Source organism: Struthio camelus, chromosome 6 (genome assembly GCF_040807025.1).
Source record: "Struthio camelus isolate bStrCam1 chromosome 6, bStrCam1.hap1, whole genome shotgun sequence".
Lineage (NCBI taxonomy): Eukaryota > Metazoa > Chordata > Aves > Struthioniformes > Struthionidae > Struthio > Struthio camelus.
Genome location: NC_090947.1, coordinates 21,749,459 through 22,737,305, shown reverse-complemented (window position 1 = coordinate 22,737,305; position 987,847 = coordinate 21,749,459). Strand labels below are relative to the sequence as shown.

The 987,847-nt window shown below is 39.9% G+C and overlaps 8 protein-coding genes and 9 long non-coding RNA genes across 44 annotated transcripts; 5 read left to right on the top strand and 12 right to left on the bottom strand.

The window, feature by feature from the left end:
- Positions 1-65,160: 65,160 nt before the first annotated feature.
- Positions 65,161-131,156, top strand: ITGA6 (integrin subunit alpha 6). 7 transcript variants are annotated; one of them, XM_068948575.1, is made up of 26 exons: positions 84,654-84,904; positions 106,821-106,948; positions 107,361-107,440; positions 109,425-109,680; positions 111,208-111,339; positions 113,854-114,064; positions 114,600-114,793; positions 114,932-115,020; positions 115,820-115,947; positions 117,681-117,776; positions 118,317-118,378; positions 119,748-119,905; positions 120,773-120,928; positions 121,684-121,799; positions 121,928-122,117; positions 122,212-122,295; positions 122,499-122,578; positions 122,770-122,847; positions 122,979-123,081; positions 124,255-124,428; positions 125,415-125,513; positions 125,899-126,009; positions 126,093-126,191; positions 126,617-126,742; positions 127,232-127,361; positions 129,053-131,156. In XM_068948575.1, the coding sequence occupies exons 1-25, from the start codon at positions 84,744-84,746 to the stop codon at positions 127,337-127,339; spliced, it is 3,219 nt and encodes a 1,072-aa protein (XP_068804676.1). In that variant the 5' UTR covers positions 84,654-84,743; the 3' UTR covers positions 127,340-127,361; positions 129,053-131,156. The 7 variants fall into 7 exon arrangements, with proteins under 7 accessions (XP_068804680.1, XP_068804677.1, XP_068804676.1 ...); XM_068948578.1 differs by lacking the exon at positions 84,654-84,904 and adding an exon at positions 93,062-93,340; XM_068948579.1 differs by lacking the exons at positions 84,654-84,904; positions 127,232-127,361 and adding an exon at positions 65,161-65,235.
- LOC104148523 (uncharacterized) lies at positions 114,907-120,143 on the bottom strand. The gene is made up of 3 exons (XR_695135.2): positions 120,038-120,143; positions 119,212-119,346; positions 114,907-117,164 (listed from the first exon to the last, which is right to left on the bottom strand). It is a non-coding gene; the product is annotated as an uncharacterized lncRNA (long non-coding RNA).
- On the bottom strand, positions 126,303-136,853 carry LOC104148522 (uncharacterized). Of its 3 annotated transcripts, XR_011141910.1 has the most exons (5): positions 136,788-136,853; positions 136,314-136,411; positions 135,688-135,735; positions 128,958-129,104; positions 126,647-126,781 (listed from the first exon to the last, which is right to left on the bottom strand). It is a non-coding gene; the product is annotated as an uncharacterized lncRNA (long non-coding RNA). The 3 variants fall into 3 exon arrangements; XR_011141909.1 differs by lacking the exons at positions 136,314-136,411; positions 136,788-136,853 and adding an exon at positions 136,466-136,777; XR_011141908.1 differs by lacking the exons at positions 135,688-135,735; positions 136,314-136,411 and having other exon boundaries at positions 126,303-126,781; positions 136,466-136,796.
- A 463-nt stretch (positions 136,854-137,316) lies between these two features.
- On the top strand, positions 137,317-152,359 carry PDK1 (pyruvate dehydrogenase kinase 1). Of its 2 annotated transcripts, XM_068948586.1 has the most exons (12): positions 137,333-137,542; positions 138,458-138,540; positions 141,097-141,238; positions 142,714-142,785; positions 143,347-143,531; positions 143,830-143,919; positions 144,222-144,299; positions 146,150-146,226; positions 146,930-147,028; positions 147,961-148,071; positions 149,320-149,433; positions 149,554-152,359. In XM_068948586.1, exons 3-12 carry the CDS (start codon positions 141,129-141,131, stop codon positions 149,692-149,694), a joined length of 1,077 nt encoding a protein of 358 aa, XP_068804687.1. In that variant the 5' UTR covers positions 137,333-137,542; positions 138,458-138,540; positions 141,097-141,128; the 3' UTR covers positions 149,695-152,359. The 2 variants fall into 2 exon arrangements, with proteins under 2 accessions (XP_068804686.1, XP_068804687.1); XM_068948585.1 differs by lacking the exon at positions 138,458-138,540 and having other exon boundaries at positions 137,317-137,542.
- Positions 152,360-154,160: 1,801 nt separating this feature from the next.
- On the bottom strand, positions 154,161-289,372 carry LOC104148527 (neurabin-2). Of its 14 annotated transcripts, none has more exons than XM_009681743.2 (20): positions 289,300-289,372; positions 231,036-231,109; positions 200,376-202,260; positions 187,084-187,216; positions 186,468-186,588; positions 185,842-185,946; positions 185,546-185,666; positions 183,928-184,095; positions 182,047-182,100; positions 179,008-179,237; positions 177,000-177,096; positions 176,736-176,919; positions 175,871-176,022; positions 173,632-173,965; positions 169,009-169,096; positions 167,872-167,943; positions 167,178-167,376; positions 161,631-161,747; positions 155,973-156,161; positions 154,161-154,544 (listed from the first exon to the last, which is right to left on the bottom strand). In XM_009681743.2, the coding sequence occupies exons 3-20, from the start codon at positions 201,987-201,989 to the stop codon at positions 154,377-154,379; spliced, it is 4,146 nt and encodes a 1,381-aa protein (XP_009680038.2). In that variant the 5' UTR covers positions 201,990-202,260; positions 231,036-231,109; positions 289,300-289,372; the 3' UTR covers positions 154,161-154,376. The 14 variants fall into 14 exon arrangements, with proteins under 14 accessions (XP_009680038.2, XP_009680039.2, XP_068804664.1 ...); XM_009681744.2 differs by having other exon boundaries at positions 183,928-184,068; XM_068948563.1 differs by lacking the exons at positions 231,036-231,109; positions 289,300-289,372 and adding an exon at positions 203,180-203,280.
- Positions 289,373-289,811: 439 nt separating this feature from the next.
- Positions 289,812-454,413, top strand: RAPGEF4 (Rap guanine nucleotide exchange factor 4). 3 transcript variants are annotated; one of them, XM_068948580.1, is made up of 31 exons: positions 289,832-289,998; positions 304,521-304,663; positions 305,776-305,864; positions 316,245-316,391; positions 373,462-373,534; positions 374,616-374,677; positions 394,057-394,110; positions 394,413-394,519; positions 396,353-396,474; positions 397,944-398,127; positions 405,129-405,213; positions 408,264-408,324; positions 409,065-409,141; positions 410,651-410,797; positions 412,055-412,170; positions 415,485-415,573; positions 418,009-418,087; positions 424,070-424,220; positions 426,748-426,836; positions 427,315-427,345; positions 427,569-427,647; positions 429,520-429,666; positions 430,902-430,999; positions 434,049-434,174; positions 434,637-434,815; positions 439,526-439,616; positions 441,876-441,926; positions 442,559-442,646; positions 442,980-443,044; positions 451,513-451,567; positions 453,152-454,413. In XM_068948580.1, exons 1-31 carry the CDS (start codon positions 289,934-289,936, stop codon positions 453,277-453,279), a joined length of 3,078 nt encoding a protein of 1,025 aa, XP_068804681.1. In that variant the 5' UTR covers positions 289,832-289,933; the 3' UTR covers positions 453,280-454,413. The 3 variants fall into 3 exon arrangements, with proteins under 3 accessions (XP_068804683.1, XP_068804681.1, XP_009680045.2); XM_068948582.1 differs by lacking the exon at positions 394,057-394,110 and having other exon boundaries at positions 289,812-289,998; XM_009681750.2 differs by lacking the exons at positions 289,832-289,998; positions 304,521-304,663; positions 305,776-305,864; positions 316,245-316,391 and adding an exon at positions 340,052-340,142.
- A 4,324-nt stretch (positions 454,414-458,737) lies between these two features.
- Positions 458,738-465,264, bottom strand: LOC138067643 (uncharacterized). Its single transcript, XR_011141911.1, has 3 exons — positions 465,069-465,264; positions 460,817-461,033; positions 458,738-460,158 (listed from the first exon to the last, which is right to left on the bottom strand). It is a non-coding gene; the product is annotated as an uncharacterized lncRNA (long non-coding RNA).
- On the top strand, positions 464,570-558,868 carry MAP3K20 (mitogen-activated protein kinase kinase kinase 20). 3 transcript variants are annotated; one of them, XM_068948583.1, is made up of 20 exons: positions 464,570-464,749; positions 471,502-471,691; positions 497,291-497,378; positions 501,547-501,648; positions 502,349-502,414; positions 503,417-503,445; positions 503,561-503,698; positions 509,736-509,822; positions 513,244-513,318; positions 518,401-518,507; positions 524,328-524,463; positions 535,963-536,007; positions 536,863-536,893; positions 537,015-537,154; positions 538,333-538,395; positions 539,428-539,520; positions 550,740-550,856; positions 552,443-552,517; positions 553,579-553,729; positions 557,817-558,868. In XM_068948583.1, the coding sequence occupies exons 2-20, from the start codon at positions 471,533-471,535 to the stop codon at positions 558,497-558,499; spliced, it is 2,385 nt and encodes a 794-aa protein (XP_068804684.1). In that variant the 5' UTR covers positions 464,570-464,749; positions 471,502-471,532; the 3' UTR covers positions 558,500-558,868. The 3 variants fall into 3 exon arrangements, with proteins under 3 accessions (XP_068804684.1, XP_009680046.2, XP_068804685.1); XM_009681751.2 differs by lacking the exon at positions 464,570-464,749 and adding an exon at positions 465,169-465,306; XM_068948584.1 differs by lacking the exon at positions 464,570-464,749 and adding an exon at positions 471,077-471,227.
- Positions 558,869-565,772: 6,904 nt separating this feature from the next.
- CDCA7 (cell division cycle associated 7) lies at positions 565,773-576,118 on the top strand. Its single transcript, XM_068948560.1, has 10 exons — positions 565,773-565,946; positions 567,666-567,791; positions 568,170-568,280; positions 569,975-570,226; positions 570,657-570,734; positions 571,499-571,687; positions 572,112-572,252; positions 572,750-572,899; positions 573,465-573,601; positions 573,907-576,118. Exons 1-10 carry the CDS (start codon positions 565,926-565,928, stop codon positions 573,935-573,937), a joined length of 1,236 nt encoding a protein of 411 aa, XP_068804661.1. The 5' UTR covers positions 565,773-565,925; the 3' UTR covers positions 573,938-576,118.
- Positions 576,119-600,997: 24,879 nt separating this feature from the next.
- LOC138067715 (uncharacterized) lies at positions 600,998-606,335 on the bottom strand. Its single transcript, XR_011142095.1, has 4 exons — positions 606,227-606,335; positions 606,037-606,118; positions 604,185-604,351; positions 600,998-601,752 (listed from the first exon to the last, which is right to left on the bottom strand). It is a non-coding gene; the product is annotated as an uncharacterized lncRNA (long non-coding RNA).
- A 10,799-nt stretch (positions 606,336-617,134) lies between these two features.
- LOC138067714 (uncharacterized) lies at positions 617,135-621,911 on the bottom strand. Its single transcript, XR_011142094.1, has 4 exons — positions 621,859-621,911; positions 621,557-621,720; positions 620,506-620,639; positions 617,135-618,694 (listed from the first exon to the last, which is right to left on the bottom strand). It is a non-coding gene; the product is annotated as an uncharacterized lncRNA (long non-coding RNA).
- Positions 621,912-667,872: 45,961 nt separating this feature from the next.
- Positions 667,873-670,324, bottom strand: LOC138067713 (uncharacterized). The gene is made up of 2 exons (XR_011142093.1): positions 670,214-670,324; positions 667,873-667,930 (listed from the first exon to the last, which is right to left on the bottom strand). It is a non-coding gene; the product is annotated as an uncharacterized lncRNA (long non-coding RNA).
- A 34,978-nt stretch (positions 670,325-705,302) lies between these two features.
- On the bottom strand, positions 705,303-710,268 carry LOC138067711 (uncharacterized). The gene is made up of 5 exons (XR_011142091.1): positions 709,973-710,268; positions 708,521-708,568; positions 708,199-708,335; positions 706,955-707,133; positions 705,303-705,558 (listed from the first exon to the last, which is right to left on the bottom strand). It is a non-coding gene; the product is annotated as an uncharacterized lncRNA (long non-coding RNA).
- Positions 710,269-728,146: 17,878 nt separating this feature from the next.
- Positions 728,147-741,609, bottom strand: LOC138067712 (uncharacterized). The gene is made up of 5 exons (XR_011142092.1): positions 740,922-741,609; positions 739,100-739,218; positions 737,697-737,827; positions 731,432-731,485; positions 728,147-728,429 (listed from the first exon to the last, which is right to left on the bottom strand). It is a non-coding gene; the product is annotated as an uncharacterized lncRNA (long non-coding RNA).
- An 11,155-nt stretch (positions 741,610-752,764) lies between these two features.
- LOC104148533 (uncharacterized) lies at positions 752,765-770,857 on the bottom strand. Its single transcript, XR_011141907.1, has 6 exons — positions 769,780-770,857; positions 766,581-767,376; positions 765,698-765,804; positions 759,620-759,817; positions 756,502-756,626; positions 752,765-754,708 (listed from the first exon to the last, which is right to left on the bottom strand). It is a non-coding gene; the product is annotated as an uncharacterized lncRNA (long non-coding RNA).
- A 30,762-nt stretch (positions 770,858-801,619) lies between these two features.
- On the bottom strand, positions 801,620-839,868 carry SP3 (Sp3 transcription factor). 2 transcript variants are annotated; one of them, XM_068948558.1, is made up of 8 exons: positions 839,535-839,828; positions 839,084-839,208; positions 838,757-838,873; positions 827,792-827,882; positions 826,520-827,686; positions 812,697-812,889; positions 805,646-805,842; positions 801,620-803,376 (listed from the first exon to the last, which is right to left on the bottom strand). In XM_068948558.1, exons 1-8 carry the CDS (start codon positions 839,539-839,541, stop codon positions 803,060-803,062), a joined length of 2,214 nt encoding a protein of 737 aa, XP_068804659.1. In that variant the 5' UTR covers positions 839,542-839,828; the 3' UTR covers positions 801,620-803,059. The 2 variants fall into 2 exon arrangements, with proteins under 2 accessions (XP_068804659.1, XP_068804658.1); XM_068948557.1 differs by having other exon boundaries at positions 826,520-827,882; positions 839,535-839,868.
- A 38,490-nt stretch (positions 839,869-878,358) lies between these two features.
- OLA1 (Obg like ATPase 1) lies at positions 878,359-987,175 on the bottom strand. The gene is made up of 11 exons (XM_068948555.1): positions 986,969-987,175; positions 986,640-986,740; positions 984,515-984,658; positions 972,710-972,837; positions 930,858-931,033; positions 917,906-917,986; positions 917,539-917,636; positions 885,913-886,053; positions 885,149-885,245; positions 882,949-883,071; positions 878,359-878,885 (listed from the first exon to the last, which is right to left on the bottom strand). Exons 2-11 carry the CDS (start codon positions 986,738-986,740, stop codon positions 878,784-878,786), a joined length of 1,191 nt encoding a protein of 396 aa, XP_068804656.1. The 5' UTR covers positions 986,969-987,175; the 3' UTR covers positions 878,359-878,783.
- Between the last annotated feature and the right edge of the window lie 672 nt (positions 987,176-987,847).

Sequence of the window (987,847 nt, the reverse complement as noted above, 5' to 3'; positions counted from 1 at the left end):
TGAATATTTAGATGGCAAAAGTCTTTAGTGAGAGCAGGCAGGGAAAACACACTCTCTGGATGAATTATTACCTAATTTTTAATATCGCTGTAGATGACAAGCATGAGAGAAGATGAGAGGCATGTTTTGTGAGAGCAGATTTGGGCTGAATTGATCATTTGTGTCACTTGGAGCTCTCATTTGGCGCAGGTAGATTTTGTTGCCTCCACTGTAACATCAGCACAGCATTTAGCTGTGCAGTTTCAGCACACTAAGCAAACTATTCAACACGGAGAATAATCTAAACTGCCTTGATTTAATAATCGATTTAGGCTTGATTATTTTGAAGGTTCAGTTTACTGGACAGTGGTATTTGGAGCTGACAAACGCTGTGTCACCTCCGTCTGTTTGGATGAGCTCTGTTTTTTAGAGCCAGTTCACCACGGGAGGTGTGGAGCGCCGTTTCTCCTGCAGTCCACTGCTTGAACTGATGCCTCTTCTGACTGGCAAATGGCAAGGTCTCGTCCTGCTGGAAAACATGGACATCTTGCATGGAAGGGTGGAGTGTTTGCTTGTCTTTAAGGAAGATACACTCAGGAGCAATCTCCTGAGTGGGTCAGACAGCTGCAACACGCTCCGGACATGTTCTAGATGGCTGCATTTCCATCTGGAATGACACACTAAATTGACCCAAATTCTGGGCTGTGCAGACTGTAGAGCTTCTTCACAGGAGCACTTGGGCAGGTGCTCTGGGATGGGCACAGGCCGTGCTTTGTCTCCATAGGCAGTTTAAGTAGAGCTGCTGAATTGCGTGAAGATCTAAATAAAAAAAAAAACCTTTCTCTTTTCCTGTACTGAGAAAATACACACATGCAAACGATGAAGTAAGTTCATTTGCTTTTTGTTTTTTAAAGGTGGTCAAGTCAACATGATCAGAAGCGAGTAAGTCAAGGTGATCTTGACTTGTGGAGCCACAGCTGTCCCATGAACTGCCTGGGAAACCCTTTCCTTGAGCTGTACAGCTGACATCCGACCTGTAAGTATGAAAATAGAGGGAGTTTCTGCAGTGAATCCTCCACGAGGAGCACTCGGCCTCATAGCCTGCACACTGTCCTGAAATCACTCTTCTTTTAGAGGGAAAGGGATGAAGGAACTTTGTTCAGCTTCACAAGTGTTACTGGCTTTTCATTTCCATGTGATTGCTAAGCTTACAAGATTGTAGGTGCTTTACACATGCATTTCACCCGATAGTATTTTTCCTGTTGGTGGAATGCCTAGATTTGAGAATTACATGCCTTTTATTCACACTGCTATAAATCTAAATAAGTGAACCTAGCATGTCTCTTTTGACTTGTATGCCTGGCTGTCATGGTTAGTGTTGCAATCTAGACCAGGCCAACCTCGGAAAAATGTTCTTTTTTTCCCACTTGGAAACTACATAACTGAGAATAAGAGAGGTAATAGAAAGCGTTGTATGCTGAGGTGGAGAAAAGTAACTGCTAATAAAGATTACCTGAAGTGGTAGATGGGAGCAGGTCGATTGCCTTCAGGCTTTCTTACGTTATTAAGTGCCTTTCTATTTAATTTGCAAAAGGTTTGAACAAATGGATTAAAATAATGGAATATTCGAGTGTAAATAATCCCAGTGGCCACAGGATGTCCCTACTGTTCCGTGGTAATGCACCTGATGGGCCATTTATCCTGTAGCACAAAGCTCAGCGCTTAAGTAGCTGTGGTACCTTTTCCGTTTCAGCGTTAAGGTTCACTTTCATATCCCCAGTGCCTGATAATTGGCCGAGTGACCAAACAACATCTGGTCTGACAGAGGGAGGAAGGAAAAAGGGGAATACTTTTGTTGAGTAGCTTGTTTTATGTGTGAATTCTCTTTTAACTTCCAAAGTTAGGGAACAGACAAGACTTGTTTTTTTGAGGCAACAGTTACTTGTTCCGTGTGAATATGATTTGGTCACTCAGAGTGGAATGAGAATTTATTCAGACAGGTAAATTTCTATTGACTTTTATAAAGGCTGTTACAGTTTGTTCACAAAAAGCGAAGAAAGCGAAGGGACTTGTCTGGACAAGGTAGGTAGCGTGGCATAAACTAAGGTGTGACAGTAAAAGTAATGGGTTTTGGGCTGTTAGAGTAGCCTAGCGTGGAAGTGGTTTAATTTAAACAGAGAGAAGGCGTTCTGCAAAGTAAGCATGTCCGTGCGGGCAGCTGGTGCGTAGAACAGCTACCACGATAAAACATACGCCCTGGCTGCCGAGTAAAAGAAGTGTCCCGAAACTCTGCATAAACCACATGTGGGGGACCAGACTGCGGCTGACCCTGCACAAGGATATGCGCCTGAAAGAGTATAGAGCGTAAGAGTATAAAGCGTAAGAGGGCAGAGCATAAGAGCGTAGAGTGCTCTGTCTGGGCTGGGACTGCGTGTGGAGAGGACTCCCGAGAGCCCAGGACCGGAGGCTCTTCTCAAGAGGAAGCTCTTCTCCCCTGAATGGCTCCTTGCTCTGATTGTCCTTTCTGCAGTACAGGAGCTCTGAATTATATTTTTGTATCCCTGGCACACTTGCCTTTTCGTACTGAATTGAAATCTCCTCTCTGTAGCAGCACGGTCCCTGCAGTAGTCTGCCGTCTTGTTTATCTGGCAGCTTCTATAGGTAGATTTTCTGTCCTATTTTAAATCGCTCTGTAGTCCAGACTTGTCTAAATAGCTACAATAATTATGCTTCAAACAACAGACAACTGGCATTTCACCTAGGGGTGATTTCTTGGGAGTGGATGAATGTGAATTTGCTTTCTTAGCAGGCCGTACTCTAGAAATAAGCTCGCTGTGTAGCACTGAGTGAGCATATAGATTGCATCTATTCTTGTCCTGGAGGACAGACTGCCTGAATCTGTATGATTGTATATGGTTTATTGAAAGGGCTCACAGGGAGATGAATGCGTCCTCTTTTCCAACAAGTTATGTCTTCTGAGTATTTTGTGTGGGAACACGCTCTCTCTTTTCTGTCTGTGGTTTTCATGACCAGTGTGAAAGGGTTTTTACAAACAGGGCATTTGCTATCATCCGCTTCAGTATACACAAGATTCCCATGGGATCAGATTCATACCGTTATCGCTGCTTGCTCAGTCAGTTGGCCCATCAACATCAGAAGTAGCTTTGCATGCAACATTAAACTGCAATGGAGTTGGTAGCAGGGCTAGCAAAATTCAAAACAATGGGGCTCTTGTGTATGTAAAGACAGCAAATCTTGCCTCAGACCGAGTTTCTCAACTCTTACATTATCTAAGTGAAGTAATTTAATGATGAAAGCTGTTTGCTAAGTAGATAAACCTTTTACAGTGCTTTTGGAATGGAAAGGCTGGAGTTCTCGTACAGTGTGCACAAGTTACCTGCTAACTGGGAAGGTGCTGCATGGGGGACTGGACGGTCGAATTCAGAGCGGTCGGGTTTTGTAAGGAACCTGCAGTGCTATTATGCAAGAATTTTGCTGCATGGATTAGTGCTGGAAGAGTAATTGCATAGCTAAGTGCACTGCAGCAAAGGAAAAGGCCAGCTTGCAAGCAGGGGATTTTTGTGCTCTAATTGAAGAACTGTGAGCGGTTGCTCTTGAGCAACATGAGGCAGCACGTATTTTGAGGAATAAGTGCTCTTCTGACATGGGCTATGCGATATATGGCTTGCATGCTTGCTTCATATTACTTTTATGTTTCTGTGGCTGCTGCCTTCCTTTTTTTCTTTCTATGCACTCACACCCTTCTGGAACAGGGAATAACGAGTGCATTTTTCAGCAAGGGAACCAGCTGCCCAGAGCATAGAAATTCCCTCCTTTCCTTGATTCCTTTGCGGGAATGAGTAGTTCAGGAGATGGCGTTCCTGCCGGGGTCACTTACCGTGCCCGGTTCCTTACATATGACCAGGTAACTGGTTAGGAGAAGGCAGAAGACAACTCAGTACCAAGAAGAAACGTGGCACAGGGCCGCCTCTCTGCAGCACGTTGTTGCTGGCGTGGGGTGTTTGGCTCTTGTGCGCGTTCGCGTGTTGCAGAGGGAGCCGGGGGTGCGCTGGCTGGAGCGCAGCAACTCCCAGCTTGCTGCCGGAGCGGGGAGTCAGAGGGTGCCGTCTGTCTTTACGATGAAGTCGTGTTCTCGTTGATAGCTGGCTTGCATGGCCTAGGTAAGAGCTCTGCAGAGACTTAATAGTAACCTTGTATTGTAATTAGCAGTTCTTTAAAGAAATAGTTAGCTTCAACAAATGTGTTACCATTGCTGATTTCCTTAATGAACAGATAGCAGAAGGTAAGTCAATAAGCTGCTGTGCCAGCTTCTGCTCTGCTTGTCTGACATGCTGCACAGCACTCACTTAAGCGTATTATAGGGGTCAAGCAAATTGGACCTTCCTGTCCCAGTTGACATGTCTGACAACAAATGGTTTTCTTGTTGCCTCTCAGGCATTTCCCTGCTCTTTTTGAGAGCAGGCTCATCTGACAGATCTCAGGTGCTGTCCTCAACACAAGTCCAGTGTTTGTTAGCTATTAACGAGGAAGTCAGTGATGAAGCATCTCTTAAAATTCTGTTAATTATAAGTTCACTTTGCTGTATCCGTTCTTTGTTATACTGTTATTTTTTTTTACTGGAAGGGTGAGACACACATTTAGAGTTAAGAGGTTTCGTTCAGACCTAGGTCTTGAACTGGCTTCAACACAATTTTGGGAAAGTTTCTTGTCCACTGACTTTAATGAGTGATCACACTTCTGCCTGGTCAGCTGCAGACCCCAGATGCTTCCGAAACAAGCGGTATCTCCCTGTGTCTGCAGACGGTTACTTTGTGTCTCACAGCTTTTGTGGGAGACGTTCCTTGTGTTATGTGAATTGGCAAAGAGAAGGTGATTTAGGAGTGGAAGATCTTCAGAGGCAGAGTTATAACTTTTCATGGTTGGAGAACCTCCTACTTTCCTTGCACATCATAGGAGTTGTTAAGGAAGCACATAAATGCTGAAAATGGGTGCTTGAAACTGGAGTCAGTGTAAACCACAAGAGTCTTCATGAGAGAACTGAAAAAGAGTGAAACTCTTTTCCCAAAGAAGAAAGAGTAAAATAATTTTCCCAAGCAGCTTTAATCGGTATGAGCTCTGGAAAGTTCAGGCGCTCCTCTGCTGAAGCTGCGGAGGGAACAGAGTGAGCCATTCGCCACCGTAGCTGCTTCGGGAGGGAGTCTGAAATTAGCGTTCGGACTTAATCTGCGCATTGTATTTGTGAGTGTTCGCTGCAGAGAAACATCCCTGTCTAGTTCGCTGTTTGTGTTAAAGCCCTTGTCTTACAAGGAGAGGAGCAATGCCAGATGTTTCTCTCGGATGAAACTGAAACTGCAAGAAGGTGTTGTTAACAAATGTCTGGTGTGTTCTCGTTTTCTGTCTGTCACTGGAGTGTGACAGCTTGTCTTGCACAAGCGCCACTAACATGACAGGCTGATTAGCGGGTAAGTGCTTTCTGAGGGCGTCCACTTGGCTGCACTGTAGATTTATAAATGTTACTTTAACAAAAACATCATCCTCTCCTGGCTCTTGTTTCTTAGATTAGTACTTAACCTAAGTCTGAAAAACTTTCTTTGTGACGTTTCCAAAGTTGTGGCTTTTTTTTTTTTTGTGAGAACAACACTCTGGAAAATCATCCTGAACATAGCGTAAACACCTGCAGGCTACATGCTTGGCCAGATTTCCATATCAGCTCTTCTTATACAACATGTTCAATATAGGAATTCAGAAATTAAACGATTTTGTTAATGTGTGTGTCATGTTCAGCACACTTTGGGGGCAAAAGCGCTCTTCAAAGCCAGCGCTGGAAGAGAGTAGGTGGTGTGGGGCTGGGTGGGCAGCCAGGCCTGGCGCGCTCCCCTCGGGGCTGGCCCCTCTGGCGGTGTCCTGTGAGATGTGGCCAGCCTCACCTGCCCTCGTAACGCTACCTCTTCCGAGGTGCGGCAAATTCGAAACGAGCGATGCGCCATCACTGACGTCTAACAGCGATGCACCATTAGTGACGTCTAGTGTGATCTCTGCTGACGGCTTCCCGGGCAGAGATCGCGGAGCCAACCTGATCTGAAAATGGTCTTGGTTTGATAGGTGCTATCAGTTCTACCTGTTTTTGTGTCTCTAGCCTTGACTATTGTCAATTGGGAGCTATATTTTAGTCAAATCCCTTCTCAGGCTACCACAGGATAGGAGTCACTTTATACATTACTTCATTTAAATATTATATATCATTATTACATTTTGCTCCATCAAGAACAGTATTAGCTTTAAAGATCAAGCATAGAGGAACAGTGTTTAGTAATGCGTGGCATTAACGAGCAGCATTACTTGGCAGCCTGACTGCCCAGCTTATAAAAAAGGCCTTGGCTTTCACATCAGTGAGATCTTTGTGTTGCTGCCAGCATGCTTTCCACAACACTGCTTCGTGGTTGTGTAAAACTTCTGAGAGGGGAAGACTTACAGAAATAACAGGCTCCACCATTGTGCAACAAGATTATAGGCTGCTTATCATAGATGAAGTGCTAAGTGCTGGCTGAGTCATCAAAGAGATTGAGATGGATGTGTGTGAGTGGATGGCTGCGTGTTTAACGTCTTCCTTGTGTTCCTTGGTGTAACGTTGTTTTAGCTGTTGAGCCTTAGTACTTTCACCAATACTTGCTGTATTTAGCTACTGCCAATTTTGAATAAGCAGCAGTGGCAACAAGGACCAGAAACTTTCTAAGCCTTTCTTCCCTAGCTATCTGGGCTACATCTGCCAAATACCTTTAAAGAAGCCATAGCTTTCTCACCTGATGATATATATTTCCTAGCTCTATACCTACCAAATGTGCTTGATCATGATTTGAGAGTGACAGTTTTTGCAAATGTTTTAATTGAAAAATGTTCCTTTTACAACATTAAATGGCTTCTCTGTTACACAAGGTTTAACAAGTTGCTTTGGTCTGTCGTCCCCCCCCCACCTTTTCTTGTGAATATCAATTACATTTACTTCAAATACACCTTGGTTGTTGCGGTAGAATCTGAGACCGTACAGCACATGTCCGTATTTCTCTGCAAAACAGTGAGTGGCTTGACTTAAAGCCAACATAAAAATAGCTAATGACTTCAGCTAAAAAACTCAGACACTGCTTTCTCCAAAACACTTCTTATGTCTGGAAAACCAGAGTTAGGAGTATATTTTACAAAAACAACCTGGAGCATTCAGGAAACTTACAGGTGAAATCCTTCAAACACTTCAGTGCTACACTGAGAACAACCAGAAGCTATGGCACCTTTATCTTCCGTCCCACAGTTCTCATTATCAATGAACATTAATGCCTTTTATACTGGGCAGAGAACATTACGCCTTATATGACAGACAAGCTATGCAGTAGAAAATAAAACAATAAGTTGGTATTTCCTGTACAGCTTAAAAATAGATGGCAGTAGCATGTATATTTAGTTATGTGCTGTAAGAACACGACAGTCGTCTTTGTGTGGGTTTTTTTTTTTTTTGGCTTAGCAGTTCAGACTTTGCTAGCCCTTTGTTGCTGATGTGCAGTGTTCAGGCTGGCAAACAGTGCTCAGCAGCTGATAAGCTTGGACGGTATTGAGGTGCTGGTAGCGTGAGGCAACCACTGTTGCTATTGTCTGAAATGCCACAGTTTCACAATGCTTTTCAAAAGGTTACTGCACACCTCAGACTAAGGTCACTGTGGGACTGCAAAAGAGCAGAGTGGGAAGCAATAAAATTCCAGAGTCTTAATTTTTGCACTTTAAAGAAATAAGGGGAATCTGGAGATCTGCTGCAAGAATGTGGAAGGAGAGCTGAGAAGAAACAAAGATACAGTGGTAATCTTAAAACAGCAGCAAGCATACTAAGAGCTCTCCTCTAAGGGCAGGGGGTTTGCTGACTTTTAGACCTCTCCCTATTAGGTCATCAGTGCCTGGCTCCAACCTTTGCTCTTTCTGCAGTTCTGGAAACTGTCTTCAGTTTTTTCCAACACAAGGGCAAAGTTGTGTGGTGAGAATGAGGCCATTGTACTAAACCTCCCACATGTGGATGCAGCACAGAAGACTCAGAGAAGTGGCTGATGTTGCAAGAATGCAACAGTCTGCATTGTTCAATGTACATTCATCAAAACAGCCTTTATTGAGTGAATAAGGCCTGTTTGTTGTTTGTTTAAACAGCTTTTTTTGCAGGACATACATCTCAAAACAAGATTTGGGATAGATAATCTAAGCTCCGCTGCGACACATTAGACAGCGATGAGGGAGCTGTTGTCAAGTCGGAGCTGTTATCGAGTCGGAGCTGTCAGAGAGCAAAGCTCGTGGGAGAGGTGGAGGAGCAGGAACATGAGACTATGAAAACTCAGGGCCAGCAGAGCTGAGTTGCTTTCCAAGTGTGATGAATCCTGGACATCTTTTTGGTAGCCCCCAATAATACCAGTGTTGAGGTGGTCTGCATGCAGGAATAATGGGAGATTTGACTAACTCTGAAATTACTCATATCTCAGGAGAAGTGTGTCTGGATCAGGTCAGGGGGTGCCGGATGTATTAAGAAGAGTTCCCCTGTTTCATTGTTAGGAAACGCTTTCTTGTTTCCTTGGTGCTTGGGTGAGTTATGCAGTAGCATCTTTAGTGGTTTCTTGCAATTGCCATGCATGAGTAACTTCTCTGTTGATACTTAGGGGTACAGATTCTTAAATATTCAGGAGTATAATGTGCAGAACGTGAATAACGTGTTCTACCCACTGTCTTGGGGGTTGTCCTGGGGCCAGCTGAGCGCTTCAGCCTCTTTCTCTAGCTGTGGAAGAAAAGGACTTGGTAACACCTCTATCCTCTGGTTACCCAAGGTTACTCTCTTATGCATTTGCTAACATGTCCTTCCTACTTCTATGTAAATGCTTGATTTTTCTTAGCTTTGCTTCTGTTGCACCCCACCACTGAGGGATCCAGACTATGGGTCTAGTAAGCCAGCGGTTCCCAGAAGGACGGCTTTCAAGCTACTTAGGGTAGTTTCTTTCCTCTTTGTTACAGCAGATGTTTTAGCTGCTAGCTAGCTGTGTTTGCTCCTACTGACAAACACCAGCATCCTGTTGGTGTTGCTGCAGTACCAGCTCTGTGTCCCTGGTAAGAACTGTTAACTTTGTTAGATGAAGCTTGTGCCCATTATTGTGTTAGATGCAGCTTGCACCCTCGCTCCCTGGGCTGTGTCGTGCTCTGAAAAGAGAGTCGCTGACCATCCTCCTCCTCCTCCTCCTCCTCTTCTTCCTGGCCTAGTGTAGGGGGGACCCCGCATATTGCCCAGAGAGCACTCCAGGGAAGAGTGGTTGAAGCACTGTGTCATGGAAATACCGGCTGCGTGTGTTGTGCTGCCAGGGTGTGAGAGCACGTTGTGGCTGATGCTGGTGCAGGTTCGCTCAGGCATATTCTTGCCTTTCGGGCTCAAACACTGGCAGGCTCCGTCTTGTCCCACATACCAGAGCCTGGACGCTCCTGGGGCTGCTGGGGAGAGTCCCAGGAAACCTGACTGTAAAATGGAGATGTAACTGCACAGCCAAATACTGAAATCCTTTGAAGGTCGCATAATAGGCTGGAAGGGCCCTGTCCTGACATCTGTTTCAGCCAGGTCAGTTCAGTAACTGTGTATCATCTTTTCCCCATTTTTTAAGATAAAAAACTGAAGGGGACCATTAGATCATCTGTCCTGATCACTACCTGACGCTTAGTCCAGTTAACAACTTACTGAACGGACAAAGCTGACAAAATATGTAATAAACTATAATTGGAAGGAATCTTATAGTTGGTGTAGGTGTTAACAGCCAGAGGAAAGCTGAGGAGTCGCGCTCTAATCAGGGCACACTGTCTAAAATGCTACCGGTTAACAGAGTAACAAAAAAGCAGAAAAGCGCTCTTGTTTTCTTTCAGATCACTGCCAAAGTTTTCTCTGCACGGAAATGGTGTTCTTTTTCATTATTGAAAAAGGAGTATGACAGCATGGCTAGGCTTCCTGCTAAGATTTGGTATCTTCCTACATAGCAGCCAGTGGGCAGAAAGCATTCACCAGGAAATAGCTGAAAATCGTCCTGGAATATTGCTGCTAGCCTGCCCCGAGCTGGCTGCCTTTGACAGCCCCAATAGAGATAACCTCTAAGAGAGTCTAGTAATTGGGTGTTTATCTGAATCAGTGGCCGCTCTCCTTTTGACTTCAAAGAGCTGGATCAGTAACTTGTTGCTGTCAGTCGCAGCACTTAATTTTATATCCTGCCTCTTGCCATGTTCCGTCCGAAGCGATTTGTTGCCCGATTTGTAGCTGCTGTTCAGACGCTGTCACTTAAGCCGCGCGGCGTTAGGAGGTGAAGGTGCTCTCCGAAGGAACCCGCAGCCCGGTGGATTCGGCTGGGCCAGCCTCGGTGTCCCTGCGCAGCGCGGCGTGCTCACCCGCGGCTGCGCCAGGTTTGGACCGTGTGGGTGTGCAGAGCCGAGTCGCCAGCCCGGAGGAATCAGACTGCTTTTAGCAACTGGCTGCTGTGTTGTAGTGATTGCTAATTTTGTTCAGGGATACTGGAGGCCGGCGAAGCTGAGTACAGGAAAGATTTAGTTTGTTCACAGGTTGGGAATGGCTTTGCGTGCGCAGGTTGTTAAGCTGGTTGTACCGCGCGCAGCTCAGTATGTAAAAACCACATGTGAAATGCCTCGTCTGCACCATCCGCAGCAGGTGAGGCTAGACGGGGCGCTGGAAACCGAGAGCAGGCAAAGCGTTCCCGCTGCAGGAAGAGGCATGTCCATCGCTCCGAAAACTCAGTAACTTGTGTTCCTGAGCCCAGCTCGTCTGCTGTGTGGGAGGGCAGCTGGAGGGATGTAGGCACTGCAGACAGTGTTTCTCTTCCTTTTTAATTTTCCACTGCTCAGTGATACAAAGGCGCTTCCCCATTTTCTGAAACTGGCCGGGATCCTGCAGAAGTCACAGTGCTGCGCTCCGCGTTACAAAGGGCAAACCTGACTTAACAGCCATAAAGTTGTCTCAGTTGTTTGAATCAGCAATGAAACAACGTTCAGGCATTCCTGCATGGGGTGGGGTGGCGCGGGGAAAGGCAGGTAGACCCAGCCATGACCTGGGTGCTCCAGCCCAGGCTCTCTGCAGTGACTGGAGTTTGTGATGAATAACCCCCCCAGCAACATTGCTGCTCATCCTGTCACTGGGGAGAGACAGCTTCGATTAGCACATCTGCTCCTCTGGTCTTGTACAGCCTGTTGAGAGAGTTTTAATAATTCCCTAAAGGAAGTCAGGTGATGTGAGATTAGATAAAACAGCTATTTTCTGTTCCTCTCCTGCTCAGTTTATCCTCGCGTGCTAACACCCCAGTGTAGCTTGGCACCGTGGCTGACAGGAGTGGTCCTGCCAGCCCCAGTTGCTCCTCTTGCTGCTCTGCTGAGCCCTTCGCGTGCTGCCATAAGTTTGTGATGAACTGTACATACAGCATTGTGGCTTAAAGTGAGAGCGAAGTGACAGCCTAGGTGCCCTTAAGCGCTGTATTTTCACATACTGTTGGCAGACACGGCATCGCGTTGCATAAGCCTTAAGGTGTGTCCAATACGCAGGGTGAAGCAATTGTGTGGCCTGCGGCGAATGACTTAAGGTGTGAGAAATGTGTTGCAACATTTTTGAGGAGGAGGAGGAGGCAGGGAAAAAGTGGAATTGGCCTTTTTCCCCCCTGCTTTTCCCTGTGACTTGGGAAGACAAATTGCTGCAGATTTCAGCTGTAAGGGTTTTCTGCAAGATCTGGATGCTAGGCTAAGTTCCCATCTTCATGCACGTTGCACTAGTGGTTCTGGAGTGACAGAGCGGAGCATGGATTTGTCTTTCGATACGGAGCGTGCACACTCTTTCTAAAGAGGGAAGACATTTTAACATCCAGAAACAAAGCAGAATATTAGGATTTTTCTTAAGCTGCTGTAGCTCTTGTGTCTGATACTTCTCCTCTCCCCAGGGTTTCTTTCAGTGGCATGCAGGAGAGAAGTATTTAATAGCGAGGAGACTGTAGTGGACTCAGGAAGACCTGGAAACCTATGACCAGCTATGTAAAACTTTAAGTGATCTCTTTCTCTTCCCTGTTTTTTTGTTCTTTTTACAGGATGATGGCAGACGTTGGCTTGCTGGACTTCGGTTCCAGATGCATGTGGTATAGTCAGTCCCCAGTAGCAGAAGACACAGAAGCCATTATACTGAAGGTGTAAATTAGCTTGTGCTCAGGACCGCTGCCAGATCAGAGGGTTATGTGTGAAGCATACCAAATAATAGAGCTGGGCAAGCAGCAGCGATAATCAGTCGGGAAAGAGGCTGCCTGCCACCTTATTGCTCCAACAGCCTAGGAATTGGCAAGGAGAGGAATCTCCCATCCCGGAGCTATTCACGAAGAGGAGAAGAAAGGGCATTAAATTAGCATTTAGTGTCCCCAGCTGCCAAAATGTCTCAGTTGGGCTATGTGTGTGACTGCAGAGCCATATACTCCCGACAGCATGTTTCTGGAGTCTGAAGAGGCTGGGGGAGAGCAAGGAAGCACTAGCCAAGCCGTCAGTGTGCTCTCAGACCACCAGAGCATGTGAAGAGAGGAGGTGGCTGCCGAGTGATAACCTCCAGTGAACTGATAAAGTGGCCGACCCGTCTGCTGAGAGCTGCATGGGATGTGTTTGGAGTTAAAACAAGTGACAGAATTGTTTTAAATGTTTAAACATTTAAATGTTTCCAGCCCAGTACTAAGATTAAAGGAAAGATGAGATGTGCAGGTTGGACATGCAGAACTGTAGGAAGAAAAATAGCTCTTGGGATGAGCAATGTGTCCATCGTATCTCAGAACAGCCTGCAAGCCATTGGCACAGACATATACCACCTCCAGACATGCAGGACCAGAAGGCAGTTGAGCAAAGCAAATTGCCTTGCGTAGCGTTTAGAGTTTTTATCCACGCTCCATCATTGCACTGAAACAGAAAATGAGAAACATGAGCAGTATAATGGTTTGAAACACCACGATATGGGAGTTGCAACTAAAACAAGGCTCATGTAACTACTGTTTTGCCCATGGCAGATAAAATTTAAATGTTTCCAGGAAGGTGCTATTTTGTATGTTTTGAAGACATAATAAATAAAATCTATGACAAGAAATGTCTACCTCCCTTTTAAAGTGTTTGTTAAAAAACAACTCTATTGTCTCCTAACACCTAGGAATCAAATATGGACGATGACCCCATTGTGCTTGGTGCTGGACAGCCACAATGAAGGAGCTATAGGCCATCAGTAAATAGCTGTTGATGAACATAGTTGCTTTAATAGATTTGTGATTTCTTCTGTTGAAAGAGTTTATCAGATGTTTCATATTACATAGCCACTATATATATTTTGTTTTCCAAGGCTGCTTGGTGCATCTTGTTTGACGTTGTCTGGTCTCATTTAGAATCTATGTCCATGAATGTGTGTAGCATTAAGATGCCCTTGAGATCCTGCAGTGTATATTACCAGATTATTATCCTTAGAGTTGTTATGTGGATTTTTAGGTATGCTTTAATCTCTTGCTGCCTCCTCCCTGGAAGACTGATTTTTAAGTAGCAAAGCTGATTAAGGCTTTTTTTTTTGTGATTTGAAGGAAAGGACTGTATGCACTTTTATCCCTTAACCGGTGTTCACCTAAGCTGTGAGTAACTGTTTGCTGTCATGATTTAAAATAAGACCTTTGTGATAGTGACTCGTTCTACGACTTTCAACTGTGACTGTTGCTAATTATCCAGTTAATCATTAAGAGAATGGTATTGCTGACCAGTAACAAAGCAAAGTTTGAGACCAAAAGGAAATCACTGCACAGGCTTAAGGTGGAAACTGATGTAAGAATGATAGCAATAGACTAGTGGCTAGGAAGGATTTTGCCCTTCATGTTTCTTCTTCTTTTTTTTCTAAGGGGCAGGATATTGTAACTACTGGGTGGATGCAGAGGGAGAGAGTAGTCTGGAAAGAGGAGAAGAAATACTTCCTTAATCTCTATGACATGAAAACTATTTATTTTGATATCTACCAATTCATTATTACTTACCTGCGCTTACTTAAAAATGAAAGTATTTCTAACCTAAGCACATTGTCCTGACCTTCAGTGTTACGGTAATTGTATTTCTTGGGATGAACATTCTGAATCGCAACTGAAAGACCTTTGATTTATAAGAGGTGAGTTTAGACACCTCTCTTTTTCTGTTTTTGGGCTTTTTGTTTGTTTATCTGTTTGTTTTAGAGCTATAAAGTGCATGCACTGTAGCTACATTTGGTAGTGATAGCACAGAACCAGGGTGAATACTGGAAAAAACTTCCATCATACAAGAAGGCTGATTTTGTGGCTCAGGCCATGCTGTGATATGGGGAGATGAACCATGATTGTCCATTTTGCAGCCTAGCTGGACAATTATCTAGTAGGATCTCAACCAAGCCACTTCCTGCCTTTTCCTCAAATCTCCAGTAGCTAAATGTGGTGAATGCTTCCTTTCTCTTGTGCTTGATTGTTTTGTGTGTTTAGACTGGAAGTGCTCCAGTGCGATACCAGCTGGGTATCGCAGTGTGCTGTAGTGCAACTGATAGCGTTTGCCGTAATGGGCAGCTCAGTGACCGTTTCAGTATGGGCGCTGACGCCTTTCAGAAGCAGCCTACACGATGCAGCAGACCGACTTTCTGCAACCACCTGCACCTGATTCCATCTAGAAGATGGAAAACCTCTGAGCTGCATCTAGAAATAGAGACATTAACAGCTGTAAGTTTCTGTGGATGCTGAAACGAAAAAGTACTGAAAGGAAGACTGAACATTAATATAGAAATGTCCATGAGATGAAAAGACTAATGTGTGCCCTTTCTCCAACCGTGGCCAGTGGTAGATCTCAGGGAAGGGGTGTGAAAACAACCCACAGACACTACAGAGTGTCCCTCCTATGTCCTTCTCCTGCCTGCAGCAAGCAGCAGCTGAAAGGGATCCCTGGGCTGGATGGTGCACGTGGACTGATATGTTTTAATAGCCATTGATGGACTTACTCTCCAAAAACATATCTAATCTCTTTTTGAAACCATTTATACTGTTGACACAGGATACCATGGAGGCTCAGAAGATCATTTAAATGAAAAGGTATTTTTGTTTGGCTAAAGCCTGTCACCCAATCAGAGTTAGGAATAGGGGGTGAAACTGAGTTATGTGAGAGACCAAACAGGCATTTTCTACACACCTTCTCTTTTATAGACTGCTATCATGTCCCTTGGTCATCTTTGGAAAGAGAGAAACAAATCTTACCCCTGGCAGTACAGGCAGTGATGGCTGGGACTGAGGAAACACAGCCCTTGGCTCTTGTGACATCAAAAATTAGCTTTCTGTGCACAATATAGCAGCAGTAGGCAACTGCTGGAGCACACAAATGATCTGACTTCACTCCAGAGTGGCCTCTGGCTGCAAGGGATGCGGGGTCAAGGGAGAGCTGATACCAGGCAGTCAGAGAGCAGCTATTAATTGGTGAGCATGCACGTTATTAGAGATAATGCAGTATCCTATGTGTAGGATATAGCCTATGTTAGTGATACCTTGTATTTTCACAGCAAAAAGAATGCAGTAATTACCTCCGTAAGAGCTCGTTCATTAATAAAACTTATGGAAACAGAATATTCCGTCAGGTAGCCGCTCTTGTGAGAAGAGGGGTATTTACCCATCCTTTGGACTATGTTTACAAAAATGTTCCGGGTACAGAGATCTGCTTTTGCTCCTGAGGAAAGGAACGGCAGACTTAGCTTTGATGCAGTGAGCTCCTAATAACGGTTCCAGAAGAACGCTCTTACTGAATAGGAGATTTATTTTCATTTGAGGGTAAGTAAAACTTGCCTTTGGACTTCTTTTGCACTCCAAAGAAGGACGTGGTGGTAGTCGTATTCTGAGAGGGAGTCTTCAAGTACAGGTTGTCTTAGTGCCCTCTAGTTGGGTTCAAAAGGGAAGGACCTGCTTCTGAAGAAATGGGAGCTGGAGTTTATAGAAAGTTTGTAGAAGAAGATCTTAGTAATTGCCTCAGTGCTTTCCCAGTGATGCATGAATGTCACAAACGGCTCTGTGCTGAGTGAAATATGCCCTTGTACTCTTACCAGAAGAAGAGCTGAGAAGCGAAGTCCTGCACGCGTTTACCTTCCGGAGGCCGCTTCGAATGAGGCAGAGCAGCTTGCCTCCCTGGGTTATGCGGTGTGTGGGAGGGAAGCGGCAGGCTGTTCGCTGAGCAGCTTGTCGTCCCGCGCCTCAGCCCCGCGAGCCCTGCCGGGGAGCCGGTGCCGCTCTGCGCCTGCCACCCTTGCAAGCTGTGCCTCGCGCCTCGGCACTCGCCCTGAAGGAGCCTGTCCTTAGTTCGTCCTGGAGGCTGTTAGCAACTGCCAGCTTCCTCTTCAGCTTTGGGGAGCGGAAAATCTTGTGGCTAGCTCTGCCGAGGGGAGAGAGCGCTGCCGCTGGCTCCTGGCCTGCTGACTCCAGGTGGGGATGGCCTGAAGGAGGAGAGGGCACACCGTGCGGACATCAGGTGCCCTTAGCATAACGCAGTCTGGCGTTGATGTGTAGCTTTAAAAATAATTCTCGGGGAAGGAAAACAATGTTATCACATTCAAAATAGCTGTTGCAGCATGTCTGCCCCACTTAGCTTTTCAGCACCAACATTAAGAAATCCTTTCCTTCATCTGCTTTGTTTCTGATTTACGCTTTGGCCACACTTGAACTTCTCTTTAGTTTTTATTTAGTTTCTGAGTCAGACTTCTTCCTTTCCTTTTTAAACAGCAGCCTTCCTAGCCTTGTGCGAGTAGCTGCGCTGCTGCCCTCGCCCGGGCTCTGCCGCGTGAACCCTCGTTGCCCTGCGTTGCGTAGCGCCGCTGCCCGACAGCGCGGTGGCCGGCCGCAGGCTCTGCTGCAGCGGGCGCAGCCTGCGAAGCCGTCGCCCTCGTCGCACCTGTCCAAACGCTGCTGATTGCCAGCTGCTGTGATAACACCTGCAAATCCTGCATGGCCTCGGCGGCACTTGCTGGGGACGCCGCCTGGGATACACGCCCAAGATCAACTTCCTTGTCTTACGGGGGAAAATAGTCTAGGAGGGTTGTTGGATCCTTTGTGGGTGTGAGCTGCTGCTGTGCAGCCCTGTGAATAAGATCTGTGCTTTTCCTTTACGTTTCTGGCTGTGGCACGTTCAGGACGTCTACAACCACAGACTCTGTAGCTCTTAACTTCGGTCTTTGCGTCAGGACTGCATTTAGACCGCTAGTTCTCCAGGCTGAGAGGAGAGTGAAAGAGGAGGAGCTGCAATGCTGGGTGCATGTGGTAGAAATTTAGGATACTTTGAGTATGCCCTGAAATGCAATGAGGGCTTGTTTTTTACTGGAGGTAATATTGTTCTGTTTTCTGCATTTGTGTCAACTGAAATCTGGAAAACAGACAGAAGGTCTTGAGAGCTTTGCTCTTCCCTACTGGTTAGCTTAGCCAATATAGCTTAATATTTTATATGACTACTTCATATCACAGCCACATGATAATACGGGCCTTAGGACAGGGAATCATATATGAAAATGCTGAGTCCTCACTTTGGGTGCGAAGATTCTCAAATTTGGGAGTGTTTGATGCAGGGGTTTAAGTTTACACTTTAATGGTATAGAATATTGATAATATTTTAAAATCTATTTCCTTTACCTCCATGTAGCCAGGAAATAGTGCTGTCATATTTGAATGACTTCTATAGAAACGGTTTCTCCAGAAAATGTTATCAGTATGCCTTTTGGAGGCTAATGAAAAAGCGTCCATAGCACAGCTTGGCTGGGGCTGTGACCTCTTGAGAAAAGACGGGTTGCTGAGCCAGCACGGTTATGTTTCTTGACTAACCAGCCAGTTTGCAGAGAAACTGCTTGTCTATAATGAGGAATGTCACAATATAGCACTACATTAGACCAGGAGGAGTTAGAACTGCTGAGCTTGTTTGAAACTTTCCTTTTGTTCTCTTTTTTTATTTTTGGCCTTTTTAAAAATAAAAACGTAATACTGACTGCATGTTGAAAACGCTTACTTTACTCATGGCATAAGAACTCTTTTCCTGTGCTATGTGTGTGCTTTGAATATGATCCAGAGTCCAGGAGTGATTCATAATCCCTTTGTAATCAGCACCTGACTCATGCCGATCGTCGTGAATCAGCGGCCGGGCGGATACCGCTCTGCAGAAGAAATGTTCTTTGGGCATGGTACACCTTGCAAGCACACGTTCCTCCTCTCCTTCTCATTGTGTCGCTCCCAGCAATTACTAATACTGCAGCACCACGTCTAAATTGCCCCACCGTTAATGCAAATTAGCATTTCAGAAAATCCCTGTCTTGCCGCTGGTTCCATTTACTGTACAAATAGGAGGTGTTGGGTTGCTGTCATGGAGTCTTAGGGTGTTTTATTCTTTCCCTTGTGACAATTTGCCGCTAGCCACCTCAGTGACACCTTTGTCCCTTGGCTCTGCAAAGAGATTTGCAAGCTGCGGAGTCCTGCAGTCTAAATACAACTCTCCAAAGCTTTACATTCAGCTTGAATATAGTAAGATGCAGTGGGAATGATGAAACAGGAAAGTTTAATTTAGGAAAAGCTACTTATATTTGGGAATGTTTCTTAAGGTTAAGCTGACTTGACTCTTAACGTATTTTAAGTAACACTTAATTAGATTCAGTAATTTGGAAGATCTGTGCTGTCTCTTGAGAATGATTTCTCCTCTCTTCCCTTTGGCCCAAGGAGAATTTGTGTTTATTTGTCTAGAGCCTGGCACACGCTAGGCATCACCTTAATGTCATTATTATAGGAATGAAATATATGACAAAAGCTTCTAATGAAAAGTGGCCATGGGCAGATGACCTTTTGTGAAACGCAGACTAAGCACAATTTTCTGTCTGCAGATGCATTTCTTGAAATGGATGGTGATTATCATAGAACATGATTTCTTATCAATGTATTATCTTAAATAACAAGTTAAAATGGCATGATTTTTTGATAGTATAAGAAGGCAAACCTACTTTTTTGGTGCAGAACAAGTACATTTTAGGTGTCAGAAGAATTTTGTAGGTGATTTGTTCTTAACAGTGAATATGATATAGGCAGCTATTCAGCAGTGTTCACTAATTTTATGTGCTTTGATTTTGGGTGTCTGCTACTAGTCACTTTTTTTTTTTTTTTGAAAAAGTGAAGCATGAGAACTGCAGGACCAGTCTTCAATCTGTGCAAAGTACAGAAGTACCGTATGCAATGTATATACTTAAATAGTAATTATAGACAGAGCTGGTTATATTGTTTGAAATTGAAGTTGTCTGACACTTCTCTGTAAAAGATCAATTTTTCAGTTGCTTATAACTTTGCCAAACTTTAATTCTTTGCAGTGGTATTTTCCATGTGTCTTTCCATGCATGAGGATGAAAACATCTGTCCAGAATTTTAGGAAAATTGGTTTACTGAGGAGGGTTCATATTGGTTCCATGTAATGGAATTTAGGATTTGGTTTTGATCTTTTTGTTCTTTAAAAGTATTAGGAAATTACACTTGAAGAAGTTACGTTAAAATGACATATGTTAAGCGCAGAATGAAGCATAAAGCGTAGGAAATATTAGAATTAAATTTTCCTGTGCATCTGGGGTTCAGTAGTTTGGTAGGAGTGAGTGAAAGAGGTCTCAGTCACGTAATTACTGTAGAGGATAAAAATAAATGCTGAATACTCATATACTAAATGAAGGAGGAGTGCCATGGAGAAAATAACGTTCCACTAGTGTATTTAGAGACTTATAACCTAATGAGAATGCCAAAAGAGGCATGTGAGGTTGCACATGTGACTTTTCTTTGGATGTTTCCTAACTGCAGTCTAATCGTCTGTTTAAATGAATCATTTTATTAGACATAGTAAACCTAAATGAACATAGTTTAGTATTCTCTGATTCAGCTATTGGAGTTCTGCAGAAAACAGCCACGTTTACATTTTACCACCAGCAACCTCCGGGAACGCAGCAGGGAAATCGGCATGAGGTGTTTTACCTTGTTCAAAGGTACTGCCCTGCTTGAAACCGCAGGGAGAGGATTCACACATCCTGCAAACGCCATCCGTCCGCAGGGCGCACACGCCTCTCTGTTCAGACCTTACAGTGAATTCAGTAACGCTTCCATTGTTGGCAAGCGGTGGAGGCAGCACAGCGCTGCAAACGTCCGGGACATCTGTGCCAGCCCTGAACTCCAACCATCCCCAGGCAGGCGGCTGACCGGTCTCTGACAGGGTGGGCTGCTGATGGTCGCGGGGCTGCCGAACTGATGGCTGCTAGCATGCAGGAGAAGCTCCTTGCACAGCCCCCTGAACACGTTGCTCCACAGTTCTCCATGACCCTTGGGCCCACTGCGTGTCACTGTGTGTCCCTCTGCATGCAGCATGGTCTGGAGCAGTAATTAGTGTAGCAATCAACTGCCATTAAAAACAGCAGTGACTTATTTCTGCATTCCCCTTCAGGTGCTCTGGTCACAAGCTATATCTCTGTCCTCTCTGGTCTCAAACAAGCATTCGAGGCCCTCGTCACCCTTACATGGTAGTTCCTTGTGCAGAAGCAAGGAAAAGAAATACTGTTTACATTAAAAAAAAAAAAAAAAGGCAGCAGTGCTTGGTTTTGGTGATTAGGCTGGGCAGGATTGATTTTCCTAACACATTACAGCTGATGCCATGCAGCTGTAGCCTGTTGCCAGGAAATGGATTTTGCAGGCTGGGACCATTTCCTCCTACGCTTGCAAGACTGAGCGGACAAGCTGTCCTGTAGCAGCCTGTGAGTGTGCTGGGGAGGTGGGGTGGGGTGGGGTGTGTGCTGTGAAAGGGGGATGTGGACATAGCAGCCTGTGGGGTTTGCAAAGGCCAGTGCCTGTGGTGCAGCTCTGCAGGACAAGGTGATACAGGCAAGGAGACAGGGCATGGCATGCAAGGACTTATCTTATTGGCACTGTTAGAAATGTTTGTTGTTGGTTTATGATATCTTCAAAATAAGACAAAAAACATCCTTTCTTCTTCTCTCCAGTCAGTGTGAACTTGGACTCTATCTGTAGTGGACTCCAAAATCAGATATCCTACTGTATTGTGTTTCTCTATAGGCAAATAACTTCCTTATTGGTCTTGATGATAGTTGAACAGCCTCCTGTATTTAAAAGGCAATGTTTATAAATGGCTTCTAATTTCAAAGCTAAAATTTCATTTCATAAGAGAACTATCATGCTACATCAACTGAAATTATTATTGTAAGACACAGCAGTAATGTGCTCCCACCCAAGCATGAAATGTTTCTGTGTAAAAATTTTACTTTATATTCCAAAGATGTCAGCTGCATAGCGGACATTGTAACTTGGAGGAGGCCTTTGAGTGTAACAGCTGATGCATTTTTGAGAGTCAGATACATCCTTTAAAGTTGATAAAATTCCCATTCTAATGGCTTAATGCAATAATAGCTCCTTTTTTTTTTTTTTTTTCTTGGCCTGGTTGTTGTGCAGACATCGCAGCTGCCGCAGGAGCGGACGTGCCACAGATGGCAGCACACAAAGCTGCGGCTCCTCCTTGGCGAGTGCTTGCTGCACCTGGTTCTCCTGGCCTTTCCCAAACCCATCTCCCTAGGTCATCAAGGCTTAGGTCATTTCAGTTCATGAGTTTATAATGCAGATTTGTTGGCCCATGTGTTTTCTGGGTCTGCCTGCTGTGTCTGGTAATATTTTCGTATCACAGATGTGAGGAGTGCATATATTGAATGTATACAGAACAGCTGTGTGCCAGGTTTAGCGTACTGATGAACTTTCTCAACGTTCAATGTGATGGCCTTATGGTTTGGCCCCCAATAAACTGTCTCTGTAAATCTGTCTTAGAAAACAAACAACCTACAGCTGAAAAGAAGAAATGGCTGCGTGCTATTTCTGCAACAGGTCACTGAGGAAGGGTCGTATGAAGTTTCTTGTGTAGATTGATAAATTTGGGTTGTATCCTAAAGAATCATCTTGCTAATCCACTCCAGCCTGGTTTTGTGCATAGCTGATTAATAATGCTGGATTGTGGCTGAAAGACTCTATGATGGCTTTTGGCTAGAAGTTGGTGGGGCAGAAGGCTCTACTGGTGGAGCTGTGGACAGTATGTGTGTTTCACTTTCAGCTGTTTTATTTGGTGACAATAAATAAATTATAAATAAATAATAAATTTCCATAACAAATGGAAATGTTATTGTACCTCTTGATTTTCATTTATTTATTTATTTAAAAAAATGTGCTTTCAGAATAGCCGGCTGTCAGGGCTGCTTATCTGCTGTATTTTACCCTTTCCAAGAGCATAAGAGAGCTGCTTTGACCTTCCTGCAATAACCAAGTGGAGAGTCTGGCCTGATAGGTTAACGGATGATGCCCGTCCAAGTCCTCTTTGGTTTTGAGAATGTGAAGTCATTTCATTATGAATTTCAGAAAACTGAAATGGTGGAAGGGCTGTCTATCTGTGTTTCTCTTCCTTTAAGCGTTCAATTCACTAACATTAATAGTAGCCTTGTGTGTCATCAAACTCCCATAACAAGTTTTTCAGGATCGGATAGCCCATTTTAGCTGGCAGCACGCTGGCTCAACGTGGTCCTGGGGAACGTTATTACAGACCTGCATAAGTTAACCCAGATACAGTAAGTGGCTGGTTTGGTGGGTTTTTCTGGTCTATGGCCTCAGCTCTTCCCTGGCACTAGAGAACAATGCTAGGATAGGCCTTGGTAACTCTGTTTTAGGGCAATTTTTTCTATTCCTGGCAATTGCTAACAACTTAAGTGACAGGGCTGGATCTGAGGTAGAAAACATCAGTTTACTCCTGTGCTGCAAGCCACCTTATGTAGAGGGGCCTAGAAAGGCCATAACAGCTGTGAGCCCGTGGAGACCCTGTGGCTGTAACTCGCAGAGAAAGTGAAACACAAATGCTACTCCCTTTCCCCTCACCAGCCCCCCCTCCAGCTGCTTTCAGCTCTGGAGTTTCCTGGACTTGTTGTGCTTTGTCCCCTCAGTAGCACCTGCAGGCTCCCTTCCACCTAAGCGACTGCTACCCAGAGCTTACCTAAACTTCTCCATGGCACGATTTGGTTCAGATCTCCGCGTTCTGGTCCGTTTCACGAGGAACTACCTTATACGTTTGTTCTGAACCGTCTCCTGGTAGCTTCATTTGATGGACCCTAGCTTCAGTAACAGAGGAGGCTGTGAGCAGCAGATCCTTCTCTGCCTGCTCACCGTTTTTCTGCCAAGTGCTCCCAAAGCTGTCTCTTCCCCAGGCTGAAGGATCATAACCTGCCCAGCTGGTCCGTGCCTCTGGTCTGCCTTGCTCTCTTCTCTGAACCTTTCCCTTGTTAAGATGGGGAGACCAGACTGCATGCAGTGCTCAAGGTCTGGACAAATTATGAGCTTATTCAGTAGCATAATGTTTAGTTTTGTTCTCTGTTCTGGTCTTAATAATTTGACTGGCCAAGCGCTGAGCTAATATTTTCATGAAAACATCATAGCACTAGACCGTGCTTTTGAAATGGAATGGGTTGGAGTTCATTTTTTCCTTAGTCATATCTATTTTGAGGAGAGTTTGGATCTAGTAATTTAAAAACAACCATCTGGATTTTCTGCAGTCTTTTTAAAGTGGCTTGCTTACAGTATTCTTATAAACACTACCACGCAAATCTGCCTTTCACTATGAACACTTCAGATATGTCTTTGTACTGATCTGTTTATAAAGCTGCACTTTTCTCTTTATTGCAATTGTCCAGATTGTTACAGACAATCTAGCAATTGCATTCAGTTATGCTACACATCTGAATAACAAAAGAAGCTACCGGTACATATCTCGGGGGATGCTCCAGGGGCCCTATTGTTCATTGCTTGCTATCCACTCTAGAGAACAATCCTTATTCTTACAATCCAGGGAATTCATGCTTGACTGCACTTGCTAGAAACATTAAAAAAAAAAAAAAGAAGGTATTTTATGTTGTAGAAACACCTACTGTATGGTAGGCATGAAACTGTGACAGTGTTTTCTGTAGGCTTATATGAAAGGTTTAAACTCTAGGATGATTATTTCTAGCAATATATATAAACTGAGCTGTTGATGCATAGGGGCTAGAAACTTCCCGTATTGGCAAACTGTGCTCAGGCTGTCCTGCATCATGTTGCGGAGTGTTTGGAGCAGAAACACTGATGCTTTCCCCGAAACACTCGGCAACAGGCAGCGTGGCGCTTCCTCTGTCACTGCTGTTCGGTGCAGGTATTACTGTAGTGCCTGAGAGCTGTAGCTGTGTGGGTACTAAATGTGGCAGCATAACAGGTATGCAATTAGAGGGAGAATTTCTGGATTGCGCAGTGTCATGATTAATCCCTCCCTCTTCCTAATAGCAGCGCATACCCAAATTCGTTGAAGGGTATTATTATACTTTTATTAATTTTGTTTTCAGTGTGCGTTTCCTTGATCTAGTTGCTACTTGCCTGTCAAGCCTGGTTGAACTGGAAACAGAAATAGCTTCTAATCTGGGGAACAGTGGTTTCAAGCTGGGGGGAAAAGCGACATGGCAGGATTTGATAAGTGCTGGTGGCGTTTCTGAGAGAGTAATAAGGACAAAAAGTATACAAGTGGGAAAACTGAAAAGTAGGTGGAGGTACACGGTGAACCCTCGTGGCATATATGCAACTTAGTTTACAACGTGGAAGAAATGTGCCCTTGTTCTGGATGGCTGTCGATTCTTTCTCTTGCAACTCTTGAACTCCTCAACTGCAAAGTTTAACAGAGAATGAGATGTCTCAAATACGTTTAAGTTCCTACAAGTTTCACGGCCATCAGTAGCTAGGTAGAGAGAACAACCCAATTAGTGCTCCCCACGGGGAAAAGCTGCCTGCGTCTTGGCTTGCAGTCCCTTCCACCAGGCATCGGCCAGCTGGCCGGTCAGCACACGTGCATCGTGTGGGCTGGTGGTTCAGCGTGTATGTGGTTATAAAAACATCATGGCCCGTGTGCCGCTTTCCTGGCTAAACAGAACACCAGGAGCGCTACGGGGCTAGACGGTTCTAGGGCATGTCTATAGGAAACCGGGCATCGTACTTCTAGCGGCTCATGAGCAACATGTCGTTTTAGCAGTAACCAAAATGTGCTGTTACACCTACCTGTGAACAAACGTGCACTAACAAAGCTTCTGAAAATGTAGTTTTGAGAACCTTGCAGTCAAGTCTGGTGTGGTGGCATGGGAGAGGCTGCAGGAAGTGCTGATGGGGCTCCTGTCCTAGCTCCGAGGAGAAGGAGCAGTGGCTGTGTCTTAACTGCAGTGACATTAGGCAATTTATGCATGTGCATTTTTATCAAAGAAAAGGATATGTTTATCCAGACACAAAGTTGTATAAAAGATGCCCAAAATGTCTCCATCTCTTTGTGGAGACACTGTCAAGGGAAAGATGGAGAAATGGGGAAAATGCAGCTAATGTTACTGCTAGCTTGTTTTTGCTTTTCATTGAGAACATATTTTCTTCAAAAGTCTTTAGTGGATTCTTCTCTGAAGATGTTATTTTTTGTAACTCTTATTGGTATGCTAATTCATTTTTATTTCAATGGGAATATCACATTTGGAAAAAAAGAGACCTTTATAGTGGAAAATTTAATATCTAAGTTACTTTCTCAATCCTACTCTCTCCATTTATTTTAGGTGTCAGGTTGCTTAAGCAAACATTCATGTTTCTTTTTAGTCCTGAATTAGTGTTTTGTGAAATAGATACTAATGTGAATTATAAAGAGAGAAAAGATATGGCTGTGGGTTAGAAAATGACACCCATGCTGTCTCATTTAGGTGAGGCCTGAATGGGAGCCAGTATTAAAAACCTCTAGAATCTGAGATGCTGTCTGTCCTGTGGGTAAATACAAACTTGTTGGATATCTTATCTTGTTACTCTGGAACCTCAAAGTTGGGAGGATTTAATTGGCGTGTTTTTGATACTTATTTTATGCCACTTCTGGAAATTGATTTTTCCTCTCTGTTCAGTTTTTGCCTCCCTTTTAACCACTTCACAGCTCTCTAGCTGTATAACACACAGATTCCTCATGGCAGAAAACTTGGCCAAACATATTAAATATATGCTCTGTCCCCTCCTTCCTCTCAGGGACCAGTAAAACAAAAAAAAAACCCTTAGTGTAGTGTTGCGTGCTGGCTTTCAGAATACTGCAGCTTATTTAAGATGTGGTGAATTAAAATAGTCAAATTCATTTCTTCAATAGTAAAATGCATTTCTTCAACATAAATCAGAGGCTCACAAATCTGCAGATTGGATAGTGAATAAAACCCCAAAACTGTAGGAGGAGTTTAAAAACAGCAATCTGTTATTAAAATGAACATCAGAATAGCCCAAGTCGCTGACTGTCTCAGAGCTGCTGTCTGCTGCTGATACCAGCGGAGCGAGACGTTTGGCCAGCGGAGCCGGTAAGAGGACGGATGTTCCATTTTTGGGTGTGTGGATGCAGCTTTTCTGCTGGGGCATCAAGGGCCTTGTTCTTCTCTCACTTTACCCGGGTAGACTCACCTTAGTAAAACAGTATATTGATGATAAGGTAAGATGATTTTAAAGAAGGCGGCAGAGGATACAAACAAATAACCCAAAACCTCATGTGCTTTGTGGAACAGGGAGGGGAGCAGAATATTTGAGGTTTAAAGCGCTGGCTCCTCTGTCGCTGCCCCACCGTTGTCACTTGGGTTCAGCTGTGCAGCGACCGCTCTAATGCAACGTGCGTCCTCCCGGCGTAGTGCTCCTGCGCACGTGCTATAACGCCAGTTTCTAAAGTTAGGGTAGTACGTGTCCCAGTTCCTATTGCATGGGTTGAACTGGGAACTGCAGTCCCACAGTGGATGAGGTTGTGCCGGAGAGCGAGTGTGAATCTGGCTGTCGCGGCGGTGGCAGCCGTGGGATGCTCGCCCTGGCCCCGCCGTGGGGACGTGGCCGTCTCATGGGGCTGTGCTGTGGCTGCACTGGAGACGGCGGTCCTGACCGCAGCGACTGACCACGGCGCTGGGGATGCGAGCGGTGAAGTGGTGGAAGTGGTGTCAGCCTTCTTGTTAGCAGAGTTAGGAGATCGTTACTGAGCCCTTGGGGAATATCTGTGCAAATACACGTGAAATCTTTGTAACCACACTAGTTTTAAAGATATTGGAGAGAAACTAGAGACTACTGGTGGTTCCATTTGAATACACACAAGATTATCACAAAATCAATTAATTTAATATTAACTATTACCCATAATTTGACTTATTTTGGAAGTTGGAAGGCAAATAAGATCTTTAATTGCCTATGTATATATATGTGAAGAGGTCTAAACATACTGATGATTAACATGTCTGACCTGGGTGAAAAGTAGCTCACTCTCAGGCATGTGCTGCGCAGCTATGTATTTCAAACTATAAAGGATTAAAATAGAAAATACCAATTATTGGAGAAGGTTGGAGCCAGTAGGATATACTGGCTAATGATGGGGGTCCAAATAGTTTCCTGTGGAAACACTTTTCTTTGATACTTATAGCACTGCTTCGTTATCTATAAATGTGGCTGTATCTTTCTTGGTCAGAGGTTGGATAGTGTCTGAAAAATGCCATATAATGGAAAACAGAAGTCTGATTTACAAGTGTTGTAGTTGGACAAGCTTCCCCATTATTTTATTGGAAAAACCAGCATGTAACAAAGCAAAGAATTGTTTAGCAGAATCTTTACAAGGCAATTTTCAGATTCATTTAGCAAAGAGAGGAAATCAATGAAAATTGGTGGACTATAAGAGTAAACAGAAAATGTTATCCCATTATTCAGTGCTGAACTACTCTATACTTATATCCCCCATGAGGGAATGTCTTTACTTTCCCTAAGACCAATGAACAAAAGGCAGAGGTATGTCTAGGGTGCGATCATCTGCATACTGCAGGAAGTTGTTTTAGAGATTCGCTTGGTGGTAGTTTCTGGTGTTAGTACTAAATCAAGGTGCTGAGGCATTGAAGATGATTTGGGTGTGCGGGGAGGGTTAAGACTTAACCACAAGAAACCATAAGCTATGTTGTCTTAAGCTTGAGGTGTTCCTGCCCCCCCGCCCCCAACAGTAGAGAAGATGACTTCATGTTCCTAATCATGCTCACATTTGGTGAACTCTTATGTTGCATACTGGAATACCCTTAGTCTTGTTTAATAACATAGTTCTCTTGTATTTGCTGTTTTAGTCTTTTTTTTTTTTTTGAGGCTTTATAGTGTTGTTTTTGATCACCATCATAAATATCACTGATAGATTTCTGATTTGCTAAGTCATGATCTTCCCCCCACCCCCTGCCCCAACAAGCTATATGATCTTATGCTACTTACTAGGTGTAAAATTCTTAGACTGTAGGGTTATAGTAATGAGTAGAGGTAAAAGAGTGTAAATAAAGGCATTCTGGACAGCAACAGCATCTCAGCAAGAGGCATTACTCGCAAAGGATGTGAAAGGATTATTATTTATTTATTTATTCCATTTCCTTGGCCAGCAGGGACAATGAAAGCAACAGAAAATCCAGGTAAGGCTGGCAAATGTGCCTGTTATTAGTGCTGAGATGTTAGACAGGGCTGTGCTCTGGGATACTGTTCCCTTTGGTCTGTCCTCTGTCTTGACTTACAAGTCTGTCTTTTATAAAACAGTATATTTCTTAGGCCGTAACGGGGAATAAAGTAGAAATGTAAAGGTATTAAAGGCTCTGACAGCCAAGCAGAGCCTAATGAGATAACCTGGATTATTTTTGTAGAATTATGTAATTAAATAGTAAAGACCAAATACTCTGTGTGAAAATCATAACTGGTTCTTAAATCACTGTCAGATGACCTCATTAGAAGAATTATGGGCCTAACATTGATTTTGTGTTAGAAACAGCTGGATGACATGCTTTATCAACCTCCACTAGTTCACTGTTGTGAAACTAGTAGGGAAGAAGAGCGCAGGTCCAGATTTTCTATGCTTTCCTGTGTGGGGAGGTAGAGCTCAGTAGGCTGGTGCTCTGTGAACTGATGTCCTGGGTTGCTCTTCAGTAAATTTCTTTTGTAGGTAAGTTCTTCAATTTTGTCTCTGTTGCAAATTTGAGAATTAGTATTTTTTTTAAAACATATTGTTAATGTATTTAACAACACTGATGACAAGATAGAGGGATGTTATATGGGCTGAGATGCTATTTTCCCTGTGCACTGGAAAGATCAATACTTCCAAACCTTGGAGAGACTCAGCTGAGCACAGAGCAACAGTGGAAGAGCTTGCTATACAGAAGAGAAATAAGCAGCAGGAAACCTTTAAAAACAAACAAAAAGCCTCTAACAACCCCGCTCCTTAAAAGACAAAACAACCACCCCAACAATAATAACATACCTTAAACCTCCATTTAAAAGGTATTTTGCAAGTTGAGTTCCCCCCCCCCCCCCCAACCTTTCTTGACCTGGAAGGAATAAATCTTAGTTAGATATTGTAATTTAAAGAGATAGTACCAATATTGTAAATTATATTAGCAATATTTTATCTTCCAAGAGAATGTAATTTTAGATGATCCTCAGGAATGAAACTCAAGCACTTAATTGGCATTGTGTGCGAGGGAGAATGCATATGCTAAGGTTACCTTGAGGTCTGCAACTATAATTACCATTGACCAAAACAGGCTTTTTATTTAATCAGCCCCCTGAGAAATGATGTTCTGAGGTTAAAGGATTACCATTTTTCAAGAAAGATGTCAATAAGGAATGAAGAATGCTTGCAGTTTTACCGTCTGTCCTGTCTCTGCCATGTTTACAATCCAGTAGGGCTGGATCCTTTGGGTATGAAGAAGAAAGTGTATTCAATACTCATTCCTGTCCTTTTTTTTTTTTTTTTTAAAAAAAAAAGGATGAATTTAAAAGTTGGGAATATCTTCAATATCTTTAAGACTTGATCACATTCTAGTGACTTTTGTTGTTGATGTAAACATCTAAAGTACGACCTGGAGTAAAGTAAATGCTGGTGTTGCAGGAATACCTTTAGATGCAGAATATGATCCAGTGGCAGCTGAGGTAATTTGAGGTGCTGAATTCACAGCTGTATAAATTTAGGGAGAGACCAAGCCACGACAGCTGATGCCCTTAACAAAGGCTTCTTAGGTTTAAAACTTGCTTCTCTCATTTCATGGGTGTTCAAATGCCATTACTATCAGAAAACTCTGAGACGCCGTTCACTAGACCTCTTCTAGCAGTGAGTGGAGGGGGTGGAGGGTTGATTGGTTGACTTGAGGCCAGGGTATTTAGGCCTGAGAAATATATACTGTGGCAAGTGTGTCCTCCAGTGCAACCTGAGTATAGAAATAGTTAGACTAACGTCAGTCATTTCTTGCACTAGATACAGGGCAATGGGAGGAAAAGTGTTTTAGACTGGCTGTGTAAACAACAATAAAACCTCTTGGTGCTCTTTCCACCTGTGCGTGGCTGTATCCACAGACCCTGTGCAGGTGGGATCTCTGACTAGATTTGCTGATGGCCTGAAAACCTTTTAAGTGGCTACTAGATCGTTTTGTGGCATGGCTTGGTTTGCATGAAGTGGGCAAATCTAAAAATCATCTCTCTGGTGTGTTGTTGGGTGTGTGGGTGGATTTTTTTTTTTTATTCTTCTTCTTTGGAATAATGAGTATGATAGCTATCTGAAAGTGAAAAGCACAGTGAAGAGAAGGCATGTTAACAATGTGCGCTGAAAAAGCTTTCTGCTCTTCCTGGGGAAGCAGCCTTGGAGTAGGAGGGTTGCAAAGTAGCTATTAACCCCGCTGTGCCCCCGCAGCGTGCTCCCCAGCAGCAGGACCGCACCTGTGCCACCCTGGCTTCTGCACGAGGCTGCTGACAGGGTGAAAAGCACGGGGCTGTTGTGTGGGTGCTGAGCCCTCTTCTCTCGCTGCCCGTCAGGAAGGCGCTGCATACGCTCTCGTTGTTGTCGCCCTTCCTTTCACCTCCCCTCCCTCCATCTGCGGACTCTGTGCGGTTTTCTCCATGTACCATAGCAGGATCAGCTGCCAGCTAGACAGTAAGAGCTGGGGGGCAGCAATTGGCTCTACGGTGAGCTTGAACAGCTGTCTTGGTCAAGCGCAGGCACTCTGCTGTGGGCCTCCAGAACCAGAAGCACAACGTCGGTGCCGAGCTCAGGAGTTAAGAGCGGTAGCTGTCAGGCGCAGATCCCCCGTCACGGGGATGTGCGGCGGGGGCTGAACGGCGGGCTGCGTTCCTGCCGCCGAGCCCATAACAATAGCGGTGGCACCTAAGGGGCTGCTCAAAGGGGCCCGGTCAGGAAAGCACCAGTGCTGCAAACTTATTTATCCACGGTGTGGGAAAAATGTGGTTCCTTGCACTTTCACCCCTGAGCGTTTATATATAGGCCAGGCTCGACCTGCCTCTTTATCTAATTTGGATAGTGTGTCAGTGATTCTCAAGTTACTTTCCTTTACCCCATCTGATTTTTAAATCAACTGCAAGATTCAGGATGTGATAGGGAAAGATCTTAAATGTTCACAATGAGCTCAGCTTTCCAGCTTTCGGCAAGCTAGAAATATGCATTTAAGACAAAACATGGAAATCCTACAAATTGTCAGTGAATGCCCATGTTCTATTTTTCAGGAAATACACTTTGGCTTACACATCCCTCTCGGTACAGAGTTCCCCAGCAGTCTTGCTGGACGGTTTGGAAGTGATTACCTTGGTAACGCCGCTTCAGGCGGCCTGTCTTACTGTCGCCTTTGTACTCGGTGCTCTTACAATTACAGTGCAAGTCCCTAATTATCCCGCTGCACAACAACTTTCCTTCTCTCCTGCTGGAGCTTTTGAAAGGGTGAAGTGAACAGAATAAAACAAGGATTTACATTTCTGAAACTTGTTCAAAATCAAGTCCTGATGACGAACTAAAATGCAATACAAAAGAAAAATGTTTTGATTATCAGTTTCCTGCTGTTACATCCTCCTGTTTGTCACTTGTGTACACACACACACTCTTTCACTCTTTTCCTTTAAATCTCAGGTGGGAATATGGCTATGATGCCAATTAAGAGCATTATGCTGAAACTACTAAAACCAAAAAGGATGTAGCTAAGTGGGAGCAAGACAAAAAAGTGGTCTGGTTTAGTTTTTTAGTTCCTCTGGTAGCCTGGTTCTCAGAGGTGCTGAGCATCCAAAGCTGTAAACTTGGTTTTTCTGAAACACAGGTATTAATTATTCTGAGTTCTCAGACTTAAAATACTGCTGTCCTAGCTACGTTGTGGGGACACCAGTCATTGTGAGTGTCTTGCAGGGAAGCTGACAAATACCAATTTGTTCCAGGATGATAAAGCCAAGGTTTCATAAGGAAAGCTGTAAAGGTGCTGTACAGATCTATCAGCCCTTTGCTACGAGGCGGTAGCGGGGTGCAGGATTCTTCTCTCAGTGCTGCCTTGCCCTAGTCTAATTGACATCAGACACTCTCTTAGCTTAGGTTAGAGACTGTTCTAATTGCGTTGTGGTTGACTTCAAGGACTTGCCATATCATTAAAAATGAACAAAAACACATTAAAGCAGCTCTTGCAACTTGGGAAAATGCTATTGTGCGTTGTAGACCTGGATGTTCCCCACACTTAGGTGACTGAAAGACTGTAGGAGAGCACGGATTTGTATTTCTGGATCTTTTGGAGATACTCCTTGTTCAGGAAAAATGGGAACCTTTGTTAGCATAGGATTGTGCTGTTTACACAGGTAACATTTATTATGATGGAAAAAAGTTAGTATTTGTTAGAGAAAATACTGCTTGTCTTTACATTATTGGGAAGGCATACATCCCTGTTAGGGAAGCAAAGTGACTATTAACGTTTCTTTTGTTGATCACAGAAAGTCCATGTTCGGTTGTGATGTGTCAAATACGAATGTAAAAGATCTGCTATTTCACAATAGCTGTCTACAACATATCCCAATGACAGTGAAGACAAATTAATCTGCTGCACGTCAGTCAATATTTGCAATTGTTTAGAGTTTCCTTGATGGACACTTATATAAATAGAGGTTCATTGTCCCTTAAGTGGATGTCGCCTCCTGAGAGATGTAATCTCCCAAAGGGGAAAAACAACCATAGCAAACCTGTCATCAGTCCATATACTGAGGGACATTCATTTTACTTTTGTTTCACTGCAAATACCTATTTCATGTGCCTGGCACAGCAGATTTTGGGATGGTCACGTTTCATGCATCAAATCCTTCACAGAAAGCAGACACAAACATGTATGGAATACTTCGCCAATACCTAATAGCTAAAGGAAACTAGCAGTTTTCTCTCCCTTTGCCCCTTCCCCCCCTCTCCCCCGGTGAAATACAAAGTGAGAACCAAATTTTAAAATCAAGACTATATGTTAAAATACTAGACACTGTAGTGAAAATACTTGGGGAAGTTCAAGGACGTGCATGGACTCCAATTTAAAAATATAGTTCACAATTCATAGGCAGCATGAAAGGGCCACTAGTATTTTCAGCCCATCCTTAGCAGCTTCCCTGACTTCTCGTGTCTTTTGCCAAACCCTCCTGCAGCACTGACAGGAGCCATCTGGGCTCCTTCTCTTCTGTACTCCAGGCATCTGTAAATCACCCAGGCCGTTCATTCGGTACTGAAATTTGCTTACATAGCACAGTAATAGGTGATGTACTTTGTATGTGAGCCTTCATTTAGGAAAGAGCAGTGTTTGGTTAACAAAGTCTCACTGTGCACTTTAGCAAATTTATCTTGCCTCTGCTTCATTAGATTGCTGATAAGTTTAGCCTTATGCTTGTCACCTACTGTGTTTCTTATAAAATAAGCAATGGCTTCACTGGAAGAAGCCTTGAAAACCTTTCCAAATAAATGTCTTGGCTCCTCAAATGCTTTTGCAAGACATAAGTTTTAATTCTGGCTCTTGTCATCTTCATTTTAAAATAGTTGTGTTAGGAAAGCTCTCAAAGGACCTTCTATCTCTACAAGTTAGTTTTACTTGTAGAGTGGAGTTGGTCCTCCTGTAGGAAGGATGTATTTCTACTCTAAGAAATGAAGAAATAAGCAAATTTAAAGGAAAAGGTTCATGTTGTCTGTGCGTACTAACTAAAGGAGAAACAAAAAGCAAAAGATGGGCAGGGTAAGGAAGACCAGAGATTGATTTGAGTTTGGCTTTAGTTTGTAACTGGTTTTTGGCTCATTACTAGGCAATCCTCTTCCCTAGAGTCCAGGCAGAATGGGAGGGAAAATGTTGGGTCACAGATGTTTACAGAAACAGTATTAACTCCAACCAGCAGAAAGCCCGTTACCTACAATGCCCAAGAAAAGGGCTGACCTCCTGGTAGCAGGAAAACCAGAGGGAAGAAATGGTATAGCAAGGGAGTGTTTTAATAAGAATATCTTACAGCCATCCTTTTCTTTCATTTCACAACTGGCTCAAGCTTTGGGAGAGTCAGTTGTGCCCTGAGGAGCTTGTCTGTCTGTCTGCCTGCGACTCCGGTAAAAGCCAGCGCTAATGGGGGTTGCGTGCTGCACGTATTGCGTCCCACGCTTGGCTCCCGATTTCCCCTCCTGCCTTGTCGGCTCCGAGGAGCCGCGTTCAGGCCAGGTTCCTGTGCTTCCTCTGTAAGGGGAACTTGATTTTTATCTGCCTGTGCCTGACCTGCTGTGTAGCACGTTATAAATTTGTGGGTCACTTCTTTCATGCTAACTTGCCCTTCCCGCTCTCCGTCCAGACTATCCAAATGCACCCAGGAATTTCACAATGTCTAATAAACACTCCTTCACAAAAAAATTTAAATTATACCATTAATAACTAGTTTCATTGTGTGTACGTGCCTGTGTATGTGTGAGATTATTGTTGTTTAAAGCTACTCAGGAAATAATTATTAAACACAACTTAAAACAAAGCAAAACATGTTTGTAGCTTGATTATATACAGAAGCCTCTGGAGCACAGTAGAAGGTGGCAGAATAAATAGACAAAAGTGAGACTGGATTGCTAAATAATTATCATGCTATTTGCAGGAAAGGTAGTTTGCAGGTAAGTACTGTGGTGTGTCCACTTAGCCATGTGGTGCTGCTGGTGCAGTAGGTGCACCTCAGGGATGCTCACCCCAAAACTCAGGGATGTGTCATCCCCCACAGGCAGCTGAGGGCAAAGAGGCTGAGACTTGTTTGAGGTCGCCTGGGAAGGCCACTAGGTCAGTCCCAGCGCTTCTGCTGCAAGAATTCACGTCCTATTGCAGTGCTGACTCCTGGAGAACTGATATATGGCAGTGAAGGTTTAAGTGTGTATTCGTTGTTGATGCAAAGCTCTCGCTTTGAGCAATACTAAGCAAATTTTGGGAGGTGACATGGCATACTTGGAATGACCTCTGCAGAGGATTTTGTTTCAGTCCACGGTAACAGGGGGGGCTCGAGGACGAACTGCTCCACAGCAACAGGATGCTCTGGATTTGGGTTAAAAGCATTAGTCCCTGAATGCCCGTTTCCTGAATCTGATCCCAGCTCATCGGCAAGAAATCTTGCCACCCCCTAAGGCCTCGAGGATTGGCCTGTTTGATGCTGCAGTGTCAACGTCCTTTAGGGGCTCTGTGGGCCTCATTTCAGAAACCCCTCTTGTACAGTGGGTTAAGCTTTACCATGTTTAGTCTCAATTGAACAAGATTAATCTGATTTATAAACATAATAGTAACTTATTTTTTCTATTGTTATTACTGTTCCGTTGAATTCCATGTTAAGTGAGATGTTCCCATTGCAACATGTTGGTGCATGACTTATCCTAGGTTATGCTTGTTGGGCCCTAGATGATGCAGAGAGAGATCTCTTATTAATAAAAGTCATTTTTTTTTTAAAATAAGGGAACTCTAAGGCAATAGTCCTGCACTTCAGCAATGCTATTTTATTTTTCTGCAGTTTAGCCTCCCCCTGTAATGTAAAAGGATGTACCAATGACGGAAATAATTTTGGGCCATACTCTGTTTCTTGTGCTGCTTGGAAGTCGCTAGTATTTCTCTGCAATGCAGCCTCTGGGGTTGTCGCGTGCCCTTGCCCCCACCCAGCTGCTTGCAAGGAGTGCATTGGATAATGACGATCTGCAGTGCGCTGTGCATGGAGAGCTAATGAGCTGCTTTGTTCTTTACCATCCATATGCATCCATATACACCTTTCATGTACAGAAGTGAAGACTTTGCATTGACATTATATTAATCTAAAAGGAAGTGAATTTCTGATGCAAGTATAGGCTCTAATATGCTAACCATAACGATTTCATTATGTCCTCCAAACTCAGCATCAGACTGCCCTTCAGGGAACGGACCCTTTGAACGTAGTAAAGGAAATTACCCACAAGAATTGAGATGCCCTCCATCATAAAGATGCTGTGACTTGTTAGAAGGAATAAGGGTGCGATGCATGCTCAGATAACGGCTTTATGAGCCTTTCCCTGGCAGTGAGCATCCTTCTGAATGCTGAGGATGCAGTTCTACAAGATGAATGTAACGGTATTAAAAACATCCTGGCAGTATAATTTTAATCATATTTTTTTTCTTGTTTCTGTGCATCAAAATAATAAAAAGTTTCACTGTGCTACTTAAAAGGCTAGTATTTTAGACTCAGAATGAATGGAGAAAATGTTAGGATATAATGTTAAGAGTCAAAATACATATTATATCAGTGGCAGGTCTGCTGTTTAAAAAAAGTTGACCATTGCTCTGTGTGTAAAAGTGTCCTATAAAATCTACCAACTTGCTGAAGTTGTTTTCTCTGTTGTTCGGACTCTTACTGTATGTTCATCACTGATCAGCCTGTAGTAGTAAATTAAGTGATATGGCTAATATCTGCCATGAGCTGTTTTACTATTCTCTTGTTGGGAGAGAAGTGTGTATTGTGAAATGTTTTATTTGAGATTTTTTTTTAAACTGTGTGTATGTAGTGGCATGCATATGTTGCTATGTACTTGTACTGGAGTGGGTAAGGTCGAAGAAACGGTGTGGTTTGTGACATTTCATGATCTGTAACTGGTAACTGCAGATCACTGTCGCTGTCCGGCTCAGCCTATTGCGTACTGTTTCTTCTGCCAGAAGAGCAAAACTCTCTGGGCAGTTCTTGAGCTCTGTAGCAATGCTGAGTAATAGCAGTGGCATAGTTTGAGGTTATTTTGACAAATTTCTGAGCTTTATCTATTTTTCTACAACCTCAAAAAAAAGTCTAAGTGGTGTAAAACTTCCTAATTCTTCTTTCTTTATGTCTGTGAGGCTCACTACAGCTCTGCTTCCCTCCAGATTTATACAAATTGTGTGGATTTACTCATTTGCGGTAGTTTACATCCTAATTGCTCCAGCCCTCCACAGAGAGTGGCGTGGTGGAAATGAAGGGTGCGCTCCCGGGAGTACAGGTGCAGGGAGAGAAGAGGGGCTGGTAGTGCGTCTGCTGCAACTGCCAGGAGAAGTTTTAGTGTCTCCTCTCACCCCCTGCGCTGTCCATCTCCTCCTGCTCTGCGGTTGCCCCGACGCAGACAGCTTCCTTACGCCAGAGAGTAACTAAAGTGCGATGTTAGCAATGTGAGTAGTAGCAGTGCTAGGACGTGACGGTGGGAGAGGGGGTAAGGGAAAAGAGACTAAAGTGCTTTATGCGTCCTGGTAAATCTGTCCACTGAAACTGAGCTTCCAAATATGCACTGTACGTATAAGCCCTGTCATTTGTAGTCTCTAGGAGAACGTCTCCTGAGTCTGTCTGCCTGCCTGTATTATCAAGATCTTCTTCTGAAAATCAGTGCTAGTGCTTTAAGAGCAATATTTTAAGATGATCTAGAATCCATGTGCAGGGCAGGATTTTATTTCAGCCACATTGCAGCAACGTTAGTGCAGATTAAATAGAAGAAGATAAAAGGCAAGTTGATACGGTCATATTTGCAGAACAGTAGAAGTGAGAGGGATCAAAGGAAAGCAAACCGCTGGGCCGCTTTGCTGGAGGACTCCTGACACACAGCGCGCTCTACTTGAGCTGGTCGTAGCAGTTTTTCCAGGCTCTTCAGAGCAGGAGCTGGAAGTATGCCCAAAAAAGTGCTTCGTGATTGTGTGTTAATTTTTATGCACTGCTTTACAGCTCAGAATCAAAGAGTAGAGCCAGTTCTTTGTTACGTTGCTGACACATTACAAACCTCTTTAAAGTCCTGTCGTTGGCCGGCATTATGCTTCAGCCAGGTCCTGAGGTCCGAGATATTGAATGCCTCTTTGGCACGAGACTGATCTCTGAAGCTTTTGAAGCCATTAAAAACACAAACACCATCAGACTTACAAGTTGTTTGTAGTGTGTGTCACGGTCCATCAGAGAACATACGAAAGTTAGGAACAACAGTAAAATCTCCACGATCTGCAGTTGCTGCAGCATAACACCATTTGTTCAAGAAGGTGCGCCTCAGTTTTCCCCACTGCGAAGAGGAGGATAATTACCCACATCTCTGGAATACTTTGTAGTAGACTGTTTTTGGCAATTCGAGGTGGGGGATTGCTTAATCGTGTTTTACTATTACTCCTGCTAGCTGTTTTGTATGGTGTTTGGAGATGTTCGTTAACTGTGGCAGTGCGGTCATTTCGGATGGGCTTGGTGAGGTGCCCAGCAGGTTACCGCCTTGCTGAGGTCGGAGGGTGAATCCGCAGTAGTAATCTGTGAGCTGTCTGCCCCTTGTTACAACCGCGCAATCACACCAGACTGGCGTATGGTGCCTGAGAGGAATAAATACCTTTATATTCCCCTGTCTCACAAATCCGCTAAGTGGGTCAACCTGATTTCTCTCTTCTTGGCTTTCGTCCTTCCAACCTTCACTCTGCCATGCCTTCGCAATACATAACAAGAGATTGAATCATAATATTGGTATTGGAGAAGTCATTTTACTTCTCTTTTGCTTCTGCAAGTTCATGAAATAAGTAGGGTAAGAAACAGAAACTGAGCTCCTTCATTCCTAGCCTGTTCAGTAGGTCCAGCACAATCCCCGCTCTGACAGCTCCTCTCTCTGCCTCTTTCCATTTCCTTCCCATACACATTTGAAGCAGGTTTCAGGATGGGCCTACCTCCTTTGGCAGGCCATGATCTCACTGTTTTCCTACAGGAGCTGAAGTGATATTGAGATTCTCAGATGCCTTGTAGCTAACTGGCCTTTTTCCTTGTTTAGCTGCAATTTAAGTATGAGGTAAACTGAGTCAGAACTGTCACTTACCATGACTACAGCTGACTAACCTCAGAGTCTTTCTTGCATAGACTAATGGATGGAGGTACTTGAGAACAAAGTCTAGTGATGCAATTTCCTTTCTCAGTGGGTTTTGTTCCCACTCTTAATGTGTTTATCTCCTCAATAGTAGTATCTGAGAAGCTACAATTCCGGTTTAAGATTAAAGACGCTTTAGATCTCTTTAGATTGCTTCAATAACATTTTGAGATAATGGAAGGACTTTTATGGTACAGGTTACTGTACATGTATTTAGCCAATGTACAATGTTCCCAGGTTTTCTTTGTAAGGCTCTTTGAAACTCAGCGTGGGCAGAAGTGACAGGAAAGACATGGGAACAAGGCCTGAGCTTAGTTGTCCTGGTGGGCTGTGGATGGCTTCCAGACCACAAGCTGGTCACCTATGTTGTGGAAAGGTTATTTGAAGGTGACCAATGGTACTGTTTTTTTCCCCCTAATATCTGAGAAATTCTGCCAAGATAGGTGTTGTCTAGACTCGTCAAATTCAGAGCTTAAATCTGCATGCATGCTTGTTCCACAGGTACAGGTGCTTTGCATGTGAGGTGCTCAGCACATCTCTATGCTGAATGAAATGCCAAAGCGTAGAAATGGGGACCTGCAGCAGTTAGGAAGACTAGTGGGCTGCAGCGCAGCTATTCTAACCTAGAGCACATCGCTCCGAGCAGGCAATATGTACCTAAAGGTATGAAGTGCTTGGGTCAGCCCTGAGTCTGTGCTGATGCACAAGTCAGTCTCCAAATGTTGCAGCGCAGCATTTTCCCACCACTCTTTGGCAATTTCTAGTCTGCTGTAATTGTTTGTGAAGTTTTACTCTTGGATATTGGCTACACAATGGTGTAACATGCTGATTTTTTTGGGCTCTATTTAATGTTCTTGTCTGTTTAAGAGAGTATTTGTCTGAATTTCTGTACCTTAACACACCAAAATGGCCTTACAGTTAAATGGCTTCCTCCCATGCCTGTCTAACACTTTGCTTGTCCTCCTTAGCTGTTCTTGTTGTGAGGGCAGGAAGAGCAATTAAATAAAATCTGTTTTGTGTCCAGTTAGTCAACCAAAACCACTTTTGCTGTTGTCTTATAGCATTGCATTTTCCATCAGCAAGGCTCATCAATGCATCTTTGAGAGATGATTTCCAAGAACTGCTTTACAGGCAGCTTTTGCATGTCAATCTTAACTGACATTCATAATCTGGAAAACAAAATTGTTTAACTAAAGAGCTCTCTTTCCGTTCTACAATATAAATATGGTCAGGTTTAAGGAAAATGGCGCTCTCATCTCTTTCTCATGCATGTTCTTGTTCGCGCTCTCTCTCTCTCTCTTTTTCTCTCTTTTAAAGCATCCAGTGCTGAAGTTTAGTAGAAGCAGTATAAACAAGGTTTCGCAGTAATGTATTTAAGCTCAGTGTTTATTGCAGTGATTAAGATATAGTGCTCTATCATGTCTGACTGTATCACTTACTCATTTACTTTCATTCCCAGATGAGAATTCTTATCGTACCCTTTGCCTCTTCTACCCACTGCAATTAGCTCAGCTAAAGTAAAGATAAAATTTCCAGAATCAACCATATTCTGTTTCATGATTGTTCAAAAGAAAAATCAGGGTCTCTTTCATTGCGTGTTTGGGGTAACTCAAATAAATAGCAGGTCAAATTACTAATCTATTAGCTCTTTGTCTGCCATGGTATGTGCAGTTAGTCATGAAATATTCATGCGATTCAGAAAAAAGCTAGGGGAAAAAAAGGCAGCTTCTGAAATGAAACCACAGTATCGTAAGGTCAATCAGCTTGCTGCTCCTAGATCCAAGTGCAGGTCAAGCCTTTCATCCTAGAAACTTTGCACAAGAATTATTTACTTTGAGCTGTCAGGTTTGTTAAATGATTACCGAAGTCAATAGTGTGCGTTTTCTTTATTCCCTGGAAGATTTCTATAAATCACTTTTTTTTTCCCCCAGAAGGATTACATTTTTACAGTACGTGGTTCTCTATATGTAAGCCTTTCACAGAAGTCCTAATCCGGCTTCAAATTAAATCAATTGGCTACTCTTGTTGACTTCAGTAAGAACAGCACAGAGCCTGTCTTCCTGCATTTAAAATAAGTCCATTCAGCAATGGAAAGCACGTTCAATGGCACATGGTTATAAAGATTACTGGGATTAAAAGAATACAAAATCGCATATGTGCATAAATACAAAATTAGATGTATTCTTTAATTCCTACTCCATTTTCTCCTCCAGCTCTGGAGAATGAATAAATTCATGACAAAAGAGGAGATTATCTAGATTTTAAATATAAAGAAAAAAAAGAAAATAACATATGCTAAATCAAATATAGTGTGTTGCTACAATAATTGTGGAACGTCTTCTGGGTACTGGTGACATACACCTTTTCTGTTCTTGTGCTTCCTCATCAGTGTGAGAACTGTGTAAAGGAAGGTTTCATTTTGGGAGGGTTTTCTTCCCCTTTAACTGCACATGCATATTAGGAAGGTCAGAGGAATCCACCTTGTAATCTGGAGCAGAAGGTGACTAGTTTGTCTCTTATTTCCAAAGGAAATTCATTTTGCAGACTGATGCTTGTAAGATATGTCTTCTTCCATTATGTTGGATGAATAAAGTGTTATCTATCATCCTCCTTTCAATGCCTCGTTTGGTCTTGGTTAGTCTGGTTCAAGGACTCGGAAACTTTGCAGGTACTACGCAGGCAGGGTCTCAGGTATTTTGTGGGCCAGGGTGCTGTACTCTGAGGATATGCTCTGCAGTATTTTGCAGCAGTTGCAGGCTTCTAAACGTCTCTGGATTTTGGAGACAGTCCAAGACAGGAACGACTTTCTGATTTAGTCTGGACAGTGAGACTAATCAGAAGCGCTGACTGAGGATACATGAAACTGTGGAGTCGTAGGGATGCTGCCTGGAAACGACTTCTGGTCCAACCTCCCACCTGAAGCAGGACGACTGCCATTGGGTTGGCTCTAGTTCTGTCTGGCTGCATCCTGAAAACCTCCGGGGATGGAGATCGCAGCCTCCCTGGGTAACCCGTTTCAGCGTTAACCTGTTCCAGGTTCCCCAGGGTAACCTCCTGCTGAAGATTTTTTTTTCCTGACTATCCCATCTGAATCTCCCAAGCCTCAGCCTGCAGCTGTTGCCCCATGTTACACCCTTTGCTCTGAAGGGAAGAGTTTGACTCCACCATCTACGTGACTCCCTTGAGACAGATGCAGGCTACTGTTGAATCCACCCGCGGCCTCTAGCTAAGCCCAGGCTAAATGCGTTAGAAATGACAAAATATTTCATAAACAAATTTTGATGTAGCAGAAAAAATATATATCCTGTGGCACATGCCACAGGAAGAGGCAATGACAACAGGCATGTATTTGAGCTCTTATAAATGGGCATTACTTTCTGGATGAAAGGACATACTTTTTTTTTTTTTTTTTTTTCCATTCACATACATCTCACCATGGCTGTTGAAGCTGATGAATCATGGTAGAATAGCAGCCCAGTCCACAAAACATGAAATTTCCACTGGCTGCAGGCCAGTGTTTTTCTTGAACAATTTAATGCTCCACCCTGTAGCAGGATACCCTGCCCAGCACCAGGGTCAGGAAGTGATACATGGATTTGTTTTCTGAATAAGAGCCTTCACTGGCATGAAAAAAAAAAGTATCTAAATCCAACACCTTTGTGCATCTTCCAGCGGATCTGACACATTCCTGTAAGCTGTTCCTTTCTTGTTAATCGTTATTTGCAGTCCTTTGGTCTAACACGCTACCAGTAGAGAGAGAGAGAGAGGAGTCGTGGGGAAATGTAGTTGGGGCTGGATCCAGCCGCAGGATGTTAGTTCTAAAGCATCGTGCAGAGTTGGACACCTTCACCTTACCGATCTGCAGGTAGCACCTGCAGTGTTGTTACTGTGATGTCTATGGCAAAGTATAAATTAGATCAGTAATGTTACCAAGACTTCTGATATAAGTTATGTAGCAAATCTTTTGTTAGCCAGTCACCAGACCTGTGGGAATTTCTTGTCCTACCGTAATTCCTAAATATGAAGAGATTAAGGTATTCTGAAGTGTTACACTTCTCTCACATTACTGTATCGCATTAAAATGCCAAAGAAAATTAAAACCCAGCTGCAACACATGGTATTCCTAGGAAACTGCCACTGTTTGAATAATTTTTTTCTAGGGTATTTAAATATACTTTTTTTTTTTTTTTTCACAGGCAGGGCATTGTCCGTTTCTCCTGCCACCCAGCCGTTACGCCTTGCAGTGAGGCCTTTGTGATTCTGTGATACGGCAGCTAGGATTTGTAATGGGAAATGCCCTTGTTATTGCCAGGATGTGGAAAAAATACACAGTGCCCATTGCAAAGATGATTTTGTATGCAGTTAGTTGCACAACAAGGATTTCCTTCAAGAAAAGGCAGATTTAGGAGGCTGTAGAAGATCCCGGTTTACATCCGCGTTGGATGAATGTGAAGGTGCTGCCTGTGTTGTCTTCTCCTGCTCGGCAGCACGCGGGGCTGTGTCCCTGCGCGGTGCCGCCGCCCGGGGTCTGCGGCCTCGCTCCCGAAGCGTTGTGTCGGATGTTGTCCAGCAAGCAGGTCCTACAAAGCCAGAGTGAGGTGCGGCCTTCGTTCCTCTGTTGGCTTTTGCTCCGCTTAGGCGGGAGGGCCTCTCCTTGCTGTGTTTTCGGTTCTGTTTAAATCGTTTGGGGGTGTTCTGCTCGAGGCCCTGGGCTCCTGACTCCTGTGGGAGGTACTGGGAGGGTTGCTGGGGTACCTGCACGGAAAGTTTCTACCTTTCTTACCGTAAAGACGTAGAAGACCCCATGTACTGCCAGGGATTTGTGTGCTAATTCTCACATTTCTAAACCGAATCTGGCCCGTGGCGAAATATCTATAAGGAATCATGAAACCTCCAGGCGAGGAGAGGAGCTTAGTTAGTTGGTCAGTGCTGTTTTGTCACGATTCTGCTCGTCTGTGGTTGGAATCTGCACGTGTGGCCGTGTGGCCAGCCAAAACATGTCGCTTCTGTTTGGGAAGCGCACTAATTTACACCCTGATATAGAAAATTTGATACTTTCTATATTTTCCCTTCCTTGTCTTAGATATTTTTTTCTCTGCGTGTCTGACTTCTAAGGGACAAGCATGATACTATCTTAAGCTGAGGAATATAATGGTCTTTTTTAAATTTTCTTTTTCAGAATTCTGTGCTTGACTTTATTACAGGTTATTCAGAAGTTGATCTTCAATCTGTTCTGTGTTATCCCAAAAGTCAGGTATAAAATCGGAGACCTAAACTCTTTTCCCAGCTTTTCTACTGATCTGCAGATTTCTGACGTTGCGGAGATCTTTTTAATTTCTCCAATTCTGAAGTAAGAATAATGATACGGATTTCCTTGGCATGGTGATCTGAGGCTAACGAATGGAAAGAGCTATTGATAGCTGAGTCTTTATTTTCACATCCCGATGATTTTTATTTGCCACTGAACTAACATCATCTATTTGTAAATTATAGAATTTTTCTTTCTCCTCTGGGAGAATCGTTTTCACTGGCAGTTTTCAAAAAGCTTTTTATTTCAGTCACAGATTGTGAAGAGTATTTTAAAACGTGTGCCCCTGGTGGAGCCTAGTCGGGGCACGGTTTTCTGTACTCTGTGCTCGTTTCAGGAGTAGCACTGGGGAGAGCAGGTGCGGCGACTGATTCTGGTGAGTGACTGAAGAGTCAAGCGCTGATGTCTACGGGAGGAGTTGAGCCCACTTTTGTGGAATTGAAAATGAAAGAAACTTATAAGGATACAGAGTCTTGTTTAGTGGTTGAGACCACCAAACAATGATAGGTTAGAGGTAATAGTGGCTGAGACCGTAGCGTTAGCTATGTATTGTTAGGAAATGAATTTTCTGCATAGTAGCAATTAGATTTCTTGAGTTATATTCTCATTCTCTTCAGTTTAATGTTATAGTTATCGTTTCTATAATGAGCTTTCTGTGCGCAGTTCTGAAACGCTGAGCCTTCCTACTTCACACTGGGAAGATGAAGGAAATAAGTACCTGTGTTTGGCTTTCTCTGCGTGTCCAATAGTCTGCGCAGTGAGTTTTCAGGCCCAAGTGATGGGACTGGCACAGTCTCTAAAGGGCAAAAGATGTCTTTTCTGCTAAATACCAGTGAGCAGCACCAGTCCTGAGGAGGCGCGTTCTCATTTTTGTTACTGCTTAGAAATTCCCGCGTCCACACTGATTCACGCTGGGAAATCTCGGTGAGTTAATAATTTTATTTCCTCAGATATGTGCTTGCTTTAGCGTTTTATTTTGTGTACAATAGAGATTGAAGAAAAAAAAAAAGCGCTATTTCTCTAGCCTGAGGAGGTAGTCAAAATAGGAAAAGTCGGCCATGGGACAGGGTATAACAAGGTAAATGATAGGGCAGGTTTAGCAAGTGTCTAGTTGGTGCTATGCCACCTGTGCTTTCTCTTAAAACAAACAAACAAACAACCACAAATTTCACTTCCTTTCTTTTAGGAGAGGCCTAAGACTTCTCGTACTCGGGAGTTTTGTAGGCTCTGAGACCACGTCGTGCCCGCTGTAGGGAACCAGGTCAGCGCCCATGTAGCTGCTGGGAACGGGCGCTGGCGCAGGCAGATCTCGGCTCGAAGCAGGACGGAGCCGCGTGCTGTGGCACACGGGTTCCCAGCGCAGCGGGGGGCAGGGGGCTGAAACCCCATTTGCAGGAATGGAAATGTCTTGGAAAAATGGAAATATCTTTTAGACTGTACCTAATGCAAATGAAGAATGCCAATACCACTTGGAAAATTATGAAAAGCCAGTCAGTTTAATTTTACCTATAGATCGGACCAACCTAAGTTCAGTACCTTTAATACATTGCAGCTGGGTAGACAAAAGTGAGAGTAAAATGATCCCCAGTTCCATTCTCCAGACTTTTATATTTGTGAGGGAAAATTTTACAGCAACTCCTGGTCATTTTTCAGTGTAGTTGCTTGACAGAAGGCCACAAGAGAAGTTAAAATGAGGTTAAGGATGTGCCCTGTGCAACTTCAGTTACACCACGGTCAGCAAGGTTTGCGCATCCCAAGAGAATAAAATGTCGCCATTTAACACAGATGCATCTGGAGATGTGCGTGTGCTTATGAGTATTTGTAAATGAACCCATCCTTAACTTGACGCGTTAGTATTTCTGTTCACCTGCAGTGCAGTGATGGTGCCCGGTGGGATGTGCACAGCTTTAGGATGTTTTTGAGCTGTTTTCCTTGAAATAAGCAAACTGTTCCCTGTGTTTGTATTTTTGCCAACGTGGCACGGTCGCGCGAGGCAGCCGGGAACGTCAGAGGGTCCGAGGCTCCGAGCTCTGACAATAGCTCACTTCCCAGCCAGCTCCAATTTAGGCAGGACGCTGGTGTGTTTCCTGTTATGGCAGTGCCTGCATATTTCCTTTTTGTGCTTATTAGGTCTTGTATGCTTAATGAAGTTATGCTCGTTTGGTTCCAAAACGCAGAGCAGTCTGTCTGCTAGTGTTGTGGGTGATCGGCGGAGCTTCTCCGCTGCTTGTACCTGCGTCCAATTGCGCTGGCTTCTGCACGGGCGCAGCTGCGCGGGGCTCTGCGGCGCGCGGAGAAGTGACAGCCTCCGCAGGGGAGGGCGACGGCTGTATCCAGCCGCAGCACCAGGGATTTCAGGAAAATCGGGTGCTGAGCTGGGCATGAAAAATAACAGCGCTGGCACGTGAGGAAATGCACTAGCTGGCTTCACAGGCAGCTGCTTACTCACGTTATCTGCAAAACGTTTTGTGCGTTTGTGTGAAGAGCGCATGACTGCCCGGAGAGGGGGGAGATTGGGATAGGTTTAATAGAGAGAGGGGTAGCTTGTGAATAAAAGGAATAACAGAAAAGTCCAAGGCTTCCCTGGCAAGTCAAATCATACTTGTTGGCCGTTGCCTAGCATTATCAGTAGACATGCCGTGGATGGAGGGGCTCCGTCCTCATGGAAGTGAGGACCAGCGACCAGCGATGAAAGCAAGAGCCAGATGTCCCTCCAGGAGCGTGGCGCGGAAACCGTTCTAGAGAGAAAGAGCCGTTCTGTTAAACCAGCTTGTCTGGTCTTCAAGTTCTACAGTAACTCCTTGTCTAGCAGCAAATGCTTTTTATGGTGAAATCATTGCTTCATTCATGACTCCTAGGCTTATATGAATAAACTGTTTCCATTTCACCTACTTGCCTTGCAGCAAAATCACTTCATTTTAGGCTTTTTAAGTAAATGTATGTTGGAATGAGAGTTTAATTAAATAATAAGGACTTCTGTTGCTCAACTCTTAAATAAAGATCAAGCTCCGTTTGGCTGCAAAACGCTTTTCAGACACTGCTTAGCAAAACATACCTTATTTTTACAAAGGCATCTAGTATTTCTGGACACAGCATTTCCTGCTAACTCTAACTGCCTGTTTTTACAGTGGTGTTTTTATTGTCTTTTAAGGCTTCTGAGGTGCCTTCTTGCTGTGATTTATGTCAGTAATGAAAACCAGCGGACTGGGATGAGATATAATCAATCAGTTTTTCAAGCATCCCGAGACTAGTGGTTGTCTGTCTTAACTTATTCCCATCATATATTTCTGAGGGAGTAAGTCTCCCCAAGGGACTCTTTCTGAGCAGGTGTTGCCCTTTCAATTTTATCCGTGTTAACTATTAATCCTTTTTCACAGTTCTTTCTATGGATAACAATAGGGTACGTGTTCCTCTGCCACAAGTTTTGTTATATGTATGTTCAAGGGAGAAAAAAAGGACACTTCTGAATTTTTGAAATATGTGTATGTTCTGTTTTGGCTCATTATAAACAAACAGTAATCTCTGAAATTCTGCTCCTTACACACAAGGAGCAATGAAAAAAAGATTAAAATTGCTTATTCTGCTTAGTGATGGATCCTTGCAAGCAGAAGCATATTCCCTTCAATAGTAAGACTTCAATAGTAAGTCTCTTGATCTTTTTAAAAAAACTTAAGAAAGCAATGATGAATCAGTGGTATATAAATTAAATTATGTGCTGGTAAGTAACATTAAGCAAACTTTATTTCAAATTTTTTTCTGTGTGCTTGTGAAAATTAGACTCTAGCTCAAAGTGTATCCTGATTTGTTTTAGATGTGTCTATCATTTAGATTAGGAATGTACAGAAGCCTTGCAAGACTTACGCGTTTCTTTAGTTGCATCCAGAGTACATGGATAAGGCTTTTATATCATGAGTTTGGCTTAAAAATCTGTGGATTTTAAATGTGTGGGTTGTTTTGTTTTGTTTTTTGGTCACAGTGCTCATAAAGCACCTCTAGAGAGGTGCTAGCACCTCGGCTTACTGTAGTTGGGTCCATCTCAGGGTCCGAGACTTCCCAAGGCTGCTCTTTTTCCTGTTTAAGGAGCAGCCTTTCAGGGGAGGTTCCCGAGTACTGCTCTCCCTCTGTCCTTGCTCGCAGGTGAGCGTCTTTGTGGCCTGGCCGCAGTACGCAAGGCCTTGACACCTCACCTCCGCTCAGCGTTGCCTCGCGCCTTTCCCCTCCACCTCGGCGCCCAGCTGCCGGTGGCCCGGGGTGGCAGCGCAGCCCTCCGGGGACATGGCTTCACCGCAGCGCTTAGCCCGCAGTTCGAAACGCTCGCAGAGTCTGTTTTCTCCAGTCATGACAAGAAACCATGCTAGACAAAAGCACTCCTGTGCAATTCTTTGCTCAGTTTCCTCACTGCTCTTGAGTTTTCTTGGGGCTAAGGTCAAAGTCTGCTTCTATGACTTGGATGCTTTCTCTTTTTTTGTATGGGTGTAATCTGAGTCAGGAAGCAAGCCTATGAACCTTGCCTACTGTCTTAAGTGTCGTTTACATTAGCCTGTAAGATACCCATCATGAGATAGCCCCGTGCCCAGCACGCTTATTAGATGGCTGAGTTGTTTCATCAGGACGTTGACTGCTTAACTGTCTCTTGGCTTGAACTCGCGCAGTGAAAGCTGCCTGGCCTGGAGGTCAGGGGGATCGCTAACTAATGGATGATCCATTTCAGCCGACTGGCAAAGCTTGGGCTACTCTTGTGTAGACAGCTTCTGCAGGGCTCCAGCCTGAGGACCCTAGGTTGTAGGACCCTAACATATCATGAATTCATACACGCAGGCTGCTCTTGCATGCTGTAAAGTTAGACATTAAGGTGCAGGTAAGGAAATAAGTCAATTTAAACAGCTGCTAAACGTATGTTAATCTGAGCTCCTTTTTCTGACTCCTCACAGAAGCACTTGTGCAGAGAGTGGCCGTGGAGAAGGGGTTTGGGAGGCTGATGCTGAGGGGCCCTAGCTGAGACCAGGGAGGCTGGGGCACGTGTGTTCGGTGTGCACGGTTTAGCAGATTAACAGGCACATCCCAAATAGTTGGGATCAGAGAGCTGAATTGCCCAACAGTAATGCTATATCTTAATGTCATATGCTGTGCTGTCCTATACTAACCAGAGAAAGTTCTTCTGTTGTTAACGCTATGTGGTACAGCACTGTATTGCACATAAACCCACAGTTAAAGATGCAGTAAAAATAAAACCACAGGAAAAATGAAAAGGATTAAGAACACTTTTACTAGCCTTCACATACCCTTTTCTTACTTCTGAGTAATTCCACTGTCACCCTTGAAACTTGCTGAAAGGTTTTGTTCTTGGGTTTCTTTTTTTTTTTCTCTGAAGAGCTGAAAAATGCCTGCAAAATCTTCTCTTGTTTACTGAATTTTTTTTTTCAGGAGTATTTACAAACTCAGGATCAGCTAAGTGCCAGGATTTTCATCAAGGACAAAAACTCACACCCAGTCATCCTTTTCTGATAAAGAGCTTTATCTATGCTCTGGTTTCCTCTTTTCCTGCTTTGGATGACTCACTGCTCAGCTGATTCCTCTTCCAGCACAGCCGATCACCAAGCTTCGTCCTGCATTGGACTCTGCCCCATCATCTCTTCATCAGCCGCTTGTTGGCTTAGCTGGCCTGGGGCTGGCTTTAGGTGCAGACCTTCAGTTTCTCTCTCTACGATTTATACAATAAGCATGTTTTCTCACTCGAGATCTCATTCAGAGTTAGAGGTATGTTTTAACGTTCACATGAACATGAAAGAGCTGGCATTTGTTCGTCACTGAAGCTGGAAATCAAGCCATGTGGGGAAACTAGCAACATATTTTCTTGTCCTTTCCTATTTTCTTCTCCCTAATTGCAGGAGAAAAGATGGGGTAGGGAGAGACAAACAAAGCCTGAAGAGGATTGTCTGATCCTCTAGGGGAATGTAGCTGCTTTGTCATCAGCTTTATCGAAATGTAGTGTTGTTAATTGATATTGTAGAGAAAAGAGTCGGATTTCATAAAGTGGTGGACTGTGGCGATCTTCTTTGCACTGCTCCAAGCACTGCTGTTAGAAAATACTCAACACCACACAGTTATCTGCTTTGCTTTCCTTCTATGTGCGACCTTGCACAGCTCATTCACTGATCTCAGTGCTTTAGAGAAAGAGGTGTTGTACTAAAAAAAAAGTTGGTAACTTTAAAACAAATCCAGCAAAAATGTTATGAAAGAAAATATAAATATACAGCAGCAGTGCTGCCATGGTATTGATGTATGTAGTACACCCAGATCGGGCTTCTCAGCCAATCTATCTAATGTGTATTTACCAGCTATGTTTTTTGTTTGTTTTCTGCAGTGAACGTTTCAGTAGCCTGCTGATAATCCAGGGCTAGCAGTTACCCTTGAGACAACCTGCTGGTGATCTGTGAGGAAGGAAAACCGTAGCTGGCTGAGGAGGAGGCAGTCTTTAACATACAAAGAAATGCAAGTTGACTCTGAAAGCTGCATAGCTGCATTCTCCTAATGCAGGAGGCAGTAGATTGTAGTTTAATCAAAAAGTATATGTCTGGTAAAAACACATTCTGTCGGGCCTGGCTCTTCTGCCTGCTGGGCCTTTTTCAGGACTGGGGCAGTGTAGATGAGCCGTAAGTGTGTACAGTGCATGCTGCTAGAGTGGTGTGAAACAGTTCTTCATATAATAAGGATCAGATGTGTAATTACTGCTTTTTACTTTACACAAAAGATGCTGCTAATTACAAAAAAACAGCATCCCAATTCCTTGAAGTCGGTGGTAAAATGTTGCTTGACTTTTAAAGGGATTAAGATGTTGCCTCTTGTTTGTGAATATTGCCAAGGAAAGACCAGAGCTGGATTATACCTCTTTCTCTCTTCTCAGATTAAGATCTGGCACGTGTGCGATGGAAAATCGACACATAACTGAACATCTTCCCTTATTTCTCGCAACGTATCTTCCTTGCAAGAAAGCTCTGGTCTTGGTTTGACATCACCGCAAAAACCAGTCTGTGTAGCTGTGAATTTTTGCTTATGATACATGCCAGCGTATAGAACAGGATAGAAAAAAAACAGCATAATACCCTAACAGGATGGATGTTCTGTGGTTTCAATACTCCGTAAAGACCCGTAAAGACAGGTGGCTTAAAAAAAATGTGCAACACCCTCAATTTCAACTAGTTCAATAGAAACGTGTGCGTTCTCTTCTCCTGCCTCCCCAGAAATCCATCCACTTTTTTCCTGCTTTAACCAGACCTAAATAGTTTTGCCCTCTATTTGGAAACAGCCTTGTCTGGCCTTTTGCTGTTTGTGCTTTGGCTGTTTCAGTATTTTTGAAGTATTCACTTACTTCACTCTGTCACTCTAGTTCCGGTAGAGTGACACTTCCAGGTTTCAGCTGTAGTTTTAACTTGGCGTTGTAGGCACAGTGGTGAGCTGGATGTGATTTACTGTGACTTTAATCTGCTTTGAAACAGTGTGGTGACTTTCTTTGCTGTTGATACGATTAATGGCACCACAGTTACAACACAGTGCCACGTTTTATCTAAGGCAGTTTTAGTAATTCTTGTGTAGTTTCAGAGGGCAGAAAACTTGTTCTTGAACTCTCCTGTGGGCTGTTTTGTTTTGAGGTTTGTTTTTCTTCTACTTGCAGTACAACCTCCTACTGAAAGAGCACTGAACCTAGATCATTTTGTAAAACAAACTTTCCTCTTTTGAGAAAGAGGCACACAGAGGTCTTTCAGTTTGAAGTAAAGATGGTTTAATTATTCATCAATGCGTTGTCACACTCAAGATCCTGTGATTCTTGGCATCCAGGATAAACATACGGAGCCCATTAAGGGATATATCTCTTTATTTTTTTTCTCAGCTGTAGGTGTGTAATAATAAACTAGATCCTGGAAAGCCGAGGAGAAAGGCAGTCCTTGCTCAGGAAGGGCTGTTGCTGGCTTGGGGTCGCAGACACCTCCGCGCGCAGCCTCGTGGCGGGTGGGCGAGCGCCGGCTGACGTCTCGCCCGACCGCTGGCAGCGCCGCGGCGGGACTGTCGCACGTTAACTGCTCCTCGCGCCGGTGGCCGCTGCGCGGTTGGGCGCCCTGGACTCGCTCCCGCTTCAAGCTGTGCCCAGTGCGTGGTGCACCGCAGGCTGGAGGGCTGCGAGTGCTCCCGGCCGGCCCCGGGGGGGATTTTCTGGGGCACCCGGCAGGGTGCCGGCACCTGAACGTGGCCCGTGGGACCGCTCCTCAACACCTACTCTTGCTCTTTGTGGAGCTGCCCTGCCCTTGAAACACGGCAGCAAAGGCCTCCAGGAAAGAACGGGCAACGCTGCCGTACTGCTAAGCTAAGCCCCAAAACCCAAGCGCACAAACGGCTCCTAACGAAATAGGTTGGAGTGTCTGCAGAGTCCCGAAGCCTCGTCGGGCAATAGCTCCTTGTTTAGTGCGTGGATTTTTGATGTGATAAATCCTGACAGCTCTTGCAGGGCCATTGTCGCCTCATACAAAAACAAATGCTTTTATTACAAAGACTCATGGCACCAGAGGGTTTGTGGTGGCTTTCTATTAAATGCGGTTTTGGCACATGCAGTTCAAAAATGTGACATTTCATTTGAAAATGCTCTAGTCCATATATACAAGCTGCTATCCTAAATGCGATTACTCAGTCAAGGTTTTGTTTCCTTAGCAGTCCAGTCTGTATTTTATTAAAATAACTGTTGGTCCTTAGGTGAAGTATTTTCAAAGTATCTTTCAAATTTGAAACTTTGAAAGTATTCTGAGACACTTTAGCTTGCATTATTCCTATTTTGCCATTAAGAAAGCTGAGATACAAACTGAATGATTTATCTAAAAATCACAGAGTACGTCAGCTGTAAATCTAGGGAAAGAATAAGGGCTTTAGCTTCATTCATAGCTCACTTAACGCACTTCCGCTGTGCTGCTGTGTCTACAGGTTAAAGTGCAAAAATTGCAGGTTCAGTTCAGGGGTGCAGAAATACGGAACTGGGGTCTAACGCTAACTTCTGTTTTCACTGTTCTGATTTAGACAAATGTTAAGCCAAACTGATTGATTACTTTTTTTTTTTGGGGGGGGGGGAAGGGTAGGGAGCTAAGCTCTTGAGTCAAATGTTGTTGAGGTCAGTCAACAGAGAAGAGATGGAGGCTGTTTGGAAACAGGAAAATAGAGAAGTTGAAACAACTAATCCTTTTACGTGGCATGGCAAACAGAGCCCTCCTGAGCGGAGGAAGGATCGTGGGGGAGGGAGGCGAGAGATGTTTCTCAAAGCCACCGGCAGCACAGCGTTTCGGCCACGAAGACTTCTGGGAGTAGCTGCCTGATAAAGTGCTGTTTCACCAGCACCGCGAGCGCAAAAACAAAGCACCTGCGAGCTAGGCATCCCCAGCTGTGTTGTCCCTGCTCCGTTTGCAGATCACCCCTATGGTCTGCACTGTGTACCAGCTGCTTTCAGGGCAGCAGTTGGCAGGGCATAGATTCATTAGAAAGAAAAAAATTTCCTACAGTAATCAACATAGTTCAATTTTCCCCTTCATGTTAGAGATCTTTATTCTTAAACGTAGGTCACCGGTTCTGACAAACTTGGGCAATTTTGTGTAACTTAAAAAGCGTGCACAGCTTGCTCACCGAGGAGGCTCTGCTGAGTTCAGTCGTGGGCAGGAAGGAGTCGGAGAGTCCCGCAGACCTAAGTGGGGGCGAGAGCCCCGTGATGGGGAAGGGGGACGTGTGGATGGTGTTAGAGCAGACGTGTTGCCGTTGGAGCCAGTTTACATCAGCTGGAATTCTGTTCTGTGCTTTTTTGCTTGTGTAAAGAAATTGAGATGTAGCTGTTGCATTTCACATACTTGACGTACGTTTGTACTTGATGGTTTGTGCGTTGGGCACCAAGTGCCTCTGTGTTAGTGCTACGTTCAGATACACAAGTTGGTAGAGGTTTGCAGCAATAAATCTCCTTGGGCACGTACAGTCCTTGATGGTGAATTTATGCCTGTGAGATAAGTGCTAAGGATGGGATGGGAGATGTCACTCTCTGAACTTCCTGGTCTTTGTGCAATTAAATTATTGGCCAAGATATTGTATTAACTGTGGCAGGCAGGCAGGCAGAGCCTTGAATGCAGATTGTCTGTGGGCTGGTCGTTGTGGGCTGCAGAGCTGGGGTCTCCAGGCCACCTGCGCTATCAGGATGTAGGAATTGCTGGAGGTGTTGGGGGGAAACGGGCTCAGTAGGTTGGGACCATGCTGCTAAGCTGGTGCTGCAAAGGCCACTTATTTTCCCGTCTTGTCTAGATTATTTCCCATCTTTTGCATCAGACATTTAGCAAAAGAATAAGGTGGACTTTTTATTTAAGAAGGGTGGTTTCATGCTCGCACCCCAAAAACGGTACACAAGCGGGGGCGGGCGGAGGTGCGCGGTCAGCACGTGCTCTCCTGATGGGCCTTCCGGGAGCCCCACTGCTCCCCCACTGCTCCGGTGGGCAGGCCGGGCTGGCCTGCGACCCCAGGGCTGTGTCACAGAGTTTGTCTCGTTCTCATAAAACTCCACAAGTCCTATATTGGGGACCTACACTGGCAAACAGATTTTTACCAGAAACCGTGCTAAACAGTAGCTTTGTCTGAGGAAAACTCCTTCCGAAAGGTTTCTTGAAAGCTCCTCCAGAGCAGGAGGAAAGCTCCTCCTCTGTGTTGCAGAGGAGTTTTATTACCTGCTCCAAGGCTGTCAAACCCCGTTGAGCTCCCGGAGAGAGTTTCTGTTCTTTAACTCCTTGTTTAGGTATAACGTTCTTTCACGATCCCACGTGAAGAGTGGGTTTTACAGAGCACGTGTGATGTGTTGGGGCGTAGCCACAGTATGGGTAGCCTTTGGCTATTAGAAAACAAAAGCTACTTAGAACGTTGTTTGGCTTTGCTTGTATGTTATATGCTGCAATAGCTTTTTCAGTGCCTGTAACCTGAAGGGGCTTTCCTACATCAGGGCAGCTACTGTTTTGATTTGGAAGGAACAGAAACATCAGCATGCCTTCTAATTTCCTCTGCTCTGTTTTTTTTTAATATAATTAGCTTACTAAGCAGTACAAGACAGTCAAGGTCATTAGCAGCAGCTCCGTTCTTTGTCTTGACATGTTAGCTACCCACTTCTCCTTCAAACTTCTCCTTAAAAATCCAATTCTTTTTTTTTTTTTTTTAAGTTGAGCAGCTATAAAGACACATTCAAATTTGTGTTTTTCTTTCCAGTGTCGGCACTGCACTTCTCTGGAGCGTGTAGAGGTGCAGGTGGCAATGCAGGAGATGTTGCGCTCTCCTAGAGCCGGCCTACCTGTGATACTGTTCCTTGTGCTGAGAGGCAGGTTTTTAAAAGCTCAGAGGAACGGAGGTGACTGCCTCTAACTCTCCTAGAGCCTCATCGAAGGAGGTGAGTGAATAATTAGGTAATGACAGTATATGAGAAACACCTGTGCGATTTGACCTCCCTCTCCTGTCAAACAGAATCTGTCAAACAAGGACTGAGATTGGTTCGTGATTCACAGGAAAGCGAGCGCCACTGCGCCCAGGGCTCAGCTACACGTTGATTGGATCGTAGGAGTAAATAGGATTTTTCCACGTACTTTCTCTCCTCCACCCCTGCAACTGCATCCTACTTTTGGGGGGAAGGCTTTGTTCCTAAGCAATTTTCTCTTTCTGCATATAGCTTTTTATTGCTTTTTTTCCTTTCACAGGTAAAAAGTACTGAAAGATTAGAGGAAAAAGTACCAGTTAGGGCCTGTCAAATACCTCTTCCATTCTGTCAGATGTTTTATGAACTGAGCTGTCTATGTAACTGAAGTAATTTTCATTATAAACATAACAGTTGTGTTTATCAGGGAAATACTGTGGTTAAAAATGACTCATGTATACTTTACAGAACTAGTCCACAATAAACATTTACTTTGCATAAAAGATAAATCCTAAAGGCTAGGTTTTTCAGCTTCGCTTAGGTGCCTGGCTCGAGTTTCAGACAGAATGTCTATTTCCAAACCAAAACACAACCATCTGAGGCTGCCGCATTTTTAGAATACTTCTGTCTTGATAGCAACAACCTTGTAATCAAGTGTCTGGACTCTTTGGCATGGTCTGTTCTATGTAAGGTAGAAATTAACACCTCAACGTCAGTTTACTTTTTTTTCTCTTTCAAACCAAATAATAGTAGAAACAATTGCATCTTAGAATTCTATTATAAACATTTTCTGAAAAATTCCATTTTTATGAAATTAAGTTGAGGATTTTCTTGGCATTGCTACCATGGGACAGAAGGATATATTATATACCTTTCCTTATTTTTTTAAAGAGTATTCCCACTGTACAGCGTTGCCTGAATGCTGCAAATGGAAGGCTGCCGACCAAGTTCTGCGAAAGAAACTAGATGCGAGCACACTGTGTAAGTCATCAGAAAAATAAATCAGTCTAAATTGAAAGACTTTTTTTTTTCTGACTGATGCATAACAGTGTTATGGTTGTCATAAGTAAGGTCTGAGCCTGAATATCTTGCCTCAATAGTCACCTCTGAAAGAGAGGTTTAGAGTGCCTATCAGTGTGTTTGTTTATACATGAATGCATTTTTTAGGGTGTTAGGTCTTATTCTGTGTTATGAAAGCATATACTGTCTTCCACTGAAAACTACTGTGATTGCTGTTAATTTGTTGCTCTTACCCATGCATAACATTGATTTACAAGTAATGGCCATTTTGTATACATAAGAACAAAAGCTGGATTCTTAATAACGACTGGCTTGCCTTCCCTCTCGCTCCCCTCCCCACCATGACAAATATAGTGCAAATTGGCTGCACTCTTTTACTGATTGACAAAAGCAAATGTTTTCCTAGGAATTATAGCGTTTCCTGTCCTTATAAAGCTGCTGCCCTGCTCTTTAATTTCTTTTGGCAAATTAAGGTAACACTTGAGGTTCGTTAGACAAGTTATTTAATCTGCAAAGCACGAGAGTCAGAACCACGTGAGACCGTGCTGAACGTTGGTGGCACCTTTCACCTTGAACAAGGTCAAGGCTAGCCTTTCTGCTGGATGCAAGAGCTCCAACATGATGTTTAAGACTTTTTCAAGAGCAGTGATGGGAACCTCCCTAGAAATTGCAATGCAGGTGAGGAAGAGGCAAACTGGAAAAAACAGAAGTAGGTGTCCACACATATGTGCAGTCAGCTACCGGTTAAACAAAGATAATTGAGTTGTATGAAGAGCTTGTGAAGAGGTAATCTGCTGTTGACGTTTCAGGCATGAATGCAGAAATAGTGATGCTGTAATAGAAACCCGACGGTCCTTTCACTGTGTTTCCTCTGGTCTTTTAGTTTCTTCCCATCTAGCAAAAGCCAGGAGGAAGAGTCCTGCAGCGCAAGAGCAGCCGCCGAAGCCGAGGGAAGGCGCTGCGTTGTGCGGGGAGAAGGCCGTTGCCTGCTTGTGGCGCAGGCCGTGCTGAACGGTGATCCCTGCGGAGCTGCCTTGGCCCTTCCTTCTGCAGGTCTAGTCAAGGTGCCAGCAAACGTCCTGCGGGAAAACAAGTAGGAGTGGTTGATTATTCACCTCTTCCCAACGTATGCTGTGTGCTGCAGTTGCTTGTGTGAGCTTCTAGTCCACAAAGTGGACACTGTTTGGATGGTCCTTGCTGTTGCAGTTAGTTTTTCCCCGTGAATCATATAGGAAGATGTAGCTGAGTGTTTTTCCTTTCAATTTTTTACAAGAACAGTTTTCATTTTTAGCATTTTCCATCAGAAAATAAATACTTTAGTGGGGTCACGTGGATAAAAATATTGTCCAGACTCCCCAGACATTCTCCTCCAACAGACGCAAGAGGAATTATTCTCCTTTTTCTTCTTCCCAGGTTTGCTGAATGCAAATATCAGGCAGATATAGGATGATGAATTTCAGTAGCCTGACTCCCAACATTGCTGATAGTTTGGTACAATTAAGTCAGGCCTAATCTTAAAATAGGCCTAAATCCTGAATAAATACAGCATTAGGGTTGCAATCAGTAATGCCTGCTTTTCAAAAGCAGTAATTGAATGCACAAATATTAAAGGCAAACCACATGAGGGCCCAGTACATCGGATTTCTAATCTACTTAACAGGATCATTTTATATGGATATACTCAATTAAAAAGATAAATACATTTAGTTTTCTCAGTGGAGGAGCTGTACATACTTTGTATTCACTCTAACCCATAGGATGTAATTTTAAGCATTTACTGTGGCAGTGATTTGAATTTCTTTTTAACCCTTCCCAAAATTAATTTATTGCATTAATAAAGCCTCTGAAAGATCTGGCAAATTTTGCTGTGCCAGTTTGACATTTCTCTCTCTAGGTGTCTGCCCTCCTTTTTCTTTCTGTTCCCTGGCAGGGCAGACGGGAAAGCGCGCTCCTGCCTCGCTTCTCCGCTCCGCAGGCGGCCGCGAGGGCGTTAGCTGCCCGCGAAGGGCTGGAGAGATGAGGCCGGTAATGCCTTAAAGTGGAGCTGCCACAAGTTTCTCCTGAGCTCATCTGTCCAAAATCTCTTGGGGAGTATTTGCTTGTATTGCACCTGTCTCTCAGAACCGGCACTTTGGTGAGATTTGAGCAAAAGGGATAAGAAGGTCCCAAACACATTTTGATTCTCTTACATGAAATTAGGGTAGACGGTCGGCTATTTGTCTGATCTCTGCTCTGGCTCTGCCCTAAACCCGAAGCTGGGTTGCGGTTTCCATGTGATTACCCATTTGGCTATAATATAACAGATGAAGTGAGGCCGTGCTTTGAAGTCATCCAAGACTGAAAATACAGAGGAACTATTTAACACGATGGTATTACTAGACCGTAGCTCTTTCTGGACTGTTTATTAGGAGTAGATCAAATAGTATTATATTGCTAGAGCCAGAAGCTGTATTGCTTAGTGATATTTTATAATAAGGTCATAACTTATTCAAGAAAATAACCTGTGTACTCTGTTTTTTTTTTCTTTATGTTGATTTCTGTCACCATTAGAAAATACTGACTATGGACTGTGGTGGACTAAGACAAAGGATTTGAGATCAAAAAAATTACATAGTTCGGTTTCATGCCTTTGGTACCATGTGAACTTTATATTTTGGTAACTTGGATCCAGAGAAGCTTGCTGTAAATCTCAGCTTAAATTTTGTACATAACTTATAAAGGTCATTGTGCCAAGGGTCCTTATTTTCCACTTAATCAGCTACTGCTTCCATGGCCCAGTTGCATTTCAGCAAACATCCCTTCAGTGTAATGTGACACACCCAGTGAATTTGCACAAAGTGCATTTGAAGGAAGCCCTGATCTTTTTACATCTAAGGACAATGATTCAAGTGTTTAAAATTATCTGAATGTTCTGCATATCAATTCAGCATTGTTGTAATGCCTGGGTCTTTCTAAAAGTGAAATTAGTAGATTTAGGACCCAGAGCTCCCCTGGAGCGTCCCCATAGATAGATTGTAGGTCACAATAACATGAGACAACCTAATTTCCATAGCCATTGAAGGCAGTGAATGCACAGTAGGCACTGGATTATGAATGCTCGATTCCAAGGAATCCATTCCCTAAATGCTTACTTGCCGAGTCCTTCACCAGCATGTACAGTTTTTATCTGTTTAGTCACAGATTTGTTTTACAGCCATTGTGACAATATTATTATTAACAGGATCTACAAAGCTGTGAAAGATATGTTAGCAAATGTAAAACTTATTTATGCAGATGGCCAATTCTTTTTTTTTTTTCTCTTTTTTAATTTGAAGCTCGCAAAAAAGAAAAACCTGGTGATTGTGGATTGTCATGCATATGACTCCTATGTTCCTCTTACTTCCCCCCCCCCCCCCCCCCCCCCCGCCCCATATGGGATGGCGGATGTGGGGCACGGTCACAGTCAGACTTGAGCTCAGATTTTAACTGTGTGGAAGGTTTTTTTTTTTTTGAAAAGGGTAGTAGCTACAACTCTGTCTCCATCCCTGAGAAAACTGAGATCCAGCTTTAAGCTGGGGGGTGGGCCTCTTTCTACCTTCAGAAAGGGTACCCAGGTTCAGTATCAGGACTGGATTTCAATACGTCTGCTCTCTATACTTGTTGCTGGGTTCTGTATTTATGGTCTATCTTACTCATTTGTATAACTGGATGTAGCAACTGTCTTGCTTTCTGACTGTAAGTGATGTAGCAGTGCTTGTTTTTGCCTGTGCTTTAAATTGAGGAAGTTTAGACCCTCCTGGGAAAGTTCTGCCTGGGGGGTCCGAGCCAGCTTGTCCGCTTCCTGCGGCAGCAGGGTCCCGGCAGTGCGAGCTCGCGTGTGAACGCTCGTATCTGTGCGAGAAGGATCAATTGAGCTTGTGTCATCTGGTTCACGAAAGAGCGCGGGGTCCGAGCTGCAGAGCGTGGCTCCAGCTGTCTCCGCTCAGCGATGCGCCAGGGTGGCTTCCCCAGTACCCTGAGGGCAGCTGGCTTGGAAAAGCCAATGGAAACGGCTTCCGTATGAGCTCACTTGGTATTTAGTCTGCGTTTTAGGACCATGATTATGCCCAGAAGCTAAATGAATTGGGCATTTTACCAGCTCCAGCCTCGACTACTTTTTATGGTAAAGCCTAGAGAATTTTCAAAGATGGCTTCTACCAATTCTAAAGGAATTGATCTAAGAAAAACATCTTTTTGTTTTAAGTACGTTTTTAATTTTAGAAAACTGCATCCTAGTAATTTAATCTGCTTTTCAAATAGTGAAAGATACTTTTCAGTGCTGATTTTTAGAATGATAATCTGATTTATTAGTAAGGTTTGAACTTCTAGCATTAATCTTCGTTTTGGTGAGGACAGATCTTTGTTCTCCTTGATTTTGGTGCAGTATGAAGTTTGGGCTTTCTTTAAGAATGTATTCCACGGGTGTAGTAACATTGTAGAGGGGGTATATCCTCAATATATATAGATACTCAAAGATGCAGATGGGTACATAGGAGGTTTTACAAAACGCCCAAGTGTTTGGGCATTTAGCTGATTTTAGGTTTAGATTGCTATCAAGGATAATTGTTTAAGTGCCGAAGAAAAGCTCCAAATAACTTATCTGTCTGTTTAGACACATAAGGATCTTTGAGAATACCATTTGTCCCAAGAAGCCATCTTTACAAGGAAACTGAGCTGTGCCTGATGGTATGTTTAACAATGAGTCTCTCTGAAGTGATTTTAAATATAGCTTCACAGGTACTAGAAGTACAGGAAATAGTACTAGAAATAGCTTTGCTGCATTACAGAAAGTTTCTCACCACAGCTTCCTAAATTTTCATATCTGTCCGATAAAAGCGTCAGACCTTCAATCTAGGTCTTACTTTTAAATAATCAAGGAAAAAAAAAATCAGGACATCAAAGAGGATTTCCTTATACTTTATTCCGAGACCCCTAAGCTATATTCACTGTGCCTGGACCTTAAGGCTGGGAGGATTTCAAAGGCCGGCAGTATGAATACGCCGCTCTTGAAGCGGGCAGCGGAGGTGGGCCTGGGACAGGGGGGTGGTGGTGGTGGGAGCGGGGCCGTGCAGGGAGCGGGGCTGGGGCCGCTGCCGGGTGAGGCGGGTGCCCCCGGCGCGGCCGCTGCCCCCGGGACAAAGCCACCGTTATCTGATGGCTGTTGAATGGCGCGTTATGAAATGAAAGATGTGGAGGTCTGCTCGGCTATAGCCTTTGCTGTCACTGCATGTTAACCACAGGGTGAGTAATTGAATGCTTATCCATGTGTAATTGGTTATGCTGCCGCTGCCACAAGCTCGTTATCAGCATTAGCGTGCTGGTGTCACCCTCGCCTCTGTAACGACGCTGTACATGGCCGCTGCAAGAAGTGCTGTCTGTGTTCTTGTCCCAAAATGCTAGCCGGCAGCTCCTGATGTCTGTTGGAAAGTCTCAATTTATAGAATTTACGGTTACTTTTTGTGTGAGCGAAGCGTGAGCTAGAATCCAGGCTCTGCCAAAACTTTTGCCTGCCCGCACGGCCCAGCGACTGCCTGCTGGTCAGAGGCCATGGCTCTACCTATTTATTTTTAGTATGAGGGATGGGTGCAGCTGGATGAACATGTAGCCCAGTGAGAGCCTGCAGAGGAGGAGGAGAGGAGTGCAAAGCAGCATACTTCAGGTGAGAGCTCAGGCCCGTGGCGAAGCTGTGGCGGGGGGCTCCGTGGTGTATCGTGACCTGTTGCTGCTCTGTTTTTCCACTCCGTTTCTATTGCATGTTCCTCAGGGTTTTCCCAGGAGCTCCGAGGGCCGAGTCTGCTTTGCCTACCAGAGGTGCGTAAACGGGTGAACGTGTCGTGAAAAGCAGCGGTGGGCACAAAGTGAGGGTAGGGCAGGGGCCTGGCAGCCTCCCCGTCCGTTCTGCAGGGGGGCCGGTTCGGCAGAAGGCCCTCTTGGGAGAGGAGGAAAACTTTTCCTGATGTTTTCTGCCGTGTTCTTGATCTCTACGAAGACAGCCGTATCTGCTAACGCATCGTTTTGGGGATCAGTGATTTTATGGGACGAGACCAACTCACCTGCTTCTCCCAGAACGTTTTTTTGAATGTCCCGTTATGTCCCCTCTCGATACCGTTGGTATTTCCATGATACAGCTCCTGCAAAGTGAGTTTCCTGCCAGTGACGTTTCTGTCTTTGCTTGAAGAAGCTATTGCAGCTCCTCGTGGAAGGACCTGTGCAAACATCCCGCTAAACGCAGGGTGGGCAGGAGGGAGGGACTTCACAGCTAAAATGTGAATTTGGAAATTCAAGGCAGGTCTTCTAGGGCAGCACTGGCTGCCAAAGGGGATTCGTCAGCATCAGTGGTGGATGAGGGGATGGAGAAATCAGACTTTTTTTTTTTTTTTTTTTTACATCTTTGCATCTTTATTTGGGAAGGAGTGGGAAACAAATGTTAACATAGTTCAGACAACTTTTTGAGTAAATGACAAAGCATTTTGGTATGCAGGAAACAACTGCTTCCCCTCTATACTTTTTGGGCACTTGAAAGGAAACTAAGCAACCCCAAACCTTCTGTAAACATCAGTGAAACAATTATAAAGACTGGCTGTTGTCCTCTTAAAAGTTTTAAAGTATTTATCTTGCATCAAGTGCGATAATGGTTCTTCTGCATCCCACTGACGTGGTGGTGTCTGGCTGGAAACAGTTTACCTCACATGGCAGTGTGCTGTAGTGAAGTTTTGGGAAATTCATCTCTGCTAACAAGACACTGATTATATGTGTAATCTTCCATGCAATTCTGTCACAAAAATATCTAAGGAGATTTCAAAATAATGAAGACTACTTACTGCAGAGTTTCCTCGGAGGCCTGAAACGCTGCCTGCGCTGCAGAGAGCGGGGAAGCATCCTCAGTTTCAGAATGCTGTTTTTCTGTTTTACAAACCGTAGGGCCTTTCCCCCTGAATTACTCTGCGGGGTTCAGGTTTTTGTGTGTCAGTTTTCGAGGAGGCCATGGCCCATGAATTAGCTGCATGTTTAGCACGTGTCTAACGTGGAGTTTGTGGTTACGGGCTGAATCTTGCAGCTGGACTGCCGTGTCCCTGCAAACCCTTGCCGATTTTGCAGGTGGTCTGCGTAAACTCAGTGAGGAGATCTGTTGTCTTTGTAAATCAACAGATCAAGGACTCGGCCCGTAATGCAGAAAGGGGATCAGCAAATATTGGGTATGGCATGGTATTTATTTGTTAGGACTGGATGGCGGACGGAAGTCAATGCTTTTGGCTTATTCCTGGAGGGACTGGGAGCGAGACAGACGTAACATGGTGCAAGAAAGGCAAGGGGTGCATTAGTGGGTGTGGTGCTGCTGCGCTAGTGCAGCTTGCCACCTGTGTTACAAGGTGGCTTGAACAGCAACAAAACACGCTTTGCTAGATCCTCAGACCGTACCCTGTTCTGCTGTGGTTGTAACGCAGAGGCTGCTAAGTCGGCAGGAATTGTGCGCTCGAATGGGGGAGTTCGGGACCAGGGTTTGGATGGATGGAGCCTGGCCTCTTAAAAACAGTCGAAGCGGAAGAGTTCAGTTTCAGTCCTCTATTTATTAACGGTAGCGGCGGGCCGGCGCTCGGCGGGCCGGTTGCGGAGGCGCAGGTGCCGGCCGGCGGGAGCCGCGCGTCGCCTCCGCCACCTGTTGGGGCGGCAGCTGCCGGAGGCCCAGCCGGAGCCCCGCGCTCCCCCTGGGTTTCCCCGCGGCCCCTTCCCGCCCGGCGGAGCTGGTGGGGGGCAGGGTGGCGGCAGCCGCTTCGCTGAGCGCGGACCGCCGGGGTGTCTCGCCCGCAAGCGGGGCTCCCAGCTCCTCAGCACCTGGAGGAGGGAGATCCAAGGGCGGAAAGCCCCTCTCGCCCCTGTTCCCTCCTTTGGGACAGGAACTGGGTAGTGGGGGGCGGATGAGGAACAGCAGCTCTTATTTGGCTTTCGTTTTGTACGCGTGAGAGCTGCTCGGAGTCCTGTCTGCAGGGCTGTCCTTTCCCCTTCCTCCCCTCCTCTTCCTCCTCCCCCCCATAACTTTGTAGCCCACGAAGTCGCTTGGTCGGGCTCCTCTCAGCCTCCCCTCCTCCTGCCTCTCTGCGGTCTCGGGGTAAGCAGAGAATAACCGCGGTGCTGGCTGCCCCAGAGATGCCCCCCCGCCGTGTCCTGTGCTGGCGCTAGCGCGGGAAGCCGGCTGTTGGGTTTTCCATGGGCATTTCTCATGTTTGGCGCGTATGGGGCAGAAACGCCCCGACCCAACGGCGTGCTGTGGGGAAGGCCAGCCAAGTGCTGTAGGTAAATGCTGATGGTGCAGGAGCGAACGCTGAGCGGAGAGATTTGGTGCTGCCGGAAGAGCAGTTAGCTGGGCGCCTTCTGTGTTTGCAGCGAGGAGGAGCGCGGCCCCGCTCAGCCTCCCAGATGAGGCCGGCCCCGGGGCCGTCGAGCAGTGGCTGCAAGCCTGTCGCTGCCACCCGGACAGATGCACCAGGGCACAGATAAGTAGGAAGCCTTCAATCCCAAAGTGAAAGAAGGGAAAACCCAACAATTATAAAAGTGAAGGAGCTGAAGCTCCCCTTTGGGAAGGGGGTACTGGTACTGGCGTGGGAGGATGCGGAGCTGCAGAAGGGAGGAGGTCTCTAGTTCCCGCGGTGCAGGCAGGAAGCTGGGCTCGGGCTGCCAGCTCTGCTTTTCCAGAGAACAGGTGGGACAAGAGATGGCTCATGGATCTGTTGAGACCATACATAGGAAGGGTGAAAACACCCGAGAACCCTATCTTCTCACTTTGCTGTGAGAAAGGGCAGTGTGGGAACTTCCTGCTGTCTGAGATGAGGCGGTGATGGCGGTGAATGGAGGCTGACTGGGAAGACCGGAGAGGAGAGGAGCTGGCTGTACCTTATCTCCCCTCTTGCTTCTCCACTGAGTGACAGCTTGTGTCATAACTTTACTTTTTGTCCATCCTGCTTAATTTATTTCATGGGCTTTCTTAGCCAAGCCTGGAGAGTGTTCCTTTCTCAAGCAGGCTTACGAAGAGAAGGTCTGAGACAGTCTATGCTTGTTTTTCATAGACTCATGGCATGTTGGTGTCTTTTGTTTAACTTATAGTTGTGATTTTCAGAATCTTAAATAGAGTCTAAGAACAAACAGAATGAAGATTAACTCCAGGGTATTAAAATTAACTTTCAGAGGAGATAAGATGTATAATTTAAACAATTCCTTGACTGAGCCACATCTAAGTTTTCCCAAGAAATCCCTCTGCCATGATCAGGGATCTGGACTTGCCGCTTCTGATATATTTAAGATTAAAATGAAGAATACAATAAAACCAATTATCCTAGGCTTTCTCTATGTCCCAAGGAGAATTTTAAAAAGCCTTTTCACGCTACTACTTGAGCCGTTTGGTAGCAAAGTCCCCGTATGTCGTCTTCAGAGTGGCACAGTCCCATTTTCAGTCCCCCTGCTCTCAGCCAATTTTTTGGTGGATTCCATACCCATTGTGCAGGTCAGATAAAATATCGTGCTATTCAACCTCAGGATGTTGTCTGCTTCACTCTTGGGTATTGCAGTAAATAAATGACAAAGCTAAAAAAAAAAAAAAAAAAAAAACCTGAAAAGAAATGTTCTGCTGAAGACCATAAAAAGGGGTTTGGGGCTGGGATCATGGGTATCTCCTTGTATGTATTACTGAGATCTGAGGGCATTGATATACTCCAATAAATAATTCCAGTTTACTCTTCCTTACTTTTCTAGCACAGAATAGATATGTTGTCAAACAATACTGTAGCATAGCAACTTCTCATTCAAACTGAAAATTACAGGGAAAGTGGCTACGAAATTGTACCATAATGGATTTCTTTTCAGAGTAAACTGTAGAGCTCTCCTCTTCAAATTGTACTTCAGTGAAATTTCCTTTGGGTTTGCTGTTCCCTAGGTTTCATTTAGTGACTTTCTTTGTAAATTAGATCACTGAAATGCCATATCCGTCAGGGTACTGCACATTCTCTGCATATTTTCATTCAAAACCTGCCACTATTCTATAAAGCAGACAGGGTGATCTCATAATATTAATGAAACAAATCTTTCTGTTAATTCTTTTCATGGTTTAAATAATGTGGCTTAGAAACGAGATACATCATGGCAGTTAATTTGCTCCTGTTCTGCATGAGGAATTCAAAGTTTATGAAAATGCCTGAAAGCTAAGTTAACAGGACCAAAATATTGTAGAACTAGAGCTATATATATATCACCCTGAAATTAAGTCTTTGGTTTCATCCTTCTGTGTAAAATTATCCAAGGTTAAGTACAAGCTGAAAGCAATACTAGGCTGTAAGTGAAGATGGTCTAACTTGCCAGGTATCTGCAACTATCACCCCAAAAAATGAATTGTCAGAACAGTGAGGAGGAAAGGAGGACAAGATGCGAAAGGAAAGATATCTTCTCGGAAAGAACAAGACTGTGGATAGAAAATTGTCTGCATTTCTAATATTCCCAAAAGGAAAGCTCTGGTATGCCAAATACAATGGAAACAAGAGTCTGTTGCTGCTTTCTAAAAAACAAAGTGGCGTTTGTTCCTCTTGTGAGTAAGTTGTATTTCTATGGTTCATTATAGGGCACACTATTTCAGGGAAGGAAAATCTTTCTCTGGGTATTGCAGTCTCCTCTGCTAGAAGAAGGCTCAAGTGCAGGGGGATGGTTTGTGCTGTGCCCCCAATGTCACTAAGCAGGTGAACCAGAAGCTTCTGCCTGCTGCTCCTCTTGGCTGAAATGTCCCTGGGCTTAATGCATGTTTTGGTGCAATGCTGCAGAGAACCTGAATTTGCACCAGAGGAGCTAGGCTAGACGCTAGGTACAATCCTTTTAGTTCCCTTTTGTCTCTGGCTCATCAGCGCTGCTGAGGGAGGGTGCTGGAGTACTGAGGCTAGTGAGAGGGCTGCACTAACACATGCACTGCTTTGGCTCCTTGATCTCACTTAGCTGTCCTGGCGCAATCCTGCGCTAGGCTGCAAAGACATACTTGTGTAGATAAATGTCCACCACATATGTATGTTTCAGGTGAGGGTTGACCCAAATTGACTAAAATTATCATAGCTTAGCACTAGACTAAATGTTATTGTTGTCAAATAATGGTGGCCGTATACAGATCTGAGCCCTACAAGCTCAAATCAGTTTGTTTAATGTTTTGATTATTTCAGTATGTTTGCGTTTAAAGAAGTTGTTAGGGTTTAAGCAAAGGGTATGACCAACCGACTTTTCATCTTGGATTCAAAGACAGATTCCAGTGGAGAAATGATGCCTTTCCTGAAAAGTTAACTCAAAGGAATGGAAAACTTCAGACGAAGGTTTAGTTTTCGATTTCCTAACTTGTGAGGAAAAACTTTAAAATAAGTTTTATCATTTTGTTTCAGAAAAAAACTTGTAAAATACTCTAGGGAGATTTGCATTTGGACAATTATAACCTAAAAAGCAAAAATAGAAATGAACGCAAGCTTAACAAAATGCAGAAGTTGCTCTTGTGCAGGCTGATTACAGGAGTGACTTTCAAGATAAGGCTTTAGGGCATATTAGAAAAAGACAATGTATCACTTCAAAAACCATCTAGAAGTAACTGTGCAGTACAACCGAATGCTTCTCAAGTTGAAACAAAGGACTTCATTTATTATTTCTGTTATTTATACAAATGCTGAAATCATATTTAATCCTAATTCATAGCAAGCAAGACACTGTGCCACTTTATACTTTGCAGTTCAGTTTTATGACACTTGAAAGCTTTGTTCTTTCTTCCTTGCAAATTATAAAAGGGTTTTGTTTTAGTCTTCATTCCTAGCTGCAGGTGAAATAATGCCACTTATATTTTATTCTTGCTCTTAGTCTAATTTTTGAGAAGGTTCTTATTTTACCAGAGAATTCAAGGTGTTCACAATCTTTCTGTGTGCTCAGGGTAGAAAAATTCAACAACAAGCCAAGATCATTTACTTTTCACAGTATAAGTTTATCGTGTAATGTATGGCTTTGGCTCCCAAGTGAAAGACAGATAACTTTTAAAAGCTCTTCAAATGCCTTGATGTGACTTTCAAAAGGAATTGTGGAATGCCGAAGGAGGACAGTCATTCAGACACTATTATACAGACATCAGCTGCAGAATAAAAGTGCAGAAATATCACACTTCTTCTGTAAATCTACAATTCATTAGAAGACAAAAGTCAGGCCAAATTAAGGAGATGGAATGATGAATTGGGTTTTGATCAAGGGAGTTATTCTGTAATGGAGAAGTATAGGCAACTGTGAGTGAATCCTAAAATAATATGCCATTACTACCAGGTTAATATTTGAGGAGTTTCCTTTTAATGCCTCTGTGGAATCATAGTCATTATGATACCATTTTATACTACATTTTCAGAGGCATAAGTATCTATAGGTGCAATAGGACTGTGGAGGACCAGGGTCTCTTCCATCTCTAGGTTATGAGTGTATACGGTTCATGCTTCTGTTTTGGGAAGAAGTCAGCATAGTGCAAATGTCAAAGGCCCCAGTGCCCTGTTTTGTTCACAGGAGGTCGTTCTGAGTCTCTTGTGTGTAAGGAGTAACTATGGATATTAAGAAAGTAAAGATAAACATGCAAAGGTGGGTGGGCAAAAGAAAGGTAGCAGGCATAAACTAAAGTCCTGGCTGAAAAGTCATTAAAGCCTTAACTTCTGGTTTTGGGCTAGTCAGCCTGTGCACAGGCTGGCTTGTTAAGATTTCAGAGCGGTAGTTACACCACAAGAATCACAGAAGGTGGTAACAGAGTGCCAGCGCTGGGCTGGGTGGGTGCCCACACCTGGTGCCTTTGCACGGTTTTGCACTAGATGGTTGTGTTTTGGGGAAGGGCGGGGGGGAGGGAAGGGAGTTGCAACCATATGTTTTCTGTGTTAGTGTATGTACCACTTAAAAGATGGGATGGAAGCTGGGCAGGAGTCGAGATTGTGTCTGTATCACTCAGCATGTCGGACTGTTTCCCTGAAAAGGGTGTTTGAGGATATGCTGTCCAAAAGTCAGTTGTCAGGCATCCACAGGCCTTATTTCAGAGCTCCGCAGACCTCATTTTGAACATATTTTTTCTAAATAAGAAGGTGAGTAAATTCCTATATTTAGCAGCTGAGTAGGACCTCTGTTTTCCATGTATCTATTCATATGCTTAATTATATTCCAATGATTACTTCCTTTAAAACTGTTGGAAGTACTCACATTAACAACGTTAGCATATGTGCATCTGCAGAAGTAAGACTTAAATATCTCTAAATTATTCATTTCTCTTCCCAAATGTTTTCTCAGTATTCAAGCTAAATAATATGGGTGAGTAGAACAAAAAAATGATAGTTGGAAAATTAAGTTTTATAACAGGAGTCACACCAGTTGCTGCTTTATAGAGGAAGGGACAGAGGAGGAGGGAAGTTTAGCTGTTGAGCCAAAAACCTATTGCCGCAGTGGTTGTTGCTGGATCTGTTCTTTCCAAACGTGCTTTTACTCTTCTTGACAGATACATACCTTGTAGCTGATTTTAGAAGAACAGCCTCATTGGAGCTTCCAGTTACAGAAAAGAGATTTTCATTTTTTAGAAGTTCAAGAGCTGCAGTTTTCGTGAAAAGGAATTGTATTTGCAGCAACTAGAGCAAAAAACAATGGTTTTTAAAGTACTCTATATTCACTCTGTCATAGCTCATCTTTCTTATTATTCCTTAGAAACAATATAAGTATTCTCTCTGTTTAGGTCTGAAAAAGAAATACTACTTTGTGGAAATATCTTCAGTTTTTCTACATCTGTAGCTCAGAAATATAGTTTTTAAGATTTTAAAATGAAGTTATTCTTATATCTTTAAGCAAGGAACTTCCATTCTGCCTAATGCATCTGTGAGTGCTGCAAAGCTTAAAAGGGTCGTATGTGCAGTGTGCGGAAAAGCACTAAGATGCAAGAAAGTGGATCTGTGCTTCTTAACCACCAGAATGAATCTGTACTTTACAACTTCTGAATGTTATGGATTATCAGGAAATGCTATATTGGATATTACTCTTTGGAATGTATATTGAGACTTTAACAGTTAGATAGCATTTTTTTGATCTGAGGGAAATATTTGCCTGGTCTTAGAGAAGAGAAAAAGCATAGAGCCCTAACTGTTTATTAGACGTTAGCAAACCTGTACCAAGAACTGCCTCCTATTGTAGTGACAGTGGTTGATTCATTGGAGGGTTATTGCTCAATGTGGAGCCTGTAGTCATCCGCACAGTTCATAAGCATGATAATACAGAACTGCTAGGAATCTTATAGCTATGAATGTGCATTCATATAAATAACACCTGAGGTTATTTATGCCTCTCTAATGAAGGCATGTGGAGACAAGGCATACAAATATTTAGGTGTTGGCTTACTGTAGTCATGCAGCTTTTTTAACACAAAAGAGACATGTCTTTTCATAAAGTATTTTAATGGTGATTTTCTTCTGATGTACTTTGAATAAGAAAAAAATAAAGTAAATGCACAGGAGTAGTTCAAGTGCTGATCATGAAACAGGAGATGAGGAGACAGTAGAGCTGAGCTATAAAAAAAAAAAACCTTTGGAGAATTTTGAGAATTGGAGTTGCTTGAAAAATGAGTCCCTCTTAGTGATGTCACGGCTGGAAGATGATCGGGGGCCCAAATAAATTAAGGGGATTTTCCTGGGATAAGGATTCTTGCTTTCTAAGAGGATTTCATGCTGCCAGTTGAAGTCTAACAATGAGGCAGCAACCTGCTTTCAAAAGGAAGATGCACTTTGGCATTATCTGTACTAGGGAGACATACAGCCTGGCTGATAATTTCGCGACGGGGGGAGTAAGAAGATATTTATAACCTTCTGAAGGGTAGAGATGGCTTCTGGGGTCATGATACTACTTCAGTTTCTGAGGTCACATCGTGATAAGATTGGGAAGGAGGCATAGATAACACCTTGCAGTTCTTAGGCTCCGGTTTGGCAACTGCACATGTTCCAACAGCTCATACGTGCATAATTATGAGTATGGAAGTAAAGATTTTGTGTATGTTTGTTCATCCAATTTGCTCAGGGCATTGTCAGTTGACTAAATATTTTCTTAACAGTGAGTTTTACATGGATTTACTGTTCTTGAGATTTGAAGGAACACATGTATGATATTGCTGAACTTCTAAAAATGGAGTTTTAACTGTCACTTACATCATTATGGTACCAGAGGACTAGAGAGTTGCAAATTTGAGGAGAATTTGTAATATGGCGATTGGAAGAATTACAGAAACTAAGTTTGCTTCTAAGCCAAAAAGATAAGAGCTGTAATAAGAACAGTATTAGCGGCTACATGGAAAATAAGGAGTTTGCAAAGGGAAATCATGCCTATTGGAATTCTTTCAAGCAGACAGCAAGATGTAGATGAAGATGAGTCAGTTGTCACAATTCCCTTGGATTTTCACATTGCTCTAAGCCTTTAGGCCTTTAAAACTGGCATGCAATAAAAGGCATATTTCTTTTGTAGATTAGGAACTAGCTGAAAAAAAGGACACAAATGGAGAGAGATCTTTCACACAGAGAGATCCCAAAGGGATCAGTCCTGGGATGTATGCTCTTCCCCATGTTTTTAAAAACCTAAGAGGGATGTGGGTGTTAAGGAGACAGTGTTTGCTGATTCTGTAAAATTATTTGAGGGTCAAAACTAAAGCTGACTCTAAAGAAAGATCTTGTAATATAAATGACTGGGAAATAAAACAGCAGGACTTAAGATCCGTACAGTACAAAGTAATATGCATGACAAATTATATAAATACGCAAAATAGGCTCTGAATAAATTATCATCCATTCAGCATATTGGTCTTACTGTTGTTGTTTCTGTCATCTCAATGTTTAGTAGCAGACAAAAAGGAAGAGTTAGGAATTAGAAATGGATTAGCATACTAAAGAGAACACAATTAAACTACTGCTATAAATCCACATCTTTGCTACATCTTGAATATTGTATGGTGTTCTGATAATTTTGTCTCAAAAAAGATATAGTGAAATGATAAAAGTCAGAATGTCACAAGTGATGAGAAACAATGATTTCTGTTTAAGATATTAATTAGACAAGGATTTTTCTATGTGAAAGGAGGTGACTGAAGCAGGGTATGACAGAAGATTATAAAGTCATGAATAGTACTGAGAAGATAACTAAGGAATGTTCATTCATTATGTTCATATAACACAGTGGGCACAGTGAAGTAATTGGGGAGGAGAATTTGAAGCAGAAAGTCCCTTTTGAAACAGTGCGTAATTTAATTGCATAACTCATTTCCACAGATGCTGTGGAGGCCAATAATATAAATTAGAAATAGAAATTAAATAATATAAATTAGAATCTCTCAATAAATACAGCTGTCTGTTTGCATTCATGGATATATGAAGTTCCTAATCTACAGGTTATCAGCAGCAAACAGTAAGAGAAGGAGCACTCTGTTACACTCTTTCAAGTATCTACTACTGATAAACATTAGACAGGACATTGGGCTAGCTGAATGTTTGTACGAGTCAGTGTGTCTGTTCTTACATAAGACTAAAATTATAATGTCTTCAGAATTAGACAGGCTAAGTAGAATATAAATATGTACCATGGAAACATTTGTGCAAAAATGTATCCTTCATACAAATTTGGACAGCTGCTTAGGTTTTAAAATATTCTAAAACAGAGATTAACACTGGAAATGGCAGTCAACAATTTCAGAGAACAACCAAGCTAAAAAAAAAAAAAATCACATACTCAACTAAATACAACTGCACAAAAACCTGGAAGTAACTGATAAGGCAATCACTTTCCAAAGGAAAAGGCTGGAGAAAGAGAGGGGTTGCAGTGGTGGGTGAAACTCTGCCAGGGTCCTATTGAGACCTTCCTCAATATTGCACTATTAAGAAAGGTGAATGTTTGCCCCATCCATTGAATGAATTATAGCTCTAACTTCAAACTTTAGAGACTTCAAGATTTGGAGAAGGCCAGGAGTTCACTAGTGGGTCTCTAAAACATCTCAGTGCCTCCTTTCACTGCTACCAATGAAGCTGTGTTGCTGTTAATGAGACCTTCCCAGCTGTGCTACCTCTTGAATGGCTGGGTGCTGGGGAAAATCCCTGCAGAGGGTGATTTGTGGTAAAGGTAATGCAGCCTCTGTCTTTTCAGAGTTGATCAAAAAAACCCTTCTGTTAGTCTCCTCCTAGGCCACGCCACCTCCTTCGCAATGGATCTTGATTTTTGGGATAAAAATAAGAGAATGACACAACAGAGATTGTTAACATCCTTCCTCTCTCTTGTGAATTGACTGTGGAGGATGTGTGTGGGCATATGTTCTGGTCTTGATTTGCTAATCAGAGGAAAAATCATGCTGCAGCGTTGCTGAAACTTGTCTTGCAAGATACTCAAAGTGTGCTGTTGACTTACTAGTAATAATGAAAAAAGAAAGTTCTAGATAGGTATTAATTTCAAGCTAAGCAGAGTAAAATACTCCTTGTAGTGAGAACTGAGTGGCTTGTGTTTCATGATGCCAGAATAATGAAGAGGCTTGGCACTTGGATATTTTTTTTCCTGACTCAGGGTGCCTGTAAAGTGAATATTTACCAATGCTGTTATCTATTTGTTAGAATCCCCCCCACCCCCAGTAAAGTGCCATCATAAAAATTTCTTTCTCCTATTGCTATTAGAAATGATTAGGAACAACTGAAATGCCTTTTCAAAGGAGTCTTGGGCCTGATCAGCAATGAAAAGTCTTACTAGGGACACTTACTTCTCTTGAATGTACTCACGTTCAGTTTTGTATCCTGCTGATAAAACTCTTAGCTTATGTTGGTCTGACAAAAGAATGTTTCCAGTTTTCAGGTGTTTCTGCCCCATCACTGCAATGTTACTATATCCCTATGTTGTTATTGCAAATAGTTCTCCAGCAGCAATCCCCTAATGTCACTGATGTGGCCCACTCCAGTTACATTTTGGAGCTTTGGTGCTGTGAGTCACTATGTTTGAGCTTTTGCTTTGCAGCGTTTGAAAATACTTCCCTTGCAAGCACCCTGTAATGAGCATTACAGCGTGGGTCCATGCAAGGCCAAGGTGTACAAATTCTGCAAGAATCAATATTAGTCAGCTGGTCCAGAAGAGATGAAGTGCTGGATAACATAAAATGTCAGAAAAGGGGGCAAGAACTGTTGGCAGCTTTTTCAGAGCCTGCTTTTCTCTGCAGAGCTCAGCCCCATACTGTATGGGGCCCACCAACAACCTGTAGCCAACAGTGTGTTCCCATGCTGTTCAGAAAAAGCTTTGACCAACAGAGCAAGGAAGAGCTTCTAAAGGATGCAAAGGGCAGGTCTGTGGCAGAGAGGAGATATTTAACATACCTTAATGACCTAGCTTGAAGTACTGGAATGCAGGCTCACCCGGGCAGCTCTAAAGCTATGTGTATTGCCATGGTCAGACTGTTTTAAGGTACCCAAGTTATTACGTGGTGTTAGCCACAGAAGGCGAAAGAACTCGGGTACTTTACAAATCAAGTGCGTGTTAAATAACTCTCCCAATGGACTGCCACCTTTTTTTCTCCTTTGTATCTCAAAGCAACAGACTTTACGCAGACAGGGAACAGGACACTGTAGTTTAAAGTCACAAATCACTTTAAGAGTAAGTCCATGCCATAATAATCACAAAATAACAGAATGGCTACGCTGAAACTATGCAGCATTCCCTATCCTTAGCAAAAGCTACAATTCAAATTGAAGAAGCAAATCACATATGTCTTTTATTACAATGAAAACAAAATTGGAACAAAGATATGCACCCATGAGTACTAAACATGTAAAAAAAAAAAAATTGTGGAGAAAAGACAGATCTGCTGTTAAGCAATCTGACAATATTAAGATTGTATAATGCTGTAGGACTGTCATTTCAAATGTACTTCAACATTTATTGTCTATAGTAATATTTTTTGTGTACATAATATTATGTTCCTCCTTCAAACCACAATATATTGGCTTCTAGATATGCTCAGTCTATTACCTACACATCTAGGGAAGTTGCTTTAATTGGCTTCATTAATTTCCGTGCTTTGTTCATACTTGTGATTCTGCATGCAGGCTATGGTTAATGGTTATACAGATCTGCAAAGTGACTGCCTCCTGTAATGGCTTCCTTTCTGACAACAAACAGATTGCTGAGTGATGCAAACTTTCCCCATAAGACTGATACCCTGATTCTTCTTTCTTAAAGCAGCTGTCATTTTGGCATCCTGATGCTGAAATAAATTTGGCGCAGAGCCTCAGGAACACAGGATCCCAAAAGGCTTGCAGTCGCTGCTGACAGGCACAGGCTTGTACCATTACCTGATCCCATTGCTTGGCAATTGCTCTGCCATGCAGCTGGTCAGCAAGGGCTTGTAACATCTGTTAATTGTTGTTTGTTGTCTGCAGAACATGCATGTGCTCAGATTTCTTTTCTAGCTGCTGCACACCTGGTGGATCTGGTAGTTGTAGATCCATGTTACAGACAAATCAGTTCCTTCTCTCAACAATGGTGAAGTCAGCTCTGTGTGACAGTAAAGAGCGTGAAAACTGACACATCAGAGGTTGACATGGAACAGAAAGAACTGCTGGATTCTTTAAATATTGTGTGAAAAATGAAGTGATGAAATGGAACAGAAGGAATTTGACACGAAACTCTTATTCTCTGATAAGTACAATTGTAACCCACAACATACTGCAAAAATGTCCGTAGACAGGGAGTCGGAGAACGTCATGATGGATGTTACAATGGTTACCTACAGCAAAGCATAATTTCTGCTAAGAGAGCTTGTTACTCAAAGGGTGGGAGCTGTCGGCCAAATGTGCATGTGTTCAGGTGTCACAGCTCAGCAGCTGATGGCCGTGCAAAAGTGAACTTGTACATTTTCAGATTTAGACAAGGCCTTTATAACAAGGCAGAAGAGCATTCAGAAACCAGACCTGACACTGGGTTCTGCAGCAACTTTCCTCTGTGATACTGAGGCACTCTCCTGTCCTTAGGTAGACCATCAATTTTTTCCACTGTGAAATGGAGATTAGAATACTTCCACACTTCACAGGGGAAGAATGAAAATGCTTTTTGTTCTGCATGGAAGTTCATCATTACTCTAGAATACATGCATTTTTATTTGGTTAATGTGAAGAACAGACCCACAGTAAAAAGGGTCAGTATATGTTTGTTCGTACTCAAGCAGCGAATAAGAATCATGCCTTTATCTAACTGCCAATTAGGTTGCTAAACTGCTCAAAATTGCTTGATCCTTGGAGATGCTGATTGACTTTAGGAGGAGTTGGACAATAGCAACTGGTGCATGTATTTCACAGAAAGTTTTCAGAAAGTCACAGAAGTGGACCTGCTTGTATGTTGGAAAACAGATACTATTTGTAAGGTATATACTAAAAAAAAAAAAAACAAAAAACAAACAAAAAACCCCCAAAAGTAAAGAAAGCAATCTATTTGTGTCATGTGAGACTACTACTCTTAAGTCATACTGTAGAAAATGACAGGAAAGGTACAGCCATAGTGAAAACATAGAGAACCTATCCCTGACTGTATCATCTTACCTGGCTAAGCTTTGAACTTTTCATGTTCCCAGATGTATGGAATGAATTCTGATGGTTTTGGGCGTTCTCCTTGAGACTGCTGATGTTAGATAAAATAAGCAAGGCACAGAACTCCCACTGTACTCACACAGAGACTGTTAATTACAAATGAGGAAAACATATGTAGTTGTTATAATGCATATATTAGGAAAGTTCCTCTTATCCTATTATAAAATATGACTGAGTTTGTTTAAATGTGAATACCATAGGAAAATTTAGAAATGGTTTTTAAAACTCTCAAAAAGAAAATTTTTCCTGAACTAATTCACAGGGAATGACCAAGATCTTCTGAAAATAAGCTGTGTATAGAGATTTGGAAATATGCTTGTGTTGGTAAATCTTTTACCAATGTATGATGTTATTGGAGTAATTGTTTACAACTCCCTAAATCGGGATTGCCTAGAAGTTACTAGGCATTTTGCCCATTCCTAGGAAGGTCATTGGAAGTGTGGAAATATAGAAAGATGGAGATTAAAAAATAGAGAGAAAACTGAATATGTAATGTTCTGTACAAAAACTTGCATTAGAAACCTTTTCAGTATAATATAAACATTTCAACTTTCATAATTAATAACCTTTCCTTCCTGGCCCCTGATTTTAGTAGTTTGAGACAAGTGAACAAAAGAGCAAATCACTTGAAGTCAGTGAAGCTAACACAGCAGTTTCCATAAAACCTTTTGCCAAACTGATTGGATTTGCAATTCAGTCATTGAGCCTGGTCATGGTAGAATCATGCAATGAATCTTTTCATAGAATAAAACTGGAATTACAGAGGAACTCTTTTTTTTTTTTTTTCTGTGAATACTTCCTTAGTGCTTGTTTAAACATGGAATTGTTCCTGATTAACTCCATGTGTGAGTAGACTTATTCTGGAATAAAAGCATCTTCTTCCTGTTAAGCTTAAGATAGTAGCTTAATAATTAAACAGAAGCAGTTATTTGGAAAATACTGAATGTGCAAACATCCTCAGTCTTTTTCCTCTGGTGGATGTAAATGTTTAGTGATTGGGTAAAGAGCAGATATTTTTAAAAACTTATCTTTGGATAACATATTCTTAATTTGTTAAACCAAATGAGAAAGTAACTGATAGTTTTAGCGTATAAAATAGTAGTATGTGTAGATTGGAATGCAGGTAAAAGAATGCTTTGTTGCTGTGTAATAACTTATGAAGCCCCAGAAACTAAAGGCTGCGTTGCTCAGTAGAGGGTTTATGAGAACTACAGTGTGTCCTAGCCCTTCACGTAATTGCCATTCACACATAGGCAAAGCAGAGCTAGCAACCTGTTTTTTTTTTTTTTCCTCCACACAGACAGTAGCCCAAGTCCTGACAGGACGGGGCTTTCACAGGCTTCATTTACGGTCTTTTTACAGCCTTTGCATGGTTAAAATTGCCATCACTGTGAATGATAACATTAGCAAAAACCATGAGACTGAATATAACAAAAGACTGGATTTGTTCATCATGTATTAATTTTAAAAACTAAGATTAATAAAGCTAGATGCTATTCAGAAAAGAAGTATTTTTAAATGATCATCCAAAGGAAGTAAAAAGGATGACTGATACTCCATGCTAGTTTGTCCTGTCTGTTCTCCAGAAATCAGGATGTCAATCTAAAAACAAAAGTGAATACATATTTTAAGTTTATGTTTACTTTAAAAAAAAAAACCAAAAAAAACCCCTATGACCTCTGTTAGCAGAGAGAAAGCAAAGAAAGCATCTTTCTGAGGCTGCTAGATCTAGACCTTAACCAGACAAGCAGCCTTTACTGGCTTTGCCTCCAGTGATCTGAAAGCAATGTTTGAATATGTCTTGAGTGCAGCTCCTGCTCAGTTAGTGGCAGACATGATGGTTTGCTTGGCGAATGAAGTGGCTATAGTACTAATGTTGTAAAATTGTTATAGACAGTGAATATTAAAAAACCTAAATCTATTTAAAAAAAAAATCTATTTCTGATTAATATTCCAAACTAATCAGATGTAGCAGTCCCTCTCCCCTCCCGCCATGGTTCTTGTCAATCTCTGGCAACTTCTGTGCAAACTCCTTCTCCTTGACTGGGCTTTACCACCTCTGTGGCAGCCAAACAGCCAGCTGGTCGCCCTCGCAGCTGGGTGTGATCCACAGCCTCATGGGGAGCAGGTGCAATGAGTGTACTAGTGACCAAGCAGCAAGGCGAGTTGGGGGTACCAGCTGTGCTGTGCTACTACAGTAAGCTAGATGATGACCTACAGTCCAGATCCCTCAGTTGTCTGTACTCCTTGGTCTTGGGCTTTGCAGATCCTGTCCTAAGGCTAGGTCCTGTGTGTGCAGCACGTGGTGCAGTTCCTAGAGATAAGTTGTGTCAAGATTGTATTGAGATGTGCTTTAGGTGATAGCCAAAGTCTCTTTAGCCAGAGTCTGTGTGAGCTAGGAGAGCAAAAGTATTTTGTCCTGAAAAATGATTATATTTGACTCCTGATGCAGTTAAAACATGTCCCTTGAAGACTCGTCTTGCTTCCTGATTTCCTGGAGAAGAGTTTCCAGAGAGAGATCCCATGACTATCTTGCTTGCGAGCCTTCTCTTTTCCTCCCCAGCTTCCTCCCAGTTACCTACCCAAGAAAGATTTTACTTATTTAATCTCCTCTGCTAGCCTATGCCGTGTTACCCAATACAGGTAACCTCTGTTGACTCTAGATCTATAGGTTTCCTTTACAGAGAGGGTATAGTCCTGTAGCCTTGGCAGTAAGAAGACTGACACCAAGCATCAAGAAGGCATTTTGACTGCGAGGGCAGGGCCAGTTGGAGCAACGGCTGGCTGCTTTGGGCCAGATAGGCTGCAAGGCCTGCACGTAGATAGACGTTGAGGGAGAGCTGAGTAGATTCATTGCCCGAAAGTGTGCATCTGGTGTTGGGTTATGCCTCTCTCTTTTTGCAAGGAGGCCCTAGTGAATAATGGCAAAAGCAAGCTGAAGCAAGGTTTTGTGTGTAGCACAGTGTTGTAGATCAAGGGGCATGCATGGTATAGACAGGTAGTGGGCACAGTGCTAAAAGTCTCTCCAGCGACGATGCAAGAGATTGTGGGATACGTGCCTTGCTGAGAGAGACCCAAAACGGGCTCTCTCACCAAAGGTGCCTTTGATGTGTGTAAGGTTGTTTAAGCTTAGGCTGCCCTTATGGAGGGGGATCTTATGCAGCTGTGTATGTGGCCAGTGCGTTAGAATATGTAGGCATATGCTCAAAATGACTGCAGTTTTAGGCCTCAGTACTTCTTGAAGGAACATCCTTAATTCTTTCTACAGCAATCCAAAGTATTGTTTAGTTTCCATTTGCTACCAGCATTTCTCTCATCTCTGCGTAGCTACACTCAGAAAAAGTGCCTGCTCCAAGCGTGTTTGCAAGGATGTTTACTCTCCAAACAGTTTGCGCTAGCTATTCTAAAACTACTTAAGGAATGTGACTGACAACTTCAGTGGAAAAATATTCTCTGGTTGTAGAAGACTTAAAGAAACTGGTACTCTGGAAAATTGGGAGCTGATGTAGAACAATTTGGAGTCTGGACAGAAATTCTTCTTTCATCTCAGATTTTTGTGTGTATAATATTTTACATATTGTATATAAACATGTTAAAATCATGACACAAATTGTTAGAAGTCCAGACATGCAGTCCTTAAGGATTTCAAATCAGAAATATCACGTCAAATTCTAAATAATCTATCTATAGAGGCAAAATGTTTTTACTTTGTAAACCCGTAAAGAATGACAGAACGATGTCTATAGTTCTGTACATTCAAAAGAAAAATAAGTTATAAAAACAGCAATATCTTAATTTGGAACTGAAAGTCATCTGATTAAAACAATAAAGCAACAGGTAGAAAAAGTTGCATTTTAGGAATCTTTTTGAAAATATAGTAAAGAAAGAGAGATGAGACACTCCTTATTTATTTACAAATGATATAAATATGACCAGAGTCAGTTCTGCATAATTCAGAACACCAACGGTGCAAATACAGCTATTTAAACACTCTGGCTTCTAAACTGTTCAGAGCAAAACACTTTGCGCATTTGTTATTGAGCACATTACCTCTCCTACTGCTGTTTGCTAGTCCTAACATCACTGTTAAAACAGAACTGAGAACAGCAGTAAAGGAAGTTCTAGCAAAAATAGCCCAATGGCCCCGGATGCAAGAAAGACTAATAGCTTGACTGTTTATTGTAGCTCATGAGATGTAGCCATTCAGAAAAAGTAAATAATTTGGAGAACAAGCAGTTCTAAACATGGTATGTGTGTTGCATTCAGAAGGTGATCCAGGTTAATAACACTTAAAAGTAGTTTATGGTTCTGAACTGAAACTCTTTATGGCTTTAGAACTTGCACAGTGAAGCAAACCTTTCTGGCCTATTTCAATTTTTCATCTGGAATTTTATCAATTTTAAGGTCAATTTTTTTAAATTAAATGTGAGGGAGATGTTTACATACTTTTGCTTTTCAGAACCATTTGATGTGCTGCATTAAAGCTGCACAGCTGAGTATCCACAAGTTGTGTATTTCTTTGCATAAGGTATTTTCTTCATATAAATGAGAAAAGTTCAGAAATGTAAAGCATTGTTCCTTCTCTGGCACGGCATTTTAGGCTTTCCTTAAAGCTCTAGCTTTTCCATCCCGCCTCTTCTATTTTCCAGAACTTATTTTTTTGCTTGGTAATTAACTACACAGCTGTCTAGAGGAGGAAAGTATTACTGGCACTAAAGCTTGCTCAATACGCAGACACAGCAGGCAAACACCTTGTAGCCCTTTGGCAGAATACCAACATACCATTAATAAGCAAACAGCTTGAAAACTCCGCTATTACAAAGCATTTGTTATAGAAAAAAAGACTCAGCTTTGATCTGGCTAATACTTTTCATAGAATCACCACAGTATTATGTATAGTACAGTGGTCAAATTTAATTGGTCATCATACCTAATCTTTGTCCCCTTTTATACCGGGATGGTACAAAAGAGGAACTGCTGAAGTGTGTTAGTTATAGATAACCCACAGTGGGTTGTTTGTTTGTTTTTTTTTTTTTTGGAAGAGCAAAGGAAGGAAATTGGGATTTTTCAAACTTTCCTCCTCCTTATCTAGAGCAAATTAAAATAGTACAAAACAGTGAGAGACCATCCAAGGTAACTAAGCTGTTTGTGTGCGATTCTGCTCCACCCTGCGTACTGTCTATTTTTGTTGTTCCTGCTGTGGTCACTTGAGACAGGTTTTAATATATCTATGTTTTGGAATGCTTGTTTCTGCATCTGGAGATGAGAAAACTCTCTCACGCCTCAGCAACGTCTACGGATAACAACAAACTAGTAAAACAAGTCCAGGCAATGCTGGTTGGAGAGACGGAGGGGGAGAAGTCAGATGAACCTAACGTGCCAGTATCACTCAAATGGCTCTGGATACAGCGCGGTATTTCTGTGACTCCTTACAAAAGTTATTGGGTGCAAGTACTAGTGTAACTATAGTTACTGTAAGAGTATTATAAGCGTGCAAGTTTAAATGGTCCTGAAGGGCAAACTGCTAAGACTTTGATACAGCCATCAACGCTATTTTAAAAGACTTGTTTTCAAATCTTTGCTAGTTACGGCACAGTACACAGACAGTAGTGAGCCTACTCTCTTGAAATTAGCCCAGGACCCTTCCCTCTTAAGAGTCCTTTAATGAAATCACAGGGCAGTGTTTATGCCAGTGCAGTTTTCTGCCATGGCAGCAGACTGCCATGACTGTAATGTGATTGAAGGCTGGATTAAAACTTTTAATGAGCTGGGCACAAAGAGCAAGCAGGGAAGGCTACTATTAGAAATGAATGTCTAGGAGCCTAATTTAACAAAATGTTTTGTTTCTGCATTAGATGCACATTTTTGGTGCATTTTCTCCGTTCTTGTGATCAAGGGTGTTTTGGTCTTGTGCCAAAGACTTGCCTATACAGGGAGCTATCCTAGAATAATTACTCTGGAAAAAGTAATCTGGATTAGCTCCGTGAAATAGTAATATTATTCCAGAATAAATTATTGGGAATATTAACAGATGCGAGTGCTCTGCCTCAGCTGCTCATCTCTCTTTTGCTGGACTCTTGTATGTGAAGAGAGGCTTCTTTTTCCGCAATTTAGATATTCGTGGAAAAGAAAAATGTATTGTCACGCTGCTTAACGTCTGTAAGGTTTTAAAAACCTTGCCTTCAGTTTCCTAATCCAGAGTGCTAAAATAGTTACAAATGGGTATAAATCTCTCTCAGATGGATAAAACTGTTAAGGCGTGCTTGCAAATATCCTTACAGGGGTGAGCGGGGAGCACGAGATAAGATGATATGGGATGTAAAACCACATACTACTTTCAAACAAAGCGAAGGGGTAAAAGAACTCTGATATCTCCAAAGAGTGGAAGTGCTTGAAGGAACGAAGTTTAAAGAAGGCTGCCATGCAGGCTGAGCCTCTGCTTCCACGTTCTCTGAAGCCCTCAGAACAGGTATATACGCACTGATTCCTCTCGTGTACGTGGCCTTCGGGGAAGACAGGCTCCAGACACTAGATACACCTGTACGTGCGCTGCCCGGAGCCCAGCTTCCTCCTGCTGCGGGACGGCGTCGCGCCGCCGGCCGTTGTAACGGCTGCGGCCGGCGGGCCCCTGCCGCGGCCGTTGTAACGGCTGCGGGCGCGCGCGGCCTGCGCCGCCCCTAGCGAGGCGGTATGCGCAGAGCCGCCCCCGCGCCGCGGGGGTGAGGCAAGCGCTGTGCCCCTGCGGGGACCCGGGAGACATTTTGTGCCCTGCCCGCCGCCGCTGAGGGGCGCGGGGCTCCGCGGTGGGAGAGCCGCGGCAGCCGGCGAGGCCGGAGGAGGGGCCGCGGTGGGGCCGCCCCCCCTCCCCCGGGGCGGAGCCGAGCGGGGCCGGGCCGCCGGCGCACAACGGGCGGCCGCAGCGCGGGGAGCGGCGGCGGCGCGCGGCAGGTCCCGTCCGCGGCCGGAGCAGATGGCGGCCGCGCTCCTCTTCTGCCTGCCCCTGCTGCCGTGCCTCGCCGGCGCCTTCAACCTGGACGCCGATAACGTGATCAGCCGGCACGGCGAGGCGGGCAGCCTCTTCGGCTTCTCCCTGGCCATGCACCGGCAGCTGCAGCCGCAGGAGAGGAGGCTGTAAGTGCCCCCCGGCCGCGCCACTGGGCAGCGACCCTCCCTCCCTTCCCTCCCGTCTGGAAACTTCGCGGGCGGGCCGGTCCCGTCCCCCCGCGGCGGGCCGGGGCTGCCGGCCGCCGCCCGCCCTGGCGGGGCGCTCGGGGAGGGGGAGCCGCCGCTCGGAGGGGCGGGGCGGGCACCTGCCGGCCGCCGAAACCGGGCAGGACCTGGCGGAGGAAAAGGAGCAAATAAGGCAAAATCCTCCTCCTCTTCCCCCCGCTGCGGGCCGGGCGGCACGGTGCGGCCCGGCCCGGCCCGGCCCAGCGGGAGGTCTGCGCGGGTTTGAGGCCGGCCTCGGGCCCCGGGGGCAGCGCCGAGCCGCCCGCCAGCATGCAGGTGCCCTCGGGGCCGCGGGGTGCCCGTGCGGGCTGCTGGTTTTGTTTTCGCCTTTGGTGATGGCTCTGGTTGGACTGGGCAGCTTTTAGGAAAAAAAAAAAAAACAACAAACTTTGTTTGTTGTTTGTGTCGTCGTCGTCGTCGGCCCTCAACCCCCCCCCCCCAAAAAAAAATAGTGAAATTGCATTTCTCGACCACTTTCACGACGTGAACGCATACCAATATCTTGGCTTTATGTAATGCAAGCGCTAGTGTTCAAGACCGAACCTGCCTGGGAGTGAAAGCGGGAGATAATATAAGGAAGACAGGAAAAATAAATCAATTAGAAGCATGGGGGTGAAAGTCAGGAACTCCCTCTGGAAAATCCAAAGGCAAAATAAGGCTTCTTTGTACATCTTTGGGAGAGCAGAGAAGTCCTTGCCTGTTCATGACTATTTGAGCAGGATGTCTGACCCCACCCTGCACAACAGTGCTGATGGAGTGTGTCCTTTATTAGGTATTGTCATGAAACGAACGTCTCTCCGCTAATGTTTTGTTTTAATTTAAGGGAAGGTGAGCCTATAATCTAAATAGAACATATGGAAGAAGAAAGTGAGAAAGAAATTGTATTCTTAGTAAAGTTAGTCAGTAAACTTAGTTAAAAGTTCTGTGGACTCGTTTTGACTGAACTTGCATCCTATGTGATTTCATAGAAATCATAATATGTAAAAGAGTATAAATCACAAATAGCCAAATCCCATCTTTATTGTAGTACACAGAATGTCCTGAAGGGTATCCTAAAGGGCAACATACACACACATCTGTGATTCCTTTTCAGAATTCTGCATCATAATTCTTGGTAGGATTAAATGTATGTTGGCCTTCACTTTGTTAAGAAAATGATATCTGAACTCGTTAGCATTCCATGGTACTGTCAAATGCTGGTAAAATGAGTGTATCCCAATATGTAGAGAAGGAAAGCCGTTTACTCAGAAGATTGTAGAAAAGTGGTCATAGTGCTCAAGCAAGTCTGTAACATTTGGCTGAAATGCTTCAATGGTTATTAGCATGAAGGTTCTGTGTTGTATGTATAGTAAGTGCATTTTCAGTACCCAAAGGCAATCCAGATCCAGGGGCACAGATGCTCTCCCTGTTACTGATACGGCTTTATGAATCTAGGCTTTCATGAGAAACAAGGGTCTCTAACAGAGACAAGTCTAGACTAACAAACTATATGCTGTGCTGATACATACTTTTGAACATGAGATATCTTGACTTTTTTTTTGGCTTATTTGTGTGTTTTAGCACAAAGAAAGGTTGCCTAATAATTTGAGTGCTGCTGCGGGTCTTGGAAAACCTGCATTCAGTTCTTTTACATAGCACAACTACGTTACAATGAGTTTGAGGTTTTTTTGTTTGTTTATTTTTTTTGTCTATAAAAGTAGTAGTGCGTGCCTGTGAGAGAACAGGACATTAAACATGCTGAACTGTTTTGTGTGACACCTTCCTGGTAGAAACTGTGTAAGTATCTTTCATTGGGACAGGAGTATGTTAAGCTCCCTTCATGTAAATTATGTCTTATGAAACAGATGGGAGTTCTAATGGAGAAACTTGAAATGAGGGCTCCCGTGTTAGGCTGTGTGTTTGTGAACAACCAGATAAAAATGAGCAACGCTAAATTAATACTGAGCAACTTATTTGGCAGGTTCACCAGATAAGAATTTGGATTTCTAAATAGATTGACTGCTTATAGGTAGAACGAAGTGTCTACTATCTAGGCTTTCAGTGAAGGTGAGAATGGAGGTTCACTGAGAAACAAGTATATCTAATCCCTACATGTTGCATATTATCTGTAAAAACAGGAATTTTACTGATTTCTTTTCAGTGATGGAATACCTGTGCGTTCCCAGCTGCGTTCCTCTGGTCTGTGTTCCAGCTCTGTTGCAAAGGTGACTTTATGTCTGCCTATCTCTTGAGTCAACTAGAATGATACAATAGCAACAGCAGAAATAATTATTTCACCCTTCTTCTTGAGAGGATGCTAACTGCAAAGCTCAGTTACAGCTGTTTGAGTGTGAACACCGTTAAACAGTTGCCAAAATACTCAAAACTCATTTCATTGTTGAAACTTAATTAAAAGTGACGTTTCAGTACTCATCTGGCAGGGGCTGTCATTCCAAACCAAACCAAAAAAAACCTAAAGCACTTTATAAAATCAGAAATGAGTTGCAACTGACATGTGCAAGATCACAGCATCCTTGGGTAAATAAGCAAATGAGAAAAGTAGCAGTACCTGAACTGTGTTCAAGGGCTGCTTTAGTCTGACTCTGAACAAGGGTTCGTTAAAAAATGGTAAATGCTCCTTAATTTTTTTTCTGAAATCGCTTAAGTGAGTCTTAAGCAAAAAGGTTCTCTTTGCCTCACGCTGAATGGTTCAGTGTTAAGCATTATGAAAATTCTTTGTAAAGATGAGGGTGGCAGAGGTCTAGGAAGCATGACAAATAAAAATACAAGAGAAATAGCTTTTAATTAAACATACTATTTGGTTTTGGTCTTAATGGCAGGATACCTTGGGATTACCTATTAGCTTTAAATGGCTAAATTAGCTTTTTATTTGTTAGCATTAATTACTAATGCTGTGTTTGCTAATGAGGAATTGCTTAACTCCCAGAACATAGGTAGATGACTATTTAAGAACTGCCTTGAATTTAGTGGTAAGTGGTACCATGTTAAAGGTTATGGACTAATAACACGATTTGTGTGTGTATATCTGTATGAGAGGATAGTTTCAGCTTCTCTCACCTGAAAAGTTCCTCAGCCGGAGAGGAGAAAAACTTTACTAATCCACGGTAATGGAAAGTGGGCTGCTAATGGCATGTGGGCATGGAAGACACCAGAATGCAGTCTTAATATGCATTAAGAGAGCATTAATGTTGTTCAAGGTACGAAGGGCAGCCTGCCTGGATTTCTGTGTACAGTTCTGGTGGTTCATTGTCAAGCGCAATAAAGCAGGTAGCAGAAAAGGCTAATGGAGCTCTAAGACAGCTGGACTTGTTGCCTTGTATAAGATTGTTCTGTTTTTAGTCTGTCAGTATGATGAAAATAAAGTAGTTCTGGTTCTAAGAGGTGGTGGGCAGCACAGTTGCAGTGCGCTTAATCTGAAAACTAGAGGAAGATTTGTAACTTTGAGGGGCCTAAGACTCTGGGACAGCGTAAATATAGCAGTAACTTGGTTAAAGTTTAAGTAGTTCTATGATGGAGAACGTGAGCGTATGTAGCATTTGTTAAAGGGGGCTGTATTCACTAGATATACACAGACATGCACACCGTGTAAGATGTCTAACAGGTCCTTTCCAGTCCTTTTTGTTTATAGCTCACAATGATTTAAGCACATTTCGTGAATTAGAACACAAGCCGTGTGGATACTTGCATTTGTCTATAACTTTACTTGCAAGTAATACTGATATTATTTTGAATAAAAGTAAGGAGCTAGATTGATGTAGCTTTTTTTTTTTTTTTTTTTTGTTCAAGGCTGCTGTAGTCAGCAATCGAGATGTCCTGATCAGAAGAAAAGCTGTATTGTTAAAAGCTGTGGATAGGCACCTTATGTCAAGTCTGCATTGACCATTAGCAGCTATGAAACCTTAAAATTTATAATATTTTACCGGAATTCTTGCTTGTGACAGGTTTTGCTGATATTGCATATCCCTACTGTGAGCTATTGTACCAATAAATCATAAAGCTGCTTGTGGTCAGCATGGCTGCTAAGGTTACTGTGCTGCTGCAGTGCATCCTCAGTGGCATTTAGCCAGTGCTTCTGTGTTGACTGAGAGCTTGTGCTCATAGAATTTTTGCTCCTGTAATAAAAAGCCTAGGTTGTGCCACTCTGCAGTGGAAAGCAGCAATTCTACTTTCAGAGGTGTTGTAGTTTAATTCAGGCTTTATATGTGACTGGAGTTAATAACGCTGTATATTTGCATCCTTAAATGCCTTAATAATGCTGTGCATCTATCAATTAAAAAAAAAACTGATTTATTATTAATTTTCCATGTTTTTTTCCTAGATGGTCTCCCTACTGTTCCATTACGCTCAGTAACTTTTCTTGAGTGTTTCTCTGTTTTTGTCTATGCAAACTGTTCCTGGATAACCTCCTTAGGATGCTTGATTGATTCATTCATTTGTGATAGTAGAGCAGTTTGCTATCTGTGTTCTAGATAGATGGAAGTTCTGGGGCAAAGGTCAGGATTAAGGGAAGCTGGGAAAGAGGAAAGAGTTGCCATCCTAGCAATCTTATTCCACAACAGAGGTCTTCATTTTGGAGGTGGTTAGGGGAAAGATTTAAAAAAAAAAAAAAAAAACCCATCATACTAACGTGGTTAGAAGAGGAAATGACTTGGTTGTTTACATTAGGTGAGGGAGAAGAATTGCTATGATTGCTATGGCTGGAGTCAAACTGCAGAAAGAAGGTAAGAGACCTTTCGGTTTGTTTTTTGTTGTTCCCCATCCCGCACCATGTTAAATTTGAGTTATCCTGTTATCTGTTGCAGAGACACAGCTGAATGTACAAAACTGTAAGTTGCAGAGTTGCAGCAAAGATTGGCGAAGAGCCTCTGCATTTTGTGAACTGTCTAGTCATCGAGTGTGAAAGGGCAGGTTTACAAAAGCTTGAAAACTCCATCAGATGATAATTTCCACTATTTGACTCCTAATCTTGCTAGTGGAAAAGAATAGATTGACGTCTTCATTTTTTATTTATTTATTTTTTTCCTCAGAGGAACAGGCAAGAATTGCAGTTAGTCCTGCAGAACACTAATAAGCGAAGGAGGATGAAATGAAATATTGCACTGATGCACACTAGAAAGTTGTACTAGTCTAATCCCTTGCATCAGTGTTTTAAAAAAAAAAAAAAAGGGCAGACCTTTGGGTAAATGGGCTTGCTTACGTTTTGCCTTAAACCGAATTTATTTTAGTTTGACTTAAAATCAATATTAGTTTGTTTTTCTTAATAACAAAAATAAGAATTAATATGGCCCTCTGCACTAATATAATTGAGTTGATTGAATATTACACTTGATTTGTGAAGTTAAAATTTAATTCAGTAACTATTACAGTCTTGTGCAGAGGAAACGTGAAGCTGAGTGAATTCAGGGCAAGGGGACTGGCACACTGTCAAAACTGAAGAGCGGGAGAACACAACAGTGTATTCCTGCTGACTTGCATGCTTACTATCAACTGTTTAAATTAACCATTTCATAAGGTGTTTTATCTGTGACTTTGAAAAGGTAACCTTGGAATCAGTAATGAAGTGCAGGCAGTAAAGCTGGTTATGAGGGATCAGCTGTTGCAGTTCTTGGCAGGTTTGGCCTTCCCATGGCAGGGCACAGCTTTAAGGTGCTGCAGTACTGGTGTGAGGTACAGGCGAGGAGTGCCTGGCTGTGCCCCACAGCTGTTTGAGGAAGGCAGCATTCACTCTAGCCAGGGAAGTTCTCATACTTGTGCAGCAAAATTCTTTTCCTCAACAACAGAAGTGAGGTTGATACAAGTTGCATCTGCATGAACTTTTTGCCAGTGTAGTTATGTCATTTAGACGAAGTGTTCTTGTGTTCCCCCTCTCCTTGTGTTCCACATTGGCGTAAGGCTTTGCCAGCACCGCTGTGTTATAGCCTGGGCCCGTGCTGGGAAGCTTTTGCCCATGTGGCTGTGCTGATAGCCACATGTGTGGTCGTGCTTGCAAGGCAGTAGTGAAGTCACAAGTCACACAGTGAAAACGTGCTTCTGCCAGGACAGTTTAGTCCAGGCTGGTTCCAAAAAAGCTGTGCCAGGAAAGATGTGTTACACTACAGTCCTTTTCTTTTAGCTTTGCAAGTCAGCAGGTTCGTTTCCACTGCAGTGTTGACGGGCGTGCCAGAAATTCAGTGTAGAACAAACCTTCGAATGTGGTAAATGGCAAACCTCTTATCCCAGTACTCCCAGTACAGGGGTCATATACTTTTTAGACATTTCTCTCTCTCTCTCTCTCTCTCTCTGCAGGTGTTTAAGATTCTTGATCAAAGCTGTGGTAGATGTATGACTTCTATTACATTGCTATTATTAAGAATGAACAAAAGAGTAATTAGTTGCTGTGTTAGTAGGAACTTTCCATGAGTAAGGACCATAGGATGTACCTTTTGTCTGCAGTGCTAGTAAATAGCCTTATGTTCAGACTACAGGTTTCAAAAACAGCCTAGGCTCTCAGCTTCAATTAAAGCTCATAAAACTGTTATGCTCTTACTGGAAGAGGCACGCACCTGATAGAAGTGCTTTGTTTCATAGCTTTTTGTCTTTACCTTTGCTGAGCCTTACTGATGAATATGTTTCTAATGTAAGAGGTACCATCTCTTTGGTTTGGTGCTGTTGCTGGAGCGTAAAATTTGCAGGATAGAGATGGTGACAAGTTTAGAAACGTAATGGCTTACGCTTTCCTATTTTTAAATGTCTCAGTAAATGTGAATGGAAATCTGTGGATGCACAAACTCATCTCTCTTCAGGCTGTGTGATTGGAAAGAGGTGATGTTCTGTAAGCTGCTACTCTGTATGTATAATGTGGACCTGCCGAGCCCTTGCAAGAGCATATAACTAACGGCTCAATTAACCAAAATTACTTTAACTTCCTCTGCTTTGTGTTGTACTCATCCCTAAAAAGATTGAATTTGTACCAGGTAGTTCTTATGAAATAATATTATAGCATGCGTCAACCCTAACGAGCACAGCATATGCTAGCCCAGACAGCTATCGTGGCCAAAGTATTAGACACATCTCAGAAATTGAAGAGCATTAGGATTAAAATGTTAATCTTGCATAGTCCTGAAAATGGTAAGGTTAGAATAATGTAACTAGAACAAAATAGCACAGTACCAACAAGGACAGACCTTGATCTCAGGAAGGGGAAGAAAGGCAGTACTCTTTAAACTAAATGAAAATCAGCGAACTATGCAATCTGTAAGTTAAGGGCAGAGGCGAAGAGTTCTTCTTGACAAGTTGCTGTGTTCTTGAGCGAGGGTAGTAAGCCCTAAAGAACACAGTGCTTAATTACGTCCAAGAACTGGGCAGAGAAGTGTTGGGGGAAGGGTTAAAGAATTAGAAAAAACAGCAACTATTCTCTTTCATTTCGAACTGAGCTAGTATAGACAAACATAGACGGACAGAGTAGGCATGGTTGTGTGTGTCTGACTGCTAAAGCCTTCAATGAAAGTATCCGTAATGTATTCCATTATGAAAAGGTCATAATGCTTAACGTTGTTTACTTTAAATAAGGATGGAGGGCTCGTCCTATATCCCTCTTATCTGACATAGACCCAGTTTCAGAACTGTGGCTGTGAGCTGGATGGGCTAACGTGTATTTGAAGAGCAGAAACGTTTATCATCTAAAACCTGAGGGGGGAGTGAACTGGAGAAGTGCGTTTCTCTGTAAGTCCCTGTATTCAGCTGAAGCCTGAAATGAGAGGTGGGGTGCCGAGTGTGATATGCTTGCTGTGTGCTTGCTTTGCAATGCTTCTGGGCTGTGCCGACTGAAGCTGCACAAAGAATTGAGGCTCTGTGTAGTGCTGGAATCCTGAAAGATTCAGCTGGCAAACAACTGGTAGTGGAGCTAATTGCTGTCTCCATCTCACTGACTGACTAGCACAAGAAGATTTATGTTGCTATTTACACTTAAGGCATGACCCCATCAGCTACAGAAGGCAAGGGAGACAGAGAGAATATTGATCCAGATGCAGGAGTGTGGGGAGAATGCCATTCAAATATCTGAAGTATGCAGCATGCACAACACAAGGCTCGCATTTCTGCATGCTGTCCTGTTTCAAAGCAACAGGATTTGGGACAGACTTGCTAGGAGTCCTTCTGCAGCAGGGGCATTGAAAGGAGCTCTGTGTAGTTAAATAATCTGCAAGTTGGAATCTTAAAATTTTGCCATGGTTTCTCTTCTTGTTTTCCAATTTTTCTGAGGTCTAGCAGGCAGTAAAGAGGTGTCAAGCAGGTGTCCACAAAGAGCTGGGATGTAGGGGTAGTTTTGGATGCAAACTGTGTCAGAATTATTATGAGAAGGTAAGATGAAATTCTCGTATCAGTTTTACTGTTTGCAAGTCTTACTATTTTCTTTCTGATCGGATAGTTAACTTCTAACGAATATTGCTGTTGTGCGACTACCTTGCTTTGTGAATAAGACTCCTTAAACTGGCATATACTTTAAGGTAAAAAAAGGACGCAAGTATTGATCTGTCTTCATCCTCATGTAGGGTTGTAGGTATTACGTTAAGTCTACTGTTAAAAATAACATTCATGTGTGTACAGAGTCCTAATTCATCCCCCTTTTGTTACGATGTAGCAGAAAAACATCTTGTACCTTACCTGAAGGAGATCAATAATAGTCTGTGTTGTAACTACTTCAGAAACACTGGCTAACCCCATCAGACTGTACCTGGACTATTTGATAGATCAGGTCTGTAATTGTGCAAGACAAATGTATATCTTTGATTTGACTACTAAATGTTTTTTATGTAATGAAACAACTTTTATTATGTGAACTTCTTAGAAGCACGATTGACTGTTCTTTAATAAATATTATGCAATTGTGTAGCCTCTTTCATCCAAAGATTCCAGTGTGATTTATAGTGATGTTTATTATTTCTTTTTCTTTAACTGTGAAATAGAAGGGGGAAAAAAAAGGAGCACAAAATTGCTGCTATGGTGCTAGCGAAGAGGAGTGTAATTTTCTGTACACAGAAAATGTTTGCATTAATAATGCTGCTAATGTTAATTTGTAAATAACAAAGATAAACTTATGCAGAAGCAGGACAGGTAGATTGGTTTCCCATAAATGTTTTTTCTTGGAGGATAACAAGCAGAGAAGAATGGTTTTACCAATCTAATTTGTTGTTGTCTGGATTCTCCACAAAGTAAAACAGAGCATTTCTCAAATTAGTATATTGAGTTGCTGGCGTATTACAGCAGTAAATTGTTCACCAGTCAGCATGTGCCAGTCTTGTTCTGCTCTGCTGAACTCTACCCAAAGCCCTTTCCATATGTGCCACAGCAACTATTGCTTTGGCAAGGAATGTAATCGGGTAAATTTTTCATAGAAGACACATAATCCATCTCAGAAGAACTGCCGTTTAACATCAACTGTTGTTTCTTCTTGTTTAAATGTTTTAGAATCAACCTGGAACTGGGTGAAGGATTCTAATCACAACTGTAAAAATGCCATGCTTTGGGAAGATATTCTGCAGAAAGGACTGGGATTAGGCTATCGGGCAAACAGCCATTTAAAAATAAGCAAGCAAAAATCTGCATTATTGAATGAGTGGATGGTGTTGTGTACTATGAGGTGTTAGCTAGAAAATTTACACCTCACAGTCCTTTTTAGGAAGGGTAGGGTACAGTAACGCCCAGGAATATTTGAGGAAAGGAATATAAAAATGATCTGGAAAACATTGAATTATCCATTGATTGACATTTGATATTGAAGAATTTGGTATTGAAGAGATAAGCAAGCTGCTGCTTTGAAAGTGGTGACAGAATGTAGCCTAGAAAAATCAAACATGAATTTAAAGAAATGTCCCACTCCCGTTTTTAAGTGAATAATACAGTACATTAGAAATAAGTGAACTGAACTGTAGGTTAATAAACTACCTTTGCAATTTAGCATCAAATGCATCATATTATTGGTAGATGAACTTCCCTTGCTCTTAAAATATTGAGAATATTATCTATTCTAAGACTATTTGGGAATTGTTTACCTGTTGCTTTACAAAAGAGAATTATAGTTACGTTGGTTTAGTTCAAAGAGCAAGCCAGATGTATTCCACTATCAGATACCCGGGATTAGATTTTATATGGCTTGGAGATCGTAGTAAAGAGCAGAAGGTGCAGGTTCTCAAATTAAGTTTCTCAAAGCATTTCGTAGTGTGAACTGACTGGCTTTGGCTCTGTTGGAGTGTTGGTAGTTTTTCTCATTTCCCGTTACAGAACTGCATCTAAAAATATGTCATTTCCTAAGATTGATTTCCTTTGAGCAGTTGTTATAATGTGAATGAGGATGTTATGACTGTTTAGAAGGGAGAGGGTGCTCAGGATCAAGAATGGAAGGGAGAGGTGTTCATGGGCTGTGCCATGTCCAGTTGCAGTCCACAGCATAAAACTGTGCCTATGTCCCTCTACGGTAACAAGGTATGGGCCCTGCAATGGATTTCACTGGCAGTGAGTGAGCTTCTAGGTTACTTTTCAGCTGTGTTCTTTGCATTTGTCTTCAGCTTTCAAGGAACTGGGGGGTCTTTGAAATGTCACTCCAAGGAACAGCAAATAAGGTCTATCAGCGTTGTTGTTAATGAAAATCTGCTGAAATATGCTGATAGTATCTGCATGAATGACTGGATTTCTGATAAGAGACTTAGGATCATCTTTCTAATGAAGATGAAGGAGGCCTTTTTTCCAGTGGAGTTAAGCATATTTATCTTTTCCTGCTTCAGATAGCCTTGGTACTCACACTCTTCCAAAGTAGGTTTATAAAATATAAATTTAAAAAACAAAGCAGAGTAAGATTGAAAATATGATTGGAAGAACTGATCCCTGTAATGCCCGAGGTTGTTTGCTCAGCACATGCACAGGTCAAAGTTCTGAGGGAAACGCGTGTTTGTTCTGGACACGCTCTAACGTGGCAACCACCTGCTGCTGAGAGCAAGCTCAACAGCGTCAGCTGTGGTTGAATTTTCTGAGTTCGTCTTTTTTCATATCGCTTTTCTCAATAATTTTGTAAAGGGAATTGTAAAGATCGATTGGCCTTGGATTTTGTCATTGTCGCTGTTAAAACTGTATAGTGGTTAAGTCTGCTGGCTGCCTGGCCTTCTGCCTTGTCCAGCGAAGTGTATGAAAATTGCTCATGCCTCTTATTTAAGCATCTGTGTTTGTTTAGTATGAAACAAGTGATAAGTGAAAATGACATAATTTTCTTGGCCACAGGTACCAGAAATAATCTGGTATATTTTTCATATACGTTTTTTCATATATAACCAACTGTTGTATCTGTTACTAAGAACGTGGCATAATTGTGTAAGCCACTGTGAAGTTTTCATCCACTTAGCTTACACTTCTGCTAGAGAAGTGATGGTAGTCTGGCCCCAGAATGTTGCTTCAGAGTTAGGTTTCTTCTCTCTTCTCAGCCCTACTGTATTTCTACATACAGTGAAAGAATACTTTGTTGTTGCCAGCTGAGATCCAGTCCTAGTAATAGGTGAATTACTGTTTGCACAACTCTCAGCCTACAAGAAAATATGGTGTTAAAAATATCTGAAAGCAAATCATAGAAAATATGATATTAAAAATACTTGAAAGCAAATCATTATTTCCAGGTTTTGCTCGAGTGAGAATGTGGAAGTGGGGGAAAGACGGAAAAAATGTATGTGCAAGAGGGAGCATGTAAGAAATAACTATGTGTTCGTGTGGAGGGGGAGCAGTATATAGCTGGGGAGAATGCAGTGAATTTCTTGGTGCAGTCTCAAATCTAAATTATTTTGCACACAGAAAAAGCTTATTTTCAGATCTTGCAAGCCTATTGAAATTCTCACAGTTTGTACATTTCTACTGACAGTAAAATACAATGTTACTTCTTCACAACTCTCTATATGGAGAAGTGTGTTGTGAACTTAGGATTTAATTCTGTTTATCTGTTTGAGCTATTTCTTAATACCTGCGTGGAATATAGAGGCTCATTAAGGGTCTGGACTGAATGGGCACCTTCTTGATGTATGACTTGGTTTCACTACAAAAATATCTTATTGGAGTGACACTCTTCAAAGTGATGTGTTTTCAGTTAATTTGGTAAATATGTGTCAGTAAATGTATCCAGTAACACATCCTTTTTCTAATTAAGTTCATGATTTGAAGAAAAGCCTCACTCAAAACTTTTGATCCTGTTTTATACATTTAAGCCAGGGCTATGATGCTTTTAAAGTTGGAGGCATAATTTGAAAACTGTGCTTTAGTGTGTAAGTAGTGACTTTCAGCTGTCTAAATGTTTGTTTGCTGACTGCTTCTGTACTTATTCTTTGAAATATGTATTGGGAAAGTACCTGTCTTATTTACGCCTATACATGTGCATTGTGGGTAGAACTCTTTATCCCACTTCCCAGGATATGTCTTTCTGATTTCTTGGGCTTGTTTTTGAGAACATGGAAGGCAGTACCTCTTCTATTGGTTTTGGTTGGGTGACTTTCCCCACTAAGGCTTTGGTCAGTATGCTTTACTTGAATGTGGTGAAGAACTTGCAGATTCACAAGCTGATAAAACAATAGTTGCATGTTACTGTTTCTGTGGTTGTACATCTAATGCGAGAGTTTTATGCCTTTCTTATGTTTTCCCCTCCAATTAAGAGGGAGAGTCGGGGAGAAAGTGGTAAGTTTGGAAGAGAAAGAACAGCAGGAGTCTCTTAAATTGGATCCGCTGATGAGCGAATAGCAGTGTGGAACCACAGCCTCAGTTAGCTTGAGGAATAGTCCACTCTTCAAATAATGGAAGGCCACGGTCGTAGCTGTAACATGTTACATTGTCCATGATTTTAGTGTGAAATTTCTGTGCCTCTTACTGAGGTCTTAAATGAAACTGATGTAGTTCATTCAATGAAACAAAAATAGGGAATGAAATTTCAACCTAAATATTTGTTCTGCGCTTGTGTTCAAACTCCTCCAATTTTTTTTTAATGTCTTTTGTCATACTAATGAACAGTACGTGCCTGTTATGGTTGTTACCTCTCTGACAAATAGTGCCTTCAAATAATCACTGGGAGCACTACTCTTTCAAATTGCCTTTTTGGAAAAAAGAAATCAAGTGTTTCTGTATTCTGATTACTTCCATGTTCGTTTTCTAAAACGTACATACTAAATTAACTGATACTGCTTTCATTTTTCACAAAGTTCAAAGCAAGATGATAGTTCAAAAGCAGTACTGTAGGGGGCACAAAGACAAGCCCTGCAGAAAAAGATGAAGTTTGAATCTGAATTCTGAGGTTGTATGTGGCATGAATGGTCGATGACTCGTTTCCAGAAGATAGTAATTCCCACTTCTATTGTGTACTTGCTTGCTTGAGCCAGTAGAGTGAGCATGTCCACAAAACACTTGATTGCAGCACATCTGGTGTCTCTCGTTTGCCTCCGTACGTACTAGCGGCAGCAGCCTGTTCTTTTCCAGCCTGTTTGCTGCAGGAGCTTGGGCAGTGCTGAACGAGGAGATGGGGCAGGGCCCTGGTTTATGGGGTGGTGAGAGAGATGCATGAGACAGATTCCTGTGTGGCAGTGGCATATTATATAGGAGCTGGCAGCAGGGCTGGAGAATGGACTCTACAAATGCATGGGGCTGGGGAGCACTGGGTCACTGCTGTAGGCAGTCTTGCTGACATGCAGAGCCGCTGCTCAGAACCTGTACCTTAACGCACTGTAGCTGCCTGCCCTCAAGGGCAACTGGACTGTGCCCTACCAACTAGAATGGGATTTCCACAGATTGCAGATGAGCTGCATGTGGACAAGATGGCTGGGCTGGCTGTGGAGTATGAAGACCCTTCACCCTGAAGCTTTTTTCCTTAAACAGCACACATGTCACTTCTGGAGTTAAACCCTTTGTTATTATAAGAGGATTTCATGTGGTGACAGGCACTGCCATGTTAGAAAATCTGAGTGGAAATCTCATTAGCCTTATTTGTTTATTAGTTCATCTAACATCAATTATAAAACTGTTTAGTACATACTTCACAGTATCACTTAATGCTCAGGTCTGTCCTGTGCATGGAGGGTTGTTCTTACTTTAAATCTGAAAAGATGTATAGCGTGTAAGGGAGAGATTAAAAAAAGCTGTGGGTGTTATGCAGGCCCTTTACTATTTGACAGTGTGAAAAGCGTGGTGTATCTTCTAGTCTGTAACCAGAGAATAGTGCCTGAAATGGAACACTGTATTTTGAAATAGGGCTTTGGAACCAAATGGACCACTTTTTGTGGTTCGCCTGGGGAAAAATGCTTTCTACCAAGATGAACAGTTAGGTCCTTGCTCTGACCATTAAATCACTAATACTTGTGTTAGTGGATGAAAATCTGATCCACAAAACCTATTTCAAATCCATACAGACTGAGCTCTTGGGGGGAAGTGTTTATTTTTCCAGGTGACTTTGAGAAAGCCAATAATTAGTGGTCTTTACTGAACGGGTAGCTCTATAGTTCCAGTTTTGCTTTTTAATAGACTGCCCTGGTCATTCTGTTGCTTTTTGCTTCTTTTCCCAGCTCCTACTACAATCTATTTTCTAAAAAAGGCTGGTCTAATAAAATGAAAACGGCAATCCTTTAAATGCCAGGCCTCCAAGGAGACATAGATTAATGGTGTGCTTGGCCATAACTTTACATTGGTGGTTAGAAAACATAACTGTGGAGTAGCGTATTAGGAGAATTGTCAGTCACTTAAAATAGCTGTTAATAACAGCATGGGAATGATGAGTATCTCTGTAGCAAATGTCACAAGCGTGTTCCCCACTGTCATAATTACTTGCTGGATTTGCCAGGAGAGAGGAGGTTCTTTGGAGAAGCCTGGTCTGTTGATCCGGCTTCAGTTCTCGTGGTCAGTGTGTTAGCGAGTGGAGGGAAGATCTCTTTGCGCTCAGCTTGCGGTGCTTCTGTTCTGTGCCTTGTTCATAGTGATAGAGGCAGAAGCCAGTCGGAAAGTGGAGGTGGTGCCTCTGGTTTTCAAATGCAGCCTCTGTGCCTTTGACCAACTTCAGTTGTGCTGAGAAATACTGCGTGTGTTAAGAGAATTCCCTCCTCCCCTTTCCTAAAGCTTAAAAACTGTTGAGATGCTTCTTGCCTGAGGGAAGATCTTATGTGACAGCAGTTTGGCCCGGAAGGGCAGGAGCAGCGTCTTCATGGACAGTGGCCCAATCCTTTTCCCAATATGATGGGGACTTGGCATCTGTTTATGTGAATGAGAGCAGAACTAAGAAGTGTGTAGGCTGTTTCCCAGCTCTGTGTTACCTGTGATCTGTTCATTCTCCTGAGTTGTTGCTATTATAATAATTCACAAGAGAAAAGGGCTTTAACGTATTCCTTCTTTTAGAACACAGTTGTAAATAATAACTCTTAAGTATTGACTGGGACTGATGGAAGTTTGATCTTGGAGCCGTAAGGGCTAAAAGGAGTTGGCTTTGAATTGGGTGGATGTATAACGTAGATGGACAAAGCAATACAAGAGACCTGAAAAATCTTCTTCCGTAGAAGGCTGTCTAGATGTCCACACTGAGATCAGTGGTCTCTGCCTGGAGATTTTAAGCATCTGATACGAAACAGGGGAGTGTAACTGGTGATGGGGTAGTACAAATTTAACCTAAATGAGAGTTAGTGGTAATTATTCAAGTTCTTCATTTTGCTCAATAGAATTAAACTCTATGAGGGCTAAGTATTGTGAGTGTGGGAAGAAAAGGATGCAGGTGTATATGCGCCTAGTCAGGAGTGGAAGAAGTTTCATAGCATTTAGCTTCATCATTTCCCAAATTTGCCCTCCCTGTTTATATGGAGTCTTTCTCAAAACACAATGAAGTGCAAAGTCTACAGTGGCAGCATTGTTATCTGAGAATAGCAACCTTAAATTGGATGTTTGTGCTCAATGAAGGCTGAAAAATTGGAAATTGCTACACCACTGACTACTTTATTCCGCCTATTTGTGGAAATGGCTAATGGTTTGTTACCCAGGAAACACTTCCAGTGATTTCTGCTCCAGTCTGTTAAAGCTCAGAGCTGGCACTGTTGATGTGTTGCTGTTACTTTTAAAGAACGGATGGCAAAGATGTGGTGTCTTGTTCAGGGTAGAAGATACCATGGAAAAGGAAAGAATTTGAAGAATGAAGAAAGGTTTGGAAGATAGCAGAGTATCTGAACTGAATACAGACTGTGGTATTTCTTGTGTTTGTTTAAACCCGAACGTGACTTAACTCAGAGGCAGCTGTTTACTTTCCTGAGCAAGATTTTTCTTCCAAAAATATTAATGACGTTTCTCCCTCCTTTTGACTTGCTTTCTTCTCAGTTAGCATCTAATCCAGAGATATGTAATGAATCACTGGCAATTTTTCTTTGAAGTATGATTTGAAAATTTTGTGTTGTCCTTCAAAAGTGCCAGGCTGTAAGGTGGGGAAAAGAAAATCACTGTGGGAATGAGGGAAATACTTCCTAGGAGCTTGGGGGTTTTTTGTATTTCCTTTGATAGTTTTTTCTCATCTTAATTGCAGCTTTCTTTTTGGAAGTGATCAGGATAATTTTGTGCGCGATGCTGGTGGGGATTCAGAGAGCTTTAAGCAGAAACTATTTCCAATTCGCACTGTTACTGTTGTTTTCATTAGCTGAGAAGGGTTTTGTAGCCATGCAGTAGAACTCTGTCACAGTTCCCTATTAAATGTTTCAAGTATTATCAATGAAAGCAGAGAGGGTTTTAAATCAGCATTTTTCTATTTGTTAAAATAGAAAGGTATTTGTGGTGTATTTTTGTGCTGGGTTTTAAGAACGGTGGAGGGCTACTACTGATTTAAAGTTACAGCCTGCCTTTTTGTTGTTCATCTGATTGCTGTTGAGTTTTGATGCCTCTTTGGAGGCTTTGAATAGTGTTGACATGATTCATGGAGTTAAGTGTTTCTTGCCTTAGCTGTTTCCTTTGGGGGTAATGAATATGACAGTGAACTAAAGCAGTTATAGCCATGCTCTGGATCTGAAGGGGGTATAATATTTTACCAGGTCCTGCTCACGAGAGGGGATGGCTGGGGTGAGCACGACCGGGACGTGTCGGGAGAGCTGGGCCAGCAGGATCTGGGCACTGCAGACACCATCTGCCTCCACCGCACTTGCATCTCAATGGTGTTGGTTAGTGAAACTGGTGTCAGCACAGACCTGGAGCTCAACGTGTGTCCTTACAGGATTTTCTGAAATTTGGCCATGAATCTGGGGTTGTAATGGAGTAAATCTGTCCCTAGAAGCCTGCAGATGCTCCATAATTGTCAGTAGCACCTCAGTCATTATCCCTCAGCTCCAGAAAGTAGTTAAGAGAAAGCATTAACTAGTCTAATTCTAGCCAGTAGAACAGCAGGACTGATGTATTTGGCTTGAAATTGAAATTTTAATTTGAAGTCGGAAAGCACATACTTTGGTTCCATTTATACCCTATAATTAAAGAGCATTGTAGCTTTGTGCTAGAGTGTGGGACGATTCTGATTTTTTTTTAAATGTTGTCACTTAATAGACATTTCTTTGGATCTATAGAAATGGCATTTTTATCGAGGTAACATAGTGAACTACTAATAGAAGTTCATTAAACACCTGTGCAGTCTGATCGGCTCAGGGTAAATGTAATCAGTTTATAGTGTGTATTTAAGCAAGATGAATGTGATGGAAAATCAGGATTAAGGTAATATGAAGCAGTTTACATGAGGAATAGTCTTTCTATGTGCTGGACTTTTAGCTCATTTGATAAATACTAGATGCTAAGTCATCCTATCTTAACTTCTACAATTTTAGTTTCCATCAGCAAATAGTGCTCAAATATATGTATGTTGGGTATATTGTATGATTTAACTTCTGCCATCTGCATGGTAATGCAACATGAAATGGAAAAATCAGTAAAATATGCACATTTTGGAGTCTGAGGTATTCACCTCCAACTGTGACTCTGCAATCTGGACAACTGGGCATAGTTTTGGTATAATGCAGATTCTGGAGCCTGGCTTTGGGCATTCAGACCTAAACAGGAAGTTCAAGCTGTAGCCCTCGCACACCTTAAGGGAGCAGTCACAATAAATTAATGAATCATACCATGATCAGGAGGAAAAAATGAAGAACTTATTTTTGTCAGTCTTCATTTGCAGAGGAAGTTCTTTCATTTTTAGTCTCTGTGTTTCATCCACTAATATAAGTAGATAACGATATCTAGAAAAGCACTTCCCCGTGTAATCTCTTTCCTTTTGCAGAAAGAGATTTGGCTTGCTATTGAAAATGCTAAACTGCAGTGTGCATAGCTGCAAGAGGAATTAGCCTATTTTTTTGGCATAATGAGCTCAAACTCGATTAAAATTCCTTTATTAAAGCTCAGCAGAATAAGTAGCTGTACGATAATGACTGGAATGTGTCCTCAGTCTGCAAGACTCCTGAGCATGCAGCACAGCTTTTTCAGGCAGCATACAATCTGATTAATTTGGACTGCTTCAGTCATGCTGAAATATACGCTGGTGCGTGACCCCATGTCATACTTCCTTAGCTTTGGGCACACTTTCTCGTTGCCATTTTAAAATAAATAATTTGGTTTCTGTGATAGAACTGTGATTTTTTTCAAACGTACCTCTGTGAACAGTTAGGCAAGGTGAATAGTAGCACTGCTCATACATAAGTCACAGTGTGCTTGATGGGGACTTTTGTTTTACGTGATTTATTCAATTGAAGATTAGAAGCACATGACTTTCTTCTTAACGTTTCCTAATAATGTTGGTAATCCTCATCTCCTTTAGTAATCTGTCTAGCAGAACCTGGAAGGGTGTGTTTAATTTACTCTGCTGTGGTCTTTCCAGCAGATATGTGGTAAGGCAGTGTAGATGGGCTCTTCCTTGTTTTAACATCTCTCTGGCTACCACTTGAAAATACACTTCAGTATTTACCATTGTATCTAGCTGAACGGATCTAATCCTTTACAAGGGCCTATTCATAATGTGCGCTACTGTTTAATCGTCTTGGGAATATAGTAAGACTTGCAGCGTTATTTAGCAGCAACGTACCTAACAGGAGTCAAAATTTTCTTGTTTCATGAGTCTTGAGGATGAATGACAGGATTTCTAACAAAACTTCTTTGAAGACTGGAGGGTTTTAAGTAAGTTTGCTATGCAAAACTTTTTTGCAGTGGAAACAGACTTAGCAAAAATTGAGATTTAGGGATATAAGCATTGGGAAATATCTAAAGTAACATATTTCCTCAGAGATTGTGTTGGCCCTAACTGAAAGTTTTTTTTTTTTTTTTTTTTGGTAGGCAGAACCATTGCATTTTTCATTTATTTGTCCTTAAAAAGTGTCTGTTTAAGGTGTCATAGCGTGTTGCAGGAATTTTAGGTCAAGTGGCACATCTTCTCATTTATCTGCTGTTGGCTAAGCCGCTTATTCATTGATGTCTCAGTGCGTCTTCCGTCTGGCTGAATCATGACCAAGATTATGGGCACATCATTGATGGTATGTCATAAAATATATAGTTTAGCTAGGGAGAGGACATAATCTAGCTATCCCATAGAAGAGAACAGGGTCATAATTTTCTTGATCTAGCCACTGCAGCCAGTACAATGCAGACAGATGGTGAACTTGAGTTACTGAATTTCACTACCAAAGTCTTTTGGAAATCTGTTGTTTCAACATTCTGATCACAACTAAAAGCTTCAATCTTCTAGATTGAAATATTTCTTTAAGTTCATTTTTTCCCCCCCAAGCTTTGGATAAAAAAGTTGAATAGAAACCTGCGTGAGTTAGGAAATCAGTTCCTCTGCTTTTTTAAATTTCTGATTGCTAATATTACAAAAATTAGATTTCATTGTATTTGTCTTTCTCTGGAGCATAACAGAACTGAGGAGAAAATATATCTATTCCCACATTAGGAATAGCTCAGAAATGAATTCCTTTGCAAAAGAATCCCTCCTCAAAGATTGGAGTTAAATGCCCTGCTGCCAGAATTAGAAAGTGAAGTTATTAATGGCCTTTCTAAAAGCGTGGTTGTTTAGATCACAAACTCTTGTGATGACTGCTACATTTCTGAAGAAATCTTTGAATAACGTGCCAGACATATGTAGAGGGGAAAGAAGAAAAACTATTTAGAACAAAACACACCTGATCTGGTGTGTGTATCAATCAAAAGCAATTGTTTTGCCAAAGGCTATACTACTCAGCAGGTCAAATTATGGATTTTTGAAGAATTTATTTATATAAAGTCAGTGAAAACTTGGTTGTTTCACAAAACACATTTTTCTGTTTCAAAAATGTTTTTTTCATAATATGTCATTTTCTTTTTTTCATATAAAAATTACATTGAGTAAACATTTTCTTAATAGCAAAAATTATTTATTAATGGTGTATCAAGCTGGTGTACGTTAGAGATGAGTAAAAGTGAGCTTTGTTCCTAGTAAGTCTGTAAGTGCGTTTTGGGAGGTTAGAAGAAGAGTGTTTGGAGGTGAGGACCGCAGTTTGCTTTGCACTGCGTCCGTTCCAGAGCATGCGGGCGGCCAAGCTTTCCTTTCCCAAGGAGAACTCTATAGCTGAAGCCTTAAAGATAGTCGGAGTTCTTCTTTGTGGCTCTGTGGATCTAGCTATATTCCCAGCACTGCCTTCCTTGATATATGGCAGTGTCAGAGATCTCCTCTTAATGTTTTTTACCAGGGTCAGAAAGCACACAGAGTCTGGTTCAACTTCCATATATATATCGTACCCACAGGATTGTGCCTATCAATAAGTTGTTCTCTCTTCCTCATTTTTTCAGGTGACCATGATGTTTTTTGTTTCTTTATCCTCTGCAAACTGGTGCTGTTGTTGCATACTGGTTGTCATTAATTTCAGTTAGCGGACTTCAGAGGTATCTGTGCTTTGCATGTGTGTGACGGTTGGGAAAAAAGCACCCAAGGTTTTTGTTTTGCTGAAAGCGCTTATTTAACGAGTAAATACGTCTACTGGTGATCTTGTGGTAAGACTCGGAGGGGAGAGTTGATATGGGGAAAAAAAACTTGATTATTCAGTTTTGAAATATGAACCTTCACAGTTACCAAAACAGCATCTGGAGAGCTGATGAGAGTGCCCATTTGGGAAAACAAAGCTCTGTGTGGGAATGGCCTGTGTTTGTTGAGAGTTTTGTTGGAGAGAAAACTTTCCAGCTTCAGGATGGGATATTTGGACAAAGAAGTGGGGGGAGTTTGAGTTTGCACAAGTCCTGGAATAGTTCAGGAATCTGAACCCTTGGCTTGGGCCAGGAGCAATCCTACTTTGCCTCACTGGTAGGAGATACCGAAGGCATCTGTAAATCCAGCCAGATAGTGGCTGAAGGACTGATGTAAAACTAGGAGAGTCTGAAAGCAGGTGAATTCACTGTTTTGGGAGTTTTTGGTCATTTTAGCAAAAAAAAACCTTTCTCCTTCGCTTACCAGCAGTGCCTAGTAAGGCAAATCCCCTTCCCTTTCCCCCATCTCCCTCCCCTCCCCCCCCAACACTTGACTCTGTGATAGAGCGATGGTTTTTGCAAAACTGCCCGGTAGCTACTTTTGCAGGTATGTGTGCTTTTAGTGCTGTTTTAGTGAAGACATGTTCTGGAGGAGAAAGTTCATTTATTTATTTAATATTTTTTGAAAAAGAAGAAATAGTGCCATGATGTAGCTTTCTATCCTTCTCCAAATATTTGCATATCAAACCTTTAGCGACATGATCAAAATGTTTCCTAATTCTGTTGTTGCCTTCCTCTGTTTTCACTTCACCTTTGCAAGTCTCTTCAAATTATTTTCCTTTTTCTACAGATTGCTGGTTGGAGCCCCTCGAGAAAAAGCCCTTCCATCCCAACAAGCTAACAGAACAGGAGGGTTGTACAGCTGTGATATTACATCTTCAAGTACCCGTTGCACACGTGTCATATTTGATGAAGACAGTAAGTTTTTCAGCACTTTTGCATTGAAACAACTGTCTGATTTTTTTTCTCATCCACTGTGATCCTTTCCACAGTTAATGTATCAGACAGTTACTTTTATGGATTCATATATAACTTTTTTTGCATTGGAACAAATTGTTAATTGCTAAGGTAACATTAGATGCTTAAATCTTGATAGATTTTGATACTCTTACATTCTTTAGTAAGCTGATGATGTGAGATAAAATAACATGCTAGAAATGTTTCATGTGAAAGAGATGTTGGCAGAGATAAAATGTGTAGACACTGCCACCTACAGACTATCTCATGTACTGTATGAAGCTGCTGTCCTGACAGAGACTTTAACAAAAAAAAAAAAAAAGTAAAAAAAGTTAACTGTTGACATTTGAAGCTGAATTGTGATATTCTGCAGCTGATCCAAAGATGGAGAGTAAAGAAGACCAATGGATGGGTGTAACTGTCCAAAGTCAGGGGCCAGGAGGAAATGTGGTGGTAAGTCTGTAGGACTAAAAAAAAATATTTTGGGCTTGCAGTAAATGTTCTGAGTGGTCTGTGTTTCTATGCAACTTTCTGAAAGCTAGCTTCTTTAGTTTTAATTCTGGATTGCAGTTTCTTTTAATTAAGGACTTAAATGTCTCCCTAGCAAAATGAGACCCTTGAGATTATAAGTTTTAAAATATTTTTCTAACTCTTGAGTTAGCCTGTCTTTATAATCTTGATACCAGTCTAGGATGTGCAGTTATTTTCATGGTGTGCCCATTTTATTTTTGTGGTGTAGGCATTGTTTTTTTTAAATATCATTTGCTACAAAAATAGGGAAAAATACTGTGATAAAGTTTTTAAAAGTAGCAGACTATCATAGCGTGTTGTCTGAGTTGATTCACCTCACTTTGACCTTCACCATGGACTTTGGTTGAGTTGCTCCTATGTATTAACGTAGTGCTGGCTGTTGTGCCGGGACTTAGGAGGAAGAGCATGCTGCAGTAAGACCTTATAGTAATGATGATACAAGTTACTATTTTATATGATAGAGAGAGAAGAAGTTTTCAGGAGTTACCAGAGAATGTTAGCATCTTTCCTTTTGGGTTAAGAGCTCTTTTTCAATGCAATTTACCTCCCATGGTACCATAGGATGGCAGCTTCATCATAAAATGGGTGTGCAGTGGAGCTTCCCCATGTAATTGTATTCTTGCAGGTTATCCCTTTGAATCTCACTGCTTCCAAAATTGGATGCAAGTTACTTCAGGGTAACTCGGGAGTTACTTAAAGATAATAGAGGCAGTAATGACTTGTTCCAGTCCCGCAGAACCCACAGAGGGTAAGCGCAGACAGAAAAAATCCTGTTCGTTTAATCGTCCATCATCAATTAATGCATCTTGTCTGTGTTGCAACTTCTCTGAGGAGGAACTTTTCTTTGTAAGTGATAAATGGAGGTGTAGCAGATGAGCTGTGGACAGCCTGAAGGTCATGGTACAGTAGGGTACTGCACAACACTTGTCAGCATGCCTGAGGAGTACTGCAGTGCCTGTAGTGTGGAGCAGCCGAATGTCTGCCTCCTACTTCAGCCGTGGTAGGAACCATAGAAAAGAATTTTTCTGATTTTATCTGGCTGGTTTGTTGTGTTCAAGCCACACCTAACACATCTCGTTTTGCAAAAAGCAACTGGCAAAGGGGTTATTTGATTGTACCACCTCTTTTTGACAATGGTTTGGTGGTTACAAAACTCCTAGTGGCTATTCATCTTTTGTGTTAAGTATTTGATCCAAATTCTTTGTAAACTGTTCTTGGAGCAGGGGCTGGAGCCAAGGTCACTGTTCCCAGGTCAACAGCCTAACCACTAGGCTAAGGTCATGCTCATTGCTTTTCTCTTTCTCTGTCCCAGCAACTGATTATCCCATATAAAGTGGAACACACTACATAAGAAGTAGGAACAATTCCTTTTTCCTTCCCTTCTCTTCCCCTTACTGGAAAAGCTTTCAGCCTCCTATCTATGGCGCTTTTCTGGGAGAGGTAGGTTTTGAACAGTCTCAGGCGGAAGGTAGTTGAACCAGCTTTCCATGTCTTGTGTAAGTATGTAGGTGATGTAGCTTGTTACAGCTATGGAGAAGCGCAGCCACCTCTTTCTTTTTGAGGATAAGGTGAGAACGCTCCAGTCTCTTTTTGAAAGAGGAGGATTAGGTATCAGGAGAAGGTTTAGGGCTAAAAACCATAAATCCCACAGAGAAGAGGGGTTTAACCACATCATCTTCCATGAGCAGAAAGTTGATTGCTGTGACTTGTATCCATAGATACCTAACTATTTCCATACGCTCCCCATAGGGAATACAAGTTTCTGTATTGCACAGCTATGTCCACAGGGAGGCTTGCTTATAGTATTGTTAGCACGAAGTATTGCATAAGGAGACCAGCCTTCTGCTTTGGCGACTTGCATGAAAACATCCAGAAAGTGTTGCTTATTATCTCTTCTATCTTGCAGACGTGTGCACATCGCTATGAGAAAAGGCAGTATGTAAACACAGTGCAGGAAACCCGGGATATCATTGGAAGGTGCTATGTGCTGAGCCAGGATCTCACCATTAAGGATGATATGGATAATGGAGTATGGAGTTTTTGTGATGGTCGTTTAAGAGGCCATGAGAAGTTTGGTTCCTGTCAGCAAGGTGTTGCTGCTACTTTTACTAGAGACTATCATTATATTGTATTTGGTGCCCCAGGCACTTACAATTGGAAAGGTATGACCCGTCTTCCGTCCTGCCCAACCCTTGATTTCCCTCCCTCAACTCCTCTTAGATTTTTCCCAAAAGTTGTATCCAAGTTTCTAAAAATGTTTTTTGGGAGTAAACCTAGTGGGGATCTAATGGGGGATATTTTACTCTGTTTTCACAACAGGCTGTGCTCTTATATCACAAATATTTACTGAAATTCCTTTAAATATTTTTAGGGGACTAGTTATGAATTGTTAACAGGACTTTGCACATACCTATGGGAAATTTTTTTCGTATTCCTCTTAATTTCATGGTAGGATTGACTGTTTGTTTTGAGATTTCATACTAGAACGAATTATTAAACTATTTTATTCTCGTTTGAGCAAATGTTAGATACCTGCACTGAGATCTTTGTTTATCCTTTAATGTTCTCTTCTTTGGGAAATACTGCTTTCCACACGTTTCTCAAATTCAATACTGGAGGATTGTAAGAAGATAACTGAGCAGAGCAAAACTTCATATATTGATATATAAATCCTTAAATTTTTTACTCAAAATTCCATGGATAGTCTGTCTGAGTAAAAGGCACAAGGACTCTTGTATCATCTAGGAGATAACTCCAAAACTTAGGGAAAAAAACAGATGAATTTTTCTCCGCTGGTTTATACTGACAAGCATCTAAATGGCCAGCCCTGTCTGTCTTTTTTTAAAGTGATTTTTTTCATTTGCACTTCATTACACCAACAACTGTAAATACTTTTCTTGCCCCCTTTAGCACATCTGATCCTTGAACCGTTAACATTTTTTTCCTTCATACACCTGAGTGCCATATGAACCATGCAAAATATTTGAGTTAAGCTCTGGCACAAGATATACTTTTGTGAAAACTTAATCTTCCATATATCTGTTTCTGTCAACAAAATGTGACCAAGCTGAAACAGCATATTGAGTTCAGTTATTGCTTTACCTTGATTGCAGAGAACTGCTATGAAGGTGTGTCAGTCATAAGAGTACTCTTTCATATTTCGGAAAGACATGTTTGTGCTGACCAAATTGTTAAATATGCCTGTCAGTAAAAGGGAATCACCCACTATATTGAGCTATCGCTCCTTTGCCCTTAGATAATATTTTCTAAATACATCACAAGTGTTTGTCCTAATCAAACAGTTATTTTATGATTTCTTTTTTTTTTGTAATCCTATGCATTTATCTCCCTTTTAAGAAAGGCTTTATGGGATTAAGGTATGTGGGAGGAGAGTGATTCATGACCAAGCTAATTCCATGCTTTTGTTGAAAATGTTATGAGTATCCCATGTTTTCCAGTCATTGCATGGCATCTGTATAAAATAGCGTAAGATTCTGGCACACCGCTGGAAGTTAAAAATTCATTGCCTTTTGCAAATTATTTCTTCCTGTGTGCTATTCTGCATTTTTCTCCATTTAAGTAGCTATTGCTATCTCATTAATGGTAATTAATATTAGTCAGGAACCATTTATCTCTTATTTTTTCCCTTGCCATTCATTTGCTTTTATTTTATCATTTCATTTCTTCAGGGGTGGTTCGTGCAGAGCAAAAGAATCAGACATTTTATGATCTGGGCATCTTTGATGATGGGCCCTATGAAGTTGGTGATGAGAGCCGCCAAGATAAGAATCTAGTTCCTGTTCCAGCTAACAGTTATTTAGGTAGGCTTAAGCACATACAGTAAATCTCTGTAGGCTTCTTAAACGTCTGTGGTCTCAATGTAGTGCAATAATATGAAATGGGAGCAAAAAGCTATTCGTCTATGGACCCTCTAAAATGTTGCCTGTTTTGGGTAATTCACATCTACCTTCACGTTTATGGGCCAGTTTAAAGTGTAAGATGGTACTCTACTGAGGTACCTACAAAAGCTGCTAATGTTAATGAGACATTCAAGAGCTATGATGGGACCCACAAATTCTCAGGGAGTGATTATAATCGTGCTGTGTAATGGTAAGTACTGTCTGTAGATCTATAGTCCTTAGTCACAAGGTCTCTGCCATGTGGTATCACAACGTTTATGACAATCTTGAGTTTCTGGATGCAACGATTAAGAGCGCAGTTTCTCTTTCCTGGTAGGTGAGTGCAATTTTTTTTTAATCCTCTGAAGTTTTTAAAACTTCAGTTGCCTTTTTGCCGGCCGTCTTAAATAAATCAAATGCAATGTGATGATTTAGATGCCTTTTAAAATATTGCAACGTGAGTAGTGTTTATATTTCAAGTTTGTGTGTGTGTATGTTGAGGGAGGAGAGTGTCTCTTGTACTTTGTGCAAAGATGAAGGCAAGATTATGTCCTTAGGCTAATGGATGTTACTGTAAATCGAGAAAAGCTGATGCAGAGAAAAAGCTGTGCTGCGTTTTGGAAAAGACCCTAAGTGTAAAGAGATCATACCTCTCTGTTCTGGTGCAGATTTCTGTGTTATATTGATCCACTGCTTTTGGCATATGCAACAAATAGTTTTTTGGTAATTTCAAACTGGAATTTAGATGTTAGTGGTGGAAAGTTGAACAGATGGGAAGCGCATTGCTAATATTAAAAAAAAAAAAAAAAAAAAAAACAAGCTGAGAAGAGAGCCAGCTTAGAGCTAGATAGCTGTTAGAAGAAACAGAGCATAAACTGCAGTTAAATATGGATAGTAATTACTGGTAGCAAAAAAATCATAAAAAGGTATGTTTACAAAGACAAGCTTATAGCCTTTTCTAGTGAAAGAAGAAATGGTAGGGAGAGGTAGGGAGAAGAATGCTGTGGAAGGAGTCGTCTTTCGCTGTGAACAGAGTAAGTCTATATTTTTACACTGCAGTCTTGTAATAAATGTAATGTTTATTTCATAATAAATGTAGTCTCCTAAACAACATGAAGGCCGCCTTTGGATTTGTTACAATCAAAACTACTTCTGTGCAAGTAGAGTGTTCGCAGCCATTGCTGTTCCCTATGTTTAGACAGTAAAGATATGCATAGCTACAGTTACTTTGCTTAACTAGTGTTTTGCTTTTTTTTTCTCTTTAATCTTTCACTCATATGTTTGCAGGTCTTCTATTTCTGACAGCTGTGTCTGATACTCACCCAGATCAGTTTGTATACAAAACATTGCCTCCCCACATACAGGTGGACAAAGCAGTGGATGTAATGATGAATAGCTACTTAGGTTTGTGACCACTCAATTTGGCAGCATCTGGTCAGCATAAATGCCAGACCTTTGACATGACATCCACCCCTCTCCCCTTTCCTTTCAAATACATTGCAAGTAAAAGCATGTCACAACAGGGATTCAGATGAAGTGTAACTTGCAGCATAAGATGGCTTCAGAGAAACAGTGATTCGTGATGCATCTCTCCAACCCTCTCCTCCTTCCCACCAAATTGGAGTTGTTTTACTGAATTTTTCTGAAACTCTGTTTCATTATGAATTGCTGTAATTGAGAATTTGAATGGTAGTGGTGAAATGTTTCAGAAAGGAGATTACTATCCTGTCTGGTATTTCTCTTCCTTGCAGTATATATATATGTATATATTTTTCTTCTTTTTCTTTTTTTTTTCTTTTTTTTTTTTTACTTTGGGCTTTACTGGATATGTTGGTATCCTCAAAATTTGCTTTTAATTCAGTTTTTCATGTATTTTGAATCTATTAACTTTCATAAAGAATACTTAATAAATTCATTTGAACACTTCCTTTAAAGGTTCATTAAATAAAAACTGTCAATTTCACCATTACTATACAAGGTGATTCTCAAATACTGTATACATCTTTAACATAAAATGCTATGCTTGTACAGTGTGTCTTGCATGTTTGTAATAGAATGACATTGAATGAAGTTTTACAATTTGTCAGGTGAAGTACTTGAGCTATATTAAAGTGGTAAGGTTTAGTCATTTCTAAGGTGGTATGTTTTAAAAAAAAAATCAATCTGGTATTTGGTGTCTACAAAAAATAGAGCTGAGTGAGCAAGGAAACTCTTATCAATATATTTTGTGTGGAAAATATTTAAAGGTAGCAGTTCAGGCTTGTAAACACACACCCACCAGTTTAAATAAAAATGCAGGATTCCCAGTATATCATATATTCTGTTTTAGACAAAGCTTCTATCCAATATACCACTTCAATATAGTAGGGGAATTTATTTTTCCTATTAACAATGCAAGCCTTTATTTACATGTCTTTATTTCTTTCTCTGTTAAAGGTTTCTCTTTAGACTCTGGTAAAGGAATTGTCTCCCCAAATGAGATGACTTTTGTGTCTGGTGCACCAAGAGCCAACCACAGTGGAGCAGTTGTTTTACTGAAAAAAGAGAAAAATCAGAGAGCGCTTTCACTCGAGCACATGTTTGAAGGAGAAGGGCTGGCCTCTTCTTTTGGTTATGATGTTGCTGTGGTGGACCTCAACAATGACGGGTATGGCCATTGCTCGTGGTGCCTGTATAAAGAATGGCAAAGATTGCAAACCTGGTTTATTTCTGATTTGGTTTTCACATTAGAAATGCAAGGAGTACCAACTCACATCTTCCGTGTTTTGCTGGAGGTGAACATCTTGGAGAATGAGGCAGGACACACTGTCTATTTTAGTCACAGGATTATTGATTTACTTTAGAGGTCTTGGACACAAAATGTCTATGAACAATTAACAGAAGACAATTTTATTTAAACTTAAAAAGTTGGTGAAAACAAAGAAACAAGAAACAAATTTTATACCCAGAGAAGGTGCAAGAAGATCCTTACGTGTCCCAAAGGGAGAACAATCAGCTTGTAACGTCAGTGGAGCCACTGTTAGCTCCTGTTGCTGAGCCAGTTTTATGTACTTTTTAACGATCTTTGTTTAGCAGCTAGCTTTAGTTTGGCTAGCTGACCTTGAGACCATAGTCCTTATCAAGTATTTTTAGTTATTTTTCACAGTTCTGTAAAAATAGTGTTTCTTTTCTTTCAATTTAAGGTGGCAAGACATTGTTGTTGGAGCACCGCAGTATTTTGACAGAAGTGGAGATATTGGTGGTGCTGTGTATATCTACATTAACCAGCAAGGCAAATGGAAAGGGGTAAAACCTGTTCGCTTAAATGGAACCACTGACTCAATGTTTGGACTTGCAGTTGAAAACATCGGAGACATTAATCAGGATGGATTTCCAGGTGAGTGAAAGATGATTAAAATAAGAATGTACATGACTTTTTTGCTAATGCCAAACTTGGAACATCTTGCTTTATCATGATTGAAAGCTGCAAAAAAGACTGAGAATTATTTTAGATACCATAATTTATTTTCAACAGATATCGCAGTAGGTGCTCCATATGATGGTTTTGGCAAAGTATACATTTATCATGGATCCAAGAGTGGAATAAATACAAAACCAGCGCAGGTAATTAACCAACCTTTACTGTGTATAGTTAGTCTTGATAAAACTGTAGGTGTGAGAGGACTATCCCTTTTTGTTCTGTTACTGTTAAGTGGGGTAGTGGGTATGCAGAAAAGTTACAGGACCCGTCAGAAACTGCTGAGACTGTACTGCTCACCTCAGAGATGAGGAATTCTTGATGTTAATGTGCAGCCTTCTTTCTGAGGCAGTCCTTTGGTACCATTAATATGTTGAGAAGGAAAAAGGCATGTAGATGTGCAAGTTCTGTTTTTTTTGGAAAAAAAAAATTCTAGGATTTCTGAATTATTAGAATTGTAATTCTTTGCTCTTGATTCAGGTAGTATGGTCACATTAGTAGAGAATTTCTTCTTTGGAAATGCCTATACATAATATTTTATCTGCTTTTGAAGATAATCAATATCTTCACTTTCCTTTTTGCTGCTACTTCACTTTTTTTTTTTTTTTAATACAAATTGTTGAAGGTGTGTGTTTTTTTTTTTTTTTTTTTCCCTAGCGGACCACTCAATTTGCAAGGCAAGAAGGGAACTTAATTACACTTTCTAGAAGTTACACTTTCTATAATTGATTTTTTAAAATTACACTTTCTTTGCTATTGCATGGAAGAAAAGCAATTCATCTTGGCTCTTCAGTGTCATATGCCTGAACATAGAGATCCTACTTCCTCTGTGTGTGTGTCCTTTTTGGAGGGAGGCGGGGGGATAAAACAATCATGTTCACTTGTAAATATTTCATTTTTATAGCTTTTGAATGTCCTAATCCCATCGATCTGTTTGTTCCTTAGATTCTTGATGGTGAAAAAACAGGCACCAATTTCTTTGGTTATTCTATTGCTGGAAACATGGACCTGGATAAAAATTCCTACCCTGATATTGCTGTTGGTTCTCTTTCAGATTCTGTATCTGTGTTCAGGTATTATGTATAGGACTGTAACTAATTACACCAAGATGTTATTTTCATAGCTTTTTAAAAACAAACTGCTTGAAAATAACAAAAGAGCTGTTAGGCCTGGAAGAATATTTTTCTTTCCAGAGGTTAACAACTCTGGGAGAAAAACGCCTATAAATTGTTCTGATACCTAATCCTTTTCCTCTCACTGAGAAGCTACCTTACAATTAATATAGGGTAAGAGGGTGAAGGTGGACAGTTACTATGGAGTGCTGATGTGTGTAGTAAATCTGTACCCTAGTTTTGCCATGTGGTAACTTATTGGATGCCCACGTCCTTTGATGGAATTAAGGGTGATATTTAATTCTTTTCCCTTAAGAAAAGAGAAGTTAACTGATACATTTTCTAGAGCTTTTGTTTGTTGCTGTTACATAAATCTAATTGTGCTTTGTTGAAGATTAAGCGAGGCTGCTATTTCTAGCTGAGGATTCAACGGGGTCCATAAAAACAGCCATGAGAGAGCCCTGCAGACTCCTTGTGCATTTCTGTAGCACATGCCTTCACTAGGGATGAACCAAGATGAAGTCGTGGTCTTTTACCAATCTCTCTCTCCCCCCCCCCCCTTTTTTTCCCTGCTTAATGTACCATTAAGCTGAATCACTAGTAAAGAGCAGGAAAGAGAGGACTATTTCCTCATCAGCTGTGAATTCTGTACCAAGTTCAAGGCTTTGGTGGGTTGTTGCCAAGGCCAAAAGGAGCAGGAGGCAGAGGCTTCCCAAACAGGTTATTTGAGCTTCTGGGAATGCACACAGCTCCACCTTTCAGGCACAGTGAGCTTTCCTACTACTTTTTGATGATCCCTTCTCTAATATAAGTATCTGTGTATATAACTGGAATACCCTTAAATACACTGAAACAGCACCCAACAGAAGCAACTCATGTCGCTTGTGGAAGTGAGAACAAACTAGGTGGAATGGAAGTTGATTAGATTATTTAATGCTCTACTCAAAAGGAGCATTAGTTGCTTGCTGACAAGGACAAAAACCTCTGCAAAGAAGATGAGAATAAAAAGCTTTATGCTCCTGAACCGTAAAAGGGTGGTCCAGTAAAAGAAATCTGCTTAAAAAAAAAAAGGATGAGATGTCTTATTGGCCTGTTAGAACTCACTTTAAACAACCCTTAGATGCCTCCATGAGAGTAGGATCAGCTGCTTCTTTCATTCATATCAGCTGTTCTTGTTCCTGCCAAAAAGGAAAGGAAAAGAAAAGTTGTAACGCTAGATTATGGTTGAAGCTTACATGTAGAGGAGTCAGGAAAAGAAAACATTGTCTTCCATGGCCATCCAGACTTCTGACCTGAATGACTTGAGTATCTATAGTCTCCTCCTAGGGGCTGAATTACAATTGGCGTGGGTTTGAATTTCTTGGGTTCTATGTTTGTATAAAATGACAACCATAACATTATGTTAATATACCTGCTCCCCCATCGGGTATTTAATATGCACAATTATATAGTCATTTTTGTGACTTGCTTAGCTTTAAATTGCTCTGTTCTGCTTCTAACTGTTCTCAGAGCCAATCTCTGCATGTCTTTCTCTGCAACAACTGCAACTCTGAACATGCACCTGCCATGTCTTCGTGGCGAATTGCTTCCTTTGAAAAGAACAAAGGAATCGCGTGAATTATTTCATTAATTTTAACTGAAACTTTTCCTTCCTTTTTACCCCTTCTTTGCATTCTCCACCACCCCCCCCCAAGATCTCGGCCTGTTATAAGCATTATGAAAAGCATTACAGTACATCCTGACAGAATTGATCTAAAGAGAAAGAACTCTGAGGAACCTAGTGAAATACAGTAAGGTTTTTTTTTTTTTATTATCATTGTGTCAGAAGGCTTGCTGGTATTGAGCTGTGTTGTCAAAATTTGTTCAATAAATTCAATAAGTGCTGATGTTGTTATGAGGGGACATGAGTCATGCAGGTTAAACAAATATATCTGTGTTATCATTTTGACCTTTTAAATTTGCTGTGACTTCTGTGCTGAAGACATATCGTGGAGTATACTCTGTTCACAGTGTCCAATTTGAAAATGAACGTCACTGCCGCTTATGTGAACTTACTCTTTGGCCTGTTAAAATTTAACATTTAAAGTATCTTGACTTGAACAGCTTTCTCATGGGTAGAAAAGTAAAAGCAAATAAAATATTTTTTCTAATTGTAGATTAAATGTTGTTCCCTGCTTTGTAATTCAGTTTAGTAATCAGCAAATGACTGTTATAGCATGAATATCACAGTGTTAAGACTGATAACGTCATTCAGTGGACTATTAAAACTTTTCAGTCTGTTGGGCCATACCTTACTAAAGTTAACTTTAAGTTCTTGACGCTTTTTACAGGATGGATGTGAAAGCATGTTTTCAATACACTGCAAACCCTCGTGATTTAAATCCAAGAATAAGTAAGTTTTGAAGATAAATATTATTTTTATCTGCTTGTCAAATGCTTTTTTTTCTTTAGAGATTTTGGAAGAACAGCACTCAATTTAAATTACAGTGACTTCTCCAAAACTGTGATTGTCAAATTTAAAATGTGATTTAGTACTAAGGACAGTCAGCGCCCTCAGTATCATAGTATCTGTTTTTATAGAAAGGTATAGAATCATGTAAACAAAATTAGCGTGTTACTAATTTCTGTGGGTAAAAGACTGAAGAGAAGCTTTCTAGGTAACATAATTACCCATGAACAAATGGTTGCCAAAGAGACGGAGAACCATTATGCACTCTTCCAGGTCAGTGCTGCTTTAGAAAATAGTTTTAAATGCCCATTTCATATCTCATTAATAAGCATTATTTCCTTATGGGAGACTTACCCTATAAACTAGTGTTCTGTATTGATGGAAATAGCTTTATGGAAATTTGTGACTGAAATAAGAAATCTTTCTATTAATAGGAGCCTAGAAGGCTGTGCCATAAATGTATTTAAAAATGTACAGTATTAGTTTTTAATGTCAATGTTTTTTCTCTTAAGTTGTCAGGGTGCTGCTATTACTGCAGCTCAGAAAGCTTTGCAGGATTTTGAGAGATGAGAAGGGTTTTAAGCCGAAACCTGTCTCCTGGGTAGTTTGAATTTCTCAGTTACTTGCAAAACCCACAGGACGTACCTGAATAAGGACCTGGTCCTTCAACTGCTGTAGTACTTACAGCTTTCAGAAGTGGCTGAGGCGTGCTAGTCTGCACACTGTTGAGATGTAGTGTGTTTGGTACTGTTCCAGGCATTGTAACGTTTAATCACTTTGGTATTCAAAGATGCGCAGAGCTCAGCTCTATCGAAAGGTACCTCAGCAGACATAGCTGAAGAGCGCTGAACACGCTTTTGTTTTCAGTGTTAAAATCAGCAGTGTACTTGATGTCAAAATCCTGCTAGCTGCTTTAAGAAGGAATTGGGACAAAACAGAAATTTAAGGATATCTAGGTCAGAGTGTTTAAAAAGTTTTGCATCTTACCCCTCTACTGGCCCCTCAATAGCAATTACCTCCTCCAGCCAGCACTGAATACTGGCAAAGTAACACAATACTTTTGGAATAAAAGGAGGATTTCTTTTAGAAGCTCCCTCTGGATGCATGCATGAGGAATGTGGCCCTCAACTGGAGAGGGACAAAACTGACAGATGGAGAAGGTTTTGTAAATAACTGGAAATAGTTTGTAAAACTGAGCATTGGATGAAACAGTCTTCTGGAATAATGTTGTAAGATCGTACCTCCAGAATTTATTTATTGATATGGCAAAGGTTCCTCTATATAGTGACCTACTTTTTTTTTCTTCGTTTAGAGATCAGCTATACATTTGAAGCAGAAAATGAGAGGAGGCAATTAGGCCTGCCATCTAGAGTACGATTTAAAGACCATCTGTCTGACCAGTTTACTGCAAGTACAACCCTGAGGGAACAGAATTCAAAAGAGTGTGTATCAACGAAGCTTGTACTACAGGTAAGGCAGAGTGTTTTAACTTCATTTAGACACATTCGAATGCATGCTTTGCTTTCAACCTCACGGTACCTTTTTATATGTAACTGAAAAGTCACGTGCAATATAAAACAACCATAGTTAAATAAGTGGTACCTTGCTATTCCCTGCACGCGTGTTGCTTCCTCCTCTTGCCTTTCTTCTAAAGCATGAATAAAAGCTTCAGCTACTGCAGTGTGCCCTGAAGGTCAACAGAGCTGACCTAATTTAGAAGAACAGAGAGGGAATAAGCGCCAAAAATGGAGAGCTGTTGGAAGACAAGTAGTTGTTGTAGCATGACTGGCTAGTAGGGAAAGAGTTTTAACCCACAGGTTTTGGAGGGGATGAATGGGCAGGAAAAGAAAGCTTTGTACGTGCTTTCTGTCTTGGTTGCTATACGGTCCCTTAAAGGTGACGTTGCTCCAAAAGCCGATCAAATTCTCTATCAACGGCTCAGGGGTAATTACCCTCCAATGTTCCGCATGGCTGCAGGAAATTAAAAAGCTTGACCCTGAGGAATAGTGAGAAAGTGTGTCATTTTACTGTTGTAGTGCAAGTTTCACCTGCTTGAGTTACCATCTGTTGTTCTTAGTAGTTCTTACCTGTGAGAGAAATTAAACCAGGAAGCCAGGAGAAAAAAAAAAAAAAAAAAAAAGTAGTTCTGAGATCCTTGTGTTCTTGCATGTTTTTAGAAAATGCTGGATTTCTCTATAGTGAATAGTTTTAACATTGCAAAATGTATCAAGAGATCACTGCTTTTTACAAAGTGTGTATCAAAAGCTAGTCTTTGTTCGTTTTTCTTCTTCTTCTCTGCACTCTACACTAATTGTGCTATTTAAAATATTTTAACAGGAAAAAATTAAAGACAAGCTGCGCCCCATTCCTGTATCGGTTAGTGTGAAAATTGCTGGCTTGGAGTCTAGCTCACCATCCATAAAAAAAGAAAGAGCGCTTCCGGATCTTTTACCAATTCTAAACTCAGATGAATCTGAAACAGAGACCACAAAAGTAAGCTTTTCTTAGAGCATGTTTTCCGAGAAATAAGCACTTTACAAAGTTACTAAATTTTAGAGGGCATAGACAAGTAAATTATGACCAAAGGAAATAACTGGGGTGGCATTGGACTTATGACTACTGGTTTATATTTTGCTTTACAAAACGTTAGGAACTTGGTCCTGTATTTCTCTTGTAACAAAAGTGAGGATGGTTCTCCCCAGAGAGAACTGTTAGGGTTCTCCCCCAGACCCCAGTAAATTTAGGAGGAAACATGCTTTGGATTTAAATGAGAATCCATCATCTCCTGCTGTGATCACTTGTCCCACATTCCAGACTATTGCTCAGTCTAACTTTCATGTGATTGGGATGCTCTAACAGAGTGAGAGCTCTGCATCGGTGATGTAAAAGAGCGAGCACTGTGGGTAAAAGATCCCATTTCTTCAATCCACACTGAAGAATAAGACTTAAGGATGTTTTGCCTCATTTGAGGTGTACCTCTCCTTTCAGAAGGGCAAACCACCAAGTTTTATCTAACTTTGCCTTTTAGTCCCAGTCATGGTTTTCATTTACCAGCGACAAGGTCTATGCCTCACAAAGAAAAACTCTCTTGACTTCCCTAAGGCAAGAAGCAGAGTCAGGTTAAGATATTGTTTTACCAAAAAAGTCTCTCTGAGCTCCCTGTGGCTGCTTTATGCAGTGCACACCAGCAATCTTCTTTTACGTTAGTATCATATGGTATGTAATAAAAGTGCTTTGGTTTTATTTAGGTGGAGTTCTTAAAAGAAGGATGTGGAGAAGACAATGAATGTCACAGCAATCTAAAACTGCAGTACCGATTTTGTACTAGAGAAGGAAATGAAGACAGGTTTACCTATTTACCAATGTAAGTTTTGATTTGATGCCTTGCTAAAATTCAAGTTATTAAGTGCTGAAGAGGGCTTTCAGGAGAGCAAACTTTCTTATGCATTTGTATTCCTAATGCACAAAACCATGTATATTCTCTTTCTGCAGTGAAAATGACATGCCAGTGCTTGTTCTGAAAGATCAGAAAGATATTGCTCTGGAAATAACAGTGACAAATAATCCATCTGATGCAAAAAATCCACAAAAAGATGGTGAAGATGCATACGAAGCTAAACTAATTGCAACTTTTCCAGATAGTCTGACTTACTCTGCTTTCAGGGAGATGAGGGGTTATCCTGTAAGTATTTTTTCTTTTTTTTAAGAGAAAAGATATTCAAATTTTAAAATATTTCTAGCATGTTTTCACTTTTAAATATATTCCATTAATTCAGGAAAAACAGCTAACCTGTGGCGCTAACCAAAATGGTTCTCAAGCAGAGTGTGAACTTGGAAATCCTTTCAAGAGAAATTCCAATGTAAGTTGTGCCTATTTTACTCAAGTTACAAAATCTGATTCCCAGCTGCAGTCTTCCAAAGTTCCTGTGTGTCCTATCTGGAAATTTGATTTGGATCTGTCTTTGTTAACTTTTGAACATGGTGGTACATTTCTATAATATTGTGTGGAGTACTATGTTCTATACAATATTTACATACTGCATGGATGTTCCTTTTTGTTTAGGTCACCTTTTATCTGATCTTGAGTACCACTAAAGTTAACGTTGATACAACAGACTTGGACATTAATCTGAAGTTGGAAACGTAAGAATTTTTTTGGGGGGTGGGGTGGGGGGGGTGTACGTGCATGGGTGTACGTGTGCATGCCTGCAGAGTTTTCATAAATACTTCTAAATATCTTGAATTAATTTGTTTGGTTCATAAAGGCCATTTAACAGTCATGGGAAAACTGCTGATTTTGTAAAATAAACAGCATTGTTTCCTTTTCGTTGTAGAACAAGCACTCAAGTTAATTCGACTCCAATCATTGCTAGTGCTAAAGTGGTTATTGAACTGCTTTTATCACTCACTGGGTAAGTGCTGATAGCATACCAAATAAGTGTGTTGGGGGGGGGGGGGGGAGAGGCAGGGGGAAAAGCACCTTTACTGCAGCCTTTATTAAAATCTGATTATTCTCCTTCTCCCCCACCCTGCAACTGAACAGAGTTGCTAAGCCTTCTCAGGTATACTTTGGAGGTAACATCGTCGGTGAGAGTGCTATAAAATCTGAAGATAATATTGGAAGCCTCATAGAGTATGAATTCAGAGTGAGTAATTTAGATGAATGCCAAGAGCTGCTTTTAATCAAATGAATGATTTCTCTCTTTTATGTATATGGATACTTGGAAAAGTTGTTGGATTTACAGTCAGCTTTTCTTGTCCCAGAATCCTGTTTTTCTGTTCAGAACGTGCACTCTGCTTGCAGACTAGAGCTTCCTCAGGCCTTGAAATTTTTTGATCGTATTCTGAGAAGTGGCCTGTGGCTGGCTGTGCACGCTCTTTTTAGAACAGTTCATGCACAGTACAGCATATAAAACTCCATGCCGGTAGAGGGCAGAACTTAAACCCAAAATTCTAAGTGTGGCATGCCCAGATACTAGCTCATGCACACAGATGGCGAGTATGGATGCTTACGCGTGCAGGATTCACCATGCACGAGAGGATACTACACAGGAGCCGTTTGGAACGTGTGGGTCCAGTTCATCCATTTGGCCTTTAGCCTAATTAATAAATCAAGGACTGTGGAGAAGGCTAAGGGAAGTGATTCTGGTTCTGTGAAAACTATGTTTAGCAGTAAAAGACTTATTTTCCCACATCACTAATACAAGCACCACTGTATTTGTGCTTAGTAGTTTGTCAGGATTATTCTGTTAAAATCTGTCTCTCTCAAATCCTTTACTTCCTTCTGTACCTCCTTATTTACCGAGTGTAGTAATGTGGAAACAGTTAGAATATCTGTTTTAGAACTTGCTCTCATAAACAGTAATGCTAAGAAAGCAAAACCAGGTTGGGAAACAATTCCCAAACTACTGGAGTACTTGAGAAAGTATACTTTCTATGTCAGAGTTTCTATTAAGGTTGAAATTCTCATCAGTTACGCAATGGAATCAATGGAATGATTTGTTAACTCGGAAGAGTTGCTCTTGTTGTTTCCTATGAAGATAGGATTCTAAAAATCAATGGCTTATCATACTTGTTATGGAATGTTAATCTTTACATGTTTAAGTGCTGTATCTTAATTGCTATCCAGCTGTGCTAGTTTTAGCGTATGGTTTGTCTTCATGCTGTATCTAGACAGTCTTTCAGCAGCTTTTAAATTTCCTGTTAGCCAAATGCTTAAAACTTGCTGAAGTCAAGAACCTTTTTTTTTTTTTTTTTTTTTTTTAAAGAAAATCCCTTTAAATCAGATTTCACAGTTTAAAGAATGTTTGTTTCAACAGGTAACTAACTTGGGCAGGCCACTTAAAACATTTGGCACAGCTTCTCTGGACATCCAGTGGCCAAAAGAAATTAGTAATGGCAAATGGCTGCTTTATTTGATGAAAATAGATTCCAAAGGCTTGGAAAAAGTCTCCTGTCAACCCCAGAATGAAATTAATTATTTGCGTGTTACGGTATGTTACCCGGTCTTCTCCTGTTGATGAATTGGTACAACGTTAAAGCATCACAGCATGCAATACTAGGGCTTAAGTGCTTCTCTCCAGAATGAATTTTTTGTCTTAAGCAGCTCACAGGCACAACACATAAACAATGTGTCAAGGTTTAAGCTTACTAGGAGACTGCATAATGGCTAACAATGTAAGCTATAGGATAGTATCTATCTCATGTTGATTTTACCTGCGATGGGCAGGTGAACGCTGTTGTCACATGCTGCACAGGATGAGATTGCTGCTTGCTTTAATGCATTCCAGCAACGTTATTGAAATCTGTTTGTTCTTACATAAAAAAGGGGAAGCAACAGTAAACGCTTCCCAGTTCTAGGGGAATTCCGTAGACTTTTTTGATGGAAATAGGGCTTGTACTTAAATGTATTCATTTACAACAAATATGATAAAAAAGTTTCTTAAACGAGACTTTCATAGCTCTTCATTGTGTCTACTTGGCAAAATTTTTTTCTAAACCCTGAGCCCTCGTTTTCATACTTGCAATCCAGTTACTTTCAACAGACATAATACACATAATTGACGTAACTAAAAGCATTTCTTGTGGAAAAGGAATTAACAAGTTTTATTCCAAAGTGTTTACATAAAATGTCAACGTGATCTGGGAAAACTTGTAATTTTAATAAACAATGAAAATTGCATGCACAAGAACTAAAAATCCCTCCACCTGTTAAAAAGACAAGAGAATAGTCAGAGGATCTGTTCTTTAGTTAATCTCAAATTCTAGTGATTGTCCTGACTCTGCTACTAGCAATAAAGGTAGATAAGTAGGGATATACAGTGATGTCACTCGTGTGCCAATTTTGGAGCAAGAAAGCAGACTAACTGAACTCTTCTTTCGTTTCTCTGCTTCTGTGGGGGGGGGGGGGCCAGAATTAAGAAATACTTGTGCTATACCACTAAAAAAAGTTTTTACTTTTTTTTTGTTTGTTTTAAAGGAATCCCATAACTCAAGGAAGAAACGTGAGGTTGCAGAGAAGCAGATTATAGACAGCAAAACATTTTCTTTATTCTCAGAAAGAAAATACAAGACTTTGGTAAGCATATCACACCAACTACAGTTCTTTCAAGTATTTCTCCCTTCACTCCTAATAGGAGTTTTCTGAGCTTTGGAGGGTGAAAGAAGATATCTTTCTTTGCTTTGTTTCCATCTTAATTTTCAAATATTGGTGTTTTTAGGACTTGGTTCATTTATATTATCTTCTGATGAGAGAAGAATAGAAAAGAATTTCTGTATAGTTACCTACATTAAACCAAAGTATCATCATCATATTTTCCCATTGCTTTCAGTCCAAGCAAATTTGCTTCTTGTACATAAAGATGCATGTCATCCAATGCCTTAAGCAACCTTAAATCCTAGGGTTTTTGTAGTCAAGTTGTAAGGATGTGATTTTATTTACATGTAGAAATCTGTAATTGCAGGACTGCAATACGAATGCACGCTGCGTGGACATAAGATGCCCCCTGAATGGTTTGGACAGCAAGGCATCTGTTGTGCTGCGTTCCAGACTGTGGAACAGTACTTTCTTAGAAGTAAGCTTGCTTACCTACCATTTTTGAGAGATCGTAGTTCTTTCCTGTTCTGTGTCTAATGCCCATACTTTATTTTGAAACAGGAATACTCCAAAATGAACTATCTAGACATTCTTGTTAGGGCTTCAATCAGCGTTCCTGCTGCAGCTAAGAATGTTAAACTCACAAATGAAGTTGCTCAGGTAGGCTCAACATTTAACACGAACCATGTGTGATTATGGTGATTATGTTTCCAACTTACCTGAAAAGACTGGAGAAAATAAAACACTTGAAATCAAAAGGAGCTATAGGTTAAATTTTTAACTGAATTTTAATTATTGATCCTTTACACGTTTAATCAGGTTGGAAGAATTAACTGTCCTACTGAAATGATTAGTCTTTCCTGGAGCAGGTCCCCTATGCCTAGAAAGCCAGATATAAGAATAGCATTTGAGATCAGTAGGAAACCTTTTTTTTTTTTTTTTCAAAAGCATTTTTGTAGATGAGAGAGAGAAGACATCTTGTCAGAAAAGAGATGTGACCATGTAAGTTGCAGTTTTGGATCAGATAGACATAGATGCTTTTGAAATGCTCTTTGCATCATCTTCACATGTTTTCTTTTCTTTAGGTGCGTGTTACTGTCTTTCCTGCAAAAACGGTAGCACTTTATACAGGGGTGCCTTGGTGGATCATCTTAGTAGCAATTCTTGCTGGAATACTAATGCTTGCACTGTTGGTATTCTTATTGTGGAAGGTAAGCTTTTATTCATCTGGTCATTTCACATGTCTTGGTCTACAAATGACAAGATAAACTAATTAACCAAACGATCAAGCATTTGCACTTGAGACCTGAAACAAGAAGCAAAATTGTGCAAACTGTATCTTATCTTTTTCAATTTTGCAACATTTGGGATGAAAATGGTCACATGGAAACACCTGTTACCCTTTGTATCATGAAATTTCTCTGTTTCCACATTTTCAACAGGAAAGGTTTTGAGTTCTAGGCAAAACTTAGAGACAAGTTTTCAGAAACTGTAGTTACTTTGATAGAGATACAGCTACTTGGGGCTTCTGTGGCTTCTGCAGTTAGATGTAAAGCTGTTTTTTGTGTTCTGAACTATCTATGGATGATTATCTTTTGAAGTTAGTTTGTCATCACATAAAAAACACCATAAAGTTAGTTTTAACAGGTTTGACTTTTTCCAGTCCACAAAAATTGACTAAATACCTTGCTTCCTTGTAGTGTGGTTTCTTCAAGAGAAATAAGAAAGATCATTATGATGCCACATATCACAAGGCTGAGATCCATGCTCAGCCATCTGATAAAGAGAGGCTTACTTCTGATGCGTAGTATTGATCTACTTCTGTAATTGGTAATCGGTCAATATTTTTTAATTTTTAGCTGTGGCACATGCTGTGGTTGCGGTGGCTAACTATGAGCTTTTGCTGCATATATTAACTGCTGGATTTCAAACTATCAGCACTTGCTTACTCATTCTGTTGACAGATTTTCAGCTTTTGGTGCACGTGAACACACACAGATGTTTACCTTGGTCTAAAAAGCTTTTCGCTTATTTCTTTAAAAAAACATCTTGATCTATTGCAATGGTTTTTACTTTTCTTTTTTCCTCCACATTGATGTTTTAACAGTACAAGTTACTTGTTAAACTGATCAACCCTGCGTAGAGTTAAGATAAAGTTAAGACTACACGGAAGATGGATAAACTTGCTTTATTAACCTTTAGTGCACGCTAAAAAGTACACGTTACTCATAAATTTTCATTATGAAAACTGTTTTTAATTAATGGCTGTGGAAACATCTTTTTTCCTTCAGTTCTAAGGTATACTTTTCTGGACACATACCTTTTTCTGCTGAAGCTACTAGATGCATGATGATTTATGCTTCTAGCAATCTTTACACAAAATTAAAGACAATAAGTGCATGTATACTAATTAGTGATGCTTGGGATGAGGGGGTGGGGTGAAATTCAGAACAAAAATCTGTCAATATAGTGCATAATGAAATGGTGGAGATAGCTAAAGACTTGGTCTTTGCCTCTACTTTTCTTTTTTTTTAAATTCAGTTCTATGCAAGTGTTAATAGATTTGTGTAAAAACAACCCCTCTCCCCACTGAAAATCACCATTCTAAATATATGAACAAAACCTTGACAGTTTTAATTTTGTATGCTAGCAATATCTAAGGACAGGTGTCTGTCCTGCACTTAATCTTGACTTCAGAGACCGTAATCATGCAAAGTTGAGTGTCTGCTTTGGCCACAATGCTGCAAAGATGATGACTGGTTGCATCAGAACTCCATTTTATTTTGAAAAATAATTTCAGTCCATTCTTAAATAAGTAAAATCAGTTTTTAGGTTGGCTTTGAATAATTAAAAAAAAAAACTGCAGGGCACAAATAAGCTGAACTAGACTTCATCTAGGGAGACTTGTGTCATCATGGTACATTACAAAACTTCACAGTTATGCCTGTTTTTCATTGCACAGCAAACTAAGCAAGACTTATGTTCTAAAACGGCTCATGCATAGTTAAGCAGAGATGACTATAGTTGCAACGGTGCTTTGGAAAGCATGGCCCTCACGTAACTTTTCTTGAAGGCAATCTTTCCATAGGTTTTAAAAGAGAAATCATGTCACCCTACAGGAGGATACTGAAGTACACACCTACCTTTAATTCAGGAGAGAACACTTCAGGAAAGCGTGCATCTTCTCTGTGCAGCATTAAATTATCTCACTATAGATGAACAAATATCTTTTTAAGACGACTTACAAAGACTTGTAAAACAAATTTAGAAAGTTACTGGAAGGAATTTGTTTAAGATCTCAGACTACTGAAGTGTTGGACTATGCTATTTGTCTGCAGCTGCTTGCTGTTTTAGACACTGTCACATATTTCATAGCTAAGCACGTTACGTTTTTGGCCAAGATTGTTTTCTTTTCAATTCTCTTACCTGTATATCTGTGCAAAGGAAAAATGTACTGCCTCTGTAAGTAATACTTTGGCAGCAACTTAAACCTAAACTGTTCTTTTTCTACTCTGCCCCAGTGTGGGTTCTTCCAGCGTTCTAGGTACGATGACAGTGTCCCCCGATATCATGCTGTAAGAATTCGAAAAGAAGAGCGACAGATCAAAGATGGGAAATGCAAAGATCTTGAGACAAAACAGTGGATCACGAAATGGAATGAGAATGAAAGTTATTCTTAAGGAAAAGTCGTCCCCCCCCCCCGTCCCCCCCCAAAGTTCAGCTAAAGGTTCATGTTTTCCTTAATGGAATACTGGTGGAGTTGGACCTGTGTACACTATGGACATTCACTGTTTGATTGTAGATACTACTACTTACATTGAGGCTTTTGTTTGCACAGCTAAAATTGCTTCAACAGACTTTATTTGCATTATTTAATTTCCAGACTGCCTCTTTTTCCCTTCAAATCTAACTCACACTTTAGACGATGCTGTATTGATTTGGGTCTTTTCTGCAATGTGTACATCTGCCATGGCAGACTTTTTCCTATGATCTTTACATTCCTGGTGTGTAAGGAATGCGTAGTTAAGGTCACAATAGGTTCTCCATCCTTCCTTCAGTGCACACAGTGGCCTTGACACACTTTGTTCAGGTGAAATCTGAAGACCTGCAAATCTACTTTAGTCATAAGCTTTGCCTGCTACAGTAGTTAGGGCTTAACAACAAGCATCATCTTAAATTACATGTGCAATAGGTGATGTTGCTCAGTTTCTAAGATCAGATTGTGTGAATCTTGCTCACACCAAATATACACAGGTTTTTTTTAAAGAGAGGCTTAAATATTAGATGTACTTTTTGTATATATATATTTTAGTCATTTTTGTATTTATTTTTGTTATAAATCATTGTCTTTGACTAACCATTAGGCCAAAGACTTAACTGAACCTTCAAACCCACTGTGTTTATGAACTTCGGATTACAAGACCTGAAGCTTTCACAGCATTTTAATAAATCACTACAGGTGCCAATGCTTTCTAAAAATGTAAGTATTTATTCCAGTGATGTATGTGGGGGCTTTTTTCCTGATACATATTTTATGTAATAGGAATCACCAGGTCTTGTAATGTGATTTGTATATTACTTCAGAATATGTAACGATTTGGACAGCAAGCAGAAGTATGGTTTTAAATACAGTTTTATACTTGTTGCAAGAGAAGTGACAGGTTCTCTGGAAACAACTTTCCAGCTTCATGAGAATTTCCTGTTTAGAGAAAAGTGTTGACTACTGCATCTGTTAGATAGCACTTGAAGGAGGCTATAAAGGCCTAACTTACCTTAATTATGGGGATCTGAGCCGATCCACTTTGAGACTACTGAATTGTCTTGAATACCTGAATGTTGATAAGAGTAGAGCCACAACGTTGTGCTTTTCAGTAATCTAGTTATTGTAACATAAGTGATTTAAATGCATAACTATTTAAAGAGTTTACCTTTTTTTACCCATGTTCTAAAGTGTTGGTACTATTTAAGAATTAAAATTTAGCTCACAATTGTTTATTTCATGTAAAACAAAATTCTACTCAAAGATGCATGTTAATTGCTAGTAATCTGTACTATGCAAAAACCTCTTTATACTTTTTCCCCTCCTAGGGGAAAAACCTGCTAAAAGGGCAGTTGTCAGGCGTCTCATTTGTATTACTAACTCTATAAACATACCTTTTTAGAAGTTGTGGTCCACCTTAAACGTTATTATAGAAAGTACGTTCATTTAATAGACTCCTCTTCCTCCTGCTAAATAATCTCAGTATGTTGTGACCCTGATTTTATGAACCCTTACACACATATATAGCTGTTATCCAGTTTCTGACCTTTTAAAAATTCTAGCTTACTTGCTGAAAGGCTCATCTGTGTAAGAAGCCAGGCTAATATGGTGCTAAGAAGCTTGACAAACTACTGCAGGCTTTGATTTAAAAGCAATGTCTTTCCCCATCCTGCCCCCCTCAATTGTGGCACTGCTGTAAGAACATGAATGTTGAACTGAAAGTTTTTGAAAATAAGTCATGTCACTGGTATACTTTTGTCTCAAACAGTTTTTATACTAGCTAGCAATGCAACATCATTCCAATATTAGAAATTACCTGTGGATATTTGTATAGAAGTGTGAAATAAAAATTTTTTTAATTAAAACTGTTTTTGGTAATGGTGATTTCTTCTTAATTTCATGACTTACTCTCAGCTCAGCTCACTAGTTTATTAGAAGAGCAAGCTGCAAGCTTTAAGGAAGGGAAACTATTAAGGTGTTAGCTTTTAAAAAAAAAAAAAAAAAAAAGTCTCAATCTAAATATGGCCGTAACTCTGACCTCACCTATGCAAGGAGGTGGCCACAAGAGCTGCAGCTGATACTGCACAATCTCTCCCATGTGCAGGCTGGCTCCTGCCTGCTGTGCTTTCCAGCATTGACAGCAGCCTGGTGGCCAGGCAGCCCTTCCAACAGCACAGTTCTATGCTTGAGTTCCTCATGGGAGAGCTGCCCTCTGTTCTCACTTCGCTTTTGTGCTGCCCAGGTGTAAAGGCACTTGAGACGGGCTACCACACTGCAACTTCAGTGCGCGCAGTCTTCTGTAAGCTACCTTGCCATATGGGTGGTGTTGGTAAGTGGGTGAGGCACAAGAGTGTTTCCCAAAAATCAGTCAAGGACTTTACCCACCTTTCTGTACCTATCAGTGGAAGCACGATACTGACTGTTACTTACGAAGACATAGAATACAGATTCAACTCAAAAAGAAAAAAAAAAGAAAAAAGAAAGGGAAAAGATGCAGCAAACAAGGATTAGTGGGTATTTTTTTTTCCTAAATCTCTCTTTTTAAGATGTTAATCCTTACAGGATTTCACTTTCCTCTGCTGAAAGGAAAGATGCAGCAAGTACTGAAGATAAGGGTTAAGAGGATACATGCTAGGCAAAGGGAGTGACAGATAAGGAGGCCAGTGTTTATTACAGCTGAGAAATTACCAGGAGTATAACCAGCAGCTGCTGCTAGGTCTCCTGGAGCACGTAAAAGGTGTGGAAAGCAACCTTCTTCTATTAATTAAATTCTTTAATTAGTCTCATTGACATGGTTATAACGGACACAAGCATTTATCCACAGAAAGACAAAAATAGGGACTGAGCGAGCAGGGAAGTACCCTCCCATGAAACACAGGATCATGGCTGTCAAAACAGGCCTTGACAGCACTGTATCACTAGAATCTAGTGTAGGGCCTGGCTTCTGTTCAACAGCACAGATAAGTTACCTATAAGGTATAAACAAGTTTTTTTCCTATGACACTACACAGCCTCAGTTACCACTCTGTGTATAGTTTAAGGCACGCTAATAGATTACTAGTAAAATGGAGTATGTGTTTGACTGTCACAGGTGCCAGATCTTATGAGAAAAGCTTCCAATATAAGGGTCCATGATGGTGTAATTTCAAGAACCACCTGCGGGAAGGGAGGCAGAGAAGGAACAGGGTGTGCTGAAGCAAACAGCAGGGAACATAGCACATAAGTAGCACAGAAAAGATTTTTTTTGATGAAGGCACTAAAACTCAAATCTATTTGCAGCACGCTGAGCTGCAATGCTGGCTGCCACTGCAGCACATTATCCTAACTAAAAATCAGACTACACAGAGGACAAGAAACCTGCTTACATGCAGCAGGGGAGGCTTGCGGGGGTGGGGGGGGGAAGGCACAAGAAAGTATTAGCAATCAGTTTGCAAAAAACGCATGAGAACAAATTGCAATTAAAAAAGAAACTGAAGTAGCATGTCGAGGCAGCTCACCAGCACGGACATGCTTCTGCTGGTTTTCCAGACAAGCCCACCTGTGTGTGGAAACAAGAATCCAAGCAGTGTATTTCCCTCCTGTGGCTTTGTAAGCAGTTACATCAGTCCCATCCCCATCCTTGGGACTTGAGTATTTGGCCCCTCAAGCTCTGGATTCATAATTAAAATTATGTCTTTTATGACTTCATAAACCTTACTGCTTTGCTAGGCATGGACTACAAGAGAGGACTGATGGCTCAGTGCAGTCCTTGCAGCCTTCTTTCCCAAGCAACGTCCTTGGGGGCTTTCCAGCAAGCCTTCTTTTTCCAGTCTTGGGGGGGGGGGGAGAAGGGGGGGCTGTAGTAGCGCTCTATAGCAGCTCTGTTTGTACTAGGGCACTTCATCGGGACATCAGACTCACAGAACCGAGATCCCTTGGAGCTCATCCGTCCTCCCCACTGAGACCAAGATGACTAGCACTCTATATCAATGGTAAGGGGTGTATGTGTTGTGTTCTGTTACAGCTTTTAAAGGGTTTGACTTTTTTTTTTTTTTTCCCCCCAAAGGTTTCGGGTATCTTTCCTGTCTCTGGGTAAGCAGCTGCGAAAGTCAAATATTCCTGCCAAGAATGTGTGAAATACTGCTACTGCTGAGCTGACTAAAAGAAATGTTTGTGGGATATTGTAAAGCAGTATAAGAGTCCTTGGTTTCTTGAAGCAGAGGGAACCAACAAGTATGTTTGTTACAGAGCTGAGCAATCTATGATTGCCAGCAGCTTGCAAGATATTCTGCGACTGATTCCCGTTAATCAAGGAGAAACAACATAAAAATAACCCTCCTGGAACAGACTACAGATCCGGCTAAACCAGCACCTCACCTTTGACAACGGCTAACAGTGAAGTGGCATGATATAGCATGATACTTTGCTCTTCCTGTTTCCACAGAAAAGTTTAATTCTCTGAGCACTAATTATGTGCTGTATTTTTTTCTCATGAAAGAAAAAGCTATCCATAACAATCAATCATAATTTATCCAACTTGTGATCTTGTCTCATATGAATTTGTAGAGGGCAAAAATTCACAAACTCCATAGTTTAATTACACGCTGGATTAAAATAAATAAGCACATCTATATGTTCTAGCTTCTAGTCCTTGAACATAATTTAATCACAACTCATACAGAAGCCGTTTCATGGTTTTGATCAACTCTGCTGCCATTTTATATCTTATTTCTACTCTGAGAGAGAGAGAGATTAAACCCACATCAAACCAATGCCACCCTAGGAAAAATCTGTAAGAGAGCAAAAGCAGCTAAACTAATCAATAAAAATGTAGGAACCATGACAAGCCCTAGCGTGGAGTAAGTATACAAGTTCAAATGAAACAAGGTTGGACAGACCAGTTTAGGGTGCAAGCACATAAACTGTTGGAAGAAAAAGAGAAGACAGAGATATTCTATGGATATCTGTGCAAGGAGACTTAAATTTTGTCTCTATGATAGAGCTATTCGGAAAAGAAGAAAATAAACAAAACTAAACAAAAAAAAACAAAGCAAGCATCAGTACATGCAGCAACCAAGAATGGAGACTTCCATTAACAGGATATTTATGGTATGATCTTAATAAACCAAGAATGCTTTCTATGGAACACCCTGCAAGAATGCTATGCTTTCAATTATCTTATTAAACTTTAATTGCCACTCTAAATTTTAAAATGAAATGAAATGAAGAAAAAAAAAAGCTTAGGTTAAAATTAAAAGTTATATTTTCTATTATCTTAAAGCCTGATTTGTTCTACCCCATTTGAATGGCAGATCTAGATGTATTATAATTTCAGGAACACCAACAGGCAAGAAGAGTGTCACAAGTTACCCGTGACATAATGCTAGTCAATAGACAAATGACAAGTGACAAAAATAATAAATTTACCCTTTTTGTGTTGCGTAAGAGTTTACAGAAATTGACACACCACAACTCTAGTTAGTGCCATACCACAGGACTTGGATCAGATCAAACTCCCAGAAAATCATGAATGAGAAACAGTTTAAAAGAGAGCAAATTCAATACGGGCCTCCTCCAATATTTTAAAAGTATATGTTTTATGGGGATCAGTATCTGGATCAGTAGTTTAAACATGACTCAGAAAAAACCTTTAGGTAAACAGAGATGGTTTGTTCTGCTCTGAACACAGCTTTTAAAGAACTATTCTTTATCCACAGGTCATTATCCACAATTACTTCTGTCACTGCTGATTCTACACGATTTTCGCTGACAAAAGTGCTCACTGTTTACACTATCAAGAATGGTTTCTAGTCCACAGCATTAAATGATTCATTTAGCTTCTGACAGTTTGCCTCATCTTTTCAACAGAGACTGATGACCAACGATACGTACAAGCAATAGCCCAGCTTTTAAGGCATGCCTGTCCAAATTGAAAGAAACATCAGGCATCAAGACAGTAGTAACATGAAAGCATAAAAGATGGAAAACAACCCAGAACCATCATAAATTGGCAGCACTACCCAACTTACCGCCTGGAGGCGCTGCTTTGAACTACCACTGGCTCACCATTGAGAATATATGTACTTATAAGCATAAAATGGTTATAAAACAAACCAGGTCTTATAAAATGGTTCTAAAGCAAAGCAGATCGTAAGCAAAGTAGGAGGTCCAAACAGCTACAAACTCAAGGAGAAGTGTGAGCTGCCATTTGGTGCTTCTAAGGGTGGCCTACAAGCAACATTAGGGCAAAAGAAGTCAGTAACCCATTTATTTGGGGAGACAGAAAAGTAGTTGTTAGTTCAGGCCAGCAGCCCCTGGCCAGAAAACAACAAGCCATTCATTTTTCTGCACAAGATGGAGGCACGTTACAAAGCCTTCTGCGTTTCAACGCAAAACAGAAAAAATTTAATTCATTACGATATTTTCACATCTCTGACAGGAAGCCCCAAGCAATCCAGCAAAGCACTGAAAAAAATAAACAGAAATAGTAAAATGATTCTTACTCTAGTGCAGGCCGTCAGATATTCATCCCTACTCTCAGGTCAGGGACAAGTCACAGGTACAAAACCCGTTTAACAGAGAACAAACAATACTTAAGAGTTTATGTCATTTGATAAATTTATGGGGCAAATATAAATACCCATAATAAAAGAAGTTAAATGATAAAGGACCTGATTCACTGCTGTACTGTATACACTGTACTGTACTGTATACTGTACTGTATACAGTACAGCAGTCAATTTAACAGGAATCACTTTTAACAGCATTTTGTGTTATTGTTCTGGATATTTTTACTTGACCATAATAAAGTAAATACCACTCATATATTGCATTAGTTTTGTAATAGCCACATTTGGCATACTGTTTTAGTGTTACAGCATATGACCAATTTTTTTAAAGCAATAATAACATGTATTCCAGTCATTACTGTCTGTTCAGGATCGTATCTGTAAATACGACCCTCCCCCCCATTTTTCTCCACACTTTTTGGTTCTGTTTTGCCTGGCAACTAAAATAAACGTGACCCCCCGCGCTATTCTCACCTGCGCATGAGAACGACACGTAACGCCGGAACGGCTGCGAGAGGCCAGAGTGACCGCAGAGCCAACGTGACACAGCGGCTAAGCACGCGCCAGTTGTGCTATTAAGAAAACGTTAAGAAAAAGGGTGTGAAAGGACAGTTTAAACTCCTTACGTGGTACTTCGGCTTCCCCTCAGGCTGGCAGGAATTCTGTCAGCGGCACGAAGTAAGGCAGGGTGTTTGTGTGCTGCTGTTAACTCCTCTTTTACTTCCACAAGCAATTAACGTCCTGAACAGAGAGGCTCCGTCAGGGCCTGAGGCGTTCCCGCTGCCCCCTCACCAAGGCGCCGGGGCCGCCCCGCGGCACAGCAGGACGGCTCCGCCTAACGCCCCGGCGCACGGCAGCTCGCCGGCCCCCCCCAAGGCCGAGCACCTCCGCGCGGGCAGCAGGCGCCTTCCCGCCTCACCACGAAGCGGCCACCCCCCCGCCGCCTACCCCCTGCGCGCTCCCCGCCCCCCGCAACGGCCGCCGCCCCGCGCGCCGCCTCCCCCTGCGCGCTCCCCGCCCCCCGCAACGGCCGCCGCCCCGCGCGCCGCCTCCCCCTGCGCGCTCCCCGCCCCCCGCAACGGCCGCCGCCCCGCGCGCCGCCTCCCCCTGCGCGCTCCCCGCCCCGCGCAACGGCCGCCGCCCCGCGCGCCGCCTGAGCCGGGCAGCGCGCACGCGGCAGCCGCGGCCGGTGGCGCCCGGGCTGCCCTGGCTGGCTGTCCCGCCGCGGCGGCCTCCGGGCGGGGGGCGCGAGTCGCCGCCCACAGCTAACCAACCGCCGCCCTTGGCTGAGGCAGGGCCTCGGCGGGCGGGCGGGCAGCCAGCCAGCGCCGCCTGCTCCCGGCGGAGAGCCGGCGGGCTCGGTGCCCCCCTTCCCTCAGCGCCGGAGCCGCCCTCTCCTCCGCCCCGCCGCTGCTGCGTGGGGCCGGGCCGGGCTGGGCCGGGCGGAGACGCCCCCGCCTTCGGGCACCTCCTCCCGGGGCCGCGCGGCGGAGGAGGCCGCGGCCTGGGAAGGGGCCGCGGGAGCTGGCGCGGCGGGAAATGGCGGCGGGGCCGGGCTGAGGGAGCGCGGAGCCCCGCCATGAGGCTGCTGCGCGCCCTGCTGCGCGGCGGCGGCGCCGCCCCGGGCAGCATCCCGCAGCAGGTGGATTTCTACTCGCGCTTCTCGCCCTCGCCGCTCTCCATGAAGCAGTTCCTGGACTTCGGTGAGCGCCGCGGGGCTGGCGGGGCAGCCGCTTCCCTCTCCGCGGGCGGGAGGCGACGCGTCGCTCCTGCGCGCCAGCGCCGGGCCGGCCGCGGCGCTTTTCCCTTTGGGTAGTTTAAAAAAAACAAAAAACCAAAAAACCCACCCAACCGCCCAAACAAAGGCGGCGGCGCGGGGTGCCCGCGTCCCTGCTCCGCCCGCTCGTCGCTCGTGCTGGGCTGCAGCTTGTGGGGCGTCTCGCAGGAGTGACCCCGCCGGGGCCGGGGCCGGGGCCGCTGCGGGGAGGAGCGGGGCCTCGCCGCCGGCCTGCGCGGGGACCGGCCGTGCCCAGGGAGCGCTGGTGGCGGAGGGAGAACGGGGCTCCAGAGCATGAGTGCCCCCCTGCTGTTGTCTGTTATTTTTGATATGCCCTTTTTTGACATAAACAGCTTCTGCTCCTTCCCCAGAGACAGGAACTGAGGCAGGGTTGAAACTGAGCTGGAAACGCGAGTTTTTGGTATCAAGAAAGTCTGATCTGCTGCAAAAACTGCAGCGTTGGGCAAAGGGTGGGGACAAGGGGAATTACAAGAACTGGCACTGTTAATACAGTGACTCAGAAAAGTAGGATTTGTTAAGACTTTTGAAAGCTAGCAGTATGCAAGCTTTTTAATGTATGCCAAGTACAAGAAATGTTTAACCTCAGTTGGAGCTGGAGTTGAAGCAATAATGACTTCTCAAGCACAATCACTTGGTTTTGCCCTACAAAAACCCTTTACCCGGGTGTTGCTTGTCTGAGAAGTTGTGTGAGAGAAGGAGAAGAAAGCAAATACCAAGAACCATCCTGAATGACTGGGAATCTGCCCTTGAAAATAAGTAAATTGGCAACAAAACACTCTTGTTTTATGCTCCTAACTAAAACCACTCATAATGCTCCCAGGTTTGACTGACTACTTGAAATCAAAAGAGATCACAGGAACTGTCCTGTTCTGCTTCAAAGCAAATACCACACATAAAGGTCTTGTAAGTAAAACTGAGAAACCTTAAAGTCTGGGTTATATATAGTATGGAGCCGTACTATAATGGATTCTGTTTCTGTAAGCAAGGCACTTTCATAAGTTATATATCAACATATAACTAGTTAATAGTTAAATAACTAGTTAACTAGTTAGTACTCTTCTTAGACTAGGTTTGAAGTAAAAACATAACAGAGAACTAGTCCTAGAGTCCCAGACTTTGTAAATAAGGTAAGTAGGGAGATTTATGAAGAAAAGTTTCTGTATCCATCCATTCAGTGTTTCATACATTGCAACAAAACATACCACTGTTGTGGTGGGACTCTTGTAGAACTCTAGTGGTTTAAATAACTTTGTTGCTACTGTTTTCAACAAAGAATCAGGCAATTCAAAGTTAAAATAGTTGCCACCTGTATTGTTTTACTGCTAAAATACCAATAAAACAATGCTTACTTTATAATCAATATTTATTTTCAAGGCACAATATTTCCTCTTGAAGTTAGGCTACTGTTTTGCTATTAGTACCTGAACACAATGTAAAGGTAATCTTGAAAGCTAATTTTGATTTTTTTTTTTGTTTTTGCTTAAGCATTTAACCAAAAAGGGGAAGAGAATTAATAACAAAGATTAAAAAAAAAGTAGAGTACACCATTGAGACAGTAATGATCTATAAGAAATTCTGTAGCCGTTATCATCTGATGGTTGTCTGCATTTGGGATTTTCTTGGTTCTGTTTGCTAAAGCAAGAGCAGTCAGAGAAAATCATAAAAACCACTTTAAGGCCAACTTAAAAATATCTGCTTCTAGTTCCCCCACTTGTCAATATGGTAAATAAAGTATTCTCTAGGCAAATTTAGGTCTCGAGCTAACGTGTCAGTCATATCTGGGGATATACGCTCACAGTATTTTCTGTAGGAACCTTATCCTTTCTTTGCATAGGTAGATCATAATCGTGCAGGGAAACAAATTCATTTTCTCATTCACTGAACTCTTCTCCCCAAGCTGCCTTCCGTATTTGGCATAACAATTGCGAAGCCTCCAAATACAGAACTAATGTGTGGGATGTCATTTGCTGAGTGTTCTCTTTACATTTTAGTCTCTTCAATTGGACTTGTTAAGAAATTTCATCTGAGAATAGGGAAAGGCTGGTAATAGTCACATGCCTAACTGCAAGCTGGCTAGGGAAAAGAATGAGGTATTTTGGGGCAGAGGTCATATTTAGAAAATGTATTACACTGGCAGGAGAAATGGGGGAGGAATTCCTCATAAGCTGTTAACTTTCTTATTAAATTAACTAACGTTCTGAGTGTAGCTTACGATGTAGCTGAGTCTGGATGCGTTAAGTTAAACTATTCCATTTCAATTTGATGAAGGTTGTTGCGACTGAAAACACTCCCAGCTTCCTCTTTCTTTCCCTGTCCCTTCCTTTCATCCTCTTCCCCACTGCTCCCCTTGTCAAATGGAGAGAACTGAGCAGAGACGCCAAAGAATAATTTCTGGAAGCTAACTGTTGTGAATCACTGAAACTGAGATGTGTACTTTACTGTAGCAGATGAACAGTTTAGGAAGGTCAGATGGTGTTTACATGACACTTCTGAAGTTTAGAAATCAGTCTGGCTGAGAAGAAAGTACACCATTTCTTACCCGCTTTTGTCCCCTACCCCTGTTTCTGGCCTAGTGAAACAAGCAATGTAGTAGTAAATTTAGGCCATATATAATCGACACCCACACAGATAGCACCTGTCCTTATTAAAGGGTAGGTCAGTTTAAAGGTGCAATAATTTAGCTTTTAAAAGTTGCTTATTTTAAAAGAAATGAATAAACTTCTGAAAAGCAAATATGTGGGAGAGCTGCTATGATAATGACTAAGCACAGTCATTATCCTTTCATTCCTCTCTCAGCATTCATTTGAATTCATTCATTTGTCTTCTGTTCCTGTAAGAAAATGAGTTTTTACTACAACAAAGCTATCTGGAAATGAGATAAATCTTACAGAATTTGATAAGAAATGTGATTTATTTTCTGAAAGTGTAAAGTATTCCAATATGAGTTGTGGCAATTTAGTAAGATCAGTGATCAAGTGGGGTATATGGGATAATGATACTTTAAACCGTGCTTACTGCAAATTCACTTCCCTGTGGTGGTCCCATTTGCTTCTCTTTAACATGCTCGGTACCACATACTGTTTGATCAGTGGTAGTTAGAATCGATATTTGTTGCAAATAACATGAACGCTTTACATGGATAGAAACCATATTTAAAATTGAATGATATGGGTCTGCGTTATTGCACTAGTTATTTTTCATATATAGTGAGGAGCATATAAACTCTTCATATAGGGAGGATTCTCTTTATCATTACAGGGCTGGTAGAATTCAGTATGATTTTACATTTTGAAATACAAGAGGGCTGCTGCCACGAAAAAAAATTTTGGCCGACCAAGCTGGCCCAGTCAGCTTCAAAACTAAACCACAAGCTCCTTGCACAAGAAAGTAAAAGTTTGCATAGTTCTATCCCACAAATGTTGACTTTATTCTGATGTTTTCAATCTATTTTGGTTTTAGGATCTGAAAATGCTTGTGAAAAGACTTCATTTATGTTTCTGCGACAAGAGTTGCCTGTAAGACTGGCAAACATAATGAAGGAAATAAGTCTTCTTCCAGACAACCTTCTAAGAACACCTTCAGTTCAACTGGTACAGAGCTGGTAAGAACATCATCATTTCATACCTTTTAAAGGTTGGAGGAAAAACACACTCCTATAGAAAGAACGTTTCATGTGCTCGTTACATGAACATTACTATTTAGACTAAGTAAATATCCCAATGTGACATAAATAAGAAACTGAACTTGCAGATACTGGAAAAACTTCTTGGAGCGATTAGAGAACCCACAAGGGAATCAAATATCAATAATCAACTAAGCATTGCAGATTGTCACGCATGAGAATTCGTTAACAACAAAAATTCGGCACAGCAATGTTTAATAGGGGCTTATCTAAAATGAAGGAGGTGTCTAAAGAAACCAACAGAAGCAGCTAAATGTACAAAATGTTTTGCAAAGCAGAATAGAAACCACTTAAAAGACAGGTTGTTGCAGATTCAGACTAAAGGTATAGAATATATGAAGAAAGAGTAATAGGACCCCCCCCCCCAAAAGCCAGATCTTTAAAACAGCAGAAGCTCTTTATTGCAACAGGAGGCTATTAGAATTAAGAATAAAAATAAAATTTACTTTCAAATAAGGAATTTAGAAGTAGGCATAAACTTTTCTAGGATAAATGCAAAATAAAGAGATTGCTTGGCAATTGCTGAAAGTATATAGATATTTGGAAGGGCTTTTAAAGTAAGAGAACAAAGTCTACCAGTGAAAAATTGGGACTGATTAGATGAATATAAAAAGAGATCTCAGTGAAGATGAAGGTTCTCAATGAACCATGAAAGCTAAAATTCTCATGATACTAAATGACGGTGATAAAATGGGAAATGAGTTCCACTTGGACAAATGCAAAGTAAAGCATAGAGAGGAATCTCCCACCCACCCAGTATGATTACTTGCTTACAATCAGAAAAGAAATTTTGGTGCTACTGTGGATATTTTTCTGAGTACGTCAGTTGATGGGCAAGAAGGCAAATAGATTGTCAAGAACTACATAGGAAAAGCGGGGGCGGGGAGAATATAACGGTACCACTGTGTTAGTCCATTATTCCTCTGAATTGAATGCAGATTTAGTCACCCCATCTTGAACAGAAAGGAGCAAGAGGGATAATCAGAGGGTTGGAACAATTTCTACATGAGAGGAAATCAGAATTCTTCAGCTCTGAAAACACGTAGCTAAGGAAAGAGGTGGTAGAAATACTTAAATCATGAACAAGCTGAGGAAATTTTTTAATATGTAAATAAAACAACTACTTGGGCGATTGTCCACTAGATTTAAAGCACAAGTAATATCTTTTATATGTTCTAATTAAATTCTGGAATTAATCGCTCTGGAAATTTTGGAAGACAACAGTATGAATGGATTCAAAAGGATCTGGCAAAATTCATAAGGAATACGTCTATTAGATATATCGAATACAACGCTCTAGATGCAACTAGCCTTAGAAGACTATTAATTGCTAATTGAAGGGAGTTGGGGGGCATATTAGAATTGGACTTTCTTATGCTTCTTTTAAATTAAAGGTATGTTCAAAGTCTTCAGGAGATCCTTGACTTCAAGGACAAAAGTTCAGAAGATTCAGGAGCTGTTCATAGGTAAGGATTTGCTGTCATGTTTATTGTTGTTATTAATGTTATATAAAAGGACTGGCAGGAAAAGAAGTGGCTCAAGAAAAATTTCAATTGTCTTAAATCTCTACAGTCAAAGTAACATCACCCCCTGCCTCTGTAAGGAAAGTGCATTAGAATGTGAAACGTAGCACTTCCTTTTATGCCAAATTGTTCTGGTCTCAGGGCTTTTTTTTTTTTTTTTCCCCAACACTGAAAATGCTGAAAGTACATTAAGCTTGACCGCATTTTTACCAACTCCTTACTTCTAATGTTGCAACTGATGTATGGAACTTTACCACTGTAGAGTATGCTGGGGCATCATTGGCTGATATTAGCTGCCATTTGACAGGCATGGCATGATTTGTATGAAAATGATTGGCACAATTTCTCTTTTTTCTTGTGGAACCATTATTGATTGTTCAATGTAAGTGGCTTGAAATGATTTATATGCTATCAAGACTGACCTGCCTTCTTACAGCGGTAGGCAGATCTGTGATGTTTCTGTACTCACTTTAAGGTGAAAACCTAACAGTGCATTAATTTTAGTTTTACAGATACTGTGATAAAAATCCGGAATCGACACAACGACGTAATTCCTACTATGGCTCAAGGAGTAATAGAGTACAAGGAAAGCTTCGGCATTGATCCAGTGACCTCTCAGAATGTGCAGTACTTTTTAGACCGTTTTTACATGAGTCGCATTTCAATTCGAATGCTCCTTAATCAACACTGTAAGTGCTGTTGTTGAAAGGAGAGGAAATAATACGTGTACCGTGTCAGTATATTTGCCTTCATTTTTAAGTGCTTAATATGAGCTGCAGAGGTTCATATGAATACGCTTCATTTGCCTTGCTATTTATAAACTTCTGTAATACAATTCTTAAAATATTTATTAATAGTTGCTATTTTAAATATGCTAAAGATTGTAGTCATAGAATGTTAATAAATTTCTATTCAGCAATACCAAAGACTCAAACTAAAAATTATAAAATTTTATTAGGTGTTAAACATTATTTTCTTTGTTGGCAGCTCTGCTATTTGGTGGGAAAATTAATCCAGCTCATCCAAAACACATTGGAAGCATCGATCCTAACTGCAATGTTGTTGAAGTTATCAGAGGTAAATTCAGCAGATAAGAACAATAACTCTGTAAAGTTGTATGGATGTCTATATTGAGAGCTAGTACATTCATATAGTGTTTAGTTCTTTCTTACCTGGAGCAGAAGTTTCATTTCAAATGTAAAACAGTTTTGTCAGTTTTCCCATTAAGCCCAGGTTTTGTAAGAAAATACAAAAACTCCCTGACAACGTAGAGCGTTTTCAATTTGTAATTTTATTTTCGGCAAACTGTAAAAAAAAAAAAAAAAAAAAAAAAAGAAAGGGAGGAGTGAGGAATTAAACTTTCTGTGTTTTTATCATAGATGGCTATGAAAGTGCTAAGAGACTTTGTGATTTATATTACATGAGCTCTCCAGAGTTCATCCTTGAAGAGTTGAACGGTAAGTGAACATGGGATGGGGCGCTCTCTTGAATGTAAAAACTTCTTCTGCAGTACCTGATACTAAAATATTCTCCTTCCATTTCTCATATATTTAAGGTGTTCTCTATGTTTACTGTCCTAAATATGAATAGGACATTTTTTTTGATCTGGCAGAAGGCTTCCCCTATTTCTCCTTTTCTTTTTCAAAATTGGGATGTTCGAACGAGTAGCGAAGTTTTTGATTGTACAGGTATTGATATAACAGATTTTAACCGTTTCCTCCCTTCCCCACCCTACACTCTTCATTGTAACCATGACTCTTACATCTCACACTCTCTGTGTTCTCCTGTGACACTTTGAAATTTATACTAAACATTCTATTCCAATTTCTCTTTCTTATTTAGCTATCAAGTACTTGTAGTTGCAATTAGATATAGTACACTCAAGTCTCTGTAAAAAATTATTTGCACCCATTGGCTGCGATTTTTGAAAAAACTGTTTACAGCTGTGCTGCCATGAACTCAGATCAGCTATCATCCTGCTGAATGCTAAAGAGCCTCTCTAACACTGCTTACTGGAGTGCTTTTCAAGTTATTAAAAGCCAAGTCCAGACAGTGCTATAAAAACAAGCAATCAAAATTGACTCTACAGGTAATTGCAAGAGTCGAAACACACCCACAGTAACTTAGCCTGCAAAGCTAAAGGCAATGAAACTGTGGCCTTACCTACACGTGCCAGTTTTTTTACTTCGTACTTTACAAAATATATCATTCTTTTTCTAGGTTAAAGATTTTTTTTCTCTCTCCATCTTTGAGCATGATTACTAAAATCATTTGTAGGGAACTATCAGTCATGCTAGCTAATTCTCTGTACCAAAGAGTCATTTAATGTTGCATGCACTCCAGAGCCAGAACACATAGGTTAGTTTATAAAAAGGGAGTGGCCTTTTGCTCAGTGAATTGTGAAGGTGAGTTAAACCTGAGTCAGGCCAAGTGCACGCTCCTTGTTGCAGTTGTGAACGGAGGCCCTTAAATTAAACGCTAGGCATGTGGTTGGGGATCTGATAAAAAGATTAATAATTTGTTGAACTGAAAGGACTTTCATGGCCAGTAGAACGTTCAGAGCCGCTTTTCCTTGATTTTGGTGTAAGGAATGTGTTCCCATGATATTGTTTCTAGAAATTACTCTAAAAAAGAAGATTTGAAAATTGTATCAGTTTATAGACAGAATTGTCTATATAATCATTAAGGTGTCTTGTTATATCGACTAATTTCTAAAGTAATCCAAGAGTAGTCTGTGCTGTTGTTACTGTTCGGTGCATTAGAGTATCATAGGATAATTCAGGTTGGAAGGGACTTCTGGAGGTTTCTAGCCTGACCAGGTTGCTCAGGACTTTATCCGGTTTAATTTTAAAAAGCCTCCAAGGGCAGAGACTGCATAATGTCTCTGGGCAACCTGCTCCAATGCTCAACTGTCCTCATGGTGAAAAAGTTTTTCTTTATATCCAGTCTGAACATCTCTTATTTCATCTTACACTCATTGTCTCCTGTCCTTCCACCATCTGAAGAGCCTGGCTCCACAGCCTGGCTTAACAACCTCCCTGTAGGTATTGGAAGGCTGCTGTTATATGCTCCAATCAATGTTATCACAGTTGGTTTAAAGATTAATTGCTGAAGAAGCAAGCACACTTAAAAATCTTGAGTATGAATTTTGATTAATACACAACATTTTAAAAGATTTCTGTTCAAATTTTCCTTCTTTTTGTAAATTCTTTCAACAACTAATACAAATGTATATTTTGAATTACTGCTGGAATGAATAAAGGGTATCTAGTTTGCCATTTAATTATTTAGGCCTTCTTTTCTCCAGCTAAATCACCAGGACAGCCCATGCAAGTGGTATATGTACCATCACATCTCTATCACATGGTTTTTGAGCTTTTCAAGGTCTGTGCAATTACCGTTACACAATTTTATAAACATATTTGTTTAGTGAGATAGTATTTGTTTGACTTTTTGAAACAATTCTAGATAGTAACATGCTTTTTGCAAGTGCAAGCCTCTAGCTATCTGACTGCAGGAAGATAACTAAATATCGCATAGAAAATGAATAGCTTTGAAAGATGCGTCTTTTACTTACTGAATACATCTGACAACTTCAGCAGTAGGCAGCTTTGTCAAAATCTTCAAATATATAAAGGCACTAGTTAATAAAGCAAGGGAGAATAAGATAGACAATTTTTGGCCACCTTTAAATCTGATATAACATGAGAGAGGGGTGGTATACAGCAATTTCCTCAAGCAATTTCTTCAGTCCTCCCACTTTTCTTCGTCTTTGTGTCATACTGCATATACAATGCATTATAAAGAATTATCCAAATAAAACTCTAGTAAAATATTTAGCTGTTTATTCTAAAATATTTATATAGTTCAAGTCATTGTATTTACCTTCTAATAAATAACACAAATACGGATACTGAACAAACTGGAAATATGAAGCCGACTATTCTAAAACTAGAGGCTTTTGTCCTGATTCTGAAATAAGCTGATAGAAATAATTAATTTATTTTTCTAAATTGATGTCTTAAGATAATTAACAGCATGGCAACAATAGGATTTAAATTCTTGTACTTCAATTTGAAAAATCCAGAATGCAATGAGAGCTACCATGGAACACAATGCTGACCGATGCATTTATCCTCCAATTCACGTACATGTCACGTTGGGAAATGAGGATTTAACTGTGAAGGTACTGCTTTTTTGATTACTTAGAAAGTTACTTTGAGTAGGGTTTTTTTTTTTTTTTCCTTGCCACAGGCAGCATATTATTAACTGTAATTAGTGATTCTAATTCCGACCGTAGCGTGCATCTGATTGTGTAGCATGTAAGGATCAGTAGGAAATGCATGAAACGATTTCATAGTCATAGTGAAGGGACCATAATGGAATTCTGTGCTTTTGTCATTGTCATTTTGTGCCTAGCTTTTAGGTTACTATGACTGAAAATGAAGTAGCAGCTTTCTGCAATTGTAATGCCAACATTTTGCAAGTAAAAAATGACACATATGCGTTGTGAAACAAAATTATTAAAAAAAAAAATGAGCGTTGCATATTCCATATAGATCATATCTGCCTGAAAGATGGTTTCCAGAGAAATTTCTTTCTTTTGTATGACATCCATGTTGAATTTCAAAGACCAGCTGCAAGTAAATGTCTCGCTCATAGGTCTAACTAAAGTCTAGTAAAACAACTCTTAGCAATGGGTTTTATCACATTGTATTTAACTGGCACTATTCCTGAGGAATGAAGTTGAAAATATGCAGAACTTTGCGTTTGCTGAAATCAGTAGGTTTAGATGCAGGCTTCAAACAAAATTAGTTACAAATAAAGTAAACGTAATGCAAAATTTAAGAATTGTCTTTCTTCCAAGGGATTATGAATGCTTCATATGGTAGTATTTTATTTAAATGATTTGGGTGAGGGATGGAAGGGGAGGATTTATCACCCTCTGGTCATTGCTGTAGCTGAGAGATCAGAATTTAAGAAAGCCCATGATTTTAATAAGGACAACTTTATATTATGTTTTATTTGAACTTTCTCTGGATCGTTTTTTGAGAGCAGCTTTTTTTTTTTAAAAACATATTCAGGGACATAAATGGTACATGTTCCTTCTTGTTCAAGATGAGTGATCGTGGCGGAGGTGTTCCTATGAGGAAAATCGACAGACTGTTCAACTATATGTATTCAACAGCACCACGTCCCCGTGTTGAGACATCACGAGCTACACCATTGGTATGTAAATCTTTTGTACTTTATCATATTGGATATGATTAGTAGTCACAAAAGAAAAGCATATAGCCAAAGCTCCTGCACTCATAATTTTACAGGTACAATGAGTATGACCATTTGGATGTTACAGCTTAATTCAAATACTGTTCTGAAAATAACTGCAAAATTGCATAAAACCCTAAAATGCTGCTGCTGATTTAAAATTTAATTCGATGTTCTTGTCTTTCTGTCAAATGTAAAGATCAGCTATGTCAAGCATGTATTGCAGTAAGCATAGGACTCTAAACTCCTGCTGTGGCCCCTGAAAGAAATGAAAAATAAATATAGCTATAGTTCTGGATCAAGTCTGTATTTTATTTATTTCAGTGTATGGTACAGTCAATTGTACCATTCTCAAAAAGAACAAAGGTGCACAGATGTGATGGGGCACATGAAGAATCTACTTCTGTCTCACGTGAACTTAGGGAACTTAGTTAACTAAGTGAACTTAGTTAGACCTTACTAAATTTTATAGAGGCACAAGAAATATAGTCTTAGTCTCTCAGTTAGAACCTCTTAACAGGTCGTCTTGAATTTGTGATTACATAGTATCGTTCACATCAGGATTTTTTTTTTTAATGCTGTTTTCTCTATCTATTTGACTATGCAACTCACTAAACACTAGATCTTTAAATGAAAGTATAGTGTATGGTCTGCCAGAGATACTACTCAAATTTAGTAGATGATAAAAGAAATTATGCTTAACAATTAAAGGCTATGTCTGGCTGCTGCAGACAAGGCCTGCTGGAATTTCAGTATAAACTGCAAATTCATAAAAGTTGCTTCCTGAACCTTTTCATAAGGATTGATGACAAAATGCATCTAAATCTTCTATGTTCTTAAGATTAGCAGCTCCATTCAGCATAAGGCAGTTGTTGGTATACCTTTCTCTGCAAGTGTCAGCTCTTCTTGGAAAAGCCACCATAATACAAGAAATGTTATCTAGTAGCCCCTTTAACAAGGGAGTTGATCAATTTTCTCCTTGTAATCATAATCATCCATATTTTCTTCCATTTCTGGGTAAACATAAGGGGACATTATGCCTAACATTTGAACTCCTTGCATTACCATCAAGCATCATGTATATAGTTCGTCTCGTTACCTTTTAAGTAAGTCAAAAAAGAAAAAAAAAACCACTGTTTCAGATTGGTGCAATTAATTAATAGAAATACACTTTCTTTTTTCTTGCTCGCTCTCCTTCTCCTGGATCAGGCTGGATTTGGTTATGGCTTGCCCATATCACGTCTGTATGCACAGTACTTCCAAGGAGATCTGAAACTGTATTCCTTAGAAGGGTATGGTACAGATGCAGTTATTTACATAAAGGTATGACTTAATATTTTACCATTTTAAAATCATAGTAAACTCTAACTGCTAATGAATATCTGTTCTATTAGTACAGCTTTGATTAAAAAATTAGTCAGCTAATGTCTTCTCCTTTTACAGGCCTTATCAACAGAATCAGTTGAAAGACTTCCTGTGTATAACAAAGCAGCTTGGAAACATTATAAGGCAAACCACGAAGCAGATGATTGGTGCGTGCCAAGCAGCGAACCCAAGGACATGACCACTTTTCGCAGTATATAATTTTTTTCCTTAGGAGTTCGTAAGTAGTAGACATATGTCTGTAAAGGGAATTTTTAAAAAAAACCTGGGTTAGACCAAGCAACTAACCCATATTTGATGTGTGAAAATCATTTTAAGTGGAGTAATAGGAAGCTTAGTTCAAATTACTGTTTTCTGCCAGTACGCAGAGGACAGTGCATACTTTCAATTTTTCAGTAAAGAAGGCACGCTTAATTTATTTGTTCCACCTTCTATTTACAACTACTTTCAGTAGGTAAATCTAGGGAGCAGTAATTTCAGGTTTTATAGGGACCAATGCAACCTACTTTGTATCTGGTGAAAAGAAGGTAATTCATACCATTACAAAATTCTTTTAATAGAAGAATTATTGAAAGTTTACCAGAGGAAATTTGTCATTATAAGCGCCTACCAGATTAATGAAAACCCTATGTAAGAAATATTAAGCTCAGTGCTGTATCATTTGCAGCTGTATGGCACTTTTTAATTCCTTGATTCTTAAGCATACTGACATCTAATTTTCTGAAGTTAGAAATTTTACCTAACACTTTATACTTCAGAGATTTTTTGCAGCTGTAGAAATAACCAATTTTGGGTCTGTAGAGGTTTAAAAAAAAAGAAAAAAAAAAGATAAAAAGCAGTTTTAGCTGCTGCCACTGGTATAATTTATCTCAGGTATGTGGTATTAGTCATAGTTCTTTATAGTACTTGGTTGTAATGTGAATATTTAATACATGTGAAAAACTTATCTTGCCATGATCATTGTGAACTAGCACACAGTGTTGGCTTGTGTACAGTAAATAAATAATGTCTTACAGTGTTTGCTTATATTTCTGCAGGTAATACCAAAACACAGTATCAATGTACTAGCACCAGCAAGATTTCAGATGCTGGGGAATGTCAGGTTACAGCTGTCAATGAAAGCTGTTTTTAATAAACAGATTTTTTTTTTTTTTTAAATTTGCCCTTACTAGGGCATCTCTGTTACTTTGACAGTAGACACTAGCTTCTCAGGAGTATTTAAAAAAAAATGTGGAATTAACAATTTTTTAAAATACTTTTGTATTTGTGATGTGCTTCTGACCTTGTTTATGTAATAATTTGAAGTTAGATTATAACATAAACAAGATAAGCGGGCTGTGTCTATCAGTCAGAGGTATAGTGTCAAAACAACAAATTGGGGAGGAGACTGAGTATTACATTTCAGATACACCATCCTTCTCTGATGAAGGATGCAACTTCCCTTGATGCCTACTGTGCCAATTTTGTTCAAATCATACACATCTGTGTTGCACCCTTGATTCCTATCATTCCTGAACATTTTCCTATCATTCCTGAACATTTTGGCAATGATGCAGTTAAAGATGTTTAAACGCTCAGCCTTTTCCCAAGATAATACATCACAACAACTTCTGTGATTCAGTATTAGCAGACATGCATGATGCCTCTCAAAGACTAAACCTAAAGTTTGCTAGCTTACAAGAGCAGCTTAGAGAAGATAGTGACAGAGCTACTACCACAAGTGAAGGGAATAGCTGGTACGTTACACCTTAAATCATGCTATTCTAGTTGTAGCTGAGCCAGATTAAAGGTTGTGAACAACTCATGCCTACTGCCTTCCTAACCCAGTTCTGCAAAACAATAAAATAGTTTTATACCCTGTTCAAGCTAGCCTGGATCACTTTAATAGGAATGAATTGCAGAATGACTACATTTGCAGGTACACTGACACTCTGAGGGAGGATTAATCCAGCTTAATGGTAACCTGAACAACACATTTCACTGTGTCACTCAAGCTTGTGTGCACTTAGCAAGGTCCCTCATTTACTTACTTTACAAAGATGTTAGGTGGTGGCTGTATGATATACCTACCTTTCAATCTGCATGGCTACAAGGGCGAGGACTCTATAGCTGTTGTCTTCTTCAAATTGCATTTGCTGTAAAATGTGGCATTTGCGAAAGCTGGAGGAAACATTTGCAGCTATTCCTTTGCAAAACAAGAGCTGAACGTTATAGCAAGGTTTTTTTTTTTTTTTTTTTTTTTTTTAAACCCTCAATTCTGAAGGTGAACTTTATTCCCACTCTTCTGCTAGGTTTTAAATGTTAAACTATTCAAATAACTTCTTAACTGATTTTAGGAATATCTGAGAAGTATAAGAAATGTTTCTGAAGAAAAGCTACAAAAACGTTTCCTAGAAAGTCTGTTGAAATATTTTATTGAAAAAAAAAACCTTTTCATGCTGTCTCAGCTAGCTACAGATTGAATTCTGATTATCAGAGTAACTGGCCATGTACTCATACTTCATTTTTCCCCCCTCCTCCAATGATTGTGGGGAAAACAGCGTAGTAAATTTTGGTTTACAATGTTTAATCCTACTCCTAGGTTTAATCTATTTCTTTTGATTTACATAGATTACAGCCTTTGGTTCAGAAGGGTTTTTTTTTTTTTTTTTTTTTTTTTTTACATTTTCCTTACTGCAGTGAAGTCATTGTTTAAAGTGAATTATTGTAGAGAAGTAGTGTAATACCCAGCTAGCAAAATGCTGAGATTCATAGTTTTGAATGAAAATGACCTCAGTCTTGCACTGTGAAATGAATCTTGATTTATGTTAACTTAATTTTTTTTTGAAACTCACTACATTTATTCAATAAAATTAATTTTTAAAATAAGACTTTCAGTTGAGTGATTCTTTGTGGCTTGATGCTAAGCTTGTTCTGTGGAGTCAGCTTTCTAATTTAACATCTGACAGATGTTAAATGCTGTGGTCTGTGGTAGTCAGTGCTCTTATGCCCATGTACCAAGTGGGCTTATCATCGCTGCTACAGCCCCATTCAACTGCAAGAGCCCTGCACACAAGCAAGCCTTTGAAGGCATTATTTCTACTAGCTTGTTTCCTGAAAAACAAACTCTCCACAAGGTGCAACATCAAGCTCAGCTGGCTTAAAAGAGTAAGGTAACACATGTTGTACCAATATTCCCAGTTCTAGCTGAAAGCACTTCACTGAAAAATAAACTCTTGGCTGAATTAGCAATGGTGCAATTTTAGGCAAACGACTAAAGATCTGGCCAGTCCATATTTTTCCTAATTCTCTTCTGTCAATAGGACAGCTATTCCCCTCTGGCTCATAGTCTGTAAGCTTTGGGTACAAACTCAAAGCTACTGGAAACAAAGTAAATAACAGTTAAATCTTGACAAAATAACTGTTTCTTAATGCACAGAACTGAAAATGACTTTTAACCACAAGTTCTTTTACCATCAAGATTTTTAACCTTTATTTTGGAAATGCATGGTGTTCAGGAGCATTTCCACACAGTCCTTTTCCTGAAATTCAGAAAAGATAGTATTTATACAAAAAAATTTGTGAAACACCAGTTGGGAAGTTCATTCATTTAATTAAAATGAAAAACAGTCCATAGATTTAAAGGAGAACTTGGTCCACATAAATTAATTATTTAAGCTTCTAGTGTTCTAGTCTACTCTATGATGGAATTTATACTTAATGTTTCTGAAATAATCTAATTAAAGAAGTGCTGTTGCAGTATCTCTAGAAGACAGTATGTAAAAATACAAACACCAATTCATGTTCTAAACCATTCTGGGACTCAAATCCTCCTTTAAAGAGAAATAATCTGTAGTCTACAGTCAAACACTTAAATACAATGCAGATACCCAGTGCTTCAGTGATATTTTTTCCTACAATTTTTCCCCTCAGTATTTTAAGTTTGAAAAACAGCATAGTTTAAAATTAGCAAATATATAAATTTGGTCCGCAAACATCTTGTAGCGAGTAGAAAAGAGAAATACATGTATTGCAAATTGATCTTATTCGTAGCATAAATCTATGTATTAAACTATAAAACTATGTATTATTTAGGAAAAATAGGTTAAAAAAGATCTTATTTATATGTCTGAGCCTTGTCCCAACACCAAACAGGGAAGTGTACAGAAAATTTCATGTTATGATTAGTGCAAGTAGTTTGTAAAAACTACTTAATATTTCTGGTTATTTTCCCAGTAAATTGCAACACATGGAATTCAAAAACAATGCGTTACTACAGTGGATTTAGAATAAAAAAAATGGACCATCACTGAGAAATACAAGAGTTTAAAGAAAATACTTCATAAATTTGAAATACATGCTTTCTTTTTAAATTAATTTGACATTACTGTTTTCTTAAACTTAATTTTTACTATACAACTTTAGTGGCAACAGATAAACAGACTGTCACAGGCTGAATTTGTTGGCAGGATTTTTCTATTGTCCCTCTATCAGATTCAACTCTATATCAAGTGCTAGTTGACTAATATTGGAATGACTTTTAATACAATAGTCTACTCTCCACAAACATTTATCACGTTCAATGAAAAGGGCATATGGGGTTTTTTAATCAGTCTTAGAAGCTCAAATAGTACTTAAGGCAGAAAGTTAAATTATTGTCTATTAGTACAGGTAGAGTCAACTAGGAATAAAAATACTGAAAACATTTATTTCATTTTAATGGGTTGTAATGGGGAGGGACTATTATTAAAAAGTGAAAAAAAACCCAAAAAACAAAAAAATACCCCAAAACCCTACCATGTTAGACTGTTGCACTTTCCCTCCTCCCTCAATTGTACAGTTATATACAAATCTGCTGAACTTCAAGATGAAGCAAGCCTGTGCTAAGATAAAATGGCATCATTTTAGCAGCTTGATTCAAGAGTTGCTACCACTCTGCCACTCTTGCGAACTTCTCGCTCCTTCTTTTGAACTTTTTCCTTTTGTTTTTCCAGTTTTTCTTGTGTTTTTTTAATATCCTTAATTTTTTTCTTTATTGTTGATCGGTCATTTTGACTGGAAACTCCTAAAGCCTTTAGGGGAAAAAAGAAAGGGATCTTGTTACTAATTTTTTTTTAAACAGCAAAGCATATTGCTTAAGCATCAGCAGTTTCTTTTTTACAGCAGCAATTTATATTCACTTGACTACTGTTTAACTTCTGTTAACTATATTTTTTTGTAAGCTAGGAATGCTACTGAAACTCTGATCTATCAGGTGTGGCTTTTAACTGCTTAAGAAAAATCCAATCCATGAAAGCCGATTCCAGAAAACTCATATTTCTTTTCAAGTTGCATAGCAAATAAAAGCTAAAGTAACCGTGAATGGAAAAATCTCCAATAACCACCCATAAAAGCTTAATATTGTTAAAACAAACAAAAACCTCAACCAAATATTTACTTAGAAGAAAAAAAACGACTGGTCATTTTTTTTCTGCTTTCTGCTACACTTGAGAAAATGACACCACTTCAAAAAAAACAAAAACACAACAAACCACACAACAGTAGTTCAAAATCTTCTCTGCCACGTAACTCATTAATGTATGTTAACAGAGAGTCAATGAAGCTTCTCGATAACAAGAACTAAGTACTGTAAATAACCAGATTTCAGAGATATTTCTTGCTTTGATGATTTCTTGCTTTTGCACTATTAAAATAGTGACTATTAATATTTACTTTCTTTTACAAGATGAATCTTTTTTTTTTTTTTTTTTTTTTTTTTTTTAAATCAACACTTGGTATGCTACTCCTTAGCCCGGCACTGCTAATCTTTAGCCCATCTCCCATGCAAGGGCTCCTGTTTCTTTTGTCTACTTTTTTGCATAGTGTACTGTCTGTCTGTATTTTGGGCCAACTGGACCTATGTTTATTTTAAAAAAAATCAAGTATTCAATGAGTAGTCAGTGCACTTTGACTTTTGATCAGCAGATGGCAGTATCTGATTTCACATTACAGACAGAGCTACAATACAGAACTCCTAGTGGCATTAGCTGTAAATTAAGTTTTAAGCATCAAGATCCCAACTTTCTCAAATATAGACAATCATTGGACAAACTTCTGTCAAGTATGTTCTCTGTGTCCAAGGACACATTTATTTATCAACATACAGGAAATTTAGCGTACATATCTACTGTACACTATTGTACTGGATCTTGTTTTCACGATCTTATGCTGAGATGGACTGTAAATGCATCAAGCCCCTTGTGGAAATTATGTTTTTTTGACTTCCTCAGGCTGCCAAAGATAAAATATTTTATATTTTCCTATTGAAAAAGTGTCTTGTCTTTAATTTTCTATCAATTATTAAATTCGCATCGATCTGTATATTTCAAGTGTTTCAAAATCAGAATTCTATTCCTAAGAATTCATGAAGACAAGAAACTAGAATGACTTTATAGTTAAAAAAGTGGAAGCAAGCAGTGAAATTTTTACAGTTACAAATGTATACTGGGATAGCCACATACCTTTAACTTATCACTGTCAAGCTGCATCAACTGCTGTCCATCTACGTTCATAGCTGTGAACTCTGTAATATACTGCTCCATGTTCATTCCCATTAACCAGTGGCATACTTGCTGGGTTGTCCATTCCGAAATAGGTCTACTGTGCCATTGATTTTGTTTTCCTGTTGTTGCAAATTCATCATCTAATGCCTATCAATTGAGAAGAGTCACCGTAAGCAATAAAAAATGATAACCGTTTTACTTGACTATATGTTGAATTTAGGTTGCCAGTTGAGTCCGGGTAAATGCATTTTTAAACATGTTCTAGCATTTCTATAGTGCAAAGCTCCAAAATTGCTTATGTTTGAGATCACATCTTATAGTGAGTTTGCCTAGGGGTTTGTTATAAACAAGTGGACACCACAACATTCAACACAAATTAAGGTAGAGACACAGAACATGCTTTTCTCTAAAAAAGTCGATCTTCATGAAACCCACTCTCACAAAACAGCAGACGTTTGGCTTAAAACTGGCTTACCGTACCCCAAAAAATGAACACGTTTCCTCAGTCAGTCAGTCAAGGTAGCTCAATTCTAATATTAGATGCTATCTCACACAGCACCAAGAAGAATCAAGTAGCACTTCAGCTGTATTGCATGATATTTTTAAGTGAAGGAAAATTGGAATTAAAAACAGTTCAGGACTCAGTAAATCTGATAAAAGTTCAACTATATCTTTGCTAGATTTGCTATCTTTCTAAAAGGAGAGGACTTAATTCTTTCAAATAATCCCATCACATCAGCGTTTTAAAGGGTCTACTCAGTAGAAGTCCATTTGAAAAGCATCAGAGCTAGTAGCCTTCCACTAAAAATACATTTCCCAGTTCACAGAGCTTTTGAAGCTCCTTGCTTCAATTTCAGTTGGCCTCCAAGGGGAAAAAGGTACTGCTGTTAGTCCTGAAGCACTTTATTACTTTGTCAAAAAAGAAAAACTACAAAAAACACAGCTCAACGTCTGTAAAGAGGAAGTTCTAATATGAGAGCTGAATCAGAGCAACATCAGAGTTACTTGAACCTTTATTAACCATCTAAAATGATCCCTCACTAGCTCATGGTGTAGTACAGGCTGCATTAGACTTATATTCCCAAAAGCTCTCTAGGCAGCTTCCACTATAGATATTTGCAAAACAGAAACCAAAAGTAAACTACTAAAACTAAAACCAAAGTATACTACTAAACCAAAAGTATACTACTACTTCCAGTGAGCTTAACACTTTCATGTTTCCTCTTTACGAACAGTATGTGTCAATGTACTGATGGATTTGAGAAGTAACCTTGCAAGTTTCAAGTGAACAACTAAAGCTCCAAAATCTGAGGATCTCACAAAATCCAAGTCCCTTGCCAGAAAATGTGCAAGAATTGATTGAGCACACCTCAGTAATTCCAGTAATTACAAGTGAAAGATTTTGAGACTTAGGCTGGTTAAATATGATGTGATTATACAATAAACTGGATCCGAGAGCGCAAAATGGAACAGCAAAGCTTCATAATGTTTGAGTTGAAATGAATATTAATCTTAAATTTCAAACATGTCAGAAGACTCCACAATTAGAATCCCTTTCGCATTTCCTAGTTCATGAAACACAGGACAATGGTTATGTTATGAGTTTGTGTAGATAAATACAACAGATTTGTATAGCAGACAGTTTGTGCTGAGGTCTTGAAATTCATACTATATGCATTTTCAAAGAATTTTACTTCAGAATAGCTCTAGTCTGGTCCCACAGATTCAATGCCCATTAGCAGCTTAAACATATCAGGTACATTTTCAAGAGTGCGCCTTCTGGTTTGATTTCCAGGATAAACCAACGTAAGGTTAAAGTAGGGACAATTAGGAGATTCTGCTTCTGGAGTGAATCCCTAATCCAGTTAAAATGCCAACATAGACATAACAAGTGTGAACATACCCACCTTCCTGATGTACAAAAGAATAGCAATTTTCACAAAGTCACATCAAAGGGGTTTCACAGAATCATACTGAATCACAGAACGGTTGAGGCTGGAAGGGACCTCTGGAGAACATCTAGTCCAAGTCCCCTGCTCAAGCAGGGTCACCTAGAACAGCCTGCCCAGGACCCTGTCCAGATGGCTTTTGTACATCCCCAAGGAAGGAGACTCCACACCCTCTCTGGACAACCTGTTCCAGTGCTCAGTCACCGTCACAGTAAGAAAGTTTTTCCTCACGTTCAGACAGGACTGCCTGCGCTTCGGTTTGTGCCCGTTGCCTCTCGTCCTGTCACTGGGCACCACTGAAAAGAGTCTGGCTCCATCTTCCTGACATCCTCCCTTTAGATACTTAGATGCATTGGTAAGATCCCTGCCTCAGTCTCCTCCAGGCTGAACACTCCCAGCTCTCTCAGCCTTTCCTCATAGGAGAGATGTCCCAGTCCCCAAATCATCTCAGTGGCCCTTCACTGGACTTGCCCCAGTAGCTCCATCTCTCTCTTGTACTGGGAGAGCCCAGCACTGCACACAGCGCTCCAGACGTGGCCTCACCAGGGCTGAGTAAAGGGGAAGGAGTACTTCCCTCCACCTCTGGCAGGCCCTCTAAACCTACCGGTTCAGGCTTTGCCTGAAGTGATCTCTATAGCATTTGTATCAAGACAAGTGAGGCACAGCAAGTTTCCTATCCAAGCAGAGATGCTTGGCACAGAGAAAGAAGATTCATTGTATAAATTACTAATAAATGTTGAAAACACCTGTTGGCTTTAAAAAACAGCACTGTTCTTGTCTGCTTGAGTCTTGTACTCCTTGACCTGTTGCTGTAACACCAAAGTACGTATCAGCAGGACAAAAGCTCAATTTACGGCAAAAAAAAAAAAAAAAAGTCATTCAAAACTATTATAACTGATGTTCATCAGGATTAAAACTAGTTGCAGAAACATTCTGAATCTAGAAGAATCTTAAAATAAATCTATGAACTGTTATAATCACAGTCATCTTTACAGATAATTGCAAAAAAGTATGGACATGGTTGAGGCCATCAACTACTGTAATTCAAATGCTCATTAATCAGTTTTGCCACTGATCTACGCTGAATACCATCAACACTAAGCCAACAGTGCGTTGTATATGACCCACTAAGTATTATGCATTGCACAGTTTTTCCAGCCTATAGGAAACTGGTAGCTTTGCTTTGTCTCATACTCGCAATTGCTCACGAGTAATACACAAGAATTGGGAAACTTCTAATGGTTCAAGTTTGACGTGAATCTCAGAATCGTGTATGTCTGTTAGCGACATGAAAGTACCAAAACATTTATTACCAGAACCATAAAGGATAACAATCAGATATACTGAGAAATGTGTAAAATGTTATATTCCACAGCTGGAACTCACTCACTAGTTTTAAGTTTTATTTAAACTGTGCTAGCCATGCAACAACTTCACTTCTATGATTTTAGAACATCAATGTTTAAACACAATATATTCATGTTAAACAGACCCGGATTTATTCATTTTAGCAGGAGAACGTGGTCGCCCTTATAGAATCGCAAGAGGCTCTCTGCATCACTTCCTCCCTGCAACATTAGAGCAGCTCATCACAGACTGTACCACGAAGGAACCCTCCAGACCGTGCTACTAATTTCACTTGGATCTTTGGCACAGCAGTCACCAACAAACTCCTTATATTTCAAATTAGTAAAGCCCTAGGCTGTATTGACTTCCAACTGACAAGTTTCTAAAGCATTCAAGGATTCTCAGCTAATGAGACTCAGCTGATTTCCAGCCTCCAAAGTTTAACAAGAGGCCCAGAATCTATTTTATTTTCCAGTAGAGCTTTAATACTAGAAAAGGCTTGTTACCATTACATCCATTGATTGTTGGCATTTCTTCTAAATAAACAATAGTATTTTAGATGACAACCTAACCCATTCATTCTTTAAAACTAGCGCCAGAAAAAGGAGTACCAAAAACTGAATCTGCATTAAAAGATTTGGACACCATCTCCTCACAAAGGTGAAGAAAAAGATTTAATCCTCCATGATTTGAATTTTTCACTACTGCATAAAGAAAAACATAGTTAAAACTATTTTTAAGAATAAGCCATTTTTCTAATCTAATAAAGAAGAGGATAATGTGAGGAATGTCATTAAGAGAATATGAACAGGATTCACAGTCTATGCCTCCCCACACTTCTGTGTGGATTTAGCATAATACCAAACTCAAGGAACTTAATGTAGTTCTAACACCATTCCCATTTCGACTTAAAATTGCTATGAGAAATTCTGAAACAGATGTTTAACAGTTCTCCCTTGTATTCTACTAAATTTGGTTGCTCTAAGTTGGAAAAAGATGCAGTTTCAGGAGAATATCATTATCTATTCAAACACTATTTCAAGATAGCTACATTTTTATTAGAAGATTCACACATAACTGCACCAATCAGTGCCAACCTTATCTCCACTATGGAGAAAAGAGCTTATATGGTAGACAGACATTTACTTTATGAAAAACGCAGAAGAGTGAGATGAAGAACACTAATTTTTAAGCGATGCTTATTTATCATTAAGTAACACCTATACATCATTTTTTCAATTGTCTACCTTCCAGAGGCAAAGGGCTGTCCCAGATGTTTGTATATCAGAGGAGTAGTCGCCAAAACAGCCACCACATACACACGCACTCAAAATCAACTGTGAATTCAGAAAGCAGAACTAAAATCACTTCGGAAGAATGGAAACGTGACAGAATGATGTGCTCCTGCATAAAAATGCTGGCAGTTCAGAAATCAAGTAAGGAAAGAAATACTGAAGGCTCTAAATACACAATCTAAAAGCAAACAAAAAAGCTCAAAAAACCAAAAAACAATACTATACTGTTTTGAAGTTTTAGCAACACAAATACCGTTCAAAGCTTGATTTAAGATAGCTAATAACAAACCTCTCTTGTTCCACGAACCACTGTTTAATGTTTTTCTTCAAACATTATCACTACCAGTTTGACCAGCCCTTTACTAACTCATTTCTGGAAAATGATGGTGCTCAGCCCCCCCCCCCCCCCCCCAGTCTATAAAGGATTTCATTGATAAAGATGCCTACTAGTCAGACTTTGAATGAGATGATTATCTTAGAATAGAATGATTATCTTGGAGTGTTACAAAAATATAGATGTCAGGTTTCAGCTGTGGGCAAAGCAGATGGTTCTGCTAGGAGAATGAACACTGATTTTCGACTATCTACTTTCCAGCTCTATGTCAGAATAACTTTATCCTAAAGTTCCTTTTTTAAAAAAAAAAAAAAAAGACAAATTTAGGTTAACACAAACCTGCACTGGTGAGAGGGCAAGGTGAAAAACACTGCAATTTTCATTCACACAATAAGTTACTTCAGGGTAGCGTAGCAGGTAACATCTTATACTTAAGAACTGCAATTTGGTCACATTGAATTTATTCTAATTTTTAAGATATAACTAAGAGCAGAACACAAAGGCTCACATAACATTTTTCAGTCTACGTCCTTAGTTCACAGTAACAGCTTAGGATTTTTTACCATGTTCTTCAATGCAAAAATATGGAAATGCTCATCTAGTTTCACATTAAACAAAACTTGCTCTACTAAACAGACTGTAGTGTGAACAACGACATCAACAAGACACATATACACACTTTGAAACTCACCTCATTTGAAGAGAAGGTTAAAGTGTGTGAACGACTTGACAGATTTGGTTCTGTCACTAACCCTGAAAGTTCACAACTTGGCTTGCTATGGTATGTATCATCTATGACAACTCTACTCTGCAAACAAGTGGAAATAATGTTTTATTAACTCGCCCCCTTGCAAAAGCAGATCATCAGGTGACATTCCAGTAATCTTGATTTTTGGTAAAAAATAATACTATTGACTTTGTTTTAGATCATATATGAAACATATTCTCTACAAGGCGTTTGACTTGTTTTTGTTAATTTTCTGAATTTACAAATATGACAGTATATTTAAAGTAATATCCCCAATAACAGCACCTTATGTGGACAATCAGTCTTAACCTGAAGTTGTGTAAAAGTACATAAATGAATACACTGGGTTACTCTTTCAGCAGGTATTTCAACAGGCTTACCACACTCAAGGTGAAGCAACTTAAGATTCAGCGGGTGGAATTACTCATATCGGAGTTTGTATTCAACTGAAACCACTGCACAAGCACTACGAAATGTGCTTCAGAAGGTGGTGGTCTTCCGTCAACGCAACAAAAATCCTGACCAAACGTCCTGATTTTTTATGGTCATTAACAGTCTCATGACATGGATACGACCCTTGGGAAATTTCTAAAATTCAGAACTAGGTTTAAACTTCACATTTGTCCACACATCAAGTGACTGTAATGGACAGTGCAGTGAATAGGCTGTCTTTATCTGAGCGGTACTGAGAAGTGGCAGAGCAAGGAGCTTTCAGCAGTTTGCAGATCAGGGTTTAAATCAACTAGTTCATGTGCAGAACATGCAGTTTGCCTGCTCACAGAAATTGTGAGCTTCCTTTGAAATTTAAATTCTGACTTAAGATACTGTACTGTATCGCTGTGCAACTTCAATTCTGAGGTGACTACATGCAAGGCATAGAGTCATGCTATCTGAAAACGAAGCTGATATGAGAACTACCATGTAGATGTAAAATAGATGTATTTTTTTTTAAATAAATGAACTCTACCAAGGTATGTAAAAATCTTCTTTATAACTGAAGCTCTAAATATTGTAAAAACACTACAAAAGCTGAACATTTTACTTTTTAAAAGTCATTTAGATGCCTTTACAAAAATGGTTTAAGGCTGTTACATCTACAGTAATTACAGTTTGACAGCTGGATTAAATTACTTACAAGACAGAAAATTCTGCTCTGAAATGAGAATTCTGGAGAATATAATCTTTTTAATAAATGAATAAAATGCTATTAAAATAATTTTAAAAGTACATGTAACAAAGTAAATTTCTGGTCAGAAATACAACTAATATAAATACTATCATACTGGAAGAACATTAAAATCTTCCTAGCATTTACTGGGTGCACACTTAGCCAGCTGCCACTAACTGTATGACCTCAAGCAAGTCATCACACCAGCCTGTGACTCATTACTCTTGGCTGTAAAAGCTGAAGACCCTGCTGGGGCAGGGGGGCAACAGAAGCTGGCCCTGAAAACTTCACAGCAAGTCTGATAAGAAAACAGTACACCACCTACACCGCCTGAGAAACACAGCACACCAAACAAACAGCAGGTCAAGTGGCTTTAAAGCCAGCCAAATTTCTATCCTCAAATTTCTCCTCTTCTCTCACCATCTAAAACGCAGGAATTCACTGCAGCATACAATCAAATGCAATGAATGTACTTTGCATGTTTTGATTTAAAGTAGCAGCATACCACTAATTTACGTTGTTAAGAGAAAATGCTTTAAATGAATGCTAACATATGTGTATTTGACAGAATATTTTCTAATCTATCTCCGCTTCCAACTCGGATCCTAGCCTCCACGTTATTTTTCTTCAATCAATGAAAAATAATTATGCCGGAAGCATGCCTCGTACTTTGCTTTAACATGGTGCTATTTTTTGCCACGTAACACTACTTTGTTGCTTATCACAAGAAATAAGTAATTATTTTTTCTAATCAGCTAACTACACCATATGAATAACTTTATTACGTTAGATTTTCAGGAACGGCTTCAGACTTATGTATGTAAAAGTCATCAGAAATGAGACAGTACTTTTTCCATCAACTTGTTCTCAGTTAGTTTCAACTCACAGAGAAGAAACTGTTTAGCAGTTTTCCTTTCAGTCACCCTCAGGTAGCTCTTCCTACCCTTCAGAGCAATCAGGAACAATAACGAAGCAAAATCATACAGGACATTTGAATGGAACTATTTAACGAGACCTGAGAAAAATTATAAAGAACATCCAAGCAAAATAAAGCTGCTCAAACACTAGTTGCAGCTGCTTCTTCCCCATGTCTTTTTTGTTTAAAAGAAGTAATTTCCTTTTCAGGATTCAGAGCTAGCTGCAAAATATTTTTGATTCTTATTAAGGAGCACAGAGTTTTGGTGGAAGAGGTTTATGCAGGTACACTTCTCGAGATTTAAGATAGAAGGACAACGCATTGTGTACACAATACATAGCATGTACTGTATACCTAATATATTGACAATGTATTGTACCACAGTATTTTTCATTGGAACACAATGCGGCCAGAAATAGGTGTGAAATCTACGTTTGCTGGAGCAAAAGTTGAAGAGCTTCATTCAAACAGTGAATACAAACTTAGAAAAGATAAATAAAGCTCTGGAAAAATAATGAATGAAAACAGTATATACACATTTGTACTGCATCAGAGAAAGGGGCAGATTAAGAGACTAAAGGATTGTGTAATTTATCAATCCCAGAAGACTAAACAGTGGCAAATACTCAGATCACAGGTTCTTTCTTGTGTTTCCGTTTTCCTCAAGCAACAAGAAGCTGACTCATTACTTCAAAAATTCATTGTAAATTGGTGAACACTAATTTCAGTAGCATTTTAACAAAACAAAATCTTCCTGGACATAGTCTTTTTAAAGAGGTACAGAAAACAGTCAAAATATTACAGTCCTCACACCATCAATATTAAAACACAGCTCAGAAATTATACACAATGCCTCAGCGCAAAAATAGGGATTCTTACATGAAAAAAATTCTTATTTCAGGGTTTCTACTTTTACCCACTCTTGAAAAAGTGCTTTCACCTGATCGTATGAGATACTGCAGGCACAAGAGCAGTAAGTATTATTGAACTAACAACAAGAAATACGCTTCCCTTAAATTCTGGAAGTATGAGTTTGTCCGTTCTGGTATGCTGTTTTAGTAACAACACCCACTGCTGGCTAGTCAGCCACACTTCTTTCCCAGTTTTAATGTCTTATCATAGTGAGATTTACCTGCCAAAGCCTTGTTACCGTAATGCAAACTTTGTGATCAACTGCAGGTTAAGTAGTACAGAGATTAGCCATTGCATGAAGCAGCAGCTGCTGTTGCATTACCATCTATAACAAAAGCCCCCAGATGCTGCAAAGTAAAAACAGTCTGACCTTGGAGAGGTGGAGAGAGGCAGAGTGTGAGTTTGGGATCAATTAATGTATGAGAATCTGTTAAAGATTCAGGGTCAGCTTTCTACCACTTTGCAGACAGATAGCTGAAGACTACTATATCCTTCCAGCTGCTGGTTTGCAACTGGCACTAAAGCAAAGAAAAGAACAGCAAGCAGCAATTACATACAGAAGCATGAGAGGGAAGCAAAAAATAAAACAGTGGGCAAGAAACCAGCTGGAGGGTTAAAGTGATAATCAGCTTGGATAAAACATACAAAGAGGACAGAGAAAAGAGTATTATTTCAGGATAACATGGAAAGGAAGAGAGAGAACCCAATCCTGTAAGATTTATGCATTTATAGATGCAGAGACAAAAGCATCTACATAAACACAAAAGGAGTGCTTAAGCACATTACGGGTGTTTATAGTAACCACGCAGCAGTGGGACTTCCACTATCCTCTGAACAATTATTTTAATCAGACAGAAAGAAGGAATGAAGAAGGGAAGAATGGATTCTCCTGAACCAGCAGCTCTTTGAAAGCTGAGCCACTGAATGTTTATCTACATGACAAGCATCTTTCAATAGCTTTGCTACAGCCTATGAAGTGATCAGCTATGCAGTATTTAACTAAAAATATGTTCCAAAATGTAGGTATATTCCCTTCAACATGGATCATGCAATCCCCAAATCGCGGGCCCGTTTAAGGAAGCATCCTTTGGCCACTACATGCTTTGACACGAAACTGTAAATACACAAAAGTCACACACACACTTAAGAGTATGCTGTAAAGTATGGTTCTACTTAAAGGATTAAAAATTTTCTACGTTTCTGAAGTTCTTATAATAAGGTATTTGTGGTTAAAAAAAATACAGAAATTGGTTTTAGAAACTCAAACACTATGTATGCAGGCACCTCAATTCTGTGAGGGCCACTGTAAATTCACATTAAGAAAACAGAAAGTAATTTTTAAATAGCACTTTAGTGCAATCAGCATCTGGAAACATGGAAAGCCAGCTCACTGTTATCTACTGTCTTTGTAAATTATCAGACACTTCACTGAACACTGCCTGGCAAATCTCTCTTCTAGGTATGCTTCATACCTCTCTCTAATAACACAGACCAAGAAGAAAAAAAAAAAAGGGTATTAGATAAAGAGAAGAAAAAGTGTGAAAATTAAGAATAAACTTAGTTTGTGAAGTTCCTAATATGTATACAATTTTGAATCTAACAAAATCCAAAGGAAACAAGAATGAAGGTAACTTAAGACTGTTAATAGCAGTCTTAAATGGAAATAGGTTTTAACAAAATATTTAGCCAGCGCAAGCATTGTTTGAGGGCACTTCTTTCACTTAAGCTTTAATCCTAAAACTGTTAAAAGATAAAGAAAGCTACAAAATGGGACGTTACAGATGATTTCATTAAACTTGCTACTTCTCACAACCACTTCTTCCAAATAGTTTGAACAGTAAAGAGGGTAACTTTATGATTATACATTGAATTTTTTAGTACTGCTTTTAAAAACTGGTTAAAAGGCTTTCCACTTATTAAAACATTATCAGATACTCAGGAGCAACTTTCTAGGAAAGTTCTAAACATGTTCCTCTCAGTTTTCAATACCAGTTCCTCTAATGAAAAACAGGATGCTCTCTTCATGCACCTCCCTAGTATTCCACCTCTGGGTACCCATTATGGTTAAGAGCTGGTTGGCCAACTGTCTGGGGAGCTGACCTCTACCCATGTATACTTAGTCCAAGTTATTAGACTGCGTTCTAATATTCACAAGATTTGGCTTTTAAAATGATAACGTCCTAAAGCTAGCACTGCTTTTAGCGTTGCAGAGTCACTAAAAACAAAAAAAAAAAACCCAAAAATAACCCCACAGCGTGATTGTTCCAGAGATGCTACTTCAGCCAGAACAGCCTCCGCTGATGCCTAAACTGAGTGGGATGGAACGGAGTACTCTCTTGACCTCTACTCCTGAGACCTCTACTTCCACCAAAAGGGCAGTTAAAGTTCTGCAGCCATGTTTGTAAGAGGTGATGTGATCAAGGACCAAGTCATCAATTCCAAGTACAAGATGCAACACATTTAAATATTCAAAACACAAGTTTTTCACTGTTACCTTGCTTTTGTTCTTCTCTTGACCCTGTTCAAATAAACTGTCCTGCCCACTCTGAGTAAAGTGCAGGCTGCTACTAGAAACCTGAGGCTCTTTGTGACTGTCTCCAAACCAAGAGAAAGGCATGCAGGTAGGTACAGGGGAATCCGAATCTGATGCAGATAGATTGTTGCCAGAGTCATCCAACAGTTCTCTGGAACCTCTGAAATAAGCAGATTAAATTGTGTTAAAAAATTCCTCATTGTACATGTTTCAGGGCACAGTTGGTGAAAAATCGATACTTGCCTTCAAAGACACAAACAAAATAACGTGGGTTACTGAAAAACAGAAATTGAAGAGCTTTTGCAATATTTCTCAAAACAATTTACCAGTTTCAAATATTTGCAACTTGAATTTACTCAACATTAGCTTTCCTAAGCAAAATATATATTTTTTTTAAATTCAAGACTGGGTAAAACTTACTACTCTTATGATATGTGCCACTGTTTCCCTCTACATCATTCTTCTTATTTTATGTTATTTCATGAGACTAGAAGCTCATCTCCACGTTAACATGTTAATGTTTCAGAACTTTGCTGCTGTTACACTTGGAGGTACTTTAAGGTCCATGTAGCAATGACAATTGCAAAGAAATTTCTGAGTTTAAAATTTTAAGAATGCAGTATGCATTTTTTTAAAAAAATAAAAACAACAGTACCTGCTATCCAGAGAACCTCTCAGATTTTCTTTTTCCTGTTTCTTGCCCTTGCCCCCGGATTTCCGTAATCCTCTAAAGTGGAAAAATACCATTTTTATATAGTGTTTACATTTACACAGTGTGACTTTTTTTTTTGTTTTGTTTTTTAAATCAGTGAGCTAAACATATCTTTTTTTACATCAGTTTCAACAGTTACAAAATGCCACATTCCTGTTGTTTCACAGAGGAATTACAGATTATGCAGACTATGCATGTAATTAAAGGTGTACCGTTACTCATATTTCATTTAAGAACTATGGAAGAATTCTGAAAATACCCTTCAAAGAGCACATATAATCAAAGCTTAATATCCAGTGGATATATTCAACAGGAAGAATACAATTTTACCGCTATATAAATGTGCGTATAGAGAGTGACTTGAACTAATAACAATTTCTCTGTATGTCAAATAATTCGATTATCCTCTTCACACTATATGATTTATTTGTTATAGTATTAGTCTAAAGTCTTTTTTGATGTTAGCTGACTTCAATGAGCTTTATACCTGGTAGAGAAGAGGCAGCAAGGCTTCTTGCAAAATTTACCAAGAATTTAACTGCACTCCCTAGAGTTCAGTTACCACATACTATACTTCCAGAAAATACGCAGCTCATAGTTTTGTTTCTCCCTGTTCCCATTCTAATCTTCTAAATGAACGCATCTACTTTAGACTGGAACTTCAGCAGGACGTAGCACGTGGAGTCTAGGCTCCAAAAATACGTTTGCACAAAACTACATATGAATGTGAAAGTTTTAAGACTAAAAACCCATTAATTCCTAGACAAATACTGTGTTCAGATAAAAGCTTTATTGAAAATCTTTGCTTCAGTTTGTTTTATCCTGAATTACCCCAATTATAAACCCAAGGAAATCTTTGGAGGTGGGGGGGGGGACACCCAAAACCAAGCAAACACCACAAAATGGTAGAAATATTAATGTGACTTTAGGAACCCAAGAAAAAAAGAACTCTGTCCTGTGGTTTTGCTATGAAGTAGCATAGCAGGACTTCCTCAATAGTTTTCATTCAGAGAACACGGTATTCTCTGCAAGCAACACTGAAAGACATTTATTTTCAAATGAACATGAATAAAATCTTACCCAAAATCTGGAAATCTCCTTTTAGACTTCCCTGATGATGTTCCTTCATTTGTTTCTACTATCTTGTCCTCATTTTTCTTATCTTCCGCTTTTTGTAGACGGGTGAAAAATAAAACTGTTAGTCTAGAGTAATTGCAAGTTTCATATGCTTTGGATGAAGTACAGATTCTTCTAAGTAAATAAGATACTAACGCTTGGCTTTAAGTTCACATTCACACTGACAGGTATTGGCTGAAAATACTACAGCTACACGGACCTAAGTTATTCTCTGCGACATCTTCCTATCTTTCTGGTTCTTTCATATTGTTGACAAATGGCAGCGTAACAGTTGCTGATGACCAATTAAAAGCATTGCTTTTGATAAACAGTAATTCTATACTGCCCACAAAAATTCAAACAAAAAAACCACCTTACTAAAGCCGTCCTAAAACCACCATCAACATTTCACTTCAATGGCTTACAACAAAACATAGCTTAAGGTAGTTTTAGAAATAAGTATCTACCTTTTGCAAAACGCAGGCTTCAAAAACACTAAATAACTAGCATGAGAGGCATGAAAGAAACTCAATTTTAAAGCAGCATTCAAGAAAATACAGCATTTAATTGTCCTTTATTACGTTTCAAGTATTAGAGGTATATAAAGGTGTTCCCTTTCGCATTTCCCCTCAGTCTGGTCCAATAGCTAGCCAGCTGTAACGTGCCTTATTCACGCATACTGCTAGTCACCGCACGTGCGCCTTACCAACACGACAGGCAGTGCCTGGACAGCAGAGAGCAAATGTAACAAGCTCAGTTTCTTCGGAAATAGTACACAAACTTTGAGTATTCCAAAGGAATAAAAATCCACATGCCAGGTCCTATAACTTTTAGTCTTAAGCAGATAGAAACATTCATTCCAAGAGGCTGGAAATTTCCAGCAAGTCTGAAGTTTCTCCAAGACTGTGGTATTTACAAAACTGGAAAACAACCTGCTAGCATCCAAATACTCACCAGGGGGAGCATGTTCAATTCCAACTGTCCAATTATTATTAAGCGAAATTAAGTGGCAAACAAGTATCACTATCTTTTCCCATGGGACTCTGATAGACTACTCCAAGTCCTGAACAAGTGTACTTCCTTTTAAACTCTCAGATCACTGGATTTTTTTCAACAATTAAAAGATTGGAATCAGGTGTTCCAGATAACTACGACATCTACCAAAGAGCTGCAGTGTGCGTTTCCTGAGACAAAGCAGGATTTAGGTTCTGTCTTCAAGAAAAAAGACGACTCCTGACATGAAGGAAGTTGCATGCATATATGCCTTCAGGGATCTTAAGAACTGAAAAACAGGGTCTACTACACAAGACTGAGGGCCACTCCTCTCCACCCTACCTGCCATGGGGCTTTTTGAAGCATATAATGACTATCTCAAAGATGAACACATACTGAATTACATGCTGAATATTCAGCATTTTTTCCTCACCTTTTGTTTTCTGGTTTGTCCCTTCAAGTTTCTGACTAACAATAAAACTTTACCCAATTACTTCATTTTGTAAAATACCTAACATCTAATAAATTATATCTACCAGTCAAATGAGCTATTTTCCCTGTCAGCTTACATACAGAACAGAAGAACGAATTTGTAACAGGTTTTAATGCTGACATTTGCTTCTCCCTCTCTCTCCAGAGGTAATCTTTTAAAAAAAGAGGTAATTTCTAAAACATAGTATATTACAATAGGCTAAATATAGAGCGATACACGAATGGATGGGAAGGCAATAGAAAGGATTATTTCAATAAAATAGTAAGTACACATTTAAATTCTGTAAGACAGCAACAATCTAACAGAAAGCAGCATTTAGTGCCATTTTGCACACAAAGAGGGAACTTTTGATACTAGCATTTGTCTCTGACCTACTGCATTAATTTCCTCTTCCAGCGACTCTGCCCAATTTAAGAAAACGTTTGCAATGCTTCAGTCACCAGGAAAAGTTGTATGCCCTGTGACTATACATAAGTATAATTAAGTAGAAAAGGAAAAAAACCCACATTTTGAAAAGAATTTTTTACACAGGATAGCATACAGACCACTTCTGAGTGAGACTTCACAGAGACATATCAATCACTAGATTATAGATCATTTTGTTCAGGGTACTAAAAGAAAGGTTTTATGCCAGCTGCATAAAAAAGATTGCAATTATAATCTACCTTGATAAAACATGCCACGCTGCTGAAGTAAATAACATGTAACATTAACAATAACGAATAATTTAAAGAGACTCAGATTACAAAGAAAAAAGGCAAGTATTTTTATCAAATGCCTAGTAGTGACTGCAACAATTATAATCCTTTTAAGTCTATTCCCTGTGAGAAATATCTTAACAATGCAGTAATTCCCAGAATACTCCAAATCCATGATCTTGTTTAAACACCTGGATCATATCTGGAAACACGAAGCCAACGCTGAACTTTTCTGGGAGTCAGGAAACCAGTCAAACTTATTGTCTGATACACTGCCACAGAATCACATAAATATGTCAATGCTTTTACTGGTTATCCACAGACAGTAATTTAACAGAACAGAACAGAATGGCTGAGGTTGGAAGGGACCTCTGGAGATCATCTAGTCCAACCTCCCTGCTCAAGCAGGGTCCTCTAGAGCATATTGCCCAGGATCGTGTCCAGACAGGTTTTGAATATCGCCGGTGAAGGAGACTCCACTACCTCTCTGGGCAACCTGTTCCGGTGCTCCGTCACCCTCACAGGAAAGAAGTTTTTTCTCAGGTTTAGATGGAACTTCCTGTGGTTCAGTTTCTGCCCATTACCAAACTGATTTAGACCTGTTCCTTTCTGTAGCTAACCAAAACGTCATTTAGTCCATGGGAGCCTTTTAGACGAGACCTTAAAAATGTGAGGTTGTCTGCTTTCTGGGGATATCAAAATATACTTTAAAAGAAGCTTCTAGTTACACAGTCTTTGTGAAATACTTTGTTTTCCTTAAATCATCTAATAAAAAAAAAATCATACTGTATCTATTATGCAATGCAACTGCTCACCCTGGAAGAAAATCTGACCTATTTCTACGGCAGTATATGTGAAATAGGTGTTTGCGGATTGTTTCTTCAAATTTGTGCTATACTTAAAATTTTCAACTAGCGATAAACTGAAGACAATGCAAATATTAGTGAAGATGCTTGCATATCTTGAAGAAATAAGGCTTAACTCAACCAAGCACAAGACCATAATAAAAACTTTCAGTAGCCACGGCAATCAAGTATTCCCACGAAAAACTCAGATGTACCATTTATTTAAACTATCAGACAGTTCTGTTAATATCTGGGTAATATTTTCCAAAGACATAAACATTCAACAAATTCTTGCCTTCCAACTAGACAAAGAACACTACAATGATACCGCCTGGTAAATACGTACGTGACTACAAATCAAATAAGATATTCTAATCTATAGTAGAAAGGCATGAAAATTCTTATTGCCATCAATATAAATCTGGAAATTTCTTACTAAGTATGATGGGAACGGGTCCTAAACCAGATCCAGAAATTTGAAGGGCCCTGCCCCCAGCACTTGTCATAGATATATATTGGACTCTGTTAGAGCCATTGATTATAATCTCAAGTGCATCTTCACACAGATGACATTATTTCATTAGCGCCTGGCAAAAAAGATCAGGAGCACGGCTCCATTTCCAAAGCTACAGTTTGTCATCAACAGATATTCTTAACTCAAGGAAGAAGCGCTGACTAGTTGGACAGCACATGCAAAGCACTTTAAACAGATCCACACATCAGGTAGAGTTGACACCAGAAAGCTGTCAACTTCATGTCCTGATTGGAGGGCTCATACCTGAGATTACTTGGAAGTGAGTCCAGTTTTAACATACTTCAGTGCTGAAAAACTTACAAATTATGGTCTCAAGGCCTTACTAATTACAGTCATTATCATTTTATCTTCTGAACTATTTTAAACACTGTGCTCCTTTTACTACATCTAATGCAAATTCACCTAGTGACAAAATGTTGAATTAATCTCCATGGCAGCAACCAAAAATAAATACTACTTTTTTTTTTTTAATTAAAACTTTTTGACGCTTGGATGACGGTTGTATTTTACTGTATACATGCATGAAGCCACACAGAAGCTGTGACGCTGGACTCACTCTAGAGTGAATTAAGCATTGCAAAGTCCTTTTAGGCGTCTGACTACTAGTGCCAATGCTGGAAAACGCACACTCGATTCTATTCCTTTTTACGACACACTGCCAACATGTGCACGTGCCTTTTTGTGAAGTGCCAAGTTCTAGACAGCATCGCTACTTTCCTCAGAGAAGCTGCCTATATCTGGTCATTTGTATTGAACTTCTTTTCTAAAATACAACCCACAACACCAGTTTCTATTTTGTAAAAATTTTCTAAGCATTTTGTATCATACTAGAAACAAACAAATTCTATTTTCCTGAAGAGTTTACAAATGGTCTTACAACAGGTAATTTTGTAACTAATTCATTTTCCTGCTTTCTAACTAGTTTATTGTTCAGTAATCATTTATATCTAAACTAAGCAATACTTGGACTCCAAAGGATTAAAAAAAAAAAAGAATAAAAAAACCAACCCTTAGAAGTCTTACCCTTGGCCTCTTTTCCTTTCCCCTTTGCTTCTCTTTGCTTAACGTTCTTGGGATACCCTTGAGGAGAGTTTGGAACCATCTCTTCTGAAGGAGGTGAATGTGTGGTACTCGTGCTGTTTTCACCGTTTGGCTTGTGTACGGGGGAAGACTGTGTGGAAGCAGAAGGGCTTGACTCTAAAGGACTTTCTGCGCTTTCTGCTGGTTCAGGCTTTTCACTCTTTTGATCCATGTCATCCAACTGGGAGAGAGTTAACTTTTCAGTTATTTCTAAGGTCTTGGTTAAGCACACAGCGGAAAGTTCTCTGTTGTGAATAGTATCTTCTGAATCCTCATCCTTCAAAAAATTAAAAAAGTTTTTATGCAAACACAACATGTAATCATTTACTAACTTTACTATTCGATCTTTTACCAGGATCTAAGGGTATGCTGCGCTACATAAAAACTTCCTCAATTCAGAAAACAGCAAATAGACCAAAGTTTAATCACATACAGTTATCATCTAAATCACACCTTGGCCATCCCAGTTCAAGGCAGTCACTTTTAAAATCTTCTCAGTTTAACTAAAGTAGTTCAGTCTTCTCCCTCTGTGACAATCTCTCTCATATACCGCTTACATACCTCAATTCAACTGTTTTTCCCTTTCTGCACCAAAAAAAATCACATTTCTTGTCCTCACCTTAAAAACTCTGCAAGATTGCATATGTCCATTAAACTATTTTCATTTTTTTATCATCTCTTACTTGCTCCACTAAAGAAGTCTAATATCTGAAGTCCAGAACCTGCTTCAATTAGAATTTCACGGGCTATAACACCTACAGTGTGGATAAGGATTTCATCAGGATGGTAATACACTGCTGACAAGGCAATAAACTTGTCATGGAAGATTGCCACCTTAAGAGAGAATACAGACATGAACCTTACCATCTTACGCCAGTGAAAATTAAAATAGGAGCAGCCACAAGCTAACTTTACTAGCTGACTACACTTCTAGAAAAACGAGCAGAAAAAAAACAAATATATAGCTATGAGATCTTCAGAGCTATCCCGATTACTCCGGTACATCAGAATACAAAAACTCATATTTTTGAAGGACTTATATGATTTCTAACTCCTAGCTTTTTCAAATAGGGGGAGACTGCTGCTACACATTTCCACAAAAGTACAAAGGCAATATCAAAAACTCGTAGGTTTAAATAATAAATTTAAACATTTAAATAATGTTGCCCATTTTAATTTAACAAAGGAGTCAAAAAAGGCAAGGACTTGAAAGCTAAGTTATGAATAAAATTTAAGGTAAATTAATTTTCAGGGAATTCTACCTCTAGAGCAGTATAAGAAGTTGGACTGGAATACATGGAGAGGAACACAGCCCCAGGGAAAAAGAAAACAGTGGTTGGTACCGAGTCTCTACTCAGATGCCTTTTGCCTCATACTGCTAAGAAAGTGTCTGAGCACTTTAAACTCGCGTAAATTCCAAAGAAAGGCTAACTACGACTCAGCAGCCTCCTCTCTGAAGTAATTTTTAGAGTGTTTTTTTTTTTTTTTTTTAAAACTCTGCTACTACCTGCACATAGTTGATCCAAGTTACAGTTTTTTCATTTTGTAAAGCAGAGAGACAAAAAGGGTGCCACCACCAATGGAAACTTCTTAGTGAAATTCTATGCCCATGCAATTATCATGAATGAAAAACCATGCCGAGAATAGCCAACCATCACACAATTAAGTATGGAAACAGAAAAGTTAATCATTGTTACACTGTATCAATGGCAATGCAAGCCTAAAAACAAGGACAAAAGCTATACAGTCCCATAAATCTGCTAGATGATTTTTACTGGTATATTTTTTGTGAACTGAAGTGACTATTTATGGAGCAACGAAGCATCTTAGAAAGGTACAGTTTTTAAAGAAATTTGGTAACTGTTTCAGGTGAAAGAATTAACAGATAAATATATTACAAAAATATACTACTACTACTACAGGAAAGTCTTTCAATCAGTAAAAAGAATACGGCAAACTCGCATACTTTTTCTTTTTTTTTTTGCTCACTTGAAGTTAACTGTTTCTTCAGAGATCACATGTGGTATGCACCTGAATAGCTTTTTTTCCACTTGACACAGCATAAAAATCTGATACTTCCACACAGTCTGAATGAAGCACGGGCAACACTTAAAATGGTGAACATAAATAAAATTGAATATACTTTCAGGCTCCTGAATGAATAATTATCTGTTATCTGTACCTGTTGATTTGCAGTCTGTTGTCCAGCCCCAAGAGATTCTTTCAGCTTTGATCGAGAAGGTGGCTGGCGTTTTACTTTCAAAGCAAGCTGAGCTTTTGCTTTGTGGGCACTGGTATCTAATCTGGGAGTATCCCCAACAAAAGCATCAAAATCTGCAAAAAATATGTACTCCTTTAAAAAAAAAATTGATAAACAAGCACTCCAACCCACTGTCCAGAAACATCTTCAAAAGTTAGAGCAGAATTATTTCAGCTGTTTATTATGAAAACACTATTTTCATATAATAACTACAACATTTTAATATATTAAGTGAATTTGTGCCCAAAATATGCTTTCCTATCCTTATTCTTTAAGCCAGGGACCCTTAAAAAAAAGTACATAAGCATCTTTTTAGAATAAGCTTCTCACTTGAATCAACACCTGAGAACATTCTGGGCATAACATTACCATAATACTTAAATAGAAATCACTGTAAGTTTTGGGATAAACCAAGTTTTGAAACAATACTTTTTTTTTTTTTTTTTAAATCTGATGTACCTCAGTGTTTTACTCTCAATAACACTATCCATTTCACCAACAGAGAATCTGAGAAACAGTAAAGGTGATTATTCTCCCCTTCTAACTCCTCTTTCCCACAAGATTTTAAAAACACATTACTACAATACAGAAAATGCTGCGGGACCTAAGCAAAAACATCCACAGTGGCTCAGGCCAAATACTTATCTAGCTAGCAGGAAACAGCAGCCCCTACTTTTTTTTCCTTTTCCTTTTTTCTTCTTCATCTTTTAAAACCACACATACACGTCTACTAATTTTTGTTTTTGATACATGTAAATCAAGAATCCTACACCTACTGCTAACTTACCAGAAATTAACATATCTGTAGAATCTAACCTTTCCTCTACTGTCTCTGTTTCCTTTTTTTCTCTCATCTTTGAGGGCTCATTCAATTGGCCTGGATTTTGACAGACATCTTCCAATAAACTGCTGCTTCCAAACATATACGGCATTTGCTCATATATTTGTAGTTTGTTTTCAAGCTCTGAAATCTGCAAGAGTTAAAGTTTAAAAGTCAGACACCACTTCCCTAGAATGCAAAAGTTGGTTTCAAAACATAATACTGCCTTACTTTTTCCTGATATATTTTCAGCTGTTCTGCATATTTCTGGTCTCTCTCTTCAAGTACCCTTGAATGATCCTCTTCTTTTTTCATAAATTCTATTTCTCTGGTAAGAGAAACACATGCAGTTGCATTTCAATACTAAAATGCTTTATACTAGTAAGCACGGTGAAAAATCAGTCTGTAAGCTATAACAACGGTGATTTATTAATCTTATAACATCACCAAATGATCTATGTATTTCTAGGCTTTCACTGTCTTAAGAAAAAAATAAAATTACGACACTATAATTTACTCTGGGCTGAAACACGATGTGTTACAACACTTTTCTACAGAATTACATCCATTTCTCTACCTTTAAGAGGTGGCTAGAAAGTTATATTTACACATTTAAAATATCAGGCGTATGCAGAAAGCTAATCGTTAGATCTTACTCACTTCCACAAAGGAACACAGACACTGTGCTACTGCAAAAGCAGGGTTTAATTCCAAAAGCTATGGTCAAATTCTTTAGTAGGAAACTAATGCCATTTTATGTTTCTACTTGGCTCATCCCACAGAAGCTGCAATGGCTGGGTTTTACAGAAACAAAAAAGGAAAAACAATTACAAGAAGGAAACAAAAATAAAAGGTGCTTTTTCCTGCAAATCAGATCGAATAACATGCAGAAACACAAAGCTGAACATCTAAAACAATATACAAAAATTTCAGGTACAGTCAAAGAAATAACAGGAATTCGCTAAACAGTGAAGAAACGGAAGCTCACATGTTAGCAGTCACCTTCAACACACATTTGATATTCAGTTGTCAAGGGGAGAGGGGAAAGGAGGAGACAGTTCACCCAAGAGCACAAAAAGCGCAGACTGGAAAGTAACATTTCTAGATGTGGACTACAGAGCAAAACGGTCATGCAAACTACCTTTAGAAATAAGTAGCAAACGCAGAAATCGGGACAAGAGAATTATGTCCTTACAGTAACTACCAAAAGCAACAGTTGTGTTCTGTATTATTGAAACACTTCTGTAAGTATTTTACAATTAACTCTTGTTCAGCTAAGAAGAAGGTAAAACAAGCAGCCACAATTGCATGACAACACAGTATTCAAATCTTATGCAGCTGTACCTAACAAGACGTATTACCAATACCTGAAAAAAAACCCCAAACCTGTTAATGGATTAAAAACACTGCTTTTATGCTGCTATTTTTCATGAATTACGTATATAACAAAAACTCTGTTAATTTTTTCTCAGAGTTCTTTTTACCCCTCACTACAAAACGTAACTTTTAAATCAGATGACTGAATCGCAGGTATCTGGCCCTTATCCAGATACCCTTATGAGCTTCAGAATGGAAATGACTCTTCGGACAAGATGATTTAGACACACGGGATCTACTAGATTTTTTCTCAAAAGGAAGCTACCAGATTCTTCACTAAGTAATGAAGAGGTCTGTGGTAAGGAGTACTAACCATAAACCAGCACAAACGCTAATTCGACAATGTTAACAGCTTGCCAGGGAGGTGATGCAATCTCTACTGAGGAAATGCCCAGTATTTATTTATTTTGCAAAAGCACTAGGGATTTTCAAACCAGGATCTTGGCACTTCTATTATAAATACTGTGAAGCAAATAGTTCCTACCGAGGAACATCAAAATCAGAAAGAAATTACAGGAAAAATTGAAAGGCTAAACGCTAGACTATTTAGTTCTGTCACTTTTGCATGACACAGCATGGAGAGGATATTAAGAACACTGAAACTCTCTTATTTCTTCCTAGTTTTTCTGAAAATGGCAGAACGTGACACTGCAGAACGGTTTGCCTTATTAAATGAAGAACTGAGGTAAAGCTATTAGAGCCAAATCTTGACAAGACCATCTGATAATTCCAGTTTCCAATTTGAGGTAGTTAGAGAAGGATTTTCAATCTCTACCAGAACTCTAGTATTGCTGTCAGTTCTTCCCATAACATACAAAACACACAAGCAAGAAACGGAGACTTAGTATTTTGAGGCACTTACTTTTGCTGGTAATCTTTGAGCAATTTCTTGGCCTTGTTGTATTTCTTTTCAAGGGCATCACATTGTTCCTGGGTTTCTTTAAGATGCTCGTTTACTGTTTTGCATAAACTCTGTGCCTCTATCCAGTAGGTTTCCAACTTCTTAATTTTCTCTTTGTTTTCTTCTATGTTTTGCTGAAGTTGGGCTCGACTTGATTCCCATTCAGTTTTTTCTGTTTCAACAATTTTTAACTGAAAAGAAAACATTAGTACTTAAGGAATTAATCTAAACTAAAAACTGAAATCAAAATAGTTATTTATACCTGTTTAAGTAGAGAACAGCTAATAACAATTACTTTTTATCAGTAATATTAAAATAACATACTGAAATTTTATCTATTCAGACAGATGCCACCAATCACGTAGCGAAAGTATCCAAGAATCATTGTGCTTAATTTTTTTCCCCCGCTAAGGAAATAGGCAGAATTAGACTGTTGCTTAAGAACATGTCCTCTTCCTCCTCTTTACTATTTGCTATTATCAGATGTCCTATCACAAAGGCTCAGAGACTCTGTAATAGCTTTCTCAATGCCCAGTAACACAAAACCAAGCAAAACTATTCCAGGTGTATGTTTATTTTAATTAATTTCAGCAGGCATGCCAGACGAACATTCTGCTGTTTATTAAAATATCATGAGCAGTTTTGTCTTTGATTTAACAAAAAAAAAAAAAAAAAAACCAAAACAACCCAAAACCACACACATACACTCTTCTCAGTTTTCCTACAGTCATGCTGAAATTTTAAAATTCAAAAAACCAGAAGCATCTCCCACTCTGAAAACCATGTGCTTACAAGACTAGCTAGTCTGACTGCCAGGTAAGGCTCTTTACCTTGTAGCAGTGTCATCTGCACACAAGACTGACACTCATTTCCCACCAATGGGTGGATTTTTCTGCAGAAAAGAGCAAATGGCCAAAACTCTCCAAACTCTCCAACACAGTTCTTTCCACGTACACATATTACATTTCCTCAGGATGCGGTTTCTGTAAGTATCTCCCGAGTACCTACTTCTTCTAACACACATGTACTCCATGTGTGTGTGTTTGTGTGCGTGCATAGGGGTGTGTGTATACACACACACATATATGTATAAAAATAAGTAGAACATGTTCTCTGTTATGGAGGATGTAAAGTGGTCAGGGGAGGCACATAACTGCCCTCAATTCTCTTTTCCAAACATCTGTGTCAACAAGCAGGGAAAGGCAGCAAGTACCCGTGGACAATTAGCGTAAATAACAATACTTTTAAAATACCTATTTTGGAAGTAATATAGGCATTGAATTTACAGTGAAGAAGGTGTGCTGAAAGGCTGCTGATGGGAGTAATCCAGTTGTCTCACTCCAATGAATGAAATTCCTGACAACTCCCATATGAAGAATGTATCTTACCTAACAGACTCCTTGACTAACTGTTCAGTTAGCCAAATCATTTTATTAGCCCTTTTAGTTCTGTCTCTCACCGATTTACAACATGATGTGGTGATCAATACGGCGATCCCAATGACAGGATTTGGGGATTTCCAAAAACTGCTTTTTGGAAACAAGCATGCTCTTCTATATATTGGAAATAGTATTTCTCACATTACATCGGACACAATATGACTGAACATCTCAGCTTGCAGGCAATAAGTTCCAGTTGCCTTTGAAAGTGGAGATATGGAGACTTAACATGTACCAGATGAGCTCCTCGTCCTACTATTCTGTTACCAACAGCTTGCTGAGTAAACAAATGAGAAGAGTAGGTCTTTCTCAGTAATCTAATAAAAGGACTTCCTAAAAAATTAGGACACAGCTTGGTTTGCCTTCCTGGTGCTAATGAATGAAAAGTAAGCATTCTCTCAAAGCAGGAAAGAGACGGTCCCGTTTGGTTTAACGGTGGTTGCGTCATTAAACAGAATATTAATATATGTACAGTTCTCCTGATCTCAGAGGAGCGTGCAGACAGGACACTGCTTAGTTCATCCATGCCTCCTTCTTTGGGGACATTATTTACAATGAGGAAATCACTGTTTCTTAAGCCAGATAAGATAACTTGGGGACGGGGCAAATGTCTTGAGAGGTTCAATAATTTCTTGAATTAAAAAGGGAGCAATAAGTTGTACTGAAGACAAGATTTTTAACAGCTTCTTACCAATCCAGTAGGTCAAATTTCAAGAACACTGCAAGGAGGAGTACTATCAGAAAGCAAGATCAGAACTATCATAGGAATGCAAAGAGATTGTGGCTGCCTTGCCTCTCTACACCTGGAGCTATGAAGCATCAAGTCTGCAGAGCGTAGGAACAACCCCAACAGATACTGTTACTCCAAACGATTGCAATCTGAAGGACTCGGGCACACCCACCCACCCAGGAAAATCTGCTGCAACTTGTCCTAGGGTACAGATGGCTCAGTAAGGCAATACAGAAGGGCAACTGAATAAAAGAAGCTGTTCACCTACAGCAAATATTTCCAGAAAAAGGCTGCGCACAGATCTCCATCAGTGAAAATAGCGGCAAAAAGAACAATAAACCTTCCTCAGAGAAAACAGAAGTGCTGAGCCAACCATCACTCAAAACAAGCTGAAAATATTCTCTCCTCCCCAAAGCAGGTGAAAAATTTCAGGGAGGAAGAGGGGAAAACAAGGTACTCTAATAACAGAAAATTATCTTAGGCACAAACCACTGCTTGTAAGTGACAAATCTCTATTTGAGAAAGACAAGTTCTATCCACTGAAAACGTTTCCATGCCTGTTTAGGAGTTTGTTTCATACAATATTCAGCTCAGTTCAGTTCTACTATAAGGAGTAATATAGAAGCATTCATTTTATAATGGCTCAGCATTGTTGTTGGTTTCTTTTTTTCATTTGACTGCAGCTCTTCAGCTTATGAAGGCCTAGGTAGCACAACACAGTACATAGGGTCTGAGGCCTAAAGCAGTTTGCTGTCTTCTGGTTTCAACCTATTTGTAGCAAAATTCAGTTAGAAATGAAAAATTTAGTAATAAGACTGTTTGAAAACTTACTTTCTCCTTCAGCTGATTAACTTCCGCCATTGTTACTGCATGCTTTAATTGTAGCTGAAACAAAAACATATTTCTGTAAGAGCACACACAAAATGACACTTGAATTGTTAGTTCTAAGTATTTTGGATGTGATTCTCTTCTTCCTCAAGCTGTTTTTACAGTAGCGTAAAATCAACTTAATTATTTGTTGATTACAGAATTGATTAAGAGCCTTTATTAAAAGACTTAAACACCAATTAAGATCGATCGACGGTATTTTATTTGATACAAAAAAACAATATATGATCACCCAGCGTGAAAAATCCTGCACTGTTTTCTATACATTAAGTGAGGGGTTAAAACGTGCACGAGAGTTAAAAGGTAGTGATGCACTTATGACGACACATTGTATATGAAATCAAGCAAAAATTTAGAAATACTGAACATTTTTACTTATCAACATTTATGAATAAATATACTGTTGTTTTGTACAGTATTGTACACCACTAGTCTTCCTAGAATCACTAGAGCTGGATAAAGGCTACATCCAAGCCAAAGGTAAAGATAATTGTTAACAAGTCTTAAGAAAACAGCATGCATAGAGGTGTAAAAGCACACTTTTGGACAACTCTCAGTTACTTCTTATGTCTCACTTTGCATCTGTAACTCTGGGAAAAAAAAAAAAAAAACTGCGAGGCATAGTGCACCAAACATACATTAAAACAAATGAGTCCATGAGTTAGAATGCTTCATTTAGATTATGCTAATAACAGTGTGGTAATGATTCTAGGTAGGAATTTAATTGTATCCCAAGCAAATATGGTATTTATGAAAAGATGCCCTACTTTGCTGCTATGCTTCCTAATCCTAGAAAAACTCTAAGTGTTCTCTAGTGATCACTACTCTAAAATTGCAACTTCAACAGTATTATCAAGACAGCAAACTCAATGCCTGCCAACTACTGATCCTTTATAAAAATAAGTACGTACAAAATAGCATCTTAAAATGCCAAGCTGAGACAAAACAATTTTTATTTGCCATATATTTTTCTTCTCCAGATTGAAAGTGACAGGGACTTAAATCTACCAAAGAAACACAGGCTCCCAAATGTCAAACACTATACCACTTAAATCCCAGATTAAACTCCACAGGTCTGAGTAAGGCAAATAAGATCTTTTGTAACATACTGGTAAACTAAAATCCAATTTCCCAGTGGTATCAAGATGGGAGTCACAATTTGGAATCCCTACTGGGTTTACAAATTCATTACTGCCAAAAAACCTGAAAGAGTCACCTAAAGAACCCCTCTAAATCAAAAATATGCATTCTACAGAATATGGTGCTTTTCTGTACACAGACAGTTACCAGAAGACCTCAGTGACGGTAACCTCTGGATGTTGGAGGTCTAGGTGCCTTGTGACTTTTGGCCTGACAAAATTTACACGTGTATTTTTGTCTCCCTGAAGAACGCAAAACTGCGGGGCTAGAAACTGTTCAGAATGGGGATACTCATCTTTCCCCACCCCCTGCACCTAGAGCTTTCGCACTTTGCAGCAAAAAAGCGCAAGGTCCAACAAGCCAAAGAAATAAGAGAAACACCATGAACTACGTAACGTGATGTTCACAGACCACGACAAGGAGGAAGGTGGTCTTGAGTTCTAATGCCTGCTCCAAGCTTCTTTTTAATTAAAATCAAATGACTGCTTTACATAAATTTACACAGGGAAGCAGGGAACAAAGTTACAGAACATTTCAAAAGACACGAGATTGTTATTGGTGATGACGGGGAAAGAAACCCAAAAACCACAAGAAGAGGGACATGAAGGAGATTATAACAAACCTTTTCAGATTCAGATGTTTCCCAATGCACCACAAAGAACATGTAAGAAACTGGTACTGTACCTCTTTAAACTTAAGAAGAAACTGTGCTGAATCCATATCCAGTGGTAAACCGATATCTTCATTTTCAGGAAGATCAAAAACTTCTACAGATTTCCCATGCAAACGTGACTCAAATGTATCTTCATCATCATAGTCATCATCCTGGCAAGATGTAAAAACCATGACATCCTGTAACACACATGCTTCTCATTATGGTAGCAGCAATGAGGTTCACACACAATTAAGGAATCCAAACAGTTGCAAAGTTTTTCTTGACTTGTTACTATTCCTTTTTAGTTTCTTTTATCTAGAATATTCTTTAAAGTTGACGTGCAAACATTTTTCATAAAAATTCCACAAAAGAGACCTAAGTAAGCAATCAACAAAACAAGCCATGGCTGACGCTCAGAAATAACTTCAATTATTGAGAAGTTGGAAGCATAGCAAGTAGTGATAATCACGTGCCTTGATAATGGTAACTTACGAAATTATTTTTTTTCCGTTTTAATCAAGTTGTCTGTCTTATTCCTTTTTCAGAGAATCACAGAACGGTTGAGGCTGGAAGGGACCTCTGGAGAACATCTAGTCCAAGTCCCCTGCTCAAGCAGGGTCACCTAGAACAGCCTGCCCAGGACCCTGTCCAGATGGCTTTTGTACATCCCCAAGGAAGGAGACTCCACACCCTCTCTGGACAACCTGTTCCAGTGCTCAGTCACCGTCACAGTAAGAAAGTTTTTCCTCACGTTCAGACAGGACTGCCTGCGCTTCGGTTTGTGCCCGTTGCCTCTCGTCCTGTCACTGGGCACCACTGAAAAGAGTCTGGCTCCATCTTCCTGACGTCCTCCCTTTAGATACTTAGATGCATTGGTAAGATCCCTGCCTCAGTCTCCTCCAGGCTGAACACTCCCAGCTCTCTCAGCCTTTCCTCATAGGAGAGATGTCCCAGTCCCCAAATCATCTCAGTGGCCCTTCACTGGACTTGCCCCAGTAGCTCCATCTCTCTCTTGTACTGGGAGAGCCCAGCACTGCACACAGCGCTCCAGACGTGGCCTCACCAGGGCTGAGTAGAGGGGGAGGATCAAAGATCACCTCCCTAGACCTCCTGGTAATGCTCTTCCTCATACAGCCCAGGATACCATTGGCCTTCTTGGCCATAAATGCACATTGCTGAATCATGGTCCACCAGGACTCCCAGGTCTTTCTCTGCAGAGCTGCTTTCCAGCAGGTCAGTCCCCAGCCTGTACTGGTGCATGGGGTTACTCCTCTCTAGAGGCAGGACTCTGCACTTGCCTTTATTGAACTTCATGAGGTTTCTCTCTGCCCATTTCTCCAGCCTGTCATGGTCCCTCTGAATGGCAGCACAGCCCTCTGGTATATCAGCCACTCTTCCCAGTTTTGCATCATCAGTAACCTCGCTGATGGTTCAGTCTGTCCCTTCATGCAGGCCATTGATAAACAAGTTAAACAGGATTGGAGCTAGTATCGACCCTGGGTTACACCGCTAGTTACTGGCCTCCAATTAGACTTTGCATCTTTTTGCTTCAGTTTGATTCAAAAAAACATTTATCCCATTTACAGAAGCTACTGCATGCATACATCATCTACTTTATAAAATATATAAGTATTTATGGTGTTTTACCTGCTCTGTATCATCATGAGCATAGTGTTGCTCATATAAACATCTCTCTTGCTCTAAAGTCTCACTAATGAGACGGGCTACTTCACTCTGAGTCCCTGGTTTCTCTCTTCCAATCAGAAACCTACAAAAGAAAACATCGTGCAGCAGAAAGCTTAAGATATGCTTAAGAGATTTTTATCTTGCAGTACTGCTGCTTCCAATGACATCTTTGTAAAACTTTCAAATTATGTATTCTCCATTAATGAAAAATTACAATTCAAAAAAAAAGGGTAGTATTTGATAGAAGACATACATACCTCACTGTGCCTTTAGTGTTCTTGAGCACAGTGGCTGCAAAGAACTGAGTAACTCCCACTAGACTTATACCATCAACTTCAACAATCTGATCATTGACTTGAATTCTGCAAAATAAATAAATGCTTAGCTATCAGTTCAACAAAAAGATTTCAGCTTGACAAATTATTCACATGACCACCTGAAACTCCCTAGTATTTATAATAAGAAAGCTTGTTTTTAAGGAATGAATTTCTTAGGACTTAGTCTGCTGATTCTCAGTTAAAACTGCAGATAACCTATTAGAATTTATATAGTCTTCGCCGTGGTATTTTTATACCATATACACATTGATTGGTGTCCTCCGTTGTCAGCATGATTTTGTGGCAGCATTACACATGGGCACACTCTGAGCTTCATTCCCTGTATGTAGTATACCTACGTACCCAGTAGCTCTATGTTTATTTTACAAAATGCCCTATGTTAAATCAAGTAACTTTTAAAAAACTTTACATAAAGCAGCAAAGTAACTTATTCAGTTGTGTGCAGCTTTTGCCCCTTTATTCACAGTATTCAACATATCCAATTAAAACAATTGGGATTAGTTAAGAGTTAGCAAAAAGCATAATCAATTCAATAGAAAACTCACCGTCCATCTTTCTGAGCAGCTCCACCATCTGTTATTGTTTTTACAAAAATACCTAGTTTTTCTAGTCCCTGGTCTGCACCAACTCCCATTCCAATAATACTGATGCCCAGACCACTGTCACCTAAGGGAGTCAAAAAATTAACATCAACCACACAGCATAAGATGTAACACTGTTCCAAGTCCATCCATACGAAAGATATGAAAATTCACATATTAAAAAAATGTAATGAATACCAAAGAACATATTTTCTGTCTAGATTCAACTTACTAAAGCTCTTTGGTATTGTAGCTATGACTACATAGCCTGTTAGATGAAAAGTTTCATGGTATCTGCAAGAGAATTCTACCTCAAAGATTTATGAGCTCTGTGTATGCTAGCCCCAATCTGCCACTCATTAATGTAGCCTTCCTAACTTCAATTAAGTATGACAATTTGCACTTAACAGAGGCCATTCCTGTAAAAATTCAGTATATTCAAGAGAACTATTCCCAGATGAAAGCTTGAACACATTCAAAATTTCAAAACCTAAATTCAGTGAAAATGCAGTTTAAAATTTCTTTATCTTTCACGTGCATAGTATCTCTTTCAAGCAAGTACTCGAGGTTTAATTTGCACCTTTTTCTATTTCTACAGGAAACACTTCCATTTTTTCCACCCTTTTCTCAAGTTCATACTCAGCTGAGGCTGCCACAGGATCAACTTCTTCGTTACGTCTATCATAGTCTTCATTTGAGTAAGTACTGAAAACCTAGGAAAGGTAACAGAAATTCTCATTTCAGTATTTTTTCTCCCCTTCCAAACATGATACAATTGAAAGAAAATCAAAAAAGGAAATTAAAGCTGTATTTTTTAAAGATCTTATTTTCTAAATAACCATCAATTTATTTGTAGCAGCACTAAATACTGCTGTCATAAGATGTTTCTAACTTATACAGAAATAACACTTTAGAAGTTTCAAAACAATTAAATGCTTTTTTTTTTGGTAAATGCAATAAATCTTTAAAATAAATCAGTTCAAGAAATCAGTTGCCGCCTCTTTGATAAATAGTGTCTCTTTCTTTGGATTACATTCTCCCAAATCCCTCTTCCTCTCTTCTCCCCTCCCTCCACACCATCTGCCAATTACAGTGCTTCGAACAGATGTAGTTTTCTGATTTTGCAGGGGAATCACGCAGTTTCCCAGGAAAAGGAAATGCCTTGTTACATACATTACTATTTTTAGTAATCACTCCAGCTGAATTTCTGAATTGTTAAAAATAAAGGATAAGCAAACAACACAAATGAGTAACCAGTATTAAGATAAAAATCTAGAAAGGAAGAAAGAATGAGTAATATAGCAAGGTTAATTTTACTATTCAGCATGTTCATGAGTTATGTTTAAATACATATAAGTTAGGGGGAAAACAAAAACAAAAAAACCCACAAGAGTCATAGTCCCTGCCCCCCAAGCCCCCTCAAAGATGAAAAACAACATTTACCTCAAAAACAAGGTTTACATGCTTAATTCTTTTGTGGGTACTGTGCGTTTTCCTCAATAGCCCCACGAGACAAAAAACACTCAATTATGGATGGCAGTAGTCTCCCTAATCAATGATGTCCAGTGCTGACAGAAAGTTACTTTACATTGCCTACTGAGTTTTTGCAACTTTTGCATTTTTGCACAAAGACTACCTAGACACGTAACTAATCATGTAAATAGCACAGAATTATATGGTGCTAGTTCTCTCTGGCAGTAAACTCAGATTCAGGAAAAAAAAAATTATTAAAACAGATTTCCAAAAAGTAACTAAGATAACTGTTTTAGGAAACTTTTAGAAACTCTGCCAAATGCTACATTAGCCTGTAAAGCCTGGGCCACTCCACAAACATGACATGGCCATATCTTTAATGAAGCAGTCCAACAAATAAGCAAGATTAGATCCACTGGGTTGAAGAAGAAAGAAAGAAATCTATGCTTTTGGAAGCTTCTCCCCCTGCCCCCTACTCCCCCAAAAAAGAGCCTTACTACAAGGAGTGCTGAAAAGGATTTGAATTCTTCTCAAGTCTTGCATAAAGGCAAACAAACTAACAAACTCCTTTGGACGGTCACCCAGACACCAGTGGGCAAAAATTGGCAACAGAGGGATGACAAGGGATGCACTTGTGGTATCTGTCTTCCATAACCTTTAAAGAAAAATCTGCAAACTAGCATATGAAAATCATCCAAATGGCCTCAAGAATCCTTACTCTACCAATATAAAAAAAAAGGTGGCAACATTCTTTAAACCAATACAAAAAATTGTAAATATGATATGGAGTAGAAGCATTTTGAGTTCATGAAGCACGGTGCTCCCTTTGGGAGGAGACCTGGCTAGCTTGGTTCCTTGCCATCCCACAAAAGGGCCAACCTCCCTACCCAAGGAGACAGTCAAGTTACACTAATAGGATGGAATTTAAACTAACAACAAGAAGAAAGTTCAAGAGCGGACAAAAAAGTACTTTTTAGCGTGAATACTGTGTTCTTAAGAACAAAATGAAATACTAGGTGCATGAAAAATAACAAGAAATAAATCAAGGCTGCTCATTTATAAGTGCACATGTGACTTAGCGTTAATAACTTAGATATGAATAAAATGTTAAAAAACACTAATTATCAAACCCCTTAGTGAGTGAAACGTGGAGGATGTAGTCTATGCTGCGGTCTATTTTAGAGATACGGACAATTTTATCTTATCTTGATTCTTTATGACTCAGCGTTCTAACACACAGAGCAGAAGATGATGTTTAATAGTTAGTACTGACTGAAAAATTACATTAACAAAGACGACAACCAGCTCCTTATATAACCATTTATAAGGCAATGGAGAGAGGGGGGAACCAAAGTCACATCAATTTAAAAGACTGAATTAAATATGCTGCAAGTTTCAGGCTGGCAGCACCAAAATATCTCTGCAACTTCTAAAATTACTGAATATTTTCCCAACTCAAAAGCAATAGCATTACACTTGGGAGTCTCATGGAATTCACCCATTTTGATAGAAAACTGATCATAGTAATTGATCATCTCAGATACAGAAATGTATCATAGAATTTAAAATTTGTAGTGGTTTCAGTTCAAGTGATCTTATCTTTATATTTATTATAAATAAAACAGTAATAGCACAAATAACATATGCACATTAATACTGCTGATATTTATGCACCTTAACTCTTTGAGAAAAACCTTTTCATGTATCTGAAATCAGTTATTATTAACTCAGTAATAGAAGGAATTCATACTTTTCCTTAAAACGGCAGATGGCATGGTATAAGAATATTTAGGTAATATTCTAAAAGACAAATTCCCACAACTAAGAGAAGATACATTTGTTTAAAAATAACGGAAAAAAGTAGCCTGACTTCAGGATGACAATTTTGAGGAAAAAAAATACACGTTTCCATAGAACAGAGGAAAAGCAAAACTGATGATATAAGATCAGAAGTCAAACCTACAATACGAAAGAGAAAAGCAAGAGCACTCTTAGAACTATGGCAAAAGAGTCAAAGGCAAAAAGTAGAATTTTTTATTGTGTAGAATCAAAACATGGTATTCATCTTTTTCCAGGCAGATATTGATACTAATGTAGAAAAGACAATTATTAAGCAAGTATTTTTTAATGGCAGCTAGTATTAAACACAGTTAAAATGTAGATAATAACTAAGATAAATTATAAGTTACACAGTCTAGAAGACAGACGAGAAAGCTAAAGTTCTCCTCTGCCCTATGTCTGGCCAGGTTTAGGCGCTGATTTGAATGCATTAGAATAAAAGGAGTTCTAATCTTACTATTTACAAGCTCCTGCTTGCTGGGGTTATTAAAATTATTAGTAAGGGGAAAAAAAAAAAAGTATTTCTTTTAGGAAGCGAGATGATCGTAACAGTCATACATACACCCTAGACCATTAATTACAGTTAACTATGTTAACAACTCTACTGAAAACAAGTACTTCTTTTAAATAAGTGAGCATAGACAGCTCGCCTTTACTGTTCTTAGTACTGATGGACAACATAAACACCTTTATGTTAATTTTCAGCAAACCTTTGAATAGTATAAAAATACCAGATAACTCAAAAATAAGTTACTTTTCCATAATAAGCGGCATTGAGGACTGACATTCATTCAGTTAACTGACTAAGCTGTTAAACATTATTACTAAAGAATAAAAACATGGAAACATATGTAAAATCCAATAAACATTTTAACAAAAGTTAGTGAAACAATTCTGTTTTACCCATTATGACAATACAAATTAAACCAGTAAAGATAGCTTCACAGATTAATACGCTCCTTTTCCATAACACTCAGTACCTCAGAACGTTCAGATGATTTAACCCAATTTTGACTTAGCAGCATCACCAACACCTACTGTTAGCTACCTACAGGTACAAGCAAGCACAGAATTTCCATTTTGTGAGGACTCAACCGATATTTTTAAAAGACATCCTTTAGCAAACGCAGGTTATTGTCTCAACATAGTGAAAGCTAAGTAAATTTTACAAGTCTTTTAGCATAGACTGTTATATATCCAGAAGGTTAATCTAACAGTTCTTTCCTAGCTTCAATAACTTATCTGGAAAAAGACGCTCTAAAAGCAAGCAAATAAAACCCCCCTACTGCTTTCATAAATACACCCAATACCTCTTTTCTTCAGAAAGACCCCCCACCCCCCAAAAAAATAATTTGAATCCAAGAAAGCTCTGATAAGAGCACTGAATTTTTAAGGATTGTTTTAGCTAGATTGTTAAAAGACATACTTGTAAATTTGCAAAGTTCTTAGAGAATAAATATATTGATTTGGAGGTAGAACAAATTGTATTCATCCCACCAGTAGAACGGATCACTTTTTGAATACAGAACTCAGTTTATCCCTTTCTATGAAGATGCTGACATCAACAAGATCAGGACTCAAAAACACCAAAGCAGTCTACTGTCTCAAAGATAACTATCATTCAGTTAGCGCTATCATACAGAACTAAATATCCATTATATCACCTTAGTGTCATCACAGAAAATCATCATAGAAGAACAGCAATATGCTTGCTTATCTCAAAATCTCAGCAGCACATAGAAGCTCTACTGAAAAACTTTGTTAGCTTTAGCAGAACAGTAATTTCGTTAGAAGGAAAGTCCACTCTTCAGAAAAGAGACAATATTTTACCTGTCAAATCATAACACAATTACATTCCAAAGAGCCCCACCTCCTATAATCACTCCTAAAAGACAGATTTGCTTGCACATGATCAAAAGCGTAATTTTACAAACATTACTAAATAGCAAGTTTAAGAAACCAACAACCTCACGCAAAGATTCCCAAGTAATCAGAGCTGAATAAATTTCAATATCACTTTTAAACACTAATGTAATACTCACTGAAAAGCATAATACCTACATCAGCAGTTAAAGTAACAGTAACAGTTGAAAGGCATCTCCGGGAGAGAAACGGTCTCCCACCTAGAGACCACACCTAGCAAGGATTCCACTAGTTGGTCCGTACTTCTTCTGAAATACAACTCTTATTTTGAATAGAAAAATTTAATGACACTGAATAAAATTATGGCTCAGGGAAATTGCCCAATAATTTCTAAATCCTTCAATAAATTATCTAATAATAAGCAGTTTCAGCTTTTCAAATTGATCACCTTGTCTACATCTGGCAAAATATTAAGTACCCAAGCAGATATGAATAATCATTTGAAACAGTGCACTAAAGCAGGACTGAAGTACTGTGTACACTTGACTGTTGATTCTTATAATCTCCCTCTTCAGTTAAAACAGACGTTGGATTACCACTACCCATTATTCCATCCACTTCTGAAAGCTACATAGTTAAGTGTTATTATCATTGCTTGTTATATTTCAAGCAAAAATGACTATACCTGATTTAAATCAATTCATGCAATCAAGTGACTTAACCTCAGTAATCAAATACCTTGATTTAAAAGAAGGACTTTTCTTTTCTCTTCAAAACTGATCCAGAATGCTTAGTAACTGTTAAACAGGTTGACAAATATGAACCATTTCATTCAATACAGTATTTTTCTGTTATGAAACAAGTGGATAAACAGCCTGTACACACTTCTGTACTTTATTCCTTAGCATAACATAATTGAAAACCCAACCAAGTCAGTGCACGTAAAGGCAAAGTGCAGGCTTGCTTCAGACCCACAGCACAGACAACTTCATTGCCAGCACACTCAGACTGAATAACCCAACAGGGTTAACACTTGCGTCCACCTGTATCATTCACTGAGCCCTGCGGAGTACAGAAACTGGCACTGGCTGCGCGATACCAACTTCAGCCTAGTTTTCTTGAGCCTACGTGGCCCGTGGTTTTGTTAGAAAACAGTAAATGATTCCTTTCAACCAACTCATGAATAAATGAAGTAAAACAAAACCATGCATTCAACATACAACCAGTTTATCAAATTTAAATCAACTAGCCCTTGAATTGATTTTTTTTTCCTAACACAAGGAGTACTTCCCCAACCTAATTTCTGAGAATTAAATCCAGAAACTCTCAAGTTAAAAAATAATAAGTATTGCAGTTGCAGAGTAATAAAAATTTCCCGCCCTATCTTTCCAATAATGCCCAGGCTGTTTTTGAGGGGGAAGGATAATCAGCGGCTAAATATGAAATAATTCTTATCCATCCAGTGTTGACTAAAAAGTAGATAAATCAACCCGTATCAAACAAATCAGAAGTACTCCCACTCAAACAACAAAAGCTAGCACTGACTCAAAGCCCAATTTCCCAGCTATCTCAATTCACAAATGCCTTTTGCTAGGAATTTAGTAGATTCACAGGACAGGGACTCTAGTCTAGATATGAATCTTTACACCACAGAGGAAAACTCTGAATCGATTTCTTTCCGAGACAACCAAACCCATCGTAACATAAACTTGACACTTTTTTAGCCAAAAGAATTCTAATGATAAGTGAAATGTCAATTATTTTAAGAGTTAACCAATCAGTATTTGGAAATAAATATGAAGCCTGCTATTTATTTTAATACAATAGTTTCCAGTTGTTGAATGAGCACATGATTTAACAACTGAAACTTTCAATGTTTGTGAAGAGCTCTAACATCTGTTAACACCTGTGACAAACTATTAAACAAAATATTATTCAACATTAGTAGTACCATAAGTCCACGGACACACATTTGCCAAACTACTCAGTAACTTTTGTTTCACTGCCCTAGGTATTTCTTTTCCTGTCTTCCAAGTATTTCTCTTTTCCTGATACTCATCTTGGCATACCTTTTACACATTGTCTTTACTTTCTTTCTCCACCCCACAGTTCACTATTTCCTGTCCCTGTATGGAGCAATTTATGTTTTCCCCCACACTCAATCCCATCATGTTCTCCTATTTGCTGTTCTCGACTCTTTCCCTCTTCTTTTCTTTCTAATCGCACCTATGCTCATTTCTTCTGCACAGAGTCTGAAATTTCACACATAAGGTTTGCATAAATCCAAAAGGCCTACTAGCTGCAAATCACCACCAACACTAATTGGGGAGAATTCTGCTTTAACTTCCCTAACATTTTTCTTTTGAACACATTCTCACAACAGAACTCAGGAAGGAGAAAAACAATAGGAATACCTACTAAACGGCACTACTTCCAAAACCTCTCTTCTGACTTACCTCTTCTTGTTGGAAGCCTTTATGAATCCAACATAAAGAAAATAGCATGTTTCTTGCCACTCACACTATTCTCTACTTAATTCTCAATAAAAACAATACAATTTATTCTCTATTTATGTATTTCATTACAGTAACAAAGGCACTTTAAATACTTACAGAGCAGGACAGAGCAAGACATGCTATCCGTTTCTGTCAGATTAAACTACCTACTCCAGAAGAAGAAAGCCTTTCATTTTCAGACCTTTCAGTTTTAAACTTTAATAAACAAAATACTGAAGACAGAGAAAGTATCCGTTCAGATTTTGTGCAACGATTCTATTCCATTTCAAACATTCAGAATGGAATTTGAGAGAACATCCATGTCTCCCTCTACAGAAGCAGAGCTCTTCCAAGACTTAGTTGTTGTGTTTCACTACCACTGGTTGATGAGGCCTTGCTCTCTGACTGAAAGACTGCTGAAGAGACTGAAAAACTCCAAATAGGGCGTGATCAGAAGAGGCAAAAAACACAATACCACTAGCGTGGAAGAAAAAACCCACCCCCAAACCAAACTCACTCCCTGGCTCCTGAAAGACTCTATACGTATCGAAGACAGTTCAGTTACTAACGTACATAGGCTTCACAGATGCCTTAGTACCGTTTGCTTCAGCCTGGCAATCCAGAAGAACTAGAAATAGAGTTGTATTCTTATTTAGTACTTCCTAAACCAAAATTCTTGACTTGATTGAATCTAAACTACCTAAATAGTGAGCAAATTGGTAAGAAGAACTTTGAAAAAGTAACACTGAACACAAAATAGTCGAGTTAAATTAATTTTAGCTGGTTGTTCACCTTGCTGCTTTGTGATCACAGGAGAGGAAAAACAACAACAACAAGGCCATACCAGATCAACTCAAATAATCTGCAGTAATACTGTCACTAACAATGATGACCAACATCTCAGATTAGGATAGTCTCACTTCCAGTCACTTCAGAGGGTGATGGAGAAAGTGTTTGAGAAATACATCTAAAGGCTTTACACACCTTTTGGAATAGAATACTTCACTACTCAAGAAAAACATAAGAGCCCTGTACCAAACCCCACCCACCCACCCACCAACAAAAAAAACCCCACTGCTACACTGCATCTTCATGATCTCAAAGTACATAGTCAAATTGGATTTAATAGAGGCATGTTTCTTTTTACTGGTATCCTTTTGAGCAGACTTATCCCTTTTCATATCATTCTAATGTGTAACTTATGTTATTCCATCTCTCAAGAGGTAAACTACAAACAAGTTTCAGCTACTCCAGATATTTTTCAGGATCTAGGTTAAATATCCTCAGGTGCTAATAGCAGCAATCATCATCATCAAAAAGAAGCTGCATCTTTCAGCTCCTTAACTGAACTGTTGAGCTAATGAACTTTCCTCCTATAAATCCCTCTGCCTGCATTCTCATCTCCATAATAACCTCACCTCCTCTGTTTCTCCTCCTCAATGTTTCTGAGTACATCTCTGATGAAACCTTTAGGTGCCTCCCGTTTATCCCCTTTCCTCCCTCCTTTCCCCCACAGCTCTCCTCCATAGGAGAGGCAGCACGTGCTGCTGATGGTTCTACTATATCCCTATTGATCGGCTAACATTGGGTCAAAAAGAACAAGCAACAAATCAACCTACATCTATGTCAAGTACTTTTCTCTTAACACTACAGAAGTATCTCACTGAACTGCTTGACCTGTGGTTGACATGCAGTTGACCATTTATGCAGTCATCAATTCTCTAACCGTTGAAGAAACTCCAGGATTTGGGAGTCTTCCAGCATTTAGTGTATTTTGCATCTGTTTCTATGTATGAAATTTGGACATCGAGAAATTACAATTCTAAAATCAGAGGATGTATGAAACCGAAACACTACTCTGCAACATTCTGTTAAAAAGCATTCAACAAGAATACACACTGGCCCAGGAAAACCGTGCATTTCCTAAGAGCGGTAAGCTTTTAGAGATACACCATTGGACAAAAAAAAAAACAACTAGTTGAAGTGCATCTTCATTTACTGCTTCATTAGCTTTCAGAGTAAGCAGTTCTGTCCTACAGACTGACGAGTATGCCAACCTGAACAAAATTACAACTATAAAAAGAATATTTATATTTTGATGAGTCTCAGACAAATGGCAATATTATGAAGGATTTGTATACTCTCATAGAGGTGGGTGATACCTGGCTAGAGTCAGAACAACACACAAACTAGGAAAATGCTTTCAGTTCCTTTATTCAGAAGAATTAAGAAGTTTGTCACAGCTGAGTAGAAGTTTAAATATCAAAGCAAAGCCTGTACAAAGGTTTCCTCCCCCTCCCCTTTGCGTTCTTGACTTTCCAGTCTTGAAAGAAAGTATTATTCACAAAAAGCTGGGGACAGACGCTCCCATGCAACATAAACTGAACAACACTGTAAACTAAGCAGATCTATGAATGCAAATAATAGCAGCACTATCTTTTAAGCTTACCTGACAATAAATTTTGTAGACATCACAAATCATTACAGAACTTAGTCACTGTGCTCTTAAAGGTTTTGAGGGAAGTTTGACGCAATTAGAGGGAAAAAACATCCCAAGTAATCAATTTGGAAATAGGCATTTGTTTTACCAAAGGAAAGTGTCAGAACTACAAGTGTCAAACAGCACTCAGGCATTACATTCATGTTAATTAAGGACTGTCAAGGTAACCACATAACTGAAAGTCAGTTTAATCTCTACAAAAGCATACTAAAATATAAAGGGATGACAGCATAGTTACCTGACATTATTTGCACTGTCTGCAGTGCTGACCTTTTTTTTTTTTTCTTCCAGTTTATTTAGAAAACTTCAGGACAAATTCAGCTCCCTTGTAAATACCTTGGACAGCTGAGTGTGCTTTTCATTTCTTATTGACTTCATCTGTGGCAACAAGAGACTAAAAATAACCCTTGTTCCATAACACAAACCCAGTCTGCTAGTGAAGGTCTGCTAATAAGCATACACTATTGCTCTCTTCACTACCGTAGGAAAAAGAAGCAACTGCAACATAATGCTCCTCATGGTCTGCAGAGATCAAACAGCAGCAAGACTTAAAGAGTCAAGTCAACCAAGGCAAGTAAGAAATCTTCCCAAGGCATATGGTTATCAGCTTCTACAGAACCAAAACATTTATTTTAAAAAGTCTCATTTATATTTTCACAGGCACAGGGCTACTTAAAATAATATAGTATTCAAATCATTATGTTCCATCTTCCTAGAAATTCTCAGATCAAATTATGATCTCAAGCCATGCTACAGATGTCAATATTTACAGATCCCTAGCATGGTTCAGATTTAGCTTTAACTATGACTTCATCCTATGTTCCCTGGGAGCTCCCAGGTCCATCATCCCTCTACATCCCCATCTTTTTTTTTTTTTTTTTCCCCCCCAAACTTAAAAGCCTTGCCAATTTTACAACTGACTAGAAACTTCTCATTAGAGATATTAATCAAGTTCTCTCTGCTGTTGCGGCATAAACATTGTTTTTCCAGTACTTCTGTATAAGCTATATCCATTACCACACAAACAGACCCAACTTCTATTTTAAGTAAATCAAGTACGATGGTCAGAGCTCCACTGCAGAAACCTGAAGACCTGAAAGTATGCTTTTTCTTCCCCAAACACTTCTGAATGTTTTGAATTCTATAGCTCTGTCAGACATCTGCTAAACAGCAACTGCAAAATACAGAAAAGGTTGCTTCATAACCACTACAAAGTTAAACTGGGCAGAGTGGCAGGATTCATCATACCACTGTGCAGGAAGAAAACAAAAAAACCAGCAGTCCTGCCTGGCCTCATTCAGGAGGTTCTAAGACAAGGAGAAAACTAGAACTTCTCCTTCAGTGGCCACAGTGGCCTCCATGTCTGGAACGGCACTCGTATTTCAGTCAAATTAAATCTAAGTCTAACTCAAACTGGAAAAAAAAGGAATGTTTGTAGGATATATTTCTCAGTATGGCCTTCCTCTTAGCTACGGGTGTGGGGTAGAAATAATCTTTTTTTTACACTCAGAATTTTTTTCCTCTTCCAATATAAAATGCACTAAAATCCACACACAAAGTCAAATCAGAGAGATTTCTTCCTCCGAGGTAAAAGTTGGATTTTCTAAAAAGTTAATGAGCTATTTAAAGGTACATTACTAAAAAAAGATTTTAGAGAAGTGCAAGAAAAGATGGAAAATTATTCTTTATGTTCTAGAGCAAAAACACCCAAAACTATATGTCAGGACCCATCTCCACTAGCCATCATACAAAATACAAAACAAGAATGCAGACAAGGAAAGAAAACATTGCCTATGCAAAAGAAATAGGGGAGAAAAAGCCATTGAAAATGGCATGCAAAAGAGATTTGACTATATCTTTCCTATAACAGGTGTATAAGTTTCATTGAAAAGGGATAAAGGAAGACAAGTATCACAAGCTTCAATTTTAAGGCCTTAAAAAGGAAGTTCACTGACCAGATTACTACTAAACACACAAATGCTTATTAAGTACACAACTGTTTATTCTGCCAATCCAAGAGTTAGGTATTATGGCAATAACTATGCAATTTTAATGGAAAACCCATAACAGTTGCTATTAAGAGCTCATCTTTTGGTTGTGTAATCGAGAAGCTGGTACAGGGTGGCTCCAGCTGCTTTTAGAGAAGCAGGTAGGTTGAACAGTGCTAGTTACAAGAAACTACCTGAGTTTTGTCTACAGGAGAGCTTTCCTCACAGTTGGAACACAGATTTCTATTTATGCTTTGAACTAAATCTAGCACAGACATAACAAAGAATGCAGGAAAAGTCCATTACAAACATCACTACTTCAGTGGGATCTCATCAACGACCAGTTGTCGTTCCTGCCTACAGCAGGAAATCAGTGATCTGTAAACTAACACACATTTACAGACTATATATACTGCACTTTCCTCAGAGACTCAAGTGCACAAATGCAAGGGAGCTTTCTTCACTTTGAAAATGGACTGATGCCCCTCTGGCTCTCTCATGCAGATGTGCCTTCAGCCAGAGTCATTGTGCAACTCCAGTACTGGCGCTCTCCTTCAGTGCTCCAGGTCACCACTAAAACAACATTAACTACAAGAAAGCCATATAAAGTCATCCTGTCTATGGAGAGCCTATAAGAAAAACCACAATTAACAAAACCAGTATTTTGCCACACCCAAAACATTTTCTGGGCTACAGCACTGATGTATGTTTATCAAGCTGGGAAATGACAATCCTCTGCTGCAGGAAGTACAGTAGTCAGAATTTTTACATCCCTCTGATCAGTAAGGGGGAAAGCGAGTCCTGACTCAGTATGAACAAAGTGTAAAAACTGTTTGTTAAAGATTAAATTTTTCCTTTCTGCAATAGCCTAAGAAGAAGAGTACGCTTGAGAAAGACCAGAGAGTTTCCTGCTCCATGCCATCCCCCAACTCCCCATTCTCCTCTCAAACTCTAAGCGGAACTAGAATAACTGAAATCTGCAAGACGACTACTGGTAAACAGGGCTTGAGCTGTGGAACGATTTTGTTCATTTTGGACTATTTTTGGTGAATAAGGATCAGACTCCTAAATCTTTTTAATTTGTTAGTGCTGCAGTATTCATTACTCCTTGTTACTTCACCTGCCCCATAACTCCTGCTTCCATAACTTCATAACTCTGTAAGGTTCATGTTAACACTGCTACAGAATATTGACCAAGCCAGTATAAAAAAAAAAAAAATCATGGGGATTATTAGAGAGAATCCTATAATCGTAAATAATAGGAATCAGTCTTTTGATATTTTCTCATAGGTAATTCTGAGAACAAATCTAAAGTTTAATATGTTTTTTTAAAAACATTTGTACACCAAGTACAATAGAATGAGTCCCTCCCAACGCAATATCACAGTTCTGAACAAATGAATGCAAGTATTAAAGGTCACTTGTTAATTCATAAAAGTCTAATGTTCATAGAAATACCCAATAAGGCAAGTAAAAGTTCATGCGTTTCACTATGTATAATAAGATTGTCTTTTGAAGTCGCTGTGATTCCTAAATCACCTCTTACTCACCTTGAGCTTTTTCCTTGTTTAGAAAACCAAGCAGTTTTGAATAAAAGTCATCCATTTACACTTTTAAAGAGTTTTTAGAGGCATGGAAGAACCACCACAAAAATATAATTCCTGGGTATTTTTGATTGCAAAAGAATAAAACCAGAAAAATCAGATTTACTTACCTTGATAGGAGCTGTCGAGAACTTGACTTTTCGGTCTGGCTCAGGATCTTCCTCTTCAGAAAGTCCAGGGAACTCCTCATATTCACTATCATACATATACTCCTCCTCTCCCTCCAAAATTTCTTTACTGTCAGGCCCTTGGTTTTCTGGCTCTGTATCCCTATCATCATCAAAAGCTTCATTCTCTATTCCAAAAGCACTGAAGTTCTCTCTCTGCTTTTCTGCCACTTGCTCCTCCTCTTCTTCTTCAGTGTCCCCTTCCTGCTCTTGAACATCCTGAATATGTGTAACTGCACCCTCTTTCACAGACATCCCATCTCTTATTTCTTCCTGATTGGTCTCACCGCATTCTGTAAGCTCTTCTTCTGCCTCCAAGTCACTCCTCTTCCCTTCCTGTGCTTGATGTTTGAGCGGCTGATCGCCTTGATCAACATGATTGTTCTCCAAACCCTGTTTTTCATGCCCTGAGGTTTCATCTTGCACAACCAGCTCTGTGCAAGTCCCCTCCACGGGGGAAACCTGGTAGAGAATACTGTCTGATCTCCACTTAGCCTCCTGACCAGGTACACTGCTCATATCCTGCACATTTCTCTCAAGTAGTGGTTGCTCTCTTTTGTCTTTTTCAAGTGCCTTGCTCAGTTCATCTCTGGTGATCCCAGGCACTTTGGTGGATGCAGTCTTCTCTGAAGATCTTTCAGCAGCAGCAGATGAATCTGAACTGCACTGGCCTCTCACACGGTCTTGATTTGAAGTACTATCATTTTTGGACATTTCTTTGGATTCTTCAGTATCACTGTCACCCAGAAAACTTTCCAGCCTCCTAGAAATGGGTCCTGCATTCAGGAAGGAGGATTTGGGACAACTGTTGGGATGTTGCTGCTTCAGCTCCTCATTATCCTGAGTTTCAACTCTCTCCAGGGCAACCGGAAGACTCACTTCTGTATTAAAACTGAAATGGTCCACCACATTGCTGCAATCAGGAGAAGCTGAACCACGTCTCCTCTTATCCTCACTTCTTTCACATTTGCTAGGAGAATATCTGTCCCCTGAACTTCGTTGTTTTATATTTCTCTCAAATAGTTTCCTGGTCTCAGAAAATTTTTCTGCCAGAGCAACTTTGTCCAGGTCTGCCTCATCACTGCTACGGATGATCTTGTCAGCAGTAGAAGGCGCAGACAACGAATCCACAGGACTGCTGCAGGGGCTGGTACTTGTATTAAGAAGATTATTTTTTTGGACAATGAGGAAAGACGGGCTACCTGGAGAAGGTCCGTAATCTGCTGGAGGGGCCCGGCTGACTAACTTAGTCTCAGCAGGGGGACTACTTTCACAAGAGGGCGTGGAAGAGGAGCCTCCCATCTGCAGAAACATATTTTTGATCTTGTGCACTCTATTGCCATAAGTGGCAGCTCTGCCTCGACTGTGTGGTTCATTTCCCCCTGCATTGGAAGAGGTGCTTAGCTTCTGCTGAAGGCCTGTTTTGTTGCAAGTGTTTTCGGGATTGTTTACTCCATCAAAAGAGCATTTGATAGCATGGAAATCAGATTTATATGCATTTCTGTGTGGAGAAGCACTTCTTAAAGTCCTTTCCCCTTTGCCTTCCGTCTTCATCATTGTCAGAGAGAAAGCTCCCTCGACTCCGGGGCGAGAACAGGAAGGAAAACTCACAGGTGCAAAGCTTCCCGCCTCCAACACCACGCAGACCAGATCCTGCAGAAGTCTGGAAAGGAGCGAGACTTGAAAAGCAGCCTTTAACTCAGACAGCCTCCGTGCTCACGTTGAAATGGAGTGCACCAGAGTATACGCAGAGAGAAAGAAATCACAGCCTGTGAATGGCCCCATCGGATATTATCTCCACTGTGGATCACAGCATCCAGAAAGCCATCTGCAGAGAGACAGAGAGTTTTAATTAACTTGGGACCTCGCTGGTGTGTGACACGAATCTAAAACTTGCCGCTCCTCCGGGTGGGAAACGCCATTCGAGACCTCCCCGCGGCTGCCAACGGAATAAAGCCCATTGTGTCGGCCGGGGGAAGCGCAGCCCCAGCTGCTCCCACCCGCCTGCCCGGGACCGGCGCGGGGGCCCGCCGCCGCCGCCGCCCCCACCCCGCCCGGGCAACGGCCGTCCCGCGCCGGGGGTGGGGGGGGGGGGCGCCGCCCGCGCCCTTCCTGTCCGCCCAGAGGAGAGCGGGGGCCGGGCCCGACGCCGCCTCACGCACCGCGGCGGGGCCCGGGCGCCTCCACGCTGCCCGGAAGGGAGGAAGCGGCCAAGTTTCGGCCCCAAGTTGGGGCTTCCTCGCGCGAGCGCGTCTGCGCCGCGGGGCGGCCGCCGCCGCCGGGGCGCACAATGGAGCCGCCCGGCACCTCGCCGCCAACTTTCCGAGCCGACCTACCTGGGGGGGGGGGGGGGGGGGCGGTCCCGCCGGCTCCTGCCCTCAGCCCTCCCGGCCGCCCAGCGGCCGCGCGCACCACGCCATCATCACCCGCCGCCAGCCTCTCCCCCGCGCTGTCCCGGCCCGCCCCGCCGCCGCCGCCGCTGCCCCCGCCGCCGCCCCGCGCGCCTCACTCCACCTTTCCCCCCGCCCCCGCAGCGGCGGCGGCAGCGGCGCTCCCAACCGCCGCCGGCGCCCTCCGCCGCGCCGCGCCTCGGGCCCGCCCGCCCGCGCGCGCGCGCGCGCGCGCTCGCCCGCACACAAAGAGAGGGAGCGGCGGCGCGCGGCGGCCCCTCTCACAGCCCGCGAAGGGGAGGACGGGGGCGGGGGGCGCCTGGGCCGGGGGGAAGCGCCTCGCGCGCCGGCACGTACCACGGCGGCGCGGGGCGCGGGCTGTGGGTGATACCATGTTGGGGAGCCGAGCCGGCCGCCGCCCGCTTTGCCTCGCGGCGGCCGTTAGCGCGGGGCGGGGCGGGGCGGGGCGGGGGCGCCGCCTGCGCCGGGCCCTCCGCGGAGGGAGGCGGGGCGGGTCCGCGGAGGGTCGGCGGAGCCGGGCGGGCTGCGGCCCCGGCGCGGCAGCCGCGCTGGGCAGGCGGGAGCCGGCGGCGGCGAGGCGGCCTGCCGGCCTCGTCAGAAAAGGGGGTAAAATCAAACAAGCGCTCCCGCCAGTGCCGTGGCAGAGCCGTTCCCAGCCCTCTTAGAAAACATAAGCGTGGAGCTGACGCCTTTTGAGAAACACGCCTTATTTGTAAAGCCTCAGCTCCCCGAGCCCCGTACGGGGGCTGCGGCTGTTGCAGTTTTCACTTCGAAGTAAGGCAGCTCCCCGGCTGCAGGACAGACCGTGGTGAGCGGGACCGTAAAGGCTTGGAAAGCCAAAGTAAAAGGAGTGCCAGATACTCTTCCCCACCCCCCCCTTCTTCCTGTGTAAAATCCTATTATTCTTAACCCTTCCCAAACAGGTAGATATCAACAAGAAGTGCTACGCGTCGTGTCGCGCTCCCCGGGCGCCGCGAGGCCCCGTCGGCCGAGGGCCCAGGGCCGGCCGCTCCGCGCTTGGGATCGCTTCGGGCCGCGCGTGGCTGGCACGCGTTCTCCTGTCGCTGGTTTCCTCGGCGTGGCATAGGTAACGAACCGTTTCCTGCGCCCTCCCAGCAGGTTCACGGCGAGTTCTGCCTGCCTGCACGGGGCGACGAGGCACGCCGCCTGCGCTCCTCTGCAGGCTCCCTCCTCCCTAAGTCACAGCAGCTTCCCAAGTCTGGGAAACGATGCCCGTCATCCACAGCCTTAACTGCGGTTTTGCAAATGATTTTGTATATATACCTGACTCTCCTGCTACTTAACCCAAATAAAAGCACCAACTTTTCAACCCTATTTGTCCAGATGCAGTTAAAGACAGAGTTTAGATGACTGTCCAGTTCCTTGTGTGCCTACTTCCACATAGCGCGTAGGAAAATCACACAAAATAATCAAGACAGCCCTAAAGGAAGTAAATGGAATCCTTGGAATCAATAACTGAAACAAAAAGTTATTGCAAGAAGAATAAAGTCGTATGGATTCTGGATTCTTGTCCTGTGGGCAAGTCAAAAATTTGAATATTATTCATTCCAAATGCAAATAATTTCAATTTCCCATGGATCAGAAATTTTAGCTTTGTATTTTAGAAGAGTCAAAGTGATCTGGTAACTACCAATTATTCTATATAACAGTTATTTAAAAGTTTAAATACTTATTTCTTGGGAAATAATTCTTTCACTAATTTTTTTTATTCAAAGCAATGATGAAATGTATACACTCTCAATGAATTCCTACCTGACTTCTGTTTGGCATTATTGAGAATTACAGTGCCCAAAAGAGTGCGGAGTTTGATTCTAAATACATTAAATTGTTTTAAATTAGCCTTAATCATAATTTTGGAATAAGAAGAAAATCTTAGTATTGAGACATTTTCCTGATGCTTCATTTTTCTAATACAAAGCAGGAAAAAAATTGTGAGACTTTCTTCTATTGTTCTGAAACGTTACCAGGGTCAGCGGTACAACATTTCACCCAACCTCTGCCTCTAGCAGCCTTGGAAATACTTGGAAACACTATTCTGAATAAAGTTTTAATACAAACAGTTTCACTGTAAGAACAACAAATGATTCTTAGCCTGAGGATACTTAGGTCTCATCTGGAGCAAAGTAGTGGTGATCTTTCTACCAGATCTTCCCAAGACAGTTTTTCATGCCGTAGTTGTAGGTTGGGTTGAAATTGCACGGCTGAACCACCATCTGTCAATAACTAGGGCTGTTAGAGACAATGAAGCAAATACTTCATACACAAAACAAATGTAAATACAAGGTTGCTCTGCAATTTGAGCACCCTGGGCAAAGCGCCCTCTGTGTGCTGTTCAGGGAGTCTGGCAGTAGGTAGGTGAGACAGTTCAAAGAGAAAGGCAGAGCTCAGAAACGACATAATAGCAAAGCTCAAAGCAGGTTTACGTGCTCAGGAAAAAAAGCTCAGGCTTTTTTTTTTTTTTTTGAGTGTTGGCTGGAGAGGCTGGAGCAAGAGGATACTTTGTGTTTTGTACTCTCCTATGCTTGAGAAACAGGAATTACAATCACAAACCTTTGAAACAAATTTAGTTGCACGAAAGAAGCCTTTTTTCTTTACAATTTCCCTTCCTAACCAGGATAACGTACAGGTTGTTTTGGCTAGCCGTGCTGGTCAGAAGCGGCAATATCCTTATCAGGGTCGGTTGGTTTCTAGCGAGGAAAGAGCGTGAATTGTAGTCTAGGTGAACTGCTATGAAGGAAATAATAAGAGTTGTTTACAGAAACAATGATTCAAGTGATCAGAAAAACTCAAAATACAGACCTCTGGAATTTGAGCAAGAAGCCCATGAAGGTGAAGTAATGTGGGATTTCATCATGGCTAACTGCAATAAAATGCAGAAAAAATATCTTATAGATACAATTTGTGAAAGTCTCCTTGAAAGATGTTGCCAAGGCGAAACAATGAGGAGTAAGCAACTAGTTTGCACTGAACAAGAAGAGCTACATTTTCTCAGGTAAGCCTAGTAAAAAACCTGGAGTTTAGGGGGATCTTAGCAACTCAAAATCTTCTTGGTGAAAAAGTGAATCCGAGTTGCAATCTCTGAACTCGTGAATCGAATGAGGACAGACAAAGAGGATAATGTTTCCAAGCAAAAGGAAAATTGAGGACACTTCTGCAAATGCAGCTCTTCAAACTGCCACTGAAGTACAGTTTATTTCATCATTAACTCTGATTACAGAGGCATGTATGTGTGAAAGGAATCCATTTCAGTGGTCTGAGCGTGGTTAAACATCTTCTGAATCGTACGATGTTCTTGTGACTGCTCCTGTCCTGGCTTAACTATTTCAAAATCCCTCTCCTATGGGACACAGATGCTTGTGCTTACGGTTTGGGGGCAATGTCACCAGAGAAAAAAATAGACATTCCTCATGGGTACATGGAAAGAAGGTCTAAAAGAGAGCTGAGTAGGGAAAGAAAGACTCTTAGGTTTGGATGAGAGTGATAGTGTGTTGCCATTTGAAATTATCCTGTAAGAAAGATCCTGTAAATGTGTAAGTAGTTCAGTTTAGATCAACTGTCTTAAATGTTTTATATTCTTTTGGCGTGCAAGGACTGTCGTCATTTTAGACCTCAGCAGAATGATGAACGTAGCCAAAATCGGTCCTGCGTTTACAATCTGGGTTAATATATATTCATACTGGTGGATTCAATTGTTGGTGTTTGTTCAAGATGAGTGTACAAAACCATTAAGTACATATTCTAACCCAAACAAGGACAAAAAAGACTACTCAGCAGCTTTGAACTGTATCTTGTTTGGGGTGTGCCTTGCATGCTCTATGACATTAGAAAAAACATTCAAGTGGAGAAGCAGAGTTAGAACTCAGAAAAAAGATTTTAAGAAAGCTAAAATAAGCATTAGTTCAGGGCCCTGTGAGGCCCTTTGATCAGCTTTTGACCAGAGCCCTTGGAGAAAGAAAACTGGAGTTGTGAACTGGATTCTCTTCCAGAGACTTAATTTCTCTGTGTCTAAAAAAAAGGGTGGGGGTGGGGCAGAGGAGGACCAGGAGTCTGCACTTTGTTGAAAATACAAAAGCATTGTTAAGATATTGTATTGCCTCATCAATTTCTTTCCTAATTGAAATAACCTATGAGATCCCACGCTTTGGCTAGCTGCTTTGAGTAAAAAGGAAGTAACGACGTGTTCACACTGAAGAGGTCAATATTCAGTACTGAAGTTCAGTACTGAAGACACCTGTGCCCGTACTGAGGCTTTCTGCAGCTCTTAGCAGCGATGCTGAAAGGGTGGACCTTGTTCTTGCCTGCTAATCAATCAGCAGCTCTTAGTTTCAAAATTCAGTCTCTCCCATACCCTTCACATAGTTCAGCTTACTTTGTCACATATCTACAAGTCACTGCTATTTCACATGCCGCAGTATTAAAATATAGCTCCAGTAGCCATGAAAGCATACTTTGTAGAAGACAACAAAGTCAAATTCTTTTAGAGAAACTGTTTCAATGCCTTCTCTTCATTTGTATTTCTACCAGCTTTTTCTGCAATCAGTGTTTTGGCGTTATCATTTCTCTTCAGATTCAGGTTGTTCTCTGGAGCCCTTTTGATAAGACAAGGTTTCTATTCAAAAGAGTTGAAATTATTTGTACTATCATTTTTAATAATTAAACTGTTTTTCTTAAGAACAGAATATATCCTAGATTATGAGATCATTTCAAATTTTCTCTCCGACCCCTATTGCATTAACAAATTCAGAAGATGCGTTGATAAGACTCGAGACAAAGGCAAGAAATAGGAGGAGGAAAGTTCACTGATTTTAGAAAAGATGGGCACTTGAAGATTGACACTGGTATCACCAACTCTTTAAAATACTTGAACCAGCTCAGGAAAAATTTGGTTTTAAAAAATCTTGAGCAAGCAATTCTTTGGCTAGAGGCAGGATTTTGAAGCTCCCTCTCCTCTCCATTACTACTTTGCAGCTCCCTATAATTGACTGGGCAGAATGCGGTGGCGATGGAATAAGTGCCTCACGGAAAAAGGAAAGATCAACAGCGAGTATAACAGTGCATTGTTAAAGCCAGCAGTCAGCTGAGCTGAAGAAGCCTGCATGAAACAAAACCATATCTCCAGCATTTATCGTAAAGCTTAATTCTCTGAACTTTTACTCTTTAAAAGTTATCTGCTTTATCCACATTTTAGTTTTATCACGTGATTGGAAATAGAGCCTCACCAAAGTTATATTTAATCTTCTATTTAATGCTAAAGTTGCATCGCTGGTTTAAGCAGAGTGAGTCAGTGTTTATTTTATACTTTTGCAAAAAGTCAGGAATAGAAGGCTCAATTAAGCATTCAGAGTTTCGTAAGTACGTTTGTAGATTTTTAAAGCTGTTTTTAAATAAAATATTTTTCTATCATTAAAAAGTAATCTGAATATTTTGGAAGTATTTCAGTAATACTCACAGTATAATTCAAGTAGCAATTTTTAATTTGAAAGAGACCACCACTATTTCTATAAGTTTGATGGGCAATTTTGAGCTGGCTATCAAAAGAAGTAAGAAAGCAACCCTGTAAGTATGTTAAATCCAAAACTAAAATAATAAATTAATTTATTAAATTCATTATTTTGCACCACTTCACAAAAATAATACATAACTAAAGTCCAAAGTGATATTTGATGGTCAAGAGCAGCTGTATCAACGACAGGAGAAGCAAGAAGTTTCACAGCAGATGAGGAGATAAGCCATTCGGTGAAGGCAGTGAGGCAATGACTGTGGGCAGATACGGAATGAAAATTTGAAAGGAAAAAGCTTAGAGTCTAAAAATGGTCAAACAGAACTTTTGTCTGTCCCATCCTTCTTTCTCACAGGTATACGGCAATATATGGCGGTTTAAATAAACTAGGTCTGTTTTAAGGGGAGTGAGGCACTGCAAACGGATTTCCGACAACAAATACATTCAATGTTTCAGCCATTTAATCATGACAAAACCATGAAGGATGGAGTCTTCCAAGGTTAAAGGGATGGACCAGCCAGGCTGCCATACAATACCACACAAAATAAGGATGTAAAGATGTCTTAGAAGAAAGCGGAGAACAAACAGGACAACCATTAGTGCAGGAGTTATCAGTATATAATGGTAAGATTTTGGAATGGGATTCACCCAGCAGCTTGCATTTTGTGTAGGACACTACAGTTGCACAGCAGGACCCGAAAGACTACAGGTACTCTGGATGAAGAAGTGCTCAAAAGACAGAACCTAACTGAGTTCGACTAAGCTCCTTTCCAACTGTTCCAGATAACCCGTCTGCTTACTCTCCGGCATGCCTGCAGCACTGCAGAGGAAGCCTGAAACATCACTGCAATAGTCTTTAGTATTATATATATTATGATATGTATGTCCAGCAGCTATTTTGATTTCTAAAACTAGAGCCACGCTATTTTGGGTAAGTTAGTGCCTGCTCCACATTTTGTTGCTGCTTCCTCAAACTGTTCCCCTGCATGTTCCAGAAGCAGTTGGTAAAAAATACACTAATTCAGGTTGCAATGGCTAGCAGAGATGCCATAATCCTGCTGATTCATTTTTTATTTCTTCTCCACTGTCATTTCTGAACCTTCCCCATTCTTCCCGTCCATGTATTCAGTTATCAGCTGAGCTCTTAGACTAGAACTGTTTTATAGGCCCAATATAAAATATGTATCCTATAACTTGCATTTTAATCAAGAAAAAAAACCCTAACCATTAGTTCAAACATTATCAAGATTTTTTGGCTTTAAAGTAAGTAAATAACTGTAGCTTTGCAAGCAAACCTCAATTAGAAAACCATTATACTGAGCAGTGCTATTAACAAAACATGAGTACTGCTAGTCCTCCACTTGCCTGGTGCTCATTGCAGAACGATATCTATGCCACAGAAAGCTGTTGGCATGGGATAGCAAGTAGAAGTTTAGAAACAGAAAAAGCTCCTGCCAGGTTCTGCCACCACAAAGCAGGGCTGCCCTCTCTAGTTCCCAAACATCTCTCATGCACGGCTCCAGGAAGGGCCAGTCTGTTGAATCAAACATCAGTGTGTATCTGGCTGGGTTAACTTTCATAAATCAGTACTTGCCTTGCTGCTTGTTTACTCGGATAAGAGATAGGTCCTCCAAGGACAGGGCTATCTGCAGAAGAGTGAATTCATTTAATAAGCAGTGCCATCACTTCTCCTATAGCCCACCCAGGATGCTGTTCCCCAGAAATGCTGCAAATTAATATGCTGACCACATATTCTGGCCACAGGACCACAGCATTAAATGAAGGTCAACGTAACATCAGTGAAACACGCATTGACCACAGCCAGTTTGTCAGCACATGTTACTACCGACCTCTGCGAGCTTGGGAGGGTTCCTCACATTACACCTCCAAAACACATTGGAGAAAAATTTGGAGGAATCTCTTCAGGCTTGAGTATCCAGAATCTCCTAAGCCTCAAGGGAAAATATTGGCCATTGAATTTGAAAGCTGCTGTAAAAAAAAAAAAAAAGGAAAAGAAAAAAGTCTTTGCTGCCAAGGAGGCTGAACAGAAAATGCTTGTGACTTTTCTCACGTTAGAAGCCCCAGTCCTGAGGCGTCCAAACCCTCAAAGCCAATTGCCATATTGGCAAATTCATGGAAGAAAAAGAACAGGGGAGGAAAGCAAGGATGAAATCGTAGAATTTTTTTGAAGCAGCGGTGCAAATATACACTAAGTTTTTTAGCACAATAAGCAGATGTTAGCGTGACAAGGAGGCAGGGGGCTCAGGAACAGCCATCCTACTGAAAGCTGCTGGAACTGGAAAGTCTCTCATTGCATTTTTCAGCCTGACAGCTGGAGCACTGCTGACATACTTTTACAGAACTTAGGAATTTCGGGAATAAGGTTTGTTGCTATTGTTGATTTTACTGATTTCCAACGCAAGAAAGCTTATGCTACCATAGCTGTCTGCCTCCTAGTCTGCAAGAAGTGCAAAAAGTTTTGAAAACTCGCCAACCAGTTCAACCAGATTTGACTCCGGCTGAGAGTCTTCCACAACAATTATGCTCCTACAAGTTCTGCAAAAATAGGCAACTGCAGAAATGAGAAAGAAAGACTCGTAAGAGCAATAAAGGAAAAGGTTGCAATAAGAGATCACCCCTTGTAAGTCACTAGAGAATCTGCACAAGACTGAACCCTTATGAATCAGTCACAAGAAAAGCCTCATTTTGAACTTGCATCTTTTTAAAAGACAAAGTCAGTCAACCAAGAGATACAAACTGGAAGGATAACTGGAATCTTTAATTCTGGAGTTCACAGTAGTATTTCTTACTCAGCTGTGTTAGTTTCTGTCCTACCAAGCAGTTTTTACACAAAACCCAAAGTGTTTCGGTACAATAAAAGTGCAATCCCTACTCTTACAAAAACTATGATCAGGAGAGCTCTGAAAAGCCTGTGAAACAAATCCTGTGCATGCTCAGCTGTGTGCAATTTTTACATTTTAAATAACATTATACATTTATGTTGTTTCATAGTATTATATAAAACTCCCTCTGTTAATTATATATATATTTATGTACACACACAAACACACTCATGAATGTATTTTTCAGTTACAAGATAAGGTTAAATCTTTTTAAGGTAACTTAATTTTGAAATTCAGATTCCCTAACAATTAAAAAAATCTGTAGCTACATATAGGTAGAGAGACAAGCATACAAAGACTAGAACTTAGGTTATAGTATAAAGCTAAACTAATGCAGTTTGAAAGCAAACTACAACCATTCTCACTGCTTATTTTTTATACAGAAGCAGTAGTAATGTTAGAAAAAGAAAAAGAAAAAGAAAAAGAAAAAGGGGGAAGCACAATCATATAGGTGAATTGCTTTCTTCACTTACCTATAATTTCAAATTAAAAAGACAGTATTTTGAAACTCTATCAGTCCAAGAATTGCTTGACATCATGTAAGTTTAGAATATAAAATCAATGTTGCAAAAATAGAAGAAAATACGGACTATCTTCAGGTGTTAAGATTAAATTTGTTTCTTAAATATGTAAGTCTGAATTCTGTTCTGAATGATAATTGTGTCAAGAACCTTCCCCCTACCCCCGACCCCCTGGAAATTAAAAACAGAAAGTACAACTTAGGTATATAGTATAAAGCACACAGCAAAGAAAAAATAATTTTAGTCTGATGCCTATCAGGACAATTTTCATGATGATTCCTTGCAGCATATTAGAAAATGTCCTTTCGGACATATTGCTCTGTCCTTTTGGAAATGACCCCCACGTTTGCTCAGTTTCTCTCCATTCACTCTTGGTTATGAGCTATTTGTAGTACAAATACACTTAGAGAGCGCTATCAGAATCAGGCTGCTTGTATCAGTACGTATGAAGACAAAGCATCCGGCTTGGACAGTTTATAGCTGACTGCCCTAGGGCAGCAAGTAACGCCACAAGGGAGCAGTGACTAAAAAGAGCTCCCCTGGGGACCGGATGGCCCCAGACAAGCACAGCAGGGCTATAACTCCACCTGCTTGCCAGCTGCAAAAAGGGCCTGTATGGTATATATTTCCTGCACTGTAGTTTAGTGTCCGAAAGCATTTTGCAAACCTTGTCAGACAGAAAGCAGGGAGCAGTTCCCCACTACTAGATGTATCTGCAGTTATGTTGGAAACGTGAGGAAAAGGCATTACAAAAAGACATGAATGCAAACATTAAATTTACACAAACATTTTCCCAGGAATAATAATCTTCCAAACCTGTGAATCTACAAAACAGCTCTAAGGGTAAAAATAAGTAATGTAGATCTTATTTTGACATTCCAAAAAATGTTTCTTTTCATTTGAAAATAAAGTTTTCAGTTAAAAATATTTTAACGGGTAAAATAACCATAAAAATGAAACATTCAGGTTAAAGAAAATATTTTGTGTTAACGCAAATTGAATTTTTTTAGAAAAAAAGAAAAACTTGTGTTTCATTGAACTGAACTGACTGCTTTTTTCTCCCCATTTTTAATTTAGCTTTCAAAGCCAATAATACATTGCCCAATGCACCAATGAATAACAGCTTACAGCTGAACTCTTTCCTAACATAACTCCTTAACCAAGTAGAAAAAATAAGTGCAAATTCCCAAATCCAAGCAAACAAGCTACCTGTCCGAAACAGTCACCGAGCTTTGCTCTATTCATACAAAGTATGAAGACTGAAAGACTGAGTTGCAGCAGAATAATTTGCTCTTTCATGTCTGGTGGATAGAAAGCATTAGCTTTTTCTAGATTGGAAGAAGGCATGCCAGACACCTGTTCAAAACATAATCTAACTCAAAACTTTCCATCACACCTTTGCATTCAAGTATCCCTTTGAAACCGTTCAAAGAACGTCATTAGCTACTGGCAGATTATTGCTGTTTCAACAGCTACTACTAAGGGATTCGTCTGGGCAGAATCTTGATGCTATTACCCACATTTAAGGTGCACATCAGTACTCTGGGAACATAACAAAGAGTCCGTCCCTTTTCCCAGTAGGTTGCAGTTTCTAAGACCTGAAATGAGACTGGTTAATTTTCTCGACTTTGTAGCTGGAGCTATTTTAGAACTTCATTCCTAGGTTTTCTGACTGCCAAGCTGCTAATTTATTATGCATTTTTTGTTTTTGGAACGGGATCGTGAGTGGCTATTCACAGGGACTTTTTAGGTTAGGACACCACCATTGAGAGGTAACGAGTAAACGAAAGGATCCTCAACTGAATGCGCTCTAGAAATAAAGTGTCAAAGAGATTTTTCCTTTAATATCCTTAATGTTATTTTTTAAATACACAGGTCACATTCTTACAGTGAAAGTCAATGGGAATGTACTCATGTTACTGATGAAAGGTATGTTCCCGTACCTTTATTTAAGTTATAATGCAGTACGACTAGTGGCCATAAAACAAGTCACTACCTTCAAAAGATTTTGCTCAAGCATTTAGGACCTCCTTACATCACCATCCTTAATATTTGTCATTGACACTTTCCCCAGAAAAGTGTCTTAGGAAATAATTTGAAGTACACTGAAATCACAGGAAAAACACCATCCCACTTGTCGGGGCTTCATGACAAGTGATAAGGTGCACGAGTAGACTCTCTAACAACCACTCTGCCTACTCACTTGATGCTTCTTTGCCTCAAAGCCAGCACTTGGCAGGGGCTTACCATTGCTGTGGTATAATCTAGGCTGATTAGCTGACGAGTTACCAACACTCCACTTACACGCAGAAGGCAGGTCTCAAAGGTAACAGCACCGAAACAAAACTGGGGTGATTATCAAACATAGCCACACTGAATCACAGTGTGGAAAGGACAGAGAGCTTCCCTCTCTTTACAGAAATTCTCCACACGGTAGTTTAAGCCTCTAATAATAGAGTGCAGCACGGCTGAGCCTGAAAAGTCTTACTTTGACATGATCATGACAACTGCAGTTTAGGTTACAGAGAAGCTGATTATAGCAACTTGTTTTAAACATGAAATAAAACCACAGAGCTGCTCACATGAACGTCTTACGGAATGAGTAGATGAGTACAGCAAAACATCACAAGACATAACAGGAAGGACAGCAGAATCAACAGAATATCTGCCTGGAGGCACAGTCTAGCTTGGATATATTTATTATACCTATAGCTCTAGGTATGTATTCTCATACCGAACACCAGAGAGCTGGAGAGCATATCCTCGTGGCAAAGCACACAAGCACAGTAAATTATGCTGTCTTATAATCATATCTTTGCAAAGGCTGCTTTCCTAATGAGACTTTGGAAGCACCTCTGAACACTTAGACGTACCAACGAAAAGCAAGTCCTTATATGCTGCTAATCTGTCCCATTTCCAGGGTGCAAAACAAGCTAGTATGCCTTTGGAAGGCCTGCGATAACCGTATGGATGTGCACCGGACAGTTCTGGCTGTGAACCTTTCCACCAAGTCATTTCCCCCGTTCTTGAGCTGACATTCCAAACCACTGAGTGTATTTAAGCAGCTGCCCATTTCTTAATATCAGAAATAGCCATAAAAATATTTCTTCCTCACAAACCCATAAGTTTCTTCCCCACATTACTTCTGTCTAAGATGTAGACTAGGCAAAATGCAGATATGCACTAATAAAAGCTCTGTAACTTCTCTACTGGTTCTTTAATTCTTTGAGAAATAAGAGAATTTTTTTCTTACTGTTAGTTTCCAGCAATTATTTTCTGACCTGTATGGCTCGACAGAACAAGCTAAAGTTAGAATTTTAGATGAAGAAACTTAGCAGGGCAATTTCTGGAGCATTTTACTTTCATGGTTTGATTTTTTGTCTCTTTTGCAAGAGTTTTGCACACTGGGGTCTAACTACCAGGTTTTTGGGAAAGATACAAGAATCAGTTCCATAAACATAGGAAAACTCTTAAAAATGATTCCAAAAATAGTATCTTTGAAGCGTGTATGATATATACAAAAAGCATGTGATGTGAGAAAGAAGTTGCATTGAAATAAATGGCACTGTGCCATGCTCTGCTAACAAACTAAGTCACTTCTACTTAGTATTCAACTCACATTAGACTTTGCAGATGTTCAAAATATGAGCAAGCTAAGTCTGCTAGAATTAGACTCCTCAGATTTGGCCTTTCCGAGTCGTAGAGCTCCTCCGCATACCACAGAGACTTTGCTGAGATTCTGCAGAACGAGGCAGAAGCTTTGGGCTGGTTATGCTTGGCTGAAGCAGTTTCCTTCGCACCCATCTCAGGTGATGCGAATGCACATAGCTCTGCTGACGCTGGAACCACACCTATTTGGCGTTAGGTGGAAATCGGACTCTTCTTCTTCTTAGTATAGAGAAACTTAGAAAAGCACAGGTTGGGAGTGGAAGAATGGTACGTATTCTTCATAAGCCTGTTCAGTCACTATAGCAGCGGGATATAAAGGCTTTATCAGATGTCACTTAGACAGAGCTACGTAACTCATCTATTGTTTTCCTTAGGTCATTCCTATTATTCCTAGGTAATAAAAACTTATACTAATAAAATGCTGACGTTACTCTGCATCAGAAAGTTCCTTTTATACTTTAATGCAGACTTACATAATCTGCCCATATATATACCAAATAATACGAGGAATTTTTTAAGTCGCCTGCTCTTTAGAACAATGTTCTCTGACTCAAAGCACCTTCAAATCTGTGCAAAAGTACTTGGTCACCCATCTATGGTGATAAAGTCTATGTGAAAAATTGTAATCAGACACAGCAGTGACCTTTGCACCTTTACATCTTCTGCACCTCGTAGTCTGCTCACTAACCTCACCTCCCTGTGTTGCTTCTAATGCTTCAAGCTCTGACCCAGGCACCACGACAAAAATAAACAGAAAATTCTTTTCTTCTTACTTCATAGTTGAATTAGAGATACAAAATAAGAACTTTGCAGTTCAGAACCAGCTGAATTTTTCAATAATTAACTGTTAAGAACAACTTTAATCACTGAAAGAGAAAAATTACTGGCTTCCTATAGCACTTATGGCTAGCCCCAATATCCCTACCTGAGAAAAACAATTTGCAAAGTATCCCTGTGAAGGAAAGCACTTAGGCATAGACTTGATTTAAAGTCAATAGATGTATCCATCTTGTCTTTGCTGAGTTTATGGAGCTCCCCCTAAAGAACAGATTCACTGTTTGCATAGAGAGTGAGCTTGAAAATCTACTCCAACTCCAGGTTTTATCCAGCAGGTGCTGATATCCAAGCGGTCTCATCCCATCTCAAAAGATAAATAACAATGAAAACTTCCATTCTACAGAACAGACATTCTACAGAACAGATTTACTGTTTCAATTGATTATATATCCCATAACTTCACTGTTTATCTTCACCAAAACCTGTATTATATCCTATCTTGGAGGCGCCTTTCTGTTATGCAGTCATTTCGTGAGCCTGTCTAGACCACAGTGTGAGGTCATCATCATACCATCTGCTTAACTTGTTTGCTTTAGTGTGTCTGCAACTCAGTTCAGCTCAAATTTTAAAAGAACATCCTCAAAAATGAGGATGAGACATACAAAGGCATACTTTCCAAGCATACTATACAAAATAGATCTATTATTACTGGTAATATATCTCGTATTTTACCATGGATTTATTATAGAAATACTTAGAAGCCATTTCAAGCTATTCTTATAATATTTTCTTCCTCTCAGTAATATTTTGCATGCTTTTCTTCCCTGAATAAATCAACATACTATAGATGAAATGAAAAAAGATCTTCCTGTCTCTCTGCTATTTCTGTCATAAATGTTGAAAATGTTCATGCTTTTAACATAAGGCATAACATACTGCATAGCCAAAGCAAACAAACTGATATGTAGTCACCTCTCTCCGATCCTGTTAGTACCAAGATAATCTCACCCTAGGCACATTAGAAATAAGATTTCATAGAGAGAAATACAAAAAACCTGGCATTCTACCGCTTGATCTTTGGAGTTAAGTTGCACCAAAAGATGCAATCAGATTTTGGAGTGCTCTGCAACGAGAAGACCAATGTTTTCTGTTTATAACTTCATCCTGGTTCTCTACTCTGCAAGTATGTTTTAGATATTCCTGCACCCATACAGCAGATAAATGAGCAATAGAGGTACAAGCTTCCTCAGCACTTGTTACTTGCTTTGGCTATGTCCTGGACTGATAGGTCACTGAATGAGTTCAGTTCTGGTTCTGGTTTGGGATTTTTTCCCTTTCTTTTAAATACGCCATCTAACATCATGCATGAGAACAGATGGGTTTTGAGCACTGCTACGAAATATACTCTTTAGCCTCTTGAAAATACTTTAGTGGTTGTACTGAGACCACTAAAATGTTTCCAAGGCTTTGATTTCAAGAATCAAATAGTGATGATTTCAGTAATTACTATCCAGAAGAATTTCCTGGACCTGGAGCTGAGAAGATATTATTATGCTTGGAGACGTATTTAGCACTGCTCTTTACAGAGGATGAAAAAGACACCACTATTTTTCTTTTCTCTGTAATATTTATAATTGCCACCAATGACATGAGAGCATGGATGATAACCTATGGCATATTTATTCCTCTTGCATTTGCACCCAAAGTTGCAGAAGTGGTCTTTGCAGTGATGTATCTATTGTCATATGCCTGCCTCCCTCGTACACTCTTCCCCAGGCACCTGCTGTTGGCTATCATCAGAAATAGGATCCTGGGCATCTGCCTTTGGCTATTGTGGGAGTTGGGATACTGGATATCTTTTGGAGCTATTCTGGTGTGCCTCCATTCCACAGGATTTCAAAAGGGTGTTCTTCAAATATGAAATGCATGCCAGGTTAGCAAAACAAGCTGAGGTCAGAATGAATGAGCTGAGGTAAAACTCAGCCCCATGTAGAATTTGAGCGAATGCAGTACAGTCAGAGTTGTTGAGATGTACAACCAGACGCGCATGCAGGTGCAGGCAAAGAGCCAGAGCCAGTGCAAAGGAGTCAAAGAGCTTTTAGGTGGATAGCCTTAGTCTCTATGACTCCCTAGATATATGCTCTAAAGGGAATGAATCTGCAACCTGTTCAGACGGAGATTAAGACGAGAAAAAGGCGTGATTTCACATAAAACCCAGCACATTTGAGTGACAGAATTATTATTTAATTTATAGTACTGGTAGAAATAGGAAAAAAATGCCTATAATCTGAGGATAGAAGTCAGAAAAAAAGCTAGGTTTCGATATTCTTACTGACATTGGATCAGACCTTGGGTCATAAACCACTCCACTGGTTTCAATCAAATGATGGGAGAGGGCAGGCACTGCTTAACGTGCATTGGTGTGGCCCTCCGCCTGCAATTCCAGTGTTTCAGGGCATACAGAATCATCAAAAGCAAAACTTGCAAACTTGTTTAGTTTCTAATGTTAACAGAAGCAAAACAAATATTGATAGAGGAACTCTATTTTGGGTTACCCTCCACGGAACTGGAGTGCCATGCCAGTAATGACTGTTCACATATAGACGGTGGAAGCTTCAAGGTGGATTATAAGATGAAGGTGAAAAAATACACCAGGTGGGGGCTTCTTTACCACACCTTGGATTCTGACAAGCTGATTAGCAGCACCTTCTGCAATGAACAACATCTGAAGTAAAATGTCATTCTGAAAATGCTCTGCTAATTTATTTAAATTACTCTCATTTAGGAAGAACAGAGCGATATCTGTGAACATTACTCTCATTAGCTAACATTAGTTAGGAACAGATTAAAACATATTACAAATAAATGGACAACAAAATCCTGGACAATTTTTAAAACAAAAAGAGCAGTAACTTTTTTTGCGTTGCCCACTGCATTACTTCTAAAAAATTAGAAGTAATTTTAAAAAAATGCTACATGAGAAAATACAATTAATGAGTAGCATCAGATATAGTAGGTGTTAAAATTTGTTTGAGGGATCAGCAGTCATTGCTGTTAGCTGTATCATCTACCTGGATCCAAGAAAACCTAGGCTCTTCTTTCTTCCATATTTTTGTTGTACAACTGCATTTAATCTGACATCCCTCAAATAAACCAAATTCTCATTGCAAAAACCCCTTAAGTATGTTTTTTCCCTGAATGTTGACTAGGCAGCCTCCAAGCTTAGCTGAGGTAAGGTAAATCCATTTTGGAAAGAAAACTGAAATATTCCTAGACGTTTGCACAGGTACAACTTAGTTCCTCAGGTTTTCCAATTTATATTTGCAGAAATATAGAAACATGACATCTGCGAAACTCCAGTCTGTTAGGCAACTTCTGCTAATGCAAAAGGGTTCTCAAGCAGCTGTACTTCGTTCAATTCACATCTGCCTTTTTAGAGGTCTAGCCCAAGTAAGCAACCCCTTCACGCTTGCTCCAAAGCACAGCACTCTCGCAGGAGCTGGAGCGGGGGGTAGGAACTGCCGCAGCGACGCGGCCTGTCGTGGCAAGAGAGCGCTGGAGCTACCCGGGAATTCTTCGTCTTGGCAGAGATGAATTGCCAGTGCCAGAGCAGGCACCTTGGCATGGCTCTGTATGTGTCTGCAGCGCTCAGGCCACCGCAGCGCAAAACCTCTTTGCCTCAGTGCCCCAGCGGAGGGAGAGCAACTGTGCTTGGAGCTGGCCGGGAACTGGCGTGTCTCTCCTCGTTGCACTGCGCCTGTTTAATAAGAAAACTCACGCTACTCACTGCTGAACTTGACCTGCAAGGGTGTGAACGGACATATGATTTGGCCAGCTCCATTTCTTTGTTATTTTCCCTGCTCTCTGCCTCACCAAATTCAGAAATAATGTCTATGCCTTTTAGAATAGCTGGTGCAAAGAGAAAGTTGCCATTTCTGCCAGAATTTGTAGGGCCAGAATATCTTCATATTTTTTCTCAGGGGTAGAAGTAGACAACAACCTCTCCACCAAGTCCCCAAAATATCCTCTCATTAGTGTAAGTATCGCTTTTGAATTGTATGTGGAGTTGTGTATCAGCAGACGTAGCCTTATTCAAATAGCAGAAAATTCCCAGTTTCTGCACAGAGATATTACTAAGTAATCTGTTCATTCCTTTTCTAACAAATCCTATTAGTTCACTTCAAAATACCTTCATCCTCTTAAACTACAGTAATGCCACTCTATTCTGAGGGCCAGTATGAACTGATAGGATTTTTGGGAGGCTGTGGCTTTCAACTGGCAGGAAATGAATGAAGTAGAAAAAATGCTGTGGTTTCACGCCAGTGCTTGGGGTATCAGTTCTGCCAATTGACTGTCATCCTCTGCTAGCAGATGTGCTATAAAAGGAGACGAAATTCATTGTTAGCATGCTGCTTGATCGCCAAAGCCAATTACAGAGTGGAGAACTGAGCCTTTTTAATAAAAGAATTTGCATATGGAAATTACATGTCTTTCCATATAGTTGTAAGTATTTTCAAATTGCTTAAGAGAAGGCTTGACTAAACTCATTTTATATTGGTATGCATTAGCAGGACTCCTTATTTCATACATAGTACAGAATTTTGTCAATATTATATTTCAGTCCCATATATTATTTCTCACTAGTCATATGTCTTACTCTTCATAAATGTTTTCCAAGACAGAATACATTCTGATTCCTCATATTAAAATGATATAGTGATTATCGGGAAGAGAAAATCTAAAACTTTCTTAACTGTGTAAAAAAAAGTATCAATCCCTATTTAGAGAAGTACGTAACATTTTGTTTGGAAAACTCAGAGGCCTAGAAAGCATGAGCTAAATAAACAAACTGTTAAGTCTGGAGAAGAGGAGACTGAGGAGAGACTTAATAACTGTTTTCAAGTATACAATAGATTGCTACAAAGAGGAAAGCAATACACTCTTTACCATATCCGCTAAGAGAAGGACAAGAAATAGATGCTTAAAACAGCAGTGGAGGCTTAGGTTACACACTATGGAAAGTTTTCCAGCATAACAGACAGTGGAGCACTGGGATAGGTTGTCTTCGGAGATTGTGGCACCTTCATTGCTGAAAGTTTTTTTAAGAACTTGTAATATAAACCTCTCAAGAGTGGTTTAGGGTAAAACAATCCTGTTTGTGACAGGGGTGAACTATGTGACTTTTCTAGGTCTTCCCAGTCTTATTTTCTATGAACCCTTTAGGTCGTCCCAATAGTTTCCCATAAATTCATACTGTAAACTTGGCATACAGTTGCAGCTACATTACAAGTAGTGATGGATGTTATACTGACCTTACGGTAGTACTATCTTTCTAAATACATAGGATACTGATATTACTAGGTGCTGATATTTGCATATCTGCAATGCCAGTCTTATGTGCTGCTTTGTCCCTGGTCCGCTTGACCCTTGTAGGTCTCTGCCCCATTCCCTTCACTACAGGCATGACAGAGATATACTCATCTAACTTTTTAGAGTAGCAAAGAAAATCTTGCCTCTGTCCACAGCTCCCTGATGTCTTCTGACCTCTTGTCCGAAAGGCTGAGCAGTAAGTCCCTTAGCAGTATCAGTGTTCAGCACTTCTACTGCTGTCATTGACACTAAAGATTCAAGTGGTACTGCCCACAGCACACAGTAGGGCAAATATTTCTTTCAGCATTCAGCCTTTCACTTCTTCATCGCACGCATCTTGTCATCCCCATGAGGGTTTTTTAGTAGATAGGAGAAAACTACTGCAGTGCATCATGATTGCAGTCAGGGGAGTTAGGGAAACTAAACATTAGATTTTAAAATTTCTATTGTGGTTTCATAATTGGAGAGTAGTTTGATGGGGAATTTGAGACAGGGCTTGGTTTAGTTACATTGCATATAACCTTTTACATCTAAAAATTCATTCAATAGTGCCTTAAAATATTTTATTTTAAATCTTAAGATAAATATTTCAAAGATAATGTAAGGTTTGAGCAACAGTCTTCTTAAGGCACGCTTTGTTATTAAAGGGCTAAGAATAGTATCACAAAACATTTTACAGCCTGAAGTCTTTAAAGTTTGAGATACTGAGTGGTCTCCAGCTTTAAGAACCCTGGAGTTTAAATTTTGATAGCACTGCAAAAACTCAGGAAATTAGGCTCTCCTAATTCATCCATTCCCATGCAGTAATACATACATACATACATACATACATACATACATACATACATACATACAAAAAACAAATTTATATAGTATGTATAAACATATACATATATGCATGTGCCCAGACACATCTTTCATTGTAAATGAGCCATATTGATGGCAACATTCAAAAGCATTCGATGCAGGTTTATTAAGCGCAGCAGCTAGCAGAGCATTTTTTCCTAAATTAAACTTTTAAAATATTCATGTAGATGGATTATCTAGAAAAACCTTTGCTAGCTGTAAATCAAATATATGTAATATATATTTCTATACAAACATAAATAAATTATTTCATATGTAGAAATATAAATAGATATATATATACACACAGATAATTCTTTTGTATTGTTTCCCTCTCAGATTAGTTTGTATTACTTGAAGCACTATATGATTGGAATGAATAGCATGACAGAAGCATTTACATCATTTATACAATGTAACATGGGCTAAACCTTGAAGTTTTTGCACCTGGAAAGTGTCATGGACATCCACAGGAAACCTGCCTATTAAAAACCCCCCTCAAAACTCTTCAGATTTTGTATGGTACTGAAATAACATTGCATACATATATTAAAAACATATTTTGTATGATACTGAGGTAACATTAGGCATATGTACTAAAAGCAACCCAAATATTACACACACTCCCCCCCACCAACTCAGGTCAATCTCTCTTTAAAGTCCAGCTCTGTTTTTTTATAAAATGCCTAGTAAACCTTTCCTTTATGAAATACATAAGATTAAGCTGAAGCATATTGCAGACAAATTAGGTCAGAATAAAAGGTATGCTTTGGCTGTTTTGTAGCATTCTTGTCATGCAAGAATGTCATTCATATGTCTAATTTAATCAGGCAGGTGAGCCAAAGTCAGTGTTGCTGCAGAATTTTGTTTTCCTAACAGGATACTCTAAATTCAAGCCCATCACTAAAATTCATTTTTCAGGCTCTGGTCATCTCACATTTCAGTTACTACCAAATCTTCTTCTGCAGCTCCAACAAATGCAGTTTTGCCCCATTCTGAACATTCAGAAAGGTGCTGCAAAGGATGTGCTCCCCGCCTGCTGCTTTGGCCAGGGCCCTCCTCCGCTGGTTCTCCGTGATTTCAGATATAAGCTACCCATTCTCCTGTAATGTCTTAGTCCATTAAAAGTGCAGTCTTTCATTGAGAAGATTGATTCCTGTCTCCATCACATAGTTGATTAACTTTCAAGGAAGCACGTTTTTACACCTTCTTATGCTTCTCCACAGACTTTGTAAGACCTCCCTGTAAGCATCCACAAAAAAAAAAAAAAACACGTGTTTTCTGAAATGGCTCCTTTGAACTTACTTGTAACTGTAGTGCTTATGGAAACTTGATAGTAGACAGTCTGTTGTTGCTGGTTCGTTTTGCCTTCTTTCCTTGTATATCCCCAGCTGCTTTTATGCATTTGTCTACCGGCTCTTATTTTATGCCCAGGGTATAACTGTATAGTCTCCCATGGACAGCTGTGCGTCCAGTTGACTTGCTGCAGGTAGGTAGGTAGGTGCACTCACTCCGGGCTGCAGCTGCCCTAGCACGCATTGCCTTGCAGCAGCACTTTCTAACTTGACCCAACAAGACATGAACTGCCGCTATGCAGCTCCTCATCCGGGGCTGGCTCAGATCTCAAAGTGCAGAGTGTGGAAGAGCCTGTTCACGTCAGCTTGCAGAGTACTGTGGAGGCCACAAACCCCAAGCAGAGACTACATTTTTTGTGTTTGCTTGTCACACTGGGGCTCTGAGGTGCTATGATAATACAAATAATACATAAAAACAGAGCAGAATAATAACGGATGCTACTGCATGGTTTTTCTTGCAGGGAATGGATATCCACATAGATAAAGATGTAAAACTCCTAAACCATTTTCATGTAACAGCTGCTACTACCCTCAATAACTGAGAACTTCACTGCAAATTGATAAAACAATAAAAAATAAGAAGGAAATATTTATTAGATCGTCCCTGCCTTCAGGCAGCTACTTATGATGCATTTTCAGCCAGAACTAATTTCTAACAAAGGTTTCTATTTGTTAATAACTCTAAGACTGGCTGTGGAGTGGTAATAGAGGCGAGGATTAGACATGAACAAAAAAGGCTTTTATTTTCACAGAGCAAATTTTGGATTGTTTTCAATTTTCACTTGAAACCTTCTATGTCTGTGAGAGAGTCTTTTTAATAATGAAAACTGAGAGTTTTCCAAAGATGAGAGAAACATTCTGGAAAAAAATTTACTTACAGGAGAGAAGTCTGCCACTGAAGAACATTTTGGTAGCGAATATTTGACCAGCTTGAACAAGGACTCTGCTTTGCAGGATTATCTGTGAGGAAATGATTTTCATTTTCAGCACATATTGCTGCAAAGTATATTGCATATACTTTGCAACCTGGCACAGATCAGAATCACAGAATTCCACTTGTGCCTGGGAGCCCGGCTGTAGCTTTCCCCAAGGTGCTGAGCCCCTCTTGCTTTTTGAGCAGTTTGAACATTGCAGTGTTTCACTGAAATGGCAGGTGTTTAGTTTTTCATTTCTGAGAAAGGAGGATTGTGATTATGGCCCCTTACCTACGTATTGCACAAGTAAAATAACATGCTCCACAAGAGACTGCAAGAAGAGATATGCCACTAAATAAAAACACTGTGAGATTATTTCCTCTAGGATAAAATCATTCTTTGAAGGTTTGGGAGACCTATGTTTATCTCTTGAAGAGTATTACTCATCTCTTTCTCCTGATATCTCTGCAAAGTACCCCCCCATGCAGAAAAATATTATTTTACAACTGCTCACTGATTTAGCTGAGCATATTGTGTTCAAACTGAATTGCAGGCTGAATATAGCAGCCTATTCTAGTTGCTTCATGCTATTTTGCATGAAAAGTACCAGGAAGATTAGCTGGCACATTGTGAAGCCTGAATGCAGTAGGTAGACTTGTATGCGTGTTCATGTTACAAATTTGGTAAGAACCGGAAGCAAACGAAAAATAAGGAAAATGGGTGGATAGAGTAGTCACTTAAATTGATTAGTCACTTAAAATGATTAGAGATAATAGCTTATTTTCTACTTCCTACTTCATTCATGTTGATTTTTAGGGTGTAAACGAGAGTAATATTTGGTCCAATTTGGGAGGGCTGGGTTTAGTTTGTTTTCAGGCTTCTTCTCTGTGTGGAAATGAACAAGAAGGGGAATTGCTGCAGAAAAAAAAAGTAGTGAATAATTCTTGGAAGCCAGGGAAGGAGGGGGAGAATTCCATTAATCAGATTGCCTTTAATAGCTTATTTTGTAAGAAGCCTAGATTAAAGAACAAGGCGGAAACGTCAGAAATGAGCTAATTCTATTCTGATTCTACCTTTGTCACTAACTTATTGGGGGAAATGAACCCTGTTCAGAAATCTTTTAAAAAGTCTATTTACTTATGAAATAGCAAACAAGAGGTGAGTCGGACTTAATTAATAGGAAGGAGTGGCGGATGCCTTGGGAAGGACAGATTTTAAAGAACTCCAAAATGCCTGGAAGCCAGAATTGTTGACTTAAATGCTGAAAATGTTCCTCACAGTGACTTATACCCTTTGTTCCCTAAGTAAAATTATAAACTCTTTGGGAGAAAGTAATACTTAAGTTACTAAACAAGCAGTGAGCTGTATGCTAAATGCGCTGATACAAAATAATATTTTCTAGCAGTAGCTGGAAAAGCAATCATTTGCGGATTTTTTTTACTGGTAAGTCCTGCATAATATAAAATAAAGAGAGAGCAAATAAAAGGATTTTTTCTCCAAAACCAGAGTAACTTGTTAGAGTATACTTCTTAGAGGGCAATGGATTCTAGCATCAATTACTTGTGTTAATAATTAAAAGAATTTAAGATGGCTAATATTTAACATAGGTTTTTCTGGCTAACTGTGTGGGTATTCAAAGTATATAGAATGAAAATACATATGCCCAGGTATATGAGAGCTAACTTTATACTGAGTAGTTTTCAAATATAAAACACAATGGTTATCAAACGATACATTTTCGCTAATTTCTCACTATATCACAAGGTTTCATAATGAAAAGCAAGTAAGAGAAAAAAGCACAAAATATGAGAATGAGTCAGAATCTGATTCGTGCTGGCAAATATCTAGAGTGTTATAACTGATTTTAGTAACTCTCCCAAGTAGCCCAATAAACTGGCACAGGAACTGAGAAATGTAATTCCAGCTCATTGCATTATGGCCATGTGATAACACTGCTGAGCTGTGCAAAAGGCTTGGTAAGCACTATGGATGCAATGCACACCCATACAAAAAGAAATCTTTGGTACAGATGATGTTTTACAAAGGTGACTGAATTTAATTAAATATCTCTGCATCTGAGTAGGAGGCAACAGGCGCAATCTTTCTCCCAGAGAGCTCCAGGATGCTGAATAATGCTGATGGGATGCACGGATGCTGAGAACATGACAGATTTTTACATTCTTTTTATGGAACATGATGGGTAACCTCGTCAGTCATTTTATTTTGTATTATCTTAACTCAGTGGGTTAATTTATTCTGCGACACCTGTTGGCACTGAAAAATACACTGTGGTTGCCTGAGTTGGGTGGTAGGAGTAAGGCTGATTAACATTTAGATAGAATTATCTGAGCAGTTAAATGGATATGCCAAATAGATGGCTGCACCAGTGAAACTGGTCCTGCCCTGTGGACCAAAAAGGCAAAGGATCACCTGATGAAGGCGATGAAAGAGTCAGCCGGGGAGCTTCAGGGCCAGGCTGAAACTAGAAATAAAGGGAAGGAAACATGTCCAATGAAGAGAGATGAGACAGTTATTCCAGTGGATATGGAAAACTGCCAAGCTCTGTTCTGCCACAACAGACACTGGAAGTCTGCAAGTGAAAAGGCCTGGGAAGCAGTGCAATTACTACGCCTTGGTTCATCTCACATGCTGCACATTTTAGAAAGCTAAATGCCCATCACATGTTTCTTGAACAGCATCCCTGGCCAGATTGTCAGAACGGTTTCTAACAAGGAAGCTCAGAAATACTTACAGGCTCAGATGGTTAGTAAATCATCAGTTCTGTATGATTAACCCCCTCCCCCCATTAACCCCTCTCTGATATTCATAATATCAGAGGCATTTATTTTTAATTCATGAAAGATACTGCATAAGCTCTTCATAATCTGCAAATAAAAACCCTGGAAGTAAGCCTAATTTCAGTTTTCTAAAGATCAATATTTTAACACTCATGTTTTCGAGTATCCTTGGGCAGCTTAATACTATTAATGTTTTCCCCTAGTCATTTTTAGATTTATTTTTAAATCATGCTATAGGTACAGTATTTAAAAATTTAATGCTTGAAGATTCAGCCATTGATGTTAGTAGTGTAAGGGTACTTAGCAAAAAATAACTCTACAAATTATGATTTATAAGGTAGAATCTAACAGTCTGCTGGAACATCCTATCTGGAGAGCTTCCTAAGAACTCTTTTCTTATTAACAGTTGCCCAGAAAATTGCTCAGAAAATAGAATAGCAATTTTATTTTCCTTTTTGACTTCTCAGCACACAAAAGTTGATTATAATTTATGTTTAGACACTGAGACTAGGAAAGCTACTAGTCTTCCAAAATAGTCTTTATCCTTTGGAAGACTTGTTTTGTCAACAGAAGACTATCTGAATGCTTCTGTAAGAAATGAGAAGGATTGACATAGTTTCATAGTTTGTAATGTGCAAAATTCTGATATCACAATTTAAATGTTTGCCTTCTTGAACAGTGAATATATTAAGCTATTATCTAATCTAGTGATGAATAACAGAAGACTACACATGTATTTCTCCCCAAGCAGTCAGCAAGATGAAACAGTTTAAGAGGAGAGTGTGATAAGGTCGCTGGACTGTCATATGAGATCTATTTTTTTCCTAGAAATCACATCCAAAGGGAGGGCTAGCTGTGAGTACGTTTTCACAACAGGTCATAATCATTCTGCAGATGGCCAGTATTCCAGACAATCACTTGCTAAATAAGCAACCCAGTCTCAGAATGGAATTACTTGTGTATATATAAACATCTTATTGTGCTGTATCATATGCTCACTGACACTTAGGGGATGTTTTCCCCTTGACTTCACTGGCTGTGAGATTTTGCCCACAAAACTGGTGCTCAACTTCTTGTTTTATTGCACCTCTGCATATTGTAGAGGAAAAAGCTACATTGCTTTAAGCAGTGACATTGTTAAGTTTGCTATTTCCCCTGAAGATTTTTAAGGAAAAAAAAAAAGATAGAGCTAGTTTCAAGATGTTGCTGACCATCTGTGCCATTGGAGTGACTGTGTTAAATCCTGGTAGGTGATGCCATGGCATTTAGAAGTACAGTAGTGGCTGTTTCTATAATCATAGTTCACACTTCTTTTCGCGTGCCTGCTGCTCTGACTGTCCCATGTAAAAAGAATTACACAAGCTTAGAAGTGGCTCAAAGGTCCTGCTAAACCGTTTAAATCCATTTTGCTACCTTTTATACATGTTCCTAAGACTACCAGTATTTTCACAGAGGATCTGTGAATCTGATCTGTTTAGTACAGCATTCTATATTCAACAGTGAATAGCATCAGATATTTCAGAGAAAGGAGAAAATAAGTCCCTAAGTAAATAGATGTATAGTAATCTGCTCCCCTCTACAAAATTTTGTCCTGTGCCCTAGAGAGTACCATAACCACTGACCTATATAATCCAGAATCTTAAGTACCAGTCACCTACCAGGAATAAATCTTTCTGATACTCTTCATTGTGTTCCTGGATTTGGCTATCCTAAATAATGGTGATTTTCTTCATATTTCTCTTTTCTGGATCATAAATAAATGAAAAAATATCGGTCTTGTCACATATAGTAATCTGGAGCATCAACATATATTTGCTCAGCTTATTATATCATTAAACCATTTAGAATTCTTATATAATCACCGATGAGCTGATGTCTAGATAACCTTTACTTTTATAGGCAGATGGGAAAAAAGAATAACGGACTGGATTTTTGGTAGGACGAAAGCTAACTAGTCATTCATTTTGTTACAGTTAAAGATGTCAGACACTGTGGTTCTTCTAGGTTATTTTCAGCTTGAAGGCTGTAGTGATTGATTTGAAGTACTGCTATACTTATAACTAGAAGCTATCTGACTGTCATCTGCCTCAAAGAAAAATGCCATTCCTCAGCTTTCCATTTAGAGAAAGAGCTAATTATACTTGTCAGGTTCAATTTTTTTTTTTTTTAAGCACAGAATATTTCCAGCTTTGTTTCTAGATTCTTGGCGATGTTGCAACTGTTGACAGTTCCACTGTTGTGTACCCGTAAGCCAATATCTGGCTATGGAAAAACTATTTGTTTGACTAGAATTTGGTACTGGTGGAGGGCTGACCTTCTAACTGCCTTGGCCTTGCTTTTACTCCACAGCTCTCCAGTGGTTCTGAGATATGGAGATATAGCTATCCTGCTCACTACAGGATCCCATACCATCTTGCATAGCTGCATATGAGAAGGCTTTATGGAAACTGCTAAGAAACCTCCCAGGATCCCTTCTGGATCAGCACTGTCATCCAGGAGCGTAGCTGGGCGTAGGCACCGAATTTGAGATCCCTCAAGTGCTTGGCTGAAATATTGTCTGCTGATCTCAGCGCCCTTCCAAAACAGTGGGAAAGATACACTTTGGCTGTATCTGCTGCATACAGCTACCTCTTTGAAAGAAGCATAGGCATGCTGTTTTAAACAAAGAAAACAACATTGCCCTGGGATCAGTAGTCCTCAGGTCCAGCTATACAGAATCACCTAGGAAATCACAAGAACAGCCAACAGTTTTTTCCCCTCTTTGTATTACTCATTGTTTACTTTGTGACACAGCTGACGCATGGAAATAAAACCTGATTATTTAAACTCACTGATAACCTTCTTTCCCCCTTGTAGCATGACATAAAATATAGGTGGATGTGTTGAGCTGCCTGCAGGAATCAGAAGAAATTTTACTGCATCTGGAAGAAGTGGAAAATAGTCCTAACTGTTATTTACAATTCATGAAGCATACACGGCACCAGTGCTTGTATGGCTTGCTTCATGACCTATCCAAGCATTGTATTATGAAATGCTGGTTTTAAAGGTCAGTAAGATTCTGAAAGCAACCTAGGTTAATCCCCGAGAATAAGCTAAACTTTCTTCATTTTTGTGGTTTGCAGTTCTAGAAACTAAACCAGAAATGCTTTCTGTTCTAACTGGTTGAGCAGACTAAGGATTGATGTGGTTTTGTGGTTTCCTTAGTTGCAGCAGGAACTAACCAAAATACCCGCTGGTCTTCTTGCTGTGTCATTCTCTTCAGTATTTTTCTTTAGAGTCACTACTGTACATTACAATATGAAAGAGGAATCTCTTAGACTCCAAATTTTCATTTTTAACTTCATTATATTTAACTTCTCTTCTACAGTGGACTTCAAGCTTCCACTCTATGGGTAGTTCCAATGTCATCAATGAGTCATAATCCAACATGCATCATAGAATTATAAGATGTTAAAGATTAATCTGAGTGCAGAGTTTGACAAGATAAAAGTATTATTTCTTAAACTTTCATCTCTTACCTTTATGTTATCTTGATTTGTGTTTAATGGTGTTTGTGTCTCCTTATGGCATCCACCCCATGCCAGTAGAATACCTGAAACAGAAGAAAGGGAACTATACTGAGTTTTGCCACCAAAACTCATATTAGTAGAACATGTATTTCCAGTAGCATGAATCAAAATTAACCAGTGAATTATAAGTAAACTGGAAATTATTGAAGATTCAAAATAAGGCTGGTTGATAGGAGAGTAGTCCGGGAAAGCAACACTAAACTCTTGCCCTGTTTTATTCTTCCCCAGGCTTTTGCTGCTAGCCACAGTCAGAGACAGGCTAACACAGACTTTTGAGCTGAACTAATATGGATTCTAAAGAGCAAAAGAAAACTTTAACGCTAAGCTGAAAGAAACAAAAGACTTGTGAAAGGGAATCTAAATAAACGCAACTCAAACACAACTCCTTACTTTCATAACAAACACTCAGATGCTCCAGGAATAAATAAAAATCCACAAACCAATTCAATACCAAAAGAACTTGAGAAAGAGATTGTAAAGATCATATCTACGATGAGCTCACAGCTACACACAAACACCACGCGGATAACATTTACGGCTAGAAAGGTTCTGTAGAAGGGACCTCCTCCTTAATAACTACGAGCATGAGTTAGCCCTGTATATGTCCAGTTAGAAATGTTAAATATATTATGCAAAACCTAAGATGTCCTGCTCTTGTAATATATATAGCACTACCATGGCAGATTACGTTTTCAAAAGTAAACTTGTCAATAAATGCAGGAAGAAGAACACAAAGGAACCAGTGAAACTTTACAAGATTCCTAATTGCTCTCGATTAAAGGCTGATACAGCTGGTTTAAATTAGACAGAAAACCCCGTGATACTCTGTTTCACCAGCGTACAACTTACATATATGAGTAGCTGCACTACCTGCTGAGCATTAATAGTACATTGGAAATCAATATATTGTTACTATAGGGTTAACACGATTTAGCATGTACTGACAATTCACAAGTGGATCATTCTTGCACTTTGATATTAGTTCAAGCCCGCCATTTCAGTGTCAATTATGAGCAGTTAATGGAAGAATGAGTACCAATGGCAAATAATTCATCTGGGCTCTGAGATTAAATGAAATAATTTGCATGTAATATTGAATAGAACAGTGAAATACACACCATAAACCTTTATTAGTATCACCTATTCAGAAGTTTTGTGGGATGAAAGACAAAAACCTTAATGGAAAAATTTAAAAAGCTCTCTGAAGAAAAGAAAATTATCTCTGACTTAGTTTTTGGTAAAGCAACTAAAGAAATGCTACAAGAACAAATCTGCTTATTTGCAGGTGCTCAGTTGCAGGTTGGCAGTGAAGCTGTCTGAAGATGCCCCTATCTTTGAGCAAGGGCCCAGGGCTGCTACAGTGTTGGGCTGGAGGCTGTACTTACTATTGTCCAACTTAAGTGCCTGGGCTGCCTAAATGAGAAGGGGAAGGCAGCCTGACCTGCGCACAAGGGTCGTCTTTAGGGATGGAACGGGAATAGAAACCAGAGCAGGGTCAGAGCAGAGGGAGCAGGAGGGGCTAAAGGGGGCAGGCTGTGGGCAGGAGACACCTTACAGGATGCCAGCAAAGCAACAGTAAGGCAAGAAACGCAACCACGAGAGAAACCCCACTTCCCAAACTCTGCAATAGCACCCAGCAGATCAGTGCTGGGGTTTACAGACAAATAGAGCAAATAGCTATGAAATCCACTGGCAAAGTAGGTAGTCCAAACCTGAAAAAAAAACTTTCTGGCTTTCTGTTGCTCTGTGAACTTGACAAGCAAAGCTTTTAAAAAGTAGATCTAAGGGTCTGGTATTATTGATGACCTTGCAAGCACGTAAATCATAACCATACTTCCATATGGTCAATATCTATTTTTATTCAGCAGATTTTATTTTTGTAAATGCAGGAAGTGTCACGTAAATACTATGCTTCATATAAATGTTATATTTAAATAAAATTGACTGTAAAGTCAAGCATTTAAAAGTTAGAAATAGTCAGAATTAGAGTTGTCTACGCAGCATAACTGTGTTCCCTTTTAATATTACCGTGATCATCATTTAATTTATAATTGCAGGATCATGTATTTTTCCCCTTAATTTAATTTACTCAGGATGGATCAAGGCATGAATAAAGGTTGTTTGTGAACCCTACCATCAACCACATATGTTCTAAAACCATGAGTCAGCTGTCTTTTAAAAAGAGCCTGGATTGGACATAATAAACACTTCCAAGGATATGAATTTAGCTTAGGGGGAGATTGCCTGTTTCCCTATTGTACACAAAAGTTTAAGGGTCAGAATCTAGTCTTAAAGATATGTACAAAATTTCTTGTTATGACTAGTTACTGTAGAGTAAGGAGCTACCAGTCAAACCCCTTGCTATGCCCTCCACATGGATTTGTTAGGGCTCAAATAGCATCTCCTGCTAGTATGAAAGATTTTGTTTTTAAAGTCCTTGTTTTGCTCCTTCCACTTTCTAATGTTATTGCTACAGGTCTTCCTTTCCAGGTATGATACAATTTTGGTTCAATTTTGATTTTATAAAAGAAATAGTACCCTTCTACTCCTAATACTATCTCCTAAACCATCATCTACTCCATTAGTTCTAGATCTTTCTCCTTGTCCTTGCCTACCTGCAAAGTGATTTGACTGTATTACATTCTGAGCAAGTAGTATGTCCCTCAGTCCTCCCTACCACCAAGAGAAATAGTTTTGTTCTTGAACAAGGGCTGTCACCAGACACACGCCTGGACAGCCAGTGCATGGCTGGGAGAAGCAAGGTGGCCACAGCCCGTCGGCACTGCTGCCACCACAGAGGAGCAGCTGCAGGCTCTGGAGAGGCCTCTGCACATAGCTGCAACCCACTGTGGCCTCGCTAAGGCAGAAATCTCTTTGAAGGATGAGACTTTGGTGAGCTGGAAATTACACACCATTTTCAGGAAAACAATTAACGGCTCCCCCCCACCCCCCAGTCTTCTAGTTGGTGAGTAATAGCTTGGGCACAGCACTAGGGGAATGCTGCTGCCCACTTCCCAAGAGCATTTGCACCTTGCTAGGCCAGACCCAAGGCTGAACAAAATGGGTCTGTCTGCACCTACTGCTCCACACAGACCTCCCGGGGCTTTCACCAGCAATGCTGAACACTGCCTTTTTCTGTACATGTGCCTGTCACCAGCCATGGTGAGCTCTCCTGGCTTTCTCGAGACTATACAACGCAAACTATGGTTTGAAGTTTTGCTTGAGAAGAGGATTCTTGTCTCTCTTTTTCTCTTGAACTTTACTGGACTCACCCACAGAAGGAAACAACCACTACCTTTTCTGCAGCTCTAATTTTCTTCCAGCAGAGTATGGAAAGTATTTTTCTTCCTTATGCTGAATACCTGGTATTGAAACATCAACTCCCTCTAACCTGAGTTAATTTGTATTTAAAGTTTTTGTTTTGCCTTTCAGCCCTTTAAAACTATCATTAAAAGGTTTTTCTAGTTCTCCTAATTATGTTAGTAAAACAAGATAGTTTATTTGTATTTGTTTGCATAAGAATTTGATGTAGCTTTAGTAAATGAAAAACAAAACAGATTTGCTTCATAAATTAAAAACCTCTCTCATGAAGTTAGTATGAGTTCTTACCCTCTCTCTGTCCAATAGCAACATTTGACTCAAATGGTATACATTCTCCACTTGCCATTTTTACACATATGTACCCTTTTCTTATTATTCAGAACCAGCTCCTTCACAACTTAATCAGGTTAATAAACTTTTATTTCTAAAATTAAGTGACTACAATATCAATTTTTAACCCTTTAGGGTGGCTTTCTCCACCCTAAAAATCTACAGAACTTTGCTTTTCTCATATGTTTGCTCTTTCATCCACTTAAACAATTTTTTAGGTGGAAAGTTGGGTTTTTTTTTCCAAAGTTGTTTCAGCTCCACCTCTGCTTTCACCTCCTTTCACTACTGCCTTTGGTTCTTACAATCGCCTGCTTCCATTGCAGGTGCACCTCCATGTGCTGAGCCTGGCTCAAGCATGTGCAGGTAACTGGCCATGCAGGTGTACTCACGGGGAGCTATTGTTCCTAGTCAGCAATCCTCGTGTAAAGGTCAAAAAATCAGTTAAAAGGGAAAATACATTTTAGAGGCATCCATTATTGAAATGCATTTGGATTGTAAAACTGAATATTCAAGTAGTACAAAATGGTAAACTTAAAGCTGTTCAGCACTTTATGTTTAAGGATTATGATGTTATCTTTAGGTTACACGATCATATGTTATAATTTCCACTATATCCCTAACTCAGTTAGGGCTTACGATAGATAAGGGGAGCAATCTGATTTATTTTTGTCCTTCATATTTTATAATCATTTAACGTGTGCCAGTTAAGTTTTCCAGCAAATACCAAGAGATCCATTTCTTATGAGTTTGTATGGAACTGTTGTCCCTGGGTGTCTCAAAAATGGGAATTCATTTACTCTGCAACACTCGTGTGAAGTTGGGTGGGTTCTACTCTAACTCCACCTTACAGAGGTGGAATGGAGTCATGGAGAAATTCATGCTACTGTTTTCCAAACCGCCCCAACTTTTGAGTGACCAGTTGAAGACTCTGTGATCTGACCTTTCTTCTTTCAAGTAATTAAACATTCTATTGCACTATGAACAAACTTGAACAAATTTAATTTTATTCCAGTTGTGAATGTTTCTGTCAGTTGGGTTGCAGATGTTTCAGATTGGTCAGCCTGAAATACAATAAACTAACTAAAATTTAGTAACTAAAATTTTCACATCAATATGACCAGAAACGTGCAAAAGAAAGCTACTGTCTGCTCTGGATGATTAGGCCATGTGAGAACTGGGTACTGTTCTTTCAATCTTATTTGCCCAGTCCTTTGCTCTATACTTCATAACTTAATTCTTAAAGATAAAAGAATTCTTTTGTTTCAAGCTAAACAAAACTGGGAAGTTATATACATACAGATCCAGTTCCCTGTTGTTTTCTGTGGTCACGTTTTGTCCATCGTGAAACAAATAGAAAAGGAGCAGAAGCACTATTGAGTCAGGGTGGCAGCATAACCGGGTCAAAAGAGTAATTGACTGCCTTGCTTTGCATGGGTCTGTATGCCCTGTCTACATGCAGTGAGACAAAGAAGGTTTCTATTGTTTCAAGTCAGGGTTAGACATGCCAATACATGTTAAGATATAGTTGTATGGTGCATGCTGCATAAGGGTAAAGAGCAAACAAAAAAGCGGGTAAACTCGCTTGCTTGGTATGTGTGAGAATAGCATAAACGCCACATTGCTCACATTAGACATGCTTTAACTCTGCTTATTTGCCTTTATCTTCAACTAGATCACTTTGTAGAGATATGGCTGAAAACTCTAGAGTAAATAAAGTCTAAACAATATTATTCCAATACCCTCCATATACACAAATACCTGAGAAGCTATTTATCAAACAATACCTTGCCATTTCCTAGAATTTTTCTTGTAACCCTATTTATTTGTAGGAGTTCAAAGACTAGTAAAAAGCTAAAATACTGGAATTACAGAATCATCCTTCCACTTCTCCCCCTTTCTGGATCATAAAGCTCTGGCTCTGGTTTGAACAAATGTGTAGAAATGACTGCCAATAACAAGAACATGTGAAAGAGATTGGTTTTGCCCTTGTGCTGAATGAAACCAAACACAAAAACTTCAAAAGTAGTCTTGAAACGGAATTGTCACTCTTCAGTCAGCTCTGCTCTGAGCAAGGCCTGTTTATTCACTCCAGCTGCCATTGAACGGGTCATTGTGGTTTGCTTGGGAAAGTGCCTTTGAACATATATAAGTAGTCTAAACTGGTTTATATTTAAGGATGATGATGGGCTTAAGTAAATTGTAAAGCATGTGTTCTAGCTTTAATATTATGCACTTGTATAGCATTCTTTATATAACCAAAAATCTTTATTCAGTGTGGTCATTGCCCATTAATATTTGCTGTCTTGATGCTCTTTTCTCTTAAATATCCTTAAGACTCTGCTCACACTGGGCACCAACTGCCATTGCAATATATTCTACACAGGAGAGAAGATGTGCCTTTCACTAGGCTTTCCTCTTTGTTACTAGGATCCTCCCTCGTTTAGTCTTGTTTTGAATAAATATGATGTAATTAAAACAAAAATCCCCAGACCTGAGCTCTGCTCACAACACAATATTGATGCAAAACTGAGGTTATAGTCAATGGTATCCTAATGATTTAGAATTCTCTTAACAGAAGTCTTGATTCCAAACTGATTGAAATTAATAGGAATAAGTTGTTTCAGCTGGCTTTGGAACAAATTACAAAGTTACACATTTACAGGTACACAAATCTGGCAGGACTTGGAATAAGATAGTCACAAGTTCCCCACATATGCTGAGGCCTGTTGGTACTCATTCCATGTCAATGGGGTGACTTTTGTTGAAGAAGGCAGGATAACCATGAGGGGTATTTTTCCCCCCTCATAACTAGAAGGAACAAAGCAAGTACTGGATTGTAAACCATCTCCCTTTGATCTTTCTCACCAACTATGTCTCCAAATTTGGTGGTTGTTATACTGCTGTACTGCGATAATTAAAGAATGATACACACTCATGGGTGAATGATGCACTTGGCCCAGCCACCTCACAGTAATTCCGTTAATGTTCTAAGTTTTAACCAGTACTTGTTTCTTGTTTCTGTGTATATTGTACAGGTCTGTGTGATGAAATATGTTTTGATAACATTCAAAATATTTTTTTATATATGTTTTGTTAAACAGAGTTGCTTGAAAATGGAATCCTGCCTTTTATTTTTCTTCAGCAGAGTTTCTCAGAAACAACAGAATAGCTCAGTTTCAGATAATATATATCTTCAGAGTGGGTAATAAACACTGTCATAATGTTTCTGGCTAACTCAAATTGCTGGTACCTGATAGTACAGAAAGGCCACACAACCACAAAATATCTTCAGTTTGGCAAATGGGACATGCAGTGGGTTTCCTTCACTCTGAGGCTCTGCTGCCACAGAAATGTTCTGCCAGAGTTGCTCTGCCGCCAGTGGGAGAAGGCCTTCATCTGGAGGCCTCAGCTGAACAGTACTGGGATTGATCTCGAGTTTCCTCTCGGCTTCCTGATCCTGTGGTCCTATGTGATAAATGTGTGAATCAGGGACTACAGAACTGTTGGGTTTTGGACAATTTTTTCCCTTTTTTCATGTTCTAAGCTGCTAAATACACTGCTGAGCTAATGTTTATTGACAGAAAAAGCAAGGCATCACATGAGCCATGACTGTCATTTGCAAGAATCTTGTAATGGGGGAAATAATTGTTTTTGAAAGCTAAGCTCATAAATGGAGACCAAGTATTGCAGAATAATGATCGGTAACATTGGTATCTTACTTACAACCAACTGCACACTCTTTAAATTAGTGAATTCAAATCAAAAAAGACCCTAGAGAGTTGCTGGAGATGCAGACAAGAAGTAAAGGAATAATTAAGGGGCCGGAAAATAGTAGTGAAAATTTTTATGAAGTTTAATCTGTTTAGCTCTTAAAGGATGAGGTAAAGAGCTGGCTTGGTCACAATCTACAAAAAAAGAAAAGAAAAAAGAAAGCAAGGTACAGCAGTTTCAAAATAAGGATCTTCAGCACACAGCTGAAATATACAACAGGAACTGGAAACTGTAACTAGACCAGAAATTAAATGTACATTTTTAGCCCCTGCAGTGATTAATAAGCTGGTAACTAAAGGCAGTGGTTACCAGTGATTCTAGTGATTCTCCATCACTGGAAATTTCAGAATCAAGAGTGGATGTTTTAGGAAAGGTGAACTCCGGTGCAAGCACAGCTGCTGAAATTGAAGCTGGAGCTAAACTTTGCCAGACTCTTGCTCTGCAGACGCTGAGACTAGATGAGTGCGATTGTCCCTATAGCCTTAATGATGCCCAACTTTTCAGTAGCCACAGAGCTTCCTAGCGAGGCATTTGAGGATCACATGGCATGGCTTCTCACCATGTGAGGAGACAGATGTATCTGGATTTTGATGAAAATTCAGACATTCTCTGCCATGGGGTGGGCCTGGGCCCGGTAACAGTGCAGGACGTGCAAGCCGTCTGGCTGAGTGACCCAGCAGACTTATGAACTCCCCTAACATAACAGACATGCCCTTGATATTGGGCTGAGGGACCTGTTTTAATCATGTGGTTGATACATACCATACTACATGACACGGAGGGTTGTGGCTTCCTCAGGAAACTGGGGTAGAGGAGGAAATAAGCAATATGCTCTGAGTCATTACCTGCCTGTCTCTGCGAAGGCCAAGCAGGGCACAGGGTGCAAACCGCACTGATTTTGCTGGTAGTGTACATGGGGAACTCCTGCCTGTATTTCCGAGGCTAAGGAATCAGGACACTGTTCCTAACTCTGTTGCTGATTTATTGCAGAGAGATAATAAGACATGCTTTGAAGAGGAATTCCAAGGTTAATCCTATAAATAGTTAATATTCAAAAAATTTCTGATATATTAATTGTATATCAGAAGTATTTATGATTAATATATTTGTTAGTGAGATAAAGTGATCCTTTTTGGCAAAGTTACTGCTGGATAATGGCTGATGCAATTTCTTGGAAGCTAAAGAGCAGTGGCATCTCATGGACAACATCCTGAACAAGGAGTTGGATTAAGATTTTGTAGGTGAAGGATACTTGGTCTAGGAAGATGCTGAAGCAAAGTCTTGTTAGACTTCACCACACACATTTTTCAGTTAAGGCTTGCTGTTAGGAGACTTGAAGCACTCAAAGAGAAGTTAGCATTTTACAAAATGATTAAAAGCAAACTATACTTGTCAACAGCCAGTTTGCAATGTCCCTGTGATTCACTGTCCTTATTCATCTTATATATTAGCTTAATCTACTTACTGGGTTTTCTGACTCAGGGCTTTTTTTTCAGTCCTCCTGTTCCCAGGTTAACTCCCATGTTTCTGCTGCACTTCCTTGTGGCAGGCTCCAGGGAGACAAAAGTCAAATGTGAAAGCAAAAGCACAAAACCTAAAAAGTTCAGTTGCCCAAAATATGTAAGGTATGACGATGGTTTCCCAAAGAAAAAATTTCGGAGAAAGGCACAGCTCTTTGTTAATGACCAAAGTATTGTAGGACAAGAATAAAAGATTAGGTACGGTGGTGGTGTGCGATATCTTTGTTGTATGTTATGTTTATCTTGTATATTACTCAGAGGAGATAATAGAAATGTAGCAGGAAGGCAGATTTTTGTAGCACAAGCAGATAAATAGTGCAGACTTGTAAGGGATGCATACATAATGATGATCACTAGAGGCAGTTAAGTGGTCAAAGACCATTTCCTGGCATGGGATTAGACACAATGAGGCCAGATCGTCCTGAATGGAAAATAAAGAGATTTGTTGTCCAAAATGCATCCTTGAGACCATGTAATTCTAATGGCTTTTTATATGTATATATGTATATAAACTTTTATGGTATCCGATCTCTGATTAATAGGCAGATGCAGCAGTTAAATAATATGTAATTAATGTAGAGAAACATGCTATTCTTTGTGAAAAGAGCTTTTTAGGGAATTTAGGGAATATATGTTTTGATTCATTTGTGTTTGAGAGGGTTTGAAATACTCTTGTTCCTGGAAACAATGAGATACAAACCTGTTTGCATAGTCGATCTCTGGCCAAAAAGAATTCCTGGCAAGTAAAATATTAACCCAAAGGAATGCAGTTTTCTTAGGGCAATGAGCTCTTGGCTTCAAACAAAACTTTAATGCAGAGCTAAAGTGACTATTTAAGAAACATTTTATGCCTCCAGAAGATTGGATGGCTGCCGGATTAGAACAGGATTATCCTATCTTTCAGTTCTAGCTTACTTGTTTGTATCTGGCCCAGTTCTGTAGTGCTGAAAAGTAATTTGTAGCTGTATAGTGGCCCAATGTCTGTTGTTTTGGTCGTATCATTGCAGCAGGCGGGTGTTTATATTATGCAAACGATCATAGCAGCTGGTAACTCCATCAGTAATCTTATTGTTTCAGGATGGAGAGAGCCTGAGGAGTATTTTCTTAGTTTCTCTTCTCCTGGGCAGCAGAATCCCTGCTAGAAGTGCTGTTCTTCCTAAACAGGGTCAAATTTACACTGGATCCATGACGGAAGAGGCAGCATGGAAAGCTGTGAGCCTGCCCGGGGGGATAGGTATATGGTCCTGGGCCCCACCTCTTGGTAGCATGATATGCTAGATCTGCTCTCGAGTGCTGAGTTCAAGCTGCACCCATTGAACGCATCAGGCAGTTGTTGCTACAGGAAATTTTTTTTTAGGCCCCAGGAGGCATTTGTGCTAAAATGCCAAAATACCAGCAGAACAACTCCTCATTCCTCCTGCCGAGTGAGGAAGGGATAAGCCTCTAAAGCACAGTCCAGCCCTTAATGTTCATGCTAGACTGAGTGTTTGCTTCATTTTGTTCACACACAGATTCATAAGCAAAGTGTAACTTTTTGTCCTTGGGCTGTCCTGAGACAGACTCTGATACCCTTTGCAGGTGTACCTATCTGTGCTGGAAGTCACACCTGTTGAATTACTAGAAAAAAAAATCTTTTTTTAAATTTCTCTGCAGGGTAGGTTTTTTCCTCTGGAAAACCCTTTTCCTCCCAGTGGCTTGGCGGCAAAGCCTAAGCACAGCTGTACAATACAGTTCAAAGGTTCCCTTTCTTGGGCAGTCATATCTGTTCTCAGATCTGTTTTAGCACTTAAAACCAAACAAACAGTCTTGAAATAAAGTCCATCAAACAAACAAATGAGCCCCTTTCCAGGGAGTCTTGCTGTGGTTCCAGACCCTCTTCAGAAGAAAAGGAAATAAAATCAGACTAGCAAGTGAAGATATCTCTCGTCTCTGGCAAAAACCACTGGCAGACCCAACTTCCTGCAGCAGATGTTTTTGGCTTGAGGAAAGGCAATGAGATTTATATCCTTCTCCCTTTTCTGCTGTGCCTTTTTTAGAGGCAAAGGTGCGGGCTAAAATCTAACAGCACTGGGGCTCCTTTTCAGAGTATTCCTTTCCATTGAGCTCTGAGCACACAGACTTCAAGCTCAGATCCGAGCCCAGTGTTTCTTACTCTGGACTCTTCCACAACAATCCTCTATCCTCGTCCTGTGATCCCCCTCCCTGTCTCCAACAATCCAAAACAAAATACTTTCCCCCACCTCATTTTGTTTCATGACCACATGTGTGATTTTTTAAAAGAAGAAAGAGATGGAGAGCCTTTATTTTCCACCCTTTCGGGCCAGGACCCCATTAGTACAAGTTGATAAGCAGAAGTATTATTATATTATTCCTTGCTATGAGAAAATTGCCAGTGTTGTTCTTGAAATAAAGCAGTTTCCAGAAACCTTATCATATGGTACTTAATCCTTCATTTTGGAGTAAAAATTCCACTTACAGATTCTAGTCTCTGTTCTTATTTGAATGTATTAAATACAAGGGACAGAGCTGGCAGAGGGGAGTAGGGAGAACGTGGTGCAACATTTCCAAGCCCTTTACACAGGTAAGTTTTCACCTTGGGAACTGTTAAAGAGTCACTGTCGCTGCCTCATATAGTCAAACCATGCTTCTGTTGTTAAGAGCATGCAAAAGGCAAAATGTAAAGTTTTAGTATCACTACAATTTTGCCCACAAGAAGAGGGAGAAAATGTATTAAAGCAGCCATTCTGCTTTCCCTACCGCCTTCTCTACTATGGTAAGTACCATATCTTTTGTCACTGACCTCACGGAGGGATATCAGTCCTCAGCAAATGACTTGGCCAGTGGCTCATAAGTAGAACTGGTTGAAAACACTGACTGTGGTGTATTTGTGGGCCCACAGTTTGTGTTGCCTTTAACAGTCAGGAACCAGGGACTTCTAAGGGACTAATTCTTTGAAACACTAAGCATTTCTGGCAAGGTCCTTTGTTTCAATAGAAAACGGGGATCTGATCATCTTGCAGAGCAAAACTGAATGGATGGATGTTCCTTTAAAAAAGAAAAAAAAAGAGAGAAAATAAAGAGGCTTAAAAGGGGGATTTGTAAATGCCTTCCCTATGGGAAGAACCACTGAACTCTTTTGACAGTGTGTCGAATTTGTATAAAGTTATTTATCTTTTGGTGATAAAGAGAAAATACAGGGTCTGAAAGTGCTCCTTCTGCAGTTAGTGAGAAAATTGCCATCAATTTCATGGATCGATCCTTGGATCCAGAGGCGACAAGAATCATTGTTACTATTTTTAATCTATATTTCGGTAGCTTCAGAATAATAAACAGGTTGTTTCTTTCCTCTCATGCCTATCCCAGGAATCTCTGTTGTACACTCTTGTGACTGGGAACCATTAACTCCTGCATGTTTGTACAATGCATAGTGCAGCTGGGATGCGGCCCAGGCCAAGCCTTCTTGCTATGTGCTTCTGGGAATACAAGAGCGCAGCATTTAGTGATCTGCAATATAAAAGTGCCTGGTGGTTAAAGCTATTGCAACATAACTACTAAAAACAGAATAAACTGTCTGAGGCAGTGACTATACATTCGCATGGACAATATTCTTCCTTTTTAAAAAAGAAAAACATATTCCCAACAGATGTAAATACATACTGATTCCATTTCCCATTTAGCTAGTTCTGCTTTGATGCATTAAAAAAAAAGAGTTACACAACGGAGGTGATAGATAAATTAACTAACTGGATTTCAACTTTCTCAGGAGTGTGATAATCCAAACCTTGTAACCGGGAGCCCTAAATATATGTGCAATAAACAAACAAGAAAATCTAAATTTCAAAGAGGATCTGTCACCCCCAAATTTATGGAAATGGCATCCTGTTTTTTTGTCTTCATAATGATCTGTTTATCTTCTATCATATTATTTGTGATCCAAATAGAAACACATTCTGGCATCTGTTCTATGCCAATAGTTACTCTTGCTATGAATATGCTTACATTTTATTGCACTGGGCTAGTTGCCCCTTTATGTAAGCTACACCAGCTGTTCTTGCTCTTACACTACAGATTACTGTACACAGCACTCTGGTTTCCCCTAAAGCACATAACGCTTTGTCAAATCCGGATAACTAAGTCTGTAGGAAGTGATTTTGAGTTATATTAAAACTGTGACAACTGAGAACAGAAATAGCCTGGAAGAACCGTGCTGAAAGGCTGCTACTCTAAGAGAAGATTGTGGTTGTAGATAGCTGGTTCTCACGGTGGCTAATGTATGTTCTTACATTCTTTTACCTGGTATGTTTTTCCTGGTACTTTCTGCTTTCCTTAAAATCTGGTCTAGCAAGTTTCTAGTTTGTTTTTTACGGCAATCAAATACACTGAAATAAGTTTTAATCTCCTTGAAAATAAAGCTTCTGATTCTTTTTTGTTGCATTTCCGTGGCAGGTTTTATGCTCTGTTTTCTTGGCAACCTTCTGCATAGGAAAGCAGCCTTATGCAAATAAAAACTCAAGTGGCTGCCATAATGGGAAATTATAACACGATTTTACCTGACATGTTGAGCCAGACAATGTTATCACTGAACTAAAACATTTTCTTTTTCTCAGATGTAAACTCTGTCTCCATTACATTTTTAGATCGGTTTTCCTAAGGTTTGGATGCACCATAGCTGCAAAATCATACTAATTTAAAATGTAGGCACTGCAACGCTTAAACAGTGGTTGATCTTTGCTGTTTTTGACTAGGTGTTGGTGATTAAAGTGAGTGTGTGGTTGTGCAGGCACTGCTGCTGCAGCAGGAATAAGTCAGAGTATAATTGGTCTGAGGGTGTGGAGCAAAGCAGCAGGGAATGCTGGTAGGGATAGTAAAGGCTCAACAGGGTTACAGAAACCTGCCAAATCTCCATCCTCACTGCAGGGAGCTCCTGCTGTTGCCAGGGAGTAAGGAAAACAGATGGCTGCTCCTTTTGAAGCCACTGACACATTCATTTCTCTGGCTGTTGTGTATTTTTCTCCTTCCCCTCAAGTTCCTAACTCCCGCAGTAGCTCCTGGAGCAACCAGGCACGGGCAGAAATGCTGGAAGGCAACCATGCAGGCAGGAGAGTTTCACCTGAAGATGATGCTTGCTTTGTTTTGTTACTCCTTCTCCCCAGGCTGCCTCCACAATTTGGCAAAAGGATCTCAGAATTAGACCTCATGGGATGAGAGGATATGCTGTTAGAGGGAAAGGTGCAGAGCTATCAGGGACTGGGAAATGGGGAGGTAGAACAGCCCCGCAGGAGTCTCGGCATGGGGCTGTGGATGCAACTGGCATGGGAGCCCAAACAGACCCTGACACAGACACTTCAGAGATATGCGGGGAATCGGCCTCCGTATTTGTGTGTGTTTTTTCCATGGGGTACAGCTGATACCTGTAGCTGGGGCCTTGGCTTTTCCACAGAGACAGCAGCAATGTGGAACCTGGTGAGTACAGATCACGCAGCAGCTAAAGCAGTTTCACAGAGTGCTCCAACCCAAATATCCATATCTAAAATAGAAGAGCATGAGATGGAAAAGAAATTAATTTTTGTTTTAGGTTGATGTTTCCACTGAATTTCAGAGTCACAGAATGGCTGAGGTTGGAAGGGACCTCTGGAGATCATCTAGTCCAACCCCCCTGCTCAAGCAGGGTCTCCTAGAGCACATTGCACAGGATCGTGTCCAGCTGGGTTTTGAATATCTCTGGCGAAGGAGATTCCACAGCCTCTCTGGGCAACCTGTAAATTTCAGCTACTCTTAAGGACTGTTAGACTTTCTTCCTTAACTGTCTGGCCCTTCTAATGTATTTGCAGGCTGTTATGAAGACTAACAAAACACCTGGTTTGAAGAAAGACAGAAATGTGTAGGCTACTTAATTTTAATTTTAGAATATCACCATGGTAGCTCAAAATAAGATTCAGGCTTCGGCTGAGTTAGCAATTCAATGAAATACATATATTTGTCAACATACAGAGTAATAATAGCATATGACTGACATGTTACCTATTTGGGGGAAAAAAATCTGCCTTTGTGCTGGTTTCTGACTGTTGATCTCAACCAATGAGTGATTCACGCTTTTAACAGATGTTTTTGATTTAGGCCAATGAAAGCTTATAGGAGCTTTTTCTAGTCTCTGAGGGAAGCACGCCAGCCCAGTCCAACAAGCAAATTTTGAGTTTGGCATCAGAATCAACTAGCAAAGCTGGATAATTTCCTCTTGCAGAAGCTGTGTGCCATCGTTATTCTGTGACAACCTAAAAATTTGATAATAAGTACTGACATATTATTTCTGTCATCTCCTGCATTTAATCATTTAGCCACTATTCCCATCTACTAAGAAAGACACTAAAGCCACTTATTCAAAAGGCCTGTTTGGCTTGCCTAAAATAGTACGCAATCTCCAAATCAGCAAAATATGATGCCCCAACTACATGAGTAGCAAATATTTCTAGATATACAGCCACAAAACAAACTCAAGATGGCTCTGTGTTAGCTTATATTTTCCTTTTTAAAATTATCGTTACTGTCATTAACATCATAAAAACAAAGTAACGGCACTATTTATACTGCCCAAAAACAGCTAAAAGGATAGAAGAATGGGATCTAAGTCAGTAACATTTTGTAGCAACAAAAACAAATCCATGGGGTCTATCATCAAAAACTTTAGCTTAATTTTTGTCAGCTACATAATAACTGCAGATTTTCATCAGCTTTCACATGCATGATCCACAAGTCCAATATTTCTAGGATTTTTTGTGTGGCAAAGCACAATGTCCAATTTGTTTTACACCTACCGTCTGAAACAGCCTGAAAATCAAGAAGGCGTTTCTGGAAGATGCAAAGTTTGGTAATTTCAATAAATATATTCAGTGAGTCCACTGACCTTCTTCATTAGACTCTTCAAAAGTGATTTCACAGCAAATTTTGGGCATAGGATTAGTGGGAGTCCAAAGGGACTCTGGTGCCTGTCCCCCCTCCCCATATCCCAGGCTCGCCAGTTTGTGGGATGGGAAAGCAGCTTGCTTCATTTGCTTCCTCCACGCTGCACCTGCATCTAGCCCTGAGTCTGTCACTTAAAGCTTTCAGAGATCACTTCTTAAAAAATTGTGTCAAATGCTGAAACCACTTCATGAATTTCACCAGTCTCAGACACCATACCCATAATAATGCTGTGTGTGTCTATGAATATTTGGAAATTAAGTTGAACCTAAGTATAAAGTCTTTAAGGCGGATAAACAAATTAATGCAGAGGGATAATGAGGGGATTTTGGAGAACAGTTTTTGCTATGGCCACAGATCTCCAACAGGAGCATCCAAATCTTCGACAGAGATGTGTGTCTAATTTATATTCTTTTTCATTTATCTGTGATGACATGGTTTATCATCATCCTTTGTCTGCTATCTGGTTTATGAGCCTCATGTGGGAAAGCTAAATTTAGCATAAAATAGCCATAGTGCATTAAGTTGGAAAAAGAAAAAAAATCACATTAATAAACCCTATTGAAATAGGATTTATGACTCAATGCTTAGGTGTTTTAGAGCTATTTATCAATATTTTTATTAGTGCTGTAGATCATGCTCCATCAAACTATCAGTTGATTAATACCAGCAGGCACTTAAAACAATTTCAGACATTGATAAAGTCTATTTAGAATTGAAATTATCATTCTGTAAAATATGTACCATTTCTCAAGAAAGACTGTAATTGTGTGTTGTTATTTAATTTACGGCTTCCACTTAGAGATGGCCCACGATTAAAGCACTACATTATTTCTTCACTTGCAGCCCTGAATAACCCCGTCTCCCTTGCAGTCGTTGAACTTGCAAGTCAGGACTTGGAAGTTCTAGTGCAGAGCGCAAAATGTGAATGACCATTTGAAAATGACTGGCAAGGGTTTTCTTGGCTCATTAATATTGACATCATTGCCTTGTGGAATTAGAAATAAGAAAGAGAGGCGTTGCTTTGTTACCGTCCCTTCTCAACAGTCTCAGAATTCTATTTTTTAAGTGCTGTAGATACTGGCTTTATTCTCTTGCACAGAGAATTGACATTTTCTCCAAGCCCTTGCCTTACAATATTGCATAGTGGTAGATGCAAGAGGAGATACCGGACTCCTGAAGTGTATTTAGGTCTCTGCTGAGATGCTCCTGCTTGTCTGACCTCTTAGAGTTACTATTTTGGAGATAAATTCATGAGTTCAGTTCCCCTTTTGTACAAGCCTGCTTGTATAAATGTGCTCTCTCGTTTTTTCGTGGAGTGGGATGGTTGAGTATGTTCATTACCATCACGTGGTTGTAATATTTGGTGCTGTTTCTGTGCAAGAACGTAATCTGTTGTCTGTGGGACTGTTCCTTTAACTGTCTTATACGTCTAAGTGAAATTTGTAAATGAATTAATGCTTCAGAGCGAGTGAAAACCCGTCAAAAAGTGTGCAAAGCATTATTAGCTGGGTGGACAGGCTAAGAAATTTGGGGGCTCTGAAACAGAGTGAAAAGTCTTAGTCCTTTCCTTGCTGTGGCCTTCTGCTAGTGCCTACAGAGTGGGAAAAGGCCAAGTCATATATCATTTATCCAGTAGTTTATGAGGATACAAAACCTGGTGGTGGTGGCGTTTGGGAGGGAGTGAGGGGAGGTCATTTTAGCACTCTGAAAATTTGGAGTAAATTATGTGATTCTATTCTGAAAAAGGAGGGATTTTGCATGCTTTCTCACTAACTGGGATGACAGATTTTTTTCACAGCTGGGGGATTTAGTAATCTCCTGGCTGCAGCCTTTGAAGTGAAAATACACTGTCCAGTCAGAGCTGGGTTCCTCAGGCCCTAACGTGGGATTATGGAGATAACTGCATGGTTTAATAAAATGTGATAGCTGGGATTTGAGTGGGAGTTGCTCAGAGCATGCCAGCATAAGCTCTGGCCACACCAGTGAATATGCAACTCTCAGTACTGCTTTAGAGCAAGCTAACTTGCAAAGGCAACAGGCCAGCAAACAGCACAAAGCTTCATCAGCTGCTGAGGTTTTAAAACTCGGAGATGCTTAAAACTAGAGGTTTTAAAACTCGGAGATGCTTAAAACTAGAGGTTTTAAAACTCGGAGATGCTTAAAACTAGATTTTTATGAAAGCTGACATTGTAAAGGATTGTGGGCTCTTTTTACAGGTTGCATTGCATATTGCAGGAGGGCACTTTGCGTAGACACTGAAACCTCTTTCAGTACCTAAGGGGGGGAAATAGAAATCAAATGCTTAACAGAGCCAGTGTTCAAATTCGCAACGTGTGAAAGAAGAAATCCTGTTTGAAAACACTTCTAGAAGCACTGACTCAAATCCTGCAATAATCTCTTCAGGCAAAGAGGAACCCTGACTCATGCAGTAAGTCTTCCATGTTTTTTTTTTCCCTTCATTTCCCATTCAGAGCTAGAAATGCAGGAAATAAATGCATCTCATGGTTTTCCCCGGTCTGTCACTCATTTTGTGGCTTACAAGCATAACCTCTTCTCAGAAAGTCCTAAAAGCTTTTGTTTGTTTTGATCACAAAGAAAACCCTCAAATTGTTACGTCTTCAGGGAGAAATGTGTACTGCCCAGTACATACAATGCAATAAACTGCTTTCATTGTCTGAACCTCCTTCCTGAACTACAGCCAGCTTCTCATTTTGATTTACTGTTACACGGGAAGTCCCTGCACGCTTATCTATCCATGGTTTTAAACTAAAACATTTTCAAGATGATATGCTAAAATTCAAGAATGTACCAAAAGTTGCCCACTGACCAAAGCCCCCCAGACTCATTTCAAAGATTACTTGGAAGTGCTTCTTGTTAAATGTTGGAGACCTCTTGTGACTATAATGGGAAGCTGATCATGCCTTGCAAACACACCCCTCTTGAGTTTTAGTGTATGTTTATTATTAAAAACAAGCTACTGGGGTTCAGAGGCACCCTAAGAAATCTCCTTCCCATGCCACCCTGAAAAGCTTGTTTGTGTAGTATAATCAAACCAGCAGGAATCGGTTCTTCCTGAGGTCTATGTAGAAAAAAGACTAAAGTCACTGTGTGTACCCAGGACTCTACAACCCCACCATAGTCACTCTATGTAACAACACATATTGAGTAATAGATAGAGCATAGGCAACATGAGAATATAAATCGTCACTCTGAAATGAATTTTCCTGTAGCATTCATCAAATAGTAACCCCTTCTGGTTTCCCACATTCCCTGTATCTTCTCTTTAGAGAGGATCTGGGACAGTGATGGTGTAGGTTGCTTTTTGTGAGTCTCCTAAGAATATCAAGAATATTAACATATAATCAGTAAACCCATGAAATGCTCTTCCTTTTGGTCAAGTATGTCTTCTTCATGCGCACAATCTCTTCTCCTGTATGCAGTCCTTATATGAGCTGAATGGTCTCTTTTTTCTGCCCAGGCGTCCATCATTTAGGTTACTGTAATCATGCCTTACCGATCTTCTAACTCCACTAAAATAGCTATAGTCTATCCACAAATATAACCATGTGTGGGTTTTTTACTGCAGTTATTAGAAAAATATATTCTTAGACAGCAGTCAAGTTTCCAAAGCAGGCCCTATTCTGATTACAAGGTTTTAGTATCTGGCTCACCTCCTTAGATCTTTTGGGATTGTGGTCACTTCGTTCTCAGACTAGCTGCCTACTTCTGCAACTGGCAGCTCAGCTGCTGCTGAGCCCTGCAGCGGAATCTGGAAAAATGACACAACAAAGATGGTGCTCTGTGAGCATTTTGTTCGTTAAGAAAAGCTAGATGTGTGCCACTTAAAAGAACATACTTTATATTGAAATCATCTATCTTGTTGCCTAATTCTTAAGAATTGTTTCAATTGGGGTGACAAGGGAGTCTGGCAATTGCATGTGGCCTATGTCAAATTCCTGGTCAGTCAGAACAAGGGTGACCTTTAGCTTTATCATAGCTCTTCAAACGTACATAACGATACGAGTAAATCTTTAAGGTACAGATGTACAAATGCCTAAATACTTTGTTTAAAACCTTAGTCACGTAGTTCAATATTTGTTTTCAATTAGCTAACTAACCAGCTGTCCAGATATTTCTATGAACTTTCAATGGGACAAAACTGGGGTGACAGTCTCAGCTGATGATTCTTTCCTGTGTATCATGTTGGAAAGTATACACACTAATAGCCAGAAATACTACAAAGAAATGAAGTAGGCTTATACAGCAGTAAGTTAGCACTTCTGGTTCTGGCTGGCTTTCAAGTTTGGATCTGCAAATTCTTGGAAATCAAAGGATGAGACTTCTGTATTTCTTCTTAATCTAATATTTGCATCCCATTCTTCAATTAGCACAGGTATTCAAATTTTTGATAGATATCAGGGCATCTTCATTCAGCCCATTCAGGAGCATTCAGGGCACCTTGCAAAGAGATGATCACATTTGCTTTCTGGAGTGTGTTCTTTGTTCTAACAGTATAAAATTCACATTTAAGCCTCATACTAAAATGAACTGGCAATTTTTGTTAGAATAAGATAGATGTTATAACATTTGTTTTGGCATTAACAACAGCCTTTTATTTAAAATGTTTTTATATCATCTCCTTTTTTTGCAATGTGACTGGGCAATAATACCTTGTAGAGTTTGTCATCATTTCCACAAATACCCTGAAGCAGTGTTTACAGAGATTATGCGTTGTATCCCCTGAAGTTATGTGAAGTATTAGCTCTAATATGTTGGTGAGGGTTTGGCAGCTGAAAAGTAAGTTATCTATTAAGTGATATACATCACTCCAGTGGTGATGCCCTGAATCAGCCTCACAGGCTTTGTTGTTGACAGGCCTGGCGAGTTGGTGAGAAGCGAAGAAAGAGGAGGAGGAGCGTATGTACAAGGCTGGCTACTTTGTCTAGTAGCCAAACTGTCTATGATCTCAAAAGAAAGATATCTAATTTTGTCTGAGGGAGCTCGCTGAATTTGCACCTAGGCTTGCTGTAGAAATAAGAATGTCTTGAGTCCAAAGTGCTAAAAAATTTACTTGAGTTCTTAGTTCTTCTATCTTCTATACATTTTTTGTGGACTCTACCTTTCCAGAAAGCATTGTGCCAGGTGTAGGATTCTTGGAAATGACAGAACGGCTGCTAGAAGTGAGGTTCCAAGTGAGATGTCTACTTTATTCCAGCAGGGTACAGAGTTTCAAGAAAATTAAGCAACTGATAAATGGGTCAGATCCATAGCTGATTGGCCTTAGCGCCAGCTGCCACTCTGCATACATGAATGCACATGAGTCATCTCAATGCCTAGGGGAGGAGGTAGCTCCATGAGTTAACGCTAACTAACAGCTTGCTGGAAATCAGAGCAGAGAGAGGGGTCCTGCAGAAGTTTATAAGCAGAACAGGTGGCAGAAAGTAAGGAGTAATCACATATTTTAAATGTAAAAGAGTCTCTGGGGCCTACATGGCCCCAAAATCTGCTGCTGCTAGGTGCAAGAAGGCTCCTATGAGATACAAGATATCAGCCACTTTGCACAGAAGCCACATTTTGGCCGGCTGCCTATGTATCCAGAAATCTTACTCACTTCGTTTACCATAGGGCACTTATATGCTTCACTGAATGACCACCTGCTGCATGTGTATGTCATCAATCAGCTCCTGAAGAGCCATTGTGGGCGCAGCGCGGTTTTGGTGTTTTCTTAGCTCAGGAATAGATTTTTGGGATATATGCTGACGTTGCTTGGCTGTATATGAGATTTAATGAGAAACATATGATAAATGAGTTGGATAGTCTTGCTTGTTCTAATAAGATGGGGTTTACAGATGCAGACCCTCAGTTGCACAAAGCTCTATTCTGAGATCTTTTTTCAATGTTCACTGTTAAACTTTTATTACTGGAAGGCCTAACTGGCCTTGAGAAACAGCTCAGAGCCTTGTCAACACAGCAGTGATCATGAGCAGCCTTGAGAAGTCTAGGAAGCCATCATACTTCTATTTCTTATAGGCTAATTATTTGTATAGGGAAAAGAATGGAAATATGTGAACGGGAAAACCTCATTTTCCAGTATTTTAAGAGTCTCTCAGGTCTCATCTATAGAATCTCAGTTGGATAAGACTCCATTATTTCAGGGAAGATTTTACTCTTTGATGCAATGTATTTAGCTGCTAAATGAGAAGGCAAACAAAGGAAATCTGTCAAAAGCCTTGATTTCACTTATAGTACTTCCTCCTCTTACCTGGCTTCCAGTTTGCCATTGCTTCAGCTCTGGAAAACAGTGGTCTTTCTATTTGCCTGATCTGAACAGTTGTAAGAATTTTTCTCTGTACATTTCTATTTGTCTTCATTTTTTCCCTTTCATTTCTTTTGTCCTGCCTGCTTGCTGTTCATAGTGACTGACCATTCAGCTTTTGAAAAATTGCTGTCATTCTCATTCTCCTATTCACTCCCTACTTGTGAGCATGCAGACTCTGAAAGTCGAAAAGCCAAGCCTCATGTGACAGGTGGGCAAGTGCTTCTTGTGCAAATACATTCATTTGCATGTGAATGTGCCCATTTGCACACAAATACTTTCATTCACAGGAATAAAAGGATTCTCTCTATGTGTACCATTTGTGCAAACAAAAACTGGATTCATGAAACTACTCAGAAAAGTTGGGGAGAGGTCAGATCTGCTATTTGGAATTTGGTAGTGTGTTCATGATCTTCCACCTCTGCTAACCAGAATCCTGTCTTCCAATACTGGTGATTTTACAACATTTCTTTCCATGGTGTGCATACTGTGCAATGTGGTGTAGATCCAAAGTGGTCCCAATCCAAACCAAGACCACTAGGAACTACCATAGCATAAATGAAACAATATTTACAGATATGCAGAAGGTCAAACACAATTTCTCCTGAAGATCTTAGATATAAAGCAGAGACTCTGAAAGCTTTCAGCCATGTTCAGCAAGGTAGGTTAAGGAAGCCTATGCACCAGTTAGATCCTCTGACAAAAATGTCTCATATTTGGCTGGATAAATTTGTACTTAACGCTATGGTTTTGTAATGTCCTTTACTCAATATCATCAATACCACATGCAGTGTTATGCTTCCTTACCTGATGAACAATTCTGTATGTACGTCACTTTTCTATCAGGAATTACCAGTCAAATGCAATATACGGCAGGAAACCCAAATAATATTATATATCTAAATAATTCAGATGCTGCCATCAGCAAAGAAGCAGTCAACACAGGAGGTGAGGTCAACCACTAATTGATAACAGACTACTGGCAACTCTTTTTTTAGGATGGTTTCTATTTTTGAATTGGATTTTTGGAGGAAGGGGAAGACCTGTTGGATGAGAGCACTTCTTTAAATTTTGGAACTTTCCTCTATGTGATAGAAACTGTGCTGTCCAAAGAAGTCTTCCACGAAATTCTGATATGACTGCTGCTGATCTTTGGCATGAGAAATTCCAAGCGTGGAACCTGTCACTGGAGAACTGAAATGTTTACTCTCGGATTCTGCTGCTCATGGCTCTGCTCAGATCAACCTGATCTGAAGAGATTTGGAGGCAGGAAGAGGCAATTTTAAAAGTACTTAAGACATTTTGGACCAAGACCTTGAGTTTGTTCCAGTGCTGGTTTAGGAGACAGAACAGGTTATGAAGGGGACATATAATTCTATACTACCAGTTTGTCTCAGTCATGTAGCACTTCAAGGCATTCAACTACATTCCTAGTTCAGGAGCCAAAGATCAGTACTGAAGATGCAGATACTGAATTCAAATATTTGTTAACTGGCTACCTGTATTTTCCAGTGTATTTATGTGCAACAATTCACGCTGCAAACCTCTACTGGTCTAGTACTGGGGGTGCTCTTGGAATAGTAGTTACAGTACAGTAGGAATGAATATCGCTGTGTTACACTTTCTTCTTTTACCTACCAGACTGTAATGGAATTCAGTAAAAACCCTGTATCTGAAACTCCAGAGCTCTTATTAGGGAAGATTATTACCCAGAAGTTGCCCATCAAGACAGTGGCAATGGGGAGGCACTTGGAAGAATTGATCTTGGTCAGCGTTCTACTGCTACTGCTGGTGAAGGAGCTAACAGCCCATCAGGCAAAGAGCGATGTGGTGAGATTCCCCTAAATTACTTAGGGGAAGTTTTGTTAACTTACAAAATTTTCAAAAGTTCAGTATTTGCAGTGGTCTAAAGTGGGAGCAGGCATGGGAAAAAGATTCCATCTGATGCCTTGCACCTTCTCACAGGCACCTAGCAGCAGCATAGAGGAGCTCTAACACTTTTAGAAATTTGGCACGTTAACTAGATAATTTAAAATCATTACAATCAATATGTGTTTCAAAAACCCAAGAAAAGAATAGGATGGGGTTATTCCCGGCCAGTGTTTGGAAAGATGAAAAAGAAATAACAGGAAGATGTTTCACAGCTTTTTCAGAGCCACAACTCAAAGGAATCATTATAAAGTGAAGAAGTAAAGGCCAGTGTCACCGCCTTGCACAGAAGGATCTAAAAAGTTTTTGTATTTTCTATCTCTCATTTCATTACTCCTAATAACTCGTTTCCTGATGGAAGGTAAAGAGGCACCTGAAATATAGATTTGAGTCCTTTTAGTTAAACCTTTATCCCTTTGTCATAGTGGGTTTTTTCTTCTGTAGTTCCATTCATCTGCTCTACTGGAACTTTCAGTCGCACAGTGTTAAAATATGGCTGTTCTAAGCTAATATGCATTAACTTTTTATAACCTGTTTTATACATAACCTATTGTATTAATATAAAACGTTAAGGCCATTTCTTCGTTTCCTGGGAATGGCCCATTACATTGTGAGCAATCTTCTCTTGCTTTTTTAGAAAAAGACTTTGAACTCAATACAAAAGGAAAATATAATCATGTACAACTATAAAGACCGCTTTTTTCCCTTTTGTGCAGTGTAACAGAGGTGGATGAGTAGCATGGTAATGAAGAGATGGACCGTCTTTATTAGCACAGTCGGTGAAAGGGTTCTTTTCAGAACTTCAACTTTTCTTATCTTCCTAGTTTTCATGACGTCTATTCGCACTCTTTCCTTTTCTTGCCTTTCTTTTAAATATGTCTAACAGACTGGCAAAGCCAAGCCAGTTCATCCTTCTTTCCAGAGAAGGCTAGATGCAAAGTCGAGCGGTTTAGATGCTTCCATAAAAGCTTTTCATATATTTAGATAAGTAATGCTACTTGCATCGCTTAGGAGCTAGTCACATGTATATCTCATAGTCATTCTTTAATTTCTCTAAAAATAAACCCAACAAAACCCTTGCTATGGTGTTTTTACAGTGTAGTTAAAGGGGGCTAATGATATAGGAAGTTTCTCTGAGTGCCAAAATAGAACTAGGAATAACACTTAACCCTCTGCCCTAGAAATTGTTTAATATAGTAGATTTGTAGAGGACTACTTGATGATCCTTCGCCCTCTTCTACAATGTGCTCCACAACCCTTTTTGATACTTCTGTGCTCCTCCTCCACGCTCCCTATTTTTCTGGTATTCCTCCCACCCCTTCTGCTTCAGTACTCTTTGTTATATAGATAGTTGATTTTTAATCTTGCTCAAGTTAAGGAATTCCACTATGCTAAAAGGAAATGGCCCTGTGATTGTGAAAATCCACTCTAGGCAGTAGAACAAATGAAAATACCATCCCTACTGGCATACTGGCGCCAGGGGGAAGTATCCCACCATCACTATGTTGAGCTCTGAGGAAGGAACCTCAAAAATAACAACCAAGAAGCAGGAAGCACTGCTTATTATTTGCGACTGGAAAAACTGGAATATTAGTTTGTTTACTGGTACTTACTTATTATATTATGATAAGGACTATCATATATATAGATACAGTATAGTTATATTATAGTCCTCTATTAGCATTGGATCACTATTGTCGCTTTACTCAGAGTGCAATATTCAGTTCAGAACTGTTGTTATTTAGCACATGCATCTTCAGCACTCTAAGCTATTAATAGAGCTTCTTGGTCTTGAAACAATATGGCTTTTCTGCAAAGACTAAAGAGCAAAATTAAATTATGAGTAAGAAAGTATGAATGATGTATACTGAAGAAGTTGAAAGATACAAATAATGTCATAGCAAAGTTGACTGCAATTTGATCTTATGCCATTGTCATCTCAGAATAATGAATATGATCAACTTGGTTCAAAAAATAATGTATTCCAAAAAAACCAACCACCTGCTTTGTACAAGTTTTCCAAGGCACTTATCACCACTGCACAGAAATATCATGAAAAGGTGATTTACAGCCTGTGTTGTAACAGGTGAAAAAATGGACATTGTTCTGTAGAAGTGTGAATCAGCAAGAGGTATTTTGATATGAGTCATCTAGAACCTACTTTGAGCAGGGAGCTTGAACTAGATGTTCTCCAAAGGTCCCTTCCATCCTCAATGATTCTGTGATTCTGTGAACCATAATTCAGTTCTGCATATAATCTGCACGTAGTCTTTGTATTTGATCATTTACAGGCATTTACCTAGAACAAACAACTTCAGAGTGTGTGTGTGTATGTGTGTATATTTCAGCAGTAACATTACCACCCCAGGGAATTATAACCCCAAAACTGACATTAATTGTACACTTATCAAATTAATAAATACAAAATGATTTACACAGGTAGGTAAGGATTTCTTTCTACGCTTATGGAAACCCCTTGTTATGACTGGCAATAAGTCCATTTTAGCTTTTCATCAGAAGATTATTTAAGAGCCAGTTGTTACAATTTAAACTAAATCACTAGTAGATTACATTAGTGTTGTATTGAATCTTATTAATACGCAAGAAATGAAACTAGATAAATGAAAGATAATTAAAACAATTTTAGTTTTAATTCAGTATTTTGGTTTTGACTCAGAACACTTACTATAGCCTACTCTTTAGAATATGGATTTGCTTGTTTTCAGGATGAACAATTATTTCTCCAAAAAGAAAATCATTAATGATGAAGTAGACATTCTTGTATTACACATTTTTTTTTAGGTGAACTTCATTGTTTAAAATTTTCTTTTGATATAAGCACTATGTGTAGTTTAAAAAGCACTCATATTTTTTGGAAACATACTGTGTGTTGATTTTTGGACATTTGAATTCAGGACACACAAGTAGAAGTAGTTTCTCTGTCCTTCGGTGTCTTCAGCTATATCCGACTAGTCAGAGATTTAAAAACTATTCTATACTTAGTGATGGTTGAGAAATAACAAGAGGTAACTTGGGCACAAGTGGAATATATGTTCACAATAGCCTAACAAGTTCTCACATGCAGTAACTTCAGCATGCTTTCAAGATGTATAAAACCGTCTTGCCTTGCCTGCCATTTCCCGCTCAAATAAATTTTTGTTCCTGTTTCTTAATAAGCACGTTACTATGTTGAAGAGATTTACTTTTTGATACAAGTGCTTGTCTGGTATAAGGCTTTTCAGGTTATTATGAAAACCTCTGAGGTAATTTGATTATATTGATAAGATCATTTTCATGGCATTTAAAAAGGAATATATATTTTTAGATTTTTTTGAAGTTCTGGTTTATCAGTCTCTCATTGAGATGTAGATGCGTTGATGAAGACTTTTTCCGGAAGGTAAAGCAAACTCTTGCACATTTGCTGTGAAGAATCCCTGTCATCCTCAAAGAATTTTGATTCATTGGCTGCAGCCCGTGCCAAGCAGGTATTGATCTTTTTCCTTAATATCTCATTTGGTAGGAGAAAAGCTTAAAGGCAACTTGCATCACCTCTCCAAATGCTGCAAATCTTTTTTAAGGGTTCAGTTACATTAAAAATTTCTCAGCTTTACTGTATTTATTAATCCTTTCTGGGCCAAGCAGTAGGAATTCCTCTGTACAGAAATGAATTTGAAACTTGGAGTTGAGCCAGAAGTGTTGCAACCATCAGAATATTTATATACTATAAAGTCTATTAAAACAGTCTTGGTTTGGTTATCCTGCTGAATTAGGCCTAAACTATCTAAAATTATAATACATATCAATACATTTTGCATTATACCTGTTCACTTCCATTTAAAAGCATTAAGTCTGTCGGTTCAAATGAAGTTCGGTAAGAGCTGTTCAGGCCTAGGCAGCCCATCGGGTCAGCATGGTTAAGGCGTACTGATTTCTGTGGCAGGCAGCCAGCATCACATCCATCTGCCTTTTGCTCCTTAGAGTAGGCTTTTCTAACATAATAAAAATGCCCCCACATATTTCATACCAGTCTAAACAAGACCTATGATGGGTGCGCTGAACATTCAGAAGGTAAGCTGCCTGGAAAGAAAGCATATGGGCACATTCCTTTGGCTCAGACAAATACTTACGCTTCTGGGAACATGCAATTCACACACTACAAAAGGTTTAGCCACGCCACACCCATTGTAACACTGCGACACCCATTCTAGCAACAGTAGACATAAAACAGGATACGATCTTTTACAGCATTTAGTCATCGTGTAATTTCTGTAGTGTGTATCTCTGTAATCTTATGCATATCCAGTTACTTACTGGAGCAAATTTATCTCCCTAATTAAACACCGCATGTGCAGTTTTTCTATGCTTTAACTTGGGTAGAAAATAAAACGCAAAGCTTTCCTGTGTCTTTAATGCAATAAAAGCATCCAGTTGGGGTTCATGCACTGCGGCACAGCTGAGCGCAGTAATCAGTTAAGCAGTTCCTAGTTCTTGCCTACAGCTGACCACACTGGTCCTTTCCAGCTGGCCTAAGAGAGGACAGCATTACCTCAGCCAACCCTTACACAGGAACAGCAATTTAGATTATGGCTAACCAGACCCAGTGAAGCTGCAGCAATATACTGCGCTTTAGCTGTGCAGATTATCCACCGCCCTCCCCACTGCAGCACCACATCAAGGCTTCTCGAGGGCATCGGCTCCCGATGCTGGGCTCCAGGATCAGCCGGTGAAAGGACGCTGCTGACCATGGTCAGCGTGTCCGCAGCGGGGCTGGACGTACCCTCCGCGCTGCTCCTCAGGCTTGCACAGCAAATCTGCTCAGCTGATCTGCCTCTGAGCACGCCGAGACTTCTAAGTCACTTTTGAATTTTACCTTCCGCTGAAACACTACATTTAAGTTTTGAACACCTTTTCTCAGAAAGACAGGAAAAATGAGAAAAGGGATCAAACGTGGAGTAAAGCACGTGTAGATTTCCAAAAGACAAGGGCTGGAAAGTCTGCAACTGCATAGCTTTAAGAAGATCAGCAAACAGGTAATGTAGGGATATAAAAAATAAGAAGGTAGATCTGCTGCTTTCAATTACTACAATCCAAGATCAGAGCAGGGGTGAAACAGAGAAGCATCACACATTTAAAACCTAAGTTTAAAGCTGATGGAAAGAAATATATTTTAGATGCATTGTGGAAATAAATTTAATCATTCACTAGCACAACATATCTACAAGCCCAGTAGATTAGCAGGACTGAATAAAAGAATAATTGATCTATAAAGGATAACTAGAACAGTCACAAATATTTAGGGCAAGATAAAAAAATAAACAGCAATGTAAATCTTAACTGATAGGGCCAGAAAGAAAAAACACTTAGAAAAGGTACTTTGTTATAGGGTTTCCTTGCATTTTCTGTGACAGACAGTATTTGCCACTGTCAGAAGCTGAGCGATGGGCTCGACAAAGCAATGGTTTGAAGAAGAGTAACAAATTCAATGTTTCTGTTCCAGAATGATTGTTAAGTAGGCTAACTCCTGCATGCTCTTTTAGCTTTCTCCCCTGTGACTATTGACAAAGGTTATTCCTTCCGGCACGTTTCTGTTTACTTGTTGTTTAGCTTTCCAGAAAGCTAAAACTTCCAGGGAAATTGATTGGCTCCGCGTATTTCTCTTCGGTGCCCAATGGGCCCTCTCACAAAACTACAAACGTAAGCGGTTAACACCCGGACTGGTTTGGCCTCGGTGACCCGCCGATCTGTTACACACCATTCCAACAATTCCTGCGGAAAATGGCCCATTTGAGAGGGGTTGTTCAATTCACACGGAGGGCAGGGACAGGGGAAGAGATGAATCAGACCAAATTGCACAGATAGTTGAGCTGCCAAAGTCATGCATGGTACCTCATGGCCTTTTGTAGTCGAGAAAAACATAGCAAGACTTTTCTGACAGTGATTTGTTTAATTTTCTTCACCTTAGTTACAGTGTTAAGTATCCAAATATGGAAATAAGGTCAAATTTGGCTCGGCCTCTGAAAATCTGAGTTTGAATTTATGCTTTAAAGTGCAGTTGCCATATGGCTGTCCAATGTGCTGCTGTAACTGTACATCCCCAGTAAAGGGAAAAAGCATTTTAGAATCTGGTGAAGGATGAAGCTGCTGGCGGAGGGGTAACAGGCTGCTATCGCAGCACTTTAGTGCTAAGTACTTCCTGTAAAGTAGTCTGGTCATAGCCTTTTAAATAAATTCAGAAGTGTTTCTTTTGAAATGTAGGCTTAGGTAGGCCTTGGATTTGATTATTATAATGATGCGATTTTGCAACTAATTTGGATATTCAATTTTAGCTGAATATAATACTATTTTATGAACATATAATTTACAAGGATTCCCACAGACACTTGTAATAAATTCATTTTGACTACCTACTTCCACATAGAAAGCTATTGTTTTTATGGGGGATCTATACAAACTTTGTCTAATATTCAGCAATGGTAAGAGATTAAAAAAAACAACAGAAAAAGTAAATACGATCTATTACTATTGTTCCCTTTCTTAAACCTTTTTCAAGGAGTTAAGTTATGCTCGTCAACACAGGGTAATTATAAAGCCTGGATTAATGTTCTAGATTTACTATATTTTTTAGTATGAAGTCTATTGTGGATGGTATTATATTATACATATAATAGCACTTCTTTTTATAGCCATGATGCTTGTGCAGTGTTTTGTCCCATTTTAATTGCTGGACCATGAATCAGTGCGAGTTTGTGTGACCTGTGAATGAGCTGAACGAACGGGAATATTAGCTCAGCTTGAAATTTTAGGTCCTCACAGTTCTAGAGGGCCAGAAGTCCTGTTCTCATTGCTGATGAGAAACATACTGCATAACATGTGTAAACCAAATCAGATATAAACATTACTGGAAGTTAGAAGTACCATTTTTACTTAGTGGTATGTTGACCTGATGTGAGTTCCTGGTTTAAATGAAGAAACTGGGAACTAATTTGTATTAAGAGTAGAAATATTTTTCTTTTTCTGCTTCTTCTTGTAAAGAACAAGAGAAAATGTCTGACTTTCAAAACAGTGCAGTACAGTGTGCTAACTGTGTGGGGTATTTTATTGCTGTCATGCTCGGTCAGGAATTCTCCTGCCTTCTTTCTTCTCTTTCCTGTAGTTGTGTATGTATCATCTGAGCTGGATTATCAAACATACCAAACACATTTTAGAATGTGATTAGAAATTATGATAAGAAATTATAGAAATTGCCCTTCCTTTGGGAAAATAGCTTTGTTGAGCATAAGTGTAATGAAAGGTTATGTGAAAAATAGCCATTAGTCAGGGCGTATTTGGTTGAGGGTTCTTCACCCTCCGTGTCTTACGAGAACAGTAATTATCCATCGGGAGGCCTATCCATGATAATATTTTGTGTATAGAAAAGCACTTCATGCTTTGGAATTGTACTTTTAAAGCACTTTAAGTACATATTTTGTTCATAATTGTCTTAGCTTCAGTATTATTACATGGGTAATGAAGATTTGAACAGTATTAGTATTCTGATATCTTCTATCTGTTTGTATGGAAGTGGTGTTTTGTGACTGGGAAGAGAAGTTAAAGCTGGCTACTTAGTATTAGGAGTTTCTGCTTTGTTTTATACACCCACATAACTGGAAATATTCCATAACTTTAAAAGTAAATCTGAGTTCACGAAAAAGCCACTTTTAGCGTTGTTATGTTCTGCTTCCAACAGTTCTCTATTTCATTGTTTGCTTTAAATTTGTACTTTCGTAGAGGGGGAGTACTGTTTTTGAATTTTTTTCATTGTTCACTTTGTGGATCAAGCCTATTAAGTTTGGAGGTGAGGGAAAAGCCTAATGAAAAGATAACAAAAAATGAATAGGGAAAGAAAAAGGAAATAGCTATGGGCCATGCTGATAGCATGAAACTACTAGTGGTCCTTAATTTGAGCAAATATTGTAGGTAAGTAAGTGAAGTAGTAGCACAAGCAGTAGAAATACGTCTATATAAGGCAATTGTAATTAAGACGTTAACCCATAAACACAATCAAGCACTAAGACATTTATTTCACAACAAAATATTTTTTGTTCGCTTGCTATAATCTGAGATGCAGATTTCAGTAGAGTGTGACTTCTTGCCTCTCCAAATGCAAAAGATCCATTTTGTGCGTGGGTGATTAACCAGAAAGAGGGCTTGATTATCAGGGCTTGATGCCTTAACTGTGTATAAATTTCTGCTGAAAGGAAATTAATATGAACTGAATGGGAACAGAACCAGAAGCTGTCCATTCAGGCACTGTTTGCCTAGGAAACTTCAGAACTTACCAGGAAGACTTAGGGCTCAGCACACTATGACTCCTCCAATGAATCATGGAACTATAGATCTGGAAGAAACCTCCAGAAGTCCCTTAGCCTATCCTCCTTCCCTATATTGGGATTGGTTATATTTCTATCATTCCTGACAGAGTTTTATCCTATTTCTTCTGACTTTGAAGAAACTGAACTTTGATTACAGGCAATGCACAGTCTCGCCAGGCAAACTATTCCAGGCTTTCGCCATCTGTACTCTTAGATTTTTTTTTCTAATCTCTAATTTCAAACTTTTTTCCAGTTTATTACTTCTTGTTCTGTTCTGTGCAAAGTAAACAGGGAAAACATATTATTATTCTCCTCTTTGCAATGGTCTTTTCTATCTTTGAAGACGGTTACCATGTTGCCCCTAGTCCTTTCACATTGAACCTTTCTGAAGTAACCATGTTGCCCCTAGTCCTTTCACATTGAACCTTTCAGAAGTACAAGGCCCAGGTTCGGACATGGTACTTTAGCTATGGCCAGAGCAATGTAGAATAGAGCCAGAGGATTATTTCTTGTGCCCTGCAGGTTATTCTCCTGTTTATACATCCCAAGATGATGTTGCCTTTTTGCTTTTTCTTTTTGCTTGTTGATAGCTTTCCCTTCCTGTTTTACTACAGTGTGCTCAGATGTAGAAAGATTTTTTCTGATGCATGCTAGATATTGTACATTCCCAGGACAAATGTCACGCTATTTTTAAAATCTACCAAAACCAAATTCTGACTCTAATTTTAACCTGCTAGATACTGATTGTGAGCAGCCCTACCCATGGCTTGCCAAAGATTCCAGCTGCCTTTTTTTTGTCATTTTCCAGGCAACACAGCCACACAAAATGAGAACGTTTGGCTGCCAGAGCCTGAATGCTAATGTGTAGAACAAAGTGCAGTGTATGTATGTATTTACTGTAAAGAATAACTGTGTGCAGGTACATACTTACATATATTCACGTAGGCCGTGTGCACGTGCGCACATGCACACACACACGCGCACACACATTATGCTGCATTCCTTCCTACCGGAAAGGAGAACGTTGTAGATTCCAGAAGCAGAGTAGATACAGACGTGCTGGAGCTTGGTTGCTCTGTTTTATGCTATCCTGCTTAGGCTCCGTTTTCCATTCATTTTTGTGGAATCCGCTTAGTGCCCTTTACTTTAAGCAACAGGAAGTTGACACTAGATATTTTGTTCAGCTAGAAATAAATCTGAATTTTAAAGTCTTTGAACTCTGACCCTTTAGTTGGATGGCTCTAAAAAATTCTTGACTTAGTGCCATTTGCTTATGGGTTTACTCTTTTTTCCTGGTATAATCAGAGCTGAGTTTTTTAGAATGTTTGTATACCGTGTTTCCTTTAAAGTTTCACTTGACCTATGGCTCAGAAGAAGAAAGTATTGCCTCATTAAAAAATATTATAGACTGTTATTAATTTTAAAATTATAAAGTGGCGATTAGAGCTTAAACTGTTAAATTCTGTGACCATTCTCCATAGACTTAAATGTATCATGTTAGTTAGAATATAAAGTGGGTAGATGTCGCTTAAAAGTTGGTCCAGTCTAAAAGAAGAAGTGCATCACTGGCAGCTGAATCCTCCCCAGTTCTTCCTCAAGCTCATGGAAGAACTTCTCTGTGTTCACATGGAGACTTAAAAATTTCCATCCCACATACATAGACATTAATATCTGTGCGGACCTTCTGAAATCCACAGGACTCCAGAAAGATACAGACCACGCTTGCCTGCAACAGACTGGAGGAGCTGGGATATATCCATATAGAACATTAAAAAAGGCAAACTTTCACTAGGTTCTATAAAGGTGGATGCTAGTTACCTTCAAGCATTTCCTAAAAATCTCTGTATGCAAATTTGCTGACCGGAACTCACTTGTGATTAGTGGTGGAAGCTAACCATGTGGTACTTGCCATGTGGCAGTCACACATTTTTAACATCTGACACATTCCCAACTATTTCTGGAAGCACGGAGTGGAATATTAGTGTGTTTTGGCACTTAGTAAGGACCTAGAGCTATATGACGGGAATGCATTACTTTAAAAGAAACCCTGATAACTGCTTATGAAAATGTTCTTCCAGAAAGGAAAGGAAAGAAGACTTCAAGAGGGCTTAGAAATCTATTAGGTTTGTCTGCTGGGAGACTTGGCAGCTCATCAACCTCTCTTTTATACTTCTGGTTCTGAGTAAAGCGTTCTCTTCTAGTCATGTAAAATCAACTCCCTTTGTACGTTTCCATGAGATCAGTACGGATGCGTTTTTATAGTTCAGTGAAGTTTGTTTGACAGTCTCTTGAAAATGTACTTGCTGACTCACCACTGCCTGTTCATTATGAGTAAATCCCTCTTACCTTTTGAACAACGTGACTCATTTTACAAGGATAGAAAATGTATTTATTATTGTTATTGCTTTTTGGCTTAAGTAGTTATCCAGAGTTCAAGATCCTACAGACTGTTTCTGTTGGAAAAGAAGCTAATGATAAGAGCAGGGGTTTTCTGTAGAGAGCTACATCGAAGAACGTATGAAGATTTGATTTTCTGCATATAGGACTTAAACAATAACAAGTAAATTCTTCTGCCTGTAGCATTACCAGGTTTCAACACAAAATGTTTGGACGTTTTTCCAACAACCATTCTCCCATGGCTATTTCGGGCTGTATTTCATGCTTTCTTATTCTTTTCCTGGTTCTCATTGTGTTTCTTTTGCTTCTTCCTTCCCAGTAAGTTTAAAGTCATTATCACCCTCATATATCTTTGTTTGGAGTGATCACACAGGCCTGCATTGTGATTTGAGGTATCACTTGTTTGTTGAATTTATCTACAAAATATTTGTTTTTTCTAGCCTAATTTAACTTAACCCATACAATTATTATTATTCTGTAGCAACTTGGAAGAAAAGAGCCTCTAAATGTCTTCTGGGTCACCAGCTCAAATTTAGCATTATGAAACCTCAATCTCTTCTCCTTGTGTTTTAGAAGTTCTGCCCTCTCCCTCTGCCCAGACCATCAACCCTGTTATCCTATTAGATCCTCTTTTTGTCCTGTGTCGAGGTTATAGATTTGTCTGACACGTTATGAATTTTCCCTTTTCTCTGCACTGAATACCTTGTCTGTATAATGCCTTAGAAAATGTGTTTCTGACAGCATGTTAGTTCTGGACTCCAAAAGAAAGTAACAGTGTGGAAAGGAGGAAAATTATGCTGCCATGAAACTACTTCTTCAGACAAGCCGGTGTATGCAACTATGCAACGCTTCAAATGAGTTACGGATCTTTTTATTTCACATCGCTTAAGTTATATGACTGGGGAGTTCATGTCAAGCCAAAAATCAGATTTTAATCCCTGAAAGACTGAGGATATTGTGCAGATCTGACTGGTTAGGCTCTCCTCTTTATGTCTACTGTCACTATGCCTGGCAGAATCAACCTGATGACCTGTGTGTTAACCTGGGTGTTTCACTGTCCTCCAGCTTGCTGATGAGTATATGCAAGAAGTGGTAAAATGTGAGTTTTGTGTCATACCCTTAGATAAGGAACCACTTTCTTTGTCCTGGGCGGGCCATTTGAGTGAATATCTGAAAGTCTTGAGAGACAACCTCCAGACAGCTTTTCTCCACTGGCAGCCAACTCTGACCACCCACATCCTGCAGTCCCTCTCACAGTTTTTTCGTTCCAGTTCTCTGCTTAGACCACAACAAACCTCTCTTTTCCTTTTCCTTCTCTCTTCCCCTTGCTTAGATCTCAGCTGAGTGGGAACCAAATGTCTCAAGTAACTCTGTCAGTGGTCTGGCCTATTTCCTCACCAAGCCCCCTTGTAAGCTTTAATTACTGTCACAATATCTAGCTCTATCATTGAATAATAATCTATAAAGCATTCCTCTACCAAGTCATCTCTTGTGCTTTTCCTCTCACCCTATAGCACTCAACTCTCACTAGCATACGTGCGCTTCAATCCTCTGCCTCATTTTCTGTGTGTGAGCCTTCACTTCACTTACCAGGAGGCAGGAAGGTGCTCTAAAGAGGGCCAAGTTTGAATTGTTCTTAGCTATTGCTCCCAGGTGGGCTGGGAGGCAAGGACTTGCTTGTGGGAACCACCAGGTCAGGTAGGCAGAGGAATACCCAGTATTCATACTGCAAGAGGAGACAGTTTGGCCAGACAGTGGCAGTTTGCTCTCTTGTTTCAGGCCATGGCTCAGTCTGAGCTAGAACTGCAGAATGTGTGATGGAAATTGCAAAGTGGATGGCTAGAGGCCAGTTAAGTCTATAAGTTCGTTGGCGAGAATGCCCCCACCTGCCTCAGGTAGATGATATATTCTTTGCAATAACTTTCTGTGTTTCGCATGATAACGAGAATCAGTCAGAACCAGGAAAAATAAAATATACGCCTTTCTAAATGCCTTTCTAAATGGCCCTAAACTATAACTTCCTGGCATAGTTGGAGTCTTTCTGGATGGTGGCAGTTAGTACTTTTCAGATGGCAACAAAACTAATACTTTTGAGCAAACGGATGTTGAAAACATTTAAAATGTCGTCAATTTCTCTGTTTTCTTCCTTATATCCCCAGTCCAGCAGCCTGTAATTCTAGCACAGGTATATCCCATTGTCAATGGGATTTTCGCCTGAGGAAGGATTTAGTAATAGTGGCACATTTGTAGCAAACAAGTGCCAACCATTCCTCCTGCCTAGTGCAGGGTAATTGTGTCACAGTGAAAGGCTTTTAACGACGAATCTGACTGAATTGCTCAACCCCCTTAGGAGACATTCCTGAAACATGAACTTCAGTCTGGCATGCTGAACGCACTGTTCCCACAGCTGCTGCTATTGCTGACCAGATCCTCTGTAGGAGGAGGAGAGCACTTTAAGACAGTGGTGGCAAGGCAAGCTAGAGAGGGTGAGGGAAGGAACGGTGGTGCTGCTTGGGAGGATCAATGGCATTGATTAAAGGCTTTGGCATAGATTTTAAAAGTGCTATGAGAAGTAGCATTTTTATACACAAAACACCCATCTATGTAATAAGAGTTACAGACAGCCATTCTACTGACCACAGCCTTCCAACTGCATCACTGTGCTGGGTAATCAGAACAACAGAATAAAAAGGGACACACATTTTGACCAAAAAAAAAAAAAAGTTAAATTCCATGATGTACTATACAGCAATGATAAATTGTGTAACAAAAATTGCCTTTTTTCAACAGTGTCTGGTTCATACATTTATTCAAAGAACATGATAAGGTGGATAGATGCTTATTAGTGGTTGTCAAAATTTTGAAATATTCTTATAGAAGCAGGATGTTGGCACAAAGCTCCTGGAATCTTTTGCTTTTCATTTTGACCCCCTGCCCAAAAGGATGAAAGGGGATCAAGAATGAAGGGGCCTTGTTGCAGTTCTAATTTTCTTCTGGAAAATAACGCAGAAACACACTTTAAATTATACTAAAAGGCTGAATGCATGAGGAAAGGATACAAGACTTAAGAGACTCTCAGAGGATACTGACTCTTACCAGCTCCTGGTCTGATGTCAATTACTAAGTTTCCATTGTGCTTTCCCAAACTGAGTGAACTCTTTAAAAAAGTTCAAATTAGCATTTTGAATGCTACCGATACAATTTATGAAGAAATGTGCAGTTCAGAGCCATCCTCTCCCCGTCGGGTCTGACTGCTTTCGGCACAAGGGCGAGTCTCTCCAGGAACCACCCCTAGCACACAGCTCCTTAGGTAGCAAAACATGGCAAACTCACACTGCAAGTAGTGAAGCATGGCAAACTGAACAGTGTTTTACTTTCTCATTGCATTGTCTGTGTACCAGCATGTTTGTGTGATTAATCTTTTCTTCTGCTCGGGAAGACACTGGTGCAAACCTAAACAAAGCAATGGGAGAGAGGTGACTCATCTCTTTTTGGTCAGGAGACTGAGACGAAAAGCAAAATGTTTCTGAAACTTTATGACACAGATGCAATATCCTGCTTCTCTAAGGGTACTTCAAAGAACAGTAATGCAACGGCAAATCCCTAAAACTGTTTGACAGCATCCTGCACACAATCAGCTATGAGTGCACTCAGGGCTGAATATTGTTCCAACAACCAATATATTCGAATGCACAGGATCTTAGAGTCATGCTGGAAGAGATATGGAATGGGCAGAGGCCATTTCGGGACACTCAGCTATTATCACAAGGTCACAAAGTCCTAGAGACCCCCTAGAGGGTCTATCAGTTCAGCCACGCTCATAGGAACATAGGTGCCCCAACTGCCTGAATGAGAGAAAAGGGGCAAAAGGGCAGTTTCACGCTCGAGCCTGCGACACTAGTTGAAATATTGGATGATAAGGGATCAGGCTATGGTGCCAGGGGGCATGGGAAATACTCTGAAAGAAGGAGACTCTATATGAGACAAACATGACTAGAATGGGATCAAGGGAGTTCTCTATATGTTTGGGGGGGGCATTAAAGATGTAGCTGGCTTTGCTCTGGTGCTGTAAGTCAAGGAGGACTCCCATCTGTCATACTTGCAAGGAAGCATGAACGGGTTTAAACACGGATGTACACTCTTAGGGCATCTTTTTAACGAATTCGGCAGAGAATAAAATCATGCTTTATTTGCTAAGGAACTCTTGTTTATTTTTAAAAGATCCTCCATGAACACAGGATAGCTCCTACGACAAGCTCCTATTTTGTGAACAGACAAAGGCCATTCAGATTTGGACCCAGTCAGATCTGTACGGTAATAAGCATGTGTCACTACGGTGGCACCGGATGTAATCTCAAGGCGTGCACTGTAGCTGCATCCGCATTTCAAGGTGATGGTGAGACCTAAGCAGTGACTTTTCTCCAGAATGTTCTAACTTTCATGAGCAGAAAGTCCTTCACATGTGGGCCAGAAAGCAGCGTTAAGCGCTCCTACCAGCTCTCAAATCAGGACGATGGGGATTCAGGCCATGGGGAGTGTTGCTGTATATAGCTGCCACGGGCTGCAAAGGTGCTTTCAGAGACCACTTAGCGGCTGGAAGCGCATCTCAACATGATAAGATAAGAGCTCCAGAATGGAAAACAACTCTCTTTAGGGATTAACACCTATAAGACATTTGGCTTTAAAAGTTAGATTTTGAAAAGAAATGGTAACTTCTGAAACTTGTTATTACTTGGTCTGATAGACAAGAGAAGCTGAAAAATGTCTTGTTATATTTCCCTTACTCTCTTTTAAATGGGCTCACAGGATATCAAGTATCTAAGTAAGTTCTGGATTGTATCAGCAAAGCTGCCAGCTCTCACATGTTGTTTTTCTCAAGCCTATCGCATGGCACAGGTACAGGTTGCAGGGACCGAGAGAATATTCTAGCTGATGGGATTATTTCTACCTAAACGTGGCTCCTGGTTGAGGTAGCACGAAGAGAACTTTTATTGGCCTGAAAACAAGTCTCTGAAAAGCAGCTGGACGGCAGCCAGCGGGGAGAATGACGGCGTGAGGAGAACCCTAGGCTTTTATTTGCACCGTTTACAATTCTGAAAGCTCCTTGTCTTGTTGGCAGCCCCCTCTCCAAGCTCAGCCAAGAAGCAGCCTATTTACTGTTTGCTTTTGTTGAAGCTCTCTTTGCCTAGAAAAACATTTAGGGGGATGTTAACTCATAAGGGTAGATTTGAACCCTTTAGTAACACTCAGGTTATGTACTTGTCATATGGAGTTACAATAACAGGGATAAAAAGAATAGAAAGGGAGTGCCCTCTTCCAAATGGAAAAAAATCTGTAATTGGAAAATCTTACAGTGATATCAGGTACATATGCCTCTTATGAATATGGTTAATAAATAACAAGGGGAGGGCCTAAGTAAGGTTAAATTCGTAGCTGAGGACATATTTTCTTTTTGTTTTGTTTTGTTTTGAAACCTTTACAGAATAGGTAAAGATTAAAATTTGTCCGAACGTGGAACTACATTTCATATCTCAGCATCGCTGCACTTTTGTGTTTTTTGAAATTTAAGCTTAATTTTGAATTACCTGTTTTGCACTGCTCATTCATGCAACAATTGTTACGTTATGTTTGAAGAACATGCATTATTCCAAAAGACAAAGGAATAGCTGGAGACCATTGAGGTTCTCAGTGAACTAATCAAGATACATACATGGGTCAGCTCTGATGTCGTGAGATTGCTCCCAGGACCCAAGCTAGCTCAGGTGTCTCATTCTGTTGTCCAGTTTCTTAAAGAATGATTTAAAATATTCAATAGTTACTAGCATTGGTTAAAAAGGGATTAAAAAAATGTATTTCTTTTCAGTGAAATTCAGAATGCTACATTTTAATAGCTATGCCAAAATATAAAAACATAAAACAAGTTCTTTACATGGCCACAATAGATTTTTTTTAAATTTATGTTTTAAAAATCGTTTTATTCTTTGAACTCTGAAACTGTGATGAAAATCAGTAGCAAATAAAACTCCATAATTTGTCCAAGAGGTAATCATGAGTAGAAATAAGTGATTTACTTGAACATTTTCTGAATACTCATTCTATACCTGTGGTAATTTGGGAAAAGAGATAAGAGTATTCTTCACAGATACCGAAGTGATAAGAACAGAGACAATGTCTTTGTTTTCAAAGTGCTCTGCATACTTTTGAAAGATTGTGAAACATAGTTACATGTGCAGGCATACTTATTTCAGTTGAAAATCTTAGATCTGTTTCCATTTGAAAAATATGAAAAATGTCTACCCACCCCCTTAATAATTAAGCGGGAGCTGCACAGTGCACATTTTCAGCACGAAGAATGAAAGACCTTTTTCCATATTAGAGCTCATTTGATGTGAAATCAGTGAAAAGCAAAACAGACTTCTTTTGTGGTTTTAATGACCTTTTGCCCTTTTTAGATGTATGATGCTATCACAGAAAACCCCTAAAAGGTACAACCCTGCAGAATTACCATTACATTAGCATTATGAAGTTTTCTAACTTGGACTTTGCACATCTCCTAAGGCAGCAACTCACAAAGTTGGTAACTGTAAAATTTTTGGATGCATAATCCAAAATTATCAGCATTACTGATAATTACTGCTCAGCATTACTGTATTTTCAAACTGTATTTTCAGTTGCAGCCCCATTTTTTTGCAGTGGAGTTGTGGACTTGTAATACCCTTGTAAACCTACTGCTTACTAATAGCTTGAAAAGTATGTTTCACTGGACATTGCTTATTTGGCAAGACATAGGTTGAAATACTGATACAAACTGTAGAAATGTATAACCTCATATACAGAAGGACTCACAGTATAATTAGCATGGTATTCTTATGGGACATGTATTATTGATTGCATAGATCTCTTTATAGTAGAGAGGTATAGAAATAATTGACTTCTCCATAAATTCCTATGTATCTCAGTTATATAAACCAGTTCATAAACCGTCCTGCCTTTGAGAAAAGGGTTGCTTAATGTATAATGTTAAATGCTCTTTAAGAATTCCAAGCTCACATCTGAGTTGAATAGTAGATCTGCTACCTTCCTTCATCCACTAAAACCAAGAGAAAGAGGAGAAGGAGTAAGATCAGTAGGGAAGGAGAAATAGCAGGACAAACTTTTTTACATAACATACTACCTTAAAGTCAAAGCTGATGCCCAAGGAAGTTCACACTGCCAGTACTAACATATCTTTGGGAAGAAATTTTTTTCTGACCTGGTTCAAGTGATGGGTTAGGGGGTCAGGCACAGATGTAAACCTATATAACTAGGATAGTACCACTGGAGTTGCCTGTGAAGCTCTTTTTCTAACCTTATAAATAAACAATCACTTTCAGTTTTGCAAAGAAAATACATAATTGAAAAGTATTTCTTTAATTTATTCACTATTTTATTCTCTGTATACTCACATGAAACTACTTGAGGTTGATGAAAAGTGAATGTCTGGACTCAGCTTTATCAAACAATTCTATTAATGTTTGTGTTGAGGATTATCCAGTTCATATTGGCTCTTTTAATTTTGATATATAATACATTGGAGATTAGTGATATAAAGCAGGCCAAGCAAACCTAGACGTTTTAGGTGGTGGTGGCGGGGGAGGCAGACATCGGACAAATCGTGTTTCCGAGTCATGAATAACCAAAGTGGTGTTTTTGTGTTGCTTAGTTACAGTTTCTGTTTAGCTGGCAATGGAGTTCACTGAAAATATTTTAGCTTCTGTTCCTGACAGCTATGAACGTGCACTCACATGTCATCTTATAAACTCGAATACTGTTAAATGCATGCCCAAGACTTCTCTGCAAATGGGAGCAAAGGATAGCATTGCCAAGTTGCAGGGTCAAGGCTGAACAATCCAGTTGTATTCAGCTAATTAAGAGACATTTTCACTGGCTGGTCCATTTCTTCAGCTCTCAGTACTCTGTCCTGCCACACGCAAAACAAAGTTCAAGAGCAGACATGAACAATTTGCTAGTCTGGCTGGCAGAAGTCAGGCAGTACTAATGGCCTCAGGAGACTGCCACTGAGTTTATTCCAGTTTTACATCTCTGCTCAGCTCCCCAGTTTACCAAAAGAGCTACTTTTCCTTCCAGTCACACTGATAAGGGTAACATGTAGAAGACGGGTATTTGACTAATGCTTACAAAGTGTTACAAGGCCTGAGTTGAGGGAAATATGAAACCTTGTGACCCTTACTCAGAATAGCCAAATTCCATCTGCACTTGAGCTTGAAATGGTAAGAACGCCTCCATTTTTTACTGTGGACATGTTTGGAGGTAGGGTACTGAAGGGTGAAGATTTCAGCCTTGTTGATCTTAAGATGCAAAACATTTATGATAATAGTTGAAAAAATATTTATGCTTAATTTTACCAGAAAGAATTCATCTTAAGAGATCAAGATAATCCTAAAATTGGAAGTTTAAGTGATGTGTTGGATTTACATTCAGTTAGGAATCCTAAAGTAACTAGTAGATAAAAGACTTGGTTATACGCTCAGTTGAAGTAACTTAAGAGTTCAGCGTAGTTGTCATAACATGAAACATAAACGGAGCCATCCGATTCATTTACAACATACTGGCAAAAAAGTTAGATTATCATGAAGGACTGAATGACATACCACACATCTCAGGGTATCAGTGTGAAAATTTCTTTGGAATTTTAAAAATTCTTAGAGACTATTTTACAACTCAGAGTGTTGCATTCAGCACAGCAGAATTCTATGACATTTAATTAAAAAAAAGGAACTAATCATAATGTTTTAAATTAATGGTAGTTCATGTTGAAAGGATCTTATGATTACAGTTTTTATGGGCAAACAAAAAGTGAGAACCACTTAAATACATATAGTTGGTGAATTTATGACCGAGATAAACTTTTACAACAAAATTCTCAAACTTCCTTGCAGTGTGAATCGTATTTCACAGTCCTACACACTCTCATCTTGAAATTGCCATTTCATAATATAAGCCATAGTAAATTCAGTATTTCTACTTTATTAATTGTTTACACACAACTTTACCTTGCAGTGAAAGCTCAAAAACTGCAGCTACAGAAACCAATAAAGCTGGAGCAGAAAGATAAACAGTACTTTAGAGATAATCACATATTAATCAGTGGCTGGTAGAGTCGTTTACAGGGAAATCTGGTACAACCCTTCAGTTTGCTGTTTGGTACTAGGAGTCATCATGATACCATTGAAAAATACCATTAATTAGTCTTGTGCAAATTAAGGGGTTTACAGCCACACTGCAGTATGCCTGAAATCTCACTGACTTTTCTTTCCCTGAAACATTAGTACAATGCTTCTTTCACTATCCTAAATACTCAAGTAGTTTTAGAAAGAAGACTATTAAAGGGTATGCTTCCATGGCAGCATACTGTATAGAGAATACTAACAACAATTCACTGTACTTGTTTGGTTTAAATACAGTTCAATTCTTCTGTCATTTCTCCATCTGATAGATGACAATTTCGAGCATCTTGTTGGTTTCTGTCAGTGAAATGCTAATCATTATGTGCCATCTTTATAAGATGGGTGCTTTTGGCTATAAGTTCACTGGTCTTTTGGGGAGAAATGATCTCTTTAGGAAATAGCATCTTTAGCATCTTCTAGCTCCGGCCCTAGTAAAATGGGTAACGGTGACAGAGACTTCTCATTGTTATTTTTAAACCATCAACTTTATAGTGATGCTAATAAAAATCTGAAATTACAAAAAGAATAGGAATGAAATCCCTGATCACATAAAGACTTCAGCATAAGCATACTTGATTCTTCCTATTCCACTGAAATCCGAGGACTTCTCAAGCACTGTAATACTACAAATGTGCAAAAACTTTAAGAATTGGTCATATAATGTTAAGCACTTTCTGTCTTCTTTTTAAAGTGATTTGTAGAGTAATATATACTCCTTGACAATGGCTAGAATAACAAGTAATGAAACTGTATTTGGCTTAAAATAATCTAGATAGGAATATTCTTTCATTGCCCCATATATATAGAAGTGCTAGGCACTTCTTTCCCAGATACATATTTTTCCAGATTTCTTTTTCTTCTTTCCATTGTCATTTGCAAAAGCATAGTCTCATACTGAAAGACTTTCTAATCCTGTTTTTTGGAGGTGTGTGTTGGGGGGGAAGGTTGGGTTTTAGCTCTGGTGATAATGAAGTCATAGTATTTCTGGTGATAGCCAAAGCCTGCCTGATTTCCAGCAAGCTATTGTTCAGTGGCTTGTGGGCTAATGGTAGTACTTACCTTCAAGTCTGATGCTAGTTTTATCTAACTTTTCCAGTTTAAGAAGATTTGCTACTTTTGTCAGAAATTGAAAAAGCTCCGTTTCATAAATGAAGAAAGTTATTTTCAGATACTTTGTTTTGAAGCGGATTTCTGGAATTCTGAACATAAGCTTTTCAACACATTTCTCAGTCAGATGGTCTTTTCATCTCTGGTTTGATACAGGGCTGTGCAGTTCACTTTAAAGTATTTATTCCTCTGTCTACTCTCTGGAAAGCTAAATTTAATTACAGTCATAGAATGAAGAATAAAAGCATAGACCATGCATGTTGGTGAATTCAATTCACTTTGCAAATTGTTTTTATGGTAATAAGTTGGAGAAGGTGGCAGGTATTTTGCAGCAGCAGGGACAAGGAGAACAGTTCTGTTTCTTGCATTGGAATTTTAAACAGCAAAACCTTGAGAAAAATAATAATGATCTTTCTACAAAGCAGCGCTAGGGATATAAGGTCACTGGTTACACTTCCGAATTAATTCACATTCAGTTCCTTTCTGATTTAATTTATGAGAAATTTAAAAAGCTGTTTTTAAGATGGCATACAAATCCTATTTTAGGGACCTCAAGCAGTAAGTAGTTTCCCTTAAAACTAAAACTAGAACAATAAAAATGCCTAAAACGAAAGGCAATAGTTTAAATGTCTGAACCAAGTCACAGTAGAGATTTAAAGAAAGAAGAAGGAAAGTATTATGAGAAGAGATACAGATCTCATAAGCTTCTTGCATGACAAATGAAGACAAATGAAGCACAAAAACATTACTCTCAAATCCCTCTTGCACAGTGTCTTATAACTGAGGTGTTTGCTATGGCATAAAACACTTTCCTGCCAGAAAGTGAGCATCATTTTCATAAACTGTGCTTCTGAAATAACTGAGAATGTAGAGTACATTAGAGCATAATATTAGCTAATCTGATTTCATGTTTTAGTAGTCGCAAGGGCAAAAGCTTCATGCAACTGTACAATTTATATCAAGCACATTAATCCTCTTGGAGTGCTGGCTAACAGTACAAAAGTGCTGGCAATTTATGTACCTGCAACATGAACATGTTTGTATATCTTGCACCCAGCAGCCTTTGGGTGCTGGATTACAGATTCCACTTTACTTTCTCCAAAACCCCATGGAAGACTGTTGAACACTGTCATGTATCTCTGAGCCCTCTGTGTTCAGGGCCTACAGGAAGCCCCGCTGCATCACTTCCGCCTGCATAACATTTATATTCTACTCCCACTCCAATCTCACTCAGTTTAGCAGCAAAACTTCTGTGGACCTTTGTGAGAGCTTTTTCTTGGGCTCATGGCGCTACACTGAAGCAATATAGCTAGCTTGGTGCAGATCCCTGCATCTTGCTTCCCAGAAAAATCTGTATAAAACAAAAGCTTTCAAGGCTTGCTTCTTCCTGTGTACCATCCAGCACTTACCTTTGAATAATACCTTATGGATAAATTCATATGGTCAAAATAAGAGACTGGGTACTTGTGTCAACCGGGAAAGTATCACACAGCTCTGTGAACACAATTAACTCTGGGAAAAGAAGGCTGATTGCCTGCTGTAGTGCCTTTTAAATACTTAGTCTATTGTATCAATAAAGTAAATGGCAAAGACGGACATTTCTCACTTAGTATCTGTGCTAGATATAACTGCATTAGGTCTTCTAGACTCACGAGTGAGCAAACATGCGTTAATGTATCACCTGATGAGTAATTAATGTCACTACTCCAGAGCTACCACTTCACTGCTGCCAAAGTCCCTGGACGTCATATGTGCTTGAAGCATTATCACTAGGACCCAAGCATGTCCCCAAAGCAAGCAGTGTAGGTGCACCTCTTCCTAACTGGTCATAATAAGGGGATATCAAATATTTTATTTTAAAATAATAATACCAATAAGCTAACGCCTGAAAATTTATTGGTGGAAAATGAGTATAGTGCTGCATCATTTTTATAAGGGTCTGATTCTGCACCTTGTTGTGTCTCCTTTGCTTTCTGCTCAATACTATTTTAGAGATATTCAGGAATTTTAAAAGATTAGGCCAGAAATCCAGAGCTGAGACTGGATTTCCATACTACTTACAAATGGCAGCTGTAGGGCAAACACAAAATGTCAAGTGATCACAATCAGTGCCTTTTTTCCTACTGAAAAGACTCTTTGCATATTCTCATGGGGTAAACGCGAAAGAAAAGCACAGACAAATGCATTTTCTCTTCATAGCGCTCCTTTGGCATGGATAAGAAGTATTTAAAGTACAGCAGATGTGCTTCTGCTGTTCAATGGAAATGAAGTCTTTTATAATTTTATAACATCTGTTTAAATATTTTCACTGAGAATCAACGCATATATTGCTGTAATTGGACAGCGGTATGCTATCCTCATGGTCTGCTTTCCCAGAGGCTTCAGCCCTATTTTAGTTTCAAATATTTAAACGTTCTACAAGATTTTAATAAGATGATATAATATTTCTTGGCTTATTGAGAGCAAACCCAAAAATGCTTTCAAAAGTGAAAGTTGTACAATTTGTACGTTTCCCTGATTTGTCTGCTAGCAAATATTAACTGAAGCATCCTTTGTGGATGCTCTCTTCCAGAGAGGAGAAAGCCTAGAATAAATCAGTTCATCTGCCAAAGTGAAATGTGATGAGTGAGTCAGAGACAATGTGTGCTCATACAGTATATATCCCTCAACCCTCAAAAGCCTTAGCTGAAAACCTAAGTAAGTAACCCCGGAGAAGAACAGCAATGGCAGCAAATCAGCAGTTTGCTTTTTAAAGTTTTCCTGAGATTGTGGCACAACAGAAGGAAATGTGTCTGTATCCCTATCCACACTGATCTTGTCCCAGAACATTTATTACATTGTGTAAATGGCACAAACATAACAAAACCCAGCAAACCTTTCAATTATATTGTTTAGAAACTGTGTTTTGGCAAAGCTTAGCTAATAAACTACTGATACTTTGGGGGCTGAAATTACAACGGAAAGCAAACATGGCTACATCTAGGAACTTCTCTTTTGAGAGCTCTGCTAAGCAGGTAAGGGAGGACATGGTGTGTGCATGCGCTTTTAAAGAAAAGATGTCTATGGGTGACTAACATGTATTTTGATCAGCACATGGCTCATAAACTGACCAATTTTAGCACTTATGCTGAGGCTGCGCCACATGACATCCCTAGGGATTACTACAACATGAGGGCTACTGGGTATTCGGAATACGCAGTGAAGGCTGGAAGGAAGCCAAGAGGGCCTGCTGAGGGCAGTATTGCTGGGTTGTACTGGGATCTAGCCCATCCTCATCCTGCTGTGGAGTAACAGGATCACCAGGAAGGCTAGAATGAACTGTCCCCGAAGGCCCTCTTCTGTCCTGACTAGAGGAAACATTTACAAGCAGCAAGGAAGGCTGGCCCCAACTGGTGTTCGCAAATAGCTTTGTTTATCTGAACAATATTAAAGTTGCAGTCAAACACTCAAAATCTAGGAAATGACTGGATTAAAATCACCCATGCAACCTTAACATGGTCCACTTGTATATGTTTAAGATATTTATGATCAGATTCTCCTTTTTTTATGAGGATGCTTCTCCAGTGCAGTAAACCAATGACTGTAAGGGTGACTGAACACTGGAACAGGTTGCCCAGAGAGGTTGTGGACAACCTTCAAATGCAGCTTTTAAAGTCAGCAGAAACAGAACAAGAACACAAAACGCAGAATGATGGAAAATGTTAATATGGAATTAATCCCTGCCCTGTCAAGGGTAAGTTGGGGCAATAGGAGGATAATACACACTGTCTGTAATCTCGCAGTATTTTGCCACTTTTCAGGTACACTTCCAACTGCACTATAGTTGATGAGCCACTACTGCAACAATGATGCGCTTCCTCACTGCTTCCTCCTTGGCCACTCCTGGAAGCCTAACTTCTGCTTCTGCTTAATGTATAAGATGTCTTTGTTTCATGTTACTTTCCCAATGGTAATTTCACTTTTTTTAATCTGCATGGAATTTTCCAAACAGGCTCTTCTCTCTTGTCTTTGAAAAGTTCAGATCCTGTACAAATTTGGAGTTAGTGAACTTCTGATCGAGAAATCTCTTTTCTTTCCAGTCTGATGCTCACCTCCTACCCTCTTTTGTGCCAGCCTCTCACATGCTTTCTCTTTCAGCTTTTGTTTGTCTGCCCTTCCCATCTTGCCTCTATTTTCCTCCTTTCCACTATGAAAGAAGCATTTATAAAAATGGGCAGTTCAAGATAATTTAAAAAGCTGCCCTCAAGCATGAACCTGGTAATTTCAGGGGACATGAAATGGAAAGACTTTATTCCTTCAGGAAAATCAGAGAACACTGAAGACAACTGAAGAGCTCTGTAAAGACTGGCTATACACTCTATAGTGTACTCTCGAGCTTGCAGATTTGTGTAATTTACTGTAGAACCCATGTGACTTATATGTGAAAAACCCCATACTTCAAACTGAGTATTTATTGCTTGCTTTTATGTTACTGTCTAATCACTAACATATTTTTAATTTAGCTAGGTCTTCTCCTCTTGCTTTTACACACCTCATGATTGCTATTGGACTACAGGGCTACTACAGCTGGGTTTCCTGTTATGCAACACAACAGTCTGGTTTTTAGCAACAAATGTCACCTATCTGTCCCAGCCAGGACCCAGCCCACAGCCATGACAAATTTTTCTCCCTCTTACCAATTGGTTCACCTTTATTTCTCAGCCTGAATATGTTATTAGGGCTGTCTATGCTGTATTCAGCTCAGTCCTCAGTCATTTGGTCTGAATTATTTGCATGTATAAGCCTGCAAGCAGATTTGTTGCAAGGTATATTTTCAAAACTGTGAAAAAAAGCCTATAAAAATTGAAGTATGAAATTATTTTATATAAATCTGGGGCCTACTATGTCATTTTTACCATACAGATGATTGAATTTGTCTTATTTGCCTAATGTCATTATTTGTTTTTAAGGGTGTGTGTTGGTGCCCCCAGCAGGCTCTCTGAAAAACTAAACCTTTACCTCTGTGAACTAAACCTCACAGAAAGAACTTACTTACTGTACAGTAATGAAGAGAATAGCTGCATTGAATATATATGAAGCTGCATAATGAAGTGTTACATAAACATGTTCTGTCATTTGAAGTTGGTTTGTTCTTCAGCTATAACAAGGCCCTACTGCACTGTATAAGTAAATATACAGCTCCGTATGTTTTCATTAGAGTACTCCTATAACGTTAATTACAATCCTGTCCTTCTCAGAGTAGTGAAGAACACCTATGTAATTAAGAAGCTTAAACAATGACTACCTGATTAGGACAGTCGTAGAGTTGCTGAATGTCTTTGACTTTCATTGAAAGAATTTATGGAATTATTGCTTGCACTGAAATCACTTGTAGGTTTTATCTGAGTGGCTGCCCCAGGACCCCACTTTATGGAGTTGGACCTATACTTGTCTATATTCTTGACTAAAAAATAGAATTTGCTGAAAGTAATTAAAGGACTTGTTTCTTGTTTGTGTTTTTAAGCACTGCAGATCACTAGTCACTGCTGCATGTAAGGTCTTGTATTACATGTCCCAGTTATATGGGACTCATTGACAAAGCTTGTTAGAAGTGTTTATTTTATGATGAAGATAATTCTTTATGTATGTCAGTTTTACAAAGGAGGAATCTGTGAGACAGTTAAGGCCACTCACCTCTATATAAAAAAAGCAAAAAAACCCAAACAGGCACTGTGAGAATTACAGCTAGAGAGAGAAGGCTATTGAAACGCCTGTGAGCCACAGGACGTTTGCCAAGAATCTTAGTATCTTGTCCCTTTTTCCACTGAAATAATCTTTATTCCAAAGAGAGGTGTGGTAGATTTTCTGTGTGGTTGCTCACGCAAATAAAAGTCTCTACTGCTGAGAGGTTGTTTCATGAATTATAACTCATCATGGAGGAAAATGGGGTGATTGCAGTCAAATGGCATTTTATGCCACACATCTCATGAACAATATAGAAATATAGATAAATAGAATCCTAACACTGGATCAAAGGGCTTTGTTTTTTAAATACCTATGCATCACCACTACTTTTGTGAAAAGAATTATGAGCAGATATATTTGATTTCTAGAACCGATTGCTGGGAGAAATGGGGAGCAAACTTTACGAATGAAAGATATTTCCTTACAGTGATCAAATGAGGTTGAAGATGAAATCTATTTGAATGTCATCTAGAAAGATCAATATTATGAAACTAAGGGACTTAGAGAGGATCATTACAATAAATTCTCTCAAACTATTGTTGGAGATAGTAACCACAAGGACATCTAATGGGCTGCCTTGCTTACAGGAAGTCCCAGGCCTTGCCTTGGACTTTATCCAGTAAAATGATGACAACTAGCCATTTGATGAAAATAAATCATGATAGCCTAATGGCTCTAATAGCAGCTGCAGCAAATTTAGGGGCAGGCCATGAAGTGCTGCTGTTCCTGCCAGAAGTATATCCATGTGGGTCTAGCAGAATGACAACACTAAGCTGACAAGATACAACTTGGACCAGACAGCTAGAAATGTGTTCATCTGGCTCTGCAACTAAGCAAAACCACCTTTCTTTTTAGCCTTTGGTGAAAACTTAGGCTCACTGAAATACAGCAAAGCTGGCAAGGAAGGATAAAGGAATATGGACATGGAATTACACATACAGAAAGTAAGAATTTTGCTTGCTTTTGTAGCTCGGGTGAAAGGAGGAGGGAATAATTATAATCCAATGACCAATTCCATCAGCTTTGGTAAGTTAAGTACGTCCCAGCGAAAGCGAGACACTTGAGCTGACAGTGCAGAGCAGATAAGGTACAGTGGAGCCTCCCAGTGCATGCTCTTGTCAACATCAGGGTCTGGCCAGGCCCAGAAGCAGCAGAGCTGCTTTCAGGTAGTGCAGAGCTGAAATGACATACTTGCCAGGCCCTTGTGGTGTGTGGAGAGCCAGACTGGGACTCCAGGCAACCTATTCCTATGACTGGACAGAAAGCCAGAGACCCTGCAGGCCAGGTCTGTGATTCAGCCCCAGCTGATCAGTTTGATTTGGGCACCTGCAGAAGCACTGAGGTACCTGTGCTGTGCTCCCAGGGTAAGGAGCATGGCGGCAGGCCACGGGGTCCAGTGTGGCACTTAAGTTCTACTGCCTCCTGGGTGTTGTGTTGAAAAGGGACATTAACAGGGCTCGAGACCCAGTCTGCCTCGTATCTTGGGCAACTGCAAAGTATTCTCCTGATATTTATCATCTTGAAATTCCTTACGTTGTCCTGAGCTGTGTGTATAAAGTTCTGTTTAAACCCAGGGTGTTAACATGTCTGTAGATCTAAACACTAAAAAATTAAAGAATAATGTACGTAAAGTGGGGCATCTACTGCAAAGTAGCATACTTCATCAGCTAATTAATCTTTACAATACTCTTGTAAGGAAGTTGGAATTTGTTATTTATTTGTTTTAATAGGCTTTTTTTTTCCTGTGAAATATGAATATGAATGGAAATAGGAATGGGAACAGGAATTCCCAGCCCAGCTATTAGGCCTTGACATAACTGAGGAAGCAGATTAAGCAGAATAGCCCCATTCATACCTCCCTCTGCTCATCTAGTTTCATAAATCCAGAAGAATTTAACAAAAATCGTGTGGAGAAAATTCCTATTAAAAAGAAAGTAGTTACAGTAAAAATATGAGATGGATGCCTATCCATAAGGTTGTCAAGCTTATTTCATGTTGGGTGGTTTCTCCAAGTCTTTTTGGAATTCATCCCAGAATATGGGCTCAGATTTCAGGTGTGCAAATCAAATGACCATCTGTTCGAAATGCCACTCCACAGAAAGGTTTTGATATTGGTCATCATATTGGAAAAAAATTCATAGCATTTGAGTGCAACATGCTGCTAAACTTGTGCCAAGTCATAATACAAAAAGTGACTGCTGCATCATTTTTTGTTAGTGAGAAATGTTATCACAAATGTATTGTAATTAATGTTATGAATTTGAGAGAATTTTATTTCAAGGAATATAAAACTAATAAAATGCTCCCTGTTGCTGGCCTTTACTATGACATAAGCCTTTATTTCACATTGATTAAGAGAAGGCCAGTGTTAAATTAGGATGAGTAAAACGATGCAAAATGCAGCACTATACATGATGCATGGATAAGCAATCCTTTTCTGCTCAGAAAATCTGCATATGCAGGTATGGCATATATAAAATTGCACATACACTGTAAGTCCAGTTACCTCTTTTGGTTTCAGGAATTTAGGAAACAGCCCAGCCAGTTTCCTAAATGGCTGTCTCCAGCCATTTAGGAAATGTTTCCTAAATGTTGTCTCCAGCCCAGCTGAAGACAACAGCAAACTGCCAAATAATTTTAAAGACCTCAGAATATGAACTTTATTGTTTCACATAAAAATTGGCTCAGCTGTACTGCCTTTTCTCTGTCTTGCACCTGTGTTCATGCTATGCCTACTATATAGGACACTGTATGTTTTCTTTCCAGTATATCTGTTGCTAACTGTGTATCTGTATCCCACTTACACCTGTTTTGCTGCAGGCAATACTGACACCTTTTCTGGAATATCATGGTAGAGCTATTGCAAGAAGTATGGTAGAAGGGTTTCCCGAATAATGGGTGGGATTAGAGTCACTTGCTCAGGGGGAAAGGCTGATAGTGCCATGGTCTTTTTGAAGAAGGTGCTATGAAGCATACTGTGGAGGGGTCCTGAATCAATGAGGAGGACAGGAGCAAGAGAGAGAGGAGCAGGGAACGGTCTAGGAAGGAGGAGGTCTTAACTTGTGCTAAAAAAGTCTTTGCTATGTTATATGACGGGTCGAAAGAATTGTGTTGGAGGGGAGACTCAATATGTGTCTTGTAGGCTCCACAGGACAGCGTTATTAATACATGCATTGGTTTTGGTTTTGCACATCACATAGCATCACATCTTCTGCAGTGCTTGCAGCTTACAAATCCCTAAAGAACTCAAACTCTCCTGTCTTTATTTTGCTACATCTTGATTACTCCTTTGAAGTCAATGGGAGCTGTACAAGTGGTAATACATTTGGTTCCCACAACCCCAGCCATGCTGAAAGTGACACTGCTAGATTCTAAATCTGCATCATAATTCTGTTACACTCACTCATACTGACTTTTATTTACAGGATCTTTAAGTGATACGTTAGCTTAAACTGTTCTTTGAACTAGAATCTGTGTGCTCATTCTGGGCTTACGCTAATTAACTTGACTTCAGTATAGCAACAAAAAAACATGCTTAAAATTAGCTTAAGTGACTAACTCTGGACTCCTCACAAGAAATGGAAATCTTGAATGCTTTAAAGCTGGTGGAGCTGGCCTTATCTTACTCTGTCTCCCAATTGTATTTTAGGGACAAAGGATTGTAGCCAATGTCTTGCGCTATGAATTAGATTCAATTCGGTTAGTCTGAATTAGAATAGTCCTGAGGCTGAGCAATACTTCAACAGATACAGGAAGCAGAGGAGTACGTTGGTGGCTGGGAGCCAGCTGTGCTTCACCTAGGTTCTCTCCTGAACACAGATGGCCAAAACTGAGGACTGAGCTTTTGGGGTTTTGAGTGAGTTTGCTGCAAAATAAAATTGCTTTAGTGCGCTCACCACTGTGATGCCAAAGGACAGGTTACAGATTCTGCATCCACTAATTCCTCACTACATCATAACAGCAATTTCAATAGTATAGAATAGTATATAGAGCATCCAAAACTGCTGTAAAAATACAGCAAGCCTTACTGCTTTTTAACAGTTTAACAGTTGTTTGAAAGTTCATGATATAATTAATAGCGTAAAGAGGTTTCCACAGTAGACCTCTTTCATGCCCTGTTACTGTGCACACCTTAATAAATACTTTTAATAAATATTTTCTTCAAGCTCTAGCAACTATCATTTACTCTTTCAGATCAAGTTTTTCAGTTTTAGTAGGCTCCTGGTTTCTGGAAGATTTTGAGTAAGAGTTCTTTGGCCTTGTTTGAGTGAAAAAGTAAAGGAATAAGTATTTGTATTGGGAAGAAAAAGCAAAGAAATAGCTGAGATTTGAAATATGGTGTGATCTGCCTTATGTCCCATAACACAAACAACAGTCTGGACCCCGCACTTTCTGACTGTTAGTCTTAGAGGGACAGGAGAACTTGGAGGCTGGCTGATTTCTGTTTTACCCTGGCTTAAGAGCTTCAGTATGGCCCTGTCAGTCCTTTGTAAACTGTGGAAAATTAAAAAGCTAGCCGATCTTTCAGATATCTCGGCTGGCATATTTCCATTTCTCAGCAGCTGTCTGCTTTGGGAGCAGTTACCATCCCAACTTTTTGGCTGCATAGTGAAGTCTCATAAAATCGGATTGTAAGATGTCCCATTCGCCTTCTGTTCTAGAGAAAAAAATTAAATCTGCAACGTTATTGTGGAATTCCACAAATGCTGAAAAATAAAAATCCATTTCTGAGAAACATATATTCATCACCAGTCATTTTAATGGTACATCATCCTTCATGTTTTCTCAGGTGAAACTTCACAAAAGGTGTAATAGAAGGAATGTGTAGAAACAGGTGAGATTGAGCATGAGTGTGTTTTTGGCTACTAACAAAACTGAGTCTCAAATATCCTTTGGGTCCTCTCTTTTTCAAATGAGTGTGTAGCTTAGAAAAGTAATGAAGAATGGGCACTATGAGGCACCAGGAGGAGATCGGTCCTGACAGCAATGAAGTGCACTTCAGCATTTTGCTTCTAGCATATGCTCTTACTAGTAGGTAAGTGAGCACTCGACCCCATTAACGTAAGACCACTGCTCTTAAATGACATGTTATGGACTGAGTTCTCAAGAGTCACAGGATATTCTGCATTCTGTTTGACTTGGGTTATCTGTCCTATGAGATATATACTGCTTATTTGGTAGCTTGTACCTCAGGAGAACATGCCATGGGCCGGGTTCAGGAGTTATGATTTCAGCAGTCAGGAGCTCCTGACATTTCTGTGCAAATTGAGAGACTCTCGTCAACAGAGGCAATATCTGAACTCATCACATATTTATTTATTCCTTGCTTCACTAGTTTCTCTGAGGAGTTTCACTCACGTCTTAAGTAGAAATCTACACAATTACTCATAATTGAACTGCCATAGGTATATTTTGACTGTCCTGCTTTAACTGCTGTATAAGACGCCACTTCTGAGTGGAGTATGGATATATCCCAGGGTTCCTCATGTCATTATTCCTTGCCTAATCAGGGCCCGTCTAGCTTGCATAATCCACAACATGTTATACAGCTGTCACTCCACAAAAAGGTACATCTCTGAGCAGTGTCTGCCTACAGGTAGGCAATTGAGGAACATCCTCTCACACCTACATGCGCTGCGTTGGGACCAAAAGTACTGGGAACTGCAGGGGTCTGTCCCAGGCAGGTAGGTTGCTTGTCAGGGGTAGGCGCATGTGCACCGACACAGGTTTTACCACAAATTGCATCCCAGGAGAGTATTCCAAAGGTCTTGCCTTTTCAAGCAGGGACTGCTTTCTTCTGCTTACCAAGGAAGTATCCCTGCTTACTGCTGTTTATGGAGACCTAGTCTGTCCTCTAGTGGTTGGGTCACTGAACATCACACAGATGTGAAAGTACTTGGCAGAAGATGGCTTGAGTGAACACTAAACATTTGCAGCAGCAGCATTTTGCTGACTAAGCTACACTGTGGTTATGTACAAAATCGCTGCTACTGGTATGTGTAATGCTGTTTGTGTCAGTAAAACAGCCTATGATAAAAAGTAAAGGCCTTTTGCTAGGAATGACTTCTGGGCTGCTTCACAGGCCTGATGTCAGTAAGAAGAGCATCTACTACAGCTTGGAGTGCGTTGTGGGGAGCAAGGGCAGTAACGGCTGCCTTGTGTGATTGTTCTGGAAGGAAAACTGCAATTATGTAGAATAATGTGTTTAACCTTCTATAAGGGAAGTGCAAAATTAGTGAGCCTTAGTGCGTCACCTATAATGTACATACTACACTATAAATCATTGGGAATTTAGATTATTTTTTACACTTGAACCTCTTGCTCTGCTGTTGGCTCCCAAACACTTATATATTGAAGAATGAAAAACATTGATTTTCCTCAAGTAGACTGATTTGCTTAGATGCAAGAATTTCTCATTTTCCCCACCAGGGACTGCAGCAAAGGAAGAGCTGCAGCTTTGATCTCAGTGACTGGTGGCCTCCTCCATTCCTCTGGCATGTACTTTAATTTTTTTAAAGGCAAAATAAAAGAATCTGCTTTTGTGCCATTTTCCTCTGCTCTGTCTCCTCTGCTCATTTCTTAGGCACGTCCTTTTAGCACAAGGGATTTTAGATACATTTCCTTAGATTTTTGATCCTACTGATCAGAACCTTGATGTTAACATTTATTTCTGTGAAAGTGTTGAAGGAGCCGTGGCAGAAATTTGGCCGTTGAACATAGATGTGAAATGTGAAGTAGTGCATGTATATGAGAAAGTGATACTTGGTGCAGCAAAAGACATTAGAACAGAGAGCAAAGAAGACAGCTCATGGAGAATTGTGGGAAGTCACTGTCAGATTATTGGCATCTGAATTAATTGTTTGTGTCCACACTATAAAGCAGAGAGGAGTTAGGAGCCTGAAGGAAGCCACAGTTTAGTTTTACTTTGCTATCATCTGCATGTAACTTCAAACATCCTGCTGAGCTTTGTGCAGCTCCCTACCCTTCTCCCATGCTACTCAAGGCAGGCTGTGTTGACTCTTAAGCTGAAGCTTATGGTTACACACAAATACTTGGGAAGATACAATCTAGATCCTGACATGTTTTGTAGAAAACATTTCACACTGAGCTTTGCAAAACCTGGCACTCAGGGAGACCTGCTGCTCTGCTCATCACCTTTCCAATTACGCCTGTACTAGCACCCTGAAAGCAGCTGCATTTTGCAGGCCAGGCGAAGGCCACAGAGCCAGGTGGCTGTATTACATGGTACCCCAGACTTACCCTTCTCTTGCCGCATGCTGAGCTCCTCCCCGTTGCTAAGTCCCATCCACAGGCTGCACTGCTCTGCTCAATCCTCACCTACAATAAACCAGAGCCTTCAGGACACGGTGTCGCGGAAGAGCACGGGATGGATGGCAGGCTGGGGGAAGGCTTCCCAAACACTCCTCAGATAAGGAGTACACCTTCCCTCCATCCTGCTAGCGTGGGCTAGCGGGGGGCACGGCAGTCTGCGGAGCTGCTAAAAGACCCGTGAGCTACTTCTTACAATTAAAGAGCCTGTACTCCCCCGCAGCCCGGTCAAGGGCATCTCTGGCCCAGCCGCGGCCCCGGCCCTCCCCGGAGGGCCGCAGCGCTGCGGGCTGGGGCGCGAGGCCGCCACGCAGCCCACGCGGGCGGACACGCGGCCCACGCGGCGCTCCGCACCCGCTGCCTGCGGCGGGGCGGGCGGCGGCGGCGGCGGCGGCGGCGGGGCCCGGGCGAGCCCATCGCGCCGCGCGCGGAGGGAGGGAAGGAGGGAGGGCGGGAGCGAGGCAGGACGGAGCGACCGACCGACCGGCGGGCGGGGGGAGCCGCCGCCGCCGCCGCCGCCAGCCGCCGCCAGCTCGGCCGCAGCGCGGTCTGATCCCTGCCCAACATGGTCGCTGCTCACACCTCCCACTCCGCATCCTCCGGCGAGTGGATCGCTTGCCTCGATAAAAGGTATCGGCACCTTCACAGGAGCGTGTGTGTGTGTCTGTCTGTGTGTCTGTGCGCGGCTAACCTGCCTCTCCGCTCCGCTGCGGATCCTGCCTTACGTAAGGAGCGGGCAGGTGGGAGGCACAACGCCCGGAGGAAGCAGCGGCGGGCTGGGGAGGGGGGTAGGCTGAGGGGGTGAACTCGCTCCTGGCAGCGGCAAGGACGGGCCGGTCGCCAGCGGGACAGCCGCTCTCCGCCGGGCTCTGCTGCCCGGGGAATACTGCACGTGCTGGAGGAGGGGAGCTGCAGGGCGGGGAGGCGGCGGCGCGGCGCGGCGGCCCGTGAGGCTGGGGCTGCCGGGCGGCCCCCGCGCTGCCCGCCATGGCGGCCCCCCCGCTGCCCGCCGGGCTCCCGCCCGCGCCGCGCACAGCACCTCACGGCACCTCCCCCCACGGCCCCGCGCCCTTCCGTCATGGCATCTCACAGGACCGCACCGCCTCGCCTGCCCCTTCACCGCCCCGCACTGCTATCACCACCGCACCGCACCGCGCCTCACCACGTTGCACCTCACCACGTTGCACCTCACCACGTTGCGCCTCACCGCATCTCACCTTGCCGCATGTCACCTCACCTCACCACGTCGCACCTCACCTCACCACGTCTCACCTCACCTCACCGCACCTCACCTCACCTCACTGTACTGCGCCTCACCGCATCTCACCTCACCGCATCTCACCTCACCGCATCTCACCTTGCCACATATCACCGCACCGCACCTCACCTCACTGTACCACATTGCATCGCACCGCATCGCACCGCATCTCACCTCACCACGTCGCACCTCACTGTACCGCATCGCACCGCACCGCACCTCACCTCACCGCATCTCACCTCACCACATCGCCCCTCACTGTACCGCATTGCACCTCATCTCACCTCACTGCATCTCACCTCACCACATTGCGCCTTACTGCGCCTCACTGGATCTCACCTTGCCGCATATCACCTCACCGTACTGCACCTCACCTCCCTGTACCATGTCACACCCCACCTCACCATGTCTCACCTCACCTCAGTGTGCCGCATCGCACCTCACCTCACCGCCCCTCACTGCATATCACCACCACACCGCATCGTGCGCCTCACGTCACCGCACAGCGTCGCACCTCACCACGTTGCACCTCACTGCATCTCACCTTGCCGCATGTCACCTCACCTCACCACGTCTCACCTCACCGCACTGCACCTCACCGCACCGCACCGTACTGCACCACACCGCATCTCACCTCACCACATCGCCCCTCACTGCGCCTCATCACATCTCACCTCACCGCATCTCACCTTGCCACATATCACCGCACCGCACCTCACCTCACTGTACCACATCGCACCGCATCGCACCTCACCACATCGCACCTCGCAGCACCACACCACACCTCACCTCACCGCGCCGCATCTCACCACCCCTCACCTCGCTGCATCTTGCCCAGCCGCCTCGTTGATCTGGCAGGGAAGGAAAGAGCCCGGCCCCGAGCACTCCGCCGTGCGGGCGGGTGAAGGTCCCTTGGCCGGGCGTCGTGCTGCGGCGGGCAGCGCCAGCCTCCCCGGGGCGGCACGCCTCGGGGCTGGCCGTGGGCTGAGCGCTCACAGCAGGGCCTGCTCTTGGACCACGCGATGGGGCTCGCGGTGAACGCAGCGCGTTAGTTATCGCTTGTTGTGTTCAAAGGTGAGGTATTCCCTTAAAAAATATAGATAGTAAATATATATTTTTTTTAAGACATTTTTTGAAGTGCTTTCCCCAGGGTCTAGGAGAAGAAGAGGAAAGTGAATCTTGCAGTGTCTAGTAAAACCATGGTGGATGGTTTATACATCCTTTGCTATATCATTACCTTTAACACTTACTCGATTCAAAAGTGAAATCAATCTATTTCTGACTGCTCACTGTGTCTCTTGTAGTCTAGGACAATATTAAAAAAAATTAGAACAAAAATAACTGTACACAGTTTAAGCAAAGATATCAGATATCACTTATACAGAAGTACAGCTATTTGCTGAGTATCGTTAGGCAGATTTTGACAGCTGACATCATTTGGGGCTGTGTTACAGAGAGAATCTTTTGTATACGTAGAAGAAATTGTCTCCTCTCATCATTTCTACCATTTCCAGGTAACTATCTTAGTGTGAGTAGGACTGCACCTCTAATTGTGTTTCCCTTAATAGTCCAAGCAACAAACTGCAAGAGGCTAAAGAAACTTTCAGACCGGTCACCTACCACAAATAATGTCAGTCAGCCTCCCCGATCCCTCTCTGTAGCACAGGATTTAATTTAAAGGAAAAAAAAACATAACTGTTTAGAACTTAAATAATATGTATAAATGTTGAAAGTATTCTAGACATAAATTCAGGTGATGGTAACCTAGTCATACAAAAACAAATGATAGGGAAGCTGAGGACCTGATTCATCACTCTATAGACTGACACTGAATGAGCGTGAAGAAGTAGAGAATGAGCCCCAGTACTTTTAAATAGGTGGGCCCGTCATTTCTTAGGCTACTTAAATGTAATAGATTATGACATTTAAATTGAGAATTAAAATTCAGGGGTTCATGCTTAATGAGGAGTCGTGGGGAGTGAATGATGTTTTTAGGAAACACATTGAAGTATTTCATTTAGAAGTTTCTCTGCCCTTTTCTTTCTTTCTTTCTTTCTGTCTATCTATCTGTGTGTGTGTGTGTCTATCTCTCTATCATTAAGATACAGGCGATTTTTACTATAGGAGTTTTGTTAGAGCTGTTAAGATGAAACTTTTTTTTCCCTTTTTCTCACTTGGAGTAAGCTAGTAGCACCTGTTTGTTGAATGGAAAATATCACTTACAGTTGCCCTGAAGGACTGTTGAAGCAGCATGCTTTCCAGAAGACAGTCGGGATGTGGGACGAACCCAGGATGTGAGAGATTGTACGCTTTTTTCTTGTTCCTGCCATACTTTTACTTTGTGACCATAGGAAGTACACATACATGTTTTGTTCTTCTGTTTTTCCATTTAAAAAATACACTTAAAGCTATATTGGAGACATACTATAAGAGTCTAGGTAGTATTAGGTTTAGCATTTTTGAATAATTTATACACTTGTATTGCTACAGTGTATTTTCTTTGGATGATCTGTTGTTGCTTTACTAATTTGAGTTATCGTGTAATTTCTATGCATTTTAGGTATTTGTCTTTTTCTTTATCTTAAAGCATTTTCTAACCTAGCTGTGGATTCTCTAAGTATAGGACCATTCATTGAGTCAATTCACTGTAGGAAATTATGTATTTTAATTAACTATTTAAGGCAGTTTTGATGTGTTTTAATAAATAAATAAATATATATATTTTCAGGAGGAAGGCAATTCTACAACTTCTCTTGTATAAGGAGAGTCTCAGCAAAGACAATTTAAATGACATGGAATATGGATTATCTAACTTCATTCTTTAAAAAAAAGGGAATTTTACTTTAACTGGAAATAGCAAAACCCATTATGTACGGTAATGATGTGACGTTAAGTGCATGGCATGTTTCTCCCCAAGTCACATACCAAACTAGAACTACTAACATCTAAAATGCAAGCATGTTTTAGATGTTAAACTAATAAAGAACTATCAAAATGTTTTATGAGAAATGTTATTACTGTGTGGGGTACTGTGGGCTAGGGCCGCCAATGCTTCAACCATGCAACTTCCGGATGTGGTTACTAGCCACAAAAGCCAAAGATCGGCACTTAAAAGTCAAATACAGAGGACAGTATTTATATATAAAGTCACGAGCCCGAAGGTAGTGAAAGGCAGGAACAGAAAAGGTCAGAAAACTATGCTCTGTCAATAATATTTTATTTTTGCAGCAGAGAGAGATGATCAGCAGTTAGCAAATGTGTATTCTGGTTGCACCAGGACATGTAAATCATTTCTCTGGTAAGGAAACCAATCCTTCTATCCTTGAAATAAATAATTGTCTTACCACTGGTTTCCTAAGGACCAGAAGCATTCTTCTGTATGCCCTATCTGTGCATAATTAGAAGAAGGTTGCTGGTTTATGCATGTGTGTATATTTAGCCAAGGAACAATGTCTTCCCTACTCTCAAGGCTTCTTTTAAACCAAAAACTATCTAAGTAGGTCTCCATGTAGACATATAATTACTGCATAGTAGGCAAAGTATTTTTTATATAATTATGATTTCTGTAAACCTGATCATAGCTTCTAATTCAAAGAAGGATTTTAACTGAATTCAAATACAAACTTTTAAATGATGTACAGTGTTCACAACAGTCAGATCATCCTAGGATTTAATATCTGCTATGGTATCATGTGTTTTCTCCTGTATTAAATATAACCTTCAGTGCCGTAGCCGACTGGAGGAGCAGATCACAGAGCAAAGCATGTAACTTTTGCTAGCCTGTTGTGCTAAGAATGTTGTGATCTTTGCTAAGCTGTTTATAAATTATTTAAGTATGGAAGAGTGTTTTGAGGACGTATTGTACATAGTGAGTTTTTATATCCTTGTCATCCTGGTAGACTTTAGACTTGCGTTATTTACATCTAAGAAAACCAAAATAACACCTACCAGATAATGTCTCAGATCTATTCCTTAAGCCAAGCTCCCACAGATTTGAACGTAAGTTCAGACTAAAACTAGATAACAACAACATCCTTGAATTAGGATTTGTCTTTTAGTTCATTGTAACATATACTTGAGATGTAAGTTTTTCTCACAGGCTTAGCAGTCAACAGGACTTCTGTGATTATACGGATAGGCTAGAAAGAAGAACTGTTAATCTAAAAGGAGAATTTTTGGTAGCAGAAATAAGAAGGAAAATTATTTTACTTAGCTTGTCATCTCCTGCAACGTATTATCTCAAGGATACTGGGATATATACTTTATTAATATTAATATTTTAAAATTGCTTTATGGCACTATTTACTTTTAAAGATATTTTAAGAAATTGAAAAGAATACAGTGATTTCTATATATTTTTAAATTTCTAGACTTGCTTTTTATTTATAATAAATCCATATAAATAACTTCATCATTTTCCACTTAGGTGGGATCAGAACAAAATCTTGGACATACATTGCAGCTCCTATTGGCCTTTGTGCTTGGGGTTTCCTCTCTGTAATATGGGGCTAAGATGGTGTATGCTTGGACCAAGTCTGGGTGGGGATATATTTGCAGCAGGCACCAGGATGTGGAAACTCAGAGACAGAACAGTATAGACATAGCCTGACTGCTTTCTAGCATTCATGCAAAAGTGCGGTCTTCTGAGAGTGATGCATAATACCAAATTTTTCTTTCTGCATCATGCAACTCATTTTCTAGTCCAATGCAAAGGTGCAGTCTTTGATGAATAATAAAAAAAGCCCTTTTTCTTTCCACCTCTCCTTAGAGAGACCAAAATAAGTATTAGTATAGCCTGCCGTAAGCTCTCAACTCTCTGCATTTTGTTGAATACATGAATTCAAAATAACACATAGCAAGAGCGTGAGTTGTATCCTGAGCAAATTTAAGCTATTTTATTCCATGTCATCACAGGTTTAGGCTTCTCTGTAGTATCAGCTCCCATTTGTTCCATGTGGTTTTACAGTAAGTCATAAGTTTTATGGAAATGTGTTAAGAGGAAGACAAAATGATTGCCCTGGAACTGATGTATATAAACGTCCTGGCCCACCAGAGCGGACTAATGAGTGCAGTGCCCATTAGGACATACTATACTCGAGTTTATGTGGAAATCTTCTGGAGTGGCTGGACGATCAGTGTATAGTCTTGCAACGATAGGGTTTCTCTTTTACCAGACACAACTGAAAACCTACCTAAACTGTCATTGTCTGAGTTACTTCTGGCATGTTGTTAGCATTTAATCCCTGAAGTCCTATATTCTGTGCAGAATTCTGTACAGCAGTTAATGATGCAGCATTTTTTAAAATATTGCTATCTTTCTTCCTTCGGTCCTTTAGATTGAGGGCCTAATTCTCATCTACCCTAATTAAGGCTCTTTGTGCAGTCCTGCCAGTCATACTTGCATTGCTAGACCAATGTGAAGGTGGGGTGTGATCTGAATGGAAAAAAAAAGTAGAGTTGTGTGAAGATTCCTATACTTGTAGAGGGGAAAGAGATTTATGACTTCTAAACTAATGTTACTCAGAGCCTGGAAATGCAGATTTCATTGAAAATAATGTGCATGCCAGTTGTTTTGTGTTAGTAAAAGCAGGAGTGTTATTGATAACTAGCATTCCTAAAGAGAGCGAGTGTTCTGTTTTGATGTTTTTACTTTTTTCATGAAGAATTATTTTTGCAAGTTAAAATTCTATTTTAACAAAATCCGGTATTCCAGCAGAGGAATAAAAAATCAACAAACCAGCTAATTGAAAATCATGTCCTGAAAGACAGGTGGTCATTGGATATTTATCAAATACAAGTATTTTTTCATATCCAGCATGACATCTGTTTTCCCTCTGCATCTTATTATTTGTTGCACTTAACAAGCTCATCATTCTTATACTTCCTTCTTCTGTTATTATTTTCTGTGCTGTATTTGACATGATTGCAACTCTTACTGTCCTGCTGCTTAATCAATATCTTCAATGAATGTTTCCTGAAGTGACTTTCCGCTTCATCCTTGAATTCGGCAGCTGTCAAAATGTGTGTATGCCCATGGAAATCTGAAGAAGTTATTTCATAGTTGCTGTAAGTTTTAAATATTCATTGGCTGTAAAAATGCAGACCCTAAAAGGGTAGAGGTGCGTTTAGTATAGCGTATTTGTGGATGGCAGTGGCCAGGGTTTGAATCAAAGTGTATCATCACTTGTGCATATTGTTCAATAATAATTTTCATTTGCAATGTATCTCAGAGTCTGTCTTCATATTAAAGTGCTTTTAATGTCTATTATGAAGCTGCAGTGCTGGGGAATGTAATTTCATCCAGATCTACTTCTATCAGATGGAATGTTAACTGTCCTGAGCCCCAGCTCATGTTTATGAAAGTTGGAGAGTTTTTTATTCAATAAGGTTTAGCCACACTTTGGTTACAAAGCATGTTCCATACATAAAAGTGTGCATAAATAAAAGGAAAAAATTTCCTTGCAAATTTATTCTTTTCCCTTGAATTGAAGTATTTTGTCTTTTTAAAAAACATATAGTGAAAAAAAATCTATTTTTATGTTTTATTCCCTGTTATAGCTATTCTGTTAAAATAATGTATTTTTAGCTCAAGATAAATCTTTATGATGTCATTACTCAACAAATTTATATTGTTGTTATTCCACTGTTTACGTAGATCTAAAATTGACCTGTTGGAAGCATACATAAATTGTTATTCAGTAGAGGATGTAAAGAAATGAAGCATACTTGATTGTTCTGTCTGTCTAGTCCTCTGGTAGTTTTTCAGCGCATTGGCTACTTTCAGACTGAGTTGAAAGCACAAATATAATTAACTTCCTTCACTTTTCATGAAAACGAGTGTGTAGTAAAGGGGAGAGCCCCTCATTTACATCCTTTGGCCCTCACTGAGGAAGGTAGAGGTCAACTGTTAAAAATTCTGTTTGACAGCCAGTTGGTCTGCATTTAACTGGCTTTTCAATGAGCACCTACATAGATCTGGATTATCTACAGCATTTCTGTGCCTTGCATAGCAGGATGTTAGAGATCATTGCAGGAGGTCTGGGTTTACGGACAGTAGCAATCTGTTGGAAACTAATCATCATCAGTTTTACTGCTTCTGTAGCATTTTTTTTAAACCGTAACTCTGGAATGATTTGTATGTATAACAATTCTAGGGAAGAGGGTTGAAATTAAGTTTCATTTTCTGTGTGCCACAGGAAATGTGAAAACAGGAATCCTAAAATCTCAGAAAAAGAGAAAGCAAAAGAACTGTAATGTGATTGTTTTTTGAAAAAGCCGTGGTGAGGGGACAAGGGAAGGAGGAGCTGAAATGTGAATGTTGAAAACTTTAGTTTGGTAATACTGCCTTACCAAGTGCAAAGTGCATCTTCAGAAGAATTTGATTGCCTTCTGTTCCCCAGAAAGTAAACCCTAATCTGGACATTACTTCAGATTAAAAGTAACTTCATTTACAGATTTTGGTCCCTTACCATAGGTCTAAAGTGTTTTGCTAGGTCAGTAGTATCCCTCCCTTAACCCTTTCTTTTCTTTAAGAGAAATAAAAAGTCTGAGCTCTACAGCAGTGCTTGGAGGAGAGAGGTGTTTCAGTGTCATCCTGCTCTCACTGATACAAGGGAAGAAATGATATATTGGTACTGATATTGTGCTGCATCCTCCTTTACTTTTCTGCCTGACAGGAAAAGTTGGGAGAAAGTACAGCTAGTACAAAGGAATGGTCTGGGTTGAAATGGCCTCCTACCCCTTCTTTGCTCACATTTCAAAGCAAAATATATTTACGAATACTAGTAAAATTCACTAAATGGTCCATGGTAGTGGTTACTGGTAGCTTCTAGCTCACAGAGTTTGTCTTTGCGTCTTCAGAGAGATGTTTCAGTTTTAACCCCGAGACAAACTAGTTTTATTTTTTCTATTATGTACTGTGATGTTACATTTTCTACTACAAACAGCCTCTCCAGTGAGAGACATAAATCATATCTGTTCATCCTTCATGGGCAGTTCATTGTGGTCTGAAATACAATATTGCTCTTCTAAGAGTTTAAAAGATCAAGGAAAGGAAATGGATCTCAGTTTTTTTCACTCATTTAGATCAAGGTTCAGATTTTTGAACAGATGTTATACAAATAAATATTTTAAAATTTTAGAGGTGTCTTGGCAAAGAAGGTAAAACTAGCTGTCTTCTGTCTTTTCTTTTTCAAGTGTCAAACCAATTATGAGGAAGAACCCCAAAAAAAGACATATCATGTATGTTAGAAGAGAAAGTAATAAATTATAGTTAGGAGATCACAGTAAAAAAGAAATAAAAATCCCCGACTCGTTTCTTTCTTCTAAGTTAACAAGTATATTTCTACATGTAACTGATTATACACTGGTAATGGCAGTGGTTCTGGTGATTTCTGTATTTCAAGGCACATGCAAACATTCAAATATGTAACCCTGACACCACCAAAACAGTTTATTTTATGAAGGTCTATATGTTACATATGAGCAGAAATGCTTGCTCAAATTCTATGTAGGTGAAGAATAATTGCAGTTCTCCTCTATATGTGTTTTTAACTCTGACCTTGAATAGTTTGCACTTTAAAATATGCAATAGCTTTCTGAAGATATACTTCTGGCAGTTCTGTATTTTTTTTAATAATCTCCTGTTAACAGCGAGTCAAGCAGAAACATTGTCAGGAAAATTGCTTTTTTTTTTCTGTATAGAAATACATGCTGGAAATCTCGACAACCAAATAAATCGGGGGTAAAGTGTCTTTTAAAGAAGCCTTATTGAACAGGGATGTATAACAAGTATTGATACTGTTACTCGTGTGTAGCTGTGATGTTTTATTGCTATATACAACCTGTAAAGAAACAGAAAGAAGCAGAAGATAGATGATGTGTCTTATGTGAAAACATTTATGCCCGATAAGACCTACTGTGCAGTACTCTGAAGAGGCAAATTAGTAATATAAATAAGGACCTGGATAAAGCATTCAGTGGTCAAACAAAGCAGAAAGGCTTGTAGGTTAGTGAAAAAAAATGTAATACTCCTACTTTATCTTTTATCATTTCATGATCAGTTTGCATTCCTGCCTTGTAATACAAGAAATGCTTACCTCATGTGGCTGCAGTGAAATCAGATATCAGCACTGTACCATTAAGAAATAAATCCAGGGAAGAACACATTAAATTGAAGATCGTAAGTGGGAGTCTCCCATGTATTGCCCTTAAGGGTAAGAGATATTAAGTGTGAACTTCTTGTTTCTGAATCAGTGTCGAATGACACATGGTTTTGTCCTTGCATTTGCTATGGTCATGGCGTGACATTTACCCAGTTGTGATGGCTGGGCCAGTTAGTGAAGTGTGGGCATTACAGCAGCTGCTAAATCTCTTTCTGGGCTTGAAAATTCCCCCTGCAGACTTGAGGGAAATCAGGGTATGGTAGGAGCTACCCCACAAAGAAGAGGAAAAGTTGGGAAATGGGATAAAAGCTGAGTTTTTTAGCAAATAAGGTGAAGGCAGATTTATCGCTTTCATGGTTTGCATGATTTGTTTTACTTAAAAATTATTTTAAATACATCTGAGTGAGGTTGAGGGCAGCCTAGAGAGAAGGTGGGAGCTTCACTGGATAGAGTCATAGATTTTTTTACCAGGAGGATGGCCTTGCCTTAAAGTGCTTCTGCTGTAGCTGATATCTCTCCCAAACTGGTGAGAGCTGAAGGATTTTAACTGATTTAAAAGAGAGTTATCCACACTTTCAGATTCAACTATGGTCATATTCCATAAATGAAACTAGAGCTTTCAAGAACAGCAGTACATTTAGGGAAGGATGGAAGCTTTAGTAGAGATCCCAGTGGATTTCTTTAAATCACATACTTGAAGCCTCGCTGAAATGGATTTTTTAACTTCTGATGCCAGTAGTTATCAAGTTACAGCTCTGCAGCACCAGCAGTGGGGGAACACTTCAGTAGTACAATAGCGTCCGCGTGACAGAACAGAACAGAAGGAGATACTCAGCAGCACTGTCTTTAGTGCAGGGGGGCTTCTCTGTAGTGGTGTGGTGTGGTGATCATGGAGGAATGGCTTCAGATGCTCTGATCCTGGTTCCTGCAAAAGCCTTTCCAAAGGCTAGGTAGGGGGTGCAGGGAGACTCCCCCTCTCTGGGGGTGACCTTTGTAACCTGGTGAGAGAATAGTTCCTGTCTGGATTAATACCACTGGACCAATATCAGTGTGACTATAGTGACAGTAAATTTTGAATAATTGGCTATCTGTCATTAGTTGTACTTTTCTAATTATAATTTAATTATTAATGTTCTAAGAAGCATTTTACTATATTATTTGTTTAAATATTATTCCTAACCCTGCTTTAACAAAAGCCAAGTTTTCAGCAAGCTAATAAGGTAGCTGCAATGAGGAAGAAAGTTAATTTATATTATCCTGTACTGATGTTGTTCCACGCCAGGCAGCTTGTACTTAGAAAACAAAATTTGGATTCATAAATAGGTTTGTTAATGTTGATTTAGTGATGATGACAATAGTTATAATGCTGATAATTTTATTAAAAAATATTTTGGTCAATGTGATCAAAGCTGAATTTTGCAGGCACGTGGAGAAACCATTAATTGACAACGTGGTGCTTCAATATTCCCAATACATTCTCTCGCTAATTAAAAATGTTATTTTAAAAGCAGTGTGACTGTTACAGATTATAAGCACCTAACAGCAATGACTTTGAGTACTACTGCTGTTACTCTTATACTACAGTCTGGAGTTTTTACAGATGCAAAATTCGGTGTCCTAGTGAAGACCAAGGGCTACCTCTGCTTGGGACACCTAGCATTGATAGATTTCATCTGGCTGCTGCTTTTTGGGGAAAACACAACTGGAGAAGCCACCTTTTCTAAGATAGGTTAACAGTTAAATCATTCATTGAAAGCCACTCCCAAATTCTAGATGAGTTTCCAAATGCGCTAGATCAAAATATATACCCTCCTAGTAAAAATATTTGTGAAAAATCAGATATACACAATAATATCAAACCTGGTATATTTTGTATATTTTGAGAAAAGGCTACTGAAACAAATGGCTTACAATAATGAATTATTAAGAAACATTGTAATGAAAATATAAATTTTCAGATAGCTACTATGCATACTGCTTAGAAGCTTGGATTCCTCTTTTTTGTATAGAGCGTGTCTGCATGTCCCCCTTTTAATGGTCACTTCACACACTCCTACTACTGCTAATACAAAGCACTGTAGGTCAGCTACTTGCTGAAGTAAGTCACTGGGAACACATCATTTTAATCTTTCCCAGTAAATATGGATTTTGGTTTCTGAATGCTGTGCTGATGTTTAAGACCCTGTAGAGCGTGGCTCAGTCACCTGTAGGAACGCCTGTCCTTCCACGACGACTCGCTTTACTGGGGTGGCAGAGCAGTTTTGTTAGAAGTGCTTTCCCTGCAGGTAATCGGCCCCACAAGATATTCCTTGCCACATCAAGGGAATTGAGCCCTTACTCTCGCCTTGTGCTGAACCGGATGGCAACTCCCTCTCTTTAGCCTTCAGCAGCTCTCAGAAAAAAGAGCACCCACGCATTCTATGATTAACTCCCCCCAAATACTTAAGCTTGTCCTTTTGGCAGAACCAGAAGTAAGAGAGATTTCTGCACTTACATTTCAGGAAAAACACTGAGAGAATAGAGTGTTGATTAAATTTATAAAACCTGTGGCATATTATTTGCTAATCCTGCTTGCTTTTTCCCTGTCTCACTGCATCAAACAGTTTAAAAACACAAGCACTCAGATCCTGCAGTAAATTCCATACAAATGAACTGATGGACTGCTACAACGTTTGGTATGGGCAGCTGTGTGAATGAAAGTCTCGCACACAGCGTTTTTCTAGGAAAATGGGATATACTGAGAATCATTACCATTTCCTTTTCTTTACTTGTCAAGTTTGGCTGCTAATTTTGAGACTCCATAAATTAAGGGAGTTAGCATTCTAAGTGCTAGTGCGGTTTGGGTAGGGATTTTGTATAAATGGATTTTAACTCTGCAAGCTGTACCTCCTAATCTTCTTAAAAGGGTTTTGACAAGAGAAATAATGCTTATTAGTATCTGTCAGCTAGAGCACAGTTAAAAAAAAGATGTAGATGAAAATCTTACTTGAAAGATTTCAAAAGGGACCTGTTGTAGTTGATTGTGGTTTGAAGTGGTAAAAGAATATCACTGTGACATAGAAGCAACCATAAACACCATAGAATTATTACTCTCATCTTAAGTTAATAAGGGTAAATTGGATTATAAGTGAGGGTAGAGACTTAATCCCTCCTGGACTTGATTTAATAAGAAAATCGAGAGTCAGAGGCTCAGTGTGAGTGGGACCTCTGAGCCTTTCTTGGGACAACGGCTTAGATCTTTTGTCTTTGATTCTGAAGAGGAATCAGTAAAAATTTCTTGTTAGAAGAAGTATTTCTGCTGTGAACATAACACAATATTAAGGACAAGTATATGTTACCATAGGCTTTGTTCTCTGTTAACTGTGTAATTTTTGTTGATTTAGAAGAACTCATCCACTGAATAAATGAATGTTTTTGTCAAATTAACTAGCAGCATTTGATTGAATGATAGGTCTAATGATCACTGACAATTGTTTGTCGTTCTGTGACTCTTTCTTCACCTGAATTTCCAATATAATCTCTTCAGAACAGTCTGTTTCTTTCTTTGCTTAATGTTAGGTGCTTAGTCTATTATGAAAGATTCTTTCTAATGCTGTCAGTGGTTGGCTTATCTGCTGATTCATAATATTTGATAATCACATTTAAAATGTATTTTACTCAAGTAACTCACATTAGTTTCATAAATATGTTATAGTTTTCTGAACTGCTGGTCCACATGCTACCTTGTTGGAAGGAATCCTATAATTGGAAGGAATCCTATAATTTCATTGTTGTTGAAATCTATTTTTTGGGATGTAATTCCTTTTTAAGTTTTAAATGTTTTGCTTTATTTTTATCCAAGAGCATTTTTTTTCTGTAGAGGAAGGAAAATGGCATACAAATTTTATGTGTACTATTCATTATTGAATTCTGTTTACTTTTATTCAGTTCATGGTAATGCACCAACACTCCAGTCTTTTTAGTTACTCAATATAGAAGCCTTGTCCTACCTCCAGTTATTTGCAGGATTCATCTGTCTGTTTGTTGTCACTTTATAGAGGAGGGTTAAAACTCTTTACTCTTACCGATAAACAGTTCATAAGATTGTTATCTTGCTTGCATAATTTGTCCAATGCCAAGAGAGAGAAAGTGTAAGAGAGTAAAAGAGGATGTGCTTATTAATATTGTCATTCTTGCTTGCAAATGAGAAAAGAGGACTGTGCACTCAAGCTAGTTTGTGCCCAGTAAAATGTCAAAGAGATGGAGAGAAGAGGTAGCGGCAATATCTAAAGGTTTTCTTTTAGCCAGATAGAAAACCGCTATTTTGGGCAGGAGTTCTACAGGCCTCTTGTATGCTCAGATGTCTCAATGCAAACCGTTGTATGCTATAAATGTATAACTATATGTTTATAATTCCAAACTCTTTAGGATATGGACTGTGCCCTCATATCTACTTACACAGTTATTGCTGTAGCATAGCATTAGACTTTGGTGCTAAATGGAGTTTCTGGACACTGCCAATGTTATGAGCATAATAATCATGCTCGTATTGATTATTGATGGTGGGATGTTTTGCTTCATCGGGTACCTAAAAAATGCATTGTAATTGGTTTATACACTGGGGGGAGGGGGATGGTTGTTTTTTTGTTTGTTCGTTTTTTTTATGCCAACATTTGTGGGCTTGGTGCATGCAGGTAGGGATATTTCTCTGATAAAGCCCCAGAGAACCATTGTCCTTTGTCTTCTTGCAGACCTTTGGAACGTTCCAGTGAAGATGTAGATATAATATTCACTCGACTGAAAGAAGTGAAAGCTTTTGAGAAATTTCATCCAAACCTTCTCCAACAGATATGCCTCTGCGGATATTATGAAAATCTGGAAAAGGGAATCACATGTAAGAGAGCTTCATATGATGATCTATTTTGTGTAGATTAAGTTGGGGTTTAGGCTGGCATTGTCTCTAGGAGATTGATGAGAGAGCAAAGCTAGTGGATTAGCCATAAAAATGTTTACAATCTTAGTCATGGGGGAAGGCAGGACTAAAGTGCTGCTTGCTCTACAAATACAGTCTGTGATGAATCTATGGCAACAAGGCATACATTACTGGATTTAGGACTCTGCCACTGTTTTGCTGAAAGATTAGAGCAAGTCGTTGCACTTAAGCCTCATTCTTCCCCTGTAAATGTATTATTGATCTCATTTTTTAGGGTACTTTGTGATGTCGGGGCGAAAGTGAGATCTATCAACTGGGCGTATCACTAATAGTGTGTAATTTGCAGTCGGTCTGGATAACACAAGACAGATTTGCAGAGCTGCATACTGCTGTGGGGTGCAACAGCTCTGTGCCTGCCCTGGCAGCTCATGTGCCAGATGAAGCTGGACAGCTGTGCTTGGTCCATGAAGCTGAGATGAAAATAAGTTGTGGTCCTGTGATGGGAATGTGTGGGTTCCCAGTGCTGTACTGGGGAAATAGCTGATGGAGACCTGATGTAAGTGATGTTTGATAAAGTCTCTGAAATCCCTCTGGTAAATTTGGCATGCTTTAAGCGCTCGGGATTGGGGTTTGTTTAGAGTAATAGGAATTCTTGTGGTCAGTAATCACACAGCTGAAATGGCTGAACATCAAAGTCCTGCCATTGTTTCTCAGCCAGAGCTGTAATTGAAGTCAGTGGGGAGCTGTATTGGCATTGCAAAATTCTGAATATCAAAGAGACGTTGTTCAGAAAGTATTTATTTATTGGCTAAGATAGCAGTAAAAGAGGAAGCAAACTGGGGAGATGGGTGAAGCAATGCTGTGTGCTTTCATACACCACTGGTAGCCTGGTAGTCTCTGGATCAATATACTAGAATGGGTACTTTGCAGTGCATTGGATCTATTATTGAACAAGTAGATAGTCTGATGTGGCAAACTCTATAGTGCCAGCAGTGGCTGCAGTAATACAATAATCTGAGAGAAAACGTAAAGTTGAAGAGTCGGCTTTTATTTACAATATTTCATCTTTCCAGTATTTCGTCAAGGTGATATTGGGACGAACTGGTACGCTGTTCTGACAGGATCATTGGATGTTAAGGTTTCTGATACCAGCAACCACCAGGTAAAATACAACTGTGTTTTAAAACCGTTGATTTTGTAGTGCAAAGAATGATTATGGCTTATATCAAGGTGGATAGCAGTTGCATTTATTGTACAGATATTTTCTCTTATCACAAGCGTGTTTCTCTCTGAGTCTCCTGTAGTCTTGGTTGTCCTTTGTCCATGGGGGCAAGTCATGCCACTGATTTCAAGAAAACTGAAATGTAATGCTATGAAAAGGGGTCTACGTATGAATATGAAACAGGACTGGTCATAGTCTTTTCTCATAGTTCTATATGAAGTACAGCTAAAGATCTGTGAGGTTTTTAATTGATTTCCTGGAAGTATTTTAATTTAGTCCCTGTTCTGAAAGTTTAAACCAAAGCCACCAACAATGCAGTTTGAGAGGATCACACTGCAGTCTCTACTGCAAAATGACGAAGGTATAGTAATAGAGTACTTGAACTGCTGCCATGTTAGACCAGAATACTAAAGGTAATATCTATTTATTGTAACTAAATAGGAGAGCAAGAGAAAGTCCCAAAATTTGCAAGTTATTTCTCAGCATCTTGGCACTCCTGGAATTACAAAATTTGGAGTTTAGGAAAAATGCAAAAAAGGAATGAGATTATTCTTCAGGAGAATAATTAAACAATTGAATCATCTGAATTATATTATTCTATTATGCAATATACTGTGAAAAGTTGCATACAGGGTTTAGCCTTGTTTTAGTTGGAGAGAGGTTGGAGAGGGGTAGCTGCAGAATAAGGACGTTCACACGCGTGTGCATACCTTCTCCTAAATAGGCTGATATGCCACATCAGTATTTCTTAGCTTTGGATGAAGTAATATCAATGGTTTTTGTTTGTTTGTTATGAGAAAACAGCTGTACTAAGAATGCTTTCAGGAACTCAGTTACGGCTTGCTTTACTTTTGTAAGCACCATGGCTCAGGCTGGCTTAGGAGCTGTTGCTTTGTCCTAGTGGCAAGATAGCCCCTTTCAGCTATTCACAGAGCTCTTGGCCAGGAGCTGGCACCTTCAGAGCTCAGCAGGGGCTTGGAAACCTTAGGAAACACTTCTGCAAGCAAAGACTAGCTTTCTCAAACTAAGCAGCTCTGCTTCACGAGAGCTACAAGATGTTGCGGCGCAAGAATTTGCTCATCCTGGTTTTGCTTGCAAATGTCTTAGAAGCCTGGAGCAGACGTGGATTTTCCAGGGTAACAAGACGACTTTAGACCCCCACTTCTTTTCTCCCACTTTACTCTCCGACCCATCTTAGTAGTGCTGACAAGTCACATAGTCCCTGCTGTGTGAGCAGCACAGCTGTGTCTCCTAGGAAGGCACTTCTGTGCATGGTGTCCCGTACGCACTCCCACCTCTGAGATCAGGGATTGTCATGTGTTGTACCTCTGACATCTGACTTGTTGTGCTTTGACATTGCTGGTATAGCTACCCAGAACTTGAAGTATACTACTACTCTTTTGCCCTCCTGCTTTGAATATAGCAAGCACGTGTAAATATGTACAGTGGTAAGTCTTAATTCTTTGCCCAAAGTTCAGCGGATCAGGGAAGGTTTCTTGCTCATAGCAGACTGGCAGAAACTGTGGATTTTTCGCTTTGAGCAGAGAATGTCCAGTGAAATTGGGTCAGAGTGCAAGTCAGTGCAGCCTCTGAGCACTGAGTCTTTCTACTTGTTACAATAAAATAATAAGATATAAAAGGAACTTATCTTGTATCATTATTTTTAGCAACCTCTTCACTATACTAAGTAGAGACTGGTAGAGAGTATAATTAGCCTAATCTGAGCAATTCTCAGAATGGTCTGGCTGTCAGTGGTATTGTCACACTTTAGAACAGTACTTTTATGAGACCCTTTTCTGTGCAGGTCTAAAGAAATCAGGAATCTTTTCTGGTACTTGCCAAAAGATGGCACTACACCATTGCTAAGGACAATTCTCTTTGCTGAATCAGAAAGAAATATATCCACATAAGATTTCAGGATGGGGAGGTTAAATGAACAATCTGGTTGGAGTGTTGCTTTATTCCATTATATGGAGGATGGAACAGTTCAGATTTTTAAGAAATCTAATGTAAATATTTTTCCTGCTCATTTGGGTATGTTGCATTTACCTGCCAAGAGGCAGGTAGCTCTACTAATTCACACAGTCCATTCTGCAATAATTTCTAAACCTCACGTTTCCTTCTCACAGGAACAACAAATTGAATTCTTACCATTGGCTAGTTGCCATAAGATACAACTGCACTGTTGGAAGGACAGCGGCTCGTGCCTTTATTGTACCAGGGCTGGAGAGGTTTGGTGGGTGGGAACTCGTAAACACTATTTGAGCCCAATATTTTCTCTGTTTTTTGCTCTAGTCTGGTGTTTCTACCATGTCCTTCCTTGATCTCTTGCTCCTTGTCTTTCCTTTAGCTTTGGGTGCCCTGTCGCAGACTTGCCTGAGCTTTCTTGTTGGCTTGATGACCATTCTTCTTAAGTTTGAAATACTTGCTTACGCTCTAGTGAGTACAATACTTCTGTACTTGCTGCAAGCCCAGATGATGGAGAAAATACAATGTAGCTTACCAGGCATGCAGCCCTGACAGAGTCGGTTGTCAGCGTTGTGCTCCAGCTAAGAATGGATGACCAGTGCTCCAGATGTAAGGCTTGTAACCTACCCTGGAGCATGTTTTCCATTAACAGCTTCTAGGAGGAAGCTTTCTTTGCCAAGCCATGGTAGTGATTAATTACTCTGCTGTTGGTTTATTATACCATGAATGGCACTAAAGTAGGGCTAATGATTAACTTCCAGGCTGGAAGTCTTCCATGCCTTGAAGCTCCTATCTGCAAAACTTTGAAGGGCATTTGGGAGAGGACCTGCAGGATCCCAGAAAAGTGCAATTTGTGGATGTTGGAGATGGGATGGATGCAGTAAGTGGCCTGATTTTTTTGGCCAGTTATGTAACTGAATAGAGTCCCCAGTGTTGGCATTTTTTGGTAGAGTATGGGTGATAAGGTGGAGGACTCTTACACAGTTGCAGTATGCTCAGTATTTAATGAATGTATTTCTCTCTGCACTTACATGAACGCTTGCTTGGAAAAGAGTTTCAAAAATCTGAGGGGAATTCATCTACTAACAGCACCATTACTCATTCTTGTTTCTTTATTCTGCAACCCATGTAAACAGATACAATATTGTCACCTTAAAAGAAGTAGGGTTGTTGGGCATTAGCTGCTTGTGCTAAAGAAGACAGTTTGCCTCTTTATATGATCATGAAATGAAACAGACAATGTCAGATAGTTTTTGGAAGCTAAAGCAGAGCCAAGAATCAGCCCTGCTAGCAGGATCCATCTTCTGCTCTGCGCCTGCTAGAGACAGCTAACTCCAAACATCTATCAGTACAAGAAATCATAGCTCAAACCTCATGCATGAGTAATAAACAATGTTGCTCTGATTTGGGAGCTGCTGCTAGTCTTACGGACAGTTTCTTAATCAAGAACTAAAATATCTTTACCCTCTCTATGGGTTGGGTTCTGAGTTACCTTGTCTTCCAGAAAACACCTTACTCCAACTGGAGGTCCAGAACTGCCAAGAGGCACTTTGTTTTGTACTGGTCCAAGCATCTTGCTTTTCCGTTATGCTAGGGAATTAGTAGCTCTCCATACGAAATCACTCTAGTCTTTGAGATAGAAACTTAATAAAATTCAAATCTGTTTTATTTCCATCATTGTTTCACTAGGCTGGTCATGGTCTTTTGTAACAGCTGGAGACTGTCAGCTGGATTTCAACACTGACTGTTCATTTGTTACACCTCTTTGTCATACTGATCTACAACCAGAGAGGTAGCTGAGACCCTGCAGGAATTATGTCCAGAACCAAGAAAAATACGGCACTCTCTGAAGCCAGAAATTCTGTCCTTGTCCTTTCACAGTCATAGCAGGCAATCCTTCCAAGCTCCTGAGCTGTGCTCCTTCAGGGTTTACTGAGTCTTTAAAGCGGTCCATGTCCCAGAAATCCCTGGGACTCAAAAGCTTCTTTTTGCTGTTTCCCAGATATAAGGAAATGTTGTCTTCTGGTCTTCCTGAGCCCAAAAAAGCAAGCCCCATTTTTGTCCCATTCTTGAGACAGGGTGATCCCTTACATTTAGCAGCGCTTTCACCCAGAAACAAGGTCTCTAATGGAGAGAAGTTAGGTGTTTTTCTATATTTGGCCTTGCTCCCAAAACCATCTTTGTTCCAGGCTAGCCTTCACTTCCTGTTTTAATTCTAATATATGTCCTGCTCTATCTTCTGCCTTCCATCTGCCTTGGTTGCGTGCTACTAAATTTCCCTTGCATCTTCTTCAGCTTCCTGGACCTGTCTTACTTTGATGGTCTGCTCTAAATGTGACATACAGAAGTTTACAAGTTTGTAAGTTTACAGTCTTGTGAAAAATTACAGAACTATGCCATATCTTCGGGAAGAGAGATGCTAACTGTTGTATTTAGATTCCTACTGGCTTGCTTAGAAACAACTAATTGCCTTTTAATACTTAAGAAGAGCAGGAGGTTGGACAAAAGGACGTCCTGAGGTTTCTTCCAACTTACATGATCGTATGATGGCAAGTACAGTGTTAAAATCAATGTGGTAAATCAACTATCTTGATTAAAAATATAATATTAATACCCTCTTTTACTAAGTGTTTATCTGTGTGCCTAGCAAGTTAAATTTCAGTGAGCCTGGGAATAAATATGTTGTGTAGCAGTTACTATATGCTAATTCTTCATGCAGTCACCCCTAGAGCTTGGTAGCTTTCTCCCATGGAAGATGGAGTAAGCTATCTTTCATTTAGTACTTACTAAGAATGCTTCTATGACCTTTGCCCCTGCAGAGGCATATAGTCTAAAGATCCGATCTAAATGTGCTAATGGATCCAGACTTCAGTACAGCTAGTGCTTAATTAGTTCATGCACATGCTTACTGTACTTTAGCTTCCTCATGTAGAAACCTGGTCTGTGATTTCTCCCAGAAAATGTTAGTAATATCAGTCAGGACCAAGCTGAGGATTCAGACAAACAAGAATGTTAACATTAATTATTATTTGCTATTATAATAACAGGAATTGCGTGTACTGATTTAAATGTTGTAATAACACCCTTAAAGAGGAACTCATATTTAGGATCTCATAGCTAAAGTCTGCAAAGCTATATTATGTCACAAGAGGGCAGTGTTAGAATACATAACTATCAGCAGTGTTTGATACTAAAATGATTAGTTTGAAATGGAGCTATTTAATATAGCTGCTTTAAAGAGTTTGACCAGAGCAGATTTCTCCATTGTTGTTAGTTGTGTTCCACTGAGGCAGTGAAATATGCTAGCTGCTCCTGATTGTGGCAGTAATTTCATTTGCTATCGAAATGAGACAATACAATTACAATACTGAGATGTGACCATTACCTGTGCAGTACATCCTGAGTGGTGGCTGGTCTGCTCTCTGTACAAATAATCCAAGAATTGTCTAGCTGTTCAGCAGTCAAGAAGAGACGGAAGAAGACAAACTAGTTATGGTAAAAATGTCACACTAGAAACTGCAGAGGTAAGTTTAATGAAGTGTTTTGGTCTTGCCTCAACTTGCTTGTAATGAATACCCTGATAAATATTATACTTAAAAGTTGCACAAAGACTTAGTAAATATCTTTCAAAATAAACAGGAACTGCAACCTGTTTTGAATGTACCAGAAGACTATCCTTACGCTTAGTAATAAACAGATTCCAAACTTACTTTTTATTTGGCACTGTTGCCTGCTCACTGTTATAACTGATGTATATTACTATATAGAAGTCCTAGTTTGGTAAGGACTTTAAAATACTGTCAATTGCCTCGTCTATGGTAAGCTTTTTAACTCTACTTTGAAAATGAGCAGAGTCTGAAGGATGTGACTCTTGATAATGCCCTAAGATAAAGCTGGGGATAAATCCATTGTGGCAAAAGCTTCAGGGTAACATACAATCACTGCTATGTGTGTGTGTGTGTACATTATATATATATGCACATATATATGTAAAAATATATATAAATGGCCCAAAGAAGTTGTAGATTCGAAAAACATATGATGCTATTTTGTCAGATTCTGCAGCACTGTGTTTCCCTGTATTAGATTCATCACCTTTTACCCCAAATAATTAAGATTTATGTACCTGTCTGATACAATGAGAAGGAATGAGGATAAGAAAGAGGAAGGCCAAAGAGCAATTTCATCTGCAGTTTTGCTATAGTCTGCCAGCTGAATAACAGTGTGGGTTGGGAGCCATTGTTAGTTTGTCCTGCCCATGATTTGGTGGGGTTATTTATTTTTATCGATTTAAAAAAAAAAAAAAGACGACTTTAAAAACAGGCCACTAACTTCACAAAGAGTCAGCCCTTTACAGGAAAGCTTTAAAGGAGGAGATAAGGGTGCTTGGTGGTACAGCAGTGTCAGTGGTAGGGACAGGCAGAGGGTTGCGACTTAAAAGCCAAACAAGTTTGTGGTCTTGGTAAGAAGAATGGCCATGAGGAGAGATTCAGATGTCTGTGTAAGAGAGGGGAGGATTTCCTGGCTCTCTGAAACTGAGGACAAAGGAGGTGTGTGATAAGATGAAGTGGAAACAAGAGAAGGGTTTTAAAGAGGACAGTCATTGCAATACCGCTTTCTACATGCAAATGTACCATTGCCAGTATGTATTTCAGGGATAACCTACATGAAAACAAAAGATAGGTTTGCAGCGCTCTCTGTAGTGTAGTGTATATATACCCAAGCTAGCTTCAAATGAGCTTGTCTGAGCATGAGAACTGGTCTGCCCGCTATAATAGAGATTAGCATGGACTGAAATGCTCAGCTGAGGAGCAGGATGCGTTAGCCCATGCTGAGCTCCACAGCTTGTTCTAATTCTGATGTTGAAGTTAGCTTATTCAGATGTAGAAAAATCATTTCACTGCAGTCTGCCAAATAACCTAAGGAAAAATCCAAGGTATGGCACTTGTCTTTTATAGGATCAGATAGGAAGGTATGGAAATAATTAATATGTTAATTACACTACAGTTAATCTGATCTGTAAATATTTTAATTAGGAACTAGAAGAGAAGTTGTTCACAGTCTTTCTAGAAGCAAAACTCCTCCTTTAAGCAAATCACCTTGTCTTGTGTAAAGAGGGTGGCCTAACTTGCGTTGTCAAACTGCAGGTCCAGTGTGGAAAGCTATTGCCATGTTACGTTTTACCGTAGTTTGCTAAGGATTTCATTTCTGAATGGCTGAAACATGCTCTAGTAGAGGTCCTGGGACAGAGCAGGAAATGGAACAGGAAGATCATTTCAGTGCAGATGTCTTGCTTTCACATTTATCTTTGTTCCTCTGTTATAAGAGGAAATTTTGGTTGAGGATGAACTGAGTTGTGTCAAAGTGATAATAAGCAATGCAACCCCACCTTTTCAGAATACCAGCTTTTGAACATCTCCTCCAATTACACACAGAGGCAGTACAGATTTCTGTGGGGGGAGGGCGCAGAGGTGAGGTAAAGGTACAAAGTCTGCTGAAACGATGAAACTAAAAATATCAACTCCCTAATAAATTCAAAATCTTGAATACACATAAATTTCAAATAAATGTCCAATTCATTTCCTCCTAAAACTAGTCCTTTTTTCTTATTTTCTTTGTTTCTCTCACAGACACTATGATTCTTCCCCCCTCCATCCACTCCCCTTATTGCATTTGTTCCTTGTTTTCATTTAATGGGATTTCTCACAGGGGCTGTCAGATCGGCAGAATTTGGGTAACAAGGGAGAAATACTCCCCTCCCCTGTTTGTTTTTCTTCTTCTGCAGTTAAGTAGCTGACGTTTTTGTGCTCCATTGTTTACACACAGTATGAAAATTGTGTATGCCGAGCTGGAAAATAGGAAGTGTCACAAGTTGGGGAGGAGCATTCAGTGACATGTCTTGGGATGGTGGGGGAGGGAATAAGGCAGAGCCTGAAATTTCTATTTCTCATCCTTTCCCTAGAATGCTCTTACAAATTCAATAACGTTGTAGATTGATGGGGGTTTTTAGCAACCCTTTTACTGCATGCGTCTCTCACCTGCCAGTGAGAGCCAGTGAGACTGAATACACAAACAGCCTATGATTTGAACACTCCAGCATTTAATAGTGTGTTCAGAGGACAGATAGCAATGGAAACAATCACATCTTTTTTTTAAGTCTTTAATGCTGCTTTTAAAATAGCTGTGCGAATTTTAGCTGGTTACCAGCAGCTAGAACCCCCTGCTGCTTCTGGGATTGCAGAGGGGAACAGCAAACTGAGTTTCTAGCTGCCAGCAAGCCTCCTGAAGTCTCCACTGAACAGCAGGAGATTCTTGAGCGTAAGGTTAACAGGCGTAATAGGAAACACACACCTGATTCCCCAGGAGATTGGAGATGTATAAACAGGGGGCAGAGAGAAAAGGGTCTTTGAGGTCTCGAAGAAGCCGGATGGGCTTGCCCCCTAGCTGGCTGAGAGAAACCACAGCTCTGCATGGAGAAATGATGACCGGCGGAAAAAAAACTGAAAGAACTTTCATTCGATAGAAGCCTGGACTCTTCTTTAATGAACGTATGACCATTCCAGCTCCGTGACCTGACATCCTACAATGTTAATTTATTTGAGGTTGAACAGCTGCCTCCTCGAAAGTTCTCTTAGAAAGTGGTTCCTTAACTATCACCTTTCCCTTTCTCTTCTCTATTCTGTTTTTTAAAAATACATTTTTGGGGGTTGTAAGGGATCAAAAGAGGTGAAGAGTTTTTTTTTTGGAGGGGGAAAGGGAGTACGAAGGAAGTTAAAAGATGTAAACATAGCTTATGCTGCACCTAATGGAAATGTTTCTTTTTATATATCAGGCTGTGAGTTTGTTTATTCAGCCCCAAACAGAGGTCTTTTATCTGAAAGTATTAAACAAAGTTGAGAATAAAATATCCATTTCTTTGGTGCTCATTCCCAAATTTTCTTTCTTTCAGATAGTGCCTTTTCATATTTATGTTCCTTGAAAACTTATTTCTGAAGAAGAATTGGTAAATTCTTCCTAGATCTTTTCCAAGATATAATTGATTTTATTTTCCTGAACAGATAATTTTATATGGAAATATCTGTGCAAAAGCAATTTGCTATGGTTCAGGGAACTGGACTATTATGGACATTTGTCTTTGTAATGCAATTATAGAGCTACTAACTTGATCTTAATAACATTTGCCTATTACCACTTATTAGATGCATGAAAGGAAAACAATGCAATTTTAAGCACAGAGAATGATGCTGAAATATGCTCATACATCTCTCCTTGTTTTTCAGCCATGAGCAAGGAATGATAAAGGATGACAAAATTTTCTGTGTTTATTTTTGTAGCCATATCATGAGTCTTACATTTTAGAACTAAATTAAACTACATTTCTAATGTTGTATCAAGTAAAATTAGCAAGTGCTTTTATATGTGCATGTACATTTGTGTCTGTCCACCTATAATTTTTTTGGTAAACTGCAGTTTTTATCTATTTAAATCTTTAATGCTGTGGCTCTTTTTATTTTTTTAATTACTCATAAGACAAGTCAGTTAAGGCTGAACTTAGAAAGAGATTTAAGTGCATGTTCAGCTACAAGCCTGTACTCAGGGACAGAGCAACTTGTAAGCCTAGAATAGGGCATGTGTTTAAAGACTTTGCTTCAGCAAGTTACTTAATTACTAGTACTCCAATTTTTTATCTGCAGTGGCTTATAATTTATCCCAAGAGAGCTGCTGGCCGAGGAGGTTTGAATTAGATATCTTTCCGTCACGTGAATGACATGCGCTCATGTACACTCTTTTGAAGTGAAATTTACTGCCGGTTTGGGACCATTCTGATTACTCTGAAGCTATTCCAGGTTGTTCTGGACTTTAGTAGTTTTCTTAAAACATCAGACTTGTGTGAAATGATTTTTTTTTTCAGTCTAGTACTTAATGAGCAGGCATTCATTAACAATGGACAGATGTACTGGCACTTTCAATGGAATGGCCAGTAGTCTGCTAAAATTTGCGAGTGCATTGCATTCAGGCCTTGTACGATAGACTAATACATAATAAATACAAGAGGGTATTGTAAATGAAAGGTATGTTTGCTGAGGAAACATAACAATCAAGTTTCCTTTCTGATGAGAGCAGCCTATATAGGGCAGAAATTTATATTCCAGTGTTGCCTTTCTGATGCTAGTTTTCTTCTGATCACTTCTGGCATTTCTAAAGTATCTCATCATAATGGTTAGATCATTTTGGGTGTGGACTTTTTTCTTTAATTTGGAAAATTGCTGAAGAGGCAATACTGTGAACAAATGTGACACTCTTCCACCCCCTGAAATATTTAATATATGTCCTTTTATTTTTAATTCAAAGGATGCTGTGACAATATGCACTCTGGGAATAGGAACTGCTTTTGGAGAGTCCATTCTGGATAATACTCCTCGCCATGCTACCATCGTCACTAGAGAATATAGCGAGCTCCTTCGAATTGAGCAAAAGGACTTTAAAGCGCTCTGGGAGGTAAACTGAGATTTCTTTCTATGACTACATACTCTCATATTCCTTTCTTGCAGACATTCCTGTTTTTTCACCTTTCCCAACTTAAACGCAGTTTCACATACGCATATTCTACAGTAGAGCAAAATGAACAGACCTTTCTGTGTTTGTTTTAAAAATCATTTTAACTTTAATTTAACCGTGTTTGCTTTCTACTTATTCACTTACTAAAATTAAATAACTTCACTTAAGTTTCTTCTGATGGAATTTATTTGTATACGGCAAACGTTGCTTTGTCAGCCTCAGACTTGCTTTTGTTGCATGTGTTTACAAGGAGAGTCTATCCTTAATACACTCCGATTTTCTAAATTACTCTCCTTTACTCCCGTCTCAGCTATAAAGGTTTTAAAATTGGAAGATGTATCAAGATCCCTCAAAAAAAAAATTACTGGGAAGTCCCATGAAACTTTTCTTTGCAGAGAATGCACTGCTGAGATTCTGGATTCTGTCATCTGTGTGTACTTTGGTATCCATGCTGAAAGGGTTTCATTAACATCTTACTGTGCTTAGTTTTTGGACTTCAATTGGTCTGCATCTTTAAGTGCCAAACTTGATTTAAAAATTGTTCTGGGAATTGAAAGGCATCATGCTGGTCTGATCTGCACCATTGTCAACTTGTATTGCCAGCTTGCTTTAAATGGAGACTCGACAAATTTAGGTGTTACGTAGAACTGTTAGATGGTGGGACAATGTCCTAAAGTTGAAGATCTGGGGACACTACCTACATTTTAAAAAAACTGATACTGGTTGTAGCATTTTAGTTCAGCTTCTTTCCTAAACACAGACAGAGAGGTTTATTCTTGTTTTCTCTTTTCGGAGAAAAGCAGTGTTATGCCCCAAATAACTGTCCCAAAGCACTAGTAAAGCAAGGCTTTCAGGAAAGAACATCAAACCTGCAACTTGCTAACTGACTGGGCGAAGACCGCTATACCACCTGTCTGCAAATATGTTGCCCTGAGCATAATTAATCTTGCAAGATGACCAAGATGAAAGACCGAATTGCTAATGAAACATGCCTGCCACTGAATGCTCTGATAGTATCAGATTTTATTCTTTGGGTTACATAGCCATAATTTGTACAAGATTTTGGTGACGTCTATAGCTAATATAAAGTACTAATAAAGTCCTGTCGCAAATGTGAAGCAATGCAGAATGCAGTATTTTTTTGCAGTTCATACTTGTTTTCCTCTGTAGAAGCTGCATTATAGTTTTCCACCCTGACATTCCAAGATTAAATATGCCAGTGCTCTGGTCTGTTTTAACATATGCTACATCTGCTGGGGTCAGAATCTGTGAAGTAGATAGTGATTTACAAGCTTGTGGTGTAGGAGAACAATAAATCCGGTTGTAGATTTCTCAAGTAAAAATCTTTCCATTGGTAAGAGCAGGATCATCTCTCTTATGTATATGACTTCCCTGCTAAACATTCAGAGGTTGTTGATATCCTATCAGGAGTATCAGAGGAGAGGAGAATGTTCCCTTCTATAATATTTTGAATTTTAAAATATATTTAAAGTTGTTTTAAAACAGAGTGCTGAGGCCCTTGCTAATGGCTAATATAATGTTGTTTATAGCAATATTGTTGATTTTGAGGTTTTTTTGATAGATGCTATTAAGAAAGATTGTGCTATTAAGTTTTGGGAGCTATCATAGAGAGCTTCAGCACACGTCTTGCGTGCTTCAGACTTTATGAAATTTTATAGTAGAGCATATTGGAGATGCTGCAGGTGTCAGTCACAGACCACAATTGAGTTTTGTGGTACTTATTTGCATTTTGTGCAGTTTCACAATTGTTTTTTTTTTTCATTAATTTTGATGTGGTTTCTTTCAGGGAGGCAATCCTTGTGCTTTTAGTAAGAATGCAGAATTTATCCCCTTAAAAATATTTTTGCTAGGTTGTCATAGCTATAATGAAGTTATTAATTTTTTTTCAAGCCAATATTTGTGTCCTTGTAATCAGCTTTTCCCAAAGCCAACATAAATTGCAGCTAAGGTATGATAAACAAAGAGTGTTCAAAGAGATGAAAACTTATTTACGACAATTCTCAAAAAATATGAGTAATAGCAGTAGTATATTTTTATTATCTCATAAGGAAATACTTTTTTTCCTTCAGGGAAGCTTTTTGCTGTGTTATGGGATCTGTGTTGTTCAGTCTGTCTTATCCTGAGTCATCTATCCTTGCTTTGGCAAAGACCATAAGGGCAAAAGCATGTTGATGTAGTGGAGTACCATTCAAATAATTTTTTTATTTGTTTTTAATGAAAACTTTTACAGAGTTGAGAACGTCCCACAGAGATTTGTCAGTGGTACCATGGGAAGAACAGGAAAAGGCAACAATGTTGGTGTCGTTACAGCCCACATACAGTGGAAACTAATATCAAATCTAGTGTATACAAATTTCAACTCTCCAGATAACAGGAATTCAATTCCATAAAAGCAGTAGTTGCTCCATAAGGAAAATGTTGAATAGCTTCAAAATAATGTAGTGCTGTAGTTTAAGGACAATGTAAATAGAACTGTAGGGTTAGGAATGTTAAAAAGGTTACTGCTTTTATGCAAGTAGTATTTTTATGATTAATAATAACAATGTAGAAAAGTGCATTTTAAATATGATTGCTTTAAGTATACTCTTTTTTTTGTTCCACAAAATTTACTTTTAATTGAGGGAAAACTCTATTAGCTGATTTCAGATTTTTGATATACTGTGGCAGTAGAACTAAAGGAAAGCATGGAAATCCTGAGCCTGCAGAGTTTATTCTTTTTATTTTTTCAGGTTGTGAACATAATCTTGGAAAATGAACCATATAAATTGATTCAGTATTGACTTTAAGTTATTGTGCAGCTCATCTGAACTAATAGGAGTAACTGATCAATAGGAGTATCTGAACTAAGAGGAGTAACTTCCTTTACAGTAAAAATTTATTAACATTGAAATCTACTGATAAAGTCCACGTTTGCAACAAATTGTTTTTTATCACAGCTATATGCAGTCCTCTGAGAAACAACTATCTCCATTTATACTGCTTATAAAATTTTTAGTACAAATTCTAAAGCTAGGTTTTGAGAGAGAGAGAGACATACTTATCTAGTTTAATTTTCTGTAAGTTTTGAAACAATTGTCAAATCTTTAACTTCACATTATGAATTTACAGATTTCTTTGCATTTTGTTTAAATTGAACAGTAAGCTTTTCTGTATTAGCTATATTGCTGTTAGGACCAATTATATTGATTTTATGCTTCACATACCAGAGGAGATGAGACTTATTAACACATTTAATACACAACATACAGCAACGTACATTTATTTCATACTTTGAGTCCTATTACACTTGGGTCTATACCTGAAAAGAAATAGATTGCTATTTCTACTCAGACTTTTTTCTTTTTTATCACTTTTTAGTCGATTTTATATTATCTTAAATACTCTTTTGAGGAAGAAATAGAATATTCTTTCTCAAAAACATCATAAGCTGCCTTCTGGAGTGTACATATCTCACTGAACTACGTATTCAGTGTGCCTGTAAATATAGAAAGATTTTGTGTGACCTCCATTTTTAACAGTCAGGGAATGCTAGTCAAAACAAATGATATTGTCCTGATAACAGCATTTGCCAGTTAAAATGGTCTAGTCTTTTCTCTAATGACTGCGTCTGTTTAAGTAGCACCTTGTTCAGGAACCTCTGTTCAACCTGTAAGCTTGCTCATCCTTGGAGGCTTGCTTTCTATCAACAGCCGCTGTAGCGGATGGGAGAAGATGAAATCTCTGATTAGGTTCGCACACAGCTGAACGCTGTTCCCTGACGAAGAAGCTGTAGGAGGCTATGGGACTTGCTAGCGTCATGCCTTTGTGCCCTGATTGTCCCTCTGACAGAGAAGGCTCTATCAGAGCCTTCATCTCTGAGGAGCACTAACAACTGTGGGGAGAAAGGTTAATCATCACTCTTAAAATATTGTAGACTTCCATGGTGCTTTATGAACATGTAGAAAAAGATATTCTGTGTGCTTGTATGAACTTGCTTTCCTTCTTTAGCATCGCTAAGTTAAGGTGGTGCTAGCTACTGTGCCTGAAAAACTGTTTCAAAGGACCAGAAGAAAACAGATACAAAAATAAACATAAAAGCAGAGACTAAACACCAGGAGCTCTGGTCATGCATATCCTGTTGGGTCACTGGCTTGCTCCACCCCCCAATAGTTGGGTCCTTTTAAACAGTGTAGGAGTGAAGTGAATGTATTTGGGCAGTGTTATCACTGCAGAAGTTCTCCGTAGTTCATCCTCGAGCTTTGTCCTTTCATGCAGTTGCAAACTGATTACAACCCAGACAGGAAGGGAGTGAATCTGCTGAGAGGTGACTTATTTTTAGAGGCTTTTCCTACCACAGAGAATTACTCAGCCTTCCTTGGATAACATACAAATAACCAGTTTCCTTTTGTGTGGAATAAGATTGTTAGAAGTTTCTGAACATGCCTTGAGAAACATTTGATCTTGACTAAGTGAAGAACAGCTATTACTTCACTATGCAGTGACTTTGGAGAGAGGGAGATTGGACCCTACAAGGTCAGAATGAATATTTTAATTCTTTTTGTTCACGGTCAGCAGCAGTTACACATGTGGTAGTCTGGTAAATAATAGCATAATTTGCTTCCTGCTTATGCCTGTCTGATGATATTCACTAGCCCTAAACAGACTTTGCTGCTCTGAAATTATAACTTGAGGAGAAGCTGCTTTCTTACCATTTTTATTTTCTGAACAACACGTTAGTTGAATGTTAGAATGTTAGTTTTGATCGTCAGTCAAAAGAGAAGAAATTTTACATATTGTTTCAATGGAATGTTATTTAGAAAATATACATATGAAATGGTGTGCTGCCTTAAATGTTGTAGTAGGGTTCAGTGAGACTTTTGGGTAAGTCTTTTGCCCATCAGAATCAGGGCCACAGCTCTCAGGGCATGTGCGCATATTATCTGTTTGTCTTTTTAAGGTGTTTCTAATCTCATACCGTATCTCAATATATATGTCAGGATTATGGTAGCAGGAATTACAAAGGCACTTTAAAAATACGTGAATGAAAATGAACATATAAGGATTTTCCTTTATTTATCCATTTGACCATGCTGCAAATACATTATTTATCAAAGCAGAAGTATATCATTTCCCCTTCCTTAGGCTACTACAAAAAAGTGTGTTACATACTTTTTGAATACTACTACATGTGTAAGGAGTACTAGGAATCTTAGGTAAGTGTCAGTACTTTCTAATGTACCTTTTTACCAATGAGTACTGCATACCAGAAATTCTGTCCAGTTCATTTAAGTAAATTTGATCTGAGAAATGAAATCAAACAATGAATTGGATTCAGATCCAGCCACCTAAACAGTAAGGCTGATTTATGGTATACTACTTTGTCAGTAATCAGTTGCCAAAGACCTTGCTCTGATTTACTGATCCCCTGTAGGAGAGCCTAGTAGAGGTATAAAACTATAGTTAAGAGAGTGGAGAATATTTAGCTTTATGGGATGGATGATCATGTGACTTTAAAATAGTGAAGTGCTTGGAGACCCAACAAAGGTGTAAAAGAGTGGTCGTGGAACATGGAAGCTGTCTTCACCTGCTTGCTGTCACACTCTCCATTGACTGCTCAAACTCTGCCTTGATAATTCACCTCTCTAATGTGGTTTTACTTGAGAAATGTAAAATGGGTCAAATTATTGTAGCCTGCGTTTGAAACCTAGCTGGAGTACTCCGCGTTTGCCAACCTGTCAAATAGTTATGTTATCAGAATAAGAAAAAACTATTCCATGTTGTAAGATCTAAAATGCCGCACAGAAGGAAGATGTGGAAGGATCCAGGTGTGTGAAATCTGTTGCCTTGTGCTGTTTGCAAATCTTCACTGGTGGCAAATTCAAATTTGTATGCAAAGCAATAGAGCTAGTGTGAGACACTGAGAAGTGAAGTGATGACTGGCAAACAGGAGATTCCTGCCTTCCCCCCACCCCCGAGTAACACATGGAAGGAGGAGGAACTTAAAGTCCTCTTCCCCTTTCTCCCCTCCTGCTTTAGAATATGACAGTAAACAGTGATTTGGCAAGATGAGAGGAAAGCTTTGCAAGTAACTAGCCTCCCACCTTCATACCTTCTGTGTTAGTACTGGTAAAGCATGTAAGTGAGTAACAGGGAAAGATTCCAAAGTTGTTGCTGCACTACGATAGAGTGCCAGATTGCACTGCCAGTTCTGCTGGTGCAAATTGAGCATGTTTCTAGAGAATATGGTGCAATTGCTTTGATATACACGGGAGTAACAGAGCAGAGCCTGTCCTTTAGTGCTGCTGTTATATAGTTTTTGACTATCTTTGTGATATGCTCTTAGGGTTTTTTTCTTTTTGTTTTGTCACACATTTCTAATTTTAACAAGTGCTGCTCCGTCTGGTAAAGCAAATCTAGGTGAATATGGGATGGAATTCCAGCCTCAGGAGGCAGACTGAGAACTTGCATCAAAAAAGCCATGTTTGTCAGCGTGTCAACACAGTGACTACTACTTTTATTTGGATCACTTCATATTTAAAAAAAAAAAGTGGCTACCGATTTTTTATAAATACTTCTTATGACGATCTCTTTCTTAAAGTAACCTTCCTGGTTACTGGTAATGGAGGAACATATTTAGGAATTTGTCTACATTTTTCACTCTACTAACCCATTTTATCTCTCTTAGTGTGATCTATGCTGACAGAAGTGTACAGTTGTTTTTATAGAGCCTTTCTATGATGTGTCCTTTTCTAAATAGTGGCATCATGACTGATAAGCCCATAATCAATAATTATCTACTGTTTCAGATAATTTGCTGTGTTGTTATATGTGATAATGAATACTGTTAATCAGGCAGAATTTAGGCAAAAGATAAAGGGATCCACCAGTTAATTTCAACTCCGTGAAAATACTGCATACCTTCTTTGTAGTTATCCTTGGTTGAAGGTGACAGATACAGACATTTGGGACATCTCTTAAGCAAATGAAAGATTGAAAAAGCCTGATCCTTTCTTGATGCCTCTCTGCAACGAACTTTCCTCATGCTTGTTCCCGCATGTCATCCGTACAATCAGTTTGCACCTCAGAGGCATGATTGAATCTGATATCTATTGCAATAGCAGCATGTGACTGTGTCACTGGTCACCATGTGGAGTTAGACTAAGGCTTTGTAGAACTGAACTGATTTCTCTTAACACTAACTAGCATGGCATTTCTCTTAGATGCAATTCTGTGCCACTGTAGTAATGCCTTCATCATCAGCTTAAAGCCCCTGTTGAATCTTGTTATGCCAGACACCGAGCAAACACATATTATTGCTTCTGTTTATAGTCCTTGTAAATGTTTATATGCTTATTAGCATTTCAGAGAGTCTTATATTATATTGCAGAAAATTTGACTTTTCTGAGGCTTGTTATTGGTTGAAAACAAATAGAAACATCCAGGAAGCACACCGATTTCCCTATTAAGAGAATGTCTTTGTTGGTCTTCTCATACCTTATGGTTAGAGGTAAAGTTGGAAAGTATGGATTTCCTTGATTTTTCAAGAAAGGAAACTATTTTGATTAATTCCTAAAATATCTTAATTACAGAAGAATATCTGACAAACTGAAACGTATACAATTAAACTCTGCGGATGTTTTTAAGGCCCTTATTTTTCTTGGAAGCTGTACTGCCAAAGTTGCATTTTCTATAAACAGAGTTTTTATTAGCTAAGAAAGTACTTTTCATCCTCAGCAGACTGTATTAGTAAATGTGGTATCTCTAAGCATGATATGCTAAATGGAAGAAAAAATTTTGCAAAACATGACTGGAAGCCTGAAAATCCTATTTCAGGGAGGAAAGTTCTGTACTTTCATTAGTTCCTTTTTATTAGGTAAAAATGTCAGACAGAAAAATGTGGTTTTAACTGCATTTAGAGTTGGCAGAGTCTTTTTTTGCCTTCAAGTGGACAGCAAATAATCAACTAGATATGACTTTATTTATGCTTCTGAACTTTTGGATTTGTCACAGTCTGTCCATTCCTTCCTTCAACCTCGAGGAGCTATGTGGATGAGATTACTTTGAGGACTGGCCCCTTCTGATCTTCTGGTCAGTGTTACTCTCTCAGTTGGTGTTTTTCTTTGTTTTTTTTTTTTTGTTGTTTCTCCCCTTCCCCCTCTCCCCCCCATAAGCCCTCCTTTTTCTTTCTCACAAAAAAAGATTAATCTGTTATCTATCCTGAGACCATTCAGTTTCCCAAGAAAAATAGTCATCCCTTAGAAGCTTCCATTTAGGCATGAGTTTTTGTTGTTCGTATTACTTTATAGCAATGAGTATAGTTGTGTGTCCCTCCAAGGCATTTCTTCAAAATGCATGCTTGCATGCTACACTAGAAAAGATGCTTTCTGTTTATACTATATAATGGGCAAGACAAATAATGTGATACCATTTATCAGATCAATGGATATGTTTTAACATTGACATTTTAAAAATCCATTAGCTTAAACCTGCTGGCATTAAAAAAAAATTAGAGATCTTTGACAATAAGATCTGTGGCAATGGAAGATCTTTTACAGATTAACACACAGTGAAAGCAAGGCTATTGCATTAGATTATATTTTATTCTTTTTTTTTTCTGACAGTCTAGTTTATAAAAAACGTTATAAAAATATTATAAAAGTGTTCACTTTCATCAGAACAGTGTAACCTACAAAACCTACTTAGCACAATGTGAATTTCTCCTTTAAGGAGGCATGCCCTGAAGTGAGCACTCAACACCTTAAAACTCAAAACAAACTAAAAAGCAGACAAAATCAAATTCTTAGGTCTATGGAACAAAAATAGGCTCAAAAAGATAATGTCCTTTGTTTGCTTTAGACAGAACAGTTCTAGTAGGTGTTTTTTCTTTTTCCTGGCCGTAATCAGAGCTGTAAGGTCCAGCATTTGCCCTTTCCCTTAGACTGGTTCCTCCCCTCTTTTCATCCATGGTGAAAGCCTACCTTATTGAAGTCAATGAGCAATACGGAATTTCAGCCCAGGTGGTTACTAATTGCTTCCTTTTCCATGTATAATATGCAGCACAGGCTGTTGGCACTAAGTTTAAATCCTCTTTACCCTCTTACCCTTCTGTGACAGTTTCTATCTACTTACGTAGCTGGTGTGACATGAGAGCGTGAGGCTGGAATCACTCGAATGATTAGTTCAGGGGTGCTTAACGAAATGGTCAATCCAGTAGTTGCACTCAGGTAAATTGTATTAAAGCCTTACAAACTCTAGAGGTACACTTAAGGATGAAGATATAAAAGATAAGAAGTGAACCTGGACTATCTCCCCAGTGGCAGAGAATGACGAGAATTACAGGACCCAGCCTGTCATCTGTGCTGATTATGGCCAGTCCTCGGATGTCAAGGAGGGAAAGAGATTTAAAAAAAAAAAAAAATTTCTTGTGTCTGTTCTTGAATCAGTGCTTGTTTCACTCTGGGCAGTGGAACTCCAGCACTTACAGGTCTCGAGGTTAATGGGAGTTGCTGTAATCCCATTAGCTCTGTGAGCTGCAAAATTCCTAGAAATCTATTCACTGGGAATGTGAAAATATCAGGCATGAAAGTTGCATTGAGGAGCCAGCAGGCCCTTTTACATGATCTCATGGGGTTTCATGGAGCAACCTGTTCATAGGGAAATTTTATTCTTTTGATCAAAGGTTGTTTATGCCGTAAATATTCAAGAACAGCACATGATATGATGTCCTTCTAAGGTGTGTACTCCCTGTACTTCTATACTCTGTGATGAAGTGAATGTTCATAGAATTCAGGTACATATCTAATATTTCCGTCTCAGGCAGTTATTCGAGGCAGGGTTTTAACAGAATGCATGGATTCATACCAACAGTCTGCTGTAATGCTGAAGGCTCATTTTCTTTATCCTTCATCTCATCCATGATTAGATAATACCATTTGTGTGCATTTTCTCTGAACTCTGCGTGATATAACTTCTCAACTAAACTTTAAATACTGAAGTTAAAAGAAAACTGAAACCCATGAATAAAAGTTTACATGCTAAATATCTTCTAACCTACCATTACCTTTGTTCATTTTAAATTACATTGATAAAATTCTGTGGTCCCTTGATATGCAGTACTTAGCTCTAAGCCAGGCTCATATAAAGTTTGCTTGAGGGTGATATGTATTCAACAGTTAAGATTAAACCATGGCATCCTGTGTTTAGTACTTATTGATATAAATTCAGCTTGCTTACATTTTAGCCTCTGACCATTTGCTGAGCAATTTCTATTTAATTTTGCACTCTACCTCTCTTCTGACCTTGGAAAAATATCTTTTCTGGTTACTAATCTAAACCATTTTCTTGGAGTATTAACCACTTCGTTTTCCAAAATACATTAGACAAGCTTTATTCTGTTCATTTCCCTCAAAACCTTATTCAGACATTCCTGAGTACAAGTTAGTGGAAACATTTTGTTTTATCATCATAAAAACATGCCATACAATGTGATTTTTGTATGACCTGGTTTTGGAAAGCTGAGTCCTTCTGAAAGAAGGCCCTATTCTGAAAGACCTGAGTTATAAGGGAACTTGTTTGAGTTACTTGGGCTTTTATGCTTAATTCTCTCTGGGGATAATGCTGGAGACTCTCAGTACAATTAAGGGAAGATTAAAAGCTCAGTACAGGCTTATTTTCTCTCTTCTTTCTTTCTGCCAATACCCTTCCAGCCTATATCCTCTTTAAAAGCATGAAACATATTTTTCAAAGGCCTTTTTTCTCTCTGCCATCATTTCTGTGACAGTTTTCTGATATGCGTCTCTTCTATAGATTTATGAATGTAGTTTCTCTTTCTGCATTTGTCACTTTTGATCTTGCTAGCATTTAATGCCAGTTTTGTTGATCTCTGGTTCAGAGTTTTTCAGGCATTTCTCCTCAGGTTCAATCTGTGGCATGCAGAGCCCCTTAGGTAACCAGGGGTTGCCAGACAGTTATGAAATAATTCTTGTGCCATTGAAGTTGATGAGATTTGTACCATCAGTTAGTACTTCTTAGTACCTTGGCTCTGCAGAGTTAATAAAAGTAAAATACAGTAAAAGGGTAGACAATTAAGCAGGTATGACTCTGAATACACTGATGGAGTATATCTGATTATTCAGAAGGCATTATTTTACATAATGCCTTTTCAAAGAAGGGCTGTACTTCAATCTGAGCACATAATAGCTGGAGCATTTATCTGCACTGTTGCCGTGGTATGGCTTAACGATTATGTACTTTGAGATGACAGGGGAAGTTCTCGTTGAAACTGATCTTGCAAGGTGTTTGTCTGGTGAGTTTACATATATTTCCTATATGGGGTTGTTTTATAGAGGATGTTAATTCTGTTTGATCATATACACAAAATGTATTTAGTGTCTTTTTTTCTAAGGGACAGACTTCCGTGTTATAGCAACAGAATGAGGGTTTTTCAGCCTTTTAACCTCTCTGAAGAATGATTTGGTATGACTTCAGAAAACAGTGCACGCTACCAGTCAGCCTGTGAGTACTGATACTTTCTCTGAATTGCTGTTAACTCTTCTCTCAAGTCGTATTTCATTCTTTAAAACTGGGAGGCACGGGAAATCCTGGAAATACTGCAAATTCTAGCAATGATAGGAATACAGATCTTACTGCGATGAGAATTCTGTAAGGAGTTGATTTTTACATGCGTATCCATACTGTTAATCCAAGTATCCTTGCAGTATGTTAGGTGAATTACCTTTTCTAGTATCCATTAACTGGACAATGTCTTTGAATGAGAATTCATTTAATCTCTCTAGAGTAAAATGTAACACATGGTTGTGATATCCAAAAGCAGACCGTGAGTTACATTTTCCCTCATTCTTTAACAAAATAATGCATACTGCTACTAGTCTGCAACTGTGTTGTTTAATGTATGAGAAAACAGTAGACCCACAAAAAACAGCCTTTGCATTTCTGCTCTGTTTCAAGTAGCCTTCTCTCAATGGAGAGGTGTTTTGTAACTGCCTGCTTCCCTCCTGGGTTATAGAACAATGGCAAAGCTCACACTTTATGATTATGTATATGCACAAATAATATCAAATGTCTAGAATGAAACAGATGGTTGACCATGGTTGACTGTTGTTCCCCATGCCCAGCTAGTAGGAAGCTTTAGCTTACAGTTCTTCTGTCCTTGCCGATTAACATTTATGTTGATTTTTTTTTCCTCTTAAGTATATCTTTATTGCTAAAATTTTGTTTGCTTCAGTTCAGTCTACATATGTGTATCTTCGTTATCTGATAGTGCTGTTGCACATGCACAAATGAAAGTTACTAATATGCTGACAACCTTTTTACAGAAGGAAAGCAACTCTTATTTTGAAAACTGTTAAAGTAATAATGAATGCTGTCTTTATATTAGATATGTTCTTTTTAAGTGAATGCTTTTGAATGGCTTGCTTTGTGCGAGTAGAATTTGCTCTAAGAAACGCCAAGCATGTGACACTCCCCAAAATCAGATTACTCAGCATGATGAAAATAAATATAAACATATATGGAGGTTTTTCATACTATAGAGAAGAAAATCTTTTTGTGTTACTAGTTTAATTTTCAGATAGTAAGCAGAACATCCGCTGCATTATCGGTCATTAATGTACTGCATTTTGAAATTTCTGTAGTAGGACCTATTTCTTGGCATTCTTACTGCTGTGTCACTGTTCATCTATTTGCGCTAGGCATTAATCACTTCTCCTGTGGAGCAGTTTGTGGGGCAAATATTCTTATTTTGTCATTTGCTGTGCATGGTGAGAGAAGCAGCATAGACTGTATATTTGGAGTCTTAAAATAAGATGGTAGAGCCCTGTCAAGTTGTATTTACTCTTGTTGACGGTATGTACAAAAGCACGATGTTCTTGCCCCAAACCTGTCCAGTTCCACTGATTGCATTGCGGTGATGGAGAGTAGAATTTGCCATGTCTGTGGCAAAGGGCTCCACATGCTGTGTGTTCTGATTTCTGCTGTGACCAGTATCTGCTATTTCAGAGAAGCTTGGAGAAAAGCCCCTGATGAACCATTTACAGACTGTAAACATGGAGTGTAAGAACATAGTGAGAGAACTGGATAAATAAAAATCTATCATGCTTCCTACTTGTCAGCCTTCAAGAATAGGGTTGGTTCTGTCCCTTCTTTTGGAACTAGAATGAACTAGAATTTTTGGAACATCTTTATTTAATCAAATCTTTAATTCATATGAGACTACTGGAGAAGGTAAGCATTTTCAGTTTCTATCATTCCATACACTTTTCATCTCCCTTCCATGGGAGTATTCTCCCATATTGTATACTTTCTAATACTTTATCTATTCAAGTTGTAAGTATCCTTGCTAAATGGCATGTGAATAGGTGCTGCATTAGGAGAAACACTCCACAGCCAAATGCATCACATGCTACTAACAAACTTACTCTGATTTCCTCTCCAGACTTTGATTTCAGGCTTCATTCTTTAGTTCTTGTCTGGACTGCTTTCATGCTCCTCAGAAAATTTCTCTCTATTCTGCGTATTCATATCCATCACATGCTTGCACACAGTAGTTGTATCTGTTTTGTCATCACTTTAAAAAGTTTTTCTTAATTTTCCCAAAAAAAACAGTTTCCTGAGCTCTTGATGAATTTTATTACTCTAACTCACATCAGTTTGTCATTGTAATTATCTTTAAGCAAATCTGTCTTACAGAACCACAGAATGGTTGAGGTTGGAAGGGACCTCTCGAGATCATCTAGTCCAACCTTCCTGCTCAAGCAGGGTCCTCTAGAGCATATTGCCCAGGATCGTGTCTAGACGGGTTTTGAATATCTCCAGGGAAGGAGACTCCACAACCTCCCTGGGCAACCTGTTCCAGAGCTCTGTCACCCTCACAGTAAAGAAGTTTTTCCTCATGTTCAGATGGAACTTCCTATGTTTTGGTTTTGCCCGTTGCCTCTTGTCCTGTCGCTGGGCTCCACAGAGAAGAGTCTGGCCTCATCCTCTCGACACCCTCCCTTCAGATACTTGTACACATTGATGAGATCGCCTCTCAGTCTTCTCTTCTCCAGGCTACACAGGCCCAGATCTCTCAGCCTTTCTTCACAGGAGAGATGCTCCAGTCCCCTAATCATCTGGGTAACCCTCTGCTGGAGGCAGTACTGGTGCTCCGCTGTCCAGTAGTGCCATGTCTCTCTTGGACTGGGGAGCCCAGAACTGGACACAGTACTCCAGGGGAGGCCTCCCCAGGGCTGAGGAGAGGGGCAGGATCACCTCCCTCCACCTGCTGGCAACATTCTTCCTAATGCACCCCAGGATACCATTGGCCTTCTTGGCCACAAGGGCACACTGCTGGCTCGTGCTTAACTTGTTGTCCACCAGCACTCCCAGGTCCTTCTCTGCAGAGCTACTTTCCAGCAGGTCAACCCCCAGCCTGTACTGGTGCCTGCATGGGGTTCTTCCTCCCTAGGTGCAGGACCCTGCACTTGCCTTGGTTGAACTTCCGGAGGTTCCTCTCCGCCCAGCTCTCCAGCCTGTCCAGGTCCCTCTGAATGGCAGCACAGCCTTTGGGTGTGTCAGCCACTCCCCCCAGTTTAGTATCATCAGCAAACTTGCTGAGGGTGCACTCTGTCCCTTCCTCCAGGTCATCAATGAATACATTGAACAAGACTGGGCCCAGGACTGACCCCTGGGGGACACCACTAGCGACAGGCCTCCCACTAGACTCTGTGCCACTGACCACAACCCTCTGAGCTCGGCCATCCAGCCAGTTCTCAGTCCACCTCACTGTCCACTCATCCAACCCCCACTTCCTGAGTTTACCTATGAGGATGTGATGGGAGACAGTGCCCAAAGCCTTGCTGAAGGCCAGGTAGACAACATGCACTGCTCTGCCCTCATCTACCCAGCCAGTCATCCCACCATAGAAGGCTATCAGATTGGTCAAGCATGATTTCCCTTTGGTGAATCCATGCTGACTACTCCTGATCACCTTCTTGTCCTCCATATGCTTAGAGATGGCCTCCAGGATGAGCTGGAGGTGATGGTTCCATCACCTTTCCAGGGATGGAGATGAGGCTGACTGGCCTGGAGTTTCCTGGCTCCTCTTCCTTGCCCTTTTTGAAGACTGGGGTGACATGGGCTTTCTTCCAGTCCTCAGGCACCTCTCCTGATCTCCAGGACCTTTCCAAGATGATGGAGAGTGGCCTAGCAATAACATCCACCAGCACTCGTGGGTGCATCCCATTGGGGCCCATGCACTTGTGGGTGTCGAGTTTGCACAAATGATCTCTAACCTGATCCTCCTCAACCAAGGGAGAGTCCTCCTTTCTCCAGCCTTCCTCTCTTGTCTCCAAGGTCTGGAGTTCCTGAGGGCTGGCCTTAGCAGTAAAGACTGAAAAAAAAAAAAAAAAAAAAAAAAAGGCATTCAGTATCTCTGCCTTCTCTGTATCCTTTGTTACCAGGGCACCCGCCCTGTTCAGCAGTGGGCCCACGTTTTCCCTAGTCTTCCTTTTGCTACTGACGTATTTGAAGAACCCCTTCTTGTTGTCCTTGACATCCCTTGCCAGATTGAATTCCAACTGGGCCTTAGCCTTCCTTGTCGCATCCCTGCACACTCTGACAATGTCCCTGTATTCCTCCCAAGTGGCCTGTCCCCTTTTCCGCATTCTGTACACTTCCTTCTTCTGTTGGAGTTTTGCCAGGAGTCCCTTGCTCATCCATGCAGCTCTCCTGCCCGCTTTGCTGGACTTCTTACTCAGAGGGATGCACTGCTCTTGAGCCTGGAGGAGGTGATACTTGAATATTAACCAGCTCTCCTGGACCCCCCTTCCTTCTAGGGCAATACCCCATGAGATTCCTGCAAGTAGGTCCCTGAAGAGGCCAAAGTTAGCTCTCCTGAAGTCCAGGCTTGCGATCCTACTTATTGCCCTGCTCCTCCTCGTAGGATCCTGAACTCCACCATCTCATGGTCACTGCAGCCAAGGCTGCCCCCAACCTTCACATCTCCAACCAGACCTTTGTTTCTTAGTACAAGGTCTAGCAGCGCACCTCTCCTCGTTGGCGTCTCCACCACCTGGGTCAAGAAATTATCATCAGTGCTCTGCAGGAACCTCTTTGACTGTTTGTGCCTAGCTGTGCTGTCTTGCCAACAGATGTCAGGGTGGTTGAAGTCTCCCATGAGAACCAGGGCCTGTGAGCATGAGGTTACTTGCAGCTGTTTGTAGAAGGCCTCATCGACTTCCTCTTCCTGATCAAGTGGCCTGTAGTAAACCCCCACAACAGTGTCACCCATGTTAGCCTGCCCTTTAATCTTTACCCATAGGCTCTCAACTTGCTCTTCATCCACCCCGAGGCAGAGCTCCATGCATTCTAGTTGCTCCCTCACATAAAGGGCAACTCCACCACCTCACCTTTCTGGCCTATCTGTCCTAAAAAGTACGTAGCCATCCATGGCAGCGTTCCAGTCATGTGAACTATCCCACCATGTCTCTGTAACTGCAACAAGATCATGGCCCTATGACCGCACACAGATCTCTAATTCATACGACAATGCTTATTCCCAAGTCATTCTCAATTATTTTTAGATGAGCTATTATGATACTATTAAATATCTTACTGATATCCAAGTATATTACAGCTACTGCATTCCTTTCTTCCATTAATTTAGTGCTTAAAAGAAAAAAACCACACCAGCTCACATAAAAAGCCTCCAACTTTGGTTAGATAGTTTTGCAACTTTACAAATTCGTTGCCATTAATGTGAGGGGTCTGTGATCTAAGTACCGTTATGTTTCCTGATTCATTCATGAGAAGTACTTTGCAAGTATTTTTGTTTTTATATGAACTATAAGGTGCCTTGGTTCCTGGGGCCACATACAGCCTTGTGTGAACTAAAGTACTGTTAGTGATGTTGTAAATTATGCCATCCATGTGCATTGGATGAAAAATAGTGGAAATTAGCACTGTTCTGGCATTGTAAAGGTATACAGAATCAATTGTGAAGTTCACTCTCGGATGAAAGAAGGTAAAGTGCATTAGAAAAAGCCACTGACAAGAACGCGTAATACTAATTCTTTTCCACTCTTCGCCACCTTCTTTCCCACAGAGACTTTGTTCCTCTTCTGAGTTATTCCTATCTGTCCCAGGGCAAAATTCACCCCAGTATAAACTGGTGCAACCTCCATTCCATTATTTTTTAGTACATCTACTAACTTTCAAATTAAAGCAAATCAAGCTTTTTATTGGCACTGCTATCACAGCGATTGCTCATCATGATTATTTCTCGGCTAAACATGCCCCCCTATTAACATGTACAGCATTAAAGAAAAAGTCACAAAAATTTATTTTGAATTCTGTGTCCTTCTGAGTAGGATTGCTGTAAATATTCAGTTCAAAGTTTACTAAAAAACTTCATTGTATTTTCATCTCCTAAAGGGGAATACACTTCTCAGAAGCTTGATTATAAATGTTGTGCTCATCCCTGTGACGTGGCTGAAACAAGTAGCTCTTGTTTCTCTGCCCACCCAGCAAACCTAATGCTTGTTCTAGGCCTCCTGATGAATACTCGTTTATGTTCTCACAATGGCTTTGATTTCCAAGATAGAATAATGATGTTAAGCAACCATAAGGTGCTACCTTAGCTCATTTTTCAGTAACTTTTTATTACCAGGTCCATCTCTTCTTTGGGCTTTTAGCTATTTTACAATGCTTGATTGCCTTCACCTTTTGCAACACTCTTCTCTGTGAGGAAACTGCCTTGTCCAGGCCCTATGGATTGAGATTATAGGGTAGGCTAGGAACCAGAAACTTATGAAAGTCCTTTTTCCACACATAGAAGTGAAAGAAATACAGAAAGTATCACAAAATCTCTTAATCAAATCCAGACTTGATAAAAACAAAGACAAATGTGAAAAGAATCTCCACTGAAAAGAAAAGATATAATTTAGCATGTCTAAGTTTACTTATTCCGTATCATTATCATATAATGATGTGGGACTATATCATATAATATCATATATATGATAGACATGCCTCTATATCGTATATATTAATATATATTGTATAATTACATATCAATATCATGTAATATCTAATGAACAAATCATGGCGTGGATCTCTGGACAAGAAACCCATCTCACTTTTGGTGTATGTAATGGTACCCCTTTGTCTAGGGTAGCTGCGTACGTTTTCCCAAGCAATTTTTCCCAGTTCGCCAACAGTAGAGTTTTTGACCTCCTGTAATATTTTGTATAGATATGGTCAAAAATGTGGCTTGCTGAGGGTACAATGGCTTTTAATTGCAGGCTTTCAGAAGTTTGACATCCTTTCATGAGGATCGTATCTGTCCATTGAGCAGGTTTCTGATGCACCGTTCTCATTCTCAATTAAGGAAGCTATTTCCTCTGGCTAGGTTTGAAGGCTTTAAAGGTTTGTCTCTCTGGTTATTAAATATACATTTAATAGATTCAGCATGTCAAAGATTCTTTAAGGGAACTCTAGGGATAAAGCACCTATGAAGTTGTGTTGCCATGCAGAAAGACAGGTTACAGCTCTCATCTTATGTTTCATTTTGTCTTCCACCTGCAGTCTGATCTGCTGTAGGAAGTAGAAAAAGACATTGCACAAGACTGCCGCTAGAACGCAAGCAGATATATAGGGCCATTCTGAGAAAAGTGAGAAACTCAACTTCATTATACCACTGTTGTTCTAAGGAAAAAATGGAGGCTGCTTTGTGTTCAGCAGGATAAAATGTAGGCTTCTGCTTGCTGCTATTGCAGCTTCTGCCAGTGATTCTCAGTAACGGTATGGTTTGGCGTGCAGTGGGTTCTGTAGTCCATGTCACTGCATACGCTGTCTTCTGTTCTGTTCTTGCTTGATCTTTGCTGCTTATGTAGCCCACATTGCTACAGCCCTTGCAGCTGGCTGCCACTAGACTCCCCTGGTTTTTAGGGAGCTCTGTATTTCAAATCCCATCGCATCTTTTGTTTTCTAAGAAAGGTCCCTGTTGTTTCTCTTGCAGACAGAACTTTGAAATATAAACTGGATCCTTGGAGTTAAACTGTCACTACTGATTTATTTTCCCTAAACGTCATGGATTATTTGGTCTTTCTAGTCACTAAAGTGAGGTCTCTACTAAAGTTTTGCTGGCGGAGTTGTGAAGAAAAATGTCATAGCATTAGGCTGGGATTTTGTTTTTTTTTGGTGGTATAGTTAGCCTGATGGAGGGTTAGCGTAAGGAAGAGCTACAAAAGAACTTTCACTGGCATAAAGTATATTATCCCTAGGATAATTTGCTGAGCAAGGTTAGAACGTAGGGCAAACTCTGCGTTGGCCTTTTGAAACTTGTAATATATTCCCTTAATTTTTCCATGTTGTGGCTGTACTCCATGAGGAGGAATAGGCTGTCACTGATTGTACAGAGTCCCAGTAAATCCCCATGTTCCTCCCAGCTGACAGCCTAAAATGTGTCCAGCACTGCTGTGCAGCTATTGTGATTTCTAGCCACAGAGAGACAGGTCATATAAACAGAATTTGCAGTTCTGTTCAAGGCAATTAATTTTACTCTCTTATTTTCTTCATGTGTAAAGTGAGAAAAAAAGCATTTATTTGCTTCTTGAAAGCTTTTTGGTGACTGTTGAGTGGTTGCACAAGCTTTGAACTTATAGGTGTATAGAGATATATATGATATATGTACAAACACCTTAATGCACGCACTCAACTTCTATGGAAAGTTGCCCTTTGCCGTGCTTTCTGTGGAGCTGCAGCACAAGCAGCTATGGTCAGGCTCTGTGGCTTAGAGAGTCTGTGAATTTTTGTGCATAGTTTTGTTTGGTTTTAGATATTCCCCCAGGAATCATCCTAATGATCTTTTAACCCCCAAACTTGTTCCTGCCTATCTATCTCAATCTAATATTTGACATTTTAAAGAAATCTGTCACTTGCATAAATAAGCACCTTGCTATCTTATCTCTGATTTTGAGAACCTACATTTTTTACCTGCATATATTGGTTTGTCTGTAGTTGAAGCGCGCTTTGAATCAAAAATAAATTAGAAATACATTTAAAAGTCTGCTTTTTAAAGAAACGTTTTTTCCTTAGCAACACCCTCTTTACTCTTTAGCATTGTTTTGTTCTTTCCTTTTTTTCCGAATTAGCTATCTTCCTTTTTAGCAAGGTTTTAATGTGTTTTTTTTCAGTAGAGAAATCATGTTTAATTAAAAGTAACTTGCATGTTTTCAATTATAGATGATAATTTGTTTGACTTTACGCTCTCAATTGCCATGAGGAATTTCCTGTAGAAATACGTATAAGCCATTTGCATGTTTGAACTATTAGTGTGTCATTTGCATAGCTTGTGTGTAACACTTAAGCAAAGCACTGGGGCTTAGGAAGGACAAATGATGCTTTTTAGTGGCAAATGGTGATACGGTGGCTGTTCTTTCTGCAGCCTGCTGAATAGATATGGAACCAGCTTTGTCCAGAGGGCTGGAAATTATGTTATCAAGCCAAAGATTTGCTAGAAAGGTCGTTTCAGTAAATAATTGGGAGATAAGGAAACGGGTGACTGGCAGTGCTGTGTATATATTTTTGCTCAGTTAGTCAGTGTAGATTGATGTTGATCCCTACTTCATGGTCTCATATAGTGCAGCAGAAAAAATATATGTTAACCCATCTTAGTTGGTGTATGCCAGAAATCCGACAGAGACAAAGCTGTTGTAGTTTGTAGTGGTCTGAGATGAGATGGTCGGAGGTTTAAATTTTATTGCAACTATGTATTAAAACCACAGCCTGTTTGGTCTACTGATTAAGTTCTGTGCTAAGGCCTTGAGTGAAACAGTATGTATGGTCCTGGTCAGCCGTGTTTAGAAAAAATCAGCTGAAACTGGGATAGATACAGAGAAGGACTACCACGGTAAGGGAGATGGGAGTGTCTGTTTTATATGATGAGACTAAAAGAGCATGTTTTGTTTAGTCTGTTGCTGTGAAAGCTGATAGGAAATATGATTGTTGTGTGATTATAAATACATAAGACTACCATTCAAGGGGAAAAAGTGGTTAAAGGGCAGCGCTGCTCAGGAACAAATGGGTGCTAATGCAGTTTGGCAGTAAATTAGAAGTTGCTTTCTAACCATGAGAGCAATGAGGTTCCAAAGCAATCTTCTTATAGGAGTCTGGAGGCAAAATCCTGGTAGGCCTAAAGTGGAGCTGAATTCCTTTTTAGGATCGTTTTCTGTGTGTACCTACAATAGCAGCTCCAGTCCTGTGTTTCTAGCCCAGATTTCAATATTTTGGCTAACACACCTTTTCCCCTAGTACTGGCAAAACCTACATGAAACCATGGGGTCCAGATCTTGTTTCAGTTCTTAGTGAAAACGTGTCCATACAACTCATATCGCGTCCATAATCGGCAGTGCTTTGCGCTTGTGTTTGCCGCATCCATGTCACTCTCCCTTCTAGTGATGACATCTGTTTGGGAAGGTCAGTACTGTGCTGTCCCCTCTCTGAGGTAGTGAGATTTGAATTCTTTTTTGGTATTGTGGCACATTTTGCCAGAGGAAGGGTGCTGACTGGACTGTTGGATGTAAGACAGAGGTATTTCTTTAGGACGCTTTCCTGAGATATGAGTTGGCAATTATTATCTTATTGGCCAGAGTAAGGAATTAAATGTAGCCTTTCCGCTCTTTGAGTGATGAGGTCTGGTCTTGAGGAGGATTCACAGACAGGTGGAGGAGCACCACCTCACCTCCGTCTTTCTTTGAAAAGACAACCTCAGTTCCTTGAATGTGTAACGGTAGGCATCTGTCACCCGGAGAGGCTTCCCAAACTCAGACTCGTGAGATGCTTAGTCAAGATTTGCAAGGAGTCGCTAGAAGGCTGGGAGGGGACGGCGTCGTCTGGTCCTCAGTGTTTCCAGTTAGCCAACTCCGGGCAGCTCAGCATTGGGGGTGCTTTGACACTTTCTCTTCAGGTTCCTTTCCTTAAGAGACTCTCACTCTGGCTTCTGGATGCCGCAATCACCCATTTCTTTCCTTATCAACAACACACACGAGGAGGAAATTTGGGGGGGCTTAGGGAAGTAATGTGAAGTCCAGGATCTAGATCTAAAAATGCCTTTAACATTTCTGTGCTCATGAGTGTGGTTAAGACTTTGCTACATTCTGTCCCTGAGGTTGCTGCACTTCTGTGGTAGGTGTAAAAATAAGTACATGTAAAATCCAGAAAGCACTTTAAAGTGGACACTGTCACATTTTGAATTGCTGTTATTATTTAAAGACTTTCACATTAGAACAGAAATAATCCCTCTTTATTTTGGTCTCATTATGAAATAGTGAATTAATTCTATCTCACTCTTTCTTTCTCTTTTTTCTTTCTCCTTCTTTTTTCTTTTTTTTCCTCTTTCTCTCTCTCTTTCTCTCTCTTTCTGTCTTTCCTGCTTACCTTCACATACTCCATGTAATGTTTATTTAAAATGAATCCTGCTAATAAATAGAAAAAAGAATTTTATGAGTACCTGGAATTTTCCTGCTATTCAAATATTACTGATGTTCAGTGGCACATATTTCTTGTTTAATATTCACGTATGCCATTTGTTTCTTAAAGACAGAGAGGAATACTTCTATGATCAGAAAGGGTAGCAGCTAGGAGCAGCAGTGATGTGAGTCATTTTGACAGTGAGCAAACTTGTCAAAATGTTCAAGTTTTCAAGACTAGATGGTCTAAGACATCAATTTTTTTCCTAAATATTTTTGAAAGTCCTTATGAAAATTTAAACAGCTATGTCTCATGGTGTTCTGAATCGAAAACATCATGAATTAACAATTGCATTTTAGTGCTAAAATACTATTTGTTTACTGGAAAGTCAAAATAGTCACATTAAGGTTCAGTCAGGTTCTTTGTAATACTTTTAACAGATGAATTTAAAAATCCCAAAGTGTAAAATGCGTCAGTCCTAAGTACAAAAGAAGCAATTCCTAAAGAGCATATACTCTGTAAGAGTAAAATGTTTTTTACCCAAATGAGTTTGTGTTAAGTACCTTTAAGCCCCTGCTTTTTTTTTTTTTTTTCAGAAGCCCTGTTTACAGTAATTAATTTCATGCTGGCCACTTCTTTGGGATAAACTAGAATTTCATTGCAGGCATATACTACCTTTATGTTACAATTTGAAAATCCAGTGTTTTTGGCTGACGTGTAGGTATATTACAGCTGTCTCTTGCCTAGGGCCATCTGCATAGGAGATTACTCTTTCAATAGAATAAATCATTAAAAGGCTATAGCAAACTTATTGGAACCGTTCTTCTGTATCTCTGACTACCGTTCTTGTCAAAGATATTGAAAAAGAGGCTCAGTGGATAAAAAGTGGTGATCTTATGTGAGACTACCTGCTTTGCGGTTGTTTCATAGAGGAAAAAAGATCTGTGCTACATTCACTGTCTCTTTAATTCGGATTGCCAATGATAATGCAGAGTCTACTGCTAAAGAAAGGTAGGATGCAGAAGCAGAAACATTAGTGCTAATCTGCTGCAGAAGGACTAGATAAATCAGCACAGCTCTCATACATCACCAAGAGAGAAGCTGATTGCAACTTGACCATGTGCCTAAGTGGTCACATCAGCAACAAGAACGGAGCATGGATAAAAAAACTAAAATATACCCTTAGGGCTACTTGCTGTGCAGGACCTATAATAACACATCAATGTAAGTTTAAGAGTTCTTTATTTTTTGTTTCTCTCTGTTGAAATTATTGTTTTGAGCATGTCGTTTACAGGATTATATTATTATTTTGCACAAATTTAGGGGAAATATAATGGAGTGAAGTATAACACTAAGCAGATAATAGTTTGATACTGTTTACGTCTGTGAATAATAATGGGCTTTATTTAGTATTGCTATGTTTCTCAACATACTTCTTTCTTTGAGGGTGTTTTAATATTTAATCCTAACAGTCAGATCTCAGAAATTGAGTAAGGTTTTAGGTGAGATGATAGTGAGATCTCTCTTCGTCTCTGTCATCTTACAATACAAAATGACTTGAGAGACAGAATGCCACAAATGTATTTACTTCTAGTGTGAGAATTTTTGCACTGTTTTATTCTTTCTGTTGAGAGAAATACTCATAAAGAATATTTTCAGTGGAGCTTTTTCTTTTTATATTCCTGATTTAAGTGCAGGTGGTAATTTTCCTACAATTTTTAAAATTTGTGTAATTGTTTAATTTAATGTCACTTGAGCATCTGCAAAAAGGGAAGGCAGGGATGACATGGAAACTGAATAAGCATTGATTGCTAGTCTGAAAATTAAATTTTAAAAGTTTTTACAGTAAATCTGATTTCATTCCATTTTTTACTAAATTAGATTATCGTATTTATATTGAGGCTAGCATATAGCAAGCAAATGTGTGAAACTATCCTGGATGGCTCACATTTCCTGCTGTATCAGACTATAAAAATGTTGTTGATTGTTGCTACCCAGGAATATCCTAATTGTAGAATTCAGAGTAACATTTTAAAATAATGCATGAGGAAATAGAAAGGAAAGCTGGAATTTTACTGTTTAGATATTAAGGTGAATGCATTGTTCAAAGAGAAGACCATGTAATAAAGGCTACTGAAATGGTATCTCAGCTTTAGGGAAGGAGGCAAGGAAATCCAGGACCGGTCTTGCTGTGCACTCTAAAAGTGGGGGAAATTTGGAAGCGCTTTACTAAAAACAATAATGCTTTTTTTCTTTACTTATTTTTAGGGAAGGATAGGGGCTTCAGGCAAACGAATTCATAGGGTGTGGAAAATGAGGGTTGAAGGATGCTTCAGTGATGGGAACTTGATTAAGTGTAAAGATACAGAAGTGCAGTTATTTTACAGTGTTGTAGCTGTGGCCAAATATAACAACAGGGGGATTAGAGACAAAAGTAGCCTGAAATTTAATCCGCAAAAGGTTTCTGTTCATGGCAACTGAAAAAGCTATGGATAGTTGTATGGCTGTTGCCCCTATCACTTCACAGAGGTAGAAATACTCAGAGTGTGGGCCAATTTCAGGTCTTGAGACACAGATACTTTTGTTTTGGCTAAGACCTATACAAAGTGAAGATGTATCTATTGATAATTGCAGTCTAACTGGGAATGAGAGATGGAAATGGAGGAAGGGGAGGGTGAGGCTTTGTGACCGAGAAGAAGCTCATTCTTCCCAGCACCATCAATAATGAACTTCACCAACTGGCAGGTAAATTGTGAACCAAGCGGGAATGTTTACTTTAATGCAAAATAAGTATATACATGCTCATGCTCTCAGTTGTGCTCAGCTCCCGAAGCTGAAGTTCCACTGGGAATCCAGTGGCTTGAATAATCTGATTTGCAAAATAGTAAATTAGCAAAAAAAAAAAAAAAAAAAAAAAGAGGAAAGCTCTATGGCAACAGAAAGCACAGAGGCTTGGTGGTTTCCTTGACCTCTGTAACTTTGTGAACTCTGTGGCAGATTCCTATATTTTTGTTTTGTGAAACATTCTCCTTTCACACGTTACACAATAATATAATCAGTCCGGTTCATGTTAATGGAGTTCTGGTTCACGTCAATGGAGTTGGGCTTCTGTTAGTACAATAAACCCATCTTATTTTCTGTGACCTGTGTTCACTGGAACAGCAGGAGATTATTCTGGTTTACAAATATAATGAAACAAGTAAATAGTTTTCTTTTCATTGTAACTGGACATAATTTGTTAAGATTCTTGCCACAGTTATTTTCAACAGTTCAGCAGGGCTCCATATGCTAGCATAGACTATAGCTGTGTTTGTATTGTGGTCTTAAAACAAACATTTGCTTTTTTGTGTTTCTGTGAAGTTTCATGAAGTAGTCAGGCTTAAATTAGATATTAAATGAATTGCATCGCACATGACAAGACAGGCCTTCAGTCACTTTTTCAATGAAATTTTCTTTTTAGTTCAAGAGACAAAAGTCTGTTGCGTGTCTGATGTTGGCCAGATTTGATCTTGGATGCAGTTTCCGTTTGTCAAGACAAGGCACTTCCTCTTCCTCTAGAGGGAATATTCTGAGCTTAGGTATTTATTAAGCTGAGTGTTTCACTGTTACCAGTGGACTCGTTTGCTGGAATCCAATATGACCTTCACTTCCCCTTTCAATTTTTGTGAAAAAATGAATGCTAATTGTAGTTTTGTATCCTTTAGAGAAAAGTGCTAAGGGACACTATTCCTTACACTTCCAGAGCAGCAGGTGACTCACTGATGGCAAATTCAGTGTATTGAAGTTGTTTATACCTTTGATATTCAGGCAAACAACACACAAAACTTTCTTGCTCCCATTGAATTTAATGGAAAAGCTCCTATTAGCCAAAGTTACCAAGGAAAGGCCTGAAATCTTAAAGCAATGTGTGCCCTACCATAGTGTCTCACACTGAGGCCCTCCAGGCTCGAGGATACCAAAGGAGAGAATGTGCTGCTGTGTGCTTCAATCAGTACATTGTATTCCCATCCTAAAGCTCACCAGTTCTGCTGACCCAGACAAACAGTGGCATGGCTTTCCTTCTTCCTGATCCTCCTTGTCCTTTCTGAGCACTTATCACCTCTGATGAAAGGAAGCACCATTTCCCAACTAGCCCAAGAACTGTAGTTCTTTGAAGTATGCCAGAAAAGCTCCCGTCTTGCTTTATACACACAGACGTAAGAGCTCATTGATTTCTTCCGCGAGTCCAGTAATCACTAATCCATCCATTTGAATTGTATCTAGAATACTCTGCACCACCATCAGCTTCCTGCATAAAAACTCACAAGCTACAGTATATAAAATACCATGAATCAACTCATGTACTTTCACAAAATCAGATACTACCTGAAGTACACTCGGAAAACTGTGATAAACAGCTTGTCCCTCAGACAGTGTTGCATGCGCTGTGAAGAGAACACACGTTATAACTGTCTCAACAAAGTGGGCAGAACTGTCATCCAAATACAGTCCCGTCTAGGGAAACAGGTTGAATCTCTGGAAGGGCAAGAAAATGTTACATGTAAATTGACTATAATACAGAGAGGACGAATTGCAGCTGACAGGAAAACGGAATTATTTTATATCCTGAGTGGGTCCTCCAACCCAGTCTTGGAACCTGTGTTGAAAATCGTTTAATGGTTATATGCTGTTCTGGAAGAAGATCATACCCTAAAGGCATTTCCTGGGTGTTCCTCCTCCTAGCTTTCAAATAGTCTTCTCAGCCTTTCTAAATGCTGCCTCTGAAGTGGACTTCTTCCAGAACATTGTAAACTGAATGAGACCGGACTGTGCTGGGGCACACACCTCAGTGATGTCAAAAAGATAACTGCTAAGGACAAAATGTCCTGGTTGTTTTTGCCAGTGGAATAACGATTTGTTACAAGACAGCCACACACCTGAACTGTAAGTCTTCCTTGAGGGAAACTTAGGAAATATGTTCACAAAGAAAATCCTACAGATGGATAACTCTGCCTATCAGTGGAAATCGTGGATTAGGGTGACAATGACTTGTTACTATAAATGTGTTTGTTCATGGCACGTTATAATTTTCTCTGTGCCTTCTGCAGAGGCTACCTACTTCTTTGTGGTCTGCAGGTGATAATTTGCCTTTTTCTCATTCAAAGAGAGCATCAGTGCAAGCTAGTGAAGTTATCACCTTTTTCTTTAAAAACTTGAGGGAGCCACTTTTCCCCTCATACAATCCAGAGTAATTGTTTATGATCCATATTTAGCTGGAAAAGGTACTGCATGTGTCTCTGACCTGGAAAAAGGCTTGTCAGTTCTTTCCGCCCTTATCATCTGATTTAGTAAACCTCCACTGTTATCTGTCTTTGTTACATGAGAAATAGGTAGAATCCAGTTCTCAGTAACTATGTTTATACAACACTAGCACCTTGAGATGCCATTGACGGAAAAGACCGTTGTGGTAGGCAGTAAGAGAACAAGCAGTAATGGGGGACTGCGACACACACTGTGCAGGCTCAGTCAGGACAAGGTGCAACAGGAAGAGAAGACTAACAAAGACAGAAGTAGAGAGAGCAATAAATTAATGTAATGAATTAATGTGCAAGAAGCAGAGATTTCAGTTCCTCATGATATATTTTACCTTTTGATCCATAACTTTTTCAGTTAGCCTGTTGTTATGGCTTGAGTTGGCATCCTGACAGTGTGTGCTGGGCAGAATTGAAGGACGATACTACTGGAATTTGGTTTGTGTTTTGTGAAGCTCTTAACGGTTTTTGTTACCTCTTTGTTATTATCCTGGAAAGTAAATAGTTACATATTGGTTAATCATATGGGTGATGGGTTAGTGTGTTTTTAGAAGATTGCTCAGATGTCTCCGTTCCCGTTATTGCAATATTGCCATCATGTGCCGTGGCTTAGTGCCATCATGCCAGCATTTTATGTACTGAAAATCCAACCAAATAACTGAATCATCGATGAAGAGGGAGATCAGTGAAAGGAAGAGGGGGACTATAAACTGTAGAGTTCACCTTTAGCATCTGTGACAGGGATGAAGACTCTGGGAATGCAGTGTGACTTCTGGTACTACATTTGGGCTGTGTCCCAACTACTTCCCCATTTGAGATGGAGGAGCAGTATGGGTCATCATTTTTTGTTTCCAGTGCCAGCACTAGGCTACCAGTGCTCTTTCTACTCCATATTCCTGCCTCTGTTTTGCATTCCCTCAGCAACTCCCATTGAACTTCCCAGGAGAAGGACTGGAGGCTACTTTTCACCACAAATCCATACAAACCAATTTCTCCTCTTACCAACTTGTTATGACAACTTCTTGTGATAACAAGGCCATTGAATAACCTGGCATTGTTCTCCTGGGATGGGTGGTAAGTGATGGGAGGAAGGAAGGAGACAGAAAGAAAGGTGTGAGGAAAAGTAAAAGGAAAATTCGTGAACTGGTGAGTAATTCCTTAAGGGAGGAGTCGCCCATCATTTTTGTTTGGTGCTTGAATACTGCTTATACATATTTGCAATCTGTTTGAGTGAGAAATGATCCTGCCACGCCAGACCACTCATTGCAGCATAAATGTAGCCTTGCTGAACTGTTTGAAATGCTAATACTTTACCTTATAGTCAGAATTTATTGTAATCTGTAAAGCACCTGACTCTCAAAACATGGAAGTTTCAGATATTTTAAGCACTGGCAATTTTTTTATCCAGCAAGGAAATTTGAGAAATACCCAGGCAGTAAGCCTTCTCTCAGACTAGACAGAGTGGGCTGTTTTATATCAGAAGGTGCATTTCCTATTTTGCTTCCTCTGCCAGAAATTCTCTTGCCAGCAACTCTGTCATTTGAGCTTTTATCTGCTTTTGAGGGGAAGGAAGTTAACCACCCCAGTAACATCAATATCGCTATAACAAAAAATCTGCAGACAGTGAATGGCCGTGGAAAACTGATAACTGCACACAAATGCATAATTTCCTCAGGCCAGGATGAGCCATGATAGAATTCCCAGCTCCATTTTACGGTGGGGAGATACTTCAGTACAGATCTGTGTCTTTAACATTCGAATAATCTGTGGATCATGAGCTAACAGGATAGCAAATGTTTTTATTTCATGTCTATTACTACTTTTGCAGTATTGCTATGTATACAATTAACTGTTACAGTCATTGTGAAAAAAAATCATTGAGTCTGTTTTTCTGTTATTGGATAAGCCTCTTCTGGGGAACACACAGGCACAGGTTACACTTTTCAGGAGTTAAAAAAAAAACTCAATATAATTAAGAAAATTTTCAGCAAATTTGGCTATAGGAATCAAAGCTGTGCCCTGTTTAATCCAGATATATATGCATGAACCACAGGGGCTTCAGTGGGAAAGCCCTTTCATATATTTGAGTGGAGAATTTGACCCAGAGTGGCTTATAACTCTGCGAACAATCTGTAAGATTAAACATATGTGAGTCTGAGCCTTTTTTTTACACCTTGTAATAACAATGTTTTTGGTTGTTAAGTTCTTTATGGGAAAGCTATATGGTAATAGAGAGTATCTGAATGTAAGCGTGGCTGAGAGATCTCTCGGTCGGAGAGATCTCTCTCAATTTCATTTGCTGAGAGTGATGTCAAGTGTTACTGTTGTGGTGAATGGCAGCATTCCAGATTGCACCTCGCTCACATGGATTGTTTCTTCAGAGCAGTGATTACCAAGGGAAGAGAGTATCCAGGATCTGGATTTGAAGGGTCCTTTGCATTTTTGCTAAATTCACCTCAGAATATCAGCCAGTAGTTTATACAGCTCTAACCGCTAAAGGTCAGTAATGTGCTATCTATCTATGCCAAGAGGCAGCCCATGAATGCTAGCAGAGGGAGTTTTACGGGTGAGGAATAAAAAAGCATATCTGAGGGGACTGTGCCAGGGATCAAAGTAGTGTTTGATGTATTCATTTTTTTTTTTCAAATTAAGGTGTGTAAATGTGCTAATAACTGCATGGCAATGGTGACTAAAATGCTTACTATCTTTGTTATGTATGTATTACAGCCAATTTTGAAAGTGCTGAGTTCTACCCAACAGATTCTGTGACATTCCTGTGGCAGTGGTGACAGCAGTGGTAGTGATGTGGGGCATTGGAGAAGGTTGAGCAGGGGTGAAGCATAGAGTTTTTGAAGGAGCTGAAGCACGGGACGACTAACAGAAAGCTGTTAATGCAATATAGCTCTCACTTCAAATATACAGAGAGCAAGTGATCAAAGGTACAGGCCCACTTGCATTCTTTGTTATCTGAGTGCATTTGTTCCTACTGAACATATTCCTGAAGGTGCTGATGGTGCTGTTCACCCCAGTATGCTCTCCCTAGTTCACTGGATTTTTACTCGTATGTATATATAAAAACCTTCCAGAAAAATCTTAAGCACAAAAATCCTGTGCAGAAAGGGTTTTATATATATATATAAAAAGGATGTTAATGCTCCAAAGGAGACTAGAGTATCTCTTGGGATTAATGAGTAGCTAGGAGGAGTTGATTGCCTCAGGCATAGCCAAGGGCCGTTAATTCCAGATAGTCATTAATCCCCATGTAATGCCCTGTGCTGATACTACAGTTCCTGTTATAACACAGAAATAGAAAGCTTGTCGACCTGTGGATTTTGATCGGAGATGTGATTCTTACGATGATTGCTTATGTTTCTAAATGCTCATTACTGTAATATTTGATAGTGTATTAGTTTATAAGCTTCATATATTTCCAGAGAGTTAATGCATTGTGTATTACCCATATGAAGCCTGAAATGGTGTTATTGGTATTGCGTTCTGTCCCAGCCTTTGGACAGATCTTGCAAACATTGCAGCCCATGTGAGATATGCTTGGTGTATTGACTCTCATGAGAGAAAAATTGGTTATCTCTAAAGAAAATTAATATACATATTTTTATACCTAGAGAAAATGAAAATTGAAGATGTAGTTCCTTTACTGTGTAGTAGTCATGTAAGGCAATGTGCAGTTTAAGTTGCATTCATTTTAATTTTTCTTTTAAAAAACAAAATGCTCCTGACATTTTAATTAATTTATTTCAATACCCAAAGAAGTGGTGATAAAGAAGTCTCTTAGTTATAAGCTATTTGGAAGCAACAACCATCACATGCTCTTTACATGCGTGCGCATGTACACAGAAGTATACAGTAAAAGTATTGCTGGGCGGATCTTAAAATTCAGGAGAAAAAAGTTCAAAATGAAGAGACAGTCCCCAGTTCCCAGCTTAGCAGATCATGTGAACACACATGACTTCTAAGCAGCACAGAGTTTAGCTAACAAACAGCAACTGTAAGAAGAGTTTCCAGAATGAAAGACTTGAATCTCTGATTAAATTCTACTAAAAATGCTTTTTCTCGAGAAAAAAAGTTATTATACCTACCATTTCTTATAGAGTCCTTCTTTGTCAGGGATCCCAAAGCATTTTACAAATGTAAAGTTTACTCCTGACATGCACATGTCAGAGGGAAAATTAACAGACTGACTCCACAATGGTTGTGCAGAGCTTTGGAAATGCAGAACTAGAACTACAGATGGGCTTCACTACTGCATTCACTGAAAGACCTTAAAGCAGTACTGCCTAGCAGCTCGGGTCAGGAAGTGTGGGATGCTGTCCTCAGCTGCAAACATAGGTGAGTTAATGAAGTCGGACTTTATGAGAACCATGGTAAACTGCTTTAAAAAGAGAAGAAGGAGCAGCTGAGCTGCCTATAATTAGCACTGGTGGTGAAGACATGGATTGTATTGCTGAACTCTGAAATTCCAGCACTACATTGATTCCAAGAAATGGGTATGGACTGTTTCAGGGTTGATTTAGGATAAATAACCACTTCCTACGGTTTTGTCTGTGCTCTTTATTTACCCAGCTGGGCCTTGTTTAGTTTATGAATTCAAAATCGATCACAGCGTAGAGTGTTGCAATATCCTAGGGCAAAAGAGGAGGCTTAGGGCTTTTGATGTACTAAAAATAAGGCTGAAATTTTAAGAATATTTTCATTGGTTAAGTTGTATTTAGAGTGTAGAAATGGTAGTATGGAAGAAAGTTGGCATATGGATTTTGTTTTCCATCTTATACATAACATTTCATTGACCCTTGTGTTTGTCTCATATACGCAGCGGGAAAAGAGCCTAGAGCTTTTTTCATTTTAGGAAATATTAGCTGGAATTCTTTTCCATTCTGTTATGATGGTCAATTATAACATTTCAACACCTTTCCTTGAAAATGAGGGTTTCAGGGAAAACTGGTGTTTTTCAAATGCCTTTTCAAAGTCCTTTCTTTTCCTCCCTCTGGCTTTCTTTGCTGGTGCAGTTTGGCTTGCCGCTGTGCAGGAGGAGGAGAGATGAGAAGGAGGAAGAGGTAACCCTCTTTCACATTTTCCCTATTCTCTGCATTTCCGTTGGCTCAAAATAAATTCTATAGCGTTTATGGAGTTACCTTAGAAAATGAGGGGTGGGAGAGAGAAAGAGAAGGGTAGAAGAAAGTGAGAATAGGAGGGAACCTTTGCCCTCTGGACTCTTTGTGGTATATTGCCATCCATTTGAGAATCAATGTAATATAATTAGACCATTTTAGTGCATAATGCGGATTTCCTCTTCCATAACTGGGAGTTAACCAATGATAGAGTCTTAACTTCATTTCTTTGTGACCAATTATTTTTTAAAAACTGAAGAAGATAAATGATGACTCAGAAAACTAGTCTCATGGAGACTGTATTCACCAGATGAATCAGGGGATCTGACTGAGATGATCTTGATCTTCAACAAAGGTATAGGTGAGGCTTCATCAAGTACTCATAATTGGCCTAAGCAGTCCTGCAGAAATCTGCAGAGGATCCTGCTAGCTGGCAGAGCCTACACGTGTTGCTGTGAGGTTCATAGGGAAACAGAGGATCATGTATTTATCTTAGAAACTTAAAAGTAGTTTCCTCCATTATAATTCCTTTTCTTAGCAGTCTTTCTGTCTCTTTGCTTTGATTTTTCATGGGATCTGGAATGCTCCAGACTTCTGTTTCAGAGGTTGTTCTGTAGATGAAAGTCCTGAAGGGAGAATGTATAGAGCTCTATGTGTACCTAACTCAGCGGAGTTCAATATGTTGGACAAACAGAGGGCTGCACATAGAGGAATAACTGCAGACCACTGGGCAAACCTGCCCAAAGATAGCTGTGACTTCCAGCTTCACGTCAGAAGTATCTCAGAGAGGGACCACCAGTCCTTATGTGCTGTTTCCAAAGAGGCATGTCATTGCAGTTTGGTCCTGGCTTGTTGTTATTTGAATGTATCCATCTGATTTGAGTTTCCTTTTTCTTTGAAAAATTTTTTCCCAAATATTTTTAAACTTCCTTCCTGATGTTTGTCTTTTTTCCAGATTCCAAAATTAGATCAAGTCACATTTCCTCATGGGACTTCTGGTGCAAGGAGACATTGAGCTTTTGCAGCCCCTAGTCTGAAGGTGCCTGCTCCAGTGGATGACCTGCGCTGTCATGCACGCTATCCCAAAACAATTGGACAGTGGCAAACTTTAAAAGTTAATGCATGTCCTCTTTACTCTCCAGTCCCCCTCGACCTGTGCATTCTGAATCTTGCTTGATGTTGTTGAGGCCTATTTGTGGAAGGTACTATTTAATCCATGACTTGCCTGCTGCTTTCTCATGTGACATACTAACTGTTAAGTCAAAAAAGTTATTTTAAGGATGGGCTTGTCGAAGAGAGCATATCTTCGCCCCTCAAAGACGTCTAAGGATGAGTGTTTGATTAAAATGTGCCTGTAGCATTAAAATGGGTGCCCAGTGTCTTTTTGTAAATGAATGACCAGTGAACTTGTGAGCTGTCTAGTTTTTAATTGGCAAATTACTGAGTGAATGTTTCTGGGGGAATTGCAGGGGAAGGTGAGGAGTTAGTTGATTTTTTTAGATAATTTCATTGCTACTTTTATTCCTAAAGGTAGCGTGAAGATGAATAAATCCACAGATTCAATTTAAATTTCCTTTTTGGAAATAAGGAAAAGGATATGTTCTAAAACCTGAGATAAAACCCCAAGCCCTGAGATGGGCAGCCCAGCATCAGAAGCAGGATGTTAGGTTTCTGGTCATCTTAACTGTGGCTTTACACATGACCCATGGAGCTGCTGCACCATGCTTTTGGTCTGTTTGCCTGCTTCTTTCTTTGTGAGGTCCAGTGGCTGTTGATAAAATCTGCCCTTGAAAGGGCTTGGAGACCAAATGCCTGTCCATTTTTACTACTCTGATAGGTCACAAGGACAGCCAGATCTTTAGATATGAGGATATGCTTTGCAGAAAATGTTAGGACAGTCAGTACAGAGGGGGAATATAATGAGTAGACTTATTGTTGAGTTACCTAATACACTACTGGAACTCTTAATGATGTATCGGTCTACTGGAAAATACTGTGGAATAGGGCATCAGGACAAGGAAAAAGGCATAACCTGAATCTGTTCAGCTTAATTTGAGTTTGAAATTCTTCATAGCACTTTATAAGGGGAAGAGCCTATCCCATTTCACGTGTTTGGGTTTGATGTTGCTACCCTTGCCTCTGTAAGTAATATAATCTAATGTAACAGCTCATAAGAACTAGGATAGCACACAAAGGGCTGCAGAAACAGTCTCTTTGTGCCTCTGAGCGGGTCAGTGTGAGGGTCCTGAAAAGGTCTTTGACTGATTTTCTTTCCTCAATAGTTGTCTGCTATTGACTTCTTACTGGAAACAGAATAGCACAAAGTGTTGTAAAATAGAAGACCAAAACCTGAAGAACTGCTGTTATTTCCAAAGTATTCTTTTTCCAAACCAGAAAGCTTGATGTAAGTGTCATATTCAGGCAACCTATAGTGCCTAGATATTCTGTGCCCTGTGAGCAGGCCAAGGAGTAGTGGTGCCAGCTGCAGTCAGACTGATTTTTTTTACATGGTCCATGAAGCTGGAAGACCAACAATTGGAAATGGTTACTAATCGGGGTATTCGTGTGTGTACTGTCAAGAGACAGCGAGACACTGCATGCAAATTCAGGGTGGACAGGAGAGTCAGCTGTTGTTTTAGCTTCTCTTTCATTGGAAAAAGTAACATTATTTTAATGAGAATAAAGATTTTACAGATAGGCCTTTAATTACCTTTATGTTACAGCAATACATTTTTGTCTTCTGGTTGATGCTGATTTAATTGCTTTAGTGAGATACTCTGAAATGCAGTATAGAATACATGCAGTATATGTATGTACTTTTTTCTTTTTTTTTCCCTTGGAAGACCATTAGGATGTTAAATATAAGACATAAAATCAACTTATTTTACCATTAGAAAGCAAAACCAAGTGCTCTGTTGCTTTTTAGAGTTGCTTAGTGGGCTTTGGTTACTTTTGCAAATGTCTAAATGCCTATGGTCTTGTGCAGAAAAATGTGGCTATGTTCTCATGTAACAGAGAGGCTGGCTGCAGTACTGACTCAAGATTTTTCTTGCCCCTTTCTGGCTGTTCTTTCAAATTGCAGCCTGTTTTGTAGGATTTCTTAAAAAGCCACATCTGGTTAGTGATCCTATTCATGGTAGGGCCCCAGAGACGTCTCTGCTGACCTGACAAAGAAGATGGCATGTTGGGCACAGGCGTAGGAAAAAACAGCTGGCAGGGCATAGGCCGTTGTTGTAGTGAATGTTTCTTTTTGTGGAACCACCACCTGCAGCCATGGGCCACATGAGAACATATGAAAGTTCTCATGGATATAATCTGAATTTGCACTAGTTCTTTACAAGGGAAATTCTAAGAAATAAGATTCCTAGAGAGAATAACATTGCACCTTGCCAATCAGTATCATCAGGGTCTGCCACAAAATTTTAAAGCCAGGAGCATAGATAATTAGATGCTGATGAAAAATAAACTTCAAGGGACAGGGAAGAGTATGCAAGAGGATTGCAAGAGGATGGTATTGAATAGCGACATCCATTTCTGACTTCGACTTCTTGAACAGTAAATTAGATACAATTACGTCTTAGCATTTGAAAAGCTTAGCATTTGAGAATTTGGCTGAAGCAGGTCTCACTGTGCTAGGGAAAAGAGCATTCCCGAAAATGTTTTGTTATAATTTTTCTTTATAGTTTCAAGGTTTAAAAAAAAGAACAATTGATAGACAATGTTTTCTGCAGTTGTGATGACTTCTATGGCTAACATTAATGTCCCAGTGGGTTCATTCCAGGTGCTTTCCTCTCTCCCTAGCCAGCAGCTTTGGTGTTACTGAAATCAGTAATTTCTATCACCTCTTGAAAAGACATTGAAGAGTCAGGAATCAATTTTCCAGCAGTGCTGCAAGATATATTTGAAATTGACCCCAGGGATGTCAGAAAGGTTTTGAATTGTGGCTGCCCTCACCATTGTGTAACAGTGCCCCCAAACTCCACGAACTGGCTGTCACCATTCCTGCAGGTCTGTTCCTCCCGGAAATTCCTAGAGTTGACCTTATGACCTAGTATTGAGAAACGTGCAATAGTACCTACTTCTCTTCAATACTGCTGAATTGAACTCAATATCAGCTGTATGTATTGTGTGCTCTCTTAATTTAAATTACAATGGCATGCAGCAACAGCAATAGCTCGGTGAAAGTGTATTTAGAAAAAAGTGTGCATGGTAGAGTAAATTATTGGTCTAACCTAAATTTCTAGCCTGCTGGTATGTTATGTTGAATTCTGACAGAAGAGAGGCCTGGGAAGAATATATAGTCCCAGTAATGCTGCTGGACAGAATTTTTTTCACTCAAAATGGAACTGTAATTAAAATGCCTGCTGGTGTCTCACTAATGATCCTTGCCTTCCTCTGAGCAGAATACTCCTGAAATGTATTTTATCCTAATAGAGTTTCTCCAGCTTTCCTCCAGCTTCCTCTAAATGGGGAAAGGCTTCCCCACTAGCCAGGAGGGCCCTCTCATTCCCTCATTACCTTTGCACCCAAACTCCTTTGCTGCTCCATTTTGATGCAGCTTGCTTACTTACCCTTAGCCACGCTCATCCCCTGGGGAGACAGTGCTGGTTTGCCAGGCTGGAGTTGCCCGGAGGAGCCAGCACATTGGTTCAAATTAGGACTGCTGTTTTCAGAAGCTGCCTGTGGCACTAAGAGAAATAAAGCTGGCCCAGTGCTTACCACTTTGGAGAAGCCATCTTGTTTGGAAAAAGCGTTTTAATTCTGAATAAAATATTGGGTTGGCTTTTAGCTCATGAATAGCACTTTATTTCACTTCAGTAAATATCAGTACTGACAAATGACCGCATCATGTCATGATCTTATGTAAGCACATGGCAAAGTTCCAAGTTAATTTTGGCTTTTATTTCCACAAGTGCTTAGGATGGGTTTTGTCGGTATTTGATTCCTAGTTGGACAGTACCTTTGCAGATCAGGACTGTGAAAGAAGCTGACCAATATGCGGGCTCCATGTCTGCCTTCACAGACACTGACAGCAGTTCAGGTATTTCGTTCTCAGACTCCTACTGAAGAGTTTGCTGCCTCAGGGGTGTATTACAGCTGAGTATAGACAGATGACTGAAGAGCTAGAGTTTTATGCAAAGGTTTGGAAAGCAACATTGTTTTATTAACAGGGAAAGTTCAAAAGATTACAAGTCACTGGAAAACAAATGCCCTTACATACCCTCTCATCCTATTTGTGATCTCCAGAGCTCACTGGGAAGGGGCACCTACCTGTGTACGGGCAAGGAAAGTTTTCTTCCTGCCTCAGTGGGCCGCTGATTCAGGCAGTCTCCTCTCTGCTTGAACAGCTGAGTGAAACACCAAATGCATCATCTCCTGCAGCTTTATAAACTTCCAGTGCTACTGTAAGATCACTCCCCACTCAGTCCCAGCAGGCAATTGCATGCTCTTGGCATGTAACATCATTGCAAAGGTGAACTTCTCCATCGTGATTCCCTTTTTTAAGATTTCTTGTCTAGTAATAGAGAATCATCTTTGTTTTATAACCCTCATTTTGTAATTGGAGGCTTGGTAAACTATCATAGGAGTTCATAACCTCACATGGAAAACCCAAATTGTCATATGCTTCTTGTGGGATTATTAGGAGGGCCAATGTTTAGGTGACTGTGTCTCTGAATGCTTAAATATCTTTAAATTCTGTCCCTGGTGTCAGTGAATGTGAGTGCTGCATGGTTTCTCAAGTGCCTAAGTCATTACTTTAGATGAAGCTGGGTTACTTAAATCACTCTGGTGCTTTGGGAAATGTTGTACCCTCTGCTTGTTTGCCAGTTACATAGGGAAGGTTGTTTTGTTGCAGATGCTTTGTGTAGGCTATTACTCAAAATATTACCATTAGGAAGTGTAGGCTACTGCCAGATTTCTCTTGACATTTTTTATTTAGTGCAGAGAAGAGCAGATTGAGGTTCCTCATTCAGTGCTTGATGGAAGGCCCTCTTTCTCTCAGTGCTTTGTTTCTGTACAGCAATCAAATCCCACATACTGTACTCTATTCTGCAAAAAATTCTGCTAACCTTTCATTTAATATGTAATAGGTTTTATAGCCAGTGCTGCAGAGCCTTTTTCCATGCAGAAGGATTTTCAGCTATTTTTTTCTGCTGCCCTGGTAAGATTTGCAATGGTTCTTTCTACAGTGCCAGATGATGTACATAAAACAGGAAATTATATACTATTCTCTTGCTTACTGAGCAGGAGAGAAGACTCTACTTTTAAAACTGAGCTGGGAAAGGTTACTAGAAATGCCAAGTTTAAAGAGGCAGATCAAGTGTGGGAGACAAGGAGGCATGACGAAACTTGCCTGAATATGACAATGAATGCTAAATCTCAGCTAGAACATGGCTGATGTACTGACATAAAAGGGAATGTACTGAATGTATAATCATTGTGGATTTATGCATGGGATTTTGTGTTGTAAGATAGTCAAATGAGTAGTTCTTTGTACATACATTTACTGACACTGATGGGTATCTCCGTGGAGTTCTAATGATCTATATTTAAAGAGGTATCAGCCCAATTACGTACTGGAGTATCCGTCTATTTCTGAACGAATGCAGTATCAGACTAGTAATATTTTGGTTAGTCCTTCTATGGTGTCTTTAATCTACTCATCTTGAAGCATTTTACAAATATTAAGCACTTAATTTAATGGCATTCCACTGGGTTATGTTCACAGAGATGGTGGTACAGGGATCACAGAGTTAGAATTAGCGTCCTTCATGAGTATCACTGGTGCCCAGCTGGTCATGCGTGGCCTGCAGGTTCTTTCCATTTGGCCTCCTGCTTTTTCCTCTCAGGTATGGGAGCAGTTGTTGGGCCTAATAGGCACATGCCACCTGCTGCGTCTCAGGCTATTTCAGTGTCTACAAACTGAACTCTGCCACAATGTCCACGTGGGAGGAGAGTGTGTATGGCCGGGACAGCATGACAAGGGCCCATCACAAAACTGGGCTGTGGATGCTGTAGCTGCCAAGTTTTGACCATTCCGTTTAAGACATGGAAAGAGAAGCCTGAAGGAGCACATGAAACGTGTTGTTAATTCTCATTAGTAAGCAAAGCCCAACATGTGGCATGGAGAATTATAGTTCGAGGGGGAATACATCTCTTATCTTTCAGAAACTTGTAAAACATGCTGATAAATTCAGAGATGATTTAGCTCAGCCTCTTCGTAGCTTTTTTTTCTAGACAGAGCCACTTTAGGAGTTGTTCATATGCATGTGTGTTACTGTTCTTTGTATGTGGTAATAGATCTAGATAAAATGTAGGTCTTTGCAAGTTAGAGAAAAGACAACTTATCTTTACTGGGACTGTTGCTCTAACAAAGAAAGTGTCAGGTCAGTCCAAAATTGGCTTTTCTGGCCACCATCTTCTATTTCTGCTACTAGTATATACTCTGGAAGCCTTTCCTGAATTAGCTCTCTGTGGCTCCAATTGACCTAATACATGAGCATTATATGAGTTTTTATCTCCTGGAAAAAAGTCACACTGGCGTGAAATTGGAGAAACACATCAGTGTATCAGATCCTCAGTTTCTGCCTTGAGGCAGAACAAATCAACAGACCTATGCTGGCAGTGTTGATCTTGCTTGTGATTTCAGTTAGTTCCTATCTCCTCTTCTTTGCTTACTCCTTTGTTAAAATGGCATCTTCAGACACTTGTAGCTATTCTGCTTTTGTTTTTTATCCATGTTGTTGTTAACAAATGCGTCCCTATTAAATATTCAGATGCTAGCACTTTTTTCTATCTTTTCTATATTTTCCTACTTTTTTCTGTTTTCAGGAAGGATTAGCTTTAACTGAAGCTACCATTAGTGATGCTGACTGGGAATGTAGTCATTCATTAGGTCTGCAGGGCAATTTACCCTATTCTTTCTAATCATGTCAGATTTGTGATACCTATCAAGTTTGCTAAATGTAGGTGATATCAGTGATGCAAAAACTTTGTGATTTTGCCATGAGAAAGCACCACGTGTTTTCGGAACAGTGGCAAGACCGTACCTATTTCTTGGAGCTCTGGTTTACTGCTTTTGGAACCCACTGTGATTTCTTACATTATGGAGGTGAAAACAATTTCTGAAATTGTTATGGGTTTCTTCTTTAACACAAAAACTGTGGTGGTTAGCGCAAAAGACTTATGTCCTGTGCCTATCTCTTTCCTATTGGTATGGCAATGCGATGGAGCTTGTGAATAGAAGAAGTAAGGGCCTGGGACATAAGTGGAACATACACTGTCTGCATGTGGCCTTTCCCAAGGATGAAATTCCCTCTGCAGAAATGAACAGCAAATCTCCTAATGATTTCAAGGAAGTCAGACTTCCTATTTCCCAGCTAAATATGTCTTCATAGAACAGTTTTGGTTCAAATATCAGTCACAGTGACTAGGTGGTATGCTTGGGAATATGGCAGAGCTCTCTTGCGATCTAGTCCTCAGAGTTACTAGACAGTATGGCTCCCTACAAGATGACTAATGATCGTTAATGGTATTGGAGCACATCAACTGATGTAAATCAGCTGCACTGAAACCAGTGAAACAGTGTTAAATGAGTATCGATTTTAGCGTAGTTGTGTATCATGGACTTGACTTTGACTCCATAGGAATTATACAAGTAATAAACTGATATACATGGTCAGAGGAAACAAAGGCTACCTTATCTAAAAGCTGTCAACATTTTTATGGAAATCTGAGGTTTATAAATTGAAGGGACAGTATAATGTTAAAATTACATCTGTGGTGCTCCCTAAACAAGCAGCTAGCAGTGTGTAGGAGAAAATACTTGTGAACTGAAAGCTAGCCAGTTAAGTGCATCATGCGTATGTCTACAGGTTCCTTGAGGTAAGCATTGAATTCCCGTCAGTACTACCAAAAGAAGACCCATCTGGCAAGTTAAAAAAATAAAGTTCATATTATATGGAAAAATATTTTTACCTTATTTCCAGTGTGTTTGTTTTTATTATAATACACTTTGCAAACTTGTTTCTAATTTGGTTTTAGAATTACCAGTTAGCAGATTATGTGAAGTGGATTTAGAAATGAAGACACTATTTTTTTCTCTATTAATGAAACCTTTCTTTAATGCTGCTTTATAATTACACTTGTGGCTTGGTGGATAATGTCTCTCATATGCAAGTCATTTGATTCCTCTGGTGCCTCAAAACACTCAGAAGGCATGGACTTTAGCAGTGTGACTCATGCTGTGGCTTATTTTACTGCATGTTCTATATAAAGACTTTCTTTGAACGGTGAGTGGATCCTCGCTATCAAAGTGACAGTAACAACCTTTGTCTGTCTTGGTTCATTACAGAGAAAAAAACCCTACAAAAATAGACTAGAGTGTGGGACATTGCAAATTAAGTAACCTTTCAATTAAGAAGTACTCTAACTCTGCTATTATCAGTGACCTCGTCTTGTCTTCTAGAAGTACTGAAAGTCTTATCCCAGTATGGCAATGCACTTGCTTCAGGAATTAGTAATTCTTCACGCTGTCAGAAAAAGGGTGAAGTGCATCAGATTACTTCTCAATAAAACCTCTCTTTCTTGTATCAGGAGTGTATAAGACGGTTCCTGTATATGTTTCATCACTGAAATAGCAAGCAATGGCAATGCATTCCTAAGCCAGAGCTACCCTTAGCTTAGATGCTTAGCACCTTCAGTACTGCTTTCCCCAAAACCCTGAAAAGTTGCAACCGTAGAACGCTGGTGCATGGTCATAAATGAAGACACTTATGGGAATTGCTAATAATAAGAATTGAAGTTACAAAATAAGTTTGGAATATAAAAATAATCACTGGCAATGAGGATTATTGAAAAGTTGTTCTGTGAGTAGAAGGACCGAAAAACTTAGTTTCCTGGCAACTTTTGTCTCTTGTTTGCCCCAGATACATACCATCACTTCTCTGATGTATTTACTTGACAATGGACGACACATACAGCAGCTAGTCTGGGGTTACACCACGCAAATGAGCCAGCCAGTGTGTGGGTACTGGCCAGTCAGCCAGCTGTTGCCAGTGAACAGGGTGACAGAGTTCTGCTGTCTTGTCCCTTACCAGTGACACTATAGTTGGGACTTCTTTTCTATCTCTACTTTTTATTTAACTTCTAGGATGTTGTTTGACCCTTCCTTCAAATTTAGTTAAAATTGTCCACTAGAAACAAAATTTGCTGTGAACAAGGGAGAAAATGGAGGAATTACCTGACAGGCGAACTGATTGCTTTTCATTAGGAAACCAGACCAGTAGAGCCAAGTCTTTGTAACCAAAGTTGAATTTAGGAGGTCTGGCATATTGTGGCCACAATTATAACACAAGGAATGATGAAAGTTTGTCTTCTGGGTACTCTCATAGTGAGAAGGCTGAGGAAATTATCAGAGGCTTTTCAATGTAAGAGAAATCAACAGAAAAAGAAATGGAAGAGATACTCTCTCCTCTGCAAAACCAGAGCCAAGATTATTTACTGCATTATTTACTGTATTTACTTGCATTAACAAGGCCTTCCGAAAAAGAATTTTATAACATCCTTGTTGAATCTCTCTCAATTTTTAAAATGCACTTGTGCAATATAAATCTTAAGCAACCTATTCATCTTCATTTGAAAATCTACTGAAACAGTATGAAATCATAATGCAGTAATATTGCACAGTAATATTTTTCCTCCTCTACTGAAACTGAATTTAGTTTGCTGTCTGTATAAAAACAGCATGTTTATCTAGTACTGCTGTTAGCTTTGTGTAAATATTATCCCCTGTAATACTTTGCTTCCAATGGATTTGGAACAAGAACAGCCAGTGTTCATAAGAAGCAGGTGGTGGAGCCTCCCCAGCACAGCCTGATGCGGTTGTTTTCCTACCTTTATGTCATCCCTTAAAGAAACAACTAAAATATGATTCCATAAAGGAAGAGCAGGAAATGCAAAGATAATCTGAGAAATGAATGATTGAGAGCAATGGACCAGGAAGATGTCGTAGGTTCAAAACTAATTATCTACTGCATGTTTTGGCTGTATTAAATCTACCCATCTAGTAGGGCAGGTTGAAATTTCAGTATGCTACTGAAATTATTTTTAGCCATATGCAAGGTGGATACCCAGAAGAAGTGTCTCTCTGCTCTAGTAGAGTGGACACAAAAGTTGAGAAAATTGGTTCAGTTCCTAGTGAGCGTGTTGTCAAGTCTATCATTTTTAAAGCCAAGTCTAAGTTTTAGAATATGCTTCTAAAAGCCAAATATTTCAGAATGGCAAACTAAATCCTGCACAGCATCTTTTAGCCAGTTCCACAGAAATTGCCTCTCCCCTGAGAGATGAGTACTTGGGCTTTTGTGCTGACGGATTCTAGATGTTCTCACTCAGCAAATTGTTGCTGGAGGATTCTCAGTGCTTGAATCAGCTTTTCTCACTGCCCCTCAGAAGTGGAATTTTCTTGCCAAATTGCCGCATAAAATTACTGTGTTGTTGTGTATGTAGTAGATGGCCAAGTTTAATGGGCTGTTAATGAATCTTCAACAAAGCCTTTTCTCTTTCTCTTCTGGTTGGTCGCTTACTGTTTTCCGTCACTGTCATGGGTGAAGTCCTTTCACCTAACAAGCGATGTCCCTAATGAATCTGGTTATGTCAGGTTTAACCTCTGAGATAGTGTTGGTTTAGTTCGTCGTTATTACTTGTGTCCCTTTTTGGCAGTACTGTTTTAGTGCAAGGATGTAACAAATGTCAATCTTTCAAATGGGAGAGTGTTTCGTAAAGTGTTTCTGATTTAGCCTTTGGATGTCTGTCCTAGGATGGATGCCAAAGCTGTGAATGTCTTGCCTTCAGTTTTCTCATGCTCAATCTCACCTTATTTTCTTTATTTGAACAAAAATTCCTGGTGAAGCATCCACTTCTGTCATTTAGTTAATTTGTGCCATTCTGCCTGCTTGCATCCTACCTCTGACTGCCCTGGGAGCCTTTTGTGGGCAGAGGAGGGAGAGATCTGATTTCTTACTCTTTATGTAGAATTTGGTAAAGCTGTACCCCAGTCAAGCTGACTTTAGGATACTGTTTGATAAAAGAAGAGACCGTTTGATGTCAGTACTCTTTTCCTTCCATCTTTCTTTCCTTCTTTTTCCAGAAATAATTTTTCCTTCTTTATTTAATTCAGTGATTTATCCTTCATTATCTTGTGAGTTCTCTCAATTTTTTCACATTTCTTATGCTTCATTTTTCTCTTTTGGTTATGTATAGACTCAGCCTTAATTTCTCTCGTTAGTATTTTGTCCACTTAAGAAATCTATGGTGCATCCTCATTACTGTGACCATCTGCATATCTCAAGTGCTGTTTTAGTCTTAAATGTGACAGATCTCTCACATAGTGAGAATGAAAGCTGATAATGAGGAATGAAAATCAGAACGACTAGGTTTTGTGGTTATATATTGCACTGTGAAAGAGTCTACTGGACAAAAAATGAAATAAAACAAACAGAGAACCGAGACTTCTTAGTGCAAAATTCCTTCCCATACTGAAGTATTCACCTAGTGAAATGAGGCTACATGCTTGATGCTCAGCTTAATCTGCAAAAAACCACAATCATCTGAGTAATTTTTAAACGGTAACCAAATGGATATGGATTATTCATACCAGGCTCAATTCCTTTAGGAGAATGTTATGTAATTTCTTTATTCACGCCACTTCTCAGAATCTCAGAAGACTTCGGATTTTTGAGGCAATGTGGACTCTGCTGGGATTATACTATTTTAATCCTTTAAATCTCAGATTTTCTATCCTATTTTCTCCTAATTTCGCTTATAGTTGACATCACAATGACACACAATAAAAAATAACAGACACAAACAGTGGTTCACTATGGAAAATAGAAATTAAGCTTCTGATTGGAAAATTTGCATGCTTGCAAATACATGCATGCCTGCTTTGCAGGCTTGATGCTGTATTTTGTGCTGATGTTCATCTGGATCTGCAGAAGTCTTAAGCCTAAACTGTCTCAAAGACAGACAGATTTAATAGGCCTAGATTCTGTCTATTATGAAATTGCTGATCTGTTTCTAAGATATCAACATGTTCTTGAAAACCAGTAGAACTGCTTTCTTCAGTGACAGCAAGAGGAAAGAAGGGAGTTCATTTATTAAGCATGTCCATGGGCTACTTCACATTTTCTCTTCCTGTTTTTTTTTTCAGTTTAGTGTGTCATCTCTGAAATCTATCCACTCCTTGTAGTGTCTCATCGCTTTAGGGAACTGTGATGTCTCCCTCCAAACAGTCCTTCTTAATGTTTTGTCTTTTTTAAGATTTTCTGTTGTTTCCCAAACCACAGTGCCTAAGCATTTTGAGACAAGTTAGATTTTCATTGCCTGACCCTAGCTAACTTCATGACTTTTTTGACTCTCCTCCTTAACAAGTAAAGGAGCTTCTGTTTAGACTACATGTTCCACTCCCCTCCAGCCCTTCACACTATTCCTCCCTAAAGCATGTTGATTTCCTTTCTGTTTTTGTTTCTGTCTTTTTAAACATTTTCAACTTTCCATGGGACTTTCTTCCTTCTTCCCCATCCCTGCCTGTCTCCATCCCTTATTTTACCCTCTCTTGATGAATGTTGAAATTGTTTCTAGGGCTACAAAGAAATGAGTAAAGTCACTTTATTTTTTGCTTAAAGAAAAATAGCTTGAGAAGCAGCTGGCAGCAAGATGCTGGAGGTTACAATTTTAGAGCAGCATTTGGTGTGCTGGCTTTTCTGTCTTGGTGGGTGACTGCTGGGTAAATAAAATATGTTTGGTTTGAGGAAGCTGCTTGTGCTGACTCTAGCCAGTGAAAAACTTTGAAACTGCTCCATCCAAATAATGTACGGCAGTTACATTGCGGATCTGTTTACCTAATCCCTATGTTACAGCACAGCTTGAACCATATTATTAATGTTGTTCGCATTGTAGTGTAAATAAAGTCCATCATTCTGATCCAATGCATCTTTGTATCGTTGGATAAGGTTCTGTTGTACAAGCCCATCAGAGAGACTCTGCTTCACACTTTATAGCAAGCCTTTATAGCAAGCTTCAAACATGACGGTGATTAGATGCTAGACTCTGAGTGTGGATATAAGACAGTGCAACCAAATATTGTGTTACAAAATAGCTTAAATACTATTCTGAACTACTATTCCTGTAGGGGAAGCACCACAGGTAGCATTTATTATATTACACTGTATGAGAGGGATCCCTTTGGATTTGGGCATTTGGGTCTGCGAGAGATGATTTATCCTGGCAAGGTAACTCCAGTGATGCCATTGCACTGACTGCTGGTTGAGGTGGGTGACCCAGGTATTTTGGGGTCCTGTTAAGTGATATTAATCTGATTTTGAGTGGTTGTCTGTGCCAAATACACCATTTTCCTTGCACTAGGAGGATCAAACTATTATCAGTCATAATCCCTCAATTATAATTATTCAGTTTGTCTTTAGGTTTCTCCCCTTTCTTATTTTGGACGGTACTTGTTTTGATTTCACAGTAAAGTTACTAGGAGAGCTGCACAAGCTGCTATTCAAGTAGCTTACTCTGTAATCTAAATAATTTTTTAAAAAGCATTGAAGCTAATATTATAAGGGAAATTCCCTTGTATGTTTACTTATTTGCCAAATATCCTCATTGTTGTTAGGCACAATTGTAGCAGAAACGATCACATTGTACAATTATTCCTGAAATAGCAAGCTTTGATATTAGAAAGGTACTGAAAGTTATGTGCCTGTTTCTGTGAGAAGCAAAGGCAGACCGTTGGACTGACCCCACTGAACTCATTAAGAGGTTTATATTGATTTTAGAGGAATTAGTATTTAACCCAGAGTTTCCTTCCAGATGAAAACAAGTTTCTAGACCAACATACTTCAGTGCTAGGGTTTTATGAATAGGAAAGGCAGAAATACAGTTCATCTCACCGTTTTGCTTTTTGTGTGTTTCAAATCTATTTAAAAAATGTAAGGGGAGGGAAGAAAAACATATTTATGCACAGTGGATGAAATTCACTGCTGCACACAGTGCTAACAGAAGGCCAACGTGCCACTTTAAGTCGCGCATAAAGCCTATTTTTAGGATTTAAGCACTGCATAGACCTTGTGTTGACCTTACAGAATTTCAGTACAGAGGAGCATGACTTCAGCCCTCTGCTAGAGCACAGCCTGCACTGCAAGGTTTACCACTTTTCTCTCTCTTAGTGATACATGCCTAATTCCCCACACCCTTCTTCAGACAGTCTTTTTCATCATAGTCATGCAAAGATATATTGGCCGTAGGAGTCCGGCCATCTGTGTTTGGAAGGCAGCAGTGTTAGGGTGGATCAACTTTGTTCAGAGGCTCTTGCTGACTTCTGACTTTTCTAGTGTACGTACTCCTTGCTTTCTGTTTACGATGAAGATGAGGATGTATGATCAGAAAGCAGACTTACATGTTGCTGCAGTTATGGAGTTTACTGGTCTGCCAAAGCATTTTGCCAACATAAACCTCTTCCTGGTGTGACCTTTCATCTCAGCTGAAGCTCTGCTCCACAAAAATGCAGTTCAGAGAGAAGCAATGGAAGAATAGCCTAGGAGGTGGTCAATAGATGTCCAGGTGAGGACCTGAGAAACACCAGCTTCATCCCCATATTTGTAAGCTTCTAATCAGCTGTCTGTGACCTCCCCCCTTGTACACTGCCTTCTTGCATAGCACACCCACCCTGAGCTCACCTGAAAGAGGGCATCTTTGGTTCTCCCATCATTAAAATAGTATATCTGAAAACAGGAGATGAGAATGCCTCAGGCTAAAAGAAAGGCTTTTATGCCCAGAACTTTAGAGAATTGTTCTTGGAATAGGTTTCCCATGTGTAAATGACCCATGTGATACTGTCAGACTTAGCTAGATCTAAGGGCTGTCAGTGTGGGTTTAAAGGATAACCATGGTAGGAAAAATGATTATGTTAATATAGTGCCTTTTTCTTAATAGTTTTGCTTTTTATTTGTTTTCAAGTCATATCTGTTGACTTCACTAACAAAAAGCAGGTTTACATTTGTTAGCTTTGCAGAACAGTTTGAAGGGCAGTGAGGTTCCACTCTGCTACTTGCATCATTCATAAAATTCCAGCTAAGATGTGATTTTCTGCTTCTCTCCTAGAAGTGATAATGAAAGAGGAAGAAAGGAAAACACAGCTTGATTTTCTGATCTTGTGTTGAGTTTGAAGTACTGGCGCTGAGAGACATCATCCTCTGATTTTAAAGTGAACAAATTCAACATACAGAGATCACTGTAAGAAAATGCATATGGAATTACATCATGCTCCTTTTTAGCTGCTGTGCAAACTTAAACTTCACATTCAAGGGAGTTGAGTTGCTACCTTTTTTTTTAATATAAGTACATTATATGGTACACAAGCGTAGTAAAAGAAAATACATAGATCAGATGGACCCTGTGTTCTTTTTTATATATTTCTTTTTTCTTCCTTTATGTAGGTACAACATATCTTATCCCTGCCCACTGACTCCTCATCCCCACCCAGGTACATCTCCTGAGTGGATTCCTATAGGAGACAGAATCAGAGCACTGCGTGTTATCATTTCTCTATTTAGATTAGATGGAGCAGAATAGTCTGCGTAATTTGTTCAATCATTGCTCATGCTCTAATTTCCTTGGATTTGATTTTTGCACTGCAGTCTTATCTCCGGGTCTCTTTCTGGTAGCCAAGTCTGCTATTTGGCATGATTTCAGTGAGCGGGGTGCATTTTTCTTTTCAGCTAAAACCCAAGGGGATTCTGTGATCAAGTAAATTCTGCACACAGAGCTTTTCAAGCACAATAGATTGATTTAAGCAGGAACGTGACAGAAAAATATATGCCTCCAAAACAAAGAGAGAAAATAAAATCTAAAGCATAGTTGATAGAGCCATGCAGGAACATTTGGAGAATGGTAAATAGATAAATAAATGGAAAAGATGCAGACTCATGTGGTATTGTATAGAATGTACTGATTCTGGGATCAAGATTCAGCAGTTTCACTACAGGCATTTCCTGCATCTATTTTATCTAAATATGACTAAATAGTACTTCAGTTCTGCTATTTCAGGCCTTGTCTGTCCCATTTTAATGACTGGAGTAGACTGATACATACAAAACAGTCTCTGTTCTGTAAGTCACATGGTAAAATATTTAGCCACATGTTTTATTTAATCTTTTTCCACAATACATAAAAATATATTTTCTCTATTATTTCATTTTTTTTTCCAATTTGTCTTTATTCTTTCCTTTAAAAATACTTCAGTTTTGTTCCATTACCTGTACTTTAAATCTACTGTGTGAATTACAAGTGCAAGAAGAAGAAACAATGTATTTAATAGTATTCAGGATACTTAAAGGTGTTATCCATCCTAATCTGTATGGTTTCACGCAGTTTTTGCGTGAAATTTCCCTTTGTACTGAGATAAGACCACCCCTCAATATTCTGTCCTGCAATAAATGTGCTGTATGACTTGAGACTGAGTTCTAGTGCAAAAGTATGCAGTGGGGTGAAACGATCTGTGGGTCACATTACTAATGAAGCCTGTCTTGTTACCATGCACAAGGGGATGGGTCACTGCACCCCACACTAGAGAAGAGGCATTAATCCCATTCAGACATATGTGCAACAAGCACTCTGGCTGGAAGGCGGTCAAGGCCACCAGTCAGCCAGCAGCATCACCCCATAAGAAGGGAGGCAAAGAACAACAAGGTGATGAGATCTACAAACTCGGGGAAGAGTGTCTTGGGTTCAGCAAGCTCTCCCAGCCCAAATGTTCCCCACGAGATTTGGGGGCAGACCTATCCTTGCCTGTGGCCCAGATATAATACATTTTGGGCCAGGGGCTGGTGTTCTCTTGGTCTGGTTCAGAAAGAGCTGAGGCCCTGTTCAGCCGTGTTGAATGTGGAGTTGTTTTCAGTCATCAGGGTTTCTACTTGTTATTTAATATACTGCTGTGTGGTAGTAACGTAACGTGCTGAGCTTCTCTTTGGAGATATGGGAAAGAATTACTGTGAAAATGCTTTTATTTTTCTTTTTTCCTCCAAAGCAACCTCTAGAGTGAAATTCATAGAAGTATCTGGGCAACTTTGCCAGGTCGTTTACCTGCCTGGGCCTCTCTCGTTACAAGCTCACTGAAGGACCACGTTTTGAGATTCGTGTGTGTGGATTTGTTCTAGAGTGATTTTTGATCTAACTAACATTTCATAAGTAAACTTAGCTTATTCAGCAGCTAGGAGAAAGGCACTGAATGTGCAGGTGGGGTGGCTCTGTTACAGCTCGTGGATCAGAGGCGTCCACCTATGGCTGGAAGTGCGGATGTGCACTAGTAGCTGTCTGGGCAAGAGCCCTTGTGTAAATTCCTAGTTATGATTCGGGCCAGTTTCACTTTGCACTGTCAAGAGACAAAGTTTGAGAGAGCTGATGCTGAGGAGCAAAGTTTTCTTCAAATCCTGCAAGCTTATTCTTGCCCAAGTGTGGTTTCAGTTGCTTATCACAACTCTGACTTAGGATTTTGTTGAAGTGATAGGTATTATGAGGTTACATTGCTACAGGAGCTTCAAACAAGGATTTACTATCCAATGTCATACAGCCATGGGACAGGTCCTTTCTGTGATATTCAGTTAAGTGGCATTGGCCTGAAAGAGATAGGAATTTTCTGATTAAGATTTCTTAGGAGCAATGCACTTACTAATTGATAAATCTACTGACAAGGCAGTATCTGAAATCAGAAAAAAGTCAGAGTTTTCTGCGGAGTTCAGCACATAATACTGAGCCATGGCAAACATGTGGTTTGATTTTTTTTCACTTTTGTTTCCCTTGATTTTTTTAGTGAAGTTGTATAAGAATATTAGGCAGTTTTTATTGGAAAATGCTAAGGAGCAGTAGGTAAGTGGCTTGAGATGTCACTTGCCAGGTAGTTCAGTGAAGAGTGATCTTTGGAGCATCAGGTCTGAATGCAAAGATCTAGACCTAGAGATAGCAATCTCTGCTTAGTTTGGGGGTTAAAAGAGGGGCCCGAGATCCTCTGGGACTCCTTCCCATCTCTCAGTATTCTTCTTGAGAAAAGAGAGGAAACAATGTATCATGCTGAGCTCAGAAGAGACATTATTCACAGCCAAAATGGTATGACTGGCACAGCCAACTCACAGGAAGAACAGAGCTGTACTGAGAGCATCAGTGATCAATTATTTAGTAGCTAAAGAAAATAGAAAAGCTGGCCCACGCTGTCAAGCCGCAGCTTATATCCCCCAAGAGAAACCATTATGGGAGTCTGGACCGATAGCACAGCAGGATTACAGAACTCAGGTAATAGTCAGAATACAATGGCTGATAAAAGGGTTACACAAGGGTTTGAGAAGTGTATATGGAAAGGACACCTTGGTGTTTGGCCTAGGACTCCTAGAACTGAGATTAATTATTTTGTATTATTTTGTATTACGTGCAATCTTCTCTGCTGCCGGTGGTAGTTGGCAGAAGAGGAGGTAGGAGAAGTGCATGTGGACAAAACTATCAGTATATATTGAAATTGTGGGTGGGGGAGGTTAAGAGGGAGAAAGAGAGAGATCATGCATTCAGCCAAGCATCTGTTGCAATCTACAAAAACCTTCTCCAAAATTAGAGGACACTCGCTTTCTAGTACCTTGCTATGTGCAGGTTTACCTTAGCACAGGGAAGCGTCAGAAGGCTCCCTAATGCTGCGTGCCATCACTACCAGAGTCCTTATTAAACAGCCCATCAGATGCTGTTTGCTGACTGGAGAACTGTTGGACTTGGGAGAGTATCTGATGTGGAACCCGGGTTCAAGAGCTTTATGCCCAGGCAGTGGTTCCTTTGTTAGTCCGAGTCCTTCCCATTAGATTGCTGTGAACACTCTAATGGAAAGAACGTAGGATCATACACTTTCTCATATCTGCCTAGCTTTTTTGGGGAAGTTTGTGTTGTATAGATCACTTTTTGCTCCTTTCCCTGCCTTCGTATGGGTATTAGTTCTCAAATACTTATTAACTGAAAAGACGTATTTTATATACCTTATAGGCACTGAAAAAGTTTATGAGGGATTCACAGAATCCTGATTGCATCAGGATTCCAGTAATCGCATTTCTAAACCTTATCACATAACATTTTTAGAAAATTATGTTCGTGGTGTGGAAGAAAATCCACTGCAGTCATGAAAACCTCTGAGACTAGTCACCAGCTAACCCCAAGCACAGTCCTCCAAGTAGGAGCATGTGAAGGGACATGCTGAACACACTGAAATGAGTGACTTTAAAACTCATGGCATGGCATGAAAATTCGCCCACAACACATCTCCAGTCAGGGAAGTGTGTTGCCCCCTTTCTTCTTTTTCCCTCATGCAGTTCCTCCTCAGCACTTTTCTGTGCTTTAGGCTGTAGCAGTGACTGAAGAGGCTGTGGTAATATTCACCACTACATGGATATGATTTGGTAGGTAACTGGAAGGAAAAACTCTGTCTTTATTACTAGTGCTAACTAGTAATAATTGGCACTAGCGCTACTAGTGCTGACTGTCAGATTAGAAGCAGAAAGTGTCTGATCTTTAAGCTATTGCACGACAGAGTTTGTTTTTTCAAGGAGGAGGTCACTGAGTATAGTTTTAAAACCTGCTGTCCTGTTGGATTTACAGATCTTGAAGACTTATGGTAATAAACAAGCTTAAGATGATTTGATAGCTGTTGTTGTCTTTCATAGGGAGAGCCTTTCCAAAGTTCATACCACCAGTGGAATACATTCTCAAAAGCCTTTTGTAAATACTTAGTCTGTTAATCTTCATTTTAAATGCCACCTACCAGTTCCATTTTACTTATTGCATTTTCTTTTCATTTACAGATGTTATGGTAACAAGATAGGTCTCACACTCGATATTGCATTTTCCTCATTATCTCAGCTTTGAGAGATATCATGCTTGGAACTTCATTACTCCATCTGATACTGTGAATCTTTATGCAGTTATTTTATGTCTTCCTTTACATACTTAGTTTCCTAGAAAACAGTAATCTGGCTCCTCTACAGATGAGTGTCCTTTGACATTTAATTTGGCTGATGAGCTGGCACAATTTTAGGTGTAAATTGTACCTCCTGTGTCAGTCTGCACCGTGCAGAGGTATTATCTTCACGGGAGACCATGTGAAGGCAGTCATATCTGCCTTCCCTCAAGAGAGCCGTATATAAAAGGTAGCTTGATTTATGCTGAGGTCCCAGCAGGAATCGCAGCAACTGAGCTTTCTGGGGGGCATGTCTTGAATTCTGGTAATGCTGACTGAACTCCTTCTTAGGCAATGCTGCTCACTAGGCTGGCTGTTATCAGTCTCCTGAATAGATGTATCCCACGGCATTGCAGGACTTTTGTGTGGAAGATGACAGAGTTTTACTCTTTGGTAGCCTATGCTTTTGTTCCTTGTGGGTGTTGGCATCTAGAGCATGAGGTGGGACTGAATACGGTTAGGTGCCCATACACACAAGAACTCTTCAGGCATCCCTAAAGCCTATGGGATATGAATGCAAATAATAAAGCATATAATTCAGCAGTAAGTGTGCAAGACTGGAGAATAGGTCCTTCTTGCCTATTGGTGAAAATCAGACCTGCATCCAAAGGTAGATGGTGTTGAGGTTCTTTAAAAATGGTAAATTTCTAAGACATGTATGGGATTCCAAGAACCCTAAAATGTCAGCTTCTTCTAATACCTTTTTGTGTCACTGCTTGGTGGTGTGCAGCTACATCTTTTTTCTTGTGGCTGATACCTTCCGTTATATAGGGCAGTTATGTAACAGAGCTAAAAGAACTGTGTTTTAGCAAAAGTGTGGAACTGTGCACCTTTGATGCTTAAGATCAGAGTTGTACTGCTATAAAAGTCATGTATGCATTTGTAGCTTGTTGTACCTGTAAGACTTCTGCATGCATTTTTACTAAGTTAAGCCCCCATACAATTTTGCGGTTGTATGGTATATTCTTTGTTTTATTTCTTCTATAGAAGAATAGTCAGGAAAAATATTAGAGAATTAATCAGAAAGGAAATGGCCATGCTGGACATGAGAATGGTGAACGTGGCATAGGAAATACATACATTTGAAAAGTTAGAAAAGAGAATTACTATCAGCCTACAATCTAAGTTCCTTATCCAAGCAGATTAAATGTTTTGGGACTAATAATTTATTTCTGGGAAAATTCTATTTTGGGGAAAAAAGAACAAATACCTGAATATCATACAAAAGGTTAGGAACAACAGAAAAAAATTCTCTGTAAAATTTGATTTTCTCATATCCCAAATGAAACATTTCAATTTTCCATTTCTAAATCATTTTTCAAGACCAAATTCATTTAAGTTGCCTGTTAAAATTTTTTAATTTTAAAGCTAGAACAAAACATTTATCTATTGTTCGAATAAAATGTTATTTCAGCACCTTGTGTCATGTTTTCCTTTGTTTCATTTTGTCAACCAGAATGAGTATTTCCCCTGCTGTATGTGTTTGGTTTACTTGTTGAACTGGGAAAATAATTATTTGTCACATTTTCCCACTTGCTGAGTTCCGTGGACGTTCCAGGCATGTGACTAGATGCAGAGTGTGGGGAAGTGAACAATCTGGAAAAGAAAAGAAGAGAGTTTTATCCCCAAATTAAGTAGCGTTTATTTTGTGTGATTGAAGCACCAGGATAACGTAATTCCTTGTATTCATAAACATTTTGCTCATATGAGTTTTCATCTGGATTATGAGTGAGATTTAAGTAATACATTACTAAGCTTTAGCATGTAATAGCTTGTCTAAAAATAGGATTGGATTATTAAGATTAATGTACTCTTTGTAGCTTTTGTTATTATTTAGAATAGAAGATAGTCATTCTTTAGTGCCGCAATTGATGACATTTTTATATCCATTTCCCAGGAAAAGAAATGCTGAAAGGATAATTCATGCATCCATTAAAATCCAGTAGACAACATTTTTAAAGTGAATACATCGAGACAGCCTCATATAGCAAAGGATAAAACTTGTTAATTAAAATTGTACTATGAGGGAAGTTTTGTGCCTCAGTTATTCTGTATGCTTCATTGAAATCTACTTGACAGTTTTTTGTTCACGTTCAGCACACCCTAAGGACTACACGACACATTTTATTTAGACTAATCATTAGCATCCTTATTCCACAAGCTTATTTTATGCCAGTTCCAGAAGGGAACTATAGTTGTTTATCCTTAAGCATGACAGTAATACAGTGTGATTGGAAACAAAAATGTCTCACTTTTGCATTGAATGATTTCTATTTGATAAAAGGACATTTTTTCCTTAGTGCTATTTTTTATGTTCTGTGAGTATCTTAACACTTCTAGACAGAGATTTATGTAACCTTTGAACCTCATTGATCATGTCACTAGCATTCACGGAAGAAAAATGTCAGTTACTGACATCAGTTACAATTATGTAGTTTGCAGTGGTACAAGGACATTGTTTCCACAGTTACAAAGTTTTGACTGAAAATACAATTTTAGTCTGTATGTATATATACAATTGCTATTGGGTATGCATGTGTCACATGACTTGGTAGTTTTGAGGACCAAACTTTTGCTTTTTTAGTGTATTGGAATTAAACATTTAGAGTTTTAGCCCTAAATCCCATGTGTTTTAAATCATGTAGAAAAGACAGTAGTACATGGTTCCAGGAATTCTTAGTTAGCAGCCTTGCCTCTATCCCTAGAATAAAGTAACCAGCAAGCTTGAGTTCAGTTGAGTAGTGTAATTTCAAGCAAGCTTTAAAACAGATTTTACGGGAAATCACACAACTAAGTACAATGCTGATTTATTAGAACCCCCAGAGTCATGCGTTTTGGAGAGGTTGAATAGGGAACAGCATGGTGTTGTGCTAAAACTTTTGATAAAATAAAGGCAGTATGCTCTAATGAAGAAAACAGGCCTTGTAGTGTTAAGAGTAAAAACATGTCTGAGAGGCTCTGTCAACAGGTTGCTTGTGTGCATGTGAAGAACAAGGCAGCAGACGCAGATATAAATACCACATCCTCTAGCGAATAGCTTATACATCTTATACCTGACTGAATTTGCCATCGCTGTCTTTCAGAAATATCGACAGTATATGTCTGGACTTCTCACTCCTCCATATGGTGTTATGGAAACTGGCTCCAACAATGACAGTAAGTATGAGAAAATAGAAATCAGCTGTTAGACAAAAGCAAAAAGAAAAGAAAGGAGAAGACAGACGTCCTCCATTTTTGGGTATGGGATTTTTTGATGTTGAATTTAATTCAATATTAGGACTGGATTAAGACTGCAATAGTAGGAAATAATTTGAAACTTGCCTACTGCATTCCGGACTATATATAACTGTATTCAGAGCTGTACACAGATCTGTACTGTGAGCTAGACCTATTGACTAAAATATACCATCTTTTGTCATATAACATTTAAGTGGATCTAGATGTTACATGAATTCCATGGGATGCAGCCGTGAATCCCGACAGTAGAATAAATATAATAAACTGGCCAATTTTCTTAGCTAGGGTGGGCTACAAAACTTACCTGGGATCCTGGGTTAATGCTTGGACAGCTAGCCTGCACTAACTGTGCAGCTGTCTGACCTTAGTTGTATAGCTAAGTTAGTATGAGTAGTTCTCTGCCTCCTGTGACCCTGTGGGATAAAGGTGTAGACACGCCTTGTAGTCATTTGAATCCAAGGGAAGCCTTTGGTATTTCCTCACTTCTGTAAATCAAGGTACTTTTATTTAGTTGTCAGAGGATTATTTAGATGTTGGTTGGGAGGAAGTCTGATGACCATCTGCAAATTTTGGCCCATGTGTTTGATGTGTTCTATTTGTGAAGGAATAGCATAGCATAGCATAGCTGGTTAGGGTGGATTCAATCCTGCCTTTGATTGTCAAGGGTTAAAACACAGCTAATGTTAAATGAAAAAAATATAACTAAGTCCTGTATACAAACTTCAAATATTAAATTGTGAGAAAGTACCCTATTTAACAAGCTGTGGTTATAGCAATTAAACAAATTAGCTCTTTTGTCTTTTTCATGTTCATAAGAGGAAAATTTTGCCTGAATAAGCATGATCAAACATGTTTTACTGTTAAAAAATCATAGATTAGAGCATATGCTATCAAAGTATTAAGACTGTCCAATTCCTTATTCCATTGGTAATAATTGGTAATATCCTGTGATATTTAGAGAACATATAGTATGTACGTACTTTCTGTATTCTTTTTTCAGGGATGCCAGACAAGGAGAATATGTCAAGTGCTCTTTGCCAAGTTTCTAAAAATTGTAATAAGGTAAATAACACCTAGTTTTGTCTTTGGTTTTTGATGGGGGATTTTTGGTAATGAAAAATGCAGAAGTACAATGTTAAGTTGAGAAGAGCCTAGTGAAAATGCAAAGCATGTGGTTGATGTGTATGAGTAAAATATACAAATTATAAGGTAGTTTTAGACATAATATCATAAAACTGAAGAAAGCAAATAGTTCAGGATTGGTGTGTTACAAAGCGTACTGCTGCTGAAGTTTGTGTTACAATTTGATTGTAAGAAAGGTGCTAAGGGCAAGGAACAAAAGTATCTCTATGACAAGAACAGAGTATAGTCAATAGATCATAAAATTCTTAATTAAATCTTATTTTAAGGCTTAACTGAGTCTTTACTGATGCATAGACAGTCTTAACTGATGCTGGGCCTTTGCACAGCGTAAATTTTCTACTGTATTGAGAGAACAGCTTTATATCCCAGTTCCCCTTTGTGAAATATTTCTGTGCATTCAGCCTCACCAAATCAGGACCCACATGAAATAACTCATGAATAATGCTATGCTGGGTTTAAAATAATTATAATAGTGGGAAGACGTAGTATGAGACATTGCTGTGAACGTTCGTCCCTGTTAGATTTCTTATGGCAGGAGCAGGAAAGTTCCAGTTATATACAGTTGCTTGGATGCTTTCTTTGTGGATATAGGAGTTTAACTGGATGCATTCGTGTGATGTCTTTAAAAGGTTAAAGGTTTTTTTTTTGTTAAATAGAAAACATGTCTTGACAGCAGATAAAGACAATGAATATTTTAGCCAGTTTCCTTAATGCTAAAATAACTACTTCCGCCTCTCCCTGTCTGTCTGTCCTGCTTCCTCGAGGATACTGACCTTTCTGAATTGTTACATTTCGCCTTTATTAAATGTACAGATGTAATAGTATGCAGTTCCTTCTTCTAGAGTCGTATTCACTCTTGCTATGCCACTTCCTGACGCAGCCTTATCCTGCATGAAAATAAGTATTTTTCATGCAGTAAGTAATAATTCTTAGATACTTAGATAGCACCTTCCGTTCTGTAAGCATTTTACCAACATTTATGAGTACTTAGCTCAGTGCTTCTCCAAGACGTGGGCATTTCAATTCTACACTTGGACTTAAGCTGGATGATCTTGCTTGAGACTGCCTAAGAACTCAAAACAAGAAGAGGGCGTAGAATCCAACCCAAAAGATACATCTCTCTCTTCTGAGACAGATGGAGGGGTTCCTGGTAGCAAGCTAAAAACATCCTCTTTTTTCCTGGAAGAAAAGGAATCCCCTCAGTAATGGTCAGTGATCCTCAGCCAGTATCACTGGTATTATGAGATCCCTCTTTTACACAGCACAAGGTTCAGTTCTTGTGTGGAACTGCTGTGTGAATGCAGTTCATGCCTGGCATGAACTTGTGTTCCAGGATATGGAGATAATACATGTATTTTCCTATCCCTCAGTGCATACAGATGGCTTCTTGCTAGTCAAATGGCTTACCGTTCAGCTGAGATCAGTTTGTGGCTGGAGAACTGGCGGAGGCAAGTTGAGCCCTAGTAATGCCGAGGTCCTGCTAGTGGATGTAAAGCATCTGCCAAAGTGCATCTGTCACTGGGCATTCTTCTTTGAGATACACACTGACAGGTCTGCAATAGCTTAGAAACTGAGCAAAGCTTTGTGATTAAAACTGCTGCCAATAGCTGGGCTTTTCTAGCACAACAGCAGTCGTCTTCACACACAAAGTAACGTTCACCTGTGTAGGAGACAAAAAGTGGCTGGGGCAGGCTCAAAGCTTTCAGTGACTTTTATGGGACTAAGGTCCTTCATGAACCAGAATAACTCACTTTCCAAGACACACATATAAAAAAAACAGCCCTCCCACACTCTGTGCATATTTATCTGGAGAAAAGCTGGGAGAGCAAATACGTGACAGATGCTTGTCACCTTGTTTAATCCTGGAAGGAGCTCAGACAGTCCTATGACAAATGTGGCAAAGTAACCTACGTAGCACAGAAATGGTTCATGAATCCTAGTTCTCTGTTTTCACCATATGGCCATATTTTTCTTTAATTATGTGGAGTGAAAGGTACGTCCAACAAAGAAGTAACTACTCAAGTATTTTGTTTACCGCATGCAATTTTTGTTCCAAATTTTAAACTGTACAATTGTTACTGTGCTTTCGGAACATGTATGCCCTCCTGTCAGTTTTGAATGATCAGGGAGATGGTGTGATTGCAGGGCAAATTCCCAGAAGCATTGCCAGCTACTCAGAACACAAAGTAACAGGTTACCAGAAAACAGCACTATGTGTGTGTATTTTAGAGTGATGTATGTTTGCCAAAATGGCTACTGGATCAGTGCAGGAGTATTCATCCAGGGCATGGGGAGTGTTTGCAGGGCATCTTTAAATTCCTTTATGTATTTATGTTACCCAGTATCATGCCTGTTGGACTGGCAGTGAGAACAGTTCAGAGAGGCCTGCAGGCTACTCTGTAATGGCCAGAAAAAGGCTGAGAGAGGAACTTCCTGAGATTCAGAGAAAGCTTCTCAAAATTGTTTATGTGATAAGAAAACATTATGCTGTTAGACAGAAGGAGTTCTAATTGTCGTGTAATTTTCCAGGGAAATTTTTAAACGTTTATTAGGACCCCAATAAATTTGATTCAGATGAAACCTAATATATTCTACTTTTCAAATATGAAATGCATGATATATTTTTAGTTAGCACTGAGTCTTTTAAAAGCACATGTAATAGGTGATTTTGCATATTTGCTAATTATTTGAGTTTCATCTTCATAACTTAATTTTTTCTCTTGTCACATCTGTTCTTTTTTGATGAGTAACTTAAGATTTTTCTTCTAATGTATGCACTGAAATTTTCTCACCATATAGAGAAGTTTGGTTTTCCTAGTTCATTAAAATCCATTAAAAATTCTATTTGGAGAAGGCAGCAAAGAGATTTTATTTTACTAAACAAAATTCATTTCATTGAGGGTTACATTATTGCACATCATGTAATGCAGTGTAACAGTTCAATTGAGCATAAAATAAAAAGTATGTTACAAAGTCTTCAGTTATATTTTGGGGTATGGAAACAAAATCAATTTTAAGCTGTCTTGCATAAGGAAAAATAACATAGCTTCTATCTTTCTAGCTAGTCAGATTAATATCTCTACACTAGCCCCTCTAGGTCTAACTTTTGAAAATTCTTGTGGGATGGATCTGGCTATAACGGGATCTGCTAGGTGAATATAACCCTAAAGCCAAAATGACGAAATCAATAATAATTTCACATACATTTTTGGAAACGATACCGAAGAGTACTTAGAACACAGGGGAGCTCAGGTTCCAGTGTGCAAACAGAATAGAGAGCAGTTATGCTTCCAACAGAGCTGGCAGCAGGGTTGCTTGGTGCATCCCAGAACAAGATCCTGTTTTTACAATTTGCCAGTTTTTCACTGTTTAGGCTGAATTTGCCATGCTGAGAGTATGCTTCTGGCTGATTTTTAAATTGAAATAGATCATACCTCTCTGACACTGAGGATGTGGGAAAATACACAGCACATGTTAAATGACTTTTCCCAGTGATGTTCTAGCAGTCCTGAGCTTTGAACCAGGAGCTGGACATTTGAGGCTTGCTCTGCCAGTAAGGAGTTCCATTTGCGACCCCCAGCAAAAATAAACCATATCATACAGCCTTAAAAAATCTCAGTAGAAGTTGGCTCACTAGAGGCTCATTACAGTTTAATTGCTAGCTTGTGCAAAGGTGCTGTGTGCGTTGCGTATGCTGAATTCCCACACTGCACTTCCTTGGTCATGGACTACATGTGCATTACTATGTCAACACTTAACAATATGGTTTTTACTGCAATCAATCACTCCTTCTAGTTGCTAAAGCAACATTTTGGTTATCACACACTGCAAACCGTAGTTGTCTCCTCTGTGCTTTTACACCCTCCACTGTTGCCTCCACAAGTAGGAAATGGGTAAAGAAGAATTAGCCTAGTCTTTTGAGAAGACATGAGATGTAAAGTGGTTTTAAAGGAGAGAAGAGGGCATTGCAGAATGGAGTTGAAATGGCATGTTGGTTGAAATGGAATTGGGTAAGAACAGAGGACAGATCCATCAAGGGCATGAATGTCCCCTCTGCTTGGAGCTTGATGCTGAACACTTCCTTCTGCTGTCAGCAAATGTCTGTGAAATTCCTTGGCAAATGGTAGCTTCTTCTCCTAACAGAGCATAGGAATGATCCACAGGAAGAGTAGAAATCTGGGATCAATAACAACTATTCTATTTGTTCATCCTGAAAGGAGGAAAGTGCTTTTTCATCTCCTTTGAACTGAGGAAACTGTACTGAACACAGAAGACAAGCAGATTAAATTTGCAAATTCATACAGTTACTCTTCATCACAATTGAAGAATGTATTTTTTCTGAAATCTCTACTTCTTTATGTTTTATTTTTATTATCTTCCCTATTTTGTCTTTAGATTTCTTTTGTGATAAAGAGCTACAGGAGCTCCCTCTAGTGCACAAAGTAATATTGGAATGATACATGTAGATAAGGTTTGTAAAGCTTACTCATTACAACATTCCCTTTGTGTTTTTCATGTAATGAGTTCAAATCCTCTAGACTGGAAGCTTGTCAGAAGTGATTTAGCTGAAGATTTTTTTTACAGTAAAATTTCTTTAGGGCAGGCTGAAATACTTTTCTGAAAGTCACCTTTTTGTCTGTCTTCTTCCCTGATTAATTTGATATAATAAAATATAGCTCACCATTCTTTCCTGATTTTTCAATAAGGCTTAGGTGCCTTGCTGATTTTGATGCATTTAAATAATTAGAATAACATGATTGTGAAAACATGATTTGCTATTTTATCAGCTCTAAATGTATTTAATCGAAGTATATCTAAAAGATCTTTTGGTTGACAGAAAAGGACATAACCTCAGTGTTAGTCCTTAAAATACTGCCACTTTCAACATTGCCAGGCAAATGTATATTCACTTGTTTAAATTTTCAAGCATTTAGCTATAGCTCTGGGCACTTAAAAGTATACTGGTTGTAGAGATGACGTTACAATTCAGTAGATGTGGCCTTGAAAAGCCCACACAAGACACCAGTAATAATCAAGTTCATTCACCATATTAACTACTGTAGCAGTGAACACAATAATTTCACTTCTGATTTCCCTATATTTCAATTTACTATTCCCAAATGCCTAAGGAGAAAGCATATCTTTTAACATATTCAATATATTGTCAAACGTGGAATTGATAGGCCATTAGCAGAATGCTGTGGGAAATGTTTCACATGCTCATGAAATTGTGAGCCTGCAGAAAAGAATAACAAAAGAGAGAGAGCAGGAAAGCAAACAGTATTCTAGCAAGATTATAGATGCAATGACAAGATGTTTTTCTGAAAGTGGTAACCTCTCCACATTTACATGGAAATTGTGTTTTAACAGAATTGATTTTCTGTGTGGATGGTTTGTATGACTGTCCAGTGACATGTGCGCATTAATTCTTAACCTCTCTTGGGCTCTGTGCCAAATTCTGTTGTCCTATACGATGTTAGCATAGGGTTAAAAAAAAAAACCTTTCATATTCTGTTTTAAAGTGGCTGCATAAAAGCACTGTATGCAAATATTTCTAAGTAATGTCTTCATGCAGTCCTAACTCTACCAATTACTTTTAGGGGCTGCTCTAATATTTTGGCACCAATTTCACATATATGAAACTAATTCACTTAGATGTCTGCTCAAGTTCTTCATTTTGCTCGGAGTGGAAGTGCTCAGGGTTCAATCGTTATCACAGCCTGCAACAATTTGGCTAGTGTAGATGCTGTGCCTATAGTCCTTGGCAGTGAGTCACATGGTGACAGCATATGGCAGGAGAGATAACAGACAGGAGTATGAGATGAGTAGGTGTCTGTGACAAATACATTTTTCATACATTAGTAATGAACTTCATCATGAAAAATGTGCAGGCCTTTATGTGTCACCAGAGCTCTTTAATGTAAACAAAATTGTTAGAAAGGCTGCAGGTTTACATAAGTAGGTTTTGCATAAGCTAAATTGTTGGAGAACCACCAGGGACAGTTTTGGGACATCACTATCTCTAGTTCCAGCCATACACAGATGATACACAGCTGTACACCTCCCTTCCAAATACCACTGTGAATAGGGATGCCTCAAAGAACAAGCTTGCACCATCTCATCTTCTGTTATCCTATCCTGCTGCCTGATAATCTGTGAAATATCTGTAAGCCATGACCTCCTTGTGTATCCTGAATTGTGGAGACCCTAATGGCAGTTTCTGTTGGAAATGGTTTCTTCTGCTGTAGCTGACGACATAATTGAGCTCCATCTGACCAACATAGAACTAGCCGGAGTAGTCACGGGGTAAAAATCTACAGATGTGATTTGTGAGTCTCATTTGATATATTACTATTTGGGAATAAATATCATTGTGGAGGGGGCAAAAACAGAATCCTTGGTCTGGATTGCTGTGTATATACCAGCATGCATATCAGAATAACTAAATTTCTGCTCTTCTCTTTATTGATCCAATTCAAGGATTCCCGATCTGGAAGCCCTTCTGTGAATTTGGAAGAGAAAATATGACCCTTTCTTTCTACCTTGAGGGGTTTTCACTGTTGAGGCTCTAAGGACAGGCGTAAGACTAGAGAGAGCTGAGTAAGAGCTTGAGGTAACATGGGAAAGGCAGCATGGCTGAAGAGAAATTTTCCCTTTCTATCTCCTTTTGGCTAGGTGAATGAGTATTGTCATCCTAGTTTAAATAAATAAAATATAAGTAATAAAGGAAAAATAACAGAAATTCCTAGCTCATGCTGGCATTTCTAAAACACTGAATATCACGGAGGAGTTGTGGGAAGTTCTTTCAATATTGAAATCACTTTTATATCCGGTTGTGTGGGAGAGGGTAGTATATTGTGTCACCTGCCAGTGCTGGCAAGGGCAGTCTGATAAGATACACTGTGGAGTCATATTTGATGACTCTTGCTCTGTGGCTGTGTGATGCTGTCCAAACACATAAAACATGCACATATGCTCCATTTATCTTTTGCAGTTGAAAGGCAGGAAGAGCGGGTAATTATACCAAGGAAAAAAATCCTTTTCAAGGTTCATATCTTCAGACAAGTCAAGCGTATACAAGTAGCACTTTTGGCACTTAGATCTGAAACTGCAAAATGATTTTTTTGAATCTTGTAATTATTTTCTCAAGTTTGGCAGAAAAATTGAATCAGGGATCTGAAATCAGATTCCTTACATTCACTCATATCATCTCTCATGGAGTATTTTGACTGTCTGTCCCACAGTACTTGCTGGAAATTGGTATTCCACAAAGTCAAATGTAGTTCTGAGTCTGTAAGAAATAATCAATGCATCTTATCTGATCATCGTGAAGAATCTTTTTTATCTGTGTACAGAGGACAAAATTTTGAGAGGTTAACAGCAGGGAAAAGCTGTTTGGTGATTTTATTCTTATTTTTGTGTGACTTAGTCAAGAACCAGGAGCCCCTTGTGCTAGACTCTCTGCAAACAGCACCCCTCCGAAAGCAATACTCTCGTTGTGGCGCTCCTTTAGAACCATGTAGGATCTGAGTTCTTGAAGGAAAATTGTCATATATGTAAGAGAGAGCTGAAAATGTAATTGGACCATTATTTCCAGTGATGGTTAGGAGCAAGTGCTGTTCAGGTATTTAAAGATTTATGGTTTATGACTTTTCATTATTTATTCTTTTTGTAAATTTCCTTCTGGAAGAAAGCTTGGCACAAGACTGTGAACACGTTTGATCTCTGTGTGCTTTATCATCAGTGATGCAGCTGTCTTAAAATTAAAGGTAGCAGTTAGTGAGGAAATGCGTATATACATAGCTGAGTTGGCTAGTCGAGAAGTGAAAGGAATACATAATTTCGGTTCCAAAATAAAAACGAAAAAAGTCAGACTTCCGATACAGTTACTACACTGCTTCTAATTAGAGTTACTCTACAACACTTGTTTTCATCTTAAGGAAATGAAATTATATAAGCAATTTGTACAACCTTAAATATGCGCTGGATGGAGAGACAGCAACTTAAATGAAGAGAATTACAGTTAAGCCATTGCAAACCTCCCATTACTGCTTTGTCCAACCCCACTCTCTAAAGTTGTTGACAATTTAATGGACTAAAGACTTTATCTTCTTTCTCATGTCACTCTTCCCTTGTATATTTTTTGCACCATGGCTCAGAAGGTTACTTTTCACCTGAAGCTATTTCCTGATCTTAGAGCCGTGTGAGTGGCAGTGGTGGCACCAGGAGATGGGGCAGGAGTGGGGGGCTGTGCAGGAGAAAGGCAGTGGGGGCATTGATGCCCAGACCGGAGCAGATTTACACCCCGAAAGAGCTGAGGGCCGGGGCTGCCCTTCCCCAGCAGATCCATGACCTGCATCTGGACTGCGCAGCCCCAGCCTCCTCTGCTGTCCCTTCTTTCTACCTCTGTCTCCTCCTTCGCACGGACACTGCTGCTTGGCTTGTGGTGGGCGAGCAGAACGGTCAGAGACAGATTCACCCTTTTTCTGAGCTTAATTTTCTGTTGTTTTAGTTGAGAATTAACTTCCTGGCCAGGGCCAGAGCAAGCAACAGGACAGAGCCTGGATATGGTGGTGAAGGAGAGGATTTCCTCTAGCCACTTCAGCTGAAGGGAAAGCAGAACAACTGGCAGGGCACCTTCTGGTCAGACCGACTTGCAGCTCTGTTGCAAGTCACTGCTAAATCACGAATGAATCTGTGATGTCCTTCTCCTATATCTAAATAGAGATTTGTATGATATATTCCCGTTACTGCTCTAACACATGTGCAGATTAGGTAAACATTTGTTCCCCTCTCTTCCCTCCTCTTGGGTGGTGTTCAGAGCCAGTCTAGATTAGGAATTTTCAAATTGTGGTCTGCAAACCACTGGGTTCTGGCAGCTATTTCACGTGAGTCTGGGAAAGGTACCTAGGAAAAGCCTATTGTTACTAGCTACACAAGGCTCCTCGTATTGCATGGTAAAACTGGGCATCCACAAACTGAATAACCCCCCGCCATACCCACACACCTTTTCTTGTGTTCAGTTGAGTTCCCACTCTCATGAACTTCTGCATTAGCTTCTGCAGCTTCCAGGAGAATGTCAGAAAATCCTGTGTCGACAAAACTGTAGAAATGAGGTTTCTGGCATTCCTTTTGCTCTACATCTATAGCCACTGCTCCACAGCAGTCCTTAGCCTGTCACTGTAATAGGATGACTTTCCTGTATTGCAGGTACAGTAGTCCCAACTGGGGGAAGGAGGAGGGAGAGGGAAAGCAGGATGTTGCCTTGCCACAACTCCTATATGCCACTCAGTCTGCTCAGTTTCTTCAGTGTTATGATGTTCTTGAAAGACTGTCTTTTGTCTGACTTTTCTGCTATGAAATGTAAGATCTTTGGGTAGAAAATACGGATTGCTGCCTGGAAAGTGTTGTGTGACCTTGAGCAGTATAGATACATGGCAATCTGCAGTAATATCAGGCTTTCCTCCGCCAGAAATTTGTCTGAGGATGATGCACCTCCTTCTCTGCAAGATAGTCTCTCAGATCGACTGCCACAGAGCAGCTAAAGATTCCTGTGTTAGTGTAGGAATTATGGTATTTTTAGACAAACAAGTTAGCTGTGAATATTGTATGTATGTTCAGTATTTCCAGTCAAGCTGGTTTGGATTACAGTAATTAAACTTCTCTGGAACAGCAGACATTAACTATTTATCTTCACAGTACGCTTTTAAATGCTTAATCTAATGCTGTATACAGCACATACAGCCCACAAAGGTCTTCACTAAAGAGTCAATTAGACGAAAGAAGGTTTTGAGATTATGTTTAAAAAGGAAGGGAGTGGTTGAGGGATGGCAGGGACAGAATTTCAGTTGGACGAAGCAATAGTTTCAGCAGTGATGTGAAAATTAACACCAACATTAAGGAGGAACAGAAGGAGGATGATGTGTTATAAAAGGCATACAGTAGGTCCCCTTCCCATTCCACAAAGACAGGACTGGTTCTGTGATATCCCTAAAAGCCAGACATCACAGAATTTACACAGCTCGGGCTACATACTGAGAGAGGTAAAAAAAGGTCATTTCTTTCAGAACTTGCTGCGATGAATTGGGTATAAAGTGGTTAGCTAGGGAAAAATGTCAGGTGGAGTAATTTCCCCTCTCTCTCAGTTTTAGGCTAATTATTGCAGTGTTCTGTGTTCATTTGGGGAGCCAAATTTTTCTCAGTTCCAGTCAAGACCCATTTTACAGTAGGAGCATCTTAGTGTATGTTTAGAAATGTGTCTTTCCTTTACAGGTTACCAGGGAAGATGAGCTGAAATTCATAACAATAAGAACAAGTATGAACAGGCCTAGTTTAAATGGTGGTAAGTTAGGCAGATCTCAGCTCTGCAGGAAGTCAGGAGAAGAGAAGAAGCAGTTTTGCAAATGTGAGATATTTATTATTTTTCAATAGTAATTATATCGTGTTCAGGTTGGCAGGAATTGGCAGAAAAGTTCTTTTACGATCTTGGGGAATACCTACTGTTCACATGGATGCAGATTAACTCAATGTTTGTAGTTTACTTAATGATTATTCCCATAGGATTATGGAATTAATGTGAAAAATGAGGCATTTAATCCATATGCAGATCTAATCATTTGGTTCCAAATGCCTTTGCATGCTTTTAATCAGTACAATTAACTGCCCGCGAAGTATCAGAACAACACTGAATTAATTGATGGTATGTATAGCAGTTATGAGTTTCATTTCAGGCTGGTCAAACTTGAGAGATCACAACTGGATTTTACTCTTAAGAGTGAAGTTCCCCCTACCCTTCATAGCCAATGTTTCCCCCACAAGTGTTTGTTGTTTGACATTGCCTGTTACTGAACAGGTGGTAATGTGCCCACACTGCAAAAAGAGGTTATGGTGTTGACGAGTTTCCTCAGAAGACGTGTGTTAATTGTCTCTTGTGACCAGTCTCTCCTCGTCTTGTTGCTTGGGCTGGTCCCAAGGCTTCTTCAGGGCTAGCAGAGCCGTGACAGTGCTGCCAGGTCCTGGTCAAGGGTAGCAACTGTCTTGTGTTGACTCGGTGCCACTAGAAAGAAGGTGCTACCCTGAGGAGATTGCAATCCAGTTATAAAACAAAAGCAACCAGTATACTGTGAAAGACATGAAAGAGAAAAGATAGCTGACAGATTCGGCACACCAGCAGCCTACACTTTGACAAGCTTTTTGTAGATATCATGGAGAAAATGAAGTTTTAAGGAAGATAAGAAGGTTCTTTTGTGGATATTTGCCAAGAGCAGAATGCTTATCTCTTTCAGTGACACACAAATATGTAAATTAAGCAGAAGTGCTTGGATGGTTTTTATGTTTATGACAGCAGATTTTAAGCTATTGAAGTAAAGTTATACCTGGCTGAAAGAAGAATGTTTGCACTTTTTAAAAATGAATTCTGGTCTAGCCATCAGTATAGGATTTCTTTCTTGTGTTTACTTTCAAGTACTACAGGAGCAACTATTAATATAAATATATTACATATAGATGGAAAACATCTATGTAGGTAATTAAAAGTCGTGTGACCTACTTGTACGAAGTGGGATAACGGGAGGCGTTGCCCAGGATTAGATTATTCCTTCTCAAGTTCTTTTTTGGATGGGAGGAAGAACGAGTACATAGGTTAGCTGGAATCTGAGGCAGGTGTGCTATGCTCCTGGAGAGTTTACTCCTTCATTTCATGTATATTTGCACAGTGCACTGTCCTGAACTTGGAGAAAAAAGAGCCTGGAATCACTGAAAGAGACACAGAAGGGATTTAAATTAACTTCTCTTCTCTGCTTGCCAGAGGTTTTACCTTGTTGCTGACTTCCCCAGCAGATTCAGGAGGCAACCTTCAACTGCCGTGAGCTCTGTCTCACCTCAATGACTTTTCCTTTCTTTGTTAAAAATGATTGTAAAATGTTCAGGATGAAATTGTAGACTTCCAGGATTTCACTTGTAACATTCAACAGTTTTTCTGGTTGCGCATTCTCATCACTTGTCAGTGATATGGATAGATAACTGTTTCTCCGTTTTACAGGTGGAGAAGTTGAAACACACTGAAGCAGAATGACTAGCGGGGGTCAGGCAACAAATGTAGCGGCAGCCCTCTGGAGACAGTGGTGCTCCTGCCTCACTTGGGTGACGTTTTGACTACACTAAAGTGAACAGGAGTTTTACCATTGATTTTAATGGGGTCACAGGTTCACCACTTGATTGTCACTCCCTCCCGTTTTTAGCACCTTAATGGTTGGTATGAAACCACATTATCTCACGTTTCACCCCATAGTGCTCAAAACAGTTCTGGTGTCTGAGTATAATCAAACTGTGGGAGAGCCCATTCAGTCCTGTTTGTCCTTGGGTCAGGCCTCTTGGCAAGTTTAGGAGGTGGGATATTTGTGTGCAGAAGTTAGGAAGGTGTCTGGAAACCAGCAAAATAAATCATCCAGAAGCTCCTTAAAAATTAACTCCCCTTTGCTTTGTCTTTTGACTATTTGTTGCATACTTAAAGTGAGTTTGAGAGGCACATCTTAAGAACTAGTAACTTTGCAGCCTGATTTTTTTATTCTACTTTTCCATTTTCAGCATTATAGTTTGCTTCTCAAGATGTAACTAATTTCAGGTAAATGCAGTATTAACAAAACTGTAGATACTAAGAAAACAGTAATTCTTGTGAGGGACAATGGAAAAAGTTTTTTCTTAGGTTAAAGAAATGCAGCAGCAGAGAAACCAGTAATGTTGCTGGGCTGAGATTGCTTATGACAACCACAGTCACACCTCTGTCAGAATATCTGGAACGCTCACAGTAGCGTTAGCGTTTTGTGACTTTTTATTCAATGCATGCAGTGTAGTTATAGCAGCTGTTTCATTGTAGCAAGGAAGTAGAAAAATGACAGGAAAATAAGACATCATTAGCCATGTTCTAGGTGTTTTTGTGCACTGGTCATAGTCTGTTTCAATATACTTTTTCCCTTTGACATTCACAGTGAAGTATCATTTTTGGTAATGGCGGAATCATTTTGTGTTAAAAGCACAGACATATACAGTTTGTGAAAGAAACATTGCAGAAGTGCTAAATAATGCGATTTCAGTTTAACATTCTGAAATGAATTTTCTACACTGATTGTATTTGAGAATTTAAAAGGGCACACTTTCCTGTTTATGCTATTAATACATGTAGATTACTACAGAAAAACAATTTTAGAATGTATTTTAAAATACAGCTTAATATTTACATTGTATTAAGTTTAAAGAATAAAGATAGGATTTTAAAACAGTCGTCGTTACTCTTGAGTATTTCGATAGTAGCCCTTCTACTGACAATATTCAAAGCATTTTGCAAAGGTAGAAATTATTAGTATTCCTCCCTCCAAAAAGGCAGAAGTGAAGCACAGTGTGATTACATGCTTTGTGCAAGGTGAGTTGATTCAGAAAAAGGAGTAAAACTCAGGTATCTTACCTACTGGTCCTGACAATTTTACTAGTCTATTTTGCTTGGTTTAGTTAGCTTGTGGTGCGTTAAACCTCTGAGTATTTAGATTACAGATGCCATAGTTTTATGAAGCACAGAAGACTTTTTGATGTAGATATTTTCTGTCTCCGTGGAAGTTCCCTATTTTTGCAAACATTCGTGTGACTTGTTTGTGTTCCCCTCCATTCATACTTTGTCCTCCTTCCCGCTTTTGCTGTTTATAGATGTGTCTTAAGAAGCCATGGTAGTCTTCTGTGAGCATGGGTGCTTTGAAGATGCTTAGATAATACAATTTTAGGGTATTTAGAGACTGGCTAAGGGTCTTTCTAATTCTTGGATTAAAGTTATGTAAAAATCAGGGCAGAAGTGGTCTGAGTTGGGCAGAGATCAGTCCTGCTAACGGGGCTACAGGATCGTCTGGGGCTGAGGAGGAGCCCCTCGAGGTCCCTGTCGCTGCAAGCACGTGCCAGGCTTTCTCACTGCACCCAGGGAGCTGGTTAGGGGACCCTGACATTGTTTGGTTGTTTTCTGAGGACTGGCTTTTCTCCCACCTGTAAACCCTGTAACTCTGTTGGTCAGTGTGTCAGCATGTTGTTACAAACAGGACTGCTCCCGAGACCCAGCATAGGCTAACAGAGTGCAGAAATTCCTATGATATTGCTTACCTTTTCCTTCAAATTTTGACAATTTTCAAAGAATCTTTTTATGACAGTGTTTTAGACCAGCTTCTTCCCTTATTTTTTTCAGCATAGGCACACTTTCTCTGCAGATGGAACTAGGACTAATGGAGTTGACTTAGGATAATCTGTCCAAGACTGCCTTCTACCTGGAACTATGCTCCCATAGTTAAAATACTGAATGCTCAGGTATATCTCCGATATAGGTATAGCCCTGCTTAATCTGTACCACTGGGAATGTTGGTTTGTATGAGAAAAAGAGCCATCTCCACAAAGGCCCCTCATCTTTGGATTTCTGATCTTTATCCTTGGTCTGGAACAGCTCAGATCACATATTACAAAAAAGCAACTTTTTGAAAAGGGCTGAATGGATTTGAAAAAGAATGAGGAGAACAGAAAGGGGAGGTTTTATGTGGAAGGGCTGTGTTTTGTGGGGAGTTTTGCTAATTTTCAGCTGCCTCTTATTGACTGGCCATACTTTGGCCAAGGACATGGGAATGTTTTTTATAGGTTTTACATACTGTCAGTCTTTCTTCTGCTACTGTTAGAGCTCTGCTCGCCTTTGCTCTAGACTGATTTCCTCCCTTTGTGAACCAGGTAGAGCACTGATAGCTTTTCAGGACATTTATTCAAGGTTATTCAAGCACGGTCATCAGAAGTCAGTTGGAACCAGTGAGAGCTAAAGATGCTCAGTGCTTCCTGAAATGCTCTTAGGAGAATCCAGTGTTCTGGCCCTGCCTTGAAACTCATTAAGTCAATTAGAGACTTCCCATTGATTTCAGGGGGCTTTGGATTAGGCCCTAAATCACCAGTAATTGCTGAGGGTGTAAAACAAACAAACCGCTTAGTGATGCCACTGTTGCTGCTGCCACCTTTCAACTTGTGTGGCTTTTGTCCTTTGTTTCTTGTGGATCCCCTGCCAGCCAGGAAGAAAACAGATGTCACTTGCAATTCTTTTCAGCGTGCCAGTTGGAAGTAAGGGATCAAGAGTAGTGCACAGGTTTATCTGATCACCCGGGTAACCCCACATGCCCTGTTTAACTGCAACAAATACAGCAACTTGTTCTCTATTCAAAGATGAGCTATACTGAGGTCATGGGAAAATCGTGATTCATTGGCTTTTATTTTATTTCTTCTTAGTTCTTTGCAATACACATTTCCTACCTTAACGTTTGAGAGTAATAGTTAGGTTCCTTCCGTGATTTGATTCTGCAAATCCAAATGCTGCAGATCCAAAGCATTCATATGTAAAGACCGAGGGGAAAAAAAATCCCTTGACAGTTATTTAACCAGGGGAATGAAAAAATGTATTTTTGTAAGAGATGTTCTTGGATTTTATGCAGTACATTCAAAAAACTTGACAATGCAGACCTCATGTTAGGTCTCTATTATTGTTATTCATTATATTATTTATTTGTTTGCATATGGTTTGCTCAGTGATGTAAGAAGCACAGAAATAAAGGCAGCCCCTGCCCTATAGTTTGTAATCTAAGGCCCATTTCTCCAGAGATTAAATGGGTGCATAAAATTATACACATGAATAGTCTCATTTAAATCTACGCTATTGCTCTCATGCATAAATATTTGAATCTTCAAAGGACTGGAGGCTAAAATTGTTACTTTCTCTGCTTCACCCCAATTTAAATAGGGTGCTATGCGATTGGCTGACACGGAGGGTTTGTTTGAATTGCCTGAACGTGTGAATCTTTAAATGTATCGAGATGGAGTTTGTAAAATATTCACACTGAAAACCATTTTATCACAGCTAGGAACAGTTTCTCATGATCACTTTGTTCTTCCCCCTTTCAACACCTTCAGCTTTCTCTCCTGTACCCTCCAGACTCATGTGCACCTTCTCCCCTACAGGAGGGGCATCAGCAGATCTTAGCAACTATCCCTGCATGCACTAACTGGAAAAGGACATGAAGTTGCTAAAGCTGCAAGATGATTGCCTTTTCTGTTTTGCTTTTTCTCACACTGAAGGCAAACTAGGAGCAGGTACACTTGGCATTATTGTGGCCAGGAGGCAGGTAATAATTTGATAAACTAGTAATGCGTCTCTGCTTGCGCATCTGAGCTCTTAGGCTGATAGCTTTTCTCCTAATTCAGAAGTCCTGAAATATGTGATCATCAAGTAGCCTAGTCATATTGTTCATTCCAGCTTTTATTTGCTTTAGTCACATTGATTCTTCAAAGATACCAGAATGCGTTAAGAAGGAATTAAACACTCTGCTCTCTGCCGTTTTATGGGGAAAGCTGTTTTTTTTTTCTTAGTGCTTTCTAAGCATCCCTTAAGGGGAGATCCAAAATGGTAAAGACGTGCAAAAACATATCTTGGACTTCTGTCAGGTTGTGACTATTATCACATGATACAATCTCTTACAGAATCCAGTTTTTCTGAAGAGAAGTGGTTACAGGAACACCGTGTCTCCTGTTAGTTAATTGATATTACATTTCTCTGCCTTTGCATGACTGTCTTTTCATAGAAAAGTCCTTCCAAGCCCTGTAGTTCCATTTATTACTTTTTATCTCATGGTTAATGCAACCAGAGTTGACTGGAGTATCTTTGACAGGCTCTAACTTTTGGGGCACTCTTTGCTGGGCATGTCTTTTAGACAACAGCAAAGTTGTTCCTCAGTAGGAGGAGTGGCTGGCTGTCTCACTTTCCTAAATTCAGGGTTGCTACTCTGGGGGGGGTTGTGTTATTGATCATCTCTTTAAGGACCTTCTTGGGGTTGAACTAATTTTAGACCTCTAAAGGTATCCTTGGAAAGTGCACAATGCCAGATATTGAGGCTAAAAGGTATTTCAGGAAATCATCCAGTTCAGCCCTGAGCTACACACGCCATTAACCATACCAGTGTCACTCCTGGCAGATACCTTACATATTCTCCTAAGACTCAAAAAAGGGAGGAACCACACCTCCCTGTCAATCTCTACTGATATTCACTGTTCACACTGTTAGAAAAACTTAACCAACATCTAACCTGAATCTTTCTCACAGTAATGTAAACTTTTTACTTTAATCCACCTACACAAGACCAAGGCTAAAGCACTGTGTCCAGTTTGGACACTTCACTTCAAAAGCATGTGAACCATCAGGAAAGAATTTGGAGGACATATCTAATCTAATATGGAGGATATTCTGATATTCTAATTTGGAGGATATATCTAATCTGTTACTACATCCCTGTACAGTATTTGTTGTTTTCACTAAGTACATCATTGCTTACTCAGTTCTGTTTAATATCCATTCTAAACCTTTTTTTTTTCCTTTGGAACTGCTACTAACACTTGTTCCCCATCCTGTCTTTATGTAGCTGGTAATGCCTGCTTTAGAGAAGTAGTCAGTGCTATCTATGTTGCATAATAGCATCATATTTTTTTCACCTCATATCTCTAACTTGGCAGAATTGTTTTGAATTTTAAACATGCACTCCAATGCACTTGCAGTCCCTCCCATCTTGAAGTCTTCTGCAGACCTAATCAGTGTAGGTTCTAACTCAGCCCATGTTAATATTTAATAGCATCAGATGTGATCTATCCTTGAGAACCCTACTCAAGACATACCGCCAGTGTGTTTGCCAGTTTGCCAGCGTTTCGCTGGTAATTGTTTTCAAAGCATACTTTTCCAATTCACTTTGCACTTATTTTTTAAGAATTTAATCTGCCCTTTGCAGGAAAGAATATCATATGAGACAGCGGCAAAAGTCTTCCTACAGTAAAGGGTTGGAAGTCTACTGCTTCTTCCCAGTGTATCAGTGTGGCTACCCGATCATGGAAGGAAATTGGATCAGTTTGGCGTGATTTGTTCTTGATAAATCTATGTCGCTTGTGACTCATCTCCCTGTTCTTTTCTAAGTGCTTACTGATGGCTCCAGAGTTTTTCTGGGAAGGCAAATTAAGCTGACATGTCTATAATTTTTCAGTTCCTCCTTTTTCCCATTTTTCTGTCTGCCTTGCTTAGTCTCTAAGAGTTCTCAGAGATGTCTGCGGATAGTTTTGAGATGGCTGTAGCCAGCTCTTCAAGTTTCCTGCCTGAAATTTTATAAACACAGCCAATCTGAAATACCTAACTTACGTAATATTTTCTCATCCATGCTTTTCTCTTTTCAGGCTGAGATTTTACTCCTTTAACTCTGCTGTTAAGAATATTAGCCATTTCTCTGCTACTGATCTTTTTAATGAACACTGATACAAAAAATAAATACTTCTTGCTTTCTCGGTGTTATCTGTCAATAGATTTCTCTCTGTTGAGCAGGGAATCAACACTTTTTCTTGTATTTTTTTTAACTACTGAAGTAGTTGTGGAAGGTTTTTTTTTTTTTTTTGCAACTCTTAGCATTTCTTGCTAGGTCTGTCGCGGTTTATATGTTTGCCTTTCTAATTCTGTCCTTCCTTATTCAAGTTATTCTCTTCAACTTGTCCTTTGTAAACCCCCTACTTTTCCTTTTCTGTACGTTTCCTTGTATTTGGGGTCAGGCAATAGCTCTTACTTTAGCTAAGTTCACAAGCCCTCTGTGGAAATCCTTATGCAGGGAAACCACTGGTCTCCGCAAGCGGCCTGCGCGCTCTTGCATTTCAGAGAGCTCTGCTGGAGCAGCTGTACGACAACTGCCAGCTAGGCCTGATAGTTTGGAAAAGATAGTCCGTGGGCGTAGAGTTTTTTCTTCATTCCTGTTTCTTCTGTTATGCCGTGAGGGGAGGAGCGAGCCAAAGGAAGCAGGCGCTGACGGAGGTGCCAGTTTCCCTGGCAGCGAGGCCTGTGCAGCACGCCGAGAAAAGCTGCTGGGCCCGGGGCAGCAGGGCTCCTCCCGGGTGCCCAGGATTGACAGTGGCAAGCGGAAGGGCCTAGTGCCTCCTTAGCCTCAAACCTCGGTAGTGCTTTAGAAAGTTTAACATGAGTTTGTTTGTTCATCTTCATGCATCATGTTATTGTTTTAATGTGGTGAGCATTAAGAGCCGGGTTTGTCTTTAGGGCATCTTAAGAGAGCTGCTTCTACTCACATCCCCTGGGCTGAGCTTGGCCCTGCATCGTGGCCTTTTTTTTTTTACATTTTCTTTGTCCAGTCTTTTTATTTGGTTCATGATAGCTTTTTATTTTGCTGCTCAACCTTTAAAAATGTATTTCATTTCATTTTATCTTTCAGACACCTCTTATTGAGCCTCACATCCCACATCGTCCTACTAAAACCATTACACAGGTAATAGGACATAGGTGAGCTGTAGAGCCAGGCTGCTAGACAGATGGAAATAAGTCAAATTTCCAATGTACTGATATGTACCAGCTAAAGTACTAGTGATGCTTTGTGTTAGATCTGTGGTAATCATGTGAGACTTAAAATCCACAATATTTTACATTGCTCTGCATAAGTAGGCATCTATGCAAGACTTTTAATTGAGGCAGAAGAGAACTTGTGTTTTGTTTTGCAGAAGGCAGTACAGAGATTGCGGAAAGTTTAAACCCTCTGTGTCTTGGTCCCTTTTTTTCTGCATGATCACCAAGGTTCCTTCAGAAAAGATCCTCAGAGCTGGCAAGATTTTGCGGAATGCAATTCTGTCCCGAGCCCCTCACATGATAAGAGATCGTAAATACCATCTGAAGACTTACAGGTGTGTGAGCTGATTGTATAGAGGTCTCTGAATTTTTGTGCCTGCCATTCTCTGATGTCTGATTTATGCCTTACCATACTTGCAGGTCTCAAAAGGTCTGAAATTATTCTGTGATGCTATTTGAGTCTGGATGTTGTGCAGTCTTTAATGTGCCTGGTAAATCCTTTCTGAAGTAATTTGACTGGAAATTGGGTCCATGATTGTGAACAGAGCATTCACATGCACAAACTCTTCCAAAGTTAATAGCATAATTAGCTGGAATATTCTATTTCAAGTTAAAATATAGATTCTGTTATTTTCTTGTATCAGTAGGAGATCATAGAAAAGCTCATTAATACGTTATGTTACTCTATTGATTGCTACAGTGATGTTGCTCAATGGGGAGTTCTGAAAATTTACCTATTGAGAAACATTCCTTATGTAGATTTCCTGCTCTATTCAAAATTATTTTTTTTCAGTGTATGTCAGGCTTTCGTATCTTCCTGCTGGTGGCAGCACTGTCTTGCTGAAATGGGATAACAACGGCACTTGTAGAATAGGAATCTGAGTTTAGGGACTTAGGATCCATCTATTGCTGTCTTGAGAATCGATCAATTTGTTTTAGTGTATAATGTTTAAATCAAATACCTAATGCATTATTCTGAGTATATTTAAATAAAAATTTGTTTGAAAGCTCTGAGTATTTCTTTTTCTAAATAGTGAATCAATAACTTACTGGTCCACTTTTGAGATAAGTGCATTGATTTTCCATGCTATTTCAGTCCCAAATGTATTTAGTTTGATATAAGAGATTTGGAACTTGTAAGTTGATCTGAGAATCTATCATGGCATGATATTGGGGATTCTTCTGTTCAGAATACTTCTAGGAGAACAAAAGAGCATGGTTTAGATCAGAGCAGTGCTGGTCCAAACAATTGTACCATTTAATCTTAAGCATAGCTGGGAAAAACTCCTACTGTTTTATCCTTGGACTTTTTAAATATAGAATACTAAAATTTCGGTTGGACCAAGGTGAGGAGAAATATTGTCATCAAAATAAGATTTTAATTGGGGGAGCTTTATTTAAGCTGAATTTCAGCAATTTCAGTAGTATCTATCTCTGTGATCTCTGAAACTGATGTATAAACTATAGAGCCATGAGAAGGACAAGCCTCTTCTCTATTCTATGTATAATCATTTATAGATTTGCAAGTTTTCGATCACATTGGTCATTTGCTTCTTTTCTGCAGTGTTAGGAAATGTTATGACAAAGAGAGAATTCTACATAGTGAGCATCTGGCTTTTGGGTTTTTTTTCCCCTTTGGGAGTTCTCCAGAACTTCAGACCTGCTGTTGAGGATATAACCTCTGAAACAAGAATTTGCACACAGCATGGGTCAGTCAGGAGCTGTTAGGTGACCATCACCTAGCCATGAAAGAGCCTCAGAAACATCATAGACCTACAAACCAATGTCCCAAATCGAACAGTGCCCAGAGTTTGATTACAAACTGAGGAACATCCTCATGATATTCATTCCTCCTGTGCAGACTGTTCAGGTTGGCAAAGTTTTGTTGTCTAACGCTGTCTAACATCCCCTTAACATTCCATTTTCCAAAAGATTTGTTGTTCTGCCTAAGTGGTTCTGTCAAAACTGAACATCTTTAACTGGTATTTGAAGCACATATGCATAGACAACGTTGAGCACATATGCATAGACAACGTTGTTTTTTCTCTAATAAGATCTGATTAGGACAGGTTATGCAAAGGTTAAATGACCATTCTTGGCAGATACTGTATGTAATCGCTCTCTTGAATAGCTTCCTTTTCATTTCTGTCTATTTATTTGTCCTTCAGACAATGCTGTGTGGGGACAGAACTAGTTGACTGGATGATGCAGCAAAGTCCTTGTGTCCATTCACGAACGCAGGCCATTGGCATGTGGCAAGTATTGCTGGAGGAAGGTGTTCTTAACCATGGTAAGATAAAGAAAATTAAAGCCTTTGCTAAAACGTGGGCAATGTGTCACATCAGTGTCTCTATAGATCTCCTTCATGAAAATCAAAGGGATCATGAGCCCAAAAGGAATGCTACAGAGCAGCATCTTCATTCATGAGTGCAAATGCAACGTGCAGACAGCATTGATTGCAGCTTCCTACCAGTATAATTTATAACTTATGAGAATTTTGAAAAGTAAAGGAAATTACAATATAATAGTAACTCTAATTATATATATTAGTTTGTGTTCATGGTACACTGGCTTGTGATTATATTGCCAGAGCTGAATAGCACTTGACCTAAAAACAAGAGGTGTACTGCCATACACCACAAACGTGATCTTCAAGTCAAAGACTTGCAGCATTTTGAAATCTTTGTGAGCCTTTGTGCGTGTTCAGATCCATGATTTTGGAATGGCTCTTTTCAATGGGCTTTGAATCTCAGAATCCCTGTGCTGAGCTCTGGGATTTTACACTAGTTTTCTGACTATATTTTATGTGCCTTTCTGTTTCCACTTGGCAGGATTTACTGGGGAACAGAGTGTTATAGTCCTCAAAAGGGCAGCCTTTTAAAGCAGTATCCTCATCTGAAGCTTTGTACGTACAGTTTTATTAAGTTCGGAACAGCAGCCATATTACAGCACACTTCCAATCTTCCTTTGTTGTGCTTCCACATTCCAGGAAGAAATTTCCACCCTTGGGAAGACATATCATTTCCCCTACTTCCTTTCCCTAAGGGCTCTAGCTTTAATTCCTGCCCAGTATTTCCTTGAGGGCTCCTAGTGGCAAGCTGCTGTGAGATGCATCAGCTCAGTACACCGCTCTGACTTGCCTGCAAGGCCAGTGGTCTGTAGTTGACCCTGTTTGTAGTCTGTCTTTAGAAGTCTTTTCTTGGAACGCTTTCCATTAAGTTCTTCCACCAGGTTGCAGGTTAATGAAAGGTGATTATATATTGATCATGGACCTTCTTGGTACATGAGAAAGAGTTTGGATGCTTCTGGATGCCTTTGGATGCCTTTAAGCCCTGTCTGAAACAGATAAGGTGTTCATGCTAAAGAACACTTAGAAATTTATGATATAACTATTTCTCCATTATGAATTGTTCACTTAAATGAAATCGTTTGAAGCAATAACAACAAAAAAACCCAGCTACTGTAAGGAAATCACATACACACATGTGCACACACACACATGTATACACACCCACAACACATACATATAGAAATCTTTTGAAAGTAATCACAGTAATCACAACTTAAAAGCGCATCCTGCAAGCTGCATAACTTCAACGTTCATGAGAAATAAAGGTGTTTCATACTCTTACACTTTCTCTGTAGTTTTCTTTCTCTTCTTAACTATTCTATCTATGGTATATACTATGCTATACAGATTTCTACAAGGTTTTTTCTAATGAGAAAAGCTTAGTGTTTGATATCTTACGTTATTTTCAGTGGATCAGGAACACCATTTTCAGGACAAATACTTATTTTATCGGTTTTTGGATGATGAGCATGAAGATGCCCCTTTGCCAACTGAGGAAGAGAAAAAGGAGTGTGATGAGGAGCTACAGGACACTATGCTTCTGCTGTCTCAGATTGGACCAGATGCTCATATGAGGATGATTCTCAGAAAACCGTAAGCAGATTGATAGGTTAATATTACCAAGGGGCCTTGCAAAGTGACGTGACAAAACTGTGGCCCAAACCTTTATTCAGGTTTTGTGGATCATGTTTCAGTCCCTGGAAGAAAGTGTGTGTATTCTGCAACCCTGTTTCTCCCAATAAGAGGAAGCTACGCATATCAAACTGGCTTCTTTTGGCCGGTTATTGCACTTCATTGCCAGTTTGCTTAACCTCTAAAGTCTATAAGTAAATATCAAGACATTTCCAGTCCTTATTAGTCCTTTGAATACTTTGTATTCAAAATAACCATCAAAGGCTGTGAATGTCACCATACTCACCTTGTGGAAAATACAGCATTATGAGTTTTTATTTAATTTCTGAGTCTCCCCAAAAGTAAGTTGCAGGTAATGGAAGAGTCCTGCTCCATTAACACTTTCAGTGCTGGCGTGCAACTCAATTAACGGCACTGATTTTCTGATGATACAAATGAATGGAGCGATAGGATGGCAACACAGCAGGCACCTTTCAATCACATTCAGCAGTGGCAGCCATTAATTAGATTTGTCTTTGGTAGAACTCTTTTGAATTAATGGAGGCTGGACTTGGCCTGTTACAGTTTGCTAAAAGGGTGTGAAATATGGCTCCTTAGCTTTATTTATACATTCTTATTGCTATAAAACCAATGCATCTTTTTTTAAAAATACTTTCTACTGAGGCCACAGAGCGTATTTGCAATACATTCTGGTCACACTGAAAGCTGTGCTAAAGCCCTTTTTTATGGGCAGCTTTATAGTGATGATTTCAAAGCAACCAGTATAAACTGTGTTTGACCTTCCATTGAAGGCCACCTTTTTATTATGCAGGTGGAATTTAGGGGCCCCTGAAGACATATTTTCCTGCTAATTAAGTGCACTGAGAATAATGAATGCCTTAAGGGGATCTTTACCCACTATTTGCTTGTTAGAGTGAGTTCAGGAAAGGTAAGTACGCAAAGCTGGATCCTGTTACTTTGAGGCCACTGGCAAAGTTTGTCTTTGTTATGGGACAGGGTTGGGCCCTGGCTACAGTATGAGAATTTTTGTACTGAACAAGTTGCAATGCACCTGGACCACTTAACACAAGTGCTTGCACTTTTTCTGTTTCCATCTGTATCCTTCCCCTGCTTCATTCTGTGTTGTCTGTTTAGATTGTATGCCTATTTGCACGGGCACCCGACTTACTCTGTGCATACAAGTTGGCCAGCACTTTTCCAAGTACTTGATAAAAGCACTGAATTTCAGAACGTGCGATCGGGTATTTGGACTCATAAAAATAGATGACACTGCAGTGTAGCAATATTTTTAAAGGGTTAGCTTCTGTTTCCTCTGTTTGGTAGAGGTTTAATCAAGGACAACCAAAAGAGTACTTCCTGTCACACAACAACTACCGACAAACAAGTTTGGGAGTTTGATGCTTCCATAAACCATTATGGTGTAAGGGAAATTCAGCATATTCTTCTCACAGGACATCCTGTGCATTTTCCACTGAGGAGGGAAGTAGGGCTCCTAACACCCGTGAGTAGACAACAGTTATTGGGAGACGGTGGGGACAGCGCCATGTGTGGTGTGACCCTGCACCTCTGCGCCATCTCCTTTGCCTCAGGCTGGCTCTGGAGAAATGCTCCCTCAGGCTATTGTGATTTTTGGCTGCCTACTACATTCTCTCTGCATTGTGTCTTTCAGAGCAGCCAGTGTAAGTTCACCCTGGCAAGATCAGTGTTAATTATCATCCATGCTCCTGGCAGAGAGTTGAAAGGTTGGAATGATGCTGTGAAAAGTATTGCTCCCCCCACTGCGTCATCACTTGCACTGCATCATCTGAAAGAATATTCATAGGAGATTTTTCATGTAATGTAGTGAGGGGAGAGAGGTTTTTTCAAGACTGATAGCCATCTGACATCTTTCCTTATCCCCGTTCCTGAAAATGCTTATGTTTTGCTGCCCTTTGCACATGGAAGCAAGTTTGTACTGTCAGGCACCATATTAACTACTGTTCTCGTATTCAGTTTACATACGTTATGGTTCTGTTAGTTAAAAATACAGTCTGTGCTGAGGTGTATCAGAGCTGTTGAAATCTCAGTGAATCCTCAAAGTCCTGCTACTTTTGACTAGACACCATTACAGCTGCCAAAAGTTCAAGGAATTGTGAGGGCTTCGGAGATACTGGCTTGAGCTGACCTGAGCAGGACCCACGATTTTCAGACCGACACAGCTGCATTTTATAATAGTCACCACTTCCAGAGAGGTTGCAGAACTCAGATAATTACCATGAAAGAAATAAGACAATATTCTTTGATGAGAAGATTACTTTGAGAATTTGATTGTATAATGAAGCTGTTGCTTTGTAAGGTACTTTCTATTGTTCATAATCTGAAAATCTCTAGCAAAAAGTGTCACTTGTTTTGACAGCTGACTTAAAAAATTCTCTGTTTATTACATTAACTGCAGCATTTTAACTGTCAAACTGTGAAAGAATGTTCTATAGTTTAAAAAACAGAATAGAGCTCAGGGAAATTTTTTGGCAGGCTCTTGTTGCTCTTGGTTTTTCCTTTTTTTTTTTTTTTTTTTTTGGAAACACATACACTGTGAATGTGAAATAGCTTTTTGTGAGGTAGCAAACACAGCTCTCTGCTCCTTTTAATACCTGAAGCACAGGACTTCCTTGAGCAGGTCCCTGGAGAAAATATTTTAGAATTAACACAGCTCTCCCTTACATACTTTTCAATTCTTCAGTATGAAAATATATCCTGAAAACAAATTTAAACTATTTTTATTTGATTTTAATATTGTTTAGCCATAGCTAATTTGATAGTAAGCTCTAATTAAATAGGATACCATACTACAAAGCTAGATGCAATGATGGCAGAACTCTTTAAAGGGAACATAATGTTCATTAGACACAGTATTTAACGCCGATGACGTTTTGGATTATATTCTCTTTTAATACTCTAGTCTGCTTTAAGTCATCAGTAAGACTGAAACAACAAATCTATGTTATCTATTTTTGGTGACTTCATTCAGCCAATTTTTTTCTCAGTATGAGTGCTTGAGTGCACACGTGATCAATAATCAGGTTTCAATGTCACTTGTAGAAACAAACTGAACAGGATGTTAGGGAGAGGAAGTGAAAAAAAGAGTTAAACCTGGTAAACAGCACAAAAGGTATATATAGTAAAATAATCATTTAATTACTGTTAACAATCTATAGTTCCATGAAGGTGCTGGAAAAATTAAACGGAATATATTCTCTTGTCATGAAGAATTTTTCTTTAGATGTCGTATTCCACCTAGTTGTAAGTAATCAGATCTATACTCCATTTCTCCACAGGGAGTGTATCTAGTACCATCGTCCTTAGTGGATTTTTCTGCCAATGGTCTTTAATAAATCAAGTGTTATTTCTGGGACAGGAAATACAGATTGTCTTTCCGTGTATCAGTTCACTGATGTTTGCTGCTATATGTGGTAAATGGAATTTATGGCTTTAATGAAAGGGCACTAATTCAAGTACAAAGATTATGTAATTAGCTTCCATGCTAGAGTAAGTGAACTTGCATTCACTTTCAAACTCAGACATAGGTAGTGGGTAGAATATTCTTGTCTGCTATATATTCTTTATAGTACTAGAAGACAAAATTTTTAGCCTGGAAAGATGTGCTTTTTTTGACATACCATCTCGATGTTATGGGGTCTCTGAGCTTTTCCTTTGTTTTTATTATCTGAGAATTTTGTGGTTAACTGTGTCATAAAAATAATCAGTGATACTGCTTGTGTGTACATAGTTTATCACTGCCAAAGTAGCATGTTAGTGTCAACATCCTAGTCACAGAGAAAGCTCAGTGTCTCTGACCTTGATAAATTCTCCAAACAGTGAGCAGTTTTTATTGATCACTTAATATCACCTGAGCGCTCCTGTCCATTAATGTGTAGCCTCATTCTCTACCTATCCCGTTTATTTTCCTGCCCATAACCAGGCATTGCTGTTAGAATGTGTCCCCTGCGGAAACTAGGTCTTTACACAGCAGGATCCTACAAATCAACATCAGTAGGTCACCACACAGGTTTTACAGAAGCCATGATGCCTAATATCTCTCCACATGACATCTGGAGGAGCAAAAGTAAAGACTGGGTACATCCACTCTAGATTGTTAGTCCTCCCAACATGATAACAAAGGAGACAAGTGGACACACTGAAAGAAGAGTGTACCCTTTTGTCTTGATAGAGATCTCATGTAGTTAGACAACATTCTTTCATATTTTAATTTCTTGTAGGAATTTGTTAAGCAGATGCACTATCTTTTCTGTTTTCCAAAAAATGCTGGTTTTGCGAGCATGTAATACAATTAATGCTGTTACTTCCTGTGGGAAGTATCTTCTGTTAAAATGTTTGCCCTGTTTTTCTTAAATCTGCAGTGAAAGGTAGGTGGTACTGGCTTAGCTGTATTCTGTTCTTAAGTAAGTAAACTGCTACTTCCCCTCGTAAGTCACTAGGAATGGCAGGCTCATAATTTCAAGCCAAATTTTGAAATAGCAAAGAGTGACTATTTTGAGTCACTAGAGGGCATAGTAATACCAGATCAGTTTCTGTTTCCTCCTATGCAGTTTATTCCATTTGGTATAAAAAAAGAATAATTCCATCCAAGACATTTCTGTTCTAAATTGGTCTTTCATCTGGGTAATAATAAGTGCATGTCATTGGTAAATGAAGAACAGATGAAAAATTTAGCTTGCTTGGCAGACAAGAGCTCAGTTGTCCTCATGTTTTCTGTGACCTCTTCAGTACTTCTTTCATCCAAAAGAAGTCTCCATCAGACTTCTTTTTGAAAAGATGAAATATAACTCCAGAGTGAAAAGATTGCTGGATGTTGCACTGTATTGCTCCCTCTACCTCACACATGATTTAGGTAGACTGTTGAATCAATAGGTGATTAGGCAGAAAAAATACAGAGCAATATATCCCCTTTTTATATGGCTTTCCTGATTCTCTAGATGCTGAAATCTCCTGTAGCATTGACATTTTAAGAGAAAAGCTTCTATCGAAAATGTTCATTGTTATCTATCTTTTAGGACTGTCCAAAGACTCAGCTGTGCTGCTAATTCTTTAGACGTCACACACTCCAAAAAGTGAAGTTAGACCCGTGCACTAACTTGTTTCTAATGCAGGCATGTGAGCCTTCTCCTCTGAAACTCCTGCCCCCTGGACTGGGCTTTCTATATCTTTTTTCCACCCCTCTTAAATTTATCATCTCTCCTTTCTTATGACTCTCAGTTACTCTTCTCCTCTGCTCTTGGCCCTTATAAAACAATAATTTAATTATTTATATTCTGCTTTTCACAAATCTAAACCATATGTTCTTTGGAATGACTTAGTCCTCTGATAGTAACTTGGGATTTTGCTTTAAAGGATTTTGTGTGTGTGTGTGTGTGTGTGTGTGTGTGTGTGTGTGTGTATGTGTAACTCCACTGAGCTATATGAAATTACGTCATGGGAGAATTTGTCCTTTTAGAAAATGAAGTGGTATAAGTGGTATCAAACACTTAAAACTAAAGAGAATCTTGTGAGAGGAAAATAGATTGGAAGTTAGTCACATAAGTTCCTTCAACTCCTTCTCATGGGTACAGTTTCATAGATCCTCCAAAGTGTTTCCGGCACATTGCAGTCCTCAGAGCATTTGTGTCCTTTTCTAGCAATCAGAATTCACCAGTGTATAGACTCTTTACAGAAATGCCATTATTCCAATCACAGTGACAGTCTCTTTCACTCTGTGCTAGAGGAGGATTTATTCCTTCATTGATACGTGCTTTTTATTAGTAGGAACTTCTTGTATCTTATCAGTGAGAGATGTTGGAAATAATGAATGGTTCTTACTTACCTCTGAGGCTAAACAGCACACAACATTAACTGCACTTAGGAAACATTTAATGTTTCCTGAGATGCTCTGCTCCCTTTTTGAATTTATTTCGCAGAAATCTGAACAGTCCTTACAATCCACCACTACTGTCTGTTGGCTACAACTAATTAGTGCAGCGTATGGAAAATAGTGGAGATCTTACCGTGGCTTGGGAAGTCCTTTTGAAAGGAACAAGTCTTTATGTATCCTTTTTGATGACCGTTTTATGTATAAAACACTTGATTTCATCAGTAAAACTGCCTAATCAAGCTCTTGCTCAGGTGGTTGCCATGGCTGCTGCTCCATTTCACTCAGGTGGTTTCACAGCGCTTCCAGCCTTTGTGTGTTGCAGTCTCAAGCCAGAACCATCTTTTGGTCTCAGTTTAGTAAGGGTGTACCCAAAGTGCCTGAAGTAAAGGTGCTTAGGGACTGGACTGTTTTCTTTAGTCCTGCCAGACACCTTTGCCACAGGAGCAGGACTCAGCAGCAGTGAGGTCTGGTAGCAGTGCAGCCACAGCAGTAAGTAAGTGCTTCAGAGCTGGGGTGGCACTGTGATGTGCTTTGAGCTGCCAGCACTTAGAGCTAGTTTCAGGCTTGCTTGGATGTGCTACAGAGGCTGTGCACACCCCACTATGGTGCAGTGTGCTAGAGACGGGTCCACAGAGGTGGCTTCTGTCTCGCGTGCAAACCCTTCGCGTAGCCTCTTCCCTCCTACCCTGAGATGAGATGAGTTCATTGTCGCCCTATACCAGTCTGGGCAGCAGTGTTAAAACTCAAACAATCTCTTCTTTTAATTTCAACTTACTATGTGGTGCAAAAATCTGTCCATTTTGGAGGGGTTAAAATGTCCAAATTAGCTCCTTTTCCTTGTTCTACTTAATGTAGTACTCTTTCCTTTCCTTGATTTACTTTTCCTCCTTCTGGTTTAATTGAGGCCTATCCAATATACAATTGTTTTGTGCTTAAGACATGTAACTGGCCCCTTCTGCAGACAGTACACCAGCATTTTGTGTTGTTTTGTACTTTTCTAAGGTGTTTATTTTGGGAACTTATATGTTTTGCTGTCCTTTTTATCTTCTCTCTATAGGCCTGGCCAGAGAACTGTAGATGATTTAGAAATCATATATGAAGAACTTCTTCACATTAAGGCCTTATCTCACCTTTCTACCACAGTAAGTATTTCTAAAAATATAACTCATTTCCAAAGGCAAGGCTGAGTAGTGACTTTCTTGGTGATTTATCAGTATCTGAGAGCCTACAAGCCTTCCCATCCACACTTTCCCCACACAGAAATAATTCCCACCTGTGGGTACCACATGAGCACTATGTAGATGTAGGTTGTCTTTTGGCCATCAGCTGAAATTCTTCTAGGGCCTCCTGTTTCTGCGTGGTCCCTACCTTACTGCCTTCTCACAGGTGCCAAGACATGATCTTGGTCCATATCTGGGTTTAAATTAACACACATGAAATTGGACCTGATGCTTGGGACTGCACTGCTGCTGAATTTCAGCAGAATGGACATCCGATTTCTGAACTTTCGGAGCTCTCTGCTTAAACCAGTTAGGAAGAGGAATTACACAGTGCAGAAGGGTGTGCTGTGCAGCACTGGCCAGCTGGAACTTGGATACAAGTGCAGGAAAACTCATCAGACACCTTCTCCCTGAGTGGGCATGAACAGTGCACTGAACCAAGAATAAATGATCCGGAGAAAAATATCTGGTGGGGGGAAGGCACCTGTTAAGTCTCACCAGTGTTGACACACTGTGTGGGGCAACTGACACAAGCTAAACAGCATTTTACTTGGTATCTGCAAGATATGGGTGCTCTGAGAAAAATGAAGCCAGTGATAAAGTAGGTTTATTTTTGATAATAACTTGTTCAGAAGCTCTTGATGTTTTTAATAATTTTCAGCTAACTTTGACAGATGCAGCTAATTATAGAACTATGTTACAGAAAGATAGTACTCTGTGCAAAAATATAACATTTTAGCGATGTTTTTTCAAATAGAATAAACAGCCAGAGTGGGTAACTGAACTAAGATGGAACAGCCAACCAAAGTCTCAAGTATCTCTGGGCTGTAAAAAAGTATTTAAGGAAAGACTTTTGTAAGATCCAGAAATTACACTTTTCAAATCAAACTAAAGAAACCACCCAAGGTAAACAGATACTGATAGATAGATAGTGAAAGACACTCTTGATACTAGACATAATCCAGAACAAAAAACCCCAAAACACAAAATATTTCCAGCTCAGAAGAAATTCAGACTTGAGGTCAGAATCCACAGCAAGTGGCATATAGAACAGGTAAGGCAAATGATAAAAACCACAAGAAATATGTGACATTTGGAAGAAATGCAAGAAGTGCAGCTGATTCCATGCTTTTTAGTAAGAATTTGGAAATGCCAGCCCGTTACGTGCAGCATGAACGGAAGCAGAGAACAAAACCTACTACTAACTTAGAGGTATTCTTCAGAGGAGCAACAGAAAACCTTGCTCCTATGAACTAGAAGATTAGTGGTCAATCAGCTTGAAAGCAAATGGAATGATTATTCATTTTAAGCAAGGCATAATACCTAAAGTAATAAGTTTTCTAGATAAGCCACAGCCAGCAGAAAGTAAATGGATGAAACTCAAGTCTCATGGTGGTGAACTAATCCCTGCTAGGGAAGTCTGTGAACTTAATGTATGAGTGAAAAACAATTATATAATACGGTGTTAAAAACAAATCAAATTCTTGGCATCATGAAGAGGATTCATTCACAGCAGAGGCAAATGGCTGAAACAGCTGAGAAGAGATCTGAGGACATACATGGGAGAGGAAAGCTCTCTACCTTGTGCAGAGTAGTGCTAAAGGCGCTGTGCTTCTATCCCTATGGAAGTTTCTTTGCCTTCAGGCAGAGGGCATAAGGGAGTTTGGTGGGCTAATTGTTATGGAAATTAAAGGCCATTGGTTGCATTTGCTGGCTGTTGCAGCAAAAAGAATGTCCAAACCCCTCTATATCTCCCTCTTCTTCCCTGACTGCAAACAGGGAGTGCTTTGCGCTGTCTGTCAGGAAGGCGTTCTGGGAGAGGTGGCTGGTGTTGGGGGTTTATGCTTGCTGCCTGAGCAGAAGGTTGGCAGTGCCTTTAGGACATCAGAGCATGACTTTATCCACCCATCTTAGAAGATGCAGCCCCCTCAGACTGTCATTTGGGTTGTGTCCAGAATTTGAGGGTTCCCCCCAATATTTTTCTGATGGCCTAAAGATTATCCACTTCCAAATCCAACTCTTGTCAATTTAAACAGTTGGGAGAACATGTGAAAACGCTGCTGCTAAATATATGTTGGACCGAGCTTTTGATCTGTATTAAGTTACATAACAGTACCTGAAACATGGATTGTGATGCATTGATGTTCTCTGAAAACGAGAATTCCCCTGTCTGGAAGCTGGCATGAGACTCGCTGGAGACTTGCAGTTATATGAAGAGGGGCATAAAGTGCACAGTGGTCCCAAGCGTATGAGGTCCTAAGTGCTGCTACTACTTTCTGAAAATGATGCTCACTGTATTTATAGAGAAAAAGATGGTTGTAAACAGTGACGATCTTGATCTCGCTAGAGACAACTGCCCGGTTGTGAAAGGTAATCACACCAGAGCAATACAAGCCCAAAGAGCAATGGGTTCACACAAAATAGTGTCCCATTTAATGGATGGGCTGAATGGTTTGTGTGGGGAGCTGTGGGACAGAGAGTGACTGTACCCGCAGCCTGGCACAGCCGAAGGGGCTGACTCACGGCAGTGCAGGAAGGGTAATGGCTTCTCAGGGAAGAACTAGGGTACCACAGAGTGCCACGGGATAACTGAGAGTTACTACTTATCTTCTTAATAGACCTGTTACTACTGTGTGAAATTTTCCATCATGTTGTTGTTAATTGTTAATGAGGATTTCATGTGTGAGTATGAAGGAAGATGTTGAGAACTTACATATATAATTCATCTTAAAGATGCCCTTGTCTGAGCCTTCTGTAGCCACTAAATGTGGAGGCTCATGCTATGTAAACCTAATGAGTAAGAAATTGGACAAGGGGTGAAGCAGACCACTGCCTGGCTGCATGATTCGCTATGAGCACTGAGCAGCACAGGGAGAAGAAAAATGGTGGCTGAGGTATGTTACATGAGCTTCCTTTCAGCGGGAAGAATAAAAGACCTAAAAAAACTATGATTTTTTTCTCTTTATTTTAAGGTAAAGCGAGAATTAGCAGGTGTCCTCATTTTCGAATCACATCCCAAAGCAGGAACAGTGTGTAAGTAAAAGGAGTCCTGTCAGGTCATCTTCCTTCTGTGTCATGAGCATTTAAATTCTTAATGTGTAAATGACTAGAGCAAAACATGGGGTGCACACCTCAGACTTGACCAGCGCTCAGTGCTCAAAACCTAGATAATAGATGTTGCCTTAGCCTGTTGCCAATTGCAGCGGCAGCTGCAAAATTATGTCTATGTCCTTGGTTGGGTGTGTGCATCCTCTAATATTTGGATGTATTTATATTTGGGATTTTAATTTGAACCAATCTCTATTTGAAATGTATGTTAATATTACTTTTGTATCAAAAAGCTATCTTAATGCACAAAATAAACTATTTAAAATGTTAGATTGCTTAGATCTAGCAAGAAATATTACCAAATGAATGTCAAGTTCACAGCTGCTAGAGAATTAGAGTTAGAGCACTGTGCTGCTGGTGGATTCCAGATCTGTGCACTGATTAGAAATTGATAACCTGACACATATCGATAAAGCACCTGTTGCTATTGTCAGGGAAAATAAAAACAGCTTTCACATCAGCGTAATAAAATAACTGCTGCATAGTTTTTTTTCCCCCTAAAATCTAAAGGGAATTGCTTTTAAAATCATGATATGACCTTTTTCAAGGTAGTCATTAATATGACTGCAGTAGAGTTACCTTGAATTTTATTGAGTGCAGATTCTGACCCATTTGCATTATGAATAACTCTCTTCTCACCATAAAATCTTTTCTCTCTTTTGTAGTATTTAATCAGGGAGAAGAAGGCACTTCTTGGTACATTATCCTAAAGGGATCAGTAAACGTAGTCATTTATGGCAAGGTATTTTTTCTGAAGCGTTTTCATATTATTCTTATTAATTAAATTGTAAGAATAAACTTTGAAAGAATGCTGTTTAATTTAGAGCAAAACTGTTTTTTCAGAAGAAACAAATTGAATGTAATTTTATTAAGAAATGATCCAGTGGTTTCACTGATTATACTTTCAGTTGATTACTGTATAATTTCAGGATGTATTACACACTTTCCGAATATAGTTCAGCACAGTTACATCAGTATTATTAGGACAAAGTCATTTGCTGGAGTTTGTTGAACTGCCAGACTTCCATCTCATGTGAGTTTTTGCCCTGTGCCTTTACCACCATATTCTTTTACATTTGAATAGCTAACTTCTCTCACAGATGTCAGGCACCTCTGACAGAAGTGCTGCTCTGTGTCTGGTGGTTCTCAAGTTGAATGAACCCCTCCCAAACTTATTCTAGCTCTTCATTTGCATTTTAGTTAACCTAAAGACCTAAAAGCATCTCTACTAATTTTCCTGTGTATGGAGGAGATTTTTCAAGGCAAAAACAGGACTTTGGTACACCTCAGTCCGTTGGATCTTTAAAAAGCTGCCTCCCCTTATGGATTTCTCATTTAGTGACCAAGAAACCTCCATTCTGAACACTCGGCATTTCACAGAAATCTAGCACAGAGGCCCTGGTGCTGTCTTTTCGTAAGTAACCTAAATTTAGGTACCAGGATGTTTTTTGCGCCACTAGGTCTGCCTGACCCTCTGTTACTACACACTGGAGTAAATGGAGCTCTGCTGATTTATACCAGCTGAAGTTCTGGCTCTGTGCTATGTGTTTCAGCGACAACACAGCTCTGAAGTGCTCACTAGAAGCATTTTCATATGTCATTGTTGTGAACTTCATCACATATGTATCAGATATATTAGTTACTGAGCACTTTTTGCAGTCACTCCATAGCCAGCTGTTATTATTTTAATGATCAAATCCCCTATTACTACAGTACTGCTTACATGTGAGGGTAATGTTCCCATCTCCTGGGGGTAATGCTATGGTATATGAGTGAAGAATGATCAGCTTGCGCTGTCTCTCTTGGAAGGTAAAAATTTAAACACGCGGTTTCACTTGGATAACATTAGATCTCAAAGTATGAATGAAATCCAAACTGTGTAAGAGAGACTGGAACTGCTGGAGAAGATAATTTTTCTCTCAATATGATGTTCTGGAGATTTGATCTTTATTTTTCATGGCCTCTTTTTAAAAAAAAAAAAAAAAGTGAACAACTTTCTTCAGCAGGGCTAGAAGATTCCTTCACTCCGAATCTAATTTCAGAGACCAAGCCAATTCTTTTCTATTCTTGCTTTTCTCTAGGAATAGTAATAACCAGCTATCAAGTATTGTTTCCTAGTCATTATTTTGGCTGTTGATTTCCTGCCAAATATATTTGTATTTGATTGTGAAGTCCGGTGTTTGTACAAATACTTTCAATAGACTCCACAGTAATGATGGGTTTCTGCATGTAAATGTTTTGCTCTGTGCAGGGTGTGGTATGTACTCTACATGAAGGAGATGACTTTGGCAAGTTAGCGCTTGTGAATGATGCTCCCAGAGCAGCATCCATTGTTCTGCGTGAAGACAACTGCCACTTCTTGAGGGTAGACAAGGAGGACTTTAACAGGATCCTCAGGGTAAGTGTGGGAAGGGCCACCCTGAGTGCATGATGTTAGAACTCGCAAATCTTTCTACAGTCTGTCTTATTTATATGATATATTGGTATAGACACCTTGTTTGAAGTATCCCCTAATTGTAGAACAGGGATGTGGTAGCCTAGAAAATCAAGTGAAGAATAAAATAATTATCCTTCCTCTTTTTCTCTTCCTAACTCAGCCATGAAAATGGGAATCTTTTGTCTCTATGTTTTCTGTGTGATCTCCCATCCAAATACTGATTAAAACAAGATTGCCTATTGTCCTAGATAGTTCAATATCACGTGCCTTAAACTCAATAGGTTCAAAGCAGAATCGAGTGGCAATTAAGTAAGCTACAGATAAACGCACAGACATCTTTATCAGAGGACTCTGGAAAGATATCCCCGCCTGTGTTTTAAAGCTGTTGCTGCTCAGGCAAATGCATTCCAGTCCAATTGTAGTCCCATAACTGTAACCTACATCCAGGTATAAGCTGCTCTGGGATCCTTTTTAGTACTGAAAGTCAAAAACATGATCATGCTGTATTAGAATGTATACATGACTGGTAATGCAGCAGTGAAAGCAGTCCAGAAGAGTACTGTATTAGCAAAATATCATGTGACTGTTGAGTGTTTGTGGTACAAAAGGGAACCACTGGTAGTAAGGCTGGGTTGGCCATGGACACTCCAGCTGAGCTAACTTCTGTCAGTACTTCAAAGAAGACTCAAGTCTGTGGCCTTACTGATTTTCATTTGCGTTATCTGAGTGCACACTATATTTTATTCTTGTTTTGTTTTTCTAGTATGTTCTGGTAGTAGAAAATGAAAAGAAATCAGTACTCTGACAGTTTACTGAGCTAAGACTTGCCATTTTTAAGTACCATTTCCTTTAAAAAATAGCTAAGAAAAGTCGGTTTATGGATAATAAAAAAGTAAAAGCAGGGGTAGAGATTACATTACATATTGAAAGTTCTGGAGGGACTCTGGTTTTGGCAAACTTTCTTTGCTTTGTCACACAGCCAGAGACTTCTTATGGCTCTTACATTAGTCTCTCCCATGATTTTCTTGTCTCTCCCAGCGCCGGTGTTTCCCTCTCAATTCTGCCTATTAGAAAAGTAGAATAAAGACCTAGGTGAGAAGAACCAACCCTAGAGTCTCAGCTCCTTATCTTTTGTGACTGAAAATCATGCACTTTCTCAGAGTGGCTAATCAGCCAAATCAGGAGCAGTTACTTTATTAAAAATAACTTGTCTTGCAGGATGTGGAAGCAAATACAGTAAGACTCAAAGAACATGACCAAGATGTTTTGGTATTGGAGAAGATCCCAGCAGGAAACAGAGTTTCTAATCAAGGAAACTCACAGCCTCAGCACAAGTATGTTTTCATTCAATAGTACAAATGTCAGACTATGATTAACCTTTTCATATGGTATTATTATCCAAACAATAGAATGTTTCCCCTTTCTGTGCAAAAATGCAGCGCATAGAACGTTTTCTCTTTTTTTTTTTTTAGCCATCAGCTAATCACATGCCCCATAGTGGATAATATATCCATTTCTAGCAGCACGCTAGTTCTATGGCTTTACACAATAATTCTCTAAAGACCTCACTGTAAATACTTATCTCATGTAATAGCTTCTAAATAGACTGCACATGGAGAATGCTGAAATCCTGTTAAGCTGTGCTACTGTATAAAAGACATGAGGAAAATATATTGTTTTATTGTTAAGTACAGATATTTTCATTTTGAATTTCAAACTCTGGATTCTAACAAATGTTTGCTAGGTACAATTTATACACAAAATGAAGATTTCAAGCAATGAAAGTCACACAGCTTATCTTACATAATAGGCTTGCACTAAAATAACAACATCCATCATATTTTCTTTACTTTCTTACTGAAAGGGAAGAAGTACAATTCTGTTTGGATACTACTGTGCTAAGAATGGAGTGAGGTTATCATCATTCCAAATGCTGGTAAAACCCCTAAAGGCTTTGTAAATGTATTATTTTCCTGCACGTGAAGAGATGTAGGATTCCACTGTTGTCAATACAGCTGGACTATTGCATTCATTATTGAAAGAGTTCATATTCCGCAGTGCGGAGGGAGTAACTTTGACACCCTTCAATTTCATATATGCATTCCTACAGGAACATGCACATTTTGTGCATGTGTGTGTGTTAATGAGCATAGGTACATACACAGAGACAACAGTAGTCTTTAGAGAAGAAAACACAGTAGTGTTTTTCTTTTCAAGAGTCGTAATTGCTTTGTTAAGATGAAGATTTTCAGTGCAAATGATGGATGCATAATTTGCTGGCACATAACCATTTTCTTGAGCAACATTCAAACAACTCAAAATAAGTGTGAACAATTTTTGAATGCTTTTCCCCTCCACTTTAATTTTTCTCAGAGAAAGAGTTAATTTACTATGAGACATTTTGCATATAGTTTTTGTCTGATCTGTGAATTTCACATATCTATTTCATCTGCATACTGGAGTAAAGAGATTTTTATCTCTGAAGAGTTAGCTAAACCGTTCTTTATATTTTTACATATGCATTTCACATATTTCAGAAACTGCCATTTCATCTTTCGCTTGATCTATTACACAAATGCACTATTCTCCCAGGAAATTATTCACTTTTAGAGCGAAATCCTCAATGTCTAAATGAGTGAAACTTGACTGCAGCCAGTGGATTTGCATCAGCAGCTGCTATACACAGCAGCTTGGTCCTAGATTTAAGTGCATTTTCTTGGGTCTAATACATTTTTCATGCTTTCAAAAGTGAAAGTTCCATTTAAATATGTTTGAAACACCACCTTCCTTGCAAGCTCTTTGCACCAACATTATTTCTATTATTTAACATTTCCTTTTTCAGAATTTGAGCTGTTTTGAATAATAAAAATAGCTAGACCTATGTACAATCCCTGGTTAGGTTAGGCTGTATTTTAGAGCTTACATTCCAGGAATATTTGCAGTGAGAGCTCAGAATTTCCTTTCTGTAAATATTTTATGGGTTTGGGCAGCTTTTGGGTACTGTGAATCTGCTAGCAAGGGAACTTTGCTAATTACAGTGACAAATAGACACAAACCACGCAAAAGAGGAAGATAGATACCCTGAAAGTTCACTGAATGCTTTTCAGCAGTCAGATTACTTTGATTACAGTGTGTTGGCACTTTTTTTGTTTTAAATCTTTCAAGGTGAATTCACTGGTTTTGAAAATGATATTTTCAAAAATAAGTGGGATTTGAACTAGAGAAATGTTCTGCACCCCATAGTTGTTCCCCAAGAGATCCAGTCAGCCAAGAAAGAAACCCATTTCCTTCATCGTAAACTTGGGGAACACTTCACTTTGGGAGCAAATCCTCTGAGCTGCAGTTTGGATTTTACTGTCTCCTCTTCTGCCGCCATTCCCAGAGCCATGCTTTCAAACAGTGACAGTTTTGCTTCGAGGGCCTAGCTCTGAAGTTCTCACTCCAAGATCCAACTTCCTCTTCATGGGTGATCACACTTATTCAGGATAAATTCAGCAGCCCTGCAAGTCACTCCACTGTTCATTTTCACTTTCATATTCAGAGTACAGCAAACTGTGGTTTCTCTGCTTCACTCACTTAGATACTTGGTTAGTATCTCTGCAAGAATGTGCACTGGTTTAACAAGTGTTTGTGTTCTTGGGACATCAATACAGTTCTTCCAAAGGGGCTGGCAGGTAAAAGAACTGTGACGGTCAGCGCTCAAAGTGAGGAGGAGCTCCCAGGAGCTCAGCTCCACCACTTATTTCTCAGCAGGAGCAGAGTATCTTCACTTCTCGGGGTTTTTTCTTTTCCTTTTTTTTAAGTTTTGTACTTTATCACTTGGATTCCAAAAAAAAAAAAAGAAAAAAAAAAGATGCAAAGATTGAAAGAATGGAGAGAAAGATTTTAAAAAATCCTATCTGGAAAGAAGGAAAAAAGACAGTAGGACAAGTGTGGCAATATCCTGTAGTATTCTGCTGGTACTTAAAATCTTGTCAGTGTTCCTACATTAGGCGGCAGTAACCTGACTACTGCACTAATTTTCTCACCTCCCTAGATTTACTACTGGAAATGGTACAATAGTAAGTCTGTCTACTTGCAAACACTTACTTGCCTCAGATATCTTAGGCATTACACAAATTTAAAGATGTAGGGTGGTATATAGGTCTGTCCCCATCTTCTCAGACCAGCCCTGATCAGTGATGCTGAATCAGTTGCTCTGACAGTGATACACACCAGTTCCATGTCGTGTTCATAGTTATTCTGTTAAGACCCTCTAATGACTAAAAAATGTTATAATTACTGAAACGTTTATTCTCACTACAAAAGCGTTTCTGATTGCATGTCCCCAGGCTTACACCAGTGCAGCTCTGCTGATTGCAGTGGAACTGTAGTGGTGTTATACCGGAGTACTGGTGTGGGGAGGTGGCCATCTGTCATCTCACAATCCCTGCGTAGGGAGGAGAGTGTTATTGCTCCCATTTTACAGGTGGGAAACCACTAGCAAAGACTGAGAGTGATATTTTTCCTGAGCCACACAGAGATCTGGGTCAGAGCAGGTATTTGCCCTCTGGCACTCAGCAATCTTGGATCCTCTTGCTGGTACCCAGTTGTTTCTTCATTAGCAATTTTGCCTGTAAGACACTAACTGTTCCTTTCCCTCCCTCAGGTATATTGTGATGTCAGGAACCCCAGAGAAAATTTTAGAGCACTTTCTAGAAACTATGCGCCTTGAAGCAACTTTAAATGAAGCAACAGGTAGCATTATGGGATAAAAACTGTGTTATTATTAATGCATAAGATGGTCTTGCTGGAGATACACTACAGTGTGATACTTTGGAAAGCAGCTAGTGGTCATTTTTCCCAGAATAAAAACTATCCAAAGCTCTGAAACAACCCAGAGAAAGCTTAGGAAACCCAGCATTAAAGATAACAATCCTCTCCCCCAACCTATTATATTTAGAGTATCCGTTCAGAGTAAAACAGCAAAATCTCAAAAGGTGCCAGCCTACTGGTAATAACTTTTATTAGGCACAGCTATAAAACCAGAGGTGAACATGCATTACCACCAGATGATGATGTTCCTCATATTTGTTGTTCTGGCTGTCACATAATACTGTGAACTAGCTTGATTCCTCCAACCACTGTTATGCTAGGGCTAAGTCTTCTGAAATTTTCATGTCCATATCACAGTACATATAGATTACTTTTTTTGCAGTACTTTCCCATGTGCAGGGAAAGAGGAATTCTTTCTCAAAAGAGAAGAACTCTGCACACCAAAGGCCAAATCCCCAGTATGCACATGGCTGCAGCTGTGCTGAATAGGCTAACAGAGAACTAACAGAGAATTTAGATCTAAGGATGCAGGTATTTTCTGACTTATTATCAGTATTTTAATTTAAAAAAAGAGTCAGAAAATAATCCTCCTAATTATGCTAAATTGACTCAGACTTTTTTATTAAGCTACTAGTCACTGCTTTAGCAAGCTTTTTTTTGACTTTACGGATGTCTAAGAAGTATATATTCAAAGGTGTTCTTAAATAATCCACAGTTAATCTGTTACTGACCTCATAGTATTGGAGAAACCCGTGAGCACATAAACGATGAAAGAATTAAAAGATTTCAGAAGCCCTTTTACGTCTTATGTTTTAACCATTTTTAAGAATAAAAATGATTGTTTTTATAGATACCTAATTATTAGGATTAAAAGCAGAACATTGTTCTTTAAGCCGGCACATATATAGTGGCAAGTTTACTATTCATACTATGTATGTATTGTGCATTTTCTAACTTTTCCCCAAAACATCCAGTGGCAAGATTATATACATATAGAACGAAATGTTGTGAAATGTCACATTTCACAAACAAAGTGTTTTTTAAGAGGTATAAGCTCAAACAGCAGAAAATTCTAATTTGTGGTTTATGCATTCCCTCAATTCAAAAGCAGCTAAAATCCATGTTGTTCTGGATATCATGCAAAGAAAAAGCCCCAACCTTCTGCAGACCTTATGAGCACTGGGTTTCATCAGTTAATAATGTGTAATTCACATTCTCAAATGGGAATTACAGTGGAAGCAATGATGTAATATGGATGGTATAGTTATCTCACCAGATTTTATCTGACATCCCTTACTTAAAAGGCTTTTAAATGTTTCTCCAATATGAAAAACTGCACTGTAGAAACAGTACCCCAGGGTATTGTGTTTATCGTTTCTCAATGATTCCATATAAAAATTGCATAGTTTACAAGTAAAATAACATTCTAACTGCCAAGTCTCCAAGCTTATGACAGCCTCCACAGCTGGGCGATATAAATCCTTCTTGTCATCACAAGTACAAAGATAATGCAAACTCTGATTTACACCCCTGCAACCACAGATCACTTTGAGGGAAGAAAGAGCTTTCTCTGTTGCCACATAAAATCTCACAGTATACTACCAATCTGTATACTACCAATTTTAATGTAAATGTAGCCACTGTGACATTTTAAAATCAAAATAAAAACAGATCTTTGACTGTACTTTTACCTCTTTTAGGTCTTTTGCTCCTTACTAGGAAATCAGCAAAGAATTAAATGATTTGCCTTCTCCTTTATAGTATATACTGAATGTGCTGCTTGGTATTGTAGTTCTCTCATGCCCAACCCAGTAGCATTTAAGTGCTCAGGTACGACAGGCCTGATTCTTGTTAGGAATCCTAAGATATCTACACTTAGGTAGGAAAAGTATACCCACATATTTTGTGCCGGGTTTTTTTTGCTGTATCAAACTTTTTTTTCTGGGTATTTTGGGTATTTATTTAGGCCCAGTATTTTGTCTGGGCCTAATGAAGTTAGAATGACATGAAACTGTACTTCAGCTAAGCACATACACGTAAGGCTTGTTGAATCAAAGCTGCAACGTTGCTGCCTTGCAGTCAGAGCAAGGACTCCATTGACCCAGGCAAATTCCTCAATAACATAACTGCAGAAAAATCAATGCAGACAAGAATAAAAGCTTAATATTTCATCTCATGTTTAAACATTCCCCATATTTATAGTTAATAATGCCTACAAAGTGCAAAATGACCTCATCATTGTGTGTATCTAATAGGATCTTTTGGCTCTCTAAAATGATGCAAGAAGCATTATCCTTGCAGTCCCCAAGTTGTTTGCAGTAGCTTAATTCACTGCTTTCTTTCTTTTCTTTTCACAGATTCTGTTTTAAATGATTTTATTATGATGCACTGTGTTTTTATGCCAAATAGTCAGCTCTGCCCAGCCTTGATGGCACAATATCCTTTTGTGTTGGAAGTTACGTCTTTTAAAGCTTTCCCTATCAATGATGAGAATGAAACTTCTCTCTCTCCATATGTAAATCAAGTTTCATGCAGGCTGTCTTGTGGGTAGGTTCTCACTGTGTGACCAACAGTCTGTCCATAGACCACAACTCTAAAGTGGGTGGTGTATACCCAGACCGTGATGAGATGCAATCCTGGAGCATGAAAATTGTTAACTTTCCTGTGCTGATTGCTATTGTCAAGGAAAAGAAACCTACTGTCCTTCCACTAGATAGGTGAAAATACATTAAAGGCTGGAATACCCCTTTTATATCCTTCTTCTTTCTGTCTTTCTTGATTTTTGCTGAATCACAGCATCTAAGATCATTACGTTCTGCACATTTCAAAGATCCACTTTATAGTGGACCTGCAAAGTGCCTCAAACAAAAGAGTGCCTGAATTAGTAGTACTACAGGTAGGCAGTTCCTAGACACTGCCTTAGTGCAATTAGGAATAAAAATAATAATGATCTATAATAGTGGTCTACAGCAAATGGTAAGCAACACTTTGAGAAACCTAAATTGTGTGTGAATACCTAGGAGAGGAAGACTTATAGTGGATAGTATCAAGAGCTGAAGGGGATTCTCATACTGCTGGCATGTTTTACGGAGAAGTCTGGGAAATAACCATCAGCCAATTTCTGGCAGGTCATTCAGTTTGGGGAGCTGCTGGGCACTGAAGAGTTTCCCTTTGGGACAGTGAGTTTAGATGGCATGGAGCTATCAACAGATTGGGAGCATAAAATAAACATATTATGTTTGCAGTTTTATAGAATGCTGACAGGACAATAATAACATCAATTCCCTATTTATTTTTTTAGAATCAAATTGGAGTGAAAGAGTGTGCTTTCCTTGAAGCTCAGCAGGGCGAGTGACATCTGGGAAAGCTAACCCCCTGAAACTGCAAAATAGAGCATCATGCCTTTGCTTAGCAAGCTTAGGAATCCATTTCTGTTACTCCTAGCAAGAACAATAATTTTTTTGAAAACCTTTGTACCCACAGGACTGGTCTAGAGAAAATTGTTCATACACCTCTACAACAAGCACATTTTCCAAAAACACATTGTTTTAGATATCAGAGATACTATGAAATGCTGTTGCTGACACCTTTGAGAAGAGAAAAGGGGACAGCGCTTCTTATCTTTTTTTCAGGTTAATCTAGTTCATATTATTGATTCAGTCCATTTGATACTGAGGCTTGTCTACCCCTAGTTATAATAGTATAGCCCTAGTGCCCACTAACTGGGAAAATCAGGCACACAAACAAAATGTATCTCATTATTTACAGGGAAAAAGCTTTTCTAAAGGTCAAAAAGATAGTGTGACTTATCTGTACATTCTGTTATGATGAAATCTGTCCTGGAGAGGAGACTAAGACCAATACACCACTTAAGCGGGTCGTGGCAGGCCATGCGCTAATTTCTTTCAGAGAGGAGGAGGGGGATTGGAAGGAACTGGTATCCCACTGCTTTAGTGTCAGCTTTCCGTAGAGCTGCATTGTTGTTTATTTGGTCCATTCTGAATATGGAAAGTCAAACTGTGTTCTGTTGATTGTACCATTGAAATTTATTGTTAAAGTTGAAAGGTTGCTAACCAAACTCATCTTTTTTGAGCAAAATCACTCTACAAAACCTGTTTGCCAGTGCTGTGAGACTAGAGAGAGATTAGTTATGCTCAGTGAGGAAATTAAAATGGAAAAAGAAGAAAGGTGATTCAGTCAGAGACACTGTTTTCCTCCAGCTCCCAATTTTGAATCAATACAAGTCTATGTTCTTACACCCACTTAGGATACTATTTTAGCTGGCAGCGTGCAAGTACTAGTAGAACTAGACCACTGTAGTGCTTTCAAGCATAGTACAGAGTATAAATTATTTAGCTTTTCTCTTCCTGTACTGCAGTGTTTGGTCATCCATAAGTTCTTTAAGGCTAAGAGGAATGGATGGGTGCACTATTTGGGCTAAGTAACATTACTGGTTGCCCAGGAGTCAGTGCTTATGCTGGGCTATCCCTTGGCACACCACTCTTTTTTGGTCATTGAAGTAAATGGATCCTGCAATATTAGAATTAGATCCTTTTTTTTTTATAGGGAAGCGAAGGACACACTCCCATCTCCTGGATCATGTAATAGGCACATGTCCTGTATACAGGGTTATACGACAAAGGCCGCTGTTTCCCTCTCTTCTTCACCCAGATGGAAATAGAGAAATTCTCGGAGCTGCAGTTTATTAGAGGGAGGCGGGACAAATGCACAAGAAAAAGTGGAACAAAGTAACACCTCCAAAAGTGAACTTGGGATAGAGCAAATGTGTAAACAGCTTTCCCAGTGTTCATATTTAAAGGGCACTATCTAAATATTTTCCACGTACAAACTCCTCTGTTGCTCATGGTAGATGATAATCCTTTTGCATGTTTCCTTATGGGCATTTGTTCCCTCCAGTTTGGTGTTCCCTCCCACTGGAAAGGCTGTCTGTGTGTACCTGTGTATAGGGGAGAGAGAATGTATGTATCAGACAAACTGATTAAATGTTGCATATGGGAATAGTATCAAGCCACAAGATGTTTTTGAGACCAGATGTTTCAAAACCAGGGTTATTCAGAGTTTTTGTTTTGATTTTGTCTGTCTTCAGTACTTTGGGAAAGCCAAGAGCTTTATAAATGATGTTAGTTTTGCTCTTTAAGTGTCTCTCCTCTCTCTCTCCCTCCCTCCCTCCTTTCCCTTTGCATAAACAAACAGTACCCCTGGCTTCTGCAGATAGTTTTGAGCTTGCTCTTTGAGGCATGCATGACAGGGAAGTGGAAGTAAGCTGGCAAAGCTAGAGAGGCTGTTTTTGATTTCACCCAATTCTGAAACATCAGTAAACAGTGTAATGTAGTTGTAAGCATCTGACAGGTATATTTCTGTTGGAAAAACAAGCTAAGATAAGGAAGAGAAGAAAACATGTATTCATTAGACCTTAATAGCCACTTTTGCACAACTATATAATATTTCATGTATGTTTTGTGAACCTCCTTTATCATTAGGCCAGCAAAACAGTTTCTGTTCCACTGCAGTAATGGGTACTGATTTTGCAGAGTGACTGATATGGTTAAATGTTCCCTCACAGGGAGGAATAAACTTCATTTCCTAGCATATGCTAGACAGAATTAGAAATGGATATATTGAATTCTAACCATGTTGGTGTTGATACATGTTTTACAATTATATGACAGAATGCAAGAATACATGATATTTTACTTCTGATTGTGATCTGCAGTGAATCTGCATCCTGTAGATCCCATAAAAATTAGGGAACCTTTCACTGACTTTCCCTATGATGGTGTTAATAAAAGAACAATTAATATAAATGAGCAGTAAAAATACAGAAAAATTAGCAATGCCTGTGGTGAGTCAGTTAATAAGAAAGTAAAAATACATGAAATAATTATAGTGTTTAAACGGTAAAAGTGGCATGAGAAAAATGACTCCATAGAATATTAAACTTGCTCCTTGGGACATGAGAGCACATAGCTTGCAATATATTATTTACTTCTTATGACCCTTTAACTCATGTGCTTTTATAAATGTGCTGACATATTTTAGTTCCCTAGTCATTGTAAAGCTTTCTAAACAAAATTAAAATGCAGATTTCTAAAAGTTTGTCAGTCAAATGACTGCCCCAGTAAGCTTGGTACCATGTCTAATCTCTGCAGGGGGGTTTGGGAAGGAGGATCATTTGAAAAGTCTGATTTAATAAATACTTTTTCCCATTGTATTTTATTTGTATAGATTATGTTAACACTTACTAGAGAAAAACAAGTGAGATCTTGTTATAATTCTAAATGAGAAGCTTCTACTACAGATCTCTTCAGACCATTTTGGTTTCTAATTAATATTTTAATTTTCTAATTAGTATTTTAAAATCTTAAGTTAGAGCTACTTTAGCTATTGCTTGAAAGCATTCTGGACTGTGCTGTGAGTGAGAGAATGTCAATATTTAAATAAAAAATGTTCCTATGTAATTGGGAGTGTTATTATTCATGAGAACCCAGAACGAGAACTTCAGTATGCAGGAAGAAGAGTTGAAGACGTAACTGCACTGCATTCTGTGCTTACTTCACACTCAGTCAGTTTATTGGGAAACAGTTCAAGTATGTATTGTTAACCTCTGATCAGTGAGAAGCAGGTGTACAAGTTGCCAGATCCTGTTTTTGCTGGGCATTTTTGTTTATTTTTGCATAAATTAAAGCCTGAAATTATCTCAGCTCAGTGCCCATCCTGGGCTTTCTAAGAGCTAGGAAAACCTTCGTGGGCAGTCGTTTTCTATTCTAGCTTGGCATGTATACTATAGTGGGGACAGGGAATAAAGTCCTTGTGAGGGAAGTGGTATAGACCTGTATAAAAAAAAAAAAACTCTTGCTTTTGCCTCTGGTTATAGGAGGCAGTTCAGAGTTCGGGAAGAAGCCTCTGGTTATAAACACCTTTTCCACTCCCTGGTGGTTCTGGCTGTCTGTAGGAACCAGAAGAGCAATGAAGGACTCAAATGTATGAAAACCACAGGATAGCCAAGACCTGAAGTCACTCATACCATATCTGCAGCAGAGAAAGCAGGATAGAGTTAGATGGAATCTGCTGGAAATTATATGCCAGTAAATCTCTTTTATTTCTTTCATTTGGACACATTTTTCCTAACACGTTATCTCTTCCCTCCTCTTCATCTGCAAATTGAAATAAAGCTTCTCCCGACAAGGTAAAGCAAATTTTCAGCCTACCAATTCCATGGACATGCTTGTATTCATTTCTTTTTGTCTGCAAGGCCACACATCTCAAATCTTGATGCTAACTGATTAAAAGAGGCCATTATATAGCAGGCCACTTTAGCTCACAGGAAATGAAATATAGTAACATTTATAGTATACCCTCTAAAGCTATGCCTCATATTGGAGTTACCACACTATTTCATAAAAATTATTTCCTAACATGTAGATATATCCAATGATGCTAAGTTAGCCCTGGTGTTCACTTCCACTAATTTCTACAGAACTAGAGCTGTACTAGAAGTGCACTTGCCTCAGTTTCACTAAACTAAAGTCTTGGTTCAGTGACTCTTTTGCACCTTCCCTCTGTTCCTTGAGAAGAGAGTCCGAAGGCCAGGCTGAGCTCTTCAATCTGTTTTTTCATTGATTTAATAGAGATGTCAGTGGAGATCTTTTAAGTGGCCAGAGCTTTCAAATTATAGCTTTGGTGAGAGGACTGAGATGTTCTATACTAACAGGAAGTGCTTTTCGGCTTGTAGAAACAGTGCCTGCTTGCAGTTTATTTGTGCCTTTACTTTTTTCCTGTTTTCTTTTACTTTAAATAAATGTGAGGGGTTTTTGCCTTTTTGCAATTTGCATATTTTTGTAATGTTTTAGCTTCACTGTTAAAAAAATCAATGAGCTATTTCCCTTTTTTTCTTACTGTCACAAAATAATTATCACAAAAATTTGTGTCCCAAATGTGAAACAATTTGTATAGTGGAAACTTCTAATTTCCTCATCTGTAAATTGAGGCTATTTTAGAATTTATTTATTATTTTTCCTGTGTCTGTCTAGTCAGTTTAGATTGTAAACTTCCAGGTATTTCTACTGTAATGGGACTGAGGTTCACCTTGGTTTACAGTAACTTCTCTAAATGAGAGGAATAGTGCTGGTGGTTCATTCCAAAACCACCAGCATTGTCTCTTCTGTGGGATTATGATCATTCCTGTCCTCTTTAGAGACTTCACTCTGTTTTTACTTTTTACTACAAATGGGAAAAGTTTGCAAATCTTTATGCTAGTAGCAATCAGAAATCAAAAATATATACGGGAATGTTTTGTTTGAAGGCCCTGAACATTGCTTACTGAAATTCAGTTATTGGTGAATTCATACTGGTTCTGATATTTTCAATCACTGAGCATTTTCCTTGACACCATGGCACCTACCATGCCCAGCCTTCTCAGGGTACAGAGCAGGAGAAAATGGATTATGCCCTCAATAATAAAAGGCGAGTAATTCGACTGGTTCTGCAGTGGGCTGCTTTATATGGAGATTTACTACAAGAAGATGAAGCAGCAATGGCCTTCTTGGAGGTATGAAGGAATCGTTGTATTATTGTGCTCAGAAGAATCTAGCAAGGAAGTTAAGCTGAATTCTCATTCTCTGAATTCTGTTACGAAGTAAAGCGGGTCATTTCAGAGTGCAAACTCATAATTGTGTTTTCTCAGTTTTAGCTGCAGGCAGCTTACTCACTACAGCAATGGTTGAACTGTTGTCAACTTCAGGGCCTCTAAAAATACCTTCTGGAGTTGCTGACGCCTTTCAGAGTACCACGTGGGTTGATTGCTCTATAGCAATATATGAAGTTGCTTTTTTCAGTCACTCTTTGCAAATAGTTCAAAGGCCTCACAGGTTGAACTAAAGTGGTGTTTATGTCTGCTTGAGGTGTGCTGAGAAGGAGCTGGAGGATTGCTACTGTACAAATCCAGAAATCATTTCCATTCAAATGGAAGCTGTGCTGCAGCTGTTGGAACTTAAGATCTTTGCCTTTAGTACTCTCCTGATCCCTTAAAGCAGCCTGATTACTCAGATATTAGTTGCTATTAAGAGTGTAAGGTGTTTGTGGTAGGTGGCAAGTCTTTGTGTTTCTAAGATGCTCTGTCAGCGCCATATAAATCATGATTGCCATTATTATTATCTAGTAAGTAAACGAACCACAATCACATATGTGACAGAGCAGAAGTCCTTGCCTCAAAGAGTTTAAAAATGAATCTAAGACAAGAATTAACAGAGGGGCCTTAAGTATGACGGACAGGTTTATCATACAACAAGCCCACATGGGCAAACTTTTCGTAAAGACAAACTTTGGACACAGATAATGTCTTTTATTAGACCAGCTGTTAACACTTTAAAAATAAATTACTAGCTGCAAGCACATAAATCCTTCTTTGGGTCAGGTTTATGTAGGTGTGACAGAAGGAGTTTTAAATAGGGTTTGAAGGGGTATAATGATAAAACTTGCTTGGAAATTTAACAAGTGGCCTGTGGCAGCTGATATCCTGGAGTGGATTGGAGTAGTTGAGAATCAACAGCTCAATGGCAAGTGATCCGCTAAAAGGGGCGTAAAAAGACTGTGAAAAGCCTTCTAAGTGAAGGGACATCTATGAGAAGTGGTAGAGAAGAAGGTGAAGAGGACAGATGCAGAAAAGGGAAATATGCTGAATGGTTGAGGTAGGAAAATTATCTTTGTAGCATCATTCCAAATGCATGTGAATGAGGAAAAATGCAGTGTCCATGCCTGAGAGAAAGGTGTTTGTGTGAGTGAGTTGCAAGGCGATGACGAGCTCAACCTGAGTCTTAGCTCTGAAGGTAGACTAGAAAGGCTGTGTTTTAGAGATCTTATGTGGAAGGGGTCTGTGAAACTTAGATACGACATAAACGTGAGGACCTAGAAGAGGTTCAAATTAAATATGATACAAGATTACAGGCCCAAACAACATGCTATATTTCAATAATGTCCAAATAATTAGGTAGCAGCATGGCTTGGTAGGGATTGCTTAAGAGCATTCACCAGCTGTTCTGAGTATTGGCTAACATTTAAATACATCTAGAGAGATGTCCAGTAAATTTTATTTTAAACAGAGGCAGAATACAAAGGTAGAGATGTTGGTTGCCACCACAGAGATGGTAGTTTAATCTTCACAGGCAAGAGCAATTAATCAGTGTTAAAGTGCAAGAAACGGAGAAGAAAATAAATCTTAGATGGAGATAAATGTTCCCAAAATCTGGAGCTCAGTGAAGTTGATTCTCTGAAGGAAGGTGTTGAAGGCAAGCTCAAAGAGGTAGGAAGACAGGAGAGGACAAGGTCACAGAGTTCAAGCATGGATAAGATTTTAAGCGGAAAAACATGATTAAAGGTTTCAAGTGTTCCACATCGTAGAAGATGTGTGTGGTACAGTGGTCCTGAGTTTTCCTCTAAGAAAGGGTCAGCACATACCTCAGTGAGAAAAATGGAGTACAAGGGATGAAAGCCAGACTGGGAAAGAGCAAGAATGGTTCTGGAGGAGAGGAACTCAAAGCTTTGATTGGAAACGGTATGTTAAGAGAAATGAGAGAGGAAATGGCTGATACTAGAAAGCATAATCAAAGTCAGATTTTTTTTAAGAAAGTAAAGAGCAATGCAATTATTTTCATGGTTAACTCTAGTAGTAGTGATAACAGAAAGACTGATTTTAAACAAAATTACTTGACTGCAACAGCAGTGGATAAAGAAAAAAGCCTATCATGCCAGATTATATGTGAGTTCTATAGTCTTTCTCCTTGATAATCTGAAAATGCAGTATTTGCACAGTCAGTGGTTATACAGTAAGCTAAGAAAGCACTTTTGTCCGCCACCTTCCCTTGTCTATGCTTCTCTTTTGCATATGTAACTCTTGCTTTAAATCAGCTGGAGATAAGCAAGTAGAAGTAGTATGGGGTTGGGCCCAACATGTGTTCCCCTATTCAGATGATCATTCATTATAATCATTGAACTATCAAATGTTTCCTCATAGTCCTCTATCCTATCTACTGTTCATTTACTCCTATAGTTCTTTAAAGACTATTCTGTGTCACTTACAGGAATTTTATGTGTCTGTATCAGATGATACGAGAATGATTGCAGCACTAAAGGAGCAACTTCTAGAGCTAGAGAAAATTGTAAAGCAAGTGTAAGCAGTTTTTACTTCTTTCCTTTCTCCTTCTCCCTCTTTTTCTCAAAAAATAGATGAGGAAAATTTGTTACTTACAGCTATTAAAAATTAGTTCTGAGAGTGGTATTCAGTCACACAAGACAATGTTAGCATGCGTGCTCTTTTGGATGTGAGTCTGCAACACTCTCTTTCAATATCATTCTTGCAGATGCCAAACTCTTGTCATAAAAGGGTTTACGGAAGGAATAAGAAATTATGTATACACCACTGAAACCAAACTGGCTGATTGTTTCATGCTTGCATCGATTTCGTATAGTATTTTCCCTGCCTTGGTCATAGATTTACTATGATATTATCTAATCTTCTTTTAATATAAGCAAACATGAATACATTGATACTGTAGTTTGGCAGGAGGTTTCAGTTCTTTAGGTGATTTTGTGGATAAAGTCTTCCAGGTGATATTTAATAATATATTTTATATTTAATCTCTCTGTAGTTCAGAAGAACCTAAAGCACCTCAAAAGAAGGTAAGATAACTTTATTTGTCCATTTTCTAAAATAAAACCTTTAGCACAGCAAATCTGTAAGCATCTTCTCTTTAGTAATTGTGGATATTTTAAAACAAACTTTTAACATTACAATGGCAAGCTCTGCATTGCTATCCTCTTTCCTGCCATTGATACAGTGTTTACTACAATTCAGGTCTACCCCATAATGTTTCTTCTTGAATTGTGATGATTAATTTTGCAGCATAAAGTTCTTCTGCAGCTGTTTAACACGAGTGATGACAGAGCACAGAAACGCCAGCCTATCAGGGGCAGCGATGACGGTGAGTTCCTATTTGCAAAGTTTTCTCAAGCCCCTGGGATTTGCAGTAAATTTGCCACTCTGCAAAAAAAAAAAAAAAAAAGGTCTAAAAATAAATGAGAGTACCTACAGTTTACAAGCCTTGCCTGAAGCAAACTCTGCTTTTCCTTACCCAACATTCTCCTTCATCATTGCTTTGAAACACTCCTGGTCATTTCCATCAGTTATTTTTGCTATAAAACACTGTGCTTCCTCAGAGGAAAAAGTAAAAAGCTTTAAAATAGACAATGAACAAAACAAGCATGGACAGTGTCCGTTCAGGTGCAGTGCAATGAGTATTTGATGCTGAAGATCATATTTGACCGTCCTTCTCTCCTCCATAGTTTTGAGCTAGGACATATAGCTGTTTCACCAGAAACGCTCCTTTGCAAGATACGAGTGGAGCAGATAAGCCTGCGCTGGATCTCTGCCCTGTGGCACATAGCCTAGGAAGCGTGATCTGCTGGTTTGTCCTATTGCTATTCTTGGACTCTTGTGAAGAGATCAAGGTTAAATTTACAGCAGAGCCGCAGACTGTCATTTTCAGTTGTACTAGCTTTTCACATTGTTTTTTACTTCAGGCAGGAAAAAGCATTACTTTGTCAACACAATCCTGAGCCGTGGTGATGAGATCTGCTCTTTGTAATCAAAGATACATGCACATTAAAACTCATAAATTTGGGTATTTCTTTGCAACTGCTGGGACCAGTCTCATAATCGTTTTGGTGCTTCTTCATTGCAGAAAATAGCCTCTGCTTCAAGGTGTTTGATATTAAAGAGCAGCTCTTGCTAGTGTACCATGGTAAAAATAAGGGAACAAAATGCAGGGTAATGTATCTGAGAAAGCTGGTGGCATGAAGCAAACCACGGAGAGAGCCATTTCAAAAGCTGGAGGTATCCGCATATGAACAGCAGACCTCCTGCCATGGATGCAGCTCCCACTGTCTGTACCATGGTTTCTCCTAGGTCTCCAAAGAGCAAAACAGCTGCTGCTGCCATGGAAGTACTTCATCTCATGTCTGCATGGGCATGCAATAACTGCTCCTTTCACGTGGCTGCGCCTTTCACATTCATAGGGCAGGCAGCAAACTGAAAAACAGAAAGCTTATGAAAAACCGAAAACACACAGATAGATATAACCCCAGGGGCTGTTTGGCTTGACAATGAGCTGAAGGAGTGTTTTGCTAACTTCTTTTGTCTTAAATTCCTGTCACTTTGGGCTGCCCTGCTTTCTGCAGGCTAATGTACTATCGTATCGCTCTCTAGGCTTCCAGAGACCTGGGTTCACATATTACTCTAAGAGACAATTTGTACTGGACACTCAAGCGTATTCTTATTGATAGGGCCTTTTTCTTCATTGTCTACAACACTCTTGATTCAGCAATTATATACTTGCTTGTGAAAAACAGGTTGCATCCCAATTTAATTCAAGTTCTGATTGTGACCAGAATTCTGTTGTCATATCTATTTTGTAAATATGAAAAATATTTTCCTGTACTTAAGAGAGTTTGCAGCTAGTTTTCCTGATTCTTGAAAAGAAATATTTATTTAAAGTATCATGATGTCTGGGACATAACAAAATGACAGATGAAATTGGCATCCATAAGTAATGTAGCAATAATGAAATACTGATACTTCCTAGTTTACTAAAAGATCTAGCAAATCAGAGACTTACGTAAGAGAAATTGTAGAACATTTGAGGAAGTGGGAGCTGTCAAATAAAACTGTAGTGACTTATTGTTGCTATATTTTTTTCATTTTTGAGCAATGGTGACTGAAGTGAAAGTAGTTTGTACAGTAAGCTCTATCTGGTTGTTATATGCGGCATACACAGCACAATCTTTTTTGTCTTTAGTTCTGTTTAAGGTGTACTGCATAGACCAAACCTATACAACTATCCGGGTGCCGGTGTCTTCCTCTGTGAAGGAAGTGATCAGTGCAGTAGCAGATAAGCTGGGTTCTGGAGAAGGCCTCATCTTAGTAAAGATGAGCTCAGGAGGAGGTACTGTATTTGCATCATCTTAAACACTTCTCATTTACAGTGAAGCAGAAGGTTAGGAGGGAGTGAAAAGCAATGCTGATTTAGTTAAGGCTTTTCTAGCTACGTGCGTATTCAGCTAGTACATAGGTTCTCTCTTAGAGGCACGTCCTTTCCCCCAGTACAGGTACACATTGGCATTCACATGGGAGATGGGGAAAATGGAGAAGCTGGTGTATCTGCACGTAACAGAGCAGAGCTACCCCAGTTCCCTTCGCTGTAAGACTTGTAAGAGCTTTTTAACAACAGAAATGAGCTTTTAAACAACAGAAATGTGAGGTATGCGTAGATAATGTCAGGGTAGATATATGAATTGGCAATAGCAGAAAATACTGCAGTGTTGATATATCGGGAGCGGTCACTGAGTACCCTTCTGGCGGCTCTGTCCCAGCAAACCACCACTGAGCATCCTAATGCCAAGCCCACTGACAGTGTTGGCAATGGGTCAGGTATAGGCTGTGGTAATGGGAGAGTAACTGCAAGGTGGATTCTGCTGGAGAAGTGGTGTTGCCTGAGTGCTCTCTGCTTGCGTATGACCGTGTGGGCACACACAGAGCTAATGAGAGCTGTGTTGGAAGGCATTTCTGCAAACAATGACGCTTGCCAAAAACAGCGTGCTTCCTGAGGACTGACACCAGGCGGCTCTACTTTTTCGCAGTTGCAGCAATTTTTTGTTGCCAGATTTGCTGACAGCCAGCACATGCTGGAAGAGGCTGTTTCATAACTTACTTCATAATCCTTTTTTTTACCTGTGATGTGCTCCTCTTTTTTTAGGACTTCTGTAATGACATTTGAATGCAATTACATTTCAGCATCTCCTTAGGTAGTTAGTGTCTTCCAAGACAATTTTCTAGTAAGAAAAGCTCTCCAAGCTCAGAGAAGAATGAAAGGAGTCCTTGACTATGGGTGAACTGTTGCAGGTAGTTTCTAGAGAGGGCAGCACAGGCTCCTTGGCTTGCCTGTACGGTTTGGGACTGGAATTCCAGTTCTGTATGCAGTCCTGTAGGAGGCTGGCTTGGTCTGAGCCTGTTGTCACACTTCTTCAGTAAAGAAGATCTTGTTGTCATCTACTTGTGTCTTGGACATTGGTGTACTGTGCAAAAGTTATAGTCAGAATGCTGATCTGTGCAGTTGTTGGGTCAATCCTGCTGTAAATTCTACATGCGTTTAATAAACAAGCTTTTGTTTCATGTTTACAGAAAAGGTCGTGCTCAAACCTCATGATGTTTCAGTGTTTACAACTCTCAGTGTTAATGGACGGCTCTTTGCCTGCCCACGTGATCAGTTTGATTCACTGGTATGTATGTATACAGTTCTCAGAAAATTCCTGCAAGCTAAAGAACCTCTTTGTAACCTAACTTTTCAGTTAATTTGAACACTAATAGCTCTAATGTTTCTTGGCCTTTTTTGCCTCATCAATGTTTTAGCGAAAAATTAGTGGAAACATTCACAACAAAGGGCTTGTAACAGCACTATGGGACGAGCCCTAAAGTTAAAAACAGGATAATGTCATCATTTCCTAAACTAGAGCAGAAATCCATCCAGCATTCTCTGTGGCGTTGTGCATGTAGGAAGAGCTAAATATTATCTCCAGGCCATGCAGTGAAGTTCTGATTACAGAATTACTTCCCATAGCCACAGGGATATATTCTAGGAGATAGATGTTATCAATTAAAGTGTTCTGGAGTCTTGATTCCAACAGTAAATTCCTTAAAATATTTTTTTTTCTGAGCCTCCACAAAATACTGTGTCAAAATCTCAGATAATTCTAACTAGAATCACAGAAAATATTCCAGCTAGACGTCTGGTTTTCCTTAAGAAAAATTGTTCATAAGTACTTAGAGTTTATACAGTAATTCTAGCAATCTCCATGGGGTCTGCTTTTATAGAGTTTGATTTGACTGTACTTTTTGTTCCTTTTATTTCATTAAAAACAAATGTCATTGCCAAGTCATGTCAGCATGAACTCTATTACTCCTAGCCTTGTTTCAGCCTCCTGTATGCTTTTAACAAGCCACTTAGTATGTATGCCTGATTTCTTTTATGGATATGGTAAAATCTGTGCTTTGCTGCTGCTTTCAATTTAGTAGCCAGGGAATGCAAGTACAGCATACTGTAGTTCCATGCAGAGATATCTCTTGTTCAGTTTATTAAATTCTCGTGCTCCCTTAGAGTTAATTAATCCTGCCAAGTAGATACCCTTATGGGGTATGCTGCTCTAAAGCAGGGGTGTTGCATCAGTGCAGCTGCCTTGGGTACTGTTACATGGCTCTGCATTGTCTGTGTAGACGTAGCTTTGGCTGCAAACTGTCATGACTTTGGGAGCCTTTTCCACTGTGCTGCCTATTTACTAGGGATCGAGTATTCCCACGGGAGCTCTGAGATACAGAGGTGTGATGTGCTAACTTGCATCAGCTGAACTGACTTCAATAGGAGTTAGGGATGGATACTCAGCACCTTGAAGGGGTTTTCAGCACTGCACAGCAGAATGCACCCCCTCATCAGTTGCAGTTTTCTGAAGGAGATACAAACAACTTGAAAAATCTCATAATCCTGCCCCCCTCCCCATTTAATCCTTTCACATTGCAGTTTCTAGCTGCTGCCTGTGTGCGTACATTTGTTCACATTACACTTGGCAATCCTCATGTGAAAATTGTTCTGGGTCAGATGCATTTGCAAATATGCAATGAGTTTACATCTAAGCGCTTCTTTCCTAGGCTTGGAAAATATGTGTTTGTTATGGTAACAGTTATGTTGTGTTTGTCTCCAAATAGGGGGAAAAAACACTCTTTAAGTTTGTGGAAAAGTCTCTTTCCACAATTTCCACAAATTAGGATTTTCTACACTCAAATGACTGCTATACTCTGTCTTAAACTAAACAAACTTTTGTGCTTGTACAAATTGCAATACAGAGGAATCTGCAGGCCATTCATTATAAGGTTGATGGCAGTCTTAGGTAATACTGAGTTTAAGTACATATATGAAATACTGTAGAGGGAGCTTGTAAGATTCCTGTGCTTTACTGCAAATTATTTTTTAATTATTTTGTGTTATGATGATATTTGAAATACAAGTTTTCCCTAGAGCACAAATCAGGGGCTCAAACAGAAATAAAGCTCCTATATACTGTGTATTTTTGAGAAAGTGACTTGATGATGTATTAATCCAGTGAGTCCTCTTTATATTGGTAATATAATGCTCTTTCATAAAAGGAGATTCATTCATAAGCTCATTTTTGATGCTGCAGTGTGAAAATACAGTCTGTTAGTCATGCAGACTCCGTTCAGTTTGTACTCAGAAAGGAGCCTGTTGACAATTACCTATTCTGTAGTTCTAGCTAGGACCCGATGAGAGAGTGTGCAAGAAACTTGTAAGTGAACTCTACTGCCCTCTCCTGGAAACAAAATAATTAAACTGTGGATTCACAGGAAGCTTTGATTATGCTTTCCCAAAGGGTATTTCAGCGTGCATTTGAATTTGCAAGAAGGTTGTTTGTTAGTATTTTAGCAGAGCTGGCTCAAACACTTTGATCGCAATATGTACTACAGATTGCTCCAAATGCGATTTAATCTCAAGCCATGTTTTAAATCTCATTTTAATCTAAGATTTACTGGTATGCAAAACTGTGAAACACATCATTTTTATTGGGTGGTATGGAAATGTCTTTCAAAGATGTTATAACGCCTGAATGTTTTAAAAGATTTTTTTCCTCATAAGACTATACATATAATTTCCATTAGTATAACTGGGAGTTTTGTAATCACAAATGGCTGATAGTGCATCCATGTACTGACAAAGGGAAAGTATAAGGCATATATATACTTTATATCACTTGATAGCACTACAGATTTCTGAAGTATGGTAAATGTAATAATTCTCATCGTTAGAATCAATTATTTGCAAAAATATTTGGCTTGTGCTTTGTGGCCTAGATTTTTGTATGAGAGAGTTGATCACAAAGGCTTTGTGGACCGACCTACGCTCCTAAAAAAACAGATATGCTTTAGGGAGCACTAACCATATCGAAGTATTTATTTTTGGCTTCAAATTTCAGAACAATGCTAAAAATAACACAGTGAGAACAGTCTGTTATATTTTCCTCACAGTGCCTCTGAGTAGCTTTCAGAATTTCACGAACCACCCCGTGCATAGTGGATGTTGATTTTGTGCAGGGCTTCTCATTTCCTAAAGCCAGCCTGCAGTTAAAAACAATTTTCAGTTTTACTATTATAAACAGGCTTAGAGAAGTGGTCATGCTGTAAAAATTAGAAGCATTGTGGAAGAAATGCTCCTAGCATGTAGTTTAGCATTTCTAAAACATTTTTGTATTATTTTCCTATTTGTAGGCACCATTACCAGAGCAAGAGGGACCATCTGCTGGTACAGTAGGAACATTTGAACTGATGAGCTCAAAAGACTTAGCATATCAGATGACAATTTATGACTGGGAGCTCTTCAACTGTGTGCACGAGGTATGAGGATCTATTCTGATATTTGAATCTGTTAGAAAATGTTTAATTGCATATTTTAGGTATGTACATTGTTTGCAAAACTTTCTCTGAGCTTGATTTTCAAAAATACTACAATAAAGGCACCTAGCCATTTTGAAAGTGTGAGGCATTCTTACTTCTATAGGTAAAGTGTAAAAATGAAATGAAACTTCTCCTGAACCCATGCTGCTTATTGAATTACTTTAGTATGTCTTATTCAAGGTAGTAAGCTATTAATGCATAGTCTGTAGTGACACTTTTAGCATGCTTTACCACTTGTCTACTGGAATTGCAAGCCGAATCCTTGCACAACAACACACACAAACTACAGAGCAAGTTTCAGGCATGTGTAGGCAGTAGATACTTACCTGCTCGTTCTTAGCCCTTTTTGCTGTCCAAAAAGGAGATTTCTAAAGAAACCCAAAACTGTTTTCTTTTTCCTAGCTGGAACTGATCTATCACACTTTTGGAAGACATAATTTTAAAAAGACCACAGCAAATCTGGACTTGTTTTTGAGAAGATTTAATGAAATTCAGTTCTGGGTGGTCACTGAGATTTGTCTGTGCTCTCAACTCAGCAAGCGTGTTCAGCTGTTAAAGAAGTACATTAAGATAGCAGCCCAGTAAGTATACATTCATCTGTGATCTGGAAATAATGTGCACAATTGTAAATGTGTTGTTTACTCGGCCTCCTTTATTTTCAGACAGCTACATACATTAGAGGTTATAATATTCTCTGTTAGGTAATTCTCTCCATTTCCTTGGAATGCAAAATAGATCCCTGTTAATTCTTCTTTCCTGTCCTATTCCTCCATTGATCCTTGATCTCTGAGCTCTTAGGGCCATGTTTTCACATGAAATTTGTGAGTTAACATCTTTCGGTTCATTAGGAGAATCCTTCATGTACCATTACATGCATTAGCAAATACTAATATGCGAATTAGCAAATATTAACAAAACTGAGCCTTAATTTCCTCTAAAACAGAAGCTTGTCTGGTGCTATTCGAGGCAACCCTTCTCACATCAGCCCCAAACAGTGGGAAGATGGAGTGGGAGAGCAACAGAGATGAAGCACAGAGATAACGAAGCTTACGTTTCCTTCTGTCTGCTTGTGACATTTTTCTAATACTTTTGTTTAAAAATGCAACAATATGGATGTTCTGTTTTTTGTTGCTAACTGCTGGGCCTGAAGTTGGATAGCAGGCAATTATTGCTCTCTTCTATTCTTTCATTCATATTAAACCTTAAGCTCTTTGGAGCCTTCAGGCTAAGGACTTGGGCCGCGATTCCTTGCTGTTGCAGTCAAGGGAAGGATGTGACTGACTTCAGAGGAAGCAGAGGCATGTCCCTGCCCTGCATAGCTACTGGTTTTTTTAACACTATTACTTTCCTCCATCCTTTCCAGTTCTTCATGTGTTTATTACATTTATCACCTGTCCCTCCTTGTGTGGACAAACAGTTCAGTTAAATGTACAGCGTGGAACTGCCTTTGTACGTGTTTGTCTAAGACTTTGGGCATGGTGACTGCAGGCCTTGAGGCAGTCTCACAGCGCAAAGCAGTTATAACTTGCAATTAAAACACGAATGTTAACATTTTTTGCATTGCTAGATGTGGCTGTGTGAAGGAGGAGATTACCATTACAACGGTGATGTCTCCCTCCTCCCAATTCATAATTCTGCCTAGCCAAAGTCAATGCTCACAGAGATGTCGTGCGTCAGCGCTCTGCCTCGCTCTGCGAAGGGCCTGCTGCTGCCAGCACCGAGGTCCTTCGGCGAGTTGCTTTGGGCCCTCCAGTGAAACTGTGATCCATCAGTGTTGGAAGATATTCAAAATCTAGTAGTGGGTGTGCAGGATCAGGTTCATATTCGGGACAGAGAACAGATTTTACCTCTTTGGTTTCTAAAAATGTATACCCCGCATTGCATTATCTCATCGGAGAGAGCGAAGCTGGGGAGCGAGGGGGCCGCCTGGCCTGGCGGGCTTTGCCCAGGAGAGGGCAGTGGCACCCACGCACACACGAGTCCTTTCTCAACGCACAGGCATGATATGGGAAAATGCTTAAATGTGGTAAATTAAGATACGATAGGAATTTCTATAAACACTGGAAATCAAGCATCTTAAAAATAATAGGTAACTATCTCCTTAATATACTGCCCCAGCCAGTGGGTTCCTCGCTGTCATGGGTTTAATCTTAGGCTATTTCCAACAGCTTGACAACCTCCTGTTTACTTCCATGTTTCTGGTATCGCTACAATGCTAAAAATAAATAGCTAAAAGTGGTCTGCTCTGCTGAGTCCTTTTTGTCTCCTAAATGCAGAGAAATCTGAAGCACAAGCTTTTCCTAAGGACAAACTGAGCAGGCAGGTTTAATCCCAGGCTCTGAAAAGGCACGGCGAAGTTTTGCCAGGCTCCTGCCTTCAGTGCAGAGCGCTGCCATGGTAACAGGTGCTCTAGCGTTCAATAAAACAAACACCAAGCGCGCTCGAGTTAGAGGGGAAAAAAGCCAAGGAATGGCTACATCAAAAGATGTAGGCCCAGGCCTCGAAGCAGTGTCTTTGAGTAAGTTTTGCTTGTGAAGATCCTGGAAACCTAATGAGAACTTCACCCTGCCTAGAAGTACTAGACTCATTAGAAAAGTGTTTGGGGAGAGCAGCTCAGCGCAGCACTATTAGTCTTAGGCATGACTGGTGGTAACGAGATGCCTCGCAGGTACCAGTTTTCAAAGATATGTGTTCCTCAGACCCCTGTCTCAATTCTGCGAGTAGGGGCTCCGGCGCTGTCGCAGGAGGCGCACCGTTATGTACCTGCCACTCAGCATGCCCTGCGGAGTGCGCTCCCCACCAGGGTGGGCCAGCACAAGGCCACGTGCCGGCTCCCGGTGCTGTGCACGTGTGCTTCCAGTTTGAGGGCTGCGCTTGCCTCTGCAGCTGCTGCAAAAGGATGGAGAGGTTACCAGGTTCACTTCTTTCCTCCAGCCATGGTAGGATCAAACTGTGAAACAAAGGGGGAAAAGCTAACCAGATCTCCAGTAGCGAGTTTTTCCCATATTAATTGTATTAGAAAGGTCTTCTAGGAAGTACTTGCACATATTCATATACAAAAACAGTTTGTATGTATCTCCTCTTTACAGATATCCCCACAGACTACTTAGAAGCCTTTCTTTGTATATATCAGCAGGCTCAGACACTTTTACTCAGTTTCTGAAAATCATTTTCTGTATACATGCATATATTATAATCCCAAGGAGCCACTAAGATATTTAGGAAGGCTGTGTGCATACAGAGAAAATGTCAAGATGAATATGCCTGTGTAAGTATAGAGAGATTTTTAACTGTGCAGTGTATTTTTGTAGGAGACAAGAGTGTATGCATATGTGTGTGTTTACAAGTTCATAAGAAAAAGATATTTCCATACAGTCAGTTTTGGGAGACTGAGGAACGTCTCCTCGTAATTCACTTTGGTGCTTTGGAGAACCCATTTCCTGACGTTTTACAGGCAGAATATATGCAACATTGCTAGTGGAGCCATGCAGCACTGTTTTTCATTACAGCGTCCCACTATTTATTGAGTTGGAAGCAGCAAGCTGTGTAGTGTAGAACCTGGCAAGAATGCCATGCATCTAGCCTGGTTTTAACAGGGACTTAGTCAAATTGCATTGACTTGAAAGGGTATTTGGCAAAACTTTTCCTTTTTAAAATGAAGGATAGTTTCAAATTGCATATTGCAGGTGCCTTTGTAGCTGCCTACTATATCTGAGCACTGCTGCTGTGTGGTACTAATTATTTTTACAGCGCCACAATTTGTGCTTGGTGTCACATGCTGGAGATAGATCTCCCCTTCTGGATCTAGTTGTGCCTGGGGAAGAGGTTATGACTGACAGCCTATACTGGTTGCTTTTCATCCTTATCTCCCCTCAGATCCACTAACAAGGCACTCCCTGACCTGCTCTAGTCAGAATAAGTTGGGGTAGCTTTAGCATTTTAGCTTATCTTCACTAGCGTTGCTCACTGTCCCTGATCTGATGAGGGAGAATTTGTATGAGCAGCTCCACCAGAGGATCTGAGGGGGCAGCAGCCTCCAACAGACAGACCATCAGGTGAGGGGAGATCATTTTTTCCCAAGCAGAGTGTTCACACGCTGCAGGCACAAGTGAGGCCCTGATCTAAAGGACTCACCCACTCAATACATAAAGTCTGGTAAAAGGGAGGAACAGAAAGAACAGAATAATGATAAGGAGATGTGGCAGTTATGGAGTCAGGCAGTAACATATGGGATGGTTACTAATTTTCTCTGGAGCTGAGGATACCTCAGGGAAGCTAGGAGCTTCAGTGTTGAATAAAAAAACCCACCTGAGAATCATAGTTTGACTTTTGTGAAAGTTTTTTTGGTAAACAGCAAAAGAAGCGGACTTTGCAGATTCTGAAAACAGATTTTGGCAGATTAGATGTGGAAAATAGCAAATTATTTGCAGGGACCTAGCGAGGCATAGAGTTATGGGATAAAGGCTTTATTCTCTGTTCCCTTCCCGTTGAGTCAATAAGCCACAGTCACAGCTGAGCAGTCGTGTGGGCTGTTCCTGTCAGATCTCAACTGTGTCTACCCGTGCATACAGCATACTGGATCTTTCATAATATTCAGTTACATTTTCCAGTGTTTCCTGATTGGTAACAGAAATTCTCTTTTGCATTCGGGATAAAGGCTGACCTAGAGCTCCTAGTGCTCAGGGTCTCTTTAATGATGCTGGTAGCAAATGGCAGTTCTTTGCTTGAAACATCCTAAAGAGTTCCAGAAACTACAAGTACTGGTTAGAAATCATATACAGAGAGAGAGGTCACTGACCCGCAGGCATCTCTAGACAGCCAGTCTTCTCCCTTGAAAAAGACTCAGTGCCCCTGTAAACTGCAATGATGATCTTCTGGGGACAGCTTCCAGCGTTCGGTAGCTGCGCAGAAGCTGCCAGCAAGTTCTGCAGTGAGTGGGGCTGTAAACCTGGTTCCTCCCACTGTTTCTGGGATTCCCTGGGACTTAATTGAGCCTGGTTTCAGGAGCATGCTTCTGGGTGGGGAGGAACTTCAAAGACTCATAAATGTCCTTGCAGAAGCTAGTATCCAGTAAAGTGGAAGCAGGAGGTCATTTCAGGAGCAGGGGGGAAAGAAGCTTCCAGGGACTGGTAAATTGCTCCCGCGCTGGCAAAGTGGCAGGTCCCAGGACTGCTGGCAAGTATCCAGCCAAATCTAAACCAGATGCCTGGGCTCAGTTCTCTTTAGGTTGTCGCATGTGCTTCTGCTCTGACTGATACATTCAACTTAAAACCTGGACCTTTGTGTTTCAGCTGTAAAGAATACAAAAATCTGAATTCCTTTTTTGCTATTATTATGGGATTGAGTAATGTTGCTGTGAGCCGTCTCTCGTTAACATGGGAGGTAAGTTGAAGCTAAAATCCAGTTGTAAGAGGTTTGACTGGAATTTCTGCTTTTACTAAGCAAAAGAATGACTTTATTATTGATAGAATTAGATCTAGTAATTCAGCTCCTGAGAAGAGCAGTTACAACCCTTAAACTTTTAGCTAAGGGTGACAATTTTTATTAGTAAGGCCGTATACCCATACGTGTGCTCAAGACTCACAAGCAAGTAGTAAGTGTGACAACAACAGCTTGCATTGGTGCCCTACGTGACAAGTGAGTCAGCCAGGTAGCTCTCACATCAGCCCATGCTTTGTTTGACTTTTCTGTTCATTTGTTGAGATCAGTCAATACAAACTTCTTGAAAATCTGTCCTCTATTTATACATACTAGTTTTTGATCTCCATATGGACTCTGTTACCCTAGTAATATATGGGTTTGTCCAAACCAGTTCTGGTTTTCTATCTGACATGCATCCCCCTGATTGCTGTCAGTTTGTTCTTCCTTCTCAGAGCTTCCGCTCTTTTCTGTGGCTTTGCTGTTTTGTTTGTACAGAACAAGGTACAGAAAGGGTACAATGTCCCGCAGGATGAGGTAGCAAACACATATAATCACTAAGAACATACTGGGTGTCAAAAGCAGTGCAGATTTGAATGTGCATGTACTTTTGTCATTGGAAACCCAACTAGTCAGCATGTGGGAGGTCACTGATGCAACTGGGATCAGAATTGGAATACTTTTCTAGAAGGTGCTTTGAAATGGGTGTTCAGACTAACACATCTGAAAAGACACCAGCCCAATCTTAAAAAGGCACGTGTTGCAAGTAATTTATATAACTGGCCCTGCAGGCAAAGATTTGGAGGTGAGTTTCTCAAAAGAAAGCCCCTTTGTTTGTGGCTACTGAGGGAAATAGCTGGGCGAGCTAAGTATCAAGAGGGGAGAGGGAATTTAATGTATAAACTACGTACAGCAATCTGACATTGACAGGATCTGAGCTGGAAGGGGAACAGATTGTTGCTTAGTGAGAGGTATGAACTTGAGTTCAGGGAAGTCACACTCTGGTTCAGTAAGGCAGTCAGTTTATCAAGAGGACCTCTGCACCTTTATTTTTTTGCCAGATATATAAAGGGAGTATACTTAAAAATAAACATATGAAGATGTCATTTTTGCTAATATTATCATGCATTTATATTAGTTGCATGCACAAACTAGATATTTGCAGGTGCAAATGTCCAATTATACCACTTATTTCACAAATACCTAATCTGCATGCATATGCAAACTAGGCACACAGTTGTTCACACACATCATTAAAAATTAAGCCCTTGCTGTGGCACAGTGTAAATATCTTGCTAGGGTACACACTCCAAATGTAGAAAGTAGTGCAAAAAATCATTTCTGCACCGTAAAGTCTCTTTATTAATTTTTAATGTTGCCCACTGCCAGTAGTCGTCTGATTTAATCAGCAAATATGCAGAAATTTCCTATTAAAACTAGAAAGCTGGCATATTCTGAGTTTGCATAAAAAAGTTACTCTGATCTCTGAAACTATTTTATAACATAGCTTATAAACGTCACGGTAAAATTGTTTAGCGTGTCTAACATAACAGGAGTAGGAGAGAAAATATTTAGTAGTGCCCATCTCATCCTGTTCGCTCCATGATCATATGACAATGATTTTTCTTGTAGCTACTGTGGACTGAAAAACTGTTGATTAATTTATGCCCTAGAAAGCAGTAGAGACCCTTGGCTGTGGGGCATGTCAAGAATTTTGAGCAATAGGTTGATGATACATTTGCATGAACAAAAAGTCTCCTGGAAATGCCCAGACACAGATGTGACTGTTGCAAAGGCAACACAGATATGAGTAATTATGCTGAGCTACCCCTACGCGAGCTGTGTGTAAATTATATTTTCAGCGAGGTTATAATCAGGACTGTCCTGAAATCATTGACTTGAACTTTCACTTACATCCTGAATTCAGGGATTGCCAGGTAAGCCAGCAGTGCTCCAAGCAAAAGTCTGAATCTAAACCTCCCAAAGGAGTAAATTTAAGTTGGGGTTTAAATCAGGATCCAGGTTTCATGGCTGGTCCCATCTCTATTTATAATCTGGTTGCTAGGAGACACGTTGTATTTTAGATTAGCACATTGTTAGAAATATCTGGCAAATAGAGCACTTTCCTGACTTAGGGCATTGTAGAAGAAATTAGCATTTACAGTAAAATTACCACACAAATTGGATCTAATTAAGGTTTGCTATTTTTGTTTTTATTAACAGAAACTTCCAAGCAAGTTCAAGAAGATCTATGCAGAGTTTGAAAGCTTAATGGTGAATAGCAATAGATCCCTTATTCTGTGCACAATCTGAACTAATTCAGTTTCTGAGTATCTGATTTGAATTCCTTGATTCAGAACATTTTATATGTCCTTGTTTGACTTTAAGAAGTTTATGATCCCATTTTAGAGCTGCTAAAACAAGTATGTATGACTAATAAATTATACTCTTAGGAACCTACTCTGAGAGAACTTATGTACCACTCAAAGTTAATCTGGGAAACTCAGAAAAGCTTTATCACATGCTTTCTCATAGTACATATGGGAAATTATATTTTCCAACTTGGGTTTTTCCAGGCAGTACATTTTAGTGTTATAGCGTATGCAAAAGTGGATCTGCAGGTGCAAAGGAGGGAGGGTGCTTGTTTTATGAACAATTTATTTTGTAATCATCTCTTAGCTTGCCATTAGCATGAAAAATGTTTGTGTTTAGTGGCTGCATTCTCATCTTGTAAGCTGTGTGGGAAAACAAGAATAGGTGTTCTTACTTTGCAGATGCACTTTTTAAAGCCACAGGAAAAAACAGTTATTTTAATAGGTGCCATGACATCTAAATGAATGCATGCAGTGTCTTAATACCTGTAATAATACATATTAATAATTAACCGATCTTTTTTTTTTCTTAAGGATCCATCAAGAAACCATAGGGCCTACAGACTAACTGTAGCTAAATTGGATCCTCCAATAATTCCTTTCATGCCACTTCTCATAAAAGGTAAGCTTGGATGCTACCAGAGTTATAAACTTGAAAGCTATTTGTTGAACATTTGAGGAGTACAAGTAAAAAGGCTCACAAAAATCAAAAATTAATCTCAGAGTGAGATATGATCTTTTCCATTATAAAAAGCATGACACAGAGACAAGAAAAAACTGCTTTAGTACATCTGAATATCAGAGTTCAGTTTTGCTAGTCGCACAAATACTGCAAATTAAAAACTGTTTTATAGCTGTTTTGATTGTTGTAAGGGATAGATAAAATATTCTGCTATTTCATATGGCCATGATTTAGCTAGTTATGGGCTTTTACGTGGCTTTTATTTCTCTACAGACATGACATTTACTCATGAGGGAAACAAGACACTCACTGACAATCTAGTAAACTTCGAAAAAATGGTATGTATGGCATATTTGAAATGATGGTTGTGGGATGAAAAATTAAAAAGGACTCCATCCTCATCTCTTCAGCAGTGAAGTTCCCAACAGTGACTTTCGAGGCTAGAGAGAGCGAAGGCAGGACCAAGACCTGGCAGAAATCATCTACTGTGTGCACAGAGCGCCAGATCTTTGGGTTTCTGGAAAAGCTCATAGTGGCAGAGAAGAAACTGCCCACTGAGCAATGCACAGCCAAAATATTTCCTAGGAGAGGCAGCAGCAGTGACATGAAGCAGAGCTTTTAAAGACAACTTTTAACAGCCAGTTTGGGACCAAGCTGTGATTTTAACTGCTGTCCTTTCAAACAGGACTGAACTGCCTCAGGCTGGGATAGTTCTGCATTGCTCCTCAGAAAGTGAAAGGCGCTTTAATACGGAACATGCACAACATTTTATTTTCTCCTTTCCTTTGACCAGTGGAAGGAGATTTCTGTGATTTGCTCGCTTTCCTGTTGGAAAGGAAGACCAATGATAGAAGGTTAGGTTATACTCAGATTTGCTTTATTTTAAATCCTGCACCTAAGCTCTGATCGTTTCAAACACAGTTGTCAAAAACTGCAGGCAGGCAACTTCCCCTGGCAGAAATTTCAACTAAAGCTCAAGTTTCTTAGTAGGAAGAAGCTGTTTTCTTGGTTGCTAAGGCCACATCCTTAATTAGCGTGGTTAATGGCACCCACATCTGAGAACTAGGGGATAGCCAGGCCCAGCTATAAGCAATTGCAAAACCAAACTGGACTTACTGTGTCTACAGAAAAGCTGCATTCAGCCATGCAAGAGTATATCTACTCTGGGGCCCATACCTGCTCGCTCGTAGTACTACAGTAACCAGAACCACTCCATGGTTCTTGCCACTGCACTATGGAGGACTGTGTCTCACCTTCTGAATGCTGACAATGCGAATGGGAAGAGAGGAGGACTTTCAGCTCTTTAGTAATACAGCCTCACAGAAAAGTGATTGATGATCACTCTGAGTAAGTTCTTCCCTTAGATTTTAGCTTGGTTTAGTCTGCGGCTCCAGGACAGCCTCTGTCCTATGGATGAAAATATCTCTCTACTAAGCCGAGAATTTTTTGTGTGCAAATGGTAGTGCCAATGACTGAGTAAGGGCCTGACCTCACTCTGCAGTAATGACATTCTGTAATTGCATATGCAGACTGTGTTGCCATCTCCTCCCTAAAGCCTTGAGCTTTCTACCTGGGAAAAAAAGGACTTTTCCCTGGACTACCCGTTCTAATAGATAGATAATAATTAGATAGATAAATGTATGTATTTTGGGGTAGATAGTAAATATTTTGGGGAATACAACAGGATCTCAGATTTGGCTGGAGCACCTCCAGACCAGGAAGGCAGCTGAATTGCTATAGCTGTCTAAGTCACCGGCTCCATGTTCTCCACCACACCTGGACTACTTAAACATCCTGAGCCAGAAATACCAGTACCTCTGCAGGCCTCAAAGTTGTACGCCTCAGGTTTTGTGTAAAAGCCATTGCAGGAAGCAGAAACTTGCCTGTAAGCACTTGCATAGACAAAATTAGATGTTCATCCTCAGCTTATCATTTAGAAATGGTTCTGCACCACTGTAAACCACAGTTTGGTGCTCCCAAGGCCAAGAGGGAATTCTATGGCAGCTTAAACTGATTTATATCTAGGCTGCTGCCGAACTGCCCTCTCCACCCTTGTCTGCACATTCCCTTAACTTCAAAAGTATGTTATTTCCAGAGCATGGTTTTACTATTAGCACCCAATGGTTTTAAATAAAATTTTATACTGCATGAATATAGTATTGCCCCTTTTGATCAGTAATCTGAGCGTGGAGCATTTTTTTTCTTTAGGATGGGAAAGCAAAGATCAATTAATGTGTTTTTTGATGCTACTTATTTTTCAAGTAATCATTCTCATGTCCCTGCACACAAGAGGAATAAAGGAACAAGAAACCTTCTCCGTTGTTAGTATTCTAAACCTCACTTTAATTAGTGCTCTACCTAAAAGCTCTCTTTGCTTTTTCTCCAGGCTTTTGTGTCCTTAATGTTCTTTACTGGTTATCCTGCATGCTTCTGCGGTGTTTTTACTGCCTTTCTCAGCCCATAGCCCTCCCAAGCAATGTACATTTAGATTCCACCCACATAACTCATTCAAATCCTAGTGTGGGCCAAGCAGTTCTTAGCTTTTTGCACATGTCATCAGGTCAAACGAAAAAAAACTTACAACTGTCTTGTCCGCATATAATTGCCAGATATTGGCTAGTGAAGACAAGACCACTCAGCCAGATAACATTCAGATACATTCTGCTCTCTTTTGCAGGAGTATAAATTCAGGGTAACTCTGTGATGTTATTCTGCTATTTCCAGGAGGACATAGAAACCAGATTTCCTCCCTCGAATAATATCCTGCCATTTGTTTTTTTCTGTCTGTTTATTTGTTCTGCGGCACAGTATCCTGCTACAAGCATATGTAGATACCTCTAAATATTGCTGGTAGCCAGTCTATTACTGATCTAAAATATCTTCATTTTTTGGAAAATGATTTCCTTTGATCCATCCTAACTTTGATGCTTGCTGAAGTTTATGAATAAAAATAGCTGGATAGTTCCCCCTGATGGTGCCAGCTTCCACCAGAGGAGCTGGGCCCCTCCGTCTCTCGTGCGAGTGCAGTGATGAAACTGAGAACAGCCCCTGGCATCGTGTCTGCATTCTCACCACAGAGCTCTGATCCCGACAGCTGATGTGCTGCTGACAGCTTTATTCCTGTAGCTGGCAGCCAAAAGTAGAAGTTTGGTCTAGTGGCATCCCTTCAGCTGAAACAGCTTCCTTTGGATCTTTTATGTTTTCTGTTGTTTCTGGTGTTATTTAAGCGGTGCATCTTAAAACATGCAGGAGCTGTGGGACAGTGTCTGAGCCAGGCGTGCCCTGAGTGCCAGAAGCAGCGAGGCCTGGTTTCCTCAGTGTCCGTGAGTCACAGCTGACAGAGCTGTGCCCAGAGCTGCCCTCATGGCTGGGGCATGTGCAGTTCCTTCACGCTGGGAGCAGCTTTTGCTGCTGTAACACAGCAACTTGCACTGCAGACTTCTCCATAAAGCAAGATAGGAGGAGGGGGCATTTGCAGGACCTTTGTCTTTTTCACAGGCATCTATTTTCACAAAAAATTGGCAGGAGCTTACTTATGTTTGAAAACTGTTTTGTTTTGTTTTGTTTTGTTTTTTGTCAAATTTGATGAAGTTGTTTAGGAGAAGAAGAGGAAAACAGACAGACAGCGTTAAACCACATTAGCCTCATTTCTTTAGAAAGGCAAGCTAAAAAGGAAGGGAACTGCGTCAAATTTCTCCTGCTACAGTTCCCTGTGAATCCTTTTTTTCAGAGGAGTCATGGCTGTAGTAGGGGGGCATCACTGGGCAGAGCAGGGCTGAGTTTTACTTGCTGCTGCCTTTGTACCTGCCTGCTCCTTCCCCTTCCTCCCTCCTTGCTCCCCACCGATGTCTCTGCTTTGGGGGAGGCTGTGAGGAGTGGGAGGGCAGGGAAAGCCAGCCCGGAAAGAGGATACCATGTGTGCTAGAGCCATTTGCCACAGCTATGTGTAAAGAGGGAAGTTTGTAAGCTGACCCATTTGGTTTGTGCAAGATGTGGGTAAACAATATTAAGTGCGTGTCAGAAATAGGCCCCCTCTTCATACTTGTGCTCGTGCTCTTGCTGTGCCACTGCATTGCATGGAGGAAGGGGCGGGAGGTGGAGGAAAACGGCAGAATTTGACCTTAAAATCTATCCTGTAACAAATCTTTCGTATTTGTGTCAGTAAAGAGACAGGATTCCTAAATACTGTTAGTATTAGTAGAATAGGTGTTTAGTGAAAGGCTTTGTCTTTTAGCCCCTTTAATGACCCTCTTTTCAGGTGAAGGAGAGCCCCCAAAGCTGTCATTAGCATTAGTTCCTATAAACTCTGTATGAGTTAGCAAATATGTACTGCAAGGCAGTACATGGCAATATATTATGTACAAGTGATGTTGCTTTTATAGCTATATTTTTAGAAACAATTTTAAAAGCCTTTTTCTAGGATTATATCTTGCAAGAGAAAGAAGAGAGAGCAAAGTGAAGAAAGTGCTGGGCATGGCTTTCCTTAAAGAGAGGCAGTTTTCCTTTATTTTTCTCCTACTCCTTTGCTGCTTTTTTTTCCCACCCCAACTAATAATCCTGCTCTGTCTGACTGCCACTACAGAATTTTGTATTCATAAGGAAAGGGAAGCTGCAATTATTTGGGAACTTTTTTCAGTGCTATTTCTCAAATCATCAGGCAGCCAGAACAAAGATCTCTTTACCTGGCACCATCTCCATGTTGCATTATCCAGCATGTCTCAGAAATGGCACCTGCAGAGGGAGCAGAAGCCACAAAACAGCCTGAAACTGCTGACCTGCCATGGAAGCACAAGGCAGTAGCATGATGCTGGTCACTGATTCCTCTTCTTGTCAAGCCTCTTCGCCCTTCAGGTGTGAAATGAGGATTAGAGAATCTGTGCATATTGGTTTTCGGGTTTTGTGGAGAAGAACAAAAGAGAATTCACACTCTGATCCTTATGCAAAAAAGGGCAAACATTCTTTCATTTTTGGAACATAAAGATTATGCAAAAAGTGTGTGACTAAAGCCCTTGGTAGTTTTCTATGGCAAAAATGAATATTTATAACATTTAGGAACCTGGGTTTGGAATGGATTAGAAGATAATGTGCTGGCCTGCTGCCACTATTCCAGACTCCGTAAAACTTGAAAGAGTATTGTTGTGTATATACAGCATGCTGGTAGGAGCGGTTACTGTTACACTATGCATGCAGTTGGTTCTATTTCAGCAAGAGCCACATTTAGGTCTGTATGGCTTTCCAGTAATGGTCTTTCTTAGCACAGTGAGTAAACAGAGGTTAATTTCTGCAGGCATTAACTTGATGTAATCCTTTATTTGAAGAAAAAGTGCAAGGAGCTGGCAAGTAAACTTCTATTTGAACATTTTCTCTGTACACAATGTTTCCGGTTTTCTTGAATCAAAAGAAGAGAATCCAACTTATCTACAGGATTCAGAGGGGAAATCCACTTTCCCTTTATATGCTGTTGTTCTGTCTAACTCACACCTTCCAAAGAGGAGCTCTTTGGAGTTTGTATTAGAAAGTACAGCAGCGCTTGCAAAAAGCAATGTGAAAGGAGCTCTTTGAGGAAAACCTAACGCTCCGGAATCTCCCCGCTGGGTTGGGATACTCTCTTCTGGCCACAGTTTCACCATTTCCTGCACATTAACACCCACTTCCTCATTCCTTTGGGTTGCATCATTGCCAGGATACTTCTGAATGCACAGGCTGAATGGGAATATTCCCAGCTCCTCAGGAATAGGCATAGGAATAGGCAGTTCCTATTGCTCAGGAATAAGCAAAGTAATTCCTTAATGTGAAGCCTTCAGCCAAATGAAGGAAGCCAGGCAGTTCATCTCCTAACCAGAAGCCACAGAGGTTCATTGCCACTTCTGTTTCCTTGCCTGGAATAGCCCATATAGGGAGAAATTTGGAAATAGTGAGAACTTTTAAAACCTTCATTACATACCTCATTTGTCTTTCAGTACAATACAGCACTACAGTACCTACCCTGAATGCTATGCTTTTTCTCAGAACAAATTCTTCACGTAAAGAACATAGAACAGTCATTTTTTGACAAATCTTAAGTTTTCACCTAAGAAGCTCAGTACTAAACCAATCAAACACTGTGGCTATAGTCTAGCTCCAAAGATCATTGTGAAATAAGGCTTCGAAACCTAACAATTTACAGACAGACAGGAAAAATTAGGGTGGGTATTGACAACCCATCCAGAAAGCACAATAATCAACACCAGCCATCCTCATGAAAATGAAGTGTCCTTAGAAAATCTTTCCTTGAAGTTATTCACTTTTGAAACTTCATCAGGTCAGCCAGTCTCATTCAACCTGATGATGCTCCTGGAGATAATCCATAGAGTTATGAAACGTTCATCTTCTCATGTTTGTATTGTTTTGATTTTCACCTGGATTGGGTTGGACTTGAAGAACTAACACAGTAATATGCAGTACATTCTGTCCAGTATGACAATGGGTGCTCATCCTTGAGTATTTAAGAGGTTCCACTGAAGTCAGTGGGGATTACTCACATGCTTAATGCTAAGCACATATGAGAATGCTTGCAAGATAAGTGCCTTAGAAAATTTGTAAAGTAAGCATGGCTTGAAGAGGTATGAACATTAGCGTGCAAAAATGACTCTTACTTGAAACCTACTTATTTTCCACTGGCAGATCTGTATGACTTTAGGAACAATATCAAAGGTCCTGTATCCAAATTCCCCAGATCTTTTGGGAACTTGTGCTTGAGAAATAAAATATTTTTACATCAGTTTGAGGCTTTCTACATTGCACTGGATTATACAATAATAATAATCCACAAAAATATAATACACCAGTCAAATGTAAAAGAAAAACTGTAATACACCAGTCAGGCATATTTTTGTATGCTTTACAATGCATTAAAATGTCTAAGAGTATTCAAGGTGTGTGTAAGCCGTCTTTTACATTGGCATTTACCATCACTGAAATGACAGATCTCACAAAGGTGTTGTATTTATAAAATCATTTTCACATAAGATTATAATTGTGTATGAATTTTGAGGAGCATTAGGTTTCACTGTTTAATAGTAAGAAATATATGATTCCATTGTTTATATACTTATGACTAGTTTGTTAATCTCATACAAAATTTCGGGAAGGTGTGAAGCAGCCTTCCCGAGTTGTGTGTTGTGTTAGAAGATGTAACTATGTGGTAGTTGTTGGACTTAAATGTTAAATGTTCTGGAACAAACTTTAGGCTCTGGTACCAATAGCACTTCTCCCCTCTGCTTTCTCTTAATCTAAGCAAAAGAAACTGTAACAAAACTTGTCTTTACAACAATAATTGAATCAAACTCTCTAGCTAAAAGAAGCCAGTGTTACTAAAGTTTCAGTTTATTTGATACTATGCAGAAGGACTAATTGTGTGGGACAGGTGAGAGTATTGCCTGCATAGTGCTAATTGCACAAACCAGTTAAAATCTTGCAGTCCGCTACTAAAGCTAAAAGGTTTTGCTTCGTGACTTAGCTTTAGTCATGCTAAAAGCTTAGCTTTTAGCTTATTTCTGTTCTTAAAAGTTACTGTGAAACGGCATCTGATTCACAGAATCACAGAACGGTTGAGGTTGGAAGGGACCTCTGGAGATCATTCAGTCCAACGCCCCTGCTCAAGCAGGGTCCTCTAGAACATATTGCCCAGGATCGCGTCCAGATGGGTTTTGAATATCTCCAGCGAAGGAGACTCCACTACCTCTCTGGGCAACCTGCTCCAGTGCTCTGTCACCCTCACAGCAAAGACGTTTTTCCTCAGGTTCAGACGGAACTTCCTGTGGTTCAGTTTATGCCCGTTGCCTCTTGTCCTCTCACTGGGCTCCACAGAGAAGAGCCTGGCCTCATCCTCTCGACACCCTCCCTTCAGATCTACTTGTACACATTGATGAGATCGCCTCTCAGTCTTCTCTTCTCCAGGCTACACAGGCCCAGATCTCTCAGCCTTTCTTCACAGGAGAGATGCTCCAGTCTCCTAATCATCTTCTACATTCATCAGAGCAAAACGTATACATTGATATTTGCTCACTTCAGTGAGTGAATGATGGTTTCTTTACTGAAGAGCAAGCACAGCCAAGAAGGACTGAAGTGACTTCTGCTTTTTCTGTGAATTATATCCACAAAAAATGAATCCACTTTTCATGTTGAATTAGACACCCCTTGTGCAGGCTAATACTGTCAAACAGGTCTGTGTGATGAAACTTGTCAACAGGGCCAGTTCCAACCAGGAAGTTCTCAGTTGCAAATTGCACATACTTCCATGGGGAACCAGTCAACGCAGAACCTCACTTGGTCATTTTGGCAGTCATTTTCCAGCAGGGCGGCATTTTAAACTCAAGCCAAGATGAAATGTGGAAGCTCTTTAATTGCTGAGTATGCTCTAGAAATGTCCTTGCTCTTAGGAACTGATTATCTTAAAATTAAAATATGTACATACTCCAAGCTGTTGTACATGATATTGCTTTTACTCTTGAAGTTAGGAAGATGGTGTAAAAGAAGGGCACATTAAAGGGGCTGATTTTCATTTTTAGTGAAGGCCTTTTACAGCATCCAAGCAAGGGAAAGGGGTCTCTGAGTGCATGTAAATTACACTCATGCTCATTTTAAGCCTGTGTAAATGCAAATCACACCCTACACATGAGGGCATTGGCATTAAAATTATATTTTCATTCATATGACTGCTTTTATTGGCGTATGTCTTCACACTCAACCACAGTTAGGTGCTTCGTTTAAATGATGATGAAATACAGTGCTTGTTCTCTGATTGCATCCCATCTTTTCTTTCCAGCGTATGATTGCCAACACTGTCAGGACAGTGAAATTCTGCCGAAACCAGTCTTTCAGTAAGTATATTACAACATCTGCACAGTCAGCATTATCCTCAGCAGCTACAGTAATTACAACTAATTCTGTGTGTAACAGGATTGAAAAACCTGGTTTCTAATGATTCTTCCCTGTTTGGACCCTCTGATGTTTCACAGGGTGAAACATCCTTTAGGAAGCTCTAATAAGCCCTTTCTCCTCTACCTCTTTTCAAAGAATGTGGAGGAGCTAAATATCTGTGAGGTCTCGACACATCTGTCAAATTAAAATAGGTTGAAATTAGCCACCGGATTCAGAAGTAGTTGAGATGAGGCTGGCAGACAGAAGGACACAGATACATGCATGTTGCTTGCTTGCATAACCCTCGTTTCCTTAGGAAACCAGGCCGGAAACATGACGTTTATGAATGACATAACTGCATAAGGTGATGAACTTTAAACCTGTTGGTCAGTATAATTATCAGAACTTACTTGACCAAGTAAGATGACAGAGGTATATGAGCAAACAGGTTTGCTCTGTGGGTCTCATCCCATCAAAGTGTACTGTTAAAACTCAGTCCACACTGACACGGGCTTTTCCTCAGCGCTTCGTTCGTTTTGCCTCACAGCAGCTTTCTTCTTTCTTAAAGAACTGAATAAATAGTATAAGAAAAAACATTTTTATAAAAATAGTCTCATTCCATCTGGGTCAAAGCTTAACTCTAGAATATCAAGTTAACAGAGCCTTTCTTTTTTCGGCTTAAAGGTTTTTCTGGCTATATATCTTTTAATTTTAATGTATTAAGCACTAGCAAGACCTGCAGGCATAAATGACTTAAAGTCAAAGTGGATTTTCACTATGCATGATATAAAAAAAGTCAGTGAATAGATGCACAATGGCTAAGACCTGTGCTGCTTCTGTCTGTGTGTGTGCGTGTGTGTGTGTGTGTGTGTATTTGTATGTGGGTATATATTTATGTATAAAAGATGCTTCAGCATTTTTCCTTCAGAGAAGAGAATTGTCTTAAGTACTGTGCCACATATTTTATTAGGTTGTAAGCCATTTGCTGTGAAGTTGAAGATACTCAGATCTGAATCAAGCTGTACTTTCCTAATTGCTGTTGGAGTTACAAAAGTAATGTAAATAGGTAGTAAATTTTGAGGCTTGAACTGGGCAGCCACTAAGTATCTACAGTGTGGCAAATATTTAATGATGAACTAGAAATAGGATTATTTCATGAGAGGAGGCTTAAATCAATTATATAGTTTTGAACATGTGTGAATGCTTCTAGTTCAAAAGCAGATGGGACGCTTTAACTCAAAATAGTTAGCTATATAATTTATAGCTATTGACTGGTAAGGTGATGTATATAAAACCTTACCCAAGGGCCATCAACTTGACTGAATGTCACGAAGGATATCTGGGAGAAAAAGTTAATTTGTGGGGGAAGTAACCAGAAAGATTATCAAATACAGAGGAAAGGTTTCAAAAAGACAGATTTCTAAACATTTTCTTTTTAACGCACCAGGATATGGTGTTTCCTGTGACAGCTTGTGAGTTATGCATTCTGTTCAGGCATTTGTTCCATTAAGTATATCAATCCTACATCATTTCTCTTTCACCAGATCCTGACGCAGCCCTAGCTAATAAGAACCATCAGGATGTTCGGAGCTATGTACGGCAATTAAATGTGATTGACAACCAGAGAACTTTATCACAGATGTCTCACCGACTAGAACCACGTCGAGCATAGACATTTGAAGCAGTGATGAGAAATGATCTTTTATCCAGTCAAGGTCACTTGTTAAGAACTTCACTTCCTTTGCTACTGCACTGCCACTACAAAAATAAGCAAAAACATATTCTAAGATCTTAGGCAACGCACAATGTACCAGCCCGTCAGAGAACTTTGGCTGATGAAGAATTTATACACTGTAGCTGTAAGGGTGGCCATATTGTGTACTCTTAATTCCTTTTCAAGTGTACTAAATGATTTCTCATAGTGAAAGTAAAAAGGCAAAAGGCAAAATACAATAGCTAGCAAAGCATGCACCAAAAACGCCTGACAGTTCTCAAGGAGGTAGTGGTTTTCCCTCTAATTAAAAGCTCTGTATTTTAGGATTTATTCTCCAGTTCAGGACCAAAATTGGCCATCTGCTTTACTTGCCCAGCTACTATTGACCTCAGTAGAAGATGTATGTTAGTAGGTTTAAGAGAGGTCCAAGGTATAGCTCCGTTCAAAGAATGCTTAAAAATATTTCCCTTTAAAATACAGCATATACTAAGAGGAATTTCCAGTCTTAATCATTCTGTCTACTACTGCAAGCAGTGTGGCCATCTCAGAGAACTAACAAGACAGAAAAGGTTTTGAATGATAAATAGATTAATTGTGTTTACATGTTACTTCTTTTTTTAAACTATCGATCAGGTTTTAACTAAATTCCATTATAAATGAATAAGGTTGTTGAAATCAATAGCATAAAGGTAGCAAAAGACTGGTTCAAAAAGAGCACAATATGCACAAACAGATTTCAAGAGAATAATTTCCTGGACATCAAAACCTTTAACATCAGCTATAATTAATTGTGGCCATTTAACACATATTTTCTAATCTTAAGCATTTACAAATATCTTAATTTTCAGCCGATTGTTTTGCACTTTCAATAAACTGTAAATAAAAGTTAAATCATCATGTTCTGGAATATTTATTTATGTAATAGCTATTGTGCCAAAATAATTATGTTTTATTTATTTTATTTAGCATGTAATGGGAGTATAGCTTTTGTCTTTATACTTTGGATGCATTTTATGTGTAGGAATTGTGTGTTGAATGTTTTCTGTAAATAATATGCAGTACCCTATTAAATGTAATTGCCATAAAAGTTTAGTCACTGGCCTTGTTTGTACTTTCAGCTTCATTCCTGCATAAATATTGATTCTATTACTTGGCTGATATAGTAAACTTCATTTGTCCTCTGCTGGGCCTGGAAACTGCAGTTAGCCTACATGCAATTTGATACACACTTGACCACTTTAAGCGCTGTCAGACCTATCCCTGTCACAGGGGGTGACAGTCTTGCAGTGATGTAACACTGTGGTTTTATCAGCTAGTTTGTTTAGAGTCTCTAAGTAGGCCCCTTATCCTCCTATGTAAGGACAGAAACAATATAAATTGGAAAGATTTAAATGGAGAAAGGATATATTCCTATTTTCAGTTATCTGATCAATTTGTTCTGCTCCTTTGCTAACGTGAAGACTACAAGTTACCTTATCTTGGACAGGATTTTACCTCAAGTTGGCTAACTGACATGGAGACCTTGGCTAACGTGTCACTCGAGAGGAAGTCCATTCGCTTTTGGCTTCTGTCACCCCAGGGATACACGTGGAGTCCTTAAGCCAAGAGGGGGAGGTGATTCGGCATGTGCTCTTTCCCCTCCAAGAGCACACATGCCAGCTTGGATACTCCATGGGATAGCTGTACTACTGATGTGCAAGCGTTCGTGGTGGCCAGATAATTGCCAAGGTGATGATGTTTACATGGCAAAGTCCTCCCTATTGCATTTGCACCAGCTCCACTCTGAGTAGTTGGATGTACAGTATACTTTTCTCAGAGTTGACCAGGATCGTGTGGCATCAGTATACACTTAAAGGTTCTATTTTTTACCTGAAAAAATAATTTCATCCTTTTAGTCTGGGTTTTGCATAAATTCTGTAAAAGCTGAGGGCCACCAGGAAAGTGCTGCCATACTAGACCACTGTGTATCTGTTCAGTACCTGCATTCTGCAAAGGAAAGAATTACACAGTTAAGAAATATTCTGCAGCATGATGAAATTATCTATTTTAATTTTGCTGTCTGACTAGAAGTGCAAGATGATTCAGAGGAAAACCAGCCAGTACCACAGAGACAAACTTGTGTCTTATTATTTCAAGTGAGAATGATTTCTTATTTCTATCTGTACCTCTCTGTGAATATACTTCAGCTAGCTTTTTCAGATACGTAATCTTCCCAGAGGCAAAGCATCCAGTAGAATAAACTACATGGTCAGAATTAATTCACAAGACATTTTTATCTTTACAATCAATTTATAATATTTGTGAGTTCGTCATTTTATTTGTTCCGGATTTGTTTCTGTTTTCTGGGCTTTCATTTATTTCAGTGTTAGCTGGTTTATAAAGCTGCCAAGTTTCAGCTTGGCTCTGCGCATAGACCAATTCATCATCTATTTAGTATGTTTTTACCCCCTTGGTTTATTCTTCTCCTTAAAATCTCTAACTGCTTCACCTATTTGTTGCCAAAGAGTCTCTGTGATTCAGATATATCCCAGTGATACAAATGGAGGTTTTATGGCATCTCTGTATCAAGACATGAATGCAGTTCATCTGTCTCAGTGAAGCTGGTATCTAGCATTTATAAATTTTCCAATAAAAGGTGCTATAAAAATAACAAGCACTGTTATCTGTGTATCTAACTCATTCAAGTGCCTCAGACAGTTGCTATGGTGCTGATCACAGTCTGCATTCCTAGAGATTAAATGAATAAAGCTACCTTTGGGCTCCAGGATGTATATTGGCTTTCTCTCACTCCCTTCCTTGACTTTACAACAGGAAGCCAGCTCTTGATATATTGTTCTTGCTGTATGAAGTCTAAGTCTACTGGAATAGTGCAGAGAATGAATAGAAACTCAGGAAACACTAAAATGTTGAAACCCTTATGCTGTCTTCACCCAGCGCTTGCAGCTATGAGGCACAACTTGATTCTGCTTTAATGAAGAAACCCCCCCTTATCGGCTGCCTCTCAGAGCCAGAGCCCGTAGGCCAGGCTCAGACCCTGGGCCGACATTGCTCAGCGAGAGAGAGATGGGGGCAGTCTCCAGCGCTGGACCACTGATTGTCCGTATTGCTTAATTTTTAGCTTGCTACTTGCGTGAACTTGGCCCGTGCCAAGTAGCACTCCCTGAGAGCGCCAGGCATTACTGGGGGAGGATATGCACCGGGGACCGCGTTGGGTGGGAATTGGGGCCGAGGCTGCTCGGCTTGGCTCCGTCCGCCCCCGTGGCCCTCCAGCGCTGTCCCGGGAGGCTTCGCAGCTCCTCTGCGCCCGCCTGGCCCGGTGCCCCTGGCCGAGGCACGCAGCATGTGTGCTGCTCCAAGTCAGTGCCCTGCTCGGCTGCAACACGGCCCCGCTTGGTTTCAACATTTCAGGCTGCAAAAAGTACAAACCACTTCAAAACAGTAATTATACCTTAGCGCTACAGGGACAGCACGTGGAGCCCAGAGGAGACTCAAGGCCAAGCACGCGGCCGTGCAGATACGGCCAGTCTGTGCTACTTGGCCTCAGGCCGAGAGCCCTGGCCCTGTTTTATGTCCTGGCAGAGTCATAGCTATGTCAGAGCTATCTAGTTTTTCGACAAGAGATGATCCGGGCGGCAGCGAACCTAACGTCGGCTGCTGAGGACTAGGGAGGCTGCAGGCTCGGCAGCGCAGGGGCAGCGTCGCCTCGTGCGTTTTAGAAAACGTCCTGCCCAGCAGGTTCCCCTGCTGACGGGGCTTTCTGCTAACGCACCAGTACCGAGCATAAACACCTTTCTTAACGGCCACGCAGCCTGAAGAGTCACAAGACAGAGCTCTCCCCTCCCCGGCACATTTTGCTGTCGTGGGTTTGTTGGGATTTGACGTTTTTTGCTGATGTGCCTGGCGCTGGCCGTTGCTAGATACAACCATGGAACAAAGGTGAAATCCAGGAGGCTGCACCCAGCGCGCCGGGAGGCTGCTACTGGTGGGTAAAGGCAGGACCCAAAATATTCTGTGCGGGCACCTTGTTCAAATGTGACCAGTCATAAGACATGACAGTGCCAGATAAAAGAGTTCAAACGTATGTGCAGGACTCCTAAACAGGGAGGGTTTGGGTTTTTTTTTCCTCCTAAGAAAAACGCTAGCAAGGAACACAGCCTCTGCAGACCAAGTGCAAGAGAGAGACAGAGGCAAAAAAAAGAAATCCCTTGTTGCAAAGAGACAGTGGCAAAACAACCTTTTAAGTAAAGGAAGTTTAAATACAATTTAGAAATCTTACCAAATAAGTTAGAAAGAAATCAAAAGGTGTAAGCTGCAGGGGTACCGAAAGAGATAATGAATTTTGCTTTAAAAAAAAAAAAGAAAAAGGAATATTTTAACAAAAAGTAATGGGAGAAAATTATAAGTCTAAATTGTTAACATAGCTTCTTAGTAAGGTCAACTGCATAATATACAGTACCATAACCTCTTCCAGCAATTTTTAAACACCATGCAGCTTAAATAGACTACTTCTGAATTCAGCAGTATTTCTTCTGGGAGCTCTGAATGCAAATCAAGAGGTAATAGTGGAAGAAAATTAAAAGATGTGCTATTCTCATTTCATTTTTTGTACTGATAATAAGGAAAGCAGCATAGAGTGTGATATGGCAAAGTGAACCTCTAACTTGAATAGCTTTTCTTTCAGTGCTAATCTGAAATGCATTACACCCTGCCTTTTCAAATAATCATAACGTTCTTTACCGTAGTCTGCGTTCAAGTTTAGTGGGTGCAAGCAGCAGCTGTCCCCAGAGGTCGATGAAATAGCAATCAAAGAAAATAATGACCAGATTAAAAAGTTACCATTAAAATTACTAAACCAGAAACTTGTATAACACCCAACCTTCGCTTCAAGCATAAACACCCAGTGGAGGTACTTTATATGTGGGCTAGGAACAAGTTAAAAACTATACTTTCAGAGAGAAACGAAGCTGTCCCACTTCAGCTGGCTTTGCGAGGGTCAGCGCGGGTCATAACGTCCCCGGTCCCGGCGGCTGGTCTGGCAGCAGCCACACCGCGAGCGCGGCTGTGGCTCCAGCCCTCTCCGGGCCGCGGTCCCCCGCTCTGCCGCGGCCACCGGGCCGCCGCCTGCCCGTCCCCGCGTCGCCTGGGGCGAGACGAGGGGCCTCGGCCGCTGGGCACTGCTGCCCACAGGCGAGCTCGCCACGGCCGCCCCCCCACCCCCTGCCCCGGCAACAAGAGGCTGTATATTAAAAAAGGGCATTTTTTTAAAACGTTCAGCATTCGAAAGTGATTTTTTTTCAATTCAAAATAATCCCAGAAAACGCCATGAGAATACATAAAGAGTGCATTTTGACTGACGCAAATTGGAATATTTTTCTTGGCAAAGCCATGTAATAAAAATGTGACACACAGGGGTACTGGTAAGAGGCTGACCTTTAATTCCTGGCCCTGATCCACTGGGGTCAGAGGGACAGAGAGCTAAGCCTTTGTCACATGGCAGGGGTCAGCGAGTTGTGTTTAATTTTTTTCCTTTTTTTACTTTCAAATGCAAATAAAGCACGCTACCAATGAAAATAATGACTGCAAAGGAATACATCAATTAAAAAAAAATTTACATAAAGATACCTAGGGTAAAGGTGACAGTAGACACTCCAGCATCCTAACAGACAATAATCCATTTCTTAATCAACTTCTGTCAATAATCATAAGCCGTCCGCTCTCCATGGTTTCCTCATTATAACACCACCTCTTGTGTTTTTAAATAGTGCTTTCTTCAGATGCTGCCTCAGCCCGCGAGTGAATCTGCTGGCTGTATTTGCTGGTTCTTTGTGGGTTTTGGCAGGTGCATATTATTCCCGCGCAGGAGTACGGCCGGCAGCATTGTGGATGCTCTCAGATAACAGCGAGCTGGTGTTGCCGCGCGGTTTCCTCAGATGTCCTCTCTTGCTGCGGGGCTGACCCTCAAGGGCTCTCACACCGGCGGGTTGCTGGCTAGTTTCCGTTTGAAATCCAACATTTTCTTCCGTTTGTAATTCCTGCCCTAATGTTTCTCCTGCTCTAGCTGCCTGGCATACATCTCGCTTGTGATGCTCCCGATCACTTGTTAGAGGTCTGCACCACACTTTTTCCCCCCTCCTGTCACAACTCGCTGTTGTATAGTCTAACAATACTAAATACAGCGTGCTGGTGGCTTTGGTCCTTTATATTTGCCCTGGTTTGTTTTTTTTGATCACCTGTTTTAAAATACAGGCAAAGGGACTGAGATGATACAGGTAAACAGATTTATCTGAAATAATGGCTCTTTTGAGGCAGTCTAATATTACAGCTATTTTATAGTTGTCTTTTGTCTCTAAACCCAAAGAGAAAGAGATGTGATCTTCAATACATTGATTTGCTTCCCATGAATTGTTTCTCTGGATTAAACAAGCAGCAAAAAATAATGTAAGTTTGTAGTAAATCATTAAAAAGAGCTAATATTTTCTTTTTAATTCAAACTGACTCTCGATGTCAAAGGCGGCCACAGTTTCCATGATATTCCAGTAGGTGCCTTTACTCTCCAAGAAAGGAGAGTAGTTACATAGTTACTCGCTAATTACTTTAAACACAGAGAATAGCATACGGTGCTTTAAAGGAGCTGTTGACTGCCGGGTGTTCTCATCTTCCCCTGGTAGAACGACGCGGTAGAACGACGCCTGCCTCTTCCAAGACTCAGTAAGACCAAGCAGTCTACTGGGAAAGGTGAAGGGGGGAATCAACGGCCTGTGGCTTCAGCAGAGCTTGCGCTAGCGTGGATTAGAAAACACAAATGGGTGCAGCAACAAATATCCGTTCAGTGTAACTCTAAAACAAAGAAAACAGTGTTAAGCCATATTACATTTTAGAGAAAGCATGTGCTGAAATTAAAACAGCAAATTAAGACTATCGGACCACAAAATTTAATATAAGAAGGAGCATGAGGGCTATATGTATAATTAAAAATAAGTAATGAAAGGTAACTGAGCACAGCATTAGCGACCGGCTTACAGCTGAGTACAATGATCAGCTAAAAACTGTGCTGCCAGTAAAAGCTTAGTAAATCATTCTCCTAAAACAATCAGGAAATATGTTTCTTGATAATATATTGCCATCTCATTGCCATCTCATTGTTAATGATGTTGACATTTTTGCAGAAATTACATGTGCTTTTATATTGCGTGCATGCCAGATCAAAAGACAAATACAACGTACAAGCTGTAACCTGCCAGTTCAGAAAATGAGTGTGCACAAACCATGTATTTGATCCACGCTCAGGCTATACACTTACCAAAGTCACTCTTGTAATGTGTGTAAGGTACTTGTCACATACAAGCCTTCTCTGCTACATGAATAACTATACTTTAAAATTTTTCTTATATAATTTTATATGCTAAATGTACAACATAGGTACATTCACAAAATACTCATTTTTCTCTCTAATACAAAAAACAGATGAGAAAATAACAGCAGGAAAAAAACCCACCTGTGTGAGTCCCAAGAGATGCATGGCTGGTATTACAGGCTCTGACTTCCTTATCCCCCATTAAAGACAAGAAGAATTTGCTATTAACCACAGGAACACCAAAAATTTAGCTGCTGAATCAAACATACCACAGCTCTTGCCACAAGGGCACGTGGGGGTGTGTGCGACGTCCATCAGTTCAGCGCTTGTGGGCAAACACTTATGCTGTCTTCTATAGCTGGAAAGAAAATGGGAATGCAACTAAGGCAAATCATCCTTCCATGCTGGTGTGTCCCAAGCAAGGACCACCCTCCTCCCTTGTTTTCCGGCCAATTTTTTAAGCTAGAAATGCATGCGAGCCGCAGCATCCCGAGGAGCACAAGGAGAGCTTCAAGGACATCTCAGCTCCAAGCCAATCTGGAAGCAGAAGTGAAAACCCCTGAGCTGCCTGTCCACCTCCAAACTATTTGTGTCCAGAGTTTCATGTACGGTCGAAGCTGGCACAAGCCATCACTACTGCCAAAAGAGCAGGTCCGTGCTCCTTCCCCCCACAGCAGCCTGACCCCTCTCGCTCCTTGACGCTGGCACCAGTCTGTGCAGCTGCCCGGTGACCTGGATTCAGATGCTGATCTGGGTGAAAACTAATGTCTTTTCCCTGAGGCGGCTTTTCCTCCACAGCCTCCTTCACCAGGTGGCCTTGGGAAAACGGCCGGCACAAGGAGAGCTGGCAGGGCAGGGCAGGGCTGCGACCGCCTCTCGGGGCAGCCGAGCCTACTTAAACCGCCTGCGAGCGCGCACGAAACGATGCTCTCAGTGACGAAAGGCAGCGAGGGTCCATTGCACGCCCCGTGTGGCAATGAGATGTAAAGAGCCAATTTATATGAACCCTTTCAACTTTAAAATTGAGCTAAAAGTTGCTAGAGCTGCTTTTATCCCAGATCGATTGCTGTGGCTTTACAGTAACTTTTGTTAGCTTTGAAACGTTCCCTTTCTCTCCCTGTTCCACGTAAATTGAAGAAACCTCAGTATCAGGCCTGAGAAGAGGATCAAATTCACCAGAGCTAACTCGAATTTTCTCGGTTGTGTAGGCAGAACTGAATTTGCTACCTCAAAAAGGAGGAAACAGAAAACAGTCATGTGCCGGGGTCATTGTTTCTCTGCTATTATGACCATACTAGAAACTCCAGTTTCTGTTCTTTTTTTTTTCCTAGCTAATTTGCTAGTTCTCATGATAATGGGGGGAAAAAATTGAAAAGATACAAAGACTCATTAACCAGAGAGTAGAAAAATACAAAACCAAAAATGTATGCTTAAAACCTTGTTATAATAACTCCAGTTTCACGACAGTTTACCACTTGGGTTTGACAGTACTTGCCCAGCACGCTTACAGTCTCCTCCTCATCCGCTCTGTTGTCCTCTACTAGAGCAAGTGCAACTACCTATCTTAAACACAGGTTTGTTACTACAACTCTTGATGCAGAGCTCTGTGCTCCTACTCTTAGAGTAAGAAATATTAACCACCCCCTCAATCTATGTTTTATTTCAAGCACTGCTGGGACAATTTCTTTCTTTCTACAACCGGGGCCTAAAGTGACAAACGATAACTCCTAATTCCGGGTATACACAACCCGGGACAAAACGCTCTTGGCAAGTGACCGCTGAATGCAAGTATGCTCCTCTCTGAAGCACGTTCCTATGAATCAAGTGATTTAATATTTAAATACATGTTAAAATCATTTGACTAATTGGCAATTGCCTCAGACAGGAAGGATAAACATGTTAGTCACAGCATTTAAGAGACTAAATATGTGGTACCTTTCCTCCTCCAGAGCATGAGTCTCATGTGATCTGCATTGGATATTAGCTCTTTCTTTTAAACTGTGGTCCATTAGATTGTTTCTAGAGACTTCTCCAGGCTTTCCAGCCTATCAGTTCGTAACAAACGCCCTTAGCTCACACAAAAATTGTCTGAAATTGCCGTCTCCAGATGAAGCTAGAGCAAGCTGGCCCCGTGCAGACCTCATTCGGTTCTGGTCCTGGCAGTGCTGAATTTGCCAGGAGGGCAGAAGTGAAGCCCCCGGCACCTGCTTTTGGACTCAGCATCTTCAGGTATGTGCTGAACTCCATGCTTAAGATCCTGCTGAACTCTTACTCTCGTCAATTATTATGGCACACCGAAATAATATGTTTTATTTTATGCCCAGATACGTTTGCTTGTGCTTCACTGTTTTAACCTTTGACTAGCCTCCTCCATGCCAAAATAACATATCTTGAGTAAAAGCCTCTCGTATTCATGCAATGATTGTGTTTGATTCATCCGTAAAGTGTTCTTCACTGTGATTCATCTCGATACCATACACCTCTGTGACATGCAATTCATGTATATGATTAAGGGTGATGCTGCACACCTCTTCATGATTCATTGTGCTCTGCAGCTGATCTTTATATGGTATTTTTTTATATATATACATCCACATAGAAGAGAGCTCATATACGTGAGCTAATGAGGAGATGAGATTCCCCGATGAACGCAAAACTGCGGTGCAGCTGCCAGGGGACAAGCTGGGGAGCCCAGCACAGAGTAGCGGTGGGCAGCACCATTGAATCTTGCATGATACTGATATAAAAAGAAAAAAAGAAAAGGTACTGTCACAAGCATATGATGCGCTTGCCTCAAGTAGAACAATTTTGTTTGCCCCCGAGGCTTTTGAGTCACTTCCTTTAAATACAACAGCTTATTATCAATTGGCAAAAAAAGTTTTCCATACCAGCAGAGTACCTCAGCGCTATGAAATCGTCTGGACAAGGGGCAGCGTGGCTTCGGAGGGCGAGGGCCTCTCGACCCCGCTGCTCGCCCGCGCCCTTCAAGGCAGCGTTGCCTCTGGCAGCGCCAGGCCGTCCCCCGCTCCTCCGGGCGACGGGGACCCCCCTCTCCCCTCACCCGGGGCACCTCGGGGAGCCCAGGCGCCTGCCGGGGACGCGAGCGGCGACGCCGGCGCCTCCGAGAAGATGGTGCGCTTGGTCACGCCGTCCCACCCTGGCGGCTGGAAGACAGCGTTAGCAGGTGTTTTTAAAAATTTCGATCGTCTGGTCACTTTGGTAGTAACTGTCGATTCCGTACGTCTGGCGACGCTGCCCGGCAGCGCTGGGGCGACCCCGGCAGCGGGCCAGCTCCGTCCCCCAGCCGCGTCCGGGCGGCCGCAGCGCTGCGCCCAAGCCCCTTCGCCCGGACGCGCAGGGCCGCCTCCCTGCTCCAAAACCGCCCGACCCCGGCGAGCGCTTCCCAAGGTCGCCGTCTCGGCGCGGCTAACCGCCGAGCGCCGCAGGGAAAGGCCACCCGCTCCGAGCGGCGCGCGGGGGGCTCCTCGGTGCCAGCGGGGAGCGGGCGCTCCGGGAAGGGCGCGCGTCCCTCTCGGGCACCGCCGCTGCGCCGCGCTCCTTCCTGCTCCAGGTGCTCCAAACACCACAACTCGTCACCCTTCACCGCGGATTTTTATTACTATTATTTGCCCTAGAAAGAAAGCCCCGTCCGCCCTGGGCGTCTGGAGGAAACCCGCTGGCTCGGCAGCGGCCGGCCGGGCCGCCAACGCTCGGGTGGGGCCGGCACGGGCCTGGCGCCTCGCCTCGCCTCGCCTGGCCTGGCCTGGCCGCGCCATGCGGCGCCACGCCGCCCCCGGCCCCGGCGGCTCCCTCTGCCCCTGGGCGTGGGGCTGCGTCGGCGCGGCCGGGCCGGGCCGGGCCGGGCCGGTCGGCGGAGGCAGCCGGCGGCGCCGAGGCGCGGCGGGGTGGTGCCGCGGCGAGGCGGCCAGGAGGAGGCGGCCGCCCGGGCTCCCTGACATGAACCGGAAGCGCGGGGGACGGAGCGGGAGAAGCGGTCGCGGCGGTTGCAGCCTCCCTCGGCGGCGCGGGGTCGGCGCCGCTCGGGTCCCGCCAGCCCGGAGCGCCGCGGGGACGGTGAGTGCGGGGAGCGAGGCGCCGCCGCGGGGGGGGGGAGGTGAGTGGAGGGGGCGGACGGCGCCCGGGCCCCGGCCGCGGGGCGGGGGGAGGGGGGCAGCGCGCGCGCGCGCGGCCGTTGCGCGGCCGTTGCGCGGCGCCTGGCGGGGGTCCGCGGGGCCGGGGCGGCCGGTGAGCGGAGCCCGGCGGCGCTTGGGCTGCGCTGGCGGAAACGTGGGAGCCGCGTGCGGCGGCGGCGGCGGCGGCGGGGGGCGGGCGGGGGTGTCGCCTGCCGCCGTGCCGCCTCTGCCCGCTGCGGCCGTTCCCGTGCGGACCTGACCTCTCTGCTCCCCGGGGAGGCGCCCCGGGCTCGCCCCGCGCAGCTTGGCCAAACTTCGCTGAAAAACAAGCAGCCCTTCGCCTTCGGCGTCCCCCTCGCGCGGGAGCCTTGGCCGCCCTCGCTCAGCGCCGGGAAACTAGGTAGCGGGCGGCGTGCTGGGACATGTCGGCGCGGCGTGGTCGGCGCCGGGCAGGGGACCGTGGCGCCGCCGCGCTGGTGGCGTAGGAGCGGCTCCCAAGTAAGAAACTTGCTGTCAGATGTGCTATTGCCGACCTGAAGGGCCGGCAGTTGACTGCAGAGGGAGTTACCCTCTCCGTCTCTTTTCTTCCTAAAAGAAGTTTCACATAGGCTCGCTTTACATGCGGTCACTGCCTTTTTTTCCTGTTGTTTGGGGTATAAAGTCCCCCAGGTTGCACTTTGCGGTGTCACCCTCCCGTTTTCGTGTGTGTATGGATGGGCGATAACCTGTTCTTGTCTCGTCGGTTTTGCTGTGCTTTCCTAAGTCTCTTCCTTTCCATCGGTCTGCCTTTTTAAATTATTTTTGTGAGCCACCCGTTATCCCTCTGTCCAGTGTGCGTTTCGCTGAGTTTTGGTGGTAGAGCAACCAGTAAAGCCGTGGATCAGTACATTTCTTAAATTCCAGAAGCAGGAATAGTTTGAAAGCATTGGATTAACCGGGTCATTGCTTGAAAGCATCTTAACTTTTTGTTGGAGGTATGCGGTTAAATGTTTTCAGGACTCTGGCCTTAAATTGTAGGTCCTCCGAGATGACCTGTTCTATCTGTCAGTAGTGCGCTTTGCATACCTGTGGCGTGGTGTGGGTAATGGTAACCGTGGAGAGGCTGCGTAGCTGAAGTGGCAGAAGTCGGAAACCCTGACGAAATTAAGGCCCAGCTCCTACAACTGCACCCAGTACTGTCTGCAAAAAGACTTACTGGCTCTACAGACCTGAATGCAGAATTAGTTGCATGGTCTTTCTTGCACAGTGTTGCATATATATTCCTTGCAGGCATTACTGGTAAGGTATAACGTAGATGAGGTGAGCAGTTTAATATTTCACTGAGATAAAATGCTTTTCTATTTAAAGTGGAATGTTTAAACCCCTTGCTCTCTACTGTTGATACAACTCAGGTTGAAAATAGAATAGTTCCTTTCCTGAAGTACTCATGTTACTTAGGCTGAGTTGAACTCTTGCGCTATAGCACTGATGGCTATATAAATCCAAATAAAAGTGGAAGTATTAACAGAAGTTGTCCAAAATTCTTATGTCCAGACAGAGGATGGGGTAGAGCATTGCTGCTTGCGTGTAACCAAGGCAGGCAGAACATAGCTTTGAGTCTTACCATCTGTAGTGCTGTTCTCAAATCTGATTAAGAAAGTTTAGGAAACAGTGATTTGATATTAACTGCCTGAGAGATTAGCAGAGATTAGAGGATGTTTAGTTTGGAGGTGCGTGGCAGAGATTAGAGGATGTTTAGTTTGGAGGTGCGCATGGAATTTGTATCTTATCCATGAACACTTTGTGATATGAGTAAAGGATCTTTTACTTATAAAAACTTCTCTTTCTGCAGTGTCTCTCGCAGCTTGATATCCTTGTCTGTTTTCTGGTTAGAAAAGGCAATAGTTAACCACATTAAAAAAAAAAAACTGACTAAATAAATATGCTGCTGCAAGAATCTAGGTTGAAATCTTCAAGGACCGTAGGCCATGTCAGAATACAAAAGATGATTTGGATCTAAAAATGGTTGGTCAAAGATCTTGGAAGCAAATGAACTGTTTTGCCAAATAAGGAAACTTGGCACATTGTACTGTGTATTTTAAGATAGCACAAGTGTAGTGTGCTACTACTTTATTGGCAATATGTTGGCAGAATGCCTTCCTGAAAGAAGCACTGAATCCTGCTTTATAGAATCATACAGTGAAATGAAAGGAGTGGGTTACACAGTTGTTTCCTTTAATAAATTATAAGGGGGATTTTAAAAGTAATAGAATATTAAAAACATCTCAGGTGTGCGTGAGGGATGTGCACAAGATGAGAGATGCAGCTTTCAGTTTTACAGACAGGCGCTAAGCAAAACATGAGTTGAAGCTGCTTTACAATTGTGTGAAAGTCTTTCCTTCCTCCTGTCTCCAACTTATAAATCCCTTAGTGAAAACTCTATACCCTGGAAATAGTAATTGAATCATAAATAGCAGGGCCTTATGTTTCATACATGGAATAAGGCAGACAGTTCTGGGTTTTGGGGCATTTTTCCCGACCATGCAAGCCTTTTTGGAGAGCTCGGCGGTGCGAGTTAACATGCTGGATTTTTTTCAGTATCCCAGGATGTTACGCAGTGCAACCTGAAGTGGGATCAATGTGCAAGGTATCTATCCTGGTGCTCTGGGATTCCCTCACTGTAGGGAAGGTTGCGGGAGAGCCCCAGTGAGCACCTCTCTGCAGAGAGACAGATGTGGCAGAAGGAGGGCGAAGAGCGGAACTGGCTGCAAGCGGCAGGGGTGGCAGGAGGGGAACGGGTCCAGCATTGCCTCCTCCCTGCGGGAAGGAACGAAGGAGGTCTGCAGGCTTCCTTACCCCTGCGCTGGTTATGCCCGCCAAATTACCAGTAATGACAAGCTGTTAGATGATTCTGTACACTGAGCTTTTACTACTGTCTTGAACTGAGCATGTTGTGGCTTAATAACAAAGTGACACTGGATAGCAGAGTGCTGTTAGTACTCAGCATGGTAAATACTACCAAATGCATCTCAGATCTTGTTCCGTCTGATGTAAAATGAACAGCTTCTAACGTCCTGTAGAAATAAGTTATGAGGAGAAAATTCTGCAGAGAAGATGGGGATAGTCTTGCATGATTACGAGCTCATGTTAACCATTAGCAATAAAGTGGAAGAAGGAGAAACTTCTTTATTTTCTTAAGATCCCATAGAAATAATTGAAATAACCAACAATTGAATTATTTCTTCAAGTACACATCAGTCACAGTTGCAGAACTGCCACATTTTCATTTTTTGAGGCAATAAGCAACAAAGTCAGTTGACAGTGTTCCTTAATGCTAAACTACAATAATAGTTAAACCTCAAAATTGTGTTACTAAGGAATGATAGGACTGGCTGTAAACTTTCAGGACACTGTATTTCTTCTGTCAGAGGGAATTACCGTAATGGCTCCACTCAAGCCCCAGCCAAGCAACCTTATTACAATGGACTATTCTCCTGACTGCACAAATGTAAGATCTGAAAAAGTGCTGCAGGCTGGTGGAATGATGCACTTGTTTTGGATAGAAGTATAAGAATATGAAGTTTAATGAAATACAATAATTTTTTTCTTAACTAGTGGTGTAAACTCAGATTGTTAAGTATCTCTTAAAACACAGTGACAAGTTAATAAGTATGTATGTAATTGTTGCATGCAGTAGTTACTCTAAACAGTTGTTTTCTCAAACATAACAGAGGGATTGATCTGTCTAATTGAGGACTGACTACCTTGCATCCAAAAACAAGGAGTAATATTTGAACAGGTCTGTTCTCTCCTCTAGAAGAGGAAGACTGTATACCTGACTTAAGCTGTCATTGATTACAGCTGTCTGTATAAAGAGTATGCCATGTAAATCTCAACTTTCTCTGGAAAAAGGGAGTCTTGAAGAATCTAGTATAAACCAATGAACCATCCTTTAAAATGTATTGCTTTATTGTATGCCAATGACCATAGCCTCTCCAGGTGATTGACTCTTGTAGATAACTTTGAAACTAGAAAGGTGTTAAAAGAATGAGTAATAGCTTCTGCAAGTGCTTGTGTACTGTGCACTCCATTGGGATTACATAAACGTTTAGGAGTCAGTGAATTTTCAAACCGCAGGGAGGACACGCCAGAAAAGTACCCTCTTTTATTTAATAAGCGTCTTGTGTATACCATATTAGTAATTGTTAAGGTCTGTTTTCTGTGAAACGTTAGCATAACATCTTGTTCTATGTTAGTGTAACTTCCAGAAGCCAAATTGTTTACTTGTTTATATGGATAATTCGGTTCTTTTTGGTGAATGATAACTTAAAATAATTTGACGGCAGTTCAGAACTTTTGAATCCAGATAGTAAAGGCTGGGAATATTTTGTTTCTGATGTATTTTTCTTTTCCCTTGGTTTTCTGTTCCTTCTGCCATCTCAAATGCAACTATCTGTTATCAGCTGTTCACACTGTCTAATTTATGGTCCAGTCGTGGTGCATATACTTTTGCCTATGAGTGACATTACTCTTGTGAATAATTCTGTTGTCAGTAAGGAGACTATTCCCTCGAGCATAACTCTCCAGGTGCGCAAATACTTTTAGGGCCCTGGCCCTAAATTGTAAGGTCTCTGGATTTGGAAGTTTACCTGTTTCATTTTTGGATTGCGTGTGGCATATGTTTGAGACGCTGTGTACACGGTGTTAACTTGGAGTAACTGCTCAAATGAAAGAGACAAAGGGCCTTTTGTTTCTGAAGAGCAGGTAATGAAGCGGCATTGGTAAAGAAGCAGAACGCCAAAACTGCCTTCATTATGCTCCTGATTTGCAGGAGTAACCAATTTCCTTTCTCTTGAGCTCTCTTTAAAGAAAATGTGTGCAGGGCAGTACAAATGATGACTCTGATCTGAAATAGGTACGTAAAAGATGAAAGGAAATCTAGTAACAAGGCTAAAACAAGAACAAAAGGTCAAAAGAAGAGGTTAGGCACTTGTATTGACAAAGAAGCTGGCAGAGGCTGTTGGAAGAATAGACCTTACTTCATGCCACATGGATAAGTCGCATCCTAACTTGTAAAGCTGGGAAAGGAGAATACATGTTCCCTCAGAAACAGCCTTGTAGACTGTTTGTCAGTAAAATGTAGGTTTGAAGCCTGCTCCCTCAAAAAAGTGATGCCTTCAGTAAACATGTTATATATTTCATGGTCTTGTCGGCCTGTGGCCTTATGGGTAATGAAGAGATTTAAAAGTAGGCAGGCAATTTCAGAAAAAGGCTGTATGTTGTCTTATACAATATCGAAAACATATTTTTATATCTTCATTCCCATTTGGAGAACAGCTGCAACCAAGTAGTGATAGAAGTTGTGAGTCAAGTGATATCTCAAAATTTTAGTTGAATTAGCTACACAGTCAGTGAAAAGGGGAGGGGGAAGGAATTATGTCTTTATGTTAGTCCCCAGCAGGGACTGGGAGAAAGGTGTTTTGCAGTAGGTGATGCTAGGCATATTGCAGATCCAGCTCCTAGCCCCAGACAATGCATACAGCACGGATACCATCTTGAACAGACTCCATGAGCACCTAGCATAATTTGATACTATAGCTTGAGCAGTGTAGTTGGAGGTGTAATTTTCACCAGCACACCAAAATCCCTGTGTGCCTTTTTTGTTTTATTTAAACCAGTCTCTCTTTCAGTTCGTGCTGATAAGCTTACTGGCGTTAATTGCACGCACAATAATTTTTGTCTAAACTGGTGTGAATTTGTACCTACAAGCCTCAAACAATCCTGTAGAAAACTTGTGGAAAGTTCTGCAGGATCCCACATGTTCTGCAGTCCTACTAAGAACTTACAGCTTTTTGATCTTATGCCATTATAAAGAGACCCCAAATTAGTCATTGTTCACTCATTTTTAGGTGATAGTGTTTCTGAAAATTTGCTACAGGCATAAGCTTTATCATTTTAAAATCTATGAGAAGGACGTTCTGTTCCTCTGGCAGCAAATACAGAACACTCTCTTAAAACTGCCGAATCCAGTCTTGGCACATGCTGCAAAATTTCACGTATTGTTGCTGAGATAAATTACTCTGTACTTACACTTTGTTATAACATGCGAAAAGAACTGAGTCATTCGGAAAAAGACTTTTGTTGTGGCCAGGTTTTTCCACATCCTTGTGAAAAGGACTTCTGCCTTGCTTTGAGCGTAGGGAGTGTGCTCGGTGTGTGCCGCCGCACGGCTGAATGGCTGCCAGAAAGCGCTCTGGCTCCGGCTGTGCCTCTGTCGTGTGCAGCGATCGCAACAGGAGAGAGCGCGTGCTTGAGATTCCTGAGCTCCTGTGCAAGCGCAGGGCTGGAAGCACATTTCCCGTCCGTCAGTGTGCTTCGCGTTAGGGAACTTGGTGACACGCTAGCGGTTTGCAGGGCTGCTTCCAAGGGGTTCAGGAAAAGTCAGTATAACTCTGATGAATGCTTTTAGCCATTTCTCTGTCTCCCAGCTGTTCCTAGTAGCTTGTGCAAATTATGTCAATATTTGCATAGCCTGCTGGAGTGTGACTTCTTAGACTTTCTTTTTCCTCTTATGCTCAGTGAAATGTAGTATTTTTTTTGTTATTGTTACATTTTTATTACAACAAGTTCTTGCTTTGCGGTATCTAAACATAAGTAAAAATGTTTGAAAAGCTCATGGAACACATGTATTAATTAAAGCTTTTCTCTTTACAGATTTTGCTGTGGTATATTTTGTCATTATGAGATGTCGTCTACCAGCGCTTCATTTGTGCACATTAGATTTGATGACTTGCAGTTTTTTGAAAACTGCGGTGGAGGGAGTTTTGGGAGTGTCTATCGAGCCCGATGGATTTCTCAGGACAAGGAGGTGGCTGTAAAAAAGCTGCTCAAAATAGAAAAAGAGGTAAGAGTTTACTAATAATTTGTGTGCTGTAAAAGCAAGGACGTAAATTATTTTATAATGTCTTCAATTCTCTAGCTCATGGAAGCAGACTACCTTGGGTTTCTAATTTGCTTAATTATGAAAACCTGTAACCAGTTGTTGTTACAGTAAAGACATACTGAGTGGTTCCAGCTGAGTATGTCTCTGATTCAAAAGGTTATTACTTTCCTGTTTCTTTACTGTCCTCCTTCTCCTTTCTTGTGTAGCAGCTCCTCTCCATCATGACCCTCAGGAGGAGCCGTGGAGCTAGTCGTTTCCCTTTGATAACATTGGGTGTGTTGCTGAATAGGAATATGGAGTGTTCACTCTCTCTGACCACTGCCATATTGTCATCTTTCCATCTAGTCTCTCAGGTCCTGTGGTTCATGTCTGTATGTTCATTATAGGCTTAGCATATGTTGCTAGCTGTCGTTTCATCCCTACGTACTGCAGGATTTTTTGATCTGGGGTTCCAGTAGCTCTGAGTCAGTCATAGTTACACTTTCACTTGGTCTCGTGTTGCAGTGAGGTTTCAGGCCAACCATTCAACCAGTCATCTTCTCTAGTGGCTTCCTGTATGCCTGGAAAGATAGATGGGTCCTTCAGCAATTCTGTGGGAAAAGGCAGAATGACCATTTACTGTAGCTCAAACAACTGTAAGAGATTTATCTAGAAAAACTCTTGACACTCAGCTTTGTACTGTCCCAGCAGAGACACAGTGTACGTAGTCCTCGCAGGACTCAAATCTGTGTGCTAATCACTATGGCTAGCTCAGCAGTGAGGACGCACTAACGTAGCAATAGACAGCACAGTTTCTGGACCACTGCTGCAGCAGAAGTACATCTTATTTTTGTACAATATCCTCAAAACATCTTAGGATCTTAGGAAGGCAGTTATAAGTTGAAGGGCAGCAAAGCAATTCTAAGGATAATATTAGTAAGTAATCAGACACCAGGATTCTTTTATTATTGCAGCATCTGAGGGAGCATGATTGATTACATCATGTTTAGTGATGTGGTAAGTGTGTTTAGTTACGCTTAAGCAAGATGCTGGCTAACATAATGTGGAGGGTTCTTGTGTTTCCTGTTGAGGGTGATGGAAGATATGCACATTCATTCCAGTGTCAATTGGAGCTATTCTGTAAGTTTTTAATATTTTTTAAGATAAGGTATATGAAGACAAGTAAAATTGGTGTATGCAGTATCAGTAATGCACTCCTTAAGAATCAGCTGACTGGCAGATCTTAACAGTAATCGAGTGAAGCTTCTTGATCGAATAGCTACGTCTCTGGTAGGGTTTCACAGGAACCTCTGCTAGACCTGTTGTTATGTACTTCAAGCATTTTTGAAGGAACATTTAAAATCAGTATTTCTAAAACTTGTGATGGCATAAACCTTAGCAGAATGGGAAATAATAAAGGAGACAGGGCAGTTATTACCTGACGTGCTTAGACCTTTCAAGTAAAATACTTTTTAAAACAACCAAATGCAAAGTTCGGCTTGTAGTACTGAAAAATGCAGATTGCACCCTCCAACTGGGAAAGCGTATGCTGAAAAGAATTTAGTATAAATTAGGGGTTTATTTAGGGATTATTGAACATCTGCAACTCACTAAGAGCTTCCATCATGGTACTTTTGCAAATAAGGCTAGTGTCTTTGCATACACAAATGAGGCTCAAGTCACTAGTAAGACCAGGGCATGCTTTATCATGGTATCTGGCACTGGGGAAATTGGTGTTGGGCAGTTGGTACGGACCTGGTTGTGTTATTTTTGAAAGAATGTTGACAAACTGGAGGGGCAGCACCGAGGAATTGCAGAACATGCTGAAGGAGGGGAGGGCGTGATGCCTGTGTGGGTAGGATGATGGGCGAGACAGTGGACAGAAGGGAGCATGTTCCTTCCTGTACAGAATTGTTCATTTTCAAACAGAATGGTCTTCATTTGCATTTTAAACTTAAGAAGATGGGTCATAGCAGGGAGCAGCTTGGTGTGGGCACCTTTTCCTGAAAATTTTCCGGGGAGGCAGCATAGAGGCATGTGGTAATGCCTTCAGTAAGTCCAGGAAGATTTGCCAAAACTTGTCTGTCAAAAACCTTAATAAATAAAAAAAATAATATAAGCTTTTTTACAAACATTGTATTTTCACATGGCCTTGTTTAATCTAATGTAGAAAGTTATTACGAGAACTAATGGTTGGGATCTGAAGCCAGACAAATTAGGATGGGAAATAGAGCACAAATTATAAAGAGTGAGAATGAGTAACACTTGGAACAGACTACAAAGGGAAGGAGTGAAGATGGAGAATCCGTTCCATCTCTTCATATCTTCACACTGAGATGAGATGTCTTTTTGGACAATTGCTTTTGTTAAGTTGTTGAGCTCAGCACAAGAGTAGCTTGCTGAAATATAATGGCTTGTGATTTATTGGAGGTCAGCCTAAATGGTCCAAAAGTCTTTTTTGACCTTAATGGCTGTAAATCTGCTTATATATGTAGTATGCAGCATGTATGTGGTTTATCTGTAATGATGACAGTAATGAATGTCTGTAACTTAACTGTTCTTACAGTCATAGTGCGTCAATGACTTTTCTGATAGCAGTAGAAAAATAACTTGCTGTATATATGTCTATGTTTAGTAGATGTTTGGACAGTTTGCATTTAGTCCAAAAAACTAGTTATTACCCCTTCTGATCTCTTTGAAAGGAAGTGTCCTTTTTAACTCCATGACTGATTATCTTTCGTTTCTGTTAACTGCTGCCAGTAACCCAAAACAATTGATTAAAGAGACAAGAAGAGAGCTGGGAGAAGCTCGCTCATAGGAATTTCATGCTAGCTGATTCCAAAGGCACAAGCCAAGTCAATAGAGCTGCAGCATCATTCTGCAAATACGTTGTATCTGGGGATTCATTTTATTAAGTAAACAAAAATGTCTTGAAAGTTTGTACTAGCTAAATGGGTAGGTTCTAACATGTAACCCAGTGCTTATTCTGGTAAATAGCAGCATATCATACTGAAAGATATACTCAAAAAACTTGAACGTTTGAAAGGATATAGCTCAGGCAGCTTTATTCAAGAAGTCTTTGAAATGTGAGAAATAGGAAGATCTCTACAAGGTGTTAAGTTTTTACTGACAGGCAGTAAAATCTGACTGTACAGGAGGAGGTATGTGTTTATGTGAATGGATACAGCTAAATAGGTGTATTGAGAAGAAGAAGTATTCTGCAAGGCCTTGATTAGAACATCAGACCTGAAACTCTGGGCAAGGTTTTTACTGATTAAGCAAATCATATGAGTGTATCTTGAGTGATTAAGTAAGAGCAGAAACAAAATTATATTGCAGCTCTATTAATCCAGTCCAAGCACTTTGGTAGTTTTTGGTTTTGGGTAAGAAACAACAGTTCCTTGTGAATTGTTTTATGGAAAATCAAATTATCAGAATGATGTTTATGATGCATAGGGGGAAGTAGAAATGCCTCCTGTAGTAGGATATCTACTTAATCCGTTTGTCCTAAGTGATAATTCTGTGTGTTCATTGAAGAAAATCGCATACCTGCTGCTCAGGAAGTTATTTGATGTTTTTGTGTATGATTTATATGAATTATTGGCTAGGCCCATAATCTGGCTCCCACTGAAATAGATGAGAGAGATGAGGCCCAAACGCCTTACTTTGAAAATTGCTGGCAGTTCTTCTGACTCCGTTAACTGGAGCAGATAGCCACATGAATGAAATTTTACAGCCTATTGTTTTATTGTTTATTGTTTACAGCCTTGCCACATTACTTTTTTCACTGAGTACTGTCTGTCTCCTTCAGTTGGCTGTACAACTCTGAAGTCCATCTTATTTGTCAGTGCTCGCTCGTGAAGGCTGTGCTTTTGGTAGCCATTTCTCAGCAACTGGTCAAGAGTAGGATTTCTGGTGAGATTAATTGCTGATGGGATTTTACCTGAAATTGTAACGTCACTGCTCTTTAGTAGTAGTCCTGTGATACACAGACTGTTTCTATGCTGTTGGTGGACAGCAATAATGGATCTGATTTGCTTACTTCAGCACTTATAACCACAATACTTACGTAGAGGATCGTTTGGTTGCATCCAGTAAAGCTATTCCCAGATTGCTTTCGAATGCTGGTGGTGGTCTGTACGCACTGCAGTACAACGGTGCAGGGAGCTGGAGAAAAGCCGGTGAAACGTAAGCATAATCTTGTTGGAAGGTGCTTCTGACTTCTGATGAACCAACAGCCACTTGTGAATAAAAAATGTTAAACTGCGTGCTGTTAACTGCATGTGCTTTGTTCAGTCATGTCTGTAGAATGTGTTTGAATTTTTATGAGACAAGAATAAAACATGTTTTTACTAGTTTTGATGCTGTATTGGTGGAGGTCTGGCTACCATGGAAATTAATTTTGTATAGTCAGGTTTTCTTGTATGTACTATATATACAGTAAGCTTTAGGGGATTGTTAAACTGCTTTATAAAACTTTTCATGTAGAAAATAGTACAGCTTGTTCACATTTTTGTTTTATGATCCACTTTTGGAGGGAGTCTTCAGAAGAAGTTGATCGTGTCTGTAACTTCCAAACTGATGAGTTAATTTAATCACACGCATGTGACTAGACTTACCTCATTCGTATTTCTAGTCTTAAAGACAGTATGCAGTAATTTTAATGTGGGTCAGAAGAGTAAGGACTGGGAATGACTCTCAAGAGTAACAAGAGAACAACAACACAGTAAAATAAAGCAAACCAAACCAAACCAAACTGAAATTGATACTTAGCCTAGATAGGGCTAAAAATAGATGATGTTCTTTTTGCTTGCAGTTTATAGCTATTAAGGGTGCTTGGGTGCCAGCCTTGAATGACTCTCTGTTCTGGGAACCGGCCATAACGAAGGGCAGTTTTGATGCTGTTTTGTTAGGTCTTTCTAGGAGCTTCCACTCCCTTCCTGCTTTCATTTCTGAATCAGCAAATATTTAAAGTGGTCCAAGATAACATCTGTCAGGGAAATGCCTATGTATACTTGTTTCTGACTCAGAGCAGAGGGAGAGACAAACCCAGTGTTTCCCAAATTGTCATCCTTTGCTACGTGTCCTTTTGCTAATGGGTTGTGAAAGATGGCTTTGAGTATGTGGTATATACAGATATATAATGTGTACAGATCTAAATGTGTGAACTTTGCAAAGAGAGCTGTACTTATATTTGAAAATTATAAAGAGCTCACTTTTTTTTTTTTTATATTGATTATCTGTAGACTGAGTGGTCTCATGAGAACACTTTCAGACCCGTATTTATTCCAAGAAATATTGCTGAATCTTGTTAACAGTTGTAAGGAAAAAACGCTGTATTTATAATGCCAAAGGTGTATCTTAAAGTGTCTTTGTTTCTGTTTTCCAGTGTGGTCAAATTTTTTGTTTGTTTTGCTTTTTATGTTTTAGTAAAATAAATGGCTTAGAGCACTTCTTGTGGTGCTGACTCGGGGGAGCTTGGTACCGTTTCTAGTCTGCAGCAGTAAAAATGGGATTGGATGCTCTGACTACTGTACGTGCTGCATCTCGCAGAGTAAGTTATCGTGGGTAGGACAGAGACTTCTGCAACAAATCTCTTGACTGTCCCTGCTTTTGAGGTTACCCTTCTCTTGGGTAATTTCCCCTTTGTTTAGGGTATTTTTTTTTTTTTTGGAGAAATTTATTTTGAAAATGGATGTTACATTTTCAGGTGTCTTGAAAGTCTCTGCATTAAGAGATTTTCTTAGCGGATGCATTGGGTATGACTATATTGCAAGTCTCATACGTGTTGCAACCAAAATGATAATCAAAACCACGCTGGTATTTAGGAGATACCAATCTAATGAAAGATGATATAACATTGCCAGAATAAATTTATTCTTGGGAAGCAAACGCTTTGTTTTCATGTTGTCTGTATTAAAAAGAGACTTCATTCCTTTATGTCTCAGTTCCCCCCCGAAAGTGTCTCAAAAACGTAGGCATCCAGGCACAGAAGCACGTTGGTCTGTATTTTGCTACATTTTATTGTAGTGGATTATTTACTTGTGTACTTCAACTTATTTATACCAAGTCTTCATTAGATGAGTAACATCTTTCAAAGTTGCTTCATGTAAATAATGAGTATTTGTAGTACAAGTTGTGTAGCTTACTGAGATTTTTTTAGACCAGCTTAATTGGAGGCCCTCACTGGTTTGTATATGCACTGCTAATTCTTTTAAATCAAGCTGGTTTTGGCTTAATTTGATTGAGGAGTCAGCTTCAATGAAGCTGGCTTGTCCGGGCTCAGCCTGGCAATCTGTGGCTTCAGAAGTTATTTTGGATTAGCTGAGACCTAGTGACTGACTGTCAGTGTTGTCATTTTAGCTTGTAATAAATGCAAAGTAATTTCACAAGTGCTAGTGAATGTTACTGTAGCCATCTTTAAGAAGTTACCATACCCTTTTATATGAGCTAAGACACCAGATTTTGCGCTGAAATTGTAAAGGGTTAAGTGCACATTTCCTTCTGTTGGCTGATGGATAGCTGTGAGCAGTAACTTCATAAACAAGCTTAATAAACAAGTAAATAAATTGAGATGCACTAGATTTTGTCTGTTGCTTCACTTCTCTTGAGTCTTTTAGCTGTGGCTGATTCATAGTTACTGTAGGTACAAACAGTGTTTTCTGGGTTTTGTTTTTACTTCTCAAATATGGATTACCCTAACTTTGTCAGAGTGAAGCAAAGTTACCTTGTGTGTGCTGCCAGGCAGGAATGACAGTTGCCATAGCTTGGTTGATGCACAGTGACTTTACTGTGTGTTTGATCCCTCATTTAGAATATATCTGGAACCATTTAAGCTCGATTATCTTTACATTTGTTTTTTCAGAAGGTGCAACATCTGTAGACGAATAAACCCTAACATCAGCTTCCTACAAATCATGCATAAATGCTGTTTAGAAGAGGGAGAAAATCTGTCTCCATTTATTACTTGAAAAGTACTCATTCTTCTGCTACCCACAGCATCTAACCCAGTTGTTAGGACATTCATATATGTTCTTCTATTTCATAATTAATTTAATTGCAATATATTATCTTAAAATTATTCTGTCATTCTGCTGCAAGTTTTTGGTTGGCAGTGGGTTGCTGGAGTTGCCATTTGATGCTTAGCCACAGTTAGTTAGGTTTTTTTGTTTTTTTGTTTTTTTTTGCTTTGCTCTGGATATGAGAAAGGATATATTTCTCCTTTTTCTTCTTTTTGCATGGACTCTATTATTTGTAGTTTAGAGGCAAGGTTGCAACGCTTATTTCTCCATTCCAGAAACCCTTGACATCAACTTGCAGCTCTTCTGTTTCCCCTCCCACGACATTCACTGACCCTGAGCTTCTGTTGAAGTGATCAACAGCAAAGTCGTATTTTTGGGTATGTAAGCTGTCCTCACGCTTCACTGTAGAAGTCCTGTAGATATAAATGAGATCCTTTTCTCTCAAAGTGTTGTTTTGGGCTCTTTCCATACTCCAGCAGTGGAGAGTCAGTGAAAGTTAGCTTTATCTCTACAACCATCTAACTATATAATTTTTTAAAAATAAAAGTTAAAATAGCAAAATGTTACTATGGTTCTAAGAATAGCTTGCAATATAGCTATAAGATTTTGGTTCGTAGTTACTTGTTCAAAGGACTCTAGTAAGGAAACGGCTCAGGAAAGCTTGAAAACACTGTATAGTAAGTAGGCTAACTTCCCTTTTTTCTGTATTACACTAGCCATTGGAGTTTAGACGAAAAATCAGTTTACAGCTGGAGAAAAAGCTGAGCACTCAGAGGTTGTAACTCAGTGCCTTTGACTTAACAAGGTGCCAAATGTCATCTGCTAACTGTCTGTTCACAAGCTTTTAGCCTGTAGCCAACACAAGGTAGCATCTCTAAGGTTAAAATCCCATTCACTGAGGTGTAAATGAATGCAATTTACATTTTACTTTTGTTATGAGCTAAGAGCAGGTGGGTAGATACTTAGTTAGATACCACGTTGCAGCTGGGATGTAGCAGGAACTGCAGAGCACAGCAAGCGATGGCGTTTGCCTCGAGTCCCTGTGTGTGTGAGGGACAGAGGTGGAAGTCTAAATGCCTGTAACCGGCACTGAAATCCATTGCTGTTACGGTCAAGGGGAGTTTTAGAGTAATTTACATGCACTATAGCATGTGGAATGACAAATGGTTGTTTTTTATAATAACAGAGTTATTCTTCAGGTGTGTGGACATATTGTTTGAATCTAATAGCAGTTGTAGTTTGCTGCAGGCGTGCATGTGATTGTTCAAGCAAAGCTAAGTGCATGTGATGTTATCTGCGTGATCTGAGTCTTGGGCTACGCATCTCTTGGGAGCAGAGGCCTTTTTTCACTTTGTGTATGCAGAGCCGGGCTCAGGGAGCGACGATCTCTGGTTGGGATCTCCAGAGCTACCTGCTGTGTACATCACAGCCGTGGGATTTTGAATAGCCTTTTGTATCCTCTTAATAGAGCAGTAAAACTGCCCTCCTTTTCTTGCTTTTCTTTTGAATTTTTTGTTTTTGTCCTTAACTTTTGACCAGCTGCATGTGAGCTGTGTGAAGATCTGGGACACAAGACTTTATTGAAAACAAAAGTGAAGAGAGAATATATGGTTCCAACCTTGAGGGACACACCAAAATCGATTTGTTTTTGATTGTCAATCATGCAGGTCAGACTGTGAAGGTTATTTCAGATTTACCTATTGCCACTTGTTAAGGTGTTGATAGAGAAAGTTTCCTTTTTAAGAGGACTATATAAACAGTTATAAAGAAACATCCAGACCTGTTTATGTTAGCTGGAGGCTGTGGAGCAGCCCAGAGAACAGCTTCTCAGTTAACTCTTTCACTTGTACTCAATTTTGTTAATACACTGGGATGATTAGGCCAATGAAGGCAAAGAATGAGCTACTTTTCTCATCCAGCTGCCTGCAAGCTGCCTTGATTGTCTTTTTCAATAAGTGTATTGCGTCTTTTACAGTTTAAGTATTGGAGAAGAATCCTGTTTGCGAATGCATGTTTGAGCCTAAGTAAATCCTGCTGTATAATTTGCTATTTAAAAGAGCAGTTGCCACTGGGGAGCTGGGTAACATCAGTAGCAGCGCCTGTTCTGCATGCGCTGTCTGTGACCGCTGCCGCTGGGCTGAGCAGTGCCAAGGTGCTGAGCAGCACTGGGTTACGGGAGTAACTAGTAATTAGCCCTGTGGCCGCTGCAGCCACCTGCCGAATTCATATCTGCCCCTTGAGTGACCTTTGAAGGGAAGGTGCCACGTTCTTTAACACTTTCTTTTTCTTCTGTCCTGCCTAGTCACTCCTCTAAAACTACAAAGATGCAAATGATGAGTTCTTTTCCATAACGTGAATTCTTTTGTATTTTGCTGTTGATTTATTTTACTCCAAAACTTTCAACAATTGAGGATCATTATTGCTATGTGTTGTAAACAAGAGAGAGAGAAAACCTTGCCATGATATACACCTGAACAAATAATTGTGCTTTTAAAAGCTCTTGAATTGCTGTTGGAGAAGCAAGGAAGCTATTGGCAGGCATAGGAAGATGACATTAAACTGATTTGTATTATGTTTGTTTTTGGAAGGTTTAAAAAAAAAAAAAAAAAAAGGGGAAGCCTGCAAACTGGGTGCATATCTGCTTTTAGATGGAAGATGAGGTTTTGTACAAATTGTTATCTGGCAGAGAGAATATGAGAGGTGAGTAGGTTGTTGATCTGGAAATTTGTTAAAATTATCTAGTTGCTACACCCTTTAGTGAGTGTTTGCAATTTTTCCAATAGAATATGTTTTTCTGTTCCTTGGAAGAACCACAGAAACAGATAAAATGTAATGCATAACTACATACAGTTAGAGGGAAATAAAGCACAGAAGTTATTTGTTTTCTAATCATATAATAGCCTAGTAATGTTTGATGTTTGAGGCAATCCTAGCAAAGATAAAAATACTTTGAGCTTATAAATACTGATTCATCTTTTTTCTTGCAGTAAGCTGTGTCCTTTTTAATCTCCTAAACCAAGGAAGGGACTCTTTACTGCGATGTGTCTTTGCATGCTGAGGTATATGTGTCTGTGTATGCTGAGGTGTTGAGTGTGATACGAGTACTTAGCAACAGTTGGATAAAATTCAGAGCTGTTAAATTACTCTTCCTTTTGGATGCTTTCTTGCAAAGACCCTGAGGGCTCAGAAGAGAAGTACTAGGTTCAGAACTCTACTTACTATGTCTACAGACTTTAGACGTCAGCTCTTAGGTTTGGTTTTTCAGTTATTCACTTATTTGTGAAACTGTGTTTTCAGTTTTCACGTATTTGTACTAAGGTCTTTATTGTAAGTTTTCTCTCTAAGCCATTCCAGCCTTCATCTTGTGAAGAAGTTGGCTATAAATTGGTTACTGGCACTAAGTCTCAAGTTTACCCTGTTTCCATTGCAAGCTGCTTCCCTGTTAGTGCTGTAATTCTGGATAAAGCACGGTGTTTTTTCACTAACGGGGAATCAGGCTCAGTCCTGCCAGGGGTAGACAAGCATGCTGTTGTTACTTAATAAATTTTAAATTTGCAGTATGAAACCTCCTGCCTTTTTATTATTGTGCTCTGTGGTATCCTGTGGCAAGGGAGAGATTCCTTTTTCTTTCCAGGCCGTTACTGAGATGAACATTCAGTAACAGCACTAGCAGCGTGCTTTGGCTCAAGAAATTCTTTCGGGGTAAGTGACACTTGATTCTGTAACAACATTGGCATCGGCTGTTAGCAATAGTGGCATGTTCTTTGCCTTGAAGCTGTGACCTGAGTTCCCTTTTTGGGAAAGAAAAAGCCTGCAGACCCTTTCAAAGACTAGGACAGTTGCTTTGTTTGTCTTTTTAAAATCTGTGTTTCTACCTTTTTGCTTGGTCAGTGTTTAGAACCATAGAAAAAGTAAACGTGATAGGGGGGCCAAGATCCTGCAGCTGGAGCTCCTTTATAATTACATATTCGTCCATAACAGTAGAAAGAAAAATGAGAGTCTCTTTTCTTTATGTACCATATTTCAGTTTTCCCTTAGGTTTAAATTGGCATTTTGGACTATGTTCACTGAAGAGCTTATCAGAAAAGGAAGGAAACAGAGGGAGGGAAAGAAAGATAGATTTCCAAATGACAACCTTTTGAATAGTCCAAGTTCAATCCCTAAAACAAAAAGTAGAATCTTTTTTTTTCTAAATAATATGCTCTACAGTCTCACCTCTCATCTTGAGAAACATGAAAGAGCAAGTAAAAGAGATGACCCAAATCACAGAGTTCCTTTGAAAGAAGAAATTCAGCTGTTTTGAACACTTACAATCAAAGGAAGTGGTTTCCCTAATTACATGAACTATGTGAAAGCTCTCAGAATAGCTCTTCCACCCCAGGATTCCTTGCACTTTAGAAGTTTGCATAAAAGCTCACATGGAGAATCAGATGCAAAGTGTTTGATTCAAATTTTATTAGGCAGAAGTGAGCATACATTCATATCTCTGTGTTTGACAGCTGGTTGGGTTTGGACTGCAGTCCTAGTTTTGATGGGTTTCAGTCCTATAGTTTAAAATCTTTTACTCTTCAGTTTCTCTGGTGAGACACGCCTTTCAAGAGGAAAGTGGGAAGGGAAAAAATAGAGAAAGGATAGAGGGGTCCTTTTGTGAGCTTTCAGTTAAGGATTCTTACCTTGATTAGACCATTCATCACTGTGAAAATCCACCCCTGTATACAGCTTTCAGAAGTATGAAGAATGATACTTTCTCTCATTGTAGAGAAACTGTATATCTTAAAATATTTTATTTTGAAGAATTAGGATCTGAACTCTACAACTTCAGTGTAATTCCAGCATCACTGTTTGTTTCAACATATCAGAAATATGAATTCAATAGAGTATTTGGACAGACGGCCTTTTCAGAAGACTGTTACTGACCTTACGCTTTCTTTTTGTACATACGTGGTAATACAGGTACATCAGTGTAAACTAAACAACGAGTGCATATGAAAAAAAAATGCAGGTTTCGAAAGGCTTAAGATCTCTATTTCTCAAGATTTTCTGTCCAAAAAAAGATTTTTGCTGCATAATTGCCCCAAATTAAAAGCTCAGTTCTAATAAAATGCCAAATTTTGGCAAAGTAGAATATAATTTTATTTTTCTCTCTCTTGAAAATCTCTCTGTTTCTCAAACAGTTTTATTAGCTTTAAAAAAATTTAGATTTTAGTGAAGGTTATGAGATCCATCACAAAAGTCTATCCTCTAAGTGCTAAAGATAGGTATCTAATCTTTCCCTAGCTAAGCCTAAAATGATATTTCCTTTCCAAACCTTCTCTAAAACTTAAAACAACGTGCTGTCTCTGAGAACACAGTGCAAAATCACTAATGGGTGAAATATTAATGAATAATATTTGCAAGGTGTGTGAGACCATCACACTTGCTCTATACAGCAGTAATTCCCAAATGATCTTACATTTTTCACTTAGAGCCAACCACAGTAATTTTATCCACGTTTGATAAAGACACAGATAATTGATAAAATTGGCATTGAAGAGAAATCTAACAGCCCTTTAAATTGCAACAATTCAGAGAAGAGAAGGGAAAAAGGCAGAACTTTTATGGCTGCCTCCTGGATTTATAGGATCTGCCAAAACCCTCTTTGTAGTAACATTGCGTTCTAATAACAGGAATCACCAGCTCTTTATTTGAAGAGAGAAATAAATGTTTCTTTGGCTTAACCTACCGATACTACATCTTTCTTATAAGAATTAAGCTTTCTAAGCTCCATTTTTTTCCAAGCAGAAGGAAAGTCTTTCGCTGGGTTCAAGCAGTTGTGTCTGAGATGTGAACACCATCAGCAGACTGATGATGTTGTAAGTAAAGTGCACTGCACAGTAGCAGCATGCATCGAAAGGGAGGAGAAATGTCATGTAGCACTCTGGTGGGGTATTGGCTTGGTGGAAGAAAAGAGTGAGTTCTGGCTTTGCCTTCTGGAGAGAGGCATCTCTGGCAGTGAAGCTTCATGATCAGCGCTGCTGGAGCGTGATTTTGCTTGGATGAAGACGAACCTTTAAGATCAGGCATGCCATGCTTGACTTGAGGGTGGCATGGAAAATTTGATTTACTCGTGTCTGATCCTCAATAGGAGTAGATTTCTCTCCGTATGTAAGGTAGAACAGTCCTCAGAAGAGTTTTTGCATAGCTCTGGTGTTGGAGAATGGGAAACTGTGATAGATGCAATGCTGCTGTTCTTCCACACCAAAGGAGATGTTCTGGGTTTGCATATGCTTTATGCCACTGAAATAGCACAGAGATCCTGGGCCAGGGCCAGTTTTTTAGTTCACTGTCATATCAGGAGTCCTTCACCAATATAATTAGCGTTATATCCTTGTGTAATTAGTGCTGTATCCCAGAACAGAAATCAAACAGTAGGTAATCGTGCAAGGATTACATGCCTTGTTAGAGCTGTACTTATATAGCATGTCACCTGAGGGATTGGTAAAGTTACATTAATGAAGAAAGAGACAGAAAGGTAACTAGATATCAGTTTCAACCACAAATGATTAACAAGCACACCTATCACTACTGAGCCCTGTGTTTTCCCCAGCGTCTCTTCTGTCTCTAGAGATGTAATCCCAGATCAGATCTCCGTAGAGCTCCATCAGGAAACTGGGTGAGCTGCTCGCCAAGCGAAAGAAGGTAAAACTCTGAGACAGCAGTTATCCTTCTCCTAGTACATCCTCCTGTTGTTTATATTCTGATTAGAATTCTTTACTTCATGACACAGTTGGAGGAAACGCCCCACAGTGTGCACTAGCTGGCTGAATCAGAGGAGAGATAACTAATTAACTATATGGAGTTGCAAGTTCTTTTTGCTGCACTTGGATTCAGACTGGAATTTTCATTAGCTGCAGCATCTTGCATTCTCTTTGGCTTTTCAGGTAGAGCTCGGAGGAAGGAGATTACATGGATATGCTGCACAGTGGGACCCAGGTCCTGAAATTTCTTTGGCCTCGTGTAATAATAGAGTGTTCCAGCTTCCTGCTTTACTATTTCATTTCTTACAGGTCCTCTGAAAACGCAGTGCAAAGGGATAAAGGAAGTAGTGCAAGTGAATTATTTTGCAGTCATATAACATAATCTTCTAACACACCTTTTAAACACTTAATTTCCCATAAGGTATGTTTGTGTATATGTTAGAGCTCTTCTCAGGAGTGTTTTGTACACCCCTAGTATTGGAGAGTGGGAATTAATAGCATATGTGATGCTGTGATCCTTTTACATGACTCTTAAGAGAAAGTGCTCTAGGTTTGCTTGTGCTCAATTCCACCAATACATCACAAACAAATTGGAACAGGCGTCAGGCATCACATTCAGAGTTTGGTTCGCTTACCAGTTTTGCTCTCTTTTTGGTGGAGAGATCAAAGTTGCAGCACAGACATGAATAGACACTGTGGTGAAGCTGGTCATTCTGTCATAACTTTGGGAAGGGAACTGACTTGGGGCATTACTGTTTGATTACAGAAGAGCAGTGAGAAAGAGAGGCTTTTGGCTGAGTTTGGAATCCTGTGGTGGTACAAAAAGTTACATGGGTCCACTTCTCTGATAGGTCTGCTGTTGACAAAGATCAAAGTCATTGCCTTCACAGAATACAGGATCGTTCTATAGTTAGCAACTAACGCTCTTCAAGATAGGTTATTTAAGATTTCTAGTTTCCAGAGAGTTGACAGATACCGGTAATCAGGTTACCGTCTTTTTAAGCAATGTATTTTGAGGCAGCTGACTTGTATTCTTCTATAGATATCATTTCAAAAAAAAAAGAGAAAAAAAAAGGTTCCATTTCTGAGAACAGATTTTGTATAACAAGGATTAGAAACAAAGTGGTTCCTACTGACATGTCTGTGTAAGCAGATGGCTAGAAAGAGGTCTAGATAAGCTGAGTTCTGTATAGTGAATTTGGCAAAGAGAATTAAGGGGAAAGCTGAACCTATGCATCAGAAATACATAGTACAGCAGTGCTAATCAATATATTTTTATAACATTAACAACAGTTTTAAAATATTGTTAGTTTTCCACTGAAGTTTTTATGTTAGGAATTTATAAGACATATCATTGTTTTATTTGAAATGTTTAGTCTTGATAGGAAAAGATTGAGTTCCCATGAAAGCAGCCTGAATAAAGAAACGATCGATCTGTTTTACATAAAAGTAAAAGCTTGAGATTTTGGGAGCTTTATCTAGTTTCATTTTTGACCATCTCTACCCAGTAGGGGTAGCATTTGAGCCAGGTTTTTAGATAAAATACAGTATTCGATATTAGACAAAGAAGAGTAACTTTTCTGAAAAGCAGATAAGGAATTTATGTCCTGAAACCATAGTTCTGTTGTCTTTTGGAGATGGGCTCTCTAATCATAGAGGTCTAGGTTGTAGTCTAAGCATAGCTAGGGAGTCGCAATAAAATCATTGCCATTCTGGTTATTGCTTGGCTGGGATGGTGCTGGCTAAAGGGCTAGTGGTGCTTGACTGGAGAATGTGCAAGTCAGATTTTGGTGTGCTCTGGGGTCCTGAAGGCTGTTCTTGCTTATGTTTTGCTAGTCTAAGCAAGGTGAACAGGAGATCTGTCTGTAAGCTGAGGAAGGATGCTTACTGCTTAAGCCATGACAAAGAGCAAGAAGACTTGGTAAGTCGTGGAGACAGCTTGCTCCTCTGGCTTCAGGGAGAAAGGTAACTTATTCTGACTGAAGGAGAGGGAAAGGGATGAGTCTGCATTTGTCACCGATACATGGTAAAACCAAAACTGGAAGCAGGCAGGCGCTGATATTCAAAGAAAACTAATAGTGCATAGCAGTTAGAGATTCAAATTATGATATTGACTCATGTTCTTGAAAACTCCCGATTTTGTGAACTTGTGCCATGACATAAGTAAGTATGGCATGAAAAAGACTTCTTGTCAGTGAAGGAGTCTCAGACACTGGCTGGACTTAAGCAGAAGAATGTCAGTAATTGTCACCTACTTTTTCCCTTTATTTTGTATGTTGACTGGTCACAGCCATAATTTCATTGCTGAAAGTTTTGTGTTTCTTTGAAGCAGCTGTTCTTTGGGTAGGGTGTTATTCTCTGTTATTCTCCCCTGTAGTCAATGGGGGCAGATAATTTATGAGTGAGTTTGGGGGGGGGGGGACCTTTTACAGAGTTCTGATAGCCCATTTGGGAATCAAAACCCCACATGAATCTTTAGCAGTTACCGTTAATATTTAACGGGGAGATAATATATCTTGTGATGTGCTATTACAGTGACAGTGGAGTCAGCCTATTCTGTTGAGCAAGATTTTCTGGAATTATAACAACCATTGAGATTCAAATAGTGAGTTCCACATCAAATGCTGTCCCCATCATTAGCGGCAGTAGGTTGGGTTTATAACACTTAAGATGGGCTTAAAGTGAGTACTCATTAAGAGCTTGACAGTTTTTTCCTTGGTCAAGTTACAGTTTTCACGACTGAGTTTGAGAAAATACTTTAGTGGAAAGATAACCACTTTAGAAGAGCGGAGCAGAATCCCTGACTATAACTGCTGCTCTGGCTGTTGGAGTCTCAGTGCTAATTGCTTAGCCCAAGGTACTGTATAAGGAGGTTAGACTTGTTCTTCTAAGTTATCCAGATACTGTAGTGTAATACCCAGTGGGCCTCTGGCTGAAAATCACTATTGCAGTTGGCTGAGTATGGGTATGACCTTTCTAGAGATACCATTTTGACATTATTTTCTCTTCTGTTGCTTTTAAGCGCTGGGAAATCTGAAGAGACCCTTTAAGATGGAATTGATTTTGCCCATCACCGTCATACCAAGAAGTCTTTCCAACAAAGCTTACGTGAGATTTGTAGTGACTTTGATCTCAGGAATAATTTCTCCAGATATTTTTCCATTTATTGGGTCTGGAAAGATTTAGACGTTGAATATCAGCCAGACAGCTGTGATTTTTTTTTTGTTTGTTTTTTTTGGATGGGGAATGGGAGTGGGTAGAGCGAGCAGGGAATCAAAAAGCTTCGTGTTTAATTATTCCCTTGTTTTTTAGAGATGTCATGGTTTTTGTTGCTGTGTTCTATATTCAAAGCAGATTTGTGTTCAGAATACTTGGGAGTAAATTGGAAAATTTCCTTATGTTGAGAAAGGTAATGATGATTACTGAAAATAAACTGCTCTGTGGGAGGTCAGGTATTTCAAACCTGATGTTTAGTCCACTGGTCTACCGTTTCTGTTCAATTGCTGGTGTTGCTTTGCAGCAAGAGATAGCTTTTTAATGTAAATCTGCCTGAATGAAATATTTATAATTTCACAGGACATTGCTCGTTTCTAAACTGTTAAACTTTTACAAATATATAGCATATGTGTGTTTTGAAGGGTTTTACAAACAGCAAATAACACTAATAAAATCCAAATTACTCTTCTCATTCTTTGCAGATCTTGCTTCATCAGGTACCTTAATACTAAACACTGATACAGCTTCAAGCTGTGTGCTGCAACATACAGTGCTCCTGTGGGATATGTTTGGACCTGGCAGATTTCTAGTTGAAATCTGTGTGTAAATGAGTTATTTGTCCACCTTCTCTGTGCCCTGTTTTAGCAAATAGCAATGTGTTTGTAACTCAAAATGTAGTTTTCAAACTTCTTAAACCTTTTATAATGATGACTTTCTGCAGAAAGTGTCCTTGCATAGTTTTATCCCAAATGCTGCAGCTTCTGTTAACAGCTACTTCTCTCGTTAGTAGGAAGTTTCTCACCGCATTAAGAGGAAGACCCAGGCCACATTCCTGCAGCGGCTTGGTTCTTCCTGGGTGGGCCCCAAGCGGTTGCTAAGAACGTCAGTCGCCAGATCAAGCAAGTTAGCCCTCCGCTCAAGGGGAAAAATCTCCTTGTGATTTCTGGAGAGACCAGCCTGCTTTTCATGAGCTGAGCAAACCTTTACATCACAGTATTCTGACAGGGATGTTCAGAATTCAGTAGGTAGTACTTCTAATTCAGTCATCTTCAAATTATCCTTAACGCTGCTGAAGTTATGAGCAAAGGTTGACATAAAAATAAGAGATTTATAGGAGCTTATACAACTCAGTTCTCTTTTCAAATGGTCAATATCCAATATATTTTACTACTAACATGTCCTGCTGTGTGCCTTGCCTCCAAAAATGCTCATATACGTTTGCTGCTGCATGGTAGCAATGAATTATTTTAAAATAAGTCACATAAATTTATTATGTGCTATTACAGGCCCATGCAATTTTGTCCTTATGCTTCCAGCACAGTACATTGTGCCAGTTTAAGAATATTGAGGTATCTTGGTAACGTGCTTTTTTTTTTTTTTTCCAAGATTGCAACTAAAAAATTAATGCAAGGTGTTTTAAATTAAGCATATGTTTCTACCACTGTATTTCCAAAAATAGGAATAAAAATTGTGTGATGACATGAAACAGTAAATTTAAAATGACTGTAGGATGATTATACAGTAAAGGGAATTTATTAGATTCCTTTATATTTACACTTTAAAACTCTGGGCCTTGTAACAGTGTAGGACATAATTTTGGATGCAAATTTGATGCTTTGAAACGCTTAATCAAAATGCTTCTAAATACATGTTTTGTATGTCACTGTAGATATACTTAGGAGAATTAAATTCTTTTTTTTTTGTTTTCCAAAAGTGCTGGTGGTATCAATTGGGAATGTAATTTAACTCTCATGTTCTGCGTGGTTTATGAAACAGTATCTTTATAACACTAAATATACGGCTGTCTTTTAAGACATAACAAATGCTGACATAATTTTGTCTTCTTAATGGGCTATAGAAAATAGCCTTTGATTGGGACAAGTGATCCTTTGGATGAATCCTGAACTCACAGAGCTTTAAGTAACATGTAACCACAGTTTTAAGAAATAGGATTTTCAAATAGGTCATAATACATTTGTACTGGGAGAGTGCCCACAGCACTCATCAAAGCGTGTGATAACTCTGCTTATTTGCAGTTAAAAGATCTCACTGCGGTTTCTTTGAGCTGCAAAATCGTTTGACTTTGCCACACTTATGTGGTTTTCCTCTTGCTTTGTTAATATCAAAGGAAATTTAATAGGTTTAACAAACATGCCCTTACCTGGATAATCAGTGTATTTTGCTTATTAATAGCTTTCTTTCTGGGAACCCCAAAGCACAAAACCCCTTAATTTTTTCTTATGAGACTTTATGTGAAAACAGGCGAAACTGTAAGCAGCTTCCTGAATTTTTATATCTTCTTGATTTTCTTTGTAACGTTCAAAACTGTAGTGATTGCATAACATTCCTACTGTATAATTCGTTTTAGAAGTTTTATTTTTTAAAATTATTTAGAAATCCCTCTATTTACGGCACATTGAGAGGAACATTTGTTACCAATAATAAAGTGTCTGTTGTCTAAGGTTATGGCATGATGATAATCCAGAAAGAACTAAATTACATTTTAGGATAAACTGTTTTTATATCCTACTCATTAAGAATTGTATTCAGTTTAGCTTTTGAAAGAACAGAAACAACGAAGTACTAAAAATAATTATCTGCTGTGCGTAAGTTCTGGCTTCTCTCAAAACCTTAACGTGATTTAAAAAGAGTCATCATGGAATTGTGTAATATTTATGTTAAAGCATGTAAAACATACGTAAGTATTTTGTGGAAAAGTGTGTATTCTTCTTGGCTTAATGATTTGTCAAAGTGTTACACATTAAAAAAGAAATCCTAACTCTGGAAGATGCATGTTTTCCCAGTGTTTTATAGCTCATTTGTAGCTTTAGATAGTGTTTGTCTCAGGATTGTGTCTGTGACAATAATGTTTTGGGCTCATTTACCTGGAGGAAGCTAGTCTTACATAGCCATTCTGTGTCTTGGCCTTCCAGTAACTTTTGAACTAATTTGATCTGTCACTATCAGCTGTGTTTGACAAAGGACTTGAACAAGGTGAGGATTTAGTATTGTTCTTGAAAGCAAGAGCCTTCACAGAGAAGAGAGACCCCCACAAGAGGCAAGCTGTATTAGGAGATCATCCCTTATTAGACCTCAGTGAGTTCATAGGAAAACATTGCTGAGATAGGAAAAATCACTGGAAAGCTGTAATTCTAATGGGCACAGAATTACTTGTATTTTTGAGGAGCACTCTGTAAATACAGGTTTGGGGTTAATATATGTTAGCATTCAATGTCTTTTTTTTTCTGTGTGATTGTCGGTAAATAGAGTGATTTTTAATAAAACCTCAGCAGGCCTCTTCCAGCTGCCCTTTATTAGACTATAAAACCCCACAAGAGTAGCTAAGTTGCAACTCTCCTAAGATCATGACAATGATCAAAGCCTTAAAAATGCTGCAAGACTTAGGAAAAAATATCTTTTCAAAGCTGCCTGAAGTGCATCTAAGTTATTTTGAAGATCTCTTTAATAAGCACAGCGAGCATTTCTTTGGAAAAGTAAATAACCAAACTGTATTGCACCATGTTTAGTAAATATTACAGGGCACTTAGGGATGTTCTATTAATTAGATTTCTTGAGTAGTTAAACATTTCTAACACTGTAATTTTGCAGAGAGCAAAGGTGCCTCTCGCTGTGCAATTAACTGATTTGTTAACAGTAGAGTTAGTTGGTTGCTAGCTGACCTGATGGTCTCACAGGGGACTGCATTTATTTCCCATGTTAATCCTCAGATGGCATGCTTAGACCAAGGTGAAAGGAAGGCAGTACTTTATGTCCTCTCCAGCCAGCCACTCCAAAGGTACCTGGAAGAACTGATGATTAAGTTGCTCCGGACCCAGTTTGTCTAGGCCCAAGCAAAAAAAGCTTTTTTGAGATTGAGAAACTGCTGTGAACAGATGTTTTTTCATACCCAGCTGTGCTGGTGAAATAGGTTGCTAGCCCAAGCTCTTGATCACTTCATGATTGAAAGAGCGTGCAAGAACTTTCTAACCTATTTTTGGTCAAAGAGAACTGGAGTAACTCAAATAGACTGAGTAGTTTGGTCTTTGCTAAGTTTAGCTGAATTGGGGTAGGGAGCTCTAAGAAGAGCAGCTGCAGCTGGTGTGAGGAGCTGGCTGGCAACAACACAGCTGTATGCAAAGTGCCTCTGTCCATGTCCTTACTGCATTTGTGGCTGCAATTAAAGATCTGACGACAAGGCCTTTCCCGCATTCCTGAGTAGCGCCAAGTCAGCATCGGATGACCATTGCCCACATCTGCAGCCAGCACTGACCTTGAAGATTTTGTCAGAGCTAGACTATGTTTGCTGCTCTTACCGTACCAGCACTTGTGTGAGCAGAACAACCACGCATGGGCACTGCATGAATTGGCAGGAATTTTGTATGTTGGCATCGATACAACATCTCCCTGGGCAGGAGGCTTCCCCAGGGTGAGCTGCTTTCTGTTAGCAGGGTGGTGTCTAGCGGCAGCGTTCTGCTGGCAGGGCAGTTCTTTCACATCTTGAGGCAACATAGCTAAATTGGTGGATCTGTAGTGCAGACTAGGCCTAAATAGGATAAAAGCAAGCTTGGTTCTGTATCGTTTGAGTGAAGTGAGATTTGTTCTACTTGTAACTCGATTACTGTCCGGATAGTTCACTTTGTCCCCTAATTTGCTGCCGGCCGCGCTTAAAATCAATGTTCGTTGTTTCTGGCCAGCAATTGCTGAATACAGACGAGGCCTAGAGGAGGATCCTAATTTTAACGACAGAAAATATTGGAAGATGTGCATAAGATTCTTATGCATAAGATTGTTGCGCATAAGGATTTGTACTAGAAGGGTAAGATCAGTACTTGCAGATACTATATGAAAGATCTAGAGGACGCTACAGTGTGATATCAGTCACAGATGATGCTAATTGACATTTTCACATATGTCAATAAGCAGAGAGTAAGCAGGCATAAAAGTAAATTATCCGTTCAGTGGTTTGATCCAGACTGCTGTTCCAAGGGCACAATAGCAGTGTATGCTAAGGGATTGCCTGAGTTCCTACTTCTTATACTACAGTTGTCTGATGAATAACTAGGAGGACTTGATTTGCAGTAATGCTACAAGAGCCAGTAAGTGGGAATCTAATTAAACCGTGTTTTAATGTACTTGCCCTGACCTCTAATTTCTTGATAGTGGCTGAATTTTATAAACAGTGAACTAACTTTGTTTAGCCTTCTGAATCCTTTTGTGTTGAAGAAGTGGCGTCTAGTCTGTAATTCCTTTCAGTAGCGTGCAAGAGGACATAATTTCTTCCTTACTTGTGTGAATACAAGGTGAATGATTTTAGCCTGCTTTGGTGATCAGTACCACACTGTGACTACGCTTATTATGGGACTGAGCACAATAGTAAACTCTATGGTCAGCTTGTGTGTCTACTTGTGTCTCTGTTATGTCCAGGATATCTGTATTTACATGCTTAGGTTATGCCTCTTCTTCAGTTGAGCTTCTTCTAGTTCCATTTTGATTTAACATAGAAAAAAATTCTGTCTTGCACACAAAGGAAGTAATATAATGCAATAACAGAAGACTTGTTGCTTGTCATCACCATGGCTTTGGGAAGGAAATCAATGCTCATTTAAGTTGTGTAATGTAGATAAACAGCTTTACCAGAGAAAGTGAGTGTGTTATTCTTAAGCCAGTGGGGCCTAGGTTCTTTAATGGCCTATAGGCAGATAGATGAATGGCAGGATTTTTTTTTTTTCAGGCGTCGGGGATTTAGGTATGAGTTTGATGCTTACAGGTGATTCTAAATATCCTTGCAAGTGCCTAAGAGGCCTTTGAAATACTGGTCTTTACCCACCACTTTGTAACTTGCTGTCTGAAAGTCACAGTCTTCCACTGAAATATGGCACCGTCTTGTCAAAAATGTACAAAAGCTAGAAAGATGCGGATTAACTGGCATCTGGTTCTCACTGCAAGAAATGAGTGTCTTCAAATTGCCTAATATAGTTCACAGCTGATCTGTAGCAACTGAAAAGTGCAAAACCTGAAAGAAAGAGTCTAGAATCACTAGCGCTAAGAACAGCAGAGTGATTAGAAGTGTTTAGAAATTATTTCTTTTAGAAGGAATGACCCTTAGAATTGGTGTTTTCCCCTCCAGTTCTCAATCTGAGCAATGTGTAGGTGCTTTTTCTATTTTTAGATGGAAGCTGACTTTGGCATCTATTAAATCTCAGGTTAGAATGTGAATATCAACATTTAGAAGGAAACATTAGCTGCAGTCAACACTTCTTCAGACTCCTAGAACGTGATCTCAGTGTGTCATAGTGTACGAAAGATTAATATTAGAAAATAGTTACTTTTGATTCTCCAGATAATAAAAGCACTGTGTGTCAGGATGCCTGCTGCAGCAAATGCCTAGTCCTTTTGGCCTGGTGGCCTTGTTTTGCTTGTTGTCTGTTTCCTGGTGGTATCGATTGGATTGTCAGGCCTCAGTTTTGCAGCGGACATTGCTGCGGTACAGCCACCGCTGTCATCAGGTCACTCCAGTGGGGCTGTCCCTGGAGCCAGCAGTCGTCCTGTCTGAGGCTGACTGCGGTCACTGGGTTCTGAGCGCTTTTGCAGTGAAATAGAGAATTGCACTTTTTAGATGTGTTCATCATGTGATATCTTTAATCATTCTGTAAAAAGATGCATCTAACTCCTGAGTTGTGTAGCTAGGAGCTAAATACATAACGCTGCAGGAAAGTTAAATGTGAGACCAGTCAATTTAACTCTAATAACCAGTTTAGATAAACGAATTGCCAGCATCATCAGATGGAGTGCACTGTGCTTGGAAGACATGGATTTTTAAGTACTATACAAGAAGATAGTTTTATTTATTCTGTTCCTCTTGACGGGACTGTAGAATAATACCAAGCCATCTAGATAGTATTTGTCTACTGATGTTTGTGGCCCATTATTCCTGTCTCATTTCTAGCAGTATTCAGGTAGACAGCCAAGGAGCGTTAGGTCTCCTGGCTATCAAGCAGTAATGCTGGTAGGAATTAGAGGACATTCCTCAATTTGGTATTTCCTAAGGAGGATAAAAACATAATACAAAAATTTCTGAACCGTAGAGGTCTTGGGTTTGTTAGCTCATGGAGATGGCGCTGTGAATGAGTAGGCTGCTCTCTTTGTCCTCCAGGCTATTGAAGGATGTTCAAGGGTACAGCTCATAAAATAGAACTACTCCCTTAACGATGACATTGTTTTGCTAGCTGAGCAGGCTAAGCAGCATAAAGAACTACTGCAACCCCAGACCTTGGAGTTAGGTTCAAAGTTACTCAATTAAATATTTAACTATATATGTAAATCTTGAGGCCTTAGCTAAAGGTAGAGGTCTTAATTCAAGAGTGTGTTGAAGTTACTCAGAAAAAGCTTTAAACAAAAAAACCCCAACACTTGAGCCATCTGAGGCCCTTATAGGTATTGGTATACTTAAGCACATGTGTCACGACAACGACTGTAGAACACAGACAAAAATTAGTATTGTTTTGCTATAGCGGTACTTTTGTTACAGTAGCGCTAGCTGATAGAACATGGTTTGCTGCGTCAAAACTGTTATAATCTTCCTGTATACTTCTGATAAGCTCAGAGAAATTAATAGTGATTTTGCTGCTGTGAGATGCTCGTGACTGGTATAGAGTTAACATAATCTTATATTAAGCCTTCTCCTTTAGGCAACAGATTCCTGTAAAGAAAAATATATAATAGTCTATATCCGTATTTTCATAATATAAACATATATTTTACGTCTTTATTTGTGTAAAACATATGTCAGAAATTTCTTGGTTATTTATCTTAATATACTATGGAGGTAAAGCTGTTGAGAGACATCAAAAGAAGTATCTGTCCTTTTTTTCAAAAAACCAGGGTGACTATATATCTGAATTTCTTGGATACATTCTCTTTCTCTCTCGATCTCTTTCTCTCTCTCAAGGCTAGAACCATTGTCCAAGTGGGATCTGAAGGTTTTGTATGTTTGTCCAGAGTTTCTGAACATCTGCAGCCTGCTCTGAGGAGCAGTTTCAACTGGACTGCTGGCTCTTTGGCAATCTGAAACATGCTTGCTGCGCATATTCACTCTACAATGCGTGCCTAGCAAACTCCACATTTCTGATAAGCATCAAATCCTGTGCATGTGTGCAGTATAGTTGAGCTGTGTGTGCACAGTATGCTCTAGCAGCCTGAAGCGCTGGACTCACCAAACCCGTAGTGCTCTGTGCACAAACACATACTTCTCTCTGGGAAGTTCTGAAGAGAGCTATAGCCACTCTGCCAAAAATCCCAGGTGTTTTTTTGAACAAAATTTTCCAAGGCCTTCAGTTTTTCCAAAGGCATAAGCTCTCAGATCTGTGCCTTAGCCATGAAAGAACAGTCTCTTTTTTTGTTTTGTTTTTGTTTTCCCAAACATGCTAAGTATTCCTCATCTGCAAAACTCTCATGAGACTTCCAAATGCAAAGCATTTGTGGACTCTCTTTTCTAGATATGTGTGTACATATACACCTATGTACATCTGCTTAGGTCTAAAATACACTATTATAGTAAATGCTCCATTCTTAGCTGTCTAAATTTTTTTTTATTTGTTTTTGAACAGGCAGAAATCCTCAGTGTACTCAGTCACAAAAACATCATTCAGTTCTATGGAGCTGTCATTGAACCTCCAAATTACGGCATTGTTACAGGTAAGGATTCTTAACTGACCCTTCTTTTGATGCCGTACAAACGCATGCTATGAGGTATTGGCTTTACCCAGTGTCAGTGTTTTGCTAATTGCTCCTGAATGTTGCAGTCCTCAGCACCATCTATGTCAATGTGAATGGGAATGCTGGAAGTGAGAATCATGCTGGTAACATAGTTTGTACCTACACAGAGGCAGCTGCAGCCTGGGGCGTTCTTCTTAAAGCACAAATTCAGCACTCCTTTAAATAGAAGCTTTCGCTGTATTCACTTACTGTGTTCTTGTAAATTGTTTTTTCATTTTAATTGACACATGACAGAGAAGTCGAGATTTTCAGGATATAAAGTTCTGCCAAGTTTTGTGAAAATAAAAGGTTGAGGGTCTGCTCAGAGCAAAGTTGCCCCATGTGTTCCGCATGTCTTGGAAATCTGAGAATCTGCATTATGAACTTCCCAACTGCAGGAAGAACGTTGCTGCCTTCACCAGGCTTCTATATAAGTATCGCCCTTATCGGTATAGGATGTCTCCAGTAGCTTCTGCTGCGGGGAGACCATCCTGGATCATGTGCTGGAAAAAACACAGCTTCTGATCAGCTATGGAAATCCCTCAAATGATGGACAGAACCTGTGAAAATTCAGTTACTTCTACTGGTCTTCTAGACCTCAGATAATCACAGTAGATGGCAGTGTAGAGGGGCAGGAGCACATCTGAGAGGCAAAATTGTTCAGAGCAGCTGGAGCGGGATTTACAGGAATGAGAATATCAGCATAACGGTAGTCATGGTTTTGAAACCACTTCAGATTCCAGAGATGCATGAAGGATGACCTCAGTCTAGACACTAGGAGGCTGCACTGGTGATAGCATGCCAGAGAGGAACTTGAATGTCTTCCTGAGGCAATGAAAATAATAGATAATTAATAAATCAAGTAATATAAATATATTATAATAAATTGTAACATAAAAATAATAAATGTAAACCAGAAACCAAACTAACAAAACAAATGTGGAATCAACAGCTGAGAATGATGCCTGGATCGGAAAGTCCTCAGTTTGATCTCACAGAAGGTAAATTCCCGGAGATCATTTGACCTGCTTGCCAGTCACAAGACAGAAAGCAGCCAAAGTAGTTCGTTATGTCATTGGGAAACAGGGACTCTTTAGCCCTCAGTGAGAATAGTCTCTTCTATGTAGTCCAACCAATTTGTTGCTTAGGGAGCTCTAATTCCATCCTGGCTAAAGAAAAAAAAAATTTTTAAACCTGCTTTGGATTGTTCCTGCAATTTCCCAGGAGACTGGAGACTCTTGGGTTAGAATGGTACCAAGGCTGTATTTCCCCAGACCATTTTCAAATGGAAGAACCGTTACTGAGAGAAGAAGTGTTATTTACACTGGAAATATTTTCAGAGGGATTTTCACCCCATTATCATCTGGATAGTCTTTGATGCTGCAGGCTTAGTTTAGTCCAAAATCAATTTCTTGTGAGGGAAAGGCCAAAACAAGAAGAAATCCTGAGAACCTAATGACTTCCTCAGAAGGATGGAGATGAGGGCGTTCAGCCAGGCATTGGCGCAAACCAAATATTAGCTGCACATAACATCTTATTTGTAGGCTTCTTGGAGAATTCTCTGAGAGTGTCCTGTAGGAATCAGAAAAGCTACATCTGCAGTCAGGGCATGCTTCTCTTACTGAGGTGTACGTCAGTGTAGAACTGCTCAGCCGTCCCTTGAACTGCTAACGGGAATCACATCATTCTGGATGTCATTGATGGTCTCTGTCAACAGCAGTGTTGATGTCTAGCTTTTGAATCTGCTTTCTGATCACAACTACCTCCTCCTAAAAGAGTCTTGGAGCTTGTGTGTCCCATCCGCACAGAAGCAATAGGGTATGTTCCATGGTGATAGGCCGGGTCTAAGAATTCACAACTTTTCTTTCTAGCGTAAATGCCTCATTCCGTTCATGACAGAAAATTACTATCCTGTTATAGTTTCCAAATCCATAACCTCCTATTAAAAAACGGTGACACAACAGATTTATAGGATAAATACTAAAGGCTTGAGCTTTGTTGACTGGGGTTTGTTTGCCTGCATTCACCCAGAATGGCAAAAGGCTCAGGGAACCTGCGTTATCACTGACTTTGGTGGATCAAATTATGCACTGCAGAGGCATGTGAAGCGTGCAGCCAACCTATTCCTGAGGAATCCATTTATAAGATACACGATGACATCATAGGTAAAAACAGCTTATGTTTTAATTGAGGAAATGTGCAGGTCAGCCTCTTTCTGTGACATCAGAAGCTAAACTTCGGTCTTCTGCAGAGACTCCTTTCAGCGGAAGGGTCCCATAGTAATGATCCAAAACTAACTTGCTACTTTCATTTCATTTAGCTCTGGAACCTTCTCAGATGGCCTACCATAGTCTACCTAGGCTGCAGAGTCAGTCCTGCTGCAGAGTTTCCTTCCTCACACAGTAATCTCCCAGTGGTTTGGATTTTGTTGATGAAGAGCAATGTTTACTCGTTATGCGTCTATGGCTATTGGCCATTTAGCCTATGATGTATCATCCATTGATTATTATAGTTATTAACAATAATATATATGGTTAATATAGTTAGTAATATATATAGTTAGTAGTTTTTAAATTCTGCAGGCTTTCTGAAGGGCACACTGAGTAGGCTTGGAAGAGAGTGGGCGAAAAGCTTGAGATTCCTGCTTGCATCTCCCTAGTCTTTGTGTTACTTGGGCTAGTCCTCTGTGGCAGGTGCTGATGCTCTCCAAAGCCACAGGAATTATGTCACAGCAAAGCCCCCTTCTACCTTGGCAAACAGTTAGAAGAAAATATGTCGACTACTTGAACTGAAGAATGACTTCCTGTTGTATTTTTGATTAAACATTAATGAATAATAAATAAGTATAAAGTTTTTTTTAGGGAGATGACAATACTAAGGAAAGGAGCTACAGCCTTTAGGCTACTGAGGCTGAACACGATCTGTAGCACACAGAAGTCTGTCTCGCTTCACTTCAGTGTTTGCCCTGTAGTTTCTTCCTTCCATTTTTTCATGAATAAATGGTTTGATCTGCTGCTCTGTTCTTCCATCTTCCTTAGAAAGAAAGGGGAAGTATGAACAGAAAATTTTAATTTTCCTTTCTGCTTGCAAACTCTTCCTTCCGAACAAGGTCATATACTTAACATCTGATTTGTTTTTAAAGAAATAGAATAATTATGCTTTGTTATGTGACATAATGCATATGTAATGCTGTTCACGAGTGTGAAATATTCCCTTTCTTCAGAAGCAATAATAAGGATCACATGCTACCAAATTCATCCCTTAACTGCTGCTCTGATTAGGAGAGGTAATTTCACTGTTTAAATATGTAAGAATTTAAAGTTATATAAAGTGGAACTGTGGAGCTTTTAGTTGTTTCAATTTTCACAGTTAAATATGAGTAAGTGTAACTAGCTTCATATTCCAAGTTCCAGCCCTGCAAGCACTGAAAATCAGACTGGATTCTGAGTGTCACACATACAAACACTACTGGGCCAAAAACCGCTTTGCTTCTACCTGTATAATCCTGCTGTAGGTTTCTGTAGCTGAAAGGAATTAAAAAACAAAGCCAAAAACTTCTGTTTGTGCTGAGCAAGGCATTGCTTTCTTACTTTCTTAGCTGTGCTAACTTGTCTTCGGATGAGAGGATGTAAAGCAGTGGAAGTTTGTCGCCATTTGGATATGGCTGTAAAATCACAAGTGGAAAAAATTGTTTAGTAACGTATTCCCATTTTTAACATTTTCCTGTTTCCCAGTTTTCTTTGAGCAGAACTGTCCTTCCTCATAACTCTTGAAAAATGAAAATAAATAATCACCAGAAACTTTTACTCAGGTATTTGAACAGCCTTACCTGAGGTTACTTCATGCCAGCCTTTTCTACTGCCTTTTAAATTTGAAGTCTGTTGTTGTGCATAATTTTATTTTATTTTTTCCTTAACGGTAGGTTATGTCTTTGTTAGGACAATCAGAGCAAACTACTAATACTACTACCAGTATTAGTTACTGAACCCAAATTTCCTACCATCAAGCTTGAGGTTAACTTCTTTCTGTAATTAGCAGAATTTCCATTCGATCTTTCAATTTAGGTGCAGTGTTTTAAAATGACGAATTTTTTTTTTTTTTTAAATAGAATATGCTTCTGCTGGCTCACTGTTTGATTACATCAATAGTAACAAAAGTGAAGAGATGGATATGGATCATATCATGACCTGGGCAACAGACATAGCTAAAGGTAAGCAAGGCCAGTGCACGATCTGTAAAGTGTACAGCTGGAGATGCTTTCCCTATGAAGTTAGGAAAACTTTCCTGTACTTCCTTATTCAAATTGTCCAAAGAAAACATTCCTGTGCTTTTTAATATAGTCCTTGGTTACTGTCTTTCTGAATCTCTTTCCGTATCCAAAATAATTTCTGGAGTAAAATGGCTTCTATGAGCCAGTTTTACTTCTGATTTGCCCCTAAGTCCCAAGAGAGTAATTTTGCTAATGTAGAGTATATATTAGGCAAAGTGCATAAGAGCTTGTTCTCAGTAGACATACTGACATTCTTCATACAATAACATAGAACAAGCTGTTTTGTCCTTTGTGTTTACTGTGACCACACAAGGATTAATGTAAACTAGTGAATGAACAGTAAATTCATATCTCAGCTTCCCTATGTAGACAAACAGCTTAGAGAGCGTAACTAAATATGACATTAAAAAAACATTAACATGCCCATATAGAAGCTTTGAGAGATTATATGAGCTTTGCTTCGTCCTTTCTACTCAAAATAGATTCTGGGAGCTTTCCCTTCTCCTGCAGCCTATCAATATGACATACACATATGCCAACCTGTAATGAGGACAAGTAATGGGAAATGGAAAACATGACTGCTGATAAGTACTGGCCATGCTCAGCCTGCCTAACTTGACTGTTCCCTTGTTTTGTGTAGGAATGCACTATTTGCATATGGAAGCTCCAGTTAAAGTAATCCACAGAGACCTGAAGTCCAGGAATGGTAAAGTAGCAGAACACTGAAATGCTCTGCATTTACTGTTATCTGTTAATGTAACACTTAAATCTGTATTTGAGCTTTGTGAACATGCAGAACTAACTCCTTGGCTGTCATCAAGCGAGACTAAGTGTTGCTGAGGTGCAGAAGAGCCTGTTCCCTCCTCTTCCCTCCTTCCAGTCCTAAGGCTGTCTAAGCTCATGTATAGTACCTGGCATCATTTAGAGCATTGTGGAGGACTCTTTCAAGTTGTGTCTTGCTGTCTGTGATTATATCAGTCTTACCAGCTGTCAGAGATTGCCTGGACGCTCCTCACTTTTCCTTTTTGGAAACATAGAGAGCCAGGAAAGACTAGCACAAACTAGACACAATAGACTGAATAAGGCCTATTATTTCTTATCTGAAAATGTTGTAATCATTGTGGCCTATTTTGAGGTTTGACAGATATTCATGCTTTTGAGTAATACAAACTCAGTGTGGAGCTGCACTGGTTAGACTGTACTTGGCAGCTGAAGACCAGTTATGAAATTTGCTGAACGCTGGCTTTAACTGAAACATTAACTACTAATGGTGCGACAATAAGGACACAGATAATGCTGCATGGGGAAATACTGGTGAAGAAAAGACTAATCTAATTTCAGTTGTAAGTTTTCTCCTTTTTTTTAAACAAATCTCTTGGAGCATTTGTTGTTAGGTCTAACTGCTACTTTGGGGAAAATGGACTTAAACTACATTTTAGTCTAAAAGGAGTAGTTGTATTGCCACCTTTGAACTGGTAAAAAATAAGTAAGACGTGAAAAGTTTTGAGTTTGTTCGTAGACTTGTAAGTATTCAGCAGAAGTTCCCCAAAGCCTCTCAAAGAAACCAGAGTTGCACATGTCTGCATATTTTGATGCTGGCTTAGCCTGGGGTCATTTTTCTTGATATAGTGCAAACTGTTTTGCCATGAAAATGTATTATGTTCATTTTTAATAGAATTCTTGTAACCTATTACTTTTTGTTTTTCAGTTGTTATAGCAGCTGATGGTGTTTTAAAGGTATGAATTCTCTAATTATTTGCAGAGAGATACTACTACTTGACTTGATGTTTTGATGTCCAATAACTGAGAGGTTGGTGCTCTAATATCTGTTATTTTGATTTGTTTTTACTAGATCTGTGATTTTGGTGCCTCAAGGTTCCACTCCCATACAACGCATATGTCATTAGTGGGTACGTTCCCATGGATGGCCCCTGAAGTTATCCAGAGTCTCCCAGTGTCTGAAACATGTGACACTTACTCATATGGAGTGGTGAGTGCATGTCATTTCTCTGTGTATAGTAGCAGAACTGTAGTGTGAGGTTGTCCTGAATAACAACAAAAAAATTCATTTTTTTTCAAGACTGACTGATGCATACTTTTATATTTTTGACGTGCCTGAGAAGGATGGGAAGAACAGTTTCCTTGCATGTTTAGTAAGATCCTTATCTAATTAGATGAGCAGCATGCCAGAGTAGGAAATGCATGCTTTACTGGAAGAATTCAGCTTGTCAGAATGCTTGCAGGAGCCACTGAACAATCTCTGTCATGAATCTCTGCTTGGGTTTTAGTAGAACAGATGAGAAAAAGTTTGTGTTGTAGTAAGTGTATAACAGGATGAATTGGTTAGGATATTTCCATAAAATGGAGTGTCATTGAATTTATATAAAAAAGTAAGCCACTTTTTCATGCCCAGTTGTTGAAAGAGCCTGCTATCATTATCTGGCAGCTGAGAGAACAGAGACAGTACCTCTTGTGGAGGTAAAGGCCTCATCTAGAAGTACAGAAAAGGCCAGCAGGGTTCTGCCGTTTATCTGAAGGGGGAATAATGATTAACATTGCACTAGAATGGCAGTTTTGTAGGTACAGTAATATGGACTATTTCACTCTATCCACAGTCAAACTCTAATTTGTTTTTGCTCTGCAAGGTGAAACGGACTAGAAATAGTCGTGCTGGTCAGATTAATTGTCTGCCTTGCCCCTTATCCTTTCTGTGACAGGGAGCAGTAGCAGATACTTTGGAGAAAAATGGAAAGAAGCAGTGTCATAGTTTGCATATATATGCTGCTTACACATGCATTTTGGTTTTGGATTCATGGGTGGGTGACACAGTAAGGAACTCCTTCAGTACCTGTCAAATACTGCCTCTTTGCCTCTTTGACCGGTGGGAAGAGGTAGATGTGAAGGAGGCACTGTAATTTTAAGCTAGCACCAATAGCCATGCATAGCTAAGCTGATGACCCAATGGAAGATGACAAACGCTTTGTCAAAGAGTTATTTATAGTGAAAAAATTATATGAGATGTGATGTGGAGTGTCTTACAAAGAAAAGGTTGAAGATTGATAAGGAAAGGAAAAAACCTGTGTTGTCATGTTCAAAATCCGTGCTTGCCTAACTGAGCTAGGTCACAAACAGTAATAGAATGTAAGCTGACAAATGTAAATGTTAATGTAAACTGTTACTGGAAGCAATCACGTATTACCCACTGAAGGGAAACAGTCCAGTTCCAAAACAAAAAAAATCCTAGAGGAGAAATTCCAAAAATGGTCTTATAGCTCTAAGCTGCTCACATACTAGTCTTGGTGTGAATTGACTATAAGTGAAGTTCTAGGAGTGGGAGAAGTTAAGAAATTGTTTAATATGTTATCGTGCCAAGTATTACCAAAGTCTGAGGAACAGTATGTCACACTAAATTTTATTTTCCTCCTTAAAGAGTAAAGCTCCTTTGACAGTTCTATTCTTGGAGGTAAAACTCAGCTAACTTGTAATACGTTAGCCAGTATGAAAATAGTTCAGTGTGATTAGAGTATTTTAGTGTGGTTACATGTGTATAGTGCTACTTCACCACACCTAACAGTATCTGACCCACGTTTTTTGATCTATCGTTTCTGAGTCAGTATCCTCTACTGGAGTTAGAGGCTTATGAGTTCACAAGCAGTAAGGAGTGAATTGATCTTTTCACAACTCCAATGCTATGCCTTGGAGCAGCATTGCTTTCAGAGGAGATACGAGGGTAGAACTGAAGAATGGCAGTGGCCTGAGCTTTTTGCTGATGGAATTAGTGACGTAATGGGGTTGTGCCCGCAAGGAGTTGTCCGGGTATAACTTTGAAGATTGGAATCCCCCTAAAAATAAATGTTAGACGATCAGAGAATTAGATAGGAGATTTAAAACAAAAAAACTTAGGATGTTTTTGTCTCTTCAAATGCTTCTCATCTATAGAAACAAATTTGGAAGAATCCCCTTTCAAAGTGTAACACTTGCCGGCAGCCTTTGTGCTGCAGAGACAAATCTGCTTGTCTTCAGTTAAAGTGCTGATAACAAAGAACAGAATCCTTTCAAATGTAAACTAGTGAGATGCTTGGAATAGGCATTCTGTTAGCAGTATTTGTGGCCTTCCCTGAGTTTTCAATTAATTTTTTTTCTGCCATTTTTTTGCTGCCTGGCTTTTCTTTCTATATACCTTTCTGTGGTCCTTAAGGTGTAAGAAAGCCTTTTACATTGTCAAAGTCTTTCTGTCACCATATAGATCACAGCTGAAGATGAGCTTGCTTCTCAGCTGAAATGAACTTCTCTTTGCAAACAGTCCACATGTATGCAATAGCTAATGTTTATGTTAGCTTTTCCTCCTCTCCATGAATGGCTAAACAGGACTATATATTCTTTGTGAGATTTATAGTAAATAATTTATAATATAGCCTAAGAAATGCTGAAGCTAAATGTTTTGCAAGATTTATTGGGACACAAACACAGATCTTAAACTTTCCTTCAGCCACACAGCATTTGTTTTCTAATCCGTTTCCAAATTCAATAGCAACAGAGAGCAAGTGTTACAAGCAATCGACCCAGACATTCACTCACATCAGTCACACTTTTTCTGACGTCGTTGTGTTGCCCGGAAAATGATTCCTTGCTTCTCTTCCAGATACGAAAATGTATGTGGAATTATGATGTTCAGTCTAAAAACTGTTTTGCAGAATATGTTATCCTAGCAAAATTGTTTGTAGTATGCTGCAGTGAATGTGTGTATCTGTTTAATTGCATTTAGTCAGAGAAAGCTTATGCAGTGCAGCTGAAATATTTTAATGCCTACACGAACAAAAAAGTAAAGCCATTAATTGGTTATTGGTAGCATAGAGACTGAAGTTAAATGTAGCAGCTGTTATGCTCCTAGGAGTAGTTTATACATTGCTTTGGCTATGAGGACATATGTTATTTATAGAGGGAAAGTTGGCCAGCCCCAGGGGTTATCCCTTACTCTTTTTGGAAAGAATTATGAGATCTTTAACTTCCACTTGGATCGATGCAGAGAAGACTGACCTAATTTTCATGGCTAATACTAAGGGTAGTACCTGTGGGAGCACCACACTTTCTGCTCATGCTGTAGTCTGCTAATTGTGGCTCCCAAGACTCATCTGTTTGCACTTTCCTAGCCATAGAAAACATTTATTTTTTTGACTGAATATTTTCAGAATGTTTGGTTTTTCTCAGGTTACTCATTCGGACGCTCCCTATCCTATATGGCACTTTGAATTTTTTTTTCCTTTGCACTGTTTGTTTGGGTTTTTTTTCCCTTTGATTGCTGTTATGCCATTGGCAGGGTAAGAATGGAAACGCATCGCTAAGCTGACAGAAGTAAGTGTGGGAGCTTTTTTTTGAAGACCCTATCATTCTCATTTGTGATTTCATGTATGGGATGATATATTGCCTCTCCTTTCTCTTTCACTGTGTGCAGAGAAGAGCCTGACATCTTCAGAGGCCACAGTTTCCAAGCCAGTACATTAAGTAATCTTGCTTTCTTTTCCTCCGTGGTGTGTAGACTGGGTATTTCTCTGTGAACTCCTGCTCCCTGTCGTCACAGGGCTGTTATATGATCAGGAAAGTGGGTGATCCTCACCACCAGAGGAGGGAGGGGAAGCGAGCCATGTCAGTCTCTCAATTAAAATACACCAGAAATGGGAGACAGATTAATTTCCATATAAGGTGACCTGGGAGCCGATGCTGAAAGTGAACAGAAGGTATCCCGCAATAAAGCAGCCAGGGGAAAGTCAGCTGCAGGTGCTTTTTCTGCTGCCAAATGACTGTGGGGACAGGAAGAGACAGACGGGAATGCAGAAGATACCTGTTTGCTGCTTTGTAGACAATATAATCATTCACCTCAACTGATGATTCAGAGTAGCTAATTCATAAGGTGGAGTTGAAGCTCTTAAAAAAACTGAAGATACTGAAAAGTCACCATTGGAAGGAAAGTCTTTATCTAGACCATTGACCTGAACATGCAATTCACATTGTTGTTAGGCCATTGCTCTAAACCTCTGCAAATAAACACAAAGATTTCTGACGTCCTATTTTTCTGTCTTTTACTTTTCTCCTACTGTTAATGAAAAATAAGGCATTAAGAAAAATTTTGTATATCTTGTCAGGCTGCTATTTTTCTCTCAAACTGCATGCAATCTGGAGTGCTTGGAGCTAGCACTGGTGGTTTAGGAAAGCAGTGATCCATACAGGCAGTGGAAATAAACACTAAAGGTGTCATGATAAAGGAATTCAGTGCAAGCTGTTCTGCACAGGCTTATGTGCATGAATGGGACTAGGCAGCCCTCACAATTCAGTCTGCTGAAAGAAAAAAAGCAGAACAGTTGAGTTTTCCAGCTCTAGGCTCTTAGAGACATTTAAAATGTATTTCATTATGTTCTTTACTTGGAAAATGTATTTAGATACTGTTTTATCTGATGTGCAAACTTGAATGAGTTGTTTCTCTGTTCCTGTTACAGCCATACAGATGAGGTGGTTCTGCGAGGCTGCTCAATTGAATGTTTCATTTGGTCCAGGGGCTTTTATTTTAAACTGACAGTGCTGTACACTGCTTTTTTGTCTGAACTACATGGAAATGTTAAATTATTTCATTCTGTCACAGTTGAATTTCCTTCTTTACCAGCAGAGAGGTAGTAATTGGATTTACAAAGTGATTTTATTTTTCTTCTTCTAAAGGGAATGAATTGGGGCAAACAGGAGAAGTGAATACCTGTACGGATATCTTTCCTTATATATTCCTTATTCCCAGGAAAATTGTTCTTAAGGTTATTTTTCCAAGATTCCCTTACCTTTGCTAATCAGTCTTTGGCTCAAATAGAATTATTCAAATGGGTCTATTGATGGAGCACCCTGTTCACTTGATTAAAAGCCCAGCTAGGCTTCAGTGCGGTTTTTTTTCGTCCTGCCGATATTCTTGCATTTTGCTTACAATTACCTTTATAGTTGTCCAGAATCCATTCAAAATGATGTAGCTGGAATAAGTGCCAATACTAACCCAAGAGTGGGGATACAGAGACTTGCAGAAGGATCTTAATGCATTTATGCTAAATAAATGATATCTTTTCTGTTGTTGTGCTTGGTATGTGAACTGAAGAGTAAGTTTATATGTAGATATTTGTAAAAAAAAGATATGTATGTGGAGATTCTGGTAAACAGAGACATACACAAGTGAAGATACAAAGATATCTTTTAATCTGATTCGGTTCCAATATGTGTTCTCTATGGCTGAAAAACAAGTTGGATTCACTGACTTGCAGCCTCTTGGTAACGCCAGACTTTCTGAACAAGGTAGCTTAGATTCTCAGGTACTATGTTACCAAAATGCTAAAGCGTGCGAAATTAGAGGAGCTCTTTCTGTATGTGAGGATAGTATGTCCGTAAAGAGATTGAAGAGTAGAAAATATTTTTTATATGCTGTATACTGTTTAGTATTATTTACTTTAATATAATCACATACTTGGAAACAAACAATTATGGTTTTGCTTGCAAAATGCTTTTTATAGTTTGGTTTTTTTTTTTTTTTAGGCATAGCACAGGAACAAAATACCTTTTGGTTCATATTCTGATGCAAAATTGCTGAGAAGCTCTAGTTGCAATCATATAGAAATATTTTTAAATGCAAGATGAAAGATGTGTCCAGTTGGGGCTGAGAAGGAGAAGAGGAGTTCATTGTCTTGCCAAGTCTCAACTGCCACACGTGAACTTTACAGTGCACAAAGAAAGTAGAAAGCATTTCCCATGGCTCTCTCAAAATTGCAGGCGTTAGACCTCACACAACCCAGTTTTTCCTCTGGGCTTTTTCCTTAGAGGAAAAAGCAGAAACATTCAAATTAATTTAGTGAGAGGATCTTGCACACAAACACTGGTCCAAGTTCCTGCAAATGGAAACTGGTTGCCTGATAATTGGATACAGGATAGTGCTGTATCAAGGTTTAATAATGTATTTAAAATACAAAGTACAGAAATAAAAATTCTTTTCTTTTTTTCTGTTCCAGGTTCTCTGGGAGATGCTAACAAGGGAGGTCCCCTTTAAAGGCTTGGAAGGATTACAAGTAGCTTGGCTTGTAGTGGAAAAAAACGAGGTAAGACTACGTTTCTACATTCAGGTACATAGATCAGAAAACAGTATTGGGGTTTTGCAAAAGACTTTTTCATCTTCTTCAAATTGAAAGTAAGTTCACGCGTATGGAAAGATTAGCAGTAGGAGCTAACACAAAGGGTCAAAGTGATGTTATTCCTCATGAATGGACCCTTTACATCTAATTGTTGCAGCTTCACGTCGTGATGCTGTAGATCAAAAATTGTACAAGTACTGTACTAGTTTCTCAGTCTCAATTGTAAAACCTAGGGGTTTGTTCTTAGTGATGAAAGAAGCCATTGCGTCCAAGGTAGGGGAACAGTTTAACTCCATCTCCTGCGTTTAGGACATCTTTTTACTGGCCGGGAGTTGATATATCTGTAAGAGACCTTCAGCTACTTCAACTTAACTCTCCCAGCAGGAGTCACTATAGTACAAGAAACTGCCGCTTAGATGAAAATTTCAAAAATAAAAGAAGAAAAAATAGTTTTAAAAAAAGAGAGAAATTACAGTTTTGCCACCTACGTTCAACACTACATTGAAGATGAGCTCCTCACTGGTATCGGCAAGGCTGTGGCATAGCTGCAAGCCTCCTCATGCAGAGTCTTTCCATTTCAAAAGCACTTCAGTGGTGTAAACACCGTTTGTACAGTGTCCCCAGCCTCGCTTTTCTTCTTCTCACAAATTGAGGCTTTCAGTTAGTTGGACATGTGAGCGTACATCTGAACGCATAGTCACCTTGATATCAAAGACAGTAACTACATTTAAAAAACATTTAAAGTTGTGACTGTACCACACACAGACAAGCATGGAAATCCTCCACAAAGATGAAACCTCCGCTATCTAGACACAGCAGAAGCTTGGGAAACATTACAATGGCGAGGCAGTGACTGTACAATACAGATTTCTATTATTCTACATAAACTATTTCTCAAAATGCTTTAGAGTTAAATAGTAGAGTTAGGTTTCTACCTCTTAGTTTAATATTTCTTGTTGTTTTTTTCCCCTCTCTTTTTTTCTTCTATTTCGGGACTGTACTAGTTCCAGTGAGCGTTGCTGTGATATGCTGATCAGTTGGAAATGCTATGTTAATAGAGTGAAAATTATGACTGTGGTCTTCTGCAATGTTTATCAGAACAGAAGGCTTAATGAGACTCTTTCTCCTAGTTGAGGAAGAGCCTCCTATGTCAGCTTGATGAAAGAGAACCATAAAGCCTTCTATTAATGGTGTTTATTGGTAGGTTGTGTACCTACCAATTACGATTTTATGTAAGGGGTACAGAATGGCATTGGGAATGTTGTAAAGTGATTTATTCCTATGCCGAGAGATGTCAGAGGGTTCGCACACGTTTCCTTGTAGTTTTCCAGAGCAAGGAACTGTATAAAATACAGTATAAACAAAATACAGTCATGACAACTTATTTTACTAGTGGCAGAAGAAACCGAAGGGGTGAAGTTTTCAAAACCAGCTGTTTAGCAGGTACTACTAGCTTATTGCTCCCATTTTCTTTGGAAGGGTGCCAGGAAGCTTAGAACTTGTTTACATAGTTTTTTTTTTTTTCTGGCCATGACTTGGAGAACATGCCCAGCATAAGCCTTGTAGAAGCCTGCTTGCAATGCTTTTCTTGACAGCTAAGTGATTTTGTTTGTCCTGCAGTAAGTATAAGGGTCAGGTTCTCCTCTCAGTTCAGTTTGTTGACATTAATGGGGTTCTGTATGGATCTTTTTTGGTCCTCTGCATAATTTTATAGGGTGATCATTCTGATGGAGTTTCTGCATAATTAGATTTTTTTTAATCCGGAAAAGAAATACATGGGAGTTCAGATTACGTTTAGCATGAGCTCATAACAAATTACTGCTGAGAAATGTCGTCTTTATTATAATATGACGCTTTTGAAGCTGCTACCTGTGTATTACATGACAAATAACATTCTGCGCAAGTAAGGCAGATGTAAATGATGAGTGCAACTCACTTTCCACCTCTTGGAATAGTGAGGGTTACAGACAAATACTGTAGTAAGACTAGCCAGTGTATTTTTAGGTGAATGACTCAACCAAATATCAAGCATCCGTACAATTTGTTTATGCATTGTACAAATTTCTGTGTTTTTCTTGCACAGAAAGCTTTGCACTGTAAGGTAATACATTATTTTACTAATCATACTCCTGCAGTGCCCTGACTATATCTTATGTTTCCAGTTTTCATCATGTTTCATCTGCTGCCTGCGCAGCAGATTTTGTGTTAACTCTTGTTTTGGCTGCGGTGGCTTGTGTGGCTTGTAAGGCTTTGCAGGTCATATTAGAGTAATATAATGGTACAACATTGTCCGCTTTGCTTCTGAAATGCCAAGCATAGCACAGATTAAAAGGTCTTTGTGGTAAGTTGGCTTGAACAGGATGTAATATCTGGTTCTTGCCTGTTTATAAGACCAGGAACCCTTTTTCTACCTTGGCCCCTTTTATATTTGGACTCATTCCCACTCTCCACTGAGGAACTATTTTTTATTTACATTTGTTTTTGATTTAGTATGAAACATTTGAAGTCAGTTAACTGCCTTAGGGAGAGCAGAGGAATCTCCTTATATGTGTAATGTCATTGGGATACACATTTAATCAGCTGGAGAGGTTGTGTATCCATGTGTATATACATGACAACAGATTTGCTTTTAGGCTTTCCAGTCTGGAAAGAGAGCCTTTAGAAGTCCTCTAAGACTGCCTGAGAGGATCTTGTTAATGGTTGAAAACTCTCAGCAAAGAAAACCAAACCAGGTCCAAACGAATTCTCTGTAGTCAGCAGTCCTGGCTGTAACCAGCAAGTTGTTGTCTTCAGTCATTAGAAAATAGCTAGGAGTTCACTGTGCTCTATGAGTGCTCTCTGAGGTCTGCGTGTCCTCAGTAATCGATCTGACCAAAAGTTCATGAAACCTCTTGCGTGGTGCAGAGCTTCACCTAACTCTTTTTAACTCACTTTCTGTAATCTACTTTCCATACATTTGTTTTATTAACAGTCATTGTAGTGTTGTACAGCTGCATCATCTGTGTGGGAGAAAGGAATTAAGCCAGCTTCTATGTTATACCTGTCTCCACAAGCGTCTTGGAGCACTATGCAGTGCAGTAGCCATCTCCACAAAATATTATGTTTTATTATTAAAATCTGTTTGCCTCATTTTTACCTCCTTGTCTTCTAGCTTTCTTAAGCAACTGCAGTAGTGTATTTGTTCCATTCCTTCCTTATGGGCCTATTAATTAGTTGTACTTCTTAGCAGTAATGTCCTTTTATATATTAATCCTCAGGTTTTATGCTGTGTTCAAATGAAAGAAGAGAGAGTTTTACTTCTGGTAATGGCTTAGATTTTATAGGAAATCTATTATTAGCAGTTTAAAGGGAAATGTTTCCAGTAACTGATACATTCTATCTCCGTTAGAGATTAACCATTCCAAGCAGTTGTCCCAGAAGTTTTGCAGAACTGATGCACCAGTGTTGGGAAGCTGATTCAAAGGTACTGTTACTATATTTATTATTTTATTGTATTTATATTATTACAGTGATTATACTGCAATAATACTATAATTGAGGTACCGTAATATACTGTTTAACCATAAAAATAGAGTAAAAATGCAAGTTAAAGAAGAACCAAACCTTGGCCTCTATTTATCTGCCCTTAAGAGAATAAACTAAAGGAGAAATTAAAGAAAGTATTTACTCGGTAAAAGCTTTTGTAAGTCATGGGAATAATCTTCTTTAAATGGACTCTGCTGCCATCCTGTTCTACAGGAAACTGATTGGAAAGAAACTGTGGGTATGCTAACTTTGTAACCAAGTAGAAGCAGCCATTTCCTTTGCCTATGAAGGTAGTTAAAAGAGGGAAGGATATTTGAGAAAAGGAAATTATGCTCTTTTTTAAGTCAAGGGGCCAGGAAGAAATCTTGGCCCTTTTAAATGCAAAAGGAGGTTAGCTACTGCTTCAGAGAGACCAAGAGTAACTCCAGAACGAATTAGAGGGCTTAGGTGCTCTGAAGCCAGAACTTCTTATCACTAGGGAGTAGCTAGAGAAGACCAATATGAGAAAGGAAATTTCCTTTCTCGCATTTCTTCTTTTAGGAGCAAGGGGTTGCTTTCCTACGGAGTAGATCTGGAGTATTTGGAAAGCTGAGTATCTGTCAGCAACATGTGGTTTCCGCAGGAGCATCCATTTAAATGCCATTCCCTTAATATGGCCCTCTTTCTCCCCTCCACAGAATGGAGGGGAGAAAAATGGTTTGAATCTTTGAACCTACAAGGGACTAAGCCAGTAATTATCAAAGAGCACTTTCCAGTAGTAATTACTTATCTTTAATACTGACTTCCAAGAGTCAGCATCTCTACCAAATGCCACAGAAGATGATTTATTGGAGCATCTTTTTTCTAACTGCTCCACGTAGTAGTTCAGCTCGCTCTTCAGCTTGCTCCATCAAGACGTGTAAGGGTCCAGAAGGCTGTTGCTGCCTTTCATGGAGAGGGAGGGCTCTGTCTGTCGCAAAACAGGGATGCCCAATGAATAGGCTAAATTCAGTCTGCCAGGGCAATCCTCCTGGGTTTGGTCTGGTCCCTGATAGCACGGTTCCTGATGCACGTAGAGTGAACCTCAGGTTAGATGAATTTTCCTAACAGTCTGTTCTTTGCCACTGTTTTGTGTAGCTGCTCTTCTGTTAAGCTATTATAAATGCTTCATTCACATGACAAATGGAGTAATCTCTGGTCACATTTTGAGCATGTGACTGACATATTCAAGGTCACGTGCTGGGAAAGAATCACTGCTTAAAGCTCTCAAGTGCCTTGATAAAAGGCTGTGCGGCCTGCGTGAGCCAAAAGATGGAGCAAGCTCCTCTAAAATACTGCACTGTGTAACTTTCCCTTTTTGCCAGGTTTAGCTTTAGAAAATCAGATAGCAGATACATGAGCAAGTTACTGGAGGTCAGGCAGAGGGGGTGAGCTCAAGAATGTCAGCTGCTCAAAAGCAATTGCTCATGTACGTGCTTTTAGCCTGCAGAAAGCATGAGGTATCTTTAGGTGGCTTACCCCTCAGTAAAAGAGGGATGGGATTCTGTGCTTTTACTGAGAGGCCGAGCAATACCTTACAGAACTGCTACAAAGTAGCTGGGGCACCAGGCGTTGCTCATGCCACGACTTCCTCATGGGATTGAACACAACTATTAGCTTTGCTTTGATTTCTCAAGAATTTCTTCATACTTGGAGAAAAATGTCCATAGTGCATTGCTGCAGATGATGTATGCATTGGTATTCTTTATACGGTTTAAACTGTTCTAGTTAAAACACACAGTCCCTTGTGGGTTCAAAGCGTTTTACTAAAATTACTTTAAGCCTTAAAGTAATTAAAGTAAGTATTAAAGAACAATCTTGGGGTAATTAAATATCTTAATGAACTACTTCCAAATGTTAAAATGCCTACCAAACAAGCTGCTTTTGCTTGGGTATTAGATAGTTGTAAAAAAAGATTGCTTATCACTAATGGCTTTGTTTACTAGGGATATTTGCTTTTGAAACACAGGTGAGTGATTCTTTCTAATTTAATCTGTTCCTTCTGCTTATCCCCCACTGTAACATCAAAGATGATTATAAATTATTGGACATATGGCAATCAGAAACCTGGGAATGGAGAAACAGCAAGAAAAGAAAGATGTATGGATTAAATACCCTGGTTTTATGCAGACGTGTTTAGTAAGAAATAGAGTAGATGGAGATGGTGAATATATTAGCCAGAGTTATTTCTAGAAGGACATATATTTTAAACATTTTTGTGTGAGATATGACAGATATAAAGGGAAACGATTTTCAAAGGTGACTGATACCTTGATATTTTAGGAATCTCCTATAAGGAATCACTTAAGAAGCCTGATTTTCCAGAAAGTGCTCATCAGTCATCCACTGCAAATAAGACTTTTTTTTTTTTTTTTTTTTTAAAGAAGCCTCTCGGTTTGGGCTCCCAATTTCAGTAATCACTTTTTGCAGTTTTTAACCAAGGTTTCAGTCTGCACCTAGAGTGCATTTATTGAATTTAAACTTACCCTTGTTTTGGGGAAAGAAACCAAAAAAAAACAGAGAGCGGTGTAGGCTTGTGTCTTCCTGTTAGCTGCACCTTAAGGGAAGAGCTGGTATCTGTCAATCTGGCAACTGCAGAGCTGGCAGGATAGTTGGTGGCTGTTCACAGAAAATGCACAGCCAGAGATGTGCAGGCTTTTTCAGTACAGTATGTGACTGTGTATTTATTCCAGCTGTAGTTGCAAGACTCAACAGCTCCTTCGCCTGTAAAGATTTGCTGCATACCAGCTTGGTTCTGCTTTGCATAGAATCCAAAGTGTGTGTTGTTGCTCCTTCCAACTCAGTCAGTCAGAGCTTTCACCTGCCCCTAGTAAAAGCTCTGCTCTCTGTCACTGTTATCTCAACTCCCATTATTCCAGGCAGGCCTGATAGTAGTGTTGACCACGTTCACTCGGTATGAGCTCTGCCCACTACTTCCTAGTATACCCCGGGACAGAAGGAGCAAAGCAAAATTCACAGAAACGTTCTGTAAAAGAATCTTAAATAAGCCACAAAATATTGTAATTAAGGCAACAAGGGGATGTTTGCTCCTCGTCTGCTTCTCACAAAACAGAGTTTGGTGAGAGCACCTTACACACCTGCCAGTCAATTGGACAGTGCGTTAACAGCATCAGTACACGTCCCTGTGTACTCATGGGTATTGGGGGTTGCATTGCAATCTAGGAACTACCTCCACTGCATCTCCTAGAAGGAAACACTGGGGGGAAAAGCCACTGAAATAGCAATAGCTCATTCATCAAACCGAGCACTGCAAACTTTGTCTGGCAATTTGCTCCCCATGTGGGAGGCTCCTGGATAGCCTCACTGCTGCACACCTGCTTAGGCAGTTACAAGAGATACAGCTGTAGCAACAAGAGGGGTATGAGGGCTGTCTGGCTGTTTGAGGGTGGTTCTCTGTTCCCAAAACTGTGCCAGAGCCCTCAGTGCAGACTGTTGTGCTCCTTGCTCCTGGGCCAGCAGGCTCGCTGGCTGGGAGCAGGGTTGATGCTCTCCCAGGGCTTATGCAAAGGCCCTGCTCAGCTACGGCTGCACCAGCAGCACCGTGCATCTCCGAGGGGGCCACTGGCTCTCCCAGCCCTTCCACGGGCACTGCTCCACAGGTTGCTGCTCGAGAGATGATGAGCTCAGGGCCAAATTGCGTGCTCACGTGAGCGACTGGGGCAAGTGCTGGGTGTTGCAAAAAAACCCGGCATGCATAGCTCCACCAGCTGCCCCTTTGCCTGAAAACATGGAGATGGACCAAAAAACGACAGACAAAGAAAGCTTCCAGTTAGAGCCGAATAGTGCAGCATTACTGTATAAGAGAGCTTGTCTTTTTTGTTACACATTTGACACTTTTTCAGGCTGTTTGACATTTAAAATAAAGAAATTGTCTTTCTTTTATAATGCGGAAATCACTTGGATCTTCCTGGGAGAGACACCTCAGCATTGTTCCTAATTGTTTTCGTGCTCCCAAATTAAAATGCACGTTTTAATTGCGGCATCTGTAATTTTAGCAGAAATGGTATAATTACAGGCAAGATAGAGAGAGAATGTGCATCATCCCCTTATTATGTATCTACATTTTGTTTCAACCTTTTGTCTCAACCTTGTCTGGGGTCTGTCAAACAGACTAACAGAGTCAGTGCTCTTTCAAGAAACACATTTAGCTCTGACTTTTTCAGTTATTTTTGTACTTTATAGCTTCCTTTGGGACTAAGGGAAAAGTATAAAATACAGAGAAGTCTTTAACTGCTATCTGTGATTAGTATATGTGGTTATCACAGCGGATGCTAGACTGAGAACCCTGGAACATAATGTCAGGACAGGACCCGCACAGACACCATTAACGTGAGCTTTGCTGCTGGGCAAAGACGCTAGGCATCCTGGTGGAGCCTGGATCTTCGCTGTGTTTCTGGGTACTTGTGAGATAGCTAACCAGAGTGCCAGTTTTAAAAGTGGAAGGGTTTTCTGGAGAGTCTGTCCTTCTCTGCAAGAAACAAACTGCAGCCAGAAACCCATTTCTGATGGGCCGCTAACTTGCTTGTTCAGGCATTAAAGAATTTGGGTTACTACCTGTAAAAGGCAGCCTGTCTAATTACCAGCTGCTAATGGATCCAGCCTTCTCTTTTAGGCAGTATTTTCCTTCTTACCTGGAGAGAAGCACCTTCTTTAGAATTAAGAAGCCTTACAGTTACTGATACTACAAATGTTGTTTAATGTTTTCACTGGTATCAAAGGGGAGTACCGAAAGGTTTTACTGGTATTTAGGAGGTACTAAGCTAAGGCTTGAGTCCTATTAGGTTATGTCACGCTTCCAGTGGAAAGAACAAAAAAAAATCCATAACTTTATAGTCCTCTTGTAGGATGCTGGGTCAGAAAGCAGAACCCCAATTTCTGTGTTGCTTTCAGTCTTTCACTTCCATTTGGAAAAATCTTGTGAATGATTTTACATAGTAATAGTCAAATATGAATGCAAATGCTGTTATTTTTTTGTCTTCAGAAAAGGCCATCTTTCAAGCAGATCATTTCAATTCTGGAATCTATGTCAAATGACAGCAATCTTCCAGACCAATGTAACTCATTCCTGCATAACAAGGCAGAGTGGAGGTAAGTTTTCTTGCTTCCAAGATGAAATGATACAGTGTTCCTTTGAAATGGTGTGACTCCATATTCTTTTCAGAAGACTTTGTATTCAAGAGGAAAGACATCAGACACTGATGATGTATTCGTAGAAAATTACCTGTGCTGTTAGATATTTTTAGAGTATAATTTACCTTGTTTTTCAGGAATGCTCAGAACGTTGTGAAACTCGTATTAGGAGCCAAAGCACTTAGCTGTACACTGTATTTATTGTTACACTGGCTTAGGGTGTCATGATATTTATGGTTTTGTGATTCACATCTTAAACCCAATTATGCATTTTCAGTCAATAGTGTGAGGACAAAACAACTCAGGCATATGCATAGTATGATATAATTTTCTTAGAAAGTGTAAGGGCATATGTTTATATTAAAAAAACAAATGATAAAAGGCATGAAGGCCAGTTTTTCAAATCAAGCCTCTCTTTGTCTTCCTTTTTAGGTATTTTGTCATTTTTTGTGCGTTTTTTTCCGTTGTATTGATTTTATATCCATGCATTCAACAGACGCTCAGGCCAGCCCTCTTTTTGCATAGTGCGCTGGAATTGCTTGAGCATGTGATTTTTACCTATAGCGCGATTATAAGTGGAGATGAGATTGAGAACTCTTTTAAAAGACACAATTGTACAGTAGAAGTTTTAGCCTATTTAATATATATGCTGAAACTTCAAAGAATGTCCCCAAAGTTTATTGATTAGTTAGAAAGCTCGCTGCTTCACAGTACATCTTTGTGTTTGGAAAAGAAAACTGAAAACAGATCTGCATAGGCAGAAGATTTTTACCAGACGATCGTGCTTCGGTCTATATTAAGCTCTGGCCCCTCTCCAGGTAAGCTGGGAGCATAGATATTAAAAGATTCCCTGCCTGTAGGCTGTGAAAGAATTGAAGAAAACTGGAGCAGGAGGTGGATAAAGGATGGGGAAAATAATACGGAAATGAATTTTTTTAACAAAACAGCAATCCCGGATTTTCTTCGCAAACTTGCATCTGAAATCGATAAATGTAATTTTAATTGTGTGAGTGGAAAAAGTGAGCTCAGGGCGGGAGGCTGCGCCCGGGTCACATGGCGGGAGTATAAATAGCGCGGTTGGCGCGGGCATCGCTGCTGCACTGACTCAGCACGGAGCCGGGGCCGGGGCCGCGCCGCAACGCGCCGCGCCGCGCCGGGGGCTGCGCTGCCGCCTGCGCTGCCGCGGGGCGCCATCTGCTGCCGCCGAGCCGCAACTGCGCCCTCGCCGCCGCGCTGCAGCTGCCGGGGGCCTCGGCGCCCCCCGCGCTGCCGCGCGCTCAGCGCTCGGTGCGTTACAGCACGTTATAACCCTTCCTGTGGGCTGCAGCCTGCTCTCAGATATTTTGAAATGTTTTTATCTGTCGTGCTATTTTTCGGAACGTGTCAATATGCGCCCCCTCAAATCCTTGTTCTAAGGCTTGGGACAAGTGTGAGATTTTTAAAGTAGGAAAACTTTTTTCTTGGACGCTGCTAATTTTTGCAGATTCTGGGCATCATATTGCAGTTCTGGTAATGGGCAGGATACAAGGAATGTTGGAAGAAAAAAATCCCACAGTGAGGGTGTGCTGTGCAACCACAGAAATCCGTGGATTTTTTTCTTATTTTCCCTTTAAATTGTCAGAGATCAGGAAATTCCTACTTTTTACTATTCCTGTTTATGCCATTTTTAGTTGTAAGTTCTTGGCTCTGCAAAAGCAGCTAGTAAGATCAAGTTTGCCAAAGTGGGTTTATGCAAAGAAATATTTATTTTTGGAAATGAAAAAGTACTCAAATTCCTTTAGGAAAAACAAATATCTACTTACATTTGGCCCATAAAGCAGAATAAAAGCTGCACTAGTTGACATTTGGTACCATTAAACTTTTATTCTTTTACTAAGATGACTCCTTTTTTGGAGTGTGACCCAGATAGCCTGGATATTTTATGAAATGTTTATTCTGTTGCACCTAATTTGCTCGTATGAAGAATGGCTAACTATGTTAATGAAAATTAAGATAGAAACAAAAAGTTATTTTGCACTATCAAGTTATGGAAAAACTTAATGCAACGAAGAGTTGTGTTATAGTTAAATTTGGGGAGTTTTTTCAGAAGAATGAAGAACTTGGGCACAAGGAGATAAGAGAGAGAAAATACGAATTCATGACCAGGCATGATTTGCCTGAAAGCAAAGATAACTTCTGAATTCAGTGGAAATTAAAAACCAGTGAAAGAAGAGCGCCGGTCGGGTTGGAACTTGCTCGGAAACAGGGATAAGAGAGGTTGTCTCTTATGTGAATACCAGTTATGGCTGGCTTCCCTGATGCGAAAGTCATGTCTATATAGAGACACTTGTGAAGGTTAAGCCAAATTAACAGAAAGTATGAATGTAAAATACACTAACTAAAGCAGACTAAGGAGTTGAATGCATAAAGTGATCCCAAAGGATAAGCTAAAACAAAGACCATTTCTGAGAACAGCTACATGAGTTTAATGTGCTTTAAATTCTGCACTGAAAAATCTTGACTCTTACTCATTGCTTTCTTTTCTTTTCTTTTCTTTTTTTTTAATCCCATGGTTATTTATAAGAGGGAAAGAATGAAATGTGCTATCAAGAAGTAGGGTATTTAGATGAGGCCTGGGTATCAGAGTCCAAAAGAAAGGTGAAGTTGGGATAAGAGCAGGTTATGGCTCCTGTCTTGGAGGGAACGCCAAATTAGTGATCCAGATACTGCACTTTTATACAGGTATTACACTTATCAAAGCAAATCAAAGCTAAGGAAAGTTGGGTTGCATTTTTTTCCACTTCTGAAAAGGCAAGGTTCTTTTTGCATGGAGATGTGCAGAAAATTTATCTGTAGTGCTGATTAAATAGACTCTCCTACTCTCTCTGACTGGTTGGTGTGAAAGCAGAGAGAGAGAGTTAAATCTGTACACAACTGACAAAGGTGGTAAGATGAGTGACGTTTTGACCCGTCTTTAATATGTTCTTGCCTGCAAACATTCAGTGGTGTTGATGTTTGTATTAACGATATATTTTAATCTACCTGTTCTACCATTTCCTAAAAACAATTCGATATCTTATTTTCTAAATGTTCTCCTCTTCAGGTCTGTTACTATTTTAAACAAGCAGGGGAACGATCCTATGACTAAGTTGCACAATCTGCCTTATCTTTAAGTTCATATTTATGGTAGGAGAAAAATTACTATTGAAGTAATCATATTCCAATTCAATGGGAGATCACATTTGTCTGCATTTTGTCATATATACAAACTGCGTTTCTCCTTCCATCTGGTCTCCACAAGCAACTGTTCTAATGATTAAAATAGACTATTAGTGATACCTATGTTGGTGTATCAGTAGCAGTTCAAGATATATAAACAAATGCCAGCCATTGTTTTTTTTAATCTGTGACTGTTTATCATAATACAGTATACGTTCTTCAATATCACAGAACGAGATTATTCTAGAAAAGCAAGCAAGCTCCAATTGCAGAACCGCAGAAGCAAACAAATACGCATGCCCTGCAATGTATAATGTGTTAAGCTGCTTCACTTATGAAGTAAGACTCATTAACTGGGCAATGTATGGTAGCTTTCTCTTTAATTACACAGTTTTATTACACAGTGGAATTATTTTTCAGAACGCAACTGCTTTTGCAGACTAACCTTTTATTGTAAGAGAAGTTTCTGTCTAATGAAGAGAGGTAATTACAGCACAAAGTTGACTTTTGACATATAGAGAGCTATTGTTACCTGAACTTTCCTATTGCAGAATGTTATTTAAGAGAGAGCCTTCATTTACATATTTATATATACATTGTAGAGCTGCATGTAAGCAGTTGTGATGTTGGGACAGAAACTAAGAAAAGCAGTGCTTGCAGCTATCCTCAAGTTGCTCTTTAGTTCCCACAGTAGTTTGCACAGGATATGTTTCATCTGACAGAAATGGGTTATGAAAGGGAGGTAAATGTTTGGAGAGGAGTCACTTTCTGGTCTTTTATCAAACAAGTTTTGTTCCTTTAAAGAATCAGAAGATTTAGTTGAAGTTCTGCCAAACGTGTACCTCTACAGAGCTGGCTGGAGCATTATCTGCAAAGTTTTTTGGATGTTTTAAAAAAAAAGTTAAACTTCCTCTGTGTTAGGATCCGTGACAGCCAGCACAAAGGTCAGCCTTGAGCCTTGCATGCCTGTATATGAGAGAGAATTTTGCTTGAGATTTGAAGCATAATAATGGTGAGGGGCATTTTTTCTGACCACCACATCTAACAGCTCACTCAACATGATTTAGGTGTGAGAAATGGTCCTTCCCCCAGGTGGCTGATTTTTGCAGTAGAATTAAGTGTGGTGGTAGAGTTTGCAGTAGCGTTTGCTAGTTATTTTAGCTCTGAATTTTTCACTCTGCCTTTGTAAGCATTACACTCCAACAGAGATGTCTTATTAAAGTAGGAAAGGCCTAAGATTTGGAGTATTTAAATTCTTTCATTTACTTAAAAATAAGCCATCTGGACATGTGCTTTCCCACATTAAGAGCCTGAACTCCTTGATATTGGAGAAGAACTAAATCATTCCATGCTAGGGCAGGAGATCTACAGTGCAAAATACTCATGTTTTTTCAAATAGAAATTCCAACTGCGTTGCTGTTCGTCTTTTTATTTCGTTTTTGCAAACATCAAAAGAAGCAGATTTTGTTTGCTGTAATGTTTATGAAGGGAGAACGTTGCAAATGTTTGGGCAGAAGTACTTGGAATTGCCAAATGGCTGTCTGCTAAGCCTGCCTTTTGTGATTCTAGAGAGCAAAAACAAAACATTGGCATTGACCATTCCTACAGTGTGAATAGGAAACACCTGAAGTAGCAGTCAGGATACAGGTTTGCAGGTAGTACAAAGTCAGCCATGCAGTCACGGAAACTGTTAAGTAACTTTCAGTAATGTATATCTTTATACAAGTCAGAAGTTGTTCTTAATTACCCCACAAGCAAAAAAAAAAAAAAAAAAAAGTCTGAATTTGACTGAGTTATTTTTCAGTACATGCTAGTATACAATCACGCAGTTGTAGTGCAAAGCTTGTTGAACTCTTTTCCAAGGGCACTTCAGTTCATAGAGACTTTTAGAAGGTGCTGTCAATCAGAAAGCTGTCAAAGGAAACCACTTTAGTAAGGGGAGAATTGTGTGCAATGCAACCCTATAAAGAACAGAGCTAAACCTCCTTATAGTGCTGCCTTCGCTTTCTGTCTTTCATATTTGTCACACCTTTGCATGTATGGTGAGAAGCAGAGAAAAGTAAACCACCCGAGTAAACCATTGCAGAGGCTTGCAATCAGTTGCAGGGCTGGGGCATGTCTTGCTTTAGAGAAACAGGAAGGTTAGAGGGAAAGTATTGCAGTACTGATTCTGTGTGTGATAAGCCTGAGTCCAAATAACATTTATGGCCAAATTATAAACTCAGGCAAATGGAATTCTTAAACTGCCCGTATTGTGATGTTAATAATTGTCCTGTTATCACTTCTTGACGCGGTTTCTTCATGGGTAGTATCATATTTCATGATGTTCAGGGAAAAGGTGGCATTTTACTTTTTAGAATGTTACTATCCTTCATCTGAAGGCATTGTGGTATTCTCAAGTATAAACATTTCCAGTTGTTCTTAAAGCTCTGAAAGGCTTTGCATTTGGTAATTAAATGAACTGCTTGAGTTAGTATTGTACTTTTCAGCCTTTCACATTTAATTAACATTCAAGGGGGAATTATGAACAATTTATATCTGTCAGGAAAAGACAAGACGTAACAAATTGTCTCTGTGCAGATGTGAAATTGAGGCAACCTTAGAGAGACTAAAGAAACTGGAGCGTGATCTGAGCTTTAAAGAGCAGGAACTAAAGGAACGGGAGCGACGTTTGAGGATGTGGGAGCAGAAGTTAACCGAACAGTCCAATACTCCTGTAAGTAGACAATAATTCAACCTTTCATCTTACTTCAGAAAATATTTGGAGCTTTGTCTGTGTAAATCTAAGGACTTACCAAGGAAAGAGTGTCCCTGGGTCCCCTATTTGTTCCTTTGGGCCAAGTAAAGCCTATTTCATTAAATCACTGCAAATAACAATACGTTTTTTGGGGGGTTTTTTAAATTTAACCTGATACATTAGATAGCAGATACTAACTGTGGATCGTATTGTGCCGTAGGCATTTAAGTAGTTTCCCATTGATTTAATTGCAGTTCTCAGCTTTAAAAGCTGATTGTCTGAAATCAGATAACCATTGTATTTAATTAAGTCATTTTTCAACTAGAAAGTTTTTGACTTTAATGGACACAGAATTTGGTCTAAAAAGCATGAATCTTTTTTTTGTTGCAGAAGAAGGCTTGGGAAACCTATTTAGATTTCTTTCTCTCTTCTTTTCCTAGAGAAAAAGTAAATTTCCATTCCATGGAAAATTAGGTCAAAATTTGAGGAGTTAATTTGGAGTTTTGCGAGTAATTATAGTTAGCATACTTCTACTGACCAGTTATTAGCTGTTAGGATTGCCATGTTTCTAGTAATAAATGGAATAAAAACCTTTTTTGGATTATCTTGAATTTCTTAGCGACATGTCATGCCATTGGCTGCTAATTGCCAGGGAGAGGACCACAGGATTAACACCTGACAACACATATTACAACAGACTTGTTGTTAAGAAAAATACAGCATTACCCACTTATTTTTACAGTACTAGCCAAAACAAATACTAAATTGAGATTGCATTAGTGTATGATTTCCTCATGCACACTTTTGTCTATTGATGTTAGAAAATTGATTCCAGCCAGTGCCATTTACATAAATTTGTTTTTAAGGTATAGCTTATTTCCATTGTTTGAATGAAGTTGCGTTCCTGATTCAGATGTGAACATGTAATGAAATGACACAGTAGGAATATTTTCCCATGCTCAGATACTGTATGTTCTCAGCAGAACATACCTGTTCTTCTACTTCTTTCCTGCTTCAACACGTGCAAACTTTCAGCAGCGGAGCTGTGGGCCATCATCTACCCAGCACACAGCATGAGATACAGCCTCAGTGAGCTAGTCTTTTTGTGAGCAAAGCCCTAGGGTTTTTTATGCTGTACTTGCTTATCACTTCTACTTTTCCCTTATAGCTAGCATCACTGAAAGAATAAAGCATTGTGCTAAGGCCTATTGTGCTAAGCCTGAACTATCTTTCTGCATAACAATAACCCAACTCTCGTATTGCATTTAAATGGAATTTCTTCTAATAGAGTAACGTAGATTTGTTTTTTTTCTGTAGCTCTTTAGTTAACTGTTACATGGAACAGATTTAAAAAAAAAAAAAAAGCCCTTTTGTTGCAAAAATTTGACATACTGACAGAAATTGGTTTACCCTAGCAGGATTGGTCTCTTCCTAGCAAATCAAGTTCTACAAGGCACTGGTTACAAACACAACTATATCTTAAATTCACAGCTGTAAATCATTTGGAAAGTATCCCTAGGCATTCTCTTTGCACAGTGTAGTCCCTGGAGACAAGCATCTCTCTGCTTCTCTTGCTTCAGGGTATGCCTGCACACCAGTGTGAAACTGTGTGATTGCAACAGGGAGGTGCACTGCTTGAATTTAAGCTACTTTGATTGTAACAGCAGTAGTAAAGATATGGCAACCAAGGCTAATAACACATACCTGGTGTTATGGGTGCCTGCCAGGCTTATACTCAGTTCTTAGCTGACACTAAGCCCTGCTGTTGTCCCTTAGCTGGTACTGTCATCCTTACTGTATATTCTGCCACCATTTCTTCTTTTTGCTCTGCAGCTAAGACCAGAGGCCAGCAGATACTATTAAAATGGTGTGCAGGAGGAGAAGCTCAAACCAAGTGAAAGGAGAACAGGGAAGCTGTCTCTGCCACTTGATTCTCCAATCTTTCAGAGTTGATACAAGCTCCATCCTGCCATTCTGTGTGGTAGATAGCTCTGGGTAGCAAGCTGCTCCTACTTCAAAGAATACAGTCTAGCTTTACGTACATCAGCATGAGAGATGGATGAGGTCAATCCTTAGCAACGCTTGTGTAATAGTAGTGTTTCTCCCTGCTCTTGTTTTGACCTTGTTTCTGCTGTGTCTTACACAGCAGGCACCTTTGGGTCTGATCTCTGCAGATTCCCTTCATGCAGATGTTCAAGAGCCTTTTGCAGCACAAGGGAGTTTGGAGCCTTTGGGAGGGAATAAAATATGAGCAATACACACAGCTGTAGTGAAATAAGAGCCATTTTTTGAAAGAGGACCTGACTTTAAGAAGGGAAAGTACGTAGCTCAGCTGAGTGCCATATTGGGAGAAAGACAGTGAGCAAGACACAAAGTCCCAATATTCACCTGTGGTGCCATGCACTTGCAATGGGTCGTGTAAGAAGTATGACTTGTATAGAGGTTGGAGATTGAGGATCACAACTATCATGATGAGACTTTGATAGATGGCTGTTATATGTAATGTGACATAAAGGCAGGTCCTGTCCCAAAAGAGTTCTTAATCTCTCTATATAACAAGGGATAGCAAAATGTGGAGGAAGTGAGGAGTGAGTATAATTCACAAAATGAGCCATATGCAGTTTACCACATGCATTGTCAAATATTGCAAAGCATTGACACAGAAGTACATTTTAGCTGAAAGCTGTGTTGCAGCTCTGTTGATTTTTATAGGGAGTTCTTCCCCTGTGTCAGGGGGTGCGTTTCCAAGGATCTGAAGCGAGTAACGTTACGATAGACAAAAGAACTGTCTGGCACTGCATTGCTGTGTGTGCTGAGCATCACATTTCTATGGTTAGATCTTGTTTTTAAAATACTACTTCTCTTCATTAGCAGGAACTTTGAATTTTCTTGATCTGGACAGTGCTCTGGTGATTGTGTCATTTTTTTCTGTACAGTCACGAGGAGTATAGGACTTTAGCCGGAGGCTCTTTCGTCACTGAGCCATAGGACACGTTAAGAACATTTAGTGCTACCCATCTCTCCAACTTTGTAAATTGTATCTTTATTTCTTAAATGACAACTACTAATTTTTGTTATGACACAAATAGAAAGTGTATGTAAGTAGAGGAAACTTAAGAGAGGAAAAAAGACAGATATTCTCATTTTTTAACAATAGACAGTTTGTCAACGAGGTGGTTTTGTCAAAAACTGGACGTTCTTTGAGCAGCCTGGCTGTGTAGTCTCCCTGCATTGCAGACCACTGTATTACTGTAAGCACCCCAGTAACCTGTTACGACCAACTATCAATTGCTCAATCAGATTTCTGATTAGGTTAAGAAAGATGTGTGAAACTAGGAATGTTGAACAGATAGTTTTTCAAACAGCTTTGGAAAGAAAGGCCATTTTGGCTGTTCAGAAACAGCTCCTTTGCTGTTGCTTTAGTAGGTGGCTTAATTTGGGATCAAACACCTGAGTGTGGACAATAGGCAAGTATGTCACAGAGGCTATTAGCGTGGCCGCTCTGAGGAGGCATTAATCATTATTGAGCTGGAGAGGGCATGTTTCGTTTGTGGAAAAAGCTGTAATAACAAACTGGGTCAGGAAAATGCCATTATAAGATTGAATCAGTAGAGATTTAATACGATGTGCAGCCAAATGACAGATATATATCGATATTATTGAGGGCGGGGGAGCCAACCAACTTGAACAAGCTGGCCAGCTGAGCAAACAGCCCCCTCTTCCTGCCCCTGCTCCTCCCTGTGCTCGCTTCCAGAAGCGATGTGCTGGTTCAGGCTCGAGGTTCCTGTTTCCTTCAAACTGGTGAGAGGCTTGTTTCCAATTGCGACAATAGCAGGGGTGACCCCTTCTTTTCCTTTTGAGCATATGCTCAGAAACAGTCTTTGTACCAATAATATTGCTGCTCTTGTTTCTGGCGTTTAGAAGACTCTTAGTTCTGCACCAGACTTTGGGAGCTTATTCGGGTTCTTTAGTCATAACCTGATTTATTCTTCAGTCCTGAAAGGTTCAATTATGCATCTCACTCACTCACACTTCTGTTTTACCTGCATTGCTCTGGGAGCCAGTCTGTCTGGCTAGGAAATGCCATAATCTGTTTTGTGCTGTACGAAATGAAGGACTGAAGAGTTTGAATCTTCTTTTATCGTGAAAGCTCTGCTACCTGTGGTTCTTGCCATGTGATTCAGTGATTTTGCACTTTCATTTAAAAACGATGACAGAATTAAGCTGTCTGTTTCAATGAATTCTTACGTGAGCTTGATGTTTAGATTCACTAATCATTATGCTTTCTGTTTTTTTTGCCAACTAATCTGGTGGTGTCTTTTTCCTTGATTTTTAAATTGGTTCTAACTTTCACTTTTGCTCTGTCCTTTCCTCCTTTAAATAGTTTCTCTTACCTCTTGCTGCAAGAATGTCTGAGGAGTCTTACTTTGAATCTAAAACAGAGGAGTCAAACAGTGCAGAGATGTCATGTCAGATCACAGCAACAAGTAACGGGGAGGTAGCTGGCATGAACCAAAGTCTGAAGGCCTTGATGATGACGGGCTTTGGGGATATCTTCTCTCTGAACAAAGCAGGATCTGTCCTGCATTCTGGAATGCAGATAAACATGCAAGCCAAAAAGAATTCTTCTAAAACCACCTCTATGAGAAAAGGAAAGAAAATCAACATGGCTTTGGGTTTCAGTGAATTCGACTGGTCAGATGACGATGATGATGATGATGATGATGATTACTTTGATGACACAGATGATAGCAGCGAATGAAATTAGTTATTATAGAATCAAATCTGAAATCGGTTTTTGCAAAGCAAAACAATAAAGTTTTAGAACCAGAATCCTGTCAGTTTGGTCTGTTTTAAATCCTGTAAAAGAAGAAAACTTGAGTTTTCCAGGCTGAGCATGTTTGTGTGTAGAAAGACATACTGTTTTTGTTTAGATTATGTTGACTTATTTCTGCTTTGATGAAATTTGGAACTAAACTTTCAAAACTAATTGAGATGATTATTTTGAGAACCATGATTATACTTATAATTCTTGATGCCTGATTACAGAAACTATGGCTTGATGAATTTAAGGTCTGAAAACATTGGGGGAAACTTTAATGCCTGTTGTACTTCAATTTTTTCTTTTATGTTTTTGTCATTTTCCTTACCTCTTTTATGATCAGTCGTACGAATATACTTCCAGATTTGCTTTTCCTCTACAATCTTTTCTTTCTTACTATTGCAGTGAAGGGGTTTGCTGTGTTTCTGATGTAAAGTCTTTTTCAAGGCAGCATTGCGGGATGTCACAAATATGTTTCTAGGAAAAAGGAAGCTTGGTTGAGAGAAATAGAGGGGCTAGTTAAATACACAGTTTAAAAACTGTATAGCAAAAGAATATAGATAATCTCTATTAGTAGCTGGTTTGCATAAATGTTCTTTTTTCTCTTGTATGTGTGTGCACGTACGTATAGTTCACTGTAGCACAGACAATTGCAATCAGACCTATGCATCTATTATCAGTTATTGTGACCTAGAAGCTCATTTTCAGTTATGTTGGTGTAAATCCAGGAAGGCTCATTAACTTTGATGGAGTTACTCTTATTTCAGAGAGTAAAAATTGGCGTTAGGTTATTTGCAGCAAATTTTGATTCTATTCTCTCTCTTAAACCATGGGTACCATCCTTGTGAAAAGAGGAAGAGAAATCACAATGACGTTTCCGCTTGGGCCCGGCTACTGTGCCTTATGCGAAATTCTCAACGATGGTGGTAATGTGAGGAATATTTGCTAGTCTCTTTGTGTCTGGTTTTTGCCACTAAATCATTTTTAATGTATTGCCACTGCTGTTATGACTTATCGTAAAACTCAGTGTGTAACAATCTGCTGCGATAATTGCCTGCCAGACACTTATATTGAGAGCAGTGAGTACGTGTCTCCTGATGACCTCTTTAGTGGTGATGCAGAAGGAGGGAGGGAAACCAGTGCAAACACAAATGCAAGTTAGAAAAGACGATGATGTAAAATATTTGCCCATGGAAGAAGGGCAGCATTTCAAAAGAAAAATGTTACTCTCTAGTTTAGTTACAGTGGGAATAAGTCATCAAAATTCCATTCTCAATTACTGGAGGATTTTCTTTTATGAAAACTTCTGTTTTTGAGTGACTTCTTTAATTATAGGCTTGTCTGTTACACAGCTCTAACCTACATATTATGGTGAATGTTTTTATAGATAGCTTAGGGAGCAATGGATACTTTAGATAAGAGCTGGCCTGAAATCATTACACGTTCAGACAGCAAAAGCGAAAGTTCTTTGACGGGAGTTTTTCTCGGCAGACACCTCTTTGAGATGTGAGAGAGAATTGTTTCATTCGTACAGCCCAGCACTGGTCTGATAACCTACAAGGCAGTCATTGCTCCAGTTATAGCTAGCTTATTCTACTCGATTTTTCACAGGATTCGACCCTCCAAAATGCCTAATTTCTGTAGGATATCCACATTCCACCTCCTTCCTAACAGTTGCAACTGTAATTTAAATGACATAATAAGTTTATTGTGTATCCCAATGGGAAACTTGCTCCTTCAGTATAGATAGTGTTGGCATTGTAGGTCCTCCAAAATAACTGATTTTAGGGAGGAGGAGGACTGTGAAGGGCAAAGAATTAAATGGGAATAAGAGCAAATAGGCTATTTCCGGTGCAGATTTCTATTATTTTTGTAAGTCTAGGTCTGCTAGCACCTACATCGATAATATTTTTGTATCTGCCATGTTGCACCCAGGAAAACTTGATGGATTTGTGTAATCTAATATGTGCACTTAAAATATGTGTCGTTGTGCATACATTACTGTACTACATATTCAGTTTAGTGTTGAACAGCTTTAACTGAGAATAAATTTGGTTCAAAACATTTAAAAAACTGTCGCAAGCACAGATGTTTTGCACTTTTTTAGCATCTGACACTCTCAAAGCACTTTATGCACCTTTATATTTGTGTGGGCTTTAATCAAATTTATAAATGCACACCTTAACCTTTTCAGAATGAAAAATAATCCTTAACTAGTATATAATGGAGGGTTTCTTAGCTACAAAACATGCATGTGATTTATTTTGCAAAATATCATCAAAATGTGGTAACATGCTAGGAATTTCTGCTGGCTAGAAAAATTGTACGAGTTTAACTTTTTTTTTTTAACTGAAGGAAAAGTAGAATTTCTCCCTTCCCTTTTTTTCCTCATACCTCTTTTTTGTCAAACCTAATTAAGCTGTATTAAGGAAAAACTTAAACTCTCAAAAAATTTACTTCTGTATTCAAAGTAGCAAAGGTCTCAGAATTGTAGAAAACCTTAAGGTGGTAACATATGACAAATTCCTGGTGCAGTTCCTTAAGATAGTGTTATACTTAGGATATATGTAATATATATAGGATACAATGTTATACTTAGGTTGTGCTTATTTAAAAAAAAAGAAAAAGAAAAGAAAGGGGTGGTATTGCTTCCATTTTTATTTTCCTGAGATTATTTTCTCAGAACCAGACTTTTTCATCATACCAGATGTCTCCAGTTTATTAGCCAAAAATAATATATGAGAATCAAGCTGTGTTGTTTCTGCCTCTGACATGCTTCTAACTAGATAAAGATTTGGAAAGCGGCTCTGGTGTGCAGGTGTGTTAGTGTGGAGGAAATCAGAATATTTCATCTTCCACATCTGATTTTGCTCTACAGCATGACCCAGTCTGACTTCTACTTGTATCATCACCAAGACAGCCATAATAGCAGCAGCATAGCGTGCCTGATTATGAAAGTGTTACCCAAACACCATAGGTATTTCTCTGGCTGCTCTAGGCTGTGAATGAGGGCACCAGAAACTTTCCCGTGCCTATTACACCTCTCAGCACACTAATCCCCACCAGGTGTTTTGAGATCCAAATTTTCTCTGCCTTCTGTAGCGCTCTGGAAGTATCTTCAATGAAATAGTATTGCTGTATTTTACTGCAGGGAAAGGTAAGAGCCAGGCATGAATTTTTCATTTTTAGCAGCCTGTTACACTAGCAACGTTGACTTAAATAAATGGGTAAATGCCTGTGAGAAGAATGGTGAGGATGATCTTTTGCCTTGCATAAAGGTACGGGATGAGTTGGGACTGAAACAGGATGTCCTAACTCCCAGCTGGTCATTCTCATTCAGACCTGGGAGAAAATGAAGGGAAGGAATCAACTGAGTAAAACTTCTAATCTAGCCGTTTTTGCGACTGTCACACCACTAATCCTTGAAGTAGCAAGTGTCCTGAGGTATAGTGGGTAGGTGTGCTGCGTCACCAGGCCAGACTGGGTGAGTGCCTGACTTGGAATTTGTCTCCTCTAAGTTTGAAGGACTTCTGAGAGGTGAGATGTAGGGTGCTCCTTGTCACACAGCCACGTTCTTGACTTGTCGTTCGTTTTATCATTTCAGGGGTTTTGTTAGATATTGATTCCCTTTCCTTCTAGATTTTAAAGCAGTTATTCTGAGTTAAATATTTGATGTGATAATGATTTGTATTGCTATCAGCAGTAGTAAATCCATGGTGTTCATACAGCTGTTAAGTATCTAGCAGAGTTACTATGTGTCTGTAGTACTGTAGTTCCTTTTTCTGTAATCAGGCAGCTTTTACAGGTTTTTAATAAGACCTCTAACTTGACAGAGGATTTAACTACAGTGCTATGTAGAATCCAATGTTCAGATAGAAACGTAAGTTAATTTAGTAATTTTCACAGCCCTTGAAACATACTGGTAAAAAATCTGGAGGAGAATGTTTTTCCTTTCCCCCCAGACTTTGACTTAGTGTACACTGTAAAGTCTGCACAGAGATTTCCGATGTGTGAAGATTTAATTTTAAAACTGTAGAACCAACAACGTTCTTTAAACATTTTATATTGTGTGCTGAATATTCATATGCCTTTTAAAGTCGGATATAGTCCACTGCATTTCTCGCTTTTGCACTACTGAAAAAGTTTTGTACTGAATAATAGGAGTTGATGCTACTTACACTTCAGGTGTGATCAGATGAAATTTGAATAGAAAATATTTTCACAGTGTTAGAAAACTTCATTCTCCCTTCTGAAAAAATAATGCTGAGCAACGCCTGTGCCAAAACTCTTGTGCTGTAAACTGAATATATAATTTGTGTGGAACATGCAATGTTACACTTGTGTGTGGTTAAAACCTTACAGCGTCAGTTATTCTCTTTATTGCACTTGACATATGATGTCTTGTTTTATTCACACTGTGGATTTGATTTTTCCAGTGTAAAAACAAAGCAAACAAACAAAAAGAAACCGTGCAATGTATTCAGTTCCTCAATTGGTGTCATAAACTTTCTTTTGATGTGAACTTTTTCTTTTGCTTCTCTTTGTTCTAAACTTCTATTTTGCAATAAACATTTTGACAGTAAATTTTATGCATTTGTGTTCCTGTGTAAAATGGTAGTGTTTCAAGAGGTTCCTGATTGTCTGCTGGTTTAGTCATTTTCATATTACTCAGTGTGACATTTTTCCTTTTTTTCTCCCTTACCTTTTTTTTTTTTTAACTTAGAAAGAGTAGATAACACTTTATGTCACTGTTTATATTTAAAAAAGGGAAAAGCTGAAAAAAATCCATTGTGCACCCAAAAATATAGTATTGGACTTCTGCCATAAGCTATTTGACCATACAAATTATTCTACCAGGCTCCTCACGCAAGACTAGCATGTTTGATTATAAATGCCTACAAAAGTCATGAGCCACTCACTGTCTTCCCAAAGATCTGTGGGGTTGCCTCTTGCCCTCCCTAGCTGTTGATGCTGCCCCAGCACTACTACCTGGGCCAGGCTGCAGCTGTTAGCATAGGATATGCCTGACTAACAGCAGGTGGGTTGAGCAGATTGGCTAGAAATATGCTGTAGTGGACAAAAAAAGACTGGAAGGTCTCTTTTTTAATTCTGGCAAACACCTCCTCCCATCTGCCACCTCACTGAGATGCCTTTGGCTGTGTCCGCTTGAGGGAGGCAAAGGGATGGGTTTGATGGCCCCTAAGTCCTCACTCAACTGGTCTCCTGGATGGTTTGTGCCCAGTAAGGTTTGGCTGAGCTATTGAAAGAAGGAGGAGTAGGATCTGAAGAGGAGTCCTCAAACTCAGAGTGGGAAGGAACAGCAGAAAGTCATAGCCGCAGAGGCAGAGCTCATGGGGTGTAAGGGCAGTGACAGCCCTTTGATGGGAGTTACTCGTGGGTGCTGCAGAAGCAATGGCTGAAAGTTGTGGGCAGGTTACACTAGATCGCGGTCTTGGTGCCCGGAGAGCCTGGGAAATGCTCGGTCTGGCATGTAATGGGTGACTAGCCATGGGGATTGGTGTTGGGCTGCACAAAGGCATGGGTGAATGGCTGGCCTGGCAGAGGTTTGTTTGGCCTGTCATTCAGGGGACTGGATTGCTTGAAGGTCTGCGGGGCTCACAGTAGGCAGTAACAAAACTTCCATGTGGGTGGGTAACTGAGCTGATCCTCTGTTAAGTGTGTGCTATATATATATATATGTATGTATATATATGTATATATAGAATAAACTTGCAACTAGATCATGGTATTGAGTCATTGGGAGACACTGACAGTCCAAATACATACATACAAATTAATCTCACCTCTTTAGCTGGATAAAAGTGCAAAGGTGAAAGCTGGAATAACATATGCTTGAGCAAACGAAACAGAAATCAGTATCACAATGAGATCCTCTGTTGTGTCAGTTTGCAAATCATTCCAGAGTTTCACCTAATGCATCCATCCTCGTCTGCATCCTCCATGGTCTCCTCGTGCCGCAGGAGCTAACGCCATCTTACGTACAAGAAAGTGTGCCCTACATGTGAGGTTGGGAAGTGCTGCACTCATAGAGCCTCAGGGGAGTAGTTAAAACGAAGCGTTGGCAGAAACTAAAACAGTTCTCTGTACAGGAAGACGAGCCGCAGTGGCCCAGCTCCAAATTCTGCTTTCAGTAACATTTAGTGACAGCTTCCTTCCTTTTGCAGAAAATATCCCTCATTCAGGAGAGGGCCGTGATCACAGCACTCCTTTCATTGCAGAAATCAAGTGGTACCAAATCCGTGACAAAAGCAAAAGCCTTCCCTTAGTGTCAGAAAAAAGAGGGGAGACACCTGGAGAGTCTGTCATTATCAAACTGTTTTGTTTTGCTTCCTAAATTGTTTCTATCAGAGATCTGGTGGTGAGTTTATCTCCTGAAAGTGATGGGATCCATTTATTACTGCTATCATACTGTTGGAGCCAGCGGGTGATCAGTTTGAATCCAAGGGCTTAAGACGTCGCTCATACATAAAGTGCTCTCTCGTGCCCTCACTACTGGAATCGTGGCCTAAAGTCCCCCCACCCCCCTTTTGCAGGAGAAAAGGATCCAAATAAAATTGGCTTCCAGAATATAATTTGGGGTGGAGGGGAGAAAAATAGTCAGATGGTTTTCTTTTCAATTCGTATCTCTCACACAGTTGCTGCCCTCCTTTGATATTTGTGCATGGACTGAAGAAGATGTGGTGAGTATTCTGTATTAATGGGACCAGCGCTCTGCTGCTCTAGCTCTGCAAAGTGTGGTTGGTACTGAGGGAATGACACCTAGATCAGAACATCTAGGTGAGATTTTACTGCTCTTTCCTTGCTGAAACTTGTATCCTAGAATAACTTTGAAACAACCACAGATAAATTAAGCACTTAAGTGGACTGGATAGAATAGCCACATTCTCCAATGTCCACAAAATAACATGTGCTGGGAGTCCTGGAGAGGACAAAACGGGTTTGAGTGTTTTATCCCATTGCGTGCCCCCATATGGCAATTTAATTGAAAGTTAAAAGTTTTTTAAGGGGTGTGGGATATCTCTTTTGTGTAAAACATGACATTGCATCTTCTTTTTACACGCTTTTTTCAGTTAAAATGCTAAGCCAGAAATGTCAGTGATTTATCTCTAATTTGTTACTGTGTCATAGTGATTTTAATGTCCCTTTTAGCACCCTCTTCGTGTGTGTCCATCATGTGATTGTTTAATTCAAGGTTACCAAAGGACTCTCTGGAAAGTCAGTGCAAAAGCAGTAATAGCTGTAGCTACCTAGCTTCAGCTATTTTATCGTGTGACGGATTGCTAAGCTTTTGCTTTGGTCATTTCTAGTGTTCCTAATAAAGATAAACTAAGGAATATGCCGCAAAATAGGAGGCAATTTTACTAAGATAAATAAGTGCTACTCACTCACATTGAAGAATCTTGAATTCTTTACCCAGTTAGAAATATTTTAGAATTCTGTTTTTACAAAAGAATGATTATGCTTGTGGACTCCAAATTACTATAATATAAAATTTTCTTTATATGAACTTCAAGATTTATTCCTCTTTTTTGCAGTATTTGTGGATGCAACAACTTACTAGAAAAGGTAAAAGCTGTTCATATGTGCATTTATGTTCCTATTCATGTATACATATAAATTTGTGCATCTTTTTTTTCCCTTCAGTGAAAAGCCCTGTGGATTTCTGAATAACCTCTCTTATCTTAAGGTGATGCTTCTGGTGAAATGAGTGTATATGCTAGCTTGTTTAAAGAACATCATATTACTGGGAAACAATTACTTCTTCTAGAAGAAGAGGATTTAAAGGACATGGGAATTTTTTCCAGAGGACACATCATTCATTTAAAGGTATCTAACAGCATAAGTTGAAGATAGCTGTAGAATATAGTTTCAGTACTGAGAAGGACTCTACAGATTTTCAGGAGTAATTAACAAAAAAAAAAAAGTTATAGAGCTATATAGAGACTCCCAAAAAATCGGAGTTACGAATGTGTATGGCTCTAGAACCCCAAACAAACCTGAGCATTTGCTGAGGCATGGAAACGTGCTGTGATCTTCACACTCTGCATTTCTGTGTTTTGCTGAGGGCAGGGATTGATCAGACTGGAAACGATTCTTCTGAGAGGACTGTACCCCAACAGAAAGCTTTGGATATCTTTTGAGAGTGTGTTTTCATAAGATTTTTCTAGAGCTAAGAGAGGATCAAACAAGGAGAACATTTTTTTAACTGGCATCTCTGAACTTTTCAAGTTTTGCGTCTCACTTCTAACTGAAAACTGCTTTGACTGACAGAACTCCCTTGGACAATTGCTTTGTCCGCCTGCAGCTTGCTTTGCTCTTAGAGCTTTGGTTTTCGTGTTTTATATATTTAATATTTGCAATGAATTCAGAAAATCGTGGTCTGCAAAGCATGATCACAACAGCAGTAATAGCATTAATACTGTAGCCACAGGAGATACTTTTGTTTCCTGGCTGTCAGCTTTGAAAAAAGATTTCTCTAAAAGCAGCATTTGAGATTCTGTTGGGTCTCAATAATTTTATACCACAACTTGCTAGTGAAGAGATACTTTTATCCTAGCTGCTAGTCCTGCAAATTTAGCCTCAGCTCCGTAAGTCACACAGATTTTTTCCCCTCTTGCTCATCAGCCATTGTTTCCATAGCACACACCATTACTGATATATTTAATTTACGTTTCCTACAGAGAAAATTGCTGAAACTTAATAAAGTCAATAATGCCCAAAATGAAAGATTTCAGTTCCCTCAGTTGGCTGAACATCAGTAAAACTAACCACAACAACCCCCCAAACATTTCTTTTTCTGATTAAGCAGATCTGATTCTGAATGCGGAATGGGGTAGAGCTACCAGGACGCTTTCCAAAGCAGAACTGTATTTTAAGCTGTTCTTGCATGCCTGATATGTCCACCATGAAAAATACAATGCACACTGTACTGCCCTGTTTTTCAAACCAGTATTTACAGTATTAGATACTGAATTATTCTCATCTGATCTTTTTTTTTTTTATAGACTGCTATTGAGAAGTTAACCCATGACTACCTAAATCTCTTTCATTTTCCACCATTAATTAAGGCAAGTCTCATTGTTTATATAAGAAGTGCTTCTCATTTTGGTACAAATGTTTTACTGTTCTCACGTTTCAGCTTTCATGCCATTCACTGGAGGGTGAACGAACAGGTCACACGGAGGGTTTGTCACTGCTTTTCACAAGCGTGGGGGATCAACAACAGAAAGAGGTCACATCAGAACAAGTAATATGATAACGAAAATTGTTTTCAGAGAGGCTCTAAGATGTTATCATGGAGCCGGTGCTTCTAAATTCAAAGACTGCAATAATGTCAGACTACTGGTTGTGATTCCTTTGTTCTCATTAATCAGAAATTACTCTTGAGAGCCCTTCTACTGAAGTCATGCCACAGAGTGCCCCCCTCGGCCCGGCCCCAAATGAGCCCATCGTTCCTCAGCTTGCTAATGTTACAGAGGAGCAGAGTTATGTATAATGTCTGGCCGCCTTTGTGTTAACCTGTTGGCTTTCTGACAACAGTCGGAAGAGCCGTGAAAAATGGGGACAGTGTTTAGGAACCTGCGGGTTCCCAGGCCTGATATCGGCCTGTTTTGATTCTGTGTGCTAATCAAGCAACTCTAGACCCCTAAGCCTGACGCAGGTTTTCTAGTCATAATTTACTGCAGAACTGTGCAATGAAATCCACTTAAAGTGAGTTTGCGTACAGCGAGACTCCATTCCCCTGAAAGGGAAAACGGCGGTCCAAGCTCTGCCACGGGGCCGTGCAAGCCGTAACTGCCGTGTCAGCGGCTGCGGCAGTGCCGGCGGCGGCGTTGCGCTGCAGCGGGGCTGCTGGGTGCGGGGCAGCAGTGCGCCGTCTCCTGCGGGCTGGCTGGCCACCGCCGCGGGCCACCTGCCGTACACCTCTGCATGAGTTTTGGCACCTGGTGGACCAGGGTGATGACCGGCAGCACAAGCGTGGCTTCTCGCTCGCTGGCGGACTTTGACCGTGTGAAAGGCAGCTCCTCGCTCCCACCAAAAGGCTGGCGTCTGCCTCCCTTGCGATAGGTGTGAGCTCTTACCGTATGCTTCTTTGGCAGGATTCTGCAGGGGAAACTGAGGAAAACGTAGAGAAAGTCGTGAATCTTGAACTCGTGTTTGGTTACCACTTAAAGCCAGGAAGCGGGCCACAGGTAAGCTGGGAGTCCTGGGTCGCTTTGCTTGGTTTGCTTTTCAGTCACTGCCCGGAGGGTCCAGTATCTTTAGAAATGCTTTGCTGTCAAAATCCTTCTGTTTTGGAAATCACTGAACAAATGTCAAGGTAGGAAATAGGGCTGAATCAGTAATGGGGAAGCGCACCCAAGAGCAGGCTGCAAGGAAGACAGCGGCGCGGAAAGCTTGAATGAAAGCTTTTGTTTCCTCATGAACATTTTCACTAACCGCAGTTTTTGTAATTCATCTTTTTGCTTGGTTTCCTTTATCCCAGTGGGTGTGAAGTAACAATCCATTTATGTGGAAAAACCCATTCAAATGGAGGTCTTTGGTTAGGAGGGAAAGGTGAGCAGTGACGTATGCCTGATGTTAGTGGACGTGCAGAAAGGTGTTGTCTTTTTATGCAACGAGGCGGAGTTTGGAAAATACGTGGTGTGCTTGGCTGCTGACTGGGGATGGGGCATGTCATGGTGGTGACCATGTTCACTCACAGGACTGAAGGGAGGTGCTGCACATTGCAGACAGCAGAACTACTGTGCGGGAGACCGTAACAGCCAATTACCAGACATGCCACATCCTAATCAAACCTTAGCTCCAAGCAGCATCTGTTCAAGGGTCTCTAGTTACACCCCGGGTAACTGGTATGTTGACTGCTTACTCCAGATGTTCCAGGCAAGCATTCCCACTGCACTGTCTTCTCTCAAGAACAAGGTTTGTCCTACGCCTTTTGTTTTCTTTATTCAGCTTGCCATGGATTCTGAGTTCAAGGGTTTTAGAATTAGTCAACTATGTGGAAATGGTGTGCAAAGCATTTCTGAGTTAGAGTCGGGGTTGTGACAGCAGGATTTGTTTCCTTTTGTATTTGACAAATCTGCATTGTGCGTCCACCCTAAACTTGTCGGAGGCTGACTTTCATCTTGTGTTATCTGAGTGCTTTGCTTTTAGGGCATATTGTTTGTAGAAGTCTCTTGATTTCTGTACTTGGTGGTGCTTGCAGAGAAAGCGTTTAGGTTTGTACTTGGTAGGAACTTGGACTCGTATTGAAGTCATTTCATCAATTTGAAAAAGCTCTCTGCTTTGTTGTCTGGACATGTCCTTTTTTTTCTTTTATTCTAAGCACTTTTTTTCCTATGAAAATCCTCTTCATCACTATGTGAATTACTTGGACTTTCTCAGTGTTCTTGAAAGCATGTAACTTCTGATGATACATAGCTGCTTTTTTCTAGGCGTACATATTTCCCTCCCATGTCCCAGCTGCACAGAGAACTAAAAGGCAATGCCATACCACATATCTCCCTTGTGTTTCCAGCATGGGTTGTGGACAGTAGTGCAGGAGGGTGAGCGATCTCCCCTAAGCAAGAGCAAGACAAGGAAGGAACAGAGCTTTTGAGTGTTGGAGGGAAATACAGGTTGCATTAATGCCTACTAAATTGGAGGACAAGTAGATATTTTGGCCGTGACTGCAAAATTTGCAGAAGAAACCATGTGCCAAATCCTGTGGGACAGAACCTAAATTGTTGCTAGAGGATGGGGCAAGTTGAATGGGGCTGTAATGCAGACGTAACCTTTGCAGGTTTTTGACGTACTAACTGAAAAACTGAAAGAGTAGTTTGGTTTTTGGAGATTTTTTTGGTCCTCCCTTCCCCGTGACTTCCTAGTTGGTCCTCTTTGCTCTGTGTGGTGTTATGGCCCTTCTTAAGGAAGTAGTTCTTACAGTAGCCGTGGGCCGCATGCTAAGTCGGCTTTTCCTGGGATTCACTTCTGTTTAATGAACGTGCCACAGACCTGGATCCCAAGGAGGGCAGTGTGCCACCTAAGTTTGTCTGGAATGGAAACGTCTTCCAGAGATCTATTTGATAGCTCATATGTGACTTTTAAAATGCTGCAGCTAATGCAGTTTGAAAAAGTGGACAGGAATGACTAGGCAGATTGAACTTCCAGGCAGTTCACTGCGGGCAATGTGAGCAAGCTAATTTGTTCGGGTGAGAACTGCATTAAACACAACATTGACAAAGAATGGTGTAGCACGTAAGATGTAGCAAATTGGGCTAGCTTGATTCTTTAAACCCTGGATACAATCTTCTAGGTACCCTAGAGGCTGATTTAAGCCAGCTACTGCTGCCATCACCCAGGTTTGTTGTGAAATGCATTGGAGATGCTAGATAGACTAGGACGGAAGGGATTAAACTTCTTTTACTAACCCATTTTTGTAAAAGAGCGCTGGATGTTTTTTTAAAACTGAGCAGCAAAACACTTGGGATCACACCTTCCACCATCTTTTATCGTTAAAAAGCTGACCTACATCGGTTTAAAAATAAATTCCTTACAGGAACTTTACCCTGGTCACTCCCTGTGGCAGGCTCCCTAGCTAAGGAGCGTTTCTCCCATTTCAGCCATGAGGAAAATGAGGCATTAAGCTCAAATCTAGGTTATAACTGGAGAACTGTGCGTTCCCTGGGTGCTGCGTACGCAAACGGAGCTTATTAGGGTCAGTTAGCCGCTAGGGCAGCACAGCAGGAAGGGATTGGCTGGTGCTGAGAGGCCTTACTCCAACCTGGCTCTGATCTGTCTCCTTGGCCAAGCGCCTGCTAGTGGCTGGAGCGCATCTCTGGGCATCGTTTCACCTGAAGGCAATCCAGTTGTGGTGGCCAGAGGTGGCTGTGCCGAAGCTCAGGGCGTGGGGCTCTGGGGACAGATGCACGCTCGTGGTCCAGACTAGAGCAGTGGCGTAGAGGTGGCCTTGGTGCCACGGTGTGCACCGCGATGCCACGAGGGCATCATCACCCAGGGCGAGCTGGTCCAGGGCCTGGCAGCCGTTGGAGGGGTCTGCATTGTGAACTCAGATGTGTTGGCCTGGACAGAGCACAGCACTAACATGGTTTACACAGGAATTAAAACCATTCCCTCAGAGCACGGGGGTCCTCTCCGTGGCACTGCATGTGCTTACAGGCACCGCCAGTGCACCTTCAGAAGCAGAGAGCAGCATAGTAAAAAATTAAGGGCCTTAATGACGCCACTGCTTTTTAACAAGGATCCTGGTGAACATACTTCAGGATGCCATTTGAATATTCAGCCTTGTCTATATGTTAAATGAAACATTGACTTCCCAGTACGCAGCTTTACAATCCTAGGATTTGTTATCTGGTTTAAACTGCCTCAGCTAGTGGGATTATGTTGGTTTCCATCAGCTGATAAATGCAGTCATTTCATTACAGTTTTCTTCCCTTTTTAGCTGCATCTTTGGAGGTGATGAAAGCTCGGTTGACCTTTGTGCTCTCAGAATGCATCAGGAGTGAGCGCTGCAAAGCTAACCTGGTTTTTAGAGGTTTCTTTTCCAACTCTTGTAGTTCAAGTTATGTGGTTACTTCCATTTACTTCCTTTTAATGACCTTTCTGTATGCAATTCCCACTGAGCTAAAAGGTGATAGATTTAGACATTTTTTATGAATTTTTATTCCACAAATAAAAAAAGGAGGCCCAATTAACTCCAAGATACCAAAGGGGGTAAAAAACAAACCCTGGCAATTGTGGCTTGAGCTGATTCGCAGAACTGCAGAGTGAATTTTCAATGGCTTTCTCATCCTAGGTGGCTCATTAAAATTTCCCAATCAGGGAAAGGTGTCTGAGCTGTGTCGGCTCCACGGTGATGAATCATCCAACCCCTTAAGAAGGATTGCTCACAGTCTTTTTGTCTCCTGTTGATGCATTCTTTAGTTTTGGTCCTCAAAAGGGCAGAATTTCACCATACCTTTGAATGTTTTCATTTTTACCGAATGTGGCACAGTCTGACCTATATCCAAACACAAAGCTTTGAAGTTGGCTCACCATTTTGCCTTTTTTTCCCCCAGTTACCTCTCCCTCCGTTTGACAAGGTAAGGAGCAGAGCCTCTTCAAAACCGTCTGCTAACTGTGTGAACTATATTCTAGCCCTGATTATCCAACCTGGGATATACTTTAATGCTCTTATTTAAATGTGTGGTGCAAAAGTGTACGTAGTATTAGGGATACTTCAAAGAGTCATTGTGACCAACGCTCCATGTGGAGAAACATGGGCTGGCACAGTGCAGGCAGTGCCAGACAAAACAGTGCTAAAAGAAGTGGTGTAACTGGAATGCAGTTTAACAAGTGCTTGAGACCATTTTTACTGCTTCTTCCTCTCCACCTTCCCACTACATCAAGACTGATGAAAGCTTTCTTTACTTTCTTAAAGCTTATCGCTAGTGAAGTAGGATGGATGTGGTATGACATCACCAGTTTAATTTGCTGTGTAAGATACTCCTCACGTTACCTTACAAACATGGCAATAAATAGGGAAATGGTCTAGGTCCAGAATTTAAAATTTCAGTTTTGTAGTTTTCAGTTGTATCATGTTCATCACACTCTGCGGCTATTTAATAAGTAAAGCTAGCAGAGCATTTCCTGTTATCTGCCCGTTCCTTTGAAAGATACTTGCAAGTACCTTGACTCTCTAACATGCAGTTAGTTAATCTTATCTCAAAACCTCAACATCTTAAACCTATCTCTTTAATCTTATCTCAAAGCCTAATGCTTTCAATACTAAAAACTGATCGCTAAGAATGCAAGCATCCGAGTAGCGGTGTTTGTGTGTCATTTTCATAGGCTTGCTCAGATTCTAGTAAGTAGTCATTAAAGAGGTAACTACTTTGTGAAGAAAATAAAAGCTACCTAAGCTGTAAAATAAAACCAGAGCTATATTTAAATAGAACCAGCTACATTCAGAACTGGTTAATTTAGTCCACCGAGGAAGTGTATGGGTGACAGTGTTCAGGTCCTTTGGACTCCTTGTGTTTTCAGAGGCAGTTTGCTGGATGATGTATTGTTTTCGCACAGGCAGAGTTAGTATATCTCCACCGTCTCCGCTGGGATTACTCTAGCCGCAGCGTCCATGTAACTGAGGTCAAACTCAAGCCAACACCTTTTAAAATTCTTGTGTGCACAGTGCTGAGCCTGGAATTCCCATTGGAAATGAACTATTTTTCCTTAATCCTAAAGAGGCGTAGACTTCTCAGTTAGGAGATTTGCTCACTTGACTTTCTAGACCACATTTTTAATCTTGATCTTTATACCTTGGCCACTTTGAATTAAACTGCCGTCCTCCACACGTCTCCCTCACACGTGTAGCTGGGACGTCTGCAGAAGCACCAGTGATTCCCAGTAGTCTGTAGGCTTGCGACGTGTCCTTGCTAGAGGACAGCCTAGAAGAGGACCTCCGCTGCTGCGTGTGCGTAGCGTAAGTCCAGCAGCACTGCTCACGCCTGCCCGCAGCCGACGTCCTCCCGCGGCCCCGCAGGCAGGGAGGAGGCTGTGTTGGCACTGCGGGTTTTTCCCACGAGTGGCAAGTGGGAATCGTCTCCTGGAGCAAGGGGCTAGTTCAAACAGCACGGGAAGGTATCTGTGTCGTAGTCAGAAGAGGGACTGTTGCTTTCCACACTCCTGCCTTAACGTACGGCACCCACAAGCAAGCCTTTCGTTTTTCTGACATTAACTAAGATCACAGCAGTCCTGGTTTGCTTCTCATCACATGGCAGGGGCAGTGTTTGGTAAATGCCACAGCAAACCTCAGCGCCGCGTTTATCGCCAACCCGCCATCTCAGCTGCTAAAACCTGCTGTTCGCAGGGCGCCAGTGCTGGAGATGCAGCGGCAGCACGTCCTGCATTTATCATCATGCTCCGCTCCATGACGGCACAGTGTTTTACAGGGCTGGGTTTTAAAGAAGGGCTCTATCAAGGGACACATATTTTTGGCACTGCTAGGTGGTCAGTGTAGGTGGAAAGAGGCCTCGCACTTCTCCAGGCTGAATTGCAGTCAGTGAGCGCCTGTTGCCTCATGGAGGAGTAAGGACGCACAAGCAACTGATAACATAAATATATCTTTTGCTTGCTTTGTTTCTTTATGTTTTAAGCACATCTCGCTCCGAAGGCCTCCCCTCCGCCCCTGTTTTTTTCTTCATCCGCAACTGAAACAAAAAACGCGGTAGAGCCACCTTATCTTGCTTGAGCCTAGCTGGCAGCAGTCTGCCCTGACCTGAGACATGAGCCATTGTTAAGGGTGTAACACATTTACATATTTTGCAATAAAACATCAGTTATTTGCATTACTGTGTCAAGTTTTATTTGATTCTTTCACCTAAAAATGACTCATTTTCCTTTCTTGTATTTTAAAAACCAACTACTCTAAGCTTGTTTGAGAATAATCAAAAATTGCCCATTTAGCTAGAAGTCATTTTCTTTTCAAAAGGCAAATGTTATTTAATCTTTCAGCTGTTCATTGTGCCATCATAAATACTTTCTTTTCAGCACAGTTGTGGGGACTGAAATGAGCCCACTAATTGCCTCCCATTTCGACTGACATGTGGTGGTTTAGTGGAAAGAGAACACAGCGGGGAGAAGGAAATAGGAGGCTGAGAAAATGAGAGCTAATTATTTTCACTGCCTCATGTCAGGCTCTGTGTCAGCCTTGTTTTTACAAACTGGAAGGTTTAGCACTAAATAAAACAAACTGGCGTCATGTTTTTATATACTGGCAGTGTCATGGAAGCAGCTGCACATCTCAAAGACAATATAATGCCTGCATTCGCATGGACACCATCTGACAGCCACTGTGAGCCACTGCTAATGAGGATATCACAGTGGTGCCAAGTGAAAGGTGCTGAATTATGTATGATTCTTCATCAGTGCAGCAATAGTCCTGTACATCATTATGAGACATTGTTTTGCTGAAGAGATTAAAACATTCTTAGTTCCAGACCCTGCAACCTATACACGCTACAAGAGGTTATTAATGGAATTTTTAGGGAGAGTTTCTTGTGGATTTCTTTTTGGTTAAAAATATCTCATGGGACAAAGCAGTGGTGGGTCATGACACTATATATATAAAGAAGAGAAGCAAATTAACCATAATTGTGTTATCTGCCTTTAAATCCAGAATAATAAAATATAGTGTAGCCGGGTGATACATAATGATAAATAACCCAAGTGCTGTCACGAGATGTTCAACTCTAATGCCTTTAAAACAGCAGGTTTCAGCAGCTGAGATAGATAATAGCTAAGAATGTAAAGGAGCTTCTGGGGACCTAAATCATCAACATGCTACTACTTTTAGTGCCAGCATGACCAACGTTTTTTTTTTTTTGTTTCATCTGGCGTTACATCTTACTTTTCTTTTAATATCCAGTTGCCTGCTACAATGCCATTCCTATTTTTTCTTGAATCACACAGGAGAAAGTTTATCGCAACCACTGATTTTAAAATGAATCCTGGATTTGGGCCTCCTTGAAAAATGAGGTGTCTCCCCAGCAAGAGTTTTAAGCTGGTGTTGCAGGAGACATGTTTGTTGTTTAAAGCCTGTGCCTGATCTTTTTTCATTCCCCTTTCAGTTTTTGTTGCAGACGTTAGTACGTATGGGGTTACAGGAGTATTTTCAGCACAGTAAGCAGGAGACCTAATTTTTAAAGTGTTCTTATTTTCTGTTTTGAAGCTAAGGGCAAGTGGCTCAAAATATGTTTGTGATTTGCTTTTCTGTTTCTGCAGTCGTTTACAGGGGTTGCTGATTTATTAGCTTTGTCAAAATGTTACTCAGACCTGCTTTTCACATAAAGTTTTAGTGAATGTGCCTCTCAGTTATGAAACTGCATTCTTTTTAATCAAAAAGCTGAAATTCTGTATTTAAATCAAAATCAAGCAGGTAAGTATCGGAAAGTATTTTAATGTTTGAGTGGCAAGATGTCCAGGGAAATCTTTTTTGCAAGACCTCGTGCAAATATATTTATCAACTAGACGTTCCGAACAAACCATTTCCAAATTATTTTCCTATGTATGTCTTGAACTAAATGTAGTCTTGCTGCAAGAAATCTTATGGCTCCAATTCATCAAAGAAATTAAATACATGCTATTACTCTAACCAGATTTTTACTTAAGTGGTTAAGCATATCTTTCCTAATCATTGCTAAATAAGAGGTTACAAATTAATTGGAAAACAGGGAAATATTGTCCCTTTTTGCAGCACACAAATCTAGCATTATTTACTATGTGGGTGAACAAAATGGTCACCAGATTTTTAAGCAAAGAAGCCAAGTATGTATCTTACATAGTTCCAAAGTGTTGTGACTCTAAAGTCATCTGGATTCTTTTTTCCTTTTCCGTTCTTCCTCTTCCCTTTCCCCTTACCCTTCCCATTTGCCTTTTTCCTTTCTCCTTTTCCCTCTCTCTCTCTCTCTCTCTTCTCTTTTCCTTCCTTCCTTCCTTCTCCTCTCTCTTTCTCTCCTCTCCTCTCCCCTCTCCCATTCTTCTTCTCCTCTCCTCTCTTCTTTTTCTTTTTCTTTTTCTTTTTTTCTTCTTCTTTCTTTCTTGTCTCTCTCCCTCTCTCCCTTTCTCCCTTTTCTTCTCTCTGTCTGTCTGTCTCTCCCTTTCTGCTTTTTCTTTTGTCTCTCTCTGCCTCTCGCTCCCTTTCTCCCTTTCCTCTGATTGTTTTACAATAACGCAAAACGAGACCCTTTCCAAATAAAACGGGATGAATGTTTCTGAGAGACGAGAGAGGGTGCATTTAGTGCTGTCATTCGCTCTTTTGGTACCTGCGCTGTGTGACTGGAGAGCGCGCCAAGGAGGACCGAAGGCTTGGGGGCTGGGTGTTAGAGATGGGAGAGTATATTTCTTTTTATAAAGCTGCAGTTAGTAAACAAGAGAAGGCGGCGTTTGTGCAGAGTTCGTGTATGCCCAGCTGCTTCGGGCAGGCTGACGCCTTGCCGCGCTGAGCGGGCTCCTGCGGGCGCCGCTAAGCTGGCGAGGTGCTGCAGCCGCCGCGAGCTGGCAGGTGCCCAGCGCCTGCCGGGCCCGGTGGTTATGCAGTTATGTCAGCGTTTTCTTCAGAGAGGGTAGTTTGATTTATATTGTTTATTCAAATAAGCTCATGTTTGTCAGATTTGGTCTGTAGGGACACTTCATTGCACCAGCACAAAATCATGATTTATGAAGCCGTGGGAGCCTCGAGCAAGGTGGCTGCGACTCTTGGGTGCTTTGCAGTGCTCTCATGGCAGGACACAGGCAGAATTAAACTGATGATATCATTTTATGTCAGTGACTCGTTCTCTATTTGGCTTAGGTGTATTTGTAGAAAGTAATAAATGTCAGCAAGTGAGGTACTACCCTACACTGCCTTTGAACCTATCTGCCGTAGGGAATCCGCACAGCATCCATTCAGGAAATTCTGCTAAAAGTCTGGCAGCGAGAAAGCCGTGGGCGGCTCGAGAAGGACAGCTAGAAACGCAAGGGAGCAAAGATAACTCACTCTGCCGCTGCTGTTCAGTTGCACGGCGCGTAAAGTCCTCCGCCGAGTTCGGGGCCTTGTGCTCGGTGCTGCGCGTGCCCAGGAAGAGACAGAGGTAACCCCCGATTACGACCTAAAAAAACAGGACAGAAAAAGTATGTGCAAGACGGAAAAAGTAAGAGCTACGGCCCATGATTTTGGGCTACGGCCTCTTTGGAGGCAAAGAGCGGCTGAAGCGTCTTACTAGGTGACACAGGAAGCTGCCGGCAGAGCTGGACACTGAGCTGAGCCGGTGGGAGCCCAGCGCGACCCCCTGGCCGCCGAGCTTCCCGCGGAAGCAGTCAGGGTGGCGTCGCTTAGATCAACTCTCACGTCCACTCCGTTCGTAAAATGCAGTCGCTTTCAATGGGGACAGATGGACATATAGGGCCAAATGCTTTCATAAGCATAATTTGTCGTTGTGGTTCTGAAATGATTATACTCCAGTTTTCTTTTATCTTGGAATTGCCAATTCAATGGCTGATTAAAAGCTTTGAGACTTTTGAGGGCTGAGCTCCTAAGTTACATTTATGAGAGATGCACGTGCAAACACTAGCAGATAATTGCATGCACAAATGGATACTTTTTCGGCTGCTGTACGTTTGTGTGTGCAAATAACTGCTTATGCAAGTTATGCATGGCCTGAACGGCCATCTGTGTCCCCGTTGAAAGTTTTTGCAGTTCACAAACAGAGCTGGCGAGGCAACTACCTCCCGCGAAAGTTAAGGTAGCACCTGTCAGGCGGGTGGCCTGGAGCTCTGCCCACGCACCTCGCTGGGTCCACCAGGACGTCTGGAAGGTGCTTGTGGGAAGGGCAAGCTCTTTCTTGCGTATGTGGATCAAGGCAATCAAGGCACAGTGATTTACTCCAGGCCTCAGGGAGTCGCCCAGGGACACGTTTTTGGAGGAGCTCAGTGCACCTCCGAAACGCCTGCTGGGCACAGTGCAAAGTGTTGGCTGCTTTGCTCGGTGGCAGAGAAACCAGGTCTCAGGTTTCCTGCCCCGACGCCCTGCTGCCCGCCCTGCTGGCCGTCACCAGCCGGTCACGCTCCCTGGCCCACCCGGGGACCCAGCTCCCGGCTCTCGGCCCTCACGGAGAGACCCGCGAGGTGCGGCCAGCAGCGTGGGCATCTTGTAGGCTCACACCCAAGGAAGGTGTCGGATGCCTGGCCCCAGATTAAACTCCTAGGGTTATTTAAGGATCCGTTTAATTGCTTTGTTCTGTTAGGTTCATTATTACTATTTTCTAAGCTGAGCTCCCTTATAATTAACGATCCACCCGGACGTGAATGGGAGCAGAGGCTGCCCGGTGTCTCACTGGACACTCGGTATCTGAAGTAACTGGGCTGTAACAACCAGCTCATTCCCTTACCCGCTATTTAAGCAACTGCCCTAATGACGTTTCTTAGACCCTCTGGTTGTTTGTCCTTGGATTTACCGGGAAGATGTTTGCAGGGCTGGCTGCCATTGTTGGCTTTAGCTCCGGGTGGCTGGGCTTCCCCGTGCTGCCCTGTTCCTCGCCTCGGCGCGCCCGAGCCGAGCTGCCGAGCCCGCCTCTGAAATAACGCTTACCTCTTCCGGCGTCTTCCTTGCACCGTTTAAGACAGTAAAACCCATCCACATGGCAGCTTTTTCTCAGGGGTCAACTAAGAGGAGAGTAAACAAGAGGATCCAAAGGTTTTTCCTAGTCAATGCTTTCATAGTAAACTATGCATATCTTAAAAGAAATATATGTTCCAAATATTTTTTGCTGGGTTTTTTTTTAGTACTTTGAGGAATAGGCTGGTTTTGGTTTGTTTCAGTTTTCAGTTTTGTTTCATTTTGGGTTTTTTTATTTGTATTCTAACAATCTAACATTCTTTTTTTTATTATTCATAGGACTGTAAATGGAAAATGTACATGGAGATGGATGGGGATGAAATTGCAATAACCTACATAAAAGATGTGACATTCAACACTAACCTACCTGATGTAGAGATTTTAAAGATGACAAAGGTATTTACAGCCTTAAAGCTTTCACAGATTCACAGATCTCAAACAAAGACATTAAAATACCACAGCAGTCGACTTTTGTGCTTGCGGAAGCTCAGTCTCTTGACAGCTTTTAAGTAAAATGCACATTTTAAACAGATTTGTATCATAATAGGAGCTAGGTATTTTGGTTTTCTTTTAAGCTGACAATAATGCCAACAATAGAAAAATAAGAGAAGGAACTAATTTATATTTTCTTCTTTTAATTCCATGTTATATCCTCTGAATTTATTACTTCCTTTAAAGAAAAGAATGTCCAAAAAATTACTTTCCTTTTTAAGAGAAGAAAGTGATTTAAATGTTCCAATTAGAAACTTCGTATGATTTGTATGGGTGTTTTCTTCTTTTTCTTTCTTTTTTAACACGGTTTGGGAACTTTCACAGGGTTCTAGCTCTCCCTCTTTCATGCAGTGACGGGTTCCAAAGACTAAAACCCATCAGCGTGTTGAGCCCGGGCACTGTGGTACTGAACATTTGCAGTTCAGCATCACTGGACATTTTACCTTTCTTCAGAATCTGCCTGTAAAGATTTACCAGCCAGCATTGAGACTGGTGTTAACGTAAGCAATAGAAGCTTTGCTAATGCACAGGACATTCTCTTTGCTGTTATTTTAATTGATTGTTTTTATTAACGTGCTCCACTTGGTAATAGCTAACAAAATACATTTCTAAATGAAAAAATATACAGCTTGATTGCCAATTAAAATGCTGCGCTAATGTGCACTGACAAAAAACCCCAAAAACAAAACAAACCCCCTCCCCCCCCCCATACACACACAACTCCTGAATGCTTTTAGCTGGGTATGCCTTATGTAACATTTTGAGGGCATCTTTGGTTATTTTTTCTAAAGAAAAAAACTCTTGAGAACTAAAACTATTGAGGATCAGATTGGCATGGGCAGAAAATATAAAAATATATTGACAAAACACAATTTTGATAAAAAGGATTCTCCTTTTTGATAATGCTAATACTGTTTTTATAATTAGTGATTTCTAGAGCTTCACTATTATATTTATGATTTATTATTATTATTATTTTCATTTTTTATTGCAAGATCGCTTTCTGTTTAATTTTTTAGAACTTCCATTTTGGGCTTTTTCAATTTTTCCTTAAAAGAAAAAAAAAGTTAAAAAAATCACCAGATACAGTAAGATTAACTTTTAACGTACTTCAACAGTTTTATATATGGCAAGGAATATCTCCAAGAATCTTTAGGTATCTCTTCCTGCTTGTTTCTGAAATTCTCGCACCAAAAATTTGCACATGCACAAAAACTGAAAAGGGTGATGTCCCGATGAGAATATTCCATGTTTTCTAACTTACAGGCAGGTTATTTACAAAACTCTCTTCTCAGCCTTCCTTTCACAAAAGAGGAAGTAAATAATTCCAAAATACATTGCTTTGTCTCATAACGTTTTAAGAGAAGTATTGATGCTAACAATATGGAAAAGGATGAAAAAAGGCAAAAGTCAAAAATAGCTTTGGAGTGTTTCAGAGACAAGTCAGGAGATTAAGAACACCTCATAAAAATCCCACCGTGTTTTTTCAGCCGCCATTTGTAATGGAGAAATGGATTTTGGGAATAGAAGAACACCAGTCTGTGGAATGTACTGTCACATACGAGGTAAGTTCTAGGAAGCAAATAAAAAAAAGTTTAACTAAGATAAAACCTACATGGGAGATGTTAAAATAATATTATCTGGGTCTGTTATTTCCTATAATCAAGACTTAGCACCCTGCAACAATTGTAAAACCTAAGGTTTAGAGCAAAACCAGAATGAGGTCTACAGAGACTATGTTCTCAGACTCCTAGCCGGGACAGCTCCTTTTCTCGAGTAAGAGAACTCCTTTTACCTGAAGTAATGGTCAGTGTTGCTGGCATTACCTGAAGAGACTGTTTTTTACCTTTTCAACAAAGAGCTAATTAGCAGAGCTGAGGGGCAAGAGGAGGAGAAAGAATGAGAAGTAGAGAGTAAAATAAAATAAAATCTGGAGACAATTTAGCAACATTTGATGTGATAGAGATTAGCCTTTGTAAAAAGAGATTGTGGTTACTTACAAAAGAGTTTTTATAAAGACCAATGACATGCTTCACACTGAGGCTAATAATTGAAATTCCAGCTCTGTCCTAAGGCAAGGATTCAAGCGGTGATGGAAAGACAGGAAAATTCTGGACCTTGTTTGCTAGCCTTAGAAGTGAAGAATGGTAGTTTTCTGTTGCAAGAATAGCCATAGGTTTCTTTTAGTGTGAAGTTCCTCCCAGGAATCACAGGGACTTACTGCAGAATTGAGGTGCATGCTGCTCCAGGGAGGTTATCATGAAGGGAACCCCTGCAAAAATACCTGCTTTGTCCTACCTCTTTTAGCAGAAAGCACTATCTACTTGATATTCACATTAATATAACTAGCAAAATACTTTCTGTATTTGTTGAGAAAGGCCCTCGGATCTTTCTTCCACATAGTACGTTAATTGAAACAGTTATTCACTACCGCATTTTTAGCATAATCATAAAATACCAGCCAAAATTATCTGGAGTCTGAAAATGCTTGAGAACTGTCTAAGTGCTTTTGCAAAACAAACTCTTTATTCAAAGTGCTGCTGCCCAGGTGCTAGTGGAAGCTCCCTGGTAGGACAGCTCAGTCCAGTGTGCGTTATGTCCTAATGCGGTGCTGTTTCCGGAGCAGAGCGACGTCAGAACTCCCAAAACCACCAGACACGTCCAAGGTATCCGCTGGAGCAAAGTGAAAGTGCAGGACGAGGTCGAGACAGTGCAGCTCATGATACAGACCTCCCTCCCAAACTCAGAGGGCAACCCACGGAGCAGGTCCAATTCAAGTAAGTCGCTATACTCAGACTGCCTACCCTAACTGCTAACACGGGCAAGGCAGATATGTACAGGGAGAACAGCAGAAAGCAAATGCTGTTATTCTCTTCTGACAAGAGAGCTCCATCTTGCTGCTTCAGCCTGCGCTGAGGTCCCTGTGATGTCCTGGGTAGACGCATACAGGAGCACCCTGGCGTGTATAACCTACCTTAAGGGCTAAACATTAGGTAGTGACGTGTTCTATATCACAGTGTAATTTCATGGGGGTGTCCTGTATGGAAGCATACTGGAACTAGTCTATGGCGCTTAGCTACAGCTCTTTTGTCTGCTTTGGTCCCTTGCAGTCGCACATCAGCAGCAGAGGTAGAGCTCAGATCCCTCTGCTCCGAAACCCCAAATGCTTCATGTCGAAGTGAGCTGAGATTCTTCCAGTAGTAATCATCCTTAAATACAGACACTTTTTCTACCCCATCCTTCGCCCCCCCCACTCTAGAAGACTTGGCTCTTGGGAAAAGCGTTGCTACCTGCAGTCCAGGCTTCTTCCACTCTCTCTTGTCACATATGCACGTATCCATGGTAGCCCTTCCACGATGGCAGGCGTGCTCCTCTCTTCAAGAATGCTTGTGGAGGCAAGATCAGGGGATCAGTACGCCAGTCTGCCCTTCTCCAAAACAAGAGGGTGCTCAGTATTGTGTCAAGTGTGTTGGCCAGCAGAAGGATTTGGGCTGAATTCTAGAGCCCACACAGAGGCAGACGCCTTGGCAGAGCTCAGCCTGGCAAAAGTGCTGAAGGGTAAGACTAGAGGATCCCTGCCATGGTGTAACACTGCAGATAATCAGTAAACCAAGGTAACCTGAATCTCTCCAGCTTGAAGTCCAAATGGTTAATCTGAATGCTGGACAAAGTGTTTGCCCCTAAGAGAAACATCCTTTTCTGCACGAGCCTCAAAACATGAATGGTTCCTTTGCAGCTGCGTGGCCTTAGGGAGAGTCCACGGTGCCTGCAGCATCGCTCCTGCTCTCTTGCACACTGGTTCCTCTGTGCTCTGAGCTGCCGCAGTGCAATCCAGCACTGGCTTGGGCGCACACAGCTGTACTGGTGTAGGGCTGTGACCACGTGTCTGAGTCAGGCAGGACTTATTAGCAAGGACGCATTTGCATGGCAATGCATCTAATCAGCTCTGGGACTGGACTGAGAGCGCAGGTAGGGACACTGTAGTTATCTGTATAGCTGTGCCGTGGGTGAAGGGGGGGGCAGCACAACTGAGGGGGCAGCACAGGAGCTGGAACAAGATATGCTAGTCAGTGGAGAGTGAGTGTCTTAGATTATGTGGCACTACTGCCAAATGTAGAACAGAGGCCTCATGAATTAAGAGGGCTGGTTTAGACTACAGACATGTCTGAAATGAGCAGTCTTATTCCTATGTAACGGTACCTTGATCCAGTTGCAACACAACTGTGTTTTGTAATGCAGGTGAGACCCTGAGCATCTTCTAGAAGACACAGCTTCATTGCAGGTTAGCTCTGGTGATTTCGGTCTGAACATTCAGGTTAGTCTAGTCTTGGGATGATGAGTCATACCAAAGTGTGGCGTTGTATCTTCACAGGTTTCTTCTTTCCTCAGTCGAGTGTGTTGTTAAGACCTCTGGGGGCACATGCCATAGTTGCGTCTGCTGCAGTAAGCCAAGCTGCTTTGATTTTTTTGTGCTGAATGGTGGTGGAAGAGCTTTGTCTCTCCCTCTGGCACAAGAAGGCACTAATGTATTGTCAGCATCCAGTTGAATAGGCACAGTGCAAAGGAAATGGGTTATCAACCAGCGCGAAAGCTGTGTCTCAGCTCTAGCATATCTTCAAGCCTATCTTCCTTACCAGGCCACCTACCTCATGGCCACCAAATCCAAGCACAAAGGTAAAGGTAATACCTGTGTAAGAGGCTGAACTAATAAGCAGTGAAAAAACTACCTGTGGGGTGTTATACTGGGCATTTAATTCTGTATTCAGAACTCCTGATTCAGAGTGCAGACAAGGGAGAAGATACCACCAGGCCCAGCGAGAGGCTCAGAGTAACAGAGGTAGCTCCACTGGAGCGTGCAGGGGAGGCTCCCACTCGGGAGCAGGACCAGGGGCTGCCGTGAGGAACAGCGATTGAGCCGCCTGGAGGCACCAAAGGGAGCACCTCACTCAGGAGAGCCGCCAGCGGAGGCTCCGGGTAGGGTGTCCGGCGGCTGCCAGAAATGGAGCACCTGTGCTCCTTCTGAGGTAGCTGACAGCAAATGAAGACCCAAAATCAAGTCCTGAGCCTGCTGTTTCTAGATTTATGAAGTCTGTGTTTTACAGCCACAGTCTAGGCAGAAGAACACGGGGGGATGACAGAGGAGACAGTATTTATAAAGTACATTTCACCATGCACATTTCTTTTAAAACTGTGACTTTGAAGGAGGTTAAGAAACAGAGAAGGCAATTCCCATCTGTCTTTTTGTGAAAGGAGGTTCATCTCTCAGTGCAGACAGAGCTATCTGCTGTGGAGATGTCACAGTCACACTTTGACAGGAAAGACAGTTTTCTTTTGACATATTTGACATTAAGTTGAAGTGATTTAAATCTCTTGGGATTCAAGCAAAGTCTGAGGAAGGGAGGAATGGAAGAGACTATCCATTACGTCTTAACAGGAGCAATCTTAACAAGGACGGAGCTACTAACCAGCTTTCTGAAAACTCCCCACAGGAGATGCAGTGGTAGCCTTGCTAATAAGAGCCAGAGGGCTCGTGCTGCAGGAATGCTTTCCTCAGGAAACCAGCAATAAGATGACAGAGGAACTGGAGTCCTCTGCTGCGTTTAGTAACATTTCAGTCACACTTACCCTGCTGCAAGCTGCCAGGGTTATGGGTTTCTGTTGGAATGATATTAGCACTCTTTAAGGACAAATCATTCAAATCTCTCTGGATCAAAATTACTTTGGTTGCTCCCTGTGGGTGTTTGGCCAGTGCTGTGGCCTCTGATAAAAGGAATTCCTGGTCTCAGCGGTACCCATGACATAACAAATCAGGCAGCCTTCACAGTTCAAATGAAAAATTTAGAACTGTTGTATTTGCTCGAGGCTTTCATGCCAACCACGGGGCTGACTTTCAAAAGTGCTTCAGTCTGATCTCTGGGAGCTACAACTTTTGTTAAGACTCTGGGACTTAACAGTAGGTGCAAGGGTGCCATAATACCATGGGTAGCTCACAGTGAAGTGCTATCTACCCATGCTATCCTAGTTCAAGTGTACTGCTTCACCTGCTTTTTCACATACAGAGTTATTTCCTCGGTGAAAGCCAGGTGGAGGTTATGGACTTCAGTTGTGGCTTAGACTCAGCGTTTGGAGCATGCAAAGTGGATTGACTTCTGAGTTCATAGTAATAATAATCACTGAAATAGCTCAACTAGCTGTGGTGTATACCAGTTTGAAGGGAAAACGAAGAGAGAGGTGGTGAGTTTGGCTGCTGCAGTGATACCTTTATGCTGGAAGTTTTCATTCTGCAAGTGGACAGCTTCACGCTGGGGTTTGCTCCACCTCTGTGTGCTCGCCTGGGAATGGTGGGACCACGCCAGCTGAGAGAGAGGCAGGTGGAAGGGATGCTGCAGCAGCGGCTGGGGTGCCGAGGTATCCACTCGGTAGTTTTCCTTTCCAAGCTTGTTGTGAAGGTCTATAGGCTCTTTTGCAATGAAAGCTGTGAAGTCTGCCCAGGCTGTCAAGAGCATCACAGGAAATGTTTAAAACCCACTTGAGTTAAAAACACTGGGAAGTGTTTGGGAGTGGAAACCCACTGTAGTGCACAAATTCACTGGATGGTTCAATAAATATTTTCTAGTCTAAGCTCCATAATCTGCACTGGCATAACAAACATTTGCATCAGTTGCTATTTTGAAGTATGTAATGCTGAACATCCTCAAACCTAGGATTAGTTCTCTGCACGACTAGGAGGCAAAGCGTGATTTCAGATATACAGCAGATACAGAGTGATTCTTCAGATGAACGAAGCCTCATACCTTTGGTAAACCAGAATGCAATTTTTCAGCAATTCATACAAAGCTGATCTTGTTTCCATTTCTCTCCCAGGTATTGATAGCGAGTGGATGAAGACGCTGAGAATGCACCAAATAGCCAAAGCCACTTCCCTTCAGCATGCCCGTCCCCACAGCCCAACCACTGTAACGCATTACCTACCCTACCTTCGGAGCCAGGACTCCTACGCCGCGGCCGTAAGGAGGACACGTGGTCCTGTCACTTACCAGTTTACATCTATCAGCCATTCCAGAAATTCTTCTCCCCTTTCACATGGTTTGGTGAGAAATTTATCAAATCTACATCTGAACTCAAAGGGCAGCAGTAACTCTAGCACAGCTTCTGATACCGCTTCGGAACGGGACAGGTCTGCTGGCAAAGCCCGAAATGCCTCCCACAGCGGGAACTCCCGCAGCTCCTCCGACGGGAGGCACAGCGGGACGAGCTCCCCGGTGGCCCCCAGGCACGCGGAGAAGGCGTACCGGACTTCCGTGGCAACGCCTGGCGCGTCGCGCTCCTCCGACCACAGAAGGTACTCGCATGCTCCCCCTCAGCCCAAGGCCATCCCAGGCATGCCTCTGCACAGCGAAAGCGAGCCCAGGAGTGAAGGAGAGGGCAAAGTGAGCGAAGGAGGTTGGATAAAGGTGCAGCATGCAAAGAAGTCCCACAGGCAGATGGCCGGCAAGCCAAGCAAAGAGAGACCCAGAGGGAGCTGGCGGGGCCGGAGACTGTTCTGAGGCAGGCACCTGCGGATGGTTTTGACCCAGTTATTTTCCCTTTTATTTAACAGAATGTTCAGATTAAACAGTGAAAACACATGTGCTTTTATTTAATGTTTTCCTACTGCTAGTGTACAGCACTGAATACAGCACGATACTACCTCTCACAGTTTACCAGCCAAACAGCACAGATCTGGGTGCTGCTAGTGGAAGAGAATAACTGTCTGTGTCTGCTTTTGCCACGGGGAATTGCTTTCATTCCCGGTACTGATGAATTTAATTTGATCTTCTCCCTTCTCCCTTCCCTTCGGCTGCTCATGTTCTTAGCTGACTGGATATCCATTAATTTGCTTAATATTTCAATAATAAATTCAGTATGACACAACAGTGTGCCATAACAAGAAGTTGTTCATTTCATCCTTGCAGACCCTATTCTGCTGTTATACCGCCCCTCACCGCAGCTCTTTCTCTGGATACCGGGTCTGACTTTGAGTACAGTTTCCCCACAGTCCATTGAATTTGCTTCTACCAGGGCTATATGAAGAGAGGATATTTTTAACAGACCAATGTAGTCAGAAAAGAAAACAGGAATGCACAGAGATTTTTCCTCGGGTTCACTCCAGTGACTTCAGTTCTCTGCTTCCAGCTTGCCATCCCCTTTCAGGAATTTCTCATCTTCCTCTTTATGAAAAACCCAGATACCAGGTATCTGATACCGCAGAGCAGACGCTGTGACATCCATAGTTGTCATAATCAGAAAGAGAAAAAAAAAGATAGGCTTTATGCTCTTGGAAAAAGAAAAGAGAGGGAGAGAGAGACACTGCCTTTATAAGAGTTACATCTCATCCTACTGAGGTCTGTGATAATGTTTATCCCCGGGCAGCAGGCATTTTTTAATTGAATTTTTAAATGTGGCCAGACTGTGCCGCTTTTGTCTTTCAGTCTTCAGGTAGTAAAGACGAGGTCAGCAAAGTTGGTGATTAATGTGGTCTGTAGCTCCATTGAGAACAAAGACATAGGTGCAGACTCACTTGTCTTCAGAAAGTTTCTCGTTGGCCTTTTCACTCCAAGCTGATTTCACACAATTAAAAAGGAAAAAATAAAAAAAGGGTTTCCCAAGATGCAAAAGGAAAAAAGAAAAGCATCAAAAAGAGGCAGCTGAACCCCAAGCAATGCATGGTACCCTCTGAAAGCCAAGAGACGGTAAATTAGAGGTGCCTTTGGGCAAGGTCAGGAAATGAGGAGAGAAACGTTACCCCGGCTCGGCCTGGGCACAAACCTGCCTCCGCTAGGGGAGGGCGCCCACAGGAAGGGACGGGTGTCTCCAGATGCGCAGGCTGGAGGTCATGGAAGAAGACGTTGCACCTGAAGGTGTGCATTTGGGTTTGGTATTCGCACCCGAGCGACGGAGGTCTGTGGCAAGGTCAGACACCCCAAACGTGGTGCCTCGGCATGGGGACGCTGCCGGGAGCCCGCTGTCGCTTCGGCCGTGTCCGCAGGCAGCAGCTGCCCGATGGGAGATGCATCACAGGGGCGGGCAATGGCGATTTGATTATTTTCCTGTGTAATCAGTACAAAAATCAGAGCTTTCCAGAATTACATAAAAGCAGGCCCGTCTGTAATCTGGCCTTTATTGGGGAGAGCTGATACTTATCAGAGTGAATTGAGAATTGTATTTCTTGAGTTCAGAAGAGGGTTCACCAAAACCAGCGGAGCAGGACATCACTGATACCAGGTCACTGATGTCAGAAACTGCAGCACTGTCATTTCAGTAACTTTTCTTCTGACAATAGTTAAGAGCAGAAAAAAGTAACAGGCTTTATCTGGAAATGAATGGGGGCTATATGTATAGCTGCGTGATAGCAAAGCTGTTACGGCTTCAAACTGGTGGACGCTGGTTAGTAACCCAATTTCTGACCCTAATTTACTCATGTGGAGAAAAGCTGACAACTAATTTGGGAAACATGAACTATCCAACACTGGACATTTATTTTGCACAATTCAGCAGGAAGCTGGTGCTTGCGTTGTTAAAATTTGGAGATGCATCTCAGGAATGGAGATCTTGCTGCACGGTTTGCAGCCTACACAAATTCTAGGAAGAAACTGTGAGATTTTGCAAGGGTACATTTTCCTTATAGGGCGATCGGGCTGATAGCATAGTTACACAAGCCTGAAAAAAGGCCCTACCCAATGGATAGTTGGAGGCTGTGGCCTGGTGGTGGCCATCCAAGATTTATCAGCTGCTTGTGCTTGATTATCAAGATGTCCAAAAGGATTCCTCTGCTGTTTGTAAGCAATTTAATGCTGTGCCTAATTTTAATCTGCAATGTACTGTCTGTCCACATCTGTTGTATTAAAGTGTTCATTAGCATTTAAAGGAGAAGCGGATGGTATTGATCACGCTTTTAAAATTAAACAATCATGTAATAGTCACTGATTAAAAATCCTCTTGCTGCACCAGGATTGCTGTGTAAAGCAACAGTAAGTGAACTTGTCAGAAAAAAATTCTTCATATCCAATGCGTGCCCCAACTGTGGCACCAAAGCTGCTCTTGTATTAAAATAGCAAGAAATAAATTACTCAGTGACAAGCCATTTTCAACACCAGAAAAAAAAATTCATATAGGAATACATTTGCATACAGTTCCCACTTCAAGTGTGAAATTTTTGTTTTTTGAATTACAAAATACATTTAATATGTTCTCCCTTGGACCGTCTTCCCCCTTAACCCTACGTAAGTGAAAAACTCTCAGCAAGATCTGCTTTTCCATCTCGTTTCCATCATTCTCAACATGTCTAGTCCTTATCTTGGAAATAATTACTTACAAAGCAAAATGTGCTTATGGAGCCTCTTTCATTGCCCAGTACTTTCCTAAGCAGAGTGATTTATTGCCATGTTTCACCAACGTGCAGCCACCTCTGGCCAGGAGGCCGTGCACGGCAATACGGAAAATTGGAACGTTTTGGGCAAGCACATGTCAACAAATCATTACTCTTTGGAAATGAGCCATGCTGGGTTTTATTAGGCTTTTCTCACAAATCTGTGAAAAACAAACACATTTAAGCACTGGTATATCTAGATTTGCACCCTAAGAACTGGGGCGCGCTGCCCTCGGTCCGTAGGCATATCCTCCGGCGTGCTACGCCCTCCCTCCATGGCTGACTCTGCAAGAGGCAAAATATATCCTTTCTGGAAACTTGGCCTTGTTTTCCTGGCTCTCGTTTCTTTTGGTCTTCAGATCTCCGTGCACTGATGTTGCTGTGTTCTTAATCCCGAGAGGTGCTGAACATCACCTGCATTTTCCTTTTCCACAGTTCAATATGCTCTGAATCATAAGGTGCCCGTTCAGTGATGGCTGCTGGGTTGGACAAAGAAAAATAGTGGAGAATCAGGAAGGACAATTCAGAACTGGATGTCCAAAGTAAGGGAGTATTTGCATCCAGTGGAGCGAATGTGTACCAAATCAGGTCTGCGTTTTCTTTTTCCCTTTTTTTTTAAGGAAAGTGTGCGACTGTGACTGTCACAGCTGGCACAGACTCTGTCCCTACACAGGCTGCCTGTCCTGCAGACAGCTTTGGACTCCAGATCTCCTGGGAGTCGCAAGAGCTGCCGGGCTCTGCCTGGAAGCTAGACATTGGCAGAAAGATTTTTTCATGAACAGCAACGTTTCTCTCCGGCTGCCAGCGCTTAACCCAGCGCTGGCCGGTTGGGAGGGAGGAAGCAGTGTTCAGTTCAGACAGGAAGAGGGTTAGTGTCAGCATTCAAGGTCCTTGACTTTCTGAAACCGTACGGGCTTCCCCCCCCAGGTTGATGTGCTCGCTGCATGAGCAAAAAAGCTTCGCGCTCAGGCCTTCTCACGGGCAGCTGCCTCTGAGAAGCCCAAGGCGCCTCTGAAAGGGGCAGAGCTGCTCAGAGAGCTTTGGTCGCGCCCATGTGGTCCCCTGTCTGGGAAGGGAGAGGAGGGAGCTGCGGAGCTACCTGTCTCCCAGCACCGATCCCCTCACACAGCGCTCGCCCTTTCCCACAGAGCCTTTATGGTCACAGAAAGACGTCTATCACAGAGGTGACAACCCGCTGAGCAGGCCAAAGGGCCCCCAAATCACGAGCTTTTCCTCACTCTACACCTCTGTGTCGTGAGCAGACCTTCACGCCTCCAGGAAAGCGGCGCCACAGAGGCCGCCGTTCCTATCGCCCGCGCAGCAGCGTTGCCCCGTCCGGTGTTTGCGTGGTGCAGCACGGTTACCCCCTCTGTTGCAGCGTTTCTGCCCTTACTTTGATGTCAATGCACGCACCAAACCGTTACGCCTGCGCTGCCCTCATCACCAAGACAAGCAGAACTGATGGTCGGAGAGAGGAAATCGGGTGGATGGCTGACCCCATTTCACTAGGAAACGTAATGAAGTCGGGCGACTGAGAATTAGCCGCAGCACGCTGTCCTGCTGTCACGGTGACCGGTGTTTTTCGACGCTGAGGTTCGCGGGTGGCCCCGTTGCTGGCGCACGTGCGTTAGGATGTGCGAGGGGGGGTGCGAGGCGCCTGCAGCCCGAGCTGAGGGATTTCAGCCTGGAGCCTCTAGCGACGTCTGACCTTCCCGCACCGTGACCCGCCACGCTGAGAGCACAGCGATCTGAGGACGCTGTTGCCTCTCCTTCCTGACATCAGCCGCTGTTGTCTCAGACGGTATCTGCCAGGAAGCCACTAGAACAACACGCGCGTTGACCGTGGTCTTCCCCCTGGCTCAGCGGAGGCAGGCAGTCCGGGCCCGCAGACGCTGCGCCCGGCTTGCTCGAAGGAGCCTTATTACACCCCGTAGCCGGTGCGTGAGCTTCTGACGAGTTCGGGCCGGCCCGCAGGCCTGCCGCAGTCACGTCCAAGGCCCTTGAGCGCCGCATCGCTGGGACACGCCTCAAAGACACGCACGTGAATTTTCTGACTGTGCTAGTGAATGCACTTTGACCTAATTATTATCATTATTATTATTATTACTTTAGACGAGGGAAGACAGGCAGTTGCTTCTGTAATTGTGGAGCAACCCCAGACCGAGAGACCTCCTGACTTTTCCCGTCACTAAAATGGAACAAAATAGCTGCGCTACCTCTGAAAAGTACGTCTGGCGGAATTATTCGCTGCGTACGTGTCCGCCACAGAAGTGTTTTTACATAATTTTCTTATCTAATGAAGTGCCAAAGCTTAACAGTTCAAGTCAGTTTGTTGCAGAAAGTTAGAGGTTACGGAGGAGAAGTCTATTATGGCAATAACACTAATAAGGGTCTGCCAAGATCACGCTTAAGGACGTGTAAACACAGCCAGCGGGAGAGGAGCAGCGTAAGGACGGGACCGACGCGAGGGGCCGACGCAGCCCCGCGAGCGGCAGCCGCCAACCGGCCGGCGGCGGCTCAGCAGCACCGGCCGCGTGCCCTATAGGTTCCTATAGGGTCCGCTTATCAGCTATTACTTTTTCTCTCCCTGGGCTGTGCTTATTCCTTCGGTTTTCTTTCATGCTATCCATTCCTATGGCCTTTCCAGTTCGTGTCAAAAACACGCGGTACCAAATAGGGTTAAGCACGCCCACCTTCCATACAAAATGCAGGACACGTTTGTACCCTGCCTTTACTAACAAGTAACTCACAGCAAAGCACAAAGACATACATACATTTTAAATTAAAAAGGGAAAATAATTTTTTCTTCAAGACAGGAAAAGGGAAAAAGGTATTAATTGCGTTATGGAGGTATTTTGAGGGGTTGGCGTAGTTGGCCTTGCATGCTAAATATTTAAATTTCTATTTGCTTTTATTTTACAAGTTCTGATTGCACATACCAAAGTACAAAGTCAAACTATTTACGCTGCTCCAGGTTTTAAAAAGCGGGGCCGGGGGGGGCGAAGCACCGCGCGCAGCGTTAGCGTGGGGCGGGCCGGCTGCCGAGGGCCGCGGCCCGGCTCGCGGGCGGCTGCGGACGCGGGCCCCTCGCTGCTGCAGGCATACCTTTTCTGTACGGGTGCAAACTAGTACTTTTCTGGAAGAAATAAAATTACGTCAGCGTTGGCGAAGCGCCTCCCCCCCGCTCCCGCCCCCTTAGCTGTAGGGGCTGAAAGCCCCCGGGGCGGCAATCCTAACGCGCGCTTAGAGGGATCGAGTGTGGCCTGGTCTCGGGAGCTTTAGCTGCTCCGCTTTTGTGTGCCCCCGCTAAGGGTGTAATTAAGGGCTTACTTAAAACGCAGGCTCTGTTACACGGCAGCCCGCAGCACGCGCCCAAAGAAGCCCGCAGCGCCTGCGGGAGGGCTCACACAGCCTGCCCGGGGCTCGGCCCGGGGCTCGGCCTCGGCCGGCCGCCGGCCTCGCGCAGGCCCTGCCCCGCGTCCTCGTGCAGGCGGCGGGCCGCGGGCCGTGCCAGGGCCGCGGGTCTCGCCGGGCCCCCGCCGAGCGACGGCCGGCGGCATTTCTGTCCCTCAGGGCTCAGGCAGCCGCCACTTTGCTCTGTGTGAACGGCCGCGCCTGCTTCAGCGCCATGCCGCGGGCCTTACGCACGGCCGCTGACAGCGACTGGCCAGCTCTTGTCTTTTGGCCCGTCCTCAAGTTACGTTTGGCGCAGGAAGGGCACAGCGCCCCGGCCCCGCTCCCCGGCACACAACGCGCTATTTCCCGCAGCAACGGGGAAGAGCGTTGCGCGCTGCCGCCTGGAATTTTTCTCGTTTTTTCCCTACGTCGGCCCTTGGCCGCTGGGGCACCCGCGGGGTGGCACGGTGGGGGCAGCCGCCCCAGGCCGGGCGCGCGGACGGGGGCCGCGTCCTGCCCCACCGCGGAGGGCACGTCTGCCTTAGCAAAGCAGCAGTAAGAAAGAAGAGAACCACCACTGCCCTGGCAAGTTGGCGGCTTGGCGGGCTTGCTTTTTTTTTTTGAATTTTTTTATTTTTCTCCTTTCAGAATGGTGGAAAAACACACTCTTTTGGCATGCTGTGCCCTTGTAAAGCAGTTAGAAAAATGGGCGACAGCGGGGGCTCCCTGCGGCCGGGCCCGGCCCTCAGCCCCGCGCAGGCGGCTCGGCCCGGTCCATGGCAGCGCCCCCGGCCCGGCCCGGCGCGCCCCTCCCCCTCGCATGCAAATACTGCTGCTCCCGGCCGGGAGCGTTTGGCGCCACGGGGTGAGGCCCTTGCAGCACCACAAACGCCTCACCCCGAGGGCAAAAAAAAAAACCAGGAGCTCCCCGCCGGCTCCTCCTGCGCGCCCCGCGCCCGAGGGCCGCGCAGCCTGCGCCGGGGGGGGCGGGCGGCGGCGGGGCGGCCAGCGGGGGCCGCGGCCGCGGCGCTGTCGGCTGCATCTGCCAGGACGCGGGCGCCAGCGCGGGAAAGTGCCCCCAGTCCCCGCCCCCCGGCGGGTCCCGAGCCGCTTTGGCGCGAACCGCCAGTCGCCGCGTGCCAGCCCCGCGCTCCGCCGCCGCCGCCGCCATGGCTCCCCGCCGCCCGCAGGTGAGGGTCGTGTGAGGGAAACTCCGCGCGTGGGGCCCGCGGCGCGGCGAGTCTGCGCGGGGGGTGGGGGGGCGAGCCCCGGGGAGGTCAGCGGGCGCCGGGCAGGGGCCCCCCGCCCCGCCTGCCGGCGCCGCGCGGGCACAGGGGGCTCAGCCCGGGCGCCGCGGCCCTGCGCGGAGCCGCCTGCCGGGGCGCTGCCCTCTGCGCGGGGCGGGAAGCAGCTGCGGCCGGGGGAGGCCGCCGGCTGCCTCTCGGCCCCGCGGCCCGGGAGCCGCTCCGCGGGCGTCCGCTGGGAGGCCGCGGCGGGAGCCGGGCGGGCTCCGGGCCAGCCCGGGCGCAGCCGCCCAGCCTGCGGTCGCCGCGCCGGAAGAGGCTCCGCAGCGAAAGCGGCCGAGGCGGTTTCGCGCCGGGCCCCGGCGGGCGGGCGGCCGTTACGCCCCGGCGGGCGGCCGTTACGCGGGGCAGCCGCTGAGCTGGTGCGAGGAGCCCGACGTGTTTGTGTTCCCTCCGGCGGGCGCGAGGGAAAGTGGTTGTGGCCTCTTGTGCGGAAAATGAAAGGCGTGTTTATGTGTTGATGGGAATCCTAAACGTCTTGGCTATCTGTACTTAAAAGGGCTTAACAGCATAGCTGTGCTGGCCGCCCCTCTTGCTGGAGACCATCCAGCGTAGCCCAGTCTGTACTGGCAAGGCTTCTTGTGCCGGGCGCTCCCCCAGCCGCCGTAAACGGTGCCAGAAATGCTCCCTTCTGTATCTGGAGCGGCCTCCGTGCCAGGTCGCCGGCTGGCACAGCTGTGTCGCGTCGCAGAGTTACGCTCTGGAAGTTTGCGCGCTCCTAATCCGCATCAGCCCACCTTTGAAGTGCGGGCCAGGCCTCAGATGTGCCCCGGTGCCTCTGCTTCCTCTGGCATCGCTGCTCTTTATATTACTTGGATTCTGGTATACAGCAACTTATTGCAGGGTACTCCGAGCAGCACAGAGGCCTCTAAATTGCTCCAGCTAGTTAAAATGTAAGCCGTGGTTGTGCAGTATTTGGCCCTGATAAGCTGGGCCTGTGAACTGATGTTAACAACTGTAACGCTCAGCTGGGGTAGCTAGTAAATGAGGGAGCAGACTTGTGCTTCTAGCCACTACTCTGGAGTTTTAAATGGGAGACTGCAAATAGGAAGGTTCCCTGGGAAATGAAACACTAGAGCCCATTCAGTAACCTATTCCAACCTCATAATAGAAATTAGCAGAATAACAAGCTGTTGTTTCAAAGCTCTTCTTTTGTGCGGATATGCTTTTAGTCCCTCCCTCAACTGCTGTCATGTATTTAGTACTCGACTTCAAAGTAAAAGTAATTAATGAACTCGAGGGGATTTCTAGATACTACTTGTGTGCGTGTACTTTTTCCAGCGTTCGCTGTAACGAGTTGGGAAGGATGTGCTTTCTGTGTATATTTCACTTGTGCTATTGGCCTAAAAGAAGCATTGCTAAATACTGAGCAACGCTCATCTATGGCAGTGATCAGAAATGCATTGGACTAGGCACTTTGCTTCCACTTCTAACTTTCTAATGGTGATGATAGTTCTGCTGGCTTGATATAATTAAATTGTAGTGAAGCATATTAAACATCCTAAAACGTTCAAACCTCCTAAACTTCAGGTTAAGGTTGTTTAAAACAATAGCGTGCTGTGGTAGATCTCTTATTTCAATGGTGTTGCCATCTTCCTTTTGCAGAGACAAGGTTGTATGGGAAGGAAAAACTTCACAGCATTCCGAAATATGAAACTGATTCCCATGGAAACATCCTCATCCTCTGATGACAGTTGTGACAGTTTTGGTTCTGATAATTTTGCAAACACTGTAAGTACAGTACAAGAATAAAATTGAATGTGCCGTGTTAGTAATGCCCTGCATGCTTTGTGCATGATTAAAACTGCTTGCTCTGCTTAGATTTTTGTACAGTAGTTACAAATCTACGCTATGCACTGTAATTTAATTTCACTTTGCTTGTGCTTCTAGGTAGTAATTGTTGGAAGCAGATTAGCTATTTATTCTAGCCTTTGAAATGTCACCTAACCTAACATGCCTGATAATTTGCCGCCACAGTTCTGAAACCACTTGTAAATCCCTGAACTTTTTTTTTTTCCTTTATTACAAAAGCTATTTGCTTATAATGTGTTTTTAAATGTGAATCATTTTCTGTAGAACTTCAGATAAAAGATATTTTGTTCTTCATAGAAACCGAAGTTTAGGTCGGATATTACAGAAGAACTGGCGAAAATTTTTTACGAAGCCTCTGATGATGAATCCTTCTGTGGCTTTTCAGAAAGTGAGATTCAAGATGCATTGGTAAGAAGATTGATCTAATTTGTGATTTTTAAATATAAATTCCTGCAGGTTCTTAACTGAAAAATAATAATAGCAGATTCAACTTAAGTCTAGTGTTGTTAGAAAGAAACACCTTTTTTATTTTGTTTCGTATATAGTCAGTCCAGGTAGCCATAGTTTTTTTTGTCTCTAAAAAGCCCCCAAACCCCTGAACTTTTCAAGACCAAAACAAAAACTTCCATACAGATTTTGAAATAGAATACATCCTAAAGCTATCCTTATTGGATTCTGCTCTTTAAATAGACTCCTGCATTCCTGGTTTATGCAGTGCCAAATGTTATGCTAGCTCACAGACTCCAGCAAACCTGAGAGAAATCTCTGTGTATGTTGACAAGCAGTCACCCCTGCACTCCTACAGTGCAACAGGAAATGGCACAGGAAATGTTTTACGCTTTTAGCTGTGAGGGGTGGAATCCCTCTTTCTGCTTTTCCTTGACTTCAGTGCACGACCAGTTTTACTGCTCAATAAGACCAAGAGTTGGTATTGAATAGAGCAGAGAGCAGTACTACCATGTTTTGCATAAGATGAGTGTCTGTCCTAACTTTAGAACATGCTGAGGAATAACTAGATGAGAATAGCATCTGATTGGAAGAGGATGTGTGCCTGAATTAGTTAATCACGGCAGTAAAGAGGACAAGCAGGAGGCAGAGCTGGAATAGGTATGTAGGAAAAAGGGATCAATAACAACATTTAAGTGGGCAAGCTGGAACCACATACCTGTTTTACTAAAACCCTGTGCAAATAGGGATGGCCGTTTGAAACTAATGAAGAACTAGGCATGTGAAACGCAAAGCCTGTTCTTACCTGTGACCCAGAATAAGACTTGAGTCTTACAGAGTCTAAAACTAAAATGAAATAAAAGCCTGTCTCAAAACGGACCACAGTCCATTGTAACTAAAGAAATGAGTTAATCTTCACTGTTTTGCTTTTTTTTTTTTTTAAACTTATAAAAGTCTCAGCAAAACAGGGCATCAGAATTCAAAGATGAAGAAATATTGGGCTCTTATTCATAATTGTTTCATTGACTGGCGCTGGGAGGAAGTTTCCCCTTGCTATCAATCTCACCCTTGATGGGTATTGTTTATGGGTTATAAGCTTTGGTGTGACCCTCTGCTGAGAGCTATGTAATGGCTTCCCCCTCCTCACCCCCAGCTGAGTACGATAGGTTGCAAAAGCCCTGAAAAGTGATTCTCTGTCAAATACACAGACTCGCACACAAATAGTCTTCACTACTAAGCTTGCAGGTGGCAGCTAAGACTGCTGCAACTGAAACCAAGCTCTTCTGGGGTTTTCAGTTTTAGTGTGGCTCTCCCTGACAGTTTTTTGCTCTGTGTGTGTGTATGGGTGTGTATATATATATACACATACACACGTATACATATATACACACGCATGTGTGTGCACACGCACAATGTTATATATATTATTTATGTGTGTGTACACACACACACACACACACAAATATATATATAGATCTGTACACACACATTTATATATATTAGAGCACTAGGACCTGAATTTCAAAAATGAAATTTAGATTTCAGCCAAATATCCTCTTTAAGCTGCCTCCCTGACACACAAAATTGTCAAAGTGTATTTAATTGCACAGCAAGTTATTTGGTTTTTATATGCTCCCATTCTGGTTTGTTAACAGAAACTGGAATCGGATTCAGAGGAGAACGATGTAAATGCTGAAAGCGAGGTGACTCAGAGAAGACAGAAAAGCTCTATTCCTCTAAAAGTAGCTATGAAGTTTCCACCCCGAAGATCGAAAAGGAGAAAGGATGAGATGGACTCTCTTCCTGAGAAGCTGATGCCTGTTCCAGATTCAGACTCTGACTCTGAAGAAAAGGGGCCCGTGTTTTTAGAAAAAAGAGCTTTAAACATAAAGGAAAACAAAGCAATGGCAAGTACTCGGTGTCTTTCGTTTTTCTTTTTCCTTCCTTGAGACTTAGCCAGTCCTTTTTGGTTGTTCAGATTAACTGTAATTGGAATTATGTGAATTGATTAAGAGGCACTCACATTCCTAATATCTGATACTTCACGTTCACTGGCATGTGAAAGTCCATAGGCTGAGATAAGCCCTTTAGAAAAAAAAAAATCCTTATGTTGAAGCCCTATTCCTTCTTTCAGCTTGCAGCCTTTTAAGATTGAGCGTTTGCACATTACTTGCAGTCACTAGAACATAAAAATAAAACATAAAAGTAAAAAAAAGTAAAAAGTTGAAGAATTACTGCATTTCATGCTAGGTGGTTGCCCTAATCTAATAGTCTGTAATAGCACATAATCCCCCCCCCCCCCCCAAGACTCTACTTTCTTTTTCTTTCTTTTATTAGCTTGCAAAACTAATGGAAGAGTTAAAAAGTGTTTCTGGTATCTTTGATGGGAGAAGATCATTGTCAGCTGCCAGTCATGTAAGTATAAACTCACTGCATTTGCCTTCAGATTTGAGAGTGAAATTCAGACATCACAAAACAGGACCCGGATAAAAAAACCTAATAAACCAAGTAAATCAAAGTCCAGTTCAAAATTTATTGCTTACTAAAACAGACATCCTCATTGTGCAATTCTCTTTCGACTTGCCACTGTATAAAGCTGAACAGAAACAATTCACAAAGGCTTAGGTGTCTCCACAGGCCAATAAAACCCCAAAAGATGCTGTGTAAATATGTATTTATGCAAACATTGGAGATAAGGGGGACAGCCCAAGCTTTGAAGTTGAAGCCTCAATATCCCTTCCATTTGGAGTCTTGAAAAAAAAAAAACTGATATTGGGCCCAACTAGGTCCTTTAAGTAATAGGGCTGAGAATTAGAAGTGAAATCCATTACACTGCTAACTTACCTGAAAGCCTAGCAACAAACAATAAAAGTGACAGCTCTTCATAGATTGAATTGCGCTGCTGTGTGAGGGAATTACTGTGTCCATGCAGAAATAAGGTACAAACGTGCCACTTCTGTCTCTTCCTCTGGAGCTTGCTAAATGCTTAGGATGAATTTGCCTAGGATGTTGTTACTTTTTTTTCTGACTGAGGTTGGGGGAGAAGAGGGGAAGGTGGGAGGGATCCTTTGGGAGAGAAAGGAGGAAGGCATTTGTTTTGGGAGAGGAATGCATATTGGGGATGGGGAATGTTGTTTTGGTTTTTGCCTATTCTATAAGGGGCTCTTAAATTTTTCCAGGGACCAAAGCGACTTCCAAGACGTTCATTTCCCAGAAGTCCTTTGAGGAGGAACCCAGACCGGAGTTCTCGGCCTCACACAAGATCCAGGTCCTTGATTGAAGGTCCTCCTACTCCTTTACCAGAAGAGGATGATGATGACCGGTACATCTTAGTGAGAAGAAGAAAGATGTCTGATGAGTACCTGGAGGTATGTTGAGGTTTTAGTTCTCCAACTGCAGGTTGCTTGTGAGTCTTACAGAGCTAATTAGGATTATGAATATGCCATGGGCTGCAAAGAAGTACAGAGAATAGCGTATTGTGCATGTTCTCCTTCTCCTTTCCACGCCTACCCCCATCCTGGAAGAATGATACCCTCCTGCACTGCAGCAGGACCTAAGCAAGAGCCAGGAGCGTTTCACTTGATAGGTCGCCCTTCACATGCTGAAGCTGAATCCGTATCATACATCTCTGCAAAAAAAAACTATATCTCCTATTTGAGTAGAAGATCTTATGTTTAATTAGAAGATGGATATTTGAACGTTTGGCACTGCTTTTTGAAGATCTCTGCGTTCTTGTGTGTGTGGAGTTTTTGCTGAGACTAACCCGAACTATATTGTGTCTTCGCTATTCAGCATGAAGCCCAGACTCCCAGGAGAGGTCACCGTGGTGCCATGGCTCTTCCGCACGTTGTGCGTCCAGTTGAGGAGATCACACAGGAAGAGCTGAATAATATTTGTGCATCTGCAAGAGACAAAGTGTACAACAGGGCCATGGTAAGTATAGTCCAACTTTGTGAAATGAAGACTTTGTGAAGTCATTTTTTGTTATTCTCTGCTTCTGGCTTAGTGTCAGATCTCAAAGACAGGGTCTTCCTCACTGAGAGGAAGGATGTGATTTTTTTTTTTTTTTTCCTTTTGAGGGGAGAAATATGCCTGAGATCTTGAACTGTCATCTGTTATCTTTTCCTGAATTGATAGGATGGCCTTTACCAAGCCAGTTAGCTTGCTCCCACCCTGGAACTGCAGTCATACGTAGGAGCTACCAGCCTGTGAAAGTATTTTAGCAAGCACTGAAGATGCAATGTTAAAATGGGCTTGATCCAAATTTGCTTTCAGTTTCAGGATACATGCTGCTAGTGAACAGAGGGGTTACTTGTTACATGGTCTATTCCATGTACTTTAGTTAGTACTAGTAGTATTTAGTACTTTAGTTAGTACTAAAGAGCCATCTTTATTGTCTTGTTTCCTGACCTGTTCTTCCTGTGTTGTAGGGATCTACCTGTCATCAATGTCGCCAAAAAACCATAGATACCAAGACAAACTGTCGTAACCCTGATTGCATAGGAGTACGGGGCCAGTTCTGTGGACCGTGCCTCCGCAATAGGTATGGGGAAGATGTCAGAACAGCATTGCTGGATCCGGTAAGACAACTTTGAATATTGGCTTTATAATGCCCCCCTCTGCTTGAGTTAAGCATAGTTATCACAGTTATGAGCTCTCACAGAGAAACTCCTCACAGTGCTGTGGTACAGACCTATTCCTGGGTCAGTTGAAACTGAGTCACAGAACCTTGTGTTCTATAGAACTCCGTGTAGTCGTTATTTCTATAGTTCTATTTACAGAAGAAAACTACAAGCGCCAAAGCATGCTTGTATTTGAGCATCAAAATACCGTTCTCTATTTTGCCTTGCATTAGTGTGTAATGCTCTGTGGAGAGAAACTGTATCTTGAACAAAGAAAACGTTGCTGTTGTGGGCTGTCGAAAGGGTGCAGGAGTTGTGTGGAGTAGAACGGTTCCTGTGGTTATTTGCAAGGAAGGCAAATCACAGGCTGAAAAATTTGGATTTTCTTCTGTACTGATTCAGAAAACTTCTGCAGGGCTGATGTTTGCTGTAGAACTACGTAGGAGGCAGGGCTCTCTTGAAGGTTGCAGTTGTGAATAATGTCTGAGATTACAGTTGAGTAAAAAGACTTTGTTTTCTCTAGATGTGGAAGTGCCCACCATGTCGTGGAATCTGCAACTGTAGCTTCTGTAGACAGCGAGATGGCCGATGTGCTACAGGTGTCCTGGTTTATCTCGCCAAGTACCATGGCTATGACAACGTCCATGCCTACTTGAAAAGGTAAGTGTGCCATTATCTCAGTGGCATGGCTCAGCTCTGTAAGCAGGACGAGCAGCTGAAAGCTAGGAGAGGACCTCTCTCCCTCTCTCACTGATTTACATCAAGTAAATCTCTTAAGATCAGTCCTTGTTGCTTCTAGAATCTGAGATAAGATTTTTCTGATAGTTCTCACCAAAAACGAGCGGTATATTCACTTGAGCTCTGAACTTGGGCTGGTGTTTATTGTCGTGGCCTCCACTAATTTATCTAAAGTTTCCGAACAATGCTTTGCTATTAACTGAATCATATCTCTACTTGTCTTTCAGTCTGAAACAAGAACTTGGAATGGAAGACTGAAGCTGCAATTGCCTTCAAATTATGTACTCTTTTACCAGTATCACATTATTGCCTACAGTGAATTGTTTAATCAAGTGACATTATAAACCCAGTGTATTCCTTCTGTCACCTTTTGTGTTAAAGGATAAAGGACTAGCACATATCTCAGTGCAAATCATAATTAGCAAAACTGTTTAATGAAGGCCTTTTCCCACAGGCCATTGTTACCTTTTAAACAACTTCGCAAACCAGAGAGTATCAGGCTTTGCTTTCATGGAAACAACTTTTTTTTTTTTTTTTTTCCTGAAAGGAGATATGGCTTTAAGCCATTAGTTTTACTCATATGATGATCGGTGCTCCAATTTTATTTATGTTTGAAAGTTAATCACAAAAAGATACAGCTGTTCTGAACATTCAGGGCACTGTTCCCACTGAGTCAAGTGGGGAAGGTATGTGCTTAAGTCATCGCCAACTTTAGCTGCAGTACAGACCCCTCCTGAAAATAAGTGACGGAAGTTAGAAATTCTCTAAACCAGCTACTTGTCCTTAAGTTTAAAAAGGAAGTCCTAAAGGCTGCAGCAGATAATCTCTAGGTATTATTCAAACAGTTTTATAGAGCACCCAAAAGTGCAGAGTCGTTTTGAGGGATGTTCTCTACTGAGTGACTTAAAACGGGCAGCAGAAGGAATTGGGGGTGGGGACTTTGTAATACGTTTCGTCAGATGGCAGGAGGCCACTGCCAAAAGCATCCGCAGCACCAGCACTAGGATTGCCTAGCGATGACAGTGACAGATGTGAAAGTGCTGGTACACATTGTGGAGTGACCACTCTGTCTAAAATAGAGTATACCCTATGTTAAATTAACGTTGTGTTCGGGGAATTTGCTTTTTCCTGCTTTTGCTGCCAACTGCAGAATTGCTTCTGTGCAGAATCAGCCCTGGTCCTGGGGAGGGGAGCCCCTCAAGACCAGGGCTTGGGTAAGTACAGGAGCAGTGCTTCATGTGGCTTTTGGCCAACTGTGAAGTGGATTAAAGATGGTAAATCTAACTTGCTGAACTCTGGAATCACAAAGAGGGGCAATGACAAATGATCCTAGTGATCAGGAGCCCGAGTTTTCTTTTACCTATGAACAAAATGAAAAGTAAGAACTCTCTAAGCTACACTCCAGCTTAAGTGAAATATTCTTTCAGTTGCATAGAGCAGCATAAGCATGAATAGATAATGTTCTTGAGAGATATATACCCTGGCTGTAGTAGCAGAGGAGGAAAAACAATTGCCTCATCTAAAGGCTTTTAAAAGATAAATGAAAAAGGAGATGTAATGGGTTGCATACAATTTGTGAGCACTTACAAATGTGGTTAGTGCTGTGGTCTCCTCAATGGTCCAGCCATATTTCTATTTGTCTGGCTCAGCATGATTGTAGAAAGATATTTTGCATGATGTTAATGAACCATGAGTACAGCAAAAACTGAGCTGAAGAATTCTAGTTTGCTGTGTGGATGGGTCTTGTGTACTCAGTGCTGTAGAAAAGAAGGTGCCATGCAAATTACGTCTGGAGAACCACAAAACGTATAAATGCTCTTAGCTTGGTAAGGCAAACTGCTGCATAAGCTTTGTGTAAGATTTAGAAGATGCTGTTATAAATAATGTACAGTTGAATAGTGGGCAGAATCAACTTCCATTTACTGAGCACTAGAACAAGACATGGGTTTAGACCTCTCCACTTGCGCAGTATTTGTACCGTATGTGTATATATAATCTACATTTTATACCTTTCTGGGAACTACATCAGCATATGTGAAAGTGGGGGGGGGAGAGAGGAATTTAGAAACAAAAGATGTTTGTATGTCAGGCATGCAGCTCTGTTTCGTAAATCATCTCTGCTGCTGAAAATCTCTGGTCCCTTCTTTGTCTCTATTTTTATAGCGTGAATAGCTGTGCAATCTAAGGTGGAGAGAGTGCTTTACCCTCTAGGTACATTTCATGAAGAAGGAGCTCTAGAAATACGTGTGCTGACAGCTAAAAATGATTCTTCTAATTGTTGTGCTTGCCTTTTGACTGCTAGAGTATGAAAGGACTATGTTAAAAGCAAACTCTTGTATCACGTAATGGAGACTGCAGTATGTAGATTCCCTCAAAGCTATGAAGTCCTGTACAAAGGTTTTTATTTTGATAATAAAATTGGGATTTTTTTGGTTAGAATTTTTGCCTCTTTACCATTATTTAAAAAAAAAAAAGCTGTATTTAGAGTCATGCTGCCTTTAAGATAAGCAGGTATATCTGCTGCTACGAAGTAAAGGAGTTGGTCCTACCGGGGGGAGCAGTGGAACTAGGATATCTCTCTTTCCTGAGGCCTGAGTACCTGGACCAGACTTGCTCTGATAGCCATGCTGTTTGGATTGAATATTTGGTAACTTATGCCCAAAGATGAATAACGTGGGATTGTGAAAGTTAAGTATGCAGGTGCTGAGTTCAGGCCATGTATAGACTTTTGGCACATCTGCCAAGCGCTTACCTCTATTCCTTTGTGGCGTGGGGGTATGGAGCGTTCCCCTCAAGACAAACTCTAGTTTAAGCTTCTCTCGGGAGCTCTGTGCTGGAGCAGAGAATTAACCTGGGGGCCTTGAGTGCAGGCTGGTGGTGCAGGAGACCATTCTGATACTTGTGCTTCTTTCTTTCAAGTCAGTGTAGCTCAGTCTCGAAAGAAGTTAAATAAGATAGTAGCAGAAGAATCCATGAAGCCATCCTGTGTTCAGATGAATAAATGAGAGAGAAACTATCAAGCAGAGTGACTGAGCTGACCTCAGATATTCTCTAATGACAAAATCTGTATTTCGTTACTCTTGCCTAAAAGCTTTGTTGAGATACTTATCTTTCATTACGTTGCTGGTGATGTGAAAATAAATTCATATTTATGTAGTATTTGAGGTTTAAGATTTACAGGTTTATTGTCTCAGTACAACTTTTTCCCCAAAGCCTCTGTACCACAGCTCCTTAAGTACTGTTGATGTTAACCTGACAAATAGCGCTCAGGGTTTGTCCCTGCAGCAAAGGGGCAGCACATTAAGATACTTCACAAGGAAAAAAATCCCAACTCTATCAGATAGTTTTGAAAACAAAGATGGATGGAAGTAGAAACTCACCTTTGAAGGAAGAATAGAAGAACAAGGCTCATATGCGAGGTAGAATTACTGTTAATTTATTATTGACTGTGTAGATTGATATGGCACTGGAGAGCGTGCAGTGGAGGGCTACAAAGAGGATTAGGGGGCTGGAGCATCTCTCCTATGAAGAAAGGCTGAGAGATCTGGGGCCTGTTTAGCCTGGAGAAGAGAAGACTGAGAGGCAGGCGATCTCATCCATGTGTACAAGTATCTGAAGGGAGGGTGTCGAGAGGATGAGGCCAGACTCTTCTCCGTGGTGCCCAGCGACAGGACAAGAGACAACGAGCATAAACTGAACCACAGGAAGTTTCACCTAAACCTGAGAAAAAACTTATTTGGAACAGGTTGCCCAGAGAGGTAGTGGAGTCTCCTTCGCTGGAGATATTCAAAACCCGTCTGGACGCGATCCTGGGCAATGTGCTCTAGAGGACCCTGCTTGAGCAGGGAGGTTGGACTAGATGATCTCCAGAGATCCCCTCCAACCTCAACCATTCTGTGATATTCCCTCACCGTTCTCAGCTCTCGTGCCAGTTGATCTACCTAGGTCTGATACAATTTCTAGGGTTTTTTTGTTTGTTTCTTTTTAATCTCGCAGTGCAGTCATTCATAAATGCTAGAACTGAACACTGGAAAGACCAATAGGCAAATTACACTCTTAAATTCCTTGGACTTGAGTTCCTTGTGCATTCTTGGTAGGGTGAGGGGGAAATCCTGCCTCTATAGCCAGAGTAGAAGTGACTGCCTGCAGGGAGGGTGACTGGTAACTTACATTTTTAAGGTAAGTACGTAAATACAACCAAACGCTTCCTTTAGAGTCAACTCAGCCAAAGACTGCACAGTTCAGCAGTTCATACCTGGAATTAAAATATTTAAAAAAAAAAAAAAAAAGAGTATCTACTGATAAAAGTAGCCCAGGTTCCTCCTTACTATTGGAAAATTCTCTTGTAGGCTTTTTATTTATATATGTGTGTATGCGCATATAAAAATACATATATATATATGTATTTACTTTGTTCTCTGCCTCCCTTTCCTTTTAATAAACAGTCCTATGTTGAAGTGTTAGGTCTCTCTAGATAAGTTCCCTTGAGGCAAGGAGTTGTTGTCATCTTCCTTACCTATTAAGCAGTGTTCTTTTATTTTATATGTAGGTGATAAAAATAACATCAAAGCGTTACTTCACAGACTGATAAAGTAACAAGGATTGCACGTTCCAGAGCAACACACTCAGCCTCTTAACCAGTTACGTTAGTGTAGAGCGGTGCAATGGAAATTTAAAAAATAGGCACTAGCTTGAGAAACAATCCCTTCTGCCTTCATAGGCTTTTATACCTTTTTTTGGCTGTAAAACCTTTTAAAAAAAAAAAAGGGGGGGGGGGGGAAGCAAGGAGGTGGAAACGTAGAACAGCCTAGCTGAGCAACTGCTACTGCTAAAGGGATCGAAAAAGGCAAAACGTTAGTCTGGCAGAAGAATGGGTTTCAATATAGTAAGGATGTGGGAATCGAGCTGACTTTGACACCTTAGCAAGAAGGCATAGTTCTCTGCAGCTCGCAGATTTGGCAGCGAGTCACCCACTGACCTCTGCTGGCATAAACCAGGCTGTTCTCTTAGCTTTTTGCTAGTACAGCTCTTGCATGGCTAATGGCATAAGCTAGTGCAGGGATTTTGGAAAGCCTGCCTGCTGTTTTTTCATATTTTCAGCCTTGTGACTAAAAAGAATGAGTAAAAAGACATGGCTTTCTCTTAGCGAGTATAGGCTGGCTAGTCTATGGGCTTCTAAACTTCAATGCGCAGGTATTGCTGGGCTGTGCCATAGAAACACATGAGCGGGTCGGGTCCACTTCAAACGGTAAGAGAGAAGAGAGCGTCACCCTTAGTTCTCACCCTGTTTCCAAATAATCTAAGCTTGGACTGGCAGATGGGGTCAAAATAAAAACTTGGGGGGTGGATGGGGCAAAGGGGAGGGTAATTTGTATATATGAGCGCAAAAGTGTTATATTTTGATGCCAGAGGTAGGATGCCTGAAACTGGGAGCTGAGGGGAGGATGGGAATCCTGTTATGACTAATATTTAGCGGTAGCTGTGGATGTTGATTTTTGTACAAAACCATATCTAGAGGATAGAGGTACAGCCACCTTGAACAAGATCTGCTGGCTGCTCTTCGGTATGCTTCCGGCTAGAACTAACCGTGAGCCCTGGTGGCGAGGATGACCGGCGGTTCTCTTAGATGAAAGAAACAAACCAGAAGTCGTGGCAGGGTGGGCGCAGGGTAGGAAGGCATTGCATCCGTCCACCTTTTACTAGTGGTGTGTTAACAGCATTTCTCTGGTTGCAAATCATTTAAAACTAGGACACCTTAAAACGAGTTGAACTGTAGATCCTGCTGGGTGGAACGTTACGCGTACAATCTCTGCCCTGGAGTACATCTGCAGGGAGGTCGTCTGCTCATGCTTGCACCTACTCTTGAAAATGGAAACCAAACGTTACTAAAATCAGAGCTTTGTGTTTGGGCTCAACTTAGCTTTGTATGATTGTCTGTACGTTAATATCATTGCAGGCAGGGAGAGTGAAGTAGCGCCCTAGGTGTCCTAGGCTGCGTGAAGAGATGCAAGGAACAGAAGCGAAGGGTAAGCATCCTCTTTTTGTTTTTGTTTTGATCACCTACACAGCAACAAAGCAATGCTGTCAGCACCCATTGTTTTGGCCTTGCTTTACGTTCTTTTAACTAGAATGGCCGCGTATAAGTGGTATGTCTGTGAAGCGTTATGTAGTCTGGGTGTGAGGGCTCCCAGCAATACAAAAATTAATATTGTTCATGCTTTCTGAGTACGCTTCCCACTGAACATCCCAGCAAGCTCCTGTTTAAAAACAAAGCAACCATACAAGAAAGACTGTAATGAAGTTTACCTTTAAAGATTTCATAAGTCAGAGATGCTGGTAGGTTTTTCTATTTTATTTTTATATTACTAAAGTAAAAATACAAGCCAAATCAGTGTCAACCATTTTGTTTAGTACCTTGAAGATTCACCATCTGTAGACATACTCTAAAATGCCAGGTCTGGAGGCCTAGCTGTGTTGACATTATTCTCCCATATGGGCAGTTGCTCAGTTACTCAAATATGTACAAGCATAAGTGCTCTCCTGGTCATCTTATGTGCTTCTCTTCTTATATACCTTATTAGCAGAATTAAGCAGTAGGAAAGATCCTATTTCCCAGTGCTTTTGTGGTGTGGGTTTTTGTTGTTGGGTGTAGGGGGGTTGGTTTCGTTTTTGGGTATTTCTTTTCGAGACTAGTTATAATGTGAATACGAGTGATAACAGTGAATCATCAGGAAAAAGAAAAAAAACTTTGGAAATAAGCCAAAGTCAAATTCTTTTCTCGTGCTCTGTTCAATCTGCTTCCTCTTTAAAAGAAAACTTTCACATTAGCAGAAAAATAAATGCTTAGCCAGAGTTCTTTTTGTGTCCCTTTCAGCAGGGAGAAGGGGATGAGTGTGCCTAGCTCAATGCCCCTGCTGGCTTCCTTCTGCCGTGGAGAGTTAACACTCCAAAGGCTTTTTCTTCCCCCCTGTATTTCTGTTTTCATTTAACTCTTACGAAAATAGTTGTGATGTTGCAATTTTGGTCTTAGAAGCTAAACATAGAGTTTTGTTGTGAGGAACTGAACTGCTTTGATATAATCCCAGTTTTCTCTGGCAAGAAATCACCCCTAGTTTTCCAATGGTTGCTGTGGCTAAAAACCAGCATCTGCACTACATAGCTCTGACGAGTTGCTCCAGCATACACAGATTTAGATATACACCCTTTCTTCTTGTAAGCAGAGTTACTCTAGTCCTTAATCATTCCCATTATTAAGTGTATTTTTGTGGGCTAAACGCTGCATTGCAGCTGAAGGGAAGTGCTTGGCAGAGTATCACAGTCTGTTAGGTGCCATTCTTTTGTTCCTACCTGTTCTTCCGGTTTCCAAAAGCTCTAGAAAGGCGACGTTTACCATCTGATTTTTCAGGTCTGAGGAAGTCATTAATGAGACACACAATTTACCTGATGTCAGGCTTAGCTCACTTGCTAACTAAGTCTAACTGAAATTTAGCCTTTGTTTTTCTCTGTACAGATATCATGTCATACTTTTGACTTGGTAGGGTCCCCAAGGAGATGTGATTCCTGCCAGATTTTAGGGTTCCCTGCCACCTAGTGAAATCGTCAGCCTCACTGGAGCGTCCTTGCTCGCCACATGCCGTGGCTCCCCATTCAGTACGCAAGGAGCGATGGATTCCTTTTAAAGGGAGTCTCAGAAGTCCCTGTGATAAATGCTGTAGGTAATTTGTACAAAGCACTCAAATCCTGCCTGCGTTTAAAACCACCTAAACCTCTTTCTGCTTCAGTTTTTGAGTGATGTTTGCCTGGTGTTTGCACGGCGTCTAAACAAGGTCAACCTTATCCCTCAGAAAATCCAAGCCATTGCTGTAGAAGAGAGGTACCTGAGGTGTTGGACCACTGGGCATCATTGCTATTACTTTTCCCTTTTCAGTGGGAAAGACTTGGCAGTGCTATGGGTAGCATGTTCCTGCGGTGCAGGGCACCAAAAATACAAAAGAGAAAGGGAAGTACTCTTATATGCTGCTTTGTGTGCACAAATCAGCCAGTGAATGCCACCCAATCTTGGCCCATTAGTGGGGCTGGTGAGACTATGTTTTGTCTGACAACCTATCTGGGAAGTTAAATATTCATGAGCTTGGTGTCAGTGAGATTACAAGGTTTCTCCACATCTGTCACAACAGAAACCTGGGTATCAAGGGGACTTTATGAGAGCAAATGTAAGTGCCATGAAATGTAGGTATTATGGAGTGAAGCAGCAAGTGAATGGAGTTTGGAGGGTCTCTGCGCTGCACAGATATCTTTTAGGGATGTAGAGAATCCCTAAGGCCTAAGGTGTATCTAGTGCTAAGGTCCTGCATAGAGTTCACTGCCTGCAGTTGATTTGGAGGTAATGTGTAAGGAGGGAAAGTTGCACGTTGATGAAAGTCAGTGAGGCTGTTCTGATGACAGTTATAAATCCATAGCTGCGCTGTACTCGTTCCAGTGAAATTTGGTGGATGCCAGATCCGAGTTTGGCCGCAGTGAAGAGACCGACTAGAAGGTATTGAGCTAACCATCTCAGGACTTGCCTAGATTTCCTTAAATGAAACAACCAAGGGAGAAGATACAGCTTATTCAAAAATGTCCGTTAAAAAGAGGAAGAAATCTTTTGAGGCATACCAGTTGCCCTTAGTGACCCTTGGTTTACCTGCAGACCTTTTTCCCTTTTTCTATGTGAAAGACTCATTTAGACAAGAAAACTGACTGCTCAGGACAACAGTGCTATTTGTTAATGTAGATAAATTCACTTTAAAAAAAAAAGAAAAAATATTATTAAGTAGTTTTGGAGCTATAGAATATAACATGGTGCCATACAGCTGGATATAGCTGGAGGTACAGAAAACGTTCTCAGATAATAGAAATTTCAAGGTTTTTGTCCTAGTGCAGAACTCCTCTGATGTATATCCAAAGATATTGCCAATGCATGCCTTTTGCTACAGTTCAAAGAGGTTTGTGTGTTAAAAACTGGAATTGCGGAAACCGGCATAAATGATGCTGGAGAGTAAAGATAATTTTCAGCCTTGATTGGTACTACAGGTTTGCATTTCAGCACACTACGTATTTCTGCATTTTTCCTAAACCTGTTAGAAGACTGTTTCATGTGATCAATTGCATCTAAAAGGAAATGAAACATTGCATCACTGTTTGCCCACACGTGTTGTTTTTCTGAAATAAAATGCTTTGTTGCATCCTATTAATACAGCCTAAATCTTTTTGTATTGCTGATTTACAAACAAAGCAAAAAGACTCCGGACTAAACCAGGCTGTTTTTGTCAGGGCTAAGAGGGAGACAAACATTGGAGCACTCTTCCCTGACCTCCAGACAAGCCCTTTATCTTCACTAATGTGCATTATTTTATGTTTTGCAACAGATACCCCAATTTCTGTTTTGCCATCTGCTCCATGGCAATTGAGACTTCCGAGGGCTGGCTATTACTGACTAGCCATGGATAGGAATACGGTAAATTCTTTATAAAATAAAAATCAATACTCACTGACATACTGCGTATTGAAGAAAATAATTGTTTATGGCACTCAGCTTAAGCTGTTCTGGTAATCACGTTGAAAAATACAATATTTATTCATTAGATCAAATTTAATGAGGCCTCCTGGCAGTAATTATAAAAATTACTGTAGCAGTAAATTACTAATGAGTTGTGATGTGCTTCCTACCTGTGAGGAAGGACTGGGGGTTGAAAAACCTGATATCCAGACAACACTGGGGAGGGTAAGATCTTGAGGCTAGGAGTCAAGCTCACGGCAGTGCAAAAGTTGCTCACTGCACCTGAATGGTAAAAAAAAAAAAAAAAAAAAAAGGCGGGGGGGGAGAAAAAGACAGAAAAAGACTCACAACCAAGTAGCTTCAAAGGGTCACTTTAAACAGACATTAAACCCTAGATTTATTTCCAAACCAACACACATAGGCAAGGGAACAACATTCTCAATGGAAGAAAGAGACTCTGCCACATGTACATTATCTCTCTGTAAATCAGCTGAGGTGACCTAATTTACCGTGATAGATCTTGAGCTAGTAACAACTTCTTGCTTTCTTGTTGTTAAAAAGTTTCATGCAAAACACAGCCAGGAAGGCGATGTTTTATTAGTGCCCTTAAATCTTACAGAACAGTCACCTAAGATGTGGAGCTGAGACGAAGGTTGAAATCTCCCACCAGCTTGCTTTGATGCAGGGAGTTTGACCCAGATTTCTTTCTTCTTCTGAGACAAAGCTTTAAGGAATGCAGAGGCTTGTGGGTAGCAAATGGTCCACAGTTCGAATAACACCACGGCATAAAGGTGTAAAAGTGGTGTCACTTCTGTAAAATGTCCAGGCTCCTGCTGAGTTTGCGGTGTTGCAGCGACAGCACAGCCTGGCTAGAGAAAGGGGCTCTGCTGTATGTGAAAATTAAAGCCCAAGTGAACTGGCGTGTAATTATATATCTTTCTGTGGCTTGCAAAGGCACCAAAGATTTGACAAGTGGTCCTCTGTATTGCAAAGCAATGAATAGGCTAGCTGTTAGCAAATTTCTGTTTCAAAAGATTCGTCCTGGGTTCAACATCTGCCCTTTCCCAAGTAGAGAAGGGCTATGAATTTTAATCTCTCATAACACATACACTGATCTTAAACATAGTGGTGAGGCTTGGAGAGGAGTGAGGAAGTCTCATGCAATCTGTTTCTTCCTTATCCTGGTGTGCAAAAAAGGTGTGCAAAAAAGGACTTCAGGGCATAGAAGCTTCCACAAGCGCATACACATAGCGAAGCCAAGGTGGAGAGAAACGTGTCCATCCACCCTAGAGTTAAGTTCCAAATCCCGGGCAAGGAGCAGAAATGCGGGTCCCTCACGCTGTCGTAACCTGCAGCCAGCTCCTGCGCAGTGAGTGCTCTTTGGTGGAGCTATGGATTCCTTGGGCTGAAAGGGCCCTGAGAGTCAGGCACTGCAGTACCGAGCCCAAGACCCTTTGCGGCGTTCGCCTTGAGTCTAATAAATGTATACAGTGAAAAACATATACAGTTGGGTCTTACAACACTTTGGAAGAGGTAGTAAAAGGATAGCAGGCGGTCATCACACAGCAGGAGTCTTTTGTAGTTTCCATAGTTTCAGGAAAATGGATATATCTTCATTGCCCCCCCACCCCCAAAAGCAATGGTTTGCAGTGATTTAACTAATTCACATTAGCTAGCATATTGATATTAAAATAAAGCAAGGCGAGTTCTTGCCAGGATGCAATTACAAAAGGTCAATATCTTACTGCCAACCAGAAATTAACCTTATCTAATTGCATCACCACAAAAACCACAGAGTCTACTCTGCACTGTAATGTCACCGTGATAGAACTAATGCAGTCACACTGCAGAGAAAAAACATCTGTTTTTGGCTGTGAAGATGATATTTTGGCTGTTGGAGTGCTAGGTTCTTTTCCTAGCGTTGCCACACATTTCCTCGATGACATTAGGGAATTCAGTCTCTCCCTTTTTAAAGCACAGAAATCCTCTCCAGGCTTTCCCTTGCTGTCTGGTCCTGTCTGGAAGTGAAAAAATTGTGTTTTTTTTTTTTTTATTATTAGCTAAACTGAATTTGATGATGGACAGATGTTCACTTTGCATACAGCTGTGCTGGCTGAAGATGCATTTTTCTGTCTTTCTTTCTGGAGCTGTTGTGAAGCTAAATTAACACTGATAGAAAATTCTGATATCTTCACAGAGAAAACACTTTAGAAATAGGAGGCAATGTGGCTTAGATTTGCAGAACTGCTGTCAGCCACATCTACAGCTGAAATCAGTGGAAGCTGTGGGCTGAAAAGACAAAGCCCTACACTGTAACAGTTTACATGAGTGTGGAAGTAGTTCATGAGTGGTGCAGGAGTACAATGGCTCTACATTAAAACCTCTCAGGTAAATACCAAAGGCAGACTTGGTAAAACGATCCATGTTTTTGTGTGTGCTTTTCTCTAAACTGTGACATCCAAGCCTGAGGACTTATGCTCAGAAGTCTATGAGCTTTCACCTCAGGCTGCCTGACTATTGTCTCACGATGCAAAGGACGTTGTTAGGTAATATTGTGAATTCTTACAGAATCTGTCAGTGGCAAAATGGAAGCACTTTACCTAGCGTTTCTTCTTCTATACCTATGAAGTTAATTTAATGGAGGGATTCCATGGAACTAAACCTAAATACTAAATAATAATGATGAAGCTTTTAAGAGAGAATGTCTCACAATCTGACATAAGTAGTAAGATTGTTGCTGTGCGTTATTACTATAATTAAATTACATTATGCTATTGCATTAAACTAATCCGTCAGTAATACTGTACTTAGCAGTAAGATTTTTTTTGTCACATAAACATTATGAGCCTTTAAACTTCTGCATTTTGTGATGCAAAATGCATGTAAAATACAGAAATTGGAGCAGCAAAATATAACATGAAAAGCTCTAGCAATAGAAAAAGGCGAGCCGGTTCAACAGTCCTTGTAAAGCAGGTTAGTTAAGACTGCCTGAATGCATTTCCCAAAAGGCTGGAACATGAGATGTATGTGTGAGGTGCCTCCTATTACTCTGAAAATATTAAGTGCCAATATAAAAATTATCTTTTTTTTTCTGAACTTCAGAACATGTAAGGTTAAATCAGAAGCTGCTCATAGTAAACTGTTAAGGAAAGCATGCAAATAATAACTGAAATAAAGCTGCAATCATTTCTCTGAACAGAGTCAGAAAAAGGAGGCTACAGATCATTTAGACTACGCTCAGTAGAAGGGGGCAGCTGATCAGAGAGATGCTGCCTTCACAACAGTGTGCAGACCCAGGAAGCAGAATAATATTTTTCGATCTGCAGACTTCACACCCATCATGACAGACCAGACCATCGTTCAGACCGGCAGATCCTACCCTCTCTCGTAGCCTGCTAAGCTGTTAGGCATTTTTCTGGTGCTAGAGCCCTTCCAAACGGGTTACTGCAGCGCTCACCCACACTCCGTTGACAGCTATCCGTTTCCCATTTTTGCAAAACAGAGACCGTCTTTAGTTGTTCGTTTTTGTTATCAGAAGCAAAAAACTGTATGGATTTTATCAAAAATTATCAAGGAAAAAAACCCAAGCAGATTTCCTTGTCTTTGCTTACCTCTTCTACAGATAGCACACAAACACACTGTAAACTTGCTGTATGCCACACTGCTGTGACTGGAACTACAGCGTTTGCTGTGCTTCTTGCCACAGCCTTTAAGTGCACACTGTACCATCTTGGTCTGCCGTGCTCGTGGTCTAACAGTGCACCCCCTATGCCAGGGTGGCTGTGCTATTCAGTAGGGTTTCAGAATTTATATCGGGGTCCTCTTCCAACTCCTTGAGCTAGGAGTAGAATAGAAACATTATGAAACTTTATTAAGCTTTATCAGACCTCCACCCCTTGCCTCTGGCGGACTCAGGAGTGGGACTTAGCCTTTACAGGGAGGCTATCATCCATAATACATATTTATGCTGTGTCCATAGAGTATTAAGACTGCTCTCAGAAAAACTTAGGCGAGGCTATAATAATACTTTACACTTCTTTGTTGCCTTTCATCTGAGGATTTCATTGTGCCTTTAAAAGCTTTCATTAACTAAAATTCACAGCCCCATTGTGCAGTAACTGTGCATTAACACCTCCACCCTATGTAAAATACAGCTTGGAGAAGCAAGGGCTGGTGTAAGTGGTTTAAAAAGCTGGAAAGAATGGGGGGAAAAAGCCTCGGAAATGATTATTCCCACATCTATGTGCTAACCCTGCTTTTTCCATCTAAAACGTCTTAGACTTGGATTGATGCTCTAACTGCGTTTTGCTGCGTTTTTGAATGCTGATGTGTGCCAAATTTAGCATTGTTTCAAAATTCTCAAGACACTCGTTTCCAAATTCATTTATTATCTGCTGGAAATCTATCCTTTGATAACTGGATGCAGATGTAGCAATAAGAGTGCTATAATTGCCTATGGAGCTAGGTACGCGTTTTTCCTATTGTCAAGCTACAGTGTCTAGTTTTCCCAGGATGTGTACGACTTGTGAATGCCGGTTCTCTCTGAGAAGAGAATATGCCCCTAAAGCTACATGTCCTTCGTGCATAGCCTCCAATTCTCTACAAAGCTTACATCTCTCAGGATTCAACAGTATTGGTTCTTTTGGGATCAATGAGAAACTCACCACCCATCTCCAGTATCTCTGAATTACAGAGCAGAACCAGATCAAACACAGAAGAGTTCCCTCATTTATCCTGCCTCTGTAATACATCAGAGTGTGTGCTGCATTCATTTTGTGTAGGCGGGCTGGTGTCTAATGTACTCTGTGAACATATTTATAAAGGATTAACCTGTGCCTGGTATTCCTAAAAACTGATTTAGTTAAAATACATATTTTATTCCACTTGTCTCAACCATACAAATCATTCCTGTTTAGCTTTGATATTAGTCATTTTTGCTGGGGTGTAATATACTGCACATTATCAGTAGTCCTGCTATGTATGACAGCCTTTTTTTCCCCTAGCCAATACTTCTCAGCACATTATATGATCTGTGTCTTAGAATTTTAACGTACAGTGAAAGTGTTCACTAATAGGATGTACTGCTTAGCAAATACTTAAACCCTGAGGATTTGCTCAAAGAGTGCTATTACTTTACAAGTGTTTAGAAGCGCACTGGCATAGAAGGTCATGAGTCACAGGCCCGGGGAAGGACCCAGGTGCACTATGCACCCAGGGGTGCTGCGTGTGAGTACACGTTCTCTTACCCAGCACCTGCCATCCTATAAATGATCCAGTAATATAAAACTCCTGGGTTGCAAACAATTGCAACCCTTCCCTCCCAGAAAAGTTAAAGACATATATTTTAAAAAATTACCTTGACACAGGTGATATTTAAATATTTGTCTCATGTAGGAGAATGATTAAAAGGCAATATAGCTTGGCTAATGGGGAATTCTGACCCTCATCTGCAATGGATGAAGAAAAGTCAAAAAAAAAATCCCCCCCAAAAATGGCAATTTGAGAAGCTGCCAACTAGGAACTTGGGATAAAACTGAAGGAGGGCCAAGCTTCTGACTAAGAACTAGAGGTAATTTACTAAAGATGAGAGCTAAAGATGAGAGCTGCAGAGAAAATGATCAAAGAAAGCAGTGGAAAACCAATTACTTTAGAGATACGACAGCCAGACGTCAGGTTTTCCACTCCCCTGGAGTTTCAACCTGGGATTCACTTTTTTTTTTAACCTTGTGTCAGCCTATACTGGGACAGCAACCATGTGAAAAAGTTTATATAGTTTTGTCTTCAATATCTCATGCCTTTTAGTAGAAATGAATGGTGGTAATTGACTATATTTTTGCCACTTACATGATTGCCTTTGAATTCAGGGATTCGAGCCCATTTTGAATTCTCTTCTTGCTACCATGGTTTTCAGGTAACCTGCGTGTCAGATATTATTTGTTCTACCATCAGTCCATCTTCTCTGGGCATAAGAAAACACAAAAATCAGTGTGTATATGGGGGAAAGGGATTCTTCTCAACAGCCCATCAAGCAGTTTTTATAGTTCATTTTCTTCCCCATTGTTTGACTATCAACTCAGAAGCTCACAAATGTTTCTTTTTCTTGCCAAGGCAGCGGTACTTTTGCCCTGGCACACATTTATGTTTTTTTTCCCCTCTTCTTGTGTTTTGAGTGCAGCTGAACAACAAATTCCTCTCTGTTTAACAAGCAACTTCCTCAGATTAAGTTCTTTCCGTACCAAAGCATCTTTTTCGATTTCAGCACAGCTCTGCAATTGTGTTTGTTAATTAAGTGCCGACAAGCAAAAAGCAGCAAGCGCAGCAATATCGTGTGTTTGTGGGCGCTTGACAACAGCCCCGCGCTGGAGCTGGGGCCTGTCTGCCTCGGCAGCCCCCCTGGGGGAGGTAACCGGTAAGATGGCAAGTCAGCCTTTAGGAGGCAAGAGCGGCTCTTTCACAGGAAAACTAACCTCTTTTATGCCAATCCACATGCATTAGGAAAGGTTCGTGCAAGTTGTGTCCTCCTCCCGGACACCCAGCTCCTTCCAAGCTGTATGGTTTTCTTGTTTCCTGACCAGCTTAGGTCCTAGAAGCTGTAAGTGGCCGTTGGCTCATCGGAGGCCACAGGAGGACCTGGACAGACGGATGGACGGTAGATTGATTTGTGTGTACCTGCTGCTGGAGCTCTTTTGTTTCCTCCCAGTTAGCCTGGGCTGCCAGAACAACCATTTCAGTAACTTCTTGGCTAGCTTTACAGGAAGAAAAAAATCTTGGTCGTTGCTGCTGGAAGGAGAGGGGTTGTTGTAACGTTGCTCTGCCCCTTGACTGACAGGCGCCTTTGCGAACACAGCGTGTTTCATCTCCGAGCGCCGCTCACTGAACCTGCTGGCCCCCCTCCGGCCCAGCCCACCTCTCCTTGCGAGGCTCCTCGCTTTCTCCAGCAGGATCCCAACGCCGCCCTTTTGTTCCTCCTTCCCGGCAGTTAATGCCTCCCCACCTTACAAGTCAGCAGCTGGTTCTGTCGGTTAAAAAAAACCCCCAAATTACAAACCCTCCTACCCTGAAGGCCTTTTCCTTTCAAGCGTGCATTTTTCCAGCCTGCAAGGGAGTCAGTGCCGTAACCCTGAGCTTTCATGAAGCAGTTCCTAAGCCGGCATCTGTGTATTACGAATATCTTCCAAACGGCGAGCGACCATCCCTCGTGCGACAGCGCCTACCTTTCCCGGCTTCCTGCCCCCTCCGCCTCCGCCTCGGCTCCTCACAAGCGCTGGCACATCCTCCCCTCGGCGTGTAGTATCTCCCTTCCGACCCTCCAGCGTGGCGGCTGTCGCCGCAGCCTGCTCCAGCCATTGCCTGGCCTTGCAGCACCACCCCCGGGCCCAGCCCCGTTTGCCTCCATTAACAACTCCCGCTGCTGCTCGCTTGAAGATTTCTGGAAAGCAGGAGGACTGGGGACACGAGCTTCCGCTCTTTCTTTTTTTTTCGCACGCTCTTCTTCCCCATCTGTTGGATTTTTTCTCTGAATTTCTCCAGCCTGAGAATAAAAGCATCAGCGCCTTCCCTCCGCCCCTTTCACCCCGTTTAACATCGCTGGCATCACGCCTCCACCTTTTCAGCCCAGGTCTCCTTTCTCCGTGCTATTCAGCGCTGCTTCCTAACGAGCTGCTGCTAAGAAATGCCAGGCACATCTTCTGCCCTGGGGATAGCTGGCTGTCTCTGACCCAGAGACCGGACACCACGGGCTCGGGGGCGAGGGCTACGCAGAAGCGTGAAACGCTGGCATGGCATCCGGAGCCGGCTTATAAAGGGCAGCGTTAACAGCAGTCCTGACCGTTTCCGAGACCTGGAAAAGGATCCCAGGACAAATTGAAGACCTGATTATTGGGTGGTCTGACATTATCTCCTTCATTTAATCACTCGCATTTGCTATTTTTGTGACACATTTGTTGAGCCCACGACGCTTAAACTGTGCGTTTATTCAGGTTTTTTTTTTCCCCTTCGCCTCCTTGCCCAATCTTGCCCTGCTTTGAAATGGCATCTGCTTAGAAATCAAAGGTTTTTATCTGATGTCTCAGCTGGTGCCATGGCAGGTAGGGATATAAGGGAGGCAGCGAGATTTCAAAAACAGGGAGAATAAGACTATATCAGGACGCCTGAGGCCTTCTCTTGCTTTGCAGTGCACGTAACAGCGAGGTACAGAGGGAGGACACCCTTCACTGCAGGAAGCTCACAGCTCTGACAATGATTATTGTGGGCTTTTTAGATGTGACAGCAATCCAAGTTTTGCTTTTAGTCTCTGTTGTATTTCTGATCTGCCAGACCCATGGGCCTGATGGCCATGCAGAACTGGCCAGTCCTCTGTGGTGCTCAGCACAGACCTCCGCTGGGCTTGCTCCCCGTCCCTCCCCATACACACTGCGCTCAGCAGCGAGGCTGTCGCGGAGCCCAGCTGCATAACCAGCATCTCCTGGCAATGCTTTTGCTGCCCAGTGACTCACTGCGTTTTGCACCTGATGGCAAAAGATAATCTGTCACCTCAAATCTTACTGGTTCTGCCAGTTCTTACTGGTTTTCTATAATTAGTGGGTACTTTCACCATCTCTTCTCCACACATGAATACAAGGTCCAGCTTGACTCCCCCATACATTTTTTTAAAGAAAGCAGCTGTGTTGTCCTTCGTGAAAACAGCTTGTAATTTAGCATTACAGCATTATATCCCCTAGGCAACGCTTTCTGTCTTCAGGACGTATATTTATCTCAGATTTCACAGTATCTCTGTGGAGCTTTAGTTTTTCCATCAAGAGAAGCTAAAAGAGTGTTTAATTCCATAAAACTCTCATTGATCTTCTCCACCATGTACCTCTGATGCTTCGCTCAAGGTCGCCTCTGCTGAACAAGGAGGTTCTTCCTCTCTTGAGCTCTCAGGAGCCTGAGCTTATCTCAGAAGTGTGGGCATGCTTTGCCTTCTAGCCTTCTAGCACGGCCTGCCTTTGCACTAGGCAGGGCTTTCCTGTCCTTTGGTTGGCTCTACAGCCTTGGGTAGCTCTTTCAGACAGTGGGTTGTTGCCTGACTCAAGAGGCTTCTGGGGTGAGTTGAAGGGAAGTCAGCAAATAAATAACTTGCCACCATTGGATGGCGTTCCAGTTTTTGTTCTGGCTTTCTGGTTCTGCAAGACGCCCAGGGAAGGCAGATAGATGGACACATCTTAAAATGAGCTCATTTAAGACAAATGGAGCATGATGGCCCCACTACTTGCTCTGAAACTTTTCTCTTAAGTTCTTAGTGCAAGGTGCTTTGCTAATTGCTGCTCCTGCTCGTGACCATTTCATCCACAGGAGCTCAGACCAGTATCCTTTTATTGTTAACAGTTCTGATCCCAAAAGGCACAAGAATCCCAGCTTAGTCTTTTGAGGAGGAGATACAATGTGCTAGAGCACTTGCCAAACCAATCTGATCAGCACACACAGCTTGAGAAAAAGCAAGCAAGCAAGCAAACAAGCAAGAACTGGGAATTCGAATATTAGAGAAATCCTTTAAAGTCTGCAGTCATTGGCAAGATAAATGCAAAGCTCTTTTTGCCTTTCATAGCACCGGTAATATCAGTTTACGATAAAAAGCTATTCTGAATTACACAAGAAGGCAAGATATTTGCCAAAAAATTCTTTCGTTCCTATTCTATTTTTTATGATGGACAAGAAGCGCCATCCATACTGATTGACTGTTGGCATGCGACTTACCACTGAGCAACTGTATGTTGATGGATAAGCCAGTCTCATCCAAGTGTCAGGAAGATTATCAAAAAAAGAGCTGTCTGTAGTTGCTCCATTTCTGAGGAGATTGCCAACTCACCCTAACAAAAGAAAACATTAGTGTGCTATTTGCGTCTCACAAAGCGACTGTGATAAGATGACATGATAAATGATAGAGGGCTTTTTTTTCCCCAGTAAAAACACATAAGGTAGCTAAATCGTCAAGTGTAAAGAATATCTTGGCTCTTGCAACTGGGGTGAGTCATTTATTTTTAGAAAAGGGCAAACGGTCAGAAAAACAAGAGTGTAGGTTCTGGATTTTCTGTATTTTTTAAATTCACTCTAATTACATTAAGTCATTATATGATTAAGTAATTCATATACATACGCACAGATGTGCGTACCTACACACATGTACAGGGAGAAAAACGATAAAGGGCCAAATTACTAACTTGCTTTCAGATATCCCACAGAAAATTGTACACGCAATCAAGCTACCATTCTGCTGGCTTGCTTGCACTAATGGCTATTTGAGTGCCCATGTTTTGTTACTCTGAATTAAAGATAGGAAGGCAGGTAACTCTAGGTGGCAAAAGAGGAGGTCCCTTTAAAAAACTAGCCCTATGAATCAGATTTTCAGTAGCTAGCCTCATATGCATTAACTACAACTGTGCATGCATATGCCATGATTGTGTAAATTGCTAGTGATGCCTAAGAAGCTCCTTGGTTGCCCAATTCCCTGATTTAAACATATATTGAATTTTAGTGCAGCAGGTACATCGCTGTTCGAGATTGCTAGATATTATGAAAATTTGGCCCTGCATGCTTGAGATCATTACATGTTCTTATTCAGCGCTTTGTCGGCTTTCAGAGAGCAAAGATCATCTTCAAAAAAAAAAAAAAGCAAAGATTTATGATGAGTTATTCATGCCTTTTTTTACTTAGCTTCCCTGTTTTTTGGAGTACTTTCTACATGCACAAGAATATAAAGAGAAGGATGCTACTATTATTGCACCTTTACTCACACTTACTATCTCGTAGTGATAGTCACATGCTGCATGTAGATATCTCTGAACACGCTGGTTGTTTAACATACTCTGAGCTGTCTGTCTTCCCCAGTGGGCATCAATATAATGTAGACCTGGACGAGTTCACTTTCTTCATCACAGGGTCTCTAAGGTATCAAACAACTGCCTCCCTTCTGTCCAGTGGGTTGCCTAACATACGGGGACAAACACCACAGCCAGCAACCATATCTCTCAGCAGGTGTGCCTTGCATTTTGCTTCCTAATTTCTGGAGAATCAGAAGATTTCAGTCTCCTGAGCAGTTTCATGATCATTTCTTTCACACATTATCTGATGTCACTTTCTTCTGAAAGTTTTTTTCTGTAAGACAGCTATATCTGCTTTCACCTTCAAGAGATGCCATTATTTTCCTGAGGCAAGTGTCTTGTGTATCCATTTCCGTGATACCGTAAAGGAGATTATAAATAACTTTGTGCATCTTAACTTTATGCAGCGTAAGTAGTTCTACTGCCTTCGTGTCTCAGTGTGGTCTAGGTCATTCATGTTCACCTTAAAGCTCACTACTTAATTATGGACAGCTACATTTCCTGAATCGGCTGGAGAACACTGAAAGGAAAGCTGCAACATGAATAGCTGACAAATTACTTTGTTTTTTTTCTTAGCACTCCATAGTATTTCTCAATATGCAAATGGATTGCCACATTGATCATTTGGAAAGCTATCCAATCACAAGGAATAAAACTATGGAAGTACTGCCTACCAAGGGAACGGTAGGCAGCAGAAATGCAGCGTACCGTTTTAAAATACAACAGTCTCGAGTCATCCACATCAGATTGTATTAACTTAGACTGATCTCCACAGCACAGTCTGCCCTGGTGCTGTGTTGGCAGGCAGGCTGACAAAGCAAAGTTGCTCCATTTCCCACTGTGTCTCCGGATTAAGAAAGCACTTGGTGTGTTTAGTGACTGGCAAATAGAAAAGAAGAACAACAACCCTGCCAGGAAGCAGCGCCAGCGCTCTTTGCACCTAAAGCCGACACGCTGGTGCTCCTTCTACATGGCTCTGCCAGCAGAAGGATGCCCTCCCAAAACATGGGTCTCGAGGGGAGCTGCCGCCAAGAGGAGCAGGAAGCCTGCGGCTGGGTGAGAAGGTGCGCAACCTCCGCACAGACCTAGCAGGCCTCTTCTGAACCCATCCAGTTCTGCTTTGGGATCCCACAGGGTTTGGAGGATTTGTTCTGAGAACTGGAGAAGGATTGGAAGACCTCTGCAACAACATTTCATGCTGTTATGAAGAAAAGCAAATTCAGCCTTGTAGTTTGCAAATAACGGCATTTTGCAACCTGCTAAGGATCTTAAATGGCCGAGCCCTATTAATGTATCATAACACACCACCAAGATTTTTTTCTGTGTAATGCAAAATAATGCGTAGATTTATATTTAATTTACATGTCGCATATACTAGAGATCATCTACTTCTATTGAAATTGGTGGCCACAGGAAAAAAAACAAAACCAAAACAGAAAATCAAAGAGGCATCACACCGTCTTGTGACAAATTTTCAGCCTGCTCTATTTTGACTGACCTTGTCTTCCACAGCTTGAGAGGCTCCTTCCCCAGTGACTGAATATTTGAACTGCAGTTCTAATAGCATCTGGAGCGGGTTGACTGCAGTTATTGTCACAGAAGCAATCTCCACATTGGGGTGCAGGCCATAACGAATGGGGCTTTTGGGAGGTAGCATTTCATCCATATTTTTATGGTAACCTTCATAATCCAGGTTTGACGAGACTGCAAACCCAGGAGCGAGCACTGACTTCCGATCAAACTGTCAAAGAAATAATAAAAACCCCGTCACCAAGACACTCGTGGCAATGCTCGCTAAATAGAATAAGGAACCTGCTCAGGCATAAATCAAATCGTTCTGATACAGAGTCATTGTTGAGAATGAGACTTTTATAACACTTTTATATCGATGGAAATTAATCTAATTTGTTCCCCCTTTTAATTAGCCTCTTTATTGCACTCCCAAGCTCTGATGCTCGCAAGAAAGAAAATAAACAACATGAATTTGCTAATAATCAGGTTATTCTTCAGTTAGAAAATAGGAGAGAGACAATTTTAAATTAAAAATAAAGAGACAGAAATATTTTAAAAGAAAAACATTTCTCCCAATTTACAAAGTGCTGCTCTCTGGTGTAACATTATTTTCTGCGTAGCAATTTATTAAATGAAGCAATTTATACTAGCATCGCTGAAAAATGCCATCCTTTATTGAAATGAAAGTGAGTAATAGCATAAGGACTGTAAAATAAAAAGGCAAAAATATCTTCTTTTAGACCATTACAAAAATACATGTATTGTCTATTTGACAATCAACACACTACCATAAAATAAAATGGAGCTGTGGTATCATCATCATAATTCCTATTTCAAATGGTTTGCTGAGAGCCAAATTGGGTCTTTTATGGAAAAGAATGACAAATGGTTTAATTCAATATCACACACACTATATGTATATATGAGCTGAAATTCTGTTGCAACTCAGAGCTGTTAGGCAAATATTTTAGGATCATCACAAGTTTAAAAACAACAGACATGTGGGAGTGCATCCATTTATTTACACTTGTACTGACTTAAAATTCAAAATGTTATTTGATGCTTTTAAAGTACCGCTGTGGGATGTTAAATTACTGCTGAATTCTTACTGTTCTGCGATACCTTTCAACCTGCCAAGATACACGATGATGATGATGATGATGATGATAATAATAACAGCAGTAGTGCAGGGATTTTTAAAATAATGTGGGGTTCATGTCTGTTAGATAAATACCATTTTCACTAATCCCTGTTTTATGATTCAGCATTTCTGATGCAACCAAGTGAAATAATGAAAGTAAAATAACAACAGGTTTGTGTGGGATGGGAAAAGGAAAATGAGCACGTGCATTGTCAGAATTTCTACAGAAACTGGGGGAAAAAAAGCTCTTCCAAATTCCACTTCCCTCTTCCCCCTGCCCCCTTCCAGGGAAAAGTCCTCCTCTTATTTTTATTATCCGCTCCATTTCTTTTTTTTATTCCTTTTTCTGGTCTTGCTCTTTTGTTCCCCTTCCCTCCTGGGCTGATTCTCTTCCTCCCAGTGAGAAGCTGCTGCAGCTGGGCTCGGCGAGGACATCCCTCGGGCCCGTCAAGGCACGTTCAGCGAGGACATCCCTTGGGCTCGGCAAGACGTCCCTTAGGGCTCAGCAAGGACATCCCTTGGGCTCGGTGGGGCTTCCTGGCGGGTGAGTTGCTGTTGGCTGGGGGCACCAGTGGCCCCGAAGCAGGAGGTGGGTGCCAACAGGCTGCTGCGTTGGCATGCTGCCGTGTGGGTATACGTGCGTCCCTCCTGCCTCCCGCGTGGAACCGCCTCGTTCCCAGGCACAGGACAAGGTGCAAAGCACTAGCCTGTGGACTGTAGCTTTCTGCGCCTGCTTTGCTCAGGCCAGGGAGGGAGGAAAGACAGGCAAATGAAAGAAAAAGGAAGGTGAGATGGCAAACGTGTCCTCTGATGGTGAAAATGGGGGCTTGTAGAGGAGAAGCTGGAGTCCACCCTCTCGGCTGAGCTGCCTGAAGGCTGGAAAGCAGAGATGGAGCTGCTACCCGCTACCTGACCCTGCCTTCCGCTGCCGTCAGACAAAGCTCTGATTTTAGTGAAGATTGCTCCTGATGCCTAGGCACTGCCACCGCTAGTGGCAATGATTGATAAACATGAATTGCCCTGCACAGCAGGAAGGAAGAGGGCTTTTTTGCCTCACTCTTACCAAAATAGTTTTATCCCCCATTGACACTTCGTAAGTACCACAGCTTGGGTGCAACCTCGCTGGCACAGCATCACAAGAAATCTCAGTGCTTTGAAGAGAGAGCAGAGGTCACCGCTGTAGGGGCTCAGGGACTGATTTATTAAATAGCTAAATCCATTTAAGCTGTAATGCCTAGAAAAGAGGACTGTACTTGAGACCATTTAGACGAGTAAGAAAGTATGCCGTTTACTGTCCATAGCTGCTTCCCACAGCCACAGAACTTAACGTGGCCAGATGCAGGTTGCTGTGCTGACTGCCAAACTCTCTCCTCCGGCTCCGCAGACCTGTCCCGTCTCCGGGGCTGGTCTCCGCTAGTGTCACACCACGTCTTCCGAATGAAAACGGTTTGGCTGACATATTGCTCCAAAACCAGGCCCGGGTTAAAACCGGGCCGTGCCCGCCCCAGGCTCGCCGCCCTGCGGGCGCTGCTGCCGGGGCGGCGGCGGGGAGCGGCCGCGGCTGCCCGCAGGGGGCGCTGCGGCTCCGGCAACGCGCCGCCGCCGCCGCCGCCGGCCCGGGCGCTGCCTCCGCCGGGCGGCGCCGCTGCCGCGGGCCCGGCCGGAGCGGCGGCTGCCGCGGGCTGCGGCGGAGCGCAGCGGCCGCCGCCTCGGCCAGCGCCGGCGGCGCGGGGGGCGCGGGGGGCGCGGCCGTGGGGGCCCCGGCGGCCGCCGGCCTTTGTGCGCCGCTGTCACCACTTTCTGTGGCGGCCCGGCCGCCGCCGGGCGCTGTGCTGGCTGTTTATTTATTTTTTTTTTTTTAGGTGCCAGAAAAGGTTTTTCGAAACGAGAAGAAAAGCCCGTGTCATTTTTACAGCGGTTTTCAGAACGCTTTGCTCAAAGGACAGGCGCTTTTTTTTTTTTTTTCTTTCCTCATTGACGAATTTCTTAAAAATGTAGGTTAACGCTCTTGCTTCAGTACGGATATGTAGTCGAAGGAGGTGCTCGGTTTCTCCGACCGTATCTGCGTAACCTGGCTTATCATTACTACTTAGCTGCACCTATGCTTATATGTGTCTTTTAAGAATCAGTAGCAAAAATTATTGTTATTAAAAGCCTTCCAAAACAACGATTAAAAAGTACAGAGGAAAATAGGACGACCCAGCAGCCAAAGCAGTCCTTCCTTTTATGTGCGATCCGAACATTTTGGATCGAATCCTGAGCGATGCGGATTGGCATATCGAGCCTCACAGATTTACCCCAGCTGAAGGTCTAATTCCAGTGCGCAACATACTCAGAATATGTAAAAGATATTCCAGAGACACAAAAAAAACATGGTCTCGCATTTCAAGAAAAATCAAACTAAGCTAGACTAAACCAAAATAAATTCGTTATTCTATGCTACAGCAATTATCTGTAATGACTGCAAATTCTTTGTTTCCCATGCACACAGGCATGTTTTTAACCAGAAGCTGTATCTGATGCTTTAGAACGAAAAGAACTAATTTTTGTTTGATTTTTTTTGTGATTGATGTGCAGTTATTTCACTCTGGGATACGTGAACAAATCTTTAAGAAATGAAACGTATTCTGCTTTGTTATTTCATCGTCTGAAAAGGCTGCTAGTGACTTCAACATTTCAAGGGGCTTTAAAATGAGAAGTTTAATAATCATATTTTTAAAGTTTTCTTTCTATGATGCTTTACTTGCCTGGTCAAAATTATCCAGTGCAGCACGACGATCAGACAGCGTTTCAGGTGGTGGCTTATCAGTTATTTTAATACGAGGTTTCCAAATTCCCTCTGGAATGAGATGTTCTTTAGGAGAAGGGGCAGGTTCCCGCTCCTCAAAACCCAGTAGCCTGAGTGACTTGTTCACTGGGTTTCTTCAGTAATTTCTCTAATGTGTCGAGCCACTTTGCTAAAAAAAAAAAAAAAAAAAAGGGGGGGGGATGGGGAGGAGGGGTATGGGGGGGAGAACGGAGGAAAAAATAGGCTTCCCAGTGAGCTATTGATTTGGAATATGAAACATTTTATTGATACAAGCAAAACCCAGACATAAGGAAGCAGTTTGATACTGCACAATATTTGAAAAAAATCATGTGCATCTGTTTAGCACAATATACTGCATAATGACAGCAATCTTCCCTGTTTGTATCTATTCATCTGATTATACAGCGTAACAATTCTTTTTGCTACACATTTATTTACTAAAGGATTTTTTTTAATGGATAATAAATTAGTAAATCAGATATCATGTGCTTGGGAAAACACGTTAGTCAACTCCCTACACACAAGATAGTTGCATTTCATATTTTATGTGATATTCAGTGAGACTTGCATATACAGACTGTGCTGTGAAGTTACGTGCTTCCCTTGTGGAAAAGACAAAGGAAGTTTTAAATCAGTATTTAGTACTCTTTTATCTAGGCACACGTTACTTTGAAAAGATTCAGTTTTTAACACTGCAATGCAGCACTGATGTAATGAAGAGCTTTGACTTACTTGAAGTATAACCCAGTGGCCTTCTTTTGATGCTTTTTCCATAGCTATTTCTGCTACAGCTTCCTGTCCTTGACCCAAAGATACATTGTGAAGTTCTCCTGAGTCAATGGTAAATCCAAACTTGTTCCCTAAACAGAAAAATGTACTGTACTGCTTCGAGCCAAATAATGAAGTGTTGGAACAACTGTGTGTCCTACACACCACGTTAAAATGGCACATGTCACATGAGTCACTAAAGTGAAAAACAGCCCTCAGAAATACGGTTTCAATAAAGCAGCTGAACTAGCATATTGTGTTGCTTTCTGGCTGAATATTCTCATATTAGCAAAATATTGATATGTCTGGAAAGCAACCCAGAAGGGGAACAATTGATTCCTGCTAATGGAATCCCTCCCCAACACCTATATAAAGATGTCAATGCCCACAAAAATGGGTATGCTGGAAAGTACAGCTGATTCATCTAAAGAAAAAGAAAAAACGAAATTAATGTCTGACTAAAGGTAACAGTACACACAGGCAGTACAGGGGGTCAGAAGTCCTTACGCTGAAACTAGGAGGTAGTTTGGTAAGAGGAGGATTAGCAAGTTTTCAACTTACCTCAGTAAGAGGGTCAAATCTTTTACGCACGTATACTTACGCAAGGCTGTTGACTTGTCCTGGTAAAACGGAGATGAGCAGTCAGCTATCTCTTACCTCACCAGGAAGCAACCAACCGTCCGAGCCCAGCACCGTGAGTTTCCTCGGGCAGTGCGAGTTGCAGATGTGATACCCTCTGTGCATTAATATGTGACTGCACTCCACAGGATTAGAAAGGCCTCATTTATTTTTCCAGTTGTGGTAGTTAGGATAAAGACTAGTAGTGCTACCAGCCAATTTGGTAGGAATTTCTCTTTTATTCAGGAGTAAATACAGTGCTTTTTATGATTGTTAGCAATAGTGTCTAGTCTAGACTAATCTAATGGTTCAAAATCATTAAGGTATCCAGTGCAGGAGACAAAATAAACACTACTAGGGAACAGGACTACCTTCTTTGAAAGATTTTGTGAACACTCTCTTACACCCCTGCACATACTTTGTTCCAAGCTATGTTTGGACAGAGTTCCCATAAATTAAGAATTATAGTTTGGAGAGTCTCAGGGAAACCAACAGTTCAGGTGTAAGACCCATCTATGGGGCATAATATTTTATCATGACTTATATTTGGTAGAGATCCAAGTACAACACACGTTAGGGTCACTCACAGTACAAAGTCTGTCCTTCCAATGGCTGAGGCTAGTAATCCAGACTGACAGCACAAGTCACCCCAGCTACTCTCCTGTCTCACGTCATTATCAGCTTCAGGAGAGAACTTTCTGCTTTCAGGCTTTGGAGACTTCTCCTTTCTGGATATTCCAGCTCCGTCGCTTCTTCTCATCCTTTGCAGGAGTCTTCAATAGCTCTATCCAAGTCACAGAATTTATTCATAAATATCATTTTCTACAACTGAAAAAATAGCATGTAGAGTCAGTACATATGAACACAAGGATAACGATTTTGACAATCAATATAACCTAAGATCTTGTTTTTTTAAAAAACACTGTGTCAAATCTTTATCATAATCATATCTAGGTGACTAGATACATACTGTACCCTAATTTCTCCATGCAGAGTTAGAGAGAAAATCAGATGACTGTTGCAACAGGGGTCAGTATTAAGTCAGAGAGTTCACAAAGCATCAGCTTCTTTTTTCAAAACTAAAAGCGTTAGGACAAAACAGCCATGAAATTAATAGGAAAGATCTGAAATGCTTATTGGTGTTTATCTCTGAAAAAGCTTTGGATTTTATTTGTGGCCAAATTCCCCTTTCAGAACATTTTTAAAGCTTTTTAAAACATACAGTACAGAGTATGGCTATCATAAGCCTAAATGATACGCATATCGAAACACGCCTCGTAGTACATGAATCATTCACAAGGGGTGATTAAGTACATCAGTTTGCAAGAGCAGCTGAACCTTCACCAAAGCGTGGACAAAGTCTAAACCTAAGGCTTGTCTGAAATATCTAACGTTTCAAATGAAATGTGAACTTTTTGTGTGTGAGCCTTTTGGTGTGACTAGAAACACTGAATTACACTGAGAAAGTATTACTATGATATTCCAAGCTCAGTTAAACTCAGGCATCTCTAGAACACCTTGAGAAATTGCCAGATTATAGATATACTGTGAATTGCTTAAAATTTTAGATATTTATAAAAGCCAGATCCTTACTTTTTAAAGAGTAATGTACAGCCATCTGTAGCAATTGTTGTAAAAAAACAAAAAGGGAGCCTCACACTATTATTTATTGTGTTGTACAAGAATATATTGTGTACTGCTATTTGGTATTTACTCCAGAACTGCACTCAGCTACGTATTAGGAGCCACCACTGAGTTCTAAGCCTCCTGAGCAGCAAAAAATAGAACAGAAATAAACCGTTGACTGCCGTTGCCCCTTTGAAAAAGAACAGGAATTTTGAGAGGGGAGGGAAGGAGTTTCCTTTTCCCTAGTGGAGTTTATTATTCTCTGGAAACAGGTAAACCAACCCTGGCTCATGAAGATACTTTAGAATAGGAAATGTTTTGCCTTTGAAATGTACCAGATTACATGTCATTTCAGATCGTGTTTGTGGCGAAGATACCCCTGGGACCACCTTACAAGAGCTTTATTTCTTGCCTGCAAATTAGTTGGTTCACAACACTTCTCCTCTCATCTCTGCCTTCAGCTCCTAATACCACACATGCCGTTTGTAAAATAGGGGATAAGAATGAAAAGACGCTGAATACCAAAATACAATTAAAAAAATAAAAAAAAAGATTGTAAAGGCAAGAACAAGATGCATTTCATCAGACAAGAAAACGACTGAAATTTTGGTGTTTTTCTGGAGACATTTCAATAAAACCTCTTTGCAGCTTCAGCAGGAGCTCGTTGAAACAGCTATGTTTTCCGAGTGGCAGACAGACAACAGCATCTAAATTATTTTTAAGAAAGCACTCATAGCACTGAAGCAACCACTACTACTAAATCCATCTTAGAGGAGAAGGGTGGAGGAAGAAGAAAGGTCAACAAATGTATCAGGTTCTTTGTGTAATGCCTGAGTGACATTTTCCAGCTCCCTCAGCTGTGTTTTATTTTTTTATATGTTTTTTTAAGACCCCTGGTAAAATGCAGTAAAGGATTTAAGGTTATTGTCTGTCTCTCTCTAACTTCTCACATCTCTTTATGACAATAAAGAGTCACAGCCAACCGTAACAGGAGGGCCACACAATGAATCCTGGTAAGATAGGGAAGGGGGGAGGTTCAACTTTGCTGCCCCTTTGCCCCTGTTTCTTCCTCACAGAACAGAAGTGCCATCTGTTCTTAGCCCTAACATGCATGCATTTGATTTCCATTCAGTAATAACTAGCACAGGAAAAAGATTATCAAGTGATCTAAAGCGCTATCAGCATTAGCAGTCTTCACTATCCAACCTATTTTGCTTGCACCTCCATAGATCTACAGATGAAATGGATACAAACAAGCGCTTTAATTGCCTAGAATTACTCTGTTCCCCAGTAGAGGACCATATGGTCAAGGTGTGGCGTATGACTAGATTAAGGATAAAATGTGCTTGGGACAGAAGAAGATTTAGGAAAATCAAAAAATTTAGGAAAATCAAATGAGAGGAAGGGTAGATACTCTAACCTGAATTCAGTAAACAATGGCTATTATTTGGTGCTGTAATATATCATTGTAACAATGCAATATCAAGGTATAGCGTATACTGTGCAGCTAGACAGTCAGTATTAAAGTATGACCCTGTTTTTAAAAATATATGCCAAAATATTTCTTATGCTTCATAGTCAAATTTGCTGTGTTTTCATGTAAAAAACCCAACAACACCAAACCCCCCAAACACCTTCCAGTGCAGCAAACTCAGTTGGAGATCCAGAAGACTAATGAGAGCTTCTTTCCTTCTTAACTCACTGCTGGTGCTGAAGACTGCGTAGATCCCTCAGTTATGCCTCGCACTTTATTGTCGAAAGTAGTCGGCTGTTGTAGCAGATGTCAGTGAAGGAAAAGAGCCTGCAATGTGATGTTTGCAAAGCAAGGTGGTGATTAACCAACAGGAGCAGTGGGATTTCTCTGTCCCAGCCCTTCAATCACCAGTGCTCTTCCCTCTTGATCTCTATTCCTGATCATATCGCTATGTCATTTCTTCATCTTCTCATCTCTTCTCCCTTTGCTGCTGCTGCCTGCCTACCTTCTTACCTAAAACACTTCTTTTATGACCAGAACTTGCCCATGTTGTCAGATCCCTGCTTTCTTCCCAAGGACTGCAGAAGGACCTGGAATGCATGGCCAGAATTTTGGTAAAGCAAATAAACTTGTAAAAAGGTTTAAGCCGAGAAAAGGGCCAGCAAGTAGGTTGTGCTTCAGATTAGATTATTCTGCGCAAGTCAGACACTGCTTAAGCTGTATTTGAAATGTGAAGCTGATCTGTCTGGCAAACCTACTGATGTCTACATTGTCAAAATATATGAGACAACATTTCATTTCTCCAAATTTCCATTAATTTCATTGCCTTATTTTCTTTCTTTTCCTCCTACACCAGGATGACATTTTTGAAGCACATTTTCAAGAGCATAATTTGATCAAATGATCCAAGGGAACTCCCTATAGACATCCACAATTTAATGCTAGATCAATTCTAAAGGTTGGCATGACTGAAAATGAAATTTGGTTCAAATCCACTTAATTTTTAGATAATAAATGCAGTGCGTTTTTTTCCAGGTCAGGACCATATTTTGTTTACATGCTTCAGTAAGAAATATATTGAATAAGGGCAGAGCCCAGTCACGCGTAGTGGTGACCATTTCAAACATCCAAAGCTTAATGAAAGCAGAAGGTGCTCGGCACCTTCCTGGAGCCAGATCATCATGCATGTCCTAGCGTGGGATGCTTGTAGGTGACTTCTGACTGACCTCGAGGAGAATGGGGTGGGAATTCACGGGGCTGGCTGATTTAGGATTTGGTACAGGAGATCCTCTGCTCCGAACGCAAGTAGGGTCAGCATCTGACCCTAAATTTCTGTGCCCTCCCTTTCCCATCTCCACTTGGGATTTCACTTTCCAACTCACAGTACGTGCACTGGCAGTCAAAGGAGCCTCTTTTATCAGGTTATTATTTTTCTCCTAGTCCTGGCTCACATCTCTGCAGGCTTTGGGCTCCTCCGCTCTGCACTCGTTCATCACGCTTTTCAGAGGGAAGAAGGGAACTCTTGGTATGGGTGCAAATCTCAGAAGAGGGCTGTGCAGACGCAGAGCAAGAACACAGCTGCACCAGACGCAGCACACTTCTCGCAGACAAAAGGCAGCGAAGGGAAAGACGGCACTTTAAGCTACATCAGAGATCATTATACAATACTCTTCTCATTCAGCTCATCCTAGGAAGAACATGCACATGTGGCAGCAGCACAGAGGATGTGAAGAGCTGCTGTGAAAGCAGATGCAGTGTTTGAGGTGAGGCTGGACAGTGGAGAGTGAGGAAATGAGCTGTCTTTACAGAGATGCCCCCAGTGACAGCGGCTTCTGTGAAACCAGCCTTTTGTGTCCATAATAGGAAAGCAGCTCAGAGTGGCTGAGAGCAAACTCAGTGTGTAGGAAGCATTTCAGTGCATTGCCTGAGGGGGAAGGAAGTTTCCAGAGGCCCGGCAGAGCCCATGAGCAGCTCAAGCGGCAGCACGGAGACCCAGACAGAAGTGTACAAACCTGCCCGCGTTCCCTCCTGCCACGGAGAGGCAGAAAACGCACGGCCATGAGACATGTCTCTCCTCCCTCGCTGAAGTGAAGCCTGAAAACCATTAAGGAAAGGCATGTACCATGGACTGCATGGCCCCGTGTACACATATGTATGCACAGATGTTCGTAAACAGGAGCTTGTGTGAGGTTCGTACTCTACCTGGAGAATTAATTGGGCTGGGAAAGTAAGCTCATCTCTTTCAAACGGACCAAGGTAAATGGTAGTTGTGAGTGTTGCACAGGCAGCCGGTTCCTTGCCTGCACCCTCGCATGGCCGGAGAGCTCTGCTTGCTGCCCTGCTGGGTGGAGTACAGCATTAAAAACCTGCACAGATGGGAGAGAAAGGTGTACGCCAATGGTAGCACGCGATTAAAACAGCAGCATGCAAACATACTGACCGCTTCATGAGTGGTCATCTTCAGCGAGAGCTAACAACACTGGACTGATTTTATTCAGCTCATCCATGAGAAAACAGAACAGGCTAGCATTAACTGCAACTGGCCAAAAATGCTCACAAGCTTCAGTGATCTTTACTATGTTTATTGAGCTTCCAAGACCTGAAATATACTGGAGATATTAAAACCTGGTATTACACATGAAGTCTTATTATTAGCAAAAGGGAGTACGCTGTATATATGGAGCTAAATTTTATTTATTTATTGTTAGTCCAATTAATATTTTGAACATTATAATACTCCAAATTACTTAATTAATACAGAAAAGTCTCGTTAAAAAGAGAGGTAAAATTGTTACACAAAAATTTCTCTTTTCTCTAGTGTTGTGCTTGTCCTTCCAATTTTCCTTCGGCCCTTAAGACTGACTCCAGTATTTCTGAAAAAGTCAGTGGGAGCATTAGGATGAGTTGTCATAGGGAGGAATGCCATATTCATGGTGGGGGGGTGGCTGTCTCCTCAGTCAGGGGTCTGCTTACTGTGAGTAAAAAACTGTGATTTATATCATCTGTGTCTGCGCTCTTCCCTGACACCTATTCTAGAACCAGAGATAGTTGAGTCCACAGTGAATAACCACTTGTTGTTACTATAAACTAAAGCTAAACTAAAATAAATCCAGGCAAGAGTAACTCACTACCAGACAATTGCAATCGCTGCTAAAACAAGCTAAAATCTACTCAGGCCAAGACAAACCAAGAGAAGAGCTGAGAGCCTGCATTGGCATGTCAGTATAAACCCTGATGCTTTTTTACTAACCATGAGAAAAAAAAAAATCACATGCCTATAAAGTCCCTTCTGATAATCTGAGAATTGCAGGTTATCTTTAACAAGTTCAGCAAGGATTGCAAACCCTCCTATGATTGCGGGACCATGCCCAAGCAGTAGATCTTGGAAGCATTCGCACTTTCCTGTCTGCTGTTTCATCATGATAATCTGTATAGGTCTGAAAGACCTACACTTTTTTCATTGCCATTACTAGACCTGCTAATAAAAAGTGTTTGATTTTCATAGCCAATATAATTTGTATAACCAGCATCCTATGATTATGAAATACTATGATTATTAAAATTAGAGCTATAGGATCTAGAGCTAAATTCAAAATTCCTGTAGCTGTAGAATAGTGTAACCTATTAGGGTATAATGTAATTAAAATCACACGCTTCAATCCAAGTTACATCACACACACACACACACACACACACACATTATCAGGCAAGTTTTAAACAATAATTTCTGGAATTGGCTATGTACACAAGCACAACAAGACCCCAAATATATGATTATAAATTGATTAGAAACAGAAGGAGCAATGTCATAATTACATCTGGTTAACTTTTAAGCTAAGCTGTCATCTGAATACTGGAAAGTTATGTCTCCACATATATACTGCATATTTCAATGCTATTTGGTGGCATCCTCCTGAAAATACTCACTGGAATATTCCATCCTCTTTGAGAGTCTGTCTTCACAGATGCGTATCTTCAATCTCAGAAACACTCTTGTTACACAGTTCCAAAATTATCTGATTAGCTTCTTGGTAACAAAAAGAACTTTTCCATCCACTTGATACATGATTACATATCTTACATAAATGTAGTGTTTCCATCAGGTACTGTATCTGAGATGTTTTAAAACATCTGCAATACAACAGTAAACAAAGAGTGCATTTATTTAAAAAATATTGTTTTTCATGGAAAACATTTTTATATCTTATTGTTCCATCTTTCCTTCTATGTTTTATAAATACACAGTTTCCTCTGTACATATAAGCATATATATATATTGTTACCAGTATGGATATTCCTATCTTGGTGACCTGTTAATCATGATCATTCTCAATAAGAGGAGGTACAGTCCTCCTCACCCAGGGAAACCTCATCTCAAGAAAACCACAGCCTCCCAGGGTCCTTCCTCCAAAATCTGGGCACTCTCATGGTAAAGATTTTTTTCCTTATGTCTTATTTGAAATCCCATGCTCTGACTTTTGTCTGGTGCCTCTTGTGCTACCCCTGTACGCTGCCGGTCTCTGCACCCTCCTGTTACCTGTTTGCAGAGAGCAATAAGCTCCCCGCTTTGGCTGTCTTCTCGAGGCTGAAGCATCGCAGTTCCCTTGGCCCCTTCTGTTCGTCACCTGCTGCAGCCCCTTGACCATCGAGGTGGCCTCCACTAGACCCAGTATGTCAATGTCTTTCTTATACTGTGGGAGACACAGTGATTTTAGTTCTTGATTTTCATTTACAACAGCTGTTTTTGTTCACATACTTCTTGATAACTGCGTAACGCTTTTAACTCTTTCTACAGCTGCACCTTCTTCTTAGGTTTCATCCTGTTCTACTTTAGTATGATGTACTTCTATTTCAGCTTGTAGTTTTACTCTTTTGGAGTCTGAATTTCTACTTGTGCTGTCTGTTCTTCTTCAGTTACCTTTCTGGCCACTAACCAGACACCCATGCTTCAGCACGTTACAGGCTTTTTGAGAGAAGAGTTTAGACTTCTTTTTCTCTTAATTTTGCAAAATCTTGCTCTGTTTCCTGAAAACTTCTGCCAGAAGCTGAACCCCAAAGTTTTGTTCCCCACTGAATAATCTGAATAATACAGTGGCCTTGGACCAACAAAGTACAGTAAAGAGAATACTTTCAAAGAAGGGATCTGATCTGAAAATTAGAGAGTAGCTGAACCCTTCTGAGCTTCCGTCTACAGAAGTCCTGACAGCATTTGGCCCTGCAGCATCCTAAGATGCAGCGCTCCTGAGTTTCCTCTGTGGTTAATGCGAACTGAGGATACTCGGGACTAGCAGAAAGTATTCTCCATTTTGAAGGATCAGGCTCCTGAAGAACACCACTATTAGGAGTACGACCTCTCCCCCTCATCTTCCCCATTCCAACTCAGTTACTTAAAATTATTAAATCAGCATTAGAAACACAGGAAGGAACACAGTCCAAACATCACGCCAGCAAAGGTAATGGAGCTGTAATTGCAGGTGGCACAGAATTTAGCACAAAAGATGGTGTTTCAGATATTTGTTTCTCCCTGCTTAAATATTTTAAAAGAACGTATAAAGGAGGGAAGCAAGCAAGCTAGCGGGCGGAGAAGCTTTCCTTCAGTGGTTTTTGTGAACTAAGAATAGAGGGAATACATAGCAAGTATCTTGCTATTAAATTTGCCCATGACAAACAGTGCAGCTGCACATAATGTACAAGAACATCTGCTGAATCATGACACATGCAGAATCCCCCACGCTAGGAACGTGACATTATACTGAAAAAAGTTTAGATGGAAAAGCAACATAAACCCATTTCATAAAATCTCTCTCCACCTTCTCCTCCCCCTTCACTTCTGAGTTATCACAGCTGAGGGATGCTATCACTCCTTCATGACATTAGTAAAATCACACTATAAAAGCGACTGAGCATTTCAGCATTCTTTCATTAACACCTAGAACGCAATTATGTCTTTCCTGGAGAAAGTTTAGAAAAGAATAGCCAGAGGAAGAAATGTATTAGAGGCCAGCGCTTATTCCAAGTGGGACCTGACACAGTTTGGAGATGCAATTTAACTCTTCAGCAATCAAGAAGCACTTTTCTGTTTCCCTGTGTCTTCTGCAGTTGCTCAGTCCAAAGTAAGCTACCAGTCCCACTTTTCTCTGATGTAAATGGCTATGCAAAGTACAGTGATATGGAAAATATATCTAAAATGTATAGCTTTCTAAAGTAAGGAAAAATTCCTTGCCTGGGATTTAGTAAGTTCCCACAGCCAGCTATTTTGGAACTCTGAAAAGTTCCTTCAAACTCCATATTGTCATAATTAAGGCATTTGTATTTTTCAAAATAGTGATTTTTTTGTAATGACTCTAATGTTTCCTAAATGTTTGCTTCTACTTTCTAAATATTCTGTGATTTTATCTCTGTAACAAACAGTTTCTTTGCAATCTTTGAATTTATTAAAGGAAGACATTTTATAATGGCAATGCAAATGTTGATCTTTACATAGGTCTGAGGTTGTCTAAAGAGTACATGATGCTAATACCATGACAAGCAAACACGTGTGCTATTAATGCCTAGTCCATCATTACCTTGTTTCATTGGGAGGACCTTCCTTCCAGTCGTGAGGACAGTGCAGGCACAATAACTGCATGAAGCCCCGGGAACATCCCCAGCTCCGTTAGGCAGCTGTAGGGCAAGGCCAAGGTGAGGACAGTCGTCCAGCTGGGTCACAGTTTGCAGCTCCATGCCCACAAAATCCCTGCAGCCTAACTGCAAAAGCACAACCCTTGAGAGAGATTTCTGTAATGATTTTACTGACTGCACACATTTTGAGCATACTGACCTGGCCTCCGACACTGATATTCTTTGGTCAGATCCTTTGAGCTCTGCTTCATTTGCCAGTTGTACAAACTCTTGTTTTCCTATTTCAGAGACACATACTGAGCTTAAATGACAATGTTTGCATAGCACTCTGAAGATGAAAAGGATTTGCAAGCACTACTGATATCACCTGACCTTTACTTACTATTAAAGGAATATTTATCTCCTAAGTCAATTAGATACGACTCCTAATTTAATATGCAATGATTTTGAACATCCACTTCTTGGTCTGCACATTCAGTAACTGTTAGCACAAGATACATGATCATGTGCAATACCATAGCAGAAAGAATCACCATATTGCCCCACTGCCCCGAGCACTTACAGAGATGGAAAATGCCTGTATCAACTTTTCAATATCCCCAGCTTGCATGGGGAGAAACATACAGGCAGTGAATGGTTTTGCCCTACCAGCCAGATGTTACTGCAATCAGCTGTAGCTACTCCAAGCTGGAAATGACTGCCTGGTGAGCCACACTGCCGGCCTGAATTTCTCTGCACTAAACCTTCCATTGCTGGTACTCATGTTTTATGTAGTCTGCTAGGTTACATGGTCCAGTACTTGCAAGCAGCTCAGTACAATAGCGGCCTCCAGTTAATTAGGAGATAAGTAGTGGGATAAGAGCAAGAATTAGTACTATAAGAAGTTATGGAAAAACATGCCAAAGAGAAGCTGCTTTTACACTAAACATTTATCTTGTGCAGCTTTTATTTTAAGTAAATTATAGAGTTAATGGTGATTTTAAAAGTTGTATTTTATATTTATCATGGTGGAAAAACAGTGATTCTTGAACAGTAGACACATATGCAGTTTCCCCTTGGATAAGTCATTTCAAAGACACAGATTAGGAATTGAACATAATTCTAAAAAATAAACATATTTCTTTTAGACCAAAAGGACCCACATTCAGCATCAAAATGATTATTATTGTAGCTGATCTAATTCTTTTAGTTGTTTATCTTCATTTCTACTTCTGCTGCTATGAGTTTTGTTGTTTGCAGCTTCTCAGCCAGAAGAATATCCTGAAGAAAATTACTGTCAGCAGCCAAAAACAGTATCAGTAATTCATCCTTAGGCATTGTCAACTTAATTTTAAAGTAATTTTGCTGCTCTGTGAGTTCAGGCTGAAGTGCTAAGTTTGCAAATCCATAAATCAAACCCTATTAATATAGGAAATACATATCTCCTTTTCAAATATTCAGATTTTTCTAAAACTTCATCGTAAACATAATTTTGGTAGTTAAATCTTCAACTACTAGCAAAAGGAGAAAAGAAGTAAAATTGTGAACTTTATTCTGAACATAGGCAGGTTTAAAACAAAAACTAGCCAGCTACTGGCTTTCCAACCCTAATAAATGCACACTGAACATCCAGATTTATGACTGACCATTTCCTACAGTTATTCTGGGAGGGGGTGAGCCTCATACAGGGTATGTCAGCCTCCTTCAGTGAAGAAATAGCCTGAGGACCTAGTCCCAGGTTGTGAGCGCTGGCTGCTGAGCAGAAGTACCAGGATGGCATGTGAAGTATGAAGTCTCAAATGTTCTCAAAATCAGGTCGTTCCTGCAAGGCAGCACATGCTCACGGATGCGTTGTGCCATCTGCACGTGGAGGTGTTAAAAGCATCCCAGTGCTCTGCACTTGCTAGCACTCATATTTTGGAATTCAAGCAGGGAAGCTGTGTGCTGCGGAAGTTACTGAGGTGGCTAAATCCAGTAAAAAGTACAAGTATATGTAGGACCTTGAGTCTTACTGAAAGCTCTGCTGGATGATTATCTCTGTGAGATCCCACTTTTATCTCTACTGGTAGATAAAAGCCTATTTTTGTAAGTGGTATCATGAAATGGTACCTTGAAAATGGCACCTGCCTTCATGGTGTCATTTGATTTGTCCACCAGTACCCAGCGGCTTGTCCGGCTGCCCATTTCTGTGCAAGCCAGCTAGTCTCTGAAGCCAGTGCCTTGCAGGCAGCTCCTGCTACGCCGTCCTCGCCTGGAGAGTGTCTGAGGCAAAAGGCCTAAGGCCAGGAGATGCTGTTTGCATAGTTTCAAATATCTTCGTATTTGACTGCTTCAGGCCTGTGGGTTTGGGGTTTTTTGTTTTGTTTTGTTTTTTGCTGAGACTGGTTGTAACAATAAAGGTCATTTGTGAATTCGAAAGCTCAATCCAGGCTGGTGTTCCTGTTTCCTCTAAAGTATGAGAATGTGCAGCACCAGCCCTGGATTCGTGTCACGGGTATATTAACCTATCTGTGTCCACAGTTCTGCCCTCCGTACCTCCTCTCCGTAAGGAGATCTAAGAGATTCAAAATGGAAAGCAGATTTGATTACAAGAGCTATGCCATATGCTAACGAACGGTATCTGAGAGCCCACAGAGACAACTCTATTCCTAGCTGTGCGGTGAAGACAGAGCAATTTCCTGGGTTGTAGAAAAGCTGCAGCAAACGTTTTCTGGATTTATAATAGCATAAATGAGTTAGGAATCTGTGGTCCACTGAGCGCAGTGAAGGGCACGTCTGCTTATTTGTATGTCAGGCTCAGTCTATTGATGTCAGGAAAAGGCGTGTTGCACTGTAAGGCCTCCAGCATGTGCAAGCATTGTCCCAGGAGCAATAATGCCTGGGACAGACGTGAGAGTAAATGCATGCATGAAGCGTCCCAAACCCCGTCCTTCCAAACTTTTGCCAGCAACTGACCTTCTAATGCATCTTGAGTAACAATGAACCTGTTCAAGTTCTCTGGGCCTAAAAGTCCCATTTAGAGAAGCAATTTGGGAACTTTCTGTGAATGATCAGTGAAAAATTTGGTGAAACTTACATTCCCGAGTGCAAGAAACATAGTTTGGAAGTCAATATGAAAGAATTCCCTTCTCTGCTATTCAGCACTCTGGGGGAAAACGCGCAGAAATGACTGTCACAGGCTACAGCTTATTGCCACAAAAAGAGTGAAACTTCAGCATGCATCCAGGTTCAGAACCGAAATCAACATTTACTGAAGAGCAGCCACTTTCCCAGTCTCAACACGCTATGAAACTCCTTCTTGAATCAAATGCCGCCAGGGGAGGGAGAAATTAAAGATGCTCCTCCGCTCTGGGCTGGTGTATGCCACTTGATAAATACTCAGCATAAAGAGGTTTCTGCTTGTCAATGCAGCGTGGAGGTGGCAGTCAAGGGACACTCATCATAACAAATAGGCAACATTTAGGGTAACAGGAGGAAATGAAGGTAGCAATAAAGATAAGATGGAAGATACAGTATTGAGTCTGGAGCGCTGTGATGACTGAATTCAAAAGCATTTTACTTCTCAGCTTGAACTTTTTAATTAAAGAATTTCACAGTAATTTGGACTAGGTTTAAAGAGTAATAAATTCAGTGGTCTGGCTCACTAAATACTTTCTTGCACTCTAAGTGGCAAAGATTGGAGTTGAAGGAATTCAGCGCTATTCCTTCGACAGCGCTTTCTCTCTAGCCTCCACTGTAGGGAAGTGCTGCTCTATGGCAACCTCCTTGGGGTTAAGTGATTTAGAGAGATTAGACAAGGCAGGTAACGTAATAGGCTGGAACTGAGGGTGCCCATACACTCAGACACAGCCCTGACGAGCAGGGGCTGTGAGGGACGATTCTCTGCCACTTGCAAGAGGGGCCAGGGAGGGAAGGGCAAACGCCGGGGATAGGAAGGGCAGGAGGTACAGCTAAACCAGTAGGAGGGGAAGGGCTCCAGAATATAATGAGGAGGTGGGGAAGAGACACTGGAATAAAAGGGTGAGTGAGTATATGAGATAGGTACCCACTCATCTTGCCTTCCTCTGTTCACAGCACTCCCTCAAAGGGTGGGTACAAGACTTGAATGGAGAGGATGGATGTCCAAATATTTCCATAAAGAACACAGAGTAGTAAATCAGAGAAGAGGGCAGAATGGAGGCAAGGAGCCTGGCAAATGGAAGAAGGAGAATTATTTTTATTCTGAGTCAATGATTATGTCTCCTGGATGATTATACCCGGGATGGTGGTGTGTTGGGGAAGACCGTTAGCTAGACAGAAGGGAGAGCACAAATTGCGATCATTGAACTATGGTGCATGCAAGGGTGTAAGTAAGATAAGAAAGGGTCAAATAAATAGAAAAGAGAAGATCCAGCTGGATCCGACGTATCTCAGGCATGGCAATCCTCAGGAATTAGGATAGCTATCATACAGATGTCAGAGGAGAGCTTTGAGAGGAAGACACTTTGAATACATGCAGAACAGAAAGAGATAGCTGATAGGGTAAATAGCATACACTATAAAAAAACCATGTTAAACACATAACTTGCAAGTAATGGGTCAAATACAAGACTGGTCATTTCCCCCAAGTTGTCTATCAAAACAGGATCTCCAGCAAGAAATCACTCTTTAACCTACACCTATAAAAATCCATACCAGTGTAGGGCTGCAGAAAGGGAAAGGATAAAAGGCCAGTGTATTGTATCATATTCTGTATACTTTGATGAACGTGAAATAAGGAAATGTTTTAGTAGAGCTTTATGGTTCCTGGGGCATTAAGAAAACATCTTGCCGAGAAACAAGAGCTAAAAAAAAAAATAGTTGCCACATTTCCTCAACAGCTCTGCAGGTGTTTTTACTTTCACTAGTACTTGTAGCTGCCAGCTAACTCTTTCCCTTTTTGACTCAAATAGATAACTTTCAAATCTGAACCAGATCTACCTTTTATCCAGTTGATCCCATGGAGTTGGGGGTGGATCAATAGACGCCAGTGATCACTGTCTGTAACGTCAGTGGCATTTGGCATGGTTATGGTATTGCTAGGCGTTGCCTTCATTTTTCTATTCAGCAACTGCTCCATCATCCACCAGCACAGCAGCTGCATCAAGAGACCTGCTGTTGGAAAGGGGATCTAAAATGCTAAAGGTTATGTTTTAGACTCCTAATTACCGTAGCTGGTATGTCTCAGCATTCACTTGTTTTTGTAAGAAGCAGCATCAGCAGGAAAAATGTATTATTCTTCTTAACTTCATTCAAAAGTCAGGGAATGAACAGATGAGGATCCAGCAGTCTAGTGCTACACGTTTGGGAAACAGCTTGTCCCTTCTGCGACGTAAACCAGGTCAGCCTTCTTCCCTCTGCTCACTGGTGAACGAGGAAGCACTGTACACACGGCAAGGGGCAGAGCTCAGCTCTGTGTGTATTAATCATTTAGCAGTAGACTAAGATCAAGTCTCAGCTATGTTATCTGCAGGAAATATTTTGTCTCCATGAGGTTTCTGGGAACTTAGTGCTGGGGAATTTCAGAACTCACCTTTGCTCCCCGCAGAGCAAGGTGGGCGATTACTCCGGGAACCTTTGCCAGTGAGGCTGCCTGACTTCCAGATGTTTAAAATTGCAGTTATACTACATGTGTTTATATGCTTGTATTTTATTTTCAGACATTTTATGATAACACAGAAGATTATATCACAGTGTTTTTTCCTTGTGGTGATGTGAGACTGTTCTAGCACTGTCTTAGCTTCCCTTGCTTATATACCCTTAGCTGAAGAAATCCTTCAGTGTGTAGAGTCATACAGTGCTGACAGCAGTACGCGCAGCCTGTTACATCCATGGTACTGGGGAGCATAGCAAGGCAAACAGGAGCCTCTTTCCTTTAGAGCCCTAAAAGCTTTAGTAGTCTGGTATCACTGGCAGTCAGTGTAATATGTTAGAATAAACTTCAAAAATACTTAAGTCGTTTTATATAGCAGCCTGGCATTCAGAGAGAGCCAGGATACGGAGACAGTAAATGCCGCTACATGCTGCTTTCCCGCTTTCTGACCAACGTTAATGATTCGTAAGATTCTGCACCGATTTTCCTGCAAGCTTCCACATTCTCATGAGTAAAATCTTGTGCAGCTTCTGTGGGGAGATTCCTAGTGAAATTTCAGCACAAAAACATTGATGTTATGTAATTATAGTAGTTTACAGTAACTTACATGAAATTGTTACTGTAAACTTCCTCTAAGTGATTCACAATAGAACTTTTGTATGACGCACCTACAAAACAAATGAGTTAATCACAATATATGTAATTTTTAATTTTTCTCTTTCATTTTTCTTTCAGCCATTCTCGCTTTGTAATTAGCATGAAGACTATCCTTCAGTCAAAACTAGCCACCTGGAAAGTTTCTGCTTGTAATATGCGGCTTTTTTTGGTAAATTATGAATGCGCAAAAAAAGAAGACCTTTCTCCTCACACCCGCTTCCTTGCGTAATTCAAAAGTGAATGAATGAATGAATGAATTTTATTCAGGCTTGCAAAAAAAAAATCATATTTCAGCTGATAACAAGCATGAAAAATTTCAGATGAAAAGGAATTTTTTTTTAAGAATATTAGGAGCGTGGGAGAACAGGAGGTTAAGACGGAAGTCTCAGTCCAGCCTTAACTGTAACAATTGCTATCAAGCAAATACTATATCCAAGCACTAAATCCAAGCACTAAATCTTGCTTTGTGCTGCCCTGGTGCACAGTAGTGGGGAGAGAATAGAATAATAACAGCCAGTCCCCTTATGCAAACAGCAGGCCATACCGCTCACCAGAACACAAGGGGAAGGTGAGCCTGCCTACTGTTCTGGCTCGCTAACCATATTCCCAAGGTCTGTGGGTTAGTTGTCACCTCTAGCTCCAGTCAGCTGGCAAATGTACTTCAAACAATAGCACGGGGCACATTTTGGTCCTTTCCAGAAGAGCATTTTACCAATTCATCGCCTCCAAATATACTGTTCTACTGAATAAAGTACTTGAAGGAAGTCCATGTAAGCAACATGGTGGTTTAACAGGTCAAAAAGGGAACAGAATAGCTGCTAGAATTTTTCTGATTAACTGCGCATTTTTAAAAAAGCAGAGCAGTAAAAAGGCATTATATGCAGGCTCTCACTTACCTTATTGCTTTTCAAGCAAAACATCCACAGATTTTGGCTCATGTCAATACCATTTTGAAAACGAACTAACACAGGAATTAACGACTGCAATCTGGAGCCCATTTCTGCATTGTATTTTCTCTGGTACCTAGTACCGTGCTGCTGATTAAGCCTATGTCACATTTTCTATCTAGAGAACAGGAACAGGATTAAAGAAACATTCAGTTACTGTTTATCAAAAAACGTCCACCACTGTGGACAAACAATCGCAAGTAGTTCAGTATTACCTTGAGTGATTCACATCTATTAGGTAATCAAGAGAAGAGGTTTGCATATGGCCAGCCCAGACTCACAAAGTATCTTCTATTCAGACACACGTTGCCCATTGCATGGTGAGTTTGCCAGTAAGTGAGGAAAATTGAGCTGTCAGCATCCTCTAGCATGGTGGAAAGAGTGGCTGTTTTCTCGTGCAGATGCAAGAGTTTCTGTGGGAACACAGAACATAATCGCGGTTCTGAACGTCTCTGTGGATGGGTAATGTCTCTAATACATAGATCACTTGTGCAAATTCAGTCCCAGCTGGATGGGAAATTATTGAAAACAGTTGTTGGTGGATGGATGTAAAATGAGTTGTCAGCTTGATTCAGTGCCTCCAGGGCAGATGTCCACAGCATAATTGGCACCTGTCAGAAGCAAAGAATTCCTTGGTACAGAGTAACAACTACTCGTGCAACCACCCAAAATAGTCCTGGTGTGTCAGGGCTCAGAGAAGAAGGCAGGAAAAAAACGTTTCTACTTTTGGGTCTGATCTTATACACCATAAAGTCAGTAAGAGATTTGACATGACACTTGGTGCAAGATTTCTCTTAGGGTCCTGGCTAGAGAGTATCAGCTTCCCCTCTGTCTGGTCAGCATTTCTGATTTCCCCTAGGAATAAGAGGAAAATACATAAGAAGTTGTTTACTTATTTGTTATTATTGTCATGGTAAAAGTATATTTATAAAAATGGTTAATGAACAAATTTATGTATATTTTTTTATAAAAAATGTTGTGAACAACTATATTTTCCTATGCTTCAAGCAATTCTTCTTGCAGCAATGACTTTGCCATACGCACAGGGAAATAAGAAAATGTCTTCTCAATAAAAAGTGTGGCAAAGGAACAGCCAGTATTGACAGGATAGCAGTGTCAATATCAAACTGTTTACTGATAGTGAAGAGTGACCTATTTGCTTACTACAAACTGGATTAAAACCATTTTTGTCCTCAAGTCACCAAATAGCTGTCATATAGTTATTATTATCTTTGACCAAGTCTGGTACAGCTACTAACAGGAATGAATTCAATCTCCCCTCACCAAGCTGTCGAGCTCTCTCTCCACCTTCTCCATGGAGCTGGTGCTTTGGGAGGTACTAGCTGAAGGGCTTTCCATTCAAATCCATTTTGCTGTCTTCATCTAGCGAATGGCTCAACTTTCCTTCTAGCCTTTCATCTCTGTTTCCTCCTTTAGATTATTTTTCATTATGCCTCCCCCCGCAATATACACACACTTTTCCTTTCATCTCGATACGTATGCTATTCCAGCACTTGTCAGCCACAGCAGGAGGGACATGGTAGAACCAAACAATATGATACGTTAGGTGGAAGAAAATATTATTATCTGATGCCCTAGAACAATCATTTATTGTCGCACTTTAAAGAGGTCTGCTATGCTATTTATTTTATTATTTTGTGTTAGGTACATGGTTTAATTTTACAGGCATTATTAATCACTAAAATGTATTACACTTCCAGCTAGGATGTTAACATTTTAAATGCATTCATCTTGCTTCTTTAAAGAGAAACAATAGGCCTTCTGCACTGCCCTCCCTCCCCTCTAGTCAATAAATCCTTTCTATTGATTCAGGAAATAACTCTAAGCACTGTTTTATATTTTAAGTTCCACTAGCCACGCTCAGCCATATAATTTTGCTTAATAACAAATGGATCTTCTAGTTTTACTGGTTACTACATGTTTGGTTATCAAATCCAGCTTGAAAGTATTGGGTAGAACAGGACAACACCTATAAAGGCAGTGAGGCACCACAAGAGATTTCCTAAATTAACGTTACAATAAAAAAAAAAATCTTTAAAAAGCGTGTGTGTCTGTGCGTATAAAAAGCAACCTGATCAGTAGATGAATGATAAATGAAAAATCCATCAGTGAGCGTGGATTCCCTTGAGCCAGCTTAGATCAACAGACAATATGGATTTTTGATAATTCATAGCTTTGCTATTACTTATTCTCTTGTGAAATACCCATTGCAAATCTCAGAGAGATAATTAGGGAATTATCATATTGCTTAACTAAGTAGTGCAAATTGTATTATATTCTATGTAACCCAACCCAGGGCAATATCATTAGCGTTGTTTAATTGTTGCAAATATAGTCATTGCATTTTTAATAAATTGCCTTCATTGTCAATAGCTACGATTGGCTATTTCTCTTCTCTTAATGTTCTTGGCTAGGTTAGTTAGCAGGTAATCTTACAGTTAATATATACCACAATGAGGCAAAATGTAAGAAAATGCAAAGGTCAAAAACATGTTTCTATTATGAAAAAAATGAATGATAATGACATAATTTTTTCAGCTCATCAGGTTCTTTGCTAAGTGCCTCTGTTATTGCCAGATCAGTAGTGTATAACAAAGAAGTGCTTTCTGTAGGCTGCTTCATTAGCCTGCCCTGTAGGACCTCACCTCAGACCTTTCACTAATCTGTTGGCCAGCTCAATAGCCTTGTTAGTTCTATTCACTTCTTCCTGGCAGCGGATTTTCTCAGCTGTAGCTCTCTCAAAGGCAGTGGTTACGGCAGCCAGGATTGTGTCTAGTTCCTTCAAATAAAAACAGTAAGAAACAACTTTGGACATTGTAAGAACGCGTAACAATATTTCTGCTGTCCCATTTTGTATTTCTGAAAGTTAAATTATACAGTGCAAGGAAGGTGTAAACACTAACTGCTCTTACAGTCTTTTCCAGTTCACACACCAAAGCTAGATTCAGAAAATCTTAAGGAAGAATGGGGCTAGTCCTCTAATTTCTCCCACTTGTTCATAATAGCATTAAAAATGGAATGACTAACTTGATCTTATATCAGTAAAAGAGGAATGCCACCCTCCCCCAGAGGATTTTGAAATGTAGCAAAATTTAATATGTCTTATTATAGCTGTATACACTTTAGGAGATTAAAAATTCTCTGCAAAGATCTCTCTTTAGACACTAAAGAGAAGAGAAAGGCTTAGAGATGACAGATAAGAATACTTGCGCTGCACGAGTCACCGTCCTTTCCTGACCTGCGGTTAGACCTCCGGTGCAAAAACCACTGCTGAGAGCAGGAGGCGAAGCCCCCCGCCCCGGCCACCTTGTGGGGAGCACCCGCTCCGCTCCGTCAGCAAGGGTGCGGAGGAAGGCGGACTGCTGCCTCTCTGCCCTGTCCAGGGGAGAGGCAGCCGGTGGCTGGGGACGTGCCAGGCATGAAGGCAAGCACCAGCTCTGGCCCCAAGGCATGCAGCGTGGCTGCACAGGCTGGGCGCGTGGCCTCATCATTTAACCGGAACTATTAAAAATACTAGTGAGTGATAAATCACACTGGCAAATACCTTTGCTTTGTACAATGAGCTGCACTGGAAACACCTCAGACAGAGAAACGTATTATAAATAATTGCATTTTAGAGACTTCTAAAATGACTGAAAAAAGCTTTTTAAATACATATAGCAGTCTTGATTTTAAAGTTTAGATCCTTGGGCCTACCAGGACGCCAGCTTTCCTCGCAGTCTCCTTCTCCCACAGCAGCCTGCTCCCACACAGCTTGTTGCTTGATGCTTCTGTACGTTGCCTATACACGAACGAAGGCTGACAGATGGGTAGCGATAGGTCTGCAAGGGAGATCAAGGACCGGCACTTAGGCACTCAACCTGAGGGGATGGAGCGAGAGAAGAGAGGAGAAGTGACCTCCTGAGCACGGACGGCCGCTGCAGCTCTCATGGCAGGGAGCAGGCTATGCCTGGAGCTGCTTCCAGCAGGTAGTTCAGGCAGCAAGGAACGATTTTTACCGTGATTTTGGCTCTGCTGAATCAGACCAAAACACCTCATGAGCTGCCCTGCCCTCAGATGATGCAATATCTGGTAAGTCTTCTTCTTGTAAAAGAGTAAAATAAAAGGGAGTTATCTGGAGCAAAAATATAAGTGGACAACAGAGACATTTAAAAAAAGTTTGCAGTTAAACAGTGGAAGAAAACTGTTCATGCGGGTCAAAAATATGACCTGGGGGCTCTGTGTAGGGCTAATGATGGATAGGAGCCACACAGGGAACTGGAAGTTGCCAGCTCCTTCACAATGTCTTGTGAAGACTTTTTCATGTGAAACACAGCGTGCCAGGAAAGGTCCATAGCTCACTGTTGGGTACCGCTTCTTCCCTTTCATCTTTTTCTGCCTCCCTGGCAATATGAGCACCCATTCTCGGCACCCCCTGCTCCTCTGACAAGTTCTCTGTGCGGTGGCAGGAACGTGAGCAAGGCCAGAGAAGCCAAGCGGCAGCTGAGCAGAGCGGCCTCACGGCGCTGCTTCGCCCTCAAAGGGAAGCCCGGAACAATCAGGCCCTTAATGTGTTCCAATTCATTTGACTATCCACATTTTTGACTTCTGTAAATAATGTGCTAAATGGATAAAAGAAGATACCATTTTTCCTTCTTTCCTCTGAGTTACTGATAACAAGACAAGTTCCTTCCCTTACAGTTTGTGCATATAAATGTGATTAATGTAAAAAAAAAAAAAAATTAAAGTGCCAAAATCTCTTTCTCTCTCTCTCTCTCTTTTTTTAAAGCATTGGCCTTTTCAAAACAAGGGGAAATTCAGTATAGTTTCAGTGCCACAGTGATCAAACAGTGTCACATCACTATGGCAATTGCTGCCCAGGCCAGGAATACAGATCAGCTTTAATTGTGCAACGCCTTATTGCTGGTGCATGTCAATCAGAACCTATGAATTGAGAAAAATTTGCTCTGTTCATTCTGTTAAATGATGTATCCAATTAAACCTGTTAGAATTCATGATCTTCAGTCAAGGTTAAATGAAAGTAGTTACTCCTGTCAGCTAGGTGATTAAATGCTGCCTACATCAGGCACATTTATGTGCAAAATTAAAATTTTGGTATAAAGCATGAATCTTTATGCATGCCAGTTAATTATCTTGCAGTTCCTCCATTTATTAAATGCCCACTGCATTTCTTCTTAATCATCAGCTTCCTTTCAAAACTTACTTCATACTCTACATTATACCAAATTTCAATGTTTAAAATTAAATGCTTTCTCAATGAAAACTTCCTCGTTTCAAGGGTTTGGCTGTTGCTGTGTTACTGAAGATGGTCATTAGTAGGTTTTCGGAGTCGTTATGAGGAAGGTCGATTTGTGCCATTTTGTGTCATCCGGCGTGCGTGTGATAGGAATCCCTTTGCGGCTGCTGCAGGCCGTTCCCTGGCTCTCGGAGCTGCAGAAGTTGCCCTGCGCAGGAGGCAGCCTCGGCCCCCGCCAGGGCCGTGGCCAAACTGGCACAGCGCTCGAGCCGGCGCTGCTTTCCCGCACAGCGAGGGCAGGGCGGCTCCCGGCGCAGCGTGGCGGGAGCAGCGGCGGGCGGGCGGCGCAGCACTGCCGTCCGGGCTTTTCTCGCCGCGAATCCCTGGGCGAAGCCGTGGGGCGAGAGATGCCGCAGCCCCAGCCTGAGCATGGCTGATGCCCTGGAGCAGGGCCTCAGAGGTGGCCCCCATCCTCCCGCCAGCCTTCAGATCCGTATCCATCCGTATCCCTTCGGTTTGGTAACGTGGTGTGTCCTGCTCGCCCAGGGAACTACCATATTGCAATATTGTATTTTAATCAGGGAAAAAAATAAGGTCTGGTATACTTAAATTGTATATTTATGAGATACAGTATTGGCAGGATTTAAATACTATGTGTGTACTGAAGAACCAGAATACACTCATATTATAGTGATTTGTAGCTGAAACGTTTGCTAGAAATACATACAAAGCAGAGCAGTACCAAACGCTAATTTAATACCCTAAGACAAGGCTCTGTGCTCTTACAAGCACAATTTCACATATTCTCTGTGAGCATTTATCCCCCTTCATTATGAAAAGGTATTAAGAACCTTTGTTACAAACAAGCAACATTAAAAATATGTCATACCACTTCACGACTACGAATGAATGATCTCTTTTAAAAGAGACTGGGAAATAAACTAGTATAGCATATTCTACTACACTAGTACTATAAATATGCACAAGGTTGTTATTAAAGATAAATGTACACAGTAATTTTCTACTTGTAAGTTTTACAGGTATAATTTTGAATCATACAATATTTTTAAAAACATCGCAGAGATGGAAACCAACAGAAAGAGTGTCATTGATCCCTTGAGATCAATACATAATATCTAGCGCTGATTTGGAGGGCCCACGTAAACGACGTTGCGGTAGTGTGAATCTGCAAGATGGGTGATGCGATTACCTTGCCCCTGGTCCCAACGGGAAGTATCTGGGCATAGGGATTTTCAAGCCATACTGCTCAGGTGCCAGGGCGGGCGTTAGCAGCGAGCCCGCTGGTGCTGGGGCACCTGCTCTGCATGGGCTGGGGCACGGCGGCACGTCAACCCAAACTCAACTTGTGCTGCGTGGTGCTGAGGGGCAGCTCAGTTTTTTTTTTGTGCACGTGCCTTTGACAGGGTCCATGGTTTTGAGAGTTATTTAGTAGCATGCTAAGGTGCTAATGCCAGACACAGGGGTTTGCTGGGTGTGCGCTTTCCCACTGGCAAACACGGAGCTGTGAGCAAAGCTGGCCCCTCTCGTGTTCCCATAGGAGCTAGCAGCAGTCTCCTTCCCAGACCTCAGCAATGACAGCACAGCCCTCCGCTCCTGCTCCCCTAGCCACTCAAATAATGGACTTCCCTGGCAGCGGTGTAGAAAAAGATAGCTATTTTCTTTCTCTGTTTAGCAACTATAGGCTAAAGCTCAGTATCTAGGTACCTAAACAAAAGATGAAACAAGGGACTCACAAAAAAAACGTACCTCTTGGCAGGAGACAGGAACAAGCTGGGGAATAAGCCTCTTCACAGGTTTCTGGGATGCCTATTGCTGAAATACTTCTACTCCCTTGGAAAACCTAGAATTTTATTGAATTCTTCTTCTTTCTCTACGTGGACTTACTTTCACTCCATTCCTCCACAACCAGGAACTGGAAGCTGGAAACCCCAGGCCCAACGTGCCTTAATGTTATCCTGTGAAACAACAGCAGCAAGACAACTTAACTCTGTATTTTTGCTCAAAACAATTTCTCCATCTTCAAAGTGTGATTGTTGGGTTAACATCCCATTGAGATGAAAGAAGAAAAAAGCTGCAGTTTCAGGTCATGTCTAAAATTTTAGGAAAGGCAAGCTGCACTGATTTATCTTTGGCATAGTGTTTTATAACCATAAAAGCAACAAACTTCTTTTTAGTGGCAGATTAAATTGTGCAGAAACTGACTGACACTGATAAGGCAAACACTGCAGTCTGCTTAAACAGGCTGTGAGTTGCACATCAAAGATCACTTGGTCACAAGAATATAAGTGCACGGAGACATACAGAGACACACTGATTTGTCTGATTCCATACGGCAATTTCGAGTTTGAGGCACATATAAAGCAATATATAAAAATAAAATAAAAATGGTGTGGAATTACATATTTTTTGTATTTGCAAAAAATGTGTGTTTTAGATTATATTCATTTTCAGCCAAAACTTACTTAGAAGCATGCTTACTGGAAGTAAGCATGTTTTCTCCATTAATTCATTATTTGTTAATTTTTCTGTGTTGTGCTATTGAAACAAAACTAAAAACTACGGAATGGAAGGAATTTTTTTCACTGAATGTTATAAATGACTTGAACAAGGGTTGTTAATGTTTGTCATTTTCCTTATCTGTACACATGAATATGTTATATGCTCATTTCCATTGCAAATGGAACATCAGAATGATCATTGCAAACTGAAATATACTGTATGTTTCATTACTTCATTTCTTTGAAAATACCACTGACAAAAGTAATCAATTATTACTAGTATTCTGGTACTAGAGCTTTGCAACTCAATGAAAATTGACTGAATTAATGGTGTCTACCCACAATAAAACAGGCAACATACTTTGGGGAGTCGTTATTATTCCCTGCAGAAACAAAGTGAGCCTATGGAGACCTGAATCTCGATGGGGCCATTGTGCAAGGCTCTGCACAAATACACAATCTACTTGTTTCTTACACACTCCTTCGTCACATTTAGTGTAACAAAATAAAGGCAGAGAGGAGACATGGCTCCTTGCTGTAGCCACATCAGTGAGTAAATACTGAAGAGGGAAAAGAACTATTTAAGATAAAGGACAAGGTTGCCACAAGAACAAATGTGTATAAACTGGCTATGAATAATTTAGACTGTTAATTAGGAGAAGGTTTCTATCCATCAGAGCAGTGAGGTTCTGCAATGGCATTCCTATAGGAGCTCTAGGGCACCAGAAACCTCCCCCGGGTTAAGAAGAAATGGTCTGTTTGTGAAAGGGATTATAGGCTTTAGCCTTCTATCTACTACTCTGTGTTTACTGTGCAGAGCACAACAACATCTCATTCTCTTTTGGCCCTAGAGACCTATAAAACGTATCAATTAATTAAAAAATATAGTGAGAAAAAATGCCTAGCCCAGAGTGGGCTTTTTTCATCACAGAAAACAGAACTAAAGGAAGGAAGAGATGGAAGTGCAGGGATTAACTCAGAGCTCAGAATGACATTTGAAGATACAGGAGAAAAACTACTTAAGATGGAGGGACTGGCGTTCTTCACATAATGAGGTTCTGTCAGTCAGCAAACAAGAAGGTGTAGAATAAATATACAGGAATAAAAACACAGAATAAATATATAACAGGAAGGTAAACCACCCCCTTACGGACCAAGTAGAACCCCCATCTGTGTATGCTCGGTCTTACTTGCTGTTAATGAGACACTGGGTCATATTCTGAAAATTCTTGTTACACAAGTAATCCCACTAAAATCAATAGGGAGCCATGACTGCAATGACTGCTTCCTTGTCTCCATTAGGGACTGCAAGGTCAGGTCCATTTTCTGTGCAATATTGGAAGAATGCTAGAGAATCAATATTCCTATTGATACTCCTTCGTTTGGGGTAAAAATAAACCTGGAGCATTTCAAGTTCAAATGTGCATTTTCCTGGGTGCTTTTGCAAATTCCTTTTGAAAGCAAAATGGTCAAATCAAAATGGAGTGAAAGGCTCACCCTCTGGTGCATTTTACAGCTTGTTTTAATAACCAACTTTGCAATATCCTAAAGGTTAAAGGTAGCTTTGTAGTTTATTCGTTATCTGTTAAAATCAGCATAAGCTCAAGTTTGTTATTCTAAACTATTTATGTTTTATCAATTTCCTCTATTGAAATGACTTGGTTCTGAAGAACAGAGGGGGAAAGAGAACCCTGGATTCTGGTATTTAAGGAGTTACGGTATGGAAAATTGGTTGGTCTTTTTTTGCCATAGAAAATTCAAAACTAATTGAAGGAAAGAGTTTGTTTTTTTAAAAAAGATTTTAGCACAGTCACAGAAATGTAACATATCATTGCTGTAGAGTATTGCTTCGGTAACACGGAAAAGATTTATTCCATTCTGTTCACATTACAGTTATCATTGTGCTTCAGTCACTGTGAAGCACCTTCAGCTATCACTTAGTTAAAAACCTCTAAACGTAGTTTGGTATTTTTATTCTTAGCTTTTATTCTAGTTAGTCTACAATTACACCTATCTGTGATTGTGTCCAAATTCAATTTTCATACTGAAATATGTTAAATCTCTGTGTTTGGTTGACTTCCTTTTCACTCATCATGAGTGAAAAGGAAATTAGGATCAATCTAAGCCATACAAATAGCCTATTTTAAGCTTTTTCTAATAGCTTCAAGTTTTCCTGCAGTAATGGTGAGCCCTTGTTGCCTTGAAAGAAAGTTTAAGACCTGTTCCATTACGGTGGAGATCTGAAGTGATCAGCTTCACATCTGACATGAACAATAAAACAGCAGTAGAATTTAAATGGTAGTTACAAAAGAGGTCATCCCACAGAAAATAACGGTTAATTCCTTTAACCTTGATTATTATCAAAAGAGCTTAGAAATGTAAAGTCTGTCAATTAAGAAAAGAGGCTAATGAATAGGAATGGTGTGCTTCCTCTCAGATATAATTCTTTAAAATTTGAGGGGAAACATATCCCACATACATTCTGCATTCACAGGACCCTGGACCTGAAGCATTTGATTGACACAAATCAACTATTTTTCCCAAGACATTTTGTCAAGTGTTAACGGCAGGATCAATTCTCTTTCAGTCCCGCTTAATGGGAATTTTGGATGAGCAAGAAATAAAATTGCTTTGATGGCCAGGGTTCAGCTGCTGCTCCCAGTACCAATACCAAAAGCATGGACTTCTCCTAGGATTTCAGCACAGCTGGATTTACTGGTGTGCCAGGGAGCAAATCCAAGGATGAGTTCAGTGCTCGCCCCTTTTTACCTACCTCTGCACAGCTTGTTTCCCATCTGCTATGTGACACATTAGCCAGAACTTCATCCACCCTTGCACCACTGAACAAGTGACTGTAGTTTGGCTCTATGACTGCTAACAACATTATTTGCAAGGCAATGCTCAGCAATGTATAACAATAAGCTGTTGTAATACATATTTACCTAATAATGTGTACTTTTCAGATATATCATGCTGCACCGTTTTCAGAGCTGTATTATGCACCCACCAGGTTTACTTGTCTGTTACTAACATTCTTAATAGCACAAAAAAATGTAATTGAAAATCCAAGAAAACAATTGGAACCATTAAAATCTTATACGACCTCGGCACAATACTACAGCAAGCGATCATCAGTGTCATCATTGCATGTCCTACTTTACCTCATTTGTTATATTATTACTGCAAAAAAAGCTAAGTCACACCTGAAAATGGTAGACAACACTATACAATCTAGTTTTGAACTAACTGTGCTGGCTGCAGTACAAGAATAAAAAATTTCCATTTCTAGGAATACTATAAAAATTAGGCTTCAAAACAGGTCGGATACTTACATATATCTTCTTGATGTGCCCATATGATAGGAGAGCAGATTGATAAAGGATAGAAGAAATGCTAAATATGCACCATGACAAACAGTGAAAAATTAAGTATTGTAACTAACATTAATTACACTCTAGTAAGATGAATAGGCTGCTCATCATTAATGAGAATGTACACCTTTGTCTAAGTTTCACATCTACCTGTGATAAATGTGCTAATGGCATTAAAATACATCATAGTAACATTTGAATTAACAGCACGCTAATAGATTGACATACAAGTATGAATAAAGCATTTAATCATAAACACTGTACCACACCCAACAGTAAATTTTCTTTTATGCATATATCAAGCAAAATGGATAAACATTACAATCTTATTTTCGTTTATATGGAGACAATCTAACAGTATTGCCTCATACTCTCTCAATATTTGTAATCCAGATTATTAGATATACTTATGCAGAGTGTTCTTTTGGAGACATTCAGGCAGCTTAATTAAACAGTAAGGGGGATTTCTGAATAGAAAGGGTGGGGCTTGGTCTTGGTACAAACTACCCACCGACTCTTGCCCATGTGGCAGCGATGGAATATTCAAACAATCTTCATGATGGGCTGACTCAAATGCTTGTTAAAGGCTTTTGATTTAATTTGCTCTTAATGGAAGTCAGAGCAAGCCCACTAGTCTTTAGTGTTTATCATCTGTACCATTAGGAGTCCTTTCCTTCAGCATTCCCAGTGCCTTTTCCTCAGTAGATAAGGTTGCAGGGGTATCTGAGCAGGGCATGCAACACTGCTTTCTACACCTGTGGACCACAGCAGCAAGGAGTCGCAGCCTCCACCGTCAGAGAGGCTGGGATGGGCAGCTGGCGTGATGTGCCTCGGAGCACATGTGCTGCAGTGAGCCTACCCAGAGGGAAGAGATAGAAAGGAAGGCAGCCCTCTCCTATCCCCACTCCATGGACAGCCTCCCATTGCCCTGCTGAATGTGAGGCCCACATATCCTGAGGCACCTGGACCTGAAGCTACTTCTGCTTATCTGAGAAGGGCCACCTGCAACACAGCTGTAGGATATCATCTGAGGCACAGATTTTTTGGGGGTCTGTCCTGGCAAGGTACTAAGTAGTTTCTGATCCATGCCGCAGCTTCTGCTGCAAGGGAGGAAGAGAAAGATTGTGATGGTTAGAGGGGATAAGACCCCAGTCTTGCTTACTGTGGGGTCTTTCCAGAGTCCACATCAACAGCAGAGGCTGTTAGGATATAGTTCAGAAAATGAAAGAATGGATGATGCCTCTGCAAATATTTCGGAGGAGGGTAGCAGAAGAGAAGTGACTCTGACAGTGGAAACTCTTTACCATGCTGCTAGTGGCACCTGGGCTACATGATAGCAGGCTTGTATGTGAAAGGTGTCATGGGCAAACAAGAGGTAGCCTTTTGTCTGAAAGAAGGCATTGCAAGTACTGTGCTTTGTATCCATTTGGGCTGAGGATTTGGGTCCATCAAGGGAAGGAAACCTCTGTTAAACCTGAGAAAAATCTCAGATATGACTATCGAGTTTACAAAACAGACATATCATCTGTTCAGGCACCAGAGGGTATATAACCAAGACAACTACCAACTACAAGAGAGAGAAACAAAGCTCAGCTTCCTTAACAGTAGCAGCTGGTCTAAAACACCATGAACAGGTAGACGTGGGGGGGGAGGGGGGTCAGGAGACAGCAACAGAGAGGATACCTTTTTTGCCTGGTAAATTGCTCTGGTGTCTTCCTAGTTAATAATATGGATTGAATGTGCTGAAAACAGAATCTCTCAGAAAGGATTTGCAGTGCTGTGAGTGGATGAGAGCCTGCAGAGCTCAGCCATGTTCCTGCAATACCAGTTCTGGATGAAGGACATTGCTCTGAGGAGTGTAAAGAGAACTGAGACTGCCTCAGTCATACCAGGGTTATGGAAATGACTTGGCATCCTGTTCAGTGCTGCATGTCCCTTAGGATCAAACTGATAGATGGGAAGAGAGGAGGAGCTCTGAATCTTGAGGTAGAAAGAAGAGAAAGAATCATCACCTTGATGCCTGGGCTTTCTGTCCAAGCATAAAGGTGATGATGCCAGTCTTAATTTTATAGTCTAAATGGTCACTTCCATGTAAATGCTAGGTGGGACTGATAGATTGCTGACAGGTAATGTGCTCTTGTTGTGCTCCCTGAGGTAGTGCTGCACTGTATAGATATATCTTTTATGGGGTGGTCTTCTGTGGATCTGGCTGCAGAAGCTTATGCTTCCAGCTCTTCATTACTACTCGCACAACTGAACCTGCATGTGCTCTCCCAGACCATTTCAAAGCAGTCAGTGAAGTTACCTAACACCACCACTGAGAGGGTGCATTAAAATGCTTGTGTTCTCAGTTACGGGATATCAGCTGGGGGGAAGAGTGGAAACGCCAGCAGAGGTGCTGTAAGAGATGGCTGGAAAGGAAAATTTGTTACACTGCTCCAGCTAGATTCGCAGGAGGATGTCTCACCACCCTGTGCTGGTAGAGAAGAGTTCTGACCTTTGGCAAAGAAGTCGAATTCTGGCTCCAGGCTTGGCTAGGTAAGGAAAGAAAGAAAAGGGTTGGATTTCACAGCCCATCTCCTTCTCCTACGCACTGGTCCCAAGGCCCCCACGTTCATACAGAGCTTGGCAGGCAGAGGTAAGAAGCAGAGGGAAGAGCAAGACACACCTACAGTCTCAGTAGTAGCAAGTAGGGCTATGCTGCAGGGAAGTTCAACTGACAAATGGTAGGAGGACCAACTGCAATTCATAGAGTAAACACTGCAAATTAGTTAAACATTGCTAAGCAGGAGTCACTTTAGCCTAATAGTTTCCTGAAGATCATTCAAACAGGGCAAGCTCATCAGTGTATATTTAATGCAATTAAACAGATGGTTTAAAATACTTTAATTACCACCACGGCTCACCTAGGCTGCACACTAGATGACACTGGCCTTTGCAGTGAATGCTATGAGATACTGAGAGACAGTATATAAACTGTATACAGTGCACAAATGCAATTCAGCCATCTGCCTGGGCCCAGGAAAAGATCTGTGGAAGATGAGCACGCCTACAGGCACAACTGGAAAATTGTGCCCTCTGCCATGCTCGTGTGCTGTACTGGGCCAAGGCTCCTTGTGCTGGTTATGCACGGCGGGGCTATGACAGCCACCCAGCAGAAGGACAGCCCCACATGCAGAACAAGGCATGCACCCTTAACAAAGCACTTCCCTCCAGCTTTCCTCTTCTAGCTAAACAGACAGATCTCTCCAGGAAAACTGAAAGTCTAGAAAATCTGATTTAGAGGTTTCTAATTCTTTATACGCATTTCATACTATTCCACTGCCGTGCAAGCAAGCAAGCTAGCGCTATAGTACAGTCGGGCCGCACTGGTAGCCACTGTACTCACAGCAAAAACACATATTGTATTCTTTCTTTATTACACTAAATGGTACATTACCTTACCCATGTTTTCCTTGCATTCTAGGTGGCAACTTATCGATTAGGGGAACACTTCTGAGCCTCTCCCTCCCATGCAATAATCTTTATAATTTAACATTTCTAAATGCTAAAAGTGCACTAATGTAAGTGGGAAGAGTTTCCTCTGCTATTTCACATACTTAAGGAGAAGATGTTATTGACTCATATACTCAGCTCTGAAAGTGCTTTGCAAAGGCCATAAGCATTATTGTTTTCATTTTAGCGAGCAAGAAAATGTCACACAGATTGCCCAAGGTCATCCTGCAGACCAGTGGGAGAACCAGCATTAAATTCAGATCTTTTGGGTCCACATGTAAAGACCATTCTGCTGGACTATTTTGGGAAGGTCAGAACCCTCCAATGAAGCATGGCCATGATACACAATCCATTATCAAAGTAAAAATCATTTTATGATTTTTAAAACATTTTTTCTCTACTTCCTTTTAATGGCCATAAGCATAAGTGCGTTCTTTGTGTTAAAAAAAGAAGAGCTGAAAGAAGCGAACATTTTAAATTTCAAACTGGAGAAATTTAGACCAATTTAACTCCTACATCCTGGACTCTAATGATGTTAAATAATCCAGGCACTGAGTGTAGCAGCAGCTGAAGATTTTGTTCACACAAATTCTGAGTTGAACTCTGGGTCGCTGAGATGATCTTCTTTTACAGTTTTAACAATGGTTGCAGAAATATATTACTAAACAAAATTAATATGCTTTTTGGAGAAATCCATCTACCTAAAGAAGAAAGGAAAAAAATGTGTGAAGATTTACTAATCATGTAATAAAATTTGATACTTGAGGAAATTTCAGTATGTGCCACAAAAATGCCAGCTTGATAGTTGAGGGTCTGTTTGGAAATGCATTTCCTCATCTGTATTCAATATTTGGAGGGGGCAAGAGGACAGTGTTATGGTCACATTATAGCTATGAAAGCAAAGTGAACAGAATTAAATGAAGAATTTTCACAAAATACCAGTAGTATTTTGAGTATTTTGAGCCATAGTAACAAATGGCTCAAATCTGCTTTCATTAACCATTTTGAATGTTAACTTGGATATTACTTATGTCACTAAAACTATTCTTCTTTCCAACCATTCTTTTTACTGAAGTTCATTGTGACCTGAAAATACAAGTCTTTCCCAATAAACTGCTTTATGCTTTTTTTCCCATAACTCCCTCATAAATCCATGGTACATTTACCTTGAAGTTTAACTAGCAAGACCTAAAAAATATATTAGTACAGAGAAAATGAAATAAATGACCTCACATAGAAGGTAATATGTAGTTCTTATCTTCCATGATTTTTTATGTTTGTTGAAAGAAAATTGTAATCAAAAATGCTAAAGACAAGCCTGAGGGTATATTAGAGCTTTACTTGAGTAAGGTTGACAATATTTGGCATGTAATACTCAGTTTTATCCGTCACTTTGCATGAGCAAAACCTTCCTACTGAAGTCAATGTGTTCAGACTGACTTCAGAACAATGTTTTCCCATGGCTCCTACTACTATTTTCAAATGGATAATACTGCTTTTTAAAGCCCACTCTTCTGAGTATCTTTAGTATTAGACATGCCCTTTTTGTCCCGGCTTGTTCTCTGTTCTCAACAAGCCTTTTGCGTAATCTAGCAATTTGCTAACAAGAGCCTCATAAAGAAAAATAACACCAAGCTTTCATTCTACATGCAAACTACGCAAATATTGTATATCTCAATAATGTGTTTTGCAATCACAGTTTTAAATGTCTGTGATCCGGGGGATATTCTAGGTGTTCCAACATACAGGAAACCATTCATCTCTAGAGAAGAACGTTATTTAATGGGACTAATGACTGATTTACTAACATGAACGCCACTTGAAACTTGCAGTCATTTATTTCTTCTATTCACTAGGGACTGTTGTTTTTCTGAAACAGATCAGTAAGAAACCAAAGGAACAAAATATTCAAAATTCATTACTTTGCGGAAATATAACTTTTAAATGTTTAATCTAAATGAGGTATTAACTGTGGTGGTCAATCATTAACTTAATTTTAATTTAACAACTTGACTCATCTTATTTTCTCCTTTGATCAATGGATGAAACTGGATCTTCCAAGTACTGACATGAATAATCTGTGTGATAAACTGATTGCACAACTATTAATAATTAATAACGCAGGATAAACTAAAACTCTGCAATAGTCAAGATATGATCTTCGTATATGGGATTTCCTGACATGCTCTAGCCTCCTGCATGGGACTGGCTACCCTCTATGCTCACTGACTTCTTCAGAAAGTGTGTGTAGCCCTTTATCAGACACAGCAGAACTGCAAAGCCTGGTGCTACTTTGTACAATTTCCTGTTCCCTCCTTTTACTGGAAGACAGGGGTTATATTCTCAAAGATATGGATGGTGACATCTGGAGAGGTTGAAACCTAAAACATGCATTCCCCTAAGCCGCTATCTCAAGCAGTTTTAAACCAGCGATGACTAGTATCACAAGCCTTTCCTTTTCCAGTGAATTAAGAGGGACAGAGCAATCCACATCTTTGGGAAGTGTATAATGTCAGCATTTTCCCTACCTCAAAATCGTCAACGTATTTCTGTAATTATGTTGTTCCTTACAACCCTACCAAATTAAAGAGAGGGATAGCTGGTAAGCTTACTTCCTTACTCAGCACAAAATTTTGTAGTAAAATATGAAGGGAAGTGTGCTCTTTTCTTCCTGATATCTATTTTGCAATTCCTCTTTTCAGACTTTTCAGTCATTTCCTTTTAGAAAACCTGGGATAACTGGAGAAAAGAGCAGAGAATGGAGGTTGAGACACATCCTTGACACTGTAAGTCTGCTATACTGTGATTGCAGTATTGCTGTTGGGGACTGTCACAACACCACGCACAGTAACTGTTACTTGACCCACCTGAAGGCATCCAGTGCATCATGCAGTCTGGTTCTCAGCATAACCTGTTGGTAGGGGTTGCACGATTACACTACTGCTGACAATTAGGAAAGGAATCCACACAATTTTTCCTCCCATGAACACTTCTGAAAATGTTTGCACTTTACCTTTCAGGGACATGGAGCACAAAGAAATATGGAAAATTTAGTACCTGTATATTAAAGATACAATTAGCATAAAATGAAAAAAATCCTTTCTCTTTCCTCATGTAACAGCTATTGATATATAACAGCTGTACTGATTTGGGGCCTTATTCTGCATTCTGTATCTCATCAGAGCTGCTACACACTGATAGAAGACTGGGACCTTTGACAGGGTAGGTAGTATTCAGCCTACCCATGCCACCCCATGAAGCAAGGCTTCTACTTTAAAATTTGCTGGTGCCTCATATCGGGGCCTCATATCTTGCAAGAGTTGCAGAGGATGCAGTGCTGAAACAGAGCCTTTGGTGCCTGACACTGTCAGCCACGTGAAATTCATCAGCATGGTAAGTGTTTCCCTCATGCAATATCAATAGCCATCTTTCTTACACAGTATGAAATTAATCTTTGGCTTGCAGCAACTTTTTCTTGGTCACTATATCTTATTTCCACTAGGTCCTGGTGATAAATGGACAGGATGTGCCACACAGGAATCTGGCACAGAGGAAATGAGGCAACGCAAACAGGCGCGTTGTAAACCACCCACTACCTACCTCTTTGGGATGCCAGCACTGCTGTCACCAGCTGTTCAGCAGAATGATGAAAGTTAGTATTTCCCAAGCCCTGAGTAGAGCAAAAAGGAGCTTTTTCCCCCTTTTCACACATGGGCGTTATTTGAGAATTGCAGGCCTCCAAGGCATGGCAAGAGCAGAGGGTACGTGGTTGGGTAGGTGAGCTAGCACCTCCTCCTAGCCTGCCTGAATAAGGCAATTCAGAGCAGGGGAGGTTGAATGCTTCAAGTTTCAGCCTATGGTTGTCTGAAGTAGTCCAGTCCGAACAAGTCTGATAATGACAGTCCTCTCAAGAGCTATCACAGAACTACATTAATAGTACCTATTAGACCGAAATTTCTGCAGCTTCTTTGGAGAAAAATTTTCTATGATACTCATCTGGAGAATCTGGGTTTTTCACTTATGTCTTGGAGCCTTTATGTTTCCTAAAAAAACATACTGACATTTAAGAAGCATATTCTTCGGAAATGTTTAAATACGTCACACTTTGCAGAAATAAGATGGCAAAGGGGCTTGCAATTAACTTTGAAACACTTTTTGAATTTGACAAACTCCTGCCATTTCTGTGATCTTTGATATTTGCTTCAAATATCACTAGTAAACCCATGCCTAGCAATAAAACCTCATTTAGCTGGACTGTTCAAACAAATGATATTTCTAAAGTGTGCTCATGCCACATTTTCAATTACCTTCTTGAGATATGTCTTTACAGTTTTCCAGCCTCAGTCGTCTGGAATTTTCACCCTGGGAGACAAAAGGCCCAAAATCACCTTGCTTACAGCTTGAGCAGATTCAGAAAAGTTCTCAACTCTCTCAGGCTTACCTAAAACCTAACAAGATTACAAACCCCAGTTGTATCAAGTACAGATGCAGAACTTCAAACTGGTGGAAAAAAATTCTAATCATTCTACCTCAGAGCAACAAATCAAGAAGTATTATCTTATTTAGAATATCTAAGGGAGCGTTTCCTGCATTAAGAGCAAAGTTAGCTTTGGCAAGGTCATCTCAGACTCTCGTTACTGTTTTGTAACTTCTGCCTGATTAGCAACAACCTAGAAAAAAACACACATCCATTTTTGCACCCTCTGTGATTGTGCTGCATGGCAAACAATGATTGGAAGCAAACATATTTACAGCCCAGCAAAACCAACATATTTATAACCTAGTCCAGCTCGGGAAACCCCTCAACTTCAAATTCAATTGCACAGGTGCATACGACAGCCTATTTAACATTTGATTTAAATTTCAAGGTTTTACAAATTAAATTGGCCTATTACATATGCCCTACTTCTAGCTCTGAAGGATACTTTTCCTATATGAAAGCTACAGGATTTGTGAGTAGTCTATGCAGTTAAATAAAAACATAATTCTGACATCCTAAAATATAGGGGTTATGACTCTAGGAAAAATTGAGGCATACGAAGTGTCAGTCAAATATGATGAATTTGTATATTTGCAAATGAACAGGTTATTTGTTAATGCAACAAGGCAAGTATGTGAAATCTGTAACATACTCCATTCTCTAATATTTTGCATCTCTTATTTCCATTAACATTCAATGAATACACAATCTGAACGCATAAGAAAGTGCTGCGAGGATGACTGTCACCAGCATCAGTAATTCTAACTAATGTCTGGCATTTCAATCAAAAGGAACGCATGCACTGGCTAGAATGAAGCAGAATTGGTTCCCAACCAGAAGCTGTGCCAAATCACTTGAATTTATGCCCAGTGGTAATTGTGCGATAGCTGGAAGTTTGGATGCATGTCCCTCATTGTGAGTATGGTCACACTAAAAAGGGAGAATTGAATCAAAGCAAAGCTTCTTTCAGTTGGATATGAAGGCCAACAGAAACGTGTTCTAGTTCAAAGCAGAAGAGCAGACAGTGACACTTGTTACTAAACACTAGCTGGCAAACATGCCACAAAGATAAGACCTGAGGCAGCAGTCCCCATGTGGATGGGATCTGTATCACTGATAGGAGTCAAGTCGTTCTGTTTTATGAATTCTTCATCTCTCTTGCCAGCTAAAGAGAAATTGGATCGGGGGGGGGGCATAAATTCTAATCTGTGCTTCATCTTTAATACGAAGGGAGAAGGGAATGTAAAAGGAGAAAACATTGTTGGGATCTTTGGACAAACACGTAAAACTCTAACAGATTGAGATTCCTGACCTATCAATCAGTTCAACAAAATAGGTTTTGACAGTGCAACGCTTGTTTTAAGTTGGTTACAGGGTGCTTTGCTTGTGGTACCAAACCAGGTCCTTCTCCCTGATCTTATGTCTCTGACACAAAGCTAGAGTTGCTGTTGTACCCCTTTCTATCATGGTTTCTATCAACCCATGATGTTTCACCATGGAGAAAGAGAATAGACTGTCCGGGTCAGAAAAGCAGCCTTGAAAGATGATCATGGATCTATGGGCATTCAAGAAGTAGAAATTCCCCATAAAACGTGCCATCTCCACACATTCTCCAAACACTGTGGCCAGGCCAGCTCTGAACTTAGAGCCACTTGTTTTAAAACTGCCCTGAAGTGTCATCAGTTCCCAGGCAGGGAACAGCTGGGGAGTAGAGGACAGAGGGTGAAAGCATTGGCATCTCAGCTCCCTTCCATGTAGGCTTTTAGAATCAAGATCCACAGCTTGAGCTGTACCAGTAAAAATGAATCAATCACCACATATGCGTAAGAATATATATGTGTATATATAGATGTGTGTGTATATAAAGACATATAGGTGTATATATGCTGGTGAATTTACATTGCACTCATACAAGACATCAACTCAGTTTTGCATTTTGTAGATGTTAAAAGATGTATGTATATCTTGTTCATCATCATCTGTAACAACTTTCTCTTTACCAAGTTTTTCTGTGCACTGTCCTATTTTGTCAATCTATGCCTTGGTGTCTTTGTTTCTCTGATGAAGTTCTGTCTCTCAAACTACAAGTTTAGACTTCAGATCATCTACCTAAATTATTACAGCCGAGAATTGGTAATTAAGTTTTAACAAGATTTAAACGATATTAAAAACAGACAGTTAAAAGGAGACACTGCCTTGGGCTTTGTTGAAAATTTGTATAATTATTTTTAGTCCTCTAGAGGATGCATAATTATGTTTCTGTATTTATAAAAATACTGCCCTGGAGGCAGCAAAATGAATTTTATAGTCCACTGATTTGCATATTAATATTAGTCATGTGGTGTCAAATGTATTTTCTAGCAAATAAATGTTCTCAACAATTTTCAAAGCATCCAAAGAATTTTATAGTATTCTTGCCCTGGATTAATTTACTTATTAAATATATATACACACGTATATATATACATACACTTTTTAAAATGATTTCACTTATTAAAAAAGTGCGTTCTATAAAGACAAAGTAAGAAAAAAAGCAGAGCACAGTGATAAACACAGTATAAGAACCCCAAGAGAGAAATGAACCAGGACAACTAAATAGAACACGTATGTTTTTTAACAGGTTTTACTCATAATAGTTTTGGTAACTAAGTTCTAAGTAAAGAGTTAGGATCGGAGCCAAAGCTCACTGAAGCCAGTTTGGTCGAAGTTTTTTAACAATTCAGTTCTGTACATTAGTCTCCCTAAAAAAACATGATCACTACCAAAGATCCTTCTCTTGATCATTTGATCAGTTGTCCTTAGGTACTTTTCAGAACAAGAATAAAAATCAGGATACTACCTGGTACAGCCCAAAATCACCATCAGAAACCAGAACTGTAATGTCCGAAGTTTGCATCATCAGTACGAAAGATTGGTTCAATGACAGAAGATCATGCCAAGACATAGAGCCATCTCTTCTGTGCTACAAGAAACAGTAGTTGCGTAAAGATTTGTTGCTCTAATTTATAAATCTTTCCTGTAAAATTCTAACAGATTCTAGTTCTCTTTCCCCCATATTTGTTTTGACATTTGTAATTTTTAAGAGACATTTTAAAAGCCAGAACTCCTACTCCTATACTCTAAGAGGAGGTATACGCTTTTTGTGCCTGCTTAAACAATGGCAAAATCATAACAATAATGCTACCATACTAATTTAGGATCCAATCCTGGTATGTATATGTAGAGAAAACTCTTACTGGCACTCAGTTAAAAGACAGTAAAATCAATGACAGATTTCCTTGTGCATGGATGGAAAAATTACATCCATAGTTAACAGTAAAACATTTTGTTATCAAGATAAATTCATTGGCCTTGCAGTTTATCTCCATATGGAACTAATGTATCGTCAGCTGAAATAATGTGGTGTTACTATCAGTGCAGTAATGATCACCGTAATAATCTTAAACAATTATTTGGATTAGAAACTTGTCTCATTGCCCAAGTTTATAAAGAGAGCTAAATATAAATTTTGTGATTTTTCACATACACAGTGGAGCTGAGATGCTTGTTGTGTGCCAGAAATTAAAAGAGTAAGTGTTATTTCAGTGTCCAATAGTAGCAAATAAGGTGAATTTTACAAAAACAGTTGAGTGTCAATCAATTGTGGTTCAGGGCTACAGTTGTTAGGTCATAAATAAGCTGATTGCATGTTCAAAACTACAGTTTCCATGGTCTCATTCAAGGAGCTATTAACGATCATTATTTAACTGTGACACAATGATGTCCCAGAGAGAACGTATTCCTGACACTCTTCAGCTGTCCTTTGCAAGCATAACTCCTGATACGTGATTTTTTTGACCTATATACTCTTTAACCAGAATGTCTAAAGTAAAGGCAAAAAAAAAAATTTAAAAACAAAAGTAAAATAACAGAGGAGCAGCCAAGACTGAGTAAAATGTTTTGCTCAGGCTTCAAGGTTGATTGCCAATCATGTACGTAATCCTGGGGATTAAACGAGGTGGTCTGACAAAGCAAGCACAGAAAATTCTTTGTTTAGAATGGATAAATCTTTAGTTGGTTACAGAGATCATTTGCACTTAGAATTTTGTACCTACAATCAACTGCTGGAAATAAAATACAGATGTGATTCTATGGAACTTGCCCTTGCCCAAGTGCTAAGCATTGGCTTTGAGACCAAAGAGGAGCTGAAAACACCCAGCTCCTTGGAGCACTGGAGATGAAGAGAACAAGTTACTTTACTGGCAATAGATCAGATGTGAGCATCAAATCACAGATCTGCTGGGGAAGGCAGAGCACATGACACAATATTTATGCTAGGTTTATGGTGGCTGTGAAAAGACAGTCTGCGAAACTATCTGATCCAGGATGAAGTCTGCCAGGCAAAGCTTTTCTTTAAAAATCTTTGATTATATTTGAATCAGCATAATGAGTGGTACTGGTACGGAGCTTTGTATATATGGGACTGGTATGTTTTTGACTCAGAATGACATGCCATAAAACCATATTCAATGTCTTGTAACAGTATGATTTATAATATACGAGTACAGACAGAAAAGTACGTTTACTGTTAGTAAAATATACTTACCCTTTGTTTGTAGTGCAAACCTTCCATAACTAGAGGATAAAGTTTTAGGGCAGGACCTATTTATCTTCAGGGGTTTGCTAACTATATTATGAGGTTTACATATACAAAGCCATAACCAATAATAGATTTACAAAAAAAAAAAAAAAAGAGAAGTATTTGGAAGAAGTACTAGTAAAGATGATGTTCACAGCTTTCCAGCCTTTCCATTTCAAATCTCTTCTCTTCCTCCCAGAATTTGACAGAGTTTGATTAGTTTCAGAAAGCTCTTGGGTGTTGCACAGTGATAATGGTTTTATTCTGCTGGTACTTGACACTTACTTCATTAACAGTCATATGTGCAAAGGCAGTGAAGTGGCTGATGGAAGGCCGCACCTGGGGCTAAAAGTAAATGCAGGGAAAATATCATTATTTTTACACATACACAAGCCCACTCAACAAGGTGATAGAGTTTTGTGGGCAAACATGTTCAGAATTGCTGCTTGATCCAATGTTTTTTTTAACTGATGTTAATAACTGGGGATTGGTTACCCCTTGACTTGACTCTGTGTGTGTGGCAAGTGGAGGAGGGACAGAGGGGGATGAAGAAATGGCCAAAGGTGCCTTCCTCCCCTTCAGTCAACTTGCAAGAAAAGTCAGTCACAGCTGCAGGGCTCTAGGCCATCTCATTCTGCAGCTCTGGGCTGCAGTGCCCCAGTAAGGGACGAAGGGGAAGAGTACTGCCATTGCTGCAAATGGGCTCAGGTCACTAAAAGAGTGGCATCCAAGTAGCTCCAACAGTTGTCCAAACAAAGGAGTGACCCCAACTCTTTGAAATTCTTGAGACAATATAACTGTATTCTGGGTCGTCTGCATCGTGAACCATTTCACTGTAAGAGAAGTGAAGATAAAACTGCTGCTAGGATCATCTTTGATCTGCACAAAAGCAGCGTTATAAAGAGGCACTGGAAGTCAGATTACACATATCAGTGCCTATGCATACCTGTTTAGCAAAACTGCTAATGTAATACTATGGAAAGCTGATTTATTACCAACATCTTGTTTCAGGAGTCTGCAGCCCTGTTTAGTACTTTGAATGCCTCATTATACAGAATCTGTACCTCTGGACTCTTTCTTCTCTAGGTGGTGTCGTTCTGAAGTAATATATCATTGGTTTCCATAGTCTGGTGATGCATTACCAGAATACCTCAGAAAAACAGCTGGCTCGGTCTCTCAATCCTTGGCGTCCAGCAACAGCTGACTGTGATGATGTATTACATGAACTCTTCAGTCTATCATTGTAATACATCAAAGGAAGTCACTGGTCTGAAGGTGTATTACTCAAAGGCAGGCAAAGCTGAGTGAACCTGTCCAGGACAGAGGTTCTGGTTTAATTATGGAACCGAAGTTAACAGTACACTGCGCAGAGAAGGTTTCTTAACTTCAAAATTTTGGCACACTGGTAAAATATGATTTGCATTCATATAGATGATATTACAAGAGGAGGTCATACCACAACTGTTATTACTCAGTTGGAGACAAACATACCAAAACCCAGAGCTGTGTCAAGATGTTGCAGTGTGTTTTATATCAGAGAGGCTGTGCATATTATAACTGAACCTGGTGTGATCCGATTTTAATTGCTAAATATAAGCACCATTTTTTTTGTTCTTCTATGGAAAAAAAACAGACAAGAACCTTACCTCTGAGTGTAGTAACTAAAAGAGCATCTTACCAGTAGGTTCTCACTGCTGTTTCTTTCTGCTATACTCTCAGCAGGTCAGGGGAGGAAGGCAAATATATGAGTCTGGGGAAAAGCAGCAGCAGAGAGGCATTGGCAGGGAAAGAGCTGAAGCTGAAAAAGTAAAAATGGAGTTAGTTGTCAGCAACTCAATATGAAAGTATATTTTGTTAAAGACTTTTCATAAGAGCTTAATTTACCATAGATATTTACACCAGACTTTGTGTCACTGGATGAACAAGAACATCCTTGGTCAGAAATGCGAATGTGTCTATAGGCAGAGCTGGAGCTGTGAAGCTTCAAGGGAGCCATTTTGTGATTAAGAGCTGATGGTTTTCAGGCTGAAAAGGGCATGACTGGGCATAATGTCATACTGAAACAGTTGTAACTATTGTGGAGGAAAAAGACAGACTGAACATAGCTTTGCTATATGATGCTGATGAGGACACAGAAACAGTAGGACTAGGGATTGAGGACAGAGTTACCAAGATCCATTTCCTCGTGAACCCCTTCCTAGCCAATATTGCCTTCAGGGTCCTTTGCGGCCATCTAACTCTGTTACGCACTTTATCCATATTCATTTCTCAGTTTAACAGCCCAAGACACTCCTGTGGCAAAGCTGTTTTCTCCTCTCCGGTCACAAGGGGTACAGCAGAGAGAGTGTCTACACTGTTCTCTCCGTTTAGCCAGGGCTTCCATTCTGTTCAAAACACAGGAAATGCCCCAAAATGCTCCCTCTGGATTGGATTCAGAGAGTTAGAGCATGAGCTGCATTTTTCATCTGCAAACCCAGGGATGAGAGGCAGGGCATGACATGAAGGACAACCAGTTAGAACTAAGGTAGCAGAAATGTTAAAAGTATTATTTCTCAGTATTGTTTCAATAATACAGTTGGCTCACCACTGTTGTGCCTATCTCAAGTTCCAGCTTCTTTTTCACAGGGCTCAGTACAGCTCTTTCCAGGGTATACTACTGCCTTCACACCCCACTGCATTCTTCATGTCTCTGCAATATCAGCCTCCATGCTGATATTCTCCTGCCTGTCATGCTGCTATCTATATGCATTCAGCAATGCCCTTAGAGATGAACATCTTCCTAATCAAAATTTCTGTAAACGTATTTCAGCCCCTTTGCATCCTGCTGCAATATCTACAAGAAGTAAACTTTGGTCATTTTGTTGTAGATAAACATATGCTAAAACCAGGTCATGGCACGATACTACTTTAATTTATATCTTTCCTTCTTTCCCTGCTATTCTTCATTGCTCTCTCTAAGAAAACTTTTTCAGTGAGAGCTGAATTTGCATTACTAGCAGGAAAAAAAAGAGATTAATTTTAGGGTGAATTGGGAAACTGAGGGATGTATGCTTTTCTGCTACATGTTTCAGTTCAGTAGAAGCGGCCGTTATTTAATGTTCTGCAATGGGTATTTCAGATCACAAGCTGATTTGAGGGGGGGACAATAGGCAGCACTGTTGTATTAGATAACATAGTGCCTTATAAGCACTGTGAATCAAACACATGACAGTGGGTATTTCAGCAGTGTGTCATGCTCCTTAGGACAATTTTAGCTCTATTTTGTTATTTACAAAAAGATCAAAACAGTCTTACATATATGAAAGATACTGCTCCATGGATATGCATGACAAGAGCCCCTGAATAAAACATGCAGCAAGAACAGATTAATAGCGTTAATGAGAATGGACTAACATAGGTCCCTCACACCGACTTCTGAAAGCCCTAAAAGCTGTTCACTGTGTTACAGATTTAGTTGTGAATGTAGATGACGCGTCCTTTGCTGCATTGGTGTTGTGGGAGTGTGGGAGTGAGGATTAAGGACAATGGAGACATGGGATGACACATGTATACACGAAATAACAGGAAGGAGAGGAACTGATTAATGGATGATATCCCATAAGGATACTTCACTGAGGGGACAGGTGAGACAGCTGCCGAGATAGAGTGTGCCTCAGTGAAAGGATCTTCTTTAACTAGCTTGCTGGTTTTTAGAATATCAGAGTCCAGCAGAATTCACTTTTTCAGTATGAGCAGAGGCAGCTCCCTAGCTGCACGGCTGCCTGAGATATGCGCCCTCTTTGTCATACAACATGGGAATTACTGTGACCTCCCCAGTTTTCCTTACTGACATAGCGAATGCTTGTGTCCCAGTAGATAAGAACTTGGATTTTGTCACAGGAACATAGCAATGCAAGTATCATGGAATGACTAGGAATGCTACGGTGTTAGCCGTTTCCTGGCGTCACCTTTGTGGTACTGATAGCAGAATAAGCAGAAAATAAGAATAGCATACTGTTTAAACACATTGTTCAAGGAAAATCAGCAGATTAAGAATTTATGCTGTGGTTCCACTTGGAGTACGTATCTTTGCTCAGTAGGAGTACAGCTAAACAGTATAACTGCTCGTGGTTTATTCACTTAAAAGGCCAGGTTTGTCTTTGGGGCCTGGCTCAGGCCGAGTGACGCTTGGTGGAAGCTTTGCACAGAATCACAGAGCAAGGCTTGACACAATCGGCCTTTGCAGCGGGACCTGCTGACCCACATCCCTGTCCTTGGGCTGCACCTTGTGAATTCTGAAGGGAATAACCTGGAAAAACCAACAGTTCCTGAGAAGTATAGGGTGCTTACAGTTAAATAAGGCAAAGTAACTGTCTTGAGGCACTTCATTGTTCCTTAGACAAGACAGAAAAAAGCAGAAAGTCCTTCCTCTCCTTCCTCTCATTGTCTTATGTGACTTCAGAGGACAAGTGACTAGTTGCCTAAATGGGTGCTTAATATTGCAAGTTTTCCAGAATGTAATTTTTCTGCTTTTAAGCACTATGCTCCTGCCAATACAGCTATAAAAATAGCAGTTATACAGTATACCTGTTCAGACATAAAGAAACCCATTTTAATGACATGACTGAACCCATTCACTAACCCAAGGCATACCTACGCAGTAGGTCACTTCTGAGAGATGACAGAGTCACAGACACAGAATAAGAGATGACAGAATCAAACCAAAGAAATGGTCAGATAGCTGAATTTTGTCCTGACTTTCACTAGCCAGCAAATTCAAGATACAAATGAACAAATCAAGGTAGACTACCATATATACCTTCTTTCTTCTAGTAACTCAGAGGAAATAATCCTCCAGAGACAGTCACTATTTTTTTAAATTTCATCTAGGAATCTACTTGAAGTTTGTGTGAGACTTGATTCTGGCACTCTCTGCAATATCTGTGCTCCATTGTTATTTAGTATTTGGACAGCTGAGTTACTATATTGTTCTGTTTCTAAGAAAATCACTTCTTGCATTGACTACACTTAATCTTTCCCTCTTCACTTCTATATTATAAATCAACTTAAGCTCATCAGGCATATTATTAGAAACTTATCGTTACCTTTTTCAATGTACTTTTGAATACCAGCATTCCCCAGCCACAAGTGTCAGCATATTAAGTGCTGTTCAGACATTTGAACATAATATACTCCATTTCTAAGGCTTCCGTTGTATTACTAGTATGATAATTATTACAGCAAATGATAAAATACTGCAAAATTGTTTTCTCCCCCCTTAATAACATAAATAAAAGGAGCAATTAATTTCCTACAATAAAAACAGGCAATACAATAACGTACAAATGTGGAGTTTCTTCATTATTGCATCAAATTGCAAAACGGAAACATATAATTTCAAAAGGCTCATAAGCAAAAATGGAAACACAGCTGATGTTGCGTCAGCACGTAGTACAAAACTGTGAAGCTTGCACAGCTCACAGCTAGTCTCCTCAAATGAACCAGTTCAGTTAACATTTCCAAATGAAAACATAACACAAAGAAACTTCTCCTTTCTATAGGCCTTACTTCCAGAATTCAAGACAATTTTCTGGGATGTTACTTCTATGCATCCACCCATCCAACATTATAAGCTTATAGCATCGGCAGCTATTTTAAAACCTTGCTATCATACGTAGCTATAGCTATATCTGTGCATCTTATGGCAGATGACAATAGTGTTTTCAAATGGAACCAACACACTTCTAACTGATATATCTCCCACTACACACCATATATTTGCCAGCTGTATTTTTAAACTCTCTGTTTCCTCACTAGCATTTTGGTTTGTTTGGTTTTAGGTTGCTGAGAAAAGGTAACACATTTGCTTTGACATCTTGCGCAATTTTACAAGTATTCAGGGCACATTCCCTGCTTTGCATGGAAAATGTATTTGCACAGTTGTCAGAATGATGGACAGGGGGAGAATGATAGGAAGGAGCACTGATCTTTACTTGTTATTACATACAATAGCCCAGTAGGAATCATGATGTGTTGGTGAGACAAACTGTGTCCCATTCTGGAACATATTAAGTTTGTCTCCAGGACACACATGACTTCACTAGGGTGTCTAACCTCATTCATAATAGATGCTAATCTTTTCAGGGCTGACTGATGACAGCACTTCCTGCCCTTCACGGAATTAGAGCTGGGTTTTATCAAAGGACTCAAACTGCCTGCTAATTAGACTAATTCCCTTCATCATGAATTATTTATTTCCATTGGTAACCGATCACTGTGACATTAATGGGTTCTGCTCAACTTAGTTTCATACTAATATACACTATAAGTTAAATGTTTAAAAACTCCTGATACTTTACTCCAGGTCAAGTATATCTTCACATAACTCTTGATGTTTCCAATAAAGTTTTGGTTGTTAAAGACTGTTAGAATAAAGTGTGTATTGCTAAGAAAAAATTAAAAAGAAAAAAGAAAAAAGAAAAAAGAAAATGAAGAATGATTTTTAAACTTTGAAATCAAGTTTGTTCCTCCCCCCCCAAATATAATGTAATATATACAAATATTTTTAGAGTTAATGATCAGATCCCTCTTCTATGCTGATAGGATTTCAAGGCATTTTGCAGAATTGAGCACACATCCTCAGTCAGAATGTGTAGTGCTTGTATATTCAAAATTCTCACTCATTGCAAGAAGTTTTGGGGTTGTACAATCCAGACTAAGTCCAGTGTTTAGGTAGCAAGTAGCAAACACACAAAGAAAGAATATCTGAACAGACAGCAGCACCGCAGCCAGAACGCCAGCATACAGAAGGCCACAAGTAGGGAATGGGTTATCAGTGAGATGGAACTGGGAAAAATACAAAATGTTATTCTGGGATGTCCTAGCAGCAGGATCTGAGTAGGACACCAGAGGTCATTTTTCATCTACTCAGTACTTGCAAAGTTTCAGCAAGAGAATTAGCGGCTAGTTTTTGACACTGCAGTTCAAAAATTACATAGACCACTGGGAGGAAATCCACAGGAGAGTGATAAAAACATAGAGCAGTTTAGGAAACATGACCAATAGGGGAAGGCTAAAAATACTGGTAAGAAAAGAGATGGGAATATGATGACATCTTCATTTACATAAAAGGATGTTATGGTTAGGCTGGTCATCAGTTTTCTCCATGTCCACCAAAAACAGGGCAAGAAATAATCACTCAGTTTGCAGCCATGAAGATTTAGTTGGGAAATTTGAGAAAAGACTTCCCAACTATAAGGAGAGAGAAGCACAGGACCAACTAAATAAGGGTGCAAAATTTCCATCCCTAAAGGGATTTTGGCCTAGGCTCGAAAGGCAGTTGATCTTTAGGGAAGGGTTAGGTGTATGTGAACTCACCTCAGTCACAAAATAGTTTTCCAAGTCAGAAGGAAATTTCATCTCAGTTACCATCACACAAACTCCTCTCATAAACAGGAAGTGTCTTCGTAATTTTGCTGTTTCTGAAGAAAACACTCCTTTGCTGCGGGAAAGAACGTGATCAGCTGAATATTTCTCAATGATCAGAATGTCTATTTTAGGAGCATTAAAGATAGTATAACATTTCAATTTGTTTAAATTAATTGCTAGTCTTTTTCACTGTCACCACAGACAGTGAACTTACTCTATGCCTTTGACACAATTAATTCATGGAGTTTTTGTGACTCATGCACAGGATAGCACAGTACAGGCTGTATATTTTACAGTGGTGTTTCCTATTTGCCTAAACATCAAACACAGCATACCACTTTATCTTTGATATTACCCTTGAACCTCTTCTATTTCAGCAAGATTCAAAGACTTTCTGCATGTTATCAGGTTGGGCTTATACATACATACTCGTGAATAAATGGTGCATATCATTTCATCAAGTCAGCCACAAAATAGGTTTTATTCCAGCTTGATTATCTTGTCTGTGAAATATTAGAAAAATGTATACAACACATCAGAAGGATCAGTAAGAAGCTTGTTTGGGATAATTTTTGTACTGATGAAGTGAGTTTAAAATAATAAACTGCAGAAGACAGCTGGACAGAATAGCCTACATCCCCTAGCCTAATAAAGACTTGGACTACAGTATTCCAGACAAACAGTCTTTCACGTGATAGCCATAAAAGAATGCATACCTTTCTAATCCACAGTGATAACACAGAAGTTAGATAAAAATAAATAGAGATGATATTCAATAAGCACATGTACATTACTACCCCAGTGTGAGATACTTTTGCTGCAAAAATAAAGGTGCTGTTTTTCCACTGTTGAAATAATAAAGAATCAATGAGAGGCAACTGTGATCCTCAAGGGCATCAAGGGGATTATGTTGACATTCACAAACCAAACGAGCATAGCTCTGCTGGATTGAGATGTCACCAGAAACCCCAAGATGGCATTACAGCCTTGTTTTTCTAAGTTATGTTTTTTGCAATAAACACATCCAACTGGCTTTTTATTTTAATTTTTTTTAAAAGCAAGTTTTTTCAATTCTTCCCCTTTTTGCTCCTGATCTTTTTTCAGGCTATCTGCCCTGCTCTGCCTTTCTTCCTCCCCTTTCCCACTCTTTTCCTCTCCCACCGCAACCATCCTCTTCTTACCTTTCTCTCCATTCTTATTTATCTTCTTTTTCCCCTGGTTCTCTGACTCCCCAAATCAAACCATTTCTGGACTGGGTGACTTTGCTCAGTGTGTTAGTAGCACTCCCTAATGTCATTTCAACAGCACAAACTGTGGATAGATTACGCTATTAAACCAAGAGAAATGTCATTCATGTACCACTTGTTATTTGTATAGAATAAGAGACTTCAAGTAGCTCCTGATGCAGCAATATAAAATAGCTTTCATTTCAGAGCTAATCATACCTGACACTTGAACAGAGACTTCCATTCAAAGTTCTCAAACCATTTTATAGGCATTAATGAATTATGTCTTGCAAGTGTACTCTGACAAACAGGCTATTCCCATTTCACAGACGGAGATAACTGAGGAAGAAAGAGAGGGGTAATTTGTTATTACAATGTCTCTGAGGGTCCTGTTGTTCATTGTTGTATTTAAAGAGTTTCTATCACTGGCTTCAAGCCAACAGTAAGTAAATAACATCAAAGAGCACTCACATGTTCCAAGCCCTGGTCCTTATTATTAAAATAATGAGAGATCTCTTCTCTTTGCATAGCAGAGCATATTCTCCTTGCAAGTTGGAGCACAGACACCTTTTGGCACATTTTATTTCATAATTCCAATTCATAAGTTACGAGCGAAAGGGAGATATGGTGCCAAATTGCTTTACCATGGTAAATTAAATTTAGCCAACCCACCTTTCAACTCTGTATCTATCCTTTTTGAGGGAGTTTGTTGGGCGAGCATTTTTTTTTAATTTGTCCTGAAAACATATTCTGTTATAAAAAAATAGCGTGAACAGAAATTTTTCTTTCAGCATCGTGAACACCAGCTAAGATCACAAAATAAGAGTTCACTGGGCAGAAATCCCTTACAAACACTTTTTAAAAAGAATTTGGACAGACTGGTTACTATGGTTTGCTTGTACTAACAATTAAAATTATGAGTGTGTGCAGTGTTATTCAAACTGTTCCTGAGCTGTGCTTATCACAATTGACTGATATCATGAGATGTGACAAAAAGGATGTCACTCAACATCCTCTATAAAGGGCACTTCTTTGTAGCTAGTTTTAGAAGTTTCTGCTTGTTCGACAAACTTTATAGAAGAAAAATGAAAAGGAAATATATTTAGATATATTTTATATAGAATATAAAGCTATAAATAGCTTTATTTTCTTTTCACAATTACAGCTAGCCTTCCCTCTTACAGTTACTGGGTAGTAAGTGAGTTTGTGTGGGAAGGGGAGAGCAGAGGCTGAGGGTGGTGGGGAGCAAGGACACTAAGAAGTGCCATGAAGAACACAGAGACATTAAAGGGGCAGGGAAGACTTAGTGTGAAAGGCGGAAGAGGAGCAGAGCAACGGGTAAGGCCAGCAAGACCATTTTTTTAAAACAAAGAAGTTTGCACCATGTTTGTGAGGGTGCAGAACCAATTTAAAGCAGGATAAACACGCAGAATTTCTTAGGGAAGAGGGGAAGGACGGCTGGTCAGAACAGAATTGTTTGAAACTATAGAAAATTTGTGTAATTAAAACTGGTCTTCAGCAAAGATGGAAGAGCAAATAGATGCTCCATTTTCTGAATCTAAGCACATTAGGAAGGAATAAAGAATCTTGCATGGATTTGATAAGTTTTTTTTTTTTAATTCTAGTCACTGAAGAGTCAAGGAAGCATAAGAAGATACGTTTGCATAGGTGGTCATGGGGTATTGCATAGGACTGAGTGAATAATTGTGTGGGGTGCTAGAGCAGTGGAGCGGAACCAGACAGGCAGGTTATTCTGAGAGGCAAAGAGAGCAGGAGAAAGATAGCATTGTGGGTCTGGGAAATCAGATGTGCGGGACAAAGAGGGATAAGAAAGCAGAAAAAAGCAATCAGCCAGGTTGAGCAGCCACTCATCCTGATGTGCTACAGAGGAGCGAAGGAGGATCACTGGAGTGAAAACAAGGGGAGCTGCCACTGGACTGGGCACTTCTGGCAGCTGAAGAACATAATTTGTTCCTTGTTTTTTTAACAGTGTCATTATGCATGTGGCACATAAAAACACCTCATTTAAGAAGGGAATTTATCTCTCCTTGTTCATGGATGACACCTTGAAGGCAATGCTGACTGAATCACTCCCATATTATGACAAAACTTAAACACTGTTTTAAATTTGGCTAGAATAAAGTTCACTGAAGGTAGAAGATGCTATGCCACAATACATATCATCTAATATATGATGATGAATCATCTATCAAAATAAAGCCATTGTCTCTAGTACCACCCCAAAAGCAAACCTTCATGTGAACCTCAATCTGACCCAAACACTGTCAGTTCTAAACATACAGGTACTGGGGACACGGTGCTGTTTACAATGCTTTTGTACTTCTCATCTATCTAAACGAACATCCCCATCTAGATTCCCATGTAAAGCAACATCCCCATCTTCCAGATTAGATGTAGGAAAAAGAGGTACTTGAGAGGGAACATTTTTACTTTCCAACTTTTAGCTTATTTTCAGACTGGAATCAATACTTCCATTCCATTTCTTCTCACAGTCCTCTTTCTCTACCCCACTTCTACCATCCAGCAATCTTCTATGTTCTTGCAACGTGTGATTTATGAGGACAATAAGGATCTCCTGGTTAAGTGACTGTTTCATGACAAGAGTTTGTGGCCCAGTGACCACGTTTTCATTGGACACAAGACAACTCCTTTCTATTACTCCTTTGCCACCCTCTCCGTAGGACTGAGCATAATACTGGATTGTTCAGATCAGCACCCATGCAGAGACTATGTTGTTATTCTTTGACAACCCAATATTCACACTTAGAGTTTAAAAGCTAATAGAAACTATTTTATAGGTCTGAAGTAAGTTTTTGTGTGTAAGGTACATTTGAAAGCCTAAGGGTTCCCAGGCTGACACTCCCGGTCCCTCCCAAAAGACTGTCAGCTAACTTTTTCATCCCTTCAGCAAAATTGCTCTCCTCCTCTTTGGAGCTGATGAGTTGGGAATTATAGACACCTGCCTAACTATAACATCCAGTTGCTGCTTTTGAAATAAAAGAACAGGTCTGTGATTTGTTACAAGCCACCTACATGCATAAAAGGCACCCCCGCAAATTCTGTCTGTGATGGATTCTTTGCAAAGCCTTGCTTTGGAATCAGCCTCCTTATTAAAATGAACAATAAGACAGCTCCCACAAAACCAGCATCATTTCTGTTCCACATTTGCACATCGCCCATCAGGATGGAGCCCACATCTCACTGGACTTTTGGACTTTATCAAAACAATCATGTTGTGCAATAGCAACAATAAAAGAGAGTCAGGATTTCCATATACATGTTCTACTGTAGAGAACGCTGCCAGCCACAACCGTAACTTGGAGGTGGCAAAGTCCAGTTCTAGAGTTGTCTTCATAATTCGGTCATATGAGGAACTTAATCAATTGCCAGAAAACTTCACAGGAATGACGACTATGGCCATTAATTAGCATAACATTTAAGCTCACCAGAAATCCAGTGTCCATAGTACTTATTACTTCAGCCTGCTAATTTACAAGGGCAATAACTTTGAAAATATTAATTTTGGAGGGTGACAAGAGATTCCTGCAGAGTTTAAGTTATGCCCCTGATAGTTCCAGAGGTAATATGAAGGTTAGGCACATAATTAGTACTTTGAACAGATGTCCATGGGTAAATCCAGCAAATGCAAATGAAAATCTTCTTTTCAGTTCCTTAAACTTTCCAGTTCCAGAAAGCTAAAACCAGGAGAGATCTGTTTCTTGTCATACAGTCTAATTATGCAACTGCTACCATTTCTAGAGACATTGGCCTGTGAGAGTTACTATTTCAGTATGAAGAAACCAAACAAAAAATACCCCAAACAGTAAAACTTTGATATTTATGCATGAGAAGATTTTTGAACCACTCAGTGAGTCATTTTATTGAGCAATTAACTTTCCTTTTTATGTAGATATTTCTTATTCGTCTGCCACCTTTTTAATAGTCTTTCGCATAAATTGGTAAAATAATTTCTCATTCCCTCAGAAACAACAGCTGCATTGTGAACTCCTGAATTGGCATGTCTTTGGAATATATTATAATAATTCAGAAACTGCTGCCATTTCTGTCAAGCTTTCATTCATACGAAGGTTGCTTCAGACATCCTCCCTCCCTGTTTCATTCCTATTGCCGATCTCAGTTAGATTGTCCAGCCACTTCCAGCGCTCTCCTAGCTCCCTCTCCCACCTCTAGTCTCAGCCCTCTCTCTGTCAAGCTCTTGATACAAATCTCTGTCCCTTATCCTTCCCCAGGTCTGGCTCTCTGTAGCCTCCTCAGTCGAATTAGACACAAATGACTTGCCTTGACTTTCAAAGCCCTTTGTGGCCTATCCACTCTCCACTGACCCTCTCGTGTTCAATATCAAAAGGTCAGCTCTCACTTCCAATTAGTGTACGAGGCAAGAAACCTTCCTCTGACTGCAACGCTTTCAAACAAGCCCAGTTATGTTCCTTCCTCAGTTGCCCCTCACACTTGGGGAACGAATTGCCTATAACTATCTGCAAAGCTTTCACATTCTTCCCTTTTAAATCCCTGCTTAGAACTTCCCTTTGCCTTCAGAAACCTCAGCAAGGGGCAGGCTATTCATGTGCAAAGGCAATGCTAACCAACACACCATGAGGGTTTCTTTGGGATCTCCCGTGGTGTGTACCTCATTGGTGTCAGTCCTCTACAGGAAGGTGCAACTTTTCCTTGCCTTGTTTTACAGCACCTAGCTGGCGGAGCTGTGGCTGATAACTAGAGTTTCTAGATCCAGCAAGATACAAAATGATAACAAACAAGAACAATAATAATAAGGAAAGCAGAGGTCCTTGGTTCCTAGGCCCCAGACTCGGCCATCTGACCATTTTTAGATCAACTGAAAATTGCTATTGAATGAAAAGTCCTGCTCAGTGATCTACAAGTTCGGGGTACAACGTTCTCATTTCAGACAGAGTTAAGTCTGGCAAAACTATACGTAACTCATGGGCAACACAATTTAGCTAAATTTGGATAGATTTTCAGAAATTTGTCAAAGAGCTTCTTTTGTTGATAAATTTCAAAGCCCTGCCTCAACTGCTAGAAATTCTTGGATTCTCAGAGAAACAGTCCCCAGTGTGCTTTAACTTGAGCAAATTCACCCACCTTACCGCAGCATTTCTGTTGGAAACAGAACTGCTTTAGTTGCAATTTTCCCCAAATTTCAGACTGAGGTAAACAGGCAAGAAAATTTCATTCTGATAAAGATTATAAGTAATTGAAATTCTATTAAGTATCTGAAACTCATTCATATGAATAACTGAAAACACGGCCTTTCAATGGGAAGTTCAAGGCAAACTGATAGATGATGCTCCCAGCTCCATTGTTATAAACATAGTGGTTTATTATAAAGATAATTGTGGGTTGTTCAAGTGGAGGATGGAGATGCGTGTGTGGGAAGTAGTAGAATGGAGGTAGCCAAGTGAGTAGGGTGTAGGTGAGTAGTTGAATGGCTTAACTGTTAATTTCCTTGGGTTTTATTATTTACATTAATATGCGGAGAAGTGGGATCTAACTCTTAAGAACTTTTCTGAGCAGGGAAAAATCATATAGAATGTGTACATACCTATACGAAACATAGAAACACTATGGGCTGGACTACGTAATTTACTTGAAAGTAGTAGCTTGTTGAAAGAGGGCCCCTGCTGGCTTTCATGACCTTGGAAAGTAGCTTTTATGAAGCAAATTATTCTTCAAGAAATGAGTAACAATGCCGTTTGCTTCATACCACTGACACAATATTTAGCTCTGTCTTTTAAATATAATTGCTCTATTTTTACGATGTTAGTGCTATTGATAAATGCAGATTACAAGGAATAAGTAAATTCTCTTATAGTGATAAAGTGATTGTTTATTACAAAAGTAAGAAAGCTGACATTCATTCCACATTTTAGATTTCAAAAAGCAAATGTTACCATTATTATGGTAGCTTAGTTATGGTAATGCTTCAATGTTTTTGTGGTCTAGTATTTTTAATGCTCCAGGGTAACCTACTCCAGTCATACTTGACAGAAAATAAAGATGGGTATTCAAGGATCACAGCTTTCAAGCTGCGTGGAAATGCCCATTTCCTGTCTTGAGAGTAATCACACAGAATGAAAAAGACAATGATATTTTGAATGGTATTTAGAAAACGAATCTAGGACAAAGTGCATGTTTCTGCCAAAAAACAGTTTTTCATGGGTAAATTCACCGTATACCCAGAAATCCCATAGTGCTAGTAAAATTGCCATCTTTAGTGGGAATTTCATCCCTCTGGCAATCACCACTGCTGCCTTTTGCAGTGACATGAAGCCATCACTTAAAAACAGCTTGTCTTTTTCCAATGAATAAAAGATTTATACTGTTCTACAAAGTAGCAAAAAAAAAAAAAAAAAAACCCACAACACCCCCCCCCCCCCCCAAAACCCCACTGGCCCCCGTTTCATGAGCAACGTGTCAATATATGCATATATATTTTTTTAAACAGAGGTCAAATGTGATGACTTTGGACTCCATAGCCTACAACCTCTTGTCTGTGTTGAAATTCTTTCCACATCAGTCTGAAATACTAGATTTCAGACTTAGTGAAAAACTTCAAACTGGCACTGCAATCTTGACCTCCGAGTTCAAACAATCATTCCAGATGGTCTGCAAGCAAGAATCTGCATTTATGACATCTCAGTCAGCTACATATCAATAGTGTTCATTTTGGTACTGAGGACAAAGATCTGACAAGATCAGGCAGCAGAATATTCTGCAGCAAGAGCCAGAGGCTCAAAATCTCTCTTTTTTTTTCCCCCCCTAATCATGCAATGCTCTCCTGAATTCTGCCTTCTCTGTTTCTCCCTGAGCTCATGAGGACTCTCTTAGTTCGATCTGAGGAGGGTTGTACATTCTGGCACTGGGATATAACTTAGGTCTTAAAGGTGAGAAACCAGGAAATGCTGCTGATACACATGCTAGCTCTATGAGAAGGTTTTAAAAGTAAATATTACGTGCAGTTTGTTTTGGCTTTTTTGTTTTTACTTTTGGTTACTGAGGCTTGCATTTCAAGCTCATTCAAAATAGCTTTTCTCTGCAGCCATGGAAGCGGCAAAATTACTAGAGGTAGAGAGAGAGAGAGAGAGAGAGAGAGAAAATTACTAGAGGAAAGGGAGAGAGAAGGAAAGAAAGGAATAAGAAAAAAGAAAAGAAGAAAAAAGAAAGAAAGCAAGAAAAAGAAAGAGCAAAAGCTAGAATTTCCAAGCAATCCCTTGTTTCTAGGGGGCAAGGCTTTAAGAAGAACCTAGATAACAAATATCACAAATCTCGGTATCACAAAATCCAATAAAGCCATAAGAACTGAAAATCTTGATTCATCTAGGTGTGTTCATAGGAAAGCATGTGAACCACGCTGTTCCCCTGTGTATGCTGTACATTTTGCTTTATTTTCTACTCTTAGTTCGGCAGCTTTCAAAAGGACTAAGCAGAATTAAAACTGAAGAAATCCAAGAGAAATCTTGTTAACCTAGGAATCTGTTTCACAATTGCTTTGTATCACTGAGCTGCATTATGTTTAGCAACACTCAAGCAATTCAGCTTTTACTTAAAGCCCATTTACTGTGTAGAATTTTAGCATATAGTCTAAAAGAATTCCAAATAACACAATTTTGGAGGAGTGGGAGAAATCATGTTAACACATGAAAGTAGTAACATAAGCTTAATCAAATAGCTCTACCTTCTCAATGACAGCGTTGCTGGCAGTCTCCAAGGCTCCCAGATACGACACATAAGTCAGTCAATGGCTGTACAGTTCATCCAGACAGGAAACTTAAAGCCCACAGAATCAGGACAGATTTCTGTCTGGTTTTTCCCCTATCAGTAAGTCAATTCAAGAGTTTATCTTGATGTCATGGAACCTTATCTGAAGGAAAAACATATTTCTTAGTCAAATTATTTTAATTTGAAAATTTAGAAACAAAATTGCTTAGGTTTCTTTTTTGAAAAATAAAAAAGAAATTAAGTTTAATTTTATTTTAACAATTCTAAAAGCTCAAATGTCAGTATTTCATTTTGCTGAACAAAACATTTCTTTCAGCCTGAAAATGAACTAGAATACGCGTGAAAGTATATATGTAAAAGTGTGTTACTGCCTTTGCAAAAGTCCATTATAAACACCACCAGAGAACAGAGTAACCCTTACTTTTAAAATGTAAGCCCTGGAATAAAAGCATCAGGAGACACTATGCTATAAATCAGCACACACGGCCCACCAGAAACTTGATTTTGTTCTCCATTGTTTGCTAAAGTAAAGGTTTAGAAGTTATGCTGACAATGTCCTTTTAAAATCAGGATCACTTCAGTAGTTCTTACAGACTCTGGTACCATTGTGTGTTGTATTTTGCAAAGTAAAAATTCAGTCATATATATGACACACTAACTATCTATTTTGTTTTCATCTTAAGACACTAGTACAATTTTATCTGCCTGAGGCTAAGATCTAGTCATAAATACTACATGACTTTACTATTCAGGCCAATCCATGATGCATCCAAGCATGTGCACAGCTGGCTACAAATATACACAATGCCTAGCATAAGGATAAACAATAGAAATGGACAGCTCTAAAAATTAATGTTAGTTAAACTTGAGATAAAAACAGAATACATTTTGAAAGGCAATTCAAAACAGTATTTTAGATATAGTTAATCTTGGAGGTGTTGGGGAAGATTGGTGCTCATTTCAAATTATTCACTTTATTTTCAGACTTGTGAACTTCATCACAGATAGCAACCTCCTCCTGGTTACCAACCCAGTGCCTAAGCAATTCCAGCCGCTTCTCTGCTGGAAGTTGGATGCTGTTGCATTCAGATTTAGCATCATCTGGTAAGTGCCTGCTCCCTCACAAAATAAGAATTGCTCATTATTTCTGCTTCCTTTAGTTCAAAACAGTGCTGTCTATTGGCCCTAACTTTAATCATTCTGCTCTCCGTTTTAGTATGAATGACATCAATCTACCTAGCTATGTGGCAGGGAAAAGAGGTACTTTTATTGTTATTGCCTCTTCAGAGCAAAAGGGGAAATTGTGAAGCTTTCTGTGGGATTATTAAAAATTCCCCTGAAGATCTCTCGCATTTCTGACCCTGCTTGAGTCACTTTGGAGCACCAGAAAGCAGTTTCAAAACCAGACTAATACTCTTTGAGCAGTAAATACCTTATTTTCCCCCTTAGGTATCTCCCTGAGTAGTTAAGCACTCAGTCGCGTGAAACTAACCTGTTGGAAAGGGCTGGATCACCCTTAAAACTAGGTCAAGTACAGATTAAAGAAATGTCGAAGTGGATCAAATGACACCCAGCTGGCTGAGGCATAGTGGAACCCTACAAGGGGTCAGAACTCAAAATGTTTCAATTTTGTTTTGTTTTGCTTTTCCTTTTTCAGGAAATCCAAGCAAGCAGCAAGAGAACCCCACAGGACTTTCTTTAACCCTCTGAAGGCAGGCATAGCTCCTGCACGCCATCTGAAAAATCCCTTTGTCAAGGTCAGAGCTTGGAGAATCTGATCAGGGACAGGAGAGCAAAGATTACAGTTTTCCAAAGCTATCCGTTATCTGAATAAAGGCAAAGCAGTAGGTATTGATCAGTGCTCTGGAGAAAGGCTGAAAGGGGGTTGTAAGGTCACAACATGGAGGTTACACTGGACCTGGGAAAGGAATGAAATCAAGATCAAATGAGAGAGTCAGGACAGCAAAGAATCAATATAGTATGCACCATGTGTATATTGTAGCACAGCTGAGGGGAAATTTCATGAAGCGTGAGCACACGCGCACACATACACACACAGATATACCATGGAAATAGGTTGTATGTCAAGGAGAAGAGACACAGGAATGTCAAAATAGGACCTAGAACAAGGTAGAGGGAAAATGTGGCAGAGTCAGTGGTGTAGAAGCATAGTGAGTATAATGGTGCTACATCAAGGCAGCAAGCAATACAACCCAGTGGGAGTGGCTCATAGAGCAAAACAGCTACTGCCAAGACATTCACGCTTTGTGCATTTCAGGGGGGTTACTTCAGACTAACTTCAGACTAACTCCAGACTAGTCCCGCAGAGTTCACGGAACACCCTGGGGCCAAAGATCATTACGTATATTTCTGGCGTACGCTCGCTGGTTTAGATACGTCCAAGAAACCCAATTTGCATGCTCCAGACTTCTCTACTTCTCTGTGAAAAAAAGAATAGTAAAGCGGAAGATCCACTACAAAAAGATAGTGCTAACTTCTTAATGAATTACAGTAAGGTTGAGCTGGCAGTTGTACCTGGAACCTGTTCACTGCAGATCTGCAATTTCTATCACTTATTGAAGAGCATTTAACAGAGATCAAAATCTGAATATATAGAATATTGTCTCTAAAGCAGATAAGGATTACGGAAAGAACTGTTGAAAGGCAAAGAAACACTCTCTTAGGCACACACACTTCTAATTTTCCTTCACAAAACTTTTGCTCCATTTGCAAACTCTTACTGAGTACCTTTTTCTCGGTACCCTAAAATTGCTGAGACTGGAAACTTTCAGTTCTTGCTACCTCTGCTCAACCCAGCACATCATAGAAAAAAATTTCAGACTTCATCTGTTATAAAAGCATGCTCTACAACATGAGTCCTACTGCTCATGCTGTACTATCTGGTTCAAGAGGGAGACTAACACAATGACATGTCACAACTCAAAGAATGAATTTGAAAGGAAAAAGCCAACTGCAGAGCAGAAATAATAAAACAAATGCTTGAAAAATGGCCTAACCGAGGTGGGAAATCTGGAGAAAGTACTCTGGCAAAATTATGAAGCATAGGCTTAAAACCACCTGAAGCAAGCTGTGCTCATGTTCTTATATAGTTCAACAGTATTTTAAAGACCACGTTACTCAAAAGCCTGAAAAATTTAATATGAAATAATTTCTGGAAAAGTACAGGAAACTCTTATGCCTGCAGTATTAGCTCATCTGAATTTTATTTCCTACTATCTCTGCAGGAAAATGAACCGCAAAGAATCCCATTTGTTCCCGTGACTAATGACATTGCAAACATCAAGTTTGGTCCAGTCGTATACAACTTCGCTAAAACCAACAGCATAGGTGAATAAGCATTTGGCAGAGATTCTAGGTTACTCTATATGTTAAATTACTATTTTACAGCTGAACACCTACTGGGAGAATTGTAACAAACAGGTGAAGCATTTTCCCCTGAACACTCTTTTCAACATCATCTCACAGTGACTCTCATCAAGATTCTAATTGGTGAAATAAATCTGGTTGGTGGAAATCTAGCCACCTAAAATCAAGCAGACATTTCTTTTGCTTTGTTTCTTCCCTCAGTCCAAGAAAAAAGAAAAAGTATAGTTTAAGTTTCTTCCATGCTAAAAGCCCAGAAAAGGACATTTTCACATGTGCCTAGAAAGAATGTACGAACACTGTGCCAGAAGTGTTCAAGCTGCTTTCAGCAACATAGTAGTATAAAAAAAAAAAAAAGAGACTGAATCTGCTTTTAAAATATCATGGACTAATTTTTCTTTTCCTTTATATTGGCTTTACACTTGTGTAACTTACTTGACTTCAGTGCATTTACACTGACAAAGCAGAAGTAGTCCTGTGCATCTGCTTCTTTCCTCCACAAAAGTATGATTTTACTCCCAGCAACAATACACAGTCAATATGGTCAGAGGTGGTTGCGTCCGGTTCTCCATACTTCGCCCCAAATGTCAAATTTTCATTTGACAAATTTTCCAAATTACATCCTACAACTTTTGGAAGTACACGAGGGAACACGCATCAGCATCAGCACGTGTTACTTTGGAAACGACATTGCAGTTGGAACTTGGAGAAAAGGGAAAAGAGAAGCTCATTCAAATATTTTTCCTGAATCGTGGAGAAAGCATAACCAAAGAGGTGGAAAACAGCACTCAACTCAAAGTAGCCTTTTAGCATCACTTACAAAATGTTTAATTCAAATCCAGCCTCTTCTCTTCCCATGCAGAAGGGTGCCCTGCTTGCAGAGCCTTTTTACCATTAGTGAGTTTACTCAGGTAAGCTATTACAGGATGTCAGTGGGAGTTACTGTGGGATTGATAGTGGGAAATCAGTGGCTACATTTACTCACATGAGCTAGCTGGCTCAGACACCCACTTTTTCTTTTTACGCCAACTTGAAGCTGTGGGAGATGCTCTGAAGTACCCTTCAAAATCAATAGGAACATGATTTTGCTATTTCTGCCATTCAAGCTTTGTTCCCCAGAAGCAAAAAGAGAATGAAACACTGATCTGAAGTTGAGTTTCCCTAATTTACTCTTCTCTTGCAGGTAATATGAGGATTAAAAAGATGATTTTATGAGGCATTCTATAACTGGATTCTGGACATAAAAAGAATTAATCAATACATTGATTTTTCCTCACTAACAAAGATAATTTACCACAAGCACTGTGTTTATTTGAGTTCATTCTGCTTTTTTTCTGCCTGGTGAAGTTATTTGTCAATTTTAAAAGAAAAAAAATGTTCTCATCTTTCCCTTTTATTGTCCTTCCTCACCTTTAACTGTTGACAAATTCTGTCAATAAAAAAATTGCCAGCAATTCTCTATTGAATCTGCTTGCTCAAACCCTTTTAATTCCATGCTTGTGGAAGAAACAATGTTCTCTACCTTCCCTTCATTAAACAACTCAGATATCACCTGAAAGTGCAGGTATTCTCATTTGCAATATAAGATCATTTCATAGAATTCATGACCTAATCTGTACATTAACATCACTGTAAGCAAGGGGGTATAAATTAATGGGAAGAGTAGCAAGAGTTACTTACTGGAGTAACCTTCCAAAGGTTTTAGCACTTCTCACTTTGGAATCTCACAGCACTCTTCAAAAATAAGTAACTTCTGTCTCACAAAATCCTTGTGAGACAAATTTTTATCTGAAAGAAAAAATAACATATAAGACAAAAAAATTAAGGGCCAAGTTTACGAATCTGTTCTCTCCTTCTGTTAGAAATGATTTGCACAGATAAGACACACTGAAATTAATTGGGCTATTTCAGCAAGTAGCTGCATACCAGGAGGAATAAGCAGTTCATAATATGACTGCAGTGACATCTGAAGTTCCACACTATGTCGTTTAAAAAGTCGGCGTGGTGTAAGGAGAAAGACACTGGTTAGCCCAGAATTAGAAGACCAGGACTCTCTCTTCCTCAGCCAGAAACTGCAGTCCTAAAAAGGAATCTAAAAAGATAACGTAGTCCAGCCTCTTTACCAAGACAGATAATTATGGATGACAGATATTTATTCTAGTTTCCAGGAAAGAAGATTTCCCAATGTCCCTAGATATCCTGGGGACACTGTCAAGCTGCTTTGGTCATCAGAAAATTTTTTTCTAATTCCCAGCATACATCTTTACTGAAAATTATATTTACTACTTCTTGTGTTCTCTCTCCCATCCTTTAACTTCTTTGTGTTTTTAAACTTCAAGTATTTTAGAGCAGTGACTACTTCTAATTATGCTTCTACGCTACCCAGCTCATCGAACCTTCCTATTTGAAGTTTCTGAATTATATTATAAAAATGCAACCTGCCCTGGTTCCGCTTTTCATTGTAACAATATTCTAACTGTGATATTACTGATTTACTACCATACTTTGCACGTTATTGCTGTCTCTCTCACAAGACGTTATCATGCAAAACTGCTAGACTTTCTTTTATCTGACCAAAACTTCAAGGAAATGAAGAAAGATTGCTCTTCTTTGCCTTTATTTATTTATTTATTTGTTGTTAATAGGTGCTTTTCATTCACTAAAAGCTTTCCATCCTCTCACCCCCTTATCTTTTCCCTCATCTTTATACTTGTTCTCATCTAGAACAGGCTCTTTTGATGTTCTTTCACTACTTCAATCAGAATGAAGGTGGTGTTGACTTGGAGTTACTCACCCTCTTTGGCTTGGATGGCAGTTAATTTCTTGCTTTTATCCAGAATTTCACCACAGGCACCTCATTCTCCTCAGTCCATCTTCTGTGAACTTCTTTCTCCAGCGATCATCACTAGCACATTTTACCTCAAATGTGAACGTAAACAATGACCCTTGAACAGGAGAGAGCACAAAAGAGGGTGAGCACATGCAATGGTGAAAAAAATTAAATCTACTTCTTTCACGACTGTTTTTTATCTCTAAAACTGAAATGTAAAAGCTCTGGTTGCGGCCCACAGGCCACAGCTGGACAAAACATCCCCCTCCACAATGATAGCCATGACTGACACTTGCCTCAGTCAGAAAGAGATCCAAAGATTGCTTTTGTTTTAAGATGTTCTTTCAGCATTTTCTTTTTAGCTCAGAAATACAATAAATACAAACTAGAAGATCTCTTTTGTTTCCCCTGTGAAGCTTTTCCAGAACTATCACTTAAAATTTTTCATGAGAAAATGTCATTGTGTTTATTTTAATCTATACTTTTTATTCATTTGGGTCACTTTTTGCAAACACGATTTCTTCCTTGTTGTCAATTTAAATGCACTCCTTTTAGCACGCTGTCTTTTTTCTGAAACTGGTGTAGATTTGGACAGTTAGAAGGTGGAAAAGAAAAAGTGAGGAAGTAGCAAAAAGAGAGAGGCAGGCAAGAAACAGCAAACTGAAATTTTGAAATGTGTGTTGTTTTCTAAAAGGAACGTGGAAAGTAAAATTTTAATATATATTTCATTAGAAATTATACTTACTGGAAAAAATTAAAGAAAATTACAAACTTCTATTGTGATGGAGATATTTTTCTGTCACAAAACACATTGAAGAGCAATAATGATAACAAGTGTACAGAAAAACATTTCAAAGTTGTCAGCTTTTGCTTCTTGTTCTCTGTTTCTAAAGTTTCCCCTTCCCATCTCCTCCTGTAGCTTTCCTCCATGCACTCGCTCACTCGCTCCTTCTTTCTAGAAGTACCTTTACTCTTATGCTTCTCATTTCTATGAGCTTTTAGCAAACCACTCCGTATAATACTGCTCCACCACCTCTAATACTTTCCTGCTTCTCTTTGTTTTTATTCCTTCTTCCTCATTTCTTGGTGTGGATTTCCTCACTCCCTCAACTCAACAGCCATTCTTCTCTAGAGCCTCCTCTAACCACACACTCTGTAGCAATGCTGCAACCCTTTCCTGTTGGGACTGGCTTTCTGCTGTCACCTCTATTCCAGATCTGCTATTTATACCTTTGGGGAAGGACGCAAAAGGGAAAAGAAAGCTTTCTCTCCATCTGCAGTTCATTGATCTGTGCCTGCTCTTCTTCGAATTCAAGCCTATTCTGACAAAGTAGGCAGCAAGCAAAACATAGAAGTTGAACACTGCTGACAGATACTGGTGTGACATACCGGCTAGATGTGGGGTGACTCGAGCATAAGCTACTATAAGAGACAGTTAGATTAGCCTGCTCAGAAACCAGCACAAAGCCTCCGACAGCATGCTGCTACCAAGGATGATGCGAGCAGCACTGTTAGCAAAGGGAGATGCTTTGCATCACTGCACGCTTAGGCCCCGTTTGAGTGACAAGATCCACCTTTGCCACTTCCCAGCTAGAGCCACATGGCAGCAAATCTGAGCTTATACCACCTCATTAGCTAGGAAGTTAATTTCCAAGAGCAGCAATAGACTTGTCTGAGTTATAAGAGGGAACAAGAAGAAGTCTTTCATTTCCATGGTCAGTATGAATAGGAAAGCAGAATAAATTGGGATGCAAGAGTCTTCACTTTTCATGGTTCTTCTCCCTGCAGAGGATTTTCATTTTATATCTCATTTTAAGTAATAAGAGAGTCAATCTTGATGCCAATGATCGCAGGCTGGCAACTTGGGACCCACCTCAGTCAACGTCTCTTGGTACAGTACAAATAATAACTGATCGTCTTGGCAATATCCAAACTTCTAAGATAATTTTTGGAAATAGTATCACAGAGATTAAACGCTACTTCTAATTTTTTAATCAGTTTCTCATAGACAGCAATGCACAGGTGCCTTGACCTTAAACTTAGGTAATTATTATAATTAAAGAGCTAATACTCCATTCACAAATGTCTGCTGCACTCTCTCTATTGTCTAAAAACCATTATTCTACATGTAGTTCCTTTTTTGTTCCCTGCTTCTTTGGACCCCTTCCAAGACTTGCTCGCTTATTATTTAAAACTTTCTCAGTATGTTGGTATGTTGGTATTTTGTGCTCTGCATCTATGACTTATGGATCATTCCAGTTTTGGAGAGAGATTTTCTACATCCATTCACAGCCATTATTCATCCTATATACAGTAAATATAATACCCATCTAATCAATCATTACTGTTAACACACCGAATAAAACCATCGTTCCTTTATTATGTTAAGCAAATTAGTCAAATGAATGTTTTGTAAAACTTGCTGCCTTTTTCAGTCCTTTGGCTCCCAGCCTGTCTCACTCCTCCACCCCTTTCTTATTTCCTTTATTAGCAAGCATTACCCATATACCTCAGCTATATTTACAGGATTATTTGGTTTTACTAATTCTGTCACCAGAATGAGGTGACAGAAAATCTACGCAAATGAAAGTCTATGCAAACGAAAGATTTTTCAGTGTGGCTGCTAAACTGTATGCTTTTCCAACTCCAAATTTCTGTCCAAATTACTTTTAAATGGTTTTAGTGGGGGGAAGGTGCACACATTGAGGATTACAATATCTAAAATTGAAATTAAATATTTAAGAAAAAAAAGGTACTAATGAAAAGAAAGCAGTACATCTCTTCTGCCTCACCTTACAGGTCATCTGTAGATGTTGTAGAAGATCTGCAGAAGTAAGGCTGGTTCATTTCCTTCTTCTGCCAGAGGGGTTTTGAACCACACTTCCTGGAAGAATGTTTAACTACCATATAATAGAGTTTTTGTGTTCTGTGATAAAGACCCTCTCAATCTCTCCTGCTGGTGCTATTCCACTCGGTTTAATACACTTAAATATTCTGAGAGACAATGAAAATGACTCAATAACCTGAGATTTGGGGTACTCATGTGGAAAATGGGACCTCGGGTTCAAGTTCTTGCTTCAATAAATATCTAAATATTTTTAAACAAAGCAGAGGGACTTTAATGGGAAAAAAAACGAGAGAACCTAGACCAAAATATCACATAAAACAAAGGCCAAGGCACTCTCTTAGATAGTGGCAACTACTGAAGAGGAGACAGTATGAAGCTCAGATCTCCAACATATGAAGCACATCAAAAAGGATGAGGAGTCACTCATTTTGTGAAACTAGCTTGAACAACTGCTTTTTGGTTGAGAACTGTTCAGTGACTACATAGCAACCTTGCTAATAATTTTGGTGTGATAGGAAATGTATTTTAGGTTAAGAAACTTGCAAAATGTTCACCAAACACTAGTTATACCTCAGTTTGGGTAATCACAACAGTAGTTCTTTCATAGAAAAGAGCTTGGAGGAAGTAAGGAAGATACCTCTGCTAAACTATATCCTTATAGATTTGAGCTCAGTAGATTATTATAACAGAAAGTGGCTACCAATGTGGGATGGTAGGCAGGACAAAAACTGAAGAGAAAAGGAGACGTGAGTTATAAATATATACAACCTCTGTATCTGACTTGCATCTTTCTTGAAAAATGCGTATCAGTGCTCAGCATTTCTGTTACTGTTCTGCACAACAGGTAAAGGAAGAATATATCCTGAGATTCCATTTTCTGTGAAGTACAGATGAAAGCAGACAATGATTTTGTTACATAACCTGTAAACAATTTGCAAAATGTTATTTTGTAGCGTTTCTATGAAAAGACAACATACAGAGATCTGCTTTCCCCTCACAGGTTGAAGGCTTTGCTCAGTCAGATACTTAATAACATATCTAACTTAAAACACAAGTGCCATCTGCAAAGACACACATTTACATGGTTTGCTGCAAAAGAGCATAAATCAGTACCACTCTGTGACAGAAATAGTGCAAGTAACATCAAATCAGTCTGTTAAAAATTTACTTCTATCATGTTCCTGAATGCTTATCCCTCAAAGTGTGAGTACTTTTCTTTAAAAGATATCTCATATATTTTAAGAAATTATGGTTTCTTTTATTCATAAAGTGTTCATTAATTACAGCAAGCCAATATTGTCAGGAGAGATGCATCTGTTACTCTTAGGAGTCGCCAGGACAAATCCTGTTTTGGTGACGTCTGTCTTATTATTGTCCTAACGGAGCAAATGGCTGAAGACTGAGTTCTTTCTGATGTATATGTGTTATATATGCAATTAAATCTTGCTGTAGTGAAGAATCACTGACAGCAGAGATTATTTTAATGGATGTACAGTATTACTTTAAACTAAGTCTTCACCATCTGTTCATCTTAATTATAAATGCAAAACCAACATATCTTACATTAGCATCAGAAAATGGGGAAATATCAGTGATTGAAATGTCCATATATACTCTTTGTGCAATACTGCATGCATCTGTGCCATTTTTTGTCTCCCCTTCCAAGCACTACAAATTGGGAAGGGGGGAGGATAGTTCTTATTCTTCACAAATAATTTCCTGACATGGTTGAATATTTTTTCTGGCAAACAAGAATTCATTACAGAAGATTTCAGTATATTATGCCTCAGAATGCTTTCTAAAAGTATGTACTGCACTTGCACTCATCCTTCATTCTAGCTCTTTCTGGCTGCCTTAGTTCTTGCTTTATAAGCAGGGAAAATGTAAGAAAGAGCCAACACACTAATACCATCTAATAATGAGCAGAGAACAGGTAAAAGATATGCAGGAATATTCTGAGCTTAACCAAAAAGAGATATAATGAGGCAATAAAACACAAAAATTACAACTCTCTATTTCTGATGTATTCTGATATTGCTTTTTATGGACCAGGAGGACTGATGTTTGAGAAAATAACAAAACAAATGAGAGTGTAGCCTAGATGGTGGAAATCCACATCTATAACCTGCTCCAATTTGGTATCTTGCTAGTAGATGTTTAATCCTATAACGGTGCATTAGGATGGGAAGCAGCACTAAAATGGTTAAGACTGAGTCAAGTTTACTGAGTTTTAAATACTTTGCCATCCCCTTGCCAACTCAGATTATCTGGAAATTTATTGTGCTTTATGGGTGACCCAGTCAAGATTAGTAACCCAAATTTGAGAGTGTTTGATAAAGGATTCCTGACATATATCACCATTTGATGTATGGCTTGAGGCAAACTGATGAGCCAGAGAAAGCAATTTGTGTGTGTGCTAGCATCAGTGTGAGTGGGTTGCTCAAGGTAATGTGCTGCAGTATATCATAAAGTTCATATATATATCCTTATTCTGGATTTAGCAGCTTTCTGCAAATGTGGTTAACATTAGCTCTGATTAAAGGCTCTTATATGTTATTCTGTAGGTAGTACAATAACAATAACACAAATAGATTTATTTGATGCTGTAATGTAAGATAAAATTTGATTTATAACTATATTTGAGTTTTAAACTAATATAATCCCACTGAAATCAGCAACAGCATAACATTGAAGAAAAATAGTGATACACCAGGCCTCAGATTCCCAACTCCTGGTTCTTTTGAGAGATTCAGACCTTTGCAGCATTGGAATTTGTGACACTATAAATCAGTTTGCTTTTCTGCCATAGGTCCAACACTATAAACAAAAATAAGGCTGGAGCTAACTCATTACATACTACTCTCTCCCCTCTGGCCAAGTTTCCATATACTTCTGGTTCTACCTCTTGCACTCACAGTATAAGGACCAGATGGCATCCAGTCATTTTCACTGGGAAACTCTGGTCCCAGTTCCAGTTGCAAAATACTTTCCAGACTTGTGCTGAAATTAGGATTTTGTTTTCTCAGTCAATCTAGACATGGTTCAGGGTGACTGGAGAAGAATAGGTATGCTTACAAGATTATGGCTCAGAATGAAGGGAAATTTAGGGAAAATGCTAAGCTAGTATCTTGCAAGACGCTAATTTGTGCCAAAAACTTACGTAAACAACTAGTGAGATTTTATCACTCTCAAATTTTCAAACTACAGCTCATCAAACATCACAGTCAACTTCTAAGTCGTCTTGCAGCCAGCTCCGATTCAGACACATCCATCCTGAGGTAATCTGTATTACATAAATATATGAGAAGCAAAATGATGATATGGTTCTGCGCTTGACATATAAGAAAATATGTGTAGAGCAGTCTAACTCCAAACTGAAGAGATGAGATTAGCAGACAAACCCTTTTTGCAGATTCTTAGCACTAAGTGATAAACACTTCAAAGAGATGACTTGTTTTGTGTGGTTAAGGACAATTAAACTCATGCTGTATCACTTGCAAGTGCCTAGGACTACAGTATAAAGAAAAATTCCTATGCAAGTCTTTAAATATATTAGTGAAAATATGTCTGGAGAGGTATTCCCCAACAGTTTTTTTTACTTTGAAAGATGCCAGGAAAAACACCACAAATCATTAATGCTAATAATTTGTACTAGTGAGATGTGTGTGGCCTTACATTGCATCATCTTACATAACAATACCAAATATTAAAATCAAAAACGTTTTGTAGTAAACAGCACTTTTACTGATTGCACATGATTATGTTAAGCAGCTTCTTCTAACAGTGTCACAGAGGTGATTTAATAGCTCCTATAACTAATCTTCCCAGATGACCTCTCCCCTTTGCTGATGAAGCCTATTCAAAACCTACTACCCTTTGCTCATTTTACCGTCTTGCATTTCTGAACGTTCTGATCATGAATGTGGTTGGCAAAATTCTTCTTTCCTTGGAACAAATTTTCTGTGGACACATCTTCTCACCTAAATGAGTGGAGTACAAAGGAAACTTGTTCTTAACACTGTTCTCATTCTTCTTATTATTTACCTGAAACCACTACTTCATTAACAAGTACCAGAAATCACTGATCAGATATCTGTATAGAGTACTGCATTTTCCATGTTCTTTTCTTCAGCTTTGAAGCAAAATATGGCTCTGAGAAGGAAAATCACACAGCTTATTTTCATAACTGGAACATGGAAAAACACTGAAAAGAAAACATTGAAAGGAGAAAGATAACTTAAAAATCCTATTCCATCCTATTCAAATAATGTAAAGAAAAATTCATATATGAAAACAAATATATGTGCATTCAAAACACACAGAATGCTAAAACAAACCACTGATACTAACAGTCAACTTTGAAAAAACAACCTGGAGGAGATTTAAAAAAAAAACAAGTCAAATCATTACTGCTGGAATAGGAGGAAATTCAAAGTTACTATCAAGGTCAAAAAAGGCAAAGAGGAGAGAAGTAAGAATTCCCTATGAGAAATCTAGATGTAATAATAAATGGATCCCCTAGGACCTGCAAGCAGGTTGCCACAAGCAAACACAAATCCCTAGGGGGCAGTACATAATTAACAATTTGAGGATGCAGCCATTGTCACAAAGAAAGGGACTGCTAACCAAAAATCGTGAGCCAGCATTTTGTTTTCAGAGCAGCTTGCTGATTACACTATAAACTCATATCACTTGCCCTTATATAATAATGAACTACTTTCTATCACAAATATTTTCCTCTAGGATCATTAAGTTTTCTAGTAAAATGCAGGAATTGCAGAATGCATGGACAATGACTACACAGAATGAAAGACAAGCAGTAAAACAATCCTGTTTTGGGGGGTGGGGGAAGAGGTAGAAAGAAGAAGAAATAAGCATCAAAATCAGCTTGATTATAAAGGTAAAGTAACATTTGAGTTTTTATAGATATAAAATATATTTTTTATATATAGTTATTTTTCCATAATTTGCATAAGAGAAAGCTGCTATTGAGTCTACCAAATTAAGTATTGACACATTAAGATCTTTTAGATTCACCTCTAGGATTGAATGATTGTTCATATGACAGGGGAAATGAGTTAAATTTGTATTTTTGTTTCTAGATAAATAATGCAATAGCTACGATCTGCCTGCCTGCTGCAGCTAACAGAGAAGCACCTTTATTCTTCAGTGCTAAACTGAGAGACAGAGGTCAGAGCAAGCTCAAAAAAGAACGAGACAGTACCTGTGCTATATAGGAGAGTCATTCAGTAAAGCCCTGATTTCACATTTTCAAAAACATAGGTGCCAGAATGCAGTTCCCTTGTGACCCAGTAACGTTAATGGGAGTCTGCACCTTGTATGTATGGCTGCAAGTGTTGACCATGTTTGCTTTTATTCCTTGGGAATGCCAATATCACAGGAATTCTGGGTATCCCTATTATACAGCACTAGACCCACCAGACACGAACACTCATTTGTAATTTCCAGCTACTCTTTCTGATCCAGGAACAAATTAGAGTTGATAAATAATGTTTATGTACTCTCATACTAAAACCATATTTTATTTTGGAGGTAGAAAGTAAGAAAGAAAATGATTGCAAATGGACAAGGTTTTATCTTTTCTGTGCCATTTCTTTGTGGATACTGAGGACAAATACCTTCCTCTAATAGTTTCAACCCAAACCTTCCAATTGCATTCTCTTAACATGGGGCTTCACACAAAAGTGCTATCCTACCGCGAAGACTGCCATATTAAAGCCACTCCTGGAAACTTCACATAAAACATCAGCTTTACAGACATGAGAACTAAAGTTAAAATCTCTGAGACATCAGGATAAATATGAATTACTCACAGGACAAAGTGTTTTCTTGTTCTCTGAGGAAGTCCATTACAAAACTCAACAAAAAACAACAACAAAAAAAGTATATTTTAATTAAAATACTGAGACAATCAAGGCTCCTGTGATTAAGTAACACTTCCTCTGCTCCACTGTAGTTACATATGAGAATCTTTCAATCCCTATAAGGATATGGTGTCTGGTACACTTAAAGGCCTTCTTTAAGGCTATTTCATATTTTTTCATTCTCAATGTTAAGATTCTGGGTAACTTTTTTTTTTTTTTAAAATCACGTGTGGTCAAAGCTCACACCCAGGTAAGGTGTAAAATGAAACACCTGACTATGTGCTAACTTAACCCCCTCATCACCTGTTGAAAAACCTGTAAGTGGTCACACCTGAGCTCTGTCCTTTAAACTCATCAGCAATTACCTGAACTGGGCGTTACCTTGTATTTATTATCAAACAGGTTGTAAAATCAGCATTGCCAATTTATGAGAGAATCTGTTCTTCCAAAAGAAAAATTTTCCTTAAGAACAAAAATTATGCATTTTCAAACTTTCCAAAAGAAGGGGCAGAGAAGTTAATTTTGCTATAGTCAAAATATTTTGAAAATTTCAAAACAAAATACAATCAAAACTTTGAGAGATTACCAGGGCTTCCAGGTTGCCAGCTCTGCAGCAGAGAGCCCAGAATCCTTAAGAATCTCAGCTTATGTCTTGCTAGGAATTCCTCAGAACTGATGCACGATGTTTTGGTTGACTTTAGGCCAGATTTTTTAAATGCAAATTTGTTTCATTTCCACATACCAAAGCTGTTGTACTTCATATGGGATTCAATAGAAGCACCATGACTGTTCCTGCCTCTAAGATGAACCTAAGGAACAGACAAATATGCTAAGAGAAAAGAAAACCATTCTGTTGTTCACCACAATGCACTGAGAGAGACTATCTCCCATCAGGCATACAGAAGTAAGCTTCTCAACTAGAGAGTTTTGCTAATGAGAACACTAGCAAATCTTTTCTCTGCAGTTTTCATTTCTGATACTCTGGACTCCATTACATAATATTCCTTCATCAGTGACCATATTTTATAATGCACAGTAAATGTAAAATACTTATTTTACTTTCTACAATCATAGGCGTATGCTTAATACAGGCTCCTTTTTTGGAGCCTTTCTGTTTCATGTAAAAATAAGCATTTGAAATTTGTTAATACTATTATAGTTTTACTGACCACATATTTTGAGGAAGTTGTAACTTTTTATTTTAAGTTATCAGTCAAAATGGGGTAAATTCTCATTATTTTCAATAAATTTCCAATAGATTAAATAACGTTACTACTACTATTACTACATCATCCTTGGGGTTAAATTTCTCTACAAATCCCATGTACTTCAAGAATTTGATCCTGATGAAGATGCTAAGTTAAGTAAGAGCAACTTCCACTGTCATCTCAGAACAAAAGCTAGTCACAGGCTCGAAATATTATCTATTTCGTGACATGGTATAAACAAGAAGCTGACAAAGTTCATTTAGCCAGATTATATTTTTCTTTCCTAAATTACAGATAAACTACAATAGTAGGAAGTCAGACGAAGTCAGGAGACATATTGTCTCTAAGGTGTTGTGGTTTCCTCCCACTCAGCAGGCTGGCAACACATTGCTTCTGTGTGAGGCAGAAGGTTCCCAGCTCCCGCAAGGTTTTGGAGAGCCAAGATCTGGGAGCTGCTGCCCCTCACAGGTGTTTCTCTCACGGTGCCACAAGCCTTCATCTCCTGTCCAGGCTGCATGCAAAAGAGCAGCTATCAGAAGTGATAGGCTAGAAAACACTAGTAAGATCTTCAGAGATGGATCCAAACTGCACAGTCCTTATCTGAATTTCTATCTTTCCAAGAGCAGGCAGTGGAGATTAGACTGGAAATTTCAACTGAGTCCAGCTCTATATTTTGTATTAGTTCAACTTTTTAAAACGTAGTTCCCTAAGGGAATGAGTCTCATTCGATCACACTCCACACTTCCTGCTTTTTTGTTGATTCAAAGTTGGTAACTTTCACTGGCTGATTTTAACAAAAATCGGAATAGGGCTAGAGGTCACATAGATATCAAGCTCATCCAAGTTTCTCGAAAATAGATGGCCATGTCTAAAAAAAAAGTAGTTTATAATGTCCTGATACAGGCAAGGCTACCGTTTGAAAATACCTCTTGTTATATGTACACTAGAATTCGTATGGGAATGAAACCCTGAGACATAAATACATAGAAAACCTGGCTTCATTTGTTTTTCTGCCCCTAAAAGTTTTCTGCCCCCCAGAAGTTTTTTTTTTTTTTCCTCAGTGGCAATCCTTGTCAAAAATGCTGTGAAGAATGACTTTTCTTATTTATCCACAGACTAGATGTGAAGCATCAGAACTGTGGAAGTGTCAGCAGCGCCACAAAGCCCTGCTCTCTATCTTAACACTAATCTAAAGCAAGATACTTATTAGGAGCATTCTGCTCATGGGTCACCCTATTTAGTTTCTGGCTTTTTCTGCTGATAAGCAACAGGGCTATTCTGCTTTTATCCAGAATAAAAAGAACTAAGATTACTTTCAAGTGCAACCAGAAGATGACAGTGTTTTTTGGTTAGCACTGGTGTTGGCTGAATTTCAACAAGAGACCTAGATCTCTAAGCATATTCTCTGCCCCTGTAGTTTTTGAGATGAAAAATTTTGTTATAAGTTGCTAATACAAAATAAACTTTTATAGCCATGAAAGGATAAGCTACTCTTATGTGACTTAATGACATTCTTATTTGAATAAAATAATGAGTTCTTATAGCTACTGTAATTGATGAGGTTCTCTTCTATTTACAGAGAAGCAGCAAAACAAACTTATGCTATCTCAGACTGCATGACATCTGGCCCCAGGCTCAGTTCAGTTTCTACATGCACTGCTTCCTGTCAGAGTAATTAAGTGCATTTTTCTTGATTAACAAAATTCCAAACAAGATAAAGAGCTAATTTGCTTTCTGCTCTGGGTCCCAGTGGATAAAGCCTGTACATATTTCTTGGGGGTTCTTCACCATTTTCACTTTAGTACTGAGATAAATCTAATGACTTTCCTGAGAATCCTACAAACTGTAAACAGGTAACCTTCTGCATGCATTAAGATTTTTTTTTCAAATAAGAATTATTATTTAAATTGATATTAAAGTCAGTTTAGGTTTAAGCAGCTGGAGGGAAAAAGCCAGCATAAACAGAAATCTTCTCTTATTTTATCATCATGTGAAAAGCGGGTTAAAGCTTGCCAGGAATTCAAAGTTGCCATCAATTTAAACTTGCATGAGGGTAAAACAATAGGTACAAAACAAATCTGACCCAGACCATTTTCCTGTTCCAACTAAGTCAAATGCAAAAAGTGAACACCCAGGAAAAGCAATAACCATTTTATTCTAACAAATGAACTTGGAAATTCTTGCTCATATGAGTGATCCTTAATTAAACAGCAACTCTCTAGCAAATTTTGCAGAAAAAATAATTTAATAAAAAAAATTGAAATAAATGTAACAAAGAAAATGACAATGGACTGAAACTACAGCTGAACTTGGCACCACTGAAACAAAACCACAAGCTATAGGAATGGGCAGTAAAACCACTTTATCAAGCATTCTTCAGCTGTAGAAACAAGGAAGATAGGCCTCAGGAACATCCTCAAAAAGAGATTTAGCAAATTTACATGTAAATCCCATTCTCTTTCCCATACATCCTTTTAATTTTCTTTTCTAAACCCTCCAAATTCTATCTGCACAGGAGTAACTGCTCCTGTACGAGGTGACACAGAATATATTAAGCAGATAATATCCCATCCACCACACAACCCCACTGCAAACCATGGGGCTCGCTTCACAGCATTAAATAAATCTCTTTCCTAGAGCTCTGTGCAGATTTCTAACTTGTATAGTTTTTTTAAAAAATATCCTTCATTTTCTATCCACATAAAAATGTAAAACGTTCAAAATCACTGTAACATTGTAATAATGAGTTTTAAAACACCCTGATGGGTCAAACCACAGTCTGCCTTGGGGCTTTATAGTGGATGTGACATGACCAGCAGCAGGCCCGTAGGTCACACTGAGCAGGAGCCAACAATTCATGGTGGGTGAAGACTTCTTGGAAGCATTAAAGTAAAAATGGTTACATTTCATATTAAAACTGTGCTAAATGCCTGGCTTAGCCTGGTCATTTGGGGCATTCAGCACATATCTCTAAAGCTGTGAGGTTATTTTTAATACTCCTGCAGGTCACCTTTAAATGAATTTGCACTTCAATGATTATCTTTGCTAGAGCACACATTATACCTACTGAAAGTAAGGAAACTTACATGTGCTGTAGAGCATCCTCAACAGGAACAAGATTCATTGCAGCATGAAGCTCTTTGTAGTGCTCTAATGATTCTGTTAAAATTCTGGTCAGCTTCTCCCAATCAGATACTGGAAAGTAACAAGGTTCTCCAACACCATAGGCAAAGTGGCAGTAAATTAGTGGCTTATGGATAAATACATGCTCATCAACACCCTGATGGTAACAATATAGAGATATAAACAAGGGTATTCACCCAGCATATTAACCCTTTATCACAGTTTCTTCCCCCCCACTACTCCCCACCCTTTTTTTATGCTTATGAATGCTGCTGAACTGACGTTTCGGGAACGATCCTGTGTTACTATAGAACCAATATCAGATAGCGTTTTAAATTCTTCCATGAGACTCTGACAGTATGCCATTTGCAGAAGTCTAGCTCCCAGATCTCTTGAACTGTGTCTTCTCTCTGGAGACAGCTAAAAAGTGGATAAAACGTAATGTAGATTTTCGTGATACCTTTTCATTTCATCTCCTTTTCTGGAAGGAAATGGGTTCAGCAAGTCAGTCGGAAACTGCTATCCAAAACCTACAACATCTTTCCCAGGCATTTTATGCTACTTATATACAATTTCATGTAGTTTTACCATGTTTTCCTTACAGTACACTCTATTCCACCATGTTCCCCCTTGATTCCTAACATTCTGGTAATCTTCACCCTGGTATACAGCCATAAGGTGGTAGCATCTGAACAGAAAAAAAGGTAAATATTCTCATTACAAAGGAGAAATTTGAATAAGTATGCTTCTTCAGGTAAAACAGAGGGCAGAATACCTCTTATGACTGCAGTCATTTTGCTTTTATTGTCTTTTCTGTTATACTGAAGTTATGTCCATTTGGTCCCAGAACATACAAAAACCAAACATTCATACAATAATCCATGATCACCTAGCTTCATCTGTTAAGTATACACTTTCTGCATCATGAAATCTATTTAATTTTCCTAACGCTCAGAAAATAATACGGCAAGAAACAGGGCTGCTACAAACAGATGCATCTTTCCCCATTACCTCATGTTAAGGATCACACACCTCAAAGTACCTTCTCTAGTATGGGTAAGAATTTTGTTAGAATGTTCAATATCCTTTATCTCCATACATTATAAAGGTAAACGCAGGATGATTTCAAGGAGCCTTAAATGGACTAAATCAATGAGAAACTACATATTTGCTGGAGTAGTAAAAGCATTCCCTGCAAAAAATGTTTTCATTCAAACACATCTTTCCCCCTTCAGTATAATAATACTGTCAATCCCTAATTAGAAACTAAAATATTCCAGTCAGTCATATGCACTCTTGGGTCACCAAAATATGAATACTTACTTCCCACAGTATGTACGTTTAATGGCCAATTAATTACTTGTTGTAACAGAAGTTATATAATGAGGTTGTGTGTTTGCCTTGGGAATGGTGCTCCCTTCTCCCTTACCCGCCATTCTGTGACTTTCATCTTTGTTGCAATCCTGTTTTATTTATCTCTGACACACCTCTTTCTCTTCAGAGAGGCCTGTCCATGTACTACTGGAGTCCTGTAGGTCTGTTTAAAACTTCTTTTTCCTAGACTGCCTCTGTAGTTCTGCTTTCTTCCCAACTTTGCTCCCAGAATACTTTAACTTGACCCACTAAATACCAAAGGACTGTATTATAAACAGCACATAAGAGTTGAGGTTGCAAAAGACACTTTTTCACTGGTTACTGATATGTTGCTCAGCTTGACTCTTTGGGGCACCCTTAATTAACTATCATTTTACTACTCCAACTCTCCATTTTCTCATTGGTCGTTACCAGTCAAAAAATTCTGGCCTTGCTAAAGGCAATGGAAATGTTTCTCTGGACTTGAGGATTTCATCCAGAGTGCCAGCTCTGGCTTGTTTTTTCCAAGGACATTGCATTAATTCGTAGGAGCCGGCAGATAAAATTATTTAATCACAAAGTGCTAATACAAATGCATTCATTGAGGTTTTTGCAGTTATTTTGCAAAGTTGCAATATATATTGCAGTTATTTTTGCAGTTATTTTAGTTTTGAGTTATTCTGATACTTAAGACTACATTCAGCAAGTGTGTTAACAGATATCTGGTGAACAGGTGGTTCATGTCACCATACTTTCCCTAACATCTTTATAGACAAGCTAATTCAATGTCATTTATCTGTTTTTAGGCATAGCACAAGTAACTACTAGGAAATTTTATTTGGAAGTTTTCCATCACTGAGATATTTCTTGGGAAAATGTTTCCTTTTCACAGTGACCTTTTGATCCAGCTGTATTTTCAGATTCTAAAAACTGAAATCCTGCTCTCCGCCTTGCTTCTAAACAGATGTGGAATAAACAGCAGTTAGGAACTATGGGTAAATTCTGACCTCAACCCAAACATGAATATTTCCAAATGCACTGAAAAATGGAAACTGTCTTTAAAACCTAGAGATAACATAACACAGATCGGAAACTGCTGAAGTAGAGAAAAGCAAATTATGCTCTCAACAGCACGGTTGTCCCAGCAATACCTCTTACAACCAGAATGACTTGATTTTTACTATCCTATCTATAACATTCAGATTTCCCTTTGCCAGTCTCACATGTACTCTTTCAGGCTTCCTAAATTGCTGCTGTCTCCCACGCACCTGCTGATGGTCTCACACTACTGATCACTTCTTGCCAGCTTGATCCACAATACTAAAAATGTTCTCGCTTAAATAGAAAGTGGCAGCTGAATTTATCAAAAGATAACCCAGATAGGTAGGCTAAACAAAAAGCAAACCAGCTTGGAAAAAAATTAATGCCAGGTTTGCTGACTTGCCAAATGTTTTGGTATTTTTAGAAACACAAAAAAATTAATTTTTCAAGTATGTTCAGAAATGTAGGATGTGTTTTGTTCCCACTGATTTCTTTTTCCTCTATCCCTGTCACTTTCTACCTCTAGCACATAGCAAGCAGTACAGGATGTGTGACGAGCGCGTTTTTTCTGGAAAGATTCTGCCAAACTTTGTGGGCACGAGGCAGCAGAATGAAATGGGAGGACCATCCACATTTGAAAAGTTAACTGTCACAGGAACAGTTGAATATAGATTTGCAAAGGGCTGAGATGCTTTTAAAGAAAGCATAAAGCAATCATCTCCAACGGGAGTCAGTGAGAATCCTCAGCACCCTGCAAGATGCTAACTTCCTGCAGTCGGCTCTGAAAGTGAGCACAGTTCAGTTGACCCTGAACTCGCGAGGAGTGAAAGCACACGATGTGGCTGCCAGCACGTTACAAAACTGGGAGAGACAAGGAGGGCAGTTCAGGGGTTGTGCTTCAGTTTGTTGACTGAAAAGAAAGAGAAGTTGGCAGCTTTAATCTGGAACTCAGATTCCATGCTTTGGTATATCAGTCTTCATCTTGTAGATGTCTCCTTCCTAGACTATGATAGAGTGGAGAGATACCAAGTAAGCTTTATGTGCCCTGGCTTGGATAGCGAAACAGTCTAGTTACATGGGAACCAGAACGGTGCAGACATTTATCTGGCTTTTTGAAGAAATAAGTGCCCAGGGACCATGGATCTGCCACAGTTTAGGCTGCTGGCACTTGAGTCAGCTTGTTCAAGGTTAGCGCTGTACGGCACAGCAGCTTGCTGCACAGACTCAGAACAAACACATGTGTGAGTACTACTATTCAAAGCAACTGTTCACATTCAGTTTTGGAGTCTGGAATGGGAAACTAAGTTCTTAATCACATGGCAGTTTGTTAAGGGTACCAAAATTTCAACAGAGTTTCCATGAACTCTCATTGTAGCATGCCCCTATTCTGCCCTCCACACTGCTGCAAAGTCAACCATCATGTTTACGCTCCTCACTGGAGGAAGGTATAACGACACTGTTCTGATTCGGGAAGATTAATCGCTCCCTCTCCTTCCTTTTGCTTACCTCCGCAAAGAGGAGTGCTGTTCCAGGGATAGAAACCAGCCCCACGAGATCTACTAGTAGATCTAGGAAATGTATCTAGTAAATACTAGACTTTTAACTATAACCTTCATACAGCAGAAACCTAGGAATAAGATCACACCTTTATATAATGCAGTCTGGGCTGTATTACAATTAAAAAGTCATAATTAAAAAAAAAAAATTTGTAGGAGTTTCAGACCTGTTTGAATCTGGTGCAATAGTATATAAAATACAGACAAATTTGTTTTATTGGTACCTTTTATAGCTTGTAAGATAACTTTCAGGCTTACAGGAAAGTTATGTCCCAAGATTTTATAAGCACTTCTGTTCTGATAGCTACAACACCCTAGATGTCAGCTGAGCTCCTCAGTGTCTGAGAACGCTAGGTTCTTTCCGGACGCTGGGGGGTCACCATAAGAAAATGGCATTACAGAATTCAGAAAATATTCAGGCATGGTAGTTATGCTGAGTATTGATGGAGCCTGTATTTGAGGAACTCTCCACTAAGTCTTGTAACATTTCTTGTCAAACAAGCGTTACATAAATCATACAAGAATCTATAATGTTCAGTAGAGAGAAAGGGCAATTTTTACATACAAGAATTGCATGGAAAGACCTGCATTACCTGGAATATATGCATCAAATCTCTTAAATTAAAAATCTAATTGAATCCAGTCACTGTGGGTAGAAAGTTCTAGGTCATTTTCTGATGCAGACAGATTGCAGCTTATGCGAGTGAGATGATAGATTTCACTATACTGTAACTGCAACTCCAGTGCTGGAAAAGAATATTTACGGTCCTGCTCTATATGGCGGTTGGAGCACCCGTCCCTGGCAAGTGGGCAGCAAACAGAGAGAAATGTGTTGGAGAAATTAAAAAAAAAAAGTGTCTGTGGAGAAAAGGATAATTATTTCTTTTAAAATATACCCACATAAATATTTTAATAAAACTGACACTCAGAAATTGAAAGCAAGAGTTGAAAAGGTTTTCACAGCCAAAGCACACAGTGTTAAATATCTTATTCACTCCCTGTCTCACTTGATGGAGATCATAATTACTACCAAGTTAGTACGAAACCTGCCAAATGAGCCTGACTTCAGGGCAGTGCATTCCTTTGCAGCTGTTTTCTTTGCAGAATGCGTAATAATCTGTGTATATTTAATCAAATTGGGATATTTCAGAGTCTGAATGCTGTTAAAAACAATGTAAGGCAGATAGTAACTCAGTAGAGTACCAGGCAGAGGAGAACTGTGATATAATTGTTAAATTTCTTAGAAAGAGTAGCATATTGATCATTTATCTTGGATCAATCCAATTATAATTCTATTATTAACATCTTTATGGTCTTTTTAACAGCCACCTAATAAACAAAGAACTCAGAAAATTTACCTAAGGATGGTGCTTTTCCAGGTACAGCTCAAATAGAATCAGACAAACAATGGATTCCTTAGTTTGAATAACATTTCTGTAAGAAAAAAAGAAATCTGTAAATCAGAAAGTTAAAAACAGCATGTCTTGAAAGCAATGGCTCAAAAGAAGTCTATAGAAATCATACATTTTTGCAAAGCATAACAGTTTGGATCACTCAACATTTTCCAGCGAAATCATGTTGTTGTAGAAAATTCCTAATCAGCCTAAATGTAAAGTATACTAACATATGCACTTTCAGAGCTCAGATTCTCTACAACGAAACCAAGCAGTACCAGAAACAATTTGATACTATATATTTCTCAAATATTAACCACGAGCAAAAAACTGTTGATGAATTCAAATAAAATACAGATGACATCTCATATGCCACAAAGATGGTTTTAGGTAGATGCACAAACTCTTTTAAAACCAATGTATTACCAGACACGAAAACTTATTGAAACTACATAGATGAAACCCCTGATGAGGAAAGAGCTCCACATAAGGCAAAAACCACGTGCTAAATAAATATGTGCTAATTTCAGAGTAACCAGTTCAAATCTAACAAGTATAAAAAGAGTCTAACAGTGCAACATGGTAGCCAGGCACAGGCTCTGCTATTGAAGATAAGAAGACTCCTGCATTTTGAATTAATTGTTTCTTTTAATTTCAGCTGTCATTAGTAGCTGAAAAGAAGTGAACTCCGACCTCTTGTGCAAGGAGACCAAATGGACGGTTCAGCACAACAAGTGAACCTGCACAGCAAACAGCTGTACCTGCAGTCAGGACACCACTCTCCTGACTCGCACAACCAACCCTGCATTCTCACGATTAGAAGCTGGCTTAAAGGAAAACAGTCACTAAGAGACAATAACTATAAAACTTCATGGTATTACTTCAGTATTGTTTTAAGACTATAAGCTTACTTTCAACATCTGATTTTTTCCAAAAATTATGATTTAAGTCAGCAAAATAAGTCACAGTTGTCTCAACGTGAAGAATTTGCATGTGCAAATTACCTGTGATCACACACACACACACACGACCAGCCATACCGGTTCAGACCAAGGAGTCATCCAGCCTAGGTTGTGTTCAGCAGTAGATACTTAGGGAGACTCAGAACAAAGCAAGTGCATATAATACTTCCCCAATCTTCAAATATTTTCAGCTCAGGAGATTTTCCAACTCATTTGTAGTTTGTCTATACACATAACGTAGCACTAATCCATTAGCCCATGGAAACTTCTATTCACAACATCCTTTGGCAGAGATCCAAAGGTTCTCTACCCACTGCATGAAGAACTGCCTCTTTTTGTTCATTTTGAACATCTCTCCCACTCCCTTCACTTTTGCTTGCAGTAGGAGAAAAAGTGAATAGTCAAACCCCATCCACCTTCCATTAGCACTAGTGATTTTTGTGGACCTCTAATATATCCGCTCAGGTTGCCTGTTTTCACAGCTAACAACTCCCAGCCTCTATATGGAAGCTTTTACTACCTCTGTCATCCTCGTTGTCCTTCTCAGAACCTCTTCCAGTTCTAATACATCCTTTTTGCAGTGACAGGCCTGGAATTGCGTACCACATTCAATGTGTGGGTGAACCATAGCTTTACACACCGGAATAATTATGTTTTCTGTTTGTTCGCTGTTCAGTCCCTAATAGCCTTAAAAACCAATTTGCTTTTCTGATTGCTGTCAAGCACTGAGCTGATGTTTTCATGGAACTATCTATCATAAGCCCAAGGTCTTGCTCTTCAGTGGTAACTGTCAATGCAGCGCCCGTCATTTTCTACATGAAATAGGCCTGTTTTTTCCCCAGGGTAAATGTACTTTACATTTATCTACACTGAATTTCATCTGGGTAATTTTATTACCCAATCACTTCTGCAGTTCTTCACAGCTGGTCCTCATTGCTACTACCTGGAATAACTTCATATCATCATCAGACCTCCTCATTCCATTGTTCACCCCTAGTTCCGAGTTCTGTAGAACTCCCCTGGTGACCTCTCCTCCACTGCGAGAACTGGCCATTTATTCACTCTTATCCTTTGCTTCCCACTTTCTTGGCCAGTCATTAATCCTAGTAGACTATATTGGTTAGCTCATGCTTTTGCTTGCTGACTGTTCAAAGAACTCCAAGAGATCTGGAAGGCAAATTCAGCTGTTTCATCCTTCAGAGATTTGGGCAGAAAATGCTTCGTGGTTTATTACTGCTCATTTTGCCTTTTGTACTGTCATTCCTTTCTCAGTTTCTAGCAGATCCTTTGTGACTCCCCCAGTCTCGCCCCACAGAATGGGTTTCTATGTGGGTATTGCCCCAGTTTTAGCAGCAGTAAACACCAATACAAGAAATTTAGCATCTCTGCAAAGCCTTTATCCTGAGTAACCTTTTCACATTCTGGTCACTGATTTGCCTTACAGCTGTTCCTGCTGAGACTAAAGAAAGGTTTAGTGGAAATTTTGATCCCTTAAGCCAGTTACTCCTCAAACTCTTTTTCGGCCAGCCTGATTAGAGTTCTGTATTTAGTTTTCACAGTTTACAATCCTTTCTACTTTCTTTGTTTTGACACAACTTCAGCTTTCTGAGTGATCCTTCAAAATTCTCATAACTTTCTTTCCTTTGCTGATTAGCCACGCTGGCGGCCTCCTTTTACACCATCTCAAGTCTTTCCTAAAGAATGGGGTATGCCCTGCTGCTATGCCCTCAGCCAGTGCCCCTCAGTGATCTTCCTGCTCCCTGGAAGGAGTTAATTCTTTTTATGGCCCATTTTAGCTTCTTTTTATTGGACTTCCCTGTTTTTTACGTAGTTCCTTTTTCTGAAGTTGAGCACGCCTGCACTGGATTTTTTTGGCCTGTTGCTCCTGTGGGGGTAGCTGAATTGAAGCACCTTATAGGCACTGTCACAGCGAGGTGATTCCATTGTGGGATTTAGAACCAGATCCTGCACATCACTCACTACACAAACAAGCTGTCACTCACTGCAGGCTAGTGTTTTAGGGAGCTGATCTCAGCCCTCTCTCTGCTCTGCTTCTCGGTCAGCTCAGTCACAGGTGGATGGCTCTGTCAGAGGACTGGTGCGTGGGTATGTCAGAAACTGGATTAAGGAAACTGAATTGTGGTTGCCTTTATTACACCGTGCACTTAATAAATATGGTGGAGAAATGAGGTTGCAGAAAAATCAAGTGCCTGTGGAGGTAAATGTCTGTTATGTGCACATCTTCACAGACACATTTTGCCCCTTTCTTAGGGGTTCAAACCTTTACCACCTTAACAACGGAAATCCCTGAACCCGAGCACTGAGCATCGTGCAGGCAGCAGCAGCCAAAGTTTGGCACAAAACAGGAAAAACATTCCTGCTACAAAAATGACATAAACAGCTGCTTCTTCTGGCAAACAAAACACACTCAACACACCCTCTTCCCCAACCCTGACACAAACTCATCACAAACCAACTTTAACACAACATAAAGTTAACCCTGAAAAACAAAAGCTCCCTCAAGCAGAGTTTTTACCCCCTTCTCTTGATCTCTCATGAAAGACAGAACTATAAAGTTCACCAGAGACTTCCCTATCTCTGGAATTTATGTGGAAGATTTTCAGGTCCTACCAGGAAGGGTAACGCCATAAAGTCTTAAGATGCACAGGCAAGCAAATAGTCCTTCCGGTATTGTGAAAGTTTGAAGACCTCTGCATACTCTTTCACTGTACTTCTTAGAGAGTCAAAGAACTTTTGAGGGTTCTTAATAGAACCTGGGGCTTCTTATGCATGATCCTTGTTTTACAATATGGTGCTTATTTGCTGATATTAGGACATCTTGGGGATGCCTTGGTAACTGCTCTGACTGAAGGTTTACCTAAATGCTCTGCCTTCTCAGCACCTTTTATCTGGCACTTTCAACTGTGTTGTTCCATGCCTGCACTGTGTGAGACAGAGCACCATCTGTCCGTTGTGCACGGCTGTAAAAAAAAGCTAGGATGTTCATTCTCTTCCAATTAAGAGTTTGAGTGCTACTGGGAGCAAAAACATTTTGTTGAAATATGGCATTTGGTGCACCTACTCAAAGATGCTGATTTACTGAAAAACTTCCAGCAGTGGGATTCATGTATGTGACACACTGACAATTGTGAATTTCTTTTAAAATCAGTTTCTGTCTGTCATACCTATGTAGTTACAAAATAACAAAGGGATAATAAAGCTCAATTGTGTATTCACAGTTTGAGATTTCTATTGACAGATCTTCACACTGAACGCTTCTGCAAGAAAGTGTGATTATGTAGCTCTCTGTTAAAAGAACTGAAAACCTCTCCTTTGTTACAACTCTCTTACACACCATTTCTATCATTTGGAATCTTTTAAGGGATATGTCAAAGTTGACAGGCCCAAATTTGGCCTCCTCTCACCAAATTATATTGGTAGATTTAGAATTTCTTCCATGTAGGAAAAAATCCCAGCAGTCAGCCTCTCCAACACAAGGGCTAACTTCTTCACTTAATTCCAGGTCAGACAATAAGCCAGCAACAATCCAGCCTTTGGTACCACAAAATGCATGTTCTACCCATGTTCCCCACCATCCCTCTTGTTATGACCTACATATTAAGTTGGTACCAGGCTGAAAATCATTCTGCCTCCTCATTCTCCTGTGGGTTAGGTGGTGTTATTAGTTCAGCTTCTCACCTCTGACCTTCCACTTTACAGTGCAAAAGCTGATATCTCCTATTATTATATTATTATATCTCCTAGTAGAGCTCTCTAGCAGGGCTTTATACATAACATACAGAGCCAACCTTCTGGGTTCTTTTCTATTGCATGTTAACATGGTATGAAATGAACAATGGCAGCTGATTTAACTTCTTGGATCTTTGTTTTCTAGTCTTCAAATTAGGTCAATAACATTTTTCCAATCTATGGGAAAGTTAAGTGGTTTACTTAGTCCAAAGGAATGCTGAATCTGTATTCAGCCAAAAAATAATATAGCTTAATGGATTTAATAGCTATTATAAAAGAATGTATGTTCAGTGTTGCTTCACTGAGAATCCAGAAAGATTTCAAGAATGAACTCACATGCTTGTAAAAAATACTTTGAGATATTGAAATGTGAAGTGTGAATATGGTTTTACGGATAATTGTTGCAAGTTTGGCTGTTGAGGTGTTCTTGTCAAAAGGAAAAGAATAATTTCAGATCAGAAAAACCGCTAACCTCTAAGGTAGTTTTAATAAAACAAAGGAAAATTTAGATTCACAGAGTTGAAGTGCCTGCCTTCTCCTGCACACATGGCAACTCAGTAGAAATCCCAAAAGGATTCATTTGAATACATATGCCTAGAGTATGCCATCAGATTATCTCTCTCCTGGTCTAGATTTTTCAGAGGTCTGCATCCAGAAAACTAACACTCTCCCTGAAGGAGGGATTTTGATTCAAGCATCCTAAAATAACTACCTTAACCTACCAAGCAGTCTCAGACACTATTCCTTCAGTCTCACAAATGTATTTTATAAGAAGTGAAACAACCGCAGAGGACAGATGAAGGATCTATCTTCCATCTCTCACATCCTTTTGGAAACTTCAACAGGAAGTAGTAAGGTGAGAGGTTTCCTCTTAAAAAACTCCACAGGCAAATAGCAGATGGAGAACAGGAAGCCTGAGAGCTGGTGCACAAGCTAAAGCTCTCGCATGCAGATCTAACTCAGACTTACAAGGAACTCACGGCTTCGATGATGAGTTGCTTTTCTTCTGGAGGTTTTTCTTCTCCTACTCTGCAAGCACACATTTCCTATATCTCTCTCTGAAGTCTCAAACACACAGTGTTACAATGAATACTGCAGACTAATTCAAAGACGGCTTTTTACATAATTAAAAATCCTAAGCAAATCTTAAGAACACTGGAGAAATAGCATCTTCTTAAATGGCATCAGCTGATTAACTATTATAACTTTTTTTGATAGCTGTAGTCAAGGCATTGCTGATTAGAATATGAAGCTAAATGGAGCAACAGCATTAGCATCAGGAATCAAGATCATCAATGAAATCAATTGTTTTTAACTGCCCAAAGGACCATAATTTCTCTAAGTTTTCCCTGCCAAGGGCTTTTTGAGAACACCTGCCAACAGAGTAGATGCTGTTACAGTAAATATTAAGGTTATTGTATAACACAGGCCTCAGGCCTATAAATATCCAAGCAAGCGCCATCACTTCAAGCACAAGTCCTCCCAGGAGACAACTCATGGGACCTACATGACCAAACTGGTCAAACACGGACTGCCTCAGACAGCAAATGTTGTTTTGGGGGGTAGTAATTTGAATGAATTGCTTCTCCTCTCCTAGAACAAAATAAATATTGTCAGATATTACTAACTGAAATCATGCGTGATGCTACTCGCTAGTCATCTGTACCATCTCGTGATTAACGATCAGAAGAGGTTACTGCAAAGATAACTGAAAAGAGGACCCTAAAACACTTCTACAGTTTCTAGCATATTTATAGTTTTCATTGTTTCAAACCTTGGAAAATCCAATATTTCCAGTGTCTGCTTGGCACAGCCTCCCTGTAGCGCTCTACTTTTAAAAGGCATTTTAAATACATTTAGAGAAGAGAGGCCATTCTATATCTTTAAAAAAGGAAGTATCCTTTTTATTTTTCATGATGCTGAACTGGTGCAGCACGGAAAGCGGGAAAGCAGGTTTCCCACTAGAATGCGGTAGCAGAGTGGTTGAGAATCTAATTCCCTCCAAGAAACATCCTTTAATTTTTTGCCTTTCCCCTGTGTTCAGTTTGAGGATACTAAAGGTCTTGCAATTCAAATACTTACCTCAGAAAGTTAAGTGAAGCCTTCAATTCATTTCTCACTGGTAACAGACAGGATGTCAAGCTAGGGCCTGCAGATTCTGAGTTTTAATTAGTTTTGCGGGAGCTAGATATATCTTTGCCTCTAACGCTGATCCTCTTTTCCCACTATTTTTTCATTTATTTTTGATTAATTATTTTGCTTCAGCAAGAGCAGCATATCCCATGCAGGAATGTCTAAAATTAATTTCACCTTTCTCATGGCATCAGCCATGGCACTGCAAAACAGCAGGATGGACACAAAAAAAAGCTATTTTAAATTTGCGTTTATCATAAAGGCAGTAAAAATAAACCTGTATATCAGAGTATTCTCTACTCATGTCCAACAATTCAAAATTGAACTACCAATACACTAAAATCCCTGTGATTGCTATTATCTCTCCCTCCCTCCTGAAATGTAGTTTATAAACCTAATAGTTTATATTAGGAAAACAGTTATTTAACTTTTCATACTTATGACAATGAATGATAGTTATACTGCATTAAATAAGTGATTTGCTCTCCTAAAAACATGTCTAGATTTTATCAAGGAAAGGTAAAGAGGATGTCAAAAAAATCTATCAGAATTGACAGCATTTCTATTGAAGAGTTACCATCCACCATCAATTGAGCTGAGTTACTCAGAGGCTGTGTATGTCATATAAGAATTCTGATCTTTGTCCTGATTTTTAAATTCTTTTTTCCCCCAGTACTGCTCAGAAGTCAGGTAGTATGCCTGATGCTATTAGATCTTAAGTGCTGCAAAGCAAAGCTACAGGAAAGAATCAGGCCCCTTAAAATGTAGGAAATGTCACAGTTACATAGACTAAAGTGTAGCAGATGATGTGTACTGAAAATAATTCTCCTGATAGTTCAGTAACCTTGTCACACATTCCTTTTTCCCAGCTTCAGCCTTTCTAACCGACATGATTGACTTTCCTTTCTCCAGAAAGACAGCCACCAAATATTGCAAGCAAACTGTCTCAGCAGTATGAATAGAGACAGCCTATTTGCAACAACAAGACACAGAAAGACCTCTATATTAGTAGCAAAAGAAAGATTATGTTAAACAGTTAGGAGAGCATAATGCTAATGTAAATGAGTAGAGCTGTATGTTTTTAATATTCCAAGTGACATGACAGAAAGTCAATTAATAGGCAAGGTTAAAAGAGTGGAAAGAGCAGCATTTAACAACACACAGATGATATTTATCTAAATCTTAATTTTGTGGTAACACTGAAGGATTATTAAGACTGCAAAGCTAAGATTTGAAACAGATAGTTCAGCAAGATTATACTATACAGCATTCATAACTCAATGTGGTAGAATACTGCAGTTTCCTGTCACTGCAAAGGTAGTGAAATGTAATATTAGAATTATTACAATATTTATATGCATATTTTCCAATATGACTAGTATGCTATAAACATAATTCATTCTACTACTGCATGATTATGTTGAAATAATACAACATGGTCACAAACGAAGGGAAATGATGTTGAATTGCCTTACCAGCTTGCTGTATTGAAATACTGTTCAAGAAGATCAGAATTAAAATGGGGACACTTAGTAAATACTACAGTAGTTTTATTCTTTGAAAAGTATCAATTGTATGTGGAAATGAAACTGCAGATACACTTTAATATTTATCACACCAGGTACTTCATTTACACTTTAGAAAATAGCCATATCAATGGCAGAAATGAAGTATGAAGTTAGCTTATGTAGTGGATAAAATTATAAACTGGTAAAATGGTGGGGAAAGAAAAAAATTGCTCTGAACAGATCTCAAAATGAAAAATAAAATATAGGGCCCCATAATACCTTATCATTTAGATGAAGTGGAGGAGCCAGACAGAAAAATGAATATGCTTAATATGTGTGATGTGTTTTTTTGTATTGGAAAACACCCCACATAATTCAGACATATTACAGTTATCTGGCTGTTTGTATACAATATCTTAAGATAAGCTGTGAATGAAATGGTTGTGGATGAGGAAGCAGAATTATCTCAGGGTTAAAACAGGGCTCTGCAAGACAGGGTCAATTAGTTCAATTCTTGATCTTGCCACTAACAGATAGCGAATTCTTGGGCAAGTCATTTAACTTAGTCTTATCTCCTCCATCTGCATAATAGATATACTATTATTAGGTTCCTCACTGGGATGTTATGAGGTTTAATAGTCTTAACATTGAGGTCCTTGGGGGTAGGGTTCTACATAAACACAACTATTTTATTATGACAGACAGCAGCACCTTTGAGTTAAAAATGCAACCAGCTTCCACTTACAAATTATTTTCCTTTATAGCTTTGGCTTGATAAGTGGCTTGGCTTAAATTGCTAGTTTTTTTTCTGAATGCATAAGATATTGCACCTGTTTCTGTCAATAAAATTGACTAAGGGAGAAAAATACAAAAGGAAAATAAAGGGCCAGAGGGCATGCCTATACCACACAATGGAGCCTGCTGCAGAGACTGCAGAATTAACACCAGCTAAGCTGATCGCAGAACTAGGAGAACTATGCCGAGGCTAGTAAGCCGGTAGCCTTCAGAGTATTGCTCCAGAGACTCATAGTGCACTATGAAGATTCACCGTTTCATCAGGCTACATACCAGCTCAGCTTGTACTAGCTTGAGAAACTGTTAACATGGCTTGCCTGGTGCAGATTAGCTTGGTGAATATTAGCAGCAAACCTCTAACTGACCAATGCTACTCTGAGAAGTGAGGACTTCCTTGCAGAACTTTGAGGAGAAAACTATCCCCCCAGATCATAAGGAAACCTATCACTGATATCACCAAACAGGAAATATCTAAAAGATGCTTAAAACAAACAATCAAATTTGAGGAAATTATTAAACTAAAGCAGTTAAAGTTGCTACTTCAGAATATTGACAGTATTCTCACTACCTCATGTGCAAAACTCACGTAGTTTAACCGCAATAGAAAAAGTATGACTATCATCAATCTTATACAGCCCAAATAATAAGCAAACATTTTTATTAAGTAGCAAAAATGCATAGTTAATCACCAATGGGGTGATCGAAATGCAGGTTGGGAGCCAGCTGGATCTCTCAGAACAAAGCACTGATCCAACAACAAGTGCATCCTATTCATCCAGTAAGGGAACTAATGTTATGTTACAGCCCAATTTTCCCTGCCAAAGATCTTTGAACTTACCACACCCTGCAATACTGTCATTCTTCTTCAATGGAGCTGTCAAGGCCAGCAAGGACACCTCTCAGGAGAGCTGACTAAAGTGCAAATGAAAGGAAAAAGGGTTAGGGAACGGAAGTCGTCTGTGGTACGTTTTATAGGGGAAGTAAACAAATTCTCACCTTCTCGCTTCTCTACAGATAAGAAGGTGCTGATGATAGATTTGCAGGGCTATTACAAGTTCAGCATTGGTAAATATGGGCTCAGACTGTAAATTTCTAACCTGGAACACTGATATAACCCTAAAAAGTTAAGAACCAAGACCCTGAGCTACGTCAATTGGAGGAAAAGTTTTTCATAGGAGCTGAATGAAAGAAAGAGAAAAACAGTAAGAGAGGGAAACCATAAGGAAATACAAATCAGAGTAAAATAAAAATGAGAGAAGAGATGGATATAGACAGACATGTAGTCATAGATAAATATTTTATTTTAAAAAATCATCCGGTGCAAATGTATTCCTTGTTGCCATTACCTGTACATCTCCTCCCAGCATTAACCCTTTGGTAGTAAAGATGAGATGCAACACAGGAGGGCTACTAAGAGGAGCTAAAGATTATCGCCTGGCCTCAGTTCTGCAGCATGGATCTAGGCTGCAGCCTAACTACAGTGCATGCTTGCTGGGCAGTGACACAGTGCATCAATGCTTACTGCAAGAGCAGAAAAAGAAGCAGGCGGAAGATGGAGATTGGGTTGGGACCGTTTCCTCCCCTGCCTTGGGGCCAGCAGGTTTCTCATTATGAGCATAAGCCTAGCAGCCCAGCATACCTGTTCAACAAGGTCTCAAGCACCTACAGGCCATTTAAGGAGATCAGACTTCATTGACAAAACACATCTGTCTGCCCCACATATACCAGTGGCAGTGCAACACCTGTCATCCAGCTGCCATCTAGCTCTTCTTTGTCCCACGTTTTCTCCACAGAATTTAGACAGGCCAAAGACCAGGAAAGGGGAGCACCACTTGCCTTTCAAAACTACCCCAAGCAATAGGAAGCATGTTTCCTCCAAGCCTCCTGCACTGCTTGGAGGCTTTTGGATGAATTTTCCAGGCTAGAGAAAACAAGGGATAGGAAGAGATGAAAGTCCCTGGGCTGAGCGCTAATTGCACGGGACCACAAGACACTGGACTTGTGAAGGTCTGTAAGGGCTCAATAGCTTAAGACCTGACTCCTTCACTCTTAGCTATCCTGTCCACTCCATGTTCTCCCCAATGCTTCCTCTGAGGAAGTTTGCTCCTGCACTGGATGCCAGGCAATTTCAAGAACAGGAGGGCCATCTGCCACATCCCTGACACCAGCAACAGGCTCCCTGGCTGATGACAGTAGGGTCCAGCAGCAGGTCAAAGAGACAGAAGTGTTGTCCAAGGAGAGGGCAAGGACACAGGGTCACAGAGGATCACAGAAGTGGGGGCAGGGGGAGGGGTGGTGGTGTTTTAGATCTTTTTTGTATTTGCCTTCAGAAGGGTGGGATACCTTCTTCATCCTTTTCTGAGACACTGTGATAAAAACATCCCTGATCATAAAACCTGGAGGCTGAAATCACAGCCCTGACTAGCAGAGCAGAGACTAGCTGCTCTGACTTCTATCTTACAAGCACTGATGGACACATATTGATGCTCTCTGATCTTGGGCAACATACAGGTTGTGATTTCATGCCTTGATTTGCTATGTGTTTTTCTCTAAGCTTAAGCCCAAAAGGGATGTCTGCATTTGATCTAGAAAGAGCCTGAGGGATTCTAGAGGGTTGCAGTAAGTAAATATGGTTTGTTTTTTAGCATGCCTACACCCATGCCTAATTGGAGCTGACAAGGGGAACTGGCTACTCTCTTTTCTAGATTCTGATTTTCTCTAATGTCCATTGGATCCAAGAGGAGGATTCTTTGTCTCCCAACACGACAGGCAATTGCCATGTTAGACTGCATAACATACCTTGCAGAAGACACTTTAGCAACAACTTCTCTGCATGAGATCAACATAGTTTGCATATACTTCACACCAATACTGTATTTTTGCACTCTATGAGTTGTATCTATTCTTCGGACTTAACTCTCTTCTCGTCCTAGGGGATTTTGAGTCATATGCTCCCCTGTCATGGGCCCAAGTAAGGGGGATTCCAGTTTGTTCTGGCACAGCCTCAAAGCCTTTCAGGGGAAAGAAAGCAGCCTTGGGAATGACATAAGAAAGACGCAGTGGATCAGTGGTGAAGGTTATGGCTGGGACACATGCAGATAGCACCCTGAAGATTGCCTTTGGGTTTGGTGTGCAAGTGGGACAGCTGCTGGATCCCTGCTCACCTCCAGGCCAAGTATGGCAAGTACAGCATATGTCCGGGAATAAGACTGGGCGGGAAAAGCAAAGTGGAGCAGGATGTGGGTATATGCACACTGCAAGTATGGGGAGACTGCATACCACTCTCTTTCAGGTGTCACATGCATCCCTTCAAGGGAATATGTTTCCCATTTGTTTCCCCCCTCACCCCCAAGTATGCATGGGGAAGAGAAGGCGGGGGGAACCCTCCAATGCTGACTCAGTCTTCCCCTTGTTATAGCCCAATATTAAAGTGCCCAGAAAATGAAGAGAGATTTTTTCCACGGAAGCACACTTTTTGACAATCTAGAAGGGGGTCAGCCTGGAAAGGACTGAGCAGAGGGAGGAGTCTGTTGTCCCTGCCACTCAGCAAACAGCATATTGGGAAGGGCAGAGATCTATTATTTAAAGTGGTTGAGAGGACAGGTTTAGAGTGAAGGGAAACCCAGAAGCACAGATCTGTTACATGATGCCCAGGAGGTGGTGATTTCACCAATGTGGGAACAATCTCTCACTTGCAGGGGCCAGTTGTGCCAAGGCTATTGCAGAGATTGGTGCTATGATGGGTAAAGGCCCTCTGTCACCAGGTAAACATCACCCCTCCTGCAACTCCGCATTTGAAATCTCTCCTTGCGTCCTTGCAGAGGGATCCTCTAGCATTTTCCACACTGGTGTCAGACTGAACTCACAGATGGTGCTTGAGGGAAGCCAACATCCAGCAAGAACGCAGGATGTGGCTGGGACCCCTGTGGCTGCTGTGGTTGTCAGAGCGCTTGGCAAAACAGATCCTGCCAAAACTCCCTCATACTTAAGAGTTCACAGGAGTCCTCAGAGACTCGGTAGCAATGCCAGCACAGAGTAGTTCACTTCGGGTCTGGAGGGCCGGACCCACCAAATCCCAAAGGATGGAGCAAGGATAGAAGTTGCACTGAAACCTAAGTGCTAAATAAAGTCAGTTTCCACTAAGAAGCACAAATTCCAAAATAAGCATCCAAAGCTTAGCACTAAAGCACTACAGCCTGAGCAAAAGTGAATATAGTGAAAAGGAGCAAACTGGAAAGGAATTACACTGAAGGGCTCCATGATAGAGGCAAGGAATAGAGTGTTAGACCCTGACTGTACACTGCATTTTGGAAACGTTGCCTTGGAGCCAGATCATCACTGCTGAGAAGCTTCATCTCATTCCTATTCTTCCCCAAAACCAGAATCTCTGATAGGATTTAATCTGCCATTGGAGTGAACGTGGCATGGCAGCACATGGTAGAAATTAGCAAGGAGCCACTAAAAAGAATAAGGCACCCCAGCTATAGCTACTCTGGTAGCAATTTCAAATGCAAATACCTCCTTTTTCTGCCAAAATATTTGGTGGGGAGATTTGCTTCTTTTCTTTTTTTTTTTTTTAATATATAAAAGTTAAAACTGTTGCAGAATCTTTGAAATAAAATAGTTTCTTTAGTCAGAAAACAATTTTTCACCAAAAACAATGTTAGAAAAAATTTGGTCTTAGCAGTAGACATGCATTTGGAAGAAAAATTAACTAGGGCTTTAAGGCTTAAGATTCTCAACATATGTTTGGGATTATACATTAGAACTTAGATGCTTCTTGAACTTTTCATTGTAGTGGTTCACTGATCTCTGCGTTCTCTTTTTTAAAAGCAACAACTGTGATTTAACTAGGATGTTAACAGTTTAAAAACAGCCAACAGCACTAAGTAGAACTTTAGAAAGGAAAGTATAGGCAAAATACCAGAGGAAAAAGATGCATCAAGACTGTGCAGTATTCTCTTAAGTAAATCAGTGAGACCTGCTCTTCTTCTGTTTAAAACTAGAAACATTAGAAAACGTACCAAACCTACCATAATAATGTGACATGGTCATCAGAAGTAGCTCTTCTCTAATTAGGATTTCCTCTGACCTATGGCAAAGAAATCAGATGCATTAAGTAAAAACAGCGCAGTGCCATGTTTAAAAGCATCCTTCAGCCTCAACCAATTTGCAAAAACCACATGAAAGCATGGCTCACTGACAGCACTGCAGGGGCTCATGCAATGCATGCCACTGACTTCTCTGTAAGAGGGAGATGAAGTGCAGCCAGGCCATGTATTCTGCCCTTTTCTTGCAGAAATATTGCAAATCAAATTATTTCTCTTTGCTGTGCAAATCCTTTCACCTCAGCTGAGCAAGCTAACATTCGCTAACGTATAGTTCACATCTGAGCTTCAATGTCCCCCGTTCTTGCTGACTGCAAACTGGGTTTGGCTTTCCAGCACTTTCAGCAAGATGTTAAGCCTGTTTCAATTGCGGAAAATGCAAATTTTCCATTTGCCTACTACAGTTTGGATTTTAGAGACATATAAATATCTCTGAGACTTTGGCCTCAGTGCCCATTTTTCACTGCTTATTTTATGTTAGGAATATGAGTGGTACAGCCAAAATAATGAAAAACAATGATATTATCTTGTAAATTACAGTATTTGCAAATATAAAATGATAAAGTAAAATGTATAAAATAAGCAGTGGCAAGAGATGTAAACCATGCAAAATATCAGAAACCAGCAAGTGTAAACATTTTGGTAAAACGCTAATTCCAGAGTGAAAATGGTCTTATTTTATTGCTTTTCCCTGAAGTAGTAGAGGGCTGCTTTCTAGCCATCTTGAGGTGAAAGATGCGTGGATCAAAGAGGGAGGATACATACCTGCCCTGAGAAGCACGGCCTAGGGACCTTGGGTAAAGGACTTGGATCATTCCAAGAACTGTGCCCTTTCATCTTCTTCCCTGCCCTGAAAAGGGCTGGCAAAGCTTAGGCCCAAATTTTGTCTTTAGTGTGCAACTTCCCATGTGACTTTAGAGATAATTAGTCTAGAGTTTTATACTGAAATGAAACTATAGCTTTGAAAAGAACAATAGCTTAAAAGCACACCTCAACCTCATGCTGAGAGTCTTAATTGATATAAAGATATTTGTAACATTTGAATGACAGGTCTCAAATATAGATAAGCTCTGAGAGTGGTACATACTTTAAAGTGACTTATGGAAACTTTTAGATCAAAGTGTGGAAAAAAAAACATGATCCACACCTTTTAGCAGGAATAGCAGAAAGATAGTCACTTCACTCACATGCTGACATTTGCTTTCTTAGAGACGGATTTGAATGTGCTGGCACGAGGCAATGAAGTCCCCAGGAGGCAGTATGCGCAACAGGAGCGGCCTGCGCTCGCCGAGTTCAGCAGCCACACAACACTGGGACCCTGGCAGCACGTTAGGGTCTCTGCTGTCTGCTAACGCATGCTGTGATCATTACCAACGTTAACTAGAATACCTAGCATATGCTTCACTTTCATTTTGCTGTGTATTTAACCCCAGGAGGTTGGGCATCAGATTATAAAAATGAGGCGTAATCCTGCTTGCTCTGTATCATGATCACACACTTTTACTCACCTAAATTTTTCTTCTTCTTTCCATAAACAGGAGTCCCAGAGTAGAATGTCTCAGCAGCACAAAATGAGTTTGGGTTCTTCTAGATGATCTGAAAATTGACTTCAAGGAATTCTTTTCCCCTTTTCTGGGGGTGAAAAAAGCAAAATGCGCAAATCCCAGGATGCGCCTCATTCAGCATGCAGAAGACAAGCTTTTTGTGTTTTCACTGCCTCCCACCTTCCTAACTCCAAAACACTCATTCACTTTTGTTCTTTAACTCCACTTGCCAGCCTCATATCCTGTCTTATTAACACTGAAGTTGATGATGAATACCTAAGGCCTTCCCTGAGAACACATACACAGTATCAAAGCTCAGCCTGATATACTATTCACCACCGTGGTAATACTTCTATATGTAAGTGTAAACGCGTGTGCATTTAAAGGTGTGTACATGTTTCATTCATGCATTATTAGTCTAATTTACAACAAGACATTTACGCCATAAAATCCTCCCTACTTAACGGCACTTAGAAATTTATCATAAAGCAGCAACAAAACGGCCAGAGTTCTGCCAGCAACGTAACGATAATCACACGTTTGCAAGGCAGCCACAAAACAACACATTCGGAGCTCCTCAGAACGTTCAATACTGCCATGAAAAGCACAAACTGTAGTTCAAATGTGTCTTCACTATAAATGCATTGGGTCATTTACCTTAACAATGTGAACGTGCTCTCATTATCATGTTCAACTTGATTAGTGCGTAGTCTAACATTTAAAAGCGCACTTCAGATGGAAGAAGGTATGAATGCATGATTGGTTCCTAATAAATTGAGCACCCCCCTAATGAACTGTGAGGGAGCTAGAAGGAACTGGTAGACACTAGACATAGACACAGAATCAGACAAAAAGTGATTCTGCGGGGAAGGGGGAGCAAGGGGAAGACAGAGCAGAATTTCCTAAATGCATTTATACACTGTACTATAACACTCATTGCTAGCACAGCAAATAGGAGGGTGCAAGGTTCGGGGAGAAAGAAATCATTAGAAATTTGCTGGGAAAAAGATCATTGCTATCAAAAACGCACATGTAAATACTACAGTCATGACCACTGTGGCCTATATGATTTGGAACAATGTTACACAACTGTATCTTTTAACTGAGCAGGAAAATAGCATTCCCTCTCCATGGGTCTCTGGGATCTTTTGTTTAAATAACATTGACATACCAAAGCAAGTCAAAAGAAAAGTAAAAGCAATATTCAGTAGACTGGGCTGATTTAATAGGAAAGATGAAATAAGTAGTTTAGCTAAATAACAATAAAGAAAGAGCGCAAGTCCACAGCCATTTGAAAGGAGTTGATAAAGATAGAAAACAGTTGTTCTTTAGAGAATAGGAAAATATGATTACGAACAATGAACTTAGATTACATACAAGAAAGAGTGAACATAAGAAACATGTTCATACAATTGCAATGTATTAGGCTGCAAAATTCTTCTTTGTGGAAAAGGTAGACTTGTCCTCAGCGTGAGGCACTACAACTAAAGCTCTGTAGTGAATTAATTGGAAAAAAAAAAATCACCTCAGAATTCTGCAACTCGGCGTTAACAGTGGGAGAGGTGACTGGTGGCATTTCTAGTAGTCTGAAAGTTACAGTCTAACATTGCTATCAGGATCCATTTCCTTCATAAAGTAGTTGGCCATTTGACTCCCTTCCCACTCCAGCTGCTATAATTCCTGGATGCCAGAACTGCCCTGCACCAGGGTTTCCTCCTGGCTTTCCCCACCAGGCAAGCATCAACAGGCAAGCTCAGTTCTGCTGGCGTTTGGGAAAATACCCACATAACCACTGGAACCTTCTTCTCCGCATGCAGAAAGGACGCTCAGAAACCAGGTTGCAGCATGCACAATATAGCTATGGGCGAGAGCAAAACTTCTTTGTTAAACAATTGCAACATACTATTTATTTCCTAGCCACTGAATTATGACTTGCTACCAAGGGAAGCAATGGGTTAATTTTGGTTTCAGGAACAATATTACTACTGTTAAGTCTAATCATATTGCATACTTATTGAACTGAAGTTATAAAACCCCACATTTATAGGAAAGGACCATTCTGCAATCTCTTCAGTTAACTCTCCTTTTTATCTCCTATTTGCTCTCTGTCCTTATTGCTCCCCTTATCCAGATATCAGTATCTCTCAAAAATGACATTATATGAGATCTCACTCTTATTCTGTTCATCTATGTCCTTAAACCTTGTTGGTTGGAGATCTAAGAGTAATAGATAGCTTAGATTTTTTGGGCCCACCTTCCTTTAAAAGAAAAAAAAAAACATCAGAAGACAGGTAAGTCAAAGAAACATATTTAGGCACCTTTTTTCCCCTCCTTTTTTCCATGCTTCATAACCTCCCCTGCCCTTTCATATGTAAGTGACTGTTCAACTGGATTGTGTTATTTTGTATACACATGAATGAGGGAGATAAGACTGGATGACAGTGACTGCAGTTAGCTGCAGTGTGGCAACGCTTATATATTTATCAGGGGGGCTTACTATATGAATACTTCTGTTCTTCCCTGCCCATGATCGCTGTCTCCCAGTAGCTGACAGCTACAACCTCTGTCATTGAAGCTGTAGTTATGGAAGGAGTGTTTCAAGACTGTTATGCTTTCTTTTACTATTATATTCTATTGGTTAAAAAAACCCAAACCCAAAAGCCTACATCCACACTCACAAAACACAGTTCTGCAATAATTTGCTCACTTGGGGGAGATGTACTTCATCAGAGGGTAACAGCAGGATCATCTGCTAGTAGCAGCATCTCTCATGAAAGCTGCAAATATCAAATAGGAACAGCATAAACCTAATGACTGTCTACCCACACCTGCACTTGGCTGAAGCTGTGCTCTCTCCAAGGAAACAAAGAAATAGACTCTGGCAATAAACCTGTCATCCCACCTCAAATTTGCAACAACCGAGGAATAAATGGTATTCCTTTCAACAGCAACAGTGACAATAAAAGCAGTGAGAGCAGTTTTGCTGCTGGTGTTCCTTAGCAGCATCTACTGGGTGCTACTAGTAGCGCCAACATCTCCTCAGATGCATCTTCAAAAAGTGAGAAGATTCCTTTGGTAAAGGGGGATGATTTTCCCTATAATGGGATAGCCCATTGGACAAGATGCAGGACTGAAGTTAAGGAAATCAGGATCTGCAAATAGGCTTAACGCATAGCTTTGGGTAAATCATGCCATGCCTCAGTTTTCGTATCTGTAACTTGAAACTGAGAGCCTCAGCTGAAAGCACTCCGCATTTTTACAGTGCTGTTAAACGTTCACCCCGATGCTGTTACAGAGAAATGGAAAACAGACAGGAGAATATTTGATGCAAGCGAGAAGCCAATATTTGCAGAAGATACCCAAACAATGAGAAAATATATTTGTTTGGACAAATACCAAAGGATGAAAAATAAAAAGCAGGCATAAACATTCTAGGGGTTCACACGGTGCATCACGGGCATGTAAAACTGGAAAAAAGGCTACATGCTACCTTTGCACAGTGGTGAACCAGCACTAGTAAACCCATCTTCTCCCTATTCCAAACATGGCCAGATTTCTCAGGGACTAATGACTTTTTCATCCAGAAAAAGCCAGGAATAGCTATTCTGCAATAGTTTCCTATATGAACAATCTCACTCTGCCTGAGGAGTAGCTTTTTGTTTAGTCCACTTTGAAGTGGCCTAAGTTAGACTGCAGAAAGGTATTCATGGGGGTGGGGGGGGAAAGCCCATTGTGAAAGGCGGTGTGGAAGAGCTATTTCAATTTCAACCCTCTCCTACTTCACAATAGCTTCCTCCTTCAGGTGAACCCCTCAGTGTTGGTAAAACTAACTGAGGATGTCCGTACGCAGCCCAGTGCAGAGTCCATCTGCTTCTGAAGAAGTTAGATTAGGCACAAGAAGCAGTAAAAGTGCATTAGGTCAGCCCTTCCATTCCCCTCATGGGCTAATATTTTGCTTCTCCAGTATTCTTATATTGCTTTCAGTACTGAAGCTAGCCTGGGTGAAAACCGGGACATTGCCTTAACGCACGCCACGTTTGAACAAATAGGGCTCTGCTCTCCCACTGAAATGGGAGACCATTCATCAGCTTGGTAACTAAATGTTCTGTTCTTACAGTGCCTATGCATTTGGGGCTGAATATATAGCTATAAACTGCCTAAATAATTGTAAACATTTCCACTTAACAAAAATTATTTTAAAATAAACAAATAAAAAATTTAAAAATCTCAAACAAAATACTATCACAGCATACTTTATGGCACTCCTTATTAATAGGTATGGCTTTCCCCACTGATAAGAAGGGCACAAAAGCCCAACGAATAGGCATAGGTCTAACGAGACTGAAGGAAGGACTTCGTAGCAAATTTGGCGTGCAACTTTGGAGAAATCTTTCAAAGCTTCAGTCTTTCTACCTGTACAACAAGACTAATGATGCAGTTTGATAGTACAGTAAGATGCAGCAAGATGGTAAGTTTTATCTAAGGGTTCAGTATTATTACTATACTTTCTCAGATCAGCTTAATAGGTTGGATAGGTCATCAGCTCCTTGAAAAAAGAAGTGGGAGACATAGGTATCCTGCCTGCCCCACAAGTGGTAGAGATTTAAATTCAGTCAACTTTCTTTTGTGTTAAGCACAACTAGAGCGTCACATCTCCTTGCGACTCTACATTTTTGGATAGCTGTTGGGTAGAGACAAATTCAGCAGGTCAAGTAACCACAACTGCTAACTGTGCCTCTCTGCCCACCACAGCATTGTGAGCTCTTGGGATCTTTCAGCTACAATGTCCTGGGAGCTGTGGCTGCAGCTACAGAGTTTCTGTCCTCAGTTTCTATGACTCACAGAAACCCCTTTGTGTGCGTGAATTATTGGCTTTTCAATATACAGTGAGGGAGCAAAAAAAAAAAAAAACCTATTTAAAAAGAAAAGCTTATCTACGTATTTTATAGTCTCATGCGTTTTACTATGTTTACTGTCAGAACGTGTCGCAGTTAATACCTGAATCTCTGCCAGACTGATAACAGACAGAATATGATTTATCTTAATTTTTTTTTGAGGTGACAACTGCTAGTCTGTAAATACTGTGTGCAATAATAGACACACTAATTTTGACAGAGCTATATGTTTCAAAAATGTTTGAAGTTTCCCTACATTTTTCATTCTCTTTGCAATTCCAATGAGCAAATGCATGATCATTGACACAAGGAATTGCTTCAGCATATTTCAAGATGCACAAATTAGAGGAAATACTTAGTTCATTGCATTACAAAGTACGTAACAGCGTTAAAACAGTGCCTTGTTGTTCAGTTGTTTTAGATGTACCTGTAGCTCCTAGTAAAATCAGACACAAACTTGAAATCTTCAAATACATCGTGGCAAAGGACACCGACGACAATCAGAGCAAAGGAGTACAGTGGAAACTTGATAAACTTTTCCAGCTAATTACAAGGCATATCTCTCAACGAGGTAACCAAAAGCAAACAAGACTGAAGCAAATGGAAGAGCTCTAGATTTAAGCCTTCCCTTTGCAATTTTCCCTAAATTTCACAGTACAATTTCTTCACCATCAGTTTTTACACAGCATGTTTAAACTTAGACATTTGTAAACTTCAAAATGATCCATATATTGCAGGGGGCTTAACTGGCATATGCAAGGCATCCTAGGGCATTCTCAACACTATTTCTCATTTGCATCTTCTGGAGCCCAATTCTTCAAACGACTACATCAAAATCATTACATCCTACTGCCTTTCATGGTTGTTGCAGTTTTCTCATATTCCCCTGCCTGTTTTAGAGCATACTGTGAGACAGCATTGGATTATGCAATGAACATCCTTAAACCAAAGTAATGCTACTCAAAAAATGCCTCTTTATCTTCATTGTCTCTGCTAGGGTGCCGATCATACAGCCATCCTATTTTAAAACAATGAAAATTATTGTTTTTTATTGTTTTTAGTACAGCTGTGTACGGAAGGCTCATTTTCTGCCTTGATTCCTTTAAGATTCCACATGTTAAAGGAGAATAAATGTATGTTTGCAGGATGGCAAAACACAGCCACCAGAAAATCTTAGACTCTAGTCAGTTCTATTCAACGCGCTCTCTCTCTCTTTTTTTTTCCCCTTCACTGAGCTTTGCATAAAGCTAACCCAAACCCACATGGATTTCTATAATATCCAAAAAGAATGACAATGAGTGATGTTATGTAGGTGGAAACTGCCTGAAGAAACCTAAATTGTAACAGGAAAAAAATTGACATTTTAGATTTTAAATGTTACACAGTTTTTATAAAGCTTCAGTCAATTTATTTTATTTATTCTAATGAAGAGCATTACAACTGCTTTACTGCACTGAAGCAAGCATCGATCACACCATTAATCACACCTTGTGAATAGTCACAAATCAAGTTCTAACAGCAAGCACTGAATCAGGAGCAATGAAGCATAAACTCCTTCACAATTTATGATCTCTCCAATTGCATCTTTTCAACCATTAAATTGCAAGATACCATAAATTTTTATCTTCTTCACTTCAGTCACATTATTGATTCTGCCTTTTGAAATATAGAATAGCTGTAAATCTAGGCTATTGAATTAAATTTAAAGTCTTGACTTCAGAAAAGAAACCCAACACACTGCCATGGCTGTTAATTTACACTGAGGAACAAATGATAGAAACATTAAAATTTAAATGGACAACAGGGATTTCAAACAGCCATAGTTCTGTCAATCCTAGTCCTTGTCAACCTTGAGGGTTTTTCTTTTAGCCAAATTTTAGAATGCAAAATATAATAAAATAGAAACTCCAGGTAGCTGCTGAAGAGATAATTCTTACAAACAAGTAAATAATAACGAGGCTAAATCAAATCTACTGAATACATGTTTAGGCTTAAACTCAGTCTTGAAATGACTCCATCGAATTCAGCACAATTACCTAATAACAAGGCCGAAGTGTTTCAACATGCAAAGAATACAGGCATGCTAGTGACAGCATATCTTTAGTCATCAAGTGCCTGGTGAAATGGGAGATCACCTTAATGTGTCTGCAAGACCATTTCTAGCCGGTGTTTAGGACAGCACAGACAGGTTCTTCAAGGAACTGTGTCTCCATCAGAAATCACAAGAAAGATCCATCTTAGTGGAAGGCTCTGTGGAAGGGTGGGAAAATTAAATGGAGATAGAAATGGAAGCTCCCAAGAACCGAAAGGATGTTAAAGTAGATCCAGAAAGTTTCATGTGCTGGAAGAAAATACAGGGTCTGACCTGGATTTCTAGGGTACTGCTACAGAAGGGAGAGTCTCCTGACACCGTCATAGGTTGCATGTGTGGGAACGGTGCCATGTCAAGGCCAAACACTGGGTGTGGGCAGCTGCTACTCCAGGTGCCCTGGCTTTGCAGTTGCATGGGCAGAGCTCACAGTCCTCTCAGTGTTTCTCCTTTACAGGAGCTGGACTTTTACTGCTCCACTGCAATGCAGCTTGGCCCCTACAAGCCCCCTGCCTCGAAGGTGAAGATATTACACCAGCACAGCGGAACACCCACTTCCCTATTTCTGGCAATTCCTCCTTTTTATTCCCAGCAAAGGAGCACCAACATCTATCTCTGTCCCCGCAGTACGCCATTAATGCACTCCCAGGTGCATAGCTCCCTGCCAATTGGGTGCCCTTTAACTCTTTCCTGCCTGGAGACCGTCAAAGGTTGGCTTCCTACAAGCTTAGAAAGACATTCATAGGATTCAGGAGCTTGAATCAGCTTTCCGGTATGCCCCTTCCATGAATTTGCCCCTTAGGAAAAGGCCCGATACATATTTGCTGATATGAGGAACAGAAGCAGGGCAGAGAGACCAGGGAGGCAATGACTCACCTCAGGCTGGGCCACCCTGGCCACATTTCCTGTTCTTTAGCTTCTGTGTGGCAAAAGAGGAGCAGTGGAATATTCCCCCTCCAGGGAGCCAGCTTGGGAAAGCAGGGAGATCCTGCTTTCATTTGCTCGGTGGGGACAGGCACCATAGCAGCTGGTGCCTGACTGGATAAGGGACTGGAAGTGTGAGCAAAGCCAAGCTGAGGAAGAACCCTGAAGATGATAGCTGGCAAGCCAGGCAGGCCTCGCTCCTTGTCAGGTATGTAAGGAGCAGAAAAGGGAATTTCACTGCCATGAACATTTCCAGGGTGGGACCTCTGTCAGGAACAAGCTCCTTGAGCTTCTAGCAGCAGCTCCAGCCTCCCTTGCTTGCTCCCCTCACAGCTGTGGTGTGGAAGATGTGAGGGTGGAGAAAAGGGTGGAGCAGATGAGATGAGACTGCTGATGAAGGCTTCAGCCTAAGGGTGATGGGGAAACCTGTGCTTCTAGCTTAGGCTCTGTCAACATGTTTGGAAGTTGCCTACAAGTGCTGAGTTGTCTTTTGAGCCAAATCCTACCAATATTTAATCACATAAATCAAATAAACTACAGCGGAGGTCTGAAGAATTTGTAGGCTCTGGCACTGGAACATAGAGGTGGGACCATTCTTATTTGGCCAGCAAGTACCTATTTACAAGAACCTACCTTTTGTTTCCACTGCCAGCTCTTGCAACCTATGAGTACAGTTGTCTCCCAATTCTCTGCATATATAAACAGCTCTTCAAATATAGATATGGCAATTGTTATTATGCTTTCTCTTCAGCTCACCATTACCCTTTCTGCATTTTAATTTAAGGATCAGGAACAGCACAGTCCTTAAGGAACTGAAAGTAATAAATACAAAACTCTATTTCAAAATGCATCTCTATTACTTTTTGCACAACCCACTAGTGTTAGGGTATTACTTTAGCAGTACAATATCATACCATAATAAGTCATACTATTTCAGGTACTGAGGTTATTTGGCACCACATTTAGCAGAGGTATAAGAAACCAGAATTTATATGAAAAATATGCCATAAATGCCTACAAACTGCAGAAAGCAATGATGGTGACTAAATGTTATACTCGCACCCCCAATATGCTAAATACAGTGTTCCTCGGCTGCCATTTTTGACTAGGGAAATGAGTTCACACTGCTTGGGATTGATGTGGTGAATAACTGTATGCTGTGTCACCATTTTCCCAAAGCCAACAGCATACACCTTCGTAGTATTTTTCATGCAGAATAGCTGTCATTTTCCAGTGAAAGGAGAAAGACTTCAGCACTGATTGAGCTAATGCCCAATAGAATCTTTCTACATGAAAGCCACATAGAAATACGAAGTAATACAAGTTTGGTAAATTCAATTCAGATTATCTGCAATGAAATTCACAACTCAATTATGCCGAATAAACACACGGTTCATTTCATGGATTCCTTAGTATACTAACACCATTGGATGGCCTTTACATTTCTACTGATTACAGAGCTACTTTGCTAATTACTCTCACTTTAATTTCAATGTTATGACTTGCAAGCCTCCCTGAATCATGCAATATCTATCCAAAATATGACTCTTCTCCTAATACCGTATTAAACTAGTTGATATGTGGAGAGATATACCCAATTCCCTTTAAATGTCTCAAATTTTTTTCAGCCCAGAGAGTAAATTCCTTGTACTGGGTCAGGAAAGTGAACAGGAAGGGAACTGTATTGCTCTTTTTCCTTTGCTCCACCAATTATTAAATTCCATGAGATAATCAATTAGTTAGAAAACAGGGCAAAGGCTGAACGCAAGAGACATGCTACTTCAAAAAATATTCTTATGGCACACAACAATAGAGATGGCCAGTCTCAAAATGGTCAGCTCCACATCCAGAAGTTTGAGTGCTGTTCTGAGACTCACCTGAAACTCCTTTGAACTGCTTTGGTCTGAAGTTCAGTTTTTAAAATTCCAGGAGATAAGCTTTCCATATCTGGAGACTCTGTGCAACCTGTTTCTGCTGCCAGCAAACTATTCATATTCATAGTTTCTTTCATTTCCTATTTCAAACATAAAATAAAAAGCACCAATCAAAATGCCAAACCCCAACTATGAACAAGCACAACCCTTCAGGACTAGATAGTGCTTGCATATAAAGCCTTTTCACATGGTGTTTCCCATGCTATTGTGGACCAAACTAAATCATAAAGAAAGAACGGAAGCCCAATAGGAAGATACGTTATACCTGTTAATATATTCTCAAAATCCTTCCTGAATGTAACATTCATGTTCCCTAAGAAAAAAAAGAAAAAAAGAAAACATCTAAATTATGTTAAAGAAAAGGAAAAACTGTCTAGCAGTAATACTCTTATTGGTTGTTCCAAACTCCTACTCAGGAATCTTGAGTATCCCAAACATAGCATGGCTACTGGAAACCAAAAGCTTTTAACAGCTGAGAACTGTGAGGAGGCCATAATGTGTGTGCAGTCTTGGCAAGCATAGTGCAAAAGATGTTGTCAAAGCTGGTGCTTGCGCATGAGGAAGAACCTGCAGGTCACAGACATTCTCTAACAGAAGAAGGCATATGCCAAGGGGAAATCCTTATCCATATCTAGGTTAAAATTACTTCTTAATGTAGAACAGATATAATATTTAACATCAGGTGGTTCAACCAAGCTTAAACATGACAAAACAACACTCTCTCTTCTTCTGGAGAAGCACAGGTGAAGAATGTTGCTTCTTCCTAATAAGTCCTGCATAAGAACAGCTGGAACTCCACCATGCACCTAAAACAAAAGCCTAGCTTTAAACAGGACACAACTTTCAGGAATCCATAAACTGGACCTACACTTGAATTTGCAGCTAAAGTCCATATCTTGTATCATTATTCAGAAAGACTTGTTTTTCCTTCTCTCCTTTCTTCACAGCTGAACCATTTGATGCAAAAAGCTTTCAAAGAATTCAGTGACTGGCTCTGAAACTCACTACAAAATGTAATATCTGCAGCTTTGCACAAAAATTTTTAAAATGGTGGCAGCTTTGGTCTAATTAACTATATGTTCCACAACCTCTCTATTACAGTTATCTATATGTTCCAGAACCTCTCTATAACAGTGTTTCCTACTGTTTTCCATGAACATTACTGATCAGGTTGGAACCGACTAACTGCAGCCTTCTCTGCTTCTGAACAGGGCCAGGAGTTACTTAAAACTCCAGCAGATTTTTTTTTTTAGTTCAATGAGAATGTAATATACTGTACTTTTCTTTGAAAACTTCTCTCTGTCCTTCCTTCAAAAAATAGGTGAGGGTACAGAAAGGTGGTGCAGCGCTCAATATTTAGCACCAAGCGGCTGCTGTCCTTGGAGTGAACTGAGTTTCTAAGATGCCAAGAATCAGCCTGAGAACACAAAACTACTGAAAGGCTGAAAACACAGCCCAAAACACAAAATTACATCAATGGCTGCTTTTTCCTGACTATTACTACATGAGGAGGAAGTACCCATATACTAGAATGAGACCTCCAGCATTATAGAGCAGAGCAACTATCTGTCAGCTGGAAGGGGGAATGCTGCAGCATCTTTTTAATGGTCTTTCTCCAGAACACTCTAGTATTTGATAGAGAGGGTGAGAAGCAGGAAGCCTGTCAAGCAATGAAAAGGACATATCCCTTGTGCAACAAAGGAAGCTCTCTGCTCACCTTGCTGGAGAGCCGCAGGTGCTGCAAACACCGCGAGGTTTCAGGTAAGGAGGTGATTAGGCCTTCTGAGGGTCATGGCCAGAATCAGCAGGCTGTGAAGAGCACTGCACTGCTCTCTTCCAGAGAAACAGCACTCCCTAAATTTGCCTTTGGTCTTCAGAAGGATTCTGCCTTGCACAACACTGGCCTTTTAAAGATGACTAGGTTGTTCTCCTCTTCTCCTCCTTGGCCATATGCTGTCCAACCAGGTAACAGTAAGTAACAACAGCAAATGCTAAGTTAGGTCTAGAATTATTTTCTAAATATTCCTTACAAGATGCATAAAGATGTTTCTAATGTGACCTGTAAATTGACTTTTACTAAGCAACAAATTAATTAAGAAAATCCTTTGGAGAATCTGAAAATCTTGGCACAGGAATATTTTAGTTAAATTGAAGTAAGATCTGTAGCAACCTGCAATAACACCCTGACAAATAAAAACATAATTTCTAAGAAACTGATGTCAGTACAGAGATAGCAGTATTTCATAGAGGGAAAACAACTCTGAACATAAAGGAGAAAAATACATCTGAATAAGAACACAAATATAAATCCCCTGCCCTGAAGCTATACCAGGTTGCATACTAACCATCTGTTGTGTTTCTTGCTCATAAAGGAGTCTATTTCTGCAACTCCGTAGATTTTCTGAGGTAGATACTAACTTTTCGGAATGTGACTAACATGTAAAATCAAGCAAAACCCTTTTTCTCCTCCAATGAAGCACTTTGACCTCAAATAATTTCCAATCTAAGCAGTGGCTAGGAACAGCAGAATGCTGGAGAGTGAGGGTGTAAAGGAATATGGGAAACAGAAATGAAATGGGATTGATGCTTGCTTAAAAAAAACAAAACAAAACACCTTATACCAGATAACCTTAGGGTTGATGAATGGTTTCTGCATCTGTGCCATTTTATGGGCTGCTAACACCAGCAGCTCTTGGTGGGGTGGTGGTAGTGATGATCGATCTCAAACTCCAGCTACTGAAAAGATTCACCATGAATGCTCATCTTTTTTCTTTTGCAAAGTTCATCACCTTTGTTCTGGGTTGCTTTGAACATCCATTTTGTTATTCAGTAAATGTTTCCTTTTGTGCTCAAAACAAACAGCCCTTCTCCAGCATGGCTGAAAGAAGATGGATTTAAAGGTAGAGTCATTAATTAGGCAATCTTAGATTGAATGCGTATGTTACAGGAACATTTTACCTCTCAGCAGGGGGTTTTCAGAGAGCCTAAGCAAATTCTGTAAACTCTTTAATGGCTGTTTGAGCAATACTTATTATCTCAAAACATTTTTTGGTCACAGGCACAATTATTGTAATTCTGAATGATGTTCACATTGGAGACTCCCCACCCTGCCAGCTAAATGCAGATCTGGTCAGCGTAGAAGAGAGAGCTGGCAAAAGCAGGTAGAAAAACCCTGAAAGACTGAATGTAAAATAAAATTGGATAATGTGAATGAAAGTTTGAACTGACACTCACAAAAGATGGAAGGGACAGATGCAATTTTACTCTGTAGCACTTGGCATGTGAGGCAGGGTCAGGGAGGCCTGTACTTTGACATCAAAGTAAGTTAATAAATAATAACATGATCTATTTAAGATACAATAACTGTTGGTTACTGTCCAGATTTTCTGCCTAGGTAACAACAATTCTTCTCTGAACACTGGTTAGAATATATTTTATTAGCATTCTCATTTCTCTAAAATTATTTGCTTGCCTAGACTTTGGACTAAGCAGCTGAGTGGAGATAAAGCATTATTAGTCGCGGGTAGAACTGCCAACTTAAAAAGAAGAAGAATTTAACTATAGGGTGTGGAGGAAGGGCAAGAAAACATTCACATCACTGAAACATGTCCTGAAGCCAGGACTATGTTAGCAAACTATCCAGCTCACACCCTTTGCACGCTGCCCTGCCAGAGGCTCTGCTTGGACTTACGTAACAGACAGTGACCTTTCCCATGTGCCAGGATTAGCCTAGCAGTAACAGCAAAATCACATTGCTCTGTTATCCTCTAACATTACTGTCATGGATTTTAAACTGATTCAGAAATCCTGTTGCAGAAATTTCAAACCTAAACTAAATAAATAAGCTTGAAATCAGATCTTAACATACCCGGATAAGTTTCAGAAGCTGTATTCCTCCCTAACAAGCTGCATAAAGGCTAAAATTTCTGAGTCTACAGAAGAGAAATCACAGTCTGGACACCCAATAAAGACTGGGAATCATGCAGATTTACCATACCATGATTTTGATGATTTCATACATGAAACGTGCCTTACTGCTGAAGACTGCTTACCTATTCAAAAGCATGACAGGCAGATACATGTTTTCCATGGCAATGTACATTTAGTTTCTTGGGAGCAAACTTGCGTCAGTGTATAATTAGATAGTTATATTTAAGTGCACCTGCTGTGTCAATGATTCTTCCGTGCCTTGACACGTCGAACTTGAAATTAGCCTGTGCCTTCTAGAAACGTCTGTAGTAAAGAGTATGGAGTCCCTTTTCTCTGGGGTCAAATCCTGTAGGCATTGCACCTGAAGCAGTGAACTTGCGTTCAGATGCATTGACCCAGTAACACATTGACATAGTCCTTTATAGTCTTCAGCAGGGCATATATTGCATTCCTTTCTATGCCAGCCCAACTTTAATGATTGTAGAAGGACAAAACAGAGCTATGTTCATGATGGCATAGCAAGCAACTGCAAATGCTCCCCAGGTAGGCATGCTCCTAAAATAAGGAACATACGAGTCAGATATGCTCTTTCAGTCTGTGCTTTGCAAGCATCAGTCCAACTTCTCACAAACCTAAAAACGTGGAGCATTAAAATAACCAATGACATCTTTGAAATAACAATGAAAGGGTAAAAAATAATGACAAATGCTGAGAATTTATACTGATGGCATAACTCTGCTATTGAACTTGACAGCAGAACTTCACCTAGCATATTTACTTACTCAATCTTTTGGTTTAACATATTTAACTACATATGGCATTCCTGAATTACAGCATAAGGCTGTAAAGTGCTGAGTGTTCCTATCGACTTCCCATCGACTAACTCCCATCGACTCCCCAGTGGAATATAAGGATGCCTAGCACTTTGCAGGGTGAAACTGCAGTACGTTTTTATGCCTGTTTTTGTTCCTAGTTGTTCTGTAGCAGAATCTCCTAATGAGTATTCCAGAGGGCTTCTGTTTGAAGCATCATCCCTCCCAAACCCAACTGCTAATAAACTCCCTACAGATTACAGTCTGGAGTTGGGAATTTCTGCTTCAGTCTATAGCAGGGAAATCAGCCAGGATTTTAATCTGTGTACCGGTAGTTGCAGTATTACTATATAGATACACTGAATTAGCTTCTTTGGGACGTCAGTGCGTTACACTATACCAAATGGAATCCTTAAACGTTACAAAAGCCACTGATTTGACTCAATGTATTTACTACTAGTGAAATCACTCAAAATTACCAGCAGCAACTAGTTCACTAGCAACCAAACACACACACACCAAAAAGACACAATACAATTTTCATGCCCTATCAGCTGCAAGAACTAGTCTCAAATTCAAGTACAAATGAAACCACCTGACTGTGTTGGCTCACTTTCAACACGCCAGTCTCCCTGACTTTGCCAAAGAAATGTTCCGAGTTTCACACTGTGAATGACAAAATATATGACTCCAGTGGCCGATAAAAAGAAGCAGAGAAAATGTAAAGCTGGCAGGCAATGTCATCTACCGGCAACAACTGTACGAATTGATTAAATCTTTTCTGTTGTTTCTGCTCCAAAGGTATACCTCAGAGATTAGAAATACTTGTATCATGCACGTTGGCACTGCAATTAAAATGTGCTCTCATATATTTTATTTTCGTAATAAAAAAATGGGGGGCTAATTTCACACCTGACATATGCAGGTGTGACTCAACAGAAGTCAATGGAACTGCAGTCCCTTGCTGCAAGAATAAATTTGACCCAGAGTTCTTGTTTCATTTTAACTTCTCAACAGAAACAAAGTGCTATAATTAGCTTACAGTAGGGGTCACATGGTCACACGGATAACTCTCTTCCTGCTAGTTCTGTGAAGACACCTCTGGCTGTGAACCATAGCCATCTGTGGGCAATAATCCCATCTGCCTAATAAATATCAGGCAAAGTCATAAATTATATGAGGCTGCACTGTACATTACAGTGAAGGAACAATGACAGATGGCAGAAAGCCTATGAAGCCACTGCAGGGGTGAACATAAGTGTGCAAAATGTAGCAATGGAACTGTGGGGAAGTGTAGGTACATACAACCTTCAATAATATTTTGCAGAAAAGCAAATAAATGATAAGTAAATTGCAAAACATCAAAGTAAAAAACATCCTATCTCTGCTGCCTTGTCACAGAAAAGGAAGTACACCATTTATAACCATTAAGCCTTTGCTCTACCTTGTGGGAGCTGGGGAGCCACAAAGACCAAGAGAAGTTTTGGACAGAAATTTTGTTCAGGAATTACGCAATGCCCCACGTCCTTTCTGTCCCTTGACAGTGACACAAAATGAAGCAGGACAAGGATACGAATGGAAAATGCCTGTTAGGAATAACACTAAAATTCATTTGTCTTTTCCCAGACACCACAGCAATCAAACTGGAATATGTGGTACCAGATTCTGAAATTATTAGAAAGTCAGATGATAGCTAATTATACCGGGAAAGGACTTCAGATATTGTAAGCTGACCTTCCTACCTTAAATCTGCTCACAGTTTAAAAATAGAAAATGTCTCTCAGTCTAAAATTAAACAGTCCTTTCCTAGCAAGCTACCCTGATGCTGTCATTATTGTACTTATGGACTCCAGCCTAAATCAAGTGTGTTCACATAGACAACGCCACCTCTGGACACTGTGGCTGCTCAGAAACGGCTGATTTCAAACAGCAGATGCACTGAAAGTGTTAATGAAATACCTTCATTACTTGCTACTGTTAGAACCTAAACAAAAAAAGCCACAACTCATTGTCATGGTCCCCCACTTGTTTTTAAGTAGCTGCAGTTTCTGGATGAACAAGGCTTATGAAGTGCCCAAGTAAAACCAGTAAATAACATAATTTTTCATATAAAAAACTACAGTGATTTGTCGAAAGAACACATAAATCCTTCCGCCCTGCATATCCTGCACAATACACATTAAAAGAACAGCACAGGGCTTTATGATTTCTCAGGTCTACCACGTATAACAGGATCAAGGAAATGGGACATCTTCCATTTTAACCAACCTTGATTTTCATCTGCTTCTTCCTCAACTTGTATAGTCTTCCTTGCCCCTAGAGGCTTTCTCTGCTAGACCCAGATTAGAGGAATTTCTTTTCCCGCTTGAAAGGATGCAGACAAGTAGGACTTAAAATCATTCTTTTGCAAGTGGAAAAAAAGCTATTTTTAAAAATTGCATTTGTTCACCATTAACTTCCAACTACTTGGGTTAAAGATTTCATACTTATGTCATATACTGATCCTCAAAGAATACTATCAATGGGAATTTAATCTTGATAGAGTTTTCATTTTTTCCCATGGCTATTATGTCACTACTGGGAGATTTTGTACATCACTAACGCTTGACACGTCTCTCTACAGAGCATAGTCCCATTTGCGCTACTCATAACGCTAATCCAAAGCCATCACAGGCTTCACAGGTACTGTCTAAAGCGCAAATCCCAACACACATTAATGTTTATTTGCTTATCCTTGTGGATTCATCAAGCTCTGAGTTTATAAATCTGACAGTAGTGCTTATGTGTAACAACGTTAAAACACGTGAAATAATCTCTGCAGGACTGGGGACTGACACAGTCTACACTACAGGTTGGAATTACGTGTGAAAACACTAGTGTCTGCTTTCCAATAGCATTTACAATAGCATTAGAAATTATCTGATAATTGATTATCTGATAATTGATAATCTTTCAAAATCTTTCCGGAAGACTGAAATATCAACTGTTATCAAAACTGAAGAATGCACTATTATTAATCACAAAAAAGAAATAATACCTGGGAGTTTTATCAGCCTTTAAACAGTAAACAAAATGCACTGCAACATTCAAGCCAATTTCACTGGTTGGGAGAGTAATCACCACCCAGAAAATTAGGACAAAATTTTCTGACTGAGCCACAAATTAACTTCACTGCATTACAGAGCTGAGCAATTGCACTTCAGATTATACTTAACAAAATCTGAGCTATTCATTAAGGACAGGTGATGGTTTAAGGCAGTTACAAATCTTCTCCTGCGGCACAGTGATCACATGGTATGTTTAGGTCATCTGGAGACTGCAAAGGGAAAAGTCCTACCTCTCTGCCCCCTATTCACATCAGCCAGCAGGCAGAAGCCAGTCCAAAGTACGCACAGATTATATATTAAAAGACATGGTCATGGCTGCTGCTGTGTCCTCCTGCTTCTGAGGGAAAAACGGAGGCAAACGTTTTCCAAGCAAAGCTCTGGAAACTCCCAGACTTGAGACTTTTACATTGAACAATGCATTAAGAATATCTGGGAGGGAAAATCCTGTGCTGGCAGAGGGGAGGACTAGATGATCTACAGTCGTCCTGTTCCATTTTTTAAATTCTATCATCAGATTTGTCCTGAAGCACAAACCCTCTAGGAGTTACTTGGGGGCGGTGTAATCCCCCCCACAACCCCTACTGCGGGCGCTGGCTTAAAAGCCACAAAAGAGTCCTTAGAATCTAACAACAAGAGCTATTCTAGGCGCTGGTTAGGAAAATGGGATTTAAAGGAAGTTTCTACTATTGTGCAAAATTAGGGCAAAAAAAATCTTCTTTCAGATAAGCAACAAAGTATATCAATTCCAACAGTTGGCTCTCCTGCTGTTGTATCCATCATAAAGAAAGACAGTCTTTCTATGGTGAATAAAGGTGATAGTCTAATCAATTAAGATTTCAGAGAAAATACAGAACAATTCAACTGTCTGCCCCACCTTCTTCCCAGGTTGAAACAGGACCTTTCCACTTTACTCTGCATGTCACTTTTGTTAAAGTGACAGACACCTCACAGAAAACACCAAACATACATGTAGAGAGAGAAGAATTCCCATTTTGAGATCCACCATGCAAGAGAAGGATTTTGAGCTATGTATCTGAACGCTCTGTACATTGGATTACTGCTTATATAGCATGATATGTATAAATTTTGTATATGTAGTGATCCCAATATTTTATTCTCCCTAATAAATTGACCAAATCATATTAGGATTTCTACATGAAGCCACATTCACTACATTCTGTTATGCTGATTTAAAGAGGTGTTCGTGAAACTGATACAAATTGCGCATTGCACAGAAACACTAGTACACCTGATACACTGACCTAACTGCCATCCAGGACTACGTTCACTGATTCAATTGAAAATTTTCAATATCCCCATCAAGCACAGTTTATTCCGAGCTATCCTGGGCTAGGCCAGAATCATCATCTACAGTAGATGGGAACAGGCCTTTCAGCTGAAGTCAGAAAGTTGATTATCTTTAGCCATAATCATGTAATATGTCAGTTACTCACTCAGCTAATTTAACTTGAACATATCTTAGAGTCTTCCCACTCCTCCACTGAAAGATGAAGAAACCCCAAATGTTTACATGTGGTGATAGCCTTATGGCTAACATCACTCCATAATGGCATTAGCTTCATGTTGGTATAGGTTTTTTGCAACATCTTTAGTATTTAAGGACAAGAACATCACCAGCGCATAGCTACATTTTCTATCATCTGAGTTGGAAGTAACTTCATAACTTGAGATTCTTCCATGGTCACAGCATATAAATGAAGAGGTATAAAAAGTGAATTTGGTTAGGCTAACACTGAATTCCCAATACAGGAAATTTTTTGCAACAGATTTTCTCTACTGCTAGTATTCATTTATGATGGCTGGGCTGAATAAACAAAAAAGAAAAGATAAGGAGCACAATAAATTAAACATAGCATGGACTGGTGTGGTGTGTACACTAGATGCACAGAAAGTGCATGGACAAAAAAAGCGAAAAGATATCGCTTAAATACAAACTATAAAATGTGACATTACAATATAGGTACATTAGAGTTTACTTTTCCAAGCTATATATACAAAAAAAACCCCAGCATTTGTATAATACACCAATCAATTTTATCCAGTTTACCTCGAATGTGAACTACAGCATGATTCATAGAATCTGTTATTCTACTCTGAGCTCCTGCTGCTAATGCATTCTAAGTAATGAACTTGTAACACACATTGTTTTACTAAAATATTTACTTTAAGAAAGCAGACAATTAGCAAGCAAAACAGGTGGTTTTGGAGGATATTTGAAAACATAATTCACTTTACCTGCCTGTTCTGCATTCCAGCATTTTCAACCACAAAGTACAAACGTGTCCCAGCCACGAGTGCTTCTAACTGTGAGAACTAAAAGTCACAAGATTTTAAAACTAAAGATTACTGACAACCTGATACAGCCAGATATATTTTTAAATACTTCTTTGGCATTAGAAAACTGTAACAAGAAAATTTGCATTCAGGATTTCAATTTTTTTGTTTTCCATTTCACAAAATTATCCTGAAGTTTTTCTTTAAGGGAAGGAGAATGAACGCGTACAAAGGATTATCTTCATCCTAGAGGTTTAAGCTAAGCAATGTCATAAAGAACTGACTGACATGAAGAAGAGGAAATTCTCAAACGATGGTTTTATTTATCTAGGCAAGGTTGGGCTAGTGTTGACACAAGTTTCAGATGTTTCTAACTTTGAGGATCATCATGAAGTGAACACTCAGTGCCCTCATAGCAGTTACTGCCCAACACTGCTCTGCCGCAGTGCTCGTTTTAAATAAATCACTTGGGATTTACCTATTCACATCAGCCAGCAGGCAGAAGCCAGTCCAAAGTACACACAGATTATATATTAAAAGACATGGTCATGGCTGCTGCTGTGTCCTCCTGCTTCTGAGGGAAAAACGGAGGCAAACGTTTTCCAAGCAAAGCTCTGGAAACTCCCAGACTTGAGACTTTTACATTGAACAATGCATTAAGAATATCTGGGAGGGAAAATCCTGTGCTGGCAGAGGGGAGGACTAGATGATCTACAGTCGTCCTGTTCCATTTTTTAAATTCTATCATCAGATTTGTCCTGAAGCACAAACCCTCTAGGAGTTACTTGGGGGCGGTGTAATCCCCCCCCACAACCCCTACTGCGGGCGCTGGCTTAAAAGCCACAAAAGAGTCCTTAGAATCTAACAACAAGAGCTATTCTAGGCGCTGGTTAGGAAAATGGGATTTAAAGGAAGTTTCTACTATTTTAAAATAAAAACTGCTCATTTTAAATAAATCACTTCAGATTTATCTAAGAGAAGAGCTAAAAGGAATCCAGACATGTTCCAAACATACAGACAGACAGGCAGGCAGACTTTAAGTACCCTGATGCTTATATCTTCCTGACATAAGGTAGACACCCCTACTGTAATTTCAATAAAACGCTATGGTCTTAAAATACAGTACAGCTGAGCACGTTAATAGGACTCAGTATAGCAAATCTATGCAGCAGAGAGTCTCCACAATCATACTGCAAGATCTAGCCTACCAGAACCGATGAATACCCTATGGCTACTCATTTGCTTCCGACTCCAAATGAATCATAGAAGTCTCTGATTCTAGGCCAGATGAAAATCCACAAAAATAATCAGTAAATGCATCACCATTTCTCGCAGGAAATACCAGCAAAATAAAAAATCAAGTTTTCAGAACCAGTAGCATGAATAAGCAAGCAAGGATTGCAGATACAAAGGTGAGCTTTACTGCATGTTGCGAGTAGGCCAATAGCCCCTGCAGATGTTAGGGCGGTGGACCTGCGGTGCAAGAGTAAAGATAGAGGTAGGGCATACAGTCAAGAGGACAAAAAAGTGTGAAAACCCTAATAAAGACCTTACTATGCCACAAATTCTTATCTTATTCTCTCTCTCCATCTGGCAGTCTATTACCAGATTGTGAGATATCAGGACAATTCAAGCCTAGCATGACCTTGTTCTTGATTTCAGTCCAATTTTCAAGAATTGTATAGCAAATGGATGTTCAGGTGGTTTAGCCACTCACAAGAGCACTGGCTGCTGTTTTGTTCATACTCGCAGCACTGGCTACCTCTCCTCCAGTACTTTTGACACTCTTCCTCTTTTATTGCTTTGCAACCCATTGAGCTACTCAGGTAATCCAGATCCAATTTGCCGACTACCCTTGATTCTCTGGATCTGATATAAAGTCATCTGAAACATTAGCAACCCTGGTAATTGCCTCTGTCATTGCAGTTACTGTGTGAGATAAGACAGTGAAGCCGGAGGGAAGGCACAGACGGGTGACTAGCCAGTGCTGTAGAGAGGCACGGAACAGAAAGCCCACAGGCTTGGTGCCTGTGGTTGTATCAACTCAATGAGCCACAGATTCTTTACTAGTTATTGGTTTGCACCTTATGCATTTTGCAGATCAACACAGCAATACATAGATCTCACAGCAAAATCTGCTTAGAGTCTTAACAATCCAGAAAGGGTAGAATATTTTTATTTTACTGATGAATGGGCATTTGATGCCATTATTTCTATTTGCCTGCACAGGAAATTACTGTGTGTCAAACCTGACTTTGTGGATATTGCTATAAATTTCACTGTATCTGTGAGGTAGAAGAGAAAGATTAGTAGCAGTCACAGGACACAGGATGGTTGTACAGATATCAAATCCAAGAAGTACTGCTGAAATGACTTGAGGTGTGCCTGAAAACAAGCTTCAATATACATCATATATTAAAAAAACAAAAGAAAACAAAAACAGTCACAGGAATCACCACAGTTGCACTAATTTTTTCTTGAAGAGCATTGTCCTTTGAATTTCAAGCCACTGTCCACATCCTTCTCCTCTATCTGGTTATACAAATCACTTGCATAGTTCCTTAAAGCCTCTGACAGCTGTGATTAGGTGGTATTAGTTACAAATTGCCAGTCTGAAGCAGGAGGATGAAATAAAGAAAAAGCAGTTTTTAACTTCCCGCATAGTTATTTCAAATGTTTTCTGAGTATGGAGATTCTTATCTGTGCCTGCCACAGGCATTCTCTTTAGATTTGTATAACATATACAACTCAGTGTAAGCGTACATTTGTCCTCCCACGAGACAGTTCTGAAATAATAAAGCTACGGGGGGAGGGAAAAAAAAAGGTTTTGCTGTCATCAACTTCAGAACTCAAATCTGGCATTAGTTAAAACTAGTCACTAATTCTCTATGAATAGCATATGATTCATGAACTTTTCTCCATGAAAGATAAGATTGTAATTAAGGATAATTAATGTATCAGATTCCGATACCTTTACTCAGAAGCTCAGTGTTTTGACCACTATTTGTATGAACTTCATAGGCCTAGCCTGAAGAATTCACTGTCTAGACCAACATGGCAAAATTGACAGAGCATCAAATCTTCAGGAGGATAAACACATGACAAGGTTAAATCATGATGATCAGACACTAATATTTGTCTGTGTGTTTTCTTAAGTGTTTGGGTCCCAATTCAGCGTAACATTTTAAGCCTGTGATTAAGGCTCCCTTGAAATCAAAACATTTTCAGCATGTGCCTGAAGTTAGGTGTGAGCTCCCATGTTTTGTTGAATACAACTGGACTGCTAAAAAAAGGTTTAATGCTGTCACAGATTTTGGCAATTTGCTTCAAGAACATCAGGTGAAGCTGCTGCATTTCTAAAATGAAGCTTCCTGAACTGCTGTCATTATCTAGACTAAAGAACAACTCAGCAAACAAACAACATAAGCGGAGCAATCACTTTTAAGTGAAAACTTTTTTTTCCAGTCATGATTCCCGTTAACAATATTCCTCCAAGTCAATTATAGTGCATTAACAGAACAGACTAGTGACTTCAGTGATTTAGTGAATTATCTTCTAAAAAGCCAGGTGTCCCTTACTAAGAACAACTCTGTCAGTCTCACCAGCACTTCCTTCCTGAACCCTTGCAAGGAGCACTGCCATATTTGCTAATTTACCTTGTGTTAAATGCTTGGGTGTGTGGGCAAGAGTAGCAAAAATGCTATTTTAAATAAATCCAATTCTTCAAGTAGGCTATAATCAAATTCAGGTCACAAAAAAAAGGAAGTTGAGTGCTGGTATGAACAATGTTATATTATTATGTAATATTCCATTTTGCCATCAAGGAAATCTGTTCTATTAATATAGACATTGATTTACGCATATAAACACACATCTATACATTCATATGCATATACCAAGCACGTATATTCATGTGCATACCTATATGCACAAACATATATACACATATGTTATAACCCTTTTAAAAGAAAGAAGTAAGAAATACTATAGTGGTTTTTCTTACTACAATAGCTAGTAAAGACATTAGCCAGATGTTGAAACTCATGAGCCTCAAACAACAGTGATCATTATAGTCTTCAATCACCCCATTTAGAATTTGCAATAAACTAAGCAGAAAGCCATTATTTCCACCTTCAGTCTAAAGTTTTCCTCAGGCTGCAAACAGAGTTCTGCAATGGCCTGACACGCCATCTGTTCTAACTTCAGAACCCTTTTCCGTGAAACTTTCTGCAAGGGGAACAAGCCAATGATGAGACCCAGGAATACAAGGACATCATTAGCTATTATCATAGTAAGAGTAAAATCCCTGAGGGCTCTCATCAAAACAAAAAAAAAAAAAAGAAAGAAAGAAAGAAAGAAAGAAAAGAAAAAAAGACTGGCATTATAATAACAAACCATAATATAAGGCATAAAATTAACAAACATTATGAATTAATCATACTTAGACAATTACAACCCATATGGCTAGTTAAACTCAATCTGCTACCTGTAGTGACATAGTCTGGATACTGTATATTCAATGCCACTGCATTTCTCCCAGGATGTAATTACTTAATTTTGTGAATGAGAAAATGATGTGTAAAAGCCAATGTTTCCATGGATTCAATGCCCCAGGTCAGATAAAATGCATGAATGCTTATCAAATCTCATGACACTTTTTAACCCTACTTCATCACACTCATATTACTTTTAGGTATGTATAAACATTCATTTCACATTCATACATACCACTAAGGTTATCACATATGGATCCTGCAATTAACAACTCTTTCTTTCCATCCCACCTGCATTTAGAGAGGAGACTCAAATCTCTCAAAGGACGTGGACTTGAGACTCTGGTTCTGTCCCCTGCTTTGTCAAAGATCTTTCCCTATACCAGTCTTGAGGTCCAACCTGTTCTCCTAGAGCATATGAAAGATTCTCCTAAGACAGTCTACATTCAAGATGAGAAATGATCTGGACAATGTAACAACACAGTTGATCACTTCGCTTGTATCCTGAACAGACCTGAACAAAGAAAAAAAAATCATGAGCATCCAAAGTAATAAAGCACACACACAACAGGACTTGTTACATGAAAAAGTCCAGCAGGTTCCTCAGAACTATCTTGGAAGCTTTCTTGTATCTAGTTATTCAGATTGGGTTGCTAGGATTAGGAAAAGTGTTATGCACAAAGATAATTTGCCTGCCAGTGGTTTGGGGTGGGAAGGAGGGAAGGACGTGACTTTTCACTTACCTCACGCTGACATTCCACAATGGTGACAGAACATAAAACAAAAATGGTACATCATATCCCTGTTTTTCTGTTGCTACTTCAACCCTCCACAACCATTTCCTATTTGAGATTGCTTTCACTGACACTCAAGCAAAATGTTAAATGACTATTAAAATAGCTAGGACTAATAAAAATAGAGCGTGTGAATGAATTGACAACCAAAATGAAACATTGGATGAAACAGTGAGGATTTAGCAGCATATGAATAGGGTTATGACAGCAAGATGCTCATAGCTCCAGTCATGATAATTTCCGATTTTCCCTATTTAAATCTTCACTCAGTAATATCCAAACTCAATACACTTCTATAAACCCTAGGTTTACTTCAATCCTCTCATTACTGGGACACAATCACAACTAAGACATTTAATTTCATTGAGACTCTGGTCATAGCATCCAAGTTATTTTGCATATATAAACAAAGGTGCAAAGAAAGAGCATAATGATTTCTTAACATAAACAAACTTTTGCTATTCCCCATATTTTAGTACTTAATATAGGAAGACTGATGTAATCTGGTACAAAACACAAGTTATATACAAAGCATTTCTGTTTCCAGCGGAGAGGCAAGAAGAACTTGAACACTTTCAATTTCCTGCTCCCTGACTAGAGGGCATTATTTAGAAAATATGCACTTTTCTGTGGGTCCATATTCTCATTTATCTTCATTATTTCCAACTTGTGACACCTACTACATTATGCAATTCCAGAGAGAACAGTCTCTGGAACAGACATAGCATGATGTGCCTTGAATATATTTAAAAGTTGTCCTGTGCTATCATGAGCAAACTAATCCCAGAGAAAATGCAGAAGGCTTTAGAGCACAAATGGAGCTTTCTCACTGGCCAAGAGCAAAGTTTAGGCCCTAATGACCATGACCAGTAAATGCTTCCTGTATTTGATAATATATATTTCACTAAAGAAACCAAAGGGCACTCTAGTCAGTCTCTTTCAGAGTGATTATTAATGCACATTTTGAATGCTTAAAATCATTCAGCTTTCAGCCACATGCTTTATAATACCTTGTGAGAAGTGCTACACTCACCATAAAATCCTTTGCTTGTCATATCTTATTGCTTAATTAAAATAATGTAATCAAAAACCTCAGAGAACAAATGTTGACTGAAAAAATTATGCTAATCTTATATGTATCTAGTGTTCACATATTACTTTGAGCAGAATAAGTTGACTAATGTGTTAATAGAGTGAAACAGACCTAACTATCTTGTCAGATGCTATTTTTATCTCAGCATTTACATACATTTGTCATGAAGGGGGTATATTCTGAGTAAAAGGAATAAACACTGTTATGATTAAACATGTCTGACATGATGTTCTCATCTGAGCATTAAGCAATGCTATATGCATAGGAAACCCACAGGCTTAGTCACAGGGCCAATGGCCCTATGTCAAAATCAAACCTATAGTAAGCAGGACAGCTTGAACTAGTAAGTAGATGCACCTGATAATATTTGCTTTGAATTTGGTCCTTGGCACAAACATGAAAAATCCTGCACAAAGCTTGAACCAAAAACAGCCTGTTAGTGTTGAAACTAACTTTGTTTCCAAACGAAATTTTATATGAAATAGAGGAACTGAGCACAAATTTCTCAGGCTTCACAGCTACTTCATACATGAAGTTATCGGTATGAGGAAGCATGGGGGAGCCAGTCCCCTCACACAGACAGACATGCTTGACTTTCTGTGCCAGGAAAGACTTTAGATATATTGCACTTACAAAAAATTGGTAGTTAAGGAAAAGGGGAGGAACAGAAGAACTAGTAAAGAGAGGGACTTGGAGAAGTGGTGCCATTTGTCCCTTTGGAAAAGGCCAGGTAAACCTATATAATTATGCACCCCAGCCTTCTTAGAAAGGACAGGTCTTTTAGCAGCCGCCTTCCCTCTAGTCTCTGAAGGCACTGGAAAGAGATAATCAAGACCTGAGCTCATACAGGAGTGTACACTAATGACTTGTCTGCTTTCTCTCTTATTGCTGCTGGCATTCAAGTACAATGCCAAGCGGATTTCTCACATTCTCGCTACTGAATATGTTGGGAAACCTCTATAGTCCATTTCTAATGGATACTGCCCTGCCCCCCAAATTCTTTAGTAGGCTTGCCTAACAGTAGCATTACCAGAAAGTTTAAAATTTTCCTCTAGCACCCATTTAGATACAATACAATTTATAGAGACAGATAAACTTTCACACAAGTCTCCTCGAATTTGCAAGTCTTCTGAGGTCAGTGTTATTTCACATGCAGGCTAGAAGTCTTGAATCACCTTTGTATGAGCTCTGTAGGGTGGATAGAAAACATGAACACACGAGACAATTCGGCTGCTACCACCCCTTTGTTGTGTTGCTGTTTATGAGAATTTCTGTCTAATCCATTAATCAATTAAAAGCCGTACCAGTGGCTTAATGACAATATCATATTTTTTAACAAGGACTTTATGAACAATAGGTATGTTTTAGAGTAATATTTGGGTTTGGACATTTTTAGACATTGAAATGTACAGGAAAACTTGTTAATAATAGCAATAAAAAAGACAAGATTAAGGAAACTCCAATAGTATGTCATAGGTCAATAAACGTTTTCTGGTTTTAGATTAAAAGACCATAAATGTCTCAGAATTTGATAAGCACAAAAGACTGATTTTATACTAAGGCCATTTTCAAAAAGAAGGCCTGTGCACTCTTCTAGAATAATGATACAACAAATAAAAAGAGAAAAATACATTAAAATCAGTATTTAGCATATACAGACTAGAAAATTTGTGGTAAATCTCTCTTGGAATGTTCAGGCAAGAATCCTTTAATAAAACAGCAATGCTTTAACACTATATGCCATCTTTTACATAATACCATTTATATTTATTCCACACTCTAAATATGTGAGATACTCAAGGGGAAGAATAAAATTCCCAGGTTTGTTTTCCCTAAGTTGAAAGTAAAGAAAATATTTTGCCTTCCTGATACAATTTCACAAAGCTCAAATTCTTAATACTGTTAGCATTGTCTCTGTCTTCAGTAATTTCTGTCTTACAGTGAAATACACCATTAGATCTTATAGTCTTATTTGTCTTGAAGACTTTTTATCTAACTGCCCTCATGTCAGTTTCTCGATCTTCTGCTCTAACCTTTGACCATTTTTTATTAGTCAAAGCTTTATTTAAAGACTTAATGCTACAATTCAGACAGAGGTAAAAAAGATTTTTATACTTACCAAAAGAGGGCTTTAGTATTTTCTGGAAGTTCTCTTTTTCTGGATTTAATGCTATGAAAATCCCCACTGTCGTTTTCAATCCATTGGTTTCACCTAAAAGGCAGAAAAAGGTTACTGTGCCATAGGATGACACAAAACAAGCCTGAAAAATCATTTTATTTCTCATGTACCTTTATTCCTTGTGCCAAGTATCATCCTGCAGTGTCTCAACTTAAACTGCCACAACAGAAAGCGCCTCCACAGAAATGCAACTGAATTCATAAAAATATCCCCATACTCTGGTTTGGCATAAATCTTTGTAGATATTTCAGACTGACTAGTGACAGTGAAAAAGAGAAAGAGCCAGCTGCTGTGATGAGGGCCCAGAATACCAAGATAGATTTTTGTGGAGTATTCTAAACATAGTTAATTTTGATTCACTCTTCAGCACAAAAATTTCAGAAAACTTTATAGGTACCTTTGTTGCTACATATGTTAGAAGGATGACTAACCCCGCTGGCAGAAAAACTGCATTGGCACATTGTATCTTCTCTGGTTGGCAAGAGAAAATGATTCTTCTGTATTCACAATGAATATAGCAACATACCATTTCCTAGAGCAGCGTAGGGTTTCAGCATTTTCCTGCAAAAAGGGGCTCTGTCATGCCATTTAAGGCATTTATTTTGGAAACATGGTCTCCTATAAAGAACCTGTAAAGTAACTTGCCTTTAGGAGCCAGCTATCCCCCAGAGATTCACAGAAGCATACACGATGCCTAATGCCTTCATGAAGAGCAAGATACCACGCTGTGTATCAGGCTTCACGTAACTTCACACATCAGACAGGAGCACAGACTCGCAGAACAGTTGAGGCTGGAAGGGACCTCTGAAGATCACCTAGTTCAACTCCTTTGCTTAAAGCAGATCAACTACCACAGGTTGCTCAGGACTCTGTGCCCCCAGCTGAGTTTTCAGTATCTCCAAGGATGGCCACTCTTCACTCTCCCTGGGCAACTTGGTCAAGTGTTTGACCATCGTCATTTTTTTCTTACATTTAAGTGGAATTTCCTGTATTTCAGTTTGTGCACACTGCCTCCCATCCTGTCAGTGGGTACCACTCAGAAGAGTCTGGCTCTATCTTCTTTACTCCCTCCCATCAGGTATTTACACACAGTGATAAGATCCCCTTGAGCCTTCTTTTTTCGAGGCTAAACAGTCCCAGCTCTCTCAGCCTCTCCTTGCTTGTCAGGTGCTCCAGCTCCTTAACCATGTTTGCAGCCCTTCACTGGACTTGCTCCAGTATGTCCATATTTTTCTTGTCTTCAGAGGCCAGTACGGAAGAATGGTCTTGCTGCCTCCATTTCACTTCATTTACGGGTGTCTTATGCTTCTCGTATACTCTTAGGCACTACAAGCTTTGCTTCAACACAAAATTACTCACTCTTATTTTCATCTCTGACTACATGCTCTCTGTTCAAACCACAGCTGCATTTTCATTTAATACATGTGAAACCTCATATATCACAACTTAAGACAGCTTCTTTTGGGGTCTCCTGGGGAAAGAAATACACAAAATAGTCCAGCAAGATGGTCATTTAATTTTGTTCAAGAAGGTTTTAAATCAAAACAATTCATAGGACAAGGTAAATCATCATCTCTCAAAGCAATTCGAATGGTTTAATGACTTATATCAAAAGCCCAGTAAAACAAGGACATGAATTATTGCATTGCATTACATTCAGAAGTGATACAACTTCTTTCTTACAGTAATACAACATACATAATCTCATCAGCAATAGTGGATATATAAATTAAGAGTATACAATTAGTTAATCAGACTATTCCTGAATTAATTATGTAAAGAAAAATCAGCAGGCAAGGGGAGGACTGTATACAACACCACACTTCCCCTCTCTTTAACAATCCACTTTATGTAATTCAGTCTGATTTTAATTCAAAACAAAGAATGTGATCACTGCTAGGCAGGGCCAGTGATTAATTTAACCAGTATTTTGGTGTCAGAACCATTTGTGTTTATATGAGATATCACTCTTGTGCCCTTTAGTTTCTACCTACTGCATGTATCATGGTGCTCTCCTGTGATCTGTCCCACTTGTTTAGTGTATTTCAATATATTATATCCAACAGACATAACTTCATTTCCTAGCACTGTCTACTTACCTCCAAAGATCCTCAGGAGCCCATTCTGTGACTGCACGCTACATTTGCAGCAGCACTAGCTAGGTCATAAACACACATGCAATATCAATTTCCATGCTTCGCGATATAAACTGTATGCCTTTGGGATGCTGGGGAGGGATTCCACAGTTATCATCAGTGACCGATGACAAAGTTTTCCACAACTGAACAAGTGCTATCCTGTATGCAAATTTTCAAACTTTCTCTAAATATTCAGCTCCAGGACACTGCAGACAGAAAAGTGTCCTTTGGTCTGACCTATAGTCTGTTCTGAATCAGCATTTCCTTTCCTTTCAGACTACTGCTTTGGTAACTATTCCATGACTCCTCCATCACTACAAAATTCAGTTAACCTTTTGTTTATGACAAGTTCTTGTTCATTAAGAAATGTGAAAGTGTTACAATTGCCATCATGGCAATGGAATGGACGAAACCACAAGAAAAATGTTTAACATTTTTAATATTGAGGGGCAGATCCTCAGCAGAAAAAGGAATCTAGCTCTATTGACTTAAGCACAGTGATGATGACAGCCTCTCTGTTCAGATAACAGATTAGTGCATGGAGGTGATACCTTCTTTCTTTTCGGATCACAGACAGCATCTTTCTCCTTACCTTTGCTGTTTACAGCAAGTGTCTATGGAGTACTAGCTCAAACTTTCCAAGCCTAGAGCTTTTGCCATAGGCCCCACGAACATATATCCATTTGAAAGAGGAAGGATGTGTTGCTTTTTTGAAACGTGGCTTCTAGCATTCATCCCCAAACTAACAGCAATTTGGGGGAAAAAAAAAAAAAGCAAAGTCAGGTTTATTCCGAGTTTTATTCTCTGTTAGTTGAAAAAACAGAGGGAAAGTTGAATGAAATGAAAGTTCTGCATTGTATAGAGCACCTATTCTAAACTGACATAAAACCTCAGGTACATAGGATATAATTCTATTACTGACCTAAGCAAAATAATTTCTCTCTCTCTTCACTAGAGAATGGAACAGACTCTTCCTTTTCACTCCTGTCTGCTCGTATAGGTAAATATGGGACAAAAATCAGTGGCATAAACCAGGGATCCTATACATATGCTAGCCAGATATGCTCCAGAAGAAAAGGTTTCTCCAGGTGTTTCTTTGTGGCACTAGCTCTCACTGCATTCTGGACTTACTGCTAGATTGCTAAATAATGTTGCTGCTACAGAAAGTAAGGCTGTCAAAAATAATTCATTTTTGAAAATATCAGAAGTGAAAGTGTCATGAAAATTCCTTTGTGCTTGGTCTTTCAGAAAGCAGTAACATTTCATTGCTAGATAGTCACAGGTTGCAATACTGCCACCTTTTTTTAATCACTTCACTAATTGCTAGCAGGATGTCAGGTTTTTGTACAACCTTAATCAAATACGTTACTTTGCACTCTCTTCACTCAGAATGGCTGAAAATCAGGTCCTTGGCCATTTGTTTCCAGAAATACCAAAAACATTGAACTACACTGAGGGAGGAAAGTTAGTTTTACGGAACAGCTGGACTACCTACATTGTTACCTGAACACCTACATTGTTAACTCTCTTAGGTATTTGTAATTGCCTTGATCTCAAGTCCATGGTCTCCTATTAGTGACCCTGCTACTGCTAATCTAATTATAATGCAACTACTCGCAAAGATGGGACCATAACCACCAGTGGGAACATTCTGCCTCTACCAGCCCAGGCTGCCTTTTGAAAGTCTGTGATGGTCAAGTCAAAACTTTTACTAGTAATGATCCCAGCCATATGTTGCCCCTCAGATTAACTGGACACAGCTTTTTTTTCTGTTGTAGAATAAAGTTTTTCTTTCTTCAGGTGATGTATGAAAATGAAGGAATGCTAGTTAATGCCCAGACCTTGAAACATCATATACTCATATACTTACGAGTTACTCTGCCCATACATTTTCTTCCTTGTTTCCTGCTGACTACTAACTTCAAGATACTCAGATGCATGATTATTTGTGGGGCCAGCCTACTGACTTAAAAAGTCAAAAAATTTAACTGACTTACTAGATTGTAACGGTGTCCGGTACATCAAACAGTGGATTTGAAGAAAGGAAACATCTGCCTATTGTGGTCATCTTACCTCTTACTGGTAACAAAATATTAGAGCATAGTGCAACTTGGAAGTGGAGAAAGTCTCTTTAATGAGTGTGGAATACTATTCTTTTATCTTAAAAGACAAGTTTATGGAGGACAGTGCACTGCACCAGCCTGATTTTATGACTTCACTGTCTGAGGATATCAGTCGTGCATATCTCCTGAAAACTACACTCATTTGCTTCACATAAGCTTTTAAATTGCAAAAATAAAATCAGGAGAAAAGAGAGAACAGCAAACATTCCTACCTATACAGCATACAGGTTCTGTGTGCTCCTGTCTCACTCTGCTGGTTGCTTAGTCTGAGAAATAAAGCAAGAAAGGACAAAAACTATTGAGACATTTCAGTCACCATGACTCCAAATCATTTATCTGCTGCAGCCTCCTCTCTCCTATAGTTTACACAGTAAATTTGGAACAAGAAACAGCTACCATTGGCAACGTACCAGTAGTAAGCAGTGAAAGAACTGATACACAGTTCATTTTTTTTGAATTATTCTAGGAAGTTAACATTTCAGAGGTTTCTGCAAAACACTATTTTGCTCATTTGAAAAATATGACCTCTGCCAAAATAGCAAGAAACTCCAGGCATAGTATACATTCTTAGGGAAGTCTAGCACTTAATCTAACTGTGTGTCTTTAAGTTCCACCCATAGGAGGAAAAAAATAAAATAAAAATCAGAGTAGAAATAACTACCAAAAGACAGCATCATTAGAGAAGGGTGAGTGATTGAGGCCTATGATCTTCTCACTCATCTGGCCCAGTAGGAAATACGAAGACTTCCTGAGGAAGAACCTACACTATCTGGCAGTCTGAACCCAAAGAGAGCAGAGCGGCCACTCTGCCGAAACAGACATTCTTTTCCAAGAAATGATCAATTACTCTGGTTGAGTTTGTATTTTTACTTTTCGGTTGGTTTTTTTCCCCCCTAAATTCGTAGGTGTGTAAGACTGAGCGTTTGCTAACACATTTTGCTAGACTGAAGCCAGAACGCTAAACACTTCACAACACTCAGCTCTTAAGGATGCACTAATTACTATCATGTCTGTTTCTGTTTTGATCTTCCATTTTCTTTCACATTGCCTTGGAGAAAACTTCACCAAAATGAAGTTTTTCCTCCTGAATTGGTAAGCACTAGCACATAATGCAGACATCTCCCATCTTCACTACAAACAGAACAAAGCAGAGAGTGAATTAAAGCTACACGTAGATTCATATGTGAAAACACGTACTGCAAGTATTCTTTACTACTTTAAAGCTGTCACGTCGTTTCAAGTTCTTCTTTCAAGTTTTTCTTTCAGATGATCACAGATGGAAAAAAAACCCCATAATTCATTAAAAAATAAGGATTTGAGGCAAGAACTTAAGCATCCTTGTTTCAGCATGGTTCCTATTTACATCAACTTAAGACTAAATATTGAAATCTTGCTTCCTTTTAAACATTCTGAACTCCCAAAGTAAGTGCAGAAACTATACAAGGGCTTGGTTCAATCAGGTGTGAGTGAACTTGACTGTTGTCTGCCTACATCCACAAAACAAGAGAAACGGAAATAGCAATAAAAGGAGAGCTTGTCTGAGGAGTTACTGATTAACAGTAGAGAAATATCTGAGCAAAATGTACCTAACTATTTGGCATATCACCTCTCCAAAAAGAGAAGACAAAAAAAAGTTCCTTTACTGTTATCTCTGAGAGGGAGATAGATACTTTTGCCCTGAGGCTCTGCATCCATCTGGAGACCTGAGATCCTTTACAAATATCTTCTCCCTTCTCCCTGCCTTCCACTTCAATGGGAGGTTGCTGCTTCATACCACTCGATAAAGTGGACACATAGAGGCAGAGCCATCAAAAATTAGGCCTACTTGTTTCGATCTGCTTAAAAGGACTAGCTTCAAGATAGGTGAGAGTATGTTCTGAATCATGTTTCCTTCAGTAATTAAAATTGATAATAATTTTTAGGAAAAGTCAGATGATCCAGAAAAATTAATGCAAAGGTAAAATCTTTTTTTATGCTGACAGAATGGCAGAGCATCTCAAGTCAAAAGACAAGAAATGTCTGCTGCCAGCTAAATTAGAGTTTTATCAGACTTTTGATGTTTCCACTTTAGTTAGAGCACAAGTGGCCTCACCTTTTTAAATAGCACACGGAAGACTACAGATCAAAGCCTTAGACAGATGTCACCTCATGCTGGTAATTTTCCTCAGTATTTTGGCACCTTGAAGTTGACCCAAGTAATTTACTTTCAATATTCACAAAAGAGTATTCAATATCATGAAAAGAATTTAAAAATATTTCACATATGTAAAATAGAAGTGTTTCAAATGTAATTTAACCCTGTATTCAGTTGTGATTACTAAATAAAAAACAAAGTTAGTGAAAGGAGAGCAAAAATGGGGCTTGGCAAGAACAATGTCATTTTGATGCTCCATCAGAAAATTCCACTGTGCATATACCCTCTTTCATTAGACATTTCCATAATTCCATCTGTTCCAATCCATTATCTCCCCACTCCCCAACTGCAAAGCCAACTTACCCTGGAGTGGCATGTGCCAGCATTCCTTCCAAATATAAGACAGGAGAACCTTCTCCCCTTTTCTTACCACACGTAAATGCTCTTGAAAAATTCTCAATTCAAATGGAATAACTCTATTTCTCTGTTTCTAAAACCATTATTTTGCCCCACAACTTTTTGTCCTGCCTCAATCAGGGCAGATTTCTTCACTTCCTACTGATATTGTTCACCCGCTTGAAGAAATCCCTTCTCCTATTTATCAGCCTACGTTCTTTCATCTCCCATGTTAGCAGGAACCACTGGGTCTCCTTGCTTGCTCTGAATCTCCCAGGCTCATTAGTCGTCTTCTCCGCCCTTGATCTTCATCTTCTTCACCTTTGTGATCGTCTTCCATGAGCTTTCCGATATCTGTGACTTCTGAAAACCTTTTCCCTTAGCACTGCCGTACTTTGGCTTTCTTCTGTGACCATCTCCACACGATCCTCTAACCCTGCAGTACTTCTTGTTATTGCTCTGTAAACTGCTCACCTTATACTTTACTTGCAGGTCTGCCTCTGTTGCCTTCTGAGGAATCAGGCTATTTCCTTTGTCCTTTCCTGATCAAGACATGCTATCTTTCTGCCTCCTGCTCCATGAGTCATCATCCTTTGTTTGTTCTTGCACACCTCTCTGGCACATTGATCCCAGAGCTTTACTAAGATATAATTGATCATATCCCTCTTTTCCTATTCAATGAAATCTAAGTGACCAAACTTTCCTGTCTTTTCTTACCAGCTGTTTTTATCATGTGCACTTGTTCCTATAACTATTTCTAAAATTATGACATGACATATGGAGACTATAGCATTGCATTAAATTGTCTCCTCCATTGAGCAAAAGGCCTACCATTAGAAAAAAAGAAAAGAAAAAGAAGAAATTACTACCACAGTTTCCTATCCAAGCTCACCAGAAATTTCTTATAGGTAATGAAGAAAAGAATGTGTTTTACAATAGTAATTCTAATTTCATGTTACTGTTGCTCATGCTTCTAAGGTTCTAACTATTGCGAAAGTATTGCAGAATATGATTTCATTAGATGCTTTCTACTGCCAGGGAGAACAAGCCTTTTTGTTATCTTTGGAGACAGACATTTTTGGTATACACACAGTGGTGCAACATAAGCACTATTGGTGCCGCACTGCCCACTCATATTAATTAATTTCAAGTTTTAACTTAGGGCTAAGGTGATGAATTAATCTCCATGTCTGCTCAGTACCTTGACCTCCTAGTCTAGCCAGCAAAGGCTAGTAGTGACACTTCTGAAACAGACACCTGCGCAACCTGAACTGATCTCCCAGCTAAGATTTTTTTTTTTTTTTAAACTCTGTAACAAGATGACAGTGCTTTTTGAAAGGTAAACTTTCAGAGTTGATAACAGAATACATTAATTTAATCTCCTGTTTCTGGCAAAAATAATTTTCAAAGATTAGAAAACTAAACTATGCGAAGACACAAACAATAACAAGGACACCCATTCTCAGATAAGCTCTTCCACCACCTACGGAAGTGAACAAGAGACTTTTCATTGACTTGGAGCAGGTCCTAATTAGTCGGGAACAGCATGTGTGTGCTCCAGCACCCAGGGGATGAAATGGTTTGTTAACAGAGCACATGGTTTTGATTAGTGGTCTAATGAACTAACGCCTCAAATCAACAGGAAATGCAGCATCTGGTCAGCGTTTCATTGCTTCCTTAGGCCCCAACCACACCTTATTACCCCCTCTAGCTCTCCTATGCTCTATCCCAGTACACACAAAAGTTGAGGACAGCAGTTATTCAGGAGAAAAAAAAAAAGAGAGATTAATATTTTAATACCACCAATGAGATGTGAGGAAGGAACGGTTTCTGTGTTCCATATTCTATGGACTAACCTTCCCTGACTTTTGCCAACTGAGACAAAAATCTGAGGTCATTTATAGTTTTAACTGTCCAGTATTTTCTTCAGCATGTTCTTTACATAACAGACCAAAGGTAATGACGTGAAACACATTTATTCGTTCATAAACCCATTTATATCTCCTAGTTTTTGAAGTACTCTTTACTGGCATTTACATACTAGAATATACGGAGATGGTTGTATCTGTGGCAAATAATTTTGCCTGGTTCTTACAGAGCCCCCTCCTGCCCTGATCCCTACCCAAAATTCTAATTAATAGGAATTCCATATTTTCACACAGCTTGTCAGTTTGATTATTTAAGTGCTTATTCAATGTACTAAAGACCCTAATCACCCCTTCAAAGCATGCAGCTCTGTATAAGGCCTCCAACGTCTGAAATACATAAGGATCATCATCATCATAATAGCACGGCAGCTGTGCTTCCTATAAGCCAGAAAAGTTAGTCCTGTATACAACAGACACACCTCAGCCACTGTGTGCCATCTGCCTAGTTACTGGTTACACAGCCACAGCAGATAGAAACAGCTGCTCCTGACAATATGAAAAACATCAGTACTTCCTTAAAGGCTTTGGCAATGTGGATAAACAATTTCAGTGAAAAGAATATTTTAAATTGCTGCAAATTTTCGATGCAACTGCTATTATGCATCATACCACAACAAAGTGATTATGCTCAGTAGAATGGATTTTGTTCAGCAACTGTAAGAGGTTTTTTTACACAGTTTTGCAGAATACCAGTTAACAAGGCTGAAAGACCATTGTCCTGGACGAGGAGCTTTCATGGCACACTAAGATAACTCACAGTGCCTTTTTTCTACTTCATTCTTTTTATTAAAATGATTTTTACTTTCCTGAGTTTATTATGAACTATATCCTGCCTTCTTTACTTAGGCTATTTCTGTAAAGACTACATTTCTGAGAAACCTCAATACTGATGGTCTGGCCTGCAGCAAAATTATCTATCATTTATAATAGAGCAAAACATTATCATCCCAAAAATAGGCTATTAACAAGCATCACCTCTTCTTGTTCTCAAAGCTACCAAAAGAATTCTGAAATTCTTAACAGCATAGGGATGGGAGGGGGGCTGGAAATGTTTTGGGGGAGGAGAGGTGCAATCCTTGGTCTTGGCAGCAATGTGTTGCCAAAGGGTGAATTTCACCAAGAGCAAACATGTCGTTAAAATGCAATATGTAGAAGGATGACAGGCGATAAAGGACGGATGAACGGATATACACTATACGTGCACACGTTCATATCCACACAGTTCTCCTCTTCTCCCTTGCTATTTCTCATGTAGAAATTGAAAAGTTCTAGGTGTCAAATTCTGAAACAAAGCCACCCACTCAAGCCGGAGGCTTTGTCCCTCCTCTGGATGGCACAGCCACCCCTTGTCTGCAGCTAGTTGCAGGCAGGAAGAGGAGAAGATAGGACAGCTATCTCTCACCTGCCTAACCATGCATAAGAAAGCAGGCACTGCATGGTGTCTCTGGCCTCCTCCCGCCTGTCTGAGTGGGCATGGTCTGGAGATGGAATAGCAAATTGCTAGAAATAGACCCGGCAGTGCTGAAGTCAGGCATGGAAAGAGTTAGCAGTAAAGACTCCACCTCAGAAATTGATAGGGAAATAAAACCCACACATGAAGGGGAAAAAAAAAAAAAAGTGCTGCCTGGAAACGTAACACAATTACTGTTTTATATTTTGTACATATTAAACTTTCAAGTTACCTGTAATAAATGTGAGTTTTTATATTAATTGTGAACAGATCAGTAATTGGAGGTAAATTAATGAGAAACCTGCTGTCACATTACAGCATACTTTTTAAACAGATGTCTTTAAACATTTGGACAAAATAGCTATATATTTTAAAATGGTAATTCTTTAACTGGTAAACGTAATTATCCAACTCTAAAGCAAAAAATATAAAAGGACTAAAATGGATTGAATCAAAATATTCTGTCATTGCCATACATAAGTTACCAGAATATCTTTTCAACAAATTAAATTAGTCTTTATTTTATGCTTTTAAAAATGCATTAGTGTAATTGCTCTGCAACAAATTACCTTCTGTGCTATAAGCGTGGCTACAACATCCCTCGCATGTACATCAATTGTGCATATTGTCATGATGTTCTGATGATCACCAGGGGTGAGTCCCCTAACAGCATGTTTATAAGGGCATTCAGTTGAGCAATCTGCAAAATAATTATATTTCAATGGAGATATTACACTGTGGGGGAAAAAAAAACACTATTATATGTCAAGTGCTAAATGGAGCAGTTATAGAACCAAGACACATTTATTGGTGCTTTTAATCAAAGCAAATAACTTTTGAAAACTAATAATGGTGTTGTTGTCTTACAATTTTAATTTGATTCTCCAATACTAAAAATATCCTTTTTAGCTAGTGCCTAATTTCATTTCAGAACAGATAAGCAGTTGTCTGAAGCTACATTTGTACTGCATCCTCAGAAGTATGATAAGGTTACTCAGTGTTTAAAGTGAATATAGTTTGCAAAATAGTCACAACACAAGTGATGTTTACAGAAAAAAAACTATTTGGTTCTCTTGGACATAATGTCTGCTCTGTGTCAGAGGACCAGAAAAAGCAGGTTAATTTGACTTTCCAATGGACTCCTGTACAGTCTCTTCCATCAGACTGCTGTGTAATTCCCCATCCTGATGGGAATGGTGACAGTGAAAAGGTGTTACAGAGTACCTGCTTTCATGGCCCTGGAAGCCACAGGCAGTCAGTATGGATTAGCTTTATCAAAAGGCATCCAAACACTTTAAAAAGTGAATCTCTTGAACTTTAATGGTAAAATTTTTTTAGTTCTAAAATAGTACTTCTAAAGTCCACTTCCTACTAAACCAGCAATAAGCACAAATCTGTCTACTTTTTGAAATGGTTGCAAAATGTGTCTTTCAGAAAGGAACTCCCAAACATATTAAGGCCCTGAATCTGCAAAGCAGATTCGTGCAGAATCCCGTCTAAGCCAACAGAAGAAAGTTTGCATTGGTGCAGCAGGATTTTAAACTAACATCCCTAGTAGACTGATACTGTGGCAAGCAGAGTAATGTTTTCGAGAGATCGTAAGATTCTGCATTTGAATATTGTAAACCACTGTGATGCCACATACTTGACTTTTGCCCTAAGACTTATGACTTCTCTAAAAATTACCACTTTTTTTTTCTTTCAGGCAATCTCAAATCATTATTCCAGACTCTCAAAGGAATTCTCATCAAATCTCAATGACTGTCAAAGCACTTGGGCTAGACAGTCAAATAACCACTGATTTTGTGGTTTATCCTCCCACGCTGCCACAGCTTCTGTGATTTCTTGCTGGAAAGTTGTACACAGGTTCTTCTAAACACGTCAGCCAGCATTCTACCTAACTGAAATAGTATTTTCTCTAACGTTATGGAGAGGTGATTTATAGAAAAAACATTACAAAAACGTTACTTACATCACAGGCTTTGTCTTGTTGCCTCTGAAGGTCTGTCTTGCCAAACCTTCTTCCCAGCAGAAAGTAAGATGCAGGGACCACTGAAACCTGTGCAGACCAGATGACTGCATTCCAGTGCCCTGTAGGAAAAAACAACCTATATCCTACTTCCAGTCTCTGAGCTTGAGTTACGCTATGAAAGACCTCCATCTTGCACAATCCACTGACTGGATTTATAGCTTATAATCCATACCAATATGAAGGGAACGATTTCAGTGGACTCCACCGCTGTGTCTTTGGACGTATCACTGCTCGTATTATTCAGTGACTGCATATAATTTGGCATCACTGAAACAATCACAGCTCTGAAAAGGTTGAGGTCTGGGCTATTAAGAAGACTAAATTAACTCTCATCACTTGAGTGAATGAACCATTCACACCAAGGTCAAAAATCACTAGTTGAGCAGCATGGGAAAGATGACACTATAGCTAACTGACTGGCACTTGTGCATAGAAAAGACTTTATTTTTATTATTCTCTCAGGCAACTTGGATTTTACTGAAAACATTAAATTAGCCACTTACTGTGAAAAATAAAAATCTTAGTGGAAAAATATAAAATCCAACCTTCCTCCCTCCCCCGCTTTGCTACTTAGGTTCAGAGCTAAGTATGAGAGCTGCATGTGATCAAGCGACTGAGGTTGCTGAGGCAGAAATGAAAGTTCAGAAAGAAAATGAGCTGAGACTTCTGTTGGTTTCCTGTTGGAATCTCTTAAACTCAGTCTGTAAATCAGAGGCTTGAGTGTACCGGTGAGAAAGGAGAATAGGGAAGAAAGGAGGTTAGCAGGTACTTCAGAGAAACAGAGGCTACGGGCTCCCAAAGAATATAACGTTCTTTTTTTCAGAGGAGGAAGAAGGTGTTTTTTTAAAATTATGTTTTCTTTCCTTTTCTATCCCTAACCTGAGCTGATCAAATAGGAAATCTCCACGTGGTAAGATGGTCCGATATAGGTTTTTCTGAACAGAGACTAATAGTTAAAATACGAAATTTTTGGCAAAACAAAATTTTTTTTTAAAACAGCCACCTGAAAAGGTCAAAACTTTAACATTTGAATCAAAACTAATCTCCGCATCCATCTGCAGTGTCCTGAGTAAAAAGTCTGATCTTCCATGGCTCACTTTCTCTAGCAAGCCTGTGCTTCAGATCATAGACCACAATGCAATTGTGGAGCATCCTATTAACGGTGAGTCACTAACTACAGGGAGACAGCATGATACGTCATGGGATATACAGTTGAGCAGAGAGACAGGTCCCATTGTGGAGGACTGGGAAATAAACATATATACAGTCCCCTGTATAGGCCTGGGTTATCCACTGGGGAGCCACCTGGCTGTTGGGACTTGTGCCTCATGCCACTCCACAGCAAGGACTCAGGCAAAAGTGGCTGCTATTGCTGATCTAACAATATATGGTTTGCTTTACTTTTCCTGGCAGAAAGTTTTACCCAAAGCATCATTTCCCCACAGAAAATGTCCATGTTAATGATGTTCCTTTTTCCAGTGCAAAAATATTTGACTAATTATTTCTGATTGCCCAGACTCTTCCTTGCTCTTCTCAGTAGTGTAGGTCAGGTGACTGCAAGGTCATTCTGTCTAAACCTCAGTACTAGGTTAGGCTGCCTCCTAAACTTGGGTGGCTTCAGTCACATTGGCTCCTCAAACTTACTGTGTTATTTCATTTCAAATGCGTGAAGATACTTTCAGTTAGAAAGAGGAGGCTTCACATTCTGAGATAACTAAACTAGCTTTGACAAATATCTCTCATTACCTGAGTGTACACTTACCCTTCAGTGAGCCTTAGAGACAGGGGAGAAAAGAAAACAAGAATCATGCTTTGTGCAACTGGCAAACAGTTCTGGGATAACAGGACAGACAAAGAAGATTCCTATTTTCCCTTGAGTTCTTCTCAGTGCTGTCTGATCAGGCTCTGACCTCAGGATTGATGGAGCTTCTCCTGCTGGAAGCAACAGATACTACAGTCCAGACAGAGGGCCTATGGTTTCTAGAATAATTTACTTCATTTCTTTATAATTCAGCAAAACATTAGACAAGAAAATATGTCACCCAGTAATCTGACCTGTCCTTCACAAAACACAGAGCTTTGAAAAACATACATGACTGCTGTTTGTACTACCAGATTCTTGTACTCAAAGGTCGGTCACACTCTCAGATAACTTCAGCATTTGGCAATATGTTGATAGACACTGAAGAAAGCTGCAGTTAGTTAGAATAGTTTTCATTTGGCTAAGTACAACAAAAAAAGAACACAATGATCTAGGAGGAAAAGTTTTCCTGCTTTGAATTAGTTCCTTTAGAAACGATTTTCAGTAAACCTACCACAGAAAAAAAGCAGAATCTTGGCAGAACGAGACTCTGGGCTTCCAAATGAATTGCTGAGTCTTTCTGGTAAAGCCTGAGTAAGGACAATTACTATAGCACTTTTTAGTGCTTCTTGTTAGAAACTGTTATATTTCCTTGTTACAGTAGGAACTAAATCAGCCAAGAAGTAGTGACAGATGAAACCAAACAAAATCAAGTAATTCTTCTACTTTCTATACTGCAAATTTTCTAAACAATCTTAATGTCTAAAGGGGTGTTTGAGATCATCAGAGAAAAGATGCTGTAAAATTGAAAGTATTTACAGTGTTTTAAGGTCTTCTACTTTTCCAAAGTGTGTACAAAACACAGAAGAGCTCTAGGAACTAGAAACAATTCCCATTATGCTGAAATACAAATAAATTAAACCATTCGAGCACATGTGCACAGCAGGCCAGTCTTCAGAATAAGAAATAGTTGCTTCTGTCTTTCTGCCGCAAGTCTGAAGCGTGTATATAAGAAAATCATTCTGTTAGTGAATGGTTCACCAGTGAGGACATATTTTCTCCAGATGGATTCATATTGTTTGAAACCACAGTATTTGCCAATTCATTTCCGCAAAGTATTCTCAATTTGTCCATTTGTAAATAAAAAGTTCCTTGAAAATGTAGTTGTCCTGATGAGATAGTAAGGTTATCTATGGGATTTGAAATGAATTCACTGCATTGATCACAGAGGATTTGTAACTCTAAATGGAGTGCTTGCTTTCCAAGAAATGATAGTCCAAAGTTAAGAGCTCTGGCCTAGGACTTAGAAGATCTGCTCTCCCAAAGGTTCTGCATGTGACCTTTGATGAGTCACAGAACCTCTTTTTAGTTCTCGCTGTAAAATGGGGATAATAGCACTTTCCTACCCACGGAGCTTTTATGAGGGTAAATAAATATAACCGTTATATTTGTAAAGATTAAGAGATACCCAGATAAGGAGTTGGAAGACCTTTCCTGTGGAAACCAAAACCTATAATAAGTTTGTGTGAAATATGCTAGATAGTTTCTGTTGAAACATTTGAGAGCATTCAAACAAAACCATAAAATAAACTCGCACTCGATTTTCTCCCAAGTGGATCTCAGTCATTGTGTCTCAACAGCCTTTGGAATGTGTCTTGTCTACTGACACATTCTTAAATTCTGCTTTTGATGTTATCCCATGCTGTATAAAATATTTAAATACTCAGTGACCTGATCCAGGTGAACAAAATCAAAATGAGACTTTCATTCTCATATGAAAAACATTTTGGCCCAATCTGAACTAATTTTGGATCTATTCACCAAATCCCATATTATTATTTATGAGTTTAACTTACTGTTTTTGGTAAAGAGGAAAACATGACTTTCTAAGAAAGATTCATAGCAACGATACATAACATTCTAAATATTCATTTAGCATTCTTCCAGCATGCATCCCTCTCCAGAAATTAATATAGATGAATATTTACAGAGCACAAACACAAAGGGACTCCAACAGAGGCAAGGCAAATGAAAGTAATAAATAAGCAAACATTTTTGCCACCTATCCACTGCTGATACCTAGTGTGCACCATTTATTTATTTATTATCAGGTAATATTTGTTCTCTACAACCATTTAACAACCAGCTATTCTTCTAATCTGCATGGGAATTCTCTGGATGACAACAGACTCTCATAGTAAATATAGGAAAATCTAACCACTTGGAAGAACTCTTTTTTTCAAGTAGTCCCAAAATGTTTATAACTTTATTCACTTTTTTCTTGTTCTTTCCATTCCAGCCATAAGGTTCTTAATAGAAGTAAGCAAGAGAAAGAAGAGAAAATAAATCAAATTCAGTGCTTTTTTTTTTAATTATAAAATATACGTAGGTAATGAAGACAAGAATTGCCAGTGGATCTGGTTTGGAAAGTTCTGAATAGTAAGAGTAAGTAGATAAAGAATCCTGAAGAAACTGCAAGCAACAGTACAAAAGCCCACTACCTATGGGCAGTGGTGGGTATATTATATACTATACCATCTTTCTGCACTTCCTTTCCTGGCAGCGACTGAGGTTGGTCCAAAGCTCTGATTTAGCCTTTCTGAACTTTTGGCTTTCTCATTATCCAAGGAGACGTCTCAAAACTGTTCTAACTTTTGTAAATCACTGCATTGAAATCCTCACTGCACTGAAGTCAATGTCGAACTTGCACTAACCTCAACAGTGTCAGAATTTCATCTGGGGTCAGTGACATCAAGGGCCATAGATTAATTTTGCACTGCGTAGAAAAAAAGAATACTTTGATCTGTTTAGTCTAGGTCCTTGGCTGATTCTCAGCTTTTATTATGAGAAAAAAGAAGGACATCTGTAATAAAATAATAGTGATAAATACCTAATTCAATGTTCTTAATTAATATAAGCAATGACTTTGAACTCATCTTCAAATTTCAAAGCACTTTGCTGAGGAACATTATCATCCCCATCTTTAGAGGAGAGGAAAACGTGACAGAGAGCACCCCAGCAAGACAGCATTGCTACTTCGAAGATAACTCAGATTTCTAATCCCAAGCCTCTCATCTATCCACAAACTACACGGCCTCTCAGAGTTTGTAAAACATTAGAACCTACCTCAGAATTTTGATCAGTCCCTTCCATGTTTTCTGGCATTTTCTGAGAACTGATTTTTTTATGTGCTCAAAGTTAGTAAAGATACCTTGTAGGTGGGCCTATTCTTATTCCAGCCACGTGGAAATGACCATATCATTCCATCCTTCTGTCAGCTGGTGATATCTACAGAGAAAAATTAGAGCGTTTTCCAGCTGAACCTATGAGGCCAAAAGTAAAATGAGTGACTAAGATTAGCCTATATATATTACCTCTAACATGTATTAGGTATCAGATCTACATACATAAGCTGAAATGTTTGTTTTGGGCTGGAGGCAGGAAAGCTGCGAAAGGTAGAATAGTCATTATGAAGCAGTGTTTCTGAAATTACTGAGACTGATAGCATCATTCCGTTGGTCCTCAGAGAAAAGGTGAAGATGTTATATAAACATAATGTAATTATATTTAATTTATAATTTGTTTACTACTGATTGTCTGAATTTGCACAAATGTCCATCGTTCCGTTTTCAGGCTAGGCAAAGAGATTAGAAAACAGACTATCACGAAGCCGATTATTCTCCAACCCAAACAACAATTACCTATATGTGTTATACTGCATTCTATGAATAAGAATTGCGCTTTAAATTATGGTAATATCTGCTGACATATACAAGTAATGACAGAAGCTGGAGCTGAGCATTTTCTTTCATTTACACAGACTGATTTATCTGTGTTTGGAGAATCGATCCACAGTGTCTTTAAGATAAGTACACAACCCATATGGTTTGTAAGATACAGAAGGATGAGGACTGTTATCTTCTACAATAAAAAGTTTGTTGTGTGCTTAGCCATTTGTTCACTCCCTGATCATCCACATTCCTAAAACGTCGTAACACTCAAATATTGTTTTAAATAATTCAATTATAAAAATAGTGAATGAGCAGGCATCTAGCAGATCTGGGACTATTCACGTGTTCAGACCCTCTCACAACCTATAACACATCCTCAGAGCTTAACTGGGATCAAAAATCTAAGCCAGGTGAAGAGACTTCACATCTTACAATAGCAATAAACCTTAAGTTTATTACAGGCCTACAGTCATCTGAAATGGAAAGACTTCCACAGATTCCAACATGCCTTGGAGTACACACTTCTGTCCAAACATACAGTATTTAAGCATACTTTGCTCAACAACATTAGAAAATAGAGGAAGACCTTTTACCATTTGACCTTGCTTTTTCCAACAGTTTACCATGAAAAAAAAAATCCATAAATTCTAAAAATAAATCTTGAACAACAAGGAATTAAACCTTTATCACATTACCTTCTAGGGTCTCTGAGGTTTTCAGCAGTGGAATGCCTACGCAACAGTGTTACTCATGTGAAAGGCTTGTAACTTGCCAAATTTGATAGATCTCCACAGTTTTCTGCGAAGTAGCCTTTTAAGCCTCGTAAGTGAAGTGTTAGTTACTGCCCACCATCATCTGCATCTACTTTTCCCACTGCCATTTCCCCATATGCTTTAGCTACAATATTTTTTATCTTCCAGCTCCTCTGCACAGCTGAAGAAACAGTAAGCCCCCTAGTGTGGTATTCTCCATTCCTGACAAATTTTACTTCAGAAGTAAGGCACAAGCAAGTCAGAAACAAAGGTCCTCACAATTCTGCCAAGTCAGAACATAGACACTGTTGCGTGTCCTAACTGCTGGCTTCTGAATTTGAAGATGATTTAATTTCTTAAACTTCTTAAACCTAGGAAGTTTTCAGACTCTGAACGATTGATTCAAAAGCAACACACGCAGCCTAGGTCCACAGCGCTTTGACAGGTCTTCATTTCCTATGTAACAGATAGTCCTGAACACAGAGACAGAAGAAATGAAGAAAAAGAAGTGAGCATCAGTGTGCTGATGCGTGCCAAGAATTGTAGATGCACTGTTCTGAAATAATCACTTAAATAAAGGCTAAACTCTAACTGTTGCTTTAGCACAATTACTTTGACAATACATCTCACGGTTCAGGTCTTTGGGATATTCTGGGCCTCAAGTATGGTAATGAATATATATTCTGATTATGACTAGGAGATGCAACATACAGCACCCATGCTTCTTATGCGGCCCCATAATTAATTCATCTATTCACACTCTGCTGCCATCTCTCCTGTAGGGGAGTTGCCTTTGTGAAGGTGCCAAGTAACACACGTGAACGAAGCCCAGTATCTCTGGGAACCACTGAAATCTTTGCGCAGGAGAAGATGGACTACCCTGCTTCGTGCTACGATAAGGAACACTGTACACCCTCTAGGATTCATCATGCTGACTACTCAGCTAGACAGAGAGGAGCCACTGTTTATAGTATCAGATGGAGATAAATTTCAGTTCCGCAAAAATAGCCGAAATGTTAAGAAGCAACCAATAACTGCTCTTTTGAATATCTGAATTTTACATAGGATAAACACTGTCATCTTGGTATTTAGGGGCTCCTTACAGCTTTGTAACACAGAGATGGAAAACCAGACTAAATATATTAGTTTGTATAAACAAAAGGTAGAAAAAAGGAGAAAGAAATTTTACTTCCTCTTCAGAACCATATTTGGTACAGGTAGCTGGTGTCCAGATTTTTGCAATGCTGTCCTGGCTAGATTTTGGAAGGCTAGCATATACATCTTAGAGTTTGACTTCTGAATCTCACATGAAAGTCAGCTGGGCAACCTCCCAGTTACTGAAGAAAAGATGAATTCAGAAGGACATTTTCAGAAGTACTTCAAGATTTAGGAGTTCAATCCTGTAATACTTGTTTCCCCAATTTTTGAACTCTTCTGAAAAATTTCCATCTAATGAAGGGAACTGAGTAAGCTACAGGCTTCTAAATAATGCAGAGTACTCAGAACAGGAAAGATTATTTCAAGTAGCAAAACACCGTTCATTAGGGAAATGATCACATTTGCAAATCTTCTGAGCTCTATCTCGATGTGTTCAACATTTATTTGTTTCCATGGAGTTTTCATCTGATCTTTAATACTTGTCTATAAAATTTTTAAAATAAACAAACAGCTCCTACAGTATTCTAAGCAAAGCTTGTGGCAGCTGAAAATGAAAAGAAGGTTTCTAATTCATCAGTAGGTCAATATTTATAAATATGTAAATATACGAATGTAACAATATCAACTTCAAAATCTAAAACCTACTGATGCTAAAATTTAATCTAAGAGTACTTACAGTCTTTGCTCTTTGTGCTAGCATTCCCTATTTCTTAAAGGGAAAGGATCCTTCCTAAACTTTGTGCTTTTGATCACTTTTTTATTTCACAGTTTAGAAAATGTTTAAAATGTATTACACTTCCAAATCTATGAACCAGTTTATTTTCCATATGATGCCATCTCAGTAGCATTGAGATGGAGGTGACAGAACTAAAATTGAAACCTGAGGTAAGTAGGCGTATATCTTCCATAGCTGTAAAATGTATTCCTGCTCTCTTCAGGGATGATTTCATTTCAAGAACTTTAAAGAAAATTATACAAAGGCAAAAGTTTGATATTCAGTAAAACTGAAAGCAAAAGTGTACATGATTTCCCTGCTGTAGCATAAGCAATGATTTAAGATAAAACTTTGAATTTTTAATGGAATTGGTCATCTAGCAATATTAATGTGAAAAAGCTCTCACTTGAACATCTTCTCTGGAAAATCACCTGCAATATGTGTTCAATAAACAGTGGTGCACTGCTATTTTAAATAAGTTACTGTGTGTATGCTTCATACCAAAATAAAGTGACTACATTTACGAAAAATCACTCCACTATGAAAACTACCATACTAGAAACCTGAACAAGATGTATATATAACACTATGAATATGTCTCACATGTAAATCAGTGGATTAGTATGTAAAAGTCCACCTGGCATTTAGAAACATATGGTTTTGCTTTGAGATATTGAATTCAAAACAAGATACTAAAACTAATAGACATGTAGTTAAAAACAAGCTTTTCAAAAGATTTGGGTTCCGTTAATAACAGAAGTTCAAGCTTAGATAAACCTGTATTTAAACAAATCAAATTATGGTTTGTTCATCTAAAAAAATATCAGGAAGGTCTCTTGCTTCCTGATCTTGTCAGCCACTCTGTTTCCTCAGAAGAGAGGGAGTTTTTCCTATTATTCCACAACAATACCTTCACCTCTGAGGTAACTGTGCACTCATGGACATTAAAATAAATTTTGTCCTCTCCTGGAGACTGAATGGCTTGTGTACAGCTGCAATTACCTCGGAGAAAAAGCTGGTGAAAAGAGAAATCTGTGATGACCACTGAAAGGGACTCCTGTCATTCCAGACAAATACAAGTGAAGCTGGAAGCCAGATTAGTGACTTAATCATAAACTATAAAGCAATAGATAGGATTCAGTTATAATCCACCCAAGGCCAGGTTTCATAGTTCTTATGCTATAAAATAGGAGTGCTGCAAAGGACATTCTGCTAGGGGATTATTAAATGGCCACTTCAAAACCTCCTTTCTTTAAGCTAAAGGAAAACAGAGAAAAACGAGAGAGACTTGAATAATTTCCTTAAAGACACTATGAGAAACTTAGCCCCACCAGGAACTATGTTATCCATTTGAATCCACAATAATGTGCATTTAGGTTTGGAACTTCTCCAACTTCACATTGATTTGCCAAATTTTACAAAAATTAGTGAAAAAAAAACCCCACTTTGCTTCCTCCTTGACGACCTATGAAACATATTTCAGCCTTGGGCACTTTTTACAGCCATGCACAACAACTCAGAATAGCAAAAATGACAGACCCCATACTCCAGCAGTGCCTGTAAATACCATTGAAATAACGTTATCATTCACTGTCAGATACTGAAAAGGTACAAATTGAGGCAGACAGTATGACGCCGTGGGTGCACATGGTACTGTGTGAGGCTTTTTCTTCTCACTACTCTTCATTGCTTATTCGTGCAGACACCACTAATGCATTTCCACCCAAAGGAGAGTTATGACAATGAACTACTGGTGCTTATTTTGCGAGGTGAGTTAAACCAAGTCTGAACTCTAAGCTTGCAATATGGTACAGTTCACCGACAGAATAATCTCTGACTGTTTCTTAGACTACTTGAGAACAAAGTTCACAGGTTCAGAATATTTGAGCAGAAATCTGAACTGCATATTTTGAAGTTTCCTCCTCATCCATGTCACAGTTTCTAATATCTGATGCTTCCATTGTACTTCATCCATTTGAAATGTCTAAATGACCGTATAAGGTACTGCATGGGGACTGTTGTTCACTTGTTTAATTGTTTCACTCTGCTTATGTGCTAAGCATAAGGCACGCTCAGAGTCTGTTCTATGTCCAAGTCTGTTCTATTTATGAAATATCCCCATTCTTCCATGATGTTTCCTGATCTTACCCATTCAAGAACCGAGCTGCAGACCTGGGAATCAAGCCAGACTCTTTCTTGTGGCAACAAACGCTAGTAGCGCATCTGGAAAACTGAACAATGTCCAGTCATTTAAAGCCTGGAACTCTTACTGCACAGTCCTCAGTAAGCCTGGCTCCTTTTTGGATCACAGCTTATGTCCATATTACTTGACTGCTGATAAGCCACGATTTTGTGGCTATACTGCTATGAGACAGCTGATCTAAAGCTTGCTTGGCTAAATTCACACTATCATACAGTCACTGATTGTATTTATTTCTTTGAAAGGTGCTATAAGATCTGTGGATGAAAAGCATATCCAGAGCATTAATATACTTCATCAGTTTGTTCAATCAAAATGATCAATTCTGCTCTGAAAACTGAATTTGAAAAATTTCTCTCTCCCACAAGATCTGTGTGCTTAAACAAGTATCAGTGTAAAAAAACTGCAGTTCCAATCATACTTCAGCAAACTTACGGCAAACCAGAATTTAGACCATCTCTCTGGGGGTCCCACTTCATACCACAGAGCTTCTCGTCAATGTTACTGCCTGCAACTTAGCAGAAGTGCTGCCCAGGATACTTTGTCAAGGGAAGCTCAGTTTGCACTGCAGATTGCACTTGGGTACCTGCAGTCCCCCAGGTTACCCTGAAATAATCCTTAACATCAGAAAAATCATAAAAATTAGGAAGTAGTGTATTCATAGTTAGACAGAAGTATACAGAAATTAAAGAAAAACATACTTATATCCATTAAGATTTAACATCTATTCCAAGATGGGGGGGGAGTTCTTTTACCTAGCTAAAAACCTATCAGATTTTAGATACTCAAAGGATTTTACATACTCAAACTTTCCCTGGGTGTCTACTCAGATTCAAACATTCCCCTCTACTCCAAGGACTTCCTACAGTCTTAATCCGAATGCTGAAGGAAATATTGACTCTTCTCACCTCATTTCTAGAAGCATTTTTGTCCTTTGCACAAGGTGAAGCAGACCCTTTTCCTATTCAAGGGGAAAACAGAAACATGTTAACAAGTGTCCCAATACTTTGCTTAATTCTTAACAAATTATGTAACACACAAAGTAAACATTCTTTCCAGCTGATGGGAAGGGGAAGGGGGGCATTCTGGGCTTAATTTCATCACATCTCCAAACTTGGGTTTCATATATACAGACACGAAAACCATGCTTTGCACAAACCAGTCAGCAAGAATAAGGCACACAGCTCATAACTGTTTCTTGATCAAGACATACCGGTACCCAGACAACACTAACGTGATCGTAATTGCAGCTGGGTTTTGAGATACAGTGTTGCATGGACCAAGTGGAACTTCACAGCGCTCTTTAACACTGCCCCTTGGGCTGAAGTAAGGAACAAGTTCTGATGGGCAAGTAATTTTCCCAGGAAGAGTAGCCAAGCTTTATATCTAAAAACGGCATAAGACAATATTCAAGCACACGTTACTTGCTTGCAAAAGGAATAATGCTTTCTGTACTGACCTTCTCTTTTCCTGCTGTGCCTTCCCCTAAAATGCCTGTGGAGGTCAGTAATGCATAAAGCTGATGGGGGACTGTGAATAGTAGGTCCATGCAATTTACTGATGATAGAATCTTTCCTCTGCAAATAAACGAAGGGCTGCTCAGTGTCAACGCTTCACAGCAAAATGCTGGAGTAGCCAACCATATTGCTAAAAACAAATGTATAAACACATAACGTATACACACATACTCACTCTCGCTTCCATACATATACACTTCTAAAATCATGAAGCCTGCAAATTGACTCAAAAACAATACAAAGTAGATCGCCTCCGTCCTGAGGAGTTTGCTGTTCTATTAGAGGAGTGACAAGTGGGTTGCAAATACCATATGGGATAAGAAGAAGAAAGGATTCAGTTACCTTATTATGAACATTGAGCGACCTGGTTTAAGCAAAACTATATACTCCTGGGGTTCCAAGAGTATTTCTGCTTGTTTGTTCACTTGTTTAATAAGAGGTTAATTGCTGTAAATAAGCCCATGGAAGTGAATTTTTAGGAGCTGCTTGCATTAGACAAGATATTCGGGGAAAAAGGCATTACACTAATTTGAAAAAGTTATTCTCCATTTGGAGAAATTTGTGCTCTCTTCTCATTGTAGAGAATCTTCACGCTCAGTGCCCTGCACATTTAGGTAAGTGTTTTTATTTCTGTCTTTCTACGAATCAACAGATGTATGCCTATCATTGAAGTATGCCCAACATTGAAACCGGATTGAGTATAAGCCCATCCTGTCTACTAAATAAGAAGAAAGGCATACTAATGACTTGTATCCACTTTGTTGCTTAAAATTGCAGTGAATGAGACCTTGTTTGACTGGTTTGCTCAGCAATGCTTTTTCCTCCAGCAGAGGAAGAAGCAAAACAATTTGCTTACTTGGCACTGGATGACAGATACAAGGCAGTATCAAACACTGAGAGCTGTAGCCATAAGTATCATTTTATGCTGTTTCGTTATAAATAAAATATCACATAACACATTTGCCCTCCAAGTGTACACATATAATCTTATTTCTTGAGTGTGGCATACAAAAGCACCTGTGTTAGGTCACAAAGTTTATCTATGAACAACACCGTAAAGCAATTCTTGTTCCCAGTTATTTTTGGTCATGAATGCATGCTAATTATGCACACAAATGTATAACTCTTTGCGGGTGCAAAGGGATAAAGAAAAGTTTAGAGCAGGAAGAATCTACCAGATAAATGCTAATAAATTTGGTCAAAACCTATGTATGTATATTTGAGACTTATTTTTACCAGCAAAAAATGTGCTTTCTTATCTCAAGTTAGTTAGCTTAGCTGAAGTGAAAACCTTCTCAGGATAAACAAAACCATTCATTTTACAGTTCAGCGGAGATCTAGTAAAAAAGGTCAGTGGTGCTTAGGGTGTGATTCATCCTGTCATAAAGGGGACTAACATTGGTCTAATCAGGTCAGATGAATTGCACTCAGAAAACCCCTAGCTCTCTTCACTGACTGTAAACTGAGTCTACAATGACCAGTTCAGGTGTCAGTAGTTGTCATTAATTTCTTTAATGCAACCTGCTAATTTATGAGAATATGACAAACTGCCTTTGTGCTACTTGATACTTGGATACCTTTATTTTACCAAAAGAACATGTTAACCCTGTAGATACTGAAGGGACACCATTCTCTTCATGCGGGAAAAGCTCCTGAAGAGGCCTCATGGAAAAGCAGAAAGGCTATGAAGCCTGTTGTACACATGACAGAGCACACGCGCTCCACGGCAGATATTTAAATTTGGATCTGAACTTCCCTAAATTTTGAAAATATACAGTTTCTGATCTGAACCTCTCTGAATTGTTTTGCTGTTCAGGATTAGACCACCCTAGCTTGGATAAGCAGGGATGAGTTCAGAGAAGATGATAAAGCTTGAGTCTGTTTCCCCTGGGCTCTCTGTAGCACAGAGGACAAGCCCAAACTGCACATCAGCTGATAATGCCCTATTCCATGAACTCTCTCCGCTAGTGGATGCAAAGGAAGGTGAAGGCTCTCCCACAGCAGAAACACTGACACATGCCAAGTATGTATTTGCCCTCTCCAAGAGGCTTTACAGGCTCTTGCGCTAGGCAATGTGATAAAACGGCAGCTCTGCTCCAGTCAAAATTAAAGTTTGGGAGGGGATTCTACTTGTGCAAAAAATTTTTGAAGCAACACAGCTACACAGGACTTGACAAGAGAATATGTCTAGAACCCTGGACCCACTCCAACTTGTTGCATTTCTTTTCTGTCTGGACACATTCTAGTATTATGTGGTCATCTGGGTTCAGTTCTGTAATTATAGGCTATGACCAGTTCCCTCTGAATTCAGGGGGGACTAGTTGTATGCATCTAGCAGCTGAAGAATTGTGCTCCTGGATTACCAACTACTTGTACATTGAAGGCATTTCTTTTCCTTATTCAGCCTTCCTGTTTTCCCCAAGAAAGGGTAAAGAGATTCAGAAGAATCTGATGCGCTCTCATAGCATTGCTTTTCATGGGGAAGTGATGGCAGTTTTTCTTCCCCAAACAAGTAGGATTTGGGAGTATCTTTGGAAATCATAGAGTGATGCTGAAAACTGATATTAGTTTTTTTGTGTATAAAGTGTTTTCTTTCATACCTCTGCTTAACATACATAACATATGTATGTCAACACATAAGAATAACAAACATAAGCAAAGTGAAAATTATGCTCAAAATTTGAGGGCTTCATTTTAAAAGCAGTTAACTAAACTCTACATTCTTTCATTTAACTAATACAAACATACATATTCATACCACATATTAATATGCACACGAGTGCCAGGCAAGAACAGAAGGAAAGGAAAGCCTCTCTTCCAGTTTCTTAAAATGCTTACCATTGAGGCTCAGAAATCTAGTTTTCTTAAAGGTCTTGGAAAAAAGAAGAAAAAAAGACTTGAAAGTGATGGCATCATTAGAGAAGGATCATCAAACAGCATATTGATGTGTTTGCCCAGCATCTGTTTTTTTTTGATTTTACTCTGTCTGCTCTTCGATCATTTTTGGTTACATGTTCCTAAATAATTCAGAGTTGTCCTTTAAAATACAGTAATATTCAGATGAGAAAAAAGGGCAGTTTTCTAAGCATGCCGTTACCACAAAAAAGTAATCAGAAATTTAATAGAATTATCATTCAAGGGTCTTTTCCACCCCCCTTCTCCTCTTTGAGTTTAAAGGGTCTCTAAAGTCAGCAAAACTGAACAGTAACGAACATGTGAAATTCTCTATACTTTACTCTTAGGGAATGCTCTCTCTTCTTTCCTTAAGCGAAGAGGACAAGCACTTCTTTTTCCTCATTATGAAAGCTAAATCAAGGCAAAAGGTCTTACCTTCAAAAGGCCACTATATTACACACAGGCTTTAGCAAAATGACATCAGCAAAGAACTGTTTCAGCCATCTATAATCTGCACACTACAGAAAGATGTAGTAGAAAGGAGTGCTGGAAGCATTTTCAGCTGAACCTCCAGCTTTGCAATATCTTTATGAGTTTGCACAGAGGGAAGGTTTTGTCTTCCACCATTCACCAGTACTTTGATACAGTCTGTGAGAACCTTTTATGCTTTATCCAGAAATTGCTCTTCACTCCACTTTTTCGTCACTAATAGTTGTCCTGGTAGGAAAGCTGGTAGGGGAGGGAAGTCGTCATGTTTAAAAGGAGGATCATTGCCTCCCCCTAGAACAAAGGAAAAGAAGGAAAAACACTACTGAAGCATTTGGTCAGAAGAACAAGCAGTTCTTCCTGCCAGCAGGCAGGCACACAGTGCTCCTACCACCCAAAGGAGCACATGACTTCTGCTGGAAAAATCCTGCAGTGCCATTATCACAGCTATTCCCCTGCCACAGGAAGCAAAGCTGAATCTGCCCATATGCAATAGGTCCACACTCTACAGAAGTGTGGAATTTATTATGCATACCCAACACAGTGCCCATACTTGGTCAAATCTTGTCATTCCCTGCTGTTTTTTAAGGGAACTTAAGAAAGGCTAAGACTAGGCCGCAGGCTGCATGAATTGCTAGCACCTGTGCACTAGACAGATAGCATAGCCAGGTCTCCCACTGCATACATATGTGAAAGACTGAGGACGCAGAGACAGTCTCTGAACCCTTTGTCTGGTTGCTCCTCTGAGTTTTTACAGGAGGTCTCAGAAAACACTAAAGAGTGACAATGAAAGAGCACCCTCCATAGCTTGACAGTCACGTGTTTGGGTTATCTTACATTCCTGTTGCAAAGTGGACTGAGTCATCACTAATCAGCTCCAGAGGGTACATTTATGGAGAAAGTGCAGAAACAGCCTCTGTGAATGACCTTTCAACTGAGTGCACCTGAGGTGGATTCCTTCCATATTCCAAGTTTTCCAGCCTTAATTTACAATCAGCAACACAATGAAGGTAGGTACAGTACTCTAGCAATCTCAACCGAAAAAGACTAGTTTCTGCGGCCCCTCTCCCCCCCCCCCTTTTTTTTTTTTTTTTTAAATTAAGCAAGCATTTTACATCCCCTTTCCCCCTTTTTGGTCCATTTAGCAGTCAAGGCACTCAACATACCCAAACCACCATCAAGTGACAAATCAAAGGACAATGGGAAAACACTGACAAAAACAGACTTTTAATTTTGGACTCAAGTTCGTTATCAGTCTGCAATTAGAATTTACTTTAGAATCAGGACAATACTTCATAAATAGCATTTTGAAAAAAATATAGCGTTGAGTATCTAGGAGTTTCAAAAAGTTGGCTGAACAACTTGATAAATAACATTGATGAAGTTTATATTTTGACTGTAAGCTGTGATTAGTATTCCAAACTATTGACAGTAATAGATATATCACATTAGCTCATAAAACAATGGTGATTTTTACCTTATCCATATACTGGAAACTAACCTAAAGATGACTGCATTTTAAAATCTGTTTCTAAACCCACACTGTTTAACCTGAAAGATACAATATATTGAAGTAAGGCTCCTTAGAGGTTAAGCAGGTAACCCATGGAGACTATACCATAACTTTTCCTCAGCTGCCATTCATTAAATATGTTCCATTTCATGAATCATGAATCATTTCATTTTTAAGTACTCTTTCATTTCCTTTAAATTTACCTAAAACTTTTACATTCGGTCTGTACAGACCTGATAGATAGCCTGCATACATTTAAAACGTTCCCAGTGAAGAAGCATAAAACATTTAAAATCTATATTTGATCTGACAACAGCAGCACCATGTTTGAATTAGAAAAAGATTAGACATAATTGAAGATAAAGAGGACACAAGCATCACTCCCATTTTGGTGGAGTGGGCTTTAAATTATCAGATTCATCCAGAATACATTACTGAGAAACATTGAATTGTTATCTTTAGACAGCCTTTTCTAAGAGTTTACAATTTCTCAGTTCAGTGAAGCTTGCCACCAGCTTGTTATCAGAACAAAAAACGAAAAATCATTTGGTTCAGAGCACAGAACTGATCTCACCTCCAAAAGTACAGGTTTTCTTCTGATAACAGACACTTCATTGGACTGCAGAGGTACCACTTCATGCTTTACAGTGAAGGCAATCTTTTCAAGATCCTTCCACTTTTCAGGTAATTCCTAACAACCTTACAAGCAGATATTGTTTGTCAGTTTGCAGAGCCAACAACCCTCCCAACACAAAAACACACATACCCACACACTTTATTTTCACTCCCCCACACCTTTTTCTTTTTTTTTTTTTTTTAAAAAGACATGATTTGTCTTGTTGTCATTCATTCTCCACATCTTTATATAGTGACAAACATGGACTCACTACTCATGGTAATTTATAAAATGTAATTTATGCAAAAAAGTGAAGTTTGTTTACAATATCCTGTATTTTCTAGTTAGAGCACGTTTATGTACATTAACTTTGGAAATAAACCTCAGCAATATCAAAAACATCCCAGTGATGCAACTCTCTGGGAAATACTCTGATAAATATGCTATTAATTTGACCCCAAAAAGTACAAAAATACACACAGGGACAACCAAATACATTGGTAGCTCCAGAATGTAATGTTAAGTGCTTTCAGAAACACCCTTAGGTTTTAGCAAGGCTATGCTTGGCCCCAATCCTGTTCAAGAAAAATCATATTCCTTAGAGGGCTTTTAGACATCCCAAAGGCTCATCTGCTCTACAGGAAATACCTGTTGTCTGCCACAGGGCAGCTGCAAGTGTAGTTGAATATGGACAAGAACTAGTTCACAGCATGCATAATTAGACTGTGTAGTTTAAAGGCTACACAGAGATGAATTTTTTTTAGTTGTTTTGGAAAATGCATACAAGGCTTCTCCAGACATTTGAGTTTACTTTGAACCTCATTCTACATAATTCTACAATTCTGTGATACAGGTGAACCTCATTGCCTCCCTGCAAGTCATATTGCTCAAAAACAGTGTATCTGATTGTTATCTGAAGCAAGATTTGACATATTTGGCTAGAAGCTTAATCAACACAAGCAAATCTTTGACAATACATTCATAAATAAGGACACAATGAAGTATCTGTCTATAAACTGTACTTTAAAAAGGATATTTCCATAGTAAAACTGTATTTTTCAGTAGCATTAAGAGACATGAAAGATTAGAATTGAAAAGCAAAGTAATGATTTGAAAAGGTCTCTCACTTTCACATGCAGTACAAGTCTTAACAGTTCCTACAAATCATGCTATGAAAACAAACACAAACACCTTCAGTCATTTGGTGGGGGAGGGTTGAAAATCAGGCTGAAAGCAAAGCTCTGATTCACAGAGAACTAGTGTTTTGCATATTTAAAAAGTCCAATTTTACAATGGTGCCATTTGTACTGCTTTAATTTCTGGTCTGTCAACCCTTCCCTAATTAAAGCTATGTTAAAGAGCATGGTTCAAATTTTTGAGAAGATGCTCTTCACATGCCAACTGAGACCATTTTTTGCATCTCTTTAGGCAAAGAGGTACATACATGTGAAGGAGCTAAAAGGGATAGCTGCTTCCCAAGGGAACATAAGTCAGGAGCAGAGGGTGACCCCAGGGCAGGCTGGGCCCTCACCAACCAGGGAACAGTCCTGCAGGGTCTGAGCACTCAAACACTGGTAACAGGGTCCATTACCAGCCCCAGGCAGAGCAAGCGATGAACCAAGTCCAGGGTCTCTCCAGGAAGTACAGTCAGGAGCCAAAGAGCATACATCTGAGGGATCCACACAGGAGACAAGCTACATCCAGGGTCAGGGCTGGAGACAGGTACATCTACAACCCAGTTCAGACCACGGCTGAAGGCTGTCCTTAAATAGAGCCCCTGTGCCCTGGGCAGAGGTGGGGGGAGAAGGCCCCCAGGTGAAGCTCATCAGCCATTTTAGGGTCTATTAGTGTGCACTCAGGCCTCTGACAGTACGTACACAAGCTAAGTAATTAAGCTGCTAATTACCCGGCCTACCTGTACAAACAAGGAATGCCTTGATCCTGCAAAGATTTAGACTATTCAATAGATTTTTACAGGATCAGGAGTTCAGATTGTATACACACAAATTATGCACAAAAAAAACCTTTTCATTTCTCAGAGTTGAGACCTTTTCAGTAGCTGAAAATTAAAACTAAAATCAAATGTACCCTGCAAGTTTCTCAGCTAAGAAACTGGAATCAATTTTGTTTTCAACTGAAAAACAAAATTTCATTTAAACAGAAACATCGATGTTTCCAAAATTTTTTTTTGTCCCGGGGGGAGGGGACCAACCTTTCAACAGTTTTCATTTAAAAAACAAAACAAAACAAAAAGCAGCAGTAGATTGCCCTACATTTCATGCATTTATTTGGCATGTGAGAGAGCACCAAAGCCAAGGCTTTACACTAAATCAAACACACTGTGGATTAAAGCCACAGCCTCTCACATCCCATCTGAACCTTTGACCAAAAATCTTTGGCTACTTGAGCAACGTGTTCGCTCTCTCTCTCTCTCTCCCAACTCCGTTATTAGCCCCAAGGATTGGGGGGAAGGAGGGGTTATGTTTGTGCCATTGCATTTACGGTTTAACTGAAATCCAAACAGAAAAATAAAAGTAAAAATTTCCACGTGTCTCTTCCAGGACAAATTTGGGCAACTTAGAAATCCTGTTCTTTCAAAGGAGGATTGCACAAGCTAATGATGCTGTCTGGCCTTAAAATCCATGTGTAAATAATAAAGGAGATACAGGGTTAACAACTGCCTTAGTGCCCTTAGCTTATGTCCACTTGGGTGAAAACACTACCTCTCCATGACTAACCATTTTTTCTTCCAAACACTTTAATTGATTCCTAGGAGGACACTGATGGTACAGCGCTGGTATACAGTTCTCATTAAGTCTCTTGAACAAAACTTAAGAACACTGAGAAAAATCTAGGTTGTCCCTACTCTAGACTCAATTAAGTCAACAGAACTTTTACCTGAAAAGTAGGAGCACATGGCAAATATCACTCTATATTTAAATCTAGATATAGTAAAAAAGTGTCCAAGGTAAACATCTCTACAAAAAATTGCTAAAAATTCATTCAGGATTATTTTTATTCTTGCTCCCTTTTTAGAATGTGTCAAAGTTTTATACAAGTTGCATTGAATCCTTACCTCCCGTTTTCATAGATCTGTTCTGGCAGCTGCTATGCACAAGTTCTGAAGAGGTCAACTTTAAGGGTTTGCAAATGTCATCTATGGATTCCTGGTCCTGTATAGCCATTAGATGTCCCATTATTTCATCCAGAGCTGCACACTCTCCACCTTACGCTTCCTTAGTCAAGCCTTTCTTGGTTTCATGCATGAGTCTCTCTATTCAGTAACATTAATAATATGTAACGTGAGAAAATGTCAAGTTAATTAGCACAGAGCACCTGAAAACTTAAGGCAAACCATACACATCAATTATATTAATGAACAAGTAAATGCAATCAAATCAAACATAGAAGCATTGTGTCAAGGTTTGGTTAGTGGGCTTTTTTTTTCCTTTTTTAAACAAGATGAGAATTGCATTTCACATGTATGACAAGATGTTCTTAAGAAACATCATGGTCTTGTTCACACTTGGCCCTCTCTTCCTTTTCGTTATCTACTGCATTTGGTTCAGGTAATAATCTTATTCAGGCTCTCAGGACTGCAGAATGAGAGGGGAAGGGGGCTGTTTGGCAGTTGGAAGAAGTTCAGGTGGGCGTCAAAGGGGATGGGGTAGAGCACCATGATCCACATTCGTCTTTTAGAAGAGCCTAGAATTACTTCTCATATCAAAGAGCTCTCCTGCTCTAAACCCTCCTGCTCTAGCTTTCCAGCATGGTGAGAAGCACCATTTTGAAGTGCATTTTAGATATAAACGTATACCAAAGATGAGACAGAAATGTCAGAAATCCTTAATATGGGTGATGAATTAAAACTCTACTCCACATGAATCAATCAAGAAATACCTATTTCTACAATATTATCAACACCTTAAAAATATCAACAAATTTGTGAGCTTGATGTTTATCACTTTTCTGCAAGAAACTTAAGCCCAAAGAAGTTGTGCCTGTTGTCCCAAAGTCATATCCAAGCCAGCACGAACACATGTATATGTATATGTTTGTGTGTGTGTGTATATACATACATACACATATACACACATACACATACACACACACACACATATATATATACATATAGAGAGAGATAAAAAGAATCCACAGAGGCTTGCCTGAGAACTTCCTGAGCTATTTTCCTTAAAAATTCAGGTCCATCTTTTAATAGTATTCACCAAAGATATTTAAAGCTTAATGGTCAACTTGGAAACAATTAGTAAAAAATCTTCTAAAGAAGTTAGTGAATTTGAAAATTAGAAGATTTTATTAATATCTGTCCTAAAGGAAAAAAAAAAACATACTGACCACTAGACTTTAAACCAATCAACAAAACAGTATAATTATTGACATTTGCAAAAACTGAAATACCTGTTCTTTACAGGACACTAAATTTAGTGAATGTTTTGCAAGCTCACAGTCTACATAAAATTCTAGCTCCCCAGTACTAAGAAATTGTCCACAGAGCAAGAACTGCTTTAGTCAATCAGTTTTATCATCCATCCATAAGTACCAGTATTTACTGAAGTGACTTTGATGCTCCAGAACATAAACAGTGACCAACTTCCCCTTCTCTGTAACTACATTACACTTTTCTTCCAGGGTATACATCTGATCTACATCATGCTAAATGAACACATGAGAGTGAAAATGAAGTGGAGCCAATGATTAAACAAAGGAAGAAGAGATGTCCTAAAAGCCACGCCACATGCCAAGATCCAAGATATTAAATGACAAGTGTAACTTGTCAGTTAGCAGCAAGTTGCCTGTCTGCTCCTTGAAACAAGTTAATGGGAAATGACTGCTTGGATACATATTTCTCAAGTATTATAATTTGTTTCATGCATCATGCTAACATCAGCAATTCAAAGCATGTACTGTCATCAGCCAGATACAAAACATTGCACTTTTTATTACTCACATCCTCCAACATGCTGATTTAACTAAAACAGAACATTTGCTAGTGAGATGTTTTCTCATCCAGGTCCTCACGGCCTTCAGTGTCACCTTCCAATAGACCTCCAAAAACTGGAATCTTGAGTCCAGACATCTTCACCAACAGTTTCCTGTAGCCCACGCCCAGATTTTTAAACCCACAGACAGATGGTGAAAATATCTCAATTGATTGGACTGTTGTGGTTAGTAGACCCCACCACCCTTTTTATCATTGGGTTAAAGATACTGTTTTGCAGGCAAAGGTAACAGACTCGTTAATGCTCAGAGTCAAAACTGGGGACTCTTCCTGCTTCTAAGCATACCAGTGAAGTATAGTCTACAAATATTAGCTGTTGTCTGTTGCAAATATGACAACAAATCCCATTTTCACAGATGCATCACCTGGTAGAGGAAGAAAAAAGAGGAAATTCAGCAGTCATAGAGCACAAATCTGTGCAAACATGGTTCTGTGTGTCTGAGAACACAATTTAGGACCTGCACTTCCTCTGTTTTCTCTTTGGCCCTAGGTAAGAAGGAGCCAGCAGTGACAGGATAGTAAAGAACGAGATAAGTCCTGTCCACTCAGCAGGCAGGGATCATCCTTGCCTTCCCCAAACCTTCACATCCCTGCTGCTGAGCACTGCAGTCAGTAGCTGTGAAGCTCACAGAAAATTAAGTTGGCAGAAGTCAAAACAGCTTCAGAAACAAGGTTTCTGTGCTGACTGGCTATTTGCTCCTCTTTGGTCCTCTTCTAGTTTTTTCCGTGGCCATCTCCCCACCTCAGCTTTGCTCTAGCTGCTTTCTTTTTCATTCTCCTCAGCCCTGTGTCCCCCCTTTTCTCAACTGTCATATGACCCTTCCTTTTTTTACATTTCATTACCATATAGTGTAACCAACTTACATTTAATCTATTTTTCCTCGGAATCTGTATAGCTGTGATATTTTGATTTCTGTATTTGCTCTTATCTCCTATAAAAAACTTTGAAAAAGGAAGTAATGGCATAAAGATTTTTTCATGTCCTCCTAGTCCGGCAAAAAGAATCTTGCAAAAATATTTATGTTAATATTAAATCTAGAAAAAGTTGTCACTGTAATTCACAAAGCACATTTGTCCAGTGTCTTTGGGCATAAGCTTCTAGAAGCTCGTAGAGAAGGAAAGTGTTGCAGATAACATAAGCTCAGTGGTACTTGGGCAACTGGGAGCAGAAACAGTATCGCGTGACCTGATGACAGATGAGGCACCAAGAGAGCACTCATCCAACAGCCATAAAGAAGCAAACAATTATTGAGAAATACACAGCCTGGAATATCGCTGCAGAACTCATTTGACACTGAAGGCTCAATAATAAATGCACTGTAAAGCCAAAGACTGCCTGTGGACTACTCACAAGCAGAAGTAAAAGATAAATGCATGAATGAGCTTTACTACAGTCCATCCAGCTGCAGACTTCAGTGCGTATTGGAGAGGCACTCTCAACTGGCCAAGTGAACCAGGAGTTAAAAAAGAGTTGGCCAATATTATTCAAAGACTATGCGCTGGTGACTGAAGGAAATGACTGGATGCTCTGATAAAGTAAGAAGGAGACAGAGGTTAAGGAGAACAGAAACGAGAACTCAGGGTGAACAGATACAGAAGCCTCACAACTTCTCTTGAGATATTAGCCTTCTTGGCATAAACCACTGGATAGGGGTGACTTAGTGGTAAAACAACTACACTCAGATGTCTAGAGGAAAGGTCAACTGGGATACTTTTTAAAATAGACAGGAAAAATTGTGAAAATAACGCTGAAAAGGATCTTTTCCAAGGTATTTCACAACTCTGTTTACCACTGATGCAATTTTGTAGATGTTTTTGATTAGTTCCTCCACAATATCAGAGAAATTGCCATTGACATGAAGTCCAGAGAAGGTTTAAAAGTCATTTCACTGCCATTAAGAACAAGCTGCACTTCAAATAAAGGAGCAGATTTAAATATTGTCTCAGTGTTTTCAATCAGATACTGAAGAGAACACTTGAGAGCTTTGAACAGCCCATCTACAATCATGTGGTCTATGTATTCAGTGTAGGGTTTCCATTCATCAGAAAGAGGATCTGCCTGGAGCAAATACTGATTGTCCTGTAAAAGAGTAATTTAGAGAATCAGTAACAGGGGCTTAGAATTACTCTTCCCTGTGTGGATTTCTTATCCCAGTTAACTGATCAGTCCAGGAATAAAGGAACTCTCACTTTGATGAAGAAAAGCATTCCCACTGTTTACAACATAATTACCTTTTCATTGTAACTTTTACAAGTACATCTGGAACTAATTACTGAAAGCTATTTCCCTTTGGAGTTAGATTTGCATCAGCAAGTGCAAATATTTGAAAACAGTTTTACCTTTTACTTAATCCTGGTTTTCCTAAGTATTTACATGTATTTATTGACAATATAGCTACTCACAGCACAAAACATTCACTGGGCCTATTATCATGTGGACCAACTGGTGCATCTTTTCTGCTTTTTCTTGAATCATGTTCCATAGTTAGAATTTTTATTTTTATGTCATCAAAGGACAGAAGTAAGAATTTCTGCCATTTTTCTTGACAAAAACAAGGGTTTGACTCTATCTATGCAAGAGCCAATTTCACATTATGCTTGAATTTTCAGATTCTTTCATCCATATTTCAAACAAGATTCCTCCATCTGCTCATTACAATCCACAGATCTTCACTCTGCCAAGTCAGAAGCAGTCATTACTTGCTTGTCAAAATCCTCCAGTTCATGCATTCTACTTCTCTTTGCAGCTTGGTCTTCTGCAGCCTCTGGTACAGCTTTGTAATCACTGCTAAATTTGCAGTAAAAGGTGAAAAAAAGTCATATTCTTTCTAAGTTCATCAGAAATGTTTTTGACTAGATTCCTTCCTTCTTCGTTCAGTCTATTCACTCAAGGAACCCTGATAAACTAGAAGCACCCCAAATACGTTTGTTAGCAGCTATGTTGCAATAAACTGCTGATCTTTTTTTTTCCTTGGAAAAGAAAAAAGGTCAAAAATCCAATACACTCAGACTTTTAGTTTAAAAAAAATCTAGTGCCAGGTTCTCAGCTGGTGAATTCAGCCTTATTCTTATTAAATCAGTGGAGTCTACATCCTATTTATATATTAGTAGAGATTCTGGCTTTCAGTGTAAACAAAACGTTCCAGAATATCTTGGAAAACTGAATATTTCTGCCTCTCCATAAGACTGATGACTAGGCAAAAGCAGGACAAGTTCCTCCGTACTGCAACACCTCCTCTGTCCTCCTCCCCATAGGTTCCACATGAAATTGCCAAAGTTTAGTTAACAGATAATGCTATACCAATGCAGCTAAACTGGTATTTTGAGTGTGGATGTTACCCTATTTTAAAATCAGATTATATCAGCTGGTTCTTTCTATATAACAAGCTGTCTAGACCCTAGGAAAGCCTATTTTTCTGACTGTCCATATGCAGTCTAGAGCCATTTTAACTTAAATCAATCCCACACCACACCTTTGTCTAATAAAGGACCACATTGACTTTTACAGACAAATCCAGCACATATCTGCAGGGTTCCTGAGAAGCTATTTCCATCAGCAGGAAGAAGTCCTGTTATGAAATATATTCTTTGTTTCTACAGTGAAGGCTGAAACACTCCCAGGCAGTACTCACTACGGGAATGACTCTAGTTTTGTCAGTATACATCGCTAGCAACTGGACTAAAATCACCAATGCGTTTTATTCCAACCCCTAAAAAGCCTTCTGCTTAACCTAGTTAGAAAAGATCATCCAGTACTGCTCTCATAAACCACTTAGGCTTAATTTCATAAATTTCCTGATGGGAGAAATTAGTTTTGTCTATGAATTTACAAATTAATTTGTTAGGAGTCAGCCTGTTGTATTAGAAGAAATGCATACATACACACACACACACACACACACACACGCACACACACACACACACGCACACTCTCAATAAGACTAGAATGTATGATTAACTACAGACTACAGAGTAACAACCACCCATCAAACAGGATAATTGGGAAAAATAGTTGAACACAGTCTGGTTTTGGTTTAGTGTAGTTGAAGATTTGAAGAGATTATTAGAGTTATGTCAATTTTCTACTACATCTTTACATTCACACACATGTCAAAAAGAATCTTATTTATTTACCTTGTAAAACCTCTCTCTCTTGGAATAGAAGAGCATTGCAGCTGCTGGTGTTAGCAGGAGGCTTTAAAACCTTACGATATTTCACCTCTTGGAGAAACAGCAGAAAGCTACAAAGTCACAGAAGGTTTTGTTATTATTAGTATTTGAAAATGGCAATCAGACACTAACTAAAAGGCTTGCTCAAGTTACCACATCATGAGTAAATTCTACAGAATTTGCTGAGGCAGAATTTTCATCAGCCTCCTGAAAGCAAGAGTCTTTGCCATCAGCATTCTTCAGTTCTAATCACTTCATTTAGATAGCACGCATAGTATTCTTTTTTAAAATGAAAATCTGAATGGTATTTCTCTTATTTTAAATGGCTAATGCTCCTCAGGGAACAGGTACTGTTATACACATACACAACCTTTTTACACTAGTTTGTACCCTGAAGTAAAAATGTATGAAATCTGATGCATGACTTGAGCTTATTATCTCTAGAGCAAAAGAGAATTTTTACCATAAAACAAGATAATTGCTAAAACAATTAAAAGAAATTCTTCACATCAGCACAATGAGATTTACAACTGTTTTACTTTCTGATCAAAATTTACTTCATACAATTTGAATTCTAGAGAATGATTAGATTGAGGTCTGATGCACAGAGAAGGTTCAGATCCTGTTTTCTGGGAGAGGTACATCTCTTCATTATATCTACCCAGCCATTCCAACACTCTCCATCGTTTTTACAAAACAGGATTTGTTTCCTCTATCTGCAAAATTCTACAGAGGCAGAAGAGATTTCACCTCAATGTCATTTCTAAGTACACAGTAAGGCTGTAACTTTAGAAAGTTCCTGAAGTGTCTTAAGCCCCATTGTACAATGTTTTACAGCAATACTTACAGATGATTGATGTGCTTAAAACGTGGTCTGTGCCTGAGAAGCCTCTTGTAACTCCTGAGACCTTTTTAAACTGCCTGCAGTCACTGGCATGTTTTTTATGAAGTGAAAGAACATCCATTCCTTAACTTAAATAAACAGAAATATTTATGGTGATAGTGCCAATTTTATCATTATATAAGCTGCAAATAATGCACCAAGTCTGTTCTCAATATCTAAAGGGGGAACAGCTTCAGATCGAAAATTCTCTGGCTCAAAGCAAAATTCCCAAGGGCTTCCTCGAACAAGTCACGGTGGGTGACAGAACATCAGGTACTCCAGGGATCTGCTTTTATTTCTTTGCTCCATGAAACATCTATCATTCTAGAAAGAATGAGGCCTTCTGCTAGCTGCAGGCAAGTCCAGTTATTGTTTAGGAATCCCGGCGGCTTTTCTGACAGGCCACAGAAAAAGAAAACACATTTCTGAAGCCCGGAGAACTGCAGGGTGTTTCTTTGGCAGAAATTCAGGCATAGACATATGGATGACACTAAAACAGAGTGGGCTGCAAACACAAATAAGGATACTGTTGTACAGCCACGAGACCTATCTTCATAGGAGAGATCTCTCAGACATCATTTCTTTTGTCACTGTGCAGATCTGGGACCTTCACATTGAAATCGTTCTGAAATTCGTTTGTCTTTGCAGATTTCTGCTATAACTGCCAAGATAGCCAACTGCTCTTCCTTTAGATTTTTCTTACAAAGAACAAGTTTCTTCATATTTTTGTGAAGAAATTTCCCTCTCTTCCAGACAATCCCTGCAGAAATCAGAGAAATCAGGAAAAAATTCCATAAGGAGGATACTTAAAAGTATTACTCCTGCTCATTGTACAGTTTATCAAAATGAAATAGCATCCCATGAGAACTCTATGGCAAACATTTCCATACCTGTGTACTCAAGTCAAAGTATACCTGTAATTGTTTATATAACTACGTCTAGCTCTGAGCATTTAAAGATAGTAAACAGAATCTAAATGTAGCTGGGCACTTTCTTGTATGTCTACGAAATCTCTGCTTTAATTATTTTCTGTTGGGATGGAATTATTTTCCACTGGGAAGAACTGGATACGGACTGTCAAATTTTTGCATAATGCCATTTGACCCTTAAAGAGTTTTGCTTACACAGAGTTTCAAGAAAAGGTAACTTGTTTGAGAAAAAAATGAAGAATTTTGATTTTTTTTAAGTGAAAGTTTAACGTTATTTGAATTTCAATGAAATAAAATGAGAAAGTTTTCGGATCTCAAGGGTTTTTAATTTTCTCGTGCACAGTTCAACAGCCTCCAGAAGCTGTGCTTTGGTTCAAAAGAGCACCTGCTTTTTAAAATCTCCCTGTTTCCTGCGACTATTGCTACTCTGGCAAGTTTCTGTGGTATTTTTCAAATCCTAATGCAGGAATAAGTGATCTTCCACATTCTAAGTGCCAGTGTCTTATTTCCACATAGACAATAGGTATCATTAGAAACCGGTTCAGTAAAGAGAGAATTTCAAAATATTTAACTTCCAAAGCCAGCGTACTGGCCCCAAGGATTGGCCAGTTTCCACAAATCTTCAAAATCGCAAAGTCAGTCTCCTTAAAACAAGCTAAAACATGAAATTCTTACTAACTCTGCCTGTAATCAAGTGTGAAATACCATGAACAACTGCCTCTTTCATGACATTTCAAGAATTCTGATTTTAGTTTTGTTTAGAAGCAAGAAGTGCTTCATGCAGCGTCAAACCTGACAATGCATGAACATGAACAATGTTCCAAAAGCCATGTCAGCATTTAGAAATGATTAGCAAAACTCCACTGCAGGTTTATTTTGAATTCTGTTCAGATTTCTCTTAGTCATTTGACTAATTTCAGTGTAAGTATAGGAATATGTTTCCTAACTTTCTGATTACTTTTGGAAAGCAGTTATCAGTCACATGAAATTTCACCTCTTCTGTCTTAGAGATCACTGGCTTGAAAATGAGCATATTGTTCTAAACCTCTTTATTTTCAAGGACAAATGGGATTTTTAAGAACAACAGAAATATGTCTACCATTAAGGAGTGAAAATAAACCAAAGAAAGTTTCCTCCTCTTTTAACATATAATAAATGCACAACAATCAGGTATTTGAAGAACAGTAATACTATTAAAACACTGCATGGCAGAAAACAAAAGAAGCCTGTATACTACATTGCAAATATGGCATTTGTCTGAAGGTAAGTGAGAAAATCAATAGGTTTCCAGAAAACAGGCAAAGAAAATTACCGTGTTCCTGAGACTGCATATAAAACTGTAAAGAAGACTAAAAAATAAAGTGGAAAATATCCAAATAATTGCTCAAAATTTATGTCAAACACCAATCAGATTGAAATATGGCAAAAAATGGAGAATTAATTACATAAATAGAGGCAACATATATAATAATAAGAGAGGAGATTTTCCTCTATTTTTTGTCTTTGATTTGTCAAAGATCTCTTTCTAGCAGGTAATTTCCTCATCAAACATTGAAAGAAGAACAGCAAAATTGGAATAAAAGCTGGAAATGATGGCAAGCATTCCCAGTAGATTACCAAAGATCTGCAAACCTGTAGAAAAATCATTGAACAATAAATTAAAAAAACAGCCATCTTATTTGGAAGCCTTTATCTAAGATGGCTTTATAAATCAAACTCATTAAAATAACTTCTTATTCTCCTTACTCTTTTATTAGTTAATTGCGTTATTTCATTTTTATCTTGAAAAGTGAACCAGGAATTGCATTATGAACTTAACACGGAATCCTGTTTTACAGTTACATTCATTGCCTCTTTATATGCAAGATTAATTTGTTACATGAAATGTAATGGCATGAAAGTTGGGGAAGAAATTATTAAGAACTGAATGACAGGAACAAATACAATAAAGCTATTAAAAATCCAATATAGGAAAACAAAAATAATAGAAAAATCTAGCTACCTTTAGCATGAATAGAAGTAAAACGAACACAAAATAAAATATAACTAGGTTTTTGTATATATAGCTATATATACATAATACCATTTATGTTACTGATTCCTAGAATCAACTGTTTCTTTGCTCAATTTATAGGAGTGGTTCTGATAATAAGCATTGTGGCTGGAACGGCACTGTGAAAGACACGTATCTTCTACCATTGAAAATCAGACTAGACAAGATACACAAAAAATACCTTTTAAGAAGGCATGAAGTACTTGGAAGGATGGAAAAACTTTAGACACAGCCACTCAAACTTGTATGAACCATTGTAGACCTGTTCCAACTGCAGACACTGGAATAGCGACATAAAAGATGTGAGGAGACACTACTGAAGTAGCATTGTTAGACAACTTTTTGGCCTCTCAAGTGGCCAGCAGCCAGAAATTGATGCTGTTTCAGACAACATTAGTATTAACTGTGTTTATCACTAGCTGTCATTCTACAACAATGGGTCAAAAAGCCAGTGGCACAAAGCTCTGAGGAAACTATTCTGGCAAGAAAGAGGAGAACAGCTATATTTCAGCACTAGCACCAACCAGTCATAGAATCTCCACATAACCAAATAGTTTCAAAGAGATCTCGATGGACTGATGAAACAAAAATTCTTCTTCCTCCAATCCGATTACACCTTTCAGTTAAGACCACTTAGAAAAAATGCTACTGGAGGTAATCCTAGAAGTTCTTAACTCTTCTGCATAGTGTCCCAACTGCCTTCCAAGTCTGTGACAAACCAGTTTGTACATGGGAGCACTCACAGGCCAAATAACTCTTCCTAGGATGCAAATGAAGTTGTAAGTATTCTCATGATACTGTGAGAAATGGTACTGAAGCTATCACTTCCTCAGACGTCAGTAAACACAGTCTGCAAAAGACAAATTGCAAGTTGTCTCGTGGACACACTCAGCAAATACAACCAAAAAGTTTACAGAGTGATTTTATATCATTTTCCCCCAATAATGTTTGCTTTATTTGAATATGTATTACCAGCAGAGCCTCAGTTTATGGCAGTTCGTGGTTAAACATCCCATAAAAGCTAACTCACTCTCTTCTATTCTAAATTTGCTACATTCATGCTGACAGTCCAAATTACAGTATTTTAGTATATTGCACCTTCACTGTGTATTTTATTTATCTCTGTTGTGTCTTCTATAGAAGTTTTTGGCATCTATTCAAAACCTTTACCTGTGTCCTCCTGCTGTTTGTCCTTCTGGCAAACTGTTCTGTTTCTTTTGTAGTTTCTTTTGCTTTGTACTCAGAGGAATATCTCTTACTTTCATACACTACAAAGTTCATTAGTTTAGAGTGCTTATGCAGTCTCTCAATGACACCAAGTTGTGCCTATAAACCGCTAGACAGCAGTACAAATAGCCTGTGTATTAAATCACCAATTTTGACAACCTGTGAAACACTGCTTGTAAATATGATCTTTACGGCATAAAGCCAGCTTAATTCAGTAGTTAACTTTTAAGTGAAATGTCATAGTAAATACATATGTGGCCTAAGAGGAATTCATAATCCATCTGGTGTGTGCATTGTCCATTTACTGTTTTTCAGAAATCTGTGTCTTTGCTCTTTATGTGTCTTCACAAGTTCTCATAACACGGCATCCATAGAAATTGGTACTTTCCATGGAGGCATCTAAGTTTGCTCCCTGCTGTACTAGCAGCATTGACTTCATTGTTTCTGAATTTCCTTGAAGGAGGACTTTCTTCCTAGCTCTGAAACGCTTCAATGACTATGCCTTCATCTGGCAATACATTCCATCATGCGGCTCTTAAGAGTCAGTACTTTGTCTTCAGCTGAACCCTGTTGGTTTTCCTTCAGAGGGTTTGAGATTATGGCCCAATCTCACCACAAGCATAAAATAACATACTTCCATTCACTTCAACAGTTGCACAGGTATGAACAGTTGGTGAACTTAGTTTCACAACATTTAAATTTATCATTCTTCATATCCCCTTTTTAATGTTTGCAAAGTGATTGTTATCAAGGGTTTTTTTCTTTCCATTTATTCGCTTGCCTCTCTGAAAGATCATTTCCAAACAGTATCTTTTTTAGGAGAGAGCTTTTGTCCGATGGATCATTTCTGTTTAGGTGAGATTATAAGAGTCATAAACTCCTGAGTCTTGTTAAAGTAAAGGTGGTAGCAGCCCTTTATTTCTTCTGAAACATTCCATCATAGATTTGAAACTTTATGTTTCAGAAGTGAAATCAGACAGCACTTGACTCTGCAGCATTTATATCACTGAAAGCCCTGTGTTTTGGTGTCATTCTTTTTATGGGATTAGTGAGTTACTATTTTGAATGTATCATCAGCTGGATAAAATGCAATGCTGTAAAGAGCTAGCTTCTCCCTCAGCTGGTAAAACCTTGGGAGCTGCTGAAAGTACGCTGATCACTTTCATTAGATTCACCATTCTCACACAGGGACAGTGCATGCTTCCCACGCTCCTCAGTCAGCCACGTTGTACCAATCCTCTGCTTTCCTCCTCCTCCAGCACAGTACAATGTCCATTTTTGCCCATGTTTTCCTTTTTTCCTCCTCAGTTTTCCCCCTTTGTTCTGTCTCTTCTTCATTACACCTGGTATGTTTATATAAGTCTCTCTCTCCTGCCTCTTGATTTTATGATACATCTGCTTCTACGTTTGCTGCACTTGTTGGGATGCATTTGTACAGCACTGATGGTAAAACTCTCCTGTCTCAGCAGGAAGCTGTTCCTCACAGCAATTATATCTGATGGCTACCTTTTCATTTTCCTTCAGCTTCTCATGAAATTGTATTTCCCAAAACCCTATGAATTCTCTCACAGTCTTACATAACTCGATGTATTCAACCATCTCTTTTCCATCCATCTTATGTTTTCCATCATCTTTTTCATTTTGTTAGATATATGGCTCATTTACTCATGTATTATCTGCTACTTTGTATTTTCCCCCACTATTTGGATTGTAATTTTCTTCTACATGTCCAGAGGTCACATGAGATCCAGGTACCCAGCTCCCACTGATTTTAATAACTCCCATTGACTTTAATGTGAGTTTTTTGGCTAACTCCCTGGCAACTCTGAAAATACAGGATCAGGTGGGTATCATTTATGTTTTGTATCTTCTTCCAACAGGAGTTTAGAAACACTTCTGTAAAAGAATAATCTTTTTAAAGCTTTTTTTGCTTTTGTGATCTCATTATTATGACTTTGAACAGCTGAGGGACCAAAGACGACATTTTCATTTAAGCTAGAGCATTTGAGCTGTGTGTGTCTAGATTCAGAACAGATTAAGAAAGATTAGTCATTTCCCCTTGAGTCATGGCCAAATTTTGTCCTTGCTTTTATTATTGCAGCCTATCATGGTCTTCTCCCTTCTACTGCAGATGAACACGTCTTGAATAATGAATGACTCTGCTATCAAAAATATGCAAATCTTGTTCTTCATTTCAATATTTGGACATATCAATTTCAATTTCCTAAATCCTCTCTTCAACTGGAGCTATTAATGATGCTAAGACAATTATCTAACTCTACCAGACTGCCTATTGTTCATTCAACAGAAACTCCTATTTTTACTGGAATATCAAACTATTTCTGTTAATTTTTCACATACTATTTCCTTATTCTTCCACAGTGTTTCTTGATCTTACATAGTAGCCAGCTGTAAGAGAAGGAGGCTTTGTCTGAAAAGGTAACATATTTTAACAGACCATTTGATATAATTAGGAAGAGCAAGGTGAGCTTTTAGGCTAAGAATCCCTTCATCTGTATCTCAATCTTGCATTCTTTCCAGCAAGACTACAACCTACTGGCAGACTTTAGTCACCTAAAAAAATATCTTTTTTTTCCCACCCTCTTCACACACCTCCAGGGGTAGTTTCTCCAAACCTGGATATTTTTGTACCCATTTTTCATTCCAGACACCAAACCTTTTCTCATCTAGCTGCAAGAGCTAGTCCAGTTGAAAAAAGTGAGTTTTAGCTTCTAAAGCCAATCCAGCAGTTTACAAAACAGGATACTGAACATTCAATATCTAGCATGAATGAGACCTTGAAGTCTTTATTTAGGGCCAGACTGTGATTATTCTTTTGAAATTTCAAGGGACAAAAAAATAGTAAGCATTTTATATGATAATATACTGGCAGCAAACACTGTGGCTGTGATACTGAATATTCCCTATGGAGCAAAAGATCAAGGTGTTGGCAGAGCTCTGAGTCACCTTCCTAGCACCAGTGAGGAAGCTGGCCATGGAGAAGAGCATTCAGATTCAAAAAAGGGATGGGCACTTTGAGGCACAAAACTTCTGGTATGCCCTGTTTCAGAGGGGTAATCTATATAGTATCACTTACTGTGGGGAAACAACAGGATTACATCCACTATCTAGCACTGCTTCTACGGCAGGCAAATAATCTATGATTGAAGTCAGGATCAGCAGGTGTGTCTTCACGTAAAATGACGTGCAACCATTAATGACTGATTCAAACTACTGCAAGGTTTTTATGTAAAAATATTTTCAGCCGTTAGCACTGAGTTCAGTCGGGGGTGAGGAGATGTACCTCATTCCTCTGTATTTTCCAGATTTTCTTTCCTCACCTTGATTTTTCTTTACTCAGGAGACACTTACAGCATGGCAGAGAAAGATTTACCACATAAGTTGAGAGCAGTTACGCAGCAACAAAAGGCTAGGGGACTGCAAAAAGAATATTTACCAAAATTATTCATTTTCCAAATGTTTCTATTCAATTATATGAAGGTTAAAAGCCACACATGAACCAAATATAAAGAAAAAAAAGAGCTATATAAAGTACAAAAAGAAAAAAACTGTAGGTGTGGAAATTAGTTTGGATGCAGAATGATTTATTTTCATTCTACCACCCTTATTCACACTGTGTCAAATTTTAGCTCCCAGTCCAGAAAATTGTTCCAGGCAGGTGAAGTTTTTACTGGAGGTCTGCCTGGAGCAGTTTTCAGGATCAGGGCCTGCCTCATCAGTGTTCCAAAATGAATTACACTAGATCAAAATAAAATTCTAATATAAATTAATCACAGCACGTATTCAAAGATTTATAAAATGTTTATAAAATGGTTTATTAACCTAGTATTTTCATACTGTAGAATTTTGAGATATGAAATAGATTAAATGTTTTACCTTGAAGCACACTCTAGTTCTTTTGATTCCTGAAATGCAAGATTTAGTATTGTTCCTAAGTAGGGATCATTCATCTGCCACGTGAATCTCACATAATGAGAGAGAAATCCCTGCATTACAAATGTATGGAAAGTTCTAACTCACAATTCAATTACAAATACCAATACTTGCTATTCAGAGCAACATCTCCAAAATAAAGCTCTTTAATTTCAGATTATAATTGAAAGTATAAACAAATTATTGCATATTCTGTTGCTTTTGGCACCACTGACAAATACAGGAACTAATCCTGTACCTGTTACATTACATCTAATTCAAGTAATCCCATTCAAATTAAGAATGTGTAAATAAAGATTACTCATGTAAGTAAAAATTACAAGATAAGGTGGATAAATCCCCTGAAATTGAATGATACAATCCATTTATTTATTTTCTTTCTCTAAGGTATGTGATTTCATTTGCCTGGCTGAAACTAAAAGTACAACTGAGAATACAGGACCCTAAATAATAGATACTGCATAAGGTGCGGTCAGCAGCCTAAACCAGGTCCTGACCTTATGAAAAAAGTGGCTCCCAAGGCCACCCTGCATCTCTCAGTTCATGTTCTCCCATGCTCATACAGTCTAGGCAGCTCCTGACTCAAGCAGAGGACTCAACCCTATGAACTTTTACTTCCGCAGGTATCCTGCTGGCATCAGCAGTCCCATTACGGGCAGAAACAAACATTTGCAGGATTACACCTAGCGTTCACTTCTCTAGTTTTCTGCTCCAGTTTTAGATCTTTACCCCACCACGACTTAGTCACAGCACAGATGACTTAACAAGTAAGGGCATTACAATCAAGAGGATAATATCAAAGAGTAAAAGAGCATCTAGATGAGAAAAGGTTTTAAAAAATCATGTCATCATTCTCCCTACAAAGGGCTGAATAAAAATGCTATGGATAAAAACCAGGCAGATTTAGACTGCTTTTTTCCATGGTGTCCAGTACTTTCAAACATTTGGATGCTTAAAATCTTCTAATACACAGTTCCAAAACCAGTACTGGACAACTCTAACCATGCTCCTTCTGCCATATAGCTGGGAATGGAATGAGCATGGTTGAGCTGGTGAAGAGAGCAATTTACTAGTGTGAGACCCAGGGCTTACTCGCCAGTGAGCCCATGATTTTCAGTGACCCTGAGCCATCAGCCATGGCTTGATCTGCCTCTGTGGCAGCTGGACTTCCTGCCAGCCCTTACTAACAGTCCAGTGCTATGTGAAGTATAGTCTGTCCTTCAAACGGCAAGGTAAAAGTAATTAGTTCATATGCAAAGTTAAAAAAAGGGTTTTGTGGATTGACTCTGATTTCCACATCATCACTCTCAGAAGGATAAATACTTTTTATACAATTTGTTTAAAAAGTACGCAATCCATATCTAGACTGAGCACGTCTTCTACACAAGAGTAATAACTACATTTCACCAAAAACTGAATAAATCTATCGTTTAAGTGAAGGATTCCCTAAGCACACATTAGCAAGAGAGACCATAGTAATCTATCATTTCAATGATCCCTGAACAACAGGATCTGTAAGTAAGTTTTGATAGAACAGATTGTGACAGCTTCATAGGAGTTATTACAAGTTGCACATGCAAAAATCTGCAGAACAAAAGGAATCATAATAGGCTGTAGGCTGTTATGTCAACTTGCATACGAGCAAGCATTGAAACTAGCCTTGCTAAAATCAGTGGAACGATTCACTAGAATAAAAAGACACAGTGATGGTGCAGGAGTAACTGAAGTGTAGCATACAAGTTAGCCATGCTGAGAAAACCAAATGAAGATTTTTTTTGTTAAAAAAAACATAAATAAAAATAGAAGATTTCCTTTCATCTTTCAGAAAAAGCAAAACCAAATACTGTAGCATACAACTATTAAAAATAGTACGTACATATGTAGATAAGCTAAAGTGGCCCCAGTCAACCTGCCAATCCTGCGAGCTAACTATGTAAGAATGGAAAAGTTTGGATCTTTTTACAAGAATATAGGCTCAGGTTATTAACGCATAGCATAGTCTGGTACAGGCAGAAGCAGGTGTGCCGGTGTTATCTGGGTTATGCATCTTTCCCCTTACCACCTTAATTTGTCTTTGTATATCATCTCACACAGAAATAGTCACAAGAAATTTGCCAATTTGGACAAAGTTAGAAAACTGCACTTGCCTTCTCCTTGAGGAACAATTCTGGTTTTAAGAAAGTATTTCTCCTTTTTACAGAGGTTTCAAACAAGACGCTTACAAGGAAATACTTCAAAGACAGGGAGAGAAGATAGTAAAACATGGCCTTCTCCTCTCAACTTCTCCATAAAAGAACTAAAAAGTTGCTGTCTGTGAAAGCGAATTATTGGAATTTATCTGTTAGCCCAAGCCAGTGAGTAGTCAGAAAATAAATAATAATTCAGAACAGTTCAGAAATGTTCATCCACAGTAATTTAGCCTTTCATGTCAATACTGCTTTTACTACCGGCATTAGTGTATCTTGTCAATAGAAAGCTGTTTATGCTTTTACAATCGTAAAAAAAAAGAAAACCAACAGGAAGTTTTACAAAAAGGAAGACAAGTTTATATGTCAATGTCCTAGCACAGGACCAGTTTTCTACTTAAAATACGCTGTTCTAAATTTCAACATCATGATGCTAAATAAATATTTCATTTATATTCCCATTCTTCTGCCCGTGGATCACCTAACGTATAATTAACAGTAAATCAGACTTACACAGACAGTTTCATAGAGCTTGACAAAAGCTAGTGAATTAGCCTTCCTCTTTCCCCTACCAAATAAGTGAGAGTTTTGCTATGGAGTTTGTGGGAGATAGAGGTGTCTCAATTCCCAGCACTGTTGTGAGGTACAAGCATGATTTACGCTAACTTTAATGCATCACAGGGGAACTAGGCCACTATTTAGTGTTCCAAGTGCACATTAGAAGCCAGAAACTCCAAAGTCACCTTGCTAATGAGTGACTTATATAAACCATAATACCTCCTTTCCAAGTGTTTTTGAAATCTTGATCTTCCTCAGTGCTAATATTCACTGATGTCAAACAACTGCTGTAAGTAAAGCAAACCAAAAATGAAGACATATGAATTAGTAAAATAGGACGATGACGATGATAAAACAACATGATATGCTGAATACTACTGTTACCTCTAAAGAAAGAGCTTTACTGAAGTGTTATAACGTTTGAATTTACCGATCTGTTGCAATCCAGTGGGCTGTGTTTACTTTCCTGCGTTTGCCTTCCAACTCCCTCTAACTTTTTATGCTCACGCTGAACTTCTACACTGAACGTCTTTCCCCTCTGGCTCCCAACCTCTGTTTTCTCCAGCTGAGAGTGCCTGGTGTGACCAACTCTAGGTAACAGCAGGAAAGTTTGAAACTATTCTTTTTTATCCTCTTGCACCAAAAAAAGTTTAAATATACCCAAATAAGAAGAGAACTGAAGCAAGGGGAACGGCTATGGAGAGAAGGGTGGAGGATGCTCACAGCGCTTCTTCTACCAGCTGGAGGAGAGGCATATGAAGGGGAAAATAGGGAAGAGAGCCCCAAGAACAGTGGGCAGAATGAGACAAAATGGCAGGAGAAAGAGGCATGTGGGATGCACTGAGCTTCTGAGATGTACCGGGGGAGAACTGGAAAGGTGGGAGGAAGCACAGAACCAATGCCACGGGAGATATCAGGAGAAGCTGCAAGATGCAAGGTGGTGGACAGAGAGAAAACACAGATAAAGTCTTTGGCAAGGTAGAGGTTTGGGACCACAAAATCCCAGATAGATTGTAGTCTGTGAAACAAAAGGGAGAGATAGGAATGGCTCACAGTGTGCTTGGGGAGTGAGTCCCTTCTGTGTGCAGTGACTGCAGCCTACAGGAGCCAAATAGTGTCCCATTTATGTGCCACTAACCCTGGAAAATTTCTTGTCTTTTTCTTTCAGTAAATAGGTATGTTTCCTGAAAAATGCAGACTGAAACAACCCAAAAGTATCTGCCCACTGAGCAAACAATGTGGGCCAGTTAAAAAATTTTGGCTTCAGTGTCTGTAACATAGCAGTAGTGTTGGCAGCCCTGCCTAATTCTTGTACCTTCTATTCTATAAAAACTGGGGTACTCATCCAGGATTTGAGAAGCTCATTTGAAGCATTCCTTCCATACTTCTCCCTCCTTTAAAGAGGGCCCTCTCTGAGAATCTTTCCCACACTCTCTCTGTGATACTATGTGAGGCAGGAAATTTCAAGAAATCAAGTCTGATGTCCTTGAATAACTTTTCCTCCATAAAGCTATGAAACCTCAAAATCAGCACTTAACCTCACACCCTCATTTTCCTAGTCTGCAACACATTTACAGAACTTATACTAAGCTGCAATAATAAAAAAAAAAGTGGATGCCATAGAATGCAAACCTGAAAATGTAACGACCATCCCTACAAAGAGGGGATTACTCAGCACCAGGTCACAAGCTCAGTGCAGACACAGAAGTCAGACCACAGCTGTAGGGTCAGAATCAAGAATTTAAGCCCTCACTAAAACACTTTCACTGAAAATACGTTTTTGATTTCCAGATACAAGTTCTTCTGCTCTCAGCTTCAGGTCAGTCAAATGCAAGGCAGCTTTGGTCCAAAAGCCATAGATTGCCACAGTGTATATTAGCTCAGAAAAAAGCAGCACTACAACAGCTGTGAGCTTTCAAACTCAAGTTGCCTTGTGTTCAGAGCTCGGAGCAGAGGGCAGAAGAACTTTTGTACACAGCTTAAACATCAAAATGATTGCAATACCCCAAAGTACAGCAACGTTTCATAGATTTCATCAATCGAGAAAATACCAGTGCAGAGGGACAGTCCCACAGTTTAACAGCTTCCCCTTTTTTAGGGCTCTGGGTAATTGTCTTCTTTTAAGTATAAAAAGCATTCTTAAACTTCTGCATACATACACTATTTATTGAACTTTTTCCATTCCTTCTTCTAGGGCTATTCTGAAAATCTCTGCATAAATCAGAAATATAAAAGAAGTATTTCACTTTCTAAATTATAAATAATTATTTCAATGGGTTTGAAATCTTACCTGTCTCTATTTCAAAATATAAGACAACAGTTAATCATATATCTGTGCAATATCAGCCTGTGATAATGATGACATCCTTGTAAAACAAACAAGCAAAAATTGATTACTTTGTGCTTCAGAGCTTGATGTAAAATAATTAACACTATTACTCATTTTGTCCTGGAAGTGCAGGAAATACAGAAAAGCATGTAAATCTTGTCAGAAAAACTGACCAAAATTACACATTAAAATGATAGTAAAGTCACCTGCTGAGTGGTGTCAAGGAGATCTGTGGTAGAGCAGGATGAATAACTGAAATGACCTCCTAGAGTAGGAAGGGCAGCAGAAGCAGCAGCATCTGGCTCAGGGGAGGGTCCTTTGTATATTTAAAAAAAAAAAAAAAATTGCATCAACCTGAAAGCATGTTTCATTCTGAAGATTTTTATTCTTCTTCTTTTCCCAAATAAATGAAAAATGCTATGACTAAATAAAAAGTAGAAATGTTTTTAAATTCTCAAAGTGAGAAATTCAGCTTTTCCAAAAGAGAAGTGTGGCCAAATACTCAAAATCAGATGTTTGGACTTTTTTTTTTTTTCTCCTCTCATTTCTTCCTGGCAAAAATATTTGCCAACTTTGAGCAAAAACGAGTAACAATGTCAATTTTTCTAAGATCTATTTCATGGTGAGTACACTACGAATGGAAAAAACAAAATCCAGGTAAGTGCTCTATCCTTGGAGCTACCTTTTCCTCAACATTGTGCAAGATGTAGTAGATATTTACATCCTTATGCTTCACTCTACTCCCCTGTATAATGATATGCTGCCATGCTTGCACTATCTTTATCTGAAGTCTGATTCATTAATGAAAGTAAGGCACACTGAGATGCTCTCTTAAAAGCAAAATATCAGAAACAGCTTTTGCAACGAGCATCATAAATGAAGTGTCATTATAATCAAATTCAACTTTTTTACAAGAAAAGATACAATTACATTCACATGTATTTCTTCTTAACAATAGAAAGAATGCTATGGGAAGTTTTTAATCAACAAAAATGCATTATTATTCATGTTAAAGTTCAAAAAGATATCATTTAGTACTAATTCTATTTTTAATGTCTTACACTTCTGTGGATCTGTAAGCCACATTTAAGGGCCAGCTTAAGCTGATCTACACCAGACAACTGAAGGTTAAAATCTGCATCTCTGCTTTGTCTGTGCTCTACTATGCCAAGGTGCAACAAAGAGGCCTAGCTCCAGGTGATTCTGCATGCCATATGTGCTGCATTTCCTGCGTAAGCTAGGAGGAAAGAACAGCATTTCCTGGTTTACAACTAGTCTGATTTTCTTGCTTTTTGTCAGTTTAAGCCTGCCCCCTCCTGTTGTTTATACATTTTATTTAATGTGTGTCTTTCAATGTTATTTTACTAAGGACAATTAAAAACATACAAAAGAGGCACAGGAAGGGAAAATGGAAGTATTCTCTGAAAGACTTACAGCCAAATTCTGCCCTTTGGAGGATCTGCTCACACAAGCATGAAATTCTCACAGATGTCTGGGGAGCGCATGGGTAGCACGACTGACTTCCTCTGCTGTCCTGGCTATTGAGAGCATTTTTGTGTGTGGCGGCGGGTGTGGGAGGGGCTCCGCTTTCACAGTGTTACAAAACACAAATCTTGGATGAGTGCAGCCATTTTCGAAAGGCAAAGAGAAATGCTGACTGTACGCTGAGCTTGAGCCTCTCTGAGTGGTCCTGCTGACTTCAAAGGGACTGTTCACATGCAAAAGGTAGAGTCCGGCCTCAGCCAGCTGTATGGTGAAGTTTCTGGAGGCATGACTGAGGTGTGCTAAGGTACCTCAGACAGGTTAGCTGGTACAGCATTCTGCCATAGAGGGGCAGCAGCGAACATAGGAGGCAGGGATGCTGTGCCCTCGCAGGCATGCTGCAGTCATGCTCTGGAGAGCTTCAGCTATGCTGATGTTTGCATGGGAAGGAAAAGAGCAGGGAAGCATTTTTACCCAGGTCTGCAGGGTCAGTAAGAGCTGGATCACTGGCAATAGTTGTCTTCCCAGCAATCAGTTCCCCGTGGGGTTTGGCATGATGAGCTCTAATGATGGTCTGAGCACTTCCAGAAGCATGGGGACGAGGTAAGTCCAATGCTACACGCACTTCTCAGATTAATTTGGAAACTAAAAACCTACAAAAGCAACTAACACTAGTAAATATTTTGCATTTGTTACAAATGCTCTGAAGCAGATTTCCCCCCCCCCCAAACAGGTCTTCCCAAATCTCCCCAAAAGATCCCAAACATTTTCAACTAAATTCCATGAATAAGCATATTTTTAGCAATCAGGTCATGGGCCTTCAAGAACAGGGCTCAGGGTCAGCAGTGCTAATCCAAAAAACAGTATACTTAAAGTCATAACCCTGAACTATCTCCACGTTCTGGTCGGTAAGACTGTGCTTTCTGACCGCATTCAGATAATTACGTAACACTGAACCTCTTATAAATACAAGGCCTGATGCTCATCTCATGGAAACTGATGGCAAAATTGCCAGCTGAAGTTTGGAATTGATCACACTCTATTTATATGTAACATATATAATGAGCTGAGGGCTTTTTTGCCTTGGGAACAAGATCTGGTGACGTACATCTGTTTCACAGTAAAAATAAGATTATTAATATTACCCAGTAATTCAGCTGCTTCCCAGCGTTTGGGCAAACTTTGGTGAAGTGAGCAGACACTCTATTTTCATACTTGTGAATTCTGCCAACTTCCTCTTGAGGAATTTACATGAGAATATGCTCACTTTCATGCACGTTAGCGTCTGTTTTTTGTTTTCCAAATAGCTTTCCAGAGTAATAAATATCATCTGAGTGTAAGGCTATACCCTGCACTATGACTTAGGTGTTGAATGTGTGTTTAGTAAAGAAAATACAGTGAGCCAATATCATAATTGCATAAAATAGAATCCAGATACAATTCCCGCAGGTTACACTGAATGCTGATCACTGGGAAAGAAAAAAATCTTTCCAATGCTGCATTAATAACTTACAGCAATGTTTGAAAAATTAATAAAATTTGGAAAATTGTAGATTACTTTTTGTACTGAACGCATTCACCACCAGAAGAAGAGTAAGAAGTTTCTTGTAGCAAAGATCTACTCAGATACAGGAAATACACCTTCTTGAGCTAAAAAAAAAAGGAAAATGAATGATTTTCTGTTTCTCCCAGGAGACTTCTTTAAACTATCAAGGTAGAAACTCAGTAGGAAGTTATTTTATCAATCATACCTACCTTAGAGTGAAATTGCTCCCCTCAGCTGCCTTGATTTCAGCCACTCCTGGTTCTGTTTTTACCACTCCCCTGCTTTTTCAGTTTGTCAGCACAGGTCAAAAGATGAACACAGGCTACACACACTACTCCTGCAATTCCAATTCAGAATACGCTAAGCAATTGCAACACATTTGTACTGCCAGAGCACTGGAAAAGGGCCTTTGTATAAATGAAATGCAGGTCTTCTAGTTATAGCACAGGGAAGACTTAAGTAGCGCACACGTCTTTGAGTAACCCTCCATGTGTATCCTCAAACCACAGACTGAACTCCCAGCATCTTGTCCCAGCACGCACAGGATTCCGAGTTAACCCTAACACTCATTCTCTCCTAGAGAAAAAAAAGAGTAATACCCTTAAATGTGAGAGAACATACAATAGCAAACAAAAAGAGAAAGATCATGCGTGAGATATTGTGGGATACACAGAGTTAATCGTTCAGCAAGAAATCCTATCACTGTCCAGAGATGGCCTACATAGTTTAGGGTATAACGTAATATGCCACTCTTAAAGGAAGTTGTCAGTGTCTGATGGGCTTTTATTACAATTGATCACTAATAAATGCACTATTTCATTACTAGCATGAAAGTGATTCTAGCATAAAGGAAGAAAGGGAAATGAGACCTGTTCACCTTTTCAACAGTTAATGCACTGGCCATTTAAAAATACAATGCTTTATTGTGTTTTTAATGATGCATTGCATTTCCTTAGATCTATGTGATATATTTTCTCTGTTGATGTTCTTAGATATGATGCCGTATCTAAGGCCATAGGTGGTCATATATAATTTAAATTAATCTAAAATTGTTAAAATACTGCTCAGGAAGAGATGAGCGGTTTTGTACCCAACTTGACAGACTTCTAAAGGGCACATGACAAAGTGCTCCGCCTCTAAAAGACATAAAATACTTTACATTATTTAAGACATTTCAAGTTGAACTCATAAGATAAGCCATCTTTTTCCAAAATCTTGAATTAATGCCTTTGCAATGCTGTGTATAACCTGAAACTTGACATTTTTTTAACCAGCCAACCAGCTTTCAAAACATCTATTCAGAAAAAATATACAGATACTGTAAGAAAGTAATTGTCAAAATAAACAAACTAAAACAGAACATAATGACAGAAAACACAAATATTTTTAACAGCGAATGTCAGATTTTCAACAAAGCAGAGCACAAGTCAGAGCTTCTGACAAGCAGCCAGTTTTTTTGGTGTACATCTTAGAATGTAGAAACTGTTAAGTGTCTATGACCATTCAATATTTACGTCCCCTATCAAAAGACATAACTGAACATAATGTGAATTTTCCTTACCTTGACTTCAAAACTCTTGTATCAGGACAACCATATCCATTGGGAAAGGAGTATTATTTGGCATAAGTCCAGGTCAGACAGATGGTAGAGAAAATGGGATCAGTGAAACGTTCAGTGTTGGGAAGTTTGGGTAGCAATGTAACATTTTAAAGGACAAAGAAATTGGTCAGTATCTTAAACTTCTGATATTGCTAAAAAACAAAGAAAGGTATGAGACAAAGAAACCACTTTTTTCTAAATTAAACCCAATAATTAGCTATGTTTTTGAAAAGAAATCTGAAATATTCACAGAAACCAGGTATCCAAACATGGAAGTTCTCTTACTATATAATCCAAAATATGTTACTGCATATGAATATATATCTCTCTTACCTTCCTCAACTTTTAAGAAAAGTTTTTGAAACTAGAGTAATTTTAATTCTTGTTCTTTTTATGATCTGTATGGCCTTCCATAACTCTTAACTTTTTAACTATAATAAAAGCGTGAGCTATCCAATACAGATGTGTGATCAATAGAAGGCTATACACTTCAAGTCGCTGCTCACAAAAACCTGAAATAAACAGCTACAGTCTGTTTTCTTGTTTCATGCACTGTTAGGAGGAGTATACAGATGCCCAGTGAAACCCTAAAGGAAAATTTAACCAGACCTAATCAAACTTCAAAACAGTGATTCAAGCAGATCTGTATCTGTAGCCAGCAGCACACAACGTGGCCATGTGGTTCCATCATCAAGTCACTTTGACTCCCCATCCAAGTGACTTAGGCAGACTGAGCAGTCTGGGAATGAAGCTCAGACTCACACTACTGCATCCATTGCGCTCAGTGAGATAGGTGGCAGTTCATAACGCAACAGACATCTGCAGAGATGCTGGGGGGAATCCAACTGAACTATACTGAAAACAGGTATCTTGTGCAGAGCATTCAAACTGTTCAGGAAAAATACTTCAGAGATCCACCTGATAAGGGCCCCTGCAAACCCTTCCATATTAAACTTAAGTCATGTATAAGTACACATTTGCAATATTGGATCCTATCCAGCTCAAACACATGGGCAAAATGGATCCCACTATGCCAGTCACCATGCTATGCAATTATTTTCATTTATGCTGCCACAAATAAAGAATTAAAGATAAAAGTGGTACCTCTGGTATGAAATCCAGCTTTTGTTGTTAAGATTATTTCCTTGCCCAGTGACATAAAAGTGATCAGTATGCCATTATGTGGATAAAACAATTAAAAAGTTTCTCAGAACTAACTCTGTCATCTTGGACAGCAAAATTACTGCTGCAAGGAGTCGCCAGCACATTTGTTTTCGTTATAACCAAATGCACCACCCTCATCACGCTGATAATTTGACAGGGTTTTTTTGTTCAACTCATGCCAATTTATCCATGTCAGTGTTTATTATCTTACTGTCATGAAAGCTCCCATGCAGACTGCAAGTTCATTATGTATACATGAGTTTAAAGCAGTATTTTGCTTGATCAGAAATGCCAAGCAACTTACCATTTGGCATTTGACAAAACTATTTTGTAATAGGTCACCCTTTTCTTTTTTTCCTTAAAAGAGCAATCTGTGCTGCATCTTGTCTTAAAATATTAGCTATCCAGTGCATCTATCAGATTACTATGGTTTCATTAGAGTACAGTGCCATAGTTTCAATTGAATGTATTCTGGAATAAAAATTTTGACAACTTGTAATGAAAATAGTAACCTTATTTTTCATTAAATATTTTTATACATTCTCAGATAGGAGTTATTTTGTCCATTTACAAGAATATAAAGCTGATAAAATGTTTATATTATTAACAAAACACCAAGAAGATTCATAAACACTAAGTTTCAGTATATACCTGAACATTTTATATACTACTTCAGGGGGTCTACAGAGAAATTCTTGTGATTATGCCCTCCAGCTTGCCTGCTCTCCACCTATCAGGGATCCTGTTTCCTTCTGCTCCTCAATCTCCATCCACATCTGAGGTCTCTAATTTTATGCATACACTGCAAGTACTTTGGGCCTCTGTCCTTGGTCCATCTATCCCCCCTGTAAACATTACTTCTCTTGCCCTCAAAAATAAATTCTTTAGTGTACACATGCAAACATAAGCTGCCTCTGTTCCTCAAGATATATATTGTCATCCACTCTCTGACAGCTCCCTCTGGATCATTAGTTGAGCGTCTGTGTGGCAGAAATAAAGCGGTTATTCTCTGTACCTTTCTTTTTCTCCAAGTTAACCTTGCACAAGGTCTCTCTTTCATAGCCACAGTGGATAATACTGCCATCCTGCTCATCACTCAGACACATAATGTGGAAGCCATCTCCAACTCAAGCTTCTCTCTAGGTCCTTTCCTAATGGCTAGATATAACTATGGCAGAGCTGCGTTGCTTAGAGCATGAGATAAAGTTCTTCCATCTATCCATACAGCTGAAAGTCTTCTCCAGGCTCTCATCATCTCACATCTTGATTATTCCATTATCATTTTTTTTATGATCCTGCCAAATGCTACCTTGTTAGGTTGTCAAATACACACACTTTATCCTATGCGGCCCTTCACACTTGGGAGGAGCTTTTCAGAAATCTCTGTGCAGGATCTTGTTATCTGTCTTCAAATCCTTCCTTCAAACTCTCTTTTACCACTGTGCCAATTAAACGCTGAGAAAACTGCTGTGCTATGCTCCCAGACCCACACTGTCATTGTTTCCTTATGTTTCCCTATCTCCATGTCCATCTGTCATCTCTCATCTTATACCTACACTGCAGGGTCTGAGAGCCAGGAATGGTCTTTTGTGTTACAGTGCTAGCCAGAGCAAAGCCCACTGAATGACAGGACTTATGCATAATATACAGCAGTACTGTAAACCATGGCAAAGTATCACTGCGGTAAGAGCAGCTGTCACTGTCAGTGTAGCCTTCCTTATAGCAGAAGGACGAGAAATCCCAGCAGACCTTTCTTCCCACATTTGTCCGCTTGCAGCTTCCCTTAACAAAACAGTGTCTGCTTGACTTGGAGGCAGTCACGAGGACACATCAGCATCTCACACTTTGAAGCCTGTCAAGCACTCAACCTACCCTTTTTTCCTCATCAGAGAGAGGAGAAGGCAAAACTTTAGAAGATCCAGCAAACAAAAACAGTATCTTCAAAACAAGCACAGGTCAAATCCAGAACCCGTTACATTTAAAGGAAATACTACATTTATTTTAATGGGCTTTGACAAAGGTCCACCATTATAAAGAAAAACAGGCTTTGCTGAATTTGGTTGAATCATCACGGTAAGAGGCAGAGCTCTTCCAGTCCCACCACTGAGTTATTCAGCCATTCCCAGCCACCTGCTGGCAGTTCACACTCCCTCTCCAGGCTGCCTTCCTGTAAGACTAACATATTCCAGCTGTTCTCTGGTTCCAGGGCTTAACCCTTGCCTCCCCTTACAAATCTAAATTACTTACTGTCTTCCTCTGCACCTTCTCTTTTCCCAACTAACTTCTTGCCAGGCTTTTGTTGCAAACTCTGTGATGAGAGAAGAACTAGGAGAAAGATGAACAGTTCAGATGGCCAAGTAAAATAAGTAAGTCTCAGTTTGGAATCTTCTTTAACTCATGCATGGGAATTCTGGAGGTGTGAATAAGATAAAAATAATGATCTGCTCTGGATCTGAATATTTAACGACTCAGTATTTTACTTCTGATTATAACATAAAATTCGACTATAAACATTACCATTGTTCTTTCAAATTTATCTGTTAGAGAACCAAAATCGTCCTTGCTACTCAAGATTTATATATATATATATTTATATATATATACACCCACACACATATATGTGCATATTTCCTTATTATAGTTCTATAGAAAAATTGCTCCTTTGGTGTATTTATAATACAACATTATAGCAGAGACAGCCTTAGTACTGTTTCCATGTGTTATTGCATGAGAACAAAGTCAGGAAAAAAACCCTACAATTTCTTTATTTAAAAAAAAAGTCTTATTTTGATTTCACTAAGCCAAACAAAAAAAAAATATAATGAGAATTTCACATTAATTCTTGAAGAAGTTTGCTTTATTTTTTAGCTTTTCAATATACATTTTCACATCCTCAGACACTGCTTGTAGCCAGCCATCATAATTGTTGGGCTGGAAAGATCATCAGGTAGAATTTGTCAACAAGACAAATGTAGGGGCTGGAAGCTGGTGGGAGGATAACATATTTCAAAAGAAACCTCTTAGCAGTGAGGTTAACAATGATAGTACGGAGACCAAGATAACAGGATAGCATACATTTCACATCCCTGTCCCATTCCAGCCGTTCATACATGAGGGGTTTCTTCATATTCTGTGTTCTGATTGTTTTGTGATAGGACATATGCAGGACATATTACAAAGCCATTAGCTGACACACCTTATTGTAGGACTATCATGCTCTGCCCAGTTCCTAAACACTGAAGCATCTGGGCCTGCCAGTAAAATTTTCATGAAGTGATAACATCCACTTGCACCTTACTGCAGGTAGTTACATCTAGCAAGCCAGATATTAAAAGGAGAATGCCGATTCAGTGGTCTCTGTAAAGATTTAAGATTGTTTGAGAAACAGCCTCAGTTATTAGGAAAAATAAGGTTTTGGTGACAATCAAACATACTAACAGAAACTTACAGCACAACTAGGCCTACATTTGAACTTTTGGTGTACTTGAGATTCCAATGAATAAAGGAAAAAGGATTGGAATAGCATTTTGGGCTTATAAGAAATAGAGCAAAAACAAAATTCAGTTCAATTTTAAACTTGTTACTCACATAGAGTGATATATATTTATATTCTTAGTCTTTAAAATAATTTTTTAATTATATATTACTTCTAAGGGCATCGCTAACTGTAGAGCGTGGAAAGTAATTACAGCATTGTATACCACAGAAAGTACTTCAACTGATGAATGTAGTAAAACAGGGATAGGATGGATTGTCCTAAAGCATGTGGTTATTGGTTCAGAGATGTCTGGAAATTTTGCAATTGAATTATGAAACAAGCAACGAACAAATATGGGAAATCCTATGCAAACCACATGAAAAAAAAATCCTGCAGATGAGGACTGTTCTTTTCTACTGAGCCCAAATCCACATGCTTTTTCCTGCCCCAGAGGAAGCTAATCAATGCAATACAGATTCTGATTTAGATAGTTATTTTTAAATCAAGTATAACTTAGTCCTTAGTTCCTTGTACCTTCTGTAATTTGGAGCTTTTAAAACCTGACTCTTAAGCTTTCTAAACTCAGGGCCCATTTGGAACTTTTCACTACGATACAAGTTCCTGGTGAAAGGAGAGGGTCTGTAGTGCCTACCAACCCTGACCACAACTGACTTTCAGTCAGCTAAGGTGGCAGGCATGTAGGGTTTTGGTATCTGCTTCATTTGAAAAACCTAAAATTGTATGTCTGAGAGGTAGGAATTTGAGAAGGAGTATTGATTTTAACCCTGACTTACAAATCTTTCCAATTTATTTTTCTGTTTGACTCTTCTGGGAGACTTATAGGGACCTGGCAAATATGTACTTCCTTCTCAAACTTCATCTTCTTATGGGAATTGGTATGCTAGTAATATAGACTTTAGTTGCTAGATTCTTAAAATGGCTGCAGGAAGTCCAGGGTACGAGGACACAAGGCAAGGGGCACGATGTCATCTATCTCTGTTTACCAATCTGAGCAACTGGTGCCCTTACTATATACTAGGCTTATTGTGATGATTATACCTTTCTAATATATTATAAAACAACTGAGGTGAACAGAGGTACTTTAGTAACATATCAGCTTCCCAAAGCAGAGGTGTTTGGTCTTTAAGAGCAGTGATTACTATTACAAGTTGCTAAGTAAGCTGTATAGAAGTACTCAAAGACCTGCTCTCTGGGCTAACTGGCATTTTTCCCAAGATTTTTTCTAATTTCTTCTTAGTCAGATGGCTTAAAATGGTGATTTGGGCATCTGGAAGCTGGGGCATATTTGCTTCATTACATATATTATTTTGTCAGCTGGAGCCAATTTTTTGTCCATATACAGATGGACACAGAAAATCTTCAAAGAGCTTACAGATATATTTTGTTTTAAATGTAAATACCACCCTGGTATCACTAATAGCCAAGCTAGCTTGTTTCTCTTAGCATTCTATGCCTTATATGCCAGTAATCTCAGGACTTTATTTTGCCTGATATAAATTTTCATTAAGCCTGAGGAGGGCTTTTTCTGTCCTTCCTGACTGATTCAGGTTTAATTGGCCTCTAAGGATAGTAAGCTGCTTGAGGGTTCTTTTAGAATCTGTGTTCCTCTGCTGCTTTGCCAAATATTTTTTTTTATTTCATCTCATAATTTGTTTCCATCAGCTTCCTTTCCCCATTCTCTGCCAGAGACAAAGCTGCCACATTTCTCTCTCATTATATTTTTATAAGCATCCCCCCCAGCAGTGTTTTCTGAAGAATCACAATTTTACAGGTAGCTCCGCCACTTTTTTCAAAGTCTATTCTGTTAGTGCCCTAACAAATGGTTTAGTCAGAAGACTTTTGCACTTTGTCTCTAGTCCAGTCTAACTGAATCTCACAAATAGGTGTGTGGGCTGACCATGCTACTTAACATCTTTCCAACAAGGCCAAATTCAGTATAAGGAAGTCAGAACATAATTGACTACAACAGAGACGCTGTGAAAAATGGTAACTCCTATACAAGGAGTCCACAATTATACAGAAAAGTACTTCATCTTTCAACTTTTTCTTTCTTAATAATCGCTTAGGATATCTTGGAGCTTTTCCCCCTTCTTCCTGTCTATCAGGGAAGATTAGGATTCTTAAATGATTTCCTTTAAACTGAATCAAGAGTTTTGTTACCATTGTGCAACCACTGCGTCCTGAGTTTTGCTTTCATTCTCTTCCGCAGGGATACAGAAGCCTCCACTTCAGCAATATATTCTTCCCAAGAACAGTACTGAGTCTATTATTTGCCTGCCATTCCTCTAAGTATGGTTTCAGGATTTCAGAAGTAGTCCCATTCCATGACAGTAACTAGCATATCTTAAGCTGGTGGTAGCTTAGTTTACTTCATTGGGCTGTCTTTGTAGCCAGTACTCCTCTATTTTGCTATGTAGCTTTTGCAGCTCTTTTTTTTTTTTTTTGGTGGCTGGTGTTGTTTATTCCAGCAATAAATTTTGTAGCCACAAGATTCAAATAAATGGCAATTTCACATGCCTGAGTACTCTGAGAGCCAAGTTTTACCCGAGATAAATTCTGATCTCTCACAGGTTTTCAGTAGTGCAAGCTACAAATTTTGAACCATGACATTCCCAAATATGCTCTCATGGTCTTGTCATACTCCAGTGTTCAAGAGCCTTCAAAAATGGAACAAACAACTCTTTCAGTATTTGTCTGGATAATAATAGCAGAAACTGTACAAGAGGAATCTGGCAAAGGTCAATACATTAGTATGCGATTTAATTTATGTTTGAGAACTAAGATTTGCACAGAAAGGCTAAAAAGGTATATTTTGTATCTTCCATTACAGGGAGAGAGGGCAGAGGAAAGGAGTCCAGAGAGCTAAAAAGAATGAGAGAGAAATAAGAGGGAGAGGATAGAGGAATAAAATATTAAGAAGGACTGAAAGATGACAGAACAAGTCTGCTTCTGACCCAAATGTGGCAGATGCTCCCTACGAAAGCAGCTGTCTGAAATTAACTCCTTAAATGAAATTCTGCTTCCACTGATTGTTCACAGGGACACGATTCTATCACGTTATTTAAGAAAAAAAACAAACCACTGGATAGGTGTTTAGAGTGCTTTCTGTAGTCTTTCTTGAAATAAAGAGAATAAGAGAGAAAAACATGAAAGTAAATAATTAAACAGTTTCATGCAAGTATTTCTGCTCACCTGGCTGATGAGAGGCAGGAGAGAATGTTTTCCTAGCTCAGTCACTTGCTTTTAACCAGTCTTGGAGCCTTTCACTACCTTTGCCTTCTTCAGAAAACACAAGATTTTCATGTTGCAAGAAATAAGCATCTAAGATAACCAACAATAATAATATTTCCTTGCCTTAATGAGTTTACATTTAGCTAAAGATCTCAAAGCATACAAGATCCCTTTTATAAGCAATTAAGTCATACATTACCCAGTAAGTATCCAATACCGTACCAGTACTTCACCTCTTTTTGAAGTCCTCAGATTGCAAAACTATATTTTGCTGTCTGCTGTGCACACATCTTCCACACACACTAAATTGACAAGTCACACGCTGTGCTGACACATACAAACTAAACAAAGCAAGGAGTAGACAACTTTTGGTGTCTGGGTTTTTTTCCAGTTATAGCTATTTCAGGTGTTTCTTAAATTAAGTGCAAGTTAAAGTATACTCAAAGAGAAATGTCAATTTAAATTGCAGGGATCTTTTACATGTACTGAACAATGCCCTTGAAAAACAAATCATATTATGTATGCACACCAGTCTAAGTATTTAGGCTGCAAACTGTTTATATTGTATGTACCGATTTTTAAAAAATTTGTATAACTTCTTTTTTTTTAATTTTGTTGTAATCTTTTACAGCTACTTACCTGCTCTGATCCTGAAATCTGCAGTCCCTTTTCACAATATCTGCAACTGAATTTCAAATTAGCTTGTTTCTAAACTATGAAAAAAAGTCATAAACATTGGGAAAAAATGTATAGCCCTTGCTCAAAATAATAGAGGGGAAACCCCTTTAGCCATTTTTTGTAGTGCAACACTGAACTGAGTTTTATTGCAGCAATCCCTTGCTACTGTCATGACTGTAGATGTGAGCCTTGCCATTCAGAACTAAAGCATAGCATTTGTATGTTAATTTAATCAACAGATCATTTCTGAATGTGTACATTTAATTATAATTTTTTATAAAACTAAGAATGAAAATGTTTAAATTACATATGCTTTATTGTATGAAGTTATAAATAGGATATGCTTTATTGTATGAAGTTATAAATAGGATAATACAATCTTACACACAATATAAAAACCTAAGGGATGCCTGGAGAAGAGACAGTCACATTTAGTTCTTCTACAGAGGCCCCTTACAGGGACGTCAGGCCACACTTAACTCTTTGTCCCCTTTTTATGTGTTCAACATCCAAAATTGGGGTCTGCAGTTTGTTTTCCACCCTGCCTCTCTTAGACCCAGGCAAATTTTTGACCACCTCTACCCCAGTGCTTTCCGCCTACCACAAGCAAAACACAGACGACAGACAGGGAGCATCTCTTGTCCTTGCTCAAAGAGGCAGGAGGAGCCAAGAGACTTCTAAGAAATTTGGGGCGCCCTGCAAGAGGCCTGAGTGAAGCGAGGCTGATAACGAGGGTCGTGAGAGGATCAAAGCCGGGAGGTGACGGTTCAGCCCCGTCCCCCTGCTCCGGCAGTCAGAACTCAGCTACCATTCCCCTACGTTCCCATTCGTTAGCATTTGCATCATCAACGAAGTGAGAGGGAAAACTGTAAAACAAGCCAGATCCTCCAGCATTAGCACAACTGGAAATGGTGCTATTTTAATCCTTCAGGTAAATATTGAAGAGGGTTTTTTTTTTTTTTAAGCGAATGCAATAGGAGGCCCAAAATGACTATAAGTATTGATACAGTTTTAAAAGATGCTTATTTACAGAAAAGACTTGAATAGCTCATTTGGAAATATTTCAAGCTGTTAAATAATTATGTATTTAGGACACATTACATTCAGTAGAAACATCTATGAAACCACGTGGAAAAATTACTTTGCAGCACCATAGTTAACTACTAAATCCCCTATCTCAGACAACTGCTTCGGCATAAAGAGCCACGGACCAAATTATGGACAAATCAGTTGCCATATTTTTTCCTGGGGTTTAAGCCAAGAATATAAGGCATCCGCCTGAACGTGACACAGCCTCAAATCTTAAGTGACCCCTCACTTTTCACTCGCAGGACTAAACGCTGACAAAACACGGCTTAAAACTAAAGCCGGACTCTGTGCGCTCACAGATACAGCCCACCCCACAGCCCACCTAGACTGATGAAGAGGAGGGAGGCAATTTGGGGCTGAAGCGCCCCCCCCCGCCGCCAGCCGGCCCCACAACACGGCCAGCCCCCATAGCACGGCCCAGCCCCGGCTGGACAGAACCGGCCCCGACCGGACGGAACCGGCCCCGCCCGCGCACCCACACCGACCCCAGGCAGCGCCCGGGAGCTGCGCCTTACCCAGCACAAGTCGGTTATTAGGATGCGGCCTGCGAAATAAATGCGGTTTTTCAGGCTGGAACGGCTAACGCACGATCCAGCAGGGAGCGGGTCACGGCCGGGAGATGAGTCGCTTTGTCCTAGCGAAGCCGCTGTGCGCAGAAACGAGAGGCATCGTCACAGCGCCGTGTTACAGAAAGGCATGACGGACAACCTCATGCTCTGCCGAGCCTAAAAAAATAATAATTATTGAAAACGAGGCACATCATTGGTTCTTTCCATGATGGCCTTGCCCATGGCCTAGCTAAAAAATAAAGTGTTTCAGAAATTTCTAGAGAAGCAGAATAGTCCCCTAGCGCTCTCCTTTTCTAGAGATAGCAAATGGACCCAAAGCTGGGGAGGAAACACAAACCATTTGTGATACGGCTAGAGGCAACAGACCAGTGGAAACCTGTGCTAACCACACTAGGCAAACAAAGCTTATATGCCTGGGGAAACTGAGGAAGAACAGCTTTCTCAGACAATAAATAAAGCCAGCACGCAAAAGGACACATGGAGATAAAGAGGCAAAAAAAGCTTGACTTTGTCCACATGACAAAACCCCTCTGGTACTTAATTTCTAATCCAGTTCCTAAACACCGGTATTCCCCTATTTAAAATGAAATAATGGGATTCAGCTAAGATATCTCTCAAGCCGCAGACCACAGTTCAATTTTTAACGTGTGTCTTTTTGTCCATCTCCTAAATTGCCTACAATAATGCATACTGCCAGATAAAAGTTCTGTTAAGTCCTAAACCAAAAATGCAAACTTCATAAGGGAAACTTCAGGCTAGCATGTGCGCTCTTGCTCGGTTTGCAATATTGTCTGATGGAGCAGGTGGCCTAGCAGAAGACTTACCAAGGAAGCAAGAGGTGTACCAAGTAGTAAAGAGTCAAAAGGAAGTAAAGACTGCTATGAAAGCATCATGAATGCAGAAAAGCTTTATGCATCACAAAAATTTAGCTTTTCAGTGCCCTTTCCTGCACCTGGCCAGGTACATTTTGCAGACTGCTGCAGCAGTTGTACTCACGCCTGGCTGGAACCTGGACTCGAACGTTTTGGTAGGGGGGCCAGGGATTAGTTCTCAAAAAGTGCATCAGCTATTGCTGCCACTTCTCCATAGCCTTCTGCAGCCCTACTCGAAGCCATTTGTCCTGCCCATCTGTTTCTACCTCTGTCCTGCTATCCTCACTTCATTCTTTTATTCACAAATCTTCCTACAAGACTGTAAGTTATTGCACACTCTTTTATTATGTATTTGTATAGTGCCTGGTACTAAAAGGTTGCTGTGTTAGCAGCTTGCTTATCTCAGCTTTTCTTACCTAGTCCCCAGTGCTGCTCTTGAAAAATATGGGGTAGTGCTGCAATACAGCCTGGTGTTTGCTCCAGCCACACTTGAATGTTAAACGTTTATTTATGTAAGGCTGTAGAAACGGTACCAAAGGGACCCAAAGCTTATGTAGTAAGACATACAAGCCATGCCAAATCCACTTGTGCTCAAAACCAATGACACAAATAAAGAACATGACAGGAAACAGTAGGAGCTCAGAGAAGTGGAAGGACTAGTGTAAGGTCCCTGAGCAGGTTGTGGCCAAGCTAATCATACCAGTAATAGTTTTTTACCTTCATGGTTCTCCCCAGCAAACCTTCCGTCAGCACCTTTCATAATACTAGAACCAGAGTCTAGTATCAAGGAAGAAGAATGGCACACAGAATACATAATATGTATCAAAAACCCACAAGAACCAGAAGCAATAGTATTTTTTCATCTTCACCAACCTTCCCTATATATTGGTAATGACTCATGCCGTGGCCTAGACAGGGAAGATAGAAATCAGGAATCAATTTAAGCAGTAAACGTAGATCAGTCCTATCAAAAAACACTACCATGATGTCTCCAGCATGGAGCAGCGAGGGGTGAACACGTGCACAGAACCCCAGTGATCTTCCCTACAAACTTCTACTATAGTGTCATTTCTTAGCACAGCAGCAACAGTTACTTGCAGTGGGCTGTTATTCTCCTAAATGTTTGTCTGTCACATCAAAACACAACCTGATGAAGGAAAAAATCCAGTTAGGAAGCATCTGATGAAATAGCCACTTGTGTTTTCTGTCCATAAACTATGAATAAAATCATGGGAATATCCTACGAATGGGAGTAATTTCTATAGAAACAGAACAGAGAACCTAAGAATATGCGTGGGTAGGTGGCTTAGTATACGTGAAAGTCAGAGACTGCTTTGGATAACAAAAAATTACAATGATACTTTGCCCACACTGGGAACCCAGCTGTCAGAAATATATTGGATAGAGAAATCCAGCTCGGCCACGTCTGTGATGGTTCTTCTTTCCTCAGGGGCCAAGATGTCTGTACTTGAAAGACCTTTCCTGAAAAAGGTATCTTGAATTACGTGATGCCAACTATCAGCTAACCATTGTTGCTTGAAAATCACTTGCTACAGTGACCTACTAGCACATAATCCTTGCAAAAGTATTACTTTTGCAAGTACACTTTAAGACAGATAGAGAGGCAAATCTTGCTCTGTCTGTAAACATGGCACTAGCATGCTCAGGATTTGAGCTGTCAAGTCTTTTTAGAGGAAAAAGGAAAGCCAAGCACATATAGCAAAAAGCTCCAAGTCTTGCTTTGGAACCTTTTTCCAGGGGGTATCCATCTCATATTGAGTCCAAAATCTATACAAGCGGTCTTTTCAACTAACAGCAGGGGAGGGAAAGTTATTTCCTTGCAGATAGTTTTCAGAGCATTCTTCCACCAACTTAACACTGACAGGGCTTGAGAACGTGCATCAGCTTGCCCAGATAGGTGCTCAACCAGCTTCAAGTGTCAAAGGTGAGCTCTAGAATTGCAGAGACACTCTTTTTGGTCTGAGTCAGAAATGGCTTTTCTTTGCTTGTTTTCAAGATTAAAAAAGTAAACAGATGTAGAATCCCTTACATAAAATGTTTCCTGTTGATTTAATCTTTCACAAACTAGAGCATCTAAGCACAGAAGCAATTTTGTGATGCAAACCACCAGTACCCGCTGGTGTGGCAAGTGGGTGCTATTCCTATCTAGCAGAAACACCAAGGGTAGCACACAGTCTTTCTCTGAAGGGTGCTGAGGGAAGGAAAGTTGTATATTACCACTTTGCAGATTTTGTTTTGTGCCTCTATTAATTTCAAAACATGTAAACTTTGCACTTTCATTGCGAAGCAATGTCAGGTCCTAATGTCCGCCAAACTATGGGATTTATTATACAGTTTGTAGCTGTCGATAGCTGTGAGAGATAGAGGAGACTTACCAGTGAAATGAACAGTGAAGGATTGGTTTTCATGAGTATGAACAGTTTTGGCTTCTAGATGAAAATGAAAAATCCTCAAATAACATAAAATCCCTCCACACACATATATACAGAAAAACTTAAGTAAATCTTACATATAACACAGTAGATAACGTATTGTGTACCTAAAAATTAAATTATATACACATTTTTATAAATATTTATTTTCCAAGCACAACTGCTGAGCCATTATGCAAACAAGGTTCAAATCAAAGGGAAAATCTGAATTTTTGGCCTGCCGCAAAACCCAGAATCAAACAGACTGAAGAGCTTTTTATCCCCTTCATTCCCCCCCCCCATGTCCCCCCATGGCTGCTTGGACATCTCCAGAATTGGAAATGACCAACATATCTGGACTAGACAGCTTAAAGGCTCCCACAGACCACTGTTTTCATTGCCAGGAAGAAGAGAGGTGTGGTCCTGTGGTTCTTGTGATAAATTGCTGTTCCTATTTGCAGCAATTCTTCAGACTGTATGCAATACCTACACATCTCACCAAGATGCTAGCAGACATCCCACAGACATGGATTATAGGGAAGATGTACCAGAATACACAAAACCAGTAATGAACAGCAATTCTGGAGCATCACATGGAGGTAGTCTTTTCATAGAAAAAATCATCTGCCAGGTAAGATCCAAGTCAGCTAAGTTAGGCTCTTTTGCTCTGTTCTACAGTGCACGCTCTGCACTTCTCCTGGTGATGTTGGTGGTAAAAAAGCTGGAGGAACGACAGCCATCTGCTCATTAGTTCTTTACTTAAAGAAGTTAAGAACCACTTGACAGGTGACTATTAGCTCCATTCCCTCATTTCCTGACACCCTGAACAACTTGTTAGAGAAGACATCAGAGCTTTCCTGAAGCCATTGGGATGGCTTATCTTACTGATTCCAGCATCTCAAAATGCCTCAGGCCAAAGCCTATTATTTCTTGTTCAGACAAGCTGATAGAGCTCTGCCCAGCTCTTCCTCTTTCCCAGAGGAAAATTTGAAAACTTCAGACAAGAAATCCTGCTCTTCACAAGTGTTTCAAAGATTATAACATTCTTCTTACAGTCATGTTGCCCCTTGGCCTGGGCAAGTTACAATGATTAGAATCTCTTTTTCTCTGCGAGAGTCAGTAGTTTGTAATTTGAATGAGCCTATAGTAATGCTCAGATTGTAGCAAACATATGTATAGGCCTTGTACTTACAGAAGACAAGTACCCCGACTGTTAAAACTGAGAACATGAGCCTGTCTCAGGCTCATGCTCTCTTGCAGAACCAGTTTTAAGGTCTTCTTAATTAGTGATTACATCAGATTGCAGTTATATCGGAGAGATACAAAACAACCAATGATCTAAAGGCCACCATTCTAAGAACCTATATAAGTGAAGAAGCCTCAGGTCAAAATAAACACATTAAACACTACAGATTGCACAGCAAGAAACAAGGAACAGACCAGCATCTTCAGGAATCCTTGATAACCTGTGATTCACAGATAAAGCTGAAAGCCTTCTATACAGTCTGCACAAAAACTTTGTCTTGGTATCATATGAGTTGCTGGTAAGAACACAAAAGAAAGCCATGAGGTAGCAACAAACCTGGAATATACCAAAATATTATACCAGGGATAGTGAACCAGAGAGAGTCCAGCGGAGGGCTACAAAGATGATTAGAGGACTGGAGCACCTCTCCTATGAAGAAAGACTGCAAGAGCTGGGCCTGTTCAGCCTGGAGAAGAGAAGATTGAGAGGCGATCTCATCAACGTGTACAAGTATCTGAAGGGGGAGTGTCAAGAGGATGAGGCCAGCCTCTTCTCCGTGGTGCCCAGCAACAGGACAAGAGGCAACGGGCAGAAACTGAACCACAGGAAGTTCCACCTAAACCTGAGAAAAAAAACTTCTTCACTGTGAGGGTGACAGAGCACTGGAACAGGTTGCCCAGAGAGGTAGTGGGGTCTCCTTCCCTGGAGATATTCAAAACCCGTCCGGATGTGATCCTGGGCAATATGCTCTAGAGGTCCCTGCTTGAGCAGGGAGGTTGGACTAGATGATCTCGAGAGGTCCCTTCCAACCTAAACGATTCTGTGATTCTGTAACCTTTGCCCTAGAGCTGAGCAGAGATCTTTGAAAAAAATCACTACCATGCACCATGTGAACGTACACAGCAGTGTTCTCAAATAACACAAATACTATGGCTGTGAGACATTAGACAGAGGACCCCTAGACTGTATGCTTTCCATCTGATTTTACACAAAGATTTCCAGAGCTACTTTCTTCCAGAACTTTGTAGCAAGAGTAACGTTAAAAAAACTATGTCACCTAAATGTTAATTAAACTAATCACTTGATGTATTGAGCATTACAGTTCTGAGAAATTAAGCAATGATGAGGCATCAAAACTCCTGCTACAAAAAACACACTTTTAGCCACAGATGCACACTGGTGAAAGTATCATTCTATAAAACTTGTGTATTGAAGAGCAGCTTCATTAAGAAAGTAACTCTCTTCCCTCCCCCTTAAAATAATACACTAATATAGCCACAAATGGCTGGAGAAATGAGACAAAGAATGTAAGTATTAGAAATTGAAGTAATTCACACCAAAATGCTCTGAGAGCTAAAACAGTTATTGGAAACCAAGCCCATTCACCTGTCTAAAGGAGGAAGATTCAGAGTATGTTAAAATATTGACAATATCCATGTGCTGGTTTAAGTCTGAGCAGAATTCTCTTCTCTCCCAAGCTGCTCTTGTGCTTTCCCAAATGATTTCACTCTCTCGTTTTACTAAATAGAAGATTAAGCTGATTAACTCCCTTTTCCCTGCATCTATCAATTCCTGTTGCTCAGAATCTCAAAAGATTTGCCTTTTTTTTTTTTCTCTCCTCATTTAACTGTGAATGCAGAAAACATGTCCTCTTCTCTTCATTACTTTTCCAGTTCTCCCTTTTCTAGGCTGAGCTCTACCTGGTTTATCCTAAATTATCCTGGTCTGTCCTCTGGCCATTCTATGCTCTAAGACTTTAGACTTCTTTCATCACAAATATAGTATTTTCACTTTCATTATAGCACCATATACAACTGGTGCTCTCCTTAATGTCACAGTTCTCACTGGTCTTTCTTACGCCATCTAAAATCTTCATCTTACTCTTCCCAGTCGTATCTTCCAAGCTCATAGCTTTTCTTCCCCTTGCACTTACTATTTCTTCCTATCCATTAAGCAAAAGGCCATTATCCTCTGTAGACATGGCTTCCCTATCAAGCCCATCTGTGTTATGGCTTGTCAGTATCAGAGGACCTTAATGCTTTTTTATTTTCATATTCTGTACCATGATGCCTGTTTTCTTTGTCCTGCACAGCATCAGGATGTAAAAATTACCACCCCACCACCATAGTATTAGCATTATCTGCACACACAGTTATCTTCCTTTTTTTTTTTTTTTTTCTTTTTTGGAAGCGGGAGGAGGAGGTGGTATATTACCATCTGTTGGGACTTGCCCAGGAGGAGAGGAAACACTGTTTCTATTTCTCACCACCTAATACAAAAGAAGAAAAACATGTCAGGCTATTAAAATGTATTATCAAATTACATCTTATTAATTAACAAAAAATACAGTAAACTCAAGTCAAAAGAAAAAAAAATAGTGTTTTATTAACTACCACACTGTTATAATACACTTTAAACGTACAATAAGGTAGCCTTTAAATTTGAGGTGGTTTTAAGAATAACAAATGAACAGATTTCCAAATGTTTGTAAATAGGTGAACTGCAGTAATTATTGTTGTACATTTTTGGAAAATGGTATAGCACTTACAGACTGGCTATGTAACTTCATTTTGTACATTTTTCTATAATTGAAAATATAAACAGTAATTAAAAAATAAAAAGAAAATTCAGCATAATAAAAAACATATATGTTTATCAGTTAAATGTACTGGATACATACAATTTTTAAGGGAAGAAGCAAAAAGGAAAGATGGCTGATATTTAAATGCAGATTGACTAACCAAAAACTAAACAACAAACAAATAAAAACCTCATAAAACCCCTAGTTCACTATGACTATATCCATATGTTTGGGAGTACTGTCAATATGGAAGTGATTTTTCTGTTGTATTTGCATATGTTATATTTTACTGGTAATTTACATGATGGCTTTTAAGGCCCTGGCAGACAGATGTTTTTGGAAAAAAGATTTGATAAAAATCACTGCTGAGACGCAATACACCTTATTTTTGGTCCTCCAATATTCAACAGAAGGGATATACCTCACTATAACATTTGCCTTACCACCCAAATGCCTCAACCTATACATTTTTTTTTTTTTTTAACATTTTAAACTTTTTAAACATTGGTTATATTGCCCACCTTGGTTATTGAAAGAATATTAACAAGACATCATTTTGGCAAATTAAATCTTAAACATGGCTTTTCAATAGGATTTAAAAGGTGACTATCCCTAGAGTTCCATGTTAAAATGTAGTTTTCAAAATCTTACAAGAGTAATGCTTAAAATATTGTACATAGTTAACCTAATTAAAATAATTAGCTTCAAAATGACAAGTTGATGAGCTAAGTAAAGCCTACACTATGTAACATTTGCTTGGAAACTTGATTTGTCAGTTATGCATAATAAAAATTCCAGTCATCAAGAAAATTACAAAATTTCTTTTATCATAACATGATTTCTTTTCACCCATCAACTTCTTTTATCTTACAATAGATAAATACCAACATGTTCTCATTTTTTACACTAAACCACACAGGATTGATGCATTTGGTTAGACTACCATTTCCATCGTTAAATTCATTTTTTTAATATAACTTGGTAAAATTTCATCTCTTCTAGATTCCAAAAGTACCTACAAAACCCATGCAATTTTACCATTTTAATATACTATGGAATATCATACAAAGTAAGGCATTTCAGTGTCATGTATAACCAAGTTACTGTCAATCCAAAAATTTTTGCACATCAATAAAAAGATATCTAAGAACTTAGGAACAATATTCTTCTCACTACTGTATAAAAATAACCACAATTAATAGGTATCTTGTGTAATATTTACTCCATTGTCTCGTTTCCCGAAACTGTGACAAGCTGTAAAGGTATTTCAGTGTTGGTAAGAATATCTTGATTGCTGGTGCCAGATGTATTAACAGTTCCTATTCCTGAAACAGAACCTTGTTGAATATTTGCAAGGATAAGTGTTGTTCCTCCTGCAGTAATCAAAGTATCATCAGGTGTTGCTTCTACTGATGCCAGCACTGTACTGCTAGAGTGAATACCTTTTTTATTCTGATGTGTTTTAATATGTTTGGCAAGGTGGTCACTTCTCATAAAGCGTTTTGAACACTCTGGACAGACAAATTTCTTCTCACCTGTCAACATAGGATAGAAGGAAAAAAAATGTTTTCAAGAACTTAAAAAAAAAAAAAAACACACGTACACCAAAAATTGAGATAACTTACTACCTGTAAGAGTCAGAATTCTAATACCATCTATACTGAAGAAAAAACAAACAAACTGACAGTATGAATTTGAATCATTTTTTAAATTTCTAGGCATTCACACAAATCTTTTAAAAAAATTAATTTATTTTTCTGTCTCTTGGTGAGTTCTGGGAGATCTTTTAGACAAGCTAAAGAACATCACCATTTAATATCCTCAGGCTGCTGGTGTGCTGCCTCAAAGTTTCACTGCAATAAGTAACATTTAAGAGGAGAACAAACCCTGCAGAATCATGGACACGGAGGAGTACGTGAGCTCCTTCAGAATCACACCTGAGATGGACAGACAGAGGATCACAAGATAATTCAGGTTGGGAAGGACATCTGGAGGTCTCTATACTGACCTCCTGCTCAAAGCAGGGTCACCTGCTGGGTTGCTCAGATGGTCAGAGGTTGCTCAGGGCTTTATCTACTCTGGCTTTGAAAAACTATCTAAAGATGGAGACTGCACAATGTCTCAGGGCAACCTGTTCCAAAACCTAGCTGTTATTGTGGTGAAGAAGTTTTTCTTTATAACCAGTACGAAACTCTCATTTCAACTTATGCCCCTTGTCTCTCATCCTTCCACCATGCACCAGCCAGAAAAGTTTGGCTTTGTCTTCTTAATGATTGCCTTGTAGGTATTGGAAGGCTGCTATTAAATCTCCCCCTTACTCTTCTCTTTGCCAGGCTGCACAAGCCCAGTTCCTTCAGCCTCTCCTATAAGGCTACTGCTCCAGTCCCCTGACCATCTTGCTGAACTTTTTCCTGTAGATGTCTTTCTTACACTGGGGGATGAAAACTGCATGCAATACTCCAGATGCAGTCTAACCAGTTGTGAGAAGAAGGGTTAATCGCTTCCCTAAATCTACTGTCTGTGCTTCTGTTGATACAGCCCAGGCCATGTTTGCTGCTGGCTCATGTTCAACTTGCTGTCTACTAAGACTACCAGGTCCTTTTCAGCAGAGCTGCTTCCTAAACAGTTAGTTCCCAGCCTGTATTGCTGCAAGGGTTTATTCTTTCCTACGTGGAGGATGTTGCATTTATCTTTGTTCATTTCGTCAGGTTCCTGCAGCCCATTCCTTCAGCCTGCATGGGTCCTCTGAACGGCAGCCTTGCCCTCAAACGTGTGGACTGGTCACCCCAATTTGGTGTCGTCCACAAACCTGACAAAAATGCACTCTGTTGCCTCCTCCAGGTCATTGATAAAAAGATGTTAAACAGAACAGGTCCCAGGATAGATCCCTGCAGTATTCTTCTTTTTACCAGCATCCCAGTACACTAGGACCTATTAATCACTAGCCTCTGAGTATTCAGGTGGTCATTCAATCAGTTTTTACCCATACATCGAGACGGTAACATCCTAACTTGGATACACCTATCCAACATGTCTAACAAAAACAGACCATCAAGTACAAAAGAAGAAATATTTTCAGAGGCATTTCAAAGACATTTTTCTAAGCAATGTTCTAAGCAATGATAAGCACCTAAATTATTTGTGTATCTATTGTCATTAGGTTTTTCAAAGTCCAATTTTAAAGGGAAGCATCCTCTAAACTACATAGTTTGAATATTCTATCTATGTCTTCTAATACAGACAACAGATGTAAAAATCAACCACTCCTTGACAAGGTGGAAGCGCTAATTTCATTTCTGTTCTTCATATTAGACAGTAAGAGAGATAACCTGGGGTCCCTATATCTCTCATGAGTAGTCTAAACATGAAACTAGAAGATGTCAAACAATGCACCATCGCATGCTCTTTCTTGATTTGTGAATGATACCTAATCCCTTGACATCTATAGCCCTTCACTTTGCTATTTAAAAACCAAGAAAAAATTAAAGTTTTAAGCTGAAACAACAGTTCTACTGTGGTTCAAACAAATGAAACATTGTTCAACCTAAATCAAAGTATTCTGATTAACCTATGTTAGCTTAAATGCCAGTTCTGAACCAAAACAGTGTTGCTGTTTTTCTTCCTCGGATCTACTGAAGAAGCCAAAATGCATACATAGCTCTAAGTACTAGCTGATTTTAGAAAATTCATACTACATTAAAATCAATTCAATACAAAAATCCGTTTTCCTCTTAAAAGTTATTTATCCAAGCCTTCCCCATGACACTCCTTTAGTTAAATGCACCAGAATCAAAGACTGAAAACCTGTATGCGTTCTTCGGTGTCGCTGAAGCTCATCACTGCGAGTGAACCTTTTTCCACAGAACATCCAAGTACAAACAAACGGACGCTCTCCAGAATGCCAGCGGAGATGAGCTCTCAAATGTGAAGTTTTCCCATACACTTTGCCACACCCTGGTATGTGACAAATGTGTTGCTTCTTTTTTCCCAAGCTGGAGCCTCTGGGTTTTTTTAAAAAAAAAAAAAAAAAAAAAGGCAATCATTCTAATACATTCCTCCTAAATATTGGTCATATGTAGAAATGGGCTTATATATACACCATTAGATCTGCAAATGAGTCTGAGCAGCTTCCCATTTTTGTTTCAAATGCAATCAGAGCCCAGTATACTGTATAAGAAGCTGGAACTAAACTCTGTAATGATATCCCAATTCTGCAGCCAACTATAAACTCAGTGGCAAGTTAAATTTAAATGATAGAAGTGTAATCTTTAACATATATGTATATTAGGTTAGAAATACTATCATTAGAACAGCTCATACTACTTTGGTGCTGAAGTCCCTGTATTTTAAATTTTTCCCAATTTCAGTTTTTACTATGCCAAAGACAGTTTTGGCAAAGAAAAACACACATGACTGCAATCGCCAAAAGGGAAACTGGAAGTTTTGGCAACTGGGAAGAGAACAGATGGAACTTTTGGCATCTTGGGAAAACGTGAGAAGTCGTTTGGGTTGAAGGATAAGTGTACTAACCTGAGTATTTCCAGTAAAAGGAGCGGCAATAAAACAGTTAATCTTGCTGACATTTAAATTAGCTCCTTGGGATTTCAAAAATAAAATCCATTAAAACGAACACACAATTCACATAGAGTATAATCCAGACTCCTAAGCTTGATGCCTAATTTAAGATGCTGCCTTACTGAAACGGTAGGTGACTGATTCAGAGGAAGCACCTGAAGGTCTACACAAAGGCCTTTTATAAAGCCACCAGAAAGGTAAGTGTATCTGAAGACCCAGAGAAAGAGATCAGTCTGGCCAGTGCAGGGCTTCATGACTGATTCATGCCAATTTAAGTGTTTGCTACCACTGAAAGGGACACTCCATGGAACAGATCTGGCTGACAATGCAGTCATATGACTAGTAAATGCTGCTACAAGGTAGGACGCTGGAATATGCAGCCAAGCACCAGGCCACCTTATTCATCGGCAATGTTAACTTAAAATAGGTTATGTGGATTCTGCAATCAGTTTTCAGCACTCCATCCTCTGATGGGGAGACTCTACCAGTCTCCCCAAGGCACTTTTATTTCCTTAAATTAGGGTATTCCACTTTGGTATAACTGTCTAGAGGCTGAAGGATTTGCCAAGCAACTATGAGACCGAGATTCTCATCCCTACTTCCAGGACAATTCTGTTTCACATCTAATGAGGGTTCAGTGTAACATGCATACACTTCATGGAGCTAGGACTTGGAGCAAGCATTTCTGAACTCTAAAAAAACTCACAGCATCTAAAGGGATTTCCAACCTAAGTAGTTATGTTCCTAATACATTCTAGACAGACCAGAAAAGTAAGAAGATGAAATCCAATTAAGTCCTAGAAAATGTTTCTAAGAATTTAATTCTCAATTTAGAGTGGGGTCCATCCTCATCCTGCTTTATTCATCATGTTGGCCTGTCTTAGAAGAACAAACTATCACTTTTACATATTAATTATTTTTCATGACAGCGTATGTTTTGGCTTCACAACAAATTCAATGGCAGCAGACAGAGAGAGTATAGAAAGCTTTTAAGCCCTGGTGTTGTAGCAGTAGAATCATATGAGCCTAGGGATACGGCGACAGAGGAGATTCTGCTCATCTCTTTTTTGTTGCCACCCCTCGTTCCATAGCGTCACAGAAAGTTCACCTCTCTGTTCTTCTCAGCTTTCTTATATACAATATTCTCACACCTAACATATCTGACACCTTAAGCTCTTCCCTCATTATTAGTCTTAGCAAGAATACTTCTGACTCAATCTTTTTCAAATGTCCCAAGGGAAAATCATTTCTTTGGACCAAGACAGACGTTTTTGGACTTGTCTATTTCTTATAGCTTCTACCTCAACTGAAACATCAATTTTTTTCGTAACTTGTGCTATATCTAAATTGTCAGGTTCACATCCTTCTCCTGCCTCCTCTTAAAAATTAGAAAGCAAAATTAACTCTTAATGTCAAGCATTTACCTTATGTCACCTACACAAACAGCCCAGTATTCACAAGTTTTGAGCAGTCAGCCAATCTCAAAGAATTTAGCAAAACATCTTTAGATCCTCCCTTTCCTTTTCTAATTTCTGGGGTTCTGCAGATAGTTAGGCTAAAGCAAACTCAATCATATAAAATGCAGTGTACCTGTAGAAGTCCCATGAGCATTCATCTACCAGCCCAAAACACCCAGCCCTCTAGACTCCAAGAAATAAATTTATTGTATTGCTCCTTCTGTCCCACTGCAGTTCCCCAGTTCTCAGGCTCCAAGTTCACTGTCTTCTAATGATCTGGTTCTAGACATTTCTTTTCCAGCTTCTCGTTTAGTGTCTCACAGCATCCAGCAATTACAGTGCTGGCTTTTTTGGCAATAAAGGGAAAGAACACCCATATCTCTTCCCCATTATACTGTCTTGGTAACTGAAAGAATTCTCCACAGGCTCCTGCTATCCTGTATCTTTAATTGCCTGTCTTGTCTTATTCCATGTAACCCTAAAATGCGCTCAGCTTATGCTTATTATAACAAAATGTATTTCTGTAGTTGAGAATATATTTCTGTGCACAGAGAATTTTTTTTAATTATTTCATCCTTAAACCTTTTGCAAAGTGTACTATATTCTTCCTTTCCACAATAATCAGCATGACTATTTCATAACTTTGCATGACACAGTACATAAATGTGACACAAATTACATGAAATCACATCACAATTCTGTTAAAATAATTTTAAGATTCTGAAGTCAATCATTCAAAGGTGCTTAAATGAAAACAGCAGCTCAGTATTTTAGCCCAGACTGAAGGAAACCAACGTTCAGCTCCTGATTGGTTTATTTTGCTTAGGTGGTATAATATGCATAATTTCTAAGCACCTTACCTAACTGGTAAGGGAATTCTTAAGTGGACTGTGAAGTCCAAAGCGAGAGGAAAATCAGGGATTCATAGGATGAAATCCACAAGACTACTGTGAATGAGTAACTAACGGTATTTACTCTATACAGTCTCATATAGGCAACCACATGTACGCTTCACATGTGCTCTAAACTGACTGGAAGTGAGCCAGATTCTATCTGGGCGCTTTGCAGCTGCGACAATCTGGCATCGTGCCCTAACAAGGCCTGCTAAGTGGCGTTTCTTGCTGCACTTTCTTGAAGCCATCATCACTGAGTAAAGGGATATGACTCCGGTCTACACATCAACCGGAGTCTTCAAACCCATTAATATTTAAGTGTTTCTACAGTGCGTTTTTGTTTTATAAAGACTGGAAACCACATTTCTCAATTACCACGCAGAATGCAATGGTAGCAGCAGAAGAGACCTTCATCTACCAAGAATCAAGACTCATCAGTCCAGCAGTACTTAATCTCTAGATATTTAGAAGGCAAGGCATAAGTTTAGCAGTGATTTTAAGAATGTGGTTTTAGAGTTACGTACCTGAAATAGAACTCAGAAGCACTGTTCCTCTATAGGTCCAGAGAGTAGTCTCTCCAGATGTAATTGAGAGGAGGATGCAATTTCCACCTAACTTCCAACACCTACACCTCAAACCTAGCCAGTCCATTTGGGATCTGAGTCATCCTTTGAGGTACATCCTTCTCTCTCCCCTCCTTTAGCCCCCATTTACTACATAAATTAAAGCCATATGGCTCTAAACCTACAGATCTAATGCACCATTGATGGCTCTTCCTTTCCTTCCTTCCCCCATGTCAAATACGATAGCAAGGACAATAGCAGCTCCCTACTTCTCAGAACTGGTACAAATATAAATACTTTGAAGGCTGCAGCGTGTTCCAATTCTGCACTGAGAGCCAAAAAAAAAAAACAAAGAAAAAGAAAAAAGGATAAAAATAGAAAAGACGACAGGAAATGCCAAATTAAGGCTAAACAACACATGAAAATATGATAAAGTCTGCATATAAAGTTGTATACTATCTTTTCCTACCTCATTCAGTGCACAGGAAAGAGTTTTCTTTGAATGAAGAGCTATTCAGCCTCTTCCATACTGGTTGCATATGTGTTTTCCTTTTCTTGCCACTTGTATATTACTTAAATACTGCATTAAATATAGTTATTCATGTCCCCAGAGTTTCTTTCTCATCATGGACACTTGCAACAGCGTTAAGCCATTCATAAACATTAACAAATTTATCTTGCCACACTCCTGTAGTGAACTTGAACTACTACACTCATTTCATAGATCCAAAAAGGTGGCAGGAAGAGATTAAGGCCAAAACTGTCAAACACCCACCAATTTGGGGCGTCAGGTTTGAGATACTAGAAGCACTTTTTTTTTTTTTTTTCCCAGAGTGCTGCAGATGTCCACAATGCAGCTCAACTGACTTCACTACAGCAATGAACTCAGCACTTCTGCAGTGAAAAATATGAGGTGGATAGACAAACACCCTCAAAACTTCAGAGCCCCAATATTTTAAGTTGGCCTCCAAAAAAATGAGAAACATGCCCTCGTAGTGGCCCCTGTGAAAGATCTAGCTTTAGATTTTTCTTCCTGCAGTCCCCTATCTCATTCCTTACACTCCTTCCAATTTCTGCAATAAATGAACCAGACTATGTTCACTGCACAACCCTGATTCATTCCCTGAGCATCATCCATCTCATGCACTGAATGGCACAGGAGTCATATGGAAAAAGTAGTATAAAGTCATGTAATCAGAAACCAGATCATAATGCATACGCACAACAGACTGAATTAAAGTTGCACAGGAAATCTTAACTTTGGCATTTCCCAACTTTCAATTTTTCATTTTCGCAATCTCAATATTATTTTAAGGATTGTGACTGTTATCTGAAGAAATTTATAAAAGCAAATGTCCTATTGTCTGAAATTGTATAGTCTCCCAGATGAATCACCAGCAGAGTTGAAAGACAAAACAAAACACAGAATTACAGCACTGGAGATAAATGAGTGACTACAGAAGCTATTGAACATGATCAAAGTATGTCAGGAGAAAGGAGACACTTTTCCAGTGGGCTTACTTTTTTTTGCTAGACTGTGAAGGAATTCCACATTCCAGCGGGAAAATTGCTCTAGCAACTATAAGCACTTTCACTCTTTTTCCATTTCCCATATGGACATTTACTACTAGTTTCCTCCATTATCCTGTTTCTATTCTTGTCTTAACTCTTCTCACATTCTGCTTTCCTGTCCTACTTCTCCTATGTTGTACATTTGTTATCTCCCAGTCCTTCCCTCATAGCAGATTTCAGACATCATCTATCTCACCTTTGTCCTAGCTCTTTTCCAAGTCTTTACCAAATTCTCATCTCTGAGTTTTGGTCAGACTGCATTTTCTCCAGCCATTATCAAAATGAAAAAGACTGAAAAAGACTCTTTCTCTCAGGCTTCAGTTTCAAAATTTGGTGCTATAGCAACTCCACTTAGGAGGAAGAGGATTGTAAAGTACAGATGTATCTAAATTAAAGCTCCTGCAGCCTGGAATAAAGCATGAGGAGGATGGACCATATGAAATCTCTGTGGCTCAAAAGAGTATGGTCTGTGCAAACATTTTTTTACACTTTTCTTCCAGGCTGAAGCAAATCTCAACCCAGTTTATACTTTGGACAGATTTTCATGGGGAGAGCAAAGGTGCACTCAGAACTTAGATTCCCAAGTCTGTGCCAGTTTTCAGTCAACTACATGTAGGATTTTAACACAAGCAAACTGACGTCAAAAGATGCTACGTAGCCTTAAACACAGATATTATTGCTGTCCTTATTTGTGATGAAAATGTATCAAAGTATTTTTGTATTAAAATACTTAATTTTACTCAGCATGGCTGTCTGCTACATTACCTCCCTGTGCTTACAGCGAAGGTATCTAGAACATACAGCAAAAACACAGAAGACTTGATAATAGAAGTACTGAATCAGTCCTCTTACAAGTCAGAGCCTTGAACAGATTCTTTCAACAGAACTCAGTAATTTACATTAGAATTCTCACATAAATAAGACCTCACTTTTAGAGGAGAAAATAAGTAGCATCAACATGAACAAACTCTAGTATACTGGAAAGCAGCCTTTGCTTTGTATCAAACACAGTGTTACCCTAAATACTTTCACTTGTAAAAGGCAGCCTGATATCCCCCCTTCCTTTCTTATATCTGTAACTGAGATATTTGAAAGGAAATGTTTTAAAATAGAATAAACTCTTTATAAGAACAAAAAGCTGAGAAATACTTTCACGAGAAGTGGAATGATGAAACATGGCTTCCTATGCATTTATCTGAAGGCTGAAATAAGGAGGTATTTCATAACTTTGAGATATCCATATTTCCATTAAACTTGACTGAAAACAACCGGTCAATTCAGAATTTGGTATTTAGAGTTGTTACACAAACCTGGGTTTTCTTAGGAAACAAGCTAAAAAGAAAACCAGGATAACTGTATTTTTGTAACACTCCAAGGCAATCAAACTGTGAAAGAACTGCTCAATCAGTGAGGAAATGCAGGAACACAGGATTTAATCAAGTTCTTGACATATGATAGGAAGTCAATCACAGATGTACATATTCCAAAATATCTCATTTTCATATTATTCAGGGCCATGTTCTAACCCCCCATCCCTTACTTGTACTAGGTGGCATCTAACTCCAGTTTTCCAATTAATCTTAATGGAGTAATACAAAGAGGAGAGAATGATCTGCCCTTCCACCTGCAAGCACAGACATAAAGGTAGCAATCTTTTATTGAATAAGCCGTTTCACATAAGCCTGTACTTTTCCCTTAGCCGCAGACACTTGTTATTAACTAAGAATCCTATTTTTCCTCACTCATTGTTTGTTTTTAGCATTCCATGAATTATATGACACTGAATGTTACATACCTTCCACCACCTTCTTTGCAGTTCGGACATGTGCAAGCTACTCGTCGCAGTCTTTTTCCCTCTTGATGTGGTTGGTCCCCTTCCTCATCTACCACCTGTACTCTCAAATGTGTTAGATCGTTGGTATTCAGTGTAGAATCACCACTGAGCTGCCACTCTTCTGGATCAGGCTCCTCTTCTTTAATCCTAATATCTGAGGAAAAGAACAAACACAGATCCATAGGTAGCCCATTAAATAGAGAAGAAAACCATAATGATCAAATCATTTTACTGTTGAGAGCATTATGTCAGTCAAAAGTCAACATCTTTAGTGCATACTGGCATTGCTTCTGTGCGCTTGTAACCCATAACGTATTTAAAAAGTTTATCTTACTATATATTTCAAAGTTGAAGACAAGCTATAACAAAGTATTAAAATTGAAGTTTGAAGCGTCCTTGGTAGAGAACGCTGCCACTGGACTATTCTCCTTGCTTGAAAGATGGGAAAAACTGAGGAACAGGAGCTTGGACAGAGATTTTAAAAATGTAAATGCTTGTTTCAAATGATCCCGAGTAGCCATTTATGTTGCCATTGGATTTCTCAATTAACGTGACATGTAATAGAAACAGCCTTTCTAGATGATCATAAAACAGTTTCAGTTTTCAGTCACAATGATATATAAAGAAACACAGGAAGTTAATTAAATATAAGGTTTTGACCTAGGAAAGACCAAGATACCTAAGGAAAACACAAAACTCCTAGCCTTTGTTCCGCTATCTCTTTCCTAATATTTATTCCTTTGTTTTTACACTATTCATAGAGAAGAAAACATCCATGGAAGAATGCTATTCAGCATTAAATAAAAAGGTAAATAACACATGAACCACTTCAAAATAACTTTGAGCTAGTAGTCAAAATAGATCTTTGCACTTTCATGGATGCAAAAAAAAAGCCTCTAAGTTCTCAGGTCATCCTCAGAAGATAAAACATTCACAAGTACATGTACCCTCTTCCCCCTGTCTCCTAGACAAGCATCTATGTACCTCCTAAATAGCACGTGCTTTAGGAAAACAACTGAATGTTCTACTGGTCTTTCACCTCTCCTAAACCAGGGGTGGAAAAGCAAAGTCCAAGCCCAAAACCTATTATGTGAAACAAGTCTCCAGTCCAAACATTCAAAGCTAAGCATGTGTCAGAAGTACTGGAGCCAAATAAAAGATAGACGGCTACCTCATGTTGTTAAAAATCAGAAGAACATGCCTTAGCTGAACATAAACATCACATAGCTTTGAAAGGAATAACACAGAAAAAAAAAAGTCAGAATAATCTCAAAGAATTAGTGTTATGTATTACGTATCAACAGCTAATGAGCAGCTACATTCTGCATCAACTTTGCTTTGAGCAGGCTTTCTGGTCAGCCATAAACCGCTACAGAGCATTCAGTATATAAGAAAACAACCATTTTAATGAATTTACTTTTTAATAGGTACTCTTTCCCCTCAGATACTATCCTGGATTCCCAAAAGAGCTGAAAGGTCAGATTTTGGAGGAGAATTGGGGGGGGGGGGGGGGGGCAAGACAGACTGTTTTAACTTTTAATTTTAGAAAGCTGAACACCCAAACACCCAAACCCTTCTTACGTTCCGTGGAGTAGTTGGTATTTTTTCAGTAAAATGATTAGCTACTGCCACAAACTAATAAGCAAACCATTAATAGTTTTTTGTTTTTTTTAATTTGAAGCTTCAAACTAAAGGCTAGATGTCATTCTAGATGTATTTGAAGATTGTTTTCTCTGCAGAATTAACTTAATTAACATGGTGGTTTTCAACCTTAATTCAAACTCCACTTTAACTAAAACGAAAACCTTTATGGTAATTCTGAATTCCTTTTGGGAGACTTGTCAATGCATCAGCTATCGCCTGTATAATGAGGACACAGCTGGACACATAGCACATAAGAACAGAAGAACAACTGTCCTGGGTCAGTTCATAACCCTGGTCTACCTTCCCACGCTCCAGCATTCATCAGTTTAGAGACAAAGGATATACCTATACAAAAATTAGCTTGGTGCTGGAAGTGTCAGTCCAACCTGTCCCAACACCATAGTTTGCCTCCCTTTTAGTGGCAGTTGTACAACCCTTGATAGGATTGTGCTGTAAAATTAGATCATCGATGTAACTGAAATTAAAATAACTCTCTAGGATACAACTGTATTTGGGAAGAGAACTGCAGGTCAGAAACAGGGACGACTAGATTATTTAACTGGTTTGGCTGCAAAACTCAATGCTAGAAGCTAGTTTGCACAAATACGCCAGGCTCTGAACTGCAGGAATTCAGGAGCTAGCACACATACTTTTGCAGACTTTTCACACAGGTGATAACACCCAGTAGAAGAACCAGTGTGGTAAACTACTGCACTGTCCAAAGTCACCTACACACTCCATAATCTAATTGATCTGCACCGTTACCATAAGGAAAAGTTCACAACTTCAGACAACAACATAACCAACAAGCACCTGCTTTCATGTGAAAGGCACAAATCTACCTCTTAAATCAATAAAGAAAAATCCCCCTATGTCTTTCTCAAAAAACAACAGGTTCCCTTCAGGTACCAACAAACTGGGGGGGGGGGGGGGGGGGGAACCTTTGTTCTCTCCTTTTTCAACATCTACTCTTAAAAAATAAGCAAAGAGAAAATGACTGGACAAAATAAATTTGCATTCAATTAGAAGAAGCCTTGCTATACCAAACTATCACCATGTTTGCTCAATACCTTTCTGAAACTGGTGCTACTGCTGATTTGCAAGCAACTCTGCAAGTTTGAGAGCTTACTGTATGGGAAGGTGCCTCACAAAATGTTCAAGACCTAAAAAAAAAAAACTCTGCGGTGACATTTAGTCCTGCACATTACCCACCAAACTACCCTGCTACCAAATTAAGTCATTTCCTGAGACTCACCTATGAAAGAATTATCTTATATATAATAATTTGTATACACGTGATATACAATTCCTTTTACCATCAGCAAAGATTAAAACACTACTCAATATACAGACAGTTTACCATATTTATCTCTTAACCTGGGTATTTACTGCCCGAGGTAGCTGCCTCCAGGCACTGCCCCACTTACAGTATCTGAAAGAGGCAAAAGCCCCATCTATTCTCGGGCAACTAGGCACCTAATATGAATTTAAATACAGCAAAGTATTGGCTGCCAGCAAAGGCCAATGCAGTCCCATTTGTGTGTGTCACAAAAATCACAAATACACACTCCAGGCAGTTCTTCAGGACTGGATATGTTATGCAGTCAATGCAGTAAACACCATACTTGAAATTCTTTAACTAATCAAATGTTCCACAAAACATGCATTTCAATAAAAACAGAATTTATATAAATAAAATTTAAAGTAATGTTAATAAAATGAATCATTGTATTAAGAAGATAATTTCATGATCCTCATACTAACATTAAACATTAATGCATAATAAATTTATAAAGCCAGTAGCTGAATTCAGTGAAGTACTACATGTATATACTTCAAAAGAAATACCACAAGCCCCTGTGAAGGAGAAAGGATTGAAATAGAGCATGGATTTCTCCTCCCAGCATCGCTACTAAAGTCAGACATTCCATATAACATGTAATTTCTCATGTTACATGGGAAAACCACATCTGCCATACAGGCACAAAGAACAAGACTGTTCCTGTATTTTCCAGTTAGGTAGGTTCTTCTCCTGGAACAGCACTCCCGTATTGCTGGCTATCTGAACACGGGCAACAGCATTCTAGACGAGCAGAAGATCAAAACACTAGATGCGCACAGACCGCACAGCTGACCTGGTCAAGACTGGCATAAACTCCGCATGGAACATGCAAATGCCTGGCAGTACTCAGTCATTACATATGCCATGTAGAGCTGCTCTACTCCGAAAGATGTATCTGTCTGGATATGTGAAAACTCTAAGATAGAACTGGACAAGAGCATCGGTATCCTGAAAATTCACAATCCCCCAGGAGTACCAGTGAATGTTCATGTTAGCACACAATACAGTTTTATTTGTGAAGACTTTCAAAACAGTAATTGGCTACAGAACTAATACCACCAATGAAAGAAATAGCTATTTCTTTTCTTCTCTTCCCCCAATACTACTTTTATCAGTTTTTACATAACCACTCATATTTCTTATATTACATGTTCATCAAGCTTGGGGAGTAGAGTAAAAGGAGATTTCTCTGGCAGAAATACACGATTTATCCACAGTTTCTACAATAGTCCTCCTTCTCTGAGCAGTTCCTTCCTTTCATCCCATCAAAGTCTCTTTCCTTTCCTATTGCTTTTGTTTCTTAGCTCCCCTCAAAAAGTCTCACTCTAAGACTACAGAGACACACCTAACAATAGAAACATGTCAAGATGCCTATTACTGCACACTGGTGGCCACACTACTTTCAACTCACGCAATGTTTGTTCCACTTTGCAAACCATCAGCCAAGAGTCCCTTCTAACTTTTCTCATCTGTCTTCTTCCATCTGCAGTTCCTCCCAATCACCTCCCACCATCATTGCAGGTGCAAAGGCTCACGGCAGTTTTATGTTCATAATGTTGGAGGTATTAATGAGAATGTTATTTAGACAAAAAAGAGGGACAGAGAAAACTCTCCTAAGAGTAAAGGACACTAGAGGAAAAAAAACAAACAATTATAAACATGTAATAGCTTATGGTATTATTTTAAAAATTGCAAAACCCCTTGAAATAAAGTCAAAGGAGTATTGTGTTTGTACTTTTGCATCATGTTTCTAGTTTATCTTTAGAAGGTAGAAACTGCAGCTATTGCTTTAGGTATTACTCAGAAGGACTCCCTTCCACTCTACGCACACAGATGAGTGCAACGTAAATTGGCAATTTACAAATAGGACTCTCTCTCCAAAAAATGCCCTTTTAACATTTCATTATGCAGATCATGTTTTAAATAAAACAAAACTAGAAGAAGTATCAAAAGATGAAGTGTTTACTGAGCCTTTCCAGGATGCAGTACAGCTAGAGTGGATTGCATCAAATCCCATAGTGAAAATCTGATAGCCTTAACAAGGTCCTTTGAACCAATGAGGCTGTTGCTCTCCAAGCAGGTTTTGCATTATTGCAAGAGATAAGGGAAAACTGTTCCATCACTCTTTGTGGGGGCGAGGGGGTGGGAAGGAATTGTCACTGTGATTCAGACAACAGAAAGAAAAGAAAGTGGTAGAAGGAAGAAACCCCGGAGAAGAGCAAAAGATACAAGTCTTCTCAAATGCACTGGAATTGAAGATTATGCAAACTCATATATGTGTGTATATATATATATATATATATATATATGTGTGTGTATGTATGTATATATATATAAGCAATTTCACATTTCTCTCTTGATCTTTCTCTGAACAGGTTCCATCCTAATTCGGTATTAACTGACAGAATACTAGGTTTCTCGCATTCTCTGCAATAAAAGCTGGGCCTAAAAAATGAAAAAAAACCCCAATCCTCACAGTCCCTCCACCTCATGACAAGCTGATGCAAACACTGGTAAATTTGAGGCAACTTTTATTTTGTACCAATTAAACACAAACAAAATGAAGGTCACATATTTTCTTTATTTTATTGTCACGCTTTCACATTTCTCTATGCCCCTACTTCTTCACTGAGTTCAAGACTTAGTACTAGATCAGTGTGAAGGGGAAATATGGATAAAGTTACTCTTTCAAATTGTCTACAGATTCTGAAAACCGTATATTCTGTTCAACTTATTCTTGGCACTTACCGAGCTAGATTTGTTTTAGGTTTTGTTTTCCCCCCAAGAATTGAAACTGAGATTTTGGTGTACAATAATTCAGTTCCAAAGGGAGTATTTCACAGTCACAGAAAACCCAGAGCTGACTACAAAATGGAGCAAATTTAAGTGTATTAGGTGAGCAAAATAATAACTAAGCTGTTTATAGAGCTTCAGAGAGGAGTAACTAAACCTAAAGGGATGAAATTATGCAGATGCAATGCAGCTAAAATAGTCTTGTGTGTGTTTCAACTATAATCTAGTGCAAAGAGAATCACTGCTGCGCACTAACACAGCCAGGCCATTTACTTATTTCATCATGTATCAGATTAATGCATCACTTAAACTGAATCAAAACAGGTAATAAGCCTCACCTTCTATCTTGGTCTGCCTCAACTGGGACTTCAAGAAAGTGTCAACCTATTCATTTATGAGAAAAGTTACTAGTTTATCCATCAGCCATAAAAACCGGGATAAACTGAGAAGGGGAAAGGAGGCAGTGGAGAATTGCTTAATTTGCAGGCTTTTCCACCACCTTAATTTTTGAATATGTCTGTCACATAAAGACTGGGCAGACTGCCACCTAAAGGCATTCTCAGAATTTCTTGTGATCGCCTCCAAGCTGCTGGTTTCTAGTTTAGCTTCTTTTTCTAGATGCTGAAAGCCACCATGCTTTTTTACTCAACTAAGCTTTACAAGATCCCAGTCTGGGATTGCACACAACTTCTTACCAGTTCCCTCATAGCATCACAAATTGTCTGTCTGCAATTTCCATGTCTCGTAATCAGTCATGCCTATTCATTTATTTTTCCAAATAGATGCTTCCCTTCCTGCCCCTCCCCAAAAAAGAAAACAGATGTGAATTCTCATCTCCTTTCCATCTTCTGTTGTTGATTTGGTTTTCAGCTTTCTCCGCAGGGCAACCCACATTCCCTCAATACCTTGACTCATCCTGCTTATATTTCTGGATGTGAGGAAACTTTAACAAGAGATGTTCAACTTTCTCAGTCATAGTTTCCTCTAGTCTAGCTATTAACTAAATTAAAACTCTTAATTGACCAGCTGTCCAAGTCTTTCAGACAGCAAAATCAACACACTAAGTAACTCGTACCTCGATTTACCCACCAACGCTCAAGTTTAAACTTAGGCATTTTTATTTTGTAACAAATTACAAGGCAATAGAAGAGACCCTAGGGAATGTTATCCTGAGATATTTGTGAACCTGAACTCAAAAGAAAGATTATCTGTCATCTAGTTTCAACAGCTCTGAATCGGATCTTAAGTTTCTAAAGACATCAACTGGTGCATACGAGTCCAAGAACAGGACTGAATATTTAAGGAGTACCAACAAAATGATTAAAAATACAGCTAGAGATCTTTTCTTGCAAGACAAGCCACATACAATCTCTCCAAGTGACTCTACGTTCTATGCTATTCTAAGCCTATTATTTACAAACTGATTCATAAAATTGTTTAAGCCAATACTGTCACAACACATATTGCGCATCAAAGAACAGTTACTTACCCCACAGTAACTGCAGTTCTTTGAAATGTGTTGTCTACAGATTCTCAAGAGTTTGGATTTCTTACAGACAGGGATGTCCACTGCAGCCTGTCCTTACTTTTTTCTTATTTCTCATGATTGAAAAATATAAGAAGGGATAACTAGAAAGCGGTAAGACATGTTGATCATACTCAATATAAAAAACAAGCCAGGAACTGCAAAAATAGATAAGGAAAGCAGGAGGACACACAGAGAATTCTATGAACAGCAGGGTTAAGTATTCTTAAATAACAGCATTAGATTGTTAGCGGGGCAAACAACAGAATTGCCAATAATAATTTAGGAAGGTAGAATTGTTCACTAAGAATTTCTGTTCTGTATTTGGGTAAAAGTCAGATAACAGTCCTATCCCGAGATGAGAATGAAATGCTTCCCACTGACAATACGTCAGGATGATGATTTTAAGAAAAGCTACTAAAATAAAGACTTAGTATATCAACAGATCAAGACAATTTTCATTCAGCAATTTTAAAAGATGACTGAAGAGTTCTCCACAGTTTTAATACTGTAAGCCCTGGACCATGTGAATGCTCCAGTGGATTAGGAAAAAGCCATCACTGTGATCACACCAAAAAGGGGAAAACAAGGACTCAAAGAAGTAGAGAAAGATTTAATGCCATTCAAGATGGGATTATGGGAACTGTACTGGATTCTAAACAAATACTTTTCTTATTTTAATCAATGCCATCACTTGATGTAATATACTTGAGACTTCTGCACAGCAAGAGACTTAGTACAGTACAGCATTTAGATTAAGAAAACTGAAATACAAAATGAACATTGAATACACGAGTTAAAAATTGGCATGAATTTAAATGCAGACTGAGAACTATCAAGTATGACAAAGAATGAAAAGATTATGTCACCAACAATGTGGATTTTTCCCCCCTTTTGTCTGTAAAAATTTTTATCTATTGAAATAACCTGTCTTCTACAAGCAGTAACGCTACCTGACACCTTCTATAACTTATCATCTAAACATAGATCCATCAAGAGCCTTGCCTTTTCAAGAGGGCAATAGCAAATAGGATCCTGGTGAGCATTCACAGTATTATGAAAAGACTACTGGTGTCCTTGGTAGAAATTTTAGATGCTTTTTATGAGCTAGATGCCCCGAAAAGTTAGCCTGAGAGACCAGGACCAAAGTATGTGATCCCAGAAGGAGATTCAAAAGCAAGGTGATTATACAGAACCTGAAACAATGGACCAAAAGTGCCAAGATCACAAAAAGATGGAACATGGGTTTGCAACCTTCTTTTCTGGGTAACGCAGTAGTGGAAACAAAATCCCTTGCCTCTCTAACTTCATCCCCATTCATCCCTAAATATGTAATGGAGTTTTCCTTTTGCTTCAGGAGCATTTTGTAAAAAAGGATATGAGAAAACTGAAAAAGAATGAGTACCTCAAACTGGGTTTTGTTATCATCCTGAGGACCTCCAAGGCTAAGATAAACCTCATCTCACAACCATGGATTTTAAGAAGGAAGTGAATTAGACTCTTAGCTGTTTTTGAATACAAAAGGGAGAAAAGCACATGTAGCACAGACACAGAGGGTAGATGCTACAATTCAATCTTTTCAAGAATTCAAGGGAAAAAATGCAATTCTATCCATGGCAGTAGATACTGCATTAAAAAAAAAAAAAAAAGCAGACTAATTAAAGTTATGGAAACTTTCTTACGCTTGAAATGAGTTAATTTACCATATGCTGATATAAGCAAGTTTGTGAAACACATATGAGTACGATTGCCTAATTCTTCCACAATTTATTAATTTCCTTTTGAAAATGATAAGGAAGTAAGGAATGTAATTCAAGCATGCTGAAACAAACTATTTACCCAAGATTGGTACATAAATAGATCTAATTCTTGCACAAACTTAAAAATGTCAGTTTCTAATTTAATTTTTTCGTATTAAAAATAGAACAGTGGGAAAATCATTTTTAACTATTTTGATTTCACACCATGCAAGCTAAACCATGCATACACCATGCATGCCTCAAATTTAAAAGGGATATCCCAAAACAGATGTTGCCAGATGAAAATATTTACTTAATGTCATTGCTTCAGCTTATTGATGCCTTTTATAAGATTTTTTAAATAATCCAATTGAATTTCATGTTGACATCCTGCCCTTCTCTCAAAAGCCTGGCATAAAAATGCCATAGAAAGAACTGCAAAACTGAAAGTAAAATTAAAGAGGTCAGAAACAGGAACATAAACAGAAAAACTAAGTTGGGTAATACTGAAAACCAGCCAAAACCATTTATAACGTTCTAGATGCCAGGAGAAAGCCATGCTTTAAATAGCAATTTGCAGTACTTTACCAGAAGCATTAAAGCATTGATTCAACTATCCCAAAGACTATAACTGTAAATACTCCACTCTTCAATCTTATTTGTATTTTATCTAACAGATATTAGACCTTGGCCTCACAAGATACCAGCAGATGAAAGAGAAGAAGTCACTTAGGAAAATATTTACCTAGAAAACCGTTTGCCAATTTTTTGGCAAAACTTAGACTACCAATTTCAGATTTATATCAGCATGATAAAGACTTCAAGTTCTAGCAGGAGTTGAACGAAGCCCCTACCATAAACAGACAACCCACTCTCTATCTACCAGTACAACTTGATCAACAAGTATGATGCTGTTCAATGGCAGCAAGCACATGAGCCTATAAATAGCTGTGTATAACCCTGCAGGAGGAGGAGCTTGGAAGATGTTGGAAATGAAAGCCACAGTTTTGCTGTGGCACTTTGAATCAACTGTTGAGAGGAACCCCTTTGACTTTATTCCAACTGTAGACCACCACCTTGGAAAACGGCTTGTAGCTGTTTATGCGACTCCTTCGTCTAGGCTGATAAGCAGCAAGTCCCTTCTCAAGCCAATGCTATTTCTTTCCCGCTCACTTGCCAGTTTCTTCAGATGCTACTGGACTAGTCAAAAGGAGTATCAAAAAAGTTAAATTCAACTTCTTAATAAAAGTGAAGCAGCCAAGGTCAGAGCTGGTAAAATTACCTTTGTTTCAGGAAACAACCAATCCAAAACTGTTAATTCATTACATTATTAACTTAACTGAGACATCACTACAATCAGATTTTGGTTAACACTATTAAGCCTCCTCTGTCTACACAATGATTTTAAAGAAAAAAAAAAAAGCCAGTAACTTACGAATTCTTGCAGATGGAAGAAACTGACAAAATAGGAAGGATGAAAACAAGTTAGTACATTTCAGTACCCTGTATTTTTTCCAAAAGGAACGTTATTTCATGTAAAACGTCAAGGAGGAATTGTATAAACAGGGTGACTAAAAATAAATATCTTCCTTGGACAGGTAAGCTGCTGAAGAGGAATGTGAACTGTGTGCATAATGCCTCTTCCTGTTACAGAAAATGCAGTATTTTATTACAAAATGTTATCAGGAGTAGACTACTAGACAGCTTTCTAAAGCTTAATTTCCTCTCAAGACTGAAAGACTCAGCCCACAACACCAGTGAGTAAATACCTCTTTGCCAGCGTTAAACTTAGGTTTCCAATTTGGGTTGCAAAGACCTTCCATTATGTAAACACAAGGTAGGACCTAGGTTAAGACGTTTTTTCTCATATACGCATGAGAACAGTACAGATGTCTTCCACTGATTATCTGGACAACAAGACCTGGAAGAACACCTCTTACACAACAGGCTGAAGTTTCCAAACTCTAAAACAGAACCTAGAATTTTCACAGCTACACAGCTAACAGAGTAACATTTTTTGTTCAGACTTTAGATAATTATCAAGACCAGGCATATTATTTTGTCTCAGGTAAAAAAGGTTCTATTAAGCGAAAACAGAAAATACAGCCTGGCTGTATTTGCTATGGAAGGAAAAGCATTATTTTCACTAGCGTTTCTGCACGCATTTCATTGGGAGGTGGAGGGGGAATAAAGAGAGAAACCCTTTTTCATCTCACTTCAGAACATGTTAGTAGTTTGCAGAAAAGAGGAATAAGTAGCTTCTCACCCTTTACCTTTAACTTCTCTCATTCTACTGTTCCTTCCACATACCTTCCCTCTTTCAATTTAAATTTAGTTTAATTTTCCTTATTTGCAGGTCAGAGGAGCGATGCATTTCCCCACTCCAATTAAAATGATCATTCTACTATCTGCATCTATTTGCATACTTATTCTTCAATCTAAAGAAAGGGTGCCACAGCTTATTGTAGAGAGAGTTATAAATAAGGAGAGGAACACCACTGAACAACAGCAGACAACTGAGATGGTACTTAGCCACCTTGACCCAGACAAAATACCAGATGCATATGGAAAAGACGCTAAAGGTCAATCAAGATAGTTCAGTCTGATTCTGCTGGTTAGAAACAATTTATATTGACAGTTACTTTGGAAAAGTGAGTTTCCTGTAATATAAAGGAGGCACCAATTAAATTCTCCCCAAATTTAGGGGATGGCAGTTTTAATACCTTCCAGTCCATTTACTATTTCTAGACATGTAGGAAAAACGTCACTATAAATCTCCACCCCATCTCTAATACAACAAGCTGTTTATAGCCATTCACTTCAGGTAATAGTTTCTGCTGTTCACCTACTATTTCTGCTTATTTGATCACATTGCATATACTCCATTTACTCACTTTCCTTCACATATGAGATTCCTTATAGGAAAACACAGTTTAGGAATGCTTGATGGAATTCCATTGCATTGGATTAGAACAAGTATTAAAACACTCTCCTCTTAAGGAGAGTCAAGAGACAAATTAATATCACAGCAGGTTCAACTTCTTTCTCATATGTCTTTTCTTTTGGTTCCTCCTCTCTGCTTTCCTTTTTTATCTTTCTTCTCAAGTTTTTGCTATGTTACTCTACAAGCAGTAATATGATCTACTGATCCTGCACCAAACACGAACCTGAGAAATAAAGCAGTTCTGATCCCCCTTACATTTCCTACTAGCCATAAGGCTCTAAGTATTACACAGACACTTGAGTTTTGCTGTGCATACCATATATAATACATGCATTTTGCTACTAATCTCTAGACCCATTCTACTCATCGGTAACAAGATGTGACGAGACAAACCAACATTTCTGTGGTGGCAGGAAACAGAAGTTAAGAATCAAGATTACCCAGCGCAGCTAACGCTGCAAGCAACACACTCATCTGGTTCAGTGCCGTTGCCTACAAATCAATGAAGAGCAGAGACTACTGGTCTAGGCAATTTTTCCTTGGTAAGTCAATAACATAGAAGTCATTTCCAAAATGAAAAAAAAAAAAAAAAAAGAACTAGAAAATATCCCAGATTATTTATATTTAAATTTTAGATTCCAAATGGAATGCCACCTTCCTGATAGAGAATGTACCAAAAGCAGTAACCATGTACCCAATTCAGCAGCAACTCTTGGCACTGAAATTGCATCCTTCTCACATGTTTAAAGAGACATACAATATAGAACATTTATGTTTTACTTTAACATGTATGGTTCAGTCTCTTAATGAACCACAGCCTTAGTTCACATGATTATAGTAAACCTAGTGTTTTCCAAGCTACTGTGTGTCACATTTCTCTCCCAAATTACAAGCCTGGGCACAACCCCACAATGATGCGATTAAACAGCTTCAGGTACAGCAAGATGTCTTGAACTTCTATCTTCTCTTACACTTTTTTTTTTTAGGTAGTTGTGCCTTGAAATTGGAATGCACTGTATCATATGCTTTTACCTAAAATAAGCAGGCATGTTTATTTTCCCTCCTTTTAAGGAATTCCCAATTTAAGAAAATTACATTTCTCTGCTTACAGAGATGAAACACATTGTGAAGTTTACCATTAATACTTGCACATACTGAAACATAATGCAAGTAAGTAGTACTGGAACATCATGTACATTCTGAAGCACAGCCACCATTTTGATGTTTGCATGCTTGTTTCACTTCTGCTTATATGAGTTTTGTACACCTTCCTTATGCTGATAATAAGTCAGTATGCAAGGATCTACTGACAAAATAGTAGATCAATAATAGCACTTCAGAGGTCCAAAAATTTTCAGGAATTAAAAAACAAATGCAACAGATTTTCCAGAAAACTTGATCCGTTCAGGACTGGGAAGGAAGGGGTACACGAATGACACCACTGTCCTGAAAGTCTGGTAGCTGATAGTCAGATTGCCCCCTCCTCAATTCAGAACATAGATTTTCTGCCTTATTTTACTTATAAGCACTCCTAGACATTATATCAGAAGCACTGTTAACTAATATGACCAGTTGAGAGTTAAAGGAGCTTATACTTTAAGAAGTGGGATGGAAGTACATTCTACCATTACCGTTGTTTCTTGTGAAACAGTAGTTTCAAATAAAAGCTACCATCGCTGTGTTTAACCCACTGCATTTTGCAGGCTTCCGTACCAAGACAACAATCTTATGATTATCACCATTCAAACCAACTACGTACAATAAGAAAAAACAATTTTACACAAAAAGAGTAAATACCTGCAGGACTGCCAGCATTTTCTCCTTGATGCAGCTGAATACCAGCAGAATCTATAGAGTTTACTGTAACTGTCTGTAGATTTGGCAATTGAGCAGTGCTTAGACTAACTGGAGTTGATGTCAACGCCCCACCTGCTGCAACTTGACCAAGAGTGAGAGTTTGCACAGGGGTTAGAGTTATTTGTTGACCAGGTGCATTCTGAATTTGCAAGTTCTGCAAGTTCTGAACTCCTTGCACTTGAAATGTCTGCCAGGTTATCTGCCCAGAAGGGGTCACTGTTTGTGCCTGAATTAAAAAAGTTCCAGGATTCAACTGCAGCTGAAGATTTTGAAGAGCCTGCTGCGATATATTCTGACTTGCTTGCACACCATGGATTGTCTGTTGCGCAATACCTTGTACAATCTGGGCTTGGCTGGTTGGCTGCTGAGACTCTTGAAGCTGTATGTGTTGTACAATTGGCTGTGCTGTGGAGACCTGAATATTCTGAGCCTGCGTGTCATCAGAGACTGACGTTTGGATGTAATTTCCCTGAAGATCAGAACTGTGAACTTGGCCACTAGTTGTGGTCAAGTTGTTTGCATTTTGTTCCAATATACTCGAACTGTCTATGGTAACGGGCAATTGTGATGAAGATGATGTTGGCACAAACAAGTCATTATCAGTGGTGGTTTCTGCAATTTCAGGAGAAACTTGCTCACCAGTCCTTTCAGAAGTATCTGAACTATCCATGGCCTGTCCAGTATTTATCAAGTGCCCATCTGCATTAATGCCTGCTGTCATGGTTTGAGAACCACTGCCAAGTCCCAGAGAATCTAGATCAACACTATTGATGGGTACAAAAGTAATATTTCCTGGCAGTCCAAGAGGGACGTTAGCAACTACTTGTGCTTGGCCAGGAAAAGATGAACCACCAATTGCAACTCCCTGAACCTGGACTTGACCAGACTGTGATAAGATATTCTGAATATTAGTTGACGGTGTTCCGGAGGCAATTATGGTTTGATTTGAGCCAGGAATGATCTGAATTTGACCAGTTTCTTGATTTATACCACTATTATCAGAAGAGGTTGCAAAGCCAAGCTGAACCTGCTGACCGTCCGCCGTCTGGATCTGGGGTATTACTTGATACTGTACATTAGACACTGTACCATTCGATGAATCTGATCCTGGTGCAACAGAAAAGATTTGTTGATTTTGCAAACTCTGAATAGGAAGGACATACTGCCCACTTGAAGTAACTGTGGCAGCACCTGGAATCTGTACTATATTACCAGCTTCATCCTTTATAGTGGCAGGAGCTGCAGACAAGACCTCCCATCTATTTGGAGTTCCTGCTAATTGTACAGAAGCCAAATCCCCTGTCTGAACAAAAAAAAGAAAAGAAAAAATTAAAACAGAAGATATACAGATTACATGCTAGAACAATCATGCAATTCAACACTAGAGATTGATAAACTACTGAAAAACATGCAGTGCAGCCCATATAAACAACGGCAACTGGATTAGAATTACAAAATACAGATTTTGTAAGTGAGCTAACGCCTAAGTCAGGGTAACGAACCTGTGGTTTGCGAGCTGCATGTGGCTCACAAGCAGGTCAAATGCAGCTCCTGTGCCATGGCTACATCACATGACCAGCAGAAGGGTTATTCTGGTGTGGGGGCTGCTGGATAATCCAAATCCCTGGCTGTGGGAAGAAGGGAGCTGGCAGGGACTTGCTAATGCTATCATTATCAGGTTACCCTGGGCCTCAGCTATTCTCTTTACCTTAGCCCAACCTTAGCCCAACCTCTTTACCTTAGAGTGCAACCTTAGCCTTATTGCACTCAAGTGGAGTGCAGTTGTGTCACCTATACCTCCTAGCGTCCCATTGCTTTTTGGCTCTCTAGTGGGGGGGGGGGGGGGTTGCATGTGTGCACGCGCGCATATTATGACTCTCAGCAATATGGAATGTTAGAAGGTGGCTTAGTTATAGGCTTGGGAAGACTAGATAACCCATTTAAACTGGGCATAAAATAAAGTCGTAGTATTTATAAGCTTATGTGAGTTACAATTTCACTAGCAAAGAAGGCCTCTAGAACTAAGGACTTTTACACTGAAACCACAGCTGGATTAGTCATATGTAGCTGTCTGAAAAAAAATCTATCTTCATTAAGTTGGAACAATAGAAAAGGTCAATGTTTCAGAACAGACCCACGAATGGTTAATGATTAAAAAACCCTAAGGATTGATGTACTATGCCTTTGTTTCTTATTCAGTAAAGGAAAGGTAAATTGCACTTACCTTTCTTTACCAAAGCAAGCCTTTTCAGAGTAGAGTGTTAAGAATTAAGAGTTAACATCCTGCAATGCTTAGCCCAGATACGGGTAGTCAATCAACGTAGTATTTTAAATAACCATCCATTTAAAAATCATCTAGGTAAGTTTCTCCTAATTTGTTCTATGGTCCTACAGTTAATCAATAGAATGACTTCATATCGAGTCTTACAACCGATTCAGCGCAAACTGTGAAACTGATTTGGTCTTCTTGGCAGAGTCCACAGTACACAGAAAGAAAAGCTAGTGTGTCCTTTTGCACTGATCCTGTGATCACTCCTATTAGGGGAGCTACCAGAGCATAACACAGCTTCGTTCTGATGCTGCACTTTGATTTCCTTTAGAATAAAACCTAGATATGCCAAAAAAAGCACAGAGCCAACTCTTCTAACACGTCGTTCAAATTTAGCCAGCCCGAGTTACTCCTGTGACATGCATCAGAGTGCATGTAGTCCAAAACTTAAGCTGGGCCTTTCTAGTTTCACTTTCTTATTCTATTCTGAGCTGCAACGTTGAAATGTTTATAAATACAAAAAAAATTGCATATTTATTTTAAAAAAATAAGTTTTATTCCTTTCTGATAAGAAAACCCACATGGTTTAAATTCTTTTTAATAGCTGTAAAAATAATAATTTTCAATAGAGAAAAAAATACAAAGCTCCTTTTTGCTCTGAAAGATACACGTAAGCTTTCAAGTAGTTTATTAGTAAGTAGGGACAGAATCACCAAAACCAACCGATCTTTTTTAGGATCTTAATGCTTTAAAGATCAGAAAGAGAAAAAGGGGTCTCGGTAATTTCTGCTATATTCTATAATGCACCATCCTATCTAGAAACAGGTTAAAAAAACCCACTTTCCTCTGCTATCACATTCGCTTTATACTCTGATGTTGAGTAATATTTACATGCAGCTACTGGTTACTGAAATGCTGAAAAGAAAGTTCATAACTAATCAATCCACTAGTACATAAATATTTATTAACTAAATATTTTATTAAATATCAGAAGGCTGAGAAAATTCATAAGTAAACAGCAATCAGAAAATACAAAAAGTAAAAAAAGCATCACTACAACTTGACCTGTGTTATTATAATATAAATGTATAATATGACATGCTGGTAATATCTGTTAAAACAACAGGGAAAGAAAAAGTAATAGGAACCATTAGAAGTCTGATATAATTCTTTGCTGATTTAAGATTGCTGCGTACAACCAAATGTTGAATGTTTAGGCTATACCTGGACTGACTTAAAAAGCAACAGTATATCTACACAAAGAGCATCCACTCTAGCAATAGTTCAAAGGGAACCTATCTCCTTCACAATACAGAAATGACACACTCAATTCAGTTTAATTCACTATCTTAATAGATGCACTCGCTAATCTGCAGATAAGAAGGTAAGGATGGCCATGCACGTGAAGCTATGCTACATGTGGTACGTGGTTTAGTGCCTGTTATTCATATGTTGCTTTTACAGCTGCCTATATCAGGGACTACCAGATGAATCATGAGGAGGGAGGGGCAAAAGAGGGTGAGGTTTTCAAGAAGCTATCTGGCAGCTATCAAAATTACTAGGATTAAAGCAGGAAAAAACCCTCTGTGGTAACCAGTATTTGAGGATGATCTCTAACCTCAGCTGGTCATTGCTCTGTCATAATAAGACTGACTGTTACACCCTTTCTCAAAGACTGAAGAGCTAGTAGGACATTGCTTGGAGTCCTTTTTCTACTAAAAAGAGTAGCAATCGTTCACATCCACAAGCAATTAAGAATTATTTTAGTACCTCAAAGTCCTACCACTGACATATAAGCAGCAACATCTACAGCCCAATCACCTACTAATCCCTAGAGCACAGTCCTAAATAGAACAGTTTGTTTTCTGTCTCTCAGCCGTATCTGAGAAATACTGAAAGGGTAGAGATAAAGCAACATTTCTTATCCTTATCAACTGATAGACAGACAGCAGTTATTTGGAAGCTGTTCCTTTAAGAGAAGTCCAGCCGGTTACAATCCAAAGGTTCTGTGTCAAGAGGAAGGGGAAAAGATCTTAGAAGAGTTCAGCATCAGCATTGCTTACCCAGGAGGAAAGAACAGGAAGCAGCAGGGAGTTCACTGGAAGTAATATCAGGAAACAAGAGAAAGAGACAGGAACAGACCAAAAACGTAGCTGGAATAAGGCACTGGAAGAATTAAAATCAAGTGGTATGTCCACCTGAAGAAAGGTCAAGTGTCCACAAAGAGTGGAAGCAGCAACTGCTGTTCAGGCTGTCTTCTGATTATTTAATAAGGTTTTATAATTTCTAGTAGGTAACACCACGTGATTTCTCTCCCCGAGTTACAGTTCTCATCCTTGGAAAATGGGGGGTCATAATAAGTAAAACTCTAGTAATTGCATCTTGTTCAATCCATTCAGAGGAAACTAAAGGAAGCTTAAGTCAAATGAAGAAGTAGACAAAAGGCATACACATACAGAAGATAACCACCTTTAAAAGGTGACATAAAGCATGCTGAGGGATGGTACTCAGGCTGAACAAATAAAATATTCTTCACCAAAGTAAAATTGGAAAGGGAGAAACGTCATCCCGATCTACATGCTGTAGGCACATGCATTTCAACAAGCCAGACATGATTAGCTGGACGCATGTCACTGAGCAATCAGTATTTTGCTGCTAAAGAACTAATTCATCTGTACCAATCTATTGTGGACTGCTTTTATTGCACACTTTTCAGAAAGTCACTTTTGCCCCATTTAGTCCTGGAGCAAAAGCAAAATCAGCAAACTTAATGAAGCATCACATACCTAATGATCAAGACTGGCCAGTGTCTCATCCAAATTGTTGTTTCATGAAAGAGTTAGGGCACTAATGCACGAGTGTAATACCATGTGTTTACCAAGCTACAGTACACTATCTATGCATTCTTAGGTTATTACAAATATTAAGATAAAATGTACTTGCTTCAACTCTTTCATTAAGGAATGAGCTAATACATTCTCCCTTGTATTTGCCATAGGTTAAGAACATGCTCAACATCAGTCACTGTGGTTCAACTGACACAAAGCCGCTTGTTAAGCCAAATTAATTCTGTTGCATGTTTCAACCCTCTGCCAATGAAGCCACTCAATTCAGAGAAACACATTAACCCATATCAAAAGTTTAGAGAATCAAATACCGTTTCGGAGAAAAAGTATTAGCTGGGGCTGCTTAAAATGCTATTTTAAAAGACAGCCCTGATTTAGTAAAATAGATCTAACACTTAATTCTGTCTCGTTTAAGGAAGATGTACATCTTTTTGCTTGAAACGGGCAACTAGGCCAAAAACTTCAATTTTTTTTTGCCTGTTGTTATCACTAGAAGTTCAGAACCCGTCTAAACTAAGACGATATGCCCCTGACGCATCCCTAGGATAAACAAGAAAACTGCAGCATTAAGGAATGAGACACTGCAGGATGGAGGCATTTTTGACCAGACTGTGATTGCATTTTTTAATATTAATCTGTATTTAGCTGCCTGAGTGACTAGAATTTTGAGTACGAGTTTGCATTAAATGGTTCAGTTTCCTTATGCCTTCAACTCAGGTGCTGAAGGGCAAGAAGAAGGATCTGAGGAAATACAGGCTGGTCAGCCTCACCTCAATCCCTGGGAAGGCAACGGAGCAAATAATCATGGAAACTATTTCCAAACATATGAAGGACAAGAAAGTGATCAAGGTAGTCAGCATGGATTTATGAAGGAGAAATGATGTGAAGGAGAAACGATGCTTAACCAACCTGATAGCCTTCTACAATAAGGTAAGTGGCTCGGCGGATAAGGAGACGTTGCTTATCTCAACTTCCAACAGTCTCCCATAACATCCTTGCAGACAAACAGATGAAGAACAGGCTTGGTATGTGGACAGTGAGGTGGACTGAAAACTGGCTAAAGTGCTGGTTTCAAAGGGTAGTGATCAACAGCATGAAGTGCCGCTGGAGATCAATCACTAGTAGCATACTCCAGAAGTTGACACTTGGGCCAACACTGTTTAACATCTTCATTAATGACCTACATGATGGGACAGAGTGCACCCTCAGCAAGTTTGCAGATGGTACAAAACTGGGAAGAGCAGTTGATACACAAGATGGTTGTGCTGCCATTCACAGGGATCTCAACAGGCTGGAGAAATGGGCAAACAGGAATTCTCATGGAGGAGAGGGAGGGAAGTGCAAAGTCATGCACCTGGAGAGGAATAATCTCATACACCAGCACAGCCTGGGAGCCAACCGGCTGGAAAGCAGCTTTGCAGGAAAAGACCTGGGGGTCCTGGTGGCCAGAGAGTTGAACACAGGCCAGCAACGTGCCCTTGCGGCAAAGAAGGCCAACAGCATACTAGGCTCCATTAGGAAGAGCGTTGTTCGCAGGCTAAGGGAGGTGATCCTTCCCTTCTACTCAGCACCGATGAGACCACATCTGGAGCACTGTGTCCAGCTATGGGGTCCTCAGTACAAGACAGACATGGACACACTGGTGTGAGTCCAGCTAAGGGCCACAAAGACGAGCAAGGGTTTGGAGCATTTGACATACAAGGAGAGGCTGAGAGAGCTGGGACTGTTTAGCCTCCAGAAGAGAAGGCTCAGGGTAGATCTTTCAGCTTATATATAACTACCTGACAGAGCTAGGCTTTTCTCAGTGGTACCCAGGGAAGGGACAAGAGACAATGGGCACAAATTGAAATATAAGAAATTCCATTTAAATATAAGGGGGGGAAAAAAACCTTTTTTTTTTTTTTTTTTTTTTTAACTGTAAAGGTGACTGAACACTGGAAAAGGTTTCCCGGAGAGGCTATGGAGTCTCAAAACCCTGAACACAGCCCTAAGCAACCTGCACTAGTCAACCCTGCTTTGAGCATGGGGATTGAACTGGATCTCCACAGGTCCCTTCAAGCCTCAACTGTTCTATGAAACGTTTCTATGAAATTTTACACCTACCACCAACGTTTGAATATCTGAGAGACAACTTGTTCATATATACTCTTTATGTTGTTTTTAAATATGCCAATGTTTTTAAACATCCATATTTTCATAGTTTCTCTGTTGCATCTAAAACTGTGAGAAGGAATAAAAATAAATTATGATCAGCCTTAAAGCACTAGTAGAAAAACTTCTACACTTGATTCTGATTCAGCACTACGAAGACATCATTAGAATGGAGAAATCAACCAATATTTTAAAAGGTGAGCTTCTGGACAGCAACTGGGGGAAAAAAAAAAAAAAAACTGTTAGGCATTACTTTTTACCTGAAACTTTTCAGTTTTGCACAAATATAAGAGAAAAAGGCAGGACAACCCCAGGCAGACTTTTCTACAGTGGCTGAACACATTTTAGTGCATCTGTCTGCATCAAGAAGGTTAGCATCAGAAGTCATATTATCACCCATAAAGAAGAAAATGGATGTCAGAACAACTTTATTTGGAGCATCATCAAAACTGTTACATAGGTCAGAGAACCGAGAATTATGTGCAACTTTGGCATATGGTATTCATCCATATTTTTGCCAAATGCAAAACATGAAATTTAAAATACTCGCACATTTCTCTAGCCTATCAGCACTCCCACTGTTTCCACCCAAACAGATTAAGCAGGTAGCTTCTCACGTGGTTGAAGTAATGCTCCAAGGCATACATAAACTGAAATTCCAGATTTTCATTAAGTTTTGTGAAGCCCTGATATCCAATTCTAAAGCTCAAGAAACCCCCATAGCAGTCTTAGAATGCTCCATCCTTTATTTGTAAAAGCATTTGTATAAAAATGCTTTGTCTAAAGTAAAGATATTTTAGCCATATTTTAACTATGAACCTCTCCAAATGTTAATTTTCCACAAATTATTTACATGTATTATTGCTTCCCCAACAACACCTCCTGCCTTCCCCTCTCCCCCACCCCCCCCTTTTTAAGGCTAAAGGATCAGTACAGCCTGGAGAGCACTAGATGCAACTACCTCTGCCACAACCAGGGCAGTCAACTCTGACAGCTCCCATTCTTTGGCAGCTGTCAGAATCAATGGCTTTCTCAGCCAGCCTGTCAGTTTTCTTAATCTACCTACCAGTCTTCCCACCCCACACTCCCATCAGTCTTGCACCGTATCCACAGCTATCCCAATCATGCCTAACACAGCTATAAGAAGGACCCTTGGGAACATGATAGTTCAAAAGAAGCTCTTTTACTTTGCATTGCAGTGAAGTAAGAGCACATGAACAACTGGCTACTATCTGAACTTTGTAGCTTCTTAAACAATCATCTGACCATCAAGACTTTGCTGAACCCAAATTTTAAAATCTACTTCCTCTTTTGCTTCCTCCCCTATACACTGCTCTCACATCTTCCATGTTGCTTCTCCTCTTCACCTCATGCTAAAATCTTTGCAGATGTTTAAACTGAAATAAAACTAGACCATAAGTATTTACAACTCAACAAAAATATCAGGAATATTACAGTAGCCAATGATAAATAACAAAAAAACTAAAACTTCTCAGACTTCAAATTCCCAAGAGAGAAATGCAACCAGAGAGGTCAAAATACATGGGCTGTCATTCTAGGTCAGGCAGTTGTGCATGCCATTCCAACAAGGCTTCTTCCATGCAAGCAGGCAGCAATATTCTGTGGAAAAGTTTCCACGGCAAGCATTTGAACCAAACACGGATGCAGCAGAACGATGTCGCTAACAGAAAGAGTCTCAGGTAAGGGGGTCATGAACTCAAGGATGTCTACATTAAAATCAAACACAAATAGACAGAACACAAAGCACTGGTGTCAGATACTCATAGGCAGGATAAATCACAGTAGCAAAGCCTAAGCAGAACGAGCGCAGTCTCCAGCATCAATGCACAAAAGACACGATCGGCAGTAACGTCTGCTAATGTTTTCTCATCCAAAAAGTAAGTACAGCTCTAACCAGAATTCTAGGCCACGTTGTGCACTAGAGATAGTCTGCCCAGTTCACCGACAAAGGATCAAAAGGAGGAGAAGAGGCTTGTGTCCAGTTCTGTAAACTATCTTCTTCACTTGCTCTTAATACCTAGTAATCGCCATGTTCACTAGTCTCTTTATTTCTACTCTAATCATTTCAGTGGCATAAAAGTGGTGTCCAGACATAGAATCATAGAATAATTTCAGCTGGAAGGGACCTCTGAAGGTCATCTAGTCCCACCTCCGGGCTCAGAGTAGGGCCAACTAGCTCATAGCAGACATGACCGCATTTGCTTCAGCTCTTCCCCAAATCCCAGACATGCGATATTCCCTGCATTCCTATGAGAGTTTTGTTGTTGTTGCTGTTGTTTTTAAATCATTCTCCTGGTCTCTTGGGGAGCAGCTGCAGCATACCACTTCAGACAGGAAAGCAGCGTGAGATAACTGGCTAGTCTAGCATACTGGCTCCAGCCCTGCCATTTCCTACCAAGCGAATGTCAGTAAAACATTAACAAAATAACCTTAGAATACAGCTCTGCTATACTTATACGTGAAGGCCATTTAATTGCTTCTAAAAGCAAATGTCTACTCATTTATCTTCTACTGTCCACTTATATGGCTTGAGAACTCTACCAGACATTCAGCAGTCACAACTACAATCCAAGTATGGAAGATCCTGGGAAAGGATTGCCTCCCAATTACTAAGTTAAGCACTGTCATCCATACACACATATAAAACAGATACATCTATAATCCTGGGAAAGGGAAAACCACCACAATTCCTAGGAAGGCAACAGACCTGTGTCCGTGCACACAGGTTTTGTTTTCCAAGCATGTTACCAGGCATCGAAAATTCGAACCTTTTTAGATCCTTCCTCCTTTTCCCACCCCTCCAATAAGACACGTTCAGGGGACCAGGAAAAGCTTTATCGCATTAAATCCCTTCCAGCACCCTATTTTTCATAAGGAACATGTTTCAGGGACTTTTCTCCCTCCCCTTCCTTTATTAAGGTCATCTTAATTAGCTCCAGTGTCTAGTTCAGTTATTGTAGGTATCTGCCTCAATTTATATTTAGTTTCCACCCATAATAGTCAGAATCATTCAAGAGAAACGATGTAGGAGAGTAAGAATTATCAGAATGCTATAACCTAACTCAGAACAGATCCACGGGAGGGGCCTATCTGCATGTATGAGAAGCAGTAGGTGTGTTTGCATTTACATTTAGTTTTAACTAAGGTTTCAGCTTCTCGTAAGTTGCTTCTACTTTGCCCCCTTACACATAAACATAATTGCAGATGAATTTAATAAGAATAACGTTCTATTTCAGAAGTAGTTTGTAGTAGTTTGTCTATTTAGAACTATTAGGAACTACTTGTCCTGTACTAGCACTCCAGCACCCATTCAGCCCTAGCACAGTCTCAAAATTCATGATTCCAGCTTCAATGAGATATCATGCTTAAGGTAGATGTAAGGAAAAAAAGCTATCATACAAGCACCGTTCATATTTCAGCGTGCACGTTTACGTAAGAAACGGATCTGACATTCTACTTTGCAGCACTGCGTACACCTGCCATTATGCAACACAATTTTACAGGCATTTAGGCACTTCACAATGCCTAGAAAGATGTTTAAAAGCATTCTGCTTAAGTAAAGAAAAAAAACAGGTTCAGTAGGAAAGGTATTTGAAAGGGGGTCCGAATCTTAATCTATTACCAAGCTCTGTCACTGGCCTTCAACCTGCTGCGTGACCTCAGACAACTATTTTGCTTCAGTTTCCCTTTACGTAAAGTATGCCAAAATATATAGGTGAAAACGTCAAATATTTTAAAGTTTAGCTCCCAAGTCCTCAGTAAATTTAACATTATTGTTAATGTTTTGAAATTCGTCAAAAGCCTTCCAAAGCTACTTGGTCCACTGGTACAGTGCGCTGTAGCCTTCTTGCTGTTTGCAGAGCCCTAAATATGTTGAAGACTGTGGTATAACAAGTTTAAAAAACAACAGACTTGCTTTAAAAACAAAAAAGGGAGTTTTGCTTGTTTTAAAACCCCCTTTGTAGCGAAACAATATATGTGATTTTCCTAGGACTAGGACCAAAAAAAAAAAAAAAAACGCGTCATTTCAAACACAGTTAGTAATTCCCTTTTGATATATCAACATTTTTAGGCATCAGTTACTTTAAAATGCCCTGCCTCTACTAACTCACTGTAGCTATGTTAAGCCTTATGAGCACACGTCGAAAAAAGTTTAGCTGGGCTAATTAAGGAACACAGAGGTTTCCATAAGCCTCTTGTTATGGAGATGGTTAAACCAGCCTCTACTAGCGTAGTAGATTTCTCGTCTACGAGATCCATCTCATCACGCAAGGCCCCAAGGTCATCAGGGCTCTTTTCAGAGCAGCAGACAGCACAGGAGAGATAAGGACAGAAATTCAGTTTGCAGTACGAGGGACCGCATGATAACTGTACCTAGAAAAGACAGCGTTGATACAGGAAGCAGCTTTCCACCACTGCGATCGTTTCTAACCAGCCATTTTACTTCTAACGGCGACAGCCAGCCTTCATTTTGTGCCGCAGCCCGGGCGAGCGGCGGCGGGCGGGCAGCTCGGGAGGGCACCCGCCGGGCCGCCCAGGTGCAGGTGAGATGCCTCCCGGGCTCGGCGGGTGCCGGCGAGCCGCGCCGGTGCCAGGGCCGGGGGAGGGAGATTTCCCGCCTGCCCCCGGTTGTGAAAGTAAACGAAGGCGCCGCTCCCAGCGGCGGGGGAGGGGGGAGCCAGGCTCCCGCCTCCTCCCGGGAGCCCGGCTCCTCCTGGAGAGGCAGGGGAGCCCGGGGACCCCTCTCCTGGCAGGTCGGCCCTGCTATCGTCCCTCCCCCCGGGCGGGCAGTGCCGTGTGTCCCGTCCCTCCCCCCGGGCGGGCGGGCGGGCTGGCTGTGCCGTCTCTCCCCCCGGCAGGCCGTGCGAGAGCGGCGGGGCGGGCACTCACCGCTCCGGCAGAGTGAGAGGCAGCGGCGGCGGCGGCGGCCTCATCCTCCTCCGGCGACGGCGGGCCGATCTTGCTGCAGGTGGCCGCCAGCAGAGCGAGCGGTGACGGCTGCGCGTCCTACCCACAAGGGGCGGGTTCAGGGAGAGACGGGGGTGGCGGTTAGTGCGGGGCAGCGGCCGGGCTCCTCGCAGACGCGCGCACAGGAAGCGGCGGCGGCGGCACCGGCTCCCGCACCCGCTCACAACGTGTCACCCGGGGGAGGGGAGGGGAGAGGAGGGGGAGGGGGCCGGGGCCCGCGGCCCGCGGCCCGGCCGGGCCTGCGCTTACCTGGGGGGCGGCCGCCCCGGCCGAGGCCGAGGCGGCGCCGTTGCCGTGCTGGAGATACTCGTTGTGGCTGCTGCTGTCCACGTCTAAGGCAGCCATTTCCTCTTGTTTCACGGGCTTCTCGGGAGCTGCGGGCACAGCGGGGAGGGGGAGGGGAGAGTCACTGACGGGAGCGATCACCCCCCTCCCTCTCCCTCCCTCCCTCCCTCTCCCCCCCCTAACCCCAGCGCTCCCCCCGCCCTCCCGCACGGAGCCCTCCTCCTCCTCCTCCTCCTCCTCCCCGTGCTGCTGCCCCTGCCCCTCTTCTCCCTCCTCCCCCTGCTCCTCCTGCTGCTGCTCTCAGTGCCGCTCTCGCCTCGCTCGCACACGGACGCTCCGGGGCCGGAGCGGGGAAGCGCAGGGCCGGAGCAGGAGCAGGGAGCCCCGCGGGGCGGCTCGGTCGGTGCGTACGTACCGGTCATGGTGTGAGTGCGAGCGGCCGGCTGGCTGGCTGGCTGGCTGGGCGGGAGGCAGGCAGGCGGGCTGGCGGGCTGGCTCGCACACAGGCCCTGCTGGCTGGGGCTAGGCGGCTGCCGCCGGGAACATGCTTATTGTGCTCACGGGCTGAAGCGGCGGCGGCGGCCCGAGCCTACTCCGGGGTTTTTTTTCCTATTTTGATTGACGGTGCGGGAAAGCCGAAAGGTGGGGCTTGCAGCGGGAGAGGGGGCCCGGCCGACACCGCCGCCCGCCCGCCCGCCGGCCAGCCCGGAACTCCCGCCTACGCCCGCTCGCTCGCGCTCATTGGCTGCGTCCCGCCGCCGCCGCCGCTCGCATTGGCCGCCCGGCCTGTCAGTCACGCGCCGGGGGCGGGGGGGGCGCCCCATGCCGAGGTGGCTTCCTGTTTGCTAGGGCTTGTGTGAGAAACAATGAGCGGGACCCGCCGGGCGCCCGCGGCCTGCTCGCGGCCGGGGCCGTGCGGGCCCGCGCCGCCGCCGGCGCCACCGCGCTCCCCCGCGGGGCTCGGCTCGCGGCGCGCCCGCCGCCGCCCCGCGCCGCAGGGGCCAGCGCGGAGGCAACAGCTGCGCGGCGGCGGCGGCGGCCCGCTCCCCCCCCCCACCCCCCGCCTCGGGGGCGGATGCGGCGCGCGTGGTGCCCGGGAGGCGCCGGGCCAGAGCCGAGCGCGTTTGAAATCTCCCTCGTCGCGACTTGTCACTCACAGCCGCCGCCCGCGTCGCCGCGCGCCAAGATGTCGGCGGGGCCCGGCCGGGCGGCGGCGTGTGGCGGCGGCCGCCGGCAGCTGCACCGCAGGCCGAGGCGGGGCGGCGCCCCGTGCCCGGCGGGTGGGGGCCGGCCGCAGCCCCTGGCCCCGGCCCCCGCCGAGAAGGGGCCGGCGGAGGGTCGGCAAACAGCCCCGGCCGGGCCGCGGCCTCGCGGCGGGGCCTTAACGTGGCCGCCTGCGGCAGCAGCGCCCCGGTAGCACGGAAACGCCGTCCTGCGAGAGGCAGGGCCCGGCGAACCGGCGAGTAAATCACTCGGTGGTTTATGCGAACTGGAATTTTCTTAAGCCATGTCAGGGGGAATTAGTAAGATTCGTTTCTTGTCATCGGTTTGCTGCTCTGTCCCTCGTGTTACGCAACACGAAGGAAACTGGTAACTCAGATTGCTAAACTGAGACAGGAAATATGTTTAAAGCATTATATAAGTATATGGGGATACAGGAGGGATTATTACAGGGCCTGTTTCCTCGTTGCACGGCTGAGCTTGGGAAGGATTCCTGTAAAGGCGGACAGCTTCCACACGGCCTTTCTTAGCTTCCAGGTGCACGAGCAGGGGAGGGGGATAAACAGCACACAGGGTAAGGCAGTGGTTTTCACCCTTAACTTGTAGACTCCCCCAAGAAACCCATTTTTCTTAGTCACCTTTCATGCATGTCTTAGACTTCCAGGCAGTCTGTGAATCAGATCAAAAAGCCTTGACTGAAAAACTCAAAACTACTTCCCTTTTACAATCTTAAAGGTAGTTATCACTGAGGATTACCTAGAAAATACAGTGAGCGTATCCTCATACATCCTTATTTGGGCATGATATCTGAAGCCATGGGCTACCCAGAAAGACCCACCCTGGGAAGTTAGGTAACAGAAACACAGTCAGGATTTTCAGTACCTTCTGTGAAAAGAGAATAAACAGTGCTTTTTAATCGGCCATCTCCATGATCTTGCAGAAACTGCCCAGAGATTCTTTCTGGAGCCTTAGCCTAGAAACTGTCACGAAACAGGGAAAACAGAAGAATGTGAATTTAATATTAGAAAATCATGATGGAAGGAAAAGGCAGTATCCTCCCTGTCAGCAGCGGATTGCTCCTGCTGAGTGATAGGGGTAGCCTTATTGTAAGTGCGTTTACTTTTGCTAATACACTAAGCATGCCTTCTGAAATTTTTCAGGTAACTTTTAATAGTAAGCTACCAATTAATCCCAAAGCTGTTTGTCACAATTTTTTTTCCAGGATTTTAAAAAAAACACCTCTATTTTGAAATGTGTATATTGGTTTGCATAGTCTTTTGTGATTCTACTTTAGAATCAGTTCTTGGCCGGTTAAATTACATGCCCATGAAAGAGACAAAGCTTTTTTGCAATTCACAGTTTTTGTTTTAACAGCAGCACACTCTTAGATGTAGAAGGTGTTACAAGGAACAGAAGTCATACTTATTTTGGCATAATAATACAATAACGTCAGAAGTAATTTTTAAATGTTAAAAGCCAGAACATACAACGTTTAAAAATGAGTCAGTATCTGTGTATGAGTGAATTTTAGGAGGAAAATGAAAACGCAAGATTACATGGTGCACAAGACTGCTTTAGTAGCTTAAAAAGTCTTCTGCAGCTGATGAAAAATCTCAAATCTGTTTTGCAATAGCAGAAGTTGCTAGTGAAATGGATGATATCCTGTCATCCTAGAACCAGAACTATTACAGATGACTTTGCATTTCTGATAACCTAGCAAGTGATTCGATTAAAGATGGAACTGTAAGAGTAATAATCCCTGTTCATAAACCAGGACGGTAGGAATGAGAATAAAAAATTTGCACTTGTTAATTAGCAGAGTATTTCCAAATACTGTCAGTGGTGTTTTGCCTTAGGAAGATTACATTGCTTAGGTCTTAAACTAAATATATATGTTTATCTTTCTCCTACAACTGGGCCTATGTTGAGAGCTCTGTGACTTCAGTGAAGTTCACCCTTATGGCTCTAATTGCAGACTAGTGACCTCACTGCAATGCTTTAGGACAGAAGGATTGAAAAGATATTAGGATGGATTGATTTTATACATTAAGAATTTTGCAGTGCAGTAAAACTCAGATGTAAATAGGCTTCACGCCGCCAGCTAAGGCCCAGTTTTTTTCTAGTCAAGACTTAAAATTAGGAGGATGCTGTGATGGTAGTATTAAATGCAGGTAAAAAGAAAAGTATAACATTACAGAATAAATATGAGTATTAAAAAGAGATAAATTACAAGCAAGTTGCAAAAAAAACAGGTTTGCTATTAAGAAAAAGGGACCTAAAGAAAATATGTTAAATAACTGTTAAATAAAAATTGATTGGTAGTCAAAATACCTGTTTTTATTTACCACTTTACAGTGGAGATCAAGAACACATCCAGAGCAAAAAAAATTTTGAGAGAAAAAAGGAAATAAGATGTTATTTGTAGCATTTTGCTTATCAAGATACTAGAATCAAAGTGTACTTTACTGGAAGAAACCTGGATGTATTGAGGAGAACATCCTAAAAGTCCTAGCTGGAAGCTGTGAGAGGTGGTGGTCTTGCTGGTTTGTCACAGAGCTGATATCCCCACAGAGACCGAGCTCCATGCCCAATTAGAGGAGCCGTTGTTTCCTTTTTCTTGAGATTACCCACCAGATGTACTGTATCAGTATGTGATCTGAATAAACTAACCATGACCAGTTTATTATTAATAAGCTTTACCTCTTTAAGCCCTTGCCTCCTGTTTCCAGGCTGCTTGTGGTAAACTGCAGGTCCTGTGATGAATTCTGGATCCATTTTCTGAAAATGGTGTTGTAATTTGAGCTATATAGATGTAGAGAAAGCAACAGTGATCTATACATACAAGTATAACTCCACTGGATACCAAAATACAACTACTTCAGAACTGAAATACAGCCTTTGCAATAAGTAGCAATAGAGTGTAGGAAAGGAAGTATTGCCTACTAGATTCTGAGGAAACGGAAAATTTTGAAAGATAAGTAAGATGCAAATTGGAAATAACTCTAAAACTAACATCTCTCCTGCCATTCACTTGTAAGCTTGGTGCTGTATTTGACCGTTGTAATTTAAGTTTCATCGATTTGAATCTTTGAGCTCAGTCTGTGACGGTATCAACCCAGTACAAATTCAGAAGGAGGTGCACCACTTAACACAACTTTCCTCAAGTACAGTGCCATCTATACCTAGAAATGTGTTTTCTGTCCATATACGCCTTTGAACCTTCTGAGTTACAATATGTATTTCTGTCTTCAGTAGTCCGTTCTATCGGTGACCCTGCATTTATTTAAAGGAATATGTTATTTAAGGATTGTTGGAATGTGGTGCAGTTCAGTTTTCATGTCCATGTTAGTCTGTTCCTCTGTGAAGAGGTGTTTGTGTCATGCTGTAACCTAGAATGCAACTAAACAAGATAGGCAGGAAAGCATTCAGATGTGGTGTATTCTGTACCACTGGGAAAACTGAGATTCAGGTTGTTTTTGTTCAAAAGGCTGGGATTTAAAATGAGGTTGAGGAAGCAGTAGGGATTCAATTCAACAAGTCACCTTAAATCACTGCCTTTAACAAAGGGTGAACAAGCAGAGTATCTATAATATAATCTATAAAAGTAACTAGGACACAAAAGTCAACAATTCGGAAGAGATGTCCTTTTGAAATCCTGTTACCTTCTTCTAATTCAGACATCTGTTGAAAATCTCAGTAAAATTTTGAGGCCCATATGTTTTGTTTCTTAAGTGCCAGACATTTACTTGGTACTACAACAAACAAGGTAGCGATAAAGGTTGTGAGGCAGACTCATTGAACTTCCTAGTAGAGTCCAGCTTCATCCTGAATTTCAGCCTTCCTCTCCAAATTAAGTCTTAGCCAACGAGAACAAGGATTTAACTACTATTCCTAGACATCGCACCGCACTATTTCTACTCTCGTGCAGGCCCGTTTGTTTAAGAGTATTGGGAGATCTTTACACAGGGTTGAAGGAAAGACCCAAAGGAAGTTAGCTGACTTGAGTCAGCGCATAGTAGCTGGAGGTAGTTGCGTGACTGAGCTCATCCCATTAGAAATGAAGAGAGAAATGATTCCTTGCTTGATATAAAATCAGCAAGGAAGCAGCCGTGGTCAGAGAAGGGTGTTGGCTGGGACCATATCATCATCCCCAGGAAGCACCTCCCTACCCTGAGATGAGTGGCTCGGAGAGCATGGATTTTGCAAGGTGGGAGCAGGCTTGAGCAGTAGGTGTGGTTTGACCAGGAGAAGCTGAGCCAATCTAACAGCTCACTGACCTCATCCGAAGCTAATCAACTCGCTGAACTGCCAGAAAACCACCCCTGCAAAAAACACTGCTCCCCACATACCAAGTTAAATTGAGTCAAGCTAGATGCAGCGGGGGACAGGGCAGGACTCCATAGCTGGAAGCAAATGAGGAGAGGAAGGACTCCCTTCAGCAGCAGCAACTAGATTAGTTCAGGGTGTCAGGCTGCCCAGGAACTTGCTTTTAGTTCTGTTTGTGTGAAGTGCCTGGTTTTAGCCCAGAATTTCTAGCCTCTATAGGAGCACAAACAGCACTCAAGAGTGTCTGAAAAGCCCTACAGCTTTATATGGCTGCCATGAATATCAAAGAACTTGTATAGTCCTCTGCACAAGTGCAAGAATGCCCAAGTGTAACCATATGGAAGACAAGTAATATCTATTAAACATGAAACTGAGTTTTGGAAGAGCAATTTTTTTTGTTTTAAATGAAGAAGACATAAAAATACTGTTTCTGCGTAGATGTCTCCATTCAACAACTCCATTAAACAAAGGTCAAAGAGAAATCTCTACTACTAGGATCCAGCTATTGGCAGGGTGACACTTAATTGACTCCACTGGATCTGCGCTCAGCCAGTGGAAGCTGTTCATGGGATAAGGAAAAGCCTAGCAAACTAGTGGACAACACAGTATTAAAAGCAGGAATTGACCAGTTCCAGACACTTTCTGCGCTTGATGAGAGGTCTGTGAGACACAGCTTAACCACAGCAGGAGGAAGAACCTGTCAATAAGTAAATAGCCAAACTACCCAGACCACGCACAGATCCAAGGCCATGACTCTTTGCCAACCCAGGTGACAGATCTTCAAAGAATGGGGCCAACAGAAAGTCTGTCCGAGCTCTACACATGCCAGAGTACGACGACAGTCATCTGGAACATTGTTTCTGCCCTAGTCATTCCATTTTAAAATTTTTTTAAGCAATTAGGACAAAATAAGTCATGTTCCCTTTTAGTCAGAAATTCTTTCTCGTTTATTACAGCTGTAACTGTCCCTGGGTGATTTTTTTTTTGTATATTCTGCAAATTCTCAAATTCCATGGGGATATTTTCTAATTTGATTGGTAAACAAGCTCAGTCCTTAATAAGATGTTAGGAGAAAACTAATTTATGTTTTTTCTTTCCAGTGTTAAACTATATGACTAAGACAGAGGAAGAATTCAATGTGCTATACATAGGTTTTTTTCATGAATTGTATTGCCTAGTTTTCAGTTCTGTATATGTGTAAATAAAGAGTACCTTAATTACATCTTCTGTGTAAAATTTGGGTGCTTTTTTATTCGGCTGGCAACTTATTCATTCCACCTAAGTAAGCACATTTTTCACGAACAAAATTTTGTACCTTACAAAGAGGAAACAGAAATTTGTCTGATATTTCTCCCTCCTGGAGAGAGCAAGAAAATATCTGTGACAGGAAAAAGCAGATAGGCACATAGCAGAAAACCTATCCTTCAGCAGGTCACTGTAGACAGGACACACCACTCTTTGATTTTGCTTCACTTCACTGAGAAATATGTATCTAATTTTTTTAAGCTTCATAACAGTTATTACCTTTGGAGCCCATCATTACCTTGGTTATTTATGCTAAATTTCTACCCACCAAGGTCCTCACAAGTGATACACTTTAATTAAAGAAATAATTGGAAAAAAATGTAATCTTTACATGAGATTAGAAAAAGTGTTCAAAAGAAAAAGTCCATAGCCACAACTTCTAAGATCAGTAATACTAAAGATCCTTCTCCATAGCCCATCACAAGGTCAGAATGGAAATAGATACGTAGATACGATAGATAGTGGAGAGTCAGCTGAAAGAAAACATTTGTCTTGTTACATACTTTCTGGCATAACTCTTTTCTTTCTCCCAGGCTAGCATTTTACTTTTAATAATACTGGTAACACATAAAATTAAGACCATTGTGGAAATGGAAAGAGACTTTGGCAAACTATATACATGCACAGATGTTTACTGAAAATTTCAAAAATTAAGAGCAGGGGGTATGTACTCTGAAAGGAGAGCGATCTATGTATGTAGTGGGATGAAGTAATGTATTTGTAGGAGTTTCAGTCTGAGTTCAGGTTCCCCAGGCGAGAGCAGGCAGAACTCCCTGGCTCCCCCTAGGAGAAGGCAGGTCTGGGCTGCCGTCCAGACAAAAGCCTGCGCTCTGCCTGGAAAGCGGCAGCCTTCCCAGGCTGTTGGTGAGCAGCACCACTTCCAGCAGCCTAAAGGCTAGAGGATTACAGTGCTCTGAAAAGTGAGAGATAACTAGATTTGTGTTTTTGTATGTAGAGTCATGAACCTGGATAACACCTCTAGGCTCTTGTTTTTAGGTGAGGGGTGTTTTTTTCTTCTTTAAAAAAAATTCCTGGATGGGCTCTTTTTCTGAAAGAGAAGTTGTGGGCAGCTACTTACAGAAGAAGGCTCTGGGCTGCGGATGCCCAGAGCACCTTTCCCTAGCGGTACCTGATGCAGGAATGATTCGAACTCGCAGCTGTTCCCAGCATTTGCTTCTGGCTGGTGCTAGGCCAGACTGCGCCCAGCCCGTGCTCTCTCTAGACTGGTCGGCTGGGATGCCCCCGAGGTAACCTGGTCTCTTCTCCCTCCCATGCAAGGAGTCCTAACAGTTTAGCACAACGTTGTGGCACTTCCACAGTGCCATATAAAGCTTTTGTTGTTTTGGCTACAAGCATCATTTCCTTAAAAGCAGAATTAATCATCAAGAGTAACAGAACAGATTAGCTTTGTGCCTTTTCACTTCTTTATAACTTTTAAAAAGGAGGTAGAAACTTTTAGGATTCGTTACAGGTTTTTTTCTTTTTGCATTGCAGAGAAGTCAAAACTTTAAATTTGGACAGGACAGCAGTCACAGATATGTCCACCTTGTTTTTCTGCAGTACCACAGACAAGTAGAAGTACATCACAAATACCAAGGAAAAGAAACCTGAGTGAGGTTTGCAGTTCCAGTTCTGACTGGAGAATAAGCTGTTTTCAGAAAAAAGGTTATTAATTAAAACTTATCTAAGAAGTGCCTCGGTAAAAGGATCATCAGTCTACTTCAGCTTAAGTCTGAAGGAGACACATTTGAGACTTGAAAATGACAATAATTAACACACTGATGCTGTTAACATAAAACAGACATTCTTTAAGTGTTAATTAACCTCTGGCTTCCTGTAGATATCTTCAAAAAACGCACATCTTCACCACCCGTTTTGCAGCTCACTAGCAATCGTGTCGTTCACGTTACTTCTCAGACCATGCTGCAGTTCACTCTTGATCCTTTCGACCTGCTTTTGTTTCAGAGTTACTACACAGCCCTCCTCATCTAATGACACTTGCAAACGTCTGTGCTTTGCTGCAGGTGTCCTTCCTATTTCTAAAAATTAATTAACAGAAGTTAATTATTTCTTAATACATTGTTTCTCTGGCGCGTGCCAATTAGTATCTGAATTATTGAAGTGGATCACTGCTATTAGTTTGTTTTCACAAAGTTGCAAAACTCAAACTCCACCATCATCTTAATTACTTACAAATGAGGGGTAAAATGCCTTTCTTTCCATGGCAAAACTCCAAAAGATTTAATGGAGACAGGATCTCACTGCAAGGCTCTGTTCCCCAAGCATTCCTTTGCTCTCAGCAGGATCACTCAAGCACTGAAGGCTAAGTATGCATGCAGTGCTTAAGTGTGCAAATCCTGAACAACAATTTCACTACATCTTTTACTTTACAGCAACACATGTTATATTTAAACAGAGTGGTAATTGAATACTCTTATCTGCTGCATGAAAAAAAAAAAATCATTCATTCTCCTTTCCCTCTCTGGAAGAAGGAGCATTACCATACTTTTTTCCTAGCCTGGATTCCTATAGAAATTAAAAGATTTTTGTGATCATTGTCTCTACATACTTGTAATAAATCTCTATGTGTGCGCGCACGTGTGCACATATACATGCATGTACGTACTTGCATGTTGTGCAAGAGAGAGGGAACAGGAACGAACAGAAGCCAATTTTAACCACATCTAACAGAGCAATAAAAGACTCAAAAATGTTACATTCCTATAAGTTTCATAAAAACAGGCTGCTAAGTAAAAGAAGAGAGACCTATTGCAGCTTGCATTAAGCCCTTATTAAACACTAGGAAAGCTGCAAAGATGAAAGGTGTTATGAATACCCACCCACAGGAAAAGCTGCAACCAGAGCTTCCCCAGCTTTGCAGACCTAGGAGAATCCAAGCACAGGAGACAACCCAAGGGAAACCAAGCCCCAGCAGACCTGCAGCTCCTGGGACTACTGGTTTGTGCTGAATTTCTATTCATTGCCGTCTAGCTCTTAAAAATGATGCACTTGGTTTTGTCTGTTCTTTAACTCTGAGGAAGAAAAGATCTTTTTTTTTTTTTCATACAGTGTGATAACAACTGTTGAAGTGCAGAGATTTGGCTTTGAAATCATCTGTGATTTCCCAAACCTCATCAACAGAAACACAAGATAAAAGGAAGGACGAGAATTTCTTTTCAAGGATCCCATGGGATGTTCCCACCAGATTCCCAGTGCTCTGCCTGCGGCACAGCAGGCAGAGAGGAGACCGTATCTGCAGCTTCTTGCACCCTAGAGAACAGAGCAAAAACTTCATGCCCTGCCAGCCACAGCTTTGGTCTTGAAATAGCAAGAGCCAGTGCTGTTAGAAAACTCTAATCCCACTTTTTATCTGTCACATCATCCATGTCTGAGGGTCTAACCGTTCCCTGAAGTCCAGCTGAGGGTTACACAGCTTAGGTCTGTTGATTTTCCTGATTTGGGGGAATTTTCTGTAAAACAGGTATGGTATCCATGCAGAAGATGTGGCAGGAGAAGGAAGTCGGGCAGCTTGGGGCCATCGGCCCTTGCGGGTGTTGTGCAAGGTAGCAGAGCTGGCACGGCGAGGGGGGAGAGCTGGCGCCGGTGCCTCAGCCCTGCATCCCAGCAGAGCCACGGTACCCACTCCTATGACAGCCCCTCTCCTCCGCTGCCTCGTCCCCACCGTGGCACGCCGCAGCCAAGACCCAGGGGGTTAGCAAGAGCTGAGCACAGCATCGGGACGTTAGCGCTCCACCAGAGGCGATCTGGGGTGCTGTGGCTCTCCCTGTGCGTGGGGACCGAGGCCACTGTTGTCCCTTGGGGGTGGCAGATGCCCCGAGCTCTGCTGTGGGAAGTGCACGCCGCATCCACCGGTGAGGGCTGTAATGCCGCGCTGGAGGAGCGAGGCAGTTTGCCGTGCTGGGTGGCAGGGCTCAGCTCTGCCTGGCCCTGATGGTTTCTAGCTTGTTTCTAGACTGCGTGGAGGGAAATAGCAGATCCCAGCATGTTTTCTGAACGCCACAAGAGCTGGGATGGGGGTTCTTCTCCAATAAAACGCTTTTGTGTTCCTGGGGCCCAACACTGACCAAAGCGATGGGTCACCTTGCAGCTCCGCACAGCAGCGTTGTCAGCCGTCTGGTGCTCTCTTCTCTCTTGGATGCCAACGGAAGACCGAAAGCGAGCGAGGGTCCAGCCCGCGTGCTCTCTATGGGACTGACGATCGCGGTCTCCAGCACGCCGCGGCGTTTGTCTCGCAGCCGCATTTCTCCCCTGTTCCTGACCAGGGCATGCCTGACAAGGCGGCTGGCTTGTTTTACTCACCTCAGAGTTACGTGTTTACCATCCATCAGTCACTGATCCAGGAACTAACTATTTCACACCAGCATTCACAATCCCTTCTGGACGAGTGCCTTCCTTTTTATGCTCCAGTCGCAGTAACTCATCTTTCATGTATAACTCTCTCCTGCACCATACACTGCAGACCCTCCTTTGCTAGGCACGTTCACCTCTCTAAAAATATCATCCATGAACTTTTATTCTTCTTAATGTTGTGTAGCAAGGAAAGTTGGCTCTCAAGATCAGCAATCTTGCTCGTAGGTGCTCAGGAAATCAATGCACACAGACTCCCTTGGATGCCTGTAACCAGATCCAGCACGGCTCTGATTCACGCTCCTTCATACCCCACACAAAGGAAGGAGAGATAATGAAAGAATTCAGCAGCCAAATCCTGCTATTTCCCTCCTCTCCCCAAAAAGGTTAACTCCAAGAAAAACAGAAGTGCCTGTTCTTGTCACAGGATGACAAAGGGATTTGTGTGGCATTATTACTATTCTTGCTGCTACACGTGTGTGAGGTTAGCCTGAAATATTTTTAATGATTTTTTTTAATCTTTTGTTGCTAAGAGAATAATAATGATCTGGCACAGTAATAAGAAATTCCAATGCCTGGAGCAATAAAATTAAGTTACAGTCTTCTAAACGAGCTACGTTTTGCAATTTTATGGGAAAATAAATATCCATTCTCTTCAGTACGTTATAGCCGTCAGTCTCTGTTTTTCTAAAATAAATTGGGCTAGTAGCCTTCTTTTTCTGCTCTGTCACTGATTACTTAAAGATATAGAGAGGACATCAGACTGTTTTTGTCGAATAAGTAAATATTGAACAAATGGACTTTCATTTTAAAAGTATAAGTGAACAGTACCAATAAAACCTTAGAAATTTGTCAGTACTCTTTTTTTTTTTTAATGTGACACTAAAGTTAGTCATTGGAGCCATTATATTCCTGGATGAATGATAATTCCTATAGTAGGACAATTCAGCATAAACATGCACAATAAAATAGGTCAATTAAATCTGCAAGTTAATTCTATGCAAGAAGGAGAAGGCTGCCTCATTCTTATTTACTCTTCCCCAAGGAGTTAACTCAGTTCGACTCTGCATGGACTAAAAGCTAAACATGCACTTCACTCCTGAATTGGGACCTAGATCCGCACAGTTTTGTAATGCATTATAGTGCTGTCAGTTGTGTAGTATTGCAGTCTGAAAACATTTTCTTATTTGTATGATTTGCGAGCAATGAAGGGGGCGTGCTGGGAAACAGGTTTCTAAAGGCCACAGAAAGATCAATCTTGGGGGGTTTCCAAATGATCCGTGAAACTTTATAAACCGCCTCTGGGCTCCCCATGAGGAAAAGTAACATATTTGTCAAAGTTGGTATAGAGAGATCCAATTTGGCTTCCTTAAAAACTGTGAGACACTACTTTTGTCAAATAAAAATCAATAAGAATTAAAATATGTTAATGATTTCCCACAGGCGAGCAGATCGGGGAGCCTGTAGCGCTCCATTTAGAGCCAGCCAGTCACGCGTCAAAAACAATTGGCAGCCAAGATGATAATGAACTGATAAATATTCATTTTGCCCATTTTATCACTGATTCATCTACCGTTTGTCCACATTCAATACACAGGTCATCAATATAATGGTTCTATTTATAAACACGGAAGCGACTTCAGCAGACACCCCGCAGAGGGAAGAGGCCTAAGCTTGCGTGGTATCTAGTATTTAATCCTCCTCCCCATTCTAATCTGTGTCCATCCAGTCCAGACGCATTACCAGAGGCTGAGAACCTCCAACCGGTGACCACGGGAAGTGTTTTCACTGCTGCAGCTAATCTACAGAGACAAATATTTTCATGTTTACATTCTGGAAAACAAAATATCCGTATCTCCTGATATAAAACGTTTCCTCTTTGTCGGATACCAACACTGATCAACTCAAAACTGTTTGAAATCTTTGCTCGGTGCTTATCTAATTCAGCGGTGCCCATTATAGAAATCTGAGAACTGTCGCTGTAACTGGACTAGCTCAGGATCTGAGTGCTTCAGTCAGCCGTGGACTTTTTCCTCACATCATCTCTGCTAACCAGGAAGACATTATCCCCTTTTCACAGGCATGAATTTAATGCACGGGAGTACTGAGAGCCTTGCCAAGGGTCTCACACAGTGTCTCATGCCAGAACCAAGACTAAACTCTCTTTTTTTCTGATCCCAACCCAACACCCCTTTCACTACCTTCCCACCTCACAGAAGAAATACGGAACAATAATTTTCCTTACCCTCTGTTTCCAGTAAGACCCTAGTTATTTGTCAACTGCTTTCCTGTATTCTTTGGGAAATATTTTGCCTTCCTCTTGCAGATCTCCCACATTAACATGCTTCCACGCTTTGAAAACTGGTGCAGCACAGCGCCCTTTAGTTAACGTCTCTGCAGGGCAGCAGGGCAGCTCCCCGTCAGCATCAGCCCAGGACCTGCAAACGCACAGAAGCAAAACCACACAAAACGTTAACGTAGGGCCTCGGGCTCGCAGCTAGCGAGAGCGGCCCTGAAGCGCAGCAGGAGCCGAGCGTCCTCCAGGCCGCTGCAGCGGCGCCGAGCGGCGGCGCCCGCCCAGCCCGTCGCAGGGGCCGCCGCCGCTGCCCGGCTCGGCCTTTCGGGGCCCGACCGTTTCACGCGCACCTGCGCGCAGAGAGGGCACCCTTATGGCCCTGGGCTTCATGACCAAATTGAACTTTTCCGCCTGGATGGTGGCAGAAGCCATTCCCAACGTTTTGTGGGTTAGTGCTATTGCCAAGATAACTAGCTGGAGGCTGGATCACGTTGCAAACTCGGTTTTTCATTCCTTTCCCCCCCCCGCCAAAGGTCGTGCCGTACTTTAAAAAAACAAGGCAAGTATTTCAAGGTCACCCGTACAGTACTAGCAGCCGTTTCCTGGCAGGACAGTGCTTTTCCCTCAGTCACAGTTTCCAGTCCTCGCCACCCGCCCACCCTGGCTGTTAATTCCCTCTGACGTTTTGCCGTCTCTTTGTCGGGGAGGAGAGCGAGCCCCTCGAAGAACGCGGCGCGGCGTCCCCAGCAGCTCCTGGGCTGGCGCCTCGCGGGCACAGCCCGGCACGGTCTGCCGAGGACGCTTTGCGCCGGCAGCGCGCTGCTTGAAAAGTCTTTTTCCTTCCGGCGCGCTCCTGCCTCGACTCGTTACCAAATACAGAACGGCTTCTTTAAGGGATACTACTTTCCCCGCGTGAGGTAGCTAAAACTGCTGGAAAAAGCAACGCTGAAAAACGACAACAACATCCGTTGCCATATACGAGACGTGATTACATTCCCCCACAGGCGGATCTGGTCGCCATCTGAACCTTCGCTTTACTCGTCTGCGCAGGGCCCCGAGCTGCAGCCGGAGGCCACATGCGCCCGGAGCGATCCACGCGTGCGGGCAGGCGCGTGCGCACGCTCGCACGTGTGCACACACACACACGTGCACACGCTCGCACACTTGCACATGCTCGTGTGCTGCTGCGAGCTGGGCTCCTCGCGCGCTGCCTCCGTACGGCAGGGACCGGCCTGGCCTGCCTGCGGCAGCGCGGCCCGTTCGCACGTACACGTGCGGAAGGGGCACTCAGCAGAAGCATTATTAATTCCAGAAAGACGTTAAAAGTAACGAAAACCAGGATGTGAAATTCCCTGGCCCGGAGGCGCCGAGAGCTGCCTGGCTGCTGCTCTCGCTGCGTCGCATCTGGCTGTCACAGAAGCGGTTCGCCCCAATGTTTGGCCTCCGTCGCGTAGGAAATAGCATTACGGGCTCCCCTGCCCTGCCAGCACGGCTCGAGACGCGGCAGCGGCGCGCCTCCTCGGGCCTGGGCTTCCTGCGCTCTGCCAGCAGCGCGCCGGCTCCCGGGAGGACGCTAAGCCCTCGCGGGGCCGTTGGCAAGGTGCTGGCGCGCGTCGGGCGTGCTCGCTCCCCCGGGAAGCACGGAGGGCCGAGAGCCGCGGGCAGCGACGCACCGGGCGCTCCTTGAGAAGGACACCCTAGTTTTCACATGCAAAGTGAAATCGTGATACAGAAAAAACCATTTGCAAGGTTTACGTGACCTGTTCTTCCACCAGGAAAGGTAGTTCCCAGGAAAAAGCGACGGAGGAGTAGGAAAAGGACAAAGTCCTTCTTCCTGCAACTTTTTAACCCAGTTATCCCTACCTACGATTCCTTTTTCAACCCCAGCAAGTAGGCCGACATTTTAGTGGCAGTTCATGATCTAAAAGCCATTTTAGTTCATTTCACGGAAAGACAAAGAAAATAGTAACCAGTTCAGTCCTTACAATGAATAGCAACTTTAGTCCACAAAACTGTCCAAAATGAAATTGGGGGTGGGGATAGCTCCCCTCCTTGTTTCCTTGTATTTACTGTTATTTTCTTTCCCACCTCTACTCAGTCTCCGACCTCCTTCCCCACTGACCCATCTCGCCGTCACGTGCTTCACACATACCCTGCGAGATTACTCGCTCCGTCCATCACCTGCGCGTTTGACACACGCTAATTTTCCGCATGCATCCGCCTCGGTGCCGAGGTCCCAGCAGAGCTCTGCTGCGCCGCTGCCCAGCGCCAGGGTCACCTGCCTCGGCTGCCAGCCCCGCTCCGACCTCCCTCTTTCTGCGCGGGTTCGAGGCCGAAGAGGAGGGTCATAATAACAAAATGCAATACATACACACACCAGAAAAGCCTGTAGTTTGCTTGTGTGCGTTTCTTGCAAGACAGCACTTATATTCTACCAGGTGAGGTGGTTGTGCCGCTTGGCTGAATGAAGGAAAAAAGAGAGAGGAGGAGGGGGAGCAAACTGAGCCCGGACGGTCTGCCCATTTCGTGCTCTGCCCGAGCGCCTGAACATTGGCGTGCTTGCACTTCGGAGGCACAAAGAGACTCGAGCTGATCACCACTTCTTACAACACATTGCATATTCATTTTAGAATTCCTTTAAAACTGATAAATATAATCTGAAAACTGAGGCAGCAGGAAGACCTGACTTTCCTCTATACTGATACCATATTCCTAGAAGGTCAATCTAGCTAAGGTGAGTTTTACTCCTCCGCGGGAACTGAAAAAAACCCATATATCCTTAGCTTACGTTTTTGATCCACCAGCCTCACACACTGGACACAGCATGTGTCTCATGAAATTTTGCTCTGGGCTGTTTTTCCCCTTGTGCTCTGAGCAGGACTCCAGGAGGTGCAGTGCAAGTTTGTTACAACGGGAGGACAACAGCTGTGGGTCAAGAAAATCAGAGGCAGCAGGGGCAGCAAAACTATTTTCTGACTCATCACAAAGGATCAACACAGAAAAAAATCTTTAAAACCCTCTTAAGATGTTTTAATATTAAGCATTAGAAGCTGCACAGATGTGATACTTACAAATCACTCCTAAATAAATGTGAAGTCAGCAAGTGGCTATTAGAATAGCATGCAGTTTGTAGTCACACTGCTAAAGCCAAAAAAACATACTTACAGTCTTCCCTTTTACCTAGGAGCAAGCCAAAATGCAGAAATAATTGTGGTTACAATAGGAATTACCGAGAAAATGATCTCACAACATTTCCCAACCTGTGAACAGTGGAAAGGCACTGAGATCCTGCTCGCTCACGTACAGCAGCTGAGCAGCTAACATCACTTAAGCCCAGTGGGTTGACCATGGGAGAGAAGAGCCTGCTGCCTGTCGGGGGCCGGGCATCCCAGCTTTTTCTTGAAGAACTTACAAGAGGCAACTAAAACATCGTATAACACTATCTAGACTCTTACCGATGAACCTTTTCTAGCTAATCACTGTGTCTAGCTGCTAGTTAGAAGCCCCTGAGCATGAACCGATACCGGTCTTTCATTGACTATAGTGGCGCAAAGGAAACCAACATCTCTCAAAAGGAGTTAATGCTAAACTCGGTGCTAACACCTGAGCTGATGGTTTGATCAATCCATTTCACTGGTACGATCAGACCATCAGACCATGTCTGGGATTTGGGGGCAGCTGTAGCAGGACTTTCCCTTCCAATGCAAGTCCAGGTTCCAAGCGTCTCCCTAAATGAAGTAATCCTTTTGGCATTTTCTTAACTGCTATCCTAGGTTAGCCACGAGGGACTGCAGGAGAGGGTGTCCCATTCGGCTCGAGCACAACGGAGCACGCAATTGCAGGAGCCCAAGAGTTGTACTTCAGGAGCCTCGCAGGGAAGGGCAGATCAGTTGTGCCACGGCCAGTGTCTCCGGAGGGCAGACCCAGCGCGGATCGGCTGCGATATCGTCTGGTTTCTCACGTGTCTCCCCAGAGTTCTTCCTTTGCTTTCCCCATCTATGTTTTCTTCTTCTTTCTGTTCCCTTCCTCCCTAGCTATGCTTGGTATTTATAGAAGTTTCACTTCTCTTTTTTTCAGCTTTTGTTTATTCTATTTTCTTGTTGTTCTCAGTAATTCCACCAGAAAACAACCTTTTTTTTTTCCTCCTCTTTGTTCAACATGGACATTCAGAGCAAGCAGGGTGCCTGTGCGACCTCTGTGCTTGCCCCTGCATGACAACACAGGGTGCAATGAAACAGAAGAGGGAAGGAGAGTAAAAATGAGAAGAAACAGGGAGTGTGCCTCCCTTCCAGTGGCCATGCTGCCTCCGGGCTGGGCTGGTCCTCCCATGCGACCCTCGAGCCACCAGCGTAGTTTAGACCAAGAACAACCACCGTAGCACCCAAACGTCATGGGGCTTCGCCTCCTGTTGCCTGCATACCCCTGCCTGGACATGATTATAGGGTCACTGCCTTCAAGAGAAAACAAAACGGTTCCCCCCATCTAACCCTTTGGTCAAAATAATCTTAGAAATTCCTTTTAATAATAGCAAGTAATTTTTAAGTACCTGGTGTCTTTCAGATACTGAGTGATATCACATATTCAGAGAAATCATCAAAAACATGCAGCAAGGTTTTTGCTTTTTTTTTTTTTTTTAAGAAAAAAAAAGCTGAATTTTCTGAAGCACAATATATCCAAATCCCACCCTGTAAATCCGTTCTGTACAGCAGAGCTCTCCTTGTTAAAATTCTGCGCAAGCATATTTCCTCCCCTCTCCCCCAGGTACCATTCTCTCTGTGTGTACTACAATAACAACTGCGCCTTTACGAAGACTGAACACAATAGCCAGGTCTTTGTAGAGGATAATTAACAGCCAGCAGTGAATCTCAGCATTTATTCAATGGCGTATGAATGAGTTATGAAAATTCTCTTTTACTGGAGAAGTAATAGGATATCATTCCATTTGCATATGTTTTGCCTCCTGTATAATAGCATATTTATGATTTTCATCGTTTAAAGTGAGAAATATGTACACAGATATTATACATTTGTACTCAGACAGTCCTAGCTCAATGAGTTTGCCTCTCCTTCTGTCATTAGTGAAATCCCCTCTCCATCTGTAATCCAAATTCCTCGGGTGCACCCTGAGCAGGATGAGCAGGCCTGAGCCTCTCCAGCTGTTCCTAGAGATGTGAAGGTTCATTTCTCCACACTCATACATAAATTGTCTAGATTAGTGCCCACGCATAGGACACCTGGAGGTAAACGCAATGACATCGCACTGTTCTGAAGTACACGGAGCCCCTAAACGTATGTGCACTTTTCATTTCATGACAGGAAACCTCCACATTGTTCTCTAGTATTTAACAGCTGAGCGTGTATGAAAAGCAGCAACTCTCAAGCGTAGCTGGAGCCGTAATACAGAAACTTCTCTCAACTCTACGACTGAAAAACAATTGTAGAATTAAAATGAGCTCAATGGTCTTTTAAGTAGAAATACTAACAGTCATTGATATCAATGGAAAAGGAGGAATTAAAAAAATAGTAAGAAATACAACCTATTCCCAGACTCCACACCTTCAGTTCTCTTCCAAGGATATGACTAAGAGAAGAAGAGGCTCAGACCCAGGCTGAGGAAATCTGTGCTTTCACTGCCAACTTGCACAACACCATCTCCCCACTTCTTTTCTCCCCAGACATGCTGGTATGCCAGTAGATTGCTACTGCAAGAAGCGCACTACTCTTGCCCTTATGTGCATTGCCACATAAACATATACAGACACTGATATTTTTTTTTCTTATAAAAGAGTCTATCTAGAAGTCTGCAGAAGAACCTGCTGTCTGGACCCCAACGTTATGCAAAATGAGGGAAACAAAGCTAAGCCATGAAGGTGGGAGAGGCTCTTCCACCCCGTGCACCACCTCAACTGCAGGAGAAACCACAGGGCAGAAAGGGACGCTGAGCCCTCCGAGCTGGGCACCTGTGGCGAGGGAGGCCCCAGGAGGCCACCTGAAACCAAAGCGTGACAGCGTGGTGGGCACCATCTCTGCTGTTACTTGTTTTCACATTGTTTCCTAAGGCAGACAAAAAAGAGCTTGGGAAAACCTTCAGAAAAGAGGCCTTTCCATCTGAGTGTGGGCCTGTGAAATGGCTGGAAGTGCAGCAAGGTGATTGCTGGTGTGCAAACAAATGTGCCAGGCAACCCAGCTTGTTTAAGGAGTCCCATCTCTAAACAGGCCACGGTGGACCCATTTGGTCGGGGTGCACTGTGGCTGGAAACATGGGCATTTAACACTGACGCTTCTGACAACGAACTTCACACCATTCCTAGAACGGTTACTGAATTGTCTTTCCCCCCCCCCCCCTTCTACAACAGCCTAAAAAATCCCTATCAGTCCAGTAAGTCATTCACACTGAAGGTCCGTTTCCAAAGCAGCAATCTTAAGAGAGGATGGGGAACAAAAATCTTCCAGTCCTCTGCTGTGGTACAGCAGCGCTCAACAAAGGGAGCCCGCGAGCCTGTGGCCTCCCCTGCCCTCTTACGACATTTCACAGGAGTCTTGAATTTTTTCTCTGGAAACCAGTGGGGATATGTGAGAGGTTCTGCATGATGGTTTGTTTGCTTGTTTGTTTTGCTTTTGAAACGTAGGTCTCGTCTCTCCTGGAAGGGGTTGTGCATAACTGGACAACTAATGAAACAATAACACTGCCTGTGTCAGGGGAGTGAAAGGCACGAGAGGAAAATGCCTATTTTTTTTTAATCTATTTTTTGTTTTTAATCTGACTGCTTAGCATTCCTTCTTCCTAGTTAACATCTGCTGGAGTTCAGCCATAAACTGACATTTTGGAGAAACAAGGTCTCTGTAACATTTTCAAGAGCTCCTCACATAGCCTCTGCACTGACCACACACCCTCCAGCCCGCAGAACGTTTTACCAGACGAGACCAACATTTACCATTAGGCGCGTTTTGACAAAGCAAAAGAAATGAGAATGCAGATTTGTCTTTTAAATAACTTTCTACTGCTTATTTAACCAGCATGCCAAAGAAAACAATAAAAAACCCAAATGATTGCTCAGTAAATCACCTGTGGACAGCAAAGGTGATGAACTAGAGATGTTTAGTTTTATCCCTTTGCAAGGATTTCCTCTCTGTACTGTGAAACGCATGGTCTGTGGTGCAGAGAAGGTTTCCCAAAATTATAATGGGTTCAGAAGAGGATGAGGACGGAGACGCACACCATGAATTTGTAGCTACGGGAGGGAAAGCATCAGTTTCTGGCCTAGAGGAAATCTGAAGCATTTTCCTAATGTCCTGCCCTGGATTTCAGGGGGAGCGCGACAAACCGAGCCCGGCAGCCGTGGCCGTGCTGGACGGGCAGCGCGCGCCGCCGGAGCCGTTAACGCGCAGACAGACGCCTTTCCCGTCCGCAGCAGCCTCGTCCCAGCCGCAATACAGACGCGGCTTGCTACGCTGAACGCGTCACAGTAAGTCAATAGTTTAATAACCACGACGGAGGCTTTTCCACATCCGTTTAACAGCCGTAAATTATTCTGGAACAGAAGTGCCTCAGGCAATGAGCCGTGCCGTCCCCGACCCACAACGATATGCTGATTTCTCAGTGGTGCGGCGCTCCGCACCCCGATCGCCTCCCGCCGCGGTTTCTGGACGCTGCAAGGTCCAGCGCGTGAGCCCCCGTGCCCACCTGGCAGCTCAGCAGCCTGTCCCTCACCCAGCAGGTCAAGACAGCGCGAGGGGCTGGCTCTTCCCAGCTCCCCGAACCGCCCCAAAACCGGAGGGCAAGGCGGTAGAGCCCCGACGGCCCCCGGAGCCCAGCGCCGGCGCGGCCGGGAGGGCAGAGCCTCCCCCGGCAGGCGGGAGAGCGGCGGGATGCCAGCGGCCGCCCGCCAGCACCGCAGGAGAAATCGGAGGGAGCTCCTAAGGGGTGCGGTAATAACCCTACCCCGCGCTAACACGCGGCCCACACTGCAAAAAGGGGTAAAGAGCGCCAGTTAGGCCTGGAAGCGGAAGGAAGCGCGTGGCGGGGAGCCGGCGCGCCCTCGGCCGAGGCCACCTCTCCGCCCAGTTGCCTTCCACAGGGAGACGGCCTGGCAGGCCCGGCCACGGCCCGCGCCGCCCCGTCCCCTCGAGGCCGCCCCGTCCCCTCGAGGCCGCCCGACAGCACTGCCGGTGCTTACACCTCTTCGCTCCGAGCTGCTTCCTGCGTTGCTTTATCAGGAGCAGCCAGCGTACTGGAGCGGCGGACAGAGAGACTGGGTCGGCGGCTTTCTAGCAGAGATACCCAAGTCCGGGAAGAATAACGTGAGATCGCGCGTGTGCTCTTCAATCAAAAGGAAGATTATTCCCCATTTTGTGGTTTTTATGCAGTGTTTTATGCCGCACGAGGTCAAACGTCCCAGGCAGCGAGGCCTCATCTTGGCCTCAGAGACTTATTTTGTGGGCTAACAGATACCTCCCTTAATCGCTGCGATTACCTGCTTCGATCTTACCTTACCTCTGCAGGCGGTCTCGCCCGTTCGGCAAGCTAACTTCCTGCTCGGTACTCACATCCGTCGAGCAGCCGGAGACCGACTCATGGCGCCTTTTGGGGGCCCTCTGAACCGCCGCCCGTCCGGTTTGCAAGACCTCAGAGCCTCCCCCTCCTCTTCCCACACCACTTTCCCGGCCTCCCTGGCCGCCCACCAGCCGGCTCGGGGCCAGGAGGCCGGGGACGAGTGGAGCAGCGGGGGCGAAGGCGTCCTGTCGGCCGGTCCCCGGCGGTTGGCGCTTCGTCCAGCGCCCCGACCATCGCTCGGCAGGCGCGGCAGCAGGGGAGGGAAGGGCTCTGCTGCGGAGACATCGTGACAAGCCGCTGTCAGTCCACAAACCAGATTTCGGGTTTCATTCGTAACTGCTGACGTTGGTCTCCCTCCGCGTCAAGCCGCGTTGTGTTTTCACTCCTGAATTTTCTCAAAACGCTTAGCGTTCTGTATTAGACCTTAGTCATAGGGCCAAAACCGGATGATAATTCAATATATGTTCTTTCAGAAAATAGGCAACTCAGATCTAATTATGCATCGTTAAAGGTCAAATAGGTATCCCACGCTCACCACTTTTAAAGCTCCTGTAAAGCATGCAGCTACAATGAGCTGCAGCTTGCTTTCTGGGCAAATACGAAAGAGGTACTTTTATTAATATTTGCGAACGTGGACAAAAGTCCATGCTCCGTGGATGCTACTGCGATCACTAGAAGAGCCGGATGGTGCTGTACTTTCCCGTTTCCTAACTTGCACCTCACGAAGCAGAGGGCGCAGGCGAGAGTTTGCGTGCGCCCGCGGCGTGGTGGTTAGAGACGGCCGCGCTGAGATGGGCTGCAGAGCGCAGGAGCCAGGAGCTGCAGGGTCCTGTCGAGGCAAGGGCAGAGGCAGGGCACATCCCTCCGAAGTCCTGCTCCTCCAGCAGCTCTGCGTTCACAGAACGAGGGCCGATTTCCAGCCGCTGGGTATCCAGCTGGTGTTTTTAAGGCTTCAGCTTTATTATATATTGCCTGGGGCACGGTCTCTACGTTTTTCGTTGTGTCACTCTCGCTCCAGGGCCCCTGTGCATTCTCAGCTGAGCTGAAACGAGGTTTTAACACAGCGCCGTTGCGAGTGCCGGAGGTGCCCTCCTGCCCCTGGGCCCGACCCCAGCCCCGGCGGGAGTCGGCAGAGGGAGCCGGGGCCGCCGGGCCAGAGGGCTGCGGCTGGCCCCCAGCCAGGGCCGCGGGGCGGATTTCATGTCTGTGCCGAGATACAAAGAGTAGAGACAAGATTGCCCTCTCCTCGTGGTGACAAATTCAAGACTGGGGGCAAATTCAGCGTTTAAAAGGAAAAAAAAAAAAGAAGAAAATTAAAAAAAAAAAAAACCCACCTCACCTAACATCCATAAACCCCTTTAAAAGTCTTCAACTGAAAATGAAACACAAGCCTGGCACCTTGCCATGGGACTGCACGGCTTTTAACTGACCCCATATGTAAAGTTAACCTGAGAGAGCTGTTAAATTCTTTAATCCAGCCCTCCAGCCCCCTAGAGGCATGTTTCTCCTGTGAACTGTGGAGCCAAATTTCTGCAAAAGCAAGCTTTAAGTCTGGAAACACTAACTACCCTCCCGTGTAGTTACAGAACAAAAGTATTCACCAGCACATAATGAACAGTAAACCAAATGCACAAGTTACAGACAAGGCCGACTTCACGTTTCACTGCTGTGCAATCCTGATTTTTCATAGCTGTGTGAATCTTAAATCACAGCTTGCCCCAAAACGGAGGGAGGGCAGCCCTGGCCCTTCTGCAGCGCCTGCGGTGGGGAGGGCACATTCGTGAGCACCCTGCCGCGGAGGTGTCTGCTACCGGAATTACAATGTCTAAATGGGAGCTTTGCTGATACAGTAACCAATAAACAAAAACAAAAAAAAAAAGAACTTTAAATTTTGAACATACTGAAGTGACTTTTACTACCCATCTAGATATGGATCAGCATTGGTGATGAACTTAAAAAGCCAAAACAAGAGGGACAAAAAGCTCTCCTGTCGGACACTGAATAACCACAACAAGAATCCCACATGCTGCTTTCTTGTAGAGAAAACCGTTTCAAATATGTTCAGCTTTGCTATGGAGTTGCCTGACTGTACTTTACTCCATCTTAGGCAAAACGGGCCCACCTCGTACTCCCTACAAGCTGCCCTTTCCTTTTGCCACAAAGCATTTGCATTTGGAAAGTGCTGTTAACTCTTACTGGTAGCACTCCTGTTAATGGTCACAGCAGAGCCTGTGTTTTAATTAGGCTTTGATATAAGGCGGCTCTCTTTCATATTATGTGAAATGTAGAAGGTAACATTTATGGAAAGTATGTTTAGGTCTCTCTATGAAAGCCTATGCGTTGCCATTGCTATCGACGTCCACCCAAGCACACTGCAGGGCAGCTGAATTCTGCTCCTTATTCCCTAGTAATTTATTAATTTTAAACTGCATGGGACTGTAGCAGATTCAAGCCCCAGAAGAAAAAATAAATAAAATAAAGCACTGGCTTTCTTTGGAGCAAAGAGACCAAAACCGAAGCACAGGACATATTGAGTTAAAAAACAAACAAACAAAAAACTTGTAATGTTATTTGATGCAGGAAATGACATGGTTTCTCTAGCTACATTTCTATGAAATCTTAAGTGAAAGATTGCTTCCAGCAGAACACCCTGATTTAATCAGAAGAGATTTTGCGAAACACAAGATTTCAGAGCCCAATTAATTCTCTGATTAAGACATCACAATGGGTAAGGAGCTGGGAACAAGGAGCTGAGATCCTTGTCCTTCTCCTTGGACATGGTTTATTAATAAAGTTTTAAAAACAAGAGATGGGAGAATACGACTGACCTTTGATGCACGTGATATGCCATAAACTAGAACCAGTCTCCAGAGTTTTGCTTATCAGCTCTGCATTTAGTAAACAGAAGTTGCCTTTAAAGATAATTTAATGTAATTACAGGTCTCTCCCTTTGCCTGAAGTTCTCTCTCAAAATTAACCTTTATACATTGCCTCCTTTTTGCTCTTCATGATGTAAAAAGAAGGTCTGAAAGGTTTGAAAAGCATTGCTTTCTGCTTATTTCTTTTCCCTTGAGTCCCAAAGACATGCTTAATCTTGTCCTCCCTATTTTCGCTAGAGAAATTTTTAGATGATCTGGGCTTCTGTGCAAGGGGAGCAGGGCTTCTTTGCTCCTCTGGAAAAGAGAGGAGCAAGAGTTCCTCACAAAAAGAGCTTTTCTTCTAAATGTATTAGTAACGATCATAAAAATGAATACAGTCTAAAGAAAAAACACTCGCATGTACTGAACTGGGATAGCATGCACTCGAAAGAAGCGGACCTATTTCAGCCAGTTCTGCAGTCATCCACAGAGCTTTACAGGACAGATGTGCCATTGTGATGTTTAGAAGCAGACAACTGAAAACCAAAACCCTTTCAAGGTCTTCTTTGCACACTAATAATCAAGTGGCATGATATTATTTTTGAACAATAACAGCAAGTAGCACTTATTCTACAGGTTTGTGTTCTTAACAAAATGTAAACTTCCAATTTTAAACTTTTGACTAAAAATAAGGAAAAAAGTCAAACTTTCTATTGTATCAAGGAATTTGAGAGATTTGCCCTTGCCCATATCAGACACATACAAATCCTAGAATAATGGTTACTTAAAAAGAAGTAAGGGGGGAAAAAAATTCACGTGGGAGTAAAGTAGACGATACTGACATTCCAATGTACTGCAGGGAGTGAAAATTGTCTAACCCCCTGAAGTTTGCAATGCCTGTCTAAAGTACTGTATACTCCGTAAGTAAAACCTCCTGCCCCAGAAATCCAAGGGAGGGTGAAAGAACTCACTTGAAGGTTTGTCTCTTTGAAAAAGACCTGAGGAAAGAAAAAAGGTCCGTTTCAGGGCTCATAGAATAAGTGTATTTAGATACTCCTCCTTAAGAAAGGCCCCAGATGCAAGCAAGGCTTGTGCCATAGTTTAAATCCAGGTTCCCAGAAAAACTTGCTTACAGAAAGATCAGAAGATCTGAGGATCATTACTGTAGAGGATTCTGAGAAATTATCTCCTAATGCACAGTTGAAGACAGAACTAGTCTTGGTCTCTCTTTGGCTTGAACCTCTACTGAAATTTAATGCTGACAAATCAAAAAGGGATATATCCAGAATCTGTAACCCTGATAAAAATGGGAAATCTGTATCATCTTAATCAAAGGATATGCCACCCTGAGATGGATCTGTGTCTTGTCCCTTGGCCTCATATGACTCCTGTGTGCTAGAGGTTAAGGGTTTGTTAAAGAATATCGGTTTTGATTAAGTGTCACATACGGTGTAAAACATCCTCTTTATCATTGGAAGTGAAGGTTGGGGGCCAGACAGTGCCTTTTAGTGAGCTTCTAATATAAATTAGGTGTCTTAGGTAATGGGTGGTTTTCAGACAGGATTGATCTTTCTATGGTCCAGTGAAAGTAGGTGTGTTTGGCGAGATGTCACAAAAGCAAGCTTCCTGGCACCTATACTAATAGGCTGGTTACCCCTTTTGGAGTAGGACTTGAAAAATATAACACAGGAATCCCCCCTCCCCCCCCCCAACTTCTTCATTTTCTTGATGTAATGGGCAAAGGTCTATATATCCTTTACTCCTTTGGTATTTCAGTCCTTGTATTTGCAGTATCACTCAGTGAATCTTAAGCCACTCATCCTTTTAGTCACTTACAGCTCCCTAAACTTGCATGAACTTAAAGATGAAGCTGTTATGAGTAGACTAGGTTACTTACTATTTTTATCAATGTACAACCTTTTAAGAAAAATATATCAAGTACATCACCACCACAGCCAAATGATTTCTATTTCCCATTAAGTCCTCTGTGGAAACTTTGATTGCAGAGAGACCTAGAGAGAGCTGCAGAGATGTTAAACCCTAAAGTTCCCCTGCCTCAAAAATAAGAGAAAACATGCATTTATATAGACATCAAAACGTGTCTGTATTTTCCTCTTTATGAAACAGAAATTCTCTCAGCTTTGTGCAAAGAGCGGCATGATCAAAAGCACAAACCGAGCACATGAGAGCCAGAAGCTCTAATTCAGAATCTAGCCACGGACCTCAGGTAAAGAGCATATATACAAAATAAACCTTTCCTTTATAGTTCATTGACATGTTATAGTTAAAACTTTTCTGAAAAGTTTCCATGGATTTATGAAGAAGTGAAAGCACAAATGCACAGTAGGTATTCCAGGCTCACAAATCTGGCCAATGAACAAGATCCAAAAACCTTTAAATAGGGAGGAATATGTTACAAACATTATTTTAGTATTTCACTTTGTTTCCCACCTACCCGCTGATCACTTGAGCACTTATAAATATCAAAGTTTGTTACAAATATTTAGATAATCAAAATCTATTCTGAGATCAAACCTTATAATCAATTCTGATTATCTATCAGATAATCTGATTATCAATCAAAATCTATTCTGATTCTCACCGAGAAAAGCTTTCCGAGGACCCCGATTTAACTAACCAGGATAACCAAGATTTAGAACATGAATATCCTTCATTTGCTTATAAAAATATATTCCCCTCTAGGCAAAGACTTAGGCGTATATGTAACTCTAAGCACTGGAGCACTGGATTAGCTTTACTGAATACAATGGGATTATGATTAAAAGTTGCATTTACCTGAATATCATAACAGACCCAGGCCCGAGCTGTTGCCTTCCTTCTTGTTTACTCCAGATATGAAGCATAAATGCTCTTCTATTACTGTGGAAGACCTATGCAACATTTCTCTAAATCTCTTGCGCTTATTTTTGTTTATCTGCTCAATGTTATAACGAGGTAATTTTGTCAAAGTGCTCTTAAACGTCTGTCTTGTTAGAGACTTTTTAAAAATCCATTTGAATGGTTGAAGTTTGTTTGTTGGTGGTGGGTTTTCTTTAATAGTATCAAATTAAGGGCATCTATTCTCATAACCTCATGGTTCCAAATTTATTCCCAGTCATCACTTCTTATATCCAAAGGGTACAAGTGGAGCTTGTAGCATGGCAGACGGTGGTTTCCCTCTGCCCATTATATCGTATACTGCAACAGGAAAGTAGGCGGGTATTTTTCAGGCACGGATGCTCAGAGTGGGACCCTAAGGAAACCAGCAGAGACAAATTTCACTACTGCAAAGAGGCCATGCAGAATTATTGGTGTGTCTCCATCTTATTCCACACATGGACACTTTCTGCCTCCCTTGCATTAGTCAGTGAAGGAGGTTCTCACTGTCCTCGTACACACACTTGACTACGCTGTTAGCTCTCTGGAATGATTTGAGAGGTGGTGCCCTTACATTCCCCATGTAGAGACCTAATAGTTTTGCTTCATCCACCAAAGGCATTAGCTCTAAACCTTTGAAACTAGCCTGCCTCTTTGCTCTTTCAGCTTTTTGGAAGATATAAGAAGTACTAGAAACGTCACATTGAATGGAATTTGCCTGAATGATCAGCTCTACATTTATTATTCTCCTTATTGTGCTAATGGGAACACAGATTAATAAAAGTTATGGCGAAAAGATGGAAGCTGCTTTCACGCCTTGATAGAGAGATGAGCCAGCGAGCTGGCTGGCCTCACTTCAGGCGTGAGGAAAAGGAGGGTTGTTCTGTAAGAGAATGAAGCACGGAGCTAAGGGAGGACTTAAGATTCGTTGCCACAGGTAATTAATGGGGCCTTGCCAGTGGTCCTGATTAAACACACACTAGTGCAACATACTTGAAAGGCAGGTAATGGACGTGAGCAAATATTGCTGCAGAATACGTAAGAGAGGCAAACAAAGGGCATCGGAAATGCAGGTCTGCTATCAGAGCAATCTACTTTAAGGGGTTACAGTGAAACAAAGAAAAAAATGTTTCTCGTCTTTCTTGTTTAACATCAACACAGCCAACAAAAGAATATGCCTTAAATGCAGCCTGAGAAACTTCTACAGCTCTGAGGATCTCCCCTGAAGACTTTACCAGAACAAAAATTCTCCAAACACAAGTGACCCTCCAAGGATTTGATATTTTTATATAGGTGATGGATAGAAGGAAGGAGAAAGAGGGAAAGAAAAAACACTTGACCTTTACAGAACTGAGGAACAGGTCTGTCAAATTCAAAGGACAGTTTTTATGAAATGGAGCGTTAAATGCTTCAGCACTCTTCCTAAGCAGAACTTCCCTGAACCCATTTTGGTTTTTATCAATTTCTAATTCCTATTAGCCTTTCTTCACTAGGTGGGAGAAGAGCATGTTTCTCGTGCTGTAACATCGATCCATTTTTGTCATCAAGACAAAACTGAGACAAGCCTGCTCTCTCCAAGCCCGTTCTCTAAGGACGGAGCCCAGGCATCGCTGTGCACGTGGGCTCCCTACTAGCTAAGCTCCTTTCTGGGTTTGGTGTCTCTGCTCTGTGTGGGACGCGCAGGGCTTTACACCTCGCCCCCCTGGGGTGCGCGAGGGTTTGCCCACGGGCTGCTGTGGCAGCACATGACAGATGAGCTTGACAGCCTGCGTGACCAGGTGACTGAGCATTAGCTTGCCTCTGAGCGCTGGCGCTGAGTAAATCTCATTCCTAATCCAAATCGCTTTTGATAAGAACAAAAGCTGTGTGCAAATGAATATTTCCATCTTATTTCAAATTCTAGGTTTCAACTGCTATATTAATGCTATTTTACAGTGTAATTTACTTGTAATAATATGTCATTATTGCCATTTTACAGTTTTCTCTTAAAGTAGTAAAGAAAATGTTTTAAAAGGCACAAATAGCTGCAGCACAAATCTCCATTCAGCCTAAGAATCTGTGCTCTCCCATCAGAATGGCACATAATTGAAAACAATGACATCCCCAATGTGCTAAACACTCCAGTCATTAAAGCATTTTTATTTTGGAATAAAAGAGCACACTTATAGCTTTTTTCCTAAATAGTAAATATAAATTAAACATTTTTCTTCTGTTCCCAGAATGGCATCTGCCCGCGAAGCCATGGCTGACCTCAAACACTTTTCACAAGCATACCTCAACAAGCTGTTTTTAGACATGAACTTCCCCAAGACAGAGAATTTACCTAAAACACAACACGTAAAAGGCTGCTTCTAATAGGAGACATGTCCTTACCTGGTGACAAGTTCACGAACACCAGGTGACCGTACCACAGGGATCGTTACAAGGTTTGGCAGGAATTGGAGGAAATCTCTGGCAGGCCTTCACAAGCAAGGCTGTGTGTGAAGGGAGGGAGATGTCACAGGGAAGAAGGCATCATTTAATGGAGAAGACATACTTCATAGAACAATTTTACACTGGTCTGGTTCCACCTCTCACATACCTCTTTGAACCAAAACTGACTCATCGTTAGCCCTCTTGACAGACCCGTCCTGGGGAAGAGCTGCTGGAGCTGTCCTTCTCTGAAAGGCTCCACAGACAGTAAGGGCAGGATCTCACTGCTATCTATGAAAACTATTAATACATCACTGATAGGACTTACATAGCTGCCAAGACTGAACTGGCCTATTAAAATCTTTCACCTGCATGAGTGAAATAAGCAGCTTCTCTGTTTCTGGCATTTACTTTGTGTTGAGCTATCACGGAGAGAGGTGCAGGTAAGGACTTTGGAGAGGAGCTTGCTAATAAGGCCCTGCTAGCCATAACGGGGCAAAAACTTGCAGATGATTCTGGGAGTTTCTGCTCTGATCTTCACGACAGCTCAAGGAGCAGAGCAAGGGCTGGATCAGCTTTTATCAGCGTTTGAAACCGTGAAAGGAGGGATGCAAGCAAAAGCACCACTTTCTTCTTGAAAAGGAAGCTCAGAAACCTTTTCCTGTTCATATGACTTTCTTGACCAATTTACATAGTTCCTGGCTGTCCACCCACAAACTGCAGAAAATGCGCTGCCTGCCGTGGGCTCGGGGCCTCGGTGGCCAAGGACAACAAACAAACGAGACTAGTTAGGCTGCCACAGAGCAGATGAGCTCTGGCTTTTGTAAAGTAAAAAAATATATATATATTTGTAGGAACTTTTTCAACCTAACACGGTGAGTGAAAAGGGATTTTTAAAAATTATTTTTAATTCTGATTATTCTTGCTCCTTGCTCACCTCACGGCGCACTGTTTGCATAGCTAGAACTTGCAACTGTTTTGTTTGTCGGGGTGGAGTCCAAAGTCAATACACAAAAGCAAGTCTGTGCAGGAGTGTCCTAGACCTTGATATGCTTGAGTAGAAAGACAGACAGACAGAATGGCGTCTTTCTCTCTTGTATGGTTGCACTGTGGCTCTTTTTAGAAACTAGCAGAAAGAAAGTAGCAGAAATAAATATCAAGCATCACTGAATAGGGTGAAGCGATAGCTTGAAAAGAGAAGAAGGTGAAGCCAGGAGCCTGCTGGTCCCTCAGCTGAGGGGAGCCCAAGGGCCACGGCTCGACGGACATGTCTGTGGCTATGCACACTTTGGGAAATACTGATGGTGGATCTGACCACAAACTCTCACCAGCCTGGGGACATGCTCAAACGTCCCCTGATCCTGCGGTTTGGGCCTGTTTCTAGTCCAAACTGTTCTTTAATTTAACCATTTCATAGGAGCATGATGAAAGATGACCAACGCTGCCAGCTCCTTGCATTTCTACAAGTCATTCATACTACACCTGAATCTTATTTTTCTCCTAAAGCTCTTCTGACTGCAGTGCTCTTGCTCAGGGACGGCTCCAGTTGCAGCTGTCTCCATGTCACAGCATATTTCACTTCTGAGCATGCCTTAGAAAACTATCCTTTAAACTATCTTCCTTCCTTTTCTTCCTTCTCCAAAAGAATTCCCGCTGCTGTTCCAACACCACAAAACTCTACGGACAAAATCGGGTGAAGATTATTTAAGATCTAAACAATCTCTAGGTTACATCAGGTTCTCTCCTGAAGTTTATATCAGCAGAGCAGACAGTAGCAACCAGTGCTCAACAGCTGTAAGATTTACACGGCATTTTCAAAAAATGTAATTTCTCAGTGGGATCTCTATCTCGATTTGGCAGAATAATATTTAATGACTGGCAAAACATTAGCAAATAAAAGCAGATCAAGATGATGTTATTACAATAACAGACTACACTACAATTCCTTGTCCTTAGAAAATCCCTGATTAGAACAAGATCTTCACTTGGGTCTTATGAGGAAGTCAAACGTGGGGCTTTAATGACCCTGAGTGACAGCGCACAAGCCATAGATAGGGCTTCCGCGCTTTCCCCGCCGCCTACTGGAGCAGCGTCCGAGGTGGCAGGTGCCTCTCAGAAACAGGCACTAGCCTGGACCATTAGCAGCAGCCATCACGGGGCTTTTGTTGGTTTTGATACAGTCTGGGTCAGATTTTCTGCTAGCATAAACTAGTACAGCTCTACTGAAGCCAAAAGAGTGCTGCCAATTTATCAAAGCAAAAACTGACCCTTAGTCTGTTTTTATTCCCTTTTTATGCAAGTCTTCATTCTTACTGCTCTTGAAATTTAATTCAAAATCTTTCTGAAGAAGTGTACCTCGGTCGGGATATTCCCACTACAGAGGCAAGTAGTGGACTTTGTTCATAAACGTATAGGACACGTCAGGCACTCGCTGGCTTTTCCCTCCATCCCTGCCAGTGCACCTAGGGAAGACAGCTGATCTCAGACCTGCAACTGCATAATTACTGAACAAAGAGAAAATTATTTTTTGCTCAGGAGTGTTAGGACAGCTCTGAACCCATGAATGACTCACCCTCAGGCACTAGTGTTTAATTTATGAGCTATTTATCTCCTTGCACACACCCCAGCACAAACAATTATACTTAGTAATTTGTTGATCTTATCAAGGCTGTTTGATGTTACTATTGCTACCTGCAATAGTGCTGTGCTTTGAAACTTGAACAGAATTTATAACCAAAGTGTGGTACTTTGCACACGATTCCCAGTTCAGAAAAGTTAACTCCTCAGTAGCTAACAGGCTTTGCATGCAATTTTTTAAGGAAAGCAAACGTCACTTCTTTTGCTGACAAATTTGGCAACACGGCCCTTCCACAACACCAAAGCCCCTGCTAAGAGCTACTTCTCCCCTCGCATGGTACCAGCGAGCTTTCCTAACAGAAAGCAAATGTGGTGCTCTCAGCCGGACCCTTCCCGGGGCGCTGGCACCCTTCTAGGAGCCTTTTCATATGGACAACGGCCTTCCTAATGCGGATGTTATTACCCTTCAAATTATCAAATGTTTACCATACATCAGACTTTATGAACCCTTTTGCTTCAGTCTGACTTTTGCTCTTTGTCTTTGTTCTCCGAAGCAGGTATCTAATCTGGGGTCACGCTGTTTCACCTCTGCGCAGCCACGTGGTGGTGAAGCTCCTCACAAACAGGCTTCCCTCATCCCCTTCGCGAACCTTTCCCCCTCCCTGCTCCCACGACCAGGCTCTCCAAATTACAGCAACTGAACCATTTTTTTTGCAGTGGTATAAGGCAAAAGAGATAGAAGGTAAAAGAGTCGGGCAGTGACTTAACCCTGCCCTTTGGAGGCAGTTTGCCATCTGCAGGCCTGGGACGGCCGGGCAGCAGAGCTGAGCCGGACCGCGCCGCACATCCCCGCCCCGGCCCCAGCTGAGCAGCCCGGATCGCTCTGGGCACAGACGGGTGCAAGGCAGAACAGCGGCGCTCCCCTTGTCGTCCTTACAGGAACAGCCCTGGGCATGTTATTTATCCCTGTTTGGACACAATTAGTGCACCTAACCTGTCTCTTAAAACGCCTTCTGTTGTGCAGGATTCCTGCCCGCCAGGATCGACGCCGAAGCGCTTGCCTCCCTGTGGCAGCGGTGGAGGTCGGAAGGGCCAGGAGCCCCCTGTTTCTGCTCACCAGCCAAAGTCTGCAGGCCTACTTACTTTCTGCGATGAGGATGCACATATTTTATTTACTTACCCATCACATATGCTCTTGCAACAGCAGCAGAGGATTTTATTTTCTATGTGGTTTAAAATTTTTTCCCTGTGCTGAGCACATACATTTTGCAAGTAGAAAATAAAATGCTGCAGGAATTCTGTAACTGTGCGGTGCTTTGATGAGCTCTGATGAGCAGGCACATACCAGATCGTCTCCTTATGATGGCAAGCACACACATGTAACTTATTTCACAACATGCAACACGCTGCCATATGTGTCTGTTCTCCTAGATCAGGAATTGGCACTACCTGTAGACAGAAGCCAAGAAGCAGCTGCTTCAAAGACAGCCTTGAAACACAAAATTTACTTTTAAAAGCCCAACTAGCACATAGCTATTTCAATCCATTAGAATACTATGATGAATACCACTACTTTGATTTTTTTTCCAAAGCCTCCAATGGCTTTCCTAGTTTAATTGAAGGGAAATGATAGGATTAGCATAATCAAACATATGGAATTAGTATTGGGAGAGTAAAAATTAAAACAACTGATCATTAGTTTTAAACAATTAATATATTTTAATGATTTCTCTCCTCTGTGAGCTGAGTTCACGAATGGAGTGAAAAGCTAAAACTTAGCTTAATTTTTTAAACTGATAACTTGGGCACATACTCACCGCTGTCAGGGTACGATTTTGCAGTCCTGCCTTGTATCTTGACAGGTGCAGCGCTCAGTGTCAAGCCCACCTGCCAATGTAAAAACCGATATAATTCTGCAAGTACCACGTAAACAAGCCTGGCAGTCACAAGAACATACCAAAATGCAGCACTGAAAAAGCATTACTGACGCATTTGAGGCTGAGGGGGTTATTTGGGTGTTTGTTGGCGCAGAAGCAGGCAGCGGGGCTGGCCCCCAGGAGCACTGCGCAGGGGGACATTGCTCTCGGCAGGGCGCTCCTGCCTGCAGCAGGCGCCACTGGGCAGCCACCGCTGGCGGCAATGCAACAGGGAGAGGTGTTCGGCTAAGCGGTCTCAGCCACAGCCTAGTCACCACAGCAGGAAACTTGTTCAGCGAGAGCAAAGAGAGGAAAATAGGGCTCATGACATTGTGTTTTCGAACCAGGCTCTCTAACACACAAACTCCTTGGCCAACCAGATCCTGCAGTCTGGGAAGAGATGAGAGTGAACTTGGCTGAGGAAGGGAGGAAGGTGGATGGAAACCTACAGCAGGCAAGAAAGGATCCTTCGGAAAAGGTAAAGAATTTAAAACAATTATAATGCTACAACCTCTAGGGGGCTAAACAGAGTCAATGAAAGAGAAAAACATGAAATTAAGCCAGTATAATTTTTTTTTTCTTCTTGAGACTATTAAAAATGCATTAGCAGAAAGATATTAAACAGATCACGTTCTTTACCAGTGTTTGGAGATGGCCTTTGAAGAAAGGTTGCTTGGGAGAGGACATAAGAGTGGCTGGATCAGGTCAGATATAGGCCCAACTAGCCCAGTATCCTGTTTTTTGACAGTGGCCAACAGATGCCTCGAAACAGCACAAAAAACCAGCGGCAACATATAGCACTTTTTCCCCAAACTATTCCCCACCTTCCTGCAATTTGTGACTCAAGGACTCTCCAGGTGCAGAGGTGATAATTTGCTTTTAACAGATTTTTCCAAAGACACTTTTTTCCATGACTTTGTCCAAGCAGTTCTGAATCCTTACCAACCTTCAGCATCCATACATCTTGCAGCACGAAGTGCATAGCTGAAGCTATGCAAAAGAAGGACCTCTTTTTTCGTTTTAGCTTGCCATCCACACTAGCTTGAACACTGAATTTATGAAGACACTGAAATCCTTCATTCTGCTGCAAAATATTCTGATCCCATAAAGATGCTCAAATAGGCAGCTTATAGTTGGCCATCTACATCCTGTTGGCCCTTATGTTATCAAAACGTTTATTTTAACTTTCAAGTAGCAGGACAAACTTGAATTTCAGGCAGCTGAGTGGCTTCTTCTAGGAGTTCATCACTGAACAGTGAGCACCACCACTATATGTTTTACTTCAGGTAACATACTGTGGAAACAACGAATTTTACATTTTATTCAATACATTAACCTAGATATTAAGCCCCAGCCTACACCCCTTGTGCTGTTCTGGTAAATGTTGACTAGGACAGAAAATTGTATCCTACCTGAGAGGAATCCTTGGGTACAAATAGTCTTCAAAATTAAACATCAGTGCTTCTTCACAGTTCTTAAGAGTCTGAAATATCACATTTTGGAGCGTCCAGACATAAAATACCCCCTATATGTTGTTGTTGACATTGCCAATAAGAGAGCAGTGAGCCCCTTTATGTGTCTGCAGCAATGTTTTTATTTGATCAGAAATGTACTTTCAAAGTCAATCTCCTGGTCACACCTCCTCCCCCAGACACACACACACACACACACTGCTCTGCTTAGCTTTGCACAGGAGCCCGAGCATGCAAACGGTTCTCTAGGGTGCGATCAACGTGAAAACTGCACTCCAACTCCTCGGGGGACCAGCCTACAAGCAGTCTGGGGCAAACCCCTCAAATGCGCAGCGAAACACCAGGGCCTCCACACCGGCTGCTTTGCTCTCCTGCTGAGCCACGCCACTGCTAATGCAGACACCGCTATCGTTGTCCGCATGTCTACAAAATTCTCAGGCACTCTCTTAATTTTTGGTCAGTTTGGAGGCAGGCAGTAGTGATGTCCCTGTTTCACAAGCATTTGTTTAGTTTAATCCCATAAATATGCCGTAAATGTCATGGCTAACCAGCAGTGAGGAATAGACGTTAAGAGGAAGGAGAATAGAAGGGATAGAACAGTAGAAATTAAGGACTCCTCCTCCTCCTCTGCAAAATTACCTACTTTCCACGCTTTGGAAGAAACGTGCCCAAAATACTTTCTCACCCCTCTCCAGCTGAGGAAACAAAACATCTCCTCCTTTATTTGCCATCATCATCCTCAGTTCGTATGAGTGATCTAGACTTAGTAAAGAGCATGCACCACAGATTTCACACCTTTCATAGCAAACATGAGTAGGATGGAGAAGTTGCACCTCGAATCAACTGTACAAGTTGAAACGCATATATAATAAGTGCTAGGCCTCAGTTAAATCACAGTTGTACTTAAAACAGACCACTTGAAACGCTACATTTAGCTACAAGTTTTTCAGCGTTGTACATCTTAAATGCATAGAATCGCTGAAGAGAAACACAGATGGTACATGTTTCATGCAGCAGTTGCCGCAAGTCACCAGTGATAGGACTAACAGAGCTTATCAGAATATTCTTTCTTTTAATAAAACTTCTGTTTCTCTTCTCAAATAATCAGTTAGCTTCAGTAGTTAAAAGAGAATTAGTTAAAACAGCTGAAGAGATAAGCTATCCAAGCAAGTTAATAAACTGAAACACATTTATCATGTTATGAAATAAATTTTAATTTTAAAATAAAATTAAAATTTAAACTTTATTTTAATAAATTTTAAAATAAATTTAATCTATGCTTAAAGATGTGGCAAATTTTTAAGTTCATTTTCTGTTTTCTGAATACTGTAATAGACGTCAAAAATCCTATCAAAAATTGCTTTGTTTTTGATAAAAATAATTTTCAATAATTTTTATTTTTAGAACAGGGAGGTATCATGAAATATATACATTCAAATTCCAACAAATATGGCTTATTAAATGTAATTAAAAGATGCAACAATACTAAGCAACCCATTAATTGTACCTTCCTTCTTTCCAACAACTTCCTCATGTATATGTAATAATTAAGGAGCATGGGAATATTTTGGAAACCAGAATGAATTTCAGATAGGACACGACAACATATTTCAGTTAGTGTTACTGCAGTAAAGGGGTAATACTTCTCTTTCACCAACACCTATACTCCACTTCTCACTTCACCTTTTTTTGCGCCTAAAACCCAGCATGAGCTGTTCTCTGTTACTAGCACCTTGCTGACTTGCAAGACAAACAGACAGGTCGTTTCCTTTCGGATTTGACTTCCAACAAAAGATTGGGTGGCCCTACTCTTTTTTCAATTACATAACATCAAAATAATGACAAGAACAAATACTAGCTGTACCAGGGAAATCATACCAAACAGAAATTCAAGGTTTCCAAAGCATATGAAGTGCTAACTTCCCTGCTTCAAAACAGTCTCCCCTCTCCTGCCACCATGAAAAAAGGAGAAGCTCTTTAAAACAAAACCAACAGCTATGGATTGAAGTCATCTGCCCTGCCTCTTTCTTGTCAGTTCTGTTAAAGGCATGATGCCAGATTTTCGACAATGAGCTTCATGCCTTTGACTGACTCGTGTCTTACTCTTTCAGAAAAGAGCAATGAAGCTCAAAGGCAGCTTTCTCAGGAGAAGTCTCTAAGCAGGACATGACTGGTGCTCCCAGTATCTAAAACGCAGCAGGGAGGTTTGCCAGTGATAAGTTACATTTTCAAAGTTTGTAATAAGCAAACTGATCACAGTAATGTAAGAGCTCTGGCACACCAGTAAGCTATGGGCAACATTAGCATCTCTCCCTGCCCTGACCCTGTGAATCTGTAACGGAAACCATACGCGTGGGCACTTTAGAAAATAAGCAGGCTATTTTACCATAACATACAGCCGTATAGCCAATTCTACGGCTTGCATTAGAAGTACAAACTTTTATTTTGGCAACAACTTATTCTTCTTTGTTACTCAAAGAGATTAGCTCTCCCTCACGGTTAAGAGGGGAACAGTATTCACAGTGCAGCCTCATTTCGGCAGAACAACCTACCTGCCAGCACAGCGCGACCTCTTCCTTCACAACACTATTTGTGTCACCCTCCACTGGCCTGAAAACCTGGCCTGGGAGGACAACACTCAACATCAGGCACCACTGTTCCAGCCTCCACAATTTAATAATTTCAAGACATTAAATGCTTTTGAAAAATGATTTGAGCAAAAAAGCTTCAGTCTCAGAAGATAATGCGATTTTTCTACATATATTTGCTCTCTCCTGTAAAAATCATTTACACTGTATCCTTTTTATTATCCTTACTATCATCTTTCGGTGAATGCCCACCTACAAATTCATTAACTTTTCTGAGACAAATCATTGGCATCCTAATCTTCTGATTCCCATGAAAGACTCACTTTCAAGATACAATTGCAGCTGCCCCACACTGCCAGTTACTGTATCATACACGTCTTAAAATTCTGTAATCAGCATCCACCAGGTGCCGTATCGCATTCAGCACACCACAGTCAGTCAATACAGACATCCCCAAACACACCAAGGCTGGTTTTGTCAAATGTTTTATTGAGTGTAGACATCTGGAGTACTGTAAAACATGCATTATCTGTAGATTCAAAAAGGAGCAAGCCACATTGTCCTCACTGTCAAACGTGTCAGGCTTGGCATACATGATGGAGATTAATGAAGTATCATGAGAGTAATATGGTTCCTGAAAAGCTTCTACAATTTGGAGTAGGGTCTTAATCGTTTGAAATGCAAAGCTGTTCACATTCAGTGAACTTGTATGTTCGCTGGAGGTGCCATATTTTAATTCAAAACAAACAAGAATAATTTCATTGGGGTGGAGGGGGGGGGTTCCCTAGGTAGAAACAGTATGTTTTTTGTTTCCAGATATTCCATCCTAAATAAAATTTATATGCTTTTTGAAGCAACACAGTTTATTTTTGAGCAATGAACATCATCTGATATTCATTTCTTCTTGGGTTGTTGAGGTGTATTAAATTTAAAGAAGATAATATCTCCATCCTCCACTATGTAATTTCTGCCTTGTTGCCTGTATTTTCCAGCAGCCTGCAAACAGAACGGACAGAATGAGAACAGGTCATTTCATTAAACATTTTAGAGTATTTCCAACTTGTAACTACTTAAATATATTTTGGTAAAGAAATGGTACTACTTCACTTTAGAGTTAGACATTCATAATGCTTCTCAATTTGACAAATTTTAGTTTCACATACGTATCAGACATATGTAAAAATAATTCAGTCTTCACTGAACTGGTGGAGCCTAAATGCCGTCAGCTCCATATAGTGATAAATCCAGTACCTTTCTGTAAACCTTGTCAAATTGTAAGAAAAAGGAGACTCAAATATTTTTCTTTTAGTTTTTAGGCTATTTCTTCCTCTAAAAATATCTTTAGTTGATAAGATAAAAATATCTTTAGATGGTGACAGGAATTTAAACAGTATTTCTAGAAAGGGCAACCCATAACAGTTTGCTGTATGGCTATCAAACTTGCATGTGGACATCTCTGCGCTGCTTCCAGCAAAGGATGAACAAGTATTGTTGAAACTAAAGATGGGAACATTATGCAAAAAGTTGCAACTGGACATGTCTCACACTTTGAGCAGGGCTCTCCTGTCTGCTTATGCACAGACAGTGAAGGACTGGGGAGCCTCAAGTACTGCCTCAGTGCTTCTGTTAAAAACTTCCTTTAGAACAAATTTGCTTACGATACAGGTACCAAAAGAAGAGAGAGAACATCAGGTAGGCTGTGAAACCAGGATACAGAAGAAGGTATACAAACCAAAGACACAAAAAGGAAATTTGTTATGAAAATGCTATACTTGAGGAGAGCAGAAAATAGGCATGGACTCTATTATAAAGTATCAGTACTCTGTGCATGGGAATTCACTGTTACATTGTCTGTCTTTGTATCATTGTAATTAAACCTAGTATTATAGAGGCTACAGAGAAGCTGTAGCATTAGGACTGAGAGACTGGGCGGGAGATGGTCTATGGGAACATTTATCTTTAAAAGTGATCTACAATACAGAAAAGTTGAGAGCTTCTGCTTTAGTTCAATAACCCTTGCTGTTTTGAAGTTTTCTTTGGCAGGAAAAAGTGCTTCCATGCAAGACCTCCCTGTGCCATTATTCTCAACGACGCTATCGCAGTGGTGGCATGCTAAGATCCCATTACAGGAAAGCTGTTAACTAATGACCTTAGTTACAGTAGAACAGATCAGATTAATGGTACACAGTTAACTTAGACACCTTTCTTTCACAAAACCTGCTCTGTAAAGCAACACGTTCCCCATATTGCTGTCTAGGAATTTAGAGGCTCAATAATCTTGTTGCTGTCATTCCTAATTTAAATGGTGTCATCAGCGATGCTAACTTAGAGTAAGTTTCAGATAAAACAGCCTATTTATAAACATTTAGTGCACTAGTAATTGACCTGATCCCATGTGACACTATTAATAAATAATAAATAAGAGCTTACAAATGTTTTTGTATTTTTCCCCCGGAAATTTGTTCAGACTATAAAAGGTTTGCTCTCAAGTAGTCTTAGTAGTTCTTTCCTTTGAAGATCCTAATAATGCTCAAAGTCAAGAGTAATTAGACTAATTGATGGCATAAAGACTAATAAAACAGTGCTGTAAATTCATCATCAAGTGTAGGCTGCAGGCACAGGTACACAGACATTGCACAGGCAAATATATATATTATTCACAAACATATGCAGAAAAACCTGACCCTCACAAAGTAAAAATGGGGATTTTTTTTTAGCACATCATTGCCAATTGTTAAAGTGGTACAGACTTCTTTAATTGAATACATTTCAATGCACTAATACAAGTTTATGTATTTTTGCTACCAGTTTTACAGTTAATTAAAAGTGACAGTGTTCCTTTAAATTCTCTAGAGACCATTTAATCCATTTCCATTGCTATCAGAAACACTGGTTGAAAAAATCAATACCCATTTGTGAATCTTGAGTATGTATTAAACAAGACACGTCTAACCAGTTCATTTGCACTTGAAAGCAGCCATCTGTAGAAGCCAGCTTTGCCTAAGCAGATATGATTGCTAATAATGTGATATCCCTGTAGACTACAAAGCCCACACAGAGCTATTCAGTGTATAGTTCACAGCACTGGCATTAAATTAGTTATGCTGTACTGGTGTTAGACACACACAAAATCAAACTTAAAAATCGATCAACTTGATAACATACAAAGCAAGCAACTCCCATTACCGCTGTTATTTCGGTTGACTCCTAAAAGCTCCCAAATTTAATTTTGAAATTTACCAGCAATACACAAGTAATTAGTACTGTGTATAGCATGAAACATTGTATTAAATGCAAATTAGAAAGGATTGGCGTAAGAGAATGCTTTTTTCTAAGAGCAAGGTATTTTTTTAACCTTGGTTTAAGAATTGTGTAACAATTGCAAATACGCTTCTTACAGATACCTCAAAAGAATGAAAATCGAGCCATTAAATATAATTCGAAAACCGAAGCCTGTTGTCTGGAATCTTATACTGTGAAAATCAAATCGAAACATACAAGCAAAATACTTATAGATTAATTTAACAGATATTAACCAATGCAGCAGCTTCTCAGGGGAATACTCAGATTTGAATTTAAAAAAAATTGTTGCCGGCAAAATTTGAACCTTGGTTACATAAAGCGGTTTCTGACTACAGAATATTAGATTTATTTATAGGTGTGGTTTTACTTTGCAACTACAACTCTACTTCCCTTTCTATAAGACAGTTCGCATGCCACAACGAACCAATTATACTGGGATTTTTCCCCCCCCCGCTTCCTGGGGTTCAAACAAACCTATTAAAGTCCCGCTGCTCAGTATGATCTTCCTTAGTGATACCACTGAGAATAAGCTAAATCTGAAATCATAGTTTTGCATACCTTGCAAGCTCTCAAATAGCAAACAATAAAGCTGAACCTTTTAAATTCTTTAACATAATATAGTAGGAACCTTCAAATACTGACATGGATTAAATCTAATTAATGTTCTTTGTAATTACAACTTCATGAAATACAAATCTTAATAAAACATCAAAAATGCCAAATGAGAAATACAATATCCATTAAATGCATATGAAACAAAGGGAACTTTCTGTATCTAAATAAGAGAACCACACTGAGTAGAACAGCTTTTCTTATGACATTTATTTGCCACGTACAAGTTCATTTCCTATTTAATAACTCCAGATCAGATCTAATTTATCAGCTATAAGAAGGGCACAACTTTGGGCACCCAATCAGTCTCTGCCCTCTAGTGTTGAGAAAGCAGATAAAACTCATCTTAATAGAAGTATAACTACAAAAAAGTGTAAGCTCAAAAAAAAAAAAAGTTTTTCATTACTATTTAAAAACATAAGTATTTCGTCACAATCTATTTGGTAGTAGCTAGAAAACATCACCTACTGTAATATATTTTCTTGGACTACATACAATTATTGCTAGCACCCTGAACAATCAGAGGAAGGCACGGTATTTTTGGATAAGACATCCAAGTGCCATTGAACTAAATATTGAAAATGGTAAATTTTAATTATACCTATCAGAGTCTGAGTGGAACCCACTAGTCCTAAAAAACAATAGTACATTTTTGTAATAAAATATTTTCTTAAACACTGGCATCAGACATTTGCAATACCTTTACTGCAAACTCAAACCAAGATGATAAGTTATTAGAAGAAAAAGATTTTCTGTGTTTCTTGCATTTCCTTTAAAGGTAATTTTAAAATCTACTATCTCATCTTAAAAATTTGATTTTTTTTAGAAACAAGTTCATTTGAAAGATTATTAAAATCTGAACACTAATATATAAACTTAGACAATTCTAAGCACAGCATTGGGTCTTAGTGTCGACATTTAGTCCATGAAATGTCATACCTTGGATAAAATAGTTGCATCCTTGTTAATTAAGTTTCTGCATTTGAATTCTCTCCTAACTAGACAATAGATCTTTGGTCTATTGCTAGAGGTGACTGTTAGATTCACATACCATCAGGAACTTCTTCCCCATGAAAAATAGACTTAAAATGGAAAAAAGGTCTACATGGATGAAGGGAGAAGAAGAAAATGATGGGGAGCTCACCTTGACAGCAGCTTCTGAACCTCCTTCTTTAAAATCTTCATATTTCATTACTTCAGCCATAATGAATCCCTTTTCAAAATCTGTGTGAATCTTTCCTGCTGCCTGAGGAGCCTTCGTCCCCTTCTGTCAAAGGAAAGACCAAAAGAAAATTAATTGCATTTAAGACGACTGATTGCAGGAGAGAGGTTTCTCCTTTTTGATATGGTTTCAGGATGTGCTGAAACTTTGTTTCACATCAGTTAAAATGTCAGGCATACAGCTAGGTAATTCTCAGTATTGGGACATAGAGATAGATACTTGGCCACAGATAAAGCAACCGATATTAAAGAATAGCTTTGTTTTTTCCTAATAGGTATCAACAGCAGTATTGATTTTAGAAGCTATGATTGTGTTTTGTTGTGGGATTCACTTCGATCCCTAGCTCTTCACACAGAAAGTGAGGAAAATAAAGATTTTTAAATAAAAGCTGAATTATTCAAGACTTTTAGTTATGCCCAAATAAATTTTCCCTTTCTTTCAGTTAAATGATAACATTCACCGGTGATCCACATTTGTAATCAAATATAATTTATGAATCTCAAGCCCTTTTTTATTAGCATATCTTTATTTCAGAAGAATTTTAGTAAGAACAAAATGAGCATTTTTGTCAAAACGTCAACAAATTCAGCAATTAAAAATATAAAATCACAGGCAACTATTATAAGATAATTTAAGTTTATACAGTAGAAGAGAATGCATTATAACTGCATGCCTTAAATTACAAGGGCATACATTCTGTGCACACACAACCATGGAAAGAAATTTGAGAAATAATGGTGACCTAAAGGCTGCTTAATAAAGCATGTTAAAGTGCTAAGGAGTCTGACACTGTAAAGCACAGTTTTTACAATAAAAGATGTATTGGGTTAATATGGCTACTCACTGATGCTTACCTGACTAAATATCTTTGCACATTAAATCAAAGATACTTGCAATCAGTCTTAAGATAAACCAGCTTTCACATTTTCTAATAAAGAGCAAGCATTTCTCCTACTGAAAACATTGGAGTTTCAGAACGTGCTCTTAAAAACTACGACAAAAAAATCAGAACAACAAGAACTTGTGCTTTCATGTTATTTTGGTAGCTATTTCAAGGATTTGAGCTAGGAGTTGTCACTTAAAAGGAGATGGAGATGAAAAGACAAAAAAAAAAAGGTGCATTTAGAAAAATAAGCTTAACATGCTGAAATATATACATGAATATATACATATACATTAGCAATACTAACTAAAAACACAGGTTTACTAGAAATTATAGTGATTAATGAAAACAAATTAATTCCTTTGAAATGAAATTAAAACAGCACTGAAATTCACTGCACAGCATGAAATACATTGATACAACAAATACAAGCTCAATGACAGATTTGCACCTCCAGAAGTTGACATTTTTATAAGATGGAGCTTATAACTATATGCATTTCAAAATATTTTTCAATATTAAGCTTTATATTATAATGTATTTACACTCAAAAGCAAACTACTACAGCTCAGCTCTTACTGTCCTCTGGGAATAAATTAGTCAATCTCTATGGCTGTAATCATTCTACATCAATATTTAAAATACATAATATAATTGTAGGCATTACATAAGTTACTGGATAAACATATAAAACTACCAAAATGAACTAGGTCTAAAAATTAAAGTCAGTAAAAGACCTGAATTATTACACACTGATTTTAGGTTTTGGAGCCCAACTGTGTATCCATGAGGAGTATAATGATGTTATATTGCTTTTATTGCTGAAAATGTAATCCGAGCAAAGCAAAGGAGGAATGAACCACCCGCAACCCAAACAAACTTAGTGAATACAAAATGAAAAGCAACATCAATTTCACTGCAGACAAACCCAGTCACACAGATTAAGCAAGCACAATACTGGTACGTCTTATCTCTGACCACAGGAGGAGGGTAGACAGATTCTACAGGATGAAGAAATTCAGACTATGTAATAGGCAGAATCAATTGTTACCTGCCTCAATCAATGCAGCTCCACTTTCACTGTTCAGCAGCTCACAAATAATTAAAGTTATCCTGGACAAAAACCTCATCTGTAATGACTAGCTAACCGCCACCATGACAAACTTCAAAGTCAGTGATATCAATCTGAATTCAATAGTGTGGAACTGGATATAGCTGATGAATAAGTATGAATCTTACCCTGATGGTCCATGCACGCACTTCATCTGGGCCTGCAGTGAAAAAGTATTCTAGTTGGAGTGCCGCATATCCAGCCTTAATGATCTTTGCTAAAGCACTGAAAAAAAAATGAATCCGATTCATTGAACATATACACAAAACCCAGCTAAATGCCTCAAGTAATCAATTTACATGGAAAAGCCACACATATTTTGAAGACGCTGGAATTACTCTTACACATAGCAATAGAGAGAGTAGCCTTTTCTTTGAACTCTCTTTAGAATTACTTTTTTACTGCATCATCATAAAGACAGTATTTTGATTTGTTTGTTTTGCAGGACACAGAAATATGGGATAAATTTAAATTGCCCTATCAAGCAGCACTTTTGGTCTCACGCAACTTTCAGGACTCTAGGTCAAACTGTCTGACTGAAATTCAATATCGAAACAATTTATTACAGTTCTTCAGAAAATTATGGTAAAATTTTCTCCACCATCCTTATTCCCCATGGAGGACGAAACAGTTTTGGTGATCATTTCTTCTCAAAAATATACATAACTAATACCTATGTTATAATTAAAACACTGTACAGAGATGACAGATGACAGTTAAAAACTTAATTTAAAATAAATCTTTTCACTCTGTCTCATGGTAAAGAAAGGAGAAGATTCTCTCTTTATAATGGTAATTACTCTGTCATTTATTATTCTATCAGCGCAAGCAATTAAATTACTGCAAGGAAATAGTTGATAATAAAGTGTAGGGAAAATGAATGCTAATTAACCTTTGTGTCATGTTCTCTTCCAGATACTTCTGTTTCTCCTCAGCACTCATATCTTGCAACTTGAGTTCCAAGGCCCCACTAAAAGGAATGACCAAAGCACCCGGGTCGTGCTTGTCCACCCACTCTTTAATTTTTATCAACCTGTAGACAACAAAGGGCACAACATTATCTTGTAGTGCATGCATGGCTGTACCACATTCATTATTATCAAGTAGCACATACATATTCATAAGAATTGCACGGTTTTATGATGCCATCTTTTTGTGTATTGCTTTCCAAGGTCAAGGCATTAACAGACAGCAATTGCTTCAGGTGTACTCCATTAACATTTCACTGTTTCTTGGTTTCTGTTTGGCATTTAATCTATAAGAAATAGGTATAATTTGAGAAAATAACTAGGTTTCTGGTAGGTGTTAAATACTGCAAGCTAAAATGCTAACTGAATAAAACTTTGAGGATGTGTGGATTTACATTTTTATGAGACTTACAAAGGTGATATTTCTCAAACATTTGGTAAAACTGGGGGTCTTTAGTTGTTCCTCTGACCCTTTCTTTTTTTTTTCTTTTTTTTTTTTTTAAATAAGTGTCTTTTCTCATTGGCTGGAGCAGCCGGTATTAGTAGACAGAAAAGAACCCTACACAAACTCCCGGACAGCAGGCAGCACCCTGTTTTTTGTGACAACTGATCTTGGAGTATGCCATAAATAATGAATATACGACCACATATTTCTACTGGTTTCTCTCACCTTTCTATTACCTCTCTAGGACAAAATCTCTGGATATTATACCAGCATTATTCTTAAATATATTTTTTATTTCTCCTCATCTTTAATAACTGGCAGCATCATTAATAGTTTGCTGCACATCTAATACAATGTTTTAGTTGAATGAAACTACAAAATTAGAGCTACAGATTTATGGTACTACTTTTTGAATGTCTGATATCCCACAAAAATTTTTAATAAAGTCTTCGCAGCTACAGATGATCTTTAAACAGTCTTTTAACACAGGTACCACATTCATGACTTTCGTATTTGTTTAAACACAGGCATCGCATTCATGACTTTCACATTTACTTTAAATTGAAGGGAGACATTCTTAAGTTACCTGGAAGGACAGATGACTCTTCATTGTTATTTATAAGGCCCTATTTCTGAACAGGTGTGAATGGTAAGAATCGCAACTCTGTACGTTCAGCAAGTAAACACAACAGGCACAGCAATAAACTACGCTAAGATATAAAGCACAGTACATATACTAAGACACAAAGCACAGACTACAGCTTGGGTGCTGTAGATGTTTCAGACCTGAAGCACCCACCACACAGCATAAGGTTTCATGCTTGCTGAGCTCTTTTTCTTAGTCCTGCTAATCTCCAAGATTTAGACTAAGGTTTTAACTGCTATTATAGTAAAGTGCTTTGAAACTGTGGCCTGCAAACCTTTAAATAATCAATGCAAATGTCACTTCAGAAAAAAATGAACTGAACCACAAGTTCATCAACACACATTTGTCAAAGAAAATAGCAGGGGATCAGAGCTATTATGAGATTAAGTGCATGGCCCACTGAGTAGGGCTTTAGATGGGACAAAGAATATAAAAGTTCACTCAACAGTTTTCACACATTTGTTATACAAGGCTGGTCTTCTATCATTTACTTATGTAAATACCCCATCAGTGGTTTTCAATCCTCATTATACAAATCTTTTTTTTTTTCCTCCAGTTATCCAATGAAAATACAGTCTGGTAACCAAGGCTGATACTGAAACATTATTGCCTTCCAAAGTGTCTGAACTAAAAATCACAATTAAGGTGCATTTCTGAAATCACATGTGACATTAACAGCACTTCTAAAATTGACATTTATGGTTAACCAATTTATTTTGGCTAACAAACTGGATATCAAAGTTCACAGCTTATAAATGCTGACCTTCTACATACAATCTATCTAGAAACGTATCTGCTATTCATAAGTGTACTCCAACATCTGTGCACATCTTTTTTTCCTAAGAAAATATCTAACATTGAAGTTTCCAGACTAATTACATAGTGTACCGAGTGAAAGACAGAATGAAACATACAAACTCGAAAAAGTAAAATGAGCATAAAAGTAATGTCTAAAATTGGATTCAAATCCTGTTTGGTAAATATGGTCATCATAACTAATAAACTAAGAACTATTGTGGAACAACAAGATAAGAAATAATTACTTTGGCTAAAACACCAATTCAGAATAATAATAGTCCTAGACTGTCATTTTAACAGCTTTTCTATTGAGTCCTTAGAGGGATTATTTGCATTCCTCAGGTATTCTATTGTACAATTCAGATGAATAAAGACTTACAAATCATTCCTCTACCGCCAGTGTGAGACTTTGATCCACTGAATACACCATTGTACCTTAACTATAATTGGCAAAAAACCTGACAGTGTAGAGCATCACAAGCTTAATAACAAAGGAGAATATCTCAAAGTGTTGACAGATGATCTTCATAATGCAGGAGCAGAGCTGGTACATTTTAGCAGTAAATGAGCACTGAGGTCTAAAGGTCTCTGAAGTGACTGACATCAGACCTGCTACAGCCTCACGAAAAGAAAAAGGTACTGCATCGCACTCTGTAGAGACAGTCAGGTTCTCTGCCTGAGTGTTTCACTTTTGTGACTTTCAATGTCATAGGAATTACTGAAAAACACTAAGGAATTCCCCTAATGGTAATCACAGTAAGGAAAACGGATACAAACAGTAAATACTCCGCTATAAATACTGATATATATAGAAATGAAATTTTATCCAAAGCAAATCTGGTTAACTGATAATCAATAAAATAAGTGCAAACATGCTTTTCCTTTAAAGTCATCCAAGCGTGCTAAAAGGAACAAAATCCTCTTAACAAATAGTAACAAGTAATGTCAAAATGTATCTTTTCTGAGTACCTAACTTTTCCATGGAAATATTCTGCTGTTTGTAAAAGGACAGTGTTAGCACACTTATTCGGGCCTGTGTTAAGGCAAGCAAATCCTGGAGTATTTCTCCATTTTTTCATGCTATACTTGACAATGAATTATGAAGGGCATTCAAATTTTTTAGCTGAAAGAAACATAACCAACACTTAAGAAAATCTCAATTAAAAAAAAAAACACTATAATTAACAAATGAAAAGTAAAGAATCCAATGAAACAGGCAGAAGGATCAATGATCATGATTAACCCCTGAAACAAAGTGTTTTTAATTTCGAAAAAAGCGTTCAATATGCAATCGCTGCTTGACAAAGTAAACCAACAACAAAGTGAAGGCAGCGTACGTACTAAAAGCAATTTTAAAAACCCCTCTTTCCTAACTAGGTTTCTAATAATGCAATTAAAGGAGAGTCAAAAGTAAATTCTGATTATAAAATGTACAACAAAACAAAGAGAGATGACTTCTAGTAGTACTCAGTAATAACAGAAAGCGATCTCTCAGACCATTTTTGGAAATCCAACAATCTTCCTCTATTGAGGCAGTTTGGTTGTTTGCTCCAGGTGGTTGTGTAGAGTGGCGTACCAATACTAGCTACACAGGATTCCTTAACTGAAATTTGATTCTGTTCACCAAACCTGGACAATATCATCCTTTCTGGAAAAAAAGGAATAAAGGCCCAACAGACAGTATGATACCATTCATTTTGCGATTGCATGGAATTAAAACATTTACCTGAACCTGGGAAAACATATGGGTAAGTGCATAAAATTACTATTTAGATCCCTGTGATCTGGATAAAATTAAATTATAAAGAGGCTCTATTATTGTCTGCAATGGCTCAAGAGTCATTAGAACAGGTGAATAAAAAATACGAGAAGTAACAAACAAAGTTAAAAAAAAAAAACTTTAAATTAAAGAAAGAGAAGCTGTGTAAAAGATTACAGACTGACACAGCAAGAAAAACAGACGTGAACAACATTCAAATGAAGGCAGCACTCAAAACTGACCCGGCAAAATGCTAACAGGAATTAAGATGCTCACTTCCAAACCTAACACTGCTACTGCTGGAGGGTAGCTAAGGAACGGTAAACGCATTTCAGGATACCTACTACTAACTCAGAAACACTGCAAAGACTTAGATGTTTTCTTGCCCATATCTACTAGATTCTAAAATGTGCCAAATGTAGCATTTAAGGGCATTCCAGATTTTAACTTTGCATCAGGCTGACAAGGGAAAAATAAACTACAGAAGCTGATGACTAAGTCCAGAAGGATCAGGACAGCTACCAGAGGTAACTGCTGACATTAAATCAGAATGCAGAACAGATCTTCAAAAAAGGTTTAAAAATCAGGGCAGCTGCTAATTCAGAGGGCCAATAAGCAAAGAGCATCAAAAACGGGAGCTGTGGAGAACTGACAGCCTCCAGTTAAAAACTTTGATGATTCCCGAGACAAAAGGGACCAAAACCTGCAGACAAACAAAATAACTAGGTACAGAAGTTGCAGAACGTGCATTAGCTATAAATCAATATTTGATATGCACAGTTTCACTTGACAGTTCCAGCTAGAAACAGAGTTCAGAGGGAAATCAGAAGTAGCGATGGAAGGGAGAAGCTGCAGAGAAAACTTAAGCTCTGCAGATGCCGGCAAGACAAGAGGATCTGACAAACTGACCCCTAGCAAGAAGGGTAATTTATGAGAGTATACTTTTGTATAAACAAGTTCAAACCCCCACCCATCTAACTCACGAAAGACAAGCAATTGTTTTTCTGTGCTACATTTGAACTAAGAGGTGAAATGGGCAGAAACAAGAGAGCATGGAAGGGAAGACGAGAATACCAGTTAGTACCATAAAAAGAAAAGAAACAAACGTAGATAATGAGACACTAAAGAACAAGTTAAATGATCTACAGATAAAAGTGAGAACATGAGGTCCTAGAAACTCCAAGATGTTCTTCCAATTAATAGTTTTAAGCAACTGAGGATTTTTTATTCTTCTTCTTCCTTTTTTTTTTTTAAACAGGATGAACTATACTTACATCACTCCTGACAGCAAATATCTAACTTTCTAAAACTTCCAGTGCTGGAATTCTACAATTTTCAAAGGCAATGAACGTGTTTAGTGCGTCACTCCCCACTGCTGAAAAGTCTTCCTTAAGTGTAGCCTAAGCCACCTGTACTGCAATTTAAATGCGTTACTTCAACAGAGCTTATGCACTATGGACAGGAACACGCACTCCCTACCTTTTTACAACAGCCTTTTACGTACTTTAAGACTTAGGTCTGTCTTTCTTCATTTACCATTTATTTTGAGCTTTCCTTGCAGGCCATGTTATTACTTCTAACTGTTTTTAGTTTCTCAGCTTCTAGCAATTCTCAGTGCTTTCCTCTGGGCTCTCTCCAGTGGGTCTAACCGATTTTAGGAGCGCGCAGCCTCTAAAGCACACCTCAGAGCTCCTGCTAATATAGTCTTCCAAGCATCAAAAGAAACTAAAGGATTAATTCACACATTTTTTTCAGGTGGTTCTCCTGTTTATAAAACCCAGTGCAGCATTTTCTTTTTGTGCACAGCACTGCAACATTATCTCCTCCTCAGTTTATGCTTTATTGCGCGACCCTGCACATCAGGTATTCCTAATGCTGTATTTGCATAGCTGAGGATTCCTACATAAAATCTTCTGTTTTAAAGAGCTGCACCCTAACTCTTTTTTCCAAATCATTTCTTCTATTTCTCAAGATTCTCCTAAATTCTCATCTTGTTCTCTACAAGATGAGCATAGCTGGACACCTCCTAAGTTGGGGTCATCGATGGGTTTAACAAGAATGCTCATTAATGGAAATATGTAACAGTATTCAACCGGCAGAGGCTTCCGCAGATCTCATAATAAGATATCCTGCCATGTGGAAAGTGAACCACTGGTAACTATCCTCTGTGTATGATCTTCCAACCAAGCTTGTGCACTGAATTTACAGTAGCTTCCATCTAGTCAATATTTCCTACCTTGTTTAAGAGAATGCCAGCCACAAGGCATTGAAACCTTAAAAACCTTAATAAAAGTTACAATACACAGTAAGTAAGTTTTTCCACTACACGCAAGGCCTTTTAATTTCACGCACACAGACAAAAATATTAGATTGGTCTAACAATTTATTATTTGCAAATTCATGTTGGCTATCGTCATCAGGGTTGCTTCCAGGTGATCAGAAACAGTTAAATTGTTCCAAAATTTTTCTGAAAATTCAAGATCAATTCATTGGCTTAAAATTTTGTTCCTTCTTGCCTCTGCGTGCCCTTTTTCTGTCTTCTGAAGCTTCACCCATCACACACAAGCTACCTAAAATAATGATAAACTAGACCAAGGTTTTTTCTGCCAGGTCCCAAAACGTACCATTAGGTTTACTTGATTTGGTGGGGTGCGAGAGGGAGATCTAATTTATCTAAGCACTTGTACTGCATGACACAGTTCCCAGGGGATGTCCTTTCTTTCTAGCTTGCTAGCAGAAAGAACAGACTCCACGAAGATCAGGCCCTGCTGCTCTCAGCGCTGTCCGTATACATAATAAGAAACACTCATAACCTCAGTAAGCTTCATTCCAAGTTCAAACTATCAGAGGATGGAAGGGGGAAAATGAAGAAACCAAGGTATGCAATAATTCCACATCACAAAATAGGTCAGTGGCAGAAGTTAAGAATGGGAAACCAAAAGCCCAGGTCATAATCTCCTGCTCCACTGTAAAAGATTGACATGCTGTAACTCTTACTGTACCTGCCTTTATTAGATCCCTTTCTTCTAGTACTACATGAACAGAAAGGAAGACTAAACAGGAGAATATTAAAGAATAAAAAGGTATTTCCCCCCCCCTACCATGATGCTTTGCTTTAATAAAGGAGAAAGGCTTAAAAGAGGTATTGGAGTACCTGTTAGAGACCTACGCAATCCCATTTCAAATTATCCGTGACACTGAAGAATTTATTCCTTTTTATTTGCAGTTCCCAGATGGTCAGGAGGAACACAGCAATTCTTAAGATTTCAAAAGGCCATTTCCTACCCCACCCCCCATCACCTGCAAGTACTTCAAAATAATACTTCAAAATAAAAGCACTACGTCCCAGTCACTACGGCTGCTCCCCAGCCAGGAGCCTCTTCTCAGTCTTTCAGAATAAGAACTTCCCATGTACTCAGAGCTTCCTTTATTCCACCCTCACCAACATTTTAAGTTCTCTAATCTCTGATACCTCCCCAGTGTCTCATGTTGACATCCCATCCAAATCCCCTCAAATTCTGCAAAATTCTTTGTTAGATGGGGTGAACAGTACTGCCCCTACTATTTTAGCTCATGTCACATCCCAGGTTCTAAAGAAACATTATCATAATCTGAACATGAGCTTCTCATCCCATCCCTTACCCATCCAGAGGTGACATTTGCTTTTCTGCTTCCTACCAGGTGCACGCGGAGCAGATGTCGTATCAGAACTTTCTGTAGTCTTACACAAGCCATTTACCAAAAAAATAATCTGCAGAAAAGCAGTTTGGGAAGGGAGAGAGAATACTTCCTCTTTTTTTAAACCTGGACCAGTTCCCTGGCCCATGCCTTCCCCCACCTGGCTGTGCCAATATAACTGAAGGATGGTGCAGGATGAACTGACGACTGTTACCAGGAGCGGCGTTAAGCTAGCCTGGCACCCAAAAGAGAGCAAAGCTAGGCAACCAAGTTCAGTCAGGAATTTCAGCGTTTATTGTTGGAGAATGCTTGCATACCGCACGATTCCTGAGTCAAAATTATCCTGTATAAGATCACTTTAAAAAGAGATTCCTCAAGGTAGCAAATAACATCAGTTCACACGAGAAAAAAAATTTTGCTGAAAATTCACACGAAAGCACTTCATGCCCTCAAGACAGAATTACGTTAACAAATTGAAGAATACAGTACAATATGACAACAGTATACAGTTCTGTTTGTCTGTTCTAGATGAACTACCTGAAGATAGTCACTATTTAATGGTAAAAAAACACATAAGGATAAACACTTTGCTCATAATTTTCTACTGACTACTTTTCACGCATTTTTCATATACAAATTTGGCTTAACTAGCATGAAACTTACTTAGCTGTTTTGCAAGATGTTGGAAGTTTGAAAGACATTATATTATGGAACAGGGTATTAACTGAAAAAATGAAAACATAACAATCAATGGAAAATACTTGTATAACTCAGAAAGCTTAAGCCTGCCTAACAGAAAAATCAAATTGATGACTTGCAACTAAGTTTAAATTTTAAAATATCAAGATGGTAGAAAGTCAGCAAGGAAGAGAGATAAAATAATCCAGGATGACTTTTTCTGACAATCTACATAAAGTTCCCAGTAAGAAAAGATTTTCAAGCACTATATACATCAAATTCTGTCCAACGAAAGGTCAAAGTCATCATGTTTTAAATATTTGTAAGGAGCATAATTCATGAAGAATAAAGATCTTGAAAATACATTTAAAAGACATCTCAGTCTGATCTAATTTTCAGGACTTCAGTCATAGCTCTTCATCCAGATTGTGGTCCTGATTAAAATGATCAAAAACAATTATGTCTTAAAAACAATAATGAAAATGGTACTACAGTGCTGCTGTTGCACCTGCTGGTATGTGCAGGGCTTACAGTTCCTAGCTCTCTTTGGTCTGCCATTAAGAAAATTAATATTTTCTTAATTAAAAAAAAAAAAAAAAGCTGTTGTTGTCACCAAATACCAAGAACAGACAGGACTGAACTACTGATGAAACTGCTTAACAACACAGCCTACAACAAACCATGCAAATGTTTCACAGTTACAGGCAGAATGGGCTCCATTTGTAGCAGATACATTTTGGATGGAAAAGCTGCCTTTGGAAATGCACACCTCTTCTTTCTTTCTGCTACCATTTATAAAATGAAAACTTTTGCAAGGTTATCTTTAAAATCATAACTGAACATTTGTTAAATTACTTTGTTATAAGTTACAACAGAAGGAGAGAATTTCAGTCACGGAAGTCTTACATGTGCAAAACGATGATGGTGATCGAGATGCTGCCTGAGATCTGTAGAAAGAATCCCTATTCCACAGTCACATTTACATTATGGCATGATGATTTTAACTTCCCTCTCTTGACAGGGCTTCTTATGTCACTTAGAAGACTGCATTCTTAAGGGTCCCATGGAAAAAAAGTAGGACAATTTATATGAAGGCAACTATAGCAAACAATCTCAAGCCCATAAAAAGGAATTATAATCCATGTATAAATAGAATACTTTGATCAAAAGAACACGGCTTGCCTTAATAGAGAAACTTGACATGAAATAAATGATGATATCCCCAATATATGATTGATTCTTCCATGCACTGTGTGTGTGTGTACACACACGTGCGTGTGTATACAAATAAAATGCCATACTCCCAAACAAAAAATATGGTCTACATAAAACTCCTATGTAATGAAATAAATATATCCTAACAACACTTGAAAATAAGACACTACTTAAAGAGCAATTGGGAATATATTCCATTAGTGCTAACTGAAAACCTGCCGTAACACAAATGCAGACTGCGACATTTTAGTTTTGGTTTTCACTAACGTAGCACATCAATTTAATGAGGCCTAAACAAATTAGGTCAGAATATTTCCCCCAAGCCCCTGAATGAAATATCCTCTCCTGCTTACACAGGATAGAGGGCGATACCTTTCTCACCTCTCCAAAACTCATCTTCATGATCGTAACTGTGGAGCTCCTCCACACCAAAGAATTCTCTCAAATGCTCTCTTCCCCCATCATAAGTTGATAAAAACGTAAGGGTTAAAACCGCAAGAGCAAAACATTACCATAACAGGAACAGTACACTTAAAATAATAAAAACAGGGCGCTCTGTTTTTTCCCCTCACCTTCACTATGTACTAGGTCCACACTTTGTGGTCGCATGATCCTACAAGCCAGATTTTAAGAAACAACCTACTATAATAAAAAGCACAGAAATATTGTGGTAAGTTTTTTTTCCTGAAGAAAAGATCAAACTTGTTAATAGACTGAAGTGCCCTACTCAGTAAAGCAGAAATTAGCTTTGATATTTATACAGAAGAAGAACAGTACCTAAGCTCTCAGTACAACGATGAAGGAATTTAGTTAAATGCTTAATATTTAAGCAACAGCAACTCAGAGGATACAATGCTTAATTTCAGATACCTGATTTAGATGCTAATCTCACTCTATATAGTTAATGAATCTCCCTATATAGTTAATGAAGCAGGAGACTCTTCCAGCAGCAGTTCAGAGCACTTAATTTAGGGCTCCTGTTCTCATCTTCTCCATAAAGTATCTTCTCTCTCCCCTTTTTAGAGGCTGCTTTAGAAACTAACCCCTGACCTAAGCGCCTAAGTTGCATACATAAAATTCTGTGGTGTGCCCTCGTCTTACCCATGCTGATATGTTTCCCCAAAATACGATATAATAAATACAGCAATATACACTGACTGTACTGTCATAAGAATATCAGCACTAAATGAGTTAGGGATTTCCACAGTGTGCACAGACGCCTGGTATGAAGTGCACTCCACTAATTTGAAAAGCTGTCAGAAAAATGTGCCATTCTAAGGACACAGTCTGTTTACCTGTCTAAACCACGATGGAAAAAAAGTAAAAATATTTGAATCATCTATTAAAATATACTTGTCCAAGGGGAACACTGACTCATTTTTCACAGGTAGGATTTAAGAAAGTGTACGGATCATTGTCTGAAATTACACTCTGTTTAGCTGAAGGACTATAAAGGCTCTGTTACACATGAAAAATTTTTGTGGCTGAAAACAGAGTGACAAATTAAATTTCTGTCACAAATAAATACTCTCACTCTGTGTGTGGGTGTCTACAAACATTTTTATTTTGCAAACACAAACCTAAATTTGATTTGTTATAAAAACATCAGTTTACCTATCTTCTTTTTCTTACCGATTAAGGAATTAAGACACGTTCAACATCCCTTCACACCATTTTAACAACAAACAGTATTTGACTGAAAAGAAGTTCTACCTCTGTGCTACAGCTCTTCTGCGGTCTGTTTTGCCACTACAAATACCAGTACTAATAAAATAACAACAAAAACAGAATTGAAAGGCCAAATCTAAAATGTAAGCCCTTGGCCCTGAGCCATTTTTCAGTAGAAAGCCAGGAACATAAGCCCAAAACCATACTAACTCATGATCAGTCTCTTCTGACTAACAAAGAAAAGGCTCCCTGTGTGGAGGCATACATGATAGTTGTCAACATAAATGAAAATGTTCATGAATAAAAAGCAGGCTGTATAAAGAGCTAATTATAATATTACTATCAATTGCTAGCTTGCACTTGTAAATCTTTCATATCATATAAATGCATTGTTTTTGACATTTCTCTGTAGCTAAACATCACATCATTTCACTTTTTCAAAGTCGTTCAGATAGGCACAGGATATGCTATAAGGACTGTGCGCTGAACTACAGTTACGCTGAAAGAGAAAATCTATGACAAACACATTTTCATTAAAAAATAATTTAAAACACTAATAAGTTGCCAACTCAAAGAAATTCTAGACTTCTAATTGACCATATAAACTGATTTCTATTTTCTGCACATTCATCCCTTCCATCCAATACAGCTGTTGAAAGCACCGCACCCAATCATGCAATTGAAGACTAAAATAATATGTACATCCAAAGTGATAGTGAAGTCATGCACTATTCCACTTGCATCCAGATGTTTGCCTACCATTAAAAACATGACATGCTACCATTAAAAACATGACTAACATGACTTGCTTAAAACATTCATTTATGATATTAGCACAAGAGTTACAAGAAAAGATTTCAATAACCTATTAAAATTATTCTTTCCATTTTATTGTTCAAATGGATTTTTCTTCTATTTTAAAAGTGCCATTTCTGTACAGAAATTAAGTTTGGAAAAGGTCTGCTCAACAGGCAAAGCCCTAGTAAGCTACATATGGGTAAAAGCAGGCCTAGCCAAAGGAAAAATACTACAAAATTATAGTGATGAATTATTCCAGGACATGAAAATCTACCCATTTCTCCACTAAAAAGTCATTTAATCCACAGATATAATGCTATTTCAGACTTAGTTTGGCTGAGTAATATCACCATCACAGAAGAACTGATCACAGAAATCACCTGTGGGGAACACAGGAAATTTGGTTTAAAGGAAAAAAATAAAGTATGCCCTGATAAATTTATTCATATTGATATGGCATGATTTTCTACACAGGAGAAATAAATCTGTAATGCATTTGACATGGTGCTGTGTGAGAAACCATTTAGCTGAAGAAGAGGTGGATTAGTACAGATTATGTGCTGAGTAATGCACTAGATGTGCTGATGGGAGAACAAATCAGTGCTTAAGGACATTATTAATGATGTTTCTCAGGGATCAGATTTTGGGCCAAGCTTGTTTAATATCTGCTTTCATGACCGACACAAACAGTAGCTGCATGCAAAGTTCACTTTTGATACAAGGCCAGGAGACAGCTTCCTCAAGGAAAATCATCTTATCAATTGGAAATGACAAAGAAGAAGAATCACGATGTGTTAATCTTCTACAGAAGAACTCCAAGCCACCAAGGCAATACAACATGGAAAAGACAAATGTAATCTACAGATTCCACAGAAAAAGCTTCCCTATTTATAACAGGATGCATTATGTCTGCATACAAAATATTCATGAAAATTTTAATGTGGGATACTACGTGCAGCTGTGATCAGCTAAATTCACAAAAAGATTATCCCTTTTCAGAACAGGTTTAAGATTATCAGAGGAAAGGGAACCTCATGTAAACGACAGACAGAGAGACGGAAAGAGAGAGAGAAAATTGATAATGCCTGGTTTAAATAAGTATTGGAGGTAAACATCAATCAGGTAAAGCACTATTTAATCTACAGAGCAAAGTTGCATGAGAACCAATGAAATAAGCCAGCCATGTTAAAACGCTGGCTGGAAATTAGCAGACTATTTTCAAACTAGGACAGCAGTGAGGTTCTGTGAACAGCCTCCAAAAAACTGAATGCAAAGCTATCAACCACTGTTAAAAAGAAATTTAATTAATTTATGAAAGTCATTATACTGTGTAGCTACCAACAATAACTGGTTCTATAGTGAATGCAGAGGAGGGATTACAGTAATTTAGAGATTACCATATAGTTTACAAGGAAGCAGTAAAAAAACTCAGAAGTATGTAATGACTAGGCAAAAATGTAAAAGGGGGACACAGAGGTCTCAATTTCAGACAAATCAAGTTCCTGCCAGTTCTGCAAAACTCAGTGCCTCCACTGAGGGAAAAGCCTGCAGAACTCCAACACCCCATTTGGCAGGAGCTGGCCAGCCGATGAGCAAGAGCATGCTGGCAGACTGAACAGCATACCCGAGGTCCTGACTAACTACACAACACGGTGCTACCTGCTGCTCAGTGCAACATCACTACTTTTTAGAGAATGAATATAAAGCAGAGATCACTGTGGTAGGAAGGTGCAAGGGAAACAAGATTCAAATTATTGGAAAACTACACTTCATGAGCTCTACTATCCCAAAAGAAAGTGTAATAAAAGGTAAAAGTTGCCCATGATACTCTTGGACCATGTACATGTAGGGGCAGAGCCCCTCACTACCACTCATGAAAAGACAGCATGGATGAGACACAAAAGGTGGCTACAGTAATTGCAACATAATTAGATCATAAATAATTTCAAAATTAGGGTAAGGCACCAATATTAAAAACAGCACTAGTAAGAACAAAAAAGTCACAACCAAGAGTCCCTCTCTGGAGTTGGATATCCTCATTGGTCACATGGCAGGAAAATGAAGAACATGATTACTAAAAAAATGTGTGAAAAACTTAACGGCAGTTACTTGCTTGGTACCACCAAGAGAACTCTTAAAGCAAACAAAAGTAAAATCCTGTTCTCTGCCACCTAACCTCCAGGCAACGAAACTGTCTTTCTCACAAAGCCATTCTTCATCCTCCTCCAGCTCCATGTCAGTGCAAGTCCTGCTCCAGAAGAAATGAATCCTAGTGACAAAAGTTTCCTCTCCTGTATAACCCTACTGCATCCTCAAGAGCAACCTTTCCTTCGCATCGAACTAGACAAAATTCCATGGAAGAGAAAGGGAAAGGGAATCATCTGATACAGCCATGATTAGTTACATATTTAGGATAGCACATGGATTACGGGATGCATTGGCAACCTTTACTCCAGCCTTTCCTGACTCTGAAGTGTTCCTCTTTACAACTACTTTAAGACACGCAATATAGCTGTATGTAACTTCCAATGTCTAAACAAGCAACCAATGAACATACTACATTCCATGCTGAATGTACTTATTATGTGTTCATTAAACAAACTTATCCCATTTGACCTAATGGAGCTACAAACTGTATTAGTCCCTCTATGGACTAAAAGATGGGAAGGGATATGGCATTCTGCTGTAAGGTGTCAGAGATTCTTGCTAAAAACAGAGAAAAGACTCTGTAGTTCTGAAGGGAGGAGAAAAATCTAGACAGTAGAGTCCTTCCTGACCCTTCTTCCTTAGCTACGGCAGTTTTCCCATCCTATCCAACAGTTCTCCGTGTTCTGTTTCTCGCTCTCGTTTTTTTCCCCAGTGTCATTCTCTAGTTTTCAAAGCTTTCCATCCTAGTCCAACAGCTTTTTAGCAAGACGCTTCCAGTCACCCCTCCCCAACCCCCCCCTCCCCAAGCTTACCCCTCTTCATCCAATTCGCACCTCTCTCCTACTCTGGCTTTCAGTCACTCTCACAATTCTATTTCCTTTTATCTTGTTTGCAGCATTAACAGTCCTTGTTCCCAGCCAACCCATCTCCTAGTCTCAGTTTCCTTCATTCCTCAACATACAGAGGTATATTTGGACTACAGACACATTAAAATTTCCTGTTAGGGCTACTCAGTTCTTAAGTTTAGTAAATATACTGTTGCAAAGTAAAGAAATATTCTTTAGCTACTGTATATCTCAATATTTATCACTACATTTTTTCACATTTTATTTAAAAAAATAAACCATAAAAGTGCTGGAATTTTAAAATCTGTGTTCTGCACAAATGCAATATATTTTAACAGTTTTCCTATTAAGAAATATTCAATACAAGTCCTTCAGTAGGGTCTACAAAAGCACAGTACACACAGTTGAATTTCTGCTTCCTCCACTTCTCAAATTCCACCTTCTTTTTACGTCTCATGATGATATGAACCTAAATACAGCTAACTGAAACATGGTAAAACTAACAAACATTCCATCTTTCCTAGAAACAGAAATTTAGCTCAGGAAAAAATAAGCTGCTGCTGATAGCTTCTCCAGTGTGTTCTTAAAGCTATCGCATGCTGCACTTTGATACATACCTGCGGAACACCTGAAAGGAAAAGTCAAGAGTGCTGGAGACTTAGTGTGATATTCTAATCATATCTGAACATGTCTTTATTTGGGTTTTGGGTTTTTTTTGTTTTAGGTTTTTTGTTGGTTTTTTTTTTTTTGCTATTTACCACATAGAAACCTCACCTATACGACAATCAGAATGAAAGATACTACATTTCAAAACCTTTTAATGAAAATAATGAAAAGCAACTTGACAGTGATGAGATGCCTAAAACAGAAGTAATTCCCTAGCTCTATAGCAGTTATAAAACGCCATGTAGCTATCCTTTATGGAAAAGGTGTTTATTGAATTTGTGCAAAATTTATATACTGCAATTTTCAAAAAATGCTGCAATACAAACGCATTCCATTCATTCAAAAGCAACTCAAATTCAGTACTACAGAAACTGAAGGTACAGTTCAATGTAATGATTCATAGTTTCTCTAATAGAAAGATTCAGCAGTTTTCAATCGAGACCTTTATTCTCTCTCTGAATAAATGATGCCTGAAATTTTTATTCTTGTTCTAATGGAATTTCAATGGCCTTCACTGCAAATCTACTGGAAATTTTCGCATATTAAGTGGAAAAAATTAAATGATGTTAACCACATTTTAATGTGATTAAGGCTGACAGGGTCATTATTTCTGCTAATCACTCAGTTTAAAAAGCTCAAACAAAACTTTGTAACAGTCAACGGGGTTTTCTTTTTTTTTTTTTTTTTCATTTTTCGTATGTCTACTGTAGTTGAGAATTAAAGTCACTATAGCATATGAAAGTGTATACCATGAAAAAGACTTATTAAGTATTTTCTGCAATTTGTACATGGATTTCATCATAATTAATCTCAAGATTAAAAAGAGGGGGAAGAATCAATCTTACAATATGCATGCCCCTTTACTCCCTTTGTCTTCCCCAGGCAAAAGAAACAAACAGCACAAGAGAATATATTGGGGTACTTTTCTGTAGCTCCTATTTGCTACTAACAAAGAGAAAATATTTCTGCATATCTTTACTAAGAACCAAAACGTACGTGCTAGCATTCAAAATCATTTTTTAGAAAACGCTACCGAGCTCTGCCATACAGAGTTCTGTTCATTACCATGTAGGCCAGTAAAAGCTGGAAAACGGGCAGAAGAAAGTGGAAAACTGAGGGTAGCATAACACAGGCAAGCGGCGATGATGAAGAGCAAACAGTGTATAGTTTTCACAAGGTCTTGTAATTTTCTCTGGCGGACCATCAATGCTAGAACACAAAATTAGGGAAGCTGCTGCTAGCATAACCGCTGCAGTTTGACAGCCACAGCCTTCCAGCCAACCCTGAGCGCTCTTCCTCAAACATCCACCAGCTGCACGAACAGTGAGCCACAACGGAGCAACTCCATAAGATAAATAAAGGAATGCAGAAGCCTTGAGAATGACTAAAGATGGTAGAGGGATTTAAATTAGAAAACGGACATATGTCTGCCTCATTAGCACTACTAAAGGAGGGGATCTTGTTCGTGAGGTTTATTTGTCGTTTGCTTCTGGTGGAAGGGGACTGTTTTGAGTTTTTGTTTGGCTTAGGTTTTTTACAGGATCAATATTAACCATAAAGACCACTACTGTAATTAACTGCTTATTGCCTGCTTAATAAATAACTCTGCTCTCTGTAGATCCTCATTCTTGGAGAACTTTTGTGTCTTATGTCAAAAGAAAGTCCCCCAAAACTAGTCTGCTGCCGTCACGTTATCTCTCTGCTCACAAAATGAAAACATATTGACCAGGGAAGAGGGAGGGAGGAAGGAAAAGAAAGCAAGCATTTGAGCATCCAAACTCATTTTACTATGTTACTACGTAACTGTGGTTATACTTGAGTTACTTTAGAAGAGAATGGAAAGTTCAAAAAGATTGATTCACATTGATCATTTCCATCTGCTTTAATAGATGCATTTCAACCTTACTGAATGACTAAAAATAAAAACTTTCTGCATTACAGCAGCTTCTTCAATTACAAATACCATTTTAAACAACAGTAAACGAGTTCCTAATAGTAAATAATAAATAGTACAGAAATGTTAAATGAGATTCCTAACCTACCGGTAGGTGAAACTAACCTGAAAAATGTTTTAGCTCCTTCCCATTCCTTGGCAAACTACCCAACCATGCATACAGAGATTCTGCCATCTACTTCATGATTACAACAAAAACCGCTAAGATAAAATACAATAATTAACCACACAATAATTTACCTCTACCTTCATATCTATCACATACTCCTATCTCTGTATTTCAATGCCCAGAACCACTTTCTTCTTTTTTTAAAGAACGTTTACTTCCTGCCCGAACACTTTCTGTAACAACAACAACAAACAACATTATATCCTTTACAATCAGGGAACAAATACATTAATATCACTATCATATCAGAGATGTTCTCAGAAAGAAGTATTATTGGTATTGTTGAACTTTCTAGTTTTTGTGTGATGCCATGCACTAGTGCATCAACTAATAACCTCACAGAATTCTTGTGCTCATCTAAGAAGAGACCCTGCTGAATGTCCTAATGCATCTTATTGTGAATCTTCAGCAAATAAAACTTCATGTATGAGCTCATGATGTGCTTTGCTGCTGGAAAGTCACAGACTCTGTGGGAAGCTTTTTATCTTCCCAGCAGTCAGTTCTCTGAGAACATCAGTGCAGCTACTGTAGTTACCTGTAGATTACTTGTATTTTCTCACATCTGTGTCCAGCAATCTAAACCATGATGATAAAGGGTCATTAGGTTTTGAGTGAGGAAGGGGATGGACTAGACAATTTGCTCTGATAAGCTCCTTGTTGTGAGCTCCAGTTTAGAATGTGAAATGCAGGGTATGCACACTCTCAACTCAAATAAAAAATAGCTTGCTCAGAACGCCAATTAAAATCAAGCTCGTAATATCTTAAACTACTCAAATACACCTTTATCCTAAAGTTTTAGGATTAATAATATTACAGTAAAATAATTCTGTCATGGTAAAAAGGACATCAACTATCTATTAGCCCCAAAAGAATTCAGGTACAATTACTAAGATAACTGCTGTTTGGAGCACAGCAAAGCAATTTCTCACAGTGGGACTTACAGTTCAATTTACCAGTTGGGCAAATATTTTGTGCTCTGTAGTGGTCTAGAGAGTTAAGTTACCTGTAACATTTGAGCAACGCTATACTCGGAGAAAACTTTCTTCAATCCAAACAGGTGTTTTAGCTTTATCTGTTCCCTAGAATACATATTTTCTCCAACTCAGTTCTAAGAACTATTTTAAGGCTTTTCAATTAACATGAAATGCAAACTGGCGACAGAAACAATAGTTCTTTTTTCCCATTCTAAGCTCTTCACAATGAGATCTTAAGTTGTAGACTATTTGGAGAGGACTGAGAATTAAGCACGATGTCACCTATAAAATTATGTTAGCCCTCAAGTACACTTGATGAGGTAATAGGCTATTTTTCCTTAGAGGCTGTTCTTAATTCAGTAAAGTAATGAAAATATGATCATTTGACTTAGACAAAACTGTTACAAATAGAGAGATATATACCCACAAATGGAAGAAGGTTGTGTTTTTACATGCAGCAAAACCGGATTGCACCATGAATACAATATACGCTGACAGTGCTCTACTGCCAAGTTCAGTGATAGAGCTGTAAGAGTCTCTTTAAAATATTTATAGGGAAATTTTATGTCAAGCCCCAAATAGCATCATGATATTAAGTCAGGCAATACATAAATATACGAAGCCATTGAACATCCCTTGGTTAGCATACACAGTCGTCAGAAGAAATTCAGAGACTTGAGAGTATGAAAAATGTAACTACTACACTTCCCTCTTCTCAAAAAAAAAGATTAAATAATTACCGCTCAAATACTAACTCATCAGCTTAGATAGTCCAAAAGGGTTTTTCCTCCATTGCCCTTGCAGAGATGATGATACCCTACTATGTTCCTTTTGAGTCTTAATTTCATGTCAATGAAAACTGGTATTTTCAAGTCACAGAAAACTGGTATTTTACACAAAAAAAAATTAGGTCTATTTCCAAAGTTGAATAATAGTAACAATGCATGTTCACAATGGGTCTTCCATTGAGATTCAAAGTATTTGAAAAAGAGGGTTATAATCTTATTAGTCACTTTCATTTTGCATATATACATCTGCTGGTTCTGTCTTCTGCAAGAGCAGGAGCTCCATACACTGCAGTCACAGCTTTTTATTAGTACGTGGCCTTTAATGAAAACGTAACGTTTGGGGAACTAACATTAACAGTCTACATCATCAGAGAAAATGAATCCTTAATAATTATTCATACACCAAGTAACTGTAAACCCAAATCATTTCAGAAGACCTGAATGTGTCAAGAACTTTGACAATTATGACTGGAGCCAGGAAACTGTAGCACTGCAGAATTTCTTATGAATTTTTCTAGTTACTTTTTATAAATGCTGTCCTAGATGACAGCTTAATGTGTACCACATGCAATATTTATTCTTCTTCAGTGTCAGACTGTCTAGCCATCCAAGGGAATACAAAGAATGTCACTTATTAGGATAAAAGCACAAGGAAGGTAATCAAGGACATATGTAACATCAGCCAATCATGCCCTATTTCAACATCCTATTCCATTCATAACAGTTCAACAATTATTTGCTTACTGATAACTTGCTTTCAGGCTGTTTGTGTTCCCCATAATGGTGGTTTGCATTTATTTTGCTCTTTAGAATTGGACACTTGCTGTGCCATGCATGTTTGTCAAAACTTTTTATCTTCTGTCAGAAATAGCTTTAGCATATCAAATCATTTCTGTTTGTCAGAAATCACTAACAGAACAACCTAGTTACCTGCTCTGCCTCTAGGGCACTAACATAACCAGAAATCAGAAACAAAAGGCTATCACTCAACCACACACTGCTGCAAAACAGGCGACTAAAACCATGTTTCTATTTAATATCCTTGGAGCATACAGCTATATTTTATGGAAAATCTAACAAAGCAAATAGACTTCTAGCAGAACAGAAAAATATTTCAGAAAGATACCGTCTAAGCACAAAGATAGTAACCTTTTTGTTTGCTTGTTTGAAAAACTAAATTCCTTACTAGTCCTCCACGTATCTTTACAGTACTTTCTGGTCACAAATTTTACAGAATATTTGTACCAAATGCTTTCAGACTGATTCTAATGTAGCTAATGAATGTGTGCTATGAAAAATCAGTAATTCAGAAAGACAAATAGAGACAGGCTGATAGAGGGAGCCAAAGACAAACATTTACCCTCCAGGAAGTTTTATTTTTAAATAAAAATGATTTTAAAAAAACCCTGTAGGAAACTGGACATGCGTGCATGTGCCCACACACTTCATTAATCATTGAGTATCCTGGGATATAAAGTTTTTATTAAATAAAAACAGATATGGATTTAATGAGCCACTGGAATAAAACATAAACTAGAAGAATCATCACATGTTTTAGATCCACAACATTTTGGAGGTTTTCAATGTTTTTTTTTTTTTTTTTTAAATAAAAGCCACTTGTTTGGATTGAAATACATTTTAACTTCAGAAGTGTAACACTGTGCCACTGTATGAGAACAAGAGCGAGACTTGATATAAACTGAAAAGTGAATCCGATGAATCCATTTTCTCTGATCAGTTGCATAAAGTGAAAAAACAGAACACGCATTTATCCTCTTTCAAATATTTATCACCCAAATGCTTCTTCAGGTTTTAGAAAATATTGCCAGAGCACAGTAAATCCCAAACATTGCTTTACTGTAATTTCTTCCCCAATAATTAGGGTAAAGCATATGTATAATAACAATAATTAGGGTAAAGACAATAATTAGGGTAAAGCAATGGCAATAAAGTTATGGGCAAAAAGATACCCATAACAGATGTCTCATTTGACACCTCTCCCATAAAAAGTACATAACCTAGGAACTTTCTTCTCCAATTTAAACATCAAGAAGCACTTATTCTCAGTTTTAGAATGCGGATCTATAGTTTTATTCACTGTAAAACTCAGTAAAAATAAAAAAATCAGTGACTATCAGTATTTGAATATTAGTCATTAATAATAGTCGTTATAGGAAACTCAAGATGTGAAAATAAAATATCCCATCAAAACACAATTTCAGATTAATCTTCTAGTTCATAAACCAAACTGTGGCATACATAGATCACTCCCTGCCTTTCTTCTACCCTTCTCTTGAGGTTCAGATATGCAGAACAGGTAACTTGATTCAGCTACAGCATATTAGCATATAGCATTTTAATTGTAATGAGAGACTTACGTAAATTATGTCACAAAGGCGATAAAAAATACTTCTGAAAGTCAACAAGAAATGGAAAAAAAATGCATCAGAACACAGATCCTCTTCTCCAAGCAGATTTTTAACTCTCATTTTCAAGCAAAGAATAATCTTCATCCCTGGGACGTATAATTGATTAGACTGTTTTCCCTTACTTTCTTCTCCTTCTCTCATCAATATTATTTTACACACGTTTACACAACAATCACTGCAGTGAAGGTGGCTGTGCTCACGTGTGCTTACACACGACACAGAGGACGACTAAGGAAATAAAAAGTATGATATTTCTTCATTCAGAATGATGTTTCTCATCACGAATTTGAAATGTGAAAGCGGTTTTGACATAATATATCTATACAGTTGAAATGCACAGTCAAACTGTCTTACTCTAAAATGAGTAAGGGTGAACTCTCTATTGAACTATTTAGCACTGGAAGTAAGATTTGAAAGCTGCATCTGAGATAAAGATATTATAGAGAGATGACAGTACTGATACGGTCGTTGAATCCCTAGTCTGTTACAAAATCCCTGAGAACCTGCTGACTGGGTTGTAGCGATGATGCTCAAGAATAGTAATCCTGGCCTGGAGCACTGCACACTACAGAATCTGGTCCTCAGTACAAAGACTGGTTTCTTAAGTTGTTTTCCGTTCCCTGTTCCTCCCTTCTGCAACAGAGATAAGCGAGAAAAAACATTTTTTCTTTCACTTTCCCTTTTCAATGTTTAAGTTAACCAATTTCACTTGCACTGAGAAGTATGACAGAGGTGTGTATTCTCCTAAATATAAGCTAATCTGAATCTAAAAACATAGGCCATAAAAAGCAAGATGAAAGATCTCTGAAGCTATCGTCAAAAGCTATGCTCTAGACTACAATGCCATCTCCATCCTGTGTACTTTTATGTATATAATTTAGCAACAGAAGTACTAACACAAGTCTGAAATAGGAATCAGTTCATTACACAGATGCTGATATTACATCAGATAAGAGTGCTAGAATTCTTGCTGCTCAAACAGAAGAGGAAAAAACAGATATTTCGAATATGCTTGAAGGCTAAAAGTTTACAACTCCTCGTGTCACAAAACTTTGACAGTGATGAAAATTCATCTAAGATTTATTGCAAGATTTCTGCAATTCCATATGCCAATAAACTAAGACTGAAGCATTCTGAAGAGGACCTGATTCAGAGAGACATGCAGGCAGCACACAGCCTAGCCAGTTAAGTCTGTGCTATCAGTGTTCAAAGAAGGACCACAGCTCTACACAGCGTACACTTAAGCACTCCTAACACTTCTGGAAGGCCTTGGAAAAAAGAGGGCTTGCAGAACACATAATATCTTTGCAGATATCATTCGTGAGATAAACTACTGACGCAGTTCCATAAAAATAGGCAATTACTGGACAACAGCAATATTTTTATTTAGCAACTTGATTTTCAAAAGAGACAATTTCCCAAAGGAACATTTTTCTAATTTTATCTTTGATTTTATCAGCATCAACAATTTTAGGGAAATAGTAAGGAAAACTGAGGTAAAAAGTAAAAATTTCCCAAACACTGGAATGTAAAGATACTAGAAAGTAAGAAAAAAAGCAGTTATTTATCAGTCTTTACCTTCTCCATCTCCACTATTCAATAACAAAACCCATATTCAAACATTTCTTTGTATCAGACTTTTTCTGAGCAGTTTAAGTATTCTTCAGTTTTAAACAGACTGACGGTTGAAAAGGACATTGTATTTCTAGTGTGTCCAGAGTCAGTTACATACGTCACATTGCAATGACTGTGCAACAAATTTCATGTCTTTGTCTTTGACTATGACACCAGCTACCATTTTCCTGTCGAAGTTCCCCTCTCCTCACTGCTTACATTATAGAGCGAAAGAAAGCAAGCTCTGTAATTAATTGATTTGAAATCTACTGCCATACTATTCTCTCCGCTAGCACAATATATCCTAAGTAGCATGGGCTTATAAACGGTAGTAAAAACATTTACTAAAAATTCACAACTGGAAAAGATCAGGAACATACAGTGAAAGCTTCTCAAGTTCTTAGACCTCGTATGCAAATAAGGATGCCATTTCTTATCCTGCATTGATTTAGACAGCTTTAAAAGCAGTTACATTTTGGCTGGTTGAAACCCTAGCATCTGTTGCCTCAGGTTTTGCCTGTTAAAACATAAGAGTTTAAATAAAGTACCACACAAACCAATCACCTGATTTTCATAATTGCCACAGCAGACTAAAAAGTATCTTTACCAAGTGACAATTCGTAAGACAACATGAGCCAAATATCAAACTGGTAAAGCATGTGTATTCAAAGCTGCAGTTGTTCTACATTATGTCTTTACCCACAGAACTGTGTATAAACAGCTCAGAAATTATGGTGATGGTGATGACAGCCAAAAAATAACTGAGAAGATCATTTGGAGACAGAACATGAGAAGGAACAGAAGATGGGAAGCAAAGACGAACTGTTCAAAAGAAGGGTTGGGATAACATGCAGCTAGTAAGATACCGATCATACAACAGAGCAACGAATTTGAAAGTTACTTATAGCTGCTTTCACTGAGCACAGCCTTACTGATATGAAATATTAATAAACAGTTCTTTCGTGTTATTCTGATAGCATAATCAGCTTTAAATACACAGGCGTTCTTACAGAATACAAGAGACTAGGGCACAGAATACCAGGAACTGGTGCACCGAGGTACATCTATGCTGGGCTGGTGTTTTGTGTTGTGGTATGTTGGTGGGTCATGTATCACTTAGAACGCTACAGAAGTTCTTCTTTGCTACTATGGTCATCCTGGTCTCTGTAGCCTGCAGTATTAGATGACTTATAATAGCTTAAAGCTACCATTATCTCCACAGTTTACAAACCATCAGAGCTCAGACGCAACTAATCCCAAACTAGGTTAGATTATCAGGTAACACGAATATTATAATGCTTTTACACAAACAGACAGGAATTAAGACTCAGAAAATAAGAAAGAAAAGTTTATATATCTTTACTGCCTCATGTACTTATTTCCCAAGAACTGTGAGGTTCACCAAACCTCACCACCACCACACATCTTTACAATCAATACATCTTTAGTAAATTACTCAAGCCTTATTTCCTGACTTTGCAACCTATGCTTTAGCTATTTATAACTGCCATGTTGTAACTAGGTGGACTGAAACTTTTGAAAACAGCTTCACCGTAAAGCATTGTTCATTTTTAAAACATGCTATGCTCTGGAGCCAAGAGCCTACAGTTGGCACAGAGCAAACTTAGTATCAGAGATGTACCATCACACTTGTGTGAAAATTTGTCCAGATACAGTAAATTTATAATCTATGAAAATCAGGAGTTAATGTGCTCAGTAGCAAGTATCAATCTTGAATTTAATACTGAAGAAACTCAAAGATTTAATCTCTTTCTATAACCCACAGTACCTGTGTAGTGACTGGAGACCAAGAGTGAAGCTAGACTTTCCCTGGAAGGTGTTCTGGGACTGAGGTGAGGTTATACTGAACTGAGAGGTTACATCAGAACTGAGAGTAGGGAACATACCTTCCCTATGCTTCCTTCCTCCTGCAAGTCCCCAACTCCTGCTGTCACCCAGACAATATGCATTCACATTCAAAATGGACAGGGGACTCCAGAGGGAGAGAGAAAGCAAAGCAAAGCAAGAATGCGATGAAACTAAAGAAATGATCTGGCACAGATCTAAGGAGAATACTTGAGCTAGAAAGAGAGTGAAGTAAAAAATCTGGAATAGGTAGGATTGAGTGAAAGGTCCCTGGAACTGGTAACACAGAGCTACAAGAAGTTGACTGTGAATATCAGGGTAAAGATGCTAAAAAGATTGCAGTTAGTTGATGGATGAGAAATTAATATGCATTAATTTGTGTAAGACATAATAAAGAATAATTGTTTATTAAAAAAACAGCATGCGCTATCCCCTGCTAAAGTAGGTAAGTGCTCAGTGGAAAATATACATGATCCTCTAGTTAAAATTAAAAAAAAAGAAGAAAAAAGTAGAATCATAAGGTATTATGTCTCAAACAGAGAGCATAAAGGTGCAACAGGAAGCCTGAATTCTGGATCTTCTTTGTATATTTGACTCCAGAACTTTTGTGTGCAAAATATCATTAAACATAGATAATATTAATTATCTTTTAATAATTTTTCCCAGCATTTCTGTTGTACGGCAGACACAATGTTGTATATTGAAATTGTCTATATTTTCCAAATCTGTCAACATAGAAGAGTGCCTTAAATCATTAATAAACTACGTCAATGAAACTTCTCAATACCACAATGACATTACAATTCATAATTGTGATTTAAACAATTCTACGTTCTCTAATTTTTATAAGAATACAATTTCTCTGCCTAAAAGTTAAAGATTTTAAGACCTACTATATATTTAAATATACACTTAATAGAATTCAGAAAATGCACATAATTCAGAAGCTGAATGTAGTGACATTAACTGCATTCTGCACTAACTCAGGTATCGCACTACATGAAGGATACACTGGTATTTTCAAATGCCTGTTTGCTCTAAAGGCTGTAGCTGATTGAAGACCATCTTCCACATGTGAAAATGAGGTACTTCTGTTTCTCTCTGCAGGGTAGAGTTTCATTAACAGGAATATTCCCCCCCCCCCTTCTTTTTAGAAGTAGTAGTACTTTTTGGTCTAAACAAACTAGAATTCTTTGTTTTTAGCAACATTTGCTAAGTTCACCTATTTCAGATAGCTTTGAAAAGAGCTGAAATGTGAACAGTGGAAGGAGGTTGTGTTTTTGTTAGACTAAGATGAAGATGTTTCCTGCCTATATTTGGTCAACATACTTTCAATTATAAAAGAGATGCAACTGGTCTCTGCAGCTGTTCTTTCTCTTAATTTTTTTCCTATGAATTTATTTATTAGAACTCTTAAATATACATATCCTTATCCTGCTTGTTAAATCATGTTTTGCTTCACGGTATGTCATATTAATGTTACAAAAAATTGTCCTTGATGAAGAAGAAACATGCCCTTTTTTTGTCATACTCTTCGGTAGGCTTATCCTTTGGATCGGTCAGAAACAGATCTATGCAAGATTTTTTTTTCTTTTTTAAACAAATGTCTTTTGAAAGGTCTCAAACCAAAATGCAAGTAAAAACCTAGGGAAGAACTTCCACTCTAAATATTTTTACATCAAGATCAAATATTTATTACTAACAAATCCAAGAAGAGTATATATAAATAAGCGTCTCCAGAACTCCTCTAAAATTACATTGTGTGAAAACAGAAAGGGAGGTTTGGGATTTTAGGGTTATTTTCTTGTGTGTGCATGTGTGCGCATTGGTGGGGGGAGTGTTAAGGGTTTTTATTTGTTTTAAACAGGCCTGCTGAAGACATGAGAGCCTTCTGGATAGCATTTCTTCTTCTCTCACAAAGCTCTTGCTCCAATTGCATTCTGTCAGCGCAAGATGTTGCCTTGCTGTTTTGCTAAGATGCTGAACAAACAACTATTTAATCTATTCTGCCAGTGGACATGCACCCACAGAAAGAAATAGACTGAGAATACCAAATCTCAAGCTACCACCAGGCAAAAACGTTCCTTGCTAACTACTCTAAAAGTGAAACACTGACTGAAGTGGATAAGAAATTAATTCATACCCAAATCTGTTGAGTCGTTTTTTACTTTACCCTGACATTTCTTTCTTCATTTCAGATTTTTCTTTCCCCTTCACCCCTCCCTTCTTCTTTTTTAAAATTTGGAACATCTGAAGCAACATAGAAAAGATGAACAGAAAAGGATTATTCACTCTCATACTACAAGATCTAAGGAGCATCAAATGAAATTATGATGTGGCAGATCCAAAACAAACATAAGGAAGTACTTCTGCTTATAGCACATAGTTAAACTGAGGAAGTCCCTGCTCCAGGATATTGGGATGTCGAAAAGTATAGCTGGGTGCAAAAGGTCAATGGCTGAATCCATACAACAACAATCAGTCAAAAGTTATTAACCAGAAGTGTATCATATCTAACTCGGCCAGTCCTATAGTAACAGACTGCCAGAAGCTGGGCACATAGACTCTGTTTGCTTAATCTGTTCCTACACTCTTCCCTGGACAGCTGCTAGTGGCCTGTCAGAAACAGGATACTAGAAAAGACAGACTATTCATCTGCCCTGATATGGCTCTTCTAGTTTAAGAACACAGGAAAAAACTATATAAATTAATTGGAGAAAGCTTATTTATTATGACAAATACACCTTTTTTTTTTTTTTAATTACATAGGATGTAAGATATTTAAGGGAGGTACCCTATCCCATCAACACCCAACTTCTTCTTGTTAGCAAAACGTCATGAAACTCTGAGGCAGAACGTTGAAAATAATGTTAACACACATCTGAATACTCAAGTAGTCTGAATTATATTAGAAAAGAAACGTTCATACATCCGTATTAAGTCTCAAATGACTTCACTAAGATGTTTAGATATTCCTAATTTCATACTTCATGTTAGAAAAATCTTCAACAGCATAATCAGCTCTTTACATTGCAATGTAAGCATACTATGAAGAAATTCATTTGTTTAGACACAAGCAGTTGAGTTAAAAGCTCGATCTATGCAGCTCTGACACATGCAGCGTGCTTGGTGCTCAGTGCAAAGAAACCTTCCAACCAGCAGTATGCCAGCATGGTCCAGTATGGTCTCTCCTTAATTAGCTCAATACAGTTCATAATTGGATTCCATGTTATGACCCACTAAAAGCACCCCCTTTAGCAAGACTAAAACGTAAACCTTTAATTAGGTGAAGGGCTGATAATCTCATGTCCTGGATCTGTGTGACATCTTGTGACGTGGAACGCAGTTATAACTGAAATTTAATATGCTTACTTACAATACTTCCATAATGATGAAACTGTTAAGGTAGTAGGATCCATATAAACATTATTAGGAATTATTAAAAAAGGGCCAGAGTATTCATTTAGAGCATAGCAATATGTAGTAAGAATGGTTTCAGTGGATTCCCCCTATACGACATCATGATTACTGTCATCTGATCATAACACAAGTGCGACTAACACAGCTGCCATGTCAGCTTCTCTTCAGGGGCTAGGTCTTAATCATAAATCAACTGAATGACTAATTCAACATTGTTAAAATCAGCAAGTAGCTGCTTGGAGCCATTCCAGTTTTTATATCTTTCAAAAGGTCAATACACCTACTCAAATACACAATAGTCCTATCTTTCACAGTGTTTTCTTCTTTTCTAGGATTGAAAAATAACATGTTACCACTTAAATGTAAGTGTGTTTTAACTAACAATTAAAACGTTCATTAATTCAGAAAGGGTGACCCAGTAAAACAAAGAAAATTTTACTTTTCCCTCTCATACCCACAATCAAAAACCTCTCCTCCTATATGCTGTGCTTTAAATACTTTTCTAGCTGTAAAAAACTTATGAAAACATTTTACTGCTGAGTATTTCCTGCATTAACCTCACTTCTGTTACAGTAACATTATGAATTAAGCTCAGAAATAAACTTTTAAAAGTTGAACGACTAGTCTAAATATGGCTTAGATTTCAAATATGAACCTCTACTCCTCAAAATAATAACAAAGTCACAAATTAAGCGGCATCTAAGAGTAAAATATATTCTGATCATTTACATCTGTTTGTGCCGCACAAATGACAAAAGCCTACCGTTAGCATCCTTCACGGAAAAAATTTATTCTGCACTTAAATATAAAAGCTATGTTGCATAAACAGAGGATTTAAAGCTGTAGCAGAGCGGCTGAATGAAGGAAAACGGCAATCCTTCTGGTTCTAGTAGATGCCTTTCCCTATCACACAATGTTTCCCACTCATAAATACATGACAAATACTTCCTCAATCATTTTTTACGAGCAGGGATGCACAGGGGGTAGTCAATGGCTAGCTTGAGGGAAAATAGGAACAGCAGGAGGCAGAAACTGTACTGAAAATGGCTATGTGGTAAATTCTCTTCTGGAACATCACTCAGCTACCCAGGCTTTGATCTTTCAGCTACAATTACACTAACATCCATTGAGATCTAGATTTTTTTTTTTAATTAAATCATTAATTGTAATAGAAATAGTTAAATCATTTCATTACATGACTCCTCGATACAAACATCTGATTTTTTACAAATTAAAAATTGCAATTTATACAAAGATTTGCTTTCAATTGGATTTAACTATGTCATCATCACAACCAGCCTTACAAAAAACATGGGGTGACTGGCGACAGCTAAATCATAGACTGGCGTCTCCTAAGTAGTCTGTCTACCATTAGGGTCTGGGAAATGGTATTTACTGTACAATTAGAGCCAGTGAGCTCTACCTGTAATCATCCAAATACAGGTGTGAGGATCCTTTTTCGGACAAGGAAACTGACTCATCCATAACCTTAGGAAACCTCAACATTTGTACTTAAAAAATATATATATATATCATCTGACAATAACAGAGTAAATACTACTATCCCGATTGAGAAGACTTTCTTGCTTATGACTACTTTTTAATGTTTAAATCATACCCACAAAATATTCTAAGGGTGAACAAATTAGTACAAGATTATAAAGTTTGGCCAAATATGAAAAACTTACATTATTACATTTGTTACCAAGTTTTACCTAAAGTCTATGTTTTGGGGCTGAGAGGGTTTGCCACTAAATAGGTTAAATTTTGTTCTTTAATCCAAACACAAAATGTCTTGGAGTATCAAAAGGACAGTTTTAGTTGCAGTAATTTCATAGAATTTATTCTAATGATTTATTGGAGTTAACCATCTGACATTAATTATTGTTTTGGCTTCCAGTCTATGAATGTTTATTTTTCAGTTTAAAGCCTTCTCACTCTTTGATATCATATGGAAATGAGAATTTTTAATGGAAAATTGAAACCATGTGCATCTAAGTACTTAATGAAGTACAGGGAGAAACAGAGGATGCACTTTAGGAGAATTCAGATATTCCGCTTTGGATACTTTTGATTTATTTGGATGAGTTACATGCATATATCTATTCACAAACACACATTTATACATCTTCAAAGTATCTCACAAGTGTTTAAAGATCTGAATACTAAAAAAAGGGTTTTCTAAAACAAAATATACTGCTATTAATTTTTTCTCATAGAATATTATTTAATTTGTTCCCTCTTCCACAAACCAAATGTTTATTCCTTCTACAGATTCCTAAGACATACTATTACATTGTGTTTCTCAACAGCAGAGACCCACCATGTGTCTACCATGCAAGGACTGGATCTTCATCCAGTTCACTGAATGTCTGTTAGATGGATTCTGTAACCATCATGTACTTAAGTCACAATACTAATGTCAGGAATACTTGACTAAAACCTGCACTGCTCGTGACATTAAGGGTCGTCAAAATAGGCCTATAAACTGTAAGCAAAGAGCGAACAGTGGCAAGGAAACCAGACATCCAACTGCAAACAGAAGCATACTGTTAAAGTGTGCAGTTTTGCCACAGTTCAAAAGATTTCTGTGCAGCTCACATCGCTGTAGTCCTCTGGTATGAAGGCTTTAGTTCTTGGGAATGAAAAAGATGTTGTTCAGATAACCAGTATTACATAACATGATAAAGCTGTATGTTTATTTAAATCGGTCTTTCTAAATCAAATCTATATTCTTCACCGCTGCTGAATTTATGTAAAAATGTAAGGAGGAAAAGTTTTTTTCCATTCTACCCGTCATTCAGGGTTTCACCATATGCATTGTATACTCAAGCAGCATATCGATGGGAGCATAAATAAGAAAAGTTCAGCATTAGTTTTTACTCCTATTTTAATTAACAATCCTTGTGATTTTAATGAGCAAGGAATTCTTCACCACTGAAAAATGTGAAATAGAAACATAAATTTAGATATTTAACCTGAGCACACTCACCATTTGTTTTTCTTTCTAATGTAGTCTTTTTCAGAGAGGTTGACCAAGTAGATCATTGGTTTTGACGTAAAAAATAAGTGTTTGTTCAAAACATCGATCTAGAAATGAAAACATAAGAACAGAATTTTAAAAATTAATTACAGTAACTTGAGTTAATTTTAGGACTCTCTTTGCTTCATGACATTTCTGACAAGGCAACAGAATTAAAGCAAAATACATAGACTGCACACAAAATCTGCTGATATATTTAACATTTGATACACTGAATCTGAAATCTAAAAAAAAAAAAAAAAATCAACTTTAAAAACAGACAATAAACAGGTAGCAAAATTAGAAGTCAGCTCATGGGATAAAATTTATAGCCTACCTCTTTGTCATTCCAATCATGATAGAAGCGGACAGCTTTCTTTTCATCAATTACCCAGGTTTTGATTTTGCACATTACGTCCTATGCAAGATCAAGAAAAAACAAAGTCAAAAACTCAGCCGGATATCAGAGAATTCTTTTCCCTGCCCGAGGCATCTAGACGCCAAGATACAAAATGTACGCACAAGTTAAATAAAATTTAGATAATATCTTTAAAAAAAACCTAATTTTACTATCTCAGAGAAATAAAAAATCACTACTTCAGAAGTCACTCAAGAGAAATGCTAAGTATTAAAGCAGTACAAATCCCATAATTAGAAAGTTAAATACACAAGATTCAGTATCACCTCTCTTCATCAAAAAAATTAGCAGAGCTCATAAAATACATGTTAAACTCAGTATATTTCAGACTGCTTTTCAAACTCAGTAAGATGCAACATTTGAGCGTCCAGCGGGAGAGACCACGTACAATATAAACACGCCATTAAGAAAAGAGAATGGGTGGGAAAAGACGCAGCGAATATATTTTTTTTAATTGCTAGCAAAAGAAATCGAGCCTATTATTGATGATCCACCCTTCAAGAAATTAATTCAAATGGCCAAAGCCCTTTTTATTCTGCATTAATTTTTTGCCAACACCTTCTCCCTTCCCCCCGCCCCCAAATGAAACCTGCCAAAGCCTCCATTACACAATGGCAAGAGCCTTGCACTGGTGACCTCCAACCAGCTGCATTCACTTTCAGAACATCTCTCTCGGCAGGAAATCTAAAGGCCTTTTAGTTAGCAAGCTAGTGTGCATTCAGAAGGAGTAACTGCAGGAAGAGCCCAATGTGCTTTGTTTCTCTGGCCTTTCTTCACAGAAAGATTAATCATCTGTGAAATGGAAACGGCAAACAGCAAGTGACACAAACTGAACCCTTCAAGCCTTTCCTCATCAGTTTTGTGGGGCTGAAGCTGAAAGCTGCGTGTGGCAAGGCTCTCCTTACAGGCAGGTGTTAATAAAAGGCTCTCGGGTCTGAAAGGTCAAACTTGGCTCTTCTAGGAGTAGTACATTTTAGAGTCATCTGTTTTTTGTTGTAGATAATTTATGATCATACTTTAAATAATGCATTTTTAAGGTTCTAATTGACGCAATGGAGAATTAAGATCTTTAAAATAGAAAGAAATATTCCCTAAGTTGTTGGATGCACAAAATTTTTACACTTAATGCTATGTGGCTGAGGCATATTTATAAACAACCACAAATAACATCAGTATTTACTACAGTCTTTCTCAGTCTTGCAGTCCCTTTAAGGAAAAAAACAAGGAAAAAGCTCTTCTACATCTTCAGATCCTGATTTGAAACCCTCCAGGAACAGGACTCCCCACAGATTTTAACAAGGAAGGGGCAAGCTAAAACTTTTAATGAAATCTAACATGTTCTGACTAAGAATAATCACTTTTACTCTCCTATAACTGAATTTCACTCATAAATGTTTAAAAGTGGCTAATATAACACCATTTCCTACAAGGAGAAGATCAAAGTGCTATATTACAAATGCATTATGATTAAAAAAGCACTGCGCAGCTTTGCTATTAACTGTTCTTTAAACCCTAAAAGGCTTCCCATAGATCTCACTTGGCACTGCATATACAACCTTTGACAAGTAATGTAGACCATTTTTATTCATTGCCTAAAATTGTAGGCAATTATGTGCGTCACACTGGCCACCTGCAAATTCTGAATGCCTGCTCCAGTTGTCAGAGCAAAAAACTAATGTCGGAGGGGATTAATCTAGGGGGAGAGAGTCCTCTTTAATGGCTCCAGCAGGTGAAATGGCCCAGCTGGTTACTATGATGAGTGGCCAGAACAGCTTATGTAGAGACATGCAACAAGATTACACATAAGGTAGAAAACAGTGGTACCACCTTATCTTTAACCCTATGTGGTTTTTATTTTTCAATTAAACAATTTAAACAAAATCAGGGAAGCGATTCTACCAGTAAGTACTTTTCAACTAGGATTATTATCCTCAGCTTTTATTTAAACAGATATATATATAAAAAAACAACAACAACAACAACAAATCTCAAAGATTCCTGTTAGGCAGTGAAGGAATTCTGACTACATCATATTTCTGTTTTTAAGATAACTCTGTAGGTACCCATCATGTGCCTTTTGGCATAACAATTTCCAACAGCAATGCATTACTGCATAGTAATTAGGAAGAAGAAACAAAATAACAGAAATTACATTTTAGTAAGAGTCGAAAAAGCCAGTTTTCTGGGCCTATGCAGCAATAAAACGTGTTTTAATCACACTGCAAGGGCAGCTACGTAACTTAGAACTTCCAGAAAACGTCAAGCAGCAGTGCAGTAAATAACGCTTGCTCTTTCTGAAACATATATAAGCATACACTTTCCAATCAAAACTTCTCTTCCACATTCATTTGGCTACCTGCAGCTACACACTCCTAACCAATTTTGATGTGAACCTAATTTTTCACAGTTCCGATTTACGCACCTAACTATGCAGTGTGCAGTTGTTGTCCTAGAGGACTAGTTGAACAGCTAACTTCTAACGGGAAGCCTAACCAACAACTAACTGCACGCACTGTGGAGAACTGACAGCTCTATACTTGTAAGTCTACTTCAGCTTTACAGAGAAGGTAATATAGTGTTTGAAAACTTTCTTTACAAAAGGGATAGAAACTGAAGTAAACACAACAGCTATGTCTGCACCTGGTGCAGCAGGAAGAGACAAGGACAAAAATTTTGGAAATAAGACAAAGTAGAATTGTCTTTGAAATATTGAGGCAGAATGGGAGGCAGACAGTCTGCAAATTAGGGAACGAGACAGATAAACATAGACTGCCCTTCATCATGGTGGTGTCCCATTTAAACGAGACTTAATATGATTCTTCAACAACAAATCTGTCAAAGGCTAATAATAATATAAAGAAAGGCAGCTTCCTCTCCATATTGCTTCTTCGTTTAGCTGTGCCAATACTCTAAAGCAAAACAAATAAAGAGCAAAAGGCACATTTTCAAGTTACATTTAATTTAGTGTCATTTTTTGTTTTATTCATTGCCTCTATTTAGGCCTGATAAAAGAATATGAACCGACCTTTTTATCTTCACTATCATTGCAACAGTCGTTTAAACATATTTAATTATTACTCTAGTTAACTCTTCAGATGCTTAATAACAGAATACAGAGCAATGATCCACTTTGTTTAATTCGTTCTGGCCTGCCCAGTTCCACACTTTGAGGTCATTCTGCCACTGGCAGAATGATCCACTTCTTGTATGATGATGGGGTAGTCCTCTTCAGTTATTCAGCCAGCAGAATTATAGCAAGCGGCATTTAAAATGCCACCAAAAACAAATCCAAAATTCAATTTATGTACAATTATCAAGGCACATGAAATACAAATATGAATGTCAAATATCATTTTGTTTTAAACATCAGCTAATTTCTGACTCTATCCTTGGCAATATATTTAGCATATGTGAATATTTAGTCTATTTAGCCACGTTTGATATACTGATTTTAAGTTAAGCCTTGCTCTTACTTTGAAAAGAAGTAGTCAACCCACAGACGTTAAGCAGGACCTTAACAATAAGTCCCAACAGTATAAAATACTATGAACAAACACATTCAAATTGCATTTAGGAGACTTATCAAGACATGCTCATGAGATACTACTACGTAAAAAAACATGTATGCATGTGCATATGCTAATAAACTCTTTGGATGGATGACAGTCATGATGTGTGCCAATGCCAAATACTTCGTAGAGCATGAGGGACTAAACTAAAACTTGGAAAACTCTCTTGCCTGCTTGGCATCAGAGAATTGTGAGTTTGTTGTTATAAATTAGAAGGGCATGTAATTAACTTCCGCAAATGTAATAAAGAAGTAAGAAGTTGTGAGGATTATCACTTCACACTTCAAAGTGCAAGTGAACTCTTCCTGATTCTGCAGGCAATGCTGAAATCCCGCTACTCTGGAGAGCGTGTGCTGGGGGTACAGTATTCTCCCCCCACCCTTTCTTTTTCCTCCTCCTTTCTCCTTCAAGGGAGATATTTTTGGGAACCGTGGGGACGTTTGTTGGCACTTTACTCTTCTTTCCCTTCAAAAGGTCAAGATCTAATAACTGACCCAGCTCCCCGCAAACTTTTCAAAAGCAGTAACTATGATTTATTAAGATGTTTTGATGTGGGCAGCACAATACCAGAGTAACCACGTGGCAAAGGAGGCAAAATTGACAAAAATTCTACATACAATTCTACATCTACTCCAATTCTTCCCTGGGGTAAGGAGTAGCTAAAGCTTTACTGTAGCTCTTAGTTCGCTCCCCTCAGTTCACACAGCAGTTTGACAGCACAGCACATCAACAATAAAAGCTGTAGCATATAATTAATATGTTCACATTCCCCTAAGGAATCTTGGCTAGGTAATGTAAGGTACTTTACATCAGAAAACACTGCATACCTTAAATGGATTCAACACTACATAACCAGTAGATCTCAGAATGCAACTGTAAATAAATTTAAAAAAGAAAAACACACACACTAATGAGTGTGTTTCTGCTGGAGCTCCAAATAAATGATTTGCATTTTGCTTGCTATCATCTTTCAGAAACAGCCCCAAAAAAGATCATATTAATGGCATAGCTTATTAGAATAATAAATGAGTAACAACATGGATCACATGGACTAGAACTGCTAGGCAGATCTGGTGAAAGCAACCTGTGTGCTTGAATACAATACATGCAAGTTCATACAGCTATCAGGTGAGGAGGAGGGGGGATGGATACAGTGTTCACCAGGTAGAGGACTTCCTCCAGGCAAGAGTGAAAGTCTTGAAAAACTTGAGGGTCACAAGCAAATGAACCGTGCTGTAACTATAAGACTGATTCAATCTTTGATTTTATAAGTAGGGTAATGTCAAATGTGACTATTTCTACACTTATCTGTGTGGAAACAGTGTCTAGCTGTAGTGGCCATATTTCAAGCAGCATAATGAAAGATTGGAGAAAAACGATAAAATGTTTTGAAAGTGTGCTTACATACAAAGACTCGGTGTGCTGAAATCTTTTTCTTTTATTCCTGTTCCTTCAATATATACATAATAACAGAAAGCTTGCATAATACAGGCCTTTTCCAACTAGCATACAGAAATCAAATAGCTGAAGGCTGGAGCTTGACAAATACAGACTAAAAATGTGTTCTGATTTCTCACCAGTAAAGATAACCACTAGCATAGCTTATTCAAGTTACAGTAATTCATCTCTACCTTGAAATACTTAAATAAAGGTTAAAATCCCTCCCCCCCACAAGATTATCTCCTACAGTTGCACTGAAGCTACAATCTAAGTGGAACTACAATGTAAGTGGGATATGCAGAACAGCAAACTAGGTAATTATTATTATTCCATCTGACCATCAAAATAACTACAAGTTTTTTCAGACACAGATAGAGACCTATCCTATTTGAGATAGGAGTACTCCTAACTAGTTAAACTGTGCTTCTCCAAAAACAACTTATTGTGCCCGCATCAATTTCTGGGTTAATGCAACAGAACTGGAAGGTGATCGCAGTACTTCCATTCATGGCTTTCCTCGGAAAGTCTTCTTCAGTTCTATTTAGCATAGCCACCATCTCTGTATTTGGAGTGGGGGGAGGGAGTCTGATAATTTAAAAGGGTGAAACTGAAGTGATAAAGTAAACATTTATTGTGAAACAATGTTTAGAAACAATGTTTTGTTTAAAGGACAATTAAGGCAAACTCTAGAGTCTGAAAAAACAGCTAGATCACATTTTCCAAGTGTTAGGTGCTTAAATAAGTTGTAGCAGCTGAGTGCAAGAAAGAGAAAGAACAAGTCAGGTACTGCATCAACTGGAGTGACAACGAGCTGTTCTGCAGTACAAAACAATGAATGTCTAATCTCTTACAATTCCCTTACTCACCAACTTTAATAAAAACACAATGGGAGAAGTAATGGATTGAGGACAAGTGTATTATCCTTTCTTTTATTCCGCACCTTTTAACAGGGCCAGTACAAGCTGCACATGATATAAGATTTGCTCAGGGTGAGATGCCAATAATGTTTATGCACCACTGCAAATACTTTCACCCAAACCGTTCTACAAGCATTCCAGGCAATGCACTTAGTGTTAATACTCCCAACATTCCCCACTGTAGGCTAGCCTTGTGGGATCTAAGACTTCATACTTAAAAGGATATATTCACCTGCAGCTTCCCAAAGAAAAAAGCAGACATGAATACAGAAAGCAGTATATCTACAAGTGATTATTTCTAGCATTTCACATTTCCTGGAATTCAGGATAGGGAAATTGTACTGAAAAGAAAAACTACACATCTTCTGTAGAAACCCCCTAACCTTTTCAGGCTGAGTTAGTCTACGCACACTTATTTACAAACAAATCCATGTGTGAATGTATTCCAAAAGTGAATTATGCCAAATGAGAAAAAGGTGTCTTTTTTTCTCCAGAACACATTCACTCCATTCAATATGAAGTTGTTTTGGAGTACGTAAATCCTACTTTAAAACGACACCATGGCTTGCTCTAGACATAGCCAGAGAGACATTCTTTGCAAGAGCAGCAATTGTAATCCACTATCGAAATCTACACAGGAAAGATCAGCCTTGACAGAAACTATTTAAGCACTGATTTCTCTTTGTCTACTGATAACATCAAAAGAAATCAAATACGTATTTACACATTATGCACTTGCACCTCAGGCTTCACTACCAAATAATGCACAAACACCTGCCATAGATATTTTCCTGTTATGTTCAAAATGTTCTTCAGAATGAACTTTAATTTCCTACAAATACCACATTAAGCACAGTAAATGGGTCCACTAAAGAGTTTAGGCATAATTACATGAATTAAGAATACAAATATTTTCTTGATTCCCAAAGATTTAAGTTACTAATTATAACAGAAAAGCCACTGGCAAATAGAATGTCAATAATACACATACAGCGCTCCACCTCGGGTGGAGCAAACTGACCTCACTAACTCTCCTCAAAAGGAGATCAAAGCATTTGATTAAAAAAATAAATTAAAAATAAAATTAAAAAAAAAAAACACTGTTCTTATCTTCAACCTGGAATGAAAGAAAGGTGAAAATTCCCAGCTGACATCATCAGTTAGACAAAATAAGAGTTCGTCCATCCGTGAGAAGTCTGGTGAACACTCGCAGTGCAAGGTCAGCAGAAACCTGTTCAGCACAACTCCATTTTGTCAGAACATTGTGGGAAAGGAAGATTTTCATCCTGTTTTCATCTAGTGTATTCATAATGAGAAGAAATGGAATCTACTGCATAAACAGCACAGAGCTTTATGCACAGAGCTAGTATCTCCCACATAGTACTGATAATTTTAATTGAAGAAAAGCATCTTTCAAATAGTTACTATATTACAAATAAATAAATCGAGACATTAAATGGAAGGGAGGAAGAAGGGAGAAGAGCTACTTAAAACATCACTAGGAAGTTTTTGATGACATGTTCATACTCTGTGGCTATGGTCAAGTCAATTATTAGTTCAACACCTATGGCAGTAACAAAACTTTTTTTTTTTTTTTTTTAAAGTTAAATGCGCATTAGATAGTTTTGCTGCCATTAAATTAAAACAGGGTCTTCGCACTGTTTTCTTCATAATTCCAATTATTTTTGCTCTAAAAATTGTGTTGAATTCCAAAAACTAATCTATTTTAAAGTTGACAGACTTTAACAATGGAATTTAGATATCTCACAGAACTTGGAAAAACATCCTTTCAACTGAAAACTGGAAGTTTAAGTACAGTGGACATTGATATCGACCTATTGTAAAACCTCCCTTTCAATGGAAAATTGGAAGCTCAAACACAGTGGACATTGATACTGACCTGAAGATCTCGTATACCTATCACTGAAGTCAATAGTCTGTGTGAACTCAACTGCAAATAATATTCTTGTGGTCAGCTATATAAAACATGATACCACTACTGCTAAGAACTAGTCTGTGTTGGAATTGAAGATTTGGTGCAGTAACAAAGGCAGGAATAGCTGTTATGAGAGGGTCAATCTCTAGAGTCACACAGGAAAGATAATGAAACAGAAATCCAGTAATAACGTTCACTTAACTGTATTACATTGTATCAACCTGAAGACTTCCTGAAAGTCCCATAAATCAAAAAACATATTTTAAAAACAAGTTTTGAAATTGAAGTTCCATAAATTTATACATGATACTTTAATTTGAACTCTCCTGCTACACGAAGATGACAGATGAATAATAAGCTAATAATAAAGTTTAACTCAACCTCTTTCTCACATGTCTCTGTAGAAACCAACACAGACAGACTTAAAATATCAGATCAGAACTGCTCTGATTGCTTTCTGAAATGATACTTGCACTACTTTAATACATGCAAATAACAGGGGAATTTTTGTTCTGTAACATCTCTTTAGAAGGTTAGAGCAAAAACAATATTTAAAGGTATACTGAATCTGAAAGAATAGTACCCTTAGTAAAAGCAGAGTCATTTCTAAGAACCTAGTGAGAACTCTGGAAGAACATATAAAATTATATCTGTAAAGGAAGCTATTCCAAGTCTATGCCAACACTATATGTTGCTGATTTTGGACCATATCGTGTCATCGATTTTTAGGTAGAACTTGAAAAAGATTTCATTGATGGCTCCTTAACAGCAGTTGGCTATTTTATATCTGCTGACAGGGGATTGAGAAATCAATTCTCTGAGAGGCAGCATGAACATTTAACACGGTATTCAACTGCAAAGCCAGGTCACTGTACAAAGCTGAACTTACTAACTGTATGCAATGTGGTCTTACAAGAAGAAAAATGATAATTAAGAAGTTAGAAGATAGCTGCAAGGCAGGCAATCAAACATGCTTCTAGATCTCAGACTTTAAAATGCTGACTGATACTGATAATTTTATTTCTTTTTTTTTTCTTTTTTCTTTTTTTTATTTCTTTTTTTTTTCTTTCTCTTGAAGATTTCAGACTACCAAGTTACAGTTGTGGAGGCTTACTAATAAAGATGATCTTCTAAAGCAGACAATTCAGATTTATGAAAGAAGAAGAAATGACTTCTACTTTCAATTAGGGTCCATGAACCACACAGTAAAGTCCCCTTTGATGCCAGCATAAGTATACACAGGTCACTCTAAGATTACAGTCTTTTTGAAATCAGTAACTTTTCCTTAGCTTTCATATTAAGCTTATCATTACATTCAGCCAATGAAAAAACATACTTGACTAAGATCAATACCATTTCTTTTCTTTCCTTATCTCCTTCTTCCTTCCCTAACCTTACGGTGTTTCTCCTCAATAGATCTCAAAGTGCTTTCAAAAAAGTGGAAAGAAATGAAAAATGCAATTCTAGTGCTAGATGTTTTTGTTCAACAGGGTAAGGAAAGAAAGTAAAAGGTTAGAAAGCGATATGGGTAAAAAAGCTTTCAATATTTTGATTTGAATGAACTACAGAACTTATGAAAATCTCAACTTGTTAAAATTCCTGGGAAAGCGTATTTACCTTAAATCCCCCCCCACACACACTCCCCACCCCCACCTCCCAAAAAAAGGATGAGTAAAAGAAAATAATGAAAAAGAAAGGGACAGACTGGAATTTTAACACTGTGGCATTCTTGCTTGGTTTTGAAGAAATGGCTACAAATACTAAATTATTTCCTCGTAAACTCCTAGTTTTTCTGAAAGGCAAAATAGCTGTGAGCACTCAGAAAACAGACAGGCCAGAGCTGTTTATTGCACACCTCTGTTATGGGAAGAATATATTAGTAGCAGCAACAAATAATCTAACAAAGGTAAATCCAGAAGACTCCCTGACTCATCTTACCAAGAGAACCTGTTTGAAAAACAATCCTCAACAAAATTTAAGTCTCTACTACCATCTTTTGGAAAGAGGAAGCTTTTGAAGGGAGGCCTCTGGGAGAGGCCACATGGAAATAATATCACAAATAGTGTTACACAGGAAACTCTCTTCATGCCTAAAGTTCATCACAAGAATAACTTGTGGAAGGAATAGCTAACTCCAAGATGAAACAAATCAGTAAAGTGTAAAAAAAAAAAAAAAAAAAAAAAAAAAAACAAACCCACACCACCCACACCACCACACACACTAACCAAAAATTCTCTTAACTTTTGGCTACCAAAGTCAGGGAGGTTAATCTTTAACTAATTCTCACACATCTTTTACGGTTTCTCTCCTTGATCAGTAAGTCGCTAATTGCACATTTCTTTATATACTAGACAAATGCAACCACCAGCAGCCTTCTCTGGTATATAAACAAAACATTAAAGGAAAAAAGCCAAAAAAGTAGTATAGGAGTTCCAATGACTAAACATCTAAATAAACCCAACCAGTGGCTGGAAAAGCCAGAGAATTGCTGCTTAGGACTGCAAAAGTCTATTTGCAGAACCTGTGTAGGCCTGAGGATTGATTCATCAGCAAAAGAAAAGTATCCAGAGTTTTCACAGACCTTTAACAACGAAACGACGGTCCATCTTGGTAAGATCTACTGTCTTTCTTACCACTTAAGCACACAAGTCAAAGGAAGATAAGCAAGCAGGTCTAGGATCAGCAGGACCCAAAAGACCGGATTCCCTGCAGCCCTTCCCTGTGCAAGTTCTCTAGCGCCTGTAGAGAATCGAGTTCCTACTTGCAGCCTTTGTCTCAAAGGGAGCATTAACGTCTCTCTCTTCTGCTCAGGCACTCATTGTCATGGAACAAAGGAATTTAATACCTTTGAAACCTCTATTGTCTTTGACAAACTCAGCTGAAACTGGGTCAAGAGCAACAGATGTTACTGGTAATAGAACTGGCAGAGCAACATGACTTCAAGAACTTTGTGTTTTCTGTGCACGGGCTTGCAAAGATAGGCTTTAAAAAAAAGGAATGACTGGAAATATGAATTACAAACACAACATGACTAACTAACTTTGAGAGCTTAACTACAGTGTAACTAAGCATTAGGAGATTGAAAGAAGTGGCTAAGAAGAGGATAAGAAACTATGCTGGAGAAAGATTAATAACGGAGATTTCAAAGTTTTACTTAATTCATTTAAACTGCATTTGTAGATTTGAGATTTTAATTTACCATCTCCCTTGATTCTAGAACAATCTGTCATGTTTTGTCATTTCAAATACGTATCAATTCCTATAGTTGTAAAATGAGTAGGAGTAGCTCTGCTATACAACAGTAACAGTACCTACCCATTAAACTTACTGGATGGCCAATGAGAATTCTATAAAAAAAATACACTTTGGTTATGTGCCTCCTTGCAATCACAGGAAGGGGTTGACTTCTCCGCAGCAAAGGAAGAACACAGATCACAATACGGAACCCTCACAGCATTCAGACAAGTGCGTTCAAAACCTCGGTAAGAGCGTTTCCACCAAGAGCCACAAGGCTGTTTCCAAAGACGGTCACATAGGAAAGTAAATAGCAGCAGCTCCAGGCTGGAGCAGAAAAGCATTACAATCTTCTTCATTTTTGTGATCTCATATCAGAAGTAAATTTTAGCCTTAGGCTGAGAGGTTGCAGGCTGAACTCTGAAATTGCTAACTACGGACAGGATTTTCACTTGTTTTTCTTTAAAAAGAATTAAAAGGTGAAAGACTGCGTGGACGTTCTATGAAACTGTAGGTGTAAGCCGCGCTGTTCCTCTAAGCAGGTGCAACCTTTTGTAAAAGACAAGAATCACCACCCCTACGTACCCAAGACTGGGTTGACAGGTGTCAGATAAGACCTTAAAGGAAGCATACCTCCTATCTCTCTGTGCCTTTGTGAAAATCTTCAAGTCACCCAGCAGTAGCTTTTTTTTTCTGGCTTGGGCCAATTACAGAATAAAATACTTTTTAGATGAAGGCTAGTTCTTCTCCAACAGAAGTTACTAAGGAAGCGCTCTTAAACACAATGTCACGAAGAGGAACATCTCAGAGAGATGTTCAGTTCCACTTCCTATTCTTCAAACCCCAGCTAGGGGCAGCAAATTTTAATTGTACTTCAACACTGAAACTAAAACAACTGCACTGATATGGCAATGTTTTTCTTATCACTTGTTTTCTAAAAAGCCATGGGGGAAAACAGTATTTTCTACATCTTAGTTGCTAAGCACAGATGGTCTGTTTCCACATTGGTATGCTGTTGTAATAATTAAAGAATATGCTTTATATACTACCAGAAATACCAGCAGAATATTAATGAAATAAAGACAAATTAATGACTGAACTAGTGGCAAAGTGTAGTAGACTCAAAAGTCTACTTTTGTGAAGTAGTTAAATAATCATTTAAAAAAACACAAATTTATGATGATAACTATTATATATCTCTACTCCACAAAAAGATACCCCTACTATCCTGTCATAACTGAGCTCATTTAAACAGCTTTCTCCAACAACATTCAAAAGTTAACTAGCAGCCACTATTTAACATGCATTAAAAGCCATGAAGTGCACCCACAGCTATCAAGAAGAAAGTATTTACTTGGTGGCTACTAGGAACCATATTATCAACATCAGATCAACATCAGATCAGAGCTTAACAACAGAAATAATTCAGAAGTGATCACTGAACTTTGAATTCAAACTAAACCTTTGATGCAAGTTTGACAAAGCAGTGGCAAGTTTCATATAAACAGCATGTCAGCAAGAAACTAAGAGTTAAACCAACAAAAGACAATTAGCTTTATCAGTGTAATCTTATGCTGCCAACAAAGGAAATAGCTTATTGCAATAATTTTACAACTCAGTATAATATTTACCTTAAAATATAGACAAAAATAGGAGTAGTGTTTTGTATTATCCACACAGGAGATCACAAATGAAACAACAATAAAAAAAAAAAAATCAATGCAATACGGAGAGTGCTTAATAGCCTACTTTTTTTTTTTTTTTTTTTTACTTACATATTCAGGTTTTAATTTCTTGTCTCCTCCTCTCACAGCTACTTTTTCTAGCTTGTCTATAGCCTGCATGATCAGTTCCTCATCTTTAAGTCTAAGTTCTTCATGTATTATTTCAATGTCACGAACAGGATCTACACTTCCTTCAACATGAGTGATATCATCATCTTCAAATGCTCCTAAAACAAAAGAACACTTAAATTACATATTAAACCAAAAAGACAGGAAAAAAAATATATATATAACAGACTATTAAGAGTCACAGGCACCTGAGAAGAAAAAGAAAAGTCAGCAGGTCTGTCCTACTGCCAGTATACAAGAGTTAACTGCAGTATTTTATACCATAAAAAATTTAATATGTTAATTTATATATTAACTTCAAAATCCAAAGATCTATACAGGTACCTACAAAACACAGTGTTTTGCCATTTCACTTAACAAGTTTAACGCATCTTTGAGAGTTTTTTCTAAATAGGAACAGACTAGAGCACCTTCTGGAAAACTGGTACCTATCCTCACCTATCAGTGGCAAACATGGTAGCCCAATTCAAAACCGTTAAATATTTTAATATATGCAGTAATGACTAAAAGACTCATGGAAAGAAAACCTTACAGATCATCCTGGCAACCCTCACTGGCTCACCAATTTTATACATTAAGGGGAAAAAAAAATAGAAGAAGTTCTAGACAAAGAATTCTGAAGTTCTGAACGACTCTTAGTGTTTCCAAGGGAAACGGGGTTTAGAAAAAACAAGGCCTGAAATCATCTGGCAGACCTCTTCCCTGTTTCAATCTACTTTATCACTGTGGTTCTGACGGTGATTAGATAATGAACCACTCAGACACACAATTTACACAGCAGCTAATTTCACCGGCCTGATTTGAGGGTATGGTTTTTAGGGGGCCATCAAAGAAGCAGATGAAGGTGCATTTGTCATGTATGAGTGACAACCATTCACACTATCTGAACAAAATGGTGCTGGCCCTTATTAGAAACACATGCTATTATCACATATTTAAAGTGCAGTTGAAGCCATAATTTCAAATTGCCAACTGGAAACATAAGGGTAAAACAACCAGATATTACTGAAGCATGTGTGCTGACTTCATGCCCTTCTGAAGACAATCTGGAAACATAATTCAACTCGGATTTAAATTATCACATAAGCAGCATCACGAAAAAATAAATTTAAAAAGCAATAAATATTTTTATTTTAAAAATATTTGTTAACAATTTTGAACCGTTTATTACTTCTTCCTGGATCAATTTTCAGAGTATTTGTATGCCTTACAAATCCTGTAACCTAACAGACATGGCTGAGAAATAGACGATTAAAAGAATCTTATTTTAATATTACCAAAATTAAATTAGATTGATTTTATGGGGGGCGGGGGGAGAATAAACAAAACAATAAAAAAGGCATTTCTTGTACTGAATGTAACATAGAAAAAGGGTGAAATATGAACAATTCCTTAATTCTATTGACAAATCAAAAGTTAGTATTCTCTCATCATGCCCATCTTCAGTTCTGTCTTTCCTTGTAAGTTACTGAAAACAATGGTGTCAGAAATGATGACACTTTACATCAAAACACATGGTACACAGGTTAAAAACATTGTTCAAATACAGTCAAATGTCAAAATCATTTTCACATAAACTTATGAAAAGTCTCTGAAGAAGTGACTACACAAAGTTTCCTCCCTTCCTGCCATGAGCTCTCCTGGAAGGAAAAGCAGCTCAGTGAGAGATGCAACTCTGAATAGCGATGCTGGTAGCGAAGGGAGAACAGGCTGCTCTCTGGCAAAACAGAAACCCATCACACTAACCCAGACTGACACAAGGCAAGTAAGGCAGAGATACAGTACTCTTTGCCTTCCCCATACCTCCATGCCAAACCCAGCAACGGGACATAGGCTGCCTGGATGAACTAACAGAAGGAGACACCATGCTACAGATCTGTTCTAATTTACAAGGGAAGTACTGAATAGAACCAAGAACAGTAAGTAGAAAGATGCTGCTGTACAGATGTAAGAAAACTCCCCCCCACCTAGCCAGCCTTCTCACCAGAAGAGTAGTATTTATGCAGCTAAAGAAGTGCTAAGTTTATCTTTCTTCCTCGTATTAAGAAAAAAATGCTTGCTACCAATCAGTATCTAGATGGTACATTCTGGAGTTGTCTACATCATCTTTCTGCAAGGGGTGGGGAAAAAAAAAGCTGTGTATTCATCCAAAAACAATTATTTCAAAGTTATTCCATCCCTACAAAAATAAAACAATACATTTTATCTTTGCTCTCTTCTCAGCCTTTTAACCCATGGATATTCCAACCATTCAATTAAAGTTTTTCTTCAAATCTCCTCCTCCAATCAGTCTTCATGATTATACCCAGCAGCTCTGCTGCAGCTCGTTTCAGCAGCATTAGTGACAAGAGAGCCGTGTCTGGCGACAGGCAGTTGCTCGGTCAGGTAAGGAGGAGTCTTCTCCAAGGTGCTGCTGATTTCCCATTTCTATGCAATGGTTTAGCTTTGCCTCCTCCTCCTTGTGCATTTCTTGACTCTTCTTATGGAAGAAATGGGGACTAGTTGCATGTTCCATTAAAACACTGGATTTTGAGCTTAAGTTTTCAATGCCGCATTTAGAGGAAAATCACGTTTTCTTTGCTTGGAAAGGACATAACCTATCAACAGGTGTGTTGATAAAAGCTCATGCAATTCCCTTCTAAATAAACTGGAAATCAATTAAATTGATCATGGCAGGTATTTTTTAAGTTATCAGGAACATTCAGAGGAAATAAACGTAAATCTTTTCCTATTGAGATAATCACAATCCATTAAGAAAATGTGTAGGTATAAGATTTTGCGCACACCAAAGGCCCTCAAACCGGACTAAATATCCATGTTTTGGCACAAATTGAGGGAGTCTTCTTTATAAGCAACAGGCATTGAGCTTTTTGTGAACCTCTTGTTCAGGGTTTAGCAATACTAATTTCAGTTAACCAACTTAAAACAGAACAGCCTCTCAGCCCAGTGATTCAAAGATTATCCAGAAGTGAGACAGAAGGGATATCCAAGCAGGAAGAAAGAGCGAGTGAGCACGAGAGAGAGAGAAAGAGAGCAGGAGAGCTAAGAGAGAGCAAAAGAACAAGTCAGCAAAAGTGAGAGCACACGTGAGAGAGAACAGACATGCGAGAAAGACTTCAATGATCGAAGAACCTTAGTTATAACTTCATTTTAATATCTATGCAGGTCCTCATGTGGCTGTTATGCCAGTCTCAAGCTTAGTTTGGAATGACAGACTAGCATAAATCACATTTAGTACTGCAGGGAATCCAATTCTGGCCTGTAGAACTGGATGTAGACTTATTCAAGGATATCAGTAACAAGAATTGGTGGTAACCTTAAGAATTAGGCACTACTTGAGAAAAGAAACCTCTTGGAAAAGGGAAAAGCCAAGTTGTGAGAAATTAACAAAGTTATGTTATTAAAATAATGTTTTACCCAGTCCCTGGTTTATAAAGCATAGTCCCATATTAAAAAAGTAGTAATAAAAAAAGGAGTTGTAAAATTGATTCAAGAAACAGGACACAGCAGAAAATAAGTGTATATTATTTGCAATTTTCATCTTCATAGAATGTAAATAAGAACTGTAATATTAATCTACAAATATTCCTTAATATAGAGTGTTAACAGTATATTCCTATTTATCAATATGCCTCTTTGCCTGTGCTATATTAGTGACTGAAATTCCTCAGTCAAGATCTTTTACTCCCTTTTATTAGGAAACATGATATGAATCCCCCAGCATAAAGGGCAACAAAACAGAAAGCTGAAAGGCTCTATTTTAAAATATAATGAATAGGGTACGGAGAATGGCATCACTGTCCAATTAAAGATAGGTGGCAACTCCTGTATGATGAACAAGAAGATAGGCAAGGTGGAGACAGGCCATGAACTTTGAGTCAAGATAAGTAGTTGGTATCCAGCATTATGTTGAAAAGAATCTTGTTGAAAATAAAAAGGACTACTAAAGTATGCTGAATGGAGGATGGCAGGATGTAGCAATAAATTGAGATGCACGATAAGAGCCAAACAGATTAGAATTTCAGTTTTCTGTAGAAACACATGACATGAGGCTTCCTCTTCCTTGTATTTGGCAAATACGAGGGACCTTTCCAAGGTCTGAAACAAGTCTAAAGACTATCCTTCTGCAGCATACCTGCCCCTCTCAGGTTAGGCAATTGCCAAGCATTGCGGCCTAGCACCCAAACCAGAAAGCAGCAGCAAGTAATATAAATCTGGTTTAACTGGCTTTACGCCGTCTTAGAACTCCCAACGTTTTTCCCAGTAACCCTCCTGGAAAATATCACTGCCTCAGAAGACAGATAGTTCAAACCCTAACTTATCTTTTAAATAATATTCCATATTACCTTCCAGAAGGGAAAGTTGTCATGAAAAATTCAAATTTCAGCAAAAAAAAAGAACCCTGATCTAACAATGCCATTTTATTTTATTTACTTATTATTTCCATAAAAATTAATAAAGATATTAAATATGAATTTTTCCAAAACGGGCTATACTACTTTATCCTCCAGACTCTATGGATAACTCTATAGATTCATTCTGAAATGAATACCATGAAAATCTATTGTTCTTCCCTTGTCTTCATCAACTGCATTTGCTTTTAGAAGAGAAGGACTCAATATTTCTCAAATGTTATCCAAACCACAGCACCTCATTTTTGTCCGGTTCCTACAGCCAAACTACGTCTGTGCTCCGAAACTGGAACATCTTCCTTCTATAGAAGGCTATACAATACTATCGTAACAGAAAAAAGGAAATAGTTTACTATACAGAGAAAAAAAAAAACAACCATGTATATCAAGTAGGCATCAACTCAAGAATCTTCCCAAAGCAGCATTTTCTTGTCAACAATGCAGAGACCTGACTGAAAACCCTTGGGGAGGGGGAGGAGGGGAAATCAAAGTGATGCCCCTATTCTCCAGGGCATTTATAATAAGATGGGGTAGAGAGTCAGGGAGGGTGAGGGGGGAGCAATTCTAGAGAATTTGAGCTATGTGAGTAAGAACAGCATATTGATGAAAATTACGTATACAGCAATATAGAAAGGTCAGCAGAGTAGCTAAAACCAGTAATTATTATTTATGGTACAGATTATGATTCCTCCTGTGTCCAGTGTCCCCTACCAGAATTATAGTAGTCATCCTTTCAAAAGGAAGTTAGAATGGAATCCACCTCCCTTCTTCCATGTTTTGAATATCTTAGCTATGATCCCTTTTTTAAAATAATCCCCCCAGAAAACGCTGATGGATCTGCATTTGAACAAGGAAGATATACCCCCTTATACTTCCTTTGGCGTTAAAGAACAAAAGACTACAGAATCAGGAACATCAAGCTTGCTTTAAGTAAATCAATCTGCTGAGGTAAAGTCCCATAACGTTTTAGTGGCATGCAGATATTGTTATTAAAAACAGGTAAATACTTTAGATAGGAAAGGAGTAAAGCATAATACAACAGGATTCATTTTGCAACTCTAACAGCATCAAAGCTAATTACTTAACCTGAAGTTACTAGAAAGGAGGAGCCCGGAAATTATGGTTGCCATGTCCATGTCCAGTTTACTCTTTTCTTGCCAGTGGGCCTGAGTCTAAAGGATTCTTCAATTTCAGGGAAGGATTCACCTTCAGCCATGCATGTTATTTGGGCTTTTGGGCCAACAGTGTGGTGAAGCAGTCTGGCTCTCTTACCTACAGCCAGAAGGGTAGAAGGGACTCTGCATGGGGTCCTACCCTTTGTTACTGCAGTCAGTGCACCTGCAGATCTCTAAGGTGAATCCATCTAGCAATGACACTTTAAATAAAGTTGTTCACATATAATAACAGAAGGAAAAAAAAATCTTTTAAAAGCTTCACTAAAAAAGCAATGCAGTAATAGCTGGCTCTGTCACTTTGCTTTCCGGATATACTAGATAACAAAGATCAGGAAAACGACGTGACCAGCTGGAGAAGATATGAAACTGGACTCGCTGGTATTTCCTCTGAGGAACAGCAGAACTACCTATTTGTCAAATCCTGATGGCAAGCAGGCCACGCAGACTACATTTTGTTTTCTTCACATGCGCAAGTAACAACAGATAAATATGTATACAGCACGGCAGTAACAAATGCCACTTTTTAAACACTATCATCTAACGGCATGCACATTTCTTTCCATTTCTTTCAAGAATCAGCTTCAAAATTCTTTGACAAAATTTACCTCTCAGCCTCCAGAGATTTTTGCATTGCTTATGTTATACCTGTCAAGATCTGATGACTGTATGTTATGTATTCATCTGAACAGAACCACTACACTTAGTTACAGGCTATCATCAACCAATTCATTCTCTTGCTAAAATCAAGTCATCCAATTACTCCTTGACTAATCAAGGCTGTTTTGGCTTTTTCTTTTTTCAAAAGGTACTCAACAGCATAAACAGTTCACTTACAAGAAATGGAAAGGGGCTAATCAGCAGAATTATTGTTTTGCTGCCACAATTTGCAGTATTTAAATGTAGCTGCTGATTGGACTGAAAGTTTTATGATATAGCATATAAAACTAGTTTGACACAAAAACGAAGCTGCCTATAGCCTAAACTTTATTGTTTTTATCTGCTCCAAGCTGCCACTGAGATGTTAAAAAACAAATCAAAATAACACTGCTAGGACTTACTTTATTCTGGTCCTAATTGCAATTATGGAAATTAATACATATCTTCAAGATTAATTCATATTTGGTATATCAGTTGCTTCATTTCTCTAATTACCCTTATCCTTAAAGCAAAACTGAACAAAATATTTGGCTAATACTAAGCACCCCATATCAGCGTTTTGGTACCGTATTTATTTATAAAAGGCACATAGCAGTGTTGGTATGTGTTATGCAGTAAGTAATTAACAGGGATACTGACAATTTGATCAGAATCTGAACTGCATCACAAGCTGAAATTCCCATCAGCATTAACTGACCAACCGCTTCTGTGAACAAGCTCTAAGAGAACATTTAGTAACAGAACCGAAACACAGACCTAGAAAAGAGTAACGGGGATACTTGCACCTCCTCTCTGGTATACCTTCAATGACTGTTATCAGAAAGAGCTGCTAGTCACAGACTGATACAGTACTTCGCCATATGGATACGCACATTCAGAAGCACTGAAACAAATGAAGCATTAATATCTACCTGGCACTCCGACAGTTTGTCTCCCTTCCAGCCCAGAGGGGCAGGAGGAGGGGACAAAAAGAAACTGAAGAGGGTAACTTGGGGGGGGGGAGCGGTTAGGAAGGGCATTAGGAACATGGCATTCCTTTGAGCTATCAAAAGAAAGAAGATTAAAAATGTAAAAAATAAAATAACTGTATAGAATATCTATATTTAGACTGGCATGACATGCTATCATCAGCGTTACGAAGATTTACGAGGAAAAAGATACAACTACCTGTGACTAAGGTACACGTAACGTTATAAAAATGTATTAAAACTTTGACGATTGTACGTTTTACTATGCATAATCAGGATTAGAAGAGCAAAGAGAATTATCAGAGTCAACACATTATACAGCTTCTTAAGTATGGCATGTGTTAACAAAGAATCAACAAATAAAGTAGGTTTAGTATGTTTTCCCTTGCAAGCCAATTTCAAGTAAAATTAATCACCTGTAACACAAACCTAATATTCCTTAAGCAGAATATTTTTCAGCGCAAGAAGGTGCACCTGCCTATTCCTTCAACATAAGCAAAATCAAGTATAAAAAACATTAAATAAAATGCCATAGTAAACCTTGACTTCTGAAGAAATAATTTTTTCAGACATCTTTTGTGGCTTTGTTTTGTGCCACAGCCCTTTAAGTTTTGTCTTCATAAAGCCCTAACTAGTTGTAATCATTTGCAGTCTAATTGTGGACATTTATCTGCTTTTCTTATGCATAGAACATAGCTATTAAAGCTGAATGGTGATGGTGTGAAGTATAGGTTAAATTGGGTGAAATTAAAGCAAATTACTCTGGGATGTGGAACTCTGAAAATAGAAACTGCCAATGATTTGCAACCCTCTTGATGATCAGCTTCACAGAACCCTAAATGACAAGAAAACTTACATATTTTAAAGTTAACTAGTTTTTTTTAAAATAATATGTATAAACGTATTTAAAATGCAAGCAGCCACTGTGGCAATAATTATTTTGTTTTACCTGCACTGTACTAACGTAAGAAAAGGTTTTAATTTTTATTAAAAACACTTGCTTTTCCTCTTAAGTTTAGCTAATTTTCAATAACAGAAAAGACGTTCAGAACACCAGTTGTAGCACTAATTACTTTGAACACAACATCATAGCTTATGCATACCATATGGCTACACACTCACAGGACAGCAAAAGCAGCTGCTTTGGGCTCTCTTGACTAGTGCCATACAATGACCCAAATTCATTACTTACCTATATAAAAGATAAGCAGCTACGTTTACCCTGCTGAGCACTAATGCTGCACTAGTCAAGAGAGCGCAAATCAAGCATCTTTCCCCCAAAGTCTGCAACAGTAGCTGAACGGAAGTCCATTTAATATCAAACCTATTGGGAGTACTTGACAAAAAAGGGCAAGCCTATTTCTGCACCAGTACACACTCAATGAGAGCGTGTAGCAGCAATACAGGATTTTAAAAGATGACTGCGGTTTCAACTTCCTGAGCATACAAAGAATTTGTATTTGCATAAAAGTGCTTGTCAATCAAGTACTTCACAAGGTCAGTACCAGATATGAGAAGTATAACCTCCATTGAAAAACTGAGGCAAAGCAATTCACTTAAGCACATGTAAAGTTAGCAGAAGAAACCACAATTCTGTTCGTAGCAGAAGCACTTTTAAAAGGGAAAAGATGTTACCAAGAAAGTAGTTACCAAGAAAGTAGCTCCAGTGATTTTATCTATCAAATCCTGTTGCAGAGTCCTTACACTTGAATCTGTATGACAAATATTAGTGATTTATTTCTGATGCAAAATGTGTTTACCTGCCATTGCTCTTTCATCCTAGCACCAGTGGGATGTAGTCAACACTCCACAGGCAAAACCTTCTACCTGCTGAGATTTGCTATCAAGTTGGTCACACTGGGTAAAGAACATTATTTGAAATCTGAAGCAATAAATCTTAGAACCCTTCACGCCTCCATTTGCAGAGGGCTCGCTCTGACTGCCCTTGATCGTATATTTGAAATACTATCACTGCACTCTCCACCAAATAGTGTTTGGTTACTCTTCACTAGGATATTCATGCAAACTTGCAACACACTTCTGTCCAGGCTCGCATCATGTGGTAATTTGCATGGATTCACTATCACAAGACATCAATGTAAAACTTTGAGACGGCTGACATACCACAAACTTTTTAAAAGAACAGAGAATTCCCTAGAAAAACTAGCCTCTTTGTTCTGATTTTTCCAAAACACAGTTGTGTCAATTGGAACAACAAGGGGAGTTTGGAACCTAGCCTGGATCACTGCAAAATTTCCAAAAAAACCTGAAAGACTGAGGAATGCTAACATTAGTTTCAGAGACAAGCACTCTTGTCAACCTGAGCTCAGCAATATTTTGCTTTATTTTCTATTCCAATGACTGAAAATCCTTCCTTTTGTGCATAACAGCCTTGAAAAGAGAAGCAAGGGAGCATCTCCACAGCATCACCCTCCATAGCGTGCACTTGCACGGCAGCATCTCTTGCATTAAGCACAGTATTCTCAGGAACATCTGGCCACAACAGTTACTGCGAAACTTTTACCAAGCCTCTGGTGCATGACAGATCCAGGCTGTTCATAGCAGACAGCGCTTCTGTCCAAAAGCGGACCAGAACTCATGTACTTGCAATCTGATGGTGTCTACACTATACAAAAAAAGTTCACAGGCAGAAGCAGTTTGCAAAGCAAGATGAAAAATAAGGCATTGCCCTTGACCTTCATTCCAGAAGCAGAGAGGAATTCAGAGGAACCCCCTCCTCAAATTAATCCCACTAAGTGGTTGTCTTCCTACACCTTGGCAAATCTGAACCTTTCAAGTAATCTCTAAAGAAGAGCCACATAAAATATGTTATCTTTATTCAACAAGATGATGGCAAAGACAACTGCCAAAAGTTTCAGGTTCAACAGTAAACAAAGCAAAAATTTCACGCATTATAGGCTAGCGATATACGCCCAAAGTCAAATGCAAACATTTACAACATGTCACATATAGTGACAGCTAAATTCAAATACACTATTGGCTTTCAGTGATGGTTCTTATTTTTAAACAAGTAAAATTATTAATTACATTCTCATATATATATTTGTGTACATATATGTAAATAAATATACAATGGTACATTCACATTACTTTCACCATCATCACCTCCACCTACATGCTGCATTTTATCCCCTTTTTTTGGGCAGAAGGTCTTTCTGGGCAAGGTCTTCTGCTTCAAGAACACACACTGTCAAGCTCTATGCTGTCAGTCTTAACTGGAATCCCTGAGGGTCACCATTACAAAAGTAATTGCTAACAATAACTGTCTTTTTAAGAAATTATGATTACACAGGTCAGGAACAGTTGCTACTGGCAGCCATCAGCAGAAACCCACATGGCAGTTTCACCTGGCCCCAAACGACCAGATAAACTACCTATGAATAATTAAAATATTTACTGTATGTCTGGGTCACAGATTGACTATGCCAAAGATGCAGAGATATTAAAAAACATTTAGGCCCTGAATTTTTTATTGATTTTGATATAGCACTGCATAATGCTTACCATGCCCGTACTCCAACCGGAACACTTCAAATCCTTAATGCTGCAACAAAGTCTAAGCTGTTAAACTAAGCCTATCTTGACTCCTGTGCAAAGCCAGCTCAACTCACTCTATTCTGCATTCTTCAGCACGTTGAACAGTTATTAGTCTTTGTAAAATAATGAACAGAGAATGAACACTTCAGTTCAGCACAGAACATAAAATGACAACCCTCTGGGAATCCACAATGAAGGGTATAAAAAGAAGAAAAACAAAGAATAGTTTCAGTAAGGCAGTTTCTCTTTAAAAATATTTAAAGCAGTATCTTAAGCTATATAAATACCTAGACAAAACTTAGTTATGAAAAGTTTTCAGCTACAATAGGTTACCTAACTGTTCCCAAATATTCTGAAACTTAAAATTACAGTGTTATAATTATGTCAAAACAACAAGAGTTGTACAAAACTGCCAAACTTTTCCTTTTGCAACGCTTTACAAATGCGATCAAAAATGGATTGTGCAATTTAGCAAAGTAAAAAAGGTTATGTTTACAGATGAGTTATTGCTTACAAAAAGTGTAGCTGAGCTCTTAGAAAAGAATGGTATTTAGAAGGTGTTTAAACTCAGTTCATCACATGTCAAAGAACCATATTCTATAGATCTGACTGCTACTCCTTTGAGGAGCTATTTCTTTGCACTACGCAGGTGAGGTAGAGTAAACGTAACATCAGGAAGGACCAAAGTATAACACAAGTGACCATTAATGAAGACTTGCACAAAAATTGTCTGTTCAGTGCCATTAGGTAAACATATGGCTTAAGTACACCAGTAAGGAAGTGCTGGATTGCTAACTGAATAACGTATCTTTAAAAACAAAAGCAACAGTCATCTCAGTAAGTTTACCTTATTAAAATAGTTACCTCATCGTACAACCTTCCTTCTGGATATTTTGGCCCTCATTCATAATGTAATTCATAAACTTAGAGAAATAGTAGTAGTAACTGTTCATCTGGATATCACCAGAGTAAATCCATTCAAAATTTTAAAAAGTCTATCTAAATTCTATTAATGGAAGTCCTATAGGCAATAACAAAAATCAAAACATTGAGAGGCAGCTTGTTCTTCATACATTTTGCACACGCAGTAATTGCTTTTCAACTAATTAACAGTTTGAGCACCTCACATAACGGAGCAGCTTTGGAATCGCAAGAAATTTGAAATGATCTTTTTCAAATACCTGAAATACTGAAAATAAAAGGTAATATACAATTTGCATCTTATTTTATGCTAGAACTGAGTGTGTGCAATGCTTCCTGTTCAATGTTCAAATGTTGATGCAACAGGTAACAGATAAAACTCAATATTTCAGATATTACTTCAAATGTTAGCCCTTTCCTCTTAAAAGCAAAAACCAAAAAACCAATGTAAAAACACCCTTCTAAAAGAAAACTGAGTATTTTACTTGCTAAAGACTGGCTGACTAGTTAGTCCACAAGAAGTTCAGAACTCACTCTTTTGTATATTATTTCAATGAAGTAAACCCTAACGCACTCGCTTTTCTTTCTAGTAACGTTTTGCTTCAGTGACAACTACATCCTGGAACATTTCGGTTGTGTTCTGTAACTATCTGGCACCATCTAGTAGCCACCAGTGTCTTCTGTACTAAATCCCATTAACAGAAACAACGGCAGGAGATGCTACTCAACAGACACGCAAGAAAAAAATACAATAATACAAACTCCTTTATCTGAATCCAATATCAAACAACAGTTTTGTAGTGAATTAGGTACAGACAGCTGTAGTCATTAACTAATTGTGTAATGAACAAATGCCTTCTGCCTTCCCTGAAAAGGCACATCAGATGCGTGCGCATATGTAGTTTTCAAAGTTAGTTATTACTAAAATTTGCCAGCAGATTCTTGATAAAAATGCATTGCTCTATACATGTATGCAAACCATTTAAGCTTATTCCTTTTCACTACCCTGGAAACATGCAAGTTAGAAACTACGAAACAAAACATACGCTTTGATTAACTTTAATCCTGGACGTGCAGGGTTTTTTTCCATAACTGTCTGAGCACTGTGCCTGGTAGGCCCCAAAAATTCTTTTGGGGGGAGGGGGTCCAAAACGAATATACTAAGGCCACCTAATCATGTTCCTGAGCTATGACTTGGTAGAAATCTTTCATTTCCAACATCACCATTTCTTTAATCTGCACATAAACATGAATACACAACCCCACCATTCTGCTCCTTGCAAAATAAATATATAAAGGTGACACCTTTGCAACATCTAGCCACAGCTTTTCAGGCTGAAAAGATTCTTCTCCTTTTACTTTAGATGTCAAATCCATCACAGAAAAAAAAAATTTGTTTTTAAAAAGACTTCCTCAATGAAGCAGTTCATTTCTCTGCCATTTAGCTCACTGTATTTTTACAAGCACCAGACTGAGCAAACTATGATTGAGAGAAGCCATCTTATGCACATTGCTGTTGTCCCACATCATTCAGAACAAACCTTTTTAGATCGTTAACTACCACAGGAGTGCTGATTACACAGGCACCAGCAATTTCCTAACCAATGACCACCTGAACAATGATGTGTTCAGCTTCTCAGACCCTGAAGCCTTTCAAAGGTGAATCATTTCACAGTTTGGAACTAGATCTCCATAGCAACTTCCCTTTGAGGGTTTTAGAATCACCATCCAGTAATTCTATGATCATCAAGCTCAACCATTCCCAATGGTTCTTTTCACAGCAGATGGAAAAGGAAGCCTTGAAATTTTACAGTCTATTTCAAGCAATTCATCTGGCAGCCTATTAGAATTCAAAATATTTCGACCTTCAATCACAAAGCATGTTATCTGAAGCTGTGGTGATCTCAAGTCAAGACAAGCAGACGTTTTAGTCTAATCATCCATGATGAGAAGAGACTGACAAAAACTCTTAATTCAACCACCATCAAAATGCTTATTTTAACTGCATGAAAGTCTTTCAACAGGCAATGAAAACACACCATGTACCATTTTATCACAACCTTCCATTCAAGGGAAATATGAATTCCGAATATTGGCATGGATCTTTGCACTCCCCGACTGCTTTTGAACAAATATCTGCTTCCTAAAAGTCAGTATAAAACCAATTTTACTACCTATTTTCAACAGCTGTCAAGAAAAATGATGGAAGCAACCTGCAATTAAACTTCCCTTAACTGAGTTTAATAATGCCATAAATAAGTTACTTATTGATGGATCCAGTTTGTTATAGGCATCTTCTAATAAATTCAAATCAATTAAGTCTGAGAAAATAAATACCAATTAAATCATGAAAGCATAGCACTGGTTAAGATCTTGAAGCAAAGCTCAGTTTCATGATAATCATAATCAGAGGGGGCTTAAAGTTTTTTTTTTTTTTTCCTTCTGTTCCCAATTCCCAACCCAATTCCCTCTGTTTAAAGTTAAATAAACATTTCTCCTTCTCTTAAATGTTTCAATCAACCACCAAAATAACCACAAGTACTATCACAGGCACAAGAGCTTTAAATCTTTTTTAGGTGAAGAGCTTTTCACCTAAAAGACTCAGATCGATTCATTCATGTTTTTATCATCCTTAAATACAAGTTAAATTCAACTGTTTAAAGTCTCAGTTATTCACTGTCTATTTTAATAACAGTGGTTTTTAAACTTCCTTTCCCCCCCCACCAAAAGATTTTTCTTTCCCAACCCCCACATAAATAGCTCCGTAAGGTTTTTATGTGTAACTTTAGAAACACTTTATTCTTGTTGCTGTATTTTCAAAGCATAGACAAAGCATCAAAATGCAGTTCTGAATATATTCAAATACAAGTTATTTGGTGACTGAAGAGTTCAGAAGAGTTGCAACTTTCCATATAAAAATGCCACAAATAGTATTTAAGAGGATCAACAGTAAGCTCAGGTTTTTTTTTTTTTTTTTTTTTTAAAAGGGGGCAGGGGGTAATTACCGTTTAGCGAGTTGTGAGTGAGGCTTTGATACTTAAAACAGCAGCAACCATGGTAAAACGTACTCACGTAAAAAAAGTACTCACTTAAAAGAAACAAAAGGGCCCACTCATAGCAAAGCCTCAATGTCCACTATAAATAGTAAAATAAGGGAAATTAACATTTGTGTGTGTTATTGTGTCTACAAATGTTATTTTCTTCGAATGAAAAAAAAAAATTTCTTCAGTGTTCCTAAGCACTTAGTTAACTGCAACAGCAGCCACAATAGGGACGCTCTCTGCAGCACTTAAAATGCCACATTTTATGAGGCTTCTGGGGGTGGGGGGCCCCTAAGCTGACCTTCTCTTCCAGGCATCCACATTGTTGAGCTACATGTACTGTCACCCTGCTTCAAAGAAAAACTCTTTAAAAGAGAAACTTACGAAAAACCTAAAAGAGCTTAAGAAGGATGCTTGGACTGCTAGTTCACTGAGCGTTAATATTTTGGGGAAGTCACTTTGAAAACATTGCTGTAAACGAGATAATTACCAAAATTTGGGGTAGGGGGAGGGAGTGCAGCACAATACAGGATCTGTCTCTATATATTTTCCACCATTTTCAAAGTTAGTTCATGATCAGAACTATATAGCTTCTTATACTGAACTTCTTGAAGATCTGAGGAGAAAAAGTATGTGAACATAACCACAAAATATAACTAGGGATGAAGCTAGAATTTAAGATCTAGTAAAGCAAATGGAAAAGTCATGCGTCAACTAAAAATGTAAACTGTTTATTTCTATCTACAGCCGACTGAAATAAATACTGATTTTATTCCAGCAATCTGAGAAAACAACATGGAAACACCATGGAAAAAAACTGTAGGTATTTAAAGCACCCTCTCCTGCAAAGACCAGAGATGAAGACAATTACACCAGAACAATATTAAAATTCTTAGTGGTTTCCAGCATTAAATCAGTTACGTCAATGGCTAATATAAAAATTACTTTAAATAACTTCCTAAAGAAGACAAAGACATTATAGGCTACATTTTACAGTACAAAAAATTCTGCTCACAAAATAAATTATGTCAACTTTTTCATTTTGATATGTAAGCTGTTTGTTATCAGAAATTTTATCTCATTTACGAGATGTAGCTTAATTTTTTTTAAATGACTCTTGCCAAAATAAGATTATATAAACATTAAGCACAATCTTTTATTTAGCACTACTTTAGCAGAAGTTTTACATTGAACTGTCCATGAACACCAAGATATTCACACATTTTTCCAGTTAAAATTGCCCTAACTACAACAGTGCCTAATTAGATGCACAGACAGAATTACATGTATGTAATTTAATCTATTAGTAACGTAGTTATTACTAAATTAATTTGAACAGGAGATTTAAAAAAAATTCTTCAGAAATAGTAAGTAATAAGCAAGGATTTTGTATCACATAGTGCAGAATCAGACTGTCAGCAAAGGATGACTACTAGTAACATAGACGCAAGTCATCCCAGAGTTACATCTCTGCAATCTATTCTAGGATTACGTGCAGTTATGATTCAAAGTACTTTCATGGTATTTTACTAGATATTTCTTGTATATAGTAATTTTAAAATCTAGGAGGCAATTTTTTAAAACAGTCCTCATACACCACGAATGAGACTGCATTTTTTAGCTATTCTTCTTCCCAACGTCCCCAGCACCATATCTGCAAAACCTGAGCTTAAACACAGTAGTCATATATATTAGCTCACTGTGTAACAATCTAGAATAACCTTAAGTTTATTTCATAACATATAATCAAGCAACATATGGTAATTAAAGCACACTGAAAACAGCAGTTACTAGCTAATTAACATTACAGGAAACACTTTTCTTAATGATAGAAAAAGACAAAGATGTTATGAAGTACAGTAGTATAAAGAACAGTTCGTTATAAACCTTGTTGTTTAAGGCATAGCAAACTTCAGCTTAGGAATTTGAAAATACAGAAACGTTAATAAGCTACTTACCATTAGGCAAGTGGTTTAAGGATTAACCTTTACAATGTGATCCACCCAGGGCAAGCACCATCACTATTCAAATGGTTGCACCCTTAAGTACAGCTCACCATTTGCAAGCACACTTAACCTCTGCATCATCTTTGTTTATGCGAAGTAAGAACACATAGTTTCACTCTTTTTATGGCAGTAAGATATATTCTATCATCATCACAGCACCTGACTTTCAGCTGGGATAGAAAGCAAAGGACAACTCTAACAGCAGCTATGGCATTTTGGACCTCAGGAGACAACCGCAAGACAGCTCGCATGTTCCTTTTAAACGCACTGGTTTGCAACATCAGCTCAGCAGCATACTTTCTTTATAACGTTTCTTTATAATCATTTTGTTTTCTTTTTCGATTAAAATCACCATTTAAATGGTGATTGCCAAAGAGTGGCAATATTTTACCTCTGCGTGCTATTTTTAAAGCCACCTTATACTTCTTGCACCAAATTCCATAGTTCACATTTGTCAGCAATGTAGTAACACCTAAAATGCTTGCTAGGTGCAACTGTGTGCACACCCACAGCCCTAGCAAGTACTGATTGGAGGTCGACACTTTCATATAAGAGCACCGTCTGTTTTTTTCCCCCCCCATTGTTTGTATCCTACCATTACTCACTACTTTCCATACATCCTTACCTTTTTTCGTTACTTTAACACAATTGGCCAACATCAGGAATTTTGTGCAACAGGCATTGACATTCATTGCTAAGTTTCCAAAATACAAGCACATATAAAAGCATATTAACTTCGACCATAGTTTCACAATCACTAAATAGGCATAAACGAGTATTCCAATTGCAAGTCAGATGACGACTAGTAATATACAGGATCAGACCTCCCATAAAGTTTGTCCACAGGTATTTTCGTGCTTGCACGCAAGAATAGGACAGCGCACAAGCAAAAACATGTGGCCGCTACCTCATGGACGGCAAGCTGCCTGTCTCAGCAGTTACTGTCTTAGTTTCCCGATCACTATAAACCGGTAATATTACCTACATCTTTGCAGGGTTTTTTAATTTCGAAATCCAAGAAAATGCCTATGTAAAGGTATGCTCATATTCTTAAGTTGAATGTCCACAGTTCTATACCTGTGAATGTCAATATGAACGTTCATACCGTCCCCCAAAAAGGTCAAGCAGGCCACCAGAAGGTGTCTCCTGTGCAATGAAGCACGTATCTTAAAACAGTCTCTGATAACAAAGATGTATATGAAATGCAAGCATTTCAGAATAAGATATAATCAATACTGACTTGTTCTCGTCCTCCATCTGACCACTGCCTTTTTAAACATTAGCTCTATCACACCTTTTTTTTATAGATTGTGATATAAACTTTTCAACCCCAGTTAGTCAAAAGGGACTCTGAAAAATATTATCTTAATCGCTAATTCCGGTACGTAACATTTTTTGTTTAAGGTTTAGTTTACATTTCCCTGAGAAGTATGTCTAAAAATCATTTTAGAAAAATAAGTCTTCTCTAGCTCAAAACATTCTAATTTTCAAAAGAAATCCCCCGAAGAAAAGGATCAGGTTGGCCAGTACTTCTGGCAAATTTTGAAGTTCCTGAAGGAAAACCTGGCTCACCAGCACTTAAATCTATACAAATATCTTCATCCAATTATTATAGCAAGGTCCCTTGAAATTTTTTCTCTAAAAAGCTATCCTGTAGCATTTCTCTTAGACGTGAACTTATGCTATCCTGAAGATGCTATCATTTCTATTAAAATATATGGAATTATTTCAGGGTTTCTAAAACTGGTAGACTCTCTAAACAGAAGACACTGGACTACAATACCTAAACTTTTCCATGCTAGACGGAAGACAGGACTGACAAAAAAAATCAAGTTTTAAAGGACATGAAAAAAAGTATACATACTTCAGAACATACACAGATGCCTCTAACACTATATTGCTGTAGACCACTCCCCAGGCAATAAGTCAAGCACCACCATCACTTCATAAAGTTTTGATTAACTTGTAGCCTGCTGTCCAGTTGCCCACAGGAAAGGGGACTGAAAGGAGCAAGCCACAGGCTAGATGAACTGTCCTGGCAGACTTCACATCACCTGCAAGATGAAAGAGGAGAATCTGATAGAAAAGAAGATCTGTCAAAAGCTACACCCTACTTCTTAGTAAGCTCACACTTTTCAAATTAATTTAACTTTGTTATGAAGACATAATTTACTGTTACGTGGTTTTTTTTTTTTTTCCCTCCTTTCTGTTACACTGCTTAGGAAGAAAACTATAAGTACCTTTCTCATAATGAAACGTTCTAACCTAAATTAGATCATGGAAAAAAAAAAATACAATAACATCTAATACAGAAAGAAAACGTTACCATCTAAGATTCTTTCCCTTTCATTTGGCAGGAAAACCCTGTTGTTCAGAGTTTCAGAAAAATCTCATACAGAATCTTCTAAAAGGTTAGAAACATACCACAAATCAACAAGAGACTTTTTTGTTATAAAAATATGTGAAGAAAGTACAGCCACTGCAAGGGTATGAAAACAGGCCACATTCAATTATCAGCCAAGCTAGTGTTTACTCAATGCTGATTTCTCAAACAATTTGTTTCTACAAAATAATTTTCTGAAGTTTTATGACATATAATTCCAGAAGAAAGGAGCTTCCAAAGGGATATAAGACTGTTAGTTACGAGTACTTTTTTTTTTTTTTTTTTTTAAAAGAGAAACTGATAGACAGAACAGCTAAACAAAAAATACGTTAAAGTGAACAAAAGATGGATTACCTTTGACTAGGCTCTGGATCTTAGTGAAAAATCAGAACTCTGATCACAAGATAATTTTCTTTGTGGTTTGCTGATTACTAACTTTAAAAATGTTCTCCAGGTCATTAGAATCATCTGTTTCTTTACAATGTGCTTTTAGTTACTGGATTTCAATTTTCAACACAACTTTGCTGATAATATTTCAATATCCCCTCCTAAGAGAGGCCTTCAGTGCCTTTTTACATTCCTACAAAATACCCTGCCTCACTCTAACATGCAGCTTCCATCTGGATTCCTATCCCACTGTAGCATACACATGCCCAGCTTACTCCTCTATTCACTCTACCAAGATATTAACATTGGTGGCATATTGAACATATGAGACTCATTTATGTGTTCAAATTGCATCATATAAACAATCTTTTCCCTGACCAAAAACTTCCAACGGGCTCTTTCTTTTGAAACGCACTGAATATTTCATGCTAGTTATAGAGGAGTATTTCTGTTCAATACTTGTGTAATACAAATATAATACATTTCCACATAATTGCTTGTTCTGAAACAAAGGAACAACTATTTGTTCTATACTGCAAAGTTTAAAACTGACCAAAAAAACCCCAACATAACCTAACATTGCTTTTCAGATTAGAAGTTTTTCTATGCTGAACCGGGGCTTAACCTCTGTTTGTACCAAACTTAATATTACAATTTAAAACAATTTTCCTAGAGCTGTAGTGGTCACAAAGATACCTTTTTAGCCAAGCTATTTTCACCCGTCTCCCTGAGCCTGCAAAGTTAGGCTTCTCATACTTTCCCTACCGTAGTAGAAAAGAAACGGACAACGTTCTAGTAAGTAACCCTGCTGACGTTTACAGTGCTGATGATCGCTGTTGTCCTGCTATTACGTGGCAAAAAATAAAAAAAAAAAGTAGGAAGAAAGCTGCCACAGAAGTGTGTGCTACTTCCATTTGCACAAGAACTCTACAAAAAAAAAAAAAATCCACATACAAAAAGAGATGGGAGAAAACCCTAACCCGAGGTTTCTTCGTCAACTGACAGAGGCAGTGTTTCCTCTTCCAGCAACGGAAGGCAGCCCAAACACTTTCCAGGCGGAAAAAGGACTGCTACTTCCTTGCATCATCTTTCCTGGAAAGTTCATCTTCCTTCTCCCTAGCACGACTGGACATATTCCTGACACGTGACAAGGGAGCGGAAATTGTCAGAGCAATTCATCCAGCCTGCAAGAGCGAGGGCCAAACTTCCTGGCCAGGAGAGACAAGAGCAGGCTCATACGCCGCACACTCGTTATCCGCACTGTACAGGACCCAGACATCTGCCTCGCAGGAGCACCAGAACCGCTTACTAACGTCGTACTCCTGGACTTGCTTAGTTCCCTCCATTCATTAACCAAATTATACATTCCCATCTACTCTGAGACTAAGGAAAACTGTCAAATATTTCTGTTTGAAAAGAATTACGAAGCATTTAGTCTTTCATGTATCTAGTTCATTGTATTATTCAACAACAAAGCTCAAAGATGGCAATCATGATATCTTAGCAATGACAACACTACACTGAACGTAAGCGAGGAAAAGGAAAATTTAATATTTAAAACTTTAAAAAGGTTTAGGATTTCATTAAAAACAAATTAAGCAATTCTATACATTCTTTTCTTGGGCTAATCACCAAAACCCTGTTGAGGTTTAGTGAGCAAAATACTTTATAAAGTTGACTAGCCAGTTCAACTTGAGGGGTACCTTCACTTTGCTAAACGTACTCACATTGTACTTTCAAGTTTTAGCAATGGCCAAAAGCAAGTCTAACAGTGATATTTTAAAAGCTTCTGTACAAAAGAAAATATATACACCTTACAAAACTCCAGTTATTTACTCAAAGAGTGCAATTGCATTCCATTAATGCTCAAAATCATTCAAAGTGAAAACAGGGGAAAAAAATTTTACTTTGAAAAAGCATACCAATGTATTTATGCTGTTATTTTGTTTTAGTATTAGATAAATCAACTATCAGGAAACATTCTCTCTCCTTCCACTCAACAGAAATGTATATTTGTAATGTATCAATTAATTGATCATTTAAACTATTCGTTTTATGTAGCACAGATATGTTAATGTCATTCTGCAAAAGTAATCAATACGCGTTTGTTTGTTTTTCCACACATACTTATTAGCTTAGGCCCAGACCAAGCCATCTTTATTCACACCGAGCAGACCTTGACTGCAATGCATTGAATTTAAATCAAGAACAGTGTGACAAAATAAAAGAATCATGCCCTAGAAAAAGCTATAGAAGTATTTTTAAAAGTCACTTTTATTCTCTCTTCCTACTTGCTTAAATACACATTCCAAGAAAAACAACAACAGGAAAAAAAAAGGCAAGGATGAGAGCACAAATCGGTAATATACCGTTCTAAGCTGCTAACTCATAACGGAGTAATAAAAAACAAAAAACACCTCATTTTGGTGAAGAGCTTGTTAAAGGTTTATCAACGTAACAGCAACTGTGAAGTACAAACAGTGAAATAACCGTGTTCACGTCAAAGCCATTGCATGAGAAAAGACTATTTGAGTATAGCTGGGTTTTTTTCAGCGCTGTTCAGCATGGCCTTTAACTTAGCCACATACCCTTTACATAGCCCATTAATATAGGATTAGTTAAAACAGTCCTGTAATAATTATTCTTCTATAAGATACTTTGTTTTATTTTTATTTGTGAGTTGAGGCGTTATTTTGAAATATTATTGCATACTTTTTTCCTTCTGTCAGTAAAAAGGCTAACCAGTAAAACAGGAAACTTGCCAGCACCCCGATATCTGGTTTTAAGAAATTAAGTATCAAGCTTCAATATTCTTCTCCAATTGCAACCAGTATGAACAGACTCATTGCCCCAAAGTAAAACAAAGTGATCAGAACATATTAGCCAGTTGAGTCAGATTTATTTCACCTCACCACAGCACAGAGAGGGAGAAAGAAAGAAAGAAAGAAAGAAAAAAAAAAAATCAAGTCTGCTACTGCAGGTGGTCCTTAACTTACAATCTAGTATTGTTCAGAAGGATAAACTACTAAGATCTGTATTACATGAAAGAACAGAAAAGTTGAACAGTATCAACACTCCTGTCCCAGTTCTTCCGGCTCTATGAGGGATGACCACCAAAGGCCATCTTTAATGCTGCCAAATAATATGCAGCCACATTAGTTTTATGTAACAGGAAGAACTGGACCAAACAATCCAATAGTAAGACCTTTCATACACTTTCAATATTCTCCCTATCACAGCGTCAATATAACCAGTAATTTCTGCATGCAAATTAATACGGGTTTATACAGTCCTTCTTTATTCCCTACAAAAACAAAGTAAGTTAATATACAAATCAATAATGATACACCTTTATTATAACCTAGTTTCTGCAAACGAGAACTATACCTGAGAAAGAAATTAATTTTAGCTATACAGAAAATCTGAAGAGATGTTATTTCTTTACTAACCTAATGTGGAACAAAATAAACTTATTGTATCCTCAACACAATCAACATACACAAAAACTAGACTAATTTCATCCACTTTATTGAAATCTACAAAAAAAATTCTCCACTCAGAAGTACAGAATTTGAGGTTATTATTTTCCATTCATTTCTATAAGACTGCATATCTGTCTTAAAGAGAAGAAAACTTAATCTTAAGAAATCATGGCCTACATGCACACATATTCTTCCCTTTCAGTTCAAAGTGAGAAGACATGCAAATAAAAGGAAAATACAGCAAGAAAGAGGAGCAGAACTTCACAGATCAGGTATTTCCAAGAGAGATAGTAGTCATCTGTATACATCTGTATCGTTATTAGTACAGTAGGGTCAAAAATCAGAAAAATTTGTGTGTGTTATCAAAACTGGGGTTTGCTTTTGGGTTTTATTTTAAGCAGTGTAAACTTGACCTATTTCTATTCATGTCAAAATGTGTTCCTATGGAATGAAATGTCTTCTGCAGTCCAGATCACTTTACTGCAAGATCTCTTTCTGTTGCAATATCATCATGTGCTGTTAATTTATTATTTGGAAAAAAAAAAAATACTAAGCCCTAACATGTATTTATATCTACTTGTTAAAAAAATTATGAGAAAAGCCTTCCAATAAAGGAGAAGGGAGGAGGAATGGAGGAGGAGGAGGAAGACAAGAATGAGACACAAAAAAAACACCTTTTCCAAAGATTGTTCAAGGCAAAAGGGACATGTCATATTAAACAGTAGTCAATAGCTGCATGCAATCAGTAAACAAATTCAGCTCCACGGAAAAAAAAGAACTACATCACCATTTAGTGGTTGCAATTTAGATTATTCTAGCGTGTAATACTTTAATTGTATAAAACAAAGCTGATGTCACAAACACAAAAGAACTTCTTGCAAAGCAAGCACCACAAGTAATTTTTATGCTGCCACTGATGGCTGACAAGTGATGAGCACTTTGTTTGAATTTATATACTTATGCATCTAAGGCAACAGGTGGCTGATAAAAAGAAAACACTGAAAAGAGCTTTTTAACTCTTCATTATCAAGACCTTTATAATATGTTCTGTCAGAATGACTAACTATAATCTCTACAAATAAATCTACTATAATCTACTACAAATAAAAGCTCAATATATTAACTAAAAAGAAAGCATATCACAGGGAAAAAATATCATTTCAGTAAAACCAGAAACTGAGGTACAGTTTTGAATCCCACTGACCTGGGAGTTCCGCACACACGCAGAATGCTCTGTAAACGCACAAAGCACTCGACATTTAACCCAGTATGCATGTGTATATATAGATTATAATATATAAATTAAAATCAATTTCAGACAACAGATCTTATGCTTTCTTGATAACTCTGTGTTCTATATCAATCTTAAACAATAGCTGAATATTGTAACAAACATGAAAGGAAGTTTCTACTTTTAATTCTCCAAACCAATTGAAAGGATGACACTTTTCAGCCACTGCTTGATGTAGTTTTGGGCCATGAGTGGCACTACAATTTTGTTGTTGTTTTTTTAAAGTACTGCACAGTCCAATGAACAGTTTGTTGTATTTTAGCACACAGTGAGTTAAAAAAATATTTAAAATCCTACACTACAGAAAATTCAGGACAATACTTTGCACTTTTATTTAGGCGCAAAAGATTTCCAGGCAAAATAGAAATTACTGTCAGCTAATTCAGGCTAAAATTTAAAAAAAAAAAAAAATTGTACTAAAAAAAATTTAGGATAAATGAAAAAATAGATAAGCTGAGAGGGCAAAAATGCAATAAGGATAGCAAAACAATCCTTATATTCTGCCTTGTAATTATATTATGAAACATCAAGCTGCTTATGATTAATTTTAGTGTTTGCTGTTTTGACTAAATTAAACACATATACCAAGATATTAGACTTTCCTCAGCATGGAAATTTCACCATGTCATCCCTAACAATTTAAAAAATGACGCATCGATATTTCTATCTTATACATTACATATATATTCAAGTTCACCGGTGATGTTCACCGAATTATTCTTTCGGCTTTATGACACTTCAGAGCAGGTCAGAGCCACTAAACCCCGAGTTTTAGATCATGTATCTTTCAGATTTCCTCTGCTTCTTGAGTACTTCCATATTTTCTCCGAAAATAAACATTCCCTCCCAGGTAGTCTACACTCTTGCAGCACTTTCCTCTTTTTCTAACTCTTTCACACACTTGACTCTTCATTCCTGCTGCTATTTACTTTTGAGACATCAATTTTCACATCAAATTACCAAAGCTTGGTGCATAAAAAGATTCAGAAAGACGCAAGGAATTATCTTGGTAACAGCTATCTCAGTAAGTACTGAGATACAAACCTATACTCAAATATACTTTAAAAGTTTAACTAGTAAAGTGAACTTGAGCTATCAAAGCTTACGTACTATCATTATTGACAGAAAAACCTGACAGGGTGGATTGAGTCTTTTCTTTTGGGGGGGGGGGTTGTTTTTATTATAAAGAAAGCCTTTTAAATTACCTTTAACAGGAAATAAACTAACCATATAATGTTTGATTTTTCAATAAATTCGTTCCATACGCTAAGGATACCTACCGAATTTCTGAAGAATCTAATTATTGTTGTACCCAACAAGCGAATCCCCACTTTAACTGTAAAATTCAAAACAAGAACTAAAAGTGGCATTTTCATGATATTTCTCAAGAACAAAGGTTTACTTAAGCATCGTTCATTAATGCATTTTGTTCATTGCCTCCATGCACTGACATTTGAGGGTGTCATTTGAGGCTAGAGACCCACCTTGGCGTTGTTATCAAAGCAACAGCTTTCAAAGCTGCTCTGGTAACTACTGTTGAAAAACTTCTAACACTTAAATCCAGGCCCAATACTAATTTTGTTCTTCCACATAAGACCCCTGGATAAAAATATATTCTAAAATACACTAAAACAGCTGTGGACAAACTTGAAATCAGAAAATTCAAGAGTGACAACTTCTAAATAAAAAAAAAATAAATAAATAAATAAAAAGGACCCTCAATTTCTGCTGAGATGCCACAGATAACCGATTAATATAAGATCTCTTGCACACCCAAGAAGAAAAATAAAAACCTCTCCTTAGCCAATATGAAGCTGGGCTTCCTCAGGATATAAGAGAAGCTATGGAAAGCGTACTGGAAAAATATCAACTCTTTCTTTGTTGAAGGTTGACCAAAAGGACTCAGATTTCCACATCAATACTTCATCTTCACAACAAGAGCATAAAGGCACATCTGCAATCAAGCCCTGCCTCTCACTAACACCTCCAGCAGGCATAGCAGTCATCAGAAAAATCAGCTTTCCTCAGACTCCAGTGGACAATATACAAGGAATTGAAAGAAAGCGTCTCTAGCCCCGGCAGACTTCCAAGGAAATAAAGCATGCAAATTGCATGAGGTATTTCCTATGGCTGCCTTTTGACAAATATTTTTCAATTCACCATATCAGCCTAAACAGCACAACCGTTTGCTGGATTACACTTAAACCAGAGTAGAGAAATGATCAATTTTTAAAATAACCCACCAAAAATAATTATTTTTTTTTTAAAGACTAATTGTCTCCTAAACCCATTTTACTACGTGGTTCCACAATTGGTTCCAAAAGCATACCAGAGAGGGGCAGCATACGGATGAGAACAGGTGGTGGAGCACAGGGCTGCTTAAGCTACCAAAAGAGATACTTATCAAATTGTACAAATTGTACTATGAGAATAATTAGGCACAAAGTATGATTTCTTGGCTGGGGGGGGGGGGGGGGGGGGGAGAGCAGCTGTTTTCTGGAAGTGGCACTTTGACCATTGTAGAAACAAGGACTGCTCTGATAAATAACGATTCTGAATGAAAACTGAACTCGAGGTTTTTCTGTCAGCTTACTAGACAATCTGGCAAAACTGAAAAAGATTGCACACGGGTTGGATTACTGAAGAGAGATTTTGTTTGGATGCAAGTCCCGAAGTAATCCTTTGGATAAGGGCAGATATATTTATTTGGCTTTCTAATGCGCAGCAACTTCTGCCAGTAACTTTTAAACATTCATGGGACCAACACAGCCCTCAAAGTCAAAGTATTTTGGAAGATGAGATGTTTTAAAGTCATTACGTAGGAGCTAGCCCTAATAGCATGTTGTTATGTTAGCCAAACATGCTGTAGCATCTTATATGATGATAATACATATCTGATACGGTAACGCCTAGAGTATTAAGAGTGACCTTTCTTAGCACATCTAAAAGAGAAGTTCATCAAATCTCAGAATCTATTTCACACAGGATTTCAATATTTCAAAATCCAGTTTCATTCCAAAAGAAAATCTCCGCAAAAAAGGTTTAGGGTCCCGGACTTGAGGTAGTCTGCCTAGAGAAATTGCAACAGACCTGGAAAAACAGGTTGCCCAGGAACGACCAGATAGGCTGCCAAGAAACCAGATAGGCAAAGTTGGCAGGAAGTCTGGTTTCCAGGGGAATTTCATCAAAACTAAACTATCTCAATGAAACATTGCTAGTTGTCAAACAAGCAAATTCCATTGGAAAACAGTTTGACTGAAGTTTCTTTTTTCCCTATAGGCTTCAATACCAGGCAGTGATACTTTAGGTTTTAGTCACAGATAGCTGGAATAAAAGGTTTTTTGCAGATGAAGAACTATCCTTGACTTGATAAAAGACTAATATCAAAGAGAAATCAAGGTAAGCCAAGTGGGAGAAGTTTCAATACAGTTACACACAAGCATAGCTGCCAGTAACAGAACTTGTACAGTAGCATTACAGATGGTAATTTACCACATGTTGGGTATACTCAGATAAGAAATTCAGACAATTAGGAAAAACTTAATTCACAGACTTTGAGGACCAGAAGCCCTAGTAGAGCGTAAAGTGAGCATAAAGCTTATTATGAATGTAAATAAAATAAATGTGTCCACTGATGTGTAAGTATTTGTTTTTAGAATATAAACCGAGCACTAGCCCCTGACATAGCAAAGTTCTTTTCAGGAGAGGAAAAAAAACCAGAAAAAACGAAACAAAAAAAACATATAGCATGAAAGAGCAGGCAGCACAAGGATCATTGCTCTTCTTCACAAGCACTTCACGTATATTTTAATCCCTCTTCAACAGGCTTATTATCATTCCAGATTTTTTTTTACTTAAAATTCTCAAGATTTTAGTACTTTTAAACAACTTCCAATTTAGGGAGCGGAAGATAAAATAAAACTTTAGAGTAAATTGGTCTCTTGCCTCAAGTCACAAAAAGCTATACCTCTTGTAGCTGTAGCTGACAAGTTTGTTCGCCCTCACCTGGAGGTCAGCAATCCCATGGGCGACACCTTTGTGGGCGCTCTCTGTCTATTTTAATATGAAGTCACAGAATTTCACATCAGCCTCAGCAATGATCAAACCAGCTACTTCCTACTGACACACCCATATACTCCATTACTGTAACTGTAGCAACGACGGGTAGCCAGGAGCGCTAACAGTTAACTGCTACTGCTGTTTACAAACTGAACGCATCTACGCCCTTGGCAGTGTTGGGGAGGGTGGCTATCCTCCTTCCGGGTAGTCTTCAGGTATAAATTAGGAAATATGAAAGTGCTTCCAGGAGTCTCATTCAAAGTTCTAACGAAAACTCAGCTTAGAAAAAAAAAAACTAATTTCATGACTCTCTTGAGGAAAGCACTTTTGAGAAAGCAACTTTCTGAATACGAAGCTATAATGCTCTCTGCAAGCCACTCTCGCTGCTGATGCAACTGCTGCAGCTATTACAGTGATACTGACAAACATCTGCCCACTTATCTTTTTCTCTCCCCAAAGTCCTGCAAGGAATTGATTTTACCTTTTCTGACATGACATTTCTTCAGCCAAAGGAAACCTGGCTTTCACATTTCATATCATAACCAAAAGGAAAAAAAAAATTGCAGTAGTTTTCTCTTCACATTTCCAAGAAAGTCTAACGTAAAGCAGAGAAGAAATAGTTTATAAAATACTGAACTATCACTGTCTTGAAGCCTGGATATCCACAGTAACAGCCAAGATGACAAATTCAGCATCTGCTCTACGTTGTGAAATAAAAATATCCAGTCAAGCAGGTAAATATGTTTCAAAAAGTCACTGGAACACTCTCCAACACTACCACATATTGAAAATTTCCTTAAAAGATTACGGAGAAGAACACAAATCTCATCTGTATTGTCTACACAGCAATTACACAGTCATACGCCACACAGAACTATAACAAAAGTAGCTGTAGGTCCAATAATAGCAATGACTCAATAAAGATAACCTGCTTGGTCGGGGGGGAGGGGGAATTTATTGGTCAAGTACTTTATGACTCACAGTAGAGTATATTAGAAATTTCTCTATGTATTCTTTAGAATTGTGAGAGATTGCCCTTGTAGCTCAGTAGGTAGCTCTCCTGTTTCTGGCCTACAAGGTCATAGCTTTATGTCCCTGCTGAGGAAACTTAACAAGTTTCATCTATAAATAGAACGGCACTAGAGCCTGCTACTCTATCAAGGGTGGTGGCCTTTAGATAAGGAATTTTTACGTTTTTATCTATTCTGATAAGAAAAAGAAATTGGACCCAGAGGGGCACAATATATTAGGTTAAAGAATGACAGCGCAGGCTCCAGAAACCACTGTGACTTTGGTTAGCGTGAGGCTTAGAATTCGAGCACTAACAAACTACAGAGAAGAACCTTAAGAACAATAGTCTTCTTTCTTAACAAGCACAAATAATTAAAGTCACAGGCTTTACAATAGTATGTTTCAGCCTAAGCTAGGTACAATGTAATCAGACTTCAACCTGTGACATCTAGAGGCAGCCTTACTGTAAAATAAACCTTGGATTTTTTGATTAGTAACGAAAACATTTAAAAATTCACAGCTCTCATCTTGCTCTTCCTGAAGAACTAAAAGCTAATACATCCTTGAGAAACAGTTATTAAATTGCCAGGGATAAACAGGAATGGTACTCCGTATACGTTTTTGTTCCCCGTGCCCGTATATTTGGGAGGCTTATTCAGCTCTCAGACAATAAATAGGGACAATTATTTTTGTGCCAGAATTGAAAGATAAAGCCTACACAAACCCTAATTTGAGTTTCTGTGCTTTAAACTAGAGTTATCTGGCCGTAGGGGTATGTGGGATCACTTTCACGAACCCTGGTGATGAAGTTTACTGTGCAGTAAAGACAAAGGCTAACTCACCAGAGTGTTGGTAATTTTCCAACACCTTTTCACAGTTCTCACCCATGTGTCCAGGAGAACAAATTCACTCCTTTTTGGGGAAGCTGTGGAAGAATCAAAGCAATGCAGCATACTACAAACCAATCCTGAGGTACAAAACGGTAAGTTTTGTTCACATGCACATGGGGAGGAAAGAAGCACCAGTAATAAAACAGGAGAGGAGGACAATTTTACAGTGTTGCTTCCTAGATCCCAGAGAGACAAACTTGACGCTCCAGAATAATGAAAGATAGGTCTTGCACAGTCCTCCTGCAATGGTTTCAATTTTTATCCTCTGCTAGCCACCCTTAGCTTAAAAGGTTATTGCCCTTCCAGTATCAATCTTATTTGCTTCACTGAAAAGTCACATTATTTAAAACAATTTTCCACAGCAGATCCAATTAAGGTAGCTGATCCTGCACTGAGAACGACAAAGAACATTCATATCATCATTGAACAGGATGTGGGTATATAACCTGCAAGAGGGAGACACTTTAAGGCAGTGATAGTATTGTAAACACTGCAGTACAACATCTGATCACAAGACCCTTTAACTCTCAAATGCAGAAGTATGAAAATATGAGGAAGTTTCTCTAATGTAAGTATGAGCTTTACAGTTACCCAGTAACTGCCCAAATGCATGCTGTCCTGTGGTATATGTATGGTAGTCCTTTCATGGACACACACAGAAGCTATGCGTCCATCTATCTTCCACGTTCTCACCACCCAGCTCTTTTGAAGAGGTGAAAGACCTCTTTTCCCTACTTTCTAAATAATGCAGCACCAGCAAGAGAAATCCCAAGGGCAGTTGAGGTCGGATGGCCAGTATTCAAGCAGATTTACGCTACAGTTTAACTCACTGCTCACCTGTCATACCTTAAGTATTAATTAAAGAAATAGCCCTTAGCATAGAAAAGCTTATTTATAGCACCATGATTACATGAAGACAAGTGAAAAATCTCACTGCAGCTGTCATACAGATTTCTTTCAAGGTAGCACAGTATTTTTGCTGATGAGAGATAGTTAAGTCACCTCTTCTGAGTTGCAATGAAAAAGAAAGCAAACCCATTACAAAGCACGAGGCTCCCTTGCTCATATATTCCTTAATATTTCTTTTGAATTACCTCAATCATTACAAATATTCCTGGCCAACAGTTGAAACAGTTCACAGTTCCCAGTAGTGGTAGAGTAGGAGGGGAGAAATCAAAAACACTAGTTGAAGCTGTGTTTCAGAAGATTCACAAAAATCCCTTCCTGGTCCTTTAATTCACCACCAACATTCTGGTCAACAGCGTCCTACAATCCAAAACCCATTTGGGATTATGCAGATTTTTTTTTCGTTCTTCAGCTGCTTCTAAAAAGGTAGATCATTATCAATGGACAATTTTTCTGCAGCATCAACCTTCACCACGCTGCCTTATTGAAGAGTGGGCACAAGAGAAAGAGATAAGAGCAGTTATACCACACAATGGGATACCTGGTCTTGCCCTAAATTTACTCCCAACTTCACTAACATCCACCATCTACTCTGTTGCATGCTGTGCAAATGCTTATTCCAATTCTGCATTGTTAGTTTTCAAGAGGCTTCTCTGAGCCTCTACTAATGTCTCTCTCTTTTTTTAAAAGCAGAATGCTGTCCTTCTACCCCTGAACGCGGAGAGAAAAATCCAACAGCACCAGCTCTCTTCAAGATGCTTGTTTAAGGCTAGTACACGATACTAATGATTGCATGTGCCTCCCTGCAACAAATCTTTTCTCACAGCAGTACTTCCCGAAAATTATTCTTCCACAACTCATTTTCTTTTTCCGGCCTTACTTTTATAGAACTTTTTTTTTTTTTTGCGCACCTCAAATTGACTTCTGTGCCCAAGGGGCAGGAGGGGGGTTATTCTCTTTTTTGGCTGCTTTACGTTATTTAAAAGGAAAGCTTGTATGCTTACAGAATACCTCTACGTAACATTGTTCTTTGCTTCAGAATCTTAATCTGTTTTCAGAAAGCACTCTTCCCAATTTTGTTCATCACTACACTGAACACCATACGGTTTAAACAGGATTACAAAGTCTTGATCACATTAGAAATGTTGCAACATGCACATTTGGTTTCTGTTTATAGGTACAAAACCATAGCAAGGAGGAGAAGGGAAATCTTGCACTCTCCTGCTTTTCCTCATATCATCTACATGGACAGAAGGTTTGAAGTAAAGTAAAGTTAATCCTCCTCTGAATAACCTTCTGTGGCAAAGAAACCATTTTCTTTTTACATGAGGAAAAGTTTTAGTGATAAGCAAATCTACATGCAACCTTGGAAATACCTTTAATTTTAGTTTTATACCTAATAGCCTCCCTCCTCTTTCAAAGTGGTGGGCTTATTACAGTATCTGCATACTAAGAGTTAAAATTCAAAGACAGATAACACATTACCTAAGATGAATTATCCTCATTCTTTTTTTTTTTTTTTGACTTGATACGCTAAAATTGCAACATACAATGCAAAGCTTTGCTAATAAATGCTAATAAAAACTATTTCACTTTTGGCAATGATTTCAGTGAAAGAGGGTAGAGGAATGCCACTTTCACAACTTTATGATTGAAAAAACCTCCTATACAATGTCTCACACATAGAAATATTCAAAACATGCTACAATATTTTAACAAGAAAATAAACATTAATTAAAATAAAACATTTCACATTACTGCAATTACAACTTTAATTTGAAAAATCTCACAATTTTTGGTTTTAATATGCTAGAATTTACTGAAACCTTATTCATAAAGTTTAGCTGAACTCTGAACTACTCCAAATATTTTAATATTTATTCTAACAACAAATAAGAGGAGAATTTTTAGTAAGAACTATTATGTATTCAATAGCATGCAGAAACATCTTGTGTAAAACTGACATGTTTAATATGTGCAGCAAACTAATTTTAAATTTTAATAGCTTAGCAGCGAAATATTTCATATATGAGGAACTTTTTCTTTTTTAACAGGTGGTAATTACTTTTAGTAACAGAACAAGAAAAAAGGATCTTAGAAAATTTGAAAGAAAATGTGGTGAAGAAAATAAAATTTTGCAAGACAGCTATGTTTACATCATTTGAAGGTAAATTTTGACACATTATAAATATGACAAAACAGTTTGAGATAATAGAAATGACACAATTGAGCTCTAGCTGCATAAATAAAGCCACTATGACTGCCAATGTACAGAATATACATGCTGAAGGGATGAGATGCAACTCATGCTTTGTTCACTGAAATGCTGGTGCAATGAAGTGTGGCTAAGTGATATCATCACATGCCTCCCCTCCGTAGCAGGCAGCTTCCAGCAGCAGCAATCAGCAGGTATGATATCTTCTTCGAGAACATTAAAAAAAAAAAAAAAAAAAAGCATTGTGCCTCAAGTAAAGGTACAGAAGGATTAGCATCTTCTTTTATATACAGAGAAAAGCAACAATTTTTAGAAAAAGTTAAAAAAAAAAAAAAAAAGGTCAGAACAGAGGATCCAAAGAAACCGTACTTCTCAACTTAATAACTTTACCTCCACTTTAATTTCTACAGGCAAACCAAAACATAGGAAATAATACTTTGAGCTCCCCATAAACCTTCACCAATACATAAATACAAATAAAAAAACCAGTATGAATATTCTCAAATTCAGTTCTGATAAATATTTACATCAAATAAGAACAAACTACCTTCAGCTCATGTGATTCATGTCTAACCACGTTTTAGACAATAAATGGGTTTACAAGTTACCTCAAACCCTGAACAAGGCAGAACCAGGGGGTGTACTAACCGTTAATAATGGTAACGGATTTAAAACCGGAGTAAAAGTTGTTAACGTTTTTAGGAACCAATTCACGTACAGACTACTGACACCAGTCATTTCTACAAGACCCCAGTAAGATGTTTACTTAGCCTCGTGCTTCTTTCACTCTTGTCACGAAGAATGACGTTTCAGGGATTACCAGCTACCAAACTCCCTAACACTGTTTCCCGAGGGCCCCTTAAACTTGAGAAGCAGGTAAGGTACAGATCAAACAAGCTGTGCCTAATGCCTACTGCCTCCTCCCCTCCACGTCCTGCCCCCAAAATAGAGCTACAGCTTTTCTGCTGTGGAAAAAGGATGCCTCCAGACAAAGCAGCAAAGCCCCAGCTGCCAGGCTGCCGCCGCAGCGCGCTCGTGCCTGGGCAGGGCGCGCGGTGAATTACAGCTGCGGAGCTCTTCCAGACAAGCTCGCGTTGCTTGTCTGAGCTGGAACACCGCGCATCCAACCCCACCTTCATTTATTTTTTTAAAAAGAGCATTTGATAGTGAAGTGCTTTTAGAGACAAATTTTCCTCCAGTTTCTCTAACTTTGAGGAGAAAGACTGGATTTCATTAATAAAACTAAGAGAAAGATGTGGAAAGTATTTTCTAGAAAACTAGGACCTCCAGCTATCAGTGGGAAGAAAAAAATCTAAAATATTAAGAATTCTGGCTGTTTAACATCCTGTACAATCAACACTTTAGATAGATAGTGGTAACAGGGACTAAATACGGAGATTTACCATTTTCTTCCCTGAAGCATTATTTAAGAGCAATTTGTAAATTTACACTTGTAACAAGGTTGCTATTTTTAATTCACCACACAAAGAAAGTAATTTTCTACAAGTACTTGTGACTGATGTGCCATAAAAGTTGAAAGGTAGTTAAAGCTATGCAATTCAAGAAGAAACACTATTACAACCTTCAAACTGCCTGCCTTATGCCACAATGAAAATATTTCTACCTCAATTAAAATCCTGATATACCTGAAACATGAAAAATAGAACTGTGAGAAACGTTTCAAACTAAACAATGAAATACAAAAGAACAACAAACTTTCCACAGCTTTAAAGTATATGTCAGGTTACTGTGATACTAGTGTTAATGCTGTCATCCAGGATACAAAACAGTTTTTTTAATTATTATTAAATTCCCCATTCATTCAGCCAATAATAAGTATATCTGTTTGGATAAAGATTTACACATTGATTCAGCCAAAAATATACCCCTATCCCAAAGAAACTGGGATAACTTCTGAAATAAAAACCAACATATTGAGATCAAATGGTTACTTCAAACACCAGTAATCCATTTTCAGTTCGTACACTTTAACAGGAAAAAAAACCCTACAGGTAATACCTCTCATAAAAAGCGGCATAAGCAATAACAATATATCAAAAGACAAACACATACTGCCTTGTTCTGTGTGGGTAAACTGTTTTTATTCACCTTGTTTGTTCAGATAAAAGAAACTACTTCATACTGTTATTAATTGTATAAGAAAAAAATATGTCTAGTGTTACTCTCTATCACAACGTTATCTCTTGTTTTCCTATTACCCTATCATATGCTGGTCTCATTTGCTGCTTCATGGTATATATTTAGGTTACATTTTAGGCAAACAAGCAAAGTTTCCACCGATTTAATGAACAGTGTCTCCCTGCGAAAATAACAGCCTATCTAGGATGTGGAAGTTTGAAGACTGAAAATCCATAACCATTTCAAGGTATGTGTATTTTTATGAAATAAGGAAGTAGAGGATCAGCCAGATAGGAGAAACAAATTTTTTTTTCCCCCCTCAGTTTTTTGTTATGAAAGAAACAGTCCAGGTAAATACCACAACCAATTTCAACAGTTCCTACAGAAATACCATTATTTTGAGAGTACTATAGCTGCAGCTCACCTATGTGCCCTGTGGTGGATAAGTACGATATGCAACAACCCTGTTCAAAAACCTTTTAATAAAGGTTTTTAATAAAGGAGAAAGAACAGTGCATCCTGTTATAGCAGCAAAAAAAACCACAAAAAAATTTCTAAAGAAAACACGATTCAACATATGCTGAATGAATAAAGAAAAATAAGATCAAAATCATCAGCCTAGGTCTAGAAATATCTTCAAGGAGGTTGCAAAAGTTTGGATCATCATACTCAAAGCTCCATGTTCTTAGCTAGCCGCTTCCTTGCCTATCATGACCTTAATACAGCTTGAGTGAGTAAATTCTCAAACTGCTTTCTGCAAAAATACCGGCTGAACTGAGTTAAGTTAAAGCCCGGAAGACAGCCAAATACAACAGTCCCTCTAAGTTCTTAGAATCATCTCGTCGTGCTACCTATGATTTTTACCAGGTAAAAAGCAGAGTTCTTGGTCTATAATTTACTTCAAGACAGCAATGAAGATACTCCACCAATTATATAAGGAATTAGACAGCTGCACACACACAAAAAAACTATGACCAAGCATCTTCAGAGACTGGACAATAACATGAAGTCTTAAGTAATGTTAGCCAGCAGTAGCTGGCTGAAACAAAAAATAAAACATTGTTTTCCAAACAAGCCTAGGATGCATTTGCTTACTTTGGAGCTGGAGGTAGTAACGCTGACTTTGTCTCATCTATTCTGAGATCCAGTTACCAGGAGAGTAAGTAATAAGAAGTTTTCAGCAGACTTCCCAATGGTTTCCAAGGTAACATAGATTACTGAAGCAGAGGAAATTAACACCCTAATATTTCATGTTGTAGTACCATTAATGGCTCAAGGAGTCCACAGAGAACCCACATGACAAGACACAAATATTTTCTTACAGAGAGTATTTCCCGTTATCCAACTAGACTAAAATAAGCAAAAAAGTAATGCAGAGAACAAGCCTTCTGAATGGGATTAATCAATACAAAGACTAAATGACTACTACCAAGATCTGCTTAAGAAACTATATACAAATAATGGAGGATGTCCAACTTTTATTTTCAGGATTAAAACACATAATGAAAGCCATGTTTGCTACTAATTCAAGTGCATAAATGATTTCATCTTTCAAAGTGCTAATGCAAGAAGAGCTACTTAGTGAAAGAAACAAAATTGTAAGCACATGAGATCTTTAATAATATAACCTACCACGTTTTAAAACTTCTAAAAATCAATCTGCCTAGAGTAATTCTAAGAGATCTAGAAAAGGTGAAACAACCCCTAAGGAAAAAAAGGACTATTTTTCTAGCAATCCTGGTTTCAGGCTCTCTAGTGTACAAACCCAGTCTTTTGAAATGTGAGGATGAAGCCATTTGTGCAGAAAATTAATTTTCAGCTAGAAAAAAAAAAGAGAAAAGTTTGTCGCTGCTTTTAAGATCTAAACGTGCTTCGTAACGTGAAAAAAGAATATGTTTCTGGTCAACAAGGGATGTGGCTGACTGCTGTGAATCACCTTCTCTTGCAGAGCAGCTATTGCAGCCTCTCATCTCACTGTCCCCCAGGATGCCATGGCTGCTGGGTAATGACACGGTTCAGATCTGCAGCAGTGTCACACCCCAAGAACAGACTTTTCTTAGTTATTCAGCCAGATTTTATGATTATGCCTTATGAACATGCCACTAAGATCCCCAAAATCCAAATCCATTTATACAGTATCCTGCTTAGCCTAATGCTAGCAGCATTCCAGTTTAAAACCAGACAGTCTACGAAACTCCTCAGTTTCAGGGTGACACACCGTTTGCCTCACAAGCCTTTCTTCAGTATATTCAGGCATGCAGATCTCGAAGTCTGCAGCTCAAACTCCACAGTGACCTGCTCACATCTTTCTGTCTGGTAGCCAAAAATAAGAAAAGAGTAATTCTTTAAAAGTCTCTGCTTCACATACTAGCCATTAATATAGGCAGCAGTGATGCAAGCTACAACAGTACAAGGACAGAAAGCAATGGTTTCAGTGCTCACAAAGGTGAGAATAATGTTCCAGATCAACTCAAAACATGAATGAGGCCAAATGCTAAATTTTTCCTACTTTGAAAAAGAATGACACAGAAGTTTCTCTCAATTTTTAGTATCTTCCTGATGAGGACTGTGTTCTGACTTCTACCTGGAAAACCAGCACAAAAGAGTCGACTGCTTTTCAGACAGTCCTGGCTACTTCCCCAGACAACTAAGTACATCTCTTAAGACTATTCTATCATTCTCATTATCCCTTAGTCTTCAGTAACACCTTCTCTCCAGCTTGCTGGCATAGGAAGCCTACCTTCCAGTTCACAGTTTTTTCCCCTCCGACAGGAGCAATCCGGCTGGACTCCTTTTCAGTTAGCCTCTACTGTTACTACAGAAACCCAGTGCCTACCTGTTAGGCCGAAAACTGATGGCCAGTCCCAGCACCCCAGTTCCTAAAGACAGATTGTTCATTAAGAATTTGAGCCAAGCCCTGGGAAAAGGCAAAGAAGCTTCATCCTCTCAGGACTTGAAAAGCTTACAGATTTGCAAAAATGGTTTAGGTAGTTTCTGTAATCTGGTAGAAATAGTACAAGCTCAAGATATGCCATAGACTCAGAGGAAGGAATTTTTAGGTTGCAAATAATTTTGAAAGGTAGGTGTAAAAACATTACAGCATATAAAAAGGTTTTATATATTTTTTTAATAGAAGCTGACATGGTATGTTGAAAACTTCAATGGGTTTTTAGGTTTTAACTAGAGTTTGTGTTGTGTAACTCAGATTCATTTTTTCTAAATTGCACAGAGAGGCTATTACTAGCTTTTAGTGCCAAATCTTCAATTTTTACTGCACGGTGGGAAAAGAAAAGTAGAAATAATACGCAGTCTGAAAAAAAGTAATTTTACATCTCTCAACTAGACTAATTTGCATTATCATGATTTTTATTATTAGCTTTATTATTAACCCTAAGTAATAATTGGAAAGATCTTCATTGAGGCAATTATCAGGCAATAAACACTCAAAAATTCTACAGCAGGTAATCACTAGCTTGCATTCTAGCTAAAACGTGCCTGCCTGGCAAGAGTGCCATAAGAAGCAGGGTTAAGAGTTAAAAAAAATAAAAAAAAAAAATTAAAAAAAAACTATTTAAAAAGTGACTCCTTTATCTTTTTGAAAACCAAAGACAGAAGAAAAACATAGCAACAGCCATTTCACAATCATTATATTTCAGAATCTCTGAAAGAAGCTAAAATTTGTTACAAAAAAATTGTAAAACTAGATTAAAAGAAGTTGATATGAATACAAAAATAAGTATCTGGATGGTTAAAAAAGCTAAAACGGCCTCACTCCTTTCTACAACTCCCAAAGAAAAGTCAAAAATGATGTTAACCCTTATGAAAGCTGCCCAAGACAAACTCTCTGGATTATTCAACATATATATTAAAAAACATCTTCTCCACTGAATCTTATATTAATCTGTACCTTAACCACTCATCTATGATACAAACATCCAAACAGAGTAAATGTAAGTAGTTCATCACTTGTTCTCAATTGAGAGCACACAAAACAATAATTACAGCTCCAGGACAGCAACGCATTTGAGGGATCTAATCCCCAGCATCTTTTTTTTTTTTAGAGGCATACTGTAGAAATGGTTCTCAAGCAGTCATAATATGAACATTTACAATACATGAACGCATTAGTGCGGCTTTCACATGTTGAACTAGTTCCTAAAATGATGTAGAAATTCAAAAGACTTACCTCACTCTACCCCAGTGAGGATCAAACTTCATCTTTGCAACATGCCGTTTTAAATACTATTAGCTGTTTAGCCACGATGAATATCCCATAGTTCTCTATTCTACTCAACACAGAACAGTAGTACTAGTACTAAAATATAAATAAAGACAAGTTTTCAAGGGAGACATAATGCTTTTCCCCCCTACTGTTCCAGATACTAAAAGACCTTAATAAAAGGCTCACGTTCCTGAAACCACGTCCTATTTTTCAGCAATATAAGCCTAGCAAAAATGCATTACCTTTCCCCACAAAGTTTGCCTCACTCAGTTGAAAATGTGGAAAGGATAAAATGAACCAGGAGTTTATTTTCCCATAAATAAGATTAGCAATGTCAGCACATGACTGCATTGTCAAATTTGTCAGGTTTTAATAATTATTCTCCCGTTAATATATTGCTGTATCTATCACCTACTACATAGGACTTATCGACAGCATTCAACCCCCAGCTATGGGTTACTCAAAACAGTGATGAATCTAGCTCTTAGATTCAGTTTAGAATTTAAAATTATCACCTCCCACAAACAAATCAAAGAAGAATCACTTTCAGACTGCAGTGTACTGTTGAATTTAACTGAAAAGCATTTCAGCAGGCCTGTACTTTTATAAATATTGTATGTTCAGCTGGTTGCTGTGTTAATTATTAGACTACTACTTAACCTCAGCGAAGGCTGCATGAATGAAGGGAAATCACATAGATGAATTCACTGTAAACAGTCATCTACCAAAAAAACATTTAGGGACTACAGCAGAACTACTGCTTTAAGGATGTCTTTCATCTGACCTACCTAAAAAAACAGCTTGCACCACAAAACAGGTTGATACAACCAGATGCAGGAGAGCAGCGTGGGAAAAAAGATCAAAGGCATGTTTACAGCTAGAAATGAATGCCCCAAAGAGAGGGATATAAGTTTGTATCGTACCAGTACTCTGTAGCAAATCTACGTGGAGGTATTCTTGATGCACAGTAAATAGCATTTGACTGAGGTAGCTTACTTACCTATTCATCAAGTGCGCAACAGGCTGTAAAGATGCATGTGAGCTCACTGGTCTGTATAAACATGTTTTAATACAGAAGTTCACAGGTGCAAGGGCCCTAACTTATAATTAAGTCACTACCATAACAGAGTAATACTCCATGCCTTCAGATTTTGCTTTAAAACTGTCCCCCCTCAAAAAAAAAAAGAAAAGAAACATTTGCTCTGATCACTAAATAAAAAACATTTCTATTTTGATATTCTTTCATCACTCACTGTATACTAGGGAGCAACCAAAGGGAAAACAGCAAAGGTGTCCAAGCTTCTTCCAATCTGCATGAACACTAAGCTCAGTCTTTTCAGACCAAAAGATTTTTTCCACTCTCAAAGGTATTGCAAACCAGCATACACTTTTAACAAGCTTTTAAGCGCCAAATGTATAAACATTATTAATATGACTCTGAAGGTCAGTTCTGTACTGTGGTAACAGGCAATGAGAGATTGACCAAAGGCATGGTTGGATGTGACTGAAGAAGAATGTTCAGAATTTTTTGAGCTGGGGGAAAACAAACAAGTAAACCAACTAGGGTTTACTTACCAATATAACCAATATACTTACCCAATATAACTCACACAGAAGTCAGAAAAAGAAAGTGCAGCTTGTCCTGTTAAGGACTAGAATTCTACAATCCACTACTAACTCCACATTTTCTTTTTCTACCTCCGATCCAGCCTTTTATTATCACATTCCACTCCACTTATAAAATTGGAGGAATCAACTACCTTGTATTGCCCACAAAAGAAAATAACTAAAAGTTTCTGCATACTTCCAAATACCCAGCTCGTTTTTAAGTCTTCGGCACAATGCTGCTGAAAGAGTAAACGTACCATTGCATATTAGAGGGTGGGGAGTTTGGGGGGTGCGGAGGGAGGGGAAACACGACTAAAAGCCTGATGACAGAGTTGAACGGTTAAAGTAAATCTTTTAATGTATATTTGTTCTACAGTTCTTATTTAAGGTGCAACAACGCTGTCCTTAAGTTATAGATAGAACATATAAATAAGTTTACATACGCATCAGATGAAAGATCCCATCACAGGCGTTAATATGAGACAAAAAGGAATTTCCTAAGCCTTGGCCAGTATGGGCTCCCTTCACAAGGCCAGCAATATCCACTACATTCAGAAAGGCTGGAATTTTGCTGAAAGATAAAAGTTAAAGATTTCATTACTGAAGGACATCATGCAAAATTTTTGGCACAGAAGTAAATTCAGAATCTGAAAACATGACAGTTCTGTCTTTCTAGGCTGTTATACATGATGACAATAGCTTAGCTTTCTTCCTCGTTTAACTTGCAATGCATAAAAAACAAGATTTCTCCGTTTGCCCCAAGCAAAACATCATCCATTCTTCATTTTGCAATAATAATGGGGGCAAAGAAAAAGCACACACACACACACACACAATAGTTTCTACAAGATGGAATCCTACTGACATCCACCTGAATCACCAACCAAGACTGGAATTCTGAGGTATGAAATAACAGTCAGCTGTAATGTACAGTTTTCATAGTACCAAAGGGATAAGACACATAAGCGGTCTTCACAAGTAATTGCGATACAGAGCAGAAAAATTCAAATTTCAGAGTGTTTTAGCAGTTCTAACCATTATATCTATATTATGCATAAACCCAACACCACATAAATCCTTTTTTTTTTTTCCTCCCCTGCTCTGACTTAGTTATTTCTTAGTTCTCCACCCCAGCCATCCCTAAGGTTCTCTTCCTAAACCCAGGTTTCATTCATGGCTTACCTACCAAGTCCTAACCTCCCTCTTCAAGCCAAATTTCTCACTCCATTTTCCTCATGATTTCTAGCTCCACAATATTTTTCAACGTGTATCTCAAATCCCACCACTCCAGTCTCTTCCTATCCAAAAACAGGGTGGCCAACTTCTTTTAAAATACATTTGTCAGCTACAATGCACATATAAAACGCTATTTTTTCCGGAATGAATCCCCCAAAAAATTGTATTTAGTGGGGGCTGTTTGTTTTAAGAAATTACCTTGCGCTCTACAGTTCTTACACTATTTTTTAAAAGCCCCAAAACAAACAAGCATAGGAGTTTCAGATGTTTCTTTTCTCTTTCGACAAACTAGTGTTTCTCCTTGTTAACTAAAGCGTCATCCGAATTATTTTAAGATTCAAACGAGTACGAAAATGAACAAAAGACTATAACCTTCATCTCTAAGATAACTGTTCACTTCAGTTAGTGATGCTTGTCAGAAGCCTAGGGCTTTTTTTTTGAAGTGTTGATTAAAACCGTAGTCACGGTTATACAAACAATTTTAACAAAGCAGAAAACTAGTTTAGACGAAGCTGACATTTGTAATGGCAACAGAGCTGTGACATTCTACACCACAGCTAACAGGAACAGATTAGCAAATTTGTCTACAGGACATTTTATATAGCAACCATAAATAGTCATGGAGTTCAAATTAGCTAACACAAAATGGAGGGGGGAGGACTTTCACAGCTATGGCAAATGAATACAGTAATACAGATTCTTACTTGCTTTGAAATGAGTGAATAACTAAATGGGTATTAGTCTATCAGGTATATATTAAACAAAATTACTTCTGAAAATCCCACTGAGTGAGGAAAAAAACCCCTAAAATTTAGCGATAATCTGTTGACTAAAAGCACCTTTCACATCATAAACAGTGATAAGACAGAACCATACAAACAGTGCCAATTCCTCACTCGCAAAACATCAGAAACAGCAGATCATAGTATTCACCAAGATCTTCCAACTCAATGGCTTCCCAAAAGAAAGGAATATTATTTCATTTCCAAACACCTGAAGATAGCACAGTTATATTTCATAAACATTAGTCTAACATTAACAGAACAGTTCACCATTCTACTGACAATATGCACAATGGAAAACACTCAAATCCACAGTTTTAATAAAGATGATGAAAAAGATCTCACTGCAAGCTACAGCTAAGAAGTCTGCGTAAGCAGACAACACCAATTTGCCAAGTAGTGGAAAGATTTCTTTTAGAGTGGACGTTCTTCAGGACAAGACTCAAATCTGAAGATGTAAGCTCTGTGGTCTACTTTAAGATGTTTTCATCAAAGATCTCCAGTCACAACCATCGCAGTGCTGCTCACAGGTGAAAGCAACTACATAGCTATGAATGAGTGCTAGGAAAGACCAGCTTCTTGGCCAACGTTATATACCTTCTCTGAACACCGTTAGACTTCTGAAGTCTCTACTGCCTAACAGCCAAAAGGAGCTTTATCTTCACTAGGGCATCAGCTTACTGATAAATGTATTTGGTCTGAATTTGCCCGACCGCTGTCAAATCTGTAACAGCAGAAGCCTCCCCCAGCATCATTACATTTACCTCCCTGCTGCAGCAGCACGCACTACGACTGCAAATTAGAGAAGAGTAAACATACTATCAGCGACTACACAGATGCAGTTCACAACGCTATCTTTTTTTTATAGAAAATCTTTTCCCAAGCATCCCTAAAGTTAGCATTGAAGTAGCAAGCCTGGACGCTCACCCTTAAATAATCTTGATATCCCTTGAACTCTCTTCAGCCTCTTTTCCTCCCTTTCGCCCACTCCACCTGGGTCTTACATAGTAGAGGCAGAAAAAGGGAAATCAGAAGTTAAACTTCTGCAGTGAGATACGCCTCAGAAGCTTGTAGACACCTCCTGATTTGGTCAAAATTGTATGAATACTTGTTTTATATTTTTTGGGTTATGGTGACGAGTAGTTGCAGAGCAAACAAGTTTGTAAAAAAACAAAAAAACAAAAAAACACCCTCCTCCATAGGTTTTTTTTTTGCCACAACAGTTTTACTGTAATGTACAGTCACCTACAGCAACAACTACCATATCAGTGCTGCGTGGTACTCTTTTCAAATCAGAAGCCAGTAACTAGAAATTTTTGGCTCTCAATGCACCATTTGAGGTTTTGCTTCTGCTCTGGTAGTTCTGGATTAGTTTGCTCCATGAGCAGGTTCTTGCTACAATTTACAGCTTCTTCGCTTCGGATTTAGCTAGTGGCATTATTTTCCTCTTCCTGCCTGAAACCCATTTCTTATTTTAGTGGAGCTCTGCACAGTAGGCTGCTGCCCAATATTTCTACTGCAAGATAAACAAAAACAAAAGGAAAAAAAAAAGAAAAAACCAAGTAGCTACCCCTCTTGTCTTATCCTCATGCCTGGTAATGCAGCTATGGCCCAGAAGGAAGAGTCTATAGTAGGGGAAATACATATAATCATTATCTCTATTCAGAACAACAGGCTTAGGTGGAACTAGACAACAGTTCCCAAAGCTTTTTAGTGCTATCACATTTCCATTAAACTGCGGATATATAACAACCTATATACTTCAATAGTAGCAGACTCACAGGCCTGCTTAAAACAAACTCCCTAGCTTGGGAAAGACAATCCAGTATAACCTATCCTAGCATGTCACATTAGTATTTCTGTAAGGATGACAACCTCAAATCAAGAGCTGTTATTCTGTTTATGCTTTCAATCTTTCTCTAGCGCTTCCCAATAAAAATTATTTTTTTCAAACTAATTTCACAATACAATCTGGACAAAATCTTTTTCCTTACCAAGGTGAAGTTCAAAGCATCACTAGACTTGTTAGCTGCAATGAACTGGCAACTTCACAACTTTTCACGTTATCAATACCTTTGTGATGCACTTATAAACAAGAAAGAATACAACACAATACTCAGAGGGTGAGTTTAGAAAATATGCAAGTAGGTATTTACAAAATAGGAGGAGCTACTTAAATCAAGGGCACAGAACACGCCGGCTTTTAGCTTTAAACTTTGCTAGGCCTATGAAAACAAGGGTGCAATCCTTGGAAACACTGTGATATCATGTGCTGTAACTTAATGCTGTTTAATGCAGCAGAGAGAACAGGAAGATAAATACACTCCGAAGAACAACTAACTTTGAAGGCCTTACATTTTTGTTCCACTATAGCTTTCTTGGCAAATTTTATCAGTAAAATATTCTTTCTAGTTACCAGTACACAAATGCAGGTGGAAACAGCAAAGTAGTATTTTTGAGCTCAATGCATTACAAATAGTGCACATCCTGAAGACAGAATCAAATTAATAACTCCATTAATGCACTAACCCTAATAATTCTTTTCACTGTGACACAGAACTGGAGAGCTAATGCATAGCTCAAAAGAAACAGCAGCAACTTCGCAGTTTAGTATTTGTCAAAAAGCAAGGAATTTTAACACTTCCAAGTCATGAGCAATATAGAAAAATGCCACTTTTTAAAGCATTGTCATTTTAAACTTAGTTAACAAAGGTGGCACTAGAAATGTTCTCTTTTTATGCTCCCCTCTAATTACTCCAGTATGATTAACTTCCTGGCTAGCCATCACAAGAATTCACACTTTCACTACAAAGATGCCACACTACAGCAAGGCAGATACCTTCACATGCAGATAGGCCGCTCTGTCATCCGAATCAACCTTATTTGCTAGACAATGGGTGCGACACCCTAGCATATTTATTTCACAATTGACAAATATAAGCAAGAAACCTTTGAAGACTCAGTATCCGGCTTTCCAGGATGTTTTTTCATCTTCATCTTGGGTATCGCAAAGCTAACGCTCCAAGCAAAGTAGCATTCTCATCATTCCCGGCAGTCACAGTTTTCTAAGTCTAAATCTCTTTATTTCATCATAGAAAGATGAACACAGAAGAACAGAAAAAGGCACGAACTATTCAGACCCGCCTGTGCTCTCAAGAAGTACAAAAAGTAAACATTACGAAACTAAATAAACAGAAAGCACTGCAAAGACAAAAGTTCCTTATATAGGAAGTGCATTTTAGTTCTTTTAAATGCAGAAAAGTCAACAGGATTGTTCTTTTCCCTCTCTCCTTTAAATAGATTAATTTCCATTTCTTAAGATTTGTTTGTCAGGATTAGCATAATGCCACTGAGCCTCAAATGATCGTCAGGAACAGGTGGCACCAACTGATCCTTTGTACAAATCAGTGCAACACCAATCTACCATAAAGTATATCACAGTAATTTATAATTTGAAATAATTACCAAATCCAGACCTAGTTCTGTATTTTAAGCACAGGTAAAATCCTTGAAAAATATTTCTTTGCCTCTTAGAAATACAGTATTTATCTATCTTAATTGTACAAGCTACTGTGCAATCAAGAACGTAAGATTCACCCGGATAAACAAAGTGCAATTTTGTAGCCTAATGGTTACAGTATTTACTCAGGAACAAGAAACTTTTCTATCCCTGTTCCAAAGGTTTATGCATTTTACCCGTAAATTTCTTTCTCATCAACTTTTTTTTTGATTCAAAATAGAGTTATTTACATATGCAAGATGAAGAGTTTCTTTACCACAAGAGCTATGCTTTCAGTACAGTGGTAGTTTAGGACAGTCTTTCAGGACAGGTTTCCCACACCCTAGGTGAGCTTTACTTTCTAATCCAAGGCATAAAGAGATTCAAGAAAGCATCGCTTACTTCCATTGCTTTTTAAAAATAGTGCTCCCTGCCCAGCATTTGAAATAAAAGTTAAGCAACCACCCCTAGAAGACTGATAGCATAACCTGAGCAAGTGACAGCCCCTTTAAGGGCTGCAAGGAAGTCCTGTCTCTTCAGCATTTCACGTTAGCTAGCATATAATCATTCAGAACAAAACAGATTTACGTAGCTCCTGCTGACAGAGCAAGCCGCTCTAGATCTCATTCTGGGATGGCCACTCTTCCCCAATGTTTACCCCCAGAAATCAGACAAGCCAGTGCCCAGGCACCTGCTTCCACAGTTACCTTCTTTTACAAAGATGATCCTACACACACAAATATAATAAATTGCAAGTACATTTGTTCCAAAATTCAGGGAGAAAAGGCATATATTTCTTCCTCAATTTTCACAAGTAATTGTTCAGTACAACTAGTTCTTTAGTTAAGTAACCTTGCCAGCAGCATTCACCTAATACAGGGACTTCAGATTGAAACGTTATAACCAGAAGCCTATTTCTCTCCCTGGGCTTTTCATTCTTCCAGGTTTCTGCAGCCTTTCTTTTCCAGTCTGCACAATAGCTCCGCAATTTCCCTGTAGCATTTATTATGGTGCACTGAAACTTCACATCCCCCAACAGTCACTGGAAGCCCATCTGAAAGCTTCAACTAAGTTCAAAATACAGCCATTTTCCAGTAAGCCAGGTTGAATAATCCTTGTAACACTCTCGCTTGGTACTCATTTCTTGAACAGTTCTCTTGAACGTTTCTCTTAATTCAAGTTCTACCTGATCTTGGGTTCCACATACCAAAAGAGGCTCAATCACTCTATAAGCAATCATACCAGTTCTCCAGTTTTAGGAAAGTGTCCAGCTCTCCTTTTCTCTTCAGGGAAAGAGCAACATGTTACTCATCTCCTAGTTCCAGCACAGACTCTTGTGCCTTTAAAGCACTTGAGATGTTAGAAAACGGAAATCCTTCTTCATCCTTTCACAAGGATTTATATACTTTAAGCAAGCATTGCCTGTTAAGACTTCACAAATTGCATGAACTAAAAGGTACACTTGTTTTGCGAGTTATTAGTCATAGTCACAGCCAAGTAAGGAAAGAGTTAACTGCCACATCTAGCAACATAGAAAGAAAGTTTATTTATATTATGATTGCTTTCTTAGAAAGCCATTCAGTTCTCAGGCTTTCCTCACGATTATTTTTGGCTAGGCCCCAAGCAGAAGAAAATACTTCAGTCCCTCCTTCTTCCAGGAGACAGTACACCCTATTACTGCTTTTGCACTCTATCTCGCAAGCAGTTTAGACTGACATAAGCACAAGTTCTCACAGAGTAATTAAAGGACTCTCCTTTCAAAAAACTGGGTACTGCGTTCTGTGCACCCCTGGTCATTTCTAAGCAGGAACAACTTCATGGGAACTATTTTCTCCAGGGTAACAAATGAGACTTGAATCTAACAGCACATGAAACAAATTAAAAGGCTAGTAATTAAATTTCAGATACGTGAGTTATATAAAGGTAGAAAAATAAAAGACTCAACATGGATTAAGACACACATTCAGTTTTCTGTGTATATCAGACAGCTATATTCTACTACCGTTACTCAGTTTTTACAGCAACAAAATAAATCCAAAAGAACTACCTTCTCCTACCAGGAAAAAAGACGGCTTGAGTTACCACCACTTAAGGTCTTTCATTCATTGCTGGCAAACTATTCACTTGTAATGCCAGATACAAGCATAACGTACAAGTTCATTTACACTGGCCCAAGAACTAACTCAAGAGTAGTCAAATGCAGTAACACAAAAGAAAGAAGTGCATTAATAATAGGATATACTTGCCAGGTGTCAACTTTCAGGCCAGAAATTTTCTGCAGGAAAATGGGATTCAGCTGCTGATACACTAATGTTACATCCAGTTACGTTATTCATGTTTCAGGAGGGAATTACAGGTGAAGTTTTAATTTACACAAATACAATTTTTAAACCCAGAGTAAGTTCTTCAGAATACTCCCATATGATGTTATTTAGAATCTCACTGATTCCAAACCTTCCCACTCACTGACTGATCATGATTTTTACTTCAAAACTTGATCAAGTAGCCAAGTACGTTATCCTGCAATAATCAAGAGAACTTTTATTTAATATTAAATAAGACCTTTACGACCTAGACATCAGTGAAGCTATTGCTCAATTTTCGTTCAGTAACCACCACCTAAGCACTCAAAATTACTGAATGCATGAATTTTAACAATTTACAATGCAAAAGAATGAACCAAAGCAATTTGTTGACAAAAAGGACAGAGACGCTGAACTATACTAGACGCTAGTAGAGCAGAAGAGGGGTAGTTGCACCTTACATATTATTCCCCTGTGACATAACCAGGATTGTTTTCAAATTTAAGTTTGGAAAGGACATCCAAGATAGATTAAAAACAGTCCAAGTTAAATAGAAACATTTGTGGTTGCAGTAAGCATTGTAATTTGTGAAAAAGTATGTACAAGGCAATGCATCTGCTTACAGGTGCAAACAAACTGGAAGTTAAATGCATACTGTTAACCTGAAAAAGGATGGACCAAATCATAGGCAGGAATGAGTAAAATGTAAGTAAATTGACTTGATTTTAATGAAAGCAGGAAGCAGAAACCTAGACTTTAAATCATTTTTATTTTGCTCTGAATGTGTTCTCATACAGGTTAATTCTTATTAGCCAAAACAGCCCTTCAGTTTTAACTACCTGCAATTAAAACATGGCTTAGACTAACTGATATTGTTTCTACCTGAATATTTCTTTTAGTTTATTACATAGTATAAATAAATAATGAAGAAAGAATTGAAATAACTATGTTGGGGAAGGAGGGCATGGACAGTAACAAAAGAAAACAGCAATTTTTTTCTACTCAAAAACATTCCGAAGCTCCAAGCCAAATATCATCACCGGGGCACGTTTACTGGTCAGGCCTAGTACTCTACAGCTGTGGGGGCAGGCAGAATCTTACACATAAGCACTGAAAGGTGGATATACTGGAATGCTTTCAAGTTATTTGCAAGCTATGACAAGATGTTCCAATTAATATATTGGCTGCAGTTAACAGATGAACTTTTTCTGGCTTTCAAGTCCCAATTTTCAAGGCAGGAACTACCTGCAGAGATGAAGAGCACCTCTTTTCCATTTTAGAATTAGTAGACCTCATCTTCTCCTACACAGAGGAGATTCATAGATCAGGAAAAAAATATATATATATTTCTGCTTTAGTTCCTGCCCAAGTGAACTAGTCCAAAGAAAATATTCCAACTGCTAAACTGAAACTAATGCAATCATTATTCAATCAATCTTTGAAAATACTCAAATCGGAGGAAGAGGGGAAGGAGGAGAACTAACTGAAAAGCAAACAGCCTTTCCTTTCTAAAAAGCTAATATTGACATAATGTAAACAAATAAGAATTTCCACTGAGCATTGTATAAAAAGAAACAAACCAGTACTTTAGACATTTAATTTAAATTAGTAAAATAATATAAACTAAGACCTTAACATAAATTCAGTTCCCCCCCCCCCCCAATACATTAAGTTCTCTGAGGTGGTGGCGAGGAGAAATCCAATTTTATACACACCAGAAAGCAAGCAGCAGGCACCATTAAAGCTTGAGGAGACTTGCTCACCTAGTTCACTTAGCAGCAACATAATCTACAACAGATTATTAATCTATAGTCTTTTCCTGGTAGGTTTTGGATCCCACCTTCTGTGTACAGTTAATATCACTGAACTAATTTATGGTAAACAATCGTATACATCATCCGTTGCTGCAGAAGGAAAAAAGCACAGGTTACAAGTTCAGGTAGTGTACCTTAATCTATGAAGTTCATGTGAAGGTTTTTCGATTTCATTCACAAATGCTTAAATTCTCAATTAAGTAATACCAGTCAGCTTTCCATGTGGGCTACCAAATAACTGCACACCAGTCCCATCCAGCTGACGCTTTTTTCTTGTGGAGACAGAAATAGATCTTCAAGCAACATTTGTTACCTGAAGGAAAGTTACCGCTTTACGGTCCATCTCTCCGTAGCAATAGCAGTCTCAGCTGAGCGTGGCAGACAGCAGGTATCAGGCAGCCCAGGCCCACTCTTTCCTTCCCTCACCCACAGCAGGCCGGCAGAAACAGGTAGGTGAGTTTTATGGCTGCTGCCACTCTGAAAAGGTGCTATTCACATTGAGTGAAGAGACTCTCAGGAATGTTGGACCTCACCTTTCAAGACTGTATCACTGTGGCTTGTCATGTGTTATTTTAGTTATGACACAGGCCTTGCTTATTATTTTCTAGCATAACCGCAGCTCTATCACGACTAAGAAGTTGTAACAGATGGGAAATAAAAATGTGTATGCTTTACATTTTACAAGACAACAGTTTGAGGCCAAAATGACAGACTAGAGTCTAATTTAAAGAGAACTCACAATGTTTATGCAGAATTTCTACATGCAGAGATTGATTACTTTAAACTAGTTCAAACACAAATAGAAAATAAACACAGAATATATTACACAGAAAACAAAATCCAAACGATTCAAAAGAAATTAAATAATTTAAATTACAATTCAGTTGTACATCTTCCTGAACACAGCCTTCCCCCCCCCCCAAGTTATTCTCAACCAGATAAGCGTTGATAGTCCAAGAAGTATTACCTCAGTCTGCTATGCTCCTGAGTTATTATTGCTCTATTACTGTTGTACTGAAATATTAAAAAGATAAACAGGATAACCGGACTGTAAAATTCATAGGAGCTACACCTAGCTACACCTACCCACTAATCCCCATATCCATTGATTTTAAGTAACAGACATTTTCATCAAAAACAAATCAGAAGTCTGTTCAAATGAAAGCTGATTTACTATTTATATCCAGCTTATTATGCAGTAACAGCAGCCAGTAATATTTATAGGTGATTTCTTCCCCCCCGAGAGAGCACATGCAAATATTTGTGACTTTAGCATTCGTTGTAAGGATAGCATTCATTGTAAGGATAGATGACAACAAAAGAGGGAAAAAACTTAGCTAATAATTTCTTTGTCACTTCAACTATTAATTTAGAAGTAGCCAGTCATAGCTAAATATGAGAACAAAAAGAAACCGTTTATGTGGCCACAGCAGTGATAACACTACAATTTAGAACAGATTTGTTAAGACAAAGCAGCTTAAAAGCCGCATCATTATTTCTGCACAGTCAAGAGCCCAAAAGTTTTGCCTAAAATTCAGTGGAGCTTTATTTTATGAACTGTACAGTAACAGCTATGTTCAATAGTCATTTGACAAGGAAAAATAAGCCTACTTGTTATAACAATCCACCTAAACAAACAGCTCTGTATTAAGTTTTTGAGTGTTTAAGAAAGTGCACATGAATTACAAATAGCAGCAACTTGTTTTGGACTTGAAAATTAAGTTAATAAATGGATTTGTGGTGCTTTTTAACTCTGCGTGTGACCTGGCTCTAAAACTGAGGGCCAAGAGCTGGACAAAAACAGATATGCATGCTAATTTGCTCTACAATTCATGTATTTTCACTGTATTTAGAATTCATCTGCAAGTAACTGCAAACTGAAATTTTAGCTAACAAGTACCTATTTTGTATTCTGATGTCTGAAAGCATCTTAACTTTTGCTTTTCAAGCAAGCATCCAATTCCCACACTGGACATACAGAGAAGATTATGGAAATAGTCAATAGCAGAAACCAACGATGCAACAAAACTGATACACTCAGAGAATAAGAAGAGATGGATCAAAGCAGTATCACTGAATATATCAGGTAACAAATAGCAAAGCCTATAAAAAGGAGCAGAAAGTCATGGGGAAAAAAAGCTGCCCATAAAGCTTACTGCCAAAAGGTTGAGGTTGAGCAGAATTTAAGTTGACACATGTCTGTTTGGTTGCTTAGAGCATACACAGTATTCTGAACGATATAAAACAGGATTAAAGTTTAACAAAGGAGCGTCCTCACTGCACAAGTTACACAGGTCCATTACTGCTCATTTTCCAAATGTCTTCAGACGATCCTCCAAATCACCTGCGAGTCACTAGTTTCAAAGACGGAACACCGAGCAACGAATGGTGCTGAGCAATGACTTCATTCCCAGTTCTCATAGCACAAAGGTCAAATGAAAAAAGAAAGGTATACTCCACGTGTTTATACCTATCACTCCACATTCAAGAAGAAACCTCAGTAGAAGCTTTTTAAAAGACCTTATAGTTACATTAAACAGCTATGAAAACTTTGGGTTCAGTAGTACTACTTCAACTACTTCAACTGAAGAAAAACATTAAGAATTTGAGTTACCTTGGAGGTTTGTGGTACTGGCATAGGAAGTCAAATCTGTCATCCGGCACAGGTACTCGACTCTCGTTTGGATCAATAGTACAGAAAGGAAAGTTTTCTGCCGCCGCTTGACTCTTTGTTAACACATTGAAAAATGTTGATTTCCTATAAATAAAATATACACCTTCTTAAGTAAATTCCAGTTAGAAGCATTTAGAGGGGATGGATTGAAACGCCTCTTATCCCAACCCAAACGCAAGACCGAACTCTCCCTTTCCTCTAAGGACTGTAAGGAGTGCCATTTGTTTTAGTACAAGATGTTTGCAAGCACATACTGAGCAGCCCATTGAAATGGAAAAAATAAAAAATATTTAAAAAAACCTAAATGTTTATGTCTTTCTGCCCTAGGTGACGTCAGTTCACAAAGAGCTTTAAGTCAAAAGCAAAGCACAGATGCCCTGGCCACTGCTCATTTGCCTTAAGTGCAAAGCAAGGCACTAATAAGAAAGCTTGGCATTCAACTTATTTTGAGGGAACCAATTTTCAGAAACAAACGAGAATTTGAAAACTTACCAGCCTTTTCTACAACTATATTGTTTCTTCACTGTTATGTAGGATTTAAAACAATTACAGTATATAAGCAACAGAAGTCAACCAGAGAAAGAAGAAAGAGAGGCAATGAAGACACCAAGTCACATCAGTTAATCACAAGTAATTTCTCGTGCATATGAAGATACAGTTCTATCTTACCAAACACTTTTCATCATGCATGTTAAACACCAATGAAAGAACCACAAGTGGCATCAGGAAAAAAAGGACATGTTCACTTAAACCAAACAGCAGATCATTTTGTCAGTTTGCATTTAATTAAAAAAGGCAATTCTTGAGTTAAGAAAGTTCTTAATCGAGCCTTGAATCTTCTAACGGCAACTTTCTGTCTCTTCAGTTTCACATAATTGCTCAGCCGCTAGAAAGAAATAACGATAGTTGCCCTGCATACAGCCAACATATTCAACAGTCAGTCGGTCATGATTTTCTTTGAAAGTTATAACATTCATCAACAGTCTAAAAAGATATTGCTTTTGCTATGTGAAAATCACGATCTATGACTGTTAGAAATAACTGCCACTGCTGTTTTTCAGCATTTACCTCACATGTTAGATAGTATTATTGCCAATTATTTTCATTCTGCTGTAGAATTTTCCTAGACCATAGAAAATAAAATAAGACAATAATGAAGAGACAAAACAGCAGTCCTTATGCCCGAGACACGTACAAAGAGTTCCTTCTGAGGTTATTTTTAGAAGAAAAAGGATTAAGAGTTTTTAAGTAGGTAAAGCTTTCAAAAACCTATCCAAACGTTAACCAAAATGTAAAACTTGATAACATTAATGCATAAAGTGCTGTTTTGAACTTAAGAATGAAAAGCAAATTTATTTTCTGTCATTTTAAAGCTATTTTCCCCCTTTCCTCCAGTTTCCCAGTGTGCATGGTACAAGGATTTGAAGCTGGAGAATGCCAAGAATTTCTTTTAATAAACACGATGTATAAGTTATTACCAATCGTTTCACATAGGCCTACCCCAAGTTGTGTTATCCATCTTACACAGACCCCTTTTAAAGGGCTGTAAGAACTACAGATGAGAAGCATGATAGTGAACTACTATTCATCCCCCTGTCCTCTCTCCCAAGCTGCAACTTACATTGTTTTCACTAGAAACCCTCGGAAAGTTTCAAGAAGGGAATCACTTTCACTGCAAATAGCAGCTGTGGTATAATTAAGCCCTCCCTGTGTACATGATCTCCTCCAAAAATGAAAGAGAAGGCCTAATATTTTATAAGGTTCAGCCACTATTAAAATAAAAAACTTTCATCCTCACTGTCGTTCTGTCCAGACGTTTACATAACACCTTTACAGCACCTTCCTGTTTCACAGTCTTCCACCTACAAGTAGTTCAAGCCAGAAATACAAGTTTATCACTGAACAAAGAGACTTAAACGTTATCCCCCAGTTGCAATGCGGATCTAGGCACCTATACCTTAACTCAGAAACAAGCACAGCTGGCTGAGACGGTCCCAGCCAGGACCAGGACCAGGACCAGGACCAGGGCGGGCACCCCGGGCCCGCACCCCCCTTCACCACCTACCCAACGTTCGGCAGCCCGACGATCCCGATCTTCAGGGACGTCCCAAATCTTCCGATAATCGGGTGCGATTTAACCCCATCCCCTCCCTTCTTCGGGGGCATCTGAAACCACACAGCAGAGCACGTTTAACGCCGCCGGGCGAGGGGGGCCCCGAGCAGCAGCCGGCAAAGGCTGAGCCGGAACCGCGCGGCCCCCCCCCCCCCCCGCCGCCGCGCCCCAGCCCAGCGGAGCGGCGTGCGGCCTGCCGCCCACGGCGGGGGGGGGGGGGGGAAGGGGGGGGGCGGCCGGCTGAGGCGAGAGCGCCGCGGGAGGGGAGCGGGCGGGTTCACCTTGCGAGACGGGATACGGCTGCGCCGTCGCGACCGGACCGGACCCGACCGGACCGGACCCAAGCAGTGGCGAGCGGCCCCCGGCACGCGCACACGCCGCCCCGCTCAACCGCCGGCGGAACAGGCAGCGCCGCGGCCTCCCATTGGCCAGGGCCGCCGAAGGGGGGAAAGGTCGCGCCGGGGAGGGGCGGGGCGGGGCGAAGCCTCGCGCGAGCCGGCGGGAGGGAGCGGAGGGGCGGGGCGGGGCGGCCCGCGCTGCCGCCGCCGCGTCGGGGCGGGCGCGTTGTGTGCGCGGGCCTCGCCGCCCGCCGGGCCCGGCCCGTCAACCCGGCACGGCCTGCTCTTGGTGACAGCGGGCTCCCCTGTACCCTGTTTACTATTTAGAGTGCTTTCTGTTTGCTTCCGTGGCCTGCGTAACCCCTCCAGTTCTAGTCCAAGTGCTCCCAGCTGCCGCCCTCGGCCCGCGGGGCCTGTGGGTGTCCTGATCACCACTCCACCTGCTCCCGATCGCCCGCTGCGTCTGCCCCACCGCCAGGCTGCGGTGTCGCGAGCTCCCTCAGCGTCAGGGTGGGCATCTTCTGCTGTGCCTCTCTCAGCGCAGGCGAAACCCCGAGCTTTTCTTGCTCGTCGGTCAGGGTGGGCTCCGGTTGCGCGTGCTCTTTGGCGTTACACGGCCCGCGTGCCCGTGTCCTACCACGGGATTCGACAGCATCTCTGTTGGAGGGAGCAGTTGTTGCGGGCCAGCACCGTCTTTAATCCCTCGTATCTTGATTACTGTAATGGTTCTATGTCCTTCCAGGTTCTTTTCATTTCGATGGCTACATCCTCCAAGGAAGCTTTCTGGAGCCCTTCTATGTTCTCAGACCTGCGTACTTCGGT

Coding starts and splice junctions, on each gene's coding strand:
- OLA1 (XM_068948555.1), bottom strand. CDS start 986,740: ATGCCCCCGAAGAAGGGAGGGGATGGGGTTAAATCGCACCCGATTATC. Junction 972,838..984,514: donor CAGTACCACAAACCTCCAAG/GTAACTCAAATT, acceptor TTTATCTTTCAG/CAAAATTCCAGCCTTTCTGA. Junction 931,034..972,709: donor TGGGATCTTTCATCTGATGC/GTATGTAAACTT, acceptor CTTTTGTTTTAG/GAGCATTTGAAGATGATGAT.
- PDK1 (XM_068948585.1), top strand. CDS start 137,419: ATGAGGCTGCTGCGCGCCCTGCTGCGCGGCGGCGGCGCCGCCCCGGGC. Junction 141,239..142,713: donor GTTCAACTGGTACAGAGCTG/GTAAGAACATCA, acceptor TTTAAATTAAAG/GTATGTTCAAAGTCTTCAGG. Junction 142,786..143,346: donor GATTCAGGAGCTGTTCATAG/GTAAGGATTTGC, acceptor CATTAATTTTAG/TTTTACAGATACTGTGATAA.
- RAPGEF4 (XM_068948580.1), top strand. CDS start 289,934: ATGGTCGCTGCTCACACCTCCCACTCCGCATCCTCCGGCGAGTGGATC. Junction 289,999..304,520: donor ATCGCTTGCCTCGATAAAAG/GTATCGGCACCT, acceptor GTCTTCTTGCAG/ACCTTTGGAACGTTCCAGTG. Junction 443,045..451,512: donor TAGTAAACTTCGAAAAAATG/GTATGTATGGCA, acceptor TTTTCTTTCCAG/CGTATGATTGCCAACACTGT.
- SP3 (XM_068948557.1), bottom strand. Junction 838,874..839,083: donor CCGGGGCGGCCGCCCCCCAG/GTAAGCGCAGGC, acceptor CCTTGTGGGTAG/GACGCGCAGCCGTCACCGCT. Junction 803,377..805,645: donor ACACCGAAGAACGCATACAG/GTTTTCAGTCTT, acceptor CTATGTTGACAG/GTGAGAAGAAATTTGTCTGT.
- CDCA7 (XM_068948560.1), top strand. CDS start 565,926: ATGGCTCCCCGCCGCCCGCAG. Junction 570,227..570,656: donor TAAAGGAAAACAAAGCAATG/GCAAGTACTCGG, acceptor TTCTTTTATTAG/CTTGCAAAACTAATGGAAGA. Junction 571,688..572,111: donor TGTCTGATGAGTACCTGGAG/GTATGTTGAGGT, acceptor TTCGCTATTCAG/CATGAAGCCCAGACTCCCAG.
- ITGA6 (XM_068948574.1), top strand. CDS start 84,744: ATGGCGGCCGCGCTCCTCTTCTGCCTGCCCCTGCTGCCGTGCCTCGCC. Junction 84,905..106,820: donor CAGCCGCAGGAGAGGAGGCT/GTAAGTGCCCCC, acceptor CTTTTTCTACAG/ATTGCTGGTTGGAGCCCCTC. Junction 119,906..120,772: donor CAACGAAGCTTGTACTACAG/GTAAGGCAGAGT, acceptor ATATTTTAACAG/GAAAAAATTAAAGACAAGCT.
- LOC104148527 (XM_009681743.2), bottom strand. CDS start 201,989: ATGATGAAGACGGAAGGCAAAGGGGAAAGGACTTTAAGAAGTGCTTCT. Junction 167,377..167,871: donor AGAGGTTCTCTGGATAGCAG/GTACTGTTGTTT, acceptor TGCTTATTTCAG/AGGTTCCAGAGAACTGTTGG. Junction 161,748..167,177: donor AAGAGAAGAACAAAAGCAAG/GTAACAGTGAAA, acceptor ACTTGTTTGCAG/AGTAGAGTTGTCATAGATGA.
- MAP3K20 (XM_068948583.1), top strand. CDS start 471,533: ATGTCGTCTACCAGCGCTTCATTTGTGCACATTAGATTTGATGACTTG. Junction 502,415..503,416: donor AGACCTGAAGTCCAGGAATG/GTAAAGTAGCAG, acceptor TTTGTTTTTCAG/TTGTTATAGCAGCTGATGGT. Junction 536,894..537,014: donor GCAACAACTTACTAGAAAAG/GTAAAAGCTGTT, acceptor TCTTATCTTAAG/GTGATGCTTCTGGTGAAATG.